The sequence below is a fragment of the Heptranchias perlo genome, chromosome 1 (assembly GCF_035084215.1).
Source record: "Heptranchias perlo isolate sHepPer1 chromosome 1, sHepPer1.hap1, whole genome shotgun sequence".
NCBI lineage: Eukaryota > Metazoa > Chordata > Chondrichthyes > Hexanchiformes > Hexanchidae > Heptranchias > Heptranchias perlo.
This window is the reverse complement of record NC_090325.1, coordinates 118,998,022-119,915,500: the sequence shown is the minus strand read 5'-3', so window position 1 is coordinate 119,915,500 and position 917,479 is coordinate 118,998,022. Positions and strand designations below refer to the sequence as shown.

The following is a 917,479-nucleotide window of genomic DNA, read 5'->3' as shown; positions in this document are numbered from 1 at the left end:
CTACAATATGAAGTGTTTTTAGTTTATTCGCTGGAAAAAAGGGCTTCCAAGATGGGCATAACTCTGGTATTAAAGTAGCTGATGTAAAACTTGCCAAAGTAAGCTCTTAAAGTAAAACATCAATATGTGTTTAAATAGCACTTTAATGCAGAAAAATGTCCCAAGGTACTTCTCAGGAGGGTAATCAGATGAAAATTGATACGATGAATGAGTCAAAGCTTGGTCAAAGAGGTAGGTTTCAAGGAGCTTCTTAAAGGAGGAGATAGAAGCGGAGAGGCAGAGAGGTTTAGGGAGGGAATTCCAGAGCTTAGGGCTTAGATGGCTGAAGGTACAGCCGTCAATGGTGAGGCGAAGGAGATCGAGGATGGACAAGAGGCCAGAGTTGGAGGAACACAGAGCTCTTAGTGGGTTATAGGGCTGGCGGAGGCTACAGAGATAAGGAGGGGCGAAGCCACGGAGAGATTTGAACACGAGGATGAGAATTTTAACATCGAGGCATTGGTGGGTGACCACTGTAGGTCAGCGAACACAATGGTGATGGGTGAAAGGGACTTGGTGCAAGTTAGGATACGGCAGCAGAGTTTTGGAAGGCTCAAGTTTACCAAGGTGGTAGATGGGCAGATGGCCAGAAGAGCATTGGAATAGTCGAGTCTGGCAGTAACAAAAGCATGGATGAGGGTTTCAGAAGCCGATGGGTTGGAGCAGGGGTGGAGACAGGTGATATTACGGAGGTGGAAGAAGGCGGTCTTTGTGATGGAGAGGATATGGGGTCGGAAGCCCAGCTTAGGATCACTTTTCCAGCGAGACGTGTGCCGGATGCCATCTTGGTATAAGTATTTGCACATATAAGCATGCGCAAATACCAAAGGCCAGCAGCATGTAAAGTAAGGAGAAAATGGATAAAGTGTGCAACGCTGATTTAAAGTGATAGACACCATATTGGGACTTAAAGTTCAACTCAACAAACAGTCTTAACCACGACCATCTGAACATGTCTTAGAGTGCATGGAGGACCGCCACCAGTGCTATTTAAAGGGACCATGCAGGATTTACAGATTACTGGCTGGATTATGGTGTCGGGCTGCCGATGTATTTGTAACTGTTTTTAGAGGTCTCCTATACTTGAATACTAGGACGCGGCGCCATAGCCTAACGCTTAGAACCAGTACGTGCAGGAGGGAAACGTTTCTACAAGCAAAGCGTGGGAGAAGTTTGGAATGCTCTTCTGCAAATGGCAGCTGATGCTAGCTCAGTTGTGAATTCTAAATCTGAGATTGATAGATTTCTGTGACCTAAAGGTATTAAGGGATATGAAGTTAAGATGGGTATGTGGAGTTAGATCGCAGATCAACCATGATCTAATTGAATGGCGGAACAGGCTCAAGAGGCTAAATGCCACTGCCAGTTGCTGTCTCCTGTTATGCGCCACCTTCTCCTACAAGAAAGCGGGACATGTGTCTAGTTGATGTGCCTGTCATGGTTGAATAGCCAGTGTGTGTGACCTGTGAGTTGTGGGTGGGCGGCTTGCAACAGTGGTAATGTGTAAGGGTGAGAGGAAGCATGTGATTGGAAGAGTTGAGTACTGATGGAAAGAGTTTTTTTGGTAGGTGGGTGATGGGGGGGTGTAGTGCGCAGAGCAGTGGATGCAGCTAGTAGTGCAGTTGGGATGAGATGCCACTTGACAGTTGACCTCACTCACCTTAACCACTCGTGTCAAAGCATTGAACTTCTTCCTGCACTGCATCCATGTTCGTGGTGCTTTGTGCCCAGCGTTGACTTCATCCCCCACTGCCTCCCACTGCCTTTTGAACATATGTCTGGAGGGCCTCTTGCCCCCACTGTGGATATAGGATGTCCCTTCTTCTGTCCACCTCTTGCACCAAGGTCTCTAGTCCATCGGCAGAGAACCTTAGTGAGGTCTGACATGCAGATTGGAGGATGTGGGATTTAGTGGTGCGCAACCTTTAATCAATGTTTTAACATAACTCATCAGTTTGTAAACATAGGAACGGGACCTGCATCTGTGTTTCACGTGGGCGATGTCTGATCTCTGTTCAGACTCCGTGCAGACAGCAGACTGTTATTTTTAGCAAATAACAGGTACTGGCTACCTTTAAGAGATTTTAAGAGACATTCTCCGTTTAAGAGATTGGGGCTCCCCCTGCTGGTGGAAAGTGCGCATTTACTTCAATCATTATGTAAGGCCTAGATTTCAACGTTGCTTGAAGGTAAGTATTAAGGCCGGACGAAGTTCTCATCCTGCCTGTGCAGGGACCATCGGGCGCGGGTTAATAGCAGATCGCGCAACCCATGCCCAATAATAGGCCGTATCCAATTTTTTTTTTTCCCCCCTATGTATTTAAACCCCCAGTTCTCTCTATTCATCCATACCCTTCACTGTCTTTCCTTTGAGTGTATACTCCCATTCTTTGTTTTTCCTCCCAACATGCATTACCTCACACTTATCCATATTAAATTGCATCTGCCACCTGTCTGCCAATTCCATTACCCTGGCTATTTTGTCCAAGTATTTGCAGTCTTCTTCATTGTTTGCTAAATCTACTCTTGTGTTGGCAGAAAATGTTGAGATTGTGTTTCCTATACCCAAGTCCAAATCACCTATAACCTTTTAAAGGTAAATTCAATTTGGTACCTTGTAAGTAGTTCATAAACCAAAGCACAACTGAGTGAATTAGAATTCTTGCTGAAAAATCAACAGAGTACTTGTACATGTTTTGGTTGTATTTGTTGAATCATTGTGTTAACTGAACCAGAAGCTGCATAAGAGAGTGAAGTGATAATACTATTAGCACTTTGAGAGCAGCCTGAGTGTGTCTGTGATAAAGGGGTGGTGCTAGCTACAGCACATGCAGTTAGATATTCAAAGTGTCCCAAAGCATTGAACAAGAGTTAAAACAGATCTAAAAGTCACCCTGCTATGAAAGGATCAAAGCTTGCACCACTCTCATGGTATGAAAGGCTTCCCCAGGTATTACACAGCCTCACTTCACATAGGAAAGGTGCAATTCCATTAGAAAAGTCTGAAAGTGGCTAGATTGAATGATCAATATTAGCTATCACCCCTTCTCTTGTTGCGTTATTGCTAACTCAAAAGTTAAACATTGAGCTAACAGAGTTTAAACAACAGTTGGCACAATGAGAGCTGGAATGTAAACAGCAACTAACCCTGAAAGAAAGTGCCTTAGAGGCAGAATTTACACAACAGGTAAATCAAAATGAACTAGAGTTCACCCAACGGTAGAGCCAGAAAGAAGTAGAGTTACAGTCACAATTAGCCTAAAGAGAGTCTGAAGTTTTACATCTGAAAACCTGGTCACAAGAAGAGAGACAAAGACTAGTTGAGCAAGAAGCAGAATGTAAAAGTAATCTGCAGGTATTAACAAGAATTTAATTTGAGCTAGACTATAGTGAGGAAGCTGGGCTGAAATTAATAAGAGAACACAATGAAACACTAGAAGAATTAAGAGTTAAAAAACAGACAGCTAGATAGAATCCAAGCTGATTTACAAAAAACCTAGAATTAGAGCAAAGGGAATTACAGATAAAGAGAGATGACTGCCTGATTAAACATGTCACACTGGTGAATAAGTTTGACCCACAGGCATCCAAAATTTGCATTTTGGTACATTTAACCACTGTTAATTCTTCTCAATTGTTTGAGAATAACTAGTGAGGAGGATAGAATTTACTTCTGCTCCTCACTTAACCATGGATAGAAGCTGCAAGCAGTAGCTGGCAGAGCTATCGTGACGTGTGTGAGTGATTGAAACAGAGGTATAATGGCCCAGATTTTCCTGTCAAAATAACGGTGAGGCTAACAGTGCTCACCGTTATTTATGCACAAATTGCACAGCAACTTTAGGCTAGGGCAGATGCGAGGTTAAACGCAAAAATCCGGAAGTTGCTGTCCAAGATTAGCTTTGCGAAAACAGCATCTCGCTGTCTGACTCACCATTCAAATGCATGAAGTTCCTGTACTTACATAGTAGATATGAACTAAACTCGCCACAGAACGATAGAGGTCGTTCACTTCAGTCTAAGCACCCTTTTTAATGTCGTGATAAGAGTTCATTACTGCAAACAACCTCTCTGGCACTGAAAATTAACTATTGCAAGTGTGGAGTCTCATTCCTTCAGGTTTTAATTGTTGTTGGAAATTTAAGAAAGAATTAAAATTATTTTTTTTACTTTTTCTTTTCTTTTTTATGTCTCTCTCAATCCAATCTTTCTTACACTCTCTTTATTTCGCTTTCTGTACCAGATTTGACATTGAATTCACTATTCTAACTTACACTTCCTGATTCAGACTCTGTGCTGTCCATTTAACAATCCTTCAATTTGATTGGTTAAGGAGATACACAGTTGCTTGCCCTGTTCACACAGTTCCCAGATGCCCTGTAGAGGGCGCCACGCTGTTTCCATCTCCCACTTACAGCAACTTCCAGTGCAAGATCTTATGGAAATTAAATGGGCAAGGGCAAGTCTATCCAACGACGAGCGCCATTCGTTGACCGGCTACAGCAAATAAGTTCCATGATGTAGACGATGCTATCCTGACCACGTATGAGACTAAGTGAATGAAAGGGAAGATCCATATGATTTCTATGATAGATCACGCTGAATATATTTTGCAGGAAGGTAAGTAGTCCAACCAAGGGATGATGCAGAATTTGCCTGAGGGTTTCATTGCAAACTACTGCTTAAACTACAAGATAAGATTCGTCTCCATATTGAGACAGGAGCCCCGAGTTATGCGATCATGTAAAAGGCCCAAGACTTTTGGGAATCAGTACTTGCTGTAAGAGTGCCTCCGGATCAGAGGAACAACTCTTCATTCATACCCGAGGTATACTTGGTTTCCACTCCACAAGCTCTCTTACTAATCGGGGGTGAGGTGTCACACCCAAACCAAAAGCTAACAATACTAATCAAAAGAGGGAACCATTAACACACTCAAACTCCCTGTCACACGACCAAGACGGTCCCACTCTTCAGCAAAATTTTGCTAAGCAAAACTATAGGAGAGGTCAGACTTACAGGAACAGGAATTCAGATAACCGAGACCAAGGGTCCCAGAGGGATAAGAATGATAGCCCACCGAGGAACAATCATTCTGAATGTCAACTGCAAAATACTAGTCCTCGACAAGGGCAGGCACAGCATCAGAATCAACAGTTAGCCCACTCAGATAAAGGCAATTCCAGTTATTGGAGGAAATGAAAAAACTAATGGATGAGAAATTCGAAAAGATACACCAGAAAATAAACATAAGGATAGATATGTTGCAACAAAACCAGAATACAAATGTAGGGGCTTTCACCAGAACATCTTCCCCTTTGTTCTTTCCTTCCCTCCCATCCAGGCACCTTCATTTTCCCAGGGTCTGTACTTGCTTTAAAGCTATTAATCTCTAACATCTTCCAGTTCTGGCGAAAGGTCATTGACCTGAAATGTTAACCTGCTGTGTATTTCCAGCATTTTCTATTTTTATTTCAGATTTCCAGCATCCGCAGTATTTTGCCTTTGTCACCATGTTTATCATGTTATGTTATGGATGTTGTTGAAGGAGCCCAGGCCCTATGGGCAAGGATATCAGCCTCAACCTCTAAATTTTGAAATATCCTGCTTAGGCTGCAGCGACCGTCGCCAAAAGGCAAGCTTTTTAAAAAAAATTGTTCCTGTGGAGCCAGGAGGGGCAGGACTGCTCCCCTCAACTCCACAGTATCCCGATTGCACCCCCCCCCACCCCAACTCTCATTCCGGATCTACCCTCCCTCCCAGGACTTACTGTCTGGCCACTGCCGGCGAGGCAAGCAGCCTGAAATTCATCTCATTAATATGGGCGAGCTGCCTATGGAGCTGCAACAGGTACTGGCGGCTTACCCAGATTATTTAGTTAAGGCCCAATTTCGGGCTGGCTTCAGGCCTCCTGGTTCGGGCATTCATTGTGGCTACATCACCGCCTTCACACCCGAAACTGGATGCCGACGAATCTCAACCCCATTTAGCTGCTAAACATTGCAGCAGTAAACTGATAGATGAAGGTGTGCACTGTCTACTGCCTAATCAAGTAGCACCAGACATGTAAAGATTTAAGGGAATTGTCACCCTCACCACAACAAGCAGAGTATTGCCAATTGTAGGGGTGGTAGGCAGGTCTTCCTGGAGGAGATATCACAGATCTGCAATGCCTCCCAATTGAATCTCAGTCTCCTGAGGCACAGCTCCTCTAACATCTGCAAAAAACTGTGCCTGGCCTTGTACACTTGTGTACTCCCTTCTGTGCTGCACCCTCCTGCGATGAAGGCGCACCTGCCTGTGGTATTACTGGGCCTTTTCCATTCATTCTCTACCTCTCATAGTGGTAAAGGAGCCTCTAAGGGGATGCCCATGGTGTTGTTCTAGTAGCCTAAGATAGGCAAGGTGACTACAACTTTGGGAGTACATTCCAAATTAAACAGAGATAAACAGAAAAGCCCACAAAATAAATTGGCCAAACTCATAATCAAGAACTAGCTCAAAGTGTAGAAATCCAAGGCAATAAGATAACCTTAAAGGGCTCCAGTTAGTTTGTGAATCAGCTACCCTTGTCTTTGCTCCAACTTTTTAAGGCATTCCAAAATGATGTAACATCAATGGCGCAAAGCAGTGCAAATTTTGGAAAAGCCAGGACATGTCTCCAACATCTCCAACACATAATATATATCTGCGAAAACAATCCAAAGAACCACCCTAAGAGTCACTCAAATCAGTGAGATCCCTTAGACGTTTTCAGTCTTAATACAATAGTAAACTATAATCACACTCTTTGATCAAAGGTATGCATTCCTCAAACAGAGCCCTAGCCTTAGAAAAGCAACTCCAAGGTGAGTCATACTTCTTGACATTGGTCTCCAAGGCAATTACTATTAAGGTCATCAACCTGAAACGTTATCTCTGTTTCTCTCTCCACAGATGCTGCCGGACCTGCTGAGTGCTTCCAGCATTTTCTGTTTTTATTTCAGATTTCCAGTTTTACTATTTTTCCTCACTTGATTGCAGCATAAGAGTTTACCTTGAGTACTTACCATGCTCACTGCCCCACCATTGGCAAAGCAAAGCAATGTGGAGGCTATTTCTTCCAGGCAAACTAGTTCATTAAGGCCTTTCTATATGTTCAGCACCCTTTACCAGGTTGTCTGAACTCACTGCAGACAGTTTCCTTCTAAGGCCCACTAGGTCAGATACCTGTTTAATGTAAGGCTCATTTTGGACCCCGAGAATGGATTTGTTGAAGAGCACTGGACTTCTCAATCATTGGCATTAACATTAGGATAGAACTTCCACCTTCTGCCTTGGCCTCCCCATGACCCTGTACCAAATCCCAAGGGCAGATTCATTAACATATCGGGCGCAGGCAGCAACTCAGTGCAACCATCAGATGGCATGACCAACTAGTGACAACCTTCTTGGGTGAAAGGAGTTAAATGTATGTTTAGGGCCAACAGAGCTCCAAGATGCCTGGTGATGGGAGATTTATTTTCAATGGTAGATTCAGTAATCCAATACCCGAGCCAGGTGGCTGTTCAGCACTCTGAGGTACTGTTATCTAGTCGGATTCACTGACCAGTCCTGGAGGGGAAGATCAGCCACTGGGGCGTTGAGTTTCTCCTCACTTAGCTCAAGATAACCTACAAGCCAATTCCCTAATGCAGGGGTGTCCAAGCTTTTTGCTATTATTGCCTGCATAGGTGTGTACCATGGAGCCTCAGGGGCTACATCAAAAAGTTTAAATGCATGTTCCTGTTAATGTGCATATAGTTCAAGCTACTGATAATAACATATCTTGATGTTCTAATTTAGGATTTATCCACCAATGAGACAACAGTGCGAAAACCCCATATCCAAATCTCTAAGCTCCTAAAATTTAAATTTAAAAAAAAGTAAATAAAAGATAAGTGTATACAGAACTAAGTTAACAAGGCTTCAAGGAGCAGATTGTCAGGGATTGAGGGCCACATTTGGTCCATGGGACACAGTTTCACAATCTTGTCCTGATGAATAGGGTGGCCATAGTTGGACAGCAGGAGGAAGCTTACCGCTGCCCTCTGCTGGTTAACTACATGGCTTTAGCTGGTTAAACTCCAGCATTACCCCACTCCATCTTGGCTTTGAGGGCCATTCTTGACAGGGTCACATCACTCTTCATTGCCAACTGAAAGGATAAACTATCTTAAAAGGGCTAGAAGTGAAATTGCCATGAAAAACATGTGCTCATATTAAGATACTCAACCAAAACAGTCATAAAGGCCATTGTAATTTATGTAATAATGTTTTTGAACATTTTCAAAAGTTTCTGCATTTCAAACTAAAGTGTTTTGAAGTTACAGCCCCTCTAGCATTGGTGACCTTGCTGGAGATGGGGGTGGGGGGCAAACAAAGGTTCCACCTGCCCAAGGAAACTCTGGGCTTTGTGAAGCCCATTTTGGAGACTGGGGCACAGAGGTCTTGTTGGATAACTTGACTCAAATGGGGGATGACCTAACCTGACTCCCATGAGTAGCCTGACCCAATCCCTACTTATAGTCCTGATCTTACCCAGTTGCCACTTTCAACCCCAACTTGACCCAATTCCCATGGGCAGACCTGACATAACCTGACTCCTGCTGACATTTCTAATCATGTATGAGACTTCTCAACAGAAATATATTTGAGCCAATTATTACAGATATAAGGTGATCCCAGCATTTATATAGGTATATCTCTGTTAGGTTTTTGCATATTTCCTCATAATAAAAAGTGGGAGAGTAGAACCAGCCAAGGAATGTCTTGGGAATACCCTGTGATTGTGACTGGGTTATCAGAGACATTTCTCAATGTGAGTGCTCAAAGCATGGCCCAGTCTAGGTTATTCCTATGATGCAGGGGCATATTACCTGCTGAAAACCAGTGCTGCTCCATTTGCTAAAAGCCCCCTGCATAACATACGGAGACTACGCACCACAGTATGTTATGCAAATGAAGTAGCACTTGGGATGGGATCGGATGGAATGAATTTATTGGACCCATTGCTCTTTCCTGTTCCTAAAAATTCCTATGTTCGCCTTGGTCAGGTAGGTGCCCAAGATATGCCCATTGTGGCACTGTTGCCAACTATTGAAATGCAAATGAGAGAACCTTCCTTTAACCTTGGAAAGTCTAGCAGAGCCAGCAGCAGAAGTTCCTGGTACTTACGTTGGGATATTGGACCCACAGATTTTCAGCTCCATTTTTATGTAACTCCCTTACTCAACTGATGATACAATCCTTCCTGGATTTCCCTCACTTAAGTTAACCATTCCTCTGCTACTCTTGTTTTTGTGTTCTCTCTCAGATACACACACATAAACCTATATAAAAGACATCAACCAACCCAACCACTCAAAACATACTACAAAATGAACAAGCAATGCTAAATTTCAAATGCAAGGTTTCACTTGTCACGTCAATTATATCAGAAATAGTTGGAAATCACATTTAGAAATGTTCCTTAGCCTTTCATGTACTTCTAACCCCAATAAGCAGCTACCTAAAACCCACAGTAACTTTCTTCAGCCCTTCCCAATCCTAATGCCATAACTAATACCATAACCTAATACCATAACCTAATACCATTACTTTGCGCTAACTCTTTCTAACCTCAGCAGAGGATCTAGAGATCAGGTTCAAATTAGGCACTGGCCCAAAATCTCTTTCCTTACTACTCAGAAGCGAAATCTCTTATAACAGTAAATCCAGTGTTTTTTCAAACCTTGGTAGGCTGTAAATACCCAGTACAGTTTAATTTGTGGCAAAAGAGATTGGCAAATAGTACAACAATTTAATGTGTGAAACTACTAAACTATCTTATTGGTATTTCTTACTTGTTTTAAATGATAAAATTGTGTTTATCTTTACTTATAAATATTTATATGCAATAGCATGCCTGCATTTTGTTTGTGTAAACCCAATTGAACAAAGCTGTTAATTTGCCTTTGATCAAAGAAGCAGAAAACTTAACCAAGAATGATTTGGCAGTCTCATATAACCAGAAAGAATTCATTCATGGTTTTTGATTTGCCAAGCAACAATCAACATGTGTTTATTGTAAACAAAAAAAAACATTTATGCTGCATATTGAATTCTTGAGCAAATTAATAAAAGATTTTAAAATATGCAAGCATTTTGTTTAAAACTGTGTCTTCAAGGAGGAAACACAGATAAAGTTTCAGAAATATTATCACAGTCCAGGTGATACTGCAATATCTGACATTCCCACTTATTCTTCCTTACAGATTTTTAGGTCAAAAGTTCAAAGACAATTCTAACAAGCATAATGGTATAAAAATTATCAGAAAGTCAAATCAAATTTTGTATTTAAATGGATGGTGAAACAAAGTAGGTAATTGTAACTCCATAGGCTAAATTTGATATAATTTTGAAGCCAGACATCCATAGAGCTGACATCCCGGTCGGTATAAATGCCGATATACATCCACAGTAACCTCCACTCTTGACCCCTGCAGAGAATGTAGGGTCAGGGGAGGTCATCTTATTTCAATATTTCGGGTGGGTGCGTGCACCACTATGGGCCTATCATGGTCACTTGACAGATGGGGCAGGTCACAAGATGCGGCAGAGGCTGCTCCCTCCCGGAGGGTGCCGGGGTACAAAACATGCCGTGATGTTGCCCTTTGGAAGGGGGACTGGCCGGGGGGGGGGGGGGGGCAGTAGGAGATCAGGGCCAGGGAAGGATTTTTGACAGCAGGGACATGATTTTTACAGGGAGCCAGGAAGAGAGCGGGGGGGGGGTGGGGGTGGGGGGATAGATTTTCGTGTGGGAAATCCGGAAATGAAGTGAGCGTGTCGGAATCTGTGATTGGAACTTAATTGAAGTCAACAATTTTTGATTCCGGGTTTGCGTCTATAAGCTGAGCAGCGACTGTAATGCGCACCCGTGTGACCTGGTCTGAAGTCCACTATTAAAAGGGAGGAGAAAGGAGGAAATGAAGCAATGGATTCAAAGAGAGCAAGGCCAGCACCCAGGTTCACAGATGGTTCCCTTGAAGTACTGCTGGGTGCAATGGGGACCAGGAGGAAAATAATTTACCATAGTGATGGGAGGAAGAAACCTGGTTCTGCTACCAAGAAGGTGTGGCTGGAGGTGACAGAGGAGTTGAGCAGCAGGAGCTCTGTGCCCATATCTTGGTTGCAGGGCAGGAAGCGCTTTAATATCCTTTAAGGGAAGGAAACCTGCCGTCCTTACCCGGTCTGGCCTATATGTGACTCCAGACGCACAGCAACGTGGTTAATTCCTAATTGCCCTCTGAAATGGCCTAGCAAGCCACTCAATTGTAAAATATCGCTAAAAAAAGTCATAATAAGAATAAACCAACCACCCGGCATCGGACCACATGGTACCAGACACGACAAAGGCAAACCAAGCCCAGTCGACCCTGCAAAGTCCTCCTCACGAACATCTGGGGACTTGTGCCAAAATTGGGAGAGCTGTCCCACAGACTAGTCAAGCAACATCCTGACATAGCCATACTCACAGAATCATACCTTTCAGCCAAAGCCAAACTCTTCCATCACCATCTCTGGATATGTCCTGTCCCACCAGCAGGACAGACCGACCAGAGGTGGCGGTACAGTGATATACAGTCAGGAGGGAGTGGCCCTGGGAGTCCTCAACATTGACTCTGGACCCCATGAAATCTCATGGCATCAGCTCAAACATGGACAAGGAAACCTCCTGCTGATTACCACCTACCATCCTCCCTCAGCTGATGAATCAGTCCTCCTTCATGTTGAGCACCACTTGGAGGAAGCACTGAGGGTAGCAAGGGCACAGAAAGTACTCTGGGTGGGGGACTTCAATGTTCATCACCAAGAGTGGCTCGGCAGCACCACTACTGACCGAGCTGGCCGAGTCCTGAAGGACATAGCTGCCAGACTGGGCCTGCGGCAGGTGGTGAGTGAACCAACACGAGGGAAAAACCTACTTGACCTCGTCCTCACCAATCTAGCTGTCGCAGATGCATCTGTCCATGACAGTATTGTTAAGAGTGAACACCGCACAGTCCTTGTGCAGATGAAGTCCTGTCTTCGCACTGAGGACACCATCCAACGTGTTGTGTGGCACTATCACCGTGCTAAATGGGATAGATTCAGAACAGATCTAGCAGCTCAAAACGGGGCATCCATGAGGCGCTGTGGGCCATCAGCAGCAGCAGAATTGTATTCCAGCACAATCTGTAACCTCATGGCCTGGCATATTCCTCACCCTACCATTACCAACAAACCAGGGGATCAACCCTGGTTCAATGAGGAGTGTCGAAGAGCTTGCCAGGAGCAGCACCAGGCGTACCTAAAAATGAGGTGCCAAACTGGTGAAGCTACAACTCAGGACTACATGCATGCTAAACAGCGGAAGCAACATGCTATAGATAGAGCTAAGCGATTCCACAACCAACGGATCAGTTCAAAGCGCTGCAGTCCTGCCACATCCAGTTGTGAATGGCGGTGGACAATTAAACAACTAACGGGAGGAGGAGGCTCTGTAAGCATCCCCATCCTCAATGATGGCGGAGTCCAGCAGGTGAGTGCAAAAGACAAGGCTGAAGCGTTTGCAACCATCTTCAGCCAGAAGTGCCGAGTGGATAATCCATCTCAGCCTCCTCCCGATATCCCCACCATCACAGAAGCCAGTCTTCAGCCAATTCGATTCACTCCACGTGATATCAAGAAATGGCTGAGTGCACTGGATACAGCAAAGGCTATGGGCCCCGAAAACATCCCGGCTGTAGTGCTGAAGACTGTGCTCCAAAACTGGCCGCGCCTCTAGCCAAACTGTTCCAGTACAGCTACAACACTGGCATCTACCTGACAATGTGGAAAATTGCCCAGATATGTCCTGTCCACAAAAAGCAGGACAAATCCAATCCGGCCAATTACCGCCCCATCAGTCTACTCTCAATCATCAGCAAAGTGATGGAAGGTGTCGTCGACAGTGCTATCAAGCGGAACTTACTCACCAATAACCTGCTCACCGATGCTCAATTTGGGTTCCGCCAGGACCACTCGGCTCCAGACCTCATTACAGCCTTGGTCCAAACATGGACAAAAGAGCTGAATTCCAGAGATGAGGTGAAAGTGACTGCCCTTGACATCAAGGCAGCATTTGACCGAGTGTGGCACCAAGGAGCCCTAGTAAAATTGAAGTCAATGGGAATCAGGAGGAAAACTCTCCAGTAGCTGGAGTCATACCTAGCACAAAGTAAGATGGTAATGGTTGTTGGAGGCCAATCATCTCAGCCCCAGGACATTGCTGCAGGAGTTCCTCAGGGCAGTGTCCTCGGCCCAACCATCTTCAGCTGCTTCATCAATGGCCTTCCCTCCATCATAAGGTCAGAAATGGGGATGTTCGCTGATGATTGCACATTATTCAGTTCCATTCGCAACCCCTCAGATAATGAAGCAGTCTGTGCCCACATGCAGCAAGACCTGGACAACATCCAGGCTTGGGCTGATAAATGGCAAGTAACATTTGCGCCAGACAAGTGCCAGACAATGACCATCTCCAACAAGAGAGAATCTAACCACCTCCCCTTGACATTCAATGGCATTACCATCGCCGAACCCCCACCATCAATATCCTGGGGGTCACCATTGACCAGAAACTTAACTGGACCAGCCATATAAATACTGTGGCTACAAGAGCAGGTCAGAGGCTGGGTATTCTGCGGCGAGTGACTCACCTCCTGACTCCCCAAAGCCTTTCCACCATCTTCAAGGCACAAATCAGGAGTGTGATGGAATACTCTCCACTTGCCTGGATGAGTGCAGCTCCAACAACACTCAAGAAGCTCAATACCATCCAGGACAAAGCAGCCAGCTTGATTGGCACCCCATCCACCACCCTAAACATTCATTCCCTTCACCACCGGCGCACTGTGGCTGCAGTGTGTACCATCCACAGGATGCATTGCAGCAACTCGTCAAGGCTTCTTCGACAGCACCTCCCAAACCCGTGACCTCTACCACCTAGTAGGACAAGGGCAGCAGGCACTTGGGAACAACACCACCTGCACATTCCCCTCCAAGTCACACACCATCCTGACTTGGAAATATGTCATCGTTCCTTCATCGTCGCTGGGTCAAAATCCTGGAACTCCCTTCCTAACAGCACTGTGGGAGAACCTTCACCACACGGACTGCAGCGGTTCAAGAAGGTGGCTCACCACCACCTTCTCAAGGGCAATTAGGGATGGGCAATAAATGCTGGCCTTGCCAGCGACGCCCACATGCCATGAACGAATAAAAAAAATGACCTAACCAGGTCAGGAAAAGTGAGTACAGTTGCTGATTCACCTACATCCTGTGGTGTACAATATCCCTTCTCATTCTGTCTTGCCAAGCATACTCCATCACATCAATCCTCACATCTATGTAATTTTCAGCATTTCCCACACTTCACTTTCTATGCATTTCCTCACCTCCCCATGTATCAATCCACAGCTGCCACTCACCCCAATCCTTAAGCAAAGTGATGCATCTGTCTGATAGTCACCTCACCCAATGCACCGCATCTATCGGGTGAATATGTCACGGTCAGTCACTCACAGGTCTGTTCTTTCGCCCCTTGTTGGAGAAGAGAGTGCAAAACGCAAGGGGGAGGGTAAGGGCTGGAGGTGGCCCTCCACAAATAGTTTAACTGACAGATGCCGAGGAGAACGCGATGGAGATTAGTGGCACATCTGCATTCCTCGGAGATGGGGAGACTGGGAACCCACAGATGCTGGTGACAGAATTTAAACATCTTTTACACACAGGATGACTTTATTTCATCAATGACTGAACTATGAGAAACCTGAGTATGGCGATTGGCAAGAGTGTTATTTTGCCATGACTTGTTCATATCAGTTTCTTTTGTCTTCCAGGGTCTTCAAGCGTATAAGACGAATGTGCAGAGATGCATGTCATCGATTCCTCAGAGAACCGCATTGCTTCTGAGGGTGCACCATCACAGGACATACAGCTAGGCACCAACACAGATACTGGAACTTTGCTGGGTTATGTTAGCCAGTTAGTTGGGTTGTCACCTGGTGATTCACAACTCACAAGTGTGCATGAGCAGACACTGGTGGCAGGGGCAGCTGTGGAGAGCCCGCATCGAGTGACGCACACCTCTCCACGCTGTGCTCAGCTGGACACGGATGCTGAACCCTGGAGCCATCATTGGGAATGAGAATGATTGAGGTACAGCTGCAATTTTGCAGTGTACTGCCAAATGTGCCAAGCACACTCTCCACAATAGCGAAGAGGGTGGAGGAGTTGAACTCCAACACTAGTGCATTGTTGTCCCAGGTAATTGCGAGAACGTTTGCCACGTATGCCAACATGCTGCCTCCTATCCCGATGGTGGACTCTGCCCCTGCACAGATGCAGGTGGAGCAGTCTTTGGTGGGGTCCTCATAGGCTCCAAAACCCAGAGGTCATCGAGCTACAATGAGTTACTTCGAAACTAGAGCACAGAAACAGGACGTTCAGCCCAACTGGTCTATTCTGGCATTTATGCTCCACATGAGCCTCCTCCCTCGCGATCAGGATACCCCTCTATTCCTTTCTCCGTTATGTGCTTATCTAGCTTTCCCTTAAATGCATCTATGTCATTTGCCTCAACCACTAGGTGTAGTAGTGGGTTCCACATTCTTAATACTCTTCGGGTAAAGAAGTTTCTCCTGAATTCCCTATTGGATTTATTGGCGACTATTTTATATTTATCGCCTCTAATTTTAGACTTCCCCACAAGTGGAAACATTTTCTCCATGTCTACCCTATAAAACCCTTTCATTATCTTAAAGACCTCTATCAGTTCACCCCTCAGCTTTCTCTTTTCTGGAGAAAAGCTGATTGGTGAGTAGGTGCTGAGTGTTTTTCTTAAGTCTAGTTTATTTCTGGTAAGTTTAGTTAGTAATCTAATAAATCGAGGCTTGGCAGGGCCCCTCAGTCCCATCAAATGTACATCTTGTGCTATTTGGGAACTCCAGGACGCTTCCCGTGTCCTGGACAACCACAGTTGCGGGGAGCATCGTCAGCTGGAGGAGCTCGAGCTCCAGGTTTTGGAGCTTGAGCAGCAGCTGGGTCACTGCAGTGCATCTACGAGGCTGAGACCTACATGGATAGCACATTTCAGGAGGTGGTCACCCCACAGCTTAAGAGAGTGCAGGCAGAGAGGGACTGGATGAATGCCAGACAGACATGGAGGATCAGGTAGGTAGTGCAGGAGCCCTCTGAGTGCATCTCGCTCTCTAACCAGTATTACTGCTGAGAGCGATGGTTCCTCTGGGGAGTACAGTCAGAGTCAAGTCCACGGCACCACGGGTGGCTCAGCTGTACAGGGTGGGAGGAGGATGATCGGGAAAGCAATAGTGTTAGGGGCTTCAATAGTATGGGGAACCTACAGGCGTTTCTGTGGCCGCAGACGTGAGTCCAAAATGGTATGTTGCCTCCCTGGTGTCAGGGTTCAGGATGTCATTGAGTGGCTGCAGAACACTCTGAGAGGTGAGGGTGAACAGCCGGAGGTCATGGTCCATATCGGTACCAATGACATAGGTAAAAAGAGAGATGGGGTCCTGCAGGCAGATTTTAGGGAGCTAGGAAAGAGATTAATAAGCAGGACCTCAAAGGTAGTAATCTCCGGATTACTCCCGGTGCCACACACTAGTGAGTATAGAAATAGGAGGATAGAGCAGTTGAATGCATGGCTGGAGAGATGGTGCAGGATGGAGGGCTTTAGATTCCTGGGGCAATGGGACCAGTTTTGGGGGAGGTGGGACCTGTACAGGCCGGATGGATTGCATTTCAACAGAGCTGGGACCAACGTCCTCACGGAGAGATTCACTAGTGCTGTGGGGAAGAGTTTAAACTAATTTGGCAGGAGGATGGGCACCAGGATGTAGCATTGGTAAGGAGAAACAAGGTGCACAAAGAATTGGGAGAGAAAGATAGCACTAGAGTAAGAAATAGCACAGTATTTGGTGGGATCAGACTAAGAGAGAATATAAGAAGGTCGAAGATAGGTTTAGAGTGCATGTGTGTAAACGCTCAAAGCGTGGTGAATAAGGTTGGTGAGCTGCAGACGCAAATACCCACATGGGAATATGATGTAGTGGCGATAACGGAGACCTGGTTCAAAAAAGGGCAGGATTGGGTACTAAATATTCCTGGATACAAGGTGTTCAGGAAAGTTAGGGAAGCAAAGAAAGGCTGGGGGAGGGGGGGTGGCAGTATTGATTAAGGAGAATACTGCAGTGCGGAGAGAGAGGATGTCCTGGAGGGCTCAAGCACAGAATATATTTGTTTAGAGTTAAGAAACAATAAAGGTGCCATTATGCTATTGGGTGTATTCTATAGACCATCAACTTGTGGGAAAGATATAGAGGAGCAAATTTGCAGGGAAGTTACAGAGAGGTGCAAAATCCATATAGTGGTGATTATGGGGAACATCAATTATCCTAATATAGACTGGGGTAGTAATAGTGTAAAGGGCAGAGAGGGGGAAGAATTTCTGAAATGTGTTCAGGAGAACTTTCTTGATCAGTACATTTCCAGCCCAATGAGGAAGGGGGCATTGCTGGATCTGGTTCTGGGGAATGAGGCGGGTCAAGTGGAGCAAGTGTCGGTGGGGCAACATTTAGGGAACAGTGATCATAGTATCATAAGGTTTAGATTAGTTGTGGAAAAGGACAAGGCGCAATTTAGAGTAAAAATACTTAATTGAAGAGGGCCAATTTCAGTGGGTGGAGAACGGACCTGGCCCGGGTAAATTGGAATCAAAGATTGGCAGGCAAAACTGTAATCAAACAATGGGCAGCCTTTAAGGAGGAGATGGTTTGGGTACAGTCTAAGTACATTCCCATTAGGGGCAAAGGTCGGGCAACCAAAGCCAGAGCTCCCTGGATGATGAAAGAGATAGAGAGTAAAATGAAGCAGAAAAAGGGGGCATATGACAGATGTCAGGTTGATAATACAAGTGAGAACCAGGCTGAATATAGAAAGTACAGAGAAGAAGTGAAAAAGGAAATAAAAGGGGCAAAGAGAGAGTATGGGAATAGACTGGCAGCCAACATAAAGGGGAATCCAAAAGTCGTCATTAGGTATATAAATAGTAAATAGGTAATAAGAGGAGGGGTTGGGCCGATCAGGGACCAAAAAGGAAACCTACGCATGGAGGCAGAGGGCAGGGCTGAGGTACTAAATGAGTACTTTGCATCTGTCTTTACCAAGGAAGAGGATAGTGCCAAAGTCACAGTAAAAGAGGAGGTAGTTGAGATCCTGGATGGGCTAAAAATTGACAAAGAGAAGGTACTAGACAGGCTGGCTGTACTTAAAGTAGATAAGTCACCAGGTCCGGACAGGATGCATCCTAGGTTGCTGAGGGAAGTAAGGGTGGAAATTGCGGAGGTACTGGCCATAATCTTCCAATGCTCCTTAGATATGGGGGTGGTGCCAGAAGACTGGAGAACTGCAAATGTTACACCCTTGTTCAAAAAAGGGTATAAGGATAAACCCAGCAACTATGGGCCAGTCAGTTTAACCTCAACAGTGGGAAAACTTTTAGAAACGAGAATCCAGGGTAGAATTAACAGTCACTTGGACAAGTGTGAATTGATTAGGGAAAGCCAGCACTCATTTGTTAAAGGCAAATTGTGTTTAACTAACCTGATTGAGTTTTTAGAGAGGGTTGATGAGGGCAATGCGGTTGATGTGGTGTATATGGACTTCCAAAAGGCATTTGATAAAGTGCCACATAATAGACTTGTCAGCAAAGTTGAAGCTCATGGAATAAAAGGGGCAGTGGCAGCATGGGTACGAAATTGGCTAAGTGACAGGAAACAAGAGAGGAGTGGTGAATGGTTGTTTTTCGGACTGGAGGAAGGTACACTGTGGTGTTCTTCAGGGGTTGGTACTAGGACCACTGCTTTTCTTGATCTATATTAATGGCTTGGGTGTACAGGGCACAATTTCAAAATTTGCAGATGACACGAAATTAGAAGTGTAGTGAACAGTGAGGAGGATAGTGATAGATTTCAAGAGGACATGGACAGGCTGGTGGAATGGGCGGACACGTGACAAATGAAATTTAATGCAGAAAAGTGCGAAGTGATACATTTTGGTAGGAAGAATGAGGAGAGGCAATCTAAAAAAAAGAGTACAATTCTAAAGGGGGTCCAGGAACAGAGATATATGGGGGTATATGTGCACAAATCTTTGAAGGTGGCAGGACAGGTTGAGAAAACAGTTAAAAAAGCAGTACGTGGCCTCCTTATTCTTCCTACCAAAATGCACCACCTCTCACTTAACTATGTCGAAATTTATTTGCCAATTACATGCCCATTCTGCAAGTTTGTAAATGTCCTCTTGCATTTTGACTCAATCTTCCTTTATATTAACTATACCCCCCAATTTGGTGTCGTCTGCAAATTTTGAAATTGTACTTCCGGTTCCCGAATCCAAATCATTAATGTAAATTGTGAACAACAGTGGTCCTAGTATCGATCCCTATGGAACAGCACTTCCCACCTTTTGCCAATCTGAGTAGTTACTCTTAACCCCCACTCTCTGTTTTCTGTTTTGTAGTCAACTTGCTATCCATTCTGCTAACTATCTCTGACTCCACATGTTCTGACTTTAGCTATGAGTCTACAATGCGGTACCTTATCTAAGGCCTTTTGAAAATCCGATTATATTACATCTACTATATTACCCTTGTCTACTCTTTCTGTTACTTTTTCAAAGAATTTAATAAGGTCGAGCCCGTGCCAGCTTGAGGGGGTGGTGGAGGCAGATTCAATCGTGGCTTTCAAAATGGAATTGGATAAGTACTTGAAGGGAAAAAATTTGCAGGGCTATGGGGAAAGAGCGGGGGAGTAGGACTAGCTGGATTGCTCTTGCAGAGAGCCGTCGCAGACTTGATGGGCTGAATGGCCTCCTTCCATGCTGTAACCTTTCTATGATTTTATGATTCTATAGGTCATAGGCCAAAAGCATCTCAGCAGTCAGGGCAGGGATCTGAGCAGCCTGCCTCTACCTCTACTTAAACCACAGGGGATGCACCACGTAGAAGCAGTAGGAATTGTAAGTTCAAGAAATTGTAGTTCACCAAGGGTATGTACATGGGTGTTTGAAGAAATGTTATGGTGTGAAGTTTCCTTTTTTTAATATTGGCACATAAAATTTATTGATTAGCACACTTCTACGTCGAGGCCATTACTGTGTCCTGAGTGTGACATCGTTCTTTCATTTGCTTCATGATGAATGCCAATACATGACGGGGCCCATTGGGTGGATGTGCAATGGGTGTATGCGTAGTGAAGGACTGATTTGTCGGTGGGGTAGAGAGTTGGCAGGTGGTGGTTGTGTTTCAATGTTTCTTTTTCCCCACAGTTACTAAGAGAACCTGTGAAAGATGAGAGCATCCCTGGCAGCAATGTGTGTGGCTGATCTGGCAATGGGTGCCCCATCTTCATATTTCTCCTCCTCCTCTTCTTCAATGTTGTCACCATCAGAGGATGAGTGATGAGCGCTTTCGTCCTCCACCAACTCTAAATGTCTCTGATGCGTTACGTTGTGCAGGATGCAGCACACCAACATGATTCTCAACACCCTCGCTGCTGAGTACTGAAGGGCGCCTCCAGACATGTCCAAGCACCTGAAGCGCATCTTCAACATGTCAATGACTTGCTCGATAACACACCTGGTGGTCATGTGGCTCTGATTGTAGTGTCCTTGCGCCTTATTGGTGAGGTTCCTCACAGGTGTGATGAGCCAAGTTTGCTGGGGGTATCCCTTGTCTCCAGCCCTTAAGTCTGTCTTCTGTTTGGAAGAGGTTTGGAATGTTGAACTGGTGCAATATAAACGCATCATGACAGCTGCCAGGGAATCTGGCGCACACCTGCATAAATCTCTTCTTGTGGTTGCACACCAGCTGTGCATTGATGGAGTGAAACCCCTCTCAGTTGATGAAAACTCCTGATTCATGTGGTGGTCCTTGGATTGCCATGTGTGTGCAAATCAATTACACCCTGCACCTGTGGGAAGCCAACCAGAGAGGCAAAAGTGACTGCCTGTTCATTCTGGCGATTGTCGTTGGGGGGGTGGGGGATGTTCACGTAATCGGACGCCCTGGCAAACAACCCATCCGTCACCTGCCTTATCCACTTATGTGCAGACGACTGAGACACCCTGGAGATGTCTCCAGCGGTGCACTGGAAGGACCCAGAGGCAAAGAAATTGCGGGCAGTGCTGACTTTTACTGCGACAGACAATGCGTGGCCACCAGGTCCAGCATGGAGCAGCTCTTCTTCAAGGAGGCTGCAGATGTCTGTGACCACCTGCCGACTCAATCTGAGCCTATATACACACTGCTCCTCAGAGAAGTCCAGGAAGCTCAGCCACTGCCTGTACACCCTCTCACGAGGGTAGTGCCTCCTTCGACCTTGGCCCCTCTGTTGCTCCCCTTTAAGCTGTTCTCCACTCAGCACTTCTCTCTGCTGTTCTCCAGATCTTTGTTGTGTACCTCTCTCTTGTGCACCTGCAGATCCCAACACAGCACGACATAGCTGTCGTGGATGGTCATTTTCCTCCTCCTCAGATATCCTCTCGAATATATCCATTGAGTCCCCCATCCTGATCTTGTCAGTTTGAAAGGCTGCAAAGTTTTGCAAAAGTTGTCTCAACACAAGAACTCAACAAAAACATTTGCCAGAGAGAACTGAGACACCAGCTGCAATAACTGACCTTTTATTCAGATGGGGCAATCACAAGTTTAAAAGCCCACATTAACTGCGGCTGAATCTCGCCTCCGTTTCACTGGCGAGAATCAGAAGTCCCAGGAAACCCGTGCTGGAGATTTGAAGTTGGGTGACATTCAATTAAAAAAAACCTACCTCTCCTCTCTTAACGATGCTAATTGCCCCGCTAACGACCCACCCGTCGGCATTAATTGGGGATGCAACCTCGACCAATCCGCTTCGCGCACGCATCCAAGTGCACCCAAGTTAAACCCGGAAGCGGCCGCATTGGAGCCGGGTTGTAGCCCCGATCAAAAAAGATACAATTTTCACTTCCCACCTGACTCCAACCACCCGTTCTTGGGAGTTAAAACTCCCCCCCAGGAGTCTAAGGCAACTGAGTAGATCATCTCACTTTTGAAGATGAAGAAATCCATAAGCTACTCAAACCTGGCATAAGGGGTGAGGGTGGATGAAGAGAGGACAGAGGTTGAAGAAACCATGTTGTTGTGAAGAAGAAGAGTTTTGGGTTGTCTCTACCTTTTACGATGATTGTAGAATAGTTGGTGATATTTGACAACAGACATGGAAAAGCTTTCAGTTGCCAGACCAGATCTGGCTATGGATTGGTAGGCCATTGTGAACCATATATGCTCCAGCCTTGGATTTATGGTTGCAAAGGTACTCACTATGTGGCACAGTAGGAAACAATATCAACAACATTTATATAATGCCTTTAATGTTGAAAAACATCCTAAGTTACTTAACACAGATGTAATCAGACAAAATGGACACCCAAGGCAAAGTAGGGGATATTAGTAGGAATAACCAATAGTTTGGTTAAAGAGGTGTGTTCTAAGAAGGGCCATAAAGGAGGAGAGGTTGATGGAGAGGCTGATTAAAAAACAAATTCCAGAGTGTGGGCCCTAGACAGCTGAAGGCATGGCCACTAATGTTGGGATGAAGAGAGGGCAGATTCACAAGAGGCCAGATTCAGAAGAATGGCAAGTTTGGGGAGGGGTTGTAGGGCTGGAGGACATTGCAGAGATAGGGAGGCATGAGGCCATGAAGGGATTTAAGCGTGAGGATGAGAATTTTAAATTAGTAGGGTTAAGGGACTTGGAGCCAATGCGAGTCAGCAAGGATAGGGTTGATGGGTGACCGGACCTTGTTGCAGGATAGGATATAGGCAACAGAATTTTGGATGAGTTGAAGTTTACAGAGCATGGACGGTTGGAGGCCAGCTTGGAAAGCATTGGAATAGTCGAGTCTGGAGGTGACAAAGGCATAATTAAGAGTTTCAGTGGCAGATGGGCTGAGGCAGGGCCAAGAAGCAGGCGATATTACAGAGGTGGAAGAAGGCAGCCTTTGTGATGGAAAGTTTATGGGATTGGAAGCTCAGCTCAGCCCAATAATGCAAACAGCCTGAGATAATGGCCGGGGAAAGGAATAGAATCAACGATGATGGTTCATGGCGGAAGCAAAGACGATGGCTCCTCTCAACCTGTCAAGGCAGCAAACATGTCCATTTAAGACCCCAATGGTCCTCCCATTGACCACTCAGGTAGAGGCATGTACCTTGCTGCAGCGCTCCTTTGCTGCTGTTCCAGCAACTTTTAGTGAGGTCATTATCCTTGGGAACAGGAGGTATGTCGTCACCCATGAGCCATTAGTTGACATGATTTTCTTTCTTGAAGAGCTCAGAGAGGGTCGAATTCTCAAAGATGAAGGAAACTTGACAGCTTCCAGCAAACATCACTTTGACATATAGGATCCTTTGTATGTTGTTACACACAATCTGTACATTCAAGGAGCGGAAGCCCTTTCTGTTGACGAAGTTGAGGGGGCTGACTATAAGAGCTTGCAAAATAATGCGAGTGCCAGCTATTGTATCCCGGACCTTGTGAAAGCCAACAACCCTGATCTGCGCCACCTTCTCCTGCAAGAAAGCAGGACGTATGCCTGGGTGATGCACCTGTCATGGTTGAATAGCTGCCAATGTGTGTGGCCCGTGAGTTGTGGGTGGGCGGCTTGCAACAGTAGTAATGTGTAAGGGTGAGAGGAAGCATCTGGTTGGAAGAGTTGAGTACTGATGGAAAGAGTTTATTGGTATGTGGGTGATGGGGGGGTGGAGTGCCTGGTGCAGTTGGGAGGAGACGTCACTTGACAGTTGACCTCGTCAAAGCATTGAACTTCTTCCTGCACTGCATCTATGTTCATGATGCTGTGCGCCTGGAATTGACTTCGTCCCCCGCTGCCTTTTGTATATATCTTGCGCCCCCCCACCCCACCTCTGCGGATATAGGATGTCCCTCCTTCTGTCCAACTCTTGCATCAAGGTCTCTAGTGCATCAGCAGAGAACCTTGGTGCACGCTCTCTCGCAGGCCTGGTACCAACTCAGATCGTCAGTTTGGTGAAGTATGGCGTGCAGATTGGGGGATGTGGGATTTATTAGTGCGCAACCTTCATTCAGTGTTTTAACATAACTCATCAGTGTGTAAACATAGGGATGGGATCTGCATCTGTGTTTTACATGTGCGATGTCTGATCTCCGTTCAGACTCTGTGCAAACAGTAGACTGTTATTTTCAGCAAATAACAGGTACCAGCTACCTTTTTAAGAGATTTCTAAGAAACATCCACCCTTTAAGAGATTGTGCTCCCCTGATGGTGGAAGGTGTGAATTGCATTGATTCCATGTGCAAGGCCCGGAACAGAACGCTGATTGCAGGTGAGTCCTCGGGCCGGCCGAAACTTGCGTCCTGCCTGCGCAGGGATCACTGGGCACAGGGTAATAGCATCACGCTACCCACGCCCAAAAATGGCCCTGATCCAATTTCTTTCCCCCATAGCCTGGAACATTCTGGGCCATTAGGCATCCCCGCACTTTTCTAGGCATTTGCTGACTGTATACTTATTTTCTAACTAACAGTTGTAATTAATTAGCATGTATATAATTGAATAACACAGGTGGTGTAATTAAATTCATAATTAGAAAGGCTTAAACACAAATGACAATTAACTTGTTATGCTTAACAGAAGTTTTCAAAATGAAGTTTGGGAATTTCCTCAGAGCCGCTCCCACTCTGCTGTCGTAACTTCACTGGAAACCCCGTTTACATCCATAAATGGGGTTTCTGCCACACTTCCGATGAAGTTAGTGACAGAGCAAGAGCAGCTCCAAGGAAATTCCCAGCCTAAATTGTTTCTCCTCAAACATCCATGGAGCCACTTACAATGTTGTTGCGCTCCAGAGGCAATACATCAATCTGCCAATGCATTGACGCACTGACCCGATCATAATTCATCACGGTCAGCTCATTTAGATATTCATTGACATTGAGGCAGCACAATTCCCGTGTAAAACAGGAGTACTGTGCTGGTAGGGGTGAAAATTGCCTCTAGCTACCTTTAAAAGCATGTACCAACTGAGAACAGCAGCAGATTGAGGGAGCAGCAGGTATAACTCTAACTGCTATTGAATGCCAATTTATATACATAGATGCCTTAACAGAAAATTTCTGATTTTGTAAGGCTGGCTTCAACTGCAGGAGCAGTCAGAGGGACCCAAAGAAGGAACCAATCCATTGCAAGGAAGCAGAAAAAAAAGCACAAAACTTCAATAAGTTTGACCTATAGAACGAAATGCAGCAAGAGACGATGACGTTGGGTACACCTGGGAGAGAACCCAAAAAAGTGTCTTGCAAGTCATGTAGAGGGGATGGCAGAATGCCATCTCTTTCAGCCCCAAAATGCCAGACCAGTGCAGGAAAAAGTTGAATGACTAAATGAGGGCAGGCAAAGTAGGAGAATTGCCACTCTACCTTTTCTCTCTTGGGCATCAAGGGAACCAACACACTGATCATCAAATATTATTTGGAATACAAGCCTTCCTTAACATTGCTCTGTGGTTTATAGGTTTCCTACCTCTTCACTATACAATATGTAAGGAGGCATACCAGAATAAAGAGCTAATCCCTACAAGCAGCAGGCTATCAAGCTGTTGGGGAACCAGAGCTCTATCTGTGTGAGATGGGGAGATCTGTGGGCTCGTGCAGGCTGCAGATTAGTGGTGTCATGGAGACCTAGCATCTGGTAACCTTCTTCAGATGACAAATGATAGTCCTTGACCAATTCATACTTCAAAACTCTTGTCTTTTAATTCATTCCACAAAAAGTCACAATACAGTACTCTTGGCAATGCCGAGTACACTTTCCCTATCCATGGTACCTTTCGCTCCTCAGCTGCTTTGCACGTCTTCCAGGCCACCTTCCAGCTTCCTTTTTAGGGATCTGTTCAGGGATCTCTTAATTTCTCCCTTTTATTCTCACCTGACTGGGGAAGGTCTCCATCCACTCCAGTGTCTGTCCATGACAGCATTGGTAGGAGTGACCACCGCACAGTCCTCGTGGAGACGAAATCCCGTCTTCCCACTGAGGACACCATCCAACGTGTTGTGTGGCACTACCACCGTGCTAAATGGGATAGATTCAGAACAGATCTAGCAGCTCAAAACGGGGCATCCATAAGGCACTGTGGGCCATCAGCAGCAGCAGAATTTATTCAAGCACAATCTATAACCTCATGGCCCGGCATATTCCTCACTTTACCATTACCAACAAGCCAGGGGATCAACCCTGGTTCAATGAGGAGTGTAGAAGAGCATGCCAGGAGCAGCACCAGGCGTACCTAAAAATGAGGTGCCAAACTGGTGATGCTACAACACAGGACTACATGCATGCTAAGCAGCGGAAGCAATATGCTATAGACAGAGCTAAGCGATTCCACAACCAACGGATCTGATCAAAGCTCTGCAGTCTGCCACATCCAGTCGTGAATGGTGGTGGACAATTAAACAACTAACAGGAGGAGGAGGCTCTGTAAACATCCCCATCCTCAATGATGGCAGAGTCCAGCACGTTAATGCAAAAGACAAAGCTGAAGCGTTTGCAACCATCTTCAGTCAGAAGTGCCGAGTAGATGATCCATCTCAGCCTCCTCCCGATATCCCCACCATCACAGAAGCCAGTCTTCAGCCAATCTACATGATGTCAAGAAACAGCTGAGTGCACTGGATAGAACAAAGGCTATGGGCCCCAACAACATCCCGGCTATAGTACTGAAGACTTGTGCTCCAGAACTAGCCGCGCCTCTAGCCAAACTGCTCCAATCAGCTACAACACTGGCATTTACCCGACAATGTGGAAAATTGCCCATGTATGTCCTGTCCACAAAAAGCAAGACAAATCCAATCCAGCCAATTACCACCCCATCAGTCTACTCTCAATCATCAGCAAAGTGATGGAAGGTGTCGTCGACAGTGCTATTAAGCAGCACTTACTCACCAATAACCTGCCCACCAATGCTCAGTTTGGATTCCGCCAGGACCACTCGGCTCCAGACTTCATTACAGCCTTGGTCCAAATATGGACAAAAGAGCTGAATTCCAGAGATGAGGTGAGAGTGACTGCCCTTGACATGAAGGCAGCATTTGACCGAGTGTGGCACCAAGGAGCCCTGGTAAAATTGAAGTCAATGGGAATCAGGGGGAAAACTCTCCAGTGGCTGGAGTCATATCTAACACAAGGGAAGATGGTAGTGGTTGTTGGAGGCCAATCATCTCAGCCCCAGGACATCACTGCAGGAGGTCCTCAGGCCAGTGTCCTAGGCCCAACCACCTTCCCTCCATCATAAGGTCAGAAATGGGGATGTTCACTGATGATTGCACAGTGTTCAGTTCCATTCGCAACCCCTCAGATAATGAAACAGTCCATGCCCGCAAGCAGCGAGATCTGGACAACATTCAGGCTTGGGCTGATAAGTGGCAAGTAACATTCGCGTCAGACAAGTGCCAGGCAATGACCATCTCCATCAAGAGAGAGTCTAACCACCTCCCCTTGACATTCAACGGCATTACCATTGCCGAATCCTCTACCATCAACATCCTGGGGGTCACCATTGACCAGAAACTTAACCGGACCAGCCACATGAATACTGTGGTTACAAGAACAGACCAGAGGCTGTGTATTCTGTGGCAAGTGACTCACCTCCTGACTCCCCAAAGCCTTTCCACCATCTACAAGGCACAAATCAGGAGTGCGATGGAATACTCTTCAATTGCCTGGATGAGTGCAGCTCCAACAACACTCAAGAAGCTCGACACCATCCAGGACAAAGCAGCCCACATGATTGGCACCTCATCCACCACCTTAAACATTCACTCCCTTCACCACCGGCGCACCATGGATGCAGTGTGTACCATCCACAGGATGCACTGCAGCAACTCGCCAAGGCTTCTTCGACAGCACCTCTACCACCTAGAAGGACAAGAGCAGCAGGCACATGAGAACAACACCACCTGCATGTTCCCGTCCAATTCACACACCATCTCGACTTGGAAATATATCGCTGTTTCTTCATCATCGCTGGGTCAAAATCCTGGAACTCCCTACCAAACAGCACTGTGGGAGCACCTTTACCACATGGACTGCAGCGGTTCAAGAAGGCGGCTCACCACCACATTCTCAAGGGCAATTAGGGATGGGCAATAAATGCTGGCCTTGCCAGGGATGCCCACATCCCATGAATGAATTAAAAAAAGCCTTAATTACTTCTTAAAGGTGAGTTCTCTTAAAAGGGCCATACCCCTCCTCTTAAAGGGGAAGGCCTCCCTAAAAGGGCCATACCCTTATTCAGGGATCAGGGCCCTCAGTTACTCTGCTGCATTTCCTCCTCCCCAAACCCCCCCCCCCCCCACCCAGCATAGAGCCATTGACTCTAGCAGCCTGTGCCGCGAGCCAATACGTCTGAGAGAGGCCTTTGTCATTCCTGTGAGCCATTCCCACCCGGTGTTCCACCTCAAAATAGGGCTGAAGTGACAAAACACCCGGTAACCTGGGCATTTTTCTCTGTTAGATCTCATCCTTTTGAGGGGCACGTGATCAGTCACTAGGAGAAACCCACATCCCAGCAGGTAGTATTTTAAGGTTTCTACTGCTCATTTAATTGATAGGTACTCCTTCTCTACCGTAGCGTATCGCTATTCCCTAGGCAGGTTTTCTGTTCAGGTAGAGCACGGCATGTTCCTCGCTCTCTACTATTTGAGAGAGTACGGCTCCCAAACCTACCTCGGAGGCATCGGTTTGCAAGACAAATTTTTGACTAAAGTCTGGGTCCATGAGCACAGGATCATTACACAGTGCTTGGCTCAGGTCCCTGAAAGCAGCCTCCAGCTCAGGGTCCAACCTAATCAGGTTTGGTGCCTTTGCTTTAGTCAGGTTGGTAAGGGGTGGGTGGCTCGGGTTGCAAAGTCTGGAATAAACCATCGGCAGTAACCTACGCTACCCAAGAAAGCCCTAACATGCTTCTTATTCCTCGGGCAGGGCCAGGCTATTATAGCTTCCATTTTATTCATCTGAGGCTTCACCGCCCTGTCCCCTATGGTAAGACCTAGGTACTTGACCTCCAACAATCCCATGTGGCACTGGGTTTGCCGTGAGGCCAAATCTTCTTAGACTGTCGAATGCAGCCTCCCGTATGTAAATGTGAACACCGGTCTGTACTATAAATAATGACATCATCCGTGTATGAGGGCTCAACACTTGGTCCATGAGCCTTTGGAAGGTGGCTGGGGCCCCATGTAATCTAAATGACATGACGATGTACTGGTAGAGCCCCGTGGGAGCTGCAAAAGCTGTTTTTCTTTCGCTGCTTCTGTTAAAGGGATCTGCCAGTATCCTTTGGTCAGGTCGTAGTCGGTAAGATAATTGGCTTTCCCCAATCTCTCAATCAACTCATCTACCCGGGGCATCGGGTAAGCATCGAATCGAGATATCTCATTCAGTTTCCAAAAGTCATTACAGAACCTCCAGTTCCCGTCAGGTTTCAGAACCAATGCAATAGGGCTACTTCATTCACTGTGATTCTTCAATCACCCCTAATTTCAACATCCTCTGAATCTCCTGGCTAACTTCCCTCCATTTGATTTCTGGGATTCGGTACAGTCTGACCTTTATTGTCACTCCTGGTGGTGTCACCAGGTGATGGCAGATTGCCCTCGTCCTCCCGGATCGAGATGTGAATACATTGCAGTTTCGATCTACCAGGTGCTGACCCTGCTTATACTGATCCCCAGCCACTTCACTAGTGGGGTGAATTGTGCTTTGTACCTTGGATTCAGGGCCCGCTAGCAGTTCCTCCACCACCGTGAGGGCCTCCCTCTCTCTCTCTCTCCATGGCCTCAGGAGGTTCATGGGGTATATCTGTTCAGGTTTCTTTCTGAGGTTGCCTGACCTTATAGTTCACTGGGCCCACAGCCTCTAACCTCACAGGATCCCTGCTACTTTGCAAAGGGCTTGCTTTCAGGTGTGGAGACAAGAACCATAACTCGGTCGCCTGGTTGGAACCTCCTGACCATAGCCTCTATTATACTGGGCCCTCTGCCTTCTCTAAATGAGCCCTCACTATGGGAGCAATCGGCTCAATCCAATCTCTCATCTTCACTACGTGTTCAATAATACTTTTGGAGGAACTGTTTTGTTCCTCCCATTCCTCTTCAGCTAGGTCAAGGATTCCAAGGCTGCTGCTCCTCAAACGGGGAAAAAACCTGTAGAGGACTGTGGCACCTCCCTGACTGCAAACATAAGGTGCAGCTGTAAGGTATCCCAATTTTTCCCATCCTTATCCACGACCGTTTTTTTTTAAAAGCATACTCAAGGGTACTATTGAACCTCTCCACAAGGCCATTGGTTTGAGGATGGTACACAGGGGTCCTTAGACTCTTAGTGTGGAGCATCAGTTTGGACACAAAGGGAGTCCCCTGGTCTGTTGATTTCCTTGGGGTTCCCTACCCTGGAGAACATCTTTAATTTGTTTGCTGGGTTTTTAGTGGTTGTATTTCTCAGTGAAATCGCCTCAGGATTGCAAGTGGCATAGTCAACAGCTACTAAAATATATTGGTGTCCTCTGGCGGACTGCTCTGGTGGTCCCACTAGATCCTTCGTGATTCTTTTGAAAGGCACCTCAATTACGGAAAGAGGGACTAATGGAGTACGATAGTGAGGTCTGGATCCACACAGCTGACACTCTGGACAGGAGGTACAGAACCGACTTACTTCTTCATACACCCCTGGCCAGAAAAACCACCTCAACAACCGCTTGAGTCTTCTCCGTCCCCAGGTGACCTCCGAACAGTTGCTTGTGAGCCAAGTCAAGGATTATCTGCTATGTATCCGTGGCCCCAGCAATTGCTCAACTTCCTCCTGTTGTCACCCTGTATAGAACCAATGGCCTTTTGTTTTACCCTCAATGGGGTGCCCATTTATCACGGCTGACTCTTGTTTTATATTTTGGAGGACTGGATCATTTATCTGCTCCCGTTGAAAGTCCGAAGTATCCATATTCTGTCCCTCGAAATTTATCCCGTCCTCTCCTGGGAGGTAGCCCGAAGGAGCTTCTCTCTATCTCCACTTGTACCAGGCCCTGGTTCCACCATTGGGGGTGGAGAAGCAGAGGGAATAGGGTCTTGGTCCCCTACTAAAACTCCCCCCTACTTCCTCTTGCTTTATCCTCTCTCCGCTCCCTTTTTGATTTTTTTTGTTCCCCGGATCCCTGATACAACACTGGATCTGAAAAGGGAAAGACTTGAGAAGCTCTCAACCTGCCCCCTTTCCTGTAGGCCATCTGGAAACCCTCCCTTTGGATCAGGGTATTAAACCCTGGGAAATTCCCCCCCCGCCCCCAGCATTACAGGCCGAGGAAACTGTGGTACCATCCAGCTTTTATTTCCCAGGCACCTTCCTTGATTTCCACCTTGACCCCGGTGGTGGGATAATAGGACATGGTCTCATGTACGCATTTTATTCCCGTTTTGTTCACGTGGCCTAACTCGGAAGGCCGTACTAGAGTTGAGGATACCAGGGTTATGGCACTCCCTGAAGGGCCATCGCCTCCTTTCCATTAACCCTTTATGATTTCTAGGAAGGAGTGAGCAGTTTCCACGTGGCTCACAAGCTGCACTACCCAACTTGGATAATCCCTGCCAGCATCTCCAGATTCCCAAGGCTGCATTATTGCATGGACTCCTCCTGGTTTGGGCAGTGTGCCGCTGCACAGCCTCACTTATCACACCGGTACCATTTCCCTGGTTTCCAGTTTACCCCAGGATTTATAGTTCCAGGGATCATGCCTGCAAGTACCTTCACGACCCTTCGCCACTCTTCAGCACCCCTGTGCCCCACTAGCTTTTTATCCGCCTGAAATTTAGTCTCATTCTTCGGACTTAGGGGTTGCCCAGGGTTACAAGGCCTGGGGAACGTCGGAGATCTGACCAAATCTTTGGCAGCCAGCTATCGCGCCACCAGGGCGATCAACTCAGGCATTAATTGGGTCTCCTTGACCTCCCCACTTCCTGACCTGAGGCGGAAGAGCTCGTAAATAGTGGTCAATTACCAGCAACTCCAAGATCCTTGCAGGTTAGGCTGAAGCCACTGCCTGGCTGTATGGATCAAGTCAAACATTTGAGAGCAGGGTGCCTTGCCCTCCTGGTAGGCCCAGGCATTAAATCTCTGAGCCCACACAATTAAGGTGACACCAGCCTTGGTGAGGATCTCCGCTTTCAGGCTTTGTAACCCTGGTAGTTGGCTGCCTTCTGCGGCTCCAGGTCAAAATAGGCCTTCTGTGCATCATTCACCAAGAACAGGGCCACACTGGTCTGGTGGCCATTTCTCCCACTCAGCACACCTCTCAAAGGCCAAGAGGTATGCCTCCACATCATCCTCTACAATCATTTTCTGCAGCATTAGACTGACTCTTATAGGTGGGTTGGGGGAAACCCTGATCCTTCACATAGCCCCACAGTTGCCTCAATTCCAAGATCTCTATCTGACTCTGGGTGAGCTGGTGCAATAGGAGTTGGGTGGTCTCCCACTGAACTTCAAGGACCTGGGTGGTCCTCTCTTGTGCAGCCCAGTGGGCTTCAAGGACCTGGGTGGTCCTCTCTTCTGCAGCCTGCTGGGCCCGCACCAGTTCTCTAAAGATTTCCTCTATTGGGGTTGGTCTCTTTCTTTCTTTCTAATACTAGAGACACAGATCCCACTTCTGGCACCACATGTCACAGAGTCTTACCATCTCGTAACCTTCTTCAGACAACAAACGATAATCTTTGACCAATTCATACTTCAAAACACTTGTCTTTTAATTCACTCCACACAAAATCACACTACAGTACCTTTGGCAACGCCTAGTACATTTTCCCAGTCCACGGTACCTTTGGCTCTTCAGCTTCTTTACAGGTCTCAGAACTGAGCCCAGGCAAACCCCAGCTGCCTTCCAGCTTCCTCTTTAGTGCTCTACTCATGAGAGAGCTGGAGGAGGCAGGAGTGGGTGAGGATGTGCCAGTTCCCCAGCTGAGGCTGTGGAGATAGCTGCCCTTGGCTGTGGAGTAATGGGATTCAGATCTTATAGGGCCTCACCTGAAAAGAAGGATACTTGAGGAACATCACACCTACATGCAGGCTCTGAGGACTGTCATCCAGGATGTGCATCAACTAACTGGTGTGACTCTGGAGTCCACAGCCTTCATTTGCGGTAACATTGGGGAAGCTTTTTCCTCTTTGCAGACAGCACTCTTTCCCCCACATATTTAGTTGAAATTATTCTTGAGTGCTGCCTCGATGTTATGTACAAGTGTCTTAGTCCCTTTTTGTTTTGAAAATATCCCTAATATTTGAAGTTAATGGGAATGAAAATCAGATGTAAAACAGGCTGACGATTCCTTATCGCCCATTTTACACTATCGCCCAAAGTCAAGATTACCCCCCTTGTTTCAATTTCCCCTATATTTTTTGTTTGTTTATTCTACAGCCTTAATTTATTTAATTTCTCATTCATGATGTATCTTTCTTTTATTTTCTTTGCCTCACTTGTATTTTATCTGAAGTTAACCACCCTTTGCTTCTTTGTTTCTCTTTTCCTTTAGCTCTCTATCATTACTGTTAATTTGTTTCCTTTTATCTTTATTTTCTTATTTCAATTTATATTTTTGGTATTTATGTGCTCATCAAGGTGCACATATCAGATCTGTAGAATGGAACACTTTTCCATTCTGATTTCCCTTGTCAGCAACAAGCACTGATGAATCAACTGTAGCAGGAACCAAATGCAGGGTTAACAAGTTTTTCAAAATAGAGGCCAAAGAAATGTCAAATTATCATGTTAAAGCATTTGTTATGGTAGTATTGCCTAGTGTGTTTTCATCCCATGAGAAGAGTACCACCGATTGCTCCTGCAAGACTTGTCCATTTTGCATTCCAGTAATTCTTTAAGGTCTTAACGGTTTAGAGTGTTAATCTAGTGTCAGTTGGGCCTGAATTATCTTCAGTTTTGTAAAGTAGACTTACACCCACGAATTGCCTAAGACTCCCCAAATACATTTCATCCACAGCCCTTAGCAGAGAGTCAAGACTTTCATTCTATTAGTCCGGCTGGATTCAAACCTAGATTCAAAAAGTGAAAGAACAATATGCTGGACTATTGTGCATTCAGCCCCCTTTCACAATCCTAAATTTATATTAAACCTCTTCTGGTGTGCAGAACTTTGGAGTAAGACTTGATCCAGTACACTATCATTCAAACTATCAAGGTGACAGTTTGTCCCTACAGTTACCTGTACAGTGACACATAGGACATGCTTTCAGGAAGCACCAAATGAATATCCCAAATGAGAATAAATTTGAGACTGAGCCCACTCTGTGAAGGCCATGTGCAGATCTAAGTGACTAACTCAGGAAAGAATAGGAAGGGGCCAAGTATCAAGTTGGCACCTATATTTCCTAGCAGCCAGAAATTGATGTGCAGCACTGGGAGGTTCCTAAAGGGGGAAATACATCCAATTAGCTGCAATATATCATGCATTTAAAGTGTGGGGGAGGGGGGAGGAGTCTAAAGGTATTCCTTTTTGTTCAAAGTACTTACCCCCATTGCCTACTTTCAAACATGATTTTTAAAATCTGCCATGACCTTTATTTTTTTTTTAAATCCATCAAATTTCTTATCCGAATGGAGACCTGCCACTTCAGCTAGCTACAATGGTTGAAATGGTTTCCATAGCTTTGGATTGGCCTGAATGCCCAATCATGGGTCACTCAACTGTGGGAAAGCACACTACTGGCTGCATACACTTAATATCCATCTGTTCAAACTAATTTGGATTGTTTTATTTTGAGCAAATATTTACTAATCCAAAAATAAAGTTTAAATTGCAATTGAAAAAAAATAAGAAACCAACTGCAAAAGCTGACTTATACGACCGCTGCTTCTCCCATTCAAAATGCTGGTGGAATATTCAAGGTGTAATGATGCATGGTGCTTCCTGCTTTCAGTCAGGCCAAAAAATCTGTGGCAACTTCCATGGCCACAGAATCGCAGGGCATTGGAAGCCTCATTATAACTGGCCATCGAAGAACAGTGTTATTCTAAACTCTGTATATTACTAAAGCATATTCCCCTCTGTCTGCTTATCTATTACACAAGTATAATAAACCACTAATTTCTTGCAAAACACACATAAAGATCGTTGAAATAGATATATAGAACATTAGGCAGCAGTTATACTACCTAATAGTTTGAAATTGCAAAGTGCAGACAGCAAGACCCGATTTATAATTCAGACTCTGTAGCTATGACTCATCCTCCAAGGGACCAGTCGACTCATTTTTAAATCTTGCTTTACACAGAACTGAAATTATATTCGTGCATAGGGTCTCACACCTTGGCTTTAGAGCACGTCGGTGCTAGCTTGTGTTCTGACATCCAAGTTATTCCTCCACTTTCACGCCAACGCCCACCTGAAACTCTTTCACATTGACAGGAATGGTGGAAGTATAACTACAGTCTAACGGATTGGATTTTTCACATCTTTGAAATGAAGAACAGGACACTATTGCTTTCAGAAAAACTGCGTTAAAATGTGACGGAATAGAAATAAAATGCTGCTCCATAATAGTATTAAACGTGTGCGAATAATGAATAATGTTCTTAAATCAGGTTTTCATTGTCTAATGCTTCCCCAATATCTTAACGTATGTTTTACAAAATAAAAACATGTTAATTTAAATGTTCTGTATGTGCTTTTTTCCCAATTGGAAAGAAAGCACTGGTGGTACCCTGGCGTGCAGGCTGACCACTGTTGCCTCGGTGCCAGCTAATCTGAAAGATGGTGCATATGGCATGAGAAGTCCCATATGCCACCCGGGATTTTTTGGCGGTTGCGTTCTTTGTGCAATCTTTTGAACTTTTCAGCAAGTATCAGACTCGACTTTCCCTCGAACGTATAAGAAAAAGAAAAACATGATCACAGTTTCACATGACCATTTCCCAAGCGGCCACATAATAACATGCACTGGCCTACACGGGTGAAGTCTATTGCTGTAGTACGTGTGTTTCTCCTAGTTAGGTGATGGTCAGTTACCGTGTACACAAGCGCGATAATGGAGCATTATGAGAGGAGGGATATTTCCAAAACTTGAAATAGTTTCTGATTGTCATACTAGGGCCATTGACTGAGACGTAGCAACACCAGCACACTCTCTATTGTGGTGTTTCAAACCTAGGGGTAGGGGAACGTAATGATCTGGGATTTCTACACATCCTTGGTTACATTCCACAATCGCATTCTAGAGTTAACAACCGGCCCAGAAGTCTAATAATTGATCACATAAAATATACAACGCACGTGTAAATTTAATAGGTGTCATTAACTTGGGGCTGAGGCTTTATAGACAGTAGGGAGACAACCACTGGCAAATAAATGAAGACTTAATCTGCCAACCTTTTGATGTGGCTTCACCTATTTTTTCAACTCTTCTGCCCTCCACTGGAATTTCAAAAAAACAATTTCCAGTGCAGAATCTCGTGCACCCGTGGCTTTCTTTTTTCCTCGTTTGTACGTTTTTTTCTCTAAATACTAATTTCACAAACGATCTTTACTGATTTGCAACATCGTCAAAACACGGTTTAGTGATTGTGTATTCTTTGTAAATAATTTCGTATTCTCAGATTTGGGATATAACCTTGATTCCAAATTCAGTACAATTTTAGTAGTGTTTAACTTGTTTATTTGTATTTGTAAGTACGATTTAGGCTCCAAGTTCATAAACATCGAAAGATCAGATCTTCAATATGTGGCAATTGAAGTAGATCAAGTTAATGCACAACCACGTCTCTATGTCAATATAATTCTGAAACCATGATAAGTATTTTTTCACGGACCCTGGGAGAGAAACCGAGAGCAGGCAACGCCACAGTATTTACTATTATGGAGACCAGCAAAAAAAAACTTAAGAAAATTGAAATTGTATTTTAACTCTATGTATCCTTGATTTTGTGTTGTCGGTAGCCCAAGGAAAAGTTCAAGATCTCAGAACAGACGGGCGTAACATTGGTTGGCTTAATGCTTAGCTGCTAGACCGTGGTAATTTGCATTCATGGGTTAAAATTTCATTTTCCCCCCTAAATACTAACACGTTGAACGTTTGCCACACCCTCGTATTCCTCAAACTGGAATCACCTAAACCATACTTTGGAAAGAAATGTTCACCTCCCCGTCCACGCGTTCGCCGCGTTTGTTCTCTCAATCAAGGTAACATTAAAAATGGTTCTGTGAATAATGTTTCTAGTGAAAGATTAACCTTCCAATTACATAGACCTGGGTTTAATCTTTGGATAAAGGGATGGCATGTTGAATGTCTTTATGACTTGCAGTGTGCTTATAGAACTGAACATCAGATTTATCATAGGAATACGAACGATCCAGCACGTTTGGCTCTTTATGATTAAAGGGTAAGTCAAATTCTATATACCCACTATAATTCTGCATTAAACAATCGTGCTTTTGATTAAGTAACATTAAGAAACTCGATAAACTAAAGATAAATAGAAGAAATGATAGTTTAATACAGATAAATGAACATGAATGAAAAATTCTGACAGGTGAACCTATTGCTACTACTTCCGAGTTTTGATATAAGCTCAGCAACAGCATCCTGGTTATGTACAAGTCTTGTTTATGAACACCTTTTTGTTGGTCTTTAACTACTGCAATTAACAGGATTCTACTATTTTTATTTTGTATATAGTTATTGTTTATGTTGTATCTCATCTATACTTTTGATACACCGTATTTGTTGTTTAGTGGTTACCATAGTTACCAAAGTTAAAGAAATTGTGTGGAACATGATCAAGTGAAGCTACCTTTTGTTACAGTGTACGATAGGTTTTGTTTACAAGGTGCTCACTGTTGGTCCTATAATGATATGAATATAAATATTTGAGGCCTCTCTTGATGGGGTGATTACGATTGAACAATTGGATTAAAACGATAAGAAATGCAAAGAATACTCTTCTTGAAACCTTTTATTATAACATTAAATCGAATGTGATTAATATTGCACAAACTCCAAACAGACTCAGATTCAAACTTCTACATCATGCATATATTATGTAGCAAATTTCTGCTTATTAACGTGCGGCTTTGTATTTGTTTTGATTGAAAAAGATGCGGGGTACAAACTGTGGAGAAAATAGATTTGTTCATTACTGAGCAGACGACGTGTCGTTTGAATTCTAACAGTCAAATTATTCAGCAGATTGGTTGCCTCGAAACGACTGAATACATGCAGGCGCGTTTAATTATATTGCAACTGGGAGAGGACAAAAGCCTCAGTTGAACACTTCGGAAAGAGCATCATTCACACTTTTTACAAACTACTGTAGTCAAACTTGGAACTATTTTATTGCACAACTTAATTAAGTACACATAAAAAGGTAAGTTGGATTCCTTTAAATTGACCGTTTTGGCCCTTCCTTATTGAACCCATTATATAAACTAACATTTTAAGTAAATGTACTTCATTTTAAAATGTTTTTAATGTAATGGCGACTTCAAGTAAGTCGTCAAATGTGCTTTGTGATTTAAGGATATATCATCCAATAGTATTAATGTGAAAGCTACTGTTTTCAATAATAGGAAAGTAAAGGACCGGAAGAGATTCTGCAGTCCATCTGGCCAGTCCCAAGTAATATTGGAAGGAAAAATGTGAGATTGAATATTGACAACGCATTCTAACACATTAATTAGTACACATTGCATTATATTGCACGCTGCAAACTTTTATTCGAAAAGAGCAAAGTTGTTGGATTGGATGCAGAGCCAAATGGCACTTGCAATTAAAAAGACAAATTATTTTATCTTAAAAAGTTGGAGCTCAAAAGGTGAGTTATTTACATCAGGAATTTAAAGAAACATTATGGTCTAGAAGCACTATCTTGAACATAATAGCACGAAAAAATTGACGCATCTTAATAATGTTTCTTAAATTAAATGGGTAATATTATACGGACTGTCTCTACTGGTTTTTCGACTTACCTCTGTAATGCAATTCAGTTATATTGGATAAGTAAAAGGGATATGTAACTGAATTAGTTAATATTCATGTTAAGAAATGTAATCTGTTAACCATTTCATTCTCAGGTGAAATGAAAGTAATTAGTCTATTATGGGAGACGTAGGAATTTCAGTTGTTGGTATTTATACGAAGAAAGCAAACATGTGAATAATGTTTTAAACATCTTTGTAATGCACAGACATACATCGTGCCACTTAAATAAGTTAGAAAGTTAGTCATCTTTTTAAACCTGCTTGTATAGTACATAGTGTCAAAATAAGCATCACGAAACAAACATAATTCACTTTTCTCGCTTTTCATGGACTGTGTACGAGTTTCAAAATAACTGACAAGCACAAATCAAAATGCTTATGAATAACACATATGTCATATATTACTCTTACCCGCGTCTTAATCTCCATAAAATTCCGAAAGGAATCATAATATGACGCATTTGTTAATCTGGTGATGAATTATTTTGATTTCTGACTATTACATCCATTACATTTCTGTTTTGGTTATTATAAGTAAGAAGTAAAACGCCATCATTATTCGGAACGATTAGCTATGATCAATATGCATAAGCAAATATCACTGATATGATCTGATACTCTGTTCGATGTTCTTACTGCTGAGAATCTAGCCATAAAAGATTTTAACTTATGAAAATACTTGCAGGCTTAGGCTATAATAGGTGATTCAAAGTTACTTGACGGTTAGTCGAGTATTTAGACAATGATAATAATGTCAGAAAATACCTTACTCAGTGCATTATAATAAGAGGTAATTAAGAAATACTACACAGTTCTAATCCTCCTATTAAATTTACACATCATTATGCACTAGTATTATTTTCCATTAGACACGTTACTATTGGATGACAGTAATTTATTTAAAATAAGGACTTCTAAATAATAAAGTGTGGAATAGAAGTAGTTTATCACTGCGAAGGAAAATATATTTGATCTGATGTAATTCAATGTGAGAAATACGTCACATCACCTATGGAACATATTTGTGTGTTTGCTTAATAAATGTAACGATTGCTAGACGAGATTCATAGTAATTCATCATCAGATTAACAAGGGCATCATATAAATCCTTTCGGAATTAATATGGAGATTAAGGCACCGATAAGAGCAGCACATTACATAGGTAAAGCCTATGGAGTTGATGTTGAGTTCAGAAGAATTGGATATACCGCATTTGCTTTCGATTGTTTATGCAGATATGTCTGAACAGAAACAAAATAGATTTTTATATCTTTTCAAGACAATATCCTGAATATTTGTAGGGTTGTGTGCATACGTCATTGTTGAATAAATTAATTGCCAGATTAAATTCCATTTCCATTAAACATAGCCTTGTTATGCTCTATACACCAGTAAAGTGCACTTCCTTAACGTATTGCAGTTCTTACAACAATTGCAGTTCTTACAACAATCATACTTTACTTATATATAGCTGAATATGCGAAAGCCTGTGTGTGAGGGGGAAGTTTTGTAAGTACAATTAATCTTAGCCCTTTTTACTGTAAGCTGCACTGAAACACTCACAGCAGCTCCAATTGTCACACTGCAGCTGCGGTCACAAGATCACAATCCGTGGATAGAAATCGAGTAACACCACACACTAAAACCATTTGGGTACCGACTGTGGAGTACTACTCTCAATTTAAATAAATCAATTTAACAAAGTTGTCATTATATTACAAATCAACTTATTATATATTACTTATCAATCGGATTACTGGTCAGAACATAGAAGTCAGACTTTGCAGCTTTTGTCCAAATCTACTATTTTGGAGACTTCTATTATAATTTTGGTAGCACGTCATCATTAAAAGATTTTTCCATTTCTTCATCGTGTTCCGAAACCACTAAGGTTCATTACTTCGTTCTCAATTTGTTCTACGATTGCTAACATTGTTTTGTAGTAGAATGTTTTATTCGAGGAGGGGGAAAGAATCAACCTGACGGTGAACGTATTTCTCAATAAATAAGTACCCACAGGAACAGGTATCATTCAAATCAGTTTATAGCTGTTGCGTTTAGTGAACAAATCTTATCGCAATGATGGGCCTGCAATTAGAGAATGTATAAATAAATAACTAACTTGATTTATATGAGTCGCCCCTTGCTTGCAATGATGCTCGTGGCCCCATGCAGCTGAAATTCTTTACTGGGGACTGTGTTAACATAATGGTTTGCAGTCAGTTTCGGTCCTATAAACCTGTGTGGTGCACATTGTGTCTCTGCTCTGGCTGCCATCCCTCGTCACACACGCGGCTGTTATGGTGGAGGCAGATGGCTACTGATTGGGTGAGCTTTGTGGTTTTAATACTGAATACTTTATGGAAAAGGGTTTTATCATGCATCGTTGGTCAGAGGCACAATGGGGGGAGATTTATGATGATGGTATATCAATCGTTTTATGTGTTTTATCTCCAGAATATCGCAAACCAATTTTGCAGCAACTCAGCTTTTCGGTATTCTTGTCCATTTTATTATTTACTTTTATTTCTCCCAAATTCTTTAACCGAAAAGCTGAACGGTTTCGGTCTTTACACCGAAGCGTCGCATTTCAACCCTCACCAAAGTAAATGATGCTGGGTAAAGCATCTAAATACTGTTTACATTTGTTAACAGTAAATTTCTTATGGCAAAAGATACTCTTTGAGTATAGCAAAATAAATACCAGAAGTAGACATTGTGCTATTTCGAACAGCATGCTGCCCCTGTTAGCATGTGCGTCTGTGTTTTTCATTGGGTTATGCAGCGTGCGTTTATTTAGTGTGTCACTACATAAGCACAACAAATTAAATTCAATATTTTCATATTTTATTTTCACTACGTGATGTCTATGGTTTGGCACACAAGCCACTATTAGTTCCAGTTTGATGCCCCACTTGAAGCTATAGAGAGTTCATTATGCTATAATTCAGCGTAGAGTTTTCTTAATTCTGAAAATACAGCAGCAGCAAAATAATGTTGTGAGTGACAGCTTCTAGATTTCACACTTGATTCACAAAATGCACTCATTGAAAAGGTAATATAGCCACTGATTTTTTTACATAGCAACATCCCAGGCATAATATTGCATGTAATCATTGTAGTGTAGTCAGTTAGCTAATATTACAAAGACAGATCACGAAACTTAATATATAATGTATAAACCGCATGCTTACAGAAAATATGTGTTTTATGAGTGAAAATCAGCAGGAGAGGAGTAGGTCATTTTATAATTACATTTGTTCCGATTTAAATATTCATGAATGAGTGTATATACGGTGTATAACTGTTTGTCCATATACACATTTATGAAGAATGGGTATATAAAGATGTACTATGTGTATGTGTATATGTTTGTATGTGTTTCTGTACGTGTGTATGTATGCCTGCGTACATATCTGTATGCATATATCTATGTATCTACATATATACATGCACATATATGTAGGTACACATATACACACATACACCTAGCAGATATATAGCTCAAATGATAACATCATTCTACAGGATGACGTCTATTCAAATATATGGATCATATGCTCAAAACATCAGATATCCAGGGTGGCGGACAGATTTTGAAATTCTAGTAAAACCTGAATTAGATGCAAGAATTTGAACGCCGTATGCCAACAGATTAAAAACGATTCCCCCAGCTCTGCTACAACGCGGGCTATATTTGCACCTGATACAGTAATGACACTTTAATTTCTATTATGGTGGAACCTCGGATCATGCAGAGCAGTAAAGATAAAAGTTTGGATATTCATGATGTTTGTAAACTATTCCACTGAAAGGTGTAAAATATTCAGTTCAAGTTGATAATCAAAAAAGGCTCTGCCAAAATCAACAATACTTAATCCTTTTCTGCATAATGAGTTTCAGAGTTTGGTACCGGCGCTTTCACAATACGTTTAATTACAGATTACGTCCTACTGGTAGAAAATTAACTTTATTAATTACCATATTATTCTGCAGTTAATTAGAAGGTTTGGCATCCAGTAATACATTGAAAGTAGCAAAACAATACATTGGGTATTGCACTTTCTTAAATCTAAATATTATTTTACAATATTATTTTAGATATTTACTATATGAGTTCCTACTATTCCGGTGACGGTTTTAAAAGCAAACAAGCATCTTATGGAAAATCCAGTATTACAAGTTATTTTAACACACAAGTAAAACATATAGATATGTGTTAATACATTTTAGTTGCATATACAACACCTGCATTTCCAAACAGGCTCCGATTTCAATTGGAAGCTAACTCGCTTCGTTGTTTTTCATATAAAAAAAGTTAGTCAGTCCCTCATTTAAAATGAAGAATAAACCCCTACCTCTTTATTTTAAAAAATGCCCTGCAATGTTCAGGATCAGATAGCGACAGTTGGTCATCCCGAGTCACATTTGAAGTAACTGTTTAATGTACTCGTGACAACAACAAAAATGCTCTTACTGAAAGGTTTGTGGTCCATAATAACTTGAATATTATCTGCCATCTGTGTAAAATGATAAATGGCAAGCCCAGTGTGGGTATTCTGTTGCCTCTCTTTTGGATGATGTACACTTTCCCTCAAATTGTTAAATTAGGCTCATTATTGGGAGAGGGGCTGGGATGGTGGTGATGGGGGGGGGGGGGGTGACAGCCGCGCGCCCCTCCTCGTGCTCATCACTCGGCTTTCTCCAACCGGCCGCCTAACCGAGCTGGAGACGGGGCTCCGGTAATCCTCCTCCCTCCCCTCCCCGGTCTAATCCCCCGCCTCCCCCCCCCCCCCCCCTAACCTCTCCCCAACTCGCGGGGCAACGCGGCGCCGCTCCCGCGTGCCCGGTAACGGAACGGGAGCGCGAGAGGAGTGGGGGCGGGCGGGGGGGGGGGGGGCGGGGAGAGCGCGCGCGAAGGGAGAGGGGGGGGGGTGAGTGGGGGGGTGGGGGGGGTGGGAAGCGCGAGCCCTCATTGTCCAACCACCAACGTCAGACGCTGAGCATTAGAGGCACCATCCATCCAATCAGGGTCCGGCGTGCACGCGCGTGTGTGTCTGTGTGTGCACGCGCGTGTGTGTCTGTGTGTGCACGCGCGTGTGTGTCTGTGTGTGCGCGCGCGTGTGTGTCTGTGTGTGCGCGCGCTCGCGCGAGGGGGTGGGGGGGGGGGGCCGGCGCGCGGCAGGTACAGCAGGGCACGAGCCGCCACCAACACCGGCCGCCCGCTGGCCAATCGGGTGCAGAAGCCGGTTGGGCGGGCGGGTGGTTGGGTTGGGAGAGGAGCAGCTTAGTTTATGTGTGTGGGGAGGTGGGGGGGGGGGGGGGAGGAGGAGGGCGGTGAGGTGGGGGGGGGGGGGGGTGGAGTGTCACGCGTCATTGGATAGATTATCTCCACCAAACAAAGTGTCTGCCACTTACGCTCGGGCCCATATGTAACTCTCTACGGCTCCTCTCTTTTTGCATCGGAAGCACAACATCACCGTCACTTTCACCAACGATGCCACTGCACTGACAGCAAAGGGCGAGAGCGCTGCGTCTCCAGCTGCTGCTCCTACCTCGATCACATCCTCCTCCTCCTCCTGCACACATCCAAAAAAAAAAAATAAAGAGCAAAGAAAGAGATCTTTTTAAACAAAACACGTCGTTTATCTGGTGAGTGTTTACTTTTTTTTTCCCCCACCCTTCGTCCTAAACGCTAATTTGCTCTGCTGAGGATGGAAAGAAATGCATATTCATTACAGCGTCTTTTATTTTTTTGACGCCCCAAGCGACGCGCGACCTCATTCACAATAAAGCATTTGTGAAATGAGTTTGCAGCATATGTTGCATTTTTTATTCTCTTGCAAACAAAAAAAGAAAATCTGGGGCAGGGGGGAGAGAAAAGTGGAGAAGAGGTTTTGGTTTAACGCTTTCAGGTAATGCTACAATGATACCACTTTCTGATGTCGAAGTGAAGTATGACCGAGGTTTTGTTGAAGAGCTTCTGTGCTGCGCTCAGGAGACGTTGTTGACTCTTCAAGTTCAGAGAAACCACAATTATCTACTTGGCTCACGTTTCATATTGCGCTAACGATCCAGTTTTACTGTGCAGTGAAGGCTCCACTGGGTGAATGCCAATTAGTTATCATTAGAATTGTTGGTCACTGACGTTCATTTGCAATGTTTTGCAAGTAAAACGATCTTGTTTGTATTTGAGGCTGAGTGGGGCTATCTTTTGTCTTTAACTTTCTGCTTTTCGAGATCTAAATGAAAACGTTGCTGTTTTAAAGGACTAGCATCGATGTATATGTTTCCATTTCCTCGTCTATGTATTGCCTTATTTAAAAAAATAAAGTGGTTTACCAGATTAAGGAGTACATAAAATAACACGTCTTGGTCATGATGACATTAAATGCGATATAATTCAGTTTGTTTAAATCGTCCAAGTTAGAAACACGTAGGTTCAGGGCTTTGACATAAGCTATGATTTCGGAATGAGTCTACTGTAGCACCAGAACATTATTCATAAACTCATTCAAACCTTGCGAAGAATACCAGCGATGCAAAACTCCCCCCACCCCGTACAATTCAGATTTCACAAGCCACGTTTGACCGAATCTCTCCCTGTGTAGAACAAGGTAACTGGGATTCATTCTCATCCATAAATAACCGTGTCGAGGTAAAAAATAATTAACTCTGCTTGCTGTTTTTAATTAAAGTCTCAGAGGGAAAGTGCTGTATTATGGTAATGAGATGCGCGGACGAAGAAGACATACGTTCTTTCTTGTAGAAAAGATCTAAAGGTTATCTGACATCAAATCACTGAAAATGACAGGATACTTTCAATCCATTTCATTTGCACTTCCAGACACCGGAACAGTGCGATTTGATGCTTGTTGATAAATGGTTTCGTCTGCATTCAGTCAAAAGAACAGATCGAACTGGGATCCACGTAGGTAACGATTCCACTTCACTCTGCCAGACAACCCACAGATTTGGTGACTGATTTTGATCACCAGTAGGTGCATTGGCAACGTTATATTGGTAACATCGAAACGGAACCATTTATCATAAAATCCCGCAAGCAAAAGTGAAGAGAGAAAGGTGACAGATACAATGAAATAAACAGGACTTGCTAGGCATGTCAATGTTAGGAACGTTGTAGCAGCAAAACTTTAGATTTGAAAAAAGATACGTGTTTTACTCTATCTTGGCAGTATTGGGCAGATTCATGTTTGCTTGCATACTGATTTCATGATATGTAAAATGTATAATGGAGTCTCACAATGTACTTCATCAAAATTAGGACTGACCTATAATCAGGATCAGCAACATTGTGATTTTTCAAGCTTAAGCATTTCGACGGTTGTATATCTTTAAGCATTGAGATGACCTTTTTTTATCCTTTCCTCCCAGAACAAGCCTTGACGATGGAAGATCCAAATGCTCACAAGGGGTTTTGGGAGAGCGATGCCAGCAGAGCCGTCCAGCAATGTCTAACTGACATTTTTACCAGCGTGTATACAACCTGTGACATTCCAGCAAATGCCATTTTTGGACCCTGCGTACTGAGCCACACGTCCCTGTATGACAGCATCGCTTTCATTGCTCTTAAATCAGCCGACAAAAGGACGGTGCCCTACATCTTTAGGGTAGGGTCAATTTTAATTCTTTCTCCTGATCACTCACTCCCCCCCCCCCCCCCCGCCACCGTTTCATCTTCTGTCTCACCCATTAAACAATATTGGATTTGTAAGAATAACTTTCTCTTTTACACTTAGTCCCACTGTTTTTCTCACCCACTGACCCTCCATTTTTGCTTGCATTTCACTTTCCCCATTTTGTACTTTAACTGTATATTTTTTCCATAGTCTATTTCTATAGTTGCTTTCCAAACTTGCCTCACCCCCCCCCCCCCCCCCCACCTTATTCCTTAGCATCTGGCTGATTTCTTCCTTCACGATCCCGCGGTTACCCTGTAGCACAGCAAATACGTTAAAAACACGCTGGAAAGGTGGGCTGTGGCGATGGTGGACGGGCGGGGACTGTGAAACTGGAAGTTCTAGACTGAAGTGCAAAAGCACGCAAAACGCGCTAAAAGTTCCCTGGTCATTTTGGACACTGAAACTTCCACAAGTGCCGTGAAGAAGATTGGTTGACCATGGGTTTACAGCGCGTCTCTAAGATCACAAGTATCTGCAATATGTCTATCACAAATGACAGAACGCTTACTTGCTTTTTTTCTCCCCTCGTTTGAATAATGTTTTTTTCATGACCATTCGACATACATCACAATTTCGTAGCTTTATAACATATTTAAGAAATATAGAAGAGCGAGCACGGTATGGTCTCGTAAAGTTTATGGATCTCGAATCTGACCGCGATTTATTGCTGAATATTTAAAAGTGGTGGTTCAAAATTTAAGTAGACGCAGTACATAGTAAATCACTAACTCATCTCATTCATGGTATTAAGCAAGATTGAACATTATTCCTGCTAAACAATACAGCTGACCTTAGGATTCATTATTGTTAAATTATACTGTATAATGCCCAGGAATCTCCAATAAGGTTAATTTATGTTTTGTGGAATTTGAGAGAGGCCGTGTGCAGTGAAACACGGTATAAATTAGGTCATTTGTAATTGGCCTGTATTCATCATGCATGTGGCTCACATTCTGCTATTGTATTTTACTGCAGGTGGATACTTCAGCAGCGAACAGCTCCTCCGAGGGCTTAATGTGGCTCAGACTGGTCCAGTCGGCCAGGGATAAAGAAGAACAAAATCTGGAGGCATATGTGAAAAACGGCCAGTTGTTTTATCGCTCTCTGAGGCGGATTGATAAAGACGAAGAATTACTTGTGTGGTATGGAAAAGAACTGTTGGAGCTGCTCCTTCTCAGCAACGTCAGGGCACAGGCCAAAATGAATGGTGAGCTGAGATTTAAAACGTCTCATATTGAAGCTGTAATTTACCGCCCTCCCCCTCCCAAAAAAATACTCACACTGATATACACAGCACAATCTACTCGTTTAATAGGATGGGGAGAAAAATTATATTATTTAATTTTCCTGGAGTAATTTTGTACTTCTCTTTGAATGAATTATATACAGATCATCTACTGTTGTTGCGATTTATTAAAAATATAGCTGCTTATTCAGATTATACGTATTGTAATTTAACATTAGATTAAATAGCTTAAACTGATTAAATATTTTAGAAAGATAGATAGATAGATGTATACAGCCGAAAAGTCAGCGAAGCCATAGAACCCTTTATAGATGGAGACAGCTAGATAGGAAGATGGAGGGACTATTTTGTATGGACAGATGCACAGACAAAATTTAACTGAATAAAGGGTTACACAAGGAAAAATATAGGTAAAGTGATTCGTTTAGTCTCAATGAATTATCTAATAGGAGAGAAATAGGTCAATGTAATTATTATAATGCCAATGAATTATTTATCACGTAACTGAAAATATTTTCTACATTTAAAACGTGTGCTTTTAACCTTATGATTTATTGTTGGCTGTTAAATCAGCGAACACTGGAATACGATTGACTTGTAGGAGTGAGCAATTTCATTTTAATGTGCTTCATTCACGCAGGATCCTCGCCATACACATGTCTGGACTGCAGCCAGCGATTTCAGTGTGAATACCCATTTCTAGCCCATTTGAGATTCCGCTGTCAGAAGCGACTGGGTTGCAATGCCTCGGATGAGAATGTCAAGAACAACGGAGACCGTGACCATCTTACTGCTGTAGGACCAAGTGTTAAATTCAGCCGATCGGAGCGACAATCAACCTTCTCTAATGTAGAAAATAATAAACCCACTACAGATTTCCACAATCTCGCCAGGGATATGGAAAATCCAAGAGAAAATGCTAGGAGCCGTCGAGAAACTGAAAGCATAAATGAAAATAAAAGAAACTACGACGAAGCGGAAGAAAAGAATGACAATATACTGCACACTACAAAAGTCGCAGATCGATCACTGGTTACCCCAAGGGAAAATCTTCTCTGCTCTTCCCAACAGTTCAGAGGGGGCTATTTCAATCTAAGAGAAAACGGTAGGCTGATGACACCTTCTAACCCAGAGTCTACAGAAGCCAAACGGAGCGCTTTCATCGAGGTGAAAAGAACTTCACTTAACCTTAAACAGACTCCAAAAGACCACGTTTCTAACGTAGATAACAAGAATGGCATAGCGCCTATCACTAGCGCTTCCGAGAAGGCAATGGACATCAAGTCTGTTCTGACTGAAACACAAGTCCCTTCTTGTCTGGACAACATTGCCATGGGAAGTGCGTTTAGGAGCGTCCCTCAACTTTGTGGAACCGAGGAAAGGAAGAGTGCATTCTCTCAGCCGGCCAGATCGTTTACTCAGCTATCTCCACTCATGGTGTCCCAAAAAGTGATTCCTGGCTTAGAGTGCCATCCTGGCGTTGGCGACTCTAGCAGACTTTATCAGGCAGATGCCTTAGCTGCAAAGCTCCAGAGTGCAGATGTTAACGGCAATTGTAATATGCAAGGGGGTCTCGCCAAGCAAAGCCCTTTCGTATATGCCACCGCCTTTTGGCCAAAGGCTTCTGGGCCCATTCAGTTGCAAGTTCCATCCGCACTGACCCTTCTTCCACCTTCATTCACGTCTTTTTGTTTACCAGCACAGAACTGGTGTGCCAAATGCAACGCTTCTTTCAGAATGACATCCGATTTAGTGTACCACATGAGATCGCACCACAAAAAGGAATATGCCATGGAGCCTCTGGTGAAAAGACGAAGAGAGGAAAAGCTTAAATGTCCCATTTGCAATGAATCTTTTAGGGAACGGCATCACCTATCCCGGCACATGACGTCTCATAACTGAACTCTATCTGTATGTCAGATTGTAATGCCAACTCAAGAGGGAAAAGAACTAAGGGAAGGGGCTTTGTGATGCACACATTATCACTTTACATTTAACATTTTGTAATTGTCACAAACTACAGTATACAAATGCATTTTGTCCTAACTTTATTTCAGTTTAAATGCGTTAGGCGCTTATGATTGCTTGGCAGAGGAATATATGATACTATCATATTTAAGGACAGAATTTTATTTTAGATATAAGAAAAGTAAGAGAATGGATTTTAGTTTATTGACTTCATTGATACATTCCAATGTCATCATTAAAATAATGTAAGTTGTGAACGGTTTATCTGTGGGAAATGCAAGCGCGGAAGACAGGAAAGATGCATGTAAAAATCATAGATATGAACACCAAATACAGATGGGAAAGTGCGGAATATACGTTGTTTTCTTGTAAATATTTTCGTTTTAAAAATCAAATGTACTATTTTGTGCCAGTGAAAAGAAGTCTCAATAGTTATTGTGTTTCTCACTCTTGGCGAAATTAACGAATCTTGATAGTTTATCTGGTCATTTTGGCTGGCTTCAACAATAAATAGCTTTATTTTTACTTGATCAAATGTATGTGTATATGTAATTATTTAAATTTGTTGCTAAAATCACTTTAACCAAAGAAATGACCACAACTAATAGTACAATTTCTTCACTACATGTAATATCCGTTTGCATATTTAAAAAAAAACTAAGATAAGGTGCAGTTTGAAAGTTGATTGTATTAGAAATACTGATCGCAGAATCTTGCAAAATGCGACCTTCACCACATCAAGAATCAGACGACGGTTATACAAGTACTATAGATGCTGCACATAGCACAACTACAGAATGTAGTTTCAAACCGATCTTAATGTCAATTCCAGAACGCAATATCCATAACTAGAGATTGGTCGCTAAAATAAGGAAACAAGTCTAGACAGACACTTGACTGGTTACTTTTTTTCGGAAAGAAAGACGAAACTAAGTCGATCAGTTGTCAAAACATCGCTATGACAAAAGCCAGTGATATTTAGACACCAAAATCATTTGCACAGCTCGGAACTCAGTTACTGTATTAGGCTGGTTTGTGTTTTGATGTACCACGCCACATTTCTTTGCTTTTTCCAGTAGGTATGACCTTTTCATATTTACCCATGTCACGTATGTTATGCCGTGAGTGAAATCAATTCAATATTAACCTAGAAAATCAAAATCATTTTCAATTTCAAAAATAAATGACAGAAACGTATCCTATCTTAGTTTTGGGGCTGTGAACTTTCACTTGTGTCGTTTAAGATATCCAAGTGTCTAAATTAACTGAACGTTCTGCTACAAAGACGAAATAGTTTTGAAAGCCTGGTTCAAGACTAACCAAGAATTAATGTTCATCGATAAATGTTAGAAGTCACGAGTAAACTGACCTTTAGGAACCAGTGTCTAGCTAAACTCATAATAAGGAGTTGACATCTCTCCCCCTCCCCACCCCAATTCAGAATTTGATTCATTAGACCAAACCTACAATGTGGGACGGGGTCGGTGAAAACATAAGAGTATCACAGAGAGGGAGACAATTGGCGAGGGGCGAGCTCTGCAGTTCATTCTCATTGCGTCTACTAAAGGTTGACTAGGGGTGTACTGCCAACTCGATACGACAGCAGAAGAAAGAAAAACTAGCCACTGATATGATGCCATTGATATACGTCAACCTTTGACACTAATATAGACTGAAGGGGACAGCAAGAGATTAACCATATCGTCGCGCAGTGGAAATGGTAAAAAAACAGTAGCTTTACTAAATTCAGGAGGAAATCTTTGGTCCATACAGCATAGCGAACCAATTAGTCATTTTGCAGAACAGATAAGTGCTCTTTGGTTTTTTATTTATTTGCTTTGTTGCTTTTACCCTTTCTGCTACTGAAATATGTACTTTTGATGAATTTATTCACGGCGCATTTTTGCTATATTATCGTTTACCTCAGCTGTTTAATTTTCCAATTTTTAACACTCAAGCAAAGCTTGCTTAGTTGGAGGCGTGTACTTATCATAGGCCAATTATTGATTTAAAACTCTGAACGCTTGAAAATCTGAAATTTAAACAAAATAGAAGATTCTGCAAACACACAACTGAAGGCCTGTCGGCGTCGGTAAAGAATAAAGAGGGGTCAATGAAGGGGGAAACCCTTCCTCAGCACTGGGGAACAAGCAGGACGAATAGCCTTTTTAGTGCTGAGCAAAACAACGAGGAAAGTGGAGAACGGGTAGATGTCAGGAGTACACATGCCTATTACAAAGAAGTGCTCATGGGTTCAATACATGTTGGAAAGTGATGGATGGAAAAGAAAGGTGATTTCACAGACCGACTGAGGTACCCTGTATATATTATCAAGAAGTTTTAATCTCTTTCCAGATTTTGTTTGCGGTTGCATTCACACTCTGCAAGTTTCGCATTAGTGCAAAGTCCAAACTGTTCTGGTCTAAACCCGGGGTATTAATCGGGGCCAGGGGCCAATAATGAGTCCGAAGTGAAGCAGAGTGAGGCGCCATCCTTCAGGAAGTTTCAACTTTATTGAGGTTTTAGGACAGATCCTGATGCCAGGCTGCGTTTACTCAATAACGTCAAATCGCTTTGTATTGATGCCACAGTTGTAGTGTGAATGCACCATTCATCTATTTACTGGCTGCTAAATGCATTTGTTGCTTTTTATGTAATAGTAGCTAATATATCTGCACCCATTACCTGCGCCAGTATGCTCTCTTCCTCTAATGGCTTTTATATTGCCCTTAGTAGGGTGCTGGGGTAGTTAACGCCATATCAACTGGCAACAAACCCAAAGTAAACGTTCCAGATGCTCCAAGGCCAGCTGCTGGAACACCTGGTTAATCCCCCCCACCGACACTCGGCTAGTGAATCCTGGCAAGTTTACTTTCCACTGCAGATCACTGCGCTAGAAATCACGTGTTGGGTTTCATTATCATGCATACTTGGTTATTATTTTACTGACGTGTCAATGTTTTTACGCCAGTTATAAGTTATATATGTACCATCTATCCTTCTCCAATTCAGAATGATAGTCACAAATATGCTGTGATTCAAGGTGATAGTTGATTGAAGCCAAACAACCCCCCTCGCTATGGGGAGCCTCCGTTTGTATTTAGGCAATTTTCAGCAAACATCAGACACATTTGAACACAAACCTCAGCTCAAATTTTCAAAAAGGCCAATTTCTGCAATTTATGAACCACCAACAACAATCATCAGAAACTTATAGTAGAAATATTCAATGAACAATCTGGCATTTCCTATTGCACGACTGAACACTCTGACCATATACCACATGAACGATAAAGTCGTAATTGAATTCTTTCTCATAAAGCCTATCAAATTCTTCAAAATGCACGATTCTGTTAATATCATAAATGTATTTTCTTTACATTCAAATATGTTTCAATTCAGTTTTAAATAATTTTATGTAAAGTAATGGAGCAAGTTATTTCTGCTGAAAACTGCGTAAGCAGGAATGTCATAACTTGTTATGAAAGTGAGGATATAGATGGGTGCCTTTACACTGCAAGTTTAGTGTCAGTACACAACAATTTCAACTAGTAACTGATGATAAACTGCAGTGTAAACCTGGAAGGGCCAGACCTAATTCAGAGTGAGACTCCTCGGAGGGTGTGTGCGTGAGGGGACGTCTCACACTGTTTCAGTTTGACATTGTATAGATAGTAAATCCAGTGCGATTTCCCACTTGGCTTAATTTAAACTTCTGACAGCAGAAATTCTCCCCTCCTAACTCTCCAAGCATTTACATATCTGAACTTTTGGGAGACAGATATGTACAAAGCTCTCTCCTAAACAGAACAGTTAATGTTCCAGCCAAGCAGGAGTCAAGTAATACAGACAGGGTATTGCTATGCTGGAACCTAAAGTGGTGCAAATACACCCTGAAAGATCCTGAATAATGTATAGCGTGTAATAAATCATCATTTCTGTAATGAAGTCATAAATGATTTATAACACTCTAGTGAAAATTAAAATCATATTATACATAAAGACATATAGCACCCAGTGTACATTTTACTTAACATAATTAATTTATGAGATTTTTTTTTTGGGGGGGGGGGAAGACTCAAGTTCTGGAACAAAATGTCCCCTGAAGTCACTGAATTACTCATAATAATATTGGTGCGAAAATATTGGAACAATTAAATAGCTAAGGGCTGAGATCAATTTAACGCATGCCAGTAGAATAGCTTTGCTTCTGGTTTGGATCCCAGGACCACATTACTGTCTTATAGTCCCACAGTTATCATTGTTATTCCCGCGCTGTAATGATGTATTTTTACTACTTCTAGTATTCTACAAATCGAGAATTGAGTTGCTATTGTAATGTATAAAGAAAAACACTGTTAGGTGTTTTACAGAAGGATATAATTTGCTTTAATGAGCGGCCAGTGCGCCAGGAAGCGCTAGTTGCATTGGCCGCTCATTAAAGCGAATGGTGCGCAATGAGCAATTGGATTCTCAATATCTGCTGCCAGGTCCAAAGGCCCGTGGTAGCAGAGCAAACTGAAAAAAATAATTATAAGGAAATGATCATACTAGGGGATTCGAAGGGATTATGAATTGTTCACGATGAGTCTGTAAACAATAATTGTATTAAACATGATAAGCGCCCGAACCACGAAATGGGCAGAAGAACCAATTCAGTTTGCATAAGGGAACCTCCCACGAAAGGAACAATCGTTTACGTGTCTATAGCAGGAAATATTTTAATTTAAAAAAAATATCACCAGTTACCAGGCAGTACGGCACTTTCTTTTGATATCAGCTACTATTTTATTTTGTTTGTGTTTTTAGTTCCATGTTCCAGCGCTAATCCTATATTGTCAGCGCTTTATTTGACCTAGATATTTGCATTTCACGCCTCCTTTTTTTGTAATTATTTATGTAAAATAGCACAGGAGTTTTATGCATAGTTAGCAGTTTATGTGCTGCAGTACACGTCAAGTCTATCGTTAGTTGTATTTTCCCCGTTCAAAAATCCCTGCTCAAAAGGATCGCCTCACAGGCTGGAGATTCTTTGAGTGACCAAGCAATCTCCCAATACATTCTCAAGTGTAAACTACTACGTTACTGTTAAGACTGATATGTATGGTCTATATAGACCAGTGAATTAAAGAGTTCATTCAAATATACCATAACCATAAACCAATGTTATAAATTATCAGCGCAATGGCAAAGCACCAAACCAGTAAACAACTTATCGCGCGCACTTTTTTGAAAAAGGAATTATCTTAACAAATACAAGTATACAAATACAATAATAATTCCTAAACGGCCTATGGAAGTGTCACGTGGCGTCGTCGCCAAAGCAGAAAATATTGTTGTTGTTTGATACAATTAGGAATTAAACACAAGTCATTCACATTGCACGTTACTACAGGGATTTCAAAATGAAAAAAAAGGCAACATGGTAAAGGTAAAACGGATGGGGCAATGCGACGCTGTCTCTGAACGAACACCTTCTCTTCACTTTTGAGATCTGAGTTTAAATTTATCTCAAACAGATGGACATGGTAGTCTCGCTATTTCGGTTGTTTAAAGGATCAGAAAGTGACATGAGTTCAGGCACTTTCAGTCAAGTTCCCTGTAGTCATGCAGTCAACTCTCAAATTTGGTAATAACACACGAATAATTCCATAAGAGTATAAGACCATAAGAGATAGGAGCAGGAGTAGGCCATTCGGCCCCTCGAGCCTGCTCCGCCATTTAATGAGATCATGGCTGATCTGAATTCAGGCCAAATTAACTACGTAGGAGCTTCAACAATATTCCCAGAAGGAAACCTCCGACAAAAAAGGGAGGTGGTCAGTAGACGCCTGTCATATTTTGCTAATTCACTTAAACTCATAGAATTGATCTTTGTGCTCAGGAATTCCACAGCTGTTAAAGACAAAAATTGAAGTCTTCAACTGTTTCCTGGTAAACCGAGAGCAATCAGTAATGGATTTTTTAAATGTCAGCATAATGATACTATAACGACAATCGTAATGCATCACTCATTTCCATCGCAGTATATACGGTAAATAGTACGCTTGTCCTTTGTTTATTTTAGGGAGAGTATCTGATTCGAGGCGGAGTTACCCTTTCTGACAAATATCTCCAAAAAGCGAAAACTGTTTAGTATTTCCTCACAGATCGTCTAAAATTTGCATCTACACAAGTTGCATGTCAATAAATAGCAACAAATAAAGGGTTCTTCTATATTATCAACAGTAGCTGAATTTTAATGTAAGATGAACTTGTGACCAAGACTTTCAAAAGAAAAATAGCAACATTGAGAAGTTATTTTATGGCAGGGGCGTTGGAGCTGTGAAATTTTGCAATGATGGCGATAGTCAACGTAGTATTAGCAGTTAAGTGGTCGCTTTGGTCTAACTCGGATTGAAATGAACAAATTGATGACCGTATAAGGTTACACTCAAGGCAGATCAAAGCACCTGTTCGGTTTCATGTATCGTGCCTTTGTGTTTTGCACACTTCCCCTTTTCCTAAGCTACCTACTGGGCACTTTTATTATTATACAATGGTATGTGTCTGAATGTAAACCTTGTACTAACGCTGCAAAATAACAAGAAAATGCAATTGTACAAATTATTTAATATTTTCATTAACTTTATTTTTTATTTCAACACTACACGCTATATTACTTTTATTTCCAATCGTGGATTTTTTTTAGCAAAAATGCAACAAAAGCATTATTTGAAACACAAACATTCAGTTGCCAAAGAAACGCGCCACAATACAAAATATTGCTTTCTTATCGGCACTTAGCGTCTTCCCCGGACGAATGAAATATGCAATAGAAAGTTCAAAAATAGCCAAACAGCGACCCCAAGCTAACAAAAATGTGTAAATCAGTTCTAAATACAATTGCTTTTCTGGAGGGTATGAAGCTATTCACAGCTCCACCACACACCGCAGCCTTCTAAGTTGATATGTGTGATGTCTGTACGGTTATTTTGACCTCAAAGCGCTTCATATAGTTATCAAAAGTATATTCAACAACAATTTGCACTTATTTAGCTCCATTAACATAGCATACGTCTCTAAGTTCCTCACAGAGGCAAAAAAAAACAGACGCAGCGCAGTGAAGGGAGAAGAATTAAGGCAAGTTGAGCGAAGGCATTATCGAAGAGATAGGTTTGGAGAAAACTTTTAAAGGAGACAAGAGCTTGGGAGAGCGTTCCCGCGTTTTAGGCCAACACGATTGAAGATTCTGCGGCGGAAAATGGAGCAGAGACAGGGGTAGGAAGGAGACCAGAGTGGGAAGACCTGAGTCTGCACACTGGCATTTAGAAGTGGAGGAGGTTGCAGAAATAGAGAGCAGAAAAGCCAAGAAGAAATTTGTAAACAAGGCTAAGAATCTTGAATTCAAGGCCAAAAATTCATGAAATATGAATTCATTGGTCAATCACAATCTATTTATAATGCTGGTTTTACACTTAACAAACATCTAAATTGGCTCAATTAGTACGAATGCAGAAAGTTTAATTCTGTCAGATGTGGACTATGTAAAGAAGAACAACATTTTGGCTTTCAAATTCATAAAGGTGATTTACAGACTAGGACATGGTGGTGATGGAAAAGGGTCTTATGGAGACATAGTACTCATTCATGAATTCCCATGCCTAACAGAGCACCCCCGTGTCTCCATATGTAGATGAAAGACAAATGGAAATGTATATCAGGGAGATAATAGTTGGAAATTTTAGACTCTGGGTCAGTACCAATAATGTAGGGCCAGAATTTACTGTAGCCTACGAACGAACGTTGGACTTACCCATAACATGAACAGCGCAGAGTTTGAACCAGGAAGTGTAAGTTAGAATAGTGTATTCAATATCAAATCAGGTAAAGAAAGAGAAATAAAGAGGGAAAGAAAAAGAGTTAAAAAAAATCACTCAACATTATTTTTTCATCTCCATGGCATGTAGTGGATAAATTGCACAATAGTTATAGAATCATACTTTTTTTTTATTCGTTCACGGGATGTGGGCGTCGCTGGCGAGGCCAGCATTTATTGCCCATCCCTAATTGCCCTCGAGAAGGTGGTGGTGAGCCGCCTTCTTGAACCGCTGCAGTCCGTGTGGTGACGGTTCTCCCACAGTGCTGTTAGGAAGGGAGTTCCAGGATTTTGACCCAGCAACAATGAAGGAACGGCGATATATTTCCAAGTCGGGATGGTGTGTGACTTGGAGGGGAACGTGCAGGTGGTGTTGTTCCCATGTGCCTGCTGCTCTTGTCCTTCTAGGTGGTAGAGGTCGCAGGTTTGGGAGGTGCTGTCGAAGAAGCCTTGGCGAGTTGCTGCAGTGCCTCCTGTGGATGGTACACACTGCAGCCACAGTGCACCGGTGGTGAAGGGAGTGAATGTTTAGTGTGGTGGATGGGGTGCCAATCAAGCGGACTGCTTTATCTTGGATGGTGTCGAGCTTCTTGAGTGTTGTTGGAGCTGCACTCATCCAAGCAAGTGGAGAGTATTCCATCACACTCCTGACTTGTGCCTTGTAGATGGTGGAAAGGCTTTGGGGAGTCAGGAGGTGAGTCACTTGCCGCAGAATACCCAGCCTCTGACCTGCTCTCGTAGCCACAGTATTTATATGGCTGGTCCAGTTCAGTTTCTGGTCAATGGTGACCCCCAGGATGTTGATGGTGGGGGATTCGGTGATGGTAATGCCGTTGAATGTCAGGGGGAGGTGGTTAGACTGTCTCTTGTTGGAGATGGTCATTGCCTGACACTTATCTGGCGCGAATGTTACTTGCCACTTATGAGCCCAAGCCTGGATGTTGTCCAGGTCTTGCTGCATGCGGGCTCGGACTGCTTCATTATTTGAGGGGTTGCGAATGGAACTGAACACTGTGCAGTCATCAGCGAACATCCCCATTTCTGACCTTATGATGGAGGGAAGGTGATTGATGAAGCAGCTGAAGATGGTTGGGCCTAGGACACTACCCTGAGGAACTCCTGCAGCAATGCCCTGGGGCTGAGACGATTGGCCTCCAACAACCACTACCATCTTCCTTTGTGCTAGGTATGACTCCAGCCACTGGAGAGTTTTCCCCCTGATTCCCATTGACTTCAATTTTACTAGGGCTCCTTGGTGCCACACTCGGTCAAATGCTGCCTTGATGTCAAGGGCAGTCACTCTCACCTCACCTCTGGAATTCAGCTCTTTTGTCCATGTTTGGACCAACGCTGTAATGAGGTCTGGAGCCGAGTGGTCCTGGCAGAACCCAAACTGAGCATCAGTGAGCAGGTTATTGGTGAGTAAGTGCCGCTTGATAGCACTGTCGATGACACCTTCCATCACTTTGCTGATGATTGAGAGTAGACTGATGGGGCGGTAATTGGCCGGATTGGATTTGTCCTGCTTTTTGTGGACAGGACATATCTGGGCAATTTTCCACATTGTCGGGTAGATGCCAGTGTTGTAGCTGTACTGGAACAGCTTGGCTAGAGGTGCAGCTAGTTCTGGAGCACAAGACTTCAGCACTACAGCTGGGATGTTGTCGGGCCCCATAGCCTTTGCTGTATCCAGTGCACTCAGCCGTTTCTTGATATCACGTGGAGTGAATCGAATTGGCCGAAGACTGGCTTCTGTGATGGTGGGGATATCGGGAGGAGGCCGAGTTGGATCATCCACTCGGCACTTCTGGCTGAAGATGGTTGCAAACGCTTCAGCCTTGTCTTTTGCACTCACGTGCTGGACTCCGCCATCATTGAGGATGGGGATTATACAGCACAGAAGGAGGTCATTTGGTCTATTGTGCCCGTGAAAGCTCTTTGAAAGATCTATCAAATTAGTCCCACTCCCCCGCTCTTTCCCCATAGCCCTGCAATTTTCCCCCTTCAAATATAATCCAATTCCTTTTTAAAAGATACTATTGAATTTACTTCCACCACCCTTTTAGGCAGTGCATTCCAAATCATAACAACTCGATGAGTAAAAAAACTCCCCCTCATCTCCCATCTTGTTTTTTACCAATTACCTTAAATCTGTGTCCTCAGTTTACTGACCCTCTTCCCAGTGGAAACAGTTTCTCCCTATTTACTCTATCAAAACTCCTTATAACTTTGCACACCTCTATTAAACCTCCCCTTAACATTCTCTGCTCTAAGGAGAATAAACCCTTAATAGAATAATAGAATATTTAATAATATTAAACTTAATAGTTTAATAGAAGCATGACTCAGCTATAGTAGAAAGAAGGGTGTGTAAATTACAATTAAACAAAATTACATCTGTCTCATAGCTGAAGAGAGAAACAATGAGCATTTATAAAGAAGCTTTCATGACCTCAGGACCTTCAAAGTGTTTCACAGCCAATGAATAACTTTTGAAGTGTAGTCACTGTTGTAATGTAGGGAAACCGGCAGCCTTTTTGTGCACAGCTAGGTCCCACAAGCAGCAATGATAATCTGTTTAATCATGTTTGTTGAGGGATAAATATTGGCCAGGACACCGGGATAACTCCCCTGTTCTTCAAATAGTGCCATGGATCTTTTATGCCCTCCTGAATGGGCAGATGAGGCTTCAGTTTAATGCCACATCTTAAAGACGGCACCTCCGACAGTGCAGGACTCCCTCAGTACTAAGGTCGTGATATGCACTATATAAATGCAAGTTCTTTTCTTTCTTAACTCGTTCTGTAGCTTTTGAGCTGTATCTTCTCATTCACTGACCCTCCTAGTTTGGTATTATCTGCAAATTTGATCACTTTGCATTGAGTTTCTGAATCCAGATCATGTATGTAAATTGTAAACAATAGTGGTCCCAACATCAATCACTGGTGCACCATACTCAGCACCTCCCCCACTCTGACATAACTCATCTAATAAGTACTTTCTGTTTCCTACCCTTTAGCCAGTTTCTTATCCATTCCGAGTTTACACTGAATCCCCACAGATCTGAGTTTCATTAATAGCCTTTCATGTTGAATTTAATCAAAAGCCTTTTGGAAGTCGAGATACACCATGTCATAGAGCTTCCCACCATTCACTTGGGTTGTCACTTCCCCAGAGAAGTTGAGGACATTAGTCAGACAGGAATTTCCCTTTCTGAATCCACATTGACTGCTGTTAACTAGGTTATTATTGTACAGATAATTCTTACGTGTACTTCTGATAATATTCCATTGTTTTAGATGGAATGGGAAGTAAGACTAATGAGCCTGTATCTGCCTGCGCATTTTTTTTGGTTCCTTTTTGAAAATGGGCACCATGTTATCTTGATTCCAATCTACTGTTACCTCTCTACTGTCCATTGATTCCCTTGTAATGATTGTCAGATTACTATATTACACAGATCCCCTATGGTGGCTTGAAATGAGTCGATAACATAAAATAATTATTGTCATCACTTTCAGAGCCACACGCAGAGCTATACAGGCAGCTTTGTCCAGGTGCAAGGCAAAAAAAATGCTTTAAAAGCTCTTCTGTAACTATAGCAAACACTCCTCAAAGTTTGTTCAGTCTTCAAGCTCCAAACTCAAGCACTTCCACTAGTCTATGCTGATGCTAGCAACAGGTCCACCTGTTTTAACCTGTCATTAATTACCCTTGGTGCAATGGGAGCACATGTCATGGGTTTTCAGCACTCTAACGCTGTTCCTCCTTGTTAGCATTTATTTTAATGGCAACCCAGCAGCATTAGTGCATGCACTTCAAGAAGGGCTAGACCATGATGCAAACTACAGCGCTGCTACTATGGGGAATGAATCCAGCAGAAATGGATCCTGGCTCAGAATCCATCCTCCAAAATGCCAGTACACTCATTTTAAGCACCAAACCCACTAGAAATCTCAAATAACTTCAGGCCCAATTCAAATTTAGGAAACTGAAAATATGCACATAGTCAGGCGCCTCTGGCTGAGACGCACGGCTGGCGGAATCCACATTCATTACACACAAGTAGAAACTTGAGAGCAATAGCAGGGCCCAGAAGTTTGCACAATTCAGCCATTTGGAGTGTCTTTGGCTTATCTACCCTGGACAAAGATAAATTGACACCATGGGCATCTCCCAATCATGGCATTAATGGCCATTTCTCTGGGGATTCCACTGAGCTTTCGCTGATGTTACTCTGGATGATTTGGAGAACCCCTGCAGAAATACTACCCCCAGTAGACCAGATGGTGGGATTGTCATGGCAACAGATGGATAGTTTCATGGGGTTTTGTATTATTTCAGACTATTTCATGAATACTATATTTTCCTAACATTTGTCAGGAAGTTTGCCGACAAGTGGCATGACGTGGCTGCTGACAGAGAATTCAGGAGAAATTGAGAGATTTTTCAGTTGCCGCCTTCTGTTTCTTGCCTCAGAAATGGACGGCCAGCAGGTGGAGGGTAGGTGGACAGTGCGCGGGGAATCTCATCCGCTCCTCGGATGCCCAAGGCCCACCTGCTGCAATTTTTAGACCAGCCTGTAAATGGGCAAACAGCGCACTTGTCCCTTTCAGGTGGGACACTTTTTAAATATGCAAATTGAGATCTAACCCATTGTAGGGCCCTGATTGATATTTTGAAGTATGAATTACAAATGGGCAGACTCTACCCATTTGTACCAGGTGCTCCTCCTGGCTCCACAAAAATACTGCAGCCTGCTGCCGGCATGTACTTGTACCCTTGCGGTATTCGCTGCCCCCCCCAGGTCCAACCTGCCACCTGGCTCAATGTAGCAGCCAGATGATTTCCCACCACCCCACAACTGGCAAGGTGCTGAGGAGCATCTGTTTGGCGCCTGCAGATCGTAGACTACTCTCAAATAATGCCCGAATGTGAAGTGGGGCTGTTTGCTGATGATTGCACAGTGTTCAGCTCCATTTGTAATTCCTCACATAATGAAGCAGTTCATGCCTGCATGCAGCAAGACCTGGACAACTTTCAAGCTTGGTCTGATAAGTGGCAAGTAACATTCATGTCACACAAATGTCAGGCAATGACTATCTCCAACAAGAGTCATTGAATGGCATTACCATTAACAAATCCCCCACCATCAACAGCCTGGGAGTTGCCATTGACCAGAAACTTAACTGGACCAGACACATAAATGCCTCTACTTCAGGTCAGAGGCTGGGTATTCTGCGGCGAGTGGCTCACCTCCTGACTCCACAAAGCCTCTCCACCACCTATAAGGCACAAGTGAGGAGTATGATGGAATACTCTCCACTTGCCTGGACGGGTGCAACAACACTCAAGAATCTTATCACCATCCAGGACAAAGCAGTCCTCTTGATCGGCAGCCCATGCACCACCTTAAGCACCCACTTCCTCCACCACCGCATATAATGGCTGCAGTGTGTCCTATCTACAGGATGCATCGTAGCAACTCGCAAAGGCTTCTTCGACAGCATCTCCCAAACCCATGACCTCCAACACCTAGAAGAGGAAGGGCAAGGGCAATAGGTGCGTGGGAACTCCATTGCCACCAAGTTCCCCTCCAAGTTAAACACCATCCCGACTTGGACAAATATCATTGTTCCTTCATCATCGATGGGTTAAAATCCTGGAACTCCCTACCTAATAGCATTGTGGGAGTAATATAGATGTAAATTTAGATAAATGCCAAAGAAGGGAAATGCTAAAGTAATAATATTACTTCCCTGCAATCTACAGCATTTTGGTCTATTGTGTTTGCTTGTCACACTCTCACAAAATCCGCCGAAACTCGGAAATGTAGTAAACAGTGAGGAGGATAGTAACAGACTTCAGGAAGACATAGACTGACTGGTGAAATGGGCAGACACATGGCAGATGAAATTTAATGCAGAGAAATGTCTTTCATTATTATTATCTTTTTGGCAACATTTTAAGCTTCTTTTAATTTAATACCATCCTTAACTTCTCTAATTAGCCACAGTTGGACCACTTTTCCCATGGAGTTTTTATTCCTCAAGGGAATGTATATTCGTTGAGAATTATGAATTTTTTCTTCAAATGATGAGGACAACGCGGTTGCTGTGGTGTATATGGATTTTCAAAAGGCGTTTGATTGGGTGCCGCATAATAGGCTTGTCGGCAAGATTGAAGCCCATGGAATAAAGGGGGCAGTAGCAGCAGGGATACAAAATTGGCTACGTAACAGGAAGCAGAGAGTAATGGTGAACACTTGTTTTTTGGATTGGAGGGAGGTGTACAGTGGTGTTCCCCAGGGGTCAGTACTGGGATCATTGCTTTTCTTGATATATATTAATGACTTGGACTTGGGCGTACAGGGCACAATTTCAAAATTTGCAGATGACACAAAACGTGGAAGGATAACGAACAGTAAGGAAGATAGTGATAGACTTCAAGAGGATATAGAGAGACTGGTGGAATGGGCGGACATGTGGCAGATGAAATTTAACAAAGGAAAATGTGAAGTGATACATTTTGGTAGGAAGAACAAGCAGAGGCAATATAAACTAGAGGGCACAACTCTAAAAGGGGTACAGGAACAATGGGCAATAAATGCTGGCCTTGCCAGCAACACCCACATCCCATGAACGAATAAAAAAAAACAAACAGAGAGATCTGGGGGTATATGTGCACAAGTTGTTGAAAGTGGCAGGGCAGGTTGAGAACGCGGTGAGAAGGGCATACGGGATATTGGGTTTTATAAATAGAGGCATGGAGTACAAAAGCAAGGAAGTCGTGATGAACCTTTATAGGACACTAGTTTGACCACAACTGGAGTATTGTGTCCAGTTCTGGGCACCGCACTTTAGGAAAGATGCGAAGGCCTTAGAGAGGGTGCAGAAAAGGTTTACGGGACTGATTCCAGGGATGAGGAACTTTAGTTATGTGGATAGACCGGAGAGGCTGGGGTTGTTCTCCTTGGAACAGAGAAGGTTGAGAGGAGATTTGATAGAGGTATTTAAAATCATGAAGGGTCTAAGACAGAATAGATAGAGAGAAACTGTTCCCATTGATGGAAGGGTCAAGAACCAGAGGACATAGATTTAATGTGACTGGCAAAAGAACCAAAGGTGACATGAGGAAAAACTTTTTTACGCAGCAAGTGGTTAGGGTCTGGAACGCACTGTCAGGGAGGGGTGGCGGAGGCAAATTCAATTGTGGTTTTCAAAAGGTAACTATATAAGTACTTGAAAGGAAAAAACTTGCAGGGCTACAGGGATAGGGCGAGGGAGTGGGACTAGCTGGAATGCTCTTGTATAGAGCCGGCACTGACTTGATGGGCCGAATGGCCTCCTTCTGTGTTGTAACCTTTCTGTGATTCTACGATTCTATGTGAAGTGATTCTTTTTGGTAGGAAGAATGAGGAGAGGCAAAATAAACTAAATGGTATAATTTTAAAGGGGGTGCAGGAAGTCTTCTGGAGTTTAGAAGAATCAGAGGTGATCTCATTGAAACATATAAGATTCTGAGAGGGCTTGACAGGGTGGATGCTGAGAGGCTGTTTCCCCTAGCTGGAGAGTCTAGAACTAGGGGAAATTGTCTCAGGATAAGGGGTCGGCCATTTAGGACTGAGATGAGAAGAAATTTCTTCACTCAGAGCGTTGTGAATCTTTGCAATTCTCCACCCCATGGGGCTGTGGATGCTGAGTTGTTGAATATATTCAAGGCTGAGATAGATAGATTTTTTGACTCTAAGGGAATCAAGGGATATGGGGATCGGGCAGGAAAGTGTAGTTGAGATCGAAGATCAGCCATGATCTTATTGAATAGCGGAGCAGGTTCGAGGCACCAATTGGCCTACTCCTGTTCCTATTTCTTATGATTTTATGTAGAGAGACCTGGGGTATACATACTCAAGTCTTTGAAGGTGGCAGGACAAGTTAAGAAGGCTGTTAAAAAGGTATATGGGTTCCTTGGCTTTATAAATAGAGGCATAGAGTGTAAAAGCAAGAAAGTTATGCTAAACTTTTATAAAACACACTGGTTGGACCCCAGCTGGAGTATTGTAGTCAATTCTGTGCAGCACAGTTTAGAAAGGATGTCATGGCCTTAGAGGGGGTCCAGAGGAGATTTACTAGAATGGTACCAGGGATGAAAGACTTTGGTTATTTGGAGAGGCTAGAGAAACTGGGATTATTCTTCTTAGGGCAGAGAATGTAAAGGGGAAATCTGATAGAGGTGTTCAAAATTATGAACAGTTTTAATAGAGTAAAGAAGGAGAAACTGTTTCCAGTGGCAGTTGGGTCAGTAACCAGAGGATACAGTTTTAAGATGATCGGCAAAAGAGCCAGTGGCAACATGAGGAAAAATGATTTTACACAGCGAGTTGTTATGATTTGGAATGCATTGCATGAAAGGGCAGTGGAAGCAGATTCAACAATAACTTTCAAAAGGGATAAATACTTGAAGTGGAAAAATTTGCAGGGCTATGAAGAAAGAGCAGGAGAGTGGGACTAATTGGATAGCTCTTTAAAAGAGCCAGCACAGGCAAGATGGGCCGAATGGCCTCCTTCTGTGCTTTATGATTTTATGATTCTATCAGCAACAACAAACAATTTGCATTTATATAGCAACTTTAATGTAAAAAGTATCCTAAGGTGTTTCACACAGGAGAAATAGATGGAAAGTGGCAGCAGAAGAGTTATGAGAAGTGAAAACATGTTTCTAAAGATACGTTTCACGAGGCTTTTAAAGGTGGCATAAGTTGCAAGGCAGAGTGATTTAGGGAGGGAGTTCCAGAGGTGGAGCCCAGATGGTTGAGGGCTGTGCCACCAATTGTGGAGCAGAGGAATGGAGGATGCACAGGAGGCCAGAGTAAAGGCCTAAAGCGTAACTGCTGAGATCTAGGGTTGAAGAAGTTGCAGAGATAGGGTTGGTGAGGCCATGGAGGAATTTGTGAACAAGGCTGAAGCTTTTAAATTCAGTACTAAGGGACAAGCAGAAGTTTCTATGAGACAGAATGTGGGAGCCAAAACTTTGGATAAATTGGAGCTCAGGAGGCCTGTGAGGAAGGCATTAAAAAAGTCAAGGCTGTAACTGGCAAAAGCATGGGTAAGGGTGTCAGTGGCAGTGGTGTGAGTAAGAGCAGAGAGGGGCAATGTTGCAAGGTTGGAAATTAATGGTATTGGTGACAGATAGGATGTGGAGTTTCAAGCTCTGCTCAGGGTCAATCAGGACATCAAGGTTGTGAACTGTCAGCCTGAATGAGTGGCTGGGGGAATAGAATGGAATTGGGGCAAGGATACATAGATTTTCACAACAGCTGAATAAGATAGCGTCAGTATCCTCAGTATCGAATGGGAGGAAGTTCTTGTTCATTGATGATCTGATGCTGATTAATCAGTCTGACAACAGTGTGGTACAGAGGTAGAGCTGAGTGTTGTCAGCGAACTTGTGGAAACTATTCCAAGCCTACATTAATGCTTCCAAGTGATAATATTAAAATGACAAAAATTAAATTAGCCAAGAATGGAACCTTGGGTACTTTGCAGATTACTGCTCGGTGGGGTGGAGGGCGGAGAGGAGGGAGCATGAGGAGAAGCCGCTGCTGATAGCAGTGGAAGCAGATAAGAGTGGTCTCATGAAGGTGAACCATTGGAGGATAGTGGCATTTTTGTTGGTGTTGAAATCTATGGAGAGGATAAGGAGGGATAACGCACCACAATCGCAGTCACAGGAGATGTCATTGGCGACTTTGAACAAGGTAATCTCGATGTTCTAAGTAGGGTGGAAACCAGATTGAAGGGATTTGAGTAAGGAATTACGGAAGAGCAGGGTGGTGATGACACATTCAAGAACCTCGGAGAGGAAAGGTATGTAAGATATGGGATGCTGGTTGGAGAGGATAGAGGGATCAAGGACAGGCTTTTTGAGGAGGGGGATGATGACTTCAGTTTTGAAGTGGATGTGAATGGTGGCTGTGCAAAGGGAGTCATCTATAATGCTCGTGAACATTGGATTGGTAGTATTATGATCAAGAATTGTATGGGGAAGGGATTGAGGGGACATGAAGTTGGCCACATTGAGGAGATGCAGCTGCAGAGAGTGGAGGAGTGGAGATGGGAGAGAACTGGCAGAATGATATGGGGTCAGGATGGAATGAGGGGAAGGCTGGGAGAGTCAGGTGAATGGATGAGAAGGAGGCTATCAAATCGATAGTCTTGATCTTTGAAACAAAAAAAAATCAATACGCTCCTTGGACTTGACATTGACGGTAAGGCCAGAGGTATGGGATAGGAGTTCATAGGATGTGTTTGATCATTGAGAATCTTCTCAATGATCAAACACATCCTATGAACATGGGCCATGTCATTCTGGCCCAATATAACATGGATACAGTTACAATGGGCCAAAATTTGCTGTAGCAGGGCATCTAACAGCATCTGGGCTTGTCCTTACCCTTCAGGATGATCCTGGAGCAGTAAGAGGATTTGGCTAAGGGCAGGAAATGCGGTATTCCTTAATATGGTCATGCCTAATTTGGCAATAACTGACCAGGCCAGTAGTGCATTAGATGCGCTTGAGTCGGAGACACTCAGACCTGAGGTTCTGGAAGTAAAACTGTACTAAGGGAAATGACAAGGGTGAGAGACCATGAGTGATTTGGTGGAGTTGAGATGTCAGAGGCAGAACCAAGGGATCCATTGAAATGGTTGACAGCAGCAACTGTGCCATAGTGGGTGGAGGGCAGGAGGAAAGAGAGTTGGGAGTTAGACAATGCATTGGTGAGGGATTTGGGGCGACTTTGCCATTGGGCGGAAGATGAAGATAGAGGAGTGGGAGGTGGATGATGATGAGGAAGTGATCAGAGATGGCCTTGTAATTAAATGTCCAAGTTGGCAAAGCCACACGTGATGGCAAGTTCAGGAGTTCAAGCGATTAGATGTGGAGTTAGACAGGAAGTTTATGTGCAGGGTGAGGTTCAGTGTGAACAAAGAAATTGGAAGGAAGAAGCAAGGGAAATTTTGGTGATGTTTGAAGCCTGTGAGGATGAGAAGTCAGTCAGTGCAAAGGCTAAGGGAGATCAAATAGGAAAAAACCAGAAATTAAGGTAAAATGGTAAAGCAAATGGATCAGATTAGGAAAAATAGGTAGATAAATGAGGGATTCAAGGCATGGGAAAGGTATGAGGGACTTTGGATATAAACAAGGAAGAGGTGGGGAAAATGAGTGAGATCAAGATGAAAACAGCAGAAGAAGAAGAAAAAAAGAGAGGAACAAGGGAGAAAAATAAAGGCAAACAATAGAGCGAAGCCAGAGAAACAGTAGAACAGGAATAAAAACACAGCCAGTGGAGAAGAAGAATCGTCAAAAGGAATTCAGTGAGAAGAAGCAAAAGACGCAAAAAAGAGAACATGGATACAGTTACATTGGGCCAGATTTTGCTGTAGCAGGGCATCTAACAGCATCTGCCATTAGTTAGACTTGCCCCTGCACCCTTCAGCTCAAACAATTTTAGCCCACAAAGTTGCTGAAAGTGCGAGCTGATAACAGCGCTGTGAGGGAAACAGGGCATCTGGGACCTGAGTGAACCGAGCAATAAACAGGATATCTCCTTAACCAGTCAGATTGAAGGATTGTGAAATAACTAGCACAAGGACTGGGAAGGAGGTTAAATTAAAGGGGTGGATTCAATGTCAAATCAGATACAGATAAAGAAATAAAGAGAGGGAAAGAAAGATTCGATTAAGAGAAAGAGGAAAAAGAGACAGAAAAGTAAAGTAAGAAAAAAGATTTTAAATTTGACATTTTTAAAATTCAAAATTCAAAAATTCAAAATCTGAAGGAATGAGACTCCACACATGTAATAGTTGATCTTTGGTGCCAGAGAGGTTGATTGGCAGTCATTAAGACTTATCATGTCATTAAAAGGTTACTTATGCTTGTAATGACAAGACTTCACTTTCTGTGGCAGGTTTAATGGGCAATTAATGGGCAAATACAACAAGTTCCCAAAAGAAACGGGGAGGCTAAGGGCGAGATGCCGTTTTCACGAAGCTAACGGCGAAACGACGTAACTCGGACAGCAACTTTTGGATATTCGCATTTAACCGTGGATCTGCTCCTCGCCTGAAGTTGCTGTTCCATTTACCCATAAATAAAGACAAGTGCTATTAATCTTGCCATTATTTTGACAGCAAATTCTAGTCCATTGTATCTGTGCTTACGTTCTTCACACTGATATAGCCGCACAAATTGTGTCAGACAACTGAATGCAAATACAGAAAAAGACAAATAGATAATCACAAAATGGGAGTTTCTTTAATTTGATATGTCTGCTTTTCAGAGCCCGACTCATTTCCTTTATATTGTTGCCTGCAGTACTTGTCTAATAACAACATGATTGCTTTAGGATCTGCCGTCATAATATGTTGCTGAGGACTTTGCAGTATGATCCTCCTTATATACATGCCTGACTTTGCCTTGGTGGCTAATTTTCAGTTACAATTTTCATTCCCACCAAGCGCTGTTGTGGTAGTAGCAGTAGTAATGGCTGCCAACGGCAATCAGGTCAGGGCAGAGATGTCAGCAGGAGCTGGGTCACAGCTTTCAGCGGGAGTTGAGTCTAACTGCCAACAAGAATCAGGTTAATAAGAGGGATTGCACAGTAGAAATAGATGGGGGAGGTCATTTGACTCAAATTAGGCCATTCATCCAGAACTTTAAAAAAACTTAGGTCATCTGATTGTTCCTTGAATCTAAGGATTTTATCTCGACCACCCTATCTGAAAGAGTATTCCAGGTCTTGATCACTACTTTGTGCAGAGAAGTTCTGTCATAAATTATCCTTCCACCAGTTTTAACCTATGCCCTGCTATTCTAGAAAAAAAAGAGGGACCAAACATTCGCTGCCCCAATATTCCAAAATAAATATGAGGGCACAGCTGCCTATGACCTCCAGTGCTGACCCTGCTAAAGTTTTTGGAGTGACAGAGGTCACGTAATTTAAATAAGACCACCAGAGGTGCATCTCAGATGCTTGTCTCAGATGCACAAACAGGCTGTAAAACATGTTTGAGCACATTGGGTCCGGGAGGGGTCTGGACCTCTTGGAAACGTGTCATCGTATGTGTTCCTCGACCCTCTATATAAGCAAATGACTCCACTGGTTTCCAGGGGTCTACACCGTGTCTCAGACCTGAACTCACAAGGTGCATCTCACAAATACCATTGGGCAGGCTGGTACACCTGATCCCATGCAGCATACCACCCTTCCACCAGGCTGGGGACTTCTGGCCTGGGAGTCTCTGCCTCTTAACCACCTCCCAACTCCCTTATGCCGCTGGCCTTGTTTGGGGCCGGCAGAGGCTCTACTGCCAACAAGGCCCAGTGGAAACTCCCGTGGAAGGCCAGGTCCCTGGCTAACTTGAAGCTCTTCTGCTAGAAGAGTCAGCCTTGGCTCAGTTGCAGCACCCTTGCCTCTGAATCAGAAGGATGTGCAATACATAATAAGAGGCACAAACAGTAGTGCTAGAGCAGCCAGACCACTCCCTGTAGATTAATGAAAGATCGAACAACTCAAGAAATCTAGAGGGTAGCCTTGATCTCACATAGTCCAGTCAGATGCTTGCCTTTCTGGTTGAATGAGTGCAAACCTTAAAATGAAGGCATCGTGGCAGCTGCCAGGAAAGTGAGCATTTACTTGTATAATATTGAGCTACTGGTCACAAATGAGCTGTATATTGAGTGAGTGGACTCCCTTTCTGTTGATGTAGGTGATGGGATTTATCAAGGATGCACATATGGCCACATGGGTGCAATCTATGACTCATAGAATCATAGAAGTTACAACATGGAAACAGGCCCTTCGGCCCAACATGTCCATGTCGCCCAGTTTATACCACTAAGCTAGTCCCAATTGCCTGCACTTGGCCCACATCCCTCTATACCCATCTTACCCATTTAACTGTCCAAATGCTTTTTAAAAGACAAAATTGTACCCGCCTCTACTACTGCCTCTGGAAGCTTGTTCCAGACACTCACCACCCTTTGAGTGTAAAAATTTCCCCTCTGGACCCTTTTGTATCTCTCCCCTCTCACCTTAAATCTATGTCCCCTCGTTATAGACTCCCCTACCTTTGGGAAAAGATTTTGACTATCTACCTTATCTATGCCCCTCATTATTTTATAGACTTCTATAAGATCACCCCTAAACCTCCTACTCTCCAGGGAAAAAAGTCCCAGTCCATCTAACCTCTCCCTATAAGTCAAACCATCAAGTCCCGGTAGCATCCTAGTAAATCTTTTCTGCACTCTTTCTAGTTTAATAATATCCTTTCTATAATAGGGTGACCAGAACTGTACACAGTATTCCAAGTGTGGCCTTACTAATGTCTTGTACAACTTCAACAAGACATCCCAACTCTTGTATTCAATGTTCTGACCAATGAAACGAAGCATGCTGAATGCCTTCTTCACCACCCTATCCACCTGTGACTCCACTTTCAAGGAGCTATGAACCTGTACTCCTAGATCTCTTTGTTCTATAACTCTCCCCAACGCCCTACCATTAACGGAGTAGGTCCTGGCCTGATTTGATCTACCAAAATGCATCACCTCACATTTATCTAAATTAAACTCCATCTGCCATTCATCGGCCCACTGGCCCAATTTATCAAGTTCCCGTTGCAATCCCAGATAACCTTCTTCACTGTCCACAATGCCACCAATCTTGGTGTCATCTGCAAACTTACTAACCATGCCTCCTAAATTCTCATCCAAATCATTAATATAAATAACAAATAACAGCGGACCCAGCACCGATCCCTGAGGCACACCGCTGGACACAGGACTCCTTACACTTTGGGGAATCTTGCCCCTTGGTAAAATTTCAGCGCCCTGCCATCCAGCCGGCAGTTGTCCATGGGGAAGGTGATGAACTGGCTTGCTCTGGTAAATAATGCATCTATGACTTGTATGATGCATTTCTGCACATCTCATTGACGAATGTTACTGATATGCATACAGGTAGCCTAAAATGACCCCATAGCATAAACTTTCAGCACAGTGGTCCCCTTCACAGCCACATGCAGGGCAGGTGCCCATGGTGAAGGTGAGCTGCAAATCAGGTTGCAGCATATGGCACAATTCATTGAGGGTTTCCCTTGTGAAACACAACCAATGCAGGCACTGGGAGCAACTGGTTCTGTATAGTCTGGAATGGGGTTGCCGATAGGTGGATGCCATTGACTCATGTGATGCCTGACCAGTCTGGCTTCTCTCCATTCCTCCTCTCTGCAGCCTCCAAAAATCACAGATACTTGGGGGAGGGGGTGGTATTCTAAATGTAGAAAGGAGCACAGGATGATGCTGAAGCAGTAGTCAGTAGCAAAAAAGAAAATAAGAAAAATGGCTCAGAATCAGGACTTTAGAATATATTTTGCTCTGCCATTCCTTACCACCTTGTAACATTGGATGCCCATTTTGTAGGGGCAGGATTAACATCCATTGTAAGTTAGGTAGTAATAATGGAAAATGGGACATATGATGTCATCATACAATTACCACCTCATTTAAATATACCTATCCCGCTTGGATGGGTGCTTCCAGAAAGTCAGTAAGATGTGAAAATGGGTGGGTATCTGGCAAAAGGGGATTCCTGCCCAGTTTCCCACCCCTGTCCACCCTTTTATCACTTCTAGAAAATCAGATAAAAGTACAAATGGGTATCTCCTACCAACCCAAATCTTTTTTTTAAAATTTGCTCTCAAGATGTGGTGATGCTAGTTAGGCCACATTTATTGCCCATCCATAGTTGCCCTGGCAACTAAATGACTTGCTAGGCCCTTCAGAGCACGCGAAGGGCTAAATTTTATTCCAGGGCTGTTCTGCAGTTGGAGGTAGTTCCGAGTGGCACTTCCACCTGCCACCTCAATCCTGCTGTGATCCTAATTCATTTTCCTGGGAGGAGGTTCATTATATATACAGGGTGGGCTCCTGGTAGTAACTTCAAGGGGAGCCCTTCATTGCCAGTCAGTGAAATCAAACAGTGCTACAGTGGGTTAATCGTTGCAACAGCAGAAAGAGGAAGCGCAAAAATTAAAGGGAGCAACAGCTCCAGGAAGATTAAATAAATGTATGACTCAAGTGGCTCGAGAAGAGCCAACATAGAGGCAGCCATCATGAAGTTTACATAAGAAAAGGAGAGGTGGCTGGGAGCAGGTCCTTTCTTTTACCTGTCCCTTCACTGATCTTCCCATTGCTGCTCTAGTAAGAGGTGCCGTCTCTCTTCGGCTCATATATAGGGTCAACGGTACTGTGGTGAGAAGGCAGAGAAATCGGATGACTTGCCCAGCCCTGCCCCCGATATTATCCTAATGCAGTGGGGCAGGCAAGGGGCAAGTGGACCAAATTTCTGCTGGAGCGGAGTGAGTGAAGGAAAATGTATAATGGCATTTTTGGAGGGAGGAACTGAGAGTAGACCTCCCTGCCCCATTTTCCCTGTTCCAGTGCCACTATATCATTTAATTTTGAGTGATATAATAGAGGAAAATATGTCTATCAAATTTTCCAGAAGATGAATTGTAACATAGCTGTTATTGTACTTGACTAGCAACTTGAAGAACATCAATGAACCAATTGGGTGTTTATGACAATCTGGCAGCTTTCATGGGTTGTTTTTGGTGCCAGCCCACAAATTACAAGCTTTATAAACTTTAGTTTTACAACTTGCCATGGTGAGATTTGAATTCACAACCTCTGGATTGCTAATCCAAAATTTGGGGCTATGGGTCAGATGTCTGGTAGGGTAGTGGAGGCAAAGCCCCTGAAATAATTTAAGAAACAGTTGGATGCCATGATGGAGAGTACAGTGGGATCTTTCAGGATGAATGAGCTGAAATGGCCTTCCTCATCTGGGCCTACCTCGCAATCTTGGGACTTGCCGTTGATTTTCGTTCTGTTTCCAAGGGGCCTGTGTACAAGCTGGAAAGTGCTTTACCTTGACACATTCCACTGATAACATTGCTGAGATTGGAAATTTATAATGTAGGTAATTGTGGACTCAAAACTACATCCATGATTGCAGGATATTTTAATAAGGTGGCAGATCCTCTGGGTCACTTTCATATGCCAGTATTAACTTCGTATGAGACATTGCAGTACAGAAAAGTATGCTATCAAATTTTAAAATGAATGGAAAATGTGTCCAAAGATAAAAGGACTATCTTATAACAAAGTTTGCACACAGGCCCCTTGGAAACTGATGCTTTGAAAGTATATATGCAGCATAGCAATATATTTTAATGTGCTTTTACTTTTGTGAGTAGAATTCCAAACATTCCTGACTAAAATGTACTTGTGAAGTTATCCTGCACATAAGAGAATGTGTTTGTGGACCAGTACTAACATCAGATCATATCCCCAGGGTTACAGAAATTACTTTTTACGCGTAGTAATTTATACCATTTGTGTGGGGATACAGACCATTGAATAATTCTTTTTTGTTATTCAACATCATCTCATTTGCATAATTTATTCAGGTGAGTGAACTGGGACTAATTTCTTACTCTACTCAGTCCACAGAACTGTCTCATTTAATGCTCTGTAAACAATATATTTTACCATCTATCATGGGGCTAGTCTAAATTTCTATCTCTGTGACTCATTGGCACCATAAATATAAACATATTTTAAAATCAGCAGTTCAGGCAGTGCATTCCTGTTAAGGGGTATGCATGGTAAAGGTACAAGCAGGGACTGATTAAATATCAGCAAAATCATAAATACATTTTAAGTGTCAGAAAGTCAGGGAGCTAAAAGCTTTAAACAAGCTCCCAGAAAAATTGTTAAAATATATGGTTGCTGGGGGCTGTACCTGTCCATGGTTTTTATCTTGATCCCTGCTAACAGAATTTTCAAGACAAAATCATCTGGAGTGATGTGAAAGGCATGTCGCTTGGGAGGTATTGATGTGCCTTCTAGATTTACTGTACTGAAGACTAATAAAAATGATATAATAACACAAAATGAAACTTTCTTCTATTACCATCTTTTAAACCATACTTGTGACATAAACAGAATGCTTGATGGTGAGCAGTTGAATAGAGTTTATTGTATTCTTGATTAGGTTCTATACAAACCATGAATGCTGCGGGTGGATTTTGCTGCTCTTCCCTCACTCAGAGGGTGAAATCTGGTTCTGGTGGCTTACCAGTAACTATCCTCTATATTCAATATTTTACTGTGCATAAAATACCTCTCAGTCACTTTTGAAAGCCAGGAACAGGGAGAGGTTAGGAGAATTTCTAATTTATGCAGAGGACTGTTAAGACATGGAATGCCCTACTAGAAATAGTCGTGGAAGCAGAATTCATAAAATCTTTTAAAAGGGATATGGATAAATATTTGAAAAAAAAGGATACAGGGGAAAGAGCAGAGGAATGGGATTAAATGAATAGCTTTTTCAGAGACCTAGCAAAGGCACAGCGGCTGAATGATCTCCTTCTGTGCTATAAAATTCTATGATTCTGTGATTTTATCTTTGCACTTAAAGCCAAAATATTGCTTACAATAATTGTTTGTTATATCTTCTGGCTACACAATCACCAATACTTAAGCAAGATTTATATTTAACCAAGTTAAATACCCTCTGATCCCCGAAGGCTTTCACACAAAACTCCAAAATACTGAACTATACTCACATCTTCACTGTTAGTTATGGTCTTACACTCTCCACTGACAAGGTTCCCACTAACTGGCAGCACCTGTGGAGCTTTTGATCATCTCAGTCTGTATAACCTTTAGTTTTATTCCTGACTTGATAGAGTTATTCAGCTTCTTTGTAAGGGAGTTAATTGACTTAGTCTTAAATGCTCTTTTAATTAGGAGAGAGGAAAGTGAAGTGTAAGGGAAACTGAGATAAGACTAATTTCAATTTGCCAGGAGAAAATTGGTTTAACGTTTCTGTCATGTTTTGAGATTTCAGACTATGCGACCATGGGGGAACCTTTGACTAATATATGTTAAAAACGCTACTATTCAGCTAAACTTAGCTCTCAAGGGGTTACATTAACAAGACTGCAAGCTGGCAAGTATAAATTAGATTTCAAACAGTGTGTCTGAACCAGTGTGCTGGAGACAATGAAAGATAGCTTGATATTCCAATAATCATTCACACTCATTGCTACTGCATCAACTCTATTCATTTGAACTCAGTAGAGGTCATTAGCAAGTTAGGCTGGTGGATACAGTCAAGCATACATAATCTAATATTATAAGCAGAATCTTTTCTCAAAGTAGAATACCAAAAGAGTAACATCGCAGTGGTTATAAGAAAGTAGCAAAATTAAGATCTTATTTTGTAGTTGCACTCAAGAGTGGTTTCCAAGCACTAAACATAACAGAAAAACATTGCATTGTTCACATCACATAGAAATGCAAGTCCAGAAGTATGATTTTGTATATTTGTACTTTTTTAGTGGTTTCTTTAGTCGTGAAGATGAATACATTTTCATGTTATTTCCATTGATGACAGTAAGTATTTGCAATTAAGACACATCTATTGAAGTCTAATTGTGCACTTGCACTGCAAAGGATTTTCTACTTTGCCAGCAATACTAAACTGACAGTATAACAGAGTTGTGCCCCAACTAAGTCTGGATGGGTGTGATGTGACAGCCCTTGGAGCAGTTTCACAACATTTGGGTTTGATACTGTAGAGTACAACTTTATGGTCTGTTCTGGATCTGAGACCTCAATCACACTCAGGCAGGATAAACGAGGTACTACAGACTGCAATCTGACCTTTCCTCCTCATTATCCTAACAATACCATGCAACTACGCAGCACCCAAACATCTTCCAACTACCGATTTGTCATCTCCATTCCCAAGGTTTTAGTCTTTGTTCGCAGTTCTGAGGCCATCACATTTGATGTAAAATTTTGTGAAGTAATTTCATGACAATATTTTCATAATTATTATTTACATAATCATTAATATTTATATATAAAATACCTCATGGATATGCCAGGGAAGAAGGAGAAGAAAGAATAGGTTCAGTATTCTAAAGGGCAAGTTTAGAAAGCATTTCTTTACACAGAGGTTATCAGCTCCTGGAACAGGTTGCAGGAAGGTGGGCTGAGACCAGGGGCTCAGTTTTCAAATGGAGCTGGGAAGGGGGCGGGGTGCTCAATTTGAGGTTGGGAAACCCATTAGTACGGGTTTCCTGGAAGTCCTTACGATTTTGACGTAAGGACGTCTTTTTTTGTCGTTTTCCTGTCTGACTGACCGGCTGATTGACAGGCTGGTCTCAGTCGGACGGGAGACCAGCCAGGGAGAGGACGTCTGCAGGTAAGTCTTTGTTTGCATTGGGGGGAGGAAACGGGGGGTATAGGTGGGCAATGGACACAGGTGGGCATAGGTGGGTATAGGTGGGCACAGGGTCATGAGTCATGGGGGATGGGATCAGGGGTCAGTCACGGGGGGCCGGAATCAGGGATCAGCGCGGGGGTCCGCGATCGTTGAGGGGTAGGGTTGGGGGAAGCGGGATCGGGGTTGGATGATCAGGGTCGGATGATCGGGGTCGGGGTCGGATGATCGGGGTCGTAGGATCAGGGCCTGGTCAGATGATCGGGGTCGGAGGATCGGGGTCGGGGTCGGATGATCGGGGTCGGATGATCGGGGTCGGAGGATCAGGGTCGGATGATCGGGGTCGGGGTTAGATGATCGGGGTCGCAGGATAAGGGTCGGGGTCGGAGGATCAGGGTCAGAGGATCAGGATCGGGGTCAGAAGATTGGGGTTGGGGTCGGATGATCAGGGTCGGAGGATCAGGGTCGGGGTCGGATGATCAGGGTCGGAGGATCAGGGTCGGGGTCGGATGATCAGGGTCGGAGGATCAGGGTCGGGGTCGGATGATCAGGGTCGGAGGATCAGGGTCGGGGTCGGATGATCAGGGTCGGAGGATCAGGGTCGGGGTCGGATGATCAGGGTCGGAGGATCAGGGTCGGGGTCGGATGATCAGGGTCGGAGGATCAGGGTCGGGGTCGGATGATCAGGGTCGGAGGATCAGGGTCGGGGTCGGATGATCAGGGTCGGAGGATCAGGGTCGGGGTCGGATGATCAGGGTCGGGGTCGGATGATCAGGGTCGGAGGATCAGGGTCGGGGTCGGAGGATCAGGGTCGGGGTCGGATGATCAGGGTCGGAGGATCAGGGTCGGGGTCGGAGGATCAGGGTCGGGGTCGGATGATCAGGGTCGGAGGATCAGGGTCGGGGTCGGAGGATCAGGGTCGGGGTCAGATGATCAGGGTCGGAGGATCAGGGTTGGGATCGGAGGATCGGGGTCGGAGGATCAGGGTCGGGGTCAGATGATCAGGGTCGGAGGATCAGGGTCGGGGTCAGATGATCAGGGTCGGAGGATCAGGGTTGGGATCGGAGGATCGGGGTTAGGGTCAGAGGGGGAGAATTGGAGTCGGAGGATCGGGGTTGGGGGGTTGGGATCGGGCGTCCACGATCGAGGAGGGGTCCGCAATTGGGGTGGGGGTGGGGGTGGGGTGGCCAGTGCAGGTATGCTTGTTGGGCCTGGGGAAAGCACTCCTGCTCCTTCGGGCCCACAAGCTGTACCTTTCTAGGCACTTACCTGCAGTCTCGGGCCTTCTCACCTCCTTTCACGAGGCGTAAAGCAGAAGGCCCAGGAATCCCGGTCCCCCGGGGTTGAAATGGGGAATTAGTTAAAAATGGAGGCCTGAAGCCTCCTTGGAAGGTTTTAAGGCCCAACCCACCTCCTGGGAGCCATCCCACCCCCCCGTGAAAACTGGAAATGGGCAGGTTGGGAGCGGTTCTGAAATGATGGCAATTTTCAATGCCCCCCCGCTCCCAACCCACCCAGTTTTTACTTTTAAAATCGAGTCCCAGGACACTGAATTAATTTAAGAAATAGATAGATGCTTTAAAAAAATCAAACTTTGCCTACATCATATCAGCTGTAATGAGCTTGATGTGCTCATAATGTAATAATAAGAAAAGTCAGAATGTTATTCAAAAAACTCAATTCCACATTACATTTTATAAAGAACAAATGGCTGGCATTGAGTTGAAAGCAGTAATTCAATCTGGGTTCTGCTGGCATTTATGGTATCATTGGAATCGTTACAATGTACTCACTGCCCGCCATCTATAAAAATATATTGTAAACTTTTTTTTGGTTCTGAAGGTGAGAGATGTTTTTCCTGGGAAATTAATTCCACTTTTTTGCACTTACTGTCAGCATCAAGTGCTCCAACATCATGGATTGGATGATAAGATGTCTGCTTTACTATTCAAATCAATATCAGATTTGACAGTATCTGCATAGAAGTCCAATGTTTGTGCTGCCTGTTTGGTTAACCACTCTATTTATACTGGGGGTGATATTCAGAACCATTAATTCAGATACAAATAAGTGCTGCTGAACTAAGCTTAATTCAGTTACTTATTGAATTAACATAAACTGGTACAATTTATGTCACTTTGGGTTCAGCATTCTGTTTGACTCTCATCCATATTGCACATCTGCATCTTAAGACAAATTTGTGACGCAGATACATCAAAATAGAGCACTTCAAGAAAATAATAAGTGGCTAATTGTTGTCACTCTCACATGGCATGAATGACTTACTGCTTAGAAGTCTGGTGGGTTTCACAAAAACTGACATGTCTGTTTAATTCAAACTCTTCAGCAAAGTTCACTGCTCAAACTTGAACATTTGGTGCCTGACACAGATTGTCTTCACACAGTGACAAAACTTGACACACACTATTGTAAACCATATTTCGGTCTATGACATTTTATCATAACACAAAATGCAAATGACCAGCAAAGAAGGACAGTTTTGGAAGCTGTTGGAATATTGCAGATGATGCTTTCATGTTATGCCTATATTAAGTGAGCAGGACAAAATGCAAACCATTTAATTTGTATATTATTAACACAAACATCTATCATAGTATCACAGTAGGTACAGCACAGGAGGAGGCCATTCGGCCCATCATGCCTGTGCAGTCTCTTTGAAAGAGCTATCCATTTAGTCCCATTCCCCTGCTCTTTCCTCACAACCCTGTAATTTTTTTCCTTCAAGTATTTATCCAATTCCCTTTTGAAAGTAACTATTGAATCTGCTTCCACCACCCTTTCAGGCAGTGCATTCCAGATCATAACAACTCTCTGCGTAAAAAAGTGTTTCCTTATGTCACCTCTGGCTCGTTTGCCGATCATCTTAAATCTGTGTCCTCTGGTTACCGACCCTTCTGCCACTGGAAACGGTTTCTCATTATTTAGTCTGTCAAAGCCACTCATATTTTTGAACACCTCTATCAAATCTCCCCTTAACCTTCTCTGTTCTAAGGAGAAGAACCCCAGCTTCTCCAGTCTCTCCACATAACTGAATTCCCTCATCCCTGGAACCATTCTAGTAAATCTCTTCTGCACCCCTTCTAATGCCTTGACATCCTTCCTAAAGTGTGGTGCCCAGAATTGAATACAATACTCCAGCTGGGGCCTAACCAGTGTTTTATAAAGGTTTAGCATAACTTCCTTGCTTTTGTACTCTATGCCTCTATTAATAAAGCCCAGAATCCCATATGCTTTTTTAACAGCCTTCTCAACTTGTCCAGCCACCCTCAAAGATTTGTGTATGTACACCCCCAGGTCCCTCTATTCCTGCATGCCCTTTAAAATTGTACCATTTAGTTTATATTGCCTCTCCTCGTTCTTCCTACCAAAATGTATCACTTCACACTTCTCTGTGATAAATTTCACCTGCCATGTGTCTGCCCATTTCAACAGTCTGTCTACGTCCTCCTGAAGACTGTTAACATCCTCCACATCGTTCACTACATTTCCGAGATTCATGTCATCTGCAAACTTTGAAATTATACCCTCTATACCAAGTCTAGGTCAGAAATATATATCAAAAAGAGCAGTGGTCCTAATACTGACCCCTGGGGAACACCACTGTATACTTCCCTCCAGTCTGAAAAACAACCGTTCACCACTACTCTCTGTAAAGTTATCAAGGACTTGCCCTTATATTACCACCAGCTGGAACTTAAGAGTGCTTTTCTACATAGTTGTTACTTGAATAATAATAACAAATTTTTTAAAATGGAGTTGACTGTCTAAATGTAGATCTTGTCAAGAAAACTTTAGACAAATAGCAAGTTCTGTAGGTCAGTATATAGAAACATTGGTCAGCAATGGGAACTATTTAAACAGGAGGTACAAAGGGGTAGAAATTCACCCTGGGTGGCAGCGCAAAATGAGTGGTATCATATGGGCCACCTTTATACATGAAGGCAATAGAACGAATATGGGGTGGGACGTATAATGGGGGGCCGATGCGATATCGCTTGTTTTGCGCTACCTGCCAGAATGAATTTCTGCTCCAATGGATACAAATCAGGCATATTCCAATAAGGGAAAAATGGAGTGGATCAAAGACTGGGACTCCAGGGATGAATAGGGAGATTAGATCAATTTTGAAACTGACGCAATGGAAGGTAATGGAAGAGTGCCCTCCACTATAGTTGACAGGGTCCTCGACCGTGTCTGTCCCATTTCCTGCACTTCTGCCCTCACCCTTCCCCTCCCTCCCAGAACCACGATAGGGTACCCATTGTCCTCACCTTCCACCCCAACAGCCTCCACATTCAACGTATCATCCTCCACCATTTCCGCCACCTCCAGCGCGATGTCACCACCAAACACATCTACCCCTCCCCTCCCCTTTTAGCATTCTGAAGGGACCGTTCCCCCCCGCAACATCCTGGTCCACTCTTCCATTACCCCCAAGACCCGCTCTCCTCCCCAAGGCATGTTCCCATGTGAGCACAGGAGATGCAACGCCTGCCCTTTCACCTCCCTTCCCACTGTCCATGGCCCCAAATGCTCTTTCCAGGTGAAAGAGTGATTTACTTGTACTTCTTTCAATTTAATATACGATACTTGCTGCGGACGATGCGGTCTCCTCTACATTGGGGAGACACAGATTGGGTGATCGCTTTGCTGAACACCTCCGCTTAGTCTGTAAGCGTGACCCTGAGCTTCCGGTCACTTGCCATTTTAATTCCATGTCCCACTCTGACCTCTCTGTCCTCGGCCTCTTACACTGTTCCAATGAAGCTCAATGGAAGCTCGAGGAACAGCACCTCATCTTTCAATTTGGCATTTTACAACCTTCCAGACTTAACATTGATTTCAATAACTTCAGATCATAACCACTGCTCCCATTTTTTTAGACATCAGGTGCAGGTGCTGGTAATGGTTCTGCTGTTGCCATTCACAGCTCCTCTAGATCCATCTTTTGTTTCTTTACTTATCCCATTACCACCCTCCTTGCCTTGCACCATCATTCCTTTTGTCATTTAATCACTCCTGCCCTCCATCTTATCATAGACCTTGCCTTTTGTCCTTTGCTCCTCTCCTCTTCCTTCCCTATTACCCCCCCTCCCTTTGCCTGGCTCCGTACTTGCTTAAAAACTGTTAAATCTTTTACTTCTTCCAGTTCTGACGAAAGGTCATCGCCCTGAAACGTTAACTCTGTTTCTTTCTCTGCAGATGCTGCCTAACTTGCTGAGTATTTCCAGCATTTTCTGTTTTTATTTCAGATTTCCAGCATCCACAGTATTTTGCTTTTGATTTAGTAGGAAGAAGGTGGAGGTATCGCCACTAAAAAAACCTAGCTTGTAAAGAAAGAGCTTGCATTTATATAGTGCTTTTCACAACTTCAGGATGTCCCAAAGCGCTTTACAGCCGATGAAGTACTTTTGAAGCTGTCACTGTTGTAATGTAGCAAACGCGGCAGCCAATTTGTACGCAGCAAGCTCCCACAAAATCAATGTGATAATGATTTGATAATCTGTTTTTTAGTAATGTTAATTGAGGCATAAATATTGACCAAGACACCAGGGAGAACTCCCCTGCTCTTAGAAATAGTGCCATGGGATCTTTTACATCCACTTGAGAGGGCAGACAGGGCCTCAGTTTAATGTCTCATCCGAAAGATGGCACCTCCAAAAGAGCAGCACTCCCTCAGTACTGCACTGGAGTGTCAGCCTGGATTATGTGCTCAAGTCCTAGAGTGGGATTGTGAACCCACTCAGACCTTCATCACTCAGAGTCAAGAATGCTACCAACTGAACCACAGTTGACACCACTATAGTGGGCAGTGAGGGAATGGCTGAGATACTTAATAAGTACTTTGCCTCAGTTCTCACAGAGGAGGTGGATATTGGGATTATAGAACCACCAGAAGTGAGTATAGAATAGATACTGGAGGTTGTTATTCAAAGAACCATGGGCGTTTATAGCACAGAAGGAGGCTATTTGGCCCAATATGTCTGTGCTGGCTCTTTGCTAGAACAATCCTGGACTAATCCCACTGCCCTGGTCTCTCCCCACAACCTTGTACCTTCCTCTGCTCCAAATATTTATCCAAATTTTCCTTTAAAGATGCAATTGTTTCTGTTTCTACCACTCTCTCTAAAACATATCACGCTCTAACAGCTCCCTGTGTAAAGAGATTTCTCCGAACCTCTCTCCTCACTCTCAGTAATAATTTCAAATCAGTAACCCTCATCACTGGCTCCCAGCCAGAAGAAATAATCTCTCCTTAATCACTCTATCAACAGCCTTCAGTTCTCCGCAGCCTTCAACATGTCATCAATGAGGACAAACACCTCGCTATGGCCATCCCCACACCTCCACTACTCGCCTTTAAACAGCCACCCAACCTCAAACAGACCATCGTTCGCAGCAAACTACCCAGCTTTCAAGAGAACAGCGTCCACGACGCCACACAACCCTGCCACGGTAACCTCTGCAAGACATGCCAGATCATCGACACAGATACCACCATCACACGAGATGACACCACCCACCAGGTGCATGGTTCATACTCCTGTGACTCGGCCAACGTTGTCTACCTCATACGTTGCAGGAAAGGATGCCCCAGAGCATGGTACATTGGCGAGACCATGCAGACGCTGCGACAACGGATGAACGGACACCGCGCAACAATCGCCAAACAGGAGGGTTCCCTCCCAGTCGGGGAACACTTCAGCAGTCATGGACATTCATCCACCGACCTTCGGGTAAGCGTACTCCAAGGCGGCCTTCGAGACACACGACAACGCAAAATCATCGAGCAGAAATTGATAGCCAAGTTCCGCACCCATGAGGACGGCCTCAACCGGGATCTTGGGTTCATGTCACGCTACACGTTACCCCACCAGCGAACAAATGTTATCTGTTTTTAATATAATGGGTCATTTGCTGGCTCTCTCTGCCTTCCGGATGTTTCTGCCTCTCTCTGTGTTTTTTTTTCTCTGTTTTTTTTCCCTGTTTGTTTTTTTGTTGAATGTGTATTCGGGGGTTCTGCAGATGACACCTCTCTGTCTGAACACGGTGATTGCCTTGGCAACGGGCAGTTGCAGGGGCAGTCTGTAAACACCATGTATTATTCAATATGTATAAATGCGTAGGCTTCAAGGAGATCTTGAAACATTTACCTGAGGAAGGAGAAAATCTCCGAAAGCTTGTGAATTTAAAATAAAATTGCTGGACTATAACTTGGTGTTGTAAAATTGTTTACAATTATCAACATAGGAATTGCTAGAGGTGAAAACACCAAGATCCATCTAGTGTGCATCTACCATCCTGGTAGTCGCATGATACAACAGTAATGGAGTTGTTAATTAATCATGGGCATCGGTCTCTATCAATTAATCTACAATAGACCCAGACAGGAGGTGAGGAAAACCCCCAGTGGTAGAAAGCTTCATAATTTAAAATCATAATCATAAACCCTTCATAATTTTAAAAATCTCAATTAAGTCTCTTCTTAGCCTTTTCTGCTCCAGTGGAAATAGTTCCAGTATCTCAAGTCTTTCCTCATAACTATAGTTTCCCATCACTGGCATCCTCCTGGTGAATTTAAGCTATATGCTCTCTATGGCTTTAATGTCCTTTCTATAACAGGGCATTCAAAACTGCACACAGTACCCTTAATTGTTGCCTAACCAGTGTTTTACATAAATTTATCATTACATCATCACTCAAGTACTTTATGCACCTATCTATAAAACCCAAAATGCTGTTGGCCTTTTTTATGGCTTTGTCTACCTGCACTGACACTTTCAAGGAATTATGCATTTGAATTTCTAGGTCTCTCTGTTCATCCATACCTTTAAATGTCTTTCCATTGAGTGTATGCTCCCATTCTTGTCTATCCTCTCTAAATTAACTAAAAAAGAGACAGTACTAAAGAAATTACTCAAATTTTAAGGGAGACAAACCATTGGAACCTGATGGTTTACATCTGAGGACCCTGAGGGAAGCTAGGGAAGAAATAATGGAGGCTCTGCCTATAATTTTCGAAAATTTTTATGGAAAGGAAAATTGTGCCAGAGGATTGAAAGGTGGAAAATGTGAGACTCCTGTTCAAAAAATAAGACAGATATGTCAGGAAATTACTGACTAGTGAGTTTTACTTTGAGATAAAGTTATTAAACACTTGCAGAAACAAGAGTGTGGGGCCGTGAAGGCTGAAAGCATGGCTGCCAATGGGATGGAGGGTGAGGGACGGAGGGATACCCAAGAGGCCAGGTTCAGAAGACCCTGTGGGGATTGTAGGGCTGGAGGAGGTTACAGAGATAGGGCAGGTGAGACCACAGAAATATTCAAACACAACTATGAGAATTTTAAATTGGAGGCATTGGATACTGGGAGCCAATGTAGATCAGCGAGCTTAGCGTCAGCGGGACTTGATGTGGGCTAGGACACGGGCAGCAGAGTTTTGGATGAGCTGAAGTTTACGGAAGTTGGAGGATGTCCGGTCTGGCCAGGAAAGTATTGCAATAGACGAGTCCTGAGGTGACAAAGGCATGGATGATGGTTTAGCCAGGAGATGCACTCTTATTGTAGCTGTTACCTATACGCCCAGCCACTGCGCTTCCTCCTGCCAGTGCAGATGTCATTGACAATACTGACATGGCTGTACTTTTTATACCAGTCAGTCGCTATCTCATGGTATCGGTACAGCTGCTCTCTCTCCTGCTGATGTAGTTGGAATCCCTCCTACCTTGATCGTATGTGCTGACTGTAAAGTGGCAGCAAGAGTTCATTGTAACCTTGGGCCATAATTTGCTGCGGCAGGGCATCTAACAGCATCTGCCAATAGTTAGACTTTCCCTTGCATGTTTAGGCTTTTAAATTTTTTGCGTGGCAAGTTGCTAAAAGTGCGAGCTGATAACGGTGCAGTGAGGGAAACAGGGCATCTGGGACCTGAGTGAACAGGGCAAGCAATAGGATATCTCCTTAGCCAATCAGATTGCAGGGTTGTAAAATTAATAGTGCAAGGACTGAGAAGGAAGTGTAAATTAGAGTGGGTGAATTCAATGTCAAATCAGGTACAGACAGAGAAATAAAGAGAGGGAAAGAAAGATTGGATAAAGAGAAAAAAGAGACAGAAAAGAAAAGTAAAACAAAGTTTAAAATTTTAAAACTTGACATTTTTAAAATCTCCAACAACAATTAAAACCTGAAGGAATGAGACTCCACACTTTTCATAGTTAATTTTCAGTTACAGAGGTTGACTGGCAGTAATTAAATAAAAACCTACTTGACCTCGTCCTCACCAATCTACCTGTCGCAAATGCATCTGTCCATGACAGTATTGGTAAGAGTGACCACCGCACAGTCCTTGTGGAGACGAAGTCCCGTCTTCGCACTGAGGACACCGTCCAATGTGTTGTGCGGCACTATCACCGTGCTAAATGGGATAGATTCAGAACAGATCTAGCAGCTCAAAACCGGGCATCCATGAGGCGCTGTGGGCCATCAGCAGCAGCAGATTTGTATTCCAGCACAATCTGTAACCTCATGGCCCGGCATATTCTCAACTCTACCATTACCAACAAGCCAGGGGATCAACTCTGGTTCAATGAGGAGTGTAGAAGAGCATGCCAGGAGCAGCACCAGGCGTACCTAAAAATGAGGTGCCAACCTGGTGAAGCTACAACTCAGGATTACATGCATGCAAAACAGCGGAAGCAACATGCTACAGACAGAGCGAAGCGATTCCACAACCAACGGATCAGATCAAAGCTCTGCAGTCCTGCCACATCCAGTCGTGAATGGTGGTGGACAATTAAACAACTAACGGGAGGAGGAGGCTCTGCAAACATCCACATCCTCAAAGATGGCAGAGTCCAGCATGTGAGTGCAAAAGACAAGGCTGAAGCGTTTGCAACCATCTTCAGCTAGAAGTGCAGAGTGGATGATCCATCTCAGCCTCCTCCCGATATCCCCACCATCACAGAAGCCAGTCTTCAGCCAATTCGATTCACTCCACGTGATATCAAGAAACAGCTGAGTGCACTGGATAACACAAAGGCTATGGGCCCCGACAACATCTTGGCTGTAGTGCTGAAGACTGTGCTCCAAAACTAGCTGCACCTCTAGCCAAACTGTTCCAGTACAGCTGCCACGCTGGCATCTACCTGAAAATGTGGAAAGTTGCCCATGTATGTCCTGACCTCAAAAACCAGAAAAATCCAATCCGGCAAATTACCGCCCCATCAGTCTACTCTCAATTATCAGCAAAGTGATGGAAGGGGTCGTCGACAGTGCTATCAAGCAGCACTTACTCACCAGTAACCTGCTCACTGATGCTCAGTTTGGGTTCCGCCAGGACCATTCGGCTCAAGGCCTCATTACAGCCTTGGTCCAAACATGGACAAAAGAGCTGAATTCCAGAGGTAAGGTGAGAGTGACTGCCCTTGACATCAAGGCAGCATTTGACCAAGTGTGGCACCAAGGAGCCCGAGTAAAACCGAAGTCAATGGGAATCAGGGGGAAAACTCTCCAGTGGCTGGAGTCATACCTAGCACGAAGGAAGGTGGTAGTGGTTGTTGGAGGCCAATCATCTCAGCCCCCAGACATTGCTGCAGGAGTTCCTCAGGGCAATGTCCTAGGCCCAAACATCTTCAGCTTCTTCATCAATGACCTTCCCTCCATCATAAGGTCAGAAATGGGGATGTTCGCTGACGATTGCACAGTGTTCAGTTCCATTCGCAACCCCTCAGATAATGAAGCAGTCCGTGCCCGCATGCAGCAAGACCTGGACAACATCCAGACTTGGGCTCATAAGTGGCAAGTAACATTCGCGCCAGACAAGTGTCAGGCAATGACCATCTCCAACAAGAGAGAGTCTAACCACCTCTCCTTGACAATCAACGGCATTACCATAGCCAAATCCCCCACCATCAACATCCTGAGGGTCACCATTGAGCAGAAACTTAACTGGACCAGCCATAAAATACTGTGGCTACAAGAACAGGTCAGAGGCTGGGTATTCTGCGGCAAGTGACTCACCTCCTGACTCCCCAAAGCCTTTCTATCATCTACAAGGCACAAGTCAGGAGTGTGATGGTATACTCTCCACTTGCCTGGATGAGTGCAGCTCCAACAACACTCAAGAAGCTCGACACCATCCAGGACAAAGGACCTGCTTGATTGGCACCCCATCCACCACCCTAAACATTCACTCCCCTCACCACCGGTGCACCATGGCTGCAGTGTGTACCATCCACAGGATGCACTGCAGCAACTCGCCAAGGCTTCTTCGACAGCACATCCCAAACCCACGACCTCTACCACCTAGAAGAACAAGGGCAGCAAGCTCATTGGAACAACACCATCTGCACGTTCCCCTCCAAGTCACACACCATCCTGACTTGGAAATATATCGCGTTCCTTCATTGTCGCTGGGTCAAAATCCTGGAACTCCCTACTTAACAGCACTGTGGGAGAACCTTCACCACACATACTGTAGCGGTTCAAGAAGGTGGCTCACCACCACCTTCTCAAGGGCAATTAGGGATGGGCAATAAATGCTGGCCTCGCCAGTGATGCCCACATTCCATGAACGAATAAAAAAAAAATTAATACTTATCACATCGTTAAAAGGCTACTTACGCTGAAATGGACTAGACTTAAATTTCTGTTGCGAGCTTAGTTCGTATCTACTGTGCAAATACAGCAACTTCATGCCAATCAATGCATTTCAATGGTGAGGCAGACAGTGAGATGCTGTTTTCACAAAGCTAACGGTGGAGCAGCGCAACTCGAACAGCAACTTTTGGATATTTGAGTTTAACCGCGCATCTGCCCCTCACCTAAAGATGCTGTAGCATTTGTGCATAAATAACGACGAGCGCCATCAACCTCACCATTATTTTAACAGCAAATTATGGCCCATTGGTGTTGATTTCTAGCCTGCCTCTTTCATAACACATTGGTTGCCTCCCAGTCACAGTTCCCAGCTCTCAATGCGTGCTCATATAATCAAAACTCTCCAGAATTCCAAACCCCACAACCAACCCAGTGCCTCCAGTCCGCAGGTCATACAGTAAGAGATAGATAACAAGTACATTAATGTAAAAACATATACGAAAACCGTAGAGAGAATGGAAGGTGCAAAGAGAGAGAATGCACAGCAAGAGAAAGACTTATGCGAAGGATGAGAGAGAGACTGAGAAAAACAGTTGAACATAAATAGAGGTGAGCATCACAAGAAGAAACTGTTGGAACTATTCAGAGAAAGATCGTGGAAGGCAAACAGAAAGACAGAGGCCCTGAAATTCCTGGGCTCTTGTTCTTCCAGGGCAAGTGCGGCAGAGTAGAACTCCCATCTGCTTATGCACAAAATTGCTGACCCTGTCTTAAATTGAACGGCTAGTACAGGTTCATTCCATCTGCAAGGGTGCCTCAACAGCGCTTGCCCAGAATTGCCAGTTGGAATGTTGGAGCAGCATGTGTCATTTTGATAGCAGAGAGGACATCCTGAGAGGGCCTGATGAAAATCTTCATTTTGAAATCTTCTGCTCCCAATGGAGCAACTTGGCTTCTTGGAAAAGGTAATCAGTCCCCTCACAAAAGATGACAGAGAACATCAACAAGTTGGAACCCGCTGTGTGGTATCAGTAAAGAACATCTTGATGTATTGAATTAGATCTCTCTATCTGTTTAAAATGAACAGGTTAAAAAAGCAGACAAAATAATTTTGTACAAATTTGTTAACATGTTTGTTCCCAATGTCATGGCACAATGTCAAAAGCTGTAACTACAGGACTAGATTTGTAATTTCCTATGGATCGAATGCAGCTCATGTTTATGTTTGGAATACCAGCCCACAATCGAAAGCTAATAGAGCATCAGCACATTGCCTTAAAATAGTTCTCACAATTGCATGCAAGCTGTTTTCTAAAGCATTACATGTTGAATGCAATGGGCAACAGAACAAACTTCATCACCCCCCAATGTCATTCACTCAAGTTATTTCCTCCCTGATGACAAACACTAATCACTTCCACCTGCTGCTGTCGTCCTGGCAACTAGCTGATGGCTCCCGAAGTAACAACACCACCATTATACAACTAAAACAAACCACACAATTTAAACAATTCGATATCATTCAAATGCAAAACATAATTACATTTCCAAACTTTACGAATTGCAAACTGTGTAGACTAGTTTTGATTTTATTGGTGGAGGGAGATGGAAAGAATTCACAGTTATGGCAAAGCAATTTCCTACTTTTGTTTCCACGGTAATCTTCCTGTGGTAAAGTTGGTTGCCTTATCACATATGAATTGAAGAGGTGCTAGTTGTTCATCTTATACTACCTGAATTGAATTACTTCGCCCTTATAAATGAGCTCAGCATTATTTCGACTGGTGATCAACAATGAAAAATGTCAAGAAAAGTCAAATTAGAAATATATTTTGGAGAATGTGAAGTTGATATGTTGGTGGATAAAATACTAAAATGGTGCGAAGCTATTTTGGGTCTAAAAATGAAAAAAGCCTCAAGTGCTCATGGAAATTGTGTACTCAGGGCTGAAATAGTCAATGCCATCAATACAGCGTCCAGAAATAAAAGATTGAGATGACTACAGGATCTGTTCGAACAATGTTAAAATGTCTGTCAAAGACAAAATTGGCACCAATGGTCAATCCAGAAGATAAATTGGAAGGGTGATCACTCGCCATAAAACTTTGACCTCTGTAGAGGAGAAGGATATCCCACTGTTCTCAATGGGAGCCACAGAGAGGGCCCTATATTATTATTCAAAGCTGCACAGATTATTCAGATTGTTGTAACTCCTTACAATATTATCAGTTATAAAATGTAAAATCAGTAGTCAAGTATATTTTGAGAACTATGTAGATTGTATCCTCAATGAAATAATCTGTCACACTAAATTTAGAAAAGTCCACTTTCACAAAGCTCTGATATTGGGAGCGAGCGATTTTTAACTTCCACCCAAAACGGGCATGAAATCGGTTGAGCAGCCACACCACCTGCCCGAAGCCAGCCTCGATTATTAAACCTGAACGATTTAGGTTTGGGCCTCATTCGCATAATGTGGGCTTCGTTAACATAATTCAGGTGTGCTGCTGCATGTTCAATGAGCACGAGCGGGAAGCTCGACACACCGGGGCAGGGGACAGGGGAAATGGATGAACATACGGCTGCTGCATGAACGAGCCAAGGTGGAAGTTGGCACAAAAAGGGGGAAAGCATTTTCCTGCTCTTCCAGGCCTCACAAAAATTTCCCCCAAAAATGCTCCTTGTCGTTTTTGGAACACCCTCCAGTCGCCCCTTTAAGGACCACTGGTGAGGCTGCTCACTGTTTTGTATAAATGGGTGAAGCGTGCACTGCGTGCGATCGGCCATTTGTAACTGAAAATTACAAGTGCTGTAGGATCCAGATTTACTATATGTAAGCAGCCTCCTGTCTGTTTTGGGTGGACATGCTGTGTGCCCATTTACAGGTCTGCATTGAAATTGTATCATTTGGATCTTGGTTGTCCAAGTGAAGGAAGAGGTGCCTGCCTGATTTTCCACTGCCAGCCACCTACTTTCCAGACAAGAAATGGTCAGGTGACAGTTGGACATTGCCCCCACTGGCTCAAGCCTTGTTAATTGTTTTAAAGGTTATAGTCAACACAGCAAGATGTCAACAATTTCTCAGCCTTCACTATTCAAATCATGTAATCATTTTAATCTTGAAATTGTTAGCAGCTCCAAGGAATTCTATGCTCTCTGGATGAGACTTTTTAAAATATATATTTCTGCTCACACACAGATGCCACAGCAAAATTCACCAATGTTTCAATAATAATGTTATTTATGCTACTCAAAAGTAATATTTATGCAACAATTTATGTCACTGAGGATAAAATCGACATATATCTCAACATATATTTATTCCGTCAATCAGCTGTCGTGATCATTATGCTCTCCCCTCTGCCAACTACTGTCTGTTCATTTGATATTCTTCCATCCAGGTCTTCCCCTATACAATCCCATGTGATCCTTTCACAGCTGGGACCAATTGCACCACCTTCCAAGGATATTGATCTTCAGCCTTATGGCACATAATGGCATCCCATTGCAATCTTCTTGCCGATAATATATCGCTCTCATTAGTTCAGTACTTGTTACTCGATCCTCCTAGCTGATATCCATCTGAAAGCTCGGCCTCTATCTTTCAGGGACCAGTTCTGATGCAGAGACTGGACATTATCCTCGTACACTCTCCTTTTCACATTCTTGATGTATCTCTCTTCCTCCAAAGTGGTTTCCACACTTTAGTAGATTTAGTGCTTAAACTAATGTAATAATAATAAAATGCATACAAAGAATTTTACATCAAAAATAAAACATTTTAAAAACTCTAAATTTGCTCTGCCCATCTGCTCTTTTTCTTCTCCATTCTCACAATCTTCTATAACCTGGCCCCGAATGTCAACAACAACAACAACAACAACAACAACAACATACTAAAATGTCCCAAGGCGCTTCACAGGAGTGTTATCAGACAAAAATTGACACAGAACCAAAGAAGGAGACATTAGGACAGAAGACCAAAAGCTTAGTCAAAGAGATGGGTTTTAAGGAGCATGCTGAAGGAGGAGGAGAGAGGTGAGGGGTTTAGGGAGGGAATTCCACATCTTAGGGCTAGACAGCTGAAGGCTCAGCCGCCAATGGTAAGGCGAAGGAAGTGGAGGATGCACAAGAGATCCTCGCATCTTGTAGCTCAATGGGGATTTTCTTTTGTTATTTGTTCATGGGATGTGGGCGTCTCTGGCGAGGCCGGCATTTATTGCCATTCCCTAATTGCCCTTGAGAAGGTGGTGGTGAGCCGTCTTCTTGAACCGCTGCAGTCTGTGTGGTGATGGTTCTCCCACAGTGCTGTTAGGAAGGGAGTTCCAGGATTTTGACCCAGTAACGATGAAGGAACGGCGATATATTTTCAAGTTGGGATGGTGCGTGACTTGGAGGGGAACGTGCAGGTGGTGTTGTTCCCATGTGCCTGCTGCTCTTGTACTTCTAAATGATGTGGAGATGCCGGTGATGGACTGGGGTTGACAATTGTAAACAATTTTACAACACCAAGTTATAGTCCAGCAATTTTATTTTAAATTCACAAGCTTTCGGAGACTTCCTCCTTCAAGAGAACAGCGTCCACGACACCACACAACCCTGCCACGGTAACCTCTGCAAGACATGCCAGATCATCGACACAGATACCACCATCACACGAGAGGACACCACCCACCAGGTGCATGGTTCATACTCCTGTGACTCGGCCAACGTTGTCTACCTCATACGTTGCAGGAAAGGATGCCCCAGAGCATGGTACATTGGTGAGACCATGCAGACGCTGCGACAACGGATGAACGGACACCGCGCAACAATCGCCAAACAGGAGGGTTCCCTCCCAGTCGGGGAACACTTCAGCAGTCATGGACATTCATCCACCGACCTTCGGGTAAGCGTACTCCAAGGCGGCCTTCGAGACACACGACAACGCAAAATCGTCGAGCAGAAATTGATAGCCAAGTTCCGCACCCATGAGGACGGCCTCAACCGGGATCTTGGGTTCATGTCACGCTACACGTTACCCCACCAGCGAACAAATGTTATCTGTTTTTAATATAATGGGTCATTTGCTGGCTTTCTCTGCCTTCCGGATGTTTCTGCCTCTCTCTGTTTTTTTTCCTGTTTGTTTTTTTGTTGAATGTGTATTTGGGGGTTCTGCAGGTGACACCTCTCTGTCTGAACACGGTGATTGCCTTGGCAACGGGCAGTTGCAGGGGCATTCTGTAAACACCATGTATTGTTCTATATGTATAAATGCGTAGGCTTCAAGGAGATCCTGAAACATTTACCTGAGGAAGGAGGAAGTCTCCGAAAGCTTGTGAATTTAAAATAAAATTGCTGGACTATAACTTGGTGTTGTAAAATTGTTTACACTTGTACTTCTAGGTGGTAGTGGTTGCGGGTTTGGGAGGTGCTGTTGAAGAAGCCTTGTCGAGTTGCTGCAGTGCATCTTGTAGATGGTACACACTGCAGCCATGATGCAATGACAGTGAGGGACTCAGTGTAGGAGCACAAATTAAAGTGGAACCTGTTCCTGCTAGATTTATGCCCCATTTTCCGACTGTTAAAATTTTTGGTTTGGGTTGGGGGGAGTGCACCACTTCCCTGCTCCTTCATCCGGGCAGAAATTTAAACTGGATGGAAAATAAGGGGATGACGTCATGTATCCTAATTCCTGTCATTTCCACTCCCAATGCGCTAAGTGTAACTTACGACCAGATAAATGAGGCATAATGGCTTACCAGGATCTACTGATACTGGGATAACAGTTATGTTTAAAATTACTCACTGACTGGACAACTTTTGCCTGCGTATTTGTCAAAAGCTCTTTTGCCTTGGGGAGCTACTGAGGTGGACTTTAAACTGCCAGAGTCAAATTTATGACCCCCAACTCATGGCAAACTTTACTATTGAATTGAATGGGTTTCCCTATAGGGATTCCTCTGTATGTAGTGTTGCTGGAAGAGAAGGAGGAGACCGGAAGGAAGTGAAGGAGAGTGCAGCAGCATCAAAGAAGGATGAGATAATCCATAGCTAGCACCCCCCCCCCCCCACCCCCAGAAGAGCCTATATTCCCAGGAGATCTTATCATGGTATGAGTGAGGAGCCGTGCCTTTGCAGACAATTCACAAAGGAAGGCCTGGATGACCTGAGTCAGATTCTGCACACTGATCTGCAGCCCAGATCAACTGCCCAAACAGCTTTGCAAATAGCTGTCAAAGTAAGTCCAGCTCTCAACTTTTATGCCATTAGCTCATTCCAGGCTGCAATGTGGGATTTCTGAAACATCATCCAGGATGCATGCTCCCCAGTCTTGAGTTCACCAGGTCATCAATGCCATCTTTAGGAGAGCTGGGGAATTGATCTGTTTTGATATGACTGCAAAGCATCAGTGTGAAAGGAACAGTCAATTCTATCAAGTTGCTGCTTCAGGGCGCAATAAATGGGATCCACCTTGCACTGTGGGCCCCTACTATGAACCCATCGAATTTCATGAATAGAGAGGGATTCCACTCCTTTAATGTTCAAATAGTTTGTGACCAGCAGCAATGAATTCTCTGTGTCAATGCCAAGTTTATGAACAATTGTCCTGATACTTTTTTTCATGTGTTCAGCCTCCCAACTCTATTCAAGGAGGACACTCAAGTGTCAGGATGGATTCAGGGTGACAAGGAGTACCCCTTGCTCCATGGCTCATGATCCCACTTCGAGTGCCAAAATTATCAGCTGAAGATTGGTACAATGAGACACCTTCATCAACTAGAGTAGTCATTGATAGAACTATGGGGGTTCTGAGGGAAGGTTTTGCTGTGGTGATAGATTTGGAGGCACACCAGTACAATCCCAAGCAGGTCTCTTGAACTGTGCTTAATTGTTGTACCCTCCAAAGCTTTATTAAAAAAGGAATGGGAATAAAATCCTTGGAGGAGGTGGGCCTGGCTACAGTGGAAGTTGCTGCCCCTGGAGCCCAGCGTCCTGTGGATCTTGACTTGGAGGAGGCTACCTTGTCAGCTGCCAGAGAAATTTGTAAGCAGATTATTAGCAAAACATTCTCCTCAGATTAAAGCAATCCCCTGACTGCACTTGCACCACAACATCTCCTTAGTCTTCATGTCTACTCCAATCTTTCCATGAGAAAGCATCTGTCTTTGTGCTCACTAAACATAATACCACTTCACCTCAATCAGACCTCAAGAGACGTAATGAGTTCATTAAACAACAGAGACATTGCAAACATTTATTATGAATACAGAGCTCATATTCAATATAATGCCCTACTTCTTATCACGGTGCTTCCCCTTAGTGCCTAGATGTGCTTTCCTTGACCTGTCCTGGTGCTTCTTCTAGGTGCAACCTAAGGGCCAGTGTCGCGAGAGGTGGATAGCTTGAAAGTAAAGCATTTTCGGACTGAGGAGGCCGTCGTCTCATGACAGCTGAGTCCTGGGAAAACTCTGCTCTGGTCTGCCTCTCTCATGCGACTGCCTCAGTAGCCTGGCCCTGTCTCCTATGTGCTCTTTGAGTAGGCCTTTGAAGGGCTAGGTAGGAGACCTAGCATGTGCTGTACCTTGCAAGACAGCTACGTCATATTAGCTGATTCGTGCCACTGTTGCTGGGCTCAGGTTCAGGGTGGCTACTGATCAGTGGAAGGGCAGATCCTAAAAGCCCCAAGAGAGTGTATCCTATAACCCGACCCCAAGTGCCTGAATGTAAGATTGCAGGGCTCTCTCAAGTCTATCTCCCAGGGCCTCAAGAGCTGAAGTTCATCCAAGGAGGAGCCACTTTTGCGAGGGGAGGGCCGTGGGAGGAATGATTGCACACTGCAACGAAGTTCCCACACAATTCTGCCAAGAGGAAAATGCTTCTCTGATGTTGCCGCACATGAAACCAGTGGACTCCACTGTGAACCCTGTCATCTGCTGCACTTACTGGAAGCTGGACCTCAGTACCAGCACATAAATGTGATGTTTCATCGAATATCCTTCTTTTCAGAGCAGGACTGATGAAATCAGAATCTGATGGCTCCTCAGCCAAGTCTAACTGTCTTACAGCCGTTACTTGGACACGGCAGTGTCCTCTTCCAATCCTTTCTCCTGTAGCCCCCTTGCGCTCTGTGAAATTCTCTGTGCTAATTCTCAACCTTATTTTCTTGGTCTCCTGGGTGAAAGTTTCCCAGCTGGAAAAGAGTGATTCGATGGGTGAAAAAGACCAGCCATGTCCAAAGGTAGAGGGACCAGCCTCTTCCTTGTTGTCATCCTACTCCTCCTCCTCTTCCTCCTCCTCCTCTTCAACTGGCCCCTTTAGCTGTGACTGATCCACAGAGGAACAGGAAATGATTTACATAGAGTGTACAGCACAGACAAGCTAAGAATGCATGTGCAGTACCCAGATAAAATTATGAGATTGAGAGAGCTCAGGACCTTTCTGGTGGCTGAGTTCATTAAAGTGTTGCAGTAGGTCACGCACCTACTCACCTGCAGCTGGCACTTGCCCAATGACCTCACTACTGGTAGCCAAGGCAGATACCACCCAGCAGATCTGTTGGCTTCTTGTTGTACTGAGTCAGCTGCCTCATGTCTGGGATCCCGCCGCCAGTGGCCTGCCTCTCCTGGGCACTGTTTGGCTGTTTTCCTGGAACAAGATTAACATTATTGACTGAAGGCAAGCATCGTTTTATTACTTTGGTCTTGGGATGTGGGCAACACTGGAAAGGCCGCATTTATTGTCCATCCCCACTGGCCTTGAGAAGGTGATGCTTCTCCTAAGCATCTAAAGCAGATCTCCCACCTGCAACGGACAGCTGATATAACAGGGTGGACAGATGCCAGAGGGATCCTGTAACATAAGAATTTGGAGTTGCAAGAGGCTGCATGCATGAAGAACTCACAGAAGGAGCTCCAAATATGGGTTTCAGGTGAAAGACTGACTGAGCCATTGAACCACAGTGAGCTGTGCACAATGACTTTTCATTTCATTTGAGAGTGAGGGTGATCAATGGATGGGGTCCCATGATGCCAGAAGTGAAAAGGGGAAGGTAGCAGTTCTCCTACCTTGCCTGCCCTCGTCAGGTTATTGAATTCTTTTCTGCACTGGTTTGCTGTTCTGGGGGTGATAGGTGGCACTCAGTGCCAGTGCCACTTCCTTCCACATGGCTCTGGCTACTCCCTTCAGCAGCTTTCTCCCATGCAACTTGAAAATCCTTCATGCTGCATTCTTATTTGCACTATAAGGACTTTGATATCTGCATCAGAAAAATTGTGCACTCTGCAATTAGACCTTCTCCATGTCAGGGTATGGGGTGGGGCTACTGTTCCATGTGTTGTCGAGGATGCCATGAAGTGTTTTGACTCCTGAAAACTCTGCTGCCTGTTCTGAAAAAGAGCTTTGAAGAAGCACAGTGCAGTTCAACTTGCTGACAAAAGATGGAGGAGAAAAAAACTTACCTGATGGTCCTCCTGGAAGCTGCTGCCAACTTAAGTTGCTGTGGGCTTTTTAATCTGTCAGTAACAAGTTCCTCCCCACCCCCCAGCCCCCTCCCCCACTGACATTTGTTCTTCCCAAATGGTAAATGGTTCAGAGGATATTCAGAGCCCTTATATTTTAGATTTCAGTTTGCCTTATTTCTTCTTACCCAAAGCTTATAGTTAATTTTTTACTTCACATTTTTCCAAATTTATGTTATACTTAAATATTAAATTTACCTATTGTTCCACATTTTAAAAAAGTGGTTCCTGATTGATTAAAAAAATGTTTCCAAGGCAGTTTCTCACAGCCAATTGAGTGCAGGAATAGAAAGTTTGATATGGTTATTCTCCTACATCTTCTTTGATTGATATTGTATTTTTCAAGTACTTGAGATAACTTGCTAAGGAACTGGATGTGCTGCAATAAATTATTTAATTAGGAACAGCCCTATATTAAACTTACGGAGATGACACGGGATCATTTGGAGCGATACCTCCATCATAGGCTGTAAATGTCCAAACTAACACCAGCATTGAGGTTATGAATAACAAACAGGCATGGAATGGATTGAATTCACTGTCAGTTGGGGGTGACATATTTCAGGACTTGCAGCAGTTGAGGTAGCAGGGTTCAACAGAAGAAGGGATCAAGAATTAAGGATCTCTGCAGGGAAATGTAAGCACCACAGGTCTGAAAAAGGAAAACAAGAAGGAAAGTACAACCACTGTGGCTTCTATTTGACCTCGGATTCCTGAAAGGCCTTGTAAAACTATAGGAGGCAAGGACCCTTGCCATTGTCAAATTACATTTTACTACGCAGAATGGCAGGGTGATCAAGTACACTGCTCTCCACATTGGCTTGAGAGGCATGCAGGAGGTTATCTATTTTGGCTTCACCAAGATAGATTAAAGCCTTGTAACAAATGAACAGAACTGCACAAGTTGGTTTCGGACAAATAACCTATCAAAATGATTTAGTGCCCAGCCTACTCACAAAACTTGGTTCAGCACTAGTAACAACACAGACTTATATATCGCATTTCACACAACAAACAGCCCAAGTCACTTTACAAAAGAGTGGAGAACACTGAGCCGGTGGGGAGAGATTAAGTTCTAGGAGGGGAGTGAAGGTATGATTGAAAGGTGGGTTTTTGTGTATGCTTATGATGGTGAAGCATGAAATGTCAAGGCAGTAAGAAGGGGGTGAGAGGGGGAGGGGGGAGGAGAATGGAACTGGTTAATTAGGAAGAGAGTACTAGAGTGCATGATAGGTACCGTGGCTGGAGACGTAGGGTGGAGGAGGTCCATGGTGGAACTTGAAAATGAGAGCAATGGCCTAGAAATTTGATTGCACACTGTCTGTTTTTCGGGCAAAAAAAACAGGTGCTGCAGGACCCAATATGGTGTGTGGTGTGTGCGTGTTCACTCAACATATTGGTTAGGGCGCCCATCCAAAATTGGCATTAGGGCCATTGCAAACGCTTGTTTCAGGCCCCTTTGTGAAATTTGTTTGCGACCGCAGCATACGACATGCACGTCGCGGTCAGTTTTTTCAGGTGCACAGTAGCCAAACCAGTGTCGTTAAAGGAACTGCTGGAGGCTGCCACCCAAAAAGTAAGGTTCAAGTTTTTTTACATACCTTAATGTGGAGCCAGGAGGAGCCACTGCCGGCCAACACTCGTACCCCCCTTCTAATTGCCTTCCCATACCCCGGATTCAGCTGAAGGCCTCAGCAAGCGTCCGAGCTGGCTGAATTCGCACCCCCTCTGCAACCGGCGAGCAGCCATTGGGGCTCGACTGGCATCTGCAGCACCCATACTATCCTAATGAGGCCGATGGACCAATTTGCCGATGTCCTACCGCCGGCCTCATTAGACACATGCAGCAATTTCTAGGCCAAGGATTTTAAAGTCAATGGCCCGGATTTTGGGCTTAGCGGTGAACATTAGATTTGAACTTACCCACAAACTATCCACGCACCAAATTGCTGTAATGGGGAGCCGGAAAATGGGCAATGCCCTCTCCAGGGCATCTGTGAGCTGTGTGAACAGGGCAAGGAACTGTGTAGCCCCTTAACCAATTAGAATGAAGAATCGTTAATGAGTAGCGCAGAGTCTGAAGTGTCAGTTAGAATAGTAAATTCAATGCAAAATCAGTTACAGAAAGTGAAATAAAGAGAGGGTAAGAAATCTTGAATGAAAAGACAGAGATAAAAAAGACTAAAAGAATAGGTAAAAAGATAAAAATTATTTTTTTTAAAATGTCCAACAACAATTAAAATGTGAATGAATGAGACTCCACAGTTGTAAAAGTAAATTTTCAGTGCCAGAGAGGTTGATTGGGCATTAAAACTTACCATGCCGTTAAAATTTTGATGAGACTTAAAAAACTGGATGGCCTTTTTCTGGCGAAATTACTTAGTTTCCATCAGGGCAATAGAAGAACTTTGCACCATTTGACCAGTGAGTCAGGCAGCGAGATCTCCTTCCCACGAAGCTTCTGAAGGAGCAGGGCATCTGGTGTGGAACTTCTGGACTTGAGCATGTGCTGTTAGGCTCACCGTTATTTTTAGAGCAAATTCCGGACCAATATGCTGAGTGTGGGGAGTTAATGGAGGTTGGCAAGATGCGATAGGTGTGTGGACACTTAGTAAGGGATAGGACACAGACAGAATTATGGATGAATGAAAGGTGGTCTCATTGAAACGCATAAAATTCTTAGAGGGCTTGACAGGGTAAATGCTGAGAGGCTGTTTCCCCTGGCTGGAGAGTCGAGAACTAGAAGTCAGAGTCGCAAGATAAGGGGTCGGCCATTTAGGACCGAGATGAGGAAAAATTTCTTCATTCAGACGGTTGTGACGCTTTGGAATTCTTTACCCCACAGGGTTGTGGATGTTCAATCATTGAGTATATTCAAGACTGAAATTGATGGATATTTAGACACTAAGGGAATCTAGGGATATGGGATCAGGTGGGAAAGTGGAGTTGAGGTAGAAGATCAGCCATGATCTTATTGAATGGCGGAGCAGGCTCGAGGGGCTTTATGGCCTACTCCTACTCCTACTTCTTATGTTCTTATGGATGAGCTGGGGCCTATGCAGGTGGAATGTGGGAGGGCAGCAAGGAGAGAGTTGGAGAAACCAAACCTTGAGGTAATGAAGCTGTGAATAAGGGTTTCAGCAGTACATTTACAATATAGAAATAAAATGAAAAATTTGCTTTAATTTCTCCCAATTTGCTACTCCAAAAAGTGTTATAAATTGTCTCTAATAAAATATTTGAAACATTTTCCAAATATTTTTTTAATCAAAAAGTCAACTTTGCTAACAACCAATTGATTCAAATCATTCATTTCACTCTCTCCCATCCTAAAACAAACATTCAAGTTTCTTTATCCATAACTTAAAAATCCCATCATAGTATGAGGTAGCGCTCAAGGGGGTTAACCTAAGGGGCCTAATCTCAATCATACATTACCAGAAGAAACATGGTGAGATGCAATGCATGATATAGCAGCTCAGAGACCACTGGGACAAAAATGTGATGGGAGTAACACCGTGGGGGTGATTTTACCACCCGCTATTGGGTGCGTTCTCGGCGGGGGGGCCCCGAAAATCGGGGAATCCCAGAGCGGGACCGGATCCCGTCTCGATCCCGCCCACTTCCGGGTTCCCCACGGACACGCCGGCGTGCACGCGCAGCCCCCGCTGATGGGAATCCCGCAGGAAATTAAAGCCAGCGGGATGCCACTTGACAGTATTTATTTAGCTATTTCAGGTCATTAACTGACCTGATTAAGGGATTATGTGGGATTTTAGAACAAAGTGGGACTGTTTCCCACACTGGGGGAAACACTCCCAGGTCAAATGGACATGTTGCAGCTGTCAGCCTGTGGCAGCTGCAAAGGTCCATTTGACAGGTGGGGGGGGAAGACCCTCACCCATTGCAGGAGGCCACTCTGTCACTTGGGACAAAGTTTGGCCTCCACCACCCTCCTCCTGACAGTCAAAGTCACCAACCTGCACACTTACCCCAGGGTCCGGAGACATGTACCTACCTTGCGGAACCCCTCAGATGTACATCTTGCGGATGGGGGCCGCCGTAGCTGCAGTCATGACCTCCTCGGAGGGCGAACAGCATCACCAGCCTCACCAGCCTCGCCATGCACGCCATCCACCTCTGACACGTGGAGCTCCACAACACAGTGCTGTGACACATCCACCTGCACAGCAGGAGGGAGGGCAACCGCAGAGAGAGATGCATCGCAGAGGGCACTACCCTCGCCACAGGGTCCACAGACCGAGGCTCAGCCTCCTGGACCTCTCTGAGCAGCAGTGCACACGGAGGCTCAGAGTCACTCGACATGTAGTCGTGGACATCTGCAGCCTCTTTCATGCCGAGCTGCTCCTGGCTGGCCCGAGCACCATCTTCTTACCTGTCGCTGTCAAAGTCACCACTGCCCTCAACAACTTCTCCTCCGCATCCTTCCAGGGTGCCACCGGGGACATCGCCGACGTCTCTCAGTCGTCTGCACAGAAGAGCCCTGCAAATACACCTACACCCACTCTGCAGTGACACAATGGGTGGCATCAGTTGTGGGTCCTCATAGTGATCCTCAGGAGCGGGCATTATTGCACAAACCAGACAGGATTTGCGAAGACATGGCAGTAGTGGTGCCAATATAATATGTAATGTGAGTTGGTCAGAAATTCAATATAAGTAACACCCATGACAAATCCTCAGACACCCTTGTGCATCCCCTTCATGCTCACGACACGTTTGCCTTACGCTGCCTACTGCACATATGTGATGCATGCCCTGTGGCTGCAGCACAGGTAGCGGCAGGTTGAGTGAGGCTGGCCGTGAAAGAGATGCATGAGAGGGTGAGTATGCGATAGAGCCATGAGATTGTATGAGGATTGGGTTGAGTGGTAGTGGCGGGATGAGTACTGGCGAGGTGAGTAGGTGCAGGTACGATGAGGATGAGGTTTGAGTGGGTGTGAGGGGTGATGTTGACAGAGTAGTGTTGGCAGTGCTGAAGGAGATGTGGGGTGGGGGCAGTGATGTGGCAGACGGAGTGTAGGGGAAAGACTACGTGTACTCACTTTGGCTGACCTACTGAGGTCATTGGAGTGCCTCCTGCACTGTATGCAGGTGGGCGATATGTTGGTTGCGCTGGTGACCTCCTCTGCCACCTCGTGCCAGGCCTTCCTGGTGGAAGAGGCAGGCCGCTTCCTCCCGCACGCCGGGAGGAGGATCTCTGTCCTCCCCCTCCTCCTCACCCCATGTATTGATACCTGGAGTGAGGCATCATTAAACTGGGAGCAGCCTTCCCCCTGGGCTGCTCTATGCTGTAATTTTTTCTATTTGTTGCAGCATCTGTCAGTGAAGGACTGCCCCTTTAAATAGAGCGCCTCCAGCTGACAGATTTTACTGCGCATCCGCAGCCCGCCCGACGCGCAGCTCAGCAGTGGGGAACCCGGAGGACCAGGTAAGTGGATCCAATTAGTGGATTGTCTGCTACAATCGCGCGGGAAACTCACTAATTTCATCGGGCACGTTACCACGCGCCCGATCGCCCCCCCGCCGAGAACCCGCAGCCCTGCTAACATCGGGCCCCGTGTTCTAAAGGACAACACATGCTAGCAGCAGGGACAGGTAAGGTCGTTCTAAGGAAGCGGGAGGCGGGGGAAGGTTACATGGCAAACACCATGGGGTCAATTTTCAACTGCCGGCTGCCCGTTTCTCGCCTGAAAAATGGGCGGCTGGCAGTTGAAAATCAGGGAAAGCAACCCTGGCTGACCCATTAATACTTAAGGCCCATCAGATGCAATTTTCAAGCAAGCTCGTAAATGGGCAATCAACCCACTTGCCTGAAACAGGCAGGAGGCTGCTTAAGTATGCAAATCAGGGTCCTACGCCTGTTGTAGGACCCTGACTGCAATTTTCAGCTACAAATGGGAGCGTGCATCATGCAGGCTCCTCCCGTTTGTACCAAGCACTGAGCAGCTTAACCAGAGGCCCTTAAAGGGACCACTGGAGGCCACTTGAACAACAGACCAGAAAGTTTTTAATTTTAATTTTTGTGGGGCCAGGAGAAGCAGCATTGTTTCTTGTAATCCCACAAAAAGACTCCAGCCTGCTGCCGACCTCTGCAAGCCCCCCTCCCTTCCGGGACTGCCTTTCCAAAAACTGACCTGCTGGCCGCCTCAGCATGGAAGCTGGCCAATTTCACTCCCTCCCAAAACTGGCCAGTTGCAGCAGGGCACCCGTTTGGTGGTGCTGCTGTACCACCTCGGTTTTGCGTCTCCCAGCAACTCAGCTTGTATTATCGAGAAACTCATATGCTGCACCCAACTCTACCTCTTTGCTTCCCAAATTGCCAAAGTTTTGACATTTAACTATAAATAGTAATGCAAAATCAAAGTATTATATTAAAAAAATGCTTACAATATATAGGAACAGAGGAATAGGAGTGGGCCATTCTGCCCCTCAAGCCTGTTCTGCCATTCAATTCGATCATGGCTGATCTGTATCTTAACTCCATCTACCTGCCTTGGTTCCTTAACCCTTAATACCGTTGCCTAACAAAAGTCTATCAATCTCAGTTTTGAAATTTTCAATTGATCTAGCCTCAACAACTTTTTGGTGGCGAGAGTTCCAGATTTCCACTACTCTTTGTGTGAAGAAGTGCTTCCTGATATCACCTCTGAATGGCCTAGCTCTAATGCTCCTTTGTTCTGGAGTCCCCCACCAGAGGAAATAGTTTCTCTCCATTCCTTACATCTGAAACACCACAATTAGATCACCCGTTAATCTTCTATACTTGAGGAAATACAAGCCTAGTCTGTGCAACCTGTCCTCATAATTTAACCTTTTATGACTTTAAAATGGTTCAATTACATGTCCTGGTTCGATTATGCCCCACCCTCTAACCCTGCTTCACCCAAAGATTACACTTGGTCTTGACTCCCCGCATGTAACACCATGGGAGATTGACCAATATTATATACATTTTTATTGTGTTTCCCTACCAGTCCAGTGGAAGTGTATGCAAGTTAATTAAGCTAGGAATGTTCTTTAGTCTTTCCTCACTGACAACCTGGCCTGATATGCTTTTGGTCTTTAAATGCTCACTACCTAATATCTGGTGATCCCAATCCAAGCCATGAATGAATCAATTTGCTGTTTTCTAGTGATTGATGCTTTCTCAATTTAATGGACTAATTTTTAATTTTCAAACAGTGACAATTTTCTAAATAAATTAATAAAGGAAATAAAGTAAAATAAAACTCAAAAATCCTAAGATTGCTAGGAGAGAGTCTTGCTCCTAGGAGCGCATATTGGAAATTTGACAAGTTAGCTGATCCTGCCCAGGACAGCGGTAGCAGTGCTGTAAAGGGCCTCAGTTCCCCTGAGCTACAGACGAGAAAAATCAGCCAGTGTTCTTACCCTTGATTGTTATCGAGTGATTCCTGCTGGAAATGTGCATATGTGTGGATGTCAGATGAGAATATTATCAGGCTCAGCTGGATTTCCCGCCATAATAGCCTGCCTACATTTACTAGCTAGGTTCATGCATGAAGATTACAGGAGGGCTGATTGCACCTGTCTAACTGTACCCAGCATAAGTCAGCACCTTCAATTAAAGAGGGGAGAAAAGTCCGAATACAGGAACAAAAGTGTTATTGTCAACAGAACAAAAATGTTTATCCGATCTAACTGGAAAAAATGCTAAACAATCCACTTAATGTGATCAGCTAAATATATACCCGTGTTCCAGGAATAGGGGATAATCAAATAATTAAATTATTCTGTCACATGGTATGGAATCAGGTCATCTGCTTGCACTCTTGCCAAGCCACAAAGCATGCTACACATGCTAGACCTAGAGAAGAAAGAGGGGAATTTAAGTAATTAACAAGCATTCTTTTATTATCCCCTGTGTCAGACAGCATGTCCTGAGTAATACCGTGTATTTATTGGAGAAGTAGTGGAATGTAAAATCAGTAAAAATTACATAATAGTTCTAAGGTGTTTCCGTAAAGCATAAATGTACACTAGAGGTCACTCTTGCTACTCGAAGCAAAATTTTAAGAGATAGAAATGTAAATTACAAATTTGCCTCATCAGCTAATCAATAGGTTAATTAGGGTAGGCATAATCAGCTTTCATGAGGTTATCTCACGAGAGCCCCCATTTTCTGGTCCCGGCAAATTTGGGGCTGTAGGCATCAAATGGTACACCGCTCGCACCAGCAGTGTGGTGGGAGGCAGGAGACTCGTGCTCTGGCCCAGTTTTCAAATTGAGGTCCTTTCTCTTAATTTTAATGGGCTCCCTCTGCCTGGAAAATGTCTGCAGGAGTATGAATGGCTGGTTAGCTCTAAATTGGAAAAGCTGGTCAACCAGCTGTTCTTAAAGGGTGCTGCTTGCCCTTGAAGGGGATTAGAGGTAGGGTGCAATTGGACAAAGGTGGAGGTGCAGGAGACGTTTTTATATGTGTGTAGTTATAGCCATGGAGAAGATTCCCACTTGCATGAATGATGCCTTGGGTGCACGTGCACCCATTCGTATTTGAAAATTTCATCAAGGTCTTACAAACGGCAAAGGACCTTGATCTGCATATCACATGAAGACTCCTGCCTGATACAGGCAGGCGCTCTGGCCACCCATCTCCATGAATGAACCCGAAATGCTGGTGGGCTGATCAGGAGTGGGAACGATGGGGTTAATCCACCCAGCGGAGGCCATGAAAATCAGTCCCATTGTGTCTCCATCCAACAAGTATCCTCCTTTTGCAACATTTCTTCATATTGACAATCTGTTTTGGAATTCTGGTAGCAGAGCCACGCATTTGCTACCCTGCTGTGTGATGCACTAAAGCTGTATGATCTTTCTTGTATCAGAAGCCATTGTCTGAGGGATATATTGTAAAATGTTTCCCTTTTTTACTATAGTTTCTTCTCAAGATGTGGAGGCCCAAGGAAGTGGCAGTATAGCCCCAAGTACTTCACAGCATGTTGCACCAAGCACCAGTACTAAGTTTCTACACAGATATTAACATCCCAGAGCCTTCAGTTAGTGAGTTTGTTCAGAAGCACCAGGTGTAGCATAAATCATATGTGAGGAAGAGCAACTTGAGATGGCAGTAGAACCAAAAGTTCTGGTGAGAATATGAGCCCACTTAGTTTTTCAACGGCATGGGCAAAGGATTGCTATTCTACTTTGTGGGCCTTCAGACCTTCTGGCCTTCATATGCTAGCTTGGCTCAGTTTGTAGCACACCCACCTCAGAGTGAGAAGGTTGTACATTCAATGCTCCTTAATATTTAACCAATTTGCATTGAGTCTCAGAATCTAAGTCATTGATGTAAATTAGAAACAGTAGTGGATCCAACACAGAGCCCTGGGGCACCCCAAATGGTACTTGCTCTGTGCTAACATTACTCCTCCAACCAGTATTTATTGTTTTCTATCCTTCAGCCAATTTCTTATCCATACATAGGTTTTTGCTTCAACCCCCACAGCTTTCAGTCTATTTAGTAACCTTTCGGGTGTACCTTTCTCAATTACCTTTTGGAAATCTAAGGACATCACGTTGTAGGCTTTTCCACAGTCAATTTGGGTTGTCACTTTCCTCGAAGAAATCAAGGAGGGTGGTCAAGCAAGATCTTCCCCATCTAAAGTCATGTTGACTTCTGTTTACTAGGTTGTTGTTGAGATAATCGATAAGTTTATTCCTGATAATCAATTCCATTATTTTACACAGAATTGAAGTAAGACTCATAGCTTTGACGTTGCCTGTTCTGTCACTCTTTTTGAATATGGGCAGCACATTAGCCTCTTTCCAATCTACTGGTCCCTCATAATGATTGCCTGTGTTTCACAAATCTCCTCCCTTTGTTTCTCTCAACTTGTTTAGGACATCAATCTCATTTATATCAAAGTCCAGAATTTTGCCTTGGTTTTTTTTTGGAGAGGGCTTGTTGTTCATGTGCTCCCTTGTGAATACTTTGAGAAGTAATCATTCAGAATATTTGTGCTCATCCTCAGTTGCAAGCTCATTCACATTTTTTAATCTTCTCACCTCTTCTCTGACAGTTCTATTACTATCATAGTATTGAAAGGATTTTTTTACTGTTGTGTTTGCCTCAGCTGCTATGCTTTTTTCTAGGTCTCTGGTTGCCCCTCTCATCAACTTTTTAACATGTTTCTGCATGATCCTATATTCAGCCCAGAGAGCCTCTTCTACTTTCTCCCTGCAGGATTTGTAGAGGTCATTTTCCATCTTTACTTCACACTTTAATTGGTTTGCTAATCCATTTAGGATCAGTCTGAGCTTTCTGATCTTTGGTATGTACTTGTCCTGTATGTCCAACATTACTGATATCAAGGTGCTCCATATATCTGCTACTGAAGTGTTGTTAATAAACTTTCTCCTCCAATCCATTTGTTTTCATTCTTTCCTCATCTCTTTGAATTTAGCTCTTTTAAAGTTATACACCCGGGGAGGGGGAAGGTAATTTTTACATCCACGATCAAGTGCGTTGGGGATGGGTGGGAGATTAAAATAACAGTTGTTTGCAGTGGGACTGCATCCCGGCTCTAACTCGCTCACTCCTGGGTTTGACATGTGTTTGGATGTGCACAAACAGATACCCGGAAGTCCCACCTCCACTTAAAGCTGCGGGATGATACTTAAAGGGGCAATGTACCTCATTGGAATAGTTGAGGTACTTAGTTTTTTGTGTATTGCAAAAGCTAAATGAATTTAATCTTACCTGTTCGGGTTTCCCATCGCTTCTGATTTACGTCAGGTGAAAGCAGGCGGGAAGGGAGGGATCCATGAGGTGAGTGCCTTTATTGCACTGCCAGTGGGCCAGGAGGAGCAGAAGTTCTTCATCCAGGCCCAACGAGCTCACCTGGCGTGATATGACCCTGCCGACCACAACCCCCCCCTTCCCGATGCTGCCCGCCTGCCCTGATCCCGACTGGAGCACCCCCCCACCGATCCCGATGCTGGCCCCCCCCCCCGATGTCATCAACCTCCCCCCACCTCCCCACCCCTGATTTGTTCCAGGGCCCACGATCTCTCTCTCCCTCCCTCCCACCCCGCCCCCCCCACTCTGATTCACGGCACCTTTCCTTTCCGACAGGCAGCTAGCCTGTCAATCTGGTTGCCTGGCACATGGGAAACCCGGAAGCACAAATACTCACCTTCAATTGAGTTGCACTCGCAGATTGTGACGCAATCATTTGGCTTCTGGGATTCCCACGAGAAATATGTTTTTTTTAATTTCAAAATATACTTTATTCATAAAATTTTTAATGGTACATACAATGCAATTCAAGGCATGCTTCAAACAATACAATACAGGTCATACAATTTGCAACGGTCCCAGTACAATCAATACAGTTATGCACCACACATTATACGTTCATGGTGTACAATACAAGGTGGGGTGGTCTTACACAGTGGCCTTTCCCCATACAGCCTTTGCGTAGGTCGCACCTCGCCTCAGTGCGTCCCGCAGCACGTACCCCTGCACACTGAAGTCTGCCAATCAGCAACACTCGGTCGTGGACATCTCCTTCAGCTGGAAGACCAGCATGTTTCGGGCAGACCAAAGGGCCTCCTTCATCAAGTTGGTGGTCTTCCAGCCGCAGGTGATATCTGTCTTGGTGTGCGTCCTGGGGAACAGTCTATAGAGTGCAGCTTCCTGTGTTACCGAACTGTTTGGGATGAACCGGGACAGATACCAATCCATCTCTCTCCACACCCTCTGCGCAAAGGGGCAGCCTATCAGGAGGTGGAAAACGGACTCCTCCCTGCCACAGCCTCGAGGGCAACTCGCGGTGGCGCTGAGGTTCCGTGCGTATCGGAAGGACCACACTGGGAGGGCCTTTCTCACCCGTGCGAATATGTAGGGACAGGACTGGTTTCCCACTCCAAGTTGAAATCATGCCCATGGTTTCTGCTCTTTAGTATAATTGCGTCCTAGATCATGTTAAACTTGTTCGTTCTGTGGTCACTGTCCCCCAGGAACATTATAACTTCCATTTCCTGTACATTGTCTGGGTCATTTATGATCATCAAGGTGAGCAATAACCTTGTGGCTTCCTTTATGCACTGACTCATGAAGCAGTCATGCAATGGGCCCGATATTACCATGGCGGCGGGTTCGCAGCGGGGGGGGGGGGGGGGGGGCGATTGGGCGCATGGGTAACGCGCCCGGTGAAATCAGTCTGCCCCGCGCGCAATCGCAGGCTGATTGGATCCACTTACCTGGTCTTCCGGGTTCCCCGCTGCTGATCTGCGCATCGGGCGGACTGCGCATGTGCAACAAGGTCTGTCAGCTGGAGGAGCTCTATTTAAAGGGGCAGTCCTCCACTGACTGATGCTGCAAGAAATAGGAAAAATTACAGCATGGAGCAGCCCAGGAGGAAGGCTGCTCCCAGGTTTAATGATGCCTCACTCCAGGTATCATTGGATGGGGTGAGGAGGAGGGGGAGGACAGAGATCTTCCCCCCGGCGGGCGGGAGGAAGCGGCCTGACTCTGCCACCAAGAAGGCCTGGCTCGAGGTGGCAGAGGAGGTCACCTGCACCACCAACATATCGCCCACCTGCATACAGTGCAGGAGGCGCTGCAATGACGTAAGTAGGTCAGCCAAAGTGAGTACACTTACTCATTCCCCTACACTCCGTCTGCCACATCACTGCCCCCACCCCACACCTCCTTCAGCACAGCCAACACTACTCCGTCACATCACCCCTCACACCCATTCAAAGCTCATCCTCATCTTTCCTGCACTTACTCACCTCGCCAGTACTCATCCCGCCACTACCACTCAACCCAATCCTCATACAATCTCATGGCTCTATCTCATACTCACCCTCTCGTGCATCTCTTTCACAGTCAGCCTCACTCAACCTGCCACTACCTGTGCTGCAGCCACAGGGCATGCATCACATATGTGCAGTACGCAGCGTAAGGCAAACGTGTTGTGAGCACGAAGGGGATGCACAAGGGTGTATGAGGGTTTGTTATGGTTTTTACTTATATTTAATTTCTGATCAACTCACATTACATATTTTATTGGCACCACTACTGTCACGTCTTTGCGAATCTTGTGTGGTTTGTGCAATAATGCCCTTTCCTGAGGATCACAATGAAGACCCACACCTGATGCCACCCATTGTGTCACTGCAGAGTGGGTGGAGGTGTATTTGCAGGGCTCTTTTGTGCAGACGACTGAGAGACGTCGGCGATGTCCCCGGTGGCACCCTGGAAGGATGCGGAGGAGAAGTTGTTGAGGGCAGTGGTGACTTTGACAGCGACAGGTAAGAAGATGGTGCTTGAGCCAGCCGGGAGCAGCTCGGCATGAAGGAGGCTGCAGATGTCCACGACTACATGTCGAGTGACTCTGAGCCTCTGTGTGCACTGCTGCTCAGAGAAGTCCAGGAAGCTGAGCCTCGGTCTGTGGACCCTGTGGCGAGGGTAGTGCCCTCTGCGACGCATCTCTCTCTGCGGTTGCCCTCCCTCCTGCTGTGCAGGTGGATGTGTCACAGCACTGTGTTGTGGAGCTCCACGTGTCAGAGGTGGACGGCTTGGCCGGCGAGGCTGGTGATGCTGTTCGCCCTCCGAGGAGGTCATGACTGCAGCTACGGCGGCCCCCATCCGGAAGATGTACATCTGAGGAGGTCCGCAAGGTAGGTACATGTCTCTGGACACCGGGGTAAGTGTGCAAGTTGGTGAAATTAGTTGTTAGGAGGAGGGTGGTGGAGGCCAAACTTTGTCCAAAGTGATAGAGTGCCCTCCTGCAATGAGTGAGGGTCTCCCCCCCCACCATGGACCTTTGCAGCTGCCACAGCCTGATGGCTGCAACACGTCCATTTGAACTGGGAGTGTTTCCCCCAGTACGGGAAACAGTCCCAGTTGTTTGCAAAATCCCAACCCTCCTAAAATATCATGTTAATCAGGTCTCTAAATGACCTGAAATACCATAATAAATACCTTAAGTGGCACCCCGCCAGTTTTAATTGCCGGCGGGAGTCCCACATGCGGGGGCTGCGCGCGCATGTCAGTGGATCAGTAGGGAACCCGGAAATGGGGCGGGTTGGAGCCGGGCTCCGGACCCGCCCCGGGAATTCCCGATTTTTGTAGCCCCCCCGCCAGGAACGCACCCGATCGCAGGTGCTAAAATTGAGCCCATTATGTTTACCCACTCTGACTATAGGCCACTTGCATTTTCCCAATTCATATTACTTGTTCATAGAGAAGTGTAATTTCTCCAAGCTCTCTGTGGTCCCAGTAATCACAGAGGTTAAATTATTAAGGCATCTGTGCTAGTTACAGTTGCCTCTAGTTGTATGAAGAAATGAATAAGCTTGCATTCTTAAGTCATCCCAAAGAACTTTACAACTAATGGATTACAATTAAAGTGCAATCATGTTATTACATAGCCTATTTTATGCTACCCAGTATAAAAAAACTTGTAATGTACTTGGAGGTCTAATCATGATCTGAAAGGATTGGCTAAAATATTAAATCAGTTATCAAACAGCAAACATATCAGGATGACTCTCTCTATTTTAAAAAAATGTTTAGGCTAAGTATAGTTAAAGATAAAAGCACAGGTATTTGTGCCTGAACAAAAAATATCTGCATGCACTCAACTGGATGGTTCAGCCACAGCTCTCAACCAAGTCACAAGGCTCAATATACACCCCCTCCATCATCAGTGTAATGGAGCTACAATATGTGAGCTGCAGAACTCACCAAGGTTTCTTCAACAGCACCTCTTCTCACCTGCAACCTCTACCACCAAGAGCAGCAATGTCATGAGAATACTATTACCTCCAAGTTCCCCTCCAAGTCACACACCATTCTGATTTGGACATATACCGCCATTCCTTCATTGTTACAGAGTCAATATCCTGGAGCTCCCCAGCTAACAGCATTGTGGGCACCAACAGCACCAGGACTGCTGTAGTTCAAGGAGAAGGCTTAACGGCATCTTTAAAAAGTGGCTTTGCCAGTGCCGTTACATCGCGAAAACAAATATAAAAACAAATTCAAATCCTCAGAAAGTCTGTCGTCTTGTAGTTTAAGACTAGACTTCCTGAGGTCAAATGACCCTGGAGTAGTATTCAGCCAGTCTGAAGTCACACCCTCGCTGTTAACAATAGAGCTCTGCTGCAACATTTGGGAGCACTCCCTGTGATTGACATCGTCAGACTATACTGTTAGGGATCATTTCTATAATTTGTAACTTGAGAAATGTGTTCTAAAGTATCTGGTCTGAGATCAGTCCAAGACTTTCTTTGAGGGTCTCCATGCTGGTAACAAAATTGACAATTTAAAAAAATGTCAAAGAAATTTATTGTCGGGTTATTACGTTCTTCTATAAAAAGGGGATTCTTTTGAACAAAACTCCTCTTGGATTTTCCTTCCCCATTAACTTATAATACTGAGATCAGTTGTGACAACATATTTGATATTCCATACATCATTAACCTAGCAGACCAAATATCTAAGGCATTCGCCTTACCTCACCATGTATCTGCAGAGACCAAAAGATGTACATAGAGATGAAGAGAACCTTCTCAATGCATCCTGGATTTGTGAATAGTAGATTTAGCCAAGCCCAGGAGCAGGTCATTGAGGAGATCCTTCAACCTGCTCACAGAATGTTTGAAGAAAAGAGAAAGAAAAGAAAAAGATTTTTTAGAATGTATTTTTATATGTGCAAAATAAGGGATTTTCTTCCTTATTTTGCCTTCTAAAGTCCCACACTACATACCTTATTTCCTTTAAAGAGTGACTGGAGTCCAGGTTTTTACATCACTTTGACTTACTGGGAGTCAGAAAATTGTGGGTTCCATCCCCACTTCAGGACTTGAGCACATTAGCTAGGTTGCCACTTCAGTGCAGTACTGAAGGAGTGTTGCATTATTGGAAGTATGATCTTTAGATAAGACGTTAAATTGAGGTCCTATCTCCCTAGGACTTTTTGAAGAACAGCAGGATGTCCTGGTCTCCAGGCCAACATTCATCCCTCAATCAACACAAGAAACAGATTAATGGTCATTCATCTCATTTGCTGTTTGTGGGACCTTGAATACAATTTGGCTGCCTCATTTGCCTACATAGCAACAGTAACAGCACATCAAAAGTATTTTGCTATGTTCTGAAGATGTGATAAGGTGCCATATAAATGCAATTTCTTTCTCTTCTAACTCCACAGAGCTGAATCTCAGCTCTGAACTCCAAGTAGCAAACGGGTCTATAGTTTTCCACACTGTTCAGCCACTAGTTTGGTCCTTGGTTCCAATCAGGAAGCAATTTTTACAGAATGTATCAATCTCAAAAATTCCTGATTGGGACTGAGAATGGAAAAGAAAGTTGAGCAGCATAGAAAATTATGGAGTTTGTTGCTGCAGCGAGTTCCTTGTTGAAGTGCAGGTCTGTGGAAGCAGATTTATAGCCTGTCCTCTCAGCATTTGGGCCAAGGGGGTGCATGATATGGGCTGATGAGACTTGCAGTATTTGATCTATGAAGTGTCGGACAGTTGAAAATGGCAGGGAAGTAACAGCCGTCCTTTCGACACCCAAGGCCGGTGTGTTGCAATTTCCAGGCAAGCCTGTAAGTGGGTTGGAGGCTGCTTTCATGTGCAAATTATGGGCCTACACGAGTTGCAGGACTGTTTGCAATTTTCAAGTACAAATGGGTGGAGCGTGTTCTGCCTCTTTCAATCAGGTAGTGAGTGGCCTACCCAGCGTTCCTTAAAGGGACCGTTGGAGGGCTCTCGAAAAATGGCAGGAATGCTCCTCTTGACCCCACAAAAAGTCTGCGCCCTCCTGCTGGCCCCCTCCATTGTGTGATTTCACCCCTTTTACTGATGACTTCTGGCCCAGCTCGCTCGCGGAGTTGCTGGATTTTCAGACCCCTGGTTTGGCAAGTTGCCCGCTAGCACTCATTGAGTGCTGGGCAGCTTGCCGACTGTAAACTAATTGAGGCACCAAACCTGAAAACGGTTAGGGTCTCCTGCTGAATCTGTCAGGTGGGCACAATGGGTGCACCGCCAACTTCGCACTGGCTTTGGGCGAAAGTTGAAAATCATCCCCATAATTTCTGGAAACACATATTGACAATCTCGTTCAGAAAAGTAGCAAACATACTCAAGTGTACTGCATTCCATTTAAATACAGCCTGTTTGTGTTCATAATTTGATACTTTTGGATTTATGTTGATTTTTTCTTTTTAAATATTTGCAAATGAAGTTACCTTATGGTGTGGGCCTATGAAGCAGCTCGCAAGCAAGTCGCTGTGCATTATTGTGGTCCTCAACCAAAAGTTATTGAGCACTCCTGAAATAATAGAATAAGAGCTGCCATCTCTGGGACTGCAGATAGATGTCAAACACAGGCTCTCCATCTGCACAAAACAGGAGATTCACAACCTAATATTTTGTTTGAAATCGGTGACTTGATCATTAGTATAGAAATAAAGCCCTTCTCAAATTACATAGAATTAACATGGAATGTACAGCACAGGAACAGGCCATTTGGCCCAACAGGTCCATGCCAGTGTTTATGCTCCACACAAGCCTCCTCCCTCCCTACTTCATCTAACCCTATCAGCATATCCTCATGTGTTTATCTAGCTTCCCCTTAAATGCATCTATGCTAGTTGCCTCAACTACTCCTTGTGGTAGCGAGTTCCACATTCCAACTACCCTCTGGGTAAAGAAGTTTTTTCTGAATTCCCTAATGGATTTATTAGTGGCTAGCTTATATTTATGGCCCTAGTTCTGGTCTCCCCTGCAAGTGGAAACATCTTCTCTACGTCCACCCTATCAAACCCTTTCATAATCTTAAAAACTTCTATCAGGTCACCCTTCAGTCTTCTCTTTTCTAGAAAAAGAGCCCCAGCCTGCTCTGTCTTTCCTGATAGGCATAATCTCTCAGATCTGGTATCATCCTAGTAAATCTTTTTTGCACCTTCTCCAATGCCTCTATATCCTTTTTATAATATGGAGATCAGAACTGTTCAAGGTACTCCAAATGTGGTCTGACCAAGGTTCTATACAAGTTTAACATAACTTCTCTGTTTTTCAATTCTATCCCTCTAGAAACGAACCCCAGTGCTTTGTTCGCTCTTTTTTTTAAAATGGCCTTATTAACCTGCGTCGCTACTTTTAGTGATTTGTGTATCTGTACCCCCTGATTCCTTTGCTCCTCTGCCCCATTTAGACTCTTATTAACCAAGCAGTTTGTGGCCCCCTTATTTTTCCTACCAAAATGTTCAAAGTTATCTATATTGACATTTATTTGCCAATTACATGCCCATTCTGCAAGCTTATTAATGTCTTCCTGTATTGTGTCGCAGTCCTCGTTATTATCTATACCCCCCAACTTGGTGTCATCCACAAATTTTGAAATTGTACTTTCGATTCTTGAGTCCAAATCATTCATGTGAATGGTGAACAACAGTGGTCCCAGCACCGATCCTTGTGGAACACCACATTTTGCCAGTCTGAGTAACTACCTTTAACAAACGATCTTGCAAAACTTTGGTCAAGGCTTGAGAAATCTGAAACTGAACTTTTCACATCACCATAATCTAAAAATTCATTAGTAATGTGAACAATCAAATACTTATTTGACACTTCACTGACCATATTTTAATGGAATCATTAACCTGCAAATTTCAATGGTTAATGCCTCCATTAAAATAGCTGAGGAAGGGATGTTGTACAAAAATCATTAAGTGTTAATCCACTAATATTTCGGGGTCATTTAGAGGCTTGTATCTCTGATATCACTTACAGTGCAGCTAATGACATTATCAATAAGTCTGTCCCAATAGCCAGTAAGTTACAGAATAAAACATCCACAAATTAAGGAATTTTTGTGAACCCATTTCCATTTGAAACTAGAACTGAGGTAATGTTACCTACAGAGACATTTATGGCCACTGAAATAGTCTGCGGAGAATTTGGACAGCCGTGGTGGCGACATCTTTCTCCACTTATCCATAAGGGTAAAACCTTTCTGGCAGTCTATTTTGGAGAACTGTCAATACAATTACTTGCACAGCAGTCTCCGGAAATCTGCATTCCTCTGCAAATCATAACAACAGCAGTGTCGGGTGATTGATTAATGCATCAGCAATGCCTGCTACCTCATTAACTTTTATTGTCCCTCTTGCACTTCTGCTGTTAGCTCATTCCACAATTGTCACTGGACTCCCTAATTCCAAGCGTAAAGATTAAACATTTTCATCTTCCTAAAATAAAATAAGAACTAATTGTTTTATCTGTGGGATAGTAAAAACAAAACTTGTTCGTTTGAATTTTACCCGTAGGTGAAGGTCAGGTTTGCTGCTGCTGAACAATGATGAGAAATACACTCTTCCCCTTCTATATAACTATTCTGTTCATGGCACCAATGATTGTCTGTGGATTTAATTTACTGTTTACAGTAGAAGATTTAGATTGCTTTAAAGTTGACTGATGTGCATTTATTTAGCATACGTGCAATTATTTCCTTATTAGCTGTAATCCTTAATGTAGTGTTACACAATTAATACAGTACATCAACTGATAAACTTACATTTCAGAAAAGCACCTGTGGGTGAAGTTTGTGCTTGTTTCTGTTAGTTTTTTGACCAGATTCCAGCGCAATCTGGGCAGAATCAGCCGAACCAACGCAAAAGATCTCAGAATTTTAAACATAGGTGAGTTACGCCCAAAACCACTTATGCTCCACAATCTTTTATAATGGTTCAAGATACAGTTCGCTCGAATCAGGCCCCATCCACAAACTGGCCACAACCCCAGGGCAAAATTGCAAGATTGCAAGATTCCACCGATTGCGCTGGTTCGGGAAGGCTCTTCTAATTTTGCTCATTTTCTTAAGCACACAGGCACTAGTAGATACGGTTTTAATTTTTTTTCATTTCAAAAATATTTAATTTACTAAGAAACAGACTAGTGTACAATAATGAAATTATTAAATGGTTCAGTATAGTTTTTTTTAAAGTTATTCTCAGTCATTTTAAATCAAGTTACTCACTGATAGAGGACTGAACACCCTTATTTAAAATGCTTCTTTTTGGTGATGAACCCATTTTCAGTTGTATTAATAAAACTGAACCAGGTTACCACTCTTAAATACATCAAGGAATGCGTTTTAATGGAAAGAAAGAAAAAAATAAACAATTACGTTCTATTACGCTGCCCGATTGCGCTGGTTCATGAAAGATTTTACATTTGTGATTATGCAAATGAAATTTAGCAGAAACTTGAAGCATAACTTAAAATCAGTGCAATTTCAATCGCATTTTGGGTGCAATTTCCCGATTGCGCCCAAAGCGGAAACTCTACCCCTGGTGTAATTTCTTTTAATACTGCTCTGATCAGTGAGAATGCTAACGTTGTACCATTGTTTAAAAAGGGAGAAAGGGATAGACCGAGTAATTACAGGCCAGTCAGCCTAACCTCGGTGGTGGGCAAATTATTGGAATAAAATTCTGAGGGACAATATTAAACGTCATTTAGAAAGGTACGGAATAATCAAGGATTGTCAGCATGGATTTGCTATGGGAAGGTCGTGTCTGACTAACTTGATTGAATTTTTTGAGGAGGTAACAAAGAGGGTCGATGAGGGTATCACATTTAATGTAGTCTGCATGGATTTTAGCAAGGCTGTTGACAAGGTTACACATGGCAGACTGGTCAGAAAAGTAAACTCCCATGGGATCCAAGGGAAAGTGGCAAGTTGGATCCAAAATTGACTCAGTGGCAGGAAGCACAGGATAACGGTCGAGGGGTGTTTTTGTGACTGGGAGGCTGTTTCCAGTGGGGTTCCGCAGGGCTCAGTACTAGGTCCCTTGCTTTTTGTGGTATACATTGATGATTTAGACTTAGATGTAGGAGGCATGATTAAGAAGTTTGCAGATGATACAAAAATTGGCCATGTGGTTGATAGTGAGGAGGAAAGCTGTAGACTGCAGGAAGATATCAATGGACTGGTCAGGTGGGCAGAAAAATAGCAAATGGAATTCAATCCGGCGAAGTGTGAGGTAACACATTTGGGGAGGGCAAACAAGGCAAGGGAATACACAATAAATGGGAGGTTACTGAGAGGTGTAGAGGGACTTTGGAATGCATGTCCACAGATCCCTGAAGGTAGCAGGACAGGTAGATAAGGTGATTAAGAAGACATACGGGATACTTTCCTTTATTACCTGAGGCATAGAATATAAGAGCAGGGAGGTTGTGCTAGAACTGTATAAAACACTAGTTAGGCCACAGCTAGAGTACTGCGTACAGTTCTGGTCACCACATTACAGGAAAGATGTGATTGCACTAGAAAGGGTTCAGAGGAGATTTACGTGGATGTTGCCAGGACTGGAGAATTTTAGCTATGAGAAAAGATTGGATCGGCTGGAGTTGTTTTCTTTGGAACAGAGGAGACCGAGGGGAGATTTAATTGAGATGTATAAAATTATGAGGGGCCTAGATAGAGTGGATAGAAAAGACCTATTTCCCTTAGCAGAGAGAGCAATAACCAGGGCCATAGATTTAAAGTGATTGGTAGAAGGATTAGAGGGGAGTTGAGGAGAATTTTTTTCACCCAGAGGGTGGTAGGGGTCTGAACCCTCTGCCTGAAAGGGTGGTAGAGGCAGAAACCCTCATCGCATTTAAAAGATACTTGGATGTGCACTTGAGGTGCCGTAACCTACAAGGCTACGAACCAAGAGCTGGAAAGTGGGATTAGGCTGGATAGCTCTTTTTCATCCGGCATAGACATGATGGGCTGAATGGCCTCCTTCTGTTCCATAAATTTCTATGATTCTGTGATAAAGGTTTTCACATAAAATTTAGATGACTGATATACGTACTGCATTTGTTCATTATATTCATTTCATTCATTATTAATTTAAAAATTCACAAGATCACAAGATAATTATGGATAATGAAAGCCATTCGATCCACCTTTAGAGATTAACATGAAACAGAAAAAGGAGGCTTATGACAATTGTAAGGTTCATAATACAGTAGAGAACCAGGCTGAAAACAGAAAGCACAGAGGCAATATAAAAAAGGAAATGAGGGGCAAAAAGAGAGTATGAGAATAGATTAGCAGTAAAAGGGAACCCAAAAGTCTTTTCTAAACATATAAATAATAAAAGGGTAGTCAAAGGAAAGGTGACCGATTAGGGACAAAAAAGGAGATCTTCTTGTGGAGGCAGAGGGCATGGCTGAGGTATTAAATGAATATTTTGCATCCGTCTTCACTCGAGCAGAGAATGCTGCCATTGTAGCAGTAAAGTGATATTGGATAAGGTAAAAATAGATAAAGAGGAGGTACTTAAAAAATTGGCAGTACTCAAGTAGAAAAGTCATCTGGTCCAGATAGGATGCATCCTAGGTTACTGAAGGAAGTAAGGGTGGAAATTGCAGAGGCTCTGGCCACAATCTTCCAATCCTCCTTAGATATAGGGATGTTCAGAGGACTGGAGGATTGCAAATATTACACTGCTGTTCAAAAAAAGGGAGAGGGATAAACCCGAGAATTACACGCCAGTTAGCCTAATGTCAGTGGTGGGGAAACTTTTAGAGACAATAATCCAGGACAAAATGAATTGGCACTTGGAAAAGTATGAGCTAATAAATGAAAGTCAGAATGGATTTGTTAAAGGAAAATTGTGTTTGACTAACTTGATTGAGTTCTTTGATGAAGTAACTGAGAGGCTTGATGAGGGCAGTGTGGTTGATGTTGTGTATATGGACTTTTAAAAGGCATTTGAAAATTACCGCATAATAGACTTGTTAGACAAGTTAAAACCGAAGGGATTAACGGGACAATGGCAGCATGGATACAAAATTAGATAGCGGACAGAAAGCAGACAGTAGTGGTGAATGGTTGTTATTTAGACCAGAGGGAAGTATACAGTGGTGTTCCCCAAGGGTCAGTATTAGGACTCCTGCTCTTTTTGATATATATTAATGACCTGGACTTGGATATAGAGGGTATAATTTCAACGTTGGGAGATGACACAGAAGTCGGAAATGTAGTAAACAATTTGGAGGATAGTAACAGACTTCAGGAGGACATAGACGGACTGGTGAAATGGGCAGACACATCGTAGATGAAATTTAACACAGAGATGTGTGAAGTGATACATTTTGGTAGGAAGAATGAGGACAGGCAATACAAACTAAATGGTACAATTTTGAAGGGAGTGCAGGAACAGAGGCACTGGCAGCATGTAATGTAGAGGGACTATGCGGTGGATCAGTGTGCAACGCTGATTTAAAGGGAATTGTAAACAATTTTACAACACCAAGTTATAGTCCAGCAATTTTATTTTAAATTCACAAGCTTTCGGAGGCTACCTCCTTCGTCAGGTGAACGATGTGAAAATGAAATCCTCGAGATGAAATCGCATTTATAATTCACAGAACAATGCTTGGTGAGTACAGACAGTTTTTTCAACTGCCCGTTGCCAAGGCAATCAGTGTGCAGACAGACAGGTGTTACCTGCCAGGTCTCACAGAATATACAAATCACCAAAAAAAAAACAACAAACAAAAAAAAAACAGAGATAGAGAGGTAGAAACATAGAAAAGACAGCAACTGACCCGTTATATTAAAAACAGATAACATTTGTTCGCTGGTGGGGTAACGTGTAGCGTGACATGAACCCAAGATCCCGGTTGAGGCCTTCCTCATGGGTGCGGAACTTGGCTATCAATTTCTGCTCGACGATTTTGCGTTCTCGTGTGTCTCGAAGGCCGCCTTGGAGTACGCTTACCCGAAGGTCGGTGGATGAATGTCCATGACTGCTGAAGTGTTCCCCGACTGGGAGGGAACCCTCCTGTTTGGCGATTGTTGCGCGGTGTCCGTTCATCCGTTGTCGCAGCGTCTGCATGGTCTTGCCAATGTACCATGCTCTGGGGCATCCTTTCCTGCAACGTATGAGGTAGACAACGTTGGCCGAGTCACAGGAGTATGAACCATGCACCTGGTGGGTGGTGTCCTCTCGTGTGATGGTGGTATCTGTGTCGATGATCTGGCATGTCTTGCAGAGGTTACCGTGGCAGGGTTGTGTGGTGTCGTGGACGCTGTTCTCTTGAAAGCTAGGTAATTTGCTGCGAACGATGGTCTGTTTGAGGTTGGGTGGCTGTTTAAAGGCGAGTAGTGGAGGTGTGGGGATGGCCATAGCGAGGTGTTTGTCCTCATTGATGACATGTTGAAGGCTGCAGAGAACATGGTGTAGTTTCTCCGCTCCGGGGAAGTACTGGACGACAAAGGGTACTCTGTTGGTTGCGTCCCGTGTTCGTCTCCTGAGGAGGTCTATGCGATTTTTTGCTGTGGCCCGTCGGAACTGTCGATCGATGAGTCGAGCGTCATATCCCGTTCTTACTAGGGCGTCTTTCAGCGTCTGTAGGTGTCCATCGCGTTCCTCCTCGTCTGAGCAGACCCTGACCATTTAAAGGGACAGATACGATTTTGGAACTCAACGCTCCAGCCAATGCACCATCTTAACCTCGCACACAGTTTGTTGCTGGATTAATGCTTCTGGCCGCTGATGCATTTGTACCTGTTTTTGGAGGCCTCCTATACTTGAATACTAGGACTAGGGGACATAGCCTAAAAATAAGAGCCAGGACTTGCAGGAGTGAAGATAGGAAATGTTTTTACATGCAAAGGGTGGTAGAAGTTTGGAACACTCTTCTGCAAATGGCAGTTGATGCTAGCTCAGTTGTTAATTTTAAATCTGAGAATGATAGATTTTTGTTAACCAAAGGTATTAAGGGAAATGGGGCTAGGGCGAATATATGGAGTTAGGTCTCAGATCGATCATGATCTCAATGAATGGCAGAACAGGCTCGAGGGGCTAAATGGCCTACTCCTGTTCCTATCTTCCTATAATAAAGTTTCAATACTCTACAAGGAGTGGGCTGGCTAGCTGACCGGCAACAGCAAGGACACTGGTGGATTGGCAGGGTTGGGACAGGAATGCTGTCATCCTGAGAGAGGACAGCAGGTTCATGTTCCGTGGAGCCACTGCCACTTGCTGCCTCCTGTTATGCGCCACCTTCTCCTGCAAGAAAACGGGACATGTGTCAGTGAGTGTCCTTCAAGATGTTTGGGTGATGAGGCTGTCATGGTTGAATAGCTGCCAGTGTGTGTAACCTATAAGTTGTGGGTGTGCGGCTTTCAACAGTGATAATGTGTGAGGGTGAGAGGAAGCATCTGATTAGAAGAGTTGAATACTGATTGAAAGAGTTTGTTGGTGTCTGGGTGAGGGGGGGTGTTGTGTGTGGAGCAGTGGATGCAGCTAATGATGCAGTTGGTAGGAGTCGCCACTTGACAGTTGACCTCACTCACCCTGACCACTCGTGTCAAAGCATTGAACTTCTTTCTGCACTGCATCCATGTTTGTGGTGCAATGCGCCTGGCATTGACCTCATCCTCTACTGCCTCTCACTGCCTCGACAGCAAATTCTGGAGGGCCTCTTGCCCCCCTGCAGATATAGGATGCCCCTCCTTCTGTCCACCTCTTGCACCAAGGCCTCTAGTGCATCATCAGAGAACCTTGGTGCACGCTCTCTCACAGGCCCGTTACAAACTCAGATCGGCAGATTGGTGGGGTCTGGCGTGCAGATTGGAGGATGTGGGATTTAGTAGTGCGCAACCTTTATTCAATATTTTAAAATAACTCAACAATTTGTAAACATAGGACCTGCATCTGTGTTTTACGTGTGCGATGTCTGATCTCCATTCTGACTCCGTGTGGATCCGTATCTTATATTTTGCAAATATCAGAGTCCGACAAACATTGAGCAGCCCAGTTGTTGCTCATTAAAAATTCCAGAGGTCCCATCATCACCGTGTTGCACTATATTGCAGCACAGATTCACTTCCCAAGTGACTTCCACCATTCCCTGCAGCCACACCTCACCTCCCCTTTAAGAGATGCAGGCTGCTAGCCACTCGCAATATCTGGGCGCCCCTGTTGGTAAGCAGCCACTCAACAACGCAGGTAGCACTGGCTGGACGCAGCAATCAGGTAAATTAACAGGCAGCGGGGTTTCAGGGGTTATCCAATATAACCCCCATTGATCTTAATTCATCCATCCAGAGAGATGCTAATATTCCCCCAATGTAGCATCCATTTAAAAAAAATAATTCTATGGTTTTTGCCTTCACTTCTATATAGACATTTATTCCGTATGTTGATCACTCTTTGTGTGAAGGAGAATTTCCTGATATCAGTTCTAAAATTACCTTTTATTAGTTTGAACCTAAGTCCGCTAGGACTACTGCAGTTTTATTTAGAGTGATAGTCTAGGTTAACTTCTTATGCCCTTAACAATCTTACATACCTCTGTTAGATCAACTTTCAGACACCTCTTTTCCAGGCTGAAAAGCTCAAGTTTCTCAGTCTTTCCTCCAGACCCCTGATCATGGGGATCAGTCTCGTGGCTCTTCTCTGCACTGCCTCCAGTGCTTGAATATCTCTTCTCTATCTTGACAACCAGAATTAGATGCAATATTCAAGTTCCAGTCTGATCAGAGCACCACGAAGCTTGATCATGACCTCCTCAGACTTATATTTAAACATTGTGGATATGTACTTGCACATCCTATTGGCTTTTTTGGACACATTTAGTGTCAAATCTACTAAGATTCATAGCTCTCTAAGCTTCATCATTAGCTATTTTAACATCATTCATGGAGTATGTGAGTTGTCTATTTTTCCTTCCTACCTGTAACACTTTATACTTGTCTGCATTAAATTCGCCTGCCATTGTTCTGTCCACTTATCCAACTCAAGATATGAGCTGCCTTTCTGAATCCACTGCCCTTCCTAATTAGGAATCATCTGCATATTTAATCACTTTGCAATGAGTTTTGGAATCCCGGGCCTAAATTTTAAGAGGAAATCTCACCCTAGAAGAGTGCATGAGTTGGGGGCGAGGTTGGGGGGGGGGGGGGGGGGGGGGGGGTGGGTGGGCAGTAAAAAATTTTTAAATCTAAAACCCGACCCCAACCAGCCCACTTCCGGTTTAACAGAGGTGGGATGAGAGGTGTGCAACCAACCCACTCTTAGGAGGCAGGTCGATCACTGAAAGCTTTCAAGGAAGCTGCGGGCCTCCACTTTTACAGCTTTCTTATTTTTAACCCCTGGGGGCCAGGATTCCCAGGCCTTCTGTTTCATGCCACTTGAGAGGAAGCGAGGAGGCCTGAAACAGCAGGTAAGTGCCTTTATCGCACTGCTTGTGGGCCCGGAGGAGCAGGAGTGCTTGCTCCAGACCCAATAAGCTTACCTGCAGCGACTCGCCCCCCCCCCCCCCCCCCAAATGATCGCCAAACCCCCCCCACATGATCTCTGATCCCCCCCAATGATTCCCGATCCTCCCCCCCCCGATGACCCCCGACCCCCCCCCCCCCTGATGAACCTTGGTTAGACCACACTTGGAGTACTGTGAACAATTCTGGTCTCCATATTATAAAAAGGATATAGAGGCATTGGAGAAGGTGCAAAAAAGATTTACTAGGAAGATACCAGAACTGAGAGATTATGCTTATCAGGAAATATTGAACAGGCTGGGGCTCATATCTCTACAAAAAAAAACGAGGGGTGACCTAATAGAGGTCCTTAAGATTATGGAAGGGTTTGATAGGGTAGACATCGAGAAGATGTTTCTACTTGCAGGGAGACCAGAACTGGGGGTCATAAATATAAGATAGTCACTAATAAATCCAATAGGGAATTCAGGAGAAACTTCTTTACCCAGAGAATGGTTAGAATGTGAAACTCGCTACCACAAGGAGTAGTTGAGGTGACTAGCATTGATGCATTTAAGGGGAAGCTGGATAAACACATGAGGGAGAAAGGAATAGATGGCTATGTTGATGAGGTTAGATGATGAAGGGTGGGAGGAGGCTCGTGTGGAACATAAACACCAGCACCAACCTATTGGGCCAAATGGCCTGTTTCTGTGCTATTTTACATTCTATGGAATTTTGTGTAATTCTTGCAATATATTTGTATAAGTTGTGCATTCATTTCATCAAATTGAGCCTGTTTAAAGTTATGTATCTGGCTCCTGGTCTTAGATATTTCTGACTCCCAGATCACGTTAAATTTTATCATTCTGTGGTTGTTGCCTTCAATTCTGGCAATGGCATTAGGTCACTTACCACCTTGTTTACATTGGCCCCTTTGCTGAAATCCATTTGTACCAGTGTTGAGTGGCCGAACCAATAGTGTTTAAAAGGACTGTTGGAGGACGCTCAAAAAGCAGTCAAGGATATTTTTAACTTTTATTCTTGTGGGGCCAACCCACAAAAGAACTCCAAGCTGCGGATGGCCCATGTGAGGCCCACCCACCCTCCAGGATCGCTTCCACCCTTCCTCTCAGGCCCCAACTATCGACTGGTTCTGCATAGGAACTGGCCAAATTCCCGCCTTCCTCAACCAGCAAGCTGCCTTGGAGCACCGGTTTGGCACCCACAGCTTACCGGCAGCATGCAAATGAGGCCTGGACATCAAAATGGCTTCGGCCTCATGGCGATAAGAACAGGCAGGTGCGCTGCACCTACCGACCGCCCATTGTGCATCTAAAATTAAAATCGGCCTCTGCGATTTAACTACTTGTTTGTGAATTTTTTTTTCTTTACAATATCCAAGCTATTCACAGCTTCTTAAAGCTGCACCCCCATTTCCCATCATGGGTGTTTACGAAGGGAACTGTAATTGTGAACAGTCTAAATAGATCCTATAGGACATCTGACTTGGCATCCCTCTTTAACTTCAGGAAGAAAAGGTCTGGTTGAACCTCAGATGCTCAACCAAGAGCTGCTTTTTCACTTTTGCCCATGTGTACAAGTCAAGGCCGAGAACATTTGTATGTGGAACTATGATTCCTCAAGGAGGCCATGATAGAACTCCAGCAGTCACATCAGGACAAGGACAGATCTATCAATGGCTATCAAAATGGTCACTGCCAGGAATTTTTATGCCACTCCATCTTTCCAAACAACATGTGATATTTGTCAAATCTCACCAGCTGCACTACAATGTTGCATCATGCAGGTTACAGATGTCTTGCTAATTTTTTGTAAATTTACCCATGGAAAATAGTTAGCAACAAGAAAAAGCTCTGCATTTTTGCCATCTGCCCGGATTCCCCAAAATGCAGGACATTATTGGTACCACATATGTCACCATATGTGTCCATACACCTAATGCCTTCCCTTCATGAACAAAAAGGAGCTCCACTCCATGAATGTGCAGGCGGTCTGTGACCATAGGTACTGAATCATACACATTAATGTCCATTATCCTGGTAGTTGCCATGATTCCTTTATTTTGCAACAGTTGATTGTGCCGCTATTATTTTGAGGACCAGGAGAATGGGATGGACTACTAGGGGACTAAGGAGCCTTGGTTCATGATCCCTTTAAGACAAAACTTGAGGAAAGATACAATGAGGCACACACAGCTATCAGGGTCTCGGTGGAGCAGACCATTGGAACGTTAAAGCAAAGCTTTAAATGCATTGACCAACCATGGGAGTCTTCCAGTACAGCCCAGCCAAGGTATCCAAGATTATTCTAGACTGCTTCATCCTGCAAACGCGCATTGGCTGGGAGCAGCTAGAAGCAGAGTTGACCTCAACCAGTGGTAGAAAAGGATCCTGAGGCAGGAGCCAGACAAGATAAATGTCTGTACCTTCTGACCCACAACATTAATCTACATGTGTCCAATTACATTGAATCTGCAGCACAGAAACAGGTCATTCGGCCCAACTGGTCTATGCCGGCGTTTATGCTCCACATGAGCTTCCTCCCACCCCTTTTCATCTAACCCCATCAGCACATCCTTCTATTTCTTTCTCCCTCATGCGCTTATCTAGCTTCCCCTTAAATTCATCAATTAGCTGGACAGCAAAAATCACCATCATTGCCCACAGCATTACATCAGCACTCATGAATACCCATGAATACAACAGCATTTCTCCCAAACTACTTTACTGTGTCTCATCCCAAATGAACTGCCACTACACATTAAGTGAGGCACTCATTTTATTAAACTGGTGCAGATGTGCTCAGTTTTACCCTGGTGCTTCCACTTTGTGAAAATGTATGATGTGTGGCTTCAACTTAATAACCCTGTGCTCCTTCTCAGTGGTTTCACCAGTTTGAAGAGGAAGTGAGGTGGATGGCTGCTGTTGGTCAGTGTCTGCTAATAGGGATATTACCTCCTTGTGCTGAGTCAGTTGATAGCCCTGCAATTACAGGCGCCATTGGCATTGATTTAGTAGATGCTTGAGCCTGAATGCTATCTGTAGTCGTTTAAACAGAGATACTAAGTAATATTGATGTGGCTTTGCCCTTGAGAGACATTTCCATCATCCATGCCAGCTCCTGCCATTCTCTTGTTGCTGGGCACTCCCTCAGCATTGTCAGCAATAAAGTCGGTGGAGCCCTGAGGATTGGCTATTTCAATATGATTACCTAACATGCTGAATCCAGAGGAGATAGACCACTGTAGACTGAATTGCAAGAGACTTATTGCACAATAGGAGCATTTTTTATGGAAGCGATGCTTGAATTTAGGAGCTAAGCTAAGGGAAGCTTAGCTGCAGAGGGCCTGGAGTGACTATGCTCTCCATGGTGGCCTGTAGCTCAGTCAAGAAGTCATGCAGCATTGCACAAATGCAGGTTAAGGACCCTTCCATAGATGCTGTCAAACTGTGCTACCTGCTTGAAAAATCTCAAATGTTTGCATGAATTATTGATGCTAAGGTACTGAACTGTGTTTATAAGCCATGTGAAGTCAAGACTCCTGGACTCAGCAGCTGCAGGAACCCTCAAGCTGCAGCACACCAGTACCTTAAATGGTGTTTGTTGCTTGTCACATTTAATGTACCACGGGTCAAATACATTGACTTAGCAACAATACGTAATGTTGCCGTGGAACAAGGGTATCCTCCACTTTTGGAAAACACGAACAGTTGCATAACTTCTGTGCATTTTCTCTCTGTAATGCTCCACCAAGCTGTTAAGGTGCATTGTAAGGCAAGATTGTGCATTTACTGTGGCAAACTTCCTGAGACAAAAAAACTTATTCCTCACCTACACTGAGGTTTTGGACACAGGTGAGACAGCAGTCATTCTTTCAATCACTTCTATCCAGGCTGCTACAGTGCTGTTCTTGACTGATTCTGATAAAGGGCCACCTTTTTTTGCAGGATTTCCAAAGCTGCAGTTCTAACTTGTGCACTTGGTCCATTCATTTTGACCCCTCTTCAGGAGCATGACAGCTTTAAAGGCAACTAGCTTTTGTAAGAAGATGGTTATCTTTGGATGCCCTTGTCCAATAAACCCACTAACCTTAATTTGTAGAACTAGACAACCATTACACTTAAAAAAAGATACTTTAAATCTCCAAAACTATTCCAGATTCATAGGTCTTTGGCAGAGTAATCAAGTTCTACAAATGTCCTACCTGGGAGTACATGTAATCCAAGTTCAAATGCAAGTGGGAAGTTCGACTTGTCACAATTACAAAGCAGTACAACTTGCTTCACCCCATTTTACTGTGTAAATAAACCCCAGCACAGCTATTTTTGCAGCATTTGCCGATTCCCATGTACTGGTGAAAACCAACACGAGGAATTATAGTTCTGGCAAAGCTGAAAACTGGTGCATATACAAAACTTCTTTGTGAGTCTTCACCATTCAGGAGGTACCACAGTTGGGCAAAGATTCTCAATTATCAACTTCAAGGACAAGATTTGTGTCAAGATGTTGCAAAAAGGGAACAAATACTTACACAGACAGCTGCACTTGCTCATTTTTATGTACGTTGCACAAATTAAGCCGCATGCCAACGAGTTGCACGAGTGTGCAGATAAAACGTTTGTTGGAGAGATTATTGCATGCCTGGGTGCACTGAGTGACATGTGTCACTATTGCACAAAACTAACCTGGTTTCCTACCGTGCAGATTGATTTTCTCCTAGTCATAAAATCATAAAGTCTTACAGCACATAAGGAGGCCATTTGGCACGTTGTGCCTGTGCCGGCTCTTTGAAAGAGCTGTCCAATTTAGTCCCACACCCCAGGTTTTTCCCCATAACCCTGCATAGTCCGCTTCAAGTACATGTCCAATTTCCTTTTGAAAGTTCCTATGGAACCTGGTTCCACCAACCTTTCAGGTAGTGCGTTCCAGATCTTAACAACCCTCTGTGTGAAAACATTTCTCCTCATTTTCCCTCTAGTTCTTTTGACAATTATTTTAAATCTACCCACTTGCCAGAGCATACTGTTTCTCCCTACTTGCTCTATCAAAGCCCCTCATAATTTTGAATACCTCTATTAGGTCTCCCCTTAAACTTCTCTGTTCTAAGGAGAACAATCCCAGCTTCTCCAATTTCTCCACATAACTGAAGTCCCTCATTCTGGTATTATCCAGGTAAACATTCTCTGTTTCCTCTCTAAGGCCTTAACATCCTTCCTAAAGTGCGTCGCCCAGAATTGTACACAATGCTCCAGCTGAGGCCTAACCAGTGATTTGTAAAGGTTTAGCATGACTTCCTTGTTTTTGTATTCAATGTCCCTATTTACAAAGCCAAGTATCCCATAAACTTTCGTAACTGCCTTATCAACTTGCCTTGCCACCTTCAAAAACTTGTGAATATGCACCCCAGGTCCCTCTGCTCTTACACCCTGCTCAAAATAGTTAGATTATACTGCCTCTCCATGTTGTTCCTCCCAAAGTGCATCACTTCAAACGTATCCACATTAAATTGCATCTGTCATGTGTCTGCCCATTTCACCAGTCTGTTTATGTCCTCCTGAAGTCTGCTACTATCCTCCTCACTATTTACTACCTTGCCAAGTTTTGTGTCATCCATAAACTTCGAAATTGTACTCCTTATACCCAAGTCCGGGTTATTTATATATAACAAGAAAAGCAATGGTCCTGATACCGAAACCTGGGGGACCCCACTGCATACTTCTCTCCAGTCAGAAAAACATCCATTCACCAATATTCTCTGCCTCCTATCCCTTAACCAATTACAAACTCAAGTTATCACTGTCCTTTTAATCCCATGTGCTTCTATTTTCCGAATAAGTCTGTTATGTGGTACTTTATCAAATGACTTTTGAAGGTCCATATATACATCTACTGCACTACCTTCATCAACCCTCTCTGATACCTCATCAAAGAATGTAATCAGGTTAGTCAGACACAATTTGCCTTTAAAAAATATGTGCTGGCTGCCCCTTATTAGCCCATGTTTCTCCAAGTGAGAATTAATTTTGTCCTTGACAATGGTCTCTAGTAGTTTTCCCACCAGTGACGTTGGTCTGATTGGCCTATAGTTACCTTCTTTGAACAGGGGTTTAACATTTGCAATCCTCCAGTCATCTGGCACCACTCCCATAACCAAGGAGGATGGAAAGATTGTGGTCAGAGGTTCTGTTATCTCCACCATAGCTTCCCTCAGCAACCTAGGATGCATCCCATCTGGGCCGGGGGCTTGTTAACTTTGAGTGATGCCAGCCTATTTGGCACCTCCTTTCTATTTATTTTTATCCTATCCAATGTCTCTACTCCCTCCTTCTCTATTGTGACATTAACTTCACCCTCTTCTTTTGTGAAGACAGATGCAAAGTATTCATTCAGTACCTCAATCATGCCCTCTGCCTCCACAAGAAGATTTCCCTTTTCTCCCAAATCGGCCCCTAATCCTATGACTATCCTTTTACTTTTTATGTTTTTCTTTTCTTCCAGATACTTCTCTCCACTAAGAGGTGATAAAAGGCTGACACCCGTATTGCCAGATCTTAATTTTATCCCTCACATTGGCACCCAGCCCATTCCATTTACTTGCTTAACGGATCTCTGCAAGGCACCTTTAAATCTGCCCCCTCAGCACATGAATCCAGCTGTCCCATCCGTGTGATGTATAGGTAACGAAGAATCTTAACCTGTCCTCGTAACCTCTCCATTTGCAGCGATGATCATATGTGTATATATTGTCCTGGGACGTGCACCTGCTCCGCGCCCTCTCCCTGAGTGCTGGGGTATCCCAATAGCTGGCCGTTCGTGTGGGGCTTGCCGTGTGTGTGTTATGCGCCTTTAGGATGATTCCGGGGGGGATTTTACAGCGCTTAACATCTGAACAGCTCTTGTGATAATATACGAGGCCGATGAAATTCTATTCTAGAAAAGGTAATCCGAATCTGAGGCATGCCCAATTGATCCTAAAAGCTCGACAAGTTAATTCTCACAGATTTATACCTCCTCAAACCACTGCCACCTGTTGCCGGCCTTTTAATAAGAGGAGTTGACATAGTACAGTCCTGAGCCATTGTCTCAAAATACATCCATATCTCGGAGCGCTTCCATCCGTGCAGGAATGTGGAAGTGTTTGCCCAACTCACCATGGTCTGCAAAGAAGAAAAAAAAGCAAAGCACATATTTCTGCAGCCTCTGGGGTCAGGCAATGCACGGGATATCATTTGATTCCTTGTTCTGCCTTGAATGTAAGGTGTTGAAAGGAGTGTCGGAAGAGCGGCCGCGGTGGTGCCCGCTGCCCGCTGCTGGAATGCCCTGGCTGCCGGTCGGTGTCGGCAGGCTCCGTTCCTGGCTCTCACTCACACGCTCAATGCGGGGCAGTGACCGGCGGCAGTCTAATCCCGCAGCTAGTACAAATACACCCCCAACCTCATGCCTCAAAAGGGAAACTGTTGGAGGAATGAAGCAATGTTTTAACAGGTTTTTATTTGTTTTACCACTCGGGCACCTATATTCCCCACTAACTAAAAGCCCCACGCTCCTATTTCCATCACTTTTTTGTTTGTTTTAAATGTAATTCTGCTGCTGCAATTATACAGCATAACCAGTCTGAGACAGCTGGCTGCAGAGCAGGAGGCACAAGTCAGAACGATTTATATAGGGCAGATTTCCTCTTATTGCATAGATAGAAAATCAGGTGGGCTCTGTTTCACGCCTGCTAACCCCCTGCCCGGGTTTCCTCTCTGTGCTGAGTCCAGGTAATCCTTTACACCCAAGTGCCATTAAAAGGAAAATGTCTCCCATCCCGCCTGCTGTGTCTGACTGCCTGGAGATGAGCACTTCGCCTGCCAGGATGTAGCTGAGTTCAAGTATAAACAGAAAATGCTGGAAAAGCTCAGCAAGTGAGGCAGCATCTGTGGAGAAAGAGACAGAGTTAAAGTTTCAGGTCGAACACCTTTTGTCAGAACAGGTTGTTGAAGCTTGTGATCCTTGACACCTGAAAGGAAGAAGAAAAGTTTTTTGTTAAAGTGCCGGATGAGGTGAAGGATGAAGTGGAACTGCGAAACAGAATAACTCTGAAATAGAGTGAGTCAGTGCTGCTGGAGAGAGAGGTCGAGAGCGTGCATGTGGCATTGAGTGTGGAACACAGGAAGCGGTCAGAGCAGCGGTTCGAGGAACCTGAATATCATGGAGATATCTGTAATCACTGGTGGATCCGAAATATGAAGGGTGGAATTTAAGTTGGAAACCATGTGGAATAAGTTGGAGCCGGAGACAGTTGCTGAGGAAAGAGATATGGCTGTGAAAGCGAGTTTAGAAGAAACCTGATCAAACATGAGAAGGGGAACAGAAGGAAATGAAGGTGAACAAGGTAAAAGAAACAAACAGAAATCCGGTCGGAGAGAAAAGCAGGACTTCTTCAAGGTGGGCATTCCTGGAAGAGAAGTGGCCGTGAATTAAACACTAAATCAAAAGCAAAATACTGCGGATGCTGAAAATCTGAACTAAAAACAGAAAATGCTGGAAGTACTCAGCAGGTCAGGCAGCATCTGTGGTGAAAGAAACAGAGTTAACGTTTCAGGTCGATGACCCTTCGTCAAAACTGTAGTTCTGTTGAAGCTTATTTCCAGACATGAGTTGAGTTCAAATTCCCTGGAAGTTATTGTTTAATGTTAGAAAGATACCCCACTTTCTCGTAGTTTGAAAAAGACTGAATACTAAGTTTATAAACTGCAGACCGCCTGAGAACTTTTTAAACCTGGCTTTACACCGGACTGGAGTTATTCTCCACTTTTGTGAGGAACGAGTGATGTGAGGCTATCTCCTATAGGGCTCTTTTGGATTTATTGTGCTCAGATGCGAGGTGGGGACCTGAGGACCATGTTATACTGTCACTTTTGTGCTGAAGCGCACCCGAAACTGCTTTGCATTGATGTGGAAGTGAAAGTATAATCATAGCCTAAGATTCAAAAAAAGGTCAGTTAACCGGAGGACTGGAGGATTGCAAATGTTACACGGATCCTGCGGCCCCCCCCACCCCAACCAGTTCAAACCATCGGCGGGAGTCGTCCACCTCTAGGGGGGAGAAGACCGAGCCCGTGCCTCACGGGGGGGGGGGGGGGGATGGGGAGACCCTGTCTAAAGGTGGGGGTCATGGATCCGGGCACCTGTTCAAAACAGGGCAGAGGGATAAACCCGGCAATTGAAGGCCAGTCAGCCTAACGTCAGTGGTGGGGAAACTTTTAGAGACAATAACCAGGACAAAATTAATTGGCACTTGGAAAAGTATGGGCTAATCAAAGAAAGTCAGAATGGATTTGTTAAAGGAAAATCGTGTTTGACTAACTTGATTGAGTTCTTTGATGAAGTAACGGAGAGGGTTGATGAGGGTAGTGCAGTTGATGTTGTGTATATGGATTTTCAAAAGGCATTTGATAAAGTACCACATAATAGGCTTAATAGCAAAATTAAAGCTCATGGGATTAAAGGGACAGTGGCAGCGTGGATACAAAATTGGCTAAGGGATAGAAAGCAGAGAGTAGTGGTGAACGGTTGTTTTTCAGACTGGAGGGAAGTTTACAGTGATGTTCCCCAGGGGTCAATATTAGGACCACTGCTCTTTTTTATATATATTAACGACCTGGACATGGGTATAGAGTGTATAATTTCAAAGTTTGCAGATAACACGAAATTTGGAAATGTAGTGATCAATGTGGAGGATAGTAACAGACCTCAGGCGGACATAGACAGACTGGTGAAATGGGTAGACACATAGCAGATGGAATTCAATGCAGAGAAGTGTGAAGTGATGCATTTTTTTAGGAAGAAGGAGGAGAGGCAATATAAACTAAATGGTACAATTTTAAAAGGGGTCCAGGAACAGAGAGACCTGGGGGTGCACATACACAAATCTTTGTAGGTGGCAGGACAAGTTGAGAAGGCTGTTAAAAAAGCATATGGGGTTCTGGGCTTTATAAATAGAGGCATAGAGTACAAAAGCAAGGAAGTTAAGTTAACCCTTTATAAAACACTGGTTAGATCTCAGGTGGAGTATTGTGTTCAATCCTGGGCACTGCACTTTAGGAAGGAAGACAAGGCCTTAAAGACAGTGCAGAAGAGATTTACTGGAATAGCACCAGGCATAAGGGACTTTAGTTATGTGAAGAGACTGGGGAAGCTGGAGTTGTTCTCCTTAGAACAGAGAAGGTTAAGAGGAGATTTGATAGGGGTGTTCAAAATCATGAATGGTTTTGACAGAGTAAATAAGGAGAAACTGTTTCCAGTGGCAGAAAAGTCGGTAACTAGAGGTCACAGATTTAAGGTGTTTGGCAAAACAGCCAGAGGCGACATGAGGAAACATTTTTTTACACAGCGAGTTGTTATGATCTGGAATGCACTGCCTGAAAGGCTGGTGGAAGCAGATTCAATAGCAACTTTAAAAAGGGAATTGGATAAATACTTGAAGGGAAAAAATTAACAGGGCCATGGGAAAAGAGCTGGGGAATGGCACCAAATGGATAGCTCTTTCAAAGAGCTGGCACAGGCACGATGGGCTGAATGGCTTCTTCCTGTGCTGTACCTACTATGATGCTATGATACTATGAACTTTTTAATGGCAGAGGTTTACTGCACAGAATTCTACACTGTAGAACAGGATTGAAATCAAACAACTGACACCAGACACCAGTAGAATAAACAAAGTTCTACATTTTTTGGCCAGACAACATGGCCTTGGTTTTCCAATTATAACATCAACCGTAACCTATTATAATGAGATGGTTTTGGTCACCATTCCAATCAGAAAACCTAGGCCTGTATCTTTACAATATCAGAGTGAGTATTGACATCACGGTGTCAGCCAATGAGTTGGAGGTGGGGCAGGACTTACAGCAGGACTTACAGCAAATAGAGTCTATTTTACAGCAAACAAAGTCTATTTACTCAGCAAACAGAAAACAAAGGCTATTTATACAGTCTATAGGCACAACAACAAACAGAATCTAGTCACTCAGCAAACAGAGTTTATTTACTCAGCAAACAGCAAACAGAGTCTATTTAAACAGTCTATATGCACTACAGCATTCAGTCTATTCACTCAGCAAACAGAGTTTATTTACTCAGCAAACAGAGTCTATTTAAACAGAGTATCTACAAACTACAGGAAACAAAACTCATGAGCAAAACTACAGCAGACTCCTGATAAAAAAAATCAGGATTATTTCTCCGACAAAATGCAGTGAGTGGAGGATAGTTACAAAATACAATTATGTGTGTAAAATCAATCCCAGTCACTTACAGCAGTGCGGTCTCCAGGCATGATTGACAGGGGAATTACCCAATCATCTCCATTCTGGCCAGGACTTATGGTGTCACAATAGGCAGCCGTACAATGTTATATCAATCTCAGGTAGTAACATTAGTTTCAAATTAGCAGGTGAGTTACAACCCTAAATCTCAGTCCAGAGCAAAATAGTGGAGAGATTTACATTCTTTTTAAAAACCATAACTAATATTAATTGGTAAAAACAATGATAAACTTTTCTGAAATTGTCAGTTCACATAAAAAGCCTGTATGTGAGCCATGGGTAATAAGTTCTCCATTTGGTATCTGTAATGTCTGCCAACTGGCAGACTGGATTTCTAAACTAATGTGTCTGCTTTGTCTTCATCGCTGGCTGATTGTATTCCCAAATCAATCTGTTATAATCTCTGGCAGATTGTGTTCTCAAAATGATCTGCCATCAATGCCAGCAGAGTGTGCTCCATGGCTTGTCTTTCAAGACTGGCAGTCTAGTCACGCGGCGATCGAGAAAAACTAATTCATATGTATGTGGAGTGAGTAAGTGGAGTTTGATTTTGAGAGAGTTTGGTGCTAGCGGGCATTTAGGCGAACATTATTCTCACACTAGACAATTAAACACAGAAGAATGGCAGTGCAGGCCATATGTGGACCATCATGGATCTTTAGTGTATCCAGGGGCAGCACATTTGAACTAAGTGTCAGAGAATTGAGACTCTGGAACAGAGGATCTCTGTGCTTGAGTAGCAACTGGCCGCACTGTGCAGCATCAGAGAGGATGAGGGGGTTCTGGATGGTATTCTCCAGGATGTGATTACCATAGGGGCAATTCTAGAAAGCTCAGGACACAAGGATTGTATAGAAGAAGAAAAGTGGGTAACCATCCAGGGGCAATAGGGGGAGGCAGGATTCAAAGGTGAAGGGAACCCCTGAGGTACTGGAATAATAGCGTTGGACAAGTCTGAGGTGGACAGCAACAATGACTCAGAGAAGGGTGATCCTGAGTAACATTGCAACACCGTGGAGCAAGGGAATACACAAAGGATAAAAGGATGGTAGGCTACAAGAATAGGAGAGTGGGAAAATAGGGAATAGGCATCTTGTTTTGCAGTTGTGACAAGCAATCCCAAATGGTATGTTGCCTCCCTGGCGCCAGGCTGAAGGACATAACAGAATGGCTCAAAAATCTTTTTGGAAAATCATAGAATCATAGAATCATAGAATGGTTACAGCACAGAAAGAAGCCATTCGGCCCACCGAGCCTGTGTCGGCTCTCTGCAAGAGCAATTCAGCCAGTACTATTCCCCCGCCCTTTCACCATAGCCCTCCAATTTTTTTTCCTTCAAGTACTTATCCCGTTCCCTTTTGAAAGCCAAGATTGAATCTGCCTCCACCACCCACTCAGACAGTGCATTCCAGAACATAACCACTCACTGCGTAAAAAAGTTTTTCCTCATGTCGCCTTTGGTTCTTTTGCCAATTATCTTAAATCTGTGTCGTCTGGTTCTCGACCCTTCTGCCAATAGGAACAGCATCTCTCTATCTACTATGCCTAAACCCCTCATGATTTTGAACACCTCTATCAAATCTCCACTCAATCTTCTCTGCTCTAAGAAGAACAACCCCAGCTTCTCAGTCTATCCTCATAACTGAAGTTCCTCATCCCTGGAAACATTCTAGTAAATCTTTTCTGCATCCTCTGTGAGGCCTTCACATCCTTCCTAAAGTGTGGTGCCCAGAATTGGACACAATACTCCAGCTGGGGCCTAACCAGTGTTTTATAAAGGTTCAACATAACTTCCTTGTTTTTGTACTCTCTGCCTCTAATTGTAAAGCTCAGGATCCTGTATGCTTTTTTTAACCGCTTCCTCAACCTGTCCTGTCACCTTCAAAGATTTTTGCACATATACCCCTCTGTTTCTGCACTCCCTTTAGAATTGTACCATTTAGTTTATATTGCCTCTCCTTATTCTTCCTGCCAAAATGTATCAATTCGCACTTCTCTGCATTAAATTTCATCTGCCTTGTGTCCGCCCATTCCACCAGCTTGTCTATGCCCTCTTGAAGTCTATCACTATCCTCCTCACTGTCTACTGCACTTCCAAGTTTTGTGTCAAATTTTGAAATTGTGCCCTGTACACCCAAGTCCAAGTCATTAATATATATTAAAAAAAGCAGCGGCCCTAGTACCGACCCCTGGCGAACACCACCATATACCTTCCCCCGGTCTGAAAAACAACTGTTCACCACTTCTCTCTGTTTCCTGTCACTTAGCCCATTTTGTATCCATGCCGCCACTGCCCCTTTTATTCCATGGGCTTCAATTTTGCTGACAAGCCTATTATGTGGCACTTTATCAAGCCCCTTTTGAAAGTCCATTAGACACAACATCAACTGCATTGCCCTCATCAACCATTTCTGTTACCTCATCAAAAAACTCAATAAAGTTAGTTAAACACGATCTACCTTTAACAAATCCGTGCTGGCTTTCCTTTATTAATCCACACTTGTCCAAGTGACTATTAATTTTGTCCCAGATTATCATTTCTAAAAGCTTCCCCACCACTGAGGTTAAACTGACTGGCCTGTAGTTGCAGGGTTTATCCTTACACTCTTTTTTGGACAAGGGTGTAACATTTGCAATTCTCCAGTCCTCTGGCACCACCCCCATATCTAAGGAGGATTGGAAGATTATGGCCAGTACCTCCGCAATTTTCACTCTTACTTCCCTCAGTAACCTAGGATGCATTGTATATGGGCCAGGTGACTTATCTACTTTAAGTACAGCCAGCCTTTCTAGTACCTCCTCTTTATCAATTTTTAGCCCATCCAGTATCTCAACTGCCTCCTCTTTTACTGAGACTCTGGCAGCATCTTCTTCCTTGGTAAAGATGGATGCAAAGTATTCATTTAGTACCTCAGCCATGTCCTCTGCCTCCATGCGTAGATCTCCTTTTTGGTCCCTAATCAGTCCCACCCCTCCTCTTACTACCCGTTTACTATTTATATGCCTATAGAAGACTTTTGGATTCCCTTTTATGTTAGCCACCAATCTATTCTGATATTCTCTCTTTGCCCCTCTTATTTCCTTTTTCATTTCCCCTCTGTACTTTCTATATTCAGCTGTGTTCTCACTTGTATTATCAACTTGACATCTGTCATATGCCCCCTTTTCCTGCTTCACCTTACTCTCTATCTCTTTTGTCATCCAGGGAGCTCTGGGTTTAGTTGCCCTATCTTTCCTCCTTGTGGAAATGTACCTAGACTGTATCCGAACCATCTCCTCTCTAAATGCCGCCCGCTGTTCGATTACAATTTTGCCTGCCAATCTTTGATTCCAATTTACCTGGGCCAGATCCGTTCTTAACCCACAGAAATTGGCCCTTCTCCAATTAAATATTTTTACTCTAGATTGCTCGTTGTCCTTTTCCATAACTATTCAAACGAGCATATGACAAGATTAAAGCTAACAATACTGAAGAAAATCATAAAGACTATAGAAGGAATAATGGGGAAGTGAAAAAAGAGATTAGAAGGGCTGAAAGGGAGGATGAGAAAAGCCTATCAGAAAATTATAAAAGGAAATAGTGAGGGCTTTTATAGGCAGATAAAAAGTAAACAAATAATTAAAAAGATGGTAGAATCGCTTAGGGAGGAACCCTCACAACATTCAAGAAGCATTTGGATGAGCACTTGAAATGCCATAGCATACAAGGCTACGGACCAAATGCTGGAACATGGGATTAGATTAGACAGGGCTTGATGGCCGGCGCGGACACGATGGGCCGAAGGGCCTCTATCCGTGCTGTATAACTCTATGACTCTATGACTCTCTAAAGGCAGTCGAATTATGGAGGAATGAAGGCAGTACGGAGCTATTGAATAAATATTTTGCCTTGGCTTTTACAAAGGAGGGCAGAAGTCAGAATGTAGGTTTATTAGAAGAGAAAATAGACCAGTTATAGAAAAGGAATTGGTTCTGAAAAAGTTACAAAAACTCATGGTGGATATGTCACTGGGTCTTGATGGCATGTACCTTAGGCCATTGAAGTAAGTCAGAAAAGAGACAGCAGAGGGTCTAGCCACAATTTTTTAATCCTCATTAAATATCCAAATTCTGCCATTGGACTGGAGAGCAACATAACATATTTGTTCAAGAAGGGAGAGAAGGATAAAACTGATAACTATAAATCAGTTAGTCTAATGATAGGTGTGGGTAAACTCCGACAATCCATTATTCAAGATAAAAATTAGTGAACATTAAGAAATACATGGACAGCTAGCATAAATTTATTGAAGCCAAGTCATGCATCACAAATTTAATAGTCTTTTGAAGAAGTGACCAATTGAATAGATAAAGGGAATGCAGAATTTTCAGAAGGAGTTAGGGTAAATGGTGTTGCTCAGATTGGAAAAGGTTAGAAGTGGTGTACCCCAAGGGTTAGTGCTCGGCGTCACTTTTGTTCTCAGTATACATAGTTGGTTTGGGCTTTGGCATAGGGAACACAATCTCAAAATTTGCTCATGATTCAAAAGTAGGGGGTTTGGCGAGCAGTCAGGAGGACTATAAAAGACTTCAGGACAGTATAGTCAGATATGGGGAACTTATAGATAGGTGGCAGGTGCAATGAAATGCGGATAAGAGTGAGGTAATACATCTTGGGAGCAAAAATGGGAATGGGAGTAAAAACACAATGCAAAGATGCTGCAGGGCGTGGATGAACCTAAAAGTTTAAATACATAATTCCCTGAAGGTGCAATTGCAGGTAGATAAAGCCATTAAATGGTCAACAGCATTTTAGATTTTATTAGTAGGGGCATAGGGTGCAAGAGTAAACAGGTAAGGATCAATTTGTACAAAACATTATTTAGAGCACTTAGATTACTGTGCATAGTTTTGAGTTCCCCATTATAGAAACAAAATTAAAGCCATGGAGAGCATACCGAGTTGATTCACTGGGATGAGAATCTACAGTTATGCAGAGAGACTTAAACTACTGGGATTATTTCAAAGCAGGAGAAAAGTCTAAGTGGAGACTTAATGGAGCCTTTTAAAATCGTGAATAGTTTAAAAATGTCCAACTGTTACTCACATTGTAAACGGTGACTGCCGTGGCTCAGTGGTAGTACTCTCACCTTCTGAGTCAGAAGGTTGTCGGTTCAAGTCCCACTCCAGAGAGTTGAACATATAATGCTGGGCTGGAGCTTCAGTGTAGTACTGAGGGAGTGCTGCACTGTCAGAGGTGCCAACTTTCAGATGAGACATTAAACCGAGACCCCATCTGCCCTCTCAGGTGGACATAAAATATCCCATAACACTACTTGAAGAAGAGCAGGGGAGTTATCCCCAGTGTCCTGACCAATATTTATCCCTCAACCAACATCATTAAAATAGATCATCTGGTCATTATCTCATAGCCCTTTGTTGGACCTTGCTATGTGCAAATTGGCTGCTGCATTTCCTACGTTACAACAGTGACTACATTTCAAAAAGTACTTCATTGGCTGTAAAGCACTTTGGGACATCCTGAGGTCGCAAAAGTGCTATATAAATGCAAGATCTTTCTTTCCATCTGGATAAAATTGAAGGCATTCGCAGTACTGGAACAATGCAAAATGCCAATGCCATGTGCCACTACATGAAATGTGTGGGAAATGCGGCATAGGCCAGCTGCTCGCATCCCTACCAGCACCACCAACCCAGAAGAGAGCAAATACTAGCACCTATCAGCTGCTTTTATAATGGGACTGAAAAAAAAAGTCCAAAATCTGGGCCTTAGCCTATCCTGGGCCTTCTACCACACTCCTGCCCAACTTATAATGGGAGTGCAGCAGCAGACACTTGGAAATTCAAACCCATTGCACCTGAACTAATTTCCCTATGATTTATATGAGATTGCCTATTAAATTAGAACGCCTGTACATTCTGTGTGAGAGCACTTTATAACGGTCAGAAGGGTGGTTGGAAATTGATGCACAGTGTGAGTCGATTAGGGACTCAGTGAAATTTCCCCATCAATCCATTACACAAATCAATGATGTAGCTCCATGACTATTACTACCTGTTGGATATATCAGATGTTTGTTTTGTGTGTCCCACTGCTAACACACAATATTCATGGAATTTATATTATCAACCAAAAGTTGCACTTTGACTGATTTTAAATCTGACCTCCAACAGTAAACATAGAAACATAGAAAATAGGAGCAAGAGTAGGCCATTTGGCCCTTCAGGCCTGCTCCGCCATTCAAAATGATCATGGCTGATCGTCTAACTCAGTACCCTGTTCCACTTTTTCCCCATATCTATCTCCTTCTTGAATACATCTAATGACTTGGCCTCCATGGCCTTCTGTGGTCGAGAATTCCACAGGTTCATCACCCTCTGAGTGAAGAAATTTCACCTCATCTCGGTTCTAAATGGCATACCCCTTATCCTGAGACTGTGACCCCTGGTTCTGGACTCCCCAGTCATCAGGAACATCCTCCCTGCATCTAGTCTGTTTAGTCCTGTGAGAATTTTATATGTTTCAATGAGATCACCTCTCATTCTTCTAAACACTAGTTAATATTCAGTATGTGGATGGCCCGACTAGAGAGGGGGCAAAACTTGACCTCCTCTTGGGAAATAAGGAAGGGCAGGTGACAGAAGTGTTAGTGAGGGATCACTTTGGGACCAGTGATCATAATTCCATTAGTTTTCAGATAGCTATGGAGAATGATAGGTCTGGCCCAGAAGTTAAAATTCCAAATTGGGGGGAAAGGCCAATTTTGATGGTATTAGACAGGAACTTTCAGAAGTTGATTGGGAGAGTCTGTTGGCAGGCAAAGGGACGTCTGGTAAGTGGAAGTCCTTCAAAAGTGTGTTAACCAGGGTTCAGGGTAAGCACATTCCTTATAAAGTGAAGGGCAAGGCTGGTAGAAGTAGGGAACCTTGGATGACTCGGGAGATTGAGGCCCTAGTCAGAAAGAAGAAGGAGGCATATGACATGCATAGGCAGCTGGGATCAAGTGGATCCCTTGAAGAGTATAGAGATTGCCGGAGTAGAGTTAAGAGAGAAATCAGGAGGGCAAAAAGGGGATATGAGATTGCTTTGGCAGATAAGGCAAAGGAGAATCCAAAGAGCTTCTACAAATACATAAAGGGCAAAAGAGTAACTAGGGAGAGAGTAGGGCCACTTAAGGATCAACAAGGTCATCTATGTGCGGAACCACTAGAGAGGGGTGAGATCCTAAATGACTATTTCGCATCGATATTTACGGTTGAGAAAGGCATGGATGTTAGGGAACTTGGGGAAATAAATAGTGATGTCTTGAGGAGTGTACATATTACAGAGAGGGAGGTGCTGGAAGTCTTAATGCACATCAAGGTAGATAAATCTCCGGGACCTGATGAAATGTATCCCAGGACGTTATGGGAGGTTAGGGAGGAAATTGCGGGTCCCCTGGCAGAGATATTTGAATCATCGACAGCTACAGGTGAGGTGCCTGAAGATTGGAGGGTAGCAAATGTTGTGCCTTTGTTTAAGAAGGGCGGCAGGGAAAAGCCTGGGAACTACAGACCGGTGAGCCTGACATCTGTAGTGGGTAAGTTGTTCGAGGGTATTCTGAGACACAGGATCTACAGGCATTTGGAGAGGCAGGGACTGATTAGGAACAGTCAGCATGGTTTTGTGAGAGGAAAATCATGTCTCACAAATTTGATTGAGTTTTTTGAAGGGGTAACCAAGAAGATAGATGAGGGCTGTGCAGTAGACGTGGTCTACATGGACTTTAGCAAAGCCTTTGACAAGGTACCGCATGGTAGGTTGTTACATAAGGTTAAATCTCACGGGATCCAAGGTGAGGTAGCCAATTGGATACAAAATTGGATTGACGGCAGAAGACAGAGGGTGGTTGTAGAGGGTTGTTTTTCAAACTGGAGGCCTGTGACCAGCGGTGTGCCTCAGGGATCGGTGCTGGGTCTGCTGTTATTTGTTATTTATATTAATGATTTGGATGAGAATTTAGGAGGCATGGTTAGTAAGTTTGCAGATGACACCAAGATTGGTGGCATTGTGGACAGTGAAGAAGGTTATCTAGGATTGCAACGGGATCTTGATAAATTGGGCCAGTGGGCCGATGAATGGCAGATGGAGTTTAATTTAGATAAATGTGAGGTGATGCATTTTGGTAGATCAAATCAGGCCAGGACCTACTCCGTTAATGGTAGGGCGTTGGGGAGAGTTATAGAACAAAGAGATCTAGGAGTACAGGTTCATAGCTCCTTGAAAGTGGAGTCACAGGTGGATAGGGTGGTGAAGAAGGCATTCAGCATGCTTGGTTTCATTGGTCAGAACATTGAATACAGGAGTTGGGATGTCTTGTTGAAGTTGTACAAGACATTAGTAAGGCCACACTTGGAATACTGTGTACAGTTCTGGTCACCCTATTATAGAAAGGATATTATTAAACTAGAAAGAGTGCAGAAAAGATTTACTAGGATGCTACCGGGACTTGATGGTTTGACTTATAGGGAGAGGTTAGATAGGCTGAGAATTTTTTCCCTGGAGAGTAGGAGGTTTCGGGGTGATCTTATAGAAGTCTATAAAATAATGAGGGGCATCGATAAGGTCGATAGTCAAAATCTTTTCCCAAAGGTACGGGAGTCTATAACGAGGGGGCATAGATTTAAGGTGAGAGGGGAGAGATACAAAAGGGTCCAGAGGGGCAATTTTTTCACTCAAAGGGTGGTGAGTGTCTGGAACGAGCTGCTAGAGGCAGTAGTAGAGGCGGGTACAATTTTGTCTTTTAAAAAGCATTTAGACAGTTACATGGGTAAGATGGGTATAGAGGGATATGGGCCAAGTGCAGGCAATTGGGACTAGCTTAGTGGTATAAACTGGGCGACATGGACATGTTGGGCCGAAGGGTCTGTTTCCATGTTGTAAACTTCTATGATTCTATGATTCTAATATAGGCCTAGTCGACCCAATCTCTCAGTCCTGCTATCCCAGGAATCGGTCTGGTAAACCTTCGTTGCACTCCCTCCATGGCAAGGACATCCTTCCTCAGATAAGGAGGCCAAAACTGCATACAATACTCCGGATGTGGTCTCACCAAGGCCCTGTATAACTGCAGTAAGAATCCCTACTCCTGAACTCAAATCCTTTTGCAATGAAGGCCAACATACCATTCGCCTTCCTAACTGCTTGCTGCACCTGAATGCTCGCTTTCAGCGACTGGTGTACAAGGACACCAGTTCTTATTGAGGAAGAGGAGGAGAATGAGGATCAACAGAAGCAAGGGCGTGTTGTTGTCGGGAAGTTGCAGGTGGCCAGCAGTGAAGGGAGCAGCAGAGAGGATGAGCTTGCAGATGGTCCTGTCCACCTAATAGGGTCAACAGACAGAGGCTCAGCTTTCTCAAACTCTCAGTGGAGCAGTGTTTCTGAAGGCTGAGATTGTCGCGTCAGGTGGTCGTAGACATCTGCGGCCTTCTAGAAGAAGACCTGCTCCCTGCTGGACCTGGTGGCCGTGTATTACCAGTTGCTGTGAAAGTCACCACCGCCCTAAATTTTTTTGTGTCCTGTTCCTTCCAGGCTGCTACCGGAGACCTATTGAGGGCCTCCCAGTCGGCTGCACATAAATGCATAAGGCAGGTAACGGATTGATTGTTTACCAGGACTGGGAGGTATGTAAACTTCCCCTGTGATGACAATAGCCAGAATAAGTGGGCACTCAGATTTGCCTCTCCTGGCTGGCTTCCCACAGGTTCAGGGTGCCATCGACTGCACACACGTGGCAATCTGAGCATCACCAGATAACGAGGAATATTCGTCAACCAAAGGGATTTAATTCCATCAATGTTTAGCTGGTGAGCAACCACAAGGAAAGGTTCATGCAGGTCTGCGCCAGATTCCCTGGGAGCTGCCATGATGCTTTCATACTGCGGCAGTCCAACATCCCCGACATGTTCAGACCTGGAACCAGCCTCAAGGAGTGGCTGCTAGGCAACAAGGGATACCCCCTTCAAACCTGGCTGATGACACCTCTGAGGAACGCCACTGATAAACACCAATTCCAGCCATATGGCAGCCAGATGTGTCATCGAGCAAATCATCGGCATGCTGAAGTTGTGCTTCAAGTGCCAGGACAGGTCCAGAGGCGCCCTTCAGTACTCACCAGCGAGGGTCTCCAGGATAATTCTGCTGCGCAGTAGTGAGGACTAGAGGTACAGGAGGAACAAGCCGCTCAGGACTCCTCATCTGATGAGGATTCCAATGGTGAAGAAGGAGATGTACAACACGAGAACAGCTGATCACATTGCTGCTCGATGTGCCAGGGATGCCCTAATAGCTTGAAGGTTCAGTTAGTCACTCACACAAGGCCAATGTCATGATAACACAACCCCTCACACAAGCAGTCCTGTAACCATTCATCCACTGGTTCCTCACCCACCAATTGGTGTCAGTCAATTCATCTCTTCACCTTCAGCACCAAACAAATGAAAAGCAGAATGGACACTCGCCATTCATTAATGGGTCACACGGGAAAGTGGTGCGAATTAGTAAATTTAATGTCATTCAGCTACAGATTTTCAATGACAAATATAAAAAGCAACATCCACGAGTAGAAGGCAACAGCCAAAGACCGCAGGAGACGGTCCCCGTCAATCAAAAAGATTGGGGGTTGGTGGAGGGGGGGGCTGTGGAGTCAGAGCGCAGGAGGGAGGAGGGTGGGAGGGAGGGAAAGATGCAGCTGGGGAGAGATCGCGGGGGGAGAGATAGACATTGCAGGGAGCAGGAGATCATGGCAGAAGGTTTGCATGAGGGACCGAGGGGAAGGACTCCTGCTCCTCCTGGCCCACAAGCAGTGCTGGAAAAGCACTTACCTGCTGGATCTGGCAGTTCTCGCCTCCCTTCAGTTGCCGGGTTTTCTGAGCCCTGGGAAATCCGCCTAAATCTGAGGACTGCAGCCTCATTAACATATTATGACCCGCCTTTCCACGGGTTATTCGGCCCACCCCCAAATCCACCATGATTAAATTGGAAGTAGAAGCGTTCATGATGGATTGGGGTCGGGTTTCACATTTTTATCAAACCTCCCCCCTCCCCATCCTCTCCCGCCCATCGTGGGGCATTAATATTGCCCCCTTTATCTTAGAACTCCAATAACAACATGAATGTAATTTCAGCTCCAAGTTTTGAGACCCTGCTTCATGTGCCACACGATAGTTCCTGGTCAGAAATGGCTTCTAAATGCAATATTGTGGAAATATGACACCATTGGGTGAGAGACTGAGAAATGTTGGTAGTCAGAGGGAGTTGGGTGTCCTTGTACACGAATCACAGTAAGTTAACATGCAGGTACAGCAAGCAATTAGGAAGGCAAATGGTATGTTAGCCTATATTGCAAGGGGATTGGAGTATAAGAGTAAGGAGGTCTTGCTGAAATTATATTGGACTCTGGTGAGACCACACCTGGAGTACTGTGTACAGTTTTGGTCTCCTTACCTAAGGAAGGATATACTTGCCTTAGAGGGGATGCAAAGAAGGTTCACTAGATTGATTCCTGAAATGAGAGGGTTGTCCTATGAGGAGAGATTGAGTAGAATGGGCCTATATTCTCTGGAGTTTAGAAGAATGAGAGGTGATCTCATTGAAATGTATAAAATTCTTAGATGGTTTGACAAGGTAGATGCTGAGAGACTGTTTCCCCTGGCTGGAGAGTCTAGAACTAGGGGACATACTCTCAGGATAAGAGGTCAGCCATTTAGGACTGAGATGAGTTGGCAGGTGGTCGCAGACATCTGCACCCTTCTTCAGGAACAGCTGCTCCCTGATGGACCTGGTGGCCACACATTGCCCGTTGCAGTAAAAATAACCACCGTCCTGAATTTCTTTGCCTCTGGTTCCTTCCAGGCCTTTACTGGTGACATCTGCAGAGTCTCTCATCATCAGCACATAAGTGTATAATGCAGCTGACAGATGGGTTGTTAGCCAGGGCGTCCAATCATGTGAACTTCCCCCGTGATGACAACGGTTAGAATGAGTGGGCACTGCGATTTTCCTCTCTGGCTGGCTTCCCAGGGGTGCAGGGTGCAATCGATTGCACACATGTGGCAATCCGAGGACCATCACATGAACCAGGAGTGTTCATCAACCGAAAGGGCTATCAATCCGTCAATGCGCAGCTGGGGTGCAACTACAACAAGAGATTTCTGTAGGTGTGCACCAGATTCCCAGGCAGCCGTCATTTTTTGGCAGACATTCCAGACCTCTTCTAGGCAAGAGACAGACTGAAGGGCTGGCTCCTTGGGAACAGGGAATACCACCTGCAAACATGGATCATGACACTTCTGAGGAACCCCACCAACAAGGCACAACAACGATACAACCAGAGTCACATGACTACCAGGTGTGTCATTGAGCAAGCCATAGGCATGTTAAAGATGCGCTTCAGATGCCTCGACAGGTCTAGGGGAGCCCTTCAGTACTCGCCAGTGAGGGTCTCCAAGATAATTGTGGTGTGCTGCGTCCTGCACAACATTGTGCTGCAGAGAAGTTTACAGGTGATCGAGGATGAAGGCACTCGTCAATCATCCTCTGTCGGCAGCAGCATTGAGGAAGAGGATGAGGAGGACGATGAGGAGGAATATGGCAATGGTGCATGCATCGACAGACCAGCCGTGCACATTGCCGCCCAGGATGCCCTCATCTCTCAGAGGTTCTCATGATGACATTCCAAAAATAAAGATCTTTGACATACTCATGCTACCTTGCACAATCATCACCACGACCAACAAACCCCCACCCCCCCTAAGCCCATCCTTTGCACAAAACAGCACTTCAGCTATGAATACTCATTGCACAGCTGCCCAGTGGTTGCCGCCATATATTGGCATTGATCATGAACCAAATGAAAGGTCACGTTTCCCATCGCTTCTACATGGTGCATCCCCTGTGCCTCCAGCAGAGGTAGAGACAGGCTGTTCAGATCCCTGATTGCTGAGACGCTACCGGCCTATGACCTCTGGGTTTTGGAGCCCGTGAAGGCCCCGCCCGTACCTGTGCAGGGGCAGACTCGGACACTGGGAAAGGAGGCAGCATATCGGGTACTGGTTGAGGTGGGGGGCAACGGGCAATGGGAGTGCTTTGATTGGAGGCCCCACTTCCATGTCCCCTTTCGCCATCATCTCTCTCCTGGGCCATCGTTACATCACTCCTATCACTCTGCTGGAGAGCAGCTTGCTGAGGATCAGTGACAGATAAGGCCACTGATATGGTATCTGTTATCCTATTGAAGGAGGCAGACATCTCCTGCACAGCCGTGGTCATGGCCTGCCTAGACTCATTTGTGAGCCATCCTTGAAGCTCAATGGAGGTAGCCACTCGCTCCAGTGCAGACATTTCAGCACTTACCTGCGACAGCACTCCAGTAATGCCGGAGATGGACTCCTCCATCCTCTCAGCTATAATGGAGAGTGTGCATGGCCCATTTTCCAGTACCTCACAAAGGCACGGTTGTACCTCAATCATTCTCCTTCTCAACGATGGCGCCCTGGGTTCATCATCTGTGTCCAGTTGAGCAGAGCGTGGAGAGGAGTGTGCCCTCCAACGTGGACACTCCACAGCTGCCCCTGCCACCAGTGTCTGCTCGTGCTCACTTGTGACTTGTGATTCACCAGGTGACAACCCAACCATCTGTCTAACAGGACCGACCAAAGTGCGAGTATCTGCACTGGTGCATGGCTGTATGTCCTGTGACGGTGCGCCCTCAGGAGGAATGATGTCCTCTGAGAAATTGACATCATCCATATTAGCAGAATCTTCTTGTAGGCGTGAAGGCCCTAGAAGACAAAAGAAAGCGAAACGACTTAGACTTGGCACAATAACAATTTTGCCAATCTCCATACTCAGGCTCCTCATACTTCAGGCATCGATTAAACCTTAGTGAAATATGTTATATCTTGTTACCACCATATCTGGGCTTCCAGTCTCTCCATCTCCGATTGAGAGGATTACAGATGTCCCACTTATCTCCATTGACTCCCCCTCTGCTTCAGTTAATTCTACTATCTGTGGAGGGCCACCACCAGTCCTCGTCCTCTCTCTTGCGTTTTGCGCTCTCTTCATAGAATCAGAAAAAATTTACGGCACAGAAAGAGGCCATTCGGCCCATTGTGTCCGCGCTGGCCGAAAATGAGTCACCCAGCCTAATCCCACTTTCCAGCACTTGGTCTGTAGCCTTGTCACGGCATTTCAGGTGCACATCCAGATACTTATTAAATGAGTTGAGGGTTTCTGCCTCTACCACCCTTTCAGGCAGTGAGTTCCAGACCCCCACCACCCTCTGGGTGATAAAACTTTTCCACAGCTCCCCTCTAATCTTTCTACCAATCACTTTAAATATATGCCCCCTGGTTATTGACTTCTCTGTTAAGGGAAATAGGTCCTTCCTATCCACTCTATCTAGGCCCCTCATAATTTCGTACACCTCAATTAAATCACCCCTCAGACTCCTGTTCCAAAGAGAACAACCCCAGCCGATCCAATCTTTCCTCATAGCTAAAAGTCTCCAGTCCTGGCAATATCCTCGTAAATCTCCTCTGTACCTTTTCTAGTGCAATTACATCCTTCCTGTAATGTGGTGAACAGAACTGTACACAGTACTGAAGCTGTGGCCTAACCAGTGTTTTATACAGTTCCATCATAACCTCCCTGCTCTTATATTCTATGCCTCGGCTAATAAAGCAACGTATTCTATATACCTTCTTAACCACCTTATCTACCTGTCCTGCTACCTTCAGTGATCTGTGGACATGTACTCCAAAGTCCCTCACTTCCTCTCAGTATCCTCCCATTTATTGTGTACTTCCTTGTGGTCAAGGTGAGTGAATGCAAGTGTCAAGTGGCACATCCGACCAACTGCACCACTGCTCCACGCATCACAGTCCCCGTCACCCACCTACCAATAAACACTGCCTGTCAATATGCAATGCTACACTCAGCATGCTGCATCTCACCCGCACATAGTACCACACTTGCAGGCTACACAACCACCACTCACAGGTCACACACACTAACAGCTATTCGACTATGACAGGCACATCACCCAGACACCTTGCAGGATACTCACTGACACACTGCCCTCTGTCTTGCAGAGAAGGTGGCGCATAACAGCCGGCAGCAGGAGAGACGTGAGCGAGGACAGGCACGCCTACACGTCCTCACCCCCCACCCCTTGGAGAAGACCGTGCTTCAGATCAATGGGCGGGCCATCGTTGCAGCCGTGATCGCATGTCCGCAGGAGGTCACGATGAAGGGGGTCTCTGCATATCTAATGTTCCTTCTCGTTTCCCACATCTCCCTCCTCCCATAATCTTTTCTGACTCACTTGCGCAGATGCTGTTGGCATGCACGCCTTACTTGCTCCTCTCCCCACTCCACAACTCAACCTGTTTCCCTTTGTCATTGCAGATACCCATGAACATGTGGCGGCACTGTCCGAGGAGGAGGAGGAGGAGGAGGACACTGAAGCCACACCATCACTCGCTCTGACACTTGCTTCCAACCATCTCAGAAACTGCCACTGCGCATCCTTTAGAGGCTAGAATGGAGGAGGGATCTGCACGTGATGAAACACCGAGCACAAGTGCACAGGTGCCGGGGCGGGGGAATGGATACCACAGGTGCCAGCTCACCGGAGGGTGAGGTCGCTCACTAGTTCTGCTGCAGAGGAGTCAGATGTAGACTCCGACGGGTCAGGCTACAGAAGACAGCTGATGGGCGTACACCAACAAATGCTTGGGGCACTGGAAAGTCTGCCAGGAAGCCAGCGCACAATGAGAAGGGGAATGGAGGAGTCCAGCTCCAACTTGGCGCAGGGCTTTGTGTAGAGCTTGAAGCCCATCCTTTCCAACATGGAACGGGTGGTCACCTCCATCCCGCATCTGTGGACCACAGCGGATCGGGGCTTCCAGGGCGTCACAGCAGTGCAGCAATCCATTCTCCAGCAGATCACCAGGAGTGCTGAGGCGCTGCCACGGGAGAGTGGCAGTGGCGCCATAGCAGTCAGACCTGCTGTCCTCTCTCAGGGTGACAGCATTCCTGCTCCCACCCTTGCCACTCCTCCAGTGCCCTTGTTGTTGCCTTTCAGCCACCCAGGCCAGACTGCTGCAGCCCATGCTGAGATGTTGCAGTCTGAAGCCGGGCCCTCCAGGCCCAGAGCTACTCCAGGTCATCCTCCAAGGCCATCTGCACGCTCCTCCATTGAAAGCCAGCAGCTTTCCACCACTCATGCTCCAGCCACTGGGGAAGCACCTCGAAGGATCACTAGGTAAAGGCACTAAGGGAATGCACAAGGGTGAATAGTTGTGTTCTGTTTCCATAACTTGATTTGTTAATTGATAAACGTGACTTTGAATTTGCATTTGGTGGTGGTTTTTATTTGTGCGATGAGCTGAGGGGAAAATCAATATGTAATCAGATGGAGGATGATTTGATGGTCATGTGGGAGCGGAAAGGTGAGGAGTGTAGGACTGTTGGTGAATTGGGGGATGTAGTTGATATTATTGATAGTGGGCACGGATCAGGCAAGCACGCAAAGCCCTTGCAGACAAGGCGTGTGTTCCCTGTTGCACCCTTTCGACTTCCTCCATTTCCTCCTCTGCTTCCTTCCCCTCCTCTTCCTTAGCCTCTTCCTCCTCCTCTTTCTCATCCTCTTCCTCCTCAGTCTCTTCCTCCTCCTCCTCCTCCATCTCTGGCTCAGGGTCTTCTCCGATCATTGGTGACAAGGGCTGGTCCCTCATGAGGGCGAGATTGTGAAGCATGCAACATACCACCATGAATCTTCCCACCTGCTCAGCGGACTACTGCAGGGCTCCTCCAGAACGGTCCAGGCAGTGGAAGCGTTGTTTGAGGATGCCTATAGTGTGCTCCACGATGTTACACGTAGATCTGCTGTGCACGTGTGCATGTGTTCCTGACCGGTGTCATGAGCCACGGCGTAAGGGGATAGCCCTTGTCGCCCAGTAGCCAGCCTTTGACTTGCCGAGTTGGGTGAAAGATAGCTGGCACATTGGACTGCCGCATAACGAAGGTGTCGTGACTGCTCCCAGGGTAGCGGGCATCAACCTCCATGATTCGATGGGTGAGGTCGCACACCAGCTGCACGTTGAGGGAGTGGAAGCCCTTTCGGTTGATGAAGATGGCCAAGTTGCTATGTGGGGCACGCAGGGCAATGTGCATGCAGTCAATGACACCCTGCACCATGGGGAAGCCAGCAATGCGAGCGAACCCCCGTGCTCGCTCGTTCTGTTTGTCTCTGTCAAGAGGGAAGGTGATGAACCTGTTGCTCATCTGGTACAGTGCGTCTGTGACCTCCCTTATGCAGCAGTGCACTGCATACTGCGAGATGTTGCACATGTCGCCAGCAGAGGGCTAAAATGATACTGAACCGTAGAAATTCAGCGCCATGGTTACCTTCAGCCACAGTCAATGCTGTCCTTTCCCTGCTCTGAGGCTGTAGTTGTGACCGCACCGTCGTTGTGGCAGATCTCCGTCATGGCCTCCTTGATGAACCTCAGCTGTCAGATGCAATCCTCCTCGCTCATGTTGAGGTGAGAGAATTGGTCCCGGAAGGCCCTCATTGGATACGGCCTCCTGCTCAGTGCCCTGCATCTCCTCCTCCTCTCTCTCCTCGCAGCTTGACCTGCTCTGTGTGGCCTCCCTGCATGCTCCCAGTCGTGCTCAATGCCCAGTGGGAGTCCTAGCAGACCATCATGGTTGCCAGGAATGTTGTTCAACCACGGATGTAACTTTTTGAACCATACGGCAGTACCTGCCAAACAACCCTGAAATCTACTAAAGCAACTCTCAGTAAGTATAAGGAGCTTCAAAAAACACTTCCTATTCCACCAGCAGCTAGAAGCAATAATCCAGCAACTAACTTACAACACCTGCATGGTCCCTTTAAATAGCGCTGGAGCCTGACCAGTGTTTTATAAAGCTTTAGCATAACTTCCTTGCGTTTGTACTCTATGCCTCTATTTATAAAGCCAAGGATTCAGTATTCCTTTTTAACAGCCTTCTCAACTTGTCCTGCATCCCCTTTAAAATTGCACCATTTAGTTTATATTGCCACCCCTCCTTTTTCCTACCAAAATTAATCGCTTCACACTTCTCTGCATTAAATTTCATCTGTCATATGTCTGCCCATTTCACCAGTCTGCCAATGTCCTCCTGAAGTCTGTCCTCACTCTATCCTCCTCACTGTTTACTACATTTCCATTTCATCTGCAAACTTTGAACTTATGCCCTGTATACCCAAGTCCAGGTAACTAATATATATCAAAAAGAGCAGGGGTCCCAACACTGACCGCTGGGGAACACCACTTCCCTCCAGTCTGAAAAACAACTGTTCACCACTACTCTCTGATTTCTGTCCCTTAGCCAATTTTGTATCCATGCAGACATTGTCCCTTTAATCCCATGGGCTTCAATTTTGCTAACAAGCCTATTGTGTGGTACTTTATCAAACACCTTTTGAAAGTCCATATACACATCAACCACACTACCCTCATCAACCCTCTCCATTTATTCATCAAAGAACTGAATCAAGTTAGTCAAACACGATTTGCCTTTAACAAATCCATGCTGGCTTTCATTTATTAACCAATACTTTTCCTAGTGCCAATTAATTTTGTCCCAGATTATTGCCTTTAAAAGTTTTCTCATCACCGACGTTAGGATGACTGGCCTGTAGTTGCTGGTTATATGCCTCGCTCCCTTTTTTGAACAGGGGTGTAACATTTGCAATCCTCCAGTCCTCCGGCACCATCACCATATCTAAGGAGGATTGGAAGATTGTGGGCCAGAACCTCCGTAATTTCCACCCTTACTTCCCTCAGTAACCTAGGATGCATCCCATCTGGACTGGGTGACTTTTTTACTTTGATCACTGCCAACCTTTTAAGTACCCCTTCTTTATCTATTTTTATCTATCCAATTTCTCTACTCCCTCCTCCTACACCATGACATTTGTGGCATCCTCTTCTTTAGTGAAGACCGATGCAAAGTACTCATTTAGTCCCTCAGCCATGCCCTCTGCCTCCATACAAAGATCTCCTTTTTGGTCCCCAATCGGCCACTTTCTTCCTTTGACTACCCTTTCACTATTTATATGTTTAGAAAAGACGTTTGAATTCCCTTTTATGTAACCCGCTAATCTATTCTCATACATTCTCTTTGCTTTTTCAGTTCTTCCCTGTACTTTCTGTGTTCATCTTGGTTCTCTACTGAATTATGAGCCCAACATTTATCATAACCCTCCTTTTTCTGTTTCATTTTAATCTCTATATTTTTAGTCATCCAGGGAGCTCTAGCTTTGGATGCCCTTCCTTTCCCCCTCGTGGGAATGTATCTAGTCTGTACCCGAACTATCTCCTCTTTGAAGGCCTCCCATTGCTCATTTCTTGTTTTACCTGCCAATCTTTGATTCCAATCCACCTGAGTCAGATCCCTTTTCACCTCACTGAAACTAGTCCTCATCCAGTTGAGTATTTTCACATTTGATTTTTCCTTGTCCTTTTCCATAACTATTCTAAACTTAATGATATTGTGATCACCATTTCCTAAATGCTTCCCCAATGAAACATATGTCACTTACCCCACCCCATTGCTCAGAATTAGATCCAGCACTGCTTCCTTCCTCATTGGGCAGGAAACATACTGATCGAGAAAGTTCTCTTGTACACATTTCAGGAACATCTCCCCCTCTTTGCCCTTTACAATATTATTTTCCCAGTCTATTTTAGGATAATTGAAGTCCCCCATTATCACTATGCTAAGGTTCTTGCATCTTTCTGCAATTTGCCTGCAAATTTGCTCCTCTACCTCCTTCCCATTATTTGGTGACCTATAGTATACACCCAATAGCATAATAAATCCTCTATTGTTCCTTAATTCTAACCAAATAGATTCTGTCTTTAAATCCTCATCCCTTTCCAGTGCTGTAACAGTATCTTTGATTAATACAGCCACCCCCCAGAAGGCCGTGATCAGCAGAAGGGAGGCCGAAGGCTTCTTTGCGGGGCCAGGGGGAGCACTCCTGCTCCTCTTGGCCCACAAGGAGTGCTATAAAAAGCACTTACCTTCTGGAGCAGGCAGTTTCCATCTCCATTTCACTGCTGGGTTTCCCCAGCCTTGATTTAAATATGTTAATGAAGTGTCCCGCCTCTCCAAGGTGGGACACCTGCACATCTCACCACCCGTCACGCCATAAAAACGGCAATGGGCATGTATGTGGCGAGTTAGGGACGCGTTCCCCATTTTTAAGTGTTTAACCCTCGCCCCCAACCTCCTCCTGCCCATCGTGTGGGGGTTAATATCCCTAGAGTCTGGAAGAGGCAACAGTCACTGCACTTCAAAGAAAGTAATTCATGGTGAAAGTGTGCTAAAATATTTCAATGTGAAAGGGACCATATAAATGCAAACATTAGTCATATGTTATTGTAAGAGATAATGAAGTCTGAGAAGATGTCTTCTAATGAATCCAATGAGTATCTTCTGCTTTATGTGATACCCACCGCATCTACTTGATATATGAAGCTTAGTCTATGATAATAGTTGGAAACCATCCTATGGCCCACAACTGCTTGTCTTACATACAATATCTATCTTTCAATACCTGCATATGAGGAATGTTTTCACTATGAAGTGAAGTCTCTGAGATAGCCAACTAATATATACTCCTTCTCTCTCACCAGATGAACCTGGCCCATCTGAAATACAAAGACTATTGCACTAAACACCACAGTAAAATCCATACACATCCACCACAACTATTTCTCTGTTCTCCCTTTACAAGCCCATTGTTGAAGCCATTATTGAGGATTCTAAACATTGGAGTTCCTGCACCTGGGCCTTCACTGGGACCTGTCATATGGTCGGCGAATATACATCTGGTCAGATCAAGAATACCGGCTGATCCACGGCAGATGTGAGGACCACATGGGAGATTGTGGCCTGGACCCCTGAAGATTGGGTACACTTTTTTTCTTTGAACATTTTTTAAAATGGCTTCTTTCTAAGAAGACTAATGGGGGCAGTTACATCTTGTTATCGGAGGAGGGCCCTGACACTCCTCCTCTTCCCAGCGCAAGCAGTCATGCCAGACTTTCCGGCCTTGCTGCAATGGCATGTGCCCAGGTACTCCTAATGGTGCTCACCATTGGTCGGGAAATGAAGGGATATCTCCATGACCCCACCAACGTTGACGGGGTCAGTGGCAGAGGTCTGGGCAGGAACATCTCAGCATTTAGGACCAATAACTTTAAATTCTGGTGACTATCCTCATCACCTTTAGGCTAGCTATCATTCTGGTCACCCTCCCTTGTACCTTCTCCAGAGCCCCAATATCCTACAACAGGTGCAGGGATCAAAGCAGGAGATATGCCACATAACTGTTCAGAAATCAGTGTGATTGAATTTATTTGAATCAGCCATCTGTTAATGGCCTTAATAGCTGTTTTTGAGCTACTGAGCAGAAAATTGTTACCACTCTTTGAATCCAATCTCAGAAAATGGAAACCAGTGTCGACCACCCTACTGAGATTCTGTATGTAAGATTACATTTTCTCCACGTCAATAGGACGGCCTCAATATGACTGTTATCTGGGAAATCACCCCAAGGTTTCTTAGGTCATCAAATTTTGAAATTTGCAATGTGTGCACAAGGTTGATGTTTATAAGATAAGTAATGCATGGAATGTACCAGTTATTTGTATGCAATTCATGCAGGTCTTTGCTGGGTGCTGCCTATATCACACAGTTATTAACAATTACCAAACAGCTTACAAAGGACTCACTGAATGAATTCAAGGTGTCGTATAATAATAGGAATAAACTAGCTGCATTACACATCATCATTACCTTACCTTGCAGAAAATTATTTTAATTGCCTTCCATTTCTTAGAATAGAACACAGATGCTCAGTCCATTTCTGGTACCTCATCAATAAACAGTGAGTTCCCTTCCAATTCATTTTTTATGCTAAAAGCTTGGTGATTAAAAACTCACTGTAGGTATATCTGTTTATTTGCTGACACTCAGAATACTTTTGAGAGGCTGAGACATACTTGTGCAGCAGAGCCATCAAGCAGCTTGAACTGAATAATGCATTAAATGGAATTGATTCAAATGTAATTGCACGCAAAGGGCCATTCATAATTGACGGAATTTTCACAACAGCTCAAAGAATGCTTTGGGAGAGAGAAAATTAATATTCCATGTACATTTTATATATGTGTAAAAAATTACCAATTTTCACAATTTTACCATAAACATTTAGAAAGAGGCGAAAAAAAATTGTGGAAAAATACAAAGAGTAAAAGCTGAAACATGAAATATGAAAAGAAAGGAAACGCTCAGCAGGTCAGGCAGCATCTGTGGAAAAAGAAAAAAAGTTAACTTTTCAGGCCTATGACCCTTTGCCAGAACTGGAAGATATAACAGATGAACAGTTTAAAAGGAGGAATTGAGCAAGAAAAAGGAGGAGGGAATAGAACACAAGAATAGAAAAAGAATGACACGTAAAGTGATTAGGTGGAGAAAAGGAGATGATTAAATGACATAAGTGACAATAGTGCAAGACAAAAGGAAGCATGATGAGAGAAATTAGAGAAATAAACAACACAGACTAGACACAGAGAAAAAAGATCATAGAATAATAGAACCATAGAATGATACAGCACAGGAGGAGGAGGCTCCGTGAACATCCCCATCCTCAAAGATGGCAGAGTCCAGCATGTGAGTGCAAAAGACAAGGCTGAAGCGTTTGCAACCATCTTCAGCCAGAAGTGCCGAGTGGATGATTCATCTCGGCCTCCTCCTGATATCCCCACCATCACAGAAGCCAGTCTTCAGCCAATTCGATTCACTCCACGTGATATCAAGAAACGGCTGAGTGCACTGGATACAGCAAAGGGTACGGGCTCTGACAATATCCCAGCTGTAGTGCTGAGGACTTGTGCTCCAGAACTAGCTGCACTTCTAGCCAAGCTGTTCCAGTACAGCTACAACACTGGCATCTACCCGACAATGTGGAAAATTGCCCAGGAATGTCCAGTCCACAAAAAGCAGGACAAATCCAATCTGGCCAATTACCGCCCCATCAGTTTACTCTCAATCATCAGCAAAATGATGGAAAGTGTCATCAACAGTGCTATCAAGCAACACTTACTCACCAATAACCTGCTCACTGATGCTCAGTTTGGGTTCCACCAGGATCACTCGGCTCCAGACCTCATTACAGCCTTGGTCCAAACATGGACAAAAGAGCTGAATTCCAGAGGTGAGGTGAGAGTGACTGCCCTTGACATCAAGGCAGCATTCGATCCAGTGTGGCATCAAGGAGCCCTAGTAAAATTGAAGTCAATGGGAATCAGGGGGAAAACTCTCCAGTGGCTGGAGTCATACCTAGCACAAAGGAAGATGGTAGTGGTTGTTGGAGGCCAATCATCTCAGCTGCAGGACATCACTGCAGGAGTTCCTCAGGGCATTGTCCTAGACCCAACCATCTTCAGCTGCTTCATCAATGACCTTCCCTCCATCATCAGGTCAGAAATGGGGATGTTCGCTGATGATTGCACAGTGTTCAGTTCCATTCGCAACCCCTCAGATAATGAAGCAGTCCGTGCCCGCATGCAGAAAGACCTGGACAACATCTAGGCTTGGGCTGATAAGTGGCAAGTAACATTCGCGCCAGACAAGTGCCAGGCAATGACCATCTCCAACAAGAGAGAGTTTAAACACATCCCCTTGACAGTCAACAGCATTACTATCGCCGAATCCCTCACCATCAACATCCTGGGGTGTCACCATTGACCAGAAACTAAACTGGACCAGCCACATAAATACTGTGGCCTAAAGAGCAGGTCAGAGGCTGGGTATTCTGTGGCGAGTGACTCACCTCCTGACTCCCCAAAGCCTTTCCACCATCTACAAGGCACAAGTCAGGAATGTGATGAAATACTCCCCACTTGCCTGGATGAGTACAGGTCCAACAACACACTCAAGAAGCTCGACACCATCCAGAACAAAGCAGCCCACTTGATTGGCACCCCATCCACCACCCTAAACATTCACTCCCTTCACCACCGGCACACAGTGGCTGCAGTGTGTACCATCTACAAGATGCACTGCAGCAACTCGCTAAGGTTTCTTCGACAGCACCTCCCAAACCCGCGACCTCTACCACCTAGAAGGACAAGGGCAACAGGCACATGGGAACACCACCACCTGCACATTCCCCTCCAAGTCACACACCATCCTGACTTGGAAATATATCGCAGTTCCTTCATCGGCACTGAGTCAAAATGCTGAAACTCCCTACCTAATAGCACTGTGGGAGAACCTTTACCACACGGACTGCAAAGGTTCAAGATGGCAACTCACCATCACCTTCTCAAGGGCAATTAGGAATGGGCAATAAATGCTGGCCATGCCAGCGATGCCTATATTCCATGAATGAATAAAAAAAGGAGGCCATTCGGCCCATCGTGCCTCTGCCAGCTCTTTGGACGAGCTATCCAATTAGCCCTGTAATTTTTTTCCTCTTCAAGTATTTACCCAATTCCCTTTTGGAAGTTACTATTGATTCTGCTTCCACCACGCTTTCAGACAGTGCATTCCAGATCATAACAACTCTCTGCCTAAAAATTTGTTTTGCTCATGTCACCTCTGGTTCTTTTGTCAATCACCTTAAATCTGTGTCCTCTGGTTACTCACCCACCTGTCACTGGAAACAGTTCCTCCTTATTTACGCTATCAAAATCATTCACGATTTTGAACATCTCTATCAAATCTCCTCTTAACCTTCTCTGTTCTAAGGAGAATAATCCTAGCTTCTCCAGTCTCCCCAAGTAACTGAAGTCCCTAAGCATTGGTTCCGTTCTAGTAAATCTCTTCTGCAGCCTCTCTAATGCCTTGACATCCTTCCAAAAGTGCAGTTTGCGGAATTGGACACATTATTCCAGTTGGGGCCTAATTAATGATTTTTATAGCATAACTTCCTTGCTTTTGTACTCTATGCCTCTATTTATAAAGCTAAGGATCCTATTTGCTTTTTTAACAGCCTTCTCAATTTGTCTGCCACCGTCAAAGATTTGTGCACATACACCCCCAGGTCTCCCTGTTCCTGCACTCCCTTTAGGATTGTACCATTTAGCTTATATTGCCCCTCCTCATTCTTCCTACAAAAATGTATCACTTCACATTTCTCTGTGTTAAATGTCATTGCCATGTGTCTGCCCATTTCATGAATCTGTCTGTGTCCCCCTGAAGTCTATTACTATCCTCCACATTGTGTACTACATTTCCAAGTTTCGTGTCATCTGCAAACTGAAATTATACCCTGTATACCCAAGCCCAGGTCATTAATATATATCAAAAAGAGCAGTGGTTGCAACACCATCCCCTGGAGAACACCACCTAATACCTCCCTGAAAAACAAACACTCACCACTACTCTCTGCTTTCTGTCCTCTAGAGAATTTTATATCCACACTGCCCCTGTCTCTTTAATCCCATGGGCTTTAATTTTGCTAACAAGTCTATTATGTGGCACTTTGTCAAACGCCTTTTGAAAGTCCATATACACAACATCAACCGCATCAACCCTCATCAATCTTTTCCGTTACTTCTAAATCTATTTAGCCCTTCTAACCAATTTATTCCACAGATTATACACAATCTATCCTATCATGTACCATACCTATTTAATCTCTTGAACAAGGGCTCTGCAAAAATACTTACTAATCCTCAAAGATAAACCAAACAGAACTCCAAAATATCTATCCCTCAACACATGTCCATTATTCAACACTGCAGTGATGATATCATCTTCTAGCCCCAGCAACACAAGCACCAGTGTGCCCCATTGAATACTTAATCAACCCTGACAATTAAAGGTAACATCTAGAAAATAGTGTAGAAAATCAGGAGGTTAAATTATTATTGGTTATCACAGCATCATAGTATGTTACTGCACAGGAGGGGGCCATTTGGCCCATCGTGCCAGTGGCCGCTATTTGAAAGAGGTATTGAAATTAGTCCCACTCCCCTGGTCTATCCCCATAACCCTGTAATTTTTTTCCCTTCAAGTATTTATCCAATTCCCTTTAGAAAGTTATTATTGAATCTGCTTCCACCACCCTTTCAGGCAGTGGACTCCAGATCATAACAACTTGCCGCATAAAAAAAAGTCCTCATGTCGTCTCTGGTTCTTTTGTCAATCACTTTGAATCTGTGTCCTCCGGTTACCAACCCTTCTGCCACTGGCAACAGTTTCTCCTTATTTACTCTGTCAAAACCATTCATGATTTTGAACACCTCTATCAAATCTCCTCTTAACCTTCTCTGCTCTAAGGAGAACAACCCCAGCTTCTCCAGTCTTTCCACATAACTGAATTCCCTCATCCTTGGTACCATTCTAGTACATCTCTTCTGCACCCTCTCTGAGGCCTTGACATCCTTCCTAAACTGTGGTGTCCAGAATAGAACACAATACTCCAGCTGAGGGCTAACCAATGTTTTATAAGGGTTTAGCATAAGTCCCTTGCTTTTGTACTCTATGCCTCTATTAATAAAGCCAAATATCCCATATGCTTTTTTAACAGCCTTCTAAACTTATCCTGCCACATTCAAAGTTATGTACATACACCCCCAGGTCTCTCTGTTCCTGCAATCCCTTTAAAATTGTACCATTTTGTTTATATTGCCTCTTCTCATTCTTCTTATCAAAATGCATCACTTCACACTTCTTTGGATTAAATTTCATCTGCCCTCTGTCTGCCCATTTCACCAGTCTGTCTATGTCCTCCTGAAGTCTGTTGCGAGTTTCATTTCTGAGTTTCATGTCATCTGTAAACATTGAAATTATACCCTGTATACCCAAGTCCAGGTCATCAATATATATCATGCCTGTAGCTGAGGATCATATGGCATGCTGACTTAATCATAGAATCATAGAATCATAGAAATTTACAGCATAGAAAGAGGCCACTCGGCTCATCGTGTCTGTGCCGGCCAAAAAAGAGCCATCCAGCCTTGGTCCGTAGCCCTGCAGGTTGCGGCACTTCAAGTGCACATCCAAGCACCTTTTAAACGCGATGAGGGTTTCTGCCTCTACCACCCTTTCAGGCAGTGAGTTCCAGATCCCTACAACCCTCTGGGTGAAAAAAAATTTCCTCAGCTCCCCTCTAATCCTTCTACCAATTACTTTAAATCTATGCCCCCTGGTTATTGACCTCTCTGCTAAGGGAAATAGATCCTTCCTATCTACTCTATCTAGGCCCCTCATAATTTTATATACCTCAATTAAATCACCCCTCAGCCTCACTATTTAAAAAAGGAGGGAGAGAAAAAACATGGAATTACAGACCAGTTAGCCTGACATCAGTAGTGAGGAAAATGCTAGAGTCTATTATAAAATATGTGACAACGGAACACTTGGAGGGCATTAACGGGATTGGATAAAGTCAGCATGGGTTTATGAAAGGGAAATCATGCTTAACAAATCTACTGGAGTTTTTTGAGGATGTAACTAGTAGAATAGATAGGGGAGAACCAGTGGATGTGGTGTATTTGGATTTTCAGAAGGCTTTAGATAAGGTCCCACACAAGAGGTTAGTGTGCAAAATTAAAGCACATGGGATTGGGGGGAATATACTGGCATGGATTGAGAATTGGTTGACAGACAGGAAACAGAGAGTAGGAATAAACTGGTCTTTCTCCGGGTGGCAGGCAGTGACTAGTGGGGTACCGCAGGGATCAGTGCTTGGGCCCCAGCTATTCACAATATATATCAATGATTTGGATGAGGGAACTAAATGTAACATTTCCAAGTTTGCAGATGACACAAAGCTGGGGTAGAATGTGAGCTGTGAGAAGGATGCAAAGAGGCTCTAATGTGATTTAGACAAGTTGGGTGAGTGGGCAAGAACATAGCAGATGCAGTATAACATGGATAAATGTGAGGTTATCCACTTTGGTTGTAAAAACAGAAAGGCAGATTATTATCTGAATGGTGATAGATTGGAAAAAGGGGGAGGTGGAACGAGACCTGGGTGTCCTTGTACACCAGTCACTGAAAGCGAGCATTCAATGGTATGTTGGCCTTCATTGCAAGAGGATTTGAGTACAGGAGCAGGGATGTCTTACTGCAGTTATACAGGGCCTTGGTGAGACCACACCTGGAGTATTGTGTGCAGTTTTGGTCTCCTTTATCTGAGGAAGGATGTCCTTGTCATGGAGGGAGTGCAACGAAGGTTTACCAGGCTGATTCCTGAGATGGCAGGACTGACGGATGAGGAGAGATTGGGTCGACTTGGCCTATGTTCACTAGAGTTTAAAAGAATGAGAGGTGCTTTCATGGAAACATATAAATTCTAACAGGACTAGACAGAATAGATGCAGGGAGGATGTTCCCGATGGCTGGGGAGTCCAGAAACAGGGGTCACAGTCTCAGGATACGGGGTATGCCATTTAGAACCGAGATGAGGAGAAATTTCTTCACTCAGAGAGTGGTGAACCTGTGGAATTATCTACCACAGAAGACCGTGGAGGCCAAGTCATTAGATGTATTCAAGAAGGAGATAGATATATTTCTTAATGCTAAAGGGATCAAGGGATATGGGGAAAAAGCAGGAACAGGGTACTGAGTTAGAAGATCAGCCATGATCATTTTGAATGGCGGAGCAGACCCAAAGGGCTGAATGACCTACTCTTGATCCTATTTTCTATGTTTCTATGTTTCATAATTTTATTTACCTCAATTAAATCTCCCCTCAGCCTCCTCTGTTCCAGAGAAAACAACCCCAGCCTATCCAATCTTTTCTCATAGCTAAAATTCTCCAATCCAGGCAACATCCTCATAAATCTCCTCTGTACCCTCTCAAGTGTAATCACATCTTTCCTGTAATGTGGTGACCAGAACTGTACACAGTACTCAAGCTGTGGCCTAACTAGTGTTTTATACAGTTCTAGCATAACCTCCCTGCTCTTATCTTCTATGCCGCATCAATTTGTTGAGGAGGCCGCACTTAATCTCATCAACTTGTTGAAAAGAATAGGCTGATAACAGTAACGTGTTCTAGACAATGGCAAGACACTTGGTGCTCCCCTTATCTCTTTTGGGGAATGTAGCTTGTCTTTTTCCAAACATGCTAGATTCTTTTATATTTATGAAACTTAAACAAATTATTAATTGTAGGGTTTAAACACACATTGTCCAAGCTAACTATTAAATTGTTTGGTTAATATACTGAGTAAATGCAGTTACATATTAAATGCATTTTACAATTACATATATTGCATAAAACAATTCTTTTATACTTGTTACATTTTTAGTACACAACGGCATAGTCTAGCAGTCCCCACCTTGAGGCCGACAGACCATAGTCTTATGTCCTCACTTCTTGATTAATGCTGTTACTTCATGATTATACATGTGCCATGACAACCATCGCGCTACACTCTTAAGCCAACATACCATAATAACTAAAACAATTAATACAACTATTTAAGCCTCAAGAAAATGTGTGGAATGGAATGGGCAAAATTTACAACTGCTTATAAGGCGTCTGTCTGAAGGGTAATATGTTTTTCGTAACATTGTGGGGCCTAACAGGCACCAATATTTTATCCCAATTTAGTCATTTTTGGTTGGTGTAAGGCAAAATGTTGATTGACAAACCAGATATATGGTGTAACTCCATATCCTCCTCTCTTTGAATTTGCCATGTTAGTTCTCTGAGTTCCATCGATTGACCTGTAGAGAGCAGCTAGGAGATTCTTCATCCAAGGTGAAGCCACCTGCTAACCATGAGCTCAGCAGCACTTCACAGCTGAATAGCTATTCCTTGACCAGCAAAATGTATCTGGGGCTTTCCAGATTCCCTCATCCCCACTAACCAATGTCCTTAGATAGTTCACAAACTCCTCGTGTATATCATCCTCCAAAAAGTCTATCAAGTCAACTTCAATCAGTCTTTCATCTGCAGATAGTGATGACATTGCCACTGTTGCAGGAACCCACCTTGAAATAACATCATTTTGTTTGCATCTTCCTGGCATAACACACTTACCGGCGTCTTTGCACTTTACACCAAACCATATTCTCATGTGATTTCCAGATTTTAAAAAAAATAAAATTTGGGATCCATTTCTTTACTAATACCATTTAACCCCCTTTTTGGATCTGATTTAAGTAAACAAAAAGAACCTTCATACGTAATTGCCTTTGAGAGCAGTTGTTCCTTTCTAATAATGGTTTAACCATTACGGACAGTATCTGTTGGTAAAACAAAACCATTGGGTAGACGTATCATTGAAAGATCAAGAATGCAACATATCGTTGTACAATTGTTCACCAGTTTCAAAAGTCACAAGACTATTTACAGGTCCTGGGTTTAGGGTCAGGCATAATGGCAGTGTGATGTCACCACAAGAGATGGGACCATTTTCATTTTTAGTTCTTAAAAACAACAAAAGGATCAAGGTAATTTCTGCTCTTATTCTTTATCTGATGATTGACCTGAGTGCCGTTAAAATGTTGAAGTTTTAAATGTGCTGATTCAATTATTCTATTTTTACTCAGTTACTCTATCGGCTATAAATTGGGCCATGTAGTGCCCGTTTTGTAGGCACTACACAGCCTCCTAAGGACCCAAAATGGCATCCGGGATGTGCGCGCTCACTTCTAATGTGACATGAGCCGGACGCCATCTTGGTAAAGGTGTTTGTGTGCGCGCAGATAACAAATGTCGGCAACATAAGGGGAATATGCATTAGATCAGTGTGCAATGCTGATTTAAAGGAGCAGATATGATTTTGGAACTCAACACTCCAGCCAATGCACTGTCTTAACCTCACACAGCTGAACAAGTTGTAAACAGCATGGAGGACCCCCCCACCAGCACTATTTAAAGGGATCATACAGGATTTACAGGTTAGTTGCTTGACTATTGCTTCTGGCTGCTGATGCATTTATACCTGTTTTTGTAGGGCTTCTATACTTGAATACTAGGACTAGGGGAAATAGCCTAAAAATTAAAGCCAGGACTTGCAGGAGTGAAGTTAGGAAACGCTTCTACACGTAAAGGGTGGTAGAAGTTTGGAACTCTCTTCCGCAAATGGCAGTTGATGCTACCTCAATTGTTAATTTTAAATCTGAGATTTGTAGAATTTTGTTAACCAAAGGTAATAAGGATATGAGGCTCAGGCGGTTATATGGAGTTAGATCACAGATCAACCATGATCTCATTCAATGGGTTGAATAGCTGCCAGTGTGTGTGGGCTGTGAATTGTGGGTGGGCGGCTTGCAACAATGGTAATATGTGAGGGTGAGAGGAAGCATATGATTGGAAGAGTTCAGAACTGATTGAAAGAGTTTGTTGGTACGTGGGTGATGTAGGGTGTAGTGCGTGGAGCAGTGGATGCGGCTAGTGATGCAGCTCGAAGGAGATGCCACATGACAATTGACCTCACTCACCTTGACCACTTGTGTCAAAGCATTGAACTTCTTCCTGCACTGCATCCATATTCGTGGTGCTATGTGTCTAACATTGACTTTGTCCCCTATTGCCTCCCACTGCCTCGGGAGCATATGTCTGGAGGGCCTCCTGCCCCCTGCGGATATAGGATGCCCCTCTTTCTGTCCACCTCTTGCACCAAGGTCTCTAGTGCATCATCAGAGAATCTTGGTGCACGCTCTCTCACAGGCCCGGTACTAACTCAGATCGGCAGATTGGTGAGGTCTGGTGTGCAGATTGGAGGATGTGGGATTTAGTAGTGTGCAACCTTGATTCAATGTTTTAACATAACTCAACAGTTTGTAAACATAGGGATGGGACCTGCATCTGTGTTTTATGTGTGCAATGTCTGATCTCTGTTCAGACTCCATGTGTACCCATATTTTATATTTAGGATATAAGAGGTGCAGGCTGCCTTTAAGAGGTGCAGGCTGCCTTTACGTGGTGCTAGCCACTCAAATGATGTCGGGGCTCCCCTGCTGGTTAGCAGCCACTCAACAGTGCAGCTAGGCCTGGCTGCTTGCGGATATCAGGTAAATGACCAGGCAGCACGAATCTCATATGCTGCCTGCATCTTAATGATCGGGCATGGCTTAATCATACACCGCAACCACCGCGCCTGGATTCGGGGGCTATCGAATTTAACCCCCTAATACTCTACTTCCCCCCTTCGGCATTCAGGCTCTCAAAATTCCCTTATTTAGAGACCTATATAATCGATCTGGAGGGAGGCCCAAATTGGGGGAGGTCCAGATATGGACCAAATAATATTGGGCTGAAACCTTAATTTTTGGTCGCGGGTTATACTGAGCACAGACAAGGCAGCGATTGGTTATGTGAGGGTGATATCATCAGTCGTCTTTGGCCACCACATGTGGGCCTCTAGGCGAGACTGTAGACTGTAGACTGCCTGCTTTTTGGTGTCCGCTGGACATATGAGGACTTTGGGCACGACCCATTGGTCTTTAAACCGGAAGGCACCTGCCGGCCAGACAATTTCTTCCCTTACAGCTTTGAGCGCAGTTCGGATAAGTCCATAATAATTTTATTTCAAGGGAAAAACAGCATTGTACTGAAACCACCTAGTATGAACTCTTTTTTTAATACAATTTGATTATCATCAATTAAATCCTTCTGGTAAAGATGTTACCCTTTGAGTGTTTGAACAGCAACACATAGCAATGCACCTTATCAATTTAAATTTCAGAAACCTGTAATGCCCAGGCTTGGTGGTTTTACAGCAGAACAAAAGTGCTTGCAATTACAATTGGGGTAAATCCCATGTCTCCCCCCCATTCCCACCCCGAGCACTTTGTCTCTGATGATAACAAAGGATTAAAGGGTTAACGGCGAGCCTTGAGAGGGAAAGTTCTTAGTTCATCTTGTCACCATGCTGTGACCTTTAATATTTTCTGCAGATCTGAATTTAAATTTTAACACCAGTTGATCTCCTTCTTGTACCAATACCTTTCCAGTGAAGGTTGCCCCATAACTCTATGGAACTACTTTCATGTAAAAGAAATATTGTGCCACTACCACTGACGTGATCCCGAAATCCATGGTCATCTGTTAAAAAAACAAAGAAAAATCCAACGTGGCCTTTCTTGAGAGCTTCGGATGGATTAAAAAAACGCATTTGTAAATATTCTCTCAAATTAAACCTGACACAAAAAAAAACAATACTTCAATGGTATAGCATTGAAGGGCTAATCACCTCTTGGCCCCTCGGACTCTGAAAGGCCTTGAGGAGGATAGGAGAGTAATTAACTTTAAACACAATCTTGGGAAAGACAGAATTTAAGCCTGTCCATTTTAATTCAAAAGAGTGTTTTTCTCCTGAACTTGTGTCATTTAGATTAAAAACCCAAATTTCGTTAAATCATTTTTATTTTGGACTCTGGTCATTTTTGTTTTCCACCACAGTCAACCATAAAACCAAAAAGTGTAGGCAGTCTCCTGACCGTTACTGCATTTTAATCATTTTAAACAAACAGAATGACATGAAAGATTTTGAAGGCACTAAATCAAGTCAAAATTAACATACACTTGACAACTATATTCACACACACATACACCTTATGATATTGATTCCTTGAATTGGTTATGAACTCAGAGAATTATTCCAATTCAGTTCAAAACCAACAACAGAAGGACTCGATATCTCAAAAACAACACAAGCTTGCACACACGCACAGAGAAAACAAACATATGACAGCACATGTTTATATTACACCTAATATCAAAGACATGGACTACAGAGGGTTAAATTGCTTTAGCTCTGTGTGAGGGTGGAGCTTAAGCAAACATAACAGAGACACATTTAACACTAGAAAAGGAACTGAATATTTCCCTCTCTCCTGTATTCCATCAAAACTAATTTATCCTTTTTCTCTCAGACCAATTTTAAATTTCTGAAGTTTGCTACTCAAGCCAAATTTGTTCCAATTTAAAATCTTGTGTAGGAAAGACCCTTTCTTAAACTTGGGTGTTTCCTTCATTTGTTGTGCTCCTATCTCCTGGGCAGCTGCAGTAGCCACTCCTGCCTATAATTGGGTGGCTAAACAGGGCAGGCAGGCACGCTATTTTATGTTGAGCCTCCTCCTTATCCTTGGCTCTCTCCTGTTCTATTTTCTTACCATTCTCCTGAACTTGCTCTATTTCCTTCTCCGCCTTATTCGCAAGTTTGTCGCCTTTCTGGGCGCAGAAATGTGAGGCCTAGATTAACAGGTGTTTTCCCTCATTTTTGTTACATTTCTTCTCATCTGCTTGTTTCTGTATCCACTCAATGGCCTGCCCATACAATCTCCCATTGGGGCCTGCCAGGAATACCACAAGCTGCTGCTGCAACTTGAATTTTCCCTGATCCAACAATTTCTCAAGGCATGTCACGCCTTCTGGCCTTCTGGGGTGATGTCCGCCATCTCGGCACTAATACTACTGGTGAGTAACAGCCGTCACTCACACACCCTTTCAGTTTCCTACTTAGACTCTGCACTAGCTAGGTGAAAGATTCCTAAGCCTGTCATTAACAACAAAGAACTATAAACCATCGTTTGTCGACTCCTGCCTGACTCGCCAATTTGTTGGGAATACAGTCTATGACCTCTTAGGGAGCCCTGGCTCCGCTACTTAATTCCCAGCTCTGAAAGATTCGAGTTGACACCAAATGGCTACAGTGGCAAGTATTTTATTGCAAAGAAGAGTATAATACACTTAGAATTTAAGCAGCAGCTTACAGAATGGAAACTGGAGATACATTAGCTGCTTCCACATTGGGTAGAGCTTGAGCGTTGGCCTCTCGCCTCTCGTGGTCCTCTCAGCCCCCACCCCTTGGATCCTGCGAATCCTACTTTCTGTAGACTTCTTCAGACTACACAGGCATTAAGCACCTACCAGCGTGTATGTCCGCCCGGACAAATCTAGTCTGTGTCCTCGGGGGTTCATCTACTGTGAACCTTTGTTCGAACTGTATATTTATGCACTGTAGCTGAGGATCATGTGACATGCTGACTTAACCTCATCAACTTGTTGAGGAGGCCAGACTTAATCTCATCAACTTGTTGAAAAGATTAGGCTGATAACTGTAACGTGTTCTAGACAATGGCAAGACACTTGGTGTTCCCCTTATCTCTTTTGGGGAATGTAGCTTGCCTTTTTCCAGATATGCTAGATTCTTTTATATTTATGAAACTTAAACAAAGTATTAACTGTGGGGTTTAAAACACACATTGTCCAAGTTAACTACTTAATCGTTTGGTTAATATACTGAGTAAATGTAGTTACATATTAAATGCATTTTACAATTACATAACTTGCATAAAACAATTATTTTAAACTTGTTACATTTTTAGTACACAATGGCATAGTCTAACACAAGTTAGTCAAACACAATTTTCCATTAACAAATCTGTGCTGATTTTCATTTATTAGCCCATACTTTTCCAAGTGCCAATTAATTTTATCCCGGATTATTGTCTCTAAAAGTTTCCCCACCACCCCCACCACCGATGTTAGGCTGACTGGCCTGTAATTGCTGGGTTTATCTCTCTTCCCTTTTTTGAACAGGAGTGTAACATTTGCAATTCTCCACTCCTCTGGCACTGCCCGCATATCTAAGGAGGATTGGTAGATTAAGAACATAAGAATGTAAGAAATAAAAGAAAAACTTGCATTTATATAGCACTTTTCAGGATGTCCCAAAGCACTTTTCAGCCAATGAAGTATTTTTGAAGTGTAGTCACTATTGTAATGTAGGAAACGTAGGAGCCAATTTACGCCCAGGAAGGTCCCACAGACAGCAATGTGATAATGACCAGATAATCTGTTTTCAGCGATGTTGGTTGAGGGATAAATATTGGCCAGGACACCACTTCAAAATAGTGTCATGGACCTTTTACATCCACCTGAAAGGGCAGACAGGACCTTGGTTTAATGTCTCATCTGAAAGATGGCACCTCCAACAATGTAGCACTCCCTCAGTACTGTACTAGAGTGTCAGCCTAGATTCCATGCTCAAGTCTCTGGAGTGGGATTTGAACCTACAACCCTTCTGACTCAGAGGTGAGAGTGCTACCAACTGAACCATGGCTGACACAAATAGGAGCAGGAGTAGGCCATACGGCCCCTCGAGCTTGCTCCACCATTCAATATGATCATGGCTGATCTTCTACCTCAACTCAACTTTCCCGCCCTATACCCATTTCCCTTGATTCCCTTAGTGTCCAAAAGATTGTGTCAGAGCCTCCGCAATTTCCATCCTTACTTCCCTCAGTAACCTAGGATGCATCCCATCTGGATTGGGTGACTTTTTTATTTTGAGTGCTGCCAATCTTTTAAGTATCTCCTCTTTATCTATTTTTATCCTATCCAATATTGCTATTACGTCCTCCTTTACTGCTACATTGGCAGCATCCTCTTCTCTAGTGAAGACAGATGCAAATTATTCATTTATGTTCCTACAAAGCTAGAATTAATTTTAGATTCAGTGGGTTCATCTCTATTTTAAAGATTTGTGTTTTCAGTTAGCCCTCCATTAACTTTCTTTTGCAAATTTCATGCCAAAGGATGGTTAGGTCTTTATTAGCTTTAGTATTCTTAGCTCTCTTCATTTCCATGTCAGGTTGTACTCTATATATTGTGACAGTGTTTTTCTCTGAGGTCCACTTTATCACAGTAAATCAATTATGTTGTTTCATCAAGCCTGAAGTAAGAAAGAACTTGCATTTAAAAAGCACCCTCCAAAGCACTTCACAAATGATCAATTGTTTTGAAGTGCAGTCATACAAATGTGACATACAGCAACGTCCCACAAACAGTAGTGAGACGAATGGCCATTTAATTATCATTCTTATCAAACTAAATTACATATTTGCATATGTGCTCAATACTCAGAGACAATTATATACATATGAATATGAAAATAAACCTTGTTCATTCTGATTTTCATAGATTGTAATTTAGTTAAAGCTGCCAACTTTGCAAATTGATTTTTATCAATTTTTGCCAATACTGAATGAAAAGAGAGAGCCCTAGAAATGAAAAACCATTGTTCAGGCTAGAGCCCTACTGGCCAAAATCACCCTGACCTGTCTATCCAGCACTTTATTAAGTGTCATGGCATTAAGAAGGATGATCCATACTTGTCCAGACGATAGGACTGTTTATAAAGCTAAGTATTTTCCTGTGTGGAAATTTCATCGCTGACTCTATTTCTGCTTTTCAGTGACAGCATTTAAGGATGTTGGTACCAGAAGCAGACACAAAGCAATATTAATCGTGTCTTATCTTTGGAAAATAATTTGATTGAGGTATCTAGGTTATGACCAATTTTCTGGACTCAAAACACTTAGGCTGCATATAAAAATAGCCTCCAGGCTTTTAGTCAATTCTAGAAAAAAGCTATCTCCTGGATGATCAATTCCTTATTCCCATTTTATGCAGTTCATGGGTAATCTTATACAGTCTATGGGTAACCTTATAAGGCTCATGGGTAATGTATCCTGATAAAAGAAATCCCTATTTACTGCAGTAACCAAGCTTGCCGCAATCAGTGCAGCTATCCACCTCTGAGGATGAATGGATCTCACAGAGATCAGGCCATTTAAGAGAATACTTGAAGGTATGGCCAGATTAGTGGGAGACAACACCAGTCAGAGGTGTGTAATACTTGATATCGTGCAATGAATCATACCTGCACCACCAATTGTGCCTCATGAATATGAAGACAAATTATTTCAAGCAGCCTCAAGACCTTGGCCACACTGTTATCAATTTGAATATTGCACTCTTTCCTGAGTTATAAAGTATGCCATATTAACACAAAGGGAACATAGATGACAGTTGCATTTACTTTAAAAACTACATCGTGTGTTTGGATACTATTTGTTCTTGTTGCTAACTAATTCTGATGATTACATGTTTTGCCATAGGATCAAGAGACTTAGATTAGGTGGGTTACCTGAGAAAATAAAAAAATAAAGAGCAAAAAAGACCATTCCACTCATCAAGCCTGTTACATAGGATCTACAGCAAAGAAATAGGCCATCCAGCCCAACTAGTCTCTTCCAGTGTTTATGCCTCACACAAGCCTCCTCCCATGCTAATTACCTCTTCCCACCCTGCCCCCATATCCCTCTCTTTTCTTCTCCCTCAGGTATGCATCAAGCCTCCCTTAATGCATCAATGCTATCTGCTTCAACTACTCCATTGGCAGCAAGTTCCACATTCTCAACATTCTCTGTGAAAGAAATTCCTCCTAACTTTTTTATTTGATCTGCTAGTGGCTCTCTTATATTTGTGCCCACTTGTTCTGGACAAACCAACAATTGGAAACAGTTTCTCCACATCCAACCTACCGAACCCCTTCATCATTTTAAAGACACCTATCAGGTCCCTTCTTAGTCTTCTCTTTTCCAGAGAAAAGAGCCCCAGCACGCTCAACCTTTCCTGATAGTTACATCCTCTCAATTCTGGAAACATCCTTGTAAATCTTTTCTACACTTTCTCCAGTGCATCAATATCCCTTTTATAATATGGAGACCAGAACTGCAGCGTCATTCCACTAATCATGGGAATTCCATTCTATTGTGGCATCTACCAATCCATTTATTCTGAGAAAAGGTTCTACAATGTTGGTCTCTACGTCCTCTCAAAGATAAACCAACCAAAACTCCAAATACCTTCATCCTTGGTTACCTTCCTTTGTTTGACATTTCCATTACGCCAGTGGCACAGAGTCACAATGTTTCAAATACAAATATTTGAGTACTTAGTTCCATTGATTTTCTATAAGATCATAAACTTTAATTTGTAATGACTAGGTTCTGCTCAAAGTAATTTCTAAATACTGTGGGTTTTTCCTAGTATAAAGGTATTGCCTGTCAAGTGTCTCTGTGGAAATACTACAATAATTGCATTTGAACACAAGTTTTCAGTCCACCCTTTTCTTCTGACGCCAGGATAATTCTAGAAGAATGAATTGTAGGGTGGTCTTTTATATGCACTATTTCACTGGGCCATCAGGATGTGATCATCCAAACTTAGAGAGGATAAAATCCCAGGTCCGGATGAATTGCATCTGCGTATATTAAAAGAAGTTAGAGTAAAGATAGGAGATGCACTATTACATATATAAAAATTCATTAGGAAAGGGAATAGTGCCAGAGGACTGGCAGACAACTAATATGATTCCTATATTTAAAAAGGGAGATAGAACAAGTCCAGGGAACTATAGACCAATTAGCTTAATGTTGGTGGTAGGAAAGATAATAGAACCCTTACTCAAAGATGTAATAGATAAATATCTAGAAACTGAAAATATAATAAAGAATAGTCAGCATGGATTTCAAAGGGAAGGTCATGCTTGACCAATCTTATTGAATTCTTTAAAGAAGTAACACAAAGTATAGAGAAGGGCAATGCAGTAGATGTAATATATTTGGATTTTCAAAAGGCCTTCGAAAGGTAGACTCATTACTAAGGTCGGAGCATGTGGAGTCAGGGGACAAGTAGCAGAATGGATAGCAAGCTGGCTACAGAACAGAAAAGAGAGAGTAGGGGTTAAAGGTAGTTTCTCAAACTGGCAAAAGATGGGAAGTGGCGTTCCACAAGGATTGGTGCTGGAACCACTGTTGTTCACCATATACATAAACAATTTGGACTTGGGAATCGGAAGTACAATTTCAAAATTTGCGGATGACACCAAATTGGGGGGTATAGTTAATACTGAGGAGGACTTTGACAAAATACTGGAGCACATTAATAAACTTGCAGAATGGGCATGTATTTGGCAAATGAATTTCAATATAGATAAGTGTGAGGTGGTACATTTTGGTAGGAATAATAAAGAGGCCATATACTCCTTGGAAAATAAGAGTCTAAACGGGGTAGAGGAGCAGAGGGACTCAGGCACACAGATACACAAATCACTAAAAGTAGCAACGCAGGTTAATAAGACCATAAAAAAGCAAATCAAGCAGTGGGGTTCATTTCTAGTGGGATAGAATTGAAAAGCAGAGAAGTTATGCTAAACTTGTACAGAAGCTTGCTTAGACCACACTTGGAGTGCTGCGAACATTTCTAGTCTCCACACTATAAAAAGGATATGGAGGCACTGGAGAAGGTGCAAAAAAGATTTACTAGGATGATACCAGAAATGAGAGGTTATACCTATCAGAAAAGCTTGAATAGGCTGGAGCTCAAGAGAAGACTGAGGGGTGACGCGATAGAGGTCTTTATGATATGAAAGGTTTGATAAGGTAGACGTAGAAAAGATGTTTCCACTTGTTGGGGAGTCCAGAACTAGAGGCCGTAAATAGTCATTAACAAATCGAATAGGGAATTCAGGAAAAACTTCTTCACCCAGAGAGTGGTAAGAAAGTGGAACTGGCTACCACAAGGAGTGGTTGAGGTGACTAGCATAGATGCATTTAAAGGGAAGCTAGATAAACACGAGGGAGAAGGGAATAGAAAGATATGTTGATGGGGTTAGATGAAGAAGGGTGGGAGGAGGCTCACGTGGAGCATAAACACCAGCATGGACCTGTTGGTCCGAATGGCCTGTTTCTGTGCTGTACGTTCTTTGTAATTCTTTGTAAATGTTGAATCCTCCTTTCAGACTTTCTTTTTAATATACTTAAAACTAAAGCAGAAACAATAACCCTTTCTTCTATCGATTTTGGAGTTTCATTCCACCTTGTTGTTTTTTCTTTTTAGTTAAAATGCTTTACTCGATTTGGTGACCCCCTCCCTTTCTGGGCGAACTCACTTTATACAGTATTCTTGTATTTGTTACACATATTTATACTGTGTTCTCACACATTGGAAGTACTGAGGTGAAAGTCCATCTCGACCCCTTTCAGTATAAATGAAAGGAGAACAGTACCTTAGCACCATTAGTAGTGCATCAGTCACCACTTTACAGTTTGACATGAAAGTTATACCAGGCCTCAGTCCTCAAACAGGTATGCATTAGGCACCCACTGGTCAATTGTTGAAAAGGGATAGTTTGTAGCAAGGGCCATTAGGTGCAATATTCTCAGGATACCAAAAAAGAGGGAGCAGGCTGAAAAGTCACTTGTGCAATGGCTGTAAAACTTAATGAAATGTCTGCTTGTTTATTGCAATCTGTGCCTAATCTCACTTGATATTGATGTCCACTGTAATAAGCAGTGAGATATAAAAATAAGGGCGAGTTGCCATTTGTGTGAAGCAAACGATGGAGCAGCGAAAATCAACCAGCAAGTTCTGCAGATTCATAACTCATGCCGATTTGCACATTAATAAGAGTGTCGTTAACTCGTTGTTTTTCCAGCAAGATCCAGCCCAATGTTGGCTGATATATTACAGGTTGCTGAGTAAATCTTTATTGTAAACCTTTGTCCAAAATTTGGGTTTAATTTTATAACTGAGTATTGACAGAGTTTTAAATATTACAGAGACATTGTTTGAATCATATACAGCCACTAGCCTGTTTACATATCACCAATGTGACATACACAGTATGGTAGATGGCAATACTTGAACATCCTTTTTAATATTGATGCATTCATATATTTATTGCATAATAGTACAGGACTCTATGGTAATCACAAATGATAAAAGCTTATAGTCATATTATACTCTGCTTTGGTGCAATTCTGCATGTCCAAAAGTTAACTGCTACTAATGGTGCTAAGGTACTGTTAGTAATTTTTCCTCAAACCTTCTACAGGAATATATCTACAAAACTCCATGTCCTATCACAACATATCTACAAAACATCATGTTCTATCACAAGACCCAATATACCTTCAGAATTTACCACATAACATTATTATAGTGTTTGTCTCACATCATGGAGCTCTAATTTTGTCTTTAAGCAACATTATTAAACTTCCACATCAAAGAAATGGGTTATGCAATTGGTAAGAACAACTTAAAATGAAAATGCACAGGTTTTTATCTATTAAGGCAAGATCAGGGATTTTTAGTGTAAAAGATAAGGACATACATGTAAGTATATTTAATGTAATAATGTACTAATGAGGCTCAGATAATGAACACAGAGTGTTCAATTTTCACTCTGAGGATTTATAATGTTATTTTAACTCTTCAATTGGATTACTGTTTAACTAACTTACATGGAGCCATTATTTTCCATACGAAAGAAACATTAACAGTTCAAAGTGATGCATAAAGTGATATATTTTTTAAATGTTAATTTTCTTTTTAGTACAGAAGGTGGCTAAAATCAATTTCAAAATGTACAGTGTTCCTATGACTGATGTAACCTCAGTGGTTTCCGACTGTGTTGGTGTACCACCAGAGCACTTAATGAGTTACTCCACTTAATAGTCTCACATCCATGTAATACCATTTTTATTTTCACAAGTGTGGAATATCAATATAGGAGAGTGTGATAAATTGTTTTTAGGATAAATCAGTCTTCTATATTCCAAACTGAAAGATTTTACATAAAACCGAGCTGTCTTGGAATAAGTTAAAGTAATTGTATGATGGAGGCACATCATTTAGCAGGTCTGACTCATTAGATTTTTATAAATATGGGCAGTCAATCATCTATTAACAGATGTTCTTTTAGCATCTGACAATAGCAAAGACCCTGGGGTTTGCCTGTGGACATTTTACTTCAAAAGTCAATACTATGCCATTCGTATGTCATTATCACCGAGCAGGTGTCTGATCATTCAAATTACCGATAAGAAATCCTTTGGGATTTATGTATTGACAGCATCTTGTCACCAGTCAATATTTCGATTGACAGGTGCATGTCAATAATCAGGCAACAGGTGCAGTTTCCTTAGCCTGTCAATAGCCCTAGAGCTTTTGCCAACTGGCTGAAAAGTACTGAGCAGTGTGAAATGTTTTGGAAACACAAATAGGGGAACAGGTTTTGTGTTATAAACAGAGAACATGTGCACAAACAATTGCAAAATGTAGAATGTAGGTTTGGAAGAATGGTAGAGCAGACAGGCAGATATGTATTCCACAGAAAAAGAAATGCACATTAATGTTTTTTGTAAGTAGAATTTTCTGGACTTACCTGCAGGTTTGTAAGTATAAAAATCAAATTGACTAAATTTGTTTTATTAAGAGATTCTACCTTTTGGACAAAAATAAATGTTTTCAGTGTTTGTAGAAAGTAATTCACAGTGGAATGGTGCATTGTGACAACTAACATTGCTTAGAATGGAAATAGCGGCTGATCTTTGCAGTTCTGTTATCACCTTTTACTTAATCAGAATAGCCACTGCGCTTTGACAGGACTGGGTTAGATAAGGCAGTAGAATGCTGGTATGTGTTGAGTGTTGATAGCTTCACCATGCAGTCTCAAGAGAGCCTAAAAGGAACACTGTGCTAGCAGAAGATACAGATTTGCAGTGCAATTATTCTGCCACATTTGCAACGAAGTTTTGGCTGCAATGCGATGCAAAAGTGACAGGATAAATCTGGAGTGAGGCCCCCAATCTGTCTCTGGAATTCAGTGAAACCAAGTGGGTTGAGATCCCTTAGGGATATGGTCCTACACCATACTCGATTCACTCCACGTGATATCAAGAAACGGCTGAGTGCACTGGATACAGCAAAGGCTATGGGCCTCGACAACATCCAGGCTGTAGTGCTGAAGTCTTGTGCTCCAGAACTAACCGTGCCACTAGCCAAGCTGTTCCAGTACAGCTACAACACTGGCATCTACCCGACGATGTAGAAAATTGCTCAGGTATGTCCTGTCCACAAAAAGCAGGACATTCCAATCCGGCCAATTACCGCCCCATCAGTCTACTCTCAATCATCAGCAAACTGATGGAAGGTGTCGTCGACAGTGCTATCAAGCGGCACTTACTCACCAATAACCTGCTCACTGATGCCCAGTTTGGGTTCCGCCAGGACCGCTGGGCTCCAACCTCACTACAGCCTTGGAATGAGGTTACAGGATGCAATGCAGCAACTCCCCAAGGCTTCTTCGACAGCAACTCCCAAACCCGCGACCTCTACCACCTAGAAGGACAAGGGCAGCAGGCACATGGGAACACCACCTGCACATTCCCCTCCAAGTCACACACCATCCTGACTTGGAAATATATCGCCAGTCCTTCATCGTCACTGGGTCAAAATCCTGGAACTCCCTTCCTAACAGCACTGTGGGAGAACCTTCACCTCACAGACTGCAGCGGTTCAAGAAGGCGGCTCACCACCACCTTCTCAAGGGAAATTAGGGTTGGGCAATAAATGCTGGCCTTGCCAGAGATGCTCACATCCCATGAATGAATAAAAAACACTACCTGAATTTGACACATGCGATATATATATCCAGTACAGTATGAAGCTAGATTTAAAAAGTACTCGGTTGTAAGTACGCATGCACAGATGTCTCTCCTTGTGGGTGGAATGCAATCCAAAACCTACAGTATAACATGAGATTTGCCAACTGCACTTAGCACTCTGCAGCTATCAATTCTCCATTACAACATTGACTACACTTCGAAAGTACTTCATTAGCTGTAAAGTGCCTTGGGACATCCTGAGGTTGTGAAAGTCACAATATAAATTCAAGTTCTTTCTTCCTTTAATTGCGTCCAAAAACTCAAGGATCCTGAAACTAAAGAAACAACAGTGATTACACTCAAAGATTTTACTGTAATAAGTATCACAAGCATCCATAGGAGATCCTCTTGCACTTTTTCTGACCCAGCCTCTTTTTTCTTGGATTAATTAAAAGGTTCCATGAAAGCAGATGATAACCCTTCTTTCAAAATTCTTCCCTTTTTATTGACTCATAGAAGTTAAATCAGGCATACCATAGCAGACTCAATAGCCAAACTATTGTTTGACCACAAAGACTTTTTTTTTAAGAAAAGACCATTTATAAAGAAGTTACTATTTTGAAATAATGAAGTATTTTAAAGATATTGTCTCAATGTTGCACCACGTCCATTTGAACATGTCCTAGTACCTAATTTATGATAATTTTTTTATGACACCAAATGTTGTAACTTGAAGAAACAAAATTACAATTACATTAGTTACCTCCAACATTAATGTAACTGTTTTGTGCCTATGTCATGACATCACCATTCAAATGTCATGACAACACCAGGCAAACGAGTCCCAGTGAAGTCAGGTCAGATTTTGGAAGTGCCAGTATGAATTGACCCTCCAAACCCAAAGTGAATTCAGGAGTTACTCCCTCAGAGATTGATTGCTGGCTTATGAATGGGCCATCAGTGTTGCTAGCTCACACTGCTCTCAAACCAGGTACATTTTGCAACATTTGTATCTGTATTCCGTCCCATGTACCTGGGCCTAACCCTAACTCTGTTTACTGTACCCATGTGATTTTTTTCCACTTTCCATACCAATATATTTATGGTCAATTTGAATAAGATTGTCAGTATGTGTCAAATATTGGCTAGTTTTGTGCGTTTGGCTGCACTATTAGTACTGGGTTGAGACTGCTCAAACTAATTTCAGACAGGCCCTTTATGGAAGACAAAGGACTTTATGCTATCATTCTAGATTGGATTGGCACTGAGGTCCCAGACATGTAAGGACAGTACTCTAATTCACTGCATCAAGCAGTCCCTCTTTAGTGCATTAATTTGTACAGTGATGCATACAAAAATAAAGAAATATCAATTTAAAACATAATTGCAAACCAATATGCTGTCCATAACAAAATGTTCAGCAAACAAAATCCTTTTAAAGAAAGGTTACCATTTTGCTGATCCAAAATAGGTTCCATTTAATGAAAAGGTTACCAAAGTTGCTTTAACTTTCCTTTTCATTAATATTGATCCAGTCGTCATGTGTCACATGTTTTACATAAACAGGAAGTAAATAAAAAAGACAGTGGCTCTGCAGACTACATTAAAGAGCTCCAAAAATAATCTAATCCAGTATGCACCTGAATTCTCAAAGAACCATTTGAACCGATGCTAATATGTTTTAAATGTAAATTTATAAATCAGCTATTTTATAGTCTTAAATCGCATATTTGGTGTTTATTTAAATAAACACACACGTCCAATTAAAAGCCAGAACAAATGGAGCGTGACATTAGTGCACTTACTTTATCCAAGTCGTTTCATTATGTTTGCTAATGAAAAATTAATTAGGTTGTTTTTTAAATGAGACTTCATAGACACGAATAGGCGAAGAACATATGAGGTGAAGCTAAAAGAAAATGAAGCACACTATGGGAAATTTTGCATTCTCGGATTACTTGGTGAATGCAACGTTTCATGTCATTAATCATTCTTTTTTTCTTCATTTTTTTAGTTCAAATGTTAAACCGTGTCTGATGTAGGCACAATCCTCAAGTTACAGTTCTGAAGAACGGTCATATTGTTAAAATGAATGGATCCAAACATTTAATATCAGATCAAAAAAATTCAATAAAAAAACGATGGGCAGAGGGAGTTTTAGTCATTCGGTGCCCTTGTGGACTATTGCCTTATGCCATGTGTGTTTTGGAATATTCCTACACAAGGTTTCATGTGTGCATCGTTTTGTTGTTGCCAAATGATGATAGAATACTAACTTCAGCAAATAAGTAAATTGCGGTTCAAAAATAACACGAATTGCTAATGACAAATTAGTTAGGGTTGACTTTTAAATGAGAATTTAAACGTGTAAAGCACAGCATGCCGCTCACACAATCACTCACCGTTGCACACACATACATACTTACATTCTCACACCCCAACACAAACACGTTTGCTCTTTTTTGCACGCGTATATCCTCATATGTTTCACTATTTCATGCGCAGACGGCCTCATACACCCAGTAATAACTTCTAGACTAGGTGGTTTATATTAGATTTTTATTAGTGCAAAACGATGTAATACTGAGTCTCGAAACCAATTCTACTTTACGACCAAGGGTTTTAATTTTATTTTCCTAACACACTTTGGCTCACGTCCACCAACGGTTATAGATATGCAAATCGTTCTGTTTTCTGTCAATCGATGTGGGTGAATATGGGCAATTGATCTTTAGAACACGTGTAAAGCTGTTTTGATTCTTCGTGGAACTAAACTTTATTGTCCTATTAAACTAAGTTCCTCCGTCAATCTCCAGTTCAATATGTTGGTGCTGTTAAATGAGCGCCTGCTTCTGTTAATATGCAAAATGTGATCGATTTCTCCTCATTATACTCAAACCTGCCTGCACTGAAATATGGCCATTATATTTTTTGTTGCAACATTTCTGTTGCTTTTATGAATGTTAAGTTATATCGTCGCGATTAGACTATTAAATGAACTGGTTGTCTTACGCCAGATCATTAATGCTTACATTTTACTTATCACGAAGCGCTATAAAGTCGAGTTTTCAAATTATATGCAAACTAATCGTCTCGACATGTATCTGTTTTATTTGTTTCTCTAAACTGCTTGCCGCTGTTAATAATTCCCACCCTAGTTATGTGACACAAACCTGCGTGTAGAAAACCTGACGATATTGATCCATTGAGTAAAGTTGTCTTTTTATTTCATACTGCACTCCGCGGCCATTTATATATCTATTTGAAATCTCTAGAGAGCAAACGGGTCATTAGAGATCATTGTGGTTCTTGGTTAAGAACCATTAGTTTACGGCAGCCTCGAGTTTCGACATGAAATGACTCATTCGGTTGTCCCCTGTGGGACCCATTTCTGTTTGTTATGAATTATTTGTAGACTTCCCCCTACTATTAAAATTAGCCTCGTCGTGCGTGAAGTCTGCGCAGATGGCGTCCTGGCATGTTTGTGTGTAGGTGTTGTTGATGGCACTCTTTCCTAACCAATTCTCTTTACATTTCGTATATTGGACATGATCATGCCCATTCTTTTCGCGACTGCAGGATGAGAGCTTGTCGTTCAGATCAGAGGCATGCATCTCGCAATGAGATCATTTGTGTTATAAATATCCCTGTGCCAGCAGTAGCTTTTGCATGGATATGCCTGGCGAACACAGCACACACGGTCGCTGGTGCATGGAGCAAAGGATCAGCAAAATGCGGGCATTGTCCTAGCAGCGAGCACTCCGAAGAGATCCGCTGGAAGAATGCGCCTTCACTGCCTCGTCCTCCTCTTTCTGAATCACACCGTCCGCTTCTCTTTGGGGCATAGCGAGCAGGTAGCGTCCGCAGAACCACTCCAGGGCACAACAAACGAGAGCTCCTCAGCCATGCAGAGCCGTAGATCATTAAGGAACATATACCAATGGAATAGGTCTGGGCCCCGCACTGGAAGACTCTATTGTAGAGTTGGAATTGGTTTTCATTTGCAGATTCCGCCTGATGGCAAAGTCAATGGCTCGCATGAAGCCAATCTGTTCAGTAAGTGTTTATTCTAAATAAGTTCACATGACAATGGCAGACCCTATTACATAAACACACCCAATCACAAATAACACAATATGGTCTATGGATAGCAATTTTCTATGGGAAATAGCTACAGAACGTGTGCTTGTGTGCAGCGTGTTCAATGATAACTTCTAGCTGCCATTCAGATAGCTTATACTTGCATGATTTTTTTGAAACAAGTGAATTGCTTCGACTTACATAGGATGCACCTATGTAAGAAATAACGTTTGTTCTAAATAAAGCAATAGCCCGCTGGATATTAACATTTCGACCAAGATATTTGTCTGTATAGGTTACATTTATGATTTTACGTATATTGGCTTTTCTATCGATACACGCTGCTACATACTAAATGTTGACATGATTCGGATTGGTTTTTCAATATTGTACGGTATACTAAAACGTATAAAACGTTTATAAGATGAATCAATGTTCTACAGCGTAATGTAAGTATATCATCATTATTATCCTACCGCCACATAACTGGAAACGGCGTTTGTTTGCAGCGCTATTTTTGTTGGAAAGATCGATTTTGTGATTAGTGTTTCCGGGGTCAGGTTGTCTGGCATTGTGTGGTCATGTTAAACTGCTAAGTATATCGGTAACAGGTGCAGGCTATAGGGAACTGAATGTTTGGAGTGATTGGGTTAGTGAACGGCGCGGTTGTTTTGGCTCTAACATTACATCAACGCACGGTTTACCAATTATTTATTATAAGGAAATAACTAAACTCCATTCTGAATTTATGACTTTTTTAAAGTTTGAAAACGTCACGAAGCAGAAATCTTAGACCAATAATTACTGATATGAAAGTTGTATATCGACGATGCCATTCATAATCTAAAAAAAGGATTTAAAAAAGAGCAATCTCTGGTTTAAAACAAAAACTGCCAGATTCCACAATCTGTAATCTGAGCATGCCCATACCATAGAAGCATAATCCATGGCAAAATAATATAGAAATATTAAAACGACAACGTACTTCATAATAAGCAAAATAATTTGCATATTTTACAACATAAAATACTTACAGGCCTATTAAAGGCATGAGACCTCCCACTATTGAAAGTGATCATTGTAAATATTTTTAAACAAAGGAAGATTGCAGTTATAGTCTGTGCGGGTATTAGCCAACGAGCATATTTTAGAAATCCGACAACAAACATCTTGTGAAATTTCACTTGCAGGTATATTGGAAATATTCGCCGTGTCTCAGGGGATAGTGGGAATTCGAGGAATTTTTAGCAACCGATTTTTAGCGATGAATAAAAAGGGGAAACTCCACGCAACCGTGAGTATTATTGAGGTGGATGAGCCTTAAATTACATTTTGGCCTAAAAGATGAAATAGTCTTCAAAAGTTTGTGCAGCGTAAAAAAAGTGCAAATGTTGAATGTGTTTATGTCTACACCTGTTAGATGGGTGCAGCCGCTGATTCAAATATGGTTGAGTGGTTCAAAATTAGCTTTATTTTTTATAACATGGACTTGACTTCATGCGTGGTCAACACATCTACTTTCATATCCATTTTTCACAAAGTTCCGCGCAGTCCATCATAAATCATCTAAGAACCTCGCAAAACACTTCCTAACAAACGTGATCTTCCTCCGCGTTAAGTATTACTTTGTTAAATAACCGAGATCTGTTCTAATACTACTTGGTGCTAAAGTACACTCAAGCATATCCTTTGACAGATGCCTTTGGTCCAAAGGAAAGCAAGCCTCCCTTGTAATTTTGTTTTGGTACAATCAAATCGATGTTGGCTGTAAAAACTCAAAACCAATCCGTAAATGTCTGATTGATTTAGTGCATACGTAAACTGGATGCAGGAATACGATCATTAAAAATAAGATCCTCACAGAAAATTACTATTCATTATCCGATGACCTATGAACAAAAACGAGATATGCGGTTTGAAAGTCACACCGCAAAAAAAAAATGAAACACGTCGAACAAATTGTACAGTTGAAAGTGCATTCAAATCGTGAAAAAGCCCTACCATCCCGCTACTACTGTCTTTCAACATGCGAGTATCTAAAAGGCTATTTTAGCAATGCTTTGCCCACTTTGCGAAGCCACCATTATTTCAGTCAAACCCATTTTGATATATGAAATTGTATTCTGAGCACGCAGATTCAGTGGATTGCTTTTGAGTTAATGCTACATAGATAACATTTGTTTCACACATTTTACCAGCTGCTAAATATTAAATTCAATGTTGAAATTAGCGAATGGCACTCGTCAATTAAGCTTCAGACTTAAATTATGGGCGAATTTTGCTTTTACATTGCGCTTGATAATTTTGCGAAATGTAAACTAGATTAATGATCCAGTGTATTTATATTTAGGATTCGAACAAAATTGAGAAGACACCTAAACAATTAAATCATTGGATATTATTCTGAATTCTAAGCATACAAATTGACATTTGACCTAAATTGCCTTCTGTTGGTGCTACTAAAATTAATGCAATTAATGGTAAATGGCATGTGACTGCGTCCTAGTCATGGTTGGGTGAAGTTCTGTGATTGCTTAATAAGTTTTGGAAGTACAGAGAGAATCCTGCGCCCGTCAGTCAGTACGGCGCTTTGATAGAACTCAATCTGTCCACTTTCAGCTGAAATGAGATAAAAGTCAACAGTACAAATAATTCTGCAATCCTGCCAAACCAATTCGCATATTAAGTTGTAACACTGCTCCAGTCCTTCTTTCTCTTATCTTGACTAGTCGGCTGACATCAGTCTCTTTTTTTTTCAAAATACAGATGGCAACATAATTAAATCAGTAAGTGGGTTCGAAGGATATTGTATTCCATCATTTTATGTGTCCTAGCAATTATCAACCGCCGCACAGAGGAGATTTTCCTTTAATTTCTCAGGAGGATTTGACATATTTTGAAATACTGCAATTTTGACTTCATGTTAATTGCAATTTTGACTACACTGCGCGTGGAAATCGGACATGTCACACTCCGATGATTTCGTATAGAAGTTTAAGAAAACACCCCTTTCTAATTTTGACCCATAATCATGTAAATAAACTGTTCACAAATTTTCATCTAAATTCCGAAAGCTTAATTTGGCATGTTTCAAAGTAGATGTCACAAAAGGAAAATGGCAGACTATATTTTTCGTTACTATTTGTTGTCTGGCTTGCTGGAATTTCATTACAAATTCTAAAAGCTTCAAAAGAAGGCCGAGACAGGTGCACGAGGAGGTTATGTAGATGCAATTTCTGATAGCTGTTAAAATGTTCTAAGATTACAAAAGAGGCACTGTCACTGCTACAGAGACTTCGTTTTCTAAGACCATTCGCAGATTTATAAAAGTATGATGTTCATACATTACAGCATTTGATCAAAACTCACTCCATGTTAAATATGATTTAAAAAGAATTACGTGTATTGAAAACGCCTAACTGAAGTTGCTACGGACATTTTACTAGCATTTTACAAGGAACTAAAGGCGCGATTTCACCTACTGAGTGTCTTATTATTTTACCACAATCAGTTCCGGTTTGAAGTTCTTGTATCTCAATACTCTATTGACTGATATTCCCGTCTCCAAAACAGCCAAGTGTACAGAGTTCTTGGGCTAACTACTGTTACATTTATGAAGTTTGTCTGGAATCGATTAGTTGGCCAATGGAACGCAATACTGCACCTTCAAGACACTAATTAGAAGTTTAAAAAATACAGGATATACGAAACACTGGCATATACAATAAAAGACGTATGGATTTCAACTTTCTGTCTTTGAGAGATATAAGATCCGCTTAAAAGATAGGTCTGTTTTGGTCATTTAAAGACATCCAGAAACAAATTGTTCCATAAAGTATTCATTATTGGGGACAGTTTGAAATCACCAGGCAGTTTTGTACAAAATTATTGTTTTCTTGGCAACCGCAAACCTAAAAATTCTCCCCGATTTCCAGAAGACTACTGGAAATAACGGACGAGCGCTACTGCAAATAGGAACCTTTCTCTGATTTAAAATAAAATGAAAGTCATTTACATTCTAATTTAGTAAACGATTTTGATAGAACCATCAGTGAATTTGGGGGTGGGCCTGGCCGTGGTATCTCCTATTGGTATATTCAAGCTTTCTGATAGTTTTCTACCAAAAAAAAATATTTTCTACGGAAACGGATTTATCCAAAAGGATAGATTAGTATTTAGCCTATTTTCAAATCTGGGGCAATACACTGGAATCCACTCTTGAGCTGGAACGTGTAGATATATATGTCACATTTTCTTTAAGAGAATACCGACCCAAAACGTAGGGAATGTTTTTTTATGGTACTATCAAAATGTAAATAAAATAAATGGGAAGTGTGCACTGAATGAATTGATTCTTCCCTGTGTTGTGTGAGTGCCTTGGTCCCTATTGTCCCCTAGCTCTGTGTCCACACAGTTTGGTAATATCTTGTTGTATATTCAGTGTCACCAGTTACCCACTGGTAAGTAAGTGTATGCCCCATTCCTTCAAAAGTAAACTTCCCATAGTCGGGCAAATCACTACATAAACCTTATATCATAGCTCATCGGGCGAGATCTACATCAATCGCTGGTACTTCTTTGGATAGGGATTCTAAGAACATGTAACAAATCTAAGACCAAAAGGCCATCGGAAGGTCACCCTCACGTAGTGTATGCTTAAATTTGCATTAGGGGAAAGCTAGAGGGAGAAAGGAATAGAAGGTTATGAAGATAGGATTGGTTAAGAGAGATGGGTGGAGGCTCGTGTGGAGTATAAAAACCAACATGGACCAGTTGGGCCGAATGGCCTGTTTCTGTGTTGTACTTTCTATGTAAACGCCACCACTATATCCTTGATAAGTCTGGGTAAAAATAAAACATTGGTTTTGTTTCGCTTTTCATTTCTTATAGACCAAATTTACAGATGAATGCAATTTCAAGGAGAGATATCAAGAGAACAGTTACAACACTTACGCCTCGGCCACTTACAAAAGCGAAAACAACAGCCGAGAGTGGTACCTTGCTTTAAATAAACGTGGTAAAGTCAAAAAGGGGAACAGCCCTCGGGTGAAACCTCAGCACATTTCTACACATTTCCTTCCAAGGTTCAAACAGTTGGAGAAAGAAAAGACGTTCAAAATTACTAGAAAAATTCCAGAGAAAAAAACGCCACCCAAACCTCCAAAATCGCCCCCCTCTATAAGTGTCAGCAGGAAGAATACGAACGCTGTCAAATATAGGCCAAAATTTCGTTTTGGATAGCAGTGGATTTATTTATCTTTATTTGGTTCGGGGGTCAGTGACTTTGTTGGAAAGCAGCTGTGGTGCACTGGGGATCACAAGAGCGTCTGCCAAAGAGACACGCCATCCACATCCCCATAACTTGCCCGCAGCACTGGCAGGATGGGCTAAAGGTCTGACACTGTTTTAAATGGGTGCTGTATCAGCATTGGAAATGAGAATCTGTACGGGTACAATACAAACATCAGACTGTTTGGTGGGAGAACATATGTTGGATTTTTTTCAAGCGATTCTTTTTTGAAAAAAAATACTCTCTTAAATATACATTCATTTTCATTAGACAATTGATTTTTGTTAGTGTATTTCTTTGGGGGGAAATGTCCTTTTTAAAAAAAAATCACGTTTATTAAAGGAAGCAGGAAACTATTTTTCCTGGCAGAAATGTCGAAGATGTTTTGAAAAATGTTGAATCCTTCTTTATTTTAAAAGAAAATACTCCTTTTCCAGAAAAAGTGTCATTCTTTCTCTAAGAACAAACAAGGAATTGTTTTTCTCTCTCTAAGATAGGCACCACTGGTATGTGATAACGTACATTTATTTCTCTTTGGAAAGCACATGCAACAATTCGTTTTTGGAGTGGTCATACTCCGGTGGTGCACGACCCCTGAGCCCGCCTTCCTCCGGCAGAACAGGTGGAAGGATGGATTACAGACCGTCAATCAAACTATCACTTTGGAGTTCGGATGTTTAAAATATCCCTGCCATGATCCTAGCATTCCGCTTCTTACAGACCCGCAGGGAAGGGACTGCTTTACAGGGGAAAACGCACACATGCTTTTGGGAGCCAGCTTCTGTCTATAGGTGTATCAAGTAGCAGACATCAACGTCATGGCCCATTATCACACACTGTCATCAGAAACGCTCTGTTAGCAAAAATCCCTCCTGGGACTCATGTCGGGTAGGTAATGATTCCTGTGATAGCCATTGCATTAAAACAAATACCTTGTTGTGTATAAGGACAAGTTGTTCTGAGAGTTTACATGCTTGAGTTGCACATGGGAATCGGCGTCTGCTGTATTTGCAGATAACAAGCATCGAGGCAACATTCATTTATTGTGCATGCATTCTTTATTTAAATGTTTTAAAACGTTTTGAAGCACTATTTAACAATATTATTCATATGCAACACATGTATTGCTATTATGTTTGTTTACATTCATGACATTTGATTGTTGATGTTCTATTGTGATCGTCTAATTACTAAGGTTGCCTCGCTGAATGTTGTCTGAATACTGTTTTGACCATTAACATATATTAAAGCAGCTTGTTTATTTTTTCATTACCTGTTTGATCTTATGGGCTTCATGCTATAGAAAACATGAGTAGCAATGCCGCAGAAAGTTATTAATGAACGATTATTAATAAATCTCAGTATCAAATTTTATTTTCATTTGATGCAGTGATGTGTGGTATCTATTATTGAGAGCGATTATAAAGGAGTCAATTCTTTTCCTATTTGTGTCCCGTGTGCGTTGTATTTTCGGTGATTCATTGACGGCTTGTATTTCTATTGATGCGCTGGGACACACAAAAAAAATCCAGTAAGTACAATAGTATTCTAACCTGCATCAAACAGCAACACCGCCCCACTAACCTATCACATCGACAGATTTGTGTGTTTTACAATCAATCGCCCTCCTTACACTTGATCTCAAAATATTGTCTGAGTGCATCCAGTAAACAAATGGTAAATCCTGCAGCTCCGCTGTCTAAGTGCAAGTTACTGTGTCACCAATTACGTTAGTTAATGCGTTTATACATACTGTTACCTATATCCTGGTGAGTGAAATTTAATGAAATTATTTACACTTGGCAAACTCGGAAATTGGCCGTCGAATGTCACTTTGAACAATTATTAGCTGCTATTCATTTTCGAAAATGAGTTTAGCCAACACAGTGCAAAAATAGATGACCATGACGGTTTGATCTGTTGCATGTAAATTCAGGAAATGTGATGCATTACATCAATGTTAACATTTTAGGAATTACATTTTATTGGGGAGAAACTCGGTGGCCTGCTGTCTTTTTATCTCTTTCACCCAAGTTTGAATACAACCAAGACCAATGGGATTAAAGTATCTTTTCTGACTATAAAGGCTTGACGTGAAACGAGTTTGAGGATGCAAGCCAATTGGGCAAAATAGTTCCACACCACAGTGAGGAACGGGGCTTGAAGGGGGTGGGCAAAGATGGCCGCATATGGTGACAGAATGGAGATGATTGGGAAATTCCTCCGTCAATCACGCCTGGAGCCCGCACTGCTGTAAGTGATGAGGATTGATTGCACATAATTTTTATATAACTATATTCCACTTGCTGGCAAAATAATCAATTTGAATTATATTATAATCCTCCATTCAATGCATTGTAGAAATCACCTTGCGGGAGACACTGCTGTAGTTTCCGTCATAAGTTCTGTTTGCTGTAGTTCATAGAGACTCTTTAAATATACTCTGCTGTTTTCTGAGTAAATAGGCTTTGTTTGGTGTAAAATAAACTGCTGTGAGTCCTGCTGTAAGTCCAGCCCCACCTCTAACTCATTGGCTGATGCAGTGGTGTCAGTAGACACTCTTTTCAAAGATAGGGCTACACCACTCATTCTCCAATCCATACACAGACACTCCTACAATGGGACTGGTTAATTTACTTATTCTCCTATACTTTTTCCAGTCAAACGCAGCAGAAATTTTAGGAAGAAGAATTTCAACACAATTATTGCTGAACTCCTAATTCTGCAGGGGGGGGGGAAACATTAAGATTTGAAGGCAGCACTTTGTGGGCTCATTACAGATCATAAAGTAATGGGAACAAATGCAAATTGCTCCCACTTTAGATTCCTCTGTCTTTTCTCAGCACAGTTCTTGACGCGCTCACCATCTGTTTAAAATGAGCAGTGGGAGGCCTGCAAGATGCTCCTAAAAGAATTCCACCATTTAAAGTCAGGTTGCCATATCATTGACAATTGCACTCTGACTTATTTTTAAGTTTATTGAACTTTGGGCATTAGATCTTTTTTTTAAACTGCTTGCGCTGGTTTCCTTCAATTCAACACTTCTTTGGTGCCCAGCTCCCACAGCAGAATTCTGGGTGCCACCAGTTCACCCCTTGCAGCTGTAAGCAGTGCTGACCATGGGCATTCAACTGGGCTTGCCAGTGGCTGCATTGGATTTTGAGAGAGGAAAAGCACCTGGCACCGCCCATAGGCGGTCCTAGAATTACATCATACAGCCCAGGCACAACTACTTAGGCATGTTGGAAGAGAGGTGGCTCTGCTATCTACTCTTCAGCAGGCAGGCTACCACTAAGCTGTGCCATGTACTGGAGCCTGACTTGCAGCTGACATCCAGCAAAGAGACATCCCTGCCTACTGCATTTAAAATTCCCAATTGCATTTAACTTTTTTGCTCCCATTACATTTCAATCCACTACTGGTGGCATTTGTTAGATATGTCAGTTGTCTGTCTGATGCTGTATCAAGCAGGTCATTGCAGCCCTGTTTGCCAGGAGCAACAAGTTTGTCATTTCCGCAATGGAACAGAGGGAACAACTAGACAAGGCACCACACTTCTACCAGTTGACTGGGTTCCCAAGAGTGCAGGATATCATTGATGGCATCTCTGTTGCCATCTGGACACCAAGTAACAATCCTGAGACATATATGAATCAAAAAGGATTTCATTTCCTCAACGTCCATGTGGTCTTGGACCAAAAGAACTGAATAACGCAAGTGACTGCAAGATAGCCTTGAAACAACCACCGTGGGAGACTCAGCTGCACAGGGGGGCAAAAGAAATGCAGTTTTTATAGGGGATTCGATAGGCAGGGGGAATAGACGGGCGTTTCTGCAATGTGAGTCTCGCATAGTGTTGCCTCCCTGGTGCCAGGGTAAAGGACATCACTGAGAGGGTGCAGAACATTTTGTGGGGGGGGGGGGGGGGTGGTGGTGGGAAAGGGGAACAGCCAGTAGTCGAGGTCCATGTGGGAACCAATGATATAGGAAGGAAAAGGATTGAGGTCCTGCAGTCAGAGTTTCTGGAGCTAGGGAGGAAGTTAAAAAGCAGGACCTCAGAAGATAGTAATCTCTGGATTACTCCCAGTGCCAAGTGCTAGTGAGTATAGGAATGGTAGGATAAGAAAAGTTAATGCATGGCTGGAGAAATGGTACAGGAGGGAGGGCTTCAGATTCCTGGGGCATTGGAACTACTTCTGGGCAGGAGGGATCTCTTCAAGATGGATGGGTTGCACCTCAACAGAGCTGGGACCAATGTCCTCGCGGTGAGGTTAACTAGAGCTATGAGGGAGGATTTAAAATAATTTGGCAGGGGGATGGGCACCAGGATGAAACATTTGAGAGGAGAAACAAGGTGCACAGAGGACTAGGAGGGACAATAGCACTAGAGTAAAGAATCGTTCAGAAATAGGAGAGATCAGACAGGGGGAAAATGCGAGGTAGTCTAAGATAAGATTGGCGTGCATGTGTGTAAATGCACGTAGCGTGGTAAATAAGGTTGGCGAGCTGCAGGCTCAAGTTCCCACATGGGACTATTGTAAAGTGGCAATAACAGAGACCTAGCTGAAAGAAGGGGAAAATTGGATACTTAATATTCCTGGCTACAAGGTATTCAGGAAAGATAGGGAAGGAAAAAAAGGGGGGGGTGTGGGGGAGCAGTATTGATCAAAGAAACTATTATAGCATTAGAAAGGGATGATGTAGTTGAGGGGTCAAAGACAGAATCTATTTGGTTAGAATTAAGAAACAATAGAGGAGCTATTACACTACAGGGTATGTACTATAGGCCACCAAATAGTGGGAAGGATACAGAACAGAACATTTGCAAGCAAATTACAGAAAGATGCAAGAACTATAGAGTAGTAATATTGGGACAGTAACAGTGTAAAGGGCAAATAGGGGGAGGAATACCTGAAATGTGTTCATGAGAACTTTCTGGCACAGTGTGTTTCCAGCCCAACCAGGAAGGAAACAGTGCTGGATCTGTTTCTGGGGAATTAAGTGGGCCAGGTGGAGCATGTTTCAGTGGGGGAGCATTTGGGGAACAGTGATCTGAACCTAATAATATTATGAGTAGTTATGGAAAAGGACAAGGATTAATAAAATGTGAAAATGCTTAACTGGAGGAGGGAAAATTTCAGTGAGTTAAAAAAAGGATCTTGCCCAGGTGGATTGGAATCAAAAATTGATAGGCAAAACAGTTATTGAACAATGGGAGGCCTTCAAGGAGGAGTTGGTTTGGGTACAGAGTAGATACATCCCTATGAGGGGGAAAGGAAGGGCATCCAAAGCTAGAGCTCCCTAGATGACTAAAGATATAGGGATTAAAATGAAACAGAAAAAGGAGGCATATGATGAATATAAGGTTTATAATACAGTAGAGAATCAGACTGAATACAGAAAGTACAGAGGAGACCTAAAAAAGGGATTAAGAGGGGCAAAGAGAATAGATTAGCAACTAACATAAAAGGGAACCCAAAAGACTTTTATAAACATATAAATAGTAAAAAGGTAGTCAAAGGAAGCATGGGACTGATTAGGGAAAAAAAATCTTGTGGAGGCAGAGGGCATGGCTGAGGCACTAAATGAATACTTCACATCGGTCTCACTAGAGGAGAGGATGCTGCCATTGTAGCAGTAAAGGAGGAAGTAATAGTGATATTGCATAGGATAAAAATAGATAAAGAGGAGGCACTTAAGATTGGCAGTACTCAAAGTAGAAAAGTCACCCAGTCCAGATGGGATGCATCCTAGGTTACTGAGGGAAGTAAGAGTGGAAATTACGGAGGCTCTGGCCACAATCTTCCAATCCACCTTAGATATGGTGATGGTGCCAGAGGACTGGAGGATTGCAAATGTTACACCCCTGTTCAAAAAAAGGGGAGAGGGATAAACCCAACAATTACAGGCCAGTCAGCCTAAGGTTGGTGGTGGGGAAACTTTTAGAGACAATAATCTGGGACAAAATACATTGGCACTTAGAAAAGTATAGACTAATAATTGAAAGTCAGCACAGATTTGTTAAAGAAAAACTGTGTTTGATTAACTTGATTGAGTTCTTTGATGAAGTAATTGGAGAGGGTTGATGAGGGTAGTGTGGTTGATGTTGTGTATATGGACTTTCAAAAGGCATTTGATAAATTACCACATAATAGACTTGTTGGCAAAATTAAAGCCCATGGGATTAAAGGGATAGTGACAGTATGGATACAAAATTGGCTAGGGGACAGAAAGCAGAGAGTAATGGTTTCAGACTGGAGGGAATTATACAGTGGTGTTCCCTAGGAGTCAGTATTAGGACCACTGCTCTTTTTGATATATATTAATGACCTGGACTTAAGTATAGAGGGCATAATTTCAAAATTTGCAGATGACACGAAACTCAGAAATGAAGTAAACAATGTTGAGGATAGCAACAGACTTCAAGAGGACATAGACAGACTGGTGAAATGGGCAGACACGTGGCAAATGAAAATTAACGCAGAGAAGTGTGAAGTGATGCATTTTGGCAGGAAGAATAAGGAGAGACAATATAAACTAAATGGTACAATTTTAAAGGGAGTGCAGGAACAGAGAGACCTGGGGGTGCACATACACAAATCATTGAAGGTGGCTGGACAAGTTGAGAAGGCTTTATTAATAGAGGCATAGAGTACAAAAGCAAGGACATTATGCTAAACCTTTATAAAACACTGGTTAGGCCTCAGCTGGAGTATTGTGTTCAGTTCTGGGCACCACACTTTAGGTGTCAAGGCCTTAGAGAAGGTGCAGAAGAGATTTTCTAGAAAGATGCCGGGGATGAGGGACTTCAGTTACACGGAGAGTTATATGGAGAGACTGGAGAAGCTGGGGTTGTTCTCTTTAGAACAGAGAAGGTTAAGGGGAGATTTGATAGCTGTCCAAAATCATGAACGGTTTTGACAGGGTAAATAAGGAGAAACTGTTTCCAGTGGCAGAGGATCAGTAACCAGAGGACACAAATTTAAGGTGATCGGTAAATGAGCCAGAGGCAATATGAGGAAACATTTTTTACTCAGTGAGTTGTAATGATCTGGAATGCACTGCCTGAAAGGGTGGTGGCAGCAGATTCAATAGTAACTTTGAAAAGAGAATTGGATAAATACTTGAGAGGAAAAATTTACAGGGCTATGGGGAAGAGCTGGGGAGTTGGACTAATTGGATAGTTCTTTCAAAGAGCCAGCACAACCACGATAGGCCAAATGGCCTCCTCCTGTGCTGTACTTACTATAATATCACTTTCTCCATTCCAATATGTTGGGTCAAATTCCCCCTGCATTCACTACTAATCGCTTATGTTTGCCCCAACACCATCAGTTATATGTTGCTTCTGGCCAACAAATTATAATCAAGCATTCCAAAGAAAGTGCACCCAGTTTATTTCTCTTACTTCCATGTGTGTTCCTGTATCAGTATTTGCTTTCCTGGGCTTGCCCTTGATGTTAGTGTGTGGTGTGTGCCATCTAATTCCTAACATCAGGCCCCAAAAAGTGTTACTTTCCTTAGGACCACCTTCTTCAATAAAATCTCCAAGCTCTCTTCACTGAAGGGACAGTCCCAACAGCTGCTCCAGCCATCTTATCCACTAGTTCAGCCTCCAACAAAAACTGATACATCCCTTAATGGGCTGCTGCGCTCTTAAAGAGCTACTTCACATCTATTTGTTTCTCCCACAATAATACTCCTTGTACAGGGAAAACTGTGTAAAGAGTGTATTTACATTATGCAAATTACCCCACCCCGCAGAATCCAGTGGGATTGGGCTGCCACACAACTAGTTTGGGTGTACACGTGAGTGCCTGGAGCAAGGGCCATTTTTGGCCCGATCACAGAATCCCACTCATATTATTTGCCTGGGCACTCTGATGTTAGCAACTTTAGACCTTAATTGTCTCCCTCATTCCTTCCCCACCCCACCCCACCAATTTCTCCCATCCACCTTCCATTTTATTCTCCATTTTGCAGCTGATATCAATCCTTTTTTTTGCCATTGTCTTCATGACCCTTTTGCTCATCTGGTGCTTATTCACTGCCTGATCAAATTAATCACGATATGATCAGCTCTTTCCAGCTTGAATTGAAAAATAAAAATGCAATTTTTTTTGATATTCGTGACCTGAATGATTCAAATATGGGGGGTAAAAATCAAATTCGGCAGGGAGTGCAAAACGAGCAGTAGCAGATTGACCATCTGTTATACACCCCACCCAATTTTACTTTCCATTGAAGTCAATACTCTATTCTCAATTAGTTAATATATTCTGTTTTATTATTAATTTAACTAAACAAAATATAGAAAACATGGATTTTCTTTTTATCACTATTACTTGGAACATTAGCATATTTCTGTTTCAGCGCCTCCTCGTAGGATTGTGATAATCAGTATCGGTAATGTTCTCTTACTATGGTCATTAATTCTTGCTACATACTCTGTTGCTTATTAAAAATGTTGTTATTTCAGTGCACAATTTACTGCTGATGAGACAATGCACTGCTGCCTTGAAGAACGGACATTCAGTGATTTGTTCAAGTTACCTGTGATTTCAATCCATGAGACCATATCTAAAGACTACATTTACTAAGTGTATATTTATACATCAAGTATAGTTTCTGTCTAAAGAAATTTTAGCTTAGTACTGATGCTAAACTTGCTTTGATAATCCAGAGTCTGTCTTGACTTGACTCCATTGTGAAGCAGAATGAGACTTCCCAGAGTGGGAGAAATCTAACACTGCTTTGGTTTCACACCACATGGAGTGTAAATCCAGTGCAGTAGCAAACCTGGTTTGCAAAGTGCTCCGGGGGTCCATTTATAAAAAAAAACTTACATGCTTGTTATTGCCGGTTGAGTGTAAAAGACGATGTAAGCAGCCACCAATATATTGGCATTGCGTAAGTTACAATTGTTAACATTAATCACCATATCCAGGTTGGCAAAGAATGCAGCGAGATCTCACCATTGTTCATTCCCCTCTGCCAGCTCCCACAGCTGCCTATTGTGAAATCCTTTTTCCAGCTGCTTTTCATTTCATCATTTTTGGCGTCTAAAGATCCTCGGGCAATCAGCACACATGTCCAGATCACAATCTTCTCATCATAATTTTCTGCTTGCAGGTGCTTCTCATTACTTCACTATTGGTCATTCTGTCTTCCTAGCTAATATCCAATATCCTGCTTTCACATGCTTTCCAAGGGCATCTAGCCCCTGCATCTGTGCCTTTGTCAGAGTCCCGATCTCAGCTTCAAACAGAATGTCAACTGACCATCAGTCCCATGCATTCTTTTCTTTCACAGATCATTGTCAGTACTCCTTCATACTGAACACCACTTAAGGGTAGCAAAGGCACAGAATATACTTTGGATGGGTGACTTCAAAGTCCATCACTTAAGAGTGGCTCGGTAGTACCATCACTGATCAAGCTAGCCAAGTCCTAAAGGTCATAGCTGCTAGACTGGGCTTGCGACAGGTGGTGAGAGAACCAGCGTGAGGGAATAACCTACTCAACTTCATTCTCACGAATCTACCTGTCGCAGATGTGTCTGTCCATCACACTATTGGTAGGAGTCCTTGTGGAGACCAAGTCCCATCTTCATACTGAGGACACCCTCCATCGTGTCATGTGGTTTTACCACCATGCTAAGTGGGATAGATTAAGAACAGATCTAGCAGCTCAAAACTGGGCATCCATGAGGCGCTGTGCGTCATCAGCAGCAGAACTGTATTCCACCACAAACTGTAACCTCATGGCCCAGTATATCCCTCACCACTCCATTACTATCAACCCACATGATCAACCCTGGTTCAATGAGGAGTACAGAAGAGCATGGCATGAGTAGCACCAGGCGTACTTGAAAATGAGGTGCCAACCTCGTGAAGTTACAACATAGGACTACATGCATGCTAAGCGGTGGAAGCAGCATGCAATAGACAGATCTGAGGAATCCTACAACCAACGGATCAGGTCAAAGATCTGCAGTCCTGCCATATCCGATCGCAAATGGTGGTGGACAATTGAACAACTAATGGGAGGAGAAGACTCCATGAACATCCTCAATGATGGTGGAGCCCAGCATGGGATTGCAAAAGACAGGGCTGAAGCATTCACAACCATCTTCAGCCAGAAGTGCCGAGTGGATGTGTTCGAAATTGGGCCATAACCAATTTTTACCCTATTGGCTAGTATACTTGCACCAGCAGATTTGGTCTCTCATCTATCAATTAACTAGACTATACAACCATCTGCCTTTCCCATGGTTTTCAGATCTCCTCAAAATCTTTTGAAGTCTGATCAACTTGGTGGGATCGTTTGAGTAATGAGGTGCAACTAGCATTGTTGCGTAATTCAACTGGGTTGATGTTGATAAAAGTGAATTGTATAACTAGAAGCTACAATTCTCTGCACTGTAACTTCCAAGTTTTTTAGTTTTACTCAATTCCCAAAATGATGTAGTACTTGCAAAGCAGCCACCTCTTTTTTGCTTTTAGTTTAGATGCTTTAAATTTAAATTTTGAAATAACTAGTATTTCTTATGAATTTCAAAAATATTATGGTTGATTGAATTCTTAATGCATTTACAGAAAGAACAAAAATAAGGGAACCGATAATGCAAGGGGTGATAACATGGGGAAGTAGAAGTCCGAAGTAATCCATTGAACTTTGTATTTTTCAAACTGTACCACAAGAATTTTTTTTTAAACCTAATATAGAACCTTACTTTAAATAAACATATACAGACAAATCTAAAATGAATTTAACGAGAAATAACTTGTAGATACCAGTGCACCTCCTTTTTTATATAAACCTTATTATAGCTTTTCTAGTGTTTCTTTGAAAACACAGCAACATTATGTGGGCATATCAATATGGTTACAATTTCATGGAATATATAGTTTGGTCATAGTTCTATTCTGTGGTATACCCACTTACCAAATTGTGAAGTAGAGCAATTCCATTAAAGCAAGTTTTGCACAGTATCAGTTCTTTGCACATGGGTTCTATGCTTAGTTTGTAACCAACAAATATCATTTAATGTTTCTCCATTTTCTCATCACAGCAGTTTATAATTTGCTGGATTTGCCCACCTCACATATCATTTCAGTACAATTTTACATAATTGTTTGGTGCAGAGTTCATTTTAAATAGAGGGGTTCTTCTAATATTTGCATTTCACATCCACCTTAACAAAAGCCAGTGTTGCACAAAGATTCCTGTAGCACTCAATGTAGCTTCTGCTAAGGTTATTTTATACAAGTAGCCAATCTCCTATGGCATTGCTTGTGGCAAATTGGAGATTTTATAAGAGCAAGGTGTTATATCAAGTAGTATTACAAGGGGTACTGATTTATCAGCATTATGGGCAGCCTTGGGATCTGGGAACACAAGGAAGGGGGCCTGGAGTCTGGGCAGTACTAGCCTAGGGTCTAGCAGTATTTTGAAGTGGGGAGGTCCCAGGAACACCGGAGAGGGAGGTTCTAGGTATGTTCTGTGATCAGGGACCATTAGAAGAGGAACCTTGGGATCCAGAGGCATTGAGGAAGGAGGTCTCAGGATCTTGGAGCACTGGCAGCAGTTCTGATATACAGAGTACTGGGAATGTGAGTACTGAAGTGGGGTGGGGCGGTGTGGGGGGGCTCCTAGGAATTGGAACCTGTTGGGGAAGTTTGGAGAGAGAGGTCCTGCAGAGCAGCAGGTTTGAGGAAAGGGCTTTAGAGTATTGAAGTGGGGAAGAGTTTGCCAATATTGCAAGTTGCTGGGATCTGGTAGTATTGGAGGAGCAGGGTCTAATAGCCTTGTGGTGGAGTGTGACCCAAGAGAATGGAACCTAACTTGCCATTGGCTCCTTTTATATCATTAGGCACCAACCACCTATCATGTTCCCACTGGTCAGCCTCTATGCCTGACCTAGTTGTAATGCTCTCTGCCAATTTCCCCATCATTAGCCAGTTCCTGTCTTTATGTTCCTGCCTTGAGGCCTTTAAGCATAAATTTCCTGCTTCTTAAAGTTAATGGACGGAAAATCATGGGTTGGGAGTGCGTAATTTCCAATGTAATACAAAGATTTCCAGTCCTGTTAGCCAGGTCTGATATTATTTGACAGTTCTCCCTCTCTCTCTGTTTCTCTTTCGATACCCGGACTTCAAGGATTAAGTTATGAGGAGAGATTACAGAAATTGGGGTTGTATTCTCTGGAGTTTAGAAGGTTAAGGGGTGATCTGATCGAAGTTTATAAGATATTAAGGGGAACGGATAGGGTGGATAGAGAGAAACTATTTCCACTGGTTGGGGATTCTAGGAGTAGGGGGCACAGTCTAAAAATTAGAGCTAGACCTTTCAGGAGTGAGATTAGAAAACATTTCTACACACAAAGGGTGGTAGAAGTTTGGAACTCTCTTCCACAAATGGCAATTGATACTAGCTCAATTGCTAAATTTAAATGTGAGATGGATAGCTTTGTGGCAACCAAAGGTATTAAGGGATATGGACCAAAGGCAGGTATATGGAGTTAGATCACAGATCAGCCATGATCTTATCAAATGGTAGAGCAGGCACGAGGGGCTGAATGGCCTACTCCTGTTCCTATGTTTTTTGCTGAAAACAAACACTGACTAATCTGGTTGCCTGACTAAAGTGGTAGTACTTGAGTCAGATGGTTGTCAGTTCAAGATCTACTCCAGGACTTGAGTGCATAATCTAGGTTTTGTAATTGTATTATAAATAGAGTGCTGCATTGTTGGAATTGCCATCCTTTGGTTCAGGTGATGATATGGAAGAGTAGCAGTGCAACAATATTGGCTGATTTTAATCATCCCAACATAGACTAGAATAAAAGTAATGTTTGTGGTCAAAGTGGAGAACACTTTTTAGATTGCATCTAGGACTTCTTTCTGGATCAGTATGTTTGTAGTGTAACAAGGGAAGGAGCATTGCTTTATTTAGTCCTGGCAAATGAAATGGAGCCAATAACTGATGTGTAGGAGAACAAATGAGAAATAGTTTGATTCAATGTCGGAACAAAAGGGGATAATGAAGAGTCAAAGATAAGGGTGTTGGACTGGATAAAAGGCAACATTCAGTAAGATAAGAAAGGATCTGGTCCAAATTAATAGGATAGAAAAGTTAGGAAACAGGTTCATGGATCAGCGGTAGGTAATCTTCAAATATGAGATGGCTAGAGTACAAAATAAATATACTCCTATAAGAGGGTGTGTTAAAGTATAGAGTTCTGTGGATATACAGATGAAGACTAAGCTGAAACTTAAAAGGGAGTTATATGATAAAATTAGGGCCACCAATACTAATGATAATCATGAGGAATGTAGAAAGTGTAGTGGGCATGTGAAAAAGGAGGCTAGATGCCTAAAAGGGGAGATGAAAAAAGGCTAGCAGATAATATAAAAGGAAATAGTAAGGGCTTTCATAAGCATATAAAACATGATAGAGAAAGAGAGGGTAGGACAGTCAGGGATAAAGGAGAGAGTCTAACTGTAGAGGATAAATTGTAAACAATTTTACAACACCAAGTTATAGTCCAACGATTTTTATTTGAAATCTACAAGCTTTCGGAGGCTTCCTCCTTCCTCAGGTAAATGTCAGGAGCTCCTTGAAGCCTACGCATTTATACATCACAGAACAATACATGGTGTCTACAGACTGCCTCTGCAACTGCCCGTTGCCAAGGCAATCACCGTGTTCAGACAGAGAGGTGTCACCTACAGAAACCCCGAATACACATTCAACAAAAAAACAAACAGGAAAAAAAAAACAGAGAGAGAGAGAGGCAGAAACATCCGGAAGGCAGAGAAAGCCAGCAAATGACCCATTATATTAAAAACAGATAGCTTTTGTTCGCTGGTGGGGTAACGTGTAGCGTGACATGAACCCAAGATCCCGGTTGAGGCCGTCCTCATGGGTGCGGAACTTGGCTATCAATTTCTGCTCGACGATTTTGCGTTGTCGTGTGTCTCGAAGGCCGCCTTGGAGAACGCTTACCCGAAGATCGGTGGCTGAATGTCCCTGACTGCTGAAGTGTTCCCCGACTGGGAGGGAACCCTCCTGTCTGGCGATTGTTGGGTGGTGTCCGTTCATCCGTTGTCGCAGTGTCTGCATGGTCTCGCCAATGTACCATGCTCCGGGGCATCCTTTCCTGCAGCGTTATGAGGTAGACAACGTTGGCCGAGTCACAGGAGTATGAACCATGCACCTGGTGGGTGGTGTCCTCTCGTGTGATGGTGGTATCTGTGTCGATGATCTGGCATGTCTTGCAGAGGTTACCGTGGCAGGGTTGTGTGGTGTCGTGGACGCTGTTCTCCTGAAAGCTAGGTAATTTGCTGCGAACGATAGTCTGTTTGAGGTTGGGTGGCTGTTTAAAGGCGAGTAGTGGAGGCGTGGGGATGGCCATAGCGAGGTGTTCGTCGTCATTGATGACATGTTGAAGGCTGCGGAGAACATGGCGTAGTTTCTCCGCTCCAGGGAAGTACTGGACGACGAAGGGTACTCTGTTGGTTGCGTCCCGTGTTAGTCTTCTGACAGAGGGATCCGCGGTACAGCAACCGAAGAGGAAAGAGTCAAACTGGACTCCTCCGGAGGGTCGCTACCCTCAGCTTGACATGTATGCCCAAGCTGTCAGGAAATGCGTCAATGCCAGATTCATCAGGCGCACTCAGAAGACAGTCCAGAATGTCACCCGAGCACAACGCAACGCCATCAACGCTCTCAAGACCAACCGCAACATCGTCATCAAACCAGCGGACAAAGGAGGAGCCATCGTCATACAGAACAGAACGGACTATTGCAAAGAAGCATACCGACAACTGGACAACCAGGAACACTACAGACGGTTACCCGCAGATCTGACCAAAGAACACACCCACCAGCTCAACAAACTGATCAAGACCTTCGACCCAGACCTTCAAAGCATCCTACGCACTCTCGTCCCACGTACTCCCCGTGTGGGATACTTCTACTGCCTCCCAAAGATACACAAAGCCAACACACCCGGACGTCCTATCGTATCAGGCAATGGAACCCTGTGTGAGAACCTCTCTGGACACATCAAGGGCATCCTGAAACCCATCGTACAGGGAACCCCCAGCTTCTGTCACGACACTACAGACTTCCTACAAAAACTCAGTACCCACAGACCAGTTGAACCAGGAACACTTCTCACCACGATGGACGTCTCGCCACTCTACACCAGTATCCCCCACGATGACGGCATCGCTGCGACAGCATCAATACTCAACACCAACAACAGCCAATCTCCAGACGCCATCCTACAACTCATCCGCTTCATCCTGGATCACAATGTCTTCACTTTCGATAACCAGTTCTTTACCCAAACACACGGAACAGCCATGGGGACCAAATTTGCACCCCAATACGCCAACATTTTCATGTACAAGTTCCAGCAGGACTTCTTCACTGCACAGGACCTCCAACCAACGCTATACACCAGATACATCGACGACATTTTCTTTCTATGGACCCACGGCGATGAATCACTAAAGAGACTACACGATAACATCAACAAGTTCCATCCCACCATCAAGCTCACCATGGACTACTCCTCAGAATCAGTTTCTTTCTTGGACACACGAATCTCCATCAAAGACGGGCACCTCAGCACCTCACTCTACCGCAAGCCCACGGACAACCTCACGATGCTCCACTTTTCCAGCTTCCACCCTAACCATGTCAAAGAGGCCATCCCCTATGGACAGGCCTTGCGAATACACAGGGTCTGCTCAGACGAGGAGGAATGGGATGGACACCTACAGACTCTGAAAGACGCCCTGGTAAGAACGGGATATGACGCTCGACTCATCGATCGACAGTTCCGACGGGCCACAGCGAAAAATCGCATAGACCTCCTCAGAAGACTAACACGGGACGCAACCAACAGAGTACCCTTCGTCGTCCAGTACTTCCCCGGAGCGGAGAAACTACGCCATGTTCTCCGCAGCCTTCAACATGTCATCAATGACGACGAACACCTCGCTATGGCCATCCCCACACCTCCACTACTCACCTTTAAACAGCCACCCAACCTCAAACAGACTATCGTTCGCAGCAAATTACCCAGCTTTCAGGAGAACAGCGTCCACGACACCACACAACCCTGCCACGGTAACCTCTGCAAGACATGCCAGATCATCGACACAGATACCACCATCACACGAGAGGACACCACCCACCAGGTGCATGGTTCATACTCCTGTGACTCGGCCAACGTTGTCTACCTCATACGCTGCAGGAAAGGATGCCCCGGAGCATGGTACATTGGCGAGACCATGCAGACACTGCGACAACGGATGAACGGACTCCGCGCAACAATCGCCAGACAGGAGGGTTCCCTCCCAGTCGGGGAACACTTCAGCAGTCAGAGACATTCAGCCACCGATCTTCGGGTAAGCGTTCTCCAAGGCGGCCTTCGAGACACACGACAACGCAAAATCGTCGAGCAGAAATTGATAGCCAAGTTCCGCACCCATGAGGACGGCCTCAACCGGGATCTTGGGTTCATGTCACACTACACGTTACCCCACCAGCGAACAAAAGCTATCTGTTTTTAATATAATGGGTCATTTGCTGGCTTTCTCTGCCTTCCGGATGTTTCTGCCTCTCTCTCTCTCTCTGTTTTTTTTTCCTGTTTGTTTTTTTGTTGAATGTGTATTCGGGGGTTTCTGTAGGTGACACCTCTCTGTCTGAACACGGTGATTGCCTTGGCAACGGGCAGTTGCAGAGGCAGTCTGTAAACACCATGTATTGTTCTGTGATGTATAAATGCGTAGGGTTCAAGGAGCTCCTGAACATTTACCTGAGGAAGGAGGAAGCCTCCGAAAGCTTGTAGATTTCAAATAAAAATCGTTGGACTATAACTTGGAGTTGTAAAATTGTTTACAATTGTCAACCCCAGTCCATCACCAGCATGTCCACATCATGTGGAGGATAAAGATATGGTGGAGATACTCATTAAATATGTTGCATTGATTTTTATAAATGATGGTGGAACTGAGAATGTAGATGTACTAGAGAAGGATGCTGAATTGTTAAAAATAACTGTAAACAAGGAATTTATTCCAAAAAAAAATTAGGAGAACTCAAGGTGGATAAGTCAACAGGCTCAGATGATATGCAGCCAAGGCCAGTAAAAGAAATCAGAGAGGAGATAGCAGAGGTTTTAGCCACAACCTTTCAACCCTCCTTAAATACTTCTACTGGAGCGGAGAAGGGGAAATTTAATCATTTAAAAAAAAATTATAAAGGGTTTTGATGGTGTCCATATGGAAACACTATTTCCACTAGTGGTCATCAATTTCAAATTATCACTAAGAGAGAGTGAGTAGAGAGACTAGGAGAACAGATATGAAAAAGCTATTCTTGAAAATTTGAAATAAATAAGATTTTTGTAGCCCTACTAAAAGGCATGGAGGTTGTTGGGGCATGCAGTGCTTTGCCACAAGGAATAGTTGAGAGAGAGACCACTGCACCTTTTAAAGGAAAATTGGATCAATATTTGAAGTAGAGGACGATAAAGGGCAATGGGATTGAGGCATTGGGACAAGAAGACAGGCCAATGGGATTAGTTTTGGATTGTTCTAGCAAATATCCGTACAGGTATGATGGGAGGCTTGCCTCCTTTTGTGCTATAAACATTTGTGGTTCTATGGATGTTAAAAATCCCATGGATCAATTAACAGAAAAGCAAGGAATTCATTCAGTGTCCTCTAACATTTCTCGCTCAATCAACACAAAGAAAAACAAATTTATTCATCATTTACCTTATTATTTGTGGGATCTGTCTTTGTACATCATAGTTGCCACATTTGCTTAAATAATAAAAATCATCGTATTTCAAAGTAATTCATTTTATGTGACGTAGCAACAATGTTTCTGATATATGGTATAAGACAGCATGTAAATAAACATCGTCCAATTAACAAGTGTTACCATGGCTAATAGAAATTACACCAGTTATGACACTTAAATCCTATTGTCAAAAGTAAAATACTGCGGATGCTGGAAATCTGAAATAAACAGAAAATGCTGGAAATACTCAGCAAGTCAGGCAGCTTCGGTGGAAAAAGAAATAGTGTTAACATTTCAGGTTGATGACCTTTCGTCAGAATTGTTTCTTTCTCCTCAGATGCTGCCTGACTTGCTGAGTAAATCCTATTGTGTTATTTCACAGTACCCCTCTGCACCTCCTGATAATATTGTGTTAAAAGGCACAGAAAATTCTAAAGGAGTAAGGATGATACCTAATCATGATGGGGGTTAAATTGATTAACCCCGAATCCAGGTGCAGGCATCGCGGTGCGTGATTAACCTGCGCCCGGTGGTTTTGATGCAGGCAGCACTTGAGATTCGTGCTGCCTCCTCACTTACCTGATTTAGCGCAGCAGCCAGGCCTAGCTGCGATGTTCTCACCAGCTTCGCACTTCTCACCAGCAGTGGGGCCCAGATATCACGAGAGTGGCCAGCGCCACGTAAAGGCAGCCTGCATCACTTATGTGCAAAATATCAGAAACGGGTCCCCAGGGAGTCTGAATGGAGATCAGACATCGCACATGTAAAACACAGATGCAGGTCCTGTCCCTATGTTTACAAACTGTTGAGTTATGTTAAAACATTGAATAAAGGTTGCGCACTGCTAAATCCCACATCCTCCAATCTGCACGCCAGACCTCGCCAATCTGCCGATCTGAGTTTGTACCAGGCCTGAGGGAGAGCGTGCACCAAGGTTCTCTGATGATGCACTAGAGGCCTTGGTACAAGAGGTGGATAGAAGGAGGGACATCCTATATCTGCAGGGGGGCAAGAGGCCCTCCAGACATATGCTTTTGAGGCAGTGGGAGGCAGTAGGGGATGAAGTCAATGCCAGGTGTATAGCACCACGAGCATGGATGCAGTGCAGGAAGAAGTTCAATGCTTTGACACAAGTGGTCAAGGTGAGTGTGGTCAACTGTCAAGTTGCGTCTCCTGCCAACTGCACCACTAGCCGCATCCACTGCTCCAAGCACTATACCCTCCATCACCCACATACCAACAAACAATTTCAATAAGCTCTGAACTCTTTCAATCAGATGCTTCCTCTCACCCTCACACATTATCACTGTTGTAAGCCACACACCCACAACTCACAGGTCACACACACTGGCAGCTTTCAACTATGACAGCCACATCACCCTAACATCCTGCAGGGCACTCACCAACACACTTCTCGCTTTCTCGCAGGAGGTGGCAGATAACAGGAGGCAACAAGTGCCAGTGGCATTTAGACCCTCGAATCTGTTCCACTATTCAATGAGATCATGGTTGATCTGTGACCTAACTCCACGTACCTGTCTTAGCCACATATCTCTTAATACCTTTGGTTAACAGAAATCTATCAACCTCAGATTTGAAATTAACAATTGAACAAGCATCAACTGCCATTTGCAGAAGAGTGTCCCAAACTTCTAACACCCTTTTGTGTGTAGAAGCGTTTCCTAACTTCACTTCTGCGAGTCCTGACTCTAAATGTTAGGCTATGTCCCCTCGTCCTAGTGTTCAAGTATAGGAGACCTCCAAAAACAGGTACTAATGCATCAGCAGCCAGAAGCAATAATCCAGCAACTAACCTGTAAATCCCTTTAAATCCCTTTAAAAATCACTGGTTGGGGTTCCTTCAGACTGTCTATGATATGTTCAGCTGGTCGTGGTTAAGACAGTGCATTGGCTGGAGCACTGAGAGCCAAAATGGTATCTATCCCTTTAAATCAGCATTGCACACAAATCAAACACGTATTCTCCCTACTTTACATGGTGCCGGTGTTCGTTATCTGTGCCTGCACGAATGCTTTACCAAGGCAGTGTTCGGCACACATCACGCTAGAAGCATTTTGGGACCTCAAGTGGCCACATAGCGCCTGAAAAACGAGCGCTACACAGCCGAATTTCTAGCCCAATAAGACATAATGAAAAGAATTAAAACACTTTTTTCATTACCTCAGAGGTTCTATGGGGCTCTTGCTACTCTGTCCCTTCTTCATATTAATGATCTCTTCCACTCATCATTGAACCCTATCTATAATTTTGCTGTTGATGCCACAGTACATTCATCAACTTTCTTCAGATTGGATATCCTTTGTGCATACAATCTGCATTCTTCTTCAAGTACAATGGCTGGATCACAACATCTTGGTCTCCTCCATGCCTTTTAGTAGGGTTATGAAAATCTTGTTTATTCCAAATTTTCAAGACCAGCTTTTTCTTATCTGTTCTAAATCAAACCAACAACTCTCATCTTTGATAGCTCCATCCTTAGTCTGCCTTAATTTAATGTCACTCTTGGCCTTATTATTTCTTCTGACTTCTCCTCAAGTGCTCCCAAGGCTTGAATATTATACCCAATCTGGGAGGATCTTCTAACACCTCTCTTGCAATCCTTGGACATGGTACAAACAAAGGTTATCATTTGATATGCAACCCCTCTCACCAATAACCTCCAACCCCCCTCTCTCTTTCTCACCATCACTATTTTTCTTGTCCCTGTCTATTTTATTGATACTACTATATTCCATGCACCACTGAACTTTCCTCTCTTGTTCTCCTATGTTTCAAAAACACTGTCCTACATGCAGTTCCTCTTATATGCATCTTTACTCAATTAATTGCACAATCTCCTACTCTATTATTCTTCACCAGGACCTCAAAATCAGGGAACTCCATATCTTTCTCAGTCTTTCTTTCTTCCTACAATTTCTCTTTCTTTCTATCTGTCTTTCTTTCTCTCTTTCCAATCTTCGAACTTTTAAAACCCATGTTTGGCATTACCTAATCCCTATTTCATGATTTGTCTTATCTTGCGTTTTATTCTTTCTAAATTTTATCCTACCCAATGTACCTTGACACTGCACCTTTATTTTTCAATTAGAAATAATTGTAGATTGCAAAAAAAAAGTGATATTCGACAAGTTCTAGATCCCTTTAATAATTGTCGAAAATATTTTCGCATTCCTGTCATGGAATTAATCAGTCCACTGTTGTATTAAGTCCAAATTCTGACCAGACACTGAATCTGATATTAGCAGCAGAAAAGGTCTGTTTGATCCAGATAAGATAGGTCAATAGGGAAGTCTATAAAATCTATGAGTTGATTTCCAAATCTTCAGAATGCATTGAGCTGACATTTGTTTTATTTTTCCACAATTTCATAAACCTATTTACCAATAGTAATGGATAAGTTCTACTACTGTTTTGCATTAATGCAAAGTAGTTTCAGATGTGCAGGACTATGGGGAAAGATCAGGGGAGTGGAACTAATTGGATAACTCTACCAAAGAGCCAGCACAGGCACGAAGGGCTGAATGGCCTCCTTCTGTGCTGCTATCAGGTAAATTTTAACTCCACGAACGCCTCGGTGGGAAGGTAAAAATCGTAAAAAAGTAAAACCCAACCCCAACCTGCCCACTTCCAACTTTAACAGAGGTGGGTCAGGGGGCTGGCGACCAACCCGCTTTCAGGAGGTGGGTCGGTCAGTAAAATCTTTTAAGGAGGCTATGGGCCTCCATTTTAATCGGTATTTTTATTTTTAACTTCTGGGGCTCATGATTCGCGCCACATAAGAGGAGGTGTGAAGAACCGACTCAGCAGGTAGGTGCCTCTATTGCATTGCTTGTGGGCCAGGAGAAGCTGGAGTGTTTCCTCCAGGCCCAACAAGCTCACCTGCCGCAATCCCACACACGTGATTGGCCAAGCCCCTCTCCATGTCCGATCCCCCCACTCTGCCCACTGACGCGACCTCCCAACTCCCCCGCCGAGACCCCCAACCCCCTCCCTCCCACCGACGCGACCTCTGACCCTCCTCCCCCCACTGACGCGACTTCCGACTCCCCCCCACAACTGAGCCCCCGATGACCCTCTCCAATGACCAACCCCCCTCCCACCTCCAATGACCCCAGCCCCCCTCCCCCCACCTAATTTAAGACTTGCCAGCTGGCATCCGCTCCCTGGCTGTTCTCCCATCCGACTGACAGCTAGCCTGTCAGTCTGGCCAGCCAGTCGAGTGGGAAACCTACAGAAAAAAAAAATTGAAAGACATCCTTATGTCAAAATAGTAAGGGCATCTGGGAAACCGATGCTTCCAGGTTTCCTGTCAGGAATCCCCCCTCCCTGCCCTCTTCCTGGCTCCCCATTAAAATTTACCCCTATGATTCTATGTGCATTGATACAAGACTGAACTGAACTGCAGAAGTGCAAGTCCACCTCCAGGGGGTAGTCTCACATTGCTTGGGCTCTCCACCAGTTGCAATATAATTTTAGTCTGGTGTAAGAACAAGGATTTCCAGATTGTCCATGGACCACCTGAGAATTTTTTAAACTTCACTTTAAATGTCATTGCCTCTCAAGATTAACTATCACATGGTGAGTTGGGTAAGAGTGACACAGGAGCCAGCAGTATAACTCAGTTCTGCTGGTTCCACATTACACTATGAAGATGCCTGTGTTAGACCAGTGTCTGTATTATGAATGGCCCCTATTTGAGCTAAAACGTGGGTAATAGAGAATTCAGCTTGGATTTTAACTCTAGGTGGGAGTTGTGAGGGCAGGGGCCAAGATGTGTGGCAAACTGTCTGGCCTCCACATCATGAGGCTTGGGAGATTTTAATTCCTAGACCTTATTTCCAAGTTGCAAGTCAGTCTCCTGCCCGAAAAGGGCCCGAATTGCTACCTGGCTGGTAGGCAGGAGTAAGATTTCAGGTGGCAGGTGATCACTGCAGGGAATCCAAGGGAACAATCCCCAGCATAAGGTAAGTGATGGGGGGTGGAGGTCTGGAGTTGATCAGTTGGGCGAGGGGGATGGAATCACGAGGCAGTGGAGGCCCAAGATTTCCTTGTGGCGCATTCCTGCTCCTCCTAGCCCACAGGGAAACAAATAAAAAAATGAAAATATTGATCTTCCTGAGCCTCTTCTGGCCCAGCTCCTGCTTGCTTCCAGGTTTCACTAGTGGGTCCGGCACTGTGCGCAACTGCCACAAATAGTGTAAAATTTCATCGGGGTCCTAATTTTGCCATAAGATCCTGACATTTAAATAATAGTGAGCCCTTCCCGCCTGCCTGCAGCAGGCAGCCCAACACTGCCGAAAACCCAGATGTTAAAATGGCAGCAGTCGGGAACATAGAGGGAAATGTGTGGCTGTGTTCCTGATGGGTGGGCAGGGTTAAAATTGGCCCTTCCATTTTTAATATATACGTTGAATCTGGCAGAAAGAGATAATGTTTAGAATATGGTAATGGAGCTCTTCCTGGAGTCCTTTGGGATTTTCATTTGGATAATTTTATTCTTGCTTGTTTACCTTTACAGATAAACTATGTAATAGATTTATTAATATAATTAAAGTGTAAATTCTGTAGAATTATCTGAAATGACAAAATAGAGTCAAATGTTCATCTCTATTGAGCTGATCCTGCATTCTAAAGATAGAAGAAGCTGCAACCCTTGAGATAAATCAACATTTACAAATTATACTAAAGATATTTTGCTTTAAATAGTTCTGTTAGGGACAGATTAATTCTTATTCCAAAGTACACAGATTCTTTAACTGGCTGCTTAAAAGACAGAAGGGTGTTAGTATTGCTTTGTGGATTCAATAGTGATATTAGCTCAGAATTATTCAAATGTACAACTTTAAAATTAGGAAGGTTTTCAAATTACTGCTGGTCAGCTACAGATAGGATGATGTCATCCACAATATTGGTATATGCTGTGGGTTGAAACACTGGGCTGTTCTCCTCAAATGTCTGGATCCCAATGGACAACACTTGCTTAAGGCTCAATTACAACTGAATAAAAGATGAATCACAGAACAAATGCCATCTTGCATCTTTTTTCAGAATAAAATCTGAAGGATGCAGATCATTGGCAATAACTAAGGCAGAATGAGTCCCACAAACAAAAATCTATATCCATTTACAGAATTAATCTCTTACATTTGAAACTGCAAACTGAATGTTGCATTCCTTCTGTAACTAATCAGTAAGTTTTCTATTTATTGCCACAAGTGGGTTACATAACATTTAAGCAAAACTCCATGATAAAAATAACATTCATCTTTGAGTTTCTATTTTTAAACTCCCAACCCTGACTGTCCTACCACTCGAAAAACATTCCTTATACTTTTATAACTGAAAAAGAAAATGGATTTATTTATGGCAAGCTTCTGGATAACAGCCACCGTTCTGATTTCAGAGCGGCATTTAGAGATAATTTTGCAGCACCTACCTAAATGATTCCAGATTGTTTGGCACATAGCATTTACTTTTGACCATCTCAGCTACTGTGAGATGTTTTTATAAGCTTGTTATAGGGTATTAAAACTTCCATTGGAAGAGTCTTTCTTACTACGTGCCTTTTAATTTCTGCTCTTTCTGGCCTCCCCAGTATTGTAACTTTTGCAGTCAGGAAGGATTGTAACAGTCTCTCAGATATGTCAAATTCCTGCAAGAGGGAGGGATTCAAATTCCTGGGCCATTGGAACCGGTTCTGGGGGAGATGGGACCAGTACTAATTGGACGGTCTGCATCTGGGCAGGACTGGAACCAATGTCCTAGGGGGAGTGTTTGCTCGTGCTGTTGGGGAGGGTTTAAACTAATGTGGCAGGGGGATGGGAACCGATGCAGGAAGTCAGTGGGAAGTAAAGTGGTGACAGAAACAAAAGGCAGTAAGGGAGAGTGTACAGAACATGTCTGGACAGATGGTCTGAGAAAGCAGGGCAAAGACCAAGGGAAGTCTAGATTAAACTGCATTTATTTCAATGCAAGAAGTCTGATGGGCAAGGCAGATGAACTCAGGGCATGGATGGGTACATGGGACTGGGATGTTATAGCTATTTCTGAAACATGGCTAAGGGAGGGGCAGGACTGGCAGCTCAATGTTCCAGGGTACAGATGCTATAGGCAAGATAGAGCAGGAAGTAAGAGAGGAGGAGGAGTTGCGTTCTTGATTAGGGAGAACATCACGGCAGTAGTGAGAGGGGATATATCCGAGGGTTCGCCCACTGAGTCCATATGGGTAGAACTGAAAAATAAGAAGGGAGAGATCACTTTGATAGGATTGTACTACAGACCCCCAAATAGTCAACGGGAAATTGAGGAGCAAATATGTAAGGAGATTACAGACAGCTGCAAGAAAAATAGGGTGGTAATAGTAGGGGACTTTAACTTTCCCAACATTGACTGGGACAGCCATGGCATTAGGGGCTTGGATGGAGAGAAATTTGTTGAGTGTATTCAGGAGGAATTTCTCATTCAGTATGTGGATGGCCCGACTAGAGAGGGGGCAAAACTTGACCTCCTCTTGGGAAATAAGGAAGGGCAGGTGACAGAAGTGTTAGTGAGGGATCACTTTGGGACCAGTGATCATAATTCCATTAGTTTTAAGATAGCTATGGAAAATGATAGGTCTGGCAAAAAATGTTAAAATTCTAAATTGGGGAAAGGCCAATTTCGATGGTATTAGACAGGAACTTTCAGAAGTTGATTGGGAGAGTCTGTTGGCAGGCAAAGGGACGTCTGGTAAGTGGGAGGCTTTCAAAAGTGTGTTAACCAGGGTTCAGGGTAAACACATTCCTTATAAAGTGAAGGGCAAGGCTGGTAGAAGTAGGGAACCTTGGATGACTCGGGAGATTGAGGCCCCAGTCAAAAAGAAGAAGGAGACATATGACATGCATAGGCAGCTGGGATCAAGTGGATCCCTTGAAGAGTATAGAGATTGCCGGAGTAGAGTTAAGAGAGAAATCAGGAGGGCAAAAAGGGGACATGAGATTGCTTTGGCAGATAAGGCAAAGGAGAATCCAAAGAGCTTCTACAAATACATAAAGAGCAAAAGAGTAACTAGGGAGAGAGTAGGGCCTCTAAAGGATCAACGAGGTCATCTATGTGCGGAACCACAAGAGATGGGTGAGATCCTAAATGAATATTTCACATCGGTATTTACGGTTGAGAAAGGGATGGATGTTAGGGAACTTGGGGAAATAAATAGTGATGTCTTGAGGAGTGTACATATTACAGAGAGGGAGGTGCTGGAAGTCTTAATGCGCATCAACGTAGATAAATCTCCGGGACCTGATGAAATGTATCCCAGGACGTTATGGGAGGTTAGGGAGGAAATTGCGGGTCACCTAGCAGAGATATTTGAATCATCGACAGCTACAGGTGAGGTGCCTGAAGATTGGAGGGTAGCAAATGTTGTGCCTTTGTTTAAGAAGGGCGGCAGGGAAAAGCCTGGGAACTACAGACCGGTGAGCCTGACATCTGTAGTGGGTAAGTTGTTAGAGGGTATTCTGAGGGACAGGATCTACACGCATTTGGAGAGGCAGGGACTGATTAGGAACAATCAGCATGGTTTTGTGAGAGGAAAATCATGTCTCACGAATTTGATTGAGTTTTTTGAAGGGGTAACCAAGAAGATAGATGAGGGCTGTGCAGTAGACGTGGTCTACATGGACTTCTGCAAAGCCTTTGACAAGGTACCGCATGGTAGGTTGTTACATAAGGTTAAATCTCACGGGATCCAAAGTGAGGTAGCCAATTGGATACAAAATTGGCTTGACGACAGAAGAAAGAGGGTGGTTGTAGAGGGTTGTTTTTCAAACTGGAGGCCTGTGTCCAGCGGTGTGCCTCAGGGATCGGTGCTGGGTCCGCTGTTATTTGTTATTTGTATTAATGATTTGGATGAGAATTTAGGAGGCATGGTTAGTAAGTTTGCAGATGACACCAAGATTGGTGGCATAGTGGACAGTGAAGAAGGTTATCTAGGATTGCAACGGGATCTTGATAAATTGGGCCAGTGGGCCGATGAATGGCAGATGGAGTTTAATTTAGATAAATGTGAGGTGATGCATTTTGGTAGATCGAATCGGGCCAGGACCTACTCCGTTAATGGTAGGGCATTGGGGAGAGTTATAGAACAAAGAGATCTAGGAGTACAGGTTCATAGCTCCTTGAAAGTGGAGTCACAGGTGGATAGGGTGGTGAAGAAGGCATTCGGCATGCTTGGTTTCATTGGTCAGAACATTGAATACAGGAGTTGGGATGTCTTGTTGAAGTTGTACAAGACATTAGTAAGGCCACACTTGGAATACTGTGTACAGTTCTGGTCACCCTATTATAGAAAGGATATTATTAAACTAGAAAGAGTGCAGAAAAGATTTACTAGGATGCTACCGGGACTTGATGGTTTGACTTATAGGGAGAGGTTAGATAGAGTCATAGAGTCATAGAGTTATACAGCACGGATAGAGGCCCTTCGGCTCATCATGTCCGCGCCGGCCATCAAGCCCTGTCTAATCTAATCCCATATTCCAGCATTTGGTCCGTAGCCTTGTATGCTATGGCATTTCAAGTGCTCATCCAAATGCTTCTTGAATGTTGTGAGGGTTCCTGCCTCCACAACCCTTTCAGGCAGTGAGTTCCAGACTCCAACCACCCTCTGGGTGAAAAAGTTCTTTCTCAAATCCCCTCTAAACCTCCCGCCTTTTGCCTTGAATCTATGCCCCCTTGTTATAGAATCCTCAACGAAGGGAAAAAGCTCCTTCGTATCCATCCTATCTGTGCCCCTCATAATTTTGTACACCTCAATCATGTCCCCCCTCAGCCTCCTCTGCTCCAAGGAAAACAAACCCAATCTTCCCAGTCTCTCATCATAGCTGAAGCGCTCCAGCCCTGGTAACATCCTGGTGAATCTCCTCTGCACCCTCTCCAAAGCGATCACATCCTTCCTGTAGTGTGGCGACCAGAACTGCACACAGTACTCCAGCTGTGGCCTAACCAGTGTTTTATACAGCTCCATCATAACCTCCTTGCTCTTATATTCTATGCCTCGGCTAATAAAGGCAAGTATCCCATATGCCTTCTTTACCACCTTATCTACCTGTTCCGCTGCCTTCAGGGATCTGTGAACTTGCACACCAAGATCCCTCTGACCCTCTGCCTTGCCTAGGGTCCTCCCATTCATTGTGTATTCCCTTGCCTTGTTAGTCCCTCCAAAGTGCATCACCTCGCACTTTTCCGGGTTAAATTCCATTTGCCACTGTTCCGCCCATCTGACCAACCCATCTATATCGTCCTGCAGACTGAGGCTATCCTCCTCACTATTTACCACCCTACCAATTTTTGTATCATCAGCGAACTTACTGATCATACCTTTTACATTCATATCCAAGTCGTTAATGTAGACCACAAACAGCAAGGGACCCAGCACCGATCCCTGTGGTACCCCACTGGCCACAGGCTTCCAGTCACAAAAACAACCTTCGACCATCACCCTCTGCCTTCTGCCACTAAGCCAGTTTTGTAACCAAAGTGCCAAGGCACCCTGGATTCCATGGGCTCGTACCTTCTTGACCAGTCTCCTGTGCGGGACTTTATCGAAGGCCTTACTGAAATCCATGTATACCACATCCACTGCGTTACCCTCATCCACACGCCTAGTCACCCCCTCAAAAAATTCAATCAAATTAGTCAGACATGATCTTCCCTTGACAAAGCCATGTTGACTATCCCTGATTAATCCTTGCTTCTCCAAGTGGAGACTAATTTTGTTCTTCAGAATTTTTTCCAATAATTTTCCTACCACTGATGTTAGGCTCACTGGCCTGTAGTTCCCCGGTTTTTCCCTACTCCCCTTCTTGAATAATGGTACTACATTAGCGGTTCTCCAGTCCTCTGGCACATCCCCTGTGACCAGAGAAGTTCTGAATATATGTGTTAGAGCCTCCGCAATCTCCTCCTTTGCCTCACACAGAAGCCTGGGATACATTTCGTCCGGGCCTGGGGATTTATCCATTTTTAGGCCTGCTAAAACCGCCAATACCTCCTCCCGCTCGATGTTAATATGTTCGAGTATATCACAGTCCCCCTGCCGTATTTCTATGTCTGCATCGTCCTTCTCCATAGTGAAAACAGATGCAAAAAATTCATTTAGAACCCCTCCTACATCTGCCGGCTCCACACACAGATTGCCATTTTTGTCCCTAATGGGCCCTATTTTTTCCCTAGTCATCCTCTTACCCTTAATATACTTATAAAACATCTTAGGAGTTTCCTTTATTTTGCTCGCCAGTGTTATTTCATGGCCCCTCCTTGATCTCCTAATTTCTTTTTTAAGTATCCCCCTGCACTTTTTGTACTCCTCCAGGGCTTCCTCCGTCTTTAGCCTTTTGTATCTGCCAAAAGCCCTCCTTTTTTTCCTAATCCATTCTCGTATATCCCCTGACATCCAAGGTTCCCTGGAGTTCTTGGAACCACCCTTGACCTTTACGGGAACATGTTGCCATTGTATGGTCTCAATCTCCCTTCTGAAAGACTCCCATTGCTCCGATGCGGATTTTCCTACAAGCAGCTGATTCCAGTCCATTTTGGCCAGATCCTGCCTTATCCTATTAAAATCGGCCTTCCCCCAATTTAGAACCTCTATTTCCGGCCCCTCCCTGTCCTTTTCCATGACCACCTTAAATCTCACCGAATTATGGTCACTGTCACCAAAGTGCTCACCTACTAGCACTTCTTCCACTTGGCCGGCCACATTCCCTAGAATTAGGTCCAGTACCGCCCCCTCTCTTGTAGGACTTTCTACATGCTGGCTCAAAAAGCTCTCCTGGATGCATGTTAAGAATTTTGTACCCTCTAAGCCTTTTACACTCTGAGTATCCCAGTTAATATTGGGGAAGTTGAAATCCCCCACTATTATTACCCTATTATTTGCACAATTTTCTGAGATTTGCCTACATATATGTTCCTCTATCTCCCCCTGACTGTTTGGGGGCCTATAGTACACTCCCATCAAAGTGCTTGCCCCCTTTTTGTTTTTAAGCTCCACCCATATGGCCTCATTAGAGGAACCTGCTAATATGTCATCCCTCCTTATGGCAGTAATTGATTCTTTAATTAATATTGCGACCCCCCCCTCCTCTTATACCTCCCCCTCTGTCTCGCCTGAAGATTCTGTACCCCGGAATATTGAGCTGCCAGTCTTGCCCCTCCCTCAACCATGTCTCTGTGACAGCAACAATATCATACTCCCATGTGTTTATCAACACCTTCAGTTCATCCACCTTATTCGCAAGACTCCTTGCATTAAAATAGATGCCATCCAGCCTTGCCCTTACATATTTGCCCTGTCTTCCAAGCTGACTTGTTTTTTTCTCTATATTTGGCTGCACATCACCCCCTATTGTAGCTCCACTCTGTATCCCATCCCCCTGCCAAGTTAGTTTCAACCCCCCCCAACAGTGCTAGCAAACCTCCCCGCAAGGATATTTGTCCCGCTCTGGTTCAGGTGCAACCCGTCCGACTTGTACAAGTCCCACCTTCCCCAGAAGCAGGCCCAGTGATCCAGGAAACTGAAACCCTCCCTCCTGCACCAACTCTTTAGCCACGCATTCATCTGTTCTATCCTCCTATTTCTATACTCACTAGCCTGTGGCACTGGGAGTAATCCAGAGATTACAACCTTTGAGGTCCTGCTCTTTAATCTGCTACCTAGCTCCCTAAATTCTTGATGCAGGACCTCATCTCCCTTCCTACCTATGTCGTTGGTCCCAATGTGGACCACGACCTCTGCCTGCTCACCCTCCCCCTTGAGAATGTCCTGGGATGAGGGGGTTGACCTATGAGGAGAGATTGAGTAGAATGGGCCTATATTCTCTGGAGTTTAGAAGAATGAGAGGTGAACTCATTGAAATGTATAAAATTCTGAGAGGGCTTGATAGGGTAGATGCTGAGAGGCTGTATCCCCTGGCTGGAGAGTCTAGAACTAGGGGTCATAGCTTCAGGATAAGGGGTTGGCCATTTAGGACTGAGATGAGGAAAAAATTCTTTATTCAGAGGGTTATGAAGCTTTGGAATTCTCTATTCCAGAGGGCTGTGGATGCTGAGTCATTGAGTATGTTCAAGACTGAGGTCGATTGATTTTTGGACACTAAGGGAATCAAGGAATATGGGGATTGGGCGTGAAAGTAGAGTTGAGGTCGAAGATCAGCCGTGATCTTATTGAATGGCGGAGCAGGCTTGAGAGGTCGTATGGCCTACTCCTGCTCCTATTTGTTATGTTCTTATATGTTGTGATTTCACATGCGAGAGGTTGAGCTCATTATTGCAAATGAGCTATACATTTAGGTAATGGAAGCTTTTGCAGTTCATCTATGGGCATTTACATTTGGGGCAGACAATGACCTGAAAATCCTGGGCAATTCATCAATTCTGAAAAATTTGATGGCCATCGCAATTGCTTGTGTGGGAGCAATATCAAACTGTATATATTGAGATACCCTGGCAAAGAGAGGAATGTACAGCAAATTGGTTAATCAGACAAAGGCCCCTATGGCTCATTGGAATGAGTTTGTAGTGTAAAAGTTGAGAACTGTGCCACAGTGAAATCTATCTGTGCCGAGAATCCTGGTTGCTGATCTGGCTGTAGCAGCAAATAAAAACCCCTTCAAAGCTTCATAACTGAAGCACAGATGCCCGGAACAGAGCTCCTCGGAAACGTCTCAGTGACCCTGGGTTCTTACTTCTTGCCGGATGAGTGGTGCTGGGATGGTCTGGCTCTTCTTTGGTGCTGGCTGATTAATATGGCTTCCCTTACAGCCTCCCCCTGCTTCTCTTCCTCCAGCATACAGAGTGTGTAAAGTGGGATTCCTACTGGGAAGCTCATTGTGCAACCCTCAGATCGTAGCTCAGTAATTCTCTTGAAAGAAAATGCTTTCTAAGAATGTAGAATTTAGGGGAAAGACATTCCTGAGTTTAACAATGACAACATTTTTACAACACCCATAGTGAGTGCCAGGTTATGGCCAAAAGACTCCATTAGCAATCTCGGTGAGCAGTGTCCCTTTAACCAACGACCTCCACCTTGATGAACAGATCCTGGCAAACTGTACCTTTTAAACACTGGCGCACATTCTCCAGGGCAGATGAAAAGGTGGAAGCCCCGGAATTTAGAACAAGTGGTGTCATCCTGTCCTATCTCTGTCATTCACAAATGGCCACCACTAAGGACTGGCACTTCATCCTGCCTGAAACTGAATGGAATTTCTGCTAAGACACTGCACCAGCATGACTCAGCCCTGTCAAATACTTCTGGCTCCGTAAAGGTGAATATCCCCATTCATGCCCTTCCCCAACCCAGGAATTTCAGGGCCATGGTATTATGGATCTCCCCTCCTTTTTTCCAGTGCATTATGCTTCATAAACTGAAAGACGCAGGGCATTAAGGACAGGAAAATTGGCCCCAATTGTACTGTACCTTTCCCAAAGCATGGGAAACACTTAGAATCTCACAAACATAAAAATCATCGAATGGTTACAGCATGGAAGGAGGCCATTCGGCCCATTGAGTCCGTGCTCGCTCCATGCAAGAGCAATCCAGCTAATCCCACTCCCCCACCATATCCCCATAGCCCTGCAAATTTCCTTTCAAGTACTTATCCAGTTCCCTTTTAAAAGCCACGATTGAATCTGCATCCACCACCCACTCTGGCAGTGCGTTCCAGATCCTAACCACTTGCTGGGTAAAAATGTTTTTCCTCACATCACCTTTGGTTCTTTTGCCAATCACCTTAAATCTATGTCCTCTGGTTCTTATCCCTTCCGCCAATGGGAACAGTTTCTCTCTATCTACTCTGTCTAGACCCTTCATGATTTTGAATACCTCTATCAAATCCCCTCTTAACCTTCTCTGTTCCAAGGAGAACAACCCCAGCTTCTCCAGTCTATCATAGAATCATAGAATCATAGAAGTTTACAACATGGAAACAGGCCCTTTGGCCCAACATGTCCATGTCGCCCAGTTTATACCACTAAGCTAGTCCCAATTTCCTGCACTTGGCCCAAATCCCTCTATACCCATCTTACCCATGTAACTGTCCAAATGCTTTTTAAAAGACAAAATTGTACCCGCCTCTACTACTGCCTCTGGCAGCTCATTCCAGACACTCACCACCCTTTGAGTGAAAAAATTGCCCCTCTGGACCCTTTTGTATCTCTCCCCTCTCACCTTAAATCTATGTCCCCTCGTTATAGACTGCCCTACCTTTGGGAAAAGATTTTGACTATCTACCTTATCTATGCCCCTCATTATTTTATAGACTTCTATAAGATCACCCCTAAACCTCCTACTCTCCAGGGAAAAAAGTCTGTCTATCACAAAACAGATAGTAAGGGCTACTAAAAGAGAGTATGAAAAGAAACTCGCAAGGGATATCAAAACTAATACGAAGAACTTTTATAGTTATATTAGGAAAAAGAGGGTGGTCAGGAGCAGTGTTGGCCCCTTAAAAACTGAAAGTGGGGATATTGTCATTGACAATGGGGAAATGGCGGACATGTTGAACAATTACTTTGCGTCAGTATTTACAGTAGAAAAAGAGGATAGCATGCCGGAAATCCCAAGAAAACTAATATTGAATCGGGGACAGGGACTCGATAAAATTAACATAAGTAAAGCAACAGTAATGAAGAAAATAATAGCACTAAAGAGTGACAAATCCCCAGGACCAGATGGTTTCCATCCCAGGGTTTTAAAGGAAGTAGGTGAGCACATTGCAGATGCCCTAACTATAATCTTTCAAAGTTCTCTAGATTCAGGAACTGTCCCTCGAGATTGGAAAATTGCACATATCACTCCGCTTTTTAAGAAAGGAGAGAGAGGGAAACCAGGGAATTATAGACCAGTTAGCCTAACATCTGTTGTGGGGAAAATGCTGGAGTCTATAATTAAGGATAGGGTGACTGAACACCTCGAGAATTTTCAGTTAATCAGAGACAGCCAGCATGGATTTGTGAAAGGTAGGTCGTGCCTGAAGAGGTGACTAAAGTAGTGGACAGGGGAATGTCAATGGATGTTATTTATATGGACTTCCAGAAGGCATTTGATAAGGTCCCACATAAGAGACTGTTAGCTAAGATAGAAGCCTATGGAATCGAGGGAAAAGTATGGACTTGGTTAGGAAGTCGGCTGAGCGAAAGGCGACAGAGAGTAGGGATAATGGGAAGGTACTCACATTGGCAGGATGTCACTAGTAGAGTCCCGCAGGGATCTGTCTTGGGGCCTCAATTATTCACAATATTTATTAACGACTTAGATGAAGGCATATCTAAGTTTGCCGATGACACAAAGATAGGTGGCATTGTAAGCAGTGTAGATGAAAACATAAAATTACAAAGCGACATTGATAGAGTAGGTGAATGGCCAAAACTGTGGCAAATGGAATTCAATGTAGACAAATGTGAGGTCATCCACTTTGGATCAAAAAAGGATACAACTGGGTACTTTCTAAATGGTAAAAAGTTAAAAACAGTGGATGTCCAAAGGGACTTAGGGGTTCAGGTACATAGATCATTGAAGTGTCATGAGCAGGTGCAGAAAATAATCAATAAGGCTAATGGAATACTGGCCTTCATATCTAGAGGACGAGAGTACAAGGGGGCAGAAGTTATGCTGCAGCTTTACAAAACCCTGGTTAGACCGCACCTGGAGTACTGTGAGCAGTTCTGGGCACCGCACCTTCGGAAGGACATATTGGCCTTGGAGGGAGTGCAGCGTAGGTTTACTAGAATGATACCCGGACTTCAAGGGTTAAGTTATGAGGCGAGATTACACCAATTGGGGTTGTATTCTCTGGAGTTTCGAAGGTTAAGGGGTGATCTGATCGAAGTTTATAAGATATTAAGGGGAACAGATAGAGTGGATAGAGAGAAACTATTTCCGCTGGTTGGGGATTTTAGGAGTAGGGGGCACAGTCTAAAAATTAGAGCCAGACCTTTCAGGAGCGAGATTAGAAAACATTTCTACACACAAAGGGTAGTAGAAGTTTGGAGCTCTCTTCTGCAAATGGCAATTGATACTAGCTCAATTGCTAAATTTAAATCTGAGATGGATAGCTTTTTGGCAACCAAAGGTATTAAGAGATATGGGCCAAAGGCAGGTATATAGAGTTCGATCACAGATCAGCCATGATCTTATCAAATGGCGGAGCAGGCACGAGGGGCTAAATGGCCCACTCCTGTTCCTATGTTCCTATGTTCTCAAACTGCCCTGCCACCTTCAATGATTTGTGCACATATACTCTCAGATCTCTCTGTTCCTGAACCCCTTTTAGAGTTGTGCCCTTTAGTTTATATTGCCTCTCCTAATTCTTACCACCGAAATATATCACCTTGCATTTTTTTGGTTTAAATTTCATCTGCCATGTGTATGCCCATGCCACCAGCCTGTCTATATTCTCTTGAAATCTATCACTATCCTCTTCACTGTTCACTACAGTTCCAAGTTTTGTCTCATCTGCAAATTTGGAAATTGTGCCCTGTATACCCAAGTCCATGTCATTAATATGTATCAAGAAAAGCAGTGGTCCTTGTACTGACCCCTGGGGAACACCACTGTACACAATATTTATTACTGACTTAGATGAAGTAATAGAAAGTCTCATATCTAAATTTGCCGTTGACACAAAGATTGGTGGCATTGCAAGCAGTGTAGATGAAAACATAAAATTACAAAGCGATATTGATAGATTAGGTGAATGGGCAAAACTGTGGCAAATGGAATTCAATGCAGACAAATGTGAGGTCATCCACTTTGGATCAAAAAAGGATAGAACAGGGTACTTTCGAAATGGTAAAAAGTTAAAAACAGTGGATGTCCAAAGGGACTTAGGGGTTCAGGTACATAGATCATTGAAATGTCATGAACCGATGCAGAAAATAATCAAGAAGGCAAATGGAATGCTGGCCTTTATATCTAGAGGACGAGAGTACAAGGGGGCAGAAGTTATGCTGCAGCTATACAAAACCCTGGTTAGACCGTACCTGGAGTACTGTGAGCAGTTCTGGGCATCGCACCTTCGGAAGGACATAATGGCCTTGGAGGGAGTGCAGCGTAGGTTTACGAGAATGATACCCGGACTTCAAGGGTTAAGTTACGAGGAGAGATTACACAAATTGGGGTTGTATTCTCTCGAGTTTTGAAGGTTAAGGGGTGATCTGATCGAAGTTTATAAGATATTAAGGGGAACAGATAGGGTGGATAGAGAGAAACTATTTCTGCTGATTTGGGATTCTAGGAGTAGGGGGCACAGTCTAAAAATTAGAGCCAGACGTTTCAGGAGTGAGATTATAAAACATTTCTACACATAAAGGGTGGTAGAAGTTTGTAACTCTCTTTCGCAAACGGCAATTGATACTAGCTCAATTGCTAAATTTAAATTTGAGATAGACAGCTTTTTGGCAACCAAAGTTATTAAAGGATATGGGCCAACGGCAGGTATCTGGAGTTAGATCACAGATCAGCCATGATCTTATCAAATGGGATCAACCCTGCTTCAATGAGGAGTGTAGAAGAGCATGCCAGGAGCAGCACCAGGCGTACGTAAAAATGAGGTGCCAACCTGGTGAAGATACAACTCAGGACTACATGCATGCTAAACAGCGGAAGCAACATGCTATAGACAGAGCTAAGCGATTCCACAACCAACAGATCAGATCAAAGCTCTGCAGTCCTGCCACATTCAGTCGTGAATGGTGGTGGACAATTAAACAACTAACAGGAGGAGAAGGCTCTGCAAACATCCCCATCCTCAATGATGGCAGCGTCCAGCACGTGAGTGCAAAAGACAAGGCTGAAGCATTTGCAACCATCTTCAGCCATACGTGCTGACTGGATGATCCATCTCAGCCTCCTCCCGATATCCCCACCATCACAGAAGCTAGTCTTCAGCCAATTCGATTCACTCCACGTGAGGTCAAGAAATGGCTGAGTGCACTGGATACAGCAAAGGCTATGGGCCCCGACAACATCCCGGCTGTAGTGCTGAAGACTTGTGCTCCAGAACTAGCTGCGCCTCCAGCCAAGCTGTTCCAGCACAGCTACAACACTGGCATCTACCCGACAATGTGGAAAATTGCCCACGTATGTCCTGTCCACAAAAAGCAGGACAAATCCAATCCGGCCATTTACCGCCCCATCAGTCTACTCTCAATCATCAGCAAAGTGATGGAAGGTGTCGTCGACAGTGTTATCAAGCGGCACTTACTCACCAATAACCTGTTCACCAGTGCCCAGTTTGGGTTCTGCCAGGACCACTCGGCTCCAGACCTCATTACAGCCTTGGTCCAAACATGGACAAAAGAGCAGAATTCCAGAGGTGAGGTGAGAGTGACTACCCTTGACATCAAGGCAGCATTTGACCGAGTGTGGCACCAAGGAAACCTAGTAAAATTGAAGTCAATGGGAATCAGGGGGAAAACTCTCCAGTGGCTGGAGTCATACCTAGCACAAAGGAAGATGGTCGTGGTTGTTGGAGGCCAATCATCTCAGCCCCAGGGCATTGCTGCAGGAGTTCCTCAGGGCAGTGTCCCAGGCCCAACCATCTTCAGCTGCTTCATCAATGACCTTCCCTCCATCATAAGGTCAGAAATGGGGATGTTCGCTGATGATTGCACAGTGTTCAGTTGCATTCGCAACCTCTCAGATAATGAAGCAGTCCGATCCGCTATGCAGCGAGACCTGGACAACATCCAGGCTTGGGCTCATAAGTGACAAGTAACATTCGCACCAGACAAGTGCCAGGCAATGGCCACCTCCAAGAAGTGAGAGTCTAACCACCTCCCCTTGACATTCAACGTCATTATCATCGCCGAATCCCCCACCATCAACATCCTGGGGGTCACCATTGACCAGAAACTTAACTGGACCAGCCATATATGGGCTCTGACACATATATTCAGAACCTCTCTGGCCACAGGGGATGTGCCAGAGGACTGGAGAACCGCTAATGTAATACCATTATTCAAGAAGGGGAGTAGGGAAAAACCGGGGAACTACAGGCCAGTGAGCCTAACATCAGTGGTAGGAAAATTATTGGAAAAAATTCTGAAGGACAAAATTAGTCTCCACTTGGAGAAGCAAGGATTAATCAGGGATAGTCAACATGGCTTTGTCAAGGGAAGATCATGTCTGACTAATTTGATTGAATTTTTTGAGGGGGTGACTAGGCGTGTGGATGAGGGTAACGCAGTGGATGTGGTATACATGGATTTCAGTAAGGCCTTCGATAAAGTCCCGCACAGGAGACTGGTCAAGAAGGTACGAGCCCATGGAATCCAGGGTGCCTTGGCACTTTGGATACAAAACTGGCTTAGTGGCAGAAGGCAGAGGGTGATGGTCGAAGGTTGTTTTTGTGACTGGAAGCCTGTGGCCAGTGGGGTACCACAGGGATCAGTGCTGGGTCCCTTGCTGTTTGTGGTCTACATTAATGACTTGGATATGAATGTAAAAGGTATGATCAGTAAGTTCGCTGATGATACAAAAATTGGTAGGGTGGTAAATAGCGAGGAGGATAGCCTCAGTCTGCAGGACGATATAGATGGGTTGGTCAGATGGGCGGAACAGTGGCAAATGGAATTTAACCCGGAAAAGTGCGAGGTGATGCACTTTGGAGGGACTAACAAGGCAAGGGAATACACAATGAATGGGAGGACCCTAGGCAAGACAGAGGGTCAGAGGGATCTTGGTGTGCAAGTTCACAGATCCCTGAAGGCGGCGGAACAGGTAGATAAGGTGGTAAAGAAGGCATATGGGATACTTGCCTTTATTAGCCGAGGCATAGAATATAAGAGCAAGGAGGTTATGATGGAGCTGTATAAAACACTGGTTAGGCCACAGCTGGAGTACTGTGTGCAGTTCTAGTCTCCGCACTACAGGAAGGATGTGATCGCTTTGGAGAGGGTGCAGAGGAGATTCACCAGGATGTTACCAGGGCTGGAGCGCTTCAGCTATGAAGAGAGACTGGGAAGATTGGGTTTGTTTTCCTTGGAGCAGAGGAGGCTGAGGGGGGACATGATTGAGATGTACAAAATTATGAGGGGCACAGATAGGATGGATACTAAGGAGCTTTTTCCCTTCGTTGAGGGTACTATAACAAGGGGACATAGATTCAAGGTAAAAGGCGGGAGGTTTAGAGGGGATTTGAGAAAGAACTTTTTCACCCAGAGGGTGGTTGGAGTCTGGAACTCACTGCCTGAAAGGGTTGTGGAGGCAGGAACCCTCACAACATTCAAGAAGCATTTGGATGAGCACTTGAAATGCCATAGCATACAAGGCTACGGACCAAATGCTGGAATATGGGTTTAGAGTAGACAGGGCTGATGGCCGGCGCGGACACGATGGGCCGAAGGGCCTCTATCCGTGCTGTATAACTCTATATAAATACTGTGGCTACAAGAGCAGGTCAGAGGCTGGGTATTCTGCGGCGAGTAACTCACCTCCTGACTCATAGAATCATAGAATCATAGAAGTTACAACATGGAAACATGCCCTTCGGCCCAACATGTCCATGTCGCCCAGTTTATACCACTAAGCTAGTCCCAATTGCCTGCACTTGGCCCATATCCCTCTATACCCATCTTACCCTTGTAACTCCCCAAAGCCTTTCCACCATCTACAAGGCACAAGTCAGGAGTGCGATGGAATACTCTCCACTTGCTTGGATGATTGCAGCTCCAACAACACTCAAGAAGCTCGACACCATCCAGGACAAAGCAGCCCACTTGATTGGCACCCCATCCACCACCCTAAACATTCACTCCCTTCACCACTGGCGCACAGTGGCTGCAGCGTGTCCCATCCACAGGATGCACTGCAGCAACTCGCCAAGGCATCTTTGACAGCATTTCCCAAACCCACAACCTCTACCACCTAGGAGGACAAGAGCAGCAGGTACATGGGAACAACACCACTTGCACGTTCCCCTCCAAGTCACACACCATCCCGACTTGGAAATATATCACCGTTCCTTCATCGTTGTTGGGTCAAAATCCTTGAAGTCCCTTCCTAACAGCACTGTGGGAGAAAATTCACCACACAGACTGCAGCGGTTCAAGAAGGCGGCTCACCACCACCTTCTCAAGGGCAATTAGGGATGGGCAACAAATGCCGGCCTCGCCAGCGACGCCCACATCCTCTGAACGAATAAAAAAAAAAGCAGGCACGAGGGGCTGAATGGCCTACTCCTGTTCCTCTGTTCCTATGTTCCTACACCTCCCTCCAGTCCTAAAAACAACCGTACACTACTACTCTGCTTCCTGTTATCCATGCTGGTACTGCCCCTTTTATTCCATGGGCTTCAATCTTGATGGCAAGCCTATTATGCAGCACTTTATCAAACACCTTTTGAAAGTTCATTTACATCTACCCACTCTGTTACCTCATCAAAAACTCTATCAGGTTAGTTAAACACAATTTGCCTTTAACAAATCCATGCTGGCTTTCCCTAATCAATCCACACTCGTCCAAGTGACTGCTAATTCTGTCCCAGATTACTGTTTCTAGAAGTTTCCCCATCACTTAAGTTAAACTGATTGGCCTGTCGTTGCTGAGTTTATCCTTGAACAAGGGTGTAACATTCACAATTCTCCAGTCCTCTGGCACCACCCCTGTAACTAAGGATGATTGGAAGATTATGGCCAGTATCTCTGCAATTTCCACTCTTACTTCCCTCAGCAATGTAGGATGCAGCCCATCTGGACCGGGTGACTTATCTAATTAAAGTACAGCTAGCCTTTCCAGTACCATCTCTGTCAATTTTTAGCCCATCCAGTATCTCAACTACATCTTCCTTTACTGAGACCCAGGCAGCATCTTATTCCTTGCTAAAGATAGATGCAAATTACTTATTTAGTACCTCGGCCATGCCCTCTGCCTCCATGAGTAGATCTCCTTTTTGGTTCCTAATCGGACCCACCCCTCCTCTTACCACCCGTTTACATGCCTATAGAAGTCTTTTGGATTCCCTTTTATGTTAGCTGCCAGTCTATTCTTATATTCTCTCTTTGCCTCTCATTTCCTTTTTCACTTCCCCTCTGAACTTTCTATATTCAGCCTGGTTCTCACTTGTGTTATCAACCTGACATCTGTCATACGCCCCTTTTTTCTGCTTCATCTTACTTTCTATCTCTTCTGTCATCCAGGGAGCTCTGGCTTTAGTTGCCCTACCTTTCTCTCTCGTGGGAATGTACCTGGACTGTACCCAAACTATCTCCTCCTCAAAGGCCGCTCATTGTTCAATTATAGTTTTGCATGCCAATCTTTGATTCCAATGTACCCGGGCCAGATCTGTTCTCATCCCACTGTAATTGGCCCTCCTCCAATTGAATATTTTTACTTGAGTGATCCATGTCCTTTTCCATAGCTATTCTAAACTTTCTGATACTATGATCGCTGTTCCCTAAAATGTTCCCCCACTGATACTTGCTCCACTTGGCCAGCCTCATTCCCCAAAACCAAATCCAGCAATGTCTCCTTCCATGTTGGGCTGGAAACATACTAGTCAAGAAAGTTCTCCTGAACACATTTCAGAAATTCCTCCCTCTCTTTGCCCCTTATATTACCATCCCAGTCTATATGAGGATAGTTAAAGTCCCCTGTTGTCACTGCTCTTTGGCTTTTACACCTCTAATTTCCCTGCAAATTTTCTCCTCTATATCCTTCCCACTAGCTGGTGGCTTATAGCATGCACCCAGTAGTGTAATGGCACCTCTATTGTTTCTTAACTCTAATCAAATAGATTCTGTCCTTGACGCCCCCCCCCCCCCCCCACCAACCGGACATCCTTTCTCCCCAGCACTGCAATATTCTCCATAATCTAGTGCTATCTTTCTCTTTTTGTGCACCTTGTTTCTCCTTTCCAATGCTACATCCTGGTGCCCACCCTACTGCCAAATTAGTTTAACCCCCCGCCGAGGACCTCCCCACGAGGACATTGGTCCCAGCTCCGTTGAGGTGCAACCCATCCAACCTGTACAGGTCCCACCTCCCACAGAACTGGTCCCAATGCCCCAGGAATCTAAAGCCCTCCCTCCTGCACCATCTCATCAGACATGTATTCATCTGCTCTATCCTCCTATTTCTATACTCGATAACGCCTGTCACTGGGAGTAATCCGGAGATTACTACCTTTGAGGTCCTGCTTGTTAATCTCTTTCCTAACTCCTTACAATCTGCCTGCAGGACCTCATCCCTCTTTCTACCTATGTGGTTGGTACCGATATGGACCACGACCTCTTGCTGTTCAGCCTCCCCCTCCAGAATGTTCTGCAGCCGATCAGTCACATCCTTGACCCTGGCACCAGGGAGGCAACATACCATCCTGGTATCATGTCTGCAGCCGCAGAAATACCTGTCTGTTACCCTAACAACAGAATCCCCTATCATTCTTGCTCTCCTGACTTTTCTCCTCCTGCCCTATACAGCTGATCCACCCATAGTGCTATGGTGTTGGCTCTAGCTGCACTCCTCAGAGGAGCCCTCTCCCTCACCATACCAGTTAGAGAGTGAGATGCATCTCTGTCTCTAACCGGTCCTCTTTAGCTGTCTGGCAGTCACCCAGTCCCTCTCTGCCTGCACTCTGTTAAGCTGTGGGGTGACCACCTCCAGAAATGTGCTATCCACGTAGCTCTCAGCCTCGCAGATACACTGCAGTGACGCCAGCTGTTGCTCAAGCTCTGAAATCCGGAGTTCGAGCTCCTCCAGCTGATGACGCTTCCTGCACTTGTGGCCATCCAGGACACAGGAAGCATCCTGGAGTTCCCACATGGTACAAGATGTGCATTCGACGGGACTGAGGAGCCCTGCCTCTATTTATTATATTATTAACTAAACGTAAAAATAAAAATCACCAGAAAAAACACCAATCAGCTCCTCCCCTTGTGCTGACGTCACTTTAGTTGTTTTTTTTCACCTCTCTCCTGCGCTTTGCTGTTTCCTCTCTTGCTCCTCCTTTTATCGCTGATCCCGGGCTTTGCTCAGATGCTTTCATCTCTTGTCTAATTTGGGTAAATTTGATGACCTGTTTCATTAAAATGAATAAGATGTTACAGAATACAGATCTATTGCACCTGTAGTTTTGGTTTATATATTGGTACCACGAGTGCATAGAAATACATTTTTAATATTCAGCAGTCTTTAATTTACATAATTCACTGAGGTGCAGGGATTATTACAATATGTCTCAGCTCTGATCTACTCAACTCATCTCTGCAGAACTGTAGGCTAAAAATCATGCTGTGAGATATCTGTTGGGTTAATGCATTTATATCAAATTTGTCTGTATGCTACTTCAATGAAGGTATTAACTCATTTATCATAAACAGTTAGTGTCTCTGTTAAAATAGTGAACAATGAAACTTGATATGAATGTATTAAGCATATACATGATGATATCACAGTATAATTTCCAGGCTCATTTCTACAATTTTCCATTGGTCTTGTTAAAACTTCTGTCTCTGCCACTTGCTGGCACTATAGTTGTTATAAAAAGATATAAATAAATTTAACAATGTTAAGTACTGATAGAGAAAGCACTGATGTAGGTTACACATCCCTGCCATTAGTGCTAAACATTGGGCCAGATTTTGCAGTAGCAGGGCATCTAACAGAATCTACCGTTAGTTAGACTTGCCCCTGCGCCCTTCAACTCAAAAAAGTTTTGCCCACAAAGTTGCTGAAAGTGCGAGCTGATAATGGCGCAGCGAGGGAAACAGGGCATCTGGGACCTGAGTGAACAGGGCAAACAATTGTGTAGCTCCTTAACCATTGAGATTTTAAGGATTGGGAAATAAACAGCGGAAGGACTGAGAATGAGAGTGAATTTAATGTCAAATCAGGTACAGAAAGAGGAAGAGAGGGGAAAAAAAATTAAATTTATCATTTTAAAATCTCAGAAAAATTCAGAACCTGAAGGAACGAGACACCACACTTGTAATGGTTAATTTTCAGTGCTAGAGAGGTTGATTGGCAATAATACACATCATATCGTTAAAAGGGAACGTTCACGACAAATTACTAGGCCTAACTATCTGCGGTGGGTTTAGTTCATATCTACTGTGCAAATACAGCAACTTCACGACATTCAATGCATGTCAATGGCGAGGCAGAGTGAAATGCCGTTTTCATGAAGCTAACGGCATAGCGGCACAACTCGGACAGCAACTTTTCGATATTGGCATTTAATCGTGCATCTGCCCCTCACCTGAAGTTGCTGTACCATTTGTGCATATATAACAGCGAGCGCCATTAGCCTCTCCGTTATTTTGACAGCAAAATTTGTCCTATCACGGCCACACACTTTCAGACAAATAATGCAGAGTTTCTCTGCAGCTCCATTGCCAAGCCAATCCTCCACACCCCAGCCCTTCCGTCTCACCACTCAGAGACAGAGACTCTCCTAGTCTCTCCCGGCCTTTCTCATCCCAGGTACCAGACCTTGGAATAGCTTTACAGTCAAACCTCCACTTAACTACCAGCCAACAGATCTTCGACTGTGCTGATGGGTAAGCACTAAACAGCTGTGCACCAGTGACAGTAATGTGTCAATAAACCGATAATCCTGTCATATTGCCGTAGATGTTTACAGCACAGAAGGAAGCCATTCTGCCTATCAATGTGTTGGTGTTTTGCTAAAAAGAACCCGCTCTCTCCCCACAGCCCTGTACTGCCTCTGTGGCAAAAGTGCACCCAATTCTCATTGAAAAGGTGCAGAGTGTAGTATTCATGCTGCCTATCTGATTTGAGTAGATGCAATTTGTTTGGTGCAAGTGGCATGTCTGCTGTACAAAACTGGTGGAATGGAGTGAACTCCAGGACCATCAAGGAGTTTGTATTGGTGTCCTGGTGAGGTTCCTCGGACCGGAAGTCCGTGTTGCTAGGAGACGGCGGTGACCCAGGGTAAACAACATGGAGGAGGAGCAGGGGGGCGCAGCGGTCGACAACATCGTCAACGAGTTCGAGACCTACGAGAGTTTCCTGGACTCGCAGATCACCTCCCTGGACCTCTACTACCTGGAGGTAAGAGCCGCGCTCCGCTGCGACCCTCGGCCGGCCTGAGCGGCGGCACCCCGGGCCGAGCCGAGCTGGGCCGGTCCAGGCCAGGCCAGGCCAGGCCGCACCGTCCGGTCCGGTCCGGTCCGGTCCTCACCGCGGGAGACGGCAGCACTGGGCACGGTCTGACGGACGGTCCAGGGGGGCCGGAGGAGGGACCTCTCCCCCCCCCCCCTCCCCCCCTCCTCCCCCCCCCCCTCCCCCCCCCCTCCCCCCCCCCCTCCCCCCCTCCTCCCCCCCCCCCTCCCCCGGGTCAGCAGTCAGCAACTGCCCGAGAGAAAGATCGAGCTCCCAAATTCTAAATTGTACCTGCACACGGCATGTGATTGTACATTAATGACATTCGGTATAAATACTCAAATCACGCTTGTTTAAAGCATTACAATCGGGTAATTATTAGCAATAATTTCACTCAAATTACTATCGCTCGTGACTCGATAATCAAAAATCTTACGGTTTCTAACCCTAGCACCAACCTTTAGCCCGAATGCTAACCCCACCTCTAAATAATGCCGGTCGGCCGTGTTGCCATTTAATTAGTGATCGCTCATATGCTTATAATTGATACAGTTTTTAAGTCATGTGAACTGTCAAAGTAATATTTGCGTTGCCAAGCAGTATACTTTGGAATGTACTAAAACAGACAGGACTTTTTGTTTGGATTATTGGTCTTTCACATTCGTGAAAAATGTTGTGATCAATGTATTCCCTACAGTCACTCTTTAATCTCATTAGTTTCTCCATCACCATTTTTAAAAACACATTGAATTTGGTTATTTCCTCCCCTGAATTTATTTTTAGTTTTCCTTGTATCCCTGGTATTTTATCCTCATCCTCCACTGTGAAGACCAATACAAAAGTAGCTATCTAGTAAGTCTGCCATTTCCTGATTTCCAATGACAATATCTCCAGTGTCTGTCGTTAAAGGTTCCATATTACTCTTAGCCACCCTCTTTCTCTTAATATATTTGTAAAAAACTTTAGTGTTGTCCTTGATATCCCTTGCAAGCTTTTTCTCACATTTCCTTTTTGCAGCTCTTGCCACTCTTTGTATCCCTTTGCTGTTGTTTATATCTCTCCCAGTTGGTGGGATCTCTACCGTTCTTTGCCTTCGTATAAGCCCTCTCAGTTGTATTCTATCTCACACTTCCCTTGTTGACCGTGGTTGTTTAATTACACAAGTAGGGTTCTTGCCCTTTAGGGGTATGTACAGGTCTTGTATTCTACCAAATACTATTTTGAACTCCTCCCACTGTTTATCTATCATTTTATCTGTTAATAGTTCTGCCCAGTTTATTGTGCTCAATTTCTGCCTCTGTCCCTCCAAAGTCGGCCTTACCTAAATTTAAAACCTTGGTTCGTGACTCACCCTTCTCCCTCTCAAACCTAATAAATCGAATTCGGTCATATTATGGTCACTGTTAGCTAGGTGTTGCCTTACCGTTAGATTGACTAGTTCAGGCTCATTACAAATTACGAAATCCAAGATGGCCTGTTCTCTTGTTGGTTGAAGGACATATTGTTTCAGAAAACTGTCTCGAATACACACGAAATTCGCTGCCTTTGGGACTTGAGCTGTTCTGCTTCCCCCTGTCTGTGAAAATTGAAGTCTCCCATTATTACTACCGTTTTTCCAAGAAGCTTCTCTGATCTCCGTGTTTATGTATCCCGCTACTCGATCACTGCTATAAACAGCTCCCAAAGTCTTGCATCTTTTTAAAAATCTACCCATAACGCTTCTACTGCCTACTCACTCTTACTGACATCCCCTCTTTCTAATGCTGTAATAGTGTCGCTTATTAATATTGCTACTCACTCCTCTTTTGCTGCCAACCTTTTAAATACCTCTTCTTCATCTATTTTTATTCTATCCAATTTCTTTACTACCTCCTCCTTTACTGTGACATTAGCAGCATCCTCTTCTCTAGTGAAGGCAGATGCAAAGTATTCATTTAGCACCTCAGCCATGCCCTCTGCCTCCACAAGAAGATCTTTCTTGTCCCTAATCGGCCCCACCCTTCCTTTGACTACCCTTTTACTATTTATATGTTTGTAAAAAAATTTGGATTCCCTTTTATGTTACCCGCTAATCTATTCTCATACATTCTCTTTGCCCCTCTTATTTCCCTTTTCAGTTCTCCTATGTACTTTATGTATTCAGCTTGGTTTTCTACTGTATTATGAGCCTGACATTTATTATAAGCCTCCTTTTTCTGTTTTGTTTTAATTTCTACATCTTTAGTCATCTCTAGCTTTGGATGCCCTACCATTCTGCCTCTTGGGAATGTATCTAGCCTGTACCCGAACTATCTCCTCTTTGAAGGCCTCCCGTTGCTCATTGACTGCTTTACCTGCCAATCTTTGATTCCAATCCACCTGGGCCAGATCCCCTTTCAACTCTCTGAAATTAGCTCTCTTTCAGTTGAGTATTTTCACGTTTGATTGTTCCTTATCCTTTTCCATAGTTACTTTAAACCTAATGATATTGTGATCACAGTTTCCCAAATGCTCCACCACAGAAACTTGCCCCGCTTCATTCCCCAGAACCAGATCTAGCATTGCTTCCTTCCTCATTAGGCTGGATCAAGAAAGTTCTCTTCTGCACATTTCATGAATTACTCCCCCTCTTTGCCCTTAACACTGTTATTTTCCCGGCCTATATTAGGATAATTGAAGTCCCCCATTATCACTATTCTATAGTTCTTGCATCTTTCTGAAATTTGCCTGCAAATTTGCTCCTTTATTTCCTTCCCACTATATGGTGGTATATATTATACACCCAGCACCGTAATAGCTCCTGTATTCTTACTTAATTCTAACCAAATAGATTCTGTCTTGTAATCTTCATGTATGTTATCCCTATCCAGTGCTATAACAGTATATTTGATCAATACTGCCACCCCCCCCTTCCCTTTTATCCTTCGCTATCTTTCCTAAATGCTTTGCAGCCAGGAATATTAAGTTCCCAATCCTCCCCTTGTTTGAGCCAGCCCATTATTGCCACTATATTATATTCCCATGTGGCAATTTGTGTCTGCAGATGTGGCAGTCTGGGACAGTCTCGCTATCCACAAACTCCCACATATTACAGTCCTGACACATAGGGGTCGATATTAGGAGGGAGGCGGGTTGGCAGCGGGGGGGGGGGGGACAACTGGGCGTGTGGGTAACGTGCCCAGTGAATTCAGGGTACTCCGCACGCGATCGCAGCCTAATTGAAGGCACTTACCTTGGCTTCCGGGTTTCGTGCTGGAAAGCTGCACAGCGGGCGCACTGCGCACCCGCATCGCAGGCTGTCAGCAGGAGGAGCCCTATTTAAAGGGGCAATCCTCCAAAGCTGCTCCTGCAGCAAACAACCAATTTAGGAGCATGGAGCAGGCCAGAGACAAGGCTGCTCCAAGGTTCTCTGACTCCTCACTCCAAGTGCTGCTCGATGGGGTGAGGAGGAGGAGGGAAAATTTTTTCCCATCCGATGGGAGGAAGTGTCCTCCCTCCACCACCAAGAAGGCCTGGTTGGAGGTGGCCGAGGAGATCACCAGCAGTGGCAATGTGTCCAGAACCTGGGTGCAGTGCAGGAAGAGATTTAATGACCTAACCAGGTCAGCCAAAGTGAGTATACTTATGCATTCTCCCACACTCCGTCTTCCACATCACCTCCACCACCACACAACTCCTTCTGCACTGCCACCGCAACGCTCTCGCATCACTCTTCACATCCACTCAACTATCATCCTCACCTTGCCTGCACGTATCACCGCCCCAGTTCCCATTCGAACACTACCATGCAACCCAATCCTCATACAATCTCATGGCTATGTCTCACACGCACCCATCCATGCATCTCCCTCACGCTTAACCCCACCCACACCAATGCATGCAGCGGGTCACCATGCAACCATCACTCAATCACGCCTCTGTGTTTTGCCTTGATAGGAGAAGAGATGCCAGAATGCCCAGGAGAGGGCAAGGACTGGAGGGGGCCCGCCACACCAGGTGGCATTAACAGATGCGGAGCAGCAGGCACTCGAAATAAGCCGGACACTGGAGTGCCTGTCCATCACGGATGCCGCGACTGGGAGTGCACAAGCGGCTGGTGATAGAAATCTAACACTCAGCACTCATGATAGCGAATGACCTTAGCATCTCTTGGCATCTGCAGCACCTGAAACATCTGTCCACATGCTTAATATTGCTTTCTGTTCTCTTGCATGGCCATCTGCGACCGCTGTGACTGTGGAGGGTGATTCCTCAGAGGACCTGCCGGCCTCTGAGTGTCCATCGTCACATCTGAGCCATTCATCCACCAACGCAGATACACATACCTCGGTGGGTCCCCGTCCTTACTTAGTTGGGCTTGCACATGGTGAGTCACCACGCACATGTGAGCACGAGCAGACCCTGGTTGCAGGGGCAGCCGTGGAGAGTCCGCGTCGGTGGGAGCACTCTTCTCCAGGCTCTGCTCAGCTGGACCCGGATGCTGAACCCTGGGGGCCAGCCATGAAAAGGAGATTCATCGAGGGACAGCAGCACATTGCCAAGATACTGGAACAGTTGCCACGCGCACTCTCCACGATCACGCAGAGGATGGAGGAGTCCAACTCCTGCATGCGTGGAATACTGTCACAGGGACGTGAAGGCATCTCTGAGATAGTGTCGCGGGTAGGTACATAGGAACATAGGAACAGGAGTAGGCCATTCAGCCCCTCGTGCCTGCTCTACCATTTGATAAGGTCATGGCTGATCTGTGATCTAACTCCATATACCTGCCTTTGGCCCATATCCCTTAATACCTTTGGTTGCCAAAAAGCTATCTATCTCAGATTTAAATTTAGCAATTGAGCTAGTATCAATTGCCGTTTGCGGAAGAGAGTTCTAAACTTCTACCACCCTTTGTGTGTAGAAATGTTTTCTAATCTCACACCTGAAAGGTCTGGCTCTAATTCTTAGACTATGCCCCCTACTCCTAGAATCCCCAACCAGCCGAAATAGTTTCTCTCTATCCACCCTATCTGTTCCCCTTAATATCTTATAAACTTCGATCAGATCACCCCTTAACCTTCTAAACTCTAGAGAATACAACCCCAATTTGTGTAATCTCTCCTCGTAACTTAACCCTTGAAGTCCAGGTATCATTCTAGTAAACCTACGCTGCACTCCCTCCAAGGCCTTCCGAAGGTGCGGTGCCCAGAACTGTTCACAGTACTCCAGGTGCAGGAATGTCTGCGATGGAGGAAAGGCTAGCCTCCATTGAGCGTCAAGCACGGCTCAACAATGAGTCCATTCGGGCTCTGACAACGGCCGTTCGGATTCAGGGTGAGCAGCATTCTGTCGCCTTAAACAGGCTGACAGATTCCTTACAACAGGCCTTCCAAGGCTTCACACAAGTCCTCCAAACAGTCGTCCAGCAGGGTGGAAGGAGTGATGTGGGCCTGGGCCAGGAGAGGGATGATGGTGAAAGGGGACATGGAAGTGGGGACACCACTCAAAGCGTTCCCACGTCTCACCTGTTTCCCCCCTCTCAACCTGTACCCGCAATGCTGCCCCCTCTCCAGGTGGCCGAGTCTGCCCCTGCACAGGTGCAGGTGGAGCAGTCTTTGGAGGGGCCCTCACGGGCACCGAATCCCAGAGGGCGTCCGCGCAAAGCATCTCATCGGTCAGGGCATGGACAAGAGCAACCTGCCACTACCTCTGCTGAAGCTACAGGGGTAGCACCACGTAGGGGTTCCCGTAAACGTAAGGTGAAGGATTTGTGAGCACATAGGGGATGCACAAGGGTGAAAGACAAAATGTCATGTTTTTGATTTATTTTCGTTTGTTTTGCAAAAAATCATAAAAAATTGTTATCACCACTACTGCCACGTCTTTGAAAATCTTGTCTGGTTTGCGCAATAATGCCCTTTCCTGAGGATCACCATGAAGACCCACAACTGATGCCACCCATTGTGTCACTGCAGAGTGGGTGTACGAGTATTTGCAGGGCTGTTTTGTGCAGACGACTGAGAGACACCGGCCATGTCCCCGGTGGCACACTGAAAGGATGCGGAGGAGAAGTTATTGAGGGCAGTGGTGATTTTGACAGTGACAGGTAAGAAGATGGTGCTCGGGCCAGCCGGGAGCAGCTCGGCATGAAGGAGGCTGCAAATGTCTACGACTACATGTTGAGTGACTCTGAGTCTCCGTGTGCACTACTGCTCAGAGAGGTCCAGGAAGCTGAGCCTCGGTCTGTAGACCCTGTGGCGAGGGTAGTGCCTTCTGCGACGCATCTCTCTTTGTGGTTGCCCTCCCTCCTGCTGTGCAGGTGGATGTGTCACAGCACTGTGTTGTGGAGCTCCACGTGTCAGAGGTGGACGGCGTGGCTGGCGAGTCTCATGATGCTGTTCAACCTCCGAGGAGGTCATGACTGCAGCTATGGCGGCCCCCATCCGGAAGATGTACGTTTGAGGGGGTTCGCAAGGTAGGTAAATGTATCTGCACACCGGGGTTGAGGTTGCAAGTTTGTGAATTTTATTGTTAGGAGGAGGGTGGTGGAGGCTAAACTTTGTCCTAAGTGACAGAGTGGCCTTCTGCAATGAGTGAGGGTCTCCCCCCTCCCTGTCAAATGGACCTTTGCAGCTGCCACAGGCTGGTGGGTGCAACATGTCCATTTCAACTGGGAGTGTTTCCCCCAGTAGGGGAAACAGTCCCATTTAAGTTGAAAATTCCACCCCTCCTAAAATATCCTACAAATTAGGTCTACAAACGACCTGAACTGTATAATTAATTGCCTTAAGTGGGATCCCGCCGGCTTTAATTGCCGGTGGGAGTCCCGCATGCGGGGGCTGCATACACATCTAAATGCGTCTCTGGGGAACCCGGAAGTGGGCGGGTTGGAGCCGGGCTCCGGACCCGCCCCGGGAATCCCCGATTTTCCGAGCCCCTCCTGCCACGAATCCGCCGGCTCGGACGTCCAAAAATCGAGCCCATAGTCTGCACTGCTGTTTCTAGTTTTTATTTATTTATTTGTTAGTAATTTAATTTGAGCTATAATAGAATTATTTGAGATTTAGCTTATGTTTAGTAGATGGATTTAGCTTGATTTCAGAGTAATTTGTAATTAATTTGTCTTGATTTTTGTTTATTTACTTACTGATTTAATTAATTATTTAAATTTGATAGATTAGTTTATAGTTGAAATCCTATTTTTGCACATTTACCAAGAAGAGCAGGGATATTGTGCCCAACATATTTACTATACTGCAGTTTTAAATACCAAAACGAATTGTGACTTAGAAACAGTGTTTACTAGAATATGGCAATGTGATGTTTGATTAATTTAATTAAACCCTAAAATGTTTTCAATGACAGAGATAAACCTGCAGTATTATGTGCTGTGTAGATATATATCTTTTAAGTCAGCAATGTACAATATCCCTACTTTAGTCACATAATTGTTTGAGTGGAATTCAATATGAAGCTTACGTCCTGGCTGTTAATGTTTTTTTAAGATGTATGTGGGCTAAATTACTTTGTTGCCCACATATTGTACTAATAAAAGTAAATGGACCTTTGTTTTAAATGCCCATATGGTACTTGCACTTATTCATCTGAATATCTGGCTACATATATTGAGTTTCAAAAAAATAATCTGATTTCTTGTCAAAACAAACTGAGTTGAATTTTGTTCACTGTATGCAATTATAATGCAATAACTTTCTTCAGATCAGATGATTCAGTTTTTAGCACAACTTTAGATAAAATTTCATGTTTTTATATGGGACCTTATTTAATAATTCATTAATGAAGGACTTGTGTGTATGCATTTTGTTTTAACATGGTAAAACTGCTTAATTTGACAATAAACATGTTTTCACTTTTTTGTGCACTGGCTGCCTCCTGTTAATTTCTGGTGCTATTAATAAAGGTTCAGTAAAGAGTATCAGTATGCAACTATTAGTGCACTTAATTTTTTTGTAGATGTATTGTACATTACGTGGAGTTCTTCAGGTGAAACAGATAGAATGCATATTCGCGTATTGCTTACAGTACAACAAAGCCACATTAAAAGATACAGCACGTCATTTTTTATTTTAGTTTTTAGAGTTAATGTATAGTGATTTTCATGTGTATCCTCAATGACTGGCATCATAAACCTTTCATACTGACACTTTGTATGTAGATTTTTTAATACCTACCTAAAGATCAATTTATGACTTTCTCTGTAGCCATTCCTTCACTGAACTTTTATGTAACTTTATCAGTCTGAACACAATTTCTTAAACAGTTTGTTAATTATTGAATCCAATGTTTGCAGCAGAAATTTTAGGAACAGGAAAAGATCATTAGGCTCAATAAGCCTGTTTCTTTTTGACTTACCTCACCCTCACGTCTGCACCTTTTCATTGTATCTCTCAATGCCTTCTCTCTCCAGAAACACACCCAATTACTTCTGCAGCTTATCTATACAATGCCTCCCCTGGTAACTTATTCCTAAAGTTTATTACCCTTTGTATATAAAAGTTTCACCTGACTTCTCTTCCTACTCCTAGCTCCCTAATCTTTAACTTATATTTTCTGATATTTGAACCCTTTGGGATAACGAACAATTTGCCTGGATCAACTTTGTTAATTCCCTATAATAAAAATTTCAATTACATCACTTCAAAATCTCCATTTAGGATATAGTGGGGTATAAATTAACCTTGGGCGGCAGTGCAAAACAGGCAATAGCGAATTGGCAGCCTGTTTTGCACTCCGCCCGATTTTCTTTACCATTGAAGTATGGAGAAGAAAATCGGGCAGAGTGCAAAATGGTCTGTCAATTTGCTATTGCCTGTTTTACACTACCGGCCAAGGTGCATTCATACCCTAGTACCCTTTCTCCTTGAACGACATCAGTAAGTTTAGTTGGGGTATGCTCCAAAAAGGCCCAAAATTATTATATCATTCTGTTCTGGCAGACCTTGTAATGTCTTAACATCTGTGACATAACACTGTAAGATGATGTTGAAATAGTGTGACTTTGAGTCATAAAGATCCAGAAAGGTCCAATGTTTAATCCCTGGTTTGAATTAGCTCACCTCAGCTAACTCAGTTGGCCTCAGTGGCCACCAAATATGGAGGAGAAAACTGGACCAGGATTTGCACTCCTGATTCCTTGGCAGTGACCTTTGCTGGAAGGGCACATGTATAAACAATCAAACTTACACAGTAAGAGTGGCCACTTGGTGAAGCACTGGAGGCCTTCATCTGTCAAACTGTATTCCAACATAAGCCAATGCCTTCATGATAAGGGGGACAAAAGGGAAAAAAAATCAGAGGAAAAATTGGAGGCCAAAAAAACCTGGAAGAACATGAGAAATATAAGTTTGCATTTAATGCATATAAACATTCTAACAGTTCACAATCGTGGCTGCGCTGCCTGCAATTTTTAAATGCTGGCGAGGACTTGGAAAATGTATCCTCTAAGAGTTCATAGTGCAGGTAGGGAGCTTTACTTACTGGCCACACATATCCGGAAATTATGGGTGTACTGCTCACAATTTTCCAATACACGTGGTTGATGGGTGAGGCTCGCTGCCAGTATCGTGAACTTGGAAAATGACCACCCTAAGGGGTGATTCTGTGATCTGGTGGTCTGGTCACAGGAAGTGCATCTTAGAGAAATTGTGGGTGTACAGCCACGATTTTCCATCCACTTATTTTAATGGACAGAAAATCATGCGCTGCATGGCCATGATTTTCCAAGGTGTACTTCCTGCTGGCACCTTGTCCCATTGGTATTGCTGGATTGTGAAATCAACCCTCTAAAATAAATATGACATCTTTGTGATAGTTCCTGGTCCTTAGGTTTCTACTATCACAATACTCCAAATTATGACTACAGATGAAATGCACTCATCAATCCTTTTATGAGAAGCAAGTGTTCACTAATCAACCCCTGTCTTTGATTCCAAATTAAGGAAGCACAAAAGAATATTGAAAATCGTGCTAGATATGATAATATTCAGGATTTCTTAGCTATGGTAAATAAATACTGTAAAATATTTGGGGGAGTTTACAACTGCTGCATGTGAATTTAAAATAAGCTCACTGTACCTTAATTTATTTCAAATTAAATGCAAACTTCTGATGTTTTCATTTTTGGATGATGTGATAGACTGTCCCATCGTACTTTTACATCCTCCAACCATAGAATACATACTTCATTCAGGCTAAAGAGATGACACAGCAAAACCTGGCAAAAACCTGCACAGTAGTTAAGTGGATTCAAATTGTTTTTAGATGCAGCATTGGTAAATTGTATAGTAATGATAATTAGAGCTTTTTCAACTGAGTAGGTATTTTTTTCACTGCTTTTTAATTGATCAGCAATTAGTGCTTGCTCTTGTGACAAATTTAGAGGTTTACATTTAAGTATCTAAATGGTGCTTAGAGGCATCTGTAGCAATGGGAGAATTGATGCATAGTGGCTCTATATCCAGACAAAAGGAAAATATCTTCTATCCTATACAAGTATTGATTACTTTTTTTGTCTCCATTCTGTACCCCAGTCTGAAGTTTCTTTATGGAGCCATGGACTCTGGGTCCCCACTTCCGACCCTGTTGCCCATGCACCTGACGCTGCTCCTGTGCCCAGCCAGATGCCATGGCACTGCCCTCTTCTTGCCGACTGATAGACATTGTGATTCCAAGGGAAAACATATCAAAAATGAAAATACGTTACTCCTTCTGGCAAAAAGATCTGTCTTTTCCCTGGTAACAGGGTTTCTCTCCCCTCCACTCCCCATTAATGCTGCTTTGTACAATTATAAAAAAATGTCAGATTATCAGCATTGATGTGACCACAGAAAGAAAGAAATAAAGAACTTTCGTTTATATGTATTAATGGAAACCTTTTCACAAAATGCTACCCATATGAATTTAAAGGAGGGGGAGGGGTTGGGGGGAGGGTTTGGGGGGTGGGGGGAAAAGCTCAGCCTGAAGCTGCTGTCAGCACAGGCCATTCTCAATCATGCAAATGAGTTTGGCGGGGGCATTCCTGGCCTCCCACCTCATTTTCTGATGCAAGTATCGACTGGGAGTCCCAGGCAAGAGGCAGCCAAGGGTCGTGGTGCTGTGGCTTGCTTCTGAATTCCTGTTGATCGGAAGGTCTGTGGAGATCCTGGTCACAGCCTGAAGATTTCAGGTGATGACTCACTCGAGATTATTTTATCCCTCTTTAAATTTTAAAGTTCAATTTGAACTTTCAGTTTGCTGGGGCATGATTTTAAATGGGAAAAATGGGTGGGCTGGGGGTGGGGGGCAGTAAAATTTTAAAAATCTAAAACCCACCCCTAACCCGCCTTCAACCCGCCCACTTCCAGTTTTCATGAAGACGGGACGAGGGGCGGGCGACCAACCCACTCTTAGGAGGCAGGTCGGTCAGTAAAAGCTTTCAAGGAGGTTGTAGGCCTCCATTTTGTCAGGTTTATTGGGGGCCAGGATCCCCGGGCCTTCTACTTCATGCCACATGAGAGGAGGCGTGAAGGCAGGTAAGTGCCTTTATAGCACAGCTTGTGGGCTCGTAGAAGCAAGAGTACTTAACCCAGGCCCAACAAGCCAACCTGCAGCGACCATCCCCACGATCTCCGACCCCCCCCATCCCCACGATCTCCGACCCCCCCCCCCATCCCCACGATCTCCGACCCCCCCCACCCATCCCCACGATCTCCGACCCCCCCATCCACACGATCTTCAACCCCCCCCCCATCCCCACGATCTTCGACCCCCCCCCCCCATCCCCACGATCTCCGACCCCCCCCCCCATGATCTCCGACCCCCCCCCACGATCTCCGACCCCCCCCCCCCACGATCTCCGACCCCCCCCCCCACGATCTCCGACCCCCCCCCACGATCTCCGACCCCCCCCCACGATCTCCGACCCCCCCCCACGATCTCCGACCCCCCCCCACGATCTCCGACCCCCCCCCACGATCTCCGACCCCCCCCCACGATCTCCGACCCCCCCCCACGATCTCCGACCCCCCCCACGATCTCCGACCCCCCCCACGATCTCCGACCCTCTCCACGATCTCCGGCCCCCCCCCTCCCCACGATCTCCGGCCCCCCCCTCCCCACGATCTCCGCCCCCCCCTCCCCACGATCTCCGACCCCCCCCCCCTCCCCACGATCTTCGACCCCCCCCCCACGATCTTCGACCCCCCCCCATCCCCACGATCTCCGACCCCCCCCATCCCCACGATCTCCGACCCCCCCCTCCCCACGTTCTCCGACAACCCCCCCGTCCCCACGTTCTCCGACAACCCCCCCGTCCCCACGTTCTCCGACAACCCCCCCGTCCCCACGTTCTCCGACAACCCCCCCGTCCCCACGTTCTCCGACAACCCCCCCGTCCCCACGTTCTCCGACAACCCCCCCGTCCCCACGTTCTCCGACAACCCCCCCGTCCCCACGTTCTCCGACAACCCCCCCGTCCCCACGTTCTCCGACAACCCCCCCGTCCCCACGTTCTCCGACAACCCCCCCGTCCCCACGTTCTCCGACAACCCCCCCGTCCCCACGTTCTCCGACAACCCCCCCGTCCCCACGTTCTCCGACAACCCCCCCGTCCCCACGTTCTCCGACAACCCCCCCGTCCCCACGTTCTCCGACAACCCCCCAGTCCCCACGTTCTCCGACAACCCCCCCGTCCCCACGTTCTCCGACAACCCCCCCGTCCCCACGTTCTCCGACAACCCCCCCGTCCCCACGTTCTCCGACAACCCCCCCGTCCCCACGTTCTCCGACAACCCCCCCGTCCCCACGTTCTCCGACAACCCCCCCGTCCCCACGTTCTCCGACAACCCCCCCGTCCCCACGTTCTCCGACAACCCCCCCGTCCCCACGTTCTCCGACAACCCCCCCGTCCCCACGTTCTCCGACAACCCCCCCGTCCCCACGTTCTCCGACAACCCCCCCGTCCCCACGTTCTCCGACAACCCCCCCGTCCCCACGTTCTCCGACAACCCCCCCGTCCCCACGTTCTCCGACAACCCCCCCGTCCCCACGTTCTCCGACAACCCCCCCGTCCCCACGTTCTCCGACAACCCCCCCGTCCCCACGTTCTCCGACAACCCCCCCGTCCCCACGTTCTCCGACAACCCCCCCGTCCCCACGTTCTCCGACCCCAACAATGACCCTCGACCCCGGCCCCTCCCGATGACTGGCCCCTCCCCGATGACTGATCCCATCCCCCCGATGACCCCGCCCCATCTAATTCTTACCTGTTCACATCATCTTCCTTCCTCTTTTCCCGTTCTACTGAGATCATCCTGTCATTCAGGGTTTCCCGTCAGGAATTCTACCTCCCCCCGCCCACTGGATAAAATCATGCCCCTGATTTCCATTGGCAACCAGAAGGTTCCGATGTCTGAGGCCAGAGGGGCAGTTACACATAATTTTCCTGCCCCCTCTGCTGGAGCTTGGCCCTTCCAGGCATAGGATATTTTGGATGTGCTGCTCCTGTCTAGCACTGGGTTATCGGGAGCTCGGAATGTACGTCTTTAAATGTCCAATATTGTTCTATTAATGTAATCACTATTTTCAAATGTAGGATGAACATTTTATATGTAAATGAACAAGTGTAAAACCAAAGAAGGAAATATTTGATGAAAGGAAAATTAACAAAAAAACTCAAATGAAAAAAAAAAATAAAATACAAAAATATTAAGGAGAAATAAGGCACAAGGTGGATTAAAAGGAAAGGAACTAAAATACAAATGCAACAACTTACAAAAATGAGACAAAACAAAATTAAAATATTATTCATTTGTAAAAAATATGAAAATAGCAACCAAAATGTTTAAACACAGTAAAGTAGTTGTCTCGGTGTCAGAAATGTTTACGATTAGGGAGAAAACACTGCTTTACTAAAGGTCTATGGTTAGAAATACAGAAGAATAAAAGGGATAATAATAGCAGCAGTTATAATGAAAATAAGTAACAGTCACATACTGCTTCTTAGGGCTCAGGCTGCCGTGTCTCTGTTGCTAATCAACAGGGTGGAAGTAGTGTGCGTGGCAATGCCAACAACAGATGGTGCTGCTTCACTAGATGAGGAAAAGCTCTGGGACCTTACAAACCCTTTCAGAGTACTTCAAACTGCAGTGAATGTTTACTGTAAAACAAGCAGTTTAGTTTTGAGAAATAAAACTGTTTTAATGGAATTGACTTTCTTTTGGCGTGCAAAGAAGTATTTAAACTTGGTTTATGCGATTGGATCTCCTGTTGCATTGCTCACCGGCGAGCTTGTGTCGCAAATTGTGCTCAACCCGCGCATATGCAGAAGGTATTTAGAGCCATTGAGGGGCACTAATTCAGAAATAGCCCAGAGAAAGCACAACTGAAGCCTCAGACACCTGACAGATGATGGACCTTTAAGCAAAACTTATTGGATGGATTGCTAACAGCAGATGAATACTTTAATGGCTAAGTTGAAAGATTTTGCTAATTATTTCAGTTTTCATGTGTTTCTTATTTATGAGTTGTACAGTGAAACCTGTAAATTAGGGACACCTAAGGGACTTGCATCAGGTGTCCTTTACTTGCAGGTGTCCCTGTTTTCAAAATGGTCATTGTATGTACAGTAAATTATTTGGGACTGTCAATGTCCCATTTTTGCAGGTGTCACTTTTTTGGAGGTGTCCCATTGTACAAGTTTCACTGTATTTTGTTTTTGGTTTATGTATAATCAGTTTGGTTCAGGAAACTACATAATTCTCTGAGAGAATTCTCCAAAAATGGTTTCAGTAGTTTAAATTGGTCAGGTTTGTGGTAATTTTGAAAAAAAGTGACAATTGATTACTTGGCTTTCTGCTAGTTAATCATTTGTCACTGGTACTCTTTGCTAATTTTTATTGAGTCACATTTAATCAAGTGAATATTTGACTGCCGATTTAACAGATAAGAGGTTATTTGAGCCAATCACAAGCTTTTGCTGTATGTACATGTGACACAATGGAGGTGTGATGCCCTGAGGCGTGACAATTTGGAGGCCACATTTTCAGATGTGATGCTGCAGACGCATTCTAAACTGAAGACTTTTAATTATATAGATAGATATGGTAGATGGAATGGGTGGATGGAATGGTTTAATTCACCTCTGGTTTATAATGGTCAGCATCTTACTTAGCATTAGTATGAGACCTACTTCTGCAATTGGTTTGGTTAAAATAAGTATCAGTTCAACATGGATAATCAGCTGCTTTTGATTATCAAATGGAAGTTAGGCCTTAGCCTGTTTTGGATTTGTTCAGCCTCCATTTAATAGTATAAATAAGGTAATAAGTTATTAGATGTTCCATACTCAGAATAAACAGCAGATGAGGAGAGGGCACAGTGACCTCAGATGTATTGATGACTACTTGAAAAGGTACTTTGGTGACTGTCTTCTGTACCAATTACAGAGGATGTTGTCATACCCTGTGCACTTATACACAACAATGGACACACAAAATCTATGATTTTATTTATTTTTGGCACAATCGTTATTTAATTAACACAGGGGGCATTTTATTGCCTTATATACTTCAGACCAATAGAAATTGCTGTTTTAGTCTGTATTCAACTGGGGATTTTGTTAATACTATTTTATATAGTTATCAGGATGGTGGTAAGCACTGAATTGATAATTACAGTACTGAGTAAGGAATTCCGTTGTCAAATTAGGCCATTTGCCATGAGATATCCAAACTCTGGTATTATATTCCTTTACAGAACTATTATACAAATCAAATAGTTTTTTTCTAAAAAAAAAGTAAATAACAGATGAAGGGGACAGAATTCTTTATTAGTAAGAAGTTAAATTTTGAAAAATAATATTTGATCTCCCACAGTGTTGATGACGGATAAAAGTATGTCTCTCTGTTCCTGAAACTGTTTTTCTACTTGTATCCCTCTTTCTGTCTTCCTGTTTGTTTTGCACTCCAACGACGTCCAATGAAGCCATTGGACCCCAACTACAATTTTAACTGGTGGCCTGTGCGGGAAACCCATTGTGGCTTTCTTGCCAGTGAAGCCAGTTTGTATTTGACTCATTTTCTGTGCTCCTCCGGGCCTCATGGGGAAAGTTTAGGCCTCCCCTGCCCCAGGCTCCCCCACTTTCAGATTGCACGACCCTCCTGAAACACTCTCCCCACGACTTACCTGTGCTAGCAACCGTTCTTTTGGTCCTGGCAGATGACCTCCTGCCGCCTGAAATTCCGCTTCTGTCCGCTGGCCAGCTGCCACTTCACACCAGTTTCAGACGGGCATCAGATGAGGCAAAGGCATTACAATCTCTTGAGCCTCACACTACCGGGGTCACGGGGGGTTTGACGCTCATCTCACTCCCTGCTCACCCAATTCCCATTCCGGATTAGACTTGGGCCTTTTCCCTTCTCTCTTACGTGTAAGGCTCCCACATACTTTCTCTTGTTCTTGTCTCTTATCTTTGTTTGTATTTGACTCTTTTTCTGTCTGTTTCACATTCCATGTGCCCATCACATATATTCTGTACTTGTTTCTGTATCTGTGACGTTCTCTTTCTGTAGCTCTTGTGGTGTTTCCTGTGGGTAACTTTCATAAATTGAAATCAGGTAGATGAGGCTCTTAAAAGGCAGTGTAAAGTATACCTTACAAAGATAAAACATTGCAACAAAGATTTTAAAAGGGAAAGAAAGCATTGCCACTGAACTATGGTAAATTATGGGAATAGGTGGCTGAATGACACAGTAAAAGAGTTTTCAAAGATTGACCTCAGGCAGGGGAGGGGGAGGAGGGAAGCGGTGGGGGGAGAGGAGGGAGTGGGAGCAGAGCAGAGGGGAGGGGGAAGGGGAGAGAAAGAGCTGTGGGAAGAGGGCACAGGGTTTCCATTGGTTGTCTGCATGTTCTGTATTTTTCTTTGCATATTTGTTCAGATCTAAAGAAGTAACTTGTTAAATACATTGTGGGCTGCTTGCTTGTTTTCCTGTTTTGTATAGGAGCTCACCCCTTTGTATTCCAAAGGTTGCATTTGGCCATGGCCAGCTGCAGGTGCCTTTCAGTTCGTTCCTAGAATTAACTTTTTTAGTTCTTCTCAGAGTTCGAACATTGTATTCATTTTTTAAAGGTGCTATTCACTTTTTTACCTAACCTTATTTTTTTATAATTTTCTTTTTTTCTCCTGCATGGTTCTAAAGGTGAGTTTCTAATTTTTGCTTCAGGTAACCCTGTCATGTAATGTCATGTCACTTAACATTGTGTTCACAACATCACCGACAGGTAAATTGCCTTTGAAATACCATCATGAAGCATTTTTCATGTATAATAGATCAATTGGACTATAATTGTTATAAACGTGTGGAATTCTAAAATAAATAGTAATTGTGATATTTATTGTAAATTTAAATAAACGCTAGCAGATCTGCAGTTGTGTTTCTCATGGTGATGCAGAGGTTTTGCTGCTTTATAACAATAGGGATGTTTAAGCCATGTACGGGATAATATCAGGACCATTGATTTACAGTGACTAAATAGTCAAATTCAATTTGTATTGAATGGCACTCTGGGATTATTTCTTATACTTTGGGGATTGAATTCCATGATTCTGCCTATTATTCTGTAAAAACCGAGTTGCATTTACCTGTGTATATAATTTTTATCCTTTATCAATTTTAAAGCTCAAAATACGAAGCAAGTTAGCCTGGAATATCTGAGATATCTGAGCCCTGAAATTCCCTGGGGAGGAGATAGATGTAAAGCTGGCGGACCATCTGCAGGGGGGCTGGAATTAGAGGCAGACCCCAGTTCCGCAGCGTTCCCATTTTATCTCATGTAAATCCTGATCACGTGAGGCGGCGGGGGGGGGGGGGGGAGGGTGGCCATATTTTCTGCCCTTCCTATCACTGTAGCCTGCTTTGGGAGAGTGTCTGGAGGTGTTCCTGGGTTACTTTGGAAATTCCACCCTGGAAGTCACCCTTAGGCCCAGTGGATTCCGTGCCTGCTGAGTTCCGTAGTGGGTCTTCCCAGAGGGGATCAATTAACTTTAGAAGACAAGCCCTTTGGGAGGAAATACAAAAAAATTGCACTGACTTTTTTGGCCTAATCAGGGCTTCTGGCTCACCCATTGGAGTGGTAGATGCTGCTCTGATTTCCTACCGACACCTCATAAGTGCTCCTACAGGAGTAGAATGCCCACCCTGAATGTTAGAATGATTTTGTTCCTGAAATTTGGGACGGGGTCAGCATCTTGATCAATGGCCAGAAGTCCCGCCCTGCTGTATTTCTGGTGGTGAAGTAAGGACCCCAGAATTTCAGGCCCTGGTATTTAGCAGTACTGGGTGGAAGTGGGGTTTAGCTGAACTGGGGCCAATCCTGCACTTTGGTAGCACTGGGGATGGTTTTGGGCTTGGACAGAACTGGGGTAGGAGCCCTGATATTCGGTAGTGTTGCTGTGGTGCTTTTGGGGTTTTGCAGCATTCAGGGGATCCTTTGGTCCTGGTTCTCAATGTGGAGGAGGAAGTTGGGATTTGGTAGAACTGTGGAGCCTGATATTTGGCAGAATTGGGGGATAGAATTGGAGTGTGGCTCACTGGTGGCGATCAGCAATGAGGTGAGAGGGAGCATGGACCTGACAGCACTAGGTGAGGGTGGAATATCCCAGATCTGGCAGTACTGTTTTGTAACTTTCTAACAGTTAAATTTGATGTTTTATAATTGGTTCTTGGAACTGAATCTCTGTGACTGTCTCTGTCAGTCTGTGCCTCATTCCCACTATCTGTGTATTGTGCCCTCTGTGTTTGTCTGTCTCTTCCTCCGTCTCTGTCTCACAGTTGTCAGTAATTACAATGTTTCCATTTTCTAATGATCAATAAAACACAGGCGATAATTAGAGGCTTTGTTTGCTTACAAAATTCAATTCATTTATTTAGAAAAAAACACAAATTCGGAAGAGGAAAGACACGTGGCTGTCTGTATGTGTATGTGTCTCTCTAAGCCTCATACAATTTCATAGCATATTAATAAATGGAAACAAACAAAGCTGCAACAGGTGCATAATCAGTTTCATGTGTTTCTCTCTGGCATGCACTCTAGGGACACTGACTTATCAGGGTTGGGGGCAGTCCGGAAATTGGCTGGTACTGGAAAGGGATCTGGGGTCTGGCAGTACTCGGATGGGGTCTTGGGACCTAGCAGTATTTTGATGGGGTTCCAGGGTTTGGAAGCATGGGAGGTGGCTGGAGATTTGGGAACGCTAGCGAGGGAGCTACTGGGAACATTAGGACATTCTTAGAATCTGGGATCACTGGAAGAAGGGTGCTGGAATCTGGAAGAATTATGGAGAGAGGTCTTGGGGTATGAGAGCATTGGTGGTGGCCCTTTTTGGACTGGCAGTCACCCCCACATCCCTATCATATTCCCCCGACTCATCTGTAGCCCCCTTTTGCACCCTCCAGTATCTCCCTCATCACTTTCACACTGCCAGTGATTCCTGCCTTTATACTTCTGCTTTAAAGGATTTATGGCTACATTTTCTGCTTCTGCATTCCTAGTGCACACCAAGCGTGCATATCAGAAAACTGGACACCACTAATTTGTAATTTTTGATCCATTAAAAGTAATAGGAAATTACAAGCCAGGGTAAAACATTTCCCAGTATGCATTTCTGGTGTGTGCCAGGAGCACAGGAATGGAAAATGTATCCTTTAGAACACTATTAGTCAATCTATACAATCTTTAGCAAACATACATTTCCATAAACAAATAAAAATGACTCCATCATGATCAAAAAATCAAAGTTTACCCAATTTCCGAGTTATATTAAAAAATCGTTGAGCCTCAAAAATGGTTCCAAAGAGAGGTTTTTTTACCTGCATTTTTAATAGAAATAAACAGGTCAGTGAGTAAAGAAAATCTATTCTTGATGGCAATTTTGTTTTTCTTTTCTAATCCTCAACCAAGGAACCACTCTCAGAGATGCTGTTGAGCACAGATGCTGATGCCTTCTGTCTGCAGGGTATTAATAGCAGAAAAGCACAATTGTTAAACAATTTCAATAAATGGCTTCACTTACCTGAAGGAAACTTTTGAGAATTCATTCTCCATTTTGTTTGAAAGCCTTTTGCAAAAAGCAAAAAACAAATCCCTCATCCTCCTAGAATGAGAGGACATCAACTCATGCTGATGTGCACAGATAACATGGTGGGAAATTCTGTAAATTGCACATTTTTAGAATGCACAAATGCAATAACAATATCCAGTCGAAGCTCAGGCTGTTGAGAGAAGTTGAGTCTTTACAGTATAAACTTAATGAAGGTATTAAAAATAAAAATGACAATTCAGTGGGTAAATTTAACCATTAATGTGAAATACATAATTGTTTGATTTTTTAAAAGTTTTGTTTTGGACATTAGAAATTTCAGTTACTGAAAAATGAAGGATTTTTTTTAAAAAAGCATTTTGATTGATTGTATTAATTCATAAACAAGCTGTGATGGTGAAATGTTTATGTGTTTAGTTTGGGTTTTCTCATTATAATTGTTTGCATAGAGTTTTAAAAGAAAGCATGTCTCAAAATTCCTGACACATGCGCCATGATTTTAACCCCGACGAACAGGTGGGTTTGGGGCGGAGGGCAGTAAAAATTTTAGAAGTTGGGAGCAGGAACGAGTCCTGGCTCCAAAACGCGCTGAAAAATGAGTTTCACCCATACGCATCATGAAGCGTGCGAGCTTCGGAAACCCAGAAGTCCTGCGGGCGATTAAAACCTGTGGGATGACATTTAAAGGGGGAATTAAGATCGTTGAAGTACTTAAATCAATTAAATTTGTGGGGATTGAGGCTGACAAACAATTTTAACTCTGCCTGAATGTGTCTCCCCCGGCCTCTGAAACACATCATGGAAATGGCGAGTTGCAGCCAGAAGCCGTTTGGACATTTAAACCAGTGTTTGACAAATGGGGATAAAAGGTGAGTTTTTGCAGCAGGGCAAGCGGTTCTCTCAGACAAATCTTTGGCTGGGAGATCTTAGTGTTTAGACTTAGATTTCTTTGTTCACACTCAAAATTCTTCTGTTCAGACATATTTGCCTGCATTTTGGACTCCCTCAAACCGACACCATGGGGGGGTGGGGGTGGGGTGGGGTGGGGGTGGGGGGTGGGGGGGTGGGGTGGGGGGGGGTGGGTGTGGGGTGGGGGGGGGTGGGTGTGGGGTGGGGGGGTGGGTGTGGGGTGGGGTGGGGCGGGGGTGGGGTGGGGGGGTGGGTGTGGGGTGGGGTGGGGGCGGGGGTGGGGTGGGGTGGTGGGGGGGGTGGGGGGTGGGGGGTGGAGGGGGTGGGTGGTGGGGGTGCACAATGGATGTATTCAGCACTACACCTGAGGAGGAGGCACATCACCGCGCCAGGCACGACATGCAGTTCTGGGAGTTGCAGCTCCACAAGACAGGAGTGCGCCACAGGGACCTGCGAAAAAGCAGAGAGGGAAACAACAGAGGGGCCGACATCGCAGAAGGCACTACCCTCGTGAGAGCGTCTACAGGCAGAGGCTGAGCTTCCTGGACCTCTCTCAGGAGCAGTGCCTATGAAGGCTCAGAGTGAGTTGCCAGGTGGTCGCAGACATCTGCACGCTCCTTCATGCAGAGCTGCTCCTGACTGGGCTTGGTGGCCATGCATTGCCCGTCACCACAGTCACCACTGCCCTCAACTTCTTCACCTCCGGATCCCTCCAGGGCGCCATCAGGGACTTCACGAGGATCTCTCTGTCGTCTGTCCATAAGTGTATATGACAGGTCATAGATGGCTTGTTTGCCAGAGCATCCCACTACGTCAACTTCCCCATTGATGACATCAGCCAGACTGAGAGTGCTGTGGGTTTTCACTCTCTGGCTGGCTTCCCACGGGTACAGGGCACAATTGATTGCACACACGTAGCAATCCGAGCACCTCCACATCAGCCAGGAATGTTCATCAACAAAGAAGGAAGTCAGTCAATGCGCAGCTGGTTTGCGACCACCGAAAGTGGTTTCTGCAGGTGTGTGCCAAATTCCTGGGCAGCTGCCATGATTCCTTCATTTTGCACGAATGCGACATCCTGGCACTCTTCCATGCACAAGACACGCTTAGGGGATGGCTCCCTGGAGACGTGGCTCATGACACCTGTGAGGAACTCCACCAGCGAGGTACAGAAGCGGTACAATGACAGTCACTGCATCACCAGGTCTGTCATAGAGCAAGCCATAGGACTGCTGAAGATGCGCTTCTGGTGCCTGGATCGATCTGGGGGAGCCCTTCAGTATTCACCAGTGAGGTGTACAGAATAATACTCACGTGCTGCATCCTGCACAACATCACTCAACAGAGAGGTTTACCAGTGGGTGAGGTCCCATGTGTTCCACAAGCAGCCATCAATATTGAAGAAGAAGACGAGAAGGATGAGGAGGACGACGATGGGCAAACCATTGCGAAGCAGCATCTCACCTGGCTGCTCGTCATGCCAGGGAGTCACTCATACTTGATAGATTCTCATAGGGGGATCTGCAAAGTGACTACAGCCAAGTACTCAGACCACCTGTAATGACCACCACAACCACAAAACCCCCCTCTACCCAGGTTGCACAAAACAGTCATACAACGACACATACACCCGTTGCAAATGCACACAATGGGTGGCATCAAGTCTTGTCTTTCATGAGCAACCACATGTAAGGGCACTCTCACAAAAGGGAATCAAGAATGGGCAAGACGTGGCAGTGGTGGTGAGAATCAAAACATTTAATGTGATGTTAACATAAACCAAATATAAATGAAAAACATGACAGTCTGTCAGACACCCTTATGCATACCCTTGGTGATTACAAAACCTTTGACTTCCTCTTCCTACAGTTTCTACGTGGTGCATCCCCTGTGGCTGCAGCAGAGGTAGTGGCAGGTTGCTCAAATTTATGCCCGGTCTGCTTGGATGCTTTCGACCTACGACCTCTGGGTTTTGGAGCCTGTGAGGACCCCTCCAAAGACTGCTCCACCTGCACCTGTGCAGGGGCAGATTCGACCAAATGGAGAGGAGGCAGCATTGCGGGTACCGGATGAGGGGGGGGGGGTGAGAGTGGTGGGGGCAATGGGTGAGACGTGGGAATGCTTTGAGTGGCATCCCCACTTCCATGTCCCCTTTCACCATCATCCCTCTACTGGGCCAGGGCCACATTACTCCTACCATTCTGCTCGACAACAGTTTGGAGGACACGTGTGATGCCTTGTAAGGCCAATGCTAATGTATCTGTCTGCCTATCTAAGGCAGCAGAATGTAGTTCGCTCTGAGTCTGCACGGCCATTGCCAGGGCCTGAATGGACTCAATTGTGAGCTGTGCTTGAAGCTCAATGGAGGCTGCCGTTCTCTCCATCGCAGACATTGCCGCACTTACCTGCGCCGCCAATCCACTAGCGATGGTGTTGGACTCCTCCATCCTGTCCTATTGTGGTGAGTGCACATGGCACGTTTTCCACTCCCTCGCAAAGTTGCTCCTGTATCTCTATCATTCTCCTTCTCAAGGATGGCCCCCTGGGTTCAGCATCTGTGCCAAGCTGAGCAGAGCTTGGAAAGGAGTGCACCCACCGACATGGACTGTCCACTGCTGCCCCTGCCACCAATGTCGGCTCGTGCTCACTTGTGTGTGCTGACTCACCAGGTGACAACTCAACTACCTCTCTAATAGGACCCAACGAGGTGTGAGTATCTGTGCTGGTGAATGGCTCGCTAAGATGCGACGGTGAGGAATTGCCCTCGACCACGTCTTTGGTCCGTGACGCCCCGGAAGAGAACATACAGCAATATTAATAATCATTGCAGAAGTACAGATGAATCATTGATAACATCAATCCATGTTGTGTGTGAGGGATGTTAAAGTTCTGTCACCAGAAGTTTGCAGAGTGCCAGTCTCGGCATCCCCGGCGGCCAGGCACTCCACCGTATGACTTATCTCCAAGGCCTCTTCCTCCGCCTCTGTGAGGGCCATGATTTGTGGATGCCCCCTCCAGTCCTCGCCCTCTCCCTTGCATTTTGCGCTCTCTTCTACAAGGGGAGAAAGTACAGACATGTGAGTGAGTGAGGGTGACGTGGTCACCCGATGGATACATTGCTTTGGTCAGGATTACAATAAAGCAGATGCATCAGAGGGTGACTATCAGACAGATTGGTCACATTAGATCAGGATTGGGGTGAGTAGGAGAGGTGGGTGCACAAATTGGGGGGTGAAGAAGTGCGCAAAAAGTGAAGGTAAGTCGAGACTGAGCCTTAAGTGGGCGTGAGGAGTGATGTGATGGAGTAGGCTTCGCAGGGCAGTGTGAGGGGGGTACTGTTCACCACAGAATGGAGGTCAACCAGTAAGTGTACTCACTTTTCCTGGCCTGGTTAGATCATTAAATCTCTTTCTGCATTGAAGCCACGACCGGGGCGCCGTGCTCCTGCTGCTGACCTGGTCTGCCAGCTCCAGCCACGCCTTCTTCGTGATAGACTCAGGTTTCTTGCTCCTGTTATAGAATCATAGAAGTTTACAACATGGAAACAGGCCCTTCGGCCCAACATGTCCATGTCGCCCAGTTTATACCACTAAGCTAGTCCCAGTTGCCTGCACTTGGCCCATATCCCTCTATACCCATCTTACCCATGTAACTGTCCAAATGCTTTTTAAAAGACAAAATTGTACCCGCCTCTACTACTGCCTCTGGCAGCTCGTTCCAGACACTCACCACCCTTTGAGTGAAAAGATTGCCCCTCTGGACCCTTTTGTATCTCTCCCCTCTCACCTTAAATCTATGCCCCCTCGTTATAGACTGCCCTACCTTTGGGAAAATATTTTGACTATCTACCTTATCTATGCCCCTCATTATTTTATAGACTTCTATAAGATCACCCCTAAACCTCCTACTCTCCAGGGAAAAAAAGTCTCAGTCTATCCAACCTCTCCCTATAAGTCAAACCATCAAGTCCCGGTAGCATCCTAGTAAATCTTTTCTGCACTCTTTCTAGTTTAATAATATCCTTTCTATAATAGGGTGACCAGAACTGTACACAGTATTCCAAGTGTGGCCTAACTAATGTCTTGTACAACTTCAACAAGACATCCCAACTCCTGTATTCATTGTTCTGACCAATGAAACCAAGCATGCTGAATGCCTTCTTCACCACCCTATCCACCTGTGACTCCACTTTCAAGGAGCTATGAACCTGTACTCCTAGATCTCTTTGTTCTATAACTCTCCCCAACGCCCTACCATTAACGGAGTAGGTCCTGGCCCGATTTGATCTACCAAAATGCATCACCTCACATTTATCTAAATTAAACTCCATCTGCCATTCATCGGCCCACTGGCCCAATTTATCAAGATCCCGTTGCAATCCTAGATAACCTTCTTCATTGTCCACAATGCCACCAATCTTGGTGTCATCTGCAAACTTACTAACCATGCTTCCTAAATTCTCATCCAAATCATTAATATAAATAACAAATAACAGCGGATCCAGCACCGATCCCTGAGGCACACCGCTGGTCACAGGCCTCCAGTTTGAAAAACAACCCTCTACAACCACCCTCTGTCTTCTGCCGTCAATCCAATTTTGTATCCAATTGGCTACCTCACCTTGGATCCCGTGAGATCTAACCTTATGTAACAACCTATCATGCGGTACCTTGTCAAAGGCTTTGCTAAAGTCCATGTAGACCATGTCTACTGCACAGCCCTCATCTATCTTCTTGGTTACCCCTTCAAAAAACTCAATCAAATTTGTGAGACATGATTTTCCACTCACAAAGCCATGCTGACTGTTCCTAATCAGTCCCTGCCTCTCCAAATGCGTGTAGATCCTGTCCCTCAGAATACCCTCTAACAACTTACCCACTACAGATGTCAGGCTCACCGGTCTGTAGTTCCCAGGCTTTTCCCTGCCGCCCTTCTTAAACAAAGGCACAACATTTGCTACCCTCCAATCTTCAGGCACCTCACCTGTAGCTGTCGATGATTCAAATATCTCTGCCAGGGGACCCGCTATTTCCTCCCTAACCTCCCATAACGTCCTGGGATACATTTCATCAGGTCCCGGAGATTTATCTACCTTGATGCGCGTTAAGACTTCCAGCACCTCCCTCTCTGTAATATGTACACTCCTCAAGACATAACTATTTATTTCCCCAAGTTCCCTAACATCCATGCCTTTCTCAACCGTAAATACCGATGCGAAATATTCATTTAGGATCTCACCCATCTCTTGTGGTTCCGCACATAGATGACCTTGTTGATCCTTAAGAGGCCCTACTCTCTCCCTAGTTACTCTTTTGCCCTTTGTGTATTTGTAGAAGCTCTTTGGATTCACCTTTGCCTTATCTACCAAAGCAATCTCATGTCCCCTTTTTGCCCTCCTGATTTCTCTCTTAACTCTACTCCGGCAATCTCTATACTCTTCAAGGGATCCACTTGATCCCAGCTGCCTATGCATGTCATATGCCTCCTTCTTCTTTCTGACTAGGGCCTCAATCTCCCGAGTCATCCAAGGTTCTACCAGCCTTGTCCTTCACTTTATAAGGAATGTGTTTACTCTGAACCCTGGTTGACACACTTTTGAAAGCCTCCCACTTACCAGACGTCCCTTTGCCTACCAACAGACTCTCCCAATCAACTTCTGAAAGTTCCTGTCTAATACCATCAAAATTGGCCTTTCCCCAATTTAGAATTTTAACTTTTGGGCCAGACCTATCATTCTCCATAGCTATTTTAAAACTAATGGAATTATGATCACTGGTCCCAAAGTGATACCTCACTAACACTTCTGTCACCTGCCCTTCCTTATTTCCCAAGAGGAGGTCAAGTTTTGCCCCCTCTCTAGTCGGGCCATCCACATACTGAATGAGAAATTCCTCCTGAATACACTCAACAAATTTCTCTCCATCCAAGCCCCTAATGCTATGGCTGTCCCAGTCAATGTTGGGAAAGTTAAAGTCCCCTACTATTACCACCCTATTTTTCTTACAGCTGTCTGTAATCCCCTTACATATTTGCTCCTCAATTTCCCGTTGACTATTTGGGGGTCTGTAGTACAATCCTATCAAGGTGATCTCTCCCTTCTTATTTTTCAGTTCTACCCATATAGACTCCGTGGGCGAACCCTCGGATATATCCTCTCTCACTACTGCCGTGATGTTCTCCCTAATCAAGAACGCAACTCCCCCTCCTCTCTTACCTCCTGCTCTATCTTTCCTGTTGGCTGGATAAAACACCTCCCTTCTGCTTCTCACTGCGCCCAGCAATGTCACCAGGGTGACATCAGAGACCTGGGAACTGGCTTGGCTCTGGAACGTTGCATGGTGATTTTAGCCTCCTTTTTTCCATCAAACTGCATTGTTGGAATGGCCCTTTAAATAGTGGGCTTTAAACGCATCATGGGGGTGCGCAGTCTGCCTGCTGCGCAGCTTGGGGACGCAAAATCCAGAAGTTCAATTAAGTGGCTTCAGTTGCATCGTGATTGCTCGGGAAACTGCACAATTTTTTTTTTCCGGGTTTCCCACCTGATTCTTGACTCCCCCTGCTGAGATCCCGCCGCCATGATAAAATCATGCCCATGAAGGTTTGTGGACAGAAAATGTATGCCATATGCAAGTAACAAAAGTATATGTGTAAATATAATTGCAAGGGGTTGGTATGGGGTGGCTAGTTGAGCTGGAGGCTGCGACAAGGTGAAAGTCAAGTTGGGCTGCACATGAGTGTAGGCCATTGATCAAGGTGTAATGGGTCGTGTGAGCTGGACCAGCCAGTGATAGAAAAAAATTAAAGTTAGACTGGCAGTTGCAAATAAAGATAAAATTGGGCTGGAAGTAGGAAAATTAATTAAGATCGGGCCAGGATTTTATATTTGGGCCGAGGGTACAGCTGAGGCTGACCCTCGGAAGTGGGAATTAGAGGTAACGTATCAACTGGATAATATCACATGTTGAGGATGTTCTCAACAATTGTGAATCCCTGCAGTTTACAGACACAACACTTCTAATAGTATATAAAATAGATATAATAATTTGTGCTGCACTTTCCTCTACAGCTTTTCAGTGTCATGAAGTGGTTAAAGCGACATTCTAGATTTCTTGGCAGAAGAATAGAGAACTGAAATTTCTATCCTTTTAATGGAAAAAGTAGATGAGTTAAAAAGTGATGGAATACTACTTTTTACTCACATCTACTTTTTTTTTGCTAAAATTGGTGATGTCAGAAATATTGGATATTGAATAATTTAACAGACGTTAGTGGGTTTATTGCAGTTGTGAGATTGGAGGGATAATTTTGGCTGATTTTTTTTTTAAGTAATGTGTGTAAAAGAAAGAACAATGGCAGTTAGCATTCCTCAGAGGTCTTGATATCAGAAGCTGTAGCTTTTATACTTGAAGTAGCCAATGAAATGGGAAGCTCATTAAAAACAAAAAACAAATTTATGACAGCAATAAAGGATGGTGCAAAATGCAGAATTAAACAGTTGGATGAAAGTATTTGTTAAAAGGCATGACTAAATCATCTGCAGCTTTCCTTTCACCATCATACCAATGATGGCTCTGTGGGCTTGAAAATTGTTATGGCTCATTTTCAGGCACATAATTTACAGCGTACTTCTAGATTGCGCCCGAACCGGGAGGCCTGAGGCTCAACAGAAGCTAGGCCTTGGGCCTCATTTTAATAATTGCTTGCTGGCAACGGCCTTCAGTTAAGTCCGGAGGGGTGGGGCCAAGTTCAGGCCAGCAGCGGCTCGCAGTATTACTGTGGAGGCAGGAGGAGCACTCCTGCTCCACATTGAGTTAAGTATAAAAAACGTAACTGAAGGTTTCGTAGGTGGCCTTCAGCATTCCGTTTAAGGACCGGCCACGTCGGGCGCAGGCAGTCGTGCTGCTAAATTTTCATCGTTGCGCCTGTTTTATGACTAAAATGGGCTCAATAATATTGAATTTCTCCCCATGTCTTCTCAGAATTGATGCTGTGTTTTTCTTTTATTGGCAAAAATACCCGTTATCATCCATTGGAAGTCATTGAGGGTTGATGGTACACCTTGTTGGTTGCTTATTCCAAGTATGAACTTTTTGTTGAAACTTCAGTTAGAATGTTTTTTTTTATTCGTTCATGGGATGTGGGCGTCGCTGGCGAGGCCGGCATTTATTGCCCATCCCTAATTGCCCTTGAGAAGGTGGTGGTGAGCAGCCTTCTTGAACCGCTGCAGTCCGTGTGGTGAAGGTTCTCCCACAGTGCTGTTAGGAAGGGAGTTTCAGGATTTTGACCCAGCAACGATGAGGGAACGGCAATATATTTCCAAGTCGGGATGGTGTGTGACTTGGAGGGGAACGGGCAGGTGGTGTTGTTCCCATGTACCTGCTGCTCTTGTCCTTCTAGGTGGTAGAGGTCACGGGTTTGGGAGGTGTTGTCGAAGAAGCCTTGGCGAGTTGCTGCAGTGCATCCTTTGGATGGTACACACTGCAGCCACTGTGCGCCGATGGTGAGGGAAGTGAATGTTTAGGGTGGTGGATGGGGTGCCAATCAAGCGGGCTGCTTGTCCCGGATTGTGTTGAGCTTCTTGAGTGTTGTTGGAGCTGCACTCATCCAGGCAAATGGGGAGTATTCCATCACATTCCTGACTTGTGCCTTGTAGATGGTGGAAAGGCTTTGGGGAGTCAGGAGTTGAGTCACTCGCCGCAGAATACCCAGCCTCTGACGTGCTCTTGTAGCCACAGTATTTATATGGCTGGTCCAGTTAAGTTTCTGGTCAATGGTGACCCCCAGGATGTTGATGGTGAGGGATTCGGCGATGATAATGCCGTTGAATGTCATGGGGAGGTGGTTAGATTCTGTCTTGTTGGAGATGATTATTGCCTGGCACTTGTCTGGCGCGAATGTTACTTGCCACTTATCAGCCCAAGCCTGGATGTTGTCCAGGTCTTGCTGCATGTGGGCTCGGACTGCTTCATTATTTGAGGGGTTGCGAATGGAACTGAACACTGCAATCATCAGCGAACTTCCCCATTTGTGACCTTATGATGAAGCAGCTGAAGATGGTTGGGCCTCGGACACTGCCCTGAGGAACTCCTGCAGCAATGCCCTGGGGCTGAGATGATTGGCTTCCAACAACCACTACCATCTTCCTTTGTGCTAGGTATGACTCCAGCCACTGGAGAATTTTCCCCCTGATTCCCATTGACTTCAATTTTACGAGGGCTTCTTGGTGCCACACTCGGTCAAATGCTGCCTTGATGTCAAGGACAGTCACTCTCACCTCACCTCTGGAATTCAGCTCTTTTGTCCATGTTTGGACCAAGGCTGTAATAAGGTCTGGAGCCGAGTGGTCCTGGCGGAACCCAAACTGAGCATCGGTGAACAGGTTATTGATGAGTAAGTGCCGCTTGATAGCACTGTCGACAACACCTTCCATACTTTGCTGATGATTGAGAGTAGACTGATGGGGCGGAAATTGGCCGGATTGGATTTGTCCTGCTTTTTGTGGACAGGACATACGTGGGCAATTTTCCACATTGTCGGTTAGATGCCAGTGTTGTAGCTGTACTGGAACAGCTTGGCTGGAGGCGCAGCTAGTTCTGGAGCACAAGTCTTCAGCACTACAGCCGGGATGTTGTCGGGGCCCATAGCATTTGTTGTATCCAGTGCACTCAGCCGTTTCTTGATATCACGTGGAGTGAATCGAATTGGCTGAAGACTGGCTTCTGTGATGGTGGGGATATTGGGAGGAGGCCGAGATGGATCATCCACTTGGCACTTCTGACTGAAGATGGTTGCAAACGCTTCAGCCTTGTCTTTTGCACTCACGTGCTGGACTCCGCCATCATTGAGGATGGGGATGTTTACAGAGCTTCCTCCTCCTGTTAGTTGTTTAATTGTCCACCATCACTCACGACTGGATGTGGCAGGATTGCAGAGTTTTGATCTGATCCGTTGGTTGTGGATTCGCTTAGCTCTGTCTATAGCATGTTGCTTCTGCTGTTTAGCATGCATGTAGTCCTGAGTTGTAGCTTCACCAGGTTGGCACCTCATTTTTAGGTACGTCTGGTGCTGCTCCTGGCATGCTTTTCTACACTCCTCATTGAACCAGGGTTGATCCCCTGGCTTGTTGGTAGTGGTACAGTGAGGAATATGCCGGGCCATGAGGTTACAGATTGTGCTGGAATACAATTCTGCTGCTGGCCCACAGCGCCTGGATGCTGGATGGTATCCTTGGTGTGAAGGCGGGACTTCGTCTCCATGAGGACTGTGCGGTGTTCATTCGTAACAATACTGTCATGGACAGGTAGATTGGTGAGGATGAGGTCAAGAAGCTTTTTCCCTCGTGTTGGTTCGCTCACCGCCATGCCACAGGCCAAGTCTAGCAGCTATGTACTTTAGGACTAGGCCAGTGGACATTGAAGTCCCCCACCTGGAGCACATTCTGTGCCCTTGTTACCCTCAGTGCTTCCTCCAAGTGCTGTTCAACATGGAGAAGGACTGATTCATCAGCTGAGGGAGGGCGGTGGGTCATAAATCAGCAGGAGATTTCCTTGCCCATGTTTGGCCTGATGCCATGAGATTTCATGGGGTCCAGAGTCAATGTTGAGGACTTGCAGGCCCACTCCCTCTTGACTGTATATCACTGTACCGCCACCTCCGGTGGGTCTGTCCTGCCAGTGGGACAGGACATACCCAGGGATGGTGATGGAAGAGTCTGGGACGTTGGCTGAAAGGTATGATTCTGTGAGTATGGCTATGTCAGGCTGTTGCTTGACTAGTCTGTGGGATAGCTCTTCCAATTTTGGCACAAGTCCCCAGATGTTCGTGAGGAAGACTTTGCAGGGTCGACTGGGCTTGGTTTGCCTTTGTCGTGTCTGGTGCCGGGTGGTCTGTCCGGTTTTATTCTTATTATGACTTTTTTTTAAGCGAGATTTTACAACTGAGTGGCTTGCTAGGCCATTTCAGAGGGCAATTAAGAATCAATCACATTGCTGTGGGTCTGGAGTCACATATAGGCCAGACCAGGTAAGGACGCAGGTTTCCTTCCCTAAACATCATTAGTGAACTAGATGGGTTTTTATGACAATCCAGTAGTTTTATGGCCACCATTACTGATACTAGTATTTTATTTCCAGATTTTATTTAATTGAATTTAAATTCCCCAGCTGCCATGGCAGGATTTGAATTCATGACTCTGGATTATTAGTCCAAGCTTCTGGATTATTAGTCCAGTAACATAACCACTGCGCTACCATACCACGTGAGGAAAATTTGGTTAAACAACAGCTTTGCAATGTTTGTTGTAATAGGCGCCTCAATTATGTGTAATTAAGCCAACTAATCAGAGAACTTTATGGTAATTAGATTGCAATTTTAATAACTACAATTATTTTAAAAGAAAAGGTCAAGTCAAAATTTTGCCAGAAAGGGAAAAATTGCACTGACATTTTTATACAATTGTGTTAAGGGCTAATAATTTGATGGATGATAATGGACATTTATTATATATTTATATATAATGAGAAGGCGTTTATTTTTGCCGTGTAAAACTGTATTTCAATGCTGCTGCATTTCAGATTGTCCATATAATTAATAATAATATTCACCAAATGTAAAAACCTATTGTAAATCATTCTACAATGATCACATTTCCTGTTTTAATGTTTAATGCTACCCAGTGCTGGGAGAGGAAGATTCTCAGTGCTCTTGAGCACTGACAAAAAGGAAAAAAACAGAAATATTGTAAATCTGAGGTGAAAACAGAAAATATTGGAAACACACAGCAGACCTATCAACATCTGTAAAGACCCTTTGTCAGGCTCTTGAATGGTGATGTACAGTATACTTTTTCTCTGACTTTTTGGGCTCAGCTCTGTAGCCAGCTGCTATATTTTGAATATTCCATAACATACTTCTATAGAATTGTACTGAAATACATTATTCTCTTCCTGGAATAATATTAATTTGACTTTTAATTCTTTTAAAATTATTGTGGTTTTTAAAATTATATTGCATTTACCGATGATTTCCCTGTTGAATTGGCTTAATTACACATAATTGGTTAATAATGAACATAAAATATGTAAGCTTGCTGAAATGTTAGGAAGGTTGGTGTGGTGCTTTTTAAAGCTATGCATATTGCAAACTGTTAAATACTTTGTATGACATGCCACAAGGTGGCAGCACTTGTTCATAACATTGTGTTAAACTATTTTAAGTACGTGTGACTTTAAAATATGCTGGCCAACATTACTAAAATAAATCTTAATAATAATGAGAAATGTATTCACTACCCTTTATTACATGTAATAATATCTAATGTTTCACAAAACCATGATATACAAGTTTACAATTCTAAGTTGACTAAATATGATAAATCAGTGTTTTAACTGTGGCACCTCTTGCTACTGAATTTCCCACAGTTAAGTAAGACAACAACAACTTGTATTTATATAGCATCTTTAACGTAGTAAAATATCCCAAGGCGCTTCACAGGAACGTTATTAAACAAAATTTGACACCGAACCACATAAGGAGATATTAGGACAGGTGAGGTAGGTTTTAAGGGACGTCTTAGGGGAGGAGGGAGAGGTGGAGAGGCGGAGAGGTTTAGGCAGCTGAAGGCAAGGCCGCCAATGATGGAGCGATTAAAATAGGGAATGCGCAAGAGGCCAGAATTGGAGGTGCGCAGAGATCCCGGAGGATTGTAGGGCTGGAGGAGACTACAGAGATAGGGAGGGGCAAGACCATGGAGGCATTTAAAAATATTAAACATAACTATTTAATTCAGCAAAGCTTAACATACATTAACAAAAGTCTTTTTAATTCCTCTGGATAGAAAATCTAAAGCTTTGAAATAAGTAATATGCATATGGACTCCTGTTAACTGTTAAATCTGCTCCAATTAGTGTCAGTTTAATCAAATCTCTAGATTCCATAAGATTTAAAAGAGCCATAATTTAAAAAAGAAAAGACATAATTGAGACAAGTACAATAGACTATATAAATGTTCTAAGTTTCATCCTGGAATGCAAAGATTACCCCGGCTTCTCTTCACTACAAACCATCTTCTTAAACCCCTCTTCCCTGCTCCCCTCCACCCTCACCTCCAACAAAAAGTGTGAGGAGCTCATGGACTTCTTTGTCACTAAGATTGAGACCGTCTGTTCAACTGCCTCTGCCGCTTCCCTCCCTTCCCCTAGCCCACCAAGCCAAACTTCCCCTAAAGGAATATTCCTTACAGCTGATCTGCAGTAACAAATATTATGTACCTGTCCATTTTTATTTCTATCCTTCCACACTACCACAAAAGTCCATGCAGTTTTTTGAAGTATTATTAAAATCCTCTTTAGACTTTTCAGATGCTTCAAATTCATAGGTACTATGTAAGTCTGCTGCCTTGCTAAAGACTCAGAGCGCTAAATTGGGCCGTGTAGCGCCCGTTGTTTCGGCACGACGCGGCCTCTTTGACATTCAAGATGGCGTCTTGGATGCGCACACATGCCAGACGCCATTTTGGTATAGGAGTTAGCTCAGGCACAGATAACAAACGCTGGAATTGTGTAAAGTAGGGAGAAAATGGATTCAATCAGTGTACAACGCTGATTTAAAGTGATGGACACCATTTTGAGACTTAACGTTCAACTCAACGCACAGTCTTAACCCCGACCATCTGAATGTGTCTCAGAGTGCCTGGAGGACCCTCCACCGGCGCTATTTAAAGGGACCATGCAGTATTTACAGGTTAGTAGCTGGATTATTGCTTCTGGCTGCCAAGACATTTGTAACTGTTTTTGGAGGTCTGCTACACTTGAATTCTAGAACGCAGGGACATAGCCTAACATTTAGAGCCAGGACATGCAGGAGTGAAGTTAGGAAATGCTTATATGCACAAAGGGTAAAGAAGTTTCGAATGGTCTTCTGCAAACAGCAGTTAATGCTAGCTCAATTGGGAATTCCAAATCTGAGATTGATAGATTTCTGTGAACCAAGGGTATTAAGGGATATGGGGCTAAGGCGGGTATATGGAGTTAGGTCACAGGTGAACCATTTACACCTGTTCAAATGGTGGAACAGGCTCGAGGGGCAAAATGCCACCGCCACTTGCTGCCTCCTGATATGTGCCAGCTTCTCCTGCAAGAAAGCTGGACGTGTGTCTGGGTGATGTGCCTATCATGGTTGAATAGCTGCCAGTGTGTGTCGCCTGTGAGTTGTGGGTGGGCGGCTTGCAACGGTGGTAATGTGTAAGGGTGAGAGGATTGAGTACTGATGGAAAGAATCTATTGGTTATGTGAGTGACGGGAGGTGTAGTGCACTGGATGCACAGGATGGAGCAATGGATGTGGCTAGTGGGGTAGTTGGTAGGCGATGCCACTTGACAGTTGACCTCACTCATCTTGTGGAGATGCCAGTGATGGACCTGGGTGGACAAATGTAAGGAGTCTTACAACACTAGGTTATAGTCCAACAGCTTTATTTGAAATCACAAGCTTTTGGAGGTTTCCTCCTTTGTCACTCACCTGACGAAGGAGGTAAGCTCCGAAAGCTTGTGATTTCAAATAAAGCTGTTGGACTATAACCTAGTGTTGTAAGACTCCTTACATTTGTTCACTCATCTTGACCACTCATGTCAAAGCATTGAACTTCTTCCTGTTCTCCATCCATGTTCATGATGCTGTGCGCCTGGCATTGACTTCATCCCCTACTGCCTCCCACTACCTTTTGGGTGTATGTCTGGAGGGCCTCTTGCTCCACCCCCCCCCCCCCCCCCCCCCGGTGGATATAGGATGTCCCTCCTTCTGTCCACCTCTTTCACCAAGGCATCTGGTGCATTAGCAGAGAACCTTGGTGCACAGAGTCTCATATCGGCAGATTGGTGAGGTCTGGCATGCAGATTGGAGGATGTGTAATTTAGTGGTGTGCAACCTTTATTCAATGTTTTAACATCACTCATTAGTATGTAAAAATAGGAATGGGACCTGCATCTGTGCTTTACGTGTGCGATGTCTGATCTCCGTTCAGACTCTGTGCAGACAGCAGGCTGTTATATTCAGCAAATAACAGGTACCTGCTACCTTTAAGATATTTCTAATAGACTGCCTGCCTTTAAGAGATTGAAGCTTCCCCTTGCTGGTGGAAAGTGCGAATTGCATGGTTTCCAACGCAGATTGCAGGTAAGTCCTCAAAAATCTTGTCCTGCCTGCTCAGGGAACATTGGGCGCGGGATAATAGCGGATCGTGCTACTCCCGCCAAAAACAGGCCCTATCCAATTTTTCCCCTCACTTTCTAAAATACACGTGTTGTGAAATCACTTTATTAACAGTATGAAACAAACAGTGGCAACGAAGTCATGAATATGTTACCATTCACCCAAACTCTTATAATAAAAGTACTATCTTCTGGTTTAATGTGCATGTTTCTGTCTATACAGAACACTTATTAGTAATTTGTTTGGAATTTGTAATTATAATTTTTTTTATCTTCAATGAGTTGCATTTCAGAGTTGTAGAATGCAGCATGTGCTTCAGCAGGAAGGCATCAGTTACATTATAATTCTTATGGGACAACGTTAAAACAGTGAGATACTAAAAACCATTTTATAGAAAAACCACTCACACTCAGCACTCACACTCCTTGTATTATCATTAGCTGTGCTGAACAGCTCAATTCATGCAGAAGTTGTAAGATGATGTCTTTTTTTCTTCTTTTTTGCACTTGTTTTCTGACTGGCCTAAAGACTCCAACATTGCTGTCAGCCAGTGTATGAATTTCAGTTCTGCCTTGGTAAATCATCTCCATGAATCCCTTAGGATGAGGAGCTGGCTCGACATCTGGTGGAGCTGGGATACAGGGGAAGTGGAGAGGTGCTGAAAAGAGAAGAGTTTGAAATGAGGAAGGCAGCTGCTGAGGCTACAAGACTTGCTAAAAAAAGCCAGAAAAAGTGAGTATATTCCAGTTCATTGATAAAAGAAAATATTTCATGATTTTGTTCTAAAAGAGGCAAACAACATATGTGTTCTTTTTGGATGTTAAAGTATGCCTATCACAAGGGTGTTGGAAAGGGAGCTATTTTGAAAATGGGGTTATAGCCTGCCTCGTTTAGAAGTAGGCTGTACCGGGTCTTAAGACCATAATGAATGCTATGAGTTCCCCCACCTTCCTCCAACAGTAACCAACATCCAACAGTAAAAAGACATAAAGAGTTACAATAAGGGAGCATTTGCTAGGTTTTGCACTTTCGTATAAATTATGGTAAGCTAATTTTACTATAACTATAAAGACAATGGCAGCAATAGATCAAAAGCAAAATACTGCAGATGCTGGAAATCTGAAATAAAAACAGAAAATGCTGGAAGTACTCAGCAAGTCAGGCAGCATCTGTGAAGAAAGAAACATTTCAGGTCGATGACCTTTTGTCAGGACTGGTAATAGATGTTGAGCAGTAATAGATGTTGAGTTCTGCTACCTTTTTTTGCGAATAAGACCTACAAATACAAATACATGATATCTTACTACTCAATTTACCACATTTGATAATTTCAGAACACTTTATACAGTACTATGCAATTATTTACTTAAAACAACCTTTTTGTACATATTGAAACAATTATATCAGTTTTCAATTTAAATGGGAAAATCTAAGGATTAACAGCAGTCAACACTGATCAGAAATAATAAAAACATATAAAAAGATCAAAGTCAAGAAAAGCCCCTTAGGTATATAGGTGTTCTTCCCTCTAGTACCCTAACTACCCTACTCTAACACCCAATTTCATCTTAAATGCAAAGAAGTTTTTATTAGTGTTTCTATTATCTTGTGGAGATTGAGGGCCTGAAAACCCACAGCCCAAAACCCTGGCATAAATGCTGGGATGCACCCACCCCTGACCTTTGGCACTGAACCTGCCAAAGTTCACAGGTTAAATTTAATTAAAGAGGGCTGTCATGTTCCGTAAAAATTCTTGTTTCTTCAAAGGTCAAGATGGGACCACTTTTGCCATTCAGCAGGCTGGTAACCCCGTTTTCAGTCACCGATTTCCCGTCAGGCTGGAAACGTGGGTACCCCCAGTCTGGATGTCCTGACCCCTAGCCACGCCCTCTCCTAAATTACTGGGCTTGATTGGGGCAGGCAGAGGCTCCACTCCTTACGAGTCCAGGGGAAACTGTCAGGGAGGGCCAGAGTTACGGTTACACCAGAAGGGCCACAGATTTTCAGCCCGACTTTTTCCAAGCTTTTCTTATAGCTCATCCCCTTCCACTTGGAATAATTATGGTCGTTTTTCTCGGCACACGTATATCCCTTTTATAGTTTGGTGGGCAGAATTGCACACAGTACTCCAAATATGGTCTAACCACTGCATTGCACAACCTCAGCATAATCTCAGTAGACTTTTATTCCATTGTTCTGTCTGTACATCCCAGTAGTTTATTACCTTGTCTACAAATTGTGACTATTTCATGTTGATAGTATGTGCTGCACAAATTTTCTCCCTAGTCTCTTTTTAACACCCCTGGATACAGTCCCCACAACATATACCGCCCGTGGTTATTGCGGGCAACTGTCTATACGGGGCAATTAATGCTAGCCATTCCTATAGATGTCAATGACAAAGCATTGCTTATACCTTATTAAGCACTCCAGCTATTTCAGGCAGATTCAGTTCTTCAATCAGCACCTGGTTAAGGTAGCATTCATTACCTTTGCTACTCAATCTCCTGTCATTAGTGCTGGGTTACAGCTTGCGTTAATCAGTACTGACTGCAGCAGCAAACTTGGCCGGTAAGAGGAAAGTTATGAGCCCAAAAATTGACCTCCTAAACAAGATGATGAGCTGCTGAAGCTGTGCCAGCGTGACCTAGCCCAGTATTCCAGTATTCCAAAATCTACTGGCGCCAACTTACAGAGACAGTGTGAACAGCTGCTTACTGAATGGCATCAAAATTCCAACCCAGACAGAAAGAGGAAACATGAGGGAAAGGATGGGAAAATGGAGAAGGCACTTGTGCGTGGTTTCAGAATGCACATGGGAGAGATGCACTTATCAGTGGCTCTCTACTAGCCCAAAAAGCCAAGCAGTTGGCTGAAGCACTTTGCAGGCCTGATTTTATTCCCTCTGAAGGGTGACTTCAGAGGTGGAAGTCTTGGTGCAACATAAGGTTCCACCAGGCACACAGAGAAAAATTAACTTAGATGCCACAGAGTGAGAGCAGTGATTAGAAAATGTGTTGCCTGGGTTTCTCAAAGCCTGTGAATCCCGGAACATATTTAATTGTAACGAGACTGGTGTTTTTTTATAGGTGTGTTGGCTATGACACACTTGCCTTCAAAAGTGAAGCTATACTTGGCCAAAACAAAAGCTAAGGAAAGACCATGACTAACTGTGAAAAATGTGATCTGCTAATGGTTGGCAAATTGCAAAACCCTCGCTGTTTTAGAGGAGTTCATCACCTACTTGTGCTTTATTGTACGAATCAAACTGCCTGGACGACCGCAGACATTTTTTCTGAATGGGTACGCTTGTAGGATCGCAAGCTGAGGGGTCACAAATTTGTTCAGATGTTAGACAGCTTTTCTGGACACCCTCACGTCTATGGGATAAGGAACATTCATCTTATATTTCTCCCTGCCAACACAACTTGTATAATCCAACTCTTATAGCAGAATTATTTTAGATCAATGAGAAAGAAGTCATTGAAGAACTGTACTCTAATGCAAAACTGACTGCATCCCAGTGTGTAAAAAAAACCTCTGTTAGATGCTGTGTACCTGTTGAAAAATGCATAGGACTCTGTCAGTCAACAAACAATCCAGTGTTGCTTCAGGAAAGCTGGATTTTCTATTGGTAAGGAGGAAATTGTGGCAGAAATTAACGCTCTGATAGAATCAGATGGAATGTCAGATGAAGAATTCTCTCAGCTGTGTCACCTTGGTGACCACGACACTCCGCCTGACACCGATGATATAGTTGAGGTGGTCGACGCAATATGAGCTGGTGTCACGGACAATGACGATGAGGGAGAAAGGGACCCAGATGAAAACAGTGAAGAGATTATAGTAATGGCGGCTGTCGTTCATTCAGCGGTTTTATAATTACGGCGTGCTATGGAGCAGGTTCCCAATATAGAGCCAGATTGGGATGCGCTAAGAAAGATGGACAAAGTTTGGTGTCCATACTGCCAGGAAAAAGCAATACAGATGCGGATGACAGACTTCTTCGCCGGAGACAGATCGCTGTGGTGTAAACTGTAAAGTAAAATTCAGTACAACTACATGCTCTGTAACCTATAAGTTAATTTTTTGACCCTTTAACAAGTGTGCATAATTAAAGTTTATGAAACTGCATACACGCAGGTTCCTTTGTTCACTGGTAATTTGGGTCCATTTGAAATGTCAGGATAATGTTTGAGAAATGCTACTTGCTTTACCGTCCACCTTGTATAGCCGGCAATCCATGTTAACACGAACACGATATAAGCAGTAGGGGCTGTATATGCCATTAGGCCAAGGACATTTGTTTCTTCTTAGTCCTTTCATATTGCGTAGTATCACTGCCACACTGACCTAAAGCGTCTCTAGGATTTTTGATGTATTTTAAAAATTGATGATTAAAAAGTCTGATAATAACTTTTGTTCCAGTTTTTCTGCCTCTCTTGCCTGTCTGCTGCTTGCCACATTGGCACAATTGAGATAATGAACTTCCAGTAAAAGGGCCCACTTTTACCTTCAAGAACAATATGCTCATCCATGTTTCAATTAATAATTTAATCCTTTTCCTGCCTGTGCATTATCACAGCACTTAGGCTGCAAGGTTGTGGACACTTGGGTGTCTCAGTCAGTTTTTCGAGTCACTTGTCTGTTAATCTTATTGAATTAAGAGTCGATGATGGGCTTTAATGGAAATAGGTTCTTTGAGAGTAAACAAAGTACTTACTGGACCACTGGTTAAGTAAGTACAGTTGAAGGCCAACCTATTTACAATAGCTCGGAGCTATAGATCCTGGAAAATCTTAATAGCTTGAAATTTCTGCAGCAATGTCTACACCTGGATGGGACCCTGCTCACATAAGAAAATTAGAACATAAGAAATAGGATCAGGAGTAGGCCATACAGCCCCTCGAGCCTGCTTCGCCATTCAATAAGATCATGGCTGATCTACCTCAACTCCACTTTCCTGTCCTATCCCCATATCCTTTGATTCCCTTAGTGTCCAAAAATCTATCAATCTCAGTCTTGAATATACTCAACGACTGAGCATCCACAACCTTCTGGGTTAGAGAATTCCAAAGATTCATAACCCTCTAAGTGAAGAAATTTTTCCTCATCTCGGTCCTAAATGGCCAACCTCTTATCTTGAGACTATGACCCCTAATTCTAGACTCTCTCATGAAGACTTTCCTGTGGTTTAGAGAATGTAAGGGCTTTTATAAATGGAAGAGAATGGAATTGTGAAATCTCTTTTTCATATAGTGAAGTGGTCTCTGTGAAATAAGTAGAAAATATTCTAGTTGTATTTAAAGAAAAAAATCAAAACGCATTATCTTTTTGTTTCTGTGTTTTTCTATTACTGAATATATTTACAGCAGTGCTTTTGTGTAGGTTAGGATAGACTTAAACGACAAATGGAATGAATGTTCAGTTAAATACTTGTTCTGTGTTATCTCTGACCAAAGCAAACTGTAATGTGAATTTGTCCCTCTGATAGTGATATGATTATTCATAGTGCAGCTGGGCTCTGACTTGACTTAACCTTTTCATTGTTATCAATGTACACACTACATTAAAGAAACCACTTAGCACCTGAGCTCGATACCCGGAAAAACTCAACAGAAAATGCTTAGATTTAGAATGCACGTATACTAATTATTTTTCCATAAATAATGCATGTACAGCTTGTGTAAGAATTTTGAGAGCCTGGCCCCTGTCCTTCAGCTGATTATGTCAAGTTAGGCTTTTTAGTTTAGTAACTAACCAGTAAATTGAATCCAGGGGATAGATTTTCTTTTTCACCACCTGGGCAGTAATCTGGCTGGGTGGATTACATGCCCTTTATAGAACCTGCATGATTTTCATTCCATTGAAATCAATGGAGTGAAAATCAGGCGTGTTTTATAAAGGGTGGGCCATCTGCCCAGCAAGATTACTGCCCAGGCGGTGGTGAGGAAAATCTACCATCAGTTTTATTCAATCTAAGAAAGTGAGTTTAGGAAAGAAAACTGCAGACTGGCTAGTTCAACCAGTGTTTAGGCCATATTTCAGAACCTGCACTAACCATTTTACATCTCGCTCTTACTCCATATCTGACCTATCCATTTTTTTTGGTGAATTGCTCTTCAAGGTGAGGGTTATCAGTACTGGAGAATGGAACAATTTTCTAAAACAAAACACAAAATGCTGGAAATACACAGCAGGTTCATCAGCATTTATTGGCTTAGCATTTCAGGTTTCCTCAGAACTGAAAACTGAAAGATAAGCAAACCCCTTTGTAGGCTGGGAAAAAAAAGGGGGGGGAACAAACAGAGGTAGATATTCCAGTTACCAAGTAGAAGTTAATAGGTTGAATGACTTCCAAACTGCTTAATAGGAAAGTAGGAGCCTGTTAAATAATATGAAAGATCATTTCAGTGAAGTAATGAAAAAGACATTAGAAGAACAAAAACATGTGCAAATAGTTAAGATGGTGAAAAGCCCATGCAAGGAGAAAGTTAAGAAAGTGAGCAAGATTGGAAAAAAATATGTATGAGATCTGAAATGAAAACAGAAAATGCTGGTTGCACACAGTAAGTCTGCCAGTGCCAAAATGAAAACAGGCCAACATCCCCACCAGTGCTGTGTTTTGTTGAAGGGTGCATGCTTGAAGTATCAGTGCACCTCCCCTCCCCCCGGATGCTGACAGACCCACTTCACATCCCCTACATTCCTTGCTGAAAAAAGATACGGGATATAGGGGTTTGAGATTGTCTAAATTCAGACCAGTGGGCTGCAGAGTTCTTAGGAAAAAATGAGATGCTGTTCCTGAAGCTTGCATCGTGCTTGGTTAGAGCAGTGTGAGAATGGAAGGGAGAGTTAAAGTGGAACAATTTTCGACTCTTGATATCAATTGTTAGCACCAAGCACTCAAAAATCAAAGGTTAGATGCAGTTTAAAGCTTCCTTTATACTATCCAAACAATATCCTTTGATACCCAGCTTCAGAAATGCACTCTACGGTGTACCAGTGGACAGCTCTTTGGTCTGGTAAACTTGTTCCTGAAGCTAAGTTTAGATTGCGGTTTCTATAGTCTGTAATCACAGTCTCTGGCTTTTCTCTCTTGGCTCTGCTCAAGATGCCCCTATTCAACAAATTGAACCCCTTCTTTATATTAAAAACTTAGACCATGTTCTCTCTCTATCCCCATAATTTTTCTATCAATGAGAGTAGATTTAGTTTCCTTAGCCAATCTCTGTATCACTCAATAATCACAAACCTGAACCATTTTTCTTGACCTTCACTAAATCTGTCACGATATCTTTGGTGACTGCAATAGGATACGCAACTCCAAAAGGAGTCCCATTAACATTGTATATGATTCCTGTATTGCTTGGACACCTCAACATTGTATTAGGTCTTGCATCCATTGCCATGCGCTGCAAGGGTATTTTCAAAGTTTGGTTAAATGACATAATTACAAACTTTATCATCTTACTTTCAATATCCTCATGAAAAATCATTTATAAATTGTGGGAAACCAAACAGATTGCTGGGATAGTCTGTTAAGTAAATTGCCTAACTAAAGTTTCTGTCTTTGACCACTGTCTTTCGTACCTTACTATCTATCCAATTCATTGTCCACTTACTCTTCTCTATCCTATGGGTTAGCCATAATTTACTTGTGAGGAACCTTATCAAGTATTTCTGGAAATCCAGATATATAATATCAACCATACCGTTTGAATCCTCAAACTTCTCATACATTTGTTAGGCATGACCTGCCTTTTATAAACTCATGTTGACTTGGAACTATCGCTTTTATGTTTGTTAAATGTACTTGAATTGTTTCCTTCTTTAATAGATGCCAATATCTTCCCATTATGAATGTTAAGCTAGCATACTAATGAATCCCAAGATGATATTACTGACCTATTTTAAAAATTGCAATAACATTAGTTATTTTACAATCTTTTGGTACCAGCCCTGTGCCTAATGAACTGCAAAAACTTTCTGCCGCAGCTCCCTTACCTCTCCCATCACTTCTTTATGTACTCTTGGATATACTCCATGTGGTCCGGATGCGTTATTTGTTACAACATACTGAACAGGTTTTCACATTTTCTTAGAGCATTCTGTTGTTGAATTTAAAAAATGATTTTGTCAGTTACTTCATTGGTCTTAATACATTATTGCCCCATGTATCCCAAGAGGTTTTTTTATTGCCCTGTTTGTGACCTGGGAGTGCTTAGTATAGACATTGGAAAAGTGCTCTGTTCTTCAGCACTGACAACCCCAATCTTGAAGAGAAATTCTCCCTCACAGACACAAAATAATAACCAGTCTGAGTTATTATTATTGATATTAAAAGTAATTTAAACAAGTTGATCTCCTGTGAAAATGTTTAAGGACATAATTTTTAAAAATTCTCTTCCTGTAACTGTTTCTCTGCTTATCTGTTCTCTAATTATTTCTGTCTCCTTCTCTTTGTATTACTGCTTGTTATACATTCTTTGCCTTCCTTTTTTTCTCCCTTTATGGCTTTCACACACATTCATCATTTCTGTTTCTCTCGACCCTGATAGCAACCATCCTTTCCACCCTTAATAGATCCAAAGATGACCCAACAGAGCAGGGTTCTATTCCTTTCTCTTCCCTCCGCCACACTCAACAAGATAGGTGTCTCTCTCTTTCTCCCTCCTTTTCCTTAAACAGAGAGTGCCCCAACAATGGGTCCTTTCTTCCATAGAACAGGATATATCTGGCTCTCTCTTCTTGCTCTACACTGCGCAAGGGGCACTGTTTCACCAAATCCCCGTCCCTTTGTCCATCTGTCAGAATTTCTGGATATTGGTGGGCGGGCTTATTATGGCAGGATGCAAATGAGGGAATTACATCATACAACGTAAATTCTGGCATTTGCACCCTAGCATCACTTGGCGCAAGGGACCTCTGTGCACCTTTGGTGTTCAGTATTGCTAAGGGTGTAAAGGTGATTCAACATTTTAAAGACAGTGGATGACAAAACATTGATTTCAGTATGGAAACTGGCCTATTTAAAAAATAGGGGTGCATTAAAAAAATGTTGAAGGTAATAGGGTCCACCTACACTGTGACAAGGTGCTGCAATGAGTTTCCAAACCCCCCACCTGACGTGGGCACCGCAGATGCACTGTGCATGGTGCAGGTGCCAATCAGAAATATTTAAATACAGGCGACCTCAGGAACTGGGATGTTGATCGGGGCACAACTCGTGGGCATACGGAAATCCTGCTGCATCATAGAATTACATAGAATGTACAGCAAAGAAACAGGCCATTCAGCCCAACTGGTCCATGCCGATGTTTATGCTCCAAACGAGCCTCCTTCCACCCCTCTTTATCTACCCGTATCAACATAATCTTCTATTCCTTTCTCCCTCGTGTTTATCTAGCTTCCCCTTAAATACCTTATGGCCGTTGAGTAAAAGGAAAGGAAATTCGGGGCTTCTCCGTCTAGACTCACGCATGAAGAACGGACACTTTTGTGATCCATTAGACTACCTCTGCGAGAGTTGATGCCTTCGTGGAGTGGGTGGGGGGAGAAATTTGGAGGAAGAAAGGGTTAAAAAAAAATAAATGGCATTTCTTTTGATTTTTTTTTACACAGATCAAATGTAGATCAAGTCAGGCTTGTTGTGGTATTTCTGACAGCTTAACTGATTTCAGTGCAAACAATATTTTAGCAGAACTATCATCTGTGTTGTTCAAATATAAAATGTTATTTTCAAGTGAAGAATCTTAATTATGGACCAGCTCATAAAGTTCTCTGGTCACTTTCTAGTTCCCAATGAGAAGCACATTTGTCAACAAAATTAGCTAAGTACTGTATTACATTTTATATTTAAAAAGTTTAAAAATGCTGATAATGATTTTATGTGTATTTACGTTTGTGTACAAAACTAGACAATAAGTAAATATTTTTTTAACATCTGTGGTGTGTATTGTTTAGCTCTTACTGTGCATGACAGAATGTTTAAATTTGTGTTGAACTATGTACAGCACAAAAAAGGTTCAGATAACATTGAAATGCTTGTTATGTATATGTATACTCAGCTGGATTCCCTGTGACATCATCATTTTACTTGGGAGTTGTTCAACTAAAACTTGATGCTAGATAGTTGCAGTTTCACACATAATCAGCATTTACTCACTTTCTTTTGTGTATGCTTGAGAGCTATTCTCAGGAATACGTCAACACATTGCACTACAGAATTATAGGACAAAAGTCTGTGCCCACTGTCCCCCTATTCCTTACATTGAGCTTTTGATCTTAATCGTGCCATCATGGAGACAAAGCATCTCCCCACAGGATGATGGCATCAAATTTGATGGCCAGACACTTGTATATACATCTCCTAGTATTGGACAATGGAATGGCTTTGTGGAGTCCTGAGGCCTGGGTTCTGATGGAAGATATTCCTGGGTTTGTGCCAGGTGCTGCTGTTTCTTTCATTCTTTTCCCCTTTGGTTATTTGTTTCTCTTAGTCTCTTTTCTCTTCATTCTTTGCTTTTTCTCCTGTTCAACACCCCAAAATAAACAGCATGGGAACTGCATTAAAATGGCGAGGAATAATCTCAGAGGTAATACACAACATTCTGTAGCATTCAAAGAGAAAATTTTGAAACTGTACAGCAAGTCTATAAACATCTGAAGACAAAAGGCAAGTTGATGTTTTGGGTGGAGTTCTTTCGTTAGAATATTTCACCTGAAACATTAAGCTGTTTTTATTTTATCAGATACTGATGGACTAATCACTTTCAAACTCCCAACTGTATCCTTTGGCCTTCCATTCACCACGATACTTCTGCAGCTTAATCGCACCCTTGCCTCCACCTTTGATGCCTTTGTCCTCAGTAAAACCCTTACTCTCTCCCACCCTGGTCATTTGCCTTGGTACAGCCCTCATCTGCGCTCCCTTAAGTCCAAGGGACCCAGATTTGAATGTTTATGGTGCACAAATGGTTTAGCCATTCATCGTCAGATCTGGCTGGACCACATCAAGCACCATCGGACCCAACTCTCCTTTGCCAAAACTGCTCATGACTCCAGGATCATTTTGGAATGCAAAGATAACACCTGGGTTCTTTTCTCCACTACCAACTGTCTCCATAAACCCCTTTCCCCTGGCTCCTTCACCTTCACCTCCAACAACAAGTACGAGGAGCTCATGAACTTCTTTGTCATTAAGATTGAGACCATCCATTCAGCTGCCTTCCTTCCCTTCCCCTTGCCCACCAAGCCAAACTTCCCCCAAGATTCCCCCCCGCCCTAGCCCAGATCTCACATCTCTCTCTAGTTTCTCTCCTATTTGCCCTCATGCCCTCTCCGAGCTCATCTTGTCCATGAGACTCACCTCCTGCTCACTCAACCCTATTCCCACTAAACTTCCCTTCCTGGCCCCCATACTAGCTGATATTGTAAATGATCCTCTCTCCTCAGGCACTGTTCCCGTCCCATTCAAATCTACTGTCATCACCCCACTCCTCAAAAACCCACCCTTGACCCCTCTGTCCTTGCAAACTACTTCCCCATCACCAATTTCCCTTTCCTGTCCAAAGTCGTCAATGTGTTGCCACTTCCCAAATCCATGCCCATCTTTCCCGCAACTCCATGTTTGAACCTCTCCAATCAGGATTCTGCCACAGCATTGAAACGGCCCTAATGAAAATCATTAAAACCATCCTATGTGACTGTGACCGTGGTGCACTATCCATTCTTATCCTTCTTGACCTGTCTGCAACCTTTGACACGGTTAACTACCTCCTCCTCCTCCAATGCCTTTCCTCCGTTGTCCAGCTGGGTGGGACTGCCCTCGCCTGGTTCCATCTTACCTATCCAGTCATAGCCAGAGAATCTCTTGCAATGGCTTCTCTTCCTGCCCACGCACCATTACCTCTGGAGTCCCATAAATGTTATATCCTTGGTCCGCTCCTATTTCTCATCTATATGCTGCCTCTCGGTGGCAACATCCGAAAGCATAATATCATGTTCCACATGTAGGCTGATGACACCCAGCTCTACTTCTTAGCTCCATCTCTCGACCCTTCCACTGCCTCTGTGCTGTCAAACTGCTTGTCTAACATCCAGTCCTGAATGAGCCAAAATTTCCTCCAATTAAACATTGGGAAGACTGAAGCCATTGTCTGTGGCTCCTGCCACAAACACCATTACCTAGCCACCTATTCCAACCCCTTCCCTGGTCACTGTCTCAGACTGAACCAGACTATTCGCAACCTTGGCATTCTATTTGACCCTGAGCTGACCTACCAACCCCATATCCTCTCCATCACAAAGAACGCCTACTTCCACCTCCGTAATATCGTCCGTCTCCGCCCCTGCCTCAGCCAATCTGCTGCTGAAACCCTCATTCAGACTCGACTACAATGCTCTCCTGGCCTGCCTCTCATCTTCTACCCTCCATAAACTTGAGCTCATTCAAAACTCTGCAGCCCATATCCTAACCCGCACCAAGTACCATTCACCCGTCACCCCATGCTCGCTGACCGACTTTGGCACCCGGTCCCCGAATGCCTCAATTTTAAAATTCTCATCCTCGTGTTCAGATCCTTCCATGGCCTTGCTCCCCCCTATCTCTGTAACCTCCTCCAGCCCTACATCTCTCCAAGAACTCTGTGTTCCTCCATCTCTGTCCTTTTGTGCATTACCCACTTCATTCACCCTACCATTGGTAGCCGTGCCTTCAGCAGTCTATGCCTGAAGCTCTGGAATTCCCTTCCCAAGCCTCTCTGCTTTTCCCTCCCCCTTTAAGACGCTCATTAAAACCTACCTCTTTTACCAAGCTTTTGGTCACCTGTCCTAATGTCTCCTTCTTTGGCTCAGTATTGGGCTCAGTGTTAATTTTTGTCTGATTATGCTCCCGTTAAAGGCACCATTTAAATGCAAGTTGTTCTTGTAATGTGTATTCCAGTATATTCTGTTTTTATTTTGGATTTTGCGCATTCATTTTAAAAATCTATACAATGTTATTCATCTCCTTAATATTCATATAATCATAGATTCATAGAAAGGTTACAGCACAGAAGGAGGCCATTTGGCCCTGGATCTATGCAAGAGCAATCCAGCTGTCCCCCGCCCTATCCCCATAGCCCTGCAAATTTTTTCTTTTCAAGTATTTATCCAGTTCCCTTTTGAAGGCCATGATTGAATCTGCCTCCACCACCCCCTTGGGCAGTGCATTCCAGATCCTAACCACTCGCTGTGTAAAAACGTTTTTCCTCATGTCACCTTTGGTTCTTTTGCCAATCACCTTAAATCTATGTCCTCTGGTTCTTGACCCTTCTGCCAATGGGAACAGTTTCTTTCTATCTACTCTGTCTAGACTCTTCATGATTTTGAATACCTCTATCAAATCTCCTCGCAACCTCCTCTGTTCAAAGGAGAACAACTCCAGCTTCTCCAGTCTATCCACTTAACTAAAGTCCCTCATCCATGGAATCATTCTAGTAAATCTCTTCTGCACCCTCCATAAGGCTTTCACATCTTTCCTAAAGTGCGGTATCCAGAACTGGACATAATACTCCCGTTGTGGCCGCATCAGTGTTTTATGAAAGTTCATCATGACTTCCATACTTTTGTACTCTATGCCTTTATTTATAAAGCCCAGGACCCTGTATACTTTTTTAACCGCTTTCTCAACCTGCCCTGTCCCCTTCAATGATTTTTGCACATATACCCCCAGATCTCTCTGTTCCTGTACCCTTTTTAGAGTTTTGCCCTCTAGTTTATATTGCCTCTCCTTGTTCTTCCTAACGAAATGTGTCATTTCGCATTTTTCTGCCTTACATTTCATCTGCCACGTGTCCACCCATGCCACCTGCCTGTCTATATCCTCTTGAAGTCTATCACTATCCTCCTCACAGTTTACTACCCTTCCAAGTTATATGCCATCTGCAAATTTTGAAATTGTGCCCTGTACACCCAAGTACAAGTCATTAATATATATCAAGAAAAGCAGTGGTCCCAGCACCGACCCCTGGAGAACACCACTGTACATCTCCCTCCAGTCTGAAAAACAACCGTTCACCACTATTCTCTGTTTCCTGTCCCTTAGCCAATTCTGTATTCATGTTGCTGCTGCTCCCTTTACTCCATGGGCCGCAATCTAGATGAGAAGCCTACCGTGCGGCACTTGATCAGACGCCTTTTGAATGTCCATATACACCTCATCAACTGCATTGCCCTCATCTACCCTCTCTGTTACCTCATCAAAAAACTCTATCAGGTTAGTTAAACATGATTTGCCTTTAACAAATCCGTGCTGGCTTTCCCTAATCAATCCATGCTCGTCCAAGTGACTGTTAATTCTGTCCCGGATTATCGTTTCTAAAAGTTTCCCCACCACTGAGGTTAAAATATTGAATGTTTTCTGGAGAATTAGGCAAACATTTGAGAAAATTGGAGGAGATTCTTGGAGATTCCTTGCTCAGATTCAATTTTGGATTGGGATCCCATGAAAAAAAAATGCACTAAGCTGGGAGTTCTGTTATGGCATTTCCTCCTTAGAAAATCTCTGATGGCTACCTTTGACCAATAGCAAATAAAAGTGTACTTTGGAAAATTACTGCCAACATGAATCTTCTTCCTTGCTATCTCTACTTTTTAACAGTTTGTTGAGAGGAAATGAGAAACCATTGAGGGTTCTCTCTGACTTCTATGGAGGTCCAGTTTTAAATATCCTGTCGATAACTTGTGAACACCTGCAGTTAAAGAAGCAACTCTGGGGAGGGGGTGGGGTGGAGGGTTGGCTTTACAGTTCCTTTAGAACTTGTCCTTTCCTTCTCCCCTGAGGTCATACACTTATTATGGGGCTGTCCTTGATCAGTATATTGCTGTTTTCTTGTCCTCCAGTTGCTTTTTACATACCACTTGCATTCAATGTCTTTAGTACATGCAGGTGTATAAATAAAGCTGCTTTCAATTAGCACTGACCTCGGCCGTAACATGCATCTGATCATTTTGTGCTGTGCACCTGTGGTAATAAAACACCAAGCGTGCAATGATAGTTTGCTGAATCTTAATCAGATGTTGCATTGTTACATTATTGCACTGCTTAAGCTGGCTATTATTGATAAGTTACTTGGGAAAGACTGTTGTCAATTGAGTCCAGGAAGAGAAAGAACTGATTGTATCCTCTCACGCAAAACAACATAATTCTTTCCTTTAATTGCTTGTGCATAGAAATTCTGCTTGGGTTTTGTTAGATGGTTTTGAGGTGAAACACGTGTGAATATCTTGAGGAAGTGTGCAAACATTAATGATAATAATATGTTTATTAATGGTTATCTTGCCAAATATTTTTGACTTCTGTAGGCAGGATGGAAGAGGGTTTGATTTATGAAATCACCCCATATGTTGAGCCCAGGAGAACATTTTTATAAGCTTTAGTATCTAACTACTCAAAATACAAATCCTGGAAAAATATTTTAAATATGAAATATTGGTGGGCTTTATGCCTAACGTTTTATTTTAATCCCATGATCTATAGGTAATGTAAAATGGATACCTTTGCTAAGCCAAATAGGTTTTATATCTGAACTAATGGGCAGAATTTTATCATGGTGGCGGGATGTAAGTGGTGGGGGGAAGGGGAGGGGGGCCAATGGATGCATGAGAAACCTGGCAAAAAAATTCTTACCTTCTTCCATGCGATCGCGACTTAATTGAAGGCCCTTAATATGGCTTCCGGGTTTGCCGTCTGAAAGCTGCGCACCTGAATGACATGCTGACAGCATGGCTTTTGTGGGAGAAAGAAGAAATTTCAAAACACGGAGCAGCAGAAGAAAAAGCCAGCACCCAGGTTCACCAACTCCACACTTGAGTTGCTACTGGCTGGGGTGAGAAGGAGGAGGGAGACGCTGTACCCGGCTGATGGGAGGAAGCACCCTGTCTTTGCCACCAAGAAGGCACCATCTCCCACAGTTGGGTCCAATGTAGGAAGTGCTTCAATGACCTGACCAGGTCAGCAAAAGTGAGTACAGTTACTGATTCACCTGCTTTCCATGGTGCACATCACCCTCCCTCACACTCTGCCCTGCGAATCCTACTCCGTCACATCACTCCTCACACCCACTTAAGGCTCAACGTCAACTTACTTTCACTTTCTGTGCACTTTCTCACCTCCCCATTTGTGAACCCACCACTACCACTCACCCCAATCCTGATGCAATGTGATCAATGTGTCGTGTAGTCACCCTCTGATGCATCTCTTTTTTTTATTGTCCGCCTCACCCAAAGCAATGCATTCATTGGCTGATCACTTCAACCTCACTCACTCACATGTCTGTACTTTCTCCCCTTGTAGGAGAAGAGAGCTCAGAATGCATGGGAGAGGACGAGGACTGGAGGAAGGCCACCACAAATAGTGGTCCTCACAGAGAGGGAGGAGATGGCGTTGCAAATTAGCTGCATGGTTGAGTGCCTGTCCCTTGGAGATGCCGAGACTGGCACCCCCCAAACGTCTGACGACAGAGCTTTAACATTCATCACACGTAACATGAATTGATGTTATTAATGATTGACCTGTTGCACACCTCAGTATGCTCATCACAACATTACATCTGTGATGATTCTTAATATTGCCTTATGTTCTCTTCCAGGCCCTTCAAGGACAGAAGTGGTGGAAGAGGGCGATTCTTCAGAGGAGCTCCATGCCTCTGAGGGCGCACCGTCACATCTCCATGCTCCAGCGCAGATACTCACACCTAGGTGGGTCCTAATAGTCAGTTAGTTGGATTGGCATTTGGTGAGTCACCACACACAAGTGAGCACGAGCAGACATTGTGGCAGGGGCAGTTGTGGAGAGCCCGCATAGGTGGGTGCACTCCTCTCCAGGCTGTGCTCAGCTGGACACAGATGCTGAACCCTGGGGGCCATCCTTGAAAAGGAGAATGATCGATTGACAGCAGCACGTTCTCCAGTACCTTTGCGAGGTACTGGAGAATGTGCCACACACACTCGCCACAATAGCGGAGAGGATGGAGGAGTCCAACTCCAGCATTAGTTGAATTGGGACACAAGTAAGTGTGGGAATGTTTGTGATGAAGAGAATGGCAGCCTCCACTGAGCTTCAGACCCTGACAAAGGCTGTGCGGACTCTGGATGCAAACATGTCTGCCGCCTTAAACAGGCAGACAGATATTTTAGCCATGGCCTTAGAACACATCACAGATCTGCTCCAAGCTGTTGTCCAGAAGAGTGGTAGGAGTGATGTGGCCCTGGCCCAGGAGACAGGGGACACGGAAGTGGGGACTCCACTCAAAGCGTTCCCACATCTCACCCGTTGCCTCCCTCTCAACGAGTACCCACAATGCTGCCTCCTATCCAGATGGCTGAGCCTGCCCCTCCACAGGTGCAGGTAGAGCAGTCTTTGGCGGGGCCCTCATGGGCTCCAATACCCAGAGGGCGTAGGCCGAAAGCATCTAAGCAGTCAGGGCATGAACGTGAGCAAACTGCCACTACCTCTTGCTGCAGTGACAGGGGATGCACCACGTAGAAGTAGTAGGAAGAGGAAGGCTAAGGTTTTGCAATCACCAAGGGTATGCACAATGGCGTGTGACAGAATGTCATGTTTTTCATTTTTATTGTTTTTTTGTTAAATGCACATTAAATGTTATAACTATCACCACCACTGCTATGTCTTGGCCATTCTTGAATCCCTTTGGTGAAAGCGCCCTTTCATGTGCTTCATCATGAACGGCAAGCTTTGTTGACACCCAGTGGGTGTATTTACAGTTTGTGCAAGGGGGCGGTGGTGGGGGCTGGTGTTGATGGTGCTCGTTCCAGGTGGTCTGAGAACTTGACTATCTTCACTTTGCAGATCTCCTTATGAGAATCTATCAAATATGAGTGACTCCCTGGCATCACAAACAGCCAGGTGAGCCGCTGCTCTGCCGATGGGTTGCCTATCGTCATCCTCCTCCTCCTCAATGTTGATGGCAGATGCGGATGCTTCATGAGGTCATGAGGCCTCATGCACAGGTAACCCTCTCTGTTGAGCGATGCAACAGACAACTATAATTCTGCCCACTCTCGCTGAGTATCGAAGGGCTTCCCCAGATTGATCCAGGCACTGAAACTGCATCTTAAGCAGTCCTATGGCATGTTCAATGACAGACCTGGTGGTGATGTGACTGTCGTTGTACCGATGTTGTGCCTCGCTGGTGAGGTTTCTCACAGGTGTTATGAGCCACGTCTGCAGGGGTTATCCCTTGTCTCCAAGGAGCTAGCCCTTAAGGGTGTTTGGTGCGTGGAAGAGGGCCTGGATGTTAGATTCACTTAGAATGAAGGAATCATGGCAGCTGCCAGGGAATCTGGCACACACCTGCAGAAACCTCTCCTGGTGGTTGCAAACTAGCTGCACATTGATAGAGTGATATCCTTTTCTGTTGATGAATGGTCCTGGTTCATGTGGAGGTGCTCAGATTGCTATGTGTGTGCAATCAATTGCGCCCGGTACCCGTGGGAAGCCAGCCAGAGAATGGAAACCCACTGCCCTCTCAGTCTGGCTGATGTCATCGATGGGGAAGTTGATGTAGTGGGAAGCCCTGCAAAACAACCCATCTGTGACCTGTCATATACACTTGTGTGCAGATGACTGAGAGACCCCGGCGATGTCACTGGTGGTGCCCTGGAAGGATCCGGAGGTGAAGAAATTGAGTGACTTTAACTGTCATGGGCAATGCATGGCCATCAGGACCAGGCAGGAGCAGCTCTGCATGAAGGAGTGTGCAGATGTCTGTGACCACCTGGCGACTCACTCTGAGCCTTCACAGGTACTGTTCCTCAGAGAGGTCCAGAAAACTCAGCCTCTGCCTGTAGACCTTCTCAAGAGGGTAGTGCCTCCTGCAATGCCGAGCCCTCCGTTGTTCCCCTCTCTGCTCTCCTGCAGGTTCTTGTGGCTGCAAGTCCCAGAACTGCATGTCGTGCCTGGCACGGATCATGATATGCCTCCTCCTCAGATGTACTGCTGAATACATCCATTGCGCCCCCCCCCCCCACCCATCCTGATGATGTCAGTTTGAGGGGATCCAAAAAGTAGGTAAATATGTCTGAACAGAAGAATTCTGAGTGTGAACAAAGAAATCTCAGTCTAAGCACTAAGAATTCCCAGCCAAAGGCTTGACTGAGAGAACTGCTTGCCCTGCTGCAAAAGCTCACCTTTTATACACACCTGTCAAACATTGATTTAAATGTCCAAATGGCTGCCGGCTGCAACTTGCCTCCGTTTCCATAGCGTGTTTCAGAGGCCTCAGGAAACATGTTGAGGCAGAGTTAAAATCCTTTCCTTGCCTCAATAAACATAAAATTAAATACTTTAACATGTTCAGTTCCCTTAATTACTGGTTTAAATATCAGCCCACCGGCTTTAATTGCCCCCTTTTGTCTGCCCCCCCCCCCCCACCCCCACCCCAACCCACCCGAACTTGGGGGCTAAAATTGAGCCCAATGTGTGAGATGTGTAGATTTATTCAGGTAATTATAATGAGTTTTAAAGTTCAGTTTACAACTGAAAGTACATGAAATTTGAGGTATAGTTGTGTGCAACTTGTTAAAAATGTAAACTCTCCATAAGCCCTATTAATAGCAAATTGATAACAAATTTGGTGAAAATTCAATTCTAGCCCCTCCTGTTATTATTATAAAAAACAGTTGACAATATTCTCATTGATCTAGATCTATGGACTCCACCAAAAGTAGGCATAGTTCAGACATATAAGGGCAAAAATTCTGGTGGGGCCATTACGTTCCTGGAAGTGTGGTGGGGTGGAACTTCCACCTATGGTTATCCTCTGGTTCTGATCCTTTTCCAAATCACAAGGATGGGTTTGTTTAAATAATTGGGATAGAAGCTTACACATGCGGTGGTTCAACTGGAGTGCCCAACCCATGAAGATAGCTGAATTCAGAGTGGAACCGTGCTGCATCACAGAGGAAAAGCCTGAGGCGTGAATCAAGCCCAAGACAAAAATTAAAGTTACCAATGGAACTGCAGAGCAACTCTTCAACGGCGATCAATTCTTCTAGGATCGATTATCAATTCCTTCTTCTGTGCTGGGCCATTCACTCGTCCCTGAACGGGACCTACATCTGCTTTCAGCAGCCGTACATTCTGCTGGGCTCCACTTGAAGCATTATACCCAAGGTAGCCCCAAAACACTTCTACACTGCCATTTCAAATTAATGGGGATAGGCAGAAGAAGTACCTGCTCCTCTTCCCCAGCGAATTTGCTGGGCAATGGAAAAGGATCAGAAACTGAGCAGAAGCACTTTCTGCCCTTACTTCCAAATCCCCTTCCACCAGAATTACACAAATTGCATTATTTTTATTGCATAATTTTTCCCCTGTAGAGTTTGGCCACTGTAAAATGTATCTTTTTTTTTTGTTTTAACTTCCTCTCCTGGAAGCACTGGGTACAGTTATACAAGTGTTCACAGCCCTCCAGTAGCTTGTTCATGTGGCCATTCTCATGTGTGAGATTGGGACAACACCACACAATAAACACTGATGGAGAACTGCAACCCTCAACTCAGCGACTGTGAACCTGAGACCAGGATCAAACTGGAGATTGTCTTGGTTTTCATGGTCCAGCATCATATCACTTACTACATTTACTCACTGAGCCATCTGTAATGATTATTAGAGTGTAAAGAAGCAAACTTGATAACCCAATAAGATACAAAAAAAACATTGTTTATGGCCTGTAACTGACAGCTCTTCACTCAAATACAAAAGCGTCATCACACGTGGCAAACGTCATTCATGAAAAATAATACAAAATACTTGTCGATGGTATGAATTCCCACATTTGTCGCTGCTCAGTTGGGGCAATTTCTGACTTCAAGCTGTCGGTGGGAAGTCTCGACTGGGAACAGCATATATTGGAAATTCAGAAATGCAATGTACACAATCAAAAAGTTGGAAAATCAAAAGCATTCCACCTCAAATTAATGGCATATATTCCCAGCTTGTGAAGCTCCTCAGCAGGAGAATGCAGTCAGAAAATTACACTAGTATATATAATTTATGTATATACATCACTGTCAACATTTATAATGAAATACTTCATAGGAACATATTATTTGCTATTTTATAATAGAAAAATCCTATGTCAACATTGCTGTCATTACAGTGCTCTGGCCACTAGGTGGTGGTGTGACACAAGGCTGTAGGTACAAGTTTCCAGCATTGGTGGTTCTGCAATGTGATTTTCTCCAAGTCTGGCCACCATTGCGCTTTTTAACTAATTTGCAGATGATTTTTCCCCATTTATCGGGTATTTAAAATCCAATTTTAATGTTCCCGATGAATGGGGCATCCTGGATTCTCTTTACTGAATGCTGACATCCCCAATTTACCACAACCTACCCTTGCTCCACCTGCCTTGTTTGTTTGCCCTAGTATTATACTAGCTGGCCACCCAGTTTTGGGCCTTGGCCTAAATGGGATGCATCCTAGGTTGCTGAGAGAAGGAAGCGTGGAAAGTGCAGAGGTACTGGCCATAATCTTCCAAACATCCGTAGATACGGGGGTGGTGCCAGAGGCCTGAAGAATTGCAAATATTACACCCTTGATCAAAAAAGGGTGTAAGGATAAACCCAGCAAATATAGGCCAGTCAGTTTAATTTCAGTGATGGGGAAACTTTTAGAAACCATAATCCGGCACAGCGGACACGTGGCAGATGAAATTTAACGAGAAAAATGCGAAGTGATACATTTTGGTAGGAAGAACAAGGAGAAGTAATATAAACTAGAGGCACAACTCTAAGAGGGGTACAGGAACAGAGCGATCTGAGGGATTATGTGCACATATCATTGAAGGTGGCAGGGCAGATTGAGAAAGCGGTTAAAAAAGCATACGGGATCCTGGGCTTTATAAATAGATGTAAGGAATCTTACAACACCAGGTTATAGTCCAACAAATTTATTTTAAAATCACAAGCTTTCGGAGATTATCTCCTTCGTCAGATGAATGAATGAAAAGGTTCTCAAATCGCATATCTTATACGATGTTGGGACAGCATCACACCAATCAAAAGGTGTCGTTGTTATTCAAACAGGCCAGTCACGGAGAACAGCACGTCCCAGTACACTCGATATACATTGTGTCTTTTACACAGGCAGGCAGAAAGAAACTCAAAATGGCAGAGAGAGAGAGAATTTTAAAAAACATATAAATTTTTTTTTTCTCTCGCACACTCTGCAACCATCTCATACACCAACTCTACAGCAGACGCCACAACCTCGAAACCAAGATAGAGTCCATACTCTCAACCTGTACTCAGGACACAGCAGACCAGCTACGATATACCGCCAAACAGACGAGGCAACGGAACTACACTGCCTACATGAAAACCAAGAGCAGGAAGCTTGAGAAACTCGGCATCACCACCAGCATCAACCAAGCCTCCCCCGGTACCACGGTTACAACCACAGGGAAGTCTATCATCAATTTGTCCGACCACACCCTTCAACCAGACGAAATCGAGGTTCTCAGCCGAGGGCTCAATTTCTGCCCCACCACCAAAATGGACCGCATCGGTCTCGCGGCGGACACAGAGGAATTCATCAGGAGAATGAGGCTCCGGGAATTTTACCACAAACCCCAAGATTTCAACAGTGAACCCAATGAGACAATCAATGATCCAGAACAGCAGACAGAGGGATCCACGGTACAGCAACCGAAGAGGAAAGAGTCAAACTGGACTCCTCCGGAGGGTCGCTACCCTCAGCTTGACATGTATGCCCAAGCTGTCAGGAAATGCGTCAATGCCAGATTCATCAGGCGCACTCAGAAGACAGTCCAGAATGTCACCCGAGCACAACGCAACGCCATCAACGCTCTCAAGACCAACCGAAACATCGTCATCAAACCAGCGGACAAAGGAGGAGCCATTGTCATACAGAACAGAACGGACTATTGCAAAGAAGCATACCGACAACTGGACAACCAGGAACACTACAGACGGTTACCCGCAGATCCGACCAAAGAACACACCCACCAGCTCAACAAACTGATCAAGACCTTCGATCCAGACCTTCAAAGCATCCTACGCACTCTCATCCCATGTACTCCCCGCGTGGGAGACTTCTACTGCCTCCCAAAGATACACAAAGCCAACACACCCGGACGTCCTATCGTATCAGGCAACGGAACCCTGTGTGAGAACCTCTCTGGATACGTCGAGGGCATCCTGAAACCCATCGTACAGGGAACCCCCAGCTTCTGTCGCGACACTACAGACTTCCTACAAAAACTCAGCACCCACGGACCAGTTGAACCAGGAACACTTCTCACCACGATGGACGTCTCGGCACTATACACCAGTATCCCCCACGATGACGGCATCGCTGCAACAGCCTCAGTACTCAACACCAACAACAGCCAATCTCCAGACGCCATCCTACAACTCATCCGCTTCATCCTGGATCACAATGTCTTCACCTTCAATAACCAGTTCTTTACCCAAACACACGGAACAGCCATGGGGACCAAATTCGCACCCCAATACGCCAACATTTTCATGCACAAGTTCGAGCGGGACTTCTTCACTGCACAGGACCTCCAACCAACGCTATACACCAGATACATCGACGACATTTTCTTCCTATGGACCCACGGCGAAGAATCACTGAAGAGACTACACGATAACATCAACAAGTTCCATCCCACCATCAAACTCACCATGGACTACTCCTCAGAATCGGTTTCTTTCTTGGACACACAAATCTCCATCAAAGACGGGCACCTCAGCACCTCACTCTACCGCAAGCCCACGGACAACCTCACGATGCTCCACTTTTCCAGCTTCCACCCCAACCACGTCAAAGAGGCCATCCCCTATGGACAGGCCCTACGAATACACAGGATCTGCTCAGACGAGGAGGAACGCGATGGACACCTACAGACGCTGAAAGACGCCCTCGTAAGAACGGGATATAACGCTCGACTTGTCGATCGACAGTTCCGATGGGCCACAGCGAAGAATCGCATAGACCTCGTCAGAAGACAAACACGGGACGCAACCAACAGAGTACCCTTCGTCGTCCAGTACTTCCCTGGAGCGGAGAAACTACACCATGTTCTCCGCAGCCTTCAACATGTCATCGATGACGACGAACACCTCGCTAAGGCCATCCCCATGCCTCCACTGCTCGCCTTTAAACAGCCACCCAACCTCAAACAGACCATCGTTCGCAGCAAGTTACCCAGTTTTCAGGAGAACAGCGTCCACGACACCACACAACCCTGCCACGGCAACCTCTGCAAGACTTGCCAGATCATCGACACGGATACCACCATCACACGAGAGGACACCACCTACCAGGTACATGGTTCATACTCCTGTGACTCGGCCAACGTTGTTTACCTCATACGTTGCAGGAAAGGATGCCCCGGAGCATGGTACATTGGCGAGACCATGCAGACGCTGCGACAATGGATGAACGGACACCGCGCAACAATCGCCAAACAGGAGGGTTCCCTCCCAGTCGGGGAACACTTTAGCAGTCAAGGACATTCAGCCACCGATCTTCGGGTAAGCGTTCTCCAAGGCGGCCTTCGAGACACACGACAACGCAAAATCGTCGAGCAGAAGTTGATAGCCAAGTTCCGCACCCATGAGGACGGCCTCAACCGGGATCTTGGGTTCATGTCACGCTACACGTAACCCCACCAGCAAAAAGGGGGAAAAAATTTATATGTTTTTTAAAATTCTCTCTCTCTCTCTCTCTCTCTGCCATTTTGAGTTTCTTTCTGCCTGCCTGTGTAAAAGACACAATGTATATCGAGTGTACTGGGACGTGCTGTTCTCCGTGACTGGCCTGTTTGAATAACAACGACACCTTTTGATTGGTGTGATGCTGTCCCAACATCGTATAAGATATGCGATTTGAGAACCTTTTCATTCATTCATCTGACGAAGGAGATAATCTCCGAAAGCTTGTGATTTTAAAATAAATTTGTTGGACTATAACCTGGTGTTGTAAGATTCCTTACATTTGTCCACCCCAGTCCATCACCGGCATCTCCACATCATTTATAAATAGAGGCATAGAGTACAAAAGTATGGAAGTCATGATGAACTTTTATAAAACAGTGGTTCAGCCACAACTGGAATATTGTGTCCATTTCTGGATACCGCACTTCAGGAAAGATGTGAAGGCCTTAGAGAGGGTGCAGAAGACATTTACTAGAATGATTCCAAGGATGAGGGACTTCAGTTATGTGGGTAGACTGGAGAAGCTGGGGTTGTTCTCCTTGAAACAGAGACAGTTGCAAGGAGATTTGATAGAGGTATTCAAAATCATGAAGGGTCTAGACAGAGTAGATAGAGAGAAACTGTTCCCATTAGTGGGCCAAGAACCAGAGGACATAGATTTAAGGTGATTGGCAAAAGAACCAAAGGTGACATGAAAAACTTTTTTACACAGCAAGTGGTTAGGATCTGGAATGCACTGCCTGAGGTGGGTGGTGGAGGCAGATTCAATCATGGCCTACAAAAGGGAACTGGATAAGTACCTGAAAGGAAAACATTTGCAGGGCTACGGGGAAACGGCGGGGAAGAGGTGAGTAAAGTAGTGGTCACGGGAATGTCAATGGATGTTATTTATATGGACTTCCAGAGGGCATTTGATAAGGTCCCACGTAAGAGACTGTTAGCTAAGATAGAAGCCCATGGAATCGAGGGAAAAGTACGTACTTGGTTAGGAAGTTGGCTTAGCGAAAGGCGACAGAGAGTAGGGATAATGGTTAGGTACTCACATTGGCAGGATGTGACTAGTGGAGTCCCGCAGGGATCTGTCTTGGGGCCTCAATTATTCACAATATTTATTAACGACTTAGATGAAGGCATAGAAAGTCTCATATCTAAGTTTGCCGATGACACAAAGATTGGTGGCATTGTAAGCAGTGTAGATGAAAACATAAAATTACAAAGCGATATTGATAGATTCGGTGAATGGGCAAAACTGTGGCAAATGGAATTCAATGTAGACAAATGTGAGGTCATCCACTTTGGATCAAAAAAGGATAGAACTGGGTACTTTCTAAATGGTAAAAAGTTAAAAACAGTGGATGTCCAAAGGGACTTAGGGGTTCAGGTGCTTAGATCATTGAAGTGTCATGAACAGGTGCAGAAAATAATCATTAAGGCTAATGGAATGCTGGCCTTTATATCTAGAGGACTAGAGTACAAGGGGGCAGAAGTTATGCTGCAGCTATACAAAACCCTGGTTAGACCGCACCTGGAGTACTGTGAGCAGTTCTGGGCACCGCACCTTCGGAAGGACATATTGGCCTTGGAGGGAGTGCAGCGTAGGTTTACTAGAATGATACCCGGACATCAAGGGTTAAGTTACGAGGAGAGATTACACAAATTGGGGTTGTATTCTCTGGAGTTTTGAAGGTTAAGGGGTGCTCTGATCGAAGTTTATAAGATATTAAGGGGAACAGATAGGGTGGATAGAGAGAAACTATTTCCGCTGGTTGGGGATTCTAGGATTCTAAAAATTAGAGCCAGACCTTTCAGGAGTGAGATTAGAAATAATTTCTACACACAAAGGGTTGTAGAAGTTTGGAACTCTCTTCCGCAAACGGCAATTGATACTAACTCAATTGCTCAATTTAAATGTGAGATAGAAAGCTTTTTGGCAACCAAAGGTATTAAGGGATATGGGCCAAAGGCAGGTATATGGAGTTAGATCACAGATCAGCCATGATCTTATCAAATTGCAGAGCAGCACGAGGGGCTGCATGGCCTACTCCTATTCCTATGTTCCTAAGTGGGACTAGCTGGATTGCTCTTGCATAGAGCCGATGCAGACTCGATGGGCCAAATGGCCTCCTTCCATGCTGTAACCTTTCTGTGATTGTATGATTCTATGAAACTAGCTCAACCCTTTTATGAATTTATTGATTTGTTGCTGCGTACTGTTCTATGAATTTATTAATTCTATGGTAACTGCTACTCCATTACTTTATTGAGTTGTTGGTGTGCATGCTGCTCCTTTAATTTATTGTTTTTATCCTGTGTCCATAGGTCTGTAAATGTATTAATTTAACTGCTGCTTGCATTTCCATTAATTTGCTGCTATCTGCTGCTGTACTCATTTATTAATTTCATGATGCTATTGCTTTTTTTAAGTTGAATTCAAATTCTCAAACTGCCATGGTGGGATTTGTACTTGCATTCTGTAGATTATTAGTCCAGGCTTCTGCATTAGCAGTGCAGTAACATAACCACTACACTACCGTAACCTTTTAGTCTACCTTTTGATGTTTATTTAGCTGTGCTGCAATGTTCATCTGTTACCTTTCATTGTTGTCAGTGAGTGGTAATGCTAGTGGTTTGTGTTTGTTTCTCCGAATTTTCCTGTTGTTAATGACAAAAAAAAACATATTCTGTCGTAATTACAGTTCCTCAGTTAATTCTTATTAAATTTGAATCTCCATATTCTCATAATAGCTTCTGCTGCCCACTGCTTTCGGGTTTTACCACATTCTTTAAGAACACGTGATACAAAACAATACCATGGAAGTTGACTAGTCATTTAAAAATATACATAAACTGAACTGATATTTGCAGGGGACTCCTCAAATTTGGTTAAAAACAGGATTTAACTATGATGCCCCTTACAGTAAATTAGGCTGCTAGAACTCGCCTAGGCTTACACATAAAAAAAAATGGCTTCTTCGACAATGAATTTGAGAGCAGCTGACATCAATAGAACTATACTTCAGCATGAGTACTCCTTCAGGAGAAAATTGAAAAAATATTGCATTCCAGTTCTGAGGAAGGGTCCATACCTGAAACGTCTTGTCTGATGCTGCCTGTCCTGTTGTGTGTTTCCAGTGCTTTCTGCTTTTGCTTCAGATTTCCAGCATCTATAGTATTTTGCTTTTTGTTGTATTGTTTGGATTCGAGAGCTGTCATTGACCTGCATGGTATTTGCTTTAGGAATGTGTATTAATGGTTTCATTTGATGAAAAAATTGCATTATATAGCCACTAAAAAAAGGCCAGTCAGGTTACATTTGCAACTGTGACTTTAAAAGTACTTAATTAGCTGTAAAGTGCTTTGGGATGTCCTGAAGTCACGAAAGGCGATATATAAATGCAATTCATTCATTCCTTCCTTCCTTCCTTCCAAAAAAAACATTTTTTGGTGTTGATGTTTTGAAAAGTCTGTGAATATCATTTTATTTATTATATCAATAGTAATTTAGCAAATAAATGTATGGAACAGTCCAAACACCTAAATTATTACGGTTTTTCCCTGTAAACAGAAGCATTCTGCAATTTAACATAGCTTTTTCAGTTGTTCATTTTCATTTTATTAATTTCACTTTTGTGACAGTGAGATATGCCATTCAATTTATATATAAATAGTCAACTGCATAGCAATCATCAGCTTTCAATTTACTTTGAGACCACTAGATTGTGTAAGATGGAGGTACATTGTTAATCACTGATGCATGGATTAAGTGTACAATGTCTAATTACATATATTGTCCTACCTTAGTTGGTTCTCAGAATCTTTTATGCCAGTTTTTTGGGCCTTAAACCACATAAAAAGGGCCTATTTTACAAATTTGCATTCCCAAGAGTGCATCAGAAATCTGACTGCAGAGGTTTCGGTAATTATAACGGGCAGAAAATCCTATGGGGCTTGCTGACCTCGGCATCAAAATTCCTGATGTGCGCTCCTAGTGGGATCCATGCTCGGAATACAAATTTGTAAAAAATACCGTTATCGGTGTGATGAAAATGATGTATGCAGCTCCATCAAGATATTTTAAAAACCAATTAGAACTTCAACAATGTAAAATATTTTACGCATGTACTAATGGAACACACCCACCAAGATGCTATCAACCATTTCTGCAAGCACTGTTGCACTTACCTGGTAATGACAACAACAACAACTTGCATTTATATAGCGCGTTTAACGATGTAAAACGTCCCAAGGTGCTTCACAGGAGCGTTATCAAACAAAGTTTGACACCGAGCCACATAAGGAGATATTAGGAAAGGGGATCAAAGCTTGGTTAAAGAGGTAGGTTTTAAGGAGCGTCTTAAATGAGGAGAAAGGTAGAGAGGCGGAAAGGTTTAGGGAGGGAATTCTATAGCTTAGGGCCTAGGCAGCTGAAGGCATGGCAGCCAATGGTGGAGCGATTAAAATTGGGATGTGCAAGAGGCCAGAATTGGAGGAGCGCAGAGATCGCGGAGGGTTGTAGGGCTGGAGGAAGTCACAGAGATAGGGAGGGGTGAGGCCCTGGAGGGATTTGAAAACAAGGATGTGAATTTTAAAATCGAGTCATTCCCGGACCGGGAGCCAATGTAGCTCAGTGAGCACAGGGGTGATGGGTGAATGCGACTTGATGCGAGTTAGGATACGGGCAGCAGACTTTTGTTGAGCCCAAGTTTATGGAGGGTAGAAGATGGGAAGCCGGCCAGGGGAGCATTGGAATAGTCAAGTCCAGAGGTAACAAAGGATGAGGGTTTCAGCAACAGATGAGCTGAGGAAGGGGCAGAGACGGCGATGTTACGGAGGTGGAATTAAGTGGTCTTGGTGATGGAGCGGATATGTGGTTGGAAGCTCATCTCAGGGTCAAATAGAATGCCAAGGTTGTGAATGGCCTGGCTCAGCCTCAGACAGTGGCCAGGGAGAGGGATAGATTTGGTGGCTAGGGAACCGAGTTTGTGGCAGGGACTGAAGACAATGGCTTCGGTCTTCCCAATATTTAGTTGGAAAAAATTTCTGCTCATTCAGCACTGGATGTCAGATAAGCAGTGTGACAAATCAGAGACAGTGGCAGAGTTGAGAGAGGTGATGGCGAGGTAGAGCTAGGTGTCGCCAGCGTACACGTGGAACTTGACGTCGTGTTTTCAGATGATGTTGCTGAGGGGCAGCATGTAGATGAGAAATAGGAGGTGGCCAAGGATAGATCCTTGGGGGACTCCAGGGGTAATGGTGTGGGAGCTGGAAGAGAAGCCATTGCAGGTGATTCTCTGGCTATGACTGGATAAATAAGAATGGAACCAGGCGAGGGCAGTCCCACCCAGATGGACGACAGAGTAGAGGCGTTGGAGGAGGATGGTGTGGCCAACCGTGTCAAAGGCTGCAGACAGGTTGAGAAGGATGAAGAGGGATAGTTTACCATCGTCATAGTCACATAGGATGTCATTTGTGACTTTGATAAGGGCTGTATCAGTACTGTGGCAGGGACCGAATCCTGATTGGAGAGATTCAAACATGGATATGCGGGAAAGATGGGCACGGATATGGGAGGTGGTCATGGGTGGGCTTTTTGAGGAGGACGGTGATGACAGCAGATTTGAAAGGGAGGGGGACAGTACCTGAGGAGAGGGAACCATTAACAATATCAGCTAACATGGGGGCCAGGAAGGAAAGTTGGGTGGTCAGCAGTTTGATGGGAATAGGGTCAAGAGAGCAGGAGGTGGGTCTCCTGAACAAGATGAGCTTGAGAGGCATCAGAGGAGATAGAGAAACTAGATAAAGATGTGAATTCAGGGCTAGGACAGGAGGAACCTTAGGGGATGTTTGGCTTGGTGGGCAAGGGGAAAGGAGGGAAGCAGCAGAGGCAGCTGAACAGATGGTCTCAATCTTAGTGACATAGAAGTCCAGGAGCTCCTCGCACTTGTTGTTGGAGGTGAGGGTGGAGGGAGAGGGAAGAGGGGTTTAAGAAGATGGTTTGTAGTGGAGAAGAGAAGCCAGCATTTATCTTTGCCTTCCAGAATGACCCTGGAATAGTGAGCAGTTTTGGCAAAGGAGAGCAGTACCCGATAGTGCTTTATGTGGTCTAGCCAGATCTGGCGATGAATGATCAGTTTTCTGCCATAAACGTTCAAGTCTGCGTCCCTTGGACTTAAAGGAGTGGAGGTGAGGGCCATACTAGGGGGAATGACCATGATGACTGGAGAACTGTCTTTGCAGGTTCCAAAGCAGCAGAGAGCCAGATACAAAGACTTGTCAAGATCTGCATCTGGAGCTATGCTAATAAGTTAAGCCCAGAAAAATTGTATGCAAACATCACTATTTCATTTGAGCCTGTCTAAAACTCTGATTTTAACCATTTAGGTTTAAGCTGCAACCATATCGGAAAATCTGGACTATTATTGGGCTGTGCCTCCAATGTCCAATTTTCCCTGCCCCACCACAGAGGGCATTGAGACCAATTGTAATGCTCATATGGCTGCCTAGCTGAGATTGGCTAACTCTACAGAGACTGAGGATTGAACCTGTCATCCACAGACCTGATTCCAGGATGGTATGTTGGCTCCCTGGTGCTAGGGTCAAGGAGGTCACTGAGCAGCTGCAGAACATTCTGAGGGGGGAGGGTGTACAGCCAGAGGTCGTGGTCCATATCGGTACCATGGTATAGATAGAAAGAGGGATGAGGTCCTGCAGGCAGATTTTAAGGAGCTAGGAAAGGAATTAATAAGCAGGACCTCAAAGGTAGTTATCTCCGGATTACTCCCGGTGGCCCGCGCTAGTGAGTATAGAAATAGGAAGATAGAGCAGATGAATGTGTGGCTGGAGAGATGGTGCAGGAGGGAGGGCTTTAGATTCCTGGGGCAGTGGGACCTGTACAAGCCGGACGGGTTGCACCTCAACAGGGCCAGGACCAATACCAATATCCTTGCGGGAAGGTTTGCTCGTGCTGTTGGGGAGGGTTTAAACTAGCTTGGTAGGGGGATGGGAACCTGAGTGTAGATTCAGATGGGAGAGAAAAAGAACTGGAAATGGAAGGCAGAAAATTAGTAAGTGAGTTTGGAAGGCAGAGGAAACAAAGGTTAGAAAATAGACAACAAAGGAGTTTGGCAGTGCTTAAAGGTATATACCTCAATGGAAGGAGTATAGTGAATAAGGCAGATGAGCTAAGGGCACAGATAGATATGCGGCAGTATGATATCTCAGCTATTACAGAAACATGGCTTAAAGAGGGGCAGTAATGGCATCTCAACGTTCCTGATTACAGGGTTTTCAGACGAGATAGAGCGGGGGATAAAAAAGGAAAGGGGGGTGGCAATTTTGGTTAAAGAAACAATTACAGCTGTGAGGATGGATGATATGTTAAAAGGATAATCAAATGAGGCGATATGGGTTGAGCTAAGGAACAAAAAAGGGGCAGTCACATAATTGGGAGTGTAGTGTAGAACCCCAAACAGTTAGAGGGAGACAGTAGAGAAAAAACGTAGGCAAATTTCCGAGAAGTGCAAAAACAATAGGGCAGTAATAGTAGGGGATTTCAACTACCCTAATATTAAAGGCCAATTTTACTAAGCTGAGAAGTGACTTAGCAAAAATGGACTGGAAACAGCTACTTGAAGGTAAATCAATGTCAGAGTAGTGGGAGGCATTCAAGGGGGAGATTCAAGGGGTTCAGAGTAAACATGTTCCCACAAAGAAAAAGGGTTGGACTACCAAACCTAGAGACCCTGGATGTCAAGGAGCATACAGGGTAAGATTAGGCAAAAAAGGAAAGCTTATGTCAAACACTGAGAGCTCAATACTAGAGAAAGCCTAGAGGAGTACAGAAAGTGCAGGGGTGAAATTAAAAATGAAATTAGGAAAGCAAAGAGAGGACATGAAAAAATATTGGCAAGTAAAATCAAGGAAAATTCAAAGATGCTTTATAAATACATTAACAGCAAGAGGATAACTAAGGAAAGAGTAGGGCCTATTTGGGACCAAAAAGGTAACCTATTTGTGGAGGCGGAAGATGTTGGTATGGTTCTTCATGAATACTTTGCGAATGTCTTCACAAAAGAAAAGGGCGATGCAGACATTGTAGTTAAGGAGGAGGAGTGTGAAATATTGGATGGGATAAACATAGTGAAGCAGGAAGTATTAAGGGCATTAGCATCTTTGAAAGTAGATAAATTACCAGGCCCGGATGAAATGTATCCCAGGCCGTTAAAAGAAGCAAAGGAGGAAATAGCGGAGGCTCTGACCATCATTTTCCAATCCTCCCTGGATACAGGCATGGTGCCGGAGGATTGGAATACTGCTAACGTTGTTTAAAAAGGGAGAGAGGGATAGACCGAGTAATTACAGGCCAGTCAGTCCAACCTCGGTGGTGGGCAATTTATTGGAAACAATTCTGAGGGACAGGATAAACTGTCAATTAGAAAGGCACGGATTAATCAAGGACAGTCAGCATGGATTTGTTAAGGGAAGGTCGTGTCTGACTAACTTGATTTAATTTTTTGAGGAGGTAACAAGGAGGGTCGATGAGGGTAGAGCATTTGATGTAGTCTACATGGATTTTAACAAGGCTTTTGACAAGGTCCCACATGGCAGACTGGTCAAAAAAGTACAAGTCCATGGGATCCAAGGGAAAGTGGCAAGTTGGATCAAAATTGGCTCAGTGGCAGGAAGCAAAAGGTAATGGACGACGGGTGTTTTTGTAACTGGAAGGCTGTTTCCAGTGGGCTTCCGCAGGGTGCAGTACTAGGTCCTTTGCTTTTTGTGGTATATATTAATAATTTGGACTTAAGTGTAGGGGCCATGATTAAGAAGTTTGCAGATGATATAAAAATTGTCTGTGTGGTTGATAGTGAGGAGGAAAGCTGTAGACTGCAGGGGCCCGATATTAGGAGGGAGGCGGGTTGGCAGCGGGGGGTCAACTGGGCGCATGGGTAACGCGCCCAGTGAATTCGGGTGCTCCGCATGCGATCGCAGCCTAATTGAAGGCACTTACGCTTGCTTCTCGGTTTCCCGTTCTAGACCTGTGCAGCGGGCGCACTGTGCACCCACATCACAGGCTGTCAGCAGGAGGAGCCCTATTTAAAGGGGCAGTCCTCCGATACTCCTCCTGCAGCAAAGAACCATTTTTGGAGCATGGAGCAGCCCAGAGGCAAGGCTGCTCCAAGGTTCTCAGACTCCTCACTCCAGGTGCTGCTCGATGGGGTCAGGAGGAGGAGGGAAACATTTTTTCCAGCGGACTGGAGGAGGTGGCCTCCCTCTGCCACCAAGAAGGTCTGGCTCAAGGTGGCAGAGGAGGTTACCAGCAGCAGAAACATCTCCCGAACCTGGGTCCAGTACAGGAAGCGCTTTAATGACCTAACCAGGTCAGCCAAAATGAGTATACTTACGCATTCTCCCACACTCCGTCTTCCACATCACCTCCACCACCACACAACTCCTTCTGCACTGCCACCACAACGCTCTCGCATCACTCCTCACATCCACTCAACCATCATCCTCACCTTGCCTGCACTTACTCACCGCCCCAGTTGCCATTCGAATACTACCACGCAACCCAATCCTCATACAATCTCATGGCTATGTCTCACACGCACCCTCCACCCACACCAATGCATGCAGTGGGTCACTATGCAACCATCACTGAATAACGACTCTCTGTGTTTTGCCTTGATAGGAGAATAGATGCTATAAGGCCCAGGAGAGGGATGATGGCAAAAGGAGACATGGAAGTGGGGACGCCACTCAAAGCGCTTCCACGTCTCACCCGTTGCCCCCCTCTCAACCAGTACCCGCAGTGCTGCCTCCTCTCCAGGTACACAGGTGCAGGTGGAGCAGTCTTTGGAGGGGTCCTCACGGGCACCGAAACCCAGAGGGCGTCCGCGCAAAGCATCTCGTCAGTAAGGGCATGGACAAGAACAACCTGCCACTACCTCTGCTGAAGCCACGTAGGGGTTCCTGTAAACATAAGGAGAAGGTTTTGTGAGCACAAAGGGGATGCACAAGGGTGTAAGACAAAATGTCATGTTTTTGATTTACTGTTGTTTGTTTTGCAAAAAAACATAAAAATTTGTTATCACCACTACTGCCACGTCTTTGCAAATATTGTCTGGTTTGTGCAATAATGCCCTTTCCTGAGGATCACCATGAAGACCCACACCTGATGTCACCCATTGTGTCACTGCAGAGTGGGTGTAGGTGTATTTGCAGGGCTCTTTTGTGCAGACGACTGAGAGATGCCGGCGATGTCCCCGGTGGCACCCTGGAAGGATGCGGAGGAGAAGTTGTTGAGGGCAGTGGTGACTTTGACAGTGACAGGTAAGAAGATGGTGCTTGAGCCAGCTGGGAGCAGCTCGGCATGAAGGAGGCTGCAGATGTCCATGATTACATGTCAAATGAATCTGAGCCTCCATGTGCACTGCTCCTCAGAGAGGTCCAGGAAGCTGAGCCTCGGTCTGTAGACCCTGTGGCGAGGGTAGTGCCTTTTGCGACGCATCTCTCTCTGTGGTTGCCCTCCCTCCTGCTGTGCAGGTGGATGTGTCACAGCACTGTGTTGTGGAGCTGCACGAGTCAGAAGTGGACGGTGTGGCCGGCGAGGCTGGTGATGCTGTTCGTCCTCCGAGGAGGTCATGACTGCAGCTATGGCGGCCCCCATCTGGAAGGTGTAAGGTAGGTAAATGTGTCTGCACACCAGGGTTGAGGTTGCAAGTTTGTGATTTTTTGTGTTAGGAGGAGGGTGGTGCAGGCCAAACTTTGTCCAAAGTGACAGATTGGCCTCCTGCAATGAGTGAGGGTCTTCCCCCCCACCCCCCCCCCCCCCACCACCACCTGTCAAATGGACCTTTGCAGCTGCCACAGGTTGATGGCTGCAACACATCTATTTCAACTGGGAGTGTTCCCTGAGAATCCCACCCCTCCTAAAATATCCTCCAAATCAGGTCTCCTAACGACCTAAAGTATCAAATTAATGAAAGCCGGCGGAAGTCCCGCATGCGGGGGCTGCACGCGCATCTAAGCGCGTTATTGGGAACCCGGAAGTGGGCGGGTTGGAGCCGGGCTCCGGACCCGCCCCGGGAATCACCAATTTTCGGAGCCCCCCACCCCGAACGCACCTGCTCGGACGTCTGAAAATCGAGCCCCAGGAAGATATCAATGGACTGGTCAGGTGGGCAGAAAAGTGGCAATTGGAATTCAATCCGGAGAAGTGTGAGGTAATGCATTTGGGAGGGCAAACAAGGCAAAGGAATACACAATAAATGGGAGGACACTGAGAGGTGTAGAGGAAATGAGGAACCTTCGAGTGCATGTCCACAGATCCCTGAAGGTAGCAGGACAAGTAGACAAGGTGTTTAAGAAGGCATTCTGGACACTTTCCTTTATTAGCCAAGGCATGGAATATAAGAACAGGGAGGTTATGCTAGAACTGTACAAAACACTAGTTAGGTCACAACTTGAGTACTGCTTACAGTTCTGGTCACCACATTACAGGAAAGATGTGATTGCACTAGAGAGGATACAGAGGAGATTTACGAGAATGTTGCCAGGACTGGAGAATTTTAGCTATGAGGAAAGATTGGATAGGCTGGGATTGTTCTCTTTGGAACAGAGGAGGCTGAGGGATGATTTAAATGAGGTGTACAAAATCATGAGGGGCCGAGGTAGAGTGGATAGGAAGGTCCTATTTCCCATAGCAGAGAGATCAATAACCAGGGGACATAGATTTAAAGTGATTGGTAGGAGGATTAGAGGGGAGCTGAGGAAAGAATTTCACCCAGAGGGTGGTGGGGGTCTGGAACTCACTGCCTGAAAGGGTGGTAGAGGCAGAAACCCTCATCACATTTAAAACGTTCTTGGATATGCACTTGAAGTGCCATAACCTACAAGGCTTAGGACCAAGAGCTGAAAAGTGGGATTAGGCTGGGTGGCTCATTTTTGGTCAGCGCGGACACGATGGGCCAAATGGCCTCCTTCTGTACCATAAATTTTCTATGATTCTATGATTCCACCCTTCTTGTCAGTATGGCTCACTGTCTTAACCAGCTAAACCATTGGCGAGCCCCACAGGTTTACTAGTGTTAAACAATTTTATATTCTATATACGAGTAGCTGCCCTGCGATGTTCCCCCAAGTAAGTTATAGCTCTCTTCTGGTTCATTCTATTTCTGCTTCATTCCCACTCTCTAATTATTTTTGTGTTGCTCTTTCTATCTTTGTACAAGACCCTAATTTCTTGCTGTATGGCTGTTACACGCTCTTCTCACTATGATGTCTATCACTCCATCTGACTCTTTTTGGTTTTACACTTTCGATAAGTCTTTCCTTCGCTCTCTTTTTCAAATCTTCACGTGTATGGCTCTCATAAATGTTCCTTTACTATTGTACTCAATATCTATCTCTTATCTTCTTTATGGCCTAGAATACTTTGGAAAGTAAGAGGCAAGATATGTTGGCTGCATGTGGGGTGAGGAGTGGCTGTTGGAAAGATGCTGTAATGTGGGTGGGTTGAGTGACAAGCTGGGGCTAAGAGTTATGCTGGAGCTGTGGTGGGAGTAAGCATATGAGTAAGATGGTGGAGTGTAAGAGGGCTGGACCTGGGAGTAATCGTGAGAGATGGGGAATGAAAATATTGGGGTGGGGGTATTTCTTAGGATACTTGATGGGACTGAGGGGCTGGGAACACTGGATTGTGGGGTCAGTGGGGTTGGTCGGTGCATTGATGGTATGCATTGCACTGGGGTGTGGAAGTACTGGGGATAGATGCACTGGAGGGGGAGTGGGTTTTGGGAACACTGAGATGGTTGGCTAGAAATTGGGCCATCTAGCGCCTGTTTTATCGGCGCTACGCAGCCTCTTGAAGTGTCAAGATGGTGTCTTGGCCACACACACACGTTTCTAGCGTGATGTGCGCCGGACGCCTTCTTGGTATTTGCAAATAACGAACGCCGGCTGCATGCAAAGTAAGGAGAAAATGGATACAATTAGTGTGCAACGCTGATTTAAAGTGGTGGACACCATTTTGGAACTTAACGCTCAACTCAACGCACAGTCTTAACAATGACCATCTGAACGTGCCTTAGAGTGCGTGGAGGACCCCCACAAGTGTTATTTAAAGGGACCATGCAGGATTTACAGGTTAGTTGCTGGATTATTGCTTTTGGCTGTCGATGCATTTGTAACTGTTTTTGGAGGTCTCCTAGACTTGAATACTAGGATGCAGGGACATAGTCTAACATTTAGAGCCAGGAAGTACAGGAATGAAGTTAGGAACTGCTTCTACATGCAAAGGATGGTAGAAGTTTGATACGCTCTTCTGCAAATGGCAGCTGACGCTAGCTCAATTGTGAATTCTAAATCTGAGATTGAAGGATTTCTGTTAACCAAGGGTAATAAGGGATATGGGGCTAAGGCAGGTATATGGAGTTATGTCACAGGTTCATCATAATCTCATTGAATGGGGGAGCAGGCTCGAGGGGCTAAATGCCACTGCCACTTGCTGCCTCTTGTTATGCGCCACCTCCTCCTTCAAGCAAGCGGGACGTGTGTCTGCCAGTGTGTGTGGCCTGTGAGTTGTGGGTGGGTGGCTTGCAACAGTGGTAATGTGTAAGGGTGAGAGGAAGCATCTGATTGGCAGAGTTGAATACTGATGGAAAGAATTTGTTGATATGTGGGTGATAGGGGGTGTAGTGCATGGAGCATTGGATGCGGCTAGTGGGGCAGTTGGTAGGAGACGCCACTTGACAGTTGACCTCACTCACCTTGACCACTCGTGTCAAAGCATTGAACTTCTTCCTGCACTGCATCCATGTTCATGATGCTGTGCGCCTGGCATTGACTTCATCCCCTGCTGTCTCCCACTGCCTTTTGGGCATATGCCTGGGGAGCCTCTTGCCCCCCACCCACTGCGGATATAAGATGTCCCTCCTTCTGTCCACCTCTTGCACCAAGAACTCTAGTGCATCATCAGAAAACCTTGGTGCACGCTCTCTCGTAGGCCTGGTATAAACTCAGACCGGCAGATTGGTGAGGTCTGGCATGCGGATTGGAGGATGTGGGATTTAGTAGTGCGCAACCTTTATTCAATGTTTTAACATAACTCATCAGTTTGTAAACATAGGAACGGGACCTGCATCTGTGTTTTACATGTGTGATGTCTGATCTCTGTTTAGACTCCGTGCAGACAGCAGACTGTTATTTTTAGCAAAAAACAGGTACCGGCTACCTATAAGAGATTTTACGTGACATCCTCCCTTTAAGAGATTGGAGGTCTCCCTGCTGGTAGATAGTGCTCATTTCCTTGAATTGTCGTGTCAGGCCTCGTTTTTAACACTGCTTGAAGGTAAGTCCTTAGGCCGGACGAATGTCTCGTCCTGTCTGCGCAGGAAGCACCGGGCACGGGTTAATCGCGGATCGCGAAGTAATTGGAAAAGAAAACCGGACGAGGTGTAAAACGGGCTGCCAATTCGATATCGCTCGTTTTGCACTACCAGTGAAGTTGAATTTCATCCTCATTCTTTTATTTCCTTTTTTTAACAAAAACAAGTTGAATTTTGAAAGTAAATATGTCCTCTCTGAAGTATGCAGATAGGGAGGGAAGGGGTTTAGGAGGGGATGAGAGAAAAATGTTTGGGGATGACAGGGCATCTGTCTTATCATCACTTGCCCTTAGGGCGAGGAAGTGGGAGCGGGTGTGCAGGTGGAGCTTTAAAGATGATGTGAGTGACAATGGAGCAAGGGGCAGGGAAAAATACACAAGTTGAGTGGGTAGTTCTGAGTGGAGTTGGTGTTGGGAGTGAGGGGTGGTAGAAAGGGTAGAAGATGGTGGAGAGCGATGTGATGGGAGCGAGAAGGTAGGAGGAAGCATGAGTGATTGAGGGAGAGAAAGGGAAGGGATAAGGGCTACATTTTCCCTCAAACCCCAGAACAAAAGCAGCTTTTAGCTGTTAGTAGCTCCTTTCCTTGCAACACTATGCTTTACCACCCACCACTCTAAAGAAAAGAAAAAGAGAGAAGGAGGAGAGGACAGAGAGAGAAGCAAAAATAAGTTAAGGAAGGAAAGATGCAGAACAGAAGAGAAAGAGGGAGACAAGCAAAAGAGGAAAGACAGAAGAACAGCAGCACAAAGACATCAGGCACGGGTAGGAGTGACCATATTCTCCTATTTACTATGTGCAATGTCATGGGAGATGGATTAGTGTTTTAAATTTCTATAAATTAAGTATATTTTGATCAGTAATTTTAGTCACTCATGAATTACTTGGTTGGCCTCACTTGTTGATACAGTAGAATATAAAATTTGCCCCACAAGTGAGGGAACTGGTTAATTTAAATTTGCCACTAACATGGTTATGTTGTACAATACAGCTCATTCCTGGAATAAATTCTGTTTTGAATGGCCCATTGTTTACTCCAAACATGAAGTATGAAAAAACAATGGGAAAAAAAATCAGGATTTTTTTGATATCATCTGGGCTATTGTGAATGTGTTGGATGATTTGCTACCTCCTGCACTTTTTTGTGAATTGGTTCACTTCTTTCTAGAAGACTTTGTTGCCATTTTGCAAGTCTTATTAGTGGATATTAATGATAAAAATGATGGGCAGGTGCAGGCCCAGCAACATTTTTCATTCTAATAATTCATTGATTTGGTTTAAAATCCCCGTTTCCTGACAGCTTGATCAGCTCTTACAACTCTTACATTAACTTAAACAATGTTTTTTATATACAAGTGCTTGACTCCTAACTGGCAGTAACAGGGCCACACTCCTTGCCTCAGTTTGTTCCAAACCTGCTGACCTTAAAATATTTTTATTCTACCAATGCCAAAAAGTCAGGAAGATAGAAGTTCATCCTATCCCTGTGACAAATTACTAAAATATGTATTTTTGGAGCATTTACAGAGGTTGTTCTGGGGTCTGAGTGGAATATAGGAAAGTAGTTCTCATCCTTAAAACTGAATAAATGAGACAGCATTAAAAACAACAATTTATATAATAGCTGTGGCTTCTAATGTGATGCACCAGTGTGAGGCCACTTTTTAATATGAATATCACAGAGCTGCACAGCTTGGCAAGTTATACCGCACAGCCAAGATTCATACTGCTGTGATCAACCCCATCAAGATTCAAATTTTAGCTTTAAAAAAAAGATGAAAATATCCGTCAGCCATATGCCATTTGGATTCACAAGTTGTTCCAGTGTCATATCGTACTGGACCCATGTGATACATTTGATTAGTTCTATGGTTTGTATACACACTCGCAATTCATATGAAAGTAATATTTCACAGCTGGACACAACACCTATCTTCTGTTTTCTGCATGTGAATCTTAGCAAAGCAATCAGTCATGCTTGTGATTACATATATGCCTAATGAAAAGTATATCTTAATGACCTTTATTGAAATGAAATTAATATTTTCAGTAGGTAGATATTAAGGACTACATTTTCCTTTGGGATGGTTTCACTGCTAGAGATAGGTCAGGGCAGCACTTTCACTTGCAGCACTTACCTACTCACAAGAACGTGTGTCGCTCCCTTTTGAAAAATGAGTGGGCATCTGAAAAAAAGGAGACAGTAACTCTATATCATGGGAATTAAATAAATGGTACTGAAGAGTTATAGCAAGATCAGCTTTTTAACATAATTGATGTTGGGAAAATGCGCCATCACTTCCTTTCACTTTAGTTTTACTACAATGTTACAAATCATTATTTCCTATAGTTTCTTATTTTTCAGCCTTCATATGTTTTCCTCATCAAAAACAAAACATTTCTGTGGCTGTGGATCAATGATTGCAGTCTATTAAAGAAGTGGTTGTGTGACATGCAATGTAATGTTATTGGAAATTAATATAACTTTTTCTGATTCTAACAATAAGGTAGCAAAATGAGAATTTTCAATAATCGACGGCAGACCTGCAAGAGTAAATGCGGTACTTAGATTCAACAAATTCGTGAAAGAAAATTAAAAATTCATTTTGGCTTGCTCATAACTGTCATCAGCAGTATGGGGAATGCCTTTATATTGCAGTTCAGCAATGTTTTAAAGGAATAGTTAGTAAGTTAAGTTAAATAATGATGGTAATTTTGTCCTCACTTTAGAATAATGAGAATTTTTCTGGCTATCATTTTTCTATATAGAAGACTAAGCCTTGCACTGATCTTTATTGAAACGCATTCCAAATAACCAGTACCTCTGTATCATCCTTGTGATTGATATTCTTAATTTTGTAGCCTTGCAGGCGTATGTTAAACCACTGTCAAAGAACCAGTACAGAAACGCCTGGGAGCTCTTTGATCAAGATAAAAGAGCATTTATATGACATTTGAATTCTCATTTAGTTATTAAAGGAATAATTAATTCATTGTGTTTCAATGCATGACTTGCTGACTGGGAATTTGAGGTGCACTGTCCTGTTCTGTTTAACATGACATGTCAGTAGGCTTAAGGTTAATGACTTAACCCTCTCCAGTTTGGAGTGACCAAAATGTTGCCATCTCACCATTTTTGCCAAAGACCTTTCAGCAGTAACATATTTTTCTAATTCTTATATCTAATTGTACAGGAATTTGAACTTAACAGGGAGAATAACAGATGGTTGAAACTCTGTTACATTTGGAATAAGTGATGAATAACAGTGTGTTACAAGGTTTTACACCCTTGGGTTTGGATGACATTCTAAACTGTGAAAGATTGAAGCTCGAGCTGAAATAGTTATCTGAACTTCACGAGTCCATTAAAGTCTCGTAATGCATTTTTACTCATTGCTTTTAGTTTTTATTTTATATATAGATATAGTTTTGCTGAATGTTCTTGTCATGCCAGAGCTTTCCTGTTTGAATTTAATCAGTATAATTCATATTTCCATTATAGCCACCAAGCTTCATCATGCTGTTCTGTATCACATGACTGATTGATAGAGTTAAAATGATGTCAACTGAAAGGAAGGGAAGGTTTCACGAACAGCAAATATGCTGTGTATTAGATGTTTAATACACCTGTGATTATACATATGTGTATGATAAGGTATGATGTTTCTGCATAATATTGGGTCCAATAAAATTTTACATCACTAGGCTTGCCTAATTGATTAGTTGTTAATTGCAACTTGTAATGTGGTACGGAACCATGCACCAGGATGGCACTCGTTTTATTCCTGCTTTGTGTTGAGTTAGCTGATCTTAGCTGGGCTTTGGTGATGGCGTGGTGATGGGGAGTGAAGGATGGTTGTTACAATTTGCTTTAGTGTTTCTTAAATAGGGAGGACAAAATAGTTGCCATGGGGTTCTGCTTCTGATTGCTATCTAATGATATCTGCCATAAAATGCACTAATGTGGACTTTGGGTGAGTACAGGAATAGGCCCAGCTATGAAGCTGGTCGAATAGCCTGCCAACATATACTTTCCAGTTTTACACTCAAAGAACGGCACGAGTCAGCACCTTTGTAAGACGACGAGAGCAATTTGGAAAAAAAATAAGGTAAGAAAATTTCTCCCCTTCCACCTGGTGCACTCTGCCTGACCTGACCTGAGCCTACCTATATTTGCAAAAGGTCATATGCAAAGGGCCAACCCACCCTAGTCACAGGCCCATCCCTTGCTAAGGCCTATACCTGAAAATAGGAGTGGAAATCCAACTGTTGATGCAGGCCTCTCAGCAGTAATGGCCTCTAGCTATCTGGCCTTCTTCTGGCTGCTGTCCAAAAATAACCACCAGGAAGCCTTCCAGCCTGAAGATCCATGAGGGGAACCTGTTTTTTTAAAAATGTTTTCTTATCCTTTTGGGTACTTCATGGTCTTGCTGCCTGCCTTTCTCAGTTACTCTCAAGCTGGGCACACCCATAGTGCAGGAAGTAGGCCAGTAGAGCATCGCGAGAGGCCCGAAGAGCGGCCTCATGCGGAGTGTCGAGTCTGAAACAGACAAAATAAAGTCAAAAAGTACGTCACAAGGCAAGGAGGAGCACCGAGGTTAAATCAGTGTAAGTATTTAGTTTATTGGTTATTATTTTTAGTGGTTGGTGTCTTTAGTGGTTGGTTAGTGTTTTTAGTGGTTAGTGTTTTAGGGGGTGATTTTAAACCCCAAAAACGGGTGTTTTGGGGGTGTTTGAGAATTGAAAATAGTTGTTTTTTTGGGTCGCAACTGCAAAATTTTCGGACTTTGCATTCCCAGTGGGAAACCTGCACTTTTACGCGCCGACGTTAAACCCGGAAATAAAGCCAGTTTGCGGTCGCGACCCAAAAAACTATTTTCAACTCGCATCCGCCCCTAACCCACCCGTTTCTGGGGTTTAAAATCACCCTCTTAGTGTTAGCTAAACAGTTAAATAACCTTAAAGCTAAACATACTGTTTTTAATAACTGTTAGGCATATATATATATATTATAGGTAGACTCTAAATAGAATGGAGGTACAACTAAAATCCATTGCCTGCAATTCTTGCGCCATGTGGGAACTGCAGGAGACTTCAGATGTCCTGGGTGACTATGTGTGTAGGAAGTGCCTCTGGTTGCTCGAACTCAAGCTCAGAGTTTCTGAGCTTGAGGAGCGGCTGGAATCACTGCAGGGCATACGGGAGGCTGAGAATTTCCCAGATCGTACGTTCCAGGAGGTGGTCATCCCACAGCCACAGAAAGCTCAGGACAGTAAATGGGTGGCCATCCAGCAGGATAGGAAGAAGCAGGCAGTGCAGGAATCCTCCAAGAGTGTGTCGCTCACTATCCAGTTTTCAGCATTGAATACCAGTGAGGGTGATGACTTCAAAGGAGTGCATGACACTATGGGGCAAAAGATTGCATGGGGAGGGGGGGCACAGGTAGTGTAGGAATGCAGTGGTTATAGGGGATTAAATAGTCAGGGGGACAGACAGGCGTTTCTGCAACTGCTGATATGAGTTCCGCATGATGTGTTGCCTCTCTGGTGGCAGGGTAAAGGACATCACTGAGAGGGTGCAGAACATTTTGAGGGGGGAAGGGGAACAGCCAGAAGCTGTGGTCCAGTGGGAACCAATGACATAGGAAGGAAAAGGGTTGAGGTCCTGCAGTCAGAGTTTCAGGAGCTAGGGAGGAAGTTAAAAAGCAGGACCTCAAAGGTAGTAATCTCTGGATTAATCCCAGTGCCACGGGATAGTGGGTATAGGAATAGTAGGATAAGACAGGTTATTGCATGGCTGGAGAAATGGTGCAGGAGGGAGGGCTTCGTATTCCTGGGGCTTTGGGACCAGTTCTGGGACAGGAAGGATCTGTTCAAGATGGACAGGTTGCACCTCAGCAGAGCTGGGACCAATGTCCTCGCAGGGAGGTTAACTAGTGCTATGGGGGAGGGTTTAAACTAATTTGACAGGGGGATGGGCACCAGGATGAAACATTAGAGGGAAGAAACAAGGTGCATAGAGTACTGGGAGAGACAAATAGCACTAGAGTAAAAAATAGTTTAGAAATAGGAGGGATCAAACAGAGGGCAAATGTGAGGCAGTTTAAGATGAGTTTGGTGTGCATGTGCGTAAATGCACGTAGCGTGGTAAATAAGGTTGGTGAGCTGCGGGCTCAAGACACCACATGGGACTATGATATAGTGGCAATAACAGAGACGTGGCTCAAAGAAAGGGAGGATTGGATTCTTAATATTTCCGGTTACAAGATATTCAGGAAAGATAGGGAAGGAAATAAAGGGGTGGGGGGGTGGTGGCAGTATTATAGCACTGGAAAGGGATGATGTAGTGAGGGATCAAAGACAGAATCTATTTGGTTAGAATTAAGGAACAATAGAGTAGCTATTACATTACTGGGTGAATACTATAGGCAACCAAATAGTGGGAAGGAGATCGAGGAGTAAATTTGCAGCCAAATTACAGAAGGATGCAAGAACTATAGTGATAATGGGGGACTTCAATTATCCCAACATAGTCTGGGATAGTAACAGTGTTAAGCCAAAGAGGGCGAGGAATTCCTGAAATGTATACAAGAGAACTTTCTCGATCATTGTGTTTCCAGCTCAACGAGGAAGGAAGCAGTGCTGGATCTAGTTCTGGGGAATGAAGTGTGGCAAGTCAAGCTTGTTTCAGTGGTGGAGCATTTGGGGAACAATGATCATAATAACGTTAGGTTTAGAATAGTTGTGGAAAAGGACAGGGAACAATCAAGTATAAAAATACATAACTGGAGGAGGGCTCATTTCAGTGAGTTAAAAAGGGATCTTGCCCTTGTGGATTCAAATCAAAAATTGGTCGGCAAAATAGTAATTGACCAATGGGAGGCCTTCAAGGAGGAGATGGTTGGGATACAGAGTGGACACATTCCCACGAGGGGGAAAGGAAGGGCATCCAAAACTAGAGCTCCCTGGATGACTAAAGATATAGAGATTAAAATGAAACAGAAAAAGGAGGCTTATGACAAATGTAAGGTTCATAATACAGCAGAGAACCAAGCTAAATACAGAAAATACAGAGGAGACCTAAAAAAGGGAATAAGAGAGGCAAAGAGAGAGTATGAGAATAGATTAGTGGCTATCATAAAAGGGAACCCAAAAGTCTTTTATAAACATATAAATAGGAAAAGGGTAGTCAAAGGAAAGGTGCAGTTGATTAGTGACAAAAATGGAGATCTTTTTGTGGAGGCAGAGGGCATGGCTGAGGTACTAGATGAATACTTCGCATCGGTCTTCACCAGGGAAGAGGATGCTGTCATTGTAGCGGTAAAGTAGGAGGTAGTAGTGATATTGGATAGGATAAAAATAGATAAAGAGGAGGTACTTAAAATATTGGCAATAATCAAAGTAGAAAAGCCACCCGTCCAGATGGGATGCATCCTAGCTCACTGAGGGAAGTAAGGGTAGAGATTGCAGAGGCTCTGGCCACAATCTTCCAATCAACCTTAGATACGGGGGCGGTGTCAGAGGATTGGAAGATTGCAAATGTTTCAGCCCTGTTCAAAAAAGGGGACAGCGATAAACCCAGCAATTATAGGCCAGTCAGCCTAACGTCGGTGGTGAGGAAACTTTTAGAAACAGTAATCCGGGACAAAATTAATTAGCACTTGGAAAAGTATGGGCTAATAAATGAAAGTCAGCATGGATTTGTAACGGAAAATCATGTTTGACTAACTTGATTGATTTCTTTGATGTAGTAACGGATGAGGGTAGTGTGGTTGATGTTGTGTAAATAGAGTTTCAAAAGGCATTTGATAAAGTACCACATAATAGACTTGTTAGAAAAATTAAAGCCCATGGGATTAAGTGGACAGTGGTAGTGTGGATTCAAAATTGGCTAAGGGACAGAAGGCAGAGAGTAGTGGTGAACGGTTGCTGTAGGGAAATATACAGTGGTGGTCCCCAGTGGTCACTATTAGGACCACTGCTCTTTTTGATATATATTAATGACCTGGACTTGTGTGTACATGATATAACTTCAAAGTTTGCAGATGACACGAAACTCAGAAATGTGGTAAACAATGTGGGGGATTGTAACAGACTTTAGGAGGATATAGTCAGACCGCTGAAATGGGCAATCACATGGCAGATGAAATTTAACGCTGAGAAGTGTGAAGTGATACATTTTAGTAGGAAGAATGAGGAGAGGCAATATAAACTAAATTATACAATTTTAAAGGGGGTGCAGGAACAGAGACACCGGGGGGTGTACGTACACAAATCTTTGATGGTGGCAGAACAAATTGAGAAGGCTGTTAAAAAAGCATATGGGATCCTGGGCTTTATTAATAGCATAGAGTACAAAAGCAAGGAAGTTATACTAAACCTTTATAAAACAATGGTTAGGCCTCAGCTAGAGTATTATGTTCAATTCCAGGCACCACAATTTAGGAAGGATGAAAAGAGGGTGCAGAAGAGATTTACTAGAATAGTACCAGGAATGAGGGACTTCAGTTATGTGGAGAGACTGGAGAAGCTGGTGTTGAGGTTAAGAGGAGATTTGATAGAGGTGTTCAAAATCATGATTGGTTTTGACAGAGTAAATAGGGAGAAACTGTTTCCAATGGCAGACGGTTCAGTAACCAGAGGACACAGATTTAAGGTGATTGGCAAAAGAACCAGAGGCAACATGAGGAAGCATTTTTTTAATGAAGCGAGTTGTTCTCATCTGGAATGCACTGCCTGAAAGGGTGATGGAAGCAGATTCAATAATAATTTTCAAAAGGGAATTGGATGAATACTTGTCTGGAAAAAAATTGCAGGGCTATGGAGAAAGAGCAAGGGAATGAGACTAATTGGATAGCTCTTCCAAAGAGCCAGCATAGGCTCGATGGGCTGAATGACCTCCTTCTGTGCTGTATTCTGCTATGATACTATTATGAAATGTTCTGATATAAGGCTTGCTCCCTATTTTGAATAGTCTAGAGAGCAGGAAAAGCTCCCCAGATAGGTTGGCATTTAGCAGACTTGGCTGATGAATAGAAAATCTGGCAAGGCTGCTGCTCTTAAAGGGCTGCAATTCACCATAAAAGGGGAAATTGTAGTGATGGCAGAAAAGTGGACTAATTTGTTCACAATGGCACTGTGACAACATGTAGGCAATACTGCTCTCATTGGTGCTGAAGAGTTGAAGGTGCTTCTGCATCAGGTCCACCAATGAGGTTGGTCCTATTTGAGTCTGAGGACCACGCACCAGTAAAAACACAGGTGCCAGCTGAATGTAGTTGGAGCTGGCAAATGAGGATCAGCAAATTGCTGAGGTGTCAAGGACAAGGTTTTAGGACAAAGCAGCCCGCTTGATTGGCACCCCATCCACCACCCTAAACATTCACTCCCTTCATCACTGGCATACTGTGGCTGCAGTGTGTACCATCCACATGATGCACTGTAGCAACTCGCCAAGGCTTCTTCAACAGTACTTCCCAAACCCGTGACCTCTACCACCTAGAAGGACAAGAACAGCAGGCACATGGGAACAACACCACTTGCACGTTCCCCTCCAAGTCACACACCATCCCGATTTGGAAATATATCGCCGTTCCTTCATCGTCGCTGGGTCAAAATCCTGGAACTCCCTACCTATCAGCACTGTGGGAGAACCTTCACCACACGGACTGCAGCGGTTCAAGAAGGCGGCTCACCACCACCTTCTCAAGCGCATTTAGGGATGGGCAATAAATGCTGGCCTCGCAGCAATGCCCACATCCCATGAACGAATAAAAACAAAAAGGAGGTAACTCAGCTAGGTCAACGGTGAAAAATGCAGAGTTTAATAGCCCTAAAAGTCATCCACCCAGTGTTTTTCTCTTCAAATAAGGCAGCCATTGTGGACTACTGCAAAATGAAAGCATCATGACACCTTCCTGGATAACGGTAAATGATGTGCATGATAATGTTTCTGTGGTCAGATACCATCTGAACATTAATTGAATGCAAGCATGAAGGCCATCGGGTTGATATGAAGAGCCCTGATGCCCACGTGGGTTCCATGTGCAACCTTTCACACATGAGGGATCTCTGCCACCCATTGAAAGCTGTGCATCCTGTTCAGCTGATGTTTCCTTTCCACAAAAAAAGTAATGAAGATGTTGCTAACAGATTGGTCGTCACTTCCCTGATACATGTGCACTGCAGTCTGAATGATGAGATAGGTGTCCTGGGGTCACTTGGAAGGATGTGGTAGCATAAAAGCTTCATGCTGTAGTAACCTTTACTTCTATGGGAAGAACCGTCCTGGATCCAGATGTTGGGTACTGATCGTTGCGTAGGAGATGGCACAGCTCTGTGACAGCCTGTTGTGGAAAGCAGAGGCAATGAAAACAGGATTCCTCTGACTTTTACAGGTGCAGGTCTTGGAGAAGTGATGGATGTGACCAAAGCACTTCAGGGACCATTGCACAAGCCTTTGTTCGCCCCCCCCCCACCCCCTCACCGAACGCTTCCTTCTTGTCTCAATTATGGAGCGCATTTAGAACTTCACTTGAAGGTAGAGCTGGCAGCTGAGAAATTGCAAATTGCTGAGGCCTCCTGGCCAACTGTTAGGGGTTTCTGAGTGGGGTCCAAAGGCATATCTATCCTGACCTCTTTCTAAGGTGTCATATCCCAGCCAGCAGTATACAAGAATAACAAAAACAAAAATGTAAAAATGGATAGCCTTCTAGGCAAAACCAACTAATGAGCAGAGCAAAGATGAGATGAAACCACAAAAGAAAACAAAAAGAAATCTTCAGAAAATCTGGGGTCTCCCTTTTAAGTTGCCTGTAGGTGAGTTTTCAGGAATCCTTTTGTACCCAACTTTTATAGGTGTGTCTCACACTGTGGGTAGAACCTCATCTGAACTCATAAAATTGGTTGCCTTGTAAAATTTGGTATGTAGTGTAGATTACAATAACTTGGCCACTGCTTACACCCATCTTAATGCTTTGGAAATTCATAGAGGGGTCATATCTGTCAAGTGTCCCAGATTCTTGGAGGAACTGATTTTAGTCATGAAAAAAAGTACTTATCATGCTTGGACTGAAGAGCTAAGTCCACAATTAGGCATTCACAGTGGGTAGCGATGCTCACAGGGAGCACACTCTTGGAAATCATGTGATTTTACATTCATTATTTAAATGGATGGAAAATAACAGCCAAAATAACTTGTGATTTCTTAAGCTGTGCTCCCTGTTTTGCAATTAGAGACTTATCTTTCTTTTGCTCAGTCTCCAAAGGGAGCAAGTAAGACAATGCTACAGAATTGTCAGAATTACAGAAGTAATACAATGCTACAGAAGCAGGATTGTCCATGCTTTCATAATATGTGAGAATGCCCTATTAAAAGCATAGGATCCACATTTTTAATTGAGCACCTTCACGTGTTATGGATAATGGCAGATCTCTGCCTCCATGGCTTGCTCTTACTCTCAAGTAAGAAAAATAAAGAGTAAACAAAGGGCGATTCCGCAATCTGGCATCCTCAGCGGGGACCGATGCTCAAGGGGGCATAACTCAGCAAATTATGGATTGCGTGCCTGCCTGAGATATGCTCCCTGTGAGTGATGCTCTCCGCAGCACGTGCTGGATCATGAAATCATTCTTAATAGCATTGAATAGTGGCTTTGGCACAGGCAAGCAGGTTGTGAAGAGAAAAGAGAGATAGACAAGAGAAAAAGGAGTGTGCAGTACAAGAATACCACTTTTAAATTACACTAAGAAATAAAGTATTTGGTTCAGTTTCACAGTGATGCAACCAAGGAACCACTGGATTGTATAGAAAAATCTATGGTCTCTGCTGTATTATACATAGAAGTTACAACATGGAAACAGGCCATTCAACCCAATCAGTCTGTGTCAGCGTTTACGCTCCACACGAGCAAATGGTTCTAAACATCCCACCCTGTTCCTAAATCATCCTCATTTCCTTCATCCACCTATCCAAACTAATCTTGAATGTTGACAGTTTCTGCCTCAATCACTAATACTGGAAGTGAATTCCAAAGCCTCATAACCCTCCCTGTAAAGACGTTTCTCCTGTTCTCTACTCAAAATCTCTTGCATTTGACTTGGTATCTATGACCCCTCGTTCTTGACCCTTCAACTACTGGAAAAATCTGTCCCATCCTTTCATAAATTTAAGAAACCAAAGCTACAGATTTATGACAGTTTAATAAAATGATAACTTATGATTCATTCAGGCTACAGCGATTTCGGCTTCGCACCGACGCTAAACAATACTGTAAAACCGGTGTCACAGCCTGAACTGACTGCGAAGTGAAGCGGAGTGAGATTACCTTTTCCAAGACAGCATAACTCTTGATTTTGTGATCTCCACCAGCTGAGTGTGAGATCCTGCCGGCAGCTTGCGGCATTGCAAGATGTACTATGACTGCAGCGTCAAAGCACAGCCGAATCAGCGTTACAGTTGTAATGTGAATGCACCATTACATTACATGCTGCATATGAAAGCTTATATGGACCATCAGGATGAAATTATTATGCTGGCTCTTTTTAAATCTAATAGCCTGCAGCAGCGTTTATGTTCCTTATTGTTTTCATATTCCTGCCCCCCACCCTCCGCAGCAACTGAGTGGAAAACTCTAAACCCTGCTGCAGAAAATGATACTGCAGATGCCACATATTATGGCATAAAGTGTTTCAATCCCATTGCTACATATATGTAAAAACTGTGCCAGCATTACTGTTAATGATTTGCATAATTCTTGAAGTGGTAAAGATCTTGTTTTGGAGCAAAACAAATGTTGGCATAATGTTGAGATTAATATAAGAACTGCTGAATCTTCCATTTAAAGTCTTTTTATACGATGATTAACCACATGCAGTATGTAAAAGAAAGTCAATTTTCCACATTGGTTGCTGTGAAGTTTAAGTTATGAAGTGTTTTGTTGACAATGTACAAGTTGTAGCATGAAGGCTGTATGCTCAGTCTGGTGCTGTGCCAGTGTGGGCAACAGCAAACATTGTAATGTAAACAAATGAACTTAATCATTTAATACAACATATAAACTTGAAAGCAAGGCAAACAAACAAGTCTGACTGATGTCTTGTGCCAAAACAGTAATTGCCAGTAATTTCAATAAACTAGAAATGCACTCAAGTGCATGAGAATAGCACCGATTTTTAAAAATAAATGTTTAGTTAGCATTTTCTGCTGCTAATAGTTCTGTGTGACAATAATAAGGGGCATTTTATAAGTAACTAAAAGCATCAGAAATGGCTTTGGGTTATATGGGTCTCAAAATAAAGTCGATGTTAATGAATATTCATATACAGTATGCACCATGGCCTAGAAATTGGATTGTGCATGAGCACTCCTGCTCCTCCTGGCTCCACATTCAGATAAGTATAAAATTTTGTACTTGCCTTTTTGTTGGCAGCCTTTTAAGGACCATTGGTTTGGCTGCTGCGCACTGGAGAAAACTGACTGCAGCATGCACAGCGCATACTGCAGTCAGTCGTGACCAAATTTAGGGAATGGGGCTGAAACATGGGTTAGCCCCCTGATTTGTATAAGTAATGGGCCTAACACCTCTTTCAGGTGGGCGTCCTAGACAACTAAAGGACATCCTAACCAATATGGTGTGATGCGCACTTCCAGTGCGGACTGGGAGCGCGCCGCACACCATATTGAACACTTTAGCGCCCATTTCTCGCCCAAAAAAAAGGCGCTGTGCAATCGAATTAGTAGGTCCATTTGTCTTCATTTGTTTTTCATGAATGTTGTGCTCTTTAAGGTGAGGAACATTGGTGCTGAGGAAAGAAACACCTTTCCAATTTTAGGGAGCCAGTGTCAGCATCAAGTCAGGTATAGCACTTGGATCTAGAGAAAAGTTTCCTTTATTCTGCCTCAGCCCTAACTTCATTAGAATACCAGTCACATCCTGTGGTGTTTCTGAGTGACTGTCAATTATTGTCAAATTAAAGGCATCTTTTTTCCGAAGGCCCATGTCCACTAAGAACTGGATTGAGACAGCTCATTTCAAGTTCATATCACATAGAGCCCTTCTAAACAGACAGAGGAGACTTTCATCCCATCTGCCTGTATTGGATTTGAACCCAAGTCCCAGAGGTCCTCTTAAGTTTCTATTTCATTCCATCTTTAAAGGATGGAAAATCTGTGCGAGAAAACTTCCCCTAACTTTCTGGACACAGAGAGTCTGTAAAGGGATGTAGACAGGTTAAGTGAATGGGCTAGAAGGTGGCAGATGGAGTATAATGTGGGGAAATGTGAGGTTATTCACTTTGGTAGGAAGAATAGAAAAACAGAATATTTTTTAAATGGTGAGAAACTGTTAAATGTTGTTGTTCAGCGAGACTTGGGTGTCCTCGTACAAGAAACACAAAAAGTTAGTATGCAACTACAGCAAGCAATTAGGAAGGCAAATGGCGTGTTGGCCTTTATTGCAAGGGGATTGGGGTACAACAGTAAGGAAGTCTTACTACATCTGTACAGGGCATTGGTGAGACCTCACCTAGAGTACTGCGTACAGTTTTGGTCTCCTTATTTAAGGAAGGATATATTTGCCTTAGAGGCGGTGCAGCAAAGGTTCCCTAGATTAATTCCTGGGATGAGAGGGTTGTCCTATGAAGAGAGGTTGAGTAAAATGGGCCTATACTCTCTGAAGTTTAGAAGAATGAGAGGCGATCTCATTGAAACATATAAGATTATGAGGGGGCTTGACAGGGTAGATGCTGAGAGATTGTTTCCCCTGACTAGAGAGTCTAGAACTAGGGGGCATAATCGCAGGATACGGGGTCGGCCATTCAAGACTGAGATGAGGAGGAACTTCTTCACGCAGAGGGTTGTGAATCTTTGGAATTCTTTACTGCAGAGGACTGTGGATACTGAGTCGTTGAATATATTCAAGACTGAGACAGATTTTTGGACTCTAGGGGAATCAAGGGATATGGGGATCGGGCAGCAAAATGGAGTTGAAGTCGAAGATCAGCCATGATCTGATTGAGTGGCGGAGGAGGCTTGAGGGGTCGTATGGCCTACTCCTGCTCCTATTTCTTATGTTCTTATGTTCTCCTCCGTTATTCTAGTAATAATCCTCAGTCAATGCTCTCTTGTTACCGACTTGCCAACCAGTGGAAACAATCTTTTACCAGATTCCAGTGAACCCGTTTAGATTTTGTGCACCACCATTAGCCTTGCAGCCAACACAATGCCAAAGCTGTGCTGGGAGTTTATGCTAATTATTCAAATAAGCTGACCGTGCAGAATTGGGCACAATCAGCTCAGTGTGCTGTGAGCCAGCTTGATCCTAGTTGGGCTAACCATTTCCAGTTCAGAGTTTAGAAATTTAGCCACAACCAAGGTAAGACCTATAATTTCCTGGCTTATCCTTTCCACTTTCTTGAATAAGGGGGTGTTACATTTGCCACCCTCCAATCTTTTGACACAATTCCCATTTCCAAAGATTTTGTAAAATTATGGTTAGAGCTTCCGCTATCTCCTACAGTATTCTTGGGTTTGGTGACTTTTCAATTTTTTAGTCCAATTAATGGCTTTTATGCAATGTCTTTTTCCAGTCATGGCTCTTAAACATCTCCTCCGGTACTCCTACAATCTTAGTTATACCTTACTTTTTGAAAACTGATACAAAATACTTATTTGACATCTTTGCCATTCTCTCACTTTCAAGAACAATATGGCTTCTTCATCTCTCAGTGGTCCCATCCCTTCTTTAATTGTTTTTTTACTTCTTATTTGCATATAAAAACACTTGCTATTTCTCTTTAGCTGTCAAGTCTTCTTTAACACCTCCTCCTAGCCTTCCTAACATTATTTTTTGCTTCCTTTCTATTCCTTTTACAATTCTTATAGTTTTCTTCTATATTTATTCTATGCCTTTTTTTAAAATCTCATTTTTGTGCAATTAATCCGTGAAACTCCTGAATTGACATACTCTCTTTGCTTCCAGTCATAATGCATTTAACCTGTATCTTATCAAGCTCACATTTAAGTATCTGTCACTGCTGGTCCATTACTTGATCTTCCAAAGATAATTTTGCACAATTAAAAACAAATAAGACTAAATAAGATAAAATATTATGGGGGTGAAATTGAGCCATTTAGCATCCATTTTGTAGGAGTTACACGAACACCTAAGTCCCAAAAATGGCGTCTGAGATGCGCGCGCACACTTCCGACAGGAAGTAAGCAGGACGCCATCTTGGTAAAAGGGTTTGTGCGCACATGTAAAGTAGGGAGGTTATGACGCGAATCAGCGTGCAATGCTGACTTGAAGCAACCGGTGAAACTTTTGAGCTCCACACTCCAGCCAACTCTTAACCTCGTACAGCTGAACACAATGTTAAACGGCATGAAGGACCCCCCACCCCCACCAGCGCTATTTAAAGGGATCATGAGGTACTTACAGGTTAGTTGCTGGATTATTTATTCTGGCTGATGGTGCAATTGTACATGTTTTTGGAAGTTTCCTATACTTGGCTAAAGTTGCAATATGCACTGTTTGTGGTATTTAAAATATAGTGCTGAAAAAGGTTGCTTCCAGACATGGGTAGCCTGGTAGGGCATCCTTTAAGAAGCGCAAGCCACTCTTGATGTCAGGGCCCCCTGCTGATGCATGCAGCCAATCAACAGCGCAGGCAGCGTTGGCTGCACACAGCAATGATTTAAAACAGCAGGCAGCACGAATGTTATGTGCTGCCTGCATCATAATGAACGGGTGTGGGTTCATTACGTACCGTGATCCCAGCGTCTGTTTTCGGGGGTTATCCAATTTAACCCCCCCTTAATTATTTGGGGTTTTAGCTTATTTAATAAAGCAGAAAGACTTTTGAAAACCCTCAAAAGTCCATCTCATTAACCTTAATATAACATTAAAATAAAAGGAACAGATACCAGCAGTAGAATTGTAAATAGTGTTAAGGGTACAATCAAACTTTTCATAAAAAATTTGCCGTGGTTCCTTGCATTAACATTTTTCATATGTTAACATCTTCCATATGTCAATGATGGTTTTCATTTAACTAATATCCTCAGTCAGTTGTTGCTTATAATTGTGTTCTGCTGCAAGATGTTACACGTGGTGAAAATGTTCCTTGCTCTGAAGCAGGGTGGGAGCATTTTGTGGTGTGCGTCAAATGGTTTGAGAAATAATTTTGTGTCCAGAAGAAAGAAATCATGAGTGTGTGTAATGTATGTGTGCAAGAGTTGCAGAGGGACAAGGGTCTTTGATGGCAAAACCAAGTCTTTGAAGATATGAACCTTTCTGCCATTTTGTGGGTGTAATAAGCAATACATAGCTCTGGTTTCTTGGCATTGAGACCACAAGTATGGTTGGAAAACCCAAAGAATCAACCACATTATTAAGATGCAAACAATTATATCAAATGTAATGCAGCAACTAATGTTTGTGTAAGTTCATGCTGTGTATCTGTACAGTCCACATGTATGAAAGATACAGAGGATACCTGATGATGAGTCACTGAATGGGGAGTTTATTTATTGAGTGAGCAGACCAAAAAATCACGACTGTCACAGGCATGAATGAATTGTGTAATCCTGCTTAGGAGTGGAATAAATGTTATTATTAAGTATTTTGTTTATGCCAGAAGCATCATTTACAATATAATAACTTTGGATTTTTATGGGCTGTGGTTTTTCACCATTCTGGAGACTTTGTCTGTCATCGTGGAAATTGTTTTACAGGAGCATCAAGTTGGAAATTATTGATAAGGACAGTCTCAGGACCCATGGCCCTGATTTTTGTGTTCTGGTGAAATGCAGTTTTTAATGGTTAAGAACTGTTGCAAATGGTATTAGGCTAAAAGCAGGCAATTTTTCTGGGTCAGGCCATTTGCATATTATTCTCAGCTCCAGATGCAGATTTGGATATGTGGTGGGGGTGGAAAATTGTGGTGTTGATGAAAATTAAAGAGATATGGACAATTAAAGGGGAGTGGCAAAATAGGGGGGCAAAAATTCTGGAAGCATCTTGAAAAGATCCAAAAGGACATCTCAACTCTGGCACCTTTGCCTAGGCGACTAGCATAGATGCATTTAAAGGGAAACTAGATAAACACATGAGGGAGAAAGGAATAGAAGGCTATGCTAATAGGGTTAGATGAAGTAGGGAAGGACGAGGCTCTTGTGGAGCATAAACACAGGCATGGACCTGTTGGGCTGAATGGCCTGTTTCTGTGCTGTACATTCTGTGTAATTGATAGGCAAAAATGAAGAGAAAGGAAGCCCATGTGGAGGCTTGAGTCTTCGGTAAGTGACAGAGCAGCCCAGCACTCGAACCTCTGTTTGTTGGTTGCTGTAATGGAAATGGTGCTGCTTTAGGTGGTTGAAAACAGATGGCCTTGTTTGCCACAACAAGACACTATCCCCATTGGTCAGTATTGCAGCCCGCATGCAGCAAGACCTGGACAACATCCAGGCTTGGGCTCATAAGTGGCAAGTAACATTCGCGCCAGACAAGTGCCTGGTAATGAACATCTCCAACAAGAGAGAATCTAACCACCTCCCCTTGACATTCAACGGCATTACCATTGTCAAATTCCCCCACCATCAACATCCTGGGGGTCACCATTGACCAGAAACTTAACTAGACCAGCCATATAAATACTGTGGCTACAAGAGCAGGTCAGAGACTGGGTATTCTGCGGCGAGTGACTCACCTCCTGACTCCCCAAAGCCTTCCTACCATCTACAAGGCACAAGTCAGGAGTGTGATGGAATACTCTCCACTTGCCTGGATGAGGGCAGCTCCAACAACACTTAAGAAGCTCGACACCATCCAGGACAAAGCAGCCCGCTTGATTGGCACCCCATCCACCTCCCTAAACATTCATTCCCTTTACCACTGGTGCACAGTGGCTGCGTGTGTACCATCCACAGGATGCACTGCAGCAACTCGCCAAGGCTTCATCAGAGGGTGAGTATGAGACAGAGACATCTCATTGGATGAGGACTGGGGTGAGTGGTAGTGGTGGGGTCACAAATGGGAAGGTGGGGATGTGCCCAGGAAGTGCAGGTAAGTTGAAGATGAGCCTTAAGTGGGTGTGAGGAGTGACGTGATTGAGTAGCCTTGGTGTGCAGAATGAGTTGGGGGGGGTGGGGGGGATTGATGTGCATCACGGAATGCAGGAGAATCAGTAAATGTACTCACTTTTGCCGACTTAATTAGTTCATTGAAACGCTTCCTGCATCGGACCCAGGTGCGGGATATGTCGCTGCTGCTGGTAACCTCCTCTGCCACCTTGAGCCAGGCCTTCTTGATGGCAGAGGCAAGGCACTTCCTCCTGTCCCTCCTCCTCACCCCGGCCAGTAGCAGCTGAAGTGAGGCCTTGCTGAATCTTGGAGCAGCCTTGCCCCTGTGCTGCTCCACTGCGTCTTCTTGCTCTTTGCTCCAGCAAAATCCATTGGAACAATGGCCCTTTAAATCCAGACGCTCCAGCTGACAGCCTGTCATGCGCATGCGCAGTCCACCCACTGCGCAGCTTTCCGACGGCAAGCCCGTAAACAAGGTTAAGGGGCATCAATTAAGTTGCGATCATGTGGGGAACGATAAGTTTTTATTAGTTGGGTTTGCCGCGCACCCATTGACCCCCTCCCCCCCCACTGCTGCCATCTTGCCACCCTTTTAAAATCGAGCCCCATATGTCTGAAGAGATCTACTTATCCATTACATATTTGATTATTTTTACATGTTTTCTGTTCCCGTGGTTGATGGAAAATGCCATGAGGAGCCATATATCTAAATAACTTAATACATCCATGTCACTATTTAGCTCTTAATTCTCACTGCAAATAGTTCTTGCCAAAAACTGCTGTAACCATCCACGCTAGTTAGCTTTCATAGTGCTGATTAGTTGTTTCTATGCCCAAACACTTAGCGTTGCAGTGCACCATTTTGAAGTTTATTGACAGAATGCCATTAAAAGAGAACATTACAGAGAAGTTTTAGATTCCATTGTTTAAAAATCTTAATATTTGGCATTTTACTGGAATTTTACATGTAAACAGATATTAACAATTTAGCCAAATTAGCATACTCAGAATAGTTTCATCCTGGTATTGTCACATGGTGACACACTAGTATCAGGAAGCATGCCCAACAGATGGGCTGTCAGGAAATAATAGAAAGGTATTATTACTATTACAATATTGAGTGGGAATTTCCTGAAAACCTATGGCATTGGAATGACGTATCTACATCATTGGGTCCGTATTCCAGTGCAAAAACCCCAGGAAATTATGGCGTAAGTGAGCTACACCAATATTCACAGTACTCCATAATTTCCTGAGACATTTGCGCCGCTCTGCCGAAATCCTAGCCAAAACCATGAAAAGTTGTTTACCATCGCTCTATCACCCCATTCAAGACAAACTCCCATTTCTATAGCGCCTTTCACACCCTCAGGACGCCCCAAAGCACTCAACAGCCAATGAAGTACTTTTGAAGTGTAGTCACTGTTGTGATGTAGGAAATGTGGCAGCCATTGTACGCACAGCAAGATCCCACAAACAGCAATGTGATAATGACCAGATCATCTGTTTTAGTGGTGGTGGTTGAGGGATAAATATTGTCCAGGACACCGGCGAGAACTCCCCTGATCATCTTCGAAATAGTGCCATGGGATCTTTTACATCCACCTGAGGGCAGATAGGGCCTCGGTTTAATGTCTCATCCAAAAGACGGCACCTCCGACAGTGCAGCACTCCCTCAGTACTACACTGGGAGTGTCAGCTTGGATTATGGGGCTCGAATCTCTGGAGTGGGACTAACATAAAAGGGAACTCAAAAGTCTTTTACAAACATATAAACAGTAAAAGGTCAATCAAAGGAAGGGTGGGATCAATTAGGGACAAAAAAGGAGATCTTCTTGTGGAGGCAGAGGGTATGGCTGAGGCACTAAATGAATACTTTGCACGATCTTCACTAGAGAAGAGGATGCTGCCAAAGGAGGAGGTAGTAGCGATACTGGACAGGATAAAAATAGATAAATTCACTTGGTCCTGATGGGATGCATCCTAGGTTACTGAGGGAAGTAACCTCCTTAGATATGGGGGCGGTGCTGGAGGATTGCAAATGTCACACCCCTATTCGGAAAAAGGGGAGAGGGATAAACCCGGCAATTACAGGCCAGTCAGCATAATGGTGGTGGTGGAAACTTTTAGAGACACTAATCCGGGACAGAATTAATTGGCACTTGGAAAAGTGTGGGCTAATAAATGAAAGTCAGCACGGATTTGTTAAAGGAAAATCGTGTTTGACAAACTTGATTGGGTTCTTTGATGAGGGTAGTGCGGATGATGTTGTGTAAATGGACTTTCAAAAGGCGTTTGATAAAGTACCACATAATAGATTTCGATTAAAGGGTCAGTGGCAGCGTGGATACAAAATTGGCTAAGAGACAGAAAGCAGGGAATAGTGGTGAACAATTGTTTTTCTGACTGGAGGGACGTATACAGTGGTGTTCCCCAGGGGTCAGTATTAGGACCACTGCTCTTTTTGATATATATTAATGACCTGGACTTGGGTACACAGGGTATAATTTCAAAGTTTGCAGATGACACGAAACTCAGAAATGTAGTAAACAGTGTGGAGGATAGTAACAGACTTCAGGAGGACACAGACAGACTGGTGAAATGGGCAGACACATGGCAGATGAAATTTAATGCAGAGAAGTGTGAAGTGATGCGTTTTGGTAGGAAGAATGAGGAGAGGCTGACAAAAGGTCATCGACCTGAAACGTTAACTCTGTTTCTCTCTCCACAGAGGCTGCCTGACCTGCTGAGTATTTCCATCATTTTCTGTTTTTATTTCAGATTTCCAGCATCCGCAGTATTTTGCTTTCGATAATCTAAATGGTACAATTTTAAAGGGGGTGCATGAACAGAGATCTGGGGGAGCACATGCACAAATCTTTGAAGGTGGCAGAACAAGATGAGAAGGCTGTTAAAAAAGCATAGGGGATCCTGAGCTTTATTAATAGAGGCACAGAGTACAAAACAAGGAAGTTGTGCTAAACCTTTAGATCTGGGTATGGTATTGAGATAGAGGATCAGCCTTGATCATATTGAATGGCGGAGCAGGCTCGAAGGGCCGAATGGCCTACTCCTGCTCCTATTTTCTATGTTTATAAAACAATGGCAATTGTAAGTTTCTTGATTTACACTAGTTTTCTCATTGTAGCCACATAGACTCAAAAATATTGGTACGAGTAAGCCCCTGGTCACCCGGCTGTGACGTGATTTATGGCTCTCACGTGGTTCTCAGCCTAGGAGAATCATTAAAGTTTTGGAGTTTCAACTCTGTAGCCTGGAAGTGATCTCTCAGATTTTATTTTTCTGCTTCTCTGTTACTGAGATCGTCCATTTTTCCAGTTCTGCCATCAAGAATCTTGTGAGCATCTGAAGGCAATAAATATTTTCTGGACTCTACTCCTCTCCACATCTTCAGAAGCTCAAAGGATTGCAATGGTCTGTCTACTGGGCAATCCCCTATTCTGCATTATCATGGGCGACAAGTAGTTGCTGAGGCAGGAGGTGTAGCGCGGAGACCAATCTGAACTCGCCATTCCCCCCACCCCCCTCAGAGAGTGAACATGGAATGAATGTCATACCAGCAGCCGTCAGAGGAGCTGTGCATGCGTGGACTATGCTTCATCAATTGGCCACCTCTATGAAATGGTGCAGGAATACCTGAAGTCATGATTTACTTCCCGCAGGGCCTTATCAGTCGAAATGAAGGTGACCACGGCCTCAATTTCTATGACTCTGGCTCCTTCCAGTTATCCACTGGAGACCTCTGCAACATCAGCTAAGGCACTGAGGGCCTGTATTTGACAGGGAGCAGATGGCCTCTTTCCTAGGCATCCAACTTCATCAAATTCTGGATGTCTCCTGTGGAGCAAAGGTACAGGGCCATCAACTTCCATAGGCCTGCTGGCTTCCCCAGGATGCAGGAGGCAATCAATGGTACCCACATGGCGCTGAAGGCTCCACACAAGGACTCTGTCACATTTATCAAAGGAAGGCGTTCCACTCGCTAAATGTGCAAATTGTCTGCGATGCCCAACAAAGGAACCTGCATGTAAACTCTGAGCATTGGGGAAGCTGTCACGATGCATTTGTCCTTCGTAACTCTACTGTCTATGAATTATTCAGCAAGGAGGCGGATGGATCCAGAGGGACAAGGCCTACCTCCTGAAGCCATGGCTGATGACACCTTTCTGCATCGTCAACAATGCAGCAGAGGAAAGTTACATCTGTTTGCACATGGCTACCTAGCAGGTGGTGGAGAGGACCATAGGGATGCTGAAAGCTCACTTCAGGTGCCTATACAGGTTGGGAGGTGGGGTCTCCTACAGTACACCTCCACTAAAGTGGCAAAGATTGTAGCGGTGTGCTGCGCACTGTACAGCTTCATCCTGCAGGAAGCGCTAAGCCTGGATTTGGTGGAGGAGATGCCCGAAGAACCAGAAGAACTTGACCCACATGTTCCTGAGTCCAGGGTGGAGGCCTCTTGGAGAATGCAGGCTTACAGCCACTAGGGCAGCCAAAGAGCAGCTGGTGGCACATGTTCGACCAGTTCTAACCCCCAATCCTCGTAACATCTCCCTCCGCGCCCCCCCCCCGCCCCCAATAAATCTTCTTAGGAGGAGCAGGGACCAAAATATATTATTGCAGGAGGAACAGACTTAAGTGCTACCAGGATTTCAAGCAGGAAATTCACGAGTTTCTTTGGTGGCTACTTATGACCCTTCTTTCATTGGAAACATCTGTCCTGCGGTTTTAGAAAACAATTTGTGAATGAGGCTGTCAATAAGTGGCTTCCATTGGAAAGGAAAGTCCAAATAACATTTCGTTGAGGAACTAAAGAATACTTGTCATTGCATTTTTGACGCGTTAATTATTGGACTGGTCAGATAATTGGACAAGTTGAGCTCTTGATATCTATAGGGGACTAGTAGAAATATTGTACATCGCTTCCCTTTTCAGAGTATAACTATGTGGGCAACCATTGCTTCCAGGATTCCTGTGGAATAAAAATATGCACTGAAAGAAATGGTTCTTATTATGCTGGGTACAACGCAAAGATATGTTAAATTGTGTTTATTACCTTTCAGAGCAGTTAAATTTGATACCGTCAGAAGCTGAAGAAAATGTGTTTTACATCCTAATATTTTGTGGTTCTAAAAAGAAGTTGAGAGCACTTTGTCCTAATTTCAGCTAAGTGGCTGAACACATATATTAGAAGATTCTTTAAAAAATAATTGACAGGCAGAAGCAATAATTATAAGTTAGAATTTTACATAATGTGTAATTGCCTTATCACCAAAGGTGACTTGATGACTTTCTAAGCACAGCTGCTCTCTTCAATCAAGGATCTCAGCTAAATGGTTGGCTTTCCTTTTCCATGTTGAAATTGCTTAATACAATAACCTTGTCTTTAAATGCTATTTGTTTGTGTCGTCATTCCGGATATATTTACTGTCTGGTTAACATCCAGACAGATTACACTACAGAATCTACCAATTAAGAATTTTATTACAACTATAGGCTAGATTTTCTGACTATTGACTATGAATGGTCAGGAAATCTGGTATATTATGTGGCCCAGTTCTAAAATGAGCTACAAAGTGCCCCTCTGTACTTTTAATCCCCTCACATGATTTTGATTATGATGCTGCTTTGTGCTTTAATTTAATTTGGGGGAGTGGCTCATTTATGAAACCACATGTTTGAAGTTCATAGATAGGACAGGAGTGTGACTTTCATATAAATTATCTGTAATCTTTAGAAGTTCTAAATGCAATTGGAATACCACATCTTAGGCAAGCCACTACTTCTGAACAAAGACAACAGTGTTACATTTTTAGGCTTTACTCAGATATTTCTCATGTATTCAATGCCAAACATCACTCCCATAAGCCTTTGCTCTCTACAAATTGTGTAATTTTGAACACACAATGGTGTAGAAATTGGACCCCACTGTGCCTGTTTTTCAGGAGCAGAAAGGGCCCAAAAGTACCAATTTCCTATGCCCCATTGGGTGCCTGAAATTTGGATCGGATGTTTTTTTTTAGGTGTCGCTAGCCACCGCCTTAAACAAGCATTAGGCCCCTTGCATATGTTAGTGAGTGGCTGAGTGCCTGTTTTAGCTCCCCTCTGAGAAACTGGGCTTTTTTGGGTGTGGATGCAGCCTAGCAAGCGGCCGCCACCATAAAAGTTGGTAAATTTTATTTTAAGGCTGATGTGGACTCAGGAAGAACAGGAGTGCTCTTCCTGTCTCTACAGCTCTCCTGAGTGCTGCTGCTGGCCTGCCATTACCGCCTGCCCTATCCTGTTGTACTCTCCCACCCCCTACCAACCGCCCCCCCATAGCCAATTTCCACCCCAAAAACTATTAACATAGCATTGCCCAAGGGCCAAACAGAAACCCTTGTCATTGTAGTTAGTTTACTGAATTGACCCTCTTGTGTTCCCCCAGATAATAGAAGAGCAAACCCTCTATCAGACCAGGAGACAAACTATGAATCAGGTTTATTGAAAGTAAAGGTTCAGCAATAGCATAAAGTCAAATCAGCAGATTTCACTTGATCAAGTCCTGCCCTATTCTTTACTATGAGCATTGAACTGACACAAAGGATTTAAAAAAACATATTTTACATAAACAAAAATGCTTGTCTGTCATCTTAGGTTCAAAGATGTGACAAGCTGGTAATGACCCTGATTCAATAGGCTGGCAACCATGCAGATAGTTAATAGGAAGTATTTCTGGTGAGATCAACACTGAAGGCTTTGCAAGTGTCATTGCAACCACATGCAGCTATGTCATATGTGAACCTGGTTTTCCTCACAATGCAATTTCTAACACCACTTTCAGAATATGGATTCTATCACTACCCAAAGGACTAAAGCTACTGTAACATAAATTTGAAGTATAGATATTTTGGGATCAATTTTCGACTATGTTGCAAATCGGGTGGGCAGAGGACATTGCATTTTCATGGTCAGGCCTCATTAGAATGAAATCAGTGAGCTTCCAGCGCTCAACAAAAATCAGTGCCACAGGTTTTGTTTGGGTGTTTTGGAGTGGCCTTTTAAGGACCACTGATCCGGTTGCTCGATGCTAAGTTCCAATGAGCAGAGTACGTGCTCTGCCCAGTGGAGCACCAAAATTTTGTTAGGGTTCTACAAATGGCATAGGACCACAATTTAATTTTTTTTTAAGGCCAGCTTTATTGCATATCCCTAGTTGCCCTTGAGAAGGTGGTGATGGACCTTCTTGAACTTCTGCAGTCAGTGTGTTGCAGATAATTCAACAATGCTGCTGGGTAAGGAGTTCCAGGATTTTGATCCAGCGATGATGAAGGAACAGCGATAGATATCTAAATTAGAATGGTGTGTGACTTGGAGGAGAACGTGGAGGTGATGGTGTTCCTTTATACCTGCTGCCCTTGTCCTTCTAGGTGGTGGAGGTCACGGGTTTGGAAGGTGCTGCTGGAGAAACTATGGTGACTTGCTGCACTGTGTCCTGTAGATAGGACGCACTGCAGTCACGGTACACTGGTGATGGAGGGAGTGGATGTTTAAGCTGGTGGATGGGGTGCCGATCAAGCGGACTTCTTTGGCCTGGATAGTGTCCCGATTCTTGAATGTTGTTGCAGCTGAACCCATCCAGGCAAGTGGAGAGTATTTCATCACACTTCTGACTTATGCCTTGTAGGTGGTGGAGACACTTTGGGGAGTCAGGTGGTGAGCCACTCACTGCAAAATACCCAGCCTCTGACCTGCTCTAGTAGTCATGGCAGTTATGTGGCTTGTCCAGTTGAGTTTCTGATCAATGGTGACCCCAAGGATGTTGATGGTGGGGGATTTGGTGATGGTAATGCCATTGGATATCAAGAGGAGGTGGTTAGGCTCTCTCTTGTCGGAGATGGCCATTGCCTGGCACTTGTGTGGAGTGAATGTTACTTAAATAATGATATTAAATATTTTTCTTATGGGAGTGCTAGCCACCCATTTTGAGGTCTGCTCAAAGATCGAGTCGGGTAGGTCTTGGGTGGCCAGTGGGAGGTAAAATTTTTCAAAAAGTCATCTGCCTACCGACCCATTTATCCCTTTACTGATAATTTGAAATTTATCTCAGACAGTACTATCTTTCATTAATTCAAGGGATAGCAATCCCTCCTCTTTTAAGTGCCTTCACAGAGTTTGTAATTAGATGTCAAGTAGCTAACAATCTGCTTATTTCCTCCTTGATAGCACTGTTCCCTCTCAGTCAGAAGGTTGTGGGTTCAAGTCCCACTGCAGGACTTGAGCACACAGTCTAGGCTGACACTTCAGTTCATTGTCAGAGCTGCCATCCCTCTGATTAGATGTTAAACTGTCTGCCTGGTCAGGCGGACTTAAAAGATATAATAGCACTATCAGAGAAGATCAAGGAGTTCCTGGCAATGTTCCTATCTCATCCACCACCACCAGAAACAGACCAACTCGTTATTCATTTTATTGCTGATTGCGGAATCTTAATTTGCACAAAATGGCTGCTGTGTTTGGCTTCAGGACATCACTCACTACATGTTGAAATAATTAATTCTATGTGGATCACTTTGAGATATTTCTGAGAGATGTTGTAAGGCATTATATACATGCGTGTCATTTCTTAATTTTTCTTCACCACTAAATGCCTCTTAAATCATCTATCCAAATATAGTACTAGGAACAAATCTTGGATTTTGATAATCCTTTGAATGTATATGTTGGCAGTGAGGTAAAAAAATAGCCTCCTTATTTTCGCAACAGTATGCACAAACTAGGTTGTCTCGATGTGGATGTTCTGTCATTTGCTTGGAATCATAATATTCCTATATGACTCGACCCTTTTTCTTGTGGTCCGATTAATCCTGAAAAAAAATCAGATAGACAGAGGCGGATGCTTACCGATTGTACTATATTGTCTTTCTCAAGTCTTTTTCCTATTTCTGGTGATGGCTTTCTAACGGTCTAGAGTCCATGATGGTTCCCAAGAGACCTCTTAGTCCAAGTTAAGAATTAGGCCCTCTCCCTGGATTTGAGACAACTTGTTCTGATGCTCGAGCTCGCAAAAGGGGCCGATAAGCAATATTGAGTTCCTTGGATCCAGTTCTTATGACAGTCAACTCATCATACTGTGAATCCATTAAACAATTACACGAGAGCAAGTGAATTAGAAAATGTATTTTGATATTTGGTATTCTGTTAAAAGCCTCATTGCTGTGGTTTGCTAATCTTTTGCCTTATCTTTAAGTTTGTTCCCTAAAAAGGGATTCATTTTTTAAAAATGAGCTCACTGACATTGTCAAAAGCAGAAGCATTGGAACAGAATAGAAAACAAAGCTGCAGAAAGCAGTTGAATCATAGTCATAGGATCAATGATCACAAAGAAATGCAGTGATATTTATTTTAAAATTGGAATAGTCAGGACATTGGTGAGATCAATCAGCAGATAAAACCTGATATTTAATAGAATTATAAGCAGCAGTTTCAGTTTTAGCGCGAGATGTTTACCTTCAGTTTTTCATAGTGCTGATCTTCCACAAACTACAAAGCAAAATAAAACTCTCGCCAGGAATTTGGAGTGATTTTTACATCCTGTTTGCAATAATTCAATCTTTATTCAATTAGTGCTTTCTTATCATAATCAGACTTTTCCTGTATACCACACATTTCTTCCTCATGCATTTTGGGCTGGTTTTCCTGTGAATTTTCATCTTTAGAGAAAGTTTGAATGCATTTAAAAAAAACAATTGAAACATTGAAACTTTCCAAAAACTTTTCTTTTCACCCACTCTTTTGGTTCTGTCCCTTCCTTTCAACTCAGTTTTCTTTGTTTCTCTTAGTATCTTTGCTTGTATTCTGCTTTTCCTTGTTTCTATTTTCTTTGTTTTCATTATTTTTGTTGTCTCCCTTTGCTTATTTTTTCCTCTCTTGTCCCCTTCCTCTCTCTGTTGTTTGCTTGCTCCCTCCATGTTTTGCAACATGCCATTATTATCTTTTCATTCTTTTAATTCATTTCTCTGCTATCAGCTGGCCTGCAGCCAATTAAGAGCTATTGGCCTGAGATTTTGTTTTCCTTTATGTTGTGCTCCTGTAAGATTCACAACATGCTACACACAAATACATTTTTTTTTGCCATTTTTTAATATAATCTTGGCAGCCAGTATTCCTTTCCATAACCAAATGAATATTTGTGTAGGAATCGAGTAAAATATGAGAATCCTCATAGAGACACTTTATTGTTAGTGACCTGGAATTTGCATTTGACACATGTAGTGAAATCACAGTGGGTGTGATTTTCCAGTGGAAGTATTTTTCCATTTTTTTCATGCAAAGACTCTGTCAGGAACCATTCATCTTTCACTAAGAACAAGACTCCATGACCTCTAGAGTGTGAGAATAGCCCAGTTTTTTGCCTTTTCTAGCAAGGCAGAAAGGAAACTAAGTTCTAGTGGTCGTATCTGAGCCATTTTTGAACCATTTAAGAAGCTGAGAAAATGAAGTTGTGGGTCAGTATGACCTTGAAGCCTGGCAGTAGCTTCCTGGCACTTAAATAGCATTTAAATCCTCTTTCTCATACAGCAATCTGATAAAAACAAGCCTTTTGGTACATCATTTTCTAACCTGTCCTAACTTCTCCCCAATGCTAAAGGAATGCTCTCAAGTGTTGAAGATCATGGCAAGTCCTCTCAGCCTCAAAGGTTATTCATTAAATCTAATTATTGGTAATAAATCTGAAAATCTAGTGTAGTTTGCAACATTTGTACAATTAAAACATTGCAATATTTTTTCTTTTTTATGGAAAAAAAATCTTCGGTGTGAAAACAATGGTTAACAAGTTGCATGATAAGTGTTCCAAATTACAATAGCCCTGATTAATAGCCAAGAATAGTTTAGCAAGCCAGTTATTTAAATTAAAAATTCTTAACAGGTGTTCAGAAAATTAGTTACATAATCATTATAAAATTAATCGATGTTGCTGACAGAAATATATGTTGTCTGTTTTTAATTATCCCAAATAAAGATTACTGTTAACAAACCTATTTTCTTTGATTTTGGGTGGGCTGGTAGTCAGCTTATCACAAGAAAAAAATATAAATCAATGAAGTATAGATTCAGGTGGAAAATTTGCTCAAAAGGGTTTGGCTTAAAAGGTCATATAGTAAACTGCAAAAATGTGTGCATACAAACTTATGGATGGTCTGAAAAGAGAACTGTACCAACTGTTATGAGCAATTTTACACCATAAGACTGTAAGAAATAGAAGCAGGAATAGGCCATACGGCCCCTCGAGTCTGCCCCGCCATTCAATCAGATCATGGCTGATCTTCGACCTCAATTCCACTTTCCTGCCCGATCCCCATATCCCTTGATTCCCCTAGAGTCCAAAAATCTATCTATCTCAGCCTTGAATATATTCAACAACTCAGCATCCACAGCCCCCTGGGGTAGAGAATTCCAAAGATTCACAACCCTCTGAGTGAAGAACTTCCTCCTCATCTCAGTCTTAAATGGCCGACCCCTTATCCTGCGACTGTGCTCTCTAGTTCTAGACTCTCCAGCCAGGGGAAACGACCTCTCAGCATCTACCCTGTCAAGCCCTCTCATAATCTTATATGTTTCAATGAGATCACCTCTCATTATTCTAAACTCCAGAGAGTATAGGCCCATTTTACTCAACCATTCCTCATAAGACAACCCTCTCATCCCAGGAATTAATCTAGTGAACCCTTGTTGCACCGCCTCTAAGGCAAGTATATCCTTCCTTATATAAGGAGACCAAAACGGTGCGTAGCACTCCAGGTGAGGTCTCACTAAAGCCCTGTACAATTGTAGTAAGATTTCCTTACTCTTGTACTCCAACCCCCTTGCAATAAAGGCAACATGCCATTTGCTTTCCTAATTGCCTGCTGTACCTGCATGCTAACCGTTTGCATTTCTTGTATGAGGACACCCAAATATCTCTGAATAACAACCTTTAATAGTTTCTCACCATGTAAAAAATATTCTGTTTTTCTATTCTTCCTACCAAAGTGAGTAACCTCACATTTTCCCACATTATACTCCATCTACCACCTTGCCCACTCACCTTGCCCTGTCTATATCCCTTTGCAGACTCTTTGTGTCCTCCTCACAGCTTACTTTCCCACCTAGCTTTGTATCGTCAGGAAACTTGGATTCATTACACTTGGTCCCTTCATCTAAATCTTTAATATAGATTGTATGTAGCTGAGGTCCGAGCACCGATCCTTGCGACACCCCACTAGTTACAGCCTGCCAACCTGAGAATGACCTGTTTATCCCTACTCTCTGTTTTCTGTCCATTAACCAGTCCTCTATCCATGCTAATATGTTACCCCCAACCCCATGAGCCCTTATCTTGCATAACAACCTCTTATGTGGCACCTTATCGAATGCCTTTTGAAAATCCAAATACACCACATCCACTGGTTCCTCTTTATCTACCCTGCTAATTACATCCTCAAAAAACCTTAATAAATTTGTCAAACATGATTTCCCTTTCATAAAACCAAAGTCCTGAAAGATTACTCTTTTTATTAACTTATGGATGTAAACACCTATTTAGCACTGTCAATAAAGCAGTACACTGTTGAACAAGCAGCGCAATACACTCAAGCGTACATTTTACTTTAGCCTAGAAATTCCTAACTATAAAAATAATTATCTGTATATTAAATAACCACTGTACCATTTTTGTCGAATGCTAACAATTTTTTTAATACAGAATACCTCTGCATTTTTTTTGCATTTCCTGCTTCTATTTCTGATTATTGATAATGTAAGAGCAACTGAACACTTTGTTTTGTACTTGCAAAATACTGTATTCATTTAACAGTGCTTAGTATGGCACTGTACTACTGTCACAATTATGTAGAACATGAAAGTGTAATGTTTGCATGAAATGTTATCTGGATATTACAGTTGGTGTGCTAGAAAAATCCCCAGTTGTTCGTATTCTAGGACAAACTGGTATAACTTGTGCTTGCACAGATAGAAAGTGCCTATCTGCCCCAGCCCTGAACTCATCCCGAATCCCACGGATGGGGTCATTTGCATAATACGGTTACAATCACATCGTTCACGAAGCTGCTGGGACACCCACCTTGTACAGGCACTGGGATTTCAAAGTGACACATTGCCGCTTCTTCCGGGGGATTATGGGCTGATCTGGCATAAGTGATCCAATGGATTGCTGCTGCTGGCTGCTCCTTTAATGATGTAATGCTTCCCTAATGGCAATCTGTTTCCGAGTTTGATTGGCAATAAGATATGGTATTGTGGGATCCACATCTGACCATTGTATAGCATGTATGCCGGCTTCATGCAGGCATACATAAGTCCCGATTTTAACTTGTGGCAGGAATCAGGCAGGCCATGTGGGCAGCAAACCATCCTGACCTCGACAGCATGAGGACATTTTAACTCCAATAACACAACTGGTGGGAAGTGGCAGATGGCCGGCGGGCAGGAGTGCAATGTCAAGTGGCAGGAGGCCGTGCCAGAGACCGAAAGAATGAACTCTGGCACTCATGTAAGTTACAGGGAGAATGTTTCAGGAGGGACTCGCAATCGGGGGTGGGGGGGGGGAGGGAGTGAGGAGATGGGAAGCCTAGGGCAGGGGAGGTATAAACTTTCTTTGTGGGGCACTGATGAGCACTCCTACTTCCGGCCCCTCTTCCCACTAGAATGATCTGGAAGAAAATCCACAAAATGCTTCAGGTTAAAATCGTAGGCTGTTGGAAGAGAGTAGGACGCCAGCAGGTGACTCCCCCAGGTAATTTTAACTGCCCACCTGCCTGGTTTTCATTGGGTGGGCAGGCAGTTAGAATCGACCTTTTACTGTTAGCTGTAGAGTGAAACTGTCGCCATTTCCTAGGGAGCCCGGTATCCAACAATTCCGCATCCAAATGTAGCTTAAGGATGAGGGGGTTGTATGCACTTCTTCCGTCCGGTTCCTCATCATAGAATCATAGAAAGGTTACAGCATGGAAGGAGGACATTCAGCCCATCGAATCCGCACCGGCTCTATGCAAGAGCAATCCTGATAGTCCCACTCCCCCGCCCTACCCCCGTAGCCCTGCAATTTTTTTACTTTCAAGTACTTATCCAGTTCTCTTTTGATGGCCATGATTGAATCTGCCTCCACTATCCCCTCAGGCTATGCATTCCAGATCCTAACCATTTCCTGTGTATAAAAGTTTTTCCTTATGTCACCTTTGGTTCTTTTGCCAATCACCTTAAATCTATGTCCTCTGGTTCTTGACCCTTCCGCCAATGGGAAAAGTTTCTCTCTATTAACTCTGTCTAGACCCTTCATGATTTTGAATACCTCTATCAAATCTCCTCGCAACCTTCTCTGTTCCAAGGAGAACAACCCCAGCTTCTCCACTCTATCCACGTAACTAAAGTCCCTCATCCCTGGAATCATTCTAATAAATTTCTTCTGTACCCTCTCTAACCCCTTCACATCTTTCCTATAGTGCAGTGCCCAGAACTGGACACAATACTCCAGTTGCGGCTGAACCAGTGTTTTATAAAGGTTCACCGTGACTTCCTTACTTTTGTACTTTATGCCTCTATTTATAAAGCCCAGAATCCCGTATGCTTTTTTAACCGCTTTCTCAACCTGCCTTGCCACCTTCTACGATTTGTGCACATATACCCCCAGATCGCTCTGTTCCTGTACTCCTTTTAGAATTGTGCCCTCTAGTTTCTATTGCCTGTCCTTGTTCTTCCTACTGAAATGTATCACTTTGCATTTCCCTGTGTTAAATTTCATCTGCCACGTGTCCGCCCATGCCGCCAGCCTGTCTATATCCTCTTGAAGTCTATCACTATCCTCCTCGTTGTTCACTACCCTTCCAAGTTTCGTGTCATCTGCAAATTTGGAAATTATGCCCTGTACACCCAAGTCCAAGTCATTAATATATATCAAGAAAAACAGTGGTCTCAGCACCGACCCCAGGGGAACACCACCGTACGCCTCTCTCAGTCCGAAAACAACCGTTCACCACTACTCTCTGTTTCCTGTCCCTTAGCCAGTTCTGTATCCATGTTGCTACTGGCCCCTTTATCCATGGGCCGCAATCTTGATGACAAGCCTACCATGCAGTACTCCATCAAGCGCCTTTTGAAAGTCCATATACACCACATCAACTGCAATGCCTTCATCTACCTTCTCTGTTACCTCATCATATATTCGGAAACTGTCCAGAGTCCGGGTGAGAATTTGCTGATTCTGCCCCAAATTCCTCTCTTCCCCCCAAACCTTCCCCTTCCTGCTGACCCAGATAACACTGATTCCATGCCAAAAGTGGACTCGAATTTCTAGGCTGTTATGATTGTTGTAAATCAGAAAGATGGTCAGATGCTCTGATTAGCAAAATAGTTTTTTTTAACCTTGTTTTTACTTTTGACTCAGCAGTGGAATATCAACAGTGGTGATAATAGATAGTGGGGAAAATAGTACTGGGGAGAAATGTAATCATGGAACAGAGAGGAATACGTCAGTTGGAATGATGGATCTGAGTCACAATTCCATTGGTATTATACACTGCCATATATCTATATGTGACCGAATCAACCTAAGGTAGGTTGATTTGTACTAGTTTGGAAAATGTAATTTGGTAATTTTATACAATTAAATGGAGCTTTAATTTTGGCTGTTTTCATGATAGGTAGCCTCAGTGGTGAATGGCTGAATCAACTCATGTTGCTTCATATAAAAGGATTGTACTTGGGTCACTGATTTATGGTTAAAGCATTGTTAATGCTTGTTAGGCATGCCATGGAATGATTATATGGCCAGAGGAAAAATAAGATTCGTGGACATAAAACAGCTTTTTTCTTTACAAGTCCAATTCTTAACAAAGATCAAAATAGAAAGCATTCTGAAAGAATTTGCATTGTCCTCCCATCAGTGTATATTTTAAAAAAAACCTTTGAATTCAATTCAAGTTGGCAGTTAACTTAGTGCGTTGTTAATGCTTGTAATCTAGATATGTGCAGAATGAAGCCAACACTCACATTGTGATTGTGGGTATGAGATATTATTTATAACTTCCAAACATTGAAGTGTGAGAATGATATAACCCAGATGGAGCACAGAATACCTTGGGCCATAGTAAATTCAAGTGCTCTTGGATATATTCATGACTCCTTGATATATTGGAATTTCTGTTATGTAGCTTGTTAACACTTTTCTCACAGTGACAATTTTCCCCTACTAAATCACTTTATATATACCCAATAAATTGTACTCACAATATATCATATTTACAATGTAATACTATAAATTTCTACAGTTTGCCTCCCCCTAAAATTAAAGATTATAGTTTCAAAGAGAGTTTGTTTCGAAGATCAGCCTAGTGAGTTGATAGTGGTTGGTACACTCTGTTGGAGTCACAAGTTTGATAGGAAGTCCATGGAGAAGGTAGCAGGTTAGTAACATGAGCAAAGCAAACAAGATCTCTTTTGATGATCTATATAAGGTTCTTGTTGAGAGAAAGAAAGTTGATGCCAATCATGCTTTCTTGACATTGTTAATTAAGTTTTATGTTAAAGAGATGAATTCCCATTTATCATGAGCAGATATTTATGTCCTTTGGGAATGTTATGTATAGAGTTCAGTGGCTCAGATGTGTCACAAGATGTCAGCTTCCCAATGAGACTAGGAGGCACACCTAACTCTAGCAATGTCAACTACTATTGTTTTAACTATGTAGTGAGCATCAAGACTGAAATCCAGTGGGTCTGGAAGTGGACTGGTGCCATTATCTAAGGAACAAAGTTGGAAAGTGGGTTGGAACTCAGTTACATTGGGTTTCTACCCCTTTCTTTGTGAGTTTTTAAATTCCACCAGAAGTGGGAGCAGGCACTTCTTGCATTTGCGTACTTCTATGCAGACTTCACTGATTGAAGTAGGACTAGCAGGATTACATCATCCATTGGAATTCTCACCATTTCTGCCTTCATTACTCCCACCATAGTGTACTGTACATGAAGCAGGTATACTTGCTTGCTAAGACTGTAGTGCTGAAGGCCTGTGCTCCAAAACTAGCAGCTACAACTTTGGCATCTACTCGACAACGTGGAAAATTGCGCAGATATGTCCTGTCCACAAAAAGTAGGACAAATTGAATCAGGCCAATTACCGCTCTATCAGCCTACTCCCAATCATCAGTAAAGTGATAGAAGGAGTCATCAATAGCATTATCAAGCAGCACTTACTAGCCAATAACCTGCTCACCAATGCTCAGTTTTGGTTCTACCAGGACCACTCGACTCCACACCTCATTCCAGCTTTGGTCTAAATAGGGACAAGACATGAATTCCAGAGGTGAGTTGAGACATCAAGGCAGCATTCAACCGAGTGGGGTACCAAGGAGCTTGAGTAAAACTGAAGTCATTGGGGATCGGGGGAAAGCTGTCTAGTGGCTAGAGTCATATCTGGCACAAAGAAACATAGTTATGTTTGTTGGATGCCAATCATTCCAGCTCTAGGATATTGCTGCAGGAGTTCCTCAGGACAGCATCCTAGGCCCAACTATCTTCAACTACTTCATTAATGACCTTCCCTCCATCATAAGGTCAGAAGTGGGGCTATTCGTTGATGATTATGCAGTCTTCAGCTCCATTTGCAATTCCTCAGATAACGAAGCAATCCGTGCCCATAGCAGCAAGTCCTGGATGACATCCAGGCCTGAGCTGATAAGTGGCAATTAACATTCACACCACACAAGTGCCTGGCAATGACCATCTCTAACAAGAGAGAACCTAACCACCTCCCCTTGTTATTCAGTGGCATTACCATCGCTGCGTCACCCACCATCAACCTCTTGGGGGAATCACCATTTACCAGAAACTCAACTAGACTAGGACATAAATGCTGTGGCTACTAGAGCAGGTCAGAGGCTGGGTATTTTGCAGCGAGTGGCTCACCTTCTGACTCCCCAAAGCCTCTCCCCCACCTAAAAGGCACACGTCAGAAGTGTGATGGAATACTCTCCACTTGTCCGGATGGGTTCAGCTGCAATAACACTCAAGAATCTGAACACTTGATCGGTATCCATTCCACCAGCTTAAACATCCACTTACTCCATCACCAGCGTACTGTGACTGCAGTTTGTACTGTCTACAGGATATACTGCAGCAAGTTGCCACAATTTCTTCAGCAGCACCGCCCAAATCCATGACCTCCACCACCTAGAAGGACAAGGGTAGCAGGTACTTGGGAACACCATCAGCTCCAAATTCACCTTCAAATCACACACCATCCTGACTTGGACGTATCTCGCCGTTCCTTTGTCGTCACTGGGTCAAAATCCTGAAACTCCCTACCTGACAGCATTACGGGAGTACCTTCAATACACGGCCTGCAGCGGTTCAATTGTTTGACATTTTTATGGCCTGCTTTAAGTATGATTTATTGCACTGGTATAGTGTGCTTTGCAACTAATCAGCATATCCAGCTTAACCTAAGTTAATTGAATCTCTCCTTCCCGTTCCCCCTGCCACCACCCCACCCTCTTCGATAATTGGTCCAGTTGGTATTTTTAGTTTCTGGTGTAAAGCTACAACAGAATTTGAAAACAATGATATGTGGACTACCATTTTCTGCAAAGCATTATGTGGCATAAAAATTACTGCCTGACCGAGTAAAGAGGGCATGATGGAGATATTAAAATGCTATGCATGTTCAAGCCGGGGCTGGTAAAATTAAAACTTCAACTTCAGTTGTGGCCACCCAAATTTTATAACCTCCAAAGACTCAAAATAAATTCAAACTTTCATATGTGATAATTACAAATTCTTCACTGAATCCTCTCACTCTAAATTTCCTCAGATAATTTCTGAAGTTAAGCTTTTCGGATCTGCAAACTTGTAAAATATTTCATAGGCCAAAAAACTTGAACTTTTCAAACATTTGGTTACCTGATGTTCTAAAAATGAATTCACTTGATTTCAAGCTATAACTCCATATACTGGTTGTAAACTGCTAGCTGCCCTGCTATAAAAATTAGGAAACGGAGAACTGAAATAACAAGATTTATGACAAAGCTTAAAATCCATATAATAAAATTCTTGACAGCAGGACACTTTAGCTTACATTGGAAAGATGCCATGACACTTTCCTTAAGTCTTTGGCTTGTTTGTTTCTTTTCCAGAGCGACGTAAGATTAAAAAAAGAAATTTTTAACAATTCCAAATTTCAACATGATATATGAGCTGTTATGTAGCCCTTTTGAAATGAGAGTGTGAAACACATGTAGAAGGACATATTACAAATAAGCATTTAATCTTCAATTCTACATACACAGAATAGAAATAGACAAATTGCCAGGGCCTGATGGTTTCCAACTTAGGGTATTAAAAGAAGTAGGTGAGGAAATTGCAGATGCGTTAGTCATAATTTTCCAAAGCTCTCCAGATTCGAAAATTGTGCCTTTGGATTAGAACATTGCAAGTATCACTCCATTGGAGAAACCAGGAAACTACAGACCTGTCCGTTTAATGTAAGTTATGGGGACGTTACTGGAATCTATCAACAGGAACAGTGACTGAGCACTTCAAAGAGAGCCAGCATGGATTTGTGATGGGTAATTCATGTCTGATTAAGCTAGCTGAATTTTTTGAGGACATCACCAACATGGTGCATAGTGGAGTTTCTACGGAATTTGTCTATATGGATTTCCAGAAGGCATTTGATAAGGTTTCTCACATGAGATTATGGGTTAATTTGGACCACGTAGCGCCCATTTTTAAGGCCCCAGAATAGCGGGCAGGAAGCGTGCGCACACTTCCTACCGGAAATGCACCGCCCGCCATATTGGGTAAGGACAAACAAGCGATGACCTTTACCCACGCCTGAAGCAGGTGTTAGGCCGTTTACATATGCAAATAAGGGGCCTGCTTCAGGTCACTGCTGCAACATTGGTTTGCCCTGAGGCAGCCCGTGGCAGGGAAAACCAACCCTAAGCATCACATAAATAAAAAGAAATGTGTGTAAAAAAAATCTGCGATGTACTAGAGCCTACTAACGGTGCAACCTCATTTCTTGAGACGATGAAGCTATTATTAATATTCACATAGAATTGATTTACAAATATACCAGACCATCTTCCACCTGCAACGGCTGCTATCTATCTCATTTGTTGTTTAGGAAGTTTGCAGATTTGATTAGGAAGGCGATCCTTCACATACTTAAGGGCCGCTGCGGTGCTAGCAGTGGCCCGATCCTTGTTCTGTCTTCCCGGAGTCTCCATCGTAACACTGGTCTCGAGGTAATGAAGTCCGAGACCCAATATTCGGTTCTCCTCGGACTTCTCCATTCTACACAGGATATAGACCCTGTGCAGGAGGGGAGAGTGTTCTAATATGGCCAAATTTATCGGCCAAAAAATAAAAATAAAATTGCAACGAATTGGAGGTAACTTGTGACATGAATTGGTAATTGGTTGGGAGACGTATTTACTCTGATTGGTAGGATGTGTCAGGTGGTGTCCTCCAGGGATCTGTACTGGAGCCTCAGCATTCAACCATTTTTATTAATGTCTTGGATGAAGGAATAGAGAGTTGTACATCCAAGTTTGCAGATGACACTAAGTTAGGAGGCATAGTACGTTACATAGATGGGAGAAGAAAGTTACAAAGGGACATGGACAGACTAAGTGAGTGGGCAAAACTATGACACATGGGGGGACATTTTAACCCCCAAGAATAGGTAGGTTGGGGGCAGGTGGGTAGTTAAAATAATCAATCCAGCTCCAACGTGCCCACTTCTGGGTTTAACGGAGGCGTGCAAGTAACCTACTCGCCACAGTTGGAACCTTAATTATTTCAGGCGGGCAAGTATTTATAGCATCAATTAACATCCTTATGAGATGTTAAGTAGGTCTTTCTCAATTGAATTTTACTTACCTTTAAAGTTAACGGGCTAGAAATTGGGCCGTCTAGCACCCGTTGTTTCGGCACTACGTGGCCTCTTGAAGTGCACATGCACGTTTCCAGCGTGACGTGTGCCAGATGCCATCTTGGTAGAGGTATCAGCGTATGCGCAAATAACGAATGCCAGCTGCATAAAAAATAAGGAGAGAATGGATACAATCAGTGTGCAATGCTGATTTGGCGCTTAACACTCAACTCAACGCACAGTCTTAACCATGAGCATCTGAATGCGTCTTGGAATGCCTGGAGGATTCCCACCAGTGCTATTTAAAGGGACCATGCAGGATTTACAGCATAGTTGCTGGATTATTGCTTCTGGCTGCTAATGCATTTGTAATGCTTCTTGGAGGTCTCCTATACTTGAATACTAGGACGCGGGGACATAGCCTAACATTTAGAGCCAGGACGTGCAGGAGTGAAGTTAGGAAAGGTGGGAGAAGTTTGGAATGCTTTTCTGCTAATGGCAGCTGATGCTAGCTCAATTGTGAATTCTAAATCTGAGATTGATAGATTTCTGTGAACCAAGGGTATTAAGGGATATGGAGCTAAGGCGGGTATATGAAATTAGGTCACAGGTCCACCATGATCTCATTGAATGGCAGAACAGGCTCAAGGGGCTAAATGCCTCTGCCACTTACTGCCTCCTGTTATGCACCACCTTCTCCTTCAAGCAAGCGGGCCGTGTGTTTGGGTGATGTGCCTGCCATGGTTGAATAGCTGCCAGTGTGTGTGGCCTGTGAGTTGGCGGCTTGCTACTGTGGTAATGTGTAAGGGTGAGAAGAAGCATCTGATTGGCAGAGTTGTATATTGATGGAAAGAGTTTGTTAACATGTGGGTGATGGGGGGTGTTGTGCGTGGAGCAGTGGATGCGGCTAGTGGTGCAGTTGGTAGGAGATGCCACTTGACAGTTGACCTCACTCAACTTGACCACTCATGTCAAAGCATTGAACTTCTTCCTGCACTGCATCCATGTTCATGGTGCTGTGCGCCTGGCATTGACTTCATCCCCCGCTGCCTCCCACTACCTTTTGGGCATATGTCTGGAGGGCCTCTTGCCTCCCCCGCTTCTCCCGGCGGTGTATAGGACATCCCTCCTTCCATCCACCTCTTGCACCAAGGCCTCTCATGCATCAGCAGAGAACCTTGGTGCACGCACTCTCTCAGGCCTGGTACGAACTCAGATTGGCAGATTGGTGCGGTCTGGCATGCAAATTGGAGGATGTGGGATTTAGTAGTGCGCAACCTTTATTCAATGTTTTAACCTAACTCATCAGTTTGTAAACATAGGGAGGGGATCTGCATCTGTGTTTTACAAGTGCAATGTCTGATCTCTATTCAGACTCTGTGCAGACAGCAGGCTGTTATTTTAAGCAAAAAACAGGTACTAGTTACCATTAAGAGATTTTAAGAGATATCCTCTCTTTAAGAGATTAGGGCTCCCCCTGCTGGTGGAAAGTGCACATTTCCTTGCATCGTCGTGTCAGGCCAACGCTGCTGTCAGTTAAGTCCTCAGGTTGGACGAATGTCTTGTCCTGACTGCGCAGTAAGCAACGGGCGCAGGTTAATCGCGGATCGTGATACCCGCGCCAGGTTTTGGGGGTTAACCAATTTAACCCCCAAAACACCTCTCTGTGTTTTTTTTTCTTCTCTGTTTTTTTTCCCTGTTTGTTTTTTTGTTGAATGTGTATTCGGAGGTTCTGCAGGTAACACCTCTCTGTCTGAACACGGTGATTGCCTTGGCAACGGGCAGTTGCAGGGGCAGTCTGTAAACACCATGTATTATTGTTCAATATGTATAAATGCGTAGGCTTCAAGGAGATCTTGAAACATTTGCCTGAGGAAGGAGAAAATCTCCGAAAGCTTGCGAATTTAAAATAAAATTGCTGGACTATAACTTGGTGTTGTAAAATTGTTTACAATTTAACCCCCAACATCTCTAGCAAGGGTTTCTCGGGGCCCGTGAATCTCGCTAGTGAAATGGAGGCGAGATTGAGCCACGGTTCATGCGGGTATTTAAAGTTATGATTGCCCCATCTGAATAAAAGCTCAGTTATTACAGCTGGTGTCTCAGTTCCCTCTGGCAAATGTTTGGCAGAGTTCTTGTGTTGATACAGCTTTTTCATGATATATGAAAGCCTTTCAAACTGATACGATCAGGATGGGGGGTACAATGGATGTATTCGACAGGACATCGGAGGAGGAAGACAATGACCATCCACGGCAGTGCTGTGTTGGGATCTGCAGGCGCACAAGAGAGAGGTGCACAACAAAGATCTGGAGAACGGCAGAGTGATGAGCTGAGTAGAGAACAGCAGAGAGGAGAGTAACAGAGGGGCGGAGGGCGCAGGAGACACTAACCACGTGAGAATGTGTACAGGCAGAAACTGAGCTTCCTGGACCTCTCTGAGGAGCAGTGCTTATGCAGGCTCAGATTGAGTCGGCAGGCGGTCACAGACATCTGCAGCCTTCCTGAAGAAGAGCTGGACCCTGCTGGACCTTGTGGGCACGCATTGCCCGTCGCAGTAAAAGTCACCACTGTCCTTAATTTCTTTGCCTCTGGTCCCTTCCAGTGCACCACCGGAGACATCTCCAGGGTCTCTAAGCCTTCTGCTCATAAATATAAAAGGCAGGTGACGGATGGGTTGTTTGCCAAGGCGTCCACTTATGTAAACTTCCCCCACGACAACAATAACCAGAATGAGCGGGCAGTCGGTTTTGCATCTCTGACTGGCTTCCCACAGGTGCAGGGTGTAATCGATTGCACACACTTGGCAATCTGAGGACCATCGTATGAACCAGGAGTTTTCATCAAATGCAAGGGGTTTCACTCCCATCAATACGCAGCTGGTGTGCAACCACAAGAAGAGATTTATGCAGGTGTGCACCAAATTCCCTGGCAGCTGTCATAACGCCTTTATACTGTGCCAATCCATCATTCCAGACCTCTTCCAACTGGGAGGCAGACATAAGGGCTGGCTCGTTGGAGACCAGGCATACCCCCTTCAAACTTAGCTAATAACACCTGTGAGGAATCCCACCAATGAGGCACACGATCACTACAACCAGAGCCACATGACCACCAGTTGTGTCTTCAAGCAAGCCAATTGTATGCTGAAGATGTACTTCAGATGCCTGGCTAGGTTGGTGGCCTTCAGTAGCCAGGTTGTCGAGAATCATCGTAGTGTACTGCGTCCTGCACAACATTGTGCAGCAGAGAGGATTAGAAGTGGAGGACGCTCGTCAATCATCTTCTGATGATGACAACATTGAAGAGCAGGGGGAGGAGGAGCACAATGATCAATATGAAGATGGGGCTCCCATCACCAGACCAGCCACGTACATTGCTGTCCGGGATGCCAGGGATATCCTCATATCTCAAAGATTCTCTTAGTCAGAATGGGAAAAAAAAGCATTGAAATACTCTGGGCCGCTCCCACCACCATCAATGCTGCCCCCCCCCCGCTTTGCGCAAAACAGTCCTTCAACCATGCATACACCCATTGCTCATCCGCCCAATGGATCCCATCATGTATTGGCATTCATCATGAAGCAAAGGGCAAGTTGGCACTCAGGACGCAATAATGGGCAAGACGTGGAAGTGGTGCTAATCAATAAATTTTATGTGCCAATATAAAAAAAGGAAACTTCACAATATAACATTTCTTCAAACACCCATGTACATACCCTTGATGAATTACTATTGCTTGAATTTACATGATGCATCCCCTGTGGCTTCAGCAGAGGTAGAGGCAAGCTGCTTAGATTCCTGCCCTGACTGCTGAGATGCTCTTGGCCTATGACCTCTGGGTTTTGGAGCCCATGAGGGCCCCGCCAAAGACTGCTCCACCTGCACCTGTGCAGGGGCAGAACTCAGCCATCGGGAGAGGTGGCAGCATGTCGGGTACCAGTTGCCCCCCACCCCCCCAACCAGTACCCGACATGGGAGTGCTTTGAGTAGAGTTCCCGCTTCCATGTCCCCTTTCGCCACCGTCCCTCTCCAGGGTCAGCACCACATCGCTCCCACCACTCTGCTGGAGAGCAGCTTGGTGCAGATCAGTGACACGCTGTAAGGCCACGGATAAGGTATCTGTTATCCTGTATAAGGCGGTAGACATGCTGGCTCCCAAAGTCTGCTCGGCTGTGGTCATGGCCTGCATACGCACATTTGTGAGCCATGCTTGGAGTTCCATGGAGGCGGCCACTCTCTTCATGGCAGACATTCTCGCAATTACCTGTGACATCAATCCACTAATGTTGGAGTTGGACTCCTCCATCCTCTCCGCTATTGTGGAGCATGTCAATGGCACATTTTCCAGTACCTCACAAAGTTGCAGCTGTACCTCAATCATTCTCATTCTCAATGCTTACCCCCGGGGTTCAGCATCTGTGTCCAGCTGAGCAGAGCTTGGAAAGGAATGCATCCTCCGATGCAGACTCTCTACAACTGCCTCTGCCACCAGTATCTGCTTGTGCTCACTTGTGAATTGTGAATCACCAGGTGAAAACCCAACAATCTGGCTAACAGGATCCACTGAAGTGCGAGTATTTGCGGTGGTGCATGGCTGCATGTCATGTGTCGGTGCACCCTCAGAAGGAATGAGGTCCTCTGAGGAATCGTTGTCATGAATCTCCACACATTCTTGTATGTGTGAAGGCCGTGGAAGACAAAAGAAAGCAATATGAATTTGTCATGGCAAAGTAACAATCTTGCCAATCACCATACTCAGTCTTCTCATAGTTCAGTCAGTCATTGATGAAATAAAGTCATCGCATTTGAAAGATGTTAAAATTCTGTCACCAGCAGGCATTTGCGAGTTCCCAGCCCTTCCATCTCCGATTGAAGGGGACGCAGATGTACCACTTATCTCCATGGCGTCCTCCTCTGCATCTGTGAGCTCCACTATTTGTGGAAGGCCACCTCCAGTCCTCTCCCTTTCCCATGCATTTTGGGCTCTTTTCTCCTACAAGGGGCGAAAGAACAGACCTGTGACTGAAGGTCATGTATTCACCTGATGGATGCAGTTCATTGGGTGAGGGTGACCATCGGACAAATGCATCACATTGAATAAAGATTGGGGTGAGTGGCAGTGGCGGATGGATACACGGGGAGGTGAGGAAGTGCATAGAAAGTGAAGGATGGGCGCTGCTGAAACTTAAGTAGATGTGAGTAGTGCTGTGATGGAGTACACTTGGCAAGACAGAATGAGAGGGGGGGTGTTGTACACCACAGGATGTAGGTGAATCAGCAACTGTACTCACTTTTCCTGACCTGGTTAGGTCATTAAAGCGTTTCCTGCACTGCAGCCAAGACCTGGGCACCGTGCTGCTGCTGCTCACTTCTTTAGTCAACTCCAGCCACACCAAACCATGTTTTTCCCTCCAATTCCTTGGGTAAATTATTTCCCTCCTGGTCCTCACTGCACCGAGCAGTACTTCAAGGGAAGCATTTATGAACCTGGGTGCTGCCTTTGCTCTCTGTGAACCAATGGCTTCACTTCCTCTTTTCTCCTCCAAAATCCAGTTTTGCATTGGCCCTTTAAATAGTGGACTTCAAATTGTGTCATGTGGGTGTGCGTTACACCCAGTGCACAACTTGGAGACACAAAACCCGGGAGAAAAAAGTTATTGCTTCAATTAAGTTGCAATCGCAGATTCCGACCAGTTAACTTCACTTCCGTGTTTCGCATCGGATAAACTTCCCGGCTCCCAATTTAAAATTCAGGCCATGGAATTCAATGATGGAATGTGTAAGATTATCCACTTTGGATCCAAGAAAGACAAATCAGAAAATTTTCTTAATGGCAAGAGACTAGAAACTGTGGAGGAGCAAAGGGATTTGGGTGTCCATGTACACAAATCACCAAAAGCTAGTGCACAGGTACAAAGTGTAATCAAAAAGGCAAATGGATCATTGGCTTTTATCTCAACGGTGATGGAATATAAACGGGAGGAAGTTATGTTTCAGTTGTACAAAGCCTTGGTCAGATCCCATCTGGAGTACGGATTTCAATTTTGGACACTGCACCTCAGGATGGATATATTGGCCTTGGAGAGGGTACAGTGCATATTCCCCAGAATGATACTGGGGCTTAAGGGATTTGAATTATGAGGACTGGTTGCATAAACTTGGCTTGTATTCCCTTGATTTGGGATGGTTGAGAGATGATCTAATTGAGGTGTTTAAAATGATAAAGGGATTTGATAGGATATATACAGAGAAACTTTTTTGTCAGGTGGGGGACTCCAGTACAAGAAGGTACAATCTTAAAATTAGAGCTAGGCCATTTAGGACTAAAATCGGGAAGCACTTTTACATACAACGCGTAGTGGAAATCTGGAACTCTCTCCCCAAAAGGCCGTGGCTGCTGGGTCAATTGAAATTTTCAAAACTGAGATCAACAGACTTTTGTTAGTAAGGGTATCTAAGGAAATCTATCAAAGCCGAGTAAATGGAGTTGAAGTACAGATCAGCCATAATCTAATTGAATGATGGAACAGGCTCTAGAACTAATCCGAGCTGTAGAAGTATAAAGGAATGGGTGAGAATTATTCTTTTCATACAAAGCATTATTAGAATGTGGAAAGCTTTAGCACAAGTGGCTATCAAAGCCAAGTTAATCAAAGCATTTCAGGGAATTAGATAAACATTTGCAGAAGAAAAATATTAGTGGATATGGGGAAAAAGCAGGGAAATGGGATTAAAGTTGTCAGGTCCAGTGACAGCACCAACACAGGCATGATGGGTCAAATGCCTCCTTCTGTACTGACATTTATGTTTCTACTTAGCACACATGTTTTTAAACTGTGGTTTTCAGACCCTAAAGTGTCCATGGCGTATTCAGATTTCCGAATATTGGTATCTGGTGACTTATTAGCACTTTATTTATGTTGACATATAGTAATAAAACATGTTTTCTGCAATGATAGTGCTGTTTCAGTTGGGTAGTTAACACTACTTTTTGGAAGTTATGATAACATTTATAGGGGTCTGGATTTGTGTTTATATTTGCAGCAGTTCCTAAAGACTATGAAGTTTGAAAATCATTGCTGTTCTGAATACATCACTCAGCTAAAAAAATACAGGTGCTACACCACAAGCCAAATTCTTCTATTTTTACATATTTGGTGCAAGGGCCAGGAGTGTATACCAAAGTGCATTTTCTGTATTTTATTGCTTTAATGTTAAGATGTTGTGCTCCCTGCAGGAACCCTTGCCTGCTGGGAGCATATATCGGGAATTCAAACAGACGCTCCTCATTATTTTGTATTAATTTAAAATTAATTATACCCAAATTCCCAATATATATTCCTGGCAAGTGAGGCTGTCAGGAGCACAATTTCGTAAAGTTTCCTCCAAAAAATCAGAATGCGTTCTGCAACTGAAGGTAATTTCACAGTATATAAATCTTACAAATTTTTTAGTGCATCTACCTATAAAAAGTGAATTCATAACATAAAAAGCTTCTAATTTCCTAACATTGAAGCTTCTTAAATTTTGCTCTTTCCAACTACCCCTAATTATTTGTTAACCTGAGGAGAAGTTTTACAAAATTTTTCATTGACCCCCAAATGGAATTAAATGTATTTCTTCCATCGTACCTCTATTACCCAACCTTTCATAGGTGATCTGCACAGCTGACATCTCTATGGTCTGAGTAGTGTAGGGGCCATTGTGCTGCAAGGAGTTTTAATTTTTTTTATATAGTTTAGGTAATGAATAAATCACTCAGTGAAAAACCAATATAACCTTCAACCCCTTTTTCTTAATCAGATATCTACTGGCTTCTTTTTTGAAAGAGTTAATCAACACAGGATTAACAGTTTTTACTGAGAGTCTATTTCACATAACCACCACTCTGCAAGGGAAAAAAAAAACTTCTTTTAAACTCTTAGTTTCGCTTGAGGCTTGTTAATTTTGCACCTGTGTCCTGTAGTTCTGTAGTCATAGTCCAAGCTAAATAGTAACTTGTGTTCAGTTTTTAAAAATGATGGGAGTTGGTTTCCGACCCCTGGCGTGCAGTGCAATGATGTCATCATTCGTGTTCCATATATCAACAGCAAAAAACCCCAAATATGATCAACAGCAACTTTCTCTAATGTAGTACCTTTAACGTTAACAAAATCCAAAGGCACTTCACAGTGGAGATTTACAGGGGTCAGATACTGATCAATGGATAGCTTAGGAGTGGTGACCAAAAGCTTGGTTGAAAGATGAGCTTTGAATACATATTTGAAGGTAGATAGAAGAAAAGTGGTGGGGTTTATGGAGCAAGTTCCAGAAAGGAGAAGCAAGGCTCTGCCACCAATCACAAGGTGAGGGAAATGGGATGCAAATAAAGCTAAAGTCAGAGGACCAAAAAGTGTGGGAGGGGATGTAAGGCTGGATAAGATTGCAGAGATAGAATAGGGCAAGGCTATGGAGGGATTTGAACACAGTGATGAGGGTTTTGAATTTAATATATTGGGGGCATAGGGAGTCAAAGTAAGTTATCAAGGTCAGGAGTGATGGGTGAGCAGGACTTAGTGCATTATAGGACAAGTTGGAGTGTATAGCGAGATGGAAGTTTAGCATTGCTGGGGAAGTATCTTTAAAAGCCAGTTGATTGAACTTTCACATTTTAATCATATTTTCCTTAATTTTAAAATTTTGGTTCCTTTTACATGGAGTTTCTCTGCACTGAAGGGTAGAAATTGGTATGCGTTGCGCCTGTTTATCGAGTGCTCTTACCAGTTCCATGGCATCCCTGAGGACTACTGCTGGCCGTGATCGACCCCCCTCTCGTTGCACTCCTAACCCCTCCCCCCAGGACTTACATGAGGGCCGCTGCTGGCAAGGCACGTGGACCAAAGTTAATCTGTTTGAAATGGGCGAGCTGCCTCTGGAGATGCGACGGGCAATAGCAGGTCATTCAAATTATTGAAAAGAGGCCCGAGGCCCAATTTCAGGTGAGCCTCAGGCCTCTTGGTTTGGGGCGAATGTTGTCTGTGCACCGTTGGTTATGCACTTGATAATTTCTACCCCTGCATCTCTTCTAAAGCTGGAAGGATAGTTTGAAGAACTGCTTCCAGGCCTCTGTGAATACTACTTTTTAACTGGACATTGGAAGGTGTACAAGAGTGACCATATCTATCTAATGTCCTGGAAGGCTGAATTTTCCAATGGTGGCCAGCTATTTATTTTTTTCTCCAGTACAGCTACTAACACCAATGGTTTTCCATTGGGAATCCCCTCTCTGATGTGTTTGGAAGAGGATGGAAACCTACAGAGGGCTGCCGGGTAAGTCAGTCTGCATGAGAGAAGCTCTGCTTCCATCTGCAATCAACATCTGCAGACAGAGCTGAAAATACCACACTTTGTCAGGTGATTAGTGTTATTGGAAGCTCCCGTTCCCAATGGAAGTTTTACAGCAGATCTCCACTGGCATCACTAAGGTATTTGAATGCCTGACTCACTGGCTCCAAATGAAAGGAAGCATACCAAGATGATCAAGAGCTAGCCTTGTCTGAATGATCATATGTGCCAATTTACCATCATTTCTGTAGGCCCTGATGCACCTACCTGCCAATGACCATGATGAACTGTCTTCTCACCATCTGGGTCAGCAAAGAGTGCAGTGCTGTGCCATTTGCTGCCAAGTCACCAGTAGCTACTATGCAACTTAGAGCTGGTACATTCAGTGACAACAACATTCAGCTGTGGCCTGAAACTTGGCTCTATCATCTTGCAGGCATGCTGCAATGCTGACCAATGGGGATAGTGTTGTGCAACAGTACAGATGGCAACCCACCGTGGTGACATTGTTAACACTGTCAGTGCAGTGTTTTTAGTCTATTAAAAGTCAGGATTTTAAATATTCATCTAGCTTAAAAAAGCAAGGGAGGGTCAATAAGTGTAATAAAGATTAATAACAAGTAAACTGAAGTTGAGGCAGCTATGGCTTAATGTCATAAATATTATTTATTGTACTGTATTCTGGGGACATATTCAAAGGTCAACTTGGATATGTGACAATAGCCTAATTGGTTTGGATCCTTCAGCATGACACAGCTATTTTGTTTATATGCTCTGAATTTTTTTTATTAATGAACATTTTATTTGCATAATTTGCATATCTCAGTACAGAGTGTGGAAGGCCAGTTTTCAGGATGCAGTGTACTAGGACACTTGATTAGGCTTTATATTCACAATGAAATCTTCTGATAAGTGAGATATTTGAGTTGTCTTCCTGAACTCCCTAATTTTTATCTGCCAATGGTTGGAACATTGGCTCCCTTAAAATGGAATATCACATGTTTGGCTACCTTGCAGATCCACATCCTTAATACAGCCCTCCCTGGATTGCTGCCATTACTGTTTCTAAAAATTGTTTTGGTGGAACAGCTTAGTGTCTCAGTGAATTACAGGTCCAATGTACTGACTCCCTCTGTGGCTGAACAAGTTGTGCCTGAGAGTAACTGAGCCATCTAGACCAGGGAAGTTCTAGGTTCGATTCCTGGAGTGTGCTGCGTTATTTCATCTCAGGCTGCAAGAGAGGCCTACGATCAGCTTCAATGCTCCTGGCTTCTAGGAGGGGAAAACTAGCCAGGGTTTTCACTTCTGTTCTTATCCAGCAATCCCTGATGAAACTATGCCTGGGTGAGAACAGGATGGGGCTAGTAGTCGAGAAACACTCTCACTATCAATGCTTTCACATGAAAATGAGGCAAAATCAGGCTGCGAGGCCGACTGCCACATCCTAGTACAAGCTCAAGTTGCTTTCCCCTGCTGCAGCCAGGAAGGGCACTAGTTTCTCCTGCGTTGTCTGTGCACATAACCACAGGCAAGGAAGCAGGGATCACCAAGCTGCCTGATATCTCCACATAGCGTTGCTGTCTTAGCTGACCCCAGGGTGGTAGTGGTGGTCCCTGGGGTAGCAACAGCAAGCCACCATGTCACTGGATAGAAAAAGATGGCCTGGTATATAGGCCTTCAACACATACCTGCTAAAGGTCTTGTACCAGCCCAAGGCCTTCAGTTAAATCAGTACTGCAGTCTTTGGGGCTCATTTGCACTCTTTTTAAGGCTGCCCCATCCTCTCCTGGTGCTATAGAGGGTCTCCTGGGGCAAAGCTGTATTTTACTCCTCCACATTTAGCTCCTCCGCAGTGGCGCGCTCCCTCTCAGTTGCACAGATCCTGCCAGTAGTCTGTCCTGTCCTTAAATGAGGCCCAGAGACAAAAATGGGCTGGGGTCAAATATGGTTGCCAACTCTGCTTGGACATATCCCTGGAGGTTTCATCCCATGACCTCCAACCGTTCCACCCCTACACTCTTGCCATTGGTTGCCCAGCATGTCCATCCTTGCAGCGCATCCCCTTCCCACGCCAATTGGAAAATGAACAGACTCTTCATTACCTGATAGATTGACAGTGAAGAATCGTCCAAACAGATTTTTTTCCCATCTCCAACAGTTTTTAGAACTAATAAATGAAAGTGTTCAATGAAAATGAAAAAAACCACTTAATTTTTTTAATGCATCTATGATTTTACACACAGGTTGCTTGCAGTAGTGTCCTGGAGATTAATCTTTAATTTTTTTTTTATTCGTTCATGGGATGTGGGCGTCGCTGGCGAGCCAGCATTTATTGGCCATCCCTAATTGCCCTCGAGAAGTTGGTGGTGAGCCGCCTTCTTGAACCGCTGCAGTCCGTTTGGTGACGGTTCTCCCACAGTGCTGTTAGGAAGGGAGTTCCAGGATTTTGACCCAGCGATGATGAAGGAACGGCAATATATTTCCAAGCCGGAATGGTGTGTGACTTGGAGGGAAACGTGCAGGTGGTGTTGTTCCCATGTGTCTGCTGCTCTTGTCCTTCTAGGTGGTAGAGGTCGCGGGTTTGGGAGGTGCTGTCGAAGAAGCCTTGGCGAGCTGCTGCAGTGCATCCTGTGGATGGTACACACTGCAGCCACAGTACGCCGGTGGTGAAGGGAGTGAATGTTTAGGATGGTGGATGAGGTGCCAATCAAGCGGGCTGCTTTATCTTGGATGGTGTCGAGCTTCTTGGGTGTTGTTGGAGCTGCACTCATCCAAGCAAGTGGAGAGTATTCCATCACACTCCTGACTTGTGCCTTGTAGATGGTGGAAAGGCTTTGGGGAGCCAGGAGGTGAGTTACTCGCCACAGAACACCCAGCCTCTGACCTGCTCTCGTAGCCACAGTATTTATATGGTTGGCCCAGTTAAGTTTCTGGTCAATGGTGACCCCCAGGATGTTGATGGTGGGGGATTCGGCGATGGTAATGCCGTTGAATGTCAAGGGGAGGTGGTTAGACTCTCTTTTTGGAGATGGTCATTGCCTGGCACTTGTCTGGCGCGAATGTTACTTGCCACTTATGAGCCCAAGCCTGGATGTTGTCCAGGTCTTGCTGCATGTGGGCTCGGACTGCTTCATTATTTGAGGGGTTGCGAATGGAACTGAACACTATGCAATCATCAGCGAACATCCCCATTTCTGACCTTATGATGGAGGGAAGGTGATTGATGAAGTAGCTGAAGATGGTTGGGCCTAGGACACTGCCTTGAGGAACTCCTGCAGCAATGTCCTGGGGCTGAGATGATTGGCCTCCAACAACCACTACCATCTTCCTTTGTGCTAGGTATGACTCCAGCCACTGGTGAGTTTTCCCCCTGATTCCCATTGACTTCAATTTTACAAGGGCTCCTTGGTGCCACACTCGGTCAAATGCTGCCTTGATGTCAAGGGCAGTCACTCTGACCTCACTTCTGGAATTCAGCTCTTTTGTCCATATTTGGACCAAGGCTGTAATGAGGTCTGGAGCCGAGTGGTCCTGGCGGAACCCAAACTGAGCATCGGTGAGCAGGTTATTGGTGAGTAAGTGCCGCTTGATAGCACTGTCGACGACACCTTCCATCACTTTGCTGATGATTGAGAGTAGACTGATGGGGCGGTAATTGGCTGGATTGGATTTGTCCTACTTTTTGTGGACAGGACATACCTGGGCAATTTTCCACATTGTCGGGTAGATGCCAGTGTTGTAGCTGTGCTGGAACAGCTTGGCTGGAGGCGCAGCTAGTTCTGGAGCACAAGTCTTCAGCACTACAGCTGGGATGTTGTTGGGGCCCATAGCCTTTGCTGTATCCAGTGCACTCAGCCATTTCTTGATATCACGTGGAGTGAATCGAATTGGCTGAAGACTGGCTTCTGTGATGGTGGGGATATCGGGAGGAGACTGAGATGGATCATCCACTCGGCACTTCTGGCTGAAGATGGTTGCAAATGCTTCAGCCTTGTCTTTTGCACTCACGTGCTGGACTCCGCCATCATTGAGGATGGGGATGTTTGCAGAGCCTCCTCCTCCCGTTAGTTGTTTAATTGTCCACCACCATTCATGACTGGATGTGGCAGGACTGCAGAGCTTTGATCTGATCCGTTGGTTGTGGAATTGCTTAGCTCTGTCTTATAGCATGTTGCTTCTGCTGTTTAGCATGCATGTAGTCCTGAGTTGTAGCTTCACCAGGTTGGCACTCATTTTTAGGTACGCCTGGTGCTGCTCCTGGCATGCTCTTCTACACTCCTCATTGAACCAGGGTTGATCCCCTGGTTTGTTGGTAATGGTAGAGTGAGGAATATGCTGGGCCATGAGGTTACAGATTATGCTGGAATACAATTTTGCTGCTGCTGATGGCCCACAATGCCTTATGGATGCCCAGTTTTGTGCTGCTAGATCTGTTCTGAATCTATCCCATTTAGCACGGTGGTAGTGCCACACAACACGTTGGATGGTGTCCTCAGTGCAAAGACGGGACTTCATCTCCACGAGCACTGTGCGGTGGTCACTCCTACCAATACTGTCCTGGACAGATGCATTTGCGACAGGTAAATTGGTGAGGACGAGGTCAAGTAAGTTTTTCCCTCGTGTTGGTTCGCTCACCACCTGCCGCAGGCCCAGTCTGGCAGCTATGTCCTTCAGGACTCGGCCAGCTCGGTCAGTAGTGGTGCTACCGAGCCACTCTTGGTGATGAACATTGAAATCCCCCACCCAGAGTACATTTTGTGCCCTTGCTACGCTCAGTGCTTCCTCCAAGTTGTGCTCAACATGGAGGAGGACTGATTCATCAGCTGAGGGAGGACGGTCGGTGGTAATCAGCAGGAGGTTTCCTTGCCCATGTTTCACCTGATGCCATGAGATTTCATGGGGTCCAGAGTCAATGTTGAGGACTCCCAGGGCCACTCCCTCCTGACTGTATATCATGGTCTGTCCTGCCGGTGGGACAGGACATACCCAGGGATGGTGATGGAAGATTCTGGGACGTTGGCTGGTTGGCTGAAAGGTATGATTCTGTGAGTATGGCTATGTCAGGTTGTTGCTTGACTAGCCTGTGGGACAGCTCTCCCAATTTTGGCATAAGTCCCCAGATGTTAGTAAGGACTTGCAGGGTCGACTGGGCTTGGTTTGCCATTGTCATGTCCGGTGCCGGGTGGTCCGTCCGATTTTATTCTTATTATTACTTTTCGTAGCGAGATTTTACAACTGAGTGGCTTGCTGGGCCATTTCAGAGGGCAATGAAGAATCAACCACATTGCTGTGGGTCTGGAGTCACATTTAGGCCAGATCGGGTAAGGACGGTAGGTTTCCTTCCCTGAAGGACATTAGTGAACCAGATGGGTTTTTACGACAATCCGGTAGTTTCATGGCCACCATTACTGATACTAGCATTTTAATTTCAGATTTTTGTTTAATTAATTGAATTTAAATTCGCCAGCTGCCGTGGCAGGATTTGAACTCGTGACTCCGGATTTTAGTCCAGGCCTCTGGATTATTGGTCCAGTAATAAACTATGCTACCGTACCCTTAATTCCTGGAGACTGCAGGACAATCCTGAAGGGTTGGCAATCCTAGAGTCATGGCATGGCCAGGGCAGCAAGCAGAAGTCCTGTCCCAACCCTCGCGGGGAGGATTTAAGAAAATCTAGCTCTAGGTATTAAATTCAGAATAAGTTTTAAACATTTGTTTAAAAATTCTTTATTTAACAATGATGTCAACAAACCTGTGCTTAAAATTAAAATGAAGCATTGAAGATAGTTCAGCATTTGTTTTGTTACATTTTTTAATATGTTAGCGTCTGACCACATATCTGTTTCATCACCTGGACTGCCTACTTCCACCTCCATAACATCACCTGTCTCCACCCCTGCCTCAGTCCATCTACTGCTGAAATCCTCAGGAGGGAGGAACTGAAGGAAACCAGTATTAGTAAAAAAAATAGTGCTCGGGAAATTTATGGGGCTAAAGGCTGACAAATCCCCAGGGCCTGATAATCCACATCCCAGAGTACTAAAGGAAGTGGCCCTGGAAATAGTGGATGCATTGGTGATCATCTTCTAAAATTCTATAGACTCTGGAACAGTTCCTACAGATTGGAGGGTGGCAAATGTAACCCCATTATTTAAAAAAGGAGGGAGAGAAAAAACAGGGAATTACAGACCAATTAGCCTAACGTCAGTAGTGGGGAAAATGCTAGAGTCCATTATAAAATATGTGATAGCAGAACACTTGGAGGGCATTAATGGGATTGGACAAAGTCAGCATAGGTTTACGAAAAGGAAATCATGCTTAACAAATCTACTGGAGTTTTTTGAGAATGTAACTAGTAGAATAGATAGGGGAGAACCAGTGGATGTGGTGTACTTGGATTTTCAGAAGGCTTTTGATAAGGTCCCACACAAGAGGTTAGTGTGCAAAATTAAAGCACATGGGATTGGGGGAACTATACTGGCATGGATTGAGAATTGGTTGACAGACAGGAAACAGAGAGTAGGAATAAACGGGTCTTTTTCCGGGTGGCAGGCAGTGACTAGTGGGGTACCGTAGGGATCAGTGCTTGGGCCCCAGCTATTCACAATATATATCAATGATTTGGATGAGGGAACTAAGTGTAACATTTCCAAGTTTGCAGACGACACAAAGCTGGGGTAGAATGTGAGCTGTGAGGAGGATGCAATGAGGCTCCAATGTGATTTAGACAAGTTGGGTGAGTGGGCAAGAACATGGCAGATGCAGGATAACGTGGATAAATGTGAGGTTATCAACTTTGGTTGTAAAAACAGAAAGGCAGATTATTATCTGAATGGTGATAGATTGGGAAAAGGAGAGATGCAACGAGACCTGGGTGTCCTTGTACATGAGTCGCTGAAAGCGAGCATTCAGGTGCAGCAAGCAGTTAGGAAGGCGAATGGTATGTTGGCCTTCATTGCAAGATGATTTGAATACAGGAGCAGGGATATCTTACTGCAGTTATACAGGGCTTTGGTGAGACCACATCTGGAGTATTGTGTGCAGTTTTGGTTTCCTTATCTGAGGAAGGATGTCCTTGTCATGGAGGGAGTGCAACGAAGGTTTACCAGACTGATTCGTGGGATGGCAAGACTGACGTATGAGGAGAGATTGGGTCGACTTGGCCTATATTCACTAGAGTTTAGAAAAATGAGAGGTGATCTCATGGAAACATATAAATTCTAACAGGACTGGACAGAATAGATGCAGGGAGGATGTTCCCGATGGCTGGGGAGTCCAGAACCAGGGGTCACAGTCTCAGGATACGGGGTATGCCACTTACAACAGAGATGAGGAGAAATTTCTTCACTCAGAGGGTGATGAACCTGTGAAATTCTCTACCACAGAAGGCATTGGAGGCCAAGTCATTAGATGTATTCAAGAAGGTGATAGATATATTTCTTAATGCTAAAGGAATCAAGGGATATGGGGAAAAAGCGGGAACAGGGTACTGAGTTAGACGATCAGCCATCATCATTTTGAATGGCCTACTCTTGCTCTTATTTTCTATGTTTCTATATTTCTATCCATGCCTTTGTTACCTCTAGACTTGACTATTCCAATGCTCTCCTGGTCAGCCTCTCATCTTCCACCTCCATAAACTTGAGCTCATCCAAAACTCTGCTGCCCGATTCCTAACTCACACCAAGTCCCATTCACCCATCACCCCTGTGCTCGCTGACCTACATTGGCTCCTGGTTTGGCAGCGCCTCGATTTAAAATTCTCATCCTTGTTTTCAAATCTCTCCATGACCTCGCCCCTCCCTATCTCTGTAACCTCCCCCAGCCCGACAACCCTCCGAAATCTCTACGCTCCTCCAATTCTTGCCTCTTGGGTATCCCCATTGGTGGCCTTGCCGTCAGCTGCCTAGACCTTAAGCTCTGGATTCCCTCACTAAACCTCTCCATCTCTCTACCTCTCCCTCCTTGTTTGATGCTCCTTAAAACCTACCTCTTTGACCAAGCTTTTGGTCACCTGTCCTAATATCTCCTTATGTGGCTCGGTGTCAAATTTTGTTTGATAATCGCTGCTGTGAGGCACCATGGGACGTTTTACTACTTTAGAGGTGTTATATAAATGCAAGTTGTTGTTGTTGTTAATTCGGAGCAGGGAAAAGATTTTTTTAAATTTGAGAGCTATGCTAAATGAGGAAGCGGACAACAGATAATGCTGGAAATTCTCAGCAAGTCAGGCCGCATCTGTGGAGAAAGAAGCAGAGTTAACGTTTCAGGTCGATGACCTTTCGTCAGAGTCAGTGCTGACGAAAGGTCGTCGACCTGAAACGTTAACTCTGCTTCTTTCTCCACAGATACGGCCTGACTTGCTGAGTATTTCCAGTGTTTTTTGTTTTAATTTCAGATTTCCAGCATCCACAATATTTTGCTTTTGAGGAAGAGGACAATCTGTTTTTAGTTTTGGTTGGTCACAGAGTTAAGGCCTATAGCTTTTTTTTTGTGCAACTCATCCCTCTCAGTACCACACGCAGTCTCCTTTTTTATAATAATTCAATTATTTTGATATACTTCACATTTTGGTTCACAATACATTCATGCTTACTTTGAAATGTTTCCCTCTCTGTCCTATCTAGTTCTGAATGAGCACTCTCAATTTATGGTACATTGTTCTTTACTGTATTTATTGCCACTATCAATTCATAAGAACTACACTTTGCCCCAAATTCTTCCTATATCTTCCTTCATAATCAGAGCCTAGCAATAGTCCACCAATTCCTCCTACCCCTACATACTATAGATCCTGACTTTGCTGTGTGAAGCTCAATATTTTTTAGAAGTTGCAGAACTTCTACTTTGTTAAGAAACATGAAACAAATTTGCTGAAAACATTGTTTTATAGAATAGAATCATAGAATCATTGAATGATACAACACAGAAGGGGGCCATTTGGCCCATCGTGCCTGTGCCAGCTTTTTGAAAGAGCTATCCAATTAGTTCCACTCCCTTGTTCTTTCCCCATAGCCCTGAAAATTTTTCCCCTTCATGTATTTATCCAATTACCACTTGAAAGTTATTATTGAATCTGCTTCCACCACCCTTTCAGGCAGTGCATTTCAGATCATAACTACTAGCTGTGTAAAAAAATATTTCCTCATATCGCCTCTAGTTCTTTTGCCAAAAAACTCAAATCTGTGTCCTTTGGTTACCCACCCTTCTGCTACTGGAAACAGCTTCTCCTTATTTACTGTATCAAAACTTCATGATTTTGAATACCTCTATCAAATCTCCCCATAACTTTCTCTACTCTTAGAAGAACAACTCCAGCTTCTCCAGTCTCTCTACGTAACTGAAGTCTTTCATCCCTGGTACCATTCTAGTAAATCTCCTCTGCACCCTCTCTAAGGTCTTGACATCCTTCCTAAAGTGTGGTGTCCAGAATTGGCCACAATACTCCAGCTGGGACCTACCAGTGTTTTATAAACGTCTAGCATAACTTCCTTGTTTTTGTACTCTATATCTCTATTTATAAAGCTCAGAAACCCATTTGCCATTTTAACAGCCTTCTCAACTTGTCCTGCCACCTTCAAAGACTTGTGTACATACACCCCCATGTCTCTCTGTTCCTGCACCCCCTTTAAAATTGTACCATTTAGTTTATATTGCCTCTCCTCATTCTTCCTACCAAAATGAATCACTTCACACTTCTCAGCGTTAAATTTAATCTGTCATGTGTCTGCCCATTTCATCAGTCTTTCTATGCCCTGTTGAAGTCTGTTCCTATCTTCCTCACTGTTTACTACATTTTCAAGTTTTGTGTCATCTGCAGACTTTGAATACCCAAATCCAGGTCATTAATATATATCAAAAAGAGCAGTGGTCCCAACACTGACCCCTGAGGGACACCATTGCACACTTCCTTCCAATCTGAAAAACAACTGTTCACCACTACTCTCTGCTTTTTGTCCCTTAGCCACTGCCTCTTTAATCCCATGATGTGGAGATGCCGGTGATGGACTGGGGTTGACAATTGTAAACAATTTTACAACACCAAGTTATAGTCCAGCAATTTTATTTTAAATTCACAAGCTTTCGGAGATTTTCTCCTTCCTCAGGCAAATGTTTCAAGATCTCCTTGAAGCCTACGCATTTATACATATTGAACAATAATACATGGTGTTTACAGACTGCCCCTGCAACTGCCCGTTGCCAAGGCAATCACCGTGTTCAGACAGAGAGGTGTTACCTGCAGAACCTCCGAATACACATTCAACAAAAAAACAAACAGGGAAAAAAAACAGAGAAAAAAAAAACACAGAGAGAGGCAGAAACATCCGGAAGGCAGAGAGAGCCAGCAAATGACCCATTATATTAAAAACAGATAACATTTGTTCGCTGGTGGGGTAACGTGTAGCGTGACATGAACCCAAGATCCCGGTTGAGGCCGTCCTCATGGGTGCGGAACTTGGCTATCAATTTCTGCTCGACAATTTTGCGTTGTCGTGTGTCTCGAAGGCCGCCTTGGAGTACGCTTACCCGAAGGTCGGTGGATGAATGTCCATGACTGCTGAAGTGTTCCCCGACTGGGAGGGAACCCTCCTGTTTGGCGATTGTTGCGCGGTGTCCGTTCATCCGTTGTCGCAGCGTCTGCATGGTCTCGCCAATGTACCATGCTCTGGGGCATCCTTTCCTGCAACGTATGAGGTAGACAACGTTGGCTGAGTCACAGGAGTATGAACCATGCACCTGGTGGGTGGTGTCATCTCGTGTGATGGTGGTATCTGTGTCGATGATCTGGCATGTCTTGCAGAGGTTACCGTGGCAGGGTTGTGTGGCGTCGTGGACGCTGTTCTCTTGAAAGCTAGGTAGTTTGCTGCGAACGATGGTCTGTTTGAGGTTGGGTGGCTGTTTAAAGGCGAGTAGTGGAGGTGTGGGGATGGCCATAGCGAGGTGTTTGTCCTCATTGATGACATGTTGAAGGCTGCGGAGAACATGGCGTAGTTTCTCCGCTCCGGGGAAGTACTGGACGACAAAGGGTACTCTGTTGGTTGCGTCCCGTGTTAGTCTCCTGAGGAGGTCTATGCGATTTTTTGCTGTGGCCCGTCGGAACTGTCGATCGATGAGTCGAGCGTCATATCCCGTTCTTACTAGGGCGTCTTTCAGCGTCTGTAGGTGTCCATCGCGTTCCTCCTCGTCTGAGCAGACCCTGTGTATTCGCAGGGCCTGTCCATAGGGGATGGCCTCTTTGACGTGGTTAGGGTGGAAGCTGGAAAAGTGGAGCATCGTGAGGTTGTCCGTGGGCTTGCGGTAGAGTGAGGTGCTGAGGTGCCCGCCTTTGATGGAGATTCGTGTGTCCAAGAAAGAAACTGATTCTGAGGAGTAGTCCATGGTGAGCTTGATGGTGGGATGGAACTTGTTGATGTTATCGTGTAGTCTCTTTAGTGATTCCTTGCCGTGGGTCCATAGAAAGAAAATGTCGTCGATGTATCTGGTGTATAGTGTTGGTTGGAGGTCTTGTGCAGTGAAGAAGTCCTGCTCGAATTTAATCTTTAATCCCAGGGGCTTCAATTTTGCTAACAAGTCTATTATGTGGTACTTTATCAAACACCTTTTGAAAGTCGCTATACACAATATCAATCACACTACTCTCATCAACTTCCTCTGTTAATTCATCAAAAATTTACAGTAGTAATCCTACCGTACGCCTATGGAAGTAACCTTCCACACTTTCAAACAAACCATAGTTCTTCTTAATATAACCATAGCTTTCATCAACATCTTTGATCTTTTACTTCACCACATTTGTCTCTGTGCAACACTAATAGGTCTTGTGACCAATTGGGGAAACTGTAGATCTGTGTTGTATGAAAGTATATCCTGGTTTGCATGAATGGACCTTGTTCAAAATTCAAATTACTGTTGATAGTATTATTATTATGAATGCTTGTATGCTCGTGTGACATTCCTCTGATCATTGTCTTAGCAGAGATGTTAATTCATTTAAAATAAATGGGTTAATGCCTATGTCAACATAGTGAACAGAGGAATATCATACTACTGTGTTAGTGTCTTTCCATTAATGCCACCAACAGTGATTTCCAGGCTAGAATTTTTTTTTGAAGCTGTGGCCTGGACTTTCCTGGTAAAAGCTGCCCAATTTTGAGTGGTATAGAGGTGGTTTAGCAAGGGAAATGAAGTTGGGGAGGCTTCCCCTGCCCAAAAAATGGTAGCTCCGATTTTCCTCTGCTGTCCCTGGATCTGCCCATCCTGAGCTTGCCCTGTCACATGTAGATGAAAGGAGAGGGGTGTGGTTTAGTAGTCCCTGCTATTTGCCTGTGTTTGCGCAAAGTCCACATACCCAGAAAGCGCTGCTTGTACAAAAGGGACGGTGTTTGGACCCGTACAGTTTCACAGAAATGCTTGAGGGTATCATTAGGGATATAATATATAATTACTTGGATAGAGAGGGACATATTTGGGACACCCAACATGGCTTCAAAAAAAAAGGTCATGTCTAACAAATTTGATTATATTTTGTGAAGAAGTCACCAAGATGGTGCCTGAGGGAAGCCAGGAGACATTGTCTACTTAGACTTCCAAAAAGCGTTTGACAAGGTACCGACCGCACAACAGGCTTTTCTACATGATCGAAGCCTCCAGTATCAATGATAATATATTGAGCTGGATTGAGAACTGGCTGGAAGGACATAGGCAGAATCCATCTGGATTTGAGTCTGTTTGGAGACCGGTCACTAGTGGTGTCCCGCGGGGATCAGTGTAGATGATGCTCAACTGCTTCAGGCGGATCTTGATGTGTTGAGGGACTGGGCTCATGACTGGCAAATGGTGTACAGTGTTTTGCATGGGGGCAGGACAAATGCTCAACGTACATACACCCTTCAGGGAAAAGGATTAAAGCAGGTGGAGAAAGAAAGAGATCTGGGCATTCTAGTGCAAAGATCTCTAAAGGTTCATGTGCAATGCCCTGAAGTGATAGCTAGAGCGAATAGGGTGTTGAGGTGCCTTTAAAGGACAATTGACTATAAGACAAAGCATACTATTTTGTCCTTGTACAAGACCTTGGTCAGACCTCATTTGGAATGCTGTGTCCAGTTATGGTCTCCTCACATGGTGGGTAATATTGAGGCTTTGGAAAGGGTGCAAAGGAGGGCCACTAAACTAATTCCCAACCTAAAGCATCTTAGTTATCAAGATAGTCTAAAAGAGCTGGGACTGTACACTTTAGAGAAGCGTAGACTTCGGGGTGATCTGATTGAAGTTTATAAGATGATGAAAGGAATAGATTGTGTTCCATGTGACAATTTGTTCCAATGAAATAATTTAGGGAAGGCCAGGGATCACTATTTTAAGTTGTACAAGGCCAGATCTAGGTTAGATATTAGGGGTAGTTCTTCTCCCAGAGAATAGTGGGCCTCTGGAACAAGCTGCCAGCTCATGCGGTGGACGCTGATTCACTGAATTCCTTCAAGCGAGAGCTGAACTTATTTCTGGTTGGAGTGGAGATCTCCTCTTACTAAAGGTAGGTAGTGTAATGCATAGAATTATCAGGGCTGGAGTGATCTCCTGGACTAGTTTTGATTGCCAAAGATGGGGGGCAGGGTGGGGTGGGGGGGTGGTCAGAGAGAAATTTCCCAGAATTTTTTCTCCCAAATTGGCCTGGGTTTTTATCTGGTTTTTCGCCTCTCCCAGAAGATCATGTGGTGTGGGGTGGGGAGTGTGTGTATTGTGATACATAAGGTATCACAATTATGTGGGACAGGCTGGATGGACCAGAGGTTCTTTTCCTGTCCGCCATTGTTCGTATGTTTGTATGTTCTGCATGGGAATGTATGCCATCCTGAAAGCTGCCATGATTCTGTTGTTCTTTGACAATCAAAGGCCACTTGCATTGTTCAATCAGAGCAATATGTCAGGATAGTTGCTTGGCTACATGGGTTACCCATTTCAACCATGGCTGATGACACCACTGCATCATCCGAGGACTGAGAACGAAAACAGGTTCAATAAAAGCTTGCATGGACCCCACATCATCATTAAATAGACCATCAGTATTCTGAAGTCTCTCTTCCATTGCCTGGAAATGCATAGCAAGGGTATCAAGAATTAAAGTAACATGTTGCATGTTTAATACATTTTCAGTTAAGAAGTGATTAGAACTTGCATCCACAGAAGATGGAGGAAGAAGGTAGAGGCCATCAGTTCCCTCATCATGACAAGTATGCTCAGGAAAGAGAGGAGATGGCACAAGACAATCCATTGCCACCAGAACATCAGATTTTGCAGGAAATGAACAACAACTTTTTCCAGTAGAAAGAATGTACCCCATTTCCAGAGCCCATAATGCCATTGTGGAACCTTTGAAAAGCTCAAAAGTAACCAGAACTCAAATCTGCTATAAATTTTCCATCATTTTAGGGAACTGACACTTCCAAGCCTTCATGGATAAGTAAAAAGAGAACTGAAGGCCTATATAAAATGAATCCACAAACATATCAACAATACCTGATTGTCCCTTCATTATGTCCTATCTCTATTTCTTATTGCAGTGCCTACACTTGGGGGTGAAATTGGTCTTCGAAGGGCAATAACAAATCACCAGCCCATTTTACACCCCTCCCAATTTTCTTTTCCTTTCGTTTCAATGGAAAAGAAAATCAAGCGGGATGTAAAACAGGCTGCTGATTCATTATCATTCATTTTGTGCCACCACCGAAGACCAATTTCACCCCCAGATCATTGGTCTTAATAGACAGTTCTTATCTTCCCCCACCCCACCACTGCACGCTCCATTAACTGTGACGATTGTCCACGCACCATGACAAAACTACCAGTTCCTTTAGATTCCCTCATCCTGGATTAGGTCTGCTGGTAATTTGACCTTCATATTCCTGAGGTTTGGCATTAAAGGAGTTCCTCCTGTCCTTCATATAGAATATTAACTCCCACCCCGAGTCATTCGCACTCTTAATAATTCGTTCCTGGGGTACATAGTCTGTTGCTTCTTAAAAGGGGCAATTCATTGGGATCCCCTATAATTGGTGGCACACGGTCTACTTTGGGCAAGAGCCTTGTTTTCAGCACTGACCTTTCCTCTTTGAATCTATTCCCTACCACTTCAGCATCCATAATACCTTGGAGGATTAAATTTGCATGGAGTTTTCCTGCAATTCCTTTCATTTTGAAGGTTCCCAGATACATTTGATCCAAGTTAGTAGGATCTTCAGCCACGTTCCACTTCCCTTTCTCTGGGGAAGGGTCCATCAGGGCTTAGGTGAGACCCTTCATCAGTGATCAAATTTGGTTGGTCCAAGAGCATCAAATTCGATTCTATGGAGTTAACATACATCGATTAGCGAATTTATGTATTCTATCACGGCAGCCTCGCTTAATTTTGGCTTTGGGATTTTCTTAGCTCAGTAGCTTTTCCTGTTTGAGCTGGGCTCTTTAGGCTTAGTTATGCCTCAGCATTTGGATTCAGAGTACAGGAGGAGGATGCTGTGGCCTATCATGAAGATTCTCCTCTATACATACTCTGGTTGTCTGTAATGTCTCAATTTTTTAATGTTTATCTTTCCTATCTCCCCTTTCACTACCTTTCCAACTTCCTCTTTTATTTCTCTGAGTAACCCTGAGGTGCCCCTACCTAAATGAGCTGGAGGTTGCTTCTGGAATTCTCTCTATCCTTGTCAGCAACTAGTATTTTGAAACTTCTGTCCTAAGCGATTGTTCTCATTTTTTTGGGATCTTTTCTCTTGATTAGCTGAATTCCTACTTAAGTAGGCCTGACTTCTTCCATAGTTTTAACTAGTAGAATTTCTGTCTCGAGCATTGCCGTATTGGCCTTATGACTGGAAATCTTGAGTGCTTTGCTGCATCCCTTTTTGATTAGCATTACTAACTGCTTGGGTGTAATACCCCCTTTAAAAGGAGCAGGTACAGTGTTAACAGAACATACCTCCATGAGTTGGTTCTGTTTCTCTGATTAGGAAATGTTCTTGTAGCAGCAGCTTACCACCTGAAAGTCCTGGGCCTTTTCCATAATTGCAGAGCTGAATGCGCCTGCCCCTACATTGAAGAAGATTTTTTCCTATGTTATTACCAAAAGATGGGGAAACTCTATATTGTCTCTTGGTTGGACTACCTCTTTTCCTCCAAATTAAGTACGCCACAGTCACTCATAGAATGTTCTCGAGTTCTCCCTTTTGTTGCTAGCTCTGGCTTGCAGTCACAATTGCATTATCTGCATTACAGAACTTACAGTAGCTCCATTTCATTAACTCACACAGCTTCTGATAAGTCCATCAGCTATTATGATTGGTTTCTATCCATGTTTGGACTTCAGAGTCAATTGTGAGAAGCAAGAACAGATACCATTCACTGTTTAGTGTGATCCCCACCTGTTCAATTAACCATCAAGTGTTAAGAAATAGAGTTCCCTATCTCATGAGAGCGACATGTTTGAGAATGAGGCCATGTTGCTTCTCGGGAGAGATTGGTCCACTCCACAAGCAGGAAAATCCAACCTCGTCTGTCTTAGTTCATGGAAAGTATGGCCATCCCCAAAGTCCAGGGAGTAGTCATCCCTCCCTTGGGTTGTTGGTATGGTAACCTCTTCAGTGCCGTCTGGACTGTAATAAGGCTCCTCTTTCAGGGAGCACCAAGCTTCTCTGGCTCTTCTTGATTGAGAACATGATTATTGCTCCTGGGAGGAGTAAGCTTCTGGAAAAAGAGAACATTCATCTTGGAATATTATTTGCTTCTCCTGTGGCCTCAGATGAAGGTCTCTTTATATTGTTCTAACACCAACAGTCTGAGATTCACTTCCTTAATTCATTTTCAATATGCTTCAATGCCATATTGGGCATTTTCAACCTCTAACCCTTTTTCTCTCTGTGCTCATGTTTCTTTGTACTGCAGTAGTTCTGTTTGGCTTTGCATTAATTTTGTTTCTCTTGACCGGAGATTAGCATCTCTTTGAATTAGCAGTTGTTAGACTTCTCCTGTATTCCCTACTTTCCAGCTAATTGTTGCTTTATCCCTTACAAAACTACTTCCCTGTTCTGGAGTTCTGCAACTTTTTGGGCTAAGTGCTTTTTAATTTCTGGAAGGTCTTGGGACAAGTTACCATATATTCTAATTAAATACTGTTCTATAATCCTTCTAGTGAATACAATCTACAACTCACTCAGGTTGAGTCTCATAACTTTTTTTCAAAAACTGCTCTTAAAATTTTCCTCCAGTTCTTATTTTTTTCCTCTTTTTGTTATGTCTGCTGTTGTCATCTCTGGTTTGTCAATTTCTAGGATGACATTTGCTGAATATTCTGCCAGTTTCTAGCCAACCTAACTTGACAAGTTGGGTTCAAATGCTCTTATCCCTTACAGTTTCAAGCACTCTTATTGCTCAATTTTAGGCTAGTCAATTTATTAAATGAAATAGTCTGCTGGTTGGTTTCTTAGATAGATGGCTCACTATTCTGAGAGTTTTTGAGAGGAATGACCCATTACTCAGTTTCTGAGAAGAAGGATCTGCTTGCTCGTATTGTAGCCTCTTTTCCCTAAGCTTCTTCAGCTTTATATGAATATACACTGCTACCAAATCTCTCAGCCTTTGTAAAGCTTCTCCAATCTCCAAGGCCAGCATTTATTGCCCATCCCTAATTGCCCTTGAGAAGGTGGTGATGAGCCGCTTTCTTGAAACGCTGCAGTCCGTGTGGTATTGGAGTGGGTGTGGCTTAAGCCATGGAGCAGATGGCAGATTTAAAAGGGAAATACATTCCCAGTACTGAAAAGACATTTTGTTAACCTCTTATACCACTCAATCTCCCAAACATATATAATTCATAAAATTAGAGCTGAAAGAATAGAAAAGGTAGCAAAACAGACTGGTTCAATGTATAGATTCTGCTGTTAATGTTACATTTTAACTGATATGCACACATACGTACACACACAGCTAAGCTTCCATGAAGTAAAATGCATTACTATGTACTGATATGAATATTGGCTATTAACAGTTTGAGCTTTACTAAATCTTTCAATTCAATTCCAGACTCGTGGGTCACTTGGTCTCTTCTGTTTCTCTTGCTTTTTTCCCCCCTTATTTTTACTCTCTTTTTCTTCTCTATCATTTTCTATCTCTCTTTAATGTTAAATAGGACAGCTGACGAGCTGCAACATATGAGTAATACTTCCTTTATTGCTGCTGATTAATGACAGGTGACAATCGTCTTCAGTGATTGGCCTTTAAGGGTGATAGAATGGAGTTTAATTGCCTGTGAGGGTACAAAATCCAGACTGTAGTTTGCTCAAAGTGGGTAAAAATATTTATAATTTTAAAAAATAAATTAATCTTATGGTAATAATTAAACCAATTGCTGATTAGCCTTCTAATATAACTGGTATAATCATGGCATCTCAGATTACAGAAAAGATTTTGAGTGTACAGTAATGCTCTCAGCTTTTGGTTTTGCACATCATTACACATGAGTGTGGTAACTTCTATAACTCCAGGTCAATAGTTTAGCTCTGTAGCTGTCAATGTCGGTAAATATTAATATAATACTAGTGGATCTCTTGTGTTGCTCATGCTGTTAAAGTGGGGTAGATGGGGTCTGAGATGTATGAAATGTTGGATGGGCTGTCTGGAGTGTTGGAGTGTGGGTTATTGAATCAGAACCAGCGGAGGGTGGCTTGGGAGGATGTGAGGAAGAATGGAATTGGGAGAATTTCAGGGGTACTAAGGTTGGGTGCACTGGACAGGAAGGGAGGCTGGGGTATAACAATCTTACATGATAAAAGGAATGGATTGAGATGAAATTATAAATTACCATATGCTTTTCACCCCAAATGAAGTCATTCAATATATGGGAGCTGAAGTTTCTTTTCACTGCAATGGCAGCGGAACTTAGTTGGGGTGAGATTTCCGTCCTCCCTTTGCCTGCGTCCCTGGCCCCTGCCCATATCCTGTAATTGGGGTCATTTATATATTGAGGGCGGGAACCAGGGCCATTTGTGGCAGTACTGAAGTGCATGCTTCAGTGGGGAGTAGGGAAATTGCTGTATTGTCTTGCCGCAGCGTAGTATGGCTGGCAGGGGCGGCCGAAGATAAAAAAAAGTTTGAAAAATGCTGAAGCATCTGCTTCATTGTATTTCTGTTCAGCTGCTGTTATGGGACTTCTTTGGTGGTGGTGGTGGTGGGGGTGGGGGGGTGGGGTGGTGGGTCATCAACCAGGGCTGAAGAGGGTAGCTCAGGTCTCCTAGCAGCCATCCATCCAGTCTCCCAGTGCCACAACGGACTGGTGACAAATGAAATAGTTTTGGATACTTCCAGGATATCAGGCGTTGACTTGCATGATGATGTTTCTGTGGTCTCACACCAACCCACATTAATCGAATGGAAGCCTGTTCTGTACATGTAGGCTTTGAGTTGATGTGAGGGACCTTAATGGTCCCATGGGCATCATCTATGATGTCTTGTATTCTTGAAAATCCTTCCACCCAGTAAAAGTTCTGGCACTGTTAAGCTGATGCCTCCTTTCTACAGGGAATGTGATGAAGGTGTTGCACCTTGCAAAACATGACCAAAGTCACTTGCTTCATGCATCTATTGCCAGTCAACATAGTTGGCATATGCCCCTTGCAATGGCTTGAAAGGATCCAGTTCCCTTAAAACTTCATCGAACCTTTGCAATTACAGGAAGAGCTGCCCTAGTTGGTGAACTTGCCTGCAGATCAGTTTTAAGGAGATGGCATAGTTTGTTGACAGCCTGCCTTGTGAAGTTGAAGCCCTGGGGACAGGTCTCATTTGAAATGCCCAAGAATGACTGTCTGGGTCTGTAAATATAGCTTCTGGGATCAAGACAGGTACATACATAATGAAAGTTGCACCAAGATTCTTCAAAGGAGTGAGAATGAAAAACTGGTGAGGAAGATTTCTCTAGTCACTATGTGCATTTTTCTCCCATTTCCAGAGTTTTATCACCAAATTCAAGAGGGACTTGGATAAGTGCCTGGAGAAAAAGTTGTTAGAAAGGTATAAGAGGTATCATAGGATATGATATTTTATAGACATTGGAACTGGCCAGATGAACTGCAGTGGTTGTTTCCGGTTCTACTTTCCTATGTTCCTAATAATTAGGAAATTAATCCAGAAGGTCCACCATTTTCTCTTCATGTCAGTTGGAGTGGTTTGTTGTCCTGCGCCTCAGGCAATCTAATCGACAGTATGTAAACTTATTAAAGTTTAATTTAAAGGACTAATTCCACAATCCCAGGGGGAAGCTGGGCTCGCAAAGAGCATGGGTCGGCTCCACACAACTCAAAGAATAGAAGGCTATAGGTGAACCAAAATGGAAAGGTACTGTGTACTCAGTTCTCTCATATTTGAACTGGTGGCTGTAGTTGAATAGCCCCTAAATGTTTTTGATATTAGCAGAGAACTGGCATTTGCATAGGTTTTCTCCTAACATTAAAATTTAATCAGCAGACCTGTAGCAAGATTTTTTCCTTGGCTGTGTGTGACACAAAGCTGACAGTGTAACTCTGGTCTTCCCAGTGTGTTTTGCATTATACGAGTACCTGCCTGAGACTGGTACCTGTAGTGTAACAACAATTACAATTACTATATCAGCAATTCAGCCATTAACAATGCCAAATAAAACATATGGCTCCATTAAAAATAAATTTGAAACAGATTTCTTATGGAAAATTTATGCAATTTGCTACAGGAAACAGGTGTTGTTGATGTAGAATATTGAAATTTGTTCCTGCCAACTCCCTCAGGGTATTTATAGAGTATTAATTAATTTTAACAACCCATCTAAAAATGCACTATGTACACCTGTGCTTGTAAGTTGGATGATTAGCTATTAAGACCACACCCCTTATCATAGTATCCTGAGCAGCTGTCCTTTGAAGAGATGGAACCTTCATAATTTTCTGAATATCTGTGTGGCCCCTGTGACTTTTGTGGTCCTTGATTTCAAATTGTTTTCCTGCCTGGCGGGGATATGCGGGCAGGGGTGGTTAAAATTATTGTAGAAAACTCGCCATTTTAACTACGCAGTTCTTTTAGTCAGCCAACGCTCCATCCAGAGACAGGTAGTGCCCTCCTGAATAAATGCAAATCAGGGACCTATGATATCATTAGGACTCCATCACCATTTTAACTAAAAATCATGAAAGTTCCACCCAGCTGCCAACCCACCAGTAAAACCTAGCAGGATTGGTCTTTTAGAGGCAGTGGAATCAGTATTTAAAGAGGTACTCATGCTGCAATTAGATCACAGGATCTGTGTGTCATTTTGCTGTTTGGATTTCCAGTTTCCTTCTTTCTGAAATGTTTTGCCTTACTTACTCTCAGTAAGCTCTATCTGCTTATCTTGGGTGCTATTATTGCCATTTGAATTTGAAAGCAGGAAGAGGTGGATCAAGAGGAGCAGCAGCAGCCACAGCAACCAACATAAACAGCAGCTGGGCCAATTATAAGACAGCAGGTATGGGGGACTGCTCGTAGGAGGTTGTACCCAGCACACAAGAAGTATAGGTCAGCTTCTTTGATTTATCTGAAGAGCTGTGCATCAGAAGGCTATACTTCTCCTGGAAGGCTGTTGCAGCCTCCTGCAATTGGACTGCTGCCTGTTGAACCAGTGAGCTGTGCTTTGCCAGTGGCTGTCAAAGTCACCACAATCTTTAACTTCTTTGCCACTGGTTCCTTTCAGTCTGCTACAGGGGACATCTCTCACATCTCCCAATCTGCAGTGCACAGCTGCATTAAGCAGATCACCAATGCCCTCTTTGCCAGGCTAACCAGTACATCATTTTGCCATTGATGTCTGCAGTCAACAAGAAAGAGCTCAGGGATTTGCAGAGGTGGCTGGTTCTAAAAAGAATAGGCTTATTTGTAAAACTCCATATCCATCATGTTTTGACAGTTTATTTCAGATGTAATGACTGTCTGTGAAATTTACTTCCTGGCATCTAACCTCTTTGCCTATGAATTTTATAGACATGACCTCTAGTGCTACCATCTCTACCCATTTCAAATAACCTTTCTCGCCAGACCTCCTCCAATGCCCTTGTATTTTTAAAAAAATCATATCCTTTCTAAGCCTCTGTTCCTTCAAACCAAATGACCCTCACTCTGGAGCCTTCCTTGCAACTACGAACTTGAAGATTTGGCATCACCTTGGTCACCCTTTTCTCCAAATGCAGCTGTACTAGAGCCTTATACAGTATAGTATTTTTTGGTTTGTAATTAGTGTTCGTAGCAATATAACCTAAAACCACTCCTTGCTTTTCCTATAGCTACCTTGATTGAGTGATCAACTACTGCCTCCAGGTCTCTTTCTTCATCTGTTACCTTAAATGGGTACATCTACATGGTATAAATGTACATTTATTAATAATCTGTTGTTGGTGATTAAATCTTTACTAGTCCTGGTGCAGTGCAAATTTCATGTGAGGCAATACATGCGTCTGAATTAACACCTAATCTTGCATTCTTAAACTTGAACTTGCTCCTCCTGACTGTTCTTATTTTTTTTGACTGTGATCTTACTTTCACTATTAGCTGCTCTTTTTGAATAAGCTAGTGTCTGGAGTTTTGAAAATTGTTCTTTCAATGAGGCCTTGAAACAAGGAACAGCTAATTTGCTTCATATGCTTCTAGTTTGGTTGCTCACTTTTACTGTCCTCTCGCTTTTAAAAAAAATGGTAAAGTATTTGCTGAAAAAATGCAACCACCCATGATTAGTATCTAAAGTCCATACACTGCAAGGAGATCTCCTTTGCATATAAGTTCCATTCTGTGCAGTCTTAACTTGCTGAATGCAAGACTCCATGGAGGAGACTTATAAATGGGGATATTTTAGAACTAAAACTCTTTTGGAAAAACAGAGAGCACTTTAAAGAATAAATATGCACCACTGATAGTAATTGTTATGAAGTAGATTACTTACCTTGGTAGGGTTTTCTTCATTCTTCCAATAGATGCATTTGATGCGCACTGCAGAATCTGTCCAAAGTGTTTTTGGAACTGGGGAGGCACCTGCTCAACATTGGAGAAGGTCATTAGTGTAATTGGCTGTTCCCACCCTGCATAAAAGGCAGGGAGTGTGCATGATCATCAGTTAATATACAACCCCTGAAATATAAGGAGGATCCATTGAACAGCTTCAGCAGCAAACTTGCTGCACAGGACTCTAATGATCCAATCTTCCAAACATAGATATGTGGAGTTGTGGAGCCTGAGATGCACTGATACACACTTGGAGAAAATTGTCAATGCTGAAAAAAGGCTGAATGGGAGAACATTGTAGCTCTGTCTTCTGAAATTGAATTGGAGGAACTTTTGGTGGTGCTGCGAAGTGCCACATGAAAGTATTCATCCTGCAGGTCTATGGCTGCAAGCTATTCCCTTGGACATCGCATACATAATTTGCAGAAGAATGACTAATTTGAACTTCTCTCTCTATGAAATGATTCAAGGCCCTCAAGTCAAGAATCAGTCAGTCCCCTGACATATCAACTAAATATATGGAGTAAAAGCTTGAGCACTGAGTTTTGATAAGGACTTTCTTGATAGTCCTGATAACGGACAGTTAGATAATTCTGTAAGTAGAGCTGCTGCCATAGCAGGGTCTTAGGAGTAGTTATGCTGCCTTGGAATGAGAGGTTAAGACCACAAAAAGAAGGTAACTATTTGTTTGTAAGATGCAGGAATGCAGTTCTCAGTTATCAACCCACATGAGAATCTGGAAGGAAGGGTTATGAAATCAAGGAAAGTGGAGTTATGAGCAATAAATGTCAGAAACTGCAGGCAGTGCAAGTAGGACCAGTGCTATAGGAGAGTTTGGAATATGATGCTCTCAAACCACAGCCTTTTTTATGTATGGAGTGCAGTTCAGGCTGCAGTTCTTGAGGGGTATTTTGATTTTAATATATCATAGTCTCAAAGAAGGGACTGGTCTAACCCAAAAGCTATGGCAATGACTTTGACTATATCTTCAAAGGAAATTAATTTGTATTTAGTGCAGTGAACACCAGTGCAGATTGATAAAGTGAGAAGGGATGGGCAATATTCTTATTCTTATGTGAGAAGATTATAGTGAGTAGATAGTAAGGCATTTTTGGAGCACATATATGAAAAACAATTGATAGGGAAGGAAAGTTAGATTAGCAGCCTCAGTTTACTAAAGTTAATCTAGTTAGTGGATGACCATTGTGCACATAGGTCTCGATATTAAACCCCCCACGACGGGGAGAAGAGGGTAAAAAGTGAAATGCACGTAACGCGACCCTGACCCGCCGTGCAAGCGCCAGGTTGCAGATATCGGGGCAGTCCATGTCCTGCTGTGGAGAGGCAAGACCCTTATTAACATGTTTACATCAGGCTCCTACAGTGCGATTAGGAGCCCGATTTTAAGTTAACTGCTGCTGCACAGGCTTCCCAGGGGTCAAGAAAATCAGCAGTGAAACGGAGAGGAGGAGTGGGGGTGGGGGAGCTGCCGGCTCCCAAAGGTAAGTGCCTGTTAACTCTCCTTGTGGCCCAGGAAGAGCAGGAATGCTCCCCCCAGGCCCCTTGTGGAAGCTTTTGGCCTCTCCCGGCGCCAACCCCCCCCCCCCCCCCCCAGCTCCGATCACCAGCCTACCCCCACTTCTTGATCGCAGGTCTCTCCCACCTCTCCCGATTGCCGAACAGAGGTTCCTCCACCCCTCCTCCCATTGCCGACTCCTGCCCTCCGGCCAGGCTGACCATTTGGCTGAGAGGCGGAGCCACGAAATGTTAAATAACGACAGGTCCTGGGAGGATAGTGCAGTTGAATGTGTGGCTGGAGTGATGATACAGGTGGGAGAGCTTTAGATTCCTGGGGCATTGGGGACTGGTTCTGGTGGAGGTGGGACCTGTACAAGCCGGACGGGTTGCACCTCAACAGGGCTGGGACCAATATCGTCATGTAGAGGTTTGCTATTGCTGTTGGGGAGAGTTTAAACTAGCTTGGCAGGGGCATGGGAACTTGAGCGTAGATTCAGAAGGGAGAGAAGCAGAGCTGGAAATGGAAGGCAGAAAATTAGTAAGTGAGTTTGGAAGGCAGAGGAAATAAAGGCTAGAAAATAGACAACAAAGGAGTTTGGCAGTGCTTAATGGTATTTATTTCAATGGAAGGGGTATAGTGAATAAGACAGATGAGCTGAGGGCACAGATAGATACGTGGAAGTGTGATGTCATAGCTATTACTAAAACATGGCTTAAAGAGGGGCAGGAATGGCAGCTCAACATTCCTGGTTACAGGGTTTTCAGACGCGATGAGGGGGGGAATAAAAAAGTAGGGGGCAATATTGGTTAAAGAAACAATTACAGCTGTGAAGAGGGATGATATGTGAGAAGGATCATCAAATGAGGCCATATGGATGGAACTGAAGAACATAAAAGGGGCAATCACAGTGCTGGGAGTGTACTATAGATCCCCAAACAATCAGAGGGAGATAGAAGAACAAATATGTAGGCAAATTTCTGAGACGTGCAAAACCAATAGGGCAGTAATAATAGGGGATTTCAACTACCCTAATATTAAATGGGATAGAATCAGTGTAAAAGGTATAGAGGGCACAGAATTCTTAAAATGCATTCAGGAGAACTTTTTTAGCCAGTGTGTAGCAAGCCCAACAAGAGAGGAGGCAGTTCTGGACTTAGTTTTAGGGAATGAAGCTGGGCAGGTGGAAAGGGCTATCAATGGGAGAGCATTTTGGTAGTAGTGATCAGAATTCAGTTATATTTAACTTAGTTATGGAACAGGACAAAAAGAGACCAGGAGTAAAAGTTCTCAATTGGGGAAAGGCCAACTTTACTAAGCTGAGATGTAATTTAGCAAAAATGGAGTGGAAACAGCCACTTGAAGGTAAATCAGTGTCAGAACAGTGGGAGGCATTCAAGGAGGAGATAGTGAGGGTTGAGAGCAAATATGTTCCCACAAAGATAAAGGGTGGGACTGCCAAATCTAGAGCCCCCTGGATGTCAAGGAGTATACACGGTAGGTTAAGGCAAAAAAGGGAAGCTTATGTCTAAGTCAAAATCATTAAGATGTTTGCAGATGATATAAAAATTGGCTGTGTGGTTGATAGTGAGGAAGAAAGCTGTAGACTGCAGGAAGCTATCAATGGACTGGTCAGTTGGGCAGAAAAGTGGCAAATGGAATTCAATCCGGAGAAGTGTGAGGAATGCATTTGGGGAGGGCATTGAAGGCAAGAGAGTACACAATAAATGGGAGGATACTGAGAGGTGTAGAGGAACAAAGGGACCTTGGAGTGCATGTCCACAGATCCCTGAAGGTAGCAGGACAGGTAGATAAGGTGGTTAAGAAGGCATACGGGATACTTTCCTTTATTAGCTGAGATGTAGAATATAATAGCAGGGAGGTTATGCTAGAATTGTATAAAATGTTGGTTAGGCCACAGCTTGAGTACTGCATACAGTTCTGGTCACCACATTACAGGAAAGATGTAATTGCACTTGAGGGTGCAGAGGAGATTTACGATGATGTTGCCAGGACTGGAGAATTTTAGCTATGAGGAAAGATTGGATAGGCTGGGGTTGTTTTCTTTAGAACGGAGGAGGCTGAGGGGTGATTTAATTGAGGTTTATAAAATTATGAGGGGCCTAGATAGAGTGGATTGGAAGGAGCAATTTCCCTTAGCAGAGAGATCAAAAACCAGTAGGCATAGCTTTAAAGTAATTGGTAGAAGCATTAGAGGGGAGTTGAGGAAGATTTATTTCACCCAGACGGTGGTGGGGATCTGGAACTCACTGCCTGAAAAGGTGGTAAAGGCAGAAACCCTCATCGCATTTAAAAAGTATTTGGGTATGCACTTGAAGTGCCGTAACCTACAAAGCTACGGACCAAGGGTTAGAAAGTGGGATTAGGCTGGATAGCTCTTTTTCGGCTGGCACAGACACGATGGGCCAAATGGCCTTCTTCTGTGCCATAAATTTCTATGATTCCATGACCTCCCGCACCCCCGGCCTTGCTGGATTCTTCGGCCATTTTCGGCCTAACCCTCAACCTCCCAGCCTCCCGGTAAACATCAGGGCCATAGAGTCTATAGTGAATTATAGACAGTCCTCAAAGTTAGGGATTTTGCCTGGAAGTATTTGGCTCCAACAAATACTACTTTAGAAAGAATTTCTTTAGACTCAACCCAGGATAATGTGACATGTTACTACGAATTAAGGAACTTGTGACCACTAATTTGGTGTTTTTTATGCCAACTCAATAAAATAGGTATACACTAGGCATCCAAACTGGTGCCAAAATTGGGGGTGTCAAAGCTATGAAATGTATGCACAAATAACGGTGAAATATCCATTTTATTTAGTGGCCCGCAAGTTTAGAATTCTTCACCGAGACACCTAAAATAACATCAAATGTTAGCAATTCAGAAGCAATTCTTCACTCATTGAAAATAAAAATACAATTGCAATCAAACTTAAATTTGATTTTATGAGTCAACACTGCCAGTAGGGAGCCTCACCTTCTGGCAGCATATACCAAAAGCTCACTGTGCACTGCCACAATTTTTACAACCCTTGAAGCGAATGATTGGAGAATTATGGGCGGAGCGCACCCAAATTTCTGATTGGTGCTGCTGTTGAACAGGGGTTCCTACTGGACAGTACAGATTCTTAAAATTACCTCTTTAATCTTTTAAAACTACATAGATTTCTATTGTGTTATTCCATTTCTTACATCATTGTCTCTCTTTTATCTATATATTAGCTGAGGCATAGAATATAACTGCATATATCCCAGTGTTCAGGGATAGAAGGGTGTGACTGCGAGTCAGGCAGGTAAGGGGACCCAGGATCTAGTGATACAGGAGCCTCAACCCTTGACCTTGTCCAACAGGCATGAGGTACTTGTTACCTGTATGGATGAAAGCAAGCACTGCAGGGAGGATGGGCAAATTGGCCACGGCACTGCGGTACAGGAGACCATTCAAGTGTGGGGAGTAAAAAGGAATATGGTAGTCGTAGGGGATAGTATAGTCAGGGGGATAAACACTCTTCTCTGCAGCCGCGACAGAGAGTCCCGAAGGCTGTGTTGCCTGCCTGGTGCAAGGGTTAAGGACATCTCCTCGCGGCTGGAAAAGAACTTGGAGCATGAGGGGGAGGATCCAGTTGTTGTGGTCCACGTAGGGACCAATGACATGGGTAGAACTAAGAATGAGGTTCTGCTGCGACAGTTAGAGGAGCTAGGGACTAAATTAATAAGCAGAACCTCAAAGGTAATAATCTCTGGATTACTACCTGAGCCACGTGCAAATTGGCATAGGGACAAACAGATCAGAGTTAAATGCGTGGCTCAAAGAGTGGTGCAGGAGGAAGGGGTTTCAATTCATGGGGCACTGGTACCAGTACTGGGGAAAGAGGGAGCTGTTCCAATGGGACGGGCTCCACTTGAACCGGGCTGGGACCAGTGTTCTGGAAAATCGAATAACTAGGGCTGTAGACAGGGCTTTAAACTAAAAAGGGGGATGGGGGATGGGGGAGGGGTCAGGTGAAGGGAAATTTAGAAATCTAATGAGAAAAGTTCAGGCAACAGAATAGTGTAGTAACTTGGGTAAAGATAAGCAGAGAGTGGCAGGAAGGGACAGAGAGTTTACCAATAATAGTGCAACAACAAGTAAGGTCAAAGCAGGAAAAAGTGGTTTAAATGTCAAAATTAAAGGCTCTTTATCTATCTGAATGCACGGAGCATTCGTAACATGATAGCTGAATTAATTGCACAAATAGAGATAAATAGGTTTGACCAAATAGCCATTACAGAGATTTGGTTGCAAAATGACCAAGGTTAGGAACTAAATATTCCAGGGTACATGACATTTAGAAAAGATAGGCAGAATGGAAAAGGGGGAGTAGCCCTAACAATAAAGGATGACATAAGGACAGTGGTAAGAAAGGATCTTGGCCCAGAAGATCAGGAAGCAGAATCAAAATGGATGGCAATTATAAATAACAAGGGGCAGAAAACACTGTTGGGAATGGTTTATATGCCCCCTAATAGTAGCAATACTTTTGGACAGAGCATTAATCATGAAATAAAGGAGCTTGTAACAAAGGAAATGCAGTCATCATGGGGGACTTGAACCTGCATATTGACTGGGCAAATCAAATTGGCAAAGGTAGATTGGAAGACGAGTTCATGGAATGTATTCGAGTTGGTTTCCTAGAGCAATATGTCATGGGACCAACCAGGGAACAGGCTATTTTAGAACTTGTATTGTGTAATGAGATTGGGTTAACTAGTAATCTCACTGTAAAAGAACCTCTAGGGAAGAGTGATCATAATATGATAGAATTTCACATTGAGTTTGAAAGTAACATACTTAAGTCAGAAACTAGAGTATTGAACTTAAATGAATCCAATTACATAGGAATGAGGGGTGAGATGTCAAAGGTAGATTGGGAAATTGAATTAAGCGGTTTGACAGTTGAAAAGCAATGGCAAACATTTAAAGAAACATTTTTTAAAATTCGTTCATGGGATGTAGGCGTTGCTGGCAAGGCCAGCATTTATTGCCTATTCTGAATTGCCCTTGAGAAGCTGGTGGTGAGCCGCAGCCTTGAACCGCTGCAGTCTGTGTGGTGAAGGTTCTCCCACAGTGCTGTTAGGTAGGGAGTTCCAGGATTTTGACCCAGCGACGATGAAGGAACGCCAATATATTTCCAAGTTGGGATGGTGTGTGCCGGTGGTGTTGTTCCCATGTGCCGCCCTTGTCCTTCTAGGTGGTAGAGGTTGCGGGTTTGGGAGGCGCTGTCAAAGAAGCCTTGGTGAGTTGCTGCAGTGCATCCTGTGGATGGTACACACTGCAGCCACGGTGCACCGGTGGTGAAGGGAGTGAATGTTTAGGGTGGTGGATGGGGTGCCAATTAAGCGGGCTGCTTTGTCCTGGATGGTGTCGAGCTTCTTGAGTGTTGTTGGAGCTGCACTCATCCAGGCAAGTGGAGAGTATTCCATCACACTCCTGACTTGTGACTTATAGATGGTGGAAAGACTTTGGGGAATCAGGAGGTGAGTCACTTGCCGCAGGATACCCAGCCTCTGAGCTGCTCTTGTAGCCACAGTATTTATATGGCTGGTCCAGTTAAGTTTCTGGTCAATGGTGACCCCCAGGATGTTGATGGTGGGGGATTCGGCAATGGTAATGCCGTTGAATGTCAAGGGGAGGTGGTTAGATTCTCTCTTGTTGGAGATTGTCATTGCCTGGCACTTGTCTGGCGCGAATGTTACTTGCCACTTATCAGCTCAAGCCTGGATGTTGTCCAGGTCTTCCTGCATGCGGGCACGAACTGCTTCATTATCTGAGGGGTTGCGAATGGAACTGAACACTGTGCAGTCATCAGCGAACATCCCCATTTCTGACCTTATGATGGAGGGAAGGTGATTGATGAAGCAGCTGAAGATGGTTGGGCCTAGGACACTGTCCTGAGGAACTCCTGCAGCAATGTCCTGGGGTTGAGATGATTGGCCTCCAACAACCACTGCCATCTTCCTTTGTGCTAGATATGACCCCAGCCACTGGAGAGTTTTGCCCCTGATTCACATTGACTTCAATTTTACAAGGGCTCCTTGGTGCCATGCTCAGTCAAATGCTGCCTTGATGTCACCTCACCTCACCTCTGGAATTCAGCTCTTTTGTCCATGTTTGGACCAAGGCTGTAATGAGGTCTGGAGCCGACTGGTCCTGGCGGAACCGAAACTGAGCATCGGTGAGCAGGTTATTGGTGAGTAAGTGCCGCTTGATAGCACTGTTGACAACACCTTCCATCACATTGCTGGTGATTGAGAGTAGACTGATGGGGTGGTAATTGGCTGGTTTGGATTTGTCCTGCATTTTGTGGACAGGACATACCTGGGCAATTTTCCACATTGTCGGGTAGATGCCAGTGTTGTAGCTATACTAGAAAAGTTTGGCTCGAGGCACGGCTAGCTCTGGAGCACAAGTCTTCAGCACTACAACCAGGATGTTGTCGGGGCCCATTGCTTTAGTTGTATCCAGTGCTTTAGTTGTATCCAGTGCACTCAGCTGTTTCATGTTATCACGTGGCGTGAATCGAATTGGCTGAAGACTGGCTTCTGTGATGGTGGGGCTATCAGGAGGAGGCCGAGATGGATCATCTACTTGGCACTTCTGGCTGAAGATGGTTGCAAACGCTTCAGCCTTGTCTTTTGCACTCACGTGCTGGACTCTGCCATAATTTCTGATGAGGATGTTTACAGAGCCTCCTCCCGTTAGGACTTATTCTCAACAAATATACATTCCATTGAGAATTAAAAACTCCACGGGAAAAGTGATCCACCTGTGGCTAACTAAAGAAGTTAAGGAGAGTATTAGATTGAATAAAGAGGCCTATAATGTTGCCAAGAAGAGTAATAAGCTTCGGGATTGGGAGAGTTTTAGGAACCAACAAAGGATAACTAAAAAAATATGAAAGTAAACTGGCAAGAAATATAAAAACGGATTGCAAGAGCTTGTACAAGTACGTAAAAAGGAAGAGAGTAGAAAAAGTAAACGTTGGCCCCTTAGAGGCTGAGACAGAAGAAATTATAATGGGGAATCAGGAAATAGCAGATACATTAAACAAATATTTGTATCTTTTGTCAAAGTAAAAGACACAAAAAGCATACCAGAAATAGTGGGAAACCCTGGGGTAAATGAGAGTGAGGAATTTAAAACAATTAATATCACTTGAGAAAAAGTACTGGACAAAATAATAGGACTAAAAGTCGACAAATCCCCTCGACCTGATGGCCTACATTCCAGAGTTCTAAAAGAGGTGGCTGCAGAGATAGTGGATGCATTGGTTGTGATCTTCCAAAATTCTCTAGATTCTGGAATGGTCCCAGTGGACTGGAATGTAGCAAATATTACCCCGCTATTCAAAAAAGGAGGGAGAGAGAAAAAAGGGAACTGCAGGCCAGTTAGCCTGACATCGGTCGTCTGGAAAATGCTGGAATCCATTATTAAGTAAGTGCTAACAGGGCACTTAGAACATCATAATATGATTAGGCAGAGTCAACATGGTCTTGTGAAAGGGCAATCGTGTTTGACAAATCTACTGGAGTTTTTTGAGGATGTAAGTAGCAGGGTAAATAAAGGGGATCAAGTGGATGTAGTATATTTGGATTTTCAAAAGGCATTCGATAAGGTGCCACATTAAAGGTTGTTACACATGGTAAGGGCTCGTGGGGTTGGGGGTAATATATTAGTATGGTAGAGGATTGGTTAACAGACAGAAAACAGAGAGTAGGGATAAAGGGTCATTCTCAAGTTGGCAGGCTGTAACTAGTGGGGTGCCGCAAGGATCGGTGCTTGGGCCTCAGCTATTTACAATCTATGTTAATGACTTAGATGAAGAGACCGAGCGTAATGTATCCAAGTTTGCTGACGATACAAAGCTAGGTGGGAAAGTAAGCTGTGAGGAGGACACTAAGAATCTGCAAAGGGATATCGACAGGCTAAGTGAGTGGCCAAGAAGGTTGCAGATGAAATATAATGTGGGGAAATGTGAGGTTATTCACTTTGGTAGGAAGAATAGAAAATTAGAATATCTTTTAAATGGTGAGAAACTATTAAATGTTAGTGTTCAGAGAGACTTGGTTGTCTTCGTACAAGAAACACAAAAAGTTAGTATGCAGGCAATTAGGAAAGCAAATGGCATGTTGGCCTTTATTGCATGGGGGGCGGGGGTTGGAGTACAAGGGCAAGGGAGTCTTACTACAATTGTACAGGGCTTTAGTGAGACCTCACCTGGAGTACTGCGTACAGTTTTGTTCTCCTTATATAAGGAAGGATATACTTGCCTTGGAGGCGGTGCAATGAAGGTTCACTAGATTAATTCCTGGGATGAGAGGGTTGTCCTATGAAGAGAGGTTCAGTAGAATGGGCCTATACTTGCTGGAGTTCAGAAGAATGAGAGGTAATCTCATTGAAACATATAAGATTCTGAGGGGGCTTGACAGGGTAGCTGCTGAGAGATTGTTTCCCCTTGCTAGAGAGGCTATAACTAGGGAGCATCGTCGCAGGATAAGGGATCAGCTATTCTAGACTCAGATGAGGAGGAATTTCTTCACGCAGAGGTTTGTGAATCTTTGGAATTCTCTACCCCAGGGGGCTGTGGACGGGTACAGTAGCATAGTGGTTATGTTACTGGTCTAGTAATCCAGAGGCCTGGACTAATAATCCAGAGTCATGAGTTCACATCCCGCCACGGAAGCTGGGGAATTTAAATTCAATTAATTAAATAAAAAATCTGGAATTAAACGACTAGTATAAGTAATGGTGGCCATGAAACTACCGGATTGTCGTAAAAACCCATCTGGTTCACTAATGTCCTTTAGGGAAGGAAACCTGCCGTCCTTACCCGGTCTGGCCTATATGTGACTCCAGACCCACAGCAATGTGGTTGATTCTTCATTGCCCTCTGAAATGGCCTAGCAAGCCACTCAGTTGTAAAATCTCGCTACGAAATGTCATAATAAGAATAAAACCGGACGGACCACCCGGCATCGGACCACTAGGCACCGGACACGACAACGGCAAACCAAGCCCAGTCGACCCTGCAAAGTCCTCCTCACTAACATCTGGGGACTTGTGCCAAAATTGGGAGAGCTGTCCCACAGACTAGTCAAGCAACAGCCTGACATAGCCATACTCACAGAATCATACCTTTCAGCCAACATCCCAGACGCTTCCATCACCATCCCTGGATATGTCCTGTTCCACCGGTGGGACAGACCCACCAGAGGTGGTGGTACAGTGATATACAGTCAGGAGGGAGTGGCCCTGGGAGTCCTCAACATTGAATCTGGACCCCATGAAATCGCATGGCATCAGGTCAAACATGGGCAAGGAAACCTCCTGCTGATTACCGCTGACCATCCTCCCTCAGCTGACGAATCAGTCCTCCTCCATGTTGAGCACCACTTAGAGGAAGCACTGAGGGTAGCAAAGGCACAAAATGTACTCTGGGTGGGGTACTTCAATGTCCATCACCAAGAGTGGCTCGGTAGCACCATTACTGACCGAGCCCTGAAGGACATAGCTGCCAGACTGGGTCGGCGGCAGGTGGTGAGCGAACCAACACGAGGGAAAAACTTACTTGACCTCGTCCTCACCAATCTACCTGTCGCGAATGCATCTGTCCATGACAGTATTAGTAGGAGTGACCACCGCACAGACCTCGTGGAGATGAAGTCCCATCTTCGCACTGAGGACACCATCCAAAGTGTTGTGATGCACTACCACTGTGCTAAATGGGATAGATTCAGAACAGATCTAGCAGCACAAAACTGGGAATCCATTAGGTACTGTTGGCCATCAGCAGCAGCAGAATTGTATTCCAGCACAATCTGTAACCTCATGGCCCGGCATATTCCTCACTCTACCATTACCAACAAACCAGGGGATCAACCCTGGTTCAATGAGGAGTGTAGAAGAGCATGCCAGGAGCAGCACCAGGTGTACCTAAAAATGAGGTGCCAACCTGGTGAAGCTACAACTCAGGATTACATGCATGCTAATCAGCGGAAGCCACATGATATAAGACAGAGCTAAGCTATTCCAAAACCAACGGATCAGATCAAAGCTCTGTAGTCCTGCCTCATCCAGTCGTGAATGGTGGTGGACAATTAAACAACTAACGGGAGGAAGAGGCTCTGCAAACATCCCCATCCTCAATGATGGCGGAGTCCAGCACATGAGTGCAAAAGACAAGGCTGAAGCATTTGCAACCATCTTCAGCCAGAAGTGCCGAGTGGATGATCCATTTTGGCCTCCTCCCGATATCCCCACCATCACAGGAGCCAGTCTTCAGCCAATTCGATTCACTCCACGTGAAATCAAGAAACGGCTGAGTGCACTGGATACAGCAAAGGCTATGGGCCCCGACAACATCCCGGCTGTAGTGCTGAAGGCTTGTGTTCCAGAACTAGCCACGCCTCTAACCAAGCTGTTCCAGTACAGCTACAACACTGGCATCTACCCGACAATGTGGAAAATTGTCCAGGTATGTCCTGTCCACAAAAAGCAGGACAAATCCAATCCGGCCAATTACCGCCCCATCAGTCTACTCTCAATCATCAGCAAAGTGATGGAAGGTGTCGTCGACAGTGCTATCAAGCGGCACTTACTCACCAATAACCTGCTCACCGATGCTCAGTTTGGGTTCCGCCAGGACCACTCTGCTCCAGACCTCATTACAGCCTTGGTCCACACATGGACAAAAGAGCTGAATTCCAGAGGTGAGGTGAGAGTGACGGACCTTGACATTAAGGCAGCATTTGACCGAGTGTGGCATCAAGGAGCCCTAGTAAAATTGAAGTCAATGGGAATCAGGGGGAAAACTCTCCAGTGGCTGGAGTCATACCGAGCACAAAAGAAGATGGCAATGGTTGTTGGAGGCCAATCATCTCAGCCCCAGGGCATTGCTGCAGGAGTTCCTCAGGGCAATGTCCTAGGCCCAACCATCTTCAGCTTCTTCATCAATCACCTTCTCTCCATCTTAAGGTCAGAAATGGGGATGATTGCAGTGTTCAGTTCCATTCGCAACCCCTCAAATAATGAAGCAGTCCGAGCCCGCATGCAGCAAGACCTGAACAACATCCAGGCTTGGGCTGATAAGTGGCAAGTAACATTTGCGCCAGAAAAGTGCCAGGCAATGACCATCTCCAACAAGAGAGAATCTAACCACCTCCCCTTGACATTCAACGGCATTACCATCGCCGAATCCCACACCATCAACATCCTGGGGGTCACCATTGACCAGAAACTTAACTGGACCAGCCATATAAATACTGTGGCTACAAGAGCAGGTCAGAGGCTGGATATTCTGCGGCGAGTGACTCACCTCCTGACTCCCCAAAGCCTTTCCACCATCTACAAGGCACAAGTCAGGAGTGTGATGGAATACTCTCCACTTACCTGGATGAGTGCAGCTCCAACAACACTCAAGAAGCTCGACACCATCCAGGACAAAGCAGCCCGCTTGATTGGCACCCCATCCACCACCATAAACATTCACTTCCTTCACCACCGGCGCACAGTGGCTGCAGTGTGTTCCATCCACAGGATGCAGTGCAGCAACTCGCCAAGGCTTCTTCGACAGCTCCTTCCAAACCCGCGACCCCTACTACCTCGAAGGACAAGATCAGCAGGCACATGGGAACAACACCACCTGCACGTTCCCCTCCAAGTCACACACCATCCAGACTTGGAAATATATCGCCGTTCCTTCATTGTCGCTGGGTCTAAATCCTGGAACTCCCTTCCTAACAGCACTGTGGGAGAACCGTCACTGCACGGACTGCAGCGGTTCAAGAAGGCGGCTCACCACCACCTTCTCAAGGGCAATTAGGGATGGGCAATAAATGCCAGCCTCGCCAGCGACGCCCATATCCCATGAACTAATAAAAAAAATGTCATTGAATGTGTGCAAGACTGAGATAGATAGATTTTTAGACTCTCGGGGAATCAAGGAATATGGGGATTGGGCGGGAAAGCGGAGTTGAGGTCGAAGATCAGCCATGATCTGATTGAATTGCGGAGCAGACTCGAGGGGCTGTATGGCCTACTCCTGCTCCTATTTCTTATGTTCTTGTATTCATCACTTTCAAAAGGGAATCCTGTTGGAAACCGAACATAACAACAATAACAAAGGAAACTTGCATATGGATAGCACCTTTTTAGCATAAAAAAATCCCAAGGTGGTTCACAGAAGAGAAAAGGAGTGCCTTTGTGGGATGATTTGGGAGAGGTGATCAAAGATTTGGTCAAAGAGATGGGTTTTGAAATGTATTCATAAAGATGAAGAGATAGAGAAGCAGAAGAGTTTAGGGAGATGGCTAATTTATTTTTTTACAGAATGCCCATATTTTTAACATATTACAGTGTGTATCCAGTGAAAAACCAACGGCCAGTATCTTATTCTTGGAAATGTTGAAGTAACTGCTTCTAATATGTTGGCAGAAAATTTCAAAATTTGTTTTCACTCCACATCTGATACATGCCAAAGTTACGTAACATATATAACTAGCAGATCTCTTTTGGTGCTGCACATGGTATGTTGGAGGATATGCTGTTTTATAAGGATGAGAGCCTTTACAATGCGGTAGGCTGGAGATTGAAAGCACAGGCTTTTTGGCTCTTTACATTACTGCCCAGGTGGAGGACGCGGAGGGGTGGGGGCAGGAAAATTGGCCCAGTGTCTTTACTAATTCTAATATGAGTTGAATTTTGAAAGCTTCTGAGGCAAACGGAAAGGCTCTGATTACCATCACCTGTGTTTTGGTTCATCATTAGAAAACGTAATATTCAAATTAATGACCGTTGTGAGTCCAAGAGGTACAGACTGAGAAGAGTAAAGAAAAGAAAGATAGACAGCCAGAGAGACAAATATGAAGAGATACATTAAGGAAGAAATCATAAAATGCTGTATGTTTACTAAGATCGTGTTGAAATTTACTAACCACTCCTGTCCAACCCAGGACACCCCCTCCACTTTGAGATCTATGCCCTGTCGCTCACATCACTGCTGACAGACATCAGGAATCCACCAGTGAGCCAAACAAAAACCCTGAATTGTCCCCAGTGCTACCAAAGCTCAGGACCACTATACTCAGATGCAGCTAAGCTCCACCTCCTTCCCAGTACTGCTAAATACCAGGTTTCTACCAACTGGTACATTTTGTATTCCAGGCCCCAGTTCTGCCAATCTGCAGTTTCCCCCTCCAGGCAGATTCATTTGTGGCTTTCAAAAAGGAATTGTATAAATACTTGTAGGGAAAAACATTTGCAGGGCTACGGGGAAAGACCAAGGGAATTAGACTAACTAGATTGCTCTTACTAAGAGCCAGCACGGGCTTGATGGGCTGAATGGCCTCCTTCTGTGCTATAACCATTCTATGATTCTATTCTATAAATCTATAACATGGGGAACCATTTTTTTTTTAACGCAGCAAGTTGTAATGGTCTGGAATGCATTGCCTGAAAGGGTGGTGGAAGCAGATTCAATAGTAACTTCCAAAAGGGAATTGGATAAATACTTGAAGGGAAAAAAAATACAGGGCTACGGGGAAAGAGCAGGGGAATGGGTCGAATTGGATAGCTCTTTCAAAGAGATGCCACTGGCATGATGGGACAAACGGCCTCCTCCTGCGCTGTACCTATTATGATATGAATACACTGCTATAGATTTGGTTTGGTGCAAACCCATATGCCAAACCTCTGCAGCCCATGGCAGTGCTGCCAAACTCCAGGACCCCAACTTCAGTGCTGTCACACTTTAGAATCCCTAACCTTAGTCCTGCCAAACCCCAGGACCATCTCCCCACTACAACAAAAACCCTGAATTGTCCCCAGCGCTACCAAAGCTCAGGACCACTACTCAGATGCAGCTAAGCTCCACCTCCTTCCCAGTACTACTAAATACCAGGTTTCTACCAACTGGTACATTTTGCATACCAATTTGCTACATATCCACACTTCTGAAAATAGTAAGGGATAAAAAGTAAACACATACAGATAAAGGAATATACATAAAATATAAAGGCCACTCATTTACAGTTTTCACAGAACAATGGACAGATTTGTGGATTTCAACCTCCAAATCACTGGTAAAATACCATATAAACAAACAGAATTTGACTTATTGGGGATAACTTTCAACTTCGGCAGGGGCAGATTACGGTGGTAATGGATCGGCCGTCCATTATACAACCTGCCCGATGGAAGTCAATGAAAAGGAAAAGTGGGCGGGATGTAATAGCCATCCAATAGCGCTGGTTTTCTGCCCCCGCTGAATTTGAAAGTTACCCTCATTCATTTACTTTAAGCCATTGGTCCTGATGTTATTCCTCCAGTTGTTAGAAAACAGCGTATCCTCTGACACACCGTAAGAATGCTATGGGAGATCTGCTATAGTAATATTCTGTCAAGTAAAACCAGTATTATTACCACTCGTGTCATAATCATCTTAAGACCCTTTCACCTTTATCAACCTACCTCTACTGTACGGTACAGCCACTGCATGGCAGTGCAAAAACTAAAACAAAAAAAGGCAGTGTATCGCATAGGGGATACCAAATCTATAGCAGTGTATTCATATCATAATATCATAGTAGGAGGCCGTTCATCCCATTGTGCCAGTGGCATCTCTTTGAAAGAGCTATCCAATTCGACCCATTCCCCTGCTCTTTCCCCGTAGCACTGTAATTTTTTTCCCTTCAAGTATTTATCCAGTTCCCTTTTGGAAGTTACTATTGAATCTGCTTCCACCACCCTTTCAGGCAATGCATTCCAGACCATTACAACTTGCTGCATTAAAAAAACTGTTTCCTCATGTTATAGATTCATAGAACAGAATCATAGAATGGTTATAGCACAGAAAGAGGCCATTCAGCCCATCGAGCCCGTGCTGGCTCTTTGTAAGAGCAATCTAGTTAGTCTCATTCCCCCGGTCTTTCCCTGTAGCTCTGCAAATTTTTTTCCCTTCAAGTATTTATCCAATTCCTTTTTGTAAGCCACAAATGAATCTGTCGGGCAGCGCATTCCAGATCATAACTACTGACTGCATAAAAAAGTTTTTCCTCATGTCACCTTTGGTTCTTTTGCCAATCACCTTAAATCTACGTCCTCTGGTTCTTGACCCTTCCACCAATGGGAACAGTTTCTCTTTATTTATTTTATCTAAACCCTTCATGATTTTAAACACTTCTATCAAATCTTCGTTAACCTTCTCTATTCTAAGGAGAACAATCCCAGCTTCTCCAGTCTATCCACGTAATTGAAGTCCCTCATCCCTGGAACCATTCTAGTAAATCTTTTCTGCACCCTCTCTAAGGCCTTCACATTCTTCCTAAAGTGAGGTGCCCAGAATTGGACACAGTGCTCCAGTTGTGGCTGAACTAGTGTTTTATAAAGGTTCAACATAACTTCCTTGCTTTTGTATTCTTTGCCTCTATTTATAAAGCCCAGGATCCCGTATGCTTTTTTTAACCGCTTTCTCAACCTGTCCTGCCACCTTCTAAGATTTGTGCACATATACCCCCAGGTCTCTCTGTTCCTGCACCCCATTTAGAATTGTATCATTTTGTTTATATTTCCTCTCCTAGTTCTTCCTGCTAACATGTATTACTTCGCAATTCTCTGCATTAAATTTCATTTGCCACGTGTCCGCCCATTCGACCAGCTTGTCTATGTCCTCTTGAAGTCTATTACTATCTTCCTCACTGTTTCCAAGTTTTGTGCCATCTGTACATTTTGAAATTGTGCCCTGTACATCCAAGTCCGATGTAATTAATATAATGTCGCCTCTGGCTGTTTTGTCGATCACCTTAAATCTGTGTCCTCTGGTTACCGACCCGTCTGCCATTAGGAACAGTTTCTGCTTGTTTACTCTCAAAACTGTTCATGACTTTTAACGCCGCTATCAAATCTCCCCTTAACGTTCTCTGTCTAAGGCGAATAACCCCAGCTTCTCCAGTCTCTCCACATAACTGAAGTACCTCATTCCTGGCACCCTCTCCTGCATCCTCTCTAAGGCCTTGGCATCCTTCTGAAAGTGGTGTGCAGAATTGAACACAATACTCCAGCTGAGGCCTAACCAGTGTTTTTTAAAGATTTAGCATAACTTCCTTGCTTTTGTACTCTATGCCTCTATTAATAAAGCCCAGGGTCTCATATGCTTTTTTAACAGCCTTCTCAACTTGTCCTGCCACCTTCAAAGATTTGTGTTTGTGCACCCCCAGGTCTCTCTGTTCCTTTACCCCCTTTAAAATTGTACCATTTAGTTTATATTACCTCTCCTCGTTCTTCCTATTAAAATGCATCACATCACACTTCTCTGCATTAAATTTTATCTGCCATGTGTCTGTCCAATTCACCAATCTGTCTATGTCCTCCTGAAGTCTGTTGCTATCCTCTATATTGTTTACTACATTTCCGAGTTTCGTGTCATCTGCAAACTTTGAAATTATACCCTCTAAGGCAGCAATTGAATTGAGGGTCTTTGTTGATGTTCATAAACCAGAACCAATGAGTCACCAGAATTGCTTGACTAAATCAATACCAGGCATCTTTCATCCTGTCTGAACAGGCTTTACGACCACAACATGAGTGCTTTGGATTATTTTATAAACCAAATGTTATTCCATGGCCACTGAATAACTTCCACGAAATGACATCTTGACCAGAACTAATTTCAGCCCTTCCCATACGTGCTCAAACCTATTGACATGGCATTTAGGCTGCAAAATTGTACTTCTATGTTGGTTATAGTTCAAGGACTGAGATGTTAAAGTGCATCTGACAGCTAACTGGTATATAATGTGACACATTATGTCATTATAGAATCACTTTTGCATTAATACAAAGCCATCTTAGGTGCACATCAAAAATGACAACACAGGTTATGAGGCAAGTTCGTAACCTTACTGCTGAGTGGTGTGAGTACTCACACAACCACCACACAGGGTGGTTGGGATAGTCACAACCAATATATAGCAGGAGTTGGCTTTCAATTTTATGCTCCCCTTGCTCTTTTTGAAGTCTTTCACCCTGTACTCGTCTTGAAGTCCTACCCCATATTCTTCCCTCCCTGGCTGATTGAGATAGCCATTCAGATTTCTCATCTTCCTCCATGCAGCAATTCCAGTGCTGCAATAATGAAAAGAAAATAATTGAAGAGGCAAAAAATAGAAAAAGATAAGCAGAGAAAAATGATACAAAAGGTGGGGGAAGCAGAAGTGAGGGAGGAGAGATAGAGTTGGAACAGAGAAACAAAAGTAGAGAACAGAGAGTGAAAAGGAAAGAGCAAGAAACAGACATGACGGAAAGCAAGAGAAACCGAAATAAAGGAGGAGACTAACAGCGAAGTGGAAAAGGAGAGAGCAAAACAGTGATTGAAAAGAAAGAAACAAAAGTGAAGGAGGAAAATGAAAAATAGTGAAGAAGGAGAGCAAGAGAAACAGAAGTGAAGGAGGAGAATGAGCAAAACAATGAAAGAGGAGAATGACAGAAGTGGAAGAGGAGAGAGTGAGCAAAACAGTGAATGAGGAAAGACATTTTTTGACTTCCGGCAGACATCAAGCTGGCAGCGGGCCTGACGATTTTTGGTGTCAAGAGGACCCTTCATGCTCCTCCTGGCTCCGCAGAAATCTGTAATAAAAAAACCCCACAATGATCCTGCTTTTGGAACAGCCTATAGCGGTTCCTTTAAGGACCAGTGGTGAGGCTGCTGTATACTTAGCACTACTGGCTAGATTGTGCACGACATGGTCCATTGGTACCTCAAAATTGTGTCGGGGTCTTATGTACATCAAAGGACCACAATTTGCATATTACAAGAAGGCTCCTGCCTGGGCTGCCTGTTTGAAGCTGGTCGGGAGCAGGAACGGGGCGGTAAAATTAGCAGTACGATTTTCAGAGTCCTACGCCATGTTCCCGGTCAGCGGAGGCCATGAAAATTGGCCCCAAAGAAAGAGAAGTGAAGGAGGAGGGAAAGACAGAAATAGAGGACAAGAGAGATCAAAACAATGAAGGAGGAGAGAGAAACTGAAATGAAGGAGGAGAATAAAAAACATCAGTCAACAACGAAAGAAAGACTTATTTTGCAAATTTACAAATACTAGAGTATTAGCTAGAGGGCATAAGAGGCTGAGGGTTTTTGAATGGGACCCAGCCTGATAAAGTTTAGGGACTACTGAATCAGACAGTTTTGTTCAAATTTATTAAGAATCACAATTGGCTTGAGCAATCCTTGGGCCCGATATTTTCCATGGGTAACGCGCCCGGTAAAATCAGTCTGCCCCGCACGCAATCGCACGCTAATTGCAGCCACATACCTGTTCTTCCGGGTTCCCCGCTGCTAAGCTGCACGGCGGGCAGACTGCGCATGTGCAGTAAGGTCTGTCAGCTGGAGGAGCTCTATTTAAAGGGGCAGTCCTCCACTTACTGATGCTGCAAGAAATAGGAAAAATTACAGCATGGAGCAGCCCAGGGGGAAGGCTGTTCCCAGGTTTAATGATGCATCACTCCAGCTCTTATTGGATGGGGTGAGGAGAAGGGGCAGGACAGAGATCTTCCCCCCCAGTGGGCGGGAGGAAGCGGCCTGCCTCTGCCACCAAGAAGGCCTGGCTCGAGGTGGCAGAGGAGGTCACCTGCACCACCAACATATCGCGCACCTGCATACAGTGCAGGAGGCGCTGCAATGACCTAAGTAGGTCAGCCAAAGTGAGTACACTTACTCATTCCCCTACACTCCGTCTGCCACATCACCGCCCCCACCCCACATCTCCTTCTGCAGCCAATACTACTCTGTCACATCACTCCTCACACTCACTCAAACCTCATCCTCATCTTACCTGCACTTACTCACCTCGCCAGTACTCATCCCGCCACTACCACTCAACCCAATCCTCATACAATCTCATGGCTCTATCTCATACTCACCCTCTCATGCATCTCTTTCACGGTCAGCCTGACTCAAGCTGCCACTACCTGTGCTGCAGCCACAGGACATGCATCACATATGTGCAGTAGGCAGCGTAAGGCAAACGTGTCGTGAGCATGAAGGGGATGCACAAGGGTGTTTGACGGTTTGTCATGGTTTTTACTTCTATTTAATTTCTGATCAACTCACATTACATATTATATTGTCACCACTACTGCCACGTCTTTGCGAATCTTGTGTGGTTTGTGCAATAATGCCCTTTCCTGAGGATCACAATGAAGACCCACACCTGATGCCACCCATTGTGTCACTGCAGAGTGGGTGTAGGTGTATTTGCAGGGCTCTTTTGTGCAGACGACTGAGAGACATCGGCGATGTCCCCGGTGGCACCCTGGAAGGATGCGGAGGAGAAGTTGTTGAGGGCAGTGGTGACTTTGACAGCGACAGGTAAGAAGATGGTGCTCGGGCCAGCCGGGAGCAGCTCGGCATGAATAAGGCTGCAGATGTCCACGACTACATGTCGAGTGACTCTGAGCGTCCGTGTGCACTGCTGCTCAGAGAGGTCCAGGAAGCTGAGCCTCGGTCTGCGGACCCTGTGGCGAGGGTAGTGCTCTCTGAGACGCATCTCTCTCTGCAGTTGACCTCCCTCCTGCTGTGCAGGTGGATGTCTCACAGCACTGTGTTGTGGAGCTCCACGTGTCTGAGGTGGACGGCGTGGCCGGCGAGGCTGGTGATGCTGTTCGCCCTCCGAGGAGGTCATGACTGCAGCTACGGCGGCCCCCATTCGGAAGATGTACATCTGAGGGGGTCCGCAAGGTAGGTACATGTGTCTGGACACCGGGGCAAGTGTGCAAGTTGGTGAATTTTATTGTTCGGAGGAGGGTGATGGAGGCCATACTTTGTCCAAAGTGACAGAGTGGCCTCCTGCAATGAGTGAGGGTCTCCCCTTCTCCCCGCACCCCCCTCCACCACCTGTCAAATGGACCTTTACAGCTGCCACAGGCTGATGGCTGCAACACGTCCATTTGAACTGGGAGTGTTTCCCCCAGTACAGGAAACTGTCCCAGTCAGTTGCAAAATCCCATCCCTGCTAAAATAACAGGTCAATCAGGTCTGTAAACGACCTGAAGTACCTGTTTAATTACTTCAAGCGGCACCTCGCCGGCTTTAATTGCCGGCAGGAGTCTCACTTACGGGAGCTGCGCGTCCACGTCAGCACGTCACTGGGGAACCCGGAAATGGCGTGGGTTGGAGCCGGGCTCCGTACCCGCCCCGGGAATCCCGGATTTTTGTAGCCCCCCGCCACCAATGCACCTGGTCGCGGGTGCTAAAGTCGAGCCCCTTGAGTGAAGACATATGGTTAGGGCATATGTATGGTTGGAGCATGCTTGTGGACAGGCCTCCATAATTTTGGAGGTTGGGCCTGTGAATGTGCGACTACCTCGAATGAGTTTCACAATGGGTGTAGCACACTCCAGTCTGGTGTGAAGTCAAGTTTAAAACATTTCCTGGCTGTCCATCGAATGGCCTGGGGACTTTTTAAACTTTAATGTTAGGAAACAGCTGATGCTCCATCCAGCTCTCTTTTAATATTAACTTGTATAATCAGCTGGTCAGCAGAGCTTTGCACATGCATGCTCGCAGATAAACTCAAATGTGCTAGCTTGCATTGCTCTATACAGAAAAAAATATTAGTGGTATAATGTGCCTCAAATTATGCAGTAATATAATTGAATATTGCTAAATAATTTAGTTGCCTCATCTTAAATTTACTCAATGGATGGAAAATTGCAGGCAGTGCTCCTGCAATTTTACATTGAGTTATATCGCAACTACTGCACAGAAACAGGCCATTCGGCCCCCTGGTCTATGCCGGCGTTTATGCTCCACACAAGCCTCCTCCCTCCCTACTTTATCTAACCCTATCAGGATACTCTTTTTTATTCCTTTCTATCTCATGCTTATCTAGCTTCTGCTTAAATACATCTATTTGCCTCAACTACTCCTTGTGGCAGCAGTTCCACATTCTTACCACTCTTTGGGTAAGGAAGTTTCTCTTGAATCCCTCTTGGATTTATTAGTGACTATTTTATATTTATGACCTCTAATTTTGGTCTCCCCCACAAGTGGAAACATTTTGTTTACATCAACCCAATCAGGTCACCCCTCAGTCTTCTCTTTTCGAGAGAAAAGAGCACCAGCTTGTTCAGCCTTTCCTGATCAGGATATCCTCTCAGTTCTGGTAACATCCTTGTGAATCTTTTTTGTACCCTCTCCAATGGCTCTCTATCCTTTCTATAATATGGAGACCAGAACTGTGCACAATACTCCCAAGTGTAGTCTAACCAAGGTTCCAAACAAGTTTAACATAACTCCTTTGCTTTTCAATTCTATCCCTCGTGAAATGAACCCGAGTGCTGATTTGCCTTTTTTATGACCTTAATAACCTGCATCGCTACTTTTAGTGATTTGTGTATCTGGACCCCTAGGCCCTTTGCTCCTCTATCCCGTTCAGACTCTTATTATCCAAGCAGTATATAGCCATCTTATTCTTCCTATCAAAATGCACCCCCTCACACTTACCTATATTGAAATTAATGTGCCAATTAGCTGCCCATTCTGCAAGTTTATTAATGTCCTCTTGCATTTTGACGCATTCTTCCTTTGTATTAACTACACCCCACAATTTGATGATATCTGCGAATTTTGAAATTGTAGTTCCAATTTTTAAAAATTATTCGTTCATGGGATGTGGGCGTCGCTGGCGAGGCTAGCATTTATTGCCCATCCCTAATTGCCCTTGAGAAGGTGGTGGTGAGCTGCCTTCTTGAACCGCTGCAGTCCATGTGGTGAAGGTTCTCCCACAGTGCTGTTAGGAAGGGAGTTCCAGGATTCTGACCCAGTGATGATGAAGGAACGGCGATATATTTCCAAGTCGGGATGGTGTGTGACTTGGAGGGGAATGTGCAGGTGGTGGTGTTCCCATGTGTCTGCTGCTCTTATCCTGCTAGGTGGTAGAGGTTTGGGAGGTGCTGTCGAAGAAGCCCTGGCGAGTTGCTGCAGTGCATCCTTTGCACTGCAGCCACTGTGCGCTGGTGGTGGATGGGGTGCCAATCAAGCGGGCTGCTTTGTCCTGGATGGTGTTGAGCTTCTTGAGTGTTGTTGGAGCAGCACTCATCCAGGCAAGTGGAGAGTATTCCATCACACTCCTGACTTGTGCCTTGTCGATGGTGGAAAGGCTTTGGGGAATCAGGAGGTGAGTCCCTCGCCACAGAATACTCAGCCTCTGAGCTGCTCTTGTAGCCACAGTATTTATATGGCTGGTCCAGTTAAGTTTCTGGTCAATGGTGACCCCCAGGATGTTGATGGTGGGGGATTTGGCGATGGTAATGCCGTTGAATGTCAAGGGGAGGTGGTTATGCTCTCTCTTGTTGGAGATAATTGTAAACAATTTTACAACACCAAGTTATCGTCCAACGATTTTATTTTTAATCCCACAAGCTTTCGGGGGCTTTCCCCTTCCTCAGGCGGTGTGGAAGTGACAATTTCGAATCCTTCGCATTTTAAGATCACATAACAAAGCCTGGTGATTACTGCCCGTTGCCAAGGCAATCACAGTGAGCAGACAGAAAGGTGTCATCTAAAAGGCCACTGAATATACAACCCCCCAAAAAAAAAGGAGAAAAAAAAGGAAAAAAAAGAGAGAGACAGAACGAAGACAGTCAATGACCCGTTATATTAAAAACAGATAACATTTGTTCGCTGGTGGGGTTACGTGTAGTGTGACATGAACCCAAGATCCCGGTTGAGGCCGTCCTCATGGGTGCGGAACTTGGCTATTAATTTCTGCTCGACGATTTTGCGTTGTCGTGTGTCTCGAAGGCCGCCTTGGAGTATGTTTACCCGAAGGTCGGTGGCTGAATGTCCATGACTGCTGAAGTGTTCCCCGACAGGGAGAGAACCCTCCTGTTTGGCGATTGTTGCGCGGTGTCCGTTCATCCGTTGTCGCAGCGTCTGCATGGTCTCGCCAATGTACCATGCTCTGGGGCATCCTTTCCTGCAACGTATGAGGTAGACAACGTTGGCCGAGTCACAGGAGTATGAACCGTGCACCTGGTGGGTGGTGTCCTCTCGTGTGATGGTGGTATCTGTGTCAATGATCTGGCATGGCATTGTTGGAGATAGTCATTGCCTGGCACTTGTCTGGCGCGAATGTTACTTGCCACTTATCAGCCCAAGCTTGGATGTTGTTCAGGTCTTGCTGCATGTGGGCTCAGACTGCTTCATTATTTGAGGGGTTGCGAATGGAACTGAACACTGTGCAATCATCAGCGAACATCCCCATTTCTGACCTTATGATGGAGGGAAGGTCATTGATGAAGCAGCTGAAGATGGTTGGGCCTAGGACACTGCCCTGAGGAACTCCTGCAGCACTGTCCTGGGGCTGAGATGATTGGCCTCCAACAACCACTACCATCTTCCTTTGTGCTAGGTATGACTCCAGCCACTGGAGAGTTTTCCCCCTGATTCCCATTGACTTCAATTTTACAAGGGCTCTTTGGTGCCACACTCGGTTAAATGCTGCCTTGATGTCAAGGGCAGTCACTCTCACCTCGCCTCTGGAATTCAGCTCTTTTGTCCATGTTTGGACCAAGGCTGTAATGAGGTCTGGAGCAGAGTGGTCCTGGCGGAATCCAAACTGAGCGTTCGTGAGCAGGTTATTGGTGAGTAAGTGCCGCTTGATAGCACTGTCGACGACACATTCCATCACTTTGCTGATGATTGAGAGTAGATTAATGGGGTGGTAATTGGCCGGATTGGATTTGTCCTGCTTTTTGTGGACAGGACATACCTGGACAATTTTCCACATTGTCGGGTAGATGCCAGTGTTGTAGCTGTACTGGAACAGCTTGGCTGGAGGCGCAGCTAGTTCTGGAGCACAAGTCTTCAGCACTACAGCCGAGATGTTGTTGGGGCCCATAGTCTTTGCTGTATCCAGTGCACTCAGCTGTTTCTTGATATCACGTGGAGTGAATCGAATTGGCTAAAGACTGGCTTCTGTGATGGTGGGGCTATCAGGTGGAGGCCGAGATGGATCATCCACTTGGCACTTCTGGCTGAAGATGGTTGCAAACGCTTCTGCCTTGTCTTTTGCACTCACATGCTGGACTCAGCCATCATTGAGGATGGGGATGTTTACAGAGCCTCCTCCTCCCATTAGTTGTTTAATTGTCCACCACCATTCACGACGGGATGTGGCAGGACTGCAGAGCTTTGATCTGATCTGTTAGTTGTGGAATCGCTTAGCTTTGTCTATAGCATGTTGCTTCTGCTGTTTAGCATGCATGTAGTCCTGAGTTGTAGCTTCACCAGGTTGGCACCTCATTTTGATGTATGCCTGCTGCTGCTCCTGGTATGCTATTCTACACTCCTCATTGAACCAGGGTTGATCCCCTAGCTTGTTGGTAATGGTAGAGTGAGGAATATGCCGGGCCATGAGGTTACAGATTGTGCTGGAATACAATTCTGCTGCAGATGGCCCACAGCACCTCATGGATGCCCAGTTTTGAGCTGCTAGATCTGTTCTGAATCTATCCCATTTAGCACGGTGGTAGTGCCACACAACACATTGGATGGTATCCCCAGAGCGAAGACGGGACTTCGTCTCCACGAGGACTGTGCGGTGGTCACTCCTATCAATACTGTCATGGACAGATGCATTTACAACAGGTAAATTGGTGAGGACGAGGTCAAGTAAGTTTTTCCCTCGTGTTGGTTCGCTCACCACCTGCCGCAGGCCCAAATTCCCAAATCCAAATCGTTAATGTAAATTGTGAACAATAGTGGTCCCAGCACTGATCCCTGTGTAACACCACTTCTCACCTTTTCCCAGTCTGAGTAGCTACCTTTAACCCCTACTCTCTGTTTTCCGTTTTGTAGCCAACTTGCTATCCATTCTGCTACCTGTCCCCTGACTCTGCTTGCTCTGACCTTGGTCATGAGTCTACAATGTGGTACCTTACTGAAGGCCTTTTGAATATCTACTGCATTACCCTTGTCTTTCCTTTCTTTTACTTCTTCAAAGAATTCAATAAGGTTGGTCAAGCACAACTTTCCCTCTGAAATCCATGCTGACTAACCTTTATTATATTTTTGTTCTCTAGATGTCTTTCTGTTACACCCTTGAGTAAAGATTCCATTATCTTTCCTACCACCGATGTTAAGCTAACTGGTCTATGGTTCCTTGGACTTGTTCCAGCTCCCTTTTTAAATATAAGAATAACATTAGCTGTCCGCCATTCCTCTGGCACTATTCCCTTTCCTAGTAAGTTTTTACATATGCAATAGTGCTTCTGCTGTCTCCTCCCTAACTTCTTTTAATATTCACGGATGCAATCCATCTGAACCACAGTTTGATCCTCCCTAAGTTTGATTAATTTATCAATTGTCTCCCCTCTTTCTGTCTTAAATGTTTTAATATCTCTTTCGATCTCTTCTTCTAATGTACTGCCCATCTTGTTAGTTCCCCTGGTAAATACAGAGGCAAAGTAACTATTTCAATTTCACGCTTATCTCTTTATTCATCCATGGTGTTTCATTATTGGCTAGTTTGTTCTTGCTTTTTAGAGGAATAGACTTCTCCTGAACTCTGTTGATCACCGTTTTAAATGCTACCCACTTCTGTTCTATTTTTTTCCCAGTTTATCTGCCCTAGTTCCATTCTCATCCCCTCAAAATGAGCTTTTTTCCCATCGATTACTTTGGTCTTTGTCTGACTTATGTCTTTCCCAATCATTATTTTAAACCTTATTATGTTAAATAATTTTCTGATAAGCCACCTGCTGCATGAGAGTTTCCGATACATGTGGTCTCAGAAAATTTAGCCCTAAATCTCTTTTTTGCCCGTTCGTACCATTGGCTAGTTAAAGTTGTTTCATATTTATGACACAGAGCTACAGTACAGCAGTGATGCATTTTTTAACAGTCTCAGGACTCTAGCAACTTCCATGGATGCTTTAATCATCCATGGATCCCACTCCCAAAGGAAAGGGAATTCACTAATATATACTTCAGCGACATAATCTGTTAGTAAAACAAAAGATATTTAAACTATGACTGAATGAGTGATTCAAAAGTATTTATTTTGTAATTGAAGTTGCATTGGGGTATCAATGTTGTGTGATATTTCCTCTAGAGAAGTAAGGATAGTATTAGATTAAAAGAAGAGGCTTACAATGTTGCCAAAAAGAGTAGTAAGCCTGAGAATTGGGAGGATTTTAGAAATCAGCAAAGGATAAACAAGAAATTGATAAAGAGGGAGAAAATTGAATGAGAGTAAACTAGCAAGAAATATAAAAACAGATGCTGGAGTCTATAATTAAGGATAGGGTGACTGAACACCTCGAGAATTTTCAGTTAATCAGTTAATCAGAGAGAGCCAGCATGGATTTGTGAAAGGTAGGTCGTGCCTGACAAACCTGATTGAATTTTTTGAAGAGGTGACTAAAGCAGTGGACAGGGGAATGTCAATGGATGTTATTTATATGGACTTCCAGAAGGCATTTGATAAGGTCCCACATAAGAGACTGTTAGCTAAGATAGAAGCCCATGGAATCGAGGGAAAAGTACGGACTTGGTTAGGAAGTTGGCTGAGCGAAAGGCGACAGAGAGTAGGGATAATGGGAAGGTACTCACATTGGCAGGATGTGACTAGTGGAGTCCCGTAGGGATCTGTCTTGGGGCCTCAATTATTCACAATATTTATTAACGACTTAGATGAAGGCATAGAAAGTCTCATATCTAAGTTTGTCGATGACACAAAGATTGGTGGCATTGTAAGCAGTGTAGATGAAAACATAAAATTACAAAGCGATATTGATAGATTAGATGAATGGGCAAAACTGTGGCAAATGGAATTCAATGTAGACAAATGTGAGGTCATCCACTTTGGATTAAAAAAGGATAGAACAGGGTACTTTCTAAATGGTAAAAAGTTAAAAACAGTGGATGTCCAAAGGGACTTAGGGGTTCAGGTACATAGATCATTGAAGTGTCATGAGCAGGTGTAGAAAATAATCAAGAAGGCAAATGGAATGTTGGCCTTTATATCTAGAGGACTAGAGTACAAGGGGGCAGAAGTTATGCTGCAGCTATACAAAACCCTGGTTAGACCGCACCTGGAGTACTGTGAGCAGTTCTGGGCACCGCACCTTCGGAAGGACATATTGGCCTTGGAGGGAGTGCAGCATAGGTTTACTAGAAAGATACCCGGACTTCAAGGGTTAAGTTACGAGGAGAGATTACACAAATTGGGGTTGTATTCTCTAGAGTTTCGAAGGTTAAGGCGTGATCTGATCGAAGTTTATACGATATTAAGGGGAACAGATAGGGTGGATAGAGAGAAACTATTTCCACTGGTTGGGGATTTTAGGAGTAGGGGGCACAGTCTAAAAATTAGAGCCAGACCTTTCAGGAGCGAGATTAGAAAACATTTCTACACACAAAGGGTTGTAGAAGTTTGGAACTCTCTTCTGCAAACGGCAATTGATACTAGCTCAATTGCTAAATTTAAATCTGAGATAGATAGCTTTTTGGCAACCAAAGGTATTAAGGGATATGATCACAGATCAGCCATGATCTTATCAAATGGCGGAGCAGGCACAAGGGGCTGAATGGCCTACTCTTTTTCCTATGTTCCTATGTAGATTATCAGAGCTTCTACAAGTATGTAAAAAAGAAGAGATTAGCAAAAGTAAACGTGGGTCTCTTAGAGGCAGAGACAGGAGAAATTATAATGGGGAATAAGGAAATGGCAGAGACATTAAACAAATATTTTGTATCTGTCTTCACAGTAGAAGACACAAAAAACATACTGGAAATAGTGGGGAACCAAGGGTCTAATGAGAGTGAGGAACTTAAAGTGATTGAGATTAGTAAAGAAATAGTACTGGAAAAATTCATGGAACTAAATGCCGATAAATCCCTTGGACCTGATGGCCTACATCCTATGGTTTTAAAAGAGATGGCAGCAGCGATAGTGGATGCATTGGTTTTAATCTTCCAGAATTCCCTAGGTTCTGGAATGGTCCCTGTGGATTGGAAGGTAGCAAATGTAACCCCGCTATTCAAGAAAGGAGGGAGAGAGAAAACAGGGAACTATAGGCTGGTTAGCCTGACATCAGTAGTAGGGAAATTGCTAGAATCTATTATTAAGGATGTAGTATCAGGGCACTTAAAAAAAATCATAATATGATTAGGCAGAGTAAACACGGTTTTGTGAAAGGGAAATTGTGTTTGACAAATCTGTTAAGAGTTTTTTGAGGGTAGATAGCAGGGTAGATAAGGGGGAACCAGTGGATGTAGTGTATTTGAATTTTCAAAAGGCATTCGATAAGGTGCCACACAAGAGGTGGTTATCTATGATTAGGGCTCATGGGACAGGGAGTAATATATTAGCATAGATTGAGGATTGGTTAATGGACAGAAAACAAGAGAGTATGAATACACTGGTCATTTTTGGGTTGGCAGGCTATAACTAGTGGGGTGCCGCAAGGATCAGTGCTTGGGCCTCAGCTGTTTACAATATATATCATGACTTAGATGAGGGGACCGAGTATGATGTATCCTAGTTTGCTGATGAAACAAATCTAGGTGGGAAAGTAAACTGTGAGGAGAACGCAAAGAGGCTGCAAAGGAGATATAGACAAGTTAAGTGAGTGGGCGAGAAAGGGGCAAATATGGGGAAATATGAGGTTATCCACTTTGGTAGGAAGAATAGAAAAGCAGAATTTTTTAAAAAGGTGAGATACTAAGAAATGTTGACATTCAGAGGGATTTAGGTGTCCTTGTACACGAATCACAGAAAGTAAACATGCAGGTACAGCAAGCAATCAGGAAGGCAAATGGTATGTTAGCCTTTATTGCCAGGGATTTGGAGTATAAGAGTAAGGAGGTCTTGCTGCATTTATTTGGGCTCTGGTGAGACCACACCTGGAATACTGTGTACAGTTTTGGCCTCTTTACCTAAGGAAGGATATACTTGCCTTTTAGAGGGGGTGCAACGCAGGTTCATTTGATTCCTGGGATGAGAGTGTTATCCTAATGAGGAGAGATTGAGTAGAATGGGCCAATATTCTCTGGAGTTTAGAAGAATGAGAGGTGATTGCATTGAAATGTATAAATGTCTTAGAGGGCTTCACAGGGTAAATGCTGAGAGGCTGTTTCCCCTAGCTAGAGAGTCTAGAACTAGGAACTTTCCTACTCTCTTGTTTTCTATCCATAACCAATACACAATCCATGCTGATATATTACTCCCTGTCCCATGAGCCCTAATCTTGTATAACCACCTCTTGTGTGGCACCTTATCGAATGCCTTTTGAAAATTGGTGTCATAGGCCGCTAAATTGGGCCACAACTGCAGCCTCAGAGCAGGGCGAGGACAGCATTTCCTGTGGCTGTGAAGGTCACCGTGACGCTGAATTTCTATAGCTCAGGAACATTTCAGGCCTCTGCTGGTGACATGTGCAACATCTCGCAGTATGCAGTGCACTGCTGCATAGGGAGGTCACAGACGCACTGTACCAGATGAGCAACAGGTTCATCACCTTCCCTCTCAGCAATCAGAACAAGTGACTACGGGGGTTCGCCCACAGTGCTGTCTTCCCCATGGTGCAGGGTGCCATTGACTGCGTGCATATTGCCCTGCGTGCCCCACACATCAATTCGGCTGTCTTCATCAACCAAAAAGGCTTCCACTCCCTCAACGTGCAGCTGGTATGCAACCACACGCATCGCATCTTGGAGGTCGATGCCTTCGTCATGCAGCAGTCCAACGTGCCAGCTATCTTTCTTCCGGCTCGGCAAGTCAAAGGCTGGCTACTGGGCGACAAGGGCTATCCCCTCACGACATGGCTCATGACACCGGTCAGGAATCCATGCAGATGTGCACAGCAGGCCTATAATGAGAGCCATGCTGCCACATGCAACATCATGGAGCACACTATAGGCCTCCTATAGGCCGGTGTGGAGGAGCCCTACAGTACTCCCCTGAGCAGGTGGGCAGATTTGTGGTGGTCTGCTGCATGCTGCACAACCTCGCCATCATGAGGGACCAGCCTTTCCCTCCAATGATTGCAGAAGAACCTGAGCCAGAGGAGGAGGTGGTGGAGGAGGAGGTGGTGGAGGAGGAGGTGGTGGAGGAGGAGGTGGTGGAGGAGGAGGATGAGGAGGAGGAGGAAGAGGCTGAAGAGGATAGGTTGGAACCGGAAGAGGAAGTGGAGGACAATGCAAGGCTGCAGCAGGAACCACACGCATTGGCTGTAAGGGCTCTGCATGCTCGCCTGATCCGTGCCCGCTATCAATAATTTGATCTACATCCCTCAACTCACCAACAGTCCTACATTCCCTGCCTTTCCCAAAAGACAATCATATCGCCCTCCATCACATTACCACATTGGTGCCCCTCTCAGCTCATTGCATAAATAAAAACCACCCCCAAATGCAAAATCAAACTCTCATTTATGGATGAATAAATGAAATTATGCAAACATAAGAGAACTATTCACCCTTGTGCATTCCCTTAGTGCCTGTTGCTCGTGTGCCTTTACCTATCGTAGTGCTCCTATGAGGTGGCTGGAGCATGGGTGGTGGAAGGCTGCTGGCCTTCAATGGAGGAACATGCAGATGGCCTTGTAAGGCGACCTTGAGCAGCTCTGGGCCTGCAGGGCCCGGCTTCAGACTGCACCATCACAGCATGGGCTGCAGCAGTCTGGCCTGGCTGGCCGAGAGGCAACAACAGGGGCACAGGAAGAATGAGGAAAGGCAATATCAAAGAAATGGTACAATTTTAAAGGGGGTGCAGGAGCAGAGAGACTTAGTGGGTGCATATACGCAAGTCTTTGATGGTGGCAGGACAAGTTGAGAAGGCTGTTAAAAGAACATCTGGAATCCTGGGCTTTATTAATAGATGCAAAGAGTACAAAAGCAAGGAAGTTATGCTAATCCTTTATAAAACACTGGGTAGGCCTCAGCTGGAGTATTGTATTCAGTTCTGGGCACCACACTTTAGGAAGGATGTCAAGGCCTTAGAGAGGGTGAAGAGATTTACTAGAATGGTACCAGGGATGAGGGACTTCAGTTATGTGGAGAGACTGGAGAAGCTGGGGTTGTTCTCTTTAGAACAGAGAGGGATAAGGGGAGATTTGAGATAGGTGTTCAAAATCATGAATGGTTTTGATAGAGTAAATAAGGAGAAACTGTTTCCAGTAGATGGGTCAGTAACTAGAGGACACAGACTTAAGGTGATTGGCAAAAGAGCCAAAGGCGACATGGGGAAACATTTTTTCACGCTGCGAGTTGTAATGATCTGGAATGCACTGGCTGAAAGGGTGGTGGAAGCAGATTCAATAGTAACTTTCATAAGGGAATTAGATAAATACTTGAAGGGAAAAAATTTACAGGGCTATGGGGAAAGAGCTGGGGAATGGGACTAATTGGATAGCTCTTTCGAAGAGCCAGCACAGGCACGGTGGGCCAAATGGCCTCCTTCTGTGCTGTACTTACTATGATAATCTGCAACAAAATCTTAGCAATTATAATACTTGCTGATGCAAGCCAACCCAGTGCTATTTCTTAAAGACTGGACAGCAGTGACAGCCTTTGTAAATTTACAGTGATCAAAGTATTCCACTAAGTCGGGCTATGAAGACAACAATCTTTCAGTGTTATTTGATGTAGGGTTTGATTGGTGACACCCGTGAGAAGGACATATACTTGGAAAATTATATTTAATGATGCATTTTGTACACTAGTCCTTACATAACATGATAACATTCTTTATCTCAACAAGTATCTTCTCACGAGTGTAGTTGTTAAAGCACATGTTTAGTTGTGTATCATGTATCTGCGTTCATGTTCCTTTTTAGCTTCATTTGAGGGTTCAAGTAATTGTCTGAATATTTATATTAAATTAAGTCATTCACAGAAAATATACAAGAGCAAAAAAATTCAGATCTCTTTATAAGTTGTAATCAATGATGGAAAACACAGCCATTTCTGGTAACATGAGGGACCTATATTAATGGGTTTCCCACAGAACGAATGAGAGTCAGAAAAATGTCAGTTTTCACCTTGGGCTTTCATTAATAGAACAGGTTTAGTTCAACATTTCACTACAACAATCAGTTGGCTTTGATGTTCAGTGCAGTACAAAGTCCAAAATAAACAAACATACAGAAAACCTATGGATAGACAAAAATTATCAGCACCATCCTCTGCACAAGTCTTTAATTGGCTTGGAGCAGATCTAAATTATAATTTTTAAATAGTTCATCTATAAGTGTCTTTTTGGGGTGAGAGGTTTAATATGGTAAAGTTTGTGATGTACTGTAAGGGTAATGAGATAATCTGCATGATTTTGCTTTTAATAACTGACCCACGGAAGCTTTCTTATTAGTTTCTATGAGATTGTCAGTTGCTAATAATTTTATATTATCTAAGATTTCACCTTGATTATATTTCATTTTCTAAAATGCTTTCCTTTAATTAAAGTTGGCTTTTTATTCTGCTTATAATGTAAATTAAATTGTAAATTAGATTCCTTGTTTAATGTATCAATCAGGAGGAAGAATTCCTTTTTATAACAAACACAGTAGTACTATGTATGTTTATGGAACTCCCTTTACAATATTAATAACATGATATTTTTATTTACTATTTTTATCTCACTCTGTAAAGTCTTTAAAAATGTATTCAAAGAAGAGGTATGAAACTAATAAGAATGGCTTTTACTTGGTAATAGCCATGCCAGAAAATGGTGTTAGAGTCCAGGATGAAATAGATTCACTATCAGTTTCCTCCCTGTAGGATCATTTTGCTTTTGTTTGTAATCCTGAATACCAATTAATTTATAAATGTGCTGACAGGTTCATGACTTACCATTCCTGATATTTGAACTAAGCTGCTATCCACAATTCAAACTTTAGACAGATACTGCAGCCATTTTAAGTTTTGCAGTTACAGTGCTGTAAAATCAGAAGTATAATCTACTTTCATTTCTAGAATGCTAGGGATTGAAAATTTCTGTTTGGTATATTTGTGGAATTTTATTTATTAATATTTAACATTGAAAACTTTTTTGGAAAAAATAAATTATATGACAGAAAAGACATTGTGTTGTAGCTAATGGTTTGCTTTATACTGCAAAGGTTTGAAGTAGTGTATTCTAGCAATCATTTTGATTTCTTTTAAATTTGCAAATGTTTCTCTTTAATCCTCAGATTCCAGTTTATGTTTAGTTAATTTGGGAAACACATTTACCTAAACTATGGCTGTGTCCATTTTGACATATAAACAAGTGTAAAATTATAGACTGAGACTGAATCCTGATTTTGTTAGAAATATGTTTGCATTTATGTGTTCTTAGTATAAAATTTGTGGGAAACACACTTGTGTGGAGGTCATTGGCAAAGGCACAATCCAGTTACACCCTGTAACTAGCCCATTTTACAAACAGATTTTATTGCATACCAGTTTTTCTCATGACAGCATTTTTGTACTCTAACTTTTAATTCAAAACCATCTCAGCTTTGAATCTTAGAAAATAATCATTACTGCATGATCACAGTATTATGTTCTACTGAATTTAAGAATGAAAAATTTAACATAGCAGTAAGTTTAATAAAACTTTTAGACTTTTTTTCAATGCAGTAAACTACTTCAGCTTGCATTGGTTTAAAATAATTGCTGAATTTAATTGTACAATGCTCGTCTTATTTATCATTTGCTTTTATTAATTTTCAGAATTTACATAGAGTTATCCAATGTGTTAACATTTTTCAAAAGTGCTGGCACAGACATGATGAGCTCAATGGCCTCCTGCTATGCCGCACCTACTGTGATACTATGATCAGAAAGGTAACTTGGCACCATTGGGTTGAATAGTGTTGTGTGATATCAGCAACAAATGAGTTAACAAAATTCCTCTGTCTGCTATTTTAACAAAGGAGTTAAAGGAATTTCATACAAATGCATGAGGTTGTTTGTTTTTAATATTGCACTGCAGATTTTACCCATATGAGTTGTTTTTGTGAGGAAAACCTTTTAAAATTATCTTTAAGTATACATCTATTATGAGGCTATTGCACATATAAATGTATATTCACACACATAAATGTATATATTCCATACATATTTAATGAAATCATTGTATGTTTTGATTGTGCAGTGTTTTCAAGAGGAATGTGACGGTGCACCCTCAGAGTCCGGGAGCTCCTCTGAGGAATTGCCCTCTGCTGTCAATGCAGTCATTGAAGGGCCTGTAAGAGTACAGAAGGCAATATTAAGCATCATCACAGATGTGTCATGTTGCGATGAGTATACTGAGGTGTTCAACATGCCAAGCATTGTTAACATCAATTCATGTTGTGTGTGATGAATGTTAAAGTTGTATCACCAGACGTTTGTGGGGTGCCATTCTCGGCGTCCCCGACGGACTGGCACTCGAGGGTGTGGCTGATCTCCAGGGCCGCCTCCTCCACCTCTGTGAGGACCACTATTTATTGTGGCTCCCCTCCAGTCCTCGCCCTGTTGTGTGCATTTTGCGCTCTCCTCCAGAAGGGGAGAAAGTATAGACTTGTGAGTGAGTGATGGTGAAGTGGTCAGCCGATGAATGCGTTGCTTTGGTGAAGGTGAGTATGAGACAGAGACATCACATTGGATGAGGATTGGGGTGAGTGGTAGTGGTGGGATCACAAATGGGGAGGTGAGGATGTGCTCAGTAAGTGAAGTTAAGTTGAGGATGAGCCTTAAGTGGGTGTGAGGAGCGATGTGATGGAGTAGTCTTGGCAGTGCAGAATAAGTTGGGGGGCGTTTGGGGAGGGAGGTGTTGTGCAACACTGAATGCAGGAGAATTAATAAGTGTACTCCCTTTTGCTGACCTAGTTAGTTCATTAAAACGCTTCCTGCACTGGACCCAAGTGCGGCAGATGTTGCTACTGCTGGTGACCTCCTCTGCCACCTTGAGCCAGGCCTTCTTGATGGCAGAGGCAGGGCGTTTCCTCCTGTCGGTTGGGTAAAATAGTTTCCTCCTCCTCCTCACCCCGGCCAGTAGCACCTGAAGCGAAGCATCACTGAATTTTGGAGCAGCCTTGCTCCTGTACTGCTCCACTGGGTCTTCTTGCTCTTTGCTCCAGCAAAATCCATTGGAACAATAGCCCCTTTAAATCTAGATGCACCAGCTAACAGCCTATCATGCGGGTGCTCAGTCCACCCACTGCGCAGCTTTCGGACGGCAAACCCAGAAACAAGGTTAATGGCCACCAATTACGTTGCGACCGCATGGGGAATGGCAAGTTTTTATTCGGGTTTGCCGCACGCCCATTGACCTCCCCACTGCCATCCCGCCGCTCTTTTAGAATGGAGCCCCCGGTCTCTACTCCCCCCCACCCCCCCAAAAAAACCTGTGTGCTGATGAAGCCAGGACGTTTTTCCCAACCTCCCATTAAGGACCGCCTGTTGGGCCACATGTAGGCCTGGTTTCCCTGAGTGCAGCCAGTGGCACTTTACTCCGATTTTTTTGGCCTTTACTAATATGGCGGGCAGCACACTTGCAGCTCGTAATGAGCTCGCGCTTCCTATCCACCATATTGGAGGCTTAGGAGGCTGTTTAGCTCCCGAAGAATAGGCGCTGCACGACCAAATTTCGAGTCCATAGTTCTCCTACAGTTGCAACAGTGTAGTTCATTTTGGTTCTATACATTAGCGCATGTGTTCCCTCATCTTCCACCGGCAACATCAGTATGCTTTATAATTTAGAAGGAGCAATCCAATCAAAACAACATCAACACAGTATATATTTTGCCATTCTCCACCACCCCCCCCCCCCCAACCCCACTCATCTCTCTTTTGAAAATGGCGATAATTAGTGTTGGGCCTTTTTAGTCATTAATATCATCAGTAACTTGCATTTATATCGCGCCTTTAACATAGCAAAATGTTCTAAGATGCTTCACAGAAGCGAAATCAGACAAAAAATGACACCAAGCCAAAAAAGGAGATATTAGGAGAAGTGATTAAAAGCTTGGACAAAAAGGTAGGTTTTAAGAAGGGCCTTAAAGGAGGAGGAAGGGATGGAGAGGTTTGAAGAGAGAATTCTAGAGCTTAGGGCCGACATGGTTAAAGGTATGCCCGCCAATGGGGGTGAAGGAACCAGGGCATGCACAATAGGCCAGAGTTGGTGGAACTAAATATTGGGAAGACCGAAGCCATTGTCTTTCGTCCCCGCCGCAAACTCCGTTCCCTAACCATTGGCTCCATCCCTCTCCCTGGCCGCTGTCTGAGGCTGACCAGACCGTTCGCAACCTTGGCATCCTATTTGACCCTGAGATGAGCTTCCAACCACATATCCGCTTCATCACCAAGACCGCCTACTTCCACCTCCGTAACATCGCCCATCCCCGCCCCGTCTCAGCTCATCTGCTGCTGAAACCCTCGCCCTTGCCTTTGTTACCTCCAGACTGAACTATTCCAACACTCTCCTGGCTGACCTCCCATCTTCCTCCATAAACTTGAGCTCATCCAAAACTCTGCTGCCCGTATCCTAACTCGCACCAAACCCTGTTGTCCCATCACCCCTGTGCTCGCTGACCTATATTGGCTCCCGGTCCAGGAACGCCTCGATTTTAAAATTCTCATCCTTGTTTTCAAATCAGTCCATGGCCTCGCCCCTCCCTATCTCTGTAACCTCCTCCAGTCCTACAACCCTCCAAGATCTCTACGCTCCTCGAAGTCTGGCCTCTTGCGCATCCCCGATTTTAATCGCTCCACCATTGTCAGCCATGACTTCAGCTGCCTAGACTCTAAGCTCTGGAATTCCCTCTCTAAACCTCTCTGCCTCTCTACCTCTCCTCCTTTAAGACGCTCCTTAAAACCTACCTCTTCGACCAAGCTTTTGGTCACCTGTCCTAATTCCTCCTTATGTAGCCTGATGCCGAATTTTGTTTGATAACGCGCCTGTGAAGGGCTTTGGGACGTTTTACTATGTTAAAGGCGCTATATAAATGTTGTTGTTGTTGTTGTTGTTGTTGACAGGCGCATTATCAAACAAAATTCGGCACCAGGCTACATAAGGAGGTATTAGGACAGGTGACCAAAAGCTTGATCGAAGAGGTAGGTTGTAGGAATGTAGAGATAGAGGAGGTTACAGAGATATGAAGGGCGAGACCACGAAGGGATTTGAACATGATGGTGAGAATTTTAAATCAGAGGCTTTGGGAAACTGGTAGCCAATGTAGATCAGCAAGCATAGTAGTGATGGGTGAGATTTACTATTAATAAATCACAATGCAGAAAAGTTTCACAAAAACTTGACAGACACTTGTTCCTGTTTAAAAAATAAATTTGTTATTATGTTAAGATTGACATGTATAAAAAGGTAAGCTCCCAAATGTCAGAAGAGTGTAAGAATAAGTGAAGACGCTGTTGCTGTTTTGCTCATCCATTTCATTTTATCATTCAGGCCCTGTTACAGGAGCCAAATCAACCCTCTTTTTATCTCAAATATGTCCTCCCAACTCTGCCAAGTCGTGAGTAAATCCAGTTTCCTATTCAGTGTTTCAATGGAATCATTTATTTATTCTACAAGATGGTAGTCCCCACCTCTTATTGTGAAGACGGTAAGTTTAACTAGTGACTACTTCAGCTTATAGTCATGGGGGGGTTAAATTGGTTAACCCCCGAAAACAGGCGCTGGGATTGTGGTGCACAATTAATCTGTGCCCGGTTGTTGCGATGCAGGCAGCACGTAATATTCGTGCTGCCTGGTGTTTTCAGTGTTGTTGTGTGCAGCCTGTGCTTTTGAGTCACTGCACACAGCAGCAGGGGGTCCCGATATCGGGAGTGGCTAGCACCACTTAAAGGCAGCCTGCACCTCTTAATGTGGAGATGCCGGTGATGGACTGGGGTTGACAAATGTAAGGAATCTTACAACACCAGGTTATAGTCCAACTGTTTTATTTGAAAATCACAAGCTTTCGGAGGCTTTCTCCTTCGTCAGGTGAGCGAGTGTGGGATTCCATGGAAGGTTACCGCATTTATATTCAGAGAACAATACCTGGTGATTACAGATAATCTTTCCAACTGCCCGTTGTCAAGGCAATCAAAGTGTTCAGACAGAGTGATGTTACCTGCAGGACCACCGAATACACAAACGGCCAGAACAAAAGACAGACAGAGAGAGAGAGAGAAACATCCGAAAGGAAGAGAAAGACAGAGAATGACCCGTGGTGTTATAAACAGATAACTTTTTTTCGCTGGTGGGGATACGTGTAGCGTGACATGAACCCAAGATCCCGGTTGCGGCCGTCCTCATGGGTGCGGAACTTGGCTATCAATTTCTGTCATCCGAGCACAACGCAACACCATCGACGTTCTCAAGACCAACCGCAACATCGTCATCAAACCAGCGTGAAGCAGAAGGCCCAGGAATCCTGGCCCCCAGGAGTTAAAAATAAGAAACGCTGTAAAAATGGAGGCCCGGCAGCCACCTTGAAAGTGTTCACTGAGCGACCCGCCTCCTAAGCGCTGGTTGGTCGCCCGCCACTCGACCTGCCTCCGTTAAAACCAGAAGTGGGCAGGTTGGAGGCGAGTTGGGGTTGGGTTTTAGTTTTTTTTTTACAATTTTTACCTTCCTACCCGCCCCCAACCCACCTGCTCGTGGGGTTAAAATTTAGGCCCAGAAACCGCACATGTAAAGCACAGATGCAGATCTTGTCCTTATGTTTAAAAAACTATTGTTTTACTTTAAAATATTGAATAAAGGTTGTTCAAAACTACATCCCACATCGTTCAATCTGCACGCCAGACCCCACCAATCTGCCGATCTGAGTTTGTTCCTGGCCTGCGAGAGAGCGTGCACCAGGTTCTCTGATGATGCACTAGAGGCCTTGGTGCAAGAGGTGGACAGAGGAGGGGAATCCTATATCCGCCGGGGGGGAAGGGGGGACAAGAGACCCTCCAGACATACGCTCCCGGGTCAGTGGGAGGCAATATGGGACGAGGTCAATGCCAGGAGCATTGCACCACGAACTTGGATGCAGTGCAGGAAGAAGTGCAATGATTTGACACAAGTGGTCAAGATGAATGTATTCAACTGTCAAGTGGCATCTCCTGCCAACTGCACCACTAGCCGCGTCCACTGCTCCATGCACTACATCCCCCCATCACCCACCTACCAACGAACTCTTTCATTCAGTACTCAACTCTTCCAATCAGATGCTTCCTCTCACCCTCACACATTCCCACTGTTGCAAGCTGCACACCCACAACTCACGGGTCAGACACACTGGCCATTCAACCATATCACCCAAACATCTTGCAGGGCACTCATCAACACACTTCCTGCTTTCTTGCAGGAGAAGGTGGCAAGTGGCAGTGGCTCCATGCAACATGAACCTGCTGTCCTCTCTCAGGATGACAGTATTTCTGTCCCACCCCTGCCACTCTGCCAGTGCCCTTGCTGTTGCCTGTCAGCATGCCAGCCACTCCCTGTAGAGTATTGAAACTTTATTATAGGGAGATAGAAACAGGAGTAGGCCATTTAGCCCCTCAAGTCTGTTCCGTCATTTAATGAGATCATGCTGATCTGTGACCGAACTCCATGTATCTGCCTTAGCCCCATATCCCTTAATACCTTTGGTTAACAACAATCTATCAATCTCAGATTTAACATTAACAATTGAGCTAGCATCAACTGCCATTTGTGGAAGAGAGTTCCAATCTTCTACCACCCTTTGGGGTGTTTACTAATTTCACTCCTGAAAGTTCTGGCTCTAATTTTTAGGCTATGTCCCCTAGTCCTAGTATTCAAGTGTGGGAGACCTCCAAAAACATGCACAAATGCAGCCAGAAGCAATAATCCAGCAACTAAGCTGTAATTCCTGCATAATCCTTTTTAAATAGCGCTGATGGGGGGGGGGGGGGGGTTCTCCATACCGTTTAAGACCTGTTCAGCTGTGCGAGGTTAAGCGTTAGCTGGAGCGTGGAGTTCCAAAATAGCAGCGGTCCCTTTAAATCCGCTGATTTACATCATAATAGCCCTGCTCTACATGCTGCCACCATTCGTTAGGTGCGCATGTGCAACCAATATGACATCCTGCGCATGTCACGCCGGAAATGTGCGCGCGCATCTCAGAGGCCATTTTTGGGGCTTATGTGTCCATATATGCGCCTACAGAACATACATTATGCAGCCCAATTTAGCCCCCACATTGCTTAGGTCTCACCTTTTGCAAAAATACCTACCTATGTCTGCATTACCAATTCCCTTCATTATTTTGAAAGTTCAGATCATATTCCTCCCCTCCGCTTCTCCCGCACACTTTTTTTGTTTCTTTCTAATGAAATTAAATTTAGCTTTAATAGCTGCTTTTTACAGCTCAGCGATCCAAAACTTGGAATAATCTTTGTACATTCATAATAGTGCTTTCTCTGAAACTTTTCCACTGCCTTTGTGTATTTTTGTAAGTACAGTGACCCCAGCTGGACATAAGTGCTTAACGTGTGGTTTCACTAATGTTTTAAGTGTCGTATTACCTTGAAGTTGGATTCTGTGGATATATTTATACACCTCAACATTTTACTGTGTTTTACACTGCTGTTGCACATAGTGATGAGCCGTACGATATCTTTGAGGATTTTTAAAAAAAAATCACCCTGAGGAGTTACTCGTGCACTTCAGCCAGTCCAATTTATCCATCGGGCAATCGAGAATGTGTCCATCAGCATACAACATACGTCAGCAAACACAGCTGCACAGTCATTTCATTATTAATTCTGACTTGTATCGGGAACAGTTAATATGATTTTAGCTTCTGGGAAGACTTAAAACTATTGTGCTGCACTTGTGTTGGGAACTGTAATAGCTCCAGTAATTACATTAGTATTGAGAATTGTTTTAGCACCAGTTTGCTGAAGTCTTGTCCTTTGTTTTTATACAGCTCTTAAGTGCAAACAATAGTAACGATGACGGGGAGGGCAGTTAAAATGGAGTGGGGAATTTACCCATTCCTTTCCTGCCCAGATCTGACTGTCCCTAGCCGGTGGGGTCCTCATGCAGGTCGGGCTCCGATAATGTCATTGGAGCCTGTGCTGCTATTTTAACTGGAAGCCTGAGGGGGGAACAGTGACAGCTTTCCCGCCAGGCCAAACCTGCCAGGTGCGGGGTCAAGGGCCAGAAGAGGTCCAGGAAGGTAAGTTTTTACATTTTTAAGGATTCCTTGTGGGCCAGGATGGGAAGAATGCGTTGGTCCTCCCTTGTCCCTGCTTCCATCCCCCCACCCCCCGATCATGATTACACCCCTCTTCACCACTTACCTGACTGCCAGGGACAGTTCCTGCGGGTCCCCAGTGGCGGGCTACTGCCTCCAGAACTTCTGTTCTTGCCCTGCTGGCCAGGCAGCGATTTCTGCTGGGTTCGAGTGGGAATCGGGACCGGGATATGGAACTGAGGTCCGAGAATTAAAATCTCTCCAGGCCTCGATATGCGAGCTTGTTGTACGCCCAGAATCCTCACGTGGAATGAACCCGTTCTGCGATAAAATCGGGGCCAATGCTTGAATATTCTCTCTCCTGGACTGTAAACTGATATGGAAAGAGCTCATCTATAAAATTGCTGTTATTGTGTAATGGCAGTTAGCCCACTTCAAGTCTTATTGTTTATAATCAGTTTTTTGCTCTTCAAATTTAAAACCAATTTTATCCTATTTTCAGGTACTATTCCCCAGCTGCATTAACAAGCAGCTGACCTGCTTCCAGACCTCTGCCAGTACTTCTCTGTAACAGGCTACTAGGACTGGCCCAGAAGGACTTGGCTGCCAAATTTTGTTTCCATTCCTGTGAGGAAACACCTTGCTCCCATTTGGTGCCTCTCCTACAGGCTGGCTCAGATTGGAAAGTTTTCTTTTGTAGAATTGTAAATACAGTTTGCATCTTACCACTCTTGGCATGCACAAAACACTGCTTCTTTGATTTTGTTATAAGGAAAGTGGCAGATTAATTGAAAATCAATCAGACAAAATATACTAACCAAATAAAGTTGTATCTTTTTTAGTTTAGTACTAGAAATGCCTGTAAGAGATTGGTAATCAATTTGTTAGCTCTTTTTAAAAAAAAGTATCTCTGCCATAAAATATTTATATTTTGGCACATTTTCACTGCATCTAACTGACTAATCCCTCAGAAAATTGTAGTGAGCTAAATCAGTTACATGCTTTAAAAATGTTTAACGTAGTCTATCACTTGATATTTGTTGCAGAAGGATAAGTTATACACATTTTTAATTCTTTATTTGAGCTTCTTTCTTGTACTCCTTTCTGTGGCCATTGACTCATGGCTCAAGTTTGTATTCAAAGCAGGCTGTGTTGTATTAAAATTCTTTGAGAGTATATTGTGGCATTTTCAAAACCCTTCACCTGCCCTACTGTAACCTGAGTTGAGCAATCTGCACGCTTGTCTAACACAGAATGGGACTTAGGGACTCATTAGTAATATTAAATCCAGCAGCAAGCACAGGTGCATGACTTCTGGCTTCAAACCTATTTGCATAATGGCAGCCAGGTAATTGAAGCTTTCAATGGTGACCGACCATGTGAAAAGATCAGAGAATTGTATTTATGTCCTGTCGTTAACGTCTTTCCACTCTGTGAATTTCTAATAAATTTTCAGCAGCAAAGCCAATTAGCACATTTGATTGGTTTTAGGCTTATACAGGTGTGTACTCATTTACTTAAGAAAGAACCATGCTGGCCTTTGGTGAAATGTTGGATAATGTTTTGTGTCACACATTTTATTACAAATTCTGAATTCAGTTTAATCATTGATGATTATTCAAACTGACCTCCATAATTTAGGAATATTTATTCATTTTTTTGTGCCACATAAAATATTTTGATAAATGTTTTACCTCCCGCGCAAATATAAATATTTGCCTTGTAACAAGTGATCATAGAAACAACCTTCTTAAAAATATTTTTTTCTTATTTTCTGTAATGTCCATCATGCCGTTTGCTGCAAGAACATGCTGTTTCGAAGGATCTAGAAAATGAATCTAAACTGCAACCTCAATGGACCTAGCCAGAGAACAAGTGGGATTTACTTAACAAGTGGGATTTACTTAGTTCAGTGTCATAGAAACATGATTACAGCAAATAAAAACAGAGCCCAACATGGAAGCAAAAAATGGACTGGCACAATAAGTTTCGTCTTGGAGTGAACTTGTTAGTGGAATGGAGTCATTGTTGTGGTGGGAACCTTCTGATTGCAGAAGGAACTGCTACTAATTTAGGGATCTGATTATGGAGGAAAGAACTGCTAGTTTTTTTGGTGTTACATTGCCAGATGCTTAGGTACTAATAAGGTAATTGTTGATTTATTTTATGTTTATTGTGGGAATTCTTTTTCTAAAATTTTACTGGATTTATTTTTCTGTATGTTAGTTGGCCTTCAATTTTTCATTTCCTGATATTTTTAGGTGTTGCCTTATGTTCAGAAGTACACAGGGCAGCATTAGTTTGGGTATCAGGGATGAAGATGTCGAATCAATGTTTAGGGGCTCATATTTTGGTGAGGTCCACAGGGACACGCAGCACCTTGTGTCAGGACAGTGCTGGATAAAAGCAATGCTGAACCAGATGTCACTCTGTGGCTGTTTCCTGAGTGACCAGAAGAAGTCCCTTTAAGGACCGCTGCTTAGGTCACTCAACGCCAGTACGTCAGCTGACGCTCCAACCATGTATCCCTTAAAAGTGCAATTGGGGTCCTAACTATGTCATTAGGACCCAAATTTGAATGGGTAAGAGGCCTATTGCCTGTTTCAGAGGGGCGCTGCAGCCACCCAGCGATAGGCCCCTTTCAGGATGGCGACAGCCAGATCATCGGCCCCCACATTATGAGGCCATCACCGCCCTGTTAATGCTGGTTTCGGGCAGATAAAAGCAACCCCTTAATATTTGAAGGAATGCATTGCTGTATGAACCAGAAGTACTGAATAGAGTTTAAATGATGATTAAGGCATTCATATACTGTGGGAACCCATTGATGTTTCCTTTCTGGAAGGGCGTTGCAGATGCTGTCATTAAGATAGCGAAAGCAATCATGCCTCGGAACCCCTTATTATGCATTTTAGGAGATGCTTAAACTTTTTATTAACTTTGGGGAGATCCAATCTTGATATATGCAATGTTACTGATACAGTTGGTATAAAAGGTCATTATAACCTGTTGGAAAATTCTGCCCTTATTGCAAGTTAGCTCATGGGAATTTTCAAGTGAATTTTTTAAATGAGTAAATGCAGCTGTTGCTTTCACAAGTAATAATCATGGTATGAAGTTTTTCTTCAATCTTGCATGACATTATTTGTTTTTAAAAGCAAAAGTTTGAAAACTCTGCAAGGTAGACGAATAGAATCATAGAACGGTTACAGCACAGAAGGAGGCCATTCAGCCCATCGAGTCCACACCAGCTCTATGCAAGAGCAATCCAACTAGTCACACTCCCCCGCCCTTTCCCCATAGCCCTGCAAATTTTTTTCCTTTCAAGTACTTATCCAGTTCCCTTTTGAAGGCCATGATTGAATCTGGCTCCATCACCCCCTCTGGCAGTGCATTCCAGATCCTAACCACTCGCTGTGTAAAAAAGTTTTTCCTCATGTCACCTTTGGTTCGTTTGCCAATCACCTTAAATCTATGCCCTCTGGTTCTTGACCCTTCCGCCAATGGGAACAGTTTCTCTCTATCTACTCTGTCGTGACCCTTAATGATTTTGAATACCACTATCAAATCTTCTCACAACCGTCTCTCTTCCAGTTTATCCACGTAACTAAAGTCCCTCATCCCTGGAATCATTCTAGTAAATCTCTTCTGCACCCTCTCTAAGGCCTTCACGTCTTTCCTAAAGTGCGGTGCCCAGAACTGGACACAATACTCCAGTTGTGGCCGAACCAGTGTTTTATAAAGGTTCATCACAACTTCCATACTTTTGTACTCTATGCCTCTATTTATAAAGCCCAGGATCCCGTATGCTTTTTTAACTGCTTTCTCAACCTGCTCTGCCACCTTCAACGATTTGTGCACATATACCCCCAGATCTCTCTGTTCCTGTACCCCTTTTAGAGTTTTGCCCTCTAATTTATATTGCCTCTCCTTGTTCTTCCTACCGAAATGTATTGCTTCACATTTTTCTGCGTTAAATTTCATCTGCCATGTGTCCGCCCATGCCACCAGCCTGTCTATATCCTCTTGAAGTCTATCACTATCCTCCTGACTGTTTGCTACCCTTCCAAGTTTTGTGCCATCTGCAAATTTTGAAACTGTGCCCTGTACACCCACGTCATTAATATATATCAAGAAAAGCAGTGGTTCCAGCACTGACCCCTGGGAAACACCACTGTACACCTCCCTCCAGTCCGAACAACAACCTTTCACCACTACTCTCTGTTTCCTGTCCCTTAGCCAATTCTGTATCCATGTTGCTACTGCCCCCTTTGTTCCATGGGCCGCAATCTTGATGATAAGCCTACCATGCGACACTTTATCAAACACCTTTTGAAAGTCCATATGCACCACATCAACTGCATTGCCCTCATCTACCCTCTCTGTTACCTCATCAGAAAACTCTATCAGGTTAGTTAAACACGATTTGCCTTAAACAAATGCGTGCTGGCTTTCCCTAATCAATCCACACTCATCCAAGTGACTGCTCATTCTGTCCCAGATTATTGTTTCTAATAGTTTCCCCACTACCGAGGTTAAACTGACTGGCCTATGGTTGCTAGGTTCATCCTTGCACCCTTTTTTGAACAAGCGTGTAACGTGCAATTCTCCAGTCCTCTGGCATCACCCACCCTATGTACGGATGTTTGGAAGATTAAGGCCAGTAACTCCTCAATTTCCATCCTTACTTCCCTCAATAACCTGGGATGCACCCCATCCAGACCGGGTGACTTATCTAGTTCAAGTACAGCTAACCTTTCAAGTACCTCTTCTTTATCAATTTTTAGCCCAACCAGCATCTGATCTATATCTTCCTTTACTGAGACTCTAGCAGCATCTTCTTCCTTGGTAAACACAGATGCAAAGTACTCAATTAGTACCTCGGCCATCTCCTCTACCTCCATGAGTAGATCTCCTTTATGGTCCCCAATCGGCCCTATCCCTCCTCTTACTACCCGTTTACTGTTTACATATCTGTAGAAGACTTTTGGATCCCCTTTTATGTTGGCTGCCGGTCTATTCTCGCACTCTCTCTTTGCCCCTCTTATTTCCTTTTTCACTTCCCATCTGAACTTTCTACATTCTGCCTGGTTCTCATTTGTGTTATCAACCTGACATCTGTCATACGCCCCTTTTTTCCATTTCATCTTACTCACTATCTCTTTTGTCATTCAGGGAGCTCTGGCTTTTGTTGCCCTACCTTTCTGCCTTGTGGGAATGTGCCTAGTCTGTACCCAAACCATCTCCTTCTTAAAGGCCATCCATTGTTTGATTACAGTTTTGCCTGCTAATCTTTGATTCTAGTTTACCTGGGCCAGATCTGTTCTCATCCCATTGAAATTGGCCCTCCTCCAATTGAATATTTTTACTTTAGAGTGGTCAGTGTCCTTTTACATAGCTATTCTAAACCTTATGATTGCTGCTCCCTAAATGCTCCCCCACTTGCTCCACTTGGCCCACCTCATTCCTTAGAAACAAGTCCAGCAATGCCTCCTTCCTTGTTGGGCCAGAAACGAACTGGTTAAGAAAGTTATCCTGAACACATTTCAAAAATTCCTCCCCCTCTGTGCCCCTTATTATTGTTATCCCAGTCTATATTAGGATAGTTGAAGTCCCCAGTTATCACTACTCTATAGCTTTTGCACTTCTCTGTAATTTCCCTGCAAATTTGCTCCTCTATATCCTTCCCACTAGTTGGTGGCCCATAGGATACACCCAGTAGTGTAATGGCACCTCTTTTATTTCTTAACTCTAACCAAATAGATTCTGTCCTTGACCCCACCAGGACCTCCTCTCTCTCCAGTACTGCAATATTCTCCTTAATCAATATTGGCATTCCCCCCACCACCTCCTTTCTTTCCTTCCCTATCTTTCCTGAACGCCTTGCATCCAGGAATATTTAGTACCCAATCCTGCCCTTTTTTGAACCAGGTCTCCGTTATCGCCATGGCATTGTATTCCCATGTGGTTATTTGCGCCTGCAGCTCACCAACCTTGTTTACCATGCTTCGTGCGTTTACACACATGCACTCTAAACCAACCTTAGACTTTCTTGTATTCTCTCTTAGCCTGATCTCACCTAATACTGTACTATTACTTGCTCTAGTGCTATCTTTCTCCCCCAATCCTTTGTGCCCCTTGTTTCTCCTTTCTATTGCTACATCCTGGTGCCCATCCCCCTGCCAAATTAGTTTAAACCCCCCCACCCCCACCCCCAGCACTAGCGAACCTCCCCGCGAGGACATTGGTCCCACCTCCGTTGATGTGCAACCCGTCCAACCTGTACAGGTCCCACCTTCCCCAGAACTGTTCCCAATGCCCCAGGAATCTAAAGCCCTCCCTCCTGCACTATCTCTCCAACCACGCATTCATCTGCGCTATCCTCCTATTTTTATACTCACTACCGTATGGCACTGCAAGTAATCTGAAGATTACTACCTTTTAAGTTCCTGCTTCTTAATCTCTTTCCTAACTCCTTAAAATCTCCCTGCAGGATCTCATCCCTCTTTCTACCTATGTCCATGGTGCTGTGGACTCGACTCTTGCTGCACTCAGCAGAGGAACCTTCTCCCTCACCAGAATACTGGTTAGAGAGTGAGATGCACTCAGGGGGAGTGCACAAAGAAGAAAAGTTTTCATGAACAAAATCAATGGTGAACAAAATGAGCACTAATAAATTTCTTGTTACTGAAAAATGTAATGAAATTGCAGATTCTTTCTGCACAGTACAAATTGTTTTTATTTCTCCTTACATAGGGCTCATCACTTAGCTTGAAATCAAAGTAACCTAATTTACCCCTTTGTCTTAAGGAAATCCAAATCACAATTATCCGTGGTACTTGATCCCATGAGTGTCTGATTATGAGACCAACAATCTGCTGCTCCTGCTCCTTGGACACCAAAAAAAATGTTTTTTTGAACATGAATGTGCATTTCCAATGACTTCTTTTTATTAGTGTCTGAGACAATTTGGTCTGTCACAACCCAGTTCTCTGAGTACAGCACCACAGAATTGCCTTTAATTCGTCTCTAAGTTGGTTGTTTGATTCAAAAGGTCACGAAGGGTGACTGGTGCAGGAAATCAGTCTGTTGCCATGGGATATTCTGATATTGGAGCTGAAGCACATTATTGGGGTAGAACAGAGAGACTCTGCTATACCTGATCTCTGGGTGCTTAAAATTTCCCCTGCACTGACATCCTTCACCTTGATGAGCACAAAATTTACCAAAAACACTTCTTAATAAATTCATGTCACAAGAAAGAAGGAATTTATATAATGTCTTTCACATCCTCAAGGTGTCCCAAAGTGCTTCAGTCAACTAATTACTTTTGAAGTGTAGTCACTTATATGGGGAAATGCAGCAGCTAATTTGCGCCCAGCATTGACCCACAATCAGCAAATGAGATAAATGACCAAATAATTTGTGTTGGTGGTGTTGGTTGAGGAATGAATATTGGCCATGACATTGGGGAAATTCCCTGCTATTCCCTGAATAGTGCAATGGGATCTTTATGGCCATCTGAACTTGGTTTAACAAGTTTAAATTTAAATATCAGAAGACCTTGGTTCAAAGGAATAGAATTACTATGATGAATAAAGCCACTTTTGTAAAGCCACAGGACTTCTCTTCTGCAGAAGGCTGGAATATGTTAGAACATAGTGTACAATTTTCTTCTGTCACGCATCTATGTTGGCACATTTGTGAATGTTGTAGCTTTACACATTTCACAATCAGGCTGATAAGTGGGGAGTGCAGAGAGGAGAATTGGCAAGAGGTGTATATTGGCTATCCTACCATTTCTGGGCGTATCATTGGATTGGGTCATTATTTTTGTGGTGACATTCTTGCTGGCTTTCTGTTATAGATTGGTACGGGATCAAATGATCCTTTCTCTTTAAAGCTAGAAGAGAATGCCACTTTCCCTAAAACCATTCCCGATATATGTGCAATTTAGGATGACCTTATTTTCAGAAATTGCCTTTCGTGCAATGTTAATGACAGATTCACTTTTTTTATTTTCAAGGTTTCCCAGTAACTTTTATTTATTGCTATGGTTTATGGTAATCCAGCAAGTAGATGATAGAGGTTTATCCCATTAAATCTTGGAGGAGCAGTAGAGCTGTGTTCACTGTAAGTTTACTGGTAGCTGTTTGGAATATTTGTGCCAATGTTTTGTCAGGTGTGACTGCCTCATGGTAGGGTCAAGGCAGTGTAACCACACTGTTCAAGCGCCAGCTCAAGGGTACGTGCTGCTATACACATAACATTTTGCTTCTGGTATTCACATAAATTTATAAAGATGCTATTGCGCAAGTATTGTAGTTTGCTCATGGTTATACTTTTTTTTTATTTTTGAAGATTATATTAATTTTGTCAGTTTCTCCAACCTATGGCATTTAAATTCATTAAAAAATTCTTCAAGATAAACTATCTCTTTATTTTGTTCAGGTAGGCACAGACCAGCACAATTCTTGCTGCTACCAGTGAGAAAATCTACCCCCCTTCTATGGTGAGGCCCCTTGTCCACCAACATCACAAATATCTAAATAAAGTAGCCCAGAAATTGTGTGATCCTGGGACAGATTTTGGAGCAAAACAGTGATTAACTGGGTTACTGACCCTTTTGTACTAACCAGCAAAGTGTGCTCAGGGGATGAGGGTTGCTTCTTCTGACACTGACACTTATGTTGTTGTAGTGATTTGGAGGCATGTCTGGGGTTGTTCCTGAGTTCTCTCAGGAATTTCAGTAAACGCGCCCTGATAAAGCCAGATTATGAGAGCAGCTTAAGGTCTTATTTTGAGCCCAGTGAAGAGTGAGCAGTTCAATGGTAATCTATCCACGTGGGCTATTTTATTTATGTATTTGTGGTGGTAGTAGGCAAGAAGCCTCATTGCACAGTGCTCCTGGTGATCCAGGGAGACATTTTTTTTAAATTCAGCTGACCTTTTTCTTTGGCCTGATTCAGCCTCTTGCTCTCTCTCTCGGAGTGGGGGAGGGCTGCTCTGAGTTCTGCAAATTCTGTGGGTGAGGAGCTCATACTGCAACACCCTACATGCTTGGACACCCACTCCTATTATTTAAATGACCCTATTCCTGGAATTTGGGACAAGGTCACCAGTAGGTCAAAGCACCGGGTGGCAGTTGCACCCGGGCGCACTTCTCCCGGGGCAGCCGCTCAGTGGTATTTGATGTCTGATACATATGATAAATATCAGTTAAATGGAATGATATTCAGGCTTTGCTTAAATCTAGAAAAGTACCAACGAGTCTGGACCCCTTGCCCCTGCCTCTCTCACAAACATCAGAGCACATCTCTAATGAGAGAGGGCCAACGAGGGAGGGAAAACTGCAGTACAACACCAGACCAGCCTTGGTGCTAAAAGAATAGTGACCCAACCCAATGACACTCCTAAACAAGCCATGGTAGCTCTTGAGCACCCCTACCCAGCGATAGTCTTATCTTGAACTGCAAACATTACTGTATTAGTATATGCAACTATGCAAACATGCATAGTCTCAATATAAATTGTGTGAATGACTGGTCCTGCAGATGCCATGAGATGAAAACATTCAAATGCACAACAATGGTATGCAAACCATTGTAAGATTCAGGAATAAACAGAAAATTTTAAAAAATTTAAAAAGAAATTGTGATATTCTACCAATTCTGGCAATTTCAGGGTAAGTTTTGTGAGGCCATGGGCTAGAAATTGGGCGGTGTAGCACCCGATGTTTTGGCGCTACACGGCCTCCCAAAGTGCCAAGGTGGCGTCTTGGCTGCGCACACACGTTTCCAGTGTGACGTGCGCCGGACACCATCTTGCTATAGGTATTAGCGCATGCACAAATACCGAACGCCGGCAGCATGTAAAGTAAGGAGAAAATGGATAGAATCAGTGTGCAACGCTGATTTAAAGTGATAGACACCATTTTGGGACTTAATGCTCAACTCAAAACACAGCCTTAACCACGACCATCTGAACATGTCTTAGAATGCCTGAAGGACACCCCACCCCTGCCCACCAGCACTATTTAAAGGGGACCATCAGGATTTACAGGTTAGTGGCTGGATTATTGCTTCTGGCTGCTGATGCATTTGTAACTGGTTTTGGAGGTCTCCTAGACTTGAATACTAGGACGCGGGGACATAGCCTAACATTTAGAGCCAGGACGTGCAGGAGTGAAGTTAGGAAATGCTTCTACACGCAAAGGGTGGGAGACGTTTGGAACGCTCTTCTGCAAACAGCAGCTGATGTTAGCTCATTTGTAAATTCTAAATCTGAGTTGATAGATTTCTGTGAACCAAGGGTATTAAGGGATATGGGGCTAAGGTGGGTATATGGAGTTAGGTCACAGATCAACCATGATCTCATTGAATGGCGGAACAGGCTTGAGGGGCTAAATGCCACTGCCACTTGCTGCATCCTGTTATGCACCACCTTCTCCTGTAAGAAAACATGACATGTGTCTGGGTGATGTGCCTGTCATGGTTGAATAGCTGCCAATGTGTGTGGCCTGTGAGTTGTGGGTAGGCAGTGGTAATATGTAAGGGTGAGAGGAAGTAACTGATTGGAAGAGTTGAGTACTAATGGAAAGAGTTTGTTAGAATGTGGGTGATGGGGGGTGTAGTACGTGGAGCAGTGGATGCGGCTAGTGGTGCAGTTGGTAGGAGATGCCACTTGACAGTTGACCTCACTCACCTCGACCACTCATGTCAAAGCATTGAACTTCTTCCTGCGCTGCATCCATGTTCGTGGTGCTATGCACCTGGCATTGACTTCGTCCCCCTCTGCCTCCCACTGCCTTTTGGGCATATGTCTGCAGGGCCTTTTGCCTTTCCCCCTCCCCCCCCGCAGATATAGGATGGGCCCCCCTGTCAACCTCTTGCACCAAGGCCTCTATTGCATCTGCAGAGAACCTTGGTGCACCCATTCTCGCAGGCCTGGTACCAACTCAGATCAGCAGATTGGTGAGGTCTGGCATGCAGAATGGAGGATGTGGGATTTAGTAGTGCACAATCTTTATTCAATGTTTTAACATAACTCATCAGTTTGTAAACATAGGGAAAGGACCTGCATCTATGTTTTACATGTGTGATTTCTGATCTCCGTTCAGACTCCGTGCAGACAGCAGACTGTTATTTTTAGCAAATAACTGGTACCGGCTAACTTTAAGAGATTTTAAGAGACATCCTCCCTTTAAGAGATTGGGGCTCCTCTGCTGGTGGAAAGTGCACATTTTCTTCAATCGTTGTGTAAGGCCTACTTTCCAGGTAAGTACTCAGGCTGGACAAAGTTCTGGTCCTGCCTGCAGTGGGGCCATCGGACGGCGCAGGTTAATAGTGGATCGTGCTACCCGCACCCGATAATAGGCCCCATTCAATTTTCCCCGAAGTTTCTGGCACAGAACATGGTGTCGGACAATCGTCAGCCCTGAGTTATGCACACTGAACTCTGTGCCCAGTTCTCTGAGCTAGGCTCCTGTCGATCAATACTCTACCCTAGCAATGCAGCCTCATAAAATGTACTCCCTAATAGACAAAAGAAAAGGGGGAACTGTCAAAATGTGTTCAGATAAGTACCATTTAGTTACTTCTTATTTTAATTTGATTTTTTTGGTAAATGTCTGTCTTTAGTGCTCCAAAGCTTTGAGCATCAGGAGCACATTTGGGTCGATGCCTTTGAAAATTCTCTGACCATTAATTTTAATTTATTGAATCCATGCCTACATGCACTGAAACACTGGGGTAGATTCTCTTATTATTGCACCAGAGCATATTGAATTGCCTGGGTGCAATACAGAGAGTGTTGTACACCAGTAATGGAGCCTCATCTGATTTTACATCCATTTAAGTTGATACAAGGGGGGGTTATATTGGATAACCCTCGAAAACAGGAATGATGCATGCGTTCGTTCGCTACACGCATGTATCATTCCTGCTGCCTGATGATTTCAATGATTGCTGCGTACAGCCAGAGCTACCTGCGCTGTTGATTGGCTGCACACACCAGCAGGGGGCTTAGATATCGGGAGTGGCTAGTTCTACTAAAAGGCAGTCTGCACATCTTAAAGAGGAGGTGAACTGTGGCTGCAGGAAGTCCTTTGGGAAGTGCTGGAAGATATTGAAGAATGGCTGCGCCTGGGAGACAGCGTGCAGCAAGGATCTCAGATGGTGCAATAGAGGCTTTGGTGGAAGAGGTGGACAGAAGCCAGGGCATCCTATATCCACAGGGGGACAGGAGGCCCGCCAGACATATGCTCAAGAGGCAGTGGGAGGAAGTAGCAGACAAGGTAAATGCCAGGAGCGTCGCACCATGAATGCAGTGCAGGAAGGAGTTCAATGATTTGGCACGAGTGACATGAGTCTGTTCAACTGTCATGTACCATACCCTACCAACTGCACCACTAGCCTCATCCACTGCTCCACGCACGACACACCCCATCAACCGCCTACCGACAAACTTTCAATCAGTACTCAACTTTTCAAATCAGATGCTTCCTCACACATTACCACTGTTGCAAGCCGCACACTCACATCTCACAGTTCACACACACTGGCAGCTATTCAACCATGACATCTTGCAGGACACTGAATGGCACGCTTCCCTCTTTCATGCAGAAGAAGGTGACGCATAACAGGAGGCAGCTAGAAAGAACTGGAGGAGTTCCGGCACGCCTACGTGCCCTAACTCCCTGAAGGATACAGTGCTGGCCATCATTGGAAGGGCCATCGCTGAGGCCGTGGCCACTAGCTGTGCTGGAGGTGTCGTTGATGAGGGTCTCTGCATACCTAATCCTCCTCCTCACTTCCCATGTCTCCCTCATCCCACAATCTTCTCTGACTCACGTGCTGCAGATGGTGTGAGCATGCACGTCTTACTTTCTCCTCTCCCTGCACCACAACTCAACCCGTGTCCCTTTGCCATTTCAGATACCCAAGAACTGGAACCGGCCCAGTCAGAGAATGCAGAGGAAGATGATAGTGATGATGAAGACACACCATCATTTGATCTTACATTCGCAGTCACCAGCTCAGATACTGACAATGCGCGTAGTTTAGAGGCTAGGATAGAGGAGGGATCTGAACATAGTGAGACACCGGGCATAAGTGTACAGGAGCCAGGGCGGGGAGAATGAATAACACAAGTGCCACCTCTCCGGAGGGCAAGGTCGCATACTAAGTCTGCTGCTGAGGAGTCAGATGATGGGCCAGGCTACAGAGAAGGCTGATGGACAGACACAACCAAATGCTTGGTGCACTGGAAAACCTGTGCACAATGACAAGATGGAGGAGTCCAGCTCGAACTTGGCACAGGGCTTTGCGCAGAGCTTGGAACCCATCCTTTCCCAGATGGATTGGGTGGTCACCTCCATCAGCACACCTGTAGATAGAGCATCTGATGACCGATGTCACAGCTTCCATTGCAGCGCAAACATCAGCCATCCGAGGTATGACTGCTACCTTATAAGCTCACATTGCTGTTATCGTGGCTCTGGGTACCACTGTTGAAAGTGGCTTCCAGGGCTTCACAGCAGTCCAGCAATCTCTTCTCCAGCAGATTACCAGGAGTGCTGAGACGCCGCCCTGGGAGAGTGGCAGTGGTGCCATGGAAGACAAACCTGCTGTCCTTTCTCAGCTCCCACCCCTGTCACTCCGCCAGTCACCTTGCTGTTGCCTGTCAGCCAGACAGGCCAGACAGCTGCAGCCCAGGCAGAGACAGTGCAGCCTGAAGCCAGGCCCTCTCAGCTCAGAGCTGCTCAAGGTTGTCCTCCGAGGCCATCTGCACGCTCCTCAATTGAAGATCAGCAGCTTTCCACCTCCCATGCTCTCTGGGGATGCATCTCAAAGGAGCACTAGGAAAGGTGCATCCCCAGTGGGCCATGAACGACAGGCACTAAGGGAATGCACAAGGGTGAATAGTCTCTTTTTATTTGCATAATTTCATGCGTTAATTGATAAATGTGGATTTGAATTTGCATTTTGTGGTGGTTTTTATTTATGCGATGAGCTGCAGGAGGAAGCAATGTGTAATCATAAGGAGGACGATTTGATTGTCATGTGAGAGAGGAAAGGTAAGGAGTGTGGGACTATTGGTGAATGGGGATGTGTCGTTGAGGTTACTGGTATCACTTACTAATAACCTGATCATGCAGAGCCCTGGCAGACAGGGCCTGTCTACCTTGTAGCTTCCCTGCCTCTTCCTCCACTTCCTGCTGCACTTCCTCCTCCTCCTCCTCCTCCAATTCCTCTTCCGTCTCCTCCTGCTCCTTCTCTTCTGCCTCTTCCTCTGCCTGTTGTTCAGGTTCTCTCCTGATAGGCAGTGGCAAGGGCTACTCCCTCATAATGGCCAGGTTATGTAGTATGCAGCATACAACAACAAATCTTGATACCCGCTCAGCTAAGTACTGCAGGACTCCTCCAGAGCAGTCCAGGCAGCGGAAGTATTGTTTGAGGAGGCCTTTGGTGTGCCCTATGATGTTTCTTGTGGCAGCATGGCTCTCATTGTAGGCCTGCTGTGCACATGTGCATGCATTCCAGACCAGAGTCATGAGCCATTTCATGAAGGGATAACCCTTGTCACTCAGTAGCCAGCCTTTGACTTGCCTTGCTGGTTGAAATATAGGCGGCACGGAGGACTGCTGCAGGATGAAGGAATCATCTGCAGGGTAGTGGGCATTGACCTGCAGGATGCGCTGCGTGTGGTCACATACCAGCTGCACATTGAGGGAGTGGAATCCCTTCCAGTTCATTAATATGGCCGAGTTCAGATGTGGAGCATGCGTGGTAATATATGTGTAGTCAATGGCACCGTGCACATGGGGAAGCCTGCAATGCCAGCAAACCCTCGTGCTCGCTCATACTGCTTGTGTCTGGCAAGAGTGAATGAGATGAATCTGTTTCTGAGTGCGTACATAGCCTCAATGACCTCCCTCATACATCAGTTCCAAAATGTCACCGGCTGCTTCAAATCAGCATTGCACACTGATTTGCATCATAATCTCCCTACTCTACATGCTGCCGGTGGTCGCGGTAGCGTCCTGTGCACTTCACCTCGGAAGTGTGCGCAACTCGGACACCATTTTCAGAGCTTAGGTGTCCGCGTTGCTCCTACAAAACAGGCACTGCATGGCCCAATTTCGGCCCCAAGGTGTTCCAATCCTCCTTGCAATTTTGTCTACTTGTGATGTGCCCAAGCGATCCAATAGCAACAGCAAAATCTGCCCCACTGAATAAAATTTGTTCATTTTTAATATATCTTGCGGTTAGAGATTTTTTTTATCATGCAAAATAAATATCAGTTGTTGAAGAATAAAGCAAACAGAACATTCAAGGGTGGAATACCCACGGACTTTTTCTGATTCCCACCGTAAGTTTGGCGGAAACCTTGCAGAATTGGGGTAAGCTGCTGCTAACACCCTTTCTCTGGGATTTACACCAATCTTCCGCCATGGTTACGGTGGGAGATCGGGAAAAGCCATGCGGAAATTCCAGGTTGCAATCTTAGCAAAAACTCATCAAGTGAAGCACCATACTTCACTGAGTATATAAATCTGACCAGCGTAAAATAATTGTACCTAGCTGCAGAGCTCACTCAAAGAACGAGGCAATAAGTCCATCATGCACCTGCATCTCTGGTTGCAGTGGGTGATCATGGTCCTCCTGGTCTTTCATGCCCAGCAACTGCTCCTCATGGTAAAGCTTCTGTGCATGGTAATATTGCGTTACATGTATTATTCGGGTATAATTTTGGCAAACTGGGCTACACAGTAAGGTCCTGACTGGCTCAAGCATCTGAATTGTTGCTTTAGCACCCCAAATGTCTACTCAGTATGGGCCCTGGGTCTCCCATGAGCATTGTTGTATCTGTTTTCTGTTGGTTGCAGTGGTTGTGCAGAGGTGCCATGAGCAATGTAATCTATAGGGCTAATGTTACAAACGTGCTACCAATGGGGAATCTCATCAGCCAGCCACAAATATCAGGCAATCATAGACCATGATTTTCCATCTATCATAGATGGAGAATTATGAGCACTGTGTCCACAATTTTCCGGTATGCATAGCAGGGGTAATTTTAACTTGTATTGCAGGGTGAAAAACAGATCATAAGGAATTGCTAGCCCATTTTAAATGAGGAGCTGATTTATTATCACCTGTTTCTGCCGACAATAAAAGTCAAGGTTACCCTCGGCTAGTGGATGAGGATCCCCACCAGCATTGCATTCATAAACTCGGCTCTTATATCTCTGAAGAGGCAGCCATCAATCCTGTGTCTCCTTTAAGGGTAAAGTTTTGTGTTAAATCTCTTCATGTAGAACATTGTGTGTCGGAAGTGCATATCGGGGATTCGGCCATGTGCCCAAATTCTCATTAAGTCGTCCTGTTGCATAATGCTCTCAGCCAGGTGTGCTAAATATTAAATTTATCCTTTGGTTACCTCAGAATTTAAGTATTTTGCCCGGGAAGCATGCATTAATATACATAGGGGTATGTTTTAACCCCAAAGAACAGGTGGGTTGGGGCGGGTGGGCAATGAAAATTCTCCGATTTCGGAGCGGGACTGCATCCCAGCTCCAATGTGCCGACTTCCGGATTTGACCCAGATGTGTCTGGATGCACATGCGCTTCTGAAACCCGGAAGTCCCGTCTCCGGGACAATATTTAAAGGGCCAATTGAGGTACATAAAGTACTTAAAGATGTTAAATTTTTGTGGTTTGACCTACACAAACCATTTTAACTGGTTCTGAACATGTTTCCCATGGTATCTGAAAGGTGCCATGGAAACGGAGGCGAGTTGCAGCAGGCCCTTGTTTGGACCTTTAAACCATTGATTGATGCATGTGAAGAAAAGGTGAGATTTTGCAGCAGGGCAATCAGTTCTCTCGGACAAACCTTTGGCTGGGAGTTCTTTGCGTTTAGACTGAGATTTCTTTGTTCGCACTCAGAATTCTTGTGTTCAGACATATTTACCTATATTTTGGATCCCCTCAAACTGATAACATCAGGATGGGGGTGGGCACAATGGATTTATTCTACAGTTCATCGGAGGAGGAGGCGCATCACCATTTGTGGTAGGCAAGGCATGCAGTTCTGGAAGTTGCAAGTCTACGAGACAGAGGTGTGCCTCAAGGACCCGCAGAAGAGCAGAGAGGGGACCAACGGAGGGGGACCAGGAGGCACTATCCACGTGAGAGAGGCTGAGCTTCCTGGACCTCTCTGAGGAGCAGTGCCTACGAAGGCTCAGATTGTGTCGGTAGGTGGTCACAGACATCTGCAGGCACCTCCATGCAGTGCTGCTCTCAGCTGGGCCTGGTGGGCACACATTGCCCATCGCAATTAAAGTCTCAACTGCCCTCAATTTCTTCACATTCGGATCCTGCCAGGGCACCACCGGTGGCATCACCAGGATCTCTCAATCGTCTGCACATAAGTGAATATGACAGCTGACGGATGGCTTGTTTGCCAGGGCACGGACTACGTCAACTTCCCCGCAGTGACATCAGCCAGACTGAGAGGGCTGTGGGTTTCCAATCTCTGGCTGGCTTCATATGGGTGCAGGGCACAATTGATTGCACACACGTAGCAATCCGAGCACCTCCACATGAGCCAGGAATGTTCATCAACCAACAGGGCTATCACTTAATCAACGTGCAGCTGGTTTGCGACACTGAAAGAGGTTTCTGCAGGTGTGTGCTAAATTCCCTAGCAGGTGCCATGATTCCTTCACTTTGCGCGAGTCCAACATCTCGGCCCTCTTCCATGCACAAGATAGACTTAAGGGCTGGCTGCTTCGAGACAAGAGATATCCCCTGCAGACGTCGCCCTTGACACCTGTGGGAAACCCCACCAGCGAGGCACAGCAGCGGTACAACGACAGTCACATCATCATCAGGTCTGTCTTTGAACAAGCCATTGGAATGCTGAAGATGCGCTTCAGGTGCCTGGATCCATCTGGGGGAGCTCTGCAGTACTCACCGGTGAGGGTGTGCAGAATAATAGTCATGTGTTACATCCTGCACAACATCACTCAACAAAGAGGGTTACTGGTAGAGGAGCTCCCATGCACTCATGAAGCATTCGCATCTGCCAGCAACACTAAAGAAGAGGAGGGGGAGGAGGAGGATGACCACCACGGCCACTGCCACTGCCACCACCACCAACATCATTATCATCACCATCATCCTGGAACAACCACCACACCAACACTACCACCGCCACCACCCCCCACCCCCCACCCCGTTTGAACAAAACAGTTCTACAACCACACATACACCCATTGTAAATGCGCCCAATGGGTGGCATGTAGTCACGCTGTTCATGATGAAGCACATAGATGGCGCTTTCACAAAAGGGACTCAAGAATGGACAAGTCATGGCAGTGGTGGTGACAAATATGACATTTAATGTGAATGTAGCAAAAATCAAAGAGAAATAAAAAACATGACATTTTGTCACACACCCTTGTGCATACCCTTGGTGATCACAAAACCTTCGCCTTCCTCTCACGTGGTGCATCCCATGTGGCTTCAGCAGAGGTAATGGCACAGGTTGCTTAGATGCTCTCTGCCTACACCCTCTGGGTTTCGGAGTCCCTGAGGGCCCCGCCAAAGACTGCTCCACCTGCACCTGTGCAGGAGCAGACTCGGCCATTGGGAGAGGAGGCAGCATTGTGGGTACTGGTTGAGGGGGGAAACCATGGGTGAAACATGGGAGCGTTTTGAGTGGAGTCCCCACTTCCATATCCCCTTTCGCCATCATTCCTCTCCAGGGCCACAGCCACATCATTCCTACCACCCTGCCAGACAACAGCTTGGAGGACATCTGTGACACGTTGTAAGGCCACTGCTAAAGTATCTGTCTGCCTGTTTAAGGCGGCAGAATATTGGGCACCCTGAGCCCACACGGCAGTTGTCAGGGCCTGAATGGACTCATTTGTGCGCCTTGCTTGAAGCTTAAATGGAGGTTGCCATTCTCTCCATTGCAGATATTCCCGCACTTACCTGCGCCACCGTTCCACTAATGCTGGAGGTGGACTCCTCCATGCTCTCCGCTATTGTGGAGAGTGTGTGTGGCATGTCTTCCAGTACCTCGCAAAGGTGCATCTCTACCTCGATCATTCTTCTCAACGATGGCCCCTGAGGTTCAGCATCTGCGTCCACTGAGCAGAGCTTGAAGAGGACTGCGCTCACCAATGCGGACTCTACACAGCTCCCCCTGCCACCAATGTCTGCTCGTGCTCACTTGTGAGTGGTGAATCACCAGGTGACAACCCAACTAACTGTGTAATAGGACCCACCGAGGTGTGAGTATCTGTGCTGATGCATGACTCGCTATGATGTAACAGTGAGCCCTCAGGGACATGGAGCTCCTCTGAGGAATCGCCCTCGTCCAGGTCATGTGATCCTTCAGAAATCCTCGAAGGCGCTGGCAGAGAACATGTAGCAATATTAAGAATCATCGCAGAAATTATGTTGTGATGAGCAGACTGTGGTGTGCAACAGGTCAACCATTGATAACATCAATTCACGTGTGTGAGGATTGTTAAAGTTCTGTCACCGGACGTTTGTGGGATGCCAGTCTCAGCATCTCCGACAGCCAGGCATTCGACCAATTGGCTGAGATCCTCCCCCTCTGTCAGAGCCACTATTTGTGGTGGCCCACCGCTTCTCCCTTGCATTTTTCGCTGTCTTCTCCTACAAGGGAAGAAAGTACACATGTGTAAGTGAGTGAGGATGATGGGGTCAACTGATGGATGCATTGCTTTGGATCAGGATGACAATGAAACAGATGCATCATAGGGTGACTACCAGATAGGCTTATCACATTGCATCATGATTGGGGTGAGTGAGGGGGTGATGTGCATCACTGAATGTAGGTGAATCAGTAACTGTACTCACTTTTTCTGACCTGGTTAGGTCATTGAAGCGCTTCCTGCATTGCACCCACGTCCTTGACTCGGTGGTCCTGCTGGTCACCACCTCTGCCACCTCGAGCCAGGCCTTGGTGGCAGAGGCAGTGCGCTTCCTGTCAGCCAGGTACAATGTTTCCTTCCTGCTCCTCACACTGGCTAGTAGGATCTTCATTGAGGAGTCACTGAACCAGGGTGCTGGCCTCATCCTTTGATGCATCATGTCTTCAGATTTCTCCTTTCTCCCTCAAAATCCATGGTAGTAATGGCCCTTTGAATAATCCAGCTCCCAGCACGTCATTCGGGTGCGCAGTTTGCCCGCTGCACAGCTTGGAGACGCGAAACCTGGAAATCACATTAAGGGTTTTCAATTGAGTCGCGATTGCTCTAGAAAATGCACAAAAATTTTTTCCAGGTTTCCCACCCACGTATTGACCCCCCCTGCTGAGATTTCACAGGTATATTAAAATTTACCCCATAATCTTTAGGCAGGGGCCACATAACATTTGAATGGTTGATGGAGTAAGAGCCCTTCCTATTTGGTTATGCCATGGTATTGTGGCTGAGCACAGAAATGGCTTCATGCATATAGTGATGCACTGTGTCGTGGAGTTGCAGCCAATTTCCTAATACTTTCGCTGCCTATGCTGCTGTAGTATATATAGCTTGGTGGAACAGGCCTTATTTACCAACTTAATTAAGTGATATAAGAAAAAGTGCCTGACACTTGTGGGTGACATAAAAGTTGATGGCACTAGTTGCTTTGATGACTTCAGTCACTGCCTCCCTGTTGAGCTTGACCCCATTATGCACCAGCTTGCATCGACCCCCACCCAACCATGGGAGTAATTTTAATCTAACCCGCCCATCAAGAAACTGACGTAATCGGATCGGTTGTACGCTTTACAGGTCACCCAATTTTAATTTCTATTAACTTCAGTGGAAAATAAAATTGGTCAGGGTGTAAAGTGGGGGCTGATCTGATCATGTTAGTTTTCTGCCTGACAGATTAAACTAAAATGACTCCCCATTATTCTGTCCTTGCTATTTTTCGCTAGCTCCCTGTGCTTGACTTCAGGATACTTGCTGTTGTATTCAAATCCTTCACTTCATAGCATATGAACAATTTTCTCCAGCTGCACATCCTTGCAAGCAACCATCACTCCTCTGATGTCAGGCTATTGTTTTTTTCCCCATTCCTTCTGTGCCATCGGAGGCCAATCTTTCAGTCACTAAATGCTTGTCCCCTGAATTCTTTCTTAAATCACTTCACCTTGCTACCTCCCTCTATGCCTTCAAAAGCCTCCTTAAAAACCCTTCCCTTTGACTGTGCCTTCGATGTCCTTGCCGCCCTCTCATCCCCACAAAACTTTTCTTCTACTCCCATCTGGTGTCTACCTTTCCACCTGGTTAATCACGCTAAAACATTTTACATAAGGCGTGCTATAGGAATGCATATTGTTTTTGCGGTGGTGCTCTTCTATGATGTCCAGATAGTTGCAGTGTTTCCTTGCTTGTAGTAATCTGTCCTGTGATTAATGTACCACCTTTGTTCTTTCTATTCCCAGACCACCCTCTGTTCCTGTTCCTGCCACATTAACAAATACCAGCAATCGCCACTGCATCTATGCAATGCGCTAGAAAGTGCCTTTCAGCTAATGATGTGGAGTTAAAAAATACTTTTCTTCTTTAACCCCCTCCTCCCACATGATTGGCCTTTTACAGGGACTTAACGAGCAACCAACTTTTTCTTTTTGCTAGTTTTCCTGAATCTGCATTAGATTGGGAGCATTGCGCAGAGTAGTGGAAGGAATGGATAAATAGTTCATGACTGCTTCTTACTGGTCTGGCACCCCTGTTTGTGCACAACTTTTGGTAAAAATTTAACACATAGAGGAAAATTTGGCCCACAGTTACTTCTCGCTTCTATTGACTGGTTGGCAGCTAAGCTGCAACTATGTTTACACTACAAATGTTAAATGTACTGTAATTGATAAGAAGGCCACTTTGTCCGAAGTGAGAAAGATATAAACTTGTCAGTGTAACAATAATGGTATAAAACTATCAATATATGTTCCAGTGTAAATGCTCAAGTGCTTGAAACTAATATTGGTATCCTTCCAGCCTTTTCAGTCCATGATTGCCATGACTAGTGAGAGGTCATCGATGTTTGTGAAAATTTGTGGACATTTACATTTTGATGTCAACAATGTACGCATCATAAATTTCATGGTTTGAAACTGGTGTGAACATGTACTTATTTTTATCTAATTGTAGATGTACTGTAAATGGGGACAAGTGCTGATCTTATTAATGTGGTTCCTGGAGTTAACAAAATGGTGTGGCAATGTACATTAATCGGGTTTAGCAATCAAAGTGAAATACCAATTATTTTATCAATTGGTAAGCAACTAGAATTAAAATACTATAGCCCCGATTTTAACTCGGGGAGCGTATTCAATGTGGAGGTAGCGGGGCTCCCAGCCCACAGGCAAATGTAAAACAAAAGTTTTAAAAATTACTTTCTCGACCCTTTTCTGGGTATGCTCCTGTTTGGCGCCAGGTTTCCTGGCAAGGCTGGAACTGGGTGCCGAACGGGCGACTGCACGTTAAAATCGTGTCAGGGTCCTATTTACGTCATAGGAGTCTGACTTTTGCATATTTATGAGGCCCTTGCCTGCCTTCGGCGAGGTCTTGTTCCTGTTGGGCACTGGGGGTTTCTATTTTGAAACAAGCAATTGTATGTAGGGTAATACCTGAAGTAAACTCATTCATGTATTAATGCATTTATGGTAGTATTTGTAAAAGAACATGAAAATAATCATAGCCCTCACTCTTCCCACTCTAGACATTTATTTTGCTGAAGCGTTTTGGAAGAGATTTGATCTTATGTAACCTGACCAAATTAGCGCTGATTTCTACATAAATTAGAACTTTGTGTTCTACATGTTTACAACTGTGTCCCCTTGTTGACAAGTATATCATTTTACATTAGCTTCACAGGAAGGGTTTGAAAGGATTCTTTAAAGCAAATTTTTTGAAAAAGCAATTTATGTTATTTTCTCCTTGCAGAATATTGGCAAGTGCAGGAAAAGAGCTGAAGGATAATTTCCTGATAGCACTGGCAGAGCGAGAGGAAGCCAACCGCAGTGGGAAAATGAATGTGAGTACGTAATCTAGGGTTTAACCTGCATGTAATTTCGACTTATATTGGAGGAAACTGCACAATCTGTAATCTCAACAGGATTTACTGTGAATGATATATGTGGAGTGAAATTAATCTTCGGCAGTGGTGCAAAACAGGCGATAACATTCCATGGAAAAGAAAATCAGGCGGGGTGTAAAACGGGCTGCTAATTCGACATCACTCGTTTTGCGCTACCATCGAAGACCAATTTCACTCCCAGGGTTTTGTCATGGGACCAAAGCTTCAACTTTCCTTCAAATAAAAAGTACGCTTATGCCACTAACTCTCTTTAAGAACTATCTCAGCATTTTATAACACTTCACAAATTATATGCAGCTTTCAGGTGTGTCCAATGAATATTCTATGGATTTCCTCAGAGCTTCTCCCGCTCCACTGCCGTGACTTCAGCAGAAGTTCAGCGGAAACCCTGTTTGTGGCGGTGGAGTGGGAGAAGCCGTGAGGAACTTCATCCCCTGTACCTTTAACCATGTAGGACTGTAGCAGTATCAAAGAAAGTTTGTAATTTTTTAATTTGTTCAAATATTCCTGTAAATCAAAACTAAGATTTTCTCTTATATTTTCGACTTATACTTAGTTTTTTTAATCAAAGGAGTGTGCAAAAATATAATATAAAACGTGTTTTTATTTGGGAACTCCAAAGGAAATTTAGTGCCCTAAAGGATAATTAAGGCATGACTTATTTTTATGTGCTTTTTGAGTTCCTTCATTTCCTTTTTATAATATTCACTGTTACAATTACAAAGATCACCACCCACCTAGAGAACACTACACACTTGCCCACTCTTCCCTACATGATACAATAGCTGCAGTTATATTTTTTCGGTAACTCAATTAATTTTAATTTCAAAAATATATAGATGTAAGTGATTGGAAAAAAAATAGATGTAAGTGATTGGAAAATGTAGTTTGCATACTGCATGTTGTATAGGAACATTAATGCTGAAAAGGTTTGAATTAGAGCTTGACTAAAAAATATGGATTCTGATTGGAAAAACAAACAACAAAAAATTGATGGCCTTCCTATACCTAGACCTATGGGATTTGTAATTACAAGATCAAACATAGCCCAGAGAAGGGATACTGGAACCTGCGGACACATATTTTCCCACTGAATATTGACTATATAAACAGTTTCATGCATAAGCCATTCTAGCTTTTAAACTTATGTTATTGAAGTCGGTATAAAAGAACTGGTTACAACTTGTTCCTTTTCAAGACTATTCAAAGAAACCACTGTAGTTGACTTAGAAAACAGTGAATTAAGCAGCTTCTAATGTACCTCTTCCTGTGTTTAAAACCTGAGGAAGAAAATGCAGCACAGTATATGACTAACAATATTGTGCTGACACACTCCTTTTTTTCCTTTACTATTTTCCAAGTCTTCTGAAGTGCTTCCTTTGATGAAAAAAAGGCCGATTGTAGGAATGTTTATTTCGTTTTCAATTAACCAAAATTTGCCCCCATTTAGTAAACCCGCTACTGGAAAAAGTATGAGTCATACAGGTAATTTCGACTAAATGTTTGACAATTCTCATTTTGTGCAAACTCTACAAAGTATATCAAACCGTATTTACATGGGCAAAGACTGCACATCAGGTCGCACTTTGTGCTTAACTCTTCACAGTCATTGGTGTATTTTCCAAGTTTGCTTAATCTTACTGTTTTACTTTAAATATTGTGCTTTAAGTGTTTGTCGTGTGACTCATTGAAATCAAACAGTTTCCATTCCAATTCTACTCAATTTCTGATAGTAAGAAATATTTAGTTAAGTTGACAAAGGAGGACACATGAGTGGTGAAATGTGACTTCGACAGGGGCAGAAAATGGACTGTAGCAAATCGACCGCCTGTTATACACCCCACAAAAAGAAGTCAGGCAGAGTATCTAACGGCAACCGATTCGCGACTGCCCATTTTGCATCCTTGCTGTAGTTGAATTTCACTCCCATAGATCTAGATTTTCTGATTGGTGTTAGTTTAATGTTGGCTTCAATCCTTTTATAATAAATAGGTTAATGTTGGTATCAAATTAACAAAATAATCTCCTCTCTTCCACCATTGAAGGAATGGGGGAAATCCCCCAAGTAATGTTTTTTTTCACAACACCAAGAAATTGAGTGTCATTTTCTTTAGTGATAGTAAAACAGGTAAGTGGAAACGGATGTCTCCCGGTCTTAAAATTAAATTACGTGGGATAGAATTTCCGCTGGGCTTCTCCCAATCGTCCTCTGTAATTTATACCGTTTTCGCTAAAGTTACGGCGGATCATCGGGAGAACCCCCGCGGAAATTATTGGCGCATGTGTTTAGCTCAGCATTCCAATACTTTAGTGTACCAATGTGCTATACCACCGGATAGTGGAATTATGGTTTATTCCAGCAATTTCTCAGATAAGTTCTCAGCCTTAGTTAAGGAGAGATGTTGAGTACAGGGGTGGAAGTTCTTTCCAGGCGAGAGAAGCAACAGAAGAGCGATCTTCAGTACAGAGCAGGGCACCTCCCCCAACTTTCTTGTGCATGTCACGAGAAGAGCAAAAGAAGGGAGAATGGGTAGAATTTCCACAGGGATTCCCCAATCTCCCACCATAACTTTGGCGGATATCTTGAGGAAACGGCATAAAGAGTCATTTGCGCCTTTTCTCCAAGGTTTCCGCTGATCTTCTGCCAAAATTACAGCAGGAGGTCAGAAGAAGCCCCGCAGATATTACTAGTGTAAATATCTAAAAGCTGAGGCAGGGAGGTTAGAAAAAGTTTATTTTACGCTAATTCCTCAGGGTTTCTGCTGATCTTGTGCAGATGTTATGGTCGTTGATCGGGAGATATTAATGGCAACTGTTGTTAACAATTGTACTTCTGTTGTACCAAAAGCTTTGTAGTATTGAATGCATAAGATCTGCACTGGACGTGTATGTTAGAGAATCTGGGGTAAAATTTCTATGGAACTTCTCCGATCGCCCACTGAAAGTTCCACGGAAGGTCAGCGAAAACTCTAGAGAAATATCGTAAACAGCTGCTTATGCTGTTTGTCCAGGGCTTCTGCTGATCTTCCAAGGAAGTTACGAAGGGAGATCAGGAGAACCCCATGGAAATTGCTGGTGTTAAATTTCTCTATCCACATGATGTCAATATGAAATGAATTCAAAGCTTGAAACTATTATTAATTTTACTCTGCAATTAAATAAAAAATGTCTTCAGATTCACTTTGAAGTTGCATCAATTTAATTTATTTAATGTAGAATAATAAATTTTACTAAAATGCAAGTGCTTTTAAATTCTGGCTGCTTTGATATTTGCATTTTTTTAATCATATGACAGTTTTTCTTAAAATAATGCAACTTATGAATTTGCATTTGCTTCGTATCATAGCATCATATTAGGAACAGCACAGGAGGAGGCCATTTTGCCCATCGTGCTTGTGCCAGCTCTTTGACAGAGCTATCCAATTAGTCCCATTCCACTGCTCTTTCCACATAGCCATGTTAATTTTTCCCTTCAAGTATTTATCCAATTCCCTTTTGAAAGTCACAATTGAATCTGCTTCCACCACCCTTTCAGGCATTGCATTCCAAATTATTACAACTAGCTACGTAAAAAAATGTTTCCTCATGTTGCTGCTGGCTCTTTTGCCGATCGCCTTAGAACTGTGTCCTCTGGTTCCCAACCCATCTGCCACTAGAAACAGTTTCTCCTTATTTACTCTGTCAGAACCATTCATGATTTTAAACACCTCTATCAAATCTCCCCTCAGCCTTCTGTTCTAAGGAGAACAACCCAGCTTTTCCAGTCTCTCCACATAACTGAAGTCCCTCATCCCTGGCACCATTCTAATAAATCTTGCCTGCACCCTCTCAAAGACCTTGACATCCTTCCTAAAGTGTGGTGCCCAGAATGGAACACAATACTTCAAGTTATGAAAAATACTATTAATGATTACAAGTGATTGATAGTAGGGTAAACCCAAGTATAAGGTTGTGCCATCCTTCAGGCACTTTGTTTAGCTGTTGTAGATTTATGCTACTGACAGTTGTCAGATGTTCCAGCCTGCTACATCTGCTCCATGTAATATTCCTTGTGTAATGATTTGAATTGCCAAGTGCATCACTTAATATGAATGTAACTTCAATCCTCTCCAACCTTCCACCCCCTGCAAAGATAATGACTAGGTTTGCTTTGACAGACAAGGCAAAATGAATGTACATCCTGAGTGATGTGGTCACCCAGAATTCTGAAGATGCTTTTCAAGCTGTGGGGACTTGTTTCTAGTGAAAGCAGCTAATTTAGTTTGTGTCAAACCCGGAGGCAGTCCGGTTTCAGTCATTTTTAGCTTTAGACCTGTTTCAAATATGCCAAATGACAGATCAGTAACTATCTGCTAGTTTTTCAGGCCACAATATTGCACTCCATTTCTATGAGAGATTGTGTTTTTGTAATAAAGATATGGACATAATAGACTTTGATCTCAGCAGTTACAAAAAAAATGACTATTTATGATGAACTGCAATTTAGTTACTCTACCCCTGGCCGTAAAAACCATCAATTCATTGCCAACATTGGAATCAGGCCACTTACGTAAGCACCCATGCCAGTTTGGCTACTTTCTAGAGGAGGGAGTGCAAAGTGAGACACTTTAAAAGCCATGTGGGACTGAAGCAGGTGGGCCCAGCTTAAAATTGAGTAAAAGATTGAAACGAGCCCCCATTATAAGAGAGCTAATTTCATTGCGGCTGCCTGTAGTCTTCTGGAGTGTTCCATGCCAGGATCATTCCTTAGAACATCTCTGTGGGTTCCATATATGCTGCCCCTATGACATGGGTGCCATTATATTGCTGGTGTCCAGATAGCACGGGGCAAAGGAGGCAGGGATTCCGGCAGGTGATGCTATCCCAATGGTCCCACTTCTTTCTTGACGTCAGGCCTTCAATGGTATGAAACTTCAGCCCACTCCAGCACCTGGTGGAAATTCGCGTAGTGTTTCTACATGACACCTGATTTCCTGCCCCCACCTGTTATCTCTCACCCCCTTTATGCTGGCACCCCATCCTAGGCAAATCACTGGCATCAATAATTGATATCAGTCATGAACATGGCCTCTAATAAGAGGAGGTTTGTATGTTCCTTTTACATTCTAGCTCTTTTTTTAAGATGACCGCAATGCTTCTTCTCATTCTCTATTTCAACAGCTACCACCATTAAACTTTTCTAAAAATTATACTGTTGCCAATAATTATCTTTCCTTTTTTGTCAGTGTTAGTTTTGGTTAATTTAGCACCATTCTGGTCACTGACAGAATGTTGTGGTTTCAAGCTTCACTCCTTGACATGCGCATGTGATCAAGTGCAGAGCTGCATCGTCAGAGGTACCTATCTTTGGATGAGGATTTGTCTACCAATTCAGGTGGCTCAGGTGCACTATTTAAAGATTAGGATATTCTCTCAGCATCCAGGTCAACATTACTCCCTGACCAACATCAGTTAAAAAACAGAAAACTAGTCATTCATCTCATTGTTGTTTATGTCTTGCTGTGTTAAAAATGGTTGATGTGTTTTCCTACAGAACAACAGTCGCCACATTTCAAAGTAATTTATTTTAAGTGAAGTGCTTTGAAATGTTTCTGAGAGCTGTAATGAGGTACTATGTAAATGCAAGTCTTTCTTTCTTTCCTTTGTTGTGGGTATGACCTCTTTTTCTTTAAGTTACTGTCTTCCATTTGCCTCGACTTCCCAGGCCATGCACCAACTGCCATAGAATCTACTCCCAGGGCTCCAGCAATGTCACTTTGAAGCAGCTGCTAGGAACTGAATGGTTTTCCTCCACTCACCCACTCTCTGCTCGGAAGTCCTTGGATTCTGATGGGCACATTCCCACAATGAGATTGATAATCAGTGGTGTTGGGGTTAGTTTACTGAAGTAGTGAGAACTGGCCTCATTCGGAGTGCAGGTTTGGAGAACCGACGGTGGAAGACAAATGAATTAACAGCAGTAGAGATGCACTTTTATTAAACTTCAGTTTCAGCTCTGTATGTTGATTCACCTTCCATTTTACTGCTCACAATTAGTCATCTGTTTGATTTAAATTATAAATTAATTAAAAACAAAAAAAGAACTCACTGGAAAAGTTCACCTTGCAGTTGTAGCTTCTGCTAAACCAAACTTTTCCCATAGACCAACATGGCCAATTTGAACCTTGTTACCAAGTATCCTGTTCTTTGCTACTCTTAGAGCTGAACCTGCTCAGAAAACTTTCTGATTGTGGGACAATACCTCTTTAACAATGAAGCCTGCCAAAAGTAAATTATATAGTTCCGCTACTGAGGGTAAGCAGATTTCAATGGTTTGTGCATGCTGGCAGTCATAGATGAACTCTGACAGATTCATAAGACAGACAGACATAAATAGCATGCAGGCCTAATTTCCTATACGATCATCAAACAAAACGGGTCATAATCGACTACCCAAACAAAATGCTTGGAGTAGGAGTGAGAGCCTTTGAGACAACTTCTAAGTTTGCTTTTACTGAATGCGATCAGAGTAATTGTATCATATATGTTGACAGATAGATTATTATGTAATTTAAAAAATGCTTTTGCTATAATAATGAAATAATAGTTTCTTTATGGAGTCTTACTGCTGTAACTTATCCAATGTCACAACAGCTTCCACATTGTCACAAAAGTCTTAACTGCCAATGTTTAACTGTTCCATACAATTAAAAGTATTGTGTGTTAATTTAATAATAGGTTCTACATTATAGTTTTATTTTTATGTTTATTAAAAATGGAAAACACAATGGGAAACAGTGGAGTACATCCATTATGCAATCAAAAATAAGCTCTGTGTATAACCTATTTGTGATATTATAAAGGGATCACAAGATCTTCATTCATGCAATAGACAGCGGGGGTGATTTTAATTTTTGGCAATGGTGTAAAACAGGCAATATTGGATTACCCACCTTTTCTTCAGACACCCCGCCCAATTAGAGAGGGTGCAGATTAGATTCACTAGAATGGTTCCAAGGATGAGGGACTTCAATTATGTGAATAGACTGGAGAAGCTGGGGTTGTTCTCCTTAGAGTAGAGAAGGTTAAGAGGAGATTTGATAGAAGTGTTCAAATTCATGAACAGTTTAGATAAAGTAAATAAAGAAAAACTGTTCCCATTGGCGAAAGGGTCGAGAAGCAGAGGACACAGATTTAAGGTGATTGGCAAAAGAACCAAATGTGACATGAGGAAAAACTTTTTTACGCAGCGAGTAGTTATGATCTGGAATGCGCTGCCTGAAAGGGTGGTGGAAGCAGATTCAATCGTGGTTTTCAAAAAGGAATTGGAAAAATACTTTAAGGGAAAAAATTTGCAGGGCTACGGGGAAAGAGCGGGGCAATGGGACTGACTGGATTGCTCTTACAAAGAGCCGGCACGGGCTCGATGGGCCAAATGGCCTCCTCCTGTGTTGTAACCATTCTGATTCTATGATTTTCATTTTCCATTGAAGTGAATGGAAAGGAAATTTAGGTGGGTTTTATAACGGGCGCTTGATCCAATATCACCCATTTTGCACTATTGCCGAAAGTCAAAATTACCCCGTGTGAATCTCACTGTCGCCTATTATTTCTTCTTAGGTAGTCAGTACTGTTACTGTTATGTCTTCGTTCTGTATGATTGTAAATGGGAGGAGGAAACAAAATTAAATTTGAGATTAGGAAAAATAATTTTTCTTGAAAAAGGAAATTGTTCGGTATTGATGTTCTGCTACCACAGAGTTAGAAACCCTGAATTTGCTAATTTTAATGAAAAAGTAGATGTAAGTACAAAATAGTGGATGGAAAGTGCCAATGGGCTATTTATCCCTGGTTAGTATAACAGATTCAGGATTGACGCCAAATGGTAATCAATGTCCCATTTATTAATAGTCAAATCAAACATGAAAAAGTACCCAGTATTAGAAGATAGTAATAATAGAGATTAAAACAATATTACCTCATTTGATTTCTGGGCAGAGTTCGTAATTATGTTGGTGACGTGGTCGGTTTGAGTTTTCTGACAGCTGGGTATTCTTATGACAGCTAGGTTGCCTTCTCTGGATCCTGTACCCTGTGCTCAGGAGACATTGGTGGAAAAATTGGTTAGGGTGGGAGTAGCACGATCTGCTATTACCCCGTGCCCAATGGCCCCTGCACAGGCAGGATGAGACTTTTGTGAGGCCTGAGGACTTACCTTCAAGCAACGTTCTGAATCAGCGTTGACATGAGGATTCAATGCAATTTGCACTTTCCACCAGCAGGGGGAGCCCCAATCTCTTAAAGACAGGCTGTCTCTTAAAAATCTCTTAAAGGTAGCTGGTACCTGTTATTTGCTGAAAATAACAGTCTACTGTCTGCACGGAGTCTGAACAGAGATCAGACATTGCACATGCAAAACACAGATGCAGCTCCCATCCCTATGATTACAAATTGATAAGTTATATGAATAAAGGTTGCGCACTACTAAATCCCACATCCTCCAATCTGAATGCCAGACATCACCAATCTGGCGATCTGAGTTGGTACCGGGCCTGCGAGAGTGCGTGCACCAAGTTTCTCTGCTGATGCACTGGAGAGCATGGTGCAAGAGGTCGACAGAAGGACGGACATCCTATATCTACGGGGGTTGGGGGGTGCAAAAGGCCCTCCAGACATATACCCAAAAGGCAGTGGGAGGCAACGGAGGACGAGGTCAATGCCTGGCGCACAGCATCATGAACATGGATGCAGTGCAGGAAGAAGTTCAATGCTTTGACATGAGTGGTCAAGGTGAGTGAGGTCAACAGTCAAGTGGCATCTCCTACCACCTGCAGCACTAGCCGCATCCACTGCACCACGCACTACACCCCCCATCACTCATATACCAACATACTCTTTCCATTAGTACTCAACTCTTCCAATCAGATGCTTCCTCTCACCTTTACACATTACCACTGTTGCAAGCTGCCCACCCTACAACTCACAGGCCACACACACTGGCAGCTATTCAACCATGACAGGCACATCACCCAGACACATGTCCTGCTTTCTTGCAGGAGAAGTTGGTGCATATCAGGAGGCAGCAAGTGGTAGTGGCATTTAGCCCCTCAAGCCTGCTCCACCATTCAATGAGATCATGGCGGACCTGTGACCTAACTCCATATACCTACCTTAGCCCCACATCCCTTAATATCTTTGGTTCACAGAAATCTATCAATCTCAGATTTAGAATTCACAATTGAGCTAGCATCAGCTGCCGTTTGCAGAAGAGCGTTCCAAACTTCTCCCACCCTTTGCGTGTAGAAGCATTTCCTAACTTTTCTCCTACACGTCCTGGCTCTAAGTGTTAGGCTATGTCCCCACGTCCTAGTATTCAAGTATAGGAGACCTCCAAAAACCGTTACAAATGTCTCGGCAGCCAGGAGCAATAATCCAGCCACTAACTACAAAAAACCTGCATGGTCCCTTTTAATAGCGCTGGTATGGGTCCTCCAGGCACTCTAAGACATGTTCAGATAGTCGGGGTTCAGACTGTGCATTGAGTTGGGCGTTAACTGTCAAAATGGTGTCTATCACTTTAAATCAGTGTTGCACACTGATTGCACTCATTTTCTCCCTACTTTACTTGCTTCCGGCGTTCGGTATTTGCGCATGTGCTAACTCCTATACCAAGATGGCGTCCGGCGCACGTCGCGCTGGAAACGTGCGTGTGCAGCCATGACGCCATCTTGGATGTTGGAGAGGTTGTGTAGCGCCAAAACAACGGGTGCTACATGGCCCAACTTAGGGCCCATTGGGTTTTAATGGCCCTCTAGCCGGATCCTCACACCATATATGGAGTTGTTATTCACAAGACCCTTATAGATTAACAAGGTTGCTTTTCACAGAACTCAAGGCGGCCAGCTTGTTTACCCTTACTCAACTAGCTTACTCGCTATTGTCCGTTTTTTATCGCTATCTTTGGATCCTTGTTCCTCTTTCTATCACATAGCTGTCTTGCCTCACAACGAGGGTTGGAACAAAGGTTAGAATTTTACAATTCAACAAAATAAGCAGCACACTCAGCAAAACTCACAGCAGAAATTCACATATGCACTATAAAAAAACAAAAAATGCTGAAAATAAACAACAGGTCAGCGAAAACATATAAAGAGAAAAATACAGGTTAACTTTGTATGTACTCATCAGTAATCTATATTCACCAGAAGTGGGGCATGCCACATAATCTGGGAGAAAGAGGAGAAAAATAACAAAAGAAAAATAGTATTAACTATTGAATAAGTTTGGTTACAAATTGATGACTAATCTATTCTACTGGCCAGCAGTGGCATATTTAGATATTTCTAGAAGAGACTGCAAGTGCTTCAGAAATGAGACTTTGGAGTTAGGCTCCAAAGCCTCCAAAGCAGCAATGGAAGCATTCATGAGAGATACTCCTACTGATAACTTGCGTAACTATAATTGCTACTAAAGGTGACATTGGTATTGCAATGGGATCAATGGCAGACTCTAGTGCTGCCAACAATTCCTCTGTGCCATCCCTTATGTGGGTGATAATGTTGCATATCTGGATGTTGGACTCCTCCACACTACTCAGACACTTTTCTTTATTGTATGCATAGAGGAAAGTGAGGAGCTGCTTAATTTGGTCCTGTTGTCGTACCAGCCTTAATTTCAAAGCAGGACCATTAAGATCTTTCACCTTTCATTTCCATGATTGTTCTCCCGATCATCTGTCGTAACTTCCGTGTATCTTCTACAAAATTTACAGAGGCCAATTGGGAGAATCCCCAGGTAAATTCTGTCCCTTTATCTCCATCCAATTCAAGAAAGTCATTCAGTCCTTCAATAACGGTCACAATTGCTAGCCCTCTAATACCAGTGCTCGCTGCATCATATTTTGATTCTATTTTGTACATCACTATTTACTTCCTCCGAGATACATATATTCGTGACGGTGATTGATTTAGGAATGGGTGAAGATGGTTTGTATTCTGGTGTGTGTTACTCTTCCAGCTCTACTAAATGATAATTGGGCTTCTTTTTGTTTAGTGAGTAAAAATTTACCATTTGGATACTGCATTGTCCTCAAGTATGCATTGGGACATATTACTAGTTGTGTGCTCTCATATAATCTATGCAGATTCCATCCCTCTTTAAGTGCTCCACTATAGTTACCCCAGTCACTGGATTATGGTGTAGGGGATCACCCCCAGCTAATCCAGCACCTTCTGCTTATGTGCCAGTTTTCTCTGGAAAAATAAGATTAGTGGGGATTAAGAAAGGATGATTTGGTCCATGGAAATTCCTTCCGACATGACATTATTGTTGCCATTTCTCTTTGTCAGTAACAGCTTTTTTTGGCTTACATCTTTTAGAGATACAACTTTCCATGAGGTACATATATGCCTGGCCATCGGCAGGTGTGTGCTGTGACGTACAGTATTATTTTACAAGTGCTCATGTACACTTGTAGGGATGTTCATTCACTTAGCAAATTTACAAGGCCTGTTACTGCCTCTTCAACATCACCATGTGGTTTGCTTGCCCACTCCCATATTGTGTGAACCTATGGTCCTAGGCAAGATAATAAAAGCAGCCTGCTATTATTGCTGCCACCTTTGCCGGTGAAAAAAAAGTTACCCGCCAATCCAAGTCTCAGACTGAAAAGTGGCCTTCCTTCTGTCTGATAATTGGCTTTTAGGAGATAACTTTACAAGCGCATACTGCTGGCAGAGAATGTCACGAGCCAGTAGTGTAAATTGCAATTTTGGATGTGAACTTTTATGCTGGATCCCTGCATATATATCTTGTATTATTACTTTAAAGAAAGTTACAATAACCTTTGCATTTTCTTTTTCCTCTTTTCTGCCCTTCATACCATTATCACCATGTCCTTAATGCACTTCTACATGTCTTCTCCCCTGCTGCCAGTGCACACTTGAAAAAATACTTCCAGGAAGTTAACACAAATGTGTTGGGTGGAATTTTCCTTCCTGGCACCAATGCCACTATAGCAGCAGTGGGGGTTGTACTTCTTCCCATCCCACGGCTTTGCCACTGACCCCGGCCAATCATAGAATCATAGAATCATAGAAAGTTACGACACAGAAGGAGGCCATTTGGCCCATCATGTCTGCCGGCCGAAAAAGAGCTTAACCCCACTTTCCAGCACTTGGTCCGTAGCCCTGTAGATCACAGCACTTCACGTGCACATTCAAGTATTTCTTAAATGAGTTGAGAGTTTCTGCCTCTACCACCCTTTAGGCAGTGAGTTCCCCCACCACTCTTTGGGTGAAAAAATTTCTCCTCAGCTCCTGCCTAATCCTCCTACCAAATACTTTAAATCGATGCCCTCTGGTCACTGACCCCCTTGCTAAGGGAAATATGTCCTCCCTATCCACTCTATCTAGTCCTGTCATAATTTTATATACCTCAATTAAATCTCCCCTCAGCCTCCTTTGTTCCAAAGAAAACAACCCCAGCCTATCCAATCTTTTCTCACAGCTAAAATTCTCCAGTCCTGGCAACATCCTCGTAAATCTCCTCTGTACCGTCTTTAGTGCAATCACATCTTTCCTGTAATGTGGTGACCAGAACTGTACGCAGTACTCAAGCTGTCGCCTAACCAATGTTTTTAATAGTTCTAGCATAACCTCCCTGCTCTTATATTCTATGCCTCAGCTAATAAAGGAAAGCATCCCGTATGCCTTTTTAACCACCTTATCTACTTGTCCTGCAATCTTCAGGGATCTGTGGACATGCACTCCAAGGTCCCTTTGTTCCTCTACACCTCTCAGTATCCTCCCATTTATTGTGTACTCTCTTGCCTTGTTTGCCCTCCCCATATGCATTGCCTCACAGTTCTCTGGATTGAATTCCATTTGCCACTTTTCTGCCCACCTGACCAATCCATTGATAACTTTCTGCAGTCTACCGTTTTCCTCCTCACTATCAACCACACGGCCAATTTTTATACCATCTGCAAACTTCTTGATCAAGCACCCCACATTCAAGTCCAAATCATTAATATATACCACAAAAAGCAAGGGACCTAGTTCCGAGTCTTGCAGGACCCCACTGGAAACAGCCTTCCAGTTGCAAAAACACCTGTCGACCATTACCCTTTGCTTCTTGCCACTGAGCCAGTTTTGGATCCAACTTGCCACTTTCCCTTTGATCCCACGGGCTTTTACTTTTTTGACCAGTCTGCCTTCTGGGATCTTGTCAAAAGCCTTGCTAAAATCCATGTACACTACATCAAACGCATTACCCTCATCAACCCTCCTTGGTACCTGGTCAAAAAATTGAATCAAGTTAGTCCAACACGGCCTTCCCTTAACAAATCCATGCTGACTGTCCTTGATTAACTCATGCCTTTCTAAATGACGATTGATGCTGTCCCTCAGGATTGATTCCAATAATTTGCCCACTGCGAGGTTAGACTGACTGGCCTATAATTACTCGGTCTATCTCTTTCTCCCTTTTTAAACAACGGTATAACGTTAGCAGTCCTTCAATCCTCTGGCAACACGCCTGTAGCCAGGGAGGATTGGAAAATGATGGTCAGAGCCTCCACTGTTTCCTCCCTTGCTTCTCTTAGCAGCCTGGGGTACATTTCATCCGGACCTGCCGATTTATCTACTTTCAAAGATGCTAAACACCTTAACACTTCCTCTCTCACTATGTTTATCCCATCCATTATTTTGCACTGCTCCTCCTTAACTACAATCTCTGCATCGTCCCCCTCTTTTGTGAAGACCAACACAAAGTATTCATTAAGAGCCATACCCATACCTTCTGCCTCCCCACATAGGTTACCTTTATGGCCTCTAATAGGCCCTACTCTTTTCTTAGTTATCCTCTTGCTCTTTATGTATTTATAAAACATTTTTTGGTTTTCCTTAATTTTACTTGCCAGTACCTTTTCATGCCCTCTCTTTGCATTCCTAATTTCCTTTTTAATTTCACCCCTGCACATTCTACCTCCTCTAGGCTTTCTGCAGTAGTGAGCTCTTTGTGTCTGACAGAAGCTTTCCTTTTTTGCCTAATCTTACCATGTATGCTCCTTGTCATCCAGGGGGCTCTAGATTTGGCAGTCCCGCCATTTTTCTTTGTGGGTACATGTTTACTCTGAACCCCTTGAATCTCCCCTTTGAATGCCTCCCACTGCTCTAACACTGATTTATCTTCAAGTAGCTGTTTCCAGTCTACTTTGGCAAAATCACTTCTCAGCTTAGTAAAATTGGCCTTTCCCCAATTTAGAACTTTTACTCCTGTTCTCTGTCCTTTTCCAAAACTATGCTAAATCTAACTGAATTATGATCACTACTGCCAAAATGCTCTCCCACTGATACTCCTTCCACCTGCCCAGCTTCATTCCCTAAAACTAAATCCAGAACTACCCCCCCTCTTGTTGGGCTTGCTACGTACTGGCTAAAAAAGTTCTCCTGAATGCAATTTAAGAATTCTGCACCCTCTATACCTTTTGCACTGATTGTATTCCAGTTAATATTAGGGTTGTTGAAATCCCTTACTATTACTGCCATATTGTTTTTGCACTTCTCAGAAATTTGTCTACATATTTGCTCTTCTATCTCCCTCTGACTGTTTGGGGGTCTGTAGTACACTCCCAGCAGTGTGACTGCCCCTTTTTTGTTCTTTAGCTCAACCCATATGGCCTCATTTGATGATCCTTCTAACATATCATTCCTCCTCACAGCCATAATTGTTTCTTTAACCAATATTGCCATCCCCCTCCTTTTTTATCTCCCTCTCTATCTCGCCTGAAAACCCTGTAACCAGGAACATTGAGCTGCCATTCCTGCCCCTGTTTAAGCCGTGTTTCAGTAATAGCTAAGATATCTAAGATGTCTATCTGTAACCTTAGCTCATCTGCCTTATTCACTATACTCCTTGCATTGAAGTATATACCATTAAGCACTGCCAAACTCCTTTGTTGTCTAGTTTCCAACCTCTGTTTCCTCTGCCTTCCAAACTCACTTACTAATTTTCTGCCTTCCATTTCCAGCTCTGCTTCTCTCCCTTCTGAATCTATGCTCAGGTTCCTATCCCCTTGCCAAGTTAGTTTAAACCCTCCCCAACAGCACTAGCAAACCTCCCATGAGGATATTGGTCCCGGCCCTGTTGAGGTGCAACCCGTCTAGCTTGTACACCTCCCCCAGAACCAGTCCCAGGAATCTAAAGCCCTCCCTCCTGCACCACCTCTCCAGCCATGCATTCATCTTCTCTATTCTCTTATTTCTATACTCACTAACATGTTGGAACCGGGAGTAATCCAGAGATTACTATCCTTGAGGTCCTGCTTATTACTCTCTTTCTTAACTCCTTAAAATCTGCCTGCAGAACCTCATCCCTCTTTCTACCTATGTCGTTGGACCACAACCTCTGGCTGTTCACCCTCCCTCTCCAGAATGTTCTGCAGCCGCTCGGTAACATCTTTGACCCTGGCACCAGGGAGGCAACATACTGTCATGGAATCTCATCTGAGGCCGCAGAAAAGCCAATCTGTTCCCCTAATTATAGAATCCCCTATCACTATCGCTCTCCTGACCTTCCACCTCCCCGAATCCCCCCCCATACAGCTGAGCCACCCATGGTACTCTTTACTGGTTAGAGAGTGAGATGCCCTCAGGGGACTCCTGCACTAACTGCCTGGTCCTCCTTGTCTGTCTGGCAGTCCCTCTCTGCCTGCACTCTCTTAAGCTGGAGGAGCTCGAGATCCGGATTTCGGAGCTTAAGCAACACCTGGCGTCACTGCAGTGCATCTGCGAGGCTGAGAGTTTTGTGGCTAACACGTTTCAAGAGGTGACCACCTCTTGAAACGTGTTAGCCACAAAACTCTCAGCCTCGCAGATGCACTGCAGTGACGCCAGGTGTTGCTTAAGCTCCGAAATCCGGATCTCGAGCTCCTCCAGCTGATGACACTTCCTGCACCTATGTTTGTCCAGGACACGGGAAGCGTCCTGGAGTTCCCACATGGCCCAGACCGTGCATTTGATGGGTTTGAGCTGTCCTGCCATGCCTCGATTTATTAGATTATTAACTAAACTTAACAAAAATAAACTTAAAGACTTCAAAAAAAACACTCACCAGAAAAAAAACTCTCACTAGCTACTCGCCACTCAGCTCCTTCCCTTGTGCTGACGTCACTTTAGGTGTTTTTTTCACATCTCTCCCAGCCCACGCTCCGCTCTGTCTCTCCTCTCTCACTCCTTTTATCGCTGATCCCGCGATCCCAATTTCCTGGGATCAACCTTATTTAAATAATCTGGGTGGGTATCCATTGGAATTTCCACCTGATTGGGGAGGCTGCCATGGGAGAGCTCGGGGCAGCTGAAGAAAGTTGTGTTTTTAAAATCCAAACGGAAGGAATATAATTGATCACCCTACCAGAGCAACGCCAGATGCCAGGAATGCACTGATGTTCCTACCATTCAGCATTTCTGTGACATTAGTGACAGAAATATGTTGAAAGACATTTACCCTGCATTTTCTTCTCATTAACATGTTATTAGATTATCCCTGTCCATATTTGGACAAAAGGATTCAATGCCTTCAGACAGAAAATCCCAAGGGTGGCAGTGGGCGGGAAGTAGAATTTGGAATGGCTTCCCACCCCTATTTGCTGGAATTATGCAACCTGCGGAACTATTGAATAAATAGGCCCTGTTAACTAGTCTGCTAAAAATACCACACTGAGGGAATTAAATATCCGAGGGACAAAAAGTCATTGGACCCACTGTTTCACCAGTTTGAATACTGAATTCCTAAAATTGGGCTTGGACCCCTAGTTCTTCAATCTTAGGTCTAACATTCTGTTCCTTAAGGAAAATAAATCTGCTCAGAGGGAGCATGTTCTTATTGGGTCACTTTGGTAAGTGCCAACCTTGACTTGCTAAGTTACATTAAATGTTTGTCTTGTACATGGAGGCAGTCAGTAGCTGGAAGTCATTGCTAGTTAGAGCTGGTTGCTTTTATTTGTTTGTGTTTAATGTTGCTTTTTCTATTTTTCTTGGTGGTTTAGTTAGAAAGAACTTGCATTTATGTAACACATTTCACATTCTCAGGATGTCCCAAAGCACTTCACAGCCAATGAATACTTTTGAAGTGTAGTTATTGTTATAATTTAGGCAAATTCAGTAGCTAAATGCCTACTTTTTTTTAGCCATGATATGCGGCATATATGCCTGGTTCATGGCAATATATGGCAGCCAAATGTCTGATGTCGGGTAACCCAGGTTTAAGTATTTGTCTGATCCTTATGAGTCAATTTTAACCCCCACTCTCCCCTCCCCCCAACCAGCGGGAATGTTGCAGCTTGGGTGGTAAAATGGTGGGGGTGGGGTTCATGCTGTGTTCCTGACGTGTTGCCGCCCCCCGCCATTTAAACTCACCGAACTTCATGCATGGGAAGACCGCCCCCCCCCCCCCCCCGAGAGGAGGGGGCCTAATTTAAATGGCATTGTTGCGTCCTGATGACGTCGTTGGGACATGTACGCTATTTTAACAGCGGGTCCGAATATAGCCTGCATGGTCTCCAGCCCGCCAGCAAAAGCTGGCGGCAGCAAGGTTCCAGGCCCAGGTAAGTTCTTTTTAGAAACATTTTTAAAGGTTCCTTGCTTCACCTGGCCCCACAAGGATACCTTAGGCCTCCCCTGTCCCGAGCTTCCTCCCCCCTCTGATGGTGGACTTGTCGACCCCCCACCCCGCTCAAAACCACACTTACCTTGGCGCGGACCGTTTCTTTGGGTCCGCAGTTGCTGCCTCACCTATCACCAATTTTGACTTCCGCCCGCAGTGATGTCATTCCCGTCGGCTTATGATGAGTTGAGACATGCAAACGAGGTCTGGGAGTTAAAGGGCTCCATTTTAGCACCCGCTATCGGGGGCGTTCCTGGCGGGGGGCTCTGAAAATCGGGGAATCCCGGAGCGGGTCGGAAGCCCGGCTCCAACCCGCCCACTTCCGGGTTCCCCACAGACGCGCCGACGTGCGCATGCAGCCCCCGCATGTGGGAGTTCCGCAGGCAATTAAAGCCAGCGGGGTGCCACTTAACAATATTTATCCAGCTATTTCAGGTCATTAACAGACCTGATTAAGGGAATATGTCAGGAGGGGTGGGATTTTAGAAACAACTGGGACTGTTTCCCATACTGGGGGAAACACTTCCAGTTGAAATGGACGTGTTGCAGCCATCAGCCTGTGGCAGCTGCAAAGTTCCATTTGACAGGTGGGGGGAGAGACCCTCACTCATTGCAGGAGGCCACTCTGTCACTTGGGACAAAGTTTGGCCTCCACCACCCTCCTCCTGACAATCAAATTCACCAACTTGCACACTTACCCCGGGGGTCCAGAGACATGTACCTACCTTGCGGACCGCCTCAGATGTACATCTTCTGGATGGGGGCCGCCGTAGCTGCAGTCATGACCTCCTTGGAGGGTGAACAGCATCACCAGCCTCGCCGGCCAAGCCGTCCACCTCTGACATGTGGAGCTCCACAACACAGTGCTATGACACATCCACCTGCACAGCAGGAGGGAGGGCAACCGCACAGAGAGATGCATCGCAGGGGGCACTACCCTCGCCACAGGGTCCACAGACCGAGGCTCAGCTTCCTGGACCTCTCTGAGCAGCAGTGCACACGGAGGCTCAGAGTCACTCGATATGTAGTCGTGGACATCTGCAGCCTCCTTCATGCCGAGCTGCTCCCGGCTGGCCCGAGCACCATTTTCTTACCTGTCGCTGTCAAAGTCACCACTGCCCTCAACAACTTCTCCTCCGCATCCTTCCAGGGTGCCACCGGGGACATCGCCGACGTCTCTCAGTCGTCTGCACAAAAGAGCCCTGCAAATACACCTACACCCACTCTGCAGTGACACAATGGGTAGCATCAGGTGTGGGTCTTCATTGTGATCCTCAGGAAAGGGCATTATTGCACAAACCAGACAAGATTCGCAAAGACGTGGCAGTAGTGGTGCCAATATAATATGTAATGTGAGTTGCTCAGAAATTAAATATAAGTAAAAACCATGACAAACCCTCAAACACCCTTGTGCATCCCCTTCATGCTCACGACACGTTTGCCTTACGCTGCCTACTGCACATATGTGATGCATGCCCTGTGGCTGCATCACAGGTAGTGGCAGCTTGAGTGTGGCTGACTGTGAAAGAGATGCATGAGAGGGTGAGTATGAGATGGAGCCATGAGATTGTATGAGGATTGGGTTGAGTGGTAATGGCGGGATGAGTACTGGTGAGGTGAGTAAGTGCAGGTAAGATGAGGATGAGGTTTGAGTGGGTGTGAGGGATGATGTGACAGAGTAGTGTTGGCAGTGCAGAAAGAGATGTGGGGTGGGGGCGGTGACGTGGCAGACGGAGTGTAGGGGAATGAGTAAGTGTACTCACTTTGGCTGACCTACTTAGGTCATTGCAGCGCCTTCTGCACTGTATGCAGGTGATATGTTGGTGGTGCAGGTGACCTCCTCTGCCAACTCGAGCCAGGCCTTCGTGGTGGCAGAGGCAGGCCGCTTCCTCCCGCCCGTCGGGGGGATGATCTCTGTCCTCCCCCTCCTCCTCACCCCATCTAATGATACCTGGAGTGAGGCATCATTAAACTGGGAGCAGCCTTCCCCCTGGGCTGCTCCATGCTGTATTTTTTCCTATTTTTTGCAGCATCAGTCAGTGGAGGATTGCCCCTTTAAATAGAGCTTCTCCAGCTGACAGACCTTACTGTGCATGTGCAGTCCGCCCGACGTGCAGCTCAGCAGTGGGGAACCCGGAAGACCAGGTAAGTGGATCCAATTAGGCTGCGATCGCGTGCAGGGCAGACTGATTTCGCTGGGCGCGTTACCCACGCGCCCAATAGCCCCCCCACCGCGAACCCACAGCCCTGGCAATATCGAGCCCAAAATCTCCCTGGCCTCCCGCTCAAATGGCCGGACGATTCACCACACGCTTTGGCCCCTGCACCCCCAATTTCCATCCTGAGTTAAAATTGGACCTTTGGTATGGTCCTTGGTAGTCTAATGGTAGGTCTGTGCCTGTTCTCTGGAATTCTTAACAAAGGACCAGAATTTTTTAGTGGTCCCATGATGCTGTATGTGTTCTTATCTCTTATCAGGCAAAGACATTTAATGCATTAACTATTGATTTTAGACTTCAGATTTGAGAAATCACAACTTTAGAATCTCTGAATTGATGTCAATGCTCATCACTTGTTTCAGATAATACAAATTAACTTTTACAGCAAACATAAAGAAATTGTATACCTAGATCAGCTCATAAACATGGCCTTACAATGTAGAAGTTTGTCTACCTCACTGTCGTCTTATTGTTCCTTGATGTTCTTTCTAAATGCAGCCCTTAATGATCTGAGAACCATCTTTACAGATGATTTCCGCAAGTGCTTCACTTATCAGCCCATTTGTTAATTTCTGCAAATGAGACTATCTGATGACAGAGTAGCTGTTTACTTAAGTTGGTGTCATCAAAAGCCTTCATTCCTAGAATTTCTTTTGCTTTCTTCTAAACTAATAATTCACATTTTAAAATAATAGCCCTTGTGTTTGTTAATATGTGGAAGACAGATGGGTATTTTTAATTCTTTTTTAATGTATGAACTTGCAGAAAGAAATATTACCAGTGTATGGGAACATGAGCCTAACCACCAGACATATGCGCTGATCTTGCGATAAAGTAAGACCCAGATATGACTCCTTTTTTCTTTTACAGTACTTTAGAATGAATTATATGAAATGAACAATAGTGAAGATCTTTTCAGTCTTTTTTGGTAGTCCCAAATGACTAGCTCCCATAATCCTTCCATGCTTTCATAATTTCTTCTTCTGGGCAGAAGATGATGATCTTCTTGGTTGCCAGCTATAATATTTTGTGTCAGACCAACAGAACGGACAGAGCAACTGGTCTGAGTATTTTTTTACTCTCATACAATGGCTGCTACCGCCATAGACTGCTGTGTATGGTAGTCTGTATCTGTAGTGGAAACTCAGCCAATGCCATCTGAGATTGAAAGTCAGATTTGTGACTTGCTTCGCTCTATTTGTAAATCCATCAAATTGTAGAAGCCACAACAACTAATTGGAGTTAAATCCATATTCATCTTTCTAATCAAGTATCCTTTTTCATGTATACTTTTATAACATGTTTATATTTCTTAACTTCAACATCCTGGGGGTCACCATTGACCAGAAGCTTAACTGGACCAGCCATATAAATACTGTGGCTACAAGAGCAGGTCAGAGGCTGGGTATTCTGCGGCGAGTGACTCACTTCCTGACTCCCCAAAGCCTTTCCACCATCTACAAGGCACAAGTCAGGAGTGTGATGGAATACTCTCCATTTGCTTGAATGAGTGCAGCTCCAACAACACTCAAGAAGCTTGACACCATCCAAGATAAAGCAGCCCGCTTGATTGGCACCCCATCCAACACCCTAAACATTCAGTCCCTTCACCACCGGCGCACAGTGGCTGCTGTGTGTACCATCCACAGGATGCACTGCAGCAACTCGCCAAGGTTTCTTCGACAGCACCTCCCAAACTCGCGACCTCTACTACCTAGAAGGACAAGAACAGCAGGCACATGGGAACACCACCACCTGCACGTTCCCCTCCAAGTCACACACCATCTCGACTTGGAAATATATAGCTGTTCCTTCATCGTCGCTGGGTCAAAATCCTGGAACTCCCTTCCTCACAGCACTGTGGGAGAACCGTCACCACACGGACTGCAGCAGTTCAAGAAGGCGGCTCACCACCACCTTCTCAAGGGCAATTAGGGATGGGCAATAAATGCCGGCCTCGCCAGCGACGCCCATATCCCATGAACGAATAAAAAAAAACTTGCTTAGATGAGATCCACTGGTAGTGATATTGAAGCACTACTTTCAGTCAGTCTGTTTAATGGGGTTAATAGATTCCTGTTTTGCCTTGTTTGTGCTTCTAACAAAATATCACAAGTATAAAGTGATATCTATCACTAAAATACAGGCTTGCCTTCCATTTTGGACAGCAGTTGGCTTTTAATTTATTATTTCAGTTGTGCAAACTTTTCAAAAAGAAGGGGAACGCAGTACAGAATTTGGAATGCACAACTATTGAAATGCTAAATTCAGGTCTACGTCCTAGCAGATGGTTCTCTCTTGAAAATACCAGTCACTCTGTTATGAGCCTTTGCAATTCTAAGTTGAGCTTGTAAGTAGGATGCATCCCAAAATATTAGTCAGGGGGCTGGTGACACAGTAAATTTGCTCGCTGTGCTTTCAGTTCTACGATCTTTATTCAAATCCAGTCTTTAGTGGCAAAATTACTCTTATGCACAGGCAGTTCGCTGAATGGAAGTTAATTTTTTTTGCCATTTTTCACATATTCAAAGAAATACACAGCTTTACTCTGTGTGCTTTTTTTCGAAGATGAGTAGCAATAAACTGTGGCTACTATAAACTGTAAGTTCAGATGCATTCAAATCTGTAACATGCAATTGAGTGGCCAATCTAAAAAGCACCTACAAGAATTCTGTTCAACTGAATAAACAGCCATTTAACCATTAATAATAGTGTGGTGTGTGCTGTGGAGTATCCATTTGCTGTGAGAAATATAGGAAGAACACAGAATGAGTGAACTAAGCTTTTTGTATCAAGATCTGAAGGTACATAAGAACATAAGAAAAAGGAGCAGGAGTAGGCCATACGACTCCTCGAGCCTGCACCGCCATTCAATAAGATCCTGGCTGATCTTCTACCTCAACTCCACTTTCCCGCCCTATCCCCATATCCCTTGAATCCCTTAGGTAAAGATAACATCCGTAGAAACATAAAGATGGCCTGAAGGAAAGAATTTCTGCATCAGAGGCTTGTGATCCTATGTTGCTTCCTATAGTGACTGCCAGGCTTCTGCTAACTCCTCAACATTGTCCTCCACCTCTTGCTTCTCTTGTACCATAGTTTGTTGCTACTCATCTTCCACAAAAACATAAACGTATACCTGCTATGTTGTGTAGCATGTAACACACTGCTACCATTCTGCCAACTTTCTGAGGCTTAGAGCATGGCAGTACAGTCCAAATATCGGTCTTGTTATTTGAGCACCCTTTATCTCTGCTCGATTATCCTCCTGCCTTTTGAATGTGTATTGTATGCTACTTGCTTGGAGGTACAGGAGCTGCATAGCAGTGTCATGAGTCACATTTCAAGCAGGTAACTCATACATGCAACAAGCTAAAAATCCAGCTCGTCTGGAATCTTCTAATATGGCTGTTGTGGGCATTCTGTGGAAACACACACAATGGCTTGTCAGTAGTCACACACGATTTGGATGTTCATTGAGTGATATCCTTTTCTGTTGATAAACCCCATAGAATGTTTCTCAAGGGCTTGAAAGACCACAGTCAGTTGTGTCTCATGCTCTACAAATGCCAAATCTTTTGAAAAATTCTGTCAGTCTCTCCCACTGCTGCTGCATGCAAGTGCTGATTCTAATTTATTCACCAACAGGTCATGTGTGTCTGGGTAATGAACCAGTAAGCTGCAAGCTGACAGATCCTTGCCAGCTCCTATTTGGAAGGAGCCTGTGTCAAAAATGTGATTGCAGTTATAGTTTTTTTTTACTGTTACTGGCAGCGTGGTGCTGATATTGGCTTTTTTGCCAGTCTGGTTCCAGGAGATGAGACTCTCCATTTTCCAACGCCGAGATCCCTCGTCTCGGTCAGCACAAAATATTCATCAAAAATGTAAAGGAAATGAACATTGTTTTGATAAAGTAAAAGCATTTACAAAATGCTAGCAATATTTTCTATTACATTGACATGTCCATCTTTTAAGTGCAGGATATATTTTATATAAAAGTTAACCATTACCATCGTGCATTCAAAAATAAGATCAGGATTTTGTATTTCCTTTTGATTGTGGTACAGACACATGGGCCTAGATTTTCCTCTGGGATGGGTTCACCACCGGAGGATCAGTGCTGGATTTCCAATTGCCATCCCAACCCCATCGTGCCTTAATCCATTTTCTTGAGATGGGCCCCATTTACTCTCAGGTGGGATCCCTGTCACAGAGGGAGTCTGCTGCTGCTGGTAAGGAAAATGCTAAAGCAGGACACCTTCTGCTGCGGCATGAAGAGAAGGTGGCTTCCCCATCGGTAGCAGAAGCACTGGAAAGATTTATCCAGATTTTTAATTCAAGGCCTCGAATGGAGATGAGGCCTTCATATGATAAGTCATTAGAGTCAGAAGAAGTAGCCACTACTAGGCCCTCTCTCTCCAACATCAGCATTTGCGAGTTTTCCATCACTGCCTCATAGTTCACTGCCACCCCTCTTTGGTGATCCCTGGGCTCAACAGTAAGGAGGGAAACTGAGCTGGAACATGACCCCTGCCTCCCTGCCATCATTTACAGTGGTAGGACACTCTACGATCAGGAAGACTAACCCCACCTTGTGGGTCGGGGGAGGGAAGGAAATCCAGGTCACCAGTGGAAAAGATGAGGATTCAGTGATGGGTCTCCTTGCTCCATTATAGCAAATGAAAATCCAGGCCATGCTCGCTACTGTGTTCCTTATGTTCTCATTTCATTGTGTATTCTTCAGCATTGTGTTCATATGGAATATTATTTGTAAGGCAAAAATATGTGATGGAAAACATCTGTTTTGCACAAACCTTGTCCTCAAAGGGCTAACCAAAGAAAATTCCAGGAACTCATTAAAGGCAGGCCTGACTCCTTTTTATCAGTGGTATGTGGATATATTTTATAGCACGGGCATTTCTGCATCACCCTTCTTTTGAAATGTATTTTTCCTCTTGTTGCTCCCCCTCTTCCCCTAGGCCCTGTACTGCTCAATACTGTTCAGAGGGTGGGCAGATGGTCTGTTCCCATGCTGCAGTATTTGTGCCTTTGTAATCATCTGCTAGAGCATTTTTGGATGATTCATCCTCTGATTTTTTTTCCCCTCCTTTCCTGTAGGGAAGTGTGTGGCCTTTACTCGACGCCTCCTCCAGATGGCAGGGTGCAGATAAAAAATTCAACTAGTGGGTAACTTTAGGTTCAAACCCATGCCCTACCATTCTGTGCCTTTGGGATGCAAACAACTGCAGTACCTAGCACTGAAGTGTAATAAACAACTCTTTTAGAATCAGCTGAGGTATTTTTGTACAAGTAAAATGTTTTGCTATTTATCCATTGATATTGTAATCATCCATCAATTAGAGCACTCCACATTCAGTCACTCAATGATCAGGTCACCTTCGTAGTGAACACAAAAAAGGAATCAATCACAATACACCTGAAGTAATGATCTGTTAACACTTCTCATGTAGCTAATAACCCACTAAATTGTATAAAGGATAGACTTTCATAGAAGTTACCCAAGCATCTGCCCAAATTCAGCAGAATACTGGTGCGTATCCTGGAGAAACAGCATAAACAGCGGTTTACCCCATTTCTCCAGGGTTTCTGGTCAGTGTTCGCTAAAGTTACAGAAGATGATCAGGAGACCCCCCCACAGAAATAACTGGCATAAAATTCAAAAAGTTCATTCAGTGAGCTTCGTAATGGACAATTTTTGTGAGTAATTAATCAATGGCAAATGCAAAAATCTAATTTTAATGACCACACCCTGGAGGCTATAGTCACCACTGTAATGGAGCAATGTGAGCAGATCTTTGATCGGAAAGAATGGTCCCCAACAATGCAAGTGTGTCAGGAAGTCAGGAGCAGACACATTGTGAGGACCTGTCAGGAAGCTCAAATCATAGAATCATAGAAGTTACAACATGGAAACAGGCCCTTCGGCCCAACATGTCCATGTCGCCCAGTTTATACCACTAAGCTAGTCCCAAATAGAATCATAGAAGTTACAATGAAGTTGCATGACTTAAAAAAGCCCAACATGAATATTACAGTAAAATTGCAGACTGGACATACATAAATATGAAGGAAAATAGAAGTTATTAAAGATACAAGGCTAGAATTTCTTCAGGGGTTCATCATTCGTCCACCGTAACTTCGGCAGAACATTGGTGGAAATCCAAGAAAGCGACGTAAACAATGGTCTCTCGGGATTTCTGCCAATCTTCCACCAAAGTTATGGCTGAGGATCGGGAGAACCCCCACAGAAATTACTGGTGATATACAAAACACTGGAAGCCATTTTCACCTTCACCGCCCAAGTAGTAACCTGATGGAGCAGATCACCCGCCTACCCGTTGTAAAACTCGCCCATTTCCATTCCATTGATTTCAATGGGATTAATTCAGCCGGGTTCTACAATGGACGGATGATCGACTTTGCCAGGTTACTGCCTAGGCAGCGAAGTTATAAACTACCCCCACGGTATTCACGCAGAAAGAAGTTTGCAAGGATGTGATGAATAAAATAGTAGAATGTTATGCAAATTACTTTATACATATCATGGTGGCAAAGAGAATATACCGCAGAAAGGATTCTATGTGCTAAACTTCCATTTAAATCTATGCTACTCTCATATTTACATACAGCGACTGTGAATAAGTGTGCAACAGTTCTTGTAATGATGAACTTTAATTTTTTTACCAGTAGTGAAGAGGGGTTTGGTTTATTGTTTAATAATGATTGCATGTTATAGATTTAGCTAAGTCTATGGTAATGTTTTCACAGCAAATGCAAATAACGTCACTTAATAAGAGACATCATGCTGTTATGGATCAGGTGGCAGGGGGAGAAAGAGGAATGGAATGTAAGCTGTACAGATGTTTCAGTATTTCAACGAACCCAGACAGCGCATCTGTGTTGTAAACCCCAGATACATTTTCATTCCCGCTGTATGTTTCAGTTCACATCATAGATGTTAATGTTTTTTCAATAAGAATACCTAAGACCACCCACTAAAATAAGGTATATTCTACAGTGCCTCTTTAAAGTTGATGTGTTGGCCTATTGAAATACTCTGCCGTCAACAGCAGTGGAAACACTTTCATGTTATGTTTAGTAATGCTGGTTTGTGCATAGCTTTCTACTTTCTGAACTTCTTTTCTCACTCTCAGTGACAGAAGCAGGTATTTCAAACAATGTTTGGTGGTTCTTGTTGTAAAGAATGTAAATATTATGCAATAACATTGTAGCTATTTTCATATTTATATAAATGATTTTTTTAAAACAGAAGCTTCATATGTCCATTACACATTTATAAATATACATCTGTGGGGCAATTAAATAGTAGTATTGTCTGGTTTATTGTGAGAATGGATTCCTGGGAGTCAGTAAAGGGCAATTGTCTAATTTGGTTCAGATAATGTTATTAACTGGTTTCTAACTGCCATCTGAATGCTAAAACTGATTACTGCCTTGAAATCATGTCCTTGCTATCTGTGGTCTGTGTTGTTTGTTTTAAGTGGGAACCTAATTGAATTTTTGGTTATTTTTTGAGCTTGCAGCTCTTTTCTACCCAGACACCAACCATCAGTGTACTCCATGTCCCTCTCGCAAACCGAGATTCACACCAGAGGATTGACATCTTTGATAATATATCAGATTTATCACAAATTGATCTAAAGCTGATTATTAGGAAACTTTTTCTGTCTGATGACTTTAATATCTATTCTTGTATCTTTTATATTATTATTATTTTATTGTTAAAAAAACAATATTGTAACTTAAGTAGGGCTGGTAGGTCCCTTTCCTGAAGGACATTAGCAAACCAGTTGGGTTTTTACAACAATCTAGCAGATTTGATAGTCATTTTATTTAGTATAAGCCCACAAATGACCAGATTTATTGAATTCAATTTCCACAACTTCCCATGGTGGGATTTCAACTCATGACCTCTGGATTGTTAGTCCAATACCATAACTAAAAGGTTGTCCCAGCCTTTTTATTTCAAATTTTTAACAACACAGTTTATTATTGCCACAATAAAGATCAGAAATGGGAATTTCAATGGATATTCCTCTATTTTTATGTTATTTGAAGATGGAAGAAAAGGATGAAAGAAGGGGTTTAAGGCAGTTCAACTGCAGCAAAGGGGGATTGCCTACCCACACAGCCATATGGATAAATCCAGGCACACCTAACTAGGAACATCCAAGGAACATTGTCTTTGCAGGTACCACTTCAGCAGGGAAGTTGGGCTGTCTGTTTGAATCTGGTCTGTGGACTAATGGGTCATAATTTGCTGTGGCAGGGCAGCTAACAGCTTCTGTCATTAGTTAGACTTGCCCTTGCATGTTTAGGTTTTTTAATTTTTTGCATGGCAAGTTGCTGAAAGTGCGAGCTGATAACGTCGCAGCGAGGGAAACAGGGCATCTGGGACCTGAGTGAACAGGGCAAGCAATAGGATATCTCCTTAACCAATCAGATTGAAGGATTGTGAAATAAACGGCATAAGGACTGAGAAGGAAGTATAAATTAGAGTGGGTGAATTCAATGTCAAATCAGGTACAGAAAGAGAAATAAAGAGAGGGAAAGATTTAAAATTTTTTAAATTTTAAGTTTCATGTTTTTAAAATCTCCAACAACAATTAAAACCTGAAGGAATGAGACTCCACACTTGTAGTTAATTTTCAGTGCCAGAGAGGTTGACTGGCAATAATTAACACTTATCACATCATTAAAAGGGTACTTAGACTTGAAATGACTTGACTTAACTTTCTGTGGCGAGTTTAGTTTGTATCTACTGTGCAAATGCAGCAACTTCACACCATTCAACGCATTTCAGTGGAGAGGCAGACAGTGAGATGCTGTTTTCGCGAAGCTAACAGCGGAGTGGCGCAACTCGTACAACAACTTTTGTATATCCACCTTTAACAGTGCATCTGTCTCTCGCCTGAAGTTGCTGTACCATTTGTGTATGAATAACAGTGAGTGCCAATAGTCTCACTGTTATTTTGAGAGCAAAATCTGGCCCAATGTTTGGATCTGGGATAAGGGCTCTTCCCTACCCTTAGGTATCTTTCATGTAGAGTGAAATCAGCTTTAGAAAGATTTGCTCAGTATTATATGCACGGGTTTTCCATATACCTGTCCACCTAAGGGAGGTGAAGCTGTGATGCAGCTGAGACCCTGAAGAACAGAAACCCTCATCACAGTGCTAACGCGTGGTGGCCACAAGGCAAAATTCAAGTTAAGTTTTCAGTTTTCAAAAATGTCATGTCATTTGATCTCCCGCTTCGTGTTCACAGCGCAGCTCTCTTACCTCTTACCAAGATCAGCCATGATCTTATTGAATGGAGGAGCAGGCTCGAGGCCTACACCTGCTCCTTTTTCTTGTGTTCTTATATTCTATGCTCTATCAAACTTCTGCATCAAACTCCAAATAGCTTTAGCAAAAAATAGCAAACACCTTCCAAAGTGCCATCCCACGGAATACAAAGATTTGTGATCCTGGGTCCCCAGCTACTGAATTCTCAATCATGACTTGTCCATTTCAAGAAAGCAAAAGAGCAAAAGAACAAAGTCAAGATGCTGTCACACAAGGAAAGAGGAAAGAAAGGAATGTGTGTCAACCAGGAACTCTCTTGCACATTGAGAAGTCAATTAATGAGTAACACTGATTACAAAATAGCTAGTCCACAAAAGAAGCACATACAAAAGAATTACAGCTTACCAAATAAATTAAAACATAAAATTAAAACCTCGATGTTAACCCCCCAACGACGGGCGGGAGAGTGGTTATAAAGTAAAATCCGCCTAAACTGACCCCCAACACACCGCGCATAGGCCCGTCGCCATTTTTATGGTGGCGGGTATCGGGGCGTCCGAGTGTCCCGCCGCGGAGAGGCGGAATTATTATTAGCATATTGAAATCAGGCTCCAACAGTGCAATTGGGACCGTGATTTGAAATTAACTGCTGCTGCACGGGTTTCCCAGGGTTTGGGAAACTCGACAGTGAAACAGAGGTGGAAGCTGCCGGCTCTCTAAGGTGAGTGGCTCTCTCAGCACCCCTTGTGGGCTAGGAGGAGCAGGAGTGCTCTCTACGGACCCCTCAAGGAAGCCTTCGGCCTCGCCCAGCATACTCCAGCCTCACTCTCACCCACAGCCCTCCCGATTGCCGCCCGGAGCTTCCTCCCCCACCTCCCAATTGCCAACCTCTTCCCCCCCACTCCTTGGGGACGGTCCCCGGCTGTAGCCTCTTGCCGCTAGTTTTCCCTCCCGCCCGCCGGCCAGGCTGTCATTTGGCTGGCTGCCGGGTGGGAGGCCGAGCTACTAGATGCAAATAAGGTCTTGCCGTTAAGATCGGCAGGACCTCCACATCACCAGCCTTGTTGGGCTTATCGGCCATTTTCGGCCTCACCTGCACCCTCCCCACCCAGCCGAAAATATTGGGGCCTTAGTCACTTATACCTATACATTTGTGAAATTGTTTACTTTTAAGTTTTTTTTAAATGAGGAAACATCCATAAGACAATTAATTTGTTACACTCTCAGTTGGGATAGTATCAAAAGTAATTGTAGCGTAAAATGTTGGCATATGTTATACCAAATGTCTGTAGTTAAACATTGTCATAATTGTCAGGCCATTTATGAATTGTATGGATTTTGTTTATATTAATGGCAACAACCATCTCCAACAAGAGAGAGTCGAACCACCTCCCCTTGACATTCAACGGCATTACCATCGCCGAATCCCCCACCATCAACATCCTGGGGGTCACCATTGACCAGAAGCTTAACTGGACCAGCCATATAAATACTGTGGCTACGAGAGCAGGTCAGAGGCTGGGTATTCTGCGGCGAGTGACTCACCTCCTGACTCCCCAAAGCCTTTCCACCATCTACAAGGCACAAGTCAGGAGTGTGATGGAATACTCTCCACTTGCCTGGATGAGTGCAGCTCCAACAACACTCAAGAAGCTCGACACCATCCAAGATAAAGCAGCCCGCTTGATTGGCACCCCATCCACCACCCTAAACATTCACTCCCTTCACCACCGGCGCACTGTGGCTGCAGTGTGCACCATCCACAGGATGCACTGCAGCAACTCGCCAAGGCTTCTTCGACAGCACCTCCCAAACCCGCGACCTCTACCACCTAGAAGGACAAGGGCAGCAGGCGCATGGGAACAACACCACCTGCACGTTCCCCTCCAAGTCACACACCATCCCGACTTGGAAATATATCGCCGTTCCTTCATTGTCGCTGGGTCAAAATCCTGGAACTCCCTTCCTAACAGCACTGTGGGAGAACCGTCACCACACGGACTGCAGCGGTTCAAGAAGACGGCTCACCACCACCTTCTCAAGGGCAATTAGGGATGGGCAATAAATGCCGGCCTTGCCAGCGACGCCCACATCCCGTGAACGAATAAAAAAAAAACTTGCACCTATATAGTGCCTCGAATGTAGAAAATCATCCCAAGGCACTTTATATAAGCGCAAAGAAAAAAATAGATGCTCAAGCAAAGAACGAAAGATTAGGAAGGGTGAACAAAAGCTTGGTCCAAGAGAGAAACAATGGGCTCGATTTTAGCACCCGCGATCGGGTGCGTTCATGGTGGGGGGGCTACGAAAATCGGGGATTCCCGGGCCAGGTCGGGAGCCCGGCTCCAACCCGCCCCATTTCCGGGTTCCCCACTGACGCGCTGACATGCGCGCAGCCCCCGCATGTGGGACTCCCGCCGGCAATTAAAGCCGGCGGGGTGCCACTTAAAGTAATTGAACAGGTACTTCAGGTTGTTTACAGACCTGATTGGCCTGTTATTTTAGCAGGAATGGGAGTTTGCAACTGACTGGGACTGTTTCCTGTACTGGGGGAAACACTCCCAGTTCAAATGGACGTGTTGCAGCCATCAGCCTGTGGCAGCTGCAAAGGTCGATTTGACAGGTGGGGGGAGGAGACCCTCACTCATTGCAGGAGGCCACTCTGTCACTTTGGACAAAGTTTGGCCTCCACCACCCTCCTCCTAACAACAAAATTCACCAACTTGCACACTTACCCCAGGGTCCAGAGACATGTACCTACCTTGCGGACCCCCTCAGATGTACATCATCTGGATGGGGGCCGCCGTAGCTGCAGTTATGACCTCCTTGGAGGGCGAACAGCATCACCAGCCTCGCCGGCCACGCCGTCTACCTCTGACACGTGGAGCTCCACAACACAGTGCTGTGACACATCCACCTGTACAGCAGGAGGGAGGGCAACCCCAGAGAGAGATGCGTCGCAGAGGGCACTACCCTCGCCACAGGTCCATAGACCGAGGCTCAGCTTCCTGGACCTCTCTGAGCAGCAGTGCAGATGGAGGCTCAGAGTCACTCGACATGTAGTCGTGGACATCTGCAGCCTCCTTCATGCCGAGCTGTTCCCGGCTGGCCCGATCACCATCTTCTTACCTGTCGCTGTCAAAGTCACCACTGCCCTCAACAACTTCTCCTCCGCATCCTTCCAGGGTGCCACCGGGGACATCGCTGATGTCTCTGAGTCGTTTGCACAAAAAGAGCCCTGCAAATACACCCACACCCACTCTGCAGTGACACAATGGGTGGCATCAGTTGTGGGTCTTCATTGTGATCCTCATGAAAGGGCATTATTGCACAAACCAGACAAGATTCGCAAAGACGTGGCAGTAGCGGTGACAATAGTTGATCAGAAATTAAATATAAGTAAAAACCATGACAAACCCTCAAACACCCTTGTGCATCCCCTTCATGCTCACGACACGTTTGCCTTAAGCTGCCTACTGCACATATGTGATGCATGCCCTGTGGCTGCAGCACAGGTAGTGGCAGGTTGAGTGAGGCTGACTGTGAAAGAGATGCATGAGAGGGTGAGTATGAGATAGAGCCATGAGATTGTATGAGGATTGGGTTGAGTGGTAGTGGCGGGATGAGTACTGGTGAGGTGAGTAAGTGCAAGTAAGATGAGGATGAGGTTTGAGTGGGTGTGAGGGGTGATGTGACAGAGTAGTGTTGGCAGTGCAGAAGGAGGTGTGGGGTGGGGGCGGTGATGTGGCAGATGGAGTGTAGGGGAATGAGTAAGTGTACTCACTTTGGCTGACCTACTTAGGTCATTGCAGTGCCTCCTGCACTGTATGGAGGTGCGCGATATGTTGGTGGTGCTGGTGACCTGCTCTGCCACCTCGAGCCAGGCCTTCTTGGTGGCAGAGGCTGGCCGCTTCCTCCCGCCCGCCGGGGGGAGGATCTCTGTCCACCCCCTCCTCCTCACCCCATCCAATAAGAGCTGGAGTGAGGCATCATTAAACCTGGGAGCAGCCTTCCCCCTGGGCTGCTCCATGCTGTCATTTTTCCTATTTCTTGCAGCATCAGTCAGTGGAGGACTGCCCCTTTAAATAGAGCTCCTCCAGCTGACAGACCTTACTGTGCATGTGCAGTCCGCCTGCCGCGCAGCTTGGCAGCGGGTAACCTGGAACAACAGGTAAGTGGATCCAATCAGCCTGCAATTGCGCGCGGAGCAGACTGATTTCACCGGGCGCGTTACCCACGTGTCCAATCGACCCCCCGCCGTGAACCCGCCGCCATGGTAATATCGGGCCCAATATATTATTTCATTTTTTAGTAACAATTTCTACTTTTGAAACTCAGTACTGATTTTGAGGTCTGTGTTTCATCTAAAAAGCTAAAGACAAAAAAAAATCAAATAAATGAACACTGAACAATGGGAATACTCAATGCAGTGCATATACAGTATCACAGCTCCAAGCACTAGAATACACTTTATTCCTTAAAAGCTTCTTTGGTGGCTTCAGTGTCAACGGTAATATTTAACCTCTTGAAGTTTTATTCTAACATCACTGGAAATTTAGTAATTTGATCCTGATTCAAGAGCAACAAATTCTGTAGATACCTAGATTTAAAACTTGGGGTTTTGTTCATTTAGTTTTTGTAGCAAGAACGTGTACATGCAAAAAAAAAATGAGAATAAGCGAATGATGGAGGTTTGAAGATTCTACTAGAGAAGCTTCTAGGTTGAAAACAGCTTGTGCCCTGGCCTATAGGAAATGTAACTGTGGTTTACTGAAGTTTGACACACTAAAATTATGGAACAAATTATTAAATTTGGCATAAGATCACAGATTGCAAAATTGCATCCTGTAGCACAACATTTTGCATTTTTAGGAAAGTACTATTTAATTAGTAGGCCTGTCAGGTTTATTATTGTCATCTTCCTCTGTCTCATACCGGCATATTATAGTGAATATCTGTAAGTTTCCTATAACTGCCATCTAAATACTCCTTGTTGGCATTTCTTGCTGAGATTTGGTCACATCTGATCACTATGGAATAACATTTTGCAGTGTTGGTGATAGTACATGTAAACAATTTAATGAATTCTAGTCAGTGTAATTTCCATACATACGAACTCACATGTACTTTTGCATCTTGAAAATACTGTTACATTCAGCCAGGCCCAGTGTCATTTAAACTTTTTAAATTAACGACGGAGTAAAGATCATAGTACCATCATGTGATACAGCACAAAAGGAGGCCATTCGACCAATTGTGCCTGTGCCGGCTCCTTGGTAGAGCTATCCAATTAGGCCCACTCCCCTGCTCTTTCCCCATAGCCCTGTAATATTTTTCCCTTCAAGTATTTATCCAATTCCCTTTTGAAAGTTATTATTGAATCTGCATCCACCACCCTTTCAGACAGTGCATTCCAGATCATAACAACTCGCTGCATAAAAAAGTGTTTCCTCATTTCATTAAAGCACTTCCTGCACTGCAGCCAAGACTGGAGCACCACGCTCCTGCTGCTCACCACCTCCAGCCATGCCTTTTTGGCGGCAGAACCAGGTTTCTTCCTCCCATCACTGGGGTAAATTATTTCCCTCCTGGTCCTCACTGCACCCAGCAGTACTTCAAAGGAACCATCTGTGAACCAGGGTGCTGCCTTTGCTCTCTTTGAATCTGTAGCTTAATTTCATTCTTTCTTCTCCAAAATCCATTTTGCATTGGCCCTTTAAATAGTGGACTTCAGATCGCATCATGCGGGTGTACATTACGCCCGCCACGCAGCTTGGAGCCGGCGCGGACACGATGGGCCGAATGGCCCCCTTCTGAGCTGTATCTTTTCTATGGTTCTATGGTTTTGGAACCCAGAAGCTAAAATATTTGGCTTCAATTATGTTGTGATTGCAGATTCCGACAAGCTCACTTCACATCTGAGCATCCCACCTGAAAATCTACACCTCCGCTCTCTTCCCGGATCCAGGTAAAAATCATGCTCCTAGTCTCTTTCGGCATGTTTATTGGTAAACTAAAAAACTTTGGCGCCAAATTCCGTGCTTTCTTTTAGGGCAGAGTTTTCTCGTAACCAGCTTGTTTGGCTAATATCTGGTATGTGAACCCTTTCTCTGTGGTATACTTGTTATTAAAAGTTCTGTTTTAGGTTTTAGAAGATGATTTTTATCTTTTGCTGGATTGTAGTTGAAGCAAATACTGGGAGCAATTGTTTTAAAAATTGGGCAATTGCGCAATCACATGCAAAATCTGTAACAGTCAGCATGGATTTGTTAAGGGAAGGTCATGTCTGACTAATTTGATTGAATTTTTTGAGGAGGTAACAAGGAGGGTCGATGAGGGTAGCGCATTTAATGTGTACATGTATTTTAGCAAGGCTTTTGACAAGGTCCCACATGGCAGACTGGTCAAAAAAGTAAAAGCCCATGGGATTCAGGAGAAAGTGGCTAGTTAGATCCAAAATTGGCTCAGTGGCAGGAAGCAGAGGGTAATGGTTGATGGGTGTTTTTGCGAGTGGAAGGCTGTTTCCAGTGGGGTTCCGCAAGGCTCAGTGCTAGGTCCCTTGCTTATTGTGGCATATGTTAATGATTTGGATTTGAATGTGGGGGGCTTGATCAATAAGTTTTGCGATGATATAAAAATTGGCCATGTGGTTGATAGTGAGGTGGAAAGCTGTAGACTGCAGGAAGATATCAATGGACTGGTCAGGCGGGCAGAAAAGTGACAAATGGAATTCAATCCAGAGAAGTATGAGGTAATGCATTTGTGGAGGGCAAATAAGGCAAGAGAGTACACTATAAATGGGAGGATACTGAGAGGTGCAGAGGAACAAAGGTACCTTGGAGTGCATGTCCACAGATCCCTGAAGGTAGCAGGACAGGTAGATAAGGTGGTTAAAAAGGCATATGGGATACTTTCCTTTATTAGCTGAGGAATAGAGTATAAGAGCAGGGAGGTTATGCTAGAACTGTATAAAACATTGGTTAGGCCACAGCTTGAGTACTGCAGTACAGTTCTGGTCACTACATTGCAGGAGAGATGTGATTGCACTAGAGAGGGTACAGAGGAGATTTATGAGGATGTTGCCGGGGCTGGAGAATTTTAGCTATGAGAAAAGATTGGATAGGCTGGAGTTATTTTCTTTGGAACAAAGGAGGCTGAGGGGAGATTTAATTGAGGTATATAAAATTATGACAGGACTAGATAGAGTGGATAGGGAGGACCTATTTCTCTTAGCAGAGGGGTCAGTGACAAGGGGGCATGGATTTAAAGTAATTGGTAGAAGGATTAGAGGGGAGCTGAGGAGAAAATGTTTCACCCAGAGGGTGGTGGGGGTCTGGAATTCACTACCTGAAAGGGTGATAGAGGCAGAAACTCTCAACTCATTTAAAAAGTACATGGATGTGTACTTGAAGTGCTGTAACCTACAGGGCTACAGACCAAGAGCTGGAAAGTGGGGTTAAGCTGGATAGCTCTTTTTCGGCCGGCATGGACACGATGGGCTGAATGGCCTACTTCTTCGCCGTAACTTTCTATGATTCTATGACATTTATTGCTTGCTGTAGGTACTGTACTTTGCATTATTCTGGATGGAGAGTCATGTTAATAGAGAGATTTGACACTTCAATTGAACAATAACAGTCCTACTTCTGTTCAGAGAAGTAAAAATCCTAATTTTCATACAAAAGAACTGTACTCTACAGTGGCAGAAAGGATACACAGCTCACAGGTGTTGTTTTGTATTCTGTTTAAATATATCACTTTAGAAAAAAAAGTTTTAATCTGTCTAAAAGGGTAATGTTTCCCACTGTATTTTTGGACCTCTACTGTTTTCCTTGCGCCCATATATTTTGGCTGAGATTTATACATGTGAATGGGAGCACAAGGTAGTGGGTGTAAAGATCAAATAAGGAAAGGGGACGGGTTCATCTCCTGTGCCAAATTTTCTCCAAGGCATACTGTGTACACAGTTCAGATTTAGGTGAGCCTAGGACTAAACTACACACATTGCTAGGGGATCAAATTATATTTAAAACAAAAAAAGAAACTTCCTCATGTCTGTGGCAGAACAAGAGCACTGGCACTGAACCGGACAATAAATTTTTAAGCAAACTTCAACAAATAAAATTAATGACAGTGGAGGATATTCCTTTAACTGCTGGAGATTTTTGCCATTTTGTGCATAAATTGCACATATGACAGGCAGCAATACCTAAACCATACGTGGTATTAATTTAAAGACATTAAATTGGCTCATTCACAGTGTATGTTGTGTGCACGGCCAGAACTGGCATTTAATTAGAAGTGTGCATGCGGGCCTATTTGTACAACTGTGGGCCTGAATGTGTATTTGTGAATACAGAAGGAAAATATATTCCAAGATGATGAAGTGAGGAATAGATTAAGCACTGCCAAAGACTTGGTGACATTTTGTTTATCTTACCTAGCAAAAATAAGATTATTATTAAGGTTAAGAAAATGTAACATTAGTAGTTTCATTTCTGAGGTCCTAAAAGAAAGAACAAACAAGGCCTGTACCTTGGGGTTTTATGACAGAGTGCCTTTATTGTAGAACTGCCAGATTAGGGCCACAATAACCATAGCCTCAAAACTTAGAGTAGCTCTTTCTGTTTGTAGCCTGAATGTTATGAACTATGGGGTATATTTTTTCTCTGTTGGTAAAGTTAAGAAAGAAATTAACTTAGTTAACTGTCACCGATAATTACTGTTTAGTAGAGGAATTGTATTAAACTTCAAACAGACACAGAGGAAAATATATGTACAGTGTACAACGTACACTTGTAATGATCACCACTTGTGAACAGGCTGAAATCCTGTTTCCCAAAACCAGGGTGAGCCTTTTTGCAGATTTTTCTTTGGTTGTTTTGATCAGTTTGTGTTGGACTCCTGTGATGCCCTGCAGGACTACTCAGCATTAACTGGCAATTTGAACAACTGAGTTCTGAACAAACTGGCACTCTGAGAGGTTTCAGTTTTAAGCTTAGAATCCGACATTCTATACTCACCTAATGATTACTTATTCAGCACACAGTTGAACTGCTTTGCTGTTTAAATTGCTGGTTAACACTGAGCAATGCTGAGCAAACCAGGACTCTGAGTGGCTTCTTAAGATTTAATTTATCTTACAGTGTTATAAAGAATATATCTGGCATAAATATGTTCATGGGTCTTCCACTTAATACTCACGTAATGGTTGTTCTGGCATCACACGGCTGAGCTGCAGTACACAGCTGTAATGACCAGCCAGTTATAAGCCCCAATTTCAACCGGGAGCTGGAATCAAGTGATAGAGTAGGTGAGGTGAGGCCTGGGCGATTTTAACTCCTTGGCTTTGTCTGCATGCTGCCTGTCAGCTGCCTGCCTGAAACAGTTGTAAACAATTTTTCCAACACCAAGTTATAGTCCAACGATTTTATTTGAAATTTACAAGCTTTCGGAGGCTTGCTCCTTCCTCAGGTAAATGTCAGGAACTCCTCGAAGCCTACGCATTTATAAATCACAGAACAATACATGGTGATTACAGATAGTCTTTGCAACTGCCCGTTGCCAAGGCAATCACCGTGTTCAGACAGAGAGGTGTTACCTACAGAGCCCCCGAATATACATTCAACAAAAAAAAACAAACAGGAAAAAAAAACAGAGAGAGAGAGGCAGAAACATCCGGAAGGCAGAGAAAGCCAGCAAATGACCCATTATATTAAAAACAGATAGCTTTTGTTCGCTGGTGGGCTTACGTGTAGCGTGACATGAACCCAAGATCCCGGTTGAGGCCGTCCTCATGGGTGCGAACATCATGCCTGAAACAGGTGGGAAGTGGCAGATGGCTAACGGGTGGAAGCAGAATTTTGGGCAGCAGCTGGCCGGCACCAAAGGAATGAGAACACAAGACAGCAGTATGAGTGGGGATTGAATGCTGATGTGCTACCTACCCAGCGGCGGTTAAGAAGAAGACGTCCCCGTGGCTTTGGAATCATCAGATCCAGATCTCATAGATACTCACCTGAAAAGAAGGATGTTCAAGGAACAGCACATCTAAGTGCAAACTCTTACATCAGTGTCTGAGGATGTGTGGCAATTGACAGACGTGACTCTGTAGTCCACAGTCCTCAATTGTGGGAACATTGGGGAAGCTTTTTCTTCATTACAGGAATCAATAGATTCTGTGGCAGCTTCACTGGAATCTGTGACAGCCTGTTGCCTCAGAAGCAGCCTGGGACTAGTCAGTGGCCAAGAAATTTGGTCTAATATGGCGGGCAGGAAGCATGCACACATTTCCAGCTGGAAGGGCGCTGCCCGCCATATTGATTAAGGTGGATGTGTTGAAGCCAGGACTTACATTCCTTGCCTGTCTGTGATTTTGCAAATGAGCTGACTCTGGGAATTGCGGCCCCATCAACATCAGAGCCAATCAGCTTTACTTCCAGTGGTGCAGCAGCCACCCCAATAGTTATAGGTTAGTTTCTTCCATTTTACTTTTAATTTTATAAAACTAGGGGTTAAGCGAGAGCCTGATAGTGAGTCCTATAAAAGTAGAGGTCGGGATTTTCTGCTTTTGTAGCTTTCCAGCGTATGATTTTCTGCCCTTGAAAATGAATGGGCGGAAAATCGCAGGCCAGGGCTTGCAGAAGTGGCAAATCCTGGCCGGTCTCCGTGAACTGTGTAAATAATTGTGGGTTGTCATTTAGCTTGCCTTTTATTTCATTCCTTTGTTGGCTTTCTTGGTTTAAACAATGTTCAAAAAAGTTTTTTTTACTGATTCTCTTAGAATTTATCTGGGTGACTTGTTTTTCTCAATTATTTTCTCCCTTTTTTATACTAAAAGTAAAACTTGCATAATCCTGAAGATTTAACAGAACTGAAGTTTGGAAAAGAAAGTTCATAGCAGAATAATTTCATTTTTACTGCTTCAAAGCCAAGCAATATGTTAAAGGAAAACTAGCTAAGAAAGTTACTGAAGTTTGTTTAAACTTGAACTCAACTATTATTCTCTTTTAATTTTATTTCATTTCACTATATCTTATTCCAGACTGAATGAATGTTTAGCGAATAAATGTTTAATGCATTTCCGTAAAATTCTTCTGTTTGTTATTTTCATAGAATCATAGAATGATACAACACAGAAGGAGGCCATCAGCGCATCGTGCCTGTGCCGGCTCTTTGAAAGAGCTATCGAATTAGTCCCACCCCCTTGCTCTTTCCCCATAGCCCTGCAGAATTTTCCTCTTCATGTATTCCTCCAATTCCCTTTTGAAAGTTATTATTGAATCTGCTTTCACCACCCTTTCAGGCAGTGCATTCCAGATCATAACAACTCACTGCGTAAAAAATGTTTTCCTCATGTCACCTCTGGTTCTTTTGCCAAATATCTTAAATTTGTGTCCTCGACCCTTCTGCCACTGGAAACAGTTTTTCCTTATTAATTCTATGAAAACCCTTCATGATTTTGAACACCTCTATCAAATTTCCCCTTAAACTTCTCTGCTCTAAATGAGTGGTTTAACAGTTCAATTAAAATGGTACACAGAGTAATGTTACACAAATGCGTTAAGCACTCATGCGCTAAAATTTCTACTGTATCTTTGCCGATAAAACTAGCAAGCATGAACAAAATTACATTGGGGGTAAATGGAAATGAAAATCGGGAGAGATATAAAACAGGCTGCCAATTTGCTATTGCCCATTTTACAGTGTCGCACAAAGTCAAAATTATCACTTGTAGGAAGGGAGTGGTGGAGGAACTGAGAACCACTACCTACACATTAGTCCTCTTCAAGTACACATCCAATTGCCTTTTGAAAGTTCCTATGGAATTTGCTTCCACCACCCTTTCAGGTAGTGCGATCTAGATCTTAACAATCCTCTGTATGAAAACATTTCTCCTAATTTCCTCTCTAGTTCTTTTGGCAATTATTTGAAATCTATGACCTCTTGTTACTGACCCACTTGCCAGAGGAAACAGTTTCTCTCTATTTGTTCTATCAAAACCCCTCATTATTTTGAATACCTCTATCAGGTCACCCTTTAACCTTCTCTGCTCGAAGGAGAACAATCCCAGCTTCTCCAATTTCTCCACATAACTGAAGTCCGTCATCCCTGGTATCAAACCTGGTAAACCTCCTCTGTACCCTTTCCAAGGCCTTAACATCCTTCCTGAGGTGCTGTGCCCAGAATTGTACAAAATACTCCAGTTGAGGCCTAACTATTTGTAAAGGCTTAGCATGATTTCTTTATTTTTGTATTCAAAGCCAAGTATCCCATACGCTTTCTTAAAGTTCACCCCCAATGTAATTTTGTTCATGCTTGCTAGTTTTATCGGCAAAGATACAGTAGAAATTTTAGCGCATGAGTGCTTAACGCATTTGTGTAACATTACTCTGTGTACCATTTTAATTGAACTGTTAAACCACTCATTTAGAGCAGAGAAGTTTAAGGTGAGATTTGATAGAGATGTTCAAAATCATGAAGGGTTTTCATAGAGTTAATAAGGAAAAACTGTTTCCAGTGGCAGAAGGGTCGAGGACACAAATTTAAGATATTTGGCAAAAGAACCAGAGGCGACATGAGGAAAACATTTTTTACTTATCAACTTGCCCTGTCACCTTCAATGAATATGCCTTGAGTATGCACCCCCAGGTACCTCTGCTCTTGCATAGTGGTTATGTTATTGGACTATTAATCCAGAGGCCTGGACTAATAATCTGGAGTCATGAGCTCAAATCCCGCCACGGCAGCTGGAGAATTTAAATTCAGTTAATTAAATAAAATCTGGAATTAAAATACTAGTATCAGTCATGGTGGCCATGAAACTACCAGATTGTCGTAAAAAAAACATCCGGTTCTCTAATATCCTTTAGGGAAGGAAACCTGCCGTCCTTACCCGGTCTGGCCTATATGTGACTCAGCAATGTGGTTGATTCTTAATTGCCCTCTGAAATGGCCTAGCAAGTCACTCAGTTGTACAAACTTGCTAAAAAAAGTCATAGTAAGGATAAAACCGGATGGACCACTAGGCATCGGACACGACAAAGGCAAACCAAGCCCAGTCAACCCTGCAAAGTCCTCCTCACTAACATCTGGGAACTTGTGCCAAAATTGGGAGAGCTGTCCCGCATGGCTAGTCAAGCAACAGCCTGACATAGCCATACTCACAGAATCATACCTTTCAGCCAACGTCCCAGACTCTTCCATCACCATCCCTGGGTATGTCCTGTCCCACCAGCAGGACAGACCCACCAGAGGTGGCGGTACAGTGATATACAGTCAAGAAGGAGTGGGCCTGGGAGTCCTCAACATTGACTCTGGACCCCATGAAATCTCATGGCATCAAGTCAAACATGGGCAAGGAAACCTCCTGCTGATTACCACCTACTGTCCTCCCTAAGCTGATGAATCAGTCCTCCTCCATGTTGAGCACCACTTGGAGGAAGCACTGAGGGTAGCAAGGGCACAGAATGTACTCTGGGTGGGGGACTTCAATGCACCATCGAGCTGGCCGAATCCTGAAGGACATAGCTGCCAGACTGGGCCTGCGGCAGGTGGCGAGTGAACCAATACGAGGGAAAAATTTACTTGGCCTCGTCCTCACCAATCTACCTGTCGCAAATGCATCTGTCCATGACAGTATTAGTAGGAGTGACCACTGCACAGTCCTCGTGGAGACGAAGTCCCGTCTTCACACTGAGGACACCATCCAACGTGTTGCGTGGCACTATCACCGTGCTAAATGGGACAGATTCAGAACAGACCTAGCAGCTCAAAACTGGGCATGCATGAGGCGCTGTGGGCCATCAGCAGCAGCAGAATTGTATTCCAGCACAATCTGTAATCTCGTGGCCTGGCATATTCCTCACTCTACCATTACCAACAAGCCAGGGGATCAACCCTGGTTCAATGAGGAGTGTAAAAGACCATGCCAGGAGCAGCACCAGGTGTACCTAAAAATGAGGTGCCAACCTGGTGAAGCTATAACTCAGGACAACATGCATGCTAAACAGCAGAAGCAATATGCTATAGACAGAACTAAGCGATTCCATAACCAACGGATCAGATCAAAGCTCTGCAGTCCTGCCACATCCATTCGTGAATGGTGGTGGACAATTAAACAACTAACAGGAGGAGGAGGCTCTGTAAACATCCCCATCCTCAATGATGGCGGAGTCCAGCATATATGTGTAAAAGACAAGGCTGAAGGGTTTGCAACCATCTTCAGCCAGAAGTGCCGAGTGGATGATCCATCTCGGCCTCCTCCTGATATCCCCACCATCACAGAAGCCAGTCTTCAGCCAATTCGATTCACTCCACGTGAAATCAAGAAACGGCTGAGTGCACTGGATACAGCAAAGGCTATGGGCCCCGACAACATCCTGGCTGTAGTGCTGAAGACTTGTGCTCCAGAACTAGCTGCGCCTCTAGCCAAGCTGTTTCAGTACAGCTACAACACTGGCATCTACACGACAATGTGGAAAATTGCCCACGTATGTCCTGTCCACAAAAAGCAGGACAAATCCAATCCGGCCAATTACCGCCTTGACAGTCTACTCTTAATCTTCAGCAAAGTGATGGAAGGTGTCGTCGACAGTGCTATCAAGCGGCACTTACTCACCAGTAACCTGGTCACCGATGCTCAGTTTGGGTTCCGCCAGGACCACTCTGCTCCAGACCTCTTAACAGCCTTGGTCCAAACATGGACAAAAGAGCTGAATTCCAGAGGTGAGGTGAGATTCCCTTGACATCAAGGCAGCATTTGACCGAGTGTGGCACCAAGGAGCCCTATTAAAATTGAAGTCAATGGGAATCAGGGGGGAAACTCTCCAGTGGCTGGAGTCATACCTAGCACAAAGGAAGATGGTAGTGGTTGTTGGAGGCCAATCATCTCAGCCCCAGGACATTGCTGCAGGAGTTCCTCAGGGCAGTGTTTTAGGCACAACCATCTTCAGCTGCTTCATCAATGACCTTCCCTCCATCCTAAGGTCAGAAATGGGGATGTTCGCTGATGATTGCACAGTGTTCAGTTCCATTTGCAACCCCTCAGATAATGAAGCAGTCTGTGCCCGCATGCAGCAAGACCTGGACAACATCCAGGCTTGGACTGATAAGTGGCAAGTTACATTCACTCCAGACAAGTGCCAGGCAATGACCATCTCCAACTAGAGAGTGTCTGACTACCTCTCCTTGACATTCATTGGCATTACCATCGCCGAATCCCCCACCATCAACATCCTGGTGGTCACCATTGACCAGAAACTTAACTGGACCAGCCATATAAATACTGTGGCTACAAGAGCAGGTCAGAGGCTGGGTATTCTGTGGCGAGTGACTCACCTCCTGACTCCCCAAAGCCTTTCCACCATCTACAAGTCACAAGTCAGGGGTGTGATGGAATACTCTCCACTTGCCTGGATAAGTGCAGCTCCAACAACACTCAAGAAGCTCGACACCATCCAGGACAAAGCAGCCCGCTTGATTGGCACCCCATCCACCACCCTAAACATTCACTCCCTTCACCACCGGCGCACTGTGGCTGCAGTGTGTACCATCCACAGGATGCACTGCAACAACTCACCAAGTCTTCTTCAACAGCACCTCCCAAACCCGCGACCTCTACCACCTAGAAGGACAAGAGCAGCAGGCACATGGGAACAACACCACCTGCACATTCCCTTCCAAGTCACACACCATCCCGACTTGGAAATATACTGCCGTTACTTCATCGTCACTGGGTCAAAATCCTGGAACTCCCTTCCTAACAGCACTGTGGGAGAACCTTCACCACACGGACTGCAGCGGTTCAAGGCGGCAGCTCACCACCACCTTCTCAAGGGCAATTAGGGAGGGGCAATAAATGCTGGCCTCGCCAGCGACGCCCACATCCCATGAACGAATGAAAAAAAAACCCTCAAAACAGTACCATTTAGATTTTACTGCCTCTCCATATTGTTCCTCCCAAAGTGCATCACTTCACACTTCTCCGCATTAAATTGCATTTGCCATGTGTGTCTGTCCATTTCACCAGTCTGTCTATGTCCTCCTGAAGTCTGCTATTATCCTCTTCACTATTTACTACATTTCCAAGTTTTGTATCATCCGTAAACTTTGAAACTTCATGTTTGAGCTTTCTGATTGATTTCAATACAGGTTCCCATCTCCCGTTCATGGTTGCTTCTTTTCACAGCAGAACCAATTAGATAATAGGGGAAAAACTTAGCTCCCTTTCAGCTCTCATGATGCCTTCCTCTTCAAATCTGCAGGAGGAAGAAGGCAGCTGCTGAACTGCCTGGAAAATTTATATTTTTTTCACAAAACCTCTTCCTATTGCTCCTGGGGCCACGCCCAAAGAAAAATTCCATGGGCCATTTGATGATTAAACCTTCAAGACCCTCTCCTGTTAAACACTAAATGCCAGGGCCTAACAGGCAACCTTGGTTTCCAGTTTTGAAATAAAAGAAATGACAAGCAAGACAGCGGAAGCATATTTTCTAGCTCCATCTGTCCCCCCCGTCCAACAGAAAGCCATCATGGGGCCGGGAAACCAAGGCATTGAGTTAATTTACAATGATTGTTCAGCAAATGAAGTTCTGCCAAAATTGAATTTAGTGTTGGTACAACCCATCCAAGGAAGCTATTGGTATCAAACTGTATGGGGTTAAATTGGTTGGTGTAGCTCCCATTTTTCAGTCAATATGTGGCCTCCTAAAGCACCAGAATGGGGGGCAGGAAGCGTGCATACACTTTCGGCCGCAAGTGCGCCGCCCACCATATTGGGTATGGATAAACAAGAGGTCCTTTACCCACTCCTGAAGCAGGCATTAGTCCATTTACATATGGCCCCTGCTGCAACGTTGGCTGCTTCATAGGAAACCAACTCTAAACATCACATAAAAGCAGATAAGTACTACAATCGCCGCCGCTCTCGGTCCCGAGATCCCCGACCTCCGATCTCCCTCCACCCAGCCGTGACATGCAGGGGCCCCCTTATCTCCCTCCCAATATCCGACCTCCAGGTCCCCCAAACCTCAATCTCTCCCTCCCGACCATGTGATCGCTCCTCCATGTCCACAGATGGAGACTTCGACCCCCCGATCACTCGCCCAGGCCCCCGATGGAGACTTCGACCCCCTGATCACTCACCCAGGCCCCCGATGGAGACGTCGATCCCCTCCTGATCAAAGGCCATCTTCATGATGCTGAGGTCCGAGGCCCAATATCAGGGACTCCTCGGATCTCGTATTTGCGCTGGGGAATAACGTTGCACCGGCGGAGCGCCTAAAAGTGGCGCTTTCGAATTTAACACTCCATAGCTGGAAAAGACATTTTGATGATTTTTAGGAAGACTTCAGCCTTCTTCATCCAAAAAATTATTTTCTGACTTGCCAAGTTAAATCTCTGATATTATGTCTCAAACCCCTGTCCATTAAACTGTGCTTAGTTGGTCTCTGTTTGATTAGGGCCTAGATTTTCCCCCGCTAAGCCCGAGGAAAAGGCAAGCATATCTTGCAATGAGGTCTAATGCCATGTTCCTGCACTGACCTCAATTTCCTTCCCTCTTTCCCTGTCAAAATGGCTGCTGGCTGCCTCTTCCCTGCTTGCCACATGTAAATAACAGCAGGGAGGTGGGGCTCAGCCAACAGCCCTATTTCTTTGCCTTCCACTGCTGATTCTACCATCCCAGGGCCGCCAGGAGAGGGGTGGTAGTGAAAGGCTTCCTGATGCCCCTTTTGGAGGGAGAGGACCCCATATTGGACACCTCTCCTCCTAGGCCCCAAACCCTGAACTTATAGTTGCAGGCCCACCTTGATCTTCGGGGTTCTTCTGCCCCTTTTAAATGGACCTGCCTCTTTCGATGTTGGGTTGGGAGTCCCGCTGCAGCACTATCAGAATTTTGCATGGGGGCAGCAACGGCAGGCTTCCTCTTTCTGACGGGGATCCTGCTAGGAGTCCGCCCTGCATGACTAAAAGGCCCGATCCAGAAAAATGAGTCAAAGTACAGCGGGGTTGGAACAACGGGTGGAAGTCACACCCCAATCCTCCTCGGTCGGAAAAGAAAATCCAGTTGTAGATAAACAAACCTTGCTTCCTGGGATATTTGACTTGTAACTAATCTGCTTCCAAATTTCCATTGTTTGCATGCATGTAGATTGATTTAAGGTGATGGCTCAAGTAATATGGGGGCAGGTCTCCTGGTAGCATTCCCTCTCAAGCAACTATGATTCAATGCCATGTTCCAAATAACAAGCATCCTTTGCTAGAAAGAAAATGAAAACTGTTTAATTAGAAATGAAATCCATTGTTATGAACCTGAGAAATTGAAGAATTTAATGTAACTTGCCTCCTTGGAATCTTTCATTAATCAACAAGTCCATGTCCCTCTGGGCTGCAGATTTCAAACTAGACACCTCACAATAAAAGTTAATTGATATTTAGATACCTATGATGTTCCTCTCAAATTATTCCAAATCTAAACCCTAAACATGATATACTTCAGCCTGAGGAAGGCCACCAAATTATGTTTTGTCCTTCTAACCTATGATGAAGGTTTGCTCAATGCGAGAGAATATTGGTCCATTCACTTGTGGGACTGTCCCAAATTTTTTTGTTTTTAGATGATTTTATTTTAAGAGACTGCACCACAGGTGTAATCTATATACATTTTGTACTGGGGACCATTCTTTCTAATGTAAACTTAACTATATTTTCTGTTTAATTTCATCATATTTTCTAGTGGAATGTAGGATATTATTTGGAAAAAATTAAAACATGATTTTTAATGGCATTAATGATTTGTGTAAATTTAAACAGATGCTGCCTTATATACAAAGAAAATTTCAATCTCAAGAGTGCTCACTTGTTTCAGGCAGGAGGCCGCTTTTAACATGCATATTAGGGTTGTATGATTTGCATAGGACCCTGATTGCAATTTTGAGGTAGAAATGGGCGGAACATACGCCTCGAATGATCCGTCTATTTGTATCAGCATTGAGTGGCCTAATTAGCAGTTCTGAAAGGAACTGCTGGAGGCCACTCAAAAAATGGACCAAAACCATTTTTATCATTTATTTTTGTACGGCCAGGAGGAGCATTCCTGCTCCTCCTCTGACCACAAAAGTCTTTGGATCGCTGCTTCCCCAGTTGGATGTAAAAGATCACATGGCACTATTTGAATTAAGAATGGGGTATTTCTCCCTTGGCCAACATTTAGCCATCAACCAGCATCACTAAAACAGGTTACCTCATCATTTATCTCATTGCTGTTTGTGAAACCTTGCTGTGCGTAAATTGGTGGCCGCATTTCCACATTACAACAGTGACGACACTTCAAAAGTAATACATTGGTTATGAAAAGCTTTGGACGTCCTGAGGTTATGAATCGCAGAGCAAAAACAGAGCAGAAATCACATGGGGCACAGAATCCCTGATTTACTGCCGGTTATTCACCTGTTCTGATCTACAAGCAGACTTCGATCTAAGCAACCAAAGCTCTTGCCGGAATCAGGCAGGGGCCAAATTAATATGTGCAAATTGGGGTCAAATGACGTTGTCAAGACCCCAACACAATTTTTGTCTCCGCCCACACTGCGACTGCTAATTCCTGATCCCACCCATGGATGGTACTTGTCAGGAAGAAGCCATTTCTAAAAATATTGAAAGGGATCCTCAGGTGCTGTTTTGGGACACATTTAGTCTTATTACATTGTGGCTGGCAACGGCCTTCAGTACTAACCATTCTTGAGTTTGTCTACTGTGGGAGAGCACGCAGCAGACACTCGGGCCACTATGAATGCATCTTTGACATACAAGTCCGATACATTGCCTATCAGCCATTGAGGTAGATTCCCTCAGCCACCCCCCTCTCCCCCACCCCCCACATCGAGACTATGTCCAAGTGTCGATTGTGAGTGAATTGAAAGGAAACTGAAAGATGATGGTGTTTCCATTATCCTGGTGCTCTTGTCCTTTTTGGTGGCAGATATCACAGAGCTAGGAGGTAATGGCAGTCACTTAAAATTTTGGTTACTGCCACAGTCAATATTCAGCCTGAAGTACACAAGCTGCGGTAGACGAGATCAATGCTTTTCATATTCAGTTGAAAGGACAGGACATTCTTCTCATGCAAAAACATTTTGTTTGCTAAATCCCGTTAATAGTAGATGTACTTCAGTTAAGTGCATTTGATAAAATTACCAGCTTTGGAAATGGTCCATTAAATCAAAAGAAAATTGCAGTCAGGTTATAAATGAATTTTGGTCTGAGCCGTAGTACTGCTGACACTTCAGCAGATAGTTCCTGGAAATGGAGATCTACTCTATGGGCTTGATTTTAAAAGGCCAGCGGGATGGCAGCGAGGGGGGTGAACGTGTGCACGGGTAACCCGAATAATAAAATATTACCGCTCCCCACACGATCACAACTTAATTGGAGCCTTTAATCTTGTTTCCGGGTTTGCCATCTGAAAGCTGCCCAGCGGGCGGACTGTGCACTCGCGTGACCTGCCGTCAGCTGGAACGTCTAGATTTAAAGGGCCATTGCTCCAATGGATTTTGCTGAAGCAAGGAGCAAGAAGACAGAATGGACCAGTACAGGGGCAAGGCTGTTCCAAGATTCAGCGATGCCTCACTTGAGGTGCTGCTGGCCTGGGTGAGGAGGAGGAGGGAACTATTTTACCCGGCCAACAGGAGTAAGCGCCCTGCCTCTGCCAACCAAGGAGGCCTGGCTCCAGGTGACAGAGGAGGTCACAAGCAGGAGCAATACATCTTGCACTTGGGTCCAGTACAGGAAGCGTTTCAATGACCTAACTTGGTCGGCAAAAGTGAGTACACTTATTGATTCCCCTGCATTCCGTGTCGCACATCACCGCCCGCACCCCCCCCCACATCATTCTGCACTGCCAAGATTACTCCATCACATCATTCCTCACACCCACTTAAGGTTCATCCTCAACTTACCTTCACTTCCTCACCTCCCCATTTGTGACCCCACCACTGCCACTCACAACAATCCTGATCCAATGTGATGTCTCTGTCTGATACTCACCCTCTGATGCATCTCTTTCATGGTCAGCCTCACCCAAAGCAATGCATTCATCAACTGACCACTTCACCATCACTCACTCAAGTCTATACTTTCTCCCCTTCTAGGAGAAGAGAGTGCAAAATGCACGCTAGAGGGCAAGGACTGGAGGGGGTCGACAACAAATAGTGGTCCTCACAGAGGTGGAGGAGGAGGCCCTGGAGATCAGCCGCAACCTTGAGTGCCTGTCCGTCGGGGATGCCGTAATTGGCACCCCACAAACGTCTGGTGGCACAACTTTAACGTACATCACACACAACATGAATTGATGCTAACAATGCTTGACATGTCGAACATCTCAGTATGCTCATCGCAACATGACAAATCTGTGATGATGCTTAATATTGCCTTCTGTTCTCTTACAGGCCATTCAACGACCGCAGTGACAGAAGAGGGCGATTCCTCAGAGGAGCTCCCGGACTCTGAGGGTGCACCGTCACATCTTAGTGAGCCATCCACCAGCTCAGATACTCACACTTCGGTGGGTCCTAGTAGTCAGTTAGTTGGGTTGGCACCTGGTGAGTCACCACACACAAGTGAGCACGAGCAGACACTGGTGGCAGGGGCAGCTGCGGAGAGACCGTGTCGGTGGGAGCACTGCTCTCCAGGCTCTGCTCAGCTGGACGCAGATCATAGAATCATAGAAAGTTACGGCACTGAAGGAGGCCATTCGGCCCATTGTGCCCATGCCGGCCGAAAAAGAGCTATCCAGTTTAACCCCACTTTCCAGCACTTGGTCTGTAGCCCTGTAGGTTACAGCACTTCAGATGCACATCCATGTACTTTTTAAGTGAGTTGAGAGTTTCTGCCTCTACCACCCTTTCAGGTAGTGAATTCCAGACCCTCACCACCCTCTGGGTGAAACATTTTCTCCTCATCTCCCCTCTAATCCTTCTATCAATTACCTTAAATCTACGCCCACAGGAAACTGACCCCTCTGCTAAGGGAAATAGGTCCTCCCTATCCACTCTATCTAGACCCCTCATAATTTTATATACCTCAATTAAATCTCCCCTCAGCCTCCTTTGTTCCAAACAAAACAACTCCAGCCTATCCAATCTTTTCTCATAGCAAAAATTCTCCAGCTCTGGCAACATCCTCGTAAATCTCCTCTGTACCCTCTCTAGTGCAATCACATCTTTCCTGTAATGTGGTGACCAGAATTGTTTGCAGTACTCAAGCTGCGGCCTAACCTATGTTTTATACAGTTTTAGCTTAACCTCCCTGCTCTTATATTATATGTCTCAGCTAATAAAGGAAAGTATCCCGTATGCCTTTTTAACCATCTTATCTACCTGTACTGCCACCTTCAGGGATCTGTGGACATGCACTCCAAGGTCCCTTTGTTCCTCTACACCTCTCAGTATCCTCCCATTTATAGTGTACTCTCTTGCCTTATTTGCCCTCCACAAATGCATTACCTCACAATTCTCTAGATTGAATTCCATTTGTCACTTTTCTGCCCACCTGACCAGTCCATTGATATCTTCCTGCAGTCTACAGCTTTCATCCTCACTATCAACCACAAGGTCAATTTTTGTATCATCTGCAAACTTCTTGATCAAGCCCCCCACATTCAAGTCCAAATCATTAATATATACCACAAAAAGCGAAGGACAGGTGCCACACGCACCCTCCACAATAGCGCAGAGGATGGAGGAGTCCAACTCCGACATTAGAGGAATGGTGGCAGAGGTACATGAGAGAATCTCTGAGATAGTGGGCTCGGTTTTTCAGTGAAGTAACGAGTGTGTTGGGGGCGGGGGGGCTCCGAAAATCGGGGCAATCCCGTTCACATTCGGAGCCCAGCTCCAACCCGCAGACTTCGGGGTTCCCCATTGACGTGTTTGGATGCGCACGCGCCTCCAAATGTGGAAATCTCACCGGCAGTTAAAGCCGACGGGATGATCATTTACATAATTGTTGACATAGTTTATGTATTTGAGGTACTTAATTTTCTCCACATTTTCGCAGGGGTGCGATTTTGAAGCATCTTCAGCGTGTTTCCCGTGCTGTGGGAAACACTCCATGTTGCATCAGACGTGTTTCAGCCAACAGCCAGTGGGAGATTCGAATGCTTATTTGACAGATGGGGAGAAAATGTCACTTATTGCAGCAGGGCACTCTGTTATTTCATTCAAAGTTTTGGCTGCAAGATCTTTGTGGTTGCACTGAAAACTCTTACTTTCCACTCAAAATTCTGCCGTTCAAACATCTTTAACTACATTGCGGACCCCCTCAAACTCACACCGTCAGGATGGGGGGGGCGCCATGGCTGCATTCACCACTACATCCGAGAACGAGCAACATCACCAGCCTCACCAGGCACGGCGTCCACCTCCGCCACGTGGAGCTCCACAACACAGTGCTGCGCCACAGGCATCTGCTCAAGAGCACAGAGGGCAACAACAGAGATGGGTGCCGCTTGAGGAGGCCCCATGCACATCTGCCACCCACATGGAGGTGGAGGAGGAGGAGGATGCGGAGGAGGCGGAGCAGGAGTAGGTGCAACCCATAGGCAGAGCAGCGGCTCACCTGGCTGCTCGTGAGGCCAGGGAGTCACTAATATGTGAACGGTTCTCCTAACATCAGACAGTGTGAAGAGTCCAGTCCTCACCACCTGGATAGAGCAGCGTCCACACCAGCCCCCCACCCCTCCCTGCAGAAAACAGGCCTGCAACTACGCATACGCCCACTGTAGAGTGACCCAATGGGTGGCATCAAGAGTCACCGTTCATGGTGAACCTCATGAAAGGGGCCTTATTACAGAAGGCAGTCAAGAACAACCAAGGCATGGCAGTAGTGGTGACAATAATAATATTTAGTGTGAGTTTAACAAAAAGCTAATGTAAATAAAAAACATAACCAACCGTCAACACCCTTGTGCATACACTTCGTGCTTACAAAACCTTCACCTTTCTCTTACGACTACTTCTATGTGATGCATCCCCTGTGGTTGCAGCAGAGGTAGTGGCAGGTTGCTCTTGTTCATTCCCTGACCGATTAGATGCTTTGGACCTACGCCCTCTAGGTTTTGGTGCCTGAGAGGGCTGCTTCAAAGACTGCTCCACCTGCAACCATGCAGGGGCAGACTCGGCCACCTGGAGAGGAGGCAGCATTGCGGGTACTGGTTGAGAGGGGGGCAACGGCTGAGATGTGGGAGCGCTTTCAGTGGCGTCCCCATTTCCATGTCCCCTTTCGCCATCATCGCTCCCCTGGGCCAGGCCCACATCAATCCTACCACTCTGCTGGACAACAGTTTGAAGACATGTGTGAAACCTTGTAAGGCCGGTGCTCATATATCTGCCTGCCTGTTTAAGGCGGCAGAATGTTGTTCACTGTGAGTCCGACCGGCCGTTGTCAGGGCCTGAGTGGACTCATTTGTGAGCCATGCTTGAAGCTCAATGGAGGCTAGCCTTCTCGCCATCGCAGACATTCCCGCACTTACAGTATCTCAGCGAGTTAGTCACGTCGCTGTGACACTATCTCAGAGATGCCCTCCCGTACCTGTGCCACCATTCCACTCATGTAGGAGTTGGACGCCTCCGTCCTCTGCGCTATTGTGGAGAGTGCATGTGGCACCTGTTCCAGCACCTCCCAAATGTGCTGCTGTTCCTCAATCATTCTCCTTTTAAAGAATGGCCCCCAGTGTTCAGCATCTGCTGAGCAGAGCCTGGGGAGGAGTGCTCCCACCAACGCGGTCTCTCCGCAGCTGCCCCTGCCACCAGTGTCTGCTCGTGCTCACGTGTATGGTAACTCACCAGGTGCCAACCCAACTAACTAAGGACTAGGACCCACTGAGGTATGAGTATCTGCGCTGGTGGATGGCTCGCTAAGATGTGACGGTACACCCTCAGAGGCCGGCAGTCCTCTGAGGAATCGCCCTCTGCCATCATTGTGGTCGCTGAAGGCCCTGTAAGAGAACAGAAGGCAATATTGAGCATGATCACAGATGTGTCATGTTGTGATGAGCATACTGAGCTGCTGAAGATGGCAAGGCATGTTAACATCAATTCATATTGTGTGCGCTGAATGTTAAAGTTATGTCGCCAGACGTTTGTTGGGTGCCAGTCTCGGCATCCTCGACGGACAGGCACTCAAGGGTTCAGCTGAGATCCAGCACCTCCTGCTCCCTGTCTGCGAGGACGACGATTTGTTGCGGCCCCCATCTGGTCCTCGCCCTCTGCTGTGCTTTCTGGGCTCTCGTCTCCTATAAGAGGAGAAAGTACAGGCGTGAGTGAGTGATGGTGGCCAACTGATGAATGCATTGCTTTGGATGCGGCTGACCGTGGAAGAGATGCATCAGAGGTTGAGTATGAGACAGAGCCATGACATTGTATGAGGATTGGGTTGAGTGGTAGCGGTGGGGTGGCTAATGGGAAGGTGAGGAAGTACTGAGGAAGTGCAGGTAAGTTGAGGATGAGCCTTAAGTGGGTGTGAGGAGTGATGTGATAGAGTAATGTTGGCAGTGCAGAATGAGTTGGGGGGTGGGGGCGGTGATGTGGAAGGCGGAATGTAGGAGAATGAGTAAGTGTACTTACTTTGGCTGACCTAGTTAGGTCATTGAAGCGGTTCCTGCACTGGACCCAGGTGCGGGAGATGTTGCTGCTGCTGGTGACCTCCTCTGTCACCTCGAGCCAGGCCTTCTTTGTGGCAGAGGCAGGCCACTTCCTCCCGTCCGCCGGATAGAACACATCCCTCCCCCTCCTCACCGCCTGGAGTGAGGCATCGCTGAATCTTGGAGCAGCCTTGCCCCTGTGCTGCTCAATTTTGGTGCGTGGGTGTTTGCTCCAGGACCAGCCTTTGGAGGACTGCCCCTTTAAGTAAAGGTCCTCCAGCTGACAGCCTGTGATGCGGCTGCGCGGTCCGCCTGCTGCTCAGCTTTCGAACGGCAAACCCGGAAGCCACTTTAAGTGGCTCCAATTGACTCGCGACAGCGTGGGAAACGGACATTTTCTATTGGGCGGGTTACGCACGCACCCAATCACCCCCCCCTGCTGCCATCCCGCCTCCATGCTAATATTGGGGCCAGTGTCACAGGAACGTGAGGAATTGTCTGAGATAGTGTCGCATGTAACTGCTGAAATGTCTGAGATAGTGTCCCAAGTAAGTGCAGGAATGTCTGCGATGGAGAGAAGGCTAGCCTCCATTGAGCTTCAAGCACAGCTCACAACTGAGTCCATTCAGGCCCTGACAACGGACGTTCGGAATCAAGGTGAACAACATTCTGACACCTTGAACAGGCAGACAGAAACTTTACATCCGGGCTTACAAGGCATCACACATGTCTTCCAAACTGTTCTCCAGCAGGGTGGTAGGAACGATGTCGGCCTGGCCCAGGAGAGGGATGATGGCGAAAAGGGACATGGAAGTGGGGACACCACTCAAAGCGCTCCCACGTCTCACTCATTGCCCCCTCTCAACCAATACCTACAATGCTGCCTCCTCTCCAGGTGGCTGAATCTGCTCCTGCACAGGTACAGGTGGAGCAGTCTTTGGCGGGGCCCTTAAGGGCTCTAAAACCCAGAGGGCGTAGGCCAAAAGCATCTAAGCAGTCCGGTCATGGACATGAGCAACCTGACACTACCTCTACTGTAGCCACAGGGGATGCACCACGTAGAAGTAGTCGGAAGAGAAAGGCTAAATTTTAGTGATCACATCATGTTTTTCATTTATATTTGGTTTTTGATAGAGTCACATTAAATGTTATCATTCTTACCACTTCTGCCATGTCTTGCCCATTCTTGACTGCCTTTTGTGATAGCGTACTTTCGTGTGCTTCATCATGAATGGCGACACTTGATGCCACCCAGTGGGACACTTTACAGTGGGTGTATGTGTTGTTGTAGGACTGTTTTGTGTTATGGGAGGTGGGGGGTGGCTGGTGTTGGTGCTCCTCTTTCCAGGTGGTGTGAAAACTGGATTCTTCTCACTTTCTGATTTTGCGAGAAACGTTCACATATGAGTGACTCCCTGGCCTCTTGAGCAGCCAGTTGAGCCGCTGCTCTGCCCAAGGTTTCGTCCTCCTCCTCCTCCTCCCCCTCTCTGTTGTGCCATGTTGTGCAGGACACAACACACTACTATAATGCGACCCACACTCGATGGTGCGTATTGAAGCGCTCCCACAGAACGATCGAGGCACCGAAATCGTATCTTCAGTCCTATCAAATGTTCAGTGACCGACCAGGTGGCGATGTGGCTGTCGTTGTATCGACGCTGTTGCTCATTAAAGGGGTTCCTCGGAGGTGTCATCAGCCATACGTGCAGGGGCTACTACTTGTCCCCGAGGAGCCAGCCCTTAAGGCAGTTCGGTGTGTGGAAGAGGTCCGGGATGTTGGATTCCCTCAGAATGAACGAATCGTGGCAGCTGCCAGGAAATCTGACTCAGACGTGAAGAAATCTTTTGCGAGCTGAGCGTTGATGGAGTGATAACCCTTTCTGTTGATGAACAGTCCTGGCTCGTGTTTAGGTGCTCGGATTGCTATATGCGTGCAGTCGATTACACCCCGTACCCGTGGGAAGCCAGCCACAGAGTGAGCCGGAAGAGGAGAAGTTGAGGGCAGTGGTCACTTTAACAGCGAAGAGTAATGAGATGCCGCCAGGCCCAGCCGGGAGCAGCTCGGCATGACGGAGGCTGCAGATGCTGCAACGTCTTGGCGACTCACTCCTAGCCTCTGTATGCACGGCTCCTCAGATAGGTCCAGGAAGCTGAGCCTTAGTCTGTAGACTCTCTGACGAGTGTAATGCCTCCTATGACATCGATCCCTCTGTTGTTCCACTCTCTGCTCTTGTGTAGGTGCCTGTGACGCAGCACTGTGGTGTGGAGCTACAAGTGCTGGAAGTGCACACCGTGCCTGGCGAGGATGGTGATGTTCCTTGTCCTTAGATGTACCGGTGAATGCAGCCATCGCGCCCCCTGCCCCCTCCCCCCCCATCCTGATGGTGTCAGTTTGAGGGGGTCCGAAAAGTTGGTAAATATGTGTAAACAGAACAATTCTGAGTGGGAACCAGGAATTTTCAGCCCAAACACAAAGACCTCCCAGCTAAAAGTTTGTCTGTGAGAACTGAGTGCCCTGCTGCAATAACTTACCTTTCATCCCCTTCTGTCAAACAGGGATTTAATTGTCCAAATGGCTGCCGGCTGAAACCCGACTACTTTCCCATGGCGTGCATCACACAGCATGGGAAACTCTTTGAGGCAGCGTTGAAATCGCTTGCCTTCATTCTTAATTAGATTTATGTACATTTCAAGTACTTTAAGTACTTGAATTACTGCTTTAAATATCATCCTGCTGGCTTTAATTGCCAGTGGGACTTCCGGGTTTGGGAACGGCGCGCGCATCCAGATGTCATGCGCATTCTTCACTGTGTTGGAGCCGGGATTTCTGCCCGCTCCTGGAAAACCTGATTTTCTTTGCCTCCCGCCCCCAATACACTTGCACATTTCTTTTAAAATCGTGCCCTATGTCTTTAATTATATATAATATAAGATTGGCAGCTTTATTTGTTTTTGGAAGGTACATTTTTGCTTTCCTTTACTCCTAGACAAGCTTTAAAGGGTAGTAAAAGTATATTTCAGGGAACATCCGCCCCATTCATCAATTCTTCTGAGATCATCAAGAGAAAGGCAAGAGGCTCCATCGGGGAATAAGTAAAGAACCTCACGCAAAGGTATTGCTAAGGGACACACTCCCAGATCCAGTGCTCCTAAGAATATTAATGAAGGGTCATGCCTGTTTATCATTTTTTCCATGAAAGAGTAGAAATAGATTTATTCTAAAAAATATTGTAATCTACTGTATTGCCATTGCTACTGCTTATATGTTATTTTTAGTAAACCTGCTTCTTAGTTTTTCTCTGCAACCTCCTCCATCGCTACAACCTCATGAGAACTCTCTGGGGATGAAATTCAAATTTGGCGGGGTGCAAAATGGGTGGTAGCGAATCATCTGCTCGTTATAGACCACACCCAATTTTCCTGTCCCTTAAGGTCAACAAAGATGGTGCCATGGGGTTCCACAATTCTTAGATCCATTTCATGCAGTACTAGCACCACCTCCATTTCAGCACTCATCAAACATGGGATTGGGTGCTAGGCTATCCCATCATTTGTTTGCAGATTCATGTCTGCACCTTGGGCACCCTTTCCCTTCATTTTTGTCTGTCTCTTTTTAGTCACTTGTTGTTACTGGAGATACCTTTTGAGATTCTCCAAAGTCGTTCTAAATTTTTGTCCCCATATTGTGACACTCCCCTTCAATTGTGCTTATTCCTTTATATTTGACTTACATGTAATGTATCTGCTTCTATGACTATTGTACTCCCTACACATATCCAAATCGTCACCTGAAACTATGAGGATAAGCTGACCTTGGAAAATTACATTCAAATAACATACTTGTGCTTGTCTAAAACCAGGCATAAATAACTAACTTTCATTGTCCAGACTCATACATTAAGAATAGACAGTTCGGTGAAGTGCTGGAGGGTGCCAGTAGCAGTGGAACCCCATCTCAACAAAACTAACTGGACCTGAAATTCAGGGGTCCCATCTCTACTGTAATGGGACGGGATTGCCAGCCAGTAACTGGAAATAACATCCTAAATATCAGGGATGGGGTCATTTTAATAATCGGGCTGGGTAACTTGCATCTGGAGAGGCACAACAGAGGCACTTGACCTGAAGAAGTGCCGGGAAATCAGAGTGGTACCCTGCCACTCCAATTGGGGAAGCCAGAGGCCTTTAACGGGATAAAGTTGAAAGTTTAAAATATTTTTTCTTCTCTGCAGTGAAACAAACTTGTGCATTATTAGCAATTGGTCTCTTCTGGAATTGATTACCTTTCTTCCTTGAGATGTTTGAGCTCAGTATGGAATTCATACCAGCTCTCAGCAGGCATGGCTTTTGGTTCCCCTGGGCCTACCAAGAGTGTAATAAGATTGTGAGGTAGCCCCAGATATCCCCAGGCACACACCCCGCATTGGAACTTAGAATGGAGAGCTACAGGGGCAGAAACATAATAGATCACAAATTCTTGCCCCCTACAGGTGATCTGCCCAAATGATACACTCTCCCACCCAAGGAATTTTGGGCCCATTGTCTTCAAAAGCAGAAGGGAGGAAAAAAGAAGAAAATAGTGGTGGAGAAGGGGACAAAATGCAGTGGTTCTATTCACAGGAGGAGTTTGTCAGTGTCATTTTCCACTTTTGTGTTCTCAGCACAGAGCCTTGCCTCCCGTAAGCATAAACTGAAAATTCGGGTGCTTGCTGTCCACCATTTCCCAATCATTTAAAATAATGGCCAGAAGATAGTGCACAGTGCAGGCCCAGATTTCCAATATGCGCTCCTGGCAAGCAAGGCTCCCTGCCGAGAATGCGAAGGTGGAAAATTACCCCTTGTGAATTTGAGACAATTTTGTTGATACAATGACTTAGAATGGAGAGCTACAGGGGCAGAAACATAATAGATCACAAATTCTTGCCCCCTACAGGTGATCTGCCCAAATGATACACTCTCCCACCCAAGGAATTTTGGGCCCATTGTCTTCAAAAGCAGAAGGGAGGAAAAAAGAAGAAAATAGTGGTGGAGAAGGGGACAAAATGCAGTGGTTCTATTCACAGGAGGAGTTTGTCAGTGTCATTTTCCACTTTTGTGTTCTCAGCACAGAGCCTTGCCTCCCGTAAGCACAAACTGAAAATTCGGGTGCTTGCTGTCCACCATTTCCCAATCATTTAAAATAATGGCCAGAAGATAGTGCACAGTGCAGGCCCAGATTTCCAATATGCGCTCCTGGCAAGCAAGGCTCCCTGCCGAGAATGCGAAGGTGGAAAATTACCCCTTGTGAATTTGAGACAATTTTGTTGATACAATGACTGGGTAATTTATTAACTATGAATGAATTTGTCGAGTCTTTATTTCTCTGGGGAAATAAAAGCCAACATACTGTGCAGCTGTATTGAACTGGATGTTTCATGAGCTAATGCAATAAGAGGATTCATTCAGCATTAAGCAACACATTCAGCAACCTTGACAGATTAAGGAAAATAGGGCCAACGTCATATACAGCACCCAAATGATCCATAAATGCAACATTTCTTCAGATGGTATGTAGAATGCAGATGGGGCCATATGCAGGAAATCACACTTGGCAAGGACAAAAGAAAGAACAATATTTGGAATAAGAATAATTTCATAACTTTTTTCTATAATTTTCCATAAAGTATAATTTTCTATACGACCCTGATAAGTGTATGAAAGTTAACATAGACATTATGAAGTGAGATTAGCATGCATCACAGCCACAAAATCATTTACCAAAGTGACAAGTAATTAGGTTCACAGCCAAATATTATTACTGCACGATAACTGATAATGACACTGAATTTCCTCAGATGTTCTGCTTCTGTGCTGCCATAAGTTCATTGTAAGTGGGAAGGAACTCTGTTTATGTGCATAGACCGTGTTTCTGCTGCACCTTTGGTGAAGTTATGGCAGGATGGCAGCAGAAAGTCTGAGAAAATTCAGGGCCAATGTGTTTAATATTGAGTAAGAGGGAAATCAAGGTTCAAATTTTTTAAAATTCATTCATGGGATGTGGGCATTGCTGGCAAGACCAGCATTTATTGCCCATCCCTAATTGCCCTTGAGAAGGTGGTGGTGAGCCACCTTCTTGAACCGCTATAGTCCGTGTGGTGAAGGTTCTCGCACAGTGCTGTTAGGTAGGGAGTTCCAGGATTTTGACCCAGCGACGATGAAGGAACGACGATATATTTCCAAGTCAGGATGGTGTGTGACTTGGAGAGGAACATGCAGGTGGTGGTGTTCCCATGTGCCTGCTGCCCTTGTCCTACTAGGTGGTAGAGGTCGCGGGTTTGGGAAGTGCTGTTAAAGAAGCCTTGGTGAGTTGCTGCAGTGCATCCTGTAGATGGTACATACTGCAGCCACGGTGCGCTGGTGGTGGAGGGAGTGAATGTTTAAGGTGATGGGTGGGGTGCCAATCAAGTAAGCTGCTTTGTCCTGGATGGTGTCGAATTTCTTGAGTGTTGTTGGAGCTGCACTCATTCAGGCAAGTGGAGAGTATTCCATCACACTCCTGATTTGTGCCTTGTAGATGGTGGAAAGGCTTTGTGGAGTCAGGAGGTGAGTCACTCGCCACAGAATACCCAGCCTCTGACCTGCTCTCGTAACCACAGTATTTATGTGACTGGTGCAGTTAAGTTTCTGGTCAATGGTGACCCCAGGATGTTGATGGTGGGGCATTCGGTGATGGTAATGCCATTGAATGTCAAAGGGAGATGGTTAGACTCTCTCTTGTTGGAGATGGTCATTGCCTGGCACTTGTCTGGTGCGAATGTTACTTGCCATTTATCAGCCCAAGCCTGGATGTTGTCCAAGTCCTGCTGCATGCGGATATGGACTACTTCATTATCTGAGGGGTAGTGAACGGAACTGAACACTGTACAATCATCAGCGAACATCCTTACTTCTGACCTTATGATGGAGGGAAGATCATTGATGAAGCAGCTGAAGATTGTTGGGCCTAGGACACTGCCCTGAGGAACTCCTGCAGTGATGTCCTGGGGCTGAGATGATTGGCCTCCAACAACCACTTCCATCTTCCTTTGTGCTAGGTATGACTCCAGCAACTGGAGAGTTTTCCCCCTGATTCCCATTGACTTTAAATGTTATAATAATAAGTAAAATAAATTGAGATGCACCTGAAATTCCTCAGGGGTTCTGCCAGTTCTGACATGTCAGTCAGGGAATTCTGAACATTCTCAAAGTAAAGCAAGAAGCACTTCTTCTCACGTTTGAGCTCCCCTCTATAGACAGCCCATTAGGTTAGAATCCATGATACTTACAGCAGAGGAACACCTGCACCTGCTCTGGAATTCAGGTTGTACCTATTGCTTTTCAGCCATTTCCACTTGCTGTTTCTCACTTGTGTAGTGCACTTCCACAAGATATATCTGAGCTAATGCCTGCACACTCAGAAGTATATGATGGATGCTAGTGAGATGGCATGGCATGGCTTCCTGCTCATTTCTGTTGGCAGGTATATCATCTTAGGAGGCCATTGCACTGAGAAAAATGGAAAAGCTGTCTTCTCATACTGATTAAGAACTTGGAGATTCGCAAGTCTGCCATGAGTTCTATTTATTCCTCTACGGCTTTGTGCAGCTTTGTCTTTTAAAAACAGACAAAAATATGCTCTTAGCATTCGGAACAACATAGACTGGCCAGTACCCAGTCTACACCCCAACCTGTGTGAATGGATGACTAAAAAGCATAGAAGTAGTTACAGGTGGTATTTGTTAAAATTGGATCGCCATGTGGTGAAAGATAGAATACTAGAACCTGGTCTTTAGTTTTTTCCAAACCTTTATTCACAGAGATTCCCCTTACACACACACCACACTCTAGCTAAGCCCTCCTATAAAAAGGATACAAGAGAGTCCCCAATTGATACCCACCACCTGAATACAATTAACACTAATTGATGTAAATCATACAGTTAACAGTATTTTCACTTAGTGGCACAACATGCAACAATTACATGTGACATTAAAATCATTTTTATGTGCCAGCCACAAAGCTCAAGCTGAAGCTTTAAAGACATGGAAATGCAGGTGTAAAAGATGACTGAGGTTGTGCCAGTGCTTTCCAGGTATCATCATTAATGCTGCACTACATTTGGAGCACAGTGCGTGAGGTATGTATACCATGGGCATAGACTTCACCTGAGTTGTCAAACTGTGGGCAGCCATACCTTGGCACTATTCTTCAGACATGAGAATTTCTTGCTCATCTGCGCCTACAACCTGTGAACATAAGAAATGGCATTCCCTTAATCAGCTATGTTTGCTGCACATTGGGGGACAGATGAGGGTTCTCCTTAGCCTCATGTATAGCTACCCTCCTTTGTTGCACAGCTTCTATTAGAACATCCAAACTATTATCATTAAAGGGGGCAGTTCTGTCCTTGTGCTCTGGATATGGTGATCATCTAATGTTTGTTCCATAAATCTGAACTACTTACGAGGTAATCCAATTAAAAGAATTATATTTTATTGCAATGTGGTAACTGATTTATTAGTTTAGAAAGATATTGCAAGCATAGTTTTCAGGTTCTTTATGCCTTGCAAATTTTGTATTGACAGTACGTGTTTACCAGCTGTAATGCTGCAGGACTGACATTTTTCTCTAAGTTGTTCAACGTCATAGAGAGCATTTCTGTTGTTGTTTTTGTTTTATTAATTCATTTAGTCTAGAGCTTTTATCTTTTCACAAGCAACACCCTGTTCAAGTAGGATGAAATTACACCTGTCTGTGGAAGAGTGTTTCCTTCACTCCATTTTTCTGCTTTCCATGCAAATGAATTACAAAAGCTAATGTCACCCAATGATTGTAATAAACACCCACTTTTCCTCTGTGTTTACCACAGTTGTCTTCCTGTTTGTCAACTGCAGGGCTAGAATATATATTAGTCCCGTCTGCCTGGAAACACTGTCAAGGGCACAGGGTACATGCCTTAATAATTAGGTGCAAAATAATATCCAGGCAACTCCATCTCTGTTTGAACATCCCAGCCCACAGGCCAAATTACAGATGTTCGTAGTCATTTTGCCTTGATTCATCATTTTCTTATGACACAACGCCCTTCAAAAATTCCTCTTCAGGATACACCTCTTTTCATGGTCCAATTCTGCTCGTTGCTGCCAAGTATTCGACACAAACAACAGGTGCACCTGGGCAGTTTCCACTTTATTTACACTGGGAAAAGTTAATGTTTTACTGAATCCAGGTCACACCTGTGAAAGAAAAGAACCTTAATAAGATCTTTTGATGAGATTGCGGCTCTGCTACCACAAGCATCTCTGTGTTAAGAATGAAGTAGAGATGAAGAATTGGTTTGAGTTTCTCATTTATTTTAAAGTCCTGTATTATTCTACGTAAGTGGTATATAATATCAGTGAGTTAACAAAGTGTTTTTTATGTGTTATACTCCAAACCTTTACTCTCTTTGAAAACTGAGCATTCATTCTGTAATGTGCACCTAACTAAAATCTCTCAAGAACAATGCATGATGCCAGCAAAAACCACGGACACCCCCTCCGAAAGAAAACTGAAAACAAAACATAGTTTCTGCTAAAGTCAGCAGTCCCAGGACTCACTCCGTAAATCCTTGTTACTTAAATTAAAACACAACAAATGGAACATAAAAAGGTGAACGAATAGCAAGCATCATTGAGTGTTTGTTCTCTCCACAGAAGCTGATTGACCTGCTTTGTGTTTCCAGCTTTTTATGTTTTTGTTTATAATCTTAATCATGATCATTCTCCAGGCATCCTGTAGCATCTTCTTGTAAAACTTTAGGCTTTTACAATTCAACATATCTACTGATGCAATTGTACCCGATCAGATTAATGTATTATATCGAAGAAAAAGTTAATTTTACAAGTTATTCTGTCTCCATGTTACGGCTATATCAAAATAATTTCTAGTTGCTCAAAGAGAACTATGTAAAACATTATCAGCTTTGTGTAGCAACACTTTATTGTCCCTTTCCTTTTCAAATCTGCATTATTCTTCTTGTTCATTGATATTTTCCACAGAACCTTTGGCCTTTCCAAAGCTAAATCTTATTACTGCACATCATATGTGGATTTTTATCTGGTTAAATAAAGTTAACAGCGTTTTAAAAGCTGGAAAGCTCCATACATCAACTAACCCAGTTTTAGCACACATCAATTAAGCACCTGTCTTTCTGAAAAATGAATTTGTAATGTGACCCATTTCTGAATTATTTTTGTTTCTGTGTGAGGTTGAGATTTGACACATGTGCAATGATTTAAAAACTGCACAAACACCACTCCTGCAGTAGTGGTTCAACTCAATCATGGAGCCAAAACTAGCATAACAGGGTCAATGTTAGTGCAGTTCGTTAACTCCACGTATGTGTTAGACCTTGATCTCACAAAGAAAGCCAGATTATTTCAGAAAACAGTCAACTGATTAACTGGTTTCCACAAATATTATGAGCTCAAAGTTTCCACAGCAATTTGAAGGTAGAGGCACCATTTTGTTTCCCAAAACTGCTGTGTAAATTCCCGTTGGAATAAATTCCTGTTTGGTGAATATTGTTATTCACAGGTGTGTCTGTTGTCATACTCTTGCTGCTACCATGATCACTTTTCATTGTGTCTTATCGTGGCTGCTGAGGGGGAAAATTCACTTGATTTTCCACTGGACTATATTAAACAAAAATTAAAGTAGCAGTATAAGAATGCCAGAAATGTTGATGTAAAACACACATGACAATACAATAAAGTGGATTCCTGATGGTCTTTGCAGAGTAAAATTGAATACTTTATGGCAGGTTCATTATTATTTTAGCAACAAGGAGTTGTAGAAGTCATTCAGTCAAAAGAGAGAACAAAACAGAATAAGAGTAAGCATGGAAGAGAGAAAGAAGCAGTAATACAGTGCGAAACATATATGTGTTCTGCCACATGCATTACATAGTCAGTAGCTTCTCATGACTGTACAAGCACAGAGCAGTTTTATGTCTGCCTAATCACTGGTTCTCTTAGCTACGGGTAAATGTGCAGTGCAAAAAGTAGAATTGATAGACAAGTACCGTCTTTCATAAACCTATCTCTAATGCAGATAGCTATGGCTGTCAGGTATCTGTGTGTTGGCCTGACAGGAGTTACTAAAGCACACAATAGCTGTGTTTGTCTTTGGTCTGTGGATCCGGGATATTCTCTGTGGAGAGACCAGGGCTGTATAGGTAATAAGGTGGTCAATGATGCAACAAAAAGATCAAGTTTAAAGTCAAAATTAAAGTAGAATTCCCAGCACTATTGCATTTCAGTCCCTGTATAGGTTGATATGCTGCCCAACCCTCTGTCCTTGTCATGGGCAGTAGAGCAATAAAAACACCAAGTTGATTTGCAAGCCTTAGCTAGTGGGAGGCCTTCTGATCCATTGACAGAAAGATAACATGTCAGGCTTGTCATATACCCTGACAAGGTTGGCAAGCAGAGTATGATGTAGTTATTTTTAGCTTAAGAGGAGCCATGTTAAAATAGAGAATTACGTATGGGTCACAGCATTTAGTTAGTCAACATAGACTTAATGTAACAGCATAGTTCATGGTCAAAGTGCAATATATTAAAGGTGAGTACAAGGTGGAGAATTTAGTATAAAGGCTATAAAAACTATTTTCTTGTTTTACATAGCAATCCATGTCAGATGAGTCACTTTCATTCACTGCATAATTACGTTAAAATCCAGTGTATAAGTTGCACTGCTGTATATGTACCTTCCTCCACTTTTACTATTACTATTTTAGAAAAAAACCTTTGTACCCATGTAATAACAAATTTTTTTATTGTACAAAATTTTCTGACTTTGATGTCTTGCAACATGAAACATAAAAAAATTAAGGTACGCAGCAATTAGTTACTGACGCAGTAATTTCCATTTACATTGTTTCTCTGGGGTTTCCACTGATCTTCCGCCGACCTTACAATAGGAAATTGAGGGACACCCATAGAAATTCTGCTTCTCTGTTGGGTACTTCTGTGTTTGTAAATGTGTGTCTCTCTGTCATTCTCCGTGCCTCTCATTTATCTCTGTTTCATATCTCTTTGTCAAGTGTCAATGGCGAAGGACAAGCAAGAGTGAGTTATTATGGACTTCTGCACAAATGAAAGAATTCAAGAAATGTAATGCAGTTTGCTTATTTCAAGGTTTTGTTCATAGTCTGGAATTGAACAGTTATATGGCAATTCACTGCTACAGATTAATTTTAAAACAAATGCTAGTTTTGGTTTTTAAATTTATTCTTGGGATATGAGTATCTCTGGCAAGGCCAGCATTTATTGCCCATCCCTAGTTGCCTTTAAGAAGGTGGTGATGGGCTTTCTTCTTGATTCGCTGCAGCCCATGTGGTGAAGGTGCTTCCACCCTGTATTCCTTGAGGATAATATCCTTATAATCGGCACACATTCATATCAAACATTTAGACCATTTCCCTGTAGTTGATGTTAAATATTCATTGATATTGTATCTCTTATGCCACATGCCTTTTTTGGGAGGGAAGAATGTATTAAATGACATTGCCACGTATCAGCTTCTTTATTACTAAGTTTCCTCATCTGTGCAAGTCATTAATTTTTCAGAAATTAAGGCTGCTGCCTTAATTGAGCACAGGTCTCATTTCAATATTGGAATGATGCTCCTGTGCCCATTTTCAGTCACGTTCCCGAAATTGGTGCAAAGTGGTTGGAGCTTGTGTTACCTTAAAGTGGAGCTAACAGGAGCAGGAGTGTTCCTCTTCCTTCACATTAGTACAGCAGCCATTGCTGGCCTGTGCTTGCCCCCTTCCCTATCATCTTCCCCTCTCCGCCCCCCCCCACCCCCCGGACTCGCCTGTGCACTTCAGCCAGTGTCTGAGCTGGCCAAAATTAAAAGGGTCCATACCAGTGAGCTGCATCCGGGCACCCGATTGTCACCCGCAGTTCGTTGCAATTATGATGAAAAGACCCAACGACAAATTTAGGATGATGCTCGGGCCTCTCTGTTCTGGTAAACCTTGGCTGCTTGCCACATGGATCACACCCAATTTCTGGCACAAATAAATTTAGGCTCCTTGATGTTTCACATAGTCTTATTCTGAGATAGGGAATGGTGCACTGCAGGGACAAGCAATGCAAAACAGAGAAAGGGGACCAGGGAGCAGTGCACAGTTGGGGAGGGGGCAGGAAGCAGAACATAATAAGAGGGGAAAGAGCCTGGGGATTTGAGCACAAGGGTGGTGGGGGGGAGGATGAGAAGAATGGAGCATAGTGGAGGGGAGTAGGTATATAACATTTTAGAATTAAAACCATAGGATCTCAAGAGAAGCCTGGAATCATGGTGAAGTTTGATGTATTATGAGAATGATATTTCTTGAATCTGATTTCCAATCAGAAGACTGTGTTTAATGAGAAAGTGGGGGTGAGATTGGTCTCCGGCGATAGCGCAAAATGGGCGAGATTGAATCGAGAGCCCATTTTACACCCCACCCAATTTTCTTTCCATTGAAGTCAGTAAAGAAAGAAATACCTACATTTATATAGTGCCTTTCATGAACTCAGGACATCCCAAAGTGCTTACAGGCAACAAAGTACTTTTTGAACAATAATCACTTAAATATAATGAAATGCTTTTGCTGTTTGTGCATTTGAACTTCCACAGTATTTTCTGTTGATTAGCAAGTTTATATAATTTTCATATGTCAGTATTACCAAGTGAAATCTTATATGAGTCAAGGGTCTAAACTCTGGCTTGTGCTGCTAATTAATCCAAATATTGCAATGTGTTTTGATTTATAATCTTAAATTGCCATTAGTGATGAATTACCATGTGGAATATGAACGAAACTGTTCTGACAGATCAGATGTTAATGATATGAACTATTCACGGGAGTTGCTAAAAACAAGAGACTGACCAAAGGAGGCAAAAAGAGGCCCAAGCAAGGGATTGTGGATCCTTTCTCCAAGAAGGACTGATAAGATGTTAAGGCTGTAATAATATTTAACATTAGGAACCTGGGCAAAACTCTGTTGATCAGAACCCAGGAAACCAAGGCTACTTCAGGAGGCTTGAAAAGCCATGTTTTTGAGGTGAGTCTTGCTGATTTGCAGAATGATGAAGTGTCCTTCTACAAGTTCAGGCCAAGAACTGTCTAACAAACTTTCATTTCATGGACATAATGGTTAGAAATTTGGGCTTGCCCATTTTTAGACACGCAAGGAGTACAGGCTATGATCCCTGCTCCTGAATGGTGAGGCGTGAGGCGCCCCCGATATTGGGCATCGGGCCTCATTACCATGAAGTGGCGGGCAGCTCACCTGGCGAAGCATCTTTAAAGATCGGTAGGTAAGTGAGGAAGGGGGGTGACCAGGGGGAGATCGCTAGCCGGGTCGGGGGGGGGGGGGGGCGGATCGGTGGCCAGAGAGGGGTCACTAGCAGGGTCGGGGCATTCGGTGGAGGAGGGGGGAGCGATGTGCCCTGGGGTGGCATCGCTAGCCGGGTCAGAGGAATCTGGGGGCAAGTAGGGGAATTGCTAGCCAGGCTGGGTGGGATCGCTAGCCGGGTCAGAGGATTGGTGGCTGGGGGGAGGGAATGGTGGTGATCGAGATGGGGGCAGCAGTGGCCCATGTTCTTTTAATGTGGGGTCAAGAGGAGCACTCAGATACGTATATTTTTTAAACTTACCTTGTTGGTTGCGGCCTAACAGGCAGTTCTGTTAGGCCGCATATAGGCCTGGTTTTCCTGAGTGCAGTCGGCTCTGTACTGGTGTTAGGCCCTTATTTGTATATTGAAAGGTGTGTAAGCTACAGAATCCTGCAGCAGTCATGAAGTCAAGATAAAATTAAAGATGGCAGTTGTTCTTAATACAATTTAATTGCAGTATTTCACAGTTGAAATGATACAAAATAAAAGAAGATATGCCAGGGAGATCATTAGGCATCTGAGCCTCAGTCTCTACACCTGCCATGAGGTCATTAACCATCTTTACAAACCGTGGCACACCCACATCAACACTACCTAGCATTTATATAATACAGTTAACATCAGAAAGATGTTCAAAAGTACATTACAGATGGAGGAGGTTAGAGTGATCAACAGTATCAAAGAAAGCAAAAAAGTCAAGGTAGGATAAGGAAGGTCAGCAAACCATGATTACAGTCACAGCAGTTGTCATTGAGGACTTTCACAAGAGCAATTTTATGAACAGAGTAGAGGCTAGATTGCAGGAATGGTCGGAGGCTAGATTGCAGGGAGTGGTAGGAAAGGTGGGTGCAAAGTTGTAGTGTGAAGATGTGGTCTAGGACTTTAGCAAAGAAAGAAGGATTTGAGATAAAGTGGTAATTGGAAAGGATAATGAGGTCCAAGGTGGGTTATTTTTCAGCATGGCAGTGATGTTGGGTGTTTTGAAGGAAGAAGGCACAATGCCAGAGAATAGAGAAAGGTTGATGAGGTCAGTGCATCAAGGACAAGCTGGGAGAGTAGGGGGTCGAGAAAACAGGTGGTGGACTTCATGGATGATTATTACAAATTGAAGTCTGTCATAGATACCTTCTTGGGTTCAGTGGCATAGGTTATTTCCAAAAGCAGACTGTATGTATTATTTTTCTATGGGAATTGGCTCTCACTGTCCTGTATCAACTTGTACGATGGCGAGACTCAGGGAAGAAACAATAGAATCCCCTTGAGATCTGAAGCGAATAAGGGCATTTCTTTAACCTTGCCTGAGGCAAACTGAGTTTACAGTGGATGAAATAAAGTTTGATTTGAGTCATAAGCATTATTCCACAGTAAATGTACAAAGAAATAATATGATCAGAGTAATTTAATCCAATTGGTAAAACTTATATTTGCGTAATGAAGCAAAATAAAGAACATGCGATGTGACTCCCATTTCAGTGGGTCGTCTTACTTAACTTAAATGGCAAAATCCCTCTACATCCTGTCTTATAGCCAAGAAGAATCATTCTCCCTAAGTTCTCCTGCCTTTTGCTGCCTGCCTGCTTGTGCAGTGTCCTGTTTCCAAAAAAATCCTACTGCCTTCCTTGGTGTTTATGTTCTGTTTGTAAAAGCCACTTATTGTTGTAAAAAAGCATGTCCCTCTCACAGGCTGACAGAGCTCAAAGAGTTTTCAACACAATGGTTAGAAGTATCTTTCCTAAACCCAGACAAACCAATAAATCACTTATTATTTAGTTTCTGGGAGAAGCAATTTACGATTAGTATATTAGCCACCTTTTGTCTAGGTGCCTTTAAGAAAAAAATTGAATACACATTGCTACTGGCCAAGCTTTTGCTGTGCTGATAGTCCATTCAAATTACTGGTTAGGTCTTCTATCACAAAATTCTGCATAACCCACCTGCTGTGCTGTGGGCTCAGATCTATTTGCTCATTGGACCAACACAACCCCATTTTTGCCTGTTTTGTAAAATCAGGGGTTATGAGTTTAGTGAGACTAGAGGGAAAGATGGAGTAGTGGGAATCTATGGAGTAAAGCTGGAGTTGGGAAAGTTTGGAAAAAGGAAGGAGAAAAGAATCAAAACCAAGCAGGAAGAACAGAAGGGCAGAAACAAAGGTATTGCAGTATATATTGCCTTCATTTTAAAATGTGCAAAGAGGATGAGAAAACAGAATATTGAGCAGATGGTTTTAATTTTGGAAAAAAAGAAGTCCATGTACTCCTTATATTTAGAGTCATTGGTGGTGATGAACAGGATTTTAGAATTGTTCTTGCCCTTCAAGATGATTCTGCCTAGCTAAAACCCATACTACAGCTACGAGTCACAGTAGCTGCAGTATCAGTGCAGTATCAAAGGAGATAAGGTAAGCAGCATGGATGAGCAAATGGACCTTCTTTGAATCAGAACTTGGAATAGAAAATGTATGAGGGAAATTGGCAGGAGAGTCAGAAAAGGCTGAAGCCTGGGTTCCAGTTTAAAATGAAAGATGAGCATGGGGTAATTCAAGATGGAAATAGATAGAATTGAGATTCAAAAAGATTCAACAAATATTGCAATAGTGAGGAACTAATGAGGTTAAATAAAACACAAAATCAAATCATTAATTCATTTCAAATGTTTAGGCAGCGCAATCCAGATCATAACTACTCGCTGCGTGAAAAAGTTTTTCCTCATGACGCCTTTGGTTCTTTTGCCAATCACCTTAAATCTCTGTCCTCTGGTTCTCGACCCTTCCGCCATTGGGAACAGTTTCTCTTTATTTATTTTATCTAAACCCTTCATGATTTTGAACACTTCTGTCAAATCTCCTCTTAACCTTCTCTGCTCTAAAAGAACCACCCTAGCTTCTCCAGTCTATCCACGTAACTGAAGTCCTTCATCCCTGAAACCATTCTAGTAAATCTTTTCTGTACCCTCTCTAAGGCCTTCACATCTTTCCTAAAGTGCGGTGCCAAGAATTGGACACAATACTTTAGCTGTGGTCGAACCAGTGTTTTATAAAAGTTCAACATAACTTCCTTTTTTTGTACACTATGTCTCTATTTATAAAGCCCAGGATCCTGTATGCTTTTTAACCACTTTCTCAACCTGTCCTGCCACCTTCAAAGATTTGTGCACATATACCCCAGGTCTCTCTGTTCCTGCACCCCGTTTAGAATTGTATCATTTAGTTTATATTACCTCTCCTCATTCTTTCTGCCAAAATGTGTCACTTTGCACTTCTCTGCATTAAATTTCATCTGCCATATGTCTGCCCATTTCACCAGCCTGTCTCTATGTCCTCTTGCAGCCTATTACTATCCTCTTCACTGTTTACTACACTTCCAAGTTTTGTGTCATCTGCAAATTTGGAAATTGTGCCCTGTACACCCAAGTCCAAGTCATTAATATTATCAAAAAAAAGCAGTGGTCCTAGTACCGACCCCTGGGAAATACCACTGTATATCTTCCTCCAGTCCAAAAAACAACCCTTCACCACTAGTCTCCATGCTGCCACTGCCCCTTTTATTCCATGGGCTTCAATTTTGCTGACAAGCCTATTATGTGGCACTTTATCAAACGCCTTTTGAAAGTCCATATACACAACATCAACTGCATTTCCCTCATCAATTCTCTCTGTTACCTCATCAAAAAACTCAATCAAGTTAGTTGAACATGATTTGCCTTTAACAAATCCATGCTGGCTTACCTTTTACCAGTCCACACTTGCCCAAGGTACTATTAATTTTGTCCCGGATTATGGTTTCCAAAAGCTACCTCACCACTGGGAACAAGGGTGTAACATTTGCAATTCTCCAGTCCTCTGGCACCATCTCCATATCTAAGGAAGATTGGAAGATTATGGCCAGTTCCTCTTCAATTTCGACCCTTACTTCCCTCAGCAACCTAGGGTGCATCCCATCTGGACCGGGTGACTTATCTACTTTAAATACAGCCAGCCTTTCTAGCACCTCTTCTTTATCAATTTTTAGCCCACCCAGTATCTCAACTATCTCCTCTTTTACTGTGACTTTGGCAGCATCTTCTTCCTTGGTAAGGACAGATGCAAAGTATTCATTTAGTACCTCAGCCATGCCCTCTGCCTCCATGCATAGATCTCCTTTTTGGTACCTAATCAGCCCTACCCCTCCTCTTACTGCCCATTTACTATTTATATGCCTATGGAAGACTTTCAGACTCCCTTTTATGTTAGCTGCCAGTCTAGTCTCATGCTCTCTCTTTACCCCTCTTATTTCCTTTTTCCTGGTAACTAAACAATATTTGTATCATTTAATTTGTGGTAAGAATGTTATATTCATGATGCCATAGTTCCTGCATAATTATTCATTGTAGGGTACTTGAAAAGCATGGAATCCACTATCCTTATTCACAAAGTCAGGTAGCAAATACAGCTGTTTTTGGTGTATACAATAGTATGATTTTTGCATTATATTGAAATAATAGCTCATATACTTTCATTGAAGGATTAACAGTACTGACACCAGCAAATCAACTCTGCACATTCTGGCAAATATAGTTTGGACAGTGGAGACAGTTTTCAGAAACTTGATCTGCTATGGCCATTTAAAACTTCCAAGCGTATTACAAAATGTTTTATCTGAGGCATTTTTGAAAGCAAGATTTTTGTTTAGATGGGGAAGAGATTTATCTAGGTGTGCTATTTTCAGTTCTCACAATTTGAGAGCCAACAGATTGCTATAGTTTTTCATATTTTCCTTGTATGATTTGTTACGATATTAAATGTTGACAGGTGATATACTGCAGTAGAATTTTTGTGATGTTCACTGTGGTGGTTTCTGCGCTTGATGATTTCCACGGCTGTGGTTTTTCCTACATGCCAAAGTTACATACCAGGAGAGGCTTTTATTAAGATTGAGAGCAGCAATTTCTTAAGTGCAGATTGTACCCTTTTGTTTTTCCATAAATATATAATGAGTTAAGTGTACGCAAGAGGTTAGTTGTAGTAAAGCATCAGCCTTGATTTTCCAAGTCCAGGAAAATTAGAGCTGCTCGTGTTTGCTGTGAGTACATGTCCACAAGGGGAGGGGAGAGGGGCCCTAGCCTAGCCTAATATTTTTCAAATTTTGGTCCTGTCCCTTTATTTGAATTGGCTCCGAGTGTGGAAAACATGCACAGGAAGTGAGGTCGGCAAGATGTTTGGCTGTCAGTAGGAAAATTGAGCCCAGCATCTCTTGAAAGGGAGTTCACTGCACAGTGGAGGTGTTACATACCAGCTAAATAGAGCACAGAACTGTCCGTGGGGAACGGATACATTGGGGATTCTGCTGTGGGTGGTGCTCCTTGAGGCAGACAGTCACCTACCTCTTAAAACACAGGCTAAAGCTGTCTGGGTCAAGTGCCAAGGTAAATATAGCTATGACATACATACATGCAAACATTTATTTCCTATAGACAGATATATGCAGACAATTCCTTCCTAAGACATGGCCCAAATGTAACTGTACTCTCAGGGAGATCAGCTGCTAAGGTACTGCACTGAATTGTCCCCTTTCTGCTACTCACTTTCATTCCACAGAAGCTGCACATCACCTTGCCAGTGGGTTTAATATTTCCTTGCACAGAGTTCTTTACAGGTTAGCTATGAAAGAGTGATAGCAGGAGGAAACATCATATAAATTACTGGGACAAGTCTGGGCTAGGGAGTAATATGGGCAGGGCACAAGTGATGTTTCATGTGATCACCCGCTTGCTAACATCTTCGTAAATGTGCTTTGCTTACAGACCAAAGCTGCCCGCAACCACCATGAGAAAATCCAGCACAGGTGGTGTACTGGCTTTATGCAAGCTGGGTCACAACTTTTCAGTGATGATAATCTTTTTGGATAGGAAACCAAAGAAGTGATTGGTGAGGGTGAATTTGAAGTTGTTGTGCCACCATATATCAAGTATCCTCCATTTGTTATGAAACTTCATTTTATAACTGCCTTTCCAAATCTGTACAGCAGGGTTTACATTTACTAATCAGCTGCATAATGCACTATAGTCATAAGACCTTACTTGTTGTGGAAGTATTATTTAGGAGATACATTATGAAACATGGTCCTTTTCTGTTCCTTTAGATTCTTCCCAAGATGAGGAGGCTGAAGAAAGTGATAGCATGGCCACAGTCCCTTCACAGCATGTAGCATCAAGCAGTCCACCTGCCCCTAGTACTAGCACATGTCCCAGCAACCTGGAGACTGCAGTTAGTCAGTTTGAGGAAGGTTATCTGGTGAAGTGCAACTCACAAATGAGGAGGAGCAAGTGGAGGTGACAGATGAGGAGGAAGAAATATCTGGCCATGCTGCTAGCCCAGACAGTTACTATCTTATTGGGCCTGCCTTCAGATGGGACTTAATGCAGAAACAGAAGGCCTTTAGCATATCCTTGGAGTCTATCATCAGCAATCTGCAGCAGCTATTAGAGAATTTGCAGCAGTGCAACTTTGATATCAGTGCAGTTCTGTGGGAGGGATTTATTGACATGCAGATGACCACCAAGCGAGTGACATCTTCACAGCCCTCTGTAGGAAGCCTCAAAACAGTAAGGGATTAAGCACAGAACAGACTTCTCTCACAAACCCTGTGACTGGCACTAATGAGACCTTGGGCACGCACTTACATAGGTTTGTCACTGCTGGATTTGATAGGTTGGTTGATCAGTTGGACAAAAACAGCATGGTATCAGATATGACACCAGCTATAGTAGGAACAATGGGGGTTAAATTTGGCCGCATTGCATTCATTTTTTAGGTGCCACGCGGCCACCTACAATCCTAAAATGGCATCCAAGGTGTGCGCACTTCCTATGGGAATTGTGCAGCGTGCAATCTTGGTAAAGGGCTTAGCCCTTGCCACCACCTGCCAGCCGACAAGCTGAAGAGGAGGAGCAGGAGGAGGAAGTGGAAGAGGAGGAGGAGGAAGAGAGGCTGCAACCTAGACAGTGCCTCTTTGCCAGGGCTCTATGAGATCAGCTCAGTGAGGAATACTTCCACTAACCTCAACCAGACCTCCCCATTCACCAGCAGTCCCACACTCCTTACCTCTCCTCTCTCAATAACCATCACATCGTCCTCCTTCTGTCAACACTTATTGGTACCTCCCTCACTTGACTGCAGACATAAAAACCAACACCACATGCAAAATCAAATCAAAATTTATCAAATGAATCATTGCATAATGCATACTAAACACCCTTGTGCATTCCCTTAATGCCTGTCTATTGTGTGCCTATCCCTATCCTGATGCTACTACAAATTGCTTCCTCAGTGGCTATTGCTTGGGAGGACAACCTTTAGCAGCTCTGGGCCTAGAGGGCTCGGCTACAGACTGCACTTTCTCGGCCTTGGCTGCAGCAGTCTGGGCCAGCTGACGGGCAACAGCAAGGGCACTGGTGGAGTGGCAAGGGTGGGAGCAGGTGTGCTGTTTTCCTGAGAGAGGACAACAGGATCATCTTCCATGATGCCACTGCCACTCCCCTGGGGCAGCGCCTCAGCAATCCTGGTGATCTGTTGAAGAACAGATTGCTGGACTGCTGTGATGTCCTGGAAGTCCCTTTCAGCAGTGGTCTGAGCTTCCATGTCAAATTGGTCATCAGACGGTCCATCAAGGTGGGTTCCACAGCTGTGCTCATCAAAGTGACCACCCTTTCCACGTTGCAAAGGATGGGCTCCAAGTACTGCGCAAAGCCCTGCACCTAGTTGGAAGTAGACTCCTCCATGCTCCTTGACATTGTGCGCAAGCTTCCCGGCAGGCTTCCTAGTGCACCAAGTATTTTGTGTTGTATGCCCATCTGCCTTTTTCTATAGCTTTTCCCAGCAGAGTCATCATCTGAGTCCTCTGCAGCAGAACTAGTGGGCGAGCTCGCCCTCCGGCGAGCTGGCACATGTGGTGTCTTGTATTCCTGCCCTGGTTCCTGCGCACGTGCCTGGTGACTCACCATGTGCAGATCCCTCCTCTACCCTAGCCGCTAAAGTCTGTGCAGTGTCAGTCTCTGAGCTGGTGGCTGCGAGAGTAAGTTCAAGTGACGGTGTATCTTCATCGTCGCTCTCTCCTTCCTGGTTGAGGAGCTTCCACTTCTTGGGGAGCTGAAACGAGAAAGGGACAAGGATTAAGTTGTGGTGTCGGGAGAAGAGAGAGAAAGAAGTGTGTTCTGACAGCATCTAAAGCTTCTCATTCGGAGTGTGTGTGAAGGGAGAAGTGAGAAGAGAGGAGGGGGATTAGGTATGCAGAAACCCTGATCAGTGATCCCTCCAGCATCGCCAGTGGCTATGGCCTCCTCACTGCCCCTTCCCAGGTGCCAGGGCTGTCTCCTCCATGGGTTAAGTATATGAAGGCAGGCTGCTCCTCCACCAGCTGTAGTCTGTTGCTGCCTGTTATGCACCACCTTCTCCTGCAAGAAAGAGGGAAGTGTGACAGTGAGTGTCCTGCGATATGTCTGGCTGATGTGGCTGTCATGGTCGAATAACTACCAGTGTGTGTGTCAGTTGTGGGTGTTGGTGTGGGATGAAGTTTGCAATAGTGCTGATTGTGTGAGGGTGAGGCTAAGTATATGAATTGAAGTGTTCAGTACTGATAGATGGAGATTGTAGGTAGGTGGGCAACAGGGGTGGTGTGAATTCAGCAGTCGATGAGGCTAGTGGTGTATCTGTTATGATATGCCATTTGAAGATTGATCTGACCTTGACAACTCTTGTCATATCATTGAACTTCTTGCAACACTGCATCCAGGTATGTGGAGCCATACTCTTGGTATTCACCTCCTCTGCGACCATCTTCCACTGCTTCCTCCTCATGTGCCGTGAAGGCTTCTTGCCCCAGGTGGATGTAGACTGTCCCTCCTCCTTTTCACTTCCTGCACCAAGGCTTCCAGTGCAACCTCGGAAACCTTGGTGCATGCGCTCTGCCACCTTCGGTCATTCTTCAAAATATAAATAAAGATTACCTCCAGTTCCAATTGCAGCCAGAATGCACCGCTCCTTCAAGAGGTGCCAGCTGCCATAAAATAGCACTGTCCACTCCCCACATCAGGCCCCCTCCTGATACGTGCAGCCAATCAACAGCACGGGTAGTGCTCACTGCAGGCTGTAATCATTTAAATCAGTGTACCGCGATCCCCATACCCGTTTTCAGGTGTTATCTGATTTAACCCCCATTGTGTTACCCTGCATCTAGGGGTTCAAGGCCAAGACCATCCCAATAGCACTACAGTTTCATACAGCTTCCTACCAGCGCAGTTGCTTCTTTCCTTTTGAGAGTACTTTTTCAGTCTTAGAATAAGGAGTAGGACAAGCATACTGTCATTTTCATAGGCATTACAATGTGATGGCTTTCATAGCGTAACCAGATCTGTACACTGGCAAGCAGCGTCTATTACTGAAAGTAGTTGTGCTACGTGTGTTATGCTCCACTCTGCCTGCCTGCACATCAGCTCCGTCCTTTTCCTCTGGGGCTGCAGATCTGTGGTCCTCCTTGGCTTGCAGCATATTCACTCACATTGATTTTAAGATAGTGAAGGATGCAGCACATGATAATGATCTTGCTCACCTTGGCTGGACTGTACAACAGCACTCCTCCTTAGCAGTCCAAATGGAAGCTTTGCTTGGGTGTGCCTACTGTGTGCTCTACAAATATTCTGGTCGTGGCATGAGCTTCATTGTACCAGTTCTCTGCTGCTGTGTGAGGATTCCTGATGGGCTTCATGAGGCAGAGCAGAAAATAATAGCCCTGCAATCCCAAAAACAATTCTTTCATTCTGCAGGGCCCCTCTAATAGTTGTGGTATGATGAATTGCTGAAGAAGTTTTGATTGGTGGGAAATGGGCATTGACATGCATGATTAAATGTATGTTGTCACTAATCACCTGCATGACTATGGAGTGGAACCCCTTCCTATTAATTTAAACATTGGGTTTCTGATGGCCATGTAGGTTCTGTCTATGACCCCTATTGCACTTGTGGAAATTCCCCAGCTGCTGTATCCTTTGCACTGGAAAGTGATGAAGGTGTTGCCCCTTTCAAACATGGCATTTGTCACCAGCTTCAGTGTACAGCAAACTAGATGATTTTGGTGATATCTCAACACAGTCACCTAAAATGATTAGTAGCCTTCGTTACCTTCACAGTTACAGTAGCACCATTCTATCTATTCTAAGTTTTTTTCAATTTTAAGTTTTTTTTTAAGATTAAATTCTTTAAATTACCTTTTTAAATTCTACCTCCCCGTTCCCAATGTCCATTTAAAGAAAATGGCTAAAAGACAGCTCCAAAAACCATTTTGTCAGCCAATTAACAGTAAAGATGCAACCATGTAATTTTTTATCCAGTTATACTACACATCAATGCAAAGAAGTTTCAGTTTAGGTCACAAATTAGTACCTGCAGTATAACACTGAACGTAGCCTTTATTAGATCCAAACGCAAAGGGGGAGCTGACCAGTAAGAATACTAATTAGCAGGCCCCAGAAGAAAAGTGAATCCAGACTAAAAAACTTGTCTGCAGAGTTAAAAAGATTGTTGTGTGATCCTTTGTGATTTTTTTGTGGTTTATCTGATCTTCAAGTTTCTTGCTACCAGCTTTGTGCTGGTAAATTAATCAAATAAGTTGCTTATTGATTTATTTTTATTCTTTACAGAATTAATTGACAGCATAATGCAGCAATGGTGGAAATATATGTTGGAAACTTATATTACCCTGAACATGTAAAAAGTCTCATTTTAACATTACCTACTTCACAGTCAGCTTTAGGAAAAAATAATTTCTTTACTGTTTTTGTTTAAAGTTTCATTATTTACACAATTTAAAAAAAACATGCTTCCAATATGTGGTTTATATTCCACATTTTTAAACATATGTTTTAAATATGTGGTTTGTGGTAGATCATAATGTGGAATATCTTGTAGAAATATTACATTTCAACTTTGAACAAAACAAGTATCAAAATAACATGAGATACAGGCTACATTGCAAACAGCTTCATTTTCAAAAGATTCATACTGTCTGACCAAAACATTTTTTTGTAATTCTACCTCCCTGTTCCCAATGTCCGTTTTTTTTTAAATGACTAAAAGACAGCTCCAAAAAACATTTTGTCAGCCAATTAACAGTAAAGATGCAACCATGTAATTTTTTATCTAGTTATACTACACATCAATGCAAAGGAGTTTCAGTTTAGGTTACAAATTAGTACCTGCAGTATAACACTGAACATAGCCTTTATTGCATCCAAACGCAAACGGGGAGCTGACTAGTGAGAATACTAATTAGCAGGCCCCAGAAGAAAAGTGAATCCAGACTAAAAAACTTGTCTGCAGAGTTAAAAAGATTGTTGTGTGATTCTATGTGATTTTTTTGTGGTTTATCTGATTTTCAAGTTTCTTGCTACCAGCTTTGTGCTGGTAAATTAATCAAATAAGTTGCTTATTGATTTATTTTTATTCTTTACAGAATTAATTTACAGCATAATGCAGCAATGGTGGAAATATATGTTGGAAACTAATATTACCCTGAACATATAAAAAGTGTCATTTTAACTTTACCCACTTCACAATCAGCTTTAGGAAAAATAATTTCTTTACTGTTTTTGTTTAAAGTTTCATTATTTACACAATTTAAAAAAAACATGCTTCCAATATGTGGTTTATATTCCACATTTTTAAACATATGTTTTAAATATATGGTATGTGGTAGATTGTAATGGGGAATACCTTGTAGAAATATTACATTTCAACTTTGAACAAAACAATTATCAAAATTACATGAGATACAGGCTATGTTGCAAACAGCTTCATTTTCGAAAGATTCATACTGGGATGAATTGTTTATTCATTCATGGGATATGGGCGTCGCTGGCAAGGCCAGCATTTATTGCCCATCCCTAATTGCCCTTGAGAAGGTGGTGGTGAGCAACCTTCTTGAATCGCTGCAGTCCGTGTGGTGAAGGTTCTCCCACAGTGCTGTTAGATAGGGAGTTCCAGGATTTTGACCCAGTGACGATGAAGGAACGGCGATATATTTCCAAGTCGGGATGGTGTGTGACTTGGAGGGGAACATGCAGGTGGTGTTGTTCCCATGCGCCTGCTGCCCTTGTCCTTCTAGATGGTAGAGATCGCGGGTTTGGGAGGTGCTGACGAAGAAGCCTTGGCGAGTTGCTGCAGTGTATCCTGTAGATGGTACACACTGCAGCCACAGTGCGCCAGTGGGAGTGAATGTTTATGGTGGTGGATGGGGTGCCAATCAAGCGGGCTGCTTTGTCCTGGATGCTGTTGAGATTCTTGAGTGTTGTTGGAACTGCACTCATCCAGGCAAGTGGATTCCTGACTTATACCCTGTAGATGGTGGAAAGGCTTTGGGGAGTCAGGAGGTGAGTCACTCCCACAGACTAACCAGCCTCTGACCTGTTCTTGCAGCCACAATATTTATGTGGCTGGTCCAGTTAAGTTTCTGGTCAATGGTGACCCCCCAGGATGTTGATGGTGGGGGATTCAGCGATGGTAATGCCGTTGAATGTCAAGGGGAGGTGGTTAGACTCTCTCTTATTGGAGATGGTGATTGCCTGGCACTTGTTTGGTGCGAATGTTACTTGCCACTTACCAGCCCATGCCTGGAAGTTGTCCAGGTCTTGCCGCATGTGGACATGGACAGCTTCATTATCTGAGGGGTTGCGAATGGAACTGAACACTGTGCAATCATCAGTGTACATCCCCACTTCTGACCTTATGATGGAGGGAAGGTCATTGATGAAGCAGCTGAAGATGGTTGGGCCTAGGACACTGCCCTGATGAACCCCTGCAGCGAAGTCCTGGGACTAAGATGATTGGCCTCCAGCAACCACTATCATCTTCCTTTGTGCTAGGTATGACTCCAGCCACTGGAGAGTTTTCCCCCGGATTCCCATTGACTTCAATTTTACTAAGGCTCCTTGATGCCACACTCGGTCAAATGCTGCCTTGATGTCAAGGGCAGTCACTCTCACCTCACCTCTGGAATTCAGCTCTTTTGTCCATGTTTGGACCAAATCTGTAATGAGGTCTGGAACTGAGTGGTCCTGGCGGAACCTAAACTGAGTATCGGTGAGCAGGTTATTGGTGAGTAAGTGCCGCTTGATAGCACTGTCGATGACACCTTCCATCACTTGATGATTGAGAGTAGACTGATGGGGCGGTAATTGGCCGGATTGGATTTGTCCTGCTTTTTGTGGGCAGGACATACCTGGACAATTTTCCACTTTGTCGGGTAGATGCCAGTGTTGTAGCTGCACTGGAACAGCTTGGCTAGAGGAGCTACTTCTTGAGCACAAGACTTCAGCACTACAGCCGGGATGTTGTCGGGGCCCATAGCCTTTGCTGTATCCAGTGCACTCAGCCATTTCTTGATATCACGTGGAGTGAATCGAATTGGCTGAAGACTGGCTTTTGTGATGGTGAGAATCTCGGGAGGAGGCCGAAATGGATCATCCACTCGGCACTTCTGGCTGAAGATGGTTGCAAAAGCTTCAAACTTGTCTTTTGCACTCACGTGCTGGGCTCCGCCATCATTGAGGATGGGGATGTTCACAGAGCTTCCTCCTCCCGTTAGTTGTTTAATTTTCCACGACCATTCGCGACTGGATTTGGCCGGACTGCAGAACTTTGATCTGATCCATTGGTTGTGGGATCGCTTAGCTCCTGTAGCATAACACTGAACGTAGCCTTTATTTTGCATACAAACACAAAGAGGCAACTGACCAATGGGAATACTTATTAGCAGTCCCTAGAAGAAAAGCGAGCCCAGAATTTTCCGTGGTTTATCTAGTCTTCAAGTTTCTTGCTACCAGCTTTGTGCTGCATTGATCAAATATGTTGCTTATTGATTTACTTTTATTCTTTACCAAATTAATTTACAGTATAATGCAGCAATGGTGGAAATATATGTAAGAAACAAATATGGTCAACCAGCAGCTCATTGTCCAGTTTCTTGATCAGTTAGTCTTGGGCATATATTACTGATTGTTACATGGAATTGGCACAAGCTGTGGTCGTATCAGTGTTAGTGTATGCCCAGAGTCACGTAATATTTTCTGGACTGGGCCTAGGAATGCCATCAAATTGCTTACATCAGGCGTTGGTACATACCTTGCAGTCTCGTGCTTCTTCCCAATTGAGTCCTGGCCCTCTCCTGGACCAGCAATTACCCGCACTGTGCCCCACTTTATTACAGTTTGAGCACCTGAGATCTTTGGATCACCCCTTGGAGTCTTGTTCTATGACACATGCACTCCCACCTCTCAGGCGAACTAGTGGGGTGCGGGATGGCAATCATACTGCCCCTTCGATCACCAGAACCCTGATGCTCATGGGGTCACAAAAAGAGATCTACTCATTTACCTAACTGCCTCAGGATCTTACACTCCTGGTCAAGTAATTACATCCTGAGGTCATCTGGTACCACTTACAAGAATTAATTCCTTATTATATGTTGACACAGACTACTACAATCCATTTCTTTCTCCCCTCTAAGATTTTTGTCTTTATGCTTCAGGCATAAGGCATAAGCAGTATGAATAGCAAATTTCATGATTTCATAGTCTGTAATATCCATCAAATTAACATGAGAAAATGCAGTGAGTGGTTTACTGCTAAGTGATGGTATCAACGTTCAACCCAAACTTATGATAGTTTGCTAATAATTTGAAAGTTCTGATGAAACTATCTATGTTATTCTTTTCCTTAACATGTGATATCAAATAGGATTTAATGAAATTATTCTCTTCATTGTTGTGGGCTAAATGAAAATACTGGAGTTGCTGTCGAGATGCCTTCTCCACAATTTGAAGAACATGTCATTTCCGACTGTCCTTTTCCTCTGCCTCATGTTATAGCTGTTCCTCTGCTTTGAATCTCCAACATTCCTTCCCCTCTTTGTGTTGTCACCATTTCTCCTGTTTTTCTGCCTGGAACCTGCGGCATTCCTTCAACACCTTGGGCTCGATATTAGGAGGGAGGCGGGTTCACGGCGGGGGGTCGACTGGGCGCGTGGGTAACGCGCCCGATGAAATCAGTGTGCTTCGCATGGAATCGCAGACTAATTGGAGCCACTTATCTGTGCTTCTGGGTTTCCCGCTGGTAAGCGGCGCGGCGGGCGGACTGATCATGCGCAGTAAGGTCTGACAGCTGGAGAAGCCCTATTTAAAGGGGCAGTCCTCCACTGACTGATGCTGCAGGAAATAGGAAAAATTACAGCATGGAGCAGCCCAGGGGGAAGGCTGCTCCCAGGTTTAATGATGCCTCACTCCAGGTATCATTGGATGGGATGAAGAGGAGGGGGAGGACAGAGATCTTCCCCCTGGCGGGTGGGAGGAAGCAGCCTGTCTCTGCCACCAAGAAGGCCTGGCTCGAGGTGGCAGAGGAGGTCACCTGCACCACCAACATATCGCGCACCTGCATACAGTGCAGGAGGCGCTGCAATGACCTAAGTAGGTCAGCCGAAGTGAGTACACTTACTCATTCCCCTACACTCTGTCTGCCACATCACCGCCCCCATCCCACATCTCCTTCTGCACTGCCAACACTACTCTATCACATCACCCCTCACACCCACTCAAAGCTCATCCTCATCTTACCTGCACTTACTCACCTCGCCAATATAAATCCCGCCACTACCACTCAACCCAATCCTCATACAATCTCATGGCTCTATCTCATACTCACCCTCTCATGCATCTCTTTCACGGTCAGCCTCACTCAACCTGCCACTACCTGTGCTGCAGTCACAGGGCATGCATCACATATGTGCATTAGGAAGCGTAAGGCAAACGTGTCGTGAGCATGAAGAGGATGCACAAGGGTGTTTGAGGGTTTGTCGTGGTGTTTACCTATATTTAATTTCTGAACAACTCACATTATATATTATATTGTCACCACTACTGCCAAGTCTTTGCGAATCTTGTCTGGTTTGTGCAATAATGGCCTTTCCTGAGGATCACTATGAAGACCCACAACTGATGCCACCCATTGTGTCACTGCAGAGTGGGTGTAGGTGTATTTGCAGGGCTCTTTTGTGCAGATGACTGAGAGACGTCGGCAATATCCCCGGTGGCACCCTGGAAGGATGCGGAGGAGAAGTTGTTGAGGGCAGTGATGACTTTGACAGCGACAGGTAAGAAGATGGTGCTCGGGCCAGCTGGGAGCAGCTCGGCATGAAGGAGGCTGCAGATGTCCACAACTACATGTTGAGTGACTCTGAGCCTCCGTGTGCACTGCTGCTCAGAGAGGTCCAGGAAGCTGAGCCTCGGTCTGTAGACCCTGTGGCGAGGGTAGTGCCTTCTGCGATGCATCTCTCTCTGCCATTGCTCTCCCTCCTGCTGTGCAGGTGGATATGTCACAGCACTGTGTTGTGGAGCTCCATGTGTCAGAGGTGGATGGCGAGGCTGGTGAGACTGGTGATGCTGTTCATCCTCCGAGGAGGTCATGACTGCAGCTACGGCAGCCCCCATCCGCAAGATGTACATTTGAGGGGGTCCGCAAGGTAGGTACATGTGTCTGGACCCTGGGGTAAGTGTAGAAGTTTGTGAATTTTGTTGTTAGGAGGAGGGTGGTGGAGGCCAAACTTTGTCCGAAGTGACAGAGTGGCCTCCTGCAATGAGTGAGGGTCTCCCTCCCCACCTGTCAAATGGACCTTTGCAGCTGCCACAGGTTGATGGCTGCAACACGTCCATTTGAACTTGGAGTGTTTCCCCCAGTACGGGAAACAGTCTCAGTTCATTTCAAAATCCCAGCCCTCCTAAATTATCAGGTCAATCAGGTCTGTAAACGAGTGGCACCCCGCCGGCTTTAATTGCCGGCGGGAGTCCCACATGCAGGGGCTGCGCGCGCATGTCAGTGCGTCACTGGGGAACCCGGAAGTGGGCATGTTGGAGCCGGGCTCCAGACCCGCCCCGGGAATCCTGGATTTTCGCAACTCCCCCGCCACGAATGCACCCGATTGCGGGTGCGAAAATCGAGCCCCTTGTGTTGTTTCACAGCTTCCAGCTTCAGGACCCATAGCTAGTATGCATATTGCTTATGCTTTCCACTCTTTTTCCTCAGCATGGAAAGATCAAGCCTGTTATTGCACCCGGTACGCTCCATATCTTCACTTTCTTTCAATGCATTGTACAGGGTGGCATGAACAAAAAGTATTTAGCTAACATTACACAGAATTATGCATTTTCTTCCAATTGATATTTATTCCCTAATTTATTTTGTATCTCCAATTTACCATAATCCTTGAGCATTCGCATGACATGTACACCATGGGGTCTGCACTTACATTATGTCTTAATCAAACCGTGAAGCTACAGAACCTTATACAGAATACTCAGTAGTAGAATTTAAGTATTTTGCTTAGAGTTCACTGAACCTGGGCCAGCTTGATGCCTTTGCATATTTGTCCTATTAGAACAAAAATATTTTTTTTAAATGTTATAATTAATAACATTAAAATAATTCTTAACACGTGATTATAAATAGATTCTAAATTTTTACATATAAAAGAAAGGGTTTGTTTTGCAAATTCCTCTTTTGAAAATGCTCTGGAAGTTCCATCCTTTTTTGTCAACTCGTTAATGCACTTGGCTTTATACTTTTTTAATTTGCTTGCCTTTGTTACGCTAGGGAGGAATTTTAGCACCCAAGAACGGGTGGGTTGGAGTCACCTGGGAAGTGAAAATAGTAGATTTTTCAATCACGACCGCAACCCGGCTCCAATGTGTCCACTTCCGGGTTTAATGTGGGCACGTTTGGATGCGTGCGTGGATCCGAATCATCAGAGTCAATTCCCGAATTAGAGCCGGCGGGCGGGTCGTTGGCGGGGCAATTAATGACGTTGAGAGAGTTGAAGTTGTTCTTTTTTTAATTGAGTCTGACACAAAATCGACTTTAACATCTCCAGCACGGGTTTCCCAGGGTTTCTGAATCTCGCCAGTGAAAAGGAAGCGAGATTCAGCCGCAGTTAATTTGGGTTTTTAAACCTGTGATTGCCCCATCTGAATAAAAGGTCAGTTATTGCAGCTGGTCTCTCAGTTCTCTCGGTTACATAAGAACATAAGAACAGGAGTAGGCCATACGGCCCCTCAAGCCTGCTCCCCCATTCAATAAGATCATGGCTGATCTTCTACCTCAACTCCACTTTCCTGCTTGTTCCCCATATCCCTTGTTTCCCTTAGAGTCCAAAAATCTATCGAATTCAATCTTGAATATACTGAACGACTGAGCATCCACAGTCCTCTGGGGTAGAGAATTCCAAAGATTCACAACCCTCCTCATCTCAGCCTTAAATGGCCGACCCCTTATCCTGAGACTATGTCCCCTAGTTCTAGACTGTGTTGGGATCTGCAGGTGCACAAGAGAGAGGAGCACAACAAAGATCCGGAGAACAGCAGATAGAAGAGTTGAGTGGAGAACAGCAGAGAGGGGAGCTGAGTGGAGAACAATTGAGAAGGGAGCAACAGAGAGGCTGAGGTCGCAGGAGGCATTACTGACGTGAAAGGGTATACAGGCAGAGGCTGAGCTTCCTGGACCTCTCTGAGGAGCAGTGCCTACGCGGGCTCAGATTGAGTTGGCAGGTGGCCGCAGACATCTGCAGCCTCCTTGTAGAAGAGCTGCTCCCTATTGGACCTTGTGGGCATGCATTGCCCGTCGCAGTAAAAGTAACCACTGCCCTTAATTTCTTTGCCTCTGGTTCCTTCCAGTGCACCACTGGAGACATCTGTGTCAGTGTCAGTTGTCTGCACATAAGCATATAAGGCAGGTGATGGATGGGTTGTTTGCCAGGGCATCTACTATGTGAGCTTCTCCCACGATGACAATTGCCAGAATGAGCAGGCAGTGAGTTTTGCTTCTCTGACTGGCTTCCCACAGGTGCAGGGTGCAATCGATTGCACACACATGGCAATCAGAGGACCACCACTTGAGCCAGGACTGTTAATCAACCAAAAGGGGTTTCACTCCACCAATACACAGCTGGTATGCAACCACAAGAAGAGACTTATGCAGGTGTGTGCCAGATTCCTTGGCAACTGTCATGTTGCGTTTATACTGTGCCAGTCCAACATTCCAGACCTCTTCCAAACAGGAGACTGACTTAAGGGCTGGAGACAAGGGATACCCTTTCAAACTTGGCTGATGACATCTGTGAGGAACCCCACCAATGAGACGCAAGAGCGCGACAGCCAGAGCCATATGACCACCAGGTATGTCATTGATCAAGTCATTTGCATGTTGAAGATGTGCTTCAGGTGCCTGGATAGGTCTGGAGGCGCCCTTTAGTACTCGCCAGTGAGGAGGTCTCCAGAATCATCATGGTGTGCTGCATCCTGCACAACATAGAGCAGCAGAGAGAATTAGAGGTGGAGGAGGACGAAGGCGCTCATCAGTCGTCCTCTGTTGGCGACAACATTGAAGAAGGAACAAGGAGGAGGAGGAGGAGGAGGAAGTGGATTATGAAGATGGGGCACCCATCGCCAGACCAGCTGCGCACGTTGCTGCCCGGGATGCCAGGGATGCCCTCATCTCTCACAGGTTCTCTTGGTAACAGCGGGAAAAAAGAGACATTGAAATACAACCCCCCCCCGACATTTGCACAGATCAGTCCTTCACTATGCTTGCACCCATTCCATATCCGCCCAATGGGTCACATCATATGGCATTATTCATGAAACAAATGAAAGGACGATGTCACATCGGGACACAGTAATGGCCTAGATGTGGAAGTGGTGCTAATCAATAAATTTTATGTGCCAGTATTAAAAAAAGGAAACTTCACACCATAAAATTTCTTCAAACACCCATGTGCATACTCTTGGTGAACTACAATTTCTTGAACTTACGCTTCTTACCACTTTTATGTGATGCATCCCCTGTGGCTTCAGCAGAGGTAGAGACAGGTTGCTCATATCTCTGCCTGATATCTGAGCTGCTTTTGGCCCATGACCTCTGGGTTTTTTGTGCCCGCCAAAGAATGCCGCTCCAGCAACTGGGCAGGGGCAAAGTCGGCCATCAGGAGAGGAGGCAGAATTCTGACACTCGCTCACCTGACGAAGGAGAAAGCCTCCGAAAGCTTGTGATTTTCAAATAAAACAGTTGGACTATAACCTGGTGTTGTAAGATTCCTTACATTTGTCAACCCCAGTCCATCACCGGCATCTCCACATCATAGATATATTTCCAAGTCGGGTTGGTGTGTGACTTGGAGGGGAACGTGCAGGTGGTGTTGTTCCCATGTGCCTGCTGCCCTTGTCCTTCTAGGTGGTAGAGGTTGCGGGTTTGGGAGGTGCTGTCGAAGAAGCCTTGACGAGTTGCTGCAGTGCATCCTGTGGATGGTACACACTGCAGCCACAGTGCGCCGGTGGTAAAGGGAGTGAATGTTTAGGGTGGCGGATGGGGTGCCAATCAAGCGGGCTGTTTTGTCCTGGATGGTGTCGAGCTTCTTGAGTGTTGTTCGAGCTGCACTCATCCAGTCAAGTGGAGAGTATTCCATCACACTCCTGACTTGTGCCTTGTAGATGGTGGAAAGGCTTTGGGGAGTCAGGAGGTAAGTCACTCGCCACAGAATACCCAGCCTCTGACCTGTTCTTGAAGCCACAGTATTTATATGGCTGGTCCAGTTAAGTTTCTGGTCAATGGTGACCCCCAGGATGTTGATGGTGGGGGATTCGGCAATGGTAATGCCGTTGAATGTCAAGGAGAGGTGGTTAGACTCTCTTGTTGGAGATGGTCATTGCCTGGCACTTGTCTGGCGCGAATGTTACTTGCCACTTATCAGCCCAAGCCTGGATGTTGTCCAGGTCTTGCTGCATGCGGACAAGGACTGCTTCATTATCTGAGGGGTTGCGAATGGAACGGAACACTGTGCAATCATCAGCGAACATCCCCATTTCTGACCTTATGATGGAGGGAAGGTCATTGATGACATGACCCTAAGAGGGAAGAAAAGCTGGACAACAGGGGGCTCATTACATTTCCCATTCTACTTATCTCCACAAAAGCTGGAAGCAAGGAAGATGCTGCAAAGATAAAGCAAAAAACAATGACCAAACTTCTAATTTATGGCATTGCTTGCAAAAATTGGCCCACTGCATCATGAACCCCATCACTTGCACTCACCAGCTCAGATAAATTAACTGGGGTGATAGAGATGGTCTAGCTAAGGAGTTGATATAGGATGATTTGCAACTCGCAAGGATGCCAGAGGATGAGATATTGGAGATGGAGCATGATGTGCCTGAGTGGAGATTCAGGAAATTGTCACACCTTGGCTATTGAGCATTTGGACGATGATCTCAGGGGTCCTGACATGAAAAGACAAATGCTTGCAGAACATCAGAACCATTTGCAGGCATTTCAAATACTCTTCGAAGATGTGCAGCACATGATAGTGATGGTACCAGAGTCGAATGGCACCCTTAGTGATATTATCTGAAAGGGCTTCTCTACAATGCAGAGCATCCTGGAGCAAGCCACAGGTCACACAGAATACAGAGGCCTCCTAACACATAACTCCATGGATATATTGAGGAATAATCTTCTGAGACTAACCACCCCAGTGGTTGGGTATCCGTAAAAGGGCCTAGATCTCCTCTGGTACTGCCTTATGAGCCTGGCTTCCCATGTTGCCTGCTGTTTCTTTCTCCTCCAACAAATAAATCACAAAGTGGGGAATCACCATGGGGAAAAACATTTTGTAGTCTTTGAATTCATCGTAGGGAAATTCCCCAAACAAGAAACAGCCTTTGAAGGAAACTTCTAAATGAAAATATGAGCCTTAGAAATAAAGAACAAAAAAAATTGACAAAGGAGCAAATCCAAAGTACAATTATGAATCTGCATCTAACTGCACAATACCTTTTAAGATTCCAGCAACCGCTTTCCTCAACTGTCGTTCTGTGTTACCCCTAATTGATAGTGACATAAGTTAAAGCAGTAGATCCAAGGGAGGAAGTGATGGAATTTAGGACTGATGATGTCATCCTGACCTAAGCCCATCATTTGCATGACTGCACCTTAGCTAGGGCAGGCGCATCTTACATCCTTCCTCAATTCCAAGGGAATTTAGGGCAGAACTTGAGTGGGGTATAAAACCAGCAGATCCTCTCTCCTCCCCAGATTCTGACCTCCTAGTAAACTATCGCAACTTTGGAGTCTTTATATTTGATTTGAATGGTTTGGTCTCTCTCTAGTGAACTAGTCTTAGTCAAACTGAATAATTTTGCAACAGTTGTATCAAGTTAAACTTTTCTTTAATCCTTTATATACCATGGAAAAAATTTTTTTAAATCCCATACCATGCTAAATCTTAGTCGTGAGATAACCTCAAAAGAAGGTTTTTGAGCTCTAAACATTAAACCTTTTACTTTTCATCCACAAAAAATACCACGGGACATCCCTAGTAACATTTTTATTGTTATGGTGATATCAAAAACTGAAGTATGAGCATTGGGAACAAATTACAGAATCCTTATCAGCACAATTTTCAATTTGTCAGTAGAATTAATGCATTGAAACAGAAAGGTTACCATAGATAACATGTTATAGATTTAGGCTCTGAAAATCCTCTGGCCAGATGGTGCACTCCCAGTATAAGTTGGCCAGGAGTGCTGCAGAATGGGGCAGTGAATCAGCCAGAATTTGGATACACTGGATCTTGGCCCAGACCTTGAATTTCAATTGGGGGCTGTTGAGAGCGGAACCTTCATCTGGCCCAAGATGGTTCATGACGTTGGAGGGAATTTAACTAAAAGTAGTAGTTCAGTTACTGATATTGGCCCCCTTTTAATGGGGGCTGTTTCGGCATATTAACAAAAATTCTTCATCGCTGGCATTGGCTGGGGCACTAGCAGCTGGCCAATGCTGCTTTTCCCATGCCCCCTCCGCTGACCAGTGTTCAACATTGCCCATAGTGGCATGGGTGGTTGCCACCATTATTCTAATAAGGTGGCCTCCCCCGACCCTAGATACTCTGACAGGGTCAAGAGCAGAGGTCACAAGACTTCTAAAGTAACTAAAGAAATTAGTTTAAAATGGCACAATTTGCAATGCATTAATATAAATTTACTGAGCACTGCCACTCAGGCTGTATGTAGACTTGAACGACTGACTGGTTTCTATTGAGCAGTCTGAAATATGATTATTTTCTCATTTTTCAATATTATGGAAGATGTCTATGCAGATGTTTTCAATAAAAAGTCCTGCCCTTTGGTTTGGCAGCAGCTCTCAGAGTTTTCACTAAATGTCTAGTGTGGTAGCTGCTTATCTCCACAAATAAGGAAGCAATCTCCAGCACTATTTCAGTGACTAGTAGATCAAGTTAAATTGTGATATTTGTGACCACTGAAACTAATTTTGTTACTTTAACAGGTAGGGTTGTTTGTCAATTTTCCAAGAAAAATAGAATTATCCAAATTTGAAAATCTTAGTAGCCACTTCCATAACAATGAGGACATAATTCTCAGAAAATGTTCAAGACAATAGTCTCAATGTGAATCTTTGGAACATTTTATATACATTGGATGTTCTATCACTTAATATCTTTATGGTCCCCAGTATCTACCTCTTAATGATTTCACTCGAGATTTAACTTCTCATTCTTTCTAAATAAAAGGTTTTGCTGTGGAATTCTCTACCACAGAAGGCTGTGGAGGCCAAGTCACTGAATATATGTAAGAAGGAGCTAGATAGATTTCTAGACACAAAAGGCATCAAGGGGTATGGGGAGAGAGCGGGAATATGGTATTGAGGTAGAGGATCAGCCATGATCATATTGAATGGTGGAGCAGGCTCGAAGGGCCGAATGGCCTATTCCTGCTCCTATTTTCTATGTTTCTATCTTTAGTAGTATTAAATCAGTCCCATCATGGTGGATGATTCAGAATTATGTTCCCTAGTCATGTGGAAATTAGTTGGTTTGTTCTGTGCCAAAACAGGTTAAATTTTAGAATGCAGGTCAGTGCTGCAGCATGGCAGCAAGTAGATCAAGGCAGTTTTGAGACCAGAGTTCACCATTGCTGTCACTGGTAGTGCCAGTTCTATTCTGCATCTGATGGCACTGCTCTGCACCTCACTCTCTACTGCCCAGAGATAGTGAAGACACATTCCCAAGGTCGATTCCAGGTATGTGTGCCAGGGCCTATATCGATGGCATCCTTGCAGGTGCAGATAATCAGGCTATGCTGCCTTTAGATTACATTGGAATCCCTTCTTTTATGCAGTGTCACATAAAGCATGACATATTGTGATTGAGGTGCTTGCAAAGAACCGTCCACAGTAAGGTCATTCTGGTCTTCACAAGTCATATTTGTGCCATCCGGTCTGCTGTCATGCATTCTCTTAAGATTTGGAGCCACCAGGCCTCTGACAAGGTGAAGTTTGCGCAAATTTGTCTGTAGTTTTGGATGTGAAGGCTGCAGCAGGTGGGCACACACCACTTACCATCCATCATTGGTCCTCCTCTTCCTCCAAAAAGCTCAGATATAAGGGAATTCACACTGTGAACAAAAGGGAAGATCTCTGATAGGTTTGAGGGCACGAGTAATTAAATGACAAAAGGGATGATGGTGCAAGACAAGGAAGGTGGTAATGGGACAGGTTAAGAAACAAAAGATTGATCAGTAGCAGCTGTAAATGGCAGCAGCAGAACCATTACCAGCACTAGCTGACCGAGAAAATAGGAGCAGTGTTTATGATCTGAAGTTATTGAAATCAATGTTAAGTCCGGAAGGTTGTAAAGTGCCTAAACGACAGATGAGGTGCTGTTCCTCAAGCTTACGTTGAGCTTCATTGGAACAGTGTAAGAGGTCGAGGTCAGAGTAGGAGTGGGAAGGGGAATTAAAATGGCAAGCAACCAGCAGGTCAGGGTCACGCTTGCAGACAGAGTGGAGGTATTCAGCAAAGCGATCACTTAGTCTGCGTTTGGTCTCTCCAATGTAGAGGAGACTGCATTGTGTGCAGCGAATACAGTATATTAAATTGAAAGAAGTGCAAGTAAGCCGCTGTTGCACCTGGAAGGGGTGGTTGGGGCCCTGGACGGTGGAAAGAGAGGAGGCGATGGGGCAGGTGTTGCTCCTATGCTCGCACGGGAAGGTGCCGTGGGGAGGAGAGCTGATGTTGGGGGTGATGGAAGAGTGGATGAGGGTGTCACGGAGGGAGCAGTCCCTTTGGAATGCTGAAAGGAGAGGGGAGGGGAGATGTGTTTGGCGATGGGATCGCGCTGGAGATGGCGGAAATGGCGGAGGATGAGATGTTGAATATGGAGGCTTGTGGGGTGGAAGGTGAGGACATGGTGGACCCTATCGTGGTTCTGGGAGGGAAGGGAAGGAGTGAGGGCAGAAGCGTGGGAAATAGGACGGACACGGTCGAGGGCCCTGTCAACTACAGTGGTTGAGGAAAAAGGAAGACATATCAGAAGCACTGGTGCGGCAGGTGGTATCATCAGAACAGTTGCGATGGAGACAAAGAAACTGGGAGAAGGGAATATAGTCCTTACAGGAAGAGGGGTGGGAAGAAGTGTAATCAAGGTAGCTGTGGGAGTCGGTGGACTAATAATAGATATTGGTTGACCCCAGAAATGGAGATAGAGAAGTCGAGGAAGGGAAGTGTCGGAGATGGACCATGTGAAGGCGATGGAAGGATGGAAACTGGAAGCAAAGTTGATGAAATTTTCCAGTTCAGGGCGAGAGCAGGAAACCGCACCGATACAGTCATCAATGCACCGGAAAAAGAGGTGAGGGAGGGGACCTGAGTAGAACTGGACCAAGGAATGTTCCATGTATCCAACAAAAAGACAGGCATAGCTGGGACCCATGCGGGTTCCCATAGCGACACCTTTTATTTGGAGGAAGTGAGTGAAGTCAAAGGAGAAGTTATTCAATGTAAGAACAAGTTCAGTCAGGCGGAGGAGGGTGGTGTTGGATGGGGACTGTTTGGGCCTCTGTTCCAGGAAGAAGCAGAGGGCCTGCAGGCCGTCCTGGTAGGGGATGGAGGTGTGGAAGAACTGAACGTTCATAGTGAAAAGGAGACGGTTAGGGCCGGGGAACTGGAAACTGTTAAAGTGGCGGTGGGCATCAGAAGAGACATGGATGTAGGTTGGAAGAGACTGCACAAGGGGAGATAAAATGGAGTCAAGATAGGAGGAAATAAGTTCCTGTTTTTATCAAGCTGGAAATAGGCACGTTGTTTATACCCGTTTTTTGGGCAAACCCTATCGGAAGATGTACCCTAACATGTCAGATCTTGTAGTGATTCTAGCATCAGCCCCATACCCATCATCTGGAAACTTCCTATGAGGACAGGAATGTGCAGAACTATTTTTCCTTAGTGAACTATATGATTTCTGCTGCTTCTCATCCTATTAATTTGTTGGTTATTCTTATGTTGGCTAATTTCTCCAGTGTCATTTAACATTAGGGATGATTATATTATCCCTGTGGGCCCAGTTGGAAGCAATTGTTAAAGTGGGTGCAGTTTGGAGATAGAACTACAACATTGTAGCCTCAATTTTGCAACCTGTTATCCCTGTGAACGCTACTTTCCACTGTGAATGTGGGATCGTGGAATCACTGCTTATGTTTCATAATTTCTGTACTTTCTTTGTGGTAATTTGAACTTCTATCGGCAGGTGAAAAATGAATTTTCTTTTCCATTGATTTTAATAAAACATAAAATTTAATTTCCGATGAATATTAGAGTTCTATTTTGAGACTTGGACACAAAACTAAATGCAAGAGGAGGTGAGAATAGTTACTCTCAACATCAAGTCTGCATTAGATTGAATATGGCACAAAAGAGCCCTAGTATAGCTGAATGGGTTGGAGGTGGGGGGAATGGAACAGAGGAAAAACTCTCCGATGGCTGGAATCCTATCTGACACAGAAGAAGACGCTTTTGGTTGTCGGAGGCCAATCATAGAATCAAAGAAAATCATAGAATCATAGAAAATTTATGGCACAGAAGGAGGCCATTCGGCCCATCGTGTCCACGCCAGCCGAAAATGAGCCAACCAGCCTAATCCAACTTTCCAGCACTTGGTCCGTAGCCTTCAGCTGCACATCCAGGTACTTTTTAAATGACTTGAGGGTTTCTTCCTCTACCAGTGAGTTCCAGATCCCCACCACCCTCTGGGTGAAAACATTTTTCCTCAGCTCCCCTCTATCAATCACTTTAAATCTATGCCCCCTGGTTATTGACCTCTCTGCTAAGGGAAATAGGTCTTTCCTATCCACACTATCTGTGCCCCTCATAATTTTGTACACCTCAATTAAATCACCCCTCAGCCTCCTCTGTTCCAAAGAGAACAATTCCAGCCTATCCAATCTTTCCTCATAGCTAAAATTCTCCAGTCCTGGCAACATCCTTGTAAATCTCCTCTGTACCCTCTCTAGTGCAATTACATCCTTCCTGTAATGTGGTGACCAGAACTGTACACAGTACTCAAGCCGTGGCCTAACCAGTGTTTTATACAGTTCCAGCATAACCTCCCTGTTCTTATATTCCATGCCTCGGCTAATAAAGGAAAGTATTCCATATGCCTTCTTAACCATCTTATCTACCTGTCCTGCTACCTTCAGGGATCTGTGGGCATGCACTCCAAGGTCCCTCACTTCCTCTACACCTTTCAGTATCCTCCCATTTATTGTGTACTCCCTTGCCTTGTTTGCCCTCCCCAAATTCATTACCTCACACTTCTCTGGATTGAAATCCATTTGCCACTTTTCTGCCCACCTGACCAGTCCATTGATATCTTCCTGCAGTTTACAGCTTTCCTCCTCACTAACAACCACATGGCCAATTTTTGTATCATCTGCAAACTTCTTAATCATGCCCCCTATATTTAAGTCCAAATCATTAATATATATCACAAAAAGCAAGGGACCTACTACTGAGCCCTGCGGAACCCCACTGGAAACAGCCTTCCAGTCACAAAAACACCTATCCACCAATACCCTTTACTTCCTGCCACTGAGCCAATTTTGGATCCAACTTGCCACTCTCCCTTGGATCCCATTGGCCCGTACTTTTTTGACCAGTCTGTCATGTGGGACCTTGTCAAAAGCCTTGCTAAAATCCATGTAGACTACATCAAATGCACTACCCTCATCAACCCTTCTTGTTACTGCCTCAAAAAATTCAATCAAGGTAGTCAGACACGAGAGTCATAGCCCGAGAACATTGCTGTAGGAGATAATATACCAACATATGCTAGCCTTCAGCAGAACCTTGACAACATTCAGGCTTGGACTGGCAAATGGCAGGCAACATTTGCACCATTAAATGCCAAACAATTACTATCTCAAAATAACTAATGGCTCCACCACCTCGCCCTGACCATCAGCAGCACCACCATTGACAGGTCCTCCACCATCAATACCTTATGGTCAGCATTGACCTGACACTTAATTGGACCAGCCATGTGAACAGTAGCTACAAAGCAGTGCAGCAGTTGGGTATTCTGGGACAAGTGACTCATCTCAATGCCTCTCTGCCAGCTACAAGGCTCAAGTCAGGAGTATGATGGTATGCTCACCACTCACTTGGAAGGGTGCAGTCATAATAACACTTAAGAAGTTCAACACCAGCCAGGACAAAGCAGTCTTCCTGATTGGCACCTCTGCCATTTCGGAAGGTGGGAAATCTGGCAGGGTAGAGATTGAATTGAGTCATAAGGGCGGATAAAGGCCAGATCTGTTTCCAGCTTTACCTGACTGCAGCTTATGATCCCTTTAAGTAGCATTGCAACGTCAAAGGACCCTCATTTTAATATATTAATTAGGCCCCCACTGGCTTTGGGCAGGCCCGCTGGCCACCTAAATCGAGGCCTGCCCAAAAATCGCAAGAGGCTAGCCTCTGATGGTAAGCCGGTGCTATGTCCCAATAACAATAAAGAAAAAGTCACTGCCAGAATTGCTTCCAGCTTTATCCAACTCCAGTTTATTTTGATCCAGTAACACAATCCCCTGCCACAGGACTCAAATTTTTTCACCTTCACCACCAGGGCACCGTGGCTGCAGTATGTACTATCCACTGCAGCAATGAACTAAGCTTACTTCGGCAGTACCTACCAGCTTTACCATCTCTACCACCAAGAAGGACAAGAAGAGCATTGTCATAGGAACACCATGACATCCAAGTTCTCCTCCAAGTCACACACTACCCTGACTTGGACACATATTGCTGCTTCTTCATTGTTACTTGATCAACATCCTGCAATTCCCTCTTTTTCCAAATTTGTGTTTGGAAACATGGGGGCTCATTTTATTTTCCTTATCACCCCATTTTTCAACATGAAGGTTGAACAGGGGCAGTACAGGACAAAAATTGCAAAAGGAAAAGCACCGACTTACCATCAGCGGCTCACCTCTTGCGATTTTTGGGCGGGCCTCGATTTAGATGGCCAGCGGGCCTGCCCAAAACCAGCGGGGGCCTAAATAATATATTAAATTGAGGGTCCTATGACGTTGCAGCGCTACTTAAAGAGATCATAAACTGCTTTTGGGTAAAGCTGGAAGCAGGTCTTGGAATTACTTTTTCTTCATTGTTAATGGAACTTTTAAACCTTAAAGGTGCCTTTAAGTTCAACGCCTTGCTGCTTCACATTTCCCTGCCACTTCAAACTGCTGCTCCATTGGCCCCTCTAATATTTTTCAGCCCTCCCCTTTAAGGTGCTGCTACATGCTCACTTCAGTCCCTGCCCTGCCAGAATTCCCACTCTCCGAAATGGGAAGCTGCCTATAAGCAGCACGATTAGCATAGCCAGTTTTTCTCCTGTATTTAAATGAGGCCTGATAATGAGAATCGATAAGGCCTCCCACCAATGTCATCAACTGACCCACCACCCGCCTGATGTATGTCAAAAACAAGAATCGACCCCATGGGGAACTAAACACTGAAATTGCTCACAAGATTTCAACATAAGTAATAGTAAATTGGGCCCATTCCATTTAACTCTTTTAAACAGCTCATTCTGACCAAGCATATGAACAATGCAGCTCTATTCCTTGCCAAGATAACTTGTACAGCTTCTAAAGGTTTAAAGAAAGAAAATCAAAGACCAAAAAATATTATTTTACTGCTCTTCCGGAACCATGTGAAATTCCGCAAAATAGTAGGATTAAATTTGGTTTGCATTTTTTCTTTGTAAATGTTTGAAATAATTATCACTGCCTTCATCTGGAATAACAGCTGCTAGACACATCAGGCAGAGAAATCATCTAAAATTATTCTTGATGTGAAATTACAATTATGTAAATTCTAGCTACTGGAATTGTAAACAGTGGGACTCAAGAGAACAGGCTGGAAAGTTATCAACTCATTTTACACACAGACACTCATTTAGATTTAAAAAGCCTGGCAAGTTCGTACTGGCGTGCAAATGGTCTGAGATCCACACCACTTGTTTCATCTATTTCAGCATTGAAGTCAAGTGGCTGAAAGTGCTTTTTTAATGATTTCCTCTACTCCACCCCCCCTAATGAACAGCTGCGAGAATTTATGCAGCAACATTTACAGTATGTACTGGCTGATGTTCAGGAGAGATGAAAAAGGATATACTTAATCTAATCTCTCTTACTGTTTTTACTTTAGCATTTCAGACATTCTTTAAATAAATGCAGAACAAACTATTTCAGATTGACACTTGCTGAACATGAATCATCTGGATGTTGTTATCTGACTGTACAGGAATAGGAAGATAAGGCAGGTTAATGCGTGGCTAGAGACATGGTGCAGGAGGGAGGGCTTCAGATTCTTGGGCTATTGGGACCAGTTCTGGTGAAGGAAGAACCTGTTCAAGACAGACGGGTTGCACCTCAGAGCTGCGACCAATGTCCTCACGGAGAGGTTCACTAGTGCTGTGGGGGGGATTAAACTAATTTGGCACGGGGTTGGACACCAGGATGTAGCATTAGAAAGGAGAAACAAGGTTTACAAAGGATTGGGAGAAACAGATAGCACTAGAGTATGAAATAGTACTGTATTAGGTGGGATTAGACTAAGAGAGAATACAAGAAGGTCGAAGAAAGGTTTAGAATGCATGTATGTAAATGCATGAAGCGTGGTAAATAAGGTTGGTGAGCTGCAGGCGCAAATACCCACATGGGAATATGATGCAGTGGCGATAACGGAGACCTGGTTCAAAAAAGGGCAGGATTGGGTTCTAAATATTCCTAGATACAAGTTGTGCAGGAAAGATAGGGAACCAAAAAAAGGAGGGGGTGGTGGAAGCATTGATTAAGGAGAATATTGCAGTGCTGGAGAGAGAAAATGTCCTGGAGGGGTCAAGGACAGAATCTAAATGGTTAGAATTAAGAAACAATAGAGGTGCCTTTACACTACTAGATATATTCTATAGGCCACCAACTAGTGGAAAGAATATAGAGGAGCAAATTTGCAGGGAAATTACATAGCAAGAACTATAGTGTAGTGATAATTGGGGACTTCAACTATCCTAATATAGACTGGGAGAGTAACAGTGTAAAGGACAAAGAGGGGGAGGAATTTCTGAAGTGTGTTCAGGAGAACTTTCTTGATCAGTATGTTTCCGGCCCAACGGGGAAGGAGGCATTGCTGGATCTGATTCTGGGGAATGAGGTGGGTCAAGTGGAGCAAGTGTCAGTGGGGGAACATTTAGAGAACACTGATCATAGTATCATAAGGTTTTGATTAGTTATGGAAATGGGCAAGGAGCAATATAGAGTAAAAATACTTAATTGGAGGAGGGCCAATTTCAGTGGGTTAAGAGCAGTTCTGGCCCGGGTAAATTGGAATCAAAGATTGGCAGGCAAAACTGTAATCGAACAATGGGCAGCCTTTAAAGAACAGATGGTTTGGGTACAGTCTAGGTACATTCCCACGAGGGGGAAAAGTAGGGCAATCAAAGTCAGAGCTCCTAGGATGACGAAAGAGATAGAGAGTACGATGAAGCAGAAAAAGGGGCTAAATGACAGATGTCAGGTTGATAATACAAGTTAGAACCAGGCTGAATATAGAAAGTACAGAGTAGAAGTGAAAACGGAAATAAGAGGGGCAAAGAGAGAGTATGAGAATAGATTGGCGGCTAACATAAAAGGGAATCCAAAAGTCGTCTTTAGGCATATAAATAGTAAACAGGTAGTAAGAGGAGGGGTGGGGCCAATTAGGAAACAAAAAGGAGATCTACATATGGAGGCAGAGGGCATGGCTGAGGTACTAAATGAGTACTTTGCATCTGTCCTTACAAGGAAGAAGATGCTGCCAAAGTCACAGTGAAAAGGGAGGTAGCTGAGATACTGGATGGGGTGAAAATTGATAAAGAGGAGGTACGAGAAAGGCTGGCTATGCTTTAAGTAGATAAATCACATTGTCCGATGGGATGCATCCTAGATTGCTGAGGGAAGTAAGGGTGGAAATTGCAAAGGTGCTGGTCATACTTTTCCAATCCTCCTTAGATACGGGGTCAGTTTAACCTCAGTGGTGGGAAAGCTTTTAGAAACAATAATCCAGGACAAACTTAACAGTCACTTGGACAAATGTGGATTAATAAAGGAAAGCCAGCATGGATTTGTTAAAGGCAAATCGTGTTTAACTAACTTGATTGAATTTTTCGATGTGGTAGGAGAGTCAACATGGTTTTATGAAGGGGAAATAGTGTCTGACAAATTTATTAGAGTTCTTTGAGGAAGTAACAGGCAGGGTGGATAAAGGGGAACCAATGAATGCAGTATATTTGGATTTCCAAAAGGCATTCGAAAAGGTGCCACATAAAAGATTACTGCACAAGATAAGAGCTCATGGTGTTGGGGGTAATATGGATAGAGGATTGGCTAACTAACAGAAAACAAAGAGTCGAGATAAAAGGGTAATTTTCAAAATGGCAATCTGTAACTAGTGTGGTACCGCAGGGCTCAGTGCTGGGGCCTCAACTATTTACAATGTATATCAATGACTTGGATGAAGGAACAGAGTGTCTTGTGGCCAAATTTGCTGATGATACAAAGATAGGTGGAAAAGCAAGTTGCGATGAGGACACAAAGTGTCTGCAAAGGGATATTGACAGGTTAAGCGAATGGGCAAAAATTTGGCAGATGGAATATAATGTGGGAAAATGTGAAGTCATCCACTTTGGGAGGAAAAATAAAAAAGCAAAATATTATTTGAATGGAGAAATACTATAAAATGCTGCGGTACAGAGGGATCTGCGTACAGTTCTGGTGCCCTTATTTAAGGAAGGACATACTTGCATTGGAGGCAGTTCAGAGAAGGTTCACTAGGTTGATTCCGGGTATGGAAGGGTTGTCTTATGAGGAAAGATTGAACAGGTTGGGTCTATACTCATTGGAGTTTAGAAGAATGAGAGGAGATCTTAATGAAACATACAAGATTCTGAGGGGACTCGATAGGGTAGATGCTGAGAGGATGTTACCCCTCATGGGGGAATCTACAACTAGGGGGCATAGTCTCAGAATAAGAGGTCGCTCATTTAAGACAGAAATGAGGAGGAATTTCTTCTCTCAGAGGGTCGTGAATCTTTGGAATTCTTTACCCCAAAAAGCTGCGGAGGCTGAGTCATTGAATACATTCAAGGCTGAGTTAGACAAATTTTTGATCAGCAAGGGAGTCAAAGGATATGGGAAAAGGCGGGAAGTGGAGTTGAGATAAAAATCAGATCAGCCATGATCTCATTGAATGGTGGAGCAGGCTCAAGGGGCCAAATGGCCCACTCCTGCTCCAATCTCTTATGGTCCTATGGTCTTATGGTAACAGAGAGGGTTGATGAGGGAAATGCAATTGATTTTATGTATATGGACTTTCAAAAGGTGTTTGATAAAGTGCCACATAATAGACTTGTCAGCAAAATTGAAACCCATGGAATAAAAGGGGCAGTAGCAGCATGGACACAAAATTGGCTAAGTGACAGGAAGCAGAGTAGTGGTGAATGGTTGTTTTTCGGACTGGAGGAAGGTATACAATGGTGTTCCCCAGGGGTCGGTACTAGGACCACTGCTTTTTTTTAATATATATTGATGACTTGGACTTGGCTGTACAGGGCACAATTTCCAAATTTGCAGATGACACAAAACTTGGAAGTGTAGTAAACAGTGAGGAGGATAGTAATAGACTTCAAGAGGACATAGACAGGCTGGTGGAATGGGCGGATACATGGCAGAAATTTACATGAAATTTAGGCTTCTATTTTGCTAACTGTTAATCCACACTCGGGGCAATGAACTAGACTTGGACTCTGCCACCAAATTAATAATTGGAATACAATTTTGGCATAGAGCAATTCAAAATTTGCACAATTTGTAACACTGCAGTGAATTAGGTGGCACAATTGCAAAGCATCAGAGCGAGTGACTCATGTCTACTCTGTTTAGTAGCTGAATGAGTTTTACTTAATTTGTTTTATTGTTGTGAATCAAAAAGGAACCATTAATATGTCCCTTTAAGTACAACTCTTTTTAATTTTGTGAAAATCATTAGTTTTGCTACAAACCCTTGCTTTATTACCATAGCCTGCATTTTATCTGAGTCAATGATAAATTTTTTCCATGTTAACAAATATTTGAATAAAATAGCTGCCAAGGGTTCCACTCCGACTGAACAACAACAACTTGCATTTATATAGTGCCTTTAACATTGAGAGACGTTCTAAAGCGTTTAAATCTGTCTCCTTGAACAAACCAACATGTCTTCTTTCAATGTGTTGTGTTTCCAGGTGCTTGTACTAATACAAAATACAACATTAAATTTAAATTAACTTTTCAAGGTCACCCCTAGAAATCCACTTTATCACTATGACAGCCACTTTGCCCCATCACATAAAATTAGACTTGTTTAATTATTGGTTCTGTACATTTTCACAGGTAGTTTGTAAATTATGTTTTCAGTTAGTTTTGCACCAACATAACTTCAACTTTCTTGGTACATCAGAGATATAAAAAAAAGCACTTCAGAAGGCATAGGTCACAGTTTCAGGATTTTTGGAGCATTTTTCCACAGAAAGGATTTGGGAAAAAAAGTTACTTTAAATGTTGTGGTTTAAAACATAGTGTATTCACATAAGTTGAAAAAGAGTACTGAAACAATAGGTAGTTAATATGCGAATGGAAGTTGTTTTCCCCTATTTTCTGCAAAAACAGCAAACAATAAGCAATTCATTACCTTATCTCGGTAATTGATAAACACCTCAAAACCATTGTGTTGGGAAATGTAAACAATCTTACAACACCAAGTTATAGTCCAACAATTTTATTTGAAAATCACAAGCTTTCGGAGGCTTCCTCCTTCGTCAGGTGAATGTCAGGAAATCCTTGAACCTTTCGCATTTATATTCAGAGAACAATACCTGGTGATTACAGATAATCATTCCAACTGCCCGTTGTCAAGGCAATCAAAGTGTTCAGACAGAGAGGTGTTACCTACAGGACCACCGAATATACAAACGGTCAGAACATTCACCTGATGAAGGAGGAAGCCTCCGAAAGCTTGTGATTTTCAAATAAAATTGTTGGACTATAACTTGGTGTTGTAAGATTGTTTACATTTGTCAACCCCAGTCCATCACCGGCATCTCCACATCATTGTGTTGGGAAGTTGCTGGTCCTGGGAGCTTGGCAGAGGTCTGGCAGGCCTTGCCTTCCAGCTGTGAACAGAGGGAGATAACAGAAAATAGAGGGAGAGATATACACTATCAGGCAGTCAGGCCCAACTAAGGCTGCAAAGGCAGTCAGTTTTTTAAAGAGAAAATTGTGAGCACTTTTTCCGAGACCAAAAGTTTAGAAATCCTGGAGGACAGTTAGAATTCAAGTTTAAATCAAGTAAGATGACCCACTGATGTGGGGTGATGGTGTGTTCTTTATTCTGCATTATTACACAAGGATAAATTGTACTGATTCAATTAAGCGAGTCTGACCATAACTGATGTTCTGTATGTTCACATTACTGTGAAATAAAGCAACTTAACAATTCATATTGGCTGCATCTTACCCAATGTTTTCTTAGTCTGCCTTCAGAAAGATTGGAGAGGCGCATGAAGGCACGTGCAAAAGAGATGAATATCCAGTTTAGGTTGTAAGGGATTATGAACGTTACACACTCTGGGTTATGCTATTGTACAAGTAAATATAGGTTAGTGTTTGTCAACTCCCATAAAGTAAGATACTCAGACTGCTTACAAGCGCAACTAATGCCACAGAACCTGAGGAGGTATCTACCCGAATTTTTAACAACATGCTATAATGAAGAGACATACTTTGCATCCTACTATAAGTTTTGGCAGTGTTCACACTGCAGCAGAACTTGGTTCAATTGAAAATTGCTGAAGTATTCCAGAAATTCCAAATTGTAACTATTATTGATTTTTAATGATTTGTAGCATTTGTGGAGAGAATGGCTTACTTGTCGAATAATCTACATGCATACAATTTCAAGCTAATCAAACTCATATGCTAATCATAGAAAATTAAATGTTGTTCATTTAATATTTTCCATATTACCACGGTTAAGGCAGGCAAATTAACAAGGTAAATCACAAGAGGTTTTTTTCTCAATACCACATTGCTTCATTTATGTTCTATGTAGGATGCTATGATGTGGTCATTTAAGTTCTTCTTTTCTCCCATCATCAGTATCATGCTTCAATCATATTTATGCTTTTCTTCTGAGTTAGCATCTGCTACTATACTCAAAAATGATTTAATCCCATTGAGTTCCTATGTTACCCTCTTTTATTTTAAATACCTGATATACATAGTCCTCATTTCAAGATTTGCATTCACTGCTGAAGGATCCTTCTCTAGCTTGTCATAATTGGTGCCTTCTGGAATACACTTACAATATTAAAATTCCATCCAAAATTCTCAAGGTAAAAGAAGAGGAGGTTCCAAAGACTGTAAAATTGACCAAGTCTGTGGCAGTTGAAGCCATTACATCCATCACACTCAATCTTTAGAAGCACAGAATGATGACGGGAATATCTTACTGTTGTCACACCAACTGCCATGGAGGAAGATCTCCCTTGGGGGTCCAGTTTTATAATTGGCATCAATGTTTGCCTTATGGTCATAAAGAGCATATGGTAAGCATATGTACAAGTCCAAACACTAGAAAGAAGTAACTTGTTTAAGATCAATGCTGAAATCCTCCCCCGCCCGTGCACCCCCCCTGCAGCCATCCAAGTGGATAAGCGTCAGTAAAGAAAAAAGACAATAATGAAAGTAATCTTAACTTTGGATGGTGGATACAATGTACTTTTATATCTCCACCAATCTCTAATTGATCTTTGTCATGTATGTTGAAGCCCCAATTTTCTAGTTTCTGCAGGCGGCCCAGAGCCTTGCTGGCACAGTTGTGCATCAGGCCCCCGATTTTGTATTCTGATGAAAGCTCATCGACCTGAAACATTAACCCTACCTTCATTACTCCACAGATACTGCCTGACCTGTTGAGTGTTTCCAGCATTTTCTGTTTTTACCAAAATCTTGTGTGCCCAATTCACAGTGTGCCTAATTTTCTGAGGTGCAAATTTGGGCCAACCATTCACAAGCCTTATTTAAAGTGCAAATCAGATCTCGAGCTGAATTTTAAAACTTCTGGTGTAACCCCAGCAAGCACTGAACCCATATAAAATTGGTACATGAGAGAGAAATAGGCTTGGGCTCTTAAAGCTAAGTTGCTGTTGTTAGCTGACAAAAAGAATTCCTTTATTTGTGCATTGCATATCTTGCATGCTTTTATTTTCCTCTACATTTGTGTCTTTTTGTGGAGACTTTCAGTTTGCTAAGGCACACTTTCCTGGAGCCTTGGCAATTATTGCTGCAGTATAAGTTGCATCTAACAAAAGTTGGAAGGATGGGAATCACTTTGATCATTACCATGGTGTTGCATAAATTAGATGAGGGCCAATTCATGAGTGCACAGTATATTCCCATTCGACAGTGCCTCAGGATATGTTTGCTGCTATGAGTATCCAGGGAGCCATGTTTACTAACCATGCCACTCCTACCTGGGAATGTCACAGTCTTAGGCACCTCCGCTTCACTACGGAGGAAGTGACTGAACGGTGCTGCCTGCAGCAGGCAGATTTACAAACAACTTAAGGATTGGGGTAGCTTTTCCTGTAGCTGTGCAAGTCACTACAGCATTAAGCTTCTATGCAACAGGATCATTCAGGGACATCTGCCAGATAAGCCAGTCTGCTGCTCATTCCTGTATAAAGCAACTCACTAGCACCAGGGGGGGGGTAATTTTAACCCCAAAGAACGGGTGGATTAGGGGCAGGTGGGAGGTTAAAATAATTACTTTTTGAAGCGCGACCGCAACCCTGCTCCAACGCGCCCACTTCCGGGTTTAACGTGGGTGCATTTGGATGCGCATGCGCAGCTGGAAGTCGCGTCCCTAATTAATGCTGACAAACAGATCGTTAAAGGAGCAGTTTACCTACTTGAAATACTTGAGGTAGGTAATTTTTTGTTAATTCTGAATCTGAAATGAATTTCACTTCACCTGCAGGGGTTTCCCATGGCTTCTGAATCTCGCCATTGGAACAGAGATAAGATGCAGCCAAAGTTTATTTAGCCCTTTAAACCTGTGATTGACCCATCTCAATAAAAGCTCTGGCATTGCAGCTGGTCTCTCAATTCTCTTAACCAAACATTTGGCTGGGAGTTCTTGTGTTGAGACTGAGAGTTCTTTGTTGGGACTGAGAGTTCTTTGTTGAGACAGCTTTAGGAAAACTTTGGAGCCTTTCTCTCTGACAAGATCAGGATGGGGGGGCACAATGGATGTATTCCAGAGGACATCTGAGGAGGAGGAAAATGAATATCCATGTCGTGCTGTTTTGGGATCCACTGGTGCACAAGGCAGAGGTGCGCAACAAGGACCTGGAGAACAGCGGAGAGGGGACCAACAGAGTGGCTGAGGTCACAGGAAGCACTAACCACGTGAGATGGTATACAGGCAGAGGCTGAGCTTCCTGGACCTATCTAAGGAGCAGTGCCTATGAAAGCTCAAATTGAGTCAGCAGGTGATCGCAGACATCTGCATCCTCCTTCAGGCTGGACCTGATGGCCACGCATTGCCCGTTGCAGTAAAAGTAATCACTGCTCTCAATTTCTTTGCTTCTGGGACCTTCCTGGGCTCTGCAGGGTCTCTCAATCGTCTGCACGTAAGTGTATAAGGCAGGTGACGGATGGATTGTTTGCCAGGGCGTCCGATTAAGTGAACTTCCCCACGTGGTAATCCGAGGATCACCTCATGAGCCAGGAGTCTTCATAAACTGAAAGGGATATCACTCCATCAATGCACAGCTGGTGCGTGACCACAGGAAGAGATTTCTGCAGGTGTGCGCCAGAAACCCTGGCAGCTGTCATGATGCATTCATTCTGCAACATTCCAGACCTCTTCCAAACAAGAGACAGATTTCCCATCTAGCTTTGTATCGTCAGCAAATTTGGATACATTACACTCGGTCCCTTCATCTAAGTCATTAATATAGATTGTAAATAGCTGAGGCCCAAGTACCGATCCATGCTAATATATTACCCCCAGCCCCATGAGCCCTTATCTTATGTCACAACCGTTTATGTGGCACCTTATCCAATGCCTTTTGAAAATCCAAATATACTACATCCGCTGGTTCCCCTTTATCTACCCTGTTAGTTACAGCCTCAAAAAACTCTAATAGATTTGTTAAATACAATTTCCCTTTCATAAAACCATGCTGACTCTGCCTAATCATATTATGATTTTCTAAGTGCCCTGTTACCACTTCCTTAATAATGGATTTCAGCATTTTTCCAACAACCGATGTCAGGCTAACTGGCCTGTAGTTCCCTGTTTTCTCTCTTCCTGCTTTCTTGAATAGCGGGGTTACATTTGCTACCTTCCAATCCATTGGAACCGTTCCAGAATCTTGGGAATTTTGGAAGATCACAACCAATGCATCTACTATCTCTGCAGCCTGTTTTAGAACCCTATGATGTAGGCCATCAGGTCCAGGGGATTTGTCGGCTTTTAATCCCATTACTTTTTCTAGTACTTTTTCTTTACTAATATTAATGACTTTAATTTCCTCACTCTCATTAGCCCCTTGGTTCCCTACTATTACTCATCATGGGAATAATCTAAAGGGGTAAGATTAAAAATGCGAACCCCAGACAGGCAAAATCATAACTTTTAATGTGCTATACGGCTGCTTTGCAAATATAACTCTTGCTGTGAGGATTCGGAACGGGCGTCAATGTATAAAGGATCACAATAAATGGAGGATATTTGCTGGGTCGTGGTACTATGCCCCACCAATGACCTAAACAATTCAGCCAGATTTGGTCTGATCATAATTATACTAATTTATTATTAATACTGCCAATAATACATAATTTCAGTGCAGTACTGAGGGAGGGCTGCACTGTCGGAGGTGCCGCCTTTTGGATGGGACGTTAAACCGAAGCCTCGTCTGCTGTCTCAAATAGACGTCAAGGATCCCACGCCACTATTCGAAGAAGAGCAGGAGAGTTCTCCCCGGTTTCCTGGCCAATATTTATCCCTCAACTAACATCTCTTAAAAAGAGGATTATCTGGTCATTATCTCATTGGTGTTTGTGGGACCTTACTGTGTGTTAATTGGCTGCCACATTTCCTACATTACAACAGTGACTATAATTCAAAAGTACTTCATTGGCTGTAAAGTGCTTTGTGATGTCCTGAGGTCCTGAAAGGTGCTATATAAATGCAATTTCTTTCTTTCTTTCTTTGCCCTTTTCTTTCCTTTTTTCTTTTCCTTCTTTCTGTATTTTCTGTACCATCAAATGAACGGACAAATCGAGAAAACATGGTGATTGTTCGTTGCACTTTTGTAAAGTTTTTTCGTTTGTTACATATATTGTCAAGTGAAATGAGAATTGTGTGTGCCTAAAACTCACAGGGGCATAAATTGCTCCTGAAATAATGGAGGAGCTCAACAGTGCTCTCCGTTGTCAGTGGCGAATTGAACAAGTAAGTTCCAACGTTCGCACATGTGCAGTAACACGCAGAAATCTAGAACTTCCTCTGAGTGGTTTGCCGGTGATATGGCAGCTTCGAATTAAAGGGACATCACACTCTGCAATCAGGGAAATCATTGAAAAATCGCAACTTGCTTATCTGCCCAGCTGGAAAGTAACTAATTACACCGCATAACAGATACGCTTAAAAATACAGGTCTTAACTAAATTTTAACAGCGCGGTAAATCTTAATGACTGTCAAACTAACAATTAACTTTTAAAACTGTGGAGTCTCATATTACTCCGTATTTCATAGTTTCCAGTCATTAAAAAAAATTTTAAATTAAAAAATTTAATTTTTTTTTTACTTTTCCCTTATGTCTCTTTAATTTAATTATTTCTTTGGCTTTTTATATAAAAAATAAATTTTTATTTACAGTGACATACAGAATACTAACTTTAAATGAATGAAGTCTGCTTGCCTGTTGAGCAATGCAGCCTGAATCTGTAGGCATGACTTCTCTTCCTGACAGATTTTTTGGCGTGTCTTCTTCTCTCACAGACTTTTCCAGCCACCCCAACTCACGCTCCTCAGAGGCTGGGTTGATAGTACACAATTTTTAAAAAGTTCAAATTCAAGCAATTAGACGCTGCAGGGCTCACAGTAAGTAATTTTGTTAATTTAATTTGCAGGAGTGGTGGTGACTGTTGCCTCGCTGCTCTGAGCAATTTCTGGCCCATAGCGTCTCTGTGGCTGCACAATGTCTCCTAATTCTGTTTTACACCTAACCATGATGGGTGAAAAGTATCAGCTTCATTGGATAAAATATCCAAATGGCAGATAATTGCCTGTATTGACCCAATCTAGTTCAAAGCTCAAAAGATTTGTAGGGGACGCAGCAGATGGTTCTCTTGGAACCTGGTACTTAAACAGTGGTCAAAGTGTCTTGGCTTCTCTCCAGTCTTCTAGTGAACTCCATAGGGGCCTTGTGGAATTTTTTAGCCCAATATGTTTCTTTACTCCCACAAACTTATATTTAGGAGTTATCTCCTAATTGGGATACCTTTGCTGCAATTTAGGCTCTCTTCAGATACTTTTCATTCATGTCCAATACAAGAGTCAGATTCCATAAACAATCACGTGCTTCCTATAAGCCAAAAGTCAGCCTTGTATGCAAAGTGTCTAGGATAGCAGGCCTCCAGCTGAAAATGAACTCTTTATACTTTGGGATATGGACTAAAAATAATATAGGATACTGCTGTAAACTCCTGATCTCCCTGACTAATGAAAAACACCAGACTGCTTAGACTTACTTAGCTCAGACTAAAACTACCATTTCATATTTATTAAGAAGTAAGATTAAACAAAAGCAGCAGATTAGATAGATTACAATATTTCACTTAATTTACACCATTTATTCCAAAACATTTAACAACATCGACACCAACAACAACTTGCATTTGCGTAGCACCTTTAAATAGGAAAATATCTCAAGGCACTTCACAGGAGTGTAAATCAGACAAAAATTGACACAGAGCCAAAGAAGGAGATATTAGGATGGGTGACCAAAAGCTTAGTTAAAGAGTTAGGTTTTTGGCAGGGTGGGGGGTGGGTCTTAAAGAAGGAGAGAGAAGTGGACAGGTGGAGAAGTTTAGAGAGGGAATTCCAGAGCTAAGGGTCTAGACGGCTGAATGTACGACCGCCAATGGTGAGTTGAAGGGAGTGTGGAAGTATAATCATAATAACATAGTATCATAGTAGTTACAGCACAGGAGGAGGCCATTCAGCCCATCATACCTTTGCCAGCTCTTTGAAAGAGCTATCTAATTAGTCCCATTCCCCTGCTCTTTCCCGATAGCCCTGTAAATTTTTTCCCTTCAAGTATTTATTCCCTTTTGAAAGTTACTATTGAATCTGCTTCCACCACCCTTTCAAGCAGTGCATTCCAGATCATAACCACTTGCTGTGTAAAAAAATATTTCCTCATGTCGCCTCTGGTTCTTTTGTCGAACACCTTAAATCTGTGTCCTCTGGTTACCGACCCCTCTGCCAATGGAAACAGTTTCTCCTTATTTACTCTGTACATGATTTTGAAGGGAGCATAAAGGGAGGCCCCACCCCTTTTTTTCTGTTTCTGTCACTCACACGGGCAGAAATTTCAAAGAGTGATGTCACGGATGAGCAGCTAGGTGATTGTTTGGTGAGTTATACTAGTTTTATTTTCACTGTTTTATTTGCTCTCTAACGTAGGGCAGGGGATAAATTAACAGCTGAGAAAATATACCTGCTGTTAGTTTATTAAATTAATAACTTAATCCACATTAACTAATTAATCAAACTAAAAATAATCGATTGAGTAAAAACTTTAACTAATTAAATTTAAAAAAGGTTCGATAGGGATGGCAGGGCAGGCGGTGTGTCGTATCGGCAGTTGATGGAGACCAGTGAGATTCCGAGCAACCACATCGGCACTAAGTGTCTGTGGCTCGATGAACTTCAGCTCAGAGTTGTTGAGCTGGAGTCTGAGTTGCAGACACTGTGATGCATCCGGGAGGGGGAAGAGTAATCTGGACACTTTGATCCAGGAGTCAGTCACATCCTTAGATTAAGTAGTAGTTTAGATTTGTTCAAAGATCAGGGATAGGAGGGTGTGACTGCAAGTCAGGCAGGTATGAGGACCTGGGATGGAGGAGCCTTAGCCCTTGACCTTGTCCAACAGGTACGAGGTACCTGCCAACTGTGTAAACAGAAACAAGGGCTGCAGGGAGGATGGGCAAACTGACCACGGCAACGTGGTACAGGAGGCCATTCAAGTGGGGGGAGTAAAAAGGAATGTGGTAGTAGTAGGGGATAGTATAGTCAGGGGGATAGACACTGTTCTCTGCAGCCGCAACCGAGAGCCCCGGTGCCAGGGTTAAGCACATCTCCTCATGGATGTAAAAGAACTTGGAGCATGAGGGGAGGATCTAGTTGTCGTGGTCCATGTAGGAACCAACGACATATGTAGAATTAGGAATGAGGTTCTGCTGAGGGAGTTTGAGGAGCTAGGGTCTAAATTAATAAGCAGAACCTCAAAGGTAATAACTCTGGATTACTACCTGAGCCACGTGCAAATTGGCATAGGGACAAACAGATCAGAGTTAAATGTGTGGCTCAAAGAGTGGTGTGGGAGACAGAGGTTTCGATTAATGGAGCACTGGCACCAGTACTGGGGAAAGAGGGAGCTGTTCCGTCAGGATGAACTCCACTTAAACTGGGCTGGGACCAGCGAGCTGGCAAATCGAATAACTAGGGCTGTCGATAGGGTTGTTAACCAAAAAAGTGGAAGGAGGGATCAGGTGAGGGGAAATTTAGAAATCTAATGAGAAAAGTGAAGGCAACAGAGCAGTGTAGTGATTTGTGTAAAGTTAAACAGAGTGTGGCAGGAAGAGACAGAGAGTTTACCAATAATAGTGCATCAGCAAGTAAGGTCAAAGCAGGAAAAAACGGTAAAAAGTCAAAACTAAAGGCTCTTTATCTGAACGCACGGAGCAATCGTAACAAGTTAGAAGAATTAGTTGCACAAATAGAGATAAATGGGTTTGATCTAATAGCCATTACAGAGACATGGGCCCCGATTTTTAAATCAAATTGCGGGTGCGTTGGGGTTGGGGGGACTGCGAAAATTGTGAAAATCCCAAGCGGGTGAGAAAGCTGGCCCCAACCTGATGACTTCCAGGTTTCCCACAGACATGCCTGTGTGCGCACGCGCCTCCCGACCGCGGAAGTCCCGCTGGCTTTAATACATAAAGAACCAAATGTACCTCATTGAGGTACTTAAGGTACTTTGTTTCTGACATAGTAGATAGTTAAAACGATTTTAAACTTACATGGGCGACTTTCCCACGGCTTCCGATTCAAGCCTGGCCGGATCAGGCAAAAATAAACAAAATAAATTAAATAAAAAGCCATTGCACAAAGTTAAAAAACAAAATAAACCTACCTTTCCAACATGTCACCTGCACCCCCTGCTCCGATGTCCAATGTCCCCCTCTCTGATGTCCCCCTCTCCCCCGAATGTCTCCCTCTCCGATGCCCCCCTCTCCTCCAATGTCTCCCTCTCTGATGTCCCTCTCAGCCCTCCATATCTCCCTCTCCGATGTCCCTCTCAGCCCCCGTTGTCTCCCTATCCGATGTCCCCCCTTGCCCCGTTGTCTTCCTCTCCGATGTCCCTCTCAGCCCCCGATGTCTCCCTCTCCGATTTCTCCCTCCCCACATCTCCCGCTCTCCCCCCATCTCCCCCACTCCCCCCCGATCTCCCCCTCTCCCCCCGACCTTCCCTTCTTCCCCTCTCCGCTCCCCGATCCTCCCCTCTCCCCCCTGCCCCCCGATCTTCAGCGTCCTCCACTCTCTGTTCCAGCACCGGATGATGTCTCTCCCTCTCTCTCTCTTCCCCCATCCCTCGGCCTGTCAATCAGGCTGGCTGCAGGGCGTGAAACCTGGAAACAACTTTAATCGCCATCAATTACATCATGATCACGTTGGAAAATGTAAGATTTTTTTATTTGGGTTTGCCACGCGCACCCCAGCTGCCATCCCGTCACCATTTCAAAATTGTGCCCATGGTTGCAAAGTGACCAAGGTTAGGAACTAAATATACCAGGGTACATGATGTTTAGAAAAGACAGACAGAATGGAAAAGGAGGGGGTGTAGCCCTAATAATAAAGGATGACATAAGGACAGTGGTGAGAAAGGATCTTGGCTCAGAAGATTAGGAAGTAGTATCTGTATAGGTCGAAATAAGAAATAACAAGGGGCAGAAAACTCTGGTGGGAGTAGTTTATAGGCCCCCTAATAGTAACTGTACCATTAGACAGGGTATTAATCATGAAATAATAGGAGCTTGTAAAAAAGGTAATGCCGTAATCGTGGGGGACTTTAATGTGCATATAGACTGGGCAAATCAAATTGCCAACGGTAGTCTGGAGGACGAGTTCATGGAATGCATTTGAGACAGTTTCCTGGAACAATACGTCATGGAACCAACCAGGGAACAGGCCATTTTAGATCTTGTATTGTGTAATGAGACAGGGTTAATTCGTAATCTCACAGTAAAGGATCCTCTGGAGAAGAGTGATCATAATATGATAGAATTTGACATTGAGTTTGAGAGTGATTTACTTAAGTCAGAAACTAGAGTCTTAAACTTAAATAAAGCAAATTACATAGGTATGAGAGTGAGTTGGCTATGTTAGATTGGGAAATTAGATTAAAGGGTATGGCATTTGATAAGCAATGGCAAACATTCAAAGAAACATTCCAATATTCTAAACAAATGCACATTCCATTGAGAAATAAAATGCCACGGGAAAGGTGATCCATCCGTGGCTAACTAAAGAAGTTAAGGATAGTATTAGATTAAAAGAAGGGGCTTGTAATGTTGCCAAGAAGAGTAGTAAGCCTGAGGAATGGGAGAGTTTTAGAAACCAGCAAAGGATGACCAAAACATTGATAAAAAGGGAGAAAATAGAATATGAAAGTAAACTAGCAAGAAATATATAAATGGATTGTAAGAGCTTCTACAAGTATGTAAAAAGGAAGAGAGTAACAAAAGTAAAAGTCGGACCCTTAGAGGCTGAGACAGTAGAAAATATAATGGGCACTCAGGAAATGGCAGATGCATTAAATATACCAATATTTTGTTTTTGTCTTCACAGTGGAAGATACAAAAAGCATACCAGAAATAGTGGGGAACCAAGGGGCTAATGAGAGAAAGGAACTTAAAGTAATTAGCAGCAGTAAAGAAAAAGTACTTGAGAAACTAATGGGACTAAAAGCCGATAAATTCCCTGGACCTGATGGCCTACATCCAAAGGTTCTAAAAGAGGTGGCTGCAGAGATTGTAGATGCATTGGTTATGATCTTCCAGAATTCCCTAGAATCTAGAATGATCCCAGCAGATTGGAAGGTAGCAAATGTAACACCGCTATTCAAGAAAGGAGGGAGAGAGAAAACAGGGAACTATAGGCCAGTTAGCCTGACATCAGTAGTCGGGAAAATGCTGGAATCCATTATTAAGGAAGTGTTAACAAGGCACTTAGAACATCATAATATGATTAGGCAGAGTCAACATTCTTTTATGAAAGGGAAATCGTGTTTGACAAATTTATTGGAGTTTTTTGAGGATGTAACTAGCAGGGTGGATAACAGAGACCCAGTGGATGTAGTATATTTGGATTTTCAAAAGGCATTGGATAAGGTGCCACATAAAAGGTTGTTATGCAAGATAAGGGCTCATGGGGTTGTGGGTAACATATTAGCATGGAAAGAGGATTGGTTAACAGACAGAAAACAGAGAGTAGGGATAAACGGGTCATTTCCAGGTTGGCAGGCTGTAAATAGTGGGGTGCTGCAAGGATCGGTGCTTGGGCCTCAACTATTCACAATCTATATTAATGATTTAGATGAGGGGACCGAGTGTAATGTATCCAAGTTTGCTGACGATACAATGCTAGGTGGGAAAGTAAGCTGTGAGGAGGACATAAAGGGGGAAAAATTGGATAAAGGGTCCGTTCTGGGCGATGGTAGCACCACCCCACAGCTGATGGACCCTACACATGCAGCACATGAACTTCGTGCTGTCTGATACTTACCATGAAATCTCCGTGCAGCAAGCGCAGCCCTCGCTGCTGAGAGGCTTCACGGAGAATGAGGATGTTGGAAATGGGGCATGCACAGCGCACGTCATCAGCAGCCTGCACTACTTAAAGGTGCAGGCACATTTCCAATCGCAGATACACAGCCAAGTAGGAGAAGGGAGAATGGCATCGCAAGTAGCTGCACCAGCAAGAGAGCGGGCACCAAGATTCTCGGACGATGCTCTGAAGGTCCTGGTGGAAGGTGTGGACTAAAGGAGGTCTGGCATGTACCCGCAGGGTGGCCAGAGACCATCTAGACTACAGCTGCGTAGGCATTGGCAGGCTGTGGCACAGGAGGTGAATGCTAGGAGCATTGCACCACGCACGCGGGTGCAGTGCTGGAAGAAATTTAATGATTTGACACGAGTGGTCAAGGTGAGTGAATGCAAGTGTCAAGTGGCACATCCTACCAACTGCACTAATACTCCATGCACGACACCTCCCGTCACCCACCCACCCACCAACAAACACTACCCATCCATACGCAATGCTGCATCTCACCTGCACATTGCATACACTGCAGACCACTCAAGATACACAAACTGGCAGCTATTCGACCATGGCAGGCACATCACCCACATACCTTGCAGGACATTCTCTGACACAGTGTCCTCTGTCTTGCAGGAGAAGGTGGTGTATAACACCCGGCAGCAGGAGGCGACCTGAGGCTGGACGGGCACGTCAACATGTCCTCACGTCCCTAGAGGAGACGGTGCTATGGATCATTGGGCGGGCCGTCGCTGCAGCCGTCACAACGTGCCGCGCTGGAGGTCCCAGTCAAGGGGGTCTCTGTATAGCTAATGCTCCTTCTCCTTTTCCACATCTTCCTCCTCCCATAATCTTTTCTGACTCACGTGTTGCACATGCTGTCAGCATGCACCTCTTACTTGCTCCTCTCCCCACTCCACAACTCAACCTGTTTCCGTTTGTCATTACAGATACCCAAGAACACGGCACCCGAGGAGGAGGAGGATGAGGAGGACACTGAAGCCACACCATCACTCGATCTGACACTTGCTTCCACCAGCTCAGAGACTGAAACTGCGTGTCCTTTAGAGGTTAGGTTAGAGGAGGGATCTGCATGTGGTGAGACACCGAGCACAAGTGCGCAGGAGCCAGGGCGGAGGGAACGGATACCACAGGTGCCAGCTCACCAGAGGGCGAGGTCACTCACTCGTTCTGCTGCAGAGGAGTCAGATGAGGACTTCGATGGGCCAGGCTACAGAAGGCGGCTGATGGGCGTGCACCAACAAATGCTTGGGGCACTGGAAAGCCTGCCAGAAAGCCTGCGCATAATGAGAAGGGGCATGGAGGAGTCCAGCTCCAACTTGGCGCAGGGCTTTGCCTTTCCAACATAGAACGGGTGGTCACATCCATCAGCGCACCTGTAGAACCCACCATGATGCAGCGTCTGATGACTGATGTCACAGCATCCATTCCAGCACAAACATCTGCCACCCAAGGTCTGACTGTTGCATTGGAAGCTCAGACTGCTGCCATTGTGGCTCTGGGGACCACTGTGGAACAGGGCTTCCAGGGAATCACAGCACTCCAGCAATCCGTTCTCCAGCAGATCACCAGGATAGGTAAAGGCCATTAATATAAATCAAAAAGAGCAGTGGTCCTAATACTGACCGCTGGGGAACACCACTGTATACTTCCCTCCATAAGAGGCCAGAGTTGGAGAAACGCAGAGTTCTTGAAGGGTTGTAGGGCTGGAGGAGGTTACAGAGATAGGGAGGGCCGAGGCCATGGAAAGATTTGAGTTATTCTCTTTTCAAGAGGACATCTACATACTAATCAGGGCTGTGTATTCTCCAACCTCTCGCAATGGTGAGAAACAAAGACAACAGACAATATCTCTCAGAATGCAGTTACAGAAGCTATTAAAGTTATAATACTGGTGTGGCTACAAATTCCTATTTAAAAATGTTTGGTGAAGCTTATGATCTGAAACAGGATGGTTCCTTCTGCCTGTCACACACCTGTAAATTTTTCCCATCAGTAAAACATTGTCAACATCTGTGTTCATTCCATTTTGCTGTAATTAAAGAACTACTATAAGATTTTCTCTGCATTTAATGGATTTCAAACCAGTGGACATTTTAGATGAACATTCTGAAGAAGTCGTAGTGAAGCATTTGATATCACTTAAGAGCAGTTCACACCAACTGAATAGTCATGCAGTACATCAGCCACCAGGATAGCAGATTTCAATCTTGCTATGACAATGATGCATTCACTAAAACATCAAGCTCCAAGTATATGATCGGAGAAAGCTCAATGCAAAGGGGGATTTTTTCGGCTGCCAGCATGATCTCTTCTTTTTAACGGATAAGAGATAGCTGGTCAGATCATTTATTTGCTTCTAATCTGAACATCCAAATATCAATTTCATGTTGCAAGATATGGGAGCCAGGTTGTTTTTGTATGATCGCCAGACCATAAGTTGTGTAAAATTTCTGCACTAATTCTAATTCCATCAGTGATTCAGAAGTTGCCTGACATAGTTGATTTCCGTGCCTCCACTAGTCACACTCTCTGTGCCTTTCAAATGTAATAGATTCCATTGTGTCTTCTTCAAAGAAGACGCCTCTTCCAGTTTCAGGAGAAAGTCTGTTGAGTTAATTCTGATGGCTTGACCTTTACATAGTGATGCTTGAAAGATTATTGTTTTCCCCTCATGAAACCCATTTACCAATTCCACTTTAAATAATAAATACACTTTATTTCTAAATGTTTTTGAACTTTATGTTTTATTAAATATTTTATAACGCTCCAAATAGTTACAGATAAATCCATGTAATCCTATTATACAGAGTTGCAATTGATTTTACATATATATCAGATGAGCATATTATAGAAATGTATTTGTATTGAAGTGTAAAATCGATCATTCATATCCAACATTTGAAGGTTCCATAGTGTTGGTGAAGGATCTTGACTGGTTAACTGGTACACAACTGGTTGTGTTGACCCTTCATTATATAGCATCTTTAAGTTTCTGAGGTGTCTCAAGGTTTTATATGTTGTGGGACGTCAGATCAATTTGTTACAATTTATGAGCCATCATCTGTTTCAGCACCAACACACATATGGAGTTACGTTGGGATCATCATATCATTAAGCTTTGTAAAGGACACTTGGCATTTGAACCTCCTTTAAAATCTTCAGTGTTGAAGTGAAACCTCCTGTTAACGCAACATCAACTTCTTGGTCTGCCTTTTGAACTTGTGGGTTCCTGTGATTTAATTTTTTAAATTTTTTTTTAGTGACTATCAACTCTGTCAGCGGTATCAGTGGGTTTCATGCATTAGTCATACATGTTCCGTATATACATTGCTTCTTGGATAAAGTGGTCTATCGCCCACATCCTCATTTCCTTCCGGAGATAGTTTCTGAGTTTCATGTTGCTCAGAATATTTATTTCCTTCCTTGTCCTTCCCCTCTCTTTTGCCTGTGGTAAGGAACAGCTGCTCAACACTACAGATATGTGCAGAGCTGCTCAACAGTATAGATATCTATTCTAGCTGCAGAAGTTGGAAATACTGATGCTTAATTATTTGGGGTTTTTTGCAATGTTTTTCAAGTAAACTTAATATCAAGCAATATATATCCTGTTGTCTGGGGAAGGCAAATCTATTTGTTCCTTTCCAGTAGGTCCACTTGAAATCCAATCTACTAGAAGATGATTACTTCCTTGACCAACATTTGTAAGTTTCAATCTAGTTTTGTGAAAAATTATGATAATAATTTAATTAGTTCTCTCTCTTTCTGTCAAACAGTATTGTCTTTAGTCTTGGCATCAGGGTCCCTAATTGGTGATGCTCAGAAATAGTTTTAGTTCCACCTTTAGGTAGATATCTCTATGTGTTCATGTAGACAAGATAAGAAAAGTAGCTAACTCTCATTCCTATCATATTGATTTGCACTCAGTACATATATTCACCTTCCTTCTTTCCCACTCCTTTAATTGGCAAAAGCAACCTGGAACTGAGCCATATAGACCAAAAGATCCTAGGTTTGGTTGTTAGGGGTTATTTGAACTACATCTGTGTGACAGAAACAGGGTGGTAGTGGAGTTAAAATTGAGATGGTCGACTTAAAGGCCCGTTCCTGCTTCACCATTATCTTAATTCAGGCCTTCCATTGGCCAGCCCGGGTTTCCATTTGAATCAGGCGGGAGCCTCGTTAGTCTATGCAGCTCAGGGTCCTATGATGTACATAGACCCCTTATGTACTTTTGAGGGCCTATTGGGCGCAGGGTACGCCGTGAATGCTTCGCTCAGTAAAACGTGTCGGTCAAGAGGAAGAGGCCCCAAAAATGTCTAATGTCATTTTTGGGGGGTCTGGAGGAACAGGAATACTTCTCCAGGGTCCACAAGAATAACGTGGGCTACTGTTTCCCCAGGTTCCTTCCCCTCCATGAACCCCTGGACTTGCGCTTCTGTCAGTTGTGTTAGCCCCTTGACTCCCTATATTTTGCCAGTCCCTAGCTGATCGGCTGCAGTGAATGCCTGAGCAGCTCACTGTTGTCAGTTTAAAAGGGCTGACCCTCAAAATAGACCGGGCATCCCGCGAAAAGGATCAGGCATCCGACCTGTGCACTTTGCCACCTAATAGTTAAAATCATTCCTCTTGTGTGTTCTGAGTCAGTTAATCTCATCTGGAGTAGGGTTCGGCAAACTCCTAATGTATGGAGGGCAAAATCAGCCATGGCACCCACTATTGATCACAATGTATTGACACCTGCTATAAAGTGTATGTGCAGTGTGTGGATGTAAGGAGAGAAGGGCATCAACAATGGGCTAGGCTGTGATGTTTCATTTGATTGAATAGCCTGCCAAGACGTATACATGAAGAATGGCAATTGGATGAGGTAATGGAGAGCATCCAAGTACATATGGAACCATAGCCCGGTAGGAATCAATATCTTCAGGAGAGGAAAAGGGAAGAAAATTGGAGGGAAAATATCTCCCTCCACCTTCTCCTTGAATGCACTATTGTCTAGAAATTCCTTTGTGCGTTACCCCACCTGGAAAGTCAAGGAGGTATTTCCAGCTATATTATGTTTACTTTAAGACTTTTTGGGTTGATAAAACATTGAAGTGGGATTGAATAGTGATGAATAATTGCTACATTGGCATAGTTGTAATTGCAGCAATATTTAATAGTCTCCTGTTTACATTGGAATTAGCAGCTGCTTCATCTTAAATTGTTCCAACTTCCGCCGTTTTACCGTAAGATTTGGCATCCATGAATTCCTCCATGCCCTAGGCCCTCAGATGGTGTTGCCGCTCCAAGTCCACCCTTCAGTTTCCATCTGTCTCAAATCTTCTTTTCTTGCTCCCACAGTAAGAGGCATACTATTGAAAGGTAGTGCTAGCCAGTCTCCTTTGCTGTCTGATACTGACCTATTCACTACATTAAGATTATACTCGTTTCATAGCACATTGATCAACCAAAAATAGGTATGCTAGGAAGGGAACAGAAGCACAATAGGGATGGAGACCTGAAGGCCCATCAGGAGGCCAGGAGAGAGAACTTAAAGCCACATAGCAAGACTGCGAGGGGATTGTGACAAAATGGGGATTTCTCCATGATATTTTATATGACTTTAGATAGACTGGATAAATGTGATTGAAAAATTGGCTTTAGCCAGCTGTATCTTACAAAGCCAAGGCCATTGTTTTGTAGAAGTAATGACCAATACTTAATACTGGCTACTCAATCAGACTGTGGCAATGGGAGTTATCTATTTCTGGATGGATTTTCTTTGTTAAGACAATACTTCTGCAGATCAAATTTAAATCAAAAGTTGCTAGATGACTGGTTGTAATGTTAATGCATACAGATTAACCATCCGTGGAATAGATAAATTTAATTACCCTGATTGCTGAACCATTGAAGTGAGATGTTTATGGAAGATAATACTGAGACATTAGCATCCCTGAACAGGGCTCGGTCCAATGTCCTCATGGGGAGGTTAACTAGTGTTGTGGGGGAGGGTTTAAACTAATTTGGCAGTGGGAGGGGAACCAGGACAGAGCAGCAGAGAGGAGAGACAAGGTGCATAGAAAACTAGGAGGGGCAAACAGCAAAGGAATTAAGATTAGTGTAGAAAGAGCAGGAATTAGATGGAGCAGAAAAGCAAAGCCGACTAGCATGGTGTTGTAATGCGTACATGTTAATGTGAGGAGTGTTACAAATAAGATTGATGAACTGCAGGCACAAGTTGCCACATGGGGTTATGATATAGTGGCTATAACAGAGACCGGCTTAAACATGGGCAGGAATGGGAACTAAACATACTTGGCTACAATATATTCAGGAGGGATAGGGAAGGAAAAAAGAAAGGGTTGGTAATATTGATCAAGGATAATACTACAGTTCTGCAGAGGTACGATGTACTAGAGGGTTCAAAGACTGAATCTATTTGGTTAAAGTTAAGGAACAGAAAAGGAGCTGTTATATTGCTGGGTGTTTACTGTAGAGGAATAGGGCAACCAAAGGAAATAGAGGTTAAAATAAAACAGAAAAAGGAGAATTATGACAATTGTCAGGTACAGAATACAGTAGAAAACTAGGCAGAATACAGAGAGTGCAGGGGGAAATTGAAAAAGGATATAAGAAGGGAAAAGAGAGAGGATGAGAAAAGATTAGCGGGCAACATAAAAGGGAACCCAAAAATCTTTTATAAACATATAAAAAGTAAAAGGATAGTTAAAGGAATGGTGGGGTCGATTAGGGACAAAAAAGGAAATCTTCTTGTGGATGCAGAGAGCATGACTGAGGTATTGAATGAATACTTTGCATCTGTCTTCACAAAAGAGGATGAAGTTGATGTCACAGTAGAGGAGGAGGGAGTAGAGATATTGGATAGGATAAAAATAGACAGAAAGGAGGTGCTAAATAGTTTGGCAAGACTCAAAATTACAAGCCCCCGGTCCAGATGGGATACATCCTAAGTTGCTGAGGGAATCAAGGGTGGAGATAGAAGAAGCTCTGACCACAATCTTTCCATCCTCCTTGGATATGGGAGTGGTGCCAGAGGACTGGAGGACTGCAAATGTTACACGCCTGTTCAAAATGTAGAGAGGGATAAACCTGGAGGGTAATTTTAACCCCCAAGAACAGGTAGGTTGGGGGCGGGTGGGCAATAAAAATCGTGGATTTTTGGAGTGGGGCTGCATCCCGACCTCAACGCGCCTACTTCCAGGTTTAACCCAGGCGCATTTGGATGCACATGCACAACAGAAACCCGGAAGTCCCGTTCCCACTTACAGCCAGTGGGCCAATACTTAAAGGGGCAATGTACCTCATTGCGGTAGTTGAGGCACTTAATTTTTTGTGTATTAGAAATGTCAAACGAATGTAACCGTACCTGTTCGGGTTTCCCATCGCTTCTGATTCATGTCAGGTGAAAGCAAGCAGGAAATGCTAGATCCATGAGGTGAGTGCCTTTATTGCATTGCTTGTGGACCAGGAGGAGCAGGTGTACTTCCGGATGCTGGACTAATTTGCAGCGTTATGGGGAAAAAGCTGGGGTGTGGGACTAAATTGGACAGCTCTTTCAAAGAACCAGCATAGGCACGACGGGCGGAATGGCCTCCATCAGTGCTGTAAGATTCTATGATTCAATCCCACCTCACAGTGTGACTTCAAAGGCATGGATGTAACATGAAAGAATCCTCATCAAAGTATCTCTCGCTATTCAACTTTAGTTCTGTCCTGAGATCTGAATTCTTTGTATTGAAAATGCATGTCATCATCACATTGTGAAGGTCTACAAAAGGCTATTTCATCCACAGTTCCCAAAGATTATCAAGCTGTGCAGAAATGCATTTTAAAAAGTGTATTTTAACCCCTTGTGGACCAACTCTATGTTTATTTTCTAAATAATATACGCTATATTGTGTCTTTCTACTTCTGTGCATTACTCAACCTGTAAATAAATCTGACTGTTAGTTTTGGCTGAATGTTTTGGTGTGATGATGTGGTATTTATTGCCTTGCAGAGACAGGAAAATGCATTGGGAATCCCATGTGGGAATCCCATTGGGAATCTGGGCACTATATGCCATAACTAGGGGTAATTGTAAACTCCATGGCACATTATCTCATTCAGTCTGTAATAAGGACACAGGTTTTGGTTCATTGGAGAATAAGTATGCTTATGGAAACTATCATTTTGCCATAAGCACAAAACAAATGTGTTGGGAGAAAAGCTGAACTATAACAGAAAATGGAAATTTGGAGAAATATTGAGAAAGCAAGAGGAGACACAAAGAGGCAAAGTCAGAGGCAATAGGGGATATTTAGAGATACATCTATCAAACAGAAGCCCCCCGGGATAGCAGGAAACACTTGGAGAAAAATCAGGCAGGAGGGAGAGGAGAGGAGAAAACAAATGACGAGATAGGAAGAGGATTCAGAATCACATCAAGTAGCTGAAGAGGGAGTGCAGCATCTGAGAAGCTGGGGGCCCTCACAGCAGCTGTTTCAGGCATGTCTAAAGTGTCCACGGCAGATTCCAGTGTTCAGCAGCCAAAGTGCACTTCTTGTTTAAGACTGCCTTTAAATAATATCATGGGCATGTCATTTTCAGGGCCCCGATTAGGCGAGCGTGAATAGCGCTGGTAAACCGTTTCTTCAATGTTAACGCGGCACGGGGACCAATTCCATTACTTAACATCGTCCACATGTTCAGGCACGGGCTGTGTGCCCAAAAATGACTGATTTCTACCCCATGGACTGTTCAGCAAAAATCACAAAATAGTGATTAGAAGTAGGAACACTGGATGGCTTTTCTCATCCTTAGCTAGGGCTATAATGCCAATCGTTGTGTGTTCTTCCATAGCATCCGAACTGGTTGCTGTAAACAATGAGTCTTCCTGCATATATATGAATATGGCCTGGTGGAGAAGAGCAACATATTTTGGTGGATAAAGTATCTACTTTCCAGCTGTAATTGGCTTCTATGTCTGGAATACTTGATGATGGAATTGGTGCATTATGGTACTTGTAAAACTATATAGTTGTATCTGGTGTAGTGATTCCTAACAATTGCTAACATTGACCGGGTCTTCTGAAGTTTCAATCTATAAAGGCTTGCATGTCTGTGAGAGAAGCTGTGGTCAACTGTGTTTCTTTTCCCTGTCAAATGAGAAGAAATAGGTTTTGAAATAAATACCATTCATTGGAAAAGAGCCAGAAGTTGTTTTACGGACTGCCATGATTTAGATAATGTAGATGTCAAAGGAAAGATATATTAGGGGGATGCTTGGTATCAATTTGCAGTCATAAGGAACAATATTGTATGAGACTTCATAAAAAAAATGGTCTTTTGTCCAACTAAAACTTGCGAACAGTACGAAGAATGCACAGTATTATTCATGGAACACCTGTGAAGCTCCAATTTCTGGATCCCGTGTCCAGTGTTAACTATCACCAACTCCACCTCACATAGTGAACTGCAGTGTAAGAATCCAATGGTTCTTTAAGTTAAGAATCTGTGAGACAATGCTTTCAATCTCAAGATGAAGTATTTTGTATAATGTGACAGCTGGAGCATTTCAGTTACAATAACATGAACACTAACCTTGTATCATGGGAAAAAAAAACACAGGTAATCAAGAAGATTGGGTAGTGAAACCACCTCAAGGAAGTAGTCTCTCAAAACTTCCACTTGACACCAGCTGCAGTATAACTGCAGTATATTGCAAAGATGACATGCTTAACTACAGGTTTGTAATAGTTGAACTCTGGAAGTCTCATTTTAAATTAGTTAATCTTGCACAGGACAATCCTATTGAACACTAAAAGTTTAACAGACATTTAGACATTTAATATTATTATAAAATATCAGAATATTTAACTTTTGTTAATATTGCATTTCATACCAGAATTATATTATACTAGTAGAAACACAGACCAGTTAAATAGTCAAACTGCTAGCTTGAGCTTTGTTTCCTTAATAATTAATAAACCAACTTAATTGTCCTAAGTAGTGAAATTAGATTTTAGTATTCTGATTGTTGCTTCCATTGAAAAAATAGACTCCTGCTATTTTTTCATGTGGACAGACTCCTTCATTTAACTGCAGAAGTGCTTAAGAGCAACTTTGATTGCAGACTAATTTCTCTCATTTGGTTCTTTGAGACGAAAGCCCTGTTTTTAACTCGGGCCGCGAATTGGAGAGGGGTTGGGGCAGGTGGCAAGCCCCGATGATACAGTCGGCGTTAGGCAATTTTAACTCTTGGTCCTCATTTCAATTTGACTGATGGGCTGCATTCCCAAACGTGCAGGAAATCGGGCAGCCCGTCCACGTGACACCGCAATTTCCGGCATGCCTCCCAAGGCCTTTTTATAGCAGGGATTTACCTCTGAAAGCAAGGTTGCATTCCCTGCTTTCATTTTTGCTGGGAGAACTTAAAAAGCTTTAAAATATTTTGGCAGCACAGATGAGTAGAAGGGCTGCCCCTGATTTTCTGATGCCTCTCCTAGTGGATATGCGCATATCAAGGACTACAGATCAAGAACCCACTCAGGTCCACATACAACTCGGATTACGCTGAGAGACTCTGCCGTCGTACCTCTCGCACACTCTGCAACCATCTCATACACCAACTCTACAGCAGACGCCGCAACCTCGAAACCAAGATAGAGTCCATACTCTCAACCTGTACTCAGGACACAGCAGACCAGCTACGATATACCGCCAAACAGACGAGGCAACGGAACTACACTGCCTACATGAAAACCAAGAGCAGGAAGCTTGAGAAACTCGGCATCACCACCAGCATCAACCAAGCCTCCCCCGGTACCACGGTTACAACCACAGGGAAGTCTATCATCAATTTGTCCGACCACACCCTTCAACCAGACGAAATCGAGGTTCTCAGCCGAGGGCTCAATTTCTGCCCCACCACCAAAATGGACCGCATCGGTCTCGCGGCGGACACAGAGGAATTCATCAGGAGAATGAGGCTCCGGGAATTCTACCACAAACCCCAAGATTTCAACAGCGAACCCAATGAGACAATCAATGATCCAGAACAGCAGACAGAGGGATCCGCGGTACAGCAACCGAAGAGGAAAGAGTCAAACTGGACTCCTCCGGAGGGTCGCTACCCTCAGCTTGACATGTATGCCCAAGCTGTCAGGAAATGCGTCAATGCCAGATTCATCAGGCGCACTCAGAAGACAGTCCAGAATGTCACCCGAGCACAATGCAACGCCATCAACGCTCTCAAGACCAACCAAAACATCGTCATCAAACCAGCGGACAAAGGAGGAGCCATTGTCATACAGAACAGAACGGACTATTGCAAAGAAGCATACCGACAACTGGACAACCAGGAACACTACAGACAGTTACCCGCAGATCCGACCAAAGAACACACCCACCAGCTCAACAAACTGATCAAGACCTTCGATCCAGACCTTCAAAGCATCCTACGCACTCTCATCCCACGTACTCCCCGCGTGGGAAACTTCTACTGCCTCCCAAAGATACACAAAGCCAACACACCTGGACGTCCTATCGTATCAGGCAACGGAACCCTGTGTGAGAACCTCTCTGGATACGTCGAGGGCATCCTGAAACCCATCGTACAGGGAACCCCCAGCTTCTGTCGCGACACTACAGACTTCCTACAAAAACTCAGCACCCACGGACCAGTTGAACCAGGAACACTTCTCACCACGATGGACGTCTCGGCACTCTACACCAGTATCCCCCACGATGACGGCATCACTGCAACAGCATCAATACTCAACACCAACAACAGCCAATCTCCAGACGCCATCCTACAACTCATCCGCTTCATCCTGGATCACAATGTCTTCACCTTCGATAACCAGTTCTTTACCCAAACACACGGAACAGCCATGGGGACCAAATTCGCACCCCAATACGCCAACATTTTCATGCACAAGTTCGAGCGGGACTTCTTCACTGCACAGGACCTCCAACCAACGCTATACACCAGATACATCGACGACATTTTCTTCCTATGGACCCACGGCGAAGAATCACTGAAGAGACTACACGATAACATCAACAAGTTCCATCCCACCATCAAACTCACCATGGACTACTCCTCAGAATCGGTTTCTTTCTTGGACACACAAATCTCCATCAAAGACGGGCACCTCAGCACCTCACTCCACCGCAAGCCCACGGACAACCTCACGATGCTCCACTTTTCCAGCTTCCACCCCAACCACGTCAAAGAGGCCATCCCCTATGGACAGGCCCTACGAATACACAGGATCTGCTCAGACGAGGAGGAACGCGATGGACACCTACAGACGCTGAAAGACGCCCTCGTAAGAACGGGATATGACGCTCGACTTGTCGATCGACAGTTCCGACGGGCCACAGCGAAGAATCGCATAGACCTCCTCAGAAGACAAACACGGGACGCAACCAACAGAGTACCCTTCGTCGTCCAGTACTTCCCTGGAGCGGAGAAACTACACCATGTTCTCCGCAGCCTTCAACATGTCATCGATGACGACGAACACCTCGCTAAGGCCAACCCCACGCCTCCTCCACTGCTCGCCTTTAAACAGCCACCCAACCTCAAACAGACCATCGTTCGCAGCAAGTTACCCAGTTTTCAGGAGAACAGCGTCCACGACACCACACAACCCTGCCACGGCAACCTCTGCAAGACATGCCAGATCATCGACACGGATACCACCATCACACGAGAGGACACCACCCACCAGGTACATGGTTCATACTCCTGTGACTCGGCCAACATTGTCTACCTCATACGTTGCAGGAAAGGATGCCCCGGAGCATGGTACATTGGCGAGACCATGCAGACACTGCGACAACGGATGAACGGACACCACGCAACAATCGCCAGACAGGAGGGTTCCCTCCCAGTCGGGGAACACTTTAGCAGTCAAGGACATTCAGCCACCGATCTTCGGGTAAGCGTTCTCCAAGGCGGCCTTCGAGACACACGACAACGCAAAATCGTCGAGCAGAAGTTGATAGCCAAGTTCCGCACCCATGAGGACGGCCTCAACCGGGATCTTGGGTTCATGTCATGCTACATGTAACCCCACCAGGGTGAAAAAAAAGTTATCTTTTTAATACAACTGGTCATTCTTTCTCTTTCTCTTCCTTTCGGATGTTTCTCTCTCTCTCTCCCTCTCTTTCTTTGGTTCTGGCCGTTTGTACATTCAGTTGTCTGGAGTACCTAAGGTTTCTCTGTCTGAACACTATTCAATTCATTTGATGGCCTTGATAACAGGCAGTTGGAAAGATTGGGCCCGATGTTAGCAGGGCTGTGGGTTCTTGGCGGGGTGGCTTTCGGGCGCGTGGGTAACGCGGCCAGCGAAATCAGTCAGCTCCCCGCGCGATTGTAGCATACGATCCACTAATTGGATTCACTTACCTGGTCCTCCGGGTTCCCCACTGCTGATCTGCGCGTCGGGCGGACTGCGTATGCGCAGTAAGTTCTGTCAGCTGGAGGAGCTCAATTTAAAGGGCAGTCCTCCACTGACAGATGCTGCAACAAATAGAAAAAATTGCAGCATGGAGCAGCCCAGGGGGAAGGCTGCTCCCAGTTTAATGATGCCTCACTCCAGGTATCAATACATGGGGTGAGGAGGAGGGGGAGGATAGAGATCTTCCTCCCGGCGGGCGGGAGGAAGCGGCCTGCCTCTGCCACCAGGAAGGCCTGGCTCGAGGTGGCAGAGGAGGTCACCAGCACCACCAACATATCGCCCACCTGCATACAGTGCAGGAGGCGCTCCAATGACCTCAGTAGGTCGGCCAAAGTGAGTACACTTACTCTTTCCCCTACACTCCATCTGCCACATCACTGCCCCCATCTCCTTCTGCACTGCCAACACTACTCTGTCACATCACCCCCCACACCCACTCAAACCTCATCCTCATCTTACCTGCACCTACTCACCTCGCCAGTACTCATCCCGCCACTACCACTCAACCCAATCCTCATACAATCTCATGGCTCTATCTCGTACTCACCCTCTCGTGCATCTCTTTCACGGCCAGCCTCACTCAACCTGCCACTACCTGTGCTGCAGCCACAGGGCATGCATCACATATGTGCAGTAGGCAGCGTAAGGCAAACGTGTCGTGAGCATGAAGGGGATGCACAAGGGTGTTTGAGGGTTTGTCATGGTTGTTACTTATATTGAATTTCTGACCAACTCACATTACATATTATATTGGCACCACTACTGTCATGTCTTCGCGAATCTTGTCTGGTCTGTGCAATAATGCCCTTTCCTGAGGATCACTATGAAGACCCACAACTGATGCCACCCATTGTGTCACTGCAGAGTGGGTGTACGTGTATTTGCAGGGCTCTTTTGCGCAGACGGCTGAGAGACGTCGGCGATGTCCCCGGTTGCACCCTGGAAGGATGCGGGGGAGAGGTTGTTGAGGGCAGTGGTGACTTTGACAGCGACAGGTAAGAAGATGGTGCTCGGGCCAGCCAGGAGCAGCTTGGCATGAAGGAGACTGCAGATGTCCACGACTACATGTCGAGTGACTCTGAGCCTCCGTGTGCACTGCTGCTCAGAGAGGTCCAGGAGGCTGAGCCTCGGTCTGTGGACCCTGTGGCGAGGGTGGTGCCCTCTGCGACGCATCTCTCTCTGCGGTTGCCCTCCCTCCTGCTGTACAGGTGGATGTGTCACAGCACTGTGTTGTGGAGCTCCACGTGTCAGAGGTGGACGGCGTGGATGGCGAGGCTGGTGAGGCTGGTGATGCTGTTCGCCCTCCGAGGAGGTCATGACTGCAGCTACGGCGGCCCCCATCCGGAAGATGTACATCTGAGGGGGTCCGCAAGGTAGGTACATGTGTCTGGACACCGGGGTAAGTGTGCAAGTTGGTAACTTTGATTGTCAGGAGGAGGGTGGTGGAGGCCGAACTTTGTCCCAAGTAACAGAGTGGCCTCCTGCAATGAGTGAGGGTCTCCCCCCCCAACCTGTCAAATGGACCTTTGCAGCTGCCACAGGCTGATGGCTGCAACAGGTCCATTTGAACTGGGAGTGTTTCCCCCAGTGTGGGAAACAGTCCCAGTTTGCTCCAAAATCCCACCCCTCCTCACATAATCCCTTAATCAAGTCAGTCAATGACCTGAACAAGACAAATAAATACCTTCAAGTGGCATCCCGCTGGCTTTAATTACCTGCGGGATTCCCACCAGCGGTGGCTGCGCGCGCACACCGGCGCGTCAGTGAGGAACGCGGAAGTGCGAGGGTTCGAGGCGGGCTCCGGTCCCGCTCCGGGATGTCACGATTTTCGAGGCCCCCCCGCCAGGAACGCACCCGATAGCGGGTGCTAAAATGCTGCCCATTATCTGTAATCACCAGGCATTGTTCTATGACTATATATGCGGTAATTTTCAATGAATCTCGACACTCACCTGACAAAGGAGAAAGCCTCTGAAAGCTTGTGATTTTCAAATAAAACTGTTGGACTATAACCTGGTGTTGTAAGATTCCTTGCATAGGTTCAATTTCAAAGGAGGTTTAATTACCTCACAAGAGAAGCAAGGGTGACTTTTCATCTCTCCATCTTTCTCAACAATACCTGACAAAACCCATTTCACTCCCTCCCCCACCATTCTCAACAATTCCTTCCCCTTCATCACATTCTTCAACATACAATCATGAGGGCACACTGCAACACCTCTCTTTCTGATTCCAAACACACATCAACTCTTCCTTTCCTCTTTTCACACCACACACTAAAAGTATTCTCTTCTCACATCCTAACACATACACATCCACCAACTCCTCCCAGTATTCCTTCCTCACTTCATAAGCACATAAGAAATAGGAGCAGGAGTAGGCCATACGGCCCCTCGAGCCTGCTCCACCATTCAATAAGATCATGGCTGATCTTCACCCTCAACTCCACTTTCCTGCCCTATCCCCATTTCCCTTGATTCCATTAGAGTCCAAAAACCTATCGATCTCAGTCTTGAATGTAGTCAACGATTGAGCATCCACAGCCCTCTGGGGTAGAGAATTCCAAAGATTCACAACCTGTGAATGAAGAAATTCCTCCTCATCTCAGTCTTTAATGTCTGACCCCTTATCTTGACACTATGACCACTAGTTCCAGACTCTCCAGCCAGGGAAACAGCCTCTCAGCATCTACCCTGTCAAGCCCTCTCAGAATCTTATATGCTTCAATGAGATCACCTATCATTCTTCTAAACTCCAGAGAATATAGGCCAATCTACTCAATCTCTCCTCATAGGACAACCCTCTCATTCCTCGAATCAGTCTAGTGAACCTTCATTGTACTGCCTCTAAGGCAAGTATATCCTTCCTTACGTAAGGAGCCCGAAACTATACACAGTACTCCAGGTGTGGTCTCACCAAAGCCATATACAATTGCAATTTCTTTACGCTTGTACTCCAACCCCTTGCAATAAAGGCCAACATACCATTTGCCTTCTTAATTGCTTCCTATACCTGCATGTTAACTTTCTGTGTTTTGTGTACAAGGACATCAAAATCCCTCTGAAAACCAAGATTTAATAGTTTCTCAACATTTAAAAAATATTCTGTTTTTCTATTCTTCCTTCCAAAGTGAATAACCTCACATTTCCCCACATTGTACTCCATCTGCCACCTTCTTGCCCACTCACTTAACCTGTAGCTATCCCTTTGCAGACTCGTTGGACTCAATTTTGAAATGGTGGCTGGCTGCCGACAGGAGCTGCAACGCTGAGGCAGGGGGGAGAGGAAGAGAGAGAGAGACGTCATCTGGCGCTGGAACAGAGAGTGGAGGGTGCTGAAGATGAGGGGGTGGAGGGGAAGATGGGGGGGGAGGGGGAGGTCGGGGTGGGAGGTGGGAGATCGGTGGGGGGGAGAGAAGGAGATCGGTGGGGGAGAGGGGAAGATCGGAGAGGGAGACATCAGGGGTTGAGAGGGACATTGGAGAGGGAGACATCAGGGGGACATCAGAGAGGGGGACATAGGGAGAGAGGGGGACATCAAAGAGGGGGACATCAGACATCGGAGCAGGGGGGTGCAGGTGACTTCGGTGGAAAGATAGGTTTATTTTGTTTTTAACTTTGTGCAATGGTTTTTCAATTTATTTATTTCATTTATTTTTGCCTAATCCGGCCCTCAGGCGTGAATCGGAAGTCGTGGGAAAGCCACCCAGGTAAGTTTAAAATCGTTTTAACTACTATGTTAGAAATAAAGTACCTTAAATACCTCAATGAGGTACATTTGGTTCTTTAACTACTTCCACATTCGGGAAGCGCTCGTGCACACAGGCGGGTCTGTGGGAAGTCGACGGGTTGGGGCCAGCTTCCTCACCCGCTCCGGATTTTCCCGATTTTGGCAGGCCCCGCCCCCAACGCACCCGCAATTTTATGTGAAAATCAGGGCCCTTGTGTCCTCCACACAGCTTACTTTCCCATCTAGCTTTGTGTCGTCAGCAAACTTGGATACATTACACTCGGTCCCTTCATCTAAGTCATTAATATAGATTGTAAATAGCTGAAGCCCAAGCACTGATCCTTGCAGCACCCCACTAGTTACAGCCTGCCAACCTGAGAATGTCCCGTTTATTCGTACTCTCTGTTTTCTGTCCATTAACAAATGTTCTATCCATGCTAATATATTAACCCCAACCCCATGAACCCTTAGCTTGTGTAACAACCTTTTATGTGACAACTTATCAAATGCTTTTTGAAAATCCAAATATACTACATCCACTGGTTCCTCTTTATCTACCTTGCTAGTTGCATCCTCAAAAAACTCCAGTAGATTTGTCAAACATGATTTCCCTTTCATGAAACCATGTTGACTCTGCCTAATCACATTATGATTTTTAAGTGCCCAGTTACCACATCCTTAATAACAGATTCCAGCATTTTCCCAACAACTGATATCAGGTTAACTGGCTTGTAGTTCCCGGTTTTCCCTCTCCCTCCTTTCTTGAATAGCGGTGTTACTTTTACTACCTTCCAATCCACTGGGACCATTCTAGAATCTCGGGAATTTTGGAAGATCACAACTAATGCATCCACTATCTCTGCAGCCACCCCTTTTAGAACTCTAGGATGTAGCCCATCAGGTCCAGGGGATTTATCGGCTTTTAGTCCCATTAATTTCTCCAGTACTTTTTCTTTACTAATATTACTTTAACTACTTTAAGTTCCTCACTCTCATTAGACTCTTGGTTCCCCACTATTTCTGGTATGTTTTTTGCATCATCTGCTGTGAAGACAGAAACAAAATATTTGTTTAATGTCTCTGCCATTTCCTTATTCCCCATTATAATTTCTCCTGTCTCAGCCTCTAAGGGACCGATGTTTACTTTCGCTACTCTCTTCCTTTTTGCATACTTGTAGAAGCTTTTGCAATCTGTTTTTATACACATTACTCATGTTGAACACATTTCACATTACACACATTTGGCTTTTCATTCATCACCTCCCCATCCTCATTTCATCTTGCTTCTTTTGCACCTCTCAATGCATGCACTATATGCACAAGCCTTATGCATCTCCACTTATCTTTTCAACTTACTAACTCTCATCTTCACTTTCTGCAGGGCAAGTCAGCGCATAATGCCAGGGAGAGGACCAAGACCGGGGGAGGTGTCGACCACATTATTTCCCTCATCCAAGCAGAGCAAGATGCCCTGGAATTCAGAGCCATGAGTATCAGGGAAGGCAGGGCCTTACCTGAGCAGAGTGTCTGCTGACTTCACATAAGCAATTATACCTGGTATTGCAAGGCCTGCCACAGAATTTCAGCGCTATGGCTGAAAGTAGAGGAGTCCGTTTCCAGCCTGTGTGGTATCATCTCGCAGACTGTGATCACCTCCAGGGACACTGCAGCTGGGCCTCCACACTGGGAATCAGTGTCATCAGCCTTTGCAGCTTTGATGGAATCTCAAATGACTGCTATGCGGACTCCAGGCTCAAACCGGTGCTCCGCCTTGCAGAGACAGATGTTCACCTTGGGCAGATTGGTGGAGCAAATGGATACGGGCTTTCAAGGAGCCACTCATCTACTGCAATCTGCTTGCCCACAGATCAGTGGAAGTGATGAGCCCCAGCGCTTCGGGAGTGGCTTTGGTGCGATGGGAGCAGTACGTGTTTTTTTTTTATTCGTTCATGGGATGTGGGCGTCGCTGGCAAGGCCGGCATTTATTGACCATCCCTAATTGCCCTTGAGAAGATGGTGGTAAGCCGCCCTCTTGAACTGCTGCAGTCCGTGTGGTGAAGATTCTCCCACAATGCTGTTAGGAAGGGAGTTCCAGGATTTTGACCCAGCGACAATGAAGGAACGGCGATATATTTCCAAGTCGGGATGGTGTGTGACTTGGAGGGGAACGTGCAGGTGGTGTTGTTCCCATGTACCTGCTGCTCTTGTCCTTCTAGGTGGTAGAGGTCGCAGGTTCGGGAGGTGCTGTCGAAGAAGCCTTGGCGAGTTGCTGCAGTGCATCCTGTAAATGGTACACACTGCAGCCACTGTGCACCGGTGGTGAAGGGAGTGAATGTTTAGGGTTGTGGATGGGGTGCCAATCAAATGGGCTGCTTTGTCCTGGATGGTGTCGAGCTTCTTGAGTGTTGTTGGAGCTGCATTCATCCAGGCAAGTAGAGAGTATTCCGTCACACTCCTGACTTGTGCCTTGTAGATGGTGGAAAGGCTTTGGGGAGTCAGGAGGTGAGTCACTCGCCGCAGAACACCCAGCCTCTGACCTGCTCTTGTAGCCACTGTACTTATATGGCTGGTCCAGTTAAGTTTCTGGTCAATGGTGACCCCCAGGATGTTGATGGTGGGGGATTCGGCAATGGTAATGCCATTGAATGTCAAGGGGAGGTGGTTAGACTCTCGCTCTTGTTGGAGATGGTCATTGCCTGGCACTTGTCTGGCGCGAATGTTACTTGCCACTTATGAGCCCAAGCCTGGATGTTGTCCAGGTCTTGCTGCATGCGGGATCGGACTGCTTCATTATTTGAGGGGTTGCGAATGGAACTGAACACTGTTCAGTTCCATTCGCAAACATCCCCAATTCTGACTTTATGATGGAGGGAAGGTGATTGATGAAGCAGCTGAAGATGGTTGGGCCTAGAACACTGCCCTGAGGAACTCCTGCAGCAATGCCCTGGGGCTGAGATGATTGGCCTCCAACAACGACTGCCATCTTCCTTTGTGCTAGGTATGACTCCAGCCACTGGAGAGTTTTTCCCCTGATTCCCATTGACTTCAATTTTACAAGGGCTCCTTGGTGCCACACTCGGTCAAATGCTGCCTTGATGTTAAGGGCAGTCACTCTCACCTCACCTCTGGAATTCAGCTCTTTTGTCCATGTTTGGACCAAGGCTGTAATGAGGTCTGGAGCCTAGTGGTGCTGGCGGAACCCAAACTGAGCATCGGTGAGCAGGTTATTGGTGAGTAAGTGCCGCTTGATAGCACTGTCGACGACACTTTCCATCACTTTGCTGATGATTGAGAGTAGACTGATGGGGCGGTAATTGGCCGGATTGCCCTCTCTCAAGAGGTCAGCACTTCTGCTCCTTCGCCATCCCCTCAACCAATGCCCACGATTGTGCCAGCAAGTCAGCTGGGTCATACTGGTAGCAGCTGAGTTTCAGCAGTCTGCAGGTGGGCCCTCACAGGCTCAGGCACCCAGAAGTCACTGACCAGGAGCATTTCAAGGGCCTCAACATGAAGAACAACAGCCTTGCAGAAACTTTACAACTGAATATTAGTAGTAGAATTCGTAAACCTTCTGTTAAAAAATCACTATGTGTTGATCACTTGAGTGAGAAATGAATGAAAAGCAATTAATTATCTTTGGCATTAAATTAATCACCTTGATCACATAAGGCACTTTGGATTGCAGTGTGGTTTAACAGCAGCTTCTGAGTCTGCATTGTCAGTATGTCGTTGATATAGCGGCTGAATGGTTTGAATGTTCGTTAATACAGGATGAAGGCAGGGTTGAAGGATGTAACATGGACTTTTAAACAGAGGGGCTCTGTGTAAGTTATCAGCGCAGGGGAATGAGCAGATCAGCGGAATCACTGAGCAATTGGCTGATCACTTACATCACTTGCTACAAGGTGTTGAGGTGGCCCTCCTGCTTCTGCTACTTCTTTGCCTTCCCCCTAGTCTTCCTCATCCAATGAGGACTACTGCTGCTGTTCTGCCTCTTCCAAATGCAGCTCTCTCTGAATGGTAAGGTTGTGCAGGATGCAGCACACCACTACAATATGGGAATATAGGAAGCTCCCAGACCTGTCATACACCTGAAACTCTGTTTCAGCATCCCTATGGTGCACTCAATTATGATCCCTGGTGGTCCCATGGCATTGATTATACTTGTGTTGTTCAGGCACGGTAGGGTTGTGAACGGGTGTCACGAGCCATGTATATAGAGGGTATCCCATGTCCCTCAGCAGCCACCCTGTCACGTTCCTGGAAGGGTTGAATATTGAGGGGATGGATGAGTGTGGCAGGATAAAAACATCATGACAGTTGCCTGAGTACCTTGCAGAAACTTGAGATACCCTGGTTGCTGAGGCTATCGCTGCTGCTGGTGTGACTCTTCCTCCAATTGTTCCTCGATCCAAATGACACTAGCATTAATAGCACCCAAGATATCCACAGGAAGCTTACTGAGGATGATAAGGCAATAAAAGTGCGAAAGAAATGATCTGGAAGCTGGAAACTTTCCTGGAAACCAGACAGCAAAAAGATCCTATGATCTACTTACCAGCAGCTGAGTGCCCCATTAAATACTCCTTTAGTGGCACTGAGACATCGATCTTGCCAGGTTTTACTGCCAGGTCAGGAACTGGGCGAGACTTTCGCATTTTTAGTTAAAATGGCATTGGGGTCTAGTTGTATCATAGGACTCCAATTTTAATATATTCATGAGGTTCCTCACGCCTGGCGGGGGTCTGTCCTGAATTCAAAAACTTCACGGTTAAAATAGTGGTGTGCGGGAACATACAGCTACACTACACAGCTATTTAAGTACACTACAGCTATTTAACCACTCAACCACCCTGTTCCAGTCGGGTGGGCCGGGTTAAAATTAGGCCTTAACTTTCTGCTCGGAACTCACTGATATATTTATAGACAGCTGTGATTGAAAGTACTGTTTATAGTTGAGCTCTGTTTTCACTTGTCTGTGCTCATATTTTGCTAGAAATTTACATAGGGGAATAGCTCTGCTTACTCCATGCAATGACATTGTAAATGTATTCATGCAAATTTCCTCTGGTCAGTACCAAAATCATCAATGTATTCATAAAAAGCACATTTATGATTTTGCTAGAAATACTGATCAGAGGAAATCCTCCATGAATGGATTGACCATGTATTTGGCGTAAAAGTTCTCTTTTCTTAACCTCTCAGTTGGCCTGGTTTGTGAAGCAGGAGCTGCAGCAAGTATTTTTATCAGCCTGATGGGAATTTTTTGTGGTTTCTGTAGGAAAGAAAACGTCCGTGGATATGTCAGGATCTTAGTTTTGTCATGTTTTGGAATTTATTGACCATTTTTCCACAGAGGGGATTTGTTAGAAAAAAGGTTGCTTTTAAGTGTTGGGTTTTGAAACAAAGTGGATTGACACAGGTTTAAAAAGGAAGGCCACAGGCTGAAAGGTATTTTCAGAATGTGTATTCAAACCAAACATCGATAGTGTCACTCAGGATGATTGGTAGTAATAAGGGAGTCGTTATCTGATCTAGGGGTTCTTGTTGAGCTTTGCATGAGACTAATTACAAAAGAAAGGGGCAAGGTATCAGCCTTGATTAATGGCTCTTCTGGCCAACCACCAGATGGTGGGAAGGTTTAAGAACCAGGCCCCAATTTCCTGTGGAGACAGGACGGTGTTGGACCAAAGACCCACACGTTGATCATCAGATTTGTTAAAGAGAACGTTGTGAGAGCCTTTGCTGAAATGAAAGTTTAGAAATACTGGAGGACAATTAGAAGTCATCTTGTTTAAAGCAAGTAAGAGGACCCACTGATGTAGGGAAGGATGACGTATTCTTATTTTAAATCATTATAAAAATAAATTTCACTGGTTGAACTAAGTGAAGCTGATCATAACAGTTGCTCTGTATGTTCACTCGTTATAAAATAAAGCAGCTCAACGATTTGTATCAAGCCACGTCTCACCAAATGCTTATCCAACCGCCTGCAGAGAGATTGAAGAAATAGATGTGTGAAATACAGGAATATCTGGTCCAAGTCACAAGTGAGTATTATTGTTACTCCCTCCTTCTGGGTTATGTTATTGCACAACTAGATATAGGGAAGTGTGAATCAAAGCCCATAAAAGTAAGAATGTTCAGACCACTTACAGAACTGACTGACACCACTGAAACTGAGAAGGTATCTACAGCAGACTTGAAGTTGTGACAGTTCAATAAAGTAGAAGCCTAACCGAATCTGGTTATCTTTTGCCATGATTAGTTTTCAGAAAATATATTACGGATGATTTTCCATTCCGAACCCCCTGCCGAGTGCCAGGCAGACACAAGAACATAAGCAATAGGAGCAGGAGTAGGCCATACGGCCCCTCGAGCCTGCTCTGCTATTCAATAAGATGATGGCTGATCTTCGACCTCAACTCCACTTTCCTGCCCTATCCCCATATCCCTTGATTCCCTGAGAAAAAATCAATCGATCTCAGTCTTGAATATACTCAACGACTGAGCATTCACAGCCCTCTGGGGTAGAGAATTTCAAAGATTCACAACCCTCTGAGTGAAGAGATTTCTCCTCATCTCAGTCTTAAATGTCTGACCCCTTATCCTGTGACTATGCCCCCTAGTTCTAGACTCTCCAGCCAGGGGAAACATTCTCTCAGCACCTACCCTGTGAAGCCCTCTCAAAATCTTACATGTTTCAATGAGATCACCTCTCATTCTTCTAAACTCCAGGGAGTATAGGCCCATTCTACTCAATCTCTTGTCATAGGACAACCCTCTCATCCCAGGAATCAATCTAATGAACCTTCATTGCACTGCCTCTAAGGCAAATATATCCTTCCTTAGATAAGGAGACCAAAACTGTACACAGTACTCCAAAGGTCTCACCAAAGGCCTGTACAATTGCAGCAAGACTTCCTTACTCCTGTACTCCAACCCCCTTGCAATAAAGGCCAACATACCATTTGCCTTCCTAATTGCTTGCTGTACCTGCATGTTAACTTTCTGTGCTTCGTGTACAAGGACACCCAAATCCGTCTGAACACCAGCATTTAATAATTTCTCACCATTTAAAAAAATTCTGTTTTTTAATTTTTCCTACCAAAGTGAATAACCTCACAATTCCCCAAATTATACTCCATCTGCCACCTTCTTGCCCATTCACTCACCTTTGCAGACTCTTTGGGCTCGATTTTAAAAGTAAAAAATGGGTGGGTTGGGGCGGGGGGCATTGAATATTGCCATCGTTTGAGACCCACCCCAAACCCGCTCAATTCCGGTTGTCATGTGATGGGAAGAGGGGCAGGCGACCAACCCGAAGGTGGTGGGCCGGGCGTTAAAACCTTTCAAGAAGGCTTCAGGCCTCCATTTTTCACTAATTTCCAATTTCAACCCCGGGGGGCAGAGATTCCCGGGCTTTCTGTTTTACGCCTCGTGAAAGGAGGCAAGAAGGCCCGAGACTAACAGGTAGGTGCCTAGAAAGGCACAGCTTGTGGGCCCAGAGGAGCAGGCGTGCATCCCCCAGGCCCAACAAGTCTACCTGCATTGATTTCCCCCCCCACCACCGATGGCGGACCACCGACCCCCGATCGTGGACCCCCGGCCCCCGATCGTGGACCCCTGACCCTCTCCCCCGATCCTCCCCCTCCTACCCCCAATCTCCTGACCCCGATCCCCTGACCCCGATCCTGCACCTCCAAATGGCAGACTTGCTAAATGAGTACTTTGTATCCATTTAACATCAATTATGGGGGAATTACTGGAATCTATTATCAGAGACAGAGTACTGGGCATTTGTACAAGAGAGTTAGCATGGATTTATGATGGGTAGGTCATGTTTTATTAATCTTGTTAAAGTTTTTGAGGAAGTCACAAGAATGATGGATATGCGAGTGTCTGTGGCTGGTGTCTATATGGAATTGCAGAAGGCATTTGATAAGATTCCGCAAGAGAAATGATTGGCAATACTAAGATTGGAGGTAATCTTGTGACATGGTTTGATAATTGGTTGGGAAGTAGGAGACAGAGAGTAAGCAGAAAGGGAATGTACTCTGATTGGCGAGATGTGACAAGTGGTGTTTGCCAGAGATGTTACTGGCACCTCAACTTTTCACCTTATAAATGACTTGGATAAAGGAATAGGGAGATGCATATCCAAGTTTGCAGATGACTCTAAGTTAGGAGGCGCAGTAAATTGTATGGATAGGAGCAGGAAGTTACAAAGGTCATAGGCAGATTAAATGAGTGGACAATACTGTGGAAGGATGAGTTCAATGTGGGGAACTATGAGGTTATCCACTTTGGATCTGAGAAAGACAAATTGGAATATTCTCTTAATATTGAGAGACTCGGAGCTGTGGAGGAGCAAAGAGATTTAGGTGTCCATGTACACAAATCACTAGTGCACAGGTAAAAAAAGGTAATCACAAAGCTAATGAAATGTTGGCCTTTATCTCAAGGGGATTGGAATTCAGAAGTGATACTTCAGTTGTACAGAGTCTTGGTCAGACTCCATCTGGAGCATTGTGTTCAATTTTCGGCACCGAACCTCGGGAAAGGCTACAGTGCAGATTCACCAGAATTATACCAGGGCTTAAAGGGTTAAATTATGAGGACAGACTGAATAAACTTGACTTGTATTCCCTTAAGTTTAGAAGGTGAAGGGTGATCTAATCAAGGCATTTAAAATGATAAAGTGATTCGATAGGGTAGCTGCAGGTAAACTGTTTACACTGGTGAAGGAATCCAGAACAAGAGGGCATCATTTTAAAATTAAAGTTAGGCCATTTAGGAGTGAAATCAGGAATCATTATGAGATATTAATTAGGTCTTTTTAAATTGATTTTAAGAGACATTCAAATTTAACGCTTCCTGCAAGGATTTCCCAGGGTTCGTGAATCTCGTCAGTAAAACAGAGGCGAGATTGAGCCGTAGTTCACGGGGGTATTTAAAGTTGTGATTGTCCTATGTGAATAAAAGCTCAGTGATTACAGATAGTGCCTCAGTTCCCTCTGGCAAATGTTTGGCAGAGAGTTCTTGTGTTCATACAGCTTTTTCAGAACTTTGGAGACTTTCAAACTTACAAGATCAGGATGGGGGTGGGGGGGGGCGCAATGGATTTATTCGCGAGGACATTGGAGGAGGAAGACAATGACCATCCACGACATCAACATCATGCTGTATTGGGATCTGCAGGTGCATAAGAGAGGGGTGCACAACAAAGATCTGGAGAACATCAGGGAGAAGAGCTGAGTGGAGAACAGCAGAGAGGAGAGTAACAGAGGGGCAGAGATTGCAGGAGGCACTACCCACGTGAAAGGGTGTACAGGCAGAAGCTGAGCTCCCTGGACCTATCTGATAAGCAGTGTGTATATAGGCTTAGATTGAGTCAGCAGGTGATCACAGACATCTGCAGCCTCCTTGAAGAAGAGCTCCTCCCTGCTGGACCTGGTGGCCACAGTAAAAGTCACCACTGCCCTCAATTTCTTTGCCTCTGGCTCCGTCCAGTGCGCAACCGGAGACATCTCCAGGGGGTCTCAGTCGTCTGCACATAAATGTATAAGGCAGGTAATGGATGGGTTGTTTGCCAGGGCATCCACTCATTTGAACTTCCTCTGCAACGACAATAGCCAGAATGAACGGGCAGTTGGTTTTGCCTCTCTGGCTGGCTTCCCACAGGTGCAGGGTGCAATCAATTGCACACACATGGCAATTCAAGGACCACCACATGAGCCAGGACTATTCATCAACCGAAAGGGGTTTCACTCTATCAATGTACAGCTGGTGTGCAACCACAAGAAGAGATTTATGCAGGTGTGCGCCAGATTCCCCGGCAGCTGTCATGATGCATTTATACTGTGTGAGACCAAAACTCCAGACCTCTTCCAAACAAGAGACAGACTTAAGGGCTGGAGACAAGGGATACCCCCTGCAAACATGGCTCATGACACCTGTAAGGAACCCCACCAACTAGGCACAAGAGCGCTACTACCAGAGTCACATGACCACCCGGTGTGTTGTCGAGCAAGTCATTGGCATGTTGAAGATGCGCTTCAGGTGCCTGGATATGTCTGGAGGCACCCTTCAGTACTTGCCAACGAGGGTCTCGAGAATCATTGTGGTCTGCTGCGTCCTCCTGCACAACATTGCGCAGCAGAGAGGATTAGAGGCGGAGGAGGACGAAGGCGCTCGTCAATCATCCTCTGATGGAGACAACATTGAAGAAGAGGTAGAGGACGTTGAGTAATATGAAGATAAGGCACCTATCTCCAGACCAGCCACGTATGTTGCTGCCCGGGATGCCCTCATATCTCAAAGGTTCACTTAGACAGAGTGGGAAATAGAAACATTGAAATACACTAGGCCGCTCCCACAACCAACAACTCCCCCCACAACCGCCCCCCTCCGCCCTTTGCACAAAACAGTCCTTCAACCACGCATACACCCATTGCACATCCACCCAATGGGTCCCATCATGTATTGACGTTCATCATGAAGCAAATGAAAGGGCAAGTTGGCACTCAGGACGTATAATGGGCAAGATGTGAAAGTGGTGCTAATCAATAAAATTTAAATGGCAATATGAAAAAGGAAACTTCACAATATAACATTTCTTCCAACACCCATGTGCATACCCTTGATAAATTACAATTGCTTTCTCTTACGCTTCCTATCACTTCGACATGGTGTTTCCCCTATGGCTTCAGCAGAGGTAGAGGCAGGCTGCTCAGATCCCTGCCCTGATTGCTGAGATGCTTTTGGCCTATGACCTCTGGGTTTTGGAGCCCACCAAAGAATGCTGCTCCTGCATCTGTGCAGGGGCAGACTCAGCCATCGGGAGAGGAGGCAGCATGTTGGGTACTGGTTGAGGCGGGTGGGCAACGGATGAGATATGGGAGCGCTTTGAGTGGAGATCCCACTTCCATCTACCCATTCGCCATCATCCCTCTTCCGGGCCAGGGCCACATCACTCCCACCACTCTGCTGGAGAGCAATTTGGTGCAGATCAGTGACACGTTATAAGGCCACGGATAAGGTATCTGTCATCCTGCTTAAGGCGGCAGACATCTCCTGCACGGCCGTGGTCATGGCCTGCATAGAGTCATTTGAGAGCCGTGCTTGAGGCTCCATGGAGGTGGCCACTCTCTCCATGGCAGACATTCTCACAATTACCTGGGACAAAAATCCACTAATGCTGGAGTTGGACTCCTCCATCCTCTCCGCTGTTGTGGAGAGTATCCGTGACACGTTTTCCAGTACCTTGCAAAGTTGCAGCTGTACCTCAATCATTCTCGTTCTCAATGATGGCCCCCGGGATTCAGCATCTGTGTCCAGCTAAGCAGAGCTTGGAGAGGAGTGCGCCCTCCGACACGGACTCTCTACAGCTACCCCTGCCACCAGTGTCTGTTCGTGCTCACTTGTGAAGAGGGGGGAAGGGTTCAGGTAAGGGTAAATTCATAAGCCTAAAGAGAAAGGTCAAGGTTGTAGAACAGAGTAGCAATTTGGATAAAAACAAGCAGAGTGTGTCAGGAAGGGACAGAGTGTTTAACAAAGGTAATACAGCATTAGTGACTAAGGTCACATCAAGGAAAAATAGTAAAAAGTTAAAATTAAAGGCACCTTATGTGAATGCACGAAGCATTCGTAACAAGATAGATGAATTAATGGCACAGAGATAAATGGGTTTGATCTAGTAGCCATTACAGAGACAGGTTGCAGGGTGACCAAGGTCGGGAACTAAATATTCCAGGATACTTGACTTTTAGAAAGATAGGCAAAACAGAAAAGGAGGAGGTTAACCCTGATAATAAAGGCTGAGATAAAGACAGTAGTGAGAAAGGATCTTAGCTCAGAAGACCAGGATCTAGAATCTGTATGGGTGGAGCTAAGAAATAACAAGGCACAGAAAACACTGGTGGGAGTAATTTCTAGGCCGCCTAACACTGGTTGTAGTGTTGGACAGAATATAAGTCAGGAAATTAGAGGAGCTTGTAACAAGGGTAATGCAATAATCATGGGGGACTTTAATCTTTATATAGACTGGGCAAACCAAATTGACAAAAGTAGTTTGGTGGACGAGTTCATGGAATGCATTTGAGATAGTTTTCTAGAACAATATGTCGAGGAACCAACTAGGGAACAGGCTATTTTAGATCTAGTATTGTGTAATGAGGCAGGGTTAATTAGTAATCTTATAGTTAAGGATCCCCTCAGGCAGAGCGATCAAAATATGATAGAATCCCATATTGAGTTTGAGAGTGATGTACTTAAGTCCGAAACTAGGGTCTTAAATTTAAACAAAGCCAATTACACAGGCATGAGGGGCGAATTGGCTAAGGTAGATTGGGGAATTAGATTAAAACACATGATGATAGATAAGCGATAGCAAATATTTAAATAAATAATTCATAATTTTCAACGAAAATACATTCCCTTGAGAAATAAAAACTCCAAGGGAAAAATAATCCAACCGTAGCTAACTAGAGAAGTTAAGGACAGTATTAGATTAAAAGAAGAGGCTTACAATGTTGCCAAAAAGAGTAGCAAACCTGAGGATTGGGAGGATTTTAGAAATCAGTAAACAATGACCAAGAAATTGATAAAGAGGGAGAAAATAAAATATAAGAGTAAACTAGCAACAAATATAAAAACAGATTGTAAGAGCTTCTACAAGTATGTAAAAAGAAAGAGATTAGCAAAAATAATCATGGATCCCTTAGAGGCAGAGACAGAAGAATATGAAATGGTCAAGTATAAGAATAAGGAGTTCACTAGATTAATTCCTGGGATGAGAACGTTGCCCTATGAAGAGAGATTGAGTAGAATGGGCCTATATTCTCTGGAGTTTAGAAGGATGAGAGGTGATCTCATTGAAACATATAAGATTCTGAGAGGGCTTGACAGGGTAGGCGCTGAGAGGCTGTTTTCCTTGGCTGGAGAGTCTAGAACTAGAGGTCATTGTCTTAAAATAAGGACTCGACCATTGAGGACCGAGATGAGGAAAAATTTCTTCACTTAGAGAGTTGTGAATCTTTGAAATTCTCTACCCCAGAGGGCTATGGATGCTCAGTCATTGAATATATTCACGACTGAGATTGATGGATATTTGGACACGAAGGGAATGAAGGGATATGGGGATAGGGCGGGAAACTGGAGTTGAGGTAGAATATCAGTCATGATCTTACTGAATGGTGGAGCAGGCTTGAGGGGCCGTATGGCCTACTCCTGCACCTATTTCTTATGTTCATATGAATTGTGAATCACCATGTGAAAACCCAACTAACTGGCTAACAGGACCCCCCGAAGTACCAGTATCTGTGCTGGTGCATGGCTGTATGTCCTATGATCGTGCACCCTCAGAAGGAATGAGGTCTTCTGAGGAATCGTTGTCATGCATCTCCCCAGATTTTTCTTGTATGAGTGAAGGCCGTGGAAGACAAAAGAAAGCAATATGACTTAATCCTGGCAAAGTAACAATCTTGCTAATCATCATATTCAGGCTTCTCTTTGTTCAGTCATTGATGAAATAAAGTCAGCATGTGTACGAAAGATGTTTAAATTCTGTCACCAGCATCTGCGAGTTCCCAGTCTCTCCATCTCCGATTGAGAGGGATGCAGATGTGACACTTACCTCCATCGCATCCTCCTCTGCATCTGTGAGCTGCACTACTTGTGAAGGGCCACCTCCAATCCTCTCCCTCTCCCTTCGATTTTGCGCTCCCTTCTACAAAGGGCAAAAGAACAGACATGTGAGCCCTGAAGGTCACATATTCACCTGATGGATGCAGTTCATTGGGTGAGGGTGACTATCAGACAGATGCATCACGTTGCATAAGGATTGGGGTGAGTGGCAGTGGTGGATGGATACATGGGGAGGTGAGGAAGTGCATAGAAAGTGAAGGATGGTGCTGCTGAAAACTAACTGGGTGTGAGAAGTGATGTGATGGAGTACGCTTAGCAAAGCAGAGTAAGAGGGGAGGTGTTGAACAACACAGAATGTAGGTGAATCAGCAACTGTACTCACTTTTCCTGACCTGGTTAGGTCATTAAAGCGCTTTATACCCTGTACCCAAGAACGGGGCACCATGCTCCTGTTGCTCACCACCTCATCCACTTCCAGCCATGCCTTCTTCCTCCCATTGCTGGGGTAAATTATGTCCCTCCTGCTCCTCACCGCACTGAGCAGTACTTCAAGGGAAGTATCACTGAATCTGGGTGCTGGCCTTCCTATTTGTGAATCCATGGCTTAAATTCCTCCTTTCTCCTCCAGATTCCATTTTTGCATTGGCCCGTTAAATAATGGACTTCAGATCGAGTCATGCAGGTGTGCATTACACCTCCTGCACAGCTTGGAGACGCAAAACCCGGAAGAAAAAATTTAATCCTTTAATTAAGTTGCGATCGCAGAATCCGACCAGCTCACTTCACTTCCAGGTTTCGCATCCGAAAAAATTCCCACCACTCTCTTCCCGGCTTCAGGTTAATATCGGGGCATTAATCTTCATCCTGATAAGGACCTCAGGTGCTCCTTCTCGGAGCGGCTGGGCGCTGTTGAAAGCAACGTTTTTGAATAAGAGGTAGCAGTTCCTCCTTGTTACTAATTGTAGATAGACTGCAGGGAGATATTTTATGTAGAAGTCCTTCTACTATAGCATTGTGAAGTTTATACACTGCAGTTATACAGGGCCTTGGTGAGACCACACCTGGAGTATTGTATGCAGCTTCGGTCTCCTTACCTAAGAAAGAATATACTTGCCATAGCGGGAGTGCAGCGAAGATTCACCAGACTGATTCCTGGGATGGCAGGACTGTCCTTTGAGGAGAGATTGGGTCGACTCTGCCTGTGTTCACTCGAGTTTAGAAGAAAGAGAGGGGATTTCATTGAAACATATAAAATTCAGACAGGGCTAGACAGACTGGATGCATGGAAGATGTTTCCCCTGGCTGGGGGGTCCAGAATGAGGGGTCACAGTCTCAGGATACGGGGTAGGACATTTAGGACTGAGATGAGGAGAAATTTCTTCACTCAGAGGGTGATGAACCTGTGGAATTCTCCACCACAGAAGGCCATGGAGGCCAAGTCACTGAATGTATTTAAGAAGGAGATAGATAGATTTCTAGACTCAAAAGGCATCAAGGGTATGGGGAGAGAGCGGGAATATGGTATTGAGATAGAGGATCAGCCATGATCAGATTGAATGGCGGAGCAGGCTCGCAGGGCTGAATGGCCTACTCCTGCTCCTATTTTCTATGTTTCTATGTTTTCATTCCAGCTGCGTTATGGATGGGGAGTGCTATCCACAGCCCAGTATTTCCTTTTGTAGTATCACTGGAGAGGAACTTTATGCTGTCACAGGAGGATATTCTTTTAAAGTTTCCTTCTATCTACTATTCCCAACACCCTCTGACCTCTCCTCCCCCTCACCAATCTCCTGTTAAAAAATGACCCAACTGCTGAACTCCTCCATGACTATTTCTTCTATAATTATTCTAAAGTGTGGCCCACAAAGCAGCCCACTCACATCCACCTGTCATTCATAAATTACAATGTAAGCAATCTGTTCTCTGCTCAAATTGCTTATTGATTCACCATGCTATTCACTAATCTTAAATCTCTTCATAATTTCCCTCACAATATATATATATATATATTTATTTATCATTGCTTAAGAATCCTAATGTTGCAGGACACTCAACAGTTAGTCTTTAGCCTGAGCTTTGGAAACAGGCATAAACATCACCTAAAAAACTGTAAGGGCTGATTTTAACTTTCGACCGTGGCAGAAAACGGCCGATAGCGGATTGGCCAGCCATTTTACACCCCGCCCAAATGGAAAGGAAAATCGGGCGAGGAGTATAGTGGGCAGCCAATCTGCTACCGCCCATTTTCTGCCACCGCCGAAAGTTAAAATTAGACTTGTATGACTGTTAATTTGTGACATTATGTAACTCATTAACTATCTGCTTCATTCCCATGGCACTATACAATGAGAGCAGTGATTTCTCCTGATGTGTTGTCCAACATGCCTCAGTAAAGCAACGTCACAAAAAACAGATTATGTGGCTCCTCCTCTGCTGGTTCTGAGAGTTTAACGATTGCATAACCGAGCCACACAGACCATGAAGGTTGCTGCTGACAGTGGGATCTTGCTGCATGTAAATGACTGCTATATTTGAATAACAGCAGGCCTAGTACTTCAATGTAATTCATTGCCATTCAAGAGTTTTGAGATCTCTCTCAGAGAAGTGATAAGGGGCTAAATAAATGCCTTTTTAAATTCTGATGTAATAGTTTGGCAATCGACATGTAAGATGTTGAGTAAATAAAACATTATTTCAACCCAATTTCCATTTATAATCAGCAGTTTATTTTTAAAAATTGTACAAAGTTACAGCTTGCTTAATAAAATCTCAGTTAATCAATTTTGACAGCAGTACATAGGGATTTTAAAGCCTTAAATGATACAAGCTTCTGCTCTGCATATGTTGCAAGTAATAGCTTAGCATCATGAGCATGCAGCTATCACACTCTTGACAGACCGCATGGGGACTTCCTTTATCTCTGGCTGTCACCTGATATTGGAAATTCATGTGCACCAGAGTACTCAAAGTAACACATGGGGTGCATTCTTTGAAATCTTCTGTTTTATCACTCTGAGCCAGACAACGGCAAATTTGTATTATTGCACCTGAATAAATACTGCACCACATTTCACCTATCTCAGTCTGTACATAAGTCCTTCTGTACTTTCCCCTGACAAAATAACAATGTCTAGGCACCCGTGCCATCTGACCGGATATCAAGAAATGCATATTTTTGATTCCAACCCTGAGAGCCCAGCTGCTGACCATCAGTAGGTCTGTATACAGCAATCAGCAGGAGGGGAGGGGTAGCCAGTACCCATACTCCTACTCACAATTACAACTTCCAGCATAGTTTCATGTCTGGAACTTGCCAAATTCTCCAAATATTTTAATCGCATTGTAATGCATAATAACAGGTGTACAGTTTGGTTGCCAGCCTTGAGGTCTGGAGTGGGGGATAGAAACTGTTGCCAAAAGAGAAATGTATGTTATTGATACTTTGGGAGGGAAACTGATCATAGTATAAGTCTGAAAACACAATCAGTTTTAAAAGAAAAGGTTTGATTTTTATATATATTTTCCTTGTCAGACTTCCTTTTTAGACATCCTGAAAGCCTGTTTTCTTCAGTGTTACTTAAGGAAATCATTTGGACAGACTTTCATTTATTTCCCATTATTGCAATGTGTTTTTTCTCTTCTTCCTATTTTCTTTCCACTGACCTGCTTGAATTAGATTAGCTGTACAATTCTTTGTCCTCCACCACCGTATCGATCTATACACATTATTGACTTAGCTATTTAGCAGATTTATCACTCTGTAAATGTATAGCTATTCCAAGTTTTTACTCAGAATTGCATAGAATTTACAGCACAGAAACAAGCCATTCGGCCCAACTCATCTGTGCTGGTGTTTATGCTCCACACAAGCCTCCTCCCACCCTATTTCATCTAACCCCATCTGCATATCCTTCTATTCCTTTCTCCCTCATGTACTTATCTAACTTCCCCTTAAAGGCATCTATGCTATTCATCTCAACTACTCCATGCGACAGCAAGTTCCACATTCTAACCACTCTCTGGGTAAAGAAGTTTCTCCTGAATTCTTTAATGGATTTATTGGTGACTATTTTATATTTATGGCCCCTAGTTTTGGACTCACCCACAAATGGATGCATCATCTCGATGTCTACCCTATCAATGTCTCTATATCCTTTTTGTAATACGGAGACCAGAACAGTGCACAGTATTCCAAGTGTGGTCTAACCAAGGTTCTATACAAGTTTAAAATAACATCCCTGCTTTTTAATTTAGAATTTAACAAAACTTATATCATACTGTAAAAAGATACAGGGTAGTTGGTTACAAGGTATTTTGTAAAACTCGTGTAATCTAATCACATGAACAAGTTTGTAATAATTAATTGGTGGGACTGGTTGCTTACGAAATAATAGATGAAAAAGCATATATATTAGATTGATCATGACAGTAATAGATCATTTACATCTTGACGGCCAGCTGCCCAGTGTAAAGAGGCAGCAGGCTAACTGTTGGTAGGTAAAGATTGGGCAGCCTGGAATCCAACCACCGGCACACAGGTAAGTCGCGAAGGGTGGTTTAGGCAGGGTCTTGTGGGTGGGAAGTGGGGGGAGCCTGGGGCAGCAGAGACCCAGACTTTCCTTCTGGGGCCTGGAGCAGTATTCCTGCTCTTCCTGCCCCCCACAAAGATAAGTTTAAAACTTTTAGGGTCTCCACTTCTTCCCTGACAGGTTTTACTGGGCGGGATGGCCACAGCGGATGCTCCACTTAATCAGTGGTTAAAATGCCACCGAGGTCCTAAATATACTAGGATACAGCATCATAGTGGTTATGTTACTGGACCAGTAATCCAGAGGCCTGGACTAATAATTCAAAGAATATGAATTCAAATTCCACCATGGCAGTTTCAGAATTTGAATTCCGTTTAAAAAATCTGGAAATAAAAAACTGGTATCTGTAAAAGTGACCATGGATTTATCAGATTGTTGTAAAACCCCCAACTGGTTCATTAATGTTCTTTAGGGAAGGAAACCTGCCGCCCTTATCTGGTGTGGCCTCTGTGTGACTCCAGTCCCTCACAAATGTGTTTGACTCTTAACTGCCCTCTGCAGTGGCCTAGCAAGCCACTCAGTTGTATCACCATCTTCTCAGGGCAAGTAGGGATGGATAATAAGTGCCGGCCTTGACAGCGATGTCCACATCCCAAGAATGAATAATAATTTTAAAAGGCCCCAATTTGCATACATTAATGAGGCTCCCACCTTTGTCAGGTGGGCCCCTCAGCCACCTAAAAACAGGGCCCAGTTAAAGCAGTGGTGGGCGGGGATGGAGTGGGAACGGGGTGGTAAGTTTTTGATGGTGATTTTAACTATGCAATTGTCCCGTTTCCATCGGGCGAGGTGGATTGAAACAGCCACCAGGAGTTGGTTGATGGCCTGGGAGAATTAGACTTCTGTCTTGGTAGGAACTTGGTAGAACTCTTTGACTGTGAGAGACTATGTGAGGTTGTGGGGGGAGAACAGACAGCTATGAAGTGTCTTCATTTGGTGAGTCAACCTTTATTTATTGAAAGCACTGAGCTATCAGTTGTGACCTTCTTTCTCTGGATGCTGGATGCCCTGTCCCATGTTCTCTCCTCCCTATGCAACCTCTTTATGATGAATGGAAGGAGGTATTTCCAACCCCTTGTCATCATAATCACCTTCAGTTTCCAAAAGCAGCTAGCCTTCCATCATTGTGATATTATGTAATATGTAGCGAGCTACAATGATTCTTGAGACTCTCACTAGGCTGCATTTCAGGGCTCCACCAGATTTATCCAGGTCTTAAGAAACTTCCTGCAATATGTTTCAGATGTAGGTAGTGGACTCCTCCCTTTTGTCCACCATCTCAACCATATGCATGGCAACCATCTCCACTGCCCACACAAGATTGAGGCTTCGTAATCTCTAATTTGAAGACTGGGCCTTGAGATTTGGGTCCCTATGCTCCTCAGCTTAAGGTGGTCATTTCTCAACCCTCTGTGGAAGAACAGTACTTTTCCTCTCTTCCTATTCCCAGCTCCTTGTTCTCATTGGTGCTCACCTGGTGAAACCGCTTCTGATTTACTAGCTGCATCCTTCCGAATGCTTGTCTCTATGCTGGTGCTTGTGCAAGTAAGATGCCACGATGGAGCTGGTGAGAAAGTGGCAGCAGTTGAGACTATGGATCTGGCAGCGGATTCCCTAGTGGTAGCACCTGGTATGTCTTCATCAAAGCTGGCCTCTTCCTGCAAACACCCTGTGAAACACAGAAGATCATCTTTGGCTGCGCATATTCCCCATTGAAGAAATAGTAATTGAGTGTGAGGGCGTTTTCACATCGTTCACCTGACGAAGGGGGAAGCCTCCGAAAGCTTGTGAATTTAAAATAAAATTGCTGGACTATAACTTGGTGTTGTAAAATTGTTTACAATTGTCAACCCCAGTCCATCACCGGCATCTCCACATCATGCCTGTCCACAATTTGTAATGTTTCCTCTTCATGTGTGCTTAGGATTTTCAGCATTGCTACTCCTCCCTCAGTTGTATTTTGTTGGTGCTGGTTGTTAGTCAGCTTTTCCTTTGGAGGGAGAGAAGACAGTGTTCAGGGCATGTAAGTGGCAGGGATACTTTTCTCCATATGAGTGGACACATCCCATGGTTATGAGATGTGGAGGTGCATTGTCTATTTAAAACAAGTGCTCTTGAAGACTAACAATAGCCTTGTTACAGGCAATGTAAGTTGCCAGAGTGGTTTTGAGTTGAACAAAAAAAGGTGCTTAAGTGTTTGCAGAAGTTGCCCTTTACATGGGTGAGTTCCCCTGACGCTGAGATGCTGAGAGAGAAAGAGTATGATAGGTATGGAGCTGAGAGAAGGCTTTATGAGTGGTAGAGAATGTATATTGGCACTAGTGCCTTGACGTACCTTGGCTATCTTTGTAAGGTCACTGAACCTCTTCCTGTGTAACAGTTCTTGGGGTGGTGCAGGTTGCACTGACTGCATCTGTCACCTCCCTCCAGACATCCTGCACCCCCTCTTATGGGGCTTCCTGCCCTCAGTGCCCAGTAGTATGCCTCTTCTGCCTCTTCCTTCAGCCACTGCACTTTCAGAAAGCCATCTGTAAATCTGGGGACCTTACAGCTGCGCGGACACCCGTCTCTGAGGATGATGCTGCTGCTGCTTCAGATATAGCTGCAGTTCTGCTTCCTGCTGCTCAGAAAGTGATGCTGCCCTTTAACTGGCTACAGTCTTTTAAAGGCTGCACCAGAGCTGTATTTCCTCCCAGTAGTGGTAAACCGATCAGGATTGGTATTACTGCTCCAAAGCTGCCTTGCATAGAAAATGAGGGCCTGTGGAGGAAATTACAATGGGTTAGCGGTGGAATCACATGGTCAGGCGGCATTGCCACTTTGCCACGACATCTGCCAATGGGAGGAGAACTCAGCACCTGATATTGCAAGGAAACCTCCCTGTGTTCATTCTGTCAGGCCAATTGAGAATTATAATCAGAAGTTTATCTGTAATAATGGAAGTCAACAGGTGTCACAGGTGAACAGGGATCCTACGGGTTAAATACGTAAATGTACATAAATTGGCAAACCACGTTGGCTACAATGCAGGGGACACGTTTTCAGAAGCAGGATTCCTTTCTTAAACAATTGTTTTTAAGTAAAACTAAGGCCTTGAAATGATACCGTGGGACAGTAATATACAAACACTTAATGCATTTGTCTGAAATTCTTTGCTGAGGCATGAACTAATTTAAAATAAAAGGATTAACGCTTCCACTAAAATAACAGAGAGGAATTTCAGATTAGCGCATTAAATGTTTAGTTACTCGTATCCCACAGCATAACTTCAGGGCTTAAAGCCTAGATTTTGTGATCAGCATTATTTTAACACCACTGGTAATCCATTTCAAATAATATTGATTGGAAAATCTAGGCTTACATGTTAAAAAAAATAAGAATTAGGCATGATAATGATGTGCAATGCAACTGAATTAGTAAATTAACATGTCTTTACCTCATGAGCCAACCCTTTAAAGTTAATCATCATCCTATACCATTGTTTAAATCTCTTTACAAAATTATTGAGCATAAGATGCAGTTTAACAGTTTTGGCCATTTAAATGAGTAAGGAAATGAATTACTGCACACCTGTATTGTCTTTAGGAACTTGGAAAATTATTCAGAAAATAACTAACTTTAGCAGATGGGAATGATGTACTGTTTTAAACAGATTTTTCAGAACATAGGAATTGCTGGATGAAAAAAGACCAAAGTCCATCTAGAATCATAGAATCATAGAAAGGTTACAGCACGGAAGGAGGCCATTTGGTCTATCGAGTCCATGCCGGCTCTATGCAAGAGCAATCCAGCTAGTCCCACTCCCCCGCCCTATCCCCATAGCCCTGCAAATTTTATCCTTTCAAGTACTTATCCAATTTCCTTTTGAAAGCCACGATTGAATCTGCTTCCACCACCCACTCTGGCAATGCATTCCAGATCCTAACCATTCACTGCATAAAAAAGTTTTTCCTCATGTCACCTTTGGATCTTTTGCCAATCACATTAAATCTATGTCCTCTGGTCCTTGACCCTTCCGCCAATGGGAACAGTTTCTCTCTATCTATTCTGTCTAGGCGCTTCATGATTTTGAATACTTCTATCAAATCTCCTCTCAACCTTCTCTGTTCCAAGGAGAACAACCCTAGCTTCTCCAGTCTATCCACGTAACTAAAGTCCCTCATCCCTGGACACATTCTCGTAAATCTTTTCTGCACCCTCTCTAAGGCCTTCACATCTTTTCTAAATACGGCTGCCCAGAACTGGACACAATACTCTAGTTGTGGTCGAACCAGTGTTTTATAAAGGTTCATCATGACTTCCTTGCTTTTGTACTCTATGCCTCTATTTATAAAGCCCAGGATCCCATATGCTTTTTTAACCGCTTTCTCAACCTGCACTGCCCTTTCAAAGATTTGTGTACATATACCCCCAGATCTCTCTGTTCCATTTAGAATTGCGCCCTCTAGTTTATATTGCCTCACCTCATTCTTCCTACCGAAATGTATCACTTCGCATTTTTCTGCGTTAAATTTCATCTGCCATATGTCCGCCCATTCCACTAGCCTGTCTATATCCTCTTGATGTCTATCGCTATCCTCCTCACTGTTCACTACCCTTCCAAGCCCAAGTCATTAATATATATCAAGAAAAGCAGTGGTCCTAGTACCAACCCCTGGGGAACACCACTGTACACCTCCCTCCAATCTGAAAAACAACCGTACACCACTACTTTCTGCTTCCTGTTACTTAGCCAATTTTGTCCTGCCCCCTCTATTCCATGGGCTTCAATCTTGATGACAAGCCTATCTAGTTCATTTCTACCATTCTGACAGCCCTATGATACAATGATTATGTAGTTGTTGATTAATCATAGCAATCAATCTCTAACAATTAGTCTACAACAGACCCAGACATACTGCGAGGAAAACGCCAGTTGTGAAGAGCTTTGGGAACCATAGGTCCAAAGTCACCTTTTTCCTCCCAAGAATGCTACACTTACCCCATGTCATGTCTCAGATTACCCATATACTGTATCCCAAAATGTTATTTTCTGGAAGTCCTCAAAGGCTAGAGCAGACCAAGAATGTATTTATTGTCAACACCACGTACCCTACAAGTACCCTAAAGCCTGCCTTTATATGTTTTGATACGTCAGCTCATGAATCATTGTTGACACAAAGAATGCTTTTAATTTAAATGGTCGCTTTGGTAATTGGTACAAGAGCTAACCCTAACCCTGTCATAATTCTATTTTGGAAAGCATGATAAAAACAGGATGAGCATCCAAATTAGTCAAGGGGATGGAGGAAGGAAATCAGGTGTAGGTTCAGATCATTAACTAACTGAGTAGACTGGTGCCAAGCGCCTAAAACTATAGAAACATTGAGGATTTATTTAGTGCTGAAGCTTCAGGGAAGTCCTGGCAGTATTGTTGTGCACTTGATGTTTTCAAATCAGCTGGTTTTTCAGCTGGAGCTCTATTATAATCCTGTTTCCCTATCCTTGCTCCTTCTCATTCTCAGGCCTCACTCCCCCTCCCCCCTCCCCCCAAGTTCTTTTACCCGAGCCTTGATACCACAATGGAATCATCAATTTCTTCTCCTCAAATTAATGTTTGAGTGCAAACTTTCTTATGCCGTACATTTTTCAAGCTTATGATAATTAAATTCCTGGTCTTAATTTTGGTATATCAAGTCAGTGAACTACAAGTTCTCATAGAAGAACTGGAATGTGATATTTGCTGCTTGGATTGGGACAATTTTGGGACAGATTTCTATTGAACATTATCGTATTTCTATCTTTGTGAGAAGATTACTGTGCTTAGATTTTTTTCTGCAACTGTGTACTTCAGAAGTTGATTTCATTATTTAGATATCTATAGATCTCCAGCATCTGACACCAATAGGATTAAAGAGGTACAAATCTAGAGTTAGTGGTTTTGTTAGGAGATAACACATTAGGCAACCCCATTACCAAGCAAAATATTGTGAAATGTATGTTTTTATATTAAGTAACAAACCCAAACACCAGTTGAAGACTCATTCCATTTGAGCTATTGCTACCTCATGAGCCAATATCAAAAGAGTTGTCCTGGATTCAATTTGTAGTTGGGAATGTGGGGGCACCCTTGTGCATTTACTCACCATCTCTGGCTGGGATTATCTTGTTACTCTTGTAAACTAAATATATGTGAGGTGCATAAACATGAATTAACAGTATGGTTTTCCTGATTCCTAGAGTGTAATTTATCCTGCATATACTTGGATCAGTACTCTCCTGTTTCTAACTGGGATGTGGAGTGTTTGGACATTATTGTTTAAGTCCAGCAGATTGTTTCACTGTATAAGCATAAACTGCAGTGCAGACTGCATGAGGCAAGATCACATGATTCTCCAAAAGCTTAAAACTCTAGGAAAGACTCTGCCCCAGTGACTTTCCCTTGTTGGTTGCTGGTTGATTCTAAAATATGAAGAGTAAAAACAACATTGAAATAATGATGATGACCATACTTCAAAGATAATCCTACTTTTTCCAATCATATTTGTTGATGGCAAAATGGCCATTATGATTGTACCAACATTGCTAATTAAAAATATATCATTTAATTTCAACCAGAATACTTTGCTTCTTCTACCTGGTTTACGCCAGCATTTTAATCTGGGACCAATACAGCTGCACAGTTGTGCCTGACCCTAGGCACCACATGGTGTAGTGACAGATGTAACTGGTTCATTGTGGCATCTGCCAATCCAGATGATCTTGAGGGAGGTAGGGCTGATTGGGTTTATATGCTAGATCAACTATTTAAAATAAATTTATAATTAATTAAACAAACACAAAACAAATTAAATTGTAAGGCTTCTTTAATTTAGGTTGTCACCTGAAATCACTTTTCATGTGCATAGATTGTGAGGAAAAGTATTTGATTTAATTTGCAATTTATTTATATATTTTCAATATACGTTTTCTCTCATTGTATCATAAAATTCTGCTTTCCATCTATTACAGTGGAAAATGAAGGAAGTGGTTGCTCATCTTTCCCTACATTGTTTTAATAGTATATTATGATTGATTCCTGGGATGAGAAGGTTGTCCTGTGAGGAGAGCTTGAGTAGAATGGGCCTATATTCTCTGAAGTTCAGAAGGATGAGTGATCTCATTGAAACGTATAAAACTTTTAGGGGGCTTGACAGGGTAGATGCTGAGAGGCTGTTTCCCCTGGCTGAAGAGTTTAGAACTAGGAGTCATAGTCTTAAGATAAGGGGTCGGCCATTTAGGACAGAGATGAGGAAAAATTTCTTCACTCAGAGGGTTGTGAATCTTTGGAATTCTCTACCCCAGAGGGCTGTGGATGCTCACTCGTTGAGTATATTCAAGACTGAGATCGATGGATATTTGGACACTAAGGGAATCAAGGGATATGGGAATAGGGCGGGAAAGTGGAGTTGAGGTAGATCAGCCACAATCTTATTGAATGGTGAGCAGGTTCGAGGGGCTGCATGGCCTACTCTTGCTCCTATTTCTTATGTTCTTATAAAAAGATCTCCAAGTTCACATTGGTACAACATGTGAAACAAAAAGGATTTACAAAGTTACAACTCTCTATATGTAATATATATAAACCCTCTGATTTGCTTTGTAACGAATTGGAAGTACTTTTAGTCATTAGTTTATTGGAATGTGGATTGTGTCCTAGAAGTTCTGAAATGACAATTTTTAAACCGCTGATTAATAAGTTAAACTGCATAAAAGTACTTCAGTAAGCTTTGCGGTTTGCTTGTCCTTCTTCATTTGGTTTCTCCAAATTTGAATGGTTTAATCCGTGTTGGTGGGCTATAAAACCTTTGCAATCTGCTGCTAAATCTTTCTCCTTGGATAAACTGTAATGATTGTTTCATACCTTGCTTGCTTCACTGTTTGTTTACACATGTCAGCTTAACAGGGTAAAACTGACCCCTGAAACAGATTGAATCAGTGACAGTTGCCTTCACTTTTTAGTTGCCACAATTAAAACCTGGACATTGAAATACATACAATACATATTGGTAAATAAGGTTGGTGAGCTGCAGGTGCAAATAGCCACATGGGAATATGATGTAGTGGCGATAACGGAGACCTGGCTCAAAAAAGGGCAGGATTGGGTACTAAATATTCCTGGATACAATGGGGGTGATTTTAGAGGGCAATTGCAGGTGCATTGGGACAGGGGGGCTCCGAAAATCGTGGAAATCCCATTCGGATTTGGAAGCCGGCTCCAACCTGCTGACTTCCGAGTTTCCCAGGGACCTACCTGTGTGCACACGGGCGACCTGAGAACAGAAGTCCCGCTGGCTGACAGTTAAAGAGCCAAATGTACCTCATTGAGGTACCTAAGGCACTTTACCTGTGACAGGTGAAGTGATTAGAAAGATTTTTAACTTACCTGGGCGGCTTGCCCTCCGCTTCTGATTCACGCCTGGTTTCACCAGGTGTGAAGGGCCGGATCAGGGAACAAGAAACTAAATAAATTAAATAAAAAATCATAGCCGGAAGTGAAAACACTAAGTGCACCTACCTTTGAAACCTGCTCCAATGTCCCCACAATGTCCACCCTCCCGATGTTCCCTTCGATCTTGTCCAGATGTCCCCCCCCGATCTTCCCCACTCCCCCCGATCTTCCCCTTTCCCTCCCGATCTTCCCCCCAATCTTCTCCCCTCCCCCCCGATCTTCCCCTCTCCCCCTCCCCCACCTCCCCCGGTCTTCCAGTCCGGCGCTGGATCTTCCATTCTTCCCCCCCCCCACCCCCCACCCCGGTCTTCCAGTCTAGCGCGGATGACGTCTGGCTCTCTCTCTTTCTCGCCCCCCCTCTTCGCGTTGCAGCCCCTGACGGCAGCCTATCTTTCCTGAACACCTTAGCCCTGATATTAGCGGGGAGACGGGATGCAATGGGGGGGGGCGATTGGGCGCGTGACAAACCCGCATGAACCAAACTTACCGTTTCCGACGCAATCACACGTTGATGTCTTCTCTGGGTTTCGCGCCTGGCAGCTAGCCTGATTGGCACTACAAATAAATTGAAAACAAGAAGGCGTAAGGCGATTAACCCAGCATCAAAGCTGAAGGTCAGGCTAGGGTGTATGGCCCAACTAAGAGTTCTATATACAAATACACGGAGTATAAGGAATAAATTAAATGAACTACAGGTTCAAATTCAAATTGGAGGGTATGACATGATAGCTATTACTGAGACATTACTGCAGGATGGTCAGGATTGGGAACTAAATATATCTGGTTATAAGGTCTACAGGAGAGATAGGGAAAATGGAAGAGGGGGAGGAGTAACCTTAATGATTAGAGATGAAATCACTTCAATGATAAATGAAGATATAACGAGAGGTAAGCAGCCAACAGAGACCTTATGGGTTGAATTAAGAAATAGGAAAGGATCAAAGACTATAGTGGGAGTTATGGCAGCAGCTCTGAAGTGCGAGATTGTATAAATGCACAGATTAGACAAGCGTGTAAGAAAGGCATAGTGGTCTTAATGGGGGACTTTAACCTTTACATAGATTGGGAAAAGCAGACTAGCAACTGTCAGAAAGGTAGTGAATTTCTTGAGTGTGTCCGGGATAGTTTTCTACAGCAGTATGTCCTAGAGGCAACAAGGGGGCAAGCCATACTAGATTTAGTAATGAGTAATGAACCAGATTTAGTTAACGGCTTAACTGTACGCGAACATTTATCCAATAGTGATCATAAAATGATCGAGTTCAATATAGTGTTTGAAAGGGAAAAAAGTGAATCAGCTGCTAAGATTCTAGACTTGGGTAAGGCCGACTTCAGTGGGATGAGACAGAGACTGTCCACAGTAAACTGGGCAAATCTGTTAATGGGTAAAATGACTGATGATCAGTGGGAAATGTTTAAAGAAACATTTAACTTGATACAGAATCGATTTATACCCCTGAGGGGCAAGAACTCTACTTGCCAAAAAAAACAGCCATGGACAACTAAAGAGGTAAGGGACAGTATAAAACATAAGGAAAGGGCATACAAAAAGGCAAAAAATATCACAGATGCTGGCAAATGGGAAAGATACAAAGATCAACAAAGAGTCACAAAACAGATAGTAAGAGCTACAAAAAGAGAGCATGAAAAGAAACTTGCAAGGGATATCAAAACCAATACGAAGAACTTTTATAGTTACATTAGGAAAAAGAGGGTGGTCGGGAGCAGTGTTGGCCCCTTAAAAACTGAAAGTGGGGATATTGTCATTGACAATGGGGAAATGGCGGACATGTTGAACAATTACTTTGCGTCAGTATTTACAGTCGAGAAAGAGGAGAGCATGCCGGAAATCCCAAGAAAACTTATATTGAATCGGGGACAGTGACTCGATAAAATTAACATAAGTAAAGCAACAGTAATGAAAAAAATAATAGCACTAAAGAGTGACAAATCCCCAGGACCAGATGGTTTCCAATCCAGGGTTTTAAAGGAAGTAGGTGAGCACATTGCTGATGCTCTAACTATAATCTTTCAAAGTTCTGTAGATTCAGGAACTGTCCCTCTAGATTGGAAAATTGCACATGTCACTCCGCTTTTTAAGAAAGGAGAGAGAGGGAAACCAGGGAATTATAGACCAGTTAGCCTAACATCTGTTGTGGGGAAAATGCTGGAGTCTATAATTAAGGATAGGGTGACTGAACACCTTGAGAATTTTCAGTTAATCAGAGAGAGCCAGCATGGATTTGTGAAAGGTAGGTCGTGCCTGACAAACCTGATTGAATTTTTTGAAGAGGTGACTAAAGTAGTGGACAGGGGAATGTCAATAGATGTTATTTATATGGACTTCCAGAAGGCATTTGATAAGGTCCCACATAAGAGGCTGTTAGCTAAGATAGAAGCCCATGGAATCGAGGGAAAAGTACAGACTTGGTTAGGAAGTTGGCTGAGCGAAAGGCGACAGAGAGTAGGGAGAATAGGTAGGTACTCACATTGGCAGGATGTGACTAGTGGAGTCCCGCAGGGATCTGTCTTGGGGCCTCAATTATTCACAATATTTATTAACGACTTAGATGAAGGCATAGAAAGTCTCATATCTAAGTTTGCCGATGACACAAAGATTGGTGGCATTGTAAGCAGTGTAGATGAAAACATAAAATTACAAAGCGATATTGATAGATTAGGTGAATGGGCAAAAATGTGGCAAGTGGAATTCATTGTAGACAAATGTGAGGTCATCCACTTTGGATCAAAAAAGGATAGAACAGGGTACTTTCTAAATGGTAAAAAGTTAAAAACAGTGGATGTCCAAAGGGACCAAGGGGTACAGGTACATAGATCATTGAAGTGTCATGAACAGGTGCAGAAAATAATCAATAAGGCTAATGGAATGCTGGCTTTTATGTCTAGAGGACTAGAGTACAAGGGGGCAGAAGTTATGCTGCAGCTATACAAAACCCTGGTTAGACCGCACCTGGAGTACTGTGAGCAGTTCTGGACACCGCACCTTCGGAAGGACATATTGGCCTTGGAGGCAGTACAGCGTAGGTTTACTAGAATGATACCCGGACTTCAAGGGTTAAGTTACGAGGAGAGATTACACAAATTGAGGTTGTATTCTCTGGAGTTTCGAAGGTTAAGGGGTGATTTGATCGAAGTTTATATGATATTAAGGGGAACAGATAGGTTGGATGGGGAGAAACTATTTCTGCTGGTTGGGGATTTTAGGAGTAGGGGGCACAGTCTAAAAATTAGAGCCAGACCTTTCAGGAGTGAGATTAGAAAACATTTTTACACACAAAGGGTGGTAGAAGTCTGGAACTCTCTTCCGCAAACAGCAATTGATACGAGCTCAATTGCTAAATTTAAATCTGAGATAGATAGCTTTTTGGCAACCAAAGGTATTAAGGGATATGGGCCAAAGGCAGGTATATGGAGTTGGATCACAGATCAGCCATGATCTTATCAAATGGCGGAGCAGGCACGAGGGGCTGAATGGCCTACTCCTGTTCCTATGTTCCTATGGAATGACTCCAGTGGGAGCCATAAACTTAAAAAAAATGTCTTTAGCCTATTTGAGTCTCAGGAGGATTCCACTTCACCTTTGAAGGACCGATTGGCTCAGTCTGGGGTGTCCGGCACTGATGCCCACTTGTAGGGGCCTGCCGCAGTGATGTAAATGACCCTATTTCCAGGATTGGGACAAGGTTTCCGGCCTTGAGCAAGGGCAGGCAGGGGTTCCGCTCTGCTGCGCTTACACTGTAGGGCCAGGGCCCAAGAAATTTTTAGGTTTAGATTTTAATGCTGTTGCAATAATGCGGCACACCAGCTGGAAAAAAGAGGAATTAAGTTGTCCTTTTGCCATGGAGGTTTCAGGTATTGGAAAATCCTTATTAATCTTGCACAGAAAACACTGTAAAGAAAATGTAATTCATCTTTTGGGGAGATGCAATGACTTCCACCCTGCATTGCCAATACCACTGCTGCACAACCATTTACTGCTTTAAAAAAATGAAATTATTTGTAGAGCTGTGACATACAGCCATAGTTATTGTATTCAGATATTTTATGTGTGTTTGCTCTGCTGTGGTCCAGGATCAGTTAACTATGGTTCAGTGGTAGCACTCTTGCCTCTGAGTCAGTTGGTTGTGGATTTAAGTCCCACTCCAGAGACTTCAGTAGAAAATCTTGGCTGACACTACAGGACTGAGGGAGTGCTACAGAGTCAGAGGTGCTGTTTTTCAGATGAGATGTTAAACTGAGGCCCTGTCTGCCTTCTACAGTAGACGTAAAAGATCCCATGGCACTATTTCAAAGAAAAGCAGGGGAGTTCTCCCCAGAGTCCTGGCCAATATTTATCCCTCAACCAACATCGCTAAAACAGATTACCTTTTCAATATTACATTGCTGTTTGTGGGATTTTTCTGTGCGCAAATTGGCTGCCACATTTCCTACGTTACAACAGTGACTACACTTCAAAAATACTTCATTGGTTGTGAAGTGCTTTGGGACACCTTGAGGTCATAAAAGGCATTATATAAATGCAATTTCTTTCTTTTCTTTTACCCTGTAAGTTTCTACCATTATGGTAGGCCATTTTGTTCCTAACACTCAGTCAAAATTCCAGTGCACTGATGTTGAAAGCAAGCTAATTGGTAATTTGTTAATGCAATTCGGCATCTATCACACAAATAAAATAATTTTTTTGCATCTTGGTACTCTTCATATTTTGTGCATCAACATGAGTGCTGACACAAATTGTATATATATATAAAATTAATAATTCAATTTCCTATTTTTAAACATTTGAAATGATAATTTTAGGAGGATGGTACAATAGATTAGATGATGGCCCTATACCTCATGGACCTGGATTCAAATTTAGCCGAGACTGTTGGGATAATTTTTTCTCTGCCCATTATCTATAAGGAAAAGTTAGTGGTGAGGCTTCCTTTAAAACAATCAGATGAAAAGATTCTGAAGCTGGATCGTTTTGTGAAACTACTTCCCTTTAGCTAAAAGTAAAGATAAGCCTCATCAAAAGACTTCCATTGTCAATATGCAAATAAAATATGAATGGATTGCATATTTTCCCCTCTTTGGTGGATCTTATTCCATTTTAATAAATTCAATTGACTTTCAATTGAGGCTTCGACTTTATTGTTGAAAAATTGTCCCATTAATTCTATGTTGTTATCAGCTTTGAAATTGGGGATTGATTCAAATACAAATCTAAATAACAGGAAAGTGCTGATATAAAGTTCCCTATGTAAAAATAGTAAAGTAGAGGCAGGCATTGTATTTGCTGTACCATGCTACCTCTCATTTAAAGAACACTGTTGGGACTATTTTACATTCTTGCATTTCATACCTCTGAGATGAACATATTGGGAATTACAAGCTGTTTTCCAACCAGGTTTTATACTATTTACAATGATTTTACATTGTTATCCAAGAAAAAACACAGTCCTAGATTTATTTATGTTGTCAACACTACTTTACCTCCTTCGAAGTCCACCCATAAATCAGAAGGGCTGTTTTTTACTTTGACCTTACTGCTGTTAACATTAACAGATGTGGTGATAGTTGGAAGTTTAACCCAGAGTTCATGGAAGCTCACAGAATTAGCATTTATTTCATAATGTGTTATTATATTTAAAACTAGCTTTCTTGTTCAGTCTCCCTGCTAGTTATTTATGGTTCGAGGCTTACCCCCACCATCTCCTTAACTTAGCAGTCGTGTCATATTGCTGGAATGGAATTTAGAAATGTTGTTGCAATGCTAAGTACATCATTTTTTATCAGGCACCTGCATGCAGCTAGCTGAGAGGGTCCTTGAACCACAACCTGTTAGACAGTACCCTGCCATTAGACAGGCACTCAGTGAACATATTAGACCAGACCAGATTATTGTTTAGTTAGTGTTTACCTTTCAAATCTTTCCTTACCTATGCTTTCATCACAAAGTTGATTGAACTGGCACACAGAGATCTGTGCAGCATGCTTTTAATGAAAATCTTACAACTAATAAATTAGGTGATGTATGTTTTAAGCTTTAGCTCCCAGCGTGGCATTGAGTGACCTTTCAATCCCAGTAGGAAAGGAATTTGTCATTAGGGAGGGGAATATTTCTCAGCACTGACAACAATAAGGTAGCACTGGAGTTCAGAGAGCAGTTGGCTCTTTACACACTGATGTTTCATGCTATTATCCAGTTCTCACTGTATATTCTTACGCTCCCGTGAAGTGCCCTGAGAAGTTTTACTACATTAAATGCGAGTTGTTGTTGTTGTTGTTGTTGTTGTTGTACACATGTTTCTTAATAAATATCCAATTTCATATGGTCTTTGGTTATTTTATGTGTACTTTAGCTATTATTTCCATTTTTATAATTCTAATCCTCCTAGTACTGTGGTGAAGAGATTTCTCTAATCAGCATCTGGAAGTTGCCAGGATGATGCAAGTAAAAGGAAAGGAAAGGATTTGTATTTATATAGCATCTTTCATGACCTCAGGACATCCCAAAGTGCATTATAGCTAATGAAGTACTTTTTAAGCGTAGTCACTGTTGTAATGTAGAGAAATGCGGTAGCCAATTTGTGCACAGCAAGATCCCATAAACAGCAATGAACTACATGATTAGATAATCTGTTTTAGTGATGTTGGCTGAGAGATAAATAATGGCCAGGAGACCATGAGAGCTCCCTTGCTCTTCTTCAAATAGTGCCATGATATTTTTTATGTCCACCTGAGAGGACAGGAGGGGTTTCGGTTTAACTTCTCATCTCCATCCTCAATGATGGCAGAGTCCAGCATGTGAGTGCAAAAGACAAGGCTGAAGCATTTGCAACCATCTTCAGCCAGAAGTGCCAAGTGGATGATCCATCTTGGCATCCTCCTGATATCCCCACCATCACAGAAGCCAGTCTTCAGCCAATTCGATTCACTCCACATGATATCAAGAAATGACTGAGTGCACTGGATACAACAAAGGCTTTGGGCCCCGACAACATCCCGGCTGTAGTGCTGAAGACTTGTGCTCAAGAAGTAGCTTCTCTAGCCAAGCTGTTCCAGTGCAGCTACAACACTGGCATCGACCCGACAAAGTGGAAAATTGCCCAGGTATGTCCTGCCCACAAAAAGCAGGACAAATCATGACGGGTCTGGACAGAGTAGATAGAGAGAAACTGTTGCCAATGACGGAGGGGTTAAGAACCAGAGGACATAGATCTAAGGTGATTGGCAAAAGAACCAAAGGCGACATGAGAAGAAACTTTTTTACACAGCAAGTGGTTGTGTTCGGGAATGTACTGCCTGAGGGGCTGGTGGAGGCAGATTCAATCGTGGCTTTCAAAAGGGAATTGGATAAGTACTTGAAGGGATAAAATTTGCAGGGCTGTGGGGATAGGGCGGGGGAGTGGGACTAGCTGGAATTCTCTTGCAGAGAACCGGCACGGACTCGATGGGCCGAATGGCCTCCTTCCATGCTATGATTCTATGATTCATTCTATGATTCTAACAACAGTGGTCCCAACACTTATTCCCATGGGACACCACTTCCCAACTTCCGCCAGTCTGAGTAACTACCTTTAACCCCTACTCTCTATTTTCTGATTTGTAGCCAGTTTTCTATCCATTCTGCTACTTGTCCCGACTCCACATGCTCTGACCTTAGTCATAAGGGTCACTCAGTTGGTCTAGGGATCAGAAATTGATGGTTTTAGGTCCGTACCTGAAGTTTGAGCTCATAATCTGGCTGATGCTTTAGTGCAGTACTGATAAAGTGCCGCGTTGTCAGAAATGGCAACCTGCAGATGAGATGTTAAATGGAGGCTCTATCTGTCTGTTTCTTTGGTTCAGGTGGCTGCTAAAGATCCTGTGACATGATTATGATAAGGGAAAGGTGGTCTCTTGTTGCCCTGTCCAATATTTATCCCTGAACCAATGGCATCAACGGCAGATTAACTGCCATTCATCTCATTGCTGTTTGTGAGGAATTACCGTGCACAAATTGTCACTTTGGCTAACATAATGGGGATAATTTTCTGAAAATGTTCTGGTATTGGGGAACCTCGCCTGCCACTAGAGCATATCGGAAAATCACAGGTACATTGCAGGCACAATTTTTTGATATGCGCTAGTGGCGACGAGGTTTTCTGCAATCAACTGGTACTTGGAAAATTTAGGTTAATATGTCATATTTCATATCTATTTCACTAATTTGTTATTTTACAGGTTGAAATTTAGTCAGTGGTTTCCAGATCCACCATCAAACCAGGAACTGAGTAGAGAGCGGATTAAACCTGTGACCGTCTCATTTCATGTACCTGTGTGCTTGTGCTCAATGCACAGTGTCCTAAGACAATTGCCCTGAATTTCCTTGGAGCTGCTCCCATTCTGCCGCCATAACTTTGCTGGAAGTGAGTCAGAAACCTTGTTTGCACGTGTAATGGGGTTTCCGCTATGGTAGAGCAGTGGGAGTAGCTCTGAGGAAATTCTAGGCCAATATCTTTTTTAAAAATTTTGTGGTCATTAGAAGATCAAGTATGTTTTGCTGTTTACTCACCCTTAATGCTGCTTTTAGACTGCATGCTTAGTGTCAATTTTGTGACCTTTTAGTCACCAACTGGATGCAATATAATGCAGATAAACAGGAACAAATAGTCTTGCACTTGCAAGAATTTTTCATCAGTTACAATGTAAATAGAGTCAGTGGAAAGGCCTGCAGAAAATCAGGGCCATGGGCAACAAATTTAGAATTATACCAACTCTTTTGAAAAGTTGCCCCCATTTCCACTAGCCCAGTAGAGCATGTTTTTCTACTGCTCTGGGGAATATGTTTTACTGGAAACCTGTGAATCTTTACATTAACAGTGGTGCATTCCAAATGATTCAAAACAATTGTTTTACTCCAGAGCTGATGGATTTTTAATATAAAAAAAGTATAGGAAAAAGAAGTGACATTTGGGAAGTGACTATCTCCCTATAATCTCCCTCCTCAGTTCAAAGAGGCACTCTTCCCTTCTAAGCCCTTCCATCACAAAGGCACCCTTCATCCCCTTGTTCGATGTTTTCTTCTAACTCAACATAGTTCACAGAGACACTGGGCCTGATTTTAGCAGGCCTGCGGGTTTCCGGCGGGTTGGGTTTCGGGAGCGTGGTCAACACGCTCGGTGAAATTAGTGGGTTGCCCGCGCGATCGTAGCAGGCAAACCACTAATTGGACTCACTTACCTGCTCCTCCGGGCTCCGCGCTGCTGGTCTGCGCGTCGGGCGGGCTGCACATGCGCAGTACGATCCGTCAGCTGGAGGCTCTCTAGTTAAAGGGGCAGTCCTCCACTGACAGATGCTGCAACCAATAGAACACATTACAGCATGGAGCAGCCCAGGGGGAAGGCTGCTTCCAGTTTAATGATGCCTCACCCCAGGCATCACCAGATGGGGTGAGGAGGAGGGGGAGGACAGAGATCTTCCACCCGGCGGGCGGGAGGAAGCGGCCTGCCTCTGCCACCAAGAAGGCCTGGCTCGAGGTGGCAGAGGAGGTCACCTGCACCACCAACATATCGCCCACCTGCATACAGTGCAGGAGGCGCTCCAATGACCGCACTAGGTCAGCCACAGTGAGAACACGTAGTCTTTCCCCTACACTCCGTCTGCCACAACACTACCCCAACCCCACATCTCCTTCGGCACCGCCAACACCACTCTGTCACATCACCCCTCATACCCAGTCAAACCCCATCCTCATCTTACCTGCACCTACTCACCTCGCCAGTACTCATCCCGCCACTACCACTCAACCCAATCCTCATATAATCCCATGGCTCTATCCCATACGCACCCTCTCGTGCATCTCCCTCACGGCCAGCCTCACTCAACCTGCCACCACCTGTGCTGCAGCCACAGGGCATGCATCACATATGTGCAGTAGGCAGCGTAAGGCAAACGTGTCGTGAGCATGAAGGGGATGCACAAGGGTGTTTGAGAGTTTGTCATGGGTGTGACCTATATTGAATTTCAGAACAACTCACATCACACATTATATTGGCACCACCACTGCCATGTCTCCGCGAATCCTGTCTGTTTTGTGCAATAATGCCCGCTCCTGGGTATCACTATGAGGACCCACCACTGATGCCACCCATTGTGTTACTGCAGAGTAGGTGCAGGTGTATTTGCAGGGCTCCTCCGCGCAGACGACTGAGAGATATCGGCGGTGTACCCGGCAGCACCCTGGAAGGATGCGGAGGAGAAGTTGTGGAGGGCAGTGGTGACTTTGGCAGCGACAGGTAAGCAGATGGTGCCAGGAGCAGCTTGGCATGAAAGAGGCTGCAGATGTTCACGACTACATGTCGAGTGAATCTGCGCCTCCGTCTGCACTGCTGCTCGGAGAGGTCCAGGGAGCTGTGGCGAGGGTAGTGCCCTCTGCGACGCGTCTCTCTCTGCGGTAGCCCTCCCTCCTGCTGTACAGGTGGATGTGTCACAGCACTCTGTTGTGGAGCTCCACGTGTCAGAGGTGGACGGCGTGGATGGCGAGGCTGGTGATGCTGTTCGCCCTCTGAGGGGGTCATAACTGCAGCTACGACGGCCCCCATCCGCAATATGTACATCTGAAGGGGTCGGCAAGGTAGGCACATGTCTCCAGACCCCGGGGTGAGTGTGCAGGTTGGTGACTTTGACCGTCAGGAGGTGGGTGGTGGAGGCCACACTTTGTCCCAAGTGACAGAGCGGCCTCCTGCAATGGGTGAGGGTCTCCCCCCCCCCCCCCCCCACCTGTCAAATGGACCTTTACAGCTGCCACAGGCTGTCGGCTGCAACACGTCCAGTTCAACTAGGACTGTTTCCCCCAGTGTGTGAAACAGTCCCATGTTTCCCCAAAATCACACACAGTCCCTTAATGAGGTCAGTTAATGACCTGAACAAGCGAAATAAATACTGTCGAGTGGCATCCCGCTGGCTTTAATTGCCTGCGGGATTCCCACCAGCGGGGGCTACGCACGCACCCCCGCACGTAATCGGGGAATCTGGAAGTGGGCGGGATCGTGGCGCGATCTGGTCACGTGCCTGGATATCGGGATTTTCGGGGCACCCCCGCTGGAAACGCACAGGAAACCCGACGGTAAAATCGAGCCCACTGTAACTCCTCCAACCAAAAGTCTTACTTCAGAATTGAAGTATAAAGGTCTTTTAAGACTCTTCAGTTAACTTGAATTCCACCGGTTGGCACAATTTCTCTTTGGACCAGTTGTCATATGCATCTCTTTTACTTCTGAGACAGCATTTCATATAGGAACAATTGTGTGCCTGCCCCTTTAAGAGAATATTGCATTAAACACTGTTAATCTGCTCTCATTATTTTTTATATAAAGCCTAGAAATCCTGCAAAGTCTCCAGAAGATGCGGAAATGCAGGAAGGCAGGACTCCCATCCATTGCTGTGCTCAGCAATAGATCCTGTCCCAAACCCTGGGATGATATCATTTGAATAGTCGGGCCTGTAGTGGCACAACAAAGGTGCCCATCCTGTTGAGGAGGTGGAAGTCAGAACGGCACCTTGCTGCTCCAAAAAGTGGGTGCCTGAGGCCCAAAACAGGGCAAAGCAGAGATCCTGAAAAATGCACTTTAAATATGTGCTTCCTACCTTCTGCCCATCTCTGCAATGGTAATCAATACCTCTTGTATCAATCACTGTTCTCTTAACAGCTGGCCCATCCCTAGGCCTAGATCAGGCCTATCAGGGATGAGCTGGGCAAATTCCTGGGATAGTCTGAGAATGCCCCAGAGCTAGATTATAACATGAGTGGGCCTAAGAAGCAACCCCCTCCCCCCTCCACCCCGAGCACAATTTCCTGGGCAAGATGTGAGGGACAAAAACATGGTCCCTCCAAGATCTTGCCAAAATTCTGTTCCCCACCCCCCAAACTGGAATTTCCACCTTATAGTTTCTTATCACATCCAGTGGAACACCTTTCAAACTCAAAATCAACATGCTGATCTTTCCAAGAGCCAAGGGTATCAGCTAATATAAGCTAAATCCTCCAAAGCAAGATCCCAGTACTGAAAATATCTACAACCCTTGCAGAGTGATACAAAGGGGCACAAGCCTTACAATTCCCTCTTCATATCGCATCGCAGAGCGGATGCAACAGAATGTTCTATTTCTAGTTTTCCATCACTCTAAGCTAACAGCACCCAATTCAGCTTACACTATCAATTTCTTTTTTTCTCTCTTTATAACTTCCAAAGACTAATCCATAATGGGATGTTTATGACCTGAATGGATTGTGATGTAATCACAATCACGGTAGTTTAATAGCCCCCCTACTATCAATCAAAACTAATCCAGGCAGTGGTAGTTTCATTAACTACACGTTCAGCAACAGGAAAATCATTTGCTGCAAATTAAGCATAAAACCTTGACATAAGGTTACTTTTTTTATGTTTTGTGATAGCAAACCAGATTTATAATATTGTGCTAATCATCATCACTGTACTAGGTAATAAAATTGCATTAAGATTCAAATTACTTAGTACTGAATAGTGTTCAATGCCAAAATATACTTGTATTTTCTGTCTTACAACAACTGCACAAAGTTGTTTTCTGTGAAATTTAAAAATTATATTTTAAAAGGAAAATCAGAGAAATCTATTGAACCACAGAGAGCTGAGCTAAGTCCATTGTAACCTTTGAATGTATAAAATACAGTAAATGATTTTTTTCATATCGTGGACAAATACAGAAATGTTTACAAAGTTCAGAAGGTTTATAAAGAATTGGACATTTTACTTTTTGTTTCCAAAATTTGAAGAAAAATTATTTTAATAAACCAGCATTATAAACCAAAGAAAGTTTAGTAAAATTTTTTTTTTCAACTATGTACAAGGAGCAAGGCCCAAGACTAGTGTGAAATACTTATGTGTTTTGTTCTTCATAATTAGTTTAGGTGTGAGGAAGAGTAGGTCAGCAGTGTTAAGTTTAAATCATTGGCCAAAATATTATTGGTCCCTACTCAGCTTTTAGTGGGACATTACATTTGAGGAATGTAAATTATAGAGGAGAGGACAGGACCAAGAAAAGTGGAGGGAAAAAAAGCCAACTAACCATTCAGTGTTCTTGAGGTGAGTTAAGTTTTGGGAAAGGAACTCATATCTTTAGAAGTCATAGTTCAAATCTAACTTTACATATCCCAAACTTCCCCAGCCCCCAAAAAAGGGGTGGGGGAGGGCATGGGATTTTCCTGTCATTGGCCCTTGTCGATGCTATTCCATCATCAGCTATGGTGAAGCAAGACTCAAACAGTTTAAGACAAGGAAGCAAGTTTTTCTTCCACTCCCAAAAATGGAACACTTCTCTCCTTTGCAGTACTTCATCCAGTTTTCGAGTTCCAGCACCTTTACGTGACAACCCTGGATCTTGAATTGCTTGAGTAATTACTATCCCTTGAATTAAACGTGCAAAAAGTAGCAATGAGCAAATTTTCACTCATTTATATCATTGGGCACCAAGCCTTTATTTTTCAGTAAATCTTTACTGAAGTTGATGACCAATGGTTCAGTCCTATATGTTTCACAATATAACAACTTGTTGGTAACAATCCAGTGTGTATTACTCAAAGCTGGAGCACAGCCATCACTCCAGACAATTGCCAAAACACTGTACTGTGATAAAAACTGACCTAAAATATTGTCATACCTCCAACCAGAAGAGAATTGTATAAATCTAGCATGATTATTGCTGTTTTAATAATACGGTAGCCCATACAAAAGATGTTGCTATTGGTACTGAAAATAAATCTGCCATTTTGCCACCCTTCTATATTGATACTGACTCCTCATTAGCTTCACAGCATTTCCATATTTTTGTAAATTGATAGCTGTGTTGCAACTAAACTAGGGTGGCCAGGAGCTAGTTTTATTGGAGTGTACGAACACAAGTATAAGACAGCATAAGTAACATAATTCTCATTGATTTGACTACGTTCTACTTTACATATTTTTGTCAAGAATCATAATCCTGAGTGGTGATTTACTTTATACATAGAATTACTTACAAGTAACAACACGGAAACAGGCCATTTTACCCAAGCAGTTCATGTCGGCATTTACCCTTCATACGAGCAAAGAGTTTTAATCACATTTAACCATCCTGTCATCATATCCCTTCAATCCCCTCAATGATAAGTACATTAGGGAGAAAGGAATAGAAAGATATACTGCTAGGGTTAGATGAAGTAGGGTGGGAGGAGGCTTGTGTGGAGTATAAGCACTGGCATAGACCTGTTGGGCTGAATGGACTGTTTCTGTGCTGTAAATGCTGTGTAATTCTATGTAACCCCATTTCCTTCATCCACCTATTGAATCTAATCTTGACATAGGCCTGGAATTTCCTCAAAGTTGCTCCCATTCTCCCGCCATAACTTTGTTGGCAGTAAGGAGCAAACCCTATTTACTCAAATAGATGCTTTCCCGTGCCCAGTTCATGCTGGCCTGCCTCTGCCAACCAATTTTTGGGCCATGATTCCTACAAGAATTGCCTGGACTTGGTTTGGCTGAGACATTGCTGGTTCCATGATCAATTGTAACCACTAATAATCCTGATTATATGTTATAGTTCATGTTGGCTTAACATCAGACATTCCTGAAATTGCACCAGCTACTCTTCTTTTCTCAAGTCTTTAATTTTGCAGAAAGTAATTGTCAGTACAGTTATCTTCCAGTTTAAAACATTATTAGGTTCCAAGCTTTTTATTTTGAAAGGTCATGCATTCTTTAGCAAGGTTTCCAACTTCCTTCTGTTTACTGTGTGCACTCTGATTTATTACTACAATTAGTTTGCTGGTAAAAAAAAACAGTGGTACAAGCCTATTGTATATACTTTTAATAAATGAGACACTGTTTAATAATTCTTGTCAGATCATAATTCCTTTATATAGGTAGACTCACAAAAGGCTGTAATTACTATTTATTACCAAGATTTATGAACAATGATATTGGTCTGGCATGTTGAACTAAAATGTTTTGACCTTATGTTTTATCATTCCTGCCATATACGTAGCTTAAAGAACAAAACTAGGTGGATACATTGCTTTGATTAAATTGAAACTTGGGGGCTGAAGTTTTGTGGGGGGTTGCTCCAGTCTCCTGTCGTAACTTCAGCAGGAGACTGGCAGGACCCCTGAGGAATTTCAGTCCATAGATATTTAACCCTTGCAATGCACCCAAAAGAAGCCTTGTGAGGGTTGTCAACTTGGTTCAGTTGATTAGTAACATTCGCGCCAGACAATGACCACCTCCAACAAGAGACAGTCTAACCACCTCTCCTTGAAATTCAATGGCATTACCATCACCGAATCCCCCACCATCAACATCCTGGGGGTCACTATTGACCAGAAACTTAACAGGACCAGCCACATAAATACTGTGGTTACAAGAGCAGGTCAGAGGCTGGGTATTCTGCGGTGAGTGACTCACCTCCTGACTCCCCAAAGCCTTTCCACCATCTACAAGGCACACGTCAGGAGTGTGATGGAATACTCTCCACTTGCCTGGATGAGTGCAGCTCCAACAACACTCAAGGTGCTCCAAACCATCCAGGACAAAACAGCCCGCTTGATTGGTACCCCATCCACCACCTTAAACATTCACTCCCTCCACCACTGGCGCACCATGGCTGCAGTGTGTACCATCTACAAGATGCACTGCAGCAACTCGCCAAGGCTTCTTTGACAGCACCTCCCAAACCTGCGACCTCTACCATCTAGAAGTACAAGGGAAACAGGCGCATGGAAACAACACCACCTGCACGTTCCGCTCCAAGTCACACACCATCCTGACTTGGAAATATATCGCCGTTCCTTCATCAAAATCCTGGAACTCCCTACCTAACAGCACTGTGGGAGAACCTTCACCACACGGACTGCCGTGGTTCAAGAAGGCGGCTCACCACTACCTTCTCAAGGGCAATTAGGGATGGGCAATAAATGCTGGCCTTGCCAGCGACACCCACATCTCTTGAATGAGTAAAAAAATAGCACTTTCCCTCTTTCAGTCAGAAGACTGCGGGTTCAAGTCCCAATCCAGAACTTCAACACTTAACTTAGGCTATTACTGGAGTGTACTGCTTAGGGACTGAATAATTCAATTCTATATGAAGTGCTTTGAAATATTTCTGAGAGACGTGATAAGAAGATACATAAACTCTAATCTCTCTTTTTATGGGTAAATTTAAGTTATTAAAATTAATCGTGGCGAGGGATGGTGCCTAAAGTCCTGACATGAGAGTCAGATGTGTGAGGCTTAGCGATGGAAACGGTACCAAAGATAATGTACCCCCCACGTTGGAACACAAGAGGGTGAATTTCTGGCGCAATTCTCTCGCTTGCCTGTCGTAATTTTGAAAGAACCAAATAAACCCTGGAAAAATGGCGTAAACCCTTTATTCAGTTTCCATGGCTCTTCTGTTGAAGTTATGGTGGAAAAACAGGAGAACCACCAAGAAATTTTGGGAATGGCAAAATGTTGGGTCCAACTAGCCTGCCCCTTTCTGATTAATGTCAACCACATCTACACGGCTTCTCACAATTTCTTTTAATCCTTTCTCCTCAGAAACACATTTGTGTAGAAAACTTCTGCCTGACTTCACTTCTTAGTCTTAACCTCCTAATTTTTAACTGTACCTCCTGGTATTTGAACTCTTTGACACAGTGAACAAATTGCCTAGATCAACTTTGTCAATCCTGTTTATAATCTTGAAAATGTCAATTAGGTCTCCTTGAAGTCCCTTTTTGAAAGAAAACAAGACTAAACTATTTAACCTTTTCTCATAACTTAAATTCCTGACACTCAGAATCACTTTTGTTGCCCATCTCTCGCCCTCTCAAAGGCAATAACATCCTTACAATGATTAGATGACGACTCCATTGTAAAGTATCAGCTACAGTTTTTTGATCTAAGATTATGGGCCCGATATTACCATGGCAGCGGGTTCGCGGCGGGGGGTCGATTGGGCGCGTGGGTAACCCGCCCGGTGAAATCAGTCTGCCCTGCGCGCAATCGCAGGCTGATTGGATCCACTTACCTCTTGTTCCAGGTTCCCCGCTGCTAAGCTGCGCGGCGGGTGGACTGCGCAGGTCTGTCAGCTGGAGGAGCTCTATTTAAAGGGGCAGTCCTTCACTGACTGATGCTGCAAGAAATAGGAAAAATTACAGCATGGAGCAGCCCAGGGGGAAGGCTGCTCCCAGGTTTAATGATGCCTCACTCCAGCTCTTATTGGATGGGGTGAGGAGGAGGGGGAGGACAGAGATCTTCCCCCCGGCGGGCGGGAGGAAGCGGCCTGCCTCTGCCACCAAGAAGGCATGGCTCGAGGTGGCAGAGGAGGTCACCTGCACCACCAACATATCGCGCACCTGCATACAGTGCAGGAGGCGCTGCAATGACCTAAATAGGTCAGCCAAAGTGAGTACACTTACTCATTCCCCTACACTCCGTCTGCCACATCACCACCCCCACCCCACATCTCCTTCTGCACAGCCAACACTACACTGTCACATCACCCCTCACACCCACTCAAACCTCATCCTCATCTTACTTGCACTTACTCACCTCGCCAGTACTCATCCCGCCACTACCACTCAACCCAATCCTCATACAATCTCATGGCTCTATCTCATACTCACCCTCTCGTGCATCTCTTTCACAGTCAGTCTCACTCAACCTGCCACTACCTGTGCTGCAGCCACAGGGCATGCATCACATATGTGCAGTAGGCAGCGTAAGGCAAACGTGTCGTGAGCATGAAGGGGATGCACAAGGGTGTTTGACGGTTTGTCATGGTTTTTACTTCTATTTAATTTCTGATCAACTCACATTATATATTATATTGGCACCACTACTGCCACGTCTTTGCGAATCTTGTCAGGTTTGTGCAATAATGCCCTTTCCTGAGGATCACAATGAAGACCCACAACTGATGCCACCCATTGTGTCACTGCAGAGTGGATGTAGGTATATTTGCAGGGCTCTTTTGTGCAGACGACTGAGAGACGTCGGCGATGTCCCCGGTGGCACCCTGGAAGGATGCGGAGGAGAAGTTGTTGAGGGCAGTGGTGACTTTGACAGCGACAGGTAAGAAGATGGTGCTCGGGCCAGCCAGGAGCAGCTCGGCACGAAGGAGGCTGCAGATGTCCACGACTACATTTCGAGTGACTCTGAGCCTCCGTGTGCACTGCTGCTCAGAGAGGTCCAGGAAGCTGAGCCTCGGTCTGTGGACCCTGTGGCGAGGGTAGTGCCCTCTGCGACGCATCTCTCTCTGCGGTTGTCCTCCCTCCTGCTGTGCAGGTGGATGTGTCACAGCACTGTGTTGTGGAGCTCCATGTGTCAGAGGTGGACGGCATGGCCGGCGAGGCTGGTGATGCTGTTCACCCTCCGAGGAGGTCATGACTGCAGCTACGGCAGCCCCCATCCGGAAGATGTACATCTGAGGGGGTCCGCAAGGTTAGTACATGTGTCTGGACACCGGGGTAAGTGTGCAAGTTGGTGAATTTTGTTGTTAGGAGGAGGGTGGTGGAGGCCAAACTTTGTCCAAAGTGACAGAGTGGCCTCCTGCAATGAGTGAGGGTCTCCCCCCCGCCCGCCTGTCAAATGGACCTTTGCAGCTGCCACAGGCTGATGGCTGCAACAAGTCCATTTGAACTGGGAGTGTTTCCCCCAGTACGGGAAACAGTCCCAGTTGTTTGCAAAATCCCAACCCTCCTAAAATAGCATGTTAATCAGGTCTCTAAACGACCTGAAATACCTAGATAAATACCTTAAGTGGCACCCCGCCGGTTTTAATTGCCAGCGGGAGTCCCACATGCGGGGGCTGCACGCGCATGTCAGTGGATCAGTAGGGAACCCGGAAATGGGGCGGGTTGGAGCCCGGCTCCGGACCCGCCCCGGGAATCCCCGATTTTCGTAGCCCCCCTGCCAGGAACGCACCCGATCGCGGGTGCTAAAATCGAGCCCTATGTGACAGTTATAACATTGTAAAGGCCTATCACAGCACCACCTACAGGCATAACAGGTACAGGTGGATACTTTTAAAATGCGTTTTCCCAGAGTTTAGGTGACATAGAAGTTTTCAATACATTTTGAATGGAATGTTGGAACCCACCTGCAATATTGGATAAAAGATGTAGTTACTTTGGTGAAATAACAAAAGTCAGGACTGAGTCAACTTACTGTGCACAGTAACAAAATGTAAAATGCGGAATAATGGGTTACATCCTGTGAATGTGTCTGGTTAGAAATTCTTGGAAATAAATTGCTTCATGATTACTTTTATTTTTTTTTAAATGTACTTTTAAAAGTTAACATTAAAAAGAAAATGAGTCTGGGGAGAAGCCTTTTGACTCTAAAGTACTGCATCCCCAAACCAAGAACGATAAAAAAAATGTCTCCTCACTGAACCTTTGAAATTACTCTTTTCAAGTATTAATGTGCAAACGCTTAACGTGTTTGTATGAAATTTCCTTGTCTGCTATTTTACAGTCATGTAACCATTTATTTTGAATGGATTGGTGCCTCTGTTAAAAATAGTGGACAATGGAATTTAAAATAACACATTAAACATTTATATGCTAATATTCAAAGACCCTAATTTAAAGGTATTAAAGTTAAAATGTAACTTGATTGAGATGCATATCAGGTCTCCAGCCAACAAAGGTCTGTTCTGAAGTTCACCTCTGGTTGACTGCTTTGAGTGGAGCAGGGATTGGCATCATTCCTGGTCCTGGGTCCGATCACAGTCAAAATTCAGTAGCAGCTGGGAATGAGCTCCTGATTTGCAGTCAACAGAGCACTAGGAAGGAAAATAGAAACTTAAAGCCAAAAACTACCACCAAGGTTCTTTGAAGGTGTGTACTTTTATTACTTTTAAAATTTTGTTTTCTAGTAATTTTCTTTTTATTGTTTTAATGTCTTTCCTGCAAGTGGTATTCTGAGGCAGCGTTAATATTATGGAAGGTCCAGTGGGTCCAATAGGCTCAAATATGATCCAGTGATGTTTGATCTAAATGCAGAAAGTGGTAATCAGATTTCGAGCACATGGATGGCTTATCATGGAGAGATTCCAGGTTCCATAATGGTTATCTAAGGATGAATTGCCAAGGATTACTAATCCAGATAAATTAATATCTTCAGTCATGTGAAATCTTGGTTCTAAAAGTCTGAAGGTTGCAAGTTCTAAAAAGGTCTTTCATTTGCTGTTGCTGATATTGCCACTGTATTGGCTCCCCCTGAATAGCTGGGGCTTTATTGACTGACAAAACTTAGTTTAGATCCAGTATTTTTAAGCATATCAGTTTCCAGCTAGGCAGAAGAGCAAGTTGGCGCTGGTCCGTTGATTCAACTGATTCCAGCCGGCGTTATCCCTTTAAAGCAAAGCTGTCATATATCCGTCGAACCAGGAGGAACAAGTTCCGGATTTCCGTGTTTGACTGCGCATGTGCGAACAACGGAACTTGCTCCTCGATTTCGCCACTAACAATGGTGAACGCTGTTGAGCTCACCATTATTTTTTAAGCAATTTCCGGCCCTTTATGTTTGTTAATTTGAATTACAAATACAGAGAAACCAAATGATTATAGTCATCTAAACCAGTTAATTGTACCAATTATGGAGAATTACCTACCTGCATTTCCTAACTGTGTTGTAACTTGCATAAACTTCTACGGTTATAAGGTAGTTGGGTTATGGTTATCGTTCATAATGTGAGTTTAAATGTAGTAGAGATAGACAGTGACATGGATACTCTTGGGAGAGATATCAAGTTTGTGCTTTTGCCTTTAATAAGCTAGCAATTATAGTGGCTATTTTCATCACAATAACATTATACACAAGTGCCGTTATAACAAGTTTCAATGAGAATAATGTTATTGTGCTGTGTGTCTGTAAAAAAATAATTTAAAAGATTTTTCTCTAGCATTTTATCAGGAACACAGTGCACTCTTAAATAATTCGGAGCAACAAAGGATCCAAAAAATGGAATATCTGTATCTAATTTATCAGTTTTGTTTATAGATAATACTGGTGTAATACAGGTATAACAGCAGAACTTGATTTTTTAATTCTCTCGTGAGAAGGATCAGAACTTCTTACCTGTATAAGTGACACTTGTGAATTCTGCAGTCCCACTGGTGAAATAAAAGCAGGTTCATTGATGACAGTATATCCTTCTGAAATCTTTGTTTTCTCTACATATATCCAGTAAGTATATCAGCAAATATTAACAATCTTTTATTTTTAAATGTGTCTTCCTTTAGTTACACATTTAAAGAGGCATTTTCTTAATGAAAAAAATATTTGACATACTTTTTAGTTTTAGGCGAAGAGTGTGTGGAAGCTCATTTTCATCTCAGTGGCATATTTTCAGTAAAATGTATGTGTCGAGTGCCAAGCACTTTATCATGGAGACAGTGTACCTTTAAGTAATTCAGAGTGAAGTCATTTTGATCCTTGTAGACTGAAAAGTGTTGAAGGATATTGGCTGTCTAGCATCAGTCACTTTGATCTTATTTTGCATAGGGGACATCACTTGTCTGACTAGTAATGGTTGATAACAATTAAGTCATCAAAGTTTGAACAAAGTCTGGGGCTGGGGAGGGTATCTATCTGACATGTTGGTTGTGGGTGGCATGTCTGTTTTTCTTTTTTTTATATGTGGAAACAGTGGGGCTTTTTAATTTTCTAGAGATTTTTATTAACGCCCACCGTTATACGAGATTTTGACCTTGCAGCTGGGTGGACTGCTGCAGCATGTGACCGTGATATGTGTGTAGGGGTTTGGGAGGATGCTGTTTTACTTGGAGAAATTATCTCAGCCAAGCTGGTCAAGAAACAACCCACCTACTTAAGTGTGACAGACGGGTGCCTGGATGAGGGCAGGAAAAGAGATTTTTCTGCCTTATGCATGCTGGCAGAACAAAAGCAAGGTGCAGCCACACATATTTCTCCCTAACGTACCTAAACAAGTACCTTGCTTCAGGAGTATGGATCATAAACTGATAGTAAAAAGATACGAGGTGAAATTTATGATAATGGGTTGTAAAATAACATTCAAGTTGTGGGGAGAGTTAGGACTTCTGGCTTCTGTCAAGGCAGCGTAATGGTTGGCCATTTTACAGTGTGCAGCTCTAAGTACTGTTTTAGTTACTTTGTTACATTTATGCGTGTTTGAAGTGCCCATTACTGGCAGAGGATTTACTGTCTTTTTCCTGTGTGTTGACTTGTCACGGTCCAATTTGTCAGTAAGAGTGACTGATTTCACCCTGATCAAGTCCAAATGACAGTCATCAAGGGGCAGATTATCGTTTCCTAAGCACTTATTATAAAATGCGCATCGCACACGCTGCAAAAATACTTTGACATTTTCCTTTCAAATTATTTGCTTTCCCGTCTGAAAGTGTACTTTTATAGCAATAATGCCAGCTCAAAACTCATAATTCTGTTAAAGATTAGGCCCCCAACTTGTATTTTTATGTGCTCCTGATTCATTTCAGTCAATTGCAACTAGACTTACTCACTCCAGAAAGTACTAGTTTACATTGTGGTACTGCATGGTTCAGTATACTAATGATTCTGTTGTCATTATACCACTGGTACTGCTTTAAGAGCAGTTTGAGCCAGTGGTGCTGAGTTTAAAAAATCCAGCTTCAGGGTGTTTTGCACTCAGAAAGAGCTCTCACAGGTGTACTTAAAACAGATGATATTTTTAATGTTTGTGAAGGCTCATGTTGTCCCGTAAAGCGGTGTTGTTTAGAAAGGTGACTTTGCACTGATTGCAGTTATGCTGCAACTGATGTAGAGCTCAAGTGATGCAAGACCACCTCCTCGAGATGGCCTCCTACCCTGTCCCCAAATTTGGATCACACTCAGATCAGTGACAAGAGATACCATGCACTCCATCCAACTGTGCAGCAAGAAAACTGCATCACATTGATCTAGCAGCTGCAATATATCTGACCTATAAAATTCTCCTATATTACAAACTGGTAGTAAAGCTGCCATTTTAAGTACTGCACTGCAGGAGCATCGCCATGGTAATCTACAGAGCCATTTGATCACAGTTTTTCTTTTCTTTGTTTTTATTTTAAAATTATTTCTTTTTAATTTTCAGTTGGATTGAGGAGGGGGATCATTGTTTCACTTTTTACTCAAAAATGTAAAGTTTTCTTGTAATTTACATTTGGCCCCAGGTGGCCAATGGGCAGTAGATTTTTCAGCATGAGCGGAGCCGTAGACAGATGAAAATTGCCCCTTCATGTGTTTCTTACTAAGATCACACTACTTTGGGTTAAATCGAAGCAACTTTGAATGCCAAACAATCGTTTGCACAAGTGGCTGGGACTTTCTGTATGAAATAACTGAGTAATTTTTCCCTATGGTACCTCCAGAAGTCAAAAAGAGATTTGGGAAATGCAAGTTTAAAAGGAATGAAGGAAAATCCAAGTCAATATCAACTTGTGCTCAGAACTTTGTTTAACAGTATAAACAGCTGGGAAAACCCACTGTTTGGCTCACAATAAATGGACTCAAAATTCCTACAAATTTGTGGACCACTTGTTCAGTTAAGCAAGTGGTGGCTGTGGTAATAATGCAAAACAGTCATATGAAGAAGAAAACTGCATTCCAAATGTTTTGTAAAGCACATGTTTAAACAAATCTCACCAGTTCTTGAAAGACAACTGCATCCTACTGAAATTCCATGCAGCTCACTCAAGTTTTTGGACACAGTTTGTCCCATTAATTCTGGCTATCTTTCTCGCTGTCTTCAGAATGATGCCTACACTCAAAGACGGAGTTCGACTGCTGCAACCTCTGAAGATTTAACAGCACTCCACAGTGTATTTGATAGCCTATTCCGAGACTGAAAAGCAAACATGGTCTGTTGGGTTACCGCCCGAACTCTGGTTTCCAAAACCAGGCAAATTGTTATTTTTGAGCTCTGTTGGTCAACTAACTTTGTACAAAAAGTAATCTCTCAGTAATCTACACAGACCAGATCAGTATAAGTATGATGATCATACATTGTAATAGATACTATTTTTGTAATGATGGGTAGAGAAATGGGGTTGGCATGCTATACATTCACCTCTAGGATGTGGGTTTCAATTTAGCCCAAGCTGATGCAATGAAAACTTCCTTTCTACTGGCTGTAAGAGTTCTATTTGAAATCAGTCTGGATAGTCTGAAACAAGTTCCTTTTATTTTGGTGTCAATTGACACTGAATTGGCTATGTCACCCAGAGAGGCTGTAAAGGTAACAGGCATGGGAATAGGGGTGTTCTTCGATGATTGGAGATAAGGCAGTAGGGAGAGGTTAGAGAGAGCTTTTTTCTGCAGCTGGTCTGTGCTGTACCTGACATGCTTGATACTGATAATACATGACAAAACTAAAAAAAAATGTTTCTTGTTTATTTTGACCTTTGTTTTGTTTTGATTGAGTTGTAAAAGAACAGCACACTGTCTCAAGTCATGGCTGATACAGCATTACAGAGCAGATGCTGCTTTTCCAGTTACACTGTACTTGTAGATGCATATGTTGAAGACCCTACACAACTGTAGAATGCTTCATACTTAGCTGTGGATGCTAATGGTCAAGGTCATTCCTTGTCAAAAGGCTCAGGTCACAGGGGTTTCACTGGGTACCAGGTATCTAGTGGAGGTCAGTGGTTAAATTGGGAGTAGGGGGGTCTGTCCATTCCAAGGTTAAGCTCTTCAGCTGTGGGGCTTGGATTGGGTGGGGGTGAGCATGCAGGAAAAGGACTGTACCTCCTGGCATGGAGGAACTGTTTCATTGCCCAGGTATTGACTTCCTGCACATTGATGAATACACAAAGAAAAACTAAAAATAACTACAGTTCTACAAAATAGGGCACAGGTTGCACTGCTGCTTGACCTCTTGATTGGGAAAAATACAGAGACATTGTGAAGTGGCGAGGAGAAAAACATGAAATAACATTAAAGACGAAGATAACAAAATGAAAAATAAAACAACAACAAAAAGGATGAACCACATGAAATAGATATAGAAGGGATTTTAGAAAGAGCAGATATGCCTGGGTGAAGTCTATAATACAGGGTTACCTGTGAGGACCAATAATATATCATTTGTATAATTTTCCATGTTTGTATATTGAGTAATACATAAAAATAACAATTACCGCACAGCAGTCCATATAAACTAGAAGACACTTGGATCCAGATGATATTCACAAATGCATCTTGACATCCACTTGATTAAAGCCTTTTAAGTCGCTCCTGGATGTCCATTATTCTGCATGTAATTCTAAGCTATTTTACAAGTTCACTAACTGAACAGCTTTGAAAGAATGTTTGTGAAAAGGGGTTAAAAAGGAAAATAGTGAAAATGCTGGACATCTGAAACAAAAACAGAAAAAGCTCCACAGATGCTGACTGACTGGCAAGCTGCAGTGGAGCTCCCGTTTGGTGTCCACAGTTCACTGACTACATTCATGTCACGCTACAAGTAACCCTACCAGTGAAAAAAAGTTATCTGTTTTTAACACAATGGGTCATTCTCTGTCTTTCTCTTCCTTTCGGATGTTTCTCTCCCTCTCTCTCTCTGTTTTGTGTTCTGGCCGTTTGTGTATTCGGTGGTCCTGTAGGTAACATCACTCTGTCTGAACACTTTGATTGCCTTGACGACGGGCAGTTGGAAAGATTATCTGTAATCACCAGGTATTGTTCTCTGAATATAAATGCGGTAACCTTCCATGGAATCCCACACTCGCTCACCTGACAAAGGAGAAAGCCTCCGAAAGCTTGTGATTTTCAAATAAAACAGTTGGACTATAACCTGGTGTTGTAAGATTCCTTACATTTGTCAACCCCAGTACATCACCGGCATCTCCACATCATGGCTACTATCGACACCACAAACTGCCGACTCACAGTGAAGAGGATATCCAAGAAGATCGCGCATATAGACACAGACATCAAGTTTTTACAGAGCTGCAAGAAAGCAGACAAGATCCCGATAGGACTACAGATCACGAACCCACTCAAGTCGACATACAACTCAGATTACGCTGAGAGACTCTGCCGTCGTACCTCTCGCACACTCCGCAACCATCTCGTACACCAACTCTACAGCAGACGCCGCAACCTCGAAACTAAGATAGAGTCCATACTCTCAACCTGTACTCAGGACACAGCATACCAGCTACGAGACACTGCCAAACAGACGAGGCAACGGAACTATGCCGCCTACATGAAAACCAAGAGCAGGAAGCTTGAGAAACTCGGCATCACCACCAGCATCAACCAAGCCTCCCCCAGTACCACGGTTGCAACCACAGGGAAGTCTATCGTCAATTTATCCGACCACACCCTTCAACCAGACAAAATCGAAGTTCTCGGCCGAGGGCTCAATTTCTGCCCCACCACCAAAATGGACCCCATTGGTCTCGCGGCGGACACAGAGGAATTCATCAGGAGAATGAGACTCCGGGAATTCTTCCACAAATCCCAAGATTTCAGCAGCGAACCCAATGAGACAATCAACGATCCGGAACAACAGACAGAGGGATCCGCGGTACAGCAACCGAAGAAGAAAGAGTCAAACAGGACTCCTCCGGAGGGTCGCTGTCCTAAGCTTGACATGTATGCTCAAGCTGTCAGGAAATGCGTCAATGCCAGATTCATCAGCCGCACTCACAAGACAGTCCAGAATGTCACCCGAGCACAACGCAACGCCATCGACACTCTCAAGACCAACCGCAACATCGTCATCAAACCAGCGGACAAAGGAGGAGCCATCGTCATACAGAACAGAACGGACTATTGCAAAGAAGCATACTGACAACTGGACAACCAGGAACACTACAGATGGTTACCCGCAGATCCGACCAAGGAACACACCCACCAGCTCAACAAACTGATCAAGACCTTCGATCCAGACCTTCAAAGCATCCTACGCACTCTCATCCCACGTACTCCCCGCGTGGGAGACTTCTACTGCCTCCCAAAGATACACAAAGCCAACACACCCGGACATCCTATCGTATCAGGCAACGGAACCCTGTGTGAGAACCTCTCTGGATACATCGAGGGCATCCTGAAACCCATCGTACAGGGAACCCCCAGCTTCTGTCGCGACACTACAGACTTCCTACAAAAACTCAGCACCCACGGACCAGTTGAACCAGGAACACTTCTCACCACGATGGACGTCTCGGCACTCTACACCAGTATCCCCCACGATGACGGCATTGCTGCAACAGCCTCAGTGCGCAACACCAACAACAGCCAATCTCCAGACGCCATCCTACAACTCATCCGCTTCATCCTGGATCACAGTGTCTTCACCTTCGACAACCAGTTCTTTACCCAAACACACGGAACAGCCATGGGGACCAAATTCGCACCCCAATACGCCAACATTTTCATGCACAAGTTCGAGCAGGACTTCTTCACTGCACAGGACCTCCAACCAACGCTATACACCAGATACATCGACGACATTTTCTTCCTATTGAACCATGGCGAAGAATCACTGAAGAGACTACACGATAGCATCAACAAGTTCCATCCCACCATCAAGCTCACCATGGACTACTCCTCAGAATCGGTTTCTTTCTTAGACACACGAATCTCCATCAAAGACGGGCACCTCAGCACCCCACTCTACCGCAAGCCCACGGACAACCTCACGATGCTCCACTTTTCCAGCTTCCACCCTAACCACGTCAAAGAGGCCATCCCCTATGGACAGGCCCTGCGAATACACAGGATCTGCTCAGACGAGGAACGCGATGGACACCTACAGACGCTGAAAGACGCCCTCGTAAGAACGGGATATGACGCTCGACTCTTCGATCGACAGTTCCGACGGGCCACAGCGAAAAATTGCATAGACGTCCTCAGAAGACTAACACGGGACGCAACCAACAGAGTACCCTTCGTCATCCAGTACTTCCCCGGAGCGGAGAAACTATGCCATGTTCTCCGCAGCCTTCAACATGTCATCGATGACGACGAACACCTCGCTAAGGCCATCCCCACACCTCCACTACTCGCCTTCAAACAGCCACCCAACCTCAAACAGACCATCTTTCGCAGCAAATTACCCAGCTTTCAGGAGAACAGCGTCCACGACACCACACAACCCTGCCACAGCAACCTCTGCAAGACATGTCAGATCATCGACACAGACACCACCATCACACGAGAGGACACCACCCACCAGGTACATGGTTCATACTCCTGTGACTTGGCCAACGTTGTCTACCTCATACGGTGCAGGAAAGGATGCCCCGGAGCATGGTACATTGGCGAGACCATGCAGACACTGCGACAACGGATGAACGGACACCGCGCAACAATCGCCAGACAGGAGGGTTCCCTCCCAGTCGGGGAACACTTCAGCAGTCAAGGACATTCAGCCACTGATCTTCGGGTAAGCGTTCTCTAAGGCGGCCTTCGAGACACACGACAACGCAAAATCGTCGAGCAGAAATTGATAGCCAAGTTCCGCACCCATGAGGACGGCCTCAACTGGGATCTTGGGTTCATGTCACGCTACACGTAACCCCACCAGCGAAAAAAAGTTATCTGTTTTTAACACAACGGGTCATTCTCTGTCTTTCTCTTCCTTTCGGATGTTTCTCTCCCTCTCTCTCTCTGTTTTGTAAAGAATCTTACAACACCAAGTTGTAGTCCAACAATTTTATTTGAAAATCACAAGCTTTCGGAGGCTTTCTCCTTCGTCAGGTGAATGTGGGAATCCTTGAACATTTCGCATTTATATTCAGAGAACAATACCTGGTGATTACAGATAATCTTTCCAACTGCCCGTTGTCAAAGCAATCAAAGTGTTCAGACTGAGAGGTGTTACCTACAGGACCCCCGAATATACAAACGGCCAGAACACAAAACAGAGAGAGAGAGGGAGAAACATCCGAAAGGAAGAGAAAGACAGAAAATGACCCGTTGTATTAAAAACAGATAACTTTTATTCGCTGGTGGGTACACCTATGTACAACGGGTCATTTTCTGTCTTTCTCTTCCTTTCGGATGTTTCTCCCTCTCTCTCTCTGTTTTGTGTTCTGGGCGTTTGTATATTCGGGGGTCCTGTGGGTAACTCCTCTCTGTCTGAACACTTTGATTGCCTTGACAATGGGCAGTTGGAAAGATTATCTGTAATCACCAGGTATTGTTCTCTGAATATAAATGCGGTAACCTTCTATGGAATCCTACACTCGCTCACCTGACGAAGGAGAAAGCCTCTGAAAGCTTGTGATTTTCAAATAAAACAGTTGGACTATAACCTGGTGTTGTAAGATTCCTTACATACATTCAAGTAAAGCCTAAACCTGAAAATGAACGAAATTCTAATGTTCGAAATTTTCAGGGGAGAAATGGTGGATGAAAAGAATTCAGAAAGCATTTTGAGCAATTTGTGGGAATGTGGTGGCCAAATTGTGCAATCACAATGTGGTATCTTCTAACTGTAAAATAGCAGCTGTTGTGTGTCATACTGTGTAGCACCTTTAAAATTGAAAATATCCATCACTGTGCCAACTACAGGAATAACGGTTACTGCAGATGCTCACAATGAGTTTTCAATGAAACATGCACCTCACATATTGATTTTAATAAATGATACAAAGGCATTTGGATACATTTAGATTTGAGAGTGCACAAAACGCAAATGGTCTGAATCTAAAGTATAATGACAAGCCATCAGATGAAGCAGGGAGGATATTCTTAGAGCAACAGGCAATTTGATTTTTTTTTTCCCACCAGATTGCTACTGTGCAGTCGTAGAAAAAATGTGACTGTTTTTCTCAATCTTTATTTTTCATTGAGTAGTTTCTAACATACAGTATAAACCCTTCTAGGAAGGCTGTAATATGTCAAAATGTAATTCAGATATTTTGAAGTGACTGTAGACCAAACAAAAGGAGTATTACAATTTTAGATGGAATGGATTGTTGGTAGCTTCTGTTTATTTTTGGACAGTTCATTGTTAATTGAAATGGTTCAGGTTGTGTGATTGAGGATAAGTAGGACCGCTGGTACCAACAAGGCATCTGTAACCCAACAGGAAGCCGTTGTAGTTGTATACATATTCTGTCTGAATCAGACAAGCAGTAACATTGGGGAAAACATTCGTGACCTGCAATAAAGTTCAGAGAAAGCTGCAAGTGAGCCCATTTGAGGGTGTTTTCCAGCTGCTCAGTTGGATATCAGCAATAGTTTGTATGTGGTGCAAGATCTGTGATTGATGGCAGCACTGAAAAACTGCCAATGAGTGCTTTTAGCTGCATTATCTTTCGACACAGCACAGCACCAACTTTGCAAAGAACATTGGAGAATGGGCGGAGACGTTAGAATTCTGTGATGGTTTTTTTTTCCTGGTTTATAATATTTGTACAAAGAAATGCAAAATATAACTTATTCTTATCAGATTTTGTAAATGATGTGGGTGCACATTAAGCTTTTTTCACGCTTCAACTTAAGAAAGACCAAAATCTCCATTTTCTCCAAGTTGAAGCCAAGGCCATATTCCCATTTGACTGATATGTGTCAAACACGTGCATAATTCTAGGCCAATTGGAGACATGAACACAACCCTTCCAAGCTTGATTGTCAGAATGGCATTTAGCTCTGCCATCATATTTTTAATGAATGGGTGCTCCCAAAGCATTCTAAATCGGGACAAAACTGAGCTTTTCAAACTGAACAGAGATGGCCTTATATTTGGTTGCTTTTGATTTAAAATTTGACTCAGATCTCAGCAAATATTTCTTTTTGAAATGAAAGATAGAAGAGAATTCAGCAGCAACAACTTGCACCTTATATAGCACCTTTAACATAGTAAAACATCCAATAATACTTCACAGAAATGTAAGCAAAACAAAAATGGACACTGAGCCAAAGAAGGAGATATGAGGATGGGTGACCAAAAGCATGGTCAAAGAGATGGGTTTTAAGGTGAGTCATAAAAGAGGAGAGGTAGGTGGAGGAGCAAAGTAGTTTAGAGAGGAAATTCTAAAGTATGCAGCCTAAATGGCAGATGGCATGGGAGGACAAAGAGAAGAGGGATGCACAGGAGGCCAGAGTCAGAGGAACGGAGAGTTCAGGGAGAGAGGTTGTAGTAGTGGGACTTGGTGCGGGGTAGGATATGGGCAGCAGAATTTTGAATGAGCTGAAGTTTATGGAGAGTGTATGATGGGAGGCCAGCCAGGACAGCATTGGAAAAGTCAAGTCTGAAGGTGATGAAGAAAAAGATGAGAGTTTCAGCGGCAGATAGGCTGAAGTAGCGGCAGAGGAGGCCAATGTTACGGAGGTAGTAGTAGGCGTTCTTTGCGGTGGAAAGGATATGGGGCTGTAAGCTCAGCTCAGAGTCAAATAGGATGTCAAGGTTGTGAAAAGTCTAGTTCAGTCAGGAAGGGGAATGGAGTCGGAGACAGGGTACTGAGTTTGTGGCAGGGACAATCACATTAGTGACGTAAGAAAATATGGAGCAAACTAGTCATTCATACAGATCAAATCCGCGCCTTCCATCCTTTCACAGACAATCTATCTCATCATGGACTGTACCATTATCATCTAATCTGCAGGGAAGTTCAAGTGAAACTCAAGAATATCTATCTATCTCCATGCCTCCATTATCCAGCCCTGGCCAATGACTCTCCACAAACCCAAGAAAAGAAGGCAAAGGTTGAGGGTGTGATTATAAGTACACAAACTGCCTACTTTTTAATATAGATCCCCACTTGAATAAAAAAAGAGATAATGTTTACAGTGTGACTTTTGTGCAAATAGGCTTCACACTGGAGTCCCTTGTTGTGAGGGAAATCTGCAACTTTATCATGTGTGAGCAGACTAATTGAAACCTCAGGACTTTGGTATTGGGAAAAGTCCTACTGAATTAAAGGTTGGTTAAACTTTTTTGAAAGTGGTAAAACCTTTGCCAGAATTATTTTTATGTTTTTTTATAAACTAAGTTTAGGTCTGGTTAACCAAAACCAGTGCCTGTTTGTATGGAAGTGTACAAAAATGTACTTTTGAAAGAACAGATTTCTAAAAATTGTTGTTATGAAATACAGGGCTTATTGCAAGAAAAATGTTTGAAAGTTAAGTCTTGATAAGTATTTTAAATCCAGAGGGGAAAAAGCATTTTTTAACATTGTCATAATTTGTAAAATTATATTATAGTCTGACTAGGGTTGGGCACAAAACCTTTTCAGTCTTTAATTTTATCCAGTAGGGAATTTTTCACTGTAACCTAAATTAATACCTATGGGTAAAATTTAAAGAAACAGTGCTGCTATTGTACATCTACATAAACTGCATTTAAACCATCTCCAAACCTCAATGCTACATTCCTGTCCTCATCATAAAATACATAGATGGAATATATTAAGAAGAGAATGATGATGCTGAAAAAAATGACTGCTGTTTGATTTTGGGCTCATTTAAAATTGTAGAATTTAAATGAATTGTTCGTGTGAAAATTATGTGGAGCTTTTTGAACACTGGCAGAAATTAATCCAAATCAGAAAGCCAAGTGGAACTAGAACCACAAATTCAATGTCAGCACATTTTCAACATTGAATCTTTGTAAAGGTTCTGTTATATTGCCACTTTTGCATTAATGCGAAGCAGTCTGCTGATGCATTGACACAAAAAAAGTAGCAGTATAACTTGGTGTCAAGTCCCAACCTGATACCACAGCACATTAAAGTCAAGAGCCTAGATTTTCTGAAATAAAAACAGAAAATGCTGGAAATGCTCAGCAAGTCAGGCAGCAACTGGGGAGAAAGAAACAGAGTTAACGTTTCAGGTTGATCCTGAAATGTTAAATCTGTTTCTCTATCCACTAATGCTGCCTGACTTGCTGAGTATTTCCAGCATTTTCTGTTTTTATTTCAGATTTCCAGCATCTGCAGTATTTTGCTTTTGGCCTAGATTTTCTGATTGGTGTTATTTTAATACCAGCATTACCAGTTTTACAATAATACTGATCGGAAAATATGGTTGAAGAAGTGAGATCCCCTGCTCAAGCTGCCATACAACTATCTGTTGGATCTCCAGGCAACAATTTAAAACTTTATAAAGCTTGCATTCTGAAATTAGCTGCTGGAGAAATGCACTTCCATTGAAACACACATGAGCAGAGCTCCACTGCTGCTGCACTTAGTTACCAGTTAGACTCACGTCAGCATTCAGTATACCAGGAATCTGGTAACTGCACATCATGGTGGCAATGTCAGATCATTAGTTACGTACAATTGCATTCTAAGTCTCACATAGAAAAAACCATCTCAGTAACACAGCATTTTACAAGTGTAATTTGGTTTAAGTGGAGTATTTTAATCATAAACTTTCCAATTGTACAACTAGTATTTTACAACAAGCCATATTTTGATTTTATAGGAATAGCCTTGAGCGATATATATTTTTCAAAAACCTAAATTTCCAAGTTTCAAGGTCATACATACAGAGCCGTAGCAGTTTATTTGTATTTAACAAGTAATTGCTTGTGATAGTAAAGATGGCTAAGACTGTGGTGTAGGCTTTCCATTAAGCTGATATGCTGGTGGAACTTCAGCTGGCAAACATTTCTTTACATCTCACGCATGCGGTGCTGACCCTAATATGTTTTCTGAGGTCAACCTCTTTGCATGAGCAAGGTGGACCCTCGATGGGATCTGCCTGTGATTGGGCACAAACAATTGGGGAGGTGGAAATCAGAGGAGTGCAGCAGGATTTAAAGTTTTCCCTGGAATTGTGATCATCTGTTGAGTTTCTTGGAAGTTTTGTGGCTGCAGTTGGAGGAAGAGGAACAAGAAGAAGAAGAAAAACAAGAATGCTGTGTTCAGTCTGTGCTGGGTAGGAGGTCAATGAAGAGTCTGGAGAGAAGGAACAGAACAGGAAAGTATTGGGGGATTTTAAGGAATGGCCTCGAAGGCACAAACTGAAGCACCTCAACCAAGTTTACTGATAGGAGCTGGAGGCACTCCTTCAGGGACTCAAGAAGAAGAGTTAAACCCTTTTTTTGGGGACAAGGAAAGAGGTTCCTTGAGATTGGTGGTGGCAGCATTCCAGAGGGAGGTATCACAGACTATGAGTACCACCTTCATGACCCCATGGTCAGCAGTTCAGTAAAACGAAAATGCCCCCACTCAAGAGGTTGAAGGGGCAGGAACAGGATGCTGTGTAGCAAACTTTACTGCTGCCATGCAGATCTTGGGTGACCGGGTGGAGAGGGCTCTCTCCACAGACCTACTGGAAGTTGCTGACAGACTGGAGAGAGCCATTTGCCATGGCTTCACTGAACTCTCAAGGACCATTGTGATTGCACACCCTCTGTCCATTGGCCAGGGAATGATGCTCCTCAAGACAGTAAGACAAGTAAGACACCTTCTCAGTCACCGCAGAGTCATTCTCAGGGGACATTGCCATAGTAAAGCTTTGCTCCCCAGAAAGAAGATCTTCAGATGCAGCCTGCAGCTGGTCCATCACAGGACATAGGCAAAGTGAGAGAAGGCTTATGAGACTGTTGGGAAACCAGCTAGCTACTTCACCATCTCCAACTACTAGAAGAGCAGCCACAAGAGGATAGAGGATATTGCAGAGCACCAAGGCAAAGCACCGTTAGTGAACAGTGATTGGTTGTGTACAAGAGTGATAATATGATAAATTGTACATCACATTTCCACCCCATGGTCATGCTTCCGAGTGGATGACGGCTACAGAGTATGTGTTCTGTTTGGTTGGTGTAGATCTTTATTATGAGGGGGTTATAGAGGCAGGATTAGATGATGGCTTGACTTGAAAGGCTCTTTTAGATGTGATGCAATGTTCTGGGTTGGGGGGTGGGGGTGCGGATGCATTGGTCTCAGATCAAGAAACGCTATCCCTTATTAGGTTGATCATGTTTTGAGCAGTAGCAGGACTGTTGTCTTAGAACATAAGAATATAAGAGATAGGAGCAGGAGTCGGCCATTTGGCCCTTTGAGCCTGCTCCGCCATTCAATGAAATCATGGCTGATCTGATTCTGGCCTCAACTCTACTTTCCCGCCTGTTCCCCATATCCTTTGACTCCCTTGCTGATCAAAACATTTGTCTAACTCAGCCTTGAATATATTCAATGACTCAGCCTCAACCATTCTTTGGGACAAAGAATTCCAAAGGTTCACAACCATATGAGAGAAGAAATTTCTCCTCATCTCCGTCTTAAATGGGTGACCCCTTATTCTGAGACTATGCCCCCAGTTCTAGATTCCCCTATGAGGGGAAACATCCTCTCAGCATTTACCCTGTCAAGCCCCCTCAGAATCTTATGTTTCAATCAGATCTCCTCTCATTCTTCTAAACTCCAGTGAGTATAGGCCCAACCTGCTCAATCTTTCCTCATAAGAAACCCTTCCATACCTGAAATCAACCTAGTGAACCTTCTCTGAACTGCCTTCAATGCAATTATATCCTTCCTTAAATAAGGGGACCAAAACTGTACACAGTACTCTAGGTGTGGTCTCACCAGCACAGTTGTACAGTTGTAGCAAGACTTCCCTGCTTTTATACTCCATCCCCCTTGAAATAAAGGCCAATATTCCATTTGCCTTCCCAAGTACCTGCTGCACCTGTATGATAACTTTTTGTGTTTCATGTACGAGGACACCCAAATCCCTCTGTACCGCAGCATTCTGAAATCTTTCTCCATTTATATAATATTTTGCTTTTTTGTTCTTCCTACCAAAGTGGATGACTTCACATTTTCCCACATTATACTCCATCTGCCAAATTTTTGCCCACTCGCTTAACCTATCTATATCCCTTTGCAGACACTTTGTGGCCTCCTCACAACTTACTTTTCCACCTACCTTTGTATCATCAGCAAATTTGGCCACAGTACACTTGCTTCCTTCATCCAAGTAATTCAGGTGGGCTTTTTCTTCTTCTTGTCCTGTTGCAACTTATCACTCATCTGGTTACTGCAGCTGGATCCCTCTGACCAAAACAAAATAACGAAGCATGCAACACACCACCAATATTTGCGAGACCCAGCAGGAACATATCACCCAGGAACTGTTGAGGCACCAGAATTGGAACTTCAGCACGCTGACGACATGCTGAATGTTGACTTGAATGCACCTCGTACTGTCCCTTACTTGGGTTTCCAAAGAATCACACAGGAGTCATTAGCCATGGCTGCTGAGAGTGTCTCTGGTCTCCAAGAAGCTATCTGTAAGTCCATCCAAGGCCTGGAACATGGCAGGCACACATACCTACCTCAGCATGAATAAGTCTTGGCTGTTCCTTGTGTACCTAGCATTAGTGTTATTCTTTGCTGGTGGTTGCACACAAACTGAAAGAAATCCCTTTGTGGTTCATGCATGAAGCCACATCAACAAGAGGGTCTGGAATGGCAATGTGAGTCATGTCAATTGCCCTCTGAGCCCTGGGAAAGTTAGTTATTCTGTATAATCAAACGATCCTCTCCTGCTGCAAGTCAGCATCAGTGAATTATGGTTAATGAATTTGCCAGCTCTGGTAAATAAAACATCTTTCGCTTCATGGATGCACTGTTGGGAAGCTGATCATGGCAAATTACTAATGCACTCGCTGCCAGCCTAGAATAAGCATGAAGCAAAAAAATGATGGCTATTATTTCATTCACTGGCACTGGGAGGCTGGTGGACATTCATGTGCAGCATGTTGCAATCTTCCTGCATTGCCTCCTCGGGGAAGTGACACTGGACATATTGCCCCTGGATGAGGATTCTGAAGCACTGACAAGGACATTCTTTAAGTTGGATACAGCCAGGAGGGGAACATTTGCTTTGGTGCAGTTGCATTCTTCTCCTTTTTCTTTGTTGTTCACTCTTCATCTCCCAATGTAGCCAAGAATAAGAGAATACCCAGGGGGAAAACCTTCTCCTTAGAGATGCCCCAATGGGTTTGCTGGCAGGGGTAGATGCTTGGGAAGATTTTTGCAAACCCACTGCAGTACCTTATCCTTCGCTGTCAGACCTACTTCCCAGAAAAATGGAACAAAAGGCATTGCAGGATTCCGAACAGCAGCACTCTGTAGTTGCAGCTTTAATTAGTGCTGCATGGCACTCAAATTACGACCTTACACTAGCGGAGGAGCAGCGGAAAACTCAGCCCTGTGAGTCTTTATATATAAAAAGATGATTGTGAATTATTTTTTGCGTGTGAGAGAACAGATTACAGCAAGTTAGTATAAATAAGCAGGTAGCATAGCCAATGAGGAGTAAGAGCTAGCACAGGCTATCAGGTGAAAATAAAGCATACATGAAAATTGTTTGCATGAATTTCTGTGGGAGCTCTCCTAAACCGTTCACACTGTTTTTCTGGGATTTCCTTGGTTCTTTTGTCAAAGTTGCGGCAGACAGGGAGGAGAATCGCCAGTGCATTTATATCGTGCCTTTACTGTGGTTAAACGTCCCAAGATACTTCACAGGAGCGTTATCAAACAAAATTTAACACCGAGCTACATAAGGAGATATTAGGACAGGTGACCAATAGCTTGGTCAAAGGGGTAGGTTTTAAGGAGCGTTTTAAAGGAGGAGAGAGAGGTAGAGAAGCGGAAAGGTTTAGGGAAAATGGGAACTTCACCCCCCAGTGTGGACCTTGAAAGTTGTGAATTACACTAAATTGACAAGAAAAATACTACCATAAACTAGAAATTCCTACTGATGATATTCTCCCATTTTGCTATTTTAACACAGGTTATTACATCCACCAAATTGGTACACAAAGGAATGCCACACAAACACGTTGAGTATTTGTCTGCTAAGTTGCACCAAAAGCAATTTCTAGATTTATGTCTTTAATTAAACACTGAGAGGTTGCATCAAAATCTAAATTGTTTTAACTTCAGAAGGAGTAGGTAATGAAGTTCCAATGTTTGCCAATATTGCCTTTAGAACAATGTGGAGAAGACAGAATTCCTGTGGCCACTCCTTTAAAATCTGCAGTGTTCTGAGTCATCTTTTTGTTTTTAGCCAACAGGAAAGCCAATTTTCAGTATTTACTTGCATGCAGCTCTTGCGGAAATCAAAAGTTTATATACTGATTTTCCAGTCTGCTTGTAAACACAATTAACGTAGCCTGCAATCCATATTTAAGAGGAAAGTCCAGAAAGTCAATGCAGTTTCAGGAACACAGGAAATTTTAAGAACAAAAAAAATCATTTGCTCAACTATTGATTTCTTATTGATTTGACCCCACCATTTCACCATATCGCTCATTCACCTCTTTCCCTGAAAACACTTATTTTTTATTACTTGAACTAATTTCTACTACTTGCCTCTATGGCCTTCCTTGCTAACTTATTCTGTACATTTATTATACTTTCAAAGGGAGGGAATTTCAATCACTTATCTTGGAAATGCTAAGAACCATTATGGAAGCAAATTCAAGAAACACAGTAATGATTCAACACTTCTCTGCAGTCTTCCACAGCCTAGAGCACAGACTGGAGAACTGCACAGACTTTTACCAGGGTTGCTTTATAAACAGCTGCTAGGAAGCTTTTAAGAGTGGCTAGCTCTCCAGTTTTTCCCCTCTTTCTGTGGAGAAGTGGCTCCTCTCCACTCAATGCCTGCTAACAACAGCACAATTGATATCAGAAAACTTACCACACAGACAGTGCTGACCGTATAAGCTCACATCCCACCTCTTCTTGAAATAATCTCTGGAGCTCCAAAAAGCTGCACCATCCTCCCTACTTTACTTAAAACAACAGGAATGTAAGAAATCAAAAGCAAAATACTACGGATGCTGGAAATTTGAAATAAAAACAGAAAATGTTGGAAATACTCAGCAAGTCAGGCAGCATCTGTGGAGAAAGAAACAGAGTTAACATTTCTGATTGATGACCCTTCGTCAGAACTGGAAGAACTTGAAGATTAAACAGTTTTCAAACAAGTACAGAGCCAAGGAAAGGTGGGAGGAAAGAACAAAAGGGCAGGTCTCTGATAGGGTGGAGGGCAGGAGTGATTAAATGACAAAAGGGATGATGGTGCAAGGCAAGGAGGGTGTTAATGGGACAAGTAAAGAAACAAAAGATGGGACTAGAGGAGCTGTAAATGACAACATCAGAACCATTAGCAGCATTTCTGTCTGAAAAAATGGGCCATGATGTGGAGATGCCGGTGATGGACTGGGGTGGACAAATGTAAGGAATCTTACAACACCAGGTTATAGTCCAACAGTTTTATTTGAAAATCACAAGATTCCTTACATTTGAAAAAATGGGAGCAGTGGTTATGATCTGAAGTTATTACATAGGAACATAGGAACAGGAGTAGGCCATTCAGCCCCTCGTGCCTGCTCCGCCATTTGATAAGATCATGGCTGATCTGTGATCTAGCTCCATATACCTGCCTTTGGCCCATATCCCTTAATCCCTTTGGTTGCCAAAAAGCTATCTATAAGAACATAAGAACATAAGAACATAAGAAATTGGAGCAGAAGTAGGCCAATCGGCCCCTCGAGCCTGCTCCGCCATTCAATAAGATCATGGCTGATCTGATCCCAACCACAAATCTAAAGAACACAAGAAGTCGGAGCAGGACCCGGCCACATAGCCCCTGGGCCCTCTCCGCCACCCACAGGGCATTGACCGATCCGAACTCAGCTTCATGTCCAATTTCCTGCCCGCTCCCCATAACCCCTAATTCCCTTTACTTCTAGGAAACTGTCTATTTCTGTTTTAAATTTATCTAATGATGTAGCTTCCACAGCTTCCTGGGGCAGCAAATTCCACAGACCTACCACCCTCTGAGTGAAGAAGTTTCTCCTCATCTCAGTTTTGAAAGAGCAGCCCCTTATTCTAAGATTATGCCCCCTAGTTCTAGTTTCACCCATCTTTGGGAACATCCTTACTGCATCCACCCGATCAAGACCCTTCACAATCTTATATGTTTCAATAAGATCGCCTCTCATTCTTCTGAACTCCAATGAGTAGAGTCCCAATCTACTCAACCTCTCCTCATATGTCCGCCCCCTCATCCCCGGGATTAACCGAGTGAACCTTCTTTGTACTGCCTCGAGAGCAAGTATGTCTTTTCTTAAGTATGGAGACCAAAACTGTATGCAGTATTCCAGGTGCGGTCTCACCAATACCTTATATAACTGCAGCAATACCTCCTTGTTTTTATATTCTATCCCCCTAGCAATAAAAGCCAACATTCCGTTGGCTTTCTTGATCACCTGCTGCACCTGCATACCAACTTTTTGATTTTCTTGCACTAGGACCCCCAGATCCCTTTGTACTGCAGTACTTTCCAGTCTCTCGCCATTAAGAAAATAACTTGCTCTCTGATTTTTCCTGCCAAAGTGCATAACCTCACATTTTCCAATATTATATTGCATCTGCCAAATCTCCGCCCACTCACCCAGCCTGTCTATATCCCCTTGCAGGTTTTTTATGTCCTCCTCACTCTCTACTTTCCCTCCCATCTTTGTATCATCTGCAAATTTTGATATGTTGCACTCGGTCCCCTCCTCCAAATCGTTAATATAGATTGTAAAGAGTTGGGGACCCAGCACCGACCCCTGTGGAACACCACTGGTTACTGGTTGCCAGTCCGAAAATGAACCATTTATCCCAACTCTCTGCTTCCTGTTTGATAACCAATCCTCCACCCATGCCAGAATATTACCCCCAATCCCGTGATTTTTTATCTTAAGTAATAATCTTTTATGTGGCACCTTGTCGAATGCCTTCTGGAAGTCTAAATACACTACGTCCACTGGTTCCCCTTTATCCACCCTATACGTTATATCCTCGAAGAACTCAAGCAAATTTGTCAGACATGACTTCCCCTTCATGAAGCCATGCTGACTTTGTCCTATTAAATTATGCTTATCTAAATGTTCCGTTACTGTCTCCTTAATAATAGACTCCAAAATTTTACCCACCACAGATGTTAAGCTAACTGGCCTATAATTTCCAGCCTTCTGCCTACTACCCTTTTTAAATAACAGTGTTACATTAGCAGTTTTCCAATCTGCCGGGACCTCTCCTGAGTCCAGGGAATTTTGGAAAACTATCACCAAAGCATCCACAATCCCTACTGCCACTTCCCTCAAGACCCTAGGATGGAAGCCATCAGGTCCAGGGGATTTATCCGCCTTGAGTCCCATTATTTTACTGAGTACCATCTCTTGAGTGATTTTAATCGTATTTAGCTCCTCCCCCCCGAGAGTCCCCTGTTTGTCCAGTGTTGGGATATTCTTAGTGTCCTCTACTGTAAAGACTGAAACAAAATATTTGTTCAGCATTTTTGCCATCTCCATGTTTCCCACCATTAATTTCCCGGTCTCATCCTCTAAGGGACCTATGTTTGCCTTAGCCACCCTTTTTCTTTTTATATAACTATAGAAACTCTTGCTATCTGTTTTTATATTTTTTGCTAATTTCTTTTCATAATCTAACTTCCCTTTCTTAATCAATCCTTTAGTTACTTTTTGCTGTCTTTTGAAGAATTCCCAATCTTCTATCCTCCCACTAAGTTTGGCTACCTTATATGTCCTTGTTTTTAGTCGGATACTATCCTTGATTTCTTTACTTAGCCACGGGTGGCTGTCATTTCTTTTACACCCTTTTTTCCTCAGTGGAATATATTTATTTTGAAAGTTGTAAAATAACTCCCTAAATGAACACCACTGCTCATGTACCGTCTTACCCTTTAATCTATTTTCCCAGTCCACTTTAATCAATTCCGCTCTCATACCATCATAGTCTCCTTTATTCAAGCTCAGTACGCTTGTTTGAGAATCAACCTTCTCACCCTCTAATTGGATATGGAATTCAACCATGTTGTGGTCGCTCGTTCCAAGGGGATCCTTAACTAGGACATTATTAATTAATCCTGACTCATTACACAGGACCAGGTCCAAGGTTGCCTGCCCCCTTGTAGGATCAGTTACATACTGCTCAAGAAATCCATCCCTGATGCACTCAATGAACTCGTCCTCAAGGCTGCTCTGCCCAATTTGATTTGTCCAGTTAATATGATAATTAAAATCCCCCATAATTATGGCTGTTCCCTTATTACATGCCCCGACTATCTCCTGATTAATACTTCTTCCAGCAGAGTTGCAACTATTAGGAGGCCTATATACTACGCCCACTAATGTTTTTTTTCCCTTATTATTCCTTATCTCCACCCAAACTGTTTCATTATCTTGATGCTTTGTCCCAATATCATTTCTCTGTATTACAGTGATTCCTTCCTTTATAAACATAGCCACCCCACCTCCCCTTCTTTCCTGCCTGTCCTTCCTGATTGTTAAATACCCTGGCATATTTAATTCCCAGTCGTTGTCACCCTGCAGCCATGTTTCTGTAATGGCCACAAGATCATACCCATACGTAGTTATTTGTGCCGTTAACTCGTCCATTTTATTACGAATGCTACGTGCATTCAGATAAAGAACTTTCAAATCTGTTTTGTGACGCTTAGTTCCTGCTTTTTCCTTTTTTAACACTTTACCTATTACTCCATACCTTCTGTCCCTTCCTGTTACGCTTTCCTCTCTCTCCCTGCTCAGGTTCCCAACCCCCTGCCACTTTAGTTTAAACCCTCCCCAACAGCACTAGCAAACACTCCTCCTAGGACAGCGGTCCCGGCCCTGCCCAGGTGCAGACCGTCCGGTTTGTACTGGTCCCACCTCCCCCAGAACCGTTTCCAGTGTCCCAGGAATTTGAATCCCTCCCCCTTGCACCATTCCTCTAGCCACGTATTCATTTGAAATATCCTCCTATTTCTACTCTGACTAGCATGTGGCACTGGCAGCAATCCTGAGATTACTACCTTTGAGGTCCTATTTTTTAATTTACCTCCTAACTCCCTATATTCTGCTTTTAGGACCTCATCCCCTTTTTTACCTATATCGTTGGTGCCTATGTGCACCACGACAGCTGGCTGTTCGCCCTCCCCCTCCAAAATGTTCTATCTCACATTTAAATCTAGCAATTGAGCTAGTATCAATTGCCGTTTGCGGAAGAGAGTTCCAAACTTCTACCACCCTTTGTGTGTAGAAATGTTTTCGAATCTCACTCCTGAAAGGTCTGGCTCTAATTTTTAGACTGTGCCCCCTACTCCTAAAATCCCCAACCAGCAGAAATAGTTTCTCTCTATCCAGCCTATCCGATCCCCTTAATATCTTATAAACTTCAATCAGATCACCCCTTAACCTTCTAAACTCCAGAGAATACAACCCCAATTTGTGTAATCTCTCCTCGTAACTTAACCCTTGAAGTCCGGGTATCATTCTAGTAAATCTACGCTGCACTCCCTCCAAGGCCAATATATCCTTCCGAAGGTGCGGTGCCCAGAACTGCTCACAGTACTCCAGGTGCGGTCTAACCAGGGTTTTGTATAGCTGCAGCAAAACTTCTGCCCCCTTGTACTCCAGTCCTCTAGATATAAAGGCCAGCATTCCATTAGCCTTATTGATTATTTTCTGCACCTGTTCATGACATTTCAATGATCTATGCACCTGAACCCGTAAGTCCCTTTGGACAGCCACAGTTTTTAACTTTTTTCCATTTAGAAAGCACCCTGTTCTATCCTTTTTTGATCCAAAGTGGATGACCTCACATTTGTCTACATTGAATTCCGTTTGCCACAATTTTGCCCATTCACCTAATCTATCAATATCGCTTTGTAATTTTATGTTTTCATCTACACTGCTTACAATGCCACCAATCTTTGTGTCATCGGCAAACTTAGATATGAGACTTTCTATGCCTTCATCTAAGTCGTTAATAAACATTGTGAATAATTGAGGCCCCAAGACAGATCCCTGCGGGACTCCACTAGTCACATCCTGCCAATGTGAGTACCTACCCATTATCCCTAATCTCTGTCGCCTTTCGCTCAGCCAACTTCCTAACCAAGTCCGTACTTTTCCTTCGATTCCATGGGCTTCTATCTTAGCTAACAGTCTCTTATGTGGGACCTTATCAAATGCCTTCTGGAAGTCCATATAAATAACATCCATTGACATTCCCCTGTCCACTACTTCAGTCACCTCTTCAAAATATTCAATCAGGTTTGTCAGGCACGACCTACCTTTCACAAATCCATGCTGGCTCTCCCTGATTAACTGAAAATTCTCGATGTGTTCAGTCACCCTATCCTTAATTAATCAACATTGAGTCCAGAAATTTGTAAAGTTCCTAATCAAAAGATGAGATGCTGTTCCTTGAGCTTCCTTTGAGCTTTATTGGAACAGTGTAAGAGGCCGAGAACAGAGAGGTCAGAGTGGGCGTGGGACGTGGAATTAAAATGGCAAGTGACCAGCAGGTCAGGGTCACGCTTGCGGACTGAGCGGAGGTATCCAGCAAGGTGATCACCTAATCTGTGTTTGGTCTCTCCACTGTAGAGGAGACCGCATTGTGAGTGGTGAATACAGTATACTAAATTGAAAGAAGTACAAGTTTCACCTGGAAGGAGTGTTTGGGGCCCTGGACGGTGGGAAGGGAGGAGGTGAAAGGGCAGGCGTTGCATCTCCTGTGCTCACACGGGAGGGTGCCATGGGGAGGAGAGCCGGTGTTGGGGGTAATGGAAGAGTGGACCAGGGTTTTTTTTTTATTCGTTCATGGGATGAGGGCGTCGCTGGCGAGGCCAGCATTTATTGCCCATCCCTAATTGCCCTTGAGAAGGTGGTGGTGAGCCGCTTTCTTGAACCGCTGCAGTCCGTGTGGTGAAGGTTCTCTCAGGGTGGACCAGGGTGTCACGGAGGGAGCAGTCCCTTCGGAATGCTGAAAGGGGAGGGGAGGGGAAGATGTGTATGGCGGTGGGATCGCGCTGGAGGTGGCGGAAATGGCGGAGGATGAGACGTTGAATGTGGAGGCTGGTGGGGTGGAAGGTGAGGTCAAAGGGGATCCTATCATGATTCTGGGAGGGAGGGGAAGGGGTGAGGGCAGAAGTGTGGGAAATGGGACGGACACGGTCGAGGGCCCTGTCAACTATAGTGGAGGGGAATCCTCAGTTGAGGAAAAAGGAAAACATATCAGAAGCACTGGTGTGGAAGATGGAATCGTCAGAACAGATGTGATGGAGACGGAGAAACTGGGAGAAAGGAATAGAGTCCCTACAGGAAGCGGGGTGGGGAGGAAGTTTAATCAAGGTAGCTGTGGGAGTCGGTGGGCTTATTATAGATTTTGGGGTGACAGCCTATCCCCAGAAATGGAGATAGAGAAGTTGAGGAAGGGAAGGGAAGAGCCGGAGATGGACCATGTGAAGACGAGGGAGGGGTGGAAATTGGAAGCAAAGTTGATGAAATTTTCCAGTTCAGGAAGAGAGCAGGAAATGGCCCAATACTGTCATCAATGTACCGGAAAAAGAAGTGATGGAGAGGACCTGAGTAGAACTGGAACAAGGAATGTTCCATGTATCTCACAAAAGCCAGGCATAGCTAGGACCCATACAGGTTCCCAAAGTGACACCTTTTATTTGGAGGAAGTGAGTGGAGTCAAAGGAGAAGTTGATCAACGTAAGAACAAGTTCAGCCAGGCAGACGAGGGTGGCGGTGGATGGGGACTGGTTGGGCCTCTGTTCAAGGAAGAAGCAGAGGGCCTGCAGGCCATCCTGGTGGGGGATGGAGGTGTAGAAGGACTGGACGTCCTCGGTAAAAAGGAGATGGCTAGGGCCGGGGAACTGGAAACTGTTAAAGTGGCGGAGAGCATCGGAAGAGTCGCGGATGTAGGTCGGAAGAGACTGGACTAGGGGAGAAAAAAAGAGTTGAGGTAAGAAGAAATAAGTTCAGTGGGGCAAGATCAAGCTGAGATGATGGGTCTACCAGGGCAGTCCTGTTTGTGGATCTTGGGAAGGAGGTAGAAGCGAGCTGTGCGGGGTTGGGGGACTATGAGGTTGGAGGCTGTGGGGGGAAGATCTCCAGAGGAGATGAGGTCAGTGACGGGCTTGATGTTCATCAGGAATGTAAGAAATCCATGAGCTATTGAAGTGCCAGTATTGTGCTGCTGACATGTCCCTGACCTGGTGTTGCAGGCCCTCCTGGTGTACACCAAAAAAAAAGGTCCTGAGGAGGATCCAACAACAGGTCTTCCTTTTACTCAGCAGTGCAATGTGAAATTTGAGATCGAATTTTAGCCCCCCCCTCCCCCCATGATGGGTGGGACAGTGGCAGTTGGGGCTGATTAAAATTTCACAAATCTGAAACTCGACCCCAACCCATCTCTAACGTGCCCATTTCCGGTTTTAACAGAAGCAAGTTGGGGGGCAAACGACTAATCTGCTCTCGACAGGAGGGTCAGTTATTTAAATATGTTAATGAGGCTGCGTGCCTCAGATTTTAGCAGGCATTTACATTTAACAGGCACGGGCCAGGTTTCCCAGGGCTCAGGAAACCCAGCAGCTAAAGGGAGGCGAGAACTGCCGGATCCAGCGCTGCTTGTGGGCCAAGAGGAACAGGAGTGCTATCCCCAATCCCCCCAGCTAACCTGCCACAATCGGCTTCACTGCCCGCGATCCGCCAACCTCCCCCTGCAATCCGCCGACCTCCCTTGTGACCTGATGGCCCCCCCACCTTGCGATCTCTCGCCCCACAATCTCTCTCTCCCTCCTCTCCGCTCCCTGTTTGCGGCCTTCTAGCGCAGGCCTTCCACTCCCTCCACCACCAGAGCACCTTAACTGCCTCATGTACTACCTCTAGGATGTACTGCAACAACTTGCCAAGGTTTCTTTGACAGCACTTCCCAAACCTGTGACCTCCACCACCTAGAAGGACAAGGGCAGCAGGCACATGGGAACAACACCACCTGCACGTTCCCCTCCAAGTCACACACCATCCTGATTTGGACATATATCGCCATTCCTTCATTGTCGCTGGGTTAAAATCCTGTTATTCCCTGTCTAACAACACTGTGGGAGAACCTTCACCACGTGGACTGCAGCGGTTCAAGAAGAAGGCCCACCACCACCTTCTCAAAGGCAATTTGGGATGGGCAATAAATGCTGGCCTTGCCAGAGATGCCGATATCCCAAGAATGATTTTAAAAAACTAATCTTTCCTCCTTTGAGATTGTGATGGCTTCTGAAATCTCTGGGGAACAGGATGAAAATGGATCATCTGTGAAGACATTAATTCATTTTTCATTAATTGTGGACTGTTCATGAACTGCATATGCTATTGCAATGAGCCAATTCCAAAAGAGACAGAAATCAAAATTAATTTATTTACATCAAGCATAGGAAATGAATATGGACACAAGACATTCCACATGTGATGTACTGAACTTTACTGGATGTTGTTGGCAAGCCTCTTACAGAAGACATGAACATTCCAATGACATTGTGGGTAATTTTAATGTAACTCACTGGGCGGAAAACCCACAGGATCGGGTGGAATGCTGGTTTTACACCCCGCCCAATATTACTCTCCATTGACTTGCATGGAGATTAAAATCAGCGGAATGTAAAACCAACGTTCACCCGACCTGGAAGGTTGGGTGAGATTAAAGTTGCCCCCCATTATTTCTTACTTATGAACCAATTAATAAAAAATACTTGTAACGCTTAACAGACTGAGACGACTCCCAAAGTCATTTTCTGTGGCTAGCTAAGTACCTTGGGATCGCCTGCAGAATATTTTCTATTTTGTTTTGTCATTTTTTTCCCTTCAATTTTCTTCTCTCCTTTGCTGAAAGCATGCTGGGGTATAGTTCCACAGGCACCACTCACCATCTGGTACCTCATCCAAGTGGCCACCATTCACATGTGAGCCTAAACAATGGATGTTGAATATTCAACCACAGAGACATCACAGCCAAGCTCATTTTCTCCCCATTCAATGTCCACACATGCGTGTTTTTTTTTTAATTAAGCACTGGATAACAATCAATTGGGAACCCTGGAGTATTTTCCCTTTCTATCCCAGGGATGCTGAAGCCAATTGTAGTACTCCTACTGTCACTTTAACTGAGAACAACTAACTCAGCACAGACCTAGAATCAAACTTCTCATTGATTCAGCCACACATTGCTTTTACTCATCAAGTTTACCGGTCACTGATCCAAGCTTTTTGGCAGCCTTCTGTGGTAGGTGATGATATTTTTGTACTAAAAGAACATGTTCATGTTTAAATTTGATGCATTGTCTAAGAAGTACTAGCAGTTCAGCTTCATTAGTGGAAACATCTGCTTCAGAATGTCCACAGATTGTTTGAACCACTCTAGAATCCTCAAGGAAATCAGGATGGGCCCACTGGGCCTATCGCTGAAGAGTAGAGGATAGTGAATTTTATCCCAGTATTCAAAAAAGGCATGAGAGAATAATAGACTAGTTACTGTAATAATGAAGAAAATATTTCAGAAATATGTTATGAAATGCTATCAATGTTCATCTAAACAATGTAATGGCTGTAAGGAATATCCAGCATTGTTTTTGGAAGCAACATTATGCTGTACAAAGCTACTGGATTTCCTTGAGGAGGTAACCAGGTTAGTGAATGAACACTAGCAAATATAGTTTGCCTGGATTTTCAGATGGTTTTTGATGAAGTTTAATATGTAAACTACAGAAAACAAATTAAAGCTCTTAGGATTAATAGTAAGTTAATTAACTGGATGGCTATACAACAGAAAGCAGAAAGTGATAATGAATGGATAGCACTCAGGGAGGAGGATTGACTAGAAGAGTTCCATTGGCATCTGGTTGGGTTCTCTGTTGTTTACACTGTTCAGAAATTCTATAAACATTGCACTTCTATTAATTACATTTCATGACAATACCAGGCCAGGATTTAGACATAATTATCAAACATTAACTTCTATTAACAACCCTAATCAACGACTATGATGTAACTAAAAGGCATTTGTTCCAAATTAGATTAACTTATTTTAATTTTGTATGTCTCAATGGCAAGGTCACATTTAAAATATTGTCTGCAATTTCATACATTCTACTTCAAAAGGGCATGTAGGAAGCTCAGAGAAGCCCGGTAAGGATGATTCTTAGACTTAGGTCTTAGAGTTATGAGAAAGGGCTCAGAGAACTGAACTAGGGAAGAAGATTGAGAGGTGACATAATCCAGCAGTTTAAAATGGCAACTGCTAATAAGCAGCTATTTAACTTTGAAATTTATTACAGAAGTACAGAACCTGAATACAAAATAAAGGCATCTCAAGTAAGAGGATCCCAAAATTCTGGAGGCTGGGGAGAACAATTTCACAGCACAGTGTCTGTTGTGGGGCTGGTATTTGGGTTGGACCCCTGATCCGGGGAAGGCCCCATTCTTTTATGGCCCCATTGGAAATTCTAGCACATTTGAGGACGGGCCTTTAATAGGCCTGGCCATTTGTGGGGGTAGGAGTTGTATCATAACTCAATGTAAAAGAGGAAAATATATCATGCAGTGTATTTCCCTCATTTATCCCCTTAGCAAGCTGGATGTAAGGAACACCTTTGAGACTTTGACGTTCAGTGTTTTGAGGACCATGGGGGAATTCAGTTTTATAGTGCAATTAATCACAGAGCACTGTGTCACAGCAAAATCCCACCCCCCAACCTAAAGCGGGCATCCCAGTTGTGCTAGAAATGGTGCAGGTTCTCAGCCAATATACATTAAATAGCATGACCTGCGGGCTTCCAATGGAGTCAGAATCCTCCACAGTGGGAAGATGGAAGTTCAGCTTCGTCCAGGAGTTTCAGGCCCTAGAAGATTGTTGTTGCCCTGTGGAATAATAGATATGTGATTCGATATGTGACTCTCGGCAAAAGCTTTTAGTGCTATGTTGATTAACTCCTTTGAAAAAGAGCAGGATAAATATCTATTTAAGAACTGGATTGAAAGTTATAAGGATAAGGGCAATCATGGACAATACCCTTTGGAACGCAATGTCGCAATGTTCCTGAGCTGCTGGGATTATAAATGTGTCATCCATTCCTGGAGTCCTGCTTGTATACCCTGAGGTTGGAGAGAAATTTCAACTTCTTAGAGGTTTTACTTGATTGCTAAATCCCTCAGAGGTTGACATTATGATGGAGAAAAATACACATAGTGACCTTAATTGGCCCGATGCCTTTTCCTTGTTCCATGCTTTCTTAATTTTTTTTGAAGGATATTAGCAACATTTAGTGGAGCAAGTCAAGAAAAAAAACAACAACAATGAGACAAACATACTTGAAGGGAGTGTATTGCTAATGAGGGGACAGGCAGTGAGAGCAGTGATAATGGGGTCGATATTAATGCAGAGGTGGGATCCGAGCGGGGTTGGGGGGTGATAGCGGGCGCAAAACGCGGAAGTTCGTGGGACGGGTGGGAATATCTGATTTCAACATGGATGCCTCATTAGAATTTTACATTTGGGTTTTGCATCTCCAATGTGCGTGAGCAGGCGTGATGCTCAACCACGTGATGCGATTTCACCTCAACTATTTAAAGGGCCAATGCACAGGTGGAATTTGGAGCAGTTGGGTGAATTGTAGGAGATTACTAGAATTTGAAATGGAGTCAGGAAGGGCAAAGGCTGCACCCTGCTTTAATGAGGTATCCCTTGACGTACTGCTGGATGCAGTAAGGGCGAGGAAGGATGTCCTATTCTCCAGTAATAGGAAAAAAAACGTGCTGCCATAACGAAGAAGGCGTGGCTGGAGATGACTGAAGAGGTGAGTAGCAGGAGTGTTGTGCTCAGTATGTGGATTCAGTGCAACAAGCGGTTTAACGACCTAACCAGGTCAGGAAAGGTGAGCACAGTTGCAGATTCACCTACATTCTGTAGTGCACCTCTCACTTTGTCTTGTCAAGCGTACTCCATTCACATCACTCCTCACACCCATTTTAAGTTTCAGCAGCACCCATCGTTTCGTTTCACTGCACTTCCTCACCGCCCCCTTCCTGCATCCACCACTTCCACTCACCCCAATCTTTATGCATTGTAATACCACCTCAGTCAGCGTCCCCGATTCTCAGCATATGTTCCTCAAGTGCATGCCTGATAGTCGCCCTCGCGGTCAGCAGTGAATGTGCGAGGTACTGGCAGTCCTGTCAGGCTCACTGTCCATAATCTCAGAGAGGATGGAGGAATCCAGTTCAAATATCGCAGGACATTGTGAGGATGTCTTCCATTGAGAAAGTGGCCTCCTCTGCAGAACTTGAATCGTGGCACACTAATCAGTCCCTCCAGGCACTGACGACGGCCGTGCAAACTATGGATGCCAACATTTTGCCACCTTAAACAGGATGACAGATACATTAGCTGTGGCCTTACAAGGTGTCACTGATCTGCTCCAAGCTGCTCTCCAGCAGAAAGGTAAAAGTGATGTGGCCCTGGCCCAGGAGAGGATGATGGTGAAAGGGGTCATGGAAGTGGGAACTCCACTCAAAGCGCTTCCACGTCTCACCCGTTGCTCCTTCCCCAACCAGTACACGACATACTGCCACCTCTCCCGATGGCTGAGTCTGCCCCTGCACTGGTGCAGATGGAGCAGTCTTTGGCAGGACCCTCACGGGCTCCAACATCCAGAGGTCATCGGCAGCAAGCACCTCAAAAGTCAGAGCAGGGTTCAGAGCAGCCTATCACTACCTCTGCTGAAACCTCAGGGATTGCACCACATAGGAGTGGTAGGTAAAGGAAAAGAAAAACTTTGTAGTTCACTAAGGGTGTGCACATGGGTGTTTATGAAAATGTTGTGTCAGTATGTTTAATTTCTTAATTCATATAAAATTTATTAATTTGCACCACTTTCTTGTGTTCACCATTCTCGCATTGCGAGTGACAACTCAGGTTTTCAGTTGGTGATGAATGTGAAGTCATGAATTGACTAAGACAATTGGTGCATTTGCAATGGGTAGATAATCGGTTACAGGATTGCTTTGTGTAAGTTGGCGGGGGGGAGGGGGCAGAGGATGTGATAGTTACTTTGGTCCAGTGTGAGTGACTAACTGAACCTTCAAGCTATTAGGGCATCCCTGGCATCCCGAGCAGCAATGTGAGCTGGTATGGCATTGGGGGCCCCATCATCCTCTTCCTCCTCCTCCTTTATATTGGAATCCTCATCAGATGAGGGATGCTGAGTGACTTGTTCCTCCTGCACCTCTTGGCCTCGCTGCTGTGCTGTGCTGTGCAGAACACCGCACACCATGATTATCCTGGAGACCCTGGCTGGTGAGTAGTGAAGAGCATCTCCAGACCTGTCCAGGTTGGCCAGGGGATGCAGAAACTACTGAGATTCCGAGCTGCTGACACACAGGCAAAAGTAACTTTTGAACTGAAGTAACCTGAGATTCCGAGCTGCTGACACACAGGCAAAAGCAACTTTTGAACTGAAGTAACCTGAGTTCAATCACTGGCCTGAGCTGGCTGGAACCGGTTTGAATTAGTTAAGTTTTGTGAAAGACAAAGGAGATGTGATAAGACACAAGTCCTTATTTAGAAAAGGAGTAATGAGGTAATGCTACCTAAGTCCTTGGGACAGAGCCAATGAGGAGAAGACACAGACTAGGCGAGCAAGCCTAAACCAAAGGGAGAGAGAGACAGCACAGCTTGAAGAGATAAGATTCGGAATAAGAATGAAGAATCTGGGGCGTGGAGCCAGAGCGAAGACGCTGGAGACCAACCATCGCGGAATCGGAAGAACCTACGTCAGGGACGTAGAAACGACATCGAAAGAGAGAGAAAATGGAATGCCTGGCCAGCGTTAGCTCTCCTTTTCGGGTATTATCCTTTATATTCTGTGACCACTCAAGGAGTGTAAGAGAAACCTAGTGGGTGTGCGTTTAGATCCTAGTTTGGGTATAAAACTGTATAACCTGGTGCAAATTGCATGCCTATATCTAACCAGACGTATAAGCTATATGTATATGATCTAACGGTGTGAATAAAGCAAATTGAGAGTTAAGAGAGAATTGACTCTTCTCCTCTTTGTACTAAGCCAATAACCGTAACCGGTGACCTCCAGTCAACAATCCTGGAGACCTTGGCTGGTGAGTAGTGAAGAGCGTCTCCAGACCTGTCCAGGCACCTGAAGCATATATTGAGCATGCCGACGGCTTGCTCGATAACACATCTGGTTGTCATAAGGCTCACCTTGTAACGCTCTTGGGGTTCATTGGTGGGGTTCCTCAAAGGTGTCATCAACCAGGTTAAAGGGGATATCCCTTGTTACCTAGCAGCCACTCCTTAAGGCTGGTTCCAAGTCTGAACATGTCGGGGATGTTGGACTGCCGCAGTATGAAAGCATCATGGCAGATCCCAGGGAATCTGGCACAGACCTGCATGAACCTTTCCTTATGGTTGCACACCAGCTGAACATTGATGGAATGAAACCCCTTGCGTTTTACGAATGTTCCTGGTTGATCTGGTGGTGCTCGGATTGCCACGTGTGTGCAGTCGATGGCGCCCTGCACCTGTGGGAAGCCAGACAGAGATGCAAATCTGAGTGCCCACTTATTCTGGCTATTGTCATCCCAGGGGAAGTTCACATACCTCTCAGCCCTGGTAAACAATCCATCCGTTACCTGCCTTATGCATTTATGTGCAGCCAACTGGGAGAGCCTTGACAGGTCTCCGGTAGCACACTAGAAGGAACCAGAGGCAAAAAAGTTGAGGACGGTGGTGACTTTCACAACAACTGGTAATGTGCGGCCACCAGGTCCAGCAGGGAGCAGGTCTTCTCCTAGGAGGCTGCAGATGTCTACGACCACCTGACGTGACAATCTCAGCATTCAGAAGCACTGCTCTTCCAAGAGTTCAAGAAAGCTGAGTCTTTGTCTGAAGACCCTGTTCTGTGGGTAGTGCCTCCTGTGACCTCGACCCCTCTGTTGCTCCCTCTCTGTTGTCCACCTGCAGCTCCCTCTATAGCAGCCCTTGCTGCTGATGATGCTGATTGTCTTCCTCGTCCAAAGTCCAATCAAAAGCAGCCATGGCACCAGCCATCCTGATGTTCTCTGTGTGATCACCTCCAAACTGTATAAATAAGTCTCTCACAACAAGTACTCTCACCAACCCATGCCCCAGAGGGAACTGAAAAAGCAACAGTGATCACTGAGCATTTATTCATATCGGGACACCTGACCTTTAACCATCCTCATGAGGTGCCTCTCAATCTCACTTACGAGCTTCCCGAACCCCAGGAAACCCATTGCAGGAGGTGTTAATTTCAAATCTCTGCGAGAATCTCATGAAAGGACCCTCATTTAAATATTATAATTATGGACCTGCCTCTCCAGAGTGGGTTACTCACACACCCCGATATCCGCCGTGGTTAAAACAGAAACAGTTGGGTGAGCGGTAGGTTAGGGCCGGGTTTCGCGAGTTTGACGATTTAACCACCCCCCAACCCAGCACGTCGTGGTCAAGAAGGAGGGCAATGATGAGCAGAAGAGGGTAGGAACAGTTAGATAGCTGTTAAATGTGACGTAGGCACATTCAAAATTAATGACAACAGAAATTAATCCACAGGTTTCTAATTCACATTAGTAGCATATAAGTTATATATAAGTTAATTTCTCATTTATAAGAGGTACTTTATTAAAGTTCAGTTTTAGAGGTTGTTCTAATTATTGAAGGAGAATATATAACAATCTATGGTCAACATAGTGGAAAAATAAGAGGTAAACATAAACAAATCTGTACATTTGCTAAGAAACCCTTTGTGATCTTACATGACCTTCAGTGGACACTGTGGCACTTTGCTTTGGGAATGTACTCTCAGCCACACAGACACCTGTTTCTTACGCTATGTTAAATCAACTTGTTTTCAATGATCATTGCCTCACTATTCATGTGGATTTGGAATGGCTGTTTAAGTTCAGAGAGCTAAATGTAGCCTTTAGCATGTCTGTTCATATCAACAATAAAGTTCCACAGTCCATGAATGACACTGGCAAAAGTCTGTGGTTTGTGAATATTGCATTTGGCAGTAGAGGTTTGCACAACATTTAAATCTCAAAAAGTGGCTTGACAGTGATTCCAAGGTCTGTTCTGCTGAGATTGCTGCAGGGAAAAGAAGCTTTACGAAGGTTATTGCTTTTAAACTCCCACCCCTTGAGGGGGATATGTGAATAACAAACAATCCGGGTGGGAAGTGGAAAGCCGACATAATCCAATTAATCAGAGGATATTGGATGCCTCTTATTCTCCACTGAAGAAGGGAGCTAAAGACTTAAATATTCAGCTGTTGCTTCTTAACAATAACTTGACCATTTGCCATTAAGAACATGTTGCCAGCAAAAACATCCGCTGTATTAGTTTCATCGCCAGCCTTTTCCTCCTTGCCTGAAATCCCTGGGTTCGTCAAAATAAAGTACACAGAGGGCATTTTACTACCGCAGCTCATACTGCAAGATATTGGACTATGGCTATTCATATTTCATGATGGCAGTCTCCACTGCAAATTTGATTTGGCACAGTCAGTAACTGCAATAATTTTTGTTCCTTTCAATCAGTGTTTCATCTTACAAAACAAAAAATTGTGACTTGTATTAACTAAGCTTTCAAATCGTGCTGCAATTTTTTTGTTGACTTAACATTTCTCTGGTGTTATTAATCAGTGGAGGATGTAATATGTTTTGAGAATTTTGTGTTTGGTTAAATAAATCAATCTGAGAATAATCAAATGCAATCTTAAAACAACGTCCCTTATTACATGATTAAGAAAATAATCAATTAAATTTGAAACACAATTCTAAATGAAAACACACTGCTTTCGTGTTAAAGAAGCTGAGTTCATAATTCCGCATATTGCTTGGTTCAGTTTGGCTTGGCTTGCTTTGGCTTGATTTGGTATAGGTTCAGCTTCTGTAAGCATGCAGTTTGAAGTGAAAACAATTAACATTTGTAGCATGCTTCAAATTTCTAGATACTATTGGACCTGGTTTTTGATGGTACCGATGTTAATCCTATGAATGTGGGGCTGCCTCTGAGGTGCTAATCTAATTGACCTGATAGACTACATCTGGTCCCTGTGCATCACACACAGCAATTCACCATGACAACAGCCTGGAATTTCCTCACTGCTCCCGCTTCGCTGCTGTAACTTTGCCAAACGTGCAGCGAAAACCCCGTTCACGTGTGTAAACAGAGCGTCTGACGCGCGTCCGGCGAAGTTACGGCGGCGGAGTGGGAGCAGCTCCGAGGAAATTCCAGACCAACAGCACTCTCCCAGATGAAGAACAATGCAATTGTGTGATCATAACATCACTAATGTTCTTCCTGATGCCGCTGCATACAGCTCCACAGATACACACATATAGTTACACAACCCCAATTTAAAAGAAATTAAAAATACTTGGCCTAAAGAAAATAATAGGCAGTATTTGATTAATAGTAAATGTGCCAACTTAGTGTAAGAAAAAACACACACTATGGTATAAACAGAAAATATGTCGAAGTTAAATTGGATATGATATTTATCCAATCATAGGCCCAACATTAAAACAGACTTGGATATTTTTTGGTCGGATCCACTCTTCACATAAATATCATCAATAAAATCCCAAATTTTCTCTCCTCGCTCTTTCTCTTATATAGGTCCCAGGTTTCAGTACACATGTGGAGCAATGACTGGATCTGGGTTTGGGACTAAGTATGGAATTCGAGAAAGGCCATTCAGTCCTTCAAGCCTATTCCTTCCACAGGTCAAATTGAATGGATTATACCAAATCTGCTCAATCTTTCAAGGGGGCTAACTCTCAAGAAGATAAAGTTCAATGGAATTTGTCGCCAACCCAAACTCCAAGAGATTAACTTAACTCACATATTCAACTCTGGCTAACATTCCACAGATGAATTATCCATATTCGCAGGAGCACAGAACCGTTGTGTTCCATAGTGAATTTGATCATCTGTTTCTATACTTGTCCTTAAAACCCTCAGTCACGTTCTTTAACAGATACTTAACATTTTGAGGAGGTTATGGGCACATCATTAATCATTTTTACTAGGAATCTTTTCTAGAGCTCATTGAGTGTCAGCTGGAGCTCAGTGGTAGCACTCGCCTGAGTCAGAGGTTGTGGGTTCAAGCTGTACTCTAGGATTTTGTTTCTTGGTAGTAATCTGAAAACCATACCCTTTTTTTCAGCTGTGCAGGTACAATCAGTTATTGCATATACATTATTAAATTAATTTTGTTCACAGTATTCTGAATCCAGTTTGAGAACATTACAGTTGATAATTTGAACAACTCAGCCTGTTCTCACCCTCCCTCTCGACCGTGAAGTTTTTGCAGCACAAATTGTGAGCTGCAGCCACAATTTTGCACATTTACAGCAAATTAATGTTATAGAATAATCTGCAAGAGCAAATAGACCTAAAATATAATGTAGTGGCAAATAACAACAGGAAACAAGTGCAATAGCAGTGCAAACACTTTGTGGATAGGAATGTTTTTTGGTGCTACCCTTGGTTCAGTAATAGCACTCTCGCCTCTGAGTCAGCATGTTGTGGGTTCAAGCCTCACCCCAGAATTTAATCACATAATCTAGGCTGACACTTCAGTGCAGTTTCCTACATTACAAGAGTGACTACACTTCAAAATTACTTCATTGGCTGTAAAGCGCTTCGGGGCGTCCCGAGGTCGTAAAAGGCGCTATATAAATGCAAGTCTTTCTTTCTTTTGCTGAGGGAGTGCTGCCTTGTTGGAAGTGCCGTCTTTCAGATGAGACGTTAAACTGAGGCCCCGTTTCCCCTCTGGTGGTGGATGTAAAAGATCCTGTGGCACTTTTCGAAGAAGAGCTGGGGAGTTCTCCTGGTGCCCTGGCCAACATTTATTCCTCCATCAACAGTACTAAAACAGAATATTTGTTCATTTGGTCATTTACCTCACTGCTGTTTATGGGGCCTTGCTGTATGCAGATTGGCTGTCGCATTTCCCTACATTACAATAGAGACTACAATAGATATCATCAAGAACCTATGGGTGTTACACGTCTGCTGAGATTACTCACTCTGATTACTCACTCAGAGCAGCACATGGCCATGCCCCATCTAGGGTACATTTTTACAGTTTGTGCTATTGACAAGGAACTTTGCACACCAGAAATGTATATCAGGATTTTGGGCATAAAGGCCCCACAATAGTTTTTTGTCCATTAAAATTAGCTGAAGGAAAATCCTGCAGAGCTTATTGACCTCCATGCTCGGATTCCCAATATGTGCAAATATACATTATCTCTCCTCATATTCAACCATAGCCTGCCCTTATCTTAAGAAAACTAGCAGTTGATATTCTTAATTCTGTGTGCATTCACTGGAATCCTGTACTGTACAATAAACTGTGGATTACTTTTTTTAAAAAAAAAGCCCACTCTTCTTGTGCAAAACTGAAAAAATGTTTTAAAATCTTTCAGTAGCATTGAATGATTGCTTTTCATTCATTGGTGTTGTTGTACACTTCAAGGCATACACAGAGGAAAATGAACCCTCACAATGGGGCACAAGTGAGATTATAAATATCCGATTGCTACTTAAACAAGGAATTTCCTTAGTTTCAAATAGAATCCAATCTGATGGCAGTTAATTTTTCATTCTAGTTCAGTTTGTTGATGTATAATTGTGTCTTGAAGAGGAACTTTTCCTGATCACTATATATATATATATATATATATATATAAAGAAAGAAGGAACGTGTGTGTGTATATATATATATATATAGTGCCTTTCATGACCCCAGGACATCCAAAAGCACTTTACAACCAATAAAGTACTTTTGAAGGGTAGTCCCTGTTGTAATGTAGGAAACACGGCAGCCAATTTGCACACAGTAAGGTCCTTCAAAGAGTAATGACATAATAATGAGCTGATCTGTTTTAGGTGTTGGTTGAGGGATAAATATTGTTCAGGACACCATGGAGAACTTCCCTGCTCTTCTTTGAAATAGTGGCATGGGACCTTTTACGTCCACCTGAGAGGGCAGACGGAGCCTCGGTTTAATGTCTCATCCGAAAGACGGCACCTCCACCAGAGCAGCACTCCCTTAGTACTGCACTGAACTGTCAGCCTGGATTATGTGCTCAAGTCTCTGGAGTGGGGCTTAAACCCACATCCTTCTGACTCAGAGGTGAGAGTGCTACCAACTGAGCCAACGCTGATATATATACTGATTAAAACAACAAAAATATCTGTACTGTCTAAAACGTCTCCTGGCACCATTGACTTACTAGTTCCTGGAATCCTGAACCTTCCTTCTTAATGCTGGGCAATGGTACTCTCATGAGGGTAGGAGTCTGGAGACTTAATTGGGGGAGATTTGAAAAGTTGGACCCAGTTATGACTATATTTACTTGCATGAATGTTGCAGAACAGTTCTCAAATCCCCATGCTGTGCAATCTTATGATTTCCATGTTTAGTCTTCAAGTCACAGGAAAGAGCTGTCTGACTTGTTCTGCTGGCCGCTCACTTTAAACAATTGGATGTTTTGCTGCAAGGTGAAGTCCAGTGACTCCCAGGATCGGTGAGGCATTCCCAGCTCTGCCCCACTGCATCTCTTATGACTTCTGCTGTGATTTCTGGCTACCACTATCATTGCTGGCTCCAGCTGTCATTTCTGCAGGCCTAGGCCAGAAGAACAGTGGTGGCCAGAGGAAAGCAAACAGGGCAGGGGAGCAGCATGGCAAGAAGGAAGATAGCCTGGAACAGAGAAGCAGCAGGAGCCATAAGAGACAGTGCAGAAGCAAGAAATCACAGTTGTAGGTAGAAACCACAGCAGGTGCTAGAAGTGACAGTGGGAGCCCGAAACAATAGCAGGAACCAGAAACCACAACAGGTGTCAGAAACCACAGCATGAATCAAATGTGGAACATGTTCAGGGAGCACATTCAAATGATCATAATGAGGTGACCTTGCTGAATCTGCCGAAATCAGCTCTCTAAGCACACAAAGGATCATGAGAGTACTGCAAACTTGGCTGCAATTTGCTGGAATTACTAATTTATGGTTGAAGTAAAACAAGATGAGAGAAGGCATATCAGGGAAATCAGAAAGCTCCAGATCATAGAATTACATAGAAATTGCAGCACAGGAACAGTCCATTTGGTCCAACTGGTCTATGCCATGTGTTTATGTTCCACACGAGCCTCCTCCCACCCTACTTCATCTAACCCTATCTGCATATCCTTCTATTCCTTTCTCCCTCATGTACTTATCTGGCTTCCCCTTAAATGCATCTATGATATTCGTCTCAACTACTCCATGTAGTATCAAGTTCCACATTCTAACCGGTCTCTGGGTAAAGAAGTTTCCCTGATTTCTTTATTGGATGTTTAGTGACTACCTTATATTTGTGTTCCCTAGTTTTGGAATCCCCCACAAGTGGAAACATTTTTCCTACATCTACCCTATTAAACCGGTTCATAATTTTAATGACCTCTATTAGGTCATGAGAGCACTGCATATTTGCAGAATTTGCTAAATCTAGGTGCCAGTGGCTCAAAGGAAAACTGCCCCATCTTGCTCCGCATAGTATGGTACAGCACAGAAGGAGGCCATTCAGCCCATTGTGCCTGTGCTGGCTCTTTGAAGGAGCTATCCAATTAGTTCGACTCCCCTGCTCTTTCCCCATAGCTCCGTAAATTTTTTCCCTTCAATTATTTATCCAATTCCCTTTTGAAAGTTACTAGTGATTCTGTTTCATCCACACTTTCAGGCTGTACATTCCAGATCATGACAACTCGCTGCGTCAAAAAATGTTTCCTTGTGTCGCCTCTGGTTCATTTGCCAATCAACATAAATCTGTGACCTCTGGTTACCGACCCTTCTGCCACCAGAAACAGTTTTTCCTGATTTACTCGATCAAAACCATTCATGATTTTGAACACCTCTATCAAATCTCCCCTTAACCTTTTCTGTTCTAAGGAGAACTACCCCAGCTTCTCCAGTCTCTCCACGTAACTGAAGTCCCTCATCCCTGATACCATTCTAGTAAATCTCTATTTCACCCTCTCTAAGGCCTTCACATCCTTCTTAAAGTGTCGTGTCCAGAATTGAACACAATACTCCAGCTGAGGCCTTACCAGTGTTTTATAAAGGTTTAGCATAACTTCCTTGCTTTTGTACTCTATGCCTCTACTAATAAAGCCAAGGGTCCCAAATGCTTTTTAACGGCCTTCTCAACTTGTCCTGCCACCTTCAAAGATTTGGTACATACAGCCCCAGGACTCTCTGTTCCTACATTCCCTTTAAAATTGTACCATTTAGTTTATATTGCCTCTCCTCATTCTTCCTACCAAAATGTATCACTTCACACTTCTCAGCATTATATTGCATCTGTTACGTGTCTGCCTATTTCACCAGTTTGTCTACATCCTCCTGAAGTCTGTCACTATCCTCAACATTGTTTACTACATTTCCGAGTTTCATATCATCTGAAAACTTTGAAATTATACCCATGTCCAGGTCATTAATATATATCAAAAAGAGCAGTGCTCCTAATACCGACCCCTGGGGAACACCACTGTGTATTTCCCTCCAGTCTGAAAAACAACCGTTCACCACTACTTTCTGCTTTCCCTCCCCTAGCTAATTTTGTATCCATGCTGCCACTGTCCCTTTAATCCTATGGGCTTTAATTTTGCTGACAAGTCTGTTATGTGGCACTTTATCAGATGCCTTTTGAAACTCCATTTACACAACATCATCAACCTTCTCCGTTACTTCATCAAAGAACTCCTTCAACTTAGTCAAACACGATTTTCCTTTAACAAATCTGTGCTGAATTTCATTTATTAGCCCATACTTTTCCAAGTACCAATTCATTTTGTCCCGTATTATTGTTTCTAAAAGTTTCCCCACCACCGACATAAGGCTGGCTGGCCTGTAATTGCTGGGTTTATCCCTCTGCCCTTTTTTGAACAGGGGTGTAACATTTACAATCCTCCAGTCTTCTGGCACCGTCCCCATATCTAAAGAGGATTGGAAGATTGTGGTCAGAGCCTCCACAATTTCCACCCTTACTTCCCTCAGTAATCTAGGATGCATCCCATCTGGACCAGGTGACTTTTTTACTTTGAGTACTGCCGACCTTTTAAGTACCTCCTCTTTATCTATTTTTATCCTATCCAATATCACTATTACCTCCTCCTTTACTGCTGCAACGGCTGCATCCTTTTCTCTGTGAAGACAGATGCAAAGTAATCATTTAGTTCTTCAGCCATGCCCTCTGCCTCCACAAGAAGATCTCCTTTTTTGTCCCTAATCAGCCCCACCTTCCTTTGACTACCTTTTCACTATTTATATCTTTATAAAAGACTTCTGTATTCCCATTTTTGTTCCTGTTTTGCTGACCAATTTATGATTCCAATCCACCTAGGCAAGATCCCTTTTTAACTCACTGAAACTAGTCCTCTTCCAGTTAAGCATTTTCACATTTGATTGTTCCTTGTCCTTTTCCATAACTATTCTAAACCTAACGATATTATGATCACTGTGTCCCAAAAGCTCCCCCACTGAAACATGCTCCATTTGCCCCACTTCATTCCCCAGAACTAGATCCAGCACTGCATCCTTCATTGGGCTGGAACACAATGATCATGAAAGTTCTCTTATACAAAATTCAGGAATTCCTCCCCATCTTTGCCCCCTTACACTATTACTATCCCAGTCTAAATTGGGATAATTGAAGTCCCCCATTATCACTACTCTATAGTTTTTTCATCTTTCTGTAATTTGCCTGCAAATTTGCTCCTCTATCTCCTTCCTACTATTTGGTGGCCTATAGTAGTGTAATAGCTCCTCTATTGTTCCTTAATTCTAATCAAATAGATTCTGTCTTTGACCCCTCACTACATCATCCCTTTCCAGTGCTATAATAGTTTCTCTGATCAATACTGCCACCCTCCACCTTTTTTTCTTTCCCTATCTTTCCTAAATACCTTGAAGCCAGGAATATTAAGTACCCAATCCTCCCCTTCTTTGAGCCACATCTCTGTATTGCCAATATATTATAGTCTCACGTGCCGACTTGTGACTGAAGCTCACCAACCTTATTTACCATTTTAAGTGCATTTATGCACATGCACTCCAATCTCATCTTAGACTGTCTTGCATTTCCACCTCTTTGGTCCCTCCTATTTCTGAACTATTCTTTACTCTAGTGCTATTTGTCTCTCCCAGTCCTTTGTGCACCTTATTTCTCCTCTCTAATATTTCAATCTGGTGCCCGTCCCCTTGCCAAATTAGCTTAAACCCTCCCCTATAGCACTAGTTAACCTTACCGCGAGGATATTGGTCCCAGCTCTGCTGAGGTGCAACCCATCCATCTTGAACGGATCTCTCCTGCCCCAGAACTGGTCCCAATGCCCCAGGAATTGGAAGCCCTCCCTTCTGCACCATTTCTCTAGCCGTGCATCTACTTGCCTTATCCTACTATTCCTATACTAGCTAGCGCAAGGCACTGGGATTAATCCAGAGATTACCACCTTTGAGGTCCTGCTTTTTAACTTCCTCCCGAGTTCCTGAAACTCTGACTGTAGGACCTCAATCCTTTTCCTTCCAATGTCATTGGTTCCCACATGGACCATGACTTCTGGCCGTTCCCCTTCCCCCCCTCAAAATGTTCTGCACCCTCTCAGTGATGTCCTTTACCCTGGCACCAGGGAACTAACACATGCAGGACTCACATCGGCAGTTGCAGAAATGCCTGTCTAACCCCCTGACTATTTAATCCCCTGTAACCACTACATTCCTACCCTTCGCTATGGCCCCTGTGCAGTCCTTTGCCCCATGGTGCCATGCTCCAAACTGCACTCCTTCGAGGTGTCATCACCCTCACTGGTATTCAATACTGAAAACCAGTTACTGAACGACACACTCCCAAAGGATTCCTACACTTCCTGCCTCTTCCTGCCCTGCCGGATGGCCATCCACTTACTGTCCTGAACTCTCTGTGGCTGTGGGATGACCACCTCCTGGAACGTATGATCCAGGAAATTTTCAGCCTCCCATACGCCCAGCAGTGATTCCAGCTGCTCCTCAAGCTCAGAAACTCTGAGCTCGAACTCGAGCAACCAGAGGCACTTCCTGCACACATGGTCACCCAAGACACCTGAAGTGTCCTGGAGTTCCCACGTGACACAGGAATTGCAGGCAACGGGTTTCAGCTGTCCCCCCATTCTATTTAGGGTCTACTTATATTATATATATGCCTCTTATGTTATTTATATGTTTTATCTTAGTACCCTTTAACTCCTATTTATTATTTCTTTATTTACTTACCCTTTTTTAAGATAGCTTTTCTCAATCAACGATAACCAACTACAATTAATATTATAGAGTGCATACTAAATTTAACAGATTAGCTAACACTAAAACATTAAAACTCTAGCCACTAAAAACAACCATTGAAAACACTAACCAATAAAAACACTGACCAATAAACTAATAGCTACCACTACTTAACACTAACCACCAAAAAACACTAACCAATAAACTAAATACTTATCTGTAACTTACTCCATCAATCCCCCTTGTGTTGTGACATTACCTTTTGATTTTTTTTCTCTGTCCGTTTCAGACTCTCCGCTCTGCTGTCGCACCACTTTACACTGGCCTTCCGCTCTGCTCTCGTACCACTTTACACTGGGCCTCCGCTCTGCTCTCGCACCACTTTACACTGGCCCTCCACTCTGCTCTCGCACCACTTTACACTGGGCCTCCGCTCTGCTCTCGCACCACTTTACACTGGCCCTCCGCTCTGCTCTCGCACCACTTTACACTGGCCCTCCGCTCTGCTCTCGCACCACTTTACACTGGCCCTCCACTCTGCTCTCGCACCACTTTACACTGGGCCTCCGCTCTGCTCTCGCACCACTTTACACTGACCCTCCGCTCTGCTCTCGTACCACTTTACACTGGCCCTCCGCTCTGCTCTCGCACCACTTTACACTGGCCCTCCACTCTGCTCTCGCACCACTTTACACTGGGCCTCCTCTCTGCTCTCGCACCACTTTACACTGGGCCTCCGCTCTGCTCTCGTACCACTTTACACTGGCCCTCCGCTCTGCTCTCGCACCACTTTACACTGGGCCTCCGCTCTGCTCTCGTACCACTTTACACTGGGCCTCCGCTCTGCTCTCGCACCACTTTACACTGGCCCTCCGCTCTGCTCTCGCACCACTTTACACTGGCCCTCCACTCTGCTCTCGCACCACTTTACACTGGCCCTCCGCTCTGCTCTCGCACCACTTTACACTGGCCCTCCACTCTGCTCTCGCACCACTTTACACTGGGCCTCCGCTCTGCTCTCGCACCACTTTACACTGGCCCTCCACTCTGCTCTCGCACCACTTTACACTGGCCCTCCGCTCTGCTCTCGCACCACTTTACACTGGGCCTCCACTCTGCTCTCGCACCACTTTACACTGGCCCTCCGCTCTGCTCTCGCACCACTTTACACTGGGCCTCCGCTCTGCTCTCGCACCACTTTACACTGGCCCTCCGCTCTGCTCTCGCACCACTTTACACTGGCCCTCCACTCTGCTCTCGCACCACTTTATACTGGCCCTCCGCTCTGCTCTCGCACCACTTTACACTGGCCCTCCGCTCTGCTCTCGCACCACTTTACACTGGCCCTCCGCTCTGCTCTCGCACCACTTTACAGTGGCCCTCCACTCTGCTCTCGCACCACTTTACACTGGCCCTCCGCTCTGCTCTCGCACCACTTTACAGTGGCCCTCCGCTCTGCTCTCGCACCACTTTACACTGGCCCTCCACTCTGCTCTCGCACCACTTTACAGTGGCCCTCCGCTCTGCTCTCGCACCACTTTACACTGGCCCTCCGCTCTGCTCTCGCACCACTTTACAGTGGCCCTCCGCTCTGCTGTCGCACCACTTTACACTGGCCCTCCGCTCTGCTCTCGCACCACTTTACACTGGGCCTCCGCTCTGCTCTCGCACCACTTTACACTGGCCCTCCGCTCTGCTCTCGCACCACTTTACTCTGGCCCTCCACTCTGCTCTCGCACCACTTTACACTGGGCCTCCGCTCTGCTCTCGCACCACTTTACACTGGGCCTCCGCTCTGCTCTCGCACCACTTTACACTGGCCCTCCGCTCTGCTCTCGCACCACTTTACACTGGGCCTCCGCTCTGCTCTCGCACCACTTTACACTGGCCCTCCGCTCTGCTCTCGCACCACTTTACACTGGCCCTCCACTCTGCTCTCGCACCACTTTACACTGGCCCTCCGCTCTGCTCTCGCACCACTTTACAGTGGCCCTCCGCTCTGCTCTCGCACCACTTTACACTGACCCTCCGCTCTGCTCTCGCACCACTTTACACTGGCCCTCCGCTCTGCTCTTGCACCACTTTACACTGGCCCTCCGCTCTGCTCTCGCACCACTTTACACTGGCCCTCCGCTCTGCTCTCGCACCACTTTACACTGGCCCTCCGCTCTGCTCTCGCACCACTTTACACTGGCCCTCCGCTCTGCTCTCGCACCACTTTACAGTGGCCCTCCGCTCTGCTCTCGCACCACTTTACACTGGCCCTCCGCTCTGCTCTCGCACCACTTTACACTGGGCCTCCGCTCTGCTCTCGCACCACTTTACACTGGCCCTCCGCTCTGCTCTCGCACCACTTTACTCTGGCCCTCCACTCTGCTCTCGCACCACTTTACACTGGGCCTCCGCTCTGCTCTCGCACCACTTTACACTGGCCCTCCGCTCTGCTCTCGCACCACTTTACACTGGGCCTCCGCTCTGCTCTCGCACCACTTTACACTGGCCCTCCGCTCTGCTCTCGCACCACTTTACACTGGGCCTCCACTCTGCTCTCGCACCACTTTACACTGGCCCTCCGCTCTGCTCTCGCACCACTTTACACTGGCCCTCCGCTCTGCTCTCGCACCACTTTACACTGGCCCTCCGCTCTGCTCTCGCACCACTTTACACTGGCCCTCCGCTCTGCTCTCGCACCACTTTACAGTGGCCCTCCACTCTGCTCTCGCACCACTTTACACTGGCCCTCCGCTCTGCTCTCGCACCACTTTACAGTGGCCCTCCGCTCTGCTCTCGCACCACTTTACACTGACCCTCCGCTCTGCTCTCGCACCACTTTACACTGGCCCTCCGCTCTGCTCTCGCACCACTTTACACTGGCCCTCCGCTCTGCTCTCGCACCACTTTACACTGGCCCTCCACTCTGCTCTCGCACCACTTTACAGTGGCCCTCCGCTCTGCTCTCGCACCACTTTACACTGGCCCTCCGCTCTGCTCTCGCACCACTTTACAGTGGCCCTCCGCTCTGCTGTCGCACCACTTTACACTGGCCCTCCGCTCTGCTCTCGCACCACTTTACACTGGGCCTCCGCTCTGCTCTCGCACCACTTTACACTGGCCCTCCGCTCTGCTCTCGCACCACTTTACTCTGGCCCTCCACTCTGCTCTCGCACCACTTTACACTGGGCCTCCGCTCTGCTCTCGCACCACTTTACACTGGGCCTCCGCTCTGCTCTCGCACCACTTTACACTGGCCCTCCGCTCTGCTCTCGCACCACTTTACACTGGCCCTCCGCTCTGCTCTCGCACCACTTTACACTGGGCCTCCGCTCTGCTCTCGCACCACTTTACACTGGGCCTCCGCTCTGCTCTCGCACCACTTTACACTGGCCCTCCGCTCTGCTCTCGCACCACTTTACACTGGGCCTCCGCTCTGCTCTCGCACCACTTTACACTGGCCCTCCGCTCTGCTCTCGCACCACTTTACACTGGCCCTCCGCTCTGCTCTCGCACCACTTTACACTGGGCCTCCGCTCTGCTCTCGCACCACTTTACACTGGGCCTCCGCTCTGCTCTCGCACCACTTTACACTGGAGCATCTGCAGCATGAATACCTGTAGCCAAATTGCAACATAGAGACAGCATTGTCAGTGCTTGGCAAGATCACCACTGTCCTCAAATGTTACTCCTGTGGTTCATTTTCAGTGGACATTGCAATATCGGCTAGTGTGCTGCCCGATCATATATCAAACAGTTGACTGATGTGTTGGTCTGCATGGCCAGCACATTTTATAATCAATGTAACCACACTGGTGTATTCCCCAAAGTACAAAAGGTCAGCAGTGGTTGCCATGTACCCAACCTGATGTCTGTCATGTACATCAGGTGTTATTATATAGAATAATGATTTGATGTGTGAAGACATTAGAAGACGAGGGTGTGCCAGATTTCAGTTTGAATATTTGCCCTGCTGAAGTATTGGTATACAATACAATGAAAGAGACATACGGTTGTGTAAGCACTTGGCATTGGTGAGCAATACACAAATAGTAGGTTGGCGGGTAATATTTTGAACCATTGACCTGGTACAAGGTACTGTTGTGTAGTCATACCTTGCCAGGTTCCTTGACCTGCATCTGTTCCTAGGTCCCGAAAGTACTGTAGACAGCATTGAGTCGAGCCACCTTCTCCTGCCAGACATGGTCTACTTCAGTTTTGTGGGGAGGGTGCCTTGGAGTACCAAACACTCAAGTCATACAGCAGCATCAGATCCACTTCACCAGCCATCAAATATATGTGCGATACTGTTCTGCCACTTGTCCACAGGCTTCTTTTTCTGGCTCTACGTTGGAATTGCCATCCCTTGCTTTTGGCCTGTCACACCTTTAATCATTGGAAAGGCTGTCAAATATTTTTAAATTATTTTCAATCTTTCCAAAAGACTGGAAGAATTTACTCCTCCCTGCGCCCCCCCCCCCCCCCACACACACACATACACACACACTCATTTACTTTTAAGTGGTTGAATCCCTTAAAATTTTCCCAGCAGCTTTAAAATCAATGGGGTAGATTTTCCGCTTTGGGCGCAATTGGGAAATTATGCCCAAAATGTGCCTGAAATTGCATTGGTTGGGTTACAGTTGAATTTTGCTTTAAAAATCATTTGCATAACCACAAACGTAAAATCTTCCATGGACCAGTGCAATCAGATAGTGTAATAGAACGTAATCATTTTCCATTAAAAGCTATTCCTTGATGTGGTAACCTGGTCCACTTTCATTAATACAGCTGAAAATGGGCTTATCACAAAAAATAAGCATTTTTAATAAGAGTGTCCATTCCTCCACCTGTGAGCTACCTGATTGAAAATCGCTGAAGACGACTTAAAAAAACTATACCGAACCATTTACTACTTTCATTGGTGTACAGTAGTCGGTCTTTTGCGCTGATTCGGCCAATTCTGCCCGGATTGTGTTGATATCGCTGGCGTAAAGGAGCTGACACTCGACCCCAATGTGTGCAGGGAGTGTGTTCTAATGATATAAATGACCTGATTTTGCAAACTCAGGCCATGTCAGGTCACTATGCCTCAAGCACGCTATACACGAGAAATATAGCAATCCTACTGCCACTGTGATGAGGCCACATAGTTAACCCTCAGAGTACATATTTACAAATCTTTAACAACAGGATTGCAGGTGGAAAAACCATTAAAAAGACAAATGTGATTATGGGTTTTGCATATAGGGACATTAAGGCCGTAATTACCAAATTGTGCACCGACAGCACTCCTGGTGAGAGAGAAGGGACGGAAAATTATTGGGAGTGTGTTTTTGTAAAATCGGTTTTATTGAATACAAAAACAAGGAAGTGATAATGAATCTATATCTGACATTGTTTAAGCCAAACACAGGAACTATTTAAACCGTATAAGTTATTTGTTTGCTTCGTGCCTGTGGACTGATGTGAGCCAGTAATGGGTCACATCAGTCAGTAGATGCTATACTCAGATTAGCTGTTCGCTTATTGGCTGTTTGTTCCTTTGACAACTGGCCCATTGTAAAAGTTGGAAGTATAAAGGGTTGACTTTAGGCCAGCTTGCCCAGTGGGAACGGTGCAGGTGGGGAGATAAGCTGGCGGGAGGAGTTCCTGTCAAGTTCTTGTCATGTTCTCACCCTACACCATATTAACTCACCGTGAAATCAGGCACGGAAAGGCCGCCCACCCCATAGGACCGGGGGCCTAATTTAAATGGCAAAGCCAAGTTCCAATAACGTTACCAGGACACACACGCCGCTTCAACTGCAGGCTAACTATGGACCACAGAGTCTCGGACCTGCCAGCAAAAGCTGGTGGCAGGCATCATCATGGCCACAGGAGACCCTCCCTTGCAAGGCGGGAGTCAGTATGGAGGCATGCAAATGAGGCCCGGGAGTTAAAATCTCCTGGACCTCGCGCTCTGGGGGGTTTGAAGGATCGTTGCCTGCTTTGGCCCTCGCACCTCAATTCCCATCCTGAGTTAAAACCAACCCTTAAATTTCAGTTTACTAGCAAGAGAGTAGTCTTGAGTAGTGAGAGATCAGTGGATTGTGAGAGATCAGTAGAGTGCAGCTTTGGAGGAAGTTCAGTTCTTAGGTGCACTTGGCCTAAAATTATATTGGAGGTGCTAAATCACTAAGTTGTTGTATTTGATTTTGTTAAGTTTTTAAGGAAAAACAGTTTTTTACTATGTGGTGATGGGGGGGGGCGGTGGGGGTGGGGAGCATCAGTTGAGGCCCATGACGTGCAGGAATGCAGCAGCATGGATAGGAAGTTGGCTAAAGCATAAAAAAGAGAGTAGCTGTTTATTGGTGCTGTTTGAATTGGAGGGAAGTAAACAGTGGTGATCTGCACTTAGGTAGTGGGACACAATATCAAATTTGCAGATGACATGGAAGTACAGAGTACGGTTAACTGCAAAGAGGGCTGAAAAGAATTAAAGGGCAACATAGATTGGGCAGATTGATGTTGAATGAAACTTAATGCAGATAAATTTGAGGTGATATATTTTGGGAGGAACAATAAGGGAGAAAACATGGCAAAACTTTAAAAGGATTGGAACAGCAGAGAGACTTAAAGATCCAGATACATGTATCTTTAAAAGTGGGAGGTCAAGTTGATAAAGCTATTAAAAAAATAAAATTGTTTCAAATAAAATTGTTGGACTATAACCTGGTGTTGTAAGATTCTTTACATTTAAAAAAATGGAATCCTAGGATTTATAAATGGGAATATAGAATTTAAAAGCAAAGAGGTAATGTTACACCTACATAAATAATTAGCTAAGCTGCAGTTAGGATATTGTATCCAGTTTTGGATGTCCTACTTTAGAAAGGATGTAAATGCCATGGAAAAGGTACAGAACAGATTTACTGAGATGATACCAGAGATAACAGGTTGAGGGGAGGTTAGAGAAACTGGGGCTTTTTATTAGAACAGAGAGGTTAAGAGGAGATCTGATTGAGATGTTCAAAATTATGAAAGGTTTTGATAAGGTAAACATGGTAAAATTATTTACACTGGTCAGTGAACTAGTAACAAAGAGGGCGCAAATTTAAGATCATCACTAGAAGACTAAATGGAGAAGTTAGAAGATTTTTTGTTTACATAGAGGGATGTTAGGATATGAAATGATAGATGCAGAATCCAAAATAGTTTTTAAAAGAGAAGTAGATAAATATTTAATTTAAAAGATATAGGAAGAGTAGGGGAATGGAGTAAATGGATAGCACTTTTAGAGGGTTGGAGAAGGCACCTCCTTCGTGACCTCCTTCTGTGCTGTAAAATTCTACAATTCCATGATTCTGTGACCACAGTTGGAGTATTGTCTACAGTTTTAGACATCCCCTTACAGAAAGGATATCACAGCAATGGAAAGGCTGCTAGAGTGATTCACTAGGATGATATGAGGGATGAGAGGGTATAGTCAAAAGAAACTTGAAAAACTGACTATTATCTAGAGCAAAACAAAGTTGGAGGGAAGATCTAATAGAACTGTTCAACATTTTGAAAGGATTTGAGAGGGTAAGTAGGATTAGTATGAAAAGCAAAAAGAGGAAATTATAATTTTTTTCATGCAAAGATTTATTAGAGTATGGAATGTATTATCGAAGTCAGCTATTAAATCCTAAATCTACCAGAATGTTTAAAAAGGAACTGGCTATAAACATTTTAACAAGAAAAATATTAAAAGTAAATGGAAGAACACGGAATGGGTTTATAGTAGATGGGGTGAAATTCAACTTCAGGGGGAGCGTAAAACGGATGGTAGCGGATTGGCTACTTGTACACTGTTCTAAAGGACAATTGGGAGGCATGTATAACGGACGGCCGATCTACTGCCACCCGTTTTACGCTCCGCCGAAGTTGAATTTCACCCCCCCCCCCATACGTCTGATCTCGAGCTAGCATCAGCAGAAGCACAATGGACTACTGAAGTTTCTGACATTTGATAACATTATCTGTGTCTCTCATTATTTTAAAAACGTGGATCATCTCCCCACTCCATTTGTTTTTCTCCAGTGAAAACCAAGTCAGTAACATGAATCTTTTTTTCATAATGTAACTTGTTAAGTCTCAGAATCTGAACTCCAAAGGGTTAATTTTCTGATTTTTGCTCCCACCATGGGGAGCCTCACCCGCTGGAAGCACATAGTGGAAATTCAAACACCTGCTTCCAGACATTTAATTTAATGGTCAGAAAATCATGCATAGCAGGCACCCACATTTCCAATATGTGCTACCAGGATGCCAGAAGTTCAAAGTTGGAAAATTCACTCTTAAAGGAGGGCTTATAAATGGGTTTTGCAAGTTTAAAATAACCTATTTTAAACTATAATCTAATTGCGAAATTCTTGAGTATGATAACTTCTTTATCTTATGAAATTTGTCCTAATATTAGTTGCATACTTGTAGGGACAGATATTCATTAGAATTTTTTTTTAAATATTTTAATTTCATTTTTTATTTATTTTTTTATTTATATTGTTCCCAAGTAAGGGATGTCAAGCTGGGGAATTAAGTACTTTCCAACTTGTGGCACCAACGGGCGATTTATAAAATTGCACTGCTGGCCAGAAGCATCCATTAATAAAATCGGCCCGCAAGTGTCAATATCAAGCTCTTCCTGGTTAGGCACAGCATGGCCAGATGGAGAGTAAAGCTCTTACTTTGTTTCAACAACATGTGTCAAACCCAACCTCAGAAAAGGTTCTGCACCAGTGGGGGTTTATCAGCTTCCTACGCCAATCATCTGAGTGAGATTGCCAATTTACTGTAAAATTGGGCCAGTTTTTCATTGCGGTCTATAGATTATGAATTGAGGCTGTCTAAAGATTTCATATAGGACCTTACATCCAACACAGAGAGGACTTTCACTCTGTCAGTCTGGGTTGGATTAAAATCTCGGTCCCAGAATTGAAAGGACAATGTGTTAACCCACTATGTGACCCAATTCCCAGACATAATTGTGTTCATGAAAATATCATTAAAAAATATAAAAATAAGCTTGAGTTTACTAGATAAAATGGAAAAACCTCTGTTACTGATTTTAGCAAAAACTGAATTCAGTGAACAAACCGCCAAGATATTTTATACCACAAATAAATCACAGAAACCATTATGAAGATGCACTGCATTTCTCATTTCTTCCTTTCTTAGTGTGGCTTGGAAGAACTCCCTACTTCAATGCTCCTGCGGGTATGTTTCCATGATAGAGTCATAACAGCTGTAATATTGCACCTACATTAATTACATTTGGCAAAATGTTAGATCATCGACAAAACAAAGTCCCTAAATCTGGGAACATAAAAACATTTTAAAATGTACCACTTAGTTACTTCTCCATACTGTGGAAAAAAACCCTTAGCGCACAGCCTGTATATGTGGACTGTGCCCAAGCAGTCCATATGGCTAAACAAATATGCCAGAGAATGTTTCAGGGTCATGCAGACCTCACTATGGTCTGGCGCTAATTCAACATGTTTTATAGAAACTAAGTTTGAAGGATATGATGCTATTCATAAATGTTACGCATGCATACTGACTGATATATTAAAATCAATCTTGGCCCTGTTTTTTTTCCGCTTATTTATGTTCTGTTTTTGTTAACACTTAAGGATTTTGGCACTAATTTTCAAAGATTTAGTTAGCGCTTGCTTCGTTGTTAAAATTAAAGTTGCAGGCCCTTTCACAGCAGGACCAGTAAGCTAACAAAATCTCACTAGCCCGCAGTCAAAACTGGGGCTGGATTCTTCTCTTGGTGGTGGGTAAATGGTGAGGTAGGACTTCCACCCACTGCTGTGACCCTGCCATAACTCCAACCCATTTTCCTGTTTGGCCATGCATCGCGGACTCCCAGCAGGATCCCCACCACTAAAAGGAAGCCTTCCAGTGCTGAAGGGAAGAATCTGGGCAGCGTCGCAGTGGGACTGCTGCTACAGCACTGAAGAGGCAGCCACCCCCAATTTAAAGGGGGCTGAAGAGCACCGGAGAGGAATCAGTGAATTTTATTCAGGTCTTTGGGGCCCATATGGAGGTAGCCCAATTTTGCCCCTATCCACCACAATCACACCCAATTATATTGGATAATGGGGATATCGTAGGAAAGTCCAACTCTTTATGTCTTTGGTGGTTTGTGTAAAATTTAGAAAATGCAGAATAGGCTTTCTGGATGTGGTACTAAAGTGCAAGTGATGTTGGAATATGCCGGGCAGGTAGGGTTAAAATCCACTTCATGACTCACTTGATATAAGCTCCTGAAGCTCACTATCTACATCTTCTGGGATATGAATAACTAACTGTGCTAGTGTTTGGCAAAGATTGCAAAAGTGGTGTAAGGTGTTGACAGTTGCTGGCTTGCTCAAGGACACTGGCAGCCATGACAATCTTCAAGGTCTACAAAAACAAAAGAAAGCAAATGCCATTATGCTCCTGGAAATAAGCACCTTCCAGCTGTTGCAACATGCTGTATGATATGATTCAAGCTGATTGTATGCCTGTGTGACAGAGACTGAGAAGAGGACGAGATGTAACAAGACCAGGACAGTACTAACCCTGAGATTGGGGGAGGCCTCCGACTTCTTTCTCTTCCACTCCCTTGATAGTGTTATGATCAATCATGTTCAGAATAGTCTCCCCAATTGGTGTCAAGGGCTTGTAATACCTGGGTCCTCCTCTAGTTTTGCTCTGCTAGCTTTTATTATGTACCATCTTCTCCTGCAAGCAGATAAGAAAACTTGAGATGTTGCTAGTTCAAGTAGCACAGACAGTGACAGGCAGCTGTCCATGCTGTCTGATGCTAAATAGACATGTATTATGCAGCTAGGTTGGCTTACAAAGATTTCCTTTGTCAAGTGCCTCAAGATTTCTGTATGACTACAGTTTGAATTCTAAGTTGCTGCTTGTATTTTTGCCATGTTGCACAGAAATCTTAAAGTATCTTGACACAGAAAATCCTTGTGAGTCAATCTAGATGCAATACGGCATGCATGATAAGCATTAAGTAAACTTTGTCTCCATGGAGGGATGACACAGGCTAAGCCTCTATTACTGTTTAAGATGGCTCAAACAAAATGAATTACAGGATGTGGCATGGCTACTTGGGGCATATACTTAGCACTGAAAGCTATACTTTGGTCTTATCTTAACAGCTTTCTTGAGGTCAGCTACCTTGTTCCTGACCTGTATACAGGTCCATTGGGTACTGCACACAGTATTTACTCTGTCAACCATCTGCTCCCAAGCTTGCAGAGCTAACCGTTTTTGAGGAGGGTGCCTTTTGGTTCCAAATAGGACAGCCCTCCTTTCTCAAACTTCATGAATTAGCACCTCCTGCACTTAGTCATCGAATCTTAACATCCTTGCTCTTCCAGACTCCATTCTGTAGGAAAATGCTTGAGAAAATCCCTGGTCTGCTTTGTCTGCACAAATGTGGGAGTTTATCTGGCTGCTTAATCCATTTAACTGCTGCTCTATATAGCAATGATTTCTGACGTTCTATCAGCTGGCTATGCTGACAGGACATTGCACATTTATACGTACAGCTATAAACAATGATATTGGGGGGTTGATGGGGAAAGTGAGAACTTGTCCAAAAATCTTTAGCAGCTCATACTTAATCCCAAATAACATACCAACAGCAATTTCTGGGCTCAAAAGTAGAATTTCTCCCACCAGGAGGGATGTTTTTTAAGTGACTTCCATGGCTAAGTAAAAGAGGGAAGGGATGGGCCCAATATTACCATGGTGGCGGGTTCACGGCAGGGGGGGTCGATTGGGCGCGTGGGTAACGCGCCCGGTAAAGTCAGTCAGCCCCGAGCGCAATCGCAGGCTGATTGGATCCACTTACCTCTTGTTCCGGGTTCCTCGCTGCTGAGCTGCGCGGCGAGCGGACTGCGTATGCGCAATAAGGTCTGTCAGCTGGAGGAGCTCTATTTAAAGGGGCAGTCCTCCACTGACTGATGCTGCAAGAAATAGGAAAAATTACAGCATGGAGCAGCCTAGGAGGAAGGCTGCTCCCAGGTTTAATGATGCCTCGCTCCAGGTAACATTGGATGGGGTGAGGAGGAGGGGGAGGACAGAGATCTTCCCCCCGGCGGGTGGGAGGAAGCAGCCTGCCTCTGCCACCAAGAAGGCCTGGCTCGAGGTGGCAGAGGAGGTCACCTGCACCACCAACATATCGCCCACCTGCATACAGTGCAGGAGGCACTGCAATGACCTAAGTAGGTCAGCCACAGTGAGTACACTTACTCATTCCCCTACATTCCATCTGCCACATCACCGCCCCCACCCCACATCTCCTTCTGCACTGCCAACACTACTCTGTCACATCACCCCTCACACCCACTCAAACCTCATCCTCACCTTACCTGCACTTACTCACCTCGCCAGTACTCATCCTGCCACTACCACTCAACCCAATCCTCATACAATCTCATGGCTCTATCTCATACTCACCCTCTCATGCATCTCTTTCACGGTCAGCCTCACTTAACCTGCCACTACCTGTGCTGCAGCCACAGGGCATGCATCACATATGTGCAGTAGGCAGCATAAGGCAAATGTGTCGTGAGCATGAAGGGGATGCACAAGAGTGTTTGAGGGTTTGTCATGGTTTTTACTTCTATTTAATTTCTGATCAACTCACATTACATATTATATTGGCACCACTACTGCCACGTCTTTGCGAATCTTGTCTGGTTTGTGCAATAATGCCCTTTCCTGAGGATCACAATGAAGACCCACAACTGATGCCACCCATTGTGTCACTGAAGAGTGGGTGTAGGTGTATTTGCAGGGCTCTTTTGTGCAGATGACTGAGAGATGTCAGCGATGTCCCCGGTGGCACCCTGGAAGGATGCAGAGGAGAAGTTGTTGAGGGCAGTGGTGACTTTGACAGTGACAGGTAAGAAGATGGTGTTCGGGCCAGCCGGGAGCAGCTCGGCATGAAGGAGGCTGCAGATGTCCATGACTACATGTCGAGTGACTCTGTGCCTCCGTGTGCACTGCTGCTCAGAGAGGTCCAGGAAGCTGAGCCTCGGTCTGTGGACCCTGTGGCGAGGGTAGTGCCCTCTGCGACGCATCTCTCTCTGCGGTTGCCCTCCCTCCTGCTGTGCAGGTGGATGTGTCACAGCACTGTGTTGTGGAGCTCCACATGTCAAAGGTGGACGGCATGGACGGCGAGGCTGGTGATGCTGTTCGCCCTCCGAGGAGGTCATGACTGCAGCTACGGCGGCCCCCATCCAGAAGATGTACATCTGAGGGGGTCCGCAAGGTAGGTAAATGTGTCTGGACACCGGGGTAAGTGTGCAAGTTGGTGAATTTTATTGTTATGAGGAGGGTGGTGGAGGCCAAACTTTGTCAAAAGTGACAGAGTGGCCTCCTGCAATGAGTGAGGGTCTCCCCCCCACCACCTGTCAAATGAACCTTTGCAGCTGCCACAGGCTGATAGCTGCAACACGTCCATTTGAACTGGGATTGTTTCCCCCAGTACGGGAAACAGTCCCAGTTGTTTATAAAATCCCAACCCTCCTGGAATATCTCCTTAATCAGGTCTGTAAACGACCTGAAATACCTAAATAAATACTTTAAGTGGCACCCCGCTGGCTTTAATTGCCTGCGGGATTCCCACATGCGGGGGCTGCGCGCGCATGTCAGCGCGTCTGTGGGAAACCCGGAAGTGGGCGGGTTGGAGCCGGGCTCCCGCTCCGCCCCGGGATTCCCCGATTTTTGGAGACCCCCCTGCCAGGAACGCACCCGATCGCGGGTGCTAAAATCGACCTCGTCATTCTTGTGACAATGATTCTCTTCTTACATAGATTTTTGAGCAAAGACAGGGAGTCCAAAGGCCAATTCAATTTTTTGAAGTGTCATCGCAAACGGAATTAGAGTAATTCTTACATATTCACTCTTCCCCCTTTTAAGGTGTTAATTGAATGATCTAGTCCTGGACCTGTGCTTTTGCTGCTCTTTTCGGAGATGTGTGAGTGTGACTGGGGGCGCCTCAGCCTCCATCTCTGTGGGGAAATGACAGGGTGCAAATTGAAACAATCAGTGGGTATGCAGCTTATTACAACACCAATCTGCAGTGCCAGAATACAAGTCCCATTCAAATGAACAAAGTGAATATTATTATTAAGAGGAAAGCAAATGCAATACAATTGATCCAACATATAGATGGAGTCTTCCTCCAAAAGGTAGTGGTGGCGATGGGCAGTGTGGGGTAAAAGGGGAGTTTGCCAGATCTAGCAGCTCACATAACGATTGGTCAATATATGTGTACTTTTAAAATTTCATTCGTCAAGTACAGAAAACGCTATTGTACAGTTATGACTGGAAGCCTCATAAGCAGCATGTTCTAATGAGGAGTCCATTACAGGATGATGGTTTGCTGTTAATGACAGTCATAAAAAAAGTCTTAATCTTACAAACATATTTTATGCTTCTGTAAAGTTGGCTTGAAGGCTCCCATGTTACTTCATACAACAATGTAATTATTTAAATTAGATTTAAATGCATCTCCCAGAACAACTCAAATATGGGTGTGCCATTTTCGACATCCTTGCAATGTATTTTCTTTTTCATTGCCAATTTTTTTTAGCGTGTTGCATTTTGAATTTTTTGGTGGCAAATCATGGGGGACTTTAATCTTCATATAGACTGGGCAAATCAAATTGGCGAAGGTAGTTTGGAGGATGAGTTCATGGAATGAATTTGAGACAGTTTCCTAGAGCAATGCATCAAGGTACCAACCAGGGAACACGCTATTTTAGATCTTGTGTTATGTAATGAGACAGGGTTAATTAGTAATCTCATAGTAAGAGATCCTCTGGGGCAGAGTGATCATAATATGACAGAATTTCACATTGAGTTTGAGAGTGACGTACTTAAGTCAGAAACTCGAGTCTTAAACTTAAATAAAGCTAATTACATAGGTGTGAGGGGCGAGTTGGTAAGGTAGATTGGAAAACCAAATTGAAGGTTAGGATGGTTGAAAAGCAATGGCAAACATTTAAAGAAATATTTCAATATTCTCAACAAACATACATTCCATTGAGAAATAAAACTCCACAGGAAAAGTGATCCACCCATGGCTAACTAAAGAAGTTAAGGATAGTATCAGATTAAAAGCAGAGACCTATAATGTTGCCAAGAAGAGTAGTAAGCCTGAGGATTGGGTGAGTTTTAGAAACCAGCAAAGGACGACCAAAAATTTGATAAAAGGGGAGAAAATAGAATATGAAAGTAAACTAGCAAGAAATATAAAAACGGATTGTAAGAGCTTCTACAAGTATGTAAAAAGGAAGAGAGTGACAAAAGTAAACACTGGTCCCTTAGAGGCTGAGACAGGAGAAATTATAATGTGGAATCAGGAAAAGGCAGATGCGTTAAACAAATATTTTGTATCCCTCTTCACAGTAGAAGACACAAAAAAATACCAGAAACAGTGGGGAACCAAGGGTCTAATGCGAGTGAGGAACTAAAAGTAATTAATATCAGTAGCAAAAAAGTACTTGAGAAACTAATGGAACTAAAAGCTAATAAATCCCTTAGACCTGATGGCCTACATCCAAAGGTTCTAAAAGAGGTGGCTGCAGAGATATGGATGCATTAGTTATGATCTTCCAAAATTCCCTAGATTCTAGAACAATCCCAGCGGATTGGAAGGTAGCAAATGTGACCCCGCTATTCAAGAAAGGAGGGAGAGAGAAAACAGGGAACTACAGGCCAGTTAGCCTGATGTCAGTCTTCGGGAAAAAGCTGGAATCCATTATTAAGAAAGTCGAGCAGGGCACTTAGAAAATCATAATATGATTAGGCAGAGTCAACATGGTTTTATGAAAGGGAAATCATGTTTGACAAACCTATTAGAGTTTTATGAGGATGTAACTAGCAGGGTAGATAAAGGGGAACCAGTGGATGTAGTATATTTGGATTTTCAAAAGGCATTCGATAAGGTGCCACATAAAAGGTTGTTACACAAGATAAAGGCTTATGGGGGTGGGGGTAACATATTAGCATGGATAGAGTTTTGGTTAACAGACAGAATACAGAGAGTTGGGATAAACGGGTCATTTTCAGGCTGGCAGGCTGTAACTAGTGGGGTGCCGCAAGGATCGGTGCTTGGGCCTCAGTTATTTACAATCTACATTAATGACTTAGATGAAGGGACCGAATGTAATGTATCCAAGTTTGCTGATGATCCAAAGCTAGGTGGGAAAGTAAGCTGTGAGGAGGACATAAAAGAGTCTGCGAAGGGATATGGACAGGTTACTTGAGTGGGCAAGAAGGTGGCAGATGGAGTATAATGTGGGTAAATGTAAGGTTATTCACTTTGGTAGGTAGAATAGAAAAGCAGAATATTTTTTAAAAGTTGAGAAGCTATTAAATGTTGGTGTTCAGAGAGACTTGGGTGTCCTCGTACAAGAAACACAAAAAGCATGCAGGTACAGCAAGCAATTAGGAAAGCAAATGGAATGTTGGCCTTTATTGCAAGGGGGTTGGAGTACAAGAGTAAGCAAGTCTTACTACAGGTGTGCAGGGCTTTGGTGAGACCTCACCTGGCGTACTGTGTACAGTTTTGGTCTCCTTATCTAAGGAAGGGTAAAATTGCCTTAGAGGCGGTGCAGCGAAGGTTTACCAGATTAATTCCTGGGATGAGAGGGTTGTCCTATGAAGAGAGGTTGAGTAGAATAGGCCTATATTCTCTGGAGTTTATAAGAATGAGAGGTGATCTAATTGGAACATACAAGTTTATGAGGGGGCTTGACAGGGTAAATGCTGGGAGGTTGTTTCCCATGGCTGGAGAGTCTAAAACTAGGGGGCATAGTCGCAGGATAAGAGGTCGACCATTTAAGACTGAGATGAGGAGGAATTTCTTCACTCAGAGGGTTGTGAATCTATAGAATTCTCTACCCCAGAGGACTGTGGATATTAAGTTGTTGAATATATTCAAGGCTGAGATAGACAGATTTCTGGACTCTAGGGGAATCAAGGGATATGGGGAAAGGGCAGGAAAGTGGAGTTGAGGTCAAAGATCAGGCATGATCTGATTGAATGGCGGTTCGAGGGGTCATGTGGCCTACTCCTGCTCCTATTTCTTATGTTCTTATGAATACCTCCAAACATGCTCCTAAAGCTGGCTGCAGAGTTAGGGAGGGCACCCACCCCCTCTCCCCCCGATTGAAATTTGTGCTGTATCGTGAACAAGGTGGAGACCTGGAAAATCTAAGGTCTGCCTGAAATTCTGGCCCCCTATGGACGATCCATCTCATTTGCGCCCTCCAAATCCCAAGAAATTTTGGACCGCTGGTTTTTAATTGACTAATGCTCATTTCTAACGAAAGCCATACAATGGTGGAATGCTGCAGCAAGCCTCTACATTGGCTCTTCTCTCCCTCACTGTTCAGGGTAAATACAATCATTTTTCCGAAAAGAATGCATGTTAAGAAAGGTGGATAAAGCCCAAAAATGTTTCAGGGCCATAACTGTCGAGGAAATTGTTTAGATTTATATTGTGCTTCGTTAGAAACTGTTTTAGACAAATGCATAGTATTACATTGTATTTACAGTGCAGAAACAGGCCATTTGGCCCAATGCATCTGCTCCGCAAGACCCTCCTCCCACCTTATTTCATCTCACCCTGTCAACATATCCATCTATTGCTTTCTCCCTCATGAACTTATCCTGCTTCCCCTTAAGTGCATTTTCCAATTAAAGCCAACACAGAGATGGAGATCAGTCAATTCTCCGCAGAGCAGCAGGATTGACTATGTTGCTTTGAATGTCTAGTCTTGGACAAAGAATGATGCCATGACCCAAGAAGATACATGAAAAAAGAAAACAAAATAAACACTTAAAGGCTTGATTTAATAAAACAAAACTTCACTTGGGAGTATAAAAACAGTTTATGCATTTGAAAAGAGAACAGATAGGTTAGCAATTCTGATGAAGACCCTTTACCAGATCCAAAGAAGGGTATTAATCCCAAAAAGTTTACCTTATTTTTCAGATGCTACCTGCTCTGAATTTCCAGCATTTTCTGTTTTGTTTCAGTATTTGTAGTTTTTTTATCTTCAATTTATCTCACCTAAATGTACACTGTTCTCAAGATTTCACATGGCAGCTGTAAAATTGCCATTTTCAAAAAAATGTTTATCATTTTCTTCTATAAAAAGGAGGAATACTTTACATACAATGGTCCTGAATTTGCTCAGGGTTTCCGTCGGACTGTCACCATAACTCTGGCAGGAGTCACCCGGAACCCACTGGAAAATGGCAGCAAGTTGGTTGTATCAGATCCCCGATATTTCCAGGAACCTCCACCAGCACTTGCAAGGCCATTGACATCAGGGGCAGCCCCAGGGGTATAGGAATCCCTACACTGGGAGTTCCCACCTCCCCAACTCAGTCGGGACCTGGCATAGACCTCGAAGTTGGTATCACCCTCCAGAGTGGGCCCCACCGGGTGGGTCTAGGCTGCTTCACTGGCAATTTGAAAAAAACATCTGAATTAGCTGAGGGAACACCCAGTGTGGTCTGAGGGTGGGGGGCCTGGGCAACTCCACCCCAGTACCTGGCAAATACCAGATTTTCCAGCTGCATGCAGCAGGCAGGTGCCAATGATGCATCGGAAGTGCTGGCGGTGGCTGCCGGCCCCATGCAAATTTGGTGCCCTCCCACTGACCCCACAAATTCCAGCGGAGTCAGTGCTGTAGGGCACCGGTGGGTCCGATCCTGGAATAAACACTGGGATCATGACTCGTGGATTTTTTAAGCCAATTACTCACAATATTTGTTACGTTGTCTTTAAGTGTTTCTTTTCTCAATTTGCCTGTTTATGTCCATAAAAGTTATTTTTGCCGAACCAGGGATATTGCTTATATCCAACTGGGAGCAGTAAGAATCATAGAATGTTAACAGCGCAGGCGTAGGCCATTTTGTCAATCAAATCTGTGCCAATGTCTTTCTCATCAAGCACTGGGGTCGATTTTGACTTTTGGACAGCTAACCGGCGGAGCACCTGCCTGCCGGCCACCTGTCCCAGTGATGAAGACACTGCCATGATTTTGAAGCCCCGACCTCATCTACAATGAACTGGTGAGGTATAGGGCACCAAACAGATATCCTGATGCAGTTCACTGGATTAAGGTTGGTCAATATTGGGGCAGTCTCAGCCAGCAGTAAGATAAGTGGGAGGTGGGGACCCAATTCCGGGACGGCAGTAGCCGATTATTTTTGTGGAGTCCTGAGGAGTACTTCTGCTTTTCCTGGTCCCACAAATATAATTTCAAACATAACTTTGCTGGGCCTCTTCTCCTCTATCACCTGTGGAACTGATCAGAGAGTGCATGCCGTACATTCCCATCAGTTCTCTCCTAAAATGGCATTCAGAGTCTGATTTACCTCACAGGACCCCAATTTGCATATTTAAATGGGCCTACCATCTGAAACAGGTAGGTGCTTCGGCTGCCCAGTGGTAGGCCCCTTTCAAAATGGCAGCAGCTGCAGTAGGGTGTGTCAGGGTGGTAATACTACACCACCATTTTAATTATGATCGTCCATTTGCACCAGTTGGGTCAAGTTAAAATCGGCTCCACCTAGTCTAATCCCACTTTCCTGCTCACTCTCCGTACCCTTTAATTGCCCTCTAATTCCCTTCTCATAGATTTTGTAACAATAGCAATCCCTCGTGATCTGAACTGGATACTTATGTCTTTTGCGTGAGTATTTCTTCACTCCAAATGCATGCCAAGTTACCACTTGATGAGGCTTGATATGAGCAATTAAGCTGCTTTATTCCACAGTAAGGTGAACATACAGACCACCAGTGATGATCAGATTCACTTAGTTCAATCACTAAAATTTATCTTTGCATAATGATTTAAAAATAACAAACACACTTCAGTGGGTTGTCTTACTTAAAACGGATAACTGCTCTGCGTCATGTCCTGCAGCTTGAAGCAGAGACTTCTCTCCCTGCAACCTCCTGTCTCTTCAACTCTCTTGCTGCACTTTGCTGCCTGACTGCCTTCTGTTTTCACAGCCTTCTCTCTATTTCTTCAGAAGACTGACTCCAATGTCAGCTTTGAAAAGAATTGAATCCACCAGCCAGACTTGGCAATGGCCCCTGCTGAGTTCAAATGAATAGAGTTGTTGCAGGTGCAATGATTGTGTACGATCACTGGAATGTCGAGTTATCTTTCATTTTCTATAGGACACTTGCCCAGATGCCCCACCTGAAACCTGGGGGTCAATTTAACCTAACCCTCCCCGGCGGGAAACCTGTCAGGATCGGATGGGCCACCCGATTTAAACTGGACGGGGTGTAAAATGGGAGGCTGAGGATTGTTCCCAATACTGCACCACATCATGCAGTGCAACTGGGAACTCACAGATTAGAATTTTTGCTGATAACACCTATTAAGATAAGTGCCGATAAGGTTTGTGTTTACAAAACCAATCTTCAATAAAAACACCTTGAGAATTCAAAAAGCTCCTCCCACATTAGAAGCACAGTGAATCAGGAATGATTAAGTCACATAACCCCGTTATCTGTAATCCGCCACCCTATCCTCCCTGCATTAACAACAGCAAGAACCCCCTTTTACCGAGAATGCATGATACAGCGATAAGCAAAGTAAGACTTGCTAACATATCAGTCATACATTTTTTTGTTCCAGGATGGACATTTGAGCACTTTAGGACTCGCCACATGAGGGTTAGTTATAGACTGAACACAAAAGGAGTTCCCAAAGACGTCAGTGCTTGAAGGGGTTAAGAGCCATTATGTCGTGGAGAGACCCACAACCGCCAGCATTTCCATAAACCAAGTGAAGTCTCTGTGTTACACTTTTAACACCTTAACACTTTGATGCAATCAGCACCTGTAAATTTAAACTGACACATACCATCGTTCCTGATAACTTTGTGTTTGGATCAAAGAAGACAAGAATTCATACAATACAACATATTAGATTGAAAACAAAGATAAGCACTATAGTCTGTACTTTGTGCTTGACAGGACAATGGCTGGCTTCTTTCAAGTGGTTCACACATCACAGTTGGAACTTAATCCCATAAACACTCAAAATCGGATCCCTATCAATACATCCCTGTTTTGCTTCCCTGGTGCTGGACCACCTGGCAATGTTGGCAGCAATATGAATGAGGCTAATTGAGGGAGTTTAAGAAAAACATGTCAAGACTCAGTGTAGTTCAGTAAAAGGACTGTTAATTATAGTGGGAGTTTTTGAGTAGTTGTTCTAGTGTCACCACTGTACCCACCCCTGCATGTTTAGCATTAATGTGCTGGTATCATAACTTTTGTTAACTGAATTAGGTCTTTAAAACCCATCTTATAAAATGTGCACCACGCACCAATTTGTCATGAGATTTTCACTTAATTCCATGGCCAACAAATTTGGATGCAGTTATAGTTTTGAATATCATAGAATCATAGAAAGGTTACAGCATGGAAGGATGCCATTCGACCCATCGAGTCCGCACCGGCTCTATGCAAGAGCAATCCAGCAAGTCCCACTTCCCCACCCTGTGTAGCAACCCAGCTAGTCCCACTCCCCCCCGCCCCCCCGACAATATGTACTTGTTCAACGTTTGTGGAGTGAGAAGCAATAGATGCAGCATAATGTCCATCAGTTCAATCTCCTGATAGTCAAGTTAATGAATTATTCAAGACATGGCTCAATATAGTTCCACATACTTTCTAATGATGGGCCATAAAAAGTCATTCACGCCACCAGACATCACACAGTTGAATATTTTTTTATAGAACACTATTCTATGTTGTGTAATTTCTGCTGTGCTTCTCTCCTCTCTTTGTCTCTTGCACACCTACAATTCTAATTCCATAACAACAACAACTTGCATTTATATAGTGTCTTTAAGGTAATAAAAGGTCCCAAGATGCTTCACAGGACTTAATCATTTTTTTATCATATTAAATTATAGTGATTCATAATTAGAGAAAATCACAGATTTCTGAATATTTGGAAGCAAAAATACCGCCAAATATTGAACATTTTTCTTCACACCTGTACTTACTTAAGCTGTGTTTCCTTCCGCCAAAATTCTTTCAGTTGAAAGCCCTGTTATGCTGGCTGCTCTACCTTGCTTTATCCTTGTGTGATAAAAGTTAAGTGCGGGCCCTTCATCTATCAGAAAAATACTTTTCTTTCATATTCAGCTTGCTACTGTAACACGTGCCTTGCCAGGTTTGTACTAGGAAAAAGCAGTGATCTAAAGCATTGACTCCCTGAATGTGTTGTGCTTTTTTTTCTGAAGCTTCTCTACACCGAAGCAACCACTTTCTTCTGATCTCATTCTTTCACAATTCCAAAAAGGGATTATGAAATATAGTAAAACATTCCTGCAGGAAACACCTTCAGTATTGCTTTGCTTTTCTTAATCCATATGTCAAGTTGGGGTCAAAAAGCCGAATGATATAATATTAATGAGTCAGATATTGCAGGCTGCTTAGATGTCAAACTAATTGGGCTGTTAACCTATAAAATAGAGAAAGTATGTTGAACTGAATTCAGCAAAAATGGGACGGTGGGGCCCCGAAAATCGTGAGGAAAGACATTTCGGTTGATGGGCTGCTGGCGCAGTTTTGTGCTATCCTTAAGTAAGACAGCCTTGGAGGCCGCCTAAACATGGAAGTAAGCTAATAATGATATTTAAATCGGGGTCCTATGAAATGATTTGGACCCCGAAACAATTTTTGGGTACCAAAACAGAAGCAGTGCCGTGAGGTGGGCCCAACCAGCAATCCTTGACGGTGAAGGCCGGAGTCGTGAATTAGGAGCTGTATTTAAAGGGGCAAGCAGCTGTGGAGAGAACTGGTCAGTACTTTCGCTGTTTGTGAGATTTCAATGCTTTGGAAGGATTTGCAACATGGGTAGTGACTTCAACACTGAGATTTTGTGACGATTATTGGCACAATTAATTCTTTGCCTTCAGGGAGGGTGAGTGAGGAGAAGAGGAATGGAAGTGATTCTAGAAGTCCAATTATGGGCAGAAGAGAAGGAGGAGGAGGAGGAAAAACAGGAGGCAGAGGAGCAGCAGCAGGAGCAGCAAGGAAAACATGCTGGAGCTGTACCAGGTCCTGTCAGAGCACTGCATAGCAGGAGGGGAGTGGGGGTTGTGCGCAGGCGAGCACACCCTCTACATGGGCTCTATAGACCAAGAATCAGTTTCTAGGAGCTCACTGAGGAGCAATGTGTACGGAGGCACAGGTTGTCCTGGCAGACAGTTGCAGACCCATGCAGCCATTCCCGGGTTCCCACAGGTCCAGGCTTTTTTTTTATTCGTTCATGGGATGTGGGCGTTGCTGGCAAGGCCAGCATTTATTGCCCCTCCCTAATTGCCCTTGAGAAGGTGGTGGTGAGCCGCCTTCTTGAACCGCTGCAGTCTGTGTGGTGAAGGTTCTCCCACAGTGCTGTTAGGAAGGGAGTTCCAGGATTTTGACCCACGACGATGAAGGAATGACGATATATTTCCAAGTTGGGATGGTGTGTGACTTGAAGGGGAATGTGCAGGTGGTGTTGTTCCCATGTGCCTGCTGTCCTTGTCCTTCTAGCTGGTAGAGGTCGCGAGTTTGGGAGGTGCTGTCGAAGAAGCCTTGGCAAGTTGCTGCAGTGCATCCTGTGGATGGTACACACTGCAGCCACGGTGTGCCGGTGTTGAAGGGAGTGAATGTTTAGGATGGTGGATGGGGTGCCAATCAAGCGGGCTGCTTTTTCCTGGATGGTGTCGAGCATCTTGAGTGTTGTTGGAGCTGCACTCATCCAGGCTGCTATTGACTACACTCATGTTGCGATTAAGGTGCCGCCAAGTGAGCCAGCACCTTTCATGAATAGGAAGGGATTCTACTCTCAATGTGCAGCTGATGTGTGACCGTCGTCTAAGAATCATGCAGGCTTATGCACGGTACCCTGAGATCAACCATGAGGTGTTCATCCTGCTTCACTCCAATATCTGTGCACTTTTTTGAGCAACAGCAGAGTGTCCAAGGATGTCTACTAGGGGACAAGTTCTACCCATTATTTCCAAGGCTGATGACACCCATCCGGCATGCATGAACCCTAGCTGAAAGGCGCTAAGATTACAGCCATGGGAGCACCAGGGCAGGAATCAAGCAAGCCACTGATGTGCTGAAATAGCATTTCAGGTGCCTAGATAAATCTGAGGTTCCTTCAGTATCAAACCCATCTCATCTACCTTATCATTGTCATCTGCTGCACCCTGCGTAACCTTGTCTTGCAATGAGGGCTAGATGCTGAGCCAGCAGCAGGTGAGGAGGATTCCTAATCAGAGGAAGAAGCCAGAAGATACAGGAGAAGCTTCAGAGTGACCTGCCTGGCAAGATCTGTGTATTAGGCAGCAGCTCATAGACTAAAGCTTCCAATAAAAGAAAATTCATGAACTAACCCTTTCACAACATCCCAGGGGGGCTGGCTGAAGACTGCAACATCTCAATTACTGCCAAGGCAGCTTGGTCCAGCTGCTTTTCATGCACCATGGCAGGCACTGGTTCATTGGGTGGCGCGTGAGCAGACTTGCTGTCATGCTGAGAGAGGGCAGCACATGCCACTCCCATTGAGCCACAGCCACTACCATGGACCTGCAGGACCTCACGTTTAGTGGTCTGCGGGGGAGCAGAATATAGGAGATCAGAAATGATTTGGAAGCCTATATCCGTGTATTCCACCAGAAGCCGGCAGATACTGAGAAGCCCAGAGCCTGTATGGCATCAGTCTGAGCTTTGATTAAAGCTGCTCGAGCTGGTGACACAGACTCCTTTGCAGAGGTCCTGGCTGTAGCATCCACAGAGTTGACCACACACTCTATGCTGGACTGCACACTGTCCATGCCACTGACCAGAATGTTACACATGCTGAAATGGAACTGTTCCATACTTTCAGACATGCTGCATCAACTTCTAAGCAGCCTGTCCAATACCCCCATCATCTCCTGCTGCATTTCAAGGAGTTTCCTTCTGTAGACAGGGGCTCTGAGGTCTGCATCTCGATCTTCGATAGTAGAGCTCGGACCCGATCTTGCCCTCCTGCATGCCATGTCCTGGGCTTCCCTTTCCATTGCCTTCTGCTAACAATTGCTGTGCAAATAACCCTGCACATCCCCCTCTACCTCACTCTCTATCCCAACTGGGGTACTGATCTCTGAGCTGGTTCTTGGAGAAGATAGAGCAAACTTCTCCACAGCTTCTGTTTGATGCTCCAAAGGATGAGGAGAACCTAGAGAAGGGAAGAAGGAACAAGGGTTACTATGGAGGTGACAGTTCACAATGTAGTTGAGGACTCTTAGCGTTAGACAGCACCAAGTTGCCATGGAGTCTACATGCAGGATAGTGAAGGAGAGAGAGATGGTAGTAATAAAGGCAGGTATCTTACAGCCTCACCAACGCCAATACCATGAAAATAAGGTTCGGCCCTCAAAATCAGCTAGGCCTTCTGACCACATGATTGGGTGAACGGAAGTACTGCATCGCCCAGAGGCCACCTCAGTTCCGTTCCGGGGATAAATCTACCCCATAATGTGCCAACAGTCAAATATTTACTCTTCGCAGAACCACCTGATCAAAAAAAAACTCTCTACAGATTTGATCCTCTCACATTTAGATACAACTTTGTAAAATGTAATCAACTTTGCAGTGTGGATGCTTATTAGCTAAATACAGCCTGCCTTTCATTCCAAAACACTATTTCCGAGATAATAGACTTTCTTTGTTGAAGGTTATTTGTGAACAAAAGATTTTTTTTCCTTTATTGGCTCTTTTAAAGCAGTTACCAATTTGGAGTTTTTTTTACGAGATGGCATTACCTGAAATGAGTGCTTTCAGTAAACTGAATTAATTTCAGAGGAATGCAGAGGCAATCACTGTTTCTTGTAAAATTGTTAACGTCTGTAATTGTGCTATTGTTATGGCACTGGCTACACAAACAGTTTTATGATTTCATTTTTTGTCATGCATCCAGAATGTTACACATGCTGAAATGGAAGACCATGCCTTCACTTTACAAAATGAAGCTCTATAATGTCCTATCAAATAGACACATTCCATCAAATGAAACTGCTTCACAATAAACAAAAAATATCATGTGATTGTTACTTTTCTGTGCTGTTTTCCTTAACAGAAGTTAACATTTGTTGCTAGAATCCAGCAGAGAGTTTCTGGTGCTCAGTTAATTGTTGATAGCAGTGTTGGAGTGAAGATTTTTTTTAGTTTTACATCCACTGACAATGGAAATATTTATTTTTGCTGCACAATATGTGACATCAGCACTACAGACCCACTGCCTGTCTCTATGGAACACTCTGCTTTGGCCTGTCCAGCTTTCTATCTCTCTCCTTTCCTTCAAAAGCAGCCTCAATACCTATGTTTTCGATCATGCTCTTAGTCACCCCTCCACTCCTTCCTCCATTTTACATTTCCAGTTATTTTTACCTTTGTGAAGCACTTTGGGACATTTTAATACATTAAAGGCACTAGATAAGTCCAAATTGTTGTTGAGTTTCATTCATTTTGGTTTAAAATTATAAAATATCTTGGCATACCTCACTCTGCAAAAGGAAGCAAACTTCTATACGTTTGTGATGTCTCACTCATTTTGATTAAAAATCTCAACGCTAATATTCACAGTCCTGATAGTGCTGGGCTTCCCTTGCATTGCCCCAATAGCATAAAATGGTTGAGAAGAGCATGCCTCATCTACAATGAATAACATTTTCATTCAATTTGCTCCAACCCTAGGTTTTGTAGACTCATAGAATGATATTTAAAGCAGGTGCAGGCAAACCCTTGTGCTGACCAGTTTGCCAGAGCAAATTTTCAGCTCATGCATGTGCTACTAGGAAAAGCACCAAAATTACAGTAATAAATCTATTCAAATAAACAGCCAAAAACACAATTTAAGAAAATAAAAACATGTAAACCTTTTACCTGTACTCACCCTGTCCCAACCTCCCTTTATAATTTTGTCAGAAACCCTGGAGAAACAGTGGGCCGGATCTTGCTGGAGTGGGGCATCTCGCGCTGTGCACCGTTAGACTTTTTCCTGCATCCTCCAGCTTGAAAAATTTTTGCGCCATAACTTGCTGGAAGTACGAGCTGATAATGGCACGGCGAGGACAACAGGGCTTCTGGGACCTTAGTGAATGACGGGACCAACAGTATATCTCCTTAATCAATGAGATTTAAGAATTGAGAAAGAAACAGAAGAACGAGAGAGGAGGGTGAATTAGAGTCAAATCAGGTACAGAAAGAGAAATAAAAAGAGGGGAAGAAAGTTTGGATTAAGAGAGAAAAAAGAGACAGAAAGGAAAAGTAAGAAAAAATATATAAAATTTTAAATTTTACATTTTAAAAATCTCTAACAATTTATTACTTGCAGAAATGAGAATTAACAGTTTAAATTTTTCCCTTTCTGGGCCAGAGAGATTGATTGGCATTGCAATATCACGTTATTTATGCTATTAATTATGAGCCCTAACTTTCTATGGCGAGTTTAATGGGCAGTTAATGTGCAAATCCAGCAAGTTCTTAAAATGCGGGGAGGCTAAGGGCGAGATGCCATTTGTGCGAAGCAAATCTCTTCATCACCTGAACTTGCTGGTCAGTTTGCGCATTAATAACGGTGTGCATCATTAACACACCATTATTTTTCCAGGAAGATTTGGCCCAGTTTGTGCCATTACAGTGGGAGATTGGAGGAACCCTCATGGAAATTCCAGGCCCAGGTTTAGAATTTTGTTGCACAGAGGAATCTTCCCTCCACCCTCCTCCGGAAATTCCAGCGGAAATTCCTAAAGGGACGTCTTTGAGGTGGAGACCCGGTATTTCCAGGTCCCACCCGATTTCCTGGATCCACCGGTCCTCTCACATCTCCTTTACTCTGGAACTCCACTCAGGCTTTCATCAAATGAAATGTCCAAGTTTGCTTATTTTTGGCGTTATCAGTCAACTATGCAGGTGTGTTCTAGAAGTAGTGTTTTGATCATGTGAACATGTTTGAGTGACAGTTGTAAATAGTGTAATAATTTTCGCAAGCTACTGTTATTTATAGTATAATAATTTTAGCAAACTGGTAAATAAATGCAACCATCTTTAAAATACTGTGCTCAGTAACTAAAACCTATGATTTCAATCATATTTGTTTCATGAATTACTTGAAAATTAAACTAGGAAAATTATGGAGTTATGCACCTTTAAAATCTCAATATTCTTGTATACTACTGCAAAAAATTAGTTGTTGTAGTCATCCTTTGCCTAAAATGTATGAAAAAGGAAACTTAGCTCTTAAAATGTGCGTATTTCAGATTTGAGTCATTGTACACTTTCATTTATGCATGATGTAGAAAAAGCATGCAGTTTACAAATAAATGCTGCCAAATGAACAGTGCATGCAGAATTTTTAAGTTTAACTTAAAGTAAGTGTGGTAAACTGGTGTGGCTAATTCAAACCACTGATTTTTGGGAGCTAGTGTACAGTAAGTGAAGATGTATGTTATTTATGTAACATTTTATTTGTTTACTATTAAATACTTACCATGTAGTTTATCTTTTTTAAGGGAGAGGGGTCATTTACACATGGACAGAAGTGAAATTAATAAAATGAAAGAGCCCTCCAATTAAAGAAAGGACAATTTTTTTTATTTATGTCATTCCTTTGAACTGGAATTGATGGTATTTTTGCCAAATAAACTTCCTACTGGGCTGGTTAATGAAGAACTCTGAAGAGGATTTTGGACTTCCCTACCTTCCTGAAGACTAGATACAAAGTAAATGTTTCAGGAAGAAAGATTAAATTAACTAGGAAGTTTGGCATTGGTCTTCTTTCGTAGAATGCTTTTAAACCTAAGGTACAGTACAGAAATGTGGAACTGGTACCTCTTCTTGTCAGATCCACTGAGAAGGATGCACCATTCAAGGCTGTTTGATATGCTTTTTTGTATTAATGACATAGCCAGTTGTACTTAAGGTCAATATCAACATATTGTAAAACCATTGTACATATGAATCAACAGAACTTTGATTCACTGTGTTATCGGATTTTTTTTTTAGTAATATTTATATTTTCTTGAAGGAGCACTGGCTTTGTGAAAAATTGTATGGTGCACCTTTTATTTCTTTTAAGGAGGGAAAGAAGCAGGCGGAGTCTCATATTATATGCACATAATATAGTGATGTATTTCAAAATAATTTGAGCCATTATAATGTGTCAGCTGTGACTCAGTTGGTAGCACTCTCACCTCTGACCCTAAAAGGTTGTGGGTTCAAGTCCCACTTCAGAGACTTAAGTAGAAAAATCTAGGCTGACATGCCAGTGAGGAAGTGCTGCACTGTTGGAGGTGCTGTCTTTCGGATGGGATGTTAAACCAGAGGCCCTATCTGTTGTCTCAGGTGGATGCAAAAAATCCCAGGGTACTATTTTGAAGGAGGGCAGGGGAATTATCCCTGGTGTCCTAGCCAACATTTATCCTTCAATCAACATCACAAGAACAGATTATCCGGTCATTATGACATTGCTGTTTGTGGGACCTTGCTGTGTGCAAATTGGCTGTCGCGTTTCCCACATTACAACAGTGACTACACTTCAAAAGTGCTTCATTGGCTGTAAAGCGCTTTGAGAAGTCCTGAGGTCGTGAAAGACGCTATATAAATGCAAATTCTTTCTTTTTTAATGTACATTTGTAAACAAATGAAAGAAAATTTGGCAAGTGCTTTCATGAAAAAGGTGCCAACTTAAGCATGTAGGGCCAGTATACTTCCACTCTCTGCACTACCTTTGCTTTCTGACATAAAGGATTTTGCAGGCATTTTCCCTTAGCTTTATGTTCATTTATGTCAGTTTTATGATATAAATGAGTGTCAGTAGTAACTAGATTCTGATCTTGTGACCATTTTGTTGAAATTATTCAACTACTAGTTGATCCTCTGTGGCATTGCAGACAGGTAGTCATGACCAATTTGAATTTTTCAGGTCAAACAGGGTTAAAGGATGAAGGGATAATGGAACCAATGTGGGGCAGCAGGGAAGGGGAGGAGAAGGAGACAAATAGGAGTAGGAAGTTGGAAGTAGAGGGGGAGTGAAGAGGGGGGAGGGCGAAATACAGGGTTCATTAGAAAGGTGTGGGTGAAAGGGCAGAGGGAGGCTGAATGGAAAAGGGAGGAGGAGGGGTAAAAGAGGAGAAATGGGAGGAGTGGGATGGGGAGAGGGTGGTGAAAGAAGGGGAAGAGGGAGAGGGGAAGAAAATGATGGCGATAGATAGGGAGATGGGAGAAGGAAGGGAGAGGAGAAGGGAAGGGATTGGGAGAGGTTGAGAGGTTTGCAGGAGGAAAAGGGTAGAGGAGGAGAAGAAGGGTGGGAGATGGAGGAGGAATTGGAGAGAGGCGGGGCAGTTAGGGGGGGTTTGGAGGAGGAGAAAGAGGCACAGAAAAGGTTGCTGTTCAGTGGACTGTGTCTCTGGCTGGCACGATTGAAGCATGGGACAGCCAACCAGCAGAGGAGGAGAATACCAGCCAATAGCAGGAGAGTGCTGGTGATGAGACTTTGTTCTGGGAGGAAGATTACTATAAGAAGGGAAATGAAGCGAGGTAGGGGTAGCCTCTGAGGAAGAACTGCAGCCATTGGTTGGGGGGGGGGATGATTTGCAGCTGATAAATGGGTTGGAATAAGAAAGGCCGCCACCAAGAGGAGGGGGGGGAAGCCATTGTGCAAGATCATTTCTCACTATTGTACTAATTTAACCCTTTATTAACAGAGCTACCCCACCAACTTTTCCTTTCTTCTTATCCTTCTGAAATGTCAGATACCCCTGAATATTCAGTTCCCAACCTTAGTCACCTTGCAACCATGTCTCTGTAATGGCAACCATTTGTTTCTATTTGTGCCATCAATTCATCTATCTTATTACGAATGCTGCGTGCATTCAGATAAAGAACCTTTAATTTTGACTTTTTACCATTTTTTCCTACTCTGACCCCATTTGCTGGTGCACTCTTATGTTTGTTCGCTCTGTCCCTTCCTGTCACACTCTGGTTATCATTACCCCTAGCTCTTCCCTGTACTACTTCCTGGTCCTTTCTCTTCAACATTCTAAATTTCCCCCCACCTGAACCCTCTCCCCCCACCATTTAGTTTAAAGCCCTATCTACAGCCCTAGTTGTTTGAATCGCCAGAACACTGGTCCCAGCATGGTTCAGGTGAAGCCCGTCCTGATGGAACAGCTCTCTTCTTCCCCAGTACTGGTGCCAGTGTCCCATGAATCGAAACCCATCTTCCACACCAATCATCTCCCTGATCTTATTGACCCTATGCCAATTTGCTCGTGGCTCAGGTAATAATCCAGAGATTATTACCTTTGTGGTTCTGCTTTTTAATTTAGTCCCTAGCTGCTCATACTCTTTCAGCAGAACCTCTTTCTTAGCCTTACCTATGTCATTGGTGCCTACGTGGACCACAACAACTGGATTCTCCCCCTCTCCAGTTCAGAGGAGATGTCCTTAACCCTGGCACCGGGTAGGCAACACAGCCTTTGGGACTTATGCTCTTGGCTGCAGAGAACAATATCTATCCCCCTAAATATACTGTCGCCTACTACTACCACCCTCCTTTATACTCCCCCTACTTGAATGGCTTCCTGTATCATGATGCTGTGGTCAGTTTGCTCATCCTCCCTGCAGTCCTTGCTTTCATCCACACAGCTTACAAGAACCTCGTAACTGCTAGACAAGTGCAAGGGCTGAGGCTCCTGCAATGCTACCTCCTGGGTCCCCGTACCTGCCTCACTTGCAGTCACACTCTCTTGACCCTGACCATGGGCCAAATCTAAAGTATTTAGTCTAAGAGGTGTGACTGTCTCCTGGAACAAAGTGTCCAGGTAACTTTCTCCCTCCCTGCAAGGACCGCAGCTTGGACTCCAGCTCCTCAACTCGGAGCCGAAGTTCCTCGACCTACATACACTTACTGCAGATGTGGTCGCCCTGAACAAGACTGTCCAGTAGCTCCCACATGTTGCAGCTGTAACACAGCTCCTGCCCTGCCATATCTTTAGTATTTCTTTAATTAATGACGTTGCTGTCAATCAAATTATTTATAATTTTGATCTAAGTACTAACCTCGTTTCATTTATTTAATTAAGTTTAGTTAATTAGTTAATTATAAATTTAGTAATATGCTATACGGTTTTACTATAACTTAGCCCACAGTCCGAAGAAAAAGAAATGCTCACCACCAATCAGCCGCCTGCTCTACCTGCGACTTCACGCTTTGATTTTTATCAGAATGCGGTCGGTCCGCTCACAAATAAACCTGAAAGAATTTATCACCTTATAACACTTAGACCCTTTCCTTGGAATTAATTGACTCGAGCTATCGAACGTTTACTAATCAACAGCAGACCACAGTTCTGTTTTTGCCTTATCTGTTGAAACTGATTTGAAATTGGATTGTAGCCGAATTTGGGTGCGTTTCGGGTGCTGCACTCCACGCAAATTTAGTTTATTATTGTCAAGCTGCGAGTGCCAGTTGCAGCCTCAGAGGCAGTTCTTTGGTCACATGGGGCGAGGAGATGAGATCGGCCAGCTGGGACACCATCTGAGAGCAATAGGTAAGGCTGTGGGGGTGCGAGGGCGGGGAGGGAGGCAATCGGGAGGTTGGGCGAATACGGGCTGACAGTGGCCCGTAGTTTTAATGTGGAGCCAGGAGGTGTGATCCAATTTGGCAAAGGGCCCTGAATCAGGTGTTAGCCTCCCCCCACAATTTGCAACGGCAATGGGCCTAACGCCTGTTTCTGTAACCAATATGGCATGCCGTCTTGACCCTTCAGCACCCGTTCCTAATTTTTTTTAATTTTTTTTTTATTCGTTCACGGGATGTGGGCGTCGCTGGCAAGGCCGGCATTTATTGCCCATCCCTAATTGCCCTCGAGAAGGTGGTGGTGAGCCGCCTTCTTGAACCGCTGCAGTCCGTGTGGTGACGGTTCTCCCACAGTGCTGTTAGGAAGGGAGTTCCAGGATTTTGACCCAGCGACAATGAAGGAACGGCGATATATTTCCAAGTCGGGATGGTGTGTGACTTGGAGGGGAACGTGCAGGTGGTGTTGTTCCCATGCGCCTGCTGCCCTTGTCCTTCTAGGTGGTAGAGGTCGCGGGTTTGGGAGGTGCTGTCGAAGAAGCCTTGGCGAGTTGCTGCAGTGCATCCTGTGGATGGTGCACACTGCAGCCACTGTGCGCCGGTGGTGAAGGGAGTGAATGTTTAGGGTGGTGGATGGGGTGCCAATCAAGTGGGCTGCTTTATCTTGGATGGTGTCGAGCTTCTTGAATGTTGTTGGAGCTGCACTCATCCAGGCAAGTGGAGAGTATTCCATCACACTCCTGACTTGTGCCTTGTAGATGGTGGAAAGGCTTTGGGGAGTCAGGAGGTGAGTCACTCGCCGCAGAATACCCAGCCTCTGACCTGCTCTCGTAGCCACAGTATTTATATGGCTGGTTCAGTTAAGTTTCTGGTCAATGGTGACCCCCAGGATGTTGATGGTGGGGGACTCGGCGATGGTAATGCCGTTGAATGTCAAGGGGAGGTGGTTAGACTCTCTCTTGTTGGAGATGATGTGGAGATGCCGGTGATGGACTGGGGTTGACAATTGTAAACAATTTTACAACACCAAGTTATAGTCCAGCAATTTTATTTTAAATTCACAAGCTTTCGGAGATTTTCTCCTTCCTCAGGCAAATGTTTCAAGATCTCCTTGAAGCCTACGCATTTATACATATTGAACAATAATACATGGTGTTTACAGACTGCCCCTGCAACTGCCCGTTGCCAAGGCAATCACCGTGTTCAGACAGAGAGGTGTTACCTGCAGAACCTCCGAATACACATTCAACAAAAAAACAAACAGGGAAAAAAAACAGAGAAAAAAAAACACAGAGAGAGGCAGAAACATCCGGAAGGCAGAGAGAGCCAGCAAATGACCCATTATATTAAAAACAGATAACATTTGTTCGCTGGTGGGGTAACGTGTAGCGTGACATGAACCCAAGATCCCGGTTGAGGCCGTCCTCATGGGTGCGGAACTTGGCTATCAATTTCTGCTCGACGATTTTGCGTTGTCGTGTGTCTCGAAGGCCGCCTTGGAGTACGCTTACCCGAAGGTCGGTGGATGAATGTCCATGACTGCTGAAGTGTTCCCCGACTGGGAGGGAACCCTCCTGTTTGGCGATTGTTGCGCGGTGTCCGTTCATCCGTTGTCGCAGCGTCTGCATGGTCTCGCCAATGTACCATGCTCTGGGGCATCCTTTCCTGCAACGTATGAGGTAGACAACGTTGGCTGAGTCACAGGAGTATGAACCATGCACCTGGTGGGTGGTGTCATCTCGTGTGATGGTGGTATCTGTGTCGATGATCTGGCATGTCTTGCAGAGGTTACCGTGGCAGGGTTGTGTGGCGTCGTGGACGCTGTTCTCTTGAAAGCTAGGTAGTTTGCTGCGAACGATGGTCTGTTTGAGGTTGGGTGGCTGTTTAAAGGCGAGTAGTGGAGGTGTGGGGATGGCCATAGCGAGGTGTTTGTCCTCATTGATGACATGTTGAAGGCTGCGGAGAACATGGCGTAGTTTCTCCGCTCCGGGGAAGTACTGGACGACAAAGGGTACTCTGTTGGTTGCGTCCCGTGTTAGTCTCCTGAGGAGGTCTATGCGATTTTTTGCTGTGGCCCGTCGGAACTGTCGATCGATGAGTCGAGCGTCATATCCCGTTCTTACTAGGGCGTCTTTCAGCGTCTGTAGGTGTCCATCGCGTTCCTCCTCGTCTGAGCAGACCCTGTGTATTCGCAGGGCCTGTCCATAGGGGATGGCCTCTTTGACGTGGTTAGGGTGGAAGCTGGAAAAGTGGAGCATCGTGAGGTTGTCCGTGGGCTTGCGGTAGAGTGAGGTGCTGAGGTGCCCGTCTTTGATGGAGATTCGTGTGTCCAAGAAAGAAACTGATTCTGAGGAGTAGTCCATGGTGAGCTTGATGGTGGGATGGAACTTGTTGATGTTATCGTGTAGTCTCTTTAGTGATTCCTTGCCGTGGGTCCATAGAAAGAAAATGTCGTCGATGTATCTGGTGTATAGTGTTGGTTGGAGGTCTTGTGCAGTGAAGAAGTCCTGCTCGAACTTGTGCATGAAAATGTTGGCGTATTGGGGTGCGAATTTGGTCCCCATGGCTGTTCCGTGTGTTTGGGTAAAGAACTGGTTATCGAAGGTGAAGACATTGTGATCCAGGATGAAGCGGATGAGTTGTAGGATGGCTTCCGGAGATTGGCTGTTGTTGGTGTTGAGTATTGATGCTGTCGCAGCGATGCCGTCATCGTGGGGGATACTGGTGTATAGTGCCGAGACGTCCATCGTGGTGAGAAGTGTTCCTGGTTCAACTGGTCCGTGGGTACTGAGTTTTTGTAGGAAGTCTGTAGTGTCACGACAGAAGCTGGGGGTTCCCTGTACGATGGGTTTCAGGATGCCCTCGATGTATCCAGAGAGGTTCTCACACAGGGTTCCGTTGCCTGATACGATGGGACGTCCGGGTGTGTTGGCTTTGTGTATCTTTGGGAGGCAGTAGAAGTCTCCCACGCGGGGATTACGTGGGATGAGAATGCGTAGGATGCTTTGAAGGTCTGGATCGAAGGTCTTGATCAGTTTGTTGAGCTGGTGGGTGTGTTCTTTGGTCGGATCTGCGGGTAACCGTCTGTAGTGTTCCTGGTTGTCCAGTTGTCGGTATGCTTCTTTGCAATAGTCTGTTCTGTTCTGTATGACTATGGTTCCTCCTTTGTCCGCTGGTTTGATGACGATGTTGCGGTTGGTCTTGAGAGCGTTGATGGCGTTGCGTTGTGCTCGGGTGACATTCTGGACTGTCTTCTGAGTGCGGCTGATGAATCTGGCATTGACGCATTTCCTGACAGCTTGAGCATACATGTCCAGCTGAGGGCAGCGACCCTCCGGAGGAGTCCAGTTTGACTCTTTCCTCTTCGGTTGCTGTACCGCGGATCCCTCTGTCTGCTGTTCCGGATCGTCGATTGTCTCATTGGGTTCGCTGCTGAAATCTTGGGGTTTGTGGTAGAATTCCCGGAGCCTCATTCTCCTGATGAATTCCTCTGTGTCCGCCGCGAGACTAGTGGGGTCCATTTCGGTAGTGGGGCAGAAATTGAGCCCTCGGCTGAGAACTTCGATTTCGTCTGGTTGAAGGGTGTGGTCGGATAAATTGACAATAGACTTCCCTGTGGTTGCAACCGTGGTACCAGGGGAAGCTTGGTCGTTGCTGGTGGTGATGCCGAGTTTCTCAAGCTTCCTGCTCTTGGTTTTCATGTAGGCAGCGTAGTTCCGTTGCCTCGTCTGTTTGGCGGTATAACGTAGCTGGTCTGCTGTGTCCTGAGTACAGGTTGAGAGTATGGACTCTATCTTGGTTTCGAGGTTGTGGCGTCTGCTGTAGAGTTGGTGTATGAGATGGTTGCGGAGTGTGCGAGAGGTACGGCGGCAGAGTCTCTCAGCGTAATCCGAGTTGTATGTGGACTTGAGTGGGTTCGTGATCTGGAGTCCTTTCGGGATATAACTTGGTGTTGTAAAATTGTTTACAATTGTCAACCCCAGTCCATCACCGGCATCTCCACATCATGACTACCATCGACACCACAAACTGCCGGCTCACAGTGGAAAGGATATCCAAGAAGATCGCGCATTTAGACACAGACATCAAGTTTTTACAGAGCTGCAAGAAAGCAGACAAGATCCCGAAAGGACTCCAGATCACGAACCCACTCAAGTCCACATACAACTCGTCTCGCGGCGGACACAGAGGAATTCATCAGGAGAATGAGGCTCCGGGAATTCTACCACAAACCCCAAGATTTCAGCAGCGAACCCAATGAGACAATCGACGATCCGGAACAGCAGACAGAGGGATCCGCGGTACAGCAACCGAAGAGGAAAGAGTCAAACTGGACTCCTCCGGAGGGTCGCTGCCCTCAGCTGGACATGTATGCTCAAGCTGTCAGGAAATGCGTCAATGCCAGATTCATCAGCCGCACTCAGAAGACAGTCCAGAATGTCACCCGAGCACAACGCAACGCCATCAACGCTCTCAAGACCAACCGCAACATCGTCATCAAACCAGCGGACAAAGGAGGAACCATAGTCATACAGAACAGAACAGACTATTGCAAAGAAGCATACCAACAACTGGACAACCAGGAACACTACAGACGGTTACCCGCAGATCCGACCAAAGAACACACCCACCAGCTCAACAAACTGATCAAGACCTTCGATCCAGACCTTCAAAGCATCCTACGCATTCTCATCCCACGTAATCCCCGCGTGGGAGACTTCTACTGCCTCCCAAAGATACACAAAGCCAACACACCCGGACGTCCCATCGTATCAGGCAACGGAACCCTGTGTGAGAACCTCTCTGGATACATCGAGGGCATCCTGAAACCCATCGTACAGGGAACCCCCAGCTTCTGTCGTGACACTACAGACTTCCTACAAAAACTCAGTACCCACGGACCAGTTGAACCAGGAACACTTCTCACCACGATGGACGTCTCGGCACTATACACCAGTATCCCCCACGATGACGGCATCGCTGCGACAGCATCAATACTCAACACCAACAACAGCCAATCTCCGGAAGCCATCCTACAACTCATCCGCTTCATCCTGGATCACAATGTCTTCACCTTCGATAACCAGTTCTTTACCCAAACACACGGAACAGCCATGGGGACCAAATTCGCACCCCAATACGCCAACATTTTCATGCACAAGTTCGAGCAGGACTTCTTCACTGCACAAGACCTCCAACCAACACTATACACCAGATACATCGACGACATTTTCTTTCTATGGACCCACGGCAAGGAATCACTAAAGAGACTACACGATAACATCAACAAGTTCCATCCCACCATCAAGCTCACCATGGACTACTCCTCAGAATCAGTTTCTTTCTTGGACACACGAATCTCCATCAAAGACGGGCACCTCAGCACCTCACTCTACCGCAAGCCCACGGACAACCTCACGATGCTCCACTTTTCCAGCTTCCACCCTAACCACGTCAAAGAGGCCATCCCCTATGGACAGGCCCTGCGAATACACAGGGTCTGCTCAGACGAGGAGGAACGCGATGGACACCTACAGACGCTGAAAGACGCCCTAGTAAGAACGGGATATGACGCTCGACTCATCGATCGACAGTTCCGACGGGCCACAGCAAAAAATCGCATAGACCTCCTCAGGAGACTAACACGGGACGCAACCAACAGAGTACCCTTTGTCGTCCAGTACTTCCTCGGAGCGGAGAAACTACGCCATGTTCTCCGCAGCCTTCAACATGTCATCAATGAGGACAAACACCTCGCTATGGCCATCCCCACACCTCCACTACTCGCCTTTAAACAGCCACCCAACCTCAAACAGACCATCGTTCGCAGCAAACTACCTAGCTTTCAAGAGAACAGCGTCCACGACGCCACACAACCCTGCCACGGTAACCTCTGCAAGACATGCCAGATCATCGACACAGATACCACCATCACACGAGATGACACCACCCACCAGGTGCATGGTTCATACTCCTGTGACTCAGCCAACGTTGTCTACCTCATACGTTGCAGGAAAGGATGCCCCAGAGCATGGTACATTGGCGAGACCATGCAGACGCTGCGACAACGGATGAACGGACACCGCGCAACAATCGCCAAACAGGAGGGTTCCCTCCCAGTCGGGGAACACTTCAGCAGTCATGGACATTCATCCACCGACCTTCGGGTAAGCGTACTCCAAGGCGGCCTTCGAGACACACGACAACGCAAAATCGTCGAGCAGAAATTGATAGCCAAGTTCCGCACCCATGAGGACGGCCTCAACCGGGATCTTGGGTTCATGTCACGCTACACGTTACCCCACCAGCGAACAAATGTTATCTGTTTTTAATATAATGGGTCATTTGCTGGCTCTCTCTGCCTTCCGGATGTTTCTGCCTCTCTCTGTGTTTTTTTTTCTCTGTTTTTTTTCCCTGTTTGTTTTTTTGTTGAATGTGTATTCGGAGGTTCTGCAGGTAACACCTCTCTGTCTGAACACGGTGATTGCCTTGGCAACGGGCAGTTGCAGGGGCAGTCTGTAAACACCATGTATTATTGTTCAATATGTATAAATGCGTAGGCTTCAAGGAGATCTTGAAACATTTGCCTGAGGAAGGAGAAAATCTCCGAAAGCTTGTGAATTTAAAATAAAATTGCTGGACTATAACTTGGTGTTGTAAAATTGTTTACAATTGTTGGAGATGGTCATTGCCTGGCACTTATCTGGCGCGAATGTTACTTGCCACTTATCAGCCCAAGCTATAGTTTATTTATTAAAGTATTTATAAATTCATATTTTAAATACACTTGTCAATCTATGTCCAGCAGAACAATATCGGATAGGTGGTACTTACTAATATCACCAGAATGCACAAATTCTAAAAAAAATCGCAACTTTTTATTTGCAGTTGCTGCTGCTAGACTAATCAGCACCGGGAAGCCCTTTAATTGAGTTGGGATTGAAGTGCATTGCTAATGTAATAGAGTCCGGAATTTCCACTCCTCCACATCATATCTGAACTTGCAGTGATCAATGTTTGCACTGCACTTGAAATAGTAAAAAAACAATTATACCATTATGATTTGTAACCTTGATGAGTACAAGAAGGAAAAGAAATGTCAGACTATAGGAAGCAAATTGCCTTTTTTGCTGTGGCGTTGCATCTATGTAAATTAATAGGATACCAGTGAAAGTAAATTCTAAACATGTCACTATAATAGCCAGAATTCTACTATTCAGTATTTACACTGAGGCCGATCTACAAAATTAGGAGATAAAAAATGCATACAAAATTAATTAAATGGTAAAGAAAGTGTAACGTATCCCAAAAGATCATTGAAAGGGAGAATGAAATGGAATGAAAAAAAGCAAAGAAAATTTAGTTAAACAGAAAATGAAAAGATTGGAACTAAAGGGAAAAATTCAAAAAAGAGGGAGAATTATGTGCTGAAAGCAGGAAAAATATAGGTAATGAGTGGGTAAGGGAAAGGAACGGTAATGTGAATGATATAATAATCAAGGCAGAGTTAGTTGACCTTCAAAATTCAATCACCACTAGTTCCTACTAAGTATTATATTGAAATTCATCTTAGAATCAAACTCCTGATTTCTAAGATCTAAGCACACTTAATAAATCCAGATCTTGATCCTCATGCTGAGATTGCCAGAGAGATCTCAGTGATACAAGGAGTCATCATCATTCAATAAAAGTGTCCTGAGATAAGCACTTGTAGGACTTACTGCCCAGTGCTAAAATTAAAACTAAAATGAGCAAATTGTATTAATTTAGCATAAAACTAATTTATAGCAATAAAATATCATAGGGTAATTTTCTGACTTTGCGCTCTTGGTGCGTGCACAGAAATTAGTTGATCTTATTCTATAAACATGAGGACAACTCATGTACATAATTTTATGGCATTCCTAGCACATGGTGCTTGATATCCTGGGAGTGCCAGGAAGGCCGGACCTGGAAACACGGACACCAATAGTCAGTAAAGGACTATTAGCTGTCTATTGAGTGCCAACATTATTTTTTGGGCGGAAAGAGAGCAGGGATGGCTTGGAGATGGAGAGGTAGGGGTGAAAAGTGGAGGGGAGGCAGAAGGAAAGGCCAGGCAGGGAACTTTTAAATTTACTTATTAGGTCCTCCCCCCACCCACTTCAGCACTTTTGGAATGGGCACTTTGCAGCCACTGCTCAAGTCACATTATGGAGACACCCACCCTAATTATATTTTTCTTGGGACCTTAGTGAGCATTGCGGACAGTTTGAGCACAGGCTTTCAGTGTCCTTCATGCTGAGCAGCAACATTGGAGCACACGAGATGCCTTGGGCATATTCCAAGCCTCAGGTTTCTGCACTGAAGCCCCTAGGATGCCCATCATAGCATTATCAGCCCCTTTGTGTCAATGTGATATTGTACGTTATCCTCCTCAACCTCTCTGCAGCTTTCAACATAGTTAACAATATATCTGCATGGCACTGCACTTTTATGGTTTCAGTCCTACCTGTCCTAATGCAGCCAGAAAATTTACTGCAATGGCTTCTCCTCTCATGTTTGCTGCAGTCATCTCTGGTGCAAACCAAGGTTCCGTTCTTGGCTTCCTCCTAATCCTCATCTATCTTGACACCATCTCCAAGCATGGGGTCAACTTTCATATGTAAACTGAAGATATCCAGTTTTATCTCTACACTGCCACCCTTGAATCAAAGACTGCAGAATGCTGCCATGCTGCCCAATTGCCTGTGTGACCTCAAACTGTGGAAAAAGCACAATTTCTGATAGCACAGCATTGTCAAGATGAAAGCTATCTTACAGCCTCCTCCATAAACTCTGCTCCCCAGTTTCAGATTCCTGCTCAACCTTATACATGATGGTGAGCAGCCTTTGCATTCTACTCAATCCCAAGGTCAGCTTCAAACCCTACATCTATTTCATCACCAAGGCTGCCTACTTCTACGTCCAAAACATTTTTTTCTTTATTTGCTCTCTGGGTGTGGGTGATGCTGGCAATCCCACATTTATTGCTCATCCCTGGGTGCCCAGAGACAGTGGTGGTGATCTGCCTTCTTGTGCTTCATAGCAATTGTTTAAGAACTGATTGGCCTGCTAGGCCACTTTGTAGGGCATTAAGAGTCAACCACATAGTGTGGGGCTGGAATCACTTGTTTACCAGACCAGGTAGGGGTGGCAGGCTCCTTTCCCTGTTGGACATTATTGAATCAGATAGATTTTTACAACAATCTGGCATGTTTTCTGGTCAATTTTCCTGGAGCCAGCCCACAGTACCAGATTTATTAAACTTGATTTTACAATAGCTGTGGTGGGATCTGAATTCATGGCCTCTGGATCACTCATTCATTACCATAACCACAATGCTACAGTACCCTATACATTGTCTGTCTCTGGCTTACCTCACCCTGATGCCACTGAAACCCTTATCCATGGTTTTGTCACTTATATATTAGATTTTTCCAATGCTCTCCTTGATGACTTCCTGAGCTGCACTTTACGTAAGCGCCAATTTGTACAGAAATCTGCAGCCCGCATCCCATCCTGCACAAAATCCCACTCATCCATCACCTTTATCATTGCTGACCTCCATTGGTTCCCTATCCCTTAAGACATTGATTTTTAAATATTTGACCTTATCTTCAAATCCCTCCACAGCCTCGTACCTTCCAACTCTGCAACCTTCTTCAGCCCTTCATTCCTGCCCACAGCCTTCACTCTTCCAACTCTGCTCTACTGAGCATTCCCCGTTCCCCCCACTCTACCATTAAAACGCTCATTTATGTACTCACTCCACCTCAAAAGTACTAAAGAAGAGCAGCTGGTTTTTGGCATTTTTGGCATGAATGAACAACATTGGGTTCAAGCTGACCTCCAGTCACCACCTTCCATGTATTGTTTCTTGCAACTTTCTATATTGATCTACAGATTTTGTGCAATCTTCTCTATCCTGTTTTACCTGTATTGACCTCACAAGGTTTTTACACTTTGTCAAAGCTCATTGCTTGGTACTGACCGATCTTTATTTGTGTCTGAGAACTTTCAACTGGAAGCTTCAAGACAGTGAGGTTCACACTGAGTCACTACAGTGTTTCCTTAGCTGTCAGTTTCCATTCATTTCTGCCTGTGAAAGCAGTCTGACCTCTGTTTAAATGCTCATTTGGTTTAGTAATTGTTTGTTTAAATTAACTGAAATTTGGTTAAAATTAGATAGTTTTATTTTCCACTGGCTGTGTTTACATTATAACATCAGTAAAAAGTGAACTTTCACATTTACAGCATTAACTCTATTGTGTTAACATCAGGTTAGCCACTATACCAAGTGAAGAAATAGCCTAGTGCATGCATTCGTTTCCAATTTTAATCATTCAAAAAGGTTAAGCACTGAAAGCAGTTACAATGCTGTATAAAGGAAGGTTCAGACACACTGCAGCATGAGGTGCCTGTCTTTGATGGAGATTCGTGTGTCCAAGAATGAAACCGATTCTGAGGAGTAGTCCATGGTGAGTTTGTTGGTGGGACGGAACTTATTGATGTTATCGTGTAGTCTCTTCAGTGATTCTTCGCCGTGGGTCCATAGGAAGAAAATGTCATCGATGTATCTGGTGTATAGTGTTGGTTGGAGGTCCTGTTGGGCCTAGGACACTGCCCTGAGGAACTCCTGCAGCAATGTCCTGGGGCTGAGATGATTGGCCACCAACAACCACTACCATCTTCCTTTGTGCTAGGTATGACTCCAGCCACTGGAGAGTTTTCCCCCTGATTCCCTTGACTTCAATTTTACTAGGGCTCCTTGGTGCCACACTCGGTCAAATGCTGCCTTGATGTCAAGGTCAATCACTCTCACCTCACCTCTGGAATTCAGCTCTTTTGTCCATGTTTGGACCAAGGCTGTAATGAGGTCTGGAGCAGAGTGGTCCTGGCGGAACCCAAACTGAGCATCGGTGAGCAGGTTATTGGTGAGTAAGTGCCGCTTGGTAGCACTGTCGACGACACCTTCCATCACTTTGCTGATGATTGAGAGTAGACTGATGGCGGTAATTGGCCGGATTGGATTTGTCCTGCTTTTTGTGGACAGGACATACCTGGGCAATTTTCCACATTGTCGGGTAGATGCCAGTATTGTAGCTGTACTGGAATAGCTTGGCTAGAGGCGCAGCGAGTTCTGGAGCACAAGGCTTCAGCACTACAGACAGGATGTTGTCGGGGCCCATAGCCTTTGCTGTATCCAGTGCACTCAGCCGTTTCTTGATATCCCGTGGAGTGAATCAAATTGGCTGAAGACTGGCTCCTGTGATGGTGGGGATATCGGGAGGAGGCCGAGATGGATCATCCACTCGGCACTTCTGGCTGAAGATGGTTGCAAACGTTTCAGCCTTGTCTTTTGCACTCACGTGCTGGACTCTGCCATCGTTGAGGATGGGGATGTTTACAGAGCCTCCTCCTCCCGTTAGTTGTTTAATTGTCCACCACCATTCACGACTGGATGTGGCAGGACTGCAGAGCTTTGATCTGATCCGTTGGTTGTGGAATCGCTTAGCTCTGTCTATAGCATGTTGCTTCCGCTGTTTAGCATGCACGTAGTGCTGCTCCTGGGATGCTCTTCTGCACTCCTCATTGAACCAGGGTTGATCCCCTGGCTTGTTGGTAATGGTAGAGTGAAGAATAGGCTGGGCCATGAGGTTACAGATTGCGCTGGAATACAATTCTGCTGCTGCTGATGGCCCACAGCGCCTCATGGATGCCCAGTTTTGAGCTGCTAGATCTGTTCTGAATCTATCCCATTTAGCACGGTGGTAGTACCACACAACACGTTGGATGGTGTCCTCAGTGCGAAGACGGGATTTCATCTCTACGAGGACTGTGTGGTGGTCACTTCCACCAATACTGTCATGGACAGAAGCATCTACGACAGGTAGATTGGTGAGGATGAGGTCAGGTAAGTTTTTCCCTCGTGTTGGTTCACTCACCACCTGCCGCAGGCCCAGTCTGGCAGCTATGTCCTTCAGGACTCGGCCAGCTCGGTCAGTAGTGGTGCTACCGAGCCACTCTTGGTGATCGACATTGAAGTCCCCCACCCAGAATACATTCTGTGCCCTTGCTACCCTCAGTGCTTCCTCCAAGTGGTGTTCAACATGGAGGAGGACTGATTCATCAGCTGAGGGAGGGCGGTAGGTGGTAATCAGCAGGAGGTTTCCTTGCCCATGTTTGACCTGATGCCATGAGATTTCATGGGGTCCAGAGTCAATGTTGAGGACTCCCAGGGCCACTCCCTCTTGACTGTATTGCCACCTCTGGTCGGTCTGTCCTGCCGGTGGGACAGGGCATACCCAGGGATGGTGATGAAGAGTCTGGGACGTTGGCTGAAAGGTATGATTCTGTGAGTATGGCTATGTCAGGCTGTTGCTTGACTAGTCTGTGGGACAGCTCTCCCAATTTTGGCACAAGTCCCCAGATGTTAGTGAGGAGGACTTTGCAGGGTCGACTGGGCTTGGTTTGCCTTTGTCGTGTCCGGTGCCGGGTGGTCCGTCCGGTTTTATTCTTATTGTGACTTTTTTTAGTGAGATTTTACAACTGAGTGGCTTGCTAGGCCATTTCAGAGGGCAATTAAGAATCAACCACATTGCTGTGGGTCTGGAGTCACATATCAGCCAGACTGAGTAAAGACGGCAGGTTTCCTTCCCTAAAGGACATTAGTGAACCGGATGGTTTTTTTTACAACAATCCAGCAGTTTCATGGCCACCATTACTGATACTAGTATTTAATTCCAGATTTTTATTTATTTGAATTCAATTAATTGAATTTAAATTCCCCAGCTGCCGTGGTGGGATTTGAACTCATGACTCCAGATTATTAGTCCAGGCCTCTGGATTACTAGTTCAGTAACATAACCACTATGCTACCGTACCCTGTGAAAGTCTAAAATGGGGACAATAGCCTCTCATTTCTGACCCAAGCAACGCATAAAATCTCCCTTGCATCGACCAGTTTGCTTGTGGACAATAAGTCTCGTAAACACTTCTAATTTTTCACACAGCTTGCACTGCTTCTCCTCAAAACTAAGAGGTCGCAATTTTTTTATTGATTTGTCCGACATCCAGTATTGGATTCGCAGAAATTTTCTCCAATTAAATATTAGGAAGACCAAAGCCATCGTCTTCGATCCCCACCATAAACTCCATTCTCTACCCACCGACTCCGTCCCTCTTCCTGGCCACTGTCTGAGGCTGAACCAGACTTCTTCGCACCCTTGGCATCTTATTGGCATCTAAGATGGGCTTCTGACCCCACATCCTCTCCAGCACCAAGACCATCTACTTCCACCTCTGTAACATCGCCCTTCTCCGCCCCTGCCTCAGCTCATCTGCTGCTGAAACTGTCATTCATGCCTTTGTTACATTTAGACTCGACTAGTACAATGTTCTCCCGGCTGGCCTCCCACCTTGCACCCTCCGTAAACTTGAGCTCATCCAAAACTCTGCTGCCCATATCCTAACTCGCACCAACTCCCATTCACCCATCACCGTGTGCTTGCTGATCTACGTTGGCTCCCGGTCTGGCAATGCCTCAATTTTAAAATTCTCATCCTTGTTTTCAATTCCCTCCATGGCCTCGCCCCTCATTATCTCTGTAACCACTTCCAGCTCTCCAACCCTCCGAGATCTCTGCACTCCTCCAATTCTGGCCTCTTGCGCATCCCGATTTTAATTGCTCCACCATTGGCAGCTGTGCATTCAGCTGCCTCGGCCATAAGCTCTGGAATTCCCTCCCTAAACCTCTCCGCCTCTCTCCTTTGATGCTCCTTAAAACCTACCTCTTTGACCAAGCTTTTGCTCACCTTCCTAATATCTCCTTATGTGGCTCAGTGTCAAATTTTGTTTGATAACACTCCAGTGAAGTGCTTTGGGACGTTTTAATACATTAAAGACACTATATAAATGCAAGTTGTTGTTGTTGATAGAACCTGATGAAGAAATTCTATCATATAAACTCCCTTTCCTCTAGCACCACGCTTTCAGCATCATCAAGAAGCTTAACGCTACTAAAATCAGTACCATGAGCAATCTTGGCACTGTAACCCTTAACATTGAGCAAACATATGTCACAGATCCAGAGATCTCTAGAACTGAATAAATGTCAATACAAAAAGTGCCTGGGGACTTTGTCACCAAATTATTGTCCTTTTTTCTGGCACCAACCCAATGGAGTCAACTGTCTACCCAAATTAACCTCAACTTTCTGTGTACTTCTACAATCATTCTGGCACAAATACTACAATCATTCCCTATGCTGAAAACCAAATACAAGTTTACCCATTGCATAATCAGGCTACAATCTCAGCATGCATACCAGATTTCACCACTGTATAAAGACAGTTGAATGACATAAAGATTCTTGGATCATTATTTAAATATTGAATAAAAGTATTAACGTCATTTTTAAAATAATTTTGTTCCTGAGATAGTGGGGCTGAAAATCCTCAGCCCTTCCTGCACACTCCCACCATAACTTCAGCAGAAGTGAAATGGAAGGGCTGGGAATTGGACAAGGACCTGGATACCCCAGGACCCAGCTTAACATCAGAGTTCTCAAAGGCCTTGTAAAAGGTGGAGCCCCTATCTGCTCCATACAAAGCCAGCGGTGTCAGAGAGAACAAGGCTAGGGCTGGGAATGTGGGAGGTGGGCTTCTCCTGCCACTCCTGGCTTCACTTGAATTTAAAATAAAAATGACTAAAACTCACCTTTTCGGTGGTGGCTGGTTCCTAGGCCACATCCACTCCAGGAGAAGCTCCTTGGGACATCAATTTCCCGAAGGGTCCTAAAAACAGGTGTTGAGATCCTCATCTGCATACTTATGGGGCCTAACGCCTGTTTTAGACGGCCGCCAGGGAATGCATAAAAATCGTCCAATTGAATTACGGATTGGATATCTTTCAGGCTTCCTTGGGGTGTAGGACATTGGTCCCCGAAATTGGGCCTCATTGTGCCTGGTGTAAAACTGGTGCAACAAGATCCAATTTCTACCCTTATATTTAGATCTATAAATTGCTTAAGTTTCATTCTTCTGATTTATAAGGTTAAATTTTATGAGGTGAGATTTCTGGCACATAGCATCACATACCGGGAATGTGGATCAGAGAATCAGGACGCTAGCTTTTGCTGGGGGTCTAGTCTTGCAAAATTTACCCAATAATGTCTATATTCCTCAATTTAATTACAGCCTGAGGTGTCCTTCCCTTCTCCCCCCACCACCCCCCCACCCACCCACCCCCACCTCCGCCATATGTAATCTTTCTGAAATAAATTTACTATTAAACAGAACAAAGTGATTCGTTTTGTTAGGTAACCAGAGACATACAGGTTAACTTGACACAGTGTTATTGAAAGATAGACAAGCTATTTGAAACATTATTTCACATACTATAAACTGCTTTCAACATTACCGTAACAGCTTGTCATGTGGACTAAGCTGCCCAGTTTCTCCCTTCCTCCCAATACCAAATGCCAATTGTATAAATTTAAGCACAGTTCCCATTTTCTTTTTGCCCATGCTTTAGATACTCCCTGTCCAAAGAGGGCAACAGGTTTATTTATTTTTATACTACAACAATTATTATTTATTAAGTAAACACAGTGGTCTGAAATGAGCAGTTTTTTAAAATGAAAGACGTCGAGGAAGTGCAGTTTTCTGTAGATGGCAAAGAAAATGCACACCTGTGTACATGTCTGGTTTCTCTATTTCATACTTTCACACAGGGCCTGCTGTGTGGAAACCTATTCCCTCTGAAACAAGTAGCAGTTTTCAAGTAGCGGAATCAGGTCACAAACGCCAAAAGCACAGTACTCAAATGTTCCTGTAAGAGTAATATTTCCATTTCCCCACCACATTTACACAAAGCTGTCAGTGGCAACCTCATCTGCCGCCCCTCACACAGCGCACCTTAATAAACAACAGCCAGCTGAGACCCTGAGACACCTGCAGAATCGTTTACAGTACATGATTGTTTGTCTTAAAGGAAGCTGGTTAGCTATCGTCCTGGAACATTTCCACTTTCTTGGAAGACTAATGCTGTCTGACAGGGTACTACCGAAACACGTTATGTAGTTCTGAAAGGCTGCCAAGCCATGTGCTGGTGCAGAGCAAGTGAGAGGAAAAATAATATGTGAAAGTTCCTTTTATGCACTTCCTCGTTGTCACGGAATCACTCTCGAAGCTGCTATGCTAGTTCACAAATTAATGCTGCGACCACCCAGTGGCCCATTGCTTAGGAGGCCAACTAGATGATACTTAACCCCATCAGTGTCATGGCCCACAAGAAAAGGAGACAGCATTGATGCTATTAAACATGATTATCATCAGTCAATGAGACAAAATTATGATTTGGTCAGCAATTCGAAGCCTAATTAACTGACAATTATGAGATGATTCATAGACTTCATTACACAAATTGCTATAATCTTTGCTGGTGTAACTATTTTGTGGTGTTGAAGCATATGGAAAGACAATGTAGTTGAATAGTCAGTTGATTATATGAATTTGGTTTATTTCGCTTCTTTGAAGTTACTCTGTAAAAGTATATTCATTTATTTTTAAGTTGCAATATACTGATAATATTTACCAAAAGGGCTATATATGTAATACAAAGTAAAGATCATCTCCATAATCTAAGATGCAATTGTTTACCTTCACAGTATTGAATTTGTAGTCAATATTTGTTTTAAATCTTTTAAACCTTTGTTGAATTTTTGGACTTAATATTTTCTTTAAATCTGACACTTTTTGGCATGTTTTGGTCTCTGTTAAAATAACAGTGATTTCATATGAAAATGTTAAGCATCTGTATGCTAATACCATACAGTGTAATATCTAGCTTTACATTTTGTACTTTATGCTGACAGTAGACAGTAGAAAGACTACTCGAGCATGTGACTAAGATGACAAAATAAGTTTTATGTTGTAGTGGGGACAGTGAACTAACTAAAGCACTATGCAAGAATCAAGCAGTAAAATAGTGCAAGCCTGTCTACACCGAGACCCACTCAAAGAGGCAGTCTTCCAGTGGATTAGCACTGTATTGACAGCTGGAACCGACAAGATGCCCCAGAGTCCAATGTGAGTCATGATATCCTATATCTGAGCGCAGGCTTGACCCTTCAAGCCATTCAGCTTATGCTGTAAGTAGATTTAACATATAGCTCACTATCAAGCATTTGCAAGTCAGGTATAGCACAACCAGCAGCTCAGAGCTGCTTTAAACGTGCTATTTGGCAACCAGCTCCTGTATCGCAGATTTTCCACAACCAGCAGCCACATCAATATAAACCTGCTGGATTTTTATAGACCAGTGGTAAGGAAGACCCTTTTTTCACTGGGTTTTGCTGGCTAGCTTTGGTGGTGACATTGTGACATTATGTCATCACTCTTTCTAGGCTGACAAGCCAAGTTTTTCTAGTATGTCCTCACATCTCAGAGCCCTGACACTGGGGATCATCTCTGCATTGCTTCCAGTGTTTGGATATCACTCTTATTTCTGGTGACCAGAATTGGACACAGTACTAAAGGTGCGGTCTGACCAGAGCACTATAAAGTGTGATCATTACCTCCTCTGACTAATATTCTACTGATGTGGAGATGCCGGTGATGGACTGGGGTGGACAAATGTAAGGAGTCTTACAACACCAGGTTATAGTCCAACAGCTATATGGACTATAACCTGGTGTTGTAAGACTCCTAATATTCTACTGTTTCGGCTCTGTAGTTCAACATCCGATTGACTTTTTTGATCGCTGTTCTGCACTGGTTGGACATGTTTAGTATCCAATCTACTAAGATTCCAAGGCTTCAAACTTAGCTATGAAGTACTCATGTCGTCTATTTTTCCTTCCTATGTTTAGCACCTTACAGTTGCCTGTATTAACTTTCATTTACATATTTTATCCAACTCATTGTGTAATTTCTGAGCTGCTTCCTCTGATTCCAGTGCCCCTCCTAGTTTGGTATCAGATGCAAATTTGACCATTTTGCATTAAGTTTCTGAATTCAGATCATTTACGTAAATAGTTGTTTATATCGTTGCTGGGTCAAAATCCTGGAACTCCCTACTTAACAGCACTGTGGGAGAACCTTCACCATACGGACTTCAGCGGTTCAAGAAGGCGGCTCACCGCCATCTTCTCAAGGGCAATTAGGGATGGGCAATAAATGCAGGCCTTGCCAGCGACGCCCACATCCCATGAATGAATAAAAAAAAAGCTGTTTGAAAAAGAGGAATATAAAGGGTGTGAGAAGTGAGCAAAACAGTGGGATTAGACTAGGTGACTTATGTGGAGAAGATTATTGGCACAGACTTGATGTGCTGAATGGTCTGTTTCTGTGCTGTATAATTTCATGTGTCTGAATTGGAAATTCTGCGACATCTCTTACCTTCAAAAAAGTGATGCATATTGTTTTATGTAGTTTCTGTAAGCCAAGAGAAATGTTACTTTGTGCTACAACAAAATAAAGATTTCCTTTTCAATTTAAACAAAAATGTAATTGATATACAATATGGAGTACTGCCTAATACTGGTTAGGACCAGATTATGGCCACCTATTCTGAACCAGTATAACAAGCTCAAGAGTAGTTACATTAGTGACTCAATGTGTGACAACATTAAACACTGAGTCCTTATCAAAAATAACAAAACAATCCAATAAATTACCTGATTATTTATAATTTATTATTCTTCATATATTGTAGGTTAGATAAGTCATGCATTTAAGTAATCACAGGGGTAGTAAAGTACAGAATGTGAAAAGGTCATTTATCCCATAAGTCCATTTTTTCTAACAAACCAAAGTATGAACTTTCCTTCACCTACTTAATATCCTCATGAAGGCAAATAAGCACAAGTAAAACTTGCAAAATATAAAATTGTGTGAAATTTCTCCCTGACCTGTGAAGGTAATTGAGAAAAACGAGAATAACTCTACAAAGCACCAGACTTCCTTTTCCCGTGCACTATTAAGGAGCTCCCAAGTAAACATGTTTAGTTCTTTTTCTCCTGTCTTCAGTATCAGTAGCAATCAAGCCAATTGGCCAACATATGAAAGGAGCCTTTTTTGAACACTGTGTCCACTTCTTGCTTATTGGATGTAGAGATTGTTTTAGTTTTTGCTCAGTGCAGCCGCAGCTCATTTTTATTGTGGAAAATTTGAACTGGCTTAGTTTCAGGGTTTTCAGCAATTACAGCGATTCTTATTTTGTCACCAACAATCATGTTTTGATGTCTTTCATAAAATGAAACTTTGTTTCATCTGAGTTTGGCTGGCACTTTCAAGGAAGGTCACAGAAAAACAGGCCTCTTGGGCTGGAACAAATTAAATCCAGACATGGCCAAAATCAACACTACCAAGCAAAATACAGTCATTCTTTTCATACACCTGCTGCCACAGAACAACAAGATGTTGAATTTGGCTTATCAGCCCAGGTTGTTCTCCTTGAGGTCCATCTTGGCATAATTATCAACATCATCTGATGCTACTGAAGGTTAATTTGTGAGGTTTCCCAGGTAATGGTCTAAACTTATAGTGGGAAAGGGATCAGATAAGAATTTTTAAAATTGGCTAATTGATTTCCCATGCTTTAAGGCTAGATTATTTCTATGGTTCACTGATGAACATCTTGCTTCTTGAAATTAATGCACTGGCATTAAACTATGTGCAATCTTTAAGGAAGCCCATTGGTTGAGACAAATCAAGTTTTCAAATAAAATAGTCCTACCAGTTTTATCTCTTCTAACTTTAGACTTATTTGTCAAGTAAACATGTACATGCTTTGCTCATCTTTCGTGAAAGAAACCAATTCTATTATGAGACATTAAGTGGAGAATGTTTATGTTATTTAAATTTCTGTAGTCTTTGAAATGAATTTAGATCCCATAACAAACAGCATTGTAACAGAATGAATCATAATGCTCTTCATGCCAATTTATTCCCAAATTAAAACTTGAAGTGCTCCTACTGGAGGCAGTAAGCAAATTACAAAGTCTCAGAATATGTTATTTATTTCTAAATTGAGAAAATAATGAAATCTTTCTTTTCATTCTCTTTTTATCCTGACCACTGATTATCTTTATTGGAATTGACTCATTGAAAAATGAATCTTTCCAGGCGCAAGTGTTATTAAACAACAATACTTAAATAATACTGCTTCATACACATTCAGTGGGTTGTATTTGGCATGTTTTGTTTCATCTAAAACTCAGAATACCCCATGCATGCTCATGCCTGCACATGCACAGTGAATCTCCAAGTTTCAGATGAATCTGGACCGCTCAACATTTGTAGATCATTTTCCTCAACTATATTCACATCAAACTCATTGCAGGCATCAGCCTATGGGGAGGAAGAAGTTTGGATTCACGCTGGTAATGTGGTAGATCACGTTTCAATCATTTTGTATTGGTTCCAGCTGTTATACTGGAGCTGATGCAATGTAAAAACATGCTCAGATCTTCACTTTTGAAGACTGACTGGAAGAGAAACAGGGATATTCATTCCAGTGGAATACGCCTGCTGTTATACCAGCAACGGTGCTGGATTGACATTGAGGCTGGGATTCTCTTCAGGGTGGAGTTCCAGCAGAATGGGAATTCTCCCTATTCCTCTGGATCCACCCCAATCCCGACTCGTTTCCCTGGATTGGGGGTCATTTACTATGCACGGCTTTTGGCACAAGTCCTGCTGTCAAGAGGGAGACTGCCAGTGTGGGAGGAAAATACCTCGCAGTGCTACAGTGGAGATGCTGCTGCATCACCAGGAGAGCCCCAAAGATTGGAGTGCGTGTCCAACTGAGGGCTTTGGCTGAGACTGAGGCCTTCAGCGGGTAAGTGCCTGGGTCCTGACTAGAGGAAGAGGAGGCTGTTACAAAGCCCTCTTCCCTCCAATAAAAAAACTAAAGTCTGCAAAAAAACAGAGAATTTGAGTTAAGTTCATATAGATTACCATTTCCAAATATACAAACTGCGCCAGAGATAGAACGTTGGTTCAGATAATTGGGAGTTTGGAAAAACAAGATTCATCTGTCAAAACACTGTGGGGGAAAAATTGGATAAGGGTCCGTTCTGGGCGATGATGCGCTGCCATCCAGCGCCCAACATACCCCACGCAGGCAGCACGTGAACTTCATGCTGACTGATACTTCCCATGAAATCTCTGTGCAGCAAGCGCAGCCCTCGCTGCTGAGAGGCTGCACGGAGAATGAGGAAGTTGGAAATGGGGCGTGGACAGCGCACATCATCAGCTGCCTGCACTACTTAAAGGTGCAGGCACATTTCCAATGGCAGATACACAGCCAAGTAGGAGAAGGGAGAATGGCATCACGAGTAGCTGCACCAGCAAGAGAGCGGGCACCAAGATTCTCTGACGATGCTCTGGAGGCCCTGGTGGAAGGTGTGGACCAAAGGAGGGCAGCATTGTACCTGCAGGGTGGACATTGACCGTCTAGACTACAGCTGCATAGGCATTGGCAGGCCGTGGCACAGGAGGTGAACGCCAGGAGCATTCACCACGCACGTGGACGCAGTGCCGCAAGAAATTTAATGATTTAACACGAGTGGTCAAGTTGAGTGAATGCAAGTGTCAAGTGGCACATCCTACCAACTGCACCAATACTCCATGCACGACACCTCCCGTCACCCACCCACCCACCAACAAACACTACCCATCCATACGCAATGCTGCATCTCACCCGCACATAATACCACACTTGCAAGCCACACAGCCACCACTCAAGTCACACAAACTGGCAGCTATTCGACCATGACAGGCACCTCACCCACACAACTTGCAGGACACACACTGACACACTGTCCTCTGTCTTGCAAGAGAAGGTGGTGTATAACACCCAGCAGCAGGAGGGACCTGAGGCTGGACGGGCATGTCTATACATCCTCACCCTCCTAGAGGAGACGGTGCTGTGGATCATTGGGCGGGCCGTCGCTGCAGCCATCACAACGTGCCGCGCTGGAGGTTCCGGTCAAGGGGGATATCTAATGATCCTTCTCCTTTTCCACATCTCCTCCCATAATCTTTTCTGACTCACGTGTTGCACGTGCTACCAGCACGCACCTCTTACTTGCTCTTCTCCCCACTCCACAACTCAACCTGTTTCCCTTTGTCATTGCAGATACCCGAGAACACGTGGCGGCACCCGAGGAGGAGGAGGAGGAGGAGGAGGACATGAAGCCACACCATCACTTGATCTGATACTTGCTTCCACCAGCTCAGAGACTGACACTGCGCATCCTTTAGAGGAGGGATCTGCACGTGGTGAGACACCGAGCACAAGTGCGCAGGGAACGGATACCACAGGTGCCAACTCACTGGAGGGCGAGGTCGCTCACTAGTTCTGCTGCAGAAGAGTCAGATGAGGACTTTGATGGGCCAGGCTACAGAAGACAGCTGATGGGCGTACACCAACAAATGCTTGGGGCACTGGAAATCCTGCCAGAAAGCCTGCGCATAATGAGAAAGGGTATGGAGGAGTCCAGCTATAACTTGGTGCAGGGCTTTGCGCAGAGCTTGGAGCCCATCCTTTCCAACATGGAACGGGTGGTCACCTCCATCAGCACATCTGTGGAACCCACCATGATGCAGTGTCTGATGACTGATGTCACAGCTTCCATCGCAGCACAAACATCTGTCATCCAAGGTCTGACTGCTGCATTTGCAACTCAGACTGCTACAGTGGAAGCTCAGACTGCTGCTATTGTGGCTCTGGGGATCACTGTGGAACGTGGGTTCCAGGGCATCACAGCACTCCAGCAATCCGTTCTCCAGCCGATCACCAGGAGTGCTGAGGTGCCGCCCCGGGAGAGTGGAAGTGGCGCCCTGACAGTCGGACCTGCTGTCCTCTCTCAGGACGACAGCCTTCCTGCTCCCACCCCTGCCACTCCGCCAAAGCCCCTGTTGTTGCCTGTCGGCCAGCCAGGCCAGACTGCTGCTGCCCATGCTGAGATGGTGCAGTCTGAAGCCGGGCCCTCCAGGCCCAGAGCTGTTCGAGGTCATCCTCCAAGGCCATCTGGACGTTCCTCCATTGAAGGCCAGCAGCCTTCCACCACCCATGCTCCAGCCACTGGGGAAGCACCTCGTAGGAGGACTAGGATAGGTAAAGGCACATGGACAACAGGCACTAAGGGAATGCACAAGAGTGTTATGTTTGCATATTTTCATTTATTAATCCATAAATAAGAGTTTGATTTTGCATTTGGTGGTGGTTTTTATTCATGCAATGAGCTGAGAGGGACACCAATGTGTAATGTGATGGAGGGCGATTTGATTGTCTTGTGGGAGGGGAAAGGTGGGGAACGTAAGCCTGTTGGTGAGTTGGGGGATGTAGTTCCAATTATTGATACCAGGCACGGATCAGGCGAGCACGCACAGCCCTTGCAGACAAGGCGTGTGGTTCCTGCTGCAACCTTGCGTCTTCCTCCACCTCCGCTTCCGGCTCCACCCCCTCCTCCTGCTCCTCCTCAGCCTCTTCCTCCTCCTGCTCCTCTGCCTCTTCCTTCTCAGCCTCCTCCTCCTCCACCTCTGGCTCAGGATCGTCTGCAGTCATTGGTGGGAAAGGCTGGTCCCTCATGATGGCGAGGTTGTGCAGCATGCAGCAGACCACCACGAATCTGCCCACCCACTCAGGGGAGTACTGCAGGGCTCCTCCAGACTGGTCCAGGCAGCGGAAGCATTGTTTGAGGAGGCCTATGGTGTGCTCCACGATGTTGCGTGTGGCAGCATAGCTCTCATTATAGGCCTGCTGTGCACGTGTGCGTGGGTTCCTGACCGGTGTCATGAGTCACGTCGTGAGGGGATAGCCCTTGTCGCCCAGTAGCCAACCTTTGACTTGCCGAGTCGGATGAAAGATGGCTGGCACATTGGACTGTTGCATGACGAAGGCGTCGTGACTGCTCCCAGGGTAACAGGCATCGACCTCCAAGATGCGATGCGTGTGGTTGCCCACCAGCTGCACGTTGAGGGAGTGGAAGCCCTTTTGGTTGATGAAGAGAGCCGAGTTGATGTGCGGGGCATGCAGGGCAATATGTGTGCAGTCCATGACTTGGAAATATATCGCCGTTCCTTCATCGTCGCTTGGTCAAAATCCTGGAACTCCCTTCCTAACAGCTCTGTGGGAGAACCTTCACCACACGGACTGCAGCGGTTCAAGGTGGCGGCTCACCGCCACCTTCTCAAGGGCAATTAGGGATGGGCAATAAATGCCGGCCTCACCAGTGATGCGCACATCCCATGAACGAATTTTAAAAAACCCTACACCATGGTGAAGCCAGCAATGCAGGCGAACCCCCATGCTGGCTCGTTCTGATTGCCTCTGTCGAGAGGGAAGGTGATGAACCTGTTCCTCATGTGGTACAGTGCGTCTGTGACCTCCTTTATGCAGCAGTGCACTGCATACTGCGAGATGTTGCACATGTCGCCAGCAGAGGTCTGAAATGCTCCTGAGCCGTAGAAATTCAGCACCACGGTGACCTTCACGGCCACAGGCAATGCTGTCCTCGTCCTGCTCTGAGGCTGCAGTTGTGGCCGCACCAGTTGACAGATCTCGGTGACGGCTTCCTTGGTGAACCTCAGGCGTCAGATGCAATCCTCCTCGGTCATGATGAGGTTAGAGAATTGATCCCGGAAGGCCCTCATTGGGTAGGGCCTCCTGCTCAGTGCCCTGCGCCACCTCGTCCTCTGTCTCCTCGCAGCTTGACCTGCTGTGAGTGGCCTCTCTGCATGCTCCCAGTCATGCTCAATGCCCAACGGGAGCCCTAGCAGACCACCCATGGTTGGCAGGAATGTTGTTCCACCATGGTTGTAACTTTCCGACCTGTAAGACAATACCTGCCAAAGCACTCTCAAAAGCAGTGTAGAAACTCTCAATAAGAATAGGGAGCTTTAAAAAACACTTCCTACTCCTCCAGCAGCCAGAAGCAATAATCCAGCGACTAACCTGCAACACCTGCATGGCCCTTTAAATAGGGGTCCTTCAGGCACTGTAAGAAACGTTTAGATGGTCGGGGATAAGACTGTGCGTTGAGTTGAGCGTTAAGGTCCAAAATTGTGTATATCACTTTAAATCAGCATTGCACACTGATTGCAGCCATTTTCTCCCTACTTTACATGCTTCCAGCGTTCGGGATTAGTGTTTGCGCTAACTCCTACACCAAGATGGCGTCTGGCGCACTTCACACATGAAACGTGTGTGCGCATCCAAGACGCCATCTTGGATGTCGGAGGGGCCGCGTCGTGCTGAAACAGCGGGCACTACACGGCCCAATTTAGCGCCCTATCTTATTAAAATATTGACATCTATTGTAATTGATTTTGACCAACGAATAACTATATTCTGGGGGGCAGGGGGGAGGGCGGAAGAAAAGGAATTTAAGCAACATCTATTTGAGGATAAAGATCCAAGATGACAATCTGCTGATTGATGGTGGGAAACGACTCACTGGTCATTTAAGGGCATAAAAGTGGGTTTGAAGTACATAGCTCAAATAATTTAAATAATACTTTTTCTGTCCTCGCTGAGATCCAGTTTAACAAATTCACTCTTTAACACACTTAGAAATGTGTTTTGTAGATTGGGAGAGTTTGTTCAACCTCCATCTAATTTGATGATTTGTTTTGGCTGATAACTTCTAGTTTATCAGTTATCTGTATAATTTTTGCTTTGTTGAGTTGTCTTTCATGGGTGGCTGATACCATATCAAGAAAAATGATCTGTACACTTTCCATTTTCAACTATGGCCCTGTTTCCACCTGGCTAATTCATTTCTGTATTTGTGCTGAATGGCAGAAGTGTGGGTATAGTCTCTTGTTGGGATAGCGGCCAAACCTGTACTTCATAGGATCTGTTTGGCAGATATAGAGATGCATTCAACATTCAGTTTCACAAGAGTTCAATTATCTCTGTCTATCTATGGGTAATTGTAAACAATTTAACAACACCAAGTTATAGTCCAACAATTTTATTTTAAAATCCACAAGCTTTCGGAGGCTTCCTCCTTCCTCAGGTAAATGTGGAAAATACCTGAGGAAGGAGGAAGCCTCCAAAAGCTTGTGAATTTAAAATAAAATTGTTGGACTATAACTTGGTGTTGTAAAATTGTTTACAATTGTCAACCCCAGTCCATCACCCGCATCTCCACATCATATCTATGGGTAGCAAAAGAGGTCAAAATATTTCTTTTACTAAAAATCTGATTATACACTTTATTTAGAAGCAAGAGAGCCTGAGAAAAGATTCAGTTGGTCTGAAGTAGGCTTTGTTCTTCCATTTCTAGCTTTTGACATACAAGATGAATTATCTACTGTTGATAGTTGCTTCAACACAACTAGATTAAAAACAAATCACTTTTTAAAAAATTACTACCAATTTCAAAGAGCAAAAATCTTGTACCTTAAAATGATCTCTGTACTTTAGATATTAAGATGTAGGGGGTATCTGACAATAAGTGTACACTTTTTTTTAACCGTGCTCAATTGGTCATTTTTCATTTCTAAGTTCAGGCATTGGCCTAAATTTTCCAAGTGCATGCTGGCAACAGGGAACCTTGCCTGCTACCAGCACAGACTTCGAAAGTTGTGCCCATTGAGTGTCAGGAGGCTATTCACCCACAAGAGGCATTGCAGCCAAGTCCTCATCCAGCAATCACACAAGATAATGTTCATGAACTGAAACCCAAGCTATTGTTTTTACATCTGTAACCCAAGGTGCTAGATTAATTATAATGCTCTTGTCGCCATGCCAACTGATTTCAACTAACTGAGCACAAACGAGATGAGGAATCACACCTGGGAAATTCCTGGTCTGTACGGCTCAGTTCCGTATTGGATAATGGATTTATCAATAGAGCCATCAGGGGGAGCCCTATTGAAAGCATATTTAAAAGGTTTTATTATATGCCTGACCTTTTTCTGTTGCCATGCGACATATTGTTACGATTGCTGTGAATGTTCCAGTAGGTTTATCAAAGAATAGAGGATAAAGTTAATAAAAGCATAAGGTGAGAGAGAAAATAGTTTAATTAGCTTAAGATCTTTACTCCAATATGTCTTCCACTGAATCATTTATCATGCCCAATGACAGATGCTCTGGGATGAGCAAGTTTTACATTTATTTTAGGGAAACAGTTTGTTTATTATTTGTTTTTTGTTATGGACAATTAATGTTTTTGTTTTAGAATATATTATTTTTTTGTTCTGTTCTTTAATGTTTGAAAATTTAGAGCCTTTCTTCAATCCAGATTTCTTTGTCAGGAACTAGTGAATTCTGGTCAGTGAATCCCATCTTTGATTTTAGTCAACAAGGTACTAATACAGCTTTACAATGTTCTGTTTAAGATTATTTTACCGTGAGATTTTAAATCCTTTAGGATTCTAACTGCAATAATAAACGTATATTGCTCCAATACACTGCTGTATGAAGTAATAATAAATATTAAATGGGTTAATGGTTATAAAGAAGGACTGAATGCTTCAGTAAAATATAGGAAAAGGGATTGTGGTAAATATTTCACGATTTTTGTTATGTTTTCCCTCTGTGTTTATAATCATCTCTTTACTTAGGAGGGTCAGTTCCACCTCCCCCACAATCCACTTGGCTTCACAGATGCTATCAATGTTCTCCATGTTCCATTTGTTATGAGTGGAACAGATTAATCAGTGAGGTGAATGGTGAAAGGTCTTAAAATGTATTACACTGATCGTACGTCATACTCTAGTTTCAGATGTTTGACATGGACCTTGTGTTCAGTGTATAATAGAGGTACCTCTCCCATCTGGACCTCCCCTGTCTGTCAGCAGCCTCTTTGGGCGCAATATTAATAGCAGCTGTAAATGAAGTAGATAAACCAGAATCACTATTGGTTCAGTATAATAACCTAAAGGAATCAATCATGGGAATCCTTCAAACTTCTGTGAGAATTGTGTCACTGCTCCACAAACCTTGGTAAAAATGGAGAAAGAGTGATGCAGTACTGAGTTGGCATAAAAAGATACTTATTAAAATGCTATGGTAAGAAATTTGAAGGCAAGCAAATACTTTATTTATAAAATAAAGTATAATTTTATAATAACGTATAATAAAATTATTATTAATAATTTTATTATACTTTAAAAAGGGTTTTTTGGGTTTTTTCGATGATATAAAGAAGACCCATCCTTACAGTGATCAACTCAATTTTTAGCTACATAATATGTTATACATGCAATTGTAAAATATACATTTTAGGAAGAAATTGATGATATCCCTGTTATTGTGTACTAGGTCTGTTTTGCAAATGATTGTATATATATAAGCAAAACCTAGGGCACCAATTAAATAACACCTTGAGGTCCTTACAGCTTTTATAAATGAAGTATATTTTGTAGCTTTTGAATCGGCAGTAATACCTCTGTCAGATTTCTTCCTCCCTACCTTTTGTACCTGTAACAAAAATGCTGCCTTCACCCCATTATACCACAACTGTGCACTTCCTATTTCTTTAAAATCCAGAATAGTTTACAGAATTTTTCCATTATCCTAAAAATATATGATAAGGAAGCACTTCCCATACAATGAATTACTTTGAAGTGCAGTCACAGGTGTTACGTAGACAAAAAAGGACCGTGAGCCTATCAGCCCCATCACCTTCACAAGCCATCCATGAAATGCTGTATCATGGTTTCTAACATAACCTGCTCAGTTTTGTTTTACATTTTCAGTTTTAATACTAAAATATTTATTTTCTAATTTTTCAGTCTATAATTTTCCTCCGAGACTACAATTCTCATGGCCAGGAGATTTCTGGGTATATTGATTATTCGCATAGACTCAAGACAGAACACTTTGAAGGGTACTTTAGTGGAAAGAAGAAACTATTGCCAAGGTCAACAGATCTAAGGTACACTTACAGATTATAACCCTTGTTTGGTGACACTGTTGGTGGCATTTTTAGTTTCATTTTTTTCTCATATCCATCATCTACAAATTATAATGTCCCTGCATAAATAATAACTTTGCAAACTTTCCTTATTTGTGGTTTCATGCACCAATCATTTTGGTTAGTGGTGCTACAGGATTTCCTGACAGTGACTTAATGATAGTAATACAAAACCAACCATCAGGGAACACCCACAAAACTGATAAAGTACCATGAAAGATGAAGCAGAAGACTTGTTGCTCTTTAATTACCAACATTTCAGTTAATAATACTTAAACAAATTACCTCACAGTAACTGTTATCTCTAGCACTGGAACTTTCTCCTATCACCATAAAGATGTTAGATTTATTAAATACCTGCATCATTCCCAAACCATTTGTCGAACTGGTACCTAAATGCTACCAATGGACCGTGATACATCTTGCTAGAAAAACTTGAGTTAAATACACCAGCTTTTGGCCCCTTTATCAACAACAACTTGCATTTATATAGCATCTTTAATGAAGTAAAATGTCCCAAGGCACTTCACAAAAATTCTTCAAACAACATTTGACACTGAGCCACATGAGGAGATATTAGGACAGGTGACGGGTCAAAGAGGTAGGTTTTAAGGAGCATCTTAAAGGAGGAAAGCGAGGTAGAGACGCAGAGAGGTTTATGGAGGGAATTCCAGAGCTTAGGGCCCGGGCAGCTGATCAGTACTTATTTGATAAAGAAGTCTATGTGATCTCAAAAGACTTGTGAGTGTTAACTCGTGCAATATCTTGCTTGAAATGTTTTTATTTACTTTGTTTATCTTGCTTTTTGTGGACCAGTATAGTCTGTATCAGTGCTTTTATAGTTATTGGAAGGATGTGTGCACTTAGTTCTCAGTGATTCCAGAAGCTGTAACTGTTTGAGCAAATATGGAAGCACCAAAGTACATATTTATCCTTTGAAGTAGAAAAACTTATTGGCCCATAAATTGCTCCGAGCAGCAAACCAGAGGTGATCGCCGCTCATTAGATTTAAATTCATCCACTAAGTTACCGCATACTTTATGTCGGCAACTTCCTTGAACTGGGAGTTCAAATAACATCAGCGTTCTTTCCTGGGCTGTGTGAGTGGGGAAAGGATTGCTAAGGCCCCTCAACTAAGCATCTTGAGGCAAGCCACGCTGCGAGAACCCAGGAAGTGCAGTTCATAGACAAACAGCGCAGACGTAAAACCCGGATGTGCCCGATAAGGTATTATAAAATGACAAAGAGAAAGCGAAATAAAGAGAGGATAAGATTAAAAGACTGAGATAAAGGAGACAGAAAGAAAAAGTAAAAAAACATTCTTTCTGAATATAATTTTTTTTAAATGTCCAAAAATTATTAAAATCAGGAGTAATGAGACTCCACGTTTTTAAAAGTTAATTTTTAGTGCCAGAAAGGTTGAGTGGCAGTCATTAAGACTTACCATGCTGTTAAAACTTAGATTAAACTTAAAAAAAACTGAGCGTACCTGTTTTGTAGCGATATCAGTTCATTTCCAGCTGGGCAGGAGAACAAGTTGGCGCTGGTCCATTGATTCTATTGATTGCAGCCAGTGATGTCCATTAAGGCAAAGCTGTCATATCACCGGCGAACCAGGAAGAGAAAGTTCCGGATTTCCATGTTTGACTCAGCAAGTGCGGTCGCCAGAACTTGCTTGTCGATCTTGCCACTAATAACGGTGAGCGCTGTTGGGCTCACCGTTATTTTGAAAGCAATTTCCAGCCCATTGTATAATTTACACAAGGCAGGCAGTCAAGAATGTCAGTATCATGAGTAGATTATTGCAATAATTGATGATACCCTCGCCAACCAGAACTCCACCCCAACCACAGCTTTTAATCACAAGTTGCAAAGTAAATAAATAACCATATTCTGTGAACAGCCTTTTCCAATTCATTGAGTTTTTTTATGACATTGGTTAAAATTATAGCAACCAGCAACTTTCCTTGTAATGGTGTTCTTTAATGAATGAAAAGTAGTCTTTCATTGTGGTTTCACCATAAATTGGCAATGGTAAAGAGTTCAAAAAAGAAACTGCAGGAATATATCTACATTTCAACAACATGTTTATCATTTTCTTGAGATACACTTGAATTGGCAGCACCCTCACTTTGGTTTGTTGCATGGACTATATTATAAAAATAGGCTCCATGCTTAGTCTCTTCCCATCTTTTCAGATGTTGAATTTCCTTTTCACCTTGCAGTTTGGAAATGTTGAATGGTAGGAGAGGCTCTTGTACAGCAAGTAGATGCGTGGAACACAATGAATACCCTTCTTACATAGAAATTACAACACAGAAAAAGACCACTCAGCCCAACCAACCCATGTTGGTGTTTATCTTCCACATGAGCAATGTTCCCAATGGACCTGCTCTGTTCTCATATCCCTTTATCTGCTTTTTTGCTTTGTTTATTGAGGTCTTTTTTATTCTTTTTAGCCACCTGCCCTGAAGGAATGTGTCTCTTACTTACTCTGGGCTATGGTTCCATTGCTCCTGTGCCTTCTGCTCCACACCCAAGTGGCAATTCTTCACATGAACCTAGACAAAGCGTTGGCAGGCTATTTGGCTGACATTCATGAGGAAGGAAAATGGTGGCTCAAAGCAATTTTTAACATTGTTTAAATGATTTGATTGATTCATCTTGTGGTAACTGCTAGTCCCAAGATTGATGGGTTTCAAACATATTTCAGTAATTTGGTTGGGTGGCTTTGTGATGCTTGCTCGTTGCCGATGGGAAGTTTCCATTATAAATGTAGACATCGGACTTCAGAATGAAAAAAGTGCGCACAGACGTAAGATTTTTAATATTTTTAATATTTTACTAGTCAGTCTCCTGTGATGTTACACAAAGGGAGTCAAGACAAAATGTAGTCTTCAGGTGAAGTAGGGAAGGAGGCTGAGGGATGATTTGACCAGGGTCTGCAGCTATAATTAAGTCCTGATTTGAAAGTCATACATTCTGTCCTTATTTTTCTATATTTTCTATTATAAATTCCTATGTCAACATTCATAATAGAAACTGCCTCTATAAACACATCATGCTGTAATTACACCATTCTTCCAGTTGTGGCACTGCAACACCTCCATTGGGGGAATTTGTAATTACACCATGAAAATTTACATGGGCTGTTACCATTATAAATGTTGACATTTTAATGGAAAAAGTTGACAGTAAGTATGTGTAGATGTAAGATTTTTAATATATTAGCAGTAAATGCTATTCAGCCCATTAAGGCATGTCCCTTGAATGCTCCAATTCACCCAGAATTCTGAACTCTCTAATGTCTTTGATTTCACTATCTTACCTGCAGATTATTCCAAATGGTTTTCACCCTTTCAGTAAGACCTGTTTTAAACATATTGCTATGGTGAAATATTTCTCCTAGTTAACAGAGGAGCTAGTGTGGTTTAAGGAATGGGAAGAGGGAGTAGGGAGGAGGGGGAAGGGAGGAAGTGAGGGGAGGATGCAAGGATTGAGCAGATGGTTCAAAGGAAAACCTGAGACAAAAACAGAAAAGGCTTCACAGATGCTGACTAACCTGCTATGTGTTTCCAACTTTTCCTGTTTTTTAATATAAAGAAGATATATTGAAACATGATGTTAAACTAAGTTGGCATTCATAAGCTCTGAAATTGTTCAAAGAGGATCTCTGAAGATGTTCACAAACTGGGCACAATGCCACCAGCAGCCAAATTATGTAATGACAATGTAGGAATGACATAGGCATTTTCCATTAAATATGTGGACATTGGATTTTATCATGAAAAGATTTGACATAAGTATGACAAAAACGTAACAACAGGAAGTCAAGTGGTGCATATAGAAAGTGTGTGGAGATGTAAGACGGCAACAAACAACTGAGTACACTACATACAACAAAGGCTACAGGCCCCGTTAGCATCCCAACTGTTGTACTGAAGACCTGTACCCCATACCTAGCCATGCCCCTAGCCAAGCTGTCCCTTTACAGCTATAACATTAGCATCTACCCAACAATGTGAAAAATTGCCCCAAAATTTTCTGTTTACAAAAAGCAGGACAATCCAACCTGGCCAATTACCGCCCTAACAGCCTACTCCCAATTATCAGCAGTGGTGGAAGGAGTCTTCAACAGTGCTATCTAGCAGCACTTGCTCAACAATAATCTGCTCACCAATGCTCAGTTTCAGTTCAGTCAGACCCCGCGGCTCCAGATCTCATTACAGCCTTATATCGAGTTACATTGCAACTACAGCACAGAAATAGGCCATTCAGCCTAACTGGTCTATGCCGGCGTTTATGCTCTATACAAGCCTCCTCCCTGCTTACTTCATCTAACCCTATCAGGATACCTTTCTATTCCTTTCTCCCTCATGTGCTTATCTAGTTTTCCCTTAAATGCATCTATATTAGTTGCCTCAACTACTCCTTGTGATAGCGTGTTCCACATTCTTACCATTCTTTGGGTAAAGAAGTTTCTCCTATTGGATTTATTAGCGACTATTTTATATTTATGACCTCTAGTTTTGGACTCCCCCACAAGTGGAAACATTTTCTCTACGTCTATCCTATTAAACCCTATCATTATCTTAAAGAATTATCTGAAAAGGATATCCTCTCAGTTCTGGTATCATCCTTGTGAATCTTTTTTGCACCCTCTCCAATGCCTCTATATCCTTTCTATAATATGAAGACCAGAACTGTGCACAGTACTCCAAGTGTGGCCTAACCAAGGTTCTTTACAAGTTTAACACAACTTCTTTGCTTTTCAATTCCATACCTCTGGAAATGAACCCTAGTGCTTGATTTGCCTTTTTTATGGCCTTATTAACCTGCGTCACTATTTTGTGTATCTGTACTCCGAGATCCCTTTGCTATCTGTTTAGACTTTTATTATCCAAGCAGTATGTGGCCTCCTTATTCTTTCCTACCAAAATGCACCACCTCACACTTATCTACATTGAAATTTATTTGGAATTACATGCCCATTCCACAAGTTGATTAATGTCCTCTTGTATTTTGACCCATTCTTCCTTTCTATTAACTATACCCCCAATTTGGTGTCATCTGCAAATTTTGAAATTGTACTTTCGATTCCCAAATCCAAATCGTTAAAGTAAATTGTGAACAGCAGTGGTCCCAGCACTGATCCCTATGGAACACCACTTCACACCTTTTGCCAGTCTAAGTAGCTACCTTTAACCCCTACTCTCTGTTTTCTGTTTTGTAGCCAACTTGCTATCCATTCTGCTACCTGTCCCTGACTCCACATGCTCTGACTTTAGCCATGAGTCTACAATGCGGTACCTTATCAAAGACTTTTTGAAAATAGAAATATGTTACATCTACTGCATTACCTTTGTCTATTCTTTCTGTTACTTCTTCAAATAATTCAATAATTTTGGTCAAGCACGACTTTCCCTTCTGAAATTCATACTGACTGTTCTTTACTATATTTTCATTCTCTAGATGTCTTTCTATTACATCTTTGAGTAAAGATTCCATTATCTTTTTTACCACTGACATTAAGCTAACTGGTCTGTAGTTCCCTGGACTTGTTCTATCACCCTTTTTAAATATAGGAATAACATTACCTGTCTGCCAGTCCTCTGGCACTATTCCCTTTTTTAGTGATTTTTTATAAATATGTAATAGTACCTCTGCTATCTCTTCCCTAACTTCTTTTAATATTCATGGATGAAATCCATCCGGACCAGGGATCTTATCTATCCCAAGTTTGATTAGTTTATCAATTATCTCCCTACCCCTTTCGATCTTAAATGTTTTAATATCTTTTTTGATCTCTTCTTCTAATGTCCTGCCCACCTTGTTAATCTCCCTGATAAATACGGAGGCAAAGTAACTATCCAATATTTCTGCCATTTCACTGTCATTACCTGTGAGTTTATCTTGTGTATCTCTTAGTGGCCCTATCTTTAGTTAGATTTTTCTTTTGATGTTTTCTACTCATTTCATAGATTTTATCCTCCACTTCCCTTCCACTATTAGGTGGTCTGTAGAATATACCTATTAACGTGATCGATCCCTTCTTATCCTTTGTCTCAATCCATATGGATTATGTCTCTATCTTAATGTTACTTATGTCCCTTTTTTCTATTGCCATTATGGTGTCTCTAATTAGTACTGCTACCCCACCCCCTTCTTCCTTCCCTATCCTTTCTAAATACATTAAATCCTGTAATATTTAACAATCACTCCTGTTCCTTATGTAGCCATGTTTCAGTTATCCCTACCACATCTGGCTCCCCGTTATGAATTATTGCCTCCAGTTCCCCCGTTTTGTTTCAGATGCTGTGCACATTGCTGTACAGGAAATTTAATGTGTTTTTCATAATTGTTCCCCTGCCTTTGTTTTTAACAGTCATTTTATAGTCATGTTCCTTACAGTATTTGTTCCCTGACCGTTTATGTTACCTATATTCCTTAACTTGGTCAGATCTTTACTCTCATTTCCTATTTTTTTTCTTCAGACTTATGTTATCTTCCCCAGGTCCCTCCCTCTGTCTTACTAATTTAAAGTCCATTGACAGCCCTGTTTATATTTTCTGCTAGGATGCATTCTAGTTCAGGTGGAGCTCCTTCCTGTCCCAGCACTGGTGCCAGTGTCCCATGGAATGGAACCCCTACTTCCCACACCAGTCTTTCAGCCAAGCATTCACCTTCCTGATCTGTTTGTCCCTATACCAATTAACACGTGGTTCGGGTAGTAATCCCAAGATTACCACCCATGAGGTCCTGTTTTTTAACTTAGTTCCTAACTTCTGTTATTCCCTTAGCAGGACCTCCTCCCTTTTCTTCCCTATGTCATTGGTCCCAACATGGACCATGAGAACTGGATCTTCCCCCTCCCTTTCCAAGTTCCTCTCTCGTTGATCTGAGATATCCTTTACCCTTGCAGCAGGTAGGCAACACACACTCCTGGGCTTTGAGTCGTGACTGCAGAGGACACTATCTATCTCCCTAATTATAGAATCCCCTGTGACTGCACCCTTTTTATTCAGCTCCTTCCCACCTTGGACAGCCTCCTGCTCCATGGTGCCATGGTTAGCATTCTGGCTGTCCTCCCCACAGCCTACATCCTTATCCTCACAAGGAGAAAGTACATTGTACCTGTTGGATAGGACCAGTGTCTGCGGGTCCTCTTTCTCTACCTCCCCTTGGTTCCCCTTACCCTGCTGAGCTATGTGTTGAAGTGTCTCTAACTCACACTGCAGCTCAAGGACTCTGAGCTGGAGTAACTCAAGGCAGAGACATTTCCTGCAGACGGGGCAATCAGGGACAGTCTCGCTGTCCACAGACTCCCACATATCACAGTTCCAACACATAACCTAGACGTCCATTTCTAGTTTTTATTTATTTATTTGTTAGTACTAATTTAATTCTAGAACTAATAGAAACACTTAAGGTCTAGATTATATTTAGTAGATGGACTTTAGCTTGATTTTAAATTAATTAGTAATTAATTATTCTGAATATTTATTTATTTAACTCTTTATTTATAGTTTATAGTTAAAGATAAAGTGTGTATAGTAAATTAAAGACTTAATTTAATTTCCTCGGGTTTCGCCGCTCTCCCCACGGTGCTGACTATGACTATGAATTTTCACTGGGTTTGTTTAACTGCTCTGGTTTCCCGCTCTTTTTAACTTTAGCTTTTAAGGTTTTTTAACTAACACTAACAGACTAACCACTAAAAACACTAACCACTAGACACAATAACCACTAAAAACACGACCAATAAATTACACTGACTTACCCTTGGCGTTCCACTGTGGCGTCACTTTTCGACTTTTTAAAAAAAAATTGTTGTTTTGTTTTTTTGGACCAACCTTGGACACAAGCTGAATTCCAGAGGTGAGGTGAGAGTGGCTGCCCTTGGAATCAAGACAGCATTTGACCGAGTGTGGCATCAAGGAGTCCTAGAAAAACTGAAGTCAATATGGGTGAAAGGGATAAACTTCCAGTGGCTGGAGTCATACTTGGCACAAAGGAAGAGGGATGTAGTCAGTGGAGGCCAATTTTCTCAGCCCCAGGACATTGCAGCAGCAGTTCCTTAGGGTAGCATCCTAGGCCCAACTATCTTCAGCTGCTTCATCAATGACCTTCTTTCCATCATAAGGTCAGAAGTGGAGCTGCTTGTTAATGATTCTGTGGTGTTCAGCTCTATTTGCAATTCCTCAGATAAAGAAGCAATCCATTACCTAGCAAGACCTGGACAACATCCAGGATTGGGCTGATAAGTGGTCAGTAACATTTGTGCCACTCAAGTGCCAGTCAATGACAAGAGAGAGCCTACCCATCCACCCTTGGCATTCAATGGCATTACCATTGCCGAGTCCCCCACCATCAACATCCTGGGGGTCACCATGGACCAGAAACTCAACTGGAACAACCACATAAATGCCTTGGCTACGAGAGTAGGTCATAGGCTGGGTATTCTGCGATAAGTGGCTCACCTCCTGACTTCCCAAAGCCTCTTCACTGCCTACAAGGCACAAGTCAGAAGTGTGATGGAATATTCTCCAATTTCCTGGATAGGTGCAGCTCAAACAACACTCAAAAAGCTCGACACCATCCAGGAAAAAGCAGTCTGCTTGATCAGCACCTCATCTGCAACCCCTCCACCACAGGCATATTGTGGTTACAGTGTGTACTATCTGCAGGAGGCACTCCATCAACTCACCAAGGCATCTTTGGCAGTGCCTTTCCAAACAAAGGCAACGGCAGCAGGTGCATGGGAACATCACCTCCTCTAAAATTCTCCTCTAAGTCACATATCATCTTGCCTTGGCCACATATAACCGTTCCTTCATCATTGCTGGGTCAAAATCCTGTAACTCCCTACCTAACAACATCATGGGAGCACCTCCACCATATGGACTGCAGTGGTTCAAGAAGAAGAAGGTCCACAACCATCTTTTCAGGGCAATTAGGAGTGGGCAATAAATGCCAGTGTAATGCCCACTCTCTGAGAGTGAATTTAATAATTAGATAGATGATTTAGTGTGATGGTGATGATGGTGTGAGCCCTAGCTCAGTGATAACCTTTCCCACCTCTGAGTCAGAAAATTGTGGGTTCAAGCTCCACTACAGAGTACATCATCTAGGCTGACACTTCAGTGCAGTGTTGAAGGAATGCAGCACTGTTGAAGGTGCTATCTTGGATCAGATGTTAAACTGAGGCTCCATCCACCCTCTCAGGAGAAAGTAACAGATCCCCTCGCATTATTCGAAGAAGAGCAGGGGCATTCTCTCAGTGTCATGGCCAACATTTATCACTCAATCAATACCACTAAATAGATGGCCATTTTATTTTTCTAATTGCTGTTGTAGAACCTTGCTCTGCACAAATTGACTGCTGCATTGCAAAGTACTTCAGTGGCTGTAGAATGATTTGGGATATCTTGAGGTCATGGTAGGGGCTATATAAAATGCAAGTTCTATCTTTCTTTCTCTCCTTCTGTCTTCCTTCCTTTCTTTCTGTTTTATAGGTAGCCAACTTTACAGTTTCCCTACATCTTAATGGACTGGTCAAGTGGGCAGAAAGATGGCAAATGGAATTCAATCTGGAGAAGTATGAGGTAACACATTTGGGGAGGGCAAACAAGGCAAGGGAATACACAATAAATGGGAGGATACTGAGAGATGTAGAGGAATAAATGGACCTTGGAGTGCATGTCCACAGATTCCTGAAGGTAGCAGGGCAGGTAGATAAGGTGATTAAGAAGGCATACAGGATACTTGCTTTTATTAGCTGAGGTATAGAATATAAGAGCAGGGAGGTTATGCTTGAACTGTATAAAACACTAGTTAGGCCACAGCTAGAGTACTTCAATTCTATAGTACAGTTCTGGTCACCACATTACAGGAAATAAGTGATTGCACTAGATGGGGTATAGAGGAGATTAACGAGGATGTTGCCAGGACTGGAGAATTTTAGCTATGAGGAAAGATTGGATAGGCTGGGGTTGTTTTCTTTGGAACAAAGGAGGCTGAGGGGAGATTTAACTGAGGTTTATAAAATTATGAGGGGCCTAGATAGACTGGATAGGAAGGTCCTATTTCCCTTAGCAGAGGGGTCAATAACCAGAGGGCATAGATTTAAAGTAATTGGTAGAAGGATTAGAGGGGAGCTGAGGAAAAACTTTTTCACCCAGAGGGTTGTAGAGGTCTGGAACTCACTGCTGAAAGGGTGGTAGAGGCAGAAACCATCATTGCATTTAAAAGGTGCTTGGATGTGCCCTTGAAGTACCGTAACCTACAAGGCTACGGACCAAGAGTTGGAAAGTGGGATTAGGCTGGATAGCTCTTTTTTGGCCAGCACAGACACGATGGGTCGAATGGCCTCCTTCTGTGTTGTAAATTTCTATGGTTCTATGTTAAAATAGAGAATTATTGTGAAAACCATCCATTCAGCCTGTATTTTACACTTCAGTTTCATAATGATCCTCTCTGTACTACCAATGAAATATTCAGCAAGACCATGTTAAGTTCTTGCTGGATATTTCATTGGTAGTACATAGAGGATTATTGTGTTATGTTAAAAAGTTGCAAGCTTTTTAAACAGTAGCACTTAATGTAATGACTAAACACTGAAGGATGTATTCATATAGCTCTCCTTTGTCATTAAATATTGCACTGAAAAATATAAGCTAAGGAACAGGAAAAAGGGTTTCTACATTTTTTATTCAACTGGTGTGTGATTTGTTAGAAGTATAATTTATGTGGGTCAACAAATAAGCAGATTTCAAACTATTTATTAAAATTTACACTTTGAAATAGTACATTGAAGCAGGAAAATAATTAAGATATGTTAAAAATTGCACTGCAACAATGTATACAGCTGAGATAAAGCAGCCACATAACATTTCAACAAACATGTGTCCAATATGAACTTTAATTCAAATACAACATAATTCCATAGATTGTAGAATTTTCTGTAAATAACTACCTAGTGATATGAAATATGTAAGAAAGAGAATAAAGCCTAAGATATAGTTAAGGTCAGTATCATTTTCCCATCTGGCTTTGTTCAAATTGTGACAATCCTGTGATTGTTACTCATTTGGAACTGGTTTGTCAAAGCATGTCCAATCTTTCACAAATCCCTGTCCTTCTACATCTGCATTACATTATCTGACCCAAACAGGCCACGCATGCTGCCTGGTGAAAGAGGATCAACAAGACCATCCATATATTATAATAAAAAATCTAACTGTAGTCTGAGGTAGGATGTTGTATGCTATAGAACCATAAAGGCTTATAGCGTAAATGGAGGCCATTCGGTCCAGCGTGTCTGTGCTGGCTCTTTACGAGAGCAATCTGAAACTAATCCCCGTGCTCTCCCCATAGTCCTGCACCTTCCATTCCTTCAAATACTTATCCAATTTTTCCTTCAAATGGTCTCTGCCTCACTCCCTCCACAAGGCAAAATTCCATGCTCCAATAATCTTCTGTGTAGATATTTCTCCGAGCCCCTCTCCTCACCCTCTTAGCGGCAATTAAGTTAATCAACCCTTGTTACTAACCCCCCTACTAGAGGAAAAGTATTCACTCCCTCAAAATCTTTCATAATTCTAAAACTCCCTGTTAAATCTCCTCTTAGCCTTCTCTGCTCCAGCAGAAATTGCCTCTTATCTCAAATCTTTCCTCATAATAATAGTTTCCTATCCCTGTCATCATCCTGATGAATCTACATTGTACACTTTCTGTAGCTTTAATATCCTTTCTATAATGAGGCACGCAAAACTGCATACACTGTTCTAACTGTGGCCTCACTTATGTTTTTGCACAAATCTATCATTAGTTCTTTACTTTCGTACTCTATGCTTCTATTTATAAAACCCAAAATGCTGTTGCCCTTTCATTTATGGCTTTATCTACCTGCACTGACACTTTCAGAGCATATATATTTAAATCCCTTGGTCTCTCTATTCATCCACATCCTTCAGTCTTTCCATTGCATGTATACTCCCATTCTTTGCTTTTTGTTTTAAAATGTATTACCTCCCACTTATCTGGCAAATCGTTGTTATCTGTATGCACAGGAAGACAAGGGTACGCATAGTCAATCCTGTGGTTTACATCAATTAATGCCTAGGATTAACATTTCACTCCTTCATCTTTAGCTACAACATTTGAGTGCAATGAGCAATGGTAAAGCTAGCTGTGCTAGGGAACTTGGGCTGGGGCCTGAAAATGTGGCTCAGGACTCCACTGGACAATCCACAAATGTCAGTAGAATATAACATCATAACATCAGGCATACAAGATATCCTTGAGGAAAACACAAGAGTCCAACTACAAAGATTCTGGTGCCATGGCAGCTTGGCAGATGGGAGGATGCTTTACAAGACAAACCTGTCAACTTGTGCAGAATCACTGTGGTCTGCAGCATAACCTTGCAGTAAAGAAGGAGCTCCACTTTTAATGAAATGAGGAACATACCTACTGCCTCGACCAGCAGAAACTGAGGTAACATCAGCACAGGAGGTTAGAAAGAACCTGCCACCCATTCAGTTAAGGAAATCTCTAGTACCAAACTGATATACTTAATACACTTGTCCGACTGGTACTAATTTTCACAGATGCATCACAACAGCATTGTACCACAAGAACCAAAACACAGATTGTGAACAATGATTTCTGCATATAATAAATTAGCTATCATAGTAAAGCTATTCTTTTTTTATCTTACACCATTAACATCTTCTCATTATTTAAACTTGCTGGCCTAGAACCACTATGACCCTGGATAGGACCTGATTGTGCTGCCTGGCAGAAATTCTGGGGTTGATTTGAAGCACCATTTTTATCTTTGTCCCCTGTGCTACAGGTACCAGGCAAAATTACATAGACTTACATAGAATGTACAGTCCAGAAACAGGCTTTTCGGCCCAACAGGTCCACACGAGCCTCCTCCCTCCCTACTTCATCGAACCCTGTCAGCATATCCTTCTATTCCTTTCTCCCTCATATGTTTATCTAACTTTCCCTTAAAGCATCTATGCTAGTCGCCTCAACTACCCTTTGTGGTAGTAAGTTCCACATTCTAACCACTCTCTGGTTAACGAAGTTTCTCCTGTATTGCCTATTGGATTTATTGGTGACTATCCTATATTTATGACCCCTAGTTCTGGTCTTCCCCGCAAGTGGAAACATCTCTACATCTACCCTATCAAACCCTTTCACAATCTTAAAGACATCAATCAGGTTACCCCTCAGTCTTCTCTTTTCTAGAGAAAAGAGCCCCAGCCTGCTCAATCTTTCCTGATAGGTATGACCTCTCAATTCTGGTATCATCCTGGTAAATCTTTTTTGCACCTTCTCCCATGCCTCTATGTCCTTTTTATAAAATGGAGACCAGAATTGGTCTCAATACTCCAGGGCCAGAAGATCCACTGGAGGGTTTTTGGAGCTGGATCTGGAGTGGGGCAAAACTTCCACCAGTCTCATGGATACACATCTGACCCCATCCCAAATCCCAGGGTCAGGGGTTTTTACTGCGGGTGGTGTCTGCACATTTTTTGATGCAAGTGGGATGCCCGCCTCAAGTTCAGGGTGGGGGGGTGGAGAAGTAGGGAGATATGGAGAATAAAAGCCGCCCCCCCCCCCCCACAGTCTATGGAAGCACAATAGACAAATTAGGGTTCATGGGATTGGGGGTAATATATTAGCATGGATTGAGGATTGATTAACAGACAGAAAACAGAGAGTAGGAATAAACGGGTCATTTTCGAGTTGGCAGGTTGTAAATAGTGGGGTGCTGCAAGGATCAGTGCTTGGGCCTCAGCTGTTTACAATATATATCAATGACTTAGATGAGGGGATCGAGTGTAATGTATCCAAGTTTATGGACGATACAAAGCTAGGTGGGAAAATAAGCTGTGAGGAGGACGCAAAGAGTCTGCAAAGGGATATAGACAGGTTAAGCGAGTGGGCGAGAAGGTGGCAGATGGAGTATAATGTGGGGAAATGTAAAATGATCCACTTTGGTAGGTAGAATAGAAAAGAAGAATATTTTTTAAAAGGTGAGATACTAAGAAATGTTGGTAGTCAGAGGGATTTAGGTGTCCTTGTACACGAATCACAGAAGTTTAACATGCAGGTACAGCAAGCAATTTGGAAGACAAATGGTATGTTAGCCTTTATACCAAGGGGGTTGGAGTACAAGAGTAAGGAGGTCTTACTGCAATTATATAGGGCTCTGGTGAGACCACATCTGGAGTACTGTGTACAGTTTTAGTCTCCTTGTGGTTCACTGGATTGATTCCTGGGATGAGAGGGTTGTCTTTTGAGAAGAGATTGAGTAGAATAGGCCTATATTCTCTGGCGTTTAGAAGAATGAGAGGTGAACTCATTGAAACGTTTAAAATTCTTGGAGTGCTTGACAGGGAATATGCTGAGCGACTGTTTCCCTTGGCTGGAGAGTCTAGAACTAGGGGTCATAGTCTCAAGATAAGGGGTCGGCCATTTAGGACCGAGATGAGGAAAAATTTCGTCACCCAGAGGGTTGCGAATCTTTGGCATTCTCTACCCCAGAGGGCTGTGGATGTTCAGTCGTTGAGTATATTCAAGACTGAGAATGATATATTTTTGGACTCTAAGGGAATCAAGTGATACGGGGAAAGGGCGGGAAAATAGAGTTGAGTGGAAGACCACCAATGATCTTATTGAATGGCAGAGCAGGCACGAGGGGCAGTGTGGCGTACTCCTGCTCCTATTTCTTTTTTTCTTATGTTCTTATTATTAAACTGGAAATGCAATTGATTGCTCTGGAATCGATTGCTCTGCCAAACCTATTAAATTTTAAATCTCCCTGACGACTTTAAGCAACATTGGAAACTAAGGATGCATTCTTTGAGCCAAGTGCTTCTAGGGTAAAAATGGAAGAAAATACATTGTACAATGTATTTTCCGCATTTGCATGGAGTCATAACATGCCTTCCCTTTGTTGATTGCTTTGCATGAATGGTATATGTGCACACTGTGTGTATGTTGTGGCCCACTACCCATGGTCTTATGTGTCTGATGGTTGAATGCCAGTTTCTACTTTGCTGATTTTTTCTCACATCATTGAAATGTTTCTTGACCTCTTGCCAGGCTCTTCCTCCCTTGGGTGGTCTAAATGTTCCATTCACATTTTGTCTTCATCTTTTTCTAAGACCAGTTAATCTGTCTCTTTCCCTGATACATTCCAATTTGCTTGCCTATAATAGGCCAGTAAATAGCACAGGAAACCTTTACCCTGTGTATTACTAATTGTGCACCAGTAAAGAGATTCCCCTTCTAGATATTAATCAGATTATTGAATTAGTAGCAAAATCTGTTGCATTAACCTATCACTAATTCATCCCATCTCATCTGCTTAAACTTTAATTTGTGCTCTCTTTCAGTTACTTTAGTTGGGACTGAATCCTTTCTCATTATTTTTGTAGTGCCTCCTCCCAAAGAGACCAAGTGTGACTATTCAGAGGATTGAGCTCCACCCAGTCCCATTCATTCACTGGGTCAGATTCTGAAAAGAAAGAGTGAATTAGATCTATTTTCTGTTCTTAAAAACAGCTTTACTTATTTCCGTTTACACAGTCATTTCTGGCCCTCCTTCCCCCATTTTTGTAGAGCTTCTCCTTAACAGAGGTACATTTATTTATCATTTCCGAAGATTACACAGAAGGATTACTCTCTGCCCAGTGCTGTGAATTTATAAACTACGTCTAAAATAGGAATCAGTTTATCAGGAGAAAGGTAATGAAGTTAGAGTGAAGTGCCAGATGGTCTTGACCTAAACAAAAGAAAGTCAAAAAAGTGTAACAAAAAGTTAATTTTAAAATTATGGACATTGATGATACATTTACATTTTAATACAAATGGTGCCCATTAAAAGTTTTACCTAAATATTGAGCCTTATTTCAAAAATTCCCATAGCCAAGTTTAATTGTTATATTTTATGTTAACCTGTGGAGCTTTGTATTTTTTTTAGTGGTAGTAAAGAATTTTGGAGAAAGAAACAATCAAAGGTACTTAGATACCCAACCCTGCATAGATCAAGGGATCAAACCCAGGATCTTCCTGGTCTCTGCGGCTCACTATCAAACCAAGTCGTGTACTTTCCTACTGAGCCATTAAAGCAGCTTAACTTTAACACTTTGTCAATACTGAAAAGGAACAATAACATTATAGCAGAATAAAAATTAATGAACGATTGGAAAAAATTATTTCAGTTTCCAGACAACAGGAAATAGGATCCAAATCATATATCTGGAAGCTAGAAAGAAACACTTTGGTATGTAAACAAGCAGTAGTTCAGGAATTTAAGATGTTGTAATACATTCACATGGCAGATGCTACATTTTGTCCTACATTTTGCTGGAAATGTTGGCATGTTAGCAATTTTTGGAAAGAGGACTCGTGCCTGTACATATGGAACCAGGCACATATTGAATCCACATTGGGAATGTTTTGTCCTCAGGATAAGATTAATATTGATGTGAACTAAAAGAAAACAATGATTATTGCCAGTAGCTTCTGCATTATAATATTAGATCACACACTACACTGATATTTCATGAGCAGATGTCTCATAGCAAAAATCTATTAGATTGAATCAGACAAGGCAATTCTAAACATGGAACTTTTATTCGAGATGAGTATTCAACATTTAACTTCAAAGGCCCTAAGCTTTGTGACATTCATGAAGAAAATAATCTTATTCTGCTAGCTGCTACCTGAATCACCCTAGACTGCCAAGTTACAGAAATGCAACCCCTTTCTTTCATGCCAATACCACAAGGGAAAGCAGCCACATGCACAGTTCTACACTAACGGAGATCAATTGCATACCCCTTCTCTCAAAACTGATGGAGTTGCCAACATTATCAAGAGAGATAGACTTCACCATTAGACTACTGGATATCAGATTCACAGCAATTCTTCTCCCGCCCTCCACCACCACCCCCCGCCCCCCTCCACACCCCCCTTCCCCTGTTGGACTACAAGGGAAACTTGATGCATGCTTGCTACTAGACCACGGTGAAAACTGGGTCCCTTTCCCTAGCTGACCATGTAGTCCACAGATTAGGCCCGAACAACAGCTTCTCAGTCACCATGGCAGCAGGCAATCAATGATAAGTGACATCAGTGGTAACTTATTTTAAAGAAAGAAACACAGAACAGTGAAAGAGGAGAAAGGTTATTTGTAAGCATTTGACACTAAAATGGGAAGAGCTGTAGAGACAAAGGATGCAGCTAAAGATTTACAGAAGGATTTAGATCTGTTCTCTGGTATCCTAACTCTCCTAACCTCACATCTAACTGCATTTTGAATGTCTCTAATGTTTTTGTTTTTATTATCATATCTAGCAAATGAAGGGATTAGGACAGGATGACAGCACCTATCCTCAATAATGTCATTTGCACCCTTGACTCCACCCACACAAATTACGCCAGGATTTAATTGGTGTTTCTCTGCTGACCTTGATGAAAATGGGGAAAGTAATTTCTTAAGAGGAGACAGAAAGGCTAAAGTCAATCAAAAACTTAGGAACACTCCTGCTTCTCCTGACCCCAGAATAATAAACAGGAACTTACCTTTAGGATTCTCTTCAGCCGAGCTGCCAGCAGATACTGGTCAGAGCGTGCTGCCACATGCTCCACCCAGTTCAGTTCTAAAATAATGATTCAGGGCCCTATGTACTTCATCAGACCCTGATTAGTATTTTAAATGGGCCTTCTGCCTGACTGTTGGCCACTCTGGCCACCCAGCGGTAAGCCCAGGGGAACATTGCCATGGCCACAGCGATGGTGGTAACAGGATGGTAGGTCATTGCCCACCATTTTCACAGTGCTATCGTCCCGTTTCCACCAAAGGGGGAGGCCTGAAAATTCAGCTGGTTGTGTGCAGTGCGACTAGTAGTAAAATAATAGTTTCGCCATTTTTGACAGTTTTGTGTTAATTAGAAGTTTATTTTAACATGAACTTTTAAAATGTTTCAAAATAACACTATAAATCAGGAATCATATGATCTCAGAGATTCTCATTTTATCAAGAAATATCTACAGAACTAACATTAATTTTTATGTTACTATTTATTTTGTCATTATAACAGTTGTATGTATGTTAAAACAAATATTTTATATTTAGTTATCTAATGTGCACCAGGTTCTACAGGTGACATTTTCACCTCTGTAAACTGAGCTTTTCTGTAAATAGTTATGCAAATTATATTGAATGCACAAATATTTAGCACAGATTGTACCTTAAGTTTTATCATTAGTCAAGCTATTCCAAATTCTAAAATAATGTTGCGATAAAAAGAAAAAAAAATCTGCAAATGCTGGAAATCTAAATAAAACTGGAGAATACTTGGAACACACAACAAATCCCTCACTATGTGCAAATAGTGAAGGTAGATTAATATTTCAGGTGTAGACTCTGTCAGAAGCAGAAAACTGTGAGCCCCTTTTTAGGACTTGGTAAAAAGAAGAGGGAAGGGAAAAATAAAAAAGTCAAGAGTCAGGAAAGCTAACTACTATTGCAAGAAATTTAATAAGAACATAAGAACATAAGAAATAGGAGCAGGAGTAGGTCATATGGCCCCTTGAGCCTGCTCCGCCATTCAATAAGATCATGGCTGATCTTCGACCTCAACTCCACTTTCTCGCTCGATCCCATATCCCTTGATTCCCTTAGAGTCCAAAAATTTATCGATCTCAGCCTTGAATATACTCAACAATTGAGCATCCACAGACCTCCAAAGATTCCAAAGATTCACGACCCTCTGAGTGAAGAAATTCCTCCTCATCTCAGTCCTAAATGTCCGATCCCTTATCCTGAGACTATGTCCCTTAGTTCTAGACTCTCCAGCTAGGGGACACATCCTCTCAGCATCTACCCTGTCAAGCCCTCTCAGAATCCTGTATGTTTCAATGAGAACATCTCTTATTCTTCTAATCTCCAGAGAGTATCGGCCCATTCTACTCAATCTCTCCTCATAGGACAACCCTCTCATCCCAAGAATCAATCTAGTGAACCCTTGTTGCACTGCCTCTAAGGCAAGTATATCCCTCCTTAGGTAAGGAGACCAAAACTGCACACAGTACTCCAGGTGTGGTCTCACCAAAGCCCTGTACAATTGCAGCAAGACTTCCTTACTCTTGTACTCCAATCCCTTTCAATAATGGCCAATATACCATTTTCCTTCCTAATTGCTTGCTGTACCTGTATGTTAACTTTCTGTGTTTTGTGTACAAGGGCATCAAAATCCCTCTGAACACCAACATTTAATAGTTTCTCACCATTTAAAAAATATTCAGTTTTTCTATTTTTCCTACCAAAGTGAATAACCTCACATTTCCCCACATTATACTTGATCTGCACCATAACCCTAATCTTAACCCTAGCCATTATTCAGAACTGTAGATGAATCCTGCACCAAATGATTATATCTCACAAATTGAAAAGGTATTCTACAGGATCACACCATCCAATAGCTCGAGTATTACTCTGCACAGTAGGCTTGAAGTTAGCATCATAGGACACACATTTGAGATTAAAATGCATGAGAAGCATTTCTTGGTAGGAGCTTTGCATATAGAATCATAGAACACAGAAGGAGGCCATTGTGCCTGCACCTGCTCTTTGAAAGAGCTATCCAATTAATCCCATTCCCCTGCCCTTAGCCCATAGCCCTGCAAATTTTTCCCCTTCAAGTATTTATCCAATTCCCTTTAATGACAAATTATTAAATTAAAAATAAGAATTAAATTTAAATTATAAATTATTTTGTCATTCATTCCCTGTTACAGTTATATTACTGTTATTGTTGCTTACATGTCGAAACTTTTGAAAAGGCGAAAGTATCTTACCGAGGGCTCAAGGATCCCATGCTAATACCATATGCTCAGACTTCCAAAGAAATCTCCCAACAGCTTCAGTGGGAATGGGCAAGACTGAGGTTAACTATTTTTCACATTGCTTTTTGTGTTGACATTATTAAAACTATTGTATATTTAGGTGAGCCTTTCTTCCAAGAACACAAGAAAATGAATATGCAACTTTAAGTCACAGATCAGCCATGATCTTATCAAATGGTGGAGAAGGCACGAGGGGCTGAATGGCCTACTCCTGTTCCTATGTGAATCATTCCTGTTTCTTGTTTTCTTTTAAACCCAATTTCATAGTGGCGGAGGTTTTTTTGTTAACATTTTTTGAATCTCTGAGCTGAGAAGAAATAGAGTTCCTCTTTCTATTAAGAGAGGCTATTTATAATTTTTTAAATAATATTTACCTAAACTTCCTCACATCCTAAGAAATACTTGGCTGACACGTCACTGTTCCATAGCATATTCGGAAGCATCAGGAGTGCACATTGCAATGGCAGAGAAATGCTTGAACAAACATCATAAAAATACACAACCAAACAAATTTAGCACCGAAAAGTTATGTTGCAGTGTAATTTAATCTCTAACTATCAAAAATAGTCATAACTCTAACATCAACATATATGTTTGATTTTATGCAAACATTGACATCGAAATAGTTTCTGTCAAAAAGAGTAGCTTTTCTCACACTTTGTCAAATACTTTTTGTTTTGATAACAACTGACATCTGATCTGATACTAGATATGGTATTTACCTCATCATTTTATTATAAGTTATGGGTTTCATCTACCTATTAAATGATATGTGCGACTTGCCGTAACTATATGGCACAAAACCATTTTAGCCCGATATCTCCACTGTGTAGATCTCACTTTCTATAAGGCATATTGTATGGCGCCCAAAGACAGCGTAGTAAAGTGTTCAGTGTTCACAAAAGTACTCAGTAGAATGCTGCAACTTACACATATGTCATACAGTGTATGCAATAACCTTTATATCTGAAGTGTTTTATACATAGAGTTAATATTTTAATCTGTATACCACAAAACTCTGTTTTAGAACTGAAAAGATTAACAGACACTCTTTTGTCTCTTTGGGAATGTTCCAACCTTCAGTCCTTTCACACTGTTATCGAGTATTTCCAGTTCTTTCCTAAGGCACATCAAGGAAATAAGTGTCTGTCTTAGCAACCTTTGTCTGATTGAACATATAAATATTACCATAACTTCATTCTGTGATGGCAGAATATTTTCCACTTTAGTGAACCTTTCACATAACATTTGAAGGTGTTGAAGCCAATTTCCTTCTTCAAAGTAATATACTTTCACCGAACTTCAAACAGCAGGGAAACTGTCATTCTGGTATTTCATCTTTTTAGGGTTCTTTCTCTTCCTACATGGGATAAAAAAGGAATAAGAGTCTGTTGGATATACAGAAGTGGATTTGGTATCTCACAAGCTGTCGCCACTAGTATTTCCTTTCCTTGTGCTATCTCAATGTGTTTCCACTCGACAAAGCAGGGTTGACGGGCAAGAATAATATGGTGCCAAAAATATTTACATTTCCTTGATTTTGGAGTAACAGAGTATTATTTGATACTAGACTAAACTTGTTTTGAGTCTGGAAACTGTCATATAGCAGTGATGAATTACATTTATTTCCACACCTACAAAATGCAGTTGGATGAGAATAGCCAGAGCAGTTCTGTACGTTCTCAGATGGAATGGTTCAAGAAGATGGGTTACTGTTGTACAATTGTATAATGCAACATAGCAAACTACAAATGCTTTAAAATAATGTTATTATCTCTGTAATATCTGTAAACACAATATAGACAATTGTGATTGTTATTTGATAGTTAATCAGAAATTATGGGCTCGATTTTACCAGGCCTGCGGGTTTCCGGCGGGTTGCGTTTCGGGAGCGTGGTCAACACGCTCGGTGAAATTAGTGGGTTGCCCGCGCGATCGTAGCAGGCAACACACTAATAGGAATCAATTACCTGCTCCTCCGGGGTCCGCGCTGCTGGTCTGCGCATCGGGCGGGCTGCGCATGCGCAGTACGATCTGTCAGCTGGAGGCTCTCTAGTTAAAGGGGCAGTCCTCCACTGACAGATGCTGCAACCAATGGAACAAATTACAGCATGGAGCAGCCCAGGGGGAAGGCTGCTCCCAGTTTAATGATGCCTCGCCCCAGGTATCATCAGATGGGGTGAGGAGGAGGGGGAGGACAGAGATCTTCCCCCCGGCGGGCAGGAGGAAGCGGCCTGCCTCTGCCACCAAGAAGGCCTGGCTCGAGGTGGCAGAGGGGGTCACCTGCACCACCAACATATCGCCCACCTGCATACAGTGCAGGAGGCGCTGCAATGACCGCAGTAGGTCAGCCACAGTGAGAACACGAAGTCTTTCCCCGACACTCCGTCTGCCACAACATTGCCCCCACCCCACATCTCCTTCGGCACCGCCAACACTACTCTGTCACATCACCCTTCATACCCACTCAAACCCCATCCTCATCTTACCTCCACCTACTCACCTCGCCAGTACTCATCCTGCCACTAACACGCAACCCAATCCTCATACAATCTCATGGCTCCATCCCATACTCACCCTCTCGTGCATCTCCCTCACGGCCAGCCTCACTCAACCTGCCACCACCTGTGCTGCAGCCACAGGGCATGCATCACATAGGTGCAGTAGGCAGCGTAAGGCAAACGTGTCGTCAGCATGAAGGGGGTGCACAAGGGTGTCTGAGGGTTTGCCATGGGTGTTACCTATATTGAATTTCAGAGCAACAAACATCACACATTATATTGGCACCACCACTGCCATGTCTCCGCGAATCCTGTCCGTTGTGTCCAATAATGCCCGCTCCTGGGTATCACTATGAGGACCCACCACTGATGCCACCCATCGTGTTACTGCAGAGTAGGTGCAGGTGTATTTGCAGGGCTCTTCCGCACAGACGACTAAGAGACATCGGCGGTGTACCCGGCTGCACCCTGGAAGGATGCGGAGGAGAGGTTGTGGAGGGCAGTGGTGACTTTGACAGCGACAGGTAGGCAGTTGGTGCTGGGGCCAGCCAGGAGCAGCTCGGCATGAAAGAGCCTGCAGATCTCCACGACTACATGTCGAGCGAATCTGCGCCTCCGTGTGCACTGCTGCTCGGAGAGGTCCGGGGAGCTGCGCCTCGGTCTGTGGACCCTGTGGCGAGGGTAGTGCCCTCTGCGATGCGTCTCTCTCTGTGGTAGCCCTCCCTCCTGCTGTGCAGGTGGGCGTGCAACAACACCGTGTTGGGGGGCTCCACGTCTCTGCGGCAGACGGCGTGGACTGCAAGGCTGCTGGTGCTGGTCATGCTCTTCGTCCTCCGAGGGTGTCCACGCACCACCCATCTGGCAGGTGTTGGTCTGAGAGGTTGTGCAGGGTAGGTGGGTGGTTCCCCGGACTGGGGCTGCGGTTTTGTGTCGGTCTGTCCTCTGGCTTGGCGGGGGGTGGTGGGGGGCAGTGGTTGCCCTATGTGACGCGGTGGCCTCCTGCGTGGGTGAGGGCTCTCCCCCGTGGAGTGCACCTTGTCACCTGCCACAGGTTGCTGGCTGCAGCACGCCTGGTTGGAGGGAGACTGTTTCCCCCAGTGTGTGATACACTCTGCGATGAACCTAAAATCCAACACTTCCTCTTTTGACAGCTGAGTCAGCTCATTAAATGACCTCAACAAGCAAGGTAAGTACTCTCAAGTGGAACCCCGCTGGCTTTAATTGCCTGCAGGATTCCCACCAGCGGGGGCCACGCACGCAGCCCCGCACGTCATTGGGGAACCCGGAAGTGGTCGGGATCGCAGCGCGATCCGGTCACGTGACTAAATATCGGGATTTTCGGGGCCCCCCCGCTGGAAACCCGCAGGAAACCTGACGCTAAAATCGAGCCCTATGTCTTTGTGTATAGGGTGTGCGTTACCGTCAGCTTAAGTGGCTTGTTTGATACATATGTTGAACAGCAGGCAAGCATTTGTACTACAAACATTCAGTCTATTATTTGTTATTTCCTATTGAGAGTACAGAATTACATCCATGATTAACAATCAGCTGCAGATGTCAGTTCAGCTTCTATGCCCAAATTGGTTTACTCCTCTCATGCCATTGGTCAGGTAGACAGCAGATCTACTTGACCAAGTGCAGGAGGTGGAAGTACAGTATTAGCTCTGAATATTTTTGAGCTACTTAATTAATTTTTAATGAAGTCATTGGGGGTGATTTTAGGAGGCAAATGCGGGTGCGTTGGGAGCCGGGGGCTCCGAAAATCGCACAAATCCTGTTCGGGTTCGGAAGCTGGCTCCAACCCGCTGGCTTCCGAGTTTCCCAGGGACCCACCTGTGTGCACGCAGGCGACCCGAAAACAGAAATCCCCCCGGCTTTGTAAAAGAGTCAAATGTACCTCATTGAGGTACATTTACCTGTGACAGATGAAGAGATTAGAAAGATTTTTAACTTACTTGGGCAGCTTTCTCACTGCTTCTGATTCATGCCTGGTGAAACCAGATGTGAAGGGCCGGATCAGGGAAAAAGAAACTAAATAAATTAAATTTAAAAATGTGCACTAAAGTGAAAACGCTAAATGCACCTACCTTTGAAACCTGCTGCGATGTCCAATGTCTCCCGTTCTGATGTCCCCCTCTTCACCCTCCCCATCTTCCGTTCCAGCGCCGGATGACATCTGGCTCTCTCTCTTTCCCACCCCCCTCCTCACATTGCGGCTCCTGATCACAGCCAGCCTGTCAATCAGGCTAGCTGCCGGGTGCGAAACCCGGAGAGGACGTTAACCATTATCAATCAACGTGTGATCGTGTTGGAAACGGTAAGTTTGGTTCATGCGGGTTTGCCACGCGCCCAATCGCCCCCACCCCACCCCCCACGCTGCCAACCCGACTCCCCGGTAATATCGGGGCCATTAACTTTTTAAAATTTTAATTGCTTAACAATTTTGTTACAATAGTGCTCATCGGAATTTTACAGAAATGGATTAACCAGTGCAATACAACAATGCTTGCTGGAATTTTAACCCCAAAGATTCAGTATTAGGTGTGAAAATCTGTTTCAAACTGCCTGTCAAGATCATGGGCCCCGATATTAGCAGCAAAGCGGGATGGCAGCAGGGGGTGGGGGGGCAATTGGGCGCGTGGCAAACCCGCATAAACCAAACTTACCGTTTCCGAAGCGATCGCACGTTGATTGATAGTGGTTAATGTCCTCGCAGGGTTTCGTGCCCAGCAGCTAGACTGATTGGCACGCTGGCTGCCATCAGGAGCTGCAACGCAAGGGGGTTCCCGAAAGAGAGAGAGCCAGACTTCATCCGGCGCTGGAACAGAAGACCGGGGGTGGGGGAAGGGGGAAGATCAGGGGGGAGTGGGGAAAATCGGGGGGACATAGGGGGAAGATCAGGATCCCTGATCTGGCCCTTCAGACCTGGTTTCACTAGGCGTGAATCAGAAGCGGTGGGCAAGCCGCCCAGGTAAGTTAAAAATCTTTCTAATCCCTTCATCTGTCACAGGTAAAGTGCCTTAAGTACCGAGATACATTTGTCTCTTTAACTGTCATGACTTCCGTTTACGGGTCGCCCGTGCGCACACAGGTGGGTCCCTGGGAAACTCGGAAGCTGGCGGGTTGGAGCCGGCTTCTGCACCCGAACGGGATTTGTGTGATTTTCGGAACCCCCCCCGTCCCCAACATACCCGCATTTGACTCCTAAAATCATCCTTGGGAGCTTCCGTCTGGATAGGAACGAAAAGCTAAAATGATAGATGTCCTGTGTTTTAGCCTAGCTATAAATGTAACAAACTTTTCTGACAGTGTAGTTAAAACAAATTAGCTTATGAACTCCACTTCTCAGTTTTAAAGTTTGAATCAATACTTCCTTTATATATTCAACGGTACAGACATTGGTATCACATTACATTCATCTCTGTCCAGATACAAGCATTCAGTTCTATGGGTTGGTGACACCATGGGCCAGATTTTGCTGTGGCAGGGCATCTAATGGCATCTGCCATTAGTTAGACTTGCCTCTGCATCCTTCAGCTCAAAATATTTTTGCCCACTAAGTTGCTGAAAGTGCGAGCTGGTAATGGTGCAGCGAGGGAAACAGGATATCTGGTACCTGAGTGAACAGGGCAACCAACAGGGTATCTCCTTAACCAGTGAGTTTTAAGGATTGGGAATTAAACACCGGAAGGATTGAGAAGGAAGCGTAAGTTAGAGTGGGTGAATTCAATGTCAAATCAGGTACAGAAAGAAAAGTAAAGAAAGGGAAATAAAGATTGGATTAAGAGAAAAAAGAAACAGAAAGGAAAAGTAATAAAAAAAGTTTAATTTTAAATTTGACATTTTTAAAATCTCCAAGAACAATTAATACCTGAAGGAATGAGACTTCACACTTGTAATTGTTAATTTTCAGTGCCAGAGAGGTTGATTGGCAGTAATTAACAATTATCACATCATTAAAAGGGTACTTACACTTGTGATGACAAGAATTAACTTTCTGTGACGAGTTTAGTTCGTATCGACCACGCAAATACAGCAACTTCACAACATTCAATGCATGTCAATGGTGAGGCAGACAGTGAGATGCCGTTTTCGCAAAGCTAACGGTGGAGCGGCGCAACTCGGACAGCAACTTTTGGATATTAGCCTTTAACCACACATCTATCCCTCGCCTGAAGTTGCTTTACCATTAACACATAAATAACAGCAAGCGCCATTAACCTCACCATTACTTTGAAAGCAAATTCTGGCTCCATCTCATCTATGTTGAGGCAAACAAGTGATGAAGATCGTTGGAAATATTAGAGAACAATGAATCCTCAAGAAACTCATGTGAACTTGCCATTGTTGATACCTTCATTATTGTATAAATCCTTTCCTTCCAATGTTAGTTTATTGTAGTCCTCTTTACCCATGGAGCAAATCCTTTGCTTAGTAAAGTCCAAAATTCTGCAGACTAGTCAATTGAATGAGATGGCAAATTTCATAAGAGAGTCCATCCTCCACAATGTCTGAGAGATGGGGCTGAATTGTTAGTTCTCTAAAAGATCATGCTGGACCAGGACCACAAGTGATGCTGCAAGATTGCATCAGCATTCCACATCAATCCTTCATATACGGCTTCTCCTATCTGTGAATTCTCTTCTTAACAGTGAAATCTCTTGAACTCTGACCCCTGTTCACAGAAGTTCAAATGCAGAGTTAAAAATTACTTACTTAACAAGAGTTGCTAGGGCATGATTTAGGATATGGAAAATATGTGATTTGCCTGTTGAGATCCCAATGCAATTTCTTTCAAGTTCTTCTGTGCTTCCAATAACATTAGGGTCAAATTACATGAAATGGTTAACTCTGCCTGCACCATATTGTTGTAACACAAAAGGTTATATTTTTCTATTATTGAGTAGGATGGGCATAACTTCTCTGGACTTTAGAAGAATGAGAAGTGATCTTGTTGAAACATGTAAGATTCTGAGGGGTCTTGACAGGGTAGATGCTCAGAGGTTGTTTCCCCAGGCTGGAGAGTCTAGAACTAGGGAGCATAATCACAGGATAAGGGGTCGGCCATTTAGGACCGAGATGAGGAGGAATTTCTTCACTCAAAGGGTTGTGAATCTTTGGAATTCTCTACCCCAGGCGGTTGTGGATGCTGAGTCGTTGAGTATATTCAAGACTGAGATAGAGAGATTTTTGGATTCTAAGGGAATCAAGGGATATGGGGAGCAAGCAAGAAAGTGGAGTTGAAGTCGAAGATCAGCCATGATCTTATTCAATGTTGGAGCAGGCTCGAGGGGCCGTATGGCCTACTCCTGCTCCAATTTCTTATGTTCTTCTATTCTGAGACCAATGTAAATTTCTGAAGGAAAAAAAATAACTGTTTTAGCTGGTCAAAATATTCTATTCAGAATTTGACATCCCTGATTAAAGGAAATATTTTCTTTCATTACAATTAGTAAAATCTTAGTAATTGGGATTCTATCTTTGGAGTGATGGCCATAAGACACTTTATATAAGTTTGAGAAGGTAATCACGTACAATTATTGCTGATTGTGCAGTGTTTTCTGCAGTACTGAGCTTTAATTAACCACTGGTGGAATATTAAGTCACCTATCATCAAAGGTAAATAATATTCACAGTTAAGCACTTCATTAAGCTGGATATGAGGTGCTTGACACCTGAAAGTGGCCACATTATATTACTGCTGGCAGGAAAATAACCTGCTTGATCAAAAACTAACATAAGGCCAGCTTCACTGACCTGGAATTGGATCTGATGGTGGAGGAGGCCAGGATGCATTGGGGTGATTCCGTCGGACCTGTGCACCCAGGAGGGAGGTCTGGAAGCAAACTGACAGCAGCTGAACCGCTTCTTGGCAACTATAAGAACCAGACCCGAGCTGTGTAAATAGTTAAGCAATGTTAAGAAAACCATTGAAAAGAAGAAGGTATTCAACAGCTAAGCCCAAAAAGCAACTTGTGGAGAAACGTTACCAGTGAAGGAACTAACAACAGGCAAAGTGAAATCTGAATGGTGCAGCAGACACTAAGGGGACGACTGATTCCAGTGAGTTTTCATTTAAATGTATGTCTCTCCATATAACAGTCACACGGAAGATGAATGTAAATATTAATCTTACAAATACGTGTGCCATTCCCTATATTTAACAGTAGCCTCCTATTAATACATATTACCTTTGTCCTGTTTCTGTTATAAGGGATTTGTCCTGCACTTCTCAGTATATGCTTCCATTTATAAATGGATTTGAAACCATTTGGAGTCTAATAAAACACTACATACCACATTCCGAACAGCACATGCATTACTGCAGTAAACACCAGTATAGAAACTGTGACACTTGTGCAATACTTAGCATCATCTTAATATCATGTCATCACCACATGAGCAGTTACCTGGCATAGAGGATGTACCACATTGTGCTACAATTTCAGGAGGCTGAATTGAGAAGATCTTTGTCATGTTGCAGGCATTGCAGAATTTATGTTCAGGCCGAGGAGCAAAAATCAGTGGGCTTGTCTTAAAAGCACATATGTGGGAGCAACAGCAAGACACATACAATGCCAATGTTCAGTTTCACAATGTGATTGGTCAGAGCTACAACACTAATCAAGGCTTGTTCTCCAAGATACAAACAGTACTGGACATCTGAATGACTGCAGTGGCGTCTATTGTGCAGGGAATGTAGTGGAACTGTCAGTAATTCATAAATTCAACAGTGTAAATGCAAAATTTCACACTGCTCTGAGTGTGGCTCTGTCAGACATGCGGTCATCGCTCCAAGCTGCTCTTCAGTCAACAACATTTACATTTATGTAGTGCCCCTTGCATAAAAGAATACCTCAGGGCATTTTACAAAAAACGAGAATTGGATACCAAGCAGGAAAAGGAGTAATTTGGGAAGAAGACTGAAGGCATGGTCAAAGATATGGGAGGTTAACCCCCAAAAACGAGTGCGGGGATCGTGGTGCGCCATTAACTCACTCCGGTCGTGCGATGAAGGCGGCATGTAATGTTCGTGCTGCCTGCTGTTTTACCTGATTTCTGCGTGCAGCCAGCCCTACCTGCGCTGTTGAGTGGCAGCTCACCAGCTGGGGGGCCCCAAAATCGGGAATGGCTGGCACCACTTGAAGGCAGCCTGCACCTCTTAGAGGGGAGGTGCAATGTGGCTGCAGGAAGTGGTGGAAGTCAATGGTGAAGTGAACCTGTGCTGCAATATATTGAAGCTTGGTGATGATGGGAACTCTGAAATTTTTAATGAGAAACAACTTGGCTGCTTAAACTTTGCAGGACTCCGAAATTTGCAAAATATAAGATATGGGTCTGAACGGAGATCAGAAATCGCACATGTAAAACACAGATATAGGTCCCGTCCTAATGTTTACAAACTGTTGAGTTCTTTCAAAACATTGAATAAAGGTTGCTCACATCTATATCCCACATCCTCCAATCTGCACACCAGACCCCGCCAATCTTTCAATCGGCCTGCGAGAGTGGGTGCACCAAGATTTCTCTGATGATGCACTAGAGGCCTTGGTACAAGAGGTGCACAAAAAGGAGGGGCATCCTATATCCGGAGGGGGGCAAGAGGCCCTCCAGACATAAGCTCCCGAGGCAGTAGGGGACAAGATCAATGCCAGGCGCACAGCACCACAAACATGGATGCAGTGCAGGAAGAAGTTCAATGATTTGACGTGAGTGGTCAAGGTGCATGAGTTCAACTGTCAAGTGGCATCACCTACCAACTGCACCACAAGCCTCATCCACTGCTCCACATCACCCACATACCAAACAACTCTTTCAATCAGTACTCAACTCTTCCAATCAGATGCTTCACCTCACCCCCACACTTCACCACTTTTGCAAGCCACACACCCACAACTCACAGGTCACACACACTGGCAGCTATTCAACCATGACAACACATCACCTAAACATCTTGCAGGACACTCAATGACACACATCTCGCTTTCTTGCAGGGGAAGGTGGCGCATAACAGGAGGCAGCAAGTGGCTCAATGGAACATGAACCTGCTGTCCTCTCTCAGGATGACAGCATTCCTGTCCCACCCCTGCCACTCTGCAAGTGCCCTTGCTGTTGCCTGTCAGCTAGCCAACCCACTCCCTGTAGAGTATTGAAACTTTATTATAGGAACATAGGAAGATAGGAACAGGAGTAGGCCTTTTAGCCCCTCGAGCCTGTTCTACCATTCAATAAGATCGTGGTTGATCTGTGACTTAACCCCATATAACTGCCTTAGCCCCATATCCCTTAATAACTTTGGTTAACAAAAATCTATCCATCTCAGATTTAAAGTTAACAAATGAGCTAGCGTGAACTGCCATTTGTGGAAGAGAGTTCCAAACTTCTACCACCCTTTGCATGTAGAAGCGTTTCCTAATTTCACTCCTGAAAGTCCTGGCTCTAATTTTTAGGCTATGTCCTCTTGTCCTAGTATTCAAGTATAGGAGACCTCCAAAAACAGGTACAAATGCATCAGCAGCCAGAAGCAATAATCCAGCAACTAGTCTGTAACTCCTGCATGATTCCTTGAAATAGCACTGGTGGGGGGGCCGAACATTTCGAACCAGGACTTGCAGGAGTGAAGTTAGGAAATGTTTCTACACGCAAAGGTTGGTAGAAGTTTGGAACGCTCTTCTGCAAACAACAGTTGATGCTAGCTCAATTGTGAAATTTAAATCTGAGATTGATAGATTTCTGTGAACCAAAGGTATTAAAGGATATGGGACTAAGGCGGGTATATGGAGTTAGGTCACAGGTCAACCACGATCTTACTGAATGGCAGAACAGGCTTGAGGGGCCGAATGCCACTGCCACTTGCTACCTCCTGTTACACATCACCTTCTCCTGCAAGAAAGCGGGACGTGTGTCTGGGTGATGTGCCTGTCATGGTTGAATAGCTGCCAGTGTGTGTGGCCTGTGAGTTGTGGGTGTGCGGCTTGCAACAGTGGTAATGCGTAAGGGTGAGAAGAAGCATCTGATTGGAAGAGTTGAGTACTGATTGAAAGAGTTTGTTGGTGTGTGGGTGATGGGGGGTGTAGTGTGAGGAGCAATGGATGAGGCTAGTGGTGCAGTTGGTAGGAGATGCCACTTGACAGTTGACCTCACTCGTCTTGACCACTCATGTCAAATCATTGAACTTCTTCCTGCACTGCATCCATGCTCGTGGTGGTGTGCGCCTGGCATTGACTTTGTTTGTCCCCCGCTGCCTCCCACTGCCTTTTGAGCATATGTCTGGAGGGACTCTTGCCCCCACGCCACCCCCCCCCACCCCACCGCGGATATAGGATGCACCTCCTTCTGTCCACCTCTTGCACTAAGGCCTCTAGTGCATCATCAGAGAAACTTGGTGTACGCTCTCTCGCAGGCCTGGTACCAGCTCGGACTGGCAGATTGGTGGGGTCTGGCGGCAGATAGGAGGATGTGGGATTTAGTAGTGCCCAACCTTTATTCAATCTCTTAACATAACTCAACAGTTGGTAAACATAGGGATGGGACCTGCATCTGTGTTTTATGTGTGCAATGTCTGATCTCCGTTCAGACTCCGTGCAGACAGTAGACTGGTTACTTTTAGCAAATAACAGGTACTGGCTACCCTTAAGCGGTACATCCTGCCTTTAAGAGAGTCAGGCTTCCCCTGCTGGCGGAAAGTGCCATGGAATCATAGTGACAAGGCCTGGATTTTTCGCATGCACAAGGTAAAGTCTGTGTTAGCACGAATGACTCGTGGTACCTGCAATGGGTCGACCCAGCACAGGTTAATCCATGCAACACAATGCCCGCGCCCATTTTCGGGGGTTAACCAATTTAACCCCCACAGTGTGGTAGCAATGCAATTTCTTTTTAAGAGAAGTCCACAGTGTAGGACCTTGATGACTGGAAGTCAGCCTCCAATGATGGAAGAGAGTGAGCGGGAAACAAACAATAATCCAGGGATGGAGTAGTAGAGAACACTCAGGAGAAGATCACTCACGTAGGGTGGAGTGAGGTCATAAAGGGATTTGAAGACAAGAATGAGTATTTTAAACTTGAGTTGCTGGGACAAAGGGAAACAACAGAATTCAGTAAAAATGGGGGTGAGGAGTGTGCAGGAATTTGCCCAGGAGAGAACTTAAGGTGAAGAATTCTGGTTTAGCTGAAATTTGTGAAAGACAGAGGTGGAAGGCCAATGATGAAGGTGTTTGTAAAATCAATCCTCAAGAAGATGAAGGAGTGGATTAGGGTTTCAGCAGCCGTTGGAGAGAACTAGAGGAAATACAGAGTAATTCAAGCAGCCCAGGTGGCTGATAGATTCAGAGGCATGTAGACACTGACAGGAGCCAAAAAGGATGACTTTGGTTCTTTTGTCATTAGCTGAAGGAAATTGCAACCCATCCAGGACTTAACACCAGTACTTGACACCAGACAAGGCAGTTGGATAATGTATCCCTGGAACCAGTAGTGGTGGCAGGGAGATAGAATTGAATGTAATTTACGTACATCTGGAAGCTGACCCCATGTTTGTGGATGATGTCATTTAGAGTTAATGGAAGGAACCGGCAGTCATCACGAAGGACGATTTGGCAAAGGTAAGAGATGGGATTTAATCTCAACCAAGTAAATGCCTGACTCCAACTTCTATACGACAGCCTGGTACAAATTGTGTGACATGATACACAGGATATTGGATCTCAGGTCAGCATTCTGAATTATAATGATATGGAGTTGTACCATTATAACCGTGCTCTCCCCCAAGGACATTGAGCACACCATCAAGACATCTGCAAGCCATTCTAAGTACTGATGTCCAGATGTGACAGGATGCTGGTGTTCCCTCTATCAACTGTACTCCCAAAATTGTACAATTCCATTTGGACATAACTCTTTCCTCCAGTGTTATTGGTCCAAAGGATAATTATCAGGGACATATAGTCAGTGAGAAGAAGTACATGGTTCTCATAGAGTAAAGCATGCAAATATACATTTTTTTTGGCAATTAACTACTTGGCATTTACTTTATTACTTTATGTCATATTTCATTATTTGTGTTCACTATAAAACAAATATTAGCCCATCATATGCACGATGGTCAGATCTGGAGATGTATTTGGTCACCATATATGATGATAGTAAATATAGCAAACCTGCAGATATAATAATAGTTAGCATAACATAATAATGTGCCCATTTGCGTGCACATTTTGGTCCTTGCCATCCACAACCTGAATGTAGATGATGGCCTTGACTGAATTGGTTCACTGGTGCCGACGTCTTGCCCCTTACTGAAGCCTCTCTACCTGGCCATACCTTCCACCACCTGTCCTGCCCAAACCAAATTTTCTCCTCCGGTAGCTTCTTCTTCTTCGAGTATTTTGCCTTGTTCCATTCCCTCATCTCTTCTTTAAAATCTTTGTTGTTTACAGCCTCCACCATCCCAAGACCCACCCTGAGTTTCTCCCCAAGATTTCCTCCCTCATCCTTTGCACTGAGCAACTCCTCATTCTCGGTGATTTCAACCTTCATCTCACCTCCCCTTGCCCTATCTCTTCTAGATTCACAGACCTCCTGTCCTCCCTAAATCTCTTCCTCCATATAAATGCTCCTACCTAAATTCACACCCACCCCCATGACTTTGCTATGTCCCATGGCCTCTCTGCTCCCATGGTCTCTACCACGTCCTTGTATCCCTCACCACTCACATCCTCCTATCACCTTCCAAAATGACTTGCCTCTGTGTATCTTTCTGGAAAAAACACTCCCCAAGTAACTTACAACTGTCCAGCCTTCTGCCCCCATTCGTCACTTCTGTAGCCGTCAATCTGCTCAGCCACTCCCTCACGTCCATCTTTGATGCCCTTGTCCCCTGCAAAACCTTTACTGTCTCCCATACCATCTTCACTCCCTCCTGTCTAAGGGGTGCAGACTTGAGAGTATCTGGTGCAAAACTGGCTTAGTCATCCATCATCAGATCTGGCTGGACCACTCAAGCGCTATCATGCCTCACTCTCCACTGCCAAAACTACTACTCCAGGATCATCCTGGAGAGCAAAGATAACACTGGCTTCTTTTCTCCACTACCAGCCATCTCCTTAAACCCCCCTGCACCGCTCCCGCCACCCTCACCTCCAAGTGCGAGGACTTCTTTGTCACTATATTGAGTTGATCTGTTCAGCTGCCTCTCTTGTTTCTCACTCTTCCCCTTTCCCACCAAGCCAAACCTCGCTCTGGTCTCCCCCTGCCCTAGGTCTTATCATGTGCCTTCTCCAGATTCTCTTCTATCTCCCCTCACACTCTCCATGTTCATCTCATCAATGAGACTCACCTCCTGCTTCCTTGACCCAATTTCTACTAAACTGCTGACCACCCAACCTCCCTTCATGTTAGCTGACATTGTAAATGGTTATTCTCCTCAGATACTGTCCCTTCCTTTTCAAAACCACTGTTATCATTCTGTGTCTCAAAATATCCACCCTCAACCTTTCTGTAGTTGCAAACTTTCGCTGCATCTCCAACCTCCCTTTCTTCTCCAAAGTCCTTGAACATGTTGTAGCCTACCAACATGTAGAGCTCCACAAAAATTCTGCAGCCTGTTGCCAGCCTGTGCTCCTCTCCCGCCCACCCGCCAGCCCAAACTATTGGCTGGTCCAGCACAGGAGCAAGACGATTTCTCGACCTCCCACAACCGGCGAGCTGCAGCGGAGTCCCCTTTTGGTGTAACCGCTCCAGTGACGACACATTTGTTTTGGATGAAAATTGAAAATCCCGCCCCCCATTGTGTGCTGGCAGACATGACAGCCAGCTAATATGAACAAAGTCACATCCAAGTACCTGGAAGGAAATTCGCTGGAAAGTTATGGTCTCCGCAGATTTACTAGCCATAGGCAAAACAATTAGAGTCGCTGCTGGCCCTCCAAACCAGGGACCATCATGGCTGCTCTACTGAGCCTGAACCTCTAAATGTACAGTTGTTCTGACATCCAGAATGTTAGCTGTGGTTATTACCTGTGACGGTTGGATTTTATGCACATTCCTAGTCAATACGTTTTATATCAATGATACTCATGCAGTCAAACTTTAGTCCAATGGTGATAGTAAATCCTGGTTCCACTAAGACTCAATAGAAGGTGATATTGGGGTGTTATCAGAACTGAAAATGGTAACCATTAAATCTGATTAGATCCTCCCTATCGATTGGTTTAATCAGTGTTTTCTGTTCATTAACAGTAAGCAATCATGATGATAACACCATCAAAATGGTCCTTAGTGCCATCCAAACATACAAAAAGGGTGAAAAAAAACCATCAGGCCCATACAGCCCACCTCTTCTAGTCAATGGTGCAACCTTGCATACCTGTTCCCTGGAAACACAATGGGGGCATAATTTCCTGTTGGGAAACTGACAGGATTGCGTGCAACACTAGTTTTACAACTCACCTGATTTTACTGTCCATTGAAGTCAATGGAAAATAATATTGGACGGGGTTTAAAACCGATCCCTTTAGTTTGCAGCCCGCTGAGTTATATCCCCCTTTGTCCTGGGAGGGGCAAAAAAACACAGAAAAAAACTATTGCCAATTCTTCTCCAGTTTCCTATGGCAATCAAGCAAGCTTTAGCAGACAACTTACCCCGTAAAACAATTGATGACCTTTTGACCTAGGAACTTGTCCCTTTTAAATGACTGTAGAGACTCCATACTCACCGCATGTCTCAGCAGTTTGTTCTAGACGGCAATGATAGAAGAAAGAAAAACTGTCATCAATTCAACAAAAACTCCTGAAAAATTCTCTCACTCCCTGTGGCAATCAAGCAAGTTCCAGAAGACTAATCTAACCTAACCAAGAGTGCCTTTACCCTTGCACTGTTAGTGTAAAATTTACCACATTCAGATTGTGGGGGCTTGAAATCCAGAGCCAATATGAACAATCTGTTTTCATCCTTTTAATTTTTATAACAACAGCAACTTGCATTTACAAAGCACCTTTGATGTAGAACAACATCCCAAGGTGTTTCACAGAGGTATAAGGAAAAAATAGACATAAATTACTAATTACTCAATAATACACTGATTCTACGGAATTGCTGTCTAATATTCCAAGTGCTGTAATTTTTGAATTAGTAACATATTTTTATTTTTAAAATCTCACAATTCAGAAAGTAGTTTAAAAAAGATGTTGGTGTCAGAAGCTGCTATGTATTCCAGTGATTCCTTCAGTTAAAGAGGCTTTAGTTAGGTCACATGTAGACCATATAGCTCCTTTAGGGCCTTACATCGTCATAGTATCCATTTTCATTGCTATTTTAATTTAAAATCTAATAAATCTTTCTGTCACTAAGGGAGATTTTTATTTCTGGCAATTATGTTTCTATGACATTAGCAACGACTACAACTTTTGCCTTGGGTTTGTGAAATAGAAATGTGCATGGTTACTTTTGACAAGCCTTGAAATAAATAGATGTTCTGGTAACAAAATACCAGTAATTATAATCGTGTCCGTATTGAATTGCAGGAGTAAAGTAAATAGCTTTATTGCTTCTCTTTGATGGTAATCTTTAGAAGGTGATTTATGATTAATTAAAGGAAACTACTCCCTTTAAAGTCAAAGATCAGACAGCCCAGGTTTGAATAGAGGAAACAGCAATGATATACTTGATTGCTTTGTACTTAATGATAATGATTGATATTAAATGTTCTTCTGTTCAAACGATTTTTTTAAAAAAAGGAAAAGGGATATAAATTATTTAAATGGATTTTATAATCTTATAGGAATTTATTTCTTTACTCATTGTGTAACCTTTCTTTGTTTTATTCCTCGGTGCTCACATGTAGAGACATTTAGTATTAAGCAGATCAAGGTCATTAGATGATTGTGGCCTATGTGTTAAAATTCTGGCTTATTAACATATAAATGTGAAGATCTATCAGATAGTCACTTTGCTCATTAAGGTTAAAGGAGAAGAGAAAAGGGAGACAAGGAAAAAGAAGAATTAGAGAATGGAAGACTTGGTCAAAAAGGAGGAAGCCTTTGAAAGCAGGGAGAGAGGTGCTGAAATGAAGGGAATTTGGAAAGGAATTCCAGAGGTGGTTGAAGGAACAGCCACCAATGGTGGAGTGGCAGGAGCAAGGAATAAGAGGTAGACTATTGTCTGACAAGTAGAGGGTGCAAGTATGGCTGGAAGAAATCACAGAAATAGGGTGAAAGAAAGCCATAGATAGATTTGAACATGACAGGGTCGTATAATTGATTCATTGGGGTACAGGAAGCCAGTGGAACTTAGCAGGGAGAGGGTTGGGGGGAGGGGTGGGGTGCAGGAGAGGACATGGGTCATGGCATTCTGGACAAGTTATTGTTTTTGAAGAATGAAGGCAGATAGGGCAGCCAGGAGAATATTTCAAAAGTCAAGCCTTGAGGAGCTTGATGGTGATGGGGAAGAGGTAGGGGTGGAGGAAAACATGTCTTAGAGGTGGAATGAAGAGGCCATGGTGACAGATCAGATGTGGGAAAGGAATCTCAGTTAGGGGTCAAGCAGGACATTGAGGCTTCACACTCTGAGCTAGGCTTGAGGTAGCAGCTGGGGAGTTTGATGAAGCCCAGGGCAGTGATGCAAAGGTATTGTAGGAAAGAGAGTGGCTTCAATTTAACTATGATTAAGCTGGAGGAACTTACAACTTATCCCGAGATAGGCAGTTGAAGAGGGTAGCAACAGCACTAGAATTGAAGGTGGAGGTGGAGAGATAAAGCTGGGTGACACTGGTATACATGTGGAAGCTGACTCCATGCTTTTGGATGAAGTTGCTGAGAGGTGACATGTAAAAGCTAAAGAGGAGAGGAACAAGAATGACACCCCAGACATTATCACAAAGGTATGAGAGGAGAAACTGTTGGAGAAGACATAAGGGCCAATTCCCTGAGTACTCGGGGTACAGCCCCTCATTGGCTGTGCCCAAGGCCAGTGCAATTGGATAGGTGGACCTCAGCACATTGGATGCTAAACTCTCGATTCCTTAGGAGCAAAAATTTTCCTTGTTTTGGAGGCTGAACTATGAGCGTGTGGTGGCTTCGGTAGTGGCTCAGAAATTATGTGAATATGTAATAATTTGTCCCACAACAAATTTCCCATGGTGTTCTGCAGTAAATACCTTGATTCCCTGTGCCTGTATAATAGAGAGACAGAGGGAGGCCTGCAAGCTGTTCAATGAAGAACTCCACCACTTAAACCTATTGCCACATTTCTGAGAGTTACATTTTGATGCTGTTTTTGACTTGACAAACTGAACTTTGTGCATTTTAGCTAGTGCATTTATTTTTGCTACTACTTACTGTTGTCCTTCCACAATTCAGCACTCTTTTAATGCACACCTCCAACACTTCATTTCTTGCTGCCTTTAGTTAGCCCCACAGCTGCAAACACAGTGCTGAGTGTGGGCATATCATGGGCCTGTCAATGGTTGTGTTAGATTTGGAGGAAGAAGATGAATTCCTGTGGACTATAGGATAGATTGTCCTCTCTGGGCAGGTACATGCACCTCCTTCACCTGTGAGAAAGAAGGTTGCACGCATTTTTCCTTCCACGGGCCATTCGCATGGCCTGGGGGAACTGGGCCATTCCTGGAGGGGCTTGTAACCGTACAATAGTAAGTGTTTCAATTCACTGTCACTCATTTTTGTCCCCATCTAGTAATATGGTTGCCAACCTCTACAGATTGCTCAGGAGTCTCCTGGAATGGGGCATGAATCTCCCAGGCATCGCTGCTAGCAGCCCAGGTGAACTTTGCCCTTTAAATTTCCAGCCGCAGCAGCAGCCCGACCCACCTGCTCCATGATGTCAATGACGGTGCCACAGAGAAGTCTCTAGCTTGGTGACATTAATCCCTGCTGCCACAAAGTATTGGTCCCTACTTAGGAGCGTCCACAAACGGGACCAGCTGGTTGTCGGGAGTCGGGGGGGAGCAGAGAGATGGAGCAGGGAGAGGTGCGGGGCTCGGATGAACAGGAACTAGGATGCAGGGGATGGGGCTCATGGAGGGGAAGAGTGGGTGACTGGGAACTGGGGAGGATCAGGTGATTGGGGATTTGGGGTTGAGAGAGATAGTGACAGCGGACTGGGGATACGGAGATTGAGGAATGCGGGTCGGGGTGGGGGGGCCGGGGAGAGAGGAAGTCTGGGGAATGGGGTTGGGGGAGTGGGGCTCAGATGGGGGACATAGGGAGACTGGGGACCAGGGTGGGCATGGAGCCCAGTATTTCCTGCGGAGCCGGGAGCAGCAGCAACATGGTGATTTGCAGCAATACCAGGAGAGGAGCAGTCAGTAAAGGCGTGAGTGAAACCTGTGGATGGTACACACTGCAGCCACTGTGCGCCGGTGGTGAAGGGAGTGAATGTTTAGGGTGGTGGATGGGGTGCCAATCAAGTGGGCTGCTTTGTCCTGGATGGTGTCGAGCTTCTTGAGTGTTGTTGGAGCTGCACTCATCCAGGCAAGTGGAGAGTATTCCATCACACTCCTGACTTGTGCCTTGTAGATGGTGGAAAGGCTTTGTGGAGTCAGGAGGTGAGTCACTCGCCGCAGAATACCCAGCCTCTGACCTGCTCTCGTAGCCACAGTATTTATATGGCTGGTTCAGTTAAGTTTCTGGTCAATGGTGACCCCCAGGATGTTGATGGTGGGGGATTCGCGATGGTAATGCCGTTGAATGTCAAGGGGAGGTTAGACTCTCTCTTGTTGGAGATGGTCATTGCCTGGCACTTATCTGGCGCGAATGTTACTTGCCACTTATGAGCCCAAGCCTAGATGTTGTCCAGGTCTTGCTGCATGCGGGCTCGGACTGCTTCATTATTTGAGGGGTTGCGAATGGAACTGAACACTGTGCAATCATCAGCAAACATCCCCATTTCTGACCTTATGATGGAGGGAAGGTGATTGATGAAGCAGCTGAAGATGGTTGGGCCTGCAGCAATGTCCTGAGGCTGAGATATTGGCCTCCAACAACCACTACCATCTTCCTTTGTGCTAGGTATGACTCCAGCCACTGGAGAGTTTTCCCCCTGATTCCCATTGACTTCAATTTTACTAGGGCTCCTTGGTGCCACACTCAGTCAAATGCTGCCTTGATGTCAAGGGCAGTCACTCTCACCTCACCTCTGGAATTCAGCTCTTTTGTCCATGTTTGGACCAAGGCTGTAATGAGGTCTGGAGCCGAGTGGTCCTGGCGGAACCCAAACTTTGCATCGGTGAGCAGGTTATTGGTGAGTAAGTGCCGCTTGATAGCACTGTTGACGACACCTTCCATCACTTTGCTGATGATTGAGAGTAGACTGATGGGGCAGTAATTGGTCGGATTGGATTTGTCCTGCTTTTTGTGGACAGGACATACCTGGGCAATTTTCCACATTGTCGGGTAGATGCCAGTGTTGTAGCTGTACTGGAACAGTTTGGCTAGAGGCGCAGCAAGTTCTGCAGCACAAGTCTTCAGCACTACAGCCAGGATGTTGTCGGGGCCCATAGCCTTTGCTGTATCCAGTGTACTCAGCCGTTTCTTGATATCACGTGGAGTGAATCGAATTGGCTGAAGGCTGGCTTCTGTGATGGTGGGGATATCGGGAGGAGGCCGAGATGGATCATCCACTCGGCACTTCTGGCTGAAGATGGTTGCAAACGCTGCAGATTGGCTTTTTCACTCACGTGCTGGACTCCGCCATCATTGAGGATGGGGATGTTTGCACAGCCTCCTCCTCCCGTTAGTTGTTTAATTGTCCACCACCATTCACGACTTGCTGATAAGTGGCAAGTCACATTCGCACCAGACAAGTGCCAGGCAATGACCATCTCCAACAAGAGAGAGTCCAACCTCCCCTTGACATTCAACGGCATTTCCATCGCGAATCCCCCACCATCAACATCCTAGGGGTCACAATTGATCAGAAACTTAACTGGACCAGCTACATAAATACTGTGGTTACAAGAGCAGATCAGAGGCTGGGTATTCTGCAGCGAGTGACTCACCTTCTGACTCCCCAAAGCCTTTCCACCATCTACAAGGCACAAGTCAGGAGTGTGATGGAATACTCTCCACTTGCCTGGATGAGTGCAGCTCCAACAACACTTAAGAAGCTCGACACCATCCAGGACAAAGCAGCCCTCTTGATTGGCACCCCATCCACCATGCTAAACATTCACTCCCTTCACCACCGGCACACCGTGGCTGCAGTGTGTACCATCCACAGGATGCACTGCAGCAACTTGCCAAGGCTTCTTTCACACCACCTCCCAAACCCGCAACCTCTACCACCTAGAAGGACAAGGACAGCAGGCATATGGGAACAACACCATCTGCACGTTCCCCTCAAGTCACACACCATCCCGACTTGGAAATATATCGCCGTCCCTTCATCGTCGCTGGGTCAAAATCCTGGAACTCCCTACCTAACAGCACTGTGGGAGAACCTTCACTACATGGACTGCAACGGTTCAAGAAGGCAGCTCACCACCACCTTCTCAAAGGCAATTAGGGATGGGCAATAAATCCTGACCTTGCCAGCAATGCCCACATCCCATGAACGAATAAAATAGACTGGGAAGCCTGACTGCACCTTGTGCATTGCAGGTGGATAGTGACTGTAGTTACAGAACAAATATCAGCATGTTATAGGATTACTGATAGTTACAGGTAGGATATCGGAGTGTTATACCTATTACTACCAGTTACATTTCGACTATCAGTGAGTTATTGACCCAGAAATTGCTGGAAAAATAACGGTCAGTTCACAGTGCCTGCCATTATTAGTGTGTAAAATACCCAGCAATTTGTGGTGAGGAAGAGATACACCATGGGTTGCAAATCGCCACAAATTGCTGAATGATTTGTGCCGCTTCCACCATTAGCCTCGCCAAAACGGGAGCTCACTGTCAACCTCTCAGCGAGAGTCAAGAAATTACCAGATTTGCACAGTAAATACAAATGAATCTCGCCGCAGACATTTAGGGCTGGTAATTCATGTCGTAAGAACCATGTTAATGGTGTGATTTATGGTCCTGTCATGAAACCAGAAAGGGAACAATTGAAAATTTTACATTTTAACATTTTTTTCTTACTTATCCTATTTTTTTTTCTTTCTCTTTTAATCCGATTTTTCCTTCCCTCTCTTTATTTCTCTTTCTGTTTCTAATTTGACTCTAATTCACCCTTTTCCTTCTCTGTCGTTCAACAACAACAACAACAATTTGCATTTATATAGTACCTTTAACGTGGTAAAATATCCCAAGGCGCATCACAGGAGCATTTGTTTCTTTCTCTATCCTTAAATTTTATTGGTTAAGGAGATTGACCATTGGACCCGACGTTCAGGAGGTCCAAGCTGCCCCGACCATTATCAATTCGCATTTCCAGCGATATTTGGCGCAAAAATAATACGATCTGAAGGGTGAGGAAAACAGTCCAATTCCCGCAGCTCGCCGCTCCAGCAATTTCTGGGCCATTATATTGGATATGAGGAGAATATTAATGTTACAAGTATTACAATTGGTAGCGGTGCAATTTCAGTGAGTTACAATTAGTTACAGGTGGAATCAAAGTTCCTTCCACCTGTGGTTTCCACCCTGCAGATCTTTCCCCCACCTTCAGTATCCTCTCCTCCCCACCCTCGGTTTCCCTTCTTCACCTGCTCGTGGGTGGCCTCCTAGTTCTTAGAACCTCTTGCACAACAGCTGCTGGCACAAAACCACTCAACTAAAGGGACCTAACCATTATAAGGTAAATGCAATAACAATTGCAGATGTCACGTGATCATTTGTCACATGGTCAGGTGTCACATGATCAAACCTCCAGGAATACCTCCAACCAAAGTCGGCAACTGTATCTAGTAATAGACTGAATTCACTATTGAACATTTTTGCCTGGCCATTCTTGCCTAGTTTTAAACCAGGAATGTACTGTAGGGCAAAGTCGAAGGTTTAGTGTTTGACAAAAGAACAAACTATTCCCAATTTTCATCATTTCTACGTACAAAATTCAGCTTTATTTTACAACAAAAAAATGTCCTGATGGCTGTTTTCTTTTATTAGTCTTTCCTTTAAAGGTGGCCTACATTACAACAATCGCTGCACTTCAAAGTAATTCAAGTGATGCATTAAAATTGGTGCATTTATTTTTGCTTTTGCTTGCTGCTGTTTCTCTGTAATTCAGCACTCCTTTAGTACACGCCTTCTTTCTACCACTAATTAACCCCACAAGCACAGTTCTCAGCGTTGGCATATCATTGGGATGTGGCTGACAGGATATGATAAGGTGCTATATGAATGTAAAACAGTGTTTCTTTCTTTCTTTCCCCTTTAAAGTCACATTTCCTCCCATCAGAAAGTTATTCTGCCCTTGCATTTAAACTTATAATAATAATTTACAACTATTCTACATTTGTGCTTTTAGCTTGCCATTTTTTGTTCCTTTGATCTACAGTCAACACAGATTCAAGGCTGTTTGGAAAAGAATGGAAGAAAGTAGGAATGAGAAAGAACCATTCAGCCACCTAACTCATCCAATTGTTCAGTTGCATGTTTTGGACCCTCCAGAGCCATTTGCCTTTTTTTTAACACCAAGTATTAAAGTAATTATTTGAAAATTCTGGCCATTCTGGTTTAAAGAAGAATTTTTTTTAAAAATAGAAAACACAAGTATATTTCTTGCTATGATAGGTGTAACGCTGCAAAGGATAGCAGCTATCTCCATCATAAAGACTAGGGTGGCTGGCCGGCTCATTAGCATCGGGGTGGTGGGCCGGAAGAAGGTAAGTCCATGAGGGAGTTCCCCATGTCTGGAGGGGATGAGCCAGAGCAGCAGCAGCCCTGGCTAGTTTTATGGAGCCTGGAGGAGTACTCCTTCTCCTCCTGGCCCCACAAAAATAAAGAGGAATTTACCTTTGGAATTCTCTTTGGTAGACTGATCCAAAAATGGCATTCGGGGTCCTTTGTATGTCATAAGATCCCAATTTGCATTTTAAATGGGCTTGCCATCTGACTCAGGAGCTCACTCCAGCCGCCCAGTGTTAGGCCCAGGGGAACGTTGCCGTGGCCACAATGACGGCGGCAATGGGGTGATAGGTCATTGCCCACCACTTTCAGGGCACTATCACTCTGTTTCCACAAAGTGAGAAAATTGGCCCCACTGATTTTGCTAACATTAGCTATGGGCTAAGCTATTGAATAGTTGGTCTATCAGTGCAGACAATGGCAACCATTTCCTATGCAGTTGCCAACCTTCAGCAGATTGCAAAGATTTCTCATATAATTTGGAGTTGTCAATCTGCAAATAATTTCCAGCTAGCAGAATTCAAAACTTACCTATCTTGTAATTTGGTTATCAAGCGTTTTACCTATTAATGTCTCCAGTCAATTGAAGACTCTCTCCATGTTTACATGTCGAGTCGACAGCTAACAGCAGTGCTCACTGAGGTACTCTTATAGTCTTGGGAAAAACTTTCTTCACTCCTTTACCACCTTTCCATTCTTTACAATTATCCAACTAGTTCCACCAAAGTTTCTCAGTACTATCAGCCTGGATTGCGCTGACATAACTGGCGGAAACAAGCAGAAACTCAACCCTATAATTTTAAGAAGCTAACTTGACAAAAACAGATTATAAATTGAAATGGGGAAATGAGCTAATGTTTAACTGTCCAGGTATAAACATTTTTAAAACTTAATATATACATTTTTACAAAAGAAGGACGGAAAAGGCCATCAGGCCCATAGTGGTGGTATATATTCTCGACATGACATTTTGAAAAGGGTACATTAACAGCATAGTTGTATCTACTCATACGGAAATTTAGCAGGTCTGCGATGGAGATGGCACAGTCAGAGAGAAGTGTACTGGTGGTATCCCACCTTTTCTATGGATGTTTTTGGATTGAGCTGGGGACCAATGGCGATATGCTTTCATTGGCAACAACCCTTCCTCTGCAGAAGTTATTGTGGGGTTTGTGAGAGGGGACCTGTTATTTGGCCTTCATTTTTAATACAACGTTGTATGTTAGCTACCAAGTTGGGACATTTTTTTCCAATCAGTGACTGTTAGTCTTATCTTTAGGCTTTGGTAGCAAAGACCTCCATACTTAAAGTTATGTTTAAAGTTTATTACTACAGTTGTACAAGACACAATACACTGTCTTATATGGCCACTCCACAACCCACAATGAACCACTAATCAAAAACATTTATTAACCACAACATTGCATCTCAAAAGCTGGAGGTACTTTTAACCTACAGGACAATTTAAGCTCATTCTTTTGCCCAACAAGTCAAAAGAATTCATTGACTTCACTGCCATCTTCCCTGAACCAAGTCTTCCAGATATCTGCCATAGCAAAGGATTTTAGCACACTAATCAAAGGTTAATTTATTGTCTTGGCAAGTGTGTGTTCATTTTGTCTGTGCCAAGACAATAAGGAAAACATTAAACTGTGATTCTCCATTACCCATAGTAAGTCAAGTTGGATTAATGGCTTGTAAATCCATTAAATCCATGGCAAACCCTTTCAAATAGAATTATAGTGCTGCTTCGTTTATTTTTTTGTAATTGTACCATCTCATCCAATAAGCTAGTTCAGCTGATGAATTGTATTGTAGACAGATACACAAGAGCTGAATAATGAAACTGAACTCCCATCATGTTCTGGATTCCATCAGAGATTATTATTTAACAAGGAATTTTCAGTCTTTCAGTGTAATTTTTTAGCAGTCAAAGAGAGAACTTGCATTTATATAGTACCTTTCATGACCTCAGGACATTCTAAAGTGCTTTACAGCCAATAAAGTACTGTTGAAGTGTAGTCACTGTTGTAAAGTAGGGACACGTGGTGGCTAAATTGCGCCCATCAAGGTCCCATAAACAACTGAGATTAATGACCAGATAATCGGTGTTAGCAGTGTTGATTGATGGATAAATGTGGGCCAGGACACCAGGAGAACTTCCTTGCTCTTCTTTGAATAGTACCATGGGATCTTTTATCTCCATGTGAGAGGGCAGACAGGACCTCGGTTTAACGTCTCATCCGAACAATGGGCTGGAATTTGCTGGAATCTTGCACCGTAGTAGCGGCGCACCTAAGGCGCACGTCATTACTATTTCCAGGAAATTATGGCGCGAGTGACTCAGGCCATTACTTACCCCATGCCAAAATTTCCTGATACTTTTGCACTGCTCCATCCTTTCCCTCTGTCAGACAGTTCAGGTCAATTATAAATTCATAGCTCTGCCCCCATTAAAATCAACGGCAAGATCGAGTTTGCTGAATTAATGCCACTGAGATGGCCACTGCTACTTAGATCGTTGCAGAATGGAGCTGGTGGGGTGAGTATACAGGAATCATAACAGGAACACATTTAAGAGAAGCAACATTGCTTCTGGACATTATAATAGTTGCGATTTCAATTCTAAATTTTCTTATCAGATTGATCAAAGCAGAGCCCACATTTTTAAAGGTTTAATGCAATGAAAATTGAAATGTTATTTATACTTATTTCTCGCACTACTAAATACTGTAATCAAAAAAAGTAGGATAATCCTTGAAACACTGTGAAATTGCCGCTGGGGTGAGTGTTTTCTACATTGCTTCTGAAATCACTTTCTGATGTCAATCATGGATGAAATACAGCACGCTTCTTAAAATTCACAGCTCTCAGCCATAGCCTCATGATACAGTGTGAGAGTTTCAGAAGAACTGTTTGTTCTTGTGGCAATATTTACTCACTATTTGCCCCTGTTTGTATCTTTTAGTAATTTTCTACCAGATATAAATAAATGTTGGCTGGAGGCAGCAATCTAATAGAATTAGGCACTGCGGTGAGTTCATGAATTCCTTAACGATTTAATAATGCTTTGGTCCAAGTTACAGTCAGCAGAGATAAAATGCAACTTTTATAAAGATTTCAAGCAACTTTGCTTTGAAGACAAACAATATGCTGGGATTAGAGATTAATTAGGTTTTTTTTCAACTTTAATTGACATTACACCCTGACAGTGTTTAATTTTTACAATCTAAAGGTTTGAATTCCCTCAAAAATCAACAATCGAAATTAATTCATTACCCATTGGCCGTGCTGCTCCCAATCCACCACTATGCTCGCTACCCCGTATTTAAATTATTTTTCCAGTGGCCTAAATCCACGGGGATCAGGAAGCACCACGGTCTAATTTAGACCGTTCTTCACCAATTTCGTCATTGTAGCAACTTCTGGACCAACATATGTATGAGATTAAATGGTATTAATAACAATAAAATATTTTAAAAATATATAATAAAAGAAAGTGATAGCAGAATTTAAGATTTTTATTGCAGCCAAGCAAGTAAGATTTTGTTTGTTTATTTTATTAAACTTTGACCAAAATCATATCCTTGCCATGCCACACACAGAGCCATTTTCATTTCTCATCACCTTTTGCTTTCGATTGTCAGGCTAGCTCATTTCTTCTTAATACCATAAGTCTTTAATCTTCCTGAAGTGCCTTATAATGTAAGCTTTATAAATTGCCCTCTAAGGGTTACTAGAAAATGCAAAACGAAAACATATAAAATGTATGTTCATGAGCTGTTACTTGAGTGCACTCCCAAAAATATATGGAAATGGGGTTTGCATGTTCTAAATTTCTCAACTTTGTCCCTTCCCTCCCCACCTCATTGAAACTGTCATAGGAGGTGGTCCGCTGATATTTTGGATCTCTCTGGTTCATAAACTGTAGATACCAGTACTCACAAAGCATACATCATTTTGAAATATCTAAACATTTTGATTAGATGTGCAATACAAACCCACGTAATGGAGGGGCCCAGAGTTAGTGTATTCAGTTATTAATGTTGGTCAATTTGTTCTTGTATACTTTTGGAATAAATTGTTCCTTCTTCTGTCTGATTATCTCAGATGTTTCTGATTATTATGTGTTTAATAGTGTAATTTGTGATATAATTAGGTGCATTGTACAGCCGTAACATTAAAATAAAGACAACAGTCATTTGTAAAATGTACAGCAGAGTCACCAGCTTTTTGGTTTGTTTAGTTTAAATTGTGAGATCACAAGAGATCAGTGTTGAGACATCAGTGCTGTAAAAGGCAAAAGGGCAACAACAAAAATGACAACCATTTATTAAGGCTTGGCAGATTGATGTACTTATTTGCTATGTAAGTGATATATGAATTTCACTAATATCACCAAGTAAATAATACACTGATGCACTGTGTTCAGTGAAACAGAATGCTGCTGTATAGTACTGCACGTGTGATTGAGGTCCATCCTCTCCACTAACATATTGGGCAGAACTTTTTACTTTGGAGGGGGGGTAGGGGGGCATAAAACAGGCGGTGGATGATCGGCCAACCATTTTACATAAATAAAATTTAAGCTTTTTGTTCCCAAGAAGGAAAGTACAAAAAACTTACCTGGATGGCCTCTGCAGCTTCCCTATGCACTTTATGCTGGCGTTCACCTGGCGGGAACGTCGCAGGGGCCTCCCCACTCAGGCCGAAGTTAAAATTGCTGTCAGGGCCCGATGACATACGTGGACCTTGATTAGCACATGTGAATTAAGACCCCACTAGCTTAGCTACCTGTCCAAAAGCGCCCATGAATATCGGAAACACCGGGACAGCTTTCCGGTAGATAAGTAACCCGGGCATTGTCCGTGGGGATGTAAGGTTCCTAAGTTGTGGCTAGCTGAGAAGTTGCCCCTCCGTCTGAGGCAGAGACAAAGAAACAACACACATCGGATGAAATGTTCAACTTTGGCGGGGATGTAAACCCGGTGGTATCGGATCGGCCGCCCGTTCTACACCTGCCCGATTTTTCTTTCCACAGTGGAAAGGAAAATCTGGCGGAATGTTTATTGAGGTTAAATTTAACAGACAAAATTTTTTCTAACTAAATTTTATTCATGTAGAAGTAATTCCAAATATATTTTGAGATGACTTATTTAATAACTGTAAATCAAAATACTTACAAATGTTCACACAGCCAAACTTTATAATTATATCTGAGCAAAAGCCTTATGTTTTATTCATGTTAAATGTAATTTCAGATGAATTTTCAGACAAAGTAATGATGGGCCAGATTTTGCTGTAAAAATAATAGTGAGCTATTGACACTCGCCGTTATTTATGCATAAATGGTGCAACAACTTCAGGCGAGGGGCAGATGCGCAGTTAAATGACAATATACGAAAGTTGCCGTCCGAGTTGCGCTGCTCCGCCGCTAGCTCTGTGAAAATGGCATTTCGCCAACTGCCTCACCATTGACATGTATTGAATACCGTTGGTGTATTTGCGCGGTAAATACGAATTTGACCCGCCATAGATATTTAGGGCTAGTAATTATAAGTGTAAGTACCCTTTTAACAACGTGATCAGTGTTAATGACTGCCAATCAACCTCTCTGGTACCAAAAATTAACTATTATAAGTGTGGAATCTCATTCTTTCAGGTTGTGAATTGTTTTGGGAGATTTTAAAAATGTCAAATTTAACTTTAAAAATGTTTTTTCTTACTTTTCCTTTCTGTCTCTTTTTTTCTCACTCTCTTAATCAAATCTTTCTTTCCCTCTCTTTATTTCTCTTTCTGTTTCTGATTTGACATTGAATTCACCCCCTTTAATTCACCCTCCTTCCTGTGTTTATTTCCCAATCCTTAAATCTAATCGGTTAAGGAGATACCCTGTTAGTTGCCCTGTTCACTCCGGTCCCAGATGTCCCGTTTCCCTCGCTGTGTCGTTATCAACTCGCACTTTCAGCAACTTAGTGGGTAAAAATGTTTTTGACCTGAAGGGTGCAGGGGCAAGTCTAACTAAAGGCAGACGCCGTCAGTTGCCCTACTACAGCAAAATCTGGCCCGGTGAATTTGAAACAGAGATAACTCACATAATTCCCTTTTATTTTGCCTCATGAAAAAGTTAACAAAATAGATTTTATTTGACAGTTTAGATGTTATCAACTTATTTCAAGGTAATGTCAAGGTGATTGAATTGATTGAAAGATAGCTATAAATGGTTAAAAATAATTTCTTCAAGATAACCCCAAGGCCAATTTTACTTCAACCATTGCTTCCTCATGGCTTCCAAGAAAAGATTTAATTCTTTTACTAATCAATGTAGTCCGTCAAATGTACCATGTGACCAGCAGCCACTGGAGAGCAAGGGAATTTTAACTTCACTTTAGATTTGCCGTTGGCTATGCATCTATTATCAGCAGATAGTTTTGATTTTACTTTGTACCCTTCTTTAGTTTTCTGCCGCTTTTCAGTAGATTGCCACACTAGCGAGGCAATGCAGCCCTTTAAGAAGATGATCATCGGAGGTCAGCACTCTTGAATGTCACCCTCTCAGCGGAAGAAGACACAGCTGTCAAAATCCCAACATTTTTAAAGTCCTTGTGGGATGACTACTTCTGTTCCAGTAATGACAGTTGCTTAGATGGTTGCAGGCACCGGCTGTAACATTGCGAAATCTATTAACTATAAAATTGACTGTGAGTCAGATTTTGATAATAAATGCTGCTCCATGCAAACACCACCGTTTATTGTGTGTCAAGATCAGTGACGAATGTCAATGGCATTATTCAGAAGATCTGTTACATCATTCTCTAAAGCCAGAGAACAGCTGTGAAAGTGTCAAACACCACCTGATAGTGGATAGAACAGCAACGGAACCACTTTTCACGCTGAAGCTTGTAGCAGACACAGGAAATGGGTTTATATTTTTAAGGAGTGTGCACATATATTGGGGGGGGGGGCATGTTTTCAATGTATAATACTCCCAAGTTTCGTGAACATAAAAAAGTAATTGGTTGCAAGAGTAGTATAGGACATTGACTCTGGCAAGTAAAGTGACTACAATTTGCTATGTGTCAAAATCAGTGCCAAACATCATTGGCATTGTTGAGAAGATCATATACAGCCAGCCTATAATATTGCAGTGCTTCAAGTTTCAAAATAGAGCGTGTGTGTGCAGCTCCTTTCTCCTGGCTGAATACACATCAACCTCATTACTACCAGCCCTGGGATGTCAGGCTTTCATCACCAATAAGGTTGTCTGGGTTCGAGTTATATTGTATAAAAAACAAAAAACTGCAACTGCTGGAATTCTGAAAAAAACATAAAATGTCAGAAACACACAGCAGGTCAGTCAGCATCTGTGGAGAGAACGGACAAGTTAATGCTTTGGGTGTAACTCTTCCACAGAACTAGATTAAAAGGAACAAGCATTTAGATAGAATCAGAACAAAGGGAAGGGGAGGCAAAAAAAGAAAATACTAAGGAGGAGGTATCATTTCAGTGATCTGTCATCTGCTTAAAAGAAAAACAAGAGATGGTTAAATGGCTGAGACGATCTTTACATCAGTTGATAGGAAGAAGCATTAAAGATTTTTTTTAAATTTCTTAAGCAGATTACAAGTCATGTGATACATTCATGTGGTTTTTTCCCCCTCCCTTTTGTTTAGATTGTGTTTGAATATTTGTTCATTTTTCATTTCTTCAGTTGTAATGAAGGCTTACGCCCAAAATGTTAACTTGCCTATTCTTGCCACAGATACGGAATGACCTACAATGTGATTCCAGCATTTTTGGCTTTTGTTCCATTTATATTGTGTTAAGCTTTAGTGTTTATACCAAAGCTGAAAAAAGTGGACTTAGACCTTTATTTTTGAGAGGATGAGAGAGGAATGAAATGAAATATTAGCCTGTAAATACTGTCAGCGACATTGTGATATAAAACTTGAACGCTTTTGTAAGAAAGTCCTCGCTCCACTATTTTAATGAAGGTCTTAACCCATTTAAAATAATAGCCATGATGTGGAGATGCCAGTGATGGACTGGGGTGAACAAATGTAAGGAGTCGTACAACACCAGGTTTATAGTCCAACAGCTTTATTTGAAATCACAAGCTTTCGGAGCTTTCCTCCTTCGTCACTCACCTGACGAAGGAGCAAAGCTCTGAAAGCTTGTGATTTCAAATAAAGCTGTTGGACTATAACCTGTTGTAAACAATTTTACAACACCAAGTTATAGTCCAGCAAATTGCTGGACTATAACTTGGTGTTGTAAAATTGTTTACAATTGTCAACCCCAGTCCATCACCGGCATCTCCACATCAGGACTATAACCTGGTGTTGTACGACTCCTTACATTTAAAATAAAACAGGTTAATGCTTCTATTAAAATAGTAAATGGAAGAATTTGGTCCAAATATTTTAATGTATTCATACAGTGTATTCTTGTACTACAGTTTAGTGCAGGATTGATACTGAAAGCAGGGCGACATTGGTACCAAAGTTTCTAATTAAATTACAGCTTAAGACCTCTCCTTACTTGTGTGTATCACTGCTATACTATTAGATTTACAGTTGTTATTTTAGCACCTTATCCTTATTACATTCTAGTTCCTCAAATCTTTCTCCGCGCCCCCCTCCCCCCTCCACAACAACACTAACAGCAAGATCTCCTTTGCTAAAATAAATGACTTAAAAGGGGAATTCTGCGGTTTTATCTTCTCTCAGAGCTCCACAGAGATCTGCCATTTCAGGCTTGAAACTGAGAAAAGAAATACTCAGGTGACATCAGCAGGAGTCTTTCAGAGAACAGCACAAACAGAAATTGACAACAATGAGCCAGATTTTGCCCTCAAAATAACGGTGAGGCTAATGGCGCTCTCCGTTATTTGTGCGCAAATCGTACAGCAACTTCAGGTGAAGGGCAGATGCGCAGTTAAAAACAAATATCTAAATGTTGCTGTCTGCATTGGACCGCTCCACTGTTAGCTGCGTGAAAGCCGCATTTCACTGCCTGCCTCACCATTTCAATGCATTGAACGGTGTTAAATTGTTGTATTTGCATGGTAGATACGAACTAAACTCGCCACAGAATGTTAAGTCCTGTCATTTCAAGTTTAAGTACCTTTTCAATGATGTGATGTGTTAATTACTGCCAATCAACCTCTCTGGCACTGAAAGTTTACTATTAGAAGTGTGGAGTCTCATTACTTCAGGTATTAATTGTTGTTGGAGATTTTAAAATGTAAACTTTTTTTTCCTTTTTCTTTCAGTCTCTTTTCTTTCTCTCTATTAATCCAATCTTTCTTTCCCTCCCTTTATTTCTCTAATTTACACTTCCTTCTCAGTCCTTGCGCTGTTTATTCCACAATCCTTCAATCTGATCACCTGCAATGGATTCTCTTCCCGCTCCCTCACTGTTATCTCTGGAGGCCCCCAAGGATCTATGCTTGGCCCCCTCCTATTTCTCATCTACATGCAGCCCCTCAGCAACATCATCCGAAAACACAATGTCAGATTCCACATGTACGCTGACAACACCCATCTCTATCTCACAACCACCTCCCTCAACCCCTCCACTGACTCTCATTTGTCACACTGCTTGTCCGACATCCAGTACTGGATGAGCAAAAATTTCCTCCAACTAAATATTAGGAAGACCGAAGCCATTATCTTTGGTCCCCACCGCAAACTCCGTTCCCTAACCACCGACTCCATCACTCTCTCTGGCCGTTGTCTGAGGCTGAACCAGACCGTTCGCAACTGTGCCATTCTGTTTGACCCGGAGATGAGCTTCCGACCACATATCCGTTCCATCACCAAGACCGCCTACTTCCACCTCCGTAACCACCCATCTCCGCCCCTGCCTCAGCTTATCTGCTGCTGAAATCCTCATCCATGCCTTTGTTACCTCCAGACTGGACTATTCCAATGCTCTCCCGGCTGGCTTCCTATCTTCCACCCTCCATAAACTTGAGCTCATCCAAAATCCTGCTGCCCATGTCCTAACTCGCATCAAGTCCTGTTCTCTCATCACCCCTCTGCTCACTGATCTACATTGGCTCCCGGTCCAGGAACGCCTCGATTTTAAAATTCTCATCCTCGCTTTCAAATCCCTCCATGGCCTCGCCCCTCCCTATCTCTGTGACCTCCTCTAGCCCTACAGCCCTCTGAGATCTCTGCGCTTCTCCAATAATTGCCTCTTGCACATCCCCAATTTTAATCGCTCCAACATTGGTGGCCATGCCTTCAACTGCCTAGGCCCTAAGCTCTGGAATTACCTCCCTAAATCTCTCCGCCTCTCTACCTCTCTTTCCTTCTTTAAGACGCTCCTTAAAACCTATCTCTTTGACCAAGCTTTTGGTCGTCTGTCTGAACATCTTCTTATGTGGCTCGTGTCAAACTTTGTTTGATAACGTTCCTGTGAAGGGCCTTGGGATGTTTTACTACATTAAAGGTGCAGTATAAATGCAAGTTATTGTTGTTGTTGATTGATTAAGGAGATACACAGTTGTTTGCCCTGTTCACTCAGGTCCCAGATGCCCTGTTTCCCTCGTTGCCCCGTTATCAGCTCGCAAATTCAGCAACTTGCCACACAAAAATTTAAAAACCTAAACTGGCAGTGGCAATTCTAACTAATGGCAGATGCTGTTAAATGCCCTGCTACAGCAAAATCTGGGTCATTATTGGTCCTGGATGCTGACTGGGAAAAAGTTTGTTTTATACAAAGTAAAAGGGGAACTATGTTCAATGTGAAATAACTGCTTTCAATTCATATATAAATGTCCTCTACTACAGAAATATCTTCTTTAAATAGTCTATTCTAGCAAAAGATATTTTGCTGTTAGTATTGTGGTGGGAGATTGGAGAATGTTAATAGAATGAGCAGAACTTTCAAGCGTGCCCAATTTGCCTTTCCATTGAAGATAATTGGGTGGACAGCCGATCCACTACTGCCCTTTTACACCTCCGCCGAAGTTCAACGGGGTAGATTTTGCACCCGAGCAGTGGTTGACTGGGCTCCCAATAGTCCCGACGGGAGGTCGCATCCATTTTGACAGCCACTGCTTGTTATCTTAGGGTCAGCGGACTGTGGGCAGAAAACTATTGCCCCGGGGCGGCCCAGCTGGCCTCCGACCCAGAAGAAGTTAGGTCCGGTGGGGGTCTGGTGGGGGTCCATTCTCAGGAGGGAGAGGGACCTGGTGCGACAGCGGCCTATGTTATTTTTGTGGAGCCCAGAGGAACACTCCTGCTATTAAAAGGTCTACCACCTGACTCAAGCAGGTGCTCCGGCTGCTCAGCGGTAGGCCCTAGGGGACGGTCACACTATCAGCAGGAACTGGGCATTAAGTCATTCTCCACTATTTTCAGGTTGCTGTTTCCACTGGGCAGGAGGCCTCAAAATCCCCCCCAATGACTGTAAATCTGATAGTGTAAGTATTAGGTAGTGAAACAGCCCATGTAAAGTTCCTGTAGTTTCTTTTCAACTGTGAAATGAAAATAATCTGAAATATTGTAAAGAAAGGCATCGATACACTCACTGGTCCTCACTTGTACCCACTAAAACTGGTGCCAGAAACCTCAGAATAATATTTAGTACAGAGAATTTCCCTGGAGTGATATAGTGAAGTTTTACTCCTGTGATACTGTCAGACTACAACCTGCTGTGGACAGCAGCAATCATTGATGGTGTTGCCGGAACAAAAATTCACAGTTAAGGGAACCTTCTAGCCACGTGCTAGTGAGTATAGGAACAGGAAAATAGACCAGATGAATGCGTGGCTGCAGGGATGGTGTAAGAGGGAGGGATTTAGATTCCTGGGACATTGGGACCGGTTCTGGGGCAGGTGGGACCTGTACAAACGGGACGGGTTACACCCAAGCAGGACCGGGACCGATGTCCTCGCGGGGGTGTCTGCTAGTGCTGTTGGGGAAGGTTTAAACTAGAATGGCAGGGGGATGGGAACGTGAGCAGGGAGACAGAGGAGGGGGAAATAAGGATAGAAACAAAAGACAGAAAGGGAAGAAGCAATAGTGGAAGGCAGAGAAAATAAGGGCGACAAACAAATAGGGCCATAGTGTAAAATAAATCTAAGATGACTAGCAATCTTAAAAAGACAAGTCTAAAGGCATTGTGTCTTAATGCGCGGAGCATTCGCAATAAGGTAGATGAATTAACAGCACAGATAGATATTAACGGTTATGATATAGTTGCGATTACGGAGACATGGCTGCAGGGTGACCAAGGATGGGAACTGAACATCCAGGGGTATTCAATATTTGGGAAGGACAGGCAAAAAGGGAAAGGAGGTGGGGTAGCGTTGTTAGTAAAGGAGGAAATCAATGTAATAGTGAGGAAGGATATTGGCTCGGAAAATCACGATGTGGAATCTGTATGGGTGGAGCTAAGAAACACCAAGGGGCAGAAAACGTTGGTGGGGGTTGTCTATAGGCCCCCAAACAGTAGTGGAGATGTAGGGGAGGGCATTAAACAGCAAATTAGAGACGCATGCAAGAAGGGTACAACTATGATCATGGGTGACTTTAATCTACATATAGATTGGTCAAACCAAATTAGTAATGATACTGTGGGGGAAGAATTCCTGGAGTTTGTATGTGATGGTTTTCTAGACCAATACGTTGAGGAACCAACTAGAGAACAGGTGATCCTAGACTGGGTAATGTGCAATGAAAAGGATTGATTAACAATCATGTTGTGCGGGGTCCCTTAGGGAAGAGCGACCATAACATGATAGAATTCCTCATTAAGATGGAGAGTGAAGTAGTTGAATCCGAAACTAGGGTCCTGAATCTAAATAAAGGAAAGTATGAGGTGCAAGTTAGCTATGATAGACTGGGGAACTTTACTGAAAGGGATGACGGTGGATTGGCAATGGCTAATATTTAAAGAACGTGTGCAGGAATTACAACAATTATTCATTCCCGTCTGGCGCAAAAATAAAACAGGAAAGGTGGCTCAACCGTGGCTTACAAAAGAAATTAGGGATAGTATTAGATCCAAAGAGGAGACATATAAAATGTCCAGAGAAAGCGACAAGCCTGAGGATTGGGAACAGTTTAGAATTCAGCAAAGGAGGACAAAGAGATTGATTAAGAGGGGAGAGTAAACTAGCAGGGAACATAAAAACTGACTGTAAAAGCTTCTATAAATATGTCAAGAGAAAAAGACTAGTGAAGACAAATGTAGGTCCCTTACAGTCAGAAATGGGGGAAATTATAATGGGGAACAAAGAAATGGCAGAACAATTAAACACATACTTTGATTCTGTCTTCACAAAGGAGGACACAAATAACCTCCCAGAAATGTTAGGGAACCAAGGGTCTAGTGAGAGGGAGGAACTGAAGGAAATCAGTATTAGTAAAGAAATAGTGCTGGGGAAATTTATGGGGCTAAAGACTGACAAATCCCCAGGGCCTGATAATCTACATCCCAGAGTACTAAAGGAAGTGGCCCTGGAAATAATGGATGCATTGGTGATCATCTTCCAAAATTTGATAGACTCTGGAACAGTTCCTACAGATTGGAGGGTGGCAAATGTAACCCCACTATTTAAAAAAGGAGGGAGAGAAAAAACAGGGAATTACAGATCAGCTAGCCTAACATCAGTAGTGGGGAAATTGTTAGAGTCTATTATAAAAGATGTGATAACAGAACACTTGGAAGGCATTAACGGGATTGGACAAAGTCAGCATGGGTTTATGAAAGGGAAATCACGCTTAACAAATCTACTGGAGTTTTTGAGGATGTAACTAGTAGGATAGATAGGGGAGAACCAGTGGATGTGGTGTATTTGGATTTGCAGAAGTCTTTTGCTAAGGTCCCACACAAGAAGTTAGTGTGCAAAATTAAAGCACATGGGATTGGGGGAATATACTGGCATGGATTGAGAATTGGTTGACAGACAGGAAACAGAGAGTAGGAATAAACGGGTCTTTTTCCAGGTGGCAGGCAGTGAAGAGTGGGGTACCGCAGGGATCAGTGCTTGGGCCCCAGATATTCACAATATATATCAATGATTTGGATGAGGGAACTAAATGTAACATTTCCAAGTTTGCAGATGACACAAAGCTGGGGTGGAATGTTAGCTGTGAGGAGGATGCAAAGAGGCTCCAATGTGATTTAGACAATTTGGGTGAGTGGGCAAGAACATGGCAGATGCAGTATAACATGGATAAATGTGAAGTTATCCACTTTGGTTGTAAAAACAGAAAGACAGATTATTATCTGAATGGTGATAGATTGGGAAAAGGGGAGATGCAACAAGACCTGGGTGTCCTTGTACACCAGTCGTTGATAGCGGGCATTCAGGTGCAGCAAGCAGTTAGGAAGGCGAATGGTATGTTGGCCTTCATTGCAAGAGGATTGAGTACAGGAGCAGGGATGTCTTATTGCAGTTGTACGGGGCCTTGGTGAGACCACATCTGGAGTATTGTGTGCAGTTTTGGTCTCCTTATCTGAGGAAGGATGTCCTTGCCATGGAGGGAGTGCAATGAAGATTTACCAGATTGATTCCTGGGCTGGCAGGACTGATGTATGAGGAGATATTGGGTCGACTAGGCCTATATTCACTAGAGTTTAGAAGAATGAGTGGTGATCTCATCGAAACATATAAAATTCTAACAGAACTAGACAGACTAAATGCAGGGAGGATGTTCCAAATGGCTGGGGAGTCCAGAACCAGGGGTCACAGTCTCAGGATACGGGGTATGCCATTTAGAACTGATGAGGAGAAATTTCTTCACTCAGAGGGTGGTGAACCTGTGGAATTCTCTACCACAAAAGGCCGTGGAGGCCAAGTCATTAGATGTATTTGAAAAGGAGATAGATATATTTTTAATGCTGAAGGGATCGAGGGATATGGGGAAAAAGCGGGAACAGGGTACTGAGTTAGACGATCAGCCATGATCATTTTGAATGGCGGAGCAGGCCCAAAGGGCCGAATGGCCTACTCTTGCTCCTATTTTCTATGTTTCTATGTTTCCTATACAAAATATTTGCACTCTGTCATCCTCTGGCCTGTGGGTGTAAAACATGGAACCGAGAGGCAACAATAAGTGTGCAGAGTGGCAATTCAAATCAACACAGTTCCTCTTTAAATAGGCCACATCTTTGTGAAAATGTGTTTGGCAAACTGTTACTTGTTCCTTCACAGGCATTCAATACAATGGCAGAAATCACATCAAAACACTTTGTCCCGTCATTTGGGTGTGACATCATGTTGAAAATGACAGACAGCTCTACTGGCTTTTCTGCCTTCAAAAACAAAAAGACTTTGCCAGACAATTTTTCATAAAGACAGTGCCCCTTTCTTTATCAGTATACTTGCCCTCTGTCTGTACTCCAGCAATTGAGTTCTGCCTTTAGTTTCTGTGGGTTTGGGTTGGTTCAAATAAATCTTTGAAGCTAGCTGATATGGAGAGGAAGTGAATCATCCTCATCTGGCAGGCAGGTAGCAAACTAATTCCCATGAGACTCGTTAGTAAATTAGTAACAGTAAAAACCGTTGTCAGACCCTACGTAATAAGAGATTTAAAGCTATATGATCTTAAAATTGATCTTAAAACCAGTAATCTCTTAACACTAACTCTTAAAATTGATTTTAAAACCAGTAATCTTGTAACCCTTAATTGACCTTAGATTTAAGTTTGCATCGCTTAGAAATCACTGTTATTGATTTTAGCAGCCGAATGCTTAATATATTCATATGACATTCCTCAGTCTGCTAATTTAACACAGGTGGTAATCCATTTATTATTTTAAATGGGTTCATGTCTCTGTTAAAATGACAGAGAAATGATATATGAACACATTAAATGTTAGTCTGTTAATATTAGCAACAGTAATTTCCAGGCTCAGAACTTTGTGTTAATATTCCAGCCATTTTCATGCTGTCCAACATTTTTGATCACTTTCTTTGATCTACTTTTAGGAGACCATTGACTTGAATACATCCAAATATTTAATAAGTTGCCATAACTTGCAGTAAATAGTTCACAAAAATCAGTGATTTCATTCTGTTTGATTACAATGATATCAACTACTACACTCTCCTAAATGGCTCAGCTGAATATAAAAAAAATTGTAGTTTCATTACACTTAAAAAATCATAGAATCATAGAAAGGTGACAGCACAGAAGGAGGCCATTTGGCCCATCGAGTCCGTGCCGGCTCTATGCAAGAGCAATCGAGCTAGTCCCACTCGCCCGCCCTAATCCTGTAGCCCTGCAAATATTTTCCTTTCAAGTACTTATCCAGTTCCCTTTTGAAGGCCATGATTGAATCTGCCTCCACCACCCCCTCGGGCAGTGCATTCCAGATCCTAACCACTCACTGGGTAAAAAAGTTCTTCCTCATGTTGGTTCTTTTGTCAATCACCTTAAATCTATGTCCTCTGGTTCTTGACCCTTCCGCCAATGGGAACAGTTTCTCTCTATGCACTCTATCTAGACTCTTCATGATTTTGAATACCTCTATCAAATCTCCTTGCAACTGTCTCTGTTCCAAGGAGAACAACCCCAGTTTCTCCAATCTATCCATGTAACTAAAATCCCTCATCCCTGGAATCATTCTAGTAAATCTCTTCTGCACCTTCTCTAAGGCCTTCACATCTTTCCTAAAGTCCGATGCCCAGAACTGGACACAATACTCCAGTTGTGGCCGAACCAGTGTTTTATAAAGGTTGATCATGACTTCCATACTTTTGTACTCTATGCCTATATTTATAAAGCCTAGAATCCCATATGCTTTTTTAACCGCTTTCTCAACCTGCCCTGCCACCTTCAACGATTTGTGTACATATACCCCCAGATCTCTCTGTTCCTGCACCCCTTTTAGAGTTGTGCCCTCTAGTTTATATTGCCTCTCCTTGTTCTTCCTACGGAAATGTATCACTTCACATGTTTCTGCGTTAAATTTCATCTGCCACGTGTCCGCCCATGCCACCAGCCTGTCTATATCCTCTTGAAGTCTATCACTATCCTCCTGTTTACTACCCTTCCAAATTTTGTGCCATCTGCAAATTTTGAAACTGTGCCCTGTACACCCAAGTCCAAATCATTAATATATATCAAGAAAAGCAGTGGTCACAGCACTGACTCCTGGGGAACACCACCGTGGCACCTCCCTCCAGTCCAAAAAACAATGTTCACCACTACTCTCTGTTTCCTGTCCCTTAGCCAATTCTGTATCCATGTTGCTACTGCCCCCTTTATTCCATGGGCTGCAATCTTGATGATAAGCCTACCATTGGGCACTTTATCAAACGCCTTTTGAAAGTCCATATACATCACTGTTTACATGACTTTTGGATTCCCTTTTATGTTGGCCACCAACATACTCTCTCTTTGCCCCTCTTATTTCCTTTTTCACTTCCCCTCTGAACTTTCTATAGGGATAAGGAAAGGAAAATGTAAAAACGACTCTTCGTTGAATTTAAATTAAGGGAGAATTTTCATTTAGGAAGTGGCACATCAGCACTAGTATTTGGAATTTAAGATATCCCTCCCAGAAAAACTAAAAAGATTCAAAAGATTGATGGCCCAGAATTTGCTGGAGCAGAGCACCTCACAGGGTGCCCCATTTGTTATATTTTAAATTTTAAAAATCCTCTAGGAACAATTTGCTATCTGCAGGAATGAGACTCCACAGTTTTTAATGTTCTCTTTCTGGGCCAGAGAGGTTGAGTGGCATTGCAGGAACCATAAATCTTGTCATTAATAAGGTCCTTACGTCGTTATGTACCAGCCCTAACGATTTGCAGTGAGTTTAATTCATTTTCACACCACAAATGCAGCAATTTCTTGAAACTCACGGGGGGGTTGACAGTGAGATCCTGTTTTTGCAAAGCTAATGGCGGAGCGGTGCAAATCTTCCAGTAATTTGTGGCAATTCGCAACTCATGGCGTATCCCTTACTCGCCACAAATTGCTGTTTTTTTTACACACTAATAACAGTTTGCCCGTTAAACTTGCCGTTATTTTCCCAGCAAATTCTAATATTTCCCTGAGAAGATACAGTCTGCATTTTCTAATTTAAAACGCAACTTCATGGAGTTTGGCACAAAAGAACTGCTCAGATAATATCTCTGGGTGGATCTGTCTCCGTTAAGTTGAGCTGGGTTGAACATCTGTCTTGGATGCCAACCCTGACAATCATATACAAGTCAAAAATTCGGTATCGGCCAAGATCCAGTTGGCACTGAACAGTTAAGCTGTGTCCAGGTGCCACCGATCAGCAAACAGAAGAAGAAGAATGCACTTGAGAATTGTTGCTCTTTAAATATCAACATTTTAGCAGAACAGAAGTGTTTCAAAGAAAATAGGACTACGATTACATATGCCAATCCGTTCTGTCAGAGAAGCAATATTTGTTATTTTTCATGTTTATTTTTATGTCCATAATGGTGATTAATTGTGACAGTCTTATTATAATATTAAAATTGGTGTTCTTATTGAATTTTGGAATGTTGCTGTGATCAGATATCTTGATTTCCAGTTTCCAATTCCCCGGATCTAATTGTCTCCTTTTCACCATGGACGTCCAGTCCTTCTACACCTCCATCCCCCACCAGGATGGCCTGTGGGCTCTCCCCTTCTTCCTTGAACGGAGGCCCAACCAGTCCCCATCCACCGCCACCCTCCTCTGCCTGGCTAAACTTGTTCTTACATTGAACAACTTCTCCTTTGACTCCACTCACTTCCTCCAAATGAAAGGTGTCATTATGGGAACCCATATGGGTCCTAGCCATACCTGCCTTTTTGTGGGATACATGGAACATTCCTTGTTCCACTCCTACTCAGGTCCCCTCCCTCACCTCTTTTTCCGATACATTGATGACTGTATTGGTCCCATTTCCTGCTATCACCCTGAACTGGAAAATTTCATCAACTTTGCTTCCAATTTCCACCCTTCCCTCACCTTCACATGGTCCATCTCCGACTCTTCCCTTTCCTTCTTCGACTTCTCTATCTCCATTTCTGAGGATAGGCTGTCAACCAATATCTATTATAAGCCCACCAACTCCCACAGCTACATTGATTACACTTCCTCTCACCCTGCTTCCTGTAGGGACTCTATTCCCTTCTCCCAGTTTCTCCGTCTCCGACACATCTGTTCTGACGATACCACCTTCCATACCAGTGCTTCCGATATGTCTTCCTTTTTCCTCAACTGAAGATTGCCCTCCACTATAGTTGACAGGGCCCTCGACTGTGTCCATCCTACTTCCCGCAATTCTGCCCTCATCCCTTCCCTCCCTCCCAGAACCATGATAGGGTCCCCCTTATCCTCACCTTCCACCCCACCAGCCTGCACATTCAACGTCCCAACATCCGCCATTTCCACCACCTCCAGCGCTATCCCACCACCAAACACATCTTCACTTCCCCTCCCCTTTCAGCATTCCGAGGGGACCGCTCCCTCCACGACACCCTGATCCATTCTTCCATCGCCCCCAACACCCGCTCTCCTCCCCACGGCACCTTCCCATGCGAGCACAGGAAATGCAACACCTGCCCTTTCATCTCCTTCCTTCCCACAGTCCTTCCAGGTGCAACAACAGTTTACTTGTACTTCTTTCAATTTTGTATACTGTATCCGTTGCACACGTTGCGGTCTCCTCTACATTTGGGAGATCAAACGCAGACTGGGTGATCGCTTTGCTGAACACCTCCGCTCTGTCTGCAAGCGTGACCCTGACCAGCTGGTCGCTTGCCATTTTAATTCCCCGACCCATTCCTACTCTGACCTCTCCGTCCTCGGCCTTTTACACTGTTCCAGTGAAGCTCAACATAAGCTCGAGGAACAGCACCTCATCTTTCGTTTAGACACTTTACAACCTTCTGGACTCAACATTGATTTCAATAACTTCAGACCATAAACACTGTGCCCATTTTATCGGTCAGCTAGTGCTGGTAATGGTTCTGCTGCTGCCATTTACAACTACTCCTGATCAATCTTTTGTTTCTTAACCTGTCCCATTACCACCTTGCTTGCCTTGTACCATCATCCCTTTTGTCATTTAATCACTCGTGCCCCCTACCCTATCACAGACCTTCCCTGTTGATGTTTCCTCCCCTCCCCTCCCTCCCCCCCTTTCCCTTGCTCTGTACTTGCTTAAAAACTTTAACTCTTTCAACATCTTCCAGTTCTGACAAAGAGTCTTCGACTTGAAACGTTAACTCTGTTTCTTTCTTCACAGATGCTGCCTGACTTGCTGAGCTTCTCCAGCATTTCCTGTTTTTATTTATTTATTTCCCTCCTGGGAACATTTGGTTGTCTATGGGGGTGTAATTTTATTGTTTGTTCATCTCGATGGGGTAAAACTCTCCATTCTTTCCAGTTTAGCTACCTCCGTTCACTGTTCCCTCATCCATTCAATGCATTAAAACACAACAAAGTAGATTCTCAACTTGCTGCCTGGGCATAAAACTGGCATTGCAGATCAACCGTCCATCATAGAATTTGATTTCAATAGAAGTGAGAATCAGGCGGTTTCTATAACGGGCGGCAGATCCGCAATGCCAGTTTTACGCCCAGGCAGCAAGTTGGAAATCCAGCCCAACCAACCTGATAGATGCCGGCCCACTACAGACTTGCCTGGTTTTTTTTCGTCTGTTCGTATTGTGATTCAACTCAGCTTGTTTAATTTATGGTTTTATCATTCCTGGCAATTTGATTCACTTTAATTTGATGACTGTTTCCTTATGGTTTGTCTTCATTCATTTCAACTGAATGGTTATTTTACTAGTCATGGTATTACGAGCAAATTAATTCAATTTGCTTGGATTGCAATTTAGCTGATTGTCTTATTAGTTACATTTCACTGCAGCTTTGATTTTTTTCCTTATCATATTACTAGCAGTGGTTATTGTGGTTCAGGTTTGTTTCTCTCTGTGGTCATTTCTAGCTAGCCAGTTTTTCTTTTCTTCTTTGTTTGGTCATCTGATTATCGAATTATACAGGAGGAGAAGGAAGGGGAAAAGAGGAGGGGGTGGGGGAGAGCAGGAGGGGAGGAGGTGTAGGGGAAGAAGGAAGCAGGAGAAGGGAAAAGGGGGAGGGGAAGGGGAGGAGAATAGGGAAGAGGAATGGATGGAGAGAAAGTCGGATTAAAGGAGGAACTAGGAGGAGGAAGGGGAAGGAAAGTGGAAAGGAAAAGGGGAGGGGGAAGGGGGAGAGGAGGTGGTGGAGGAGAAAACATGCATATTGCACTTCTCAGTAAGCAAGGCTGTCCAGTTCTGTTTATCTTGGGCTCTTTTATGTTGATTATTGAATTCTGGGAGAGCAGTGCTTAAGTGGAGACCTGTGATAGATGAGTGCTGTTCCCCCCTTTTTTATCATGCTCAGTGTGCTATCATTCTCTATTGAGCATACTGGAGGGAAAATAGGATGGAGGTTCATGTTTCACATTGCGACCGTGCCAGCTCATGAGAACACTGAATCCTGAATGCAGTTAGAGCATAGAGTTCACCTCTTTTACATAGATAATATGGTGCCTGTGGCAGAACAATGAAGAGCCACTAAAGCAATGTTATGTGCTCATAATGCATCACCCCTCAGATAATGAAACAGTTCATGCCGACATGCAGCAAGACCTGGACAACATCCAGGCTTGGGCCGATAAGTGGCAAGTAACATTCGTGCCAGACAATGGCCATCTCCAACGAGAGAGAGGCTAACCACCTCCCCATGACATTTAACGCATTACCATCGCTGAATCCCCCACCATCAACATCCTGGGGGTCACCATTGACCAGAAACTTAACTGGACCAGCCACATAAATACCGTGGCTACAAGACCAGATCAGAGGCTGGGTATTCTGCGGCGAGGGACTCACCTACTGACTCCCCAACGCCTTTCCACCATCTACAAGGCACAAGTCAGGAGTGTGATGGAATACTCTCCACTTGCCTAGATGAATGCAGCTCCAACAACACTCAAGAAGCTCGACACCATCCAGGACAAAGCAGCCCACTTGATTGGCATCCCATCCACCACCCTAAACATTCACTCCCTTCACCACCGGCACACCTTGGCTGCAGTGTGTACCATCTACAGGATGCACTGCAGAAACTCGCCAAGGCTTCTTTGACAGCACCTCCCAAACCCGCGACCTCTGCCACCTAGAAGGACAAGGGCAGCAGGCGCATGGGAACAACACCACCTGCACGTTCCCCTCCAAGTCACACACCATCCCGACTTGGAAATATATTGCCGTTCCTTCATCGTCGCTGGGTCAAAATCCTGGAACTCCCTACCTAACAGCACTGTGGGAGAACTTTCACCACATGGACTGCAGCTGTTCAAGAAGGCGGCTCACCACCACCTTCTCAAGGGCAATTAGGGATGGGCAATAAATGCTGGCCTTGCCAGCAACGCCCACATCCCATGAACGAATAAAAAAAAATGCGCAATGACACTTAGTGCCCACATAGAATGGATACTGTATGGTAGGCCCATTCGGCTACATTGGACCTTTCTCATAAAGGTGAGTCTGCTTGGTCGTAGTGGCAAGTAGCTGTAAGTTAACTCAGTAGATTGACTGCTTCAAAAACAGGGAATGCTGGAAACACTAATTAGATCAGTCAGCTGCTTATTTGATTAATTTGTTTACTTACAGTATTTTTTTTGCTTTCAGTACTAAAGCAACTCAGACCTGCTAAAGCTTCACCTCATTCACCATCTCTGGGTGTTTGCTGAGGGAATAGTAACTGTGTGCAACTTAAATAAGACCTATGGGTAGCCCACTGGGTATTGCCCTCTACCTGCTTGTTCTGGAAGAGAAAGAAAAGGATCAGAGGTGGCATGCAGGACAGTTGTGGTTGCACTGTAGACACTTAAGAAGGAGTCACCCTTTCTTGGCCAAGGCAATTGTACCTCAATATCTTCAAGGACATCTGCATGTAGAGAATTCTAGAGGGGGAGAATTCTCACCTGAAAAACAGGTGACCAGCATTTGAAAGTCTGGTGGGGACCTTGGCACCATTTGCCCACCTGAATCAACTTTCAGGCAGGCTTTTAAATGGGCGCCCAGCACTCCTGCTCAAAACAGGCGAGTGGCTGTTTAGATATGCCAATCGGGGTCCTACGCCTGTTGTTGGACCACAACTGCAACTTTCAAGGAGAAATGGGTGGGGATGCATGACATATGTCAGTCCCATTTCAGGCGTTGAGAGGGGTCGCTGTAGGCCTCTCCCAAAATCAATGGAATGAAAATGAGGCGAATTCTATAATAGGTGGATGATCCACGCCATCAGATTACTGTCCATGTGATGAAGAAGTAAATGTACCCTTTGGAGTGTATACATCATAAATTCACCAGGATACCAGGGATGGGAAACTATTGTTATAAGGAGAGATGAGATATTGGGACTAGTTCCACTGGAACAGGGAAGGCTAAGAGGAGATTTAATAAAGGTTTTAAACTTATGAAAGCTTTGATCAGATGAATAGGGAAAAACTATTTTCTCTGGTTGGGAAATCAGTGACAAGGGGTCATCAACTTAGAACTGTCACTAAGAGAGTGAGGAGAGGGCTTCTTAAGCAGGGAGTTGAATGCACTGTCACAGGAAGTAGTTGAGGCAGCAACCTTTGCATCTTTTAAGGTTAAATCAGATAAATACTTGAAGCAGAGGATGATACAGGACTATGGAGAGAGAGTGGGGCAGTGGGATTAATTTCGATTGCTCAAGCAAAAAGCTGGCAAAGACACAAACGGCTGAATAGCCTCCTTCTGCAATGTAAACTTTGATGTGGAGCAGAAGAGAGATTGTGAAACTCACGCAGAAGGCCCAGCCCTTTAATTACAATGTATTGCAGAACCCACCATTTCAACTGATATAAGCTTTGAAATAGCTGTTGGTGCACTACAAAGGGTTAACCGAGCATTAATTTGGGTTTTTGAGGGTTACTGCGAAAGATGCTTAAACCTGATTTGACTCATTTCAGTAGGCCTCCTAAAAGTAACCACACTGTAGGACATGGTATACAGGAAGAAATAATGGGGGCTTGTGAGAAAGGAACAGTGATAATCATGGGTGATTTTAATCTACATATAGATTGGAAGAATCTGATTGGCAATGGTATCCTGGAAGATGCGCTTTGGGGACAGTTTCTTAGAGCTGCATGTTCTAGAGCCAACCAGAAAGCAGGCTATTATAGATCTGGTAATTTGTAATGAGACAGGATTAATTAATCACCAGGGAAAGGGTTCTGAAAAAAATATTAGAACTAAAAGCTGACAAGTCCCCAGGTCCTGACGGACTTCATCCTAGGGTCTTAAAAGAAGTGGCTGCAGAGATAGTAGATGCATTGGTATTAATTTTCCAAAATTCCCTAGATTCTGGAAGGGTCCCATCAGATTGGAAAATAGCGAATGTAACTCCTCTATTCAAGAAAGGAGGGAGACAGAAATCAGGAAACTACAGGCCAATTAGCTTAACATCTATCATAGGGAAAATGCTAGAATCTATTATTAAGGATGTTATAGCAGAGCACTTAGAAAATCTCAGTGCAATCAGGCAGAGTCAACACAGCTTTGTGAAAGGGAAATCGTGTTTGACTAATTTATTGGAGTTCTTTGAGGAAGTAACAAGCAACATGGATAAAGGGGATCCTGTGGATGTGGTGTACTTGGATTTCCAGAAGGCTTTTAACAAGGTGCCACATCAAAGGCTACTACACAAAATAAGAGCTCATGGTGTAAGGATAACATATTAGCATGGATAAAGGATTGGTTAGCTAACAGGAAACAGAGACTAGGCATAAATGGGTCATTTTCAGGTTGGCAAGATGTAACGAGTGGAGTGCCACAGGGATCAGTGCTTGGGCCTCAAATATTTACAATCTATATCAATGACTTGGATGAAGGGATCGAATGTTTGGTTGCTAAATTTGCTGATGACACAAAGGTAGGTAGGAAAGTAAGTTGTGAAGAGGATATAAGGAGTCTGCAAAGGGATATAGATAGGTTAAGTGCGTGGACAAAAGTTTGACAGATGGGAGTATAATGTGGGAAAATGTGAACTTGTCCACTTTGGCAGAAGGAATAGAAAAGCAGTATATTGTTTAAATGGAGAGAGATTGCAGAACTCTGAGGTACAGAGATTTCTGGGTGTCCTAGCACATGAATCAAAAAAGTTAGAATGCAGGTAGAGCAAGTGATTAGGAAGGCAAATGGAGTGTTGTCATTTATTGGAAGGGGAATGGAATATAAAAGTAGAGATGTTTTGCTACAATTGTACAGGGCATTGGTGAGAACACATCTAGAATACTGTGTGCAGTTTTGGTCTCCTGATTTAAGAAAGGACATAATTGCTTTAGAGGTGGTTCTGAGAAGGTTCACTCGACTGATTCCTAGGATGAGGGGGTTATCTTATGAGGAAAGGATGGACAAGTTGGGCCTGTATTCACTGGAGTTTAGAAGAATGAGAGGTGATCTTATTGAAACATATAAGATCCTGAGGGACGAGAAGGGGTAAATGCTGAGAGGATGTTTCCCCTTGTGAGAGAGACTAGAACTAGGGGCCACAGTTTAAAACTAAGGGGTCTCCCATTTAAGACGGAGGTGAGGCCATTTCAGTGGGCAATTAAGAATCAACCACATTGCTGTGGGTCTGGAGTCACATATAGGCCAGACCAGGTAAGGACGGCAGGTTTCCTTCCCTAAAGGACATTAGTGAACCAGATGGGTTCCCTTCCCCATAGAGCAGTGTAGGCAGGTTAATTTAATATTTTTAAGGCTGAGTCAGATCGATTCCTGATTAACAAGGGAGTCAAAGATTATAGTAGGTAGATGGGAAAGTAGGGTTGAGGTCACAATCAGATCAGCCATGACCGTATCAAATAGCAGAGCAGGCTTGAGGGGCCGGATGGACTACTCGTGCTCTTATGTCGTATGTTCGTATGTTCGTAAAACATGAGCTTTAACACCCAATGGACCGTCCAATGCAGAGTCATGTTAATTAATGCAGAGGAGCTCTAGATAAATGCAATGATGAGGCATTTAAAGCCTAACATAATGCAGGCCAGCTGTTACCACAGTAATTTTGCTGAAGAATGCAACCATCCAGACAGAAACGTGCCAGATTTACAGATGAGGCTATGTCATCCTTGCTTCAAAAAGTGAAGGAGAAAAAGAAGACAATCTGTGGCACAGATGGGCATCCTGTACGTGCAGTAGCACCTAGTGCAGCAAGCAGGAGTGCAAATAGCAGAAAAGGTCAGTATTGTCTTCCGCATCGCAAGGATGTGGAAGCATATAAGATAGAAGATGTCTGATTTGAAGAGATCTGCTAAAATAAGCCAACAATATTGTTATGCATGACAAGCACCTGCCACAAGTACTTAAGCAAGAATTTTCTGTTTGCTGGCTCTTTCATCCTTTCCTCCTATAACATGCTGAACTGTATCAGGAGCTTAACCAGATTCAGTCCCGCCACAATAGAGGCAGACCAAGGAATGCTTTGTATAAATGAGGACACTAAGGCTGTATGCTGTACTTAAAATTACCAAGTGTTTATGGCAACCTGTGTGCACAGCAACAATTCTTAAAGGGGCTTCACTCAAGGAAAAAGCATTTCAATTTCTAGCATGCGGCATGCCCCTGAAGTTATGCAGCTGTGTGACATTGTTACTGCTTGTGTGCTTTCAATATCTCTGTACTATTCTTCTGCTTTCAGGACAAGATAGCATATAATCAGCAGGAATAAATTTACACTGGTGCCGGCCCATAGCATTTCAAGAACCGCACCCTTTTAAGGAGGCCACCCTTAAAGTCATTGACCGGAACATCATTAAGGGAGTGGGGAACTGTGAAGCTGGAGGCTAATAACAAAATGTTCAAGTCATGTAACGTTGTCCTGTTGAGGGACTGTCACAAGTGTCAGCCTTGTCTCAGTTGTGGTACTCTCACCTCTGAGTCAGAAGGTCATTTGTTCAAGCCCTGCTCATGAGCACATAATTGAAGCTGACCCTTCAGTGCAGTACTGAGAGAGTGCTGTCCTGTCAGAGGCCCTGCCTGCCCTATCAAGTGGACATAAAAGATCCCATTACACTATTTGAAGAAGAGCATGGGCGTTTTCCTGGTGCCCCGGTCAACATTGTCCCTCAACCAACATCACTAAAACAGATAAGCTGGTCATTTGATGGACGTTGCTATGCACTACTTGGCTGCCACATTTCCCTGCATTACAACAGTGACTGCACTTCATAAGTACTTTGGGACATCCTGAGGTTATGAAAGGTGCTGTATAAATGAAAGTTATTTCTTTCTTTCTTCTTCAATAACAGCAGACAGCATTATTCAATGGAAGACGTAGTTGAAGAGATAATTTGAGGCAGCGTGTTAACATTTTGTTTTATTAAAAATGGAAGAACGTACCACTGCCACTGTCAATGTCCCCAAGAAAACCATCGCCTCACACCAGCCTGCATTTGAAGGGACTGCCCAGCAGAAGGGGCGTGCCTGGAGTAGGAACAGTCTCTCCAGGAAAAGCCCCATTTGGCCCTAAGCAAGTGACATTAGATGTGCCAGAAAGTAAACAGGACATGGCTGACTTACCCAGCAGGCTATTAGTCAAACCCCACATCCAGCACTCTTCCCCTTTCCACAAGGGAATTATTTAGGAGTTTCACACATCAAAAACAAACCACAAGCACATGAAACAGCACCATGGCAAAACAGGCTGATGACATTTACACGCCATCTAATTTAAAGAAATGCACTCTATTTGATTTGAACATTGTGTCGAGTATTTCTGTGCAATTTTTTTTGGAACAGTGAGAAAGTTCAGCAAAAGATGGGCATTGATAGCAGCTGAAGAAGTGAGCAGCAGAAGGTGTTATGGGCAATTTCTTTTGTAGATGTGCACAGAAATAGGGGTGCTCAGGTGTGAATTGAAATGTATCTTGCACTAGAACATAGCCAGACTACATTGCAGTTTCAGCAACAACCTTCTTGTCACTTGTCTTCCTGATTTAATATGGCTTCAGGATTCTGCTCCTCTTGATCTATGCTGCGGCCTTTTAACAGACCAAAGCTATACAACATGCAGCAGACAAACATGATTCTTGAGACCTGAGGGGGAAAAGACTCTATTGCAGTACAATCTTTGATTTGTTGACACATCAGAAACACTGCTTCAGGATCCTAACGGAATGCTAAGCATAACTTCCTAAGGTACTGTTCTTCGGTCAATACTAGATAGCTGTGCCTGGGACAGTAAATTTATGGATACCATAGTGGTGGGACTGAACTGTATACCTGATGTCTTTGGCACGTTCTCCCTGCTCATTCTGGGTATCCTCAGCTAAGTCCACTGCTAGCAATAATCATTTTACAAAGATTTCAGATTTTTGAAGCTTTATTCTGCAGCACCTTTGAATATAGTTCACTTTCTCCTCAATGACTTATCATCCTGGCAATAACAACCTCACAGAAGCCTCTTTGCCTCCACAGCAATTTGTCATGATGCGATAAGCAGGCAGGCAATGTATTCTACTTCACATTCTTATCATTACCTTATAAATAGCACAAACATTAGAATTATCACCTACAGCATTTTCCAGGCTATATAGTCCAGAAAATTGTTTTGATTTAAACAGAAAGCTTCAAATTTTGTTGCTGTTTATAACTAAGCTAGTGCTGCTCTTTTCTGTAATGAAAATAACTAAGTACCAGAACATTTGTTGAATATTGTGTAATAATGGCTAATTTTTGCACATATATCAAAAATTGCTCAAAAATGAAATACCGCAAAGATTTCAATGAGAATGTTTTATATAAGTTATAAAATAGTCTATAAAATATGTTGTTTATTCTTTGTAAAGTCAAGTCTTGGGTACTAATCCTTTCTTCAAGTATGACTGAGAACTTCTGTAAACATTATGTAGAAATGTAAACATTATTTTCAAATTTTCTGAATCAGAAAGAAACATTGTAAATCATGGCTGCTGTAGTGCCATAATATAACATTTGAAGCCAGCTGCTGCATCATTTGTTTTTGTTGGCTGGGAGGAAAATCCTTGTTTTCAGTTATTATAAAAAGGACAATACTAGAATTTCCTTAAAAAGTGGAAAAAATGAACTGGATAATTATGCCTGTTAACAGCTTTTAAAATCTAACACTGCTTTGTGATTTCTAGCCTTTTCATATATAAGCTGAAAAGACTCCAATTTCCTTTTCTTTCAATGCCTGCCAGTTTACTTACATATTTTGTCTACATCTTATGCAGTGAGGCTTTTATATTGTCTATTCTTGCATACAGGGCAAGAAATTTTTGCCACAATTTGGAAATTAAAGTAGGAGCTTGTCTTATATGTGAGTATAAAGTGGAGCAAGAGAGCAGGGCTGGATAAAATGGAGTGGGATTCTACTGTCAGAGACTGGCACAGTGCAACAGAGTGGAGGTTGAGCGTTGTACTTAATGACTGTACTTGTTAAATGTACATCAAATACTGTTGCCTGTTACTAATGTTACAGTGCAGTTTCGTAAAACCTTGAAAACTATTAGCTGTGACAAACGTATGTTAGGACGCATTACTGAGAAACTATCTTAGCAACCTTGTGAAAATAACAGGCATGAAAAATGACAGTACCATCAAATATTCACAGACTCCTTCCTATATTTATATGGGACATGGAAAAGCTATTCCAAACATGTGTAATGCTTCAGTTAAAAATGTATAAAAATAGAACTGTCTATGAGTATATGCAGCCTTGTCAAGCAATTTGCAATTTGTTATTGCTACAGTTTTGTTAAACCATCATTGCTGAAACTTTTCAATAATACTGCACCCGGTTTGACTAGATTTGTTTTAACCCCACTGACACAGAGGTCTTATGTTGAGATAACTCAGGTAATACTTTCACCAACTCCAGTGCATTTATGCCCTGTTTCAATTGATTTTGGGAATCAAGCGTGTTGCAATTAATCCAGTTGTGTCCAGATAACCAGCATCAGATGGTTTGATGTGTGACCAATTCTTGTAAAATCTTGCAAAACTGACCAGTCATGCACCTACATAGTATTCTCGGCTTCTACAAAGGCCTGATGACACCATGCATATTGATGGCAGGAAAAGTATCTGATTTTTCTCCTGGACACAAAAGTGTGACACTTTGAAGTGTGACATCAAAAGTATGAAGGTCTGAAAATTTAGACCAGTGGACCTCTTGTGCCGTTACTAATGATAAGTTTAAGGATTCAGTCTCTATCTTATCTGTCTTTGTTCTCTCTCCTCTTACGGTTTACTGTGTCTCAAGGTTAGATTTACTGAGTCCTCGCCCATGAGTAAGTACCGTGCCCATCGTAAGCATGTATTGAAATATGGTAGCAATTTTCCTTTACACACTCGCAGTGGACAAGGCACCTTGTCATAGTCTAAAATTCTGAAAATCTATCCTTCCACCTGTTTTGGTCCTCTATTGCTTTTCCTTCTGGTGTGTTTTTGTCATCTTTTGGTTATCTTTTATTCTGGTTTTATGTTTATGTTTTCTGCTTTTGCTTTCCTTGTTTTGCTATTTTCCCTTTTTGTGTTGTTTAACCACAGACTCTTCTTTTGCATTCTCTGTCAATTGGAGGATGAGGGAAGGGATCTGACTCAGAGGCCACATTTTCAGTAAACACATGGCTTCTTTAATCTAATTTTATTTTCAAGCAGCAAAATTCAGTCAACAGTTTTTGCTACTTGCAACCAGCATCCTCTGTAATTGACCAGTCATCCTGTCAATCATAAACGCTTCCAGAAATTACCTTAGAAGACATGCACAGACTCTCTGCTTTTAAAAAAATGCACTGTATGAAATTTACTGAATAAAACTTTTGAAATTTGTCCTCTAGCATTTCTTCAAATTATTTTCAAAAACAACCAATATGCGATTGGAGGCAGAGGAGAAAGTTTTTCCGTATTAAATGCTACTGATGAATTCTGGGAATCCGTGCACACTGCATGTGCTCAGATTGTAAGATCTGTCTTCATCTTATAGAATCTTGGTCAAAAATATCAAGTCCAAGCAAAGGCTTTTGGGAGAGATTGAGACATTCATTAATGAAGGTACTCAAAGACACCAGAGATGACTTTATACTTAAGTTAAAATTATATTATTGCGCATTATGCAATTTTTATTGCAAATTTTATTTTGTATGAGAAATTTCAGTTACTGAGAAAAAGTGGCAGTAGACATTTTTTCAAAAGTGTTTTGAGTGAATCAATTGGTTTACCATCTTTTTTATTGGTTCTTTTCATTATTCCTTAGTAGTTTCTCATTAGTAGTTTTCTCACCACTTTTCTCACGCTCCCTACCTCTTTAATTCAGATTTTCTTCTATCTTACTTTGATACAAACAACAAAGTTTGACAGGAAAAGTGTGGTGGCAAAAGTGTGACCTTATAAGACGTAAGTGTTACACAACAGAAATGTGCACAGACACAAAACATTTCATATACAACTAATTGATCTTCCATGGCATTACACATGGTAAGATGGAGAATATGGCCCTAGCATTGCCCATAACAATGATGGATGCCAGGGACCAACAGGAGTCTCATGTCCTGGATTTCCCACAATCCAGGACACCATAAGATGAAATGTAAAAAGAAAGGTGAGGTAAATTGAGAAGTAGTGATTAGATGATATGTTATGGGTTGTTATGGCACTGCTAGGCCATTTAAAATTTAAATAATTCAAAAGCTGAGTGATTGAAAATTCAATTTTTTTATCAAATACATACCAGAAGCACTGTAAAGATAGGGTCTGCATAGAAACCCCCTCCCCCACCCGAATTACATCAATTCCACACCCAAAACACCTGCAATTTCTAGGCCTTGGAGTTTACCTGTAAACAAGAGATGCTTGTTGGGCCCAATAGCCTTTTGCCTGTTCCTAATAAAACTAAACATTTCTTTGTGAAATAAAAATGTATCACTATCACCCACTCCATGGTCAGGAATTTCCTTGGAGCTGCTCCTGCTTCGACATCGAAACATCACTGGAAGTGCAGCAGAAACTTTGTTTCCACACGTAAATGAGGTTTCCTCCACACATCCAGTGAAGTTACAATGGTGGAGCAGGAGCATTTCTGAGGAAATTTCTGGACCATGTTTCCTCGGCTTTCAAAACTGTGGAACTCCTTACCATACCTATTTCAGTCTTCCCTTTTACAATCTACAGACCTTTAAACCCAAGATTGGTACCATCTAATCACTACTTCTCGATAGATCTCACATTTCTTATTGCATTTCACCTCACTGTGTCCTGGATTGTGGACCTTGGCCCATCACCTTGGTTTTTCAATTTAAAAACTTCTAGAAATGTCTAATTCTAGAATAATGGCACATATGGCTTATACAAGGAGGCTGCAAAATTAATAACTGAAGTCTTCCAAGAATAAAATTTGACAATTAGTTTAACAATTCAGTTTCCATGATTTGTTCACACAAACTACCATTAGGACACCAGGAGAATTCCCCTGCTCTTCTTTGAATAGCACCATGGAATTTTTTATATCTAATTTGGAGGATAGACGGAAACGTTTCAACCGAAAGACGGCACCTCTGACAGTGCAGCACTCCCTATAGAGAAAAAGGCATGCTGTACAAATGTGTTACTGCACATATAAATAGAATCAATGTTTTGAGAAAAACTCTGAAAATGTGTAATCCTTCTGATTTATAAAGGGTTGTGGTAATGTGTTCCTGGCCTGATTTAGGTTAACCTTCAGTGAGAAACACTTTAAAACAGACAGTAAAAACTTGGATCCTAACTCTCTACTTTTATTTTGCTCCCATGTGACCAATCATGGTTATGGCTGTGGGCTATCAGAAAGTTTATTATTTATTTCACCCTTGTCTTAAAGGTCAAGGTACACTAAATGAGCCTGCTCAAAGAAGTGACAAAACTCAGCCACAATCATATTTATAGGACCATAAAGTGCGCTTTACAACATGATATCCAAATTCTTTAAAGTTCACAAAACTTGTTTGGAAGGTTAATGTAAATCAGTGTTACACAGCTAAAATGGGTGGGTGGGAGCAATTATCAGAAAATAATCTCATAAAGAAAGCATCATAAAATACAAGAGTGATGGTTAAGAAATTCATTATCCCTGATATTAACACAAAAATGGGATTGGATCGGTGGGGGCCGATAGCGGGCGACAAACGCAGAAGATCATGGGACAGATGGGAATGTCCGATTTCAACAGGATGCCTCATTTTCATTTTGCGTCTCTAATGCGCGGGAGAGAGCGTGAGGTGAACCCGCATGACGCGGTTTCATCTTAACTATTTAAAGATCCAGTTCACAGATGCAATGGTGGAGGAGATTTGGAGTTTTGTGGATTGTATTTGTTTTTCAGTTAAGTATATGGAGAAAATGGAAGCAAGGAGAGCAAAGGCTGTGCCCAGATTCAATGAGGTGTCCCTGGACGTTCTGCTGGGTGCAGTAAGGGTGAGGAAAGAAGTCCTGTTTCCTAGCAATGGGAAAAAGAAACCTGCTGCCAAAACAAAGAAGGCATGGCCGGAGGTGAGCAGCTGGGGCGTTATTATGAGGACTTGAATCCAGTGCAAGAAGTGTTTTAATGACCTGACCAGGTCAGGAAAGGTGAAGAAAGTTGCAAATTCACCTACATCCTGTAGTGCACCCCACTCTCACTCTGTCTTGTCAAGCATGCTCCATTCACATCATTCTTCACACCCACTTAAGTTTCAGCTGCACCCATTGTTCCGTTTCAATGTACTTTTTCACCTCTTCTTTCCTCCACTGCCACTCACCCCAATCCTTATGTAACGTGATACCACCTCAGTCAGCTTCCCCCATTCTCAACACATGTCCTCACATGGCGCTCTCAACACATACCTCAAATGCATGCCAGTGCCACTCGTGGTGCATCTGCCTGATTGTCACACTCACCAAATGCACTGCATCCATTGGATGCACACATGCCTTACAGACACTCATAGGTCTGTCGTGCTCTCTTGCAGGAGAAGAGATCGCAAAGTGCAAGGAAGAGGGAGAGGACCAGAGCTGGGCCACCACAGATTGTGGAGCTGACCTATGTGGAACAGGAGGCTTTGGAGATAAATGGCATCTCAGCTTCCCTGAGCATTGGAGATGGCGAGACTGGAAGTTTGTTGTTGCAGGGTGACAGAATTAATCTCTCAGACCCACATCTCCTAAAAGACTAAGTCAGCTTGACTTGAATTCAGCACCTAATGAAATATGATCTAACCACCTCCTCTTGACATTCAACGGCATTACCATTGCTGAATCCCCCACCATCAACATCCTGGGGGTCACCATTGACCATAAGCTTAACTGGACCAGCCACATAAATACTGTGGCTACAAGAGCAGGTCAGAGGCTGGGTATTCTGTGGCGAGTGACTCACCTCCTGACTCCCCAAAGCCTTTCCACCATCTACAAGTCACAAGTCAGGAGTGTGATGGAATACTCTCCACCTGCCTGGATGAGTGCAGCTCCAACTTCACTCAACAAGCTCGACACCATCCAGGACAAAGCAGCCCGCTTGATTGGCACCCCATCCACCACCCTAAACATTCATTCCCTTCACCACCGGCGCACTGTGGCTGCATTGTGTACCATCCACAGGATGCACTGCAGCAACTCGCAAGGCTTCTTTGACAGCACCTCCCAAACCCACGACCTCTACTACCTAGAAGGACATGGGCAGCAGGCACATGGGAACAACACCACCTGCACGTTCCCATCCAAGTCACACACCATCCCAACTTGGAAATATATCGCCGTTCCTTCATCATCGCTGGGTCAAAATCCTGGAACTCCCTTCCTAACAGCACTGTGGGAGAGCCTTCACCACACAGACTGCAGCGGTTCAAGAAGGTGGCTCACCACCACCTTCTCAAGGGCAATTAGGGATGGGCAATAAATGCTGGCCTCGCCAGCGACACCCACATCCCATGAACGAATAAAAAAAAATGATCACCTTAATCATGTGAATTTCAACATTTTTACATTCCCATGACTAGATCATATCCATCTCTTCTCTCCTCCAGGGCCATCACGTGAAGAACAGCAGCTCCTGCCCTTTGTAGACGACAATTTCTCAGAGGAGCTCACTCCTTCTGAAGGTGCACTGTCACAGGGTACATGTGAACCAAGCACCAGCGCAGATACGAACACTTTGGTGGGTCCTATTAGACAGTTAGGTGGGATTTCACCTGGTGAATCACAGTTCACAAGTGAGCGGTGGTAGGGACAGCTATGGAGTGTCCGTGTTGGAGGGTCCACTCCTCTCCAAGCTCTGCTCAGCTGGACAGAGATGCTAAACTTGGGGAGCCATCAATGAAAAGGAGAATGATAGACAGTCAGCAGTGAATGTGCGAGGTACTGGCAGTCCTGCTAGGCACACTCTCCACAATCACAGAGAGGATGGAGGAGCCCAGTTCAAACATTTGTGGATTAGTGTCGCAGGCCATTGTGAGGATGTCTTCCATTGAGAGAGTGGCTTCCTCTGTGGAACTTGAATCACAGCACACTAATCAATCCCTGTAGGCACTGACGACGGCCATGCAAACTATGAACATCAACATGTCTACTGCCTTATACAAGATGGCAGACAGATTAGACGTAGGCTTCCAAGGCGTCACTGAGCTCCTCCAAGCTGCTCTCCTGCAGAGAGGCTGGAATGATGTGCCGCTGACCCCGGAGAGGGACAATGGCAATAGCAGAGATGGAAATGGGAACTCCACTCAAAGTGATTCTACGTCTCACCCGATGCCACCCCCCCCCCTCACCAACCAGTACCCGACATGCTGCCTCCTCTCCAGCTGGCCCAGTTTGCCCCTGCACAGGTGCAGATGGAGCAGTCTTTGGCAGGACCCTCATGGACTCCAACACCCAGAGGTCATCGGCGGCAAGCATCTCAGAAATCAGAGCAGGGAACAGATCAGCCTGCCTCTAACAGGCATTGTACCACATAGGAGTGCTAGAGAGAGAACGAGAAAAGCTTTGTAGCTCACCGAGGGTACGCACATGGGTGCTTTTGAAAATTTGTCAATATTTTTAATTTCTTAAGTCATGTTAAATTTATTACTTTGCACCACATTCCTGTGTTCACCATTCTTTCATGGAGAGTGGCAAATATGCTTTTCATTTGTTTATTGATGAATGTGAAGACATAGAATTGTCAGAGACTAATTGGTGCATGTGCAGTGGTGGATGGATGGTTACAGGGCTGCTTGTGTATGTGGAGGGGGGTGGCAGCGGGGGATGAGATAGTTACTTTTGTCCAGTGTGAGTGACTAACTGAACCTTCGAGCTATTAGGGCATCCCTGGCATCCCGAGCAGCAATCTGATCAGCTGCTCTGGCATTGGGCATCCCATCTTCATCTTCCTCCTCTTCCTCTTCCCCTCACCATTGAAATCCTCATCAGATGAGGGATGCTGAGCAGCTTGTGCCTCCTGCACCTCTAGTCCGCGCAGCTGCACTATGTTGTGCAGAATGCAGTTCACCACGATTATCCTGGAGATCCTCGCTGGTGAATACTGAAGAGCGCCTCCAGAAATGTCCAGTCACCTGAAGCGCAACTTGAGCATGCCGATGGCTTGCTTGATAACACATCTGGTTGTCATATGGCTGACATTGTAGCGCTCTTGGGGTTCATTGGTGGGGTTCCTCAGAGGTGTCATTTGCCAGGTTTGAAGGGGGTATCAATTGTCGCCTAGCAGCCACCCTTTAAGGCTGATTCTGAACATGTCGGGGATGTTGGACTGCCGCAGTATGAAAGCACCATGACAGCTCCCGGGGAATCTGGCGCAGACCTGCATGAACCTTTCCTTGTGGTTGCTCACCAGCTGAACACTGATGGAATGAAACCCCTTGTGTTTGACGAATGCTCCTAGATGATCTGGGGGTGCTCAGATTGACTGAGCAATATGTGCAGTCAAGGCACTCTGCACCTGTGGGAAGCCAATGCCTGCTCATTCTGGCTATTGTCATCACAGGAGAAGTTCACATACTTCCCAGCCCTCGCAAACAATCGATCCGTTACCTTCCTTATGCATTTATGTGCAGCCAACTGGGAGACCCTCGCTGTGTCTCCGGTAGCGCCCTGGAAGGAACCAGAGGCAAAGAAATTGAAGGCGGTGGTGACTTTCACAGCAACTGGTAATGCGCGGCCACCAGGTCCAGCAGGGAGCAGGTCTTCTTCTAGGAGGCTGCAGATGTCTACGACCACCTGACGTGACAATTGCAGCCTGCAGAAGCACTGCTCTTCTGAGAGTTCGAGAAAGCTGAGCCTCCGTATCTAGACCTGTTCAGTGGGTAGTGCCTCCTGTGACCTCGACCCCTCTGTTGCTCCCTCTCTATTGTCCACCTGCAGCTCCCTCTATAGCAGCCCTTGCTGCTGATAATACTGATTGTCTTCCTCGTCCGAAGTCTAATCAAAAGCAGCCATGACACCACCCATCCTGATGTTCTCTGTGTGAACACCTCCAAACTGTACAAATAAGTCTCTCACAAACCCTCACTAAACCGTTTCCCAGAGGGAACTGAGAAAGCAGCTATGAGCACTGAGCCTTTATTCAGATCTGGCCTCCTGACCTTTAACCATCCCAATAAATTGCAGCTCAATCTCGCCTCAGTTTCACTGCCAAGATTCCCGAACCCCGGGAAACCCGTGCAGCAGCCGTTAATTTCAAATCGGGCTCCAAATCGCATGATCGAAACCCAATTTAAATATGTCAATAATGGACCCGCCTCTCCCCGGCGGGATATTTGGACACCAAACGGGCGCGTGTGTGGCGGGTTGGGGTCGCCTTTCACGGATTTGATGATTTAACACCCCCCCCCCCCCCGCCTGTCGTAGGGTGGGGAGGAGAGGTTTAATATTGAGGCCATTGTCTTCTGAATCTGTGATGAGATTATTTTCAAAGTAACTACTCTCACATAATTTCAAGTTAAAAAAACAATTGCCAGTCATCTCCCTGAAGCTACTGACACTTGCTGGGATACATTTCCACAGGCACTTCCAACCTTCCAGTACCTCACCTAAGTGGCCATTCTTCACCTGTGAGTCTAGACAGTGAGCATCAGCAATCTATTTAACTGTGGAGATTATGACAGCTAAGCCCAATCCTGTCCTCACCCAGTGTCCACAGATGAACTTTCCAGAAAATGTCGTTGGATGGTGATGGACGAGCAGAAATTCTGTCTAATTTTCCCCTCCCTAGGCCTGAGACACAAAGACCAATAGTAGCACCCAAAATGCTGTCCCAACTCAATTCAATTCACAAACCAGTAATCAAACATGGAACCTGCAGGTCTGCGAGCTTAGTACAGTTCCAGGTGTTACCTGTACCCAATAGGCTCTCCATATATTATTCCATTAAATCTCATTCTCTGACCCTCCCATTTTAAAATGTATTTTTGTCTCTCCTGCCAGTAGGAGCTATGTAACAGTGGCTCATCTGTTGAATTGTCCCTTCCTGAGGGCAGTGCCTAACCTGTACTTACATTTTGCCCAGTAACACAGCTGAGATTAGGAACTCAGGTGGGAATTGTGGGTTTTGAACATTCATCCTAACTTTACATTCTGCAGCATGTTGAAGTGCCATGGCACCCTGATTTGTTTTTGTTGTTAAATTTGATTTGTAGATTTGTATCTGCAATATGGATTATCTTACTTTTTTAAGTAATGAGACTTACTTCTCTGTGTAACAGTAAAATGAAATCAAGGTGAGATTCTTGTAAATCTGGTCTTAAAACACAAGCAACATTTCTCACTGCACTGATCAGATTCACTTCTTAAGAAGTGGTTCAAGTGGGTCTAGTTTGAAGAGTTGGTTGCAATGGAAGTCTGGTGCAGTATGGTTTTGGCAGTTACAGAGTCAGTAATGGTCAACATGAGCTGGAAATTAAGGAGGAAACATCTGGCTAAGCAAAAGGACATATCTTCTAGTTAAGCATAGCCTCTTTGCAACTTGTTGACTGGTTTGCTCAACATGTTTATACCACTTCATTAAGAATGGTGCATGGTTTTTGGTATGCACTTTGTTGTAGCGATTAAGGGATCACAGTTATGTACAGTTTGTATTTAAAATATTATTGCTGACCAGTAAAGTGAATTACATCATTTCTTTAAAATCTCTTCCTTTCAGTTGATCCTCCCACCCTCCTTTATCTTCCCTTACTTTTGTCTAAGCCCATAAAGTTATGAAACACCATCTTCTTTTCAGGTGATAAAAAAGCACAATACCACTGTGCTACATCAAATAGGATTTCCTGCATTTTACATTATACTAATGCTCCATGGAAATCTCCAAATTTTCAATTAATAGCAACAGACCAAAGGCCAACTAAGAAGAAGGAAGTACATTATAAAGTTTGTAAAGATTATCAAACAAAATGTGAGTGCATTCATTCAAGGCTGTAATAAATTCTCGGGCCCTGTATGTCTATGGTGGTTCTCCCGGTCTCACACAGAACCCCCCCACCCCAAGAGAAAAGGAGTAAACCAAGCTACTGTGAGAGACTGGTGGAACTCCCATGAAATTTCAGGGCCTTGGAATTTAGAGGATGATTACAAACCACTTGAGACATATGTTCTTGACTTATGATGTAACGTGAGCTGCTTGAGTGTGTTACATGCCTGAAATTTTCTCTGGGGTTCTTCCAATTGCCTGCTGTAACTTTGGCAGAAGATTGGCTGAAACTTAGAGAAACGGCATAAACGAAGATTGGCAGACCACTCATTCTACCCCACCATCTTTAATACGTTCCTGGCATAACTGATTCTCATTTTTGTTCCCTTTTACTTTTCAAGTTTATATTTTTTGTTGATTTTTATGCTCGTCAAGGTGAAGGATGTCATTGAATAGGAATGGAATAGTTTCCTGCTGGTTGGGTATAATGCCTCTTTTTGAAGGCATTTAGAGGCAGTTCAAGTGAGCAACTGTGAACTCATGTCATTGCAGAGTAGGAAAAGTAGTGCTCTGCAGTTGTGCACTCGGATGTATGGCTGAAGAGCTGCTTACCAGGCCCCGACTCATGTCAATTTCTTCTGATTGAAAAGAGCTGGTGGCACAGTTAGCTTTTTCCAGCTGGTAGAAATTGAAAGACAGCGCACTGGACCTTCAGAGTTTATAAAACAAAAGATAAAAATACCTCACATTAGCACTCTGGCCATAGCATGGAGGGCTCTACTTTTGAGCACTCCACAAAGAATGGGCAGTGTAACTGAAACTGCCCATCTGTACTGCTGCTAAAATAGATAAAGTGACAGAAGAATGGCATTTGAATTTCCAAGATAAGGCTTCTCAACATTCATGGCCTTGAACCCATAAAACCTTCACCATGTCCCATGCTCATTGTTCCACCTGAAAGGCCACCATCTTCATTCCCTCAAGTCCAAGGAGCATAAACTTGAGTCTCCCTGTCACAAAACTGGCTTAGCCATCCATCACAAATCTGACTTGACCACGTCCAGTTCTACTGGACCTTGCTCCCCACTGTAAAAACAGCCCACTAATCTAGGATCATTCCGGAGGGTAAAGATAACCCCAGGCTTCACTTCTCTATAACAAATACATCCTCAGATCCCTTTCCCATATTCCCTCCACCCTCACCTCTAACATCAAGTGCAAGGAGCTCATGGATTTCTTCATCACCAAGACTATTCATGCTGCTGGTTCTTCTGCTCTCCCCTCCCTGCTTCCTCTTGCTCATTAAGTCAAACTTCTCCCAGTCCCAATCCCTTCCCAATCCTAGCCTTGAACCTTAATCTCTCTAGTTTCTCCCCCATCCCCCTTCACCCGCCAGCTCCAACTTCATCGCGTCCATGAGACTCACCTCATGTTCATTGAACTCCATATCCATTATACTCATGATCAGCCAACTTCTTTTTCTGGCTCCCATACTAGCTAATATTGTAAATGTCTCCCTCTCCTCAGGTATTGTCCCCTCTCTTTCAAAACTGCCATCATCACCCTTCCCCTCAAAAACAAGCCCTTAGCCCCTCTCATTAACTACAACCACATCTCCAATGACCCTTTCCTCTCCAAGTTCCTTGAATATCTTGTTGCCCCCCAGCAGCACTGTGTTTGTCTATCACCAGGAATGGAGGGAGTAAAAAAGAATCGGTACCAATATGCCAAATGAGATCTGACCAAAGCTTGGATAACTGCAGTAATCCTTCCTTGCTTTATGTTTTTACCTCATAATGAAGCCCAGCAACTCTTTAACATTATTGATCGCTTTTGCACATATGAACTAGCATTTAACAATTTATGTACATAAACCCCATTGATCATCTAACCAGGGCTTTATTTAGTGCATACCCCCATCTGCCATTCTTACATCCAAAATATACTGCTGTGACCAATCAGAGATATGTACTGTTTAATATCATAAGAATCTCTACTTTTTTTTTTGGTTGGGGGCTGCTTACAGCTGTGATAGTATTGTGGCCACTTTAAATTGGTACTGCTTGCTGGAAGCAGCTTGTCTAGATGGAACACACAAATTATTTGTACCAGATCTCATCTATCAATGGCTCATAGCTATTTAATTAGTGTGTTTGAGTTCCTTTTCTTCTCTGATGACTTTAATTACAGTTAATGAAAAAATGCGCTGTGCCTGTCCAGGCCTCAGAACAGTCAGATTTGGTTGGCTAAAACATTATCATGATTCAGTCAACGCCCAGTGCAGGCCTGCCTCTTGGCAGGGCCTTGTGCTCAGAACTGAAACAGGAAAGTTTTCACTATTGCAAGCCTGAGAGGACTCCAGCAGCGCGATGACTGTCGTGGTCAGGACTTTTGGTTGCTGTTCTCCAACAGCAGCCAGAAGGCCTCCAAGCCTGAAGATCATTGGGGTGGCCATAAACAAAAGTTAATACTTATCTTTTCAGGCTTCAATTGCATTGCCTGAGGGGGTCCGGGTAGTTGACTCAACTCTATCTTATGAGCATATGAACATACGAAAATGAGGACCAGGAAGAAGTAAGCTGGTTCGTTAGGCATCATGACCCCCAAAGGCTTCCATTCACCAGCATCCATGTAATCTCCTAGGAGAGGCAAAAACATAGCCTCAGCCAGGAACTCATCCAGCTCCTTTTTACACATTTGCATCATCTGTGGGGCACCCCTCCATCTGAGCACGCTACTGGCAAAGCAACAGGAAAATGTACTTTCTTTTTAGTGGGACAGTCAACAAAACTTGTGCAATTTTTTTCCCCTTGTTTCCACTGAATTGGAATACAAAGAAAGAAGGACAAAGGGACATAGAGACAGTCAGTCAGCAAGCCTGTCAGGTCTGGGGAGGAAGCTTGATCTAGCAAGGGGAAATTCATTCATTTCAAGTTCAGAGCGGGTCAGAAATAGATACTGACCAGAAAAAGTTAAGCAAGCCCACTAATAGAGTTAGCATGGGATATTTTTCTTATTTTTCTTATTCTCAAGGAGGGTTCTGTTGAACCAAGGTGAGGCTCGATTATATCTTGTACTCTGTATATTCCACTTGTTATCTGTAAAATAAAACAGTGTAACAATTTGTATCTGACCTCGTTTCATTGAAATGTTTCAGTACACCTTTGGAAAGATTGGAGAAGCGCATATGAGGGCACATAGGAAAGACTCTGGGGGCAGTTTGAACACTACCTGCCCAGCGTAAACCGGGTGAGTGAACGGTTAAAAACACCCAGGTTACTTACCCGCCCTTGAGCCGCTGGAAGCTGACCTGACGCAATTTTCACCTGCTCTCTGAGCAGGCGCCCAAAAGCCAGTCACGTCTATTTTGACATATGCAAGTCAGGTCCAGATGATGTTATTGGGATCTGACTGCAATTTTTACTAGGCGGCCTGAGCAGGAAGTGCCAGTGACTTTCCTGCCAGGCCAACCCAGTAAAGAAGTGGATCCTGGCTAGACCCAAAAAGGTAAGTTTTATTTTAGCTTTTTAATTTCCTTGTGGGGCCAGGAGCAGCAGGAGTATTCCTCCAGGCCCCACAAAGAAAGCTTAGGCCTCCCCGATGCAATTTGCCCCTATCTATCATGGGGACCACCGCAGGACAGCCCGGCATCTGATCCCGCCACTAACCTGGGCTCGGCACGTGGCCTCCAGGATGCGCAAATTTCCATTGCTTCTTGCCTGAAGCAGGTGGAACGTGGGCCGGTGGCATTTAAATGCGGCCTGGGAGTTAAAAAACCATGGGCCTCTTTTTTTGCTGCAATGGGTGAGTTTTGAACTAACCCCAAAACTCACCCAATGAAAACTAGCCTGTAGTTAAAATCAGGGCCACAATATCTAGTTCAGAGTGAAAGGGGTGGGGATCCTATTGTTACACACCCAGGTTACACTATCATATAATTAGGCATTGGGCAGTATAGGTACGCTCCTGAATGTAAGGCACTCAGATCACTTAGAGCAGTGCCCAACATCACTATACTTGAGAGAATATCTGAGGCAGATCCAAAACAACATGTTTTGATGTGATTTACCTGATTCCATGATGTGTTTAGACAAAAGAAAGATATGTGAAACACTTTTTCATGAAAACAGTACCTTTTTAACCTTTTCACTAATAAAAATATGTCTTTATTTAGGTTTCTAAGTTTCTTTCTCTAGTTTCTCTCCCATGTCCCCTCATGCCCACTCCTAGCCCATCTTGATCTTGATATCCACCTCCTGCTCCCTCAACCCTATTCCCACTAAACTGCTGACCACCCAACTTCCCTTCCTGGTCTCCATGTTAGCTGATATTGTTAACGGTTCCCTCTCTTCAAGTACTGTCCCCCTCCCTTTCAAATCTGTAGTCATCACCTCCCTCCTCAAAAAATCCACCCTTGACCCCCTCTGTCCTTGCAAACTACCGCCCCATCACCAACCTCCCTTTCCTCTCCAAAGTCCTTGAACGTGTTGTCGCCTCCCAAATCCGTGACCATCTTTCCCGCAATTCTATGTTCGAATCCCTCCAATCAGGTTTCCACCCCTGCCACAGTACCGAAACGGCCCTTATCAAAGTCACAAATGACATCCTATGTAAGGTGATCGTAGTAAACTATCCCTCCTGATCCTTCTTGACCTGTCTGCAGCCTTTGACACGGTTGACCACACAGTCCTCCTCCAACGCCTCTTTTCCGTCATCCAGCTGGATGGCACTGCACTCGCCTGGTTCCATTCTTATCTATTCGGTCATAGTCAGAGAATCACCTACAATGGCTTCCCTTCCCGCTCCCGCATTGTTACTTCTGGATTACCCCAAGGATCTATCCTTGGCCCCCTCCCATTTTTCATCAACGTGCTGGCCCTCGGTGACATCATCCAAAAACATGTCAGTTTCCACATGTACGCTGACGACACCCAGTTCTACCTCACCACCACTTCCCTCGACCCCTCCACTGTCTCTCATTTGTCACGCTGCTTGTCCAACATTCAGTACTGGATGAGCAAAAATTTACTCCAACTAAATATTGGGAAGACCGAAGCCGTTGTCTTTGATCCACGCCGCAAACTCCGTTCCCTAACCACCGATTCCATCCTTCTCCCTGGCCATTGTCTGAGGCTGAACCAAACCGTTCGCAACCGTGGCGTCCTATTTGACCCCGAGATGAGCTTCTGACCACATATCTGTTCCATCACCAAGACCGCCTACTTCCACCTCCGTAACAGCCCATCTCCGCCACTGCTTCAGCTCATCTGCTGCTGAAACCCTCAACCATGCCTTTGTTACCTCCAGACTGGACTATTCCAATTTTCTACTGGCTGGCCTCCCATCTTCCACCCTCCATAAACTTGAGCTCATCCAAAACTCTGCTGCCTGTATGCTAACTTGCACCAAGTCCTGTTCACCCATCACCCCTGTGCTCACTGACCTACATTGGATCCCTTTCCGGGAACGTCTCGATTTTAAAATTCTCATCCTTGTTTTTAAATCCCTCCATGGTCTCGCCCCTCCCTATCTCTGTAACCTCCTCCAGCCCTACAACCCTCTGCGATCTCTGCGCTCCTCCAATTCTTGCCTCTTGCGCATTCCCGATTTTAATCGCTCCACCATTGGTGGCCGTGCCTTCAGCTGTCTAGGCCCAAAGCTCTGGAATTACCTCCCTTAACGCCTCCACATCTCTACCTCTCTCTCCTCCTTTAAGATGTGCCTTAAAACCTACCTCTTTGACCAAGCTTTTGGCCGCCTGTCCTCATACATCCTTATGTGGCTCGGTGTCAAATTTTGTTTGATAACAGTCCTGTGAAGCGCCATGGGATGTTTTACTACGTTAAAGGCGCTATATAAATGCAAGTTGTTGTTGTTTGAGCAAGCAACACTCCAAACAGCATTAACCTGCATTTTTGCTAGTTCTCCTGACATTATTTTAGTTGAACAATAAAACTGAATCAGCATCCTTGGTGGTAAAACATATTGGTTGTTAACTTGGAGTAAGAGGATACGAGTTTTCACCTGAGATTCTCCACCTAGTATGGTTCTGACGTCTGTCAGGCTGCTGTGTGAAGTTGGTTACAAAGTGGTATAGGTAGAGGTTTAGGAACAAGTGGTCTCCCTACTTTTACAGTTGGTGCTTAACATGCCATGCAGGATATCTACTGAGGGAGTAAGGGTTATAAAATTCACTTTATGAATGAAATGGATAAAAATTGATTAACAGAGAAAACCAAAATCTAGAAATGACTTCAAAATCAGCAGGATCCTGAAAGATTCATCTGTATGGCCTGAACAGGCCAATGGAAGGGTTAATTATCTAATTTTAGATGTCAATCTAAATTAAATATTGAATTATTTCTTTTAAATGGACATTATGATGAGGATTTCTGTTCAGAAACTCCTGACTGGAATGAAATAGTGGGGAAATCCACACCCATCATGGTAGTGGAGCAGGAGTCCTTATGATTCGTTTTAAACTATGGTAGTTGAAATGTTTAAACAATGCAATAATCTACAAATACAAAACACCTTATTAACGATTGCATGCTTTCAAATCTTTAAATCTTATTGAAATGTTGTGATGGAATCACAATCTGCCACAATCCCAGATGCAGGTGTTTTTCCTATTTGTTTGTAATCTGGATTTTTAAATTTTCCTGAATTGGAACCCTCAAGATAGTGTACTTTTGAAGGAGCAAATGTCTCATTAAAAAATGTAGGGCCGACCTCGTTTTGGTTTAGAAAGGAAAGGAAGAGCAAGGAGAGTCTTAAGCAGCAATTAGAAAGAAAAATCTTGTACTCTGGAAATGTGAAGTAAAAACTGAAAATGTGCAGTAAGTTAATCGGCATATGACAGCTTAATACTTCAGGTGCGACCCTGCATTTACAGCGTTTTGCATTGTTTATTTCATATGTCAATCATTTTTGTTATCGTGCTGCCAAAATTAAGTAGCATGACGATGCATTTCATTATGACTTAAGTCATCATGACTTCCATCATGTTCATAGTTTGTCAAATATTTTTTTCATGAAGATGGTGTTCCTTTAAAACATTTTACCAAAAAATAAAATTTGCTAAGAAGGGGCCACTATATAAAAGATTCTTCTTCTTACACAGACTACTATATATAACCACAATTAGACAACAGATAATATTGAGTGTGCTGAGCACTGCAAACATGAATAACTGAGGTGAATGTTATGCTTAGATCAGGAATTTTCTATATTGAGAATGAATGGGAAGTGATTTAGTACATTGGAATTCTATACTTGGATTGGAATTATACTTGGATTGGGATCAGCCAATTGTTTTTTTAAATGTGTCCTATGTAGATGTCTAAAATATTTCTTGATATAACAGTTATATGTATCAATTCTCATCCAACAAACCAGGCCAAAGACAGCTGGCCAGTTCCCATTGAAAATAATGGAAATTCCTCAAATTCATCAGAGTAAAATGGTTAACCTCTTCTGATGCTGAGTGCATATATATTATAAATATTTTTCATGTAGTAGGATACATGTCAAAATAAATTGTTGCACCTTAAGAATGTGCAAATGACAAGCTAACTAATGAGTCAATTAGTTAAATATATATATATATATATATATATATATTTCACAATGTACAAGTGATCAATACAGTCCAGGAGATTCCCAAATTTGTTAAGTTCGCTGATCTCAGCTGAGCTTGTGGAAGGAGCGCTATAAGTGGCTCAGTACCACTGGCCCTAGGAGAAGGGGGAAAACAATCAGTCAGGGGTCCTTGATCCTGATTATTATCCAACAGCAACTTCTGGAAGTTGTGTGCGCACATATGTATGTGAGTACTGGATGACGATAGGATGGGCTCGGCTCTGATGTCTTCCAAAACGATATACCTGTCACACTAACTGTTATGCTAGCAAATGAAGAATAGACACTTGGGCAAGGTATCCAAGGGTGACCGGCGGCAATGAAACCATACTACAGCATGAGTCAGAGGCTTCAGGGGAGATGGGGAAAAGGAAAGTGTGAAATAATGTGGAAATATTGGAGCTAATTGTAACCTTACTCATTGGGTGGGAAATCCGCAGGATCAGGTGGAATACTGGTTTTACACCCCACCCAATATTAATCTCCATTGACTTCAATGAAGAGTAAAATCGAGTGGGATGTAAAAGCAGCATTGGACCCGCACTCGGCAGTTTCCCAAAGGGTGGGTTAGGCTAAGGGTAGGTTTGCCCCCAATAGTGACTCTTATGATGACAGTTCTCACTGACACTAATAACTGCAATGTTACAAACAGTATTTAAATTCTAAATGAAATCTCCAGAGGAGTCAGTACTTCAGGGTGGGGGAGAGTTAAAACAAACCAGAGACTAGTATGTGAATTGGACCTCACCACTATTCAAAAAGAATGTAAAACCTGCAGACAACATGTGCAATATGATTTCAAGAGCTTAATAGTTTAAACCTCCAAACCTCCTTAAACCACATTATAATTCTGCCAAAGTGTGGCGTTAATGGTTTCAAAATTTGTCCATACTGGGCCTTTGATGCGAGCGGCTGCCAGTGGCAAACACATGTTGCTGCGTTAATGTGGCCCAGTGTGCCTTACTATGTTGTGCACATGTGACAGACATCAAAGCCATGGGCTGTTTTTCAACAGAGCGTTCTGAAGATGATCTACCTCGGTTGCTGAAGATTTTTCAATGCTTAACAGAGAACCCCTGCCCACAGATGCACAAATCGTTCATTCTTGTTTTAGGTAATCATTTGATCCACAGGTGTTTTTCTTTATGAACCAAGACCAAGATGTTGTTTCATTGCACCCTGGAGTTTATAGACCAAAACAGAAAATGCTATTGCATACCTTTGACCCAATGCAAATGCAACCCCTTTTACAGAATCCAATTCCCCAGTCCAGATTGACACGTAGCCATCTGCAAATGCCAACTAGGTGACTGAACTAACAGTTTAACTGGTTTTAATAGCAGTCCACGTGCATATATTTGATATCATATTATGATAACAGGAGTAAGGGCGATTTTAACCCTGCCCACCTGGAGGAAACCAGGCGAGCAGGCAGTTAAAATCGCCTGTGGGTCTCACCCGTTGATGTCCCACACCGATCCCACAGACTATGATTTTAACCTGCTCTTCTGAGCAGGCGAGAAGGACAGCTGCCATAAACCAGCGGGATCCTTCTTTAAATATGTAGATCCGGCTCCTGTTTTAACCAGAGGCCTGCACGGGGAAGCTGTTATGGCTTTTCTTCCACACTAACTTAGTGGGAAGAGGGGTTGGGAGTAGTAGAGGCCCAAAGAGGTAAGCCTTTTTACTTTTTTTAACTTTCCTTTTGGGGCCAGGAGGAGCAGTTCTCCTCCCGGAGGCCCGTCAAGGAAAGTTTAGCTCTCCCCTGCCACGGGCTCCCCCTCGCCCCCCCAATCATGAGGCCCTCAAGAAACCCCTCTGCCAGCGATTTAACTGAGTGCCAGGGACCATTCCTTCGGAAGGGCCTCCTGCCGCCCGACATTGTGCTGCCGCTTCTTGCCAGTTTTGGGGGGGAAACTGACGGATCATATTGAGAAGAGGCCCAGGAATTAAAATCTCCCAGGCCTCACACTTCCAAGGTCTGGACGGTTTGTCACCCGCCTCAGTCACCCACCCGCCCAACTCCCATTCCAAGTTAAAATCGGGGTTAGTATTATTGTTCATAGCCAACGTTACTTGGAATTTCTTGATTAGTTTATTCAAATTATATATTCTCTGTGGAAAAAAAGTTACATTATTCAATGCTTGAGTAGCACCTCTGAAGGAGATTATAGAACAGAGTCATACAAAGTAGTTCTCCCAGATCCTATGCTGAGATAGCTGATCTCAACCAGAACGGCAGTATTGGAACTACAATCGGACTAAGTGTCCCTGGACTAGCAAGTGGAAAGCCAGCCAGTGTTCCCACTCCTGATTACTGTCCAGCGACCCCTGCTGGAAAGTACGCATGTGTGTGTGAGGGCAGAAGAATGCTCTACAGTGATTTCACCCACGATCAAACAACCTGCTAACATACATTGATTAGGCTCACGCTATGAAGAATGAGAATTTGGCAGGGTACCAGAGGGCAACCAGCACTTCAGTACCTCAGTATGAGACACTGGGCATTTTTCCTCTTTAGCACTTGGGTGTATAGCATTGCCCGGGTAGAGCACATAGAGAAAAATCAGACGGGAAAGGTTGCATGCCTATAACGGAGCTCACACAATTTTCCATTCATTTAAATTAATAAACGGAAAGTTGGGATGGGCTCCATTATAAGTTCCAGTATGATCTTCCCTCTATGCATTCCACTCAGACAATGCTTTACACCCCCAAGCACTAAAGTGAAAAATCTGCCCCAATATCTTCAAGAGAACAGGAGAGAAACTTGGCAAAGATGTTTCATTGTTCAGTCAGCTGTGACAGCATTGTACAGCCATTCTGAAATGTAAGAATGTCAATATCTCACACTTTTGTTTCAGTGACTATTATAATGAAAGAAATGATCTCTAGATAATTGCATACTAATCCAAGAGCAGAATTCCAATGCACTAAGCCACTTCCTACTCAGTCCCATTGTACAGAATTCCTGATCCAAGCATAACACTCAGATGCAAAATCCTGATCCAAACAGAAAATGTGCTGCAATTATACAGCCTTTAATGCACAACATACTTCTGATAGTCAGCCGGCTGCCACACTCGAGCAAGAATCCTCAGCATTTTACATTGTTCCTGTGTCCAAAAATATGTTTTTCTTAAGCACTTTCTATCGTTACTAAGATAGGGAGGAAAACTGGGAGTTTGAGGCAAAAAGGGAAAATACTGGAAATGCACACCAGGTCATCCAGGATCTGAAAGAGACATTTCAGGTGTAACCATTAACCAGAGTTGAACTGATGGAAGGTCTTGCTCAAAATGTTAACCTATCTTTCACTTTAGGATGCTCATCACTTTGCTGTAGATTGCCAGCCTATTCTATCTTTATTTTTGCAGTTTCTGTGTTGAATGAAAGGCTAAATGGATTGTGGTGAAAAGATTTGTAGAATCATACAGCACAGGAGGCCAATTATCTTAAATCTGTCCTCTGGTTACTGACTTTCATGCTAGTGGACAGTTTCTCCTTATTTATTCTTAATAGTCTTTATCAAAACTCTTCATAGAGTTCTGAGCTGGTTACTTTTATCTTGGGTTTGTAAAACACCTGATTCAACACTTTTAGGCAAAATTGTACTGTCCGCGAAGATTTAGTTATTTCTTTTCTTTATTCATTCTCAGGGTGTTGGCACCAATGGCAAAGCTGGCATTTATTGGCCACCCCTAGTTACCCTGAGAAGGGGGTGGTGGGCCTTCTTCCTGAACCACTGCAGCCCGTGTTATATTCTTTGTAGCGGCTTGATACAAGTGAGTGGCTTGCTAGGTCAATTCAGAGGGCAGTTAGGAGTCAAACACCTTGGTGTAGGACCGGAGTCACATATAAGCCGGACTGGGTAGGGACGGCAGATTTCCTTCCCTAAAGCACATTAATGAACCAATTGGGTTTTTACGACAACCCGGCAGCTTCATGGTCACTTTTACTGATACTGGCTTTTTATTTCCAGATTTTTAAAACTGTATCATTGATCTATATTTATGGTGATAGATAGACATTCCTGTACCACAAGATGTAACAAAAATTCCATTTTCAGAAGGTTAGTTTTGCTAGTTCGTATCAACTGCAAAGAGCAACAGAATTGTGTGAGGGAACAGCAGTGTCATGTCATCCAGCATCTGGCATCATCGGATGTGATCATGAACTCAGTTGTACTTTGAGCATAATAAAACAAATAGTTCCAGAAACTTTTTAATTGATCCAACATTTCTTTTGGGCAATAAAAGCTAAATCTTTATTTAACTGGTGGGGGTGCGTTACTCAATTGGCACAAAACGTTTGTTATGGCCAAAGCCCAAACCATAAACATTCAGCGAAATAAGCATCGAGGTTTAAGTTCTTGGTAAAGTACAGAATGGGAATGACGTGCTTTATATTATTTTGAGGCCTAATCTTAATAAGATGCAGACACTGCTAGTTAGTTCCAGCACAGTAATGATTTCTTCTTAAGGTAGTTTTTGCCCCTCTTTTTTTAAATCACCAAATATTGTTCATCAGAAGGGCCTGACAGGTGATTTATTCCCAGAGATCAGAGCTGTCAACAGTGCACAAATCGTAGGTGTGAGATTTTCAGTCACATACTGAGGCATTGTCTCATCCCAAAACATAAACATGTCAAAAGCAGCAAGCATCACACAGGCACCGACAGTGAACTTGGATTAAAAAACCTGTCTACTTTAATCCAAGTTCACTGTCCCATTACTGCTGTTGCAGATGACCAGGGTCACTTTACAGCAACCGAGTCACTGAGACTTGTCTCCTCGTAACTGCAGGAAAAAGTGCTTTCAGCCACTCACCTTTCCAAAATTACATGGAAAAATAGGCCTGACACCAGGAATGATGGGTATTATCTGCAGTATGAAAGCAGCTACTGTGAAGTCCTGCTAGAAAAGCTACTTTAAAAGTTAAAGCAAACTCTGGTAACCTCCTTTAGTACCATTCCCATTTCAGTGATTGAGAAGAACTGACAATCTCGCTAAGAGCCACACTGCTAGTAGGAGTGAGCAAAGCTCCTTGTGTGCATTTGTGTAGCATATATGGAGCCAAACAATATTAGCAATCAGGCCTCTTGCACTGCGTGTGAAAAAGAACTGCTACTCCATCCTTCAATGTAGTATCAATGTGATATTCATAAATTTGCCTCATCTTTCTCTTCTCTCTTGTCGTTCTCCATTTTCTTTTTTTGAATATTTTTTCATCTATTTTCCTTTGCCTTGCTTTTTAAATCTCTATCTTCTTTTCCCCTTTTTTCTATTCTTTAAGAAACCCACTGGGTGCAAGTGCCACTACCATGGTTTTATTTTGCTTTCTCCCTCGCAAAAGAACGCTATTCAGATGGGGATATCTCAGACTGCACTGTGGCAGTGAAGGCCCCCTTGTTAATATCATAGCATCTGCAGTTTTGATAGAGGACTGACATTAGTGTCATGAATGTTAGCAAAGCCTTGCCTCCATAGCGATCTCTAGCTTTCTCTCTCTCGTTTTCTCCCACTCTGCAGCAAAACAACACAAAGTAAAACCATAAGGGCAGGATTTAACAGTGCAGTGCAGGCAGAGATCACTGTCCTCAGGCAGCAGATGAGTGCAATTCATCCTCAGTACAGGAGAGCTCTTGGGGATAATTTGAATTCCCAAGAACTGGTGTGTTGGGGATGGGTGGGAGGTTAAAGTGCCAGCTTTTTGGAGCGGGATCCCATCCCGGCTCCAACGCACCCACTTCTGGGTTTGACCCAGACGCGTTAGGATGTGGGCTCAGAACAGACACGCAAAAGTCCCACCTGGCCGATATTAAAAGGGCCACTTTAGGTACTTGAAAGGCTTATGGTGATCAACTTTTTGTGGATTCTGCAACAAATCGAAATTAACTTCTCCTGAACATGTCTCCTGTGGCTTCTGAAACAGGCCATAGAAATGGAGGTAAGTTGCAGCAGAAGCTGATTTGATCCTTTAAACCAGTGATTGACACATCTCAATAAAAGTTGAGGTATTGCAGCTGGGCACTCAGTTCTCTCAGGCAAACCTTTGGCTGGGAGTTCTGTGTGTTTAGATTGAGATTTCCTTGTTGAGACTGAGAATTCTTGTGTTCAGATAAATTCACCTACAGTTTGGAGCCTCTCAAACTGACAACATCAGGATGTGGGGGCGCAATGGATTTATTCCACAGTACATCAGAGGAGGAGGCACATCACTGAGGAAGCACACCGTGCAGTTCTGGGATCTGCAGGTGCACAAGACAGAGGTGCACCACAAGGATCTGGAGAAGAGCAGAGAGGGGACCAACGGAGGGGCCAAGGTCGCAGGAGGCACTACCCACGTGAGTGGGTCTACAGGCAGAGGCTGAGCTTTCTGGACCTCTCTGAGGAGCAGTGCCTATACAGGCTCAGAGTGAGTTGGCAGGTGGTCACAGATATCTGCAGGCTCCTTCGTGCAGAGCTGCTCATGGCTGGGCTTGGTGGGCACGCATTTCCTGTCGCAGTTCAAGTCACCACTGCCCTCAACTTCTTCACCTCCAGATCCTTCCAGGACGCCACCGGTGACATCTCCAGCATATCTCAGTTGTCTGCATATAAGTGTATATGACAGCTGACGGATGGCCTGTTTGCCAGGGCATCCCACTACGTCAACATCCCCGTGACGGCATCAGCCAGACTGAGAGGGCAGTCGGTTTCAACTCTCTGGATGGCTTCCAACAGGTGCAGAGCGTCATTGATTGCACACGCGTAGCAATCCAAGGACCTCCACGTGAGCCAGGAATGTTCATAAACCGGAAGTGATATCACTCCATCAATGCAGAGTTGGTGTGCGACCACCGGAGGGGGTATCTGCAGATGTGTGCCAGATTCCTTGGCAGCTGCCATGATTCCTTCATTTTGCGCCAGAGCAGCAGCAAATATAGCTGCCCATGATGCCAGGGATTCTTTCATCTCTAACAGGCTCTCATAATGAGGCCTCCTGCAACAACCATCCTACCACCAACAGCAACCCCCCACCCCCCACCACGTTTGCAAAAACCAGTCCTTCAACCAAACATACATCACCAAAGGGGGGCCTCATATCTTAGCATTCATGATGAAGCACATGAAAAGGCGATTTCACAAAAGGGACTCAATAATGGGCAAGACGTGGCAGTGGTAGTGAGAATTATAACATTCAACGTGACATAAAGAGAAAAGTATATAAATTAACATGACATTTTGTCAAATACCCTTGTGCATACCCTTGATGAATTACAATGCTTTTGCCTTTCTCTTCCTATCGCTTCTACATGGTGCATCTCCTGTGGCTTCAGCAGTGGTAGTGGCAGGTTGCTCAGATCCCTGCTGAGATGCGCTCAGCCTACATCTTCTGGATTATGGAGTCCATAAGGGCCCCGTCAAAGACTGCTCCACCTGCATCTATGCAGGGGTAGACTTGGCCATCGGGAGAGGAGGCAGCACATCGGGTACTGGTTGAGGAGGGGGGCTACAGATGAGAGGTGGGAGCGTTCTGAGTGGAGTCCTCACTTCCATGTCCCCTTTCACCATCGTCCCTCTCCCGGGTCAGCGCAACATCACTCCCACTACTCTGCTGGCCAGCAGGCTGGTGGGCAGATGTACCGCGTTCTAAAGCCACGGCTAACGTATCTGCTTGTTTAAGGCGGCAGACATGTTGGCATCCAGAGACCGCACGGCCATTGTCATGGCTTGCATGGACTCCCTGGAGAGCTGTGCTTGAAGCTTAATGGAGGATAGCATTCTCTCCATCGCAGACATTCCCACTTACCTGCGCCACCACTCCACCAGCAATGGACTTGGACTCCTCCATCCTATCACTATTGTGGAGAGTGTGTATGGCACATTTTCCAGTACCTCGCAAAGGTGCTGCTGTCCTTCTATCATTCTCAATCTCAACAATGACCCCCAAGTTTCAGCATCTGTGCCCAGTTGAGCAGAGTTTGGAGAGGAGTGCGTCCCCCAACGCGGACTCTCCACTGCTGTCCCTGCCACCAGTGTTTGCTTGTTATCACTTGTGAGTGGTGAATCACCAGATGAGAACCCAATTATCTGGCTAACAGGACCCACCGAGGTGACAGTATCTGTGCTGGTGCATGGCTGGATGTCATGTGACAGTGCACTCTCAGAAGGATTGAGCTCCTCTGAGGAATCGCCTTCTTCCATTACGGCTGACTCTTTTCATGAATCCGTGAATTGTCCTGGAAGACAACATAAACCAATATTAATTATTCATTGGAGAAGTGACAATCTTTCCAATGACCATACTGAGGTATGGAACAGGTTAATCATTGATAACATCAATTCATCATGTGTGTGAAGGATGTTAAAGTTCTGTCACCAGCCATCTGCGGGTTACCAGTGTCTCCATCTCCGATGGCCAGGCATGGAACGGTCAGACTGATGTCCATTGCCTCCTCCTCCACATCTGTCAACTGGACTATTTGTGGTGGCCCGCCTCCAGTTCTACTCCTCTCCCATGCTCTCTTCTCCGACAAGGGGAGAAAGAACAGACCTGTGAGTGACTGAAGGTGACGTATTCACCCAATGGATGCACTGCTTTGGGTGAGGCTGACAATTAAAGAGATGCATCAGAGGGTGACTATCAGACAGATGCATCACATTGCATGAGGACTGGGGTGAGTGGCAGTGGTGGGTGCATGAATGCAGAGGTGAGGAAGTGCATAGAAAGAGAAGGTAAGTTGATGATGAAACTTAAGTGGATGTGAGGAGTGATGTGATGGAGTAAGTTTGCAACATGGAGTGAGAGAGGCAGGGGGGAGGGGTTTCTTTTCACATGATGTGGGTGAAGCAGCAAATGTACTTACTTTTCCTGCCCTGGTTAGGTCATTAAACCGCTTCCTACATTGAACCCAGGACCTGGGTACCATGCTCCTGCTGCTCAGCTTTTCTGCTATCTCCAGCCATGCCTTCTTAGTGGCAGAAGCAGGTTTCTTCCTCCTGTCAGCTAGGTACAGGACGTCCCTCCTGCTTTTCACATTAGCCAGTAGCACCTCAAGGGAAGCATCACTGAACCAGGATGCTGCCTTGGCTCTACGCTGCTCCATTTTCGTTGCTCCTCCTCTCTCCTTCAAAATCCATTTTTGCAATGGCCCTTTAAATACTCTAGTTCACAGCACATCATACGGGTGCGTGGTGTACAGTATTCCCGCTGCGCAGCTTGGAGATGTGAAACCCGGAAGTAAAATTAAGCGCTTTCAATTTGGTTGTGATCGCTCAAACTGATGCGCTAAAATTATTTCCGGGTCTCCCAGACGACTAATTACCCACCTGCTGAGTTCCCGCCGCCATGCTGAAATCATGCCCCTTAAGTCTGTTCTTTATGTTCTTGAAATGGCTGCTACAAAGAAGAGTGCAGTTTGGCTTGGCCTCTGATTCTCCTTCCCTTCCACCACACAGCATGGCTGGACGGAAAGCTCACCACTTCAGGGAATCACTTGGAAAGCATGCAGTAGTGCACCTGTGTTTAAATAAAGTCTTGAGAAGCAATGTGTTTGCTCTCCAAATTTCACGCAGTAAGAAAAGACATACTTGAATGATCAATTGTACCTCAGCATACTCATTTCTAATTATTTTATGACAGCTTCTACAATTGGGACACCCAGAGCTCCACATCCAATTCCAGCCCATATTACCAGGTGATCACAGAGAACGCCTCTGGACTGCTTTTCAAAAACAAAAGAGACCGAAAAACAATGCATGTCGATCCAAAGGTACAAGTCTGTTTTTCTATTCCGCTCCAAACTCTCCTGTGTCTTGTCTTTCTTTCTTTTCTGAAGTACAAATAATATTTTGAAAATCCCACAAAACAGAAATTAAATATAGAGAAAACAAAAAGAAAATACTGGAAACACTCAGCTAGTCAGTCAAAATCTGTGGAGGGAATAAATGAGTTAATGTTTCAGTTTCCAGCATTTTCTGTTTTTGTTTCAGATTTCCAGCATTTGCAGTTTTTTTTTTTGCTTTTTGACTCAATATAAAGGTTCATGACACGGCCTGCTCCAAAACAGTGAATTTTCATGATGTTTCATTAAACTTTTAGCTTCATCAATTACTGGCAATGTGGTAATTTAACAATACATGTTAATATCACAGTTTTACCTTTAAGGGCAGTTACCATGACAGGCTGCCTACTGCAGTTCCATACTCACCAACAAAGTGACAAGGCGAAGCATTGGAATAAAGTCGAGTGATTTTTTTTCCGCCCAAGCCGAGGTTATTTTGTGAAATGCTTTAAAGTTCAAAAATTTGAGATACTGCAGCTTTTGGGTAAATAACAGGCACGTTTACATTTAGCTTGCTTTGATTTTCCAGTTTATATATAGAAAATTAATTTTTGTACTTAACAAGGTGAGGAATGATAATGCTAGGGAATGGCACACACTTTAATTTTTTTTTTGGCCGGTGTCAGCATCAAACATGACTAAGTCAGATACAGCACAGCCAGAAGCAGAATATAGCTCTCTCTGCTCTGCCCAACAATGGGGGGAGAATTGTTCCGGTTACTATGTGGAACAAAATCATAAACATAATATTTTTGAATTCATTTACAATGTTACTACACATAGCAACCAGAAAACTCCTTCCTTTGATGTGCCTTAGCTCCAACCTCAGAAGAACCTCACCACGTCAATGTAACTTTTTTTTCCCATTTCCTACAACAATCATCCATCCTTATGAGACTGGCAGTTTACTACTGGGTTATGTGAAGTGGAATATTCTATTTGGCAGAAGTTAGGATTTACTGCACATAGAAATTAATTATACTCATCTCCAGAGCTAATTTCCTCTGCAACCAGCAATATTCAGCCATTTTTAAATCTGAAATGTGCACAGAAACCAAAACAGACCTCTATTTAAGCAACAAAGTTCTGGCTGGATTTAAAACACTAACAACATTTTATAGATTCGGCCTTGCCCATGAATTCCATGGTTTGACACAGCTGGAATACAACAAAACCTGCCACATATATGGTAGACCGTTACCACCCATTTGGCATCCAATGGAAAACAGCTGTACACGTGGTGTGTGGGCTATAATGGTGCATCAGTTTAAGTTGACCCTCAGAATTTTACTTAATGTGTGATTGTGATGGTTTGTCTCCAAATTTCCGTCAAGTCTTTCTGTTATCTAGCTGACTACAGGAATTTCTGTGGAGTCTGTTAACACAAGGTAAGCACTCTGTTCAGATTAGCAATGTCTTTGGGTTGAGAACACATACTGATGGAGGAGAGAAATGGCTCACATGAAGTTTGTCTCTTATCACTGGGTCCAGGAGAACTGTTGATTTGGAGGTTTGGGAACAAGTCTAGATGAGATGGAATCTGTACGTTAGTTGCTGGAAGGGCAAGATGGTGCTTTTGTAGAAGAGCAATATTCTATCACACTAGGTTCTGAATCTACTCGGCAAATATTTCTAGAAGCTCGCTGTTATGCCAGGTTGGAGACATGGTTGAAAGAACCAGTCATATCTTTGATAAGAGAACAGAGTTTTCTCTAAAAAGACAGCACAACTATGGATGCCTCTTTACAACTTCTGATCCCTTCCTGTGACCTTTAAAGAGTATTGAACAAGCAGTTTGACAAATGAGCTTTAAGTCAAAGAAAAGACAATTTAAACTTTAAAATACCATCCCCACTCATGTCATTTATTTTTAATTTGAGTATTTCTATATTTTTTTTGGCAGGTCTCGCCTGGGGACAATACCACGCGAAGCTTAATTGAAACAGACCTTTATGTCCAAGTGGTCATTTATGACCACATCACAAGAAGAAAGACCTGAGCATCTTAGGACAAAGAAAGGATGATCTCCACAGTACTTGTTCTTGTTTGCACTCAAAGGAATGGCTAAACATTTCTAACAACTGTGGTGAACAAATAAATAAACTTACACAGATTTCATCAACATCTTTTCTTACATTAATTATAAGTATTCCACTTTTGCTTCCAAGGCATTTGCTTGCTGCTGCAGAAAGCTATTCCTACTTATACTGTTTTTACTTAATTTCCATTTAAAAATATGAAATATACATACATGAAAAAAGTGGTTAATGGCAACTGGGTTTTAAAGCCTTGGCAATTGTTATGTGTTGTTTAGTTGTGATAGGACATACCATTTTTTCAAAGAAAAACTTATTTCCTCCCTGCCTTAAACAGCTGTACACCACCTCTGGCCAAAAATATATGCGAACAAGCTTCATTCAGTCCTTGGCCCACACTACTAAAAGTTGCACAAGAATAGCCAAGCGGAGACTAGTCCTCTGAGTTTCCACCCCCCGCCTCCACTTCCACGAGGAGATACCTAACCCCCACTTGCGACCACCCTGAGATCGAGGACTCAGCAGAGTGAGTGAAGGGTTCAATCCATATCCTTCCACTCCATGTTACTCCACAATGGGCATTGGTCACAGTTAAAGGTATCACTCCCAGAGTCAGGTCAATGATTAAAAGACAAAGAAAAGATTTCAGTCAAACTAATAAACCACCCATTGAATTCATGTCTGATGTGTTTAAAATCTTGGTTTCATTGCAATGCTGCTGTAACTACATTACTGTACAAACGTTGTGATACCTTGAAAGACTATTTGATGGTTTCCAGATGCTTCAAATGCATTGTTACAACATTCAAAAAAATTAATTAAGCCCTACAACCCTATTTACATACTCCAAACTCCCATCAAACATACATAATGCACTCTGACCTTCAATGGTAATTATTATGGTATTCATTTCCTGTAATAAATGGAAACCATTGTTAACTACTGCTTAATATCAAAAACGAAAATCTTTTTGAAAAAGAGTTTCCATTACATTTATGATGCTGAGAGCGTACCACACAAACACTGCAGCGACAGGGCAAGTTTTCAAAAAGGAAATGTTCAAAATATACTTTCAATAAAGATCAAATCCAAATATTCTAGCTCCATAATTTGAAAAAGGTTTGCTGCAATCATTTTGCTTATGTAGTATTTCCCTAATAGCTAGTAGAACATGGTTTACATTGTCCATTTAACATAAGTTGGCTAATGTGCCTGTACAGTGTATTGAGTTGGATAGTTCCAGTAATTATGAGGATGCAGGGATGTCACATGAATACTTTTTGCTTCACTCAGAATTATTAGTTTTCAAAGCACTGTTATGCTTCATTTACATTGGCAATCAGCAGTTGCAGCAAACCTCACCCCTGCCTAAATCAGACCTCTGTTTGTGAATGTAAACTTGGTGAATTTCTTCCTCTGAATCAGCCACTATATAAGCCCACCCATAGAGTACATTTCATATTGGAGCCAATTCGGAGGCAGTATAGTATAAACACTCACTAGACTAACTAGAGTATCTGCCCTGTTGTGTCAGCTTCATTTGTGCTGTTACAATGACCATATATAAAAGATGAAAAAATAGATATAATGGCTATGTGGATATAAACACTTATAGTGTCAAACCAATAACAAATGGGCTCAGATTCAGGTACACAGACTCCATATAAACAATGTTCAGCATGTGCTGACCGTTACTTTCTGGTAATGTAGATTATCATTTGATTAACTTGGGTTTGATTATATCAGTCATTAATCCTTTAATGAGTATGTAATTTATACATCCGCAATATGGATTATATAGCAGTCAATATCCACCATGATCCCTCCCCTCCCCACTGCTGGTAGTTGAAAATGGAATAAAACTGCCCGTCCTGACTCTGCAGATAGTAGATACATTTCACAGTAGTGGAGGATATTTTCTGAGTATGCACTGGCAGCTGGGAACCTCGCCTGCAACCCGCATATATCCAAAAATCACAAGTGCATTGCCCACGATTTTCCCATACACGCCGGCAGCAAATGAAGTCCCACGCCACCAAAACATTCAAGCAATAATCTCATCTTGGAGACCAGGTGATGGTTATAAAGTTCTCTACCTTTACGCGAATGGCTTAAGTTAGCTGAGCTCCTCAGTGATATTGCTTACTCTCGTCTATCTATTATTCTCTATGTAAGGTCAGTGAAAATAATACATCTTCATCTTCATATTTCTATTCCTATTTGTTTACAAATACACAACTTGCACGTTACATCACCATTACAAAAAGGTTAAATGGCTCATCTCACCTAAACAAAAACAGCTTGCCAAACAGATTTTTATGAAGGCAGTGCCCTTATATATTCTCCTAGTGTAAATGAATAGAGGACCTGAAAATCCTTGGGCTATGTTCCAGGAGGTTATACCAGGATTGCAAACGTTGGTGCCCTCCAGTACTGACCCGATCAGAGTTTGTGGGGTCAGCAGGAGGGCACTTGGATAGAGTGTCAGCCGTGGCTCAGTGGTAGCACTCTTGCCTTTGATGTCAGTAAGTTGTGGGTTCCAATCCCACTCCAGAGACTCGAACACAATAATCTAGGATAACATTCTAGGACAGTACTGAGGGAATGCTGCACTGTTTGGGGTGCTGTCTTTCAGATGTGGCATTAAACTGAGACCCCATCCATCAGGTGGATGCAAAAGATCCCATGGCACTATTTCAAAGAAGAGCAAGAGAGTTATCCCTAGTGTCCTAGCCAATATTTATCCCTCAATCAACATCACTAAAACAGATTATCTGGTCATTGCTGTTTGTGGGAGCTTGCTGTGCACAAATTGGCTGTTGTGTTTCCTACATTACAACAGTGACTTCACTTCAAAAAGTACTTAATTGGCTGTGAATGCTTTGGGATGTCCTGAGATTGAGAAAGATGCTATATAAATGCAAGTTCTTTCTTTCTATATGGGGCCAATGAGCACCCATGCCATTACAATTGCATCTCTAGTTCCCACTTGCCCCGTGCAGCTGGAAAATGTGCTACCTTCCTGCCATTGGTGGGGGAGGAGGCTTCCAAGGCCTCCCCACCTTGAGATCACATTGTATCCTCATTTTTGTCCCCTATGCAAAGGATTGATCCTTTATTTTTTAAAAACTTACCTTTTCTTCAGAGGCTACAGTCCGTGTCCGGACCAATAGGGCCAAATTGCACTCATCGGGAGGCCAGTACACTTCATCTCACTGAGTGTACCAGCCTCCAGTCCTACACTGGATCCCAACCCAACCGGGGATGTGGGAACTCCCAGCAAAGGGAGTCTCCACCTTTGGGCTGTCCCCTGATGTCAGCGGCCTTGTATGTTGCAGGTGGAAGTTCCACCCTTTAATGGGCCAACCGGGAAATCTGCAGTTGGGGGGGACCCATAACAACTGGGTCTCTGCCATTTTTCAGTAGGTTCTGCTGGATTCCTGTTGAAGTTCGGGCAGGAGGGTGGTGGAACCCATTAGAAAATTCGAGGCCATAACCATTTCAGTTTCTTTCTGGATTCGCACAAAGCAAATTCTTCAAACCATCAATAATCACAGGTGTGGGGAATATCACTTCATGGCCAATCTCTGGAGTTATCTGAAACTGGAGATTACAACAAACTAGAAGTGTTCATGTTTACAAATGACAGAACAAATAAGGCATAAATCAAAAAATAGCACAAGCTGCAAAGAAGGATATGAATCAGCTTTTGGAAACAAAAACGTATCTTAAACATATTTAATTTTTTTTAGCTAAATCCATGGAATTATATATTTAACTCGAGGTGTGGTGGCTGCAGATTTTTAAAACAATTTATGGACGATCAACTGAAATTTAATGTACTTTTCAGGAGGTGCATGATATTCAATCAAAGCACCCCTTTGTGCAATTCCATGTTATTTTCAGGTACTGCATCCACTTAGATTATACAAGTTGTATTGAGTATTTTCCCTAAACTTCTCTCCCCTTTTCCTTCTCTTTTGAAGGCAGTAACTCCTGAAACTGTTTGGTCCCACAGGAGATGGCTCTCTACTACCTCACCAGGAGGGGACACACCTAATTTTGAAGGAACAAAATCCAGAAATTCTATCGGAAAATGTTATTTTATTTCAATAGATTTTTTTTAATCTCACTTATGCCACGTGTGACTCATGCAACTCGTCATTCTTGACAATAACCCTTCAATGAAATATATACAGCAACATACAGGAGCTGTACTTAGTATTTAACACCTAGAAAACAAACGTATTCCACCTCATAGGGATAGTGATCTGTCAAATAGCTTTGTACAAAGCAAGCTGATGGGAGCAATGTCTTTTCAAAATTGAGTACTAATCTGATCGTGTTAGATTTTATGCGTTTGTGTAGCCAATTTGGATGCCTAAATATTCTGAGACTCCCTCCCCCACCACCCCCCCCCCCGCCCCAATGCTGCCAGTGGGATCTTCTACACAGCTGGCAGGGATTGCCAAATCACGGGATTCATTTCAATGGATGGAAAATCATGGCAGCATGGGGTCTCACAAAATTTACTCTTAATTGTCTAAAGCTGTTAGCGACTAAACTTCAAAAGTACTTCATTGGTTGTAACGCATTTTGGAACATCCTGAGGTTGTGAAAGGCCCTATTTAAGTGCAAGTCTTTTTAAAAATTGTATCTGTTATGTGCACATTCAACAACACACGGGTATATGTAGTATACAACAAAATTAAGGATGTACTGGTGAGAGTTCTGTCTTATTAGGCTATTTTTCTATCTTCGCATGGCCTCTGCGTCATCTGAAGCTAAAACGGTGAGTAGTCTGATTGCAGATCTCTATCATGGTAGGTTTAAACTCTGACTGCGGAGAGATTGGGGGAAAAATTCGTCTCACAGCCACACATTTTTGCAGCATAAAATCGGCATTTGACCTCCCAATTTCGCATCACGATCTGCCCCGCCCGAACTATGCTGGAATTGCACCAGGCACCATATTGGCCTGAGCAACTTTTAATCGTCCACGGCAACCACCTGAAACAGGCATATGACTCTGTTAATCGGGTCCTACGTCGATTGTAAAACCCTGAATGTGAAATTCAGGTAGAAACGGGCAGAGCTTGCACGGCGCATGCTCCGCCCAGTTGTACAGGCCTAACCAACGATTCTTTAAAGGGACAGCTCAAAAAAACAGCCCAGGAAATTTCAGTTCTTATTTTTGTGGACCCGGGAGAAGCAGGAGTGCTCCTCCTAGGCCCACAAAAAAAACTCTGACTCTTTGCCGGCGCGTTCAAGGCTCACGGCCCTAGGATCACCACTCACCCCCACCCCAAAGACCTGACCTGCCGGCTGGTTCAGCGTAGGAGCCAACTGATTTCATGACCAGCAGGTTTCGGTGGGGAGGTCCATTCGATGTCCATTGCTCACCAACGGCATTTAAATGAGTCCCGTAGCCGAATTTGGCTCGGACCTCAGGCCAGATATGCCGGAGATGACAGGCAAGCGAGAGAGCCTCTGTGCAAATTCACCCCCCAATTCTACACTATTGCTACAATCATCTTAAGCCATGTACTCAAGAAAAACAAACAATTGGGCCCAGACTTTTCAAAGTTTACACATCCATTTTGGTGGTAGGTGGCAGCGAGAAATGTGGCAGAGAACCATTCCATGGGCTCCTAAGCCGATGCCATCACTTTTGAGATTTTGTCTCGGGAGTGACGGTGGATGCTGAATAAACCTGCCCATATTTGTGTGTGCATATTAAGTGTTAATGACTGGGATACGCCATCATTAACAGCTTAGCGACGTTGTGTTCCTGACGACCAGTGTTGCTAAGGAGGCAGAGGGAGAATTTAAAAATTAAAGGGCTCCCTTGCCTAGTGCAATCGATGACAGAGCAATTTGTTGCCCTAGACATGGTGAGTATTGTAAAAGAACATTTTTAAAAATTGGCTGCACTGGGACTCACCAGCCATTCTGCAATGCATCAATTGCTGCAGTGATTTCCTGCCCCACCCTCCACTAAAGGCATACAACCCAGTGGGACCTGTTATTCTGCCCAGAGTTCACCACACAACATAATTAGTCTGATCCGCTGGGGTCAGAGCAGAAAGAGATGCAAAGACTGCACTGCCATCGGAAAATCCAGGCCGTGTGATTCCATGACAATGTGAAATAATTTTTGTTAATTCTGGTTTGTAACCCTTAACTGCTCCCCTCTGATCTGCTCCCATTTCTGCTCTCCTTGATTTGCCCCAATTTCTGCTCCTCTGATCCTCTCGAATTTACGCTGCCCTCCAATCTGGTTCAATTTAAGTTCAAAGATTAAACAACAGGAAACTCTTGTAGTCTCATTCCCACCCCAGGAGGTACCCCACAAGCTGCTCACTGCTGCTCTGTACTCCAGGCCCACTTCCGTGCGTTAATTTTGAAAATGGTGCAGAGTTCTGAAAATGCCACCCACCTGCTCCAGCGCAGTGCTGGCTTTGGGGGAAAGCAATCAGGACAATTGCCCAGAGCCCCAGGACGTGGCAGGGCCCACTAGACTAAGTTAGGTCATATGTGCAGGAGGGAGGAGGAAGGAGAGGGGCCCATGCCTTAGCCTTTGCCCGGTGCCCCCAGCAGTCTAATGCCACCACTGCCCCATGTGACTTTTGCTGCCACCTCCTCCACCCCCCGCATTTACAAAATCCTGCAAATGGTGGTCTAAAGTTGAAATGTCACATTTTTAAAAACTGCAAGTTCACAATTTTTAATGCATAAATCCTCCTTTCCCAAGTAGTTAGTATTCATGTATGAGCCCGGGCAGTGAGTCCTTTACAGCTGAGCTTGATGGGGATCATATATGATATGTGCACCTTTGCAGCACGGGTCACTGGATAATGATCAGCAACAATAACTATATAATTTATATTATTCCTTTGTTAAATAAACATCCCAAGGCATTTCACAAACAGGTGTAAGGAAACAGATATCCTGAGAAGGTGTTTGATACAAATGAGTTTCTTACTAGGCTGCTTCAAATGGCAGTTAACAGTCAACTAAGTTTGGAACTGGAGTCACATATACACCAAAGTCAAAAGAACCAGTTAGGATTTTATGACAAGTTGATAGCTTCATGGTTACTTTTTTTTTGCTGATAACACCTTCTTACTTCTAGATTTTGTAAACTGAACTCATACTGCAATGGTGGGATTTAAACTCACTATTCTCTGGATTATTAGTCAAGTAACATAACCACTACACTACTGTGTCCTATACAGAATCTGTTTTCCTTATGCCTAGTTGTGAAGTGCCTTGAAATGTTTCATTTTGTTACGTAACTGCAATTTGTTGTTGAGAGAAGTGGTGGACAGGTAGAGCTGGGTATCATTAGCTGACATCAATAGAACAGGAGTCAGAACTCTGGCCAGTTTTTCCCCTTCCTAGCCCAAGGTACTAAGATCAATCATGGGGGCAGATTTTGCATTTGTGCCACCTGGCTGCAAAATATCGCCTGGGCAGAGCACAGAGCAGGGAGGATCACATGGAATCCATCTGATTTTTCCTCCATTCATTTGAATGGAAAGAAAATCGGGCTGACTCCATTATGGATGTGTGTTAGTCCCCACTGATTTTCCTCTGTACCCAGGCAGCACAGATGAAAATCTAACCCCATGGTAACCTCCCCCAGCTAAATTCAGTTAACTCAGCACAAACTGAGGTCAAATTTTGACTATCCTATGATAGTCATTAATAAATCCAATAGGGAAATCGGGAGAAACATATTTACCCAGAGAATGGTTAGAATGTGGAACTTGCTACCACAAGGAGTAGTTAAGGCGACTAGCATTGATGCATTTAAGGGGGAGCTAGATAAACACATGAGGGAGAAAGGAAAAGAAGGATATGCTGAAAGGGTTAGATGAAGAGGGGTAGGAGGATGCTCAGGTGAAGCATAAACAATGGCATGGACTTGTTGGACCGAATGGCCTGTTTCTGTGCAGTACATTCTATGTAGTACCAGATCAGGTGGTACATATATACATTTGTCTAATGGGGAGGGGGAGGGGGTAACCATAACAAGTGAATATACTAAAAGTTGAGTGTTTTGAAATTTCAACCACCTTCCTATCTTTTAAAAAAAATTTTACCAAAACGTTTTAATATAAATGTCAAATATTACAATAAAAAGCAAACACAAATCCTGTCAGGCCTACAGTATTAGGTCACCTTCACAGCAGCATTCTCCAGCTGAGAAGGTGAGCAAGCAAAATCCTGCCAGGTGTTTTTAAGCTGCCATAAAAGTCTTTTAAAGAATACCTTTTCACAATGCCTTCATTAAGTGATGATGTGGAAGGATGTGTGTTAGTTGCTTGAGGAAGGAGAAAATCTCCGAAAGCTTGTGAATTTAAAATAAAATTGCTGGACTATAACTTGGTGTTGTAAAATTGTTTACAATTCATTAAGTGAAGAATGAGACTGCGCATGCGCAGTGTTTGTGATTGTTCCACTGACTTTCATATCCTGTTGTCGTGTTCGAGAACCAAAGTAGAATTCTGACAAATTGTGTAATTTCACATCAGTGTTTTGCTCGTTTTGTTTCTTTTGGGAAATGAAGGAAAAAACTGCAGAAAACCCTCAGCATAATTTGCAGGAGACGTGCGTGACTGTGCTGCTCCAATTGTTGCTTGGTTTAGTTTTTAATAACTTTGATATGGCTGCCTGAGAATCTGCATTCTCAGGCTGAACCAGGCTGGCTGAATATTCCCCTGTACTCCGTACTGCATAGGCTGAGGATTGTTTATATTCCCAATGGATGACAGACAGCATTTATTTTTATTCCCAGTAGGAGTATTTAGGAAGCAGTAACCTGCTCGGAGATCTGAACTGTGCAGTGTTTAACTTTGAAATGTTTGTTATGTTTATATAAACAAATTAAGGGCGTGCAGACTTTTACTGATATTCATTACTGGAACAGTTCCCTGTTTCCCCCTGCCCGACTTCTTAGCTCTATTTAGCCTATAATAATTTTTGTTTTCTTGAAGCAATAAAAAATATCAGTCGCTGTTGCTACCTATGCTGCATAAGTGGGTTAACTTTGTCCACTTTAGTTACATGTGGTAGATCTCATATTTTGTTTCACTACCAGTCTTGTGTGATGTGTTTTGTTTGTTTGCTTAGGAGATTTTCCTGAGATTTAACCTTCTTGCTGTGCTGATTGTGGATTCCTGATAAAATGAAGGAAAAAAATTAATTTAACAGAAGCCAGTAGAAAAAAAACAAAGTAGAAAAGAATGGGTGATCCCAATTGGCTCAGATTGTAGTATATTCTTATGCCTCTAATTATAATTCGCCAAGTAAAAACTGAAAAGATATCACAATGCTTTGTCAAAGTAGTTACCTGTAGAATGTGCATTGAAAGTTATAAGGATTGAAATTTTACTAATTTTATTGTACAGATGCTTCATGTACTTGTATTATATTTCTCTCCTGACTATTTTACTGGAGGTGTGAACCAGTTCATTTTAAAGAGGTTAATGCTTCCATTAAAATAGGTATGATGTAGAGATGCCGGTGAAGGACTGGGGTGGACAAATGTAAGGAATCTTACAACACCAGGTTATAGTCCAACAGTTTTATTTGAAAATCACAAGCTTTCGGAGCTTACCTCCTTTGTCAGGTGAGTGAGGGGTTCTAAAAACGCATAGCATATATTAGGCTGTGAGACGATCACAGCAATCAAAGGTGTCGTTGGTGTTCAGACAGGTTAGCCACGGGAAACATTACATCCCAGTATACTGAATACACAATAGGTCAGATTACAAAGACAGAGAGAGAAAGAGACCCGAAAGGCAGAGAGAGAGAGAATGTCCAGTTGTATTAAAAACAGATAACTTTTTTTTCCGCTGGTGGGGTTACGTGTAGCGTGACATGAACCCAAGATCCCAATGTCTTCACCTTCGATAACCAGTTCTTTACCCAAACACACGGAACAGCCATGGGGACCAAATTCGCACCCCACTACGCCAACATTTTCATGCACAAGTTCGAGCACGACTTCTTCACTGCACAGGACCTCCAACCAACGCTATACACCAGATACATCGACGACATTTTCTTCCTATGGACCCACGGCGAAAAATCACTGAAGAGACTACACGATAACATCAACAAGTTCCATCCCACCATCAAACTCACCATGGACTACTCCTCAGAATCGGTTTCTTTCTTGGACACACGAATCTCCATCAAAGACGGGCACCTCAGCACCTCACTCTACCGCAAGCCCACGGACAACCTCACGATGCTCCACTTTTCCTGCTTCCACCCTAACCATGTCAAAGGGGCCATCCCCTATGGACAGGCCCTGCGAATACACAGGATCTGCTCAGACGAGGAGGAACGCAATGGACACCTACAGACGCTGAAAGACGCCCTCGTAAGAACAGGATATGACGCTCGACTCGTTGATCGACAGTTCCGACGGGCCACAGCGAAAAATCGCATAGATCTCCTCAGAAGACAAACACGGGACGCTCCGGGGAAGTACCCTTCGTCGTCCAGTACTTCCCAGAGCGGAGAAACTACGCCATGTTCTCCGCAGCCTTCAACATGTCATCGATGATGACGAACACCTCGCTAAGGCCATCCCCACACCTCCACTACTCGCCTTCAAACAACCACCCAACCTCAAACAGACCATCGTTCGCAGCAAATTACCCAGCTTTCAGGAGAACAGCGTCCATGACACCACACAACCCTGCCACGGCAACCTCTGCAAGACATGCCAGATCATCGACACAGATACCATCATCACACGAGAGGACACCACCCACCAGGTACATGGTTCATACTCCTGTGACTCGGCCAACGTTGTCTACCTCATACGTTGCAGGAAAGGATGACCCGGAGCATGGTACATTGGCGAGACCATGCAGACACTGCGACAACGGATGAACGGACACCGCGCAACAATCGCCAGACAGGAGGGTTCCCTCCCAGTCGGGGAACACTTCAGCAGTCAAGGACATTCAGCCACCGATCTTCGGGTAAGCGTTCTCCAAGGTGGCCTTCGAGACACACGACAACGCAAACCGTCGAGCAGAAATTGATAGCCAAGTTCCGCACCCATGAGGACGGCCTCAACCGGGATCTTGGGTTCATGTCACGCTACACGTAACCCCATCAGCGGAAATTTTTTTAATCTGTTTTTAATACAACTGGACATTCTCTCTCTCTCTGCGTTTCGGGTCTCTCTCTCTGTGTCTTTGTAAACTGACCCATTGTGTAGTCAGTATGCTGGGATGTAATGTTTCCCGTGGCTAACCTGTCTGAACACCAACGACACCTTTGATTGCTGTGATCGTCTCCCAGCCTAATATATGCTATGCGTTTTTAGAACCCCTCACTCACCTGACGAAGAAGGTAAGCTCCAAAAGCTTGTGATTTTCAAATAAAACTGTTGGACTATAACCTGGTGTTGTAAGATTCCTTACATTAAAATAGGTGAAAGACAAATTTGACACGACTGCACTAAATGGCCATACAATAACATCACCCACAGTTACATATACCCTACAATATAGCTGGCAATTTCAATTAAGTAGATGACAGGCCAGGGTTGCTAAACAAACGGCCCGCGATATAGTTTAGTCCCGCCCACGGTATCCTACACTTAGTGTTGCCATGTGTCCCAATACCAATGCACTGCTTCTCATAGCCCGGGAGAACTGTAGTTTTTAAACTTCGCGCCGCAGCAATGATCCCACACCCCCCCACCACACACTTCATGACGTCACCACCCCCGCAGGCACAGAGAGCTGGCATTCACTAAAGGAGTGACCAGAAGGTGAAGGGGAGAGAGAGCAGGAGCATGGAGAGGTACGAGGCTGGGGAGCCTGTAATTGGGAATCGTGGAGAGTGGGTCAGGAGACTGAGATTGGGACTTGGTGGGGGGAGGGGGGGAAGTTGGGAGATTGAGACTGGAGGTCAGTCGGGAGATTAAGGCTCAGGGCAGGTGGGGAGAGAGGGAGTGGGTGACAGGGCTGGTGGTGGGGCTGGGGGATGGCAGTCTCGGGAGAGAAAGGGAGACTAGCGCTTAGGGGTCGGGAGATGGCTCGGAAGAGCAGAGACTAGGGAAATGTGGGTCAGGGATGTGGGCTCGGAAGGCAGAGGCAGACTATGGAATGTGGAGATTGGGGCTAGGGTGGTGGGAGAATGGAATACATTGGGTGGGCATGGTGCCCAGCATCTCCAGGAGCAACAGCAGCAGCAGCAATGCGCTGAGTGGAAGTGGCACTGAGAGAGGAGCAGCCAGTAAAAGGGTGAGTGAAACCTGGGGATCTTACTGTGGATAAACAGTGAAAGATTATTTCCACTGGTGGGCAAATGGGGAACAAGGGGACAGAGATTGAGCATTCTCACTGCACTCAGGGAGGATCACAAGTTCCAATACACGGAGAAGATGCAAGAGGGCCAGTTACGTCTGGATGCTACCCACAGTAGTGCTGTGGAGTTGGGAGGAGCACACCTGCTCCTCCATGCTCCACGGAAGGGGAAGTAAAAAAAAATCTTTCCCTACCATTTCTTTTGCGGCCTCAAGTGATCCCTTTAAGGAACGCTGTTTAGGCCGCTGTAGAACTGGGAAAACTAGTTGGAGTTTGCACGCCGCATCCTCCACCTAGTTTATCATGCATTTTGCAGGAGGTCCTAAACCAGGCACAGGATCCTTCTTTGCCTATTTAAACTGATCCAATGTCGATTTCAGGCAGCTGCCAGGGATGCCTAAAAACAGTGAGGACTAATGTGGCAGCGGTTATGATGCCGGCACAGGTTAGGTGCAACACCACGCCCCCAGAAATTGGTATACATTGAACACGTTTTCCACCCAAAAAATGAACAAAATGCAAACCAATTTCTACCCTAGTGTGTCCAAATAACTTTTTCTGAATGTGGCCCACACCAAGTGCCAGGATGTCAGATCAGGCCCACCATGTAAATTGAGTTTGACACCTATTAAAGACATTATGAAGTAAAATTAATATACTAGAAAATATGAAGCACTGTAATCAATCACATTGGAATTTTTACATTGCTTAATAATGTGACAGGAGCTGGCAGTGGAATAGTAGCACCTTGTTGTCCTAGGGCCGGCACCCAGAGTTGGTCCCAGTGATTCTCGAGCCATCACAGTTTTCTGTAATCGCTGTATGGCATATGTAATGGGGAGTGTTTCTGGCTCCAAAGAATCTGGACGTGTTCACTTCTTAAAGCATTCTCGCTCATTACTTGGGGCAGAGAAAGAGTGCAAAATCACATTAATGGCCGGTATCATGGAGCAGGTAGCAGGTGGGAGAAATCAAAGGGAGCCATGCAGTGGGATCAGCATCACACTGCACAGAATGAGTGAGGTGGAGGAGAATCGCAGTCAAAGCTTTAGAATGTCACTCAGTATAGGATGAGGTGGAGGTTGAAGAGAGGGTCAGAGCTGTGCAATGGTGGAGGACCAGGATGGAAGGTGGGAAGAATCAGAGCCATACAGTGCAGAATGAAAAAGGAAACCAGAGCCAAGCAACAGGCAAATTGTTGATTATCTTGAAAATCAGAGAGAGAGATATTCGCAATCAGTATAAGGTATCAAAGCCTATGAGAAAGGGCCTTAAAAGATTAAAGGTTGATGAGTAAAAGGTTTAAATTGCTGTGGAAAAATTAATTGCCTGATTTTGACCGATCTGGGCTGCATAACGTATTCCTGTGTTCCCACTACATATGGAGATCCCTGCTCTCTTCAAATAAGTTAATTGTGATAGATCTATCTTGTTGAGGTAAACATTTATGGGGTAATTTCCCAAGGCTCCACACCAGCAAGCATCCCTCACAAAATCACCCCTACACATTATTATTAATCTTTACCCAGAGAGTGGTTAAAATATGAAACCTGCCACCACATGGAGTGGTTGAGGCGAATAGTATAGATGCATTTAAGGGGAAGCTAGATAAGCACACGAGGGAGAAAGGATTAGAGGGTTATGCTGATAGGGTGGGAGGAGGCTCATGTGGAGCATAAACACTGGCATAGACCTGTTGGGCCAAATGGCCCGTTTCTGTGCTGTAAATTCTATGTAATTATTGGCAGATGGGTTCAGTTGTCACAATACTCCCTTAAATGATTAATCATGGGCACTGTTATCCTTCTACCCTGGGGGTGCTAGCCAGGTGTAGTGCCCTGAGGAACCAATGGGTCCCTATGAAAAGCCACTTACCTTTTTGGGCCTTTCTGCCTTGCTGCCTGCCCTTCTCAGACCCTCTGTTCTGAGGGGGCCAGACACAAGGACTAGCTACATCTTCTTCTGGCACCCCACATCTGAGCAGCCTTCCAGCAAACCTTCAGGAAATTAAGGCAGGAAGGCTGGGACGACTTCCCCCCCCCACCACCCACACAACTATCTTGTTTGCATGCCTGCCCTTTGCCCAGACTTCGGGGGTAACATAAAGGGGGCGAATACCCGGCATCACTGATCTCTGCCCTTTTTTCCTCTCCTTTGCAGCGGGAAACTGAGACTATTGGGACTGTGGTTTTTACAGTGACTGTGAGTCATGACTAACATCTGTCATCTGAAAAGTTACAGAAAGATTCGACCATTCTTACACATGCCATTGTTTTATTGATTGTAAATACAAGCATGACAGAGGTGCTTAATCAGCTTTATGAAAAATTTGCCAGATAATGGCATTGCATATCCCCCCTCATGGCTATGGGATCCTGTTCTTTCACACCTCACAGATCATTTACCTCTTCACATTCATCTGTCAGTGCCGCTCTTTAACAATTCAGCAGTAAGGCCACACAGTCTTGTTATATTATAGAGGATGCAACAGGCAAAAGTAGAATTTCCTAAGTCTGTACTGTCATCTAAACATCCGAAACTAATTAATGCTCTGTAATTATCCTTACCAGTACTGTAGCTCTATACACTTCTCCTGTGTATGGTCTTAGCCACTGGAATCATGCATCATTGAATCAGACTCCATCGTCTGGAAAAGACAGAATGGTTTTCAATACAAACAACACAGATTCAGAACACAAACCTGAAGGCCTTAAATTCTAGGGGTCGGAGAGGATGCGAAAGGTGCTTTATAAATGAAAGGTTCTTTTTACTCACATTCTTTTGTTCTTTTAATCTTTTCTCAGTACCTCGCTGAGATGAGCTTTTAAATCTACTACCAATTTTCTGCTTTCCTACTGAGCAGTTCACAGGTCATTCAACTCATTAACTCCCTTCTATGATTGGTGTATCTGTTGTTTTCCTTCTCTTTTCTATGTTCAACAGTATTTAAGACTTTTCCTTTCAGTTCTCTGTCCTAATGGTCTAAGCCCAAAACATTAACTTGTTTTCTCTTTTCAGGAGCTGATGAGCCTACTGTACATCTCCAGTGTTTTGTGTTTTTGTTTCAGAATTCCAGAATCTGCAGTTTGTTCTGCTTATTTATAGTGAGATATCCGCCTGATCAGAACAGCAGTGGTATGATGAAAGTTGATTTGGGGTATTGGTGACAAATAGATGACTATGATTTATTGGGTGGGCATCTGATAAGTACCATTGACGGCCATCTTCACTGTCTCTATGGCTGTTCATACAGTAATTGCTTATTAGATTGACATTTCTGTAAAGTTACTTCCATTGTTTCACACTTAATATCTCTATGGTAGAAACTTATGGCAACATTGGTAATGAATGAATATTCCTGTAAAGCTTATGGTTTCTGCAGATAATGGCTGCCAACTAGTTCCAGATAAACCAGGGCTGGAAACCACTGGGGGAGAATTTCGGCAGGGTTCTCCCAATCTTTCACTATAACTTCGGCAGAAGATCAGTGGAAACCCTGCAGAAACAGCATAAATAGCATGGCTATTTAGCCATCTATGCCGTTTCTCTAGGGATTCTGCCGATCTTTTGCCGAAGTTAGGGCAAGAGATCAGGAGCAGCCTCTTGATACACTGGAGTGGGGATCATTGTAGTTCAGGCTGCCAACTCACAATCTGATATAAATATTCAAAATTAAATGTTTTCACTCCTATTCGACTATAGAACTGGAGGCCTAGAGCAAATTTCTAAATTAATATAAATCAAAGCATTTTGTATTGTGCACCATTTGATGTTGCAGTGTTCTTTTGTCATTGTTTTAGCACATTAACTCATTTTGTACAGAATAATAGAATGGTTACAGCACAGAAGGAGGCCATTCGGCCCATCGAGCCCTTGCTGGCTCTTTGTAAGAGCAATCCAGTTAGTCCCATTTCCCCACTCTTTCCCCATAGCCCTGCAAATGTTTTCCCTTCAAGTATTTATCCAATTCCTTTTTGAAAGCCATGATTGAATCTACTTCCACCACCCTTTCAGGCAGCGCATTCTGGACCATAACTACTCACTGCGTAAAAAGTTTTTCCTCATGTCGACTTTGGTTCTTTTGCCAATCATCTTAAATCTGTGGCTTCTGGTTCTCGACCCTTCCACCAATGGGAACAGTTTCTCTTTATTTACTTTATCTAAACCCTTCATGATTTTGAACACTTCTATCAAATCTCCTCTCAACCTTCTCTGCTCTAAGGAGAACCCCAGCTTCTCCAGTCTATCCACAAATCTATATGAATGAGGCATTTTTGCACCAATAGCATTAGCATTTCTATTTATCAAAAAAGCAATTCTCAGGTTTCTGTAATAGACTTTCAATTTTACAGCGCAGTAAATGAAGGTGCAAAGTATAAAATGGCTACCATTTTATGCCATTTACAAGTTAACTGACCATATTTGGTGTTACAGACATTCCATCTGGGAAAGAGAAGCACCTTCAGGATTTACAGGTTTTTCTTTGACTGCTGTGATACCCACCATTATCAGGTATAGTGTACAAAATAACATACTGTGTCAATTGTTCCTATGAATTTAATAGCTATGAATCACCATAGATTGATCCGATAGGCAATGTTACAAATTTAGCAAACCAATAAAATAAATGAATTGAAAGAACTTTTTAATACAACAGTCACACCTTCATTCATTAAATACATGTGGAAACACACCAGACCAGTTCAACAAACACTGGAGTGAAGAGAATAATTGAACCAGCTTTAATGAGGACAATCCCATCCTTTGTGATGTGTTTATATTACATTTCTAGCCTTATGCAGCTTACCAGATCAAAGTCCTAGTATTCCCGTTCTCTGGAGCATGGAGGACAATACTGCAAAAAAATGTAACGTCTTTGATTAATTTAAGATTCATTCTGCCCTTGAAAGTTTGTATCAAAAATGAATAAACGTTACATCAACTAATGATATGAAACCATCAAACCCACTCAAATAAAATTGAGTCTTTAGACATAGAAACATAACGCAGCCACGAGAAGGCCATTGATTTATCCAGCCTGCTGATTTAATTTCCCATTTCTTTCCTATGATATCTCTGTAACAGAGTTAAAATCATTAATCTTTTCAGATGTCAGGAATGTACCTATCCTCTTTTTGAAATGACTTGACACTGGGGCGTACAAGTTGCAGCCTGTGGGCCTCCCCGTTCCCTGATGCAGCATCTCCATTTGTGCTTTTGTGTGTTTAAGCTGTATTTCCTTCACTATTTGGTTTGTCTTTTTGAACTTCACGGATCTGGCAGGATTGGAAAAGACTTATACCTGATTGGTGGAAAGAGGCTGCTCCCTGATTTGCAAGCAGCAAAGCAGAATAATCCAATGAAGATATGAGATCAAGTACCACCAGTAGAGTACAATGAGAAGCACCAGGCAGATGACCAGTGGGCAGTGAGGAAAACCATTGGGTAACATCAGTGGAGACAAGGGGCTCGATTTTCACTTTTGGGCAACTAACCAGCATAGTTTGCTGGATGGCCACCCATTCCGACGGTGAAGAGGGCCCCGTGATTTGAGGCCCCGGCCTCAGTTAAATTTTGCAGGCCAGTTATGGGGCACCAAACCGATGTCCTGATACATCTCGTCAATTGAGGCCTCAAAATCTGTAAAGGATAGAACAGGGTGAGGTGATCAAAGGAAGAGAAGGTGTCAGAGGACATGGGGAGAGACTAACTTGGGGATAAGAGCCAAGGCACAACTGTGGTGGTTTGGACAGGGCAGCTGGTGGAAAGTATGGCTAGGCAGGGGAGGCGTCAGTCTGGGGCAAATTGTCGACACCTACGAGCCAAATTTCTGTCAAAGTCATGACGTCAATACAAATCATCCACAATAAGTTTGTGGGCTGTAAGAGTCTTATTTGCAAATGAACAGATGTTCGGGAGGGAAATGCGGAAGTTGGGTGGTGATTGTTGATCTGCTGGCGGAGTTCCAGGGCCAAGGTGGGTGGGGTGAAAGGGACTGGAAAAATGTTAAGAGATTAGCCTCCAGCAAATGAGCTAAGTGGGAAAGTAGACAGGAGAGGAGGAAAGGGTAGTCGGGGTTGCTGCTTGTAAGAAGGCAGCGATAGATCCCTCAAGAGAGTTCTCAAGAAGGGCAAGGCGGGAAGCCGTGGGCTTATTCAAATAGACATTCACGCCTGATCTTTGCTAACACAATACGGTTCATTTTCTGAAACGTATTACAATCACATTTTGGTGCGCACGACATTTATTCTCTAATTCAACCACAAAAGATAAGTGTGTTACTTTTCTCTCATAGCCACCACAGGCGCTCATGCTCAGTTGCTCCGTGTTCTCGCCCCAGGACTGGCTGATGATGTCATGATGGTTTATCCTGGAGTTGATTGGACGAGGTTTGCCCTTTTACCCGTTGGGTGCTGCTCACAGCCATTGATGGGAGAGGAGAGCACAGTGGGTGCAGTATGAGCACAGTGAGAGCGCATTGTGAGCGCAGTGAGAGCGCAGTGTGAGCACAGTGTGAGCGCATTGTGAGCGCAGTGAGAGCGCAGTGTGAGCACAGTGTGTGCACAGTGTGAGCGCAGTGTGAGCGCAGTGTGTGCACAGTGTGAGCACAGTGTGAGCGCAGTGAGAGTGCAGTGTGAGCGCAGTGAGAGTGCAGTGTGAGCGCAGTGTGTGCACAGTGTGAGCACAGTGTGTGCACAGTGTGAGTGCAGTGAGAGTGCAGTGTGAGCGCAGTGTGAGCGCAGTGAGAGCGCAGTGTGAGCGCAGTGTGTGCACAGTGAGAGCGCAGTTTGAGCGCATTGTGAGCGCAGTGAGAGCGCAGTGTGAGCGCAGTGTGTGCACAGTGTGTGCACAGTGTGAGCACAGTGAGAGTGCAGTGTGAGCGCAGTGTGTGTGCAGTGTGAGCACAGTGTGTGCACAGTGTGAGCGCAGTGTGTGCACAGTGTGAGCACAGTGAGAGTGCAGTGTGAGCGCAGTGTGTGTGCAGTGTGAGCACAGTGTGTGCACAGTGTGAGCACAGTGTGTGCACAGTGTGAGCGCAGTGACAGCGCAGTGTGAGCGCAGTGAGAGCGCAGTGTGAGCGCAGTGTGTGCGCATTGTGAGCGCAGTGAGAGTGCAGTGTGAGCGCAGTGTGTGCACAGTGTGTGCACAGTGTGTGCACAGTGTGAGCACAGTGTGTGCACAGTGTAAGCGCAGTGTGAGCGCAGTGTGAGCGCATTGTGAGCACAGTGAGAGTGCAGTGTGAGCGCAGTGTGTGCGCAGTGTGAGCACAGTGTGTGCACAGTGTGAGCACAGTGTGTGCACAGTGTGAGCGCAGTGACAGCGCAGTGTGAGCGCAGTGAGAGTGGTGTGTGAGCGCAGTGTGAGCGCAGTGAGAGCGCAGTGAGAGCGCAGTGAGAGCGCAGTTTGAGCGCATTGTGAGCGCAGTGAGAGCGCAGTGTGAGCGCAGTGTGAGCGCAGTGTGAGCGCAGTGTGAGCGCAGTGAGAGCGCAGTGTGAAAGCAGTGTGAGTGCAGTGAGCGCAGTGTGAGAGCAGTATGAGCACAGAGAGCGCTGTGAGAGCAGTGTGAGCGCAGTGAGAGCGCAGTGTGAGCGCAGTGTGAGCGCAGTGTGAGCGCAGTGAGTGCAGTGAGAGTACAGTGTGAGTGCAGTGAGAGTACAGTGTGAGTGAAGTGTGAGCACAGTGAGAGCAGTGTGAGAGCAGTGTGAGTACAGTGAGAGTACAGTGTGAGTGAAGTGTGAGCACAGTGAGAGCAGTGTGAGCGCTGTGAGTGCAGTGAGAGTGCAGTGTGAGCGCAGTGAGAGCAGTGAGCACAGTGTGAGAGCAGTATGAGCACAGAGAGCGCTGTGAGAGCAGTGTGAGTGCAGTGAGAGTACAGTGAGAGCAGTGTGAGCACAGTGAGAGCAGTGTGAGCGCAGTGAGAGCAGTGTGAGCACAGTGAGCACAGTGAGAGCAGTGTGAGCGCAGTGAGAGCAGTGTGAGTGCAGTGTGAGTGCAGTGTGAGTGCAGTGTGAGTGCAGTGAGAGCGCAGTGAGCGCAGTGTGAGAGCAGTATGAGCACAGAGAGCGCTGTGAGAGCGCTGTGAGAGCGCTGTGAGAGCGCTGTGAGAGCAGTGTGAGCGCAGTGTGAGCGCAGTGTGAGCGCAGTGTGAGCGCAGTGAGAGCGCAGTGTGAGCGCAGTGAGTGCAGTGAGAGTACAGTGTGAGTGAAGTGTGAGCACAGTGAGAGCAGTGTGAGAGCAGTGTGAGAGCAGTGTGAGTGCAGTGAGAGTACAGTGTGAGTGAAGTGTGAGCACAGTGAGAGCAGTGTGAGCGCTGTGAGTGCAGTGAGAGTGCAGTGTGAGCGCAGTGAGAGCAGTGAGCACAGTGTGAGAGCAGTATGAGCACAGAGAGCGCTGTGAGAGCAGTGTGAGTGCAGTGAGAGTACAGTGAGAGCAGTGTGAGCACAGTGAGAGCAGTGTGAGCACAGTGAGAGCAGTGTGAGCGCAGTGAGAGCAGTGTGAGTGCAGTGAGAGCGCAGTGAGAGCGCAGTGAGAGCAGTGAGCACAGTGTGAGAGCAGTATGAGCACAGAGAGCGCTGTGAGAGCGCTGTGAGAGCAGTGTGAGTACAGTGTGAGTGAAGTGTGAGTGAAGTGTGAGTGAAGTGTGAGTGAAGTGTGAGCACAGTGAGAGTGCAGTGAGAGTGCAGTGTGAGTGAAGTGTGAGCACAGTGAGAGCAGTCTGAACGCAGTGAGAGCAGTGTGAGAGCAGTGTGAGCGCAGTGAGAGAGCAGTGAGCGCAGTGTGAGCAGTGAGAGCACAGTGTGAGCGCAGAGAGAGCACAATGTGAGCAGTGAGTGCAGTGTGAGCACAGTGTGAGCGCAGAGAGAGCGCAATGTGAGCAGTGAGTGCAGTGTGAGCACAGTGTGAGCGCAGAGAGAGCGCAATGTGAGCAGTGAGCGCAGTGTGAGCACAGTGTGAGCGCAGAGAGAGCGCAATGTGAGCAGTGAGTGCAGTGTGAGCACAGTGTGAGCGCAGAGAGAGCACAATGTGAGCAGTGAGTGCAGTGTGAGCACAGTGAGAGCAGTGTGAGTGCAATGTGAGAGCAGTGAGTGCAGTGTGAGCACAGTGAGAGCAGTGTGAGTGCAATGTGAGAGCAGTGAGTGCAGTGTGAGCACAGTGAGAGCAGTGTGAGTGCAAAGTGAGAGCAGTGAGAGCGCAGTGTGAGTGCAGTGTGAGCGCAGTGAGAGCGCAATGTGAGCAGTGAGCGCAGTGTGAGCAGTGAGAGTGCAGTGAGAGAACAGTGAGCGCAGTGTGGGCGCAGTGAGAGAACAGTGAGCACAGAGAGAGCGCAATGTGAGCAGTGAGTGCAGTGTGAGCACAGTGAGAGCAGTGTGAGTGCAATGTGAGTGCAGTGAGTGCAGTGTGAGAGCAGTATAAGCACAGAGAGCGCAGTGAGAGCAGTGTGAGCGCAGTGAGAGAGCAGTGAGCACAGTGTGAGCAGTGAGAAAACAGTGAGCGCAGTGAGAGTGCAGTGAGAGCGCAGTGAGAGAACAGTGAGCGCAGTGTGAGCACAGTGTGAGCACAGAGAGAGCGCAATGTGAGCAGTGAGTGCAGTGTGAGCACAGTGAGAGCAGTGTGAGTGCAATGTGAGAGCAGTGAGTGCAGTGTGAGAGCAGTGAGAGAGCAGTGAGCACAGTGTGAGCAGTGAGAAAACAGTGAGCGCAGTGAGAGTGCAGTGTGGGCGCAGTGAGAGAGCAGTGAGCGCAGTGAGAGTGCAGTGTGGGCGCAGTGAGAGTGCAGTGTGGGCGCAGTGAGAGTGCAGTGAGCACAGTGAGAGGGCAGTGTGAGCGCAGTGAGAGAGCAGTGAGCACAGTGTGAGCAGTGAGAAAACAGTGAGCGCAGTGAGAGTGCAGTGTGGGAGCAGTGAGAGTGCAGTGAGCACAGTGAGAGGGCAGTGTGAGCGCAGTGAGAGTGCAGTGTGAGCGCAGTGAAAGGGCAGTGTGAGCGCAGTGAGAGTGCAGTGTGGGCGCAGTGAGAGTGCAGTGAGCACAGTGAGAGGGCAGTGTGAGCGCAGTGTGAGCGCAGTGAGAGAGCAGTGTGAGCGCAGTGAGAGAGCAGTGTGAGCGCAGTGAGAGTGCAGTGTGGGCGCAGTGAGAGAGCAGTGAGCACAGTGTGAGCAGTGAGAAAACAGTGAGCGCAGTGAGAGTGCAGTGTGGGCGCAGTGAGAGAGCAGTGAGCGCAGTGTGAGCAGTGTGAGCGCAGTGAGAGAGCAGTGAGAGGGCAGTGTGAGCGCAGTGAGAGTGCAGTGTGAGAACAGTGAGAGCAGTGTGAGCGCAGTGAGAGTGCAGTGTGAGAGCAGTGAGCGCGGTGTGAGCGCAGTGTGAGCAGTGAGAGAGCAGTGAGCGCAGTGAGAGCGCAGTGTGAGCAGTGAGCGCAGTGAGAGAGCAGTGAACGCAGTGGGAGTGCAGTGTGAGAGCAGTGAGCGCAGTGAGAGTACAGTGAGAGCAGTATGAGCGCAGTGAGAGCAGTGTGAGTGCAGTGAGAGCGCAGTGTGTGTGCCATGTGAGCGCAGTGAGAGAGCAGTGAGCGCAGCGTGAGAGCAGTATGAGCACAGTGAGAGCACAGTGAGAGCAGTGTGAGCGCAGTGAAAGAACAGTGAGCGCAGTGAGAGCAGAGTGTGAGCGCAGAGAGAGCGCAATGTGAGCAGTGAGTGCAGTGTGAGCACAGTGAGAGCAGTGTGAGCACAGTGAGAGCGCAGTGTGGGCGCAGTGAGAGAGCAGTGAGCGCAGTGAGAGGGCAGTGTGAGCGCAGTGAGAGTGCAGTGTGGGCGCAGTGAGAGAGCAGTGTGAGCGCAGTGAGAGTGCAGTGTGAGCGCAGTGAGAGAGCAGTGAGCACAGTGAGAGCAGAGTGTGAGCGCAGAGAGAGCGCAATGTGAGCAGTGAGTGCAGTGTGAGCGCAGTGAGAGCAGAGTGTGAGCGCAGAGAGAGCGCAATGTGAGCAGTGAGTGCAGTGTGAGCACAGTGAGAGCAGTGTGAGCACAGTGAGAGCGCAGTGTGAGTGCAATGTGAGCGCAGTGAGAGCAGTGTGAGTGCAATGTGAGCGCAGTGTGAGAGCAGTGAGTGCAATGTGAGCGCAGTGCGAGAGCAGTGAGCGCAGTGTGTGAGCAGTGTGAGCGCAGTGCCCTGTCCCTGTCCCTGCCCGCGGGCATTTCTTTCATCCAGTAGAGGGCAGTATCACTGCCGTACTGTTCATGCAATGTTCATAATTTCAAAGGCACATTTAAGTAGCAGCTGATTCAACAATTCTACAAATGATTGTTTCTTAAACTTACTTTTAAAAATATATACACTATTTGGCTTCTGTCCTCCGACTGTGTTGCCCGGATTCTAAATCACTTTTCTGCTACGTCCTTGACATCTGATCAAGTCTGGTTTATGTGAACACATAATACAGTATTTGCAAATGTCTGTCTTTCCAGTTTAGCTAACATCAGTTGTAACACAGATAGAAAGTGCAATTCTCTCACAAATTATGTTCCTAACAGTTTTCCCACAGTTTAACTGTTTGGCGACTGCAGTGGTATTTTTGTACCATGTGTGCAAAAGATACAGTCAATCACAAAACGTTGTGAACATCAATGTTTTTGATTCATTTTACTTGGTTTTTAATAAGGCAAAATATGTTTTACGGTTTGTGTGAAAGTAATGATGCGCTACTTTACTATTCAAGTGTTTAGTGGTTTGTATTTAGTAAATTCGACAAGGTTAGTTGTCGATTTCTATGTTCTCACCTCCTTTGATGCTATTTATTTTAAGTTACTTCTAGATCAGGAGAAGTCGTATTCGATTATATAACAGTTAAAAACTCATTTGATAGTTTTGGTATTTTTCCTGAAAGTATTCTGAGCTGCTAACTGTCTTGGTGCAGGAATTGCCTGTGATTTTTGACAACGAACTCGAGTGACTTTGCCTGGGCGAGAAAAAGCCTTTAATTCACTTCAACTTAAAAGTGAACATTTGTAATGCAGGATCAATAATTTCCCACAATCGCAAAGCGACAGATGCAAACCCAACAGCTTCTACTTAAAGGGGTACCCATTGTGGCGCCGTTGATCGCTAGGAAAATAAGCGACGCCTAGTTAAGCATCGGTATAGCTCTTGTGAATATTAAACCTGGAAAGAATCACTCACTGAATTTTAGTATAAATTTAGACCAATTATAAAACTGAATCACATCTTATCGGACTCATTTTCCCCCTGAAAAGTGGAAGTTAACAGAAAACTGACACTACAATTAGGCAAAGAGATAAGAACAAAAAGTCCGAAGCCTTGCAATCTGAAATTAAAAACAGGAAATGCTAGAAATGTAGCAGAACAACTAGCATCTGAGTGACGAATGCAGGTTAATGTTTGGGCTGTGACTGTTCATAAGATCAATTCTGATGAAGGGTCCCACCCAAGACTTTAACCTTTCTCTCATGCTGATCGACCTGTTGTGCATTTCCTTCGATTTCTGTTTTTATTACAACTTAACAACGTGCACTGGGCACTTGTCCAAGAATCAGGAAAGTGTGCCCTGCCCTATTAATCACTTCATACCAGAGAAGATTTTCTGAAACTGTTACGAGCTTGTTTATTAACCCTTTCCCTGCTAGCTGCACATAATTAAAATAAACAATTGTCATGCTGCCGTTTCAACAACAGCTGTGCCGTCAGATTGGATTTATTTTTAGGGTTAGGACAAAAACGCCCTAGTTTTAGAGTTAGGGTGAGGAATTATCAGAGATAATAATTTTACCAATTCTAATTTCTGATTATTGAGGACTGGGAACGATCCTGCCTGTACACTCGGCCACTCTTTCGGGCATGGTGTAAAAATAATACTGTCCTCTTCACAGGACTTGTGAACATCTATCTTCACCTTGTAGCTATTTCGGTTATTGGATCTTAGTGTATAATCATGTGTCTTCTGAAGACGAGATAAACAAATGATGCCCGAGAGAAAAATGCTACTGTCAAATGATAGAGCATTGTTTAGACCACACTCAAGGGGGGCGAGTCTCGGTGGAAATTTACTGAGAAGTCTGAAAGGAAGGTAATCGGACAAATCCTGGAACGTCAATGGAATTGAAAGTGCAGAGAGTCGGTCAAGTATGAAAGTACCTTCATCAGTCATTTTCTGATAAAGTCAGTTTAGCAGAAGATCTATTGGGCAGGTCAAGTGCAGGGGTAATGTAGTCATTCAAATAACAGGAATGTAAGACTGATTAAAAGTAAAGTCAGATTAAGTATAAAGGTAAGTCTGTCAGTTCTTGGCAAGGGTTCTCCTTTTGGGGATTTGTGAAATGCGTCTTGGGAAAATTGTCCTAACTTATATCTGATGGCAGGTCAGTTAAACTGGTAAGTACAGGAAACAACCACAATGCAGTATTGTGCCTATGTGCCTGTATTGCGTTGGATTTAGCATAATCTGTGGAAGATTAGTGCGGCGGACCTCCGACCTCCACAATATGAGGGGGACTCAGTAATATACTCACCTTTAAATATGCCATAATAATTCACTGGTGAATATAAGTGCTGCGAGTGTATCTCGGACACCGATATACCACGTATTCCTCTGAGTATTGGCATTCACTTTTGCCAATGTGCCTGCATACTCTGCACCATTTATGAGTTATCAGTAGGTACTGTACATACGCCACAGAGGACAGTAGCATTGCTAGAAACATTGGTTACTCTACTGCAAACAATCCAGGCAGCGTTTGGGTTGCAAATAGATCTAAAGTACGAAATATTTCATATATTAAAAAAACAATTTTACGTCTTTAGTCATTTTAAACCCTTCGGTTAGAGAAATAAACATCTCTGGATCAACGTATATAGATCATGGCAATGGATGTTTACGGGAAATCATGAGTTACTCCTGGAGACTCGAGAAACAGGGTATTTAAAGCCTTCTTCATATCTTCATTTGGTGTGTGTGACATGCAGTGCTGTGTCCGGACTGGGAGCTCTACAGGACGTGTCCGCTGAACGCCATTCACTGCTGAACAGAGGGAAGATCACATTTAAAGCCCGGAATAAGCCACATTATTCTCCACACACCCCAGAATCAGCTCTGCTGAATCATTTTATCTGTTATTTGTCAGCGGCCTCTTAAATGACAGTGAATAAAAACCCGCCAAAATGCACAAGGTTCGTAATTCGCATAAAATCCTCGACTGGAAATAATGAGCGCGAAGATGAATTAACTCTTTGTTTCTTTCGAAAAGTTTCATAACGCTCCCCTCCCCCCGCCAAAAAAAAGTTTTCATAGATTGCTTTATTTTACGTGTGCAGGCGAGGGGTCTAGTAAATGGGTACAGGCTGATAGAAGTGTCATTTCAAATTTCCTACAGTCGGGGTGGAGTTGTTCAGAAACTAGTGTAAAAAAGCTGACTGGACTCTTAATTACCAGGTAAGTCAAAAACGAAATACTTTCACCCAGTCTAATAATTGTTCAAGTATCTCATAGACCTCCGAAATTAAAGTCTAATATTAAATACGCTGACATATGTATGACACACTTTAAAATCTTTCAGGACAGAAGTACAGTATATTGTACTTATCCCTCTTTCTCGTGGCAATCAACTAGTATCATGCAACAATTTATAAAGTCCCAGTCTAGCTCACATTGGGCTATAGGGTCTGAATATTTGATCTATCACCTCTCGACATCTGAGATGCAGTTGGCTTTTTGAAGTCTGATTTGATTTAAGGGAGTGAAGCAGTGTGATTGGTCGGACCGTAGCTCTGCCCTGAGCTGGGACACATAACACTGTGCGCCTGCAGTCAGATAGGAACAGAACTGCCGAGCCCGAAAGAGACAAGAGAGGAGCAGCAACAAGCGGCGATCAGAGCTTAACGGCATCAGAGTGAGCTGAACCACACACACACACACACACACACACGAGGATCTGGGAAAGCTCCTCTCATTATAGAGGCACCTGCAGCCGCTTGGGACAGCGCAGTCCTCAACAGGACAGTCTTGGAACTTTTCGAAAACCAAAAATTCCTCCTTTACTGAAGACCTTCTATTTCCAGTTTTGTGCGGTGTTCTCTTTTTGCTTTATTTTTTTTAAAAAGAGGATGGGCAAATTTCACACGCTGGTGTTTGTGTGTGTCGGGTGGAGCTGTTTAACTGTGGGCTTCTCGGATCTGCTGAAAGATCATTTCCGCGGGCTGAGGAGAATTGCTGGCTTGGGTGAGAATTCGAGGGACTCTGCTTCCTCCCGGAAGGGAAGCCCCATCTCCAAAGGATCAGATCTGCTCCAGGACACGCTGTCGGAGCACATGCTGATGCTTTATGACAAGTACAATAAAGCAGGCTACCAGTTTAAGGATGGCAATACGGTCCGCAGTTACAAAGCTAATTTGGGTAAGTATATAGGGATGGGATGATGTAATGAGGGAAGGGTTGCTTTTCTGGGGACCAGGGTGTGAACCAGTATGACTATGTTTTTTTTAGGAGAACTTCCTTGTGGATGGAGTCCCCGAGCTCTCACCGGTAATTTTTAACCTGGTCTTATTCATTACTCAAGGATTCCAAAAATCAGTCCTAACCTTGGAGTGTACAGAGGAGCCAATGAGTGTACCTTTGCTGTGAAAGTGTGTCAGTATTCACTCGAGAGATGAGTGAGTGTAACAAGGACAGCTTTTGAGACAATTAAATCCAGTCCGGACAATAAGGGTTCCGTTGTCTATTAAGACTGATGAGCATGTTTATGAGGCAGAATTTCAGTATAACGAGTGGTCCTGACTTTAAGTTTATTACTTTCATTGTTCACTCGCTCATCTTTTCTGGAGCCAGATCAAACTGAACTAAAAACAGAAAATGCTGGAAATACTCAGGTCAGGTGGCATCTGTGTAGAGAGAAACAGAGTTAACGTTTCAAGTCGATGACCTTTCGTCAGAACTGATTCGTGTTCCGTAGAAACACTAGTGCACCAATTAAAGTATGTTATCTGGACCTGAACATAGTGTTTCCTGTAATTAACTCCAAAACATTTTTCAATAAAATTGCAGTAATGGTGTCACAAACAGATGTTAATAACCTTCAATAAACTCCATTTTGCATTATTCCCAACGGCCAGTTTACCTGGCAACTCCATAATGGACTAGAAGCGTTACGTCAGCCCAAAGTGTCAAGGAATGTAAACTTAATTACGTTTTTCTAGTTTTCTCTCCTGCTGTCCTAAAGGCAATGACTCATGCTGGGCTATGATTCAGTGGACTGTGACAGCCCTTCAGTACCTCAATCAAATAACTATTCTTAATATGTGAGCAAGCATAGTGAGTGTTGATGGGCTCTTTGACTATGTGACGATCTCCAAAGACCAAAACTGTACCTTTCCAGCGTTCACACCTGCACTTCCTGCAGCAAACGCTGAATAGGAATAAGCAGTAAGATGTCTGGCCGGTTTTTGTCCTCTCGCTCGCCCAGGGATACTGGGGCAAATTGGAGTGTCATCATTGCTTTCTTGACTGATACTAAGCAATTCAACAAAGATCGAAGATGGAAACTGGGACTTTCTTGGTCTGTATGCTCAGTAGCATATCATGTCTAATGTTTATTTACCGAAACTTTGGGAACGCCACTTTAATAACATTCCTTTTTAAAGTTTTGTGTTGGAAAAAAAACAGGGAGTGAGTTTAAGGCCTGGATCAAATTTGAGGGATTCAGTAAAACACTTTCATACTTTGAGATGTCGCCTGAGATGCTTAGTTAAATTGAAATTATGGGATACCTGGGAGAGTTATGGTTATAAGGCTGTAATCTAATCAAAGGTTTCAGATGGAATCATAAACCATGAGGGCAAAGCTCAAGCAGTTTATAAATATTTAAATCTCAAGATTAGATTACAGTTTTGAAGTTATGTCCAGGTGTATTTTTCTTTTTTTTGAAAATTATATACATTGCTTTGCTTGTGAAGGAAGGAGAAGCAGTTCCGTTTTTGGATGATTTCTAACAGTGGTGTTGGCAAACATGCAGAATGCCTATCTTCAGTGCCCTCATCCTCTAGCTTGTTCCCCAACAGGTGATGTTGAAAAAAGGGTATTAACTGGTCTTTTTGCTTTTTAGTGTACTTAAGCAGAGTCTAGCATACTTAGTAAATACTCTTGCAACTTAAATTATATTATTCTATATTGGCTATAAATTGTATTAAATTCATTGTAAGAGCTTATTGATTCTGTTGGAACTTTGGGACCAAAGCTGCATACAAGACAGGAACATAGAAATATGCAGGGCCAGAAAATATCATTACAGTCCACCTGGCTGACCACAAAGACTAAAGACCCCTCAAACTATTCTGTAGCGTGTCCAAGATCCTGCCAGATTGGCCCTATAATGGGTTGACTCTTACTGACACTGTACAACTATTCAACCCAAAGACTGAATAATCAACATTTACACAACTTTTAGTTTGTACAGCAGATTGTCATTAAGTGTAGTTTCCCCCTACAGTGAATCTATCCCATAACACTGACTTTTAAGGTATATTTACACTACAACTTTAAAGTTGCCACAAAGCAGTTCCTGTTCTCTGTGGGCCATGTAAAATGGAGGGAAAATCAGAGAACAATTCAACTGATGTTAATTCTGCATAAATCCACCTCAGTGGACACCTGAGAACAGGTTACCTATGTACCTTCATAGTCAAGAGCTAGTACTTGATGACCTAAAGAGACGGAGAGAGAACAAAACTTTAAACAGTGCCCTTTATTTTCTTTTTGTTCTGTCACTCTCATGTTCACATAAATGGGTGGGCCACCAGTGACCCATGGCCCATACATCGAATGCAACAATAGCCAATGCCTAGTACAAAGTAGCGTGTAATCCTTTAGTCAATACACTCCTTTACTGCCTACCACATGCGGCTGCTGTTTTCAGTCAAGTATTTAGTTAATGACATTTTCTTGCAGTCCTTTGAAATGATTCTTTTTTCTTTTCAAGGCATCACACTGTAAGGATTTTAAATGATCAGAAATGTAAATGTTCAGACAACAATAAAAAAAACTGTAATTGTGTTTAAGTGTTACCTCTCCTCCAAAGAAACAAGGTGCATACACAAATTTGACTATTTCAACCAGTTTTCATTTTAACATGTTATTATTTAATTGTAATTAAAGAGTATGAACAAAAATAGTCCATATAGATCTGGATATTGTCAAGATAATATGCAACATTGATATAATTCTCAGTTTCAGCTTTCAAGAAAAAAAGATCCTCAGGTTCTTCTCATGAGTGTTGAATCTATTGTCTTTTATGGAAGATAATTACAGAGAGCTGCATCATACAGATACCTTTGCATTAATGATGCCATAACACAATAAATCATATTCTGCATCATTTGACCATCTTATCTTTAGTCTTTATCTCGCTTCAACTGCAACCAACCCTTCAAAGTGAGCTTTATCTCAGTGTAATCAAATGGTTATTTAAAGTAGTACAACCTTTTGTTATCCAATTTACACCAAACTATGTGCAACTGCCTTTTTTGTGTATGGGAAATAAGTGATGACACACATTTCTCACGACCTGGCATATCCTGTACTAATACATTATGTGTCATTTTTGAATGCCCTTCTTACTCACTTTGCATCTAATCTACAAAATTTGAAATGTTCAGAAGTTGGGTTTTCCCACCATTTTTCCAGGCTTTACATCTCTGATCAGAACACTGCTAAAGTCATTTGTAGTGTATTGTACTTTTGAGAAGGTTAAATTATATGTAATGGGGAAAGAGCTCCCCCTGTCATCAGTGCTGGTCTGTCTGTAAATCAGCCAGTTTCACACAATCTTTATCTTAAAATCTAATGCAGCCCTGTTGTATTCCCACTGGTCAGAGTAGACAGAAAATTGTCTATAACCAGACCAGGATGTAGGAGGAATGCCTGTGCATAATCATAAAGGAACCAGGAGAGAGAATTAGGACTCACATACAACAAGAATTTGCATAAATCAGAGTTGCATACCAATGGGCTTCACTGTACTTGGGTGTAACTATGTTTATACTTCACACATTGCCTGAGAGCTATGGAGATGATCAAATTATAAAAACCTAACTGAGTTAAATTATGTATCATAAATTTAAAATGTAACGGATAATAAACAGTCTGCAGTGAACTACAAGTCAGTAATACAATAAATCAGATCCAATTATGTCATAACTTTGCGAGCAAAACGCAAACAGAACCTTAAGGTTAAGTTAACAATCACTGCCAGACATTTATCATTCTGTATCTAACAGGCAGAAGTGAGGATTTACTTTTCTTACTCTTATACGACAAATACGATAGAGGTGGCATGAAAGTGGTAGCGACATAGTACTGAAAGGTATATATGCGGTTGACTCTTAATGCTCTCAGGGAAACTAGGAATGGGCAATAAATACTGCATTGCCAGTGTTGCCCATATCTCAAGAACAATATATATAATGCTTGAAAAAGAGAAATATTAAAGGATATGGGAAGTAAGGAGAGTGAGGTTAGACTAAGTGAGAGAATAACAGAGAAAAATGCTGGCACAGATTTAATGTGTTGAAATTAATGTTGAATGGCCTATAGTTTCTGTGCTATGATTCTGTGATTTAATGTGACTTTTACTGTAATATTAAATAGTTGTCAGTAATCTACAAATTTGCGATTAGAGCAGCATTACCAAAGTAGCTAACACTTAAGCCAGACTTCTACCCCTGTGCCAGGAAAACAAGAACAACTTCAGCTGCATTTCAATATTCCATATCAATCACAAGTTTGCACAGAAGTTTTACATACTGCTTCTGTTTGTGCAACTTTCTCCTAGACAGTGTCATCACCCAGAACTCTGTCTTGTAGGCAGAAGTTCAAACATAGTGTCAACTATCACTTGTTGAACTATGATTGCTTAAGTATACATTATGCCATGAGATATCTCTGACTTGACTGTTGGTAGCCCACTATAAATTTTTCAAGCCTTTCTGTGCTATCAGAAAAAAAAACAAGGCTCAATTTTTTTTGATACATGTTGCCTTCAGTTGCACCCTGTTGTCAGGCCTCTCTACACCAGGAAATAAATTACACAATGTACATTATACATACAACTTTCCTGGTGTGGAGCCTCGTTAGACAGAGACATGAGTTGCAGAATCTGTCCTATAATGATCTATCTCTAACCTATGCTTCTGTCTAGTGAGGCTCCACACCAGGAGTGCAGCTCGCAAAATTATACCTCATATGCCATGACCAGCAATGAGATATTGTAAGCAAATCTTGTTGTCAGCTGTGGTATATTCTCTGTAGCTTAAATTGAAGGAGCATAGCCTGTAGCCTTCATGATAAAATGTTTGGCAAAACCTTTTTTCATTTGGGAAAGGAGATGAGCTAGAAAAGGAGTTTTAGATGTTTTCCCTATTTTAAAGAACATTGAAACAAATACGATTGAACTTTGGGGCTATAAGGTTAACTATTTTCCCATGGATTTACAAAAATGATCTCAAGTATGTTGTAGCACAGTGCTAATCTCTTTTGTACCAACAGCTTCTATGACATTAGATGGTAAATAGATCAATAGTTTATTGCTATTAGTCCATTAAATTAAGTTTAATTCATGCATAGATTTTATCATTGTGAATGGATGGTGCATATATGCACACATAGTAATCCATCAGATACTTGAACCCAAATATCTGCATATTTTTTGGCATAACTACATTGTATTTGGGGCAGACGGGATTGAAATTGGGACAGAACCTGGATCTCTGCCCCATTTTGCATCCATCAGAGTTTATACCAGAATTGGGGGTGTGGGCGTGGGCCCATCCACTTCCGTGTGAATGTCAGTAAAAGAGGTGGGACTATAGGAATGATGTCATTTGCCCAAATTCCCATAAATCCCACCTCAGTTGTCCTCAATGCAATGAACATCTGTTTATGTACCTGCCAAGACCCGATTCTGGTGTAAGTGGGGCCCATGACTACTTACAAATAGCTCTTAGCCCTAGGAGATGGAAACGAAACGTTCCTGGCTACAATGTATTCAGGAGGAATAGGGAAGGAAAAAGGAAAGGGGTGGTGGCAGCATTGATTAAGGATAATATTACAGTTCTACAGAGGGACGATATATTACAGGGTTCAAAGACTGAATCTATTTGGTTGGAGTTAAGGAACAGAAAAGAAGCTGTTATGTTGCTAGGTATTCACTATAGACCCCCAAATAGTTAGAAGGAGGTGGAGGAGCAAATCTCTAAGCAAATTTCAGAGAAATGTAAAAATAATAGAGCAGTAATAGTTGGGGACTTCAATTACCCTTATATAAACAGGGAAAAACCAATGTAAAGTCAAGGAAAGTGAAGAATTCCTAAAATGTGTACAGGATAACTTTTTTAATCAGTATGTTTCTAGCCCAACGAGGAAGGAGGCAGTGCTGGATCTAGTTCCAGGGAATGAAGTAGGGCAAGTGGAGTGTGTTTCAGTGGGAGAATATCTGGGTAAGAGTGATCATAATAGAATTAGCCTTAAAGTATTTGTGGAAAGCAACAACGAAAAATCAAAGTTGACAATATCCAACTGGAAGAGAGCCAATTTCAGTGATTTGAGAGGGGACCTAGTACAGGTGGACTGGAAACAAAGATTGGCCTTCAAAGCGGAGATAGTTCGCGTACAAACAATACATATTCCCATAAGGAAGAAAGGTAGGGCATCCAAAGCTAGAGCTCCCTGGATGACAAAGGAAATGGAGGTTAAAATAAAACAGAAAAAAGAGGTTTATGACAAATGTCAGTTTCAGAATACAGTAGAAATCCAGGCAGAATACAGAGAGTGCAGGGGGAAATTAAAAAAGGATATAAGAAGGGCAAAGAGAAAATTTGAGAAGAGATTAGCAGGTAACATAAAAGGGAACCCAAATATCTTTTATAAACATATAAAAAGTAAAAGGATAGTTAAAGGAATGATGGGGCTGATTAGGGGCAAAGGAGGAAATCTTCTTGTGCAGGCTGAGGGCATGCTTGAGGTACTGAATGAGTACTTTGCATCAATCTTCAAAAAAGAAGAGGGTGAAGTTAATGTCACAATAGAGGAGGAGGGAGTAGAGATATTAGTTGGGATAAAAATGGATAGAATGGAGGTGCTAAATAGGTTGGCATCACTCAAAGTTAACAAGTCACCTGGTCCAGATGGGATATATCCTAGGTTGATGAGGGATATAGGTTGAAGGGTGGAGGTAGCAGAAGCCCTTACCACAATCTTTCAATCCTTGGATATGGGAGTGCTGCCAGAGGAATGAAGGATTGCAAATGTTACATCCCTGTTCAAAAAAGGGGAGAGGGATAAACCTGGTAACTACAGGCCAGCCAGTATAACGTCAGTGGTGGGAAAACTACTAGAGACCATTGTCAAGGACAAAATTAATTCTCACTTGGAGAAACATGGGTTAATAAGGGACAACCAGCATGGATTTGTTAAAGGCAAATCATGTCTGACAAACCTGATTGAGTTAGTTGATGAATTAACAGAGAGGGTTAATGAAGATAGTGCAGTAGTTGGTGTGTATATGGACTTTCAAAAGGCAATTGATAAAGTACCACAAAACAGACTTATTCGGAAAATAGAAGCACATTGTATTAAAGGGAGAGTGGTAATGTGGGTATGTCATTGGCTAAGGGATAGGAGGCAGAGTAGTGGTGAACAAACTGGAGAGAAGTTTGCAGTGGGGTCTCCCAGGGGTCGGTATTAGGACCATTGATTTTCTTGTTACATATAAATGACCTGGATTTGGGTATAAGGAGTACAATTTCTAAGTTTGTGGATGATACAAAACTTGGCAACATAGTAAATAGTGAGGAGGTTAGTAGCAGACTTCAGGAGGACATAGATAGGTTGATGAAATGGGCAGACACAAGGCAGATGCAATTTAATAAGTGTGAAGTGATGCATTTTGGGAAGAACAACATGGAGAGGCAGTATAATCTAAATGGTACTATTTTGAGGCGGGGGGGGTGCAAGAGCAGAGTGACCTGGGGATACATATTCACAAATTTTTGAAGGTGGCAGGACACGTTGATAAGGTGGTTAAGAAAGCATATGGGATACTTGGCTTTGAAAATAGGGGCATTGAATACAAAAACAGGGAAGTCATGCTAAACCTTTACAAATCACTGGTTAGGCCTCAGATGGAGTATTGTGTACAATTCTGGGCACCGCACTTTAGGATGGATGTCAAGGCCTTGGAGAGGGTACAGAGGAGATTTACTAGGATGAGGCTCGTCAGTTATGTGGAGCGATTGGAGAAGCTGAGATTGTTCTCCTTAGAGCAGAGAAGGTTAAAGGGAGACCTAATAGAGATACTCAAAATTATGAGGGGTTTTGAAAGAGCATGTAGGGAGAAATAGTTTCCTCTGACAAATGGGTCGGTAACCAGAGGTCATAGATTTAAAATAATTGGCAAAGAACTAGAGAAGAAATGAGGAGAAATGTTTTCACACAGAGGGTTGTTAAGATCTGGATCGCACTACCTGAAAGAGTGGCGGAAGCAGATTCCGTAGGAACTTTCAAAAGGCAATTGGACATGTACTTGAAGAGGACTATGCAGGTTTATGGGGAAAAAGCTGGGGTGTGGGACTAAATTGTACAGCTCTTTCAAAGAGCCAGCAAAAGCACGACGGGCTGAATGGTCTCCTTCTGTGCTGAAAGATTCTATGATTCTATGAGTTAGGGAAGCCAGCTTATATGGAAACGGGTTACTTTGTTTAATATTCCTGAAGTTTTAAGTTGGCATAGCTGGCTTTTTAATGACATGGCAAAGCTCTACAGTCAGTCTCCTCCCCCTTCTGATGGGCACCACAGCTCCGCCACAAATGGTGAAGGCGAAGCCCAATTTATGCAAATGCCTCGGACCCCAGGAAGTAGGACAGGATCACTGGGACAACAACTCCAGTGGCTGGAATTCTCGCTTGTTATGGCGGCAGCTGGGGACACGCAAATTTTCAGGGCCCTTAGGTTACGTTGAAGAATTTATGAAAACATTTTGGCCCGGAAACTCTTTAGAGGGCTCCTGATCTTCTTCTCTAACTCTGTCAGAAAACTGGCAGAACCCTCGCCAAAAAAACTTAAACCTGTTGCATGGGCCACTGCCATTTTTTTGGTGGGTGGGCTAGGGCGGTTCCACCTGTCTCCTGTTAAAGTTACAGCAGGAATCCAGAAGAAACCTCCCCCCTACCCCCCAAAGAATTTCAGGGCCAATTGTCTTAATGAACCCAAAACGGTTGTTTATTCAGGCTGAGAAAATGTAAGGAAGTTAGAAGTAGTTGAACACAAAGCAAACACAATGTCACGTCCTCACACCACATACCACCACCCCATTCCATGGGCAAAAAGAGACAAATGAAAAAGTGAATGCACCAATACCACGTGAAAAGCAGCAAAGTTTAATTATAAATGATTCTGAGAATTGATTTTATTGAAAAAATGCATTTTACAGCATTCCCTCATGAACTTTATAGTATTCTTTTAAGAAAGACAAGTTGCCTGTTTCAAAAATCTTTTTGTTTATCTTTTTAAAATGTTTTGATATATTTCTCTGTTTAAGCAACTTGCAACTTTATTACAGGACAAATAAATCTGTAATTTAGTTAATTATTGTTGGTAACTGGTAAACCCGATTGAATTTGAATTCAAGTCATTGTTAACAGCTCGACAGCACCACCTTGTGTGAAGAGAGGGAAAAGAAGTAGCTTTTCAGTTGCAAAAGCTTCCTCAGTTAGATGTGTACAGCACTTCATCACTTCTCTCAGAAATATCTCATGGTACTTGATATACAATGGATCACTTCAATGTGCAGTGACTGTTATTATGTGGGCAAACATTGCAACCATTTTGCTCACAGCAGGATTCCACAAACAGAAATGTTAGTTAATCCATTTTTGACCAGGTTGGTTGAAAGAAGAATAGGCCAAGTGAACTTCCTGTTCTGGTATAAATAGTGTCATGGGGTCTTTAACATCCACCTGAACCACCAAACAGAGGGAGCCTCAGTTTAACATTTTATCTGAAGTATGTCACCCCCTCTGTACTATACTTGAGCGCCAGCCTAGATTATATGCTGGAGTCCTGGGGGTAAAAATTGGTATGCGTTGTGCCCATTGTCCAGGTGCACAGTGGGCGCAATGCTGACAAATTTAGCAATGGGAGGGCCCATGACCAATCTGCGTGGACGTTTGGGCCACTGCTATATTCTTCAGGCCCATTTTTTAGGTGGCCACCTAAAACAGGCATGTGTTGATGAAGGGCCTAATGCCTGTTTAAGGACTCTTCTGTGAAACTGGTCTCCAATGAGTGAAGCAGGAGCTGGGCCTGCTCATGATTCTTCAGTAGCCACTGCAGCCTGAGCAGCGGTCACCACCAGCAGGTAAGTTTATTTTGGGAAAAATATTTTTAAAAACGTTTTTGTGGAGCCAGGTGGATCAGGAGTGGTCCCCCGACTCCACAGTGTCCCGATCGTCCTCTCCCATTATCACTGCACCAACCCCCCCGCCCCCCCCACCCCACCCCGGGATATACCTTTATGCTGTTTTGCTGGTGAGGCAAGGGGGCCGACATTCATCTTGTTCAAATGGGCAAGCTGCCTGTGGAAGAGCAGCAGGCATTGGCAGCTCGCCCAAATAATATTAATGAGCCCCAACGTCCAGTTTCGGGCTGACCTCGGGCCTCCTGATTTGGGTGTGCATTGCGGCTGCATCGCCGATTAATTTTTACCCCCTGGAGTGGGACTTTAACCTTCAACATTCTGACTCAGAGGTAAGAGTGCTACTGGCTATAAAGACGTTAATTTAATGGAAAAGATATGGGTTCCGTTGATGACAAAATCTTGGTTATAGCGTACGACCTCGCTGCATGTTCAGTACTGCTGACAATTTTACGGTGCCAAAATCAGACGTTGGTCTTGTTTGGAACCCTGATCACCCGTATGCAGCGAGTATCCATCGATCTCCAGATGTGCAACTTTGGGAAAATCCAACATTTTAAAAATGAAAAATATTATGATTTCATTTTATTTTTAGAATTTGAATTAATAATGCTTAATCATAATGCCAAATAAAACCGATTTTAATCTTCACCTTCCAATAGATTGGCTGTCCACCAAGATCCTTGGATGATCTCAACCTAGAAACAGGAGCCCAGGACCTTAATATGAAGGAGGCAGTTAACTGTTTGATTCATAAATTATGTAATGCTGCAATATTATTGTGTGCATGCTTTGACACTACTGGATATTTGATCTTTTATTGTTTTGTTATTATTATAGGGTGGATTGGAGATAAGCAGCTGCACATTTTTAATCTGACCTCTCTGACAAAATCTGAAGACATTTTATCTGCCACGTTGCATTATTATATAGCCGATCTTGTAAACAACAGCAGTATTTGCCCCTACACAAAGGGCTGCATTCGTCGTTTACACAGAAAACAAGTCAACATTGATCTTTCAATCTGGGTTTTTGCCACTGCTGACAATAATACCAGAATTCTGGGTCAATATGTGATAAATACATCCACTTTTTATCGAGACTTTCTCTCTTGGCAGTGGAAAGACATCACACGAGTGGTTAACAACGCAAAGTCAAATGATGACCTTTTGATTGGAATTGAGATCATGTCGTCTGGTCCAACCTTCTGGAAACAGTTGCTTTCAAACCGTTCACCCTATATCTTGGTGTATGCGAATGATTCTGCAATTTCTGAACTGGACACTGTGGTGAGCACCCTTCAAAAACGCCGGGGATCATTTGTCACCAAAATGCAGAGTTTTGGAATCACTGCCGCAAACAGGACATTTGCAATGAGAAAGAAACGGTCCACTAACCTACTCATGCCCTTGCACAACAATGAATTACCTGGTGCAGAGTATCAGTACAATGAAGCTGATGCATGGGAGGCAAGGAGGCCTTACAAAAAGCTGCATCCTCGGCCAGCAGACAGGCAGAGGAAGACAAAGCAGAGGAAGGGCAACAGACAGAAATCACAGACTCTTCAGTTTGATGAGCAAACATTGAGGAAGGCAAGACGGAGACAGTGGAATGAGCCCAGAAACTGTGCCCGTCGTTACCTGAAAGTGGATTTTGCAGACATTGGATGGAGTGAGTGGATAATCTCCCCCAAGTCTTTTGATGCCTACTATTGTGCAGGTGCATGCCAGTTCCCAATGCTAAAGGTAGGTGTTCGTTTTTCATGTTGTAAGTTATTTTTCTCTTTCTTGACATCCCTATGCCATGTGAACTTGGCAGGCTGCTTACTCCCCAGCATATACCAATGCCACTTTGTCGCCAGCTAATAAGAGATACACCAGATTGATCTTAACTTACCTGTACAGATGAGGAAGACCATTCAATCCTTCTAGCTCATCCTTCTATAGAAATCCCATTGTAACATCTAACTGACTCCAGAATGTTTGCCTCCACTATCCTAATTAGAAGAGCATTCCAATATTAGTCAATCTGCAGGACAGAGTGCTTCCTGGTATCCAGACTATTTATAAGGCTGAGGAGTCCTGTGGATGCTGAGTCGTTGAGTATATTCAAGGCTGAGATAGATACATTTTTGGACTCTAGGGAAATCAAGGGATATGGGGATCGGGCAGGAAAGTGGAGTTGAGGTTGAAAATCAGCCATGATCTGATTGAATGTCGGAGCAGGCTCGAGAAGCCGTATGGCCTACTCCTACTCCTATTGCTTATGTTCTTATGTTCTCATGTCTGAGTTTTTCTAACCTTTCCTTATAACTCAGTCCTGCTTCATCCATGTAAAGAATGCCTCAGTTTTGCTTATTGCTGTAAGTGGCTTTACTGAGACTAAGAACTCAAGCTTGTGGGGATTCACAAACATACTCTACAGTAAAGCATTGCATTAATACATCATTGTGCTTCACTGAACCATATTTTTCCTTGTTATATTTTTTAAAGATTACAATTAATCAAGCTGAATTCCAGCCATTATACATAATACTTTGTTTAAAGAAGAAAAAAAAAGTCATATCTGGCTAGGCATTTAATAACCTCAAATAATACACATCTGGCTGACTTGAAGAAATGGATCATCGTTAACATAGGCTGTGAACTGTTCAACAAAGTTTAAAGTAATCTTGGGTTTGCTAGGCATTAAACTCATGTGAAGAACAATATAGCACCAAGGCCAGGAATTTCCTCAAAGCTGCTCCAGCTCCGCTGCCATTACTTCGCCGGAAGTGCGGCATAAACCCTGTTTACACACGTAGGTGAGATTTATGTTGCATTCCTGGCGAAGTTACAATGTTGGAGTGGGAGCAACTCTGAGAGTGTTTCAGTATATTTTATGAAAATTTAAAATAAATTAAAATCTCACTGATATAACAAACAAATTAGTAATTTTGTTGAAAATTATTATTAGCTCAGAAAGCCTCATTGTTGTTCTGTTTATTTAATAGAGCAGCATAATTTCCTCCCATTAATACAAATAGACCAGATTTAAAGGCTTTGTCCAGATTTCAAGTAATTGCATCCTAATATAATTTCAGTTTTTAAACAATACAGTCGGAGATGTTACTGTACAAATGTTTGAAACATTTCTATCAAATTCGTCTCTCTGCCATTTTAATGAAGACATTAACCTATTTATTTTAAACAGGTTAATGTCTCAGTTAAAGTAGCAGAGGGAGAATTTGAAAGAGGCACATTAAGCAGTCGTAAGATAATAGTCAACATTAAGCCGTGCATATTTTCCTTAAATTGAGTTTGTAAATGTTGAAAAGTTGTGCAAAATGTTCTACAGTATAAATTATACCATACAATAAATTCAAGAAGTCTTTTTTTATACATTTATATTGTAAAGCCTGTTAACTTCTGGGGCGAGGGCTTTGTCTCCACACACCTGAACCCTGAGCCTGCAACAAGATTTTGTTCATAGGAACATGGAAACAGGAGTAGGCCATTCAGCCCCTTGAGCTTGTTCCGCTGTTCAATTAGATCATGGCTGATCTGCGCCTTAACTCCATTTACCCGGCAAAGTGTTGGGAATTAAGGAGCTGCTACATAATGTTTATTTTATTCACATGACATTCCTAGATGTCATCTGTAAGAAAGATGGAAGTATACAACAATGTTCGAAAGCGTTTCTGTAAAATGATTTTTTTCCCTCTTTTTTTAGTCATTAAGACCTTCAAATCATGCCACGATTCAGAGTATAGTGAGAGCAGTGGGCGTTGTTCCAGGGATTCCAGAGCCATGCTGTGTGCCTGAGAAAATGTCATCATTAAGCATCCTATTTGTCGACGAAAACAAAAATATTGTCCTGAAGGTCTACCCAAACATGACAGTTGAGTCATGTGCCTGCAGATAACTCCGTGGGAGCGTGCGCATTGATTCTGGGTTTGCACTGCTGACATATTTGTTTGGTTTTCTTTTTCATTGTGAAAGACAAAAAGAAGTCTTCCAACAAACGAAAACTGAATGGTGTCTTTAGATGAAAGGAACTGAAAGATAATTTATCGTTTTCTTTACAAACCCATTCACCTGCGTTAAAAACGCAGCTTTCTGAAGCAGCAACAAATGGAGGTAGCAGAGCCTCTTTGTCCAGAATTCAGGATTCTGAGACAGAGCTGCATTTATTGTAGATTTCTTTTAAGTTCTTAAAGACTGATTGATACAAATTGCCATTGCACTTCAACAGATATTGTGTTTCATGGCTGTTATATGGCTTATTCCACCCCTGTCCCAGCCCAACAATCACAGAATGTGATGAGCATTTTATTTTATCCTTTGTACTTTATTGCAGTACTATTTTAAATAATTAAGTAATTTGAAATTTAAAGCAGCTATGTGAATCAATGCAAATGTATTATTAGACAAAAAAATCCATTTATTTGCTAAAATACATTGGTACAACAGTTCATATGTTCAGTGCACAATGCTTTATTTAATATTAATCGGCAAGATTTTTAATGCAAAACGTTTGTGAAGATGTGTGATATAATGCATTTACTTCAAACAGAGAAGGAAATCCAGTACTCAGGGGGCTACAGGATGTTTGCTGGAGCTGCTAAATAGAGGTCAGATATAGCTACAACAAACCAGGGAACTCCAGTATTTACCAGAGTTGCATTGATTCAGAAGTATTCATTCCAGTTACAAATGGCCAAATGAGACAACTCTGCCAGGACTGATGCCAGCGGATCTTTGTTAGTTCCAGGAACCAAATTGGGCATAACAAAATTTGTGGTCAGTTAGTAAAATGCAAACAGTGATGCCACACTTCTCTTGCCTCCTGAATTGACCCACTTAATACAAAGTCAAAAAACAATGAAGGAGAGTATGTTAGACCACCACATCTACAAGAATTACCCTCTGTACTCATTGCTGTCAAAGTACTGGTCTACTCATAACAAAGTACTTTGCAGTAAAGTAGTAAATGTAATTGGCTCCAAGTTAATCAATTAATTGCTATTCAAGTCAAAATTGGTACACGTTTAGCGATTGGTACACGATTGATGATCACCAATTTAGGTTCTGGTGATCTCTATTGATCATCATAACCTAGAACTTTTGTATTGTTTTAACCAATCATTTATTTACAAACAAATAAAAATTAAGCCCTTATTCAGACTAAACAGACTGGAGTAGGCGCAAAAAGACTTCACATCAAAATAAGACCTTCATTAATTATGCTTAATATATGCTGCTTTATTTGAGTAATATACTTCTAGATGTAAAAGAATTCATGAATATGTCATACCTATATACTTTTAAAGAATAAAAAATGTTTATTTCTTTATTAAGATGAGGTTGAAGATTGTGGAGAGTGAAATGTGGTTTTAATATATGGTGCAATTACTAAACGATTTTACATCAGGTATGATGCAGGTGAGCAGTGATGTCGGTATCTGCAGGTTACCCCAGTAATGGCACACAGTCGTACCTTCCAAAAAGCACCACCTACATCACCAGGTTGCATTTCCATTCTCCATATGTAAAAACTTTAAGTCCCTAAAATGGGCAGTGTGTATTTTTCATTGCAAACTTTACAATCCTCAGTGATACATAACTTCCATCACCTTTTGTTTTATTTTCACTGAGTTTGATTCAAACTTGGACTTCAACTTTGTCTTAAACCACTGTCTTATATCATTTATTTCTTTAAGTGTAAAAATAAATTTAAGTGATAATGAACTCAAAGGTGTATTAGGATTTGATGAAACTTATTGCATTCCACTTGTCAGTCTAAATCTAGAAATATTTGACGGAGGAAGTAAATAATCTTAGTTCAGGCCTTGTTTGGAGCTAAGAAAAATGGGCTGAAACTCCAAACATGACTGAGGTCTCTGCGGGCTTGGGAGGTCTGGCCAAATCCTTTATCTGGACCTGGAACCAAGTGGAATTAAAGTTGTTAAAATTGACCCTTGAGGATAGTGCCTTACAGCGTTAATATTTTAATAAGTATGCATATAGTCCAAAAGAGGTATCCTCTTACTCTCTTAGATAATGTATCACCTTCAATATTATTTCTATGCTAACCATGCATATTGTCTGTTAGGTGGGTTTACCCTCACATTGATCCCAAAGATGAGTCGCAGATCCACAGTGTCAACTGTTTTCACCACTTTATTTTATAGCAGTAAAAAACTTTATTTCTTTATATAAGTATGCAATAATCAGACATTTTTGTAGAGGAAAAATATTTTATAGTCATTTAAGAAAAAGTAATCACCCATGTAATTTTTCAATAATTTTTTTAATTCAAGTATATTTTTACTATTTAAGTAGGTACGTATGTGAATGCATTGAGTAATTTTAATACAGGTTTTGTATATAGTTCTGTCTTAGAGTTGCTACAAATGTAGACATGTTTATTAAATTGCCAAAATCAATTGCCAATTAAAAAACAAGTTAATTGAATGAATGTTTCCCATTTTCTCCCCCATCAGATTTGGCTAGTTTATATTACATTAAACTAACATGAATCAAATTGCATGCTTCTTTCTTATAAAAATGTTTTTTTAATATATATATTATTACATGGGCATCTGTGAAGCAGTTTGTCTGTGTATTATTCTGTTTTTTTTCAAAGCTTATGCAAATTTGCCATCTTAAAAAAGTAACTCAATTTTAAATAGTATAATTCTTCATTATTAAAAAGTTACAAAAATAATAAAGTTTCCATTGTTAACTTTGACTATAAAACAACAATATTTAAGGATGGATGAAATTATATGGCTTTGTATTGTTTAAGTGTATTTGTATGTGTATCAACATATATCGCAATATATTTTCCATTTCTCTGTGTTTTGGTTAGTGTGTTACTTTGTACTTGGCTACAGCAGATTTAAAAAAATCAAAATTTAATTAATTTGTAAAGAATTTCCTGTAAACATTTAGTTGATATGTAATATTGTACAATATGTTTTAAAATAGTACATATTTGTATATGGAAAGAAACCCTGTTGAAAAGCTTTTTTTTTAATTTATTTTATGTTTGGTTGCAGTTTTTTTTCCCTTTTTTTTGCACAGTTTCAACATTTGGTTGCAGTAATGTTTATTAAAGACTGTCAGAGGGTAATAATATGAGCTTCAGTATCCTGAACACTACAAAGCATCTGAAATGAAACTGTGAAGGGCACTTGTCACTACTGATGTCTGAGCTTTCTTGTTTAATAGTGTTTTATTGCATTAATGGCAACCTTCCTCACAATCTTTGAAAATGAATAAATTTAGTTATGTAACTAACAAAATCACCATTATTTCCTTGCTATGTTTTATCAGAACTAAACCCAATCACCTCATGTATGATTTACAAAGCTTGCTTGTTTTCTCTCTCACTATTCTTCTGTCTGTTAGAGCTATATTGCTGTTTCCGCACAGCAGTTCTTATACCCTGTTCACTCTAATTTATTTCTCTAATGGCTCTGAAAGGTAATTTTCCTTCTCCAATTTTCCCCTCTCCTGAAGGCACTGACTCACACTGGGCTACAGTGCCATGGTCACTTGACAGTGAGTGTCAGCAGGATAGTATTACAGTCAAGTTCGATCCAACCCAATATCCACATGCACATATTTTCTAACAGAGATCACTGGATATCAAGAGCAGGAATCTTAGTTGAGTCACCCCTTTCTTCATCCTAGACTCAGGACACTGAACAGTAGTCCCTCACCACCTGGCTAAGATCAACAAACTCGGTACAGATCAGGGATTAAACTTGAACCTTCTTGATATGTATGACTCAGTTCTATACTGGGTGATGCATTTATCCAACTGTGCCTTCAGGTTAGCCATTCAAGCCTTTTCTTTAAATCTCTAACATTATTATGAACTGATCAAAACCTGAATTAGAATGTTTATCCTGTTCTTGTACTTTTGGCTGATGAAGTATTTGGAAAGCTAGGTTGTTCCGAATATAGAGTAGGGTATTTCTAATATTATTATAAAATATGTTGATTATACCAAATTATGTCACCAGGTGACTTGTGTTGGGGGGGATTGATAGCGCTGAATGGGATGTGGTCAATTTAAATCGATGAGATAAAGAATACAGAGAAGTTTTAATGTGGATAAACGTAAAGTCTTCCACATTGATAGACAAACATGTTCACAATGCGAGACTGTCCAAGGTAAATGGAAAAATATTTGGCTATGTGATTATTGAGTATTCATTCCAATCAATGTAGAGCTACTGGCAAAAGATTAATCAAAGGTTAAGCACATTTCATTACAAGTCAAAACAAGTAATTTTAATTCTGCATTATTACTTGGTAAGGTGGCACTTGGAATGTTGTGTACAATTTGAACGCACCCTGACTTCAAAAGGACATTGCTACATTGGAGAGTGTACAGATATGATTGATAAAAATTATTCCAAGAACTAGGGCTCAGAAACTAAACTTGCTTTCATTGGAGAACAGGTGATTGAGTGAAAGCGTGATCTACGTCTTTAAGATGCTGACAAGCATGATTAATACAGATAAAAGCAGAGGAGTTAACTTCAGCCGTCAGCATAGAACTGGAGAACACAGTACAAAATTAACAAACTTGATTAACATTCCTGCAGAACTTCACTAATCTTTGCCCCCAACCAGAAGCTTTTCAATTTGTCATCACTTTCTATTTTCTATTGTTAAGACAGATATTAATTCATTTGCCAATTTGCCAAGAGACTTGATTTTCTTTCCATGCCTCATATTTGGACCTGTAACAAAACTTCTTGAAAACCCAAGTAGATTGTACCCATTGGATTCCCTTCACGAACCAGTTAGTTACCTTCTTAAAGAATCCTAGTAGATTTGTGAGACATAACCTGCTAATTTCTAAATCCAAACTGACTACTCCTTATGGCTTCTATGCTCTTTGGATTAGGTGGCAGAGAAGCCAGCAGTTGCTGCTGAAGCTCTATACATCCAACTGGTGGATAGCACAGTTCAGTGTGGTATGGTTTGTGTTCATGCTTTGGCCAGGAGGATAGAGGCAACATACATATTTTATGTTGATTAGTGTTGCTCATCATGCTAATCAGCAGGAGTTTATTTGCTTGTCAGCTGTCCAATAACCAACCAGCAAGTTATCCTCTTTGGGATGGGGGGAATTAAGAGGTCTTTTTTGGAAGGGGTTTGAGTTGGCTCTAAGGTAACATGCCTGGTGATGGAACATTGGATCTGACTCTGTGACAAACTCAGCCAGACAAGCCTGCAGTACTTCAGGATGCTGTTGGCAATTAACCTGCTGGCCTGGGTTACTAATAAGATTTGGAGGACTGGACCTGTCACTGGGAGCTGGGATTTTTTTTCCACTAAGTTCCAGATAACCTTACAAGCTAATATCTTGGCAGGTGGGGTGTTCCAAGCTGAGCAAGGAACAAGAAGCTTACCGATGCTCTGTGCTTTTAATTAGTTAAACCCCAGCAGTATCTCCATGTGCAGTTGGGGGTCCCAAACTTCAGCTGTTGCCAGTCTGTGCCTAGGTTCAACAGATGTGCCCAGATGAGGAAAGAATGGAGTAGATTTTCAACTTGCTGAAAAAGTGTAAAACTGTTGTAAAACTGTTATTGCAGATCAGCCGCCCATTATAGAAACCCCCGATTTTCTTTTCCATTGTAAAATGAGCGGCCGATTCGCTAACACTCGACCAATTTCACCCCCCTTATAACTGAACAGGGTTTCCAGGAGGGACTTCGGTGGGCCCATTGTTGCAAGTAGCTTAGCCCTTCGCTCTATCAGGGTTACTCGGGGAATCCTACTATATTTGGCTTCCTTGGAAGAAGAAGAGAAGGAGAAGGGAAACAGCGATGCTGCTTGAGATACAGAACATAGAAAGACTGCTTGTACCTGGCTTTACCCTCCCAACCGCGTGTACAAGATGCACTGAACATTCCTGTAGAGGAACAATGCATAAAGAGACTTTGTTCAGAGAGGCAGCAACAGATTTGCCCTGAACTTTTTTGCCTCCAGCACCTTCCATACTGCCACAAGTGTCATCAGCCGATCTGCAATCCATACAAGTCTCATCAAACACCTTCATCCCTTTCCCCATGGGCTTCCAGAAACAGCAGGATAGACTTTGAAAGTTTGTGCAGTTTGCAGGATTCTCCAAAGTCCAGGGCGTCATTGATTGCACACATGTATCCGCCTGCTCCTGCTCACAGTGCCGTAGCTTTCATGAATCACAAAGGATTCAATGCTGTGAATGCGCAGCTCATCTATGACCATCTGCACAAGATCATGCACATCATTGTTTGCTTTCCTGGCAGCTGCCCAAAGATGGCTTTCTCTGATGCCAGTCAACTATTCCTCCACAGTTTGACCGTGCACAACAAGTATAAGATAAACTCCTTGGAGACGAGGGCTACTCACTGCAGGCCTGTGTGACAGACACATACACCTGCTGTGAACACAGGTTCAATGAGATCCATGCTTTTACAAGAGCCATCACCAAGCTCACCATAGGAATCTTGAAACAATGGTTCTGGTGACTGAACAAGTTTGGGGCTTCCTCCAAAACAGCCGAGCAAGAATGTCATGTATCATTGTAGTTTACTGTATGCTGCCCAACCTTGCTGTGCAATGAGGAGTACACATGGAATTGCCAAGCAAGGAGAGCCGTCAGCCTTATAAGGAGGAAAACACATGTCACATTAAGGGTACTGGGGAAGATGATGGGGAATAACAGCTGCTAGCTGTCAGAGCCGTCTGTCAAGATCTGATGAATGAGTCCCTCAATTAATCATCCTCTTGTCCCCCTACATTGATAGCTTGCTAAGTATCTTCCCCATTCCCCGGAAATAAATATTTTCCACGCAGCAAGCAACACCTGCTGCATACCTGCCAACCAGTCTACAAAGCTAAGATTGGACTTCCTATTGCACACAATACAGACCATCTGCCAACTTATTTTATTGCCCTATGTAGCAACCTCGCTATTTGTTTCTACCCAGGTGTTTGCTGTTGGTGCCTGGCTGCAGCACTCTAGTCCCTAATCTGATGCTTCTATGAGGTGCCCTCCAGGGGCTGAAGCAAGGGAGTTGACAGGCTGCCATTTCTCAGTCAAAAGCTCATGAGAGGATGTGCCTGTCATAATCTGTGAGCATGGACCAAAGAGGGTCCAGCTGCACCTACTCCAGTTCACTAGCTGCCAGGTCAGTCTGCCTTCTTTCATCTTTTTTAAAAAATTGTTCTAGGTGTGGGCAATGCTGGCAATTCAGTATTTATTTGCCATCTTTAGTTGCCATGAGGGCATTAAAAGTGTGGGACTGGAGTCACATGTATGTCAGACTAGGTGAAATGCACAGGTTTCCTTTCATGAATGATGCTAGTGAACCATTTGGGTTTATATGACAATCCAGCTGCTCTCAAGGTCATTTTCTGGTGCTAACCATAAACTGCCAGATTTTATTGAATTCAATTTCACAACTTGTCATGGTGGGATTTGAACACACATCCAGGTTGCTAGCCCAATACCATAATCACTAAGTTAACATGGAGGCATTAACTGTGGGCTAATAATGGTACAGACCTGTCAGCCAGAGAGACAGCAATATCATCCATGCCCATTGCACACTTGGCTCTGGTATTGGGCACTTCCTCAACATTCCCACTTATCTGCAGGACAGCAGACTCAAGGAGAGCCTTGAGCTGACTAGAGTCTCCATGCATATGATCTTCTAGCCCATCCAAGTGGAAGAGACAGTAGAGCCCAGGGCTTGCATGGCTACAGTAAATGGCCTGCATAGTTGAAATAAATAGGTATTGACATGAAACATGGCATCCATTCAATGTGAACAGGATGTCATTCCTGACCTGAACTTGGTCCACCAAGATCTCCACAAACATGTCTACATCCTGTCACTCTCTCAACTGCTGAAAGACATGTCATCAAAGCTCCTCAATGTGATTTTCCCCATTTGGCCAGGAAAATTGCACTATGCTTTTAAGCTGCTAATGGCCTTTAAGACCTGCCCCCCTAATAGGCGAGCTGCTTTTCCCACATACTCTTTGCATCTGTAGCTTGTCTGCAAAATACTAATGAGACTGAACCTGGAAACTCAGCAACAAAAAGCAGTCCTTTTGTTTCCAGCTCTTCTTTAGTCCCAAATAAACTGGATTTTCCATTTTATTGCAGTTTATAGCAGTTTATAGCATTCTATCTCATTAGAGTTTTTCTTTCACATAATGTTACCTCAAATTCTCTACTGTCTCTTACTTCTCATTTCCCCCTAGGTCTTGATTAAATTTATAATCACATGAGGTTTACTCACTGAAACAACAGCGTAATCAATATTACACCACAAGTGACTTAAATGCATATAGAACGTAGCCATTTAATTGATAAGGATAGAAAGCAGTGGTGTTGATAATCATGGCAATCGATCATAAAAAGCCATGTGGATGCTGTGGGCTACCAGAACTACTTCAAAATGATGCAAAGTTTTAAACTTACATGTAAAGCGGAGTTAATAAGAGTTTCAGTCAGGACAGTGATAAAATTATGGAATAACATAGGCCAGAGCCTGGCATATTAGAATAAAACACTCACAAATAATGAATACCATAAGAAAAGTATATCTGTTTAGAGATATTTTGAAATAAACTTAAATGACATTTTGTAGCTTGTATACTATTGTATTCAGTCATGGTTTGGATTGGAGATTGACATTCTGAAATTTGTTTTCTTGAACCTGAGCCACCATTCGACAAATTTGATGTCAAGGCCAGCTGCCAGAGGGAGCTGTAGAAAATTACAGAAAGCAGAGAGCACGGATAGCAGTCACACACTGTGAGGCATCCAATCCTAATCCCATCGTACCAAAGATAAGTCTCCAACAGACAATTTACCAGACTTGGGAAATGGATATGATTGATGCCCGCAAATGAAAACTGATTATGCTCTACTACTCTAATGTTTGAGGGTTTTGAATTGCTCAGATTTAGAACATATGTTTCATTGCAAGAAATATCCGACTTGAAAAAATCTTCACTGAGTTGACAAACGAAGGATGCTGTTGAGTAGTTTTCTTGTATTTTTTTAAGATGAAGATTAGTCCCTTTAATCTATAAATCTACATATGAAAAATGGTAAGATTTCCATCCCAAACTTTTGTAAGCAATATCTTTTAGAGCTAAGGCTTATTACTCGGCTTGTGAAATCCTTGAAATTCAGCCTTTGTGCACTGAAGTTGTCAATAAATAAGATGATTAAGGCCTGCAAACAAGTTAGGGGTAGGATTTCTGCAGGGGTTCTTCCTTTGTGTTTCTCCAGGGTTTCCGCCAATCTTCTGCTCAAGGTACAGCCTGAGACTGGAAGAACCGCTGAAGAAATTCTACCCTGATGTCTTGCAACTACCCTCTGGCATTTCTAACCTCTTTGTCTTAGTAAAAACCCCGACGAGTTTCTCTTTAACAACTTTAATGTCTTTGCACCCTTTTTGGGAGTGAAATTCAACTTCAGCGGAGGCGCAAAACAAGCAGTAATGGTTCAGCCGTCTGTTACATACCCTCCCTGGGTGGGCCATATAACCACTAATGCCCCTTCTGTGAAGACCAACTAGGTCCTAGCTCTGCTGAAGGGGATCGAGATGCAGACTTAAAGGGCCCAGCCTTCAAAAGAAAAGTGTTTTCTGCGCACTAACAATTGCTCAATGTATTGGACAGCTTGCCAGGGAGTTGCTGCTACATGTCAGAGGGTGTGGCGAATTCCACCACCAACTTGTGTGGGATTCTGGTGCATGACGTCAACACTCTGCAGTTAACCATGGAGCATGTGTTCAGCTGCAGCTGGATCGTCCTTGCAGGGGTCTGTGGCACCAGTAGTAGCATCTCTGAAGAAAGCTCATACCTGAACCATGTAGGCTTGGGGCTCCACCATCTCCTTTGCGTTGGCCAGGTTTCGGGCCCGAGTGGATAGCGGCTTCGATCAAACCATGGATCCCTTGCAGTCTGGTCTCCCACAGATCAGTGGGAGTGCTGAGCTGCAGCCCCATAGCAGGAGCAGTCATGCAATGGGTATGGGGCATGTTGCCTTCTCTCAGGGTGACAGCATGCCACACCCTCGCCACCCCCTCAACCAATGCCTGTCTCATAAGAAGGACTGAGAAAAAAAAAGCAGAGTGACAAGAGTTAGGATGTGATGGCGAAGGTAAGGAATAGCAGATGAGTGGCAGCGCAGTGCAACCACCGGGTAGCCATGCTTGTGTGTGTGAGCTGTAGAGTTAAGAGGAAAGAGCAAAGGAAGGGAAAATGACCAAACACCCTGCGGTGCGTGGCGTCCAACCTCGCCAACTCCAAGGCTGCATGTCTTCCCTCTGGCAATGATGTTGATGGCAGCGTCCTCCATCGGGCTGAGTGTTTGATACATGGCAGCACCTCCCCCAGATCTTCCAGACTCTTTGCTGTTGTGTGCAGGCTTGCCCTGCAAGAAGCGTGGGAGTGGGTTAGTGTGTGGCCTGTGAGAGGGTTGTGAAGAAGTATGAGGCGGCTTAGCATAGTGTGTGTACTGAGAGGAAGAAGCAGCAGTTGCGTGTAAGAGGGGGAAGATATTAGATGAAAGAAATTGTATTTAGTGTGATGTATGAAAGAACCTAACAAAAATATGAGATTTAATCCAAGTCCGAACAAAGTAAAAGCAGAATGTTGAATATCTTTGAATTCTGGCAATCAAGGTAAACAATTGAGGACTTCTTGACCATAATTCTGATCTTTCTTTTGAGTACATTCTGGAAGGTGACATGCTGCAAACCTCCCATTCAATACATCATGAACCATGAAGTAACTTACCTAGGGTTACTCCTCAACCTGCATTTTCCTTCTCTCTCAATAATTGCTGCTACAACCGATGACAGACAAACCATTTCATGCCAGGCTACTTTGAAATGTTTTCATTTTTACCATGTTTGTAAATCAGGTGAAACTCATTTATCTGTAGCTAAGCACTATGGTAGGAGGGTGAGGATTAACTTGCTGTGTTAAACTTTTTGTTAATTTTGAAAGTTTTGGTGCTGAGGACAGGAGGGGAGAAAAGGGGTGTGGTTACCTTGGGCTTTTATGATTTACAGAGTTTCTGGTCAGTAACATTGTGGCCCAGAAGCTATCCTGCAGAAAACACGCTGATTCGTTAAGCTTTTATTTGCACAATATTGTAATCCCATTCAGAGGAGATCAAGCGTGTGTATCTCTTTTCAAGAGAATAGTGGTTTTAGTGTAATTTGAGAAGTAACAGACAGTGAATGAGATTTAAAGGCAATGGAATAGAGTCAGGGACAAAGAAACTAAATGGCAGAGTCGAAAAGAATTGGTGACAGCCAACGAGATGGAAAGGAACAGAGTCAGAAGCAATGACTGAGACTAAGTGAGAAAGCAAAAGAGTTCAAGAGGAATGACCTCACAAAGAACAAGAAGAATCAAGGACAAATGGAAAGTGAAATTTAGTCAGGACTCCTATGTCTTTTAAATCCTTTCCCTTCCCAATCTATTCAGCTACGTGCCCATCTTGTAACGAGTGGAGCTGAGTTTTAGAAAAAATATATGGTTCAATTAAGAACATCAAACTTTATTAAGAGACTAGAACAATACAATACATTATGCACTCTCTCCCTCCTGTTACCTATAATCCTCTAATGACAATCAGTGTTGCCTCACTACTATTCAGTTACCTGGTTACACCACTGGGGGTCACCAGGAACTAACCCCACCAAACTCTGGTACTTTATTCAATGAAGCAGTCAGAAGGCAGGTTAAGTCTGTCAGGACTTCTTTCATTACCCTCATATTATCAGTGTTGATGAATTCAGTACTTTGATTTTTGATTAGCAATGAATATGTTCATGATGAGTTTAATTGGCAGCCTCAACTAACATTTGAACTTTGTGCATTTGTTGGAGAAAAGCTAACATTTCAGTGTTGACCTGGTAAGTGGGAAAGAGTGACATTTCATTTCAACATATTGGATTGACTTCTTTCAAATGTGGCTCTAATTTTTTCTTAATTTAGTACTTTCAGAGGCCAGTTTTATGTTTATATGTCAGGACAGATCAATTTTACAAAGGGGCCTCAAACAAGCGCCTGGCCCCTTATTTGCATTTGAAAAGAGCTTAATGCTTGTCTCAGGTGCAGGCCTTGGAAGCCTCTTTTTCTGCTGTTACCAGTATGGCGGCGAGCACCCTTCTGACGCGGAATGTATGCCACCTGCCATATTGGATACATTAGTGCGTGTTTTACACGTGGTACAGTATCCCATCCCTGTTTGATGAATGGCTAAAGGGAAATGCAGCTGAATGATATGGTTGTGAGGTTACTCAATTTGACATATCAGGGCACCCTGACCAGAGGATACCAGTGCACCATTCACTGACAGCAGATGATAAGTAGGCTCAATGCTGCACGCACTACCTGCAGGAATTAGGAACAGGTGTGTAAGAAGACAACACACTTAAAGCAACCTGGCAAGAAAAGAGAATCATATACCTCGGAGATGGCAAAGTTTGCTTGCTGCAAAGTGTTGCCTGTTCCTCATGTAGCCCTCACCCATACCAACCCCTTACATGACTGTACAGCTTATTCTTTACATCACATGCATATCCAATTCTCAGGAGAGCACACTTACAAGATGCAGCATGTAATTGAAAAGATTGGCACAGTCACGTCTTCCAAAGCCATAACACCTCAATTCATGGCAAAACAACGTAGCTGTGTGATGCACAGTCACGTACTGACTCCCGGGTTGGCACGCAGGTTGTGCACAGGTCTGTCAATGTACATGTATGCCTTTAACTTCCAACCTCCCAAAACCTCTTTTCTGCTGTTACAAAAAAGTGGCACCCTGAGGGCATATTCCCATCTGGAGAAAGTCCTCCCCCGTCAAATCTCCTCTAACATGCGAAGAAGCTCTGGTGAGGTCTGTGAACCAACCTACCTGGTTAATGGTAGATCTGTGCCACTTGCCTCAAATACAGGCTGGCCTCCCTCTGGAAATTCTCCTTGTTCTCCAGCTCCCAGAGGGCAAGAATACCAAAAGGAATGTCCATATTACCAGTAGGGGTTGTCACAAATCAAATGCGGCATATTATGTATTCCTGCCATTGACATCTAATTATACTCTGCAGCAGAGTAACTGAGGGCCTTGATCCCCAAATAAGGGTATGGCCCTTTTAGGGTGACTTCACCTTTAAGAAGTAATTAAGGCTGGAGTGGGTGGTGACCTTCCCCAGTCAGGTGAGAGTAAAAGGGAGAGGTCGAGAGAAGTAAAGGGTCCACTGCTGAACAGAGCCCCTGAAGAGGAAGCTGAGCCTGGGGGAAGCCTGAGGCCCTGAAAGTCAATTGAGGGCAGTTGCAAGGCAGCTGCGGGTGACTGGGACCGGGACCGGGACCGGGACCGGGACTGAGATGACTGAGACTGAGACTGGGAACTAGGCATGGCCAAAGGTACCATGGAGTGACTTTGTGTAGAGTGAATGAAAAGACAAGTGTTTTGAAGTAAGAATGGTCAAGGACTATTGTTTATTGTATGAAGAAGTTTACGAGATGGTAGGACTCTGCGTCATGTGGTGTCAGAAGTGGGATCGTGTCTCAAAGGGAGAAAAGAAAAAGACCAACCCAATATGGAGGAAACGCTTGAGGAATTGTTGCGTGCTTAAGAGTGGACCAATTGGTTCCTGATCCGTGACGCTCAGCAAGAGTCCTGGGGTAAAGGATATGCATTGCTGAGTGACCGGGAGCAAGGTGCTGCATATGATAAGCAAAGTATTGTGGATAAAGAAGCCGATGTCCTAATCCAGGATCGTGATGAGGATGAGTTCTGGGAACTCTGTAAAGAAATGGTGGCGGCCGACATTAAGGAGTTTGAGGATAAGTACAAATACACATTCACAGAGGGACTGTAGCGGAGGCCTCTAAGAGTGAGCTGAGGAAGGAGCGTAGGGGAATTTTTCAAGAAACCTCTGCCTATTCTGAGGCGATGTGGAAGTCCAGAAAAGGTCGCAGAGGAAGGCTTAGGAAGTACGTTCATAACCAAAACCGACCTGTAGAAGACTTTTCCCCAGGATGAGGGAAGAGATCAGTGACGTGTTTATGCGGTAACAGTCAAGAGAAAAATGGCATGGATCAGGTCCTCAAATTGTCAGCCGAGCTGGAAGACACTGCCGGAGCTCTGGGTAGGATTGAGTCCAAAGCCATCAAACTGGCCAAGGAGGTGTCAAGTTTGGAGTCCCACCTGAAGGACACCCAGAAGCTGCTCCAGGAAGAGACTGAAGCTGGGCCGACTGCTGGTCTCCCCGAAGGTTCAGTTGGGGAACATCAAGAAGAGACGAGCGGTGGTTAGGCAGGTCCACAAGCTACACGAGGAGCTCGAGCGCCTCAACAAGCAGCACCGGACTGAGAGGGAGAACCTGATGAGCTCCAAGGACGATGTGGGCAAAAGCACACACGAGCTGGAGAAGGTGAAGTGAGTGCTGGAGCAACAGGTGGCAGAGATGAGGACCCAGTCGGAGGAGCGGGCCAAAGAGCGGCAGGGCATCGAGGATGCTAAGCTCCACCCGGAGGTCAACATGCAGGACAGGAAAGCATTTCACAAGGAAGAGAAAAGCCAGCTGACCGCGACCATCGCCAGCCTCCGGGAGTCAGTCAACAAGATGGTTGATCAAAAGGAGCTGCTCGAGCAAGTTGTATGGGTTCAGGAGGAAAGGCTGACCGGACAGCTTGATATGTTGAACGAGGAGCTGGAGGATGAGAAGAAACTGAGGCACCAGCTGGCAGAAGACTCTCAATGTAAAGAGCGGGCAGCACAGCAAGCTGTCTTCTATCTCCACTGGAAGGGAGAGACCCTTAAGGAAGCCCTGCGGGCCAAAGAAGATGTGATGCTCAGTTTTGAGGGAGATGGAAGCCGTAAGAGAGAGTAAGTTGCATCAAGTGTCCGCACTGAAGGAAGAGGAGCAAAGGATGTGCAATGAGAAGGCTTCTGTAGTTAGACAGTACGAGACATTGAAGGTTGTGAAGGAAGCTGAACTAGAGATGCTCACTAAACAAATTCAGGCTTTGGAAGGTAATCAGATGGGCCTTGAAAACCTAGAGCAAGAGGGAACAAGCTGGTGCAGAAGGTGCAAGAGTTGGACACCGAGGTTGCGGAGCTAACCTCTCAAAACCAGAGCCTCCAGTCTGCCTGTGAAACCCAAGTTGTAGAGATTGTAGCTCTTCAAATGAAGCAATAGGTGACTGAAGGTCAAAGGAGGCAATCCAACGATGAACCGGTGGAAAGATCTGGAAAACAACAGTGATTTTTCCGACGCATTGATGATGGTCAAAAAGATTAGAGGCAACTTGGAAGAGTACAGTAACAAGTTGGCTAGTCTCGAAGAGAGTCTTTGGAAGAACGAGATCCTCCAGGAGCAACTCGTTTCCTGGCAGGGGACTATTGGAAGGCTGGGAAATGAGAGAAAGCGATCGGAAGAGGCTCAACAAGGAGAGGTTCAGAGGGAAAGGACCAGTAATGAGTTGAAGGAGCAGGTTGCTCGATACAAAGAGACCATCTAAGAAATCACTCCAGCAGTGGGAGTGACTAAGATTGTACATAGTGAAGTAGCTCCTGAATCAAAGGGTCTAACTTTGGAAAGTGACCATGAAATAAAATTGCATTCAGCTTCTATTGACAAGTTTCAAGCTGTACAAAAGGGAACGATGGGTGGATCTTTCTGAAGTTGAGAGTCCAGAGTCCCATGAAGCAGGGTTCTTTGTGACTGCAGTGGCTGTAGAAGGACAAGTTATTGCAGAGACTGTAGCCTCTGTGGAGACAGAGATTCTAGAGTTAAGTGCTGTAGATCAGGTTCCATAACCCGCTGAGCTTGATGCAGGGGTTGTACAAGGAGCGGTGATAGAAACTACAGCTGCCATTACAGAGGCTGCAATAGAAGCAACGGCTGGCTGCTTGTTGGACACTCATAGTATGGTCTGTGGTAACGTCTCTACTCTTGATGTGCAAAAGCTGCAGAGCTCCTGAGTTGAAGATGGGTTGGCTGAATGTAAAATCAAAGAAATTGGTGAACTGAAATTATAGTCTTTGGGAATAGTTGTTGAAAAAGTTGACCAAAGAGTGCAAGCCATGGAAACTATCCTAACTGAAGTGGTAAAGAAGGTGGTAACAGAAATAAATGGGACCATTTGGGATGACAGTGAAAGTCCGGCAATCAGGGCAGCTGGAAAGAATCAAAGCGGAAACCCAAACGGATCTCAGACAAGGAACAGATATGGCAGTACCTCAACGGCGTAAAGACACTGAAAAGGCACCAAAAGAAGATGAAATGGAGGTAGCCGATGGAGCGACCGATAACCCTGAAATTAGATTAGAGTCTCCTGGATATTGGGCCTCCACTAAATAGTTAATTGCCAAGTAGAATCTGCACCCCAGAGGTCAAATAAGGACCAGGGGAAGAAGGATTCCTCTGGGGGGAAGAGGAACAAAGCGCAAGGGGAAAACCCACAGGAGTGTCAGATGGACCAAATCGATGGGCAGGCGCAAACCATAGGAATCAAGGGGAGTGAGGGATGGTTGCTTCAAAATGGAGGATGAAGCCAATTGCTTCGCTGGAAAAGACGATGTAGTTGCTCATCATCCTGCTAAGTGTGGCCGAGAATCAGCGGCTGGAGCTGGGGCGGTTAAGGAGAAACCCCGAGAGACAAGTTCCAATCTCTAAGAAACCCAAGGAATGGGATCCTTGGCCACCACCAAGGTTTGTTTACGATCTTGTGGGATCAAGTGCCGGTGCAGGCAGTGGCGATTTCTATATCTACAGACCCCGATGTCAAAGGGAGTACATGGGGAAAGGATTCGAGGAAATTGTCCAATGATACAACATCAACAGAGGTTGTTAAGCAGTGGAAAGAGAAAAAGAAATTTGCTCCAGACCAGGAAGCAGTTCAATTGGATACTCCTTCCCTCGGGCCTATCTTTGGTCCCTTGGATGAGCCTGCTGAGAGGACTATGCTGTATGAGCGGATATGGCTGCCAGCATTCTTTCGAAAGTGCATTGGAGAAGAGGCCAAATGGACTGAGCTTGGAGAAAGCCAGAATGAAGGAGTCCTTTACTGAGAAGAAGGCTGAAAAGGTGAAGCCATCGGCAGGTCCGATCGTGTCCTTTTGCAAAAAGATGGTTACACCAGAAATGCAAGGCGACGGGCACGAGCAGGAAACTTCCACGGGGAAAATCCGTCGTGAGGATTCCTGTGAAACAGATGCTGGAGTCCGCACAGAAACGAAAGGTGGGAAACTCAGATGCTGCGTCAATGACCTTTGAAATAGCTGAAGGGACTGTCCATGGGGCCTGTGAACATGGGTGGCAAGAACTTGGTGAAATGATTGCGAAAGCAATTGTTGGGCATGGAGCCGGGTTGGCTCAGGAATATTGTATGCCTTCTCCAGAGCAAACTGCCTCGTGGCCCAGGCCACTAGAGCCGATGGCTCTATGCTGAGGGGGGGAGGAGGATGTGTAGCAGAGTAACTGAGGGCCTTGATCCCTGAATAAGGGTATGGCCCATTTAAAGGAGACTGCCCCTTTAAGAGGAGGGGTATGGCCCTTTAAGAGACCTCACCTTTAAGAAGTAATTAAGGCTGGAGTGGGTCGAGGCCTTCCCCAGTCAGATGAGAGTGAAAGGGAGAGGTCGGGAGAACTAAAGGGTCCGCCCCTGAAGAGGAAGTTGGATGGGACCTGGTACCTGGAATGAAGCTAATGAGCTGATAGGCAGTTGAGGCAATTGTGGACAGCTGAAAGAGCCTGGGACTGGGCAAGTGTACTAGGTGTTGCCAAAGGTACTGTAGTGTGACTTTGTGTGGAGTGAATTAAAGGACAAGTGTTTTGAAGTATGAATTAGTTAAGGACTATTGTTTGTTGTGAAGAAGGTTATGAAACAGTAGAGCTCTGTGACAACTCTTTATGTGCTATGTTCTGCAAATGGTAAATTATGTTGGTGAGCTGACCTGGCATTATTGGGTGATATCAGCCTCTGAGGCACTGTTATAAATCAGTGAAACCCCACCCCGCCAACTGGTGGGTGGTAACATCCAGCACTGGCATTTCTTGTGCCCAATTCTTGATACATTGAGATCCTGGCATCACTGTGCTGGGAGTTCATTATCAGCCCCTTACTAGTAGAAGTACCTTAATAACAATTAATATCTGCATAGAATGGCTCCAGCACGGAAGGAGGTCATTCGGCCCATCGAGTCTGCGCAGGCTCTATGCAAGAGCAATCCAGCTAATCCCACTCCCCTGCCCTATCCTGTAACCCTGCAATTTTTTTCCTTTCAAGTACTTATCCAGTTCCCTTTTGAAGGCCATCATTGAATCTGTCTCCACCACCCCCTCGGGCAGTGCATTCCAGATCCTAACCACTCGCTGTGTAAAAAGGTTTTTCCTCATGTCACCTTTGTTTCTTTTGTCAATGATTTTCATTGAACCCCATAGAAATGATTTTCCCTGCCAAAAGCTAAATATGTATCTTCTGAGACAGTACCCAAGCCTTATTGAATAGATCAGAGTTCAATTTAATTATTTTATTAACTATAAATTCCACTTTGGTTTAGAGCAGTCCTGACACGAGCTTCAGTTTTTTCACAATACTCTTAATTCTAACCAATGATCTGAATACCTAAAAATAGTCACAAGCTACTCAATTCCTGATATTCAGGCACAATAGCTCACAATAATTCAATAATATAGCAGAACATTGTGCAGGAAATATCTTTGGAGTATGACAGTAAATAGGGTGTTGCATTTGTGTCCAGAGAGATTTTTATTTGGTGTAATACTGGATATAAGGGTGTGATACTCTCTCAGGAAATATCATATCAGATAACTGGATGATGATCAAGAGGAAAAACCTTGGCTGATTTCTTTTCCCTCACTAAACTGACAGTGCTCCACTCCACACACCAGCCAAGATCCGTTAGCACTTCAAAGCAAGAATTGAAACTGGGCCCTTGCTGGCCTGCAAGGCTCAGTACTGCATCACATGGTGCATTTCCCCACTGAGCCATGATGGGAGCCTATAGGCTTGAAGTGGTGACAATAGAGGGTGAGTGCCAAGCACTAGCAATGTCTCTATCCATTAGTTTAGTGAAGGCATTAACCTGTTTATTTTAAACTGCTTAATGCCTCTACTTGAATGATAGACAAAGGAATGTCATGCAAACACATTCATGCTTTTGTTCTCATCAGCAATGGTAATTTCTGGCCTATTTTAACATAATTGTAACTAACGATCACTGAACCATAGACATAATTTCACAAAATAACAACACAGATGGATGTAGAATGCTATGAGGCCAATCTTAGCTCATCCATCCATAAATACCCCACGGTCCACCCATCAGAGCATCCAGCTGTTTATTAGTTAATTCTAGGATTTGTGCCTCCATTATTTTACTGTAACATCCATGCCATGTGTTGATCACTTTTTAGTGAAGGATAACTTCCTGTTATCAATCCTAAAGATATAAAGACATTTAAGATAGAAAGTGGCAGGGGGGGCAATAATTGATAAACTAATCAAACTGGTCCAGATGGATTGCATCCGTGCATATTAAAAGAAGGAAAGGAAGAGATAGCAGAGGCACTATTTTTTTTATTTATATATATATATATTTCATTAGCAAAGGCAATAGTGCCAGAGGACTGGTGGACAGCTAATGTGATGCCAGATTTTAAAAGGGAGATAGAATAAGTCCAGAGAACTATACACCAGTTAGTTTAATGTCAGTGGTAAGAAAGATAATGGAATCCTTACTCAACGCTGTAATAGAAAAGTATCTAGAAACTGAAAATATAATAGAATAGTCAGCATGGATTTCAAAAGGGAAGGTTTTGCTTGACTGTTAGCAGATTTTCCCATTACTGTCTCGCTACAAAAGGTTTGCTAATCCTTCAACAATAACTTCTGTTTGATTTTGGCCCGAGTGGTTATTAAACAACAAGCTTTAATAGATTGACTCTCAACAGTATTATAGTTCGATTACAACTGTCTTCAGATTACATTAAATGACAAGCAGTCAACACAAACTGGTTTCCCGCGGACTCCAGTTGATCAGACTCTACCTCCATAGGCTGCCTGTGGCTGGTCATCCAACTATCCTGAGAGCTCTAACTTTTGGGAGGGAGCATGTCCTACCTTTATACCCACGTAAGCATCTATGGTCTTATCTCATGATCGTAAGTCCTCCCACCATGCTGATCCCACGTTAGCAACTTAAGATACTCTATTTTATGTGACGTTGATAATGACCTCAACCCTCATCTCTGTTTAGAAGCTGTTTGTTCCTTTTTGAGGAATGCATGGCCTTTCTTATGAGTACAGCACCCCCCCCCCACCTATTCGACCTAACACTACCCCACCAATGTTGGTTTCTTAGCAACCACATCTCTTGTTCTGTGTAAACTACCTTCTGACATTATAGCATCTAGAAACAGGCCATCTCTTGACCCTTTGGGTGTTTATAATTCTGAAATTTCAGCATTGTCTGTACTTTACAAACTGTCTTTGTTCACACACTGAGACATAACTCCCCTCCCCCCCCCCCCCCCCCGGCACCAACATCCACCCTCTTGCTAAGATTTTGGGGAGCTTTATGTGCGCTATGTGAGATGGGGTATTTGACCAGACTTGGTTTTAAATCATATTCTTCTATTCCCTCCTTTTGATCCTGAGTGAATCCACTCTGGTTCAATTTTCACTTCATCCCTTAATTTTCTTCTTGGTCTTGCCCAAGATCATCTTGAGTTTACATGTTATCAACATTAGGTTTACATAAGCACACATAGACATATACATATTATCAAGAAATCATGGACTTAAAAGATTCTCCAGCTCACCTTTTACTAATATCCATGTTGTGGATATTTTTGCTAAGTATTATTTCTCCCTAGTCCAATTTCATTGTTAACTGAAAGGAACCTAACCATGAATTTTGGAAATCCAAATTACTATGTCCAGCTTTAATTTCAATCCCTCTGATAGCTATCAGTGTTTCCTGATTGTTTCATTAATTAGTCAGTTTCACTATGGAGCATATGTCAGTCCCTTGCTTAAAAAGTTTTCTCACTCTCCTGAGCCACATTAACCATTTCATGTCGTGCTGTTGTCAAGTAACAGAGCATGTCTGAGACCCAGTCTTCAGTGTATCTTCTTCACGCATTTCTGCATACTAGTTACTGTGGAAGTGCATGAAGAGATACTTGACCATATTAATGTGGAAGTGCATGAAGGGATACTTGACCATATTAACTCTTTATTAACTCACTTAACTCACATAATAGGTTTAGCTACAGCATACATAGAAGCACAATTGTGTAATTACGTTTAAGCCTTGGTATGTTGATAATTAAGTTAGTTGAACAGGTGCTTAGTACAGCCTGGCCTCTCCAGCAGATAAGGGTATAGCTGACTACAGAATATAATAAGAATACAGTTTCTTGAATGGCCATGTGGCTTTGAGACTGGCTTCAGCCCTACTGATAACAAGGACAGGAATGTAGGGAGGAAGGGAATTCTCAGGCCTACGTGCAAAAGTAATAGATGGCTATGGATGTTTGGGGGGCAGGCTCACTACTTGATTGACCAACTACCTGAGCCAATAAAGAATGTATGTGTATGCCCATATTTTGTAGCAGATGGGCGTTCTTTACTGAACTGTATAAATATGAGCTGTTTCACTGACTTGAGGAAGTTGTACCCTCAACCATTGTTTTTGAGGTGCTCTTCCACTTGTATACAAGATGGAGTTCAATAAAGTTTCTCTTTGTACTACTTGTTTGGGTGTTAATGCATTGTATAGTAATAAGTAATATGTTTCTATATTACCTCACATGCAACATATCACATATCAACTTTGGACTGGCCTGTTTCTTTTCCTCATGTCATTGGTGAATGTGCTTTCCATGACATACTTCATATGTCCAGTAAGATTCAATCCTGTAAGAGCAACTGCTCTGTTTGAAGAGTGATTCCATGCTCACCAGGTCATAGGCCTTTGTAATCACGTTCTTCATCCTGGTCTCCATTTCCAATTGATGGCAACATACATTTGTATCTTTCATGTCCACTGTAGCCATTCTTGGGCTTTCAGGTTATCTTATCAAAATATCGGGTGTCTGGAGGTCATTGCTTATCTTCCCCCCCCCCCCCCCCCGGCATGGTCCTAATGTCAAATGCAGTTTTTTCATTGTTCAGTATAGGCAAAGACACAAATATCTCCAAGAGAAAGCTGTTAATTTACTATTCTTAACTACACTTTCCTGACTTTCACTAGATTGTACATTTATACCAGATTGGTATCTTTTGCTAAATCATGCTCAGGTGATTTATTTCCCCATAATCACCCAGGCTGATGACTTTAGAGAAATTCTCATTTGGTGGTAATATCCCTGTTTCTATCTTTATATTCTCGATCACTTCCTCTCATCCAATTTTACACATCCCATTACATTACCATTCATGGACGCTGGAGGAACTTTACTGTCCAATACAATATTTATAGTCTGGTCCAATATCTCTAATACTTCTTTTGTTTATTTTACTTAATTTCTTCTTGGACCGCTTTTCATTATCCCAATTCCAGAGAGCAGTATCATTGGACTTGCAGGACTTGTCAATGGACAATTTTATTTCCACGCCCAAAATCCTTTCTTCCTTGATACACAGCATTGGACGGGAACCATTTAGACTGGATTCCTTTCATTTTAAAATAATTTGATTCTTACAGGTAAATTTTCCCTTCTCAAGATAAATTGATATGAGTTGCTCTTCAAGCACTTATCAATTCCAATTTCAGAAACAAGTTTCCAGGCTTTGTGCTTTTACAATAGACACAGAAGGGCTTGTAATTACTTTTGGCAAAACGTTTTCAAAAGCGGAAAAGCAACTTGGTTTATTCTCCAAGGCTGATGATTGCTTTTCCTTCTCTATGTAATAGGGCTTAAGTCTGAGTCCAAATTGTCACCATGCTGTGACATTTAATGTCTGCAGATAAGGTTTTAAAGCTTTAACACCACTGGATCATTTCCTGCACCAACACTATTTTGCAATCCCAAAAACCCCTGGTCCCCTGTTTAAAACGAAACATACACAATTCATTGTGGCTCTTCTTGAGAGCCCAAAGGGTTAAAAACAACAAACAATTAATTAATTTCCTTCTGTCACCCATTATCCTGGGACCAAAGAGGAATCCACATATGTTTCCATGAATTAATCTAATTACCTCACTCCAGGAGGAATAGTCAGTAAAAGGATCACAAAAATTTTGCCCAATATTTCCTTCTATCACATAGGGAAATATCCACTTAAATTAAGAAATTTATTTAAATAAATGGAAAGGTTGCTGCTTGGAGAATTAAAAACAGATGTTGGTGCCCTTGGAAGGAGTTAATTCTTTACAGAAAAACAAACAACTCAACATCAACGAAGCTTTCAAATAAATTTTTATAAAAACTTTGTGTCAGTAAAGATAATGGGCTCGATGTTACCAGGGCTGCGGGTTCGCGACGGGGGGGCTATTGGGCGCGTGGGTAATGCACCCGGTGAAATCAGTCTGCCCCCCGCGCGATCGCAGCCTAATTGGATCCACTTACCTGGTCTTCCGGGTTCCCCGCTGCTGATCTGCGTGTCGGGCGGACTGCACATGCGCAGTAAGGTCTGTCAGCTGAAGGAGCTCTATTTAAAGGGGCAGTCCTCCACTGACTGATGATGCAACAAATAGCAAAAATTACAGCATGGAGCAGCCCAGGGGGAAGGCTGCTCCCAGTTTAATGATGCCTCACTCCAGGTATCATTAGATGGGGTGAGGAGGAGGAGGAGGAGGAGGACAGAGATCTTCCCCCCGGTGGGCGGGAGGAAGCCGCCTGCCTCTGCCACCAGGAAGGCCTGGCTCGAGGTGGCAGAGGAGGTCACCTGCACCACCAAAATATCGCGCACCTGCATACAGTGCAGGAGGCGCTGCAATGACCTAAGTAGGTCAGCCAAAGTGAGTACACTTACTCATTCCCCTAAACTCCGTCTGCCACATCACCGCCCCCACCCCACATCTCCTTCTGCACTGCCAACACTACTCTGTCACATCATCCCTCATACCCACTCAAACCTCATCCTCATCTTACCTGCACTTACTCACCTCGCCAGTACTCATCCTGCCACTACCACTTAACCCAATCCTCATACAATCTCATGGCTCTATCTCATACTCACCCTCTCATGCATCTCTTTCACAGTCAGCCTCACTCAACCTGCCACTACCTGTGCTGCAGCCACAGGGCATGCATCACATATGTGCAGTAGGCAGCGTAAGGCAAACGTGTCGTGAGCATGAAGGGGATGCACAAGGGTGTTTGAGGGTTTGTCATGGTTGTTACTTATATTGAATTTCTGACCAACTCACATTACATATTATATTGGCACCACTACTGCCACGTCTTTGTGAATCTTGTCTGGTTTGTGCAATAATGCCCTTTCCTGAGGATCACAATGAAGACCCACAACTGATGCCACCCATTGTGTTACTGCAGAGTGGGTGTAGGTGTATTTGCAGGGCTCTTTTGTGCAGACGACTGAGAGACGTCGGCGATGTCCCCGGTGGCACACTGGAAGGATGCGGAGGAGAAGTTGTTGAGGGCAGTGGTGACTTTGACAGCGACAGGTAAGAAGATGGTGCTCGGGCCAGCCGGGAGCAGCTCGGCATGAAGGAGGCTGCAGATGTCCACAACTACATGTCGAGTGACTCTGAGCCTCCGTGTGCACTGCTGCTCAGAGAGGTCCAGGAAGCTGAGCCTCGGTCTGTGGACCCTGTGTCGAGGGTAGTGCCCTCTGCGACGCATCTCTCTCTGCGGTTGCCCTCCCTCCTGCTGTGCAGGTGGATGTGTCACAGCACTGTGTTGTGGAGCTCCACGTGTCAGAGGTGGACGGCGAGGCTGGTGATGCTGTTCGCCCTCAGAGAAGGTCATGACTGCAGCTACGGTGGCCCCCATCCAGAAGATGTACATCTGAGGGGGTCCACAAGGTAGGTACATGTCTCTGGACCCCGGGGTAAGTGTGCAAGTTGGTGAATTTGATTGTCAGGAGGAGGGTGGTGGAGGCCAATCTTTGTCCCAAGTGACAGAGTGGCCTCCTGCAATGAGTGAGGGTCTCCTCCCCCCTCCCGCCACCTGTCAAATGGACCTTTGCAGCTGCCACAGGCTGATGGCTGCAACACGCCCATTTCAACTGGGAGTGTTTCCCCCAGTATGGGAAACAGTCCCAGTTGTCTCTAAAATCCCACCCCTCCTGACATAATCCCTTAATCAGGTCTGTTAATGACCTGAAATACCTAAGTAAATACACTTAAGTGGCACCCCGCTGGCTTTAATTGCCTGCGGGAGTCCCACATGCGGGGGCTGCGCGCGCATGTCAGTGCGTCTGTGGAGAACCCGGAAGTGGACGGGTTGGAGCCGGGCTCCCGACCCGCTCCGGGATTCCCCGATTTTTGGAGCCCCCCCCCAGCCAGGAACGCACCCGATAGCGGGTGCTAAAATAGAGCCCAATATTTCAGTTTGTTCATCTTAGTTTTAGTTCGTCCAACATTTCCAGGTTGTTGTCAGAGACACAGGAGATTAATTTTCATTTCTTCCACTTTAACTGAAGGACGCGTTAGCCTTCACGGGTAATGAAAATCTTTGTAACATTACACAAAAGAGAACATATAGCAAACATTGAAAAGGGATGTAGCCTGCAACAGTGAGAAGGAAACACTAACACAGGCTTTTAAAACAACCTGTGTCTGCTGTGAAAGGACTCATTTTAACTCCTCATCCACCTGCACAATTACTTTCCTTCTCTCTCGCTTGGAACATAAATCATCTGGTGCACTTACCAAGTCTTATTCTTTGACCAGAAACTTAACTGGACCAGCCACATAAATACTCTGGCTACAACAGCAGGTCAGAGGCTGGGTATTCTGTGGTGAGTGACTCACCTCCTGACTCCCCAAAGCCTTTCCACCATCTACAAGTCACAAGTCAGGAGTGTGATGGAATACTCTCCACTTGCCTGGATGAGTGCAGCTCCAACAGCACACAAGAAGCTCGACACCATCCAGGACAAAGCCGCCCTCTTGATTAGTACCCCATCCACCTAAACATTCACTCCCTTCACCACCGGCACACTGTGGCTGCAGTGTGTATCATCTACAGGATGCACTGCAGCAACTCGCCAAGGCTTCTTTGACAGCACCTCCCAAACCCGTGACCTCTACCACCTAGAAGTCAAGGACAAGGGCAGCAGGCATAGGGGAACAACACCACTTGCATGTTCCCCTCCAAGTTATACATCATCCTGACTTGGAAATATATCACCGTTCCTTCATTGTTGCTGGGTAAAAATCCTGGAACTCCCTACCTAACAGCACTGTGGGAGAACCTTCACCACACGGACTGCAGCGGTTCAAGAAGGCGGCTCACCTCCACCTCGAGGGCAATTAGGGATGGGCAATAAATGCCGGCCTTGCCAACAATACCCACATCGCATGAATGAAAAAAAGGTTGAGGTCAAAGATCAGCCATGATCTGATTGAATGGCGGAGCAGTCTTGAGGGACTGTATGGCCTACTCCTGCTCCTATTTCTTATGTTCTATGTTCCATCAGATTCAAGTTGATCAGACACAACCTCCATATGCTGCCTGTAGATGGACTTCCGACTGTGCTGAGAGTTCTAACCTTTCAGAGGGAGCATGCCCTACCTTTATACTATTTGACGGCATTGTTCTCCACGTAAGCATTTGTGGTCTTATCTCCTAATCATAAGTCATCCCACCGTGCTGACGCCACATTTGCAAATGACTCCAAATTGGAGGAATAGTTTATACTAAGGAGGACTGTGACAAAATACAGGAAGACATTAATAAACTTGCAGAAAGGGCATGTAATTGGCAAATGTATTTCAATATAGATAAGTGTGAAGTGGTACATTTTGGTAGGAATAATGAGGCCACATACTTCTTGGAAAATAAGAGTCTAAATGGGGTAGAGGAGCAGAGGGATCTGGGGATACAGATACATAAATCACTAAAAATAGCGACGCGGGTTAATAAGGCCATAAAAAAAAAGCACTGGAGTTCATTTCTAAAGGGATAGAATTGAAAAGCAGGGAAGTTATGTTAAACTTGTATAGAACCTTGGTTAGACCACACTTGGTCTCCATATTATAAAAAGGATAGCGAGGCACTGGAGAAGATGCATAAAAGATTTACAAGGATGATACCAGAACTGAGAGATTATACCTATCAGGAAAGATTGAACAGGCTGGGGATCTTTTCTCTAGAAAAGAGAAGACTGAGGGGTGAACTGATAGAGGTCTTTAAGATCATGAAAGAATTTGATAGGGTAGACATAGAGAAGATCTTTCTACTTGTGAGGGAGACGAGAACTAGGGTCTATAAATATAAGATAGTCATTAATAAATCCAATAGGGAATTCAGGAGAAACTTCGTTACCCAGAGAATGGTTAGAATGTGGAACTTGCTACCACAGAGTATTTGAGGCAACTAGCATAGTTGCGTTTAAGGGGAAGCTAGATAAACACGAGGGAGAAAGGAATAGAAGGATATGTGGATGGGGTTAGATGAAGAATGGTGGGAGGAGGCTCGTGTGGAGCATAAACACTGGTCAGGTGGAAGGAGTATCAGTGGGAGAGCATTTTGGTGGTAGTGATCATAATTCAGTTAGATTTAGCATAGTTATGGAAAAGGATAAAGATAGAACAGGCGTTAAAGTTCTTAATTGGGGAAAGGCAAATTTTACTAAACTGAGAAGTGATTTAGCAAAAGTGGACTGGAAACAGCTACTTGAGGGTAAATCAATGTCAGAGCAGTGGGAGGCATTCAAGGAGGAGATAGTGAAGGTTCAGAGCAAATATGTTCCCACAAAATAAAAAAAGGGTGGGAATGCCATGTCTAGAGCCCACTGGATGTCATGGAGCATACAGGGTAAGATAAGGCAAAAAGGGAAGCATATGTCAGACACTGAGAGCTCGATACTGCAGAAAGCCTAGAGGAGTATAAAATGTGCAGGGGTGAAAGTAAAAGGAGATTAGGGAAGCAAAGAGAGAGCATGAAAAAATGCTGAAAGTAAAATCAAGGAACACCCAAAGATATTTTATAAATACATAAGGAGCAAGAGGATAACTAAGGAAAGAGTTGGGTCTATTAGGTTACCTTTGGTCTCTGTGTGGAGACGGAAGATGTGGGTATGGTTCTTAATAAATACTTTGCGTCTGTCTTCACAAAAGAGTAAACAATCTTACAACACCAGGTTATAGTCCAACAATTTCATTTAAAAATCACAAGCTTTCGGAGGCTTCCTCCTTCGTCAGGTGAATGTCAGGAAATCCTTGAACGTTTCGCATTTATATTCAGAGAACAATGCGAAACGTTCAAGGATTTCCTGACATTCACCTGACGAAGGAGGAAGCCTCCGAAAGCTTGTGATTTTTTAAATAAAATTGTTGGACTATAACCTGGTGTTGTAAGATTGTTTAGATTTGTCAACCCCAGTCCATCACCGGCATCTCCACATCATGGCTTCACAAAAGAGGGGGGCGATGCAAACATTGCAGTTGAGGAGGAGTGTGAAATATTGGGTGGGATAAATATAGTGAAGGAGGAAATATTAAGGACATTAGCATCTTTGAAAGTAGATAAATCACCAGGCCCAGATGAAATGTATCCCAGGCTGTTAAGAGAAGCAAGGGGAGGAAATAGCAGAGGCTCTGACCATCATTTTCAAATCTTCTCTGGCTACAGGCGTGGTGCCAGAGGATTGGAGGACTGCTAATGTGGTACTGTTTGAAAAGGGAGAGAGGAATAGGCCAGTCAGTCTAACCTTGGTAGTGGGCAAATTATTGGAAAAAATTCTGAGGGACAGTAATAATCATCATTTAGAAAGGCACAGATTAATCAAGGACAATCAGCATGGATTTGTTAAGGGAAGGTTGTGTCTGACTAACTTGGTTGAATTTTTTGAAGTGGTATCAAAGAGGGTCGATAAGGGAAGCATATTTGATGTAGTCTACGTGGAGCAAGACTACATTTAGCAAGACTTTTGACAAGGTCCCACATGGTAGACTAGTAAAAAAGGTAAAAGCCTATGGGAAAACAGCAAGTTGGATCCAAAATTGGCTCAGTGGCGGGAAGCGAAAGGTAATGGTCACCGGGTGTTTTTGTGACTGGAAGGCTTTTTCCAGTGGTGTTCCACAGGGTTCAGTACTAGGTCGCTTTTTGTGGTATATATTAATGATTTAGACCGAAATGTAAGGGGCATGATTAACAAGTGAGCAGATGATACAAAAATTGGCCATGTGGTTGATAGTGAGGAGGAAAGCTGTAGTCTGCAGGAAGATATCAATGGACTGGTCAAGTGGGCAGAAAAGTGGCAAATGGAATTCAATCCGGAGAAGTGTAAGGTAATACATTTGGGGATGGCAAACAAGGCAAGGGAATACACAATAAATGGGAGGATACTGAGAGGTGTAGAGGGACAGAAGGACCTTGGAGTGCATATCCACAGATCCCTGAAGGTAGCAGGACAGGTAGATAAGATGGTTAAAAAGGCATGTGGGATACTTTCCTTTATTAGCTGAGGCATAGCATAAAAGAGCAGGGAGGTTATGCTAGAACTGTATAAAACATTGGTTCGGCCACAGCTTGAGTAGTGCATACAGCTCTGGTCACCACATTACAGGAAAGATGTGATTGTACTAGAGAGGGCACAGAGGAGATTTACAAGGATGTTGCCAGGTCTGCAGAACTTTAGCTATGAAGAAAGATTGGATAGGCTGGGGTTGTTTTCATTGGAACAGAGAAGGGTAAGGGGTGATTTAATGTTTTTTTTATTTGTTCATGGGATGTGGGCATCGCTGGCAAGACCAGCATTTATTGCCCATCCCTAATTGCCCTTGAGAAGGTGGTGGTGAGCTGCTTTCTTGAACTGCTGCAGTCTGTGTGGTGAAGGTTCTCCCACAGTGCTGTTAGGTAGGGAGTTCCAGGATTTTGACCCAGCGACGATGAAGGAATGGTGATATATTTCCAAGTCGGGATGGTGTGTGACTTAGAGGGGAATGTGCAGGTGGTGGTGTTCCTATGTGCCTGCTGCCCTTGGTGGTAGAGGTTGCGGGTTTGGGAGGTGCTGTTGAAGGAGCCTTGGTGAGTTGCTGCAGTGCATCCTGTGGATGGTACACATTGCAACCACAGTGCACCGGTGGTGAAGGGAGTGAATGTTTAGGGTAGTGGATGGGGTGCCAATCATGGGGCTGCTTTGTCCTGGATGGTGTCGAGCTTCTTGAGCGTTGTTGGAGCTGCACTCATCCAGGCAAGTGGAGAGTATTCCATCACACTCCTGACTTGTGCCTTGTAGATGGTGGAAATGCTTTGGGGAGTCAGGACGTGAGTCACTCGCCGCAGAATACCCATCCTCTGACCTGCTCTTGTAGCCACAGTATTTATGTTGCTGGTCCAGTTAAGTTTCTGGTCAATGGTGACCCCCAGAATGTTGATGGTGGGGGATTTGGCAATGGTACTGTCGTTGAATGTCAAGGAGAGGTGGGTAGACTCCCTTTTATTGGAGATGGTCATTGCCTAGCACTTGTCTGGCACGAACATTACTTGCCACTTATCAGCCCAAGCCTGGATGTTGTCCAGGTCTTGCTGCATGCAGGTATGGACTGCTTAATTATCTGAGGGGTTGCGAATGGAACTGTACATTGTACAATCATTAGCGAACATCCCCATTTCTGACCTTTATGATGGAGGGAAGGTCATTGATTAAGCAGCTGAAGATGGTTGGGCCTAGGACACTGCCCTGAGGGATTGAGGTGTATAAATTATGAGGGGCCTAGATAGAGTGGATAGGAAGGACATATTTCCCTTAGCAGAGGGGTCAGTGACCAGGGGACATAGATTTAAAGTAATTGGTAGAAGGATTAGAGGGGAGCTGAGGAGAAATTTGTTCACCCAGAGGGTGGTGGGGGTCTGGAACTCACTGCCTGAAAGGGAGGTAGAGGCAGAAACCCTCAACTCATTTAAAAATTACTCGGACGTGCACTTCAAGTACTGTAACGTACTGGGCTATGGAACAAGTGCTGGAAAGTGGGATTAAGCTGGAAAGTGGGATTAAGCTGGATAGCTCTTTTTCGGCCGGCACTGACGCGATGGGCCGAATGGCCTCCTTCTGTGCCGTAACTTTCTATGAACACCAGCATGGACCTGTTAGGCTGAATGGCCTGTTTCTGTGCTGCACATTCCATGTAAATTTGCCTTTTACTGGTTTGAACCTATGACCCCTGTTCTATTGTCATGACTTAATTTGGATTTACCTTTTTTGTACCATTTACAATCTCCATATACTTCTATAAAGTCACCTCCTAAGTTGTTTTTTTTTAAGTTTCTCCAGTCTTTCCACATAACAGTAGGGATCAGTCTTGTGTTTCTTCTGTAAACTACTCCCAGCACTTGACTGTCTCTGTTGTGTTGCAGTGACGAGAATGGGACATAGTACTCGAAGATTTTAACCATCGAGCGGCCGACTGGCAGTGTGACAGCTGGCAGGCTGAGAGTCGACAGCAGACCCCGTCCATTTAGATGGACAGGCCTCATGACCATATAGCCGGTGGATAGCTGGTGTCAAGAGGGCACCCCACTGCAGTTCACCATCTCAGTCTGGCATAACATTGGGCAGTCCAGGGGCCAGCCCAGTTGGCATCAAGGTAGGTCCAGGGATAGGCTATTAATGGACTTTTGTGGAACCCAGAGGAGCACTCCTGCTTCTCCTGGACCTGAAAAATAATTAAAACCATACCGATTGGACCACCAGATGCAACTGGGCAGTGTGTGCACGACGCACGCTCCACTGGTTGTGTTCCAAGGTAACAATTGGGGTCCTATAGGACCCTCATTTGCATAGTAGAAGAGCCTACCAGCTGAATCAGGCAGGTGCTGGGGCTGCCCAGCAGTGGGCTCATCCAAAGATGGCGTCGGCCAGATAGAGAGCAGTAACAGGTCGGTAAGCTTTTCCCCACCTTCTTAGAGGTGCTATTGCCCTGTTTACACCCAGCACACCAGTGAAAATCTCCCCCAAGATATGCTTTGACCAGAGCACTTAATCTGAATTTTTTTTTTTAATATATGCACCTTCCATTCTGCACCTTTACCATTGGTATTCTGCACATTGGCACCAAAAGTACAGCGCACCACCATTGAGGAGACTCGGACTGGAGTATACCATATCATTTCTGAGAGGAAGTCCTTCTAGAATATTTAATGCTGTCTTAGTACGAAACATACAGAAACGAAGGACTGGAAAAGACCAGCTGGTCCAGAAAGCCTGTTCCCACACAGTCATGGTGTGCTTTATGCTTACCATGGCTCCCATCTGCACCCCTTCCACCCAGTCTCAGGCACGGTGGTCTCCTGGAAGTTGTTTGATCACCTTTTTGTGTGTGGGGGGAGGGGGGGGGGTCAGAGGAATTTCCCAGAATTTTTTATTTTCTCTAAATTGGTCTGGGATTTCTTCACTCGTTTTTTGCATCTCCCAGATGATTGCATGGTGGGGGTGGGGGGTAGGGTGGGGAGTGGGTGGGGGGTAGGGTGGGGAGCAGGTGGGGGTGGGGAGTAGGGTGGGGAGTGGGTGGGGGGTAGGGTGGGGAGCAGGTGGGGGTGGGGGGTAGGGTGGGGTGGGGGGTAGGGTGGGGAGCGGGTGGGGGTGGGGGTTAGGGTGGGGAGCGGGTGGGGTGGGGGTTAGGGTGGGGAGCGGATGGGGTGGGGGGTAGGGTGGGGAGCGGGTGGGGGTGGGGGGTAGGGTGGGGAGCGGGTGGGGCTGGAGGGTAGGGTGGGGAGCGGATGGGGGTGGGGGGTAGGGTGGGGAGCGGATGGGGCTGGGGGGTAGGGTGGGGAGCGGGTGGGGCTGGAGGGTAAGGTGGGGAGCGGATGGGGGTGGCCATGGTGTGCATAAATTGCACGATAGTATGGGAGAGGCTTGATGGACCGTCTGGTCTTTTCCTGTCTTTCATTTTTGTATGTTCCATGCAAAGACGCCATCAAATATTTGAGAAGGGCAAAAGTTCCATTTGCAGTAGTAGTAAAATATTAATAAACCTATTAAACTATAAGATAACTAGAAATAGCCGGAGGCTTGCTTTTTCCAAAGTTATCTTTTGTGGCTTAAAGGGAGTATCCAGTTGCCACCCATTGAACACAGATGGTGGGCTTGTGTTGAGATGACCTTTTGTTTGCCAGGTACAAGGTGCAGTCACTCATTAAACAGTTGTTCATATTAAATGTACGACAACTGTATTTATACTAATCCAAGTCAACCACTTTGCAGTTTGTATGCCGGTCACTGGATGGTGTACAGACTACATGCAGTTCAGTGTTTATGAATTTGAGTCAGACAGGAATTAGAATTGCTTCTTTAAACAATTAATGGATTCAAAAATCAATTTTGACTGTAGAGTGTAGGAGCTAATAACTTAATTGAAATGTTGTAAATTCGATATCACAATGGTGTGTTAAAGTTATTATTCGGATGTAAATGAGGATGAAGGATTACCTCTTTGACACAGTATTCTGTTTATTCTAGGGGAGGTGCCATGTTTTAAGAGAGATTATGGAACATGGATTGCTACAGGGACTATTAAGCAGTCTTTTTATTACTGTGAAATATATACTGATTCAATGTCATTCTAGTGGATGACTATTGGCTATGAAATTATTAACAGTATGCAGAGAATAGCTGTTATCACAGTGGTGTTTTAAATATTATAATTTAGCTGGCATGAATCTGTATTTTTGAGCATAAGGAATTGAAATTGATAAAATTGGGCAGGGCATAGAGCGGGTCATCAGTTGCCAGGGGCTGGAATTTGGGGCGGAACATGGAGCCATCAGGTTCCTGCCTCGTGTAATATTTGACCTAAATTCTGGTTACGAAGGGGTGCACACATTCTTCCACCTGTATCCCCATGTCCAGAGACCGAGAATATTTTGGGGGCTATGCTTGGAGGAGAACCCTCACAATATTCAAGAAGCATTTGGATGAGCACTTGAAATGCCATATCATACAAGGCTACGGACCAAATGCTGGAATATGGGATTAGATTAGACAGGGCTTGATGGCCGGCGCGGACACGATGGGCCGAAGGGCCTCTATCCGTGCTGTACTCTATGACTCTATGAGTTCCCCTGCTACCCCAGGAATCTCACCCATTAAGCTAACCCAAGGCCCAATGGAACTCACACCAGCTGAGAGCTGTTGTGAGCCTAAAATAGCCCCAAACCTGCATTAGAGTAAGGTAATTGATCCTAGAGGTGATCGATTACCTTTCTAAAGATAGCAATTTGCTCCATTAGGAGTATTGAAAATATCTTAGAACCTTTTCACTTGCCATGAAAAAATGTTTCCAAAATCCAAGGATGGGCTGAGAGTGTTGGGCTTGAATGAAGAACAACTTGGAGATAGATATTCAAGCTAATTGGAACCGGGGCTAATATAACTAATTCTGTCAATGGGAATCAGGGGGAAAACTCTCCAGTGGCTGGAGTCATACCTAGCACAAAGGAAAATGGTAGTGGTTGTTGGAGGCCAATCATCTCAGCCCCAGGGCATTGCTGCAGGAGTTCCTCAGGCCAGTGTCCTCGGCCCAACCATCTTCAGCTGCTTCATCAATGACCTTCCCTCCATCATAAGGTCAGAAATGGGGATGTTCGCTGATGATTGCATAATGTTCAGTTCCATTCGCAACCCCTCAAATAATGAAGCAGTCCGATCCCGCATGCAGCAAGACCTGGACAACATCCAGGCTTGGGCTGATTAGTGGCAAGTAACATTCGTGCCACACAAGTGCCATGCAATGACCATCTCCAACAAGAGAGAGTCTAACCACCTCCCATTGACATTCAACGGCATTACCATCAACGAATCCCCCACCATCAACATCCTGGGGGTCACTATTGACCAGAAACTTAACTGGACCAGCCATATAAATACTGTGGTGACAAGAGCAGGTCAGAGGCTGGGTATTCTGCGGTGAGTGACTCACCTCCTGACGCCCCAAAGCATTTCCACCATCTACAAGGCACCAGTCAGGAGTGTGATGGAATACTCTCCATTTGCCTGGATGAGTGCAGCTCCAACAGCACACAAGAAGCTCGATACCATCCAGGACAAAGCAGCCCGCTTGATTGGCACCCCATCCACCACCCTAAACATTCACTCCCTTCACCATCTACGCACAGTGGCTGCAGTGTGTACCATCCACAGGATGCACTGCAGCACCTCCCAAACCGGTGACCTCTACCGCCTAGAAGGA

At 43.8% G+C, this 917,479-nt stretch overlaps 4 protein-coding genes across 4 annotated transcripts; all 4 read left to right on the top strand.

The window, feature by feature from the left end:
- Positions 1-46,644: 46,644 nt before the first annotated feature.
- On the top strand, positions 46,645-50,509 carry prdm8b (PR domain containing 8b). Its single transcript, XM_068004158.1, has 3 exons — positions 46,645-46,881; positions 47,929-48,160; positions 48,840-50,509. The coding sequence occupies exons 1-3, from the start codon at positions 46,660-46,662 to the stop codon at positions 50,099-50,101; spliced, it is 1,716 nt and encodes a 571-aa protein (XP_067860259.1). The 5' UTR covers positions 46,645-46,659; the 3' UTR covers positions 50,102-50,509.
- A 135,660-nt stretch (positions 50,510-186,169) lies between these two features.
- On the top strand, positions 186,170-192,108 carry fgf5 (fibroblast growth factor 5). Its single transcript, XM_068004036.1, has 3 exons — positions 186,170-186,498; positions 187,713-187,816; positions 191,413-192,108. Exons 1-3 carry the CDS (start codon positions 186,225-186,227, stop codon positions 191,761-191,763), a joined length of 729 nt encoding a protein of 242 aa, XP_067860137.1. The 5' UTR covers positions 186,170-186,224; the 3' UTR covers positions 191,764-192,108.
- A 44,470-nt stretch (positions 192,109-236,578) lies between these two features.
- Positions 236,579-840,369, top strand: cfap299 (cilia and flagella associated protein 299). Its single transcript, XM_068003909.1, has 6 exons — positions 236,579-236,713; positions 273,537-273,667; positions 450,176-450,266; positions 736,916-737,058; positions 838,046-838,175; positions 840,151-840,369. Exons 1-6 carry the CDS (start codon positions 236,603-236,605, stop codon positions 840,244-840,246), a joined length of 702 nt encoding a protein of 233 aa, XP_067860010.1. The 5' UTR covers positions 236,579-236,602; the 3' UTR covers positions 840,247-840,369.
- Positions 840,370-867,465: 27,096 nt separating this feature from the next.
- bmp3 (bone morphogenetic protein 3) lies at positions 867,466-885,377 on the top strand. The gene is made up of 3 exons (XM_067990627.1): positions 867,466-868,020; positions 878,927-879,831; positions 881,798-885,377. The coding sequence occupies exons 1-3, from the start codon at positions 867,732-867,734 to the stop codon at positions 881,987-881,989; spliced, it is 1,386 nt and encodes a 461-aa protein (XP_067846728.1). The 5' UTR covers positions 867,466-867,731; the 3' UTR covers positions 881,990-885,377.
- Positions 885,378-917,479: the final 32,102 nt, after the last annotated feature.

Coding starts and splice junctions, on each gene's coding strand:
- prdm8b (XM_068004158.1), top strand. CDS start 46,660: ATGGAAGATCCAAATGCTCACAAGGGGTTTTGGGAGAGCGATGCCAGC. Junction 46,882..47,928: donor CGGTGCCCTACATCTTTAGG/GTAGGGTCAATT, acceptor ATTTTACTGCAG/GTGGATACTTCAGCAGCGAA. Junction 48,161..48,839: donor GGCACAGGCCAAAATGAATG/GTGAGCTGAGAT, acceptor TCATTCACGCAG/GATCCTCGCCATACACATGT.
- fgf5 (XM_068004036.1), top strand. CDS start 186,225: ATGCGCCTTCACTGCCTCGTCCTCCTCTTTCTGAATCACACCGTCCGC. Junction 186,499..187,712: donor GCATGAAGCCAATCTGTTCA/GTAAGTGTTTAT, acceptor TTTCACTTGCAG/GTATATTGGAAATATTCGCC. Junction 187,817..191,412: donor AGGGGAAACTCCACGCAACC/GTGAGTATTATT, acceptor CATTTCTTATAG/ACCAAATTTACAGATGAATG.
- cfap299 (XM_068003909.1), top strand. CDS start 236,603: ATGGAGGAGGAGCAGGGGGGCGCAGCGGTCGACAACATCGTCAACGAG. Junction 273,668..450,175: donor GCTAAAAAAAGCCAGAAAAA/GTGAGTATATTC, acceptor TTCTCCTTGCAG/AATATTGGCAAGTGCAGGAA. Junction 838,176..840,150: donor CAATGCATGTCGATCCAAAG/GTACAAGTCTGT, acceptor TTTTTTTGGCAG/GTCTCGCCTGGGGACAATAC.
- bmp3 (XM_067990627.1), top strand. CDS start 867,732: ATGGGCAAATTTCACACGCTGGTGTTTGTGTGTGTCGGGTGGAGCTGT. Junction 868,021..878,926: donor CAGTTACAAAGCTAATTTGG/GTAAGTATATAG, acceptor TTATTATTATAG/GGTGGATTGGAGATAAGCAG. Junction 879,832..881,797: donor GCCAGTTCCCAATGCTAAAG/GTAGGTGTTCGT, acceptor CTCTTTTTTTAG/TCATTAAGACCTTCAAATCA.